General features: G+C 44.2%; 1 protein-coding gene, 3 long non-coding RNA genes and 1 pseudogene across 4 annotated transcripts; 4 read left to right on the forward strand and 1 right to left on the reverse strand.

Moving 5' to 3' along the window:
- Positions 1 to 298,908: 298,908 nt before the first annotated feature.
- Positions 298,909 to 866,489, forward strand: GRIN3A (glutamate ionotropic receptor NMDA type subunit 3A). Its single transcript, XM_085641297.1, has 9 exons — positions 298,909 to 300,912; positions 467,509 to 468,113; positions 525,934 to 526,981; positions 646,231 to 646,376; positions 709,366 to 709,481; positions 728,634 to 728,785; positions 772,532 to 772,696; positions 794,673 to 794,746; positions 865,836 to 866,489. Exons 1-9 carry the CDS (start codon positions 300,121 to 300,123, stop codon positions 866,170 to 866,172), a joined length of 3,435 nt encoding a protein of 1,144 aa, XP_085497423.1. The 5' UTR covers positions 298,909 to 300,120; the 3' UTR covers positions 866,173 to 866,489.
- Positions 446,334 to 446,828, reverse strand: LOC146862101 (uncharacterized). The gene is made up of 3 exons (XR_014978092.1): positions 446,769 to 446,828; positions 446,583 to 446,671; positions 446,334 to 446,492 (listed from the first exon to the last, which is right to left on the reverse strand). It is a non-coding gene; the product is annotated as an uncharacterized LOC146862101 (long non-coding RNA).
- On the forward strand, positions 447,608 to 448,102 carry LOC146862102 (uncharacterized). Its single transcript, XR_014978093.1, has 3 exons — positions 447,608 to 447,667; positions 447,765 to 447,853; positions 447,944 to 448,102. It is a non-coding gene; the product is annotated as an uncharacterized LOC146862102 (long non-coding RNA).
- Positions 766,645 to 766,703, forward strand: LOC146862103 (U6 spliceosomal RNA; annotated as a pseudogene).
- Positions 866,490 to 887,504: 21,015 nt separating the features above from the next.
- On the forward strand, positions 887,505 to 929,502 carry LOC146862104 (uncharacterized). Its single transcript, XR_014978380.1, has 3 exons — positions 887,505 to 887,622; positions 898,134 to 898,182; positions 929,410 to 929,502. It is a non-coding gene; the product is annotated as an uncharacterized LOC146862104 (long non-coding RNA).
- The last annotated feature ends 223,931 nt before the right edge of the window (positions 929,503 to 1,153,433 follow it).

The raw sequence follows: 1,153,433 nt of genomic DNA on the forward strand, positions 1-1,153,433 counted from the left end.
TTCTGGCCAGGAACACAGCAGAGTCCTGTCCACGTCCAATTTTCTTTTTTGAGCAGACACCTGGCTAAGTGAAGTGAGTAATCATCTCATGTTGTTAGTTGTTCTGGTTGACAATTGTACCACATAGGCTACTTGTCTTCCTTGTGTAAGGAGTTGGGGTCCCTCTATACTGTCTCTCATGTGATGGTGGCCCTATTATATGTGACATGACATAGAGTACAAAGTTTGTGCAGTGACTTCCCATTCAACACTTTCCATTCGTAAGTACTGGTCATACAGTGAAATGAGTGTGCAAACATCATTGATGTCATCAGCATTAGTGCCTACATGTTGGACACTGTACATTTGCCAGTTGATGATTCATCTGCAATAGTGATTCAAAACACTCCTTCACTGACTGATGACATGCATAAGGGAGTGAGATGAAGAACTGTAGAGCTCATATGTGAGCATATACACTCATCCATACAAGGCAATCTGAGTTTGCAATACCAAAGAGTACTGTGATGTGCCATCCCACTGGGACTCTAGTGATCCCACATCTTCATGCTATAGATATTAAGGGACACCCAAAAACCTTAAAAGGTGTATTGGCTTGTAGGTGTACAGTCTATGAATGGCGTTATCACCTGTACCAAGCAGGATTGGGGATGTTCATATGCGTATATGACGTCTTGTGCTGTGTGAATTTTGAGCATCTATCTCCCAAATGTTTGGATCTTAATGTCTTAAGGCACCTTTATATGCTACACGTGATAGATAGCTAAACTACGTCTGTACAGCTTTCATTAGACTTTTCAGGTTGTGGCCATTTGACATAATTTGGAGTCCAAAGTCTCATCAGTGTGCAATGAGCATTTGCATGTAAATTGAGGTCTGCCACAACACTAATTGATGTTACATTGGTGTTTAACATTACCTTCATGACATCATGATGTGTTATGAGGAATAGGTGGATCTGTTGAACTTTGGGCTTTTTGAGCATTGTGTAAATCTCTAAATTGTATCTATCCTATTTGGTTACATTGTTTTACAATGGTATACCACACGTGCCAAAGTATGCAAGGTGATCAACTATCTTAATATGCACATAAGGATGGAGTGTAGAAAACTCCTTCAATGCATTTGGGCCTGTCTGGGGTTATAGCATGACTAGAACCAACGATTTTCAGATCATGTAGCTTGCATGCATGCATTCATGCTACATTTGAAGCCTATAGAGTAAACCATGAGGCTGGTGTGATATGTGCACTTCATCACTGTTTTCTGTTAATTTGTGATGGTTAAGTGTTGAAACCCAGTTGGAATAAACTCATGTTACATGTCATTTCACATATATCCAGGGCAAGTGAAGGAGAAGGGACCAACGTCATTAGGGACACAGATGGTCACAGTGGTTCCGGACGTGAGATCTTAGACATGGAGAGACCCAGTGACCAAGAGGATGTGGGGAGTGCAACAGAGGACAGCAGCTCAAGTTCATTAGCATCAGAGTCATTCTCTTGTGGACACTCCTGAGTGCTGGGAGACCCCACAGGATCAGTACCACCTTCATCCTCATTTGCCACCCCCAGTTCCATCGCTAACCAGTCCCCGAGAAGTCTCCTTTGCTCCAGGCACGTCAGCCTCTGCCCCTGTCACCCCTGATGCCCTGAGTGGGAAGGCTATTGATCTCCTGAGGACTGCCTCTGTGGATCAGAATGCAGTCCTGAATGCCATCCAGGGACAAGGCAACCAGCTAACACAAATGGTGGCCTACCTGGAAGGCATTCACACTGCAATGTCTGGCCTACAGAAGTCTTTTCAGACTCTGGCCTCCTACCTCACGGCAGCTTTCCAGCCATCCCAACTTTCCACTCCATCTCCTTCCCCATCGAAATGCCCTATTCTCATTCCTGTCCCAAGTACACATACAACTAAGCAAGAACACACTTCATCAGACACAAGCACCACACACAAACACAAAACATACAAAAACACACACATGCAAGCAATCAGCAGGCACTAACTCCCTCACCACCCCCACCACCACAGCACACCCCCAGGCACCACATCAACAGGCGCAGACCCCTCCACACCCACATGTATACCCCAGACATGACACCAACAGGTACAGATCTCTCTACACCCACATGCAGACACCACACCAAAAGGCACCGACCTCTACGCACCCACAACCATACCCTCAGACACCACACCAACAGGCAGAGACCCCTCAACACCCATACCCCCAGCAGGCACAGACCCCTCAAAAACACCCAGGATGTCGACACCATACACAGTCAATAAACCCAAACACTCACAGTCACCCACACAAAAGACTCTGACACAACACACAGTTCAGATAGCACACACAGCTCACACTTTCACTCCCTCTACCTCCCAAATCCAAATCCATCCTCAACATTTGACCTGTTTTCCCTGTGAAGATGTGTTGTTTGCCCTTGTCCTTTGCCCTATAAAACCTGAGCCCACCCCTTCCAAAGTCCCAAAAACCTTTCCCAAAGCGCAGGCCAACCCTTTCACATCCCACTCCACCCCTGAGACACTGCATTCTCACTCAACGACACCCAGCCCAAAAACAAAAAAGGCAAGCAAAAACACTTCAAAAGCCCAAGCCTTCCCTTCCACAACCCACACCCCCCATGAAAAACTGGATCCCCACCCCTATGAACCAACCCAAAACCACCACAAAACAAGAAAGCCCCTCCCAAATTGAAACCCACCCCTCCCTAAACCACAGCCCCTTCTCCCAAGTACCATCTTCAAAGTGTCTGCTATGTCAAATGGTTGCCCCTTTGTGAAGAGGTTCCCTGGCAGTGTAAGTAAGGGCAGTTTTGTTGGCACAGCACACGGATCCACAATGGACTGGCTAGTGGCCTTTGTTTTACATCCTGTTGTGACATACAATCTTTTCATAGTTTTGAAGACATTTGTCTTGCCATTTATTTTCTATTTGGAGTTATTGTATAGTTAGTGATGTGGGACTAGAGTTGTGTTTGTTTCATCCGTGATTGTTCATCCAGTCAAAGTGGTTAGTATGATGTGACCATGGACCCAGTCATGGAGTTGCACAGGACAAGGGGAACTGTTGGATGGATGTCTATGTGGGATGAAATCCAAATGGGACAGATATATGTTAAGTATTTCATTTTCCTGTGTGTACCTTACACCTTCTTTATCTAGATATGTCACTAATGCTGTTAGTGCTATGTTTGCCTTCATGACTTGTACTTACACATTACCTGATCATGCATGGTATCAGGAGTCAATCTGGGAAGTTGAACGTTGGAATGCGTTCTTCTCTCTGAACCAGAGACACCAGTGCTCATCCGATAATCTCAAGGGAAAGGGGTTAAAGAACAAACAATAAACTAAAATAATTAGTTAAAACAAAAAGCTAAAAGAAAGATAGAAACAACTGGTGCGCATTTGTGCCAGTGGAGAAGCAAACTCTGGGTCACAGAACAATCTGGGACATCTGTCCTAAAGCTAGGAATGAGTATGGAGACCAGCTCCTGCAGCAGTAGTAAAAGACATCAATAAGAACACAAATAATGAGTGGCATATATCATGCATAAACATCTGCATTGGGTCATGATAAAAGAGGTCTTTTAGAATGATTAGAATAAATCAGAACTGCACTCACACCACATGGCACCAAAGATAAATACACACTCATACAATAATGCGCCAAAGATAAATACACAATATTGTGCCAACGAAGATTACACATAAGCACACCATATATTCTTAATTCAATGAGATAAGACATAATCTGTATCCTTCAGCTGAAGTATGTCCAAGGCTTGAGAGCGTTACCAAGACCTTCTTCAGCGAGAAAAAACAGAGACGTAACAGGATAACAATAAACACTGCAATAATAATATACACTTCTATCAAGAAGGACTATGCAAAAATTACATAACTGTTATGAGGAGGAAATGACCAAAATCCAGGCAAGTAGTGTAAAGTAAGCTGAGTGGGAACAAGAGGGAACTGTGACATAGGAAACGAAGTCTCTGACTGCAAAGAGTTTTGTGCGCAGTTACCCAAGATCTCCCCGATAACCAGAAATGAGCCGGGAGTCAAAACAAAGAAATTCCACTGAGCATGAGAGTTAAATGTAGCTCAAAAAGGATTTAGACTTATCTGCGAGTAGCAGCAGCAAGGATGGACTCGTCTGACCACCACCTGCAGAGAAGAGCCGTCACACCGCAGGATCTTCGACAGGAAACATGTCGAAGATGCATGATCGTAGTTTACATAAAAACAGTCCATTTTAAAATAAGCCGTGGCCTATATAAAAAAGAACTTCTTATAACATCCCAAATACTCTAAACGTTGCAGTACGACAATTGCAAAAAATCCACGTATTATCTCCTATTCTGTGTACAATGTATAACAGTCTTGCGGAGGAGCTTTAATCCAGATGCATCGTCTGCAGTATCCGGCAAACAGAATAGCTTACACCTCCCTTCTAGATTTCCTCAGATTAGCTGCTAATCTTAAAAAATTTACAGTACAGAACAAGGTAAAAGGTTCCGCGGAGAGTTTTAAGTATAAGAGTGCTACTCTAACTTGGGTGAATTTATTCACTCTTAGGATGGTTTTTAAAAAAAGAGCCCGCGGGTATTCATATAATGGACAAAAGAATACAAAATGGAGGGTATCCTGTGGAGATCCCAGATCGCAGCCACAGGGACCCTTTGAACCAATATCTTTCGTGAACCCTGCAGGAACAGCTAAAATGTGATGTAAAAGATCCAGTCTAAATCTGGTCATTAAAAATCTATTGTTTTTGTTATAGATCTGTGCCAAGTAGGGTTCTAAACCTACAACAGATTTTGTTAATATATGTGATCGCACTGACCCTTTCAATATTTCGCTATCTTCCCGGGCGCAGGCTAACTGCCTCGTATATTCTGCTTTTATCGTGACTTTTAGCTGCGGCGTTAGGGACGTCGGTTCCTTAAAGTATCTAGCAAAACCCAGCCACTCCAATTTATCCTTTACGTATTTAAGCCATGGTATCTTGTGACCTTTGTCCCTGTTGATACAGTTTATTATTATTTCTCTACTTAGACTAGCTTCAGGGTTGGTCCAGATTTTAATCCAACACAATAATGGCTTAAGGCTTAATCTGTCGGAGATATAGGGGAGCCCTAGCTCCTCATGGATAATGTGGGCCGGGGTGCTTTGAGGAACTTGCAAAATCCTCCTAAGAAACTTATTTTCCTCCAATTGTATAGTGGAAATGCTTCTAAATCCCCAGACCTCACTCCCATACATGATTTTGGAACAACAGATTGAATTGTATAAATTCAATATTTCCGTCAATGACCAACGACCTAATCTCGTGGCTCGGTTCATGATTGAGCCCATTATGCTCACATGCTGCTTGCATTTTTCTGCAATTAGTGTGTTAAAATTGAGGTGTTTATCGAAGATAATCCCTAAATAATTGAAAACCTCGACCTTCTCTAGTTTGTGTCCCCCAATTTTAAAAATAAAATTCCTAGTTGGTCTTTTTCCTGCTTCCATGATGTAAGATTTTGTTAGGTTAGGGGATAAATCTAGATTTGCCATAAACTCACAAAAGCCATTGATAAGAGACTGCAGTCCCCTCCCTGTACGCGAGAGGAGTACTGCGTCGTCCGCATATAATAAGACAGGTATACTTTTATTTGCCACTCTCGGGCAATCAACCCCCAATGTTCTTAGAGCTTTATCCAAACCATTTATGTACAGTGTGAATAAAAAAGGCGCCAAAATGCAGCCTTGTCTCACACCTCCTGTGCAAGAAAAGTGGTCGGTGAGATTCCCCTCGTTGCTGTACCTAACCTGGGCTGTTGTATTCATGTGCAATGTTTTTAAAATGAATATCAAACTTAAGTCTACCCCTAGCAACTCTAAGATCTCCCATAATTTTCCTCGGTTAACCCGGTCGAAGGCTGCTGTCAGGTCCATGAAGGCTAAAAAACTGTGCCTTCACCAGCCACAGTATACTTTGCGACCAGGTTATATAAGTTGAGGCATTGGTCTGATGTTGAGCGGCCCATTCTAAAACCGTACTGGGTGTCTGTAATGATTTCCTTTTCCTCCGCCCAGTCCATTAAACGATTTAGAATCACCTTCCCTAACACCTTTGCCGACACATCGATTAAAGAAATCGGGCGGTAACATTGAGGGTTGCTCTTGTTGCCCTTTTTAAATATGGGGACAATATAGGCAGTTGACCAGGACCTGGGCATTCCCTCTTCCACTACCGTATTAAAAATTCTCACGAGTATAGGGGCCCACAGCTCAACCTGTGATAAAAATAGATCTGGAGGAATCCCATCTGGCCCCGGGGCCTTATTTCTTGTCAGGGCGAGTATTCCATTTTTAACCTCGTCCACTGTAAACTCCACCCATGAGTTTGGAAGAGTACCCATATCTATGACTTGTTGGGCAGTTACACAGCCGTGGTTATACAACTTACTGAAGTGAGAGACCCATTCTTCTGGGAGGATATTACAAGCCATCTTCTCGTTATTCAGTGGCTGGAAAATTGGGTCATTTATCACCTTCCAGAATTTAGACATGTCTCTCAACTCCGCTGCCTCCTTTAAATTCTCCCAGGCCTCAGATTGGATAGTATGTTTCCTCTTCTTTATGGCCGATTTGTATTGGGCCCTACATTCCACTATCCTACTCCTGTCTTTCGGTACCTTTTTGAGTGCCCGTTTTAATTCTTTTTGGGCACTGGAGCATGCTTTGTCGAACCATTTTGGTGGAAGATTGGACGTAGGTGATAATTTGGCCCTAAGTAGCTTGTCGATATCCCTTGCCATATTTACAAAGACACTTATCAGTTTTTTACCTTTGACTTCCTGGTCTAAGCACATCCAGATCCCGCTATCGGGGGATGCAATAAGTTTTTTATAAAATGCTTCCCCATCTATATTTGACCAACGTATGCGCCTACCTTGGTCGATAGCTTCCAATTTGCCCCTCGTCATCCTAGCCCTTACCTGGGTGGAAGAGTCCTCATCCATCAATGACAACACCAAGGGGTTATGGTCACTAAAGATACTAATCTGTATACTAAAATCTACGATCCTGTATTTAAGACAATGTGAAACAAAAATAAAATCAATAATTGTATCCCTGCCCCTGCCTTTAAACGTTGGGTTAATGATATTAGAATTCCTGGGTTTGATTAAGTCCATCGTAGGGATTAAATCATATGTGCCCAGAATGTTTCCCAGTTTGCTACCTTCCAGTGTATGTTCTAGGTGCCAATCCTTAGTAGATGGGCAAGAATCCCATTTAGCCCCTTCCCATTTCAAATGTGGGCCTTGATGACAATTAAAATCGCCCGCCAAGATCAGGGTTGGGGGATTATTTCCCCTGGAATGCAGATCTACCAATCTATCCTCGAGCTCATTCAGCCTCTGCGTTGACTGGGCCGCATTATAAAAATTTATCAAAACAAATCTTAAGCCCTTCTTACAGTAACTGATACCCTGTAAATTATCCGAACTCCAGCCCAAGACCTCCCAGGTCCCTTGTAACGCAAGAGACACATACGTTATTAGTCCCCCTTTCGCTCTTCCCATACTAGATTTCCGAGCAGGTACGAAAAACATTTTATATGCCTCTAGATGTGCAGCACTACTATCCGTCTCCCACGTTTCTTGTAGACAAATAATATGAAATTTCTGGCTGAAATCCAACCATTCCTTGTTTTTTAGCTTGGTTGAGATTCCTGCAATATTCCATGATACCACCCTGATTTCCTCAGCCTCATGATTTATCGTGCTCCTGGCTAGGGTAGGCTGTTTTTGAACGGGGAATCCTGCAGGACAAGTCCCTCCAGGAACTAAGCTATTAACTAAGGGATTTGGTATAACTTTGTTTTGCTTGGTGGTAAGTACAGGAGTATTTCCCGTGATATCCGCGATCTCCTTTTGCGTTGAATTAACTAAAGGGGATGGGGGCTCTATGTGCACATCATGGGCCAGTCAATCAAGTTCGTCCATCACTGCTGCCTCACATAGTGGGGTGAACCGATTTGGGACGGACCCCGGGCTATTAGTTCTTATAATGGGCATTACCCTTCTTCTCCAAGTCGTTTGGCGTGACTCGGTTGAGTGGTCCCTATAAAAGAAATTAAGTGGAAGCATTTTTATTGTCGACCCTCTATCAAAAAACCCGTAACTGGAAGCAAGTAATTCTTTTACCATCTGCGGGTCTCTAAAGTTAACAATAACGCAGTCCCCTGGAAATTTTTTCTCTGAGGGTCCAACCCAAGCTACCCTCCTTGCCATGAGAATTTGGCTATTCCTCAGCTTGACTCCCTTCACGTTGTTATACAACCAATGATTAGTCTTATTGATCAGGGAACTTCTGTCACGATTTTGGGCTGGGACTCCCGCCAGGACTATTGTATAAGGGCAAGAGGCTGGAGGCAAGTCCAGTGTCTGCAAACCCGGTGTACTCTGCACCTGTGCGTCTGAGAGACTGTGAGCTATTACCAGCCCTTTATTTTTACCCTCCTGTTGTGAGCTAGGGGGTACGGTATTGGGGAGTATACCTTTGTCCTTGCTCACAATAGGGGCAACTCTCTGGTTGCTCCCTGCCAACCTACTATTATTTGTGCCGGCGCTGGCAGGACACGAAACGCTCCCCAACCCTTCCTGACTCGTAATTAATTGGGCCACTGGGTGTTCACCATTATGTGTTTCAAACAACCTGTTTACTTTCTCCTCAATTTTCTTAATGTGTTCTGCTAAGGGGGCCAAATGTTTAAGGAGAAGGACTTCTATGTTGGACTCTAATGCTTTCAATATCTCCTGTGACCATTCCTTCCTATTTGCCGGGGAGCAGGTTTCACATTGTGTACAAGTTGGCCGAGTTCTTACGTCCTCAGTAACTAACGGTTCTTTCCTGGGGGCTCCTTTTTTCAGTTTATTTTCATTTCTAGTTTTTTCCGTTCCTTTAGGTTTTGGGACCGCCAAACGCGTAATCAGGCCCTAAGTGTAGAATATTCTACAAATAGCCAATTTGCCTTTGAAATAAATAAAAAATCATAGCACAAGCCTATGTCCCTGTCACAGAGGTAGCTAAGCACTACAGTTCACAAATAGAAAGCCCTTTCTACCAACCAAATGAAGACAAAATAAGAGCCCTGATTGATGGTTTTGAAGACATTGAGTTGGCAGATTGCATAGCTCTGGACATAGACTCCAACCCAAATTCCAAATACCATGGTAGAATATCTATGGCGGCACCTTGGCACAGGAAGCCAAAACAACAATGCAGTGAAAGGATGGTCCAATGCCTTCCAATCCACACTAGCTATAAGGAAACAGATGTCCCTTTCAATATTTATTAAGTGGAGCAAATCAGCACAGCAATAATAACAACTGTGTCATGTATTTTTATAGAAAATGTAATATTTAATTCAAATTTATAAAAAGAAGAAGTGGGGCAGTGTCTATAATGTAATGGAAAAACTCAAACATAGACAAAGCAAAATAGCACGGCCAAAAGCATAAACAAATAGTTAGGCCAAACAACATACTGGAGGCACCATTGCACATATTTGGAATAGTAATTATACAACATTTTATTGTCAAGGTGCTTGAGTCGATGGCGTTTTGATCCCACAGAAAAATAATAGGATCATCATCAGGACTAAAAGAATGTATAGCCTGAGAGAATTGTACAATATAGATAGTTTTTACGGTAGATTTGGCCTGCTGTAAAGAGACATAATAGGGGGAGGGAGAGGAGAAAAAGGGGGAAGACAAAATTAAATGAATTATTGGATGAAAACGTTATAATTATATACAGATTTGGAAAGTGAGCCAAATGATGTGAAAACATTGGAGGGTGTCTAGGGTGAGGCTATTTAATTAGGAGAAATGTCCCAGGTGCTGTGATCAGTATATCGTTTAGGCTGTATCAGGGAGTAAGTGAGCCTGCCTGGTGAGTAACAGCTGTAGCTAAACTGACCTTGCAAGGAAACCTGGCGGAGTAAGGAGACCACAGGAGGTCAGGTATTGTCCTAAGAGGTAGAAGTGATGAGAAGAATCAAGCGTGTATCAGTCGTCCATTCGAAAATACCATTGGTACAGCTCAAAAATTGCAGGTGGACTACCGAGAGATGGGGTATCGAAGCTGCTTCCAAGGGGCGGCAGAGTCAAATTACTTTTGAAGGAATTTAAGCCAAGGTGCAAATGTGTTGGGAAGTAAAATGTGCATGCAATTATTTAACGAAAACCATAGGTATCAGCTAGTGTGGGGCCACAGGTTTGTTGGGCGTTGAGTACAGCATGCATTGTTAGGATTAAGCGGACCGCACTACGTCAAAATGGATGGGTCGGGCACGAAGCTCTGAAGTCACAGGCACCTGCAGGAGCGGATTACATTTATTAGAAGGTTGAGGAAAAATCAGGGGCTAAGAGTGGAACGTGCAGAATGCCCTGCACTTACCAAAATTGTGGTGTGTGGCAAGTTCCATACGAGACAGCTCGTCCGGGAGGGATTCATTCTGGATGATGGTTGGGTGCTCCTTCAGTTAAGAATCATTAGGTGGAGGTGAAGTCAGAGGCTGGGGCTAGTGCGAGTCGTTAGGGCGTGGGGATATATGGCGGCCATTTTGAGTATGAACTAAGGGTGTTGTGGAGGCCATATTGGTACAGCGACCTACACTCTATAAATTTATAGAAGCATTACAAAAAGAGCAAAGCTACCAACAACTATGAATTGAGCAAACATGTATGACCTGCTGTAATTTAAAGTCTGATTTGTTCGGTGTGTCCGGGCGAGAGTATGAATTTTTGGTTGATTAGGATAAAATATCCAATTGATGCAAGTATATCAAATGATAATGGTGAGAAGTTTGTGCTTTTATTTGTCTGTAAGAAAAGAACAGGGATGGCACAGCCAACACGTGTTTCGCCCTCTAATTGGCCATCAGGCCTAGGGCTTCCTCAGGGCTTGTACAAGGGCAGTATTACCGCAAGAGTTCATAACACCGAGTCAAGTGGGTCATATGTACAGTATATATAAGGGTGTGGTAGGTGGGAATATAGGAGGAAGGGTGAGTAAGTGAAGAATTAAGGGAAGAGACCAGGGAAAAGAAAGAGGAAAGAGAACAGAGTTAAAGTGCGAAGAATTGGCAAAGGTTGTTACCGGAAATTAGGGTGTGGTTGAAAGGAAAAGTATATGTGTGGGGCGATAGAGGATAGATATTAGGTGGAGGTCAAAAATAGTAATTGGGGCGGACGTGCAAAGAGTGGTTAAGTGGTATGGAAAGAAAGGGGGATGTGACAAGGGTATTCGAATCATTTAGAAAGTGAGGGAGAAAGGTAAATAGTTATAGGCGGGCAGGTTGGCATTTACAGAAAAACATGTCATACAATTATGATATTAACACGATTATTTAAGCCCAGTCAATTTCAGACATAATGACAAAAATGATTGAAGAAAGTAATATGGTATAAATTGTTGAAGAGCCACAAATCAGAGTAGCGCGCGTATGCAAGAGACATTCAGAACAGTTAGCGATTGACAATGTACATATTTGCGAAGGCATCATAATTGCAAAATTCGGGACAGCGTGTCTATCCAGAACAAAAACAAGACAGGTACCCGTTCGCAACATACATATTTACGACAACATCATGATAACGAAAATATGTTTTCAGTTTGAAAATTCAAGCGATCATTTAAGGAGGGAGAGCGAGGGAAGGGCATGTCATGCAGAAAGCAGGGTAGTCGGGAGAATCAAGAGTTTAGGTACAATTCGTGTAGTGTTCCAAAATAGTATAGTGATGACGCGGTCATGGAACGCAAGAAACAGATTATGTAGACATTGGTGAACAAGGTGCAGTTGATCACAAGGATCCAACGATACAATAAAGCATTAAATCGGAGGCAAGATGTCGAAATACAGTGGTAGAAAAAGAGCATATATTTACAGAATGAATGGGATTGCAGCGTCAAGGTGGTCCGGTCAGGTATGAAATGAAGGAAGAGAAAATTAGTTTAGTCACATTTTATACGGGTGGTTAAGCGAGAGACGCGGGTATGGGTGCGTGGCGTCAAAATCAATGAGGCGGTGATAATTGTGGGCCGCGGGACAGACGTGTCATCGATCAAGATTAAAGGTGATTTGATGAGTGCAGTAACATGCAATAGCCAATTATGAATATTATTGTGATTTCTAAAGAAAAAATGGAAAGAGTGGTCTAGAGCATACAACATCATTGTGAAGTGGAGCTAATTCAAAGTTTCGGAAGTGCTCATAGGCGCTCGATCATAGATAAGTCGTGGAGTGGGACGTGAATGCCAACCTTTGCGGATTTACGATATATTTTAAGTGTGTATCGGAATTCTAAGACATACAAGTGCACTCGGCGGATTCAGTAAGCAGAACCATGTGAGGTGCACAAGGAGATCGAAAATCCCTTACCGGGTTGTCAGGTAATGGGATATCTTAGTAAGCGGGAGGGTTTGTAAACCCGACGATTCTAGATGGGGAAAACGAAACAATGAAGAACAAAAATGAAAAGAAATTCGGGCCAAGTAGGCTGAGGTCAAATGGGACATGGAGGGGGTAGTGAAGTAACTCTTACCTCCGGTCTCGGCTAATGCCAGGTTTCGATGGGTTTCTGAGGTTGTGGCGTAATGTGATGCCGATAGAAGTGTGCACAGATAAAGTGTTCGTGTGTATGAACTTCCGGGTAAACCCGGAAGTGACGATGTGCTTACGACAGGTGCCATATTGGAACGGGGTGTTAGGAGAGGATGGGTTAACAGGGTGGTGAGTAGGACGAGAATAGGCGGTTGCCATCTTGGAATGGGGAAACAGAATTAGGAAAAGACAGACATATCAAATAAACATTTAGGGCTAAATAGCGCTGTCGGAGGAAACAACAATAATACATCAAGTATTTGATACATATGGGCTTTTGCAGGTATTCTGTATTGTTAGGACATGTATCAGTTCCCAATAAAGGTGAAAAGAAGTGGCAAATAGATGTTCAGTTGAGCATGGTAACGTATAGTTTGTGTATCGTAATGTTCAAATACAGTATATGTCGATAGAGGCATGCTGCGTATTCTCTGGTAGCGTAGAGAGAGCACTTGTGGTAGAGGATGTTTGGGAGAGGCACAGAGGTTGGTTGGTGAAGTCATGGGGCTAGGGGGTGCGGTTTGACCAATATGGGGGAACAAGGAGCAGCTAATCATCTCCTAACCATACATGCATTTCCGCATCCTTATTGAGTCCCAAAGTTGTGGTTTTGTAGTTCATGATAAGTTCACTCTCGCGTCTTCGTAGTTTCAGTTCACGATTTCCCCCTCTCTTAATTTGGTGTACAATTTGCAATCCAAAGAACTGAAAGTCCTTTTTGCGAGGGTGATTGTCTTCAAAATGTTCAGTGAGTGGATGGCCGGCAGAATTTAAAGTCAAACTATTCATAAATAACAAAGGAGTAGATTACTTAGAAATTATAGCAAAAATCACATATAAAATAAATAATAAACTTGCCAAAATTACCAAAAAAGTATCACAAAATCTAAAACAACATGGCAAATCATTTTCTTATAGACAATAAATATATTATTTTATTACATCAGTTAGGAAATTAAATAAAATTCTGATGTTAATGAAAGCTCAGATAATAAAATGATATATATATTAGTTAAACAAAATATTTAACTGTCACCAACCAAGAAATGTAAACACAAACTCAATTAATCAAATAAATGAATAACAATGCATAAACAACACAATTCAAAATAACAATCACATAATATTTACACAAATCATAAAATGTAAGATTTTTCTCCCAAAATAAATTAAATAGCTGTGGGTCTCTATGCACGTAGTAAAAAATAGTAATCCACCAAAAATAGGAAAAATATTTTCCAAAATGCCCCCAAAAATGCAAAAATAAATCAAATCCAATAGAGATCCCTCTATGCAATCTAAATATTCTAAGAACCATAAAAAAAAGAAAAAGGCATTTAAAAAAGAAACACTCCTGGACCCCCCAAAATAGCAAGTCTAAGTAAAAAGTATTGATTTGTTTATAAACGAAAGATTGGTTTCCATTTTAAAAAAAATGGAAACTCCCAATGCCCATAGCTCAAGTTTGTAGGCAAAAACCTTTAAAGTAAATAAGAAAACCTACCAGCAAAACACATTGCATTGCCAAAAATACATACATCACACTGTGGACCTTATTATGAGTAACATAACATAACATGGGTATTTATAAAGCGCACATTCACCCGGAAGCATCTTGGCACTGAATAACAGATGTTTATTGTTACCCAACAGTACTCATTTTATCAACCTCAGATGGATGAAAGGCTGAGTGGACCCGCCGGGATTTAAACCTGTGACCATAAGGTCGAACACAGGCCCATGCAGTGGACGCATTAGTCCACTGAGCCACCGACCGACCTGTTTAGACCACTGCCACACTGCGGACCCATCCACAGTATTACGTTTGGGGCGGTCGGACCACCACAGGACCACTGCATCCGCCGGGGATCCAGGATCCTGCAGCGGTCGCGCATCTGTCGTGCAGCGGTCAGGAGCAGGAATATGCTGGCGGTGCTGCTGGAGCACCACCAATCATATTCTGAGTTGCCCCCGCACCACCCTTTTCAGTGCACTGAGCCCACCATGAAAAGGACAGAGGAGAGGCAACTAAGGCCCCATGCTGCTCCTGTGCCTGGGGGTACATGCAGGGGGGCACATGTTAGGCACCCTGGAATTGCATCCTTGTTCCTGCACAGTTTGGCATGCATGCCACACTGTGCGGGAACGTGCTGTCATGGCAGCAGGCTGCATGTTAGGCTCTCCCATGAGCCTAACAGCCCACTGCCTTGAGATCGCCGCAGCCCCACTTGCCAGATAAGGATTAAGCTCTTAATCAGGCGTGCAGACGCACCACAGCTTTGGCGGTCCTCCAGCTAATGGCACAGTGGCAGTGCCACTAGAGGACCACCGAAGTTGGAATAAGACCCGAATCATCAAAATATACTTAACATAACACAATTTAACATAACATTACTAAAATAGTAAATGAAAACCCAAAACTACAAACCAGCGAAAAACACTTCTATTAATACATCTAAATATAATGAAACCCACAAGCAACACTATAACTAACTGTTCCGACGAATAGCAGCACCTTATCACAACCTGATTCTGGGAAAATAAACTAAAAATAACACAAATAGATTACAAAATAGAAGGTAGTGGTAAAAAAATGGCCGCTAAATGAAACTATAAAAAAGACTATCCACCCTTAGAAATGTCATCATGATATCATCATTTAACGTCAAGACTGTCTCTTACGCAGATGACACTGAGTTAATTCTAATACTAGACAAAGACTCCACCAATGCAGAGGAGAATTTCCAACTCTGCCTTGCTGCTGCCATTCACTGGATGCAATCCAACCATCTGAAATGCAACAGCCAAAAACGTGAGATCATGTTACCTGGAAGATCCAACACCTTCTCGCCAAATAGGTGGTGGTCAGATGACATTCCTCCCCCTCCAAACACAGTAAATGTAGTGAGGAATTTAGGAGATAAATTTGACACATCACAATCCTTCCATCAGCAAGCTCTCTCTGTAGCTGGCACATGCTTCCATTTAATGAAGTCTCTTAAAAGGTTTTTGGATCTGTTACCGTGTGCAGCTAGAAAGGCAGTTGCAGTAGCTCTGATCACGTCTAGACTAGACTACTGCAACGGCCTATATGCAGGCGACAATAAGTCGGTCTTAAAAAGACTACAGATGGTTCAACATGCAGCAGCTCGTCTGGTTTTAAAACTACCTCGAGGGTCCTCAGCCTCATCAGCCTTAAAATCATTACACTGGCTGCCTGTACATAAAAGAATCATCTTTAAGATCTTGATAATCACGTACAGAGCTTTCAGGTCATCAGGACCTAAGTACCTTAGAGACAGAATCAAACCATATGTGACGCAGCGCCTCTTAAGATTCTCATCAGCAAATTTCCTTGCACGACCCAGCTTCCTTCTGGTTTCCAGAGGGGGCAAATCAATGGCAGTTCTAAGGACCAAAGCCTAGAACTCTCTACCCAGCCATCTCTGTCTCTCTCAGACAGACCTCAGTTTCAAGATATCTCAAAAAACTTGGCTCTTTGGAGCCCCAGACAACTGAGGGGCCTATTAGGATGGCGGTCGGAAAATCTCCCTTACCACCATGGTAGCGGGAAAAGACCGCCCGCAATGACCGTGGCATTACCGCCGGTCCAATTACGATGCTCCGCAGTAGAAATTCGACTGCGGCGGTCGGATTCTGGCAATGAACACTGCGGCGGTTGCTGCTGCCAGCAGCACTGCCGTAGTGTGAAAAGGAACATGTCATGCATGTCACTGCACTGCGTGGCAGGCAATGCACAGTGCCTGCCACCTGGTACAGGGACATGTAGGTTATGGTACCCCCCTAGTGCACCCACACCCCCGCAACACATTGGTGGCCCTCAATGGGCCCCCAGAGACATTCTCTGCATGCCTTTCCATGGCGGTTCCACCGCCGCAGAAAGGCTGGCTACCACCGGCATCATAATCATGCCGGCAGAGCCTGGCCCTGCACCGGCATCATTGTAGCGGTCCAGTTCCGCCCGCTAGGCATGCGTGCGGAATGGTACCGGCGGAAAAGTGGCAGACTGAGATTCTCACCGCCGCGGTCGTCACCCCCATGCTAATGGAACCGGCGTTTTTCAGGGTCGCGGGCAGATGTCCGCCGCCAGTCCGGCGGTGGCCACCGCCGGCCCGGCGGCAGCCATCCGCCCGCCATCCTAATAGAACCCGTAGTGTTCTCACTCAGAGCTTCCTCTCTTGTCCCATATCTGCCGTTGCGCCATGATGGTCCCCGGAGTGATGGGTGCACTCTATAAATTAATTCATTCAAATGTATGGAAAATAATGTAAACATTTTGAATAAATTTATGAAACAAAACAACAAATTATTTAACATGTAAAGCATATCAAAAATGTTATGGAACTGATTAGAAATTGTAAAGAATAAAATACTAATAGTATAAAATATATGCAATTATTTAATGCATACTGAAAAAACATATGTTAAAATTAGTTTGAAAATATGTATATAAACAATTTAAGAAATGTTAAAAAAGTATTAAACAGTGGAAAATAAAAGTGGAAAATGTACAACATACAAAAATATTTAAATATAATTTACATTTGTATTTAATAATAAAAACCATTAAAAACATTTTATTTACTTAACTATATAAATATAGATTTTTAAGTTGATATATATATATATATATATATATATATATATATATCAAAAAACCCGTCCCGATAAAGACGAAGGCTGTCTGCTGGGCGGTCCGTGTGGGGGTAATCGGCAACCCCAATTATGCAACACCATACACTTCTCCTCCAGGAAGTATACACGGACACCAGGGATATTTGCAGTTATCAAATTGGTTTAATGGACTGCACAAACAACGCGTTTCAGCTTTCGCCTTGTTCACGTTACAATGACGTTTTTTTTGTATAAAGTTAAATACAATTCCTGTGCACAGAAATAAACAAAATAAACAACAGACTCTTAGCACCAGAGAATGTGTGGAGTGGCAAATTGGTAAACTTGGCGGCCATCTTAGCCTAGTGCAGAAGATCAAACAAAGGGTATCAGTTACCCAGTAGCATTTCCAAAATAACACTTCATGTTTAAAAAGTAATACTCAAATTTTGTAAATAAACATATCCACTACCGAATTACAACGTGATTGAAAATGCAATGTCATGTTATATAACATAAAGACGTATAATCAGCCCTAGTGGGCGTGCTTTCATAACTAATTTATAATGAAATGTAAACAATCACTAAATTAAATAATTTCGTAAAGGATATGCAAATAATCACGCCCCAGTGGGCATACTGAAAGAGTAAATTGATGCTTGAGATATACATCGAAGTTCTGCAGTACCACAGCATAATTCAATATCATTCTCTGAAAACGAAAAATAAAAGTTTTAGTACATTACAAAAGGAAAAAACACAGTACATACATGATCGCAATTCCATATTCTATTTGTGTAAGTGTACCGAAAGTTCTTCACTGGAATTCAATCCTCTAGGGAACATTGTATCGAAATCTACGATGTATCTAGATTCCAATTGTCTCAGATGGAGCAATTTATTGCCCCCACGTACAGTGTCAGTCACAGCATCAATCACCACCATTTTTAACAACGCTTCATTCTGTGCATGTTGTTCAAAAAAGTGTCGGGCAACAGGATATTGTTTGTTGTTATGGCGTAAAGCCCTTATGTGTTCTAACACTCTCTTTTTGGCGCGATGAATAGTGCTGCCAATATATGCCTTGTTGCAGGGACAGGTTAATGCATAAACACAATACATTGTGTTGCAAGTTACAGCTTTTTTGATAATGAACTTGCTATTCATGCTGGAAAATTGTACCTCCGTACAATCCACGCTGTTTTTGCAAGCCTTGCAATTTTTGCAACAACGGAATCCTGGTCTACCAGTAATCTTCGAAGATGTTAAACTCGATATTACATTAGGACTTAGCTCATCTCTAAGAGAATTGCTTCTCTTAAATGTAATTTGTGGATGGCTGGTCAGATGTTTTTTGAGATTATTGTCCGTTAAAAGGACATGCCAGTGTTTATCAAGAACACGGCGTACCTCATGCGCTCGTCCTGAGTATGTAGTAATGAAGCGAAGACTCTCTGTTTCTGATGTCCGTGGCCTAGGATGCAGCAAATCATTGCGTGCAACTTTATCCACTTTGTTACATGCTTCATTGATAGTGTTGGAATTGTAACCTCTCTCTTTGAAGCGTTGTATCATCATATTTTTCTCGCTCTCATAACCACTGTCAGTACTACAATTGCGCTTAGCACGCAGTAATTCCCCATATGGAATACTGTGTACCAGCTTGCGGGGGTGTGAGCTGGAAGCACTTAGAATGCTGTTACCAGCCGTCTTTTTACGGTACAGCTGTGTGTGCATGGATTGATCCCTAATCTCCACTGTGACGTCGAGAAATTCTACAGAAGTTCTACTGACGTGTTCGGTGAACACTAAGTTATAAGGATTGTCATTCAATGTGTTCACAAATGCTGTAGCATTGTACGGAGGTACAATTTTCCAGCATGAATAGCAAGTTCATTATCAAAAAAGCTGTAACTTGCAACACAATGTATTGTGTTTATGCATTAACCTGTCCCTGCAACAAGGCATATATTGGCAGCACTATTCATCGCGCCAAAAAGAGAGTGTTAGAACACATAAGGGCTTTACGCCATAACAACAAACAATATCCTGTTGCCCGACACTTTTTTGAACAACATGCACAGAATGAAGCGTTGTTAAAAATGGTGGTGATTGATGCTGTGACTGACACTGTACGTGGGGGCAATAAATTGCTCCATCTGAGACAATTGGAATCTAGATACATCGTAGATTTCGATACAATGTTCCCTAGAGGATTGAATTCCAGTGAAGAACTTTCGGTACACTTACACAAATAGAATATGGAATTGCGATCATGTATGTACTGTGTTTTTTCCTTTTGTAATGTACTAAAACTTTTATTTTTCGTTTTCAGAGAATGATATTGAATTATGCGGTGGTACTGCAGAACTTCGATGTATATCTCAAGCATCAATTTACTCTTTCAGTATGCCCACTGGGGCGTGATTATTTGCATATCCTTTACGAAATTATTTAATTTAGTGATTGTTTACATTTCATTATAAATTAGTTATGAAAGCACGCCCACTAGGGCTGATTATACGTCTTTATGTTATATAACATGACATTGCGTTTTCAATCACGTTGTAATTCGGTAGTGGATATGTTTATTTACAAAATTTGAGTATTACTTTTTAAACATGAAGTGTTATTTTGGAAATGCTACTGGGTAACTGATACCCTTTGTTTGATCTTCTGCACTAGGCTAAGATGGCCGCCAAGTTTACCAATTTGCCACTCCACACATTCTCTGGTGCTAAGAGTCTGTTGTTTATTTTGTTTATTTCTGTGCACAGGAATTGTATTTAACTTTATACAAAAAAAACGTCATTGTAACGTGAACAAGGCGAAAGCTGAAACGCGTTGTTTGTGCAGTCCATTAAACCAATTTGATAACTGCAAATATCCCTGGTGTCCGTGTATACTTCCTGGAGGAGAAGTGTATGGTGTTGCATATATATATATATATACATATATATAAAGAAATACCCTTTCAGGCATAGAGTGACGAATAAATTATGCAAAAAAGAAGCAGAGAACTCTGGGTAGTTCTCAAGTTTAGGTGGAAAGCAGCTCCTGTATGGAGCACTCTCAACACCAGTGACACTCTAGATCTGTTCACCTCAAATGTCTGTTTTTCTATCAAAATCTTTAAGCATAGGATTAGCACAGTGCCATCCACGCCGGGATAGAAAAGGACAAAGTCTTTTGCCATTTGTACAGCAAAGTCTTTAAGCATAGGACTAGCACAGTGCTGTCCTTGCCGAGCTGTAAAATGACAAAAGCCAATTACCACTCCAGGCACAGTATTACAGCTTTGAGTTGGTAAAATACCAATCAAGCCAACCTGAAATGAGTAAAAGCAACCCCTGACACAGTGTTTCGCTCTAATTAGAGCTCTTCAGAGAGGTATAGCTTTGTCCAGACACAAGGGAGCACCCAGTATAAGTCAAAGAAATACCCTTTCAGGCATAGAGTGACGAATAAATTATGCAAAAAAGAAGCAGAGAACTCTGGGTAGTTCTCAAGTTTAGGTGGAAAGCAGCTCCTGTATGGAGCACTCTCAACACCAGTGACACTCTAGATCTGTTCACCTCAAATGTCTGTTTTTCTATCAAAATCTTTAAGCATAGGATTAGCACAGTGCCATCCACGCCGGGATAGAAAAGGACAAAGTCTTTTGCCATTTGTACAGCAAAGTCTTTAAGCATAGGACTAGCACAGTGCTGTCCTTGCCGAGCTGTAAAATGACAAAAGCCAATTACCACTCCAGGCACAGTATTACAGCTTTGAGTTGGTAAAATACCAATCAAGCCAACCTGAAATGAGTAAAAGCAACCCCTGACACAGTGTTTCGCTCTAATTAGACCTCTTCAGAGAGGTATAGCTTTGTCCAGACACAAGGGAGCACCCAGTATAAGTCAAAGAAATACCCTTTCAGGCATAGAGTGACGAATAAATTATGCAAAAAAGAAGCAGAGAACTCTGGGTAGTTCTCAAGTTTAGGTGGAAAGCAGCTCCTGTATGGAGCACTCTCAACACCAGCGACACTCTAGATCTGCTCACCTCAAATGTCTGTTTTTCTATCAAAATCTTTAAGCATAGGATTAACACAGTGCCATCCACGCCGAGATAGAAAAGGACAAAGTCTTTTGCCATTTGTACAGCAAAGTCTTTAAGCATAGGACTAGCACAGTGCTGTCCTTGCCGAGCTGTAAAATGACAAAAGCCAATTACCACTCCAGGCACAGTATTACAGCTTTGAGTTGGTAAAATACCAATCAAGCCAACCTGAAATGAGTAAAAGCAACCCCTGACACAGTGTTTCGCTCTAATTAGAGCTCTTCAGAGAGGTATAGCTTTGTCCAGACACAAGGGAGCACCCAGTATAAGTCAAAGAAATACCCTTTCAGGCATAGAGTGACGAATAAATTATGCAAAAAAGAAGCAGAGAACTCTGGGTAGTTCTCAAGGTTAGGTGGAAAGCAGCTCCTGTATGGAGCACTCTCAACACCAGCGACACTCTAGATCTGCTCACCTCAAATGTCTGTTTTTCTATCAAAATCGTTAAGCATAGGATTAGCACAGTGCCATCCACGCCGAGATAGAAAAGGACAAAGTCTTTTGCCATTTGGACAGCAAAGTCTTTAAGCATAGGACTAGCACAGTGCTGTCCTTGCCGAGCTGTAAAATGACAAAAGCCAACTACCACTCCAGGCACAGTATTACAGCTTTGAGTTGGTAAAATACCAATCAAGCCAACCTGAAATGAGTAAAAGCAACCCCTGACACAGTGTTTCGCTCTAATTAGAGCTCTTCAGAGAGGTATAGCTTTGTCCAGACACAAGGGAGCACCCAGTATAAGTCAAAGAAATACCCTTTCAGGCATAGAGTGACGAATAAATATGCAATATATATATATATATATAAATTAAAAAATATACATTATGAGCTTTGAAAACAAAAATAAAATGAGAAAAAAGTGTTACATACCTTTATTCTATAAGAAATACGTAATTAATTATATTATTGCTTACAGAAATACAAATGACTATTTTTATTAGATTTCTAAACATACAAATGAAATAAGCTATTTCTTCTGCAGAAAAATAAAATTAAAACAAAGGATTTCAGACTAAAATTATCAAATTAAATAATCACACTCCAACATAATCCATTGTTATGAAAGTGTTGGACACTAAAAGGGAGTCATATACTATTGCCACTCCAACTTACATCAATTTGGGGAAGGTGCTATACACTACAAGGGTAAAATGTACTATTACCACTCCAATCTATTCCAATTTGAGGAAGGTGTGGGACACTAAAGGGGTGAAAATTGCCAGTACCACTCCAATCTGTACCAATATGGGGGACAGTGTTGGAAACTAAAGGTTTAGCGTATACTGTTCCCACTCCAATCTAAACCAATTTGAAGACAGTGTTCGACTTTAAAAGAAGATCATTTACTATTCCCACTCCAACCTATATTAATTTAGGTAAGATATTAGACACCAAGAGGGTAACATTTACCATTCCCACTGTAATCTATAGCTATTTGAAGAAGGTGCTGGACACTAAAGAGTTGAAAAATACTACTACTCCAATCTAAACCAATTTGGGGACAGTGCTGGACAATAAAGGGGTGACATTTACTATTCCCTCTCCAACCTAAACCAATTTGGGGAAGACGTTGGACACTAAAAATGTGTTATGTGATATTTACACTCCAATTTATACCAATTTAGTGAAGGTGTTGGACACTAAAAGGGTGGCATTTACTAGTCCCACTCCAATATAAACCACTTTATGGAAGGTGTTGGACAGCAAAGTAATGACATTTACTATTCCCACTCCAATCTTACCCAATTTGGGTAAGGTGTTGGACACTAAAATGCTGACATTTACTATTCCCTCTCAAATGTAACCTTATTGGGGGAAGGTGTTGAACACTAAGGGGTTACATTTGCTATTCCTTCTCCAATCTAACCATGCTGGGGGAAGGTGTTGGACACTAAAGGGGTTAAATTTACCATTCCCACTCCAATCTAACAATATTGGGGGAAGGTGTTGGACACCAAAGGGGTGCCATTTACTATTCCCACTCCAATCTAACCATACTAGGTAAAGGAATTGGACACTAAAGGGGTGACATTTACAATTCCCACTCCAATCTAAAACATTTTAAATAAAGGTACTACAAATTAACTGTGCAGTTTTCGATATTTTTATATTTAATTTTTTTTTTACATTTCAAAATATTTTGTTAATTTAATACCACTAATATGTATTTTATTATTTTGATTATTTTAAATTAAAATGTCTTGAAAATATTAAGGTAACAAAAAAAATTTAAATATAAATTTGCATATCATTTTAATATAATGAACAGAAAATGTACTTTAAAATATACACTTTTTAGAAATCGCCCTGCCCTTTCCCCTAATAATCACTACTGAAAAAAAGAATAAAACCATTATTGATATAGATTAATACAACAACAAAAAATCAACAATTTCATAACTAATAAATTATCTTACTAAAAACATAAATAAAAACATTTATAAAAATATAAAATCAAATACACTGCAATAAATTGTATACTAATTAACACTTATAAACCGTATTACATGCCACAATATTTTCTTGATTCATAATTGTCCCAACAATATTAAACCAACACTAAAAATTATATATTTACCTTCTATATTCCTTTGGACAATATTTTTGACATCTGGCTAATACTGACACAATATTTTTGTATTACAATATTTTTTTCTTTACTTTTCTCCAACTGCTCTAAACAGTGGTCATATCGCTGAAATCGCCAGTATAAACCAGTCCTACTAGCCTTAAAACCGTCCCACAACTGCTAAAATACCAGTCCCCACACTGATTTATCAGACCAACCTTATAGGCCAGTTCGACCCTACTGCTGGGGCTGCACACAACTCTCCCAGTGCAGTTGAATCCTAATCTGATGAAAAACTGGTAATGTCTCTTTTAAGTTTTTTACTGATATTCATTATTTATTTCCATGGACCTGTCTTTCTTTATTTCTTTCTTTTGTCCTTTTCCCTTTCCTCTCTTTTAATAGTATGTTGATGTTGTAACTGGCACTTTCTGTTTGGCTGAGGCGATGCCCTAGTCAGGCAGAACCTACCACTTCTGTCAGGGGCGGATGATTACACTCACTTTGCATTACTTGCGCTCACCTTTGGGTAGCTTGGCACTGAGCAGATCAGCTTATCACAGAGGCAATGTGTTAAGCATTGGCACAGCACTCACTTACGATAAATACACTGAGCGCCACAAAAGAGACTTCACACGTGATGTATGTAGATAGCGTTTGTACTCAATACACAAAATAATAAACACCACATGACCCTCATGTATATCAATGCATAAATCACACTTGGAAATATTACTAGCAGTACCATGCCCATCCTTGTTGAAATGACATCAGTAGTATGCACACTTGGGAAAGATCCTACTTTACCCGCCAGAGCCCTTATGCGGTGCAAAGAGTAGTCAAACTTATGCCTACCCTGGGAATCATTACAATTCAATACCACACAGTTATAGGGTGCACTCCGGATCACAACAATATAAACAAGCATTTGCAAAACAATAGGTCTCGGATTGGCGAGAGTTTGAGATACTGGCATTGTAAATGAAAATGCATTTTATTTATGTGTTTTGAAAACCTGCAAATTTTGCGTGAATACGCACATTGTACTTACTTATGGTCCTTGCTTACGAGAAGCAAGGCTGGCAGTAGCTGCACCTCTTTTACTGCCAGTCTAGCTTCTCGTAAGCAAGGACTATAAGTACAAAGTGTGTGTGTTTATGGACCGCTTGCAGATTTTCAAAACACATAAATAAAAGCCATCGTCATTTACAATGCCAGTAGCTCAAACACTCAGAAATGCGAGACCTATTGCATTGCAAATGCTTTTTTCCCTACACACTTGATCCTTAGCTGGCTTTCCTATATTTCATTTTTTTATTGAAGGAGGGAGGATACCTCTCCCTACCAAAATTAAGGCAGTATTGATCTAAGCTTTACATACTTACAACAGGTTTACAACAGCTTGGTTAAATGCTTTGTTAAACCAGATCAGTTTCTACATGACTGGGGAGTTTGCGGTGGGTCTGAGGGAAATTTTTTATTGTACCCTAGTATACACCAGATATTGTACATTTGGCTTAACATATTGCCATTGAACTCTTCAGTTTGAGGCTAGTATAGCGAGACTCGCGAACCACAACCCCTTTTCGATAACAAATTCAGCACACTGCAATGCATAAGCAAAGCTTTGAGGCTAGTGAACACTTTAGCCCTGATCTCTCGAATAACAAATCTTTAACAGGCACACTACCTATGGCGTCTAGCAACATGCAAGGTTACTGTATTTCTTATTAAAGGATATTGTGCAACTTTCAATCAGATTGTAAAGCGTCATATTGGGTCAATCCACGTAAACCCTGAATACAACGTTTTTGACAATGGTGTTGTTTCATGTGTATTGAATGGTTGGCCATTGGCCCAGATGTATTCAAGATTTTAATTGTGTAAAGAAAAATAGAAATGCCTGATTTAAAAGTGCACAGTAGTAAAGAGCTGCTTCGCCGAGGGGTGCTGCAAATAGTACTATGCCAGTGGAAGTCACAAGCAATTAAAATTGCTGGAAGCTGTGCCAAGACCAGATACTGAATTATACAGAACCCAAAGTGGTGCCAATCCCGGCCACTGGCTCTAAACAGTTGTGTAGCGCCTAGAGTACCCACAGGCTTAAAACAGTAAGCAACTCGGCTCCAAGAGCAGCCATTGCATTAATCAGCAGCCAATATAATGCAAAGACCAACCACCATTTTAAAATAGCACACAATTCGGTGCAAGTAGCAGCCCCTGGCTCAACACAGTATCCCCAATATAGGGACCTATTAGGATGGCGGCTGGAAAACCACCCCGACCACCATGGAAGCGGAAAACAACCGCCCGCCCGAGACCGTGGGAAAACCAGCGGCCAAATTAGGACATCCACCAAAAAACACCCACCGCGGCAGAACGGGGCCAAGAAAAACCACCCGTAGCAGGCAGAGATAGCCAAAATCCGTCCGCGGCGGTTGGAGTCGCAGCGGAAAAACAACAACCCGCCATAAGTATAGCGGAGACACCGCACGGGAAATTAGGATATCCCCTACGGTCCCGCGGTATGTACCGCCGTCTCCGACCGCTACGGTCACACAATGGGAGGAATGGGAGAGCCAGCGGAAGCGCTGAAGCACAGCCACCACTGCAGACGATCCGTAAAAAATATGTCGGACGAAGCAAGAAACCCACAAGAAGGCCAAAAAGTGCACACAGAAAACTAGCCATGCCCCCCAAATACACAAAACACACCCCAATGACACAACCACATGGCAAAAAGAAACATACAAATCCCAGGACAACACCCTGACAGCAATACCCCAATTGGACACACCCACATAGCTGAGTATAAAACCAGCCCCTTCACTGACCACAATGCTTTGCAATACTCCATGAGAGAAGGGACACACACCCCAGCTGACCGGAGAGGCAAAGGACAAAACATCACTAGCCACACCACACACAGCACCACCACCACTTCCACACCTGCACAACTAACCCCCTACACAACACACACCATACACATCACAACCACAACCACCACTCACACTCCTGCACCCACAACTACTTTGCACACCACACACCATGGCCACACAGAAAATGCCCAAATTCACAGAGAGTGAGTTGACAGTCATGGTAGATGAGATAGTCAGAGTGGAACCACAGCTTTTTGGTAGCCTGGTCCAACAGACACCATTAGCCACAAAGACACAAATGTGGGCAAGGATAGTCCAAAGGGTCAATGCAGTAGGGACCACCCCACGATCAAAAAAGGAGATCATGAAGCCGTGGCATGATCTGAAGAGGGTGGTCAAGGAGTGGAGGAGCAAGAACCATGAGCTGGCTCAGAGGACTGGCGGTGGCCCTCCCATTCCACAAAAACCATTCACACCATGGGAGGAGAAGTTGCTGCCATACTGCATCCAGAGTGTCTCACAGGAGTAGCCAGGGGAGTGGAGGCTGGTACAAACAAATAACTACCACCACTCTGCTATGTACTGTCTTGCACAACTACAAAGCTACACCACAGAGGACAAATTACATCCATCTGCACCACACACTCACAAAAACATGGCTCACTGATCCAACATTCACCCACTCCCATTCACCCCAAACGTAGCTAACAACATTACCATGGGGGCATGTGTACAGGCAGACAGCACTACAACTCCCACCAGGCCCCCTTGTCCCACAGCATCAGCAAGATGGAGCCCTCCGCCCACCCCGCCCAGAAGCATGTGTCAGCCATTACATTACCCTCATCAAACTTACAGGTAGGTAGCCATCTTCCCTGGGAGGGTGTTTGTGGGTGGGAGGCCTGCACTACTACTCCCACCATTCCCTCTGTCCCACACCTGAGCAGAATGGAGCACTCCCCCACCCAGAAGCAGTTGGAAGCCATTGCAGTACACCAAACAAACTTACAGGTAGGTAGCCATCTTCACAGTGAGGGTGTTTGTGGGTGGGAGGCCTGTACCACTACTCCCACCATGCACCCTGCCCCCCCTCAGCAGGATGGAGACCTCCCACCGCCCCAGCCAGAAGCAGTTGGAAGCCATTACATCACCCTCATCAAACTTACAGGTAGGTAGCCATCTTCACAGTGAGGGTGTCTGGGTGTGGGAGGCCTGTGCCACTACTCCCACCATGCACCTTGGCCCCCACCTCAGCAAGATGGAACTCTCCCCCCACCCCACACAGAAGCAGCTGGAAGCCATTACATCACCCTCATCAAACGATAGCCATCTTCACAGTGAGGGTGTCTGAGTGAGGGAGGCCTGTGCCACTACTCCCACCATGCACCTTGGCCCGCACCTCAGCAGGATGGAGCCTTCCCCCCTACCCACCCAGAAGCAGTTGGAAGCCATTACAACACCCTCATCAAACTAACAGGTAGGTAGCCATCTTCACAGTGAAGGTGTCTGGGTGTGTGAGGCCTGCACTACTACTCCCACCATTCCCTCTGACCCACACCAGAGCAGGATGGAGCACTCCCCCACCCAGAAGCAGTTGGAAGTCATTGCAGTACACCAAACAAATTTACAGGTAGGTAGCCATCTTCCCTGGGATGATGTTTGTGGGTGGGAGGCCTGCACTACTACTCCCACCATTCCCTCTGTCCCACACCTGAGCAGGATGGAGCGTGTGATGAGCTGTTGACGCAGGTCAACACCGTCCTCCTCTCCACTGTCCTCATCACTGGACACGGGTTGGTTTGCAGGCTGGGGCCTTGGGTCCTCACCATCATCCAGGAGCAGGGGAATCTCCTTGCGAATGGCTAGGTTGTGGAGCATGCAGCATGCCACTACAATCTGACACACCTTCCCAGGCGAGTATGCCAGTGCACCTCCGGTCTTGTCCAGGCAGCGGAAACGTGACTTGAGCAGACCAAAAGTACGCTCCACCACACAACGTGTCCTCCCATGTGCCTCATTGTAGCGGACGTCAGCTGGGGTCCTGGGATTCCTCAGTGGGCTCAGCAACCAGGGACGGTTGGGATATGCAGAGTCACCTAGGTATGACAAACACAAATAGACATTGCAATGTCGCTGAGGCTGAGGGCAGCAGCCCACACACCCAGCACGCAATACGACTAGGCATACTCACCCACAATCCATGCATGCTTGGGAAGCAGATTAGCCATCAGCTGGGGCACAATGCTGTTCCGCAGGATGTAGGAGTCATGGGCCGAGCGTGGGAATTTGGCACACACGTGGGAGATGATCATATCTGCCAGGCACACCACCTGCACATTTATGGAGTGGTAATGCTTGCGATTCCTAAAAATGTGCTCACTGGCTTGTGGTGGCACAAGCCCGACATGGGTGCAATCAATGGCACCAACAACATTGGGGATGTGTCCAAGGGGATAGAAGTCTCCCTTCACAGCTGGCAATTCAGCAACCCTGGGGAAATGGATGTATCTGTCCTTGTATATCATCATAGCGGAAAGTACATCACGCAGCACCATGCTGAACATCGGTTGTGACATCCCACCAGCGCTGGCCACTGTCTCTTGGAACGATCCTGTGGCAAAAAAATGCAGGGCTGCCATCACCTTATAAGTAGGGGTGAAAGCTGTTGGATATGTCCGGCGAGGCTGCAGGTAGGGCTCCAACAGATCACAAAAGGTTTTCAGGGTGGCTCTATCAAGACGACATTTCCGTATGATCGCAACATCCTCCATGTCCTCCAGCACCGTCAAGTGACAAATCAAATTTGGCCTCCTCCTATTTGAGATGATAGTGGACACATGTCAATGCAATACATCATGAGATGTGCACAGCATATCACGTTCTGGATAACACAACGACAACAATGACAACCATCAATATTGAGTTACAGACCAGCTTACATGTAGGGACTCCTTCAGCTACACAAAGGGCACACCTGTCAACTTACACAAGACAAGTACCTCAAACACCACCTTGGTCAATGTGAATGCACATAGGGAGATGGCCAAATTTCACATGGACACGCCTGGGAGTATAGCATCCAGCATATGTGCAACAAATCAAACCCACTGTCTCATACCTAGCTGCTGTACCTGTCACACCTTAATGCGTCATTACAACCTGGCACACATCCACCACACAATGACCACCGTCGGCACAGGAATGATGAATGTGTGCATGAGCAGACATGAGAGGCAATGCAAAATGGATCATCATTCATTAGGACGAGCATTGCTGTGATTGTCACTAAACCTCAACACATTGACATGTGTACACATTGTAGAGTCCAAAACACTGTCCTGCCCACCCAACCATCAAATCCATAAGTGACATGTGCGTGATTACAGGCCAATCTACGAAATCACACACACAAACATGGCATGTGTAGCCATCCGTGGAGTAAATGGAACATTGGCATTGTGTGCACAATGATGTGACATTGACCATGTGGGCACTGTGCACTGTTGATGTTTGCCAGATGGCCATTGCGAGTGTATGGCACCCATATCGTGGTAGCTACCGCCTGGCCCCGGTGGTGTGTCACCAGCACCCCCATTCCCACAAGTGCGGTAGTGTTAGGCATGGAGACATGGGGAAATGGCGGTTGGCATGCTCCGCCACCCATATCGCGGTAGCTACCGCCTGGCCCCGGCGGTGTGTCACTAGCACCCCCATTCACACAAGTGCTGTAGTGTTAGGCATGGAGACATGGGGAAATGGCGGTTAGCATGCTCGGCCACCCATATCACGGTAGCTACCGCCTGGCCCCGGCGGTGTGTCACCAGCACCCCCATTCACACAAGTGTGGTAGTGTTAGGCATGGAGACATGGGGAAATGGTGGTTGGCATGCTCTGCCACCCATTTCGCTGTGGCTACCGCCTGGCCCCGGTGGTGTGTCACCAGCACCCTCATTCACACAAGTGCGGTAGTGTTAGGCATGGAGACATGGGGAAATGGTAGTTGGCATGCTCGGCCACCCATATCGCGGTAGCTACCGCCTGGCCCCGGCGGTGTGTCCCCGACCATGGAGCTTGCCCAATGGGAACCTTGATAGCGATAGCATGATGCAATTTTGAAGATCGTGGTAGGCGTGCTCTGCCACCGCGTAGGAGGTCATTGGATGCATTTGAAAGATGCACCATCGCGCTAGCGCACACTGGGCCCCGGCGGTGTGTCCCCGCCATGGAGCTTGTCCTAGAGCCAATGGGAAGCTTGATAGCAGTGGCATGATGCAATTTTGAAAATCGCGGTAGGGGTGTTCCGCCACTGCAGGGGCGGTCATCGGATGCATTTGAAAGAGGCAGACCTGGACCACCAATTGCTGCAGCTTGGCACCTTTGAAACGACCCCAGGGGTCTATATATGTGTGGAATTGTGCCTCACATTTCCACTGCTCCCAGAGCCTGTTGCCAGAGACCCCTCACCTGCTGCTGCCTCCAGGGACTGCTGCCAGAGACCCCTCACCTGCTGCCACCTCCAGGTACTGCTGCCTGAGACCCCTCACCTGCTGCTGCCTCCAGGGACTGCTGCCTGAGACCCCTCACCTGCTGCTGCCTCCAGGAACTGCTGCCTGAGACCCCTCACCTGCGGCTGCCTCCAGGGACTGCTGCCTGAGACCCTTCACCACCCAATTCCACCGCTGTTGTCTCATGTCCACAGTGATGCCAAGGACAGAGAAGATCCGTGCCAGTCCCTTCACGAGCGAGGAGCTGGAGGTCCTGGTGGACGAGGTGCTCACACAGTACCCAAGGCTATATGGTGCCCCAAATGTCGTGGTAGGTCGTCAACAGTGGAGTGGTAGGGCAGGGGGCCGCACATGTAGTTGGACTGATGCAGTATGTGCCTGGGAGTGTGTGATAATGCCATGCACTGCCTGACATGCTGTCTCCAGGGGAGGGTGTGTGTACTCAATGCCACAGGTTTCCCTGCCTGCACATGTATGCATGAGTGACCTGTGTTGTGTTGTCAGCCATACAGTGACACAGAAGGTTGTTCATGCTGTAGTCAGGACAGTGATTGTTTGGCTGGATGGCTGTGTGTGCCCCTGTAGTCCATCTCAGTGTGAGCCCAGCTGGGCAGCACAGTCCCCGTCTACAAAGACAAGGACACATCACTTCACTTACAGAGTATGACATCAGTCTTTTCACATTGCACTCCAGCCATGGGCCATCCCAGCACTGTAGATTGCACACAACCGCCCTTGTGAGTGGCATTTTGTAGTTGTGAGATCATGTCCCTCAATTTGACATCCATGACACAGTTATCTATTCACAGGGCAGGGACATTGGGGCTGTGCAGTCCTGGACACAGTGGATCACCCCCCCCCCACAGGTTATGTGGTATATGTGTTGCTCAACCCAACAATCGACAGGAGATGTGGGCAGGCTACATAGGGGTTCCAGTGCTGGCATCCTGCATGTGTGTGATATGCAGGGACTGTGTTCCCCCTCACACCTGCATGCATTCACATCCGCTTTTCTCATGCAGATGTACCATGTGAGATGTACTCTAGTCTCTGATAGACATATCGTTGGATATGTGATAAGTTTGTATCTTGCTGCTATACTGATAGTTGTTGGTACATAACACTGTGTCCCTGATCATTTCCCCCTCTTGTGCTGCTATACTGATAGTTGTTGGTACATAACACTGTGTCCCTGATCATTTCCCCCTCTTGTCTCCCATGCCTGCAGCTCAAGGTACACCAGCGTAAGGCCGTGTGGAGGGCCATTGCCGTGAAGGTTCGAGCTCTGGTGGTCTCAAATCGACGGCGCACCCACTGCCACAAGAGGTGGGACGACATCAGCCGGCTGGCAAAGAACGTGGTGAAGATGACCTTGGGGCTGCTTTCTCGCACTGGGCGTTTGGCACGGCGCAGCATGACTCCACTAATGGGCCGCATCTTGGTGGTGACACGGCCTGAGCTGGATGCACGTTTGAAGGAGCATCAGCAGCAAGCCAGGGGTGAGCATTTGGGGAGGGTGACTTTGGCTGGGAGTGGCTGCATGTGTACAGAGCCTGTGCCAGTGCTGGCCTATGTGATGTTGGTAGTGTGATGCTGTGGCATGTAATTGGCTGCTGGGCTGGTTGCCGGTGGCATGCATTTGCCCTACCTGCACTGACAACGGTGATTTGGATGCTGTTCATTCACATTACATTCTGAGTTGTGATCTTCAGGTTTCTTCTGCACTGGGGTAGTCTTGGGAATCCCATGGGAGGGAACGACAGTGTGCCCAATCTGACTGTGCCTTCATCAATGCGTCCATTGCATGCACCCAGATTGGGGAGGCCTACACATCTGACAGCAATGTGCACCATTCTATTGTCTCCACAGTACAACATGGTGGGTCCATTGTGGACTGTCATGTTGTAGTCTGAGTCTGTGTTGTCCCCTCCTGTTCCATTCAGATCTGCCATTGGCAACAAATAGTGTGCCCCCATCATGTCCCTAGGTGTGCTCAGAGCTAGTTGTGTGTCTGGTTGAACAGAGCCACAAGCAGGGTGATGTGCTGTGTGGTCATCACATGGCTCACTCATGCCTATGTGTCCAGTTTCCACGCACTGCTTGAGTCTACATAGTGAGTTGGCACGATGTGATTGCGCAGGGTGGTGTGCAACATGTAGATTTGGTCATCTCTTGTAATGCATTGCTTGCATATGTTTCTTCTGTTGCTATCACTGACCTGACACTACATCTCTCTCTCTCATGCAGCATCTCCTTTGGTCACAGAGGGACAGGAGACGGACACCAGTGGGGGTGAAACAAGCACAACAGCTGCACAGGAGCCCAGTGACACAGATGTCACCAGCGCCTCAGAGGGGGACAAGAGTCTTCTGGAGGAATCCCAGCCGGAGACACAAAGCACCACATCATCAGATGCCAGCGGGGATGCATCCATGTTGGAGGGCAAAGGGAACAGGGACTCTGCATCCACTTCCACCACAGAGCGGCCAGTGGCCACCCTCCCAGCCACTTCCTCTGGTGCTGCCCGTGTTCACCTCAATAAGAGGGGAAGAGTGTCCTTCACCCCTGGCACCGCTGCCCCTGCCCCTGTCCCCCCTGCTGCCATCAGTGCTGAGTCTGTGGACCTTTTGTGGACAGCTCTCCTCAATGCCTTCATTGACCATGACAAAATATTGGCACAGGTGGTTGCTTTCATGGAGGGCATACATTCTGACGTGGGTGGGCTGCACCAGACAGTCCAGGCTTTCTCATCGACAGTGACGTCTGCCCTTCAACAGGCACATACTCACAGTCAGTGTTCCCGTGAAGGTGCGCGCCTGGGTGCGTGCGCACCTCAGTGCCCCCGAGCGCGCACTGTTGTGTGTGTGGCGCGCACACACATGCCGAGACCATTCGCGCCGCCGAAACAGCGCGAAAAACGGCAGTTTCTAACATGCTGAGGAAGAGGCGTTTTGCTAAACTCCTTTTGTTTTGAGTGCGGCGGTGGGGCTCATTGTGTACTTCTGTTTAAGAATTCGTGTTAATTGCAGAGCGTGGCGAGCTGCAATTAACATGAATGCTTTAAACAAAGCACACGATATGCCCTGCAGCCACACTCTGGACAACAAATGAAATGCAGCACCAAACACAGCGTGTGCTTTTTAGAATCACCAAAAAGCAAACGCTGTGTTTGTAGACTTGCTACATTTCTTCTCTTAATAGTGCTGGGCAGTGGGGTGTGATTCTGTGCCTTTTTGTTTAAGTTTTCATGTTAATTGCAGCTCATGGACGCTGCCATTAACATGAAAATGATAACAAAGGCGCACAATCACCCCACAGCTGCGCTCTATTAAGATAAGAAATGCAGGAAGCCTACAAACGCGGCATCTAACTGGCACAGTACAATCTGTTATGTGAACGCTCATCTGTGCGTGCAGTTCATGGCTCATACTGGGCCTAGCGCCAACGCCATATTTAATTGGGACAACGTCTACCTACAAAAGCTGTACCTGCTACCATATCATGGCTGCCAGCACTTTCATCTTTAGAGAAGTCAACAGCAAGATAGGACATTTATTGGAGTCATAGGGACAGTCTGTGAATGTAGCCCTTCATTTGATCTGATGGACCTCAAGTAACAGCTATATGGACTCGACTAATTTTCATTATGCATCACTGTGATATTGCCTTGCGAAGTGGGGAACTTCAGTTTTCACCTTTTTGTGAGTTTTTGTTACTAGGAAAACAACTTATTGATATGGTTGTTCATCTGTACTTATTTTAGAGACTTACTGACACCTGCCATTAATGCAACTTTAAGAAAATGCAGACCATGTATGAGCACAATAAAATTTTGTCAGTTATTCCTAGTTTAATACCCCATCCTGATTAGTTACTATTTTAAAACACAGTCATAGCAGCCGTGATAAATATTATACCATTATTGCATGACCTCCAAGACATACTTGCAGCGTGCATGCTCAAAAACATGGTAACAACTCATCTACTTAAAACATGCCAGAACATGCCAGAAACCGGTCCTAGGAAGCTTGTTTCCGGTCCAGGGAAGACATCGGCTAAAGAACGGTGATGGATTAAACCCAGATCAGTTGACTGGGGGTGAGTGCTTGCAATGTTCAACACTCCGTCCATCATTTCCTTTGGTTTTTGCCTACTTAAGACACAGCAGTGGCGCCAGTCCACATCACCCAAGTAGGGGGGAGCGGGGCCCTTTGTATGTCAACAGTAAAGTGTGTGTATGTCTCAATGTGTAGGGCACATTTGTAACATTGCATGGCTGAGTGTAACAGAAATCTGCATAAGAAGAGAGCACCTTGAGTGTGGCAGTGTACAATTTTTATGGAAGTTGTGTACTATTGTTGTGTCCCTTTCTACATCACTAGCTTTCTACAGCTAGTGATGTAAAATTGTAAAATGTGCAGGTGAGTATGAGTGGCAGTCACCAGTGCTTGTGGGTAGTTGGCTTATGCATGTCTTACTGTTACATGTTTGATTAGGTTGTTTCACAATATGTTGTGTGTATGTGCCCACAGACAATTTGTGGATGGCTATATGCCACTCCATTCCACTTTACTTCACTCTATTCTATGATACACTACTCTGACACTCAATGCCACTCTGCTCTGTGACACTGTGACACTCCAATTGATGCTACTCAACTACTCCACTCCACTCTATGACTATCTACTCCGCTCTACCCCACTTTACTCTACAACACTCTACTCCACTCTACCCAACACCCTCTATGCCACTCCACTCTGCTGTACACCACTCCACAACACACTATGCCACTCCACTCAACTCTGACACTGTACTCCACTTGACGCCACTCAACTCAACTCCACGCCCTTCCACTCTACGCCACTCTATTCACTCCACAACACTGTATGCTATACGATGACACTCCACTTCACCCTTCTCCACTCAACTCTAATGCACGCCACTCCAGAACACTCAACTCTACACCAGTTTGCGACACGCCACGCCACTGCCCCTTACCCCACTATCTTTGAGCAATGCTGATCAGACCCGCTCAGACTTGCTCCTGGGGTATGTTTTTCTTGTTGGCATTTTCGACTGGATTTTTGTTTGCCTGCAGTCCCACCATTTTGTGGTGAGGTATTTGGGGTCCATGTCCTGGGTCGTCCATTTTTGCGGTTGTTGAAAGCCTCCCAGAATGATTTCACCCCACTGCCCTAAATCGACTTCCTCTTGAGTCACCTTTCACCACTCTCTTCTTGTTGATCGCGGTTAGGCACCTTTTTCACCCCCTCCTTCGGACCCGTTCCACCTCTAATTGCGACCCGACGCAGTGAGGAATTCCGGCTCTGGATGTGGTTGATCACGAATAAGGCCAACGGAGGGACCAATGGGTGAGGCGGCCTTGCCTCAAGGGCAAGGCTGGCATGAGGGCTGGTGGAGCCCTGTGAAACAATGTTTGTTGGTGCCCTCTCAATGACTCCCTCCGCCACTGATTCCCTCACTACCACCCTTTAACAGTGCCCCTCAAGTCTCCATAGCCATACTCTCGCTCAGATGAATGTAACTTAATTGACAGTGCCGCTCATACCAGTGTAGGGTGGCAGAGAACTTTACATCACACTCCTTACATAGCGACAATTACTCATATGTGTGTAAATCTCTGTATAGGAAATGTAACATAAGACAAAGGACTACAAGGTGTAGGAGTGACAAGACATCCATACTAGTACGCAGTATAGTTTAATAGTGATTGGCTTGGAAAAACACACTGAAATTAGAATGTAATATCATGATTGGGGGTTCTCTTTAATAACCAGAATTGATTTCTATTCATATGAACCCTTTTTGCAACAATAGGGTAACCAGACTGGGGAAAACATGCAGCTCTTAGATGAAAGTTAATAGCTCACTGTTCTATTTTAGGATTTTGACTTATAAACTGCAAGTTCCAAAAGGATCTCACTGACAAAAGCAGTAACCCACTGACCCATTAACATTATGTGCACTTTGTGATCTGGACGGTACATGTTATTGCAGCAGGCAAATTAGCCCTCTGCGCTACCTTTCCATGAGTCAAAACTTCCACTTGACAAAACTCCATCTCTCTCTAGGAAGAACATTAATCACCAGAGTTATCATGACATTTTTATTGTTGCCTAAACTTGCTAGTGGCCAGGCCTGCTCAGCGCTGTTCATGAATATTCTATCTCTGACGCATAGCATTTTAAATTTAAAGGCGCAGTTGCATGCTCATATATGTTAGACAATTTTAGCGTGCTGGTGCTGCCTCATTGGCAGTGTACCTCAATTGCAGTATTGTCAGAGGAGCGCTAGAATACAGGACTAATGCATTTTAATGCTGTGATTTGGACACTAGCATTAAAATGCGTTAGTCGAAAGCCTGATGCGGCCCTACCCTTACCCAGCCCTGAAACTGCAAAAAGTAAAATTATAATAACAACGTTAGTATAATTTTATTTTTCCTGCTCAAAGAGAGCATTTGTTAAGGTTTTCATGTTAATCGCAGCGCCCATCATGAGCTGAAATTAACATGAAAACTTCAACAAATGCACACAATCAACCCACAGCCCAGCTCTATTAAGAAAAGAAATGCAGCAACATAGCTGCCAAGGTTTCAACTTGACATGTGGGACGGTTTCAAACCTGCCTTAACAACATTCACTTGGATCTGTTCATGAAAACATGCACTGTCTTTTCACTTTTGGAGTGATATTTGGCGCTGCAGCCACACGCGCAGTCTGGTTACTGGCGCACATAGCCTTGGTTGCAGCGCACATAAACCTTACACTGCCGCACACAGAGGAAAAATATTAGAGGGAACATTGCTCACAGTCCAGCTCCGGTCCCTTTGTTCACCCCCCTGGCAGTGGCCATGTCTGACGATAGTGACCATGGTCCACATACATCACAGTCATGATACAGCACACAGAGCACACAGCAGCAGCAACCCAAGTGGTCCCGGCCGCAGACACCATCCCCACAGAAGACCAAAGCCACCCCAGAGTGTAGGGAGAAAAGCCCGTCAGGCGACACCAGTGGACAAAAAGCAGAGCAGCAGGTCTCAGACACACATGCCTCAGAGGCATCACCATCCAAGGACTCTCCTGCCCCTAAAGCATTGTGCAAAGAGAAGCATACAGTGCCTGTGCCCACCAAGGAGGTGGTGCATACTAAGGTTACACCTAGGAAGGGCTCCAAGGCAGATTCACCCACCACCTCGACTCCCATTCCAAGCCCAGTGAAGCAGGGGCCGGAGTGCACTGTAGGTGTGACACCTAATAAGCATGGGAAGGGGGAGCAGAGGCGAAACCAGGCAAAGCGTTCCGCTGGGTCCAGCACATCACCAGAGGGGGTGACAGCGCCTGCACCTGATGCAGCTTTGGTGGTGAGTGTGCCTGTTGTGCCCACACCACTTCCCATTGATCCAAAGTCAGGCAAGCCATTTAGAATCCCCAAGAAGTGGAAAGGCAACCCTCCACAATCTCCAAGTCACACCGTGTCTCCCGTCTACATGAATCCACCTCCACGTGCCACTACACCACCTGATCCAAGGAGCCCTCCGGCTTGCCAAGCCACTAACAGCTCTACCTCAGCTGTTCCGCTCCCTCCCCGTTCAGGTGCCCCGACAGTCCCCAAGACACAGCCAGCTCCCAATCCACCTGACAGCCAAGTCTGAGTGTTAGTTACCGTCATACACCTTTCTCTCACAAAGGTGGGCCTGTACTGCACATTGTTACCCCCTGACTGTGTTGCTGACCATGGAAAGGTACAGTCACACACATTCCCTGTGCAGCTTCTCAGGGACTCAGTCTGCACTTTGTCCTGCCCACTGGCCTTGTCGTTCACTGCTGTGTGTCCCCTGCCTGTGCAGCTTCTCATGGACCCAGTCTGCACTTTGTCCTGCCCACTAGCCTTGTTCACTGCTGTGTGCCCCTTGCCTGTGCAGCTTCTCATGGACTCAGTCTGCACTTTGTCCTGCCCACTGGCCTTGTCGTTCACTGCTGTGTGACCCCTGCCTGCGCAGCTTCTTATGGACTAAGTCTGCACTTTGTCCTGCCCACTGGCCTTGTCGTTCACTGCTGTGTGCCCCCTGCCTGTGCAGCTTCTCATGGACCCAGTCTGCACTTTGTCCTGCCCACTAGCCTTGTTCACTGCTGTGTGCCCCTTGCCTGTGCAGCTTCTCATGGACTCAGTCTGCACTTTGTCCTGCCCACTGGCCTTGTCGTTCACTGCTGTGTGACCCCTGCCTGTGCAGCTTCTCATGAAATCAGTCAGCACCTTGGACTGGCCACTGGCCTTGTGTTTTGCCCCCTGCCTGTGCAGCTTGTCATGGACTCAGTCTGCACTTTGTCCTGCCCACTAGCCTCGTCGTTCACTGCTGTGTGCCCCCTGCCTGTGCAGCTTCTCATGGACTCAGTCAGCACCTTGGACTGGCCACTGGCCTTGTGTTTTGCCCCCTGCCTGTGCAGCTTCTCATGGACTCCGTCTGCACTTTGTCCTGCCCACTGGCCTTGTCGTTCACTGCTGTGTGCTCCCTGCCTGTTCAGCTTCTCATGGACTCAGTCTGCACTTTGTCCTGCCCACTGGCCTTGTCGTTTACTGCTGTGTGCTCCCTGCCTGTGCAGCTTCTCATGGACTCAGTCTGCACTTTGTCATGCCCACTGGCCATGTCGTTCACTGCTGTGTGCCCCCTGTATGTGCAGCTTCTCATGGACTCAGTCTGCACTTTGTCCTGCCCACTGGCCTTGTTGTTCACTGCTGTGTGACCCCTGCCTGTGCAGATTCTCATGGACTCAGTCAGCACCTTGGACAGGCCACTGGCCTTATGTTTTGCCCCCTGCCTGTGAAGCTTCTTATGGACTCAGTCTGCACTTTGTCCTGCCCACTGACCTTGTCGTTCACTGCTGTGTGCCCCCTACCTGTGCAGCTTCACATGGACTCAGTCTGCACTTTGTCCTGCCCATTGGCCTTGTCGTTCACTGCTGTGTGACCCCTTCCTGTGCAGCTTCTTATGGACTCAGTCAGCACCTTGGACTGGCCACTGGCCTTGTGTTTTGCCCCCTGCCTGTGCAGCTTCTCATGGACTCAGTCTGCACTTTGTCCTGCCCACTGGCCTTGTCGTTCACTGCTGTGTGCCCCCTGCCTGTGTTGCTTCTCATGGACTCAGTCTGCACTTTGTGCTGCCCACTGGCCTTGTCGTGCACTGCTGTGTGCCCCCGCCTGTGCAGCTTCTCATGGACTCAGTCTGCACTTTGTCCTGCCCACTGGCCTTGTCGTTCACTGCTGTGTGCCCCCTACCTGTGCAGCTTCTCATGGGCTCAGTCAGCACCTTGGACTGGCCACTGGCCTTGTGTTTTGCCCCCTGCCTGTGCAGCTTCTCATGGACTCAGTCTGCACTTTGTCCTGCCCACTGGCCTTGTCGTTCACTGCGGTGTGCCCCCTGCCTGTGCAGCTTCTCATGGAATAAGTCTGCACTTTGTCCTGCCTACTGGCCTTGTCGTTCACTGCTGTGTGCCCCATGCCTGTGCAGCTTCTCATGGACATGCTCTGCATTTTGTGCCTTGCTCTTCTCTTGTCATGGTGCCTATCTGTGCAATATGTGAATAAATACAGTTGCTCCTGTTGTCTATTTTGTCAGTGTCCTTACTGAATGAAGTTCTTTCGCTGTGTGTATATGGTTTACTGTGCCACATGCTCTGCGTGCCATTTCAACATGGTGAATGTTTGGGCTCACTTACTAATCAGTTTTCTGGGGTGACCGGGTCCTCAGTTCTTAATGAACCAGATACTTGTGGGGGCAATGGTGTAATTTTACAATGTGCAGCAGTTGTCATTTACTTGATTAGTTCATGTTGGCTATATTGTACACATGTCAGATTGGGGGGCACTGTCGGCACAGTGGGTTTCTGCACACAGTTTTGCAGGCAGGCTGTCCAGAGTCATCATGTATGTGTGTTCTTCCTTTATGTGTGCCCAGTGGTATATGTGTGTGGTCATCATGTGATGGCCAGTCATCCCAGTCCCATGGCTTACTATCCATGTGCGCTCTTGGATGGTCAGGTGGTGTGCAGTGTGAAGGGTGTGAGTTTGTGGGGAGTGTTGATGTGTGCATGCCCCTGCAATTTGAACTACACACAAGTGTCACCCTAGAGTTGTATGCCTGTTGTTTTGATTGTTCAGCCCTGTGGATGTGGTTGTATGCACATGTGTGAGTTGTATGTAGTGCACCGTACAGTGTGTTGGTGTGTCCTTGCAGTTCTGTCTGACTCCTACTTGTTGTTTTTGAAACTTGTGAGTATGCAGAGTGTGTGATTGGCGAATCAGTGTTGTGTTTTGTTACACATCCATGTGTCTGGTGGCTGTTTGTGGGGACTCTGCAGACCTGCTGTTCCACACTGCAATTGTGTTTGTGTTTTGTCATGCCTTGCTGTCAGATGGTGCCTTCTTGCCTCCAGTGTGGAATGTTGTGTGTGTTGTCATGCCATCCCTTATCTGTGCTTCAGATGCCTACCCATTGTGGGTCTGCACTCCCTCTCTTTGTGTATGGCACACTCCTGCCATGTCCCCTACTGGCATGCAGTACACTTCACTTTGGTGGCAGCCGTCCCCTTGATTTCCATGTGTGTGTGCCTCCCCATCACTTCATTTGTGCCACTGTGCTTTGTGGTGCAGTTCTTTGTCCAGGGTCAATATGTCACTCAGGGAATTTCCCCAATGGTTTGTATGTGATGTGCTGGTGCTGTTTGGCAGTCATGGTTGCTCCTATGCAGTCCAACTGTGTGTGCTGCGCAGTCCTCTGGTCAAGTTGTTTCCACCTCTGTGTCCCGGACTTGTGCATCTGTTGGTGTTGTGTTGGATGTATGTGTGTTGGCTGTGGTATTGCTTCACTTCCTGGGTGTGCTGTTATCTTTGTGCTGTGCTGTATGGTGTTGTGTGGGTTGCTGTTCTGTCACTGATGTCTGTGTGTGGCTGGTATGCCTGGTGTGCACACACTGCTTGTTGTGCATGCAGTGCTGTGTGTGTCTGTTGCCTTGTCATTGCCTCATGTGCATCCCCTGATGTCCTGCTGTGTTTGCTGTGTGATTTTTGTGCCTGTGCATCTGTTGTTTGTTTGATGTGGCTGTGTTTTTCTGTGATGGTGCACTTCTTGTGTGTGTTGTGGTATGTTGTCTGTGCATTGTTCCTGAGTGATGATGTTGTGCCCTCCTGTTGTGTCTGTGCTCCCATTGCCTTTCCCAAGTTTAGCTGCACAGAGCATGTCTGTTCTTGTTGTGGTTCTGTGTGTGTTTCTGTTGGGTAATGTGTTTGTGTGTTGGTTTTGTGCAGACATTTGTTGTGGCATCCCTGTGTGTGTCGATGTTTGCGGCTACCCCCAGAGTGTGTGATTGTTTGTGTGTGTGTTGACTGGCAAGTATTGCCAGCCTTCAGTGTGTTTGGCACTGGTGTTTTGTGCTGCTGGTGTGAGGAGGGTATATGTGTGGATTCCTACTGGTGTTTGCCAGTCATGGCGTGTGTCAATGGTCCCTGTGTGTAGTGCTGCTGGTGTACTCCTGTGAAGTGGTTGTATAGATGTGTAGCTGTTCACAGTTTGACTTCAGGGCCTTCCTTTCATCCTTGTACCTCTACATGGTTTGTCTTGCTGTCTCCCTGTGTTGTGGCACTGTGATGTCTGTGGTTTGTCCTCACTGCCTGTTCCAGCCATGTGTGCTTTAATGGTGTTATGTTATGTTATGTTATGTTAATTTATTTCTTCTATAGCGCTCGGCTACTCCCATGAGCATCCCGGCGCTTTGCTGAAGAACATTGGCAGACAAAACAGAACACAACAAACACAAAGAGGAGACAGAAAAAAAGGCTCAGGTTATCTAGAAGAAAAAAGGTTTATTTAGTAAAAAGCCACGTTTTAAGCTCCTTTCTAAAGGCAAGGAGACTGGGAGCCTGTCTAAGAGAAAATGGTAATTCATTCCACTCCTTCGGGACCAGGTAGCGGAAGGATAGACCACCCATCCATGCGCGTCTAATGACCGGGACTGTCATTTTAGATAGCAAAGATGATCTCAAGGCCCTGCCCGGTACATATCGGGAGAGACGTTTCCTTATGTACTTGGGGCCAGAGTCTTGTAGAGCCTTAAAGGCAAAAGTCAGGCACTTAAAAAGAATTCTTTTGGCGATCGGCAGCCAGTGTAACTCTTTCAATAGGGCCGTGGCGCCGGCTCTTCTCGGAAGCCCGTAGATAGCACGGGCTGCCGAGTTCTGGACCACTTGCAGACGGGTCAAAAGATATTTTGGTAGACCCAAAAAAAGGGTGTTTGCGTAGTCCAGTCGCGATCCGATCAAAGCCTGAACAATAATCTTCCTATGCTGAAAAGACACTAGAGGAAGAAACTTTCTCAGCATCCGTAAAATGCCAAAACATTTACCTGAAAGGCACGAAACATGTGGCCCAAAGGACAATTCACTGTCCACAATCACTCCCAGATTTTTTGCCTTGAGGGACACGCAGTCAGGTGGAAACAAATCTTGAGGCCACCAGGCTTTCCAGTCTGGCTCAGAGGTGCAACCAAAAAAGAGCAACTCCGACTTGTCTGGATTGCACTTTAACCCATTACACCTACACCACTCGAAAACCGCCCCCAGACAATCCTTGATCTGTATGCCATCGAAAGTCCCGCCCCTGTCACAGGTGAACAGGAGCTGGGTATCATCGGCGTAAGATATGATCTGGGCGCCGAAAGACTCCGCGACTGCCGCCAGAGGGGCCATAAAGATGTTAAATAGCATGGGGCTAAGGATGGAACCCTGCGGTACCCCTACCTCTAGTGGAGACATATCCGCGGAGAAAGGGGGCACCCAGATCGTTTGTCGGCGGCCGGCTAGAAAGGATTTGAGCCAACTCCACACCGTCCCCCGGATGCCGCACTCCCAGAGTCTTACAAGGAGGCGATCGTGAGGGACGGTGTCGAAGGCCGCCGATAGATCTAACATTACCAACATGGCCCTTCCTCCAGAGTCGAGTACTTCCCTGATGGCATCCGTGACCTCTAAGAGAGCCGACTCTGTGTTGAAATTTGCACGGAACCCAGATTGCGTGTCATGCAGCAAATTGTGCTCTTCGATGAAATTAGAAATCGTCCGATGTGCAAATTTCTCGGCCACTTTCGCCAGAGCAGGGAGAAGGGAGATAGGCCTATAGTTGGCATGGATGAGGGGGTCCAAGGTAGGCTTCTTGATCAATGGCAGGATCAGAGCATGTTTCCATGCTTGTGGGACTACTCCTGTTAGCAATGAAGAATTCAAGAGTGGGTTCAGCAGGGCATTTAAAGCAGGTGCCACCTTCCCCAGATGTTTAGCTGGGCATGGATCAAGTGGAGAGCCTGATTTCAAGCCTGACAAAAGCTCCAGAGAGGTGTCAAGGCATAGATGTGGAAAATGTGAAAGAGAGGGGCCTAGACCCTCCCTAAATGCAGGGGGGGATGAAGGACCCGCGGCCAACTGAGAACTAGAGTGGAGAAGAGAGGCTTGAATGGTTGTAATTTTGCTGGTAAAGAAAGTTGCAAGCTGTTTTATCCATACTTCAGAATGAGTATGAGATGGAGTACACAGAGCTGGGGACGTAAAATCCAGAACAACTTTAAAAATTTCCTTACAGCCATTTTCGGCCTCATCAATTCGACGCTCAAAATACGCTTTTTTTCATTCCAGATTGACTGGTGATAGGCTTTGGTTATTACTCGAAATTTCGCTTTCTCAGTCAAGTCATAGGTCCGTCGCCAAACTCTCTCCGCCCTTTTACAGCCCTGCCGCTGTGTGAGGGTGTTGTTCTCTGTTCCTTGTCTTGCATGTGCTGTACACATGCTTGTTGTGTGTCTCCTTGGCCTTCAATTTGTGTGCATCCCACTTTGGGTTTCCTATTTGTTGTGCTCCATTGCTGTTGTCATGTGGGGTGTGTATGTGTCTGTGTGTCAGTCTGTGGTATGTATGTGTGACTAAGCAGGTTGTGTGTTCATTAGGATGTTTATTCCTTGTATGTGTTCATTTGGTGCTTGTCCTCATTTTAGTTTCCCTGAGTGTGGTGTTGTGGTGGTGTCTGTGTTTCCCTGGCCCTGTACTACTGTGCTGTGTGTTGTGTGTTCCTGTGCAGCCACTCCTGCAGTGTCTATCTACATGATTGCTTGTTGTGTGGTGCAGGGTGTGTATTGACCTGGCTTGTTGTTGTGCATGGGGTGCACAGGAGGGGCACATGGCATGTGCCTTCATGGGGTGTGCTAGTGTGTGGTGGGAGGAGGGTGTGGCCCTGTGGTCTTTGTGCCCTGCCCATGCCTGGCACTGACCCTGCCTTCTGCATTGTGCACATGTATTTCCTTGGGTTCACCATTGCGGTGTTGTTACCGGGACATTGCTGCATGGTGGCAGTAGCTGTGTGTCCAGGATGCAGAGGGGTGACTTGATGGCAGGTGGGTGATGTGTGGGTGCCCTTGTGGATGTGTCCCTGTCCCCATCAGGGTGTCTGTTGTGGATTTGGACCCTGTGTCAGCCCATGTGTTGTGTGTTGTGTTATTGTGTACCTGCGGCGGCGTCCGTGGCGGTCCATGAGTTCCTTGTGATGTAGCAGGTACAGCACCGGAAATATGTGTAGAGTGGGGTCCATGGCGGTCGTGACCGGGTGGTGTGGACCAGGACTCTGGTTTTGCGATCCGCTGTCGTGCTTCCGCCGTCTCTGGTTGGGCGGTTTCTCCACTGTGGTGCATCTGCTTGTTTGGGTCATCCTAATTTGTGGAGCGGGGCAGACGTCATTCGCACGGCGGTGAGTCTCCATTGGCTCCCACCGCCACGGTGGTGGGCGCACTTTAATGGCGTTGCACGTCGCACCACCGCGCTCGGGAAATGGGCTATGTTTGGCCATACTAATATGGCAGGCGTGAGGACCGCTGCTCGCGGGTGGAAAAATGCATTTTTCCGCACCGCCAACATCCTAATGGACCCCTTAGCCTCAAGATTAACCACTAGTTTAAAACGCATCAAATACGTAGAGCCACTGTAGCTTCAATAGTTGAAAAGAGTACAATACTGCGCCAGGATCAATCGTATTTAACAGTGACCAAACGCAGCCGTGTATTGAAACACCGGTAGCAACTAGTGGCAGGAAAACACTAATGCAGCAAGTGTCTGAACACTGGGCGCAGTGCCAGGTATAATCCTATTAAAAATGCGCCAAAGAATGCAACTGCTAAAAAAAATTTTGGTATTGTAAATGACAATGCCTCTTATTAATGTTTTGGTTTTTGAAACATAAATTAAACCCATTGTCATTTACAATGCCAATAGCTTAAACTCGTGTAAATGCGAGACCTATTGTAAATGCTTGTCTTCTCTAGTATTACCACAAATATTGCTTGCAGCAAGCTCAAATGCATGCAGTCGCCCCGTTTTAATAATAAAACTATACACAGCTTGCTTTTAAAAGTTCAAACCCCTGATTTGCAAACGTGGGTCACATTCTTTGGCCAGCTGGGAAAGGGCCACTTTTATTTTAGAATCCAGCCCTTGTTTCTGTCCCTGTCCAACATTGCATACCATGACATTGGGCAATAGTCATGCTTGTTATTTAAAGCGCTTAAAAACGTTAAGCGCGCGCTATTCAACAAGAATTAATTATAAACAGAGAAAGAAACAGCGTTGCTAAACATCACTTACTGAAATGGCTTGGGCTGTCAGACTTAAACAATGAAAAGTGGGAGGTTTGAGTTCAGTTTTCGTCCAAATGCTTTGAAGCAGGCGAAGCTGTTCAAGTCCCAGCAGGGCTCTGTCCGAGTCAATCAGAGGTCGGAGCTAGGAGTTCTGCAGTCGGAAGCAATGTTGAATCTGTGGCGGAATTTGTTTCCTGTTACTCTTGGTTTCCGGTCTGTTTTCTCTGCTAACTGCTGGTTATGCTGTGTGATTTCTAGTGAGAAATCGATACAACCCAGGAGCCGTGAACGTGAAAAGAACAGGGAGGACGGACACCCCCACCCGTCTAGGTTTTTTCCAGGATTCCATTTAATCATGCCCTGGTTACTTTCAAGACATAAAAAATGTCAGCACCAACCAACCTCGCCAGAAGCCTCGCCGGAATATCCTTTAAGGGCAAAATGTACAACTGCGCTAGCTTGGCAGAACAAAAGCATTAAACTGTAAACAAGCTCGGCATGCAGTGCGGGAGAGCATTGTCCCAGCCGCTTCAAAAATGAAAGTGGGTGTGGCTCACTGAATGTAAGCAAAGCACGTCGTGGTGCCTAAGGTAGGGAATACTCAATAAATAAAAAAGAACACCTACCGTGTAACAACCAAGTAAAGGGGCCAGTAGCTATGGGAGGATACAAATGACGACATGGCCCTCCTAAGGAGGGACTAACAAGCCTCATAATGAATCAGAAGACAGCATTTACAAAGGACAAACACACAAGCCTATTAAAAATAAGGGCGGGGGAGTGAGCAAAGCTTCTCTCCGTAATGAACTTCCACAGCACTTCGCAGAGCAGCGCTTGCCCGCTGGCTCATGCTCGACCTAACAATATGTCCATACACAGAAATTCAACACTTTGAAGTAGCACCGTGTGCGGAGGCAACACAGATAAAACCAATGTCAAATGAAAAGTTCATCAGGCAAGATATCAACGTGTAAGACAACACTGCTTGCCATTGTCATGACTCACAGGGGGTCTGCAGACTATCAGTCCCGCATACACACACACACTCACTCAGCACCGATACGCTGTGTAACAGGTATCAGTTGTTTTCAACAACAGTGGTCCCCAGAAAGTGAAATGGAAACCAAAGGAATGAATATAGACTCAATTGTAGCTATATTTAGTGGACTTGTCCAGCTGGACAGAGGTCTGATATTTACTTGTAGGTTTAGGATATAGTCATATAAAACAATACATAAAATGGGACACAATCCTATGTCCTACTTAGCCAGTAGAGTACATAAACAAGGGAGAAAAGGAACAACAGGGGGCTCAGGCATAGCTTTTCCGGTTTGTTACACAAGGAGGATATACAGTGTTACAAGAACAAATCACTACAAAACACCTTTACAGCGGAATGAACGAAAGGTTTTTTGCGTATAAGGTGTATTAGGGTGTCGACAGCGTTTCGATCCGTTTGAAGAATGAGCGGATCATCATCAGGACTTAAATAACATGCCTGTTAGATAGAGCCTTAATAGCCTGGGGAAGCAAGGGGGGAAGGAAGATACATAAGCAAAAACAGTTAGGAGGATTACATATAACTAGGAAACTCAATAATGGCAGCGCAGTGATAAAAGCATGCATTTCAGACTCTGAAGGTTCTGGTTAGCCTGCATTAAGATACGAGAGCCACATGGGAAGAGTTTGTGAGTAGTATGGGACTTAAAAAAGGGTCTGGTGTGCTCAAGTGGTATATGGACCATGTATATAATACGGTGTGTAGACAAGGTGTGGTGGTTAACCTTGTAAGGTAAGGCCACGAAGGGGCATTCAGACAAACGGTTAGACAAGTCGTTGTGCCATGTTAATTAGTTAAGTGCACAGACAAGCGTATGCAGGAGTGTCAACCAAGGCGAGTGCAATCGCTGCAAAATAGGTTAAAATCATGAGACATGCTGAATAGTTAAGCGCACAGAAAAGTGTATGCAGGAATGTCACCCAAAGCGAGTGCAATTGCTGCGAAACAGGTTAAAATTATGACGAGTGAGGGTGGAGGATTGTAGAACATGCTTAGACTGTGGAGATTACTCAATTAGACATTGGAGGCAGCAAGCCTGAGTAGGACCTGGTCACATAATTAGTCAAGCATTTTAGTGCGATAGTATTTGCGGTGTCTAACCAAGGAGTGTGGAAAGGTAAAATAGTGCGCAGGTAGCATCTAGGCAGTAATTCAGAAACAGTTGAACAGTTGTAACGTTCTGACAGTTGCATACATAGGCTCAGTTACATACTAAATAAGGAAACTCAGAACGGTGAAAATTCGAGATGGCTGCAGTAGAATCACTTGGATTAAGGAGAATAGTAGTTGCATACATAGTCTCAAACACATTCTAAATAAAGAACTTCAGTATAGTATAAATTCGAGATGACAACATTAGTAGGATTATGGAGAATAGCCAGTGCATATAGAGTACAATATATAAGTATAAGTGATGGCGTGGTCAGAAGTGATCAGAATTGAGGGGGAGGCGCTAACGTGAGGAGAAAAGCATGCATTAGGGCTCGTAGAGTCATGTCTTACCGCAATTCCAGAATGGGGGAACTTGGGCGGGGAGACGAGGGCTGTTATATTGGCGGCTCCTAAAGGAAGGAACTGAGTTTTAATGCGGATCTACATGGTTGAGGGACCGAGTGAAGGGAAAGAAACTCACAAGATATGATGGATTCAAACTCGGATACGGGGGGAGTCGCCTTCGCGTACTCTGACGGCTCAGTCGCCTAAGGAAGGGAAGGCAAATTAGTGTGCAGACAGCAATTGGGAGGTATAAATGGTTGAAGCGGGGCCAGTGCTTATCAGTAAGTTGCAGGGAAGTTGCTGAATAGCAGGATTTTTCCGGGTGTGATTCCAGAGCGCGCATCACATGACCAACTTTTTGTAACCCTTTGGGAGCAGTGATTGGAGCAATTGGGTCAGGTGGGAGGGTACTAGAAACTGGTAAGGGACTACGGGACAAGACCTCAATGAGTGTTAATAGAAGAAGGACTAGTGAAAGAGACAAGGTGAAGACGCCATTTTGGAAGTGTTGGTTGTGCCCCGCTTCCCCCGTTTATACCTCCCCCGTCTGCCTTGTGCAGCACACATCAAAAAAGAAAAATGCCATTGTTTATTTATGTGTGGGAAAGTGTCCCTTCCTGCACATAACCAAACTTTTTAAAAAAATTCAATTTTGTCACTTTTATATGTGCTTCATGAAGCAGCACACATGCATGTAACAGGTAGGTATATCTAGGATTGTTAATGTGCAGGAAGGGACACCTTCCTACACAGAAACAATGCTCCCCTGCACACAGACACCCTTGCACCTTGGTGCAAGGGTGCCTGCATTGGCGCTAAGTTGCTAAACTTCACGCCATCGCAGGGGGAAATGCAAGGCTGCACCACATTCTTGTAAATATGGTGCAGCCTTGCATTTCAGAAGTGGAAGAGTGAGGCGTTAAGCCAGGAAGGCTAATGCCTCTCTCCTCCCCTTCCTTGTACATATCCACCGAAGTGTCTTAAGTTGGCTGCATCAAAAAGAACTAGGGATTATCCTTGATTCCAACTCCCCCACACCTGCGACGCTTAAGGAGGAGTACATCTAGAGATTGCAGATAGCCAGTGTACAAGAATTGATGGTCTGAGAAAATGAAGATTCTGTGTGTTTTCGTGAAGTTTTCCCTGAGGTATTCAGTGATAGAATGGGATGCTTGAAAGGATATATGCATCACATTAAACTAAAAAAGGTGCTAAGCTGATTGTTTCTAAGGGGCCTCTCATTTCCATTACCTTAGGGAAGCAATGGAGCCTGAAATCAAGAGGTTGTGTGGGAAGGGAGTGATTGATCCTGTTGAGAGTTCAGGGTGGGTTGCACCAATCATTGGTGCTCAAAAACACTCTGGTGAGATTTGCTTGTGTATGGACTTGAGGTCTTCCAACAGTTGTGTTATAAGTTAACACTTTCCTCTTCCCAACATAACTGAAATGGTATTTTTGTTACAGGGAGCTAAGTTTATCACCACCCTAGACTAGACTGCGGCATACCATCAAATCAGGCTATATTCATACTCAAAGGATTACACCATCTTCATAATGCCTTATGGCACATATTGTTTTGTGTGTATGCCTTTGGGATTTGTATCTGCTGCAGCAGTTTTCCAAGGTGTTATATAGCGATTATTTGGCAGGATGGTGGGAGTCAAGTGTTTTCAGGATGACATACTTATTTACGGAAACACGAAGGAGGTGCATGATAAAAGGGTCAAGTATGCACTAGAAGTGTGAGAGAAAATAGCCTCACGCTTATACTGACAAATGCTTTTTTAAGAAGGAAGAGATCGAGTATCTTGTCACAAGATAAATGCTGAGTGTCTTTTTCCTCAAGCAAATCTGATTGAAAATGTAATCATGTTACGCAGTCCAGAAAAGACAGAGGATCTCTTGACATTCTTAGGGATGGTAGAATTCCATGCCAAGTTCCTTCTTAATTTGTCTTCTAAAACCACCAATCTGAGGAAGCTACTCAAGAGAGGTGTTGAGTCTGAGTGGGGCGCAGAGTGTTAGAAGGAATTTTAAAACATCAAATAAAAATTAGCCCATACTGATGGTCTGAAGAGTTTTAATTCTTCTGAGACCTGTGTTATCATGACTGATGCCAGTATGAAAGGGCTTGGTGCTGTGCTGGTGCAAAGGGGTTATGAGGAACAAGTACTTAAACCAATTGCCTATATTTCCAGATCATTACAAGGTGCAGAAGAAAAGTACTTAACTAGTGAGATAGAAGTCTTAAGTGTCTATTGGTCAGTCAAGTACTTCAAGAGTTTTGTTTGGGGAAAAGAGTTCTCTGTCTAAACTGATCACAAACCTTTGGTTGAGGTTTTTAACAAGAACGGTCTGAACTTGATTTACATGTGAATTTGCAAGTGGGTGGTAGGTCTTCAAGGGTATAATTAGACGATACATTAGGTTCCGGGACCACAGAACAAGGTTGCTGATTGTCTTTCGACGCTCAGTACTGTGGTAGAAAAAGGAAACCAGGAGGATGAAGATAAGGTGAAAGTGGATAGTGGGACAGAAGGGGGTGTGTCTCAGGAAGAACAGATTGGAGCTATTACTGGTGATGCAGTTCTTCTGCATGTCAAGGTAGCTCTGAATAAAGGAGGGAGTAATGAGATGAAAAAAGATCACATTCTAGGAGGTTTCTGAAAAATCAAAGATGAGATGTCAAGTGACAATGCTGTCATTTTGAGAGGGTTAAGACATGTCATTCCTATGGACGTAAGAGAGAAAATTGTGAATTTAGGGCATGATGGAGATTAAGGTATGAGCAAATCAAAGGCAAGGATTTGTCTCGATTATTCCTGGCCAGAGATGGATATTATGATGGAGAGGATGATCAGGGGATGTCCAGACTGTCATAGCAGTGATAAGGTGTACAAAGCAAGGAATTCTCCCACTCCCGTGTGTTATAGAGAGCGCTCGTCAAAACCTTGGGATGTAGTGGCAATATACATAGTGGGACCACTGCATGTCAGAGGAGGGGCTAACTATTTACTGGTTTTGATTGATCAATTCTCTTGGTGGGCAGAAATAGGAATAGTTAGCAGCATTGAAAATCAGAAGGAGGTTCAGTTCATGACTGAAATTTTCTGTTGGAAAGGTTTACCCAATTGTGTTTTGATGGGTAATGAGCAGCAGTTTGTGTCTGCTGAGATGGCAGAATTTCTTTGTGAGGGTATGCAGACAAAATATCGATGTCTAAATATCGATACACCATTATATCGATGTTTAAATATCGATATGACAGAATATCGACCATCAAGAATATCGTCGACCAGAATATGGACATGCAGGTAAGAAATATTTTTTTAATTAATATCGATGTTAGTAATATCGTTAGCAAGAATATCGTTGTTGATAATATCTAAAAAATAAAAATGTGTTTTGTATGTTAGTATTTGTGTTAAAAGTATACCTTATTTTTGTAATGTATGTTGGAATTTTTTACAAGTAATTAATTTTATGTTAATTAATTTTTGCGTATTTTTATTTTAGTTCCGTAGCGGGTTGTGGGTTTATAGGGGAATAGGGTGGGAAGTAATTTAATTTAAATTACTTAATTAATAGTTTTATTAATTAAAATGTTTGTATTTAATAATTTATATTGTTAATTGTGTTAATTAATTTGTTACTAATGAATTACTAATTGGTTATTAATAATTGATTGGTAAATATGTTAATTGTGTACTTTTTTGTGGGGCGGGTTGTGGTTTTTTTAGGGGAGTACGGTGGGAAGTAATTTCATTGTAATTAATTAATTAATAATTTTATTAATCAATATGTATTTAATTAGTATTTTATATTGTCAATTGTGTGGAAAAAATATTAGTTATTAATTGGATATTAATTATTAATAAATAATTGGCAAATATGTTAATTGTGTAATGTTTTTATGAGATGGTTGTGGGTTGATAGGGGAGTAGGGTGGGAAGTGATTTAATTTTAATAAAAAATTTATTATTTTTTTATATACAATATTTATTTAAAGTTATTTTATAGTGTTAATTGTATGAACTAATTTATTTTTTATTGTTTTTAATTTGTGTGTTAATTGTTATTAGTTAATTAATTGGTAACAAATTATGTTAATTATGTAATATTTTACAATATTGGTGGTGACGTTTATAGGGGAATATAGTGGGAGGTAAATTATTTTTGAAAAATTAATTATTTGTTAATTAATGTTAATTATTTTGCAGGAGTGGGAATACTAAATTATTCCCCTCCACTATCCAACACTTTCCCTTCTGTTACACTTGGTGGAGTAGGAATAGTAAATTATTCCCACCCGCTATCCAACACTTTCCCTACTGTTGCACTCACTGGAGTGGGAATAGTAATTTTTACATACCTGCTATCTAACACTTTCCCTACTGCTGCACTCGCTGGAGTGGGAATAGTAATTTTTACATCCCCGCTATCCAACACTTTCCCTACTGTTGCACTTGCTTGAGTGGGAATAGTAATTTTTATCTACCCACTATCCAACACTTTCCCTACTGTTGCACTCGCTGGAGTTGGTATAGTAATTTTTACCCACCCGCTATCTAAACCTCTCCCTACTGTTATACTCGTTGGAGTGGGAATAGTAATTTTTACCCACCTGCTATCCAATACTTTTCCTGCTGTTGCACTCACTGGAGTGGGAATAGTACATTTAATCCCCTGCTATCCAACACTTTCCCTACTGTTACACTCGTTGGAGTGGGAATAGTAATTTTTGCCCACCCGCTATCCAACACTTTCCCTACTGTTGCAATCACTGGAGTGGGAATAGTAAACTATTCCCCTCCGCTATCCAACACTTTCCCTACTGTTGCACTTTCTGTAGTGGGAATAGTAATTGTATCCCCTACGCTATCAAACATTTCCCTACCCTTATAGTTAATGTAGTGTAAAAAATTTTTAAAATAATTATTAGTTGTAATATTTTAATTTATTATATATATTTTATTTTTATATTTCTATTACAGGTTTATGTATATATATATATATATATATCCCACATGCAAAAGGCTCTCAATTGGAAGCGCCACACGTTGCGTGTTCATCTCTTTATTGGCAGACTGCAGCAACACAAGCCGGTAAGTTTCAGCAGTTCCCCCGTTCTGTAATTACTTTTGCCATACGCGTTTCTGGACCAATGTCCCTTGTTCACTGCCTGGATTGAGGAGGGAAGTCAGGTGAGCAGCAGTGACGCTGTGCTGACAGTGTGTTTTTAAGTCCTGCCTGAGTGGGCGTATCCAATAGATGCATTCTGGTCTTACAAGTTTTAACATCCATAATGGAAGCCACCCAACGTCCCTCTCACCAAGTCATTTTCCCAGATGGGTTTAGCAAAAAACTCAGTCCCGCCTGTATTCTGTCCTCTGTACCTTCACTGAAACACGCAGCTCCTTTGGCACCACTTCCATCGTCGGTGCCGTGGACCCGCTTGGTTCGCGGGGGGGCGTTTCCGCGACTAGAGCCGGCCGCTAATATCCCACATGCAAAATGTTTTTATTAATTATATTTATTATTTATTTATTTTTATATTATTTTTAAGACATTTAAAAAAAACGATATTGTAAAAAAAGATATTTTAAACAACGATATTTTGGTTTCGATATTTTTGTACTTACCATTGTAGAGCGAAGCTGTCGATATTCTGTCCATCAATATTGAAGACTCGATATTCCTGTAGCTCAATATTCTGTCCGTCGATATTCTGTCAGTGACCCCTATGTGAGAAAGGGATCAAGCACAGGAAATGCGCACTGTACCATCCAGAGGGAAATGGTACTGTGGAGAAATTTAACATGTGAAGGAGTGCATTCAGTTAGGGATGAGTGCTGAAATGAATTGGAAAGAGGGGCTTAAAAGGTTTTTACAAGCTCACATATTTTCTCCACATACTACAACAGGAGAAGTTCCTTATGAGATGTTTAGGGAAAGGAAAGCAAATACCTTACTGTCTCTTGGATAACTATGGTGGAGTAAAGATGCTTGTGTATCATGGGCATCAATGAAAGGTGGAAGTGTGAAAGAAAGGAACAGCGTGGAGAAGTGCAAAGAGTACTATAATGTCCGTAAAATCGTCAAGATGATTAAACTATCAGCGGGTGAGAAGGTGCTGATAAAAAAAATCCTGTGATGTCAAAGGGTAGTTCCAAGTTTATTGGTCCACTTAAGATACTCAAACTCTACTGCAAAGCAATTAAAGTGAAAGATTGTAGAGTCTGGAATCTCAACAGGGTGGTGAGATCAATGAAGATGAAAATGTGTAATTTCTTTCTGTTCCTGATCATTGTTTGATTATTTTCATTTGTATTTTCATAAGGGTGGAAGGTGTGTGGTATTGCTAATGTTATTATAAGTTGTCTTCACTAATGCTTGTTTGTGCATGTACTGTTGTGCTTACTTACAAAAGAAAGAATGTTGAACTTACTGTGAATCTAAGGCTGCTGATCTAATATAACACCTTTGGTCAGTTGCCTCTGAAGCTGATGTTAGATGTACATGGATGCGTGCTCTTAATAAAGATTCTACTTGGATAATTTCCTGCCTTCTTTATTTGGCTTTCTTACAGTCATGCAGTCTCTTTATCCACTTAGGATCGCTCTCAGAAGCGTTCCTCCAGACCAGTCAGTCACTCTCACTGCCCAAGCCCAAGCTCAAGCCGAGCAATACTACCTTGCAACACAATATCATTGGGGCCTGGGTAAGGAGACAGCAGTTGGTCCACCGCACTGACGCCCCAAAGGGGAACACTTGATGAATGGGGAAGGAAGCTGAGGAGCCTCTTGGAAGAGGGAGGCACCCGGTGAGGTACTCGTCGATAAGAGTTGCACCCAGGTAATACAGGCACATTGTCTCCTGCGAGTTGATATGGGTCACACCAGACCATTCAGGTCACACAAAACAAAGATATCGGTCGCACGAGTCAATTTTGGTCACACACACAGGTGCAAGGTTAGCAGTGCCTCACGAGGGAGAATGAGGCACTACTACGGTTATGCCTCCACCTCCAAGGGTCGCAACCTGTAAATTGGACACAACAAGTAAAGAGCATGCAGTCCTGTCTCCCATGAAGTGATGGATTTCAGATCTTAGTCTTTCGTGGGGCCATGATCGGGCTCCAGGAGCCAAGCGTCACAATCTGTTCCTCCAATCTATCCAGCCAGGTCCTCAAATGGCAGAGGTCTGTCTATCCAGTTGCATGCCTTATGTTTTATACCTGTCGCTGGGGAATGCTCAGATGTGCTCTCTCCCAGCATCCAGTGTGGACTGGAGCCAAACAAAAAGGCACACAAAGACTTTTAGAGCAGAGAAAGGCCCTCTTTCTAGAAGAGGTATTTCTTAGCTAGTAATGACAAAACCACCTTTACCACTGGAAAGAGTTTATCACCGTGAATCCAATGATAGGAAACATTATGAGGCTGCTCCACTGCAATCAACTTTTGAAGCCTGAAGTAATTTCAACCATTTCCCCATGTTAGCCTATGGGAAGAGAAAACCTCAGAGGTAGTGAAAACACACTTGGGTATTCCTCACTACCTGGGCAAGGAACACACTTGTGTACCTGCCCGTCCTCATACCTACCACTTGCTTCACCCCTTAAGACGTACCCTCCGAGTGCTCTAGTGGTAGTGAAAGGTCCTATCAGGATAACTAGTGATTTAGGAAGGCCAGCCTGAGTAGAAGCTTAATTGCGCACCCACAGACCTGCAATGGCAGGATGGACACATGTTCAAGAACAACACTGGTGTTAGTGTGCAGACTGGTTTTCAATGGCAGGCTGGACACATACATGTTTTAAACATCATAGGTGCAAGTGTGCACACTGGCCTGCAAATGGAGGCTAGACACATGTTTACGCACATCATTGGTGTAAGTGCGCAGACTGGCCTGTAATGGCAGGCTGGAAACCTGTCTAAGTGCATCATTGGAGCAAGCGTGCACACTGGCCTGCAGTGGCAGGCTGACGACCTGTTTCAAAAACATCAGGTAAACACCACTTCCTAACAAGGGTAGGAAGGGTGCGCATCACCTTCACACTGCATTAACAGTGGGAAGTGATCGAGGCACTAAGGCTCAAGAAGAGAATCAGCAAAACCCGGGGTTGTCCCATGGGGAGAGCCAACCCCCTAGGTAGGGAAAACCTACATGGGGGTTCTTCGCTACCCAGACAGCGTACACACAGGAGTTTCTACCTTGCCTCTCACCTACTGCAAGCTTCACCACTCAGGACTTACCCTAGGGCAGATCTGGTGGTAGTGAAAGACCCTTTCAGGATTGGCTAATGAGTGAGAAAAGGCCAACCTGAGCATGATACATATTTGACAACCTATTCCGGTGGGTGGCACAATCAGTGCTGCATCTTACTACTAGCCAGTGCAGTATTCACCCTGGGTATGTGGCGTACCTTATTACAGGGCACTCACAGGTTCAACACCTAAACCAATTAAGTAGGCACCATTTCCTGGCATGTGTACGGAGGGTGCACGCATTTTCCTGCTGTAGTGCAGTGGGGAAGTGCCCAGAGTCCTAAGGTGATAAAAAGAGAGTCGGCAAAAACCAGGAGGACAAAAAGCAAAAAGTTTTGTGAAATCCCCCTAAGAAGGGCCATGCCCAACACCTGGATTCTTTATGGTTAGCTAGCAAATGTTCCATTCATGTTTATATTTGAATGTGTACAAGTGTAGCCACACTATGTAAGATTCCACGCTAGGACTATATTTTCTAGGCCTAGGCGGAATTATTCAATCCATCTGCAGAATCAGAGGAATTTGATAATTCAGCGTTACTCTTGTAATTTGGAATTAGTTATAAATTCCGCCGCTAAGCCGGAAGAATGAATCTGTCGTAACTTCAATTCTTTCTACAGAGGGCTGGAAGAGGGTGCAATCCCTCTATGTTTAAAAAACACTGCAGATTAATGTTTAATCTGCAGTGGTTTTTAAAAATATAGGGACTTCTCTGTCTTGTGGACCTGTTCAGAAACAACGACTGTACAGCATAAATCTTGGCGCTCTCACATACTCTGCAGCAATCTGAAGTGGTTATTGAAAATAGAGAGACTGCTCCCTCTTCCCATCCTGTTTAAAAAGCAATGCATTTTGCACTAGAGAAAAAGCACAGCAAAACGCCTCTCAGCCCCCTTACACACTCTGCAGTGATTACTGAAGAGCATGGAAGGGCAACGAGGAATATGTACATCAGAGTGATATCCACGGGTTTCTAAAGTTTAGAAACCACTGCATACCACTTGGCGGCGGCTCTCTTACATACTCTGCAGTAATCACTGCAGAGTATGTAAGGGAGCAGAGAAGCGTTTGGCTGTGCTATTTCCTTAGTAGAAAATGCATTCTCGCATCCATATTTGGGCTAAGAAAATAGCGCCAAATGCTCATCACAGAATTCTGCAGAATCTCACTAAATTCTAATGTGATTCCATTGTAATCTGTGGACTCACATTCTGCCAATTCTGCCCACCTCTAATATTTTCTTACTTCAATTGATCTCTGCCTCTATTTCAAAGCTGAATATCATTTGAAGATAAAGAAAAATGAAACTTTCATGGCCAAAATGACGTGAAGCTAGGAATTCCAGCACTAGTTCTAAACATCATTGTTTGCGGGAAAGATCCTCAGCCAGTCTCCATTTTGTCTTAAGTTAGTTCTGTGAATCGGGCCCACTGTACGCAGCAAGGTGGGTCAGACAGTATAAACTCTCGAGGTTGCTGTGATATTGTTTTAGGGGCATATTCTCGTCACTGTTGCAGGAACATTTTTCTGGCGGTGGCTGCTGCTATCAATGTTACGTCACCGAAGTCACATGGTTTGTGAAAAATAAAAGGCAGTGTAGTAAATAAGCCACGCCCGTTCAGCAGGACTATAGTTGGGCTATAGCACGTGTCCAGTGGTGCATTTTGAGGCACATTGTCCCACATATATGACTAAAGCATGAATGGTAAGGTACTGCCATGCACAGAGAGCACATTTTCCATTGAAATGCCCTCCTTAAATGGCAATTACATTTGCAAAACGTCACGCAGCTTTGCGACTAACCATAGTTGGCGCACAAACAATTAACAGTAAAGTGTCCTGATTTGGTTTGGTTCGATGAACATCTTTGCATCCATCATAAGCATTACAAAAATACTATACCTTATTTGCTGCTTACCTGCTACTGGTATTTATCAAATGTTTTAAAGTCCATTTGCAAGTATTTTAATGTTGTGTGTTAGAAAACAATTGAAACACTGCAGCCTTCTTTCACACTCTCTGTTCCCACGAGGATTGTCACTTGGTTGCAAAATTAACTCACTTTGCATTAAGAGAACGAGAAAGTAAACAACTGCCTCAGTGTTAAGAAAAAAACGAAGAAGCAATTTATACAGAAAATATTGGCATCTGGCCAGTGTCTGTGAATGCAAAGCAAACGCCACAAGATGGGAACAACATTGATATGCCTCTTCCTTGAACATTCTCCTTTTGAACTCCTGCAACCCTAGCTACAGTTTCCACATTGTCAATGTTTTTCCATTTTCTTCAGTTCAACATTTGCGATGGCCACTGCTGTTTAGCATAAAATTCAAATTCTGACTTTTTAGTTGCAAAAAAAGCCAGCACTGTCAGACAGACGCTGGCGCGAGACTCAGGTCATGAGCGTCATAAGGACCTTATTTTCTAAAATGAGCATCGTCTCCTTAGTCTGACTAAGGAATCATTTTTCGGCAGGTGTGCCTCCGAAATTCGGGAATACATAGTCAGCTCTAGCATGTGGCGCCAACTAGAGGCGAGTGACGAATACCAAACCCATCGTAAATATATATCCGAGATACATGAATGCATTTCTCAGAAGCAGCACGGGGCCACGAAAACTGCTGGGCCTGGGTCAAGTACCTCGACTGCCCTCGCCTTGAGACGGACCTCACGGCACAGCCCTGACCTTTCCAAAACAAAACGGATCGAAATAGTACACTTTTGAAGATGCATTATGTGCGATATATTAACATGCTTCAGATTGACATTATAAAGAAATACTACCTTCATAATACCCTGAACTGGATAGCTTTTGTAATCTAGTCATTGTAAAGTGGAACAATTGGCAGCCACATTTATTTCTATATTGTTGGTTTCATAGGAGCTGCACCCCTGGCCACTTCTGGGTGCAAAGGACACTGGCGGTGGGACGTATGGCTCCACCTCTGCTCTAGGTCCCTTAGATGATCCAGAGGTGTTCAAATTAACACTGGGCAGTGATAAGTGCTTTAAAACTTTACAGTTTGTTGGCAAAAATAATCAAATTTCAAACATAAGGCCCAAGGTATTCTGCTAAAATATTGTGATTAATTATATCAGCCAGCACTTGCAATCGCATAACAATAATGACTATGATTATGTGGTAAAGCTAAATAGAGTGGCATGAAGAATAACTAATCTGTTGGTAGTAGAGTCAGACTGGGACAGAAAATAGACCCAGGCATCAAAATGAAAGTGGCACCCATTAGCGAATCAGATAGGTAAAAAGTGGCTCACATTTGCCGGGAAAGTTTTTCAAAGACACGCTGTAAAAGTGTTATGCAAGATAGGAGAGCCTGAATGCATTTGTGCTTGTGACAGTCAATTTTTATGGTAATAACAGGGAAACCAACAGTTAAAACAGGCCCGCAAGACCACAAAATGGGCCCAAAATAGCCGAAAAACAGCCCACACACTGACTTGTCAGACAAGCCCTTCTGGCACAGCAGGATTGTCCTATCGGCCAGTCCAACCCTGATTGGTCATCGATATTCTGGATCTGATCTATGTGCAAGGCAATACTTTTGACCTTGATAATTTTGACAAACATCCAAACCCAGTTCTATTCCCATACCTCAAATCGATTTTAGACTGATTTATTTATTTATTTATTTAAGGTTTTTATAGAGCGCGTAGTCACCCTTGAGTATCCCAGCGCTGAAACCTCAGACTCCTAAGGAGGGGGCAAAGGGAGGCTGCTGACGAGTCAGGGGAAAAGAAGAGTTTTAAGGGATTTTCTGAACCGTAGGAGGTTTGGTTCAGCTCTGAGATTCGGGGGGAGTGCGTTCCACTTTCTAGCTGTATTGACAGAGAAGCGGCGGCCGCCTATGCGGGCCTTCTTCACCCTGGGGACAGTGATAAGGTTTCCCTGTTCAGACCGGAGCGCTCTCGTTGGTCTGTATGGAGTGATCCAATTATTCAGAATAGGGGGGCCGGCGTTGTGCAAAACCTTGTGGGTCAGGCAAAGGGCTTTAAAAACGACTCTCTCCCTCACGGGGAGCCAATGAAGTTTCCTCAGAGCTGGTTTAGCTGAGGCTCTCGCTGGGGTGTTCGTGAGTAGGCGCGCTGCGGCATTTTGCGCTTTTTGCAATATTTGGAAAGTGGCTTCCGGTGCTCCGAGGTAAATGGCATTGCTATAGTCCAGTCTGGATAGAACTAAGCCTTGAATCAGCAGAAGACGGGACTGGGATGGTAGTAGCGGGAGCACCTTTCTACAGGATCTAAGTAGGCCATAGCAGATGCCAGCTGTTTTCCTAGCCTGAGTCCTGAAGGTGAGATCTGTCTCCAGCCATACTCCCAGACTCTTGACCTCCGTCTTGGGAGTAGGGGGTTCACCCATACAGGCGGGCCAGAGATTTGAGGGAAGGCTCCCAGTTTTGTGACCTAAGAGCAAGATCTCTGTTTTTGACCCGTTTAGTTTGAGGTCTGAGTCATTCATCCATTGATGGACGTTGGAGAGACAGTCTCGAAGATTGGCGGTCTCTAGCTTGGGGTGGGAGAGTGTCACCACCAGCTGAGTGTCGTCAGCATAGCTGACGATAGTGATTCCGAATGGTGAGACCAGCTGCGTACGCATTCGCATGCAGAGACCACTAAACCCAAGAGTCACTATCCTTTATTAGGAATTAAGATTTACCAAATCCTATCCAGTGTTTGTGATAATGGCAGGGGCAGCTTCTCCGCTATGGCAGAGGAGCATCACCCCACTGCTTTCAAGCAGTGGCAAAGCAAAAACATAAAATGATAATAACTTTTAGTTATTATCATTTTATGTTTGGCTGTTTGGTTTGCCCACTCCCACAAGTGTGCAATGACTGTTTGGTCAGCCCTCTTGGGCCGCACAAACCAGTTATGCAGACTTTCCCACTTCTCCATGCAGATTGAATTACAGCCTGCATGGAGAACAGGGCCACCCCTACAGCCCAGGCTGAGCGCCGTGTCACGGTGCTCAGACCAATCACAACGTTTCAATTGCAGCGTTGTGATTAGAATAGTGGAGGAAGCCTGGCTGCCTGCTTCCTGTTCCTGAAATCGGAAGCAGGAGAGCAGGAGCAGCGACACGGGACCGGGCGCTTGCAAGGTAAGTGATTTTTTATTACATTTTTTCCCTCCCTCCCGCAATCATGATTTCCCGTGCGACCTCCATTCCCCCACCCACGACCCCTCCACCCCACAACCCGCGAGTCATGTCAGCCACTGCTGTGCATATGTGCTAATGTAATGTAATGTAATGAGGTGCTTATATAGCGCTCTATCACCCGACAGGAGAGTCCCCACCAGAAGTTAATAGGGGCAGCCGGGGTGTTACACAGGAAGGTAGGAAAAGAGAGATAATATCAGAAGGAAAAATTACTCCAGCCTAGGGGAAAAAAAACGTTTTCAACTTTTTCCTGAAATCCATAAGACTTTGGACCTGACGTAGATCCAAAGGGAGAGTGTTCCATAGCCGAGAAGCAACGGCAGAGAAGGATCTGCCACCTGTTCTGGACCGCCTGAACCTGACTACATTAATCAGAAATGCAGAAGCAGAGCGAAGGTTTCTAGTTGGAGAATACCAACTGAATTTTCTTTGCAGGTTCTTAGGGCCCATTCCATGAGCTGCCCTAAAGACAGTGCATAGAGCTTTGAATTGACTTCGGTCGTGGATCGGCAGCCAATGCAAATCTCGCAAGGCTAATGTGGTTGAGGTTCCTCGCTGCCTATTTAAGCGAGTTTTGCTGCAATGGCCTGTATTCTATACAGCTTCCCGATAAGGGTGTTAGGCACACCCAGATATAGAGAGTTGCAGTAATCAAGTCTGCTGAGAATTACGCATCTCACAACCTGCGTTCTAGCATAGTTAGGCAAAAAAGGGAGGATCTTTCTCAGCACTCGGATTAGCGAGAAGCAAGTGCCAACCGTTTTGTTAACCTGAGAATTCAGTTGGAGGTCCTGATCCACCATCACCCCCAGATTGCGTACTGTGCTAGTAGGGGTAATATGTGCGCCAGTAGGGGACAGCTGAAAGATGGGTAAAACAGGCTGATCAGATCTTCTGGAAGAACACAGGACCACTTCCGTTTTAGAGCTGTTAAATTGTATCCAGTTCTTCTTAAGCCACTACGTGGTACTAGTCATACACTCGTGAAATCTTTCCAAGGAAATGGAATCATTCCCTTCCAAGGAAAACACGAGCTGGGTATCATCCGTGTAATTCACCACCTCCACTCCAAAAGATCTAATAAGCGGAATGAGAGGCTGCAAATAGATGTTAAAGAGCACAGGACTAATCCCTGAGCCCTGCGGGACCCCCTGTCGTAAGGAAGACTTGTTAGCGGAAAACAGCTGAAGGCACACTGTCTGTGTCCTGTCTGTTAGATAAGAACAAAGCCAGTCAAGGGCGCGACCGGTCACACCCTGGTCGTTAAGTCTCTCCAACAGTATACCGTGGTTTACAGTGTCAAAAGCCACTGACATGTCCAACAACACCAAGATCACTGACTGGCCACTGTCCGCCCGCATCCTCATATCATCAAGCATGGTAACAAGTGCTGTTTCAGTACCGTGCTTGGGCCGAAAGCCAAACTGCATCTCATCAAGGAGCGAATACTCCTCAAGAAACTGGGATAGAGACTTACTGACGATGCTATATGCTATATGCTATATGAATAGCAGACATCTGCTTGGCTTTGGGTGGGACAGTTGTAAAGCTGTGAGTGAGGCAGGATATTACTACAAGCATAATGTTGTGGTCTGCTTCAAATAACTGTATTCCAACTCAATGTGCGTTAAGCTCCTTGTGCGAGCTGTCAGGTCCAGACCCCTCATCCTACTGTCCCTCCATGCACAACATAACAATCGTATGGAATGGACTAACATGAAAACAAAGACAAGAGGGAGTCTAGATAGTCCATAAAATGGAACCTAGAAGGAACGTGGGTATCTGCAAGAGCAGAGCGATGAGCGACACAGCATTTTCAGCTTTAGACACCTAAATGAATCTAGGTACAATATCACTAAGAAAAAAAATCCTAATGTCTCTTTATCATCATGAGAAATATATCTCAGGAACTCTAGGTTCTATTACAATTACATGTCTGAGTGCATGTATTTATACCAAGGTCAGGAGTGTCATAAAAACTGCTTTAAATGTAATTCCGAGTAACTTGGGGTGCTGTCAAGGGTAGAAGCATTATAAAGACTGCTATGATTAAGATCAGTGCTTTGAGTGATTTTGAGGTTTACCAAGCTCAGATGTCTGGGAGAAACGAGTCTTGTTGACATCAACCATAAAGCTCTTTCTGAGTCAGAGGATTACCAGGAAGAGATCTTAGAGTGACTCTGTGCATTGCTAATAATGGAGGGGCAGATTTACAAGCCCCGTACGCCACTTCTACGCCGCCGTTGTGTCACTTTTGTGACGCAGCGGCGGCGCAAAGCCAGTGCCATGCTGCAGGGTATTTACAACGTGACGCATCTTGGGAGATGCGTCACGTTGTAAAGCCCTGCGCCACATAAAACCTGCCTCAGGTTTCATGTGGGCGTTCCGGCGCAGGGTGGGGGCGTTCCGGCGCAGGAACGCCTCGGAAAAGTGGCTGAGTGAAATCTACAAGATTTCACTCAGTCACTTTTCCGACCCCGCTGCGTCAAAACCTTGCGCCTGCTTGTATCAGGCGTAAGGAGTGATGCAGCACAGCTAGTATAGGGCGCCCTCGAGCAGTGCTGGAGTAGCGTTGTGCTTGCGACACAACTCCAGCACTGCATCATCTTTATGACATCAGATGCGTGACGCAACTGTCTATTCTGGCGCCATGGTGCGCCGCATTGTAAATGCGGCGCATACATGGTGGCGCAAGAGGTGTCTGCCGTGATGCAAAATAACTGGCGCATCCCTGCTGATATGCAGGGATGCGCCAGTAATTTTGAATCTGCCCCAGAGTACTTTACAAGACTGTTTATAATCAAGAACGATGCTTTGAATAAATCGTGGTATTTTAAAGAATATAGCTTTGAGTTCTGGGTATTACCGTCCACATTTTGGAGTGATTCTTTGTATAATATAGCTTGTAGAAATGAGTGAACCTGTGTATTATCAAGAACTCATTCTGATGCAGTCTGAGTATAAATGTCCACAGGGCCCTGAGTGAGAGTAGGCATTATCTTGAGCTTAGCCCTGACTCTGAGTCTGGGTACTAGCAAGAACAGAAATCTGAAGAGTAAGGATATCTGAAGTTGATTATTTTTATTATCTGAAGCCCATCTCTGAATAACTCTGGTTATTTGAAGGTGATATCCTATGACTCTGTTTTATTGTGAGAATGGATCTGGGTGACTGTTATCCAGCGCAGTGAAATAAGTGGCTTGAACACAGAATCCACACTGAAAGTTTACTTCTCCGTACACCAACCCGAATTCAGTTTTGTTTCTGGTTATACACATAAACACCTGCCGTGATTGCGTTAACCAACTGAGTTTCCATAACATAAAAGAATGCAAAAGTATTAAAGCAAACTTTTTGTACTATAAGAGTTTCCTTTCAGCACAAAACATATGCTTGACATCACACATACACCCCCTGCACTGGTGAAAGGGTATGTGCATGGCATAGGGAGAGAGGAAAACAGAGTCACAGCTTAACAGCTATGTTGCTCCTGTGCTTTCTCTTTCATGCAATGCATGACTCTTGTTTGTTGTGCTGCATTGTATGAAACGTTATTAAATTTGTCCGTTTGTGTTTAACATAAAACAAGTGCATTCAAAATATATATTGTATTTAAACTCAGACTGTACCTAGTGCAAACCACTTCTTTATAAGTTTCCATTAGAAGGGTGCACTCCAGGACACAGCTTAAACACCCTTGAATTAAACCTTTTAAAAATATAAATCTTTGTCACCTTGCAGCCTCAATTGACTCCATCCATTAAAGCCAAATAATGGCTCCCACGCAGCCTTTTGGTTTGCTGATTAATCGATTGCACACATTTACATTTCTTTCAGGTAGCTTTCATCCTGGTGAGAAGGCATTTTACTTCCTTCTGTGTATGCCTCTCCTGGGGTTTCACAGACCAAGAGAATTCCTTCCCTTCCATTTCGACGAGATGCACCTAAAGGTAACAACAAGCATTTGCAATGCAATAGGACTCGCTTTTACGTGAGACCTATTGCATTGAAAACGGGAGCGCGGGCGGAGGGCAGGGAGCGAGAAGTCATGAACAACGAAAGTGGGGGGCGAGAATGCACAGACTGCGGGAGGGGGACCGTGGGGGAGAAGGCACAGGAAGGAAATAGTTACCGTGCAACACTCGAAGTAAAGGGGCCAGTAGCCTTGGCAGGATACAAATGATGACATGGTCGTAATGAGGAGGGACTAACAAGCCTAAAACCAATCGGAAGGCAGCATTTAGGGCCTAAGCCAATGAAAAAGATGGGCAGAGCGTCCACAAAGCTTCCACACTATACTGAATACTGCATGCCTCGCAAGGCTCAACCTAAAAAGTAGTGGGACTGTTCTTGTAAAATTAAAAAAGATTCGGAACATTGTTCCCAATAGATCCTACCCACTTTAACTACAGATGTCACACAAAATCCATTATATGTGGAGGAGGCTTTGTTTTTGCAAGCCTCTGGTAACCTCATGGTGTCAAGCTTTATTTAGACACTGCAGGCTTGCCAAGTTGGCACTGTTTTTAAAGCATTTAATTGGCGAGATTATTTGCATTGAGAAAATAAACTCTCAAAGTAGGAATTTGTTTCCTAAATACAAACCATAGATGGCCTATTGTGCAGGGAGCTTTCTTTCTGTGTATGGGGGCCATTCTACATGTTCTATGTCTGTATCCACCAAGCCTTGGGCAGGGAAAGTCAGTGATGGTAACCCTGCCCTTAATAGCTTGGGCCAACCATCATTGAGAATTTTCTGGTCCTTGGTATATGTTTCGCAAGGTCAGAGATTTACATCTGCAGTGCCAGCAAAGGCTCCACCAGTGTAAACATGACCCTTACACCAACTCTAAATAGAATAGGGTAAAAGTGAATTTTGTGTCATGGATGTGCCACATAGTTATGCTGGTTCTCCCAGTTTGCCAACCTCTAAATAAGACCCTCTGTTTCATCTCTGAACCTGTCAGCATTCTGTATGTAGTGCTAAAGAAAACCACAAAAACCGTCTGATAAAAAGCAAAGCAAAGCATCCTTCTTTGAAGAGTACGAGAGGCTAGTGGCAGGTTAGGCATCTCCGACTGAGGTCAGGTGAAGAAAAACAGGGCTGAAATCCCTCCATCTTTGAATGTAAAAAATATATCATTCTGTATTTAAGAAAACACAAACTTCTCTGTACGCACATATAAACTAGACTTTGAAAGCACCACATAATTGTTAACATGTCAAGCATTACAAAATGTCTCTTGCTGCTATTAAGAACTCTTTTATTTCAAATTCTGTTTCTCAAGCCTTAAACTCCTCAAGGGCTCTATTCCAGACAGTCTCCAATCTCACCAGTCTACCATGTTAAAAAATAACCAATCCCCTCCCAAGTAGTTTATGACAATTTGACCTCTTCTATTCTATGAGAAGATCAAGAGACCAAGGCCATTCATGACTGTGTTGCCCAGTTCCAGTTTCTTGCAGCATAATCACAAGCATTTGCCATTTTTGTCTCTCCTATAACAGCTCTCCCAATGATTAAGGAAGAGAAGAAGCTTTACTCCTTGTTTACCACCTTAAAGTTGGGCTCCCCAGATGATGTATGTCCAGTCTGCACTCTAAATTTGCTACCCCTGCTTTTACCTTGATTCCTAACTCCTGTTTCTATCTGTCACTAGAGCATGGAAGAAAGGTGTCGGTTAACTCTCCCTGTCAAGAAGTCATAGTTGGGCAGAAGCTAACTATAGGGTCAGCTTTCTTTTGCTAGCCGTCACTAAAATTAATGAGAAGTTCTTGCTCACCAGATTTATAGACATCCTTAAGAGCACCAGTTTCTAGATGCCAGCCAGATGTGTTTGAGACTTTGTTCAGTCACTGAGACCGCCCATGTGGCAGTATTGTAAAATGTCAGATAAGATTACAATGATGACATATCCAACCACCTCATCGTGCTGTGGCAGTTGTGTTGTCCAGTTACCTACAAATTAGGATCTCAAAGTAAAAACTTATTTTGATTCTGCCCCACATGAAGGCTTGAGATGATACTGCTGTCATCATTTCTAGATTGGACTTCTGCCAATGCTTGCTACAATGGCCTTCCTGAGCCAGCTATTAACAAGCTTCAATAGATGTAGTAAATGGCTGCATGATTTGTCATAAAGTCCCTGCTCTTTTGTTGCTTTCTCCATTTGCACTGCCCTCTGTCTTAGCCTGCACAAAATGGAGGATCATTCTACATTTAGGGAAGCTCTTAAAATTCATCTATGTTACTGGCGAGCTTTAAATCTTTCCTGATGCTGTTAGCCTGTTTGGCACCAATTTGCCTGTTGGGGCACATTGCACTTTTTAAGCAGTAACGCAACCCATATCTTGTGTGTATAGGTTTTCAATTTATTTAGTGGGTGCCCTCAAGCACTACACTCTAGGTTGGTGGCAATTTTAGAGAGAATAAAGCAGAAATGTTGGGGTTTGCTTTGTCCTTTCGTGATTGGGCATTGTCACCTGAGACTTATCTCAGGTGTCTGGTGCCTGACCTATGAGTAGACTGAGAGATAGCTCAGCTATGTGAAGCCTGAAAATACAATGTATGTCTAACCAAAGTCAGACATTTTCTGCCTAAAGCAAACAGCTCTATAATCTGTTTTTCAGAGTACATTGTAAATCTGGTTCAGAGGGGACCTGGCCAGACAGTTAGGCTGGACTGCTCCCATTTGAGCCAGATCAAGGCTGATTTGCATGGTGCTGGTTCCTGTCTACTTGGCGTGGTGGACAAAAAATGATTGATTGTAATATGGTCCTGAGTAATTACCAGTGGCTGAGATAAATACAAGCATTCCACTGATCAGTTTTATGCTTATCCTACTTAATAACAATTTCAGCATTTTATTCCTCCTTCCTGATAAGGAAACTGTTAAAAGCATTTTCAACAACGGCAAACGGTCCATCGATGGTAGTGAGGTTCTACTAAATTAGTTATGGACTTCACTTTGCTGGCAAAGAAATGGTCAAATAATCAACAGTTTATACCTCACATAAAAATATAAGGAAATGCTTAATTCAAATCAAATCAAAATCAAATCAAAATAGTCTTTATTTGCTATTTTTCAATCATAAAAGACACAAATACAATACATGCAATGTCATAAATTAGCATTAAAAATTAAAAGTTTGAATTCCTTATTAGAAAAATATCATTAAAAAAGAAATTTTCTGTTTAAAAACGTATGGATATATATAAAAGTTAATATCATTAAGTGATGGTAAACAAGTAATCACTAGGATTGTTATATCCTTAGAATTTAAGATTTAAAAAACACCAGTATAAAGAACAAGTTATTCATGGAGATACAATACACACAGGAGACACCACACTATATATGTATAACAACTAATTATTGAGGAGTGGTAGCTGCTGTAACCTCCAGGCTAATTCTTCTAAGGGCCCAAGTTTAACTCAGAAATTTAGCCATTGCTATAGCTACGTCTTCGCGTGTGTCTGTTTTCAGGATACGCAGCGCTGTTTGGCATGATCTTGTGCCAAGATTTAAACAGACCGTCTTGAGCCATTTGTGTCGAGGGCCCTTGTATGCAGGGCACACAAACAGTATGTGGGCTATGGACTCTTCCATCATTAAACACATAGGGCATTTGGTGTCTAAGGCATTCTGCCATTTTGAGGTAAAAGATTTTATAGGGAGGGTACCAACTCTAAATTGATGATATAGTTTCCAGTCCCAAGGTCTTGCGATAAAATCCCAATATGCTTCAGGCCTGAATTCATACTTATGTTCTAAAAAAATGCCTGTCAGGGAAGTACTGCTCACCAGTGACATGGACTTGAGATTGACCATGTCCCTATATAATGCTTTAAAATCATTTTTAGATGGGAACAAGTTGCCTACTGGGTCCTCCCACAAATGGCTAAGCCCCATATCAAATAATGTGCCCTTGATCTTTTGCAGCCACTTAATGTTTGATGACATGTCTGCTTCTCTAATATGCCTCACTGCATTTCCATATGGCAATAACTCCGGAGTTGTCCATAATCGTCTCCAGTAGGCATGGGGTCTAAACCCCCCAGCCTCCTCAAATGAGGTACAACCCAAATCTAATAGCAAAGGTTTAAGGGGAGTCAATTGAGGAAGACCGGTTAGGGATCTCAGGAACTTATTTTGAGCAATGACTAGGGGAGTTAGATTTTCAAAACCCCAAAGCTCTACACCATAGATTATCGATGCCCTAATTTTCCCTTTCTAAATCGCTAGAGCAGGCCCTACCGGTTTATTGTGGGAAAGTCGATGCTCTTTCAGTAGGGCACCTGCTAATTGGTTATGCCTGAGGACTAGTAAATCTATCTGGAGCTTCCAGTTCATCCTCCTACCCATTGTTACACCCAGATATGTGAAGGTGTCAGTTTGTTCCAAAGAAACCTTGTTCATAACTACTCTGCCTTTCACTATTTTGTGTTTATGCAACACCATGACCTTTGTCTTATCGATATTTACTACTAGCTCATGGTCGTTGCAAAAAACGGTAAATCTGTCGAGGGCACGTTGCCGACCTTATTGAGTTTTGGACAGAATTAAGGTATCATCTGCAAACATCGATAGTGGTACCTTCAAACCGGCAAGAGGAGGAGCATCAGTTGGATAGGCAGTATAGTATGTGATAACCTTGTTTATGAATAAGGAAAAGAGGGTAGGGGCCAAAACGCATCCCTGTTGTACCCCCTTATTTACTGGAAAGTGGTCCGTTAATTCGCCCTGTTGTCCCCACCGTACCTGGGCATAGTTGGACTCATGCAGTTTAATAATAATGAATAGGAGCTCGAGGGGCATCCCTGCTTCCTTTAATGTGTCCCATAGCTTGTGACGGGAGACCAGATCAAACGCTTAATTCCAAAACCAAGTTATGTTGCCAATTCTTAGATGAACATGTCATAGGACATAAAACATATGCTTGCAGTCCAAACTAGAATATTTGGTGGTGACTAGAACAGGCTGGTCATAATGTTTATGGAATATACCAAGCTCAAACGATTTGCTAGTTCTGAGTAGAAACATTTATTTGACTTAGTTATTGGGGTCATTAGAACATTGAATAACGTTTATTTAATCCCAGATTACCAGGGGAAGCAGGTTTAATTTTCCTACAGTCCTTTCTTTCTTGCTTTCTTCCTGTGCATTTGTTTGTTGTTAATTAGTTACAGCTACATAGCATTTTGATCAGAAATACTGTGCTTAACATCTGTGACGGTTAATAGGTCAAGGAAGATTAGGTTATTTGCATACAAAGAGAATTTAATAGATTGCTTCTGACAAAATATCGCAATATCTCGGTTAAATTGCCTTGGACAAAACGTAGCGCAAGAACCATATATTTAGTTAAGGATGGCGATAAAATCTAGATGACATATTGTATGTTGACATCCAGTGCGTGTGTAGTTAGTTACATAGAGGGAGGATTACCCCTATTGACCAAATGAACTTCACACAAGCCCACTCACATATGAGTAAATATCTCAGGGAGAGTTCAGAATTGAAAGAATCCATCTATTTCTAATTTTAGAAGTAAATGGGCACCTTGAAGCCATGCCTCTTTATCCGAAGAGCAAATGAATGTCTTGTGATTTCGGTTTTGATTTGAAAAGAACCATTACAAGTTATATAGGGGCATATTATCAAGCCAGGCGATACAATTATCGCCGCTTTAGCGGCAGAAAACTGACGCTAAAATGGCGATAATAGGCTTGATAATATGCTCTATGGAATTTCAATTGAAGCCCATGTTAGATGTGAAGGACATCTACCATGGGCTTCAATTGGAATTCCATAAAGCATATTATCAAGCCCATTATCGCCGCTTTAGCGGCAGTTTTCTGCCACTAAAGCGGCGATAATTTTATCGCCTGGCTTGATAATATGCCCCATAGTTCCTTGTTTCTCTGTGTTTAGACCTTCTTGGTTCATTCAGGTGCATATTTCCACCTTCACTCTGTGCTGTGGTCTCGTTGTTCGATGCTACATTAGAAATGTACGGGCCATATTATCAAGGAATGGCGATAACATTATCGCCGCTTTAGCAGCAGGAAACTGCCGCTAAAGCGGCGATAATGGACTTGATAATATGCCCTTGTGAATTCCCATAGAAGCCCATGTTGACACCAGAACATGGACTTCTATGGGAATTTTCAAGGGCATATTATCAAGCCCATTATTGCCTCAGTTTCCTGCCGCTAAAGCGGCGATAATGTTTTCGCCGTTGCTTGATAATATGGCCTGTAGATACCTGTATATGGCCTCTTTTAATCATGAAGTAAACAGCTGGACAGGAGGATGATCTGGAGAATAATGGAGCCCTCTCTCCCTATCCATCTCAGGACCACTGTTGTCTGCCGAGCTTCCGCAAACAACTCATAAACTATCTGTTTGCAAAATAACGACTGTATCTGACTCCTGCTTTTTTTCTTTCGCCAGGACACCCTTTACTTGGGTACTCATTTACTTTATAAAATTAATATTTTATTTATATATTAGTTCATTCATTCGCTGCAGTTCTTTGTAGGTAATCCATTGATAATCTCTGTGGACATATCTGAATATACTGCGCATGGCTGCCTGGTGGAGAAAAGGGCTCTGAGCCGGGGCAGGAGTAGGAGGAGGCCTGTAAAAGGATGGGAAGCAAGTCTTCCTGATATTGTGCGAATCAGAACGAGGGTGAAATGGAGGGGTGATAGACATGCAGGTCAGAGTTAGGGGAAGTGATGAAGATTTGGAAGCTGGCTTGCAGGGCCGGTGAACACATGACTCTTACTCTGACAGAGCAACAATGCCAAAGTCTGGGCCCTATGTAGACCCTGTTATTTTGTGGCAGCCTAGAGCTGCCGCATTGCCATAGTTTTCTGCTCCCACAAGACCAGGTAAGGCCTTAGAATACCAATTAGTAGTTGCACCAAATAACTGCAAAACACGTAAAAAATTGACCTTTTTCTGCAGCCAAAAAGTGCTCCCGAGGCAAAATAACGTATTGCCCTCGGCATTTAAAACCCTTGGACATTCTTGCGTATGGCACCACATTAGCACAACACTGTTATTTAGATTATAAACCAAACAACAGGGCCCTGATGCTTCCTTGTGACCGCCAGAGCGGTACATGGTAGGAGACAGCAGTGAACCTTTTCCGGGCAGGGCACTGATGCAAAGGGCCACTTGTGTGATGAGTGCCACCAACATCCTTTTTATTCCAGCCTATGCACACTGCAAGTAGGTCGCATGTACAATGTAGTGCTGTGTGGCAGTGGCAAGCCCTATCTCTGCTGCCCTAGGACTCAGCAGAGGAAGCATCGAGCTACCCTGTGATCTGGGTGGGAGGCTGGGCGAGACATCTCTCAGTTGATGGACTGTAGCTGAACGGAGGCCACTCACTCCAGCTTCAAACTGGTACCTAGGGGCCGAATTCAGGTGGTAGGACATGCTGTGGGAGACCGGAAGCGCACTCCATCAGATGAACACCCACCTATACCGGTGGGATAGCTTGAGTGGGTGGCTCTCTGGTGGGCACCTGGCCTGCTCCTAAGCGCAGGACCCATGCGTGGCACAGATCTGACTAGCATCTACTGGGATAGATCAGAACAGCTGTGGGCCCCTCCTGGGACATCCTTGTTATTTTTTAAAAAATGCAGAGCGACGGAAACATGAAGAGGACTTTCTTTACTCTATCAAGGGGCACCACCACCAGCACTGTGACACAGCTGCGATTCCTGCAGAGGAAGCTGGCTTTTAAAGAGTTTAAAGGGTTCTCTGCTGCCAGGTCACCAGACTGGAGTTCTGATATTGCAGAGAAATGTGCTGACTGGATCCACTAGAAAGCCATAGGAAACTAGAGAACCTAATGGCAGAGAGCATGGTCTGGGAACAGGACCGAATCAGGTGATGCAAAAACTTTATTGGCAGAGACCCTCAGCATTGAGGCGCAGGGCTTGCAGACCTTGGAGAGCAATGGGATGTTGTGGGAATTGAAAAGATGGACGGGATGAGTGAAAGGAGTACCATCACATTTCCTGGCACAGTTACTACTGACGGAACGCTCTAGAGAGCCGATGGCTTCGCTTGGACAGCGGGAAGGGATTGCACATCAGGTTGTTCACACTGCTCCTCTCTGCTCCAGGAAGAAGAGTGATGAATCTAGTGTGGGAGGCGTTGTCATGGCTGTGCTTTTATGAGAGATAAAAGTCTGAGAGCACAGATTGAAGCAAAATTGGGGTGCCTGGGTGGGTGCCACTTCCTATCCTTCGCAGATCTGAACTGGGACACATTAACCATCCAGAGGGAGATCAATGCTATTATGAAAAATAGGTGGAAAGGGGACTGGCTGCTTCAGCGAGGTAGCCAGCATGCCTGAAAGTGACTTGGAAAAAATTGTTGAACCTGCCCCGGCCTTTTCGAACAACTTGACTGACATCGGAGTGTGAGTGAGACCTCTTTTCAGTGTTATTTGGCCTTTGTTCTAGAGGCCTCTGGGGCTGGCTATCTTGAAGTAGTGGACGAGGGTTTCTTCTACAGTGAATGGGTGTAGGGAATGTTGTGTTATTTACTTAACCCCTTGTGTGCCCATGACGAGCTAGACTCGTCATGGAGCACAGTTGCGCTGTGCCCATGACGAGTCCAGCTCGTCATGAGGCATTCCCTGGGGAATCCCTCTGGTGCGGGCACCAGAGGGATTCCCTTTTACTGAAAATAGCCTCGGGAGCTGGGGAAGAGCTTCCCCAGCTCCCGAGCCCCCCCATGCTTTCAGTGTAATGACTATCGGCGCGCACGTCGCGCCGACGTCATTACACTGAAACTGAAACTGAAATGAGCCAAGAGGCTCATTTCAGTTTCACTTTGTACGTGCTCAGGGGGCTATCTCCGCCCCCTTAGCACGCAGAAAGACGGGAGAGGTATCGTTGGAAAGGGGAGAATCTCCCCTTCCAATGGTACCCCTCCCCAGTGGATCCCTGCTTGGGGATTGCCACAGGAGGGCGATCCCCAACCAGGGATCCACCCACTATACATCAGGGAGGGGGGAGCGGCCCCTTGGGCAAGAGCCTTGGCTCCCCCCAAATAATTTTGGCCTAATTTAGTCTTTTTGCCCCCCCTGGGGGGCAGATGGGGGCAGTAGCCCCCAATCTGCCCCCCCGGGGGGGGGGGCAAAAAGCCCACTAGACACCAGGGAATTAAAAAAAAAAAAAATAGGGGTGGGGGCTGCCCAAAACGGGCAGGCCCATGCCCCCACCCCACCCCCCAATTATCACAGTCTTTCTCCCCCCCTCGGGGGGCAGATGGGGCATTGGCTCCTAATCTGCCCCTTCGGGGGGGCAGAAAGCCCACTAAACACCGGGGATTTTTTTTGCGCAATTGTTTTTAGGGTGTGGGCTGCCCTTGCCTGTCGCGGGTACTTGGGCCTCCCACACGAGTGAGGCAATGTTTTTATCGGGAGACCCGTGGGAACGCTGGGTGGTAGAAAATTTGTTTCAGCCCAGTGATGCCACAACTTTCCCACACAAAAATGTGTGCAAAAGGTGATTTTTTTCAGCTAAATTTGAGGTTTGCAGGGCACTCTGGGTAAGGAAACGTTGGGGGATCCACGCAAGCCATACCTCCCTGGAATCCCCCGGGTGTCTAGTTTTCAGAAATGTTAGGGTTTGGTAGGTTCCCCTAGGTGACCGCCGAGCAACGGGCCAAAAACCCAGGTGACCCCCCCTTGCAAAACCAGGTCGTTTTGAGGTAGGCAATTTTCATGTCGCCTCAATACGTTTTGGGCCCTTGCCTCTCGCGGGTACTTGGGCCTCCCACACGAGTGAGGCACCGTTTTTATCAGGACACCCGGGGGAACGCTGGGTGGTAGGAAATTTGTGTCAGCCCGGTGATGCCACAACTTTCCCACTCAAAAATGTGTGAAAAAGGTGATTTTTTTCAGCTAAATTTGAGGTTTGCAGGGTATTCTGGGTAAGGAAACGTTGGGGGATCCATGCAAGCCATACCTCCCTGGAATCCCCCGGGTGTCTAGTTTTCAGAAATGTGTGGGTTTGGTAGGTTGCCCTAGGTGGCTGCCGAGCACCGGGCCAAAAACCCAGGTGACACCCTTGCAAAACCAGGTCGTTTTGAGGTAGGCAATTTTCATGTCGCCTCAATACGTTTTGGGCCCTTGCCTGTCGCGGGTACTGGGGCCTCCCACACGAGTGTGGCACCGTATTTATCGGGAGACCCGGGGGAACGCTGGGTGGTAGGAAATTTGTGTCAGCCCGGTGATGCCACAACTTTCCCACACAAAAATGTGTGAAAAAGGTGATTTTTTCAGCTAAATTTGAGGTTTGCAGGGCAATCTGGGTAAGGAAACATTGGGGGCTCCACGCTAGCCATACCTCCCTGGAATCCCCGAGGTGTCTAGTTTTCAGAAATGTCTGGGTTTGATAGGTTTCCCTAGGTGGTCGCCGAGCAACGGGCCAAAAACCCAGGGGACCCCCCTTGCAAAACCAGGTCGTTTTGAGGTAGGCAATTTTCATGTCGCCTCAACACGTTTTGGGCCCTTGCCTATCGCGGGTACTTGGGCCTCCCACACGAGTGAGGCACCGTTTTTATCAGGAAACCCGGGGAAACGCTGGGTGGTAGGAAATTTGTGTCAGCCCGGTGATGCCACAACTTTCCCACTCAAAAATGTGTGAAAAAGGTGATTTTTTCAGCTAAATTTGAAGTTTGCAGGGCATTCTGGGTAAGGAAACGTTGGGGGATCCATGCAAGCCATACCTCCCTGGAATCCCCCGGGTATCTAGTTTTCAGAAATGTGTGGGTTTGGTAGGTTCCCCTAGGTGGCCCCCGAGCAACGGGCCAAAAACCCAGGTGACCCCCCTTGCAAAACCAGGTCGTTTTGAGGTAGGCAATTTTCATGTCGCCTCAATACGTTTTGGGCCCTTGCCTATCGCGGGTACTTGGGCCTCCCACACGAGTGAGGCACCGTTTTTATCAGGAGACCCGGGGGAACGCTGGGTGGTAGGAAATTTGTGTCAGCCCGGTGATGCCACAACTTTCCCACTCAAAAATGTGTGAAAAAGGTGATTTTTTCAGCTAAATTTGAGGTTTGCAGGGCATTCTGGGTAAGGAAACGTTGGGGGATCCATGCAAGCCATACCTCCCTGGAATCCCCCGGGTGTCTAGTTTTCAGAAATGTGTGGGTTTGGTAGGTTCCCCTAGGTGGCTGCCGAGCACCGGGCCAAAAACCCAGGTGACACCCTTGCAAAACCAGGTCGTTTTGAGGTAGGCAATTTTCATGTCGCCTCAATACGTTTTGGGCCCTTACCTGTTGTGGGTACTGGGGCCTCCCACACGAGTGTGGCACCGTATTTATCGGGAGACCCGGGGGAACGCTGGGTGGTAGGAAATTTGTGTCAGCCCGGTGATGCCACAACTTTCCCACACAAAAATGTGTGAAAAAGGTGATTTTTTCAGCTAAATTTGAGGTTTGCAGGGCAATCTGGGTAAGGAAACATTGGGGGATCCACGCAAGCCATACCTCCCTGGAATCCCCCGGGTGTCTAATTTTCAGAAATGTATGGGTTTGGTAGGTTTCCCTAGGTGCCGGCAGAGCTAGGGTTAAATATCTACAGCTGGGCACTTTGCCAAAAAAGGTTCATTTTTCACTGCGAAATTGAGGTGTGTCCACGATGCGTTTTGCGCCGTTTCCTGTCGCGGGCACTAGGCCGACCCACACAAGTGAGGTACCATTTTTATCGGAAGACTTTGGGGAATACGGGGTGGGTGGAAATTTGTGAATCCACGCAGATTCCAGAACTTTCCACCACAGAAATGTGGGGAAAATGTGGTATTTTGGCAATTTTTTAGGTTTGCAAGGGATTCTGGGTAGCAGAACCTGTTGGGAGGCAGTCAAGTCACCCCATCCTGGATTCCCCTAGTTGTCTAGTTTTCAAAAATGTATAGGTTTGCTAGGTTTCCCTAGATGACGGCAGAGCTATGGTTACAAAAACTACAGCTAGGCACTTTGCCAAAAAAGGGTCATTTTTCACAGCGAAATTGAGGTGTGTCCACGTTGCGTTTTGCGCCATTTCCTGTCGCGGGCACTAGGCCGACCCACACAAGTGAGATACCATTTTCCTCGGAAGACTTTGGGGAACTAGGGGTGAGTGGAAATGTGTGGATCCACGCAGATTCCAGAACTTTCCACCAGAGAAATGTGGAGAAAATGTGTTTTTTTTGGGCAATTTTTTAGGTTTACAAGGGATTCTGGGTAACAGAACCTGGTGGGAGGCCGTCAAGTCACCCCCTCCTGGATTTCCCTGGGCGTCTAGTTTTCAAAAATGTATAGGTTTGCTAGGTTTCCCTAGGTGCCGGCAGAGCTATGGTTCAAAAACTACAGCTAGGCACTTTGCCAAAAAAAGGTCATTTTTCACAGCGAAATTGAGGTGTGTCCACGTTGCGTTTTGCACCGTTTCCTGTCGCAGGCACTAGACCGACCCACACAAGTGAGGTACCATTTTTCTCGGGAAACGTTGGGGAACGCGGGGTGGGTGGAAATTTGTGGATCCACGCAGATTCCAGAACTTTCCACCAGAGAAATGTGGGGAAAATGTGTCATTTTTGGCAATTTTTTAGGTTTGCAAGTGATTCTGGGTAACAGAACCTGATGGAAGGCAGTCAAGTCACCCCATCCTAGATTCCCCTGGGTGTCTAGTTTTCAAAAATGTATAGGTTTGCTAGGTTTCCCTAGGTGCCGGCAGAGCTATGGTTAAAAAACTACAGCTAGGCACTTTACCTAAAAAGGGTAATTTTTCGCAACAAAATTGAGGTGTGTTCACGTTACGTTTTGCGCCGTTTCCTGTCACGGGCACTAGGCTGACCCTCACAAGTGAGATACCATTTTTCTCGGAAGACTTTGGGGAACGCGGGGTGGGTGGAAATTTGTGGATCAACGCAGATTCCAGAACTTTCCACCAGAGAAATATGGGGAAAAGGTGGTTTTTTGGCAATATTTTAGATTTGCAAGGGATTCTGGGTAACAGAACCTGGTGGGAGGCAGTCAGGTCACCCCATCATGGATTCCCCTGGGTGTCTAGTTTTCAAAAATGTATAGGTTTGCTAGGTTTCTCTTGGTGCCGGCAGAGCTAGGGTTAAAAAACTACAGCTAGGCACTTTGCTAAAAAAGGGTAATTTTGCATTGTGAAAATGTGGTGTTTTCATGTTGGGTTTTGAGCCATTTCCTGGCGTGGGCACTATGCCTACCCCTACAAGTGAGGTACCATTTTTATCAGGAGACTTGGTTCAAAAACTACAGCTAGGCACTTTGCCAAAAAAGGGTCATTTTTCACAGTGAAATTGAGGTTTGTCCACGATGCGTTTTGCACCGTTTCCTGTCGCGGACACTAGACTGACCCACACAAGTGAGTTACCATTTTTCTCAGAAAACTTTGGGGAACGCGGGGTGGGTGGAAATTTGTGGATCCACACAGATTCCAGAACTTTCCACCAGGGAAATGTGGGGAAAATGTGTTTTTTTGGCAATTTTTTAGGTTTGCAAGGGATTCTGGGTAACAGACCCTGGTGGGAGGCAGTCAAGTTACCCCATCCTGGATTCCCCTGGGTGTCTATTTTTCAAAAATGTATAGGTTTGCTAGGTTTCCCTAGGTGCCGGCAGAGCTATGGTTAAAAAACTACAGCTAGGCACTTTGCCAAAAAAGGGTCATTTTTCGCTACGAAATTGAGGTGTGTCCACCTTACGTTTTGTGCCGTTTCCTGTCGTGGGCACTAGGCTGACCCACACAAGTGAGGTACCATTTTTCTTAGAAGACTTTGGGGAACGTGGGGTGGGTGGAAATTTGTGGATCCACGCAGATTCCAGAACTTTCCACCACAGAAATATGGGGTAAATTTGGGTTTTTTGGCAATTTTTTCGGTTTGCAAGGGATTCTGGGTAACAGACCCTGGTGGGAGGCAGTCAAGTCACCCCATCCTGGATTCCCCTGGGTGTCTATGTTTCATAAATGTATAGGTTTTCTAGGTTTCCCTAGGTGCCCGCAGAGCTATGGTTCAAAAACTACAGCTAGGCACTTTGCCAAAAAAGGGTCATTTTTCGCTACGAAATTGAGGTGTGTCCACCTTAGGTTTTGTGCCGTTTCCTGTCGTGGGCACTAGGCTGACCCACACAAGTGAGGTACCATTTTTCTTGGAAGACTTTGGGGAATGCGGGGTGGGTAGAAATTTGTGGATCCACGCAGATTCCAGAACTTTCCACCAGAGAAATGTGGGGAAAAGGTGTTTTTTTTGGCAATTTGTTAGGTTTGCAAGGGATTCTGGGTAACAGAACCTGGTGGGAGGCAGTCAAGTCACCCCATCCTGGATTCCCCTGGGTGTCTAGTTTTCAAAAATGTATAGGTTTGCTAGGTTTCCATAGGTGCCGGCAGAGCTAGGGTTAAAAACTACAGCTAGGCACTTTGCTAAAAAAGGGTAATTTTGCATTGTGAAAATGTGGTGTGTTCACATTGGGTTTTGAGCCATTTCCTGTCGTGGGCACTATGCCTACCCCTACAAGTGAGGTACCATTTTTATCGGGAGACTTAGGGTAATTCAGATTTGTAAAGGAACTGTTATTACCTATTAACTTTCAATACATTTCTGCCTTCCAAATGAAAGACATTGTGTAAAAAAGAAGTCATTCTAAAAAATGGCTGAGAATTCTCATGCTAGTATGAGTATCCCAATTTCGGAAATGTGCAAATATCTACTGTTTCTAAACTCTATATTTTGTTCCCATTTCAGAAATACATAGGTGTCTTTCATACCGATTTTTTTATGTACACATTTTTACAGAATAATTACTATATGCCCGGTACATAATAAAAAACCATTGCAAGTTGCTGCTCAGTTTTTGGCTCTGGGTTCGTCGGGTTCTTGGTGAACCTACAAGTCCTATATATCCCCACAACCAGTAATGTCCAGCGGATGTAACGGTATATTGCTTTCAAAGAGCTGTCAAAATTAGAAGAAGTTACAGGTGAAAACGTAGACACAAAAGGCGCTTTTTTTCAACAAATTTTCAATTTATCCTATATTTAACTGTTAGTTTCTATAAAGAAACCTTGATGGATCTACACAAATGACCCCTTGCAGAATTCGGAATTTTGTCTACTTCTCTAAAATGTATAGCTTTCCAGGATCCATTATTGCTTTTGTACCCATTTCTACCATTAACTGGAAGGAGGTTGAAAGCACAAAAAATAGCAAAAATAGGCTATGTCCCAGAAAAATGCCAAAACTGTTTAAACAATTTTGGGTTTCTGACAAAATTCTGGTATCCCCTAAAAGCTGGGAAAATTGTGATTTCAGCCCCACAAACCCTTTTTTGATAACATTTGCAGGGAAAAACCCAGATGCTTTCATTTGCAGCCCGTTTTTCCCATTTTCCCAAAAAAAACCTACATTTTGCTGTATTTTGGCTCATTTCTGTGACCCCTCCAGGGGAATCCACAAACCCCGAGTACCTTCAGAATCCCCATGATGTTGGAAGAAAAGGACGCAAATTTGGCGTGGATACCTTATGTGGTCAAAAAGTTACAGGGGCCTCAGCCCGCACTACCCCAAATAGCCAAAAAAGGGCGTGGCACAGGAGGGGGAAAAGGCCTGGCAGCGAAGGGGTTAAAACAACTGATTGCCTGTATCCTTTTTCCAGTGGCGGCGGTTAACATTAAAATATGGTGGGCAATGCCTAAAAAAACTCACCATAAATGTTGTGCGGAGCCAGGTCAGGTGTCTCCCTCCTTGGTGGTGGCTCCCGCAAACAGCAGGAAAGGGAAGGACTTCCTCTCTTGTGCAACGTGATTCCAACCAATCCTAGCGCTGCAACCAATCCCAGAGCTGCAGAGCAGCTCCAGGATTGGTTGGAGCAGGCCAACCCAGCACTCATGTTGTGACTGGGGGCCTGTGGCTACAATCCCTTGGTTGCTTCTAAGCCCTGGAATTGTGCAGGCTAAAGTGCGCATGTCAGATGGGAAACAGCGTTTTCAACACATGTGCTACAAAGCATGCGATTACAACGCGTTGTTACAACGCAAGCCATTACATTGCAAGTTGTTTCTACGACATGCTGTAGGGGGAGCGCTAAACTAAGGAAAGGTATAATTTACTATTCCAACACCTTCCCTACTGTTGCCCATGCTAGAGTTGGAATAATAAACTATACTACTCGTATGCCCAGCGCACCCCCTACAGCAGGTCGTAGAAACGACTTGTAATGTAATGGCTTGCGTTGCAACAATGCGGTTGTTGTTACAACCGCATTGTAATCGCATGCGTTGTAACGCATGCGATGTAACATTGCATATTCATGTCAGATTGGCTGGCTGTAGGCAGCCGGCCAATCTGACATGCGCACTGGCAGGGGCTGTAGTAATAGTGCAATTGCACGAATCAGCCCCGCACCCTTTCCTCACGCTTTAACAGCGCGAGCCTGTGACCAAAATAAAATAGAATTTAGCACCATTTTATTAATGTGTGTGGCTGCTGCACTCACAGCAGGCTGTCCGACGCTTCTCCGCCATAGCGGAGGACCCACCACTGGCTTTGTCCTTCTACCTAGAGCTTCAGTTAGGCTGTGGTATTATGCGCCATAGTTTACTTTTTTAACCCAGGCAGTGCTTTGTTTCCATTGAGTTTCAAGGATTTAATAATACGTTTACTTCAATTTTACTGTTATGGTACTGCATTTGAATGTACCTTGTAATTAATTTAAAAAACAGATGTAATCCTAAACTGCACAACAGCAGTTGTCAGGAAGGCCTGCCACTTGTTCCAGCTGTGGGCATGGAGCAGATTGTTCATAGATTTCAGAGACAGCTCTCCATACCTCTTTTTGTCCATTCACAAATATAAGGGAAAATCCAATCATGCAAAAAGACTGTTGTACTGCAATGTCAGCACAATGTAGGGACCAGGGACAGATGTACAAAGCATTTTTGTAGTCGCAAATGGCCCGATTCGCAGAATCAGGCTTTTAGCAATCACAAAAAGGCCTTTTCTGTTGTAGAAACGACAAGCTGCAATTCGATAACAAGTTACCGAGTCACTGTTCAGTTTTGAGACCCAGAACAGATTTGGTACTGGGACATGGTGTGTTTAAGCCATCCCTTGCAAATGCCGAATCGTATTGGGATGTTTTAATGTTTCACAATCTAATTCTGCTCACAAAACATTAACCTAAGCCATTTGGAAGTGAGAGGAGAGTCCCCAAGGTCTCTTCCCCTTTGTGAGCATTGACAAAAACATTTTAAGAGTAGGGAGCAGTCCTATGGAAACTACTTACTTTAAAAAAAATTAAACACACTTTTCATTTTTATTTTTCAAATGCATTCCATTTTCTTGTAAGGAAAACATGTTTTATTTAAAAGCAATCAAAGACATAGTGGTCTGCTGACCTCTACAGGCTAGTATCACTGTGATGGCTGTGATTCCTAGTGTGTCACAATTTGCCACTTACCTCACTAATTTAATTGAGGGTCTTTAAATTGCAACCCACTGGGAATCTGTAATTTTGAAAATGACGTATTAGTACATAGGTCAGTTCCCTCAAGAAAAAAATTCTAAATATTAAGGTAAATCCACTGAGAAACATGAGAGAACATCAACTTGAAGACTACCAAATTGTGAAAAATTGTATAACCAGGGAGTTTGATAAATGGGTGTTCTATTGTAATTTTGGAAATTAAAAGGACCTGATTGATATTTTAGGTAATTATTGCATCAGCAGAATCGGCCCGTAACATATTAAGTAGAGGAAGCCCAACAATTCCTGGGTCCAAAAATGTATTTTTCTGCTCTCTAGATCTGAAAATGTCTTCTACATTGTGACCCATGATAAAATTTGTAGCATCATCGATGAGAATCTTGAAATCATCATGAATTTCTTGGCCTAAAACACACTATCAGTGTGAACGCTCATTTCTTAGTAAGCTTATGTGGAAATTCAAAGATAAGCAAATATCATCAAATTGCAATGAAACAAACCAGAGCTTTGCAAAAGACTCATATCCACTTGAACTGTGTGAGATTCAATAGAAGTGATATTCTCTTCCCGTTCTCACTAGATATTCCTCATATTGAATGCCCCAGTTCTATTCTATGCTGATAATACAACATCAACTAAATGTGATGCAGTAAATGCTTGCATTAATCTTAGACCCTACTAATGATTTCAGATTGCATTTCAGTCACTTGTTTTAGCACTCTGCCTCCATTGAAAAGGACCATAGGAATTATTCAAGCATTCCATCCATCACTTCATATTCTCCTGAGTAAGTTTAAATATGTGAGATTGATTTGTCCATACATAAGTCCTGTAACTCTCTGGACCAGAGAACACAAGCAGGGCCATACTGGCCGTAGCAGGCACCGGGCGTTTCCTGGTGAGCTGGAGGCTGGTTTTGTACCTGTGGGTGCCGGTTTTGTCACTGGGGACCGGTTTTGCAGCAGTGCAGCAATATTGGCTTCCTGTAACAAAAGCAGAGCGGTGCTTTTTACTAGTACCCCTCCTTCTCCCTCCCCGCTCCCGGGTACGTTTGAGCAGCAATCTGCCAGGGCTGGTTGCTGTTTCCAGTCCGGCAGTGGACACAAGCTCCACCTCAGTGACGAGACACAACACAAAAGGGATGCTTCCAGTAACAGAGGGTATCTAGCGGTATCCCAGCAATTCCAACTGGACTGCCCCTTTTGAGGCAAAGCATATGGGTGGTCCCTTTCTGTGGTGGCTTGGTGAGCAGACAAAATGAATGAATTAGAAGACGGCTTTATGAGTGCAACATAACAGTTATTTACAGTGCAAACATAAAAATAAATGGAAGACCGGTTAGCCATGAGGTCCTGCAATTGGTTTCATTTTTGGACTATGGATAACTGGCATATTGCACATTTTTGCGGTAGGGGCTTGAAAAACAGATCCCAATTTCACGAGAACTTCTTAAAAATGAACCTGATTTTACAATTAAATCGACATATTGGACCTTTTTGGCATGTCAGCTCTATTGTGCTCACAAATAGCTTAAGATGTGCCAATGTCAAATTCCAGATGTAAGTTAGCAAAGGATTTTTTTCCTCCCACATCCTAAGCAAAAAATGCAACCTGGCATAAACACTGCAACGTGGCAGCAAAGGTTAGCCTCTGTTCGAAAAAGAAGGGGCAAAACCGTGTTTGCAATTAGTGAGACAGATATAACACTACTGTATGTCAGCCATACATGTGCTTTAGCAGGCTATGCACAGATGTTTGGAGGCTATTAATCAACTGCATTGTATAGTACATTTAGTACTACTACAACAGCACTACTAAAGTGCTACAAAATGCTATTCACAAAAGTATGGGCTGAGTAAAAAATGGCATTTTGTAGTACATAAAGTAATACTACAGTAGCACTACTTACTTTTTACATAATGAAATTCACAAACGCTCCGCTCCTCCGATCACAAGCTGGCTCAGAGGCGCAAAATGACACATAAAATTATGACATTGATTTCAATTCAATTCAATTCAAATTGATTTATTTTTCATTTACTGGCTTTGAGCCAGGCAGTGAGGCGACGCTCCTCCGCCAATGCGGAGGAGCCACCACTGTTTTCTATGGGGAAATCCTCACACATGTAACTTTACTACTTATTAGTAAACATAAGAGGGACCAGGGGGACTGGCTGGAGAACAAGGTATAAGGAGGTATAAGGAGGGATTTAGCGTTAGGGTGGCTAAGGAGGGCTTCAAGGAGAAACATGCGGCTCTCCACAAAAGAGCAATGCAATTTCTAATCACAAAGTGCACTTTTAAAGTTACTACAGCCAACAAAAGGACTCACTCCAAATTTTATGTGACGACCGCTGATACCCAATGTTCACGATTAAAAAAATATATTAAAAAAGCAAGTCAAATTGAGGTCATTCTTAAAAATGGGGTTTTGAGCTATTTCATCGTTAAAGAATGCTCCCTCTAATATCCCATTTTTCTGTTTACGACAGAGATTTAACCTGTTTCCTGAGAACTGCAAAAAAATTGCAGCTCCTGATATACGGGAAAATGATTTACTCACATCTCACAGAACACACGAGGGCTCGGATTTTATGAAACCGAACTTCATGAATCCCAATGAATTCAATAAAAGACCCGAGTCATGTATTACAAATGTAACATTGAGGCACTGACAGACCCTTACTTACAGCGCCACTAAACCTGCCATGATATATTTCTCTTGCAATTTCTCTCTGTCCAGATCTTTTGAAGATTATGGACAGTATTTTTTATTTTGCAAGGCAGCCAGAGCCCCATTGTTTCCCTTTCTTTATTCATTTATGTGTTTTTTTGGAAATGCTGTTTGTCAGGATTTGATGGTCCAGTGAACTGCTAATATGTTTCAGTAGCTTTCTACAAGAAACCCTACACAGTTCATTAGAGCTTTGTCCAGTCCCGCTCTGGGTGCACCATGAGTCATAGCTACGCTGCTTGTTAACATTAGGATCCTGGTCACCAAAGCAATAAAAGCTGTTAGTCTGGGGTCGCAGCTAATGCATCAGCACGCACGGAGAAAACCTGGACTGTTTTAGAGGAAATAGTAAGGGAAGTCGCAAGGTATAGAGAAATGTATAATTTCTAGAAGTGCAAAACGTACCAAACATTATTATCTGTGACTGTTGAAGAAAGGTGGACACTTGTACATTAAGGCCTTATAATTCAGTCGCCATAGCGATGAAAGGCTCACGTTATACAAAGCAATCTAGATATGGAAAATCTAGATTTTGAAAATTGACTAAGGCCTAAGAGGTGGGGGTATATTTAACTTACCAGGAACATACTAATAACTGGAGATGTTCCGTTTAGCGGGTGCGGTAAAAAAAAAAAGGAATAGTTTTCGTTTTTCTCTGGAAAATTAAAAATCACATATGTTTGCCACACAGAATTCTGCATGCATTGCAATTTTATCCCAGCAAATTTCTTGAAGTTTTCCATGGGAAAACTAGGGGCATGCTCATTGCCACATTACAATTACATTACAATCCCTGTGCAAACGCCTGTTCGACCAGTGCCTGCCTAGCACATCAGGAGTTTGGCAAGCAACATTTGTTCTTCTGTGGAAAGATAGAGCTAATTTTGCTGAATTTCGACAGTATTCATTTCTGAATATTTGGACCAGCCCTAATTGTAGCACTTAACTACCACAGAATGCAACTACAATTATGAATACTAACTTCTTGTTCACACCAAGAGGAGAAAGGTGGTTTGCATCACACAGTGTTTCATAGTTTGCTTTTTAAGGTCTTTCCCAGAAGACAGCACAAGACCTATTGTGAAGTTACCGCATGCTTAGAGCCCATCCATTGCTTAGCTTTGGTATGCTTTATTGTCACTAAAATGTAGTTGCTTTATATTTAATCAATAAATCCATCAATATAAATCTTTATTCAATTATACATCATAATCATAAAAGATAAAAACATAAGAGCCACATAAATACCTTAAAAACATTCAAATATACAGTCCATCGTATTGCAATCAAGTTGCACATTCTATAGACATTAACTACCATTTAAGAAAAAAAGGCAGGCCTATCATTCAAATCATAAATTAGGAGCACATAATTTTATTCCAGAGTAGAGCTCCTTGTAAATAGCCAGTGACCGCCAATATCACTACATGATCAGGTAATAGCTGTAAATGTAAAAAGGCAGGTTAATTGGAAATTAAATAAAACCCCTAGATTTTCTTTTTTTTAAAATTTTTTGTTTTTTTAAATTTTTATTAAGTTAATTTTCTCAACCAAAGTAAGCACAGTATCACTTAAATTAAACAGTTTACAATCTTCTCCTTAATTTCTGTTATATAGATTCCAACTTTAAAGTATGCCACACATAAAAGAAATTCTTTATCACCTTATTTAAACTAAAGGAAATCTTAAATAAACATTGAGAAAGAACAAAAAATAAAAGAAAGCCAGATTCTTCCCGTCCCCCCCCCCTATTCGTCCTTACTTTGCTTCTCCTTCCAGTTGCTTAATGGCTCCCAAATCCTTCTCCCCAAGCGTCTTCCTCTCCTCCCTTTCCGAGCATAGATATTTTGCTCCATATTGTATGCGTACAACGTATTTGCTAACCACGTTTGAAACTTTGGGGGGTTTTTGTCTAACCAAACCCTAGCTATTGTCAATCTATAGACAGCCATTATTACAAACAAGAATTCTGCGTGCTGCTCTTGCTCCCCTTCAGCAACTCCTAGCATGATCCAAGATGGTGCTAGAGAGATCACTATACCCAAGGACCTTGCTAGAAACCCCTCTATCTCTTTAATCAATGTCTGTAACTGGGGACATGTAGCGAAAATATGTATACTATCTGCCTCTAACGCATCGCAGCGAGGGCAGTTAATTCCCGAACTCCCACCCCATTTTGCTATCCTTGCAGGCGTAAAATAAAGAAAATATAATGTTTTATAGTGTTGAGACTGCAGAGGGGCTGCCCCTAATATTGTGCGTCCTAAGTTCAAAGATTCGAAAAACAAATTGCATTCAACTCCTATTTTATCTGCCCATTTCATACTAAATTTCTCTAAATCATCCTGGCTTTCTTTCAGCAGGGCTGCATAAAGCGACCTTATTGAGCAATCACCCATCAACTTAATTTTCTCCATTATTTCTATTTTGTTAAAGCCTGCAGGGCCTCCCGTTTTATTTTTAAAGAAGCTTCTAATCTGCAAATACTTGAAAAAACCCCTGTTGTCTATACCAAATGTAGTTCTCAAATCCGAAAATTGCTTAAAACCATCCCGGGAGAAGAAGTCTCCTACTTGCGTAACCCCCCTCACTGCCCACTCTGCCATTATCTGATCAGCAAATATTTCCGCTGGAAGTGATCTGTTATTAATTAAGGACACATATCTGTTATACCTCCCCATCTTAACTCTCTTTGAAAAAGCGTTCCATACCGTAACTGCTGCCTTAACAGTTTTAAATCTGGTTCTCTTGAAGTAACTGAAATCTATACATTTTAAAAAACAATTGTAGGCATTTGCCCCTAACACAACAGCATAAACCTCAGTAGACATATTATGCATTCTTACATTATCAGTATTCCCCCCTATTAATCCTTGTATATATTGTAAAACAGTTGCCATATAATACAATCGAAAATCAGGTGCCCCCCAACCCACTTTTTCCCTAGGCAGTGACATAAACCTATAGGCCCTCCGGGTCTTACCGTGTGCCCAGATAAACCTATTGCATATAGCCTCTAGGCCCTTAAACCAGCTGGCTTCAAACAGCAGGGGTATAGACCTAAAAAAGTATAAAAATTTAGGTAAAACCAACATCTTGATGATGTTTGTACAGCCTACCAGTGAGAGGTGTAGATTATTCATTTTTTCCAAATCCCTTTTGACTTGGGCTATTAAAGGTGTCATATTGTTTTTAACAATCTTATCTACGTCTGCTGTAATTTGCACCCCTAGATAGGTTGCTGCTCCCACCACCCTGTCATCATTGCATATTACCCACTGGTTTTTTACTATCTGGGTTTTACCGTTGTTCAAACTATATCCTGAGAACTGTCCAAATCGCGCAGCTTCTTCTTCAATTTCCCTGATAGCGTCTGAGGGTGTTGCAGTCAGGATGGCCACATCGTCAGCATATGCTAACGTCTTAAAACTACAACCATTTAAAACTAGCGGTGGAATCTGAACATCGCTTTCTAACTTGCGTATGTAGGGATCAAGATATAAAGCAAAGAGGAGAGGAGAAGAGGGGCATCCCTGCCTTGTTCCTCTCTGTATCTTAACTGCGGATGATTGTCCTCTATTGACCTTTATCTTGCCCGTCGGATTTATATATAAGGTCTGCAGGGCCTTGATAAATCCTGCCCCTATACCATACCATCTCAAGACTTCCCACAAGTACCTCCAGGAGACCCTATCGAATGCTTTCTCAGCATCCAGGAACAAAGCTGCCATAGGGTCTCCTAGAGTGCCTGCCGCATCAAATGCCGTAATTACTTGTCTGATATGTTGAGTTGTTCCTTTACCCGGGATAAACCCGTGCTGAGAAGGGATTACCAGTGATTCGACTACCCTAGATAACCTTTTCGCCAAAATTTTAGAAAACACCTTGACATCTGCGTTCATTAGAGTAATGGGGCGGTAGGACCCCGGGATGTCTGCAGGTTTACCCTTCTTCGGTATTACGATGATATCTGCACCGCCCCACGATTCTGGAACAAACTCGCCCTTTTGGGCTAACAACATAACATTAAACAACACTGCTACCAAAGACGATTGAAAAATTTTATAAAATTCTACCGGAATCTGATCCGGACCAGCTGCCTTCCCAGATGGTAAATCCCTCAGGGCCTCGACCAATTCATCCAACTGCAGTACCTCTTCTAGCCCCTTCCTGTCGTCCTCTGATACCACTGAGGATTCTATCTCACTTAAATATGTCCTTACAATCCTCCTCTCCCTCAGGACCATCCTTTGTGTAAAGCTCCATGTAGAATTGTTTAAAAACCTCTCTTATCTGTTCAGCTTCCTTGACCCTAATTCCCTGAGAATTCTTAATCTCCTTTATATCAGCTAACGCATCCCTTTGCCTGGCTCGCACAGCTAATATATGGCCAACTCTTTCACTGAGTTCCTATACCTTTTCCTTGTTCACTATATACCTCTCTACTGTTTTTTTCCCCATCTCGTCCATAACTTCGGCCTTAAGAACGACTATTTTCAGTAAGATCTGATCAATTGGCAAATGCGTATGTATGGCTATCATAAGTGCTTCCTCTGCTTCCATGAGTAACTTATTAATTTGTTCAGCTTTTGCCTTCAACATTCTTTGATCCTTAATTACATAGCTCAGGGTTTCTCCTCTTATTCCTGCTTTAAAAGCATCCCATACTATCCCTGGCGATGATGTACCCCTGTTTATCTCCCAATATTCCTTAATCCAATTATTCATTCTTTCCCTATACCGTTGATCCTGGAGCAGGGTTCTATCAAATGTCCATTGCCTTAACTCTTTGTTTCTCCTTTGCCCAATTCTTACAGTTAAGACTAGCGGGCTATGGTCTGAGACGATCCTTGGTTCCCTATCTATTCTAACTCCATCCATCAGTCCTCTTGTTATTAGAAAATAATCCAGCCTAACCATTATCTGGTGAGGAGCGGAAAAAAAGGTGCTCCCATCTAGATTTGGGTGGCATTTTAACCAAGGATCTTCCAGTAGGTTATGTGTTACCATATCCGCCAAGGCTATATAAGTCCTCTTTTTCCTCCCTGAATATTTTCTGGCGGGGTCTAAAAAACTGCTGTCTACATCGTGTATATTCAAATCTCCGCATAGTATAATAGGCTCCGGCCATTGTGCCAATTCTGTATCTAGAAATTGAAAAATATCCGGATCATCTCCTGTGGAGCCATAAACCGAGACAACCGTAATAATTTCTCCCCTAAAGCTTAGTTCTGCCATAACCCATCTGCCCCACTGATCCTCCTTCTTTCTCTTAACCAACGTATCCTGTCTTCTACCTAGAATCACCACACCTCTCGTTTTTGTGTTTTGATTAGATTTTGCTAATACAGTAAAGCCAAGCTGGTCCAGTAAATACGCCTTAGTGCCTTCGATATGCGTTTCCTGGAGGCACACTTTAAATCGAGATTTAACGATTTTAGCAAGGCAGCGGTTTTAAGCCTCTTATTTAAGTCATTCAAACCACAGATGTTTATTGAGGCTATCCTACAAGTCATTGTACTTCATGCTTTTTCCTACCCTCTATACATGCATGTACCAACAATGTTTCAATATTCATTATTTCCTTGCCTATAGTTTTTATTACTGAACTACTGCATAACCTGCATCGCCAAACTTCCTTATATGTACTGTGCTTGCAACCACCTCCTAAGTATGTGTCTATCCCCCCCCACCTCCACCCCCTTTCCCCCCCTCTGCCCCCCTCCCTTCTGAGTCCCACCCCCCCCAACAACAGGCAAATAGGTCAAGCCTGACCTATGCGTGGCACCTGTAGTCTGTAGTGTCGCTACTCTCTCCTATCCTGTCATCACACCTGTTAGATATATCTTGTGGCCCTTACGGGGTTTTTGGTGGGCTATTTGATGTCGTTTTTGATGGAACTCTTCCTTTATCTAACTCCACAATCTCTGCTAGATACTCTCCCGCTTTTATCTCAGACATAAACATCTTGGTATACCCCTTCCTAATGACTTTCAGCCTTGCTGGGAACAACAGATAGGCTTCTGCACCCTGCTTTTGAAAGGGTGCAATCATCTGCCTTAACTTCCACCTTCTTTCTACGGTGACGTGGCAGAAATCTGGCCTAGCAAAGAATGTGTTTTTCCGTCAGCTGTCTTTCTAGAATCTGGTCTAGCTTGATCAATTATTTCTTGCCTAGCTAAGAAATTCCCAAGGAAAACCAGCATTGCCCATGGGAGTGCGTTCTCTTGAACTCCCCGACTTTTTCTTACAAACAGAGGATATCTGTGAGCTCTTTGTACTTCTAGCTCCCAGTGCCACTTTGATTCTGGAAAGGCTTCTTTTAGTACTTTGACCACATATCCTCTCGGATCCTGTCCCTCCCGTCCTTCCTCAAGTCCCAAAAGTCTTACGTTATTCCGCCTTTGGCGGTTTTCAAAATCCTCTAATTTCCATTGCAGATCTTCCACTACTTTTCCTTGTTCCATTCTGAAAGTCTGCCAATCTGTTACCTCGTCTTCCACTCTGCTAGTTCTTTCTTCAACTTGTGTTACTCTCCCCTCGACCTCTTCGTACTTTCTGTTTATTCTCTTTAGTGAAGCTTGTAATTTTTTTCTGTCTCTTTTTGCTCTTCTACTTTCTGCTCTGGCCTCTAATTGCATCTGCTTTAGTGTTCCAAATAACATTTCAAGAGTTACATTTTGAGGTTTTAGCCTCCCAGCATTGTCTCCTTCTCCCTGATCATTTTCCTGATAAGTTTCTGATGTAGCAGAGTAGTCCCACGACAGCTTTTTATTCATATTACTTCTAGACCCACGACCCTTTCCTCTAATTCCAGCACTTTTTTTTTGAGTCACTAGGTCCCTGGAGCCCCCACTTATGTCTGAGCTCGAGGTGTTTTCTGTACAACTCTGCTCCTCCTCATTTTCGGGATCACTAACATCCGTTGTGTCAGAGCCCTCATTGACTGAAAAAAATTCGGGGGAACCACCCCTCATACCTCTGTCTTCTCTGCCACTTTTAACGCTGGCCCGATCGAGGTCTTGATGCTCTTCCAGGCTCTGAGTGCTCCCCCAACTCGGCTCAGAATGCTGCTCAGGGTGTTGCAGAGTTCTTTTATTCAACCATGCCTCCATATTTAGTAATGCGTCTAGCATTTGCACGTTGTTGTGCCTTTCCAGCTCTAGCGCACTACACACTGGATCGTCTTTCTGCTTCTCCCCCTCGTTCGGGCTCTGGGCTCCGACGTTCTGTATCGCTTGATGCGTGGTGTTTCCTTCCGTGTTCAGCGGTTGCCCAGCAACCGGGAGTGCCGAGCTTGCGTCCTCGCGGTCTATTGCTTCTTCGGCTCCCGCGTTCAGGGCAGCTGAGAGCCGCGGGGCTCCTGCTCCAATCTGTGATAACGTTGGGTGTCCGTTCGATGCGCCAGACTGCCGAAGGTCGTCCGCCTGCTTCTGAAACATCGTGGCCGTCTTCAATACGAAGGATTCAGGTAGTGTTGATTGCCGCATCTGCTCCTTTAAAGTCGCCGTTTGCAAGTGCTGTCTTTCCCTTCTGACGCCAGTGTCAGCTCCCTTGCAGCCTTACTTGCTGCTGAGCGGGTCTCTGGTTTCGCCTCACTTTTCTTTCCTTGCCTCTCAATTTTCCTCGACAGGGCTTCCTTAGCGGAGCGATTGAGACGCTCCGTTTGTTTTTTAGCAAAAGTGACTGGTTCTTTAGGGATCGCTCCAGAACGGTTTTCTTCTCTTGTTGCTGAGCCTTTCGGGGGGCCAGTTGCTTTGTCTTTCTCTCTATCACTGTCTTTGTTCTTGTCTCTATCCAGCTTACTTCTCTGCGACATCTTAAAAAGCACTTTATCTCTGCCAAATATACGTCTCCAGCAGCCAAGCAAGTTTTTCCTCACTCCAATTGAAGCTCTCCACAATAAGCCTGACCTTGATTCTCCTGCCGAGATGTTAACTTAGAGCCCACTGAGGAACCACATCCCAGTATTTCACAAGCCACTTGACATCCTAGGATAGGAGAGAGAGGCGGAAGCGACTTGCACCTACAGAGCTACGGCAGCCATCTTGCCCCCCCTAGTGTGACAAACTTTCATTCACAAATCCCAGGGCTGTCAGTCCAAGATGGCACCCCTAGATTTTCTTTTAACGCAAAAAATCATAACATGTTCAGAATAAGAGCAGGTGTATTAGGGTTTGGGGTGACCATTCGTCGCAAGGACAAATTAAAAGTGCATTGGGATCATACTGACCTGGGAGAAAACAGAACATTGTATGGTTAGAACCCAAATGAAATTTTGTAAGCTATGATCTGTCCCAAGGATGTCTAACAGCTATAAGGATGCCTGTAACAGTTTTCAGGAGCAGGCAGGATCTATTGGCGTGTTTCTCCAGCCCCCTGGCTTCCCTCTCACCCTTCAGTCTGTTTCAAAATCGTTACCAAAACAGGCTCTGATCTCCTTTTTTTTAAAAAGCTGTGGCATATTAAAAAGGTCCATAAAGTCTAGGGAGCAAGCAAAGGTTTTCATGTAATTTAACCACAGTATCTTGTGGCACAACATACTCCCCAGAGAATCCTCAATCACACTCTTTCAGTCTCTCTTCGGCCCATACTGAGATCCAGAGTAACAATAGGGCCAGTTTAACTTGATACTTCACATAATCCAGACCCAATTCTTCATGAATGAAAAAGGATGCACTATGTATACCCAGTCCCAATAATTTTCTACAAAATTGGTCCTCTTCCTGCTAAATCACCTTGCAGTTACAGTACCCCCAAATGGCAGCACCGTATGTCAGGACTGGAAGACATTTCATTCTATAGGTTTGCAGTAGTGACAAGAAAATTCTAAACAGAGCACTACAGGCTTGACAAAATCTAGAGCATTAGTTAGAGATACAGGTAAGCCAAATGTTCTTATGGTCAGAAGACACTCCCAAATATGGAAAAGTAGAAACCCTTGTAATTATTTTCTCCATAATGTCAATAGGTCTGGTTTATGCAACCTTCCTCCCACAAACCATATAGTGAGTCTTTGAGATGTTTGTGTCCAGAACCAAGTCATCCATAACATTGGAAAACTGATCGACCAATAGCTTTAGCCCATTTGCTGTTCTGGCCATCAATACTGCATCGTCAGCATGGATCAGAGTGGGCACACTGGCTGACTTTATCTTGGGCAGTCAACCCTGTTTGCAATCAGACAGGTGTTCAAGCTATTTATGTATAACAAAAACAAAATTGGCACCATTACACAGCCCTGCCTTACCCCCAGTGGTAGGCTAAATGATTGGGTGGACTCCCCTCTATGCCATATCTGACACAGGCATTTACATCAATGTGTAGGGCTCTAAAGTAGTTGACCAGGTAGGAAGGTAGTCCTAATACACCCAGGATGTCCCAGAGCTTTGACCTGTTTACCTGGTCCAAGGCGCTGCTGAGATCCATGAATGCAAGAAAAATTGACTCCCGTTTCGCCACTACGTATTTACCTTTCAGAAGGTTAAGGTTCATGCACTGTTCCAAAGTTCCATCCCTTCCCTAAATCCATATTGGACAGGACAAATGATGTCATTGGCTTGAGCCCATTCTTCTACACGCGTTAAAACAATACGACCTACCACCTTCACAACTGAGTTTAACAGGGAAATCGGTCTGGGTGGGATCTGGCCTATTCCCCTTTTTAAAGACTGGCACTATAGCAGCAGATTTCCAAGACAGGGGTATATGCTTTATATTCAATGACTTGCCATTGTCTTTTTGTGTTTGTCCTTCCCCTGCAGCCGAGTCTCTTTTTTTATTGGCTAACTTGTATTCATCCACTGCTCACTTTTAGGGAACTACTTTTTTTCTTTTTGGTTAAAAGCTCCATCAGAGTGTGTGGTGAAGGTGCCACCTGCTGACACAGTGATGCAGTTAGAAAAAAGCTTTAATCAGTACAGCCTGCCCGAGGTTGGTTCCCTCTTTCCAACCAAACATCAACTATCTAGAGTGAAATGTTCGCATGAGGAATACTGACAGAGCTTAGAGCAACACATAATTTTAAAAGATGCCTTCCACGGGAAACAACCTTTACAACGCAACTATTACATCGCACTACACTTACAACACAGGCATTACAACGGAACATCCATTACAACGCATGACACTACAACGCATACCATTACAACGCATACCATTACAACGCATGACACTACATCGCATGTCACTACAACGCAGGCATTACAACGCATACCATTACAATGCATACCAACTACACTATCCAACACTTACCCTACTGTTGCACCCCCTGGAGTTAGAATAGTAATTTTTACCCCTATACTATCCAATACTTACCTTAAATACAATGTAACAGTATGCGTTGTAATGGTATGCGTTGTAAAGGTAGTATGCAATGTAATGGAATGCGTTGTAAAGGTAGTTTTTTAAAATGCGTTGTAGTGTCATGCGATGTAATGGAATGCGTTGTAGTGGATGTTGCGATGTAAAAATTGCATTGTAAGTGCATGCGTTGTAAAAGTATGCGTTGTAACGTCATACATCCCCTTCCACACATAACAGAGTGCATTTGTTTTCCAGCTCTGTCAGTTGCGTGCTGCTCTGCCACCCACTCACTCTGTGTTGATTTCTCCCTCAAATGCTGCTAGCTCGCTCTCTTGTGCGCTTCTGCTCATTCTGCTCTGTGTTGCTCTCTCCCTTGTGTGCTTCTCCCATTGCCCCTCCGTTGGCTTGAACCTCGTGTGCTTGCCCTCCAGCCCTGTGTTGTTCTTGCCCTCATGTGCTGCGTTTTCCCTCTTCCCCCACCCTGATATATATTTGTTTTATTCCTTGTCACCTGCCCCACACCGCTTCTCCATTTCCCCCCCCGATTCACGCAGTTCTTTTCTAAAATAAATATTTATTTGAATGGGAAGGCCCCTCCGTCATAAAAAAAGTGCTTTCACGCTACTTCACTTTTTTTTTTCTTCAATTTACTGATCCATCTCTCATGAGCCTATAAATAAAAGGAGGCTAACTTCATTTATGGGGCATGCATGCCCTTGTGTGATGGCACATGCACACTCTTGGTTCACATCTGCGAGCATACATTATCATGCACCTGCGTACCTACAAAATGGCATGGCCACCAGTAGTGGCCATGTCATTGCACCTTCTTTTTCTTTTTTGTTGCGTTGCTGCACATTAGGTGATAAAGTCCATTACCTCCTGATTACTCGCTTCAGTTCATACATCATGAGGTGTGTTCAAATCGTCGTGGCAGGCACAACACTTTCACCCCTTTAAGTATGTGTAAAGATCCTCCAGACAGTCAAAGGTGAAAGTAAGGTTCTCTATTTAAGAAAAGGGTAACACCTCAGCCTGCTAGTTCCACCTTCAGAGCAGACAACAGAATAACTGCTTCACAAGATTAAAGATATACATTCCAAGCTGAAGCTTGGTAATTAGAGTTCCAGAACTCTGAAGTAAGAAAGGCAGAAATAGAATTACAATGGCTAACAAAGTAACATATAATACAGAATATCACACATCTTCCTCTCAATAACTAAACAAACAGTAGAAATACCATTATAAGTTAACCTAATATAGTACAAAATGATCCAGATAATGGCTAGATGACTATAAGTTAATGCTCAATATTATACGAAATCATCTAAATATTTTGGCTTGACACGTGTTCTCACATTTCTCTCGCGTACCGCATCTTTGTTTAATTGTGAACCATTTTTAAAAGTGACATCAGAAGGAACATTGGGAAGTTTTGCAATTCTATTCAAGTTCCATACTCTATGGTCTTCTATTCTAATGGCATTCTTGAACACTTTGATGACTCTCATGGGAAGCAAGAACTTAGAACCCTCAGAGACAGAAGTCTTACGAGGGCTGCAAATTTTAAGTAAATCCCCAACCTTCACAACAGTTTTCTTAACCGCTTTTCTTCTGTCAAAAATCCCTTTATTCATGCACATATTCTTAATCTCTTTCTCGATGCGTTCTTTGTCTTCATTTATGCACAAAGAAACAGGCGAACTTTTGGTTATCCAAGAAGGACAGAACAAGGTGGAATGTTTGCGGTTACGAAAAAGCTCAAAGGGTGTCTTACCAGTTGAAGAGTGAGGAGTTAGTCTGTAATTTTTAACTTTATTATGAATTTTTACTTCCCAAGAGATATGATTCGAAAGAGCTCTCTGAATAGTCTCTTTGAGAACTCTGTTGAACCTCTCAACGATACCGTTAGTTTCTGGATGATAAAGTGCTGACTTTTTGTGCACTATCCCATTATCATCTAAGAAGCCAATCATATCCTTGGATGTGAACTGGACACCGTTATCCAAAAGTAGAGTCGAAGGAAAACTCTCCCTTTCGAATATGTTCTCTAGAAACCGTATAACATCCTTGGTTTCTATTGAATTAGTAACTCTTATCTCAGGCCACCTGGAATAAACATCAAGGAGAACTATTACAAAATTATCTACACGTGTGTGTTTGATAGGCCCTAGGATGTCAATAACTACTTCCTCCCAGACATTTTTAGGAAGCGTTCCCAAAGACATAGGTTGTACACGTGGTTTTAACATCTTGTCACTTCTATTACATTCATTACAATCTTTAACAACCCTCTCCACAAAAGTGTCTATCCCAGGCCACCAATAGGTTTGCTTAAGAATCTCTTTTGTTTTGGAGAAACCAGGGTGGCTCCCGTGGGCAAAGTTTACCAGTTGCGACCTTAAAGAGGTTGGTGGAATGAGCCTTGTGCATCTCATTAAAATTCCATTCTAACATGCCAGTTCATCTTTAACACGAAAGAAACCACTAAGAGTTTCGTCTACCTTTGCATTCTTAACCCAATTTCCGGCAATGCCATTACATACAGATTGAAGAGACACATCATTTGAGAGCTCACTTTCCCACACTTCCTTCTTAATGATGCTCTCATTGACAAGACAGAAAGCAAAGTCCTCAAAATCATCACTTTCCTCTTCAAACTCATCATCCTTGGTATTTTCAGTGTTTACCAAGCGTGAACAACAATCCGTTAAATTGTTCTTTGCACCAGGGACATAGACAACAGTAATGTTGAGTGCTATAACCCATTTTCTAATTCGGAGGAGATGTTGTCAAGACCCTTTTTGTTGTGAAAATTTCCTTCAAAGGTTTGTGGTCTGTCTTTATAGTGAAATGGGTAACCCAAAGACATTTCTGTAATTTCCTTATTGCCCAGAATATACTCAGGGCCTCCTTCTCAACCACAGAATAGTTGTGTTCAGCTCCTTTTAGACCTCTGGATAAGAACAAAATGGTTTTCTCTATCCTTCTATGATTTTGTAACATAACTGCACCCAAACCAGCAGAGCTGGCATCTGTCATAATAACAATGTCGTGACTAGGCTCAAAACTGCTTAACTCCTTCAGTGCCCATGACGAGATGGTCTCGTCATGGAGCGCGGTTGCGCTGTGCCCATGACGAGACTATCTCGTCATGAACCCCGCCCGCTAATGAAAGGGCCGGCACAGGGCGGGGAAAGGGCGGGGCACTGAAGGGGTTAAACAAGAAGCTTTAGACAACAATTGTTTGACCAAAACAAATTCATTTTCACACTCATTGTTCCAAGTGAAAGCTGCTCCTTTCTTTGGAAGCAGTCTCATATTTTGTGTCTTGAGTGCAAAGCTAGGGATACATTTTGCGTAGTATTCGGTCATACCTAAGAACTTTATCACTTGTTCTTTATCGCTGGGACTGGCTAAGTGACGTATAGTGTCTACAAGCTCTTTCTTGGGCTCTATCCCTGACCCAGAGATTTAATGACCAAGATACTCTATTCAGTGAGATTGAATTTGCATTTTTTTGCTTTAAGGGTGAGACCATTAGACACTAGTATCTTTAAAACCTGTGTTACAACCATAAACAAGCATATCATCTTGGTAAATCTTTATGCCTTTGACCTTACTAAAAATGTGTTCCATCATCCTCTGAAATACAGCTGCGGCAGATATAAGCCCAAAAGGAATTCTAAGGAACTTGAAAGTCCCAAAGGGCATAATAAATGCTGTTAAATCTTGCAAATCTAAGTTTAACTTCACCTGATGATACGCTGAGGCTAGATCTAAAGAGGAAAATAATTTGGCTCCTTCTAAGAGGGACAGCATCTCAGAGATGTTAGGTAAGGGATAATGGTCAACAACAACACACCTATTGAGTTCCCTCAAGTCTATGCAAAGTCTTAACTCTCCATTGCTTTTAAGCGCCATGATGACTGGAGATAACCATTCCGAGGCTTCAACCTCTGATATAATACCTGTATTGAGTAGTTTTTCTAACTCAACCTTCATATTATCTTTTACTTTGACAGGAACACCTCTAACTTTACTGATGGCAGGCTCAGCATTTTTCTTCAAGATGATTTTGCGTGAGTAACCTTTTAGGCATCCAAAAGTCTCATTAAAAACTAATGGAAATTCTTTTTCAAATGAAGTACAAGAGGAAGTATGACGTTACAACGCACACTTTTACAACGCATGCACTTACAACGCATTTTTTACAACGCATAATCCATTACAACGCATGACATTACAACGCATGACACTACAACGCATTTTTAAAAAATACCTTTACAACGCATTTCCATTACAACGCATACTACCTTTACAACGCATACCATTACAACGCATAATATTAAATTACATTTAAGGTAAGTATTAGATAGTATAGGGGTAAAAGTTACTTTTCTAACTCCTGGGGGTGCAACAGTAGGGTAAGTGTTGGATAGTATAGGGGTAAAAATTACTATTCTAAATCCAGGGGGTGCAACAGTGGGGTAAGTGTTGGATAGTATAGGGGTAAAAATTACTATTCTAACTCCAGGGGGTGCAACAGTAGGGTAAGTGTTGGATAGTATAGGGGTAAAAATTACTATTCTAACTCCAGGGGGTGCAACAGTAGGGTAAGTGTTGGATAGTATAGGGGTAAAAATTACTATTCTAACTCCAGGGGGTGCAACAGTAGGGTAAGTGTTGGATAGTATAGGGGTAAAAATTACTATTCTAACTCCAGGGGGTGCAACAGTAGGGTAAGTGTTGGATAGTATAGGGGTAAAAATTACTATTCTAACTCCAGGGGGTGCAACAGTAGGGTAAGTGTTGGATAGTATAGGGGTAAAAATTACTATTCTGACTCCAGGGGGTGCAACAGTAGGGTAAGTGTTGGATAGTATAGGGGTAAAAATTACTATTCTAACTCCAGGGGGTGTAACAGTAGGGTAAGTGTTGGATAGTATAGGGGTAAAAAGTACTATTCTAACTCCAGGGGGTGCAACAGTAGGGTAAGTGTTGGATAGTATAGGGGTAAAAATTACTATTCTAACTCCAGGGGGTGCAACAGTAGGGTAAGTGTTGGATAGTATAGGGGTAAAAATTACTATTCTAACTCCAGGGGGTGCATCAGTAGGGTAAGTGTTGGATAGTATAGGGGTAAAAATTACTATTCTAACTCCAGGGGGTGCAACAGTAGGGTAAGTGTTGGATAGTGTAGTGTAATATTATGCGTTGTAATGGTATGCGTTGTAATGGTAGTATGCGTTGTAATGGAATGCGTTGTAAAGGTAGTTTTTAAAAATGCGTTGTAGTGTCATGCGTTGTAATGTCATGCGTTGTAATGGATTATGCGTTGTAAAAAATGCGTTGTAAAGGTAGTGCGTTGTAAAAGTTGCGTTGTAAAGGTTGTTCCCCAGTACAAGAATTACACAAATTGACCTGACCCAACGGAAGTTGTAAATCATTACTGGTAGAGGTTTTCAATAAGATTGAAAGTGTCTCATTAGGATCCAAGATAATTCTAAGATCTCTTTGATGAATCCAACTAACTAGAGAATCACCTCTTTCAGAAATATAAACCTTCCTAGTGGTTCTGCAATCTTTGAATGCAATGACACCATTGAAATAACCAGAGAGTTTAATAGTTTCTCCTCCATAACCTTTGGCTTTGATGTCTGGTTTGTTGAAAACTACAAAACCCTTTAAATATTTATCGAACATTTCCTTGGGAATAAGAGTAATTTTTGCCCTGGAGTCAAATAACATCCGTACGGGAGTCTCATTAATGTAAACAGTCTCAAAAGGACCACTTTTTTCACCATCAGCGGTTCTGAGTATAATCTCTTCCACATCACACTCTTCAGAGTAACCAATTTCATGTACCTGTTTTTTGTTTATACTAGAGCGACAACATTTAGTTAAACGACCCTTTTTTTTTACATTTCATGCACGTTGTCTTCCATCCAATGCACCCTTCAAAATTGGCTACATGACCATGTTCCCCACATCTATAACATGTAACTTGAAATTTTTCAGTGTAAAGGACCGGACCATGTCAACCCAAAATCCAACTGTCCTTTAGGATGCAGGCACCCTCTACTTCCTGCCTCTGGATGGCTGTCAGTGCTGATTTGTTTTGTAATTCCTTGGGCGTTTTCTCAGTTTTTTCTTTCCGCTAGCAGTTTGTCTCCTTATGTGTTCCTGCTTTTTGCTGGCTTTTTGGGAGACTTATGGCCTTGTTGGTAGCTTTGGAACTGTTTCTGATATTTGTCCTGTCCTTCCCTGCCTCTTTGCTCCCTTCTTGAGGCTGTGCTTCTCTCCTTGGAGGCAATCTGAGGCTGAATCAATGGATGTCAATTATTAGCCCCAGAATATGAATGGTGCATGTTTGTCTTGCCCTGGGTACTCACAGCTAAGCTTGTGGGTGGTGTATGCTTTGCAAGCATGTGCCCAATTTTCTTCTCTTGTTTTCTTGATGTTGTTAAGGATTTGGAGGTGTGGGCATGAGCTTCCTTCTGTGTACAGAACTGCACTTGGATCATGTGGGATGTGTGCTTTGTCTAGCCCATGGTCTCTTGTTGTAGATGTTGTGTGCTCCTACTACCATGCTGCATGCTTCTGAGATTGGAGTTCTTGGGAGCTGGGGTGACCTGCAAAACAGGAGCACCATAGACGTCCCACTTCTTTGCAGAAGGGAAGGTCTGTAGGATGAGAAAAGAGAATGACAATATTTGATAGTCAAGGTTAACATGGCCGGAGTGTAGAGAAATAAGCTAACAATGAACTAAGGGCTGTTCTAGTACCAAAGATCCGAGACAGCTAGCTGCAAGTACCTTGAATGATTGATTACCCAAACAATCCAAATGTTTAGCTATGCCCAAATCATCATGGCCACTATAAACACTTAGGGTTTGCCACTCGAACGACTAGTCTGCATTATTATAAATAACTCACTCCTTTCAAATCCAAATGGTAGGCCTCTTTAAGATCTCTTGTTTCCCATAGAAGTAGACATACATTTGTCATTCTTTCACTTAATCGTGAGATATGCAAATCATCTTTCTTCCAAAGAAAGACAGGTCTGTTGAAAAAGAAAATTAAAAATAAAATTGTCTCAGTCTAGTCTAGGCAAACTGAGAAGTTTCAGAAGAACCAAGTGATGCTAGCTTGCAAAGTACCAAAATGATAATTTAGTTCCACTTCCAGCATTCATTCTGAAACAAATGATCACTCATGCATGAAATACCAAGTTTACCTAGGTCAAGTCAGTTCCATCCATCACATGAATTATCATTTGACAATCATAGGTGCAATTGACCAATTCTAAGTGTGATGTTCATCTACCTATCTATACCTGTCTATTTTCCTTTAGAAGTAAAATTCATAAGCTCTGCAAAGCAATCCTTTGCATCTTCACTTACGGTTGAGCCTGTAAAAGTAGGCAGGCATGTTGTTTTTCTGGGAAATGGTCAGGAGGCATCCATTGCTGACTTAGAAACAGCAAAGTCTAATGTTGATTCTAAGGCTGAATTAATTTTCTTTCTTTGTTATCACTCCCCACTCTGTCATCAGGTCAAATGACTGCATTCTACTTGATTGTTTATCTGTGCAGCACATACTGGTCCATTTAAGTTTATATATATTTGCTGCATAGAAAATACCAACAAAAAAAAATATGTGTTTGGCTTTTTTATTTTACATAGCAGATATTCTGTTGTGTTATTGTTTCTTTTTTAATTTAAAAAGTAGAGTTCACTCTCAAATTCAGGGGGGTAGCATGTAGGATGATCACTTGCCACACTTGTGATGTGCCTCATACACAGCTGTGTCTTTTGGAGTCTAATAGTTTTTCGTTATGCATTATTTATTCATTTTAATCATCATCAATCATTCCATGTTTTGAAAAGAGAGACTGGTTCTTCTGACTGTGACAACTTCCCCATCTGCCTGAACATGGACTATGAAGATACAATGGCTGCAGGACATGTTAGATACTTTATTGCCAGCCTGCTGAGTTCTGGCCACTGTTCCATCTCCTCAATTGTCATTGTTGTTGACACTTGCTTTTTTTTGCGTTGCCCAAGTCCTGCCATGTCCATAAACCAACTCATTACCAAATGCTAGAAGTGAAACTGCTGGCACTGTAGGTTTAGTAGCAAGTAATGATGTTACTATTGGTGGGTTCTGCTTCTGTAGTTGAGACATGCTTCTCGATTCTAGTTCACCATTGTCAGTGGCAACAAATCCAGTGCTGAAACCTCTGGGTTGAAAGCATTTGTAGAGTTTGGTATTAATTTCTTCCTAGATTTGTGTGTTTTCTCAGAGGTGAGCTTTGCAATTATTGCAAGCACTGAGGGCCAGATGTAAGACCCTTCCAATTTGTAAGTCAAAAATTGCGTTGTTTTGTCACTTGCAATTTGCTACTCACAAAATGGAATTTACAACATTGCCTCAGACACTGTTTGCGATTCCCAAAGGGGTCGCAAATGACCTGCCTCATTAATATTTATGCAGCAGGTCGCAATTTGCGACCCCATTGGGAATGGCCAGCACTCACAGGGATGGTGGCCTGCTGGGGTCAGTCGACCACCATGACTGTGACTGCTTTTCAAATAAAGCAGTTTTTTTAAATGCAGCCCATTTTCCTTAAAGGAAAGCAGGATGCATTTAAAAAACCAAAATGAAACATTTCTGTTTCATTTTTTAAGAGTAGGCAGTGGTCTGTGGGACCACTGCCTGCTCGTAAAAAATATTTTTTCGATGACAGTCACAAAAGTGAAGGGGTCCACCCACAGAAGTAGCCTTGCCAACCTGTCTCAGGCCTGCCACTGGAGTGCCTGTTTGCAGTTTACTGCCGCTTCAACTTGGCATTTAAAATACTTGCCAAGCCTTAAACTCCCCTTTTAGTACATATAAGGTGCCCCTATGGAAGGCCTTAAATAACCCTAAGGGCAGGGTGCTATGTAAGTAAAAGGTAGAACATGTACCTTTATGTTTGGCATGTCCTGGTAGTGACAAACAGCCTATTTCATTGTTCACTACTGTGAGGCCTACCCCTCTCATAGACCAGCATTTGGAATTCCTTATTATACTTTTAAACTGTTATTCCTTATCAGAGAGGAGTAGCCTATTAATTTTTGATATGTTTTGAATGGTAATGATAAATCCTCCTTACTGGTGAAGTTGGATTTAACATAACTATTTTCGAAATGCCACTTTTAGAAAGTGGACATTTCTCTGTACTTAAAGCTCTTTGTGCCAGACAGTGTATCTCTAACACTTTGTGCATTTCCTATGGACAGCCATAAACACGGGAAGGGATGGGTGTGACAGAGGACTTATCTGCATTCTGACAGCCTTCCTAGGCAGGAAGGGGTAGAGGTGGCTCACACTTACATCTGAATAGGCTGTGTACTGTCTTCACATAAAGCACTGATTTATTCCCAGGGTTAGCCTGGCAGACAGGACTGGGTTGAAAGGGATCCTGATGCACTTCAGAGCGCTCCTTTAAAGTCACCTCCTAAACCAAACCACCTTTGGGTATAAGTACTTGGTATCTGACCCCCTAAAATCAGACAATTCTGGATCTTGAAATGAACTTTGGCTTAAAGGACTCAACTGGATTGCTTTTCTGGAAGGACTGCTTTTCTGCTTGTTGCCCCTCTGCCTGCTACTCCCTGACTCTGCTGAAAGAGAGCTGGACTCTGCCTTCTCTCGAAGTAATCTCCAAGGGTTTGCCTCCTGTGTTTGGAAGTCTCAGGGAAACAAAACGACCTCCTATAATTCTGCTGGTGCTGCTGGACTCTGCCTTCTGTGAGCCCTACCCTTGCCTGAGGTGCCCCTCCAGGTTCTGGGTCTCAGAAGGGGGTTCTACAACTGCTTTTCTGCAAAAATGCCACATTGTCATCACTATGCTGATCGGAACAGAAGGATCGCCCTTCAACTCTGACGCAGAGGCTGTTCGATGACAGCAGTTATACAGCCTGCATGGCCTGATGACAATGCCCTGCATGACTTGATGCATTTCCTTCAATTCAGCAAAGCCCGATGACCACACAGCGACCCGGGTGCATGGAAAAGATCGACGTATCAAGCCTTCAGCATCCAAGGTACTTTCTCAGCAGGTCCTGTGTGGGTCCTGTAGCTGGCCTGCCCTGCATCACGGTCGGTCTGAACTTTGGATTTCCACTGATCCCTAAGAAACCTTTAGGCTGCTAGTGACTTCTAAGCACTACTTTTGCATTTAATCTTTATAAATTCATACCTCAAATTCTACTGATTAGATTTTAGTCGTTTTCGTCTCATTTTACTTAGATAAATATTATCTATTTTTCTAAATCTGAGTGGAATCTTTTTGTGGTGCATTCATCATGTTACTGTGTGTGTGTGTGCGTGTGTGTGTGTGTGTGTGTGTTGTGTGTGTGTGTGTTGCACAAATACTTTACACATTACCTCTATAGATAATCCTGACTGCTCTGTGCCAAGTTACCAGAGGGTGAGCACACTTTATCTTTTAGTCTGTATCTAGCTTACCTGACTAGAGTGGTGGTTCCTGCCTGTCCTGGGTGCATACTCGGCCAACCAGAAATCCCATTTCTAACACAGACCACCTGTCTGTGTACTTTAGGTATAGTACTTGAGTTAGACAGCCATAGATGTCATCCGATATAGCAAACTCCGTTGATGAAACGATGCAGCTCCTGAAGGTGTAACATGTTAATGCAAAGTTCTGAAAATGGACATGTGCTCTTAAAAAGCATTAGGTATGAACATATCATTTCAATTATATCGATTGCACCAATGTTGGTCAACTTTGTAATGGTGCTGTTGCAATTATGTATCATAATTTGCAGCAGCAATCCTCTGCAAAATCCATATTTCCAAGGAATGATGAGTGCAAAAGCTACATTTTGCACTGATAGGTCAGTGTGAATGTGAATTTGTGAACACCTTTTACTGGAAATGTGCCTTGTGGTGAAATTTAAATGGATGGTTAACGTATTGTTCTTTTGAGCATGTACAAAATGGCTAATGTTTTGCAGTTGCTTGAAAGTTCATGTTTTAGATATATTTGGACATATGAAAGCATGCTCTCCTCTGAGATTTGAAATTTTCCAACGGAGATTTGGCAGAAAACAACCCACTGAATCGATGCATCTCCATTAGATTTTCACAGCCCCCTCAGAGAAAATAGTGCTGGCTCTAATTAAGAGTTTCACAGCAAGGAACAGATTCGCGAGAGCCAAGGGACGCGTCTCTGTAGAATCTGTGTGACAGGACCTAAGGTTGCGCTTGCAGTGTTGTCTGTGTTCTGTAGCAATATTCACACAGTTTTGTTAAACATAAAAACAACTGCTGCTTTACCACCAATTCATGGGAATTCGGCTCCTCCCCTTCCCAGTCCAGTCAACGATAGGTAGCAAACTGTTCTTTATGGCGTAGAATAGCCAAGTAAAATAGATTTACTGCATATATGTGCATAATTGGCAAATGTGTGATAGGTACATACATGCACACACACACACACCCACGATACACCAGACACACCCACAAACATATACGGCATCAAACACACAGCTAACAAAACACAGAAATAACTAGGTCCACGTCAGACAGGAATACACCATGACCCAGTGTGGTACTTTGAAATTTGGGACCGCGTGGGAGGCAGGGCCCTACCCCTGTCTATTCCGGTATTAGCGAACCGCGAATGGTCAATGCGGTATGTACAAGTGCTTTGTGTAACATTTTAGCTATAAATGCACTGTGTATATGATATTATACATTGACTACGTGGGTTCCATCTTAGAGCGGTGGCCATCTTATGGTTGCCCTCACATAGGCTACACATTACAACCAAGTACGGGCATTTAGAACACATGTACTTTCTGTTTGACTTCTCTGTGACCTGTGCAGCTTTGCTCCGCTGCCCCAGGTCAGTCCGGTCCCACGAGCTGCCCGTCCTGCGGCCACCTGTGATTAGCATCAGGGTTTGACACACCATAAAGCCTTTTCATCTTACACGAGCCTCCGGCTAATCTCTTTCACACCTGACTCTTCCTGCTTTATGGCTTGTTTTCCAAACAGGAGATGCCCGTGTTTATTGGGGCCTGTTCATATCTGATGTGGGATCTGAGCCTCGCTGGGTATATAATTGTGGGCTGGTTTAACTGGAATGGGTCATCATGACTCTGCCTTTTCGTTTGTAATGGATACATGCGAATTACCATACCATAAAACAAGGAATGTATGCCTGAAGCATGATATTTTGTATTTAAGGAGAAGCTCGTTTCTGTAATTTTAAGCAGTCTCCTGAGAACATACATTGTGTTGTACTTCTCGGATACCTGTAATTGGTCTGCAGCCAATAAATCGATCTTTGACTTCACCTAGAAGACTCTGTGTTTCTGTTGGTCTGAAACAGGAAGAACCCGAAGTCTTAGGGTGTGTTCCCCTGCACCGCTGGGCTTAAAATTCCCAGTACTTCAGTTGGCGCCCAACTCGGGGCGATTTCAGCGGTACCGGTCCAAGCCAGAGGTTCGTGAGGAGCTTCGTGTGGAAATTCTGGAGGAAGGCCGCCACTTCATCAACCCCTGCATGTCGACGTGGTCTGAAAGTCTATTCTGCGAGGTTCTCCGCGTCCCGACGGCTACGAAGGACTGCTGCCCTGATTAATCGCCCTGTTTTGGACCCTTGACGATTTTGGTAGAGCGAAACAAGCGAGAGAGTCTTCTGGTGACGCCATCGATCATCAATATTCAGTTAAGTATAAGTGGAGCGTCTCCCAGTTTGTTTGGTATCCTTCGGGATTTTTGGTATCCTTCGGGATCGCTTTGATTTGGAGCTTGCAAGTCCCAAAGCCAGAGGACTCGTGTATTCACGAGACTATCGTAATCGATAATCCTTTGAAGTTTGAAACTAGACTAGTGAGCGAAGATGCCTGGTTCTAGTGTATTTGGAAGATTGTTTTGTTTGGGTTGTGGAAGGGATTTCCAGTTAGAAGATTCATGTCCGGTTCCTCCAATTGGAACTCCAACCTAGGAGCTTTATGTAAAACATGGCGTGGGCCCCATTGCATATAATGAAGTATGGATCCGCTACACCAGAAAGGACGGTGTTTTAAAATGGCCCCAAAATGGTAGTTTTGATACAGATATCTTAGATAATTTGGAAGTTAAATTGTTTAAAAAGAAAGCCCGGCCGGCGATGTTTGATTCTTTCCGCCTATGGCGAAAGGAAGCGAAACAGAAGGAAATTAAGCTAGCAAAAAGGAATAAGAGAGAAAGAGGTATGTCAATGATGCAAGCAGCTGTGCAATTTAAAGATAATGAGGAGGAACAAATGAATGAGCAGTTACATAGACAGCGCAAACTAGGGATCGATAAATGTTACCCTGTTTTGTCACCCCTTGTGCAAGATGAAACAAAAGAGAAAGAGAAAGATTCCCTAATGTCCCATTTGCTAAGTTCGCCACCCCCGTATGCGCAAAATGCCACAGCGCCTCCACAGCTTGTAAATGTGCAGCCTTCAGTAAATATGCCGCAAGCCTTCCCACAGCCGCCAGCTCCTCCTCAGCTGGCTCCTATCCCTGCAGTGCAGCCCTCTCAAGGGCCGCCAGTTGTGTTACCTATTGCCTCTGCGCTTCCTGCGACTTTGCCTAGTATGTCAGCTGCCTCCCCTGGCACTCCTTCTTGCACTACCACGGTACCTGTATCTGAATCCATTTTTCTTCCCTCTGTCTATCCCCCCGTTTTCGCCTCAACTTCTCCTTCAGCACGACAATGACTAGCTAATGTAGTTACTAGTTTAATGTCGCCTCTCTTTGGGTCATCTAGTGTGACTCCTGGTTTACAACGTAAGCAATTGCGTAGTCAGCTGCCTGGCCCTGACGAGAGAGAGGTGTTAGATCATCTGGCGCGTAGGTGGATTGGTTTCCCTTCACTCTATAATGTGGAATCAGTTGTTAACGTTTTTGACCAATGGGATGCCCCAAAACAGAGGTATGTGTTTGACAAAATGTGCGAATGCCTCTGTGAGGAATTGGAGGATCATGGTTCAAGCACAATCCCGCAGGAATTGTGTCGCGTGCGATTTGATTTAAAAAAAGGTATAATTGTGGGTCCCGATGTAGATAAAGCAGTTGCGATTTTACTGTCCTTCAGGAATAGCGATTGTCAGCAATCATTGTTCGAACAGGAATTCCCTGTGGGGAAGAAGGTAAAAGCGCGCCAATATCCGATGCGTGAGGTTCCCCCAGTTTGGAGACCTGCTGAGCCAAATGCTGTTCCACCTGTCTTAGCACATTTTCAGCGTGTTTGGGTACATGTCCCATGGAAGCGTTCTGAGGTGTTAGCGCTTAAGCAGACATTGCCTGACCCCCGTAAAAACCCTACAGGATATTATAAGGAGTAATCACAAACTGCAGAATCGTGTGTTATGAATCTGGCCGACATAGATATGTTATTCGGGAATGTTGTTCCACAGCCTTTATGGGGATCCATCCGTAATACGGATCATGTTGCAGAACTAGGGGGCACATGGGCTAATATCGTTGCTGCAGACGCTAGACAAGTTGGTGGCGCGAAGCCTGACCCTTTGGTAGCAGAACTCCCTGGTAGAATTATTACATACATGAAAACTTTAATGCCCGCGATGCGTGTAAATTGGGATAAACTGTCAGCATGCAAGCAGAAGAAAGATGAGACAGTGTCCGATTTCTTTACAAGGTTTGAAGAAACGTTTATCGACCACAGTGGTCAAGACATGAGCACTGAAGGTGGCCAACGGTTATTTGTGGATAAATTTGTGCAGAATCTACTTCCCGAGTTGTGTAAGAAATTAAAAGATTCAGAGAGTTCTTGGGCTGTTTCCTCTTCAGCGCAAATACTGGCTACTGCACAGTATTATGAAAATAGAGATAAAGATGAGAAGGATAGAACAGATAAGAAAACGAAATAACTGAAAACGAAGGTCCTCTTGCAGCAGGCTTATCCGCCACGTGGAGGACAGAATAATTATAGGCAAACCCAAGGTATCTATCAGCAGCCCCAACAGTTTCAGAATAACCAGCAGATGAATGGGTATTATCAACCACGTATCCCTGTAGGTCCCAATCAATGTTCATATTGCAGAGAGGAAGGTCATTTCAAGTATAGTTGTCCTAAATTAATGCAGCGTGCTGGTAATGCGTATGGCGCAAGAGGTAGGGGTGGTCAGCAAGCTCCTAGAGGTAGAGGGCGTGGAAATGCTCCCCAGAACGCGCGTCCTCTTCCGCCTCAAAGTACGATAAATAGCTTTGATCAGCAAGCTAATGCAACTGGTAACACAGCTCAGTACTATAATAATGATTATTATGCAGAAGACGACAATGTGGAAGGTAATGATTACTAGGACAGCCATAGACAGAGAGAGGGAGTTGTTTCAGTACCAGTGGATCAGAGTGGACCGTATGTTAAGGTGACTACAGCAAATGTAACAGAGCCCTTTCTGCTGGATACTGGTGCTGCAAAGAGTTCAATCATGCATTCAAAACTCCCTGGCGCGCCTTTGTCTGGCGAAATGAATGTTTCAGTAGGTTTTTCTGGCGCCCCTGTTAGGAACCCGATTTCTAGTCCTATGCCACTTTCTGTTGGACCTTGTGAGCTAAAAGCACCCCTCATCCTAACGACAGGATGTGGTGAAAATCTGCTAGGATTAGATTTGCTAAAAAGATTGCATGCAACGCTATATTGTTCTCCCTCAGGAGTACAACTTACATTAGGTAAGAAAGTGATTTCCCCAATGTATTTGTCTAAGAATACAATGCCACCTGAATTGTCATCCCTTCCGGATGTCCTTTGGGCTACTGGTCCCAATGATGTGGGTCTCCTGGAAATACCGCCATACGTGGTAACTTTAAAAGCCAATGTTAGATTGCCACGCATTCCCCAGTACAAGATCTCCAATGAGGGTCAGAAAGCGTTGTTAGCAATTGTCAGCGATTTGGTTAAAAAGGATGTAATTGAAGAAACAATAGGCAACATTTGCAATAGTCCAGTTTTGCCTGTCTTAAAACGAACGGACCCTTCACAGCCACCTGTTTACAGATTTGTGATTGATCTTAGAGAGGTTAATAAGATTGTTGTGCCACAGTTTCCAGTTGTCCCTGACATAACTGCCTTGTTAACTATGATTCCAGTTTCCGCTGCATGGTTCTCAGTGATCGATTTAAAGAATGCCTTCTTTAGCATCCCCATTGCAGAGGAGAGCAGAGACATTTTTGGCTTCAGTTTAGGAGGTTGAAGCTTTCGCTTTAAACGCGCTCCACAGGGCTACTGTGAAAGTCCATCAATATACAGTCAAGCTTTAAAAGCGCAGCTTGATGCACTTGTTTTACCTAGTGGCTGTAGGAACCTGGGGTCACCAGGCCCTATAGGCGATAGCGTGGCGCGAGCCGGTCGGGCAACCAGAGGGCGATGTGTTAAGCAACCATACACCACACGCTTCTCATGGACTAGGAACACACACAATAAGGGACGCCACACCGTTAAATTATGCAAATACTTCAAGTTTATCCAAGTTTAGTTGGTCAGATGGAGTTCAGGAAATAACAAGGTAATACATGAATTATAATACCATCATGACATTACATTCGACACTCTGGGTGATATTTATGCAGTGCCTAACCTTGTTCTAGCGCTGTGCGCGCTTACGTGAAGTCTTTCCCTGAACGAGCCGTCTAACTAAGCATGATACTTGAACGGGGACACATTGGGCTCACTAACATGGCGCCTGTGGAACTGAGCGCTCCTCGTAATCGATGGCCCCTGATCCTGTGAAGTAAGCATATAAAACAAAGCGCTACGCGCAACCATTTGCAGGTAATTACAGTCGAGCAGAGCATATAACACAAGGCGCTACTCGCGATCACTGGCGTGTGAATACTTTCGAGCAGAACAGGTAACACAGTGCGCTACTCGCATCCCTTGTCACTCCGGCGGGGGAAGCAGGGTCGGTGGCGGGAAGCGCCACACGAGGGTAATGTTAGTCAGTTCTTTAGGCGGCTTCCAGCGGGGAGATTGACAGGACTTGCGGAGCGGGTCCCTATGCTCCGGTGCAGTTCACTTAGCACCGCTCTCAGTCTTACAGAAGGGGGGACACGGACAGGATCCCTCGGCGGGGTCTCTCCGTCGCGCAGGCAGGGGAGGGGATTCCCACGGAGGGGACGACCCGGGCCAAGTGCGGTGCGGTTTCCGGACCAGCAGGGGGCGCACCAGGGGGGATCTCGGCCTCCGGGCTTACCTCCGTCTCGGCGTCAGCAGGCGTCCGTCCTCACGACGTTGGGGGAACTCGGCCCCGACCTTGCGCTTCTCCTCCCACAGCTGAGACGGCAGCGACGGGGCCCCGGACTTCGCCTGGGCCTCGCGACACAGCAGGGGCACTCCTCCAGGCCTCCAGGCCGCGGCGGTGAGCGCGCTGGCTCCGTCGTCGCAGGGGGGGGCTCAAATTAAGGATGGGGTAAAGTGCTCAGCGGAGCACGCTGCCGGGGGTCCCAGACCAGGGCAGGAAGCGCGGGGGTCACAGCGCTAGTACCTGGTCGATCCCCGGTGTCTTGGCAATCGGCTTAGTATTTTGTTCACTAGGGTAGCTTAGACACGCAGTCTCAGCTCTGGCATTCAAGGCTTACAGCTCGCTCTTGTCATGCAGTCTCAGTTCTTAAAGTTAGGTTTCAGTTCTCAGTTGACAGATGAAGTCTTTTGGCGCAGATGTATCTGGCGCCCTTAAGGGGTTCTGTTACAGGGGTAGGGATGGAAAGGGCGACTATGTCCTTCCTAGTCAGGTTGGCAGAGAGTCTCTGGGTCCTCCTACTACTGGGCAAGATCAGTGGGATTCACAGGGCACCTCACTCACTTAAGAGGCAGTACCTAAATCCTGTCACTCTCAGAGGCATAAGTCCCTGGCTAGGCCCTACCGCCTACACTCCTGGTGGATTCTTCCAGCTCTGCTTCACCCCAATGGCCAACTCACTACAAAAGCTTCCCTCCCACTCTTAAGTAGCCCTAGGTCAGGTGACCTCTAGCCAAGGCGGCAAAAGTAAAACCCCACCTCCCTTCTAGAAGGTTCCAGCTTCTTCCAGGAGCTTCCCCACTCTAACTATGGGACAAAAAGGCGGGCTGGTATCGCAACATTGTTGTGGGTCCCAGCCAGCTCCTGGCAGCTAGGGTGCTACTATGAAAAACGACCACCCTGCAGTAGCAGGGGTCTGTGGCAGCCATCTTGGGCGAAGTAAGCACCTGCACCTTAACATTACAAAAACGAAAAAAATGAGGGAAAAAGGGCCAAGTCCAACATAACCCCCTTCCAGCCGAAAGCCAGGGTAGACCGATCAATGCCTTGATGGTCTTCCCTGCTTGGGGCGAGAAAAGGTGGACGCAGGCCCGCAACGGCAGGAGCACCCGCAGGTTCTCCTCCACTCTGGAACCCGATGGTTTCCTAACAAACCTTCCTGGACCAACGAAACCACCCCACTGGGGCTCCCTAGCTAGTTGTGGCCAGGACCGGCCCCTGGGCCGTCCAGATGTCTCTGGCCCGGGTGATCTCGCGGAGTGGGGGGCAGTAGCCCCAGGCCTGTAGTGCCTGTTGACCACTCCGGTCCTCCTCCTTGCAGTCCTAAACTGCCCCTGGTCCTTCCTCCTGGGGTTCACACCCTTAGGCTGACCAGCCATCAGGGGCGAGGCTCTCCTCCCCCTAACTCTCCTTCTGGGGTTCCTCACCCTACCCTGCGAGGCACCCTCAGACCACCACTTCCTCCTCAGTACAGGGCCTTGACCCTTCAACTGATTCCTCAACCTAGGGTCTAAACCCTTAGGCTGAGTCGGTGCCCGAGGCGAGACCTTCCTCCCTCTGCACCCCCTCCCAGAGTTCCGTACCCTCCCACCGGGAAAGGTACCCCTGGAAGTCAATCCTGGGGGGACACTGCTGATAGATGTCCCACCCGCCAGGTCAGGCAACCCCTGAGCCTGGCACCTCAGCACAGGATCTAAACCCTGAAACTGGGCCAACCCCAGAACCTCAGGCGCGCTGGTTACAGTCGCCCTGGGTCCTCCTGACACTAGGGGCTCCCCTGCACTGGATGGCACATCGGGACAGCCTAGGCTCCCAACCTGGGGCTCCCTTGCGGAACTCTCCAGGCCCTGTGACTTCGGTTGGGGCACCTCGGGACACCTCCCCGTCTCACGCCTTCCTACAGATAGGTCGTGAGGCCCTACAACCCTCTCTCCCTGGGACCTAGCTGGGCTATCTGCCACTTCTCCCACCTCGCTGGGTTGGGAGATCCCTGCACCACCCCCTTCAGGTTCACACCCCAATGCCTCCTCAGACACCCTGGGGATGTCATCCTGGTGTAAATAAACTTCTAGCTCCTGTGGAGCTTCCGGTATGCTGCCACCAGTGTCCTCACTGGACACACTCATCTGGAGGGCACGCAGCTCCAACTCCTTCATCCGAAGCTCGTGCGCCATCCTCCTCTCCTCCATTGCCCATTTCTTATTCTCTCTTTCTTGTTCCAATCTGGCCAGCTCCCATTTTAATTGCCTCTCTTCCCTCCTGTCCTCGTACTCTTGTGGAGACGCGCTCCTCCTGGACCCTGTCCTACTACTGGCCCCAGAACGTCTTCCTGGGGGCACATTCTCAGACATGTCTACATTCAAGATGTCTAGGACTTCCTGGGCGCTCTCCCCCTGAGGTGCATCTGGCGCCCCCTGTCCCTCATCCCCTCTCCCTTCTGGGTGGGCTTCTACCCATGCCCTAATGGCGGTACGGAGTTCCGGCGCTTTGGCCCTCCGCATCCCAGGCACCCCCAACTCCTGCGCGAACTCCCTCAGTTGCTTCACTGTGTACCCCTCGAGGTCAGCTAACCGGGATTCCATTCTGGCAGGTGGGGACCTAGACACTAAGGAGAAAATTCCTAGGGTTTAGGCAACAGTTAGTGGCTAACCAGGTTTCTTGCACTCTCTACCTGGACAGTGGAACTAATGCTCCAGCAACAATGGTTTCTGAGCTGTGGAACAAAAAATGTAGGATAGGCGTTTAATTGTGGCGCCCTTCGTCTCACGGAAGGGTGCTGTATGGTCACAGGTCCCAAGGATCCCACCGCTGCCACCAATGTAGGAACCTGGGGTCACCAGGCCCTATAGGCGATAGCGTGGCGCGAGCCGGTCGGGCAACCAGAGGGCGATGTGTTAAGCAACCATACACCACACGCTTCTCATGGACTAGGAACACACACAATAAGGGACGCCACACCGTTAAATTATGCAAATACTTCAAGTTTATCCAAGTTTAGTTGGTCAGATGGAGTTCAGGAAATAACAAGGTAATACATGAATTATAATACCATCATGACATTACATTCGACACTCTGGGTGATATTTATGCAGTGCCTAACCTTGTTCTAGCGCTGTGCGCGCTTACGTGAAGTCTTTCCCTGAACGAGCCGTCTAACTAAGCATGATACTTGAACGGGGACACATTGGGCTCACTAACATGGCGCCTGTGGAACTGAGCGCTCCTCGTAATCGATGGCCCCTGATCCTGTGAAGTAAGCATATAAAACAAAGCGCTACGCGCAACCATTTGCAGGTAATTACAGTCGAGCAGAGCATATAACACAAGGCGCTACTCGCGATCACTGGCGTGTGAATACTTTCGAGCAGAACAGGTAACACAGTGCGCTACTCGCATCCCTTGTCACTCCGGCGGGGGAAGCAGGGTCGGTGGCGGGAAGCGCCACACGAGGGTAATGTTAGTCAGTTCTTTAGGCGGCTTCCAGCGGGGAGATTGACAGGACTTGCGGAGCGGGTCCCTATGCTCCGGTGCAGTTCACTTAGCACCGCTCTCAGTCTTACAGAAGGGGGGACACGGACAGGATCCCTCGGCGGGGTCTCTCCGTCGCGCAGGCAGGGGAGGGGATTCCCACGGAGGGGACGACCCGGGCCAAGTGCGGTGCGGTTTCCGGACCAGCAGGGGGCGCACCAGGGGGGATCTCGGCCTCCGGGCTTACCTCCGTCTCGGCGTCAGCAGGCGTCCGTCCTCACGACGTTGGGGGAACTCGGCCCCGACCTTGCGCTTCTCCTCCCACAGCTGAGACGGCAGCGACGGGGCCCCGGACTTCGCCTGGGCCTCGCGACACAGCAGGGGCACTCCTCCAGGCCTCCAGGCCGCGGCGGTGAGCGCGCTGGCTCCGTCGTCGCAGGGGGGGGCTCAAATTAAGGATGGGGTAAAGTGCTCAGCGGAGCACGCTGCCGGGGGTCCCAGACCAGGGCAGGAAGCGCGGGGGTCACAGCGCTAGTACCTGGTCGATCCCCGGTGTCTTGGCAATCGGCTTAGTATTTTGTTCACTAGGGTAGCTTAGACACGCAGTCTCAGCTCTGGCATTCAAGGCTTACAGCTCGCTCTTGTCATGCAGTCTCAGTTCTTAAAGTTAGGTTTCAGTTCTCAGTTGACAGATGAAGTCTTTTGGCGCAGATGTATCTGGCGCCCTTAAGGGGTTCTGTTACAGGGGTAGGGATGGAAAGGGCGACTATGTCCTTCCTAGTCAGGTTGGCAGAGAGTCTCTGGGTCCTCCTACTACTGGGCAAGATCAGTGGGATTCACAGGGCACCTCACTCACTTAAGAGGCAGTACCTAAATCCTGTCACTCTCAGAGGCATAAGTCCCTGGCTAGGCCCTACCGCCTACACTCCTGGTGGATTCTTCCAGCTCTGCTTCACCCCAATGGCCAACTCACTACAAAAGCTTCCCTCCCACTCTTAAGTAGCCCTAGGTCAGGTGACCTCTAGCCAAGGCGGCAAAAGTAAAACCCCACCTCCCTTCTAGAAGGTTCCAGCTTCTTCCAGGAGCTTCCCCACTCTAACTATGGGACAAAAAGGCGGGCTGGTATCGCAACATTGTTGTGGGTCCCAGCCAGCTCCTGGCAGCTAGGGTGCTACTATGAAAAACGACCACCCTGCAGTAGCAGGGGTCTGTGGCAGCCATCTTGGGCGAAGTAAGCACCTGCACCTTAACATTACAAAAACGAAAAAAAATGAGGGAAAAAGGGCCAAGTCCAACAGTGGCGCTATCCTTATTCAGTATGTTGACGATTTACTAATCGCCGCGGATACTGAAGAGATTTGCAAAAAAACTACACTGTCATTGTTGCGTCATTTGTCTGCCTTTCATTACAAAGTGTCTCTCTCAAAAATGCAATATTGTCGACAAGAAGTGACCTACTTAGGTCATCTCTTATCGAAGGAGGGAAGGAAACTGACCCCAGAAAGAATTCAAGCCATTGCACAATTAAGTGTGCCAAGAACACAGAGAGAAGTGCGTGCTTTCTTGGGCATTACTTCATATTGTAGGCATTGGATACCGAATTTCTCTTTACTGGCAAAACCTTTGTTAGCATTAACATGTAAAGACACACCGAATCCTATTCCATGGTCTGAAGAGTGTCAGAAAAGTTTTTGGGAATTACGAAATGCATTATGTTCAGCTCCTGTGTTGGGTACCCCCGACTACAGTAAGCCTTTTACATTGTATGTTCACGAAAAGAACGGTTGCGCATTATCAGTGTTAACACAGCCTTTTGGCGACAGACCGCGTCCATGCGCATATTTTTTGTCAACCTTGGACCCGGTAGCGAGGGCATTGCCAAGTTGTTTGAGAGCTACAGCCGCCGCAGCTATGTCTATTCGACAGTCTGCTGGACTAGTGATGGATAATACATTGATTGTTATGGTTCCACATGCTGTGGACACATTGTTAAACAGGACCAAGACACAGCACTTAACTAGTGCGCGATTGTCGGGATATGAATTGACACTGTTGGCAAATCATATACACATAAAGAGATGCAACACGTTGAATCCGGCTACATTATTGCCGATTCCAGCAGGCCTAGATGAGATTGAGCAACATGATTGTCTGTTCAGAACAGAAGAAGAGACAAAAGGGAGAATAGATCTTAAAGATACTCCCCTGACTGAGTGTGATGGTACCTTATGGGTGGATGGTTCGTGCTTTAAGCTTCCGAATGGTGATACGACTGCTGCATATGCTATCACAACTTTGCCCACGATTGTTGAAACTGCACGAGTGCCACATAATTCGGCTCAAGCAGCAGAATTGATTGCCCTTACAAGAGCATGCATGTTGTCTGAAGGAATGAAAGTGAACATATATACTGACAGTCAATACGCCTTTGGCGTGGGGCATAATTTTGGGCGATTGTGGAAAGAACGTGGGTTCCTGACTTCGCATGGAGCTAAGATTCAGAATGGCAAATTAGTGAATGATCTCCTTGAGTCACTGACCCTACCATTGCAATTTGCGATTATGAAATGCAGTGCGCACAAGAAAGTCACTGATGATGTTGGTCGTGGTAATGCATTTGCTGATGAAATCGCGGAAGAAACAGCAAAAGATGTGAAGACTCGAATGTATGTTGCAGGCCCTGCAAGATGGGTTAATGATGTTGGAATGTGTGAAAACACGATAGAAAGTGTGAAGTCCCTTCAAGCTGAAGCCACAGGGAAAGAGTTGAGCAAGTGGAGAGAAAGTACGGGTAAATTGGATGAGAATGGTTGTTGGGTTGATTTGTCAGAACATCGGCGATGGTTGTTACCTGATGCATATGTGCTTCCAGTGGTTACTATGGCACATGGAATGGCACATATCAGTATGTTAATGTTAATGTTAATGTTATGGTGATTTGTATAGCGCACGGCTGCCCCAGCCAAGGGGCGTCCCGGCGCTGCGAAAAAAACCAAATGCAGAGAGAAAGGGACGCAAAGAAAGAAAAGCAATTATTGAAAAAGGTAAGTTTTGATAGCCTTTCTAAAGGTCAAAAGGTCCTGCATGCCACGGATAGATTATGTATGAAAGGAATCTGTAAGTTGTTGGCTCCAGTATGGCAGAATGCTGGAATTCCCAAGTGTGCAGAGAATGTGGTCAAAAATTGTATGGTATGTTTGAAGTACAACCCTGGTAGAGGAACCCCAACTCCAGCTGGTCATTTTGCGCCTCCATCATATCCATTTGAAGTTTTGCAGCTAGATTTTATCCACATGGAAAGGTGCAACAACTTGAAATATGTACTGGTTGTTGTTTGCGCTTTTTCAAAATGGATAGAAGCATATCCCCTAAAATACAACACTGCTCTATCCACAACCAAAGCCCTTGTGAAGGAATTTTTCCCTAAGTTTGGAATGCCAAGAATGGTGTGGAGTGATAATGGGAGTGAATTTGTGGGTCGAGTGATGAAGAATGTGTGTGAGGGGTTAGGGATCAAGCAAAAGTTTCACGCTGCAAATCACCCCCAATCAGCTGGATTAGTAGAGTGCTACAATGGCACTCTGAAGCTAAAGCTGGCCAAAATCCAGGCGAGCTCCGGTCTTAAATGGCCTGACGCTCTGCCTTTAGCGCTCCTATCCACCAGAATGACGAGTGGGACTTAGCCCATACGAGATTATTTTTGGCCGCCCGGCCAATGTATGGGGTGTGCCAAGACCGACGAAATTCAGCGAAATCGAACATCCAGTACTGCTTGATTATTTGTACGAATTGACGGCTAAATTGCGTGTTTTACACCAACAGGTGCATGATACTCTCCCCCAGGCCTCTGAAGCTACAGGACACCCTATCGACCCTGGCACGTGGGTGCTCATCAAGAACTTCCAGCGAAAGAGCAACGATGAGCCCCGTTGGATTGGCCCTCACCTCGTACTTCTGTCTACAAGATCAGCTGTTCGAGTGAAGGGGAAAAAGAATTGGATTCACGGCGCCCACATCAAGAGGATCCCTTTGCCTCTACCGTATGACCAGTGGGTCCAGGAGGGTATCGCTGACTCTGAAACAGACACTGTACCTCGTTTTGTGCCGTTCAGTGATGCACGCGTAAGAGGCACAACTTCAGCACAACAGAGTGACGATATTTTGCAAGAAGCTGTGCCACCGTCAATTCGATTGGACACCACAGAGCCTGAACTCTTGTTTCAAGATCAGACAGTACCTGGCCGTTTCCACTACAACCTGAGACCAAGGCCTATGGACAAATAAAGATTCCCTTACCTTTTTGTTTTTGATATTATAGCTCTCCCATCTGAAGGACTTTCTTGATTTTTGTTTTTCGAACCACCATCCGGGTTCAGCCGCAGGGTCGCGGGTGCCAAAACTTTGGGGTACAGGCCGAAGACGTTAGGTCAACGGTTCTGGTTGGTCTAGGGCGTTCCCTGGACTGACAGGCATACTCCTTAGCAGAAGATACTCACCCGCCGCGAGCGGCATGATTAGAGGATGGAGTTTTTCAAGATGGAGAGACCCGCTGAGGAAATGAACTTTAAAGCAAAAATATGTAAAATAATGAAGAGCAAACGTTTTGTATTTTTATGCCTGTTTATACTATGTAGTATGATAGTGTTTACTGTAGGATTTGTATTCTTCTCCTCTCAAGAGCCCTTTGCACCCACTGTACAGCCTTTAGCTCCTCCTACTGCCTCTTTGCACTCTTTTCACCCTCTGCCTGAACACGAACAAGCTAGACGATCAGAGTTTGTAAACAACTCGTTTATTTAGCTCCTGCATCAGCATCAACTAGTCATGAATACAACCAATTGCTGGGTGTGTGGTTTAATGCCACATACCATTAATAAGGGTATTCCTTATCTAGTGCTGCCGTTTAGTTACAATGGGTCGTCATGGGCATTCCAGACCATGTTTCTCTTTGCACTAGATGCGTACTCCCCGCGACAACCGCGTTCCATCAGACCTAGCACAAATAATAAAGCTTTAATGAAAGGAGTTGCCGATATGAGCAGAGATATCGACGCATACTCATCTATACCCAAGGAGGAATTGAGAGCTTATGTAGGGTGGAACGCGACGGGGTATAGTATTAGTCTGGGTGAAAGACAGCGGAAAATTTCATCCCCAATCTGGGTCGTACCCCACATAGGTCGGTTCTGTTTACAAGGTAATGGTCAGAATCCAAGAGCTCAACTGGAGAAAAGTGACTGTACTGAAACGTACACTTTCCCATCACAGTTTTCCCCTGCGTTTTTGGCTGCCAAGGGTACATATTTTGTCTGCAATGACCGAGCATATACATGGTTGCCCCCTGATTTCTCGGGCACATGTTATATTGCAAATCTGCTACCGCCAACATTTACTGCTGCCTCTGACTATCACAAGACCAGAGTTGTAAGAGGCGTGATTAGTAAGGAGGATACTGCCGGTCAGGAAGCGGGAGACTTCTTTTTGGGTTTCCTGCCGTTTTGGGGACCTATGGTCAATAGTAGGAACCTGAGACAACTGACTCGTGTGGTTGAATCCACTGTTAATGTTACGGCTGGTGCCCTTGGTAATTTGACAGCTGAGCTCCAAGCGGATCGCCTCATGACTTTGCAGAACCGCATGGTTCTAGACGTCATACTTGCAGACCGCGGTGGGGTATGTAAGGTTATCCAATCTAGTTGTTGCATTTTCATACCAGATAACGCTCCAACAGCTTATCAAGCCATCTCCAAACTGCATAGAATATCTGAATCCATACACGTGGATAAAGGAGATTGGTCACTGGTGGGGTGGTTCTGGGAACTGACATCTGCCTGGGGTTGGAAAGTTCTGATGGTCATTGGAATGATCTTAGCCATTCTTTTCCTGTTCTGTCTGTGCATACAGTGTGCTCCTGCGATATGTGGCCTCTGTGCTACATTATGTGTAAGGAAACCTGTATCGAGGGACGAGCTAAGTAATAGGATGATGCTACAGCAACATCTCCATGACTTCGTGAATATTGACCTAGACTCGGATTGATATGAGTATAGTTGTTGCCCATGTAAGGGCAAAAGGAGGGTCTGTGGTACTTTGAAATTTGGGACCGCGTGGGAGGCAGGGCCCTACCCCTGTCTATTCCGGTATTAGCGAACCGCGAATGGTCAATGCGGTATGTACAAGTGCTTTGTGTAACGTTTTAGCTATAAATGCACTGTGTATATGATATTATACATTGACTACGTGGGTTCCATCTTAGAGCGGTGGCCATCTTATGGTTGCCCTCACATAGGCTACACATTACAACCAAGTACGGGCCTTTAGAACACATGTACTTTCTGTTTGACTTCTCTGTGACCTGTGCAGCTTGGCTCCGCTGCCCCAGGTCAGTCCGGTCCCACGAGCTGCCCGTCCTGCGGCCACCTGTGATTAGCATCAGGGTTTGACACACCATAAAGCCTTTTCATCTTACACGAGCCTCCGGCTAATCTCTTTCACACCTGACCCTTCCTGCTTTATGGCTTGTTTTCCAAACAGGAGATGCCCGTGTTTATTGGGGCCTGTTGATATCTGATGTGGGATCTGAGCCTCGCTGGGTAAATAATTGTGGGCTGGTTTAACTGGAATGTGGGATGGTCATCATGACTCTGCCTTTTCGTTTGTAATGGATACATGCGAATTACCATACCATAAAACAAGGAATGTATGCCTGAAGCATGATATTTTGTATTTAAGGACAAGCTTGTTTCTGTAATTTTAAGCAGTCTCCTGAGAACATACATTGTGTTGTACTTCTCGGATACCTGTAATTGGCCTGCAGCCAATAAATCGATCTTTGACTTCACCTAGAAGACTCTGTGTTTCTGTTGGTCTGAAACAGGAATAACCCGAAGTCTTAGGGTGTGTTCCCCTGTACCGCTGGGCTTAAAATTCCAAGTACTTCACCAGATTTACAATGAGTTGACACAATGCAGGGCAACAAACAAAGATACTGCTCTGTTTTGCATGAACTGGAGAGAACAGAACTGCGCAATATCTACAAAGAAGTGGCACAGTTCTGCATTGTCACTGCGCTGGTGCACTTTCAACAGCCATGCACCAATGTAGGCATCCTTGTGTCAAGTGCAAGGGTGTCTGCATTGTCATCAGCATAGCTTTTGCGCAAGAAGGGGCGCCTTCCTGCACAAAAACTATGCATAAGGCATTTCCTTTTTGTATGTATGCTACAGAATGGAGCAGATAAGCAAAGATAGAAAAACAGGGAGGAATCAAAATATTTCTCCAGTTACGCCAGCTTCAGAAAGGCGCAGGATTTTGGCACAAATCCATACCTACAATTCTTTTTAGGCATAGATTTGCATCCAAAATCATGGATGGATCCATGAATGAGTCAAGAAAGAGGGGATGTAATGGTGTGGGCTTTTATAATGAGGTCCAGCATACATGCCCAGAAGACTATATTAGAACACTAAGTATGAAGTTCCTATCAGAAAACAAAAATTGACAAGTATTAACTGTATGGTTGAATCCAATCAAACATAGGAGAGCGATCTCCTTTTTTTGGAAAAAGACCCTCACACACCTGACAAGTAGGTGTCTTGCTTCATCATCGGGTCTGCTCCTACTCGGGCCGGTGCTGCAATGCCCGATCAGGCACCCGTGATGGGGCCTACTTCACGGAGATCTTTATTCCAGAGCCGACAGGTGAAGTGCGAGTAAGGGTCCTACTGTAGGTGAAAATGTAGTGTAAAGTGATGTTGAAATAGAGAAAAATAGTCCAATCTAAAATATTTTAATGAGTTCGGCTACTTCCCTAATTAAAATAAATGAATCGCGTTATGTTGTGCTTTGATACGCTTAAAAGAGGTCAACATGTTTCTTGCCTAGTTATCAAATTTGATGGCAATTCCTCAGGACCTTGTTTTGTACTACCTACACATTTTTTGGTGGTGGTCACCCAACACAACCAGTGAGAAGCGGCCACCTTTACAGCACCATAAAAAATGTGGGGGTACCTTGGTATCAACAAATATTAGCACGTATTAACCTGTAATGAATAAAAACAGTTAGAACAGTCAAAAGCAATATGGTGCAACATCATTTCACTGAAAGTCAATACTGCCGGTTCAATGGTTCGGGGTAGTGCATTAAACACATGCAATTGGGCCCATGGGCAGTGACATGCTTGATGCTTATAAACAGTATTCAATCAATTTGAGAACACTTGGGTGATGAAAAACAAGAAAATGGTGTGAAAATAAAATCTCAGGTCATCATAACACTAGAGAGAGATATATACAGTATGAGAGGTCTTGTATTACAAAAACCGGTTATAAAGTCATAAGAAAGTGTCTCACCCTCGTTGAGTCCGTGCCAGGCCATAATGGTACCGGTCGCCGTCGACACTGAAATCTAGTGTCCTGGTATATAGTAAAAGCATGTTAGTTGTTACAAAGAATGTTATACATAATCCGCAGAGATAGTGCTCCCTGGATTAAGTAGAACGAGTGCCTGATGTAGAAGCCTCTTGGTAATCAGTAGTGTTGGTAATATCACTATGCAGAAGGTCAGATAAGTATACGAGTAACGAAGGACCGGAGTCTCAAACGCTTATTGTTGCAAGAGTTAGTGCGCCGAACAAGACGGCGAGTATCGCGTCTCACTATATAGAGTGTCGTACTGTTGTGTTTATAAAGAATTGAAGTTACTCCACCCCCTGAGAGTGGGGCTGGAAGCATAGTAAGCAACAATGCCGGCCGAACGACCAAAGACCCTTTGTAAAGAGGTCTACTTTGCCCAAAAAGCAGTGACTTAGCAATGCAATTGAGACGAAACGTCAAGGTTACTCACGGTTATCAGGTTGAATCAGGAAGTTAACCCTACCCCAGCGGATCGACCGGTCCATGTAGTCTGGTGACCGGAAGGTTTCTGAGTAAGGTATAAATGGAGCCAGGACGCAGAGTACGTATCCCCTGTGCTTGCGGGTAGAACGGTTTCAACAACTGAAGCGCTGTACAATTGGTTGCGCCATCTTGGAGAGAAAGAAATGACCCAAGCCGAGTGGCGCAATAGAAAAAGGACCATTAATAGGATGGCAATCCTGAAGGAGCAGGCGTAGTGTTAAACAATAATTTATGTATAACAATTCCAATTGCAAAGGTACCTCCGCAATCACATGTAAGTTGAATAACGAGAAGCCCCACATAATTAATGGAGTCAGTGGCGTGAAAAAACGCTAGTGAAATAAAGAAAGTCAGGCACGATTAAAGAGGCCAGTGAAGTCCTTGTTATCCAGGTATTTGTTATAAAAGGAAATAAGAGCTAAAGGCATAAAGCTGGTAACCGAGTCGATGCTGGTAAATTAGCTATGGGTTAAGACAAAGCATAAAAAAATCCACCCGCTCGGAAGTCATCTCATCTTGATGAAGTAAAGTCAATGTGTATCCAGAGGAGAAAGAATGACTCTAAGAATCACTCAGTTAAGAGGTTAACATACTCCAAGGGATATCCTCATTAAGTCCTGATTTATCAGATGACAATCTCAAGACCCAACGTTCTTCCAGGCGGAACAAGGCATCCTTCGACATGCCAGGGTGTGCTTCAAGAATGCACCATTCAAAGGAGTCAGGAGGATGTTGTCTTTCTTTAAAGTGAGTAGTCATTTTAGTATTGGTCTTAGCACATCTAAAGGTGCTTCTGTGTTCCATCATATGTAACTTCACTTGTCTTGTCGTCATCCCTATGTAGATAAGGTTACAGGCACATCTCATCAAATAAACACAATTGGCTGTGTTGCAGTTGGTATGTTTGGTCAAATGCCACACAAAACTGTTCGTGAGATTTAGTTGTTTAGTGACCTTGGTTTGGGGACAGACAGAACAGGAACCACAAGGAAAGTGTCCCTGGACTGGTGGCAAGTTCCAAAGGGTGTTCTGTATCGTGTCACGACGTTGCTTAGGTCTAGTATGTATCAACATATCTTTTATATTGTTTGTTCTTTTGAAAGCGAATCTGGGTTTAGAGAGGTTCAAAGTACCGGTGTTGAGAATACCCCAGTTTTTGCGAATGACGCTCCTCAGATGATTAGAATCTGGGGTGTAAGTGGTGACACAAGTGATGGTGGAATCTGGTTCTCTCATCCTGTCCTCCAATAAACCCTCTCGGTTGTTGTTCCGCGCCCTTTTATAGGCATCATTGATCACCTGTTGGGATATTGACGTTGAAGCAGATCTTGTTTCAACGTGTTTGCTTCCTTTTTGTAGTCACCAAGGGTGCTGCAATTCCTTCTGATACGGAGAAACTGGCCTACAGGAAGATTATGTTTCAAAGCCCTGGGGTGATGACTGCTGAAAAGGAGCAGACTGTTTTTATCAGTTGGTTTTCGATAGAGGGTGGTGGAAATCATCCCTGCTTCCAACCTAATCAAAAGATCAAGGAAAGGAATCTCACTCTTAGAAATCGTGTTGGTGCATTACAAGTGTGGATTAAGGGTGTTAATCCAGGTGCAAAACTCATTGCATTCGGTCATCTCTCCCTTCCAGAGGATGAGAATGTCATCGATAAACCGTTTCCACAATAAGATGTTGGAAAGGTATGGACTGTCAACATGAAGAATCTTACGTGTCTCAAAAGCGGACATGTACAGACATGCCAGGCTGGGAGCGAAGGTGCTCCCCATTGAAGTACCCTGGGTCTGATGAAAGAGTTGGGTCCCAAACTGAAAATAAATCTCTGTGAGTGCAATGGTGGCACATTCCATAATGAATGAAACTGGGGTGGAGGAGTTCCACTCGGCATTGTTTAAGATGTCTTCAAGGACATCCAAAGTAGCTCTTTGGGGAATATTGATGTAGAGGGCCTCAACATCCAATGTCACCAGAAGGTTCACCTCATTAGGATGTTGGACCCCCTCAAGGAGACGTAACACATCAGTCGTGTCCCTCACAAAAGAAGGTGTCTCCTTGACAAAAGGTTGTATGAAATGGTCCACAAATTTTGAGAGAGGCTCCAGTACGGAACAAATACCTGACACGATGGGGCGTCCAGGTACAGGTGTCATCCCTTTGTGAATTTTGGGGAGACAATAGAAGTAGGGCACAACCGGTTCCTTGGTTGTTAAGAACTCGGCTTCTTTTTTCGAGATCCACCCTACCGATTCAGCAGAAAATGTCATCGCAGTGATGGCATTGTGTAATCTCTGTGTGGGGTTCTCTCTTATTGGAGTGTAGTATCTTCTGTCACTCAATTGTCTCTCACACTCGATGTTGTAATCTACTGTGTTCATAATTACAGTAGCCCCACCTTTGTCAGCTTGTTTGATCGTAATAACATCGTCGTTTGCCAGAGTTCTAATGGCAGTAGTCTCCGCAGTGGAGAGATTATGAAAGGGTGCTGAATTTGTATTGGAGTTGAAATCTTTCAGTACTGCTTGTTCAAAGGTGAGGACCTCATTGGGAACCATAGCGCTGGTTGGAGGGAAAGTTGATGGTTTATGAAGGCCTGAATCATTGGCAGTGTGTGCTGGTTGATCCTGAAAAAAGGCTTGAAGGCGGATCTTGCGAAAGAAGGTTTGTATCTCGCAGCGAGCCCTGAACGTGTCAGTTTTTGGAGTGGGAACAAAGCCTAATCCCTTCTGTAAGACCTGTTCCTCAATATGTGAAATGGTTCTGGAAGATAAATTGACAATCAATTTCTTTTCCCCTTGGTTTGGCTCCTGGTTTCCACCGATCCTGTTGGTTGGTCCTGCCACTACACTCTTTTTTGGCCTCTTCTGCGCCCTCTTCCTCTGCCCCAACCTCTGTCTAAAAAAGGAGGTGCAAGTCCGGTCTGGTAAAAGGGTGGTGGGCCTTGTGGATATAGTGGGTATTGCCAGAAGGGAGGTCCCGGGTAGGGCGGGGCATTGTAAGGAGGAAAACTGGGTGGTTGGTAGGTACGCATCTTCCTATTGTTCCAACTCCCAGTATTGGACTCATTACTGGGTGAAGAACCCCTCCGTGAAGTATTGGAACTATCATCAGAAGAGTATCCAGTTACTGAGCTCGTATAGTCTGCTTTGAGGTAGGGATAGACTTTCTCGGTTGAAAATTTCTGGATGTCTTTTTGCAATTTAGAAATTTTCTGTTTCATGAGATATTCCCTATTCTCTGCAATTTCCGCATTTATTTCCGATAGTTTGCTCTTGTAGGCTGCCGCCTGAATTGTAACTTTAATGGCACCCTCTGCTGCTTGGATTCTGATTAGTAGGGCGTCTGCAATCCTTTTGGCTGTATTTATGATTAAAATCAGCCAGTCCCTAGTATATTTCCAAGCAACTAGGGACCATTCTTTCTTGAAAGTAGCGTCTTCTAAGAAGAGACGGGGAAAGTTGCTAACAATGAGGCTATTGGGAGCTATATTGGCTCTCAAATATTCGGTCATCATAGCCCCGTGAAGGGTGACTTTAAGCCACTCATGCTTTATGTTAGATAAAGAGGACCAATCCTCTGATTGGGTGACCGAGGCAGAACTGCCATCAGATCCCAACAGGGACGGTGCTCGTAATATCTCTGCCGCACCTTCATCACCGAAGCTTAATCCAAAAAAAGGAGAACGCTCTCCTATGTTTGATTGGATTCAACCATACAGTTATTACTTGTCAATTTTTGTTTTCTGATAGGAACTTCATACTTAGTGTTCTAATATGGATGTACATGAATGCCGATGCTCCACCAATAGAACAATCCCTTTATACTAAGTAATGTTAGGCATTGCCATAGTGTGCCAAAATTGCAACAAAATATATTGATAATAAACATTATGAAAAATCATACTGTATACAAATAGCACAACTGCATTCTTCTGACATTGTTGTTTTTGGGAACTGGGGTGAACTGCAAAGGCAAGAGCACTATGGATGATCACGGTGTGGAGCATAAGCTACCAATTAACTATGGACCATTCTAGTAGCAAAGATCTTAGGCAGCTAGCTGCAAGTACCCTGAATGATTGATCACCCAAACAATCAATAAATTTAGCTGTGCACAAAATCATCATGGCCACCATAACCACTTAGGGTTTGCCATTCAAACAATTAGTCTGCATTATAATAAATAACTCACCCCATTCCCATTCAAATGGGTAGGTCTCTTTACGTTATCGTGTTTCTCATACAAATAGACATGCATTTGTCCTTCTTCTGCTTGTTCTTGAGATATGCAAATCGAATTTCTTCCAAAAAAAGCCTTGTTTAAATATACAAATTTTACAGTCTAGTCTAGATAAACTGAGAAGTTTCAGAAGAACCAAGAGATGCTGGCAAGCAAATTACCAAAATGCTTATTAAGTAATACTTTCAGAATTCATCTTGAAACAAATGATCACCCAAACATGAAATACCAAGTTTACCTAGGTAAAGTCCATCACACCCATCACATGAATTATCATTTGACATTCATAGATGCAAGTGACCAATTTCAAGTGCAATGTTTATCTACTTATATTTGTCTGTCTAATTTTTCTTTGGAAGTAGTATGCATAAGCTGTGCAATGCAATCCTTTGCATCTTCACTTATGGTTGAGCCTGTAAAAGTAGGCAGACATCTTATTTTTCAGGAAATGGTCTCAAGGCGTCCATTACTTTTTCTTTTTTGTCCTCATCTCACCAGTAAACACTTGTGGGTCTTATGAAGCCGCTTAAACAATCAATGGAGGAGGAGGCCCACGGCTTACCACACATGTTTCCGTTGGTTAACCAGTCCCTTGTTTTGTATGGGTAACTGGTGTAATCATTGGACAAATGTATTTAGTCGTAGATTATGACCCCAGTTCATAAAGGGATGCCAAAGGTTAGTAGACGCGTCACCGACCCCATCGTATTCCAGATGAGCCATGGCGAAGGAAACCGTAAGCCAGTCTTCTCTGTTGGGTGGTTGATGATCCTTCCATCTCTTACATATTTCCCTTCGTGCAAGCAGAACCAAGTATAACAATAAACCTCGTTGCTGTTGTGACGCCTTAATACAGAATAGGCCATCATCACCAAAGAAAATCAGTGACATGTTGACCTCAATGATAGAGTTAAACACATCTTTGAGAGTGTCTCCGATATCCTTCCAGAAGGTCTTAATTTCTGAGCACTCCAAAAATATATGTAGGTCGTTTGCTAGAGGAAGCTTGCACCTATAACTTTTCGGAGTTGGTGCTGGAGCAAATTTCGCGATTCTAGCTGGTGTGTAATAAAGTCTATTGATAACAAAAAAGTGGTTCTTTTTTAGAGCTGCAGGTTTGATAAATTTATACAGCAGCTTCAGTAATGGCTCAAACAGTGCTTCTATTGTTGACTCAAAGGGGGACTGCTCCCATATTTTAATCGATGAGGGTGTTTCCGGGTCTACGGCTTCAAGGGCTAAGTTGTACCAGACTGATACCTCTTTTTTTAATACCTGGGCAGAGTGGCACAACCTTTCTACCTCCCAGTTTCCTTTTACTCGCTCTTTCTCTGCCTCATACCACGAGGCAAGCTGTAGGTATTTAAACCTGGAGAGACCTGTGCCAATCCTGGCCCTCAAAACCTCCCATGGAAGGACCCCCTCAGTGTCCACCAGTTCCGACCAGATTGTGATTCCAGCCCTCTTTATAGGTAAGGCCAGCCCGTCCTTTAGACAATGAGGTGTCCCCGGGGAATCCCAAATGGGGGCATGGTGTGAATAATACCCTATCCCCCATGTAGTTCTTACTTTAAGCCAAAGAACTAGAGCTGCCCTTAAAACCTTCAAGCGTACTTTTTTGAAGTACTTTGTAGCACCAAACTTATGCAAAAATGCATCTACTCTTCCTCCCTCTTCTACCGTTCTTGTCATTTCATACAGCAGTTTCCCCCACGCCGAGTCTTCAGGGCTCATCAGTAGCGAACGGATAGCTTTAAACTGGAAGGCCACTGCATACCAGCTTATATCCGGGAGTGCCAAACCCCCCTTAGCGAGTCTACGCCTAAGTTTTTTCCAAGATAATCTGGTACCCTTATCTTCCCAGATAAAACTCCCTATCTTACTCTGAACTTTGTTTATTAAATTTTTGGGAAAGGAGCGAGGAATAGCAGAGAAGACATAGGAGAGCTTGGGGAGAATGATCATCTTCACCAGATTAACTTTCCCGTATATGGTCAAAGGGAGATTCCTCCATCTGGAGAAGAGACGATCGATTTCCTTAGTTACTCTGGACAGATTTACAGAGGGGACTCTGGCTAGATCTTTGACTATGTAAATACCCAAATATTTTAGTTCTAATGAGTCAACTCCTCCCCATTGTTCGACATTCCAGCCCATCACCTCCGTCTTAGATTTGTTTACCAGGTAACCTGACAATGCCCCAAATTCCTCCGTAATGGACTCTAAACGGGAAAGGGCGACACCAGGGTTATTCGTGAATACAGTCAGGTCATCAGCGTACAGTGCTAATTTGCAACTGTAGGATTGAGATTTGAAGGGATGAATGTCATTATCTAGCCTGATGGCTTGGGCTAGTGGTTCAATATAAAAATTGAACAAAAGTGGAGAGATCGGGCAACCCTGCCGTGTCCCTCTCTGAATGCTAAAACCAGGTGTGAGCATCCCGTTCAGTAGGATACGAGCAGATGAACCTTGATAGAAATTTCTCAGAGTTTGGATGAAAATAGGACCAAACCCTAATGTTGCCAATGCCTCTCATAAGTAGACCCAGCAAACTCTGTCGAATGCTTTGGCCGCATCCAAGGCTATTATAGCCAAAGGGTCAGATCTTGTAGTGGCCAGATCGATGTTACCTATCATTAACTGAGTTTGCTCTTGGATCTGCCTGCCTTTTACAAACCCCTTTTGGTCTGGATGGACCAGCTTGGGGACCAGCTTCGCCAATCTCCCTGCCAATACGCCCATAAAGATCTTATAATCGGCGTTAAGCAGGGAGATAGGACGATAAGAGTCAGCGCTTAATGGGTCTTTACCTGGTTTAAGAATCAATACTATTGTTGCCTCTTTCCAAGACTCTGGGACCCTACCGGCAGGACTATAGACCGCGTTAAAAAGGGAGCACAAGGCGGGGGTCAGTTCATCTGCCAGAAGTTTGTAGACTTCATTTGGGAGTGAGTCTGTACCGGCAGCTTTTTTGTTCTTGCTTTTATTAATTTGCCCACTTATCTCTTCCATCCTAATGGGGGTCTCTAGTTCCTTTCTACATTCCTCTGTTATGGAGGGAAGAGATTTAGTGCTTAACCATGCTTGAATTGAGCATGGGGAGGGCTCCAAATCCTCTTTATACAGATCTGAAAAGAGGGAAAGTAAGCAGGATTGGAGGTCTTCAAATCTGCTTGAAGTCTCCCCCGCGCTGTTTATTGTAAGTCTATTGATGTTATTTTTTACTCTATCTGTTCTAGCCTTCCAGGTGAGTAGAGCCCCTGCTTTTTCGCCATACTCAAAATTCTGCATGTTCCTTACGTGCCATTGTGCCCTGCACTTTGAATCTAACTTCCCTCTGTATTCCCGTCTTTCATCTTCCAGATCTTTTAAGACTTGGGGTAGTTGCTCCAAATCTCCCGGGGGAAGTCTGTTCCTATCCCTCTCCAACTGACTTATTTTTGCCTCAGCCGATTTTAGGGCACTAGCTTCAATTCTGTTTTTAAAACAGATGAGGCTATGAAGGTTACCTCTCAAGTTAGCCTTGTACGCGTCCCAAATAAAATCCCATGACGTTGATTCCCCATTTAACTCAAAGAAGTCAATAGAGGAAAGCTTAACAGCCTTAATAATCTCTTGATCGGACAGCATCGCTCTATTTAGTGTCCATCTTGACTGTAATGCCGTCCCCTTAGCTCTATAGACAATCTGAATTGGCGCATGATCAGAAAGGTGACTAGGTTTAACTAATATATCCTCGATGTCATTGAGGGATGGTGAATCTGCCAGGACGTAATCTATTCGGGAAGAATGACCGTATTTTTTGCTATAGAACGTAAATTCTTGTAAATCACCTTTCTTTGCCCTCCAGACGTCTGCCAAGTCTACGTCCTTTAATAAGTTAATAAAGGCTCGACGTGATTTTGGGGCACTGATGTAATAGCTCAGGTTGGATCTATCCCTAACAGGGTCAAGGAGAAGGTTAAAGTCACCACCGATAACAAAGGGAGGTGTTGCCAAAGTTAAAATCGACTGAAGTTTCCCGATGTAGGAGGGGTCGTCAGTGTTTGGTCCGTAGTATGACACACAGGTTAAATTAGTATCATCAACGGACAGATTGGCCACTAGCCACCTCCCGGATGTATCAGTCTGGCAATTTGATATGGAGCAGTGTAGGCCCTTTTTGACCAAAATTGCCACCCCTCTATTGTGGGCTGACTGCTGAGAGGTACAAAAACAATCTATCCAGGAAGCCCCTGAAAAAAGGAGGGAACTTTCCATTTGACTCAGATGGGTCTCCTGTAAGATGCAGACCTGGGCCGAAGAAAGCTCAAGATGTTTTAAAATCAACCTTTGCCTACGGGGACACCTTAACCCATTGACATTCCAGGAAGTGAAAATGAGCCTTCTTCCCGTATTACGATTACAGGCCATTACTTTGGATCAGACCTACAGACCAACCGTTCCCAAAACCAATATTTGATGTGAGATGAGATTCATTTTTTTTATTTTTTACCCACTGCTCCCCACCCGTGTTCACCCTCCCACCCTTTGCCCAACCCCCCCTGTGCCTCCCTCCACCTTGAGGAACCCTCCCTTCCAATAGGCAAGCCTATTCGACCCCCCCCTGGACTAAGAAGAAAGAAGTGTATCAAATAGCTTATATCTGCGTAGTAGGACTAACTTGAACCACATTAAGCCACATTGAGGATTTATTATTTTTAACCCTCATATTTTACTTCCACCTAAGTTACATACCGAAGACCTATTTCCCTATACTACTTTTGATCCTCTCTATTAAAGCGTCCGCTTCTTCTCCAGTTTTAATTTGGTGCATCTGGTTATTCCACATTACACAGAGAAGGACGGGAAACTTCAATTGAACCTTGGCTCCAATGCCTTTCAGCTCCTCCATTCTTTTCCCCAGCTGCCACTGCCTTGAAGCTGTCGCATGAGATATATCAAATCTTATTTGGAAGGAAAAAGGAGTAGATCCCCTGAAGTTAATGGAACCCACTTTAAGAGCGGAGGACAAAATCAATTCCTTTATTGAGTAGGTCAAAAAATTAATCAGTATTTTCCTCGGCTTTGACTTAGCTGGGTTCCTCCTAAAGGGATCTCTGTGTATTCTCTGAATGTCATGAACAAGATCAATCTCTGGTGCACCTATCAGGACAGTCTCTTTTAGAAGAGAAATGATAAACCCCTTTAAGTCAGCGCCCTCCAGGGCTTCTGGGACATTCAGGATTCTTAGATTGTTCCGGCGGGAATAATTTTCCAAGCATTCTAAGTCCTCCCTAAGGTCCTTATTCTGAGCTGTTACTTTAGCCAGCTCCTCAGCTGTTGAATTAATAGAGTCCTTTATTTTCGGGATCTCCAGCTCTATTGCGTCAGTTCGTAGTGAGACCTCATCCAATCTGTTGGAGAGGACCTCGCAAGAAGCTTGAATGGCTGCCTGATTGGTCTCGGAGGTATTCAATCTTTTGGATAGCTCTGCTTGGTTCATCTCGGACACCTTGAATCTATTCGACATTTCCTCTTTGATACCGAATAGAATGTCAGCAAGGGAGTGTGGATCTGTTCCTGTGGTAGCTAAGCATGAAGCTGACTCTGCATTTACTGATACAGGACCCAAGGCCGAAGCTGTACCCATCCTATCAAAGCCATCTGGTAGAGTCTTTCCAACTGACGGGGAAGAGACAGCAGAGCTAGGGTCCCCATCCTGAGAGGTCTCTTCCCCTCCTGTCTGGGCTCCTTGCAAGGGGGAGTATCTATTAGTGAGAGGTATGCCGGAGGCGTCCATTACTGACTTAGAAACAGCGAAGTCTATTGTTGACTCTAAGGGTTCGATTACGATGTTGGTTGGAAAGCATTTCGGCCAGTTGGTCTAGGAATGGTTTCCAACCAAATAGGATTCGGGGAGTCCAACCTACTGATTACGATGGTTCCGGATACCATTCAGTCAGACTCCCATTGACTTCAATGGGAGCCTGTGTTCCTACCGAATACACAGGCTCCCATTGAAGAAAGGGGTTGGTGGGAAAAATCGTGCACCCTGTGGCGGGCACCCCATTGGTGCCTGCCACACTGTGCATGGTCTGAAAGGGGGGTTCCCTTGGGTACACCCCGGGACCCATTCGGAATGCTCCTGGTGAAGGGGGACCTACTATGGGCCCCCAAAATCAGATTCCGACATGGATCGGAAAAACCAATTTGAGAAGGCTATCAGACTTCGACATCGTAATCGCTCGGTCGGAAGCGCGGTCCGTAGACCTGTACGAGTTGGCTCCGAATGACTCGGTTCCTCTGAATTCCTACCGGAATCGACTCAGAAAGTCTGAACCCTTTCCGAACATCGGTTGTTCGAAAGCTTTCCAAATCAGTCAGAAAATCAGGTTCTGATTCGAATTCGGCAGACCCAAATCCAACTTGGAGCCTTTCCGAACGACATCGTAATCGACCCCTTAGGCTGAATTAGTTTTCTTTCTTTGTTACCACTCACCGCTCATCATCAGGTCAAATAACAGCATTCTCTTTGATTATTTATTTGTGCAGAATGTACTCATACATTTAAGTTTATTTATATTTGCTGAATGGAAAATACAAAAGAAAAACGAATTTCTGATTAGGGTTTATGTTTTTTTTTATTTTACATAGCAGATATTCTGTTGTGTTTTTTTTTCTTTTATAATGTAAAAAGTAGATCTCATCCTTAAATTCAGGGGGAAGTGTGGATGATGATCACCCCCCACACTTTATGATGTACCTCATACACATCATTCACAAATATTTTACGTAGGGCAGCGCCACAAGTCTTTTTGCTGTGCTACCCTGCACCAAATCGAAAGGGCAGGAATACACCATATTTACGAGATATGGTGCATTTCTGTCCATTCAGTCAGCGCCGGCACAGGCACCTTTGCACCATGGTGCAAGGATGTCTGCGTTGTTGCATGATTGGGTGAGGAAAAAACAAGGGGAAATAAAGTTATTTCTCCTCATTCTGCCTCCCCTCGAGAGGTGCATAGTTTTGATGCATTCCCATACAGATCCTTGTAAATCTGAAATTGTGTCCAAACCCATGGTTGTTGCATGTGAAGTCCCAGAGCAACGCCTATGGAACACCTCCTTGATGTAGAGTTAGGCCAAGGCCTGCAGGGGTGACTTTGCATCGCCTCATAGATATGATTGAGAGGCCAGCACCACCCAAGCATCATAAAAAGTGGCGCTACGGCAACACAAGCCACTTGTAAATGAGGTCCTGAGTGTGCAGTGATGCTCATGTAGTCTGATGTTTTACAACTGGTCCACATGTCTGTTGTGAGGTGAATGTTCTGAACAGTGATCTCCGTCATTGCTTCATTGACCAAATGCAGCACTTGCTAGTGCAGTGATAGCACACAACATTGGAAAAATAGGTCGGCTTGGAACCTTCCATTTTGGACCGAGGGTCTCCCCAAATTCCTGAAGCCCCTCTCCTTCCACCAAAGAAAAAACACAGGAGGTCAATTGCTAACATTTTGGCCAGCTTCCCATTGTATAAATGAAGTAGCTCATGGGTTTGCTGGTACAGCGACTCCTTGCTGACCATAGATTTGATAGCCGGTTTTTGTGAATGTTGTCTAAGTGAAGATACTTCAAAGTGTGACATATGGACAGCAGATACGCTGCTTGGACACCTTGGGGTGACTGTATCTTTCTTTTCCTTGTGCCATTCCGATGTTGCTGTGGATGATTATTGCACACTATGAGTGACAGTCACATCGCTGCGTCGCATGATCACATCTTTTTCATCACCACCACTTCTTTCAGTTGGTTCAACATATTCTCCTTTCTATCTAGTAGCTGTGTTTCTGCGGTTCTCTTCCACATGATTGTGTGCTGACTTTTTAGATGGGTCTGTTAGCCCTCGCTACTAGAATATCCACCTGGCTTACCACGACATGCTGGTTTGCGGTAAAGTGAGCATTCTGCAATGTGCTTCTCCTGCAGCTTCAGTGTAAAGAAGTTCCAAACTGGAGATGAGAGCTTTCCTATTTAGCCAATGCTTGAAGAATTTGTTTAAATGTAGCTAGGCAGATGTGCATGACTTTCTCTAGGGAACGTGGTTCAGCTGGTGTTGGCAGTCCATGTTTTTGGGCTCTTGAAAACATGGAAGCAGGTTATGCTGATGGACTATTTGACCCAGAGCACATTGAATAGTGGTGACCTGTACTGCCTTCATGCTATTATACACAAAAACAATTCTTGGTTCTATTATCCACACAAACAATCACTAGTTCAGCACCTTCCTCACTTCAGAGGCTTTATTATTGGAACCTTTGTTTTTCCTTATGTATCATGGCGGGTTTCTGTCTTAGTACAGTCTGTGTCAAGATCATCAGAATGGGGGCTTGGATAAGATGGAGAGGCGCTCTTAGTTTTTCTTGCAAGAGATTGTTAAGATATTCCATCCAATGAAAGAGCAGTCTCAGCAACATTTTGTTTTTTATCAAGCTCAACATCATACTCTGTTCCTACCTCTGGCAGATCAGGTGTAGAGAGTGTGAATGCTGTTGAGTTTCCTGTGAAGAAGATTCAGTTTGCTGCTGGAACATATCAATTTCAGACTCCCTACTATAAGTCACGACTGCAGAAATTGCAGTGCTCAGAGACATTTACTTCAGTTTTGCTAGCTGTGCTATTATTGATCCAGGGGTGATATACCTTCCAGACTCTTCCTGCCCGGTGAAGGTGCTGGAGGCTTTCCGCTTTGCAGAAAAAAATGAGGGTATGATGCCACTGGTGATGCTCTTAATAGTATTCTTCTTCTCCTTACAAACCATTTTTTGGCAGGAACCTCCTTTTTTAGGGTCATCTTCTTTACTTCTTGTATGGGTCAGCAGCACAAGCAGAGGTCTCTCGACTCTGATTTCAGCTAATACTTCTCTTCATCTTAATCAGTATCCTCTCATGCCCCTGCAGACAATAAAAAATAATAAGGAAAAAATGGAGAGTTGCCAATTCTTGTCAATGCAATACATGTTATAATCACCATAATCATCTTCAAAACAATATTATAAAAATATATTAAATTAATATAAAAATACCTGTTGTCCCTTCAAGGACAATAGGCACCATATGGGAGGCCTGGTTGGAGGGGGCAAAAACTGAATAAAATAATAAATGGTGTTCCTCCCAAGTGGAATAAAATGATCAATCATCAAAACAACACATTGGCTCCACAGAATGATGGTCACTCAACATATGAACAGCAAAGAAGGAAGTATGGAGAAGAAAGTCAAAATGGTCACCACACACACACACTAGCTCCACAAAACGATGGTCACTTACAACATGGTAAGCAAAGAAAGAGACATGGAAAAAACAACTAAATGGCCACCTATGCCACACACAAGCACCCTCACAAGCACACACACCAGATACGCAAAATTGGAGTCGCTTCATGGCCAGCATGTGAGGAGACTGTCGTGTCTAGCCAGACATGTTCTCGTCTTCTGCCCTCAAGTGTAACACACCTTACACCCACCCACCACAGGCGTCACCAGTCAGGTGACCCTGTCAATAAAGGAGGCCGGGCGCACGTGCTCGAGGCCAGTTCTTCAGGGTAACAGTCGGTGTCTGCGTGGTCATTGTTCCACCATGAGGGTCTAGCGTCCGCCAACATGACACTGGCAACGAGGGTGGGATGATCCCGAGTGTGCAGCTGCTTTTTGAAGGTGGTGAAAGGGGAATGTGGGCTCCCGGTGCTGAGGGTTTTCCCCGGTAGCGAGCGAAGACATTAGTGGAAGACCTGCGGTGCGTGTGAAGAGCCCTTGGGTGAAGAGGAGGTGCTCGGGTTCCCACCCCGCACTTGAAGTGCCTGCACGGAATGCACCTCCTGTGAAGGGGTGCCGGACGCGCCCGATAACCCGCGGGGCGTGTGAAGAGCCCCGGGGGTGAAAGAGCCGAGCGGGTGCCCACCCGCATCAGTGAGAGAAGGTATGCCTGATGCAGGAGGATGGAGAGTGGAGTAGCTAACCAATCATCCACCCCCGCGAGGAATAGAGCGTGGCCGCGGCTGATCGGAGTGGCCAGCGCAAAGTGAGGTCAAACCCCGAAGCCAGCAGTGAGGCGACCCCCACCTGGCTCTAGAGAAAGTCGTGAAATCGCAAGGTTGCAAGAGGCAAGGCAGAGTGGAACCTGCAAGGTAAAGGCCCTGTAGCCCCTGCCGTGGCATTCGATCGGCAGGAGGAGGAGCCAGAGTAAAGAGGTCAGTGAAGCGAAGCCCGCAACGTGCCTGAAGCTAGTGAGGCTGAGTAGAGCATTGCCAAGTGAGTAAACGGCCCCCACAGAGAAGTGCCCCGGTCGTTTGTGCACAAGATCAAACGGAGAGCAAAAAAAAAAAGGAAAACACCTACCTGGACTGCGTGAGTGACAGGACGGGGGGCAAACGGGGACCGGCTGAAGGTATGAGGTAACCCGGTACCGGAGTCCCTGTGGAGAGAGTTCAAGCAGCGTCATCCCCAAGCACGAGGCCATGCAGCATTAGAGTTCAGCGGAGATTGTGAGATTGTGACACGAAAATGCAGCAACACTGCCACCCAATGGCCAATTGAATTACTGCGCCCGAAGTGAGAACACTGAAGGAGGGCCTGCAACACAAACTGAGGTTAGAGATGCCAAATACCGGCAGTGCACCTGGGATACCAAAAGCAGCAATTAGACACGGGTCTCAGTGAAAGTACCCCCAGTGCCCAAAAGCCAGCAGCACTGCCAATTCTATGAGAAACTCCACCAGAGAACAGAAGGGTATCGAGGCCCAAGGGGCCAATACCATAAATGAAGAGTGCTAGTAAGCATCGCCTTCAATTGCCTCTGGAAAGTAAGGGCAGGACCCATCATGAGTGACCCACCATTCCCGTGGCCCGGCGACAACTACATGAGCAGGACACTCTCCATAGCACCACGGAATCTGCTGAGACTGTGAAAGGAGAGTCAAAGCCACATGTAGAAGGTGGAAAGGTGAGCACAACACCAAGCAAGTGCGCAGTAGCAGAGGAACAGCTGCTACAGCTTCAGAAGCGGAAGACTGAACAGAATGCGCAGCAAGATGGGTCTGTTAGCCCTCGCTACTAGAATATCCACCTGGCTTACCACGACATGCTGGTTTGTGGTAAAGTGAGCATTCTGCAATGTGCTTCTCCTGCAGCTTCAGTGTAAAGAAGTTCCAAACTGGAGATGAGAGCTTTCTTATTCAGCCAATGCTTGAAGAATTTGTTTAAATGTAGCTAGGCAGATGTGCGTGACTTTCTCTAGGAAACGTGGTTCAGCTGGTGTTGGCAGCTCCAGGTTTTTGGGCTCTTGAAAACATGGAAGCAGGTGATGCTGACGGACTATCTGACCCAGAGCACATTGAATAGTGGTGATCTGTACTTCCTTCATGCTACTATACACAAAAACAATTCTTGGTTCTATTATCCACACAAACAATCACTAGTTCAGCACCTTCCTCACTTCAGAGGCTTTATTATTGAAACCTTCGTTGTTCCTTATGTATCATGGCGGGTTTCTGTCTTGGTACAGTCGGTGTCAATATCATCAGAATGGGGGCTTGCATTAGATGGAGAGGCGCTCTTAGTTTTTCTTGCAGGAGATTGTTAAGATATTCCATCCAATTAAAGAGCAGTCTCAGCAACATTTTGTTCTGTGTCAAGCTCAACTTCATACTCTGTTCCTACCGCTGGCAGATCAGGTGTAGAGAGTGTGACTGCTGTTGAGTTTCCTGTGAAGAAGATTCAGTTTACTGCTGGAACATATCAATTTCAGACTCCCTACTATAAGTCACGACTGCAGAAATTGCAGTGCTTAGAGACATTTACTTCAGTTTTGCTAGCTGTGCTATTATTGATCCAGGGGTGATATACCTTCCAGACTCTTCCTGCCCGGTGAAGGTGCTGGAGGCTTGCCGCTTTGCAGAAAAAAATGAGGGTATGATGCCACTGGTGATGCTCTCAACAGTTTTCTTCTTCTCCTTACAAACCATTTTTTGGCAGGAACCTCCTTTTTTAGGGTCATCTTCTTTACTTCTTGTATGGGTCAGCAGCACAAGCAGAGGTCTCTCGACTCTGATTTCAGCTAATACTTCTCTTCATCTTAATCAGTATCCTCTCATGCCCCTGCAGACAATAAAAAATAAGAGTTGCCAATTCTTGTAAATGCAATACATGTTATAATCACCATTATCATCTTCAAAACAATATTATAAAAATATATTAAATTAATATAAAAATACCTGTTGTCCCTTCAAGGACAATAGGCACCATATGGGAGGCCTGGTTGGAGGGGGCAAAAACTGAACAAAATAATAAATGGTGTTCCTCCCAAGTGGAATAAAATGATCAATCATCAAAACAACACATTGGCTCCACAGAATGATGGTCACTCAACATATGAACAGCAAAGAAGGAAGTATGGAGAAGAAAGTCAAAATGTTCACCACACACACACACTAGCTCCACAAAACGATGGTCACTTACAACATGTTAAGCAAAGAAAGAGACATGGAAAAAACAACTAAATGGCCACCTATGCCACACACAAGCACCCTCACAAGCACACACACCAGATACGCAAAATTGGAGTCGCTTCATGGCCAGCATGTGTGGAAACTGTCGTGTCTAGCCAGACATGTTCTCGTCTTCTGCCCTCAAGTGTAACACACCTTACACCTACCCACCACAGGCGTCACCAGTCAGGTGACCCTGTCAATAAAGGAGGCCGGGCGCACGTGCTCGAGGCCAGTTCTTCAGGGTAACTGTCGGTGTCTGCGTGGTCATTGTTCCACCATGAGGGTCTAGCATCCGCCAACATGACACTGGCAACGAGGGTGGGATGATCCCGCGTGTGCAGCTGCTTTTTGAAGGTGGTGAAAGGGGAATGTGGGCTCCCGGTGCTGAGGGTTTTCCCCTGTAGCGAGCGAAGACATTAGTGGAAGACCTGCGGGGTGTGTGAAGAGCCCTTGGGTGAAGAGGAGGTGCTCGGGTTCCCACCCCGCACTTGAAGTGCCTGCACGGAATGCACCTCCTGTGAAGGGGCGCCGGACGCGCCCGATAACCCGTGGGGCGTGTGAAGAGCCCCGGGGGTGAAAAAGCCGAGCGGGTGCCCACCCGCATCAGTGAGAGAAGGTATGCCTGATGCAGGAGGATGGAGAGTGGAGTAGCTAACCACTCATCCACCCCCGCGAGGAATAGAGCGTGGCCGCGGCTGATCGGAGTGGCCAGCGCAAAGTGAGGTCAAACCCCGAAGCCAGCAGTGAGGCGACCCCCACCTGGCTCTGGAGAAAGTCGTGAAATCGCAAGTTTGCAAGAGGCAAGGCAGAGTGGAACCTGCAAGGTGAAGGCCCTGCAGCCCCTGCCGTGGCATTCGATCGGCAGGAGGAGGAGCCAGAGTAAAGAGGTCAGTGAAGCGAAGCCCGCAACGTGTCTGAAGCTAGTGAGGCTGAGTACAGCATTGCCAAGTGAGTAAACGACCCCCACAGAGAAGTGCCCCGGTCGTTTGTGCACAAGATCAAACGGAGAGCAAAAAAAAAAAGGAAAACACCTACCTGGACTGCGTGAGTGACAGGACGGGGGGCACACGGGGACCGGCTGAAGGTATGAGTTAACCCGGTACCGGTGTCCCTGTGGAGAGAGTTCAAGCAGCGTCATCCCCAAGCACGAGGCCATGCAGCATTAGAGTTCAGCGGAGATTGTGAGATTGTGACACGAAAATGCAGCAACACTGCCACCCAATGGCCTATTGAATTACTGCGCCCGAAGTGAGAACACTGAAGGAGGGCCTGCAACACAAACTGAGGTTAGAGATGCCAAATACCGGCAGTGCACCTGGGATACCAAAAGCAGCAATTAGACACGGGTCTCAGTGAAAGTACCCCCAGTGCCCAAAAGCCAGCAGCACTGCCAATTCTATGAGACACTCCGCCAGAGAACAGAAGGGTATCGAGACCCAAGGGGCCAATACCATAAATGAAGAGTGCTAGCAAGCATCGCCTTCAATTGCCTCTGGAAAGTAAGGGCAGGACCCATCATGAGTGACCCACCATTCCCGTGGCCCGGCGACACCTACATGAGCAGGACACTCTCCATAGCACCACGGAATCTGCTGAGACTGTGAAAGGAGAGTCAGAGCCACATGTAGACGTGGAAAGGTGAGCACAACACCAAGCAAGTGCGCAGTAGCACAGAAACAGCTGCTACAGCTTCAGAAGCGGAAGACTGAACAGAATGCGCAGCAAGCGCATCCAGCGGAGAAAACGAAAGGCGCAGTCGGAAGCCCGCCAAACAGAAGTGACCAGGAAGAGGTCGATGAGGGAGCTGGACAGACCACCAGGATCACGGTTACCCCGAAGAGGGCAGAAGAGCCCCAAGTCCGAGGTGCGCGACAGACGCACACAGAAGCGAGACTACATGGGCAAGCGCCCAGGAATGCAAGACCTCCTCGAAGAGAAGGAGGCATGCAGAAGGCATCAAGGAGAACCACTGCGGTATCGCCGAACACGAGATGGTGCCAATGGAAATTCCCGAGAGGAAGGACAAGTCCTACTGACAGGACAGATCCAAGATGGGTCCACAGGAAAGATGAGACCATCCAATGAAAGTTCCCAAGGGGAAGTACATGTCCTATTGACAGGACAGTTCTGAGATGGGTCCACAGAAAAGATGAGACCGTCCAATGAAAGTTCCCAAGAGGAAGTACAAGTCCTACTGACAGGACAGTTCCAAGACGGGTCCACAGGAAAGATGAGACCATCCAATGAAAGTTCCCGAGTGGAAGTACAAGTCCTACAGACAGGACAAACCTGAGACAGGCTCACAAGAGGGGTGAGACTGTCTGGGCGCCCAGCGGGGTCCACGAGACAGGCGGCAGGACACCACCTCCAAGTGAAGAAAGTCAAAATGGTCACCACACACACACACTAGCTCCACAAAACGATGGTCACTTACAACATGGTAAGCAAAGAAAGAGACATGGAAAAAACAACTAAATGGCCACCTATGCCACACACAAGCACCCTCACAAGCACACACACCAGATACGCAAAATTGGAGTCGCTTCATGGCCAGCATGTGAGGAGACTGTCGTGTCTAGCCAGACATGTTCTCGTTTTCTGCCCTCAAGTGTAACACACCTTACACCCACCCACCACAGGCGTCACCAGTCAGGTGACCCTGTCAATAAAGGAGGCCGGGCGCACGTGCTCGAGGCCAGTTCTACAGGGTAACTATCGTTGTCTTTGTGGTCATTGTTCCACCATGAAGGTCTAGCACCGGCCAACATGAAAGAGGCATGGAGGACAAAGAGAACCTGGCAGTTCTACCCTGACTAAAGCCCCTTTGTCTACCGACAAAAACATGCAGGGTTGTAGGGAAGGGAATTTACAAATATGCATACAACATTATACAGTCCTATTTATGGGCCTTTGTATACCACCAGTAAAGCAGCAACAATTGTGTGCAAGAATATTCTGCAGCAGAGCAAAATGGAAACAGCGAAAAAAGATTTAAATAAACTTTAAGAATGCCCCAAACAACACAAGGTAACAAAAGGTAACAATTACCCCTGCAAACTATTTGTGCAAGAATGAAGAAAAACAAATAATCAACCATCTCACACAAACAGAAATGAAGGGCAAGCATATGGAGAATGGTGGGCAAGCACATGGAGAATAACAAAGGAAAATGTCTGGCTATATGGACCTAGACTTCTGAAGCTACCCCGACCTTAGCAACCAACAACCATATGAAAGCAAAAATAACATGCATTTGGCATTCAAAAGCCCCTAATGTAATAAAAAATATCTCTAGTACATACGCAGTGAGAATGTGAAAGATGTATTAAAAATACATCAATGGCCTACTGCAGACTAGGTCCCTAAAAGTAAAACACACCACAGTAAGAAGACAAATCTAGACAAAATTTGAAAAACACAAGGAAAATTAGGAAATATTCTTAACTTTAGGCTTCCACCATCCAAACAAAAATGTATTTTCCTTAATCTTGCACGGGCCAGCCTGCACTTTGCCTAACTTAAACTCCAGGCCATCAGCAACAAATAAACAACATGAACAAAACAAAAAATGATCAAAAATAGTGTGCCTGCAAACGCAATCATTTTGGAAAGGACTGCACTGAACTTATTTGCTTTTCTTTTTTAAGTGGATTCCATCTTCCAAGGGTGGATAACGCAGCAGAGATTGCAGTAGAAGAAAGAGTGATACTTTCACTCCAAAATCTAAATCCAAAGTGCCCAGGGATGACAATGCACAGGAATTAATTTTCAAGACAGGAGGAGGAAGTTGATATTCTTTGTACAATAGCCTGACTCTCTATGGCACTTCCTCTGTGTAAGCCCTCCCCCCCTCAAAAAGAAGATCCCTGAGAGGCTCAGAATTTAGACGAATAGTCCGCTCAGGTAAAAAAAGTTAACACAAAATGACTTTACCAGTTATTTTATTGGTGCCCATGTTAAAGGAATGCGGCTCACGTTTGGGTTGATTGTGTTTTTGCCACACACTGACTGCATTGTTCCCTTGCTCATGCCATAGTTTCTTCCTAAAATAGTTATCTTGTTTACTTAGGACAGAATAATGACGTTATCTTGAGATTATGGCAAATTACACTGGCGTTATTACAATTACACCTGGGGTTATACTGGCATAACAAAAAGTAAGCCTGGACAGTATTTTGATTGCTTTCTGTCTTTTCAGATCTTACATTTTCTTGAGTGTGGCCATTTTCCTTAAAACACGAAAAAAGTAACTGCAGTGCACAGACCACCAGCAAGGAACAACGGGATCAGGGATGGCCCTGGAGAAGAGTGAGAGGAAGACGGGGTGCAGTCAGCAGGAAAAGGAGATCAGCGTCACAGAGGTGACAGAACAGTACCATTAACTGGCACACAATTAGACCAACATGAATGCAGTCGGAGTGTCAAGGAGGGCAATGGAGGAGGCCACGAGGTGCTGGCATGATGTGAAAAGCCAAACCAAGCCAACAGGAAGGCAGCAACGTCGACAAGTAGGATATGTGTGCAGTCAATTGCCCCTGACACGCGCGGGAAGGCAGCTATGGCGTAGATGCCTTGCTTGGTCTCCAGCTGTTCATTTGCAGTGTGGGGGAGAGTATGGGTACTGGAGTACCAGGCTGATGGTGGTATCCGAGACAGTTGTCATGGACTTGGATTGTGCTGGCTGTGAGACTCATCCAACTCTGGCATTTATTGGTTGGAAGGTCCCAGGGCCAACATGTGCAGCACAGCCAGCAGGTTTGTCTGCGGAGGGATGTTGGTTGTCCGCTGTGTTGGTACCGTCAGCCTGTGGGCATTGGTGGTCAGGATGTGTAGGATGGTTGTCTTTTTGAGCCTGTGGTGGGCAATGAAATTCGCTGGTGTTGGGTCTGTGAGGTTGATGCGTTTTCAGGAGGTCGCTGTGTTTGTCTGTGCTGCCTCTGTGTTGGTCCGGGAGGGTCCCGGGGATGTCCTGGGGGTGGTGGCGGAGGGTGTTGTGGCCCTGGTGGGGCTCCGAGCTGCATTATCAGTGGCTCCATGGCATCTGTTGTTCTTCAGGTGTGGCTGTGGTCTGGACTCCCTTTCCTGGTGCCGGTTGTAGTCCGACTTTGCACCAGGTCAGAGCAGGTGTTAGTTTCCTGCTGCTAACGAACCGTATCGCCTTTTTTGTGATCTTATCGCAGATCAGGCTGGTCGTTTAGAATGTTGAGGTGTGGTATCGTCGCTGATTTTTGCTCGGGAATGCCTACGCTGCATCTCATTAGCGATAGTTGCCGGGGTCATCTGTGGCGATGTTTTTTGAGGATGCAATCGCCAGAAAACCGGTGATATAGGCTGTTTGCAGCAGCTTGTGAATGGGGCGCTAAATTTATCGTGACTTTGGCTGTGATAAAGTGCCGATAACTCAGCGATAGCTCCTCGAGAATATGCCCCAGTGTTTTTGGTTTGGCAGGGGTATGCATCCTGTCCAAGCAGATGCCGCCACTCTAGTCAGGATAAGCTAGATACACACTAAAACGGAACCGGTGCTCACCCTCTGGTAGCATGGTAAAGAGCAGTCAGGTTTATTTAAAGAGTCAATGTGTAAAGTATTTGTGCAACACACAGACCCACAGTAACACAATGAAAACACCACAAAAATACTCCACACAGAGTTAAACAAAACTAGATTATATTTTCTATGAGTAAAATATGACCAACACAACAAAAATCCAATGAAGAGAACCGGAGTTTTGAATTTTTAAAGATTAACGGGTACATGCATCAAAAATCAGAATTAGCGATTCCTAAATTGCGAATAATAAGGAATCGCAATCTAGAAATCGCTATCCGCAATGCATGAATCCAAATTTACCGATTCGGTAACAATCGCAAACGTGAATAGCGATTTCCCAAAAGAGACGCGCAAAATCCGAAAAACACCTTTTGCGATTTTGCATTTTGCGAAATCGCAATTAGCGAATTCGCAAATAGCGAGTTCGCAAAAAGCGTGTCGCATTGGAAGCATGATGATGATATCACAACCAGGAAGTCAACCAGCCCTTGCTTCATTCATTGCCCAGAGGAAGTGAGAGGAGCAGAGTGCTGGAGCTGAGCTGGTACATCACCCAAGTCTGTTTGCTGTAACTTTCTGTGCACCAGAATGGATCAGACAACATCAGGGGAGAGTGCCACGCCCCGAAAGAGAAAACTCAGGAGGAGATGTCCATGAGCCACGACAAGCTCCTTGGAAAACTTTCACTCAAAGTGTCATAGGCTGAAAAACGCAGGATATGGCTGTGTATAAAGAGCAAGGTAAATGCTGTGGCTGTCACACACCGCAGCATAGATGATCTCAAGAAGAGATGGTACGACCTGCGTAGCCATGCCAAGGAGCGAGTCGCAGAAAGGCAAAGGAGGCAAGGAGCACAGGAGGGGGCCCATCTACAGTACCCAACAACACAGCCCTAGAGGACCTGGTGGAGGCGACAATCCGGCCAGAGGCAGTGGTGGGAGTGACCCAACTGGACACATCTTGCGCAGCTAGTACCACACAAGGTAAGATGCATGCAACCGTACACTTCTAAGTACTGTTCAATTGTGCACATTCCCCCAGGCCAAACCCAGTGTACAGGTCAAACTCCATTCCATGTTTTCCCTCATACACCCAATGCATTATGGGAGTTGTAGGCATGCCAGTCAATTGGGCAGTCAAACACAACAATGGCAAGTAAAACATGCCAACACTGCATGGCAGTCAGTGATTTCAGTCAGTGATTTAATGTGAGCCAAGTATGCATAATGTAACACAATACTAAGATTAACACAAATTAACATTGCACTGTTTCACATCACAGATGCAGCTGAAGTAGACTCGGAAGACAGTGATTGCCTACACATCTCGCAGACTCCGGCTGAGACTGATGTGGAGACTCACCCACCAAACGCAGGGCCCAAGTCCCTTCACTGCAGCCCATGGAATCAGAGCTGGCTCCTGCACCGACTCCTGCGACCAGCCAGCCACGTGTGAACACACCACCTACACCCCAGGCACAGGTCCAACATGGACGGAGGCGCAGTTCAAGGGTCCGCATTGTTGGTCAGGAAGACCAGGCTCCAAATGTGTTTGGTGGCGTTGAGTCCCAGATGTTGCGGGTGCAGTGCCTGCAAGCAAGACACATGGGCTCAATCCAGCTGCACATATCAAAATTGTCAAGGAACTTCAGCCTCATGACAGACAGTGTGCGTGAACTAACAACAGCGTTTGTGGAGAGAAATAGGGAGACCAACTCAAGCATGCAGGAGCTCACCAGGGCGATGCTTGCGGGCCACAGCACAAAGAGGAGAAGGCATCACCAGAGCATGATACGCATGGCAGCCTGTACCAGGTCCAACAACAAGCTCTGCATCACCACTGCGCTGCTGGCACGTCGCTCCGTGGCAATGCAAATTGATATGGGCCATGGTTGTGGGGATGTGGCCAGGGCCCTAGGACAAGTGACCACTGCCGTGGAACAGATCCATGTTATAGAGAACAGTGGTCCCTATTCAGGAGGAACACAGTGTGATAGATAACCATACACTTAGAATAGAATGTATGTCTTTTGTCCAGCCGGACAAGAATTTATTTTCATAGTATTTTTCAAAAGTAGTATCAAATAAAACATTCAAATGACAAGTGGGCACAGCCGTGACCAACAGAACACAAGACAGAACAATGAACACAGAATTGGCCAAAAGGCAAGCCAAAATGGGTCTGTACAGTTGTTCTCAGTATAGACAGACACAAATTAATCATTTAACACCATTGCACAATGTGTTATAGCTTGAGTCTAGTGCATAGGGTGTTTGGGTGTCGACGACGTTTCGATGCCACATTAAATATAGGGCATCATCTTCAGGACAAACAAATAATGCACTGCTGTCTTGATAATATATCACACCTTTTTTACAATTCTTTACATACAAAAAAGGAGCAAGGGGAGAAAAAGGGGGATAAAAAATGGAAAGGAAGAATTTTAACCACATTTGACACAATACTAGGCATGTTTTCAGCATAACGTTTGTGACTTAAGTGCTTGGAGTTGCGTGAACAATGTGAATTGAATTTCATGCAGAGGTGGTGACATTTCTCTAATTTATGCTGAGTGAAGATTGAAATTCGTGTCGCAGTGACGACGTTAAAAAGGAGTTGGATGAATTGATGCTGATTTATGGTGCCTAGTACAGCTTCATCATGAAATGGTGAATTATTGCAGTGATTCAACGGAGAAGAGACAAGTGAGTGTGATAAAAACCAGTCTGCATATTAAAGGACGACGAACCGGCACAGTGCCTGATCATGAGCAAGGTGTTTCCAGTGATTCAGGAGGAACAAAAAACGGCGCGGTGCGAAGTTGAATGAAATATTTTTGGGTGAACCCAGAAAGCAGTGGGGACTTTACCTAAGGTGGCAGAGAGTCGTTCATTATAGGCGCAGGAGCGCTCAACATCTGGACTTTGGGGGTTGCTGACACCAGCGGGATCTAAATGAACAAAAGACAGAGGTGAAGGTGTCTAAGTTTAAGAAGGGGTGGAGTTGACACGGAAATTGAGTGTAAAACAGAATAATTTAATTACCAATTCTGTTTGCTTTATGGCAGAAAGTCCTGTTTGGTGCTGTGTGCCAGCTGTTGGAGAATGCACGATCGCATTACCTGGAAGCAGAGAGGGGTAAGAATGGGTTAGGCGTAAAACCGCCATGTTAAAGGGGTGGTGTCCAAGGGATCTAGCCGTGCTACTTACTTCAGTGAGCGTGGGCAGTATCGCCGCATCTGCTTCGGAGTTTCAATGGAGACTGCCGGTGTGCCGAGGCAGAGCTAGTTAAGGCATACTATCGGCAGAAAGTGAGGAAGGACTGGTTAAAGCACACTATCGGCCGAAAGCGAAGAAGGACTAAAATGATGGAAAGGAGGCGGACATTTTAAGGTGGTGTGGGAAGGCACACAATTGGCAGAAAGTGAAGAAGGACTAAAATGATGAAAAGGAGGCGGCCATTTTAAGGTGGTGTGGGTTGCCCAGGAAAGGTGCAGAGTAAGTGACTCATAGTGTGATTACACGAGCATGTGCATACAGAGTGGCAGTGTTTGTGACTTGAATACATGTTGAAAGAGACATCTTTTTAGAAAAACGGGGACATCTTTATAAAAGGGAGGTCCAGTCTTCAAGGCGATTGAGGCCACTGTGGATGCTATTGGTTCTCAGAATCCAGTGGAGCTCTTCCTTGTTGAGTATTTGAGAAATGTCTGCCCCTCTTGGGGGTGGTTTAATCACTGTGATAATTGTCCATTTGAGATCATTCTCAGTATGTCCATTGTCCGTAAAGTGCTCCACTAGGGGTGCATTAGCCGTTTTACACCGGATTCTGCTGCGATGCTGTCCGATCCTAAGCTTGATTTTCTGGCTTGTCTGGCCTACATAGATCATTTTGCAGGGACAGAAAATTGCATACACAACATTTGTTGAATTACAGTTAGAAAAATATTTTCTCTCATATTTGATTGCTCCGTGCTCAAAGGTTTTGCCTTCAACAGCGTAATCACAACATATGCAGCTACCACATTTCACATGACCTGTAAGAGTCGGTAACCCCCATGCATCGTTGATAGTTGTTTTTTGGGGGGGTTTTGGCAGGGCTGCCCGGACTAGATGATCTTTAATGTTTTTTGCCCATTTAAAGGCGAACAATGGACGTTCAAGGTTTAGTTGGCCGGCATTTAACACAGGCCAGTGCTTGACTATACTCTTTTTGATTTCATGTGATGCCGGTGAAAAAGTGGTGACACAAATTAAGCGTTCCTGCATTTTCTTAGGTTTAGGTTCTAGGAGGGTTTCCCTAGGGCAATACCAGGCGCGTTTGAGGGAATGGCGCACTAGTTTCCGTGGATAACCTCTGGCTCTAAGCTTATGGCTCAGTGTCTTGGCCTCACTGAAATAGTCTTCCTTAAAATAGCAATTCCGCCTTAAGCGCAGGAACTGGGAGAAAGGGAGTGAATCTTTGAGTGCACGAGGGTGATGGCTGCTGTAGTTCAATAAGGTGTTCCGCTCAGTGGGTTTGCGATGGAGACTCGTGGTCAAGCGGCCCTCTGTGTTTTTTATCACTAAGTCCAAGAAGGGAAGTGATTCTTTACTAGTACTGAGTGTATAGTTCAGGCCTCCGCTGTTATTATTTAGCCAATGATGGAATTGTGTAAGGCTCTCTAGGGAGTCACTCCACTGTAAAGAAATGTTGTCTATGTACCGTTTCCACAAGGTGATTCTTGTGTGGAAGGGGTTAGACGTGTCTAGGATACATGATGTCTCAAGGTGGTCCATATAGAGTATGGCCAGGTTAGGGGCGAAAATTGCTCCCATAGATGTGCCACGTACTTGGCCGTAGAACTGTTCTTCAAAGACAAAAAAGTTTTTGGTTAAGCAAATCTCGAGCAGCTGAAGAATAAACACTGTAGGAACATTGTGTGGGCGTGGACGTGTTTCTAGCACTTTTTCGATGACATGAAGGGACTCATACTGGGGAATATTAGTATATAGCGATTCCACATCCAGCGTACACATGGTGCTGGATGTGGGGTCAAATGCTAGCTCCTCAATGAGATTAATCATGTCCATACTGTCTTTTATGTAACAGATAGTACCCGGGACAAACTGTTTTATGAAGTAATCTATATAATGTCCAAGGGGTTCCAAAATGGAACCACAGCCCGAGACGATGGGACGGCTGGGTGGGGACTCAGCGTTCTTATGAATCTTAGGAAGACAATAGATCACTGGTATGCGTGGGGACTTTGTGTTGAGGAATTCGTGTTCCTTTTTTGATAGAAAGCCTGTTTCTAAGGCTTCTGAGGTGACTTGAGAGATTAATTTCTGGATCTCATTGGTAGGGTTGCGAGGTAATTTGCAATAGTGTTTAGTATGATTGAGTTGCCGCAAGATTTCTTTTTTGTAAGAGTCTATTTCTTGAATGACAATCCCTCCACCTTTGTCTGCCGGTTATATCACGAGGGACTGGTTATTTTTTAGAGTGGATAAGGCATTTTTTTCTTGAATGGTAATGTTGTAAGGTACAAAAGATCGTTTAGTTTCAAGGTCTGCAAGGTCTTTCAGAACAAGTTTTTCCCTTTAATATGCAGACTGGTTTTTATCACACTCACTTGTCTCTTCTCCGTTGAATCACTGCAATAATTCACCATTTCATGATGAAGCTGTACTAGGCACCATAAATCAGCATCAATTCATCCAACTCCTTTTTAACGTCGTCACTGCGACACGAATTTCAATCTTCACTCAGCATAAACTAGAGAAATGTCACCACCTCTGCATGAAATTCAATTCACATTGTTCACGCAACTCCAAGCACTTAAGTCACAAACGTTATGCTGAAAACATGCCTAGTATTGTGTCAAATGTGGTTAAAATTCTTCCTTTCCATTTTTTATCCCCCTTTTTCTCCCCTTGCTCCTTTTTTGTATGTAAAGAATTGTAAAAAAGGTGTGATATATTATCAAGACAGCAGTGCATTATTTGTTTGTCCTGAAGATGATGCCCTATATTTAATGTGGCATCGAAACGTCATCAACACCCAAACACCCTATGCACTAGACTCAAGCTATAACACATTGTGCAATGGTGTTAAATGATTAATTTGTGTCTGTCTATACTGAGAACAACTGTACAGACCCATTTTGGCTTGCCTTTTGGCCAATTCTGTGTTCATTGTTCTGTCTTGTGTTCTGTTGGTCACGGCTGTGCCCACTTGTCATTTGAATGTTTTATTTGATACTACTTTTGAAAAATACTATGAAAATAAATTCTTGTCCGGCTGGACAAAAGACATACATTCTATTCTAAGTGTATGGTAATCTATCACACTGTATTCCTCCTGAATAGGGACCACTGTTCTCTATAACATGAAATTGCCCAAGGTCCCTGTCTTAATTCCTTTGGGTTCCCTTGTTCTGTAAAATAGTGGAACAGATCCAGGCAGGTGCTGTTGGTGGCAGCAACTTAACGGGGGAGGAGGGGAGTGAGGAGGCATCCAGTCTTAGCAGCCTGTCGGTGCCAGTGACCACTGCCAGGAGGGGCAGTTCCCGCAGCACAACACCTTCTGTTGCACATCAGGGGGATGTAGCCGATGCAGTCGAAAGGCGTTTGGGGGTGCGTGGCAGGAAGCACTAGCCAGACATGTCCTCCTTTGTTTGCGCATGGTGACGTAACCATGGTCAAAACCATTATAGTTATTCATATTTAGGGCGTGGAAATGTTTATATTAAGGTGCTCTTCTATGCAATCACGGTTCTATTTTGCACAAATCTCTGAGTGGCTGCACATTACTACATAGGCTCATGTTAGTAAATACTTTTCTGTTCGACATTTAAGTGTCTTGTCTCATTATTACCTACCTCAGAAATAATGTTGTGTGATGTCTGCATGTCTCTTTTGCCCTTCTGCTGAGTTTGCCCCATGCGCTTGTCGGAGTTGTGCAGGTGATTGGATGTCCCCCTCAGACTCACTGTTGGACACCTCGATGTGTATACCTCTCCTGGTGTCAATATTGTGCAACATGGCACATGCAGCCACAATCCGGCAGCAGGTCTCATGACGGTACTGCAACGCTCCACCAGTTTTGTGTAGAATGCAAAAGCGGCTTTTCAGTAGTCCAAATGTGCGTTCAATCACATTCCGTATGCTGATGTGTGCTGCATTGTACCTCTACTCATGTGGTGTGGCTGGGTTGATGTATGGCGTCAATATGTAGTTCCGCATGGCGTATGCACTGTCACCTACAGGGTGGAAAGCAAAGGGTTAGCCACAGTTATACATTGACATTCGTTTGATTTATATAGAGAAAAAGTATATATGTGTACCAAGTAGATGTCCTTCGCCAAATTCACCCCTGAGCAGACGTGTGTAGATGCCACTGTGTCAGAATATATAGGAGTCATGGGTGCTTCCAGGGAATTACTCCACAATGTCTGTTATGATATGTTTTGCATTGCACAGTACTTGCACATTGATTGAGTGATAGGATTTCCTGTTCCTGAAGATGTATTCATTAACTGCTGAGGGACAAATAGGGACATGCGTAAAATATAAGCAGCCGATCACATGAGGGAACTGTGCTACCTGGTAGAAGTCCAGTTTTGTCTTGTTCAAATCCTGTTGGGTTGTGGGGAAGGTGATGTGGGTGTGGATCCTTGTCATCATGGCGTCAAGGAAGGATTTGAAGAAACGTGAAAGGGAGCTTTGTGATACCCCTCCAGCTACAGCTACTACCCCCTAGAAAATGTCTGAGGCAAGTAGGTGCAGGCAACATAGGACCTGTACATGTGCGGGTATAGCATGGGTCCAACGGGTCTGGCGCTGAATTAGGGGTTCCAATTCTGCTATTAGGTGCATGATCATTGCACCGTTCAGCCTGTACTTGTCGTAGATTTCATCTTCTGTTTTTCCCAGCAATGTGATGTGCACTCTGAAACTCCGCTCCTGTATTCTCCTTCTGCGCTGGGCTGCTGCATGGATCCTCATCCTCCTTGCCATCATGTAGAGCGCTGCCATTGTAAAAGGCTTCAGGGGCCTTCTGAGTCAGTTTAAATAGGTTTCAGAGTGGTTGCACCTGTCCGATTTCTTTTTTACTTTACCACCTGATTGTGATTCCCCTTATTCTGCACTTGTAAAATCGCGATTTTCCTGTGAATCACTAATTGTGAGTTTACATGCATTGAATTGCGACTCTTTATTAGCTAATCGCTATTTGCATTCACTGTTGAGGTACGCGCAAATAAGGATTCGCATTATTGGTTCTCACAAAAATTTGCGAGTCCTTATTTTTGCGAAACAGTTTGTTTTTCGGTAAATGGGTTCCTGCATTTGAAAGGGTTGAATTGCGTTCACAAACGGCCCTTTTTACGAAATGCAATTTTTGAGAGGCTTTTTTTGCTTGATGCATGTGCCTGTAAATCAAAATGTAGTGCTTAGAATTAAATAGTGCTTAGGAGTTACTTGAGGTTGTGCCGGACAAGAAAATCCAAAGGCTGACCACGATGGAGGACAAGCTGGCTACAGGACTCACTTAGGTCCTGCTGAAAAAGTACCTTGGATGGAGGAAGGGTCAATGTTAAAGGCTCAATGCGCCGGTTCCGATCCGGGCAGATAATGAAGGCTTTGTCAATGAACCCCTTTATGATGCAGGTGCTGTGTCATTGTTGAGCAGCACTGTCTGTCTTCATTGAGCTGTGCAGTTTGTTGAAACAATGTCATAGATCAGCTTGTGTGTTGGCATTAAAGGACAATCCGTCAGTTCTGATTAGCTCAAAGTCATCGCTGTATCAATTTTTATGGTTCTGCCCAGTAGAAGCTCAATTTCAAGGGCCCAGAACTGGATTGGCAGCAGTTAGCGTGACAGGACTCACAGATAGCAGACTGTTGCAGAGTTGTAGGTAGTCGTTGATGGTACTGAGACTTCAGAACAGGGGGCAAGCCAAGCCAGCAAGCCCTTGGAGTCACTCTGGGTTCAAGTGCAATGGGTTCAGTCCTTGTCCCAAGCAGGGCAGCACAGAAAAGCAGTTCTTCCAGAGCAACAGTCAAGCAGAGTGACAATACCTTGTAGCACAGCACTCTTCGGTAGTGTACTGCCTTGGTAGGGTCAGAGCGCCAGTACTGATGCCCAGTTGAAGTGGGGGTGACTTCAAAGCAAACCCTTCAAGTGCACAGATCCCCCTTTGTTTCAAACCCTGACCCCAGACTATCAGTAGGAAGTATTCAGCCCTTTGTATGGGAAACAGGATACTGCCTATATAGGTATAAGTGTTAGCTTCCCCCCTCGCTTCCTGCCCAGGGAGAACTATCAGAATGCAGATGAATGCAGACGAGTCTTCTGTCATACCCACCCTTCCTGTGTTTGTGGCTGTCTAGAGGGTATGCACCCACCCCAGACGTGTATTGGAGACAGACTGCAGGGCACACAGGGCAGTAAGGGTAGAGAAATGCCCTCTTTCAAAAAGTGGCATTTCTAAAACAGTAATGTTAACTCCAACTTCACCAATAAAGAGGGTTTATCATTACCATTCCACAGATATGAAACATAATGCGGCTAGTCCTTTCTAATCAAATTACAGCTAAAAAGTGTATTACGTAATTCCCAATGCTAGCCTCACAATAGAGAAAAAATGAATTTGGGTGTTTGCCACTACCAGGACATGCAGAACTTACCAGTACAGCTCCTACCTTTTTACACAGCACCCTGCCCTATAGGCTACCTAGGGCCTACCTTAGGGGTGCCTTATGTGCAATAAAAGCGGAGTTTAAGGACTTACAAGTAAACTAAATAGGTCACTTGTTTATACACCAATGTTACCATGTTTAGGGGAGAAACCACATGTTCTTTAGCACCAGTTAGCAGTGGTAAAGTGCTCAGAGTCCTAAAGCCAACAAAAAGAACATCAGAAAAAGAGGAGGAGGAAGGCAAAAGCTTTGGGGTGACCCTTCACAGAGGGCCATTTTCCAACAGCTAGGCTTTACGACTGTCTAAGGTGGAAACTAATCATATACAGTGGATGGGTTTTGTAAGGAAATGGGTTCTGCCCATCAAATCCGCCCAGAATGTTTGCTTTTTGACCACCTGGAATGTAACCTTTTAACTGTGGGTGAGCCTCATAACCTGTGACTCACCGATTTTAAACTCATGGTATATGGACTGTGCATGTTTACCACCAGTGTCCGGATTTTAGGATAAGGCAGCTGTGATGAGACAACGGTAAGAGGGACTTGACTGGTTACACATGAGCATGTGTGCACAGTTGTGTGCACACCTGTGAGGACTGTATGTGAGAGACTCCTGCCGTGCACAGCCCAGTAACTGGGCACAGGTAGCCTGGCGGCACAGAGGGCACTCTGCAGGATTGGATATTGCCCAGGGATAGGTCTCATAATGTTATTGTACACTCATAGTGAAAGTCAGTGTGGTTTACTGTCTTGTCTGCAGTGACACTCTATTATACACCTATGGGGAGGGGTGTTTCAAAGTGCAACTTTGCTTCCCTTTGCCCTACATCCACATGCAGCAAGGCCTAAAATAAGGCTGCGTCTTGGCGCCAAGCCTATTTAACTTGTTTCTCTCAGATATTAGTAAATACATGCAAGCAGCTGATTGCCTTCCACCAAACTTGGCCAATGAGACAATTTCCTTTTTACAGTACGCAGATGACATTGTGGTGTTGAGCCAAAGTCCCATTGGATTACAAAGAGCGATAAATAACCTAGCAACCTATTTGGACCAGGAAAACTTGGAACTGAACAAAGAGAAAACCAAAGTTGTTCGCCTAATGGACACTAAAAAAATTAAGTGGCTTCGTGAAGCTATGTCATAAATTCCGCTCCTCCGATCCAGGCACATTGCATAGTTTATGCTGGGAAGAAATTAAGCATCCGATGGACCAAGAAACACATAATTCATGGGGAAGTTATTTGAGAACATCACTGGCTGAGCTAGAAACACAAACAGAATGGGATAACACGTCAGACAGAGCAAGCATTAGTAAATCTGTCAACAACGCAGCAAAGAAGAAATCTTTTCTGGAAGATAAAAAATCAACTGGTCCGTGATCAATCCTTACAAATCTTTAAAGCCTCAAGCGTATTTAACAGCTCATTTTAGCATGCAGTTAAAAAAGAGCTTCTCAGACTATCAGATGGGCTTGCACGATTCAAAAGACCTACAGCCATCTTGGATAAACAACCAACAAATAGCACAATGTCGATTATGTGGTTTTTTAAAGGAAACTTTAACTCACCTCCCATGTGCATGCCCAGCAGTTACTGATCTGAGGAGACAGTATTTAAAATGCATTTTTAATGAATTGAATATTCGCATGTGCAGGCAAGCCATGATACGCTGGTTGAAAGGGTCCCCTATAATCTTGGCCTGCCGGGGAGTAAAATACCTGGCAGAAGTAAGGAAACTTTTACGGCATGTTTATTTCGAGGAAAATAAAAAAGTATGAACAATGCCGGCATGTGTCTAGTTGACTCATCTACGTAACAAACGGACTTAATACAAAATCCATTAAGAGACAATCTATTTAGCAGGACCTCAGAAGCTGGCTTTTAAAGCATATTTAAAATTTTACTGTATAATCTGGCACTTTTCCGGGTATTTGCTTTTTTAATCAAGGCCTGCTAATTCTCCTGCTTGTTGTCTTTAAAACACTGATTGTAAAGTGGAGAACAATATCACGGTATTTGCAATGAAAAAGATGTACTTAGAAAATGTTCATAACCCAAATATAACATTGTATACTGATGTCTAGCACCTGCACTTTACCCAATAACCAAGGGATACCATCAATATTGTCTGGATTTTATAAAAAAATAAAAACAATAAAAAAGGCCTTTAGGTGGTAACATTAGGGGATGCTTTTACTTGTGTATGTAAAGACATATATATATATATATATATATATATATATATATTTATATATATATATATATATATATATATATGTTTTATTCTCATTATTTTGAAATTTGTAAAGATTTTAATTAATCAAATACAATAAACTATGTTCAGTTCAGTTCAAATTCTGCAAGTCCCACAAATATATCTGTACAGCTTATGAGTCATCCAGGAATGTCATATTTCTCTGGCAGAACTCAGGATCAGAGCCCAGAACGTTTGTCACCCTAACTTAATTATATTTCTCTGCAGTGAAAGGAGCAAAGGCCTCCCCATACAAAGGGAGGAATTAACAGTGCTTACCTCAGGGCATAGGAAGGAAAGGGGTGGGTCAGAATGCTCTGCATCAATAAACCAGCTTTCACACTGTGCCAGGGATGGGCCTCCCCAAGTCCACCAAACAAAGGAGGACACCCAGACCTCTTGAGCTAACCCAGGAGCGGGGTCCATTTGAAGATTTGCTAGGAAAGGCTCTGGCAGCGATGTCAGGGAAAGGGTGGAGCTGAGTCCCCCACAGAAGATGTGGTAAGTAACTCTTAGGTGAGGCCATTTTGAAATGTCTCAGCAGGTTGTGCACTAAAGTTAGGACAATGGTGGAGAAGTGATGTGGCATCACAGGATAGGCCAGAGGCTCATCACTGCTAGAACGTCATGCCCCCATTAAAAAGGTCAAAACAAAAAAAAAAACATTAAATTACCCTGATTTTAATAGTTTCCAATATGTTTTTATGATATGAAATATATTGTGTGTGTTAACACTGTGTTGTAAAAATTGGGTTACAACTAAATAAGATCTTTTTAAGTGATATGGACTGTGTACCAAACATGAAGTGGAGTTACTTTTTAATGTAACAATTTTTACACAATAAGAAAAAAGGATATGTTTTAATTGAGATTAACAAATAAACGAAAATTAAAAAAGAAATCTGAAAATTGTAAACAACTATCAGGATTGAGGACTTATTTATGCCATTTTTGTTTCGTTTCTTCCTGAGCTTTGATAATTAGCAGCTTGATGCTTCAGTAAAGTTATAGCACAAAAGGGAACATATTTGTGTTTTAGTGATATGCTGGTACTGCCATTGGCAGCGCTGGAGGAGTATTGGTGGTGCAAGCTGCAGTGGCCTTCCGAAAAGGGCCCTGGCACTTCATTATTTACAAATTAGGCAAAGGTGGAGGGCTGAATGAGTTCCAATTATCTGAGAGAAGTGAGCGTTACACAGTGGCGCCCACTGGGTCTGTAGTTGGAGTTTAGACCACTTGCAGCACCCTGTTTGCCTTTGTTATTTGGCACAGCATCTCCTGTGACAGGAATTCCAAGGTACCAAGCAGAGGTTGTCCACTGTAACTATCTTGAGTACGTTTTTATATTTAACTTGATACTGAATTCTTGTGATATTTTCTGAGAGAAAATCCAAATTAATTTGCATACTGACTGGCAGTCAGCATATTCTTTTGAAGTCTAACTAAAAAGGCTGCAAGGAAAAATACAGTTAACAGCAAAACATTCACGAAGACTTTGAAATCAATTATACTACTTCAGAGTCTAAAAGCATGAAGAGGATTTATATCAGCACATCGTCAATTATCACGAGCATATGACTACTCTAATTCCTTCTATGAAAGTAATTAGCAATGTACTGCAATAATTTACATTCCATTTCAATGTAATTCTTTATTTCTTTTCTTGACGGCAATCATTAACTGTATCACACACATATTGTAATATGAACATTTTCAGTAGTTTTGTGTTAAAACATTTATTAAACCATCAGTTATACCGCAGTATGTTTACTCCTCAATATATTAGACGGGTCTTAATCAGTTTCCTTCTGAATACAAACATTTGCTAACAGAATAGCAGAGCGACTTTGAGCTGTGTAAAAAGAAGTGGGTTACATTTATGCTTGCCACCTCAGGGCGTACAGTTGAAATTTCTGTTACCTGAAATAATTCTCGTTTCATTGCCTTCAGGTAGGCCATGTCTGTTTCGCGTAATTATTTCACGCGCAGGCTATGCTTTTTTCGCGTCCTTTCCGGCCTCTGGATACTGTTTCAAGCACGAAATGTGACATTGGAAATCTGAAACTGATGCCTGCCGCGCTTGCGAGACATTTTCTGCCTACACCAGTTACTCGCTTGACCTTTGTATGCGAGGTATGTCCTCGTTTACATGTATTTTGCATAAAAATTGTAGTTTTCACAAACCAGCATATAATGTTACAAAAAGATTTCGCAATTCAATGATCCTTAGACCAGATCCCGCTAGTAGCAAAGCGTACGATACGACATACTGAACGTTCCCATATATGTACGTGCAGACGCTGCTTCTTTCTAAAATGTTTAATATGAGTTTACAATTCAGTCATGTTAAACTTGCTTTAAATTAGCTTCTAGCCAAACCTTAATTTTGAGGTGAAATCCCTTGATTACAGATTACTTGAGTTTGCAATTCAGTCATGTTAAACTTTCTTTAAATTAGCTTCTAGCCAAACCTTAATTTGGGGGTGAAACCCCATTATTACAGACTACACGAGTTTGCAATTCAGTCATGTTAAACTTGCTTTAAATTAGCTACTAGCCAAACCTTAATTTTGGGGTGAAATCCTTTGATTACAGATTACAGTGACTATTGTATGCAGATTGTCTGTCATGATATGATGCTGAGTTTCTACCCCTGAAACAGGGATTCAATTCCCTTGCCTTCAAATAAAGAAACCACATTCTCCTAAAAAGTATTTCCTTGATCGATACTAACCTACTCTTGATCTATAGTGTGTAAAATATTTCATGTCTCATTTCATCTTCCCAAATTTAGAAAGTTGCTCTAAACAGGGACGACCTAAGACACCCTTGTCGGTGAAACCAAGGGCTCTGAGGACGAAGAATTGGGCTTGCAGGAATGAACATTAAGTAAAATTAATCTGCCCTTTACAATTTTGCCCATATTCTTTGTCGCTTTCCAAATAAGGCTATGCTAAGCGCTGACACACCCTCCTTGTAATCAAAAACAGAAATGGCGGTTGCCAAGGAATTTCTTCAATACTATACATTTCACTGATCACCAGCTCAAGACATTTCATAGTGAAAGAATTTAATATTATTGAATCAAATGAACTGGAGGAAGCACTCCAGACTCGATCCACAAGACTGAATACATGTATGTAGAGTGGCCATTAGGGCCACCTTGCAGATGTCATCATAGCTACAATTGTGACATGCGGCCCCAGAGGATGCATGCCAAAAGTGGATCTCCTGTGTACTGACCGTAGTAGGACAGTCCCTTTTGCCCTGTAAGCTTTGCTGATATTCAGGAAAATCCAAATGATTCAAAGTGAAATGAAAGAATTAGTGGCGTTACCTATCAGGTTAAAAAGTGACAAAAGACTACTTGTATTGTGGAGATGAATGTGCATTCCAAAATATTGAGTAAGCTCTATGCACCTCTAGAGAAAGCAGTGACGTAACATTAGCCCCAACAGGCCCCACAGTGTGAGAAGCCCCGAGGTCCAGGAGGGCCCATCAACACAATACACTGACTAGGTCTGGGTCCTGGGACTAGTAGCTTGATTATGCGGAGTCATGCACCGCGCACTGGCCAGCACTGTGCGCCACACGTTCAAACAGTGTATGCTGAGCCCGCACGCCACTGCCTGGGCTGGGGCACAGGGTGGCAGGATGGGTCACAGTGTGTTGTGTGGTCATGCGCAGTGTAAACTGCACGTGCGGTGGGACCACACTTTATGAAGCTGCAACTTGGTGAGTACGAGTCGTATGCTTTGCCGTGGGGGCTGCTGTATTCAGGGACCTGGGGTTGCAACACGAGTAATTACATTATAGCGAGGAGGGCATTGATGCTTTATTGGAGGGGTCGCTACGAGGAAGTGGGGGTTGCCGTAGTGCTGCATTTTGGGGTTGCTGCTACATCAGAGGGGCTTCAGTACTATCTCAGCCTCAGGTTGGGACAACCTCGATCGGAGCCGGGCGGCGTCCTTCCGGCAGGGCAGAATCTCGTTCTCTAACCCCCCACTCACCCTGAGCACCCGAACAATGGGACAGTCCGTCACAATCACCTGAGGAATCTGCGTCCCTGACACTAAACATTTTTCAGACCCCTAATGCGTCTTCTCGAGGGGAGGAAAGAAGGCTCTGGTAGAGGACATGGCAGAGGATTTTCTTTCCAAACAGGCATCTTTTTTATCTGCAATTACAGGTTTGCCCTGTACTGCTTCATTTACGTTCTAGCATACCTGCCCAACACAAGCCAAGCTTGACTACCCAGGAAGCTTGGGCATTTCATGCTTGAGCAGCTTACTATTTTTTTGCAGTTTGTTATAGTGCCAACGCTATAGCGTGTTCTCGGAGTGTTTACATGAGCACCAGTTGCATTACAGATGGACACATTCATTTTTTGGCACCGAGATATTAGGTGATTTGTCCAGAATCACAAGATGTTGACCCTCCCTCCGAAACTCAAACCTGGATCCCCAGCTTTAAATTCAGCTGCGCTACAAGTTACGCCACATCCTCTGCCTTACTTAATGGGTTTTTTAAGGAGAATACATCTTTATGTGCAATAATCTCCAATAATCTTGGTAGAAAGGGCTTTCAGAAAAGTATTTCATGAGATCCAGCGTTTAGCTTGTAGTATTTCTTTCACACGCTTTCTCTCACCTCCTCGCCAGGCACCTTCTCGATTTGGCGTGTGCCTTACCGAAATCAGGCCTAAACCTGCCATCCACGTGCAGTATTAAGCTCAGCTCTCTGCTAGGCAGGCACATAAATCGATTACACTATTTAAAAAAAAAGTCTATTTCAACCCTGAGCCACAATAACTGTGGCTCATGAAGTTTCACAGGCACATGAGGCGAAAGCAAGAGGACTCTGACAGGCCGCGTTTATGGTTTCTCATGGATACCTTTCTCAGAAGAGAGCTGGGGTAACATCATTAGACTCTGCCTGTAAAATCTGATGTTTAATTACAATTTCAGAACAATTCCTGCAGTCCTTGTAGTTGGGAAAGTGACATGTTAAATCCATGAATTAAGGGGCATTCTTTGAGTCAGTTTTACTGGGAAAGGTGAGGGGCATCGCATATTTATGTGGAGAATAATATAGGCCAGATACAAATTTGACGAGAGGGGAGTGACAAGCAAAATAATAGTGAAACGAATGGTCATGCATTTCCTAATATCTTCTTTCACAGCTATATACATTGATTTAATCTCTGGAAATTTCACAATAATATACAAGCATTTGAATAAAGTAAAGTTTGTTGCTGTTGAGTTAGACATGTTAATACATGCTTTTCAAATATCTTGATGCTCCGGTAACAGAGTATTCAGTATTGGACACGGTGCTAACTAGATGTCTGAGTTTTCAGTATATCTCTGTCATCAGTCAATCTAAACGTGTGATTGTGGTGTAACGTAAGGTATGGCGGTGTGACTCGCAGCTTTCCTCACACATCCGCTCTTGATGGCCCGAGTCACACCACATGTTTTAATATTGTTTACATTTAAAGTTGTAATTGTTTGGCCCGTGCGGCAGCAAGCAGTTGGTGGTGATCCTAGCTGACCATGCCAGTTGTTGCTGGGATCAAGGTCATCCGGTCGCTGCCGTCATTGGTGACTGTGCCTGAAAGAAACAAAGTTCTTCTACTCACCTTTCTGAATCTGGAACTTCAATACATTTGGCGACAATCCCCAGTAACCCACTGATACCTCTTGGCACCTGCATTTCCTGTATTTTCTGATGATTTTACTTGCCTCACTGTCTCTCTGGCAAACTTCCTCCATCCAGGCGTTTCCCCTCATGCCTTCGTTATGGATTTACTGGACTAGCCCGCCCAAGCCGTCATCACTCACCAGCTTACCCACCGCCCCTCTGAGGTGAGGTTTTGAGTTGCCTAGCAAAGCGGCATACACTAGAGGTTCCAGTGACATCACATGCGGTGGCCATCTTGAATTGGGCCAATTTTGCTGAGTCAGCCTGCACTGAATACGTTTTGTGATCTAGCTCTAATTTATTTACATTTGTACTTGAAAATGCTACTTTGCTGCATTTGATTCTGACATTTTCAACTTTAGACTGCTGGATTTCTCTACCTTTCTTCATATTTTGGTATTTGTGGTGAGTGGTACATTCATTGTTTCTTCAAGGACCCTTTCATGGCTTATTGGTTCTATACTATTATAATTTTGATTTGCCCGTATTGATCTAAATTATCATGGCCAAACCACGGCAACTTCCACAGCCTCCACCCTTTTTGGCTCAACCAGGAAAACCTTTCCATAGAGTGGGCACATTGGTTCCATTTATTTGAAAATCACCTGATAGCCATTGATGGCAGCAGTTATCACCCTGAAAGAAAATGTGCACTATTGTGTGGCAATTTGGGTTTGACAGCACAGCAATGTTTTGTTAATTTGTCACCTATAGCAAGACCTCGTGGTCAATCTGCTGATGATACTTGGAACATATATTTAGAGGCTCTTGAAAGGTTACACAAACAATTTACTGAGGAATCCATTATCATTTTTGAAAGATACAACTTTGTCAAACGTAAGCAATAATCAGAACAAGGAGTTGAGGAATGTGTAGCAGCACTGAGAATTGTGGCAGCCACATGTGAATTTGGTCCCAACATGGATACATACATTCGTGACCAGTTCATTTTCCATTGTGCTTCAAAAGAAAATTCAAGAAAGGCTCCTCAGTTGTCGTAACCCCACCCTTGGTGAAGTTATAGATCTGGCCAAAAGCATTGAAAGGTGATTGATTTCTTTAAGAGTTGTAAACCCTACCGCATCAGTGAATTTAGTTTCAAGTAGTGATCCTCACTACAATGATGATACCTTGAGTGCAGCAGTTGGCAGAGGAAAGCCCTTTTCACCGAGAGGATATGCCAGGAAGAGTTCATCGTACTGCTATCGCTGTGCTTCTAAGAATCATATTAGTAACTTCACAGGTTGCCCAGCTCTGGGCAAACTTTGTGTGTCATTCCATTGTGGCCATTTTCACACAGTGTGCAAGAGTAACAAGCCACCTATACGCATAAGTAACATTGATGTTGACATTGACTCATGTGCAGAATCCATCAACAATGTTGTTTTAACTCTCGAGTGTAACGTTGTTTCAACCTCTGTCAAAGGTCCAACTTGTGATGCAGTCATTAACACTGCTTCTTTACAGGTTATGGCAGACTCAGGATCACCAATTACTCTTTTTTGGGACGACATGTTTTTATGACAATTGGGGTAAGCATAAACTCCTTTCTCCAACTGACATAAATCCCAAGGCCTTTGGTGAGAAACCATTTGACATGGTTGGCTTCTTCACAGGAAAGGTTCAGTGTTTTGGTAGGGAAACTCTCACCAAAATATATGCATCCATTAATGGTAAAAATATAATTGGATGGCAAGATTTGGCCAAAATGGGACTTCATCTGGTTACAGGTTCATCCAATCCAGTAGTTGCTGGTGACATACCTGACAAACTGATATGCAGCATTGAGGAACCCATTGAAGAAATTCTGAGCAAGTTTGTATGGTTAAAGGTTTTGTGCATCACATCAAATTGAAACCTGATGCCAAACCATTTGTTCAGAAGGTACGTCAGGTTCCACTATCTGTCAGGAAAGAACTGAAGTATATGTTAAAAATTCTTTGTGCACAAGGAATTATAGTGCCAGTAGAATCTTCTCAATGGGTGGCTCCGGTCGTGGTTGCACAAAACAAAACAGGAGATATTAGTCTTATTGCAGACTTGGGAACACTTAATGCCAATATTGTGGTAGATTGCCATCCTTTTCCCAGGATACAAGAAATGTTGGCTAACCTGGGTGGTGCAAAATGTTTTTTTCTATCATTGATCTGAGATTGGCCTACCATCAAGTGGCACTAGATGAAGCTTCCCAAGACCTGATGGCTTTTGTCACTCCCTTTGGAGCTTACAAATATTTAGGATTACCATGCAGGTAGGCAACAGCCACCATTGTCTTTTAAAAAATGATAGGTGTTTTATTTGCTGACATAAAAGGCTTTTCAAGTGTATCAAGACGACATGCTAATCTATGCTAGTTCACATGAGGAGCACAAAACAATTCTTGACAAAGTGCTGTTCATGTTATTGCATAGAGGCATGACTTTCAGAAAAGAAAAATGTAAATTTGCCACTGCAGAATTAGAATATTTAGGACTTAGCATAACTGAGTTTGGAATTAAACCTAAACTCTCTTTGGTGAGGGCTATTAAGGAGGCAAGTGCACCTACAGATCGCAATGTGCTTTGTTCCTTTTTAGGACTTGCTGAATACTATGCATGTTTTGTTTCAGAATATTCTGAAGCAGTAGAACCTCTCAGGTTGTTGTTAAGAAAAGGTCAGGAGTTTATCTGGTCTGAGGAGGTTTAAGTTGCTTTTGAGAAAGTAAAATAATTAATTGTAGAGGCTCCAGCATTATCTGCATTCAGGGAAGAATTCACTACAATCATCAGTGTTGATGTGAGTTTGAGAGGATTAGGTGCTGTACTGAGCCAAAAAGTTGGAGGGTAAAGAACAAACCATTGCTTTGGCATCCAGATCTCTCAGAACCTTTGAAAAGCAGTTCAGTGCCATTGAGTGCGTAGCGCTTGCCTCCATATGGGCTGTTCAAAAATTCAAGATGTATGTACGGGGCAGGAGTTTTGATTTACACACGGATCACAAGCCATTGGTTTCTATTTTTGCAGAAGGGGTTCACAACAATCTATCAGCTAGGTTGACTAGATTTGTTTCCACACCTTCATCATCAGTCATGTGTCAAGTATTAGTAATTGTAGAGCTGATTTCTTGTCTCAAATGCCTGTAGCAGATTTTGATGATGAGTATGGAGATGATGAAATTGAATATGTCGCTATTGTTGATGCCACCCATGCTTGGCACAATGATGATGTCTTGTTCACTTCAGATGAATGGATGAAAGCGTCTCAAGAAGGTGTGACTCTAAATAAAGTTGGAGAATATACAGTGAAAGGATGTTCTGCTATAAGATGGCTACAGGGTGACTTGAGAATATTTGCACAAGTTGCATGTGAACTCTCTGTGGTTAATGGATTGATCTTGAGAGTTGCTCTTCATGTTCCTCCCACTAAGATGCGTCATTCCATCATTGCCAGAGCACACCGAGGGCATGCACATTAAAGAACATTATTGGTGTTCTGCTTTAGATAACCAAGTGAAACTCACAGTGGATAAGTGCCTTGAGTGTTTGACAAGCATTATAAATTGAACAAAACCTTACTACATCCTGTTCCACTACCCAGCTCTCCTTGGGATAAAGTAGGGCTTGACTTTTCAGGTCCATATCTTTCTTTGCCACCAGACGTGAGATAAGCCATTTTATTAGTTGACTACTTTTCCAAATGGCTATATTTTTCTTTTGTTAGTTCCTCATCTACAGTTGCAGCAATTAACTTCTTAGAATAAGTCTTAGCCATTGAAGGGTCACCTAGGTCTCTGGTTATAGACAATGGTTCATATTGTGTGTCTCAGGAAACAAATGAATTTTTGGAGAAGCATGATGTTAAGCATTTGTGTGTTGCCCTCTATTCCCTGTGTTCCAATGGTTTGGTAGAGAGAGGGAATAAGGTGATCAAGTAAGGGGTGCAAATAGCCATAGCAACTAAATGTTAAAGGGAACCCCCTAACTTCAGTGTGTGGGTCTCCACCCTCAGGAATGCAGGCAGTATGCTGCCATTGTCTGCCTAGAATCTCAAGAATATATTACTATATTACTAAAATCAGGCATGAAAAACTGAAGGTGTTCACCTAAAACCTCTGATGGACACCTCTCCTTGTTCCTTCCAAATGGGTCTCTCATTCCTTTCCACCCTCTGCATGCCTCTTCTCTCTGAGCACAGCCTCCTCTAAGACGCATGCATATTTTTCTTAATCTCTCTCATTGCATTTCTGCTGCCTGCTCATGACTCATTTCAAAGATTGCGACTCTGTTTTTTAAAGTGGTGCACCTGCAACAAAACACTTCCTAATCTTCTCTAGATCATCGATAAACCCCACTAAGCATTTGCATGAACTCACATAGCACCCTTTTCCCCAGTAACGTTCAAAACTTACTCATACTTAAATCCACCATTTACACTCTGGAGTGAGTGCATGGAATGGTTTACTTGAGCACATAAGACTAATCCAGATAACCAACAACGCTGGACGATCCGCTAACCTTAGGTTCCAGAGATGTGCACGGCCCAGCACAAAGAGCTTCAACCCATCTCGAGGGGTAGTAAGCACTATAGAAAACCAATTACAATGAGAATATGATGGGCCAGCCAACAATGTACACATCAGGACAGCTATTCCAAGCCATTGGAGATTTCAATTCAAAATATATTTCATCTGTAAATCATCTGTTACCTCATGTCATTTCTTGTCATTTTGTCATTTTCCTCATTTTCATTATTGTTCTTCTGTTAGAAAACACAATCAAAATGATTTGAGAATCAAAATATACCAGATTTGTGGGCAGTGGGACAAAGTGGTAGGTGTTGGGCCGGGGGTCAGGGGGCCTCCATGTACTTTGCAGGGTGGCCCCCTCAAGTTTTGTTATGCCACTGAGAGACAGGATCAAACATCAGAAGAACTATATGTGGCTGTTTGACCTACACTAAGCCCCGTCTGCTCCTGTTACCAACGCAGATACGTGGCAGGGTTGAATTTAGAATTGCCCCTGGGCATCCACATTTGTCACCTATTATTCAAAATATGTAAATGATAATTGTTTCCAAACAATGGTTAGGTGAAGAAAATAACTGCACTGACTCCCCTGGCAACCTATACCTTTACCACCTATCTGGCCACATACATCAGCACAGACAATTCCCTATGGTTAGCTCAATCTGAATCCATTGTTAGTCCAGTATTCCATATGTTCTCCTGCCTCCAGGACAGGGGGTTGAGAAGTAATTCAAGAGACGAGGAGAGTAACTTACAGAACCGTATCTGTGATCTGAAAGATAGTTTCATAATCTTTTACATCGCTCTTTTACCAGGTTTAAGTCAGTTTTGCCAGAGGATGTAAGTAAATTTGTCCTTGACTTTCCTATCCCTGTTTCTAAAAGATGGTGCCTGTCTCTCCAATACAGGAATGCAGGATTCTTAGCACTCAAAGGGGTGAGATGACATCCCTCACACAGTGCCATCGCTCACAGTCCTATATGCCATATCTGCAGGTGTATAAATACGCCCAGCTCTACTATATTATACAGAAAAGCCCCCATATTGACTGTGGACCTAATCGCCCCCTCCACTCCCTAGTGCGTGCTCAATATTGAAAGCTTTAGATACTTTGGGTAAAACATTGTATGTGAATGAAGGTCCACCTTGTAATATCAAATGTAAGTTTGCTCCCACAATAAAATACCTAACTCCAGAATTCTATGGGACCACGATTGCAAGGTGTTGGACTTGGCCCTTTTTGCAGGGTCATCCCTGAACTTTTTGCCTTCCTCCTGTATTTTTTCTGACCTGTTGTTGGCTGTTTTATGACTCAGGGCACTTTACCACTGCTGATCAGTGCTAAAGTGCATATGCTCTCTATTGTAAATTGATGTATGGATTAGTGACTCCATGATTGGTTCATTTGATTTACTTGTCAGACCCTAGTACAGTGCACCATGTGTGCCCAGGGCCTGTAAATCAAATGCCTGGGCCGGCTTTAGGGCAGTGCGACCGGTGCGGCCACATTGGGCGGTGAGCTGTGGAGGGTGCGCCGACCGCGGGGGGGGCACAGTGTTTAGCAGTAGCTTATGGTTGGAGAGATGAGGGGCACTTTTGCCCAATGGCAGTGAGACAATCTGAGGAGGCGGTCATGGGGTGAGGGGCGCCAAAAATGACTGGCGCACCGGGCGCTACAGCGCTAAAGCCGTCCCTGTCAAATGCTGCTGGTGGGCTTGCAGCACTGGTTGTGCCACCCACAGAAGCAGGTTGTAAAATGTGAATCAGTCCTGCCATTTCAGAGCCTGTGTGCAGTCTAGTACTGCCATGTCGACTTGGTAAGTGCACCCACTTGCCAGTCCCTAAACTAGGGGTGTGCGGAATTTGCGTAGTCGCGCTACGCAAAGCCCCACCAAACGGTAAAAATATCCTCGAGCACGCAGAAATTCCGCGAACACGCGGAATCGCTTGTTCCCAATGCTTTTTTCCTGTTCGCGAAGGCTGTTTGCGTGCTGGGGGAAATATCTCGCAAACATGCACTTTGAGAATGCGAACAAGCAAAAGATTACGCGAAGCTACAGAACGCAGAATTTTGGGCAATTCCGCGTTCTCCGTGGACCGCGAAATTACCCAAATACCGTAAATTCCGTGAGCGGAACGGAATTTACTGCCCAGGCCTACCCTAAACCTTCCTTTTTCTTCACATCAGACAACCCCTAAGGTAGGCCCAAGGGCAGGGTGTATTGTAAGTATAAGGTAGGACATTCCCTGGTGTGTGTTGCATGTCCTAATAGTGAATTACAGCCATTTTTGTTTTTCACTATTGCAAGGCTACCAGTCCCCATAGGACAGAATGGGCAGTTCGATTATAACACCTTTAATCCTAACTGACCCAGGGAACATGGTAGAAATTCGAGTTTAGTATGGCTGAATTCATGATGATAAAATACATCTTTTAGTGAAGTTAGTTAGAACATTCTTTGTTTTAAAATACCACTTTTAGAAAGTAGGCATTTTCGTCCAGCCTGCCTCTGCTAGCTTGTGTATTGTGTGTCTGGTTTTGTGAGTGACAGGGGCTGGGGGATTCCAGGAGACAGGGTGAGTAATCACAGGGCTGAATAGATCCATCTGCATGTAGAGTAGTGGGAGGAGTCAGCACCTGGGTCTGAATAGGGCTGTGCCTGCCTTCCACAATGCTGGCTCCACCTCCTGTGGTGCATCTGATGTCCCTGGCCCACCCTGCCAAAGGAAAGAAGGAGTCCTGTAAACAAAGTGCTCCAGGACTGCACAGAACTGGTTTGGACTAGGTACAGGCCCCTCTGCCTTCAGAGGACAAAGGATTTAGTAGTATTAAATATGGGGACCCAGACCCCAAGACTTTAGATCACTTCTGGGAATCAAGATGACCCTTTGCCAAGGAGAAGAACCAAGGAAGCTGAAGGAGGAGACTGCCCCTGTGCTGTGCTGTTGGGGTTGGCCTGCAGTGGTTACTTTATCTGCCAAGGAAAGGAGAAAAGGAACTTTGTGTGCACTTTTGCAATCTTGAAAAGGAATCTCCAGGGGCTTGAACTGAGCTTGCCTCCTGCCTGAAGTCTCAGGGATAGAAGACTTCACCACCAGCTCCCCTGAATTCCTTTGCTGTGGAATTCTGCCTATTGAGAGGTGCCTACTGTTGTTTGGGTCCTCTGAAGAGACTGCGAGTCCCTGGGAGCTGGAAGCGCGATGCAACGAGGAGAAGCGTGTCACAGCTGCAGCAGTTGCTGTCACATCACGGAAGAAGCGTGTCGCTGCTGCAGCTGTTCGACGTCGCATCATCGACGAAGCGCGTCGCATGACCGGAGAAGTGTGTCGCCACTGCAGTGGTCACCGTCGCATCACCGGAGAAGCATGTCGCAGGGCCTGTCGTGGCTCAGAAGTTAGAGTTTGCCGCATGGCCGTCGGGCGTGCACGCATCACATCCAACGTTGTCGCAACGCTATACCATTTTCTCGCATCGTACCGGATCGTCGTATCGCATCGAGGTGCCATCTTTTCACATCACACCGGATCACAGTAAGAAACCAACGCATCACCTACTTTTCGGCAAAGAACCAAGACATCACCTCCCCTGCGCTGCAGTATGGAATGGACGCATCACCTCCCCCGAAGCAAGGAACCAACGCATCACCTTCCCTGCGACCCTTTTGTTTGTATTGCGTGACGCATCCAAGGTACTTTGAGAGTAAAGTTTCGCATTTACCATCTACATTGAACTGAACTATTTTCTACCATTTTAAAGCCTATTTTTGATTACAGTTTTGTGGATTTTTGTCGCTTGGTCTTGTGTTAAGTCTAGTAAAGATAACTTATTTTTCTAAACTGGTGTGGTGCCCCTTTGTAGTGTTTTCACTGTATTACTGTATGTGTTCACAAATGCTTTACACACTGCTTTTGAGATAAGCCTGTTTGCTTGTGCCAAGCTACCAAGGGGGTGAGCAGGGGTTATTTTAGAAGTGTACCCCCTTACCCTGACTAGAAGCAAGGGTCCCTATTTGGTCAAAGGTACCTACCTCTGCCAACTAGCGACCCCCAGTTCTAACACAAGGGAATATGATTCAGGCCCTCACGGGGATTTTCAGTAGTTCCTGAAGGACCATGGAAAGAATTGAGGATGTCACGAGTGAAAGAATCACCTGACAGAGATACTGAAAGGTCTTTAGCAAAAAAAGGTGCTAAAGGATAAAATAACACATATCTTCAAATCCCTGAATTGTGTTGCCGACCCTTAAAATATGAGACCACAAGGCTCCCCTTTTCTTGGGTTAACGATTTGCCACAGAAAAAATCCTTCCTAAAGACCTAGGGGCTTAAATGAATCTTCCCTTTCAACTAGACTGGTGAAATGTAAACAGGATTGGCCCATTTCCCACTGACATCTTTGTTAGGAAGTCCTTGTGCTGCAACAGCTGACCCATCCATTGATTAAACGGCTACACAGCACGCAACAAAAGCACTCTTCTGTCCTCTTGTTATATCAAAAAGGTGCTAAAAATCCGTTCACAGTAAATGAACTGCATAACTGGCATTTTTCATGGAGCACAGAAAAATATCAAACTTAAAAGGCAGTGTTTTTTTAGCCTCTTCAACAAAGCTATATCTACACGTTCAGATGTAGAAGCATCTTCTGATGTTTTTAACACTGGATCAAAGTGTAGACCAGAAGCGAGTCCAGAGGGACCATTTTTAAGAACCCACAAGCATATTCCCGAGCCCCTATTTCCACCACAATGTCGCTTTCAGTAACGTTGTGATGGCAATAGGGGCCTCGCCTTATTTACAAGGCAGCGTTAAGCCACTAAACGTGGTTTAACGCTGTCTTGTAAATAACACACCCTTTCACCCTGTATTTAGCGTGAAAGGGGCAGGCAATGGGTGTTGTGGTGGGAGTTTTGACGCTGCCTCCCATTTACAAGGGTGGCGTAAACAGGAGGCAGCGCCAAAATTAAGACCAGGGATAATCTGGTCTTAAACAGGCGAAACAAGGTGAAATTAGTTATTTCTCCTTGCTTTTTCTGTTTCCATGTGTACTGCCTTGTGCAGCACACATAGAAACAACAATTTGCCTATGACTGTTTATGTGCTGGAAGGTCCCCTTTCCTGCATATAAACAATCATTTAAAAAAAATGCTGTTTTGCAACTTCTATGTGTGCTGCATTAAGCAGCACACATCGAAGTCACAAAACGGCATTTAAAGATTGTTTATGTGCAGGAAGGGGCACCTTCCTGCACATAAACAATCTTCCCCTCAGCACAGGCACCCTTTCACTATGGTGCAAGGGTGACTGTGTTAGCGCTGCGCAGCTAAAGTTAGCGCCAGCACAGGGGGAAATGCAGGGCTGCACCATATTTTAGTAAATATGGCGCAGCCCTGAGTTTGTAAAGTGACGAAGCATGACGTTAGCCTTCTTGACTTAATGACACGCTTCCCCATATTATTGTAAATATGCCCGTAGTCAGAGCTTTAACCAATGGCTGGTGCTTGGGTAGTAATCATGAAAAACAGCAGGATATGATTGCATCCATTTCTTGAGGAGAATATCACGAACTGCGCTAGTGCACAGGCAATAGGCATCCCACTATGGAGCAGTATTGCAACATCTCTCAAAACCAGGGTCATCGTACACATCTAGATCCGAGAGAGCTAACTTTGTTGCACATGGCTCTGGCATTGCAAACTAATTCGAACCTTGCCTATTGTGCGACGCTTTCCGGAATAAACTGGCATAAGTTCTAAATGTAGCACAATGCAAAGTCTTCCTCATCCTTTTTGGTTTACCAGGAGACGGCCTCCAGTCCCAAATAAGGCTCGATTTTGGGCTAAAACAACAAGACCTGGTCCACGAGTCATGGCTTCTGAAATACTTGTTTTTGCTGCAAAGAGCAGATACCGAGACTCTCCAGGCCCTAATCCGGGATGCAATCCACAAGGATCCATCCAAGAATGCCTGGGTAACTGCTCTAAAAGCAGGCCCAGACTGGCAATGCCGGGCACCGGGCAATCCCCCGGTAGGCAGCCAGGGGTGGGGGCCGGTTTTCTGGCAGGGGGGCCGGTTTCATTGCTGGGGCCGATTTTTTGGTCTGACGCGAGTGCGATGCCGCCGACAGCGTTAGTAAGATAGAAATCACATTCACTACTCTCTCTCACAGTGTCTCTCCTCACTCCGCGTGGGTGCGGCGGCGGGACAGAAAAAGCACAATTTTATCTATAAAAAATTAGACTCATTCATCAGAGTTCACTGACATCATCATCACTTGCCTTCGCCTGCTGCAAATTTAATTTATTATTTATCACCTGCATTAGTAATAGGGGGTGGGTCGTCACTCGGGCGCGCGCACACAGCGCGCAGTCGCAGAAATCTCCGCCGGTGCCAGCCCGCGCGTGTGCACGGACTGCGGTCTCAGTTCACCCACCTTAGGGTGGGGCGGCCGTGTGGTGACATGCGCATTGGGGTTACAACAATAAAAAGTGCGCGTGACCCCGACCAAGGAGCATTCCAGACCAACAACAGCCAGCCACGAAGAAGACAGAGACTACTGAGGGAACGAGGCACGGGCACCCCATAATTTATTTCAAATTCAGAATTCTAGCCTCTGCCTGGCTGCTGCCTGTGACACCTGTCCCTCCCTCACTAGTACCGACTGTCCGCCGTCGACTCGTCGCCCGCCGCCCGCCGAGGTGAGTCAGTGACAGTGTCTTTAGCAAATTATTTATTATCACTGGAACTTCCTGGAAGAAACATGATAAATTCAACATGGCATTGGTTGGCCGGTTCTGCGCAGCGCACTAGCACCCTGGGGGCCCCTGAGTCTGGGTTGTGGATTTACTTAGACTAGAGTCAGCCAGACATTTAGATCACTGAGCAGGCAGGCCTCCTTGCTGTTCGTGAGCAGGGGCCAGGGGGCGGACAACACAGCGGCGATGCCATTGCCGACTGGTGCCTGAGCGAGGTGGTGGCTGGCTCAGGCTGCCAGGTCTGCCTGTGCCTGCGAGCAAGACTCCGGCTATGCTAGCAGCACCACCACCTACCAGGCCCGGTTCTAGAGGGTGGGCCAGGCCCACCCAAACATGAGCCTCCTTAGCCCTCGCAGTGAATCTGCCACCGATGTACAACAACAATAAAAACTGTTAACTTGTGAATTACAATCCTGCTGCAGAGCAACCATTTGTCGGTTTGTAGTTCGTAAATGCAGATAAACTGAATTTTATGGGAATAGCTCAGTGGGATACTACCTCTGTCACAGATATCCTTGTGTTACTTGCAGTTCAGAAGTTATTATCTTAACATAAGACAGTGACCAATGAACTGTCATCAAAAAACTGCATACAAACTTTGCTTTTTTGTGTTGTGATGTAGTTAGAACTTCTCCATTCTTTCATTATTCTAATGTTACTAAAAAGAGTTTGTTTGGGCAGTTATACACTTTTATCAGTAAAGCCAACCCTGACCACTGGAGTACTCTTTAAATCCTGACTTTGTGCTTCTCCCGACCAAACCCCCGTAAAATATACTGCCCACCAGAATGGATGAAGTGATTTCTACACCTTGTAATCCTCATTAGTTTATGTGACATTTCGCGTAAACTGATTTATTGTCTCTGTATAATGTGTGCTGTTATGTAAAGTACTGTGACACCTTACACTGATATGAGTAGGGCTATACAACAAATGGAATGGGTATGAGAGGGGCAATGGAGAGATGAGGGGCACTAGTGGAGGGTGGCAGTGAGGGAATACCAGAAAGAGGTCATGGGGTGGGGGGAGCTACGGAGAGATGAAGGGTGTGGGTGGCAGTGAGGGAGGGTGGCAGTGAGGGAGTCAGAGGAGGAGGTCACGGGGTGGGGGGGAACTACAGAGAGCTGAGGGGCACTAGTGGAGAGTGGCAGTGAGGGAAACCGAGGAGGAGGTCATGAGGTGGGGGAACTACAGGAGAGATGAGGGGTACTAATGGAGGGTGGCAGTGAGGGAAGCCAAGGAGGATGTCATGGGGCAGGGGGAACTACAGAGAGATGAGGGGCACTAGTGGAGGGTGGCAGTGAGGGAATCTGAGGAGGAGGTGGGTCACAGGCTGGAAGGGAACTACAGAGAGATGAGGGGCACTGGTGGGGGTGGCAGTGAGGGAATCCGAGGAGGAGGTCACGGGGTGGGGGGGGGACTACAGAGAGATGAGGGGCGCTAGTGAAGGGAGCAGTGAGGGAATCCGAGGAGGTGGTCACGGGGTGGAGGGGAAACTACAGACAGATGAGGGGCGCTGGTGGAGGGAGCAGTGAGGGAATCTGAGTAGGAGGTCATGGGGTGGGGGGGCTCCAGAGAAATGAGGGGCACTAGTGGAGGATGGCAGTGAGGGAATCTGAGGAGGAGGTCATGGGGTGGGGGGCTACAGAGAAATGAGGGGCACTAGTGGAGGGTGGCAGTGAGGGAATCCGATGAGGGGGTCATGGGGTGGGGGGGAACTACGGAGTGATGAGGGGTGCTGGTGAAGGTTGGCAGTGAGGGAATCTGAGGAGGAGGTCATGGGGTGTGGGAGCTACGGAGAGATGAGGGGCACTGGTGGAGGGTGGTAGTTAGGGAGTCTGAGGAGGAGACCATGAGGGGGAGTGGCTACGGAGAGATGAAGAGCACTGTTGGAGGGTGGTTGGTAAGTTATCTACAGAGAAAGAGGTCAAAAAGACTTTTGTACCAGCACTAAAGCCGGCCCTGTCAGGGCCTTTCTGTTTTTGTTTATTTAATTAACAGTCATGTGATTAGGACAACTGTAGAGCATACTTTAACATGCATGCTGATTACATTTACTGCTATGTTCAATGTTTCAAGTTTGAAGGTGATTTCACTTTTGTTTTTTACTGGGAATAATGAAAGTGGAACTGAATGGTGGCTGATATGGGGCTGGGTCCCAAGGTCAGCTGTGAGATAAGGTGTAATGTAGAGGGGTGGTAGAAAAGTGGATCATCAAGTCTGTAAGGGAGTGCGCTGCACAGTCAGGGGTCAGGTGGAGGTAGTAATGAAGAGGGTTTCTCCCTAAAGGCTCGCACAGAGGGAGCCCGAGTAGAGTCACTTGCTAGATACCCCCACCTTAGAAACCTCCTCTTGCCATCAAAGGGACATTACATGGAAGAAAAGCACTTTTTTAGAGTGATAACATTTAGAAAGAGAGTGTGTTTTACTGTACCTTGTAAGACTAAGGAGAGATAAGGGTGGTCAACTATGCTGATGACACGCAACTGATTGTTTCCCTGGAGGGGTATCATGCGGACTCCTTAACAATTTTTCACAAATGTATGACAGAAATGGTGTCTTGGCTGAAAAATAATGCTTTGCAATTTAATAGTGCTAAAACTGAGATTCTGCACTGTGCAGTGGGCAAAGTGCCGCAGGCTCTGCCTTCTAATTTTTGGTCTCTTCCCCTGGACACACCTCTGGTCCCTGTGAAGACAGTGCGTAACTTGGGGGTCAGCTTCAATGAGAAGCTGAGTCTGGAGTCACATGTTAATAAAGTGGCCTCGAACTGCCATATGATCATCAGAGGCCTACGCAAGGTTTTACCACTTCTTCCCTCTAAAGTCAGAGGCACAGTGGTCCGATGTACTATTCTTACTCGTCTGGACTACTGTAATGCCCTGTTGCTTGAGTCCCCTGGCTACTTGATTCTGCGACTCCAGCGTATCCAGGCAGCAGCTGCAAAGCTTGCCTTAATGAGACCGCGCAACGCATCAACCACTAAGGCATTAACAGAATTACATTGGCTCCCCGTGCAACAAAGAATCTTGTTTAAGTCTTTAAAGCTCTTCATGGGCTTGGACCTGGACCGCTGCAACGTCGATTTAGCTGGTATGACCCCACGCGCAGCCTGCGCTCCGTGGCAGCCAGGCTAGTTAGGATCCCACAGATAAAGAGATCTACTATGGGGGAGCGAGCTTTCAGCGTTGCAGCCGCCCGTCTGTGGAATAGTCTCCCTTTAGAGTTAAGACAGGTTCAGGACTTGCCACTGTTTCGTAAGCATATTAAGACCTGGCTCTTTCCAAGAGCATAATTTCATGGGCTTTTGTCCACTGATAGCTGTTGGTAAGTTTCTTCACTGTGTCGTCAGCGCCAGGATGCCCGTAGGGTTACAGTGCGCTCTATAAATGAAAATACATACATACATAAAAGGAGGGCCCAGAAGCAGGCCTGGCTAGATATATAAGCGATAAATCGGGCCAGCAGTGGCCCACTCGAATGTACCTTTGGCTCACCCAAACAAAAATTCCTGGAGCCGGGCCTGCAACCTACACCCCCCTTTTGCAGGCAACCCTTTGGTTCCTCCTTCCACCGGCGGAGTCCACTGCTGCCGGAGTGAGGTGGTGGTGGCTGCCTGCCTGTGCCTGCGAGAGTCTGGCTATGCTAGTGCAGCACTGTGGATATGTGTGACTGTGCTCCCTGTGGTGGCGCTGTTGTGCTGCTTGACTCTTGGGGGCTGTAACTGGGGCGAAGGTTGGGGTCAGCAAGTCTGCTTAAAATATATTTTTCAGCACAAGCCCCAACTTGGGGCTTCTGCTGAAAAATATATTTGAAGCAGACAACAGGGCTTTCTAGAGTTTATTTATTTATTTATTTTTTTAACACGACTGAGTCCTTTTGTTTTGTTTTCCACTGGCCACTGCCTGGTGTTGCCACTGGGCTCTGGCACTCGCGCCGCATAGGCTAACGTGGGGGGCCTTTTTTAGCTCATGTTCAGGACAAAGGCTTTGTCCTGAACATGAAAGATAAGTCTGTTTTTTGGGAAGGAGTCCGAGCCATGTGGATTACCGAGTTTAACAGAACATACTGCCAACACGTGGCAGTCAGCCTGGTCGGCGCTGCGTTCAATCCTTACATCAGGGTGGTTGTTGTAGTGTAGTCCGCATTGTTTCCTGAATTAGGTTAGAGGTTTCAATTCGGTGTCAAATTATTGTGTGGTGCACATGGATTTTTCTTGTATCTAGATGTCATTGTGATTGTGCAGTCAGTATTCACGCTAAATAACCGATGTTGCTGAGAGACAGCGCCTTTAACCGGCTGCTAACACGGTGCCTCATTTTGTATTCGCTGTAGGAAGTGTGCTTGGTATTTAAGGCACACAGCGACAAGATGATGAGCTGCGCACAATATTTACATGCCTTTAATTATCTCAGTAATTTCAGCATTGCATCGACAATATCGGCGAGTGACCTCAACATAGAAGAGGGCATTGCATTGAAACACAGACAAGTCAAAGGTGGCAGCTGCTTTTCTTTTAAGATGGTGTTTACTTTAGGGCCACACCCTTGCAGCAACATTCTCCTCTCGCTACCATTATGGGGATACATTAAATAAAAACAGTACTAGACAAATCATATCTCTCGGGAGAGCAGCATTTTATTAAAGCACTCCAAAGTGTGCCCCTCGTGCACGTTCTTATTAATAAAGTTTTCACTAACTAATGCGAACAGAATTTGAAGCTAGCCTACAAGAAGTGTCTTATGGGCTCCAGGATCATTCGCGATTCTGATATAGGATTGTAATTAAACATCTTAGGGTGCAGGTTATAGAGTAAAGGGCTTAGCGCTACTACCATCTTCTTCAATGTAACTTTTGACCTCTAATGGGCCTTTGTACCCTTGTATCAGTTCCATCTGTTGAAGGTCGCCCTCGGTGCATTCCCTATGCGCTGTCTGGCTCAGTTGCTTCATGAATCATAACCTATCTTTTGTTTAATTTTCCGGATTTCAGGCCGGATTTCACAAGAAAAGAGTTTGCGCTGGTAAAATGCGCACTTGCGTGTTCAGTGCTAGTGTCTCTTTTGAAAGTCGCCTCCTGCTGCTAGGGCCTGCTCTTTTGCTGTGTGAGGAAACCGAAACGGCCCCAATCAGTTCCGCTTGGCTAGCGAGTTAGCACTTGGCAGCCATGTGCCAAACAAAACTCTCCCTCCTGACCCTGGCGCACATAAACAGACACACACTCAGGGAGGCGGTGACGTGCTGGTGGGTGCAGTGAGGGAGGTTTGGGGGGGGGGGCAGGGCGTGACCATACCAGCAAGTTAAAGCCGAAATTGGTCGCTTCAGTGTTGAAGGGGAGGAAAGAAGTAATACCTTTCCAGGAAAGGTATTACTTCTTTGTCATGATGAAACCAATTGCTATTGGACACTTCTCCAAGTAGCCGGGATCGCGCACTTCTATACGGTGCAGCTTTTTATGCGGTTGTACATTCTGAAGCAGCGCATTGATTCAACAAGATAATCTGCGACCTCCTCCAAAACAGTGGCTTGTATTTCCGCGCTGTGTTCTTTATCTCGCAAGTACTGCTACCTCGCTGAGGCCGGCAATCAAATATGTAATCACACAAATATGCAAAATCTATCGCAATTTTACACTGACTCACTTCATGTGGCCTGCCACTACAAAATGATATAAATAGAACATCATGCTGCAGTAAGGAGGAGAGCCTGAGGACAGATCACATTCATCACTTAAGAGGCATTGATTGGCACAGGTACCGTACAGTAGCAGAAATCACGCAGTCTCGTAGAAATAACACCGGCCTTCCGCATTGTTGTTTCTACCTAACTTTTCAAAACATTCCCATTACAGTTTGCATTGCATTGCCTGCTCAACAATCTTGTTGCTATCTCTGAATAATTGCAATACTGATCTGTTGAGAATGGGACCAGATTTACCATACCACACTAAATGTCCACCACTGTGACCCCCCCCCATGACACAAGATCACTAAATTGTACTGATAAAGGAGATAATTGTATGTTATGGTTACAAGGCCAGTGTCATATGTTGAAATCCCCCAGTGACGCAATTAAAGCCAAGAAATGCTGGAGAGGAGGGAAAGGAAAGGGGGGAATAATGGAAATTTGGGGGGAGAAACTTGGAGGAGATAACGAGAAAGACGTCGTGTTCACTCATAAGCTTGATAAAGGATCCATTTTGCCCTTTAGGAGCAGGTCCATGTACACCATAGTACCCCCTAGTAGTGGTTGCTCACTACGCTTGCTCGATACACACCATGTGGGGGCTGGTCTCACTTTTACTTCTCTCTGATTTACTACTTGTGCCTAATTTTAGTGCGCTCTGAAAGAATGTCTATGGGTACATATGACTGGGTGGGTAACCTGGTGCACTTGAAGGTCATCATCTACTATTTACTGTGGTTTGAAAGTTGATACAATTGAATTTGTAATAAAAAATGTGCTGTAAAATTCACAATTTTGGTCGGTTGTTTTCCAAAATTTTCTTGGGGGGAGAACCCCTCCAAACCGCCCTAATAGCGGTCGGGCTCACTCGCTGCGCTCGCTCGCTACGCGCTGGACGGGGGCATGTCTGCCAAATTTTACGGGGGGTGGTCTGCCAAATTTTGCCAGGGCTGATTTCAGTTCCCAGTCCGGCCCTGTCTAAAAGACACACTTTCAAAGCTCAAAGCGGAATCACTATTGGTCCAGCCTCTAACAAAAAAGCAGTTTAAACATCTTCTCAATGAACATGTAAGAAGCATCTCATTCACTAGCAATAGAGAGTCATTCCAACGTAGGAGCCACGCTTGGATGTCCATCAACTCCTACAAGTATCTGGCGCCACTCGCATATTTGATATTTGATAGAGAATTACAGATGCTACTACAAGACCCGGCTACTGCAATTCCACTTTGGCAATTCATTGATATTCGATCAGGGCCAGACTGGGAACAGCAACCAGCCTTGGCAGATTGCTGCTCGATCAGCCCTGGGAGCGGGGGGTGGTTTGGGGGGCTGCTAGCAAGAAGCACCGCTCCCGCTTTTGTTACAGTGGGCTGATATTGCAGCACTGCTGCAAAACTGCCACAGTCATAAAACCGGCCCCCAAGGGCACAAAACCGGCCCTCACCCCCCTGGCCCACCAGGGAAATGCCAGGTGCATGCTACGCCACTCCGGCCCTGCATTTGATCATACACCTAAGTGGTTACCGTAACTTTTGACAAGGCTGTGCCATCTCTGCAACAACCAGGAAGAATCACTGGCCACATCTTATTCCCTTGCACCTTCCTGCTTAACATTCGCACTTCCGGCTCAGCAACATTTTTAATCAATTTTGAGTCCGAACTTGTCAAGATGCGCTAACATTTTGCCTGCACCGTAACACTCACGTCTCGACGGTGAGGTTCGTAAAGTTTATGGACATAGTAGATAAATGTCTGTTTTCGGTATCCTTACTCTCTTAAATGATATTGACGTGATAGATAAAGTGTATACTTGGGCATGACCTATGAAACATTCTTTCAAGACAAATCAAACTCTGCCATGGCATGCAGTGAGGTCACAGTGTCAACTGTGTTTCCCTAGCAATGTTTTTATATTTGAGGATGTATTACTCAATTTTGCACATACACACCTTTATTTTATAACAAGAGTACTTGAACTGCAATGTTTTAATTCGTTTTTTATGCATATTTTTTATTAACTGCAATAAAATTACTACTACTGCTCTGTCTTTGCAGTAATATCAGATCTTTATTCAGCCACGTAGGAGTAAGTCTTTAGCTATTTTACAAAAATCAACGGAGCTTTAACCTCGTAAAACAAAAAAAGAGAAAAAAGTAGCAAAAGAAGTAAAAGAAGTAAAAGAAATACTCTAAGGAACATTTTTTTGTTGTTAATCAGAGGACAAGTTAATTTCCTGTCTTCTGGGTCACGACTCATCGCATTCATGTAAGAATGAATGAATTCATGAGGAGGGACCCCGTGGTAATGAATCTTACCCAATGCACATTATAATTTAGAGAATATTTCTTACAATTATTCTTAGTCACCATTCCTTCAAGGCTGTATGGTGGCATTTAAGGCTAACCTCATTATTGCAGTCTACTTTGAGGGAATAACAAGGGGAGATTTAGGTCTGAGGAAAATATCTTCGCTAAACTAGACTTTCTCAAAGCGATGATAATTAATGTGACAAATTTAGATTTTCTAGGGAATCTCAATGTTTGAGGTTAAATAGGTTAAATAGTTAAAGATAAGGAGCCTATCATGCAATGAGTTTGTGCATATTTCACTCCATCTATTCAGATATTCAGTTCAAATTTGATACTGCATTGTACTTATGGTCAACACAGGTATCAGTATCCCATAGGGTATGTTCTCCTATGTATAACCTAATATCATGGACGGTGAATGTCCACTGCCATCCGATATAGTACTCACAAGCCATTAACTAATTTTAACAAAAAAGAATGTGAAAATGCACTTTTCTAGGAAATCATAGGTTAGTGGACAAATGAATCTAACTCTTTGGTAAGGGGCATAGCCAAGATGGCAACGGAGACGGTCATACGCTAGCCGAGCTACATGCTACAAACCAGGCCCATCCACCATCGGGCACCTATGTCCGTGTAGATGGACCCCTTGATGCACCCCTCAAAACTTCACCCACCCACGATAAAGTAAAGTGATGGGCCAGAAATCACTGTCGGACCGGTGGCCTGAACAAAGGCAGTGCGAAAGACACTGGGCCTACCTGTGCAAGTCGAGAAGCTGGGGGTGCCGACTGCAAGCATAACTGCCTGGGGCTCATGTGGGTGATGATCGGGACACACGGGGCCTGAAGGGCAGGAGAGACTGGCCTAGCAGCGGGCTGCGTGGTTCGGACTGACGCTGTACATCCGCAGCTGAAATCTCAGATGGAGGAATCGGCAGCGCAATACCGGGTGCGCCTACCTGGGGGCCCTTACACACAGGAATTAAGGTGTGTGCGGACCCTCAGGTACTAGAAGGATGACAGGAAACTTGGAAGGTAATGCTCGGATTGGAAGTCCATCTAACCAGTGCGAACTGGCCTGATGAACTGTAGATAGTCCCCAAGCAAGGTGAGACCTGGGCTGGGGATTCCCATTACACATCTGGAGGCAAGAACCACAAACTACACCCGCAGCAGCGTACAGTGGGGCCCCTGAACTGTAACAAGGGACCTGCGCTTGGGGGGCTGGGAAACAGCTGGCCCATTCTATTAGACACATAACAACCAACACTCTAGGAAAGTGGGGAGTGACTCAAGGGGCTACCAAAGTGAGGGCCGTGGTCTTGGATGAAGCGTGACTTCCAACTCCCGCCACCTTTTGGAGGTTTGACTGGCCTGTACAGGGTAACTCGCCAGCCTCACATTGACAGACACCCCCACTCCCCTGGCGCACACCTTCCACCATGAGCAACATGGTGAAACCTAAAACCGCTCCCAAAGAGCTGCCTGACTGCACTGCCCAAACCTCCTGCTGACATGGATGCACAAGTGGGTTCCACTCTGGAGGAGCACACTAACAAGTTTGACCTGGAACTACAAGCCACATGAGACGCTAAAATGGTGCTGGAGCTGAAGATGGATGCATTAGCCATAGACGCCGGTCTTCTACCTGCAGACCGGCGGCAACTAGTGGTCAGAATGGATGCTACTGAATCCACTCTTGCAACGCTTTGTCCGAGACCAAGAGCTTTGGAGATCATTAGCCTGCCCAAAAATGCCAATGGGCCCAGCCTGGAGCTCTTCCAGATGAAAGAGACTCTTGACACAGTCCTGGTGGGTAAAGCCCCACAATTCTTCTCCATTTAAAGGCCACATAGGGTGCTGGGGCCACAGCCTCCTCCGGGCTTTGAAATATACACTCCTATAACCCACTAAGTTGGTAGTGGTTGCTTACAACAAAATGCTCTTCCTCAAAACCTCGGCAGAAGCCTATCAGTGGCTCCATTCGAAAGGTGTGGAGATACACCATGAGGAATGCGAAGACCCTAAAAGGTAGACCAGATGTAAGAGCATGCACAGAAGACCCAGAGGTCCCCGAGGTGGACCCTTGAAGTAATAAGTGGCAACTGAATAAGCATGAGCAGTGACAAAGGCAGCGGCACTGAACCAGCAGTCATCAGGGACAGACACTGATGACACTGACACTGAGCAGAATGGCAGTTCGGCTCTGACTCCAGAGACTCAAGAGGACTGTCACCAAGGATGGGAGAGGTTTCTTCCCTCTGAGGACAACAACTGCTTGGGTGCACACAAGTTACAGGGACAGCCTCTTCCATTGTGATCGGGCTTGATGGGTGCACCTTGAGCCATGGTCTGCGCCCCACTTCCACTGATGGGAAAGCACAGGAGACTCTATGGACAAAGAACTGTATCGTTGCTTTTGAGGATGTACTGGCTGGTAGCTGTTTGCAATGAAGCCTGGCATAAGGGAGTTGGGAATAACAAGGTTTTAGCTGTGGTTTCATGTTACATATCCTTTCCTGTTTTTTCTTACTTTCCTTTTAACTCACAGATTATTTTATGTCAATTGATCAAGCATATTGCTGAGTATCTTCTGCTGCTCCATTGCTTGCCCACACCCACTGACATCTCCCAGAGGCAACCCACACCAGCGATAGGTTTTTTTACCAGCCCCCACAAAACTGACTCACGTCACCCCCACTGTCACATGACCACAAACCAGTTATTGATACCGTTGGTATGTAACAACATATAATGTCCTGGGCATGGCCAATTCCACCAAACACCACAAAATATACAGTTACCTGCGTAGCCACCATGCACATAGCCTGTATACAAGAGACACACATTAAGACAACAGAACTACCGAAACTGTGCAGGAAGCGGGGGGACAGGTAGTGGGCACCACTTATTCTACATACACTAGAGGGGAAATAATCTAGATAACACCCCCCACATGTTCCACACACATCGGGTGGACCCGGAGGGGAAATACGCAGTAGTAGAGGGCCTTCTAGATGTGAAGATGTTTTCCTTGGTGGTGGTCAACACCCCTAATAGCAACCAAACGGCCTTCTTGGAATCTGTCATCATCGTCTTACTCTGTAATCTGGGTGCTCCGTGCTTCTGCGATGGGGACTTTAACTGTGTATTGGACATAGACAAAGATAGATTATCCTACTGACATATATGAAACTTAATTAAAAATAAATTCACTTAAAAACTAAAATTGTATTTATATTTAAAAAAATTCTATAACTCGATTTTTATAAATAACATAAACGTTGGAAAACTTTAGAAAAAAAATGGCAATCCAAAACAAACAACAGTAGCAAAAGTATTGGACTTTAAGAGAGTCAGATTCAATATTCTAACTCTAACTTAATCAAAATTAGGGAAAGTGTTGGATTTACTATTCACACTCGAACATAAGATAAAGCAGGAAAGTGTGGGGGTTTTGGAGGGGTTAGATTTACTATTCTGACTTCAATGTAAGGAAAAGAAAGGAAAGTGCTGTAGTTTGGAGAAGTGATATTTAATATTCCCACCAAAATCTGAGCATCAACATGGAAAGTGTTGGACTTTGGAGGTGTTGCATTTATTATTCTCACTCTCACTCCAATCTAAGCAACAGTAGGGAAAATGTTAGACTTTGGAGGGATTTGATTTGCTATTTACAGCACAATTTAAATAACAGTAGGAAAAGTGTTGGCCTGTGGGATCAGACATATTTGTCTATGGCAACCAGAGGAATTGCCCCTATTGTCAATGGAGTTGGTTGAAACCTTTTGCCACATTACTGTAGGTAATAGGCAGATTTACAGTGGCTCTATGGAGGTATTCTTTCTCTGGTTCATAAAAATATGAAAGTTATGAAAGATTTTTCTGCCTGTTTCCCAAAAATTGCAACCACACTTTTTGTGTAAGTGGCCGTTTTGTAGCCCCAATGTCAATTTTTGGCCAGGTAAATTCATCATTCTCTTAATGTTTTGGGTCTAAGTTGACAAGTTGCTCCGAGCATAATGCCATTTTACTGCTGACCACAAAGCCTTTAGTTACTTCAAGTTCCTGAATCTTTGAAATCTTTTTATGTGCTCTAAGTCCATCCATCAAATGAATCAAGGGACAGGCCTGGTTTAATGCATAAACAATATATTCTTCCTCTATGAAGGATTTTCATGCAGGGTGAGGTAATGAAAATCTCAAGAAAATATCCGTAGGGGGTTGATCTTCCCTTGGCCTAGAATTGAAATGGAATGTATAATCTTGGAGATGTAAACCCAATTTGTCAAGAAGAGGTATGGGTGGTGCACTTATGTCAATGACAATTTTTGAAGCACAATGGGCTGTATTATACTTTGTGTTCTGATGAGCAAAGGGAGAGTGCGCCTGCTTTGTGCACCCTCAGTGCACAATGGTATTACAGAGGGGGCTGCAGACACTTGTATGCCCCCTTTTGTACTACAGATAGTGCTGGTGCACATGCTGCACCACTGCTATCATAAGAGGATTTTCTCTCATTTGCATGGGGGCATGACTTAATGCAAATGAGAGAATCAGTTTGCTTGTGCTCCCGCGGCATACTATGGACGCGGGAGCAGAGTCATACATGCCAACTGCACTGTGAAACATGGAGCAGCAGTTTTTGAACAGCTGCTCTGTATTTCACTTGAATGCGCTGCCCAAGGGCAGCACGCGTTCACAGCTGACCCAGAGACAGCACATTCTTTCTAATATGGCACACTGTCCCTGTTTGTACCCGGCACCACCATTGGATCAGTCCATCCACTTATATTTACATTTACTCTGCCATTCTTTCACCTATCCATCTACCCATCCTCTCAGATTTCCATTTAATCTGCTTTCGTTTCATCTTTGGTTCCATCCATCCATCCATCCTCTCCGATTTCTATCCTCTCACCCTCCCACCCATTTATTCATTGCCTCATATTTCTATTTACTCTGCAATAATTTTATACATCCATGGATCCATCCATCCTCTCTGATTTCTATTCACTTTGCCATCCACCCATTCTCTCATATTTCCATTTGCTATGCCATCCATCCATACTTTCAATTTCCATTTACTATGCCATCCATCTATCCAACCACTCATCCATCCATCCAACCTCTCAGGGTGTGCACGCATCACATCCAACGTTGTCGCATCGTGACACCATTTTGTCGCATCGCACCAGATCGTCGCATCACATCGAGGCGCCATCTTGTCGCATCACACCGGATCACAGTAAGAAACCGACGCATCACCTCCTCTCGGGTAGGGAACCGACGTATCACCTCCCCTGCACTGCAGTAAGGAACCGATGCATCACCTCCCCCGAAGCAAGGACCTGACACATCACCTTCCCTGCGACCATTTTGTTTGCATTGCGTAACGCATCCAAGGTACTTTCAGAGTAAAGTGTTGCATTTATCATCTACATTGAACTGAACTATTTTCTACTATTTTAAAGCCTATTTTTGATTACAGTATTGTGGATTTTTGGCGCTTGGTTTTGTGTTGAATCTAGTAAAGATTACTTATTTTTCTAAACTGGTGTGGTGTCCCTTTGTAGTGTTTTCACTGTATTACTGTATGTGTTCACAAATGCTTTACACACTGCCTCTGGGATAAGCTTGTGCCAAGCTACCGAGGGGGTGAGCAGGGGTTATTTTAGAAGTGCACCCCCTTACCCTGACTAGAAGCAAGGGTCCCTATTTGGTCAAAGGTACCTACCTCTGCCAAATAGCGATCCCCAGTTCTAACACAAGGGAATATGATTCATGCCCTCACGGGGATTTTCAGTAGGTCCTGAAGGACCATGGAAAGAATTGAGGATGTGACGAGTGAAAGAATCACCTGACAGAGATACTGAAAGGTCTTTAGCAAAAAAAGGTGCTAAAGGATAAAATAACACATATCTTCAAAGACCCTGAATTGTGTTGCCGACTCCTAAAATATGAGACCACAAGGCTCCCCTTTTCTTAGGTAAACGATTTGCCACAGAAAAAATCCATCCTAAAGACCTAGGGGCTAAAATGAATCTTCCCTTTCAACTAGACTGGTGAAATGTAAACAGGATTGGCCCATTTCCTACTGACATCTTTGTTAGGAAGTCATTGTGCTGCAACAGCTGACGCATCCATTGATTAAACGGCTTCACAGCACGCAACAAAAGCACTCTTCTGTCCTCTTGTTATTTCAAAAAGGTGCTAAAAATCCTTTAACAGTAAATGAACTGCATAACTATCATATTTCATGTAGCACAGAAAAATAAGAAACTTAAAAGGCAGTGTCTTTTTAGCCTCTTCAACAAAGCTATATATACACGTTCAGATGTAGAAGCATCTTCTGATGTTTTTAACACTGGATCAAAGTGTAGACCAGAAGCGAGTCCAGAGTGACCATTTTTAAGAACCCACAAGCATATTCCCAAGCCCCTATTTCCACCACAATGTCGCTTTCAGTAACGTTGTGATGGCAATAGGGGCCTCGCCTTATTTACAAGGCAGCGTTAAGCCACTAAACGTGGTTTAACGCTGTCTTGTAAATAACACACCCTTTCACCCTGTATTTAGCATGAAAGGGGCAGGCAATAGGTGTTGTGGTGGGAGTTTTGACGCTGCCTCCCATTTACAAGGGTGGCGTAAACAGGAGGCAGCGCCAAAATTAAGACCAGGAATAATCTGGTCTTAAACAGGTGAAACGAGGTGAAATGCATTATTTCTCCTTGCTTTTGCTGTTTCCATGTGTGCTGCCTTGTGCAGCACACATAGAAACAACAATTTGCCTATGATTGTTTATGTGCTGGAAGGTCCCCTTTCCTGCATATAAACAATCATTTAAAAAAAATGCTGTTTTGCAACTTCTATGTGTGCTGCATTAAGCAGCACACATCGAAGTCACAAAACAGCATTTAAAGATTGTTTATGTGCAGGAAGGGGGGACCTTCCTGCACATAAACAATCTTCCCCTCAGCACAGGCACCCTTTCACTATGGTGCAAGGGTGACTGTGTTAGCGCTGCGCAGCTAAAGTTAGCGCCAGCACAGGGGGAAATGCAGGGCTGCACCATATTTTATTAAATATGGCGCAGCCCTGAGTTTGTAAAGTGACGAAGCATGACGTTAGCCTTCTTGACTTAATGACACGCTTCCCCATATTATTGTAAATATGCCCGTAGTCAGAGCTTTAACCAATGGCTGGTGCTTGGGTAGTAATCATGAAAAACAGCAGGTTATGATTGCATCCACTTCTTGAGGAGAATATCACGAGCTGCCTAGTACACGCTAAATAGGCCTCCCACTATGGGGCAGTATTGCAACATCTCTCAAAACCAGGGTCATCGTACACATCTAGATCTCCTGGATCGAGATGATAGGGTGCAGCCCCTGTCCGAGAGAGCTAACTTTGTTGCACATGGCTCTGGCATTGCAAACTAATTCCATCCTTGCCTATTGTGCGACGCTTTCCGGAATAAACTGACATAAGTTCTAAATGTAGCACAATGCAAAGTCTTCCTCATCCTTTTTGGTTTACCAGGAGACGGCCTCCAGTCCCAAATAAGGCTCAATTTTGGGCTAAAACAACAAGACCTGGTCCACGAGTCATGGCTTCTGAAATACTTGTTTTTGCTGCAAAGAGCAGATACCGAGACTCTCCAGGCCCTAATCCGGAATGCAATCCACAAGGATCCATCCAAGAATGCCTGGGTAACTGCTCTAAAAGCAGGCCCGGACTGGCAATGCCGGGCACCGGGCAATCCCCCGGTAGGCTGCCAGGGGTGGGGGCCGGTTTTCTGGCAGAGGGGCCGGTTTCATTGCTGGGGCCGATTTTTTGGTCTGACGCGAGTGCGACGCCGCCGACAGCGTTAGTAAGATAGAAATCACATTCACTACTCTCTCTCACAGTGTCTCTCCTCACTCCGCGTGGGTGCGGCGGCGGGACAGAAAAAGCACAATTTTATCTATAAAAAATTAGATTCATTCATCAGAGTTCACTGACTTCATCATCACTCGCCTTCGCCTGCTGCAAATTTAATTTATTATTTATCACCTGCATTAGTAATAGGGAGTGGGTCGTCACTCGGGCGCGCGCACACAGCGCGCAGTCGCAGAAATCTCCGCCGGTGCCAGCCCGTGCGTGTGCGCGGACCGCGGTCTCAGTTCACCCACCATAGGGTGGGGCGGCCGTGTGGTGACATGCGCATTGGGGTTACACCAATAAAAAGTGCGCGTGACCCCGACCAAGGAGCATTCCAGACCAACAACAGCCAGCCACGAAGAAGACAGAGACTACTGAGGGAACGAGGCACGGGCACCCCATAATTTATTTCTAATTCAGAATTCTAGCCTCTGCCTGGCTGCTGCCTGTGACACCTGTCCCTCCCTCACTAGTACCGACTGTCCGCCGTCGACTCGTCGCCCGCCGCCCGCCGAGGTGAGTCAGTGACAGTGTCTTTAGCAAATTATTTATTATCACTGGAACTTCCTGGAAGAAACATGATAAATTCAACATGGCATTGGTTGGCAATGGCATTTGTTTGGCACTACTGTCTTACTGTGGGCCGGGCCGGACGGGAATCGGGATTAAACAAAGGGTATAGCGTATAGGCCTTTCCCCTGGCGGCCCGGCCCAGGGCCTTGGCCTATCGCTTATACCTTTTTATTGATGCCCGGCCCGGCCGGTTCTGCGCAGCGCACTAGCACCCTGGGGGCCCCTGAGTCTGGATTGTGGATTTACTTAGACTAGAGTCAGCCAGACATTTAGATCACTGAGCAGGCAGGCCTCCTTGCTGTTCGTGAGCAGGGGCCAGGGGGCGGACAACACAGCGGCGATGCCATTGCCGACTGGTGCCTGAGCGAAGTGGTGGCTGGCTCAGGCTGCCAGGTCTGCCTGTGCCTGCGAGCAAGACTCCGGCTATGCTGGCAGCACCACCACCTACCAGGCCCGGTTCTAGAGGGTGGGCCAGGCCCACCCAAACATGAGCCTCCTTAGCCCTCGCAGTGAATCTGCCACTGATGTACAACAACAATAAAAACTGTTAACTTGTGAATTACGATCCTGCTGCAGAGCAACCATTTGTCGGTTTGTAGTTCGTAAATGCAGATAAACTGAATTTTATGGGAATAGCTCAGTGGGTTACTACCTCTGTCACAGATATCCTTGTGTTACTTGCAGTTCAGAAGTTATTATCTTAACATAAGACAGTGACCAATAAACTGTCATCAAAAAACTGCATACAAACTTTGCTTTTTTGTGTTGTGATGTAGTTAGAACTTCTCCATTCTTTCATTATTCTAATGTTACTAAAAAGAGTTTGTTTGGGCAATTATACATTTTTATCAGTAAAGCCAACCCTGACCACTGGAGTACTCTTTAAATCCTGACTTTGTGCTTCTCCCGACCAAACCCCCGTAAAATATACTGCCCACCAGAATGGATGAAGTGATTTCTACACCTTGTAATCCTCATTAGTTTATGTGACATTTCGCGTAAACTGATTTATTGTCTCTGTATAATGTGTGCTGTTATGTAAAGTACTGTGACACCTTACACTGATATGAGTAGTGCTATACAACGAATGGAATGGGTATGAGAGGGGCAATGGAGAGATGAGGGGCACTAGTGGAGGGTGGCAGTGAGGGAATACCAGAAAGAGGTCATGGGGTGGGGGAGCTACGGAGAGATGAAGGGTGTGGGTGGCAGTGAGGGAGGGTGGCAGTGAGGGAGTCAGAGGAGGAGGTCACGGGTGGGGGGGAACTACAGAGAGCTGAGGGGCACTAGTGGAGAGTGGCAGTGAGGGAAACCGAGGAGGAGGTCATGAGGTGGGGGAACTACAGGAGAGATGAGGGGTACTAATGGAGGGTGACAGTGAGGGAAGCCAAGGAGGATGTCATGGGGCAGGGGGAACTACAGAGAGATGAGGGGCACTAGTGGAGGGTGGCAGTGAGGGAATCTGAGGAGGAGGTGGGTCACAGGCTGGAAGGGAACTACAGAGAGATGAGGGGCACTGGTGGGGGTGGCAGTGAGGGAATCCGAGGAGGAGGTCACGGGGCAGGGGGGGAACTACAGAGAGATGAGGGGCGCTAGTGAAGGGAGCAGTGAGGGAATCCGAGGAGGTGGTCACGGGGTGGAGGGGAAACTACAGACAGATGAGGGGCGCTGGTGGAGGGAGCAGTGAGGGAATCTGAGTAGGAGGTCATGGGGTGGGGGGGCTACAGAGAAATGAGGGGCACTAGTGGAGGATGGCAGTGAGGGAATCTGAGGAGGAGGTCATGGGGTGGGGGGGCTACAGAGAAATGAGGGGCACTAGTGGAGGGTGGCAGTGAGGGAATCCGATGAGGGGGTCATGGGGTGGGGGGGAACTACGGAGTGATGAGGGGTGCTGGTGAAGGTTGGCAGTGAGGGAATCTGAGGAGGAGGTCATGGGGTGTGGGAGCTACGGAGAGATGAGGGGCACTGGTGGAGGGTGGTTGTTAGGGAGTCTGAGGAGGAGACCATGAGGGGGAGTGGCTACGGAGAGATGAAGAGCACTGTTGGAGGGTGGTTGGTAAGTTATCTACAGAGAAAGAGGTCAAAAAGACTTTTGTACCAGCACTAAAGCCGGCCCTATCAGGGCCTTTCTGTTTTTGTTTATTTAATTAACAGTCATGTCATTAGGACAACTGTAGAGCATACTTTAACATGCATGCTGATTACATTTACTGCTATGTTCAATGTTTCAAGTTTGAAGGTGATTTTACTTTTGGTTTTTACTGGGAATAATGAAAGTGGAACTGAATGGTGGCTGATATGGGCTGGGTCCCAAGGTCAGCTGTGAGATAAGGTGTAATGTAGAGGGGTGGTAGAAAAGTGGATCATCAAGTCTGTAAGGGAGTGCTCTGCACAGTCAGGGGTCAGGCGGAGGTAGTAATGAAGAGGGTTTCTCCCTGAAAGCTCGCACAGAGGGAGCCCGAGTAGAGTCACTTGCTAGATACTCCCACCTTAGAAACCTCCTCTTCCCATCAAAGGGACATTACATGGAAGAAAAGCACTTTTTTAGAGTGATAACATTTAGAAAGAGAGTGTGTTTTACTGTACCTTGTAAGACTAAGGAGAGATAAGGGTGGTCAACTATGCTGATGACACGCAACTGATTGTTTCCCTGGAGGGGTATCATGCGGACTCCTTAACTATTTTTCACAAATGTATGACAGAAATGGTGTCTTGGCTGAAAAATAATGCTTTGCGATTTAATAGTGCTAAAACTGAGATTCTGCACTGTGCAGTGGGCAATGTGCCGCAGGCTCTGCCTTCTAATTTTTGGTCTCTTCCCCTGGACACACCTCTGGTCCCTGTGAAGTGCGTAACTTGGGGGTCAGCTTCAATGAGAAGCTGAGTCTGGAGTCACATGTTAATAAAGTGGCCTCGAACTGCCATATGATCATCAGAGGCCTACGCAAGGTTTTACCACTTCTTCCCTCTAAAGTCAGAGACACAGTGGTCCGATGTACTATTCTTACTCGTCTGGACTACTGTAATGCCCTGTTGCTTAAGTCCCCTGGCTACTTGATTCTGCGACTCCAGCGTATCCAGGCAGCAGCTGCAAAGCTTGCCTTAATGAGACCGCGCAACGCATCAACCACTAAGGTATTAACAGAATTACATTGGCTCCCCGTGCAACAAAGAATCTTGTTTAAGTCTTTGTGCACAGTCTTTAAAGCTCTTCATGGGCTTGGACCTGGACCGCTGCAACGTCGATTTAGCTGGTATGACCCCACGCGCAGCCTGCGCTCGGTGGCAGCCAGGCTAGTTAGGATCCCAAAGATAAAGAGATCTACTATGGGGGGACGAGCTTTCAGCGTTGCAGCCGCCCGTCTGTGGAATAGTCTCCCTTTAGAGTTAAGACAGGTTCAGGACTTGCCACTGTTTCGTAAGCATATTAAGACCTGGCTCTTTCCAAGAGCATAATTTCATGGGCTTTTGTCCACTGATAGCTGTTGGTAAGTTTCTTCACTGTGTCTTCAGCGCCAGGATGCCCGTAGGGTTACAGTGCGCTCTATAAATGAAAATACATACATACATAAAAGGAGGGCCCAGAAGCAGGCCTGGCTAGATATATAAGCGATAAATCGGGCCAGCAGTGGCCCACTCGAATGTACCTTTGGCTCACCCAAACAAAAATTCCTGGAGCCGGGCCTGCAACCTACACCCCCCTTTTGCAGGCAACCCTTTGGTTCCTCCTTCCACCGGCGGAGTCCACTGCTGCCGGAGTGAGGTGGTGGTGGCTGCCTGCCTGTGCCTGCGAGAGTCTGGCTATGCTAGTGCAGCACTGTGGATATGTGTGACTGTGCTCCCTGTGGTGGCGCTGTTGTGCTGCTTGACTCTTGGGGGCTGTAACTGGGGCGAAGGTTGGGGTCAGCAAGTCTGCTTAAAATATATTTTTCAGCACAAGCCCCAACTTGGGGCTTCTGCTGAAAAATATATTTGAAGCAGACAACAGGGCTTTCTAGAGTTTATTTATTTTTTTATTTTTTTAACACGACTGAGTCCTTTTGTTTTGTTTTCCACTGGCCACTGCCTGGTGTTGCCACTGGGCTCTGGCACTTGCGCCGCATAGGCTAACGTGGGGGGCCTTTTTTATCTCATGTTCAGGACAAAGGCTTTGTCCTGAACATGAAAGATAAGTCTGTTTTTTGGGAAGGAGTCCGAGCCATGTGGATTACCGAGTTTAACAGAACATACTGCCAACGCGTGGCAGTCAGCCTGGTCGGCGCTGCGTTCAATCCTTACATCAGGGTGGTTGTTGTAGTGTAGTCCGCATTGTTTCCTGAATTAGGTTAGAGGTTTCAATTCGGTGTCAAATTATTGTGTGGTGCACATGGATTTTTCTTGTATCTAGATGTCATTGTGATTGTGCAGTCAGTATTCCCGCTAAATAACCGATGTAGTGTGCTGAGAGACAGCGCCTTTAACCGGCTGCTAACACGGTGCCTCATTTTGTATTCGCTGTAGGAAGTGTGCTTGGTATTTAAGGCACACAGCGACAAGCTGATGAGCTGCGTACAATATTTACATGCCTTTAATTATCTCAGTAATTTCAGCATTGCATCGACAATATCGGCGAGTGACCTCAACATAGAAGAGGGCATTGCATTGAAACACAGACATAGGCAAGTCAAAGGTGGCAGCTGCTTTTCTTTTAAGATGGTGTTTACTTTAGGGCCACACCCTTGCAGCAACATTCTCCTCTCGCTACCATTATGGGGATACATTAAATAAAAACAGTACTAGACAAATCATATCTCTCGGGAGAGCAGCATTTTATTAAAGCACTCCAAAGTGTGCCCCTCATGCACGTTCTTATTAATAAAGTTTTCACTAACTAATGCAAACAGAATTTGAAGCTAACCTACAAGAAGTGTCTTATGGGCTCCAGGATCATTCGCGATTCTGATATAGGATTGTAATTAAACATCTTATGGTGCAGGTTATAGAGTAAAGGGCTTAGCGCTACTACCATCTTCTTCAATGTAACTTTTGACCTCTAATGGGCCTTTGTACCCTTGTATCAGTTCCATCTGGTGAAGTTCGCCGTCGGTGCGTTCCCTATGCGCTGTCTGGCTCAGTTGCTTCATGAATCATGACCTATCTTTTGTTTAATTTTCCGAATTTCAGGCCGGATTTCACAAGAAAAGAGTTTGCGCTGGTAAAATGCGCACTTGCGTGTTCAGTGCTAGTGTCTCTTTTGAAAGTCGCCTCCTGCTGCTAGGGCTTGCTCTTTTGCGTGTGAGGAAACCGAAACGGCCTCAATCCGTTCCGCTTGGCTAGCGAGTTAGCACTTGGCAGCCATGTGCCAAACAACACTCTCCCTCCTGACCCTGGCGCACATAAACAGACACACACTCAGGGAGGCGGTGACGTGCTGGTGGGTGTAGTGAGGGAGGTTTGGGGGGGGCAGGGCGTGACCATACCAGCAAGATAAAGCCGAAATTGGTCGCTTTAGTGTTGAAGGGGAGGAAAGAAGTAATACCTTTCCAGGAAAGGTATTACTTCTTTGTCATGATGAAAACCAATTGCTATTGGACACTTTTCCAAGTAGCCGGGATCGCGCACTTCTATACGGTGCAGCTTTTTATGCGGTTGTACATTCTGAAGCAGCGCATTGATTCAACAAGATAATCTGCGACCTCCCCCAAAACAGTGGCTTCTATTTCCGCGCTGTGTTCTTTATCTCGCAAGTACTGCTACCTCGCTGAGGCCGGCAATCAAATATGTAATCACACAAATATGCGAAATCTATCGCAATTTTACACTGACTCACTTCATGTGGCCTGCCACTACAAAATGATATAAATAGAACATCATGCTGCAGTAAGGAGGAGAGCCTGAGGACAGATCACATTCATCACTTAAGAGGCATTGATTGGCACAGGTACCGTACAGTAGCAGAAATCACGCAGTCTCGTAGAAATAACACCGGCCTTCCGCATTGTTGTTTCTACCTAACTTTTCAAAACATTCCCATTACAGTTTGCATTGCATTGCCTGCTCAACAATCTTGTTGCTATCTCTGAATAATTGTAATACTGATCTGTTGAGAATGGGACCAGATTTACCATACCACACTAAATGTCCACCACTGTGACCCCCCCCCCCATGACACAAGATCACTAAATTGTACTGATAAAGGAGATAATTGTATGTTATGGTTACAAGGCCAGTGTCATATGTTGAAATCCCCCAGTGACGCAATTAAAGCCAAGAAATGCTGGAGAGGAGGGAAAGGAAAGGGGGGAATAATGGAAATTTGGGGGGAGAAAATTGGAGCAGAGAACAAGAAAGACGTCCTGTTCACTCATAAGCTTGATAAAGGATCCATTTTGCCCTTTAGGAGCAGGTCCATGTACACCATAGTACCCCCTAGTAGTGGTTGCTCACTACGCTTGCTCGATACGCACCATGTGGGGGCTGGTCTCACTTTTACTTCTCTCTGATTTACTACTTGTGCCTAATTTTAGTGCGCTCTGAAAGAATGTCTATGGGTACATATGACTGGGTGGGTAACCTGGTGCACTTGAAGGTCATCATCTACAATTTACTGTGGTTTGAAATTTGATACAATGGAATATGTAATAAAAAATGTGCTGTAAAATTCACAATTTTGGTCGGTTGTTTTCCAAAATTTTCTTGGGGGGAGAACCCCCCCCAAACCGCCCTAATAGCGGTCGGGCTCGCTCGCGGCGCACGCTCGCTACGCGCTGGACGGGGGCTGGTCTGCCAATTTTTACGGGGGCTGGTCTGCCAAATTTTGCCAGGGCTGATTTCAGTTCCCAGTCCGGCCCTGTCTAAAAGACACACTTTCAAAGCTCAAAGCGGAATCACTATTGGTCCAGCCTCTAACAAAAAAAGCAGTTTAAACATCTTCTCAATAAACATGTAAGAAGCATCTCATTCACTAGCAATAGAGAGTCATTCCAACGTAGGAGGCACGCTTGGATGTCCATCAACTCCTACAAGTATCTGGCGCCACTCGCATATTTGATATTTGATAGAGAATTACAGATGCTACTACAAGACCCGGCTACTGCAATTCCACTTTGGCAATTCATTGATATACGATCAGGGCCAGACCGGGAACAGCAACTAGCCTTGGCAGATTGCTGCTCGATCAGCCCTGGGAGCGGGGGGTGGTTTGGGGGGCTGCTAGCAAGAAGCACCGCTCCCGCTTTTGTTACAGTGGGCTGATATTGCAGCACTGCTGCAAAACTGCCACAGTCACAAAACCGGCCCCCAAGGGCACAAAACCGGCCCTCACCCCCCTGGCCCACCAGGGAAATGCAAGGTGCATGCTACGCCACTCCGGCCCTGCATTTGATCATACACCTAAGTGGTTACCGAAACTTTTGACAAGGCTGTGCCATCTCTGCAACAACCAGGAAGAATCACTGGCCACATCTTATTCCCTTGCACCTTCCTGCTTAACATTCGCACTTCCGGCTCAGCAACATTTTTAATCAATTTTGAGTCAGAACTTGTCAAGATGCGCTAACATTTTGCCTGCACCGTAACACTCACGTCTCGACGGTGAGGTTCGTAAAGTTTATGGACATAGTAGATAAATGTCTGTTTTCGGTATCCTTACTCTCTTAAATGATATTGACGTGATAGATAAAGTGTATACTTGGGCATGACCTATGAAACATTCTTTCAAGACAAATCAAACTCTGTGATGGCATGCAGTGAGGTCACAGTGTCATCTGTGTTTCCCTAGCAATGTTTTTATATTTGAGGATGTATTACTCAATTTTGCACATACACACGTTTATTTTATAACAAGAGTACTTGAACTGCAATGTTTTAATTCGTTTTTTATGCATATTTTTTATTAACTGAAATAAAATTACTACTACTGCTCTGTCATTGCAGTAATATCAGATCTTTATTCAGCAACGTAGGAGTAAGTCTTTAGCTATTTTACAAAAATCAAGGGAGCTTTAACCTCGTAAAAACAAAAAAAGAGAAAGAAGTAAAAGAAGTAAAAGAAATACTCTAAGGAACATTTTTTTTTTGTTAATCAGAGGACAAGTTAATTTCCTGTCTTCTGGGTCACGACTCATCGCATTCATGTAAGAATGAATGAATTCATGAGGAGGGACCCCGTGGTAATGAATCTTACCTAATGCACATTATAATTTAGAGAATATTTCTTACAATTATTCGTAGTCACCATTCCTTTGAGGCTGTATGGTGGCATTTAAGGCTAACCTCATTATTGCAGTCCACTTTGAGGGAATAACAAGGGGAGCTTTAGGTCAGAGGAAAATATATTCGCTAAACTAGACTTTCTCAAAGCTTTGATCATTGATGTGACAAATTCAGATTTTCTAGGGAATCTCAATGTTTGAGGTTAAATAGGTTAAATAGTTAAAGATAAGGAGCCTATCATGCAATGAGTTTGTGCATATTTCACTCCACCTATTCAGATATTCAGTTCAAATTTGATACTGCATTGTACTTATGGTCAACACAGGTATCAGTATTCCATAGGGTATGTTCTCCTATGTATAACCTAATATCATGGACGGTGAATGTCCACTGCCATCCGATATAGTACTCACAAACCATTAACTAATTTTAACAAAAAAGAATGTGAAAATGCACTTTTCTTGGATATCATAGGTTAGTGGACAAATGAATTTAACTTTTTAGTAAGGGGCATGGCCAAGATGGCAACGGAGACGGTCATACGCTAGCCGAGCTACATGCTACAAACCAGGCCCATCCACCATCCGGCACCTATGTCCGTGTAGATGGACCCCTTGATGCACCCCTCAAACACTTCACCCACGACAAAGTAAAGTGAAGGGCCAGAAACCACTGTCGGACCGGTGGCCTGAACCAAGGCAGTGTGAAAGACACTGGGCCTACCTGTGTAAGTCAAGAAGCTGGGGTTGCTGACTGCAAGCATAACTGCCTGGGGCTCATGTGGGTGAGGATCGGGACACACGGGGCATGAAGTGCAGGAGAGAGAGGCCTTGCAGCAGGCTGCGTGGCCCGGACTGACGCTGTACAACCGCAGCTGAAATCTCAGATGGAGGAATCGGCAGCGCAATACCTGGCATGCCTACCTGGGGAGCCCTTACACACAGGAATTAAGGTATGTGTGGACCCTCAGGTACTAGAAGGATGACAGGAAACTTGGAAGGTAATCCTCGGATTAGAAGTCTGTCTAACCAGTGCGAACCGGCCTAATGAACTGTAGATAGTCCCCAAGCAAGATGAGACCTGGACTGGGGACTCCCATTACACATCTGGAGGGAAGAACCACAAACTACACCTGCTGCAGCGTGCAGTGGGGCCCCTGAACTGTAACAAGGGATTTGCGCTTGGAGGGACTGGGAAACGGCTGGCCCATTCTATTAGACACACAAAAGCCAACATTCTAGGAAAGTGGGGAGTGACTCAAGGGGCTACCACAGTGAGGGCCGTGGTCTTGGATGAAGCGTGACTTCCAACTCCCGTCACCTTTTGGAGGTTGGACTTGCCTGTACTAGGGAACTCGCCAGCCTCACATTGACGGACACCCCCACTCCCCTGGCGCACACCTTCCACCACGAGCAACATGGTGAAACCTAAAAGCGCTCCCAAAGAGTTGCCTGACTGCACTGCCCAAACCTCCTGCTGACATGGATGCACAAGTGGGTTCCACTCTGGAGGAGCACACTAACAAGTTTGACCTGGAACTACAAGCCACATGAGACTCTAAAATGGTGCTGGAGCTGAAGATAGATGCATTAGCCATAGACGCCAGTCTTCTACCTGCAGACCGGCGGCAACTAGTGGTCAGAATGGATGCTACTGAATCCACTCTTGCAACGCTTTGTCCGACAGACCAAGAGTTATGCAGATCATTAGCCTGCCTAAAAATGCCAATGGGCCCAGCCTGGAGCTCTTCCAGATGAAAGAGACTCTTGACACAGTCCTGGTGGGTAAAGCCCCACAATTCTTCTCCATTTAAAGGCCACATAGGGCGCTGGGGCCACAGCCTCCTCTGGGCTCTGAAATATACACTCCTATAACCCACTAAGTTGGTAGTGGTTGCTTACAACAAAATGCTCTTCCTCAAAACCTCGGCAGTGGCTCCACCCGAAAGGTGTGGAGATACACCATGAGGAATGCGAAGACCCTAAAAGGTAGACCAGATGTAAGAGCATGCACAGAAGACCCAGAGGTCCCCGAGGTGGACCCTTGAAGAAATAAGTGGCAACTGAATAAGCATGAGCAGGGACAAAGGCAGCGGCACTGAACCAGCAGTCATCAGGGACAGACACTGATGACACTGACACTAAGCAGAATGGCAGTTCGGCTCTGACCCCAGAGACTCAAGTGGACTGTCACCAAGGATGGGAGAGGCTTCTTCTCTCTGAGGACAGCAACTGCTTGGGTGCACACAAGTTACCGGGACAGCCTCTTCCATTGTGATCGGGCTTGATGGGTGCACCTTGAGCCATGGTCTGCGCCCCACTTCCACTGATGGGAAAGCACAGGAGACTCTATGGACAAAGAACTGTATCCTTGCTTTTGAGGACGTACTGGCTGGTAGCTGTTTGCAATGAAGCCTGGAATAAGGGAGTTGGGAATAACAAGGTTTTACCTGTGGTTTCATGTTACATATCCATTCCTGTTTTTTCTTACTTTCCTTTTAACTCACAGATTATTTTATGCCAATTGATCAAGCATATTGCTGAGTATCTTCTGCTGCTCCATTGCTTGCCCACACCCACTGACATCTCCCAGAGGCAACCCACACCAGCGATAGGTTTCTTTACCAGCCCCCACAAAACTGACTCACGTCACCCCCACTGTCACATGACCACAAACCAGTTATTGAGACTGTTGGTATATAACAACATATAATGTCCTGGGCATGGCCAATTCCACCAAACACCACAAAATATATAGTTACCTGCGTTTCCACCATGCACATAGCCTGTATACAAGAGACACACATTAAAACCACAGAACTACCGAAACTGTGCAGGAAGCGGGGGGACAGGTAGTGGGCACCACTTATATTCTACATAAACTAGAGGGGAATTAATCTAGATAACGCCCCCTACATGTTCCACACACATCGGGTGGACCCAGAGGGGAAATACGCAGTAGTAGAGGGCCTTCTAGATGGGAAGATGTTTTCCTTGGTGGTGGTCAACACCCCTAATAGCAACCAAAAGGCCTTCTTGGAATCTGTCATCATCGCCTTACTCTGCAATCTGGGTGCTCTGTGCTTCTGCGATGGGGACTTTAACTGTGTATAGGACATAGACAAAGATAGATTATCCTACTGACATATATGAAACTTAATTAAAAATAAATTAACTTAAAAACTAAAATTGTATTTATATTTTAAAAAATTCTATAACTCGATTTTTATAAATAACATAAACATTGGAAAACTTTAGAAAAAAAATGGCAATCCAAAACAAACAAAAGTAGCAAAAGTATTGGACTTTAAGAGAGTCAGATTCAATATTCTAACTCTAACTTAATCAAAAGTAGGGAAAGTGTTGGATTTACTATTCACACTCGAACATAAGATAAAGCAGGAAAGTGTGGGGGGTTTGGAGGGGTTAGATTTACTATTCTGACTTCAATGTAAGGAAAAGAAAGGAAAGTGTTGTACTTTGGAGAAGTGAAATTTAATATTCCCACCAAAATCTGAGCATCAGTATGGAAAGTGTTGGACTTTGGAGTTGTTGCATTTATTATTCTCACTCTCACTCCAATCTAAGCAACAGTAGGGAAAATGTTAGACTTTGGAGGGATTTGATTTACTATTTACAGCCTAATTTAAATAACAGTAGGAAAAGTGTTGGCCTGTGGGATCAGACATATTTGTCTATGGCAACCAGAGGAAATGCCCCTATTGTCAATGGAGTTGGTTGAAACCTTTTGCCACATTACCGTAGGTAATAGGCAGATTTGCAGTGGCTCTATGGAGGTATTCTTTCTCTGGTTCATAAAAATATGAAAGTTATGAAAGATTTTTCTGCCTGTTTCCCAAAAATTGCAACCACACTTTTTGTGTAAGTGGCCGTTTTGTAGCCCCAATGCCAATCTTTAGCCAGGTTAATTCATCATTCTCTTAATGTTTTGGGTCTAAGTTGACAAGTTGCTCCGAGCATAATGACATTTTACTGCTGACCACAAAGCCTTTAGTTACTTCAAGTTCCTGAATCTTTGAAATCTTTTTATGTGCTCTAAGTCCATCCATCAAATGAATCAAGGGACAGGCCTGGTTTAATGCATAAACAATATATTCTTCCTCTATGAAGGATTTTCATGCAGGGTGAGGTAATGAAAATCTCAAGAAAATATCCGTAGGGGGTTGATCTTCCCTTGGCCTAGAATTGAAATGGAATGTATAATCTTGTAGATGTAAACCCAATTTGTCAAGAAGAGGTATGTGTGGTGCACTTATGTCAATGACAATTTTTGAAGCACAATGGGCTGTATTATACTTTGTGTTCACTTCTGATGAGCAAAGGGAGAGTGCGCCTGCTTTGTGCACCCTCAGTGCACAATGGTATTACAGAGGGGGCTGCAGACACTTGTATGCCCCCTTTTGTACTACAGACAGTGCTGGTGCACATGTTGCACCACTGCTATCATAAGAGGATTTTCTCTCATTTGCATGGGGGCATGACTTAATGCAAATGAGAGAATCAGTTTGCTTGTGCTCCCGCGGCATACTATTGACCCAGGAGCAGAGACATACATGCCACCTGCACTGTGAAACATGGAGCAGCAGTTTTTGAACAGCTGCTCTGTATTTCACTTGAATGCGCTGCCCAAGGGCAGCACGCGTTCACAGCTGACCCAGAGACAGCACATTCTTTCTAATATGGCACACTGTCCCTGTTTGTACCCGGCACCACCATTGGATCAGTCCATCCACTTACATTTACTCTGCCATTCTTTCACCCATCCATCCACCCATCCTCTCAGATTTCCATTTATTCTGCTTTCGTTTCATCTTTGGTTCCATCCATCCATCCTCTCCGATTTCTATCCTCTCACCCTCCCACCCATTTATTCATTGTCTCATATTTCTATTTGCTCTGCAATAATTTTATACATCCATCTATTCACTTTGCCATCCATCCATTCTCTCAGATTTCCATTTGCTATGCCATCCATCTATACTTTCAATTTCCATTTACTATGCCATCCATCTATCCAACCACTCATCCATCCATCCAACCTCTCAGGGTGTGCACGTATCACATCCAACGTTGTCGCATCGAGACGCCATTTTGCCATCTTGTCGCATCACACCGGATCACAGTAAGAAACTGACGCATCACCTCCTCTCGGGTAAGGAACCGATGCATCACCTCCTCTGCGCTGCAGTAAGGAACCGATGCATCACCTCCCCCGAAGCAAGGAACTGACGCATCACCTTCCCTGCGACCCTTTTGTTTGTATTGCGTGACGCATCCAAGGTACTTTGAGAGTAAAGTGTCGCATTTACCATCTACATTGAGCTGAACTATTTTCTACCATTTTAAAGCCTATTTTTGATTACAGTATTATGGATTTTTGTCGCTTGGTTTTGTGTTAAGTCTAGTAAAGGTTACTTATTTTTCTAAACTGGTGTGGTGTCCCTTTGTAGTGTTTTCACTGTATTACTGTATGTGTTCACAAATGCTTTACACACTACCTCTAAGATAAGCCTATCTGCTCGTGCCAAGCTACCGAGGGGGTGAGCAGGGGTTATTTTAGAAGTGTACCCCCTTACCCTGACTAGAAGCAAGGGTCCCTATTTGGTCAAAGGTACCTACCTCTGCCAACTAGCGACCCCCAGTTCTAACACAAGGGAATATGATTCAGGCCCTCACGGGGATTTTCAGTAGTGCCTGAAGGACCATGGAAAGAATTGGGGATGTGACGAGTGAAAGAATCACCTGACAGAGATATTGAAAGGCCTTTAGCAAAAAAAGGTGCTAAAGGATAAAATAACACATATCTTCAAAGTCCCTGAATTGTGTTGCCGACCCCTAAAATATGAGACCACAAGGCTCCCCTTTTCTTAGGTAAACGATTTGCCACAGAAAAAATCCATCCTAAAGACCTAGGGGTTTAAATGAATCTTCCCTTTCAACTAGACTGGTGAAATGTAAACAGGATTGGCCCATTTCCTACTGACATCTTTGTTAGGAAGTCCTTGTGCTGCAACAGCTGACCCATCCATTGATTAAACGGCTTCACAGCACGCAACAAAAGCACTCTTATGTCCTCTTGTTATATCAAAAAGGTGCTAAAAATCCTTTAACAGTAAATGAACTGCATAACTAGCATATTTCATGGAGCACAGAAAAATATGAAACTTAAAAGGCCGTGTTTTTTTAGCCTCTTCAACAAAGCTATATCTACACGTTTAGATATAGAAGCAACTTCTGATGTTTTTAACACTGGATCAAAGTGTAGACCAGAAGCGAGTCCAGAGTGACCATTTTTAAGAACCCACAAGCATATTCACAAGCCCCTATTTCCACCACAATGTCGCTTTCAGTGACGTTGTGATGGCAATAGAGGCCTAGCCTTATTTACAAGGCAGCGTTAAGCCACTAAACGTGGTATAACGCTGTCTTGTAAATAACACACCCTTGCACCCTGTATTTAGCGTGAAAGGGGCAGGCAATGGGTGTTGTGGTGGGAGTTTTGACGCTGCCTCCCATTTACAAGGGTGGCGTAAACAGGAGGCAGCACCAAAATTAAGACCAGGGGACGCCTGGCTGACCTGTTGGTGCGTGTGGAGAACTGCTGCCCTGACTGCTGCTTTCCTTGCAGCGCCTCGCGGAACCCGCTTCGCGGGTCCCGCTTCGAGGGGTGTGCTGTCCTGGACCTTTGGACCCCTGGAGTTGTTTCCTTGCCAAAGCGGAGCCTGCAGTGGGTGTGAGTGCGCGTGGGCAGGGCTGCGAGCTGCGGGACCGGGGCTACATCTCCCAGGAGTCCCCGCCAGCCCTAATTACAATCATCTGGGCCGCTCTCCCTGCCTGCCCCGCCCCACCAACGAATTTAAAACCTTTGGGACTCCGTTATACTTTGGGACGCCTGGCTGACCTGTTGGTGCGTGTGGAGAACTGCTGCCCTGACTGCTGCTTTCCTTGCAGCGCCTCGCGGAACCCGCTTCTCGGGTCCCGCTTCGAGGGGTGTGCTGTCCTGGACCTTTGGACCCCTGGAGTTGTTTCCTTGCCAAAGCGGAACCTGCAGTGGGTGTGAGTGCGCGTGGGCAGGGCTGCGAGCTGCGGGACCGGGACTACATCTCCCAGGAGTCCCCGCCAGCCCTAATTACAATCATCTGGGCCGCTCTCCCTGCCTGCCCCGCCCCCACTAACGAGAGTCTCTATTTTTTCAATCTGTTATTCCCGCTGCGCGGGAGCGCACGCGGGAGCGCATGCGGGAGCGTCCCGGGAGAAGCCCGGGAGAAGGGCGGGACCGTCTGTGGCCGTCAAAGGCCGGAGTAGGCCGGGCTGGGCCTACTCTCTTGGATCGTCCATTCGACCCCTGGTCCTATTTTCTGTCACAGCCCCTTGCTGATTATAATCCATCACTCACATTATGCCGTCCCCGGCAAGGGAGAGTACCCCATTGAAGCCGGGAGGAGTTAAAAATAGGACCCTAGAGAATTATTTCTCCCGGGCGGTGGGGGAGGGGGACAAAGAGTGCAACCTGTCCCGGTTAAGGGCAGAACGGAGACGCTCAATAGATAACTTGAAAAACACCCCCCTTGGAGAACAACCCACTACGCCCAGGGAGGAGTTGTCCCTAATAGATGATGTCCCACTCCTGCTGAGGGATTGTATAAACACTCCACCAGTGGCAGCCATGAGTATAGTCCCAGCTACCAGTCCAAGCCCTACAAGGATGACCATTGATTTAGTCTCCCAACCCCCCCCCCAGCCTCTAAGGCTAGGAAAGCTAAACCCAAGCCAGTTACTACACAAGGAGCACCGGGGCCCCCTCCTAATAAACGTAGGAGGAAATCGAAGGGAGCCCAGGGAAGGAGTAAATCCAAGATCTCTCACTCGGACTTTGGGAAGTCTTCAAAACCCCCCGTATTAGCAGCGAAATTACCGGCTGAATCACACCCCAAACCTATTGCCCGGGAGGATCTAGCTCCCGCCCTGATAAAAGACATAGGAACTAGTACCGCTAATGTCCCCCTCTCTGTTGTCCCGCTTGGAAACCTGGAATTCTTGCTAAGGTCTCTATTACTACCGATTAGCGAGAGTATAAAAAAGATTGAGATCAGACTAACTATTCTGGAGGCCACACTAGGTAGTCTGAAAATCCCGGCTGGTCATCAGGGAAGGCATCTAGAATCTACCCCCGCCACAATAGCCCCTCAACAGCCTGTAAATAGTGCAGCAAACTTAGTCCCTCTACAAGCCGCAAATGCGGCGGCCCCGCAAAAACCCCTAAGGCCCAAGCCTGCATCAACTAAGCCCCTTAACTCTAACATGCCTACTCCTCCTTCAGGCCCTGTTCATCCGGCACAGCCGGTAGATAGTACCACACCGACTCCCCTAATGAAGCTTCCCTTGAGACCACGCAGACCTAACCTACCCCCAGAGACTAATGATCTCACTGTAGTCATGGCGGGTGTCCCCTGACTCGAAGAAGGTGAAACTGAGGATTTTTGTGCCCTGAAAAGTAGGGTAATTAAGTGGTTAAACATAAATAGACCCCTCCCGACACACCTTAATAACGAAATCATAATGGTAAGAAGGGTGCCATGGGTGGGGAGAACATACAAATCTATTATAGGGGACTGCATATTGGTGAGTTTTAGGGACACAGGAACGGTGTCCTACATATGCCAAGGGAAGAATAGATCCAGAGAATCCACTATCCAAACCCTTCGTGTATCTTTCTTTTTCCCCATTATTCCAGTCCCATTGCAGCCGCCCCAAATTCATGACAACTGGGAGAGGGTTGGCAGGAGGGGGAGACACTGGGCCTTCAACCCTAGGCCATTATTTGGCCGACCAGAACCACCCTTGCACACCTATAACCGGTTTACTTGCCTGATCGGTCTAGAGGGGGTGGATTGACAAACAGATAATGTCCCCCAGGGTCACATGGATAAGGGCGTTTTGGTAGAGGTGGTGGAGGAGCAAAACTCTCAGGCTCAGCAAACTCTACCGAGTGGTGTGGGGATTTCCATGTTTGCTGAACCTAACGCTACAGCCATAGTAGGTATAGGAGGGGGACATGGGCTGGCTACGCAAGGGTCATTACAGGAGATACCATCAAGGCCCCAGGGGGGTTCAAGACGGAGGGGAGAGGGAGTGAGATTCATCTCCTGGAATGTAGCAGGCATAGCGGGCAAATTTAATAACAAGGAATGGGTTGATTTTATTAGAAAATTTCAAGTTATATGTGTACAGGAGACATGGGCCTTGGTGAATAATTACCATCTACAGGGGTACAAGTGTTTTTTTGTCCCCGCCCGAAAATCCAGATCAGGGAGAGCAATGGGCGGTTTGTCCATCTACGTAGATTTAGACCTCCCAGGCTCCTGGTCCTCCCCAGATTGGAACTCACATGGGATTCAGGTAGTTCGGTTCCTCGGAAAGGGGTTAAGATTTTCTGTTCTTAACATCTATAACACTGAGATAGTAAACAACCATATCCCGCTACTAGCTGAACTAGACCATAGGCTGGGACAAGAAACAACATTCCAAAATAAGGGGCCGCCGCACGGGCTGCTTTTAGTGGGAGACTTTAATTGCCACCTCTGTCCGGCACTGGTCAAGGTAAACACAGACTGGTCACAATGTCCAATGGAGAAGGGTCCGCATTTTTCTCATACGCCTACTGGGTTGGCTCTTAGGTTGCTTCGGCTTAAGTACGACCTAGAGCATACCATTAATATGATAGACCCACAGTCGGATGGTTCACTCCCACCAACTTTCAAGGGCAGGGGTTGCTCATCTATTATAGATTATATTTTGGCCTCGAGATCCCTGATAAACAAAATAATCAGTGTAGGGATAGATTGGAGCAGTTTTAGTGACCACAATCCCCTTGTTTTGATGCTCTCGTATAGGGTGGGTGCTGGAACTAGAGTCCACCGCTCAATTGAGGAGAGGGTCACAGATCAAGGTAGGAGACTGAAATGGTCCAAAATAGATGGGGTAAAGTTTTATAAAACTTTGGGCGACAAGGGCCGACTAGCCATTAACGACTGTCTAGACCTAGAAGTCCAGGGACCAAGGGTACTGGAAGCATTTGACCAGATTGCTAACCTGGTTGATGGCCTACTTAGGACCAGTGCGCCCACATGTAATCTGGTAAATCCCCGGTGGTTTGATAAAGACTGCTCTAAGGCACTGAGGGAGTTGAAATGCTCCCTTAAGCTAAAACCAAGGGACCCTCAAAAAATCAAGGGGTGCAGAGAAAAATATAAGAAAGAGACCAAAAGGAGGAAACTTGCCCTGCAGGCAGAAGCTTGGGCAGACTTAAGAGAGGCAGGCGAAAGAAGGGATCTAGCGGGATTTTGGAGAATCATTAATAAACCGACCTTTCAAGAAAATGATTCCCCAGAGATAGGGGTTAACATCCTCCCGGAGCAGTGGGTCACACACTTTAGGGGTCTATATAACCATGAGCCCGGTATCCATGTAGAGTCACCCGTAACCACAAGTCAGGTTCCCTCAGTAGTATTCACTCTTGAGGAGATTACTGCAGGGATGGAGGGTCTGACTAAAAATAAAGCCCCGGGGCCGGATGGAATTCCCCCTGACCTGTTTCTTAGTAATATAGAACTATGGGCCCCGCTGATGACCAGGGTCATAAATACTGCGACCATTTGCGGCCTGCCACCATCCTGGTCTAAAGCGATCATCGTGCCAATCTTCAAAAAGGGCAATAGGGATGACCCCAAGTGCTACAGGCCCATTTCCCTGATTGACGTATCGGCTAAACTTTTGGGTAGGGCAATCCTCAACAGACTGTCCGAGTGGTCCGAAGAGAATAACATCTTCTCGCACACTCAATACGGGTTTAGGACAGGGAGGTCCACCAGTGACCAATGCCTGAACCTTTACATGCTGACTGCCAAATATACTCTGGCCAGTGATGAACCCATTTATATGGGATTCATGGATCTGGCAGCAGCATTCGATCACGTCAATAGAGGAAAGCTGTGGGATATGATGTTAAGCATGGGGATTGAGAGTGGTTTAATTACCATATTAAGGGAATTACACAGCGACACCACGGCCAAGGTTCGATTTAATAGGGAGGGAGGATTGTCTGACTCTTTTCCCTGTAAGAGTGGAGTCAGACAAGGTTGCATTCTTGCCCCTTTTTTGTTCTCCCTTTATATTAATAACCTGGAGCAGTTTCTCTTGGGGTTAAAGGCAGATTCCCCAAGGGTCGGGGCGCGGCATATTCCTGTTCTGCTTTACGCAGATGACGCGGTTCTGCTTGCACGCACACCTCGAAGCTTACAAATCCTGATAGACGGGTTTGTTAGGTTCATGAGTACACTGGATCTATCTGTCAACCTGGGCAAATCATATGTACTCCTGGCCGGCAAAAAACCTTCCTCTAAATTTACTTATACAATAGGCACCCATACTTTAGAGGAGGTCAAAACGTTCTCTTATCTTGGAGTAACCTTTGATGGTGCTTTGCAGTTTAACTCTTTAGTGGTGGAACGTTGTAGCAAAATGATTGCCTCTAATGGGGCTATAGCTGGATATGGCAGGAGGCTAGGTAGATGGAGCCCGGAACAGGTGATGAACTTGTATGGCTCCGTATCATGCTCCAAAGTAATCTATGGGGCAGAAGTATGGGGCTTTGTGAACACCACTAGAATTCAACAGGAAGAAAACAAATATCTGAAATCTATCCTGAGGGCACCACCAAGTACCGCTGGAATCATAGCTCATAGGGAGCTAGGGAGACCATACTTGGATGACCTGTTAAAACTTAGGCCAATTGTGGCCTGGCTAAAAATATGGGTTAATCCAGATGCGCATCTAAGCAGAGAAATTTTATTGGACTGCTTAGATAGGACCCATTGTATGCGCATCCCCTGGCTTAAATATGTAAGAAACACCCTTGAAGATTTAGGCTTTGGAAACCTCTTCACGAACCCCACATCAATTTCAGCCCAGCACAAGAAACAAGTAGGGGAAATTTTCCTAGAGCGGAAAACTCAATGTAGAGCTGAGGCTGAAGGTGTTAAAAAGACTGTGAGGGCTCATAATCTGGTAAAGAGTGTGGAGGGTATGGAGCCTTATCTGTATCTTGTGCATAATGCACAGGATAGATTTCTTATGTGCCGTTTTAGACTGAATTTACTTCCTTTTATGTTGGCCTCACCAGCAGGTTTCACCACGTCAATTGAGCAGAAGGGACCCTGCGGCTGCGACAACAGGTCTCCGCAGGATTCCCTTCATTTTGTTTTGCTCTGTCCCTATTTCTCTATGCCCAGGCGCAGATTTCTTGTAAATATTTTTAAAAAAGCCCAACAGGAACGTGCCAGGGACGCATTAGTCTTTTTGCAAAAAGCCTCTGATCCACTAACATTGTGCTGTATTATGAATTTTATTAAGGTTGCGGTCCGATTAAAGATGACTAGGGGAGAGGAATGAAAGACTTTGGATTTTCCTTTTTTATGATCCTGTATGTCGGTATCTCTATTTGCACTACCTTTGTATAAGGATCTTGATTAATGTTTAATGACTTTTTATCCATGTATATATATGTGCTTTTATGGTGTTTTTTAATCATCGAATAAAGATTTAAAAAAAAAAACAAAAAAAAAAAAAAGACCAGGAATAACCTTCTGAAATACATATTTTTGCTGCAAAGAGCAGATACCGAGACCCTCCAGGCCCTAATCCGGGATGCAATCCACAAAAGATCCATCCAAGAATGCCTGGGTAACTGCACTAAAAGACACACTTTCAAAGCTCAACGCGGAATCACTATTGGTCCAGCCTCTAACAAAAAAGTAGTTTAAACATCTTCTCAATAAACATGTAAGACGCATCTCATTCACTAGCAATAAAGAGTCATTCCAACGTAGGAGCCACGCTTGGATGTCCATCAACACCTACAAGTATCTGGCGTCACACGCATATTTGATAGAGAATTACAGATGCTACTACAAGACCCGGCTACTGCAATTTCATTCTGGCAATTCACTGACATTCGATCAGGGCCGGACTGGGAACAGCAACCAGCCCTGGCAGATTGCTGCTCGACCAGCCCTGGGAGCGGGGGGTGCTTTGGGGGACTGCTAGCAAGATGCACCGCTCCCACTTTTGTTACAGAGGGCTGATTTTGCAGCACTGCTGCAAAACCGGCCCCCAGTAACAAAACCGGCCCCCAAGGGCACAAAACCGGCCCTCACACCTTCGGCCCACCTGGGAAATGCCCGGTGCACGCTATGGCCAGTCCGGCCCTGCATTCGATCATCAGCCTAAGTGGTTACCGAAACGTTTGATAAGGCTGTGCCATCTCTGCAACAACCAGGAAGAATCACTGGCCACATATTCCCTTGCACCTTCCTGTTTAACATTCGCACTTCCGGTTCAGCAACATTTTTAATCAAATCAAATCAAAAATAGCTTTATTCGATTTTAGATCATAAAATCAAGAAAGCACAAGGTAAAACACATTTAGTCATATGTACAATTATTCAAGGTTAAACGATATTCAATGCACAGCTAAAAAATACAATCAATTATAAAAACAAAGATACATATTTAAAAACAGAGAGTTGGTGACGCGCCAAATATTTGCAAATTTTTTCCTTTTCACATGGTATTTCGAAATCTTAAAATGGTTTTTAAAAAAGAGGAGATGGCAGCTATGACTAGTTCATTTTCCAGCATCTGTAATTTTAGGAAGGCTATTCTACATTGTTTTAGCTTCCAGCTTCTTAGTATAGGCAATAAAAATATTTTCCTTGGGACAGCATAATATTTACAAAATAAAGTGCAGTGCATAGTCGTCAAGATGGAAGGGTCGTCACAGGGGCATATTGGATGACGTTTAGACCAGTCATTGGCCTCCGGAAAAGTAACCAACCTAAAAAAAGACCCACTGCGGAAACGGGCCAGAAGCATACGAGCAAAGCTGCTTTGTACCACTATTAGGTAGGGTTGTAGACCTATAGAGGTACACATCAGATGGTTTGCCATAACAGTTTTCTTCTTGCTCTCCATGGTCCAGCGTTCATTCTCTAGATATTTCATGCAGTGTGTCTTAAGGGATTTCCTGGAGACGGATTCCAGGCAACTGGGGTTGTAAAGGTATTCAGGGTGGCCAATCGCCTGTGTCATGTTCTTTATAAAACTAAACCATGGTAGTTTTGCCACCCCGTTCAGCTATAAACAGTCTGTTATCACATCCCTGTTGAAGCCCGTCTCCCTCAAGACCCATATTTTATGCCATAACAAGAGAGGAGTAATCTTTATAATGTCAGAAATATATGCTAGGCCAAGTTCCCTATGGCACAAATAGGTGGCTGTCGAACTAGGAACCGCCAATAGGTAACGCAGGAAAGAATTTTCACAACGTTGTAAATAGTCCACGTTTTCAATGCCCCATATACCTGCCCCATATGTGCCCGTTGAGATACATTTGGATTTATAAATGGTCAATAATTCTGGGACAGGTCTCCCACCTAGTTTTTTATCAAAATTAGTGACAGCTCCCATAGCTCTAATCATGGCCAGCTTTCTATTATTTGTAGCTGTTACCCAGGAGCCCCCCCTATCCACAGTTAGGCCTAAGTATGAAAATTTGTCTGTAGTTGAAAGTTTTTTGTCATCAATAAAAACGACGCATGACTTTTTCGTTTTTAGCCCACAGCTCATAGTAAAGGTCTTAGTAATATTAACATTTAAACCCCGCTCGGACATATAGGTTACAAAATAAAAAAATGACTTTTGCATGCCCAACTGTGTCCGTGACATGATAACTGCGTCATCTGCGTACAGTAGGATGGGAAAGGGAATGCCCTTGATAGATGGATAATCATGCTGGAATTCACTCAGGTACTGTCCCAAGTTGTTTATATAGAGGGAGAAGAGTAGGGGGGTAAGAATGCACCCTGTCTTACCCCTCTTTTTATGGGAAACCTGGCTGAGCATTCTCCCTGATTCCTAAACCGTACCCTTGCACCTGCCCCCCTATATAGTTCCCTTATGAACGACAACAGGGACGGGTCCAAGTCCAGATGTTTAAGGGTGTCCCACAGCATGGAATGTTTAACACAGTCAAACGCGGAGCTCAAATCCACGAAAGTAAGAAAAAGATTACCCTGCTTAGCTTTGGTGTATTTATCAATTATCAAGGACAAGTTTAGAACCTGTTCTATCGTCCCTAGGCCTGGTCTAAAGCCATATTGGAACACTGATAAAACACCTGTCTCTTGGACCCACGTCTCCAGCTTATTTAAAATGACCCTGCCTGCTATTTTCATAAAAGCACCCAATAGGGATATTGGGCGATAGCACTTCGGCTCATTCCTGTTCCCTTTCTTAAATATTGGTATCACTATGGCGTCTGCCCAAGTGGGAATTGGCCCGTGGCGGGTGCAACTGATTAGTACATTTGTTAAAAGTGGAGCCCACAAGCCTAAGTTAGATTTGTAGGCGTCCACCGGAATGCCATCCGGGCCTGGTGCTTTTCCAGGGGCACTATCGATTATAGCCTTAGTGACTTCCTCTAGTGTAATGTTAATATTTAAAGGAAATGGCCAACAATCCATAAAAACATCCATTCCATGTGTGGTTGTATCACGGGTTCTATCATCAGGGGGCTCTTCCCCGTAGAGACCCGAGAAGAAGTCTACCCACATATCGCCACTGATCGCCATATCTACAATGTTGGTCTCTCTGTTATCAAAGAAAGGGGCATTAACCGCTCTCCAGAAGCCAATATTATCTTTATTCATGCAGGCCTCATGTAAGGCTGCCCATAGCTCCTTTTTTCGAGATGCCCTACGCTTTTTTTGTGCTTGCTGGTATAGGGATCTTGCCTTCCTTATTTCGTCCCTGCACCTCGGTGTGTTATGCAAGGCCTTTTTTAATTGAGTGTGAGCCTTCGTGCATTGCTTATCGAACCAGCCCGGGGGAATTTCATTACCATGGCGTTTTTTCCTTGTTAGGAGCTTCCTGGCCTCATCTGCAATGTTCATAAAAGCATTAATTATGTCTTTGTCTTCCCTGTCCTGTGACAAGCATGTAATTATATCCTCTCTGCTGTTAATAATCAGGCCTTGGAGGAATGCCTCAGGATCCACTTTAGTCCAGTTTAACGTATAACCGTTTGTACTGGCGAGATATATGTCACTATTGTATGTAGAATTCCTGTCAATTTTTTTTGCCTGTCCATTTAGTACGAGATCCAGGCAGATAGGGTAATGATCACTCATGAGGAGATCAAGAGTCTTACAAGAAAGTACTTTACGGGAGTACCTGTTGGATGTTAAAACGAAATCAATGATTGAATTACATCCCCTTCCGTTGTATGTAGGTTGAAACGGGGTGGGGGTCAGACATGATTCGTTTGCATTGCCAAGATCAAATTGGAAAGCAATATCATTCAATAGGTCTCCCAGCGAAGTATGAGCAAAGTGTGAAAGGGCAGCTTTGCTGTCGTTACCCAGCCCACAGATGCCCTGTTCACTAAACTGACACAGAGAACAATTAAAATCGCCTAACCAGATGATATGCATATCTCCCTCTGAATTTTCTTCCAAATTTTTTACGGAAGTGCCTAGGTTCGATAGAACATTCAACTGTTGCACTTTAGGAATGTTGTTATATACATTTATTAAAACTACGTCCCTTGGCCCAGGTAGTTTTAGTGACAAGATTTGATAGTATATAGAGGTTTCTCTAACCTTCATGTGTGAGATGCCGGCTGAGTTAGATACGTAGGTGCATAGGCCACCTTTATTTCGCCCTTGATTACTAATGCACGCAGGTATACTTAAGGTTTGATAGCCAATAATATGCATCTCTTCTATCGCCCAAGTTTCTTGTAAGGAGACAATGGCATAATTATTAATATAAGTTAGCCACTGGGGATCTTTCACTTTAGTTCCTAGGCCAGCAATATTCCACGTTAATATTTTACAGGTATTTTCAGGATTTTGTCTACATGCTGCTCTTCCTTTTGTCCTTTGAGTGGATGAGATATTAAGATCAATTTTGCCCTTTAGATTTAAACTTTTTACAAGAGCATTACCACTATCCTCTTCCATAGTTATAATTTTAGTTGAGACGGGATCCGCTGTGTCCGTGCAGAAGGTTTTTAATACCGTGCTGGATAGGCGCCTCCCGCTCTCCACGGTCATGGCCATGTTCCCCTTGGCCTCTGCCCTCTCTGTCGTAACAAGGGGTCAATCCAGTTCTACAATCCCTGTTAGGGGTTCATAGCGATTGTAAAGTGGGATGCCCGCACCCCCCGAGTGTCCCTTGTACAAGTCCGATGTGCGTCTTCTATTGTCAGGGTCCATGTTTGCATGAAATAATATGGGTGTCAAGGGAAAGAACGCGCAACCTGCAAAAATACACAACCACAAACTGTGCGAACAACAATTTACACTACGGTGCATTCAACTGGAGGTTAAACACCCCATACCCTCAAAAAACAATCGAAGATTGAACCATGTAATTTCTTTTGTTGAAGCACACGTGAAATTACTGATAAACGTCTCTTATAATAACAACAAAACAGAAAACAATTTGTGTGGGCTTCTCTTCTTCTTTATTTCCGAGTTGGATCTTCAAATTCCTTAATTTGCAAACATTCCTCCACTCCCCAACGTGTTTCGTCGATAAGGGATTAACCCATACGACTTCCTCAGGGCTGGAAGTAATAAATAATAAAATTGGAGTACAAACACTTACTTATTATTTCTTAATAACCCACATTTCTTCCATGTGCAAAAGGAAATAACCATGCTGTGTGATATCACACCTCTCGTATCCCGTGTTTTACACGTTTTTGTACTTGTTAACAACATTACCACAAAATTATACACTAATTACACCCACATAGCCACCATCAGAAATGTGAGCATTGAACAATTCCAGTGATGGCACCATTCCCAAACGTGCGGCACATGCTATAATATAGAACCTGAATAAATAGTCTGTACCTTAATTCTTGTAACTCTCACCCATAAAACAACCATGTAAAACCGCATTACACACTGCGGAGCACATGAGGCAAAGGCTGGACTTGTCACCACATTTGACATCACAAAACGTACCTTCATATATTGTTTTGTTAACTTTAGTAGTAACTGCTAATCATGTCCAAAACGAGTTGTTGGCGCTAACCTGAAATATAATTCCAAAATCTAAGTAAACCCAGTCCTCTATTGTTCCCATCAGAGGTCACACAACATCATTTCTACCTATCTCTTAATCACTACTTCTCACCTGAATTCTTTGTCTTGTCTCTCAAATAAACCGCAGTCACAATCCAAACGTATTCCCAGTCCTTAACCATGAACATTAGTCTTTAAATCCTCCACAAATCCCAGCAGTACGGAGATCTAAAGGATTAAATAGCCAAATTAATCCCAGTCATAAAATTCTTCATAGTAAGAGCCAAATTGAGGCCGACACTAAGAATGCTCTCCCACTTACTTTTGAAACACCATGGCCCCCGAATACAGGAACACATCCGTGTTCGCTGTTCCCGCGTTTGTTTATGCAAGTCATAGAAACGAACAAGGTGACTTGCGTTGTGCAAAATTTACCAGCGCCATTTTGGATAGGTCATGCACTAAATTATTTGAATCAGACGAATGTCATATCGTATTAATGACAAAACAAATACACTAAGACCGTTTGGATCCTGCACCGCAATTATGGAAATTACTCTCCCGCACGCTATCATATGTATATGTCCCCGTCAAAGACATGCCACTGAATTCTCTCACCTCCCGTTCGTTCAAGATAAAAGACGAACGAAGTGACTTACACTCGACATACCAAGACGGGCGCCATTGCGGTTGAGTCTAATATTTACACATAGATTAAGCAAACTAAATTAGGGGATCATTATTTGTTAATTCTCTAAGAACCACCAAAGTAATGACAGCTACCATTTATAATTAAATAAAATTCCAAGTAAATAATATCTAAAACAAACAGAAGTACATGCAGTCCAACCACCTAAGGCGGCACGTTGATATCTTGTCGCCCAATAAATGAATAATAATCCATTAAACACAGATAATACTAATCGACATGAGTGCCATATATGTTTGGCATTCATCTAAAGTCATAGACTATAATTCTCTTACACACATTCATTATGAACCTTACACACCAATATTGCTGATCCACTCTCACTATACCATAACTACTACACAGTTCTTCAACCTTGGGTGCATCATATCTGCACCATTCAGACCTTCATAAAACATCGGATATGACCCGTTACAGTTGAAAAGATTGCAATGGAAGGTGTTACCGAAATCTCATATGACCATTCACAAATGATTCTACCTTACCCTCATTCACTGACATTTCACTCAGAACCACTAGCCTAATCACAGGCCTCGTCATCTATTCCCCTAGGAAGTACTGTAACTCTCGGTCATAATTAAGACCCTCTTCCACGGCCCTCAAGCGCATGATCCACCTCGCCTCATGCCTCCGCAGTGTGAGTTCTCTATTACCTCCCCGCACTTCCATCTTCACATGTTCTATGCCACAGAATTGAAATGATTTATGCACATCTTGCGCTGTACAGTTATGCATATGTTCTGCAATGGGATACCTCTGATCATTGTTCTTGACAGCTCTCCAGTGTTCACTAATCCTATCCTTAAGAGCCCTTATTGTGCTACCCACATATATTTTCTCACACTTGCACATAATCACATACACAACATACTTTGTGCTACAGTTAATATTGGACACAATGTCATAGATTCGTTCTCCATTAAACTGAAATTGCTTCGTTTTGTCCTTTGCGTGCTTACACATGCCACAATGGCCACATTTAAAGAAACCTTTACTAAACTGTGAAAGCCATTGTTCCTTCTCAACCTCTACTGGGTAGCTTGGACTCAGGATTGTGCCTAACGTTCTACCTCTCCGATAAGTAATCTGTGGTTTATCCGAAAGAAACTCTCGTAATGTCTTATCCGCTTTCAGGATATGCCAATGTTTATACATACTTTTGTACAGAATAGTACTAATGGGAGTATAATCTGTAATCATCCTGATGATGAGTGACTCTTTTCTGTTTTTTTTAGATTTTAAGGTGGATGCGCGCTTTATCTTAAATGCTCTTTGTTTTGCTACCTCCAGATCTTTTTTACCATAACCCCTTTGAGTGAACCTCCTTTCCATATCTTCTACACACTCCCTAAAATGACTATCCTCACTACAGTTACGTCGTGCCCGTAACATTTCTCCATAAGGGATTGCCCTAATCTGATGCCGGGGGTGTGCACTGCCAGCATGCAAAATAGCATTACAGGAAGTAGGTTTTCGATACATCTTACTAAAAATTTTGTCAGCTCATACATGAAGTGAATCTTATATTCATATCATTGCTGTTCAAATAATCAATGAAATCCCAAGGAGTGGCAATGGGTTCTAGATTTTCTCCGGCTTTTGCAAATCTATTTATGGGCTGGATGGAGGAGACAGTGATATGGGGCCCTGCTGGTAAACACTGGAATGATGATATTTTGTATTGGGGACGATACATTGACGATTGTATAATGATATGGACGGGAACGGAAGAAAAATTAAGAGGATTCATTGATTATTTGAACAGCAATGATATGAATATAAGATTCACTTCATGTATGAGCTCCACCAATGTGGTGTTTCTAGATGTTGAATTATTCATACATAATGACAAAATTTGTAGTAAGATGTATCGAAAACCTACTTCCTGTAATGCTATTTTGCATGCTGGCAGTGCACAAAGTATGTTGTGTATGCGATTATGTGCAAGTGTGAGAAAATATATGTGGGTAGCACAATAAGGGCTCTTAAGGATAGGATTAGTGAACACTGGAGAGCTTTCAAGAACAATGATCAGAGGTATCCCATTGCAGAACATATGCATAACTGTACAGCGCAAGATATGCATAAATCATTTCAATTCTGTGGCATAGAACATGTGAAGATGGAAGCGCGGGGAGGTAATAGAGAACTCACACTGTGGAGGCATGAGGCGAGGTGAATCATGCGCTTGAGGGCCGTGGAAGAGGGTCTTAATTATGACCGAGAGTTACAGTACTTCCTAGGTGAATAGATGACGAGGCCTGTGATTAGGCTAGTGGTTCTGAGTGAAATGTCAGTGAATGAGGGTAAGGTAGAATCATTTGTGAATGGTCATATGAGATTTCGGTAACACCTTCCATTGCAATCTTTTCAACTGTAACGGGTCATATCAGATGTTTTATGAAGGTCTGAATGGTGCAGATATGATGCACCCAAGGTTGAAGAACTGTGTAGTAGTTATGGTATAGTGAGAGTGGATCAGCAATATTGGTGTGTAAGGTTCATAATGAATGTGTGTAAGAGAATTACAGTCTATGACTTTAGATGAATGCCAAACATATAGGGCACTCATATCGATTAGTATTATCTGTGTTTAATGGATTATTATTCATTTATTGGGCGACAAGATATCAACGTGCCGCCTTAGGTGGTTGGACTGCATGTACTTCTGTTTGTTTTAGATACTATTTACTTGGACTTTTATTTAATTATAAATGGTAGCTGTCATTACTTTGGTGGTTCATAGAGAATTAACAAATAGTGATCACCTAATTTAGTTTGCTTAATCTATGTGTAAATATTAGACTCAATGTGGAAAGACCACGCACACCAATTGTTGATTGAATTTATACCAGTTAGGGCGTGCTGTAGAGGAAAGCGTCTCCTAAACCAGGACGCAAGAATGAATGAGAATTTGCACTAATCCAAATGAGTAGTGTCCCTCTAAGCACAGCCAAAGGGCAACGAAGTTGCAGGGTAAGTCGCAAAGTAGTGCAGAGTTTCAAAGAAAGTTCCAATATGCAATTTTATTAACAAATGTCTGATCAATGTTCAATTCCTCGTTACATTCACGGGATTGTAGATTAGACACAAAGGTTCAACACAGGACTTTTTTAACATGCGCTCAATGCATTTCGGGTCACGCACGACCCTTCATCAGGAGAAGTCCTAAAAGAATCCAAAAGGAGAGTTTTAACGACCTGCTCGAATGTATGGATAACAGTAAGTGAAAAAAAGTCCACCAGTTTAAAAAAAGATCCGAAATGGAGTGACGGTGAAAGTGAAGAAAACGTAGTTGGCGGTAGAGAGAACGGAGACCCACAGAGGAATCCCAAAAGTGATTTGTTAAAAGAAAAAACAACCAAGAAATCATTAGTTGATCCTATAATAAGAGTGTGTGTAAAGCGATGTTTAGAATCGATAAGAACTTCGGGTCAACCCGTTAAAAAAAATTACGTGATACGCTATAAGAAGCCCAATAACATGTGTTTGAAAACAAAGCATACCTGAAAGTTGAGTAATCAAAAGTTTCAAACGTCCGAAAGACGAACAGCATATACGCGTGTAGTCTAACACCAACAGCTGTAGTGGATAGTAAAGAGAAAAAAGGAACACGCTAATAACCGTTGCGTGAGAAGAGAAAGCGAAAAGGAGTTAAATGATAAATAATCCTAGCGGCAGCCATATTGAAATGGAGTCCTAACATAATGATGTTAATACAATGATAATATAATGGTAACAAGAGGAAGGTAAAGGGGCTAAGAGAAGTTTTGAAAACATTAAAAGTAAGACAGAAAAAGGTGAGAGGGCTGGAGGGGTTTTGAAACAATAAAAAGACGAAAAAATATACGAAGACAAAAACAAAAGTTTACTGATAGTGTAAACAAATTGGAAGAAAACAAGTAAATAAAGTTATTTAAATTGAGACAAAAAAACGCGAATGAAAAACAAATTGATGGTCAGGAGTGTGAAGAAAAATGAAAAGATCAAGCAGGTAAATGGAACATAGAGAGTTCATGGGAACTGAAAAAAAATGAAATGAAACTCAATACAGATAATACAAATAATATTGTGTTGACATAAATAGGAAAACAACAAGTATGTGATATTCCAAGGGACTAGGTTGTACAGAGAAATGATTATAAGAAACAACTGAGTTCGACGCGGTCATTGAGTCCATGTGGGACCAGGGCATTCATTTTATAGATCCAAACCGTTTCTCTCTGGAGAAGAAACTTGCGATTGTCTCTGTGATCTTTAATGGGTACCACCTCGCATACCAAAAATCTCAATTGGCTCATGTTGTGGCTCTTGGCAAGAAAGTGCATCGCTATTGTGGATTTGGTGTTCTTGTTGCGGATGTTGCTTTTGTGTTCCGTTAATCGTACCTTAATTTTTCTCTCAGTCTTGCCAATGTATATTAGGCCACACGGGCACTTGAGCATGTAAACAAGGTTTTTGGAGTCACATGTTGCCGTGACATGTAACTTGATGTTATAACCCTGTATAGGGTGCTGAGTTGAGTTGCCTTGGATAATGTTATTACAATGGCCACAGTTATGGCAGGGAATTGTACCCTTATGAGAACCAACTGAATCATTAGACGATTGAAATTGTAAAAGTTCCATCAAATTCTTGCCCCTTTCGTATGCAAAAATTGGTCTTTCCAAAAATGTGTCTTTGAAGTCAGGTTCAATTTGTAACATTGGCCAATGTTTCAAAATGTTTTTTTTGATGTTGAAGCTCATGGTGGAAAATTTAGTGACCATAACTGATCTTGTCGTGGATTTTTTGATGTTACTGACTTTTAGCAGTTGTGCTCTAGATTTGTATTTCACCCTTTCCAGAGAGGTTGATACGATTTCTTTGGGGTACCCACGATCAAAGAAGCGTTTTTCCACGTTCTGGTTTTCTTGTGACAGGAGTGTCGGTTCAGAAATAATTCTTTTCACCCTGAGAAACTGGGAATATGGTAGATGATTTTTTAGTGAAGGTTGGTGGAAGCTGGAAAAATGTAGCAAGTTATTTCTGTCAGTACTCTTTCTATAAAGAGTAGTCTCAATTCGGTCATCTTTGATGTATAGTAGTACATCCAAGTAGTTGATGGTATCATTACGGATATCGTAGGTAAATTTCAAACGATCATTTATCCCATTGAGCGTGTTGATGGCTTCTCTCAAAAGTTGCTCGGGACCTCTCCAAATCAAAAAAATATCGTCAATGTACCGTAGAAAAAGTGACATGTATGGTTTCCATTGTGAGTTATTTAGAATATGATCAAGTTCGAACTTGTGCATGAACAGTTGTGCATAGCAAGGAGCTGCACAATTGCCCATGGATGTACCGTTCAACTGCAGGTAAAATCTGTTATTGTAACAAAAATAGCTGTGGTAAAGTGTAAAATGAAGTAACTCAAGTAGAAATACTTTAAGATCTTCAGAAATAGAGGATTGCAAAAGAAAAAATTCAATGGCTTCCATACCAAGATTGTGAGGGATAGAAGTGTACAAAGAAGTTACATCTATGGTACAAAAAAGTGTATTCGTATCCCACTTGATGGCACTTTGTTGGATAATATTCAAAAAATGAGTAGTGTCTCGTACATAGGTTGACATTTGTTGCACAAAAGGTTGGAGATGTCGATCAAGGTATTTGCCTATGGGTTCATGCAATGAACCACATGTAGAGACGATCGGTCTCATTGGTGGATCAGTGAGACTCTTATGAATCTTGGGTAGCATTCTCAAAGATGGACGTGTCGGGAAATTCTGGGTAAAGAATCTACGTTCTTTCTCTCCAATGGTTCCACAATGGACTGCTTTGTCCACGATCTCATGTAAGGTGCGTTGTATGTCAGTTGTTGGGTCCTTGTCCAGTTCAGAATAAGTGGTGAAATCTCATACATGCTCATCCAGTTTAAGTTTATAGTGGGAGGAATCCATTATGACTAGAGCACCCCCTTTATCTGCATTGAGGAATGTAAGATCTGGATTATCTGCCAATTTTTGAAGAAGAGCTCTGTCTTTCACTGTCAGATTGCGATGAATCGTTTTGTGTGGTTTATACATCCTTGATAGATCACGTTTAACAAGGGTTTCGAAAGTATCAAGTACCTTGTGGCTAACAGGTGCCGTGTATGTACTCTTGGTTTTTAAACCGACCAAAGTGTCGGTGGATTGTGGCTGAGAATCAATCACGACGTTATCAAAGAAGTTCCTGAGTCTTAGTGAGCGCATGAAACGGTGAAAACTGACCTCAGTCTCAACTTGGTTGGAGCAATAAGTGGGGACAAAAGATGAGCCTTTTTGGAGCAATTGTGTCTGGAATTGATCTAAAGACATTGAAGAAATGTTAATCACCAAGTTGTCACGCTCATTTATCGTTGGCTCCTTGTGACTCTCTTGTCTAAGGGTAGTGTCGTTGGTCTTCCGTTTTTTGCCCCGCCTGGGTCTGCGTTGTCTGGTAGGCCTGTCCCTAAAAAAGGAACCGCAGTAGATGAAGATGTAGAAGCAGTTGCTAATGTCAGTTGTGGATTGTATACCTGTTGAGGATTTGTCTACACGACTACTCGGTTTGGGTCTATTCCTGATGTTGTCAGAATCACTGGAAGCTGGAGAAGTATCAGTATCAGAAGTTTTTCCAAAGGGTCTGCTCTGTCGTCTGCGAGCATAAACTTCCGCCCAATTATAGACCTCACCCAGTTTATAGTCTATAGTATCCCTTCGAAACTTACGAAGTTTTCTTTCATTGACCTCCTGTGTGTGCTTTTTAAGTTGTTCATTAATATCTTCTAGCGTTTGCGCAAGTTCCTCAGAAGTCATTTTGGTAGACAATTCTTGTTTAAGTTGACTGATTTCTCTGTTAAGCTCCTCGAGAATGTTGGAAAGTTCCTCAATGATTAGGAGGATGAGATCTAGTGAGCATTTATTCAAAATGCCATACCATCTTTCTATGAATTTTGGATCATTCTTACACAGTGATGGCTTTAGTGAGATTCTTAATCCCCTCGGGATGCGTTGTGCACGGTGATATTGTATGAGGGTGCTGGCATGAAGTCTTTGATTAATTTCACGTTTGGTTAAATATAAAAGTTGTTTGATATTGCTCTGTGCGGTACCAGTCCCGGAAGTGGTCGGTTCAGTCTCTCCAATTAGTGAATATATTCTTTGTGCTTCCTCTTCGCCGAAGGCGAACGTGTCAGCTCTTTTATCGGTTAAGTTTGTGATGTCTTGGTAAGCCATGGTAAGGTGGGTGCTGTGGTGGTGGTTTAGCGAGCTATAAATGAACAATGTGGAAAGACCACGCACACCAATTGTTGATTGAATTTATACCAGTTAGGGCGTGCTGTAGAGGAAAGCGTCTCCTAAACCAGGACGCAAGAATGAATGAGATTAATTCTCATTCATTCTTGCGTGTAGACAAATCCTCAACAGGTATACAATCCACAACTGAACTGACATTAGCAACTGCTTCTACATCTTCATCTACTGCGGTTCCTTTTTTAGGGACAGGCCTACCAGACAACGCAGACCCAGGCGGGGCAAAAAACGGAAGACCAACGACACTACCCTTAGACAAGAGAGTCACAAGGAGCCAACGATAAATGAGCGTGACAACTTGGTGATTAACATTTCTTCAATGTCTTTAGATCAATTCCAGACACAATTGCTCCAAAAAGGCTCATCTTTTGTCCCCACTTATTGCTCCAACCAAGTTGAGACTGAGGTCAGTTTTCACCGTTTCATGCGCTCACTAAGACTCAGGAACTTCTTTGATAACGTCGTGATTGATTCTCAGCCACAATCCACCGACACTTTGGTCGGTTTAAAAACCAAGAGTACATACACGGCACCTGTTAGCCACAAGGTACTTGATACTTTCGAAACCCTTGTTAAACGTGATCTATCAAGGATGTATAAACCACACAAAACGATTCATCGCAATCTGACAGTGAAAGACAGAGCTCTTCTTCAAAAATTGGCAGATAATCCAGATCTTACATTCCTTAATGCAGATAAAGGGGGTGCTCTAGTCATAATGGATTCCTCCCACTATAAACTTAAACTGGATGAGCATGTACGAGATTTCACCACTTATTCTGAACTGGACAAGGACCCAACAACTGACATACAACGCACCTTACATGAGATCGTGGACAAAGCAGTCCATTGTGGAACCATTGGAGAGAAAGAACGTAGATTCTTTACCCAGAATTTCCCGACACGTCCATCTTTGAGAATGCTACCCAAGATTCATAAGAGTCTCACTGATCCACCAATGAGACCGATCGTCTCTACATGTGGTTCATTGCATGAACCCATAGGCAAATACCTTGATCGACATCTCCAACCTTTTGTGCAACAAATGTCAACCTATGTACGAGACACTACTCATTTTTTGAATATTATCCAACAAAGTGACATCAAGTGGGATACGAATACACTTTTTTGTACCATAGATGTAACTTCTTTGTACACTTCTATCCCTCACAATCTTGGTATGGAAGCCATTGAATTTTTTCTTTTGCAATCCTCTATTTCTGAAGATCTTAAAGTATTTCTACTTGAGTTACTTCATTTTACACTTTACCACAGCTATTTTTGTTACAATAACAGATTTTACCTGCAGTTGAACGGTACATCCATGGGCAATTGTGCAGCTCCTTGCTATGCACAACTGTTCATGCACAAGTTCGAACTTGATCATATTCTAAATAACTCACAATGGAAACCATACATGTCACTTTTTCTACGGTACATTGACGATATTTTTTTGATTTGGAGAGGTCCCGAGCAACTTTTGAGAGAAGCCATCAACACGCTCAATGGGATAAATGATCGTTTGAAATTTACCTACGATATCCGTAATGATACCATCAACTACTTGGATGTACTACTATACATCAAAGATGACCGAATTGAGACTACTCTTTATAGAAAGAGTACTGACAGAAATAACTTGCTACATTTTTCCAGCTTCCACCAACCTTCACTAAAAAATCATCTACCATATTCTCAGTTTCTCAGGGTGAAAAGAATTATTTCTGAACCGACACTCCTGTCACAAGAAAACCAGAACGTGGAAAAACGCTTCTTTGATCGTGGGTACCCCAAAGAAATCGTATCAACCTCTCTGGAAAGGGTGAAATACAAATCTAGAGCACAACTGCTAAAAGTCAGTAACATCAAAAAATCCACGACAAGATCAGTTATGGTCACTAAATTTTCCACCATGAGCTTCAACATCAAAAAAACCATTTTGAAACATTGGCCAATGTTACAAATTGAACCTGACTTCAAAGACACATTTTTGGAAAGACCAATTTTTGCATACGAAAGGGGCAAGAATTTGATGGAACTTTTACAATTTCAATCGTCTAATGATTCAGTTGGTTCTCATAAGGGTACAATTCCCTGCCATAACTGTGGCCATTGTAATAACATTATCCAAGGCAACTCAACTCAGCACCCTACACAGGGTTATAACATCAAGTTACATGTCACGGCAACATGTGACTCCAAAAACCTTGTTTACATGCTCAAGTGCCCGTGTGGCCTAATATACATTGGCAAGACTGAGAGAAAAATTAAGGTACGATTAACGGAACACAAAAGCAACATCCGCAACAAGAACACCAAATCCACAATAGCGATGCACTTTCTTGCCAAGAGCCACAACATCAGCCAATTGAGATTTTTGGTATGCGAGGTGGTACCCATTAAAGATCACAGAGACAATCGCAAGTTTCTTCTCCAGAGAGAAACGGTTTGGATCTATAAAATGAATGCCCTGGTCCCACATGGACTCAATGACCGCGTCGAACTCAGTTGTTTCTTATAATCATTGCTCTGTACAACCTAGTCCCTTGGAATATCACATACTTGTTGTTTTCCTATTTATGTCAACACAATATTATTTGTATTATCTGTATTGAGTTTCATTTCATTTTTTTTCAGTTCCCATGAACTCTCTATGTTCCATTTACCTGCTTGATCTTTTCATTTTTCTTCACACTCCTGACCATCAATTTGTTTTTCATTCGCGTTTTTTTGTCTCAATTTAAATAACTTTATTTACTTGTTTTCTTCCAATTTGTTTACACTATCAGTAAACTTTTGTTTTTGTCTTCGTATATTTTTTCGTCTTTTTATTGTTTCAAAACCCCTCCAGCCCTCTCACCTTTTTCTGTCTTACTTTTAATGTTTTCAAAACTTCTCTTAGCCCCTTTACCTTCCTCTTGTTACCATTATATTATCATTGTATTAACATCATTATGTTAGGACTCCATTTCAATATGGCTGCCGCTAGGATTATTTATCATTTAACTCCTTTTCGCTTTCTCTTATCACGCAACGGTTATTAGCGTGTTCCTTTTTTCTCTTTACTATCCACTACAGCTGTTGGTGTTAGACTACACGCGTATATGCTGTTCGTCTTTCGGACGTTTGAAACTTTTGATTACTCAACTTTCAGGTATGCTTTGTTTTCAAACACATGTTATTGGGCTTCTTATAGCGTATCACGTAATTTTTTTCCTTTTCACAAGCGGTTCTCCATAACGGGTTGACCCGAAGTTCTTATCGATTCTAAACATCGCTTTACACACACTCTTATTATAGGATCAACTAATCATTTCTTGGTTGTTTTTTCTTTTAACCCCTTGGATGCTCATGACGGAGCGGTTCCGTCATGAGCATCAGTTGGGCTGTGCTCATGACGGAACCGCTCCGTCATGAGGACAGCCCCTGGGGGAAGCGCTGGCGCTCCCCCCCTGGGGCACCGATCGTGCCCCCACAGACGGGGATGGCAGCGGAAGAGTTTCCGCTGCCACCCCCGAGCCCCCCCACGCTTCCTGGTGACGTCAGCGCGCACAGCGCGCGCTGGCGTCATCAGGAAGTGCTCGGACGCCTGGAAGCCATTTGCTTCCAGGCGTCCATAGAGGAAGGTGAGTGGTGTTTGCTCCGGTGGGGTGGCGGGGGCCTTGTAGAGTGTATTGAGGCGTCGGGGGAGAGGAAAGAGTATTTCCTCTCCCCTGATGTCTCAATACAGGGCATTCCTGCTCCACGATCGCGCACAGCGTCGCGATCGTGGAGCAGGGATGCCCCACTAGACACCAGGGATGTGTTTTTTTTTATTTTGGAAGCGACCCCTTGGGTAAGGGTCGCTTCCTGGGGCCAATTATTATCTGTAGACTTTTCTGCCCCCTCTGGGGGCAGATCGGTGTTTTTTTTTCACCGTTTCTGCTCCCAGGGGGGGCAGAAAAGCCCACTAGACACCAGGGATATTAGTATTTATGTTGGAAGCGACCCCTTGGGTAAGGGTCGCTTCCTGGGGCCAATTATTATCTGTAGACTTTTCTGCCCCCTCTGGGGGCAGATCGGTGTTTTTTTTTCGCCGTTTCTGCTCCCAGGGGGGGCAGAAAAGCCCACTAGACACCAGGGATATTAGTATTTATGTTGGAAGCGACCCCTTGGGTAAGGGTCGCTTCCTTGGGGCCAATTTATATCTGAAGACTTTTCTGCCCCCTCTGGGGGCAGATCGGTGTTTTTTTTTCGCCGTTTCTGCTCCCAGGGGGGGGCAGAAAAGCCCACTAGACACCAGGGATATTAGTATTTATGTAGGAAGCGACCCCTTGGGTAAGGGTCGCTTCCTTGGGGCCATTTATTATTTGAAGACTTTTCTGCCCCCTCTGGGGGCAGATCGGTGGTTTTTTTTCGCCGTTTCTGCTCCCAGGGGGGGGCAGAAAAGCCCACTAGACACTAGGGATATCAGTATTTATGAAGGAAGCGACCCCTTGGGCAAGGGTCGCTTCCTAGGGCCCCTAAATATTTGGAAGACTTTTCTGCCCCCTCTGGGGGCAGATCGGTGTTATTTTTTTGCCATTTCTGCTCCTGGGGGGGGGGGGGCAGAAAAGCCCACTAGACACCAGGGATATAAATATTATTGTAGGAAGCGACCCCTTGGGCAAGGGTCGCTTCCTTGGGCCCCTAAATTTTTTGAAGACTTTTCTGCCCGGGGGATCGGTTTTATTTTTTCGCCGTTTCTGCTCCCACGGGGGGCAGAAAAGCCCACTAGACCCCAGGGAATTAGTTCAAATAAAAATAGAAGTGACCCCTCGCTTCCAGGGTGCAATTTGTTTTCTGCCCCACCTGGCACACAACCCGATTGACCATTTGGGTAGTGACATAGCATGTTAGAATGTTTATTGTTATATTTTTTGTGATTTCCAATTGTAATGTTTTTTTTTTGTTTACTTTTTTGTTCTAGGTGAAGGCTTTTCTTCTTTTCACGTTGCCGTTTTGTGGCTGGTGGTTCTGCTGTTTGTGTAGTTTGGTAAGAGACTTATTTTTGTACAATGTAAATGTGTTTGATTTCTCTGCCTGTTTTTTTTTTGCAAATGGTGTAATAATAGCAGTATGTTTGGTTTTTGAGTGTCAAAAACTTTTTGCATTGGTGCTCGATGTGTATTTTGTTGTCTTGTGAGTAATTTGTTTTTTTTTCTTCTTTCTAGTTTGATATCGTTGGTCTTTGCTGTGTCACTGCAGAGTTTATTTCTGGTGAGTGCAGCTGTCTCTTGTAATTGGATTGTATAGTTTTTGAGTACATTGATCTTTGTGATAAAGGTACACAATTCTTTACTTACTTGGTGTGCACATTGTTGGTTGTTGTTGACTTGTTTGTGCAGTCTTCCATCTTAGTAGGTATAATGGCTAGCCGCAGGATGACTGCTCAGCAGGTTGTTGGTTTGCTGTTTGAGTCTTCCTCTGATATTGGGTCAGAGACTGACTCTGCTTCTGAGGGAGAGGGGGCAGGGGACGATTCTGGCAGTGAGTTTTCTCTCCGTATGGGGTCATCGGATGATGAAGATACTCTTAGCGCGGATGAAGTGCCTGTGTTAGAGGAGGAGACTGATGTGCCGATAGTGCGGCAAGAGGCATCTGGGCTGCAGGCTGGGACTGCAAGGCTTCCCGTTGGTGTAGTGCGGCAAGAGACATCTGGGCTGCAGGCTGGGACTGCAAGGCTTCCCGTTGGTGTAGTGCGGCAAGAGGCATCTGGGCTGCAGGCTGGGGCTGCAAGGCTTTCCGTTGGTGTAGTGCGGCAAGAGACATCTGGGCTGCAGGCTGGGGCTGCAAGTCTTCCCGTTGAAAGTGATGACCTCTGGGTTGCCCCTGGCATGGTGCAGCCGGAATTTGCTGAGTTTACTGGTGTTCCAGGGTCTAGAGTGAATACCGAGAACTTTTTGCCTGTAAATTTTTTTCAGTTGTTTATGGACGATGTGTTTTTGGCAGAGATTGTTGAGCAGACTAATTTGTATGCCGAACAGTTTTTGAGGGACAACAGTGCCAGTCTTAAGCCACACTCTAGAGCTACCCGGTGGACTCCCACAAATGTTGAAGAGATGAAGAAGTTCTTGGGTTTAACTTTTTTGATGGGCTTGCTAAGGAAGCCATCATTGGCTTCATATTGGTCTAGCAGTCCCTTGATGGCAACGTCTATTTTTCCGGCAGTCATGAGTCGTGACAGGTATTTGCTTCTGCTTCGGATGATGCACTTTGTAGATAATGGTTTAGCGTTGCCACGAGATCACCCTGATTGTGACCGTCTTTTTAAGATTAGGCCTGTCCTTGATCACTTTGTTGATCGATTTTCTGAGATTTATGCCCCTGGTAGAGAAATTGCAGTGGATGAGTCTTTGGTGTTGTTCAAGGGCCGCTTGGTTTTTAGGCAATACATTCCTAGTAAGAGGGCACGCTATGGAATAAAGCTGTATATGCTGTGTGACAGTAGGACTGGATATGTCTCCAATTTCAGGGTGTACACCGGTAAGGAATCTAGGTTTAACCTCCCTGGTTGTCCGTCCACTTTTGGAGTGACTGAGAAAATTGTTTGGGAACTTGGAAGAGGATTTTTTAACAAAGGCCACCATTTATATGTAGATAACTTCTACACTGGTGTACGGTTGTTCAGGGAATTGGCCAAAGTGGACACTTTTGCTTGTGGCACAGTCCGCTGTAACCGTAAAGGTTTTCCGAAAGAACTTGTTTGTCAAAAGCTTGTGCGGGGACAGTGCAGTGCGTTGCGTTGCCAGGAGCTTCTTGCTGTGAAGTTTACAGACAGGAGAGATGTCTACATGCTGACTTCCATCCATGATGAAAGCACTGCACCTGTGACTGTTTGGGGTCAGGTCGCTGAAGCGCGCAAACCTGTATGTGTTTTAGACTATAATAGGTACATGGGTGGTGTTGACAGAGTAGATCAGAGGTTGGAACCTTACACTGCTCTTCGTAAGGCTTACATTTGGTACAAGAAGTTGGCTATCCATCTTTTCCACTTGGCAATGTTTAATGCTTTTGTTGTGTTCCAGGATTCTTGCCCTGAGTCAAAGATGACTTTTGTTAAGTTTCAGGAGTCTGTAATAGGCAGCCTTGTTGTAGTGGAACAGGCAAGTGTTCCTAGAGTTGGACTGGTGGAGGATGTTGCTAGATTGAAAGAACGCCACTTTCCAGATCACATTCCTCCCACACCCGCAAAAGATTTTCCCAGTAGGAGATGTAGAGTCTGTTGGCGAAGAGGTACGCGGAAGGAGAGTCGTATGTACTGCCCCGATTGTCCCTCTCATCCTGCACTGTGTCTCTCTGCTTGTTTTAGAGCGTACCACACGCGAAAAAATTTTTGGGAGGATTCTTGAGTGGTAAAGTGAACTGGCTGGTCTGTATTCTTTGGATAATTTGATTCTGTTTCAATGTTGGTGTTAGTGCAATGTATTTAGTTGCTGATTTTCTGTTAGAAGATTTTTATCTATTTGCAATTTGTTTGTGTTTTTATTTTTTTCTAAAAAAATCCAAAATGTGATGGCGGTGTGTGTAGGCTTGCGCTTGGCTGTTGGTGTGTGTGGACTGGCACTTGGTTGGTGGTGTGCGTGGAATGGTGCTTGGCTGACGGTGTGCGTGGACTGGCGGTGTGCATGGACTGGCGGTGTGCGTGGACTGGTGCGTGGCTGGTGGTGTGCGTGGAATGGTGCTTGGCTGGCGGTGTGCGTGGCTGGTGGTGTGCGTGGAATGGTGCTTGGCTGGCGGTGTGCGTGGAATGGTGCTTGGCTGGTGGTGTGCGTGGAATGGTGCTTGGCTGGCGCTGTGCGTGGACTGGTTCTTGGCTGGCAGTGTGTGTGGACTGGTGGTGTGTGCGGACTGGTGTTTGGCTGGTGGTGTCCGTGGACTGGAGCTTGGCTGGTGGTGTCCGTGGACTGGAGCTTGTCTGGTGGTGTGTGTGGACTGGTGCTTGGCTGGCGGTGTGCGTGGAATGGTGCTTGTCTGGTGGTGTCCGTGGACTGGAGCTTGGCTGGCGGTGTAGGTGGATTGGCGATTGGCTGCCGGTGTGCCTGGACTGGCGATTGGATGGCGGTGTGCCTGGACTGGCGCTTGGCTAGCGGTGTGCGTGGACTGGCGTTTGGCTAGCGGTGTGTGTCGACCGGTGCTTGGCTGGCTGTGTGTGAGTAGTGACTTTCTGCTGGTCACTACACACACTGCTAGCTGAGTGCCACTCCACGCAATCCTTCTGCCTGTGTAGTTGCTGTGTCTGGATTGTGGGCGTGTGAAAGTGATGGGCCCTTGAATGGCGCTGTGTGCCGGTGTGAGTTTTGTTATGTGATGGGCCCGCGGCTGGCGGTGTGAATGGTTTTGTATGTCTCACACGTATGAAAGGTGTATGAATGGCCTGTAAAGAGGTTGGTGCCTTGTCGTGGCTTTACAGCTCACGAGCTGTGAGTCAATGGTTCAGTTTCTTGCCCTTTCAATTATTACCAGTGCATTTCATTTTTTGTGAAATCACTTGGTAATACAATTTTATCTACTGAACCATCACTCACCCTCGTGCCAAATCCAACCAGTATGTGCGTGTGCTTGCGGGTTAGATGACTGTGCAGTAATATTTGTTTTTTTGAAGCAGGGTGTACCTTGTCCCTTTTTGGTGATTTTTGTACTGTGTTGCTTTTGTACCTGGTGGTGCGAATGGTCTTGTTTGTATCACGTATGAAAGGTGTGTGAATGGCCTGTAAAGCGGTTGGTGCCTTGACGTGGCTTTACAGCTCACGAGCTGCAAGTCATTGGTTTGGTTTTTTGTGAATTTAATTATTGACAGTGCATTTCATATTTGTGAAATCTCTTGTTAATAAAATTTAATACACTGAACCATGACTTGCCCTCGTGCCAAATCCAACCAGTATGTGTGTGTGTTTGAGGAATAGATGGTTGTGCAGGAATCTTTTTTTTTTGTTTCTCTGCCAAGGTACACTTTCCATGTAAGAATAACCCACCAACTGTAGATATTGTCGAAAACCTTTGGGAGTTCATGGTGATGTCTCTCTAGTGATTTGAAAAATATTTTTTATCCCCATTGTCCTGTAAACCTCAAATTGTCTGCCACATTTTCTTTGCAGTATTATTCCTAAATTCTCACGCTGTAGTAACAATAGGTAATCTGGTTATGCAAGGGGGGTTACTTTTGTTTTTTGCCCAGGGCTCGGCGGCCATCTAGGGAAACCTACCAAACCCAGGCATTTTTGAAAACTAGACACCCGGCGGCTTCCAGGGAGGTATGGCTTGCGTGGATCCCCCAACGTTTCCTTACCCAGAATCCCCTGCAAACCTCAATTTTTGCTCAAAAAATCACTTTTTTCACACATTTTGGGGTGGGAAAGTAGTGGCATCACCGGGCTCACACAAATTTACCACCACCCAGCGTTCCCCCAGGTCTCCCGGTAAAAATGGTGCCTCACTTGTGTGGGAGGCCCAAGTACCCGCGGCAGGCAAGGGCCCCAAAGGTAGTGAGGCCACCTCAAGATGGCCTATCGCCAAACCACCTGGTTTTGCAAGGGGGGTCACTTTGGTTTTTGGCCCGGTGCGCGGAGGCCATCTAGGGAAACCTACCAAACCCAGGCATTTTTGAAAACTAGACACCCGGCGGCTTCCAGGGAGGTATGGCTTGCGTGGATCCCCCAACGTTTCCTTACCCAGAATCCCCTGCAAACCTCAATTTTTGCTCAAAAAATCACTTTTTTCACACATTTTGGGGTGGGAAAGTAGTGGCATCACCGGGCTCACACAAATTTACCACCACCCAGCGTTCCCCCAGGTCTCCCGGTAAAAATGGTGCCTCACTTGTGTGGGAGGCCCAAGTACCCGCGGCAGGCAAGGGCCCCAAAGGTAGTGAGGCCACCTCAAGATGGCCTATCGCCAAACCACCTGGTTTTGCAAGGGGGGTCACTTTGGTTTTTGGCCCGGTGCGCGGCGGCCATCTAGGGAAACCTACCAAACCCAGGCATTTTTGAAAACTAGACACCCGGCGGCTTCCAGGGAGGTATGGCTTGCGTGGATCCCCCAACGTTTCCTTACCCAGAATCCCCTGCAAACCTCAATTTTTGCTCAAAAAATCACTTTTTTCACACATTTTGGGGTGGGAAAGTAGTGGCATCACCGGGCTCACACAAATTTACCACCACCCAGCGTTCCCCCAGGTCTCCCGGTAAAAATGGTGCCTCACTTGTGTGGGAGGCCCAAGTACCCGCGGCAGGCAAGGGCCCCAAACGTAGTGAGGCCACCTCAAGATGGCCTATCGCCAAACCACCTGGTTTTGCAAGGGGGGTCACTTTGGTTTTTGGCCCGGTGCGTGGCGGCCATCTAGGGAAACCTACCAAACCCAGGCATTTTTGAAAACTAGACACCCGGCGGCTTCCAGGGAGGTATGGCTTGCGTGGATCCCCCAACGTTTCCTTACCCAGAATCCCCTGCAAACCTCAATTTTTGCTCAAAAAATCACTTTTTTCACACATTTTGGGGTGGGAAAGTAGTGGCATCACCGGGCTCACACAAATTTACCACCACCCAGCGTTCCCCCAGGTCTCCCGGTAAAAATGGTGCCTCACTTGTGTGGGAGGCCCAAGTACCCGCGGCAGGCAAGGGCCCCAAAGGTAGTGAGGCCACCTCAAGATGGCCTATCGCCAAACCACCTGGTTTTGCAAGGGGGGTCACTTTGGTTTTTGGCCCGGTGCGCGGCGGCCATCTAGGGAAACCTACCAAACCCAGGCATTTTTGAAAACTAGACACCCGGCGGCTTCCAGGGAGGTATGGCTTGCGTGGATCCCCCAACGTTTCCTTACCCAGAATCCCCTGCAAACCTCAATTTTTGCTCAAAAAATCACTTTTTTCACACATTTTGGGGTGGGAAAGTAGTGGCATCACCGGGCTCACACAAATTTACCACCACCCAGCGTTCCCCCAGGTCTCCCGGTAAAAATGGTGCCTCACTTGTGTGGGAGGCCCAAGTACCCGCGGCAGGCAAGGGCCCCAAAGGTAGTGAGGCCACCTCAAGATGGCCTATCGCCAAACCAGCTGGTTTTGCAAGGGGGGTCACTTTGGTTTTTGGCCCGGTGCGCGGAGGCCATCTAGGGAAACCTACCAAACCCAGGCATTTTTGAAAACTAGACACCCGGCGGCTTCCAGGGAGGTATGGCTTGCGTGGATCCCCCAACGTTTCCTTACCCAGAATCCCCTGCAAACCTCAATTTTTGCTCAAAAAATCACTTTTTTCACACATTTTGGGGTGGGAAAGTAGTGGCATCACCGGGCTCACACAAATTTACCACCACCCAGCGTTCCCCCAGGTCTCCCGGTAAAAATGGTGCCTCACTTGTGTGGGAGGCCCAAGTACCCGCGGCAGGCAAGGGCCCCAAAGGTAGTGAGGCCACCTCAAGATGGCCTATCGCCAAACCACCTGGTTTTGCAAGGGGGGTCACTTTGGTTTTTGGCCCGGTGCGCGGCGGCCATCTAGGGAAACCTACCAAACCCAGGCATTTTTGAAAACTAGACACCCGGCGGCTTCCAGGGAGGTATGGCTTGCGTCGATCCCCCAACGTTTCCTTACCCAGAATCCCCTGCAAACCTCAATTTTTGCTCAAAAAATCACTTTTTTCACACATTTTGGGGTGGGAAAGTAGTGGCATCACCGGGCTCACACAAATTTACCACCACCCAGCGTTCCCCCAGGTCTCCCGGTAAAAATGGTGCCTCACTTGTGTGGGAGGCCCAAGTACCCGCGGCAGGCAAGGGCCCCAAACGTAGTGAGGCCACCTCAAGATGGCCTATCGCCAAACCACCTGGTTTTGCAAGGGGGGTCACTTTGGTTTTTGGCCCGGTGCGCGGCGGCCATCTAGGGAAACCTACCAAACCCAGGCATTTTTGAAAACTAGACACCCGGCGGCTTCCAGGGAGGTATGGCTTGCGTGGATCCCCCAACGTTTCCTTACCCAGAATCCCCTGCAAACCTCAATTTTTGCTCAAAAAATCACTTTTTTCACACATTTTGGGGTGGGAAAGTAGTGGCATCACCGGGCTCACACAAATTTACCACCACCCAGCGTTCCCCCAGGTCTCCCGGTAAAAATGGTGCCTCACTTGTGTGGGAGGCCCAAGTACCCGCGGCAGGCAAGGGCCCCAAAGGTAGTGAGGCCACCTCAAGATGGCCTATCGCCAAACCACCTGGTTTTGCAAGGGGGGTCACTTTGGTTTTTGGCCCGGTGCGCGGCGGCCATCTAGGGAAACCTACCAAACCCAGGCATTTTTGAAAACTAGACACCCGGCGGCTTCCAGGGAGGTATGGCTTGCGTGGATCCCCCAACGTTTCCTTACCCAGAATCCCCTGCAAACCTCAATTTTTGCTCAAAAAATCACTTTTTTCACACATTTTGGGGTGGGAAAGTAGTGGCATCACCGGGCTCACACAAATTTACCACCACCCAGCGTTCCCCCAGGTCTCCCGGTAAAAATGGTGCCTCACTTGTGTGGGAGGCCCAAGTACCCGCGGCAGGCAAGGGCCCCAAAGGTAGTGAGGCCACCTCAAGATGGCCTATCGCCAAACCACCTGGTTTTGCAAGGGGGGTCACTTTGGTTTTTGGCCCGGTGCGCGGCGGCCATCTAGGGAAACCTACCAAACCCAGGCATTTTTGAAAACTAGACACCCGGCGGCTTCCAGGGAGGTATGGCTTGCGTGGATCCCCCAACGTTTCCTTACCCAGAATCCCCTGCAAACCTCAATTTTTGCTCAAAAAATCACTTTTTTCACACATTTTGGGGTGGGAAAGTAGTGGCATCACCGGGCTCACACAAATTTACCACCACCCAGCGTTCCCCCAGGTCTCCCGGTAAAAATGGTGCCTCACTTGTGTGGGAGGTCTAAGTACCCGCGGCAGGCAAGGACAACAAACGTAGTGAGGCGACATTTGGGATAGGCAATGTTGATGTTGCCTCACTACGTTTGGGGCCCTTGCCTGCCGCGGGTACTTGGGCCTCCCACACAAGTGAGGCACCATTTTTACCGGGAGACCTGGGGGAACGCTGGGTGGTGGTAAATTTGTGTGAGCCCGGTGATGCCACTACTTTCCCACCCCAAAATGTGTGAAAAAAGTGATTTTTTGAGCAAAAATTGAGGTTTGCAGGGGATTCTGGGTAAGGAAACGTTGGGGGATCCACGCAAGCCATACCTCCCTGGAAGCCGCCGGGTGTCTAGTTTTCAAAAATGCCTGGGTTTGGTAGGTTTCCCTAGATGGCCGCCACGCACCGGGCCAAAAACCAAAGTGACCCCCCTTGCAAAACCAGGTGGTTTGGCGATAGGCCATCTTGAGGTGGCCTCACTACCTTTGGGGCCCTTGCCTGCCGCGGGTACTTGGGCCTCCCACACAAGTGAGGCACCATTTTTACCGGGAGACCTGGGGGAACGCTGGGTGGTGGTAAATTTGTGTGAGCCCGGTGATGCCACTACTTTCCCACCCCAAAATGTGTGAAAAAAGTGATTTTTTGAGCAAAAATTGAGGTTTGCAGGGGATTCTGGGTAAGGAAACGTTGGGGGATCCACGCAAGCCATACCTCCCTGGAAGCCGCCGGGTGTCTAGTTTTCAAAAATGCCTGGGTTTGGTAGGTTTCCCTAGATGGCCGCCGCGCACCGGGCCAAAAACCAAAGTGACCCCCCTTGCAAAACCAGGTGGTTTGGCGATAGGCCATCTTGAGGTGGCCTCACTACGTTTGGGGCCCTTGCCTGCCGCGGGTACTTGGGCCTCCCACACAAGTGAGGCACCATTTTTACCGGGAGACCTGGGGGAACGCTGGGTGGTGGTAAATTTGTGTGAGCCCGTTGATGCCACTACTTTCCCACCCCAAAATGTGTGAAAAAAGTGATTTTTTGAGCAAAAATTGAGGTTTGCAGGGGATTCTGGGTAAGGAAACGTTGGGGGATCCACGCAAGCCATACCTCCCTGGAAGCCGCCGGGTGTCTAGTTTTCAAAAATGCCTGGGTTTGGTAGGTTTCCCTAGATGGCCGCCGCGCACCGGGCCAAAAACCAAAGTGACCCCCCTTGCAAAACCAGGTGGTTTGGCGATAGGCCATCTTGAGGTCGCCTCACTACCTTTGGGGCCCTTGCCTGCCGCGGGTACTTGGGCCTCCCACACAAGTGAGGCACCATTTTTACCGGGAGACCTGGGGGAACGCTGGGTGGTGGTAAATTTGTGTGAGCCCGGTGATGCCACTACTTTCCCACCCCAAAATGTGTGAAAAAAGTGATTTTTTGGGCAAAAATTGAGGTTTGCAGGGGATTCTGGGTAAGGAAACGTTGGGGGATCCACGCAAGCCATACCTCCCTGGAAGCCGCCGGGTGTCTAGTTTTCAAAAATGCCTGGGTTTGGTAGGTTTCCCTAGATGGCCGCCGCGCACCGGGCCAAAAACCAAAGTGACCCCCCTTGCAAAACCAGGTGGTTTGGCGATAGGCCATCTTGAGGTCGCCTCACTACCTTTGGGGCACTGGCCTGCCGCGGGTACTTGGGCCTCCCACACAAGTGAGGCACCATTTTTACCGGGAGACCTGGGGGAACGCTGGGTGGTGGTAAATTTGTGTGAGCCCGGTGATGCCACTACTTTCCCACCCCAAAATGTGTGAAAAAAGTGATTTTTTGGGCAAAAATTGAGGTTTGCAGGGGATTCTGGGTAAGGAAACGTTGGGGGATCCACACAAGCCATACCTCCCTGGAAGCCGCCGGGTGTCTAGTTTTCAAAAATGCCTGGGTTTGGTAGGTTTCCCTAGATGGCCGCCGCGCACCGGGCCAAAAACCAAAGTGACCCCCCTTGCAAAACCAGGTGGTTTGGCGATAGGCCATCTTGAGGTGGCCTCACTACGTTTGGGGCCCTTGCCTGCCGCGGGTACTTGGGCCTCCCACACAAGTGAGGCACCATTTTTACCGGGAGACCTGGGGGAACGCTGGGTGGTGGTAAATTTGTGTGAGCCCGGTGATGCCACTACTTTCCCACCCCAAAATGTGTGAAAAAAGTGATTTTTTGAGCAAAAATTGAGGTTTGCAGGGGATTCTGGGTAAGGAAACGTTGGGGGATCCACGCAAGCCATACCTCCCTGGAAGCCGCCGGGTGTCTAGTTTTCAAAAATGCCTGGGTTTGGTAGGTTTCCCTAGATGGCCGCCGCGCACCGGGCCAAAAACCAAAGTGACCCCCCTTGCAAAACCAGGTGGTTTGGCGATAGGCCATCTTGAGGTGGCCTCACTACCTTTGGGGCCCTTGCCTGCCGCGGGTACTTGGGCCTCCCACACAAGTGAGGCACCATTTTTACCGGGAGACCTGGGGGAACGCTGGGTGGTGGTAAATTTGTGTGAGCCCGGTGATGCCACTACTTTCCCACCCCAAAATGTGTGAAAAAAGTGATTTTTTGAGCAAAAATTGAGGTTTGCAGGGGATTCTGGGTAAGGAAACGTTGGGGGATCCACGCAAGCCATACCTCCCTGGAAGCCGCCGGGTGTCTAGTTTTCAAAAATGCCTGGGTTTGGTAGGTTTCCCTAGATGGCGGCCGCGCACCGGGCCAAAAACCAAAGTGACCCCCCTTGCAAAACCAGGTGGTTTGGCGATAGGCCATCTTGAGGTGGCCTCACTACCTTTGGGGCCCTTGCCTGCCGCGGGTACTTGGGCCTCCCACACAAGTGAGGCACCATTTTTACCGGGAGACCTGGGGGAACGCTGGGTGGTGGTAAATTTGTGTGAGCCCGGTGATGCCACTACTTTCCCACCCCAAAATGTGTGAAAAAAGTGATTTTTTGAGCAAAAATTGAGGTTTGCAGGGGATTCTGGGTAAGGAAACGTTGGGGGATCCACGCAAGCCATACCTCCCTGGAAGCCGCCGGGTGTCTAGTTTTCAAAAATGCCTGGGTTTGGTAGGTTTCCCTAGATGGCCGCCGCGCACCGGGCCAAAAACCAAAGTGACCCCCCTTGCAAAACCAGGTGGTTTGGCGATAGGCCATCTTGAGGTGGCCTCACTACCTTTGGGGCCCTTGCCTGCCGCGGGTACTTGGGCCTCCCACACAAGTGAGGCACCATTTTTACCGGGAGACCTGGGGGAACGCTGGGTGGTGGTAAATTTGTGTGAGCCCGGTGATGCCACTACTTTCCCACCCCAAAATGTGTGAAAAAAATGATTTTTTGAGCAAAAATTGAGGTTTGCAGGGGATTCTGGGTAAGGAAACGTTGGGGGATCCACGCAAGCCATACCTCCCTGGAAGCCGCCGGGTGTCTAGTTTTCAGAAATGTATAGGTTTGCTAGGTTTCCCTAGGTGCCGGCAGGGCTAGGGTACAAAATCTACAGCTAGTCACTTTGCCAAAAAAAGGGTCATTTTTCACTCCAAAACCACGTTGCGTTTTGCGCCGTTTCCTGTCGCGGGCACTAGGCCAACCCGCACAAGTGAGGTACCATTTTTGTCGTAGGACTTTGGGGAACGCGGGGTGGGTGGAAATTTGTGGATCCACGCAGATTCCAGAACTTTCCATCACAGAAATGTGGGGAAAATGTGTTTTTTTTGTCAATTTTTTACGTTTGCAAGGGATTCTGGGTAACAGACCATGGTGGGAGGCAGTCAAGTCACCCCATCCTGGATTCCCCTGGGTGTCTAGTTTTCAGAAATGTATAGGTTTGCTAGGTTTCCCTAGGTGCCGGCAGGGCTAGGGTACAAAATGTACAGCTAGTCACTTTGCCAAAAAAAGGGTCATTTTTCACTCCAAAACCACGTTGCGTTTTGCGCCGTTTCCTGTCGCGGGCACTAGGCCAACCCGCACAAGTGAGGTACCATTTTTCTCGTAGGACTTTGGGGAACGCGGGGTGGGTGGAAATTTGTGGATCCACGCAGATTCCAGAACTTTCCATCACAGAAATGTGGGGAAAATGTGTTTTTTTTGTCAATTTTTTACGTTTGCAAGGGATTCTGGGTAACAGACCATGGTGGGAGGCAGTCAAGTCACCCCATCCTGGATTCCCCTGGGTGTCTAGTTTTCAGAAATGTATAGGTTTGCTAGGTTTCCCTAGGTGCCGGCAGGGCTAGGGTACAAAATGTACAGCTAGTCACTTTGCCAAAAAAAGGGTCATTTTTCACTCCAAAACCACGTTGCGTTTTGCGCCGTTTCCTGTCGCGGGCACTAGGCCAACCCGCACAAGTGAGGTACCATTTTTGTCGTAGGACTTTGGGGAACGCGGGGTGGGTGGAAATTTGTGGATCCACGCAGATTCCAGAACTTTCCATCACAGAAATGTGGGGAAAATGTGTTTTTTTTGTCAATTTTTTACGTTTGCAAGGGATTCTGGGTAACAGACCATGGTGGGAGGCAGTCAAGTCACCCCATCCTGGATTCCCCTGGGTGTCTAGTTTTCAGAAATGTATAGGTTTGCTAGGTTTCCCTAGGTGCCGGCAGGGCTAGGGTACAAAATGTACAGCTAGTCACTTTGCCAAAAAAAGGGTCATTTTTCACTCCAAAACCACGTTGCGTTTTGCGCCGTTTCCTGTCGCGGGCACTAGGCCGACCCGCACAAGTGAGGTACCATTTTTGTCGTAGGACTTTGGGGAACGCGGGGTGGGTGGAAATTTGTGGATCCACGCAGATTCCAGAACTTTCCATCACAGAAATGTGGGGAAAATGTGTTTTTTTTGTCAATTTTTTACGTTTGCAAGGGATTCTGGGTAACAGACCATGGTGGGAGGCAGTCAAGTCACCCCATCCTGGATTCCCCTGGGTGTCTAGTTTTCAGAAATGTATAGGTTTGCTAGGTTTCCCTAGGTGCCGGCAGGGCTAGGGTACAAAATCTACAGCTAGTCACTTTGCCAAAAAAAGGGTCATTTTTCACTCCAAAACCACGTTGCGTTTTGCGCCGTTTCCTGTCGCGGGCACTAGGCCGACCCGCACAAGTGAGGTACCATTTTTCTCGTAGGACTTCGGGGAACGCGCGGTGGGTGGAAATTTGTGGATCCACGCAGATTCCAGAACTTTCCATCACAGAAATGTGGGGAAAATGTGGTTTTTTTTTTCAATTTTACGTTTGCAAGGGATTCTGGGTAACAGACCATGGTGGGAGGCAGTCAAGTCACCCCATCCTGGATTCCCCTGGGTGTCTAGTTTTCAGAAATGTATAGGTTTGCTAGGTTTCCCTAGGTGCCGGCAGGGCTAGGGTACAAAATCTACAGCTAGTCACTTTGCCAAAAAAAGGGTCATTTTTCACTCCAAAACCACGTTGCGTTTTGCGCCGTTTCCTGTCGCGGGCACTAGGCCGACCCGCACAAGTGAGGTACCATTTTTCTCGTAGGACTTTGGGGAACGCGGGGTGGGTGGAAATTTGTGGATCCACGCAGATTCCAGAACTTTCCATCACAGAAATGTGGGGAAAATGTGTTTTTTTTGTCAATTTTTTACGTTTGCAAGGGATTCTGGGTAACAGACCATGGTGGGAGGCAGTCAAGTCACCCCATCCTGGATTCCCCTGGGTGTCTAGTTTTCAGAAATGTATAGGTTTGCTAGGTTTCCCTAGGTGCCGGCAGGGCTAGGGTACAAAATCTACAGCTAGTCACTTTGCCAAAAAAAGGGTCATTTTTCACTCCAAAACCACGTTGCGTTTTGCGCCGTTTCCTGTCGCGGCCACTAGGCCAACCCGCACAAGTGAGGTACCATTTTTCTCGTAGGACTTTGGGGAACGCGGGGTGGGTGGAAATTTGTGGATCCACGCAGATTCCAGAACTTTCCATCACAGAAATGTGGGGAAAATGTGTTTTTTTTGTCAATTTTTTACGTTTGCAAGGGATTCTGGGTAACAGACCATGGTGGGAGGTAGTCAAGTCACCCCATCCTGGATTCCCCTGGGTGTCTAGTTTTCAGAAATGTATAGGTTTGCTAGGTTTCCCTAGGTGCCGGCAGGGCTAGGGTACAAAATGTACAGCTAGTCACTTTGCCAAAAAAAGGGTCATTTTTCACTCCAAAACCACGTTGCGTTTTGCGCCGTTTCCTGTCGCGGGCACTAGGCCAACCCGCACAAGTGAGGTACTATTTTTCTCGTAGGACTTTGGGGAACGCGGGGTGGGTGGAAATTTGTGGATCCACGCAGATTCCAGAACTTTCCATCACAGAAATGTGGGGAAAATGTGTTTTTTTTGTCAATTTTTTACGTTTGCAAGGGATTCTGGGTAACAGACCATGGTGGGAGGCAGTCAAGTCACCCCATCCTGGATTCCCCTGGGTGTCTAGTTTTCAGAAATGTATAGGTTTGCTAGGTTTCCCTAGGTGCCGGCAGGGCTAGGGTACAAAATGTACAGCTAGTCACTTTGCCAAAAAAAGGGTCATTTTTCACTCCAAAACCACGTTGCGTTTTGCGCCGTTTCCTGTCGCGGGCACTAGGCCAACCCGCACAAGTGAGGTACCATTTTTCTCGTAGGACTTTGGGGAACGCGGGGTGGGTGGAAATTTGTGGATCCACGCAGATTCCAGAACTTTCCATCACAGAAATGTGGGGAAAATGTGTTTTTTTTGTCAATTTTTTACGTTTGCAAGGGATTCTGGGTAACAGACCATGGTGGGAGGCAGTCAAGTCACCCCATCCTGGATTCCCCTGGGTGTCTAGTTTTCAGAAATGTATAGGTTTGCTAGGTTTCCCTAGGTGCCGGCAGGGCTAGGGTACAAAATCTACAGCTAGTCACTTTGCCAAAAAAAGGGTCATTTTTCACTCCAAAACCACGTTGCGTTTTGCGCCGTTTCCTGTCGCGGGCACTAGGCCGACCCGCACAAGTGAGGTACCATTTTTCTCGTAGGACTTTGGGGAACACGGGGTGGGTGGAAATTTGTGGATCCACGCAGATTCCAGAACTTTCCATCACAGAAATGTGGGGAAAATGTGGTTTTTTTTTCAATTTTTTACGTTTGCAAGGGATTCTGGGTAACAGACCATGGTGGGAGGCAGTCAAGTCACCCCATCCTGGATTCCCCTGGGTGTCTAGTTTTCAAAAATGTATAGGTTTGCTAGGTTTCCCTAGGTGCCGGCAGGGCTAGGGTACAAAATCTACAGCTAGTCACTTTGCCAAAAAAAGGGTCATTTTTCACTCCAAAACCACGTTGCGTTTTGCGCCGTTTCCTGTCGCGGGCACTAGGCCGACCCGCACAAGTGAGGTACCATTTTTCTCGTAGGACTTTGGGGAACGCGGGGTGGGTGGAAATTTGTGGATCCACGCAAATTCCAGAACTTTCCATCACAGAAATGTGGGGAAAATGTGGTTTTTTTTTCAATTTTTTACGTTTGCAAGGGATTCTGGGTAACAGACCATGGTGGGAGGCAGTCAAGTCACCCCATCCTGGATTCCCCTGGGTGTCTAGTTTTCAGAAATGTATAGGTTTGCTAGGTTTCCCTAGGTGCCGGCAGGGCTAGGGTACAAAATCTACAGCTAGTCACTTTGCCAAAAAAAGGGTCATTTTTCACTCCAAAACCACGTTGCGTTTTGCGCCGTTTCCTGTCGCGGGCACTAGGCCGACCCGCACAAGTGAGGTACCATTTTTCTCGTAAGACTTTGGGGAACGCGGGGTGGGTGGAAATTTGTGGATCCACGCAGATTCCAGAACTTTCCATCACAGAAATGTGGGGAAAATGTGGTTTTTTTTTCAATTTTTTACGTTTGCAAGGGATTCTGGGTAACAGACCATGGTGGGAGGCAGTCAAGTCACCCCATCCTGGATTCCCCTGGGTGTCTAGTTTTCAGAAATGTATAGGTTTGCTAGGTTTCCCTAGGTGCCGGCAGGGCTAAGGTACAAAATCTACAGCTAGTCACTTTGCCAAAAAAAGGGTCATTTTTCACTCCAAAACCACGTTGCGTTTTGCGCCGTTTCCTGTCGCGGGCACTAGGCCGACCCGCACAAGTGAGGTACCATTTTTCTCGTAGGACTTTGGGGAACGCGGGGTGGGTGGAAATTTGTGGATCCACGCAGATTCCAGAACTTTCCATCACAGAAATGTGGGGAAAATGTGGTTTTTTTTTCAATTTTTTACGTTTGCAAGGGATTCTGGGTAACAGACCATGGTGGGAGGCAGTCAAGTCACCCCATCCTGGATTCCCCTGGGTGTCTAGTTTTCAAAAATGTATAGGTTTGCTAGGTTTCCCTAGGTGCCGGCAGGGCTAGGGTTCAAAAACTACAGCTAGACTCTTTGCAAAAAAAGTGTAAATTTTCAGTGTGAAAATGTGGTGTGTTCACCTTAGGTTTTGAGCCACTTCCTGTCGTGGGCACTATGCCTACCCACACAAGTGAGGTACCATTTTTCTCGGGAGACTTAGGGTAGTTCGAATTTGTAAAGCAACTGTTATTACCTGTTGATTTTTGATGCATTTCTCCCTTCCAAATGAAAGACATTGTGTAAAAAAAAAGTCATTTTGAAAAATGACCAATAATTGTCATGCAAATATGAGTATTCCCAATTTCGAAAATGTGCAAATATGCACTGTTTCTGAACTCTGTAATTTGTTCCCATTTCAGAAATACATAGGTGACTTTCATACCGATTTTTCCAAGTATACATTTTCCCACAATAATTGCTATATACCCGGACCAAAAAAAAAATACATTACAAAATGCTGCTCATTTTTCTACTCTGGGTTCGTTGGGCTCTTGATGAACCTACAAGTCCTATATGTCCACACAACCAGGAAGGTCTACCGGATGTAACGGTACATTGCTTTCAAAGAGATGTCATAATTCGAAGAAGTTACAGGTAAAAACGTTGACTCAAGAGGCTGCTTTTTTCAACAAATTTTTAATTTCTCCTATATTTGCCTGTAAATTTCTATAAAGAAACCTTGATGGATCTACGCAAATGACCCCTTGCTGAATTCAGAATTTTGTCTACTTTTCAAAAATGTATAGCTTTCCAGGATCCAGTATTGTTTTGTTACCCTTTTCTACCGTTAACTGGAAGGAGGTTGAAAGCACAAAAAATAGCAAAAATAGGGTATGTCCCAGAAAAATGCCAAAACTGTGTAAAAAATGTTGGTTTTCTAACAAAAGTCTGTCATTCCCTAAAAGCTGGAGAAATTGTGATTTCAGCCCCACAAACCCTTTTTTGATACCATTTGCAGAGAAAAACCCAGAAGCTTTCATTTGCAGCCCGTTTTTCACATTTTTCACAAAAAAAAAAAAAAATTGCTGTATTTTGACTAATTTCTGTGACCCCTCTAGGAGAATCCACAAACCCTGGGTACCTTTAGAATCCCCAAGATGTTGGAAGAAAAGGACGCAAATTTGGCGTGGATACCTAATGTGGTCAAAAAGTTACAGGGGCCTAAGCGCGCACTACCTCAAATAGCCCAAAAAGGGCTTAGCACAGGAGGGGAAAAGGCCTAGCAGCGAAGGGGTTAACAAATCACTTTTGGGATTCCTCTGTGGGTCTCCGTTCTCTCTACCGCCAACTACGTTTTCTTCACTTTCACCGTCACTCCATTTCGGATCTTTTTTTAAACTGGTGGACTTTTTTTCACTTACTGTTATCCATACATTCGAGCAGGTCGTTAAAACTCTCCTTTTGGATTCTTTTAGGACTTCTCCTGATGAAGGGTCGTGCGTGACCCGAAATGCATTGAGCGCATGTTAAAAAAGTCCTGTGTTGAACCTTTGTGTCTAATCTACAATCCCGTGAATGTAACGAGGAATTGAACATTGATCAGACATTTGTTAATAAAATTGCATATTGGAACTTTCTTTGAAACTCTGCACTACTTTGCGACTTACCCTGCAACTTCGTTGCCCTTTGGCTGTGCTTAGAGGGACACTACTCATTTGGATTAGTGCAAATTCTCATTAAATATTAGACTCAACCACAATGGCGCCCGTCTTGGTATGTCGAGTGTAAGTCACTTTGTTCGTCTTTTATCTTGAACGAACGGGAAGTGAGAGAATTCAGTGGCATGTCATTGACGGGGACATATACATATGATAGCGTGCGGGAGAGTAATTTCCATAATTGCGGTGCAGGATCCAAACGGTCTTAGTGTATTTGTTTTGTCATTAATACGATATGACATTCGTCTGATTCAAATAATTTAGTGCATGACCTATCCAAAATGGCGCTGGTAAATTTAGCACAACGCAAGTCACCTTGTTCGTTTCTATGACTTGCATAAACAAACGCGGGAACAGCGAACAAGGTTGTGTTCCTGTATTCGGGGGCCATGGTGTTTCAAAAGTAAGTGGGAGAGCATTCTTAGTGTCGGCCTCAATTTGACTCTTACTATTAAGAATTTTATGACTGGGATTAATTTGGCTATTTAATCCTTTAGATCTCCGTACTGCAGGGATTTGTGGAGGATTTAAAGACTAATGTTCATGGTTAAGGACTGGGAATACGTTTGGATTGTGACTGCGGTTTATTTGAGAGACAAGACAAAGAATTCAGGTGAGAAGTAGTGATTAATAGATAGGTAGAAATGATGTTGTGTGACCTCTGATGGGAACAATAGAGGACTGGGTTTACTTAGATTTTGGAATTATATTTCAGGTTAGCGCCAACAACTCGTTTTGGACATGATCAGCAGTTACTACTGAAGTTAACAAAACAGTATATGAAGGTACGTTTTGTGATGTCAAATGTGGTGACAAGTCCAGCCTTTGCCTCATGTGCTCCGCAGTGTGTAATGCGGTTTTACATGGTTGTTTTATGGGTGAGAGTTACAAGAATTAAGGTACAGACTATTTATTCAGGTTCTATATTATAGCATGTGCCGCACGTTTGGGAATGGTGCCATCACTGGAATTGTTCAATGCTCACATTTCTGATGGTGGCTATGTGGGTGTAATTAGTGTATAATTTTGTGGTAATGTTGTTAACAAGTACAAAAACGTGTAAAACACGGGATACGAGAGGTGTGATATCACACAGCATGGTTATTTCCTTTTGCACATGGAAGAAATGTGGGCTATTAAGAAATAATAAGTAAGTGTTTGTACTCCAATTTTATTATTTATTACTTCCAGCCCTGAGGAAGTCGTATGGGTTAATCCCTTATCGACGAAATGCGTTGGGGAGTGGAGGAATGTTTGCAAATTAAGGAATTTGAAGATCCAACTCGGAAATAAAGAAGAAGAGAAGCCCACACAAATTGTTTTCTGTTTTGTTGTTATTATAAGAGATGTTTATCAGTAATTTCACGTGTGCTTCAACAAAAGAAATTACATGTTTGCATGTTTTCTATTGTCAAGGGCCATATTTGGATGAATTCCAATTAAGCTATGTGTGCCTGCACGTGGAGGGTAAAAGGCTCCCAAGGGGTATACCATGATTGCACTATTAGTGGGAAAGGCATTTTCCAACCTATTTAAAATTGTAAACACAAGTCTCGGATCGCTAAATGTCAGAACAACACAATCGCCCTGAGACTTTTTTCTTTCTTTACCCACCCATGCAACCCGTCTTGCCATTTTAAAATGCCTAAATAGCACATCCGTGAGACCAGTGTGCCTTCCTAACCAATGGAGGGATTTATTACGGAGTTCTTGCCAGGATTCTGGTTCCAGTGACCTTAAAACTGGAACGTTGGCCAGTATCACCACATAAGGTGTGGCTTCAGGAGGTAATTCAAGACAAGTGTGAGTTTGAGGTTCCTGGGGTGTCCTCCAGTCTCTATGATAATCCTCCAAACTGTTTTTAAGTCTATTTTCCTCTCCCACTCTATTGGTTGATTCGGAGGATACATTTTGGGCACCCAAAACAACATTATATCCAGAGATGAGGGAACCAGAAGTGCCATCCCTGGGCGCTATGTTTGGGGTTACCATATTACTCTAACTTGTCGGGCCAATTGAGATCAAATTTTCCTCTGACTGTATTGCTTTCCCCTGGATATAGGTAGAATGCTTGGCTGTCAAAGACCCCTCCAAGTTTGCCACTCTCTCAGTTAGTGTCCCCAATGCATTCTCGATATATGTATGCAGTTCAACTATGCTTTTAGCAATTTTATCAAGTGCCAAGGATTGAGTCAATAGCTGGGCATTCATGGTAGAATTCTTTGCAGCCCCTCTGTTATTACCAATGTTTGACTTTTGCGGTAGTGATTTAATCTGGGGTGCCCTTTTCTTATCTTGTGAACTCTTTTTGAACCTCCCCGCCCCTTTCCCTTTCAAATTATGTATAGTGGTGGTCTCTGGACTGCCAGGATTTTTGGAGCATTTCAAGGGAGGTTGTGTATCCTCTACCGGCTCGCTCACGTCACTCTGGGTTGAAATATTCTGTATGGAGGCATTTGGATGTCCCGGGGGCAGATCGTTTTTACATTGTACTTGGAGGGTATCGGCGTTTAAGCATCCCTCCTCCCTCACTGCGCCCAACACACCCTTCGATAGTGTTTCCTCCACTGTATTAATCTGTTCCTCGATGGCCCCCATAGCCCCTGTAAGATACGACAATAAAGAAGTCTGACCCGATAACTTGGTCTCAACCTTAGCAGTAGTTGTTGAGTGCTTTAGCTTCCTTTTCGGCATAATTAGACGTTTAACGGTGGCAGGACAACAATGTCAATGTACGAGACTAAAACACTCACTTCCCGCAAGCTTACTTCTGCAAGTACAGGTCCAAGGCCGAGTACTAGTCACTGCGTCGTCCGCTTCGTCGCTCACGGCGAGAAGATTAGAGGGTAGGCCCAGTCCCTGTTGGTCCCTGACGGGCACAGACGGGCCCGCCCTTGGCCCGGGCTTTGCCCGGGCGAGGCCACGTGCGTCCCGCCCGCTTCCCACGCTGCGGGAGGCGCACGTTGTTTTTATGGGGCTCTGGCGCCCTCCAATGGCGCCTGGTGCGTGCTCGGCGCGCTGGCCCCTGGGATTCGTAGTTTGGTCATGATGCCGTTCCCCTCACGGCAGTGACCGCGTCGGTCGTGGAGGGCAGGCAGTGAGGCAGTGGACACAGGACACAGGAAGGATCCGGCCATTCCCCTCACAGCTTTAGTAGCGATGCAAATCAATTTTGAGTCCGAACATGTCAAGATTCGTTAACATCTTCCCTGCACCGTAATCCTCCAATCTCTACGGTGAGGTTCGTAAAGTTTATGGACATAGTAGGTAAATGGCTGTTTTCGGTATCCTTACTCTTTTAAATGATCTTGACGTGATAGATAAAGTGTATACTTGAGCATGACCTGTGAAACATTCTTTCAAGACAAATCAAACTCTGCAATGTCATGCAGTGAGGTCACAGTGTCAACTGTGTTTCCCTAGCAATGTTTTTATATTTGAGGATTTATTACTCAATTTTGCACATACGCACGTTTATTTTATAACAAGAGTACTTGAACTGCAATGTTAATTCGTTTTTTATGCATATTTTTTATTAACTGAAAAAAAGTTACTACTACTAATCTGTCATTGAATGAATATCAGATCATTATTCAGCTACGTAGGAGTAAATCCTTAGCTTTTTTACATAAATCATGGGAGCTTTAAACTAGTAAAAACAAAAAAAGAGAAAAAAGTAACAAAAGAAGTAAAAAGAATACTCTAAGGAACATTTTTTTTTTGTTAATTAGAGGACAAGTTAATTTCCTGTCTTCTGGGTCACGACTCATCGCATTCATGTAAGAATGAATGAATTCATGAGGAGGGACCCCGTGGTAATGAATCTTACCTAATGCACATAATAATTTGGGGCCCGATTCACAAAAGTAATCTGAGACAAAATCCTAACTTTACGACTTTCGGTATTCACAAAAGGCATTTAGGAGTAGTAAAGTTAGGATTTTGTCTTAAGGTTTGGTCTTAAGAAAAAAGAATGTGAAAATGCACTTTTCTAGGAAATCATAGCTTAGTGGACAAATTAATTTAACTCTTTGGTAAGGGGCGTGGCCAAGATGGCAAGGGAGACGATTATATGCTTGCCGAGCTACATGCTTTAAACCAGGCCAATCCACCATCCGGCACCTATGTCTGTGTAGATGGACCACCCTTCAAGCACTTCACCCACCCACGAAAAAGTAAAGTGATTGGTCAGAAACCATTGTCGGACGGGTGGCCTGAACCAAGGGGTACCGACTGCAAGCATAACTGCCTGGGGCTCATGTGGATGGTGATCAGGACACACAGGGCCTGAAGTGCAGGAGAGAGTGGTCGAGCAGCAGGCTGACCGGCCGGGACCAACACTGTACAACTGAAGGAAGTGACCCAATTAGGGCCACCCAGGTCACTTTCGACCTCCTCTTGCCTTCCAAGAAATGAAGAGTCTATGGCGCAGTAGAGAACATCAACAGACTAGTTTATTCACTAAGTACACTGCAGTGGAGTCCAATCAGACCATCCTCCTATGATAGCTGACGAGGGACTGACTCTAACAAGCATAAAGTTGATTTATGTATGTTGCAGAGCCCACAAAGATCGGCCTACTATGGAAAAACACTAGTAGCTGTTGTAATACAATGGGGGTACAGAATAGAATTTTAAATTCCGCAGCCTGGTACGAGCTATCTACTGCTCAAGGTCGTCTGGCTTATCCTCCCCACTGGACAGGTGGGAGAAGGCCTCTATGTAACAGAAAAGGCATGCGTTAATGAGCAAGTTTCAACATTGGAGAAACAAAACTTTCCAAGGACCATTTCTCGTAAATGATCAAGTAGCAGTTTTGATTATAATAGAAAATGGTGTCTTCGAGAACTAAAATGGTGGCACAGATGTCAACCTAACTTATATAACGGCTGCAACTACCAGTTGCATCTACATACAGTATGCATATATAATGTATTAGCTATATAAATGCTAACATAACATTGGGTAAAATACAAGTAATATGACAACATTGTGGTTCAATTCTAACACAACCGAAGCTGAAATCTCAGATGGAGGAATTTGCAGCACAATACCTGGTGCGCCTACTTGGGGGCCCTTACACACAGGAATTAAGGTGTGTGCGGACCCTCAGGTACTAGAAGGAGGACAGGAAACTTGGAAGGTAATGCTCGGATTAGAAGTCCGTCTAAACGGTGCAAACCAGCCCTATGAACTCTAGCTAGTCCCCAGGTGAGACCTGGGCTGGGGACTCCCATTATACATCTGGAGGGAAGAACCACAAACTACACCCGCCGCAGCATGCAGTGGGGCCCCTGAACTGTAACAAGGGACCCACGCCTGGAGGGGCTGGGAAACGGCTGACCCATTCTACTAGACACACAACAGGCAACACTCTAGGAAAGTGGGGAGTGACTCAAGGGGCTACCACAATGAGGGCCGTGGTCTTGGATGAAGCGTGACATCCACCTCCCGCCACCCTTTGGAGGTTGGACTGACCTGTACAGGGGAACTCACCAGCATCACGTTGACAGACACGCCCACTCTCCTGGCACACACCTTCCTCAAAAGATTCCCAGGATACAGTATATTACACATGCACCTCTAATTCCAGTGTTCGGTTCTAAAAGTATCCGTAGTTCTTTGGCATATTCCTCGATGAGAACACTGGAATTAGAGGTGCATGTGTAATACACTGTATCCTGGGAATCTTTTGAGACCCTACGGAAAAAGGAAACATTAACCTAAGTCCTGAAGAAGTTCCCCTTGAGGGAATGAAATGCGTTGGCTGCGCCTTTTATCAGATGAAATTCTTTAACAATTGAAATAAAGAAGACATTTATTTATAATCATCTGCCTTTTGGACTTTCTGACTCGTACACCCCTGTCTATTTTTATAACAGTAGGGAAAGTGTTGGTCTGTGGGATCAGACATATTTGTCTATGGCAACCAGAGGAATTGCCCCTATTGTCAATGGAGTTGGTTGAAACCTTTTGCCACATTCCTGCAGGTAAAGGGGAGATTTGCAGTGGCTCCATGGAGGTATTCTTTCTCTGGTTCATAAAAATATAAAAGTTATGAAAGATTTTTCTGCCTGTTTCCCAAAAATGGCAACCACGCTTTTGGCGTAAGTGGCCGTTTTGTGGCCACAATACCAATCTTGAGCCAGGTTAATTTAACATTCTCTTAATGTTTTGGATCTGAGTAGACAAGTTGCTCCGAGCATAATGCCATTTTACTGCTGACCACAAAGCCTTTAGTTACTTCAGGTTCCTGAGTCTGTGAAATCTTTTTATGTGCTACAAGTCCATCCATCAAATGAATCAAGGGACAGGCCTGCTTTAATGCCCAAACAATATATTCTTCCTCTATGAAGGATTTTCATGCAGGGTGAGGTAATAAAAATCTCAAGAAAATATCCGAAGGGGTTTGATCTTCCCTTGGCCTAGAATTGAAGTGGAATGTATAATCTTGTAGATGTAAACCCAATTTCCGAAGAAGAGGTATGTGTGGTCCACTTCTGTCAATAATAATTTTTAAAGTACAATTGGCCGTATTAAACATTGTATCCTGATGAGCAAAGGGAGTGTGCGCCTGCTTTGCGCACCCTCAGTGCACAATTGTATTACAGAGGGGGCTGCAGACACTTGTATGCCCCAATTCTGTACTACAGATAGTGCTGATGCACATGTTGCACCAGTGCTATCATAAGAGGATGTTCTCTCATTTGCATGGGGGCATGACTTAATGCAAATGAGAGAATCAGTTTGCTTGTGCTCCCGCGGCATACTATGGACGAGGGAGCAGAGACACACATGCCTTTAGCAGATGCACTGGAAGTGCGCACAAAAAGGTGGCACACTTTCAGAGCACCTCCTAAAGCAGCACTCTGGATTGGAGACAGACAGCCTCTGCCAACGAGTGAAGTCATTCACTGCACATGCCTGCAGGGGGGTCTCTCTCCCCTCTTGAAAATGCAGGTGGGTTGCCACCTGCACTGTGAAACATGGAGCAGTAGTTTTTTAACAGCTGCTCTGTATTTCCCTTGAATGCGCTGCCCAAGGGCAGCACGAGTTCACGACTGACCCGGAGACAGCACATTCTTTCTAATATGGCACACTGTCCTCGGCACCACCATTGGACCAATCTATCCCCTTATATTTACATTTACGCTGCCATTTTTTCACCCATCCATCCACCCATCCTCTCAGATATCCATTTATTCTGCTACTGTTTCATCTTTGGTTCTATCCATCCATCCTCTCCGATTTCTATCCCCTCGCCCTCCCAACCATTTATTAATTGTCTCATATTTCTATTTACTCTGCAGTAATTTCATACATCCATGGATCCATCCATCCTCTCCGATTTCCATTCACTTTGCCATCCATCTATTCTCTCAGATTTCCATTTGCTTTGCCATCCATCTAAACTTGCATTTTCCATTTACTATGCCATCCGTCCATCCAACCACCCATTAAACCTCTCAGATTTCCATTTAGTCTGCAATCCTTTCATCCTCTGATCTATCTATCCATCCTCTCTAATTTCCATTTAATCTGCATCCTCACCCATCCATCCATTCATGGTCACATATTTCTATTTACTCTGCCTTACTTTCAACCATCTATTTATACTCTCAGATTTCAATTTACTCTGTCATCCATCCACCCATCCATTTATCCATCCATCCACCCATCTTCTCATAATTCCATTTACTCTGCCATCCATCCAGCCATTCATCCATCATCCTTCCATGCTCTGAGTTTTCCATTTATTTAAAAATCGTTTCACCCACCCATCCATCCTCTTAAATTCCCCCTAACCCTCCATCCTTTCAAATACAATTTACTCTGCCATCCTTTCACCCATGGCCATCCATCCTTCCATCTATCCATGCTCTCAGATTTCCATGTACTTTGTCATCCATCCATACTCTCAGATTTCCGCTTACTATGTCATCCATCTATACACGTCCTCAAATATTTCTATTTACTCTGCCATCCTTTCAGCCATCCAGTCATCCTCTCAGATTTCCATTCATTTGCCATCCTTTCATCCACCCATCTACTCATTGTCTCACCCATTCATTCATTCACCCACTCATCCTTTCACCCACCAATCCATCCTTTCACCCAATAATCGTTTCATCCCTCCAGCCTTTCACCCACTCTTCTGTCAATACTTTCACCCACTCAAGCATCTGTTAGTTCATCCTTCTTTCCCTTTTTCTATAAGTCTATCCTTGTTAATTATGAGCCTTTACCTGTTGTTGTAGATGAAAGAGGCCAATAAAATGAAACACCTCCACTGAATCTGCTAAAGCAGGGGTTTCACAACGCCGCTAGCAGGGACGGTGGAAACCTGGGGATGCCAAAAACTACATGGGTTAAGCTGCCTCCCCTCCTTGCCCCATCAAAATCTTGGTGTCCTGCCGTACACCCTTCCACCCTCAGATGGTGATCTCTGAAAGCGGTGCAGTGTAAAACTGCCTCACCGCCATGCCCCATGTATTTGAATTTGTATTTGTATTGGTTATTTATAGAGTGTACTGTGACCAGAATGGTATCCTGGTGCTATCATTGCAAAAACTCAATGAAAGCAGAAATAGAGAAAAGGATACAGCAGCGGGAATCCAAAATGTCCTCCCAATGTTAATTAGGGAAGGGCCTTCCTGAACTTGAGCCAGTCAGTCTGGGATCTTACATGGGATGGCAACTTGTTCCATAATTGTGCCTCTTTACCAGTAAAGGCACGTCTCCTTGACGCACTTTGTTAAATCTCTGTTCCTGGACAAAATTGAATCTGGCTGAACGAACTGACCTTCCTGGGGTGTATTTCCTCAGCCTAGAGGGCAGTAGCTTTGGACCTTTATTTTGCAGAGCTTTAAAAACAATACAGAGTGATTTGAAAATAATCCTCTGTTCATTGGGTAGTCAATGGAGATCATTAAGAGCACCAGAGGCGGAGGCGATCCGAGGTCTATTTAATGTTCATTTGGCTGTAACTACCTGGACTCGTTCCAACCTACTGAGTACTAGGCACCTGGAAATTAGGGATCACGCTTGGGCAGGTAGTATTGGGTACAGTTCCTGAGACACCGAACAATGGCGAGGCAAACCCCAACTACTCTATTCATGTGCTTCTCAAGTGAAAGTTCTAGCATTACTCCCAGATTCAGAACCATCATTGAAACACCAAGAGGGTCTCTGTGGGCAGAGGCCAAAAATTGGAGGGTACGGATCCTGGGATTTTACTGGGAGGACAGCAGAGGAGTTCAGTTTTACCTCCATTTAGCTTGAGGGAATTTACACTCATCCAATTAGAAATGTCTAATATATGTAAATCTTGGTGTCCTGCCGTCCACCCTCCCACCCACAGATAGTAATCTATGGAAGTAGTGCAGCATAAAACGTGCCCTGAATTAATCTCCTTTTTTTCAAAATTTGCCTCAGTGCCCCCCAAATGTTTAGAATTACCTGCAGGGTGCCAATGCCATCATTTTGTCATGGGTGCCAATTTTTGGAAAGAATTACATACAATATGCCAGTTTCAGAACTTTTCCACTGATACTGCTCGTATATCGTGAGTAATACATATATCAAGAAATAATCTCAAGTATGTCAGAACCAGGTTTTTCTCATGGTTTGCCTCACCCAACCTCATCCCACCCTCAACATGACATGGTTTCCAAGCTTTACCTCCAGGATGTCATCACCAGGGTTTTGCCATAGGTGTTCCACATATGCCAAGAATTACTTCCAGGATGTTAGAACCTGTATTTTGTCATGCCGGAAATTACTTTGACTATGCCAGCAACTGCAAGTTACCTTGGATGACCCATAAGCCAAGAATTATATTGTGTATGCCTCGACCAGCGGCAGACTCACATGCATAAAACATGTTAACAAATGCATTCTCACACACACCTACTCAATCCCTACTACTCACTCCCTATCTCATTCAATGTCTCTCACTTACTCACTCTAGGTGCCTCACACTCTCTCACTTACTCCTTTTGACTCATACACTTTCCCTCTCACTCACTCACAAACAAGCACACCTACAAACACACACACACACTCACTGATTCTCACCCTCACTTACAGTCTTGTGCACACTCACTCTTTCACACTCACTGACAGCCTCACAAATGGTGGTGTACTGGGCATCTCTTGTACTGAGAATACAATGGGCATATTTGCCTACTTTCTTAGCCTCTGGGGCTCTTTGGTATTATTACAGAAGGGGCTACAGATACTTAAGTGGCATCTTCTAGAATATAGACAGTGACCGTGCAAACATAGCACTAGCGCTATCTGAAAGTGTTTGCCTCTCTGTCCACTGACAGTTACTGACTTCTTAAAGGGGGTGGTAACTGATTTGAAAGGGGAAATGAGTCCCAAAACGAATTGGGTTGGCAGTCTCAGCAGAAGTAGGCAGTGGCCCTGGGACACAGTGTCTGCTCCTTCTAATGTTATCCGAAATGGGAAACCTTGCCCCTGTGTCCGTGCTGCATTGTGGATGTGAGAAAAAAAACCAGCAGGTGAGGTGATAGTGCACCACTGTTGAAGCACACCCATGCAGGAATGTATGGGAGTACCATGGAAGCCCCACATATTACGCTGCAGGAGTTAGTGACTGCACCCATTTGTAGGGGATCTTTGTTCCCCTCTAAAGTGCAGGCTAGTTGATCACTGCACTGTGAAAGACGGAATGGCCACTCCGCCTTACACTAATGCACTGGCCTCAGGGCACCCGTGAGCTCAAATATGCCCTGGTGGCAGTGCATTATCTGGGATAGAGAATGCTGTTCTTGTTTGCACACAACACACCATGTTAAAGGCAGGGGGCGGTGCAAAAAGGGACAGTGCCAAATCTATAATACGCACCAGGTGAACAGGTGTCCTGTTTTAATCAATAGGATTCAAGAGGCCCTCTGGCTTCTGAGCCATAGTGCAACTGCAACTTCTGCAACACTCATTTCTACACCTTTGACTCACTCCCAGTCATTCTCACTGTCTCCCTCTCACTCATTCTAACAAACTATCACTTCGTTACTCACTAAGTCACATTAATTTATTGAAAATTACTTTCACACTCGCTCTCACTAATTCTCGCCCACTTTTGCTCTCATTGACACTCTCAAACACACTATAACCACGCACTATCACTCAATATCATTCACTCTGAATCACTCACAAACACTCTTACAAATACTCACTCACAAATGCACAGAGAAATAACCCTGGGTTTTTTGTACCTTCTTTCCTCTTATGGCAACTCAGAGTCTCTTGGCAGCAGCAGGGCATGAATCTGACCTGTACATTGGAACCAGGGAGGAATGGTTCACAATAAGGAGCCAGACAGAGCAGCAGGGCCATGATTAAGGGAAAGACTCACCTCAGGACCTTGCTCAGCTTCTTGAGAGCACTGGAAGCACAGCGCTATGAGAAGCTGGGTCAATGGGGCGGATTCTGCCCTTGTTGGCTCCTTATTAGCCTCATAGACACAGTAATGTGCACCTTGACTGCACCATTTTAGCAGTTGTACTGTGCTTGCTAAGGCATGCATAGTATGTCTGCTAAATAAAATGGATTGTGCCCATGTGATGAGATCGTAGTGGAATCATACCTCTGAGACATACACAATCCACACGTCCACCTTCAGAGTACCATGTGTTTTAAACCATACTCTGTAGACCAGTGGTACTCAAAGTATGGACCGGGGGCCGCTTGCGGCCCTCTTGAACATTACATGCAGTACCCCTGGTAAACAGCACTAATGAGCACTAATATTCAGATATTTTCTTTTTTTTTAAATGAGTAAGCATTTATTAACCTGCAAATAAATGTTTGACCATTTGTTTAACATTTGTTTAGACCTCTTTGCACAATCTCTGACCCACCCAGACCCCCTACCACCACCCTGCTGGGATCAGTGCGTCCCTCGATCACACCACAGACCATACTTTGCGGCCCTTGGGCAAATGTCTGCAAGTACCCATGCCGTAGAGGGATCATGCCTCAGCCCCCTGAGGTCTCTCCTCCTGTCATCAGGAGACTGGAGAGGCTGAGAAAGCTGAGGTACGCAGTGACAGTGTTCATGAAAACACAAATGAAGTATTTTTCATGAGCACTGTTAAATTTTATAATAATTAGTGTGGGGAAAGGTAGGCAGCAGTATGTGGCGCATCACATGAGGTAGGGCTGTGCCCTGAAGCTCCTGTTGAAGATCTCCTGCAGGAGGTGTATTGCGTGACTGCAGCTTCCTGCAGGGGGATGTCTAGGCATCCATGAGACCTACTTTCCCTTTCAGAAAGCTGCTCTCAGCGGATGCACTGACTTTTTTGAGGCACACAGTCAATGCCCCTCCTGGTGGCTTCTTTTCTTCTGTGCCTGCATCCATAATACTAGGTGAACTGAGTGGCAAAGTTATGCTCTCATTTTCATGTGGCCACAGTCCATGAAATTAACAAATGCCCCCTTAAGCTTACACTGAGGATGTACGTGTGCTGGTGCCATCTTTATTACAGAAGAGGTTGCAAAAAAAATCTTTGGCCCCTTCTGCAACACTACAGTGTCCCAAGAGTGCAAAAAATGGGCACACACACTCAATGGGGCCCGGGTCACTGTAGGTACAGTCCTAGTTTTTATTGATTAAACCACAGTTTGCAATAAAGCACCATGACCTGCCTTTCACCTTGGCTCCTGACTCTGGCAGCAGGCATTATCATGGCATCACAACTCAAATGAAATAAGTTATTGCAGTGGAACAGCTATGCCATTTTCTCATAATAGGCCACTACAGACATCACAACTTGACTGTAATAAGGCCATTAGAGACAGTTTTTCATACTGAGATTGCAGACTTCTATATATTTTATGAAAATAATACTGGGTCTCCTGCCACTCACATGAAGAGCCCTCTATGATCATCCTCCCTCTGCCTGCCCAAAGCTCTGCTCTGGGCTGTCCATCAGAACAGAGAGCCGGTGTGGTGCTGGCAGGCTCTCCAGGAGCATCATGTGTGCAGCCTAGAATTTCTTTATAAAATAGCAGCAATAGGAAATAGCTTTTTTTTCTCACTGTTGTTATGTCATAGCACTGAATAACTACATTTAGTATCTAATATTCAGGTTAGTACTCTCAGTGAAAGTAATAATAATAACGTTAATAATGATAATAGTAACTTAAAAGATCTTATCTGCAGAACCAATTGCATTAGCATACTTAAACTGAACCCTTGTTAAGTAGTTGCCACAGAGGATTACATTTGTATTGAAAATTGTGGACTTATAATTTGTACATAGAAAATACTGCACAGTGTGATATATACTTTTCAAAGAGGGCCAGTATGTTGTTGCTTTTGTTATCATAACAGCAAAGTAAAACAAATGACAGCACAAGCGTGATTACCTCCTCATCACCTCCTCATCCTAATCCACACATCATAGGTGTGTCAACATCCTAGCGGCAGGCACCTCACTTCCTCCCTAAAAATAAATTAGTCCTCCTCTTGTGGAAATTTAGCTTGCAAACTGAACATGATCTGCGCCATCTTGCCTCTCTCCAGAGCCACGCACAGCGAATGCACGGCCGCCATTTTAGGCACCCCACTCTCTCCCCGCTCACTCTCGATCGCCAGCGCTTTCCCCTGGCGCTGCGAGCATCCCCCGCGCGCCGGCCACCCCCGCTCTCTCATCCAGGCCATAAACCCTCTCCTTCTGCGCGACCCTGCTACGGAACCACATCCGACCGACATCCCATACATGGTCATGCCTCTCCTTTGATAACCCCCTTCCTCTGCGCCCCATTGTCCGAACTGGTCCCAGGCCATCACCTAGCCCTGCGGATGCAGTTTATTGCCCCTACTGTAGGGGAAACACCCCACATCAAAGGGATTACAGTAGATCAAAGCCCCTACCCCCTGAGACCCGGCCGGTTGCACACACCCCCGGGAATTGGCGGAATACCCTGCTGCGTGATAGCCATCTCTTACTGTAGATGGGGTGGGGACTTCTACTGTAGATATGTGTGGGAACGAGCTTGAAGTGGGGGTTCAAAGAAATGTCTTTCCGTACATCAAAGCCTCAATAAGAATGTACCATATGTAATAAAGCAATAAACCGGTGTATAAGAGACCAGGTCTCAGAGATGCAGTTAGAGCACCTCGTGACGATACCTTGCTGTCTGATCTGATGTGTTCTGCTCCGACGGAATAAAACTTTGTTTCCTGCCTTCCAGTCTCCGGCGCCTGCCTCTTTCATTGGTAAATTATCGAGTGGTATGAGAGGCGATTACCGCCGGGCAAATACTTGAAAGGTTATCGAATGAAACTGCCGCTACCATTTAACAATTGGCGTCCCAAACGTGGGGCCCATCAGCGACACGTGGATCCAGTGGGAGAGGTCCCGACGACAGAGTGAACGACTGCAACGATCGGGAGAGCTCCTGCCCAATAGACCCTCGTCTGGCAGCCGATCATCCGAACTTCACTGATTCCCAGCAGACCTCTCTCGAGTGATCTACGGTCCTGACTGGGAACCATCAGGAGTGCCGCGGCAAATACGGAGAATAGAGGACGATCGGGCGCTGGAGGCGGAAGACGAGAAACTGTCCACGCGGTCCGGGTAAGGTCGTGATACACGACAAATTGCGAAATAATTGATTGATTGTTTGAAGTTTTGGAAATACTAGTATTGCTCATTGATTGTTCTCTTTGAGATATTCGCTGTCTACAAACGGGGAGGAGTAGAAATACTCTCTCTCTCTCTCCCTTTGCAGATAGTGAAGGGTAGGTAACGCAGACTTTTGTCCCCGTTGAAACCCGTCGTGCCTATCTTTATCTCCCCACTGATTGATTGTCCAAACATTGATTGTTTTGAAGAATAGTGCTCTTTGAGATATTCTCTGTTTGCAAATAACGTAGAATAGAAATATTCTGTCTAGTCTTTGCAAATAGTGAAGGGTAGGTAACGCAGACTTTTGTCCCCGTTGAAACCCGTCGTGCCTATCTTTATCTCCCCATTGATTGATTGATTGATTGTCCGAACACTAGTTGTTCGATATTGGTTCTTTGGAGGTATTCTCTGCTTACAAATAACGAGGAATAGAGATATTCTGTCTAGTCTTTGCAAGCAGTGAAAAGATAGGTAGTGCTGACTTTTGTCCCCGTTGAAACCCATCATGCCTATCTTCTCCCCACTGATTGGTAGTTGGTTCTGCCCGGACCGCTTATTAGAGGTGAACCATCCGGCTCCACTGGAAGGCACCCCTAATAAGGACATGTTCACTAAATATGGACTAGTCGCCGTAGCTTATAGCAAGCTGTGGCATAAATATACCAAGAAGGACCCCGAGAGTCAGTGGCCACTGATGGGATCCTTTGACGACCATAAGATAGAAGCGCTAGAAATAGCTCTGCGTAGCAATAAGACAACGCCTACTATGCTTGACAGTATCGGCATGTGGCGCAAAGAAGCAACGCAACGGAAAAGGAGGGAAGAAGTAAAAGCAGAAAAGGAATTACGAAAGGCAGCTCATCTTGCCGCTAGAAGGTTAGAGGAAGAGATAAAGGAGAGAAGGGAAACTAAACTAAGGCAGGAGCCCGAAACATCAGGACAGTACGCTGTTAGGACCCCTTCTTTGCTCTACCCTGAGTTGTCCTCCAAGCAGCGAACGAATGACGAATTACTGTTAGGTCCCCCGATCATTTACATGCCCCCTCCATATGCACCCTCCCAGTCAGTAGTGCAACACCCACAACCCCCGAACACGATCGAAAGCAGTACAGGGGCCTCGGCCCTCACGGCCTCCGCGGCGGCTGAGCCTCTTGTACTGAACCCAATGTCGGCTACAACGCTAGATGACCATGAGATGGGAAAGAAAGAGTCCACCAGAATGAATCGATTAACAAAGGATGAACGAGCAGGAATTGATAAGATAGTAGGGACACTGGTGGAGCGAAAAGAAAGTGAAGAGTATATAACAGACGTGTATAACTCGTATGCCGACAGCCGCAGACGACACTTCGTCGTACGGCTCTGTTATCACGCCCTGAATGCATATGAGGATAGATACCACGATAAAGGTCCCGAAGGCTTAGCAGCCATAGGAAGGTAGACATCGGAGAGGAAAGAGAGGGCGACGTTACGAACCTCTTCACTCGTACACTCGAGGTCTACTGACACCTTAAAGAACATGGACAGACCACCAAAACAGAAACCCCCATAGCGACTAAGCCCCAGGAAGGAAGGGCTGATGCCATGATGCCCATTAAAGAAGCTGCCCCCTACTGGGTCCCCCCACGGGGTCTGGGAACACATGACGACATCAACCACCAAGATGCGAAGGGAAGGGTTGTATATAACTGGGTCTACCAGCCGTGGGACCGGCAAGATATTTTGACCTTTAGAAAGACTCTACCCGACTTGAGAAAGAACCCGACTGCCTTCTACACTGAATTGGGTACAGCCTTAGGCTCAACGATAATGACGTTAGCAGATATCGACTTGTTCTTTGGGCTATGTCTGCCGGCTGATGTGTGGAAACAAATCCGGAAAGTTGACCACGCTGAGCCGTTCGGATATACCTGGGTACAACTCGATACCATAGATAAACAGCGAGAACCAGGACAGAAACCCCTGAAAGCCATCTTAGAGCTCCCAGACAAGATTGTACAAAAGCTGAAGACTCTAATCCCAGAAAGAAAGGTAGACTGGTCGATAGTGACGGCTTGCCGCCAGAAACCCCAGGAGGATGTGTCTGAATACTTCTCCCGATTCGAGACTGTGTTTTCCGATTACAGTGGCCAAGACATGACCACCGCAACCGGACATCATCTCTTTGTCCAGAATTATGTGAAGGGTCTGTCACAAGAAGTTTCCCAGAAGCTGCAGACCAGCGAGAGTAGTTGGGCAGCCTCCAAACCCGCAGCAATTCTCCAGATGGCCCAATACTACGAAAACCAGAAGAACGAGAACGATAGGGCGTCAGAGAAGAAGAAAAAGGAACTAAAGGAGAGGGTAATGATAGCACAGTTGCAAGGGGTGACCATAGGAAGGGAACCCCCGAAAGAGAATTACCAACCAACCGCCCCTAGAAAGCTACCCCCTAGAGACCATACCCCTACACCCTACAACGGACGGAGAGACTTAGATGGGAATCAATGTGCGTTCTGTAGAGGGTGCGGACACTGGAAATCCCAGTGCCCGGTCCTTCTGGAAATGAACAAAAATAGGGACCCCAGAGACACAGCATATGACCCCAGAAATAGAGGACAGGGACGAGGGCACACGAACAACGCCATCAACGACAGGCCAGGCAGACCAAACACCTTTGATCGCCCCCGACAAAACCAGTGTCAGCAGTCCGACTACGAAAGCACTCATGACTTCGCATAGGACCGCCAGGGGCAAGGGAGGGATCCAGTCAAACTCCGTGTTGACCAGCAAGGTCCTTACGTCACCGCTAAGGTCTTGGGCACAAAATCTCCATTCCTGGTAGATACTGGGGCGACACGTAGTGCGTTATCTAAACGACTGATTCCTAGGGCACCCTTGTCTGGCTCACACGTAACTTCAATAGGCTTTGACGGAACGCCCTCCACTAACCCCTTATCAGCACCAATCTCCTTTGACTTAGAAGATAACACCACTGACACGACCTTTCTGCTCTCCTCCAACACCCCCGATGCTATTATGGGACTTGATTTGCTAAAACATTTTCGAGCTACCATCAGATGCTCCCCAGACGGAGTTCGAGTCATCCTACACGATAACCCAGATCTGTCCAGACCCTGTCACACACGGCGTATGCTCTCTATAACCGATGCTGACATGTCCCTACTCGACACATTACCTTCACATCTATGGGCTAAAACCGACTCAGATGTAGGGCGCATGGTGATCGACCCGGTACACATAACCGTCCGACCGGACGCAGTGCTCCCAAAGCTTCCACAGTATCGGATATCACCCGAAGGCGAGAAGGCATTGGTGGAAATCATCGAGTCCCTAGTCGAGGCAGGAGTGGTAGAAGAAGTAGTCAGTAATGTTTGCAACAGCCCTATCCTACCCATTGTAAAGAAGCAAGGCGAGGGGGATGAGAAAGCCTACCGTTTCATTGTTGACTTGCGAGAGGTTAACAAAGTAGTCATACCCCAGTACCCCGTGGTCTCAGACATCACCACCATCCTCACCCTGATTCCATCCACTGCCACCATCTTTACTGTTATTGATCTCAAGAACGCATTCTTTTCCATCCCCATCCACCCAGACAGCCGCTACCTGTTCGGCTTCACTTTAAAAGCCCGTTCGTACAGATTCTGCAGGGCACCCCAAGGCCACACTGAGAGTCCCAGTATTTACAGCCAAGCCCTCAAGAGGCAACTGGATGCAGTCCAACTACCCGATGGAGTGGTGTTGATACAGTACGTCGATGACATTCTTTTGGCGGCCGACACCACTCCACTTGCCGTCACAGCCACCATTCACCTCCTCCGCTTCCTTGCGGAGAACGGTCACAAGGTCTCCAGAAAGAAATTGCAATTCTGCCAGCCCCAAGTAACGTATCTAGGCCACCTACTATCCAAAGACGGGAGGAAACTTACCCCTGACCGAATTCAAACCATCCTAGAAACCCCTGTTCCCAAAACTCAGAAGCAAGTGCGGTCCCTAGTGGGCCTCACCTCCTTTTGTCGACAGTGGTTGCCAAATTTCAGTCTTATCGTAAAGCCTCTGCTTTCCCTGCTGGCTAAAGATGCCCCCTTCCCCCTCCCCTGGACACCCGAATGTCAATCCTCCTTCAAAGAATTACGAAACGCCCTCTGCTCGGCCCCAGTCCTAGGAACCCCAGACTACACTAAACCTTTCTCCCTCTACACCCACGAAAGGGAGGGATGTGCGTTGTCTGTCCTAACTCAGTCCATAGGCCCTAAGCAACGCCCTTGTGCCTACTTCTCTGCCACTCTTGACCCCGTAGCCAGAGCTTTGCCCGCCTGCCTTCGAGCAGTAGCCGCCGCTGCTGTCTCTATCCGGCAAAGTGAGGGGATCGTGCTCTCGAACCCCCTCACGGTATTGGTACCCCATGCTGTTGACACCCTCCTGAACCAAACCAAGACTCAACATCTGACTAGCGCACAACTGACTGGTTACGAACTGACTCTGCTTGCACCCCACATCACATTGAAACGATGCACCACTCTGAATCCAGCTACTCTACTACCTCTCCCTGACGCTGACCCCAATGCGTCCCCTATACATGACTGCGTGACCCTCACCGACGAACAAACCAAGAGTAGGGTTGACCTCCGGGATACTGCCTTCCCGGACCCTGACGGAGAACTGTGGGTGGATGGCTCATGCATCAAGCTCCCCGATGGCACCACCTCAGCTGCCTATGCAGTCACCACAGCCCGAACAGTTGTTGAGACAGCCCGCATCACACAGCGATCCGCACAGGCGGCGGAACTAATTGCTCTTACACGAGCCTGCATCCTGGCAGCAGGGACAACCGCAAACATTTACACAGACAGTCAGTACGCCTTCGGGGTAGTTCACCACTTTGGGCTCTTATGGAAAGAGAGGGGATTCTTGACTTCTCATGGCACACCCATCCTGCATGGAGATCTAGTCTCTGCCCTGACCGAAGCAGTCCTCCTCCCCACACGGTTAGCTGTGATCAAATGCCAGGCACACAAGAAGGTGACAGACATTATAGGACAGGGAAATGCATTGGCTGACATTACTGCCCGAACCACAGCCGAGAATAGGTCCACGACCCGTATGTACGTGACCAGGTCACAAACTGAGAAATGGAAGGATGCTAGGGAAACAATTAGGGATATCCAACTAGCCAGCACACCACACGAATTAACTGAATGGGCCCGGGTGGGATTGAAGGACGATGACGGTTGCTGGCGAACCAAAGACTTGAACAAATGGTTGCTACCAGATTCATACTTGATCCCCATGCTGACCATGGCACACTCCCCCGCACACATAGGGTCTGCCCCCATGATCGAACTCATCTCCAAAGTCTGGCACAACGACAAAATACCAGACTCAGCCAAACGTCTGGTCCAACAATGCCTAGTATGCCTCCAACACAACCCTGGGAAAGGAACTGCTGTACCCCGGGGAGGGTTTGGGGTCCCCAATCACCCCTTTGAGGTCCTACAAATGGACTATGTCCAGCTAGAAAGGTGCCAGGGTTTGAAGTATGTACTTGTCGTTGTGTGTGCCTTCAGCAAGTGGGTGGAAGCCTATCCAACCCACGACAACACCGCTATGACTACTGCAAAAGTACTACTGAAGGAATTCTTCCCCCGATATGGCCTTTGTCGAGTTTTGTGGAGCGACAACGGCCCCCACTTCGTAGCCGAAGTTATCCAACTCATCTTAAAAGGGTTGGGTGTAAAACAGAAGTTCCATGCGGTCTTCCATCCCCAATCTGCAGGCCTGGTTGAGCGACACAATGCCACATTGAAGCTTAAGATAGCAAAAATAGTCGCCACCACAGGGCTAAGATGGCCAGACGCTCTCCCACTAGCATTGCTATCAATGCGTTCCACCCCCACCAAACACCACTTAACCCCCTACGAGGTCGTCTTCGGGCGGCCCATGAACCTTTGGACTGCACCAAAACCGACATCCATCCACGACGTCCCGGACGTCCTCATGTCTGATTATCTGTACAATCTAACTAAAACGTTGTCTATCATCCATCAGCAGGTGCTGCACGCCATTCCCGATGTTTCCAGGGGCCCCGGACACGACATCCAACCCGGTGACTTCGTCTTAGTGCGTAACTTCCAGCGCACCAAGAGTCTGGAGCCCCGGTGGACGGGCCCCCTGCAAGTCCTGATCACCACCCGAACAGCTCTTCGAGTGGAGGGGAAACGCAATTGGCTGCATGCACACCACTGCAAGAAGGTATCACCGACCCTGACAACCACGGACAACATCACCGCCCAAGAGGAACTTCTGGACAAAGACCGACCATCCCTGAGCCGCTGCCCGGATACAGAGACACTTGAATTGATTGAATATCCCGATCCCACTGTGCCATCCAAAGAAGGGTATAACTTGCGACGAAAGGAGAGAACTTCGGCTAAGCAGACCACAGGCTAAGTGGAAATCACAGAGCGGTAGCCTAGTCACCTCAAAGGCCACCAGGAGAGAAACTAAACAAAGTCTGTGGTTCTGCCCGCTACCGAGTCTCTTGAAGGTGATGGAAGCGCCCGACATGAAGATGATGGAAGCAACCGGACGTCCGAAGATCCACTACAAAAACCCAAAGACTGACCGAATGCACAGCTTTAAGACTATAGCACTTTTCATTACCCTTCTCTTTTGCCTTCTCCTCGTGGTCACCTTCTGGATCATGGAGGAGAGCACACCCGCTCATAAGACATTGCTGACCACCGTTCAACCTACCACCACGAAAGAACACCATCTGATCTCACTTTCACCCCAACTCCGAGAAAGGCGTAAGGAGTTCTGGAATAACTCTTTTGTGCAGTTGCTCCACCAACACAATCTTGCCACCAACGCCACTAACTGCTGGATCTGTGGATTGCTACCACATGCCACTGGGCACTCAATCCCTTTCATCCCTTCACCTTTTTCTGTCCATGGTTCCTGCCTCGCCTGGCTGATCCTCCTGCAGGAGAGCTACAAGGACAATGCCACTTCCGGCAGAACCATGTCACACTTCTACCATGGGTTCTGGCTGAACAAAACTGGAAGAACTTCCGCCCTCTTCTGCCCTCTGAGATCGAACACTTCCTTTCACATGGACATCCCTGCCAAAGAACGAGTTGAAATGCAAGTGTTCAACAATCCAGCCAGACCCACCTTCTCTTACCTCCGAAAACGGACGGCCGCCACCCTAACAGTGGCCCTGTCCGTCATCAACATCACTGGATCTGTATGCCTCGAAGGCCTGGGGGCACAGCTGGTGGGCCACAGCTCCTGCCTCATCACCCGAACATTGGACTCAGTTGACCCACCCTCCTTTGTTGCCTCCCCGAATATGTACTTCGTCTGTGGTACTAAGGCCTACACCTGGCTCCCGAAAGGTTGGGGAGGCACCTGCTACATCGCCTTTGTCCTTCCCCCGACATATGTGGCTCCAGCAAACCATCACCGACAGAAACGTGCCAAAGACATTGTGCAAGCCGACTCCGCCGGAGCGCAGTTCATGGACGCAGTAAAAGGTCTTGTTCCGCTCTGGGGTCCAATGGCGAACAGCCGTGCCATCCGCCACTTAACCCAGGCAGTCGAAACAGCAATGAACATTACAGCTGGCGCCCTCGCCAACAACACCGCTGAGCTTCAGGCCGTCCGCCTGGTGGCTCTTCAGAACCGCCTTGTTCTAGATGTGGTTCTGGCTGATCGTGGAGGAGCATGCCGCATCATTGGGTCCAGCTGTTGTACCTACGTACCAGATAACTCACCCTCAGTCTACAAAGCAATTGAACACCTCCACAGACTGTCCACAGAGGTTCATCAAGAGCAAGAAGAATGGTCGCTGGGGAGTTGGTTTTGGGACACTATTAAAAGTTGGGGATGGAGGCTGTTTTCATTTATCCTAATACCGATTGTGATACTATGTGGATGTTGCTTGGGGATTCAGTGTCTGCCACCTTTATGTTCGCTTTTTATGAACTGCATCTGCCCTAAGACTTTGAACTTTGAAATAGAGCGGATGAAAGCCCTTTATGAGGTGGAAGTCCGTAGTATTATGGGGATAAATCCGAACTAGACAAGCTGGCGAGATATGTTAAAAGGGAGGACTGTGGAAATTTAGCTTGCAAACTGAACATTATCTGCGCCATCTTGCCTCTCCCCAGCGCCACGCACAGCGAATGCACGGCCGCCATTTTAGGCACCCCACTCTCTCCCCGCTCACTCTCGATCGCCAGCGCTTTCCCCTGGCGCTGCGAGCATCCACCGCGCGCCGGCCACCCCCGCTCTCTCATCCAGGCCATAAACCCTCTCCTTCTGCGCGACCCTGCTACAGAACCACATCCGACCGACATCCCATACATGGTCATGCCTCTCCTTTGATAACCCCCTTCCTCTGCGCCCCATTGTCCGAACTGGTCCCAGGCCATCACCTAGCCCTGCGGATGCAGTTTATTGCCCCTACTGTAGGGGAAACACCCCACATCAAAGGGATTACAGTAGATCAAAGCCCCTACCCCCTGAGACCCGGCCGGTTGCACACACCCCCGGGAATTGGCGGAATACCCTGCTGCGTGATAGCCATCTCTTACTGTAGATGGGGTGGGGACTTCTACTGTAGATATGTGTGGGAACGAGCTTGAAGTGGGGGTTCAAAGAAATGTCTTTCCGTACATCAAAGCCTCAATAAGAATGTACCATATGTAATAAAGCAATAAACCGGTGTATAAGAGACCAGGTCTCAGAGATGCAGTTAGAGCACCTCGTGACGATACCTTGCTGTCTGATCTGATGTGTTCTGCTCCGACGGAATAAAACTTTGTTTCCTGCCTTCCAGTCTCCGGCGCCTGCCTCTTTCATTGGTAAATTATCGAGTGGTATGAGAGGCGATTACCGCCGGGCAAATACTTGAAAGGTTATCGACTGAAACTGCCGCTACCATTTAACACTCTTCCAGGTGCACCAATAAAGGACCACTTGTAGCCAGAAACCTCTTGCTTTGTCTGTCCCCTTTTGAAGACAGTCACTCTCCAGTATTTGTTTTTGGAAGAGAGGTCTTGTTTACGTTGTGAGTCCTTTTTGGGGGTTTTCTGCTTTCTGTGGATTATTTTCATGACTTGTTGCTGACTTTTCGGGCCCCATCTGGGCAAGTGGCCCTTTTTAGGCTGGCATGCCAATCCACGCTTTCTTTCTGGGTTTGTATAGGACTGTGTGGTGCTGGATACTGTGTTTAACCTGCCCTTAACAAACTCACTGCCTGGATTTGTAGCTACTTTTCTTGATGTTGGTGTCATTCCTTCTTAGATGTGGATTCTCCCTTCTCTCCCCAAGATCATAAGTGGGTGTGGGCCTTCCTAAGTGTGTGTGTGTGTATGCCCCCTACTGTGCTTAAGACTGGATGTAATTAATTGATGTGAGGCCCAATGAGAACCGATTGCTGGAAGGCAGGTGAACTGTCTCTCCAATCGCCTTGTAGCCTATGCTGGGTATGGGCTTCTGAAGTGTTGTCTTGTTTTCCTAACTTGTCTCATGCTCGATTGTGGTGTATCCAGGTCCCCTTGCTGTTCTTGTCTGGGGATGTGTGTTGTTACTCAGGTGTTTACCATGTCCTTCACTGCTTTCTTGTTGGCTATGGGGTAGGTTTGGAATAATACTTATTAACCAGGTGCCAGGTTGTGTTTCATCTTCCCACTGTGCACCTGCTGAGCTTGGGCTTTGTGGGATACGTACCCTAGTTTATCTTTCTTTGAGACATCTCACCTACTACTCTCTCTTTTTCTTTTTCAGAGGATTTGTAATGGAGTTGGCTCATATGATTTTTTAACCCTGTCATGGATGGTCTTCCCTGCTCTGTGTGTATTGCTGGTTGGCCTAGGGCTTTGCTTCTCTGGTCAGTCCTGCTGCCCTGACATCTCCTTCCTTTTTGTTTGATGTTTTAGTTGTTGGTGGACTGACCCAGACTACCTTTCTCGTGTTTGATTGTGGTTCTTCATGTGCTGCATCTCTATCATTTCGAATCATTTGGTGTCCCAAAATATTTTTGACGGTCCTTCTCTCTGTGAAGTCACACCTTCCAATCTGTCTTTTCTGTCGTCCTATTTTCGACGCATAATGTTTGGCATGGTGCTGTTCCATGTGCACTATGTAGCTGCATGGTCTAGCCCAGGATCTGATCATTTGTATCCTAGTGTGGTACGGTGCCTTTCCTTTGGGGTTCAATTAGCTGCCTGCTTGGCTTTATGCTTGTGGAGTTGCTCTGTACCTTTGCTAGTGTTCGGCTTGGGGGTGCCTCCTCTCTTCATTGAATTGGGTGTTGGTTCTGTCTTTTTGTTTGGGCTTTATCCCACCCCCACCCTACTTGGGGTTTGAGGGACGTTAACCCTACTCCTTCCTCTCACTTTGTAGTTCATGTAATGGGATTTGCATTTTTACTCCAGGTACCTCTACATGCTTTGACTTAAGTTTCTTGTGCCTCTTAATCTTCTATGGTTTTGCTCCTCTTTCTCCTAGTTGGATTCGGAGCTCCTGGTTGTTGTCTATTTCCAACTTAGTATCGCTTCCTGCCTCTTTGCCTGCATTTTAAGTTGCTTTCTAACTACTTGGGAACTGGGGACACTCTGGCCAATCCAGTTTTACTTCTTCTGGCAGATCTTCTCAATATTTACTGGATTTTTCCAAATCCTACTTATTCGGCATGGTATCTGGTAATAGGCTGTCCCATACTGTTCTTCTTGGGACTTGATCGTATTCGTGGGTGGGAAGCTTTAGTCCTGGCGGGGGTCACCTCCTCACTACCTGAAGGGATGGCTGATCTTGTACTTCCCTTAGCATGGTTTTGCTGCAAGATGTTCCTTTACCTCACAGCCATGCCTGGGGTGGTGCAGCCTGTTGGACTTGGCCCTTTCTACAGGGTCATCACCAGACTTTTTTCTTTCACTCCTCCATTATATTTGTTGAATGTTTTTGTTCGCTTTAGGACTCTGTGCACTTCACCACTGCTAAAGTGCCTGTGCTCTCTCCCTAAAATATGGTAAAACTGGCTTATACCCAATTGGCATATTAAATTTACTAACAAGTCTCAGTAAATTGGTGCTACCTTCCAGGGCCTGTAAATTAAATGCTACTAATGGGCCTGCAGCACCGATTGTGCCACCTACTTAAGTAGCCCTTGAAATTCTGTCTCAGGCTTGCCATTGCAGCCTGTGTGTGCATTTTTAATTCTGCCATGTCGAAAAATGAACCTTTTGTTAGACTCAAACCTTCTGTTTTAAACATATAAGTTACCCCTTAGTGCAGGCCCTGGACAGCCAGAGTGCAGGGTGCAGTGTTTTTAAAAGGTAGGATATGTACTTTTAAGATTTACATGGCCTAGTAGTGAACAACTATACTAATGCAAGGCCTCCCTCTCCAATAGGATAACAATAGAGTTACCTTATTACATTTAGTGTAATTGCCAAACGGGAATAGGTAATCAGTTCATGGATGGTGTCTCTGGAATCCTAACTTATGGCTGAAGTCAGATTTTAAATTACAGTTCTGGAAATGCTACTTTTAGAAAGTGCCTGTAGCCTGTCCTTGGTTACATGACTGTGTGTAGCTGACAGTTGGAGTTTGTGTATTCCTCCTATACAGCCACACACAATGGGGAGCTTAGGTGTGCCTGGATGGGCCATCACTGGCAGAATGGAAGTGAGAAGTTGGGCACATCCCCCTTACACTTAAATAGGGTGTTTCCTGCCTCCACACAGAGGGCTGCTTACCCTCTGTAGTTGGTCTGGAACCAGGACAAGGAAGGAAGGCAGCCTGGGGACTTCAACAGGAAACCTCTAGAAGCTTCTCTACCACTTCAAAGGCACAACTGTCTATACATACGTGACCTCAGGCACCAACTCTTAAGTACACTTCTGGACCTGTGGGTACTCTACAAGGAAGAAGGAAAGCTGTGCTGATGAAGGACTACTGCTTTGCTGGACCAGCGCTCTGCTAGACTACTGATTTGCTGTGCTGACCTGCTGCCTAGGTAAGAAGGACAGGACACATATCTCTTAAACCCAAAGCCCCAGAGTGACTCAAAGGGCTAGTTGGCTGGGCCCCTACTTGAGCCTCAGGGACAGATGGCTCCAACAAGAGGGGAGAGGGAGAGGAGTTGGCCTATCGGCTAGGGCGCTCGACCTCGGACCTGAGGAACTGGGTTTGAGTGTTGGTAACGATGCTGAATATCCTGTGATTCTGGGCAAATCACTTAATCTCCCCGTGCCCAACAAAAAATGAATGTGTGTCTTCATGTAATGTAACTGGTGCTATGTAAAGCGCTCTGATACCTGATTGGATTCGGGTCAAGTTCGCGCTATATAAAACACTGCAAAAAAAAAACTTTGCACCTGGACTTTGCCATCTGTGAATCTACCCTGCCAAGTGGTGCCACCCCAGTCCTGGACCCTTGAAGTGGGCCTTGGGTGCTTTGCCAGTCTCTGTGAACCCAGAAGAACTGGCACATCCCCACTGCTGTGCAGTGCAACCCTAAGCAGAACCGATACATCTCCTGTGCTGCGTGGATTGGACCCATCGCAAAGACTTACATCACCGCGACAGCCTGCATCGCCTTTGGAATCGGTGCTGCAGGACCCATCCTTTGCACAGGCCCTCACATCTCTCATCAACAGCTGCCTCAACAATGATGATGGACTCCGCATTGTAGCCTTGCAGCTCCTCGGTACCAACACATCTCCCGACTGCGCAATGCATCCCCAAGTTCGGACTACTTATCGCAAGCCCGGTCCACGCTCCTTCATTATTAGAAATGGGGGTCTCTAGGTGGCAAGGGCTTGCACCTTTGTCCAAGTAGGGATCCTTCTTCCTAGTCAGGATAAGGGATTTACACTCCTAAAATAACCCCTGCTCACCTCCTTGGTAGCTTGGCACGAGCAGTCAGGCTTACCTTAGAGGCAATGTGTAAAGCAGTTGGACAAAACCAACAGTAATACAATTTAAGCACTATAAAAGGACACCACACCAGTTTAGAAAAATAGCCAATATTTTTATATACTTAAACCAAGACCAAATACGATACAAATCCACCATACAGTACTTCAAAAATAGTTACTTCTCAAGATGTCTTTAAATTGCGAAAATACGTTGAAAACACAGTTTGTGCGAGTCGGTAGCTCGGTCTGAGCCTACAGCGATGCTGAAAACAACAGAGTTTCGCCATTCCAGCTGACCGCGTCGGTACGGGCCAGCAACAGCGCGAACAGACTCGTTAACAGTGCCCAGAGTCCTAAAACCAACACAAATAGGTTAAGAAAAAATAGGAGGAAAAAGCAAAAAGTTTAGGGATAACCCTGCAAAAAGGGCCATTTCCAACAATCATGGTCTACCTGAACTTGTGACTTTGTCCCGGTCCTTCACGACAAGATATCTACTGTTGGTGCTTTGAACCTTTTGGCGCTATTTCCACAAAATCCTTAAAACTGAATATCTCCGGTTCTACTGATTGGACTTTTGTCATTTTGGTCTTGTTTTGTTCATTTGCAATTACTTTATTTTTCTAGCTCTTTGGTGGACTCCTTTTTTAATGTCACTGTGTTACTGCTGAGGTTTTGCACAAATACTTTACACATTGCCTCTGACATAAGCCTGACTGGTCTGTGCCAAGCTACCCTAGGGATGAGCACAGGTTAATTTAGTGTTTACTTGTGACTTCATTCTGAGAAGAATTGTGGTTGCTGCTTGAGAAGGATTCACTCCCCTTAACCAGTAGCCCAATTTCCTACACAGTCTTGTGTGACCCGAACAGTTTTAAATAGCACTGCCTGGGCTGCTGCTGGTGGATTCATGTCTGGTCTCACTCCTTTCTCTCTGCAAGAATGTGGATGGGTGTCTTTATTCTTGGGCTTAGGCTCCCCATGTGCATTATGCCCTTGACTACTAACCTTTGCAGTTTTATCTTTGGCCCTTTAGGAGCCCTTACCATTTCTTGTTTTTTGCTGATTTTCCTCCTTCTCTCATTGCTTATTGTCTCTGGGTGTATGAGATGATAGGAGCTGCCCTGTTCTGGCCTTTTTTGTCTTACTCTTACAACACCCTTGCACCTTGGTTGTTGGGGTCTTTGAAAGGGGTGTGCAGCTCTACTTTGCCCCTCGACCTGTGACATGTGCTCTTTTAGGGCCACGCCTGCTCCTGCAGTAGCCTGGAATTAATGTGTTGGTGCCTTCTTCGGTGGTTCTGTCCTTCCAAGTGTGCAGTGTTTGATTGTTCCTTGCAGGAAGGGATGGATTCCTGTGCTGTCCCCCTAAGCTCATTCTTATAGATCCTCCTTTATGTGACTCTAGTCAACCTTTTGGGACCATACAGAACTGGCTACCTGCTCAGCCTTTCATCTTAGGGCATAGAATGAACTAAAAGTGTGCATTCACCCAAAGGTGCCAAGGGGCTAGAAACACACAAAAATGTAACTTTCAAAACAAATAACAGACAACTAGAGTGCTGGAAGTAAATAAACAAGAGAAGAGCTACGTTTTCATTTTTTTCTAAGTGAATGGTGGTTTTCTAGTTCAGAAATATACCATGGAAGTGAGTTCCATAGTTTATCTGTGCCATGAAGAAGGAACATTGCTCCTCATCTGGCCCTCTGGAATCTGGGGACTGTCAGCCATCTACTTTGTGTGGAATGAAGCAATCTGATAGGGACATACCAATGAAACCTGTCCCTAAAGAAATGAGGATCCTGATTATATAGAGCTATTTGTGCAGTGTAAAGGGCCCTAAAGGCAATTTGTTTTAGCACTGGGAGCCAATGTAATTTATTAATCTACGCCGATACCATGCGGCAAGGTGAATATCTAGAATAAGACGAGCAGCAGTGTTTTGTACTGTTTGCAGTTTGGTTAAAGATCTTTGATTAATATTAAGGTAAAGTGCATTACAATAGTCCAGCCTAGAGGAGATTACTGCCACAATGACCGTTTTCCTTGCTGTCTTTGGGATGTAGGGTACAGATTATCATGAGAGACCAGATGATATTGAAACAGGACAAAACTTTCAAAAAATATTATCCCTAAGTTTTTTGCTGACTCAACTGGAATGGGAGGAAGGCCTATGGTACAGCCACCAGTTGGTAAACAAAATGAACGGTGGTGTCCAAAGATCAGGACCTTTATTTGTCAGCATTCAGTTTAATGAAATTATCCTTCATCCAATTGATGATGGCCAGCATACAGTCCTTAAAATTCTGGGTGATTTAGTGCGTATGGCTTGGAAATATATCTTTAAGTTGCTGCACCCTTTTTCGTTCAGTCTGTTGGCTGTGGATTCTAGTCATTCCTCCCACCTGACTTCTTGCTGGGATATAACCCTAACTTTTCCAAGGTCTGATTTGCCTACTATTGAGTGCCTTGTTGTTGGCTTTCACTCTCTCTCCCTCTGAGCTTGTCCCTTCTCCCTTTTTTGCTGTGAGAATGGTGCACAGGGAAGGGGCTACATCTGCTCCTGGCTGTAGCTGTATGGTTTCTTGCTTCAGGTTCGGTTTTCCAGCGCACTTTGCTTATATCCTGGGGGCCCTGTGCCTGCCTGCATTTAGTTTGTCTTCTGGGCTTATCTCCTTCAGTGTACTGATGGGTCCTGGCCTTTAAATAGGGTAAACTTTTGCTGGCGCCTTTCCCGGTTTCCTTGTTTTACACGGATATACCAGTCCCTTTGGACACTGATCTTCTATCTTGTGGGTGACTGTTTGCTCTTTTCTGTCTTCCCCTTGGGTTTACATCAAACACACAAAAGGTGATGGGAAATAACGCTCACAAACAGTCTAAACCACTGGAAATCCCTCTGGGTAATATTCCAAACCACCACTTTTAAGTCACAGTGACACTGTAGACAGAAGACCACCTCATACAGATCAGTACTGGCCCTGCTCTTCATGGGAGCTGCTCATCGTGAAATGCCAGGTGAGGTCGCTTCCAGAAGGGACCATAAGTAACCCCTGTCCCATTTTGGCCTTGTTTGGTCCCATCAGTATGGAATAGCTTGAATCCTGTGGATCCACGTCTGGCCATAACCTTGGACACTAATGGTGCTACATAAAACACACAAAAGGTGACAGGAGGAATGCTTGCAAACAGTCTATACCACTGGCAATCGCTCTGGGTTCGCCTTTAGTAACCTGCTTAGGCCAATGTCCTCTTCTGTCCTGTTTTGGCAATGATGTAGTACCTGTTTGTTGCCTTTCCCCTGTGATTTAAAGGGTGCTTGGTGTTGGGCTTGTTTTAGGAGCCTCGCTCTCCTGCCTTGGATCAGGGCTGTTCCTGCTTCCCACTAGGGGATGTGGTTTAGTCACATTCTGTTCCATGAACTCTCATTTTGTCTGTCGCTGGGGAGTGCCTTCTTTTTTGCAGAGTCTTCATGCCTGTGTTTTGGTCCCTTTAGACATTTTCCCTGCACTGCTGACTGAGTTACTGCTGCTGTCTATGGCCTCCTTGGCCCTCTTGTTGCCTCTTGTAGGTCACTATTGCAGGTGTTCCTTAATTATGTGCCCCTGCTCCTCGGGCGCATCAGTTGTGCCATCTGCCTTTTATGCTTCTAGGCATGTTGGTTTGCTTTGGCACAGGCATTTGAGGCTTTTGTATGCTTCTGATTGTGGTGCTGCTCCTTCATAGCTTGACTTTGTCCTCTCCAGCTGGCTACCTTTGTGGGTGATTGGTGTCAGTTCTGCCTGTTTTTGGCACATCCAGATGAACTAAGAATTGTGATGAGTAAGTGATGAGTTCGTAGTGCTTTTATTACTTACAGATAATCTTAACACCCTGATTTTGCCTCCTTGGTATCTTCCCAGCATCTCTGCTGTATGCCTGGCTCTGATGTTTGAGGGGGAAGGAGGTATTTTATAAGCACAACCGAAGGGGGAGGAGTTTACAATGTTTTCTATTTAGGTAGGGAATGTGGTGCCTGTCTCCAGGGTGTGTACACACCATATGGGGTAAGGATTCAGAAAAGGGAAAAGAATTAGAATAATGTGATTACCATTTGAGTAACTGAAGCATTGGTGACTATCAATGTGCCTTTACTTTATGGCAAGTTTAGGCATCTAAACAGAAAGCAGTGAACCCATAAATCAACAATTAACATGCTGTTGTGCCAGCAAAGTAAATACATCAAAGAACACAATCATCTCTAGCTAAGCATCATGCTGCATTTACACTTTACCAAAGAGGACTCCATGACACCTAAATCTAAAGGGAAGACAAATAGGGCAATGTAACGATCCTCAAAATGCCTTCGCGTTCACGAACAGCCCATCCATGCAGTGAACAGCCATTTAAAGCACATGAAAGCCAATGGCTGGAGAGAACTTACCCAGGCCAAAACCCACTCTCTATGCTTTTATCTGCTTCTTTTTTCTTCTTTTTGATCTATTTGCACGAGTTCTTGCAACAGACAGCTAAAGCTATTTATAGCGAGACCTAACAACAGTTCAAGCTGTCTGTAGCAAGACCTAAAAGAAGCTCTCTGATAATGAATAGTGTTTACTGCTTCAAGTGTTCATAGATATCTAGTTTGACAATATCACTGAAAAAATGAATAGGAAATTGAGAGCAGGAGAGAGACAGTGAAGTGGTTCTCTGACACAAACATCACTGGAAACACATTTAGTTAATAACAGCGTAGGAAAATATCCTTGCTTAAAAAGTCATTGACATAAAATAATATGCTTTTTTTTCTTGAATAGAAATCTGTGGTTTTATAATGTATATGTGTTGTTACAAGATGGGTTTATCATTTTTTTAATCACGTACTTTTCCTCTTGAGCCCTTCGCTTGAGCAGATTACACGGGTTGCATTTCAACTGGCTCTTTCAATTTACAAATATCTAACATTTCTCAAGTGAATATTCTAATAATGATGATCTTAAATACATGAGACAACGCTCTGGGATTCATAAGACAGACACAATTATTCTGTAATGCTTGTTATTAAGGAGGAACCAGAGTTTTCGCTTCCATTTATGGAGATTTCAGCACGCAGAGATAAAATAGATAAAATCCAAGATTTTGGGGAGACGTCTTCTGTCAAGGCTAGCAGTGCAACTAACATTAAGACCCCACTTACTAGTTTCTTGTTATTGCCTGACCCATGTGTAAACCCCTATTTAATCATGAGTCGGAATTACGATTTTGAAGGTATTTAAGGCATCTGATTATTTTTGGGATGTGTTAAATAACTCAAACTTCATTTAATTTCGACAGGTCAAACCTGCCAAAATGTAACTGGGAAATGGTATTTACCGTATCATGTGGATTTTGGTGGACTATACACCAAAATCTACTTGTTAATCCCCAATAACTCATTATAGGTGTTATTTTTTGAACCAGATAAATAAAGTACCCTGTGGGATTGTTGTTTATCAGGGGCGTTATGAAATGCCTAGTCTCACAATGAGGCCCATAGAGACATTCAGCTGAGAGAAGGGCTGTCAGAGTAATGGCACGCCATTTTGGCAAATGAAAGCTCATCAGGGCCGAAATGTTGTGCAGTGACAGTCTCCCACCAGGCTTGCTCACTAATATTTGCATAGTATCAGTGCTTTAAATGGGCCGGTACTCTCCGGTACGGAGTACCAGTACTTTTATATTTTGAGGAGGAGAGTACCGGCACTTCTCAAGAGAAATGCAATACTTTTAATTGGAGAGTACCGGCACTTCTCAGAAAAAAGCAGGTACTCTGCTACAGAGTACCTGCACTTTTATTTTTCCATTTCAAGCACTGCATAGTATCAGCCCGCAAGAAAGGACCCGATTTCCAAGAAGTATATACATACAAACTACTGGCACAATGTAAGATATGAAATGTGTTAGGTTGCCCCAAATTATCTTCTGGTTGCTGTGGACTGCGTTTTTGGGTGTTAGTGAGCCCATCACAAATACCACGCCAGCAGCTTGGCTCAGTCGTGAAGGTAATTGTCTAGTGCCTCAATGGAGATGAATATTTGGTCTTCAGCTTAAAGTATTAAGCGCAAAGTGTGGCTAGAGGTGGTGATATGTCAATATGAAAAACTACCTAACGATATTGAGTGGTCCCCACTTTCTGTCTCCTATTAAGTGATTTTACACATCATGCAAAACCACAAACATTTTGAGAATTGCCTAAAAAGGAGCTGGAAGGGAACTGCTGTGTTAAATCATAGCATTAGTGTATTTCTGGACAGTGTTTATTGAAAAGATCTCTGTATATTGCAAAGGACTGGTGACTGTGCAACTATAGGGCAACTAAACAAAAAGTGATTAATGCACTATTCAGCCTTTATTTGTGATTTTAATGTGTAACAGTGACAAACCTGGCAACTCGCACGATACCACTATGGACCTAATTACGAGTCTGGTGGTCCGAGGACTGCCAGACTCGTGGTGGCGCTGGTGGTCCATCCACCGCCACACCGACAGTCCAACTGCCCAATTACGAGTTGGGTGGTCGGACCGTAATTGGACCTCTGCCTCCGCCAGGGAACCGCCGTTCCCTGGCAGTGGTGCGGTGGTCAGGGCCATTGTAAGATGCAGGTGGTGCCGCTGTGATACCAACATGCATATTACAAGTTTCAGGGCCACCAGCATTTTCATCGAGGTCTTTCCTCCATGAAAAGGCTGGTGATGCCGAAACAAAGGGAGCCCCATAGGGCCCCCTGTACCCCCTCAGCCTGGGGATGTATGCAGGGGGTCACAAAATGAACACCCTGTGTGTGCATGCACCCCAGTTCCTGCACGGCATGGACTTTACAGTCCATGCCATGCAGGAACCTGTGTGGTGTTCCCAAGGTTTTTCAAGGCACTGCCACCTTTGAAAGTGGCACCACCATGGGAACCACCATGCCTCCCGCCCGTCAGACCACAAAACTACTTGTAATTTGGAGATCTGGCAGCAGAAACTCTTGGTGGAGCAGGGGCGTGGTGATGGCGGGCCGCCCCGCACAGCCAAAAGTCGTAATCTGTCCCTGTGTGTCACATGCTATTGGAACTCCATCACTCAGTCACTAAAACATGGTAAACACAGGGTGACCTAGAAACTCCTATCTGGAAGGGGTTTCCGGCCCATGTGTGCAGGCTCTGCACATACATGATCCATTACAGCTTCTGAAACAACCTCCCATATTCCATGGTCAAACAAGACTGCTTCAGAAGCATTTGTGTTTCAAGGGTGTTTGCAGTGGATACTTATTTATTGCTGGCACAAAGCCCCATCCGTCTTCCTGGCCTCACCCCCTCCATGGCTGTTTAGGCTATGATGGACTTCAGGACCTGCTCCCCTTCTCCAGACTCTGCTCCTTCCAGGACCCTTATTCTCTCTCACATTGTGATCATTTTTTATAGTTGACAGAACTGCAGAGACAAATGATGACCAACTGCATTAGCTTTCATCAAACAGGCCACCTCCGAATCTGCCTTTCTCCTCTACACTGTAGGTGCAGTATCCAGTGGGCTGTGCTCCACCTGCATGTCTCCTTGCCAGCACCCATTGACCTTGAGTCCATAGGTGAATGACCAATCACATTAGCGAACAAGCAGGGATCAGTCTCAACTACCAAGACCAGGACACTGCATATTATCCACCATCTGGACCTTCTTTTTTAGAGGACAGACAATGGCGACCACCAAGAGGAAGGAATACGAATTGGAACTGGAACAGAGGCCGGGGACGCGGCCACCTTCAACAAGGATGGGGTCGAGGCCAACCACAGGGTATGACCCCTGCCCAGAAGCAAGTGCATTTCCCCCAGGAACAGCACGGGGAAATTCAAACGAGACGCCGGGTCTATCGCTGGTGACCACCATCAAGGACCCTATCATGAATTTGTCCAATCATGTATTGACCAATGATGAACATAAGGTTCTCAGTAAAGGATTATTGTACGTCCCCACCACATATCCTAACAAATTTAATCTCCAAACTGAATTACACCGTTTCTTTCGTAAGATGAGGTTACGCTACTTTTTCCGTCAGTCCCCAATTCACTCTACGACATCCTATACTGGACTCCGGACTCCATCCTCTTTTACTCCAACCTCACAAATGGTTTCACATCGGCTGTTAACCTATGAGAGCACTGTGCTCAAGGAGGCCCTCAACATATGTTCCATTAAGAAATATGTAACACACAACGTTACCAGTGGTGAAAGGAAAGCCCTTGAGAACCTCAAAAACAATCGCTCAATAGTCATCAAACCTGCTGATAAGGGTGGTGCCATCGTGCTTCAGAATGTGGAGGACTATAAGGCCGAGATTTACTCCCAACTGAATGATGGAGTTTGTTACACCAGATTAAATCATAATCCCTCCAAGAAAATCAGTAGCATGATTTTGCGAACAACTCAGGTTGGCCTTGCTCAAGGTTTCCTCTCAAATTTGGAATTTGCCTACCTGAACCAGACTCATCCACGCATTCCAACGATTTACACCCTACCTAAAGTCCATAAGAATCAACAACGACCACCTGGGCGCCCTATAGTCTCCGGATGTGGGTCAATCCTTGAACCCTTGTGTAAATACGTGGATTTCTTCCTTAAACCTTTGGCTGAGCAAACCGGGTCATTTGTACGGGACATGATGCAGGTCATCAACTTAATTGATGGTATGTCTTTCAATCCTGATACCCAGATCCTTGTCACGCTGGATATTGTGTCACTATATACCAGCATCCCACAACAACATGCTCTAGACGTGATGTCAAAATATTTGGACACAAGAACACAACCTACATATGTCCCATCTGAGTTCATAATACAATTACTCACTATAGCGATGACACAAAATTTCTTTCTCTTCCAAAATGAGTACTTCATGCAGACTAAAGGCGTCGCGATGGGGGCCAGCTTTGCTCCGGACCTGGCGATCCTGTATATGGACGACTTTGAGCAGACCTTTGTGAACAACATCATAAATCCATTTAATAGGCAAGTTGCGTACTGGAAACGTTACATCGATGATGTCCTCATGATTTGGACAGGCAGTGATTCGGAACTCAACAATTTTTTCAAATGGCTTAATGAGAGAACAGGTGATATCCAGTTTACTATTCACAAAGACAAGTCCACCATTGACTTCTTGGATATCTCTATCAAAACTGCGGATGAGTGCTTATACACGACCCTTTACCGAAAGCCTACTGAGAGAAACACGCTACTCAGATATGGGAGTCACCATCCACGAGGCCTACGTGATAATCTGCCTTTTGGCCAGTTCCTCAGGATTAGGAGAAACTGTACACGGAAGGAGGACTTTTTTAATGAATCTGATGATCGGATTGCTAGACTAATTGAGCGTGGCTACCCCAGACGGTTGGTTAAGAGGGCCCGTAAGAGAGCATGGTTCAATCACAGGGATATGCTCCTAACTCCAAAGAACCGCGATGAGGACCTCAACAGGTTAATATGCGTTACCACCTTTAACACCAGGAGCAACGAAATCCGGCACATCATAAACAAACACTGGCATCTGGTATCATCGGAACTACATCTCCCGGAACCACCAATGCACTCCTTTAAGAAGGGCAGAAATGTTCGTGATCAAGTGGTAAAGTCCTTTCTGGACACACCTCCTAAGCCAACAATAGAATCAATGTGGCAACTTCCGGCACCAGTGGGCCATGTCAAATGTGGACAATGTAAAGCATGCAATCTCACCATTGAAACTAAAGTGTTTCAATACAGTAATTGCACGGTGCCCCTAAAATCATTGACAAACTGTAATACCAAGAATGTCATTTACGCGATTATCTGTCCCTGCAACAAAATATACGTAGGTCAGACTACTCAGAGGATCAAGTGCCGCATCCTACAACATTGTAGTAGAATAAGGTGCAACACCACGGGGGCCCCCATGGTTGAACATTTTTCAGCATCCAACCATCCCCCTGAATCGATGAAATGGCTAGTTCTTGAGGCCATCACTTTGGGCATCAGGGGAGGCGACCTGGGAGCAATTCTTAATACCCGTGAATGCAAATGCATGGACAGGTTGGACCTTGTCCGTAATGGCCTTAACGAACTTGACGCTACATATGCACAATTATCCCTGCTGAATAACAGCTAGCCTTTACATTTGGGGCATTCTCGTCCATGTATACCGTTTATGGATCTCTGTTACATGGCACATATCACATTACTGACACTTTTTCCATCTTTTTAGGCTCATAACTGCCTTTATTCCCCTTTTAAAATCCTAGCTAAACTCTACTTAGATGTTTACTATTAATCCGTTGAGGGCAGTCTAACACTGCATCAGAATGTAAGCTGCCTTTGCAGTCAGGTCATTACCCCTGTACATACTTCACCCTGGAAGTCAAACTGTTCTCTAATTTTTAATTTTTATGTTGCTGTATGAATTGGTTTTCACGGTTATGAATTGGTTTTCACGTTGACGTATATCGAACAAAGTGTTTTCTATCCATATCTTTGCATTTACGTACATTACTGTGAATATCATGCCTCAATGATGCAAGCAAGATATTTAGATTGTAAGCTGGTTGACAGCAGTCTTTATCGGCACAATTGAGTGCCCTTTGTGCGGTGTTGAACTCTGTCTGCCGCTCGTGTGAAAACACTTTCAGTTTTGCCTCCTCCGAGTGTTCAGCTGTGCTGACACACACACACCCCCTGCCCTTGTCCAATGAGCGCGTCACGCGCTAATCCTTGACGTACCTGCTTTCGTCAGCTACTTAAAGGGTCATGTGACACCTCCCAGGGTTAGCTGTCAGACGCTGTTGACGCTGCCCCGGAGGTATGTCAGACCGCGATGCATGCGCGCTTTTTCTTCTTTCTGGAGATTGTCTCTCTTCACGCTGCTCACCTGCCTTTGCCCCACTAAGAGACTGGGTGTTGCTCCTCCTCACCTCTCCATTTGCGAATCTCCCGTTGCGAGACACTTCGCCTTGTTGGGTTTTAGATGTAAAAGCCGCATTAAGAGCTTTGGCCAGCCACACATTAATTGACTGTAGTCTGGGCTTCTAGAGCAGCCAGGCGGGTTACACGTTAATTCCGTAACACGCTGTGAGATACATTGTCCTTGTTGGGTTTTAGATGTAAAAGCCGCCATCTGGGCTTTTGCCAGCCACATATCTATTGACTGAATTCCGGGCCCTTAGAGCCGTCAGGCGGGTCACATGTTAATTCTGTAACACGCTGGGTGTTCGCTTATTATAGATTGTTTAAGCTCCACAGACCCCGTTGCGCTGTTTATGTTCTAACGTTCCCGTACCCCCGTTGCCTCACGGTGACTATTTGCCGTTATTCTGTTTTTAAACTTTTTCTTTTATTCTTGTGGGTCCCATGATGTTTATACCAGAATGTTTTAGGTATACTACCAATCCTGGTTTTGAGGTCTGTAATTCGTGTTCTTGCCCCCCCAGCTCTGGTTACGTTTGAACCACTTCCCAATCTGATTCTTCAGATACCGATAGGAATATCCTCATCAATAGCACCGGTTTTTCAACATTGAATGGTGAGTAGTACACCATCTTGTTTTGATCATTAGGCCTTAATTGAGACCCCATCCAGATGTGCATTCTCCTCTTGTTCCGTCTTTTTGTTTTAGGAGCCGTCCAGGCCCAATCTACAACTAGTCCAGCATGAGTCATCCCTGCTGTTGTTGGTAAATAATATCTTAATTCTACCTATTGACATTTAATGACCCCATAGACACACCGTACTAACACTACTCATTATCCCTAGGTGTAAGTCCATCTTCTCTACCCCCCACTGGTCCTGAAGAAGACCCCGCTTCCAAGATTTCCTAATTGCTGGCTCGATTAGGGGTCGAAACGTCGACGACTTTCTTTCCCTCTGTTCAATACATGAGACTGACAGTGATTTTATAACTGCTTTTCTTGTTCATGTTATTGCATCTGTGTTATTGCCATTCGAGTGGCAGGTTAGGTCTTCAAATTGATTTTGGATGTTCTTAAACACACGACCTTCCCCTTCACATTGTCTGCACTTACCCCGATTTATGTTGCACCTTTCACCTTACTTACACCCGTATTAATTGAAAATGATGATTTTGACATGCGTTTGTCTATCGAATAGGTTGATATGTTGACCTTTTTCTATGTTCAAACAATTAAATGCAGTCATTTGTGTATCTCAATAAGGTGTTGTCATAATTCTATTTAAGTTTACATTATAAACTTGTGTTCTAATTGAGTCAAATTGTTCCACTGTGACTGTCTTCTCACATACCAATCACATTAGCTGTCATTCATTTCATGAAGCTTTATTCGGTATATTCAAAGAAACAATGACCATAAAAGCACACAAGTAAAAAGCAATACAAAGAGAAACACATACAAGATTAAAAAATCATGCTTTTCCTAAGCTGAATAGACTTACATAAAAACGTGGCAATAAAAAAACATTTGTCCGGGGAATTCAATTCATAAATCAATTTCATAGCATCCTCCACAATGACAATAGCATATTTTTTAAAAATTGGTTTTAAATAAACAATCCTCAAGCTCAGAAAAAGAGTGCAAATTAGCATAAAGTGCAGGGTACTCTGTTTAGAGTGACCATCACATGGGCACGGACCAACTGGCTGTTTCTTTAGTTGTGGAAAAGCCACCAACCCATGGGCCATCCCAAGTCTAAGTCTAGTCAGAACGAACCTATGAGCTGGTTTAGTCACCAGGCTCAGGTATAGTTGGAAGCCATCATTATACATATATTTATTGTACAAAATAACTGAAGAAAGGCGTCCACTTAAAACTGCATGTTTTTGGGCTCGATACGTCATAAAGGTGTTCTTCATATCTGTCTTAGAAAGATTACCAGCAGAACCTGGATCTGCCACTATATCGAGTCCAAAAATGGTAACAAAGCTATTCACAATATACTTGAGCCAAGGTATATTCAAAAAATAGTCCAGTTTAAGGCAGTCCTCAATGACAGACTGATTAAAAACTCTCTCTTCCTTAGTCCAGATTGCACGCCATACCATTAAAGGTTTTAACAAAATCAGGTCACTTAAGTGTACAACGCCAACTTCTCTATGGATTAAATCAGTGGAGGCTGAGGTGGGGGCACAAAGCAATGTTTTAACAAAACAGTTTTCTTCCCTTTGCAAGGAGTCAACATTAGTATGGCCCCACAACCCAGCCCCATATAATGCGATGGAAACACTTCTAGCATTATATATTTGGATCATGTCACTGATTCTTCTATCGCCGATCTTAGTGGCAAATTTAAAAATACCATAGGCACTTTTCTTCATTTTGGACCTAACATTCATTAAATCATGGGACCAACTACCGTCATGAGAAAAGATAACACCCAGATAACAAAATGTGTCTACATCCTGAACTTTCACACCATCGATAAAAAAGGCATGATTTTTTTTACCTCTAGTACCACAAACCATGGTGTGAGTTTTACTCTTATTGATGACTAGCCTTCGTTTACTAATAAAGTCTGAAAACTGGTCCATTAGTCGCTGCAAACCTATTGGGGTCCGGGACAGTAGCACAGCGTCGTCCGCATAAAGCAGAACTGGTACGCCTGAACCACCAATCTGGGGAGCATCTGCTTTAACAGTTTTCAGGACCGAGTCGACCGCATTAATAAATAAAGTAAACAGAAAAGGAGCTACGACACAGCCCTGTCTTATCCCACGTTTTACATCAAAATTTGGGGTACACTCCCCTCCAGCCCCGAAACGCACACATGTTTGCATTCTATCATACAATCTTGCTAAGAAAAAAATGATAGCCTCTGGTGCGCCAAGTTCCAACAGGACTGGCCATAAGATAGAATGGTCCACTAGATCAAATGCACTGCTTAGATCGGCAAAGCAAAGAAATAGTGTACCTGGCTTAGCCCTAGTATACTTTCCGATAATTAAATCCAAGTTCAGGCATTGATCTAGTGTTCCACGTCCCTTTCTAAACCCATATTGCGAGCTTGCCAGGATCTCATTTGCTTCCGCCCACTCTTCAAGCCTAAATAACAATACTCTACTCATAATTTTTACTGAGGAGTCAAGCAGACTGATCGGGCGGTAATTACTAGCTACCGCCTTGTCCCCTTTCTTATAGATGGGGACAATGATCGAATCTCCCCACGTAGGTGGAATCAGGGTTGTTACAGCAGCATTCAGTACGAGGGTAAGTATGGGTCCCCACATCAGTGGTACTATCTTATACACATCCATGGGTACTCCATCTGGACCCTGCGCCTTCCCCCCCTTACTGGACTTAATACTGTTCTCAACTTCTGACAGAGTAATGTCTAAAGGAACTATAGGCCAAATTCTTGGTGCAACATCGATAGGGCCTGTTCCTTGAAAAATGGCCGAAAAATGGGAGATCCAGGCCTCACTACCAACATTAGCTACAAGGTGTGGTACTTTATCATCCCTAAGAAAAGGAGAATTAACCGTGGACCAAAACAGGCAGTTATCTGAAGTTTCAGCCGCCTGCGATAGGTTATCCCACGCTTCTAGTTGTAATTCCTTCTTCCTCCTACTCAATGCCAATTTATATTCAGATCTTAGATAGGCAACCAAGGTTTTGTCCCTGGGCTTAACTCCTAGGGCCTGTTTCAATTGGGTTAAGATAGAGGTACATGTATGATCGAACCAACCCTTTCCCTGATAGGACTTAACAATCCTACTAGTGGTGAAGACACCCTCAATAGTTTTATTAATTACAATAAAGTTATTCATAATAACAGTAGATGTACTATCCATATTCACAATGCCTTCAATTTCAGCCATGGATTTGGATACGATCTTACCAATAACAACTGCCGATTTTTCCCCCTTCCATCTTAACCGTGTTCCATTGCACCTATGCGGCTCAATGTTACGCAAACTTCTGGTCACCTGTAATTTGTTACACTTCCATATCTCAGTTACCATTACAATACGATTATGATCACTAAGAGTAGGATCCTGTATTACTGATGTCTGAAAGTTGGACACAATAAAAGATGACACCATAACATGATCAATGAGGGAATTTAAACTCCTACCCGTATAAGTGGGAATAGGCTGTCCATCTGCATCCTTACCAGGTTGCAATAACTCTAAATCATATGTTACCATGAGATTGTTAATTGCGTCACCATATGCATTATGGGGGAAATGTGAAATATAATTATCACTATTATCTAAGACTCCACAAGCCCTAGAGAGTGACAAAGGACAAATGGTGAGATTAAAATCACCTAACCAGATGAAGTTAAAGTAACTTTTTGCTTCGGTAACAAGCTTCATGAGTGCCCTTTCTAGTTCTTCAACAACTAGATGTCGGGTATTGTTAAAAATGTTATTATAAAAATTTATCAAAACCACCTCATGACCATCCTTTTCTCTAACCCACTGAATTTGTGAGTGTGTTCCCACAGTTATATGTTTAACAACTGTGAGTGACAGATCCACAGACAACAGAAAAAGCAAACCACCCTTTGCTCTACCATGTCTAGATTCTATGGCTTCCAAGCTATAGCAGACAAAGCCATCAACACTAGGTTTACTAGTACACCACGTATCCTGCAAACAAAGGATATCGTATGTCCCAACCAGGTCTATCCAACTCTGATTGTTTTCCTTTGAGGCCCACCCTGCTATATTCCAACTCACCATGGTTATCCCCTTCTTAATGCAGCTATCAGAGATACAGATCTGATTAGCGACTGGACCTGCACCGGTATACCCGGTCCTGAGTTCTGTCAAGTTGGCTGCATCCCTCTCAACGTCAGGCACAACCATCGGCCAGATGCTGGCTGGATCATTCATAGCCCTGTTAGAAGCAGGCATTATATTAATGTTATCCCGTTGTGGGGTCAAATTAATCATGGCTTCATATACATTCGCGTTAGACCCACCAACCATTGGCTGTCAATCATTCAGATCCAGAGTGCTAAAGGCTTGAAATCTATTATATATTGGAACCTCAAAGGTTGGAGAAGGGATGGGGAATCACATTAGCTGTCACTCTTCCATGCTCAGCCATACCCCATTGGGCTTGAAGCAGCCTGCCATCTTTGATTTGTGGCCAGTGCCTCGACATTGGTTTGCCGAGACGTAATTGCAAAGGTCGTGACCTGGCACGCAAGAAAAAAAGCAGGCCGACTTATTTGCAAGTGTACCTACATTTGTGCCTTTTTGGGTAACAGTGGGTAGCACCACTTGATTAATATTTGTATTGTGACTGAAAGCATTAGCAAACATCTTCAGTGTTTTTAGGCTCCGAAAGGGTCCCTTTTCCTTTTGAAAATGGGTTACCACCCCAACGTGGGGTTTGGCAAAATGTCAATCCTTTGTAATTTAATTTCTGTTGCCAAGCATAGGTACCTATGATACTCATTCGGCATTTGGAAGCGTTGCCTACAACACGTCCCTTCAAGATACAGATATTTATTCAGAATCTCACTTTAGGAGTGGCAAATCCTTTTCTGACTCCTAAAATGGGATTAGTACATAGCAAAAATGTTAACAGTTGCAAACGCCGAATTTGAGTAATTGTGATTGCTAAAATGTTTCATACATCTGGCCCTACATCTTCCTATACGTTTTGCCTGCCAGGTGGACCCTAGAGATTACTATGTGAACCGGTGATTTTGGAAAGCTGCATCGTCTATTGGATTTCCCCAATGCCATTGTAGATTGAACCCTTAGATTCCTACTTATAGGGTAGTTGAGAACCCAAGTCTCCCATAGAATCTTAAAGATCCCACCGAACATATAGACCCTTAATTTCCCCTCCTTTGGGGTAATTTGCTCTCCTTTGGAATAAACCACAATCAGCAGAATGGGCATAGCACTCTGGAAGCTGTTCCATCCCAGCGACGTCTCATTCCAAATGAAAGCACCATATCTCATTCCACCATGACTGCAAGGTCTCTCTCGCCTCCTTGCAAGATCTTTCCTACCTCAACCCCTTGACTTCCTCTCTAGTGGCTCCCTATTCCTAACCCGTCATGTATCTCTACTATCACTTTTCCTCCTGCTTCAACCTTTCACTCCACAATCCAACTTGTAACTACTACAGGAGGAGATGTGTCCTAACTGCTCAAGCCACTGACTTTGAAACTTTAAACTTGGTTCAAGTCCTGGCTTCGGCTCAACATCCTGTGGTTCTGGGCAAATACACAACCTGCACCTTGCCTAAATGAAGAAAAAGAAAGTGTAGTGTTACAATGAAATGAAAGATACGTAGTCCAGAATGTAACTCGGGATCACAGCTTTATTCTTAAGATCATATCCATATTAAATCTCATGTTAGGCCCCACCAGGAGCAGCCTCCTTGGTGCTCAGCCCATCCTTTCCAACTGAATCGCTCTCCTACTCAAACACTCCAAACATTCTGATGACATCACCATTGGCTGAGCAGCAAGGCAGAGGACGTCAATAAGGAGGATGCATTAAACAAGTAACACATTACAACACATCTCCCCCCCTTATAATGATTATACAATATAGTATGCAAGATGAAATATACACAACAAGATGTCCAACAATTTCATTAAAATCACATGCTCAACCCCACCTAGAAAAGATAGGGAAAAGACAAGAAAAGCGTTCCATTTTATAAATCAGTGAGTACACACTCACGTAAACTCACACTAGGGTAGTAGACAACCCACAACCACAAAATAGTGGTAAACCAGAGAAACTTAACAAAAAGGAGTCTTCTCACATGCAGACCCACAACGCACAGTCCAAGCACCTCACACGAGGCAACAACCACTTAGAGGGTACCATCAAAACAAATAAGTCAAAGAAGCTACACTAGAATGAGTCTTCACATGTGCGCACCCGTAACGCACAATCCAAGCACCTCACACGAAACAACAACCACTTAGAGGGTACCATCAAAACAAATAAGTCAGAGAAGCTACACAAGAATGAGTCTTCTCATGTGCGCACCCGTAACGCACAATCCAAGCACCTCACACGAGACAACAACCACTTAGAGGGTACCATCAAAACAAATAAGTCAGAGAAGCTACACAAGAATGAGTCTTCTCATGTGCGCACCCGTAACGCACAGTCCAACTCCTCACACGAGGTAACAACCATTCAGAGGGTATCACCAAAACAGGCAAGACAGAGAAGCTTCATAAGAAGGAGTCTTCTCACGTGCGCACCCACAACGCATAAAATAAGTGTCAGGGCTCTCGCCTGGAGCGCTCATCGCCCCTGCCATCCTACCAATGAAAGTAACACACAACAACTAACCTTTACATTCCTATAAATGTGACAAATCGGACTATTCTAGTCCCCCCAAGCTATAAGAATGGCTTGGGTGGCAGGTAATAGTCATTTTTTATGTGTATTGAATTAATAATTGACTGTTGTTGTGTTCATCTCCAAATTAGCCAGACGGCGCCACCTTGTGGCAGACTGTCACAAGCGCGGTCGCAGTGTTGACAATTAAGTGGCAGTGCTTGTACCACGAACCACCGGCTCAAATTAAGCACTGACTTCAGCCATCCTCCTTACCTGTAACCTGATTCTCCACCAGCCATCATTTCATGTACCATCCTTCCACCCCACTCCCCCATAACGTTGCTCTTTCCCACTTACCAAACATTGTCTCTTCTAATCTTTGTTCCCCCGACTCCCACCTGCCCACTCACCCCCTCTTATAACCTACTCTCTTCATCCAGTGCCGACCCCCGTGGACTCCTCTGGAATATTGTCCCCTCCTTTAGAGCAGCACAGACTTCACCAGTCCTTCCCCGTTCACCACGAAGGATGCCATCCTAGTCAAAGAGATGACGGCTCCCTCCCGTCTGTCTCTGCCTCTCCTCCCGCCCCACCATCCCCAAACTCCTCCCAGTCTCCTCCTGCGTCCCTGGCCCCGTCTCTTCACCTCTTCCTGCCTCATAAGCCCTCTTCTATCAACATCTCATAACACCGCTATCTTCTTCCGTTCCTGGACGTGTGCGGCACTCTTCAGAAGAACCACAGCTGCAGCAGAAATGGAAATGCTGGAACTTCAGCAAAAGATGCTTGGATGGGATTTTTGCGGTGTAATTGCTAAACTGAATGAATGGATGAATGATGAAAGAATATTCTACGCGTAGCTATTCCTTCAGCTGGTCATTGGTCTAACTTTCAGACGATTAGATTGGACTTTGTGTCACGTCACAGCTGGACGGTATACTAGACATGGTACTGGGTAGTACACTTGATCTTAACCAAATGACCAAGGGGTACTAGCAGCTAATTTCGGAGCATACTTCTACCAGCTGAGAGAGGAGATGCCCGTTCCTCTGGGTGTCATCCCAGTGCCTTGGACTCGAGACACCCCCTGTCAACATACAGCGTGTGACAGTGTTTAACATGCAGGTGAAATGTGGCTGTGACACCCACTGTTTGCAACTTGCGTAATACCACAGGCTCCAGCACAACAGGAACGTCACAGGGGATTCGAATTTGACGTCTCGCAGCCCCGGGCTCCTCACACCTTCGGCAGAGGGCATCTCGGGACCTGTAGTCCCTCCCACCCTGGGCGGACACCCATCTCGCGGCATGCGCCGTGGCGCGCGCTGCTCCGGGCTCTGAGCCACCTGCGCTGCAGCCGGCGCTGGCAGCATCAGTGGGAGTTTAGCGCAGCCAAGCGACCGAGCGCAGCCAGCAGCAGCAGCAGAAAGAGCCAAGAAGCAGCAAGTTTGGCGCCCGAGCTCCACTGAAGTCACCACCAAGCAGCCCAGGGCGGGAAGATGAAGCCACACTGAAAGAGGGTGAGCCTAGGCAGCGTGGGGAGTACCTGCTGGACTCCGGGTGCCATCTGATGCCATCTACAACACCTGGCTGAAGGGGTGGTGCCCCTGGAAGAAGAGCACTGCCTCGTGGGCGCTGCGTCTGATCCATGGGATTATACTGCAAAGCAATCATGACACTTCCGGAGGAGAGGGGGAGACATACCTGTCCATGGTGCCCCTCAGCTGTGAGTCGGCTGGACGATTACAAATGGTGACTTCGACGACAAGAATGAATAGTTGCTCGTGAAGGTTTTTTTCTTTTCTTTTTCTTCTGGTATGGAGGTGAGCGGTGCTCAGAAGTTTCCATGAGGGGGTGGTTGTTGCAGTTTCTCTCTGCCCGTTGCTTGTGAGACCAGACCCGGGCTCAGAGGGGCCCCGGCTGCTGCCCCCCCCTCTTCGCACTCCTTGCCACGTCCCACACCTGCCAGTGATGTTGACTCTGAGCTGGTGGTGGTTGATGGTGAGCAGGCTCTGCCTGCTGGTCCCCTGCGCCCTGGTGCTCGCCAGGGTCCCTGGCTCGTCCTCCCACCCCCAGCCCTGCCAGATCCTGAAGCGCATCGGGCACACGGTGAGGATCGGGGCGGTGCAGCTCCAGCCCTGGAGGACAAGGGGGGTCCCGGTGCAGCAGCACACCTTACAAGGCTGGCTCCACAATGACGTCCCGCCCCACAGGACAGAGCCGGCGGAGACAGGGCAGGACAGGCAGCAAAAGGAGACCGAGCCTCCGGGAGAGGCTGCCACGGGGAAGGACCGCGGGGAAGAGGCGACCAGCGCCCTCTCTGGAGGGAAAAGGGAACTGCGCCGGCAGTGGATCGGGACCACGCTGGGAAAAAATTGGGGGTTTGGCCCCGGGATATTTGGGAACCAAGAGAGCGAGGATGAAATGCTCTTCCCCAGGGACTCACTTCTTTTTGCTGTGGATAATTTGAACCGTATGCCCGCGCTTTTGCCCTACAACTTGTCCCTGGAAGTGGTGATGGCCATCGAAGCGGGCTTGGGGGATCTGCCCGCCTTCCCCTTTTCTTCGACCAGCTCCTCCTGGAGCAGTGACCCGGTGTCGTTTCTGCAGAGCGTCTGTCACACGGTGGTGGTGCAGGGGGTCACCGCCATCCTGGCCTTCCCCCAGAGCCGGGGGGAGATGCTGGAACTGGAGTTTCTCTCCTCGACTCTACAGATCCCCGTGGTCAGCATCGTGAGGAACGAGTTCCCGCGTTTAAGTGAGGTAAGGAGCTCTGACCCCTGGGGAAACCCCCAGTGGGAATCCCGTGGCCGATAGGAAACTCCCTGCCCCCCTCAAAGCCACCGAGGAAACCCCATGTGTGTGTTCAGGAACACTGCGGTTACTTTTTACAGCAGTCAGGCGTGAGGCAAGCCACTTTCAGTGCTGAATTATTGTCTTCTGCTACTGGCATGTGACGTATCATTATGTTTACGTTCAATCTGAAAGGCGGTTCCTTTGGACAGAAACAATCAGCCAAATGTGAGGGTGTTAGCTCAGAGAACTCACCAACTGTGCAGATCTGGGATCTTTGTGTCATTTAGCGAATCCTGAAGAAGTGTCAAAGGAAATGATATACACTAATATTATCGGCAGACGTATTGAAAGACACTCTCATTTAAACTACAAAAACAGAAATTTGTGGCTAAAAGAAGCAATGGCTTTTTCAGTTGCACGCGGCTTCTACATAATGAATAACTTTTCTTCGAGCTGCACATGGCTGATCTGGGTCAGAAAATGGGCCCAGGCACCAAAACAAAAGTGATAACCATCAGGGAATCGGGTAGCTAAAAAAAGTGTCCCAACTTTGCAGACTTGTACTTGTACAAAGACGCTGTATAGGTGCTGGATTTGCAAGGTATGGGAGACTGCAAAGATGTGCATTTTACATTTTCATATCTGGGCAGTTGTAAACTTGCAAAGACATGCTGTAGATGTGTTTGCAAGGCATGGGAGACTGCGCATTTTGCGCTTGCTGCAGGCAAATCTGGTGGTAAAAACAGGGAAATCAACAATGAAAACCGGCCCTCCAGGTCATAAAACGACCCCTCAAACAGCCCAAAAAATCAGGCCCACATCGTGCCTTGCCACACTAGCCCTCCTGGCACTGCCAGATCGCCCTACAGGCCAGTCCAACCCTGCAGTTCCACCTCTCGGGGACAGCGCCGAGGCAGCTCTGCTCCAGTGCATGCAAGTGACTGATCGTTGTCCAGGGTGCTGAACGCATTCACCTCAGACAGCGCAGTGCAGCAGCAACACGGCGAGCACTTCCCAGCGCCCCTGCGCGCGACACTGTGAACCCAAAGAAGTGCGAATCCTTTGTGCCCCTTGGAGCAGCCAAGGCTCCCACTGTGGCTCTCGGTACACCGGAGATCCTCCGGTGTTTGTACGAGTTCACATGGGCTAGATTTCAGAACACAATGCTGTAGCTCGAGGGGTCCTAGACTTCTTAAGACATTTGTGTATATCCACGAGGTGACGTGACAGGGCACATTAACAATTTAATTCAAGACCCCCCACCAAGTTTTGCAGGAGGTTCCACCATTATGGGTTAAGCACAGTTAATTGCTAGATATCTTCCACATGGCCTTGTGCCTCGTACCTCTGGAGGGTTCTCGTTGGCTGGCTTCTGAAGAGGTCGACATGATCGCAGTTCCGTGCATGATCGAGATTGTCACTCGTGAACTTGACCTCACCTCACGTGGCAGTAGCGAGCGTGCAACACTGCCGGCCCACCAAGTCACAGGTGGCTCAATACTCGAGAACGCACCCTATAACAGCTTTCTTCCCGTTGGCCCTCTTTTACGTGCATTTAAGTGCAGCTATATTGCTTTATTCCTCACATTCAAATGTCCTCTCCAAGTTTATCTTTCGAAACCAATTGTTTTTGTCTTACGTGCACACAGCCTTCCACGCACTGCCCCCCGCCCAGGCGACACTTGAACACTCAGAAGCCCAAAGCACCTTTGAAAGGACGCTGGCTGAACTCTTCAAACTGTTGAATCGTGAACGCTTCTTTAGGCGCTATGCGTTGCTGCTCACTGCAGGCTGCACTGTACGCCTTGACTAAGAGTAGCTTGGAAGTTGGAGGCAAGGCTGAGCTGGGACTCGCTCTGCCCAGAGCTGAGCAGATCAGGATGCACAGGCTGCTCGAGTCTGGTTAATTAGTGTGGAATTTGCAATAAAACATATGCCTCAAACAGCTGGAGGGGTGAGGTGGGGGAGGCTGCAACTGCAGACAGCAGGTACCTTTCTCAGGGACACCTTAGTGCAGAGTGCTCGTAGACTTGTGATTTACACCTGGTAAAGACAGGTTACCTTTGCACGATCCTGTTTTTGAGAGGCAGCACAGGTGCCAGATAAAATAGACCCGACTCGGCGCCTCCACATTTGCTCACTCGAAGCTCATCGACAACCCCCACTTTGCATGAGTGTCGGCCTTTGGTATTGTACCTGTGCATTGCAAGCTCTCCCTTCGTTTTACAGACACTCGGGCTGTGATCTGGCGCGTGACTCTGTGCACCTGTGGTGAAACCGTAACTCTCTCGAGGTGTCACCATACAGCCTCGTGCACCGTGCGGCCGTCTGCGCTACACCTGATTCAAATACTTTTACCCAAACATGTCTATGCAGCCCCTGGAGAGGCACTGTATTTGCAGCAGGTTCAGTGGCACCGGCGCCCCGAGATGCGAAGAGCCGCCAGCACGCCGGATATGCCTGTTGTTTGCTCCAGCAGCAACAGGGTAGTACATTTCCATTCTTGCATCAGGGCACACAGCACCCTTGTAATTAAATGACACCGTGCATCCTTTTGCAGCTTGCACCCAGAGGTGCTGACTCATACACGGGGACAGGGAGACAAAAGAGGGCGGCACGCGACAGAGACCCACGGACCGCACTCAGCCAGGTGAAAAGGCGCGAGACTCTTGTCGCCTCTTTTCTTTGGGCAAATCAACAACTCGCTGGTAACAAAGCATGAAATACTGCATTGATGGGTTGAATGCGGCCGCCGGTGCACACCTGCCCTGCAGTTAGAGGCGGATTGAGCCAAGCTGGCAACTCAAAAACAGGCGGCGATGTATTTGTCTTTAACGCCCTTGTTTACCACAGAATGGGTAGTCGCACTCCTCGCCCTGTGCCCACATGTAGCCAGTTCAACCTTTGACCTTTACTGTTGATCAAAGACTTAGAGCAACATTACTCAATAACACATATGGAACTGGTTCAAATCCAGCTTCTCAGATCCTACTGAGGGCGCCTGCCCTTGCTCACATTGCCTTTAATTTTCAAAAAGCAACACTGCCCATCCCAGCCTCACCCACACCCTTATTTTAAGCGGCTCAGTTGAGCAGTCATTGCAGGTGTGGTAGACGTCTGCATATTTCACCCCACTGTTATTTTGCTTTTGTGCTTTGTTCTAGTCCTACAAAAGCCCATTTAGAAACGGGTCGAGATTTACACATTTTTCATACAGCGCAGCAACTAACTTTGATACATACAATGCATTGCGCAAGGGGACAAACACAGGGCCATTACCTACAAACAATGGCCTGCTGTTGCTGTCATCTCCCGAGCTGGCCCACAAACAGGCTAACTTGCACAGGGCATAGCCTACACCGTGGTGTAGGGATAAGTATGCGCTGCCTAGTAAAGATTTGTGCTGGAAGCGCACCCTTCCAGTACAGAACGATCCTATGCATTAGATGGGTGTTGTGTTTTTGAGTAATAAATGCACTTCTTCTTGTTCAAGGATGTCTTAGTTTTTGAGGAAAAGCTCAATCAGGGCATTTTAGTAGATTAGGCTTTAAATTAAAACCTATGGGTATTTCTATTGCTCTGCCCAGTAACACCCCCTTAACTCAACGCGATGCAAGGCAGTGAACATGTTTTTGCCCTGCAAAAGGGCACCTTTCCAGCGCAAAGCACCTTGAGCGCTTTTGTCCTGGATAGCAAACACCCTTGAAAGACTTTGTTTAGTTTTGCATCACTTTGCACGCACACGACATCTAAGCCTAGAGTTGTTTACATCAGTGTTCTATCTGCAAACCCTTCCTGCCTCCCTGAAGTCCATTGCCCTGGCATGGATGCTTGGATGCTGCAAGTACAAATCCTTCAGACGGCCTTTCACCGGTTTTGACAGAAACAAATGGGCTTGTGCAACAGTTAACAGCTACTTTAGACAAGCGCTGCACAGCAAACACGCCCCCTCTATCCATCACATGAGCTGCAGCTGCCACAGTGCATAAGTCACCGGCTGGAAGAGCATGCAACAGTCTTTACACACTGCACCGTCCTTTGGTGACCTTGCTGACTTGCTCTCAATTGCAAAAGTGAGAGCATGTGATGAAAGGCTGTAGGCAGGGCCACTGGAATTATGTGGCAGGGGAGGATCAAATGATGTGGCAAATTTGACTAACTTATGAGGGAAGAAAAGTCAAAATATGCAATGTATGCAGCACATTTTACGATAGTATTACTTCATTATTCTGTCATTTCTAAACAGGTTAAAAGTGTCTGGGAACATTTTTCATCTCAGTAGTACCGGAATCAGTGCTTGAAATGGAAAAATAGAAGTGCAGGTACTCTGTAACAGAGTACCTGCTTGTTTCTGAGAAGTGCTGGTACTCCAGTGGTGGCTCCTCGAAGAAGTGCTGCGGGCGGGGTGGGGGAGGGGCAGGTTGGGGATAGTAAACTCCGGAATACGGCCGAATGGAGTTGAGTAAATAAATAAAACGACTTGCATTGTGCGCTGCATCGCCAATTTGGCGTTGCAGCGCGCAATGTAATTTGTTTTATTTATTTATTTATTTACTCGAATCCGTTCGGTCGTATTCCGGAGTTTACTACCCCCCACCCTGCCCCTCCCCCGCCCCACCCCACCGCCCCACAGCACTCCCTCGAGGAGCCGCCACTATGATGCTCTCCAATTAAAAGTAATACGTTCGTCTTGAGAAGTGCCGGTACTCTCCCTATCAAAATAACAAAAGTGCTATTACTCTGTACTGGACAGTACCGGCCCATTTAAAGCACTGACCAGAATAACACCCAAATACAGGAATAAGCAACAGAAAGTGGACCAGCCAACCTTTGCAAAGAGCTGTCCACTGCGCTGCGACACATTATTGAGTGTTTAGTAACTTTTGATCCGTTTCAGCTCTAAACAATTGTTTTTGTTAAATCTGCAGATTATGTAGCAGATGATGTGTTATGTGGTAAAAATGACAAATTAATTATGCATAAAACCCTTAGGCCACAAAATCACATAGCTCCAGTGGCTCAGGGGATAGGCAAATAACTATCTCAGACTTCCACGTGTGTGAGTTATTGTCCTGCGCTCAGTGTGTTAACACGTTTTAATTGCCTTGCTCAGGAGGGAAAGCACTGTTAATTGTCTGCCTAAGAACTTAAGAGGTGAGTTGAAGGCACACCACATAAACACGGAGAATGACAATTAAGAGCTGTTAACACCCAATATACAGAGGCAACAAGGTTGCTAACAGTAATTTCCCTGTTATGACACAACAGGCAGCTAGATACCACGACTGCCCTTGTCTGCCTCATGTTTCTGCTACACCAGGGCTTCTTAATGCGGAGTGCGAGGACCCCTGGGGTCCACGAAGCCTACTCAGGGGGGTCCGCGACTGCTTAGCTTAGAAATTTAAATAATATTAACAGATTAATATAGTGTATATAAATAAAGAAGCACAATGTACAATTGAAAATGGAAAAACCATTGGTAAATGTAAAGGAATTTGAGATAGGAAGTTAAAAATTAAGTTAGTGTCCGCAGATTGATTAATTGGAGTAGAGCACATGCATCAAACCAAATCAGTATGGACAATGAGTATCCTCAATTGAATTTAGAAAAGCTTCAATCTTTCCATTCAAATGTTGATTTTTTTTTTATATTTGTCTGTGAATTAAACAAAATATTTCATCATTTGTGGATTTGTGTAATGAATGCTCATTTCTGTATTTTTTATGAATTGTTTTGTAGTTTGAAATATCGGTAAAGTTTGAGCCGGGTTCCTTGGCTTCCAGTAATTACTCAGTGGCGGTCCCAATATTCCAATAATGATTAAGTGGGTTACACAGAGGTCAAAAGGTTAACAAACCACTGTGCTACTCCCTTTCCCAAATTTAGAATGCAGGCAATAAACAGCAGTTACCCTCCACCTGGTAAAACTTCTGAATTAGTTGAGGCTATTGCCCCACTCTGTTCAAAGCATGATCACCTGTTAACACCCGTTACTGCCCCCATGCAAACCGGATTGTTTGAGACAACTGCAGCATTACAGGGAAATGTTATTGCCCTCTGCTCAGAGCAGTGCTTAATTTGAGACAGTAGTTTCTGGAACTTGACACCTGCACTTATTTCTCAACACCTGCACTAATGACAGTCCACCACATGGTGGCCCTGTCTATCTAATTTTAATATGGGCACTATAACAGTGTTTAATAATTCAATGTACATTAAAAATTATCAATACCTACAACCCGTGCCATTCTTACAGCTTTGGGTGGGCTGGAACACTATGAATTGTCACGCTTGTAAGAGTGTGATTGATAGAGTTTTGTTGGTACTCTCATTGGCCGGGGCTGGCAGCGGCCATGGGTGATGAATGCTGCAGTGACCTCCTGAGAAGGGCTCTGGCACTAATTTTTCTTTATTACAAATCAAGCACTGGCTCAGAGAGTTAATAAACAAGTTGCACTGTATGCTGATTTGTTAAGACAACTTTAGCATTCAACAAAGGGCGGTGACGTTAGCTAATCAGCACTTCCTTCAAATACAGTTATCTTACTGCTGAGGCATTCAGCAGAAGTCTCCAGGAGCACATTATTTGGTGCTCATAACCAGCCCTTCCTTCTCGGTTCTGCCTGGAAGGGAAACCCCACCTCATTACATTACATGCACTGCGACGCTCCCAGGATCGCCCGGGGCTGATCAGCGCGCGCTGATGGATGCCATGACGCTGCCACCAGCCCAGCCCGGGGGAGAAATACGAGGCTCCCTGTGCCGTGTATAGAGCAGACGCAATGCACCGCAGTGCACAGGAGGTGCCAAGAGAGGTTATTCCTCTCGTGAAATTACACTGCATAACTGAAATCAAATATTAAGGGGATTTGTATAACTCACATGCAGCCAGAAGGAAATGCAGTCGAACTGTACTGAGACTGAGAGGGAGATTTGGAGAGGACGATGCTCAAGAAGACAGCGTTCTTGCTCCGCGTTGTTATTTTGTAAAAGAAAAAAGTGCTGATTTCGTCTGACGAAGCCTAGTGAACGTCCACAGTACTTAGTTTAAAAAAACAAAAAACATTTTAATCCTCAAAAGTATTCTGAGTGAGGGGGCTTAGTGAGTGAACTGGGAATGCAGGCCTCACCTTACTCGTGTTTTGATCACCATATGTCCTGGCATCATCTGAAGTGCCTTCATATACCCGCCATTTGCCAGTACTTCTTGGCCAGTGAGAAGCATGCACACCATCAAGCAGGAGAGTAACAGTCCTTCTTTTATTTCCACTGTTGTCGTTTGTGGAAATAAAATAAGGGCTGCCAATACATTCAATGGTGATGGATCACTGCATTGGTTGTTCTTCTTCTATTCCTATGGCAGATTGTGAAGGGAAGGGAAGGACTCATCTGTAAATCAAGGCAGCTGCAGACCGGGGCAGTGCAGAAGGTGGCAGAGTGTCTGGTTTACTGGAACAAGTGATGGTGGTGCCCACCGAAAACCACGGGCACAAATTAAACACTTCACACGTGGATTATTGGTTTCTTTGAATGTGACAAAACTTCTCAGAAGGTCAAGACATGTTGCATGGGGCAAAAGCTGCACTGCTTAGAAGGCTGCTAACTTTTGAATACTTTACCACCACCTCTCAATAGGGTTGATTTATAGACAGGACTGAAGCACCACTTATACGCATCAGTGCTCAATTTCCAATGGGCCTTCCTCTGTATTTTCATGCCTTACGTTTATCTAGGACTGTAACTTCACTTCTTATCCGGGCTGACTTACCTTTGTAAGTGATTGTATTAGTATGTCCCAGTAGGACTGTTTTTCCTTTCAATGGTGCAGTACCCATATGTCTCATCATAGCTGCTTTACTTTCGGATAGGGCAGTACCAACACTTTTCACCAGACCACCTGTGCCTTTAATGGGACAGCAGAGCTACTTCTCACCAGGGTTGATAGAATTTCATGGGATAGCAGCAATAGTTCCCTCTGGGCTGCCCTACTTTGAAGGGACAGGGCTTGCGCTTTTGAGCAGTGATTCATTACATTGTAATAGAGAATATCAATAACAGGCCGCAGTTGTGCCTTGTTTTTCAGGCACAGAACTAGCACTATAACAGGAAGCAGATATGATAAAAGACTCGTATTCTCCCCATTATAGATTTTCGAATGATCAAATAGACACATATCACAAGTCTTTTAATGTTACATGCCAAAAATAAATACTAGAGAACATGCAATTTAACAAAGTCACATAGCATAATTTTGGCATCTGTTTGCCTTTACCATTGTTCCTATCAGTGCTTAATTTGAGCCGGTGGTTGCCTGTGGACTACTGGTACTCGTTTTTGGTGACTGGCCATTATTCCTCCTCATCAGACATTATCCGGGGGGAACAGAGGGAAAAACACATAAACAATAAAGAAGGAGAAAGGGAAAGACAGAAAACCCTTCACCAAGTGAGAAATGAGCAGCCTGCAAGAGTGAGACAAAGGGACAGGGAGTGTCTGGCAGTGGATTGAAAAGCCAGACCACGATAAGGAGCTAAAGGGGCAGAGAACAGGTCGTCCCCCACTCAGAAATCTGTATACAATAAAAGACCTGTTCACACGGTGAGCACACAGTTCATACATCTATTAAAGTTGTCATGTATTTTAGACAGTCTGTGGAGCAAGTGGTTACACCATCTATGCTACTTATAGGTATGACTCACCAATGAAGGAAAAGAAAAGGATTTCATACGAGGTAAGACAAAAAAGGCTATCTCTGTAGCTAAAAACTTGTGTCTCTAACACCCAGATGTGATGGAAAAAGTGTAGGAAAGGAGTGATGGTGCCTCACGGTAGCAACACCAGGGAGGATAAAGCAGGAAGGTACTCGCCTGCTACCTCAAGATCTCATCATCAGCTACCACCACTCCAAGAAAAGAAATGTGCAAAAGAAAATGAATGGGTTGCGACCCAAAAGGCAAAGTGCTAGGGTGTGTAAAGGAAAAGGTTGTGCAGTGATCCGTGCACCACGTTCAACCCCACAACTATATACAAATTTGAGCTAGATCACACTGGCTTACGATTTTTATTCTATGCTGTGTGTCTGCTCGTATTTAAAATGCCGACATGTTTCATTGCCTTAGGATAAACTCACAGCAACTTCTTCAGGGCGTGGGGTATTATCACTCCACCCTGCACCACCGCTTATATATTAAAAACAATTCTGTCAGAGACAAGAGATAGACAAACAACACATAGCAGAGTTAGTTGGCATCTGATTAAAAAAGAACATTATGCAGTATGTACTGAATCCCTAACTGCATATCCTCCAAACCATTTACCGGGATATTGCCCAACATGGGCATACCTTTACCCTCGAGCACTTGTGTGTATAACTGCGATCACTCCTTCAAGGCTCTTCCAGTCAACTCCTATCGTGAGTCTGTAATACACAATAAGAATCATGAGACCATAGGGGATATAATTCCCGGATGACTGCCACTACCCGTATCATGAAGTGTTATCGCTCCTATGTCCCATTTTTGGTGTGTGTCTACCCTTCTATTGTGTACCTTCTTGAGTATAACTGACATTCAGCGTGTGGTCGAGGGAATCCCTATATTACATGATGACCGTTACTCCTCAATTTCGTGCCCACCCAGATTGTTACCTTGTAGCCTAGACACTCACTAAAGCTATGGTAAGTCGCATGACAAGGGTTCCTATTCCTTTTACAGAAAAGCCCTTTTCTAAGCACACCCGCAAAGCAAGACCCACCGTAACTGCGTCCGTGTCCGGCATCAACTCGGCACCGCATCAGCCCGACTGTTGTATTTCGTGGATATAAGCGTAATCAGGCTCACCACGTGTTCGGACTCAAGTGGTCCCACCTTCCCTAAGGGATCAAAGTGTTTTACGTTATAGCCGTCGCCGCCATGCTTGAATGGTAAAATCCTCGGTGTGTTCTTCATTTTTTGCAAATTCCCACATTCAAAAAGGCATTGGCACTTGTTAAACACTACGAATATGCAAATGCCTCCACCCCGGTTTGCATTTAAACGATCAGCCAACATCCGCGACCGGTTAGTACACACTAGACCCAAAACAGATCTACGGGAGACCAACATCCCGCAGGGACACTACCCATGCGGGAGCTGCTCTGTGTGTGTGTTTACATCTGCCACAAAAAGTGTCACCCTTGCCAATAACAAAATTTGGTTTTTAAACAAATTCAGCAACTGCAATACATCAAACGTCATCTACAGATTGACGTGCCCCTGTGATCTTCACTACATTGGCCTCACCACCAGGAAGGTTAAAATAAGGATACAAGAACACCTTAGTACACTACGTGTAGGTAAACTGAGCACAAGATTGGTGCAACACTTCCAGTCTCATAAACACACCCCTAAAGATGTGCGTTGGGTAGTTTTAGAAAGGGTGATGGGGGACCAATTTAACATGTTAGCAAGACTGAGTACCAGGGAAGCACGCTGGATTTATCAGGAAGGTGTAGATCAAACCGGATTGAATGATTTCATTGAATGGAACAAGGTTAATACATAGCCTATTCATCCCAGATGCCTTCCATTGATACAGGCCCTCCTTATTATGCATAGCTTTGTGCTAATAAAGTTTTGGGGTATTCAATATGTTATCTTGGCCCGGAACAAGGGTGACCACACTATAGAGGCTTGTATATCTAGCCAGCAGGTAATTGGGGCAGTGTAGGTCTACATATAACGGATGCAGTACTCCACACTTTGTGTTGTTATCGTTCCAATGTGTTAAGAGGTCGAGAATTAGTGTATAAAATAAATATCAAACCTCCTAGTAGGGGCTTGTATGGGTGTGAAGTTAAATCGACCCAAATACGACACTTTAGATCGAGTAATAGCAACCACATATAGGATTATGTGTGACTACATATGTGGCTTATTTTTCGCAATTTTTTTTAATTAACATCGTAAATGATAATGTTCACCTGATTGATACAGACGGAATATATTTTGATATGTTTACTTTTGCCAATACCTCAATTCCCTTTTTGAATGTGGGAATTTGCAAAAAATGAAGAACACACCGAGGATTTTACCATTCAAGCATGGCGGCGACGGCTATAACGTAAAACACTTTGATCCCTTAGGGAAGGTGGGACCACTTGAGTCCGAACACGTGGTGAGCGTGATTACGCTTATATCCACGAAATACAACAGTCGGGCTGATGCGGTGCCGAGTTGATGCCGGACACGGACGCAGTTACGGTGGGTCTTGCTTTGCGGGTGTGCTTAGAAAAGGGCTTTTCTGTAAAAGGAATAGGAACCCTTGTCATGCGACTTACCATAGCTTTAGTGAGTGTCTAGGCTACAAGGTAACAATCTGGGTGGGCACGAAATTGAGGAGTAACGGTCATCATGTAATATAGGGATTCCCTCGACCACACGCTGAATGTCAGTTATACTCAAGAAGGTACACAATAGAAGGGTAGACACACACCAAAAATGGGACATAGGAGCGATAACACTTCATGATACGGGTAGTGGCAGTCATCCGGGAATTATATCCCCTATGGTCTCATGATTCTTATTGTGTATTACAGACTCACGATAGGAGTTGACTGGAAGAGCCTTGAAGGAGTGATCGCAGTTATACACACAAGTGCTCGAGGGTAAAGGTATGCCCATGTTGGGCAATATCCCGGTAAATGGTTTGGAGGATATGCAGTTAGGGATTCAGTACATACTGCATAATGTTCTTTTTTAATCAGATGCCAACTAACTCTGCTATGTGTTGTTTGTCTATCTCTTGTCTCTGACAGAATTGTTTTTAATATATAAGCGGTGGTGCAGGGTGGAGTGATAATACCCCACGCCCTGAAGAAGTTGCCGTGAGTTTATCCTAAGGCAATGAAACATGTCGGCATTTTAAATACGAGCAGACACACAGCATAGAATAAAAATCGTAAGCCAGTGTGATCTAGCTCAAATTTGTATATAGTTGTGGGGTTGAACGTGGTGCACGGATCACTGCACAACCTTTTCCTTTACACACCCTAGCACTTTGCCTTTTGGGTCGCAACCCATTCATTTTCTTTTGCACATTTCTTTTCTTGGAGTGGTGGCAGCTGATGATGAGATCTTGAGGTAGCAGGCGAGTACCTTCCTGCTTTATCCTCCCTGGTGTTGCTACCTTGAGGCACCATCACTCCTTTCCTACACTTTTTCCATCACATCTGGGTGTTAGAGAAACAAGTTTTTAGCTACAGAGATTGCCTTTTTTGTCTTACCTCGTCTGAAATCCTTTTCTTTTCCTTCATTGGTGAGTCATACCTATAAGTAGCATAGATGGTGTAACCACTTGCTCCACAGACTGTCTAAAATACATGACAACTTTAATAGATGTATGAACTGTGTGCTCACCGTGTGAACAGGTCCTTTATTGTATACAGTGGATTGAAAAGGCCTGAGGTGGATTTAGCACTTCGCAGCCCTGGTAGTTGGACCTCTGACATTTACTGAGTCGGCCATGGGCTTATGAGCAGCACTATGTGCACTGGCACTCATTTCTTTATAATTTATGCACTGGTTCCCATGAAATGTCAAAGTGCAGATGTAGCCTTCCACCTCTGGGGCTGTATTAAATAAGTGCTCCGAGTGCCTGCTTTGCGCACCCCGGGGCACTTTGGTATTACTGAAGGGGCTGCAGACGCTTGTGCAGCCCCTTCTGCAACACCAATAACCCCAGCGCACATAAAGCGCCAGCACTTTCTTCAGGGGGCTATCCCTCATTTGAGGAATCCCTTTTCCTCTGCACCCACGCTGCATTACAGACGAGGGCACAGAGGCAAAGAAGCTCTCAGGAGGTGCACTGAGGCGCGCCATCTAAAAGGTGACGTACTGTCAGTGAACCCCCCTGATGCCAGCCCTCTGGAGGGGGAAAGAGGGTCCCCTGGACCTCCCAGACATCCCCTTCTAGTCGGGTGCAGTTAGTGACTGCACCCGCCAGCAAAGGGATCTCTAATCCCCTTTAAAAGTGCAGGTGGGTTGCTGCTTGCACTGTAAAAACATGGAGCGGCTTTAAAGCAGTCGCTCTGTTTTTCACAGGAATGCGCTGCCCTGGGTCAGCGCAAGTTCACGACTGCCCGGGGGGCAGTGCATTCCATGTAATAGAGTGCACTTTCCTTGTTTGCACCTGGCACACCTGTTTTAAGGTGTGCCGGGCGCAAACATGTAAAATGTGCCCTATACATAATAGGGCCCCCGGTGTTGATGAGAAACTTCCTTTCTCATTCATTATGTAGATGAGCAAATAACATCTAGAGACTTCAGTGGAATAAGACTTGAGGTGAGATGAGATGGGATGAGTTGAGTTGAGTTTGGCTGAGCTTAATTGATTGAGTCAAATTTATTTGAGTTGAGTTGAACTGATTTGAGCTGAGCTGAGTTTGGTTTAATTGAACTGAGTTGAGTTTAACGGAGTTGAGTTTAATAGAGTTGAGCGGAGACGAATTGAGTTGCGGTGAACTGCATTAATTGAGTTTACTTTAGTGCATGTGTACAGCACACTATGCACCTCCAGAAGTGAACCCCTTAAACACTGCTCATCCTCAGTTTACCCGCTTGGCAATATCTACATATCAATATGTAGAGATGAAACCTTTACTGTAGAGGATTGGGTGTGGCTGGGAGGCAGGTGATTATTCTCTATATCAAAGGGTATTGGTTCTTGACATCCACACCATTCATTCTCTCGGAATCCCCTTGGACAGCAAAGCACAAATGAATCCAGGCGAAAGGTTGGTAACACTCTTTGCATGAATTTAATTTGTGCGAAGCATGGATTTGGGCAAGTTCTAGGATCTGGAGCAATGCATTGAAGATACCAAAGTAATGTATTTAAATCATGAGAGTTTTGCCACAGTGTGGGAGTAATTCGCCTGTGCTTTTTCTTGATAGCCGGGATGACACAAGTTCAAGACAAAGCAGCTATTCTTTTGCTTTGTGGACCATTGTTTGCATATAACTGGATAGGTCATTCCATTTTGAGTCTTGTTAAAGCTTGGGGTTACCATAAGGTCTGTGGCATTTTAAATCTTTCCATCAAAAATTGGACCAGGGGAAAATTGGAAAGGGTAGTCAATATCTGCCCCCTATTTGCATCAGAAAGACACAGAAGAGAAGCCGCACACAGTGCTTCTTACTGTTTATATTTGTTGGATTTAGCCGAATCTCTGATGGCTTCACAATGTTTTGGTAGGAAAACAAGTGATTTATTTATTTATTTTTAGCATTTCTTAAAGCGCAAACAAATGCCCGCAGGCGTCTCGGCGCTGTACTATTGTGAACTCTCCTATGCTTGGCTTCTGGCTCTTAGAGGTTAAACAGCCATGTTTTCAGCTTCTTTCTGAATGACAGGAGATTTGGGCTGGATCTGATGGATTGAGGAAGTGTGTTCCATAGTTTTGGGGCGGCAACCAGGAAACATCTGTCTCCCCAGTTGACTAGTCTAGTCCGGGGTACCACCAGATCGTTCAGCTTGGCTGAACGGAGTGGTCGAGGAGGAATATAAGGAATAAGGTGATCTCTCAGAATTGAGGGGCTTGTTGGTGTAGCGATTTATAAACAATACACAATGTTTTGAATTTGATTCTATTCCTGATAGGGAGCCAATGAAAGCTTCTCAAGGTATCAGTTATAGGTTTAAATTTGGGGATATCCGAGAGAAGTCTGGCCGCTGCGTTCTGTACTGTCTGCATTTTCTTGATGACCCTGATTTGGGCATTGGCAAACAGGCCATTGCAGTAATCTAATGCAGACAGGACTAGGGCACTAACTAATGTCTTGCCTACACTTTTGGGGAGAAATGGGAGGATCTTTTTTACCAGGCGTAATTTGTAAAACGCTGTGGAGGCCGTCTGGTTGGCATGATCAGTGCATAGAAGGCATATTGTCCCAAGACCATACACTCATTATGCATAAGGTAGCAGTAAGCATTTGGGAGTAATTGCAGTTCATGGAGGGATACTGTAATCAATGTTAGCTGGCCAGAGACACACCTAAAACAAAACTCCAGGCTTTTATGAAATAGGTTAGGTCATTACAGTGAATGTGCAAACATTAGAAGGTGTAAGGTTTTAACATTTATATGTGTCCAGCCTTGGTCTTTATGATACAGCGTGCAATTGTAATCTATTCAGGAAAGCAGGTATAGCTATATTTTTTCTGATTTTATTTGACAAGAGATGTGCAGGACTTTGGTGGCTGTGAGGAAAACTCATTATAATAAGATAGTTCTTATGACTTTGTGCAATACATCAGTAAGCGCAGCTAATACAGGAGAGACCCACTGTATGATTGAATGCTTCCTATAGAAGCGCCTTCCCAAATCATTTAACAAGAGGCAATTGGAACAGGGGCTTGTTAAAATAACATGCTTGATGGAAGCTACGTGAGGGAATATTAATTCTGTCTCCTAAATTTCAAAATAGGTCTCTTGGAAATCCAAGTGTCTAGTAGAGCCCATTGAAAGGAGTAAATGCACCAAGAGAGGAGTGTCCTAAACACATATTCTGTTGTTAATTAGTCCAAGTTATGGAGGAGCTGATTCACAGAACTAATCTGAGACAAAATCCTAAACTTGCTACTTTTGGTATTCACAGAAGGCATTTAGTAGCAGTAAAGTTAGTAGTCCTAACTTTACTACTACTAACTTGAGACAAAATCCTAAACTTACTACTTTTGGAATTCACAGAAGGCATTTAGTAGTAGTAAAGTTAGGACTACTAACTTCACTACTACTAACTTGAGACAAAGTACTAAACTTACTAGTTTTGGTATTCACAGAAGGCATTTAGTAGTAGTAAAGTTAGGACACCTAACTTTACTACTACTAAATGCCTTCTGTGAATACCAAAAGTAGTACGTTTAGGATTTTGTCTCAGATTAGTCCTGTGAATCGGCCCCGAAGAGATAATCTTCGAACATAAGTATTTTCACAAACACAGGAGTCCAGTTAAAAAATGTCTTCATTCTTCTTTGGGTTGTAAAATACATTAACATGACAGCCAACCTGTTTCATTCCAGAATTGCATGGAACTTCTTCAGGGAGATTCAGAGTTAAGCAGCACCTAAAGTCCTTATGTTATATACCTTGCTTTTCCTATAGGAATCACAGTACCAGAGTAATTTTTCTTTATAATGCAGAGTAGCCAAATATTGCCAATCACAAAAAGTCCCTCTGTGGTTAACAAGACACAAATCCAAATTTAGTGACCTTCTGGTGGACAAAGCACTTTCCATGCTACAAGGAGGCTTCAGACCTGTGTTAACAGCAGTTTTTGGTGATCTTTACCAAACAGAGGGTCAGTGCAAAAATGCAGTCTTTGTCCTGTTAGATCGATCCACCACCTTCGATATCGTCAGCCATCAGAGCTTGATCATGTTATCTTGGTGGACAGCCTTTACATATTGCATGTGTGAATAACGGGTGCTCAATTGAGGGGGTCGAAAACCTACTCATGCAACAGCCATCACCTATGTCAGGTTAACCACAAAAAGTAATTATGTTTACCTGAATTTTACCCTCTGGTCGCTTGAAAAAAAAAGCAGTTTGGCTTACCTTAAAGGCAATGTGTAAAGTATTTTTGCAGCACTTCAAAAACAGTATTAAAGTGAAAATACAAAACAAGGAAAACCCCATGCCAGTTTTGAAAAGTGGAGTAAAATTGAATAAAGTATTTGACATCAAAACAACAAAAAGTCAATGAGTCGGACCGGAGATATGCAATGTAAAAAATGTAAGGTTAGTTTAGCGCCTAAAAGTGCAAAGTGCCACTTGCAGTTATTTGGTCATAGGTGAGGGGTGGAAGTCACAATTTAAAAAAAAAAGTATCTTTATTAGTTTTCAACAGATTATACAGTCATTTTCTGGCAATAATGTCAACGACATTATCATCCAATTGAATTCAGATACAGCTTTGGTGGGATGCTAAACCATTTCAGTAGCTATTGACTTATGTGAATATTAGAATTGTATACCTTAAATCCAAAGTTAACTAACATCACCTGCAATATCAATGTCTTTTCGGAGCTATCCGTATTTGCCTAGCATGTATCTAAGACATTTGTGTCCAACCAGCTTTGATCAAGTATGACTATGAGTGTGAGTGTTTGGTTGTATATTGACAGGAGTTGGTGGGGGAAGCTCTGCATTTCATTTCGTGCAGTTGTGTTTGTAGTGTCCGTGACCTTAATCCAGGATTTGCATATGTAATCAATAGAGGTGCACAATGTATTCTTCGCTATTGTGACTGTTATGGTGAGTGCGCAGGGAAATTATGTGTTTACGTCACAGGTGGGTTTATTGCATTCAATTTTGATTCAATTTTGGCTGGATATTCTCACCATTGTACAGGGTTAGCCAGTGGGGGTATCTGTGGTGTGTTTGTTTGTTGAGTCTTGTGTTCTGTGACAAGTGACCTATGTAGGTCCAAGAGCCATGTTTGCGTATTTGGGATTTCCAGGCCATGGCTTTTTTGCGTTTTGCCAATCCCAGCACCAGGTCTAGATATTTGTTGAGGTTTTTGCATTGGGCATCGCCCTTTGTTATACCCAGCAAGAAGTGTGGAGCCTGGGCTACTGTTGGAATGTCTGCGAATCTGTCAATGACCCTGCTACCTCATTCCAAAAGGTCCTGAGTGAGGGTACGCCCAGACGATATGAAAGAATGTTGCGTCCGAGTCTAGGCATCTGGGGCAGATGTCAGCAGAGTTGGGGTGCATGTGTACCGGTCTTTGCGGTGTTGGATACGTATGGTGGAGGTAGTTGAACTGCATGTATTTCAACCTGGCGTTCATGAATATTATCTTAGGGTAGCCTATGCATTGTGCCCATAGTTTGTCAGTGATGCTGATCTCTAACACCGATTCTTAGTGTTAATGTAATGCTGACAACAGGCGTGTCGAGTTGGGCCTGAGGGAGTTGGAGATCATTGTGATCACCTTTTAGCCCTGTCTGTGTGTTAACAGAGTTTGTAATTCCTGAGAGGTAGTGGGTTCCGAGCACGTGTTATCCCATGTCTGTAGAAATTGCGGTAACAATGTTGCGTAAAGCAGGAATTTCCCTGGGGGTATCCCATAATCATCTACCAGGGTCCCAAAGTCACATAGTTTTGAATCTACCACTAGGTCTTCCCATATGTCCAGCCCCATTGCCCTCCACACTTCAAGCTCAGGATGTTTGTGGCAGGTGTATGACCCCGGAAGCACCTCGAGAGGCAAGTTGGGGGCATAAGGCGTAGGCTGGCCTCTGGGCAAAAAGTCACAAATTCAGGCTGACCACGCTGGAGTGTGGGCTGGATACAAGGGCCAGGTTAGTCCCACTGAAAAATTCACCTTCTAAAATCCAGGTGCAGAGTTCTGTTCATGGTGAGGAGACCACAAGGATCTGGGAGAGCAACAGAGGATAGTCACTGCTGTAGCGCAAAGAGGAGGCTGGGCATTGCAGATGGTAATTGCTATAGAGTGAGGATCCTTTTGGGCATCACTGACATTCGTTGCTGGAGCTTCGTGTTAGTGGTCACCATGGCCTGTCAAAGATGTTGCATGAAGTGCAGAAATCGCACTGCCAGTCATCGCTGGTGGTCATTGTAGCCCGAAGAGTCAGGTTCACTGGAGCTTTGTGTTGGTGGTCAGTGCTGGCAGCAAGTCTTGGCACGAACGGGTGCGAAGAGCCCAAAACGTCAGGATTTCTCCTTTTCATTTAGGAGGCGCTCAACTGATGCCACTTCAAGGATCTATGAACCGGGAGGCACCTCTTGAGGATCAAAAACGCACTCCAGCAGAGGCCAGCAGGGATCAGGCAGGTCAAGGCCAGCTGGACAGTTTAAGAAGACCTCATGGGCTTGTGTGTCCCTGCGGCTCAGACCAGGAGGCAAATCAGCTAACCCTTGGAGTCACTTCAATCTGGAATGAAGGGTGCAGGTCCAGTGTTCTTTCTCAGACAGCAGGGGAAATCTCAGGCAGCAGAGCAGTCCTTCTTCTGTCATATCCACATGTCCAGGAGCATACTAAAGCATAATGAAGGTCTCAGGGTCCCTTTTTTAGGTTTCACCTCCACAGTGCTTGCGCTGTGCTTGTGAAATCTCTTGTATTTAATATATCTTAAAAGGGGGCTCTTATCAGTTCCCATTGCTGAATTACTGTGTTCATTTGCTTTTGTGTGAAACTTTTTTTGTAACTTCCTCTGAATCCAGGCATTTATGATACTTCTACTTAAGCTGTTCACACTGTTTACGCCCAATTCCCTGTCAAGATAAGATCTTTTTTCATGGAAATGGCAGACAGCTTCCAACAGTATGCTGGAATACTTGATTTGTGTTACTTAGTTGTGTAAAGCAGATGCTTTAGCCTTAGAACACTGTTGCATTTCCTATTTATGCCTCAGTATTTTTTTCCTTTCCACTTTATGGGCATTTTCAGAGTGATCTTTTCAACTTAATCTATTTGGTCATTATGATCAAATTCTAAGTGTTGTAATAAACATTGCATGTTAAAAATAAAGTAAATATACAAGAGCTATGCTGTATTTTAAAGCTAAACAGGCAGTTAGCTTGCAGACAACAGGATCATGATTTGAATGGTGCAGCAGGTACAGTAGCACCGGGCCCAAACGTCATAAGAACTACTCTAAACACATAATACTGCTATATTTGACTGCTAAACAGGCAGTCACAGTTGCAGTTACCTTGCAGTTAAAAGGCACTTGATTTGAATGGTGCAGCAGGTGAAGTGGCACTGGGGCAAAAAGTTCTTCGGACCCTACTAAACCCAGGTTCTTGCTAAAATTTAAAACTAAACAGGCAGTCATATGTGCACTTACCTTACAGACAACAGGGACATGATTTCAATGGTAAAGCAAGTGCAGTGACACCAGGACCAAAAGCTCTAGGCACCCCAATAAACACCAAAAATTGCTATATTTTGCTACTAAACAGGCAGTCACACGTGCAGTTACCTTGCAGACAACAGGGTCATGATTTGAATGGTGTAGCAGGTACGGTGGCACAGACCCAAAAGTTGTCAAAACGGTTCTAAACACCTAATTTTGCTATATTTTACTGCTTTACAGGCAGTCATAAGTGCAGACAATCTAACAAGCACCAGGGCCATGATTTCAATAATGCAGAAGGTGCAGTGGCACAGACACCTAAAGCTCAAGGCACCCCACTAAACACCATTTAATGCTATATTTTGCAACTAAACAGACAGTCACAAGTGCAGTTATCTTTCAGGCACTAAGGTCATGATTTGAATGGTGCAGCAGGTGCAGTGACACCAGGTCAAAAAGTTGTCAGAATGTATCTAAAAACCTAAAATTGCTATATTTTACCACTAAACAGGCAGTCACAATTGCAGTTGCCTAGCAATTGAAAGGAGCTTGATTTAAATGGTCCAGCAGGTGGAGTGGCACCAGGGCCACAAGATGTCGTAACTCAGCTAAACACCAAATATTACTATTTTTTACTACTAAACAGGAAATAACAAGTGCAGTTATCTTCTCTGCAACAGGGTCATTATTTGAAAGGTGCAGCAGGTGCAGTGGCACTGGGTCAAAAAGTTGTCAGAACTCCACTAAACACCTAATATTGCTATATTTTACAACTAAACAGGCAGTCATAAGTGCAGTTATCTAACAAGCACTAGGGTCATGATTTCAATAGTGCAGCAGGTGCAGTGGCCCCGGGACCAAAAGCTCCAGGCACCCCACCAAACACCTAATATTACTATATTTTATTCCTAAACAGGCAGCCACAAGTGCAGTTTTCTTGCAGACAACAGGGTCATGATTTGAATGGTGCAGCAGATGCAGTAGCATCAGGCCCAAAAGCTGTCAGAACTCCTCTAAACACATAATATTGCTATATTCGACTACTAAAGAGTCAGTCACAATTGCAATTGCCTTGCAGTTAAAAAGGGACTTGATTTGAATGGTGTAGCAGGTGCAGTGGCTCTGGGGCTTAAAGCTCTAGGGACCCCCACTAATCCCAGATTATTGCAAAATTTTACTACTAAACAAGACAGTCAAAAATGCACTTATATCACAGGCAGTAGGTTGATGATTTCAATGGTGCTTCAGGTGCAGTGGCCCCGGGGTCAAAAGTTATCTGAACTCCTCTGAATACCGAATATTGCTATATTTAACTACTAAATAAGCAGTCACAAGTGCAGTTACCTTGCAGGCACTATGGTGATGATTTCAATTATGCAGCAGGTGCAGTGACACCGGGGCCCACAGCTCTTGGACCCCCTCTACAGACCAAATATTGCAATATTTTACTACTGAACAGGCAGTCACAAGTGCAGTTACTTTACAGGCAATGGGGTTCTGATTTGAATGGTGCAGCAGGTGCAGTGGCACCCGGCCAAAAGTTGTCATAACTCCTCTAAACACCAGATTGTGCTATATTTTACTACTAAATAGGCAGTCTCAAACCCAGTTATCTTGCAGGCACTAAAGACATGACTTGAAGGGTGCAGCAGGTACAGTGACACTGGGTCCAAAAGTTGTCAGAACTCCTCTGAACAAATAATATTGCTATTACATCAATTAATTCTATTATTTCCCTTTTTCATTTTTGTTTTTTAATTTTGCTAGCTTACCCGCACTATACCACAAGTAACAGCACAATATGTTGCCTTTTTTTACATAAACAAGTACTTTTACATACTTTCTGTAACTTATCTTGTACAACTACTCAGCAAGGGACAACTTACAACAAAAACCACCTTATTATTAATCACATGGACAAAACTTAATGCTTTTACCAATGCTTGTTATACCCGATTCCCACTTTGATGAGAAAGAAACTTCTGGAGTCTTCCCCCTACAGAGGTGTGTGGAATTTCCTACCTACCTGTCATTGTCCCAGTATGTTTGCAGGCACAATAGGCTAGTGTAAAGTCCTTAGTATGCGAGCTGAGCAGTGTTTTGAAATACAAGTGTGACAGGTGACAGCTGCGCCCCCCTCATCCAGTCAAAAGGGCTCATTCTGCCAATACTCAGACGCTCTATTGTGTGGCTCTCTGGGATGAATACACAAAGACCAACTGCCAGCTACACATAGTCATATGACCCAGTAACAGGCACCAAATAGTTCGGACAAGAAAATTCCAACTTTCTAAAAGTGGCATTTTTGAAATTGTGACTTAAAATTCGACTTTACAATGAAAGAGGGGTTTAAATTACAATTCCCCAGGCACTAAACATGACATTCCTACCTGCTCCCAAGCAAAAGTGGTCACATATTCAATGTAATATAATAAGGTAACCCAATGTTATCCTATTGGAGTGGTAGGTCTTGCAGTAGCAAATTTAAGAGTTTTTCATTTCCAGAACATGCACAATTTATAAGTGAATGATCAACTTTTTAAATAAATTGCACCATGTCCTATGGGCTGTTTAGGGTTTACCCTAGGGGTGGCTTATATGTATTAAAAAGGAATGTTTAGGCCTGAGAAAAGGTTTACTTTGCCAGGTCAAAATGTCAGTTTCAACTGCACACACAATCTGCCATGACAATTCTGAGACATGTTTAACAATGCTGCTTAAGTGGGTGGCACACTAAACACTACAGGTCCACTAGTAGCATTTAATCTACAGACCTTGGGTACATGCAGTACCACTTTAACAAGGACTTACAAGTAAATTAAGTGTGCCAATTGATTGTAAACAATTTGACCATGTTTAAAGGAGAGGGCACAAATACATTAGCACTGGTTAGCAGTTAACAGTTAACTATGCAGAGTTTTAAAGCCAACAACAGGTTCAGAAAATAGGACGGGTAAAGGCGAAAAGTTTGATGTGAGTGTCTGGTTCCCTCTGAGCAAGTTACTAGTTCTCTGCTCCTGTGTGTCATACTTGTTCTGCCTCACAACACCTGGGCGGTCTCTTTAGTATTTATAAAGAGGATCCCTCTTTATAAGTTTGATAGTCCCCTGCTGTGGTGTGGTGCACCTGCCTCCTCTAAACTCATCTAGGAAAGGACCCAATGGTATTCTCAAAAAAAGGCCATGACTCAAAATTTGAAAAACACATATGGATACAATTAAGTGAAGAGTTAAAAAATACACACACCTGCAAAAACATTGTTGCTCCATGACATGAGATGCATTGTCATACAAAACACCAACCAAACTCATTGCTGAACCAATGCTCTAAGGCTCAATCTTAAGCCCTCTATTGAGGCTTATCTCTTCTGAAGAGATCACTTGAGGAGTCATTATATCCTCCTAAATCTATGCTTAATGCTTAGTGCTATCTGAAGTAATATCCTTAATTCATAGGCCTTTGTTCACTAAAAATGGAAGCGATAGTGGAAGTGACAACACATACCCTTTAACCTTAATGACATTATAGGAGAACGTGATGTCAGATGACCCTTGAGCCAGATTTTGTCCAGGAAGTCATGTCACCTGACCTTAACCCTGATGACATCATAGCAATTGACATTGCTGCAGCTTCATTATAACTGCATGATTAATATAACAACATACGCAAATGTCTATTTTAGACATCATCTATATTATTCTGCTGACTCGATCGTTGAAAGTTCTGGGACATTCCACTTGCTCTGAATTGAAGTAAGCGAGTTAAGTGAGAAAGACAGGCCACTACTAGGGCAATTCTCCTCCCTGAGAAATTTTTAAAGAAAGTGGTCAAACAGTTCATTTTGCCAAAAGTTACCTCCATTATGCCTATAATCTGTGCTTTACCATGGGTACCCATTATATCAAGAATGACCTCTAGTGTGCCAGTATTTTGTCAAAGGTGTAAGTAATGCTAAGAAATGGCTTAAGAATGCCAGCACTGGTATTTTACAGACAAGAACAAGAATTACATTTAGTAGGCCGGGGCCAACAACAGACTTGCAAGCACAACACCAGATTGTCTGGCACATTTACTCATTCATTCATTCTCATTCATACTGTATAATATTCCCCTACACTGATTCATATTCATTATCACTCACTCACTCCCAGTTACTTATTTTCACTCATTATGGCACACTCCGACTTACTAGCAATTAATCTCATGTATACTAACTCAACACCAGTCACTATATTTCTCACATGCACATGTTTACACATACATTAACACTTGCTCACACATACACACACCTTCTCACATAAACACACTGTCACCAACAAGCACGCAAACAACATAGAGATTAAATATTTTTTTTATTCAGCTTAGCTTCCCCAAAGGTCCCATTCCAGCTAATTGTGCTACATTTTTTATTATACTGATGGTAAATAATGCAAAATTATTTACTACTGTGTTACGAAAAACAGACATGAAATAAAGAATGTGAATCACACCTGTGTTCTTGCCACTGCTTTTGCCACCTGTGAGGCCAGGTGTTGCAAATGCATTGCCAGGGGTCATAAGGGGCAAGACAGGGGTTGCAGCTGCGGACATACTTAAATTGCTCAGATACAGTAAACAAATCAATTATGCCATTAAAGTCATAGTCTAAAAAAAGAGAAAATGAGGAGGCTATCAATCTATTGTGTACCTCTGATCCTCCTTCAAAATTCCTACACTGTTAATTTTGCCCTGAACCTGGATTATCAACTTACCCAATTGCATATTCAGAATAGCATTGAGAAATCCTCTGGACTCATGGGCCGTGGGAAGCTGACCAGTGGCCCCACTACTTCATGTAATGGAGCATGGTCATCGAATGAGCTATAGAAGCATTACAAAGTATCTTTGTGCTAGTGATAGGTATGTAACGAATAAATGAATGAATAAACAAATGAATACATGAATGAATAGATATTTATAGAGTGCAACCTTTGCTTCAGAAGAAGTGTCCTTGCACTAGCGAGAGGTAGGTAAGAGCGGGGGTATTTACAGCTCACCGAACAGCACAGTTTTCAACTGTGCCTTAAACAGGCTAGCAGAAGGCATAGAACAAAATGAGAGAGGGAGGGCGTTTTCGAGACCCGGTACGAGAACCGAGAAGGATTTGCCCCTGCTCTGGCTCAGTGATACCTGAGAACTCACAGGAGGGTGAGATCAGAGGAACAGAGAGCCCTTGCAGGGGAGAAGTGATGAAGTATGTCTCGGTTGTATCTGGAGGGCTCTGTGGGTGATCATGAGAGCTTTGAACTTTATCCTGGAGTTGATTGGAAGCCAGTTTAGTTCTTTGAGCCCTAGTCTGATGGACTGACATTTGAGGTGTAGGAAAGTGCCTCGTTTTGCATGGTTAGCCCCCACTTTTAGCCTGATGTGATTTCGAACTGTCAGTGCACTGGGTCCCTGCTAAGCTGGTTCCCAATGCCAGATCTCTTTCCCAAACCATTGTACCACAATTGGCACAACATCAGCTACACCTGTAAGACCTTAGTAAGTGGTACCCCTGGAACTGAGGGCATGGGTACTGAAGAGGGTCCTCTGGGGCTGTAGCACTGGTTGTGCCACACCAGTGCCCTGTCACCAAGGCTATGCACTCTGCCATTGAAAGCTGCGTGTCTTGGTACAGAAAATTCCGACGAGTCAACATGGCACACAGCCCTGTGTGCCATGCCTGTCATGACCATTGCAGGGGAGGCACAGCGTGGTAGGCCTAGGCACACACTACTCTGTTTCTGTTGCGATGAGAAGGCACCAGGTGGGGGAACTACATTGCCCAGAATCCATGTGGCTCGATGCAGAGGAGGCAGCCGAAGTCAGCTGAGCAGGTAGGCGGTACTTAGCCTGCTCCGCTCAGCTGCTCGTTCATGTTTCATCCTGCAGCGGCTCGCCGCCAGTATCTCCGTGGAATCCAGGGTTTCGGGAAGCGCTCCGAGGATTTGTTTTGTACACTTCCTTCCTTCTCAGGCACTTTTCCAATCTCCGGTTCCTGAGTGACTTTGGCCTTATCTCTTGGAGGCATTGTGAAGAATCCTGCTCTTCTGGGGGGGTCGAAACTCTCGCAGACTTTTGCGCTACCCGAGTCTCCTTGCTACCTGCTTGCTTGGCTCCTGTGACATAACAGGAGCTTGCTACTTTGTTTTTCCTCACTCCCTGCACTGTGCCAGCATGGAGACTTGAGGGAGAGAGCTGGGTATTCAGTGACCTTCGTTTCCTGCAACTTTCACCCCGAGTTGGAATCCAGAATCTCAAACTGGCAGATAAGTTATCTGGGGTGCTTGTGCTGGGGAGACATTTGAATATCATTGCTTGTCTTGTTTTATACATTGTGGCTGGCCATCCTGGATAGTCCTTTTGGAGTTGCTTTTCTGTTGACTTTCTTCTGACTTCACCTACCTGCAGTTGCAAGTATCACGACCACCTGCAAAAGGCTTGATTTTGCGGATGCTGTGGCCGTTCTGGATGCTGGTGAATGTGAGTCGGTGTTCCCTTGATAATAATTCAGTGTGCATTACATAGGGGTCGGTGCAGCTGTATTTAAGCTCTCATTTCTCTCTCCTCTCTTGCATACAGGATGTGCCTCAACAGTACTGAGTGAAGATGCTCTGAGTGACGCTTATCCATCCAGCACTGTTTGCTTGTTTGTCCCATTCCCTTTTTCCTGGTGCACTCCTCACAGGGTGGTAGTGTTTATTATTTCTCCTTGTGTTGAGTGTGAGGGGAATTGGGGAAAAGAGCTGCTTCCATCATACCCGCTGAGAATTCACCTTGGATTAGTGCCTACACGGACACCGTGACCCAACAATGCCTCCCCAGGCACTACATAAGATATAGGTAAGTCACCCCTACTGCAGGCCTTTAGCCCTAAGGCAGGGAGTACTGTATTCTATGTGTGGGCATATCAGCATGAACAGATATGCCCCTACAATGTCCAGTCCATTCTGTGATGTTGTAAGTGAACATGGAATGTATAGAGAATGCATGGGCTGGATGCTTGTCAACACGAGTTTTCTAGCTACATGATGGCTTCACAGATTTCTATTTCTAAATATTCTATTTAAAATATTCTATTTAAAAATCACGCAGGAGACCATTTTAGAGTGTCCCCTGAAACCTAACCAAACACTAGTGTGTTCTCTGGCCCGTTGTCACCAGCATGCCACCACCAGACATGTTTATGACTTAATGGGGTAAAACCCAGTGCACTAAGAGGACAGAAACAATACCTGCTATGGGCGGGTATACTTCACACCTCCTCCAGGACAGCATGACCTACCAGGACGAGAAGCTTCGAAGACAATGCCGCCTTTAGAATTCAACCAGAGAACCCCCAAATAGTGTTGGAGGCCAAGACCACTTTCCTGCTCCACTTTTAGTGGGAAGAATGGCAGGAAAATTACTTAGATTCGGAGGAGGGTCCCCCCCTAAGCCTGCACAACCCCTTCGGTTATACAGGTGAGGTCCACTCCTCTCCTGAAATTCCACCATCGGGAGATGGTGAGAAAATCTCCAATCAGGGCTAGGGTACTGCCACTCCCACGAGAAGTGGTCAGTAGAGGGTGCAGACACCCTAAAGGTAGATACCTCATTGGCTATTGCCTATCTCCCCTTGTAACGCCTATAAATTCAGCATTTAGTTGGCTCCCTGAGACCTGAGCCTCAGATTCATCAGACCAACGAAGACTAGGACAAAAGAAGACCTTCTACATGAAAACAGAAGCCCTGCTGCAGAAAGAAAAGGCGCCAAACCCTGCCAGCTGCAAGAAGGGCTTGACAGTCGCAGCTGCTGTGTCACCCTGAAACCCAAAAGGACTCCAAGAACCCTGGAACACCTCCAGCCTTCGAGAAATCACAGAGAAGCTCCCTTGGAGTGAAGGTATCAGTCCCCTACACACCGCAGGAACCGATCTATACCCGGGGTACCAAACCCCTAACGGTAAAAACCAAGAAGAAAAATCCACACCAGACTTCCAAAGCACCATAAGCAAGGACCTGTCAAGAGACATCGAGACACCCAAGACCCATTTCCAGAGTGTCCCAGCTGTCCCGAGATTGCCTCTGCAAGTTGCCTGCTCCGTGACCAAATGGACCCTAAAGACGCACAATGCCTGGCTGAACTGTTCGCTCTGCACCTGGCCCCACTGGCCCAGCACTGACCAATCAGCTCAGCTTCCATAGTACCCAGGCCCTTGCGACCTCCTCCCTCCAAGGAGACCCACTGGACTTACATGTAAGTCCATCTGTGCAGTGTATTTTCAAGTGACCCCCTTCATCTTTGCGCGCCAGTTTCCAAAACAGTCAGCAGATCCGGGACACTCCCGAACGCCTCCTGTTGCAACTTTGGACATGCTCCCGACATCAACCTACAGCGAGAAGGAGAACTTCGTGAACTCTTTGCCTGATTTTGTATGCAATTTTCTAATGCTACCCTTTGATTCCGATGGTGTGTAATTGAGCACAAATGTGATATATTTTCCAAACTCTTTAAAAATTATAACTCGAAAAGTACTTACCTTGGGACCTGTGTTCTCGGTCTCTAAAAAAACATATAAATTGTCTTTATTTTTACAAATAGGTCTTGGATTTGTTCTTGAGTCTGTGTCACATTTATTGCCTCCGTGTGTGAGAACAAATGCTTGGCACTACCCTCTGATAAGCCTAAATGCTTGCCCACACTACCACAAAAAGAGCATTAGAATTATCTACTTTTACCTCTGCATACCTATTGCGGAGTCACCAGACTCTCTGCATAGTGTACTTCAGTTTAATGCGCTATATATAGAGCCAACTTCCTACATGGGGATCTTCAAAATAAGTCTTGCAACAATTCTGTAAAGGCTGCAGTCAGGGCAGTAGATTCTGAGGGGGCACCTAAATAAAGTATGTTGGCATAGTCCAGCCTGGAAATGATAGAAGCATGTACAGTCACCTTGTGATTATCCAGGGGCAGGTATTTTAACAGCTTTCCCAGGGATTTTAGCAGACTGAAGCAGTTGGCAGCCATGGCCTTAACATGGGGTTTGAAGGAGAGGGCGGTGTCCATCATGACGCCAAGTTCCTAATCACTGTGAAAGGTGTGGGGGCCGGTCCTAAGTCAGACAGCCAGAGGCACAAAGCATCAAAGTGGGGGAGGGTGGGGGGGGGGTAAGTAGGCCTAACACTAGAATTTCCATCTTGTTGAAATTAAGTTATAAGCAAGTTTTATGACTTATTTGGCCATGGATATGAGACAGCCCTGAAAATTACCAATTACAAAGTCATCAAGTTGATGAAAGGATAGCATAAGTTGCATTTTGTCCATGCAGGAGACGATGTTCATACCTCAACTTTGTGCAATAAGGGCTAGTGGGGCCAGATAGATGTTAAAAAGGGTTGGGCCTAATGATGACCCTTGGGGGACACCACAGCTTGTTGCTCTAACTGGGAGGTGAAGGGCTAAAGGAAAACTGCCTGTTGCCTATCTGCCAGGAAAGAGTGAAGCCTTTTAAGAGCACAGCCCGTGAAACCCACCTCCTCCAGCCTTTGTAAGAGGTTCAGGTGAGACACAGTATCGAAAGTGGCAGAGAGGTAAAGTAGGACGGCCACCGTTTTCTGCCCTGCGTCGAGTTTGCCTCTGATGTATTCGGTGACTCCAAGAAGGGCAAGTTCAGTACTGAAGCTGGTGATCTATTGATTCACCAGGGATTCTAGGGATTCTAGCGACTTGCCAAGATGAGGGCAGAAGGTGATGGGCCCATAGTTGCTCAGGGTACGCAGTTCAGTGTTTGCTTTCTTTAATAGCAGGATCACCAGTGCCTTTTTCCAGTGCCAGTTCAGAGGTACCATTCCACTTTCTAGGGACAGATTGAAAAGGGCATTGATTTGCAGATTAATGGCAAGGAGAGACTTGGCAAGCATTAACGGGGCATGGATCGAGGGGCAAGCCGGATTTAATTTGATAGATTATTAACTCTGAGTCCGCTAGTGATATTGGCTTGAATGAATCAAGCCGTGCCATCGACTTGTATGCCGGGGGTCCCAGTAATAGGAGGGGGGTGGACTGTTTGCCTAACTGAAAGTAGATGTTTTCCACTTTAGAGTGGATAAATAAGGGGAGGTCTTCTGCCAGGGACTGTGATGAGGGAACACTTTGTTGGCAGGACGGTCTTTGCGATTTTAAAAAACATTCTGGTGTGCAATCAGCAGCTGCAATTTGCAAGGAAAAGAAAGCAATTTTGTCTCGTTTTAAATTCCTCCACAACTGTTTAAGTTTAGTGCTATAAGCCCTCTTGTCCTCAATGTCATAGTTCCTATGACACATTTGTTCCAGTTTTTGTTCCTGAAGACAGGGTGTGAACCCGTTGGCAGTCTGTGAGGTTCGTTTATTGGAAAGAGTTTTGGGGGAGCTAAAATACCAAGTCCTTGTGCTAGGGAGTTGTTGAAGGAGTTGTCTGTGTCCTCCATACCTTCCGAGATGGTCACCTCAATCTGCATGAACATATGAGATAAGGTGGATTCAGCGATATTCCGCCAGGGTCTAAAGATGCTCTTCGGCTTAGTATGGCCCGATTGAGAAGAAGAAAACGATACATGGAAGGGCACAGGAAAGTGATCTGTCCAGATTAGTGGAAGGGAGGCACCAACTGTAAGGAAGGGGTATTTAGAGAATATCTGAACCAGCGTACTCTTAAGATTAAGGTGACACATAGCCTCTCTGAATCATTCTGCAGTACTGCAGTCAGGGTCGCCCATGCGAATATTGAAGTCCCCAAGGACTACAAAGCTAGAGTATTGTAGATAGAATGGGGTGAGTACCTTGATAAGCATGTGCAGGGCTGAGGCAGGGGGTTCAGGAGAGCGGTCGACTAAGGGTTCTGAAAAGGAGAAGTTTGAAGTGACCAGAATGGAAAAGACCAGACCCTCAATGATGTCTACACTATGGAGCTTTATCAAGAGGCAACTAAAGGTGGAACAGTATAGAATGGCGATCCCACCGCCCATTCTGGTAGCAGATCAATGTGAGTAACCGAGTAGCCTTCCATGATTGCCAGGGCGATGTCATGAGCTGCGTGGGTGTTAAACCAGGTTTCGGTTAGGAAGAGGATTTCCCAGTAATTGTCATTCAACAGGTCCCAAATGTGAGTTTTATGTTTTGGGTGGGATCTTACATTGATTAGATCGATATGAATATCAGTAAGGTAGAGGGAGGAGGACCTCTTTCCACCCCCGTCCTGAGAAGGTGCTCTGTGCCTAGGGTGGCCCTTAGGGGTCCACACGGAGTGGGCCAGTTAGACTTACAAATGGGGCAAAGAGCTATACAACTGGCCTGCTGGGCATTAAACAGCAAAGTGCCTCATTGTTTAGGCTTGAAGAGCCAGCACAAAATCCTTACCATAGTGTAGTCTCTGTGGTTGGGGGAAAAAGGTCAGTATGACTGGGTCTGGACGTGTATGGGCACAGACGGGCTTGCCTGTGACTCTACTCTAAATCTGTAACAATGCATAAATGTATTACTTAAGCACGTTGAATGCTGTAGGAGAACATTATCCAAGCTGCTGCAAAATTAGACAGAAATAAGGTGTCTAATTCACAAAAGTAGAAGAGGAGGCATATAACTACATTAATTAACTCCCATGTTAAGTTACAGCCTGGCTACAGATTACATTAAATGTTGTATTTTTAAGTATTGTGGATATTAAAAACTTCCCCATAAAATTATTGCATAGAATTTGGGGTTAAATAGCTTAGTGGATAATAAAATTATTGTTATTTCATGGTTAGAGAAGTCAGAAAAGAAAGGAGAAATGAAAGCTTTTCTCCTTTTAATGTCTGCTTTCCAGGAGAATTATTTTTCGGTGCAAAACCCTGTCTAATAATGTTAGTAGATAGGGTTTGTAGTCAAGAAGAAGGTGGTTGCATGGGAACGCCCATGTGCCACCCATGTAATGCCCCCTTGATGCTAAGTAACACAAAGCAGCGCTTTGCACTGCTTTGCTTTACTTTTCCTTCCCAACCAACACAAATACATGTTAGCTTTTCTTTTCTTTGGTTTTGCTTTAAAAAGTAACGCAAAAACATTATAATTCATGGCCTATGTGTTCATGGCCACGTCATCTGCTGCACAAAGTGAATTATTCTCACCAGATCTTTCTCTAGCTAGCACATTCCGGAAACAGAAAGAGGCAAACTTTGCTCACTGTGGTCCAGCGGTATCTAAAGATATAGTACTAACTCAGCGAAACATGGGATTAAATTAATTCACTTTACACCCTGTGACACATAAAACAGAGCTCCCTCCGCGCTGCAGAAGCAAAGCCCGTCATGACACCGCCTCTGTTTTGCACACGACTAAGGAGCTTTCTCCTTTCAAATGCTCACTTTATAGGTTATATGAATCATAAAACAGAGAGGAGGAGAAGAAGCAGCCAATTACCATTCAAAAATACTCGGGTGAGCTCCAATTAAAGATTTTGCAGCGACTGCAAGAGGAGCAAAGCCAAAAGAACCATTTATGACATCTTTTCTGGGGCCACTTTTCAACTGAATAAATTATTCAAGGAGCATCTCCTCACTTAACATTCACACAAAAGTAATTAGTGTTCCCCTTGCATTCTATTACACCTCTCAGATCTTGACAGTGAAAGCAATCTTTCTCAATGTTTGTAAAATTCGTTTAATTTTCTTCATTATCTTTAATAAGGGTGGCGATGCAGCAAAAAAACATGTCTAGTTCGTCAAACGGTTAATATTTCCACTTTCATCAGGCTCTGCAAAATTGCAGGCGCCTAATTTAAATGCACCACTTTGAGGACAGAAAACGGATCCGGGCAGCAATCCTTTTGGTTATTAAAAACAATTATCACTTATATTGGGAAAACGCATGTAATGAGCTAGGGTCTGCTTTCAACGCCATTTTACTAATTATGATGGTGCTCTGTCTATCGTCGGCGTCAAAAGCATTCAATATTTAGCTGTGCACTGTGCATTCAGAGAGGCCTCCGGAGATGTTTACTTAATGGCTGCCATTACTGATGCACTGTTTGAGAAATATGAGTTTTCCTCTGTCTTAACTGCAACGTTAACCTTCCTAAAATTTTGAGATGTATTTTGTGTGTTCTTACATTTGGATTTTGCCACCGAAATTGTGTATTTCTCAAAAGAGAAAATCGTAGCTTTGATCTACAAGACTTGTTACAAAAGCCCAGAAGTTTCGCTTTCACAAAATGGCCGCCGGTTTCAGAGACAAGCCCTGTGGTTTGTAGGATTCATTAGGGATAATTTGTACGTGCCGTCGCCTGATTCAAGGGGATCGTTGTTGAACTGCTTCATCATGTCGCCCATTCATGCTGTCAGTGGTCATTAGCAGCTGTTGGAGTGCCACCATAAATCACCGGCTGGGAACAACTTGACCTTTAGCCATGACTTTTGGAGCTATACTTTAATGCAACATTTTGCTCCGCCAGTAAAATGCAGAGCACGCGGTGTATAATTTCGATGCATCAACACTCTTCAGAGTGAGCCAGAATGAGGTGTATTCATTGAGGAGCTTTGTATGAATAGGTCACTCTGAGGCTAATCGGTGCGTGTACACAGAGGAAGGCGATTTATGCGTGAGGCTGCATATGGGGCTTGAAGTACATTGTACATTGTTGTAAGAGTACAGGGAGATCCTTCTTGACACGAGAAATTGTGCTAATTTAGAAAAAAAAATTTTTGGAGGGGGGTGAGACCTGCTTTCCTACCAAGTCAATACCATATGTAGGGCCAGAAGTATCAAAAAACCAATTTGCGATTCCCAAATAGCGATTTTAACCGAATCGCTATTTGAGAATCGCAAAACGCTATGTAGTAAAAAAAATCGCGGAAAGCTTGCGAATCAGTAATAATCGCAATCGCAATTATCGATTTCCAAATTGCGATTCTGTAATAGCGAATTTGCAATTTAAGAATTCGCACAGTAGCAAATCTGCTATTCCGATGCAGTTTGATGACATCACAAGCAGGAATTGTATCTGCCAATGCTGTTTCTGAGTGCCTGAGGCTGTGTAAGAGGCTGAGAGCAGGAGCACACAACTCAGGAGACCATCAGGAGTGCATAGACAGGCACAAAAACACGTCATGGCTACACAGAAGGAAAAGGAGCCTGCTGAACGCAAAAGAAAACAAAAGTTCAGCGAAAAAGAATTGGAGGTCCTGATTGAGGAAATGGTACGAGCCATGAACAACTTTTTGGTAAAAAATCCATACACATCCTTGAGTCAGAGAAGAGGAAGATGTGGCTGGACATACAAGCCAAAGTAAATGCCATAGGGGTCACACAGCGCTCCACTGGAGACCTACGCAAGCGCTGGTACCACTTGCAGTCAAGGGCAAAAGAGAACGTGGCAAGCAGGCTTGCAAATGTCAAGAAGACCGGTGAAGGACCATCATCACAGCCGGAGTCCACTCCCCTTGAGGACTTGGTGGAGTCCACCCTATAGTCTGAATCCATCAGTGGCATAGCAGACATCGACAGCTCAGCCACAACCAACACCAGACAAGGTAGGATGCATGTTAAATTACCTCGGCCCCATTACTCACTAAACACCCCACTCAGAAATGTCTCAATGATCAAGTAAAATTGCCACTCAAGTCCACAATTTTGTTACCCCCAGCAATTCATCATGGGAGATGCAGTGCAACACATAAGATAGTAAAGCATTGATACGGAGAAACATATCCGCAGTTGATAAACAACAGTAAATTACCAAGTTAATCACAGCATATAGGTATGCCAACTCGAGTACATTTCATTAAATAAACTTAGAAAGCAGGACATACAATAAATAGTTCTCTTGTATTCACAGATGAATCTGTGCCACATGGTGAAGACACACCAATAGATGAGCCAGCTGAACTTCAGGAATACACAGGGGAAGAAGAGTCAGACACCACAGCACCAACAACACCTGCACCAAGACCACGCAGGTACACTGTGGCTGCACTACAGGAGTTGGAGGTAGGAGTGGAAGACATCCAGGATGAGCCACAGTCAAGGCTCGAAGAGCAGGCACAGCGTCCGAGTGAGCAGTCTCCCGTGCTGCGCAGCAACACTAATCGCTTTAGATGCAGAGCAAGGGCACACGGTGCCGATGACAAAGGAGAGGAATCCTCTGTCTTTGCTGGGCTGGAGGGCACTATGGTGAAGGTGCAGCGGCTGCAATTAAAAAGCATGCGGTCAATGCAAAGGCAGCTGGTGTGCCTGAATCACAACATGACTGACATCAAGGACAACATTAGGGAGCTGAACAACACAATGGCAGAGGGTCATAATGCAGACAGTATAAAGGACATGACGGCAGCTATCAAAGAGCTCTGTACCACCATGCAGAGAGACCATGCCTCCAGATGCTGCGAAAAGTAACGCCTATTTAGCCGTTTGGATGGTTAAACAACGACAGTTAACCGTCTCTGCACTGCCACAGCTGTCCTGTCCAGATGCACTGTGTCCATGCAGGTTGAAATGGCCCACTGCAGCCATGATGTTGCCAGGGGATTGGTGCAGGTCACCACTGCTGTTGAACAGCTACAGACAGCCAACATAGCTGGCACAGGTATACTGGGTGCAGTTGACAGTGAGGAGGCCTCCAGCATTACTCCACCGGTGACTGAGCCCAGACAGAGGAGTGCAAGGCAAGGAACAGCATCCAATGCCTCATCAAGGGAGGACAGTGTGAACATTGCACATTGTAGTGCTGTGAGGGGCACAAGAAATAGTCTGTGATGTGGCTGAGGCATGCAAAGGGGTGAGGTAACCCATGGCATATGTGGAAAATTGCTGGATGTTGTGCATGGTCTGTATATATGCCATGTTAAACTACAAAAGACACACACGAGTAAGCATCTGCTGCTGCTCTGTGACGTGGACATGGTGCATCCTCTTCATCAGACTCAGAATCTGTGATGTTCAATGGTATGCCATTCGTTATTGCTAGGTTGTGCAGCATGGCACAAGTGGCCACAATTTTGCAACAGATCTATGGCCTTTACTGCAGTGCACCTCCACTTTTGCGTAGATAGTGGAACCTACTCTTCAGTAGGCCGAATGTCCGCTCTATGACATTGCGCGGAGAGTTGTGTGCAGCATTGTATTTCCTTTCACTCTGAGTCACCGACAGGATGAAACGTGTCTATATTCAACTGTGTCTGAATATGAAGGGATCGTGCGTACTGCCAGGGTATTTAGCCACTATTTCAATTATTATATGTGCGGCATTACTTATGACCTGGATGTTGAGTGAATGAAAGCATTTCCTGTTCCTATAAACATACTCAAGAAGGGGGTCAGATGGCTACATGTGTCCCATCAATGCACCCAATTACATGTGGAAATGGTGCTATCTGGAAGTAATCCAATTTGGTCTGCTGCAATGCCTGGTGTGTAGCGGGGAATCTGATGTAATGGTGTATCCTCTGTACCATTGCATCCCAGAAAGCATTCCGGAAGCGTGAAACACAACTTTGGGACACCCCTCCTGCTGCAGCTATCACCCCCTGGAAGCTCCATGATGCTAATAGGTGCAGTGAACATAGGACCTGCACATGTGTGGGAATGGCGTGGGTCCTGCGGGATTGAGGCTCCAGTATTGTATATAGGTCAGCTATCAGGTCTAGTATTGTTGCTGGGTCTAGTCTATATTTGTCATGGATTTCTTCCTCTGTCTGCTGAAACAGGGTTATGCGTTCTCTGTATACGTGTTCCTGTCTCTTCCTCCTTCTCTGTGCTGCTGCTTGAATCTGCATCCTCCTCGCTATGACATACAATGCTGCCATTGTGAAAGGATCTGAGGCCCTCTGGGCCTGTTTAAATAATTTGCACCTGGTTACCACTTGGCTTGAGTTGGTGGTAAATGGACAGTGCAAAATTTCGATTTTTTTGTTAATTCGCAAATTGCGAAAGTTTCAAACATTGGTTTGTGAATTCCAAAATGCGATTTCGCAATTTGCGAGACACAGAATGGCGATTTCGCAAATTGCAAGCTCCAAATTAGCGATTCCACATTTTAAGAGCATCAAATTGTGAAGTTGCTATTTGGAATTCGCAAATCTCTTGTTTCGCAAAATTGGCATTCGCATTTTGCGCGATTTCCAATTTTGCGAATGCGAAAGCTTTAATACATTGGATCAAGCCATTTTGCATTCACAAGCGTCCGAATTTTGCGATTCGCACCGTTTACGATTGCAAAATAGCTTGATACATCTGGCCACTAGCTTCTATATGCTCACCCCCCCTAACCTTTTCAACTGCAAGACACCTGATAGCAAAATGTGCAACCACCATAACGGAGGTCTACATGCGGAACACTTTTGGCCCTTGCACAGTGTCGAAGTTGTGCAAGTGGTTACAGGTAATGAACTCCATCACTCGTGTTAGGGGACACCAGCTTATTTTCCATCATCAGACTTTTACCCAGAGCGAAAGAGAGATAAAAAGGGCGGCGAAAGATGATTGAAAAGAGAATAATAGTAACAAAAAGAGAAAGCAGAGTTTAAAAAAACTGAAGGTGTGAGATAAACAGGGAGTTTAGGTTGTTATAGAAAGAACGGTGAGGTGAAATGAAGCCCTAGTATTCAATAACCGTGGTATTCGAGTGTAACGATGACAAGCGCTAAGCAAAACTTTGGCCACTTATTTTCACAAATTACAGTCCAGTTCCAATTCTCCATCTCTTGGGACACAGTGGTCTTAGTTGTTCAACATGTAAGATTCTGGACCAATCAGTGCATCAGCTGTTGGCGTCCCAGGTATCCCAGGTTTTGCTTTCCCAATATTTCCTGTGGAGCGGACTTTTTACGTTACAACACAAAAAGATAATGGATGGAATGCTGAACATTGTCAAACATTCACCCCAAGCCATTGTTATTTTGCTCGCCACACCATTGTAGTTTGGACCCAGGCATATACAAATTAGCCTTGACCCTGCCCCCCCCATAGGAAGAGTCGAGCCAGAACTGTCAGGCCAGGTCCTCTTCAAACAGGAAAACAAGCATCCTGGGACCAGTTTCGGGATATCACCCCTCAGCAGCCAGGCTAGCTTGAAACCGGTGGTGTAGCGAGCATGGGACCCACGTCTGTGCATACCATTCCCACTTAGGGCAAAATTGCAACACAACAAAATGATAGACAGAATGCTGAACATTATCAAACATTCGCCTCCAGTCGCATATCTGGGTTTAATCCATCGCTATTTTGCTTGACACGCCATTCCAGTTTGGACCCAGCCAGACTAGGGGTGAGTTTTGAAAAGTTTCAACACTCCATCATTTTATTTTGGGATTTTTTTATGTTAAACAGCAGCTCAAAATCTCCTGCTACCCATGTCAGCAGTATATAGGTAACCGAACCACTGCAGCTCCTTTTCCTCTGACTACAGCAAGGTCTCAAACTGACACTGTACAGGAAACCCTTCTGTGAGATTCATACTGGTTTGTGCACTGCAGTTTGCAACCAATCATCTGACAAGAAGATCCACCTGAATTTAGCTGATGGCTTCTGGAATATTCCTACTGGAGTAATTTCCTTCTGCAATTTTCACCTCTACATGCCCTGCCGTTGCTCCAAAGTTTGTCTGGTCTTCTTAGGAACCGACCTGTGTTGAGGGTCTACAAAGCTCTTGTGAGTGGGAACTCGTTCTTGGCAACAATAAGAGGCCTCAGATTGCTCCTTGCCCTCTGGGAGAAGATGAATTCATGGCACACTGCCTGGCTCCCTCCTCTGTACTTGTATTCAGGATAACAAAACAAACACATTGAAATCAGAAACTATATCTTCAAAGTATGTACAGTGGTGTAAATAAGGGTATCATGGGCCCAATGCAGGCTAGCAAAATGTCTGATCATTCGTCATTTGTATAGTAAATTACAGTGACAATGCAGGTCCAGTAGGCCCCTAATATCTCAGGGCCTCAGTCTCACAGCACATGATGCACTAATGATTGCCACATCCCACACAGAATCGGTAATCTCATTGCACCCGTATGCCTCTGCTGGACAAAAAAAAGGTACTTCTTCCATAATATTACAGAATTACTACCTGTCAGGAAGTAAGCAGGAATTTGGGCAAGTCTAATATGACATACTTCGGATATATTCCTGAGCGAACCCATCATGTGTTAGTCAATACTCCACACTGGGTGGGGCACACCAATTACCTAAAGAAGGGCAGAATTCATCTGTTGACCAAGGTAGACAATCAAAACAATTATGTATATGTCTTTAACTTCTGAGTTAACTAGTTATAATTTCCACAATATTGACTGAGTTACCAAGTCATAATTTCGTTAAAATTGGAATAAAATAATCTCTACCCCTACTGGTCCCGACCTAATACTCAAGTGACCTGGCCCCAATCTTTTAATACTGTTGCAGAGACTACATTATGTATCCTTATAACAGAATATGCAGGACAACTATGTCATAAAAGAGAGGGTACACAGGGGACCTGAATCACTAGGACCTTGTAGCAAGGCTGAGTGGTGTGCAGTACCTATCTCTGCACTGGGTCAGGAGTAGTTTATAATGTGAGTCCCTGATTTACACAGGGGCGTAGCTTGGTCAGTACGGTTGGGGGATGAGATGCAGATTTCCCAACAATCACACTGGGACATCTTATTAAAGCACATTATATGACAAGCAGGACATGGGGAGGCTTAAGGGGCAGTGGAAAGAAAGAGGAGTGCAGATTATTAGGTGCACTTAAAAATGTCGATTAGTTTGAAAAATATTGGGGCATATTCTCAAGGAGCTATCGCCGAGTTATCGGCACTTTATCTCAGCCAAAGTCGCAATAAATTTACTGCCCCATTCACAAGTTGGTGCTAACAGCCCATATCACCAGTTTCCTGGCGATAGCATCCTCAAAAAACATTGCCACGGATGACCCCGGCAACTATCGCAAATGAGATGCAGAGTAGGCGTTCCTGAGGAAAAAGCTGTGACAACACCACTCCACAACATTCTCAACAACCAGCCAGTTCGGCAATAAGATCCCAAAACAGGCGATAAGGCGCGTTACCAGCAGGAAACTAACACCTGCTCTGGCCTGGTGTAAAGTCGGCAGCAGCCAAGGGAGCACAGCTCATGGCCAAACATGAAGAACAAGAGATGCCCCCGAGCAACTGAACATGCAGCCCTGAGCCCCAATAGGGCAACAACACCCACCGCCACCCCCCAGGATCCCACCACCCCCCCTCCCTTTGTACAAAGAGAATGCACATCAGCTCCACGAAACAATGAACCAAACAAATCGCCTGAAGTCGCACAATCACAACACCTAACATACAGGTGTGGCCAGAAAAATAGAAATCATACATTCATATGATATAATCCAAATAAAACGTTTATTACAGAATAAACAAAAAACAACAATCTTGAAGAGGCACAGTGAGTCTCCTCTGGGCATTCTGTAAGTCACAGCCTGCAAGACAAAAATCTAGATAAGAAGGTGTGTCATGCGCCCATCAAAGGACAGAGAGAGAGAGAGCAAAAGAGAGAGAGAGAGAGTGGGGGAGAGGAGGAGAGAGAAAGATATGACACATCGGTGTGAAAATGAATGTTTGATGCACATTCAGTGGAATGTTGCAGCTTGAGCAGTACAGGGCCCTGAAAACCCCACTTTACATTATTAGCCCGTGGAGGGCCAGCAAGAGTCCTTCAGGGAATGACACGTACATCAGAAGAGGAAGAGTTCAGTCCGCAGTCTGATAGCTGTGTCATTGGTGACCACACAGAATATGGCAGTCCATGTCGAGGTCCAAGGTGAGTGTCACAGAGTGCATCGGGGGTACAGTGGAAGGTGATGCTGCAGAGGGCAGAACCAAGCAGAAACAGGCCATATGGCAGAGATGAATGCTACCGCTTCCTTCTGATCACGAGGGCAGATTCTTCCGCATCTTCGTCCTCTGCTGTTTCAGGTGTGTCACATGTGGGTGGTGGTGTTCTGTCTCCAGCACTGTGTGGCACTGACACATCAGGGGCCGGGGATGTGGATGGAGTGGTAGCAGCAGCATGCATCAGCGCCAGGCGGGTCTTTATGGCATTGAGTGACCCAGCTACCTCTCCCTCGTGTCCAGCCGTGGCAGCCGATCGTTCCGACCACATCCGCTCCATGTTCTCCATGAGCCTCCGCATGAGTTCCAACTCCTGGACGAGCTCGCTGGAGCCACTCTGACTAGTCAGTCGTTCTTGTCGCAGAGTCAGGACTCTGGCGATGTCAGCCATGGTTTGTTGGAGGGCATGGACTGGACTGTCAGTGTCTGTTAGGGACTGTGAGTGGTCCCTGATGAGACTTAGACACCCACGTATGGCATCTAGTTTGTCTGCCATGCTGTCGAACCCCACCTGCACCTGTTCAGCCAGCTTCTCCTGGCACCCCAACACACGGCGTTGGAAGGCCATGTGTTCGTCGTGGGGGTCCTGGGAGGCAGAAGTGATGGTGGGTGCTGCCTGCTATGTGCTCTGTGCAGGGGGTGGGTTCCCCTCGTAGCAGCTGGCCTGCCCTGCTCCTGGAAGTGGGCTGCAGAGGCTGTCCACGAGCTGTTGGAGGGCATCGGAGTCAAAGGTGTCATGGTCCTCTTCGTCATCAGAGAAGAGAGGTTGGGACTGCTGTGCAGGAGGAGTTGAATTTCCCTCTGCAATGTGAAGGGGAGATGCAGTTTAACATTGTGTTGACATGTATGTTGTCGCATTGTACATGTTTACATTCAGACTTCATGACAGTGTACATTGTGACTGTTTGAGGGGAGCTGCCTATATGATGCGGAACAGTGGATATTCCGACAACATCACGGATGTGTGTTTGTACTCGTACATTGTCAACTCACATTTCTCTGCTATGCCACATGTGATAGGCCAGTATCTGCACACAAGCGGCACCAGTTGTGTCCTCTGTTCTGTTGTGGACGTTTTGTGGACTGTGCCACATCATTGTCAATGTTGATGTGCTCTGCAAGTGATGTGTGTGTGCCGCATTTTGGGGGAGTCGCTCCTGCAGCTCTGATTTGGCTGCCCCTTATCCCTTACATGCGGAGTGACTCTGACTTCTGTGCTTATACAGCGCTGAGATGTTGTATACTTGGATACATTGGTCTCATGGTGGGAATTTGTGGCCTGGGGCATGGTTTGTATGCAGATGTGCTATGCTTACTTGTGCATGTGTGCCATTGTGCCCATGTCCCCCCATTCCCCCAGTCCCTGGTCGTTACTCACCCTGGTGCTGTTGTGTCCGGCCATGTTGAGCAGTGTCCAGTCCTCCAACTCCTGCCACCGTCTCCCCACTGATGACTGTGGACACCATTTCCTCCATCTCGTCCAGCTCCTCCTGTGGCGATGAGCTCCCACCTCCAGTCTGCATTGCAACCTTTCCGGTTGTTTGAGAGTTTCTGCTTGGTTTTGTGCTTGACATCATTCCAGCGCGTCTTGACCTCTTTCATTGTCCTCTTCAGCACTCCGACTGCATTCACCTTGTCCACGATGGTCTGCCATATTCCATTTTTAGTTGCCAGTGATATAGTGGAGGTGAAGAACAGTAGTTGACGGCGTTCTATCACCTCCGTTATCAGGATCCTGTTTTCCTGCGAACTGAACCTTTTCTTCCTACTCTTCTTGTCCTTGCCCTTCCCTGACCCCGAGGTCCCAGACTGGTCCTCCGGGGGGCTTGTGGGGTTCTGGTTGTCCTCTGCACTTGCTCCGGCTGCCTCCATTGTGCTTTGCTGTTGTCTTGCTTTTGTATGGGGGTTTTGTTGCAACTGTTATAGTGCATTTTCCCGCATGTCGCATGAGGATTGCAGGTCTGTGGCTGGTTTTCGCTGATTTTTGTATAGCGATTTGCATCATCGCTGCTTTTTTTGCGTTGGTGTTACGCATTTTTGTGGCATTGCGTTGATTTTAACGCGTTCATTTGACACGTTGTGGTGGGTCTATCGTATGGTGCCGCCGTGTTGTGAATACCACGTTAAAACAGTGTTATTTTCCTACGATAGACTGCGATGTGAAGAGTTGCGTTAAGCTACTTTTGCAGTAGTTATCACACATTCTTGAGAATATCCCCCATTGTGTTTTAATGCCTTCAAAAGATAGAAGAGAGAGAGAGTATGTGTGTTGTTGTCAGTGTAGGCACATACAAATCCCAGGTGAAATCTGACAGACACTACACCTTACCAGACTGTAAGGACTTGTACCCAACTATTTACTACAGAATAATTTTTTTATGGGGATGTAACCAGGGCCGTCTTAACAGCATTATAGGCCCCTTGGCAAAGCGGGCCCCCGGGCCCTGCCTACGCAACCATTCACAGGAATAAAAATGTTTAACAGAACATTCATGTTCAATTCTGGTCTGCATGGGGCCTCTATGCTCGTGGGGCTCCAGGCAACTGCCCCCTGTGCCCATGCGTTAAGATAGCACAGGGTGTAACACCCCAAAACCCCGCCCCCTCTGGATTTATAAAGGGGTTCATGTCACAGGGGACTAGATTAAGAGCAACAATGTCATCCTGCCTCTGCCTTCTGCTCCTTGATGCCCTACACAACGCGTAGATATATATTGGCTCTCCTCATCACTCTACTGGCATCGAAACGCCCGTCTCCCTCCATCAATATCGATGGTGGAATAGCAGGACAGAGGATAGGCCTGAAGGAGCCAGCTCGCTGAAATGGAATGCTCCTTTATAGAACTCCCAAGGGAGACATATATTTTCAAAACATATATTTTATTGATTTTACACCATTTCTTACACATCAGGCATTGATCTGTATGTACAATAACATGATACAATGGAAAACAACAAAAACATGTAAAACATAAACCGTTGACACACAGCGCTCGGTGCAATAAGGTGCGTTATCCTAAAGGTGGGTATGCACAGCCCCTGAGGGGCTTATTTACAAGCCCCTTGCACCGCCGGTACGTCACTTTCCTCCATTTTAACAGCGACACACTGGCGGCGCGAGGGGCTTGTAAATACGTCCCTCTGTGTGGCAATGACTTGCAACAAGTGGTCTTGCCTAGGACCCAAACACATAACATAAGAGAGTGAATACAGCTTCATAATGAAAGGGAGTGGGCAAGGTAAAGGGTCATAGAGTAATTCCCGGCTCCTAGAAGAAAGAAAGAGAAATATATACCACTATGCTCATAAAGAAGAGTTTAAGAATGCAGGTGGGTCTAATGAGACAGCTGTTTGGAGCTTTACAATTGCACTCCCACCTTTCATTAGCACCGATTCCACTTCATTGGTGCCCCGTTCAAAGGGTTAATGAGTGAAAAATAATTAGGAAGTGCCATAGACATCGGTATGTGTGACCTATGGCTAAAAACGGCCAGGGAGCCCTGTAAGTCATCTAAGTCCCTGCATCAGGCGGAAACCATCTGTGACCCGTTCTCAGGACATACAAGACACAGAATTGAACATTGGTTAGTGATGCCCTGACGTATGACACTGCTACTTAGGAAAGGTGTATTGGAGTCCTGATTAGTGAGAACAATTGATCTACATCTACAGGCCCTTTCTTAAAGTCAGTGGAGTCCCAGAGTCATGTTGACTGTGGCAAACCTTTGCCCAATCTGTTACTCTCAGAACTAGGAGTGGATGGAAGCAAAAAAGTTCAATCCATCTTCCAGAGTTTAATTGAGTTTTAATTATAAGGAATCTTCTTCATTGCCTTCTTTCCCATTACTTTCACCAGTGGCGGCTCCTCGAGGGAGTGCTATAGGGCGGCGGGGCGGGGTGGGGCAGGGTGGGGGGTAGTAAACTCTGGCATACGGCCAAATGGAGTTAAGTAAATAAATAAATAAAACAAATTACATTGTACGCGCTGCAATGCCAAATGGCGATGCAGCGCGCGCAATGTAATTTGTTTTATTTATTTATGTATTTACTTAACTCTGTTCGGCCGTATGCCGGAGTTTACTACCCCTCACCCTAACCCTCCCCCGTCCCGCCGCACCGCCCCGCAGAACTCCTTTGAGGAGCCACCACTGACTTTCACCCAATTAGATGTTTTTTTCTAAGAAGTTTTTGCGTTCCAAAACTGGTTAAATTGGTACAGCTCTTAATTACCAAATTTTAATATTTGGATCATCTAGCAAGCATGCACCCAATAACATGCACACATTATTTCTGAACAAACAATTAGTTGCAGGTATCATGTCATGCCATGCCATGTTGTGCTGTGATGGTTTTCATGACTAAAGCGCATACCACCTGTTACCTGGATTGCTCCTATAAGGTATAGGATGGCCACCTATAAATTACAGCGGGCATATTTCTTCTGAAAAAAACTGATTTTTTTTGCACCACAATCTCTATTTTGAAAACTAAATGTGATTCTTTTTTATACTGTGTGTGGAATTTGAATTGATGACTATTGATGGGGGGAAAACAGTGATCTTCTGGCGGCCATCTTAGCATGCCACCTGATTAGAATCGTTAGCGCACCAGTCATCCTTCTGCCTCTTTCCCTCACCCAGCCTGCTTCTTTATTCATGGCCATGGCACGGGAGGCTCCGTCGCCTCTAAGGTACCAGAGACATATAACTTCTTCTGCAAAAAACGTCTTTTCATACTGTGTGTAGAATTTGAATTGGGGAAATTGTGGAAAACTGGTGAGAAAGTGGTAGGACAGAACCGTGCAAACCTGTTTGATGACTGATGGGGGGGGGCACTGGTCTTCTGGTAGTCATCTAGCATGCCACCTAATTAGAGCGGTTAGCTCTCCAGTTATCCTTCTACCTCCCTTTCACGTCTGGCATGCCTACTTATTTGCAACAGTGGCGTGGCTGTGCCCGTCCGTGCCCGAACACGACCAAGGGTAAGGAATGCTGGTCCACATCCCCCAGGTAGGATAGAATACACTCCTTCTCAGCTCCTGGCCTTATGCTCTACTATCCCAGGAACCTGCCACTTCCCCGGAAATTCCGGTAATGCTACCTTAAAATGTCCTCATTGTGATTTTGGGACCCACAACACTTGTACAATACTCCAAGCCCACAACACAGGGCTGCTTTCACCGTCGAAAACATGCAATGCGAATTCCACTAATTTCACCTCTTATACTTTTTTCACCTTGGCTGTCACTGATTAGGGAAACACCAATTAGAACTCTTCAGCTTTCTAATAGATCATGGCCCAGATGCTGTTTCTAACAGAGACATGGCTAAACGATGCCTCAGCACTGGATAATTTAGCTGCACTGCCCTCGGGTTACTGAATCCTTAGGGCTGATTGCCTCAACAAGGAGGGGTGCGCTGATCTTTAAAGCACAATATGTCTGCAAAATAGACAATCTTACTATGGTAGGAAGTGAAGTTCTATTGTTCTCCCTGACTTTTTCGAACACTTTTACCATCTCTGGAGCCTTGATCTATCGACCCCCCCTGGCCTGGTCGGCAATTGGATCTCCGCCTTAATTGAGATTTTAACCCTACATGTGGTAAAGAAGGCCAGTTTTACAATCGAGATTTTAATATACATTTGGACAACAAGGCATGTCAGACGGCCTCCTCGCTCGTTGAGGATCTCTTGGCCCTGGATATCCAGCTTATCAATAATGGTCCGACCCATTTAGCCAGCCACTTCCTCGACCCCATTTTATCCAGTGAGAAGAACCTACAAGGTGACCAGGCTCTACCCTCAGCCTGGTCTGACCACTATGCGGTCCCCATTCACTCTTATGAAGCCAGGCATACTTAGGCCTGGGACAGCCCAGATATCCTCCAGGGGTAGGAACTGGTCAAAGCTCAACATGTCCATCTTTAATTCCACCTTAGAGTCCAACGGTCTGAAGCTACATAATTCTGCTTGGCAGGACGCAGCTATAATTGACAGATGGATGGATGTGCGCTTGACTCCCTTATTCCAATCATGACCAAAAACATCACAGAACCCTCCCAACATCCCCTGGTTTAATGATATACTACGCAATAGCAGAGAGTGTGGCGTAAATCCTACAATGCAGTCGACAAAGCTAAGTATAAGGTGACCCTATAAGAATACTGTTAGAACTGGGGGTCTCTAGTTGGCAGAGATAGGTACCTTTGACCAAATAGGGACCCTTGCTTCTAAGTCAGGGAAAGGGGATTAGACTACTGGATAACCCCTGCTCATCTCCTTGGTAGCTTGGCACGAGCAGACAGGCGTATCTCAAAGGCAGTGTGTCAAGCATTTGTGAACACATACAGTAATACAGTGAAAACACTACAGATGGACACCACATAGGTTTTTATAAAAATAAGTATTCTTTATATAGATTTAGCACAAGACCACAAATGACAAACATCCACAATACTGTACTCAAAATAGACTTAAAGAAGGTAGAAGTCACTTAATTCAAGTTGATTATAAATGCGACAAAGTTCTCGCAAAGTACCTGGATGCGTAACGCAAAACAAACAAAAGGTTCGCAGGGATGGAGATGCATCAGTTCCTTGCTTCGGGGGAGACAATGCGTCGTGCCTCAATGCTTGCACAGAGTAGGGGATGCGTCTTGGTCCTTACCGGAGAGGAGGTGATGCGTAGATTCTCGTACTGCCTTCCGGTTGCGATGTGACAAGATGGCGCCTCGATGCGATGCGACGATCCGGCGCGATGAGATAAGATGGCTCTTGATGCGATGACATTAAGACAATGCTTGCAAACCTGGTGGCCTCCATAACTTTGGAGCCGCAACAGGCCCTGCAACACTTTTCTCCGGTGATGGGACGGCAAACAGCTGCGACGAAGACACGCTTCTCTGGTGATGCGGTGGCGGCACGCTTCTCTGGCAATGAGACGGCAACAGCTGCGGTGGCGACACGCTTCTTCTCGTTGAGTCGCGCTTCCAGCTCCCAGCGAAAAGCAGGCTTCTGCAGACAGAATTCCCAGCAAGGAAATTTAGAGGGGAGCTGGTGGTGAAGGCTTTTGTCCCTGAGACTTCAGCAGGAGGCAAGCACAAGTTCAAGCCCTTGGAGTAATATTCTGCAAGATGATGAAAGTTCTTTAAAGGTTCCTTCTCCTCTCCTTGGCAATGAAGACACCGCTGCAGGCCAACCCAACAACACAGCACACTGGCAGGGGGGCAGTCCAACTCCTACAGCTTCCTTTGGTTCTTCTCCTTGGCAGAGGTTTGTCTTGTTGTTCCAGAAGTGATCTAAAGTCTTGGGGTCTGGGTCCCCATAATTATACTACTAAATCCTATGTGCTCTGGAGGCAGAGGGGCCTGTACCTAGCCCAAACCAGCTCTGTGCAGTCCTGGAGCACTTTGTTGACAAGAACATTATTTCCTTTGACAATGTGGGCCAGGGACATCAGACGCACCGCAGGAGGTGGAGCAGCATTGTGAAAGGCAGGCACAGCCCTATTTAGGCCCAGGTGCTATCTCCTCCTACCACTCTACATGCAGATAGGTCTATTCAGCCGTGTGCTGACTCACCCTTTCTCCTGGAATCCCCCAGCCCCTGTCACTCACAAAACCAGACACACAATACACAAGGTAGCAGAGGCAGGCAGGATGGTTAGGTAAGAAAATACCTACTTTCTTAAAGTGGTATTTTCAAACACAGAATGTCAAAACCAACTTCACTAAAAGATGTATTTTATCATTCTGAGTTCAGGCATACTAAACTCAAATTTCTACCATGTTCCCTGGGTCAGTTAGGATTATAAGGTGTTATAATTAATCTGCCCATTCTGGCCTATGGGGACTGGTAGCCTTGCAATAGTGAAAAACGAAAATGGCTGTAATTCACTATTAAGACATACCACACACACCAAGGCATGTCCTACCTTATACTTACAATGCACCCTGCCCATGGGCCTAACTTAGGGGTGTCTGATATGAAGAAAAGGGAAGGTTTAGGGACTGGCAATGGGTGCACTTTACCAAGTCAGCATGGCAGTACTAGACTGCACACAGGCTCTGCAATGGCAGACTTGAGACACACTTTAACAAGCTGCTTCTGTTGGTGGCACAACCACTGCTGCAAGCCCACCAGCAGCATTTGATTTACAAGCCCTGGGCACACATGGTGCACTATACTAGCGTCTGACCAGTAAATCAAATAACCCATTCATGGAGTCACTACTCAATACATCAATTTAGCATGGGGAGCACTTGCACTGTGGCACTGAATAGCAGTGGCACAGTGCCCAAAGATTTTAAACCAGCAAAACATTTCAAAAACAGAGGAGGCATTCAGTAAAAAATGGAAGGGAGACTCACGCCAATGGTACCAGGTCTAACAAATACCATAAAAGCTGCCACACTGCTAGAGCCAACTACTTCTCTGATAAAATTAACATGCCCAAAACTGTTCAAAGATGCTATTTCAAGTTGTCAAAACACGCTCTGATACTGAAAATACAGGCTGCGGTCTCCCTCCCAATCTCTCAATTACAGTAAGATGAGTTGGCTTCCTTCTTTTAAAAAAAAGTTGCAGACATTCCAACCACCTTCTCCCCTCCATTAGACCATAATTTGATAGATAGTGCTGGCACTACTACTTGCACAATAGAAGTTAGTTCATCACGGATCCCTCATGGTAGAACCTACTTGTTTAGTTCGTTATAGTATCTGGACTCCCCAACTCTCAAATCCCTACTCTCCTCCAATTACACCTTGTCCACAAACAGCGGAATATCTTATGTCAAGCAGTTGATTGGTCTAACACCCAAGGTCAACAAAGAATGTCAACCACTATATTCTGGCATTATTCCTTCTAAGTATAGTGAGGATCATAGACTCTGGACTCTATGCAGAAAACCGTGGAACAGAATCATTTATTTTGCAGAATTTTATAGCGCAAACTTGACCCGAAGGTATCAGGTATCAGAGCGCTTTACATAGCACCAGTTGCGTTACATGAGAACACGTTCCTTTGTGTTAGGCACAGGGAGATTAAGTGATTTGCCCAGAATCACAGGATGTTCAGCGTTATTGCCGAGACTCAAACCCAGTTCCCCAGATTTGAGGTCAACTGCCCTAGCCGTTAGGCCAACTCCTCTCCCCAATAATGACATCAGTAGTTGTTAGGTGATGGAAACTAACTTTCACTTCATTAGACACCTGCAACGATATCAATAGATGTGGCATCATAATAGTCCTATGACTCCACATATAGATATCCGAGGGCAATACTTACCCTAGTGTGGGTCCGGGACACCAAGATGCCACGAAGAAGCTGTAACTCCATTCGCAATGCTTTTTTAGTTGCCTTTACCTTAAAACTAGCGATCATTGGCAAAATGGCCGTCCAAAAGTTCTTCCGTTCAGAATGTTCAAAGGGCTGCAGTTTGGAAATCAACTGGTTGTCTTCTGCACATTTGGAAAATATAGAAACCGAATGAATCAAATAGCTGGTTCAATGGAACGCTGTAGTTGTTAACAAAAGATATTTGGCTCCATCTTGACAAATACTACACACTGGAGCAGATTTACTGAGACTTTTCACCAGCCCAGAGTCACGCAGAGTGACGCCAAGTGGGGTAAAATACTGGAAGTGCGTTTGCTTTCCAGTTCAAAACTTATTTTGCACTGGAAGGGTACCCTTTTCTCAATGCAAACAGAGTTTTGCGCAGCTTTGTTCCACTTTGCATCAAGGGAGACTACATGCGTGGTACTTTGGTCAATCAGTGCAAATACTCTGTTTTTGATGCAAAGCCCAATTAATTAGCATAGTCAGAAAATGCTCTGCAACAACAAATAGCACCTCTTTGAAGCACGAGCAAAGATGGACTTTGGGGAAATGTTTTCATTTCTCCAAACATTCCACACATTGCATGATTGCTGCACTCTACAGTAGAAATTCAATGTATGGCATGTATGAGCAATCGTCTATGCATAGGATTTTGTACTGGAAGGGTATCATCAGAACACCATCTGTGATAAGCGTCATGCACACAGCTTTGTGCAATGATGCAAAGGGTGTGCGTTATGCTAAGTAGCCTGTTTGTGAGCCAATGGAGGGGCATTGAGCAGAAACATGCCACTGTTAGTAAATAAGGCTCTGAGCAAATTTCCCACCCTTGTGCAATGCAGTGCAGCGACTTTGATTGCTGTGCTGCATTGTGCTGAAAGTTAGTTAATCTGCTACTCTGTGCCAAATGGGGGTACAGGATATTACAGCAATGTTACACAAACATGTGGGACTCTCTCAGGTAGTTACTGCCTGTGGTGGAGTCAGAAAGATTGAGGCAAAGCACTCTTAAAGGATACAAACTCCAGATTAGACCGCTTGTTGGCTGCAGGAGCGTCTTTACGGCATTATAGGTCCCCGGGGAAAGCAGTGCACTGGGCCCTGCCTACACAACCACTCACAGGAATAGAAATGTTTAACGGAATATTTGTGTTAAATTCTGGTCTGCACGGGGTCCCTATGCCTGTGGGGCCCCCGGGTATCAGACCAACATGCCCATGCGTTAAGACAGCACTGGTTGGCTGCCTTGCTGTTGCTATATATTTAGACAACAGTGGTCACTGTCCTAGGGGATCCATAGATGCTAGTGTGTAGATTCTCCAGCAGTAGCTTAGAATTCACATCTGGTCCAAGTCTGGTTCAGAATGTGGCACAAACAGAACTAAGATTGCAGTATGATAATCAGTGATCGGAATGGCGTTGCACGAGCTTCTACGCGTGGTTCCTGCCACGCGATGGTGGTTTAGATGTTTACGTGCAGTAGTCTGACCATCACTGGGACAATAATTTTATATATGAAGTCTGTAGACTGGCAGGGAGGATCCGATCAAATGTGCCACACCTTAATCATGGAATTTTCAACTTTCTGGGTAAATCCAAGAACTTGCAGACTGCCTTCCACCATGAAGGATTGGTTATGGTCTGGTCTAACCCCCCAGAGACTGATGCTAATTTCACCATTCCTTCCACGAATCAGTTTTGCAATCCTATTTCCTATAGACCAAAACCATGTTGAATTAGACCAATAAAAGGCAGGCTGGAGCGCCCTCATTGGCTAGCAATCTGTTAGGGCGCATTTGAGATACGCGTACAAAGAGTGCTTCATTTGCAGAAACTTTTTTGTTTGGCTAATTAGATGTAGTCAATTGCGAGGAGTTATATAACGAGTTCTTCTATTTAGTCGCTAAAAATATTCCAAGGAGGCGTGCTGTACGGAGGCGCTTTTAACAGATTAGCTTTTAAGGTTCATTCTAAAATATATTTAAAAACACTCCTTTGAATCTTTAATTCTGCAAGGCATGCTGACTATATTGATTAGGTTCACCGTTAAGTGCGGGGACCAATTCTAATGAAGCTGTAGGTATATCAAAGAAAACGGAATGAGTCAAAAGGAATGTGGGTCAGGAAAGGGTGCACTTTGTCAAATGATCCCGTGCAAGTGTGGGTGCAGGTTAGCGAAACCTTTGATCAAGAGCTGTGGTAAAGGAATGCTTTCTCCACATGCCTATTGTCAGTTAATAGGATCATTTTGTCCAGAAATGACAGCAATGTAGAATAAAAGCTGCCGCACTGACAAACACAGATGAAAGGGCACTCGGAGTTTCAGCACACTGTGTGTTTTAAGATACGTAAGATCTGTGGATTGCGTACATTTGGTCTCTACGGATGTGCTTTCATCTTTCTCATATAGAGGGAAATTTGCATAGAATGTCTTCATAAAAGCAGAATTGAACATTTAAAAAAAATTGATTAGCAACATTTACCATTTTTTCCTTGGGATTTCTAATGTGCATTTGAAACCATTGGTTTGAAATCATTCAGTAGGGGTAGCGGTTTATGTTTGCTTATGAGATGCAGTCGTAAACAAACTAGGTCTCTGTTAGGAAAAGAAATCCATCGTGAAATCACTGATAGTCTCGTGGACATCACAAATGCGTATAATGTGTTTTATTGTGGCCTTGCATTGGCCCTTAGTCTAGCTGCTGCTCTGAATGGGTTCTGCCTGAAGAGCCATACTCTTATTTAGCTGGATATAAATCAGTGTTTGCTTAACCCCTTCAGTGCCACGCCCTTTCCCCCTCCTGTGCCGGGCGTTGCATTAGTGGGTGGGGTTAATGACGAGATAGTCTCGTCATGGGCACAGCGCGACCGTGCTCCATGACGAGACTATCTCGTCATGGGCACAGAAGAGGTTAATGGGTAGTTCAAGGCCCAGAGGTTAGATAGGCCACAGAAAACATTCTAACCCTGAAGGTTTAGGCTTGCATGCGCATGCGCGGCTGTGACTGTCGGGCACTGGTGGCCAGATTCACCAACTTGTTGTGGTGTCTCTCTGATGATAGGACCTGCAGCATCCAGGCGAGTTGCTGTGAGTGACTATGAGATACCCTGACCTGTGGGATTGGTGCCCTTGAAAAGACCCGGCAATGACGGCACTTCCCCTCACCTGGAAGAGGTGTGGCGCAGCGGCCAGGTCGACTGCCTCCGGATTCTGGGGTTCACGGTTCGGTCCCCGGTGCCGGCAGCAGACCAGCCCAGCACCATGTGACTCTGGGCAATAGCTCGCTTAATCTTCCCGACGGCCCCCAGTGCCGGGATACCACTCTGGAGGTAGCTGTGCGCTTTACAAATACTGGACATATACATTACCTCTAGCCATGCATAACACATTCATTTAATTTTGCGTATCACTAACTAACCCGGTTGGACACCCACACTGCCTTTCCTTCAACACAGGAAGTAGTGGGTAAGCCTTAAAACATATATTTGAGGGATTCATTTCCCAAGAGAATGTCCGATGATATTGCTTCATCACAGGATGAGAGGTCACGACCCTCATATTCCTTCTCACTCTAATGGCATTGGGTCTATTCTCCAGTCAAGCTCCATGTGCACCATTTGCCCTATATATTATATAATTATGTAAATCTGTGTATGTTACACAGTATACTTTGTTATAATATATATATCCATGCCTACTTGTTTGTCTGTCACTACAGAGCAGCAGTGAATGTTTGAGGGATGCATGAGCCCATATTTAAAGGCGATCCAAGCATTTATAAATAGCCTATCTAATTGGCCATGTAATAAGACAGACAATAAGGAAAGCAAGGATTGCTTTATCATCCTGTGCATATGGACGTCATTCAATTATTATCAGCGATGAGCTATCTATCATACTAAATGTATGTTATTTGTGAAACACAGTGTGCTGTGAGGTGGTTCTCAGAAGTTAGTGATCATGTTCTCTTTTTATTAGTGCTCTGAGGCCACCTATTGACCAGGAAGCGCACTACAAAAACTATACGTTATCACAGATAAAACTTAAAAAATAGCGTTTTAAAGTATTGTTAGGTATTGTAAATCCTAGTGCATCCTTCTACAAGTTAAGGGTAGTCGCCTTCCCCTCAGCATTCCAGACTTATTGAGCCATTCAGTGATGTATTTATGAGGCAGGGGCCCAAGGCCCATGTAGACTTGCTGCCTGTGGCTCCTGACCTTGTCAGTTGATGGGCGTTCACAGATGACCCGAGCAAGGCTCTGTGAAGACATTGTGCAGCCTCCTAATAGGGCTTTCCCAGTTGGTGCAGCCGGGAAAACTCAATGGAAATAAGGAAAATCTCTGTTTCAGCAGCACTCTTATGAACACTCTCAAGCCTGGAGCATTCCCGAAGGGCCCTGTCTGCAGTCAAAGACATTAGACACAGTTACCAATTTACTGAAACTCACAGTGCAGTTTCTGGAATCAAAAGTGAACACCAGAAGCCTTGACGTGTCGTAGTAACAAACTGGCTGGAGGAAGTAGTTGCAACACCTGGGAATTGTCCTTAAATGTGGTTCATCTGTTGCAACTTGTTCAATTACAGCTGAGTAGGTGAATCAGTGGTTGGATGTCTTTGTACTTGGAAACATTGAACCATGTTAAATAAAATCGGCCTCCAGCTCCACATACGAGTGTTAAGCAGTGCTGAAACATCTTCTTAAACAACCTCCAAGCACTCAATAGTACACTAACAAATGTAATTTGAGTAATCAATGTCCAATATCTTTTATTCAGACATAAGTTCTTTTTCCTTTATAATTTACATCTGTACAAAAAATCTTGGTCGACAGCAACTTCAAGCCATGCCAACACGTGTTTCGTCCGTTTTGTTACAACTGAACTTCATCAGGGCTCTTAGCAATTGTTATTCTGTCCTATATTATATTATTAAAGCAAATCCAAATCCAAAATCTGTCTATTAGTCCATATTCGATCAAGGACTCTATAGTTATCAGTGTAATCCTACTTCACAACCGAAAGGCAGAGTGCTCCCGTCGGTTGATAATCTCCTGGCGTTGTGCCGACGTGGGATTACACTGATAACTATAGAGTCCTTGATCGAATACAGACTAATAGACGGATTTTGGATTTGCTTTAATAATAGCAGCAATTGAGAACGCTCTGTCACCCCATTTCTTTTTTTTTGTGCTGGGCACAGTGAGCAGATTTTGATGAGCTGGTCGCAGGTTTCTACCTGGAGAGTGCCAATAGAACATATCTTTGATTCTTGATGGCTGGGGAGATAAGGGCATTATGCACAATGCAGAGTGCTTTAAACATAATACACTTTCCGATGGGGGGCCAATGTAAGGCCTCCAAGCCCCTAGTAGCTGACGGACGCCTGGGAATGTACATAGTTATTCTGGCCAGCGCATTTTGTACCACTTGAATTTGTGCTTAGTTCTTGTGTTAGAATTTGGCATCTGTAATGAGAATATAAACACATTGGTAGCAGTTTATCAGTTTATCTATTATTATGATTATGATTATGAATAATAATAATATTATTTGAGCAGCTAGTCACCAGGGCCTTTTCACACTAGGAAGAGGAAACAAGCAAGCGGACAGCTAAAAACATCACAATGAAAAAGGCACAATTAATAAGACTAAACAGAATCAAATATAAAGGATCGCAGACATGAGAGCTACTCCAGGCTAATGCATAGCAAAAAGGAAAGGTGTCAGTGCATGCTAAAAACTGTGAAGTGTGAAATTGCCCCCATGCCCCAAGGAAAGACATTCCAGAGTGTAGGTCACCAAGTGTGAATGTTTCTATCACTACACCACACCCATTGGAATTGGGATACGGAAAGCAGGAAAGCAGTTCCAGGATGCTGCAGGAGCTGGGGATGAGGAGCTGGTAAGGGTCACTAACTGGTAATGGAAAGCAGACTTACGAAGGACTTTGAGGGTGATACAGAGTACTTTAAGGTGACTCCTTTCTTTTACTAGGAATGAGTTGAAGGTGACCCTGGCCAGGGAAACATGGTTGAATTTTCTGAAGCCATTATTAAATTTTACGCCCATATTCTGCAGCCTTTGCAGCGTAGAAATGGATCAATCGGGGAGGATCAGAAAGAGTGAGCTGCAGTATTGAAGGTGTGAGAAGACACGTGATCTGACCACCCGCCCAGATCTTTCACAGAGGATGAGAGAGGTAATTTAGAGTTTTGATCTGAGCAAACTAAGAATTGCTGAATCTGTGGTAGAAAGGACAAATTCTGATTGTAAAGGAATCCCAGTTTCTTGACCGTCTCCACCAGCCGGACTCTGTGGGGCCCAACTGCTGAGGGCAGAAGTCAGAGGACCAGGTCTCAGAGTCCCTACCAATCATTGGTTTCTTGCTCTGATCCCATTTAGTTTGTAGAAATTGCATGGCATCCAGCTCTGAATTCCAGCTAGGCAGTCTTGCAGTCATCCAAAGAGGTTGGAAGAGGACTGGTGAAGTTTAAGCAGTAGTTATGTGTTAGTCACATAAGCTAGTGCGGTGAGCCCAAAAGAGACTACTGAGCCACAAAGAAGCATGATGTACATTTTGAGCAGGTTTAGGACAGAACCAAACCTTTTGGGAACCCTGCATGGTGAGGAGATTGCTGGACGTAGGGAGCTCTATTTAAACAAAAGGAGGCCAACCAATCAACTGCTTGTTTGGCTATCTTAACAGCTTTGAGGCAGTGAAGAAATATTATGGTTGACTGTATCGAAAGCCGCAAAGATGTTCAGCATTTTTCCACCACATTGTCCTGGACCCTGCCAAATGTGCAGCTGATCGAAAGAGGCTACTAGCATAAATTCCATGCTATATCCCACACGAAATTCAGCCGAAATTCAGCTCGACCTGCGTCTAGAACAAGCTTCTCCAATAAGTAGCTCATGAGGTCAGCCTGCAAAATTAGAAGCTTTTGATTGGTTGATACATGTATCCCAAAATTGGAAAGTGTGTAATCGAGATGACAACGTGTGCAACTTCAAAATTTCAAAGCTGATGTTTGGAGAAAAATGGCTTACTTTGTAAAATATATCTGAAGCTGTTATTTGAGTTATACATCATGCTGGGGAGACTTATCACTCTTTTTTTTTTTTTACCTTGGTAGCAGGTGCATTACAGCTATGGCTCTGATGTATTACCCATTTAGAGGTATTTAAAATTAGCAAAGCCTTTTGATATTACTGGTGGCAACCTTGTCTGAGGCAGTAAGCTGATCACTGCTGGTAATTTTGCATATGGTGATCTTAATGTAAGCTTGCCTGATACGCTCACAATTTCAACATTAGGAACAGTAGCTCGGGATGATATTCATTAAACATAAGCAGCACTTATTACACCAACAGGATGGAGAGTGTTGGACCTGGCCCTTTTTGAAGGGTCATCCCTAAACTTTTTGCCTTCCTCCTGTATTTTTTCTGACCTGGTGTTGGCTGATTTATGACTCTGGGCACTTTACCACTGCTGATCAGTGCTAAGGTTATTCTTGCAACACACACACTTAAGTAGTTTAATATAGGGCAATATGTCAGTTAGTTTTGTGCTTTAGTATACACCTTGGTTATATTAAGATAGATTTAACTTCCCCATCACTGATCCTCTGAAGTGCAAAGATATTTTATAACACATAGCCAATGACTTTCTGTGCAGCACATTTAGAGTAAAGGAGCCCGAATAGCGATTCTTCAATTATTTAAGGGATAGACGTGTTTTGCTCAATGAGCTGTTTGTCACATTGCCCTGGCACTGCCAGAAGGCATTGTGATGTCACAACTCAAATGCAATAAATGCACTATTACAGCTAAGTAGTCTCGTCATTTTTTTTATTACAGGTAGCTAGTAATATTGCAACTTTAGAGCAAGAAGACAATTAGAGACCGGTTTGTATAAAGTATTGTACACTAACGCGCATAATCTTGCGTCACAAGGTGCCCGGCTGTGAACACGTACCTGTGCAGGTGATTTACCTGAAGCCTGAAAACATGTCTGACTGGCGGTGCTGAGCTTAGGTGTGGAAGCACGCAGCAGCCGACTGGTGAGCCGAGGAACAGGAGACATCACAGAGCAGCTCACACATCACTCCCCCGGCCTCCAGAGAGAGGCGCGTTCCCTTTGATTCTACAGCTGGTCACAGGCACTCTTTCTTCTTCGCGCGCGCCTCATCTCCTTCCTCGTCACGCGCCCTGCTCCCCTGCCCTCACATCTGTTAGACTGCGGTAGGCAGGGATGTCACAAAGAGAGGGACAGGCTCCAGTCACTCTCTGGCGCAGGACATCCATTACACGCTTTACTGTTTCTCTTTATTTTCAGTTGTACTTTTAGTGCTTACAGCTGGTTTATTAGCTGAAGATGATAGGCACTCAGCAGTTAGCAGGAATATTGGGTCGAGGAAGGAGTTATCAGCCGGTTAAGTGCGTATTAGCACTGAGAAGTGAACATCAGGCAATCAAAACCAAAATGGCTTCACATCTATCAATTGCCTGATTAACCTGCGGCTGCTCTGTGAAACAAATAGGCACAGTGTGTATTGTTTAATTTGTAAACATGGCGCCCCTTTCAGCGCATGCCATCTCTAACATGACATTCACAAAAACCCTCTTCAGTGACGACTGCACACTTGTATTCATATAACGCGCAACAACAGAGTGTACGCCTGCACCAAGGACCAAATAAAATAATTAATCCACACGTCCTTTTGTTATGCATCTTTAAGTGTTAAGAGCACCAACAAAAGAAACATTTACATTGACTGCGAGTGTGCCCTATTTATATGTGAATATTTTATTCATCCCTGATTTTGTTCTATGCATTTGACTTCAACTCGGACTTTAAAACTGGTGTAAAACGGTATGTACCAGAATGCAAAGAAATAAACAGGAGATGAAAAGCTAGTCACACATAGAATGGGAATATTGCTCGATAGATAAAACCGTGACTCCAAGTTTAACTGGTGTATACATTATGGCTTCAAAATGCTATAGAGATCTGAAATCCCTCTGTCAAGAAAGATTTTGCATGTAGGCCGGTACTTATTGTTCTGATTTTCTAATGGCGTAATTAAATAAACAAATACAAGAGGTGTGACAAGGAATACGCTGAGCAGGTACAGCTGTCAGTGTGTTCTATGCCACATGTGAAACCGTTTTATCCAACAGTTGGAATAAAGCCAGAACTTGCTGAAGGCACCACATGTCAGGGGCACACTGCCATCCACGAGGAAGCTGGCATTCTGACACCTCCAATGGAATAACATAAGATATACATGACAGAACAATCCTAATTACTTGTTGTGACAGAGTTTGTCTCAGTCACAACCAACAACCAGAGAAGGAAAAGAGCTACCAAATGGTGCAAAGCTTATGGGGCTCTTGTAGGCACTTCTAGGGCATTTGACAATAATAACACCCAGCAAGTTGTCATATAACAAACTGACGGATAAAAAGCACAAATTGTTTTCGACAAAAGCCCATGGCCAGAAGAAGATGCTACAAAATCTGGAGCTGTTTGGCAACACTAAAAGTCCAGTTTGGAATGTAGTGTGCAATCCTCTGAGTTGTCATATTGCCTTATCAGCACTACTAGCTTTAATTAGCTCCAGGATTTTCTTCTTCAGCTGTTATTTCACGTGCATAGTGTCATGTTATATGCACCATCAGAAAGAATGCTGAGTAAGAGAAAAATGAAGTTAAGTGTGGGAGACATTAGACAGGGGTGGAGGTCTAGCGAGACACTGCCTAGAGACGGGTTTGACAAGAAAATGTCACTCTGTTGCATTTTACTGTTCCCACGAGATGTTTTGTGCTCGAACCAGTCTGCCAAGGGTGAAAACCACACAAAATCATGAACATTGCAAGTTTCACCCACAAAAAAAGTATTTGCCAGGCCTACTTCTTCCACGTGTTTTCTATACCTGCTAAAAACTGTAAAATGAAATCATTGAATCCTTTGCCCCATCTGCTGACACAATTGCCAGTATCCAATTCATAGCACAATATTAACATGTTTGACTAATAACTAAACTTAGTATTCATCCTGCCAAAGCTTTCACTGTAAAAAAAATAAAACCTATATTTATTGGATTAGCCAATACTCATTAAAGAACAGGCTTTCATATGCACAGCATGTAATATGTGTATTCAATTTTAAATTATGCCTGTACTTTTTTCAAATAAGACAATGTTATGCAGCTTTAAATGCATAACTACTTGTCAGATTGTTTGCACCTCTCCAATCTCAAGTGTGTTGTTACCCCGATGCTGGACTTTTTATAGCGTTTAGAGATAAGGTCTCTTGTACTAAACTTAGACGAATCTACAACTCCAACAGTTCATTATATATATATTTTTTTATTTGCATGAAATGACCGTAATTCTAATTAATTCTTCCTTTTGTATATGGTTTAATCAAGATGTTTGTAAGAATGTTCTAAAATAGCACCCTCAAATTGAGCAATATCCTGATGTCTATCCTCCGGACAGCAGCTGACTTGTCCAGAGATTCGGATTCCCAAGCTCATCTTTACAATACAATATAATGCAATAACAGTTGTAAAGCACGTGGCTGCATCGGAAGAGGTGTCCCGGCGCTAGCGGCTTAGAAGAGGGACTTGGAATTAATCGAGCCAAGAACAGTTGGCCTTTACATTAAAAAGATAGGTTTTCAAACATTTGCGAAAAATGTATTCGGTTGATGCGAAGAGATGAAGGCAGAGAGTTCCAAAGTTTGGTGGTCAGGAAAGGGATGACCAACCACCTCTTTTTGCCTTGCGGACCTGGGAACATGCAAAGGTTTTTGTCCATCGGAGCGCAGTGATTTCTCCTCTTGGTAGGGATGCAGTCTCCTTTTTAAGTAAAGAGGGAATGTCTGCTCAACAGCTCTGAAAGGGAATGTTAGAGCTTTGATTTGATGTGGCTAAAGATGGGCAGCCAGTGTAGGCTTGCAAAGAGGCCATGACAGAACAGCCAGCCGGGATCTTCAGAATCAACCACGCTACAGCGTTCTGAATAATCTGCTGACGGTATAGCAGATACAGTGGTAGACCTCGGTATAGGCTATTTGCGGCTACCAAGGCATGAGTGACAGATTTATGATTTTCCTCAAGAATCAAATGGATCATCTTTCTAATAGATTTCAGTGAGAGAAAACAGTTGGCTGACACAGCTCTATCCTGATCTTCAAAGGGCATGTCTGAGTCAACTTTGACACCTAGCAGCAGGATGTTTGAGCTTAGGATAGACTTGACCTGTCAAGTCCATCAGTAGGCTAGGAGATCCCAACAAACAGTTGGGGAGTCTATAAACTAGTAGATTTGAGACTGTGAAAGAGGTGTTAAGGGTAAGTATGAATGAGAAACCCTAAATGGCACCCATATTTGCGGCTTTAGAAATATATTATCAATGTTAGGAATTCCTGTACACTACCCTCACCCCATTGCACTGTTTGTCCTCTCTGTTTATGTGTTGGATGTGATAACCAGCTGGGATGGCTAGGGTGATATATGGGGCAGAGGAATCAGTGAGCCAAGCTTCTGTCAGAAAGAGAATATCACAATTGTCACCTGTATATAATTTGCTGATGTAAAAAAATTTTATTGACTTTTTTACTACAATTAAATCGTCTTTTGAATAAGCTGACATTGAAGGAAGACTAACCGGCAGCGTGGCTGGCGCTGAACGTGATACAGGCACGGATGGGTGCATAAGAGCTTGTCTTTGGTGCACCTTCGGCGCGCCAGCGCCATGCCTGCGGCACGCATCCATGGCATTTCCTGGTATTTACCTAGTGTTAGAAATAGGATTTCTGGTTGGCTAAGGCTTGCGCCAAAGCCAGGCAGAGACCACCACTCTAGTCAGGGCAAGGGAGTTACACACCAAAGATAACCCCTGCTCACCCCCTTGGTAGCTTGGCATGAGCAGTCAGGCTTATCCTGGAGGCAATGTGTAAAGCGTTTGCGCAACACGCACACAGCAACAACATACCAGGCACACCACAAAAGGAACTCCGCACAAGGTTATATCAAAAATAGCCTTTGTATTCACATAACACATTAGAATAGTAATCACATAATATACATTGTGCCACCTGGCACTAGGTAATATCTACAAGGGATTATGTACACCTGACAGGGCCACTTGGACCACTGTCAGAACCATCACTCAGTGAACATAGTAACTGTAGGACATATCATGAACGTAGAACACAACCATTCAGTACTGGCAAACACTGTACTCAGCATTTATCCTACATCATAAACCCTATTATGCACAGTATCACATTTAGGCGCAAAATACATTCCGCGCCAACCTCATAAGCATAAACACATTATGAGATAACCTCAACAGCATAAACACATCATGCAATCATCTCATAAGTCTAAACGCATTAGACGATAACCTCACAAGCATAAATACATTATGCAGTAGCACATAAACAGAACTCTTAGATTAGGGAATAACCTCCTAAACATAAATCATAGAATGCAAATTACCTCATAAACATAAACCACATTAGAGGCATGAAACACGGTGCATAACTCTCAGGACATGAATCACATTTCCTAGCACCACATAAATCACCTTAGGGCCAGGCGCCCTACAAACTCACAGTCCCCCTGGCCAACTGGCCTTCTCAAAGGGTCTCAAATGCCCTATGTCCCAAATGTCAGGGTGGCTGCCAATGCACCAGTATCCATGTGCGCAATTGCGCTGGGGCACAGGAGTGTACCTCACTCCTTTCTCACTCACAAAAATGCCCCCAAAGAACTGTTGTCCTAAACTTAGCAGCTGATGCTACTTGCCGTGCAGCTGTGAAGTAAAGAAGGCCTGGCACCACTGTGCCCTCTCCTGTCCCACTCAGGGACTCTGATTCAAATATGCGCCAAGCGTTGCAGCTGCCCGCGCTGGTGCGGGGCAGCTGAGGACAATGTAACATGGCCCTGGCACGACTGTGCCCTCGGGCCCCACGGGGGCTCTCTAAATAACCTGCCCCCATCATTGCAGCTGCCCTCTGGCACGCGGGCAGCTGTGAAATGGCCAGACTGGGGCAAGCACGGGCCCCTCTGGGCCCTCAAGCAACAATATGCCCCCTCGATGCAAAGATGGCACTGGCACTATGCCTTGACTGGCACCAACAAACTGTTAACAACAATACATTTTGAAAGAGGGCCAGAGGGAAATATATTTACCGACCTCTAGGTTACTAATCCCTAGACCTTACATGTAATAACAACCAAAAGTAACCTGGGTCAAAAGATAGGAGCCTAATATTGCAATAAACAACACTTAAAAAGAGAGAGAAAGCACATGTGAATGATACCATCGGTGTTGAATCCCATCAGCCACTATAATTAGCGCATATCATCATGTAGGATTCAACCATACACACAGCTCTAGTGCTAGAGACATGTGTGGTGTATGGAGCCAGGGAAAGGCAAACAAGTTCACAGAATTCTCAAGCCCTGGTGTAGTATGATGTCGCTACCAAAAGAATGAAGGTGGCAAATGGTCTTAAAGCAGTGCAAAAACATACAAAGTGAGTGCAGATGTTAAAAACAACTACTGGGTCAGTCCCACAATTTATTCATGACTGACCGAGTGATGTGGTTAAGAAACAGTGCAAGAAGCAGTTTGAAAAAATAACCGCTATTGTCCCAAAGATGGTCTACATGTTTCAGCCATTATGATTGAATATCAATCTGGCTTTCGTCAGGACCAGATCTATAAGCTACTGCTGATTGGTGTAGTAATCCAAACAAAGAAAGAAAAGAAAGATACGCCCTACTTGAATGGTAGTATTGAAACACTCCCGAATATACGTGGAGTAAGTAACAAATCCTAAAACAAAAAAAGGGATTGTCAATAACAGAAAATTGATGGAAGACAACATTGGTCAACAACAACGTGGTTCACAGGCTTTTTCTCAATATTAATATGAAAGTACTATTTGCGTTGATGGGGCTCCCATTGTCAAGTTAACTATGTTATGACAGACATTTATAATAAGTCAGCTTAGATGCCGAAATTGTAATCACCAACAAGGACACTTAATTGGTAAAATGCTTACCCCTCAATGTAGGGGGTCACGCCTCACCCCACCTGGCATCCGCTCAGATGAAAGAGGCCCCGCTCTGTATTAGAACAAACGGATGTAGTGATGTACATACCGAGCAAAAGTTGCTGGTCAGATTCAATGAAATAAAATCTCTACGCTTTTATCTTAACGATAGGAACGTGGCTAAGAACAAACAAATGACTAATTGGTAAAAGGATGTTATAATCTTGGCTGTGGATGTCAGAAGCCAAATATCGGGGGCGCTCATATGATTATCCCGACCTATAGACGCGCCGCTTAATGTGCCTTGAGGTCAAACTCAGGAATGATTCCAGAAATCACTGTATTCTCACATAAGGGTAGGAGGCTATGGCGGTATTCAAGTACAGTTGATGGTGTCAAACTGAAAGTGTAAAGACAGAAACGACGCATCTAATAAGCGCTTACCTTTCCGTCGGTACCTCCGGCTGAAGTGAGCTGGACGGGGAGGCACCGGCGTTGGTATGTAGTGCACGTAAATAGACGCGCGTCTCGATGACGCGAACAACAGCGTCTGTAAAGGCTTCTGGTACATGAAGTATCGTATCAGTTGTTAGAAACCGTGAGCCTTAAAGGTCGCGTGTCGAATGAAGAATGATAACATTCGAATTCTTATACATACGAGAGAGTGCTGCGAAATGTGTCAGCTAAAATTCAACAACTAATGTAAGAGCCTCTGATTGTCAGAGATCACGTATCAATACGAATTGTTATCTTTTGAAAAGATGAAATTGAATATTCTACAGTGAATAAACACAGAAGTGTGTGTAATTTGTGGCTCTCTAGTAAATGGAAGAACCAAATGACAAAGTATGTAGATCTGTGAGGCCATGCATCATTAAACTGAGTTTAACCTTTAAACGAGGAGTAGATATTATCGTGTGGTGTCTCTTAAATGTACAGCAATGTACTCGAAACTGAAAAGGAGGATTAATCTGAAAAACGGTCCCATACATGATATTGGCAACCGAACACAGGATGGAAGAATGTCCCCCACAGGTTTTACAGGCTAGTCCAAGGTATATCGTCGTTTAGCCCTTGTATATCACTGTGGAGTAAATAAATCCATTTCTGTTCTTTTCTGAAAAGGAATCGGGCAATGTCACTGACATGTGGAGGAATAAACGGCTGCTCTAACACCGTCCATTGAAGTTCCTCTGCTTTGTGTTGGAAAGTGAGGAAGTGTTGAGTCAGTTTGGTCGCTTGTTTTTTACACCGGATGGTGCTCTTGTGTTCATTGATGCGAAGCTTTATTTTGCGAGTCGTCATTCCGACGTACCTCAATGAACAAGGGCAGGTGATAAGATATATAACTCGTTCAGAGTTACAGTTGGTATGTTTTGTTAAAACCCAAGGTCTCTGTGTCCCGATGTCAATCTCTTTGGTTGGAGTAGTCTGTGGACAGGCGGTACATGTGCCACAGGGAAAATGTCCTTGCACCTTCGGTAAGTCCCATAAAGTATTTGTTCTGACAGATGGGATGATTTTGGGTCGAGTGTGCACAAGAGTATCTCGTAGGTTGGTGCCTCTTTTGTAAGAGAAAAGGGGACTAGGAAGAGTGCCTTTGCCGATATTAAGAATCAACCAATGTCTGCGTATGCTTCTTTGGATCTTGTTCGTCTGGGTACAGAAAGTGTGTACGAACGTGAGCCTCGATAGAGGTGTCTTGATTACAGGAGGCTCCAGTAAGGCATCTCGATTGTTATTCAAAAATTAGGATTTTTCTCAATTTAGTAGTCCTAAATTTACACTTAGGACTACTAAATTAAGAAAAATCCTAATATTAAGACTTTTGGTATTCACAGAAGGCATTTAGGAGTCCTAAAGTTAGGAGTCCTAACTATACTACTACTAAACTGAGAAAAATCCTAATTTTTAGACTTTCGGTATTCACAGAAGGCATTTAGGAGTCCTAAAGTTAGGACTCCTAACTTCTGTGAATACCGAAATGAGTAAGTGCCTTCTGTGAATACCAAAATGAGTAAGTGCCTTCTGTGAATACCAAAATGGTAGTAAGTTTAGGATTTTGTCTTAAGTTAGTTCTGTGAATCGGGCCCCTAGTGAGGGATACAAGAGTGTTGGACAAGCCCAGATTAAAATATGTCAATCTCTTACCAAATTGGTCATGTAACTGGCCTGCAGTTATCGTAACCTTCATAGAAGATCTGTTTGAACTACCTGCTAAGTTTACAGTATTCACTATTTAACTTTTTCTCACAGGCCCATTACGTTTACAAATTTTTAATTGTGAAGCGCACTAACACCCTTGGGGTTTGCCTGCATGATAGAAAACTACTAAATAAATAATTGTTTTTCAAAGGGCCCTGAAGTCACAAGTATTAAGTCTATCTAGTATCCCTAAGCTAAAATGTTATCCATACAATATGGGGCTGCAGTGTCATTCAGATATTCCAGTAAAAAGTGTCAGCTGTAGCTCAGTGTATGGCCACCCTACTGATAACTAGATGACTTAAGTGTCAGCAGATCAGGGAAGGCTTTCATCAATCTTGCTTTAACTTTGGCTAACAGGGGCATCACCAAGGATTGGAGGGCATCAGAAGTTCCAAGTCTTACAAGTGAAAGGCAGTGCTGGATCGTTTCAGGGTGCTGGAGGCGCCTTTATATGAAGCCCATGGAAGTCGTCTGGAACATCAGAAGTTGTGGTAGTCGTGAATGGAATACCTTGGGGAAAAGAGTTGACTGTATTTACTATCCTATTTTCTGTATTCTTGATATTGGTTGATCGCCCCAATTCATGGTTCATGTGAATCACAAAAATGCTTGTATGTCATGATTATGTTAGGTCCACGTGTTAGAGGTTTTTGTTTTTTCCTTAGAAAAAATTACAATAAAATGGTTTATAAAAATCTGATTGAATATAAGGAGAAGGTTAATGACCATAAGTGCTGGTATTTTATGCATAATGTGATTCTTAGGAACAACAAGCATTGTTTTGGCTGCTTATGAAGCACACTGATGATGATATGAAACAGAGCCAAGAGAAAATTGCTCCATCAATATGGGCTTCCTATAATATGGCTCTGTCTCTAGCAACTGCAAGGAATTCCCTTTTTAAATAAGCTGTCTTATTCACTTGAAGGCAATGTGTTTTCATCTCTTAACACCATTACCAACCCAATTGTGTCTTGCAACTCTTCCAAGATCCTTTGTCATGATGGCCTGAACAGCAACTTCCTTAAAAGTTTTATCTGCTGGTGAGCCCTGTCTTGACAAAGTGGTTCAATGGCATCTTTCTCTCTGTACGAATTCCTGCAATTCAGAAAGGACTATTGTACTTCCAGTGTTTAAGAATGTAGTAGATGCTGATCCTAATAACTATCAACTGGTTTCAATTCTTAGCCCCCCACAAAGCTAAAATCTTACTGTCAGATTTGATGTTTTAAGTTAGGTCAAACCATATCATTCCTGATAACCACATAGGTTTTCACATTGACCATACTGTTTTACTCAAATCCATGGCCTCGGCAATCATAGGTGGTTAGGTGCTTCTACTAATATGCCTCCATTAAAATGTGCTTTTATTAACTTCACTAAGGCCTTTTATTATATCAAGAGACCATGATTTTGGTATAAGATGCTTGGAATGGCTGCCCCTAGGAATCTGGTCTATTTAGTACCACAGTTGCATATGGGTACATGCGCATCTATCAAGCCCCAGAGCAATTCCATGAAATGCCCAAAATCCAGTGTCAATCAGTTGTTGGTGAGGGGTGCATCCAGGCTCTATATCACAGGTTTCCAACCTTTTCTGTATTGAGAGCAGCCGCGGCCGCTGCAGGTAAGCCCCACCGCTCTTACCTGCAGAGGCCGCAGCTGATTGAGAGCCAATTCTGCTCATGCAAAAGCCCCTGAACTACTATCAAATCTCTTCCCGAACTACTATCAAATGTTATCACTGTACAATAGTGAGCAGATATGTTAACATTATGCTGTGAACATTCTAAGCAGGATCATCAATAGCCTACCAAGAGAAAGCTTATCAATATTAAATGCCTCCACCTTACGAATGAAGTAACAGCCAGAGCATCATACGCCCTCTGGCACATAGGACATAACCACAGGCGTAAGCCTCCCTGTTGGACTTGGCCCTTTTTGGCAGGTTCACACCTGAACTTTTTGCCTTAAGCTCTGGCACGGTGGTAGTGGTTTTAGGCCTCTGGGAACTTTAGCACTGTGGCCCAGTGTAAAGTGCGTGAGCGCTCTGAGTGCGTGTGGTGAGATTGGCCTGCCCTCCCATAGGAATGCATGGGTGATATGTGTGTCCATGGTAATTCCTGGTATGAGAGGAGTGCAGGGGCGAGTTTAATATGTATGAACTCGTGACAATAAATGCTGCGCAATGGTGTGCACAGATTTATGGTGACTGGTGGAGAAATGCCACTTTTAGAAGTTGGCAATTCTGTGTGCTGTGTGTCTGCCTGCCTGATGTGAATTGCATGTCTGGCTTGTGATTGACAGGAGCTGAATGGTGTGGTGGCTCCAGGAGACAGGGTGAGTCAGACCAGTGGTGAATAGAGAGATCTGCATCTAGATGGGAGGGACGAGTTGCACCTGGGACCTGAATAGGGCTGTGCCTTCCCTCCACAATGCTGGCTTTGCCCCCTGTGGTGTGTCTGATCACTGAACCCCCACCTGACAAAGGGGAGAGGAGCTGGGCAAAACAAATTGCTCCAACTACCCCCTAAACCAATTCTGACTGGTATCCCCAAGTCCTGTGCTGTGACACAAAGGGAAGGGTGATATAAATATAGGGGCTGTGACCCAATGAAAATGTTCAGTGTGCTGTACTTGGTGTGCTGGTCCTGCCGGGCGTGCTGCTGCTGGGGCCCAGGGGGGGCTGCCATGGAGGGCTTGCCTCCCTGGGCCCTGTATTGCCCTTAAATCTCTACAGGAACTTTCTGCTGTTCTTTTCACTACAGGACCTTTTGCTGTTCTAGCGCATTGCTAGCACTTTATTTTAATTTTCATTATTCCCCCAGCAAAGGAGCACAAGGGCTCCGCAGCGCTGAGCTGCAATCATTTCCACACTGGGATTCCCCCCTTACGGAGGCGGAGAGAAGCGGGTGCCTATCCCGCATTGCGCCACGAGCGGGAGCCTATCCCATTTGAAACATACTGAGAATGGCAGGTGCCCACCACACCTTATGCTGTCTATTGACGGGAGCCCACCCCACCTATGGATCTTTAATGGAGCGGGTGCCCATCCCACATTGCCGCCAGAAGAAATGATCACTGCAACGGCCCAGGCCGCGGCCGTCCAGGAAGTCAGGCATGCCTGCCTGGGATGTGGGCGGGGCCTACTGCCGAGCCAGAAGAGGCCGGCGTATTGTGATGACACGGGGCTCCCATGCAGGAGTGAGAGCCCCGCGGTGGCGGCCGAAGTACACCGGAGTCCCTGGTCCCAAGAGGGGGGCCCGGGTGAAGAGAAAGCATGGCCGAAACCGCGCCGGCAGCGCGGGGCTCCCAGGAGTGGAGGGAAGACCCGCGCCACGAGAGAAGGGCCGCCGCAGGAGAGAAGTGCTGCCGGTCCGAGTGAGGAGATCCAGAGCAACGCCAGAGCCCGGTGAGTAGGGGCTTGGCTCAAGTTGGGTTTCCGAGAGAGGCACAGAGTCATATCAGCCCCGTCTGGCAGTAGGCCACTCCAACGCTTGAGGGCCAGCTTCTGGAGTGCAGGAGAGAGCCCCAATGGGCCCACAGTTCTTTGGGGGCAAGTTCGGTTTTTTTGTGCATAAGAGAGCTCCCGTGGGCCCCAGAGTCTCGGGGGCAAATCGAGGTGCATTATCAGTGCCTGGGTGGTCCCTCAAGAGAGCGGGCCACCCCAACGATGGAGGCATATGTTTTAGGGCCACGTGGGGTCCAGAGGACACAGAGGTGCCGGGCCTATCCTTTATGCAAAGTGCCATGAACTAGGCACAAATGAGAGAGAGTCCCTGAGAGGGACCAGAGGCACAGTTTCACAGTTGCCCGGCAATTAGTGGGCAGCAGCTATGTTTAGGTTTGCGCAGTTGCACACTTTTGATTCAGCTGCTAGGCAGCAGCCCTGACATTATGGACACAGGGCATTTGAGCCCCCTTTTAGAAGGCCAGTTGGCGAAGGGGGCTGTGAGGGTAATAGGGCACCAGGCTCTAAAGTGGTTTATGTGGTGCTAGGAAATGTGATTCATGTAGTATGATTTACGCACCCTGTTTTATGCATAATGTGTTTATGTGTGAGGTTATTGTCTAAATGCGTTTAGTCTTAAGAGGTTATAGCATAATGTGTTTATGCTTATGAGATTATTGCATAATGTGTTTATGCTTGTGAGGTTATGGTCTAATGCGTTTAGACTTATGAGGTTATTGCGTAATGCGGTTATGCTTATGTGGTTGTGCAGAATGTATTTCACGCCTAATGTGATGCTGCTCGCATAATATGATTTATGTTGCAGGAGATGATGCTAAGCACAGTGTTTACCAGTAATTCCTGGTTGTGTTCTATATTTATTATTAGTTCTACATTTACTATTTGTGCTTCTGATGGTTCTGACAGTGGCCCAATTGTCCCTGGCGGGTGTATATAATCCCTTGTAAATATGACCTAGTGCCAGGTGGCACCATGTATATTATGTGTTTACTATTCTAATGTGTTATGAGAATACAAAGGCTATTTTTTATATAACCTTGTGTGGAGTTCCTTTTGTGGTGTGCCTGGGATGTTGTTGCTGTGTGTGTGCGCAAATGCTTTACACATGGCCTCCGGGATAAGCCTGACTGCTCGTGCCAAGCTATCAAGGGGGTGAGCAGGGGTTATCTTTGGCGTGCAACTCCCTTTACCCTGACTAGAGTGGCGGTCTCTGCCTTGCTTTGGCGCAAGCCTTAGCCAACTAGAGATCCCATTTCTAACACTCCCCAACTCAGCTCAAATTATGGCTCAACTATCAACTTTAAATTAGTTTTAGGATTGCAACCTTATGTCTTCTTTAGCATATCAGTTTCTGAAAATACTCATATTTGTATATTAAAAACTGCTTTCCATTTTGGACAAACAAATTCAATTGTTTAGAAGAAAAAACTTTTCTGTAAAAAATCATTTTTTGAATTCAAAATAACACTCTTTTTTTCATGTCCCACTGTTCACAAACATTTTGTGGCTGATAAAACAGGGCCTAAAACACATCCAATCTCCTTGTGACGTAGCTAGATTGTAAATAGAGATAGATGGTCATGTGGCAGACCTTGTAGGCTGACAGAGAGTATGTTTGCTTGTTATCATGAGGCCCTGCGATTAGTTTGGCTGGCTGTCATTCTAAGGGTCTTGAGATAAGAACTGCTGTCTTTTTTTTATTATTTTACATAGATTATCTGAATGAGGTACAGGCCTGGGCTTCACTTCTGATAGATGTTTTGAGGGTGCTGGTGAACTACCAGTAGCTCACAAGCTTCTTGTTGGAGACCAGTGTTCTATAGCCTTTAAGATCTTTCAACTCAACCTTTATGCCTCCTTGATAGCCGTACAGTCACATATTCCTTGGCTAGGTGTCCCGTGCACTAGAGCAGTCCAATATGCTGGCAACGTCTCATTACTTGATCACACTACAGCAGGGTTGCTTCATGGTCTGGATGGACTGGCCATTCATTCATCTAACAATGACTTCAAAGTCAGTCTTCGAAAATCCAAATCTTATCATTTGACAAGGCAAAATTCATATGTTATTGACATTTAGATACAGCATGTCTTGAAGCAGTACCAACTTTTCTATATTAGGGGATATTCTTTGAAAATAAACTTATTTGGGGCCCCCTTATCGAATTGAATCGAGTATGGCTCGTTTTGTTCTTGCTAAATTATTAATGTCTAAGGTGCAGAAGTTCTTTGAACATTAATACATTAAATCATCAGCTGAATCATATAGAATTGTGGTTATGGTGCGGGTTTGATATTGTTCGATCTATATCATCCATTTCTGTAAAGTCAAACATATTCCAAACATCATCGGATCAAAGGGATTCCCCTGGAAGGTATTGCAAACATCCATAGAGAAATCCAACATGGTGGCAACGGAAGATGTTATTTTCAGGTGCAATGCAATGCAAACTGACTCACCACAAACCACCCAACCCAAACTACAGTAAGATTGATTATGACCTTCTCCACTCAATCACCTAAAACCAGAAACAAGATTAGGAAACACTGGGTGGTCCTAAAAAAATACATCATCATAGGTTACTACTGAATTATACTCCCAAGAACACTTACAGAAAGTGCAAATCAATCAAAGAAATTTTGGCAAAAGGCATTTGTCCCCATAAATCCCACTAGGTGGCATGTGGGAAGAGAGGCTGGGGTTAATTTCCTGTAGACAATGCAGGGCTTGCATACACAGTGCACCAATATCTGAATACAATGTGCCCTTTTGCGGGAAAATATTGTCAACAAACATATATCATGTAGAAAACACTATACAGTAAATGTAACTGGGGAGAGGATGTAGCCTTACGGCTAGAGCTGTCGACCTCGACGCTGGGGAACCGGGTTCGTGTCTCGGCAACGACGCTAAACATCCTGTGATTCTGGGCAAATCACTTAATCTCCCCGTGCCTAACAAAAATTAATGTGTCCTCATGTAACAAAACTGGTGCTCATGTAAAGCGCTCTGATACCTGATGTCTTGGGTCTAGTTTGCGCTATATAAAACTCTAAAAAAAAAAAAAACTGCATGCCCTTGCAAGAAAAAGTACACTACAAGCACAATCTTAAGTATCAAAAAAAGAATCCTAGAACCTTGAAGAGCAATAACTAATCATGATAAAAAATAATACTGCAGTCAGACATTTTAAGCACTGTCATCATGCAGATTGGGCAAAGGTGCAATTTTCTGGCATTGAGAGAGTCTCCAGGCACCTTCAGCAAGAAGATAGGGAAGGAACTCTTCAAAAACTGGAATCCAGGTACATTGTGGACTTACGACCTCAGCGTTTAAATATTATACAGGATTTGCTGTACATTTTGCCTATTAACTCATGTACATTTGATTAATATTATTATCTCCACCCACTTACTCTTGGGGCCTTTCTTGCCCTGTGTCTTTTCCTTGCTTTCCACTTTTTTCTATTTTTCCTCTCTTATTTTCATCTCTATTCTACAGCATTTGCAATCATGAACATTTTGAGATGCCCATTCTGGCTTTATTAATTTTGATACCAAGGAACTGAATGATAAGATGTAGAATGTTCTAATGGTATTTCATTTGATACAACTGTTAACCATTGAGATAACACATATGTTATATCTATTGGGAAAAATAATAAAAACAATTACCCAGGATGTAACAGAAATAAAATATTTAGCCATGAATTACGTTGATTCGATGCTGTGGAACAATTTTCATGTGGTATGCCCATTTGGGTGATATCTTTATAAGGGAATCCGCTAACCCGTATCAATTGAAATTACAAAAAAAGGACTCATGAAGAAAGGATTTGGTGCTATATTCTTTTGCTTTCAATTTACTCCAATTACTTTGTTTACTAAAAGGATGAAATGTAAGATGGCGCATTCTGTAATCAAGATATGATGCTGGGTTGAAACGCGTCATATCCACTTGCTTATTTGAAATGAGCTGCAGAGCTGATGGGAGGCTGCCATGCACTGCAAAGGAGCAATTGTTCTTTGGAGATGTTGATGGTTTCCTGAACCAGCCAACACACCCCACCTCACCAAGACTTTTAAGTTAGGGATATTATAGTGATGTGTCATGGCAAACCGCAAGTGTCAATGTGACTCCCCACTTTATTTTAGGACTTATGCTTTGCTGATACCGTTTTTTGGCTTAGTATCCAAATAGAAAGCATAACTTCACTCAGAAGAAAAGAAAAAACCTGCTGAATGAGGTACTCTGTTGTCATCGCAAAGGAAACAAGCATTGGCAATGTCAATAGATCTATTGGCAATGTCAATAGATCTTGCCTTTAAAATGCTGAACTATGTATAGACTTTACCAAAGCTTCTTTGCATTTGCTGCAGGAAAAAACAGAAAGAATTCCAAATTGATGGTTGGCACATAGTGACGTAGGAATAGTGCAGAATTCGAGCTTGTGGTTTGCCGGTGGGGGACACCGGTACTCATTTTTGGGGGCCTGCATATGCATGTGCGCACTCGGTGGGCCATCCTGGAATGTTTTTTTTATCGAATAAAGGATTCCGAGATGGCAGTGAAGCATGCGCATTCGCGCACCTGTATGCACTGGCAACCATTGTGGCATTTTATTTGAAACTTGCATTTACCATTCCAAAACTGCTGATGGCCCTTCAGAATGGTATATATTTTAAAAAATGAAATACATTTTTACATAAAAGAAAACAATAAATTCAAAGGGGTAGGGAGTGACCAGGGAGAGACAGATGAGCAAATGCGTCTGAAGGAGGGAGGGGGGGGTGGAGAAAGAGAGAGACAGCGTTATGGGTGTCTTGACAGCAAGAATAGGGAACACTTCCGTAACCATCCGGCGGCAACCAAATCTACTGAAATTCAGGAACTTGTGTAGCCATAAAATAGGGAATTCACCTGGATCTTTTCCCTGTTCTACACCCTCTTTGTTATTTGATTCAGTGACATAGCAAGGTCAGGTGGTACCCAGTGTGGTTCTTGCCACCTCCCCCCCCCAACATTGAAATGTCCCCCCACATTGAAATTATTAAAAGAAGGAAACAAATATATATATATTTTTGTCACCCCCCTCAGTGATGACACCTGGGGTGGCCCAACCCAGCCCACCCCCCTTCCTACGCCACTGATTTGATCACTAACATATATCTACCTCAAGCACTGGAACACTACTTAAGAAGTAGCTGTCTGTACAATACAAATGTTACAAATCTAACCAGATAGACAAGGCAAGAACCAGAGAGGGGGAGAGAGAGAGAGAGAGAGAGGGGGGGGGGGGGAGCAGGCGTGTGCTCACATGGAATGCTAAAAGTCTAATGAAAAATAGTCACATGACATGACGTCAGCAGGGTAAGCCTATAACTCAACCAATCAAAATGATAGAAAGGAGAATTTGGATTTACAGTTATCCAAGTATGACAAAGGAAACCACCCAACGCACGCGCCATGTTTATTGGTCTTCTATTATATTGTCGAGAACAGGTCATGGACAACAAGCAGTTAGTTAATGCTGCCTGTTGGTGAGACGTTAAAATCAAGTGCAAATAAACCACAGCTCCATTGGCACTGACTGCAGACTGTGAACATTAGTAAAAAGTGGTATTTACAAGTCACGAGCAGAACTATCCGCATACCCTGGACATGCCTCGGCAGAATACACTGCTTACAAATCAAGGGTGCTCAGAATGGAAGTCAGACAGAGAAGCGCGGTGTGAATAATATCTATACCGTCAGGACGAAGCTATGTGTCAGCATTTCGCCGATTTCAGCCTGTGGAAGATGGAATCGCTGGTTCCATCCCATCTATTCATTCGGATGGAGACATTTGTAATTGGTGATTCCATTGCCACACCGGAAATTGCGCTGCTCATTAAGAACGCACTAAAGTGCCAATCAGTAGAACAAGTACGCACACATTAAGTGACTCACAAAAGTAAACAGAGCATTGCTGTGCAATTGATTTGTAAAGTCGACTGATTACAACACGGGCATTGTGGGACAGGTCGGCGTCTCGCAGCGAGAGCTATTTAAGGGGAGAGAGCTGTCAAGCTTAACAAAAGCCGTACCACAAATCAGCCAAGGTGACGGGAGGAAATTGCTGGCTCCCGACCGCACAATCGTGCAATTTGGAAATCTCTGCCCACACCGAGGAGCGGTATCAGACCACATCACTCTGAGTGCCTCAAAACGGTTTGCCTTCAGGCAAAATCGTGTTTGCAATGTTCTCTAAGACAGCAGCTCAATGAACTATTTAGATGTCTTCCTCTTTACAGCTTTGCTTGTTTTGCACTTGTTGTGAGAACATTTTACATGCATCACCATCTCATAACAGGCTGCGCAGGAAAGTATCAACTTGCTCTAGCGCTTTTAATGTGGCCAATGCATGTGGGGAAGATTAAGGGCGCCATCTAGAGGCAAATCTAGGAACTAACTGTCAAACATTCTCAAAATATGGCGTAATGTCGGGATAAACACTTGCAAGGATGACCTTCGTTAATATTTTAATACGTTATATAATGCGCATGGTATTCATTTAGTATTATTTTTCGGTTTCCCCAGGTTGATCATTGTCCTGGCATTAGGAAAGAACCGCCCTGGTGCTCGCATTATCATAATTCGCAATGTTGTTTGGGAAGTAGGAAATAATGTGTTATTTATTGACACAAGGCAACCTTTTTCGTGAATATACCCTGAAAGGAAATATTTTACACAGGCATTATCCCTCTGATGATGATAGACATGCGAAACTGATATCAAAGAGGACGAACTGATATATTGACTAGCTGCCTTGATGTCTCAATTAACCATCTGTAAACGTGAAGCTTCCATCTCTAAGCTGGCGCAAACGTATCAAAAAAGAAGTCAAATGAAACTCTGAGATGAGTTAGCTTCATTTTCCATAGTCTGGATTTGATATTTTGTTCTTGATACCTCGTAGATAAAGAATGGACGACATCCTTTGCCCCGCAGTTGCCAACCCTATCAGCAGTGCTTAATTTGTAAAATATGAAGTGCAGGTGCTCAAATATTTGTCGGAGGCCACACCCACTTTCACCTGGCTCCACCCACTTCCTCCACTGGCTCCACCCACTCTCTATTGGCTCTACCCACATCCTCAACTGGCATTGATTAAAGGCAGATGTAATACCCGATCTGAATTTCAGCAAGGGAGCCTTGCTCCAAGTAAGGTTTTGATAGGAGGTTCCCCTGCCCTGTGAAAATTTTGAAAAAGATTACATTAAAAGTGCATTTAAAGCACAATTTTGGAATAAATTAGCTAAAATGACTAGTGTATTGAAAAGGGACATGTGAAACATTCCAGTGCTCTATATGCCGATTTAGGGAAAGGACAATACTCACATGCATTATAATGCCTAGCCCTGGCAGAATGGTGGCATGACACAGTGGTGGCCAGTGTTTGGATATTGGCATCATTGTCAAATTGAGGTATCCACATGTTGTATAATGGTGGCCACCATTGACAAACTGAGGGCATCCTTGAACATATGGTGCCAACCTGATTACCGTTTTTAATATATTTTGGGCATCCATAGTATTAATGGTGTCTAGACCTGACATAAAGGTGGCATTCACGCAGTGGTACCCATTATTGGCCTATTGTGGCGCCTTGGCATTATGGTGGCCATCTCTGGCATAGCACTTTACATGCAGCTAAAGTCTTTGATAACAGTTTTAAGGTTACTGTAGATTAGGATTGAAATTTATGAATTGCAAGAAACAAAACAATCTATGTGACAAAAGCAGTTACCCCCTGAGCTACCCACATAAAAATACTGTTCTGTGATATGCAAAATAGACGTTCTTTGCAGCAGGCATGTTAACTCTCTCTGTGTGCTACTGCAGAGTCAAAAGTTGCACGAGGCAACTCTGATCTCTCTGCAGCAGCAACATTATAAATCATCACTTTATCTTTCACTTAACTACAGAGTCACTGAGTGTTGGGTAAATAATTCCTGCTGCTCAGCCTGGTCGCTGTACCTAGAGTCTGTGGGGTCACTCACTGCAGACCGGTGATCTGACTGATAGTATTGTGATGTGCTGGAGATAACAGAAGGCTGGCCCATCTGCAGCTTGTAGTGAGGGTGAGAGGTCATGGTGTGGCACGCTTTCAGAGCTGTGCCATGCGTTTAGACACATGGCGCCCACTCTCAGTCTCACCATGACTGGCATAGCCACCAAAGAATCCCCATGACCAGGAGAGAGGAGCACTGTTCAGGATGTCATGGAGGTCGTTGAATTATGAATTCGGTCGGTGGCAGAAGCAATTCTTGGTGGTGGTAGGATTTTGAAATTAAAACATCGTGCTGCTGCTCAGCCTGCATGGACCAGAAGCCTTTCAGTGGAAGTGCCTACACCAGACATGAAGCGGCTGCCGAAATTCCAGTATGGCTGCAGGCCATGAGTGTCTCTCCTGTGAGTGCAGCTCTGTTTCACCTGAGCTGACAGGAGCACACTTGCATCAGCTTGCGCCAGCCACAACAAAGAGCTGTAGAGGTGGTGAAAAAATTATGTCCGGGGGCTGGTGCTACGATTAACGTTACAGAGATAAAATCTGCTCAGCACGCCTTGGGCCCAGGCTGCACTCGGCAAACTTGAAACGCTTGGAAACGTGTGCCCATGCACCGGCGCAACGAGGTCTGAGGACTTAACAAAACTGAAAGCATGCTGCAAGTGAAGCATGTTTGCAGTGCACCATGGTACGTTGGTATATACATGTCTTTCACAGAGAAATAGTTAGCATTTGAAAGATAGGATATTTTCTGGTGTACAGGCTTGGATGATTAGATAGTTTGTCTAATATGCTGTGTGTAGTTTCACGGCTGGAAATGGTGGCAGCACAGTGACGAACGAGGCAGAACACAGAACATATTACCTACAGTATTTTGCTGCATCACATTCCATTAATCGGACTGTGCTAAGATGTCGTTTGATGTTACACTCTGTGGCACAACATGCCCCGGTGCTGTACACAGTCACACTTGCTCACTGCCCGCGTCTGGCAACCTCGCCTGCAGCTATGCCAGGGCTTCTGAACAACAGTACTGTAACACCCCACGGCACCCACTGACTACAGACAGCTGCCTGCTTGCGCGCGGCCTTTAGAGGAATTATTTAACACCACACACTACAGGGTGCACTGCAGCCATAAAGCACTTACTGGGGACTCACTTACTTCAACGTAGAACATACGAGGGCAGGCTCAGGCAAGACCGCGGTTCACGAGAATTCGTCCAGGCAGTGACAGAGTCCTGGCGGCTGCTGCAACTTGACTTCGTCTCCCTGACCCGCAGCTATTACTGAATTTTTGCAGCCGGGGTCAATCATGATTTTGAACTTACTGCACCTGTCCTGAGCAACGTGACGGCCGGTGCGAGCAGACAGCAGCGCTGTGCAGGATTCGAAATTGCCGCCAAACAAGAAGCACTATCAGCCTACTACAACAAAATCCAGCAGTGGAAGGTGAGCACTAGCAGGACATGACGTCAGTCCCCGTGGCGCCAGCCTGTATCACGCAATGGGCACTACCACGACGTGAAGTCAGGTCTGAGAGCGCACAGCGGGGAAATCAATCTCCCAAATTGAAACCTTGTAGCAGCCTGCCATCAGCAAACGCTACTAGCTCAGCCAGCAGACTCTAAGCCTGCGAGAGGAGCACGAGCAGGCCACATGAGTGCACTGCCAGCCACTCCAGTGTTTAAGGACAGTAGGCAGTGCTAACGGCTTGTGGAGATGAATTTATTATCAGGCTGACTGGCTCACTCTCTCAGCACTGAGTGCAGCACTGCACAGCAGCACTCTTCTTCAGAGAGGGACTCCGGAGAAAGTCTGTGTGAAGTGAACAACACTGCAGTAAGGCAATTATATTTCATTTACTCTTTGACGCATGACGTATAGACTGCAGTGCAGTCGTGCATTTGATGTAAGTTGTAGACCCGGCCCTGGTAAAAAGGTGCCGGTGCTAAGCACTGGAAAGCACCGGCACAAATTAAGCACTGCCTATCAGAACACCCTTTAATTCATTAACACAGCCTCCTACCAGCTCTAACTCGCTGCAAATGTCTGGAGGCCACCACACTGGGATCCAATAACATTCCTGGTTGTTGAACAATTCCAACAACAAATAGAAACTTACCTCAAGCGCAATACCACCAATTAGTCTTCTGGCACAGACTTGGTCTAGAGAGTATGCTAGTGAAGGGTTGCAATCGTGCCCTAGTAAATGACTCTTTGATAATGCTGCATGCCATTCTCTAGGACATCCTTGTGTGTTGTCAATCACAAGTCTAGTCAAGGTCTACAACTGCTTCTTGACTCTTACACCAAAGACACCCAACTGCACCTTAATGGCAGTTGACCCTAGAAGATCCTACTTCTGTTTCAAATGTCCCAGAGTAATGCTTCAGAAGGAGTAGCCTAAAGCTTAAAGGGTAGGGTACTCATCCTGGTGCAGCAAAACACACAAGATGATGGACGGAATGTTGCACATTGGCAAAACATTCACCCCCAGTCACAGATCTGGGTTTAATCCATTGTTATTTTGCTCACCACGCCACCCCAGTTCAGACATGGCCATGTGCAAATCAGTCTGACCCTGTGCCTCATGGGAACAGTCCAGCCGAACTGCCAAGCCATGTCTTCCCTGGACCGGAATCAAGCATCCTAGGACCGGTTTCGGGGTTTCACCCCTCTTCAGCCAGGATAGCTTGACTTCAGTGGCGTAGTGAGCACGGGACCCACATCTGGGCATACCCTTCCCACATAGGGCGAACAGCAAAACACACAAGATGATGGACAGAATGTTGCACATTGGCAAAACATTCACCCCCAGTCACAGATCTGGGTTTAATCCATCGTTATTTTGCTCACCACGCCACCCCAGTTCAGAATTTTGTTCCCTGGATCCTAGTGCTCCATCACATTATCTCTAGCCTCTTGCACTACTTGCTCACTTTTGTCATGAAGACACATAAGCAGGACAACAGAAAATAGATCCCTATCAGGACAATTACCACAGCATGAGCTCGTAGGTCAGCAGAGTTATTTAAGGAACCTCCTATAAACAAGCATTGGTAATGCACCGGTTTCGCCTATTTAATGAATAAAGGGCTATTTTCATCAATCATCATCCGGAAAAAAGTAAAATCTCCCTGACAGATAACACAGGACTGGAGAGGATGTTGTGTATTGGCCAGAGCTGCTGACTGGAGAGCTGGGAATCCCAGTTCGAGTCTCAGCAACATCCTGTGATTCCATGAAAATCACTTAATCTCTCTGGGTGATAAATTGTTATATAAATATGCTGCAAGAGTAAAAGGCAAAACTTTATGAAAATATAGCTCCACCAAAGTGGATGGTAACAGTTTTTCCGTGGTGGCAAACTGATAAGAGAAGCAGATGAGGAACAAGCATTGGTAAATGCAGGAAAATACGCTGCAGCCAATAGAAATGGAGGAAATGTAAGTGGCACGCACAGGAACCAATGAGAAGCCAGGAAAGAGAGTAGGAGGGATGTCAGTCCATTTTAAGTTTACATTAAAAACAATAGATTTCTCATGCACAGGGCAAGCTCTATGCAGGCGAAACCTAAAAAAGGCACTCAAGAAAACGCATCATGTACCTACCCTCTCCTCAATCTCCTTTCTCCCTTGGTTGCAGGCTTATTGAACACCATGCTGGACTCTATCAACACATTGTGCACAGGCATCGCTGAATAACACATCACCTCCTCTAGATCTTCTTTGTCCAACATAGAGTCTATGGGCCAACATCGACCAATCAGTGTAATTTATCTGATTCATGCAGAAACTGTTAAATAAGGGTGTGTGAAACTCACATAATTTGCTTTTGTGTATTACACAAAGGTTCAAGAAATGACAGGAAATTAAACGTAATCACACAAAATGCATATCTGGCAATTAGAGGTCTACTGTACTCTGAAATGCATCTTTGCGTACATTTTGGGTCCAAGACATAATTTTCCAGTAAAATAATAGCGCCATGAACACAAGTGCTGATCACAACAACTGAAAGAAATAGTAAATGCATCCCATGGGACTCACTTATGAGGCTAACATATAAATTGCACCGTTATGAGTTAAATCATTCATCTATATGCATCAATTTCAATTAATCTCATTGAATGAACAAATAACTATACAAAAGACCATATTTTATGAAATATGCTTGTTCTATTTGTACATTATACTTTTGTCAAACAGAATAGAATTATGTTGCAGAAGACACAGTGCTCATGGCGGTGCAAATATTTACAGTTCAACAGAAAATAACCAGTGCATCAAAGGCTGTTCATCCCATTCATACCTGAATAGGAATCCTACAATTCTGTCATAGATTTCCAAACTAAATGGATCAAAGTATAACCCAACATGTATCAAGAAAGTTGTGACACTGCATTAAGTTAACGGGTCTCACCAGGACTAATGCCATTTGTTTTAATGGTCTCTAGTCTGATATAGTCTCATTAGAATTTCAATCAAAAATGTTGTGATAAACTTCTGAATCAAGACTGTGTTCCGTGCCCCAGTCACAAAATGAAATTGTTTTCCTTTTGAGCTAGTCACAATCAAGTCCATTTTGTCTTAGCTATTTTATTGTGAGCTGCGCTGAATGACGCTGCAACGTGTTTACTGTCTTTAGTCAATCCCGTCATTCGTTTTTAGTTCTCGCAGACCTGTGTTGCAGCGCGCATGCGCTGCTCACTCTGCAAGGCTTTTTGTAATCAAGTAGATTTCAGAAGGGGACTTGAAACCCTGCCCATCATTCCTATTGGTTGGCGTCATCGTTTATGCTAAACTTTGGCTTCCCATTGAAAACAAGGCTTCTTTGTTACCGCCCTGTCTCTTTTTGGGCTCACCCATCCGGACTGGATTTTTCACTTGCGGCGTTACACAGTCTCCTTTATCAGTCGGACACACTATATTTTAGTCACAAGTGTGACAGCTTTTTTACGGACCCCAGGCGGCGCCGCGTCCTCCTGTCGCCATCTCCCTCAGGTGCCGCCGGGGCCGTCCAACGTGTCGACAGCTTGTTTATTATGTGTTGCAACTGGTTACTGCATGGCGCTGCTTCAGGTGGTAGGCAGCAAGTTTTCTTTCATCAACTCGGCGCCTGCCTCCTTTCATCTGTTGACATGGTGGCCAAGCTTTTGTTCCACGGCTCGTGCCAGTGTAGGGGCGGGTTCGGGCACTTCTCTGTGCATCTTTTCCCAGATTCCAGCTGCCTTGCAGCCTACCGCAGCTTCCCTGCCTCAGAGGAATGCATTTTGTTTTAGATCAGCTGCTTCTCACAATTCTGTCAATAAACACCTCTCACCGCCATAGAAGGCGAGGGACTCTGGCAGCTGTTTTCTCGTCTCAGAGGTGCACATACACACTTTAGTTTGATGCTATTACGTGAATTGGGGCAGGGACGGGGGCACAGTTATTATGTATTGGATCAGGTTTGCAAAGTATTTGCAATGCAATAGGTCTCGTGTTACGAAAGTCTGAACTATTGCCATTGTAAATGAAAATTGCTTTGCTTTTATGGTACTATGTTTTTAACTGTTATAGATTATAATGGGAGGGTGTGCAATGGGGTTTCTTCATATTTTAAATAGTGTGTTATTTAACCTCTTCTGTGCCCATGACGAGATAGTCTCGTCATGGAGCACGGTCGCGCTGTGCCCATGACGAGACTATCTCGTCATGAACCCCACCCACTAATTAAACGCCCGGCACAGGAGGGGGAAAGGGCGTGGCACAGAAGGGGTTAATGAATTGTTGTTTTAATGTACTATGGATTTTATGCAACTTTTATGGTTTTAATTCTTGTGAAACCAAATAAAGTTTATTTGATTGATTGAAATGACAATGCCTTTTATTTATGTGTTGTTTTTCAAAACACATAAATCGAAGGCATTGTCATTTACAATGCCAATAGCTTAAACCCTCGCAAATGTGAGACCCATTGCATTGCAAATGCTTGTTGAAGTAGTAAGGTCCTGTCTGTCTTTTTGAAGTAGTTAGGTCCTGGCCATAAAGCCAATGAAAAGTATCCAGCTTCTCAGTGGTATCAGTAAGCAAAAGCAGGAGAAAAGCCAGAACAAAAATGGTCCACTCTCTTATTACAGTTGTTCCCTTATTCCTGTGCTACAATGTTGTCACAAATGCAGTATAATTTCGTTTCCCAGTCCATCCCTGGTGGCATAACTTCAGGTACTTCACTTAACAAGCATAACAAAAAATTCCCGAAATTATACACATTAAACCGGCATAATTTAAATTTCATCTGGTTCTACTGTTACAAAGTTGAAACTGGGTGGGTGAGAGAATCCAAGCTCTAAACTACATGGATAATTGCCATTGTGCTAGCATTAGCAGGCGTGGGAAGGGGGATGCTGTTTGAAAATAGGACATGCCAGCTCCAAGATGATGGAGAGGAAGCAGTGGAGTGTTTTGCACCATGACTGGGAAATTCAAAGGAAGGGTAGCAATGTCTTTCCAATGACTTCCACTTCAGGAAGGCCCATTAGGATGAGGAGCAGCAATGGCAATCTCTCCAAGGAGCCTATTATAAATAAACATTCCATGAAAACCACCCTAATTCCTCTCAGAGTCTATTTTATTTACTGTAAGTGGTGCTTGCAGCGAAATGGGTTCTGCCCACTTAATCTGCCTGAATGTTTTGCAGGGTCAAGACTGATTTGCATATGGCTGGGTCCAAACTGGAATGGCATGGTGAGCAAAAAAACGATGGATTTAGGCCCAGATCTCTGTACTGGGGTGAATGTATGACATTGTTCTGCATTCTGTCCATCAATAGTTCTTTTTGCATTTGTCCCCCTGAGTGGGCGGGTATACTCAGACGTGAGTCCCGTGCTCTCCATGCCACTTGAATCAAGCTATCCTGGCTGAAGAGGGGTGAAACCCTGAAACCGGTCCTAGGATGCTTGTTTCCAGTCTAGGGAGGACCTGGCCTGGCAGTTCGGGCTGGACTGTTTCCATTGGGCACAGGGTCAAGACTGATTTGCATATGGCTGAGTCCAAACTGGAATGGCATGGTGAGGAAAAAAAACGATGGATTTAGGCCTAGATCTCTGTACTGGGGTGAATGTATGACATTGTTCTGCATTCTGTCTATCAATAGTTCTTTTTGCACCATTGCGTGCAGCCAGGTAACTGCGCACAGGTAGTCTGGTGCAGAGGGGACTCTGCAAGTATAGATGTTGACCCAGGGTAGGCCTTGTAATAACAGTGGGCACTCATAGGTAAAGTCAGTAGGGGTTACTGGTGTATCTGGAGCGGCACTGTATTTACACTTGGATAGGACATTTGCCTTACAATTTTTATTTTGCTTACCGTAGGCATACAAAGTCCAGTGAGTACATGTTTCAAACTGAGGTGAGACATTTATGTCAGATTTGAGCATGCAGATCCCAAGAACCCTATATGTACACATTATGGTCGGGGATCACTGACAAAATATTGATGACAAAAGTATCAATTACAAAAATATCGATGAAAAAATATAGAATGCAAAAACATCGAATTCCGATACTTAAACAGGTAAGTACAAAAATATTGAATCAAAAACATCAAAGTAAAAAATATAAATGTACAAAATATCGATTACAAAATATATTTAACATAAAATAAAATATGTTAAATATATTAAATATTAATATTATTTTGCACAAGATAAATTACATGTAATATACATTTTAACTCAATATAACAAATAAACTTAATTTAAAAAATATAAAAAAATAATCCCACTCTAGTGAGTGCAACAGTAGGGAAACTGCTGAATAAAGGAGGGGTAAAAATTACTATTCCCACTTCAATTAGTGCAACAGTAGGGAAAGTGCTGGATGGTGGAGGGGGTAAAAATAACTATTCCCACTCCAGTGAGCACAACAGTAAGGAGAGTGTTGGATAGCAGACAAACAAAAATTAATAATACCATTTAAACAATCAATTTTTTTTAAATAATCTTAAAAATAAATAAACAATATTTTAAAAATATCAGATCAAATATATTAAACATTAACATTAAATATAGTAATTACACATAACAAAAAGGTACAACTATCATTGAAAATAAATTCATAAATACATTTATAAACAATGTTTATTGAAAAGAAGCAAATATTAACAAACAAAAAAATATTTAAAACATAAATGTATTTATTTTATTTCCTAGCCTATAACACCACACCAATAAAAAACAACTGCAACATTTCTATTTAAATGTATTTCCATAATTAACATAATTAATAATGATTTTAAAAATTATTATTAATTAAAAAAACATTCAATGAATATGCATTCCTTGACACTATAATACGCACAACACACACCTAAAATGAATTACACAATTACCATAATGAATTACTAATTAATTAATTCTAATTAACAACTAATTATTAATTCATCAATTAAAAATAAATTACGTCCCACCATTTATACCTATAAACACCAGAACAAACACCTAAAATTAATTACTAATTAATTAATTCAAATTAATTAACAACTAATTATTAATTCATCAACTAAAAATAAATTGCTTCCCACCCTTCTCACCATTTCACCTATAAACACCACAACAGACACCTAAAATAATTACACAATTAACATAATGAATCAAATAAAATTGATTAACAACTAATTATAAATTCATCAATTAAAAAAAATTACTTCCCACCCTTCCCACCCTTTTCACCTATAATCACCACAACACACCCCTAAAATAATTACACAATTACCATAATTCATTGCCAATTAATTAATTAAAATTAATTAACTAATTATGAATTAATGAATTACAAATCTAATTACTTCTCACTCTTCCCACCAACTAATTATTAAATAATTAATAAAAAAATAATTTACACATTTAACACTATAACATCTCAATTCAACAAATATTAATAAAACAAAAATGATTCAATACATTTACTATAATCAAATTACTTCCCAATAAAATAAATATAATATCTACTAAAAATAATCAATACATTGTATATAATTAAATTATTTCCCACCCTATTCCCCTATAAACTCACAACCCGCTACGGAACTAAAAACGCGAAATTCACATTTTTTTAAAAATAACGACTACAATTTTAACACATATAATAAAAATACAAACACCTCTTATAACATTAATAAAAAAGTCGAATAATTAAAAATCGATATTTTTAACATCTATATTTTTGCTAACGATATTAAACACTTTGATATTTTTTACATCGATATTACTAAGCAAAAATCGATATTCTTGACCACGATCTTTTTTCTGTCGATATTCTTGACCCACGATATGTTTACCCCAATATTTGTGCAATTCGATAGTTCTTACTCAATATTTTTTCTCTGCACCATAGGCGGTCCAGAATTGTCATATTTCTCTGACTCAGCTCATCAAATTCCCAGCCTTTGTGCCACCCTTTTGAGTCAATTTAATTACTCTGCTTCCGAGCAGAGGGAACACAAAAAGAGCAATTATCAGTTATCCTCCCCACACAAAAGGAGCAATTATCAGTGCTTCACTCACCTCCTGATAAGGAAGGAGGGGGAAGAAAAACTGCATCTGCACTGTACCAGGGTTAGGCCAGCCCAGGCCCACTGAACAATGTGAGAAGGCTCAGACATCTGTAGCCAACACACAAGGGACTCCTCTCTGTGGTTTTGGTAGGAAATAAGCTAGGGGTGGAGCTGAGGCCCCCATGAGAGATGTGCGGAGACCACTTGAGGGTGCCATCTTAGATATACCTGGCATGCTGTGTAGGAGGGTTGGGACGGGTGGAGGGATGATGTGGCACCCTGGAATTGACCGGGGATGTCTGGCATCTACAGCTTTCCACCCCTACTTGAAACGTCTTGTAAAAGGGAGAGACTGAGATTTAAACACAGGTATTGAAAGGCAGTAACACCATGGGCAGCTGAGCTGGAAGGACAAGCCTCTGATTCCCTAGTGGACTAAGGACCCTGCCTGCAGCTAACACCAGGACTGGCGGGTCTCTCCAGGGCCAGTGAGGCTGAATCCCTTACACCTCTAAAGGCCAGATGGGGGAAGACCTGGATGTCTTTGACCCAGCAGGAGGAGAACAGCAATAGAAGCAAAGTAAAGGAGAAAAGTTGTGCAGGGATTCAACAAAACCAGCTACCTGTAAAGTGTGCAACTTTAGAGGCAGGAGGTCCACTGAAAAGGCTCCAGGTGGCTAGGGCTCACCACCAGGAGCAATATGAGCCATGATCAAAGAAACTGGCCTAACAAGGAACATAATATCCAAGGGAAAGGATTTAACCTTTGACCTTCAGCTTGAGCAATGGAGCATGTAGGGCACCGCCACAAATCCAGAAGAAACCCCTAGGTTGGGCCAGTGCCCGGGGGTCGCTACAAGCTGCATTCGTTACTAATGCTCTTGGAGGGGGCATGTGTGGGGACCCCTCCTCAGAGTTCTGCATGGCCTAGGGACCCCATCCACGAGAATGGCATAAGAAAAAATAGGGCCTGGAACCATATCCTCATGCCCTCTAAGGCAAAGGACAAGACCCCATCCCCAGGACCTGAAGAACAGCATTTGAGATTGTGGTCCAAGACCCCATCCTCGGGCCCTTGTAGCAAGGAAAGCAAGGGGGGATGCTGTAGTGCCCCTCAGTGGTGGTGGTCTTGCCCTTGATCCCTGTGCCTGTGTCAGGGTGGCAGAGTGAAAACTGCAAGATAAATACCCTGTTCACACAGAGAGTATGCAGTTGGCTGCTTCGGCACCAGCGAACTACAGTACTAACCAGGTGGCGATAGAACTGGGCAACGCAGGAGTGGGCTCCCCATGCTTCCCCAATGAAATATGTATTGCGTTGTCCTGGGTGCAACTGGGCAACACCCAACAAAAGAAATGGGGGAAAAGAAAAGAGGACATGGGCGTTAAGCCCCACACAGCAAGAAGTAGTGTGTCTGAAGCCGCTCACTAAGCATGCATGCTCCATGGAGGGAGGGTCTCAAAATGTCCTGCGGGCTGTATTTGCCCAAAGTCTTCTTCCTTGTTGTTGCCCCAGGAAGGCAGGGGCCTCACCAATGCTTATTGAGAAGTATGGGGGTTGCAGGAGTTGCAGCAGCTAACCCTACAAGTAAAATGAAAAGTGACCCTAAGTCTTCTGGGTCAATCTATGAATCCATCCCTCCACACCTCAGCTTTTTCAGCAAGGTTTTAAGCATTTCTAAGGCTACAACATATGCTCTTCAGCCGAGGAGTGTAGGGAACTCTAGTGGTTGGTACTTTGGCTATGGGTTTTGTGGCCTATAGTGGCTCAAAAAAGACACAGACACGTTTTGTTATTTGACAATGCTTTTTTTTAAAGTGTATTGTTGACAGTGATGCATTCTAAACATTCTAATGACTTATTGGTATTAATGACTGAATGTAAAAAATGGTTACTAATTTCACTGATAGATATGGTTTTTAACATGCGATTCTTGATCTTTTAATGTGGTTACCCCAACAAAACCTATACGTCTGCTTTATTTAAAGTGACACCCTCCTATGTTGCCTGGTATAGCTGGTGGGTTACTATGATTTGCATGAGTCATGACTCATTAGGGGTCAAATGTGATTTCAGAATGATACCAAAGGTATTTCCACCAACCTCATGTATACATTTGTAAATTACTGCATGCCATGTGTGTGTGTATAATGAAAGTACTTTTCAAAACAAAGAGCACAGACTGGACAATCATTTATTGATTGTTATTGTTGTGTGCCAGTGAATGGTGATTACTAGCCCACAGCACCTCCCCAGAATAGGCCTTGGGCTGCTCTACTTTGCTACCATAAGCTAGTTAAGGGCTACATGAGGGTGTTTGGTTCATAGTGAAGAAATAATTGTGGCACTATTACTTGCACAGGTCTCTAATCCTGCACAACTAATAACCAGGTTTTCTTACAGTGCTTACAATATTAAAACAGAGAGATAGAGATATGAGGAGGAGAAACAGGAAGGGAGGGAAAGAAGATAGAGAGAAAGAGGTGCTAGAAAAGAAGAGAAATAAGTGGCAGAGAAAAAACGCACATTAGAAAGGAAAAGAGGGGATGCTCAGAGGAAGAGGGGAAGAACAGAGAGGAAGAAGGGAAAGCTAAAAGGACAAATGTATACTGGAATCAGAGAAGAACAGTAAGAATAAAGAGAGGAAGAAAAGAAAATGTGGGAGAGGAAAAGAGTGGAGGAAGAGAGAGAGGTGAAGACGAAACTGAGAAAAGGATAGAGGCAGGGAGGATGAAAGAGGAAAAGAAAGGAAGGTGAGTTGAGAGAGAGGCAGTACAGTAGGAGAGAACGAAGAAAGAACCAAAGGGACAAAGAGGAGAAGAAAGTGGAAAGAGTTGATGTGAGAGTGAGGGAGGAGAGAGAGAGGAGGGCAAGAAGGTGAAAGGGAGAGAGAAGTTAGAAAGATCACAGAAACAGTGAGAAAAAGGTAAGAAAGGGGGAAAGGGAGAGAGACAGGATGGAGGGAAAGTGAATGTGAGAGCGAAGAAAGGACAATATGCAGGGCCGGACTGTCTACCGGGCGTTTTGGCATGCTGCCGAGCTGTGGGCTGATTTCGTTGATGGGGACCTGCGTGTACTGAACGAAATTCGTTTTGCTTTGTTTATTTCGAAGCACACGCAGGTCTCCATCAACTAAATTAGCCCCCACCGCAGTGACATCAGCCCCCAGCTCGGCAGCATGCGAAAACGCCCGGTAGGCAGTCTGGCCCTGACAATATGGGGCAAAGGAATAGAAAGAATCAGAGAGAGAAAGAGGAGGAGAGAGGAAAAGATGGGAGAGTGGCAGAAAAGAGAGAGAAAAAGAGCGAGAAAAAGGGATGGAGTGAGAAGAGAGGGAGACTAGGGAGAAAAAGAGACAAGGGTAGAGAGATATACACAAATATTCATGTAGCTACATACCTACATAAGAGTATATATTTTTTTTTTTACTGTTTGTAAGTACACCTTGTGTCGATGTTAAGCTACATTTGCTAGATTTCTGAATGGCTGTCGGTTCTCGCTAGGTTTGTGGCCAGAGTTTTACAACACACACAGGTTTCTTTACATTTACAAAAGATCTTGATATGATAAATATTTAAGTTGGACACTTTCCATAAGAACAGAATGCAAGAATGCTCCAGTGGGTATATTTAAGAACCCAGACCCCTCGACTAAAACAAGAAGCAGGGTGCCAAATATCAAAATTTTGCAGTCTTGATTCCACCTTCAGCATCTTTCATCCTTCCAAAGACCATGGGCCATATGTAGAAAGCAAAATTGCGATCGCAAACGCCGAAATTCGCCGAATTTCGGCGTTTGCGATCGCAATTTTGCTAAGTGGGATGTAGGAAGGCAAATCTGCATGCAAAATAAGGAATCGCAAAATTTGCGATTCCTTATTTTGCAAATGCATTTAAGGAATCCCAAATAGCGATTCCTTAAATGCAATGTAGAAAGCACCCAAGTTGTGCTATTTTGGCCTAAGGAATCGCAAATTACCACCAACTTCAGGTTGATGGTAATTTGCGATTTCTTTCAATAATGCAGTTTTTTGCATTATTCAAAGTGCCATGTGGCACACATACATGCCCTTAGGGCATGTATGTGCGCCACATGTGCACCCATGCTCATTACAGGGGTGCAAAAGGGTGTCATGTTGACACCCTTGCACCCTTGAAATTGCATTCTCAATTTGCGATTCTCTAATTGAGAATCGCAAATTGAGAATGTCTTCCTATTCATTCCTATGGGCCTTTTAGCCCATAGGAATGAATGGCAAGGTATTCCTTATTTGCGATTCTCAATTAGAGAATCGCAAATAAGGAATAGGTGGGATTCGCAAACAAAATTGCTAATCCTACCTACATAGCATTTTGCTATTCTCTAATTGCGATTCCCTAAAAATTGCAATTAGAGAATCGCAAAACACAGCCTACCTACATATGGCCCCATGTATTTTAATTTCACTCTTGCAGGCACTTTCCTATCCTTGTTAGAACTTCTTACTAAAGGCCTGGCACACTTAAAAACCACTGGTTGTTATCCTAGTTATGTTTCTTGGGAAGTCAATTAGGGTGCGTTTTGACACTCATGTAAGTTTGGGCCAGCAACTCCTCTCAATAATAAGTCTATATGCTCCAATGAATGTATGTAAGCCCTAATTACTATAATCCAATGGATACATTTAAAAACCACAAATCAATCAAGAGAAAATATTTGTACTAAATAATATATCTTGCATAGCACTTTAAAAAGAGAGTCTTTTAGATATTGTCTAAAGGTGATTTTATTTTTCAGAAGATAGTGTCTTAAAAATAACTTTGGTTGTAGTCCTGAATATCACAAACAGGCAATTGTCTGGCAATTGTCAAGAGCAATCCTTCCGATATTGAAATCTTTCTTATAAGTTATCTTGACACAACCTTCTTATATTCAAATGTTATTGTACATTTTGCAACCAACATGTGTTTCGCCCTTTTGAAGTGGCATGCAAGCCTAGGGCATTTTCAAGGCTATTTGCTGGTGACACAGCTATGAGTGAACTTTTGAACTCTTGTGATTCACTTCTGTTTCCTGTAGGAAACTGGATATTTTGGTGCCGATTCCGATCCTGGAGAAATTTTCCCCGTACGAATCGTCTCCGGATTTTTTTCCGTACGAATCGTACAAGTACCGTACAAACTGGCAAGTACGATTCGTATGGGAAAAAATACATACGAATCGCATTGGGAAAATTCCCCGACACGTCCTCGGGTCGGGAAAAGTGTCTGACACGTACCCGGACGATTTTCCGTACGAATCGTAAAACTGAAGTCCGAGCGCGCAAGTACGATCCGTCCAGTTCGTCCGATTGTACAACCGTATGGAAAAAACACTGTACGGAGCGAACTTCTATAGCAACCATGGAGACATGTGCCCGCATACGCGCCGTCTCCCCCCAGCCCCCTTATGTACGCGCCGTCCCCTACCCGTGTATGTACGCCCGTGTATGTACACCAGTGTATGTACGACACGTACCCCCACCCGTGAATGTACACCCGTGTATGTACACCCGTGAATGTACACCCCTGTATGTACGAGACTTACCCCCACCCGTGAATGTACACCCGTGTATGTACACCGTGTATGTACGAGACGTACCCCCACCCATGAATGTACACCCGTGTATGTACACCCGTGTATGTACACCCGTGTATGAACGAGACGTACCCCCACCCGTGAATGTACACCAGTGTATGTACACCCGTGAATGTACACACGTGTATGTACACCCATGTATGTACGAGACGTACCCCCACCCGTGGGGGTACGTCTCATACATACATGGGTGGGGGTACACGGGTGGGGGTACGACTCGTACATACACGGGTGGGGGTATGTCTCATACATACATGGGTGGGGGTACACTGGTGGGGGTACGACTCGTACATACACGGGTGGGGGTACGACTCGTACATACACGGGTGGGGGTACGTCTCGTACATACACGGGTGGGGGTACACGATTGGGGGTACGACTCGTACATACATGGGTGGGGGTACGACTCGTACATACACGGGTGGGGGTACGACTCGTACATACACGGGTGGGGGTACGTCTCGTACATACACGGGTGGGGGTACACAGGTGGGGGTACGACTCGTACATACACTACACGGGTGGGGGTATGTCTCGTACGTATGCGGGCACATGTCTCCATGGTTGGTATTGAAGTTCGCTCCGGACGGTCTTTTTTCCATACGGGTATACATTCGGACGGACGGGACAGATCGTACTTGTGCGCTCGGACTTCATTTTTCCGATTCGTACGGATAATCGTCCGGGGACGTGTCGGACACTTTTTCCTACCCGAGGACGAGTGGGGGAATTTTCCCAATGCGATTCGTATGGACTTTTTCCCATACGAATCGTACTTGCCAGTTTGTACGGTACTTGTACGATTCGTACGGAAAAAAATCCGGATACGATTTGTACGGGCAAAATTTTTCCAGGATCGGAATCGGCACCTTATTGTTGAACTAAACAAGTGAGTTTTTATTGGTTCCAGTCAAATCAAAGATCCAGCTTAAAGTGCTGCGCCTTTTTCACGATTGCTTAGCAGAATATGCTCAATATTGTTTACAAGATCACCCCGCACCTCGCCATACAACGCCTCCAACCAGCCAGCTGATGACAACTCACGTTATTATGATCCAAAGTAATCACATAAGGAAACAGGGTCTCTCACCAGACCTTAACATTTTGGAGCTTGAACCCGTCCATATTTGATACTACCTATAAAAAGTTTAGTAAATAGCAAACAGCTTTCCGGTTTCCCCATCAAAGAAATATGCCTATAAAATATCCTGAAACTTAGAATAAGAATGTTCATGGCATTTATTCCTTTTGTTGTTTGGGTGCGGAAAACACCTCAATAAATGCTTAATATTAACAATCCTAGACTGACTAAAAGGAAATACAATTACATCTTTATTTCTAAAGTACATATGTTGCAATCTACTATCATTGGTGCAATGTTTAGTTGACCAGAGGTTTTAAGGTACTGCATTTCATGAGAGAACAGCATCTCTTCTGTATTTCCCAGTTTTTTCCGGAAGGCGAGGACCAGTAGAGATGATGCAGAAGACTCGACTCTCTGAGGAGAGAGAAAGTGTTTTCTTTCAATTCTTGTCAAGGTATTGCTCTGATACCATTGGTCATATCAGTTTTATCTTCACCCTGTGTCTGTTTGGAGGCAGATGTTTGCTGTGGGCCTCAAGAATGTGTAATAAGAAATCCTACTGACATTTATTTTGACTAAAATGTTGACATTTCCAGTTAAACTAATCAAAACACACACAGCCTTCCGAAAGATGCCATGGATGCAAAGTTCTATCAAATAATTTAAACGTTATTCATCCCTGTGTAAAGTGAATTGTAGAGATAATCAGGTCAGAGGTCAAATGGAGAGCATCATAGCTCTGGGGATAAGTTGAAGCTGCAGGTGCTCTGCTTAATTTTTTATTGTACTATAGTTACTGTATCTGAAGACAGTTTATAATTCACTGATCTCTGTTTTACTCACTGACAAGACACATATTAAAAAAAAATAGGATTTAAAACATATTCCAGAGAGTCCAGAATACCTCATTTCTAACCCAGACGCTCAACACATTCTTTCCACAGCCATAGAGTGGCTTTTCTAATCCTGAAGCCAGACCACTGTTCCTCCATGTATACTATTTACTACAGGTTTTAGGACTAAAGATTGAAGAGCTATCCCACTGTTGTGGTAATTCCCTCTGTTCAGGACCCATTTTAATTTTCTTTGCAATATTCAAGCTTTTTATAGAAGTAAATGTCTGGGAAGTCAAATCTTCTCTTCAAAAATGTAATGCAGATTTAGTTTTTTAAAACACAAAAAAAGACATTTTCTAACTTTATTCAGTATATCTCTTCCAGAAATAATAGAATATTGTAAATTGATAAAGGAACACAGATAAGATATTCAAGTTTATGATGAAAATTTCCCCTATTATGAAATATTTAAGGAAAGCCACCGACCACAATCATTTGCTTACATGGAGAAGTGCTTCCCTCACAGTGAGCACCACCGTCTAGGCGGAGTCATTGTTATATCTACTGTTATTTCTTCCTTGTTTAGCCTTCCTTTGGGCTAGCACCTTGCGCGAGGACCTTTGGTGTTGAGAGTGGTGGTAGTGGGGAGGGAGCAGGGGAATGGGGTTAACTGCATTCTGAGAAGTGCCGCAATGAAACCATCTTGAATGGATTAGATCACCTGAACGCGACTTACAATATTGGTGATGAAAGAGAACCCAGAAAACAGAGGTTAGCCAGCGCTGAGAAAGCAAAAAAGCATGACCTGACAAAGACACAGGAAGTTCATTTCAACTAGGAAATGCAGGCTATATGACACTCTGAAAAGCAGTTTCCTTAAGCGCCCTGTTCCGCAAGATTGACGTACAGAAAAAGTAATGTGGAAGTGTCTTCAGGACTCACTGACTACCATTCTGGACTACTTAACGGCCAGATTGATTATATGCCATTTGTGACAAGAAGGTGGAACAAGAACTGCTGTTGCTTTTCTTAAGTTTCAAATTATAACGCGAGATCCTGCCATGCTCATCTGTTATACATGAGCTCGTGGGAAAGACATATCAGTATTGGATGGCCAGAAAATTACATTAACTGCACAAACAAGAGCCATGTGAGAGTAAACCTCATGTTTTAGCACTCTAGTGCGTATTTATTAATCATAAAGTCTCGGATTAAAAATTGAAAGGAGCTAAAAAATTGAAAGGAGGAAGGGAACATTCCTAGCCAATGCCTCTCTACAATGAAAAAAACTATCAAAGGCAAATTCATCAGTTATTACCTGTGTTTTGCATCCTCAATAAAAGATATCTACAAGTACAATCACAGGAAATGGTACCTGAATGCCCTAGCACCATTATGGTAACAAACCACCTCCTGCAACCAAAAGCCATTTTTCAATAAGGCTGACAGCTAATATTGATGCATCAAAGTCTAAATGTGCATCTAGCAAAACATGTGAAGATGTTGGACTTGCCTTTCTCAATTGCATGTGATTCTGAATTTTTTGTGGATAAGTATCCTGCATCGCCTGCTTTCATGGGACTTTACAGATAAATGCATTGATGAAGAGCACACAGTGGTTGGTTTCTGTGCTTTGATTACATTGTTGATCTTTTCCTCATTACAATGGTACATGATGGGTTTTTTTCTACACTACGTTTTGTTGTTTAGCCCTTATTTTCTTAAATACATGGCTTTGCTTGATACATGTTTGTTATTTGATTCCTTTGTCTCTGAGTAGTGAAGGTTGTAAACGTTCTTAAAACACGAATTACATCTTCACATTGTATTTAGAATTTACCTGTTGTTGTGTATCAATTCTGTATTGGAATTTTATTGATCTGTTTTATAGAATTATCCTTTGCTGATTTGGACCTAAATTATTCCATACCGCCACATCACTTAATTGCACTCCATCTGAGGCAAAATTATAATTTAGGAGCATGGAAACAACATGAACCTAAACATGAGTGGCTGTTGTTTGCGACAGCGTTTTTTTGCGTCAATCTTTAAAGCAAGGGCACATCCCGCTCTAAAATATTGTACCAAATGACAGATCTGCATTTTGCATAATTGCACATTTATTCAAATTATTTTCCTGAAACTTCATGTGATTACACAAGACCAAATTACACAAATTTCTCATACCCCTATTGGTAAAATATTCTAAGCTTTTACTGGCCTGCCTCCACTTCTAACGTGTTTGATGTTCACCATTAGATTTATCCAGATGAGCATTGCATTAGAATTTAGTAACTGTTTGGAAATCCCTTGTGCATTAGATTAAGTTGAATTGCACTAAGATGTAGCCATACATGTTTTAGGGTAAACAAAGGGGCATACTAGAGATGTGTCCCAGTGATGACTCCGTTTACCTCATTTTAATATATATATATAAAGCTCTGATGCCCAATGTTGTTGGTTCACAATGGTCAGAGTCGGGCTAGATTGATACCCATGCAAGACCCATTCAAAAAGATCTGAATGGGGGTAGCAATGATCCTACTATTCACCTTTAAGAAGGATTGCAAAATGACTGTGGGAAGAGAAATTTAGTTATTAGTGTTGAGAATCTGGTTGTACTAGTCTAAATTCTAGTCTAAAATCTCACTAGAGGGATCACTAGCTGCCAGACTATACAGCGCTGGTGTTTAGGGATCAAGATTAGGCATGTGTCAAGTTGAGAAGTTGGGCATCTTGCAACTTCACAAATTTTCCTTTTTAATTAGCAAAGTTTGGGATTCTGGTGAAACCTAGGTGTATTTCATGAAATAATTCAAGCAAATTTAGCACACTTTTACTCATTTCAAATAATTTCAAGTTTAGCTGGACGGATAAAAGACAATTGACAGTCCATATCATTCACTTTATGGACTTGTTTGCTTTATCAGATCTGTTCTTTGCAGGCTCCTCCAAGGTTTCAGTTACGCTGTGACTTTATTTTGACCACAGCGCTCAGAACATTATGGGCTCCTTTAATCCCTGTAGAAACTGGTGGTTTCCTCCTGGAGATTCACATTCTTCAAGCAACAAAATGTCTAGAGGGAAACCAGAGGAAATGAATAATTACCATTGGAAGTGGATTTCCTGATTTCACTGGTAATTCCTAATTTCTCAGGGAACACTAATGGTCCCAATCATAATTCGCTGTTAAGTCCCCCATTACTGCTATTCTCCTTAATGGGGCTATGGATGAGTTGTCAGGGGATATAAGAGGGCACTCATAATGAGCAGTGGTGGCTGGTGGCTTTTGAAAAAGGTGGGGCGTGAAAGTTGTGCTTGAGTTTTCTGTGGTGAGCGAGCATAGTGAGCAAGCCTGACCCCCAAAAGAGGGGTTCAGGGAATTTCCCACTGAGAAAAGTTTGAAAATAAGAGTGGGCAAATGGTGCATTTTCAAGCACATTTGAGTAAGCAAGTTGGTTAAAAAATCAATAAAGAGATTTCATATGATTATGACATAGGTAGCTGCTTATTCAGTATATCCACAGAACTTCATAACAGACTTTGTGATAACACTTCTGAATATGCTAGTGAAGTATCTTGCATCTGATGCTGTGATGCCAGCACTGACCAGTACCTGTGCCAGGAGCAAAACTTACTAAGTGTAATGATGCTGCTTGTTTTAATATTTATATGCAATTCTTTTTACTGGATTTGGTTTCGACCTCTTAATGTTTTAAGAGCTGTACCTGAAATAAGCTTAAATTGAAATCACATTCATACCAACAGTTCCCTTTCATACAATTCAACTCTTTGGTAGTTGACATTATTTTTAAATTTGCTTCAAAAATACAACATATTCTTTTTGGGAATCATTTTGGCGGTCAATCCCCCTTCAACCGATTTACTGAATCTTCAAGTAATAATGTCTCCATGATGGGCTCTATGAGGCTGAATACTAGGGCGGACCCCGATGAATCTGCAAACACCAGTGGCCTAACCGCTTGCATGTGCACAACCTTGTATGTGCGTCTTTCATGCATTCACAACTAGTATGCCATAGCGCTTCAGCTCCATATATTTCTAGCAGCGCTAGGAACCCTTGTGTAACATTCTGTGTTTTGCTTTTCTGGCACAATAACTATCACATGCTGCAATTCCTTCGTAGGTGATTTTTATGACCCAAGTACAACCATGTTTCCTGCATGGACCTTTGAGGTGATTAATTAATGCAGCGTGCGGGCTCAGCAGATGTAACCAAAATGTGATGTAGCCTGTCGCATGCAGTAACGGGGCCAGCAGTGGCTACTCCTCACAATATTTGGCAGTGTCATGGATTATATTTCTGCAGCAATGTCAATAAAACTTTATGCTGCTGCTGTAACTTTTGTACAATTGGGACCATGTATACTTTACACAGCAATCACTTCTTTGTTCATATTATCAGTTTAGAGTCTAGACAACTGCTACTGGCTCTGGCTACTTTCCACCACACTGGAAAAAAACCCTCAGTGGCCAGAAATGCTGACAAATCAAATTAGGTGGCAATTTACAGATTATCTTGCCTTGACATGACTGAAGCGGAAGGGCAGTTCATCTGGGGACCTCACTAATACTTTTTTTAACTTTAAAAGCGGGGCAAGAGTGGCAATAGGGTTTCGTCCAATGCAATTTCCACCGGCACCCTGTAGCGTCAGTGCAGTCCAATTGCTTATCTATACCGTGTACCTGCCATCAGTTCCATTGTTAGGAAAGTGCCTAGAAATAAGAAATGCTTCCTCACAAAGGCTGCTCCTCATGGAAAAATTTAACAAAAATAACCTTGAATTGCCACCACTCCATGAGAAATAATTAAGCAAACATGGCTTCTTATTCGAATGGAGATATGCCAGCTCCGGGGTGCTCCCACAGCTCCCATTTGATGAGGGGCCCAAGCACAGAACCCCGTGCAGGCAGGAGCTCCTCCACTTCCTCACAGCCTCTTTCATTAAATGAACGGAGTTCTTCAGACCGTGCCCTGGGCCAGATCAGTATACGCCCAAAATAAAGCCTATACATCGTGCTTAAATTTGCAACACCCTCCACAGTTATGTCACTGTCCTGGTTTGTGACCTGTAGGGCGAGAATCATTCACACTCGCTCGGCACATGTGTAGTTTGGCATTCCTACCAAACAAAACAAAAAAACAAATCCTTCCTAAAAGAGCATGTTGCTCTGCCATCAGGGGGGAAGGGGAGAAAAACCTACGAGCAGCTCTAGTCAAAAGCAACCATTAGCTTTTTGACTATAGCTGCTCATAGGTTTTTAACCCCCTCACTGTGATGGCAGGGCGACGCCCCTTTTGCCCTTTAACGCCAGCCGCCCCTGATAATGAGCCATTTGTCTTCCATTCAAATGGCTATCAGTGGCACATTTAATTCCTCCACCTTTAAAGATCTGACATTTACATAACTGAACCAATTAGTCTTTGTTATATCACTTTGTTTGCAGCTCCACTCTTTACAATGTTTGAAGATATAAACATATTTGTTCACAAACTCCAGATTTCAATTGGTATTTTAGTCACACATTGACAGAAGTATATTTTGTCAAATGTTTATCATTACTACTGATCCCAGGCACTGTGGCTCACCATTCCTAACACTGGTATAACAATAAATGTCAGAATCAAATTTAGATGCTAATTTAAGCCGCTCGGAAATTTTCAGAATAGGGTGAGACCCAGGACTGTTCATTTTGCCTCGAGCACCATATGGTAGAGGCTATTGATGTTTGGGAGACTGGCACATACAAATGTGTCTATGCACCGTGGATGTTTCTTTCCTATTTCTGAAAGACAGTTGATCCCACCTCTGATCAGAAAGCCGATAGCTACTGAAAATGAAGCCAGGGACCATGTTATATTTCTAAGAAAATGTGTCATGTACATTTAGCAGCCTCAAATCAAATCCCTTGAGTTTTAGGGGATACCATATTACTTACAAATAGGAAGGAAGCAAGCTTTGATAAATGCTAGAATTGAAGAACCAAAATCCTGCATGAAATGTGCCATGTGGGTGAAGGCCTTTCCCAAATACCAATAGCAAGTTGTGGTCAGAAATCTTATTTCAGCTTTTGTAGAAGAAGAATGTGTTAGCCTCTGCTTGTACTGGGTCAAATGTAAGATCTGTGAACTTTAAAAACAACTTCCAGTGGACTTGTGCCGGGCCGTTTGGCCATAGAGCAGAACTTCACCTGCCGAAATGATTCGAGCTCTGTACAATCCACAATACCAGAGCCGATAGCGGGGAGTTACCAAGTACAGTCCATGGCCTTATATCTTCACAAGCCACCAGAGGGTCCTTCATATCACTCAGAGCATCACCATCCTTTACAAAGCTCTTTATTAAAGCCTATAAGACTTTTCAGTTGATTTCTTGGAGACCTTGCCAGATGTAGACTTGAGATAACTTCATCTGGAAATGATAGAGCTCAATTTAAATTCTAAAATCCCTAGTTCGGCTTCACATTGTGGATTTGCTGTCCACAAGTATGTCTCTGAAAACAGCTCTATCACACTAGCAGAGGAAAATATGTTCCTATCAGAAGTATTCCATCATATAGACTGAAAACTTTCATTCAAAGTGACTGCAAAATATCACTTTGGGAGGATCCACTTTCAGGGACAAAGTTTGGGCACTGGCAATACATCCTTAAAGTCTGGGGAAATTCTAACTAGCCACATTAAAAGCCTCTGTGATAAGTTGATATTTTTTCTCCCACAAGAAGGGGCACGCTGCATACCCTTTAATGAACGACTGGCATTATTTCAGCAATAATGTGACGAACATTATGGTCACCCAGTTGTCCTGTCTCACAGTGACAATTACATATTTTTTTTCTTCATAATTTTTGATATTTCCATATTTTGTTATTGAATAACCCCAATGATTTATATTGATAATTGGTTAAGATAATTTTAGATAGATTTTGTGATGTTGAAATAAAAATGTGTTATGGTGATTAACATTGTTTGAACCTTATATAATTCCTTGTATTTTGAACATTCAGATGATTGAATCTTTGTACCTCCAGCTCTTGATTAAGATTAAGTATTGTTCAACACTTGCTGGACATGTTCCCAGGTTCACGCTGATCTCCATCATATGCTTTTCACATGTCCACATGTTTTTATATTTTGGAAACAGGTCTGGCACCAAATCAACACTATATTTCACACCACAATTCCACTCTCCCCTACAAACATTTTCCTAGGTAGTTTAACACCGGACCGGAAAACAAGTCAATCTCAGTTACCACTTATTGATTTGTTAATAGCTGTAGCTTTTCAGCAAATATCAAAAAACTGGAAAGATTCCTCTAAATTGTCCTATTTAGCTTGGTGGTATGCTGTATGTCACAATCATCGCCTTGATACAGCACTCGTTCAGCCTATCTCTCTTGCTACTAAACGTTCTCACCTTTGGGGCCCACTCACACAATTTCTAGACGATATCGTGAAGAAAACTCCTTTACCTGCTCCCTCACAACAAGAAGTGACCAAGCCTCCGTGACCTCCTATTGTTTATTTATAATTATGTTTAATTTATCATTTTCTATTATATATATCTATATATATATATTTTTTTTTTAATTTTAATTGTGTATTTTTGACATGTACTGTTATTTACGATTTCTGTGAACCTCTGCTTGTATTCATATCATCTTCTATATTATCCTTTTACTATTTTAATGGATATTATATATCGTTATTCTTTATTACACCTTCATGTATTTATGTATTAACAAATAACTGCATATATGAAGTATTGTTTTTATGATCATAATAATCTTTCCAATAACCCTTTTCTTGAACTTAAAAAGAATAAGTATTGTATAATTCTGTTCACATTCTAAATTTAGACACTTCAGGGCATATTTACAAGCCCCTATCGCCATAGAAACGTAACTTTAATGACGTTCCTCTGGCAATATGGGCTTCGCCTTATTTACAAGGCAGCGTTAAGCCACTTAATGTAGCTTCACTCTGCCTTGTAAATAAGGCACCCTTTCATGCCATATGTAGCATGAAAGGGGTGGGCAATGGGTGTTATGGTGGGCGTTCCACTGCAACACCCATTGATGTTGACACTGCCCCATACTTACAAGGGTGGCGTAAATATGGGCCAGCGCCAAAATAAGACCAGGGAAAACCTGGTCTCACCCTGGCGAAACAAGGAAAAATGCTTTATAAATCCTTGTTTTTGCTGCTTCTATGTGTTCTGCGTTGTGCAGCACACATAGAAACAGAAAAACGGCATTGATTGTTTATGTGCAGCAAGGTGTGTCTTCCTGCACATAAACAATCATTGCAAAAAATGACGGGTTACAACTTCTATGTGTGATACACAAAGCAGCACACATATAAGTTACAAAACGCCTTTTCAGATTGTTTATGTGCCAGAAGGGACACCTAAAAAATGATTTCCCTCAACGCAGGCAACCTTGCACTATAGTACAAGGGTGCCTGCGTTGGTGATAGGCTGCTAAATTTAGCACCATTTCAGGAAGAAACGCAGGGCTGCTCCACATTCTTGTAAATACGCTGCAGCCCTGCATTTCAGAAGTGGCAGAGCACGGAGTTAAGCCAACAAGGCTAACGCTGCTCTCTGTCACTTCTTTTGTAAATATGCCCTCTCATTTTATGAATATGAGACGATAACCTGTCTATTGAAAGAAATTGGCTATGGCCTTGATGTGAGCTATGACTCACTAGAAAGTAAACAAAGACTAAAGCTTGCAGTGCTAGTTCAACCCAGGATCCAATTTATGTGGCAAAACACACAGGAACAATGCTACAGGATATGCACATGACGCTTAGTGAAGCTTCACAGAAATTCCAATAACCTTTTTGAGAAACAACAGTAAAATTACCCAGTAGCTATTATCGATTAATAGCCCACAACCCAGCAAACAAAAACATTTTAAAACCAGTTCAAAAAACACTGCATAATATTACCATGAAGGATTATTACCTAGCAATAAAAAATTAAGTTTGAGAATGAGATGGAATATAAATTAGGATCAAGTCAGAAACCATATCTGCAATATTTTCGGGTTGCTTATGTGTGACATTTTTATGGTCTCAGTAAGAGAATGAGTGACATTCTAATGCCAAATGTGTGACACTTCGAGAGACACTTACTCTGGACTAAATCATTTTCTATTATTTATTCAAAACCTATAACACAATAATCAACATGCTCTAAAACAAACTGTTCGTGCTGCAAATGCGTGTTACCAATATCAGATGAATGAGTAATTAAAAAGGTTTTGTTGTGAATTAAAATAAAAAATGTTTCAGTTTTAAAATATTAGATTGTGACAAACATTACTATGGTGTTTAGAGGAGAAGTGGTCTTCAGAGTGCTTTAATTAGTTACGTTTTCAAATCACGCTGTCCTCTGAGGTTTGTCATTCTTTTAACCGCTTTTATTCTTTCTCTTCAAATATGTTTCTGGAATTCTCCATTTGTATATCTCATGTGACCTCCGTCACACACACACACACACACACACACACACACACACACACACACACACACAGGTCACTACATCCTCACCTGTAAACACATGTTTTTTACCTTTAGACTTGTCAGTATTTCACCAGCTGTGTACCTCCTTCACACACTTTCATGTAAAATGTTTATTATAATTAGCACTCGGGTGATACTTGCTCTGTGTGCTCTGCAGAGAGGCCAAGCTTTGGAGGAGCATGCACTCTGAATGCAATTATGACCTACTGACAGGGTTGGTGGGAAGACTGCACTGCCTGGAGCTCACAATCGTGAGTCATCACTAACCCCTACCTAAAACCTGAGATCATGCAGACACCTAGAGGTAGCTTGGGTCACAGAATCCAGGGTAGGTTACTCGGAAAACTACAAAAAGATAGCATCTAGGAGAAAGCAAACATTTTTATGGATTTCAAGATGAAGTGAAGTATATGGAGTGAATTACAGCACTGCATCTCTGACATGGATTACCTTAAAATGTTACAGTCCTTAAGAAATTGATCTGCAATCCTCGGATCTTCAGCTTCTTCCTGGTCAAACCGGCTGATTTTGCTGCTGAGTAGACTGGATTTGGTGCACAAAAAAAGCTCTCTGACAAACTGCTGGTAACTCTATGGGAGAGGGGTCTGAGGCCACTCAACCCCACTGCCTGGCTCGGGCTCCCATGAAGAAAATAATATAATTCAATGCACAGACTACCAGCATTCTGTGTCTGCGCCTTATGTGAGTGAAAAGCACCAGCGACACTGGACCAGCAGTGTCGGACTGGAGCAAAAAATAGGCCCGCGCACCAAAATAAAAGTGGCCCCCATGAGCCAAGCAGATAACTAAAAAAATGGGTCATTTTAAGGGAAATGAACAATAAAAGAAACGGCCCACAGCTGCTAAAAGCCAGCCCACACACTGACGGCGCGATGGAGATCCACGCCTCCACGCGCACCTGAGGACTCCCGGCTCCTGGCTCCTCCCTTCCCCCTCGAAGCTCTGCAGCTTCGGCGCGGTTGATGGCGGCTGACGGCGTGAGCGGCTGGCGTGTCTGAGACGGCGGGGGAGCAGCATACTGCTACTAGCTTGCCATGAAAGCTCGTTTTCATCGTTTTCATCGTTTTCATCGTTTCTGGGCAGGGAAGCAGCCTGGTTCATGGACTTCGAGACGTGCCGCTTTTGACATAGCGTTGTACTTCGCAGCATCGCAGCATCGCAGGGCAGCGTCTACAGTATTATTTCATCCCAGAGCCGGTGTCTGTACCTGCGCCCAGCATTGACGCTGCGCCCGAGGGTCTTGGATGCGGCTGCTACAGTGAGAGGTGGCTGAGCTGTAAGCGCCAGGTGAGCTTCAGCAAAAACGACATAAAATTTCTTTTTGAACTTTTTTGAACTTTTTGAACTCTCATATCTCAGAAACTAGCTTATGGTAGCAGCATCCGGTGACAACGACAACGATTAAGGCCTATATTTGCTCTATCTGCTTTGGGGATGGGGAAGCTGTTGAATACACGGAAGGCGAAGGCTTCTCGCATGCAGGCTAAAGAGGCGCGGAATGCCGCCAAATTATTAAATAAGGGGTGCCTCGGTGACGGTAAGGCAAAGGAGAGAAGTCACAGTGCAGAAAGTTCGGAAGAGCTCGAGGAATCTATCTGTGAGACTCTGTCTTCATCTCTATCTCCATCTTCAGTTTTGAAAGCTTCTCACTGCACAGAAATCGCAGGGTCTTCGTCCTTTAAAGACGGGGCATCCACGCAGGCAAGCCCAGTGGAGGGGGTTAAAGGCACTAAATCATTTCCTCTTTTTGAAAAGAAAAATGTCGTGTCTGCCCAAGTTTCTTCTGCTCTCTCTCCTCCAATTATTCACCCTCCTAATTCTTCGCCTAAATCTAATTTAGGGGCACCCCCTATGTTATCTATGCCTTCTACGCCTTCGTCGAGTGATAATCCCTCCGCACATCCCCCAACAACTATGGCGGATGCTTCGAACACTAAATTTGTCTCTAATGTCTCTAATGGGGACCATCTCAGTCCTTTGCTTGATTTGGATACTGAGACAGTGGGGGAGATGAAGATGACAGTCAAGGATATGTTAAATTTAATCCTCGACGAGGTTAGAGAGCTGAAGAGGTTCCAGAGATCTGAGCTAGCTTTAATCCATCAACGTCTGGATAAAATGGAAGATCTCTTTTCCGCATTCCCCGCTCGATTGCAAGAAGCCGAAACCCGCATTTCTAGTCTGGAGGATCAAATGATTAAGGTCAAACAGGACACAAATCAGCTCTCCCTCACCTCACGTGCTTTTGAATCCAAATTGGACGATTTAGAGAACTATAATCGTCGATCTAACCTACGCATAGTGGGGGTTCCGGAGGGTCTTGAAGGGTCCAGCACGCTGCAGTGGGTCACCTCTTTTTTGAAATCTAAAGTCATCCCTAATCATGAGGGCGACCTGACTATTACGCGAGCACATCGCGTTCCCGCTCAGCCTTTCCCAAATTCTTCCCTTCCTCGAACAATTTTGTTGAATTTTTCGGACATACGGATTAAGGAGACTATTCTTTCAACGGCAATTCAGCAAAGACAATTTTTCGTCAATGAAACCGTGAAGTGTCGTATTTTTTCAGACATGTCTGCGTCTGCTGCTCGTAGAAGAAAAGAGTTTGTCCAGATGCTACAATTATTTAAAGCTAAAGGAGCTCAAGCCACGATAGCACAGCAATCCAAACTCAAAGTTTTAGTGAAAGGCAAATTTTTTATGTTGTCAGATATTGCAGCAGCGCAGGAACTACTCCGGGACATTTCCAGCTCTTTATAAGGATAAATTTGGAAGAATTTGGGAAATCTATGGTCTTTAAGGACTTGGACTTGGATTTTGTTGGGTCTGGGGTTTTTTCTTTCTTTAAATATAGACTGATAGTTGTGACGGTCGTGGTTAGATGATGTTTTTTTTTTTTTGGTAGGGTGAGGGGAGGATCAGGTGCACAGGATGGAGTGCGGAGTCCAGGGGGTCCAGGGGGTGAGAGATGTCACCCGATTGGCAGGGGGTTGGAACCATTGGTCTGCGTGGGTTGGGGAATCTTGGCCAATGGTGGGGGTGGGGGGGGCGATTGGAGGGTGGGGTTTGGGGGGGTGGTGGGTGTGTTGTAGGGGTTAAAATAATGAAGTCTTTAGTGCTAGGTCTATTATTATGTTTTTTATTAACTACTCTCTGCCTGATAGGTGGTTCTTTGTTTACTAAAATGAGAGATTCCTCCAGAAAATATGTAATCTATCTAAATACTGAGTAGTGACTGTTTGAAAATTATTTCTTTCAATGTGAACGGCTTAAATAACAAAAAGAAACTACGGGCCATAGAGCTATGGATTAAGTCGGAAAATCCTTCGGTAATATTGCTGCAGGAGACTCATATCCCAAATGCAAAATTGGATCAATTCTTTATGTTTAAAAAATGGGCCTCATATCGTGGTTTCTCTTCATTTTCAGAGGCTCAGCGAGGGGTTGCCATATTTCTGAATAAGAATATTTATCCTGAGATCATACAAACAAATGAGGATGCATCAGGACGTTGGTGCTGGGCCTCTTGTAGAATAAAAAATAGATTGAGACCTATTACATTCGTCAGTTTATACGCTCCGGTAGACGATTGCTCCTCAGTTTATGAGGATCTATTTCAATCTTTACTGATGGTGGTAGGAGATATCATTATTGGAGGAGATTTCAATCTAATTATGAACTTACGGCTGGATAAGACCACGCAATCTAGGAAACAAGTCAAACCTAAATCATTGAAAGTTATTCTTAACTATAAAAAAACTTTGGACCTTTGTGATCCATGGCGCATTCAATACCCGTCAAAAAAAGAATACACATGTTGGTCAGGCAGGTTTAAGTCCTTTTCACGGATTGACTTTTTTCTAGCCTCTAGACAGCTTAATATGTTGAATCAAAGGCCTATTCATAATGGGTTCTCAGATCATGCAATGTTGGTTATTAATTTTGCTCTGGATCCAAACTCAAAGACTCCTAAGCGTTGGGTATTCAACAAAACATACTTGAATGATGAAATGTGGGTAACGTCTTTGAAAACAGAGATCAATGATTTTGTATTTCGCAATGTCAACTCGGCCCCGATTAATATTATATGGGATGCTATGAAAGCCTTTATTCGCGGTATAATTATAAGTAAAGATGCAGCAGTATTTAAAGCAATTAAAAGTAAAAAAGAGGCGCTGGAACAAAGAATACAAGCTTTAAACAAATTAAGACAGGCGAACTCATCCAATACGATCTCACATCAATTAGATGAAGCCAAAAGGGCATTAAGCGCACATTATTATGCTCAAAGCGAGGAGATTTTTCGCAGACATTCTCAAAAAATATATGAAGACAGTAATTTTACTGGGAAGTTTCTAGCTTGGCAGGTGAGAGAACAAGCAACGGCTAATTTGATCAGAGAATTAAGATGCCCAGCGACTCAAATAGATACAATAGACTCGATTGGGGTAGGGAAGATAATGCTCACTCACTATAATAAAATCTATAGTCAGCAACATAGTATTGATCAAACAAAACTATCGGATTTTTTAGAAAATTGTGCATTGCCCTGCCTTTCTCAAACCGATCAGGAAGCACTGTTATGCCCTTTCACAGTGGAAGAGGTAGAATTGGTGGTCAAAAACCTACCAAATGGGAAGGCTTCTGGCCCAGACGGATTTCCAGCGGAATTTTTTAAAATGTTTTTTTGCACTTTCTCAAATATTTTTTTGTTATTATTAAATTCGATGTTGGAAGGAGGCCCGATCCCGGACTCTTTTAGAGAAGGAACGGTGGTGAGTTTTCTGAAGAAGGGGAAGGATGCTAAAGACCCAAACTCGTACCGACCAATTACCTTACTAAACACAGATTATAAAATCGTTACTAAATTAATATCAATGCGCATGAATCAAATCTCAACAGAATTGATCCACCCGGATCAGAATGGTTTTATTCCAGGCAGGCAACTGTTTACAAACACACACTATTTAGTTGATGCCTTAGATTATTTTGAGACACGAGGGATCCCAGCATTGATTTTGTTATTAGATGCAGAAAAAGCGTTTGATTTGGTGGTTTGGGAGACACTTTTTATTATTTTAAGGCACTTTGGTATTCCCCATAAAATTGTAAATTTAATTCGAAATCTGTATACTATGGCCAAAGCAAATATTATTATAAATACGGTAATGGTCGGTACTGTTTTCGTTAAGAGAGGTACGAGACAGGGATGTCCCTTATCCCCAGTTTTGTTTGCGTTCTTTATTGAGCCCCTTGCGGCTGCAATAAGGAACTGTGTTAATATCTCTCCCCCCATTCCTTCAATAAGTAAGATCAAACTTTATGCGGATGATATTATGTTATTAATTAAACCTGAGCTTCATTCACAAGTTAAGATGCTTCAGATCTTCGAAGAATTCGAAACCTTAGGGGGTTACCGGATAAACAAAAAGAAAACAGAGATTTTGATTTGTGGGAACAGAGATCCAGAAATACATCCCGATCTAAAGTGTTGCATTAATACTAAACCCAAAAGATATCTCGGGGTCTATTTCTCACAGTCAGTTACGGACTTATATATGCTTAACTTCGATCCCCTTCTTTCTAAAATCCGCTTAATGTTTACACGCTGGAACTCCCTGCCACTATCAATCCTGGGTCGGGTTGCCCTGATAAAAATGTCCATTCTTCCATTATTTAATTTTTTGTTTTCTACTATTCCTTGTTTTTTATCAGGAACGTATTTTTCCAAGATTGAATCTATGTTCTCGGCATTCGTATGGGCAAAGAAGCCTCCTCGTATAGCAATCAATACTCTCTATGCTGATTTAGATCAAGGAGGACTGTCTCTGCCAAATATTAGAGATTATTATAATGCCTATTTTATACAGTATCTGTCGAGATTTAGGAATCAAACTCTAGGTCAAAATTTGTTTATTAATTGTTTTTTCGATCTAATTTGTTTCGAAAATGAGCTACCCCCTCCCCCGCAGATTTTTAAATCCCCCAAATTAGTTCGCTATAAGATTCTCTTATGGTTTCTTAAAAAACGTACTGTTATGTTTAATAGATATTCACTCCCACTAGTTAATGCAACAACTCCACTGCCCAGTATTTTTCCACTGATGGGTATTAAAGGTAGATCGGATATAGTGGACAATTGGGCCAGAGTAGGATTTAGTAAAGTAGCTGATTTTATAAAAAATGGAGGCTGGATAACTCCTAGAGAGATGGCAAGTCTTGTTCAGACAAATTTTTTGTTGGTTTTGTCATATAATACTATTTTTAAATTTTTAGGCCAATTTGATATTGAACAGCTTAATCAACCAACGCAATTGGTTAAAGATCTCTTGATAAATGAGTGTATAAAGAGACCAGGGGAATGGAAACGTTGTTTAGCATATAGTAGGGAAACGGATTTAAGTCAAAAAGTAATTAAAAAATGGAAGGAACAAGAAAACCATGTATTATCTATGAATACTTGGAAGACCATTAACCATTTTAATTTTAATATACTTCGGGGAGCTAATTGGCGAAGAATGTTATTTTTGGGGAAATGGTTATTATATCGTACTCCTGCTGCCATTTCCAAAATGTATCCAAACTATCCTTCAAACTGTTTCAGATGTACTCAGCACATTTCCGCCAACTGGTCTCACGTAATGGCTCACTGTACCAATATAAGGGAATTTTGGGACGATATTTTTCTGTTCTGCCAGATTAATTTCAAAATTATGCTCCCTTTTAATGAAAAACTGATACTATATGGTTTTGATTCAGATCTTAAAATATCCGCCCAATTGACTAAACTATTGTATATAGTAACGGTAGTTGCAAGATCTTTACTACTGCAAAACTGGCGGACAAAACAGATTCCAAGTAAATTAGAGTGGATACAGAAAATGAGGAGAGTAAGAAAGAGTGAACAAATTTATGCTCTGCGGGTGGGAGGTGGGAGAAAATTTGATAAAATTTGGGGTTCTTTTTTTGATTCGGACTGATGGTTATTTAGTGGATGATGTTTAACTTTATTATGTGAGAATCCTTTATGTTGAAGCTGCTTTTTATGGTATTTGATACTGTATATGTTTGACCAGTAATCTTCATTGTAACTAAAGTACTTCAATAAAAATAAAAATTTAAAAAAAAAAAAAAAAAAAAGAGAGACACTTACTCTGGACTAAATCATTTTCTATTATTTATTCAAAACCTATAACACAATAATCAACATGCTCTAAAACAAACTGTTCGTGCTGCAAATGCGTGTTACCAATCTCAGATGAATGAGTAATTAAAAAGGTTTTGTTGTGAATTAAAATAAAAAATGTTTCAGTTTTAAAATATTAGATTGTGACAAACATTACTATGGTGTTTAGAGGAGAAGTGGTCTTCAGAGTGCTTTAATTAGTCACGTTTTCAAATCACGCTGTCCTCTGAGGTTTGTCATTCTTTTAACCGCTTTTATTCTTTCTCTTCAAATATGTTTCTGGAATTCTCCATTTGTATATCTCATGTGACCTCCGTCACACACACACACACACACACACACACACACACACACACACACACACACACACACAGGTCACTACATCATCACCTGTAAACACATGTTTTTTACCTTTAGACTTGTCAGTATTTCACCAGCTGTGTACCTCCTTCACACACTTTCATGTAAAATGTTTATTATAATTAGCACTCGGGTGATACTTGCTCTGTGTGCTCTGCAGAGAGGCCAAGCTTTGGAGGAGCATGCACTCTGAATGCAATTATGACCTACTGACAGGGTTGGTGGGAAGACTGCACTGCCTGGAGCTCACAATCGTGAGTCATCACTAACCCCTACCTAAAACCTGAGATCATGCAGACACCTAGAGGTAGCTTGGGTCACAGAATCCAGGGTAGGTTACTCGGAAAACTACAAAAAGATAGCATCTAGGAGAAAGCAAACATTTTTATGGATTTCAAGATGAAGTGAAGTATATGGAGTGAATTACAGCACTGCATCTCTGACATGGATTACCTTAAAATGTTACAGTCCTTAAGAAATTGATCTGCAATCCTCGGATCTTCAGCTTCTTCCTGGTCAAACCGGCTGATTTTGCTGCTGAGTAGACTGGATTTGGTGCACAAAAAAAGCTCTCTGACAAACTGCTGGTAACTCTATGGGAGAGGGGTCTGAGGCCACTCAACCCCACTGCCTGGCTCGGGCTCCCATGAAGAAAATAATATAATTCAATGCACAGACTACCAGCATTCTGTGTCTGCGCCTTATGTGAGTGAAAAGCACCAGCGACACTGGACCAGCAGTGTCGGACTGGAGCAAAAAATAGGCCCGCGCACCAAAATAAAAGTGGCCCCCATGAGCCAAGCAGATAACTAAAAAAATGGGTCATTTTAAGGGAAATGAACAATAAAAAAAACGGCCCACAGCTGCTAAAAGCCAGCCCACACACTGATCTGTCAGACCAGTCCATCGGACAACTCCTGATTCCATTCCTGTAGACAGGATTGTCGTGGTGGGCAGACTTTGGCACCACAAGGGCCAAGAGCACAATGAGCTAGATTAGGGGGATGACGCTGAGGAGTAGGTCGACACTAGCCCTTCTCCTCTGTTAGTACGCTACAGTGCGCCAGACTTCGAGTACACAAACTGGGCTCAGGCTGAGATGTGGTATCTGTAGCAACCACTCACCTCTTCTCGACCTGCTCTCGGCAGCACATTCAGAAGAGCACTAGGGGCCATATTATCAAGGACTGCGGTAAAATTATCGCCGCTTTTGCGGCAGGAAACTGCCGCTAAAGCGGCAACAATGGACTTGATAATATGCCCTTGTGAATTCCCATAGAAGCCCATGTTCACACCGGAACATGGGCTTCTATGGGAATTCTCTGCGGCATATCATCAAGCCCATTATCGCCGCTTTAGCGGCAGTTTCCTGCCGCTAAATCCACGATAATTTTAACTCCGTCCTTGATAATATGGCCCTAGGTGAGCTGATAATGGAGCTATAGAGCATGGTACTCGGGAACTTTTCATTAATATGTCTGATAATGCATTTAATTGAAGTGAGGCAGGCACTAGCATTAAAATGTTTTGGTTTAATACACTATGCAGTGTACTTGGAAGGACTGAAAAACCTATGGACAACGATTAAATACAATATGCCGGTGCCAACATTTTCCTAATACTGCTACTCTTGCACTATGGAGGTCCCTTATGTCTAAGGTTATGTCTAATATGTCAAGGACCACAGTTTGTCATGGATGGCCCCATGACCTTGTCACAGTTGTATTCACATATGGCAAGAATGTCCTCCAATGTACCATCACAAGCAATTTGCCACACGTGCCAACTATGCCAAGAATTTCCTCCAGGAGCCCAGCGCTGGCCTTTTTTCATGGGTACTCCATACCAAAATGTACCTATAGAGTGCCAGCAGTTGGATTTTGCTGAGGGTATCCTATACGCAATTATTTCCTGCAGTATTCCAGCGCCAACATTTTTTCAAGGGTGCTTCTATAAGCCAAGAAGCATGCCAGGTCCAACAGCGGATCTGAAAGCATAACAACACACGCTCGCTTACATTAATTTATTCACACTCATTCTATCATTAGCACTGACTTGCACTCATTCCTTTTCACCTACTCTTGTGCACTCACTCTCACCCCGAATCACTCATTTGCACTCTCTCGCTCACTCTTAATCTGACTCCCTTATACTTACTCATTCATTTTGACACACATCCACCATCCCATATACAAACATACATGCTCACACATATACATACTCTCTCACCCAAACTCACTTTCATCCACATGCACGCACACAACATATATTAAAACCAATTTATTTTTCTTCTCTAAGATGCCATTAAAGGTCCAGATTTGATGCTCCACTTTTTATTACACTAAACATTAATATTGTTTTTATTCACTACTAATATAATAAAAATGAGCAGAAAACAAGGTAAGAGCCCCTGTGACACCCATGTGTTCTTGTCACTGATTTTGCCAGCTCTGAGGCCAGGGGTCACAAAGGCAGTGCCAAGGGTAGCAAGGGGAAAGCTGGGGTCCGCAACTGGTGACCCCTAAATGACATCCATGAAAAAACCTAGCAACTATTTTAGTGTAATGGTACTAAAGCATAAAAATCTGTCAGGAGCAACATACTTAGGTCCTGATTAAGACTTTGGCCAGCCCCGCCACTGCACCGCCAAAGCCAGGGTCAGGCCGCCTACTAGATTAGGAGTTTAATCCTGTCTGGCAGGCTTTTTTATATGTTCCCATGGCTGTACCTCTAAAAATGTGCACCACAATGGGACCGTGAGAAATAGTTCCTGCACGGCATGGACAGAAAAGTCAATGCCGTGCAGGAACTGATAAGCATGCACACCTGTGCCCCCCAGTGTGCATCCACAGGGCGTGAGGCACCAGGGGGTCCTGTATAGCTGCCTTTGTTTTCTCTTTGCCAGGGTTTTCATAGAGCATCCCTGGTAGAGAGCAAACTCCTAGCATGCTTGGCGGGACCGCGGCGGTCCCACCAAGCATATTAATGACTCTATACTGCAGCAACACTGCCAGGGAACAGCGATTCCCCGGCAGATGTGGCAGGGCAATGGCGGTCTAACTGCCCTTATGGAAATAGGGCGGTCAGGAGACCGCCACCGCCACGCCCCCACAAGTCTGGCGGTCCATGAACTCCACCATGGTGGAGGAGTGTCGCCCTGTTTAGGTGATTTAGGTGATTGAGCTTGAAGTTCCACGTAGACGAAGTGGCACTATATTGATATTTTTAACGTTCACTTCCATATAGCTTAAAATCCACTCTATCTTCAAAAAACACATAGGTTTATAGGTGTACAGGAACACCCCTATTTTTCTATTAAGTGCTCCCGCCTCTCCGTAGGTAGCAGCACGCCCCTGTCCGTAGAGGGCAGGAATGAACCCTATGATGAAGCATGCCACCAAGGGGAAACCCGGGTCGGTGAGGGTTATTTGAAAGAAAAGGTTTTTCTTTATTTTCAGTCCTAGCAAAATGTGTGCTTTTCCTTCTTTGAAAGAAGGGACTCTCTTTTTGTTTATTTGTCTTAGGATTTCACCAGACGGTCCTATTCCTAGTAGCCGCCCTTGTAGATTTCCAATGAAGTCACACAGGACATTTTGTCGAAGAACTCAGCTGCGTCCGCAGTGAGTTATCTCTAAAACTCAGGGATGTAATTAAGCCTTTACCACTCACTGACAGAATGAATGTATAGAAATTAAATTTGCGATATTTTCTTCTGATTGTGATAATCAATTATTTTTTATTTGAGCACTTCAGGCAGATGTACAAAAAAGTCACAATGTGGTTTCCTAATTGCAAATTTTTGCAATTCGCAATTAAAAAATCGCAAACAGCTATGTACAACAGTGTCTCAGACACTGTTTGTGATTCCCAATGTTTCTCAATATTCATGAGGCAGGTTGCAATTTGTGACCCATTGGGAATGGCTACAATCATGGAGCTGGTGGCCTACTGGGGTCAGCAAACCAACATGTCTGTGATTGGTTTTTAAATGAAGCAATATTTTTTGTTGTAACACAGCCCATTTTTCTGAAAGGAAAACAGGCTGCATTACAGAAATGAAAAGTTTTTTTTCTTCATTTTTTTAAGAGCAGTCAGTGGTCTGTGTCAAATCCTTAATATAAAATTGACAGGAAAAAAACAAATAGATGCTGGCTATTCACCATAAACAGATGCATGTTTTTGTAATATGTGCAGGTCTACAGGAATTTTACAGCAGGAGATGACCAACCTATGTGGCAGGTTTGACTAAGTTATGTGACAAGAAAAGGCTAATTATGCGGCTGTTGGAACGTGGATTATAAGTAGGTGTAGCTAGGTGACTACCACTAGTAATAAGGCAACAATCACAATATAAAGTCTAGTCAAGGTCTCTACATATTATTCCCTTGCTCAACCCTCGGTAACTGGCTACAAGCAGGCAGGCTTAACTTAGGAGACAGGTGTGTGAAGCATTGAAAAATCCAATACATTAAGTAAGTGAGACACAATACAATACCAGTACCAATTTATAACAATAGGAAATATATTTATGAATAAAATGACACCAAAATGACTAAAATCCAATATAAGGACCCGGAGATGTGAATTTAAAAAACAATAACACCTTTTAGTGCCTAAAAGCCAAAGCACCACTTTGGGACATCTGGTCACGCTTGAACGGGACAAACTCAAAGTTTCATGCAGACCGCAATGGAGCGTCGGTTGGATACAGTCAGCAATAGGGCCGGTCAAGTTTTAAACTTCTGAGTAGTCACTTTTATGGAGCTTTTTCTCTTGACATTGAGTGAGGCTCCTTGTCAGGCCATATTTGGGTTCGACAACTGTGGCTTGGTCCAGCGTGAGGCCTCGGTGAACTACTGGAAGTCTCATCGACGACAAAAAGCTTAGGAGCTTCAGTGAGAAGAACCTGGATTTTAAGCCAGGTCTCGGTTTGATGCCGTAGACTTGACTCTCGACGACTGGTTGGTCAACTTATTGAGCTTTGTGGTCAAAAGGCTCCAAATGATCACACACTTCTGGAGATACTTCCCAAAGGTCCTTTTGGGGTTTTAAAATGGCCACAGCACCAATCCAACTTTGCAGAATCTCTGAGTTGCTCGCTGGGATTTTGGGACTACAGTTGCCACAATGCACCTGGCCACATCATTTAAAGTCCAGTTGAAGGTGGTCAGCTGATCTCTTCTTGCTGTGGATTATGGGAGTGGAGTTCTTTTAAGCTGTTGCTTTTAGGGATTCCACTCCTAAAACTTTCAGAGCAAGGTAAAGTCCTTCTTTTGCTGTAGTTCCAGAGTGTGCACTAAATGCAGTCATTCAAAGTGCAATCCTGTTGGTGCAGGCCAAGGTTTCAGCAGAGCAGTGTTCTTCTTCTTGTTTCTTCAGACAGGGATCTGAGTTGCTGGGGCAGCTCTCACATATTTGTACAGGCTTCTGAGGTAGTAAGCAGGGGGCACCCCTGACCAATTGGGTGCAGGGTACCACCCTCAAGTAAGACAACTCCTTCCAAAGTGTGGCACATTCTCAGGGCCGGACTGGGAACCACAACCGGCCATGGCAAAGTGCTCGGCCGCCCCCCCCCCCGGGGGGTTTGGGGTGCCGCCGAGCTCTTTGCCAGGGACGGTTTTTGGCCGATTTTGTTACAGGGCCGATTTTGCAGCTATGCTGCAAAAACGGCCCTGTAACAAAAACAGCCCCCAGGGCCCAAAACCAGCCCCCACCCATGTGGGCCCCGGGGAGTGTACGGTGCCCGCTATGGCCAGTCTGGCCCTGCACATTCTTTCCCTAGAAAACAGTGTTCTTTGAAATCCAAAATGTAGAAAATCTCTCCTGGAGTTTAAGGTCTGGCTAACCCATCCTACTGGTGTGGCTAACTTTCCCTAACAGTCCCCTTCCAGCCCCTCTGCTAATTCAAATACTAGGACTCCAGTTTGGCTAGGAGTGTGGGAATTGGAGGGCGGGGGGGGTCTGTGTCCTGACCTTAGTGTGTCTCCCTCTTGGAAGACCAGTTTGGCTCCCAAGCTCTCTTCCTGCCTTTTGTTCTGCCATTGCAGATCTCCTCCCACTGGATTTCTCTGTGTTTCCTTTCAGGCCACATTATCAGAGCAGCTTGACTCAGCCTGTCAACGGCTGGTCAAACAGAAGAGGTCACTCCAGAGCTGGATATAGGCATATCGAAAAGCAAGTTCAATAACTTATTTTCTAGCATAGTTATCATGAATGGAACCTTTGCAAATTGTTGGATTTTTTCTAACTATTAATTAGGCACTTTGAAGTATCATTTTAGCTCACTCCTGTCAATAGTTAGGCTCTATTAAAGTTTAATAAATCTTTCTCATTTTAGCCCATGGAGCTAATGTACTACAATAAAAAAACGAAATTGGCAGTTTTTCCATCGCCAGCGCATATTTATAAGGTCCCTGTTTATACTTAGAAGGCACCTTACCCCTGGGGCACATAGGCGAGACCTTAGGGGTGACACATGTGACGATCAGCTAGTTTAAGACTTTGGAAGTACCTTTAATTCCAAGATCGAATTTGCATGTAATGTAATTCTATTTTAAAAGCAGCCTGCAAAGCATGGCTGCCTTTAAAATGGCAGCAGGTAACACAGCTGTGCACACTTAAGTGCATAAAATCTACTGGTCCTCTAAACCTACATACCGTACCATATACTAGGGGCTTTCAGGTAAATTGTCATAGCACTGTCTGAGCAGAAGTTTTACCTTATTCGTCCCAGTCTAACACCCTACCACATAAAAGAAAGTGAACTAGTGAACTTTTGACAATGGCCTTTCACTGTGCTGCAACACGTGTTACGGCGATTTTAGTAACATTTGATAGGTCTCAACTAAAAACAATGTTTGTGATTAAAATCTGCAAATTATGCCACAGATAATAAATTATGTGGAAAATGCAGCAAATCCATAAATATGCGATAAACTCCGCAGCCGCAAAATTGCATAATTTCAGTGACCCTGAACATGTGTTCAGCACTTCATCTGGAATCTGCTATGAACACATCAAGATGAAGCTATTCCTCGGTCCAGCTGTGTTGCTTGTCACCGCCTCCAAATATCACAATACTTTGCTTAAATAAACTCAATCGGTATGTCCCTGTTTATGTGGAACATGCAACACAGAATACAATTTCAGTCTCATATAAAACTAATAAAAACATATCGTGGGAAAATACATATTTCCCTTTTTATAAATGCTGTAACATACTTTATTCACAGTTTATCTTGCTTGAGAACGTCATTAGAAGAGAATTAAATCTGACCGCGCACATTTCCACTTCACGTCATGGAGATCTTTCTGAATTGATTTGACATCTTTGTGATGATCAGTGTGAAAGTAAAAGAGAGCGAGGCAAAGGTATAAGTAGACAGGCGTAGACGAGAGATAATGAGCACAGAAGTGTCAAGGGGCCTGATGGATTTGAAGGTGCATTTGTATCAACAGGAAAAGTGCAAAAACGTCTTTTATGCCTGTTAGCAATTTAAGACATCTCCTTGGTTCAGTCTTGCATGAAATGCTTAGGGTTTGTAGGCTTTAAGTGGTCTTGAAAGCCATGTAGCTTTTAACAAATGCATCCCATATGAAGCTGAGTTCCTGGTTTTGTGATGAAATATAGTAAGTGCAGAAATATATGGCAATCGTTATCCAGAGTAGGTGCCAGGAGTGCTTTCATCACAGGCTGTTATATCCTGCTAATGCTAATGCAATGCCATTCTACCACCAGTGGAATGTTAATGTGATGATGCTGTCAGAATGTTGGGAATCTGCAGTGAGTAATGACAGTTGACTGGGCTAAGCTGCCTGCTGGCTGCTCCTGGTGGGGTCTCCCTCTGATCCTGAACTGATTCTGATCTGGTCCTGTTCTAATCTTCCTGTGATCTTGTACCATCTTCTAATAAACCTCTTTAAATCATCTCAACTGAGTGGACTTGATCATTACAGAATTTTGGCGACGAGGATGGGATACGAACCCACGCGTGGCATTGAATCTTGGCGGAGTTCTTTCTACTGGATTGTCATCAAGAAGTTTTTGCAGGCCTTTCTATTCATCCCGGTGAAATGCACACCTATGTTTATGGTTTATTAACATGCATGTTTTTGTATTTAATGTGTTTACCAAATGGTTATGGTTTCAATCATTTAAGATGTGTGTGTGTTTTCTCTGACATGTCATATGCACGCTGGTATCATATTCCTTATGTTGGGTTCTCTTACCCTCGTGACTGCACTGCAGTGATGAGGGTGAGAGAACCCAACATAAGGAATATGATACCAGTGTGCATATGACATGTCAGAGAAAACACACAAAAATCTTAAATGATTGAAACCATAGCCATTTGGTAAACACATTAAATCCAAAAACATGCATGTTAATAAACCATAAACATAGGTGTGCATTTCACCGGGATGGCATTGCATTAGCATTAGCAGGATATAACACAGGCATATTAAGCTTGAGTGTTCTGAGACAAGGATAGTCTGACAGCCTTCCTAACAGGTGTTGCTCTGTCCCAGATAAGACATACAAGGCATTTAAAGAGCACATATGCTGAAAATATTTGTCCTCGAGTGGAGATTCTTCAATCCCTTGTCATGGACAGTATATTGGACAGAGTTGCCAAAGGCAGAAGGGCTATGATATTATTGGAGTATTCCACCTAGTAAGAACAGATGCTCTAAAATAAAAAGGGAGGGGACGATTCACAGAACTAACTTAAGACAAAATCCTAAACTTACTACTTTTGGTATTCACAGAAGGCATTTAGTAGTAGTAAAGTTAGGATTTTGTCTTAAGTTTGACTTAAGACAAACTTAAGACAGACTTAAGATAGACTTAAGACAGACTTAAGGCAGACTTAAGGCAAAATCCTAACTTAAGTCTGTCTTAAATCTGTCTTAAGTTTGTCTTAAGTCTGTCCTAAGTCTGTCTTAAGTCTGTCTTAAGTTTGTCTTGAGTCAAACTTAAGACAAAATCCTAACTGTTCTACTACTAAATGCCTTCTGTGAATATCAAAAGTAGTATGTTAAGGATTTTGTCTTAAATTAGTTCTGTGAATCGGGCCCGGAGACACTGAAAGTGAAACATTGTAATTAATGATGGAGTTGAAGGCCTGCTCCAGTGCTTAATTAGTTAAAAAATATGTGCCAGGGCTCTAATCAGGAAGCCACTGCAGTTTGCACCACACATTGACCCTGCCACTGCTGCCAATGATAGTAACAATATAGCTACTAACCAACTATCCCAGACCCCCAAATCCATAAGCAGCAGGTAATTGTAATTTTTTGTGTAAATTGAATTAATAATTAACTGTTGTTCTGCTCATCTACATTAGAAAGGCAGCGCCGCCTTGTAGCAGACTGTCACAATCGCTGGTGTTGACAAGTAAGTGCTGGTGCCGAGCATCTGTTCCCATAATTGCTTGCACTCTGCAACTCAACTGCCTTAAATCCAGCTCACAAAATTACAATGTTCTAATTATTTATAAGACATTGTAGCCTCCAATCCCGCTATAAAAGCCTAACTCAAATTTTCTTGTTAGTTAGTGTTTAGTTAGCATCAGTGGTGACAGCTGACATCTACTGGGAAAGGGTGCAAATGCTATGTTATGTTATATAAATTTCTAACGCGGAACGGTTACCCGGGGGTGTCCTGGCGCTGACTGCTACCCTCTGAGTTCAAGTTCTTATGGAGATTCTATACATTAAAAAGCCAAGTTTTTAGTTTCTTTCTGAATACCAGGAGATCAGAGGTATTCCTAAGATAGCAGGGGAGATCGTTCCAGGCCTTTGCTGTGCAAGTGAGGAAGCTCCTCCCACACCACATGGCTTTCTTGATGGGGGTTACTGTCACCAGTTTAGCTCCTAGTGAGCGCATGGTTCTTTTGGGGTGTACCATTGAAACCGCTGTTTCAGGTATTCTGGTCCCAGTCCATGTAGGGCCTTGAAAACGGTGCATAGAGATTTGAGGGCGCCCCCGTTTTCTGATTGGCTACAAATGCAATCTTTTGATTTCCTTGGAAACCGAGAAAAATGTGGGTGTGCCCGTAAAAAGTCTTGCTGCCGCGTTTTGCCAAATTTGCAGTTTATTTAAATTTCGTTCTTGAATATTCAAATAGAGGCTATTGCAATAATCCAGCTTTGATAGGATGAGGGATGTAACAACAGTACGTGGACTATCTTCCGGAAGGAATGGCTTTCCTTTTTTTAATCATTCTGAGAGAGTGGAAAGTGGCTGAGGCAGTAGCATTTATCTAATCACCAAAGTTCAGTCTGTCATCCACTATAACTCCTACGTTTTTCGCTCTCTTAGTGGGTGAGCGCACACATGTGCAAATTAAAAAAAAAATATGAAAACTCTTACCAGATTGTGACTAGATGCGTTCTCCTCGCTCCGGACTTCTTCTGCTGGGACTCTAGTGCGGGCCCCAGCAAACTCCCTTGATCAATCCTGGCCTGCTCACATGCTGTGAACCAGCATGAGAGCAGCGCCCTGTTTAGTGGGAGCCGCCCCTCTCAGCGATCCCCAGCTCATTGGAGACCTGCATTTTGTTGAGAGGTTTAAATTGCGCATGTCTGGCTGGCAGTCGCAAGACACCCGGCCAAAGAGACAGGCACACTCTAAACAGTGCACAGGCATACCTCTACCCACCACTCCTCCCTACTGTCACTCAGCAGGCCCCGCCCTGTCCTGACAGTTGGTTCAGGATGGGCTTTAATGAATTACCATTTTATTTTTCATCTTTGGGGCATTGAGAGGCACTTAAGTGGGGTGATGCTCCTCTGCTCCAATGGAGGAGCTGTCCCTGGTTAACATAATTAGTAATATGTAGTTAGTAAATTATATAGCTACTCAACTGTAAGGTTTATTATAGTTGTGTTTTGATGTCACAACGCCTGTTGTTAGACCCAATTAACATTGTGAATGGCAGAAGTACAACTGCTGTTTTACAAATTAAAATGAGAACAAGCTTTTAAGCTCTTCTTGAAATGAACAGTCATTTGTCAAAAGAAGACATGAGTTTGTAGTCAATGCTAAAAGATTCTTCGCATGCCCGTTTCTTGTTGACTCTGTTACCACTTTTTTCTTGCTTGAACATGTAAGTATGTTTTAAAGTCTCCTTACTGTTTGTAAAAATAATTGTCTTTTCACCAATGCAATCTAAAGATTTTTGAGGCCGTTGCATATTTTCAGACTCTCTGTTCAAAACAATTTTGAATCTGATTACTCATTCTGTGCTAATTGAATCTAGTACTATGCTCAAAATATTAAAGTATGCTAAGTTTTCACACAAAAACAGCTAATATATGCCTTGAGTTATGTCTCAAAATCCTTATGACTAAACTGGAGAGGGAAAATGGATGAGATAGTGAAATGGAGGTGATGAACAGGGAGAGGTCTCCTTCCCAGGGAGGGCCTATAAAGTTGGACGACCTGGGCAAGTGCCCACTTTGCCCATACATTAAAATATCTCTAACTTTCCCCCTTTTTTGCAGAATTTTCAATTTCTGTTTTTGCTATAGTCACCCACAACAGTATCCTGTTGTTCTCGTCTAGTTAGCCTGACTTGGACCACAAGCACTGGGCATTCTTGCAGTTTCAATCAATCAATCAGTAAATATTGGTATAGCACAGCACTGTCACCCCTATAGTCAAACGGGCACTGAGGATCACATGTCTCCGTTGAAAAGCCAGGTCTTGAGTCTATTTCTGAAGTCCACCAGGAAGGGTGCTGTTCGGAGGTGGAGGGGCAGGTTGTTCCATGTCTTGGCAGCAATGTAGGAGAAGGAGCGACCTCTGCTTCTGCTGCAACAGATGCGGGGGTAAAGGCGAGGGCGAGTCGAGTGAGGAGGAAGTGTGCGAAGAGTGTGGAAGCAGAAGGAGGCGACTGCGTTGACTTGTCATTTCATGGTCAGTTGGCTATCAAGGATGATCGTCAGGTTGCGTCTATGGTCTTTTGGTGTGGGGTTGGTCCAAGTTCAGCTGGTCACCAGCTTTGTTCCCAGGGGAAGATATTGTTCCTGGAAATTAGTACTTCAGTCTTGTCAGAGTTCAGTTTGAGGCAGTTGTCTTTCATCCAATTGGCTACATTGGTCATGGCACTGGAGAAATTGGTTTTGGCATGGGTGGGGTCCTCTGTGAGCAAGAGGATCAGTTGGGTGTCGTCAGTATAGGAGATTATGTTGAGGCAGTTGGATCTGACGACTTATGCGAGGGTGGTCATGTAGGTGTTGAATAATATGGGGCTCAGAGAAGATGCTTGTGGTACGCCGCAGATTATGTCTTTGGGAGCGGAGGTGAAGGGAGGCAACCGGATACTCTGTGTGTGTCCTGTAAGGAAGGAAGGAAGTGATCCATTTGAATGTGTTTTGACGTATGCCGATGTTGGAGGCTTCTGATGAGGGTGTTGTGGGAGACAGTGTTGAACACAGCGGAGAGGTCCAGAAGGATCAGGGCCACAGTTTCTCCATGGTTGAGGGTAGTTCTGATGTCGTCTGTGGCCGCAACCAGTGCAGTCTCAGTGCTGTGGTTGGCACGCAATCCAGATTGTGAGGTTTCCAGTAGGTGGTAATGTTCCAGGATATCAGTGAATTGATGGTTGATGGCTTTCTTGAGTACTTTGGCTGGAAATGGGAAAAGGGAGATCGTCGATAATTTTTTAGGTCGCTGGGGTCCACAGTGGGTTTCTTTAGGAGGGGTCTGACTTCTGCATGTTTCCAACTGTTAGAGAAGGTTGCTGTGTTGATTGATGTATTGAAGATGCTGGTCAGTTCTGTGCTGATGGGGTTTGCTCCAAAGTTGATGAGGTGGATGACTTTCACAGTCATAGTTTTGGTAGACTAGGGATAGGCTTTCTTTGCCATTTATTTCCCTCTACCTTCTTGCTGAACTTGAGGACATGGTTGAGTCTTTGAGACCATATGCTTCACTTCTGCACAGCCGTTGTGCCAAAAACAACCCTGTCTTGGCAAGACCTCACAGACCCCCTTAGGATACTGTCATTTTAAGACAACTCCCTTCTGTGCTGAAATTAACATATGCAAGGTTTAGTATTAATGGCATCGAGATTAATGCTGCTCAATCGCCTGGTTTAATCTGCATGGAACCTTCCCCTGTGGTTGAGTTTTCTTCCTGTCCTCCTCGAATTTGCAGTCCAATCCCTTACCTCATCATTGTGTGCTGCCTACGAATACTTACCTGCAACAGGAAAGACAGAAAATGGATGATCTTGCATATTAAAAAGAAATAACATCTAAACTTTTCACCTGAGGTCTTGAAGTTGTTACTCTAGAGACAGTACTGGTAACTCACTGTTGCATCTCACCTCACTTTACAATCCACTTTGCAACTCCTGTAGCCTTTTTGATTGCCTAACCTACGTGGTCAGGTACAGTACTTTGAAAGGAAACAGTATTATTGTTCTAAGTCATTTCACTAGCTAGGTAAAAGATCCTTATAACAAGCTCGCTAGAGTCAAAATCCTAAAGGGCACACACAAAACACTACCAGACTGATCGGGAGACCATGGGTGATTTTTGAGGCCTGATTTTGGATGGGGAATGATACCTGCCCACTCTGCTTTAGATACATTTGATTCTCTTTTTTTGGAGTATTTTGATGATGCTACACGAATTTGTAACAGATGTGGATGGAACATAGGATTAGATTTATAATTATTTTCAGGTTGAAGAGCCCTGATGAAGTCAGAGATGACAAAACAAGTGTTGGCTTGAGCGGAGGAATAATCTATTGAATAAGGAAGGAGTGAAAAAATAACTGGAACTCTGTTTACATCAAAGCCTCATTGCAAATGTGCTCGAGGGATTTGTCGGATTATTAGCAAATATACTTGATTCCAAAGAGTTTCTAAAGTACTCTTAGCTCTCTTTTTGGTAGCATAGCTGAGCTCAAGGCTTAACCTTGAAAGACGGGAGAGCCTGAAACCACACATATGACCAAGGGAAACCAGTACAGCAACTTAAGATCCGAAGAAAAGGAATTTTAAAGATGATGACAATGATTTAAGCTGGAAATTAAAATTGTTAACAATAAGCAATTATACACAGTTTATATAATACAATTAGGTGAAACTTTCCAATAGAGTTTTAGTGCTTGGTCCTAGAATAAAAGTTAATTAAAGCATGGCGTGCAGAATTACGCAATTAAACAGTCGCTGCATTTTCGGTGTATATATGGATTTTACAGACTTGCTACATAATACAGTGACTGCTGTACATAATGCGCCAACTGTTTGCACGTTTTACAAAACAAATGTACTCTGGGTCAGATGGATCAATTATATTAAAAAAGCTACATACAAAGCCATGAAAGGTATTTTATAAAGGTAACCGGACATCCTTCATCTGTTGATAGTTAGACATTTAAAGGTGTGACATCTTGCTCGGGATGTGGTAAAAGTCCCCAGTTGATGGACTGCAAGAAGGATATTTTGTCTACATCAGGACATAGAAACCTAACATTTTAAAACTGTAATTCAAACAGGGTGGAAGCAATGATGTTTTTCTTTGTCACGTTTTGTTTCACTGTTCTACAATGTTCTGAAGAGATGTTTATTTAGTGGAAACATAGGACTCCAGACGTTTTAGAGAGTGAATTCAGGGCCAAGTTGAAGTCGAGTTTTTAAACAAATTGAGAAGCGCAGAACAAAGGAGGCATGCATTTACTTACATGAAGAGGCACATTTACTAAGATGTCACTCAATGTAGAACAACAACCAAGGTTGCTGCACTACATTATGTGAAAAGGAGAGAGCAGGACAGGACCACAGCTACAAAGAATATGGAACAATGCTCTCTCCCCGTGCTGGTTAGGGGTGGGCGGAATTTGCGAAAGTGACTTTCGCAAATTATCGCGAAAATGTTAAAAATCTCTGCAAACACGCGGAAATATCGCGAAGATGCGGAAGTTTTTTTCCCGCCCGTTTGCGGTATTTTCTGCGTGGTCGCGGCTCGCCAACTTACCCATGCGGTTGCTCGCGGGCGCGGCCATCTTGTTTTCACTCTTCTCGCGGTGCATGATCGCGAGAAGAAAGACGTAATCGCGTGCCCAATGACATTACTGCGGGCGCGAACTGTCGCGAGACAGCGCAAATGGCTACCAACAATCCAACATCTCGTGGAGAACGCGACCGGATCAGGAAAACTTGTCGGCGAACGCGGGGATTCAGGTAAGGCGATCGCGCGTGCGCGAGAATGTATTATTTTACAGCACGAGCAAGAAACAAATTATCGCTAAGCTGCGGAATGCGGAAATTTTGACATTTTCGCACTCTCCGCGGAACGCGAAAATGTCAAATTATTGCAATTTCCGCGAGCGGAACGGAATTTTCGCCCCAGGCCTAGTGCTGCTAAACTTTAGGCTGCCTTGTGCCATGTGCACACCTTTGTACTACAGTGCAGGAGTATGTGTGTGATATCTAGCATGGGTTTTGTATAGTACATAATACTTTTCTTAGGCACAGTTTAAAAAGTATTCCCATTTGTATGTGTGCTGTAAAGTACACACATGCAAAGTTGAAAAACTTTAGTCCACCTTTATATCTACCTTGAGAAGGCATCATTTGTTGGTGCAAAGCCTTGTTTACCATTTTTAGTCAATAGAGAAACGTAGCGCAACGTGTTCTTTTGGGTTACTTTCCAGCACAAATCAATATTTTTGCTGGATAGTATATAGTGTATCAAAACTTTTTTGGGGTTTGTATCACTTGTTGTGACTTTCACTAGCACAAAGCCTTGATAAATCTGTCCCGAAGCATACACGTGTAGGTATGCCTTCTGGTGAATGCAACATTGTATATGTTTTACATTAACTATTTCGCATGAACACACATATCAGACGAAAGATGGAGGAGGAAGATTTAGCTGTCATGCACATTTTCCAAAATTCAGCATGGCCAGGATTTATTTATTTTAAATTAGGATCCACCTGAAACACTCTTTGCTATTTTACATGATATCTTGTGACAGTATCAGTAGAACATGCTGGAAATTATTTTATGTATACTAGGTTGAACTGGGTGGAGATGGGTGGCTTTGGAGATTAGGAAGAGCTCCTTAGACAAGAGGCTATAATCAGTTATGATGGAGTTTCACCTCAAAGGGGTTCCCTTGGTGCCACAAGGCACACTGGAGATTCAGAAACATCACCATACTCTGTTTAAAGTGTGGTGTAATTGTAAGAGCTTTTGAGGTATTGGATTAGGCTAATCCTCCAGTGGTATGGTAGTTCACCTTCTGAAAATCCATGCTTGACCCACTGGCACTACTGGACCCCAAATATGCAAGCAGAAACATATTACACAGTGCACACTATTTAGTGGCCAAGCAAGTGGTTTGATTTGATTTGATGTGATTTGAAGATTTATAAAGCACTGCAGTCACCCGAAGGCATCAAGGCGCTAGAGAACTACTGAATATATATGGCACCACCCATTCTGTAAGTGAACAAAGTCAAGCATATACAAAATAACACCAGCTACACAGACACTGGATTCACATTTAGACAGATGGAACACGAGAACAGCGTAGACTATGGTATTAAAATGTCTGTTTATCAACTCAACTGACCATAAACAAGACCTGTGTGCTGCAATGGGGTTATACTTGGTACAAACCTAGGCTCTCTTCTACACATCACCAGACTTCAATTGCTTATTGAATAGGTTGAAAGAACATTTTTCTTAATTGGTTTAGCCACTTCGACAAGTGCAAAGAACACATTCGTTATCTGGGGTAAAATTTGATGTGAGCTAACTGGTGGTTAAAATAAAATATGGGATTCCAAAAAAGAAAAAAAAAAGAAAAGACAGGATTGTGTCGATAATTGCTTTCATTTATAGTGTATCGAAACAGTAACGCAATAAGTTTATTTTCCCATTTTAACAATTTAGGATGGCATCAATAAAGGAGAAAATAGTGCATGGTCAGCTCTCTGCACTGAAAAATTAGAGTAGCTTTAATGCCGCATTATTTCTAATTTTCGTGCTTGTTTGGCAATAAATTCTTTCCCATGGTTTTCCTGCGAGAAAATGTAATTTACTGAGACTCTCATAAAGTTGGAAAGTAACAGCTCAAACAGCAGCGATGGACGCTGTAATCATCAATTGTTTTGTTCATCTGGTGTTTGCTGATAGGAACACTCCACAGGCGCAGGTCATTTTATTTGCTCTCTTCATCAAAGTAGCTGCAGGAGACGTAGGGGTTCTGGCAGGTGTGAAAGCTTCAAAACAAGATGGCCACGAACTACGACTGTGCCTTCAAACTCCACAATCCAGACTTAGCATGAATATGCTAGAAACACATTATTGAGAGGTAACTTTATTCTATGTCATGTAAAGCCTTTCTACCCAATAAAGTTATTGACAGGAAACCAATGTAAGTATAGGAAGTGGCATCTCTGTCTCTCACACGTCATTTACAGAGAGCTTGATTCACAAAGGTAAACTTACACTTTACAACACAGCAATTTAATAACAAGTTTACAGGTGTGGAGAATTTTCAGTTGGGCGGAGAACTCTGCACATAAAAGGATATGGCATGGCTATCGTTTTATGTGCGGAGTTCTCCACCCAATTGTGGAGTCTCCACAAACAAAAACCTACTATTAAAATGCAGTTTTGTGTAAGTTGGCCTGTGTAAAGCAGGCCCTAACTGTCCACTCCTATTTCAGACAGTCATCTGTGGCACTCTCTCCTAGGTTCAACCTCTCACCACTTTAAGCTGGTCAAAGCAACACTCCAACAAAGGACTCTTTTTCATCCTATAGACCCTTCAGATTTAAATATGGATCAAGAGCTCTATTTTCTATGGAATATTATGTATAGGGTGGTAGCATTTCAGATCCAAAATATCCTTATTTTCACAATGTGTTATGTTGTAGGGAGAGACATTAATCAATGTACAAGTAATCATTGTTACTTTAACATGATCAAAAGTACTAGTTTCGGTCTTCATCTAGCCTGTCACTGCCTTTTCTTCCTCCAGCTCTCTTCCATAATGTGTTTACTTCGGGAAACTGCTGGTGGCTTCCAGTTTCATATCTTTGTGGGGCACCAGAGTTTGAGGAAATAAAGAGTGCTTTGGGGTAGAGTTTCCTTTTGCAGTGTGGTAAGACTGAAGCAGTGCAAAAACCAAAGGAAATGATGGACGGAGTGTTGAACATTGCAAGCACTCACCCCCAGTCAACTGATCTGGGTTTAATCCATCACTGTTCTTTAGCCCACTCTGCCACCCCAGTTCAGACATGGCCATATGCAAATCAGTCTGACCCTGTGCCTCATGGGAACAGTCCAGCCCGAACTGCCAAGCCATGTCTTCCCTGGACCGGAAACAAGCTTCCTAGGACCGGTTTCTGGCATTTCAGCCGTCTTCAGCCAGGCTTGCTAGAATCCAGTGGCAAAGTGAGCAAGGGACTCACGTCTGAGCATACCCTGCCAACTTATGGCGAACAAAGCAAAAACCAAAGGAAATGATGGACGGAGTGTTGAACATTGCAAGCACTCACCCCCAGTCAACTGATCTGGGTTTAATCCATCACTGTTCTTTAGCCCACTCTGCCACCCCAGTTCAGACATGGCCTTTTGCAGTGTGGTAAGACTGAAGCAGTTACAGGAGTAAGCAGAAGAGCTGTCAGAAAAAATAGCTTTCTATCAGTGCAATGGCTGTCACATAAAAAGGGCTGTTTTACCTGTTTTCTTGTATCCACCATGGGGTAGACTTTACTTTTGCCACCCATAACTACCTGGATCTTTCTTTCCAGTAGTAATGTGTACTACCTTTGAGTAGGACAGCGATGTATGTTTAGTTGGAGCCTTTTCTGCCATTTATATTTGTATAACATTCCAAACTGGTAATGAATCAAAAATAATTTATAATCTACAAATATATTATTTTGAGTGGGGTCACTTAATCAGATAGCTCACCACTCTAGCACTTTGAAAACTGTTCACAGTGATGTGACTCATGACCCTGACAGAAAGCACATATGGCTTGGACAAGAAAAGGACAACTTTCTAAAAGTGGCATTTTCAGAATTGCTATTAAAATCCGACTTTACCATTAGAGAGGATTTTAGACTACAATTTATTTGTGTCTAAACATGACATTTCTACCTGCCCCCAATAACAAGTGAGAGCTTATTAAATGTAATAAGGCAACACATTGTAAGTCTATGAGAGAGGCAGGCCTTACAGTAGTGAAAAATGTTTAGGAGTTTTTAACTCCAAGGGCATGTAAAACTTAAACCCACCTGTCTGACTTGCCTTATGGGCCCTTTGGGCCTACCTTAGGTGTGACTTATATATGTATAAATAAGGAAAGTTTCAGGGTGACCCTGCAGAGAGGGCAGTAATCCATACTTTTAGTAGCAGTAATACCTCTCTAATTTGTCGTTTTCATAATTTTAGCACTGTCTGAACAAATGTTCCACATCATTAGTACCAGTTTAACACCTAAATGCACCAATAAGCAACAGAAAGGTGGGGGGCTACTACGCAGCAGCAGGACAGCAGCATTTTTAGTATATTTGGATTTAGTTAAAATCTGCACATTATGCAAACAATGCTGTATTATGTGGCAAGTGCTGCACTTCTATAACTATATGGACAACACAATGGATGCAGACTCACATAATTCCAATGAGACTGCTCATTGTTAAATAACATTTTATGAAATAATATGCAATTCATTGATTGTTCTCAAGAAAGATAATGCAGCACATCTAAAGTGAGTGACTCAGTATCTCACTCATTCAAACTTGCTAAAATAAGTACACCAGGCATCATGGGTTTTCAGCCCTGAAATGAGTCATAACGTGCTGGAGCAGGAATTGTCAGGTTCAGTTCTGCTTTTTTTCTCTGATTCTGGGGCCAATTCTGAGTGTGTATATTGTCCTCCTGTATTGAGCAGTTAGTTTATTTACTATTTGTTCCACACTGTGTGCATCTGGCTTAACCCCTTGAGTGCCCATGACGAGATGGTCTCGTCATGGGCCGCGGTTGCGCTGTGCCCATGACGAGACTATCTCGTCATGAACCCCGCCCGCTAATTCAACGCCCGGCACAGGGCGGGGAAAGGGAGGGGCACACAAGGGGTTAACTGACTAACACATAGCTTTCATTTTCAAACCTATTAGTCTTTTCAGTCTTAATTGAAGTTTTTGTTCCATATAGAATTATGTCTTGTATCCAAATTGCTTAGAAATCTCATATTTCTCAACCATGTTTCCCAATTTAATTTGTGAATTCCAATCACTCCTAGTTGAAGATTATCTCTGTTTGTTTAAAATGTAGCACTTGGATCGAACCTCCATACTTAAATATAACCACTACTATTAGAATTATGCAGCAGAGGAGGATCAAATTATGTGGCAGGGCTGATTTAGTTATGCAGCAAGTAAAGACAAATTATGCAGCATAATGCATCACATTGTGTGATAGAATTACTTCATTATTTTGTCAGTTTTGCACATGGTAACACTGGCTATGCAAAGACTGTACCCTATTAGTACCAGTTTAACACCCAAATACAGCAATAAACAATTGAAAGATGATCAGTCAAACTTTGTGAAGGTCTTTTCACTGTGAAGGGACCTGTGCCACGTTTCCAGTAACTTTTGATTTGTTTGAGCTAGAAACAATTTTTTTGTTAAATCTGCAGATTATGCAGCATATAATAGATTATGTGACAAATGCGTCAAATTCATTTTTATGCAGAAAATGCTACAACTGCAAAATCGTATAATTCCTGTCACTCTGGATATAACATGCACCATAACTTGAGTTATAATTTTTTTTTTTTCACAAAAGGAATATTGCAATGTAGAACATCAAAAGACTGCTAACTAGTGGGGGACATTCTGTATACAGCCTAGTTGAGATTTTGTTATAAAAATATATTGTGAATGATAGAAAAGATATTGTTTGGGTAAACATCTGTATCTTTAAAATGTCCCTATGCTACCTAATTGCTTTTGAATTTTATTTAACTAAAGTAGAGGCTGATACTGGGAAGTAGAGGTGGGGCAGAAAGGGGGGGGGGTTAAAAACCAGAAAAGGGGGGAAAAAATAAAGAAAAATGCACTTACCTTCCCGGTGGCTGGCTCTCCTCCGTCCTCTTTCTTAACATCCACAATGCACGCAGGAACATAAAGCACTCAGGCTCCCATAGCCAATCTCAACACTGTCTGACAGCAGTGTTGTGAGTGGTCTGAGCACCGTGGTGTTGTGAGTGGTCTGAGCACCGTGGTTCGGCGCTCATGCTGGCATGGTGGGGAACATGCAAAGTGCGCATGACTGTTTGCCGGCCTAAGACGGCCGGTCAAACAGTCATGCACACTTTAGAGTGCACTCTCCACTACTCCCCCTGCGCTGCGATTGGCACAGCCTCGCCCACACCTTTACAGCACATGACAAAAGTGAAAAATAAAATGATAATAACATTTTTATTTTTCTTGCGGCCGATGCTCCTTCGACTTAGCGGAGGAGCCCCCACTGTTTAACCATGGAATAATGTTCTATACCCAAAATGTATTGGGCGATCATAATCATGCGATTTTCAGAAATTGTAGTACACTAATTGGAAATAAACTGTTTAATGGATTTAGCACTTTAATTTTCTCAAAAAAATTATGATTACATTATAGTGTGGATAATAGAAGAAATTACTAAAAAAAACTAGGTAGATTAATTTGCAGAAATAGTGTGCTCGGCTTAGTATGAGATGGACACCCAAGCTAAATCCATGGGGAGAATAATATACGAAACCACCAGAAACAAATGTGCCCCTGTTACTTATGCCCTAATTCTGGACTCAAATACCTTACCATGTAGGAATTCCCTCATCAAGGGTGTATATCGACTAACTGACAACACCACTCATCCAGTTCTATAGACGTTAAAAAAAATATATATGAAAAATAATCTGGATGGCCTCACACAACCCCTGTGGGTCATGCTTCATCATTGGCCATTCCATGTTCACCAAAGTATCCTCATATGGCGAGCGAGCCCTCATTCAGCACTGCGAGTGACTCATTAGAAGGAAACCAAGGGAAAAGAGTGTCCAATAAAACTCCCTAGCGCCTACCATCCAAACTTTCTAGTCTTTAGTCTTTGGTGGAAGAGGGATGATTAAAAACAAAATGAGACAATAAAAGCCCTGTTATGGTGCTTGTGTCAACATATGGTCAGGTTGACATGTTTCAGTCCTTCACTGGCCTCAACGGGGTCCGGGGCTTTCTTCAGGACTGAATTGGACCCTATATTACCCTTCAATATTTCCCTATATATTACACAGGCTTCCTAATTTCACACATACAATACCAGATTGCTACTCTCTGGTCTGTTCAATCTGGATCCTTCCATTTTACAAAAATATTCCCAAGAAAAAACATAAAAACTTATAAAAAGATAAAAAATAATGAGTGTGCCAATTAAGAAAAACACATACAACATGTACACACACACACATATATAGTGACATAGATATGTAGTTTTGCCAGAGATTATGTATAGACATAATTTGCATGCGAGTCTAATTCAATTTGCCATTATAGTCGCATCATATCAGAGCGTGTGAATACAACACACAATGTCAACCCCATGCATGAGTAGGCCCAACATCCGAATCGTGTTTCACTCGTAAAGTGTGTATAGGCAATTAAAGCTTTTAGCTCAGTGAAACTCATGCATCAATCATACATCTAGAAAGGTCCTTACCCTAATTCTGGGAAATTTTAACTTCATTGAGGAGCCCCAGTCGCCCTCTTGAATTACTCTCTGCTAGGAAGCACGAACACCACTTTGTGGCTAGAATACTGGCTCCCACAGTGTTGTTGAACTAGCAGGAAAGGATACTGTGATCCATGGTATCAAAGGCCACAGAGACATCCAGAAGGTACAGAGCCCGATTCCTCCTTTTCCATAGATTGTACAAGATTCCTCCTTATATCTACCGAGGCAGTCTCAATAAAAGGTATTTGCAGTACAATGTATGCTTCTAAAGTCTTGCTGATTAATTAACATGATGTTTGAGATCGGATTGTAATTTATATGTGGGCATCCTATCTATTAATTTTATTGATGATGGGCAATCCAGCTTCGGGACTGTAAATGATTTGGACAGCTGAATTTAGATTGCTTTTTTTGTCGGAGCTTGATGACTGTCCGCTTAAGCTATTTGGGAAAGATTACTTTTTTGGAGGAGGAATTTATTCTAGCTCTTCATACCACTAGTAAGGCATTGACGCGTTTTTGCTGATAGGTCACACTTGACTCTTCAGGAGTGCTTGGAATGAAGACTGTGTTGGTCGTATGGGCTATATGGTAGTGTTCTGATGTTGTGCATGTGACTAGTTTTTTTTTTTATCTTGTTGTTGTCATTGCACCTTGGCATGCAGTGAAGCGAAAGCAGTCAAAGATAAGACTCTTAGGCATATGTATGCAAGTGTGAAGATTCAGGATGCCAGAATGTAGTGAGGCATATGTGGGGAATGTTTTGGTGTAATGCATGTATCACAGAGGCTGCTTATATGATGTGAACATGAATGTGCATAGGCTTATAAAGCTACCATGAAGGCCAGAAAGGTGGAACTTAGAAATGAGGCATGGTCTGACTTGTTAGCGGCTAGGAACATGGGGGATACCAGGCTATTTTTGACGTCATTATTCACCCTTTATTTAAAGATGGACCTTCCTCTAATATAGAATGTTTGATCCCAGCAGGATTTTGGATGGCACATTTTACGCAAGTATTCAAATTTCCTCATCTTGCTTGCACTCAGCCGGACTAACAGGATACTTTCTGTTAAAGATGTGGATGTGGCTCTTCAGTTCAGTCATTCCATCGCTGTTAAGGATGATGCTGTGGTCATCAAGCATAGTCAGTGCAGGAAGCCACTGAGGCCTGATGGAGTCCCCATAGACTTGTGCAGAGATGCTATTGACCATTGGGCCCTTTGCTCACAAATGTAGTCAGAATTGTGATAATTTGTCCACCACATGGAAAGAAGCCATCATGGTGAGAATATATAAAAAGGGCGATAGGATCAACCCTGCCTGTTACCGTCCAAAATCGCTAATGGATTCTACAATAAAGATCTTTGGGTGGGTTCTTTTAGCGAGATTGGAGGGTTTAGCCAGTTCTAACAATATCCTCTCTGAGGTCCAATATGGTTTCAGACAAGAGTCTAGTACTGTTGAACAGTGTCTAAATATCTCCCTGATTATCGGTAACTACTCCAAGGACATGAAGGGCTTGTTACATCAAGTTTTCATAGACTTGTCGTGTGCTTTCGACACTTAACCGGCACAAATTATGGGTTATCCTGTGAAACCTGGCGGTACAAGAACTCTTCATTAGCCTTCTCTGTTGCCTGTATTGGGACACCTCGGCTGAGATTCGCTTTGGCACTAGGGAGAGATGTTCACCATCTATTCAGTGTAATCAAAGAGTCCTCAAGGTTGTATTTTAGCCCCTTTTTATTTCTTATATACATTAATGGTCTGGAAGGCCACGTGCTACAGAAGAAATTGGATTTTTCAAGGGCTGGCACTCGATCTATGTCGACCCTCCTATATGTGGATGATGCCATCCTTAAAGCTAGGAGAGCAATTAGCCCACAGGGAGTGTTGAACACCTTTGCTAAATTTATGTCAACTTTAGATCTGAAGATTAGTCAGCAAACGTCCTTTGGGCGAAGAGAACTAAAACCAAGACATTTTGTTTTATAGAGGATACCCCTGTTGCTAAAATAGAGAGTTTTAGATACTTTGGGATGCCATTTGACCCACAATTGAACTATGAATCTGTTAGTGCTGAGGGTGCATCAAAAAAATAGCTTGCACCATTGTTATTATTGCTGAAAACCTGGCAATCCTCTGACCTAGGGCTCTCTGAAAGCATCCTTTTCGACTGCCTATCTCTGGACAACTCAGACTCTATTCCTTGGTTGGGGTATCTGAAAAGTACTTTTAGCAGGCTGGGAATAGCAACGTTTTTTAATAAACCTGACCAAATCCCCTGTTCTGCTATAGCCCAGACATAATCAGCTTTCTATGATCAGGCGCAGCTTATCAATAGGCACAAGACCCACCAACTTTCCTCTCTGGGTGAGCACCACGCTGTATTTTCTAGCCATGAACTAGACTTTTATCTTGCCTAAATAGAAAATTCCCATTTTATGTTTTATCTGACCACGGTAAGAATGGGGTCTTAGTACTTTCCTTTAGACTTTCCACAGCAAGGCAAATGCTTCAGAAGGCAAAGCAAATTGCATTTCATGCTTTTCTGTGCACTTTATGCATCTGTGAGAATTCGTTTTTTAGTTCCTTTCTTGTGAACACTATGTTCTAAATCCTATCTGGTTGGTGTTAGATTTTTACAGGACTTTCATTTGCCTTGCGTTTGCCACACTGTGATCAGCTGCATTAGAGGGTCCTTAAGTATCATGAAAAGATACTGTTGATGAGCCTCGACCGAACCTTTATACAACTGTATTTTAGCACTTGAGTTATTGTATTGTATTTAGTCTTTAACAAAGGTTGATATATTTTATATTGAGATTGTATCTTTTATGTAATTGCTCACTTTATTAAATGAATTCAATGTGTAAAATGTATATATGCTAACCTTTTATGGCTCTTTTGCAGTATAAAGTTTATGACTGACTGACTGACTGGCATAGGCAGGGTGTGCAGCAAATTATGGGGTGGGTGTGATCATGAGTCCTTTCCACTGTTCTACAGCTGCTTTCCTTATTTACCCTCGCCATTCTACATCAGTCTTCCCATTCATTTTGGCTTGCCTGTTCATCCTCATTCCTTGTATTTGTTCTGCTTTATCACATACTTTTACTTGCTCTTAATTAGCCCTACTTTTCCATCACCTGCATTTATCCTCTAATTGTTGGGGCGCTCAGTTTTCCCATTTTTCTTTATTATCATTGTCACTCCATTTCCTTTCCATTTCCCTCTTCTTTTCTGTCTACTTTGCTCTCTTTATCCTTCTGTCCCTATCTTCCCTCTCTGTTCCTCCCCCTATCTCTCTCCTCCTTATCTTCCCCATTCCTGTCTGACTCCTTCCCTCGATGTTACCAATCCCGTTGAACCCCAGCTGCATCAGATTGGTGATTTGTAGGTATGTAATAGAGCATGTCAACTTCTGAAACTCTGTCTGCCTTCTCTTTTAGAATGTCTATGTGAAAATTGCGTTGATTTTATTATTGTGAAAGTCTAGAAGACATTGCACATTCCTTTTTAGGTGTCATCTGAGACTCTGCTTTGTTTTTTTTACTGTTTTTTTTTTTGTCCTCATTTGCCTGCCCCACAAACACTATGAAATACGCCACTCCCCTTAGATGTCGTCTGAAAAACTAGATGCTGTTCCATGCCAAACCCAGACGACATACAAGTGTAGACCGGGGAGAGACGAACACCAAAGTAATGTTGTGGGAGGAAAGGGAAAAATATGCGAGAGCTCACAGCCCCTCGGTACTCCAACTTGGAATTGGAAAGCCTTACGAAGAGACCACCAAGACACCTGGAGTATGATGGCATAATCATCGGACCCAGGAAAAAAATTTTTTTTTTAAAAACCCCGGAAGCTCAACGGAGCCGATCATTTCCACTGGACCAACAAGTTCCAAAAGGAGAGGTTACGTTTCTGACACATTCTGGCCATGTCCACCTTTGAAGTGTCATATAAAGACTCCAGCCAACCTGCGTGTGATGGTGCCTTCTGGTCTACCCAGAATTTACAGATCTGGCGTCTGGCCAGCAGAATTGCATAAAACAGAAAACTCTTTGCTTGGCCTGTAATATCGTCGTCCACCCGAAATATGATTAGCGACAAAGTAATAGGAGTAGACTTCTTGAGGATAGAGTCCAAAGTGATCTTAACTTCCTCCCAAAAGGTGCTGATAAATGGGCATTCCATGAACATGTGCACATCGGAGGCTGCAGGAAGATTACACTTGTTGCATGATTTTCCGGGCTGATATTTAGATAGCTTTTGAGGGGATAGGTAAGCTCGATGAAGGGTATACAGGTGATTCCGCCTCAACCAAGCCGGCTTAACCAGTTTATACAGGAGAGTGAAAGATCTTATCCATAAGTCCTCACACTGCATCCCCATGAGCCCTCCCCACAGTGTATCGGGTAGAGTGAAATCCCCGTCCACCTCCTCCAAGATTGCCCAGTACCAGAAGGCTACCTCTTTCCCCTGTACTTGTCTCTCTACCAACTGTTCTTCGAGGAGGCAACTCCTCCCCAGGTGTATCTTTTTCCTGATCAGATCCCGGGACCAGCTGACCAACTGGATGTATTTAAATCTAGATAGTGTTGGGCCAACTTTCTCGTATAACTCCTCCCAACCCACCACTGCCCCCTCGACTGACAGCTGACCCCACCTTACTATCCCTGCCCGTCTAATAGGTGTAGCAAGACTGTCCTTCAGACACGGAGGAAGCCCCAGCGAGTCCCAGATTGGGGCAAACCGAGAGTAATAAGGCAACCCCACCCTATCTCTGATCGCTTTCCACACATTGGCCAGGGATAGTAGGATCTTTAACCTCACCTTTTTGAAGAATTTCCGGTCTCCAAATTTAAAAAGAAAACCGTCAGGTGGCAAATCAGCCCCGTTCAGCATGGCCTTAAACATTTTACCAATCGATGTACTTGATGGGGTCTTCAGCAACATCCTGGAGTACGATAACTGAAACGCCCAGGCATAGTATTGTAAGTCTGGGAGTGTGAGCCCCCCCTTCTCCCTCCTCCTTCTCAGTTTTTTCCAGGCTAGTCTGGTGGCTTTATAATTCCAAACAAAAGAGCTTATATCTTGTTGACACTTATGAATTTGTTTCTGACCGAAAGCTAGAGGGATGGTATTAAAGATAAACGTGTACTTGGGAAGGATGGACATTTTTACTAGACTGACTCTTCCCAGAATTGTCAATGAAAGAAAGGCCCAGGTTTTTAGTAATGCCCGACAATCTCGTGAAACCCGTTCCAAATTAGTGGACGCGATTTTATCTAAATCCTGGGTGATCCTAATTCCCAGGTAGCGCATGGATGAAGTAACGGCCATCTTTGGGTTTTGGATGTTCCAGGTCATTACCTTGGTCTTTCCTTCATTGATTTCACATCCCGAAATCTGCCCGAATTCCCTCGCTCTCGTAATAATAACGGGGAGGGCCTGCACAGGGTCCGATCTATATACTATTATGTCATCCGCATAGAGTCCTATCCGCTTAGCCCAGCCTCCAAACTCAAAAGAGGGAATGTTGTTATCATCTCTCAAAATTTGGCTAGAAGTTCTATATACATATTAAATAGGAGAGGGGAAAGCGGACAACCCTGTCTGGTACCCCTCGTGATTTTAAACTGTTCAGTGTGAACTCCGTTGACCAGAAGTCTGGCCCTTGGGTCGTTGTAGAGAAGCGAGATGGCACGACGGAAATTATCGCCTAAGTTAAATCTCCTCAGCACCGCGGCCAGGTAGGGCCAATTGACCCTGTCAAAAGCTTTAGTGGCATCCAGGGTGAAGGTGGCCAATGGGAGACAGAATGAGGTGGCTATATCTATTGCTCCGACCAGGTCATGGGTAAGATCCGCTAGCTGTCGCCCTCTTATAAATCCCTTCTGGTCCTGATGGATTATTGAACCAATCTCACTCCCCAACCTTCCCGCAAGAATGGCCGCAAAGATCTTAAAATCATTATTTAGGAGTGAGATTGGTCTGTAGGACCCGCAATCGGCCGGGTCCTTGCCAGGTTTGGGGATCAACACAATCGTAGCCTCATTCCATGAGTCTGGCGGGACCATACCATCTAAGAATATAGCATTAAAAAGGGCAGTCAAAGATGGAACTATGGCTGAACCCAAAGCACTATACACCTCCCCTGGAATGCCATCCGGGCCCGCGGCTTTCGCTCGCTTCAGTTGTTTGATGGTGTTACTAACTTCGTCCTCAGTTATAATGGTCTCCAAGCGATCGCGCTGGTCTGAAGAAAAGGTAGGGAGGTGGGCCCGGTCTAACCATACCTCCCTAGCCTCCCTGGCCAGTTGGTCATCGACAATATCCTCCTTATAGATGTTTTGAAAGAACTCATGAAAGGCGTTCCCTATTTCTATAGTAGTGGATCTGACCCTGGCTTCCCATGCCATTTTTATTTCCTTGATAAATTTCTTGGCCTGGTCTGGTTTTATTTTCCACGCCAAGATTTTACCAGCCGCCTCTCCGTATTCAAAATGTGAAAGCTTGGATGCCTCCCATCTCTTGGCCACCCTGTCCTGAAGTAGGTCTTCAAGCTTTACCTTCAGTGCTACACGCTTTACCTGGTCCTCCGCTGAGAGTGACCCAAAATTCAACTCAAACTGCCTTAGTTCCTGCTCTATATTGGAGACTGCTTTTCTATAAACTTTACACCTATGAGAAGCTCTGTTTGTTATACAGCCTCTTAGGAAAGCTTTCAGTGTTTCCCATACAGTGGCTATTGAAGCGGTGTTGATATTGATGTCCAAAAATATGCATACCTCAGCAACAAGAAAGCAGATTTCGTCCTCCTCAAGCAGAATCGTCCGGTCGAAGGACCAAGAACTTTGCCTTCTCTGTTGGTGGTGTGACAGGGTGAAAGCAATAGCAGAATGGTCAGAGAGGTGAGAGGGGATGTATGTTATATCCTTCAAGTCATCCTTCAACTTATAACTGAAGAAGGCGTAGTCAATTCTTGACTTGTGTTTATACTTGTGGTTATGAAATGAAACCCCTGGGATGTTACCCGCTCTCTGCCTCCATTCATCCACCAACCCCAGATTCGACAAAATAGATATAAGAGTTTGCCTGGATTTAGAGGGAGTTATTGCTCTTCAGTTAACAGATTTGTCCAATTTGGGATTTAGGACAATATTGAAATCTCCCACCCAGACAATGGGGTCCTGGCGTGAAATCAGGCAATTCTGGATTTTATTCAGAAATGATGGGTCATCTTGATTCGGGCCGTAGTAACCCACTAGGGTATAAACTACCCCTTCTAACTGCACTTTTGCCAGTAGCCATCTACCACTAAGATCATCTTTCTGTTCCATGATTTGGGCACAGATCTGCTTTTTAAATAATATAAGAATCCCACGTATATTAGCATTGTGGTCCGTGCATATGAATTTGTCCACCCACTTCAGGTTTTTCAACATATCCTTGACCTCGTGTTTTAATAGGTGGGTCTCCTGGATGACTATTACCTGCGCGGGAGAGTCTTTTAAATATTGTAGGATTCTATGTCTTCTGGCTCTCACCCGCAAGCCATTGACATTCCATGATAAAAACTGCAGCCCCATCATGGTAGATCAATCTTTCCTCCCATCATTCCATCCCCAAAACCAAACTCTCTAGAACCGTCCACCGACATCCCCCAACCTGGAACCCTATAAAGGCTAGTGCATTTAACATAGAGAACGCTGAGACAAACTTGTGAGGACTTTTTAACTTTTGCCCCCCCCCCCACCCCCCCCCCTGGAAAACCCTCCCTTATTAACTCTGGCAAGATGTGTTGCCAGTTTGCGTCAGAAAAAGACCATACCTGAGCCCCCGCAGCGCTAAATGGAAAGGGGAACCAGCGTTCCTCCACCTCAGAATCTATGATGCGAAGAACTTAGAAAATATGGTGATGACAAGATGAGATCCATGCAAAAAGAGAGGGGACCTCACCCCTTACTACCAAACTTAACTTGACGTGGTTATCACCCATTAAGAAATAAAAACACACCTTTTTTCTCCCTTCTTTTTCTTCCCTTTTTTTTTCCCTTTTCCCTTTTAAAGTGTTCCTTTGACTCTTTTTCACCATATCCCTCCTACTTACTGTGCTGTGTCCCTAACCCACCTACCTCATGAAAATTATGTAATCTAGTCTGACCTTGCTTCCCCCTAGATATGAAGGCACTATCAAACTGGGGCGATTTATAAGATTCTTCTGCTTGTTTTTCCCCTTTATGTTTTTTTTTTTTTTTTTTTCCCCTATCTCATCACCTCTGCTTTGTTATTTGTTACAAAATATTTTGTTAGTTTACAGTGGGCTTAGAGTCAAACCATTACTTACCATTGGTTAGCTTCATTGTCGCGCACATTCGCTTGCTCCAAATTTTTATAATGTTTGGGCTTCACTTTCTCTTCTTGGGGTTGTTCTTGCTCTGGAGCATGGACCTATTACTTATGTCCTCCATTGCTTTGTTTTCAGATGCTACTTCTTTCTCTTTCTTTATGCACTCTACAAGAGTGCATGTGTTTTTCTGCTGTCTCCATTGTGTTTGTCTCACCTTCTACTGCGCTTGTTGCCTGTGAGTTTCCTCCCAGCTCTCATGTGCTAATAACAACCCAGCATTGATTTTTTGCCTGGATACTTTTCCCCCCACCTCTGTGTTGCGGCCTCTCGCTCTCTCTCTGTTTGCTCCCCCCTTATGGTCCTTACCTTTGGCTTCCATGTTATTTCCCCTATCCATACCCCTACTTTGCTTCACACACCCCCTCCTGTCGCTTCCACCCTCCATATTACCTTCTGCTATGTTGTTCCCCTCTTGTTGCTTCCTTCTGCTCAGTGTTGTTTCCCCCCACCAGCACTATTTTCTTTTTTCGGCAAACAGAAGAAAAGCGCTTCAATCATTATTTAGGCACACAATGAATGGTGAAGACACCTACAAAATGGTGCCGTCAGCCGAATATGGTTTTATTGACCATGCTACACAGCATCGGGGATGCTGTACACTACAGAATGAGTAGAACCATCAGCAAACCCAGTAGGTCCCAAAGGGAGACCATTTGGATTGCCAATGTTTGTTCAATATGAAAAACAAAGCATCACAATTTAAAGTGCTTAATAATCGTCCCTTAGTTGATACCTATACCAAATTGTTGTGAATTCACGGTGTTGATATGCAATATACGTGAGTGGGCAAAAACCTGAATATAGCGCTCTATCAGTGAGGTCTATGTGTATTCGACTCTTCATGAAATTAAGCAGAATTGTGAAAGTTTCATTAGAGCAAGTAATATCACATTATCTCTCATTTTCAGTTTTGCAATAAAAACACTGTGCTGTGAATTATAAGGATATTTTAAATTATCTTTCGGTCAATTAAGGTAGAGCAATAGTCACAATGAGCGTCTAAATTACACACCAGTTAGTTTAATTGGCCAGTTACATTTTAATAATTCTCATTTTGAGATAATGTGCCACAATGTTTCAGAGCTGTAAAAGAGTTCGGCAAAATCCAATTAGTCAGTAATAATGCTGTTCACTTCCACATGTGAAGTTATGGGCTGTAAATGCATTATTTAATTTGGGTAAATAATGGAATTAAAAAAATCTGAAAATCACACTATTGGAAATTTACTTTTCTCCAAAAATGAATTGCCCATTGAATGCTTCTTTTTGCATTTTTATATCAGAAGTTGGCCTGCAAAAAATCTGAAAATCGTAGACACCAGAAGCATTCACAATTTCATAGCTATGAATTATGGCACAGTGGCCAGACTTCTGCTGTGGCTTCGCCACCCAGGACAAATGTACGTGATGTCACTGGGTGGAACTTCAAAAAAAAAACTGCACAAGGTTGTAAAACTAACGAATCCGACGAGCAATACTGGCCAGTAAACACGGTTTATAGTGAATTATAAAATGTTTTACAAGCACGAACAAGAATCACACAAAAAAGCAAATTGATTGCAATTATAATCTTTCCTGAAACTTATGATGCAGTGAATGCCTGTTTGGAAATTGCTGGCAGACAACACCTTCGCAAACTGTACCAACGTGATTGAATAATTTAAAGTTAATTCTTCTCCCAAACTCATGTGACTGATCATCCACAAAGTTATACTGAAGTGCGTTCATGATACCAGAAAGCTGTGTATATCTATTTATTAAACCATTAACGATAATGGGGCAACCCAGTAACCCTCAGAACCTGGGCGTGATAGTATATGCAAAAACAATGGTTCTGTCGGAATTTGAACGGACTAAATTAATAGGTACTGAATACACTTTTTAAATATCAAGGACGCACACATACCCAAAGAAACAGGACAGAATCCAAGTCACTTAATAGGATGATATTAATTGATGTATTGAGAGCACCAAAAATATTTACAGGGTAAACCAACCAAAAAACACATTCATAGTGAAACAATTGGTGAAACAGTGATACTTTGCACAAAACACATCACATGTAACAGATATGTACAATGGACAATACATAAAAATAATCAACAAACAAGGTCCTATTTACAATACATAAGCCACTTAAGGGTTCAGTTTCCTTGCTGTCTAAGTGGATTTGCATGTGACGCATAGGACATGTAACGTCGACGTTTCGACCCGAGGTAATTGTGCCAATTAATATGCATCAAAGTGGGTCTTCATCAGGACAAACGAGGTTGGGGACCTGTAAACGCAAAGAGTATGGTGTCAGGGCAGTGTGTGCGTTACATGTAAAGGAAATAACTAATTTCCCAATTCCGGTCACTTAGCTCACCTGGGGAACCGACTTAGTTATGAGGAAAATGATTCCTGTTGTCTTTAATGCAGATGGCCAACATCAAATGTGAAGATAATATTTAATTCCTGCAAGAGATTAGAGAGGAGGGACTATTGTAAAGACTGGACAGGCTGTGTGTGGAGATAATTAAAACATACCTGTTTGCACGCGAGAAGAACGTACCTCTGAGACGGGGATATTTGATTTAGAAGGGAGAGTGGTGCTGTCTCTACAATCGCCACGTACTGTGAACATAAAGGATAGAGGCGTATCTGAGAAATTGAACAAGGTAATCATCCAGAAACAAGATGCCTTGATATGCATCCTCTAAACATAGAAAGTAGTGTAACTGAGGTAGAGGACAATCAAAGGCCCGTAGCGCTTGAACAAAGTCGGGCCACATTCAGGGCATAATGTATATCCAATGCACAGAGATATAACGTACTGGTTGTTCCGGGCGCGAAAGCCCGACATGGCACAAACATGGTAGAGCTGCATGTTAGTAGCATAAAGTTCTAGTCGACCAAATACCCATATACGAGTAAAATCAACTTGGTTAAGGGTATTGCCATGTACACGGCAATACATTCAATATAGTGGATTAGTAGCCGTAACATGAAATACGTCCTGATATTAATGTCTCCTTCTTCGTATATGGGTACTTGGTCCAGTAGAAGGATATAACAATAATATATGGCAATACCCTTAACCAAGTTGATTTTACTCGTATATGGGTATTTGGTCGACTAGAACTTTATGCTACTAACATGCAGCTCTACCATGTTTGTGCCATGTCGGGCTTTCACGCCCGGAACAACCAGTACGTTATATCTCTGTGCATTGGATATACATTATGCCCTGAATGTGGCCCGACTTTGTTCAAGCGCTACGGGCCTTTGATTGTCCTCTACCTCAGTTACACTACTTTCTATGTTTAGAGGATGCATATCAAGGCATCTTGTTTCTGGATGATTACCTTGTTCAATTTCTCAGATACGCCTCTATCCTTTATGTTCACAGTACGTGGCGATTGTAGAGACAGCACCACTCTCCCTTCTAAATCAAATATCCCCGTCTCAGAGGTACGTTCTTCTCGCGTGCAAACAGGTATGTTTTAATTATCTCCACACACAGCCTGTCCAGTCTTTACAATAGTCCCTCCTCTCTAATCTCTTGCAGGAATTAAATATTATCTTCACATTTGATGTTGGCCATCTGCATTAAAGACAACAGGAATCATTTTCCTCATAACTAAGTCGGTTCCCCAGGTGAGCTAAGTGACCGGAATTGGGAAATTAGTTATTTCCTTTACATGTAACGCACACACTGCCCTGACACCATACTCTTTGCGTTTACAGGTCCCCAACCTCGTTTGTCCTGATGAAGACCCACTTTGATGCATATTAATTGGCACAATTACCTCGGGTCGAAACGTCGACGTTACATGTCCTATGCGTCACATGCAAATCCACTTAGACAGCAAGGAAACTGAACCCTTAAGTGGCTTATGTATTGTAAATAGGACCTTGTTTGTTGATTATTTTTATGTATTGTCCATTGTACATATCCGTTACATGTGATGTGTTTTGTGCAAAGTATCACTGTTTCACCAATTGTTTCACTATGAATGTGTTTTTTGGTTGGTTTACCCTGTAAATATTTTTGGTGCTCTCAATACATCAATTAATATCATCCTATTAAGTGACTTGGATTCTGTCCTGTTTCTTTGGGTATGTGTGCGTCCTTGATATTTAAAAAGTGTATTCAGTACCTATTAATTTAGTCCGTTCAAATTCCGACAGAACCATTATCTATTTATTAAATCAATTTTTATTCCACTAAGCGATTTCCAGATAGAAAATATTTTTTTATCAAAACTTGTGTTGAGGTACAGTTCTAAGATTGTTTTACCGTCACTGTGATCATAGAAGGTTGACAATTCTTCTATTTCTTTACATATTTATTATTCGGAAAATCAAAATTTACTCTATTGTGTCTTCTTGGCAAGATGAGCGTTCATTGCTCTGCCTGATACCTGGCAGTGGTGGTGGGATCCAGTATTTTCTAATGAAAAGTTAATTAACTAAAGAGTTCCATAAAAGAGACTATGATCCTCATTCCATAGGTGATGGCATCCCGGATTAAGTTGGTAAATCTGTAGTTACATATATCGCTGGAAAACCGCTGCTCCCTTTTTTGACATTTCAAATGCAAAAGGCAGGCAAAAGGGACAAGTGAAGACTGTGTTGGATATGGGGGAAAACATGCAGCAAAAAACAACTGCTATTTCCCTTTTACAAGAGCGCAACACGCAATGGGCCAGTATGTCTGCATCACAGACAGACCGACATAGGCATCATTAACACAATGTGGAAACTGTGATGAAAGAGGTCCTTAGCTCGCATTCCCAAAGAGAGGGCGGGATACAATTCTAGATCCTAAAGCATTTACTCCAGGACCTCTTAATCCCTATGATCACCCTTTGGTTTGGAGGAATTTGTATCAGACTTTTCCAACTAGAACACAAGGTGTAAGTATGGTTCAATAGAAATTGAGTGGATTTTTGACATAAACTTTGTCATCTTCAGTGAAAACCTTGAGTCCATGGAACTACCTGGGCAATAAGACTCAGAATTAGGGCCAGCTTTAGCACTGGTGGCGCCTGGTGCGACAATCATTTTTGGCTCCCCACAACCCATGACTGCCTCCTCGGATTCTCTTACTACTACTGGGAAAAAGTGGCCCTCATCTCTCCAATCAGAAGTTATAGCTGAACACAGCGCCGCCCCCACCCCGAGATCAGCACCCCCTCCACAGGTCAGCACCCAGTGCGGCTGCACCGGTGGCACTGCCCTAAAGCTGGCCCTACTAAGAATAACCATTTCCTCAGTACGTCTTAACTTCTTTGGAGCTTCTCCATTGTTAAAGCTTGAATTCCTGTTAACGCTGCACCCCTCGAGTCAGTGCCCCCCCCACATTGTTAAAACCAAGGGTGGGGAATTATCAAATCCGCATTGGGCACTAAGAACAAGGACCCAAGTCTCTTACTGGCCTTAGCTGCATGTCACCCTTTTCAGAGTTCTCTGGCGGTCTTATTGTGGCACATTGCTTTCACAGGAGGTTAATCACCTATATTTGTGTGAGCCTACACAAAAAGGTTTCTAATTATCAAGCCCTGATTTTATTAGCCTCCTCACCGTCTCTATTGAGGAGCCTAAGTAATAGGTGAAAGATTTTTCTTAAGAATAAGGATCTGAAAATGATCGAATTTGACTATTAGTCATACAAAGACTATCATCAGCCCGAGACTTTAGACCTCTATCAGAAGGATATTGACTTTAGTTTGACAGTGGAAGTTAACTCAGTAACCAACTACATAATCTAAAGACTCCGAATCCAGTACAGAATTGAGGCGCAATATATAGCATCAATAAAACGTACTGTACCTACTAGTTACCCCTACCAAATTCACCATTCAATTGAACAATGATCAAACAGGGTGCCAGAACCTCCGTACACCTTCTAAGGAAATTTGTAGCTGTTGGAGTGGTTTTACAGATATCATCAAGGGTGTTTTCACAAATTTCCAGCTGTTACATATAACACTTATCAGATATATTTTTGGAAAGAGAAAAGGGAAAGGAAACGTGGATAAAGATCTGGATATTGTCAATCTGCTGTAGGCACACTCAGAGAGTTATAGGAAGAATAGGATTTTTTATCTCATTTGTTGTCAGAGGTATAGTGTGAGAGAAGTGCAGACAGTATTGCAGAATATTGCGCCATAAAAGATGGCTTGTTTTCTTGTATGTACTTTAAGGGCATTTCGTAAACCCGTCCTGCACAATTGCACAGACGTTTGGGTATGAAGGGTTCCTTTTGTGGTTCTAGAGTGGAATCTGGTAGACCAGTTATTTGAGTGCCACCCCTGTCTATGTAGGGAAGTGTGAGTGCATTGTTTGTAAGGTAGAAGTTATTGATTGATAGGAGACAGTGCTGGTACCAAAAGGCATTGTGTTGTTTCAGAGCATGCCACCAAGTGTTTAGTGTTGACTGATACTTGCCTTTAGAGTGGAGCCCTACTGCAAATCTACTCCACTGCTGTTAGAATTATGCCTTTGACACTTAAACTATTTAAATACAGTTTTTTAAGAAAGTTACCTTCCATCCAAAGGAAGCCCTGAATGATAGTAGTCCTGTAGCTGTTTAGGTTAGAGTTAAGAAAATGCAAGCTATTTGCAAAGACAGATTATCTCATTTTCCAGTCAGCGAGTAAGAGCCCAACGGGGAATCTAACAGAACAAAGAGAAATCCACGATCCACCAACCCTGCAGGAGAAGCTGATGATCATTAATGAACCCTGCCCAAGGGGATCCGAAGACGCAGGAAAGACATCTTTGTGCGAAAGTAAGACACCTTTGCGAGAAAGTGAGACCCCACAGGTCAAACGCCTGATAGAATTTGTCTCAAGCAAAGTGGAAAAGGAAAAAGTGGGAAAAACCAACTTCAACAAAGATGCAGGAAAGAAAGCCTTGACAGAAAACAAAACCTTATTAATCAAAAGCCCAACAGTCCAAGCAGCAGATAGTACGGAAAAGTTAAAACCAAGAAAAACGACACGAAGGACCCCGCTGTTGTAAAAGTATTAAAAATACCGTCAGAAGTAGCCGACATTAACCTTAAAGCAGAAATAGTAAACCAGGCGAGTAATGATCCCCAACCACCCCGAACTTTGCAGAGGATGGAAACAGAGTTAAGAATCGAAACATCTCAGAACACGTTTTGGCAGAATGACTCAAAAACAATTCTATTTATTCCAGAGTTCAAATCAAAAGGTCGGGGAGATATTTTAAACAGAAGCAACATTCTCCAATTGCTAACCTCCATCAGTAACATAGCCGGCATTGTCACTCAAGACCTGGAATCCGGAGAATTTGAACGATTTAAACATCTGTCGGAACAAGAAATAACAAAAACTACTTGGACCACAGGGGAAATAGTGGAGGAAACTTTAAAGGAGGATCACCAATTAGAAGCATGGGGGATCCGTATAAAACTGTATCACAATGTTGGCTACCCTGAGCCATTATTTCAACATCACCAAGAACACAAAGAAAATTTGTCAAGAAGAATAAGGTCCGGTGGGCCGACAAAATCTGTGCTAAAAGGGGCCCAAAGCATTTCTGTAGAAGCCATGGTCAGTGACACCCCGAGTGTTTGGGACAAATGTGAGAAAGACGCATCAAAAGACTGATCCTGGGTAGCAAAATCTATTAACAATAGACCCTCAGGCCCATGACGGATCACAGAACAAGAAAAGAAGGTTCCACAGCTAAAACTTGGCTCCTGGAACATAAACGGCCTAGGATCTAAAGCCATGAATAAAGACTTATTCATGTACTTCCAGCAGTTTGACTTAATCCTACTTCAAGAAACCTGGTTGGAAGAGCAATTCCACCTACAAGGCTACAAGTCGTATCACCTTCCAGCCAGCAGAAGCTCGAAGTTTGGTCACCTGAAAGGAGGCCTTACCATGTATACCTCAATAAAAACCATAAATACAGCCTAAGAACTGACGATGAAAAACATCAAACAATGGAATTAACGTAATACAGATGGAGATAGCAGGCCCCAGAAAAACAAACAACAGCTAATACTGGTTAATACCTATCTACACCCAAGTGGGAAAAACATTGGTGCAAAATCTCTGGTGTCAGAACTGACGAGGCTCATCACTGAAGAGGCGATATCGAACTAGATTTTCACAGGAGACTTCAATATGTTCCTTTCAGGAAATGCTGATAATGACCAGCTGTCAGAAGATCAACTGCTCGAATGGGCGATCCCACCTCAGAAAGAAAGCAAGTGAGGGAAACAAACCAAGGTATCCAAAGAATTACTGATGAACTTAACAAGTCTGGGTTTGATAGCATTAAACGGTAGATTTCCTGGCGACCGCCCCCAAGCAGCAACTTACCATAACTCAGTGGCAAGCACAGTGATAGACTATACTTTCCTATCCCTATCACTCTTTAAATCAGTTAGTGATTTTAAGATTGGAATGTTAGATTGCAGTGACCATCTGCCACAAGAGCTTGTACTTATGGCTCAGGCAACAGCATTTACCTTCCCAATTGATGCTCAAAACTCAACAGTAACATCGAATTGCAAGAGAATTAAATCCAAAACGATTGATCCTGAAAAACTTTTGGCGGAGGCAAAAACTTGCTGGGAAGAAAACAAATTGCAGAACGGCAATGGCATTAATGCCTGTGAGAGTTTCTTGAAAAACATCAGCCTAGTTAACCAGCACAAGCAACAAGCGGAATTAAGGTCCGACAAGAATTATCCCTCGGGCGCATAAACAATCAAAGAATGCATCTTTCAACAACCCAAACTTGCAAATTAAGGCAAATAAAAAGGGACATTAACAGAGCAAGTCGCAGACTGCGTCAAAAGGGCCCCAACATCAGTACACAGTCAGAATTGAGGAAGCTAAAGTGCAGCAAGAACAAAATCATTTGGCAAGAGAAAGAGGAATCCACAGAGAAGACATGGGCCAAATTATTATATGATGCAAAATCTAACAACAGTGCCAGATTTTGGCATACAGTGAATAATATAGACTACCCAACGGCTTATGAAATCAACTCTTATATAACAGAGGAAGCCTGGGTTAAAGTACTTGTTGCATCATTTTAACAAAGAGGCCGACAAAATTATTCAAGATATCGTGGCCCCCCAGCCATGTGGGTCAGGGTCAAACATGTGCATTGATGTCATTTCCCAGGGTGTACCTTTTTGTGCGATCAATGTCCCTACATTCATCCATACTTTTATACTTGATTGAACATAGACATGACACATCTGTGTGATTTGGAATCTTTTATTCACATTCTGTGGAGTGTCGGAGATGGAGCAGTACATGGCCATGCCAACACCACATTACATGGTTGGCCAGAGGAGGGCCAACCAGAGTCCTTGGGGGAATGAAAAGTTAATCGGAAGAGAAAGAGTTCAGTCCACAGCCTGATTGCTGTGTCATTGGTGACCAGAGCAGATTTGGCAGTCCATGTCGTGGACCAGGTGAATGTCGCAGATTGTTACGGGGGGACAGTGGAAGGTGTGGTCCCAGGGCATGATTCAGAGGGCTGAACCAGGCAGGGATAGCCCATATGGCAGGGATGGATGCTACTACCTCCTTTCCCACACAGTCATTGCCATCCACATCTTACTCCTCTGATATGTCTTCTGTGTCCGGTGTGTCAGGTGTGTGTGGTGGTGTTATGGCTGCATCACTGTGTGCCACTGACACATCAGGGGGCAAAGGTGGTAGGTCTGCATCACTGTGTGCCAATGACACATCAGGTAGCAGAGATGTGTGTGTCGAAGTTCCTGCAGCAGTCATCTGGGACAGGCTCTGTGGCAGCAATGGCAAGATGAGGATCTGCAGCGCATGGAAGATCCCAGCTACATTTCTCTGGGGTTCAGCCATGGCAGCCATCCTTCCAGCCTGCATCCACTCCATGTTCCCATTGTCCCCCCAGCTGTGCCAACTCTGTGCTGTCATCACTGGAGCCTGTCTGACTAGACAGTTCTTGTATCCGAGTAATGACTCCAGCGAGGTCAGCCAAGAATTGTTGTACAGCATGGAACAGACAGTGGGTGTCCGTTAGGTACTGTAAGTGGTCCCTGATGGGACTTATACACCCACGTATGGCATCTAGTTTGGCTGCCATGAGGTCGAAACCCACCCGCACCTGTTCAGCCAGCTCCTTCCGGCAGTCTGACACACGGCGTTGGAATGCCATGTGTCTTTCCGTGAGGTGGTGTGAGCCAGCCATGGTGGTGGGTGCTTCCTGCTGGGTGGTCTGTGCAGGGGGTGAGGTCACCTCGATGCAGCTGGGCTGCCCTGCTCCTGGAGGTGGGGTGCAGAGGATGTCTACAGGCGGTTGGACGGTGCCGGAGCAGATGGCCAGGGGGTCCTCTTCATCATCACCGGAGAGATGTCTGGTCTGCTCTGCAGGAAGTGTTGATTGTTCCTCTGCAATGTAAAGGGAAGATGCAGGTTGACAATGTGTTCTATGTATGTTGACGCATTGTACATGTTTCCGGAAAGACAGCATGACAATGTACATTGTGACTGTTTTGGAGGAGCTGGCTATTTGATGGGAGACAGTGGACATTTCGACTACATGACGGATGTGAGGTTGTACTCTTACATTATCATATCACAGTTTCCTGCAACGCCACATGTGATTGGCCAGTTTCTACGCACAAGTAGCACCAGTTGTGTCCTCTGTCCTGTATTGCAAGTGATTCACTCTGTACCACATTGTCAGCATGTTGATGTGCTGTGATTGCTATGTGTGTGTGCTGCATTGTGGGATAGTCGCCCCTGCAGCTCTGATTCAGCGGACCCTTATCCCTTTGAGGCGGTGTGCCTTAGACTTGTGTGCTTTTACGGTGCTGAGATGTTGGCAGCTTGGGTCATCTGTGCTCTTGGACAGTTTTTGTACTGTTGTGCATTATTTGTCTGCAGATGTGTAGTTGACTTCAGGTTTTTTTTTGTGCATGTGGATGTGTCAGAGTGTGACCTGCTCCTTTGAGGATGTGATCCAAACTGGGCCAGCTCAGTGTTGTGTTGTGCACCATGTCATGTATTTTAACTGCAGCCATGCTGTCGGTCATGCAGTGTCACTTGCATTGTCAGTGTGGCTCACAGAGCCGTTGCTTTGCTGGATTCCGAGCGAACATTCACCACTAATTACTTTTTTATGATGATTGAATCACATTTAATATACAATTTCAAAAGATGGAAATGCTTCAAATGCAATATAAAGTCAAAGTATTTGTTAGTGGCAACACAGTTGCTTCAATAAATTGCAGTGCAATCAATATTTACAGTGCTCTTGGTGTGAGGGAAAAAAGAAAAAGTAGGGTAAGTAGTGGTGAGTCAGTGAGTGAGGGACAAGATAAAGGTATAGTGACATATATACATCATTAATGAACGAGGTACAACCTTTCCAGCCTAACATACGTCAATTGTTCCTGGATATACACACAGCTCAAATGTACATATTATTTATAAAAGTCAGTCTTTTGAGCTTGTATTGGGGTTGTATGTTGTCACTACTGAGCCGAACGGTTGTCATTTAGATCCTATGAGGATTGATTCCCCTGCGCGAGAGATTCTACTACCTCGCTAGCTACCCTTCAATGACAGAGCCACGTATAAGCTCTCAATAACCTTGATTGCACAGTGTCCGTGCCATTCAAACAAGTGCTCTTCTCAGTTTTGTCCTGATGAAGACCCCAACGTGAGGACAGAAATCACCCTCAACCTCAGGGGTCAAAACGTTGACAACATACAGCCCCAAAACGTGTACCGTGGTACAATGACCATCATTGTACCACGGCACATGGACCTTGCAGCCTTGCCGTCAACACGCATCTATCGTGGATTGCGTTTTTATCATCAACTTAGATAATTTCTGAGACAATTAAGCGGACATCCTGCAAAATGCTAGCCCGCTCCCCCCATTAGGCACGATCGAGTGGCTTCCTATTCGAAATCCACACCAGACCTTGACCTACATTTCGCTCCCTCATCGAGACCGTCAGTTTACTGTTCACACAGGGAACCCGGCTGGGTTTCCCTGTAAGTAAATTCTTCTTTAATTTTTCATAGTTGGCACTTCTTCTTCATCACGTATACTGTGCGGTTAACAGTCCAGATGTCCCCAGTACCATAGGTCCTGATGAGACCCCACATCCTAGAGAGGAAATGCCGTCGACACTTTTTTGAAAGCGAACCACTGTCACAGCACTTATTATTGTGTAAAGTTGCTATATATATTTGAGGAAATTATAAATATGGTCATTTTCAGTGAAAAACTATATGAAACCTTGTAAATACTGTCACGTTTTGTCACTAAACTGCTAGGTTCATGCTTCACTTGGGACACCCATTCACAACTGTGTTTTACTTCTTTTTTTGCTTAAAATTGTTGATCTATATTGTGTAAATATTACAAACATATGTGTATAAACTAAATCCTTAGTGTGTCTGGTCCCTCTTTCTATGACATCAATATAATCCTTTAAATCGCGATTGCGCACAAATATAATTACATATAGTTGTATACTATTCCACAGGAACCATTCTTTCCCTGTAATAAAAGAAAACTACATTGAGACACTCACATGGTTTCAATGTTAACGTCTGAATCTGAAGTGCATGGATGCCATGTTAAAGCCAGTCTCTGTATAATCATCTACAGTTAAAATGTATTCCATCTTGTGCCCCTCCTCATAGAAGAACTTGCTGTGTGCATGTTGGAAATGGCCGTTTTTGCAGGGTTATCCCCCAACTTTTTAGTTTCTTCCTCCTACTTTTTCCTGACCTGTGTTTGTTGACTGTAGGACTCTGGGCACTTTACCACTGCCTAATAGTGCTAAAGTCCATATGCTTTCTGGGTAAATTGTTATTGTGATTGGTTATCCTTGATTGGAATATTTGTTTTACCAGTAGGTCCCTAGTAAAGTGCACTGAGTGTGCCAGGGCTGGTAAATCAAATGCTACTAGTGGGCCTACAGCACTGATTGTGCAACCCACATGAGTAGCCCTGAAAAGATGTCTCAGGCCTGCCACCGTGGTGCCTGTGCGCAGTCTGTTAACTGCTATGTCGACTTGGCAAGTGCACCCACTTGCCAGACCCTACCCTTCCCTTCTCTTACACATTAGATGCCCCTATAGTAGGCCCAAGGCACCCCCTGGGCAGGGTGCAGTGTAAGAGAAAGGTAGGACATGTACTGGTGTGTGTAACATGTCCTGATAGTGAAATACTGCCAATTTCGTTTTTCCCTTTTGAAAGGACGGAATGGGGAATGCTTTGTAACATTTTACAAGCTTATCTTCCCATAGGGATACGATAGTAAAATGGAGTTTGGTATCCCTGAACTCAGGATTTAATAACACATCTTTTAGTAAAGATGGTTTTTAAATTGTGTGTTTGAAAATACCACTTTTAGAAAGTGACTATGTTCTTCTTCAACCATCCTGTGTGCCTCTGTATGTTTGTGGATTGACTGTCTGGCTTTGGAGTGACAGGGGCTGGGGAGGTGCAGTGGCTCCAAGAGTCTGGATGGGTCAGCACTAAGCTGAATAGGCCTGATCTGCATTTGGAGTGGTAAGAGGAGTAGCACCTGTACCTGAATAGGGCTGTGCCTGCCTTCAACAATGCTGGCTTTGCCCCCCTGTGGTGTGTCTGGAGCCAAGGCTCACACTGACAATGGATGTTGTTGTGCACTTGCAGATTGCCCCCCATAACTGGCTTGAACTGGGCTCAGAGCCTCTTGCACAAAGAGAACAAAGACATTTTGGGATATAAGTATCAGATCTAAAAACCCAGACTTTATATCATCCTTGGAATTCAAGAGAAACCTTTGCCAAGGAGAAGAGCTGGAGAGACTGAGGAGAAGTACTGCCCTTACCGTGTGTCTGGGGTTGGCCTGCAGTTGCTGTTTCTGCCAATGAAAGGAGAAGGACTTTGTTGTGTGCTGTGTTCCCTGCTTGAAGGAGATCTCCAAGGGCCTGAAGTGAGCTGGCCTCCTGTTCAGAAGTCTCAAGGACACAAAGACTTCATCCCCTGCTCCCCTGCACTCTGCTGTTGTGAGTTCTGACCTGCATTGAGGTGCCTGGGCCAGTTTTGGGCCTCTGGAGGTTGTTTCTGCTGTTGGGAGCTGGAAGAAACCTAAGAGAAGCAAGAAGACCTGTTTCCAATGCTGTCAGCAACGCTGCTGTGACGCCGAGACCTGCACCGAGGACGGGGAGCCGCTCGCGAAGTGAACGACGCATTGCCTGGCCTGCTCCGCAGCTCTAATGCCCTCTGACGCCAACAGTGATCGGCAGTGCCCGACGCCAGCGTTCACATCGACTCCGTCATCGCCAGCACCTACATCCGTTATCGCGGTGCCGATACCTACCGAGGGCGACTCTACGAACTTGCCAACGTCGCATCATCAACGGAGCCAACATCGGCCATTTTCGACGTTGTGCATCATCACCGACTTTGTTTCCAAGGTACTGTTTGTTTGGAGGTCTGTGTGACTCCACACCCGACGCCGCAATCCTCGTGGTCGGCGCCGAACTTTAGATTTCTTGCTATCACAACATTGTAATAGCCCCAGTTGGTGCTATTTGATTTCTACAAGCTTATTTTTGCAATATCCTTTTGAAAGTCATTTTTCTGGATATATGTATGTTGGATTTTTGTTGTTTTGGTCTTGTTTAGTTTAGATAAAGATATTTTATTTTTCTAAACTGGTGTGGTGTCCTTTTGTGGTGTTTTCACTGTGAGTGTTGGTACAAATACTTTACACATTACCTTTGGGATAAGCCTGTCTGCTCGTGCCAAGCTACCAAGGGGGTGAGCAGGGGTTATCTAGAGTGCGTTTCCACCTTACCCTGACTAGAAGCAAGGGTCCCTATTTGGACAAAGGTACCTACCTCTGCCAACTAGAGACCCCCATTTCTAACAGTGCGCTTATCAAGCAAAGTACATATATACATATATTTGACACAAAGTAGTGCACTACTGTAGCCATTGTCAACCCCCTAACTGTAGATCTACTTGTTGGAACATCTTTCAAATATTCTGACTCTATAGCATTATCCTTCTTTTATTTCTACAGGGCAATTTCTTTCAGGTCCATCTAATGTATCTGCAATAGATCCGAGTAAAGAGCAAGTCATGAGTAGTACAGTAGCTCAAATATATATTAAAACGTTATTGAAGTAGACTATGGGTCAGGATAATCTGCAGATGTATCTTTCATGATGTACAATTTCAGTGAAATTGTATTCTGTGTTATCTGGTTCTCTGGGACCATTTATAGTTGTCTTATTGATCCAGTGTTAGACATAGTTATGCCAATGTTAATAATGTGATATGTAATAAATAAAGTTAGCAATCTAAAACTCAGTGCTAAGTGAAAGGATTAGTTTATGAATATAATTCATGCTTACTTCTCTTTTCTTTATCAAGCTGTCATGTGTGGAAGGAACACCTTATTGAACAACAGAAACATATCATACTTTTCAGAAGAAATATAAATGTACAGATGGACAACTGCATAACAAAGTTGTTAGACACCGAGACTCCACAGCGACAAAGTACAAAGCAGAAGACTAAATTGTTTTGTTTAAGAACAGTAATCCTTTTTGTGTTTCTTTCCACCTTCACGATTTTTAATCACCCAGGATCTTTCAAGATATCTCTGATTTAGATTCAAAATATTCCCGATTTGCCTAGGAAAAGCTACGTGATCGTAATATAATGTTTTGCATTTAGCCACTAAATTTTAATGCATTCAAAGGATGTTAGCAGGCATTTTTATATGTTGCCAGGAGCAACACTATGATTCTTCACAGTACCATGCATAGTGAGTTTTATGACCCCATATCGTTGAAATACTGCTTTCACTGAGACCATAAACTGTTTCTGGCTTGTGTGATGAATCAGTTGTGTGTGGTTTTGTGTCATTTTTATTATCCCTCTGTAAATAGTGTTTGAATTTTGAAACCTTAAATGTTTCCTTAATAATAGTTCCAGTCATGTTGGCTTCTCTTTGAGCGATGTGGTTATAGTAAAGAAATAAGGGTATCCCTGCATTTGTGTGTTAAATGTCTTACCTAATGCCACCAGGGACACGCTAACTGCAGAGTTCATTCACACTAAAACATGTGGTGTCTAGGTTCCACCAGTTATCTTGGTTTAGCCTCATTAGTGTTGGTGGTAGCAAAGTATTGTCAGTAAAACTATGTTAACTTTGTGATGTCAAATAGCTGTCACATTCAGTCAGTCACAAAACTTAATTTTGCATTAATTAAAATGCATAAAAGTACAATCAGGCATCAGGGTAGTGTGAAATCCCCTGGCTGACAGCCCAGGCATTCCTAAAGCAAGCAGCATAATAGGGGTCCAAGCCAAGTTCAGTAGACCTCATCCCCACCAAACAATAACTAAATGAGTATCAAAAAATCAGGAAGCTTATAGTTCAGCATGGGAAGATGGAATTTCTCTGATATTTGTGTAGCCTTCTACTATTGACTCCCTGCCTTAGGAGGCCAATACACACCCAGTAAACCTAATGGAAGAGTGAGTCCTCTGAATGGCTACTGATTTCTTGGGAGGGCAATAGTAGAAGTCCACACAAATATAATAGAAATTCCTTCTTTCCATGCTGAATCCTATTCGTCCTGCTCTTTATTTAGTCATACACTTGTCCTTTGGTGGCGATGAGGTCTGCTGAACTTGGCTCAGATCTATAGTATGCTTATTTACAAACACCATTCCATTCACTTCCATTGAATTTCCTGGTAAAATGGAACGTGTCGGACACATTAACTTTGGGCATGTGAAATGTTTATATCCAGAACCCTATTAGTTGATAGATGTAAGGCGGTTTCCCTGTCTGGTCGTATGTGCTCTTGTGTCATGAGACTGGGAATTATGAAGCCTTTTTTCTTCATGCTCTCACACTCTTTAACATTTTGTTGTGCCCACTAAGGCTAGCGTCTGCCTAGAAAAGGGCTGTGGGCTCTAAAGAACACTCAACTAACCCTTTTCCTGAGCTAAGTGTCTCTTTCCGAGGTCTGGCACAGGCAGCTACAGCTGTCTCACCTCACATACCTCATGCAACCTATTCAAAGAATGGCATTAAAACTCAGCCTTCTCAGGCATTGGCTGGACTCAGTGTCATTCATTGCATTCTTCAGCCATTGGTCAATTTTAATCACATTTATTATGAATACTGTTCTGTTGTATTCATTCCTACAGCGGTGAGCTGAGTCAACAATTGTGGGACACGTTTTCTTTTTCTTTCTTCTGTGTTATGCAGGCATATTCTGACCTGGTAAGAAAAATATTTCAACATACCAGGCAGCAATTGTAAAATAAAGTAGAGATTTAATTGTGTCTAACATGCACTCATTGTTTTACTTATTTGTGTGTACTCTGCGATTAATGGTCTGGTGCACAGTTTATGTTTTATCTCTTTTTGAAATGTAGTTTTTCCAGAGTTTTTCTGAATGATCTTCAAGGGCACATTTGTTAAGCCCTGGGCATAGATCTCAATTAGCAAGCATTTGTATGGCATTTTATGTTTTACACAGTCAGCAGTAGTAGACAACAGGGAAGTTTAATCCGTTTTAATCAGTTGATATTTCATCTAGGGGCCATGACAACACCCTGTAAGCAGAAGAGTGTAATTCACTTACACTCAAGAGAATCAGCCCACAATTACAGAAATTGATTTACTGGACTTCCAGCCTCAATACAGTTTGACGATCTGCTTTATTATGCAGCATAAATCTGCTCTCCAAATGTAATTTCAACTAAAATTACTTTTTAATTTCAGGGATTGCCACCTTGGTATTCTGGCTTTGTAGCACTGTTCGCAGCACTTTCTAGTATTACTCAATATATAAATGCTTGTTACTGCTGGAATTCAAGCCTGTGATGTGCCAGTCACACTGATATTTCAGAATCGGGTGCTTTAATATAATGAGTTACTTTAGCAGCCTAGGAAGACCAAAAACTATGAGTAACAAAAATTAATAGAGTAGGTTTAGTTGAATAACATATAGCAGGTCTGGAAAAATGAGATTTTCTGCACTCACTTCGGCAGTGTGTATTGTGGCCGTTTATCTTATTCTAATCAAGACTGACTGTGTCACATGCCTGAACTAGTAGCATTTTCTTCATTTTTCCATCTGACCGACGAGTCATTATAGATATCTCTGATATAATTTATAATTTAGTATTCTTTAGTTCTATTGGTTCATATGTAATTTACAAAGTAAAAAACTTATAAGTGAGTAAGTCGGCGAGTGTGTCTTTGTATGCATTTTCAATATATCTATGTATACAAATTTATAATATATATAAATTATAATATATTATATTTATATATATATATCACCTACTGGCGGTCGCCAGTAGGTAGTTATAGTTAGGACATAGTTTTCATAGGAAAAGCGTTTTTTCTTTTGCCAATATCTTTGGTGCCGTTTGACGGATCTTCGTGAAATTTTCAAAACTAATGGCCCGCTCAGGTCAGCTCGCATCTTGAAAGTTTCGGGGTGATTCGTCAAGCGGGGGCTGAGAAAAAAGGGGGTCCCAAAACATGTTTTCCCCATGTTAATTTCCATAGGAGAAATTGGAACAGGCTACATCCCGAACTGCTGAACAGAATTACACCACATTTGGCAAAAAGGTAGCACTTGGTTCAGAAAGAGACCTTTTTTTTAAATGGTGTAAATCCATTCAGTAGTTCCTGAGAAATTAAAAAAAGAAAAATATCGATATCCGAGCACCCTCCCGTGCATGAGATTCACTCTGATTGGCTGCCACCACTCTAATCCAGAATGTGTTGGCAGGCATCTTGTGACTCGGTAACCGAGTCACAAGAAAAGAGTAAAAAAAAAGGTGAAAAACAAGAAAAGTGGGCAGGGTAGAAACACCCTGAACCACTAGGCCTGCTCACCTGCTTACCTCCAGTAAGTGCCTCAGAGCTGTGTTGCAGAGAGGTGTAAAAAGGGGCGTGGCCTCTGAACACCTCTCTGCAACGCAGCTCCCTGGCACATACTGGAGGTACCTGGTGGGCTAGTTGGCTCTTTGGGACCCTCAGTATTGAAGGGGAATTAATTCCCCAACTTACAACTCGCCAGGGGGCGCGTTTGCACAGTGGTGAAGAAAGGGGGCGGGGCCTGAGGTAACATGTGTGCAAACACGCCCTGTGGCTCGTTTTAAGTTGGGGAATTAATTCCTCTTCAATCCTGAGGGTCCCTGAGGTACAACTAGCCCACCAGGTACCTCCAGTATGCACCAGGGAGCTGCGTTGCAGAGAGGTGTTCAGAGGCCACGCCCCTTTTTACAACACTCTGCAGCGCAGCTCCGTGGCGCAGAGCCCGCGCTTTGTTTTTTTATTTTCACGGATACTCCGCGCATCCCGCGATTTAAAAAATATAGATATATATTTTGGGGGCCCTGAGCAGGCCTAGGGGGTCAGGGTGTTTCTACCCTGCCCCCTTTTCCTGTTTGCCACATTTGTTTTTCGGTTTTCTTCTGCCTCTGTTCTACCGAGGCACAAAATGGCTGCCAACTGTTCCTGGTTTGGAGTGTTGACAGCCAATTAACATGAAGCTCGTGATCGGGAGGGTGCGCACAGGGTGCGCGCAGTGTGCGCGCAGGGTGTGCGGATCCACCGTGCCTCTAGATATCACTGTCTTTATTTCTTAATTTCTCAGAAACTACTGAACAGATTTACACCATTTGAAAAAAGGGCGCTTTCTGAACCAAGGGCTACCTTTTTGCAAAATTTGGTGTAATTCGATTCAGCAGTTCAGGCTGTAGCAGTGTCTAAAATTTCCTATGGGAAATAACATGTGGAAAATGTGTTTTGGGACCCTCCTTTTTTCTTGGCCTCCGCTTGATGAATCACCCCCAAACTTTCAGGATAGGAGCTGACCGGAATGGGCCATTAGTTTGGAAAATTTTGCGAAGATTTGTCAACCGGTGCCAAAGTTATTGGGAATAGAATGTTACAATTTTTCTATGGCCAATAGGTCCTAACTATAACTAAATAAATATATATATATATATATATATATATATATATATATATATATATATATATATATATATATATATATATATATATTATCTACTGGCGGTCGGCAGTAGATAGTTATAGTTAGGACCGTGTTTCCATAGGAAATCTCAAAATTCTAGTTTGAATAACTTTGGCGCCGGTTGATGAATCTTCGAGAAATTTTCAAAACTAATGGGGCGCTCCGCTCAGCTCCTACCCTGAAAGTCTCGGGGGGATTCGTCAAGCGGGAGCCGAGAAAAAAGGGGGGTCCCAAAACGCATTTTCCCCATGCATTTTCCCATAGGACCTTTAGTCGAAGGTACAGCCCGAACGGCTGAACAGAATTACTTGAAATTTGGCAGAGAGGTAGTCCTCAGGTCAGGGATGTGCCTTTTGCATATATGGAGTCAATCTGTTCAGTAGTTCCTGAGAAAATTGCAGTTAAAAGCACATACATATCTATAGCCGCGCACCGTGCGCGCACCCTAACGTGCGCGAGCGTAATTTTGATTGGTTGTTACATGTCAGTCAATATTCGAATCGGTCGAAATCAGGAAGTGTCGGCCGCCATTTTGTTTGTTTTCAGTGCGAGAGTGGAAAAGGAAGGTGGCGAACGTGAAAAGGGGGCAGGGTAGAGAGAGGGCAGAAAAAAACATTTAATTTTTTTTTACAAAAATCGCGGAGGTGCGCGCACGGCGCGCGCACGGTGAAAAACCATTAAAAAAAAAAAATTTAATACGTAGTTTATTGAAACAAATATATCTAAAAAAAATTATAATACATACATAACTTAACATTTAAAGAACCGTACAAATTCAGTGAAAAAAAACAATGGGTTCCACACGTGTTAGTTAGGAATTAGCGTTGAAAAATCCTTGAAAATTCACTTAAAAAACCATAGGTTTCACACATGTTATAGTTAGGTGGATATTTCACTCGTAAAAAACCAATGAAATTCCCCCGTTATAGTTAGTTGAGATAACTATAACTCGCGCGACCGCCACTCTATCACAAGGATGATGTCATCAGTGATGTCATGAGTGATGCCACTGACCATGTCATGAGTGATGTAATATGTGACGTCATGAGCAGAGGATTGCGGGCGCTCGAGTTATAGTTATCTCAACTAACTATAACGGGGGAATTTCATTGTTTTTTTACGAGTGAAATATCCACCTAACTATAACATGTGTGAAACCTATGGTTTTTTAAGTGAATATATATATATATGATGCTTTGGTACGTATTTTAAGAATATTAGTGTGAAACAATATTTCTTTTTTGATATTTTTGTACTTACCATTATAAATATAGGAAAACAATATTTTTGTTATCAATATTTTTGACACAATGTTTCTGTATATCGATATTGTTGTGATGAATATTATGTCAGTGATCTGTGTTGTGTTGAGGTTGTTGTGTTGCATTATGTTTTGTCTTGCCCAGTTATGTTTTAACTGTGTAATACTGTACTTTGTACATGTTATAGTATTCACTTATGTAGTTTATTTTAGATAATACAGCAAATGATGCTACGTTTCCAGCCAACAGCAGTACATGCCTTAAACGTTCCTGTGACAAGGACCAATTTACCACCGTTTAATGTGGTATAATAGTGATGCCCCATCTCTTCAACTATTTAAGGCTTCCGTCAGCCCCAAAGTCTGAAGAGACAGTCTCTTGATTTAGAGCCCCCACTGCTCACTGTATGTGGTTATGGCCCTATATTTTCAAATCCTCCTCTCACTTAGATGCAAGATAAACAAAAGTTCTCATTAGAGGGAGGTTGGAGATGAATGTGGTGCCACTGGGACTCGAGTGAAAAACAAGAGGTGGGGCCAACTATGGTTCTCATTCAAGGATCTCCTCATTTATGAAGAAGGAATAATATTCCCTGGGGGAATGAGTTTAACTTTACCAGGCAGATCCAGCAGTTGGCAAACACCCAGTGATCTACGCACTGTACTGACTCATCATGAATGAACAGGCCATGTTTGCTATCTTTTATATAGAAATATATATATTGTCAAAACAGTGCAGGGCTCAAAAAAGCGTGAAGCCCAGGGAAGAAAGCGTGACTGCCTCAACCGTGATGACCCTCGAAGGGAAAGGTGTAGTGATGAGAGGAAACAGGGGAACAGTAACTGGTATCTGACCTTCTAGTGTTTCTGGTCATTTATTTAAGTAATCATGTTAGAGAAGTAATTCAGTGAGAAGCTTTTTTTTGTCAAGGGATTGTTTCAGAGTTAAAAAAAAAGCACCATTGTAATCAGTGGCGGTCTGTGCAGGTAAGCGCAGTGAGGCGGGGTGGGGGTGCAGGCAGGCGGGAGGGAGGGGGGAAGTCGACTGAGACGGAATAGGAAAAATTAAATAAATAAATGCTATATCGTCGCCTGTCTACTTCCCCCCACCGCCCCATGCTTACCTGCAAGGACCGCCACTGATTGTGATAGACATCATTCCATCATCTCTGACTAGGGAACTCGGAAGGACATGAGTTGTCTGTTTCTTTTTCATGGTTTGTTCTGAGGACACACAAAGGGGGTCAACTCAGCAATTGAGGACCCTAGAATAAGAGATGCAATTGAAATGTTACAGATGAAAAACAAGTGCCAAGAGGCTATGTTTGTGGTTAAAAGTGGCTTACAAATGCTTTATAAATAGGATAACCTGGTATAACATAACATGTCATACAGTAATAAAATAGCATAACATAACAACGTAACGTAACATCTCTCTGGTTAGGAAGATTTCCAGCTACCTTTTTTAAACAATGTCCACCAAGGTGCAATTCTAACCAACGTTTACCACTTACACTTTTAGAAATAAAATGACTTGCCTACCAAGTGGAACTTACGGTTTGGAATTAATTCCAGCGAATCTTATAGTATATTTGGCACTTATATTCAGGACATTCATTTGATTGGCATATTCCCAAATAAGGCATGGGACTGCAACCATTATAGGACAAAGGACAATTTAATTTAAAGGTGAGTGGTTGGCCATTATCAGGTACTGCGTACGAAAATTTGATTTGGTTGATATGGCAGCCCATGATCCTGATTGGAATTCCTTTCGCACACAGGCAACATCGTGATGTGAACAATGCCAGTTTTGAAATTTGAAAATCGACAAATGAAAATTGACTTGCCCATGAAGTTTGCCAAAGAGTTGGCGAGTTAAAAATTAATGACTGTCTGGTATGTGTGATTACAATGTACCTGTAAAATCCTTCCAATGGCTTTTGTTGTGTCTTTTTCATTAGAACCCGCTCCACCTACAACTTCCCATTGAAAGCTCACTGAGCTCCCATGCTGACGTCACATTTTCTATCCTGGAAATGAACAACTGGTGCAATTTCAGCCTGATGCTGTGCCAAGAAGAGTGGAACATCACTGACTTTCTCAGCCTCACCCAGAACCATTCCAATTTTCATCTGGGAGCGGTGATAAATATCACCGGCAACCTGACCACTAAGAATGAGCTACTGGACTACCTGCAGTTTCACCTGGAGAGCATCAAAGACACCTCCTCCACCATTGTCATGTACGGCTGCGACATGGAGAACACAAGGCGGATCTTTGAGACTGCCACAGAGTTTGGGGTCATGCTGCCCGAGTTTCATTGGATTCTGGGAGATTCACAGAACGTTGAGGAGCTGAGGACGGAAGGCTTGCCCTTAGGCCTCATCGCACATGGGAAAACCACGGAGACATTTTTTGAGCACTTTGTACAGGATGCAATGGAGTTGGTTGCCCGGGCGGTGGCAACTGCTACACATATCCAGCCAGAGCTGGCCCTCATTCCAGGAACAATGAATTGTATGGACAGGGATGAACGGAGCCTCACTTCGGGCCAGTATTTAGCAAGGTAGGAATCCATTGCATTATTTATTGCCATTGGAAACTGTGATTGTATTAGAAAATCAATATCCTATTTAAAATGCATGAAACAATGTAAACGAAAGATACATTGAAGCAGTGGTTAATTTGAGCCGTGGTTTCTGGTTCTCAGCACCAGCACTTAATCACCGGTGATTTTCATGAGCACAAGTTAAGGACACATTCATTTATGGTGAGCAGGGTGAGATTAACTGATTTGCCAAGAATCACATGCTTTTGAGCTGACGCCGAGACACAAACCTGGTTCCCCAGCACCGAAGTCTGCCGCTCTGACCATTATGCCACATCCTTTCCCCACTTTCATGGTTAATAGTTGGTTCTGTTTTAGGTGGTGCTAACAGGAAAAATAGGCTGGTGCAAGCTGCCTCCTGACGAGATCTCTGGCACTTGTTTTTTTTTTTACAAATTAACCACTGCATTAAATTGCAAGTTATGGAGTCTATATCCAGCTCCTTGAAGCAGTGGCAGTCTGTGAACTGTAAAAGTGGTGAGGCAAAAATGCCCATCTAGAGTTGAACCAAGCATGCCATACTTTCTCCTGGTGGCTTCCAAATATTATTTAAAAAACGAGGCCATCTTCATCTTTCCCTTCTTCTTTCGACTTGCCATCTGCTCCTTTCATATTTGTGACACGTATTAGCAATTGCTCTCTGACGCGGCCGGCCCACATTGGGTTGTAGGCGACTTGCTGTGTGATCTGCTTGCCATAATGTTCAGTTGTGCCTATTAATGCTGCCAATCGACTGTCTATCTACTCCACGCGGCCGGCCCACTACATAGGGTTGTAGGCGATACGCTGTGTTCACGAGCAGTCCCCTCCTGGTTTTTTTGTGCAAAATAAACAGTTTGAACCAAAAAAAAAACAAGGCCAAAAGTTGCATTTTGAATCACACTTGTCACATACATTAGCTAAAATTCCAGAGATTCTGATGGGGCACATCAATTTCTCTAATATTTTTTTAATGTGGAAGGTAAGCATTACCATCCTCGTTTGTTGAAAGCTCATCGCCTCAAAAAAAACTTTAGGAGAACAGTTGAAAAAATTGTTTTCTTTAGCACAATTTCCCTTGAAATTGGGTAAAGAGGTTGAGGAGAAAGTGTAACATTTGCATTTGCATTCTTATTTTTTTAAAATGTCTACAGGCCGTGCTTTAAATGCAGGAAAAAGTAGTACAGGTTTTCACCCAAAGAAATAACCTGCGGATGACTGGTATAAATCTTAGTAAAATTGTCCGCTGCAGAGATGCAATTGAAATCAATAAGGTACATGTTCTCAAGTTGTTAATGTGCCTACTGCAAATTGTGTTTTACTCTGAAAGCCACAGTTTACATTGCCTGCAGGCCAGCTCAGGGATTAAAAGCGATCACTACACAGATCTGCTTGTAACCTGTAGCTAGCACATCCCAGTCTCAATAATATAACTCACATCCTTAGCGTGATTCAACCCAACCTTCATAACATACATTTGAATCCTCTTAGGCCTTCCACCCTTTTAGGGTCGGCAAAGTGAATAAACTGAAATATAGTCACACTAATAATGTATTTTGAATTGGGAATTAGTGATAGTCCTAGCTGCCAAAAAGACAATTGTGATGACACCCACCCCATAGGAAGTGTGTTAGGAGGGGGTCATCTAAACATTGTTACTGTTCCATACCACCACATTTTTCATGGCGTTAAGAGAGAGTAAATACTGGTCATTCGGCCTCCCACTCTAAATCTGGCAGGAAGTCGAATAGCCAATCCTTTCACAGCCCTTGCTCCATCGGGGCATCAGAGAATTAGGTAAGCAACGGAGACAGAGTAGTCTCCCCATTGCTGACATTATTAAGGTACGCCTGTCTGTAAATAAGGTGGGCTATTTGGTGGATAGGGTACTTCTTTGCCTCTCCCTCAAATTCTAAATCAGCCCCTATGTGCTTCGAAGGTCCTTTGTGTTACAGTGTTTCATACTTACAACCTATAGAGGTGTCCCATTGGGAGTGGGCTGCTATTATTTGAAGGTCCAGGTGAGATAGGATGTTAGTGATAAGGTAAAGGGTGTTCTTCAATGAGTCAAAGTGGCTTTCGATTATTTCCTTTTTCTGGACACTGCTTCCTGTGGAGGCTGGTGTTATTGATTTGTCCTGAAATAATCTTCTATGAAGAATCCGATCATAATGTGACTTGACCAGGAAAGGAAATGATGGTTGGGTAGCCAGAGCTTGGGTTTTTAGGGGAACAGGCAGTTCAAGTATCATCCTTCAATGTGTGTTGTTTGAAAAACTTTTGTCCTTCTGAGTCAAGTTTCTTTAAAATTTGCATAATGCTTTCAGCATAGGCGGCAAAGGGATCATTGACTCAGATTAGGATTTCCTAAATTAAAGGTTGTTTTCAAATTGAGCTTTTGATTACAAGAGCTCCAGTGTGCAGTGTGATACTTTTCACACCCCATAAAATTCAACAACGAGATGCTTAAACTTTATCAGGTGCAGAACTTTATCAGGTTCTCCGATGACCCGATGGAGTAAGGGCTGTGGAAGGATTGGCCATTCAGCCACCTGCCCGATTTAGAGTGGACTTTCAAAGGGACAGTATTTACTCACTCAGAATGCCATGAAAAATGTGGTTTTAAGAGACAGTAAAAACGTTTAAATGACCCCCCCACACACCTCCCTTGGGACAGGTGTCATTTGTTTTTATATTCTCTAAAACAAAATCCCACTTTGGGATTTTGTTTTTGAACATATAAAAATGTAGATTCAGATTTTCAAATGAGCTTAGCACACTAAAATCTGCACGTCCAGTATTTTACCGCTTGGAAGCATCAAAAGGGTTGAGCTGCTGAAATGTACATGGGGAAAAACTGCAGGGTTGCGAGGTTACCCGCTATACCCATACTTTTGGTATCCCAGGTAACAGAAATTACCAGACATATAGTTATCCTAGGCACTCAGAATCAAGGAGGATGTGTTTTACATAGTTGGGAATATATCCTACAGAGGAAGAAAGCTAGTTGTTTGGGGGTGGAGTTTCTGCTTATGTAGTGAGGTCATGCTAGTGATGTATTTCATTAGCAGATTTGCAGGTCATGGAATCTCTTTCATCTCATCCTGGTCTCTTTTTTGTCAGTCTGTGAAACAGGGCCCAGATTTAATCAAATTTGACGCAGCTCAATGCAGCAAACAACTTGCTTCGCTGTGACAAATGGAAAGAGCAGGGCAATGCAGGCATCCTTGCGCCAAGGTGCAAAGATGCCTGCGTTACAGGCAGGATTCTCTTTGTGCAGGAAGGGACACTTTCCTGCACAAAACAAACAATCCTCAGAGGCATTTTCCTCTTTCTACATGTGATACAGAATGCATTAGACTAGAAAGAGGAAATAGCTAGGAGAAATAAAGAGAAGTTAAGACCTCGTTATCTGGTGGGATGGTGTACCATTTGAAGTATTCCCAGGTTAACTATTCTAAGTAAATCTGGGAATGCACCAAAATCTTTGGGTGGATTTGTGGGAACACCCATAATCTACCCCTGGAATGACTTACCAACGCAGAGTAATGCAAGGCAGTGATTTGTGTTACTCTAAATTTACCACAAGGTGGCTTTGCGTGGCACCGTAAATCTCACTGAAGCTCTTGCGCTGCCTTGTGCCACCTTGCATGATGCAGTGGCAAGGGCATAACAAATCTGGACCCAAATCTAAGTGAAAAGATGAGAACAGGTAGGTGGTTCTAGTAGCGCATTGTGGAGTTAGACCTTATACTGTTGGGCATACCCACAAATGAGTGGCAATGCAAGCCCCACAGTGGTAAGTACTGCTCCGACACATTCAAATTTAACAGTAGTGTAATTGAATATGCAGTATGGTATTGAAATAAATTCTGAATGTGGACACTCAATTATTGCCTTCAGCGGGCATCTGGTCCTGTCACCTGGAGAGCAGCTAAGTTAACAAGTATACAGTATCTACGCGCTCCAGTTGAGTGATTCCCCAACACTGCCCACCTACCGTACTAAACATATGTTGAGACTATTTGTGAATATGAGACTTTCCATATGGGTACTGTGTGCAGCTATGCTCCACAGATTTTCTAATGATGCCCCTGTTGTACATGGAATGTGTTTCTACGAAATGTGATTATAATGATTTTTCCAAGAATGCAAACAACCTTTACCTTATTCTTCTGTCTTCCTCTTTCTTTCCTCAAAAATTCCATTAGAAAGTGGCAGCATCCCTCAGACGATCATAGATACATCTAGATTGAAAGGAGCATTCCTTCTGTAACTCCCTAATTTAACTTGTTTTTAACTTTGCTGGAATTCTAGGAGCTCATTTAAGAGCATCTATCTGGCATACTAACAGAGGGGCCAAGCTTTTTATGTTAGCTAGGGCTGAGCTCCCACGCTATGGGGCATTTTAACAAGGGCTTATCTCCACCAGATCATCCCTTATTTTGATGTTCTGCTAGCGATAACCCCTTTCACCTTATTTACAAGGTGGCGTGAAGCCACTTAACGTGGCTTAATGCCACCTTGTAAATAATGCCCCTCTCACGCAGCACTAAGCATAAAAGGGGCGGGCAATTAGTGTTTGCAGTGGGCGTTCTGCTGTAACATTCATTGCTTTTTTACGCTGCCCCTATTTACAAGGCTGGCATAAATATGGGTCAGTGCCAAAAATAAGACCGGGGAAAAACTGGCGCAACTAAGAGAAATGACTAATTTCTCCTAATTTTTGCTGTTTCTATGTGTGGTGCAATCTGCATCAAACAAAGAAAGAGCAAATCGCCATTAGTTATTGTTCATGTGCAGGAAAAGACACCTTCCTGCACATAAACAATCATTCAATAATGATGACTTGCAACTTCTGTATGTGTTGTATTCTGCAGCACACATAGAAGTTACAAATCGCCATTAGTGATTGTTTATGTGCAGCAAGGGACACCTTCTTGCACATGAACAATCATTCTCTGCAACGCAGGTGGTGCGAGAGTGCCTGTGTTGGCGCTAAGCAGATAAGTGTAGTGCCAGCGCTAGTGGAAACTCAGGTGTGCACTGTATTATTGTACATATGGTGCAGCCCTGCGTTTTCAGAATGTCGAAGCTTGGCGTTATCAATTGTGGCGTAACACAGCCCTCCGCCATTCTGTTGTAAATATGCCCTTCTCAAAGAAACCTCAATTGGATAAACGTATAATTAACCCATCGGGCTGCAAAGGGGTTAAATAGAAGACAAACAGTGTAAAAGCAATGATCGAAAGTGCCTGTTGGAGATAAAACAACTAGCCATTGTCAACAAGTTACTTAACTGCTCAATAAGAAGGGCAGATAGCATTATTAATATATTTTTTTAATCAAAACTGTCTACTGTAGGGCAGCACCACACTAAAATGCTCAGTAGCGGGCCAAAGAATGCCAAGAGAAAAAATAAGAAAACAACGGCTCTGGCATAAAGTCGATCAACTTGGTAAGAGCATTCACTGGCTCTGTTGTACTTTTGCAGGTTTTCTGGTTACTATGCTCACACTGCAGTGAAGGAACTAAGAGCCAGATATACGACCCTTCCATTTGCAACTCGTAAATTGCGTCATTTTGCGACTCGCAAACTGGAATTTACAACTGTGTCTCAGACACTGTTTGCGATTCCTAATGCGGTCGCAAATTGCCTGCCTCATTAATATTCCTGGGGCAGGTTGCAATTTGTGACTCATTGGGAATGGCTAGCACTCCCAGGGATGGTGGCCTGCTGGGATCAGGAGACCACCATGTCTGTGGCTGCTTTTTGAATAAAGCATTTTTTTTTTAAATGCAGCCTGTTTTCCTCAAAGGTAAAAGGGATGCATTTAAAAAAGAAAAATGAAACATTTCTGTTTCATTTTTAAAGAGTAGGCAATGACCCTGAGACCACTGCCTGCTCTTTAAAATATTATTGCTACCAATCACAATGGGGAAGGGGTGCCAGGGGACCAGTTCCGGCTTGTGAGTGGCTCACCACCTTTTTGAAATGGGTGGTAAACTGCAGGTGTTTTGCGACCACAATTGCGGTCGGAAAACAATCGTACATTGAAGTATTACTCGCTATTAGGAGGGGATGCCCTTGGCATGTCCCTTCCCAATAGTGAGTCGCAAATCCTATTTTGCGAGTTGGTAATAGGTTACAGAGTCACAAAATAGGGTTTGTACATGGGGTCGCAAACGGGCCGATATCCCATTTGCAACCGCAAAAAAGGTCGTACATCTGGCCCAAGGTTTCAGTATGCCAAGTTTGGACCACTAATTTGCAGTTTATGTCAGATTATTACCAATTACTGTGAAACTTATCCCAGTGCCAGGACTGCACTGAAACTCCAATTGAGGTTTGTGCCTCTCCTGGCTCCAGTTACTAAGGCCAGGAATGCAGTGGAAGGCTCAAACCAGCAGGTTGCAAGCGCTTCTTTCTCCACTGCCACAGTATTGTCAGGTGAGACCTTTCAAGGTTTTGTTTTGAGAGCATGGGATTCACTCAGCAGGTTGCACACACTATAGCAGTCTGTAGACTCCATGGGACATTGATATCAATTTGCGATTTTGCATTTCCAGCTCTGGTGCAAGCCCTAGATATCAGGAACCCAGGAATTAATCAGAACAACCTTTCCACATTTTAATAGAAGGAGAAGTCTTCCGTACTACTTTGTTTCCCCAACGTGGGGGCCACCTTGGAATTTTAACGTGTCTAGGTAGCATCACGTTAGGGATATACTTCACCTAATCCCTAACTGTCCGTAATGTGATCCAAACCCCTCTATCACTACACTGTGATGTCAGCAAATGCTTCTGGGATGCGCACCATGAAAACAAACGCTCACAGCCTACTTTCTCCCTCAGTTAAGATGCTCTTGAAAGCAAGACATCTCCCTTAGTCAGTCATTGCTCCAATGAGACTTCAGTAGGCGAACAACAGGCAATAATCCTGTTGCCTCAACAGACAGAAATTGAAAAACAAACAAAAGTAAGTTGCTAAACAATATGTCAACCTACATCCCATGTTGTACCATATACCCACGGGCTCCTGATCCATAATCACACCTCAGTGATGGAAGTTATTTTGCAAGCAGGAATTCACATTCCTCTGAAAGAACATTTACATGTCTTAATTAAATTCTCCGTCCAGACACAAGTGTCAGTTGTGTTTATTCCTTTGGTATCAGAAAAGAGTAGAAAAAAACATTAAATATGCAAGTTACCTCTTCCTGTTCAGATATCTTAATTCGTTTTCCGCATTTGCTAATTTTATTAATAAATGTATGATATTTTCTAAATGAAGTTAACAGCTGCCACCTTTCAATAGTTGGTAATCTTGGGAACATTAGCTTAACACTAACACATATCGGACTGGCACATGGAAGACAAGTGGGAGGGAAGGAGAAAAGCTGTCTGTTATAATATTATTGGGCAGGCTCAGCCAGGCAGAGACTGCTATGACATAGTAATGTTCTAATGACATGGTTAACATTCCCCTTTTGAGCTGTTGGTATTTTCGGTGTAACTACGCAATCACAAGGAGATGATGGACAGAGAGCTGAAACTTTTCAGACACTCACCCCCAGTCCCAGATCTGGGTTGAATCCATCATCGCTCTTTAGCTCACTTCGCCACCTCAGTTCAGGCCCAGCTATATGCAAATCTGTCTTGACCCTGTTCTTCTTTCGAACAGTCCAGCCTGAACTGCCAAGCGGGTCCCCGCTGACCCGAAAACAAGAATCCTGGGACCGGTTTCGGGGTAACACCCCTCATCAGCCAGGCTAGCTTGAATCCAGTGGCAAAGTGAGCATGGGACCCACGTCAGGACATACACTGCCAACTTAGGGAAAACAAAGCAAACACAAGGAGATGATGGATGGAGTGCTAAAGCTTCTCAGACACTCACCCCCAGACTGCTGTGACATGGATGTATGTCGTTACAACGCACACTTTTACAACGCATGCACTTACAACGCATTTTTTACAACGCAACATCCACTACAACGCATTCCATTACATAGCATGACACTACAACGCATTTTAAAAAACTACCTTTACAACGCATTCCATTACATCGCATACTACCTTTACAACGCATACCATTACAACGCATAATTTTAAATTGCATTTAAGGTAAGTGTTGGATAGTATAGGGGTAAAAATTACTATTCTAACTCCAGGGGGTGCAACAGTAGGGTAAGTGTTGGATAGTATAGGGGTAAAAATTACTATTCTAACTCCAGGGGGTGCAACAGTAGGGTAAGTGTTGGATAGTGTAGTGTAATATTATGCGTTGTAATGGTATGCATTGTAAAGGTAGTATGCGATGTAATGGAATGCGTTGTAAAGGTAGTTTTTAAAAATGCGTTGTAGTGTCATGCTATGTAATGGAATGCGTTGTAGTGGATGTTGCGTTGTAAAAAATGCGTTGTAAGTGTAGTGCGTTGTAAAAGTTGCGTTGTAAAGGTTGTTCCCCCTGTGACATAGTAATGTTCTAATGACATAGTTAACATTCCGCGTTTGAGCGGTTGGTGTTTTCATTTTAACTACGCCTGGCTGTGACAGTTAGGTGGTTCCTGTCTCTTATCAATAAGGCTGGGAAACACACACAGGGCACGATGTAACACCAAAAGCATACTCACACTCTATGTACAACCCTCCCCTTCCGATGCATATTACAAATGATACAGGGGAAAACAAGTTACAGCCCTCAAACCAACAAGGTGTGTAACTCTACTCATTTCCTTGAGCAACATTGCTGACAAAGCATTAATCCCACATGTAACCCCTCAAATAACTAGGAGTTCTTTTTTGTCTCACTGTTGCTCTTGAAGCTTCATACCAACAGTTCCACAAAATGTAAAGCTTCCGAAAACAAGAGGTTATACTGTGATTAGATGGAATTTCTTGCAGACAGTCAGTAGCGCACTTCTGTTTGTCTAGGCTTTCTTCATTTTCAAGTTGTTTTATCAGTATTTGACCTACGGCACTGTGCCTAGCCTTCCACTAAGGCATTCTTCTAGATCACCTGTAACTTTATTGTTGATCATGTTTGAACGTGGCATTTTCGTTGCCATGGATTCTGAGCATCCCTTTACTGTATGTGAGGCGCAGTTGCAGGTGAAGACCATTAGACTGCTCTCCCACGCAAAGGGACAGGAAAGAAAGACTTCGAAACTGCTGCTGCTATGGAAAGAGAAGAGGTACTTCTATCGCACTGAAGTATACAGAAAATAATTTTTTGGGCAACTTTTTTTGTGTCATTAATGAATTATCATGCATCATGTAGAAGTTGCAACTGTGACATATATCAGTAATGCAAATGTACCTCCTTGCCCACACAGGGGATTACCTTATGCCTACTGAGGTACGCCCAGTTGTCCTCTACAATAGTTTAGATGTTGACAATGCATACACTGCACAGTAGATAGGTTATCACTTTAACACAAGAGTAGGGATCAACATTCTTGAAGTGGGCTATTTCAAAGGGTCCCTGTAACTAAGTACCAAGCAAGCCTTTATAGTTGCGCACCTTTATTTGTAGAGACGCGCACCTTTATTTGCATAGACGTTCTGCTGCCCCACGCCTGTATTTACCTTTAAGTTTGTTTTCATGTAAGTGCCTCCACACACATTTATCACTCTAAGATATGGACGAACTTGATCCGTTGCCAAAGTGTTTGGTGTGGTTTAAAATTGGGGTATGATATTTCATTTGTTTCTTGAAAATGGTTGCAAGTATGCACACCAAAGTCCCTATCTTTGTGCCACCAAAGCTAAAGGGACTGTCGGTGAGCTTCATCATTAACAAGCTTAATGAGGTTTTAACTCCATTGCTGTACTCATGCCTGCCTAAAGTACTTTCACTCACTAAGGTTTATTTCACTGCCTTAAAAACCTGGTACCAGGGGTGGATGCCACTTGTTTGCCCTTAGACAGACATGGCCACTAAAATGGTCCCTTCTGATGATGGGTCTCCACACACAGGTCTTAGTAAACTCCACTTTCCATTCCTCTTGGGGAATGCACCCTCTCCAGGGAGCTAACCCTAATGGTGTCACTAAAAACACGTTGCCAGTTCTTGCAGTTTAGCTGTAAACCCCTGCATCCTTTTGTCATGTTACTTCTGACAGATTAGATTAAGATATAGTCTTAGTAACCTATGGAGGCTTCTACCTCAAAACAGCCTCACATCACGCTATCACTGTGATTCAAACATATTACCCCCCACAGACTCTGGGAGATTGTGAATCATTCTACTGTTATCTGATCGTTGTTGGAATGGTGGCCCCCTGTGTGAATGATTGTCCTGCCCTCATCAGAACACTTTGAGCAACTAGAATGCATCTCACCTCTGGGTGAGAAAACCTTACTTCAAAACACTGGGCGTGTTCTAGGGTACCGTGTACTCTTCCTCAGTGAGCTAAGTCACTATTCTCTCATCCTTCGCCCATTTTAGTGGTGGCCAGTCACTAGTCTGGTACAGGGAAGCCCTTTGAAGTGGCTTTTGGCCGGTCCAGATGTTATGTTGAATGGGGTCCCTCTTCTCACCAGCGGTGATTCACTAAGTCAGGAAGGTGGTTTACATGAATCAGGCACGACTCCGGGAACCACCAAGACGAAGGGGACGCCAGTAGAGCTTTGAATGCAAGCACTATCCTGGACTGGTCTACACTTCACTGACTGATATCAGTGACTCCTGACAGGTCTAATTGTCCTTCATTCATCTTCTTGCAGTCCTTCTAGCCAACGCCTCTTTAGCTGCTCTCAGAGAACCTGGTTAAACCAGCCTGAATTGTCTATACATGATGTCACTGAGGTTGGTCTGTGACGTTCAATCACATTTTTGTACTCGCACTGCAAATGATCTCCCAGTGTTAAAAATTGGGGTCTCTAGTTGGCAAGGGCTTGCAGCTTTGTCCAAATAGGGACCCTTCTTCCTAGTCAGGGTAAGGGAGTTACACTCCTAAAATAACCCCTGTTCACCCCCTTGGTAGCTTGGCACTAGCAGTCAGGCTGATCTTAGAGACAGTGTGTAAAGCATTTGCACATAACCAACAGTATTACAGTGTAAACACTACAAAAGGACACAACACCAGTTTAGAAAAATATCCAATATTTGTATATACTTAAGACAAGACCAAAAATGATTTTAAAAAATCCACAATACAGTACTTAAAAATCTTCAGAAATCAAAATAACCTTGTAAAACAGTTCCTTGATGTCGATAGCTCCGTCCGGGGATATCACGGCATCGTGAGCAAACAAAGCCAAACAGTTCTGGCTGACTGCGCCATCGCGGGCCAGCTACGGTGTTGGGAAGACCCCCAAACAGTACCTTTCAGAAATGCAGGGCGTCAATGACCTCTCGTTGAGTTTCCGAACACACGGCGTTGGTAGGCGTTGGTTCCGGAGGTTGATGCAGGAGTCGTCGTGGCCCTCGAATTCACACGCGTTGCAGATCGAACTCCTCTTTGTTGAAGTCAGGGGCGCTGGCGTCGGCAGGCATCAGGTGCTGCGGTGCGAAGTGCAGCGGTGCGGCGTGCGGTGCTCTCAAGTCACGGTGCGAGCAGCGGCTCAGTGGCGGCGTCAGATGGCATCATCGATGAGACCAGGGTCGCGGTGTGAGATGAAATCGGCGCTTGTCATGGTGCTGGCAGGTCACAGTGCAAGCAGCCACGTTGTCATTGCTGAAGCGCTGACGAACTGGAGTCGATGGCACAGGCGTCGGTAGGCCAAGGCTGGGGTGCGGGATGAGGGCGGTGCATCGTGTAACTTTACGAGCGGTGCCCTTGAACCACGGTGCAAGCAGCGGCATCGATTCTGGCATGGAGTGACGTCGTTGGTGATACAAAGGCGTCGTCATGAAGCGAGGCTGTGTGGAGTGCGGTGCCCACAGGTTGCGGTGCGAGCAGCAGCTCGGTAACGGCTTCAGCAGGCGTCATCGGTGAGACCAGGGTCGTGGTGCGGCATTGCGTCTGTGCCCTCTGTCGTGCCTTCAGAACACAGAGTCAGCAGCGGCATCGTAGACAGCGTCAAGCTTGAAGTCTTTGCTGTTCCTGAGACTTCTTGAACAGAGGGCAAGCTCTACCTCAAGCCCTTGGAGAAACTCACAAATGTAGATTGCAGAAAGTTCAGTCCAGTCCTTTCACTGCCCAATACAGAAGCAGCCACTGCAGGCCAACACAGCAAAGTGGTAGTTCCTACTCACAGCTTCTCCAGCTCTTCTTCTTGGCAGTCTCCTTGATCCAAAAGAGTTCTGAAATCTTGGGGTCTGGGTCCCAATATTTATACTAGCAAATCCTTTGTCCTCTGAAGGCAAAGGGTCCTGTACCTAGTTCAAACCAGTTCTGGGTACATTCTACCAGTGTGCACCTTCTTCCTTTGTCAGTGTGGGCCAGGGTCCTCAGACGCACCACAGGAGGTGGAGCCAGCATTGTGGAAGGCAGGCACAGCCCTAGTCAGACCCTGGTGCTACTCCTCCCACCCATCTACATGCAGATAGCTGTATTCAGCCCTGTACTGACTCACCCTGTCTCCTGGAGTCTCCCACGCCCCTGTCACTCACAAACCAGACAGACAATACACAACCTAGCAGAGGCAGGCTGGATGGTTAGGCAAGAAAATACCTACTTTCTAAAAGTGGTATTTTCAAACACAGAATGTTAAAAGCAACTTCACTAAAAGGTGTATTTTATCATTCTGAGTTCAGGCATACTAAACTCGAATTTCTACCATGTTCCCTGGGTCAGTTAGGATTATAGGATGTTATAATCAAACTGCCCATTCTGGCCTATGGGGAACAGAGAGCCTTGCAATAGTGAAAAACGAAGTAGGTAGTAATTCACTTTCAGGACATGCCACACACACCAGGGCATGTCCTACCTTTCACATACAATGCACCCTGCCCACAGGGGTACCTTGGGCCTACCTTAGGGGTGACTAACATGTAGAAAAGGGAAGGTTTAGGGACTGGCAAGTGTGTGCAATTGCCAAATCGACATGGCAGCCCAAGACTGCACACAGGCTCTGTAATGGCAGGCCAGAGTTACACTTTACGGGATGGTTGCGAGGGTGGCACAAACCAGTGCTGCAGCCCACCAACAGCATTTGATTTATGGCCCCTGGCACGCGCAGTGCACTTTACTAGGTACTGACACATAAATCAAATAGGCCAATCATGGAAACACCAATCCATAACACATTTTACATGGAGAGCATATGCACTTTACCTCTGATCAGCAGTGGTTAAGTGCCCAGAGTCTTAAAACCAACAACAGCAGGTCAGGAAAAAATTGGAGGAAGAAGCAAAAAGTTTAGGGATAACACTGCAAAAAGGGCCATCTCCAACACCCAGTGATACGCAAAAGTAACATAATGCATTTATCCATGGAAGAAGATATTAACACTCAGGGGCATATTTACAATATAGTCGCGAAACTTGTCATTAAGCCAAGAAGGCTAACAACACGTTTCATCACTTTAGAAATGCAGGGCTGCACCCTATTTACTAGAATATGGTCAGCCCTGTGTTTCCCCCAGCACCAATGCAGGCACCCTTGCACCATAGTGCAAGGGTGCCTGTGTTGAGGAAAAGATTGTTTATGTGCAGGAAGGTCCCCCTTCCTGCACATAAACAATCATTAAATGTCATTTTGTAAATTCTATGTGTGCTGCTTAATGCAGCACACATAGAAGTTGCAAAACAGAAACAGAAGGGGGACCTTCCTGCACATAAACAATCATAGGCAATTTTCTGTTTCTATGTATGCTGTACAAGGCAGTTTCAGTTCAGTTTTAATTCACGTTTATTTCGACCGTAGATCCATAAACAAAACACACAATATTTAAAATTACATCTTAAAAAGTTCATTTCTATTAAAAATTAAAATATTAAAATACATCTTAAAAACTCATTTATACGTCTTATAACCTAAGTTGCACGTAATCTATTTGCTACAGCTCAATAAAGGTATTCAAAAATACTTTCACTTTTTGCATAAACTTCCCCACAGCAACAGCAATATCTAAATTAGTCATTTCGGTTAATAGTGCGGCAGCCTGTGTCCTAGTTTTTATCTCATATAGCTTAAATAATGGTTTTAAGAACATGCATCGTAATTCTAAAAGCCTGTGGCAATCTAATAATATATGTAACAGATCACAACATGTGTGCAAAGTGCAAGTACATCTTCCCATCTTGTCAATCATGGCGCTTTTTACCATATGGTTTGTATAACATGGGTTTACCCCAATTCTTACCCTAAGGACCTCCCTCCGTAATCCACAATCTGGTAGCCTATCAATATAAGGGAAACATTGATTATCTGCTGTACAAGGCATAACACACGGAAACAGCAAAAACGACAAAGAAATAAAGCATTTCTCCTCGTTTTGCCTGCTTAAGACCAGGTTTTCCCTGGTCTTAATTTTAGCGCTGCCTCCTATTTACGCTGCCCTCGAAAATTGGGGGCAGTGTCAAAATTACTAGATGTTGCACTGGAACACCCACAGCAACACCCCTTTCACACTAAACACAGCATAAAGGGTGCCTTATTTACAAGGCAGCGTTAAGCCACGTTAAGTGGCTTAAAGCTGCCTTGTAAATAAGGCGAGGCCCCTATCGCCATCACAGCGTCACTGAAAGTGACGTTTTGGAGGTGATAGGGGCTTGTAAATATGCCCCTCATTGGGTAAGACAAACATCCTACCTGAAGAAGGCAGGGCCTAAGGCTCCATTTTCCTCCTTCAGGCTTCCGTCATAGCTTTGGTCGAGCCAGAGGCCTCCATTTGCAAGGGGTAACCAGTAATCAGTGTGTGTCCCATATAAAGAGACTTCAAAAATCTCACTCAATGAAAGCAGAACACCAGGAAAAGTCTATTTCTTTATGATTGCATTCAGCTGTGATGCAAATAGAATATGTTATATCTCTCTAGGCATTTGTTTCATAACTTTTAGTTTTTAGCTGTTTGTTGCAGAAGTCAGTTGAAGAGTCCTTAGTGTTTACAAACGCATTCACAAGTACAATAAACATTTACATATATTATCTATTACATTAGCTCTCTCTTTTGTATGTTTTTCGTTCTGTTCTGCATTATGGGAACGAGCTAATGGTTCTCCCCAGTGATATGAGTTATTGTATTCCACGACTGCTTTTGAGTATAAGTGTTTGGCACAGGGTGGAGTTATACAGAATGAACGATGTACTCATTACGGCCTCTGTGGCCCAATGTCTGTGGGGACGGATAAAGATTCCGATAGAAGGCTCATGAGAAGTTCTCGGCCATGATAGTGCACTTCTGTTCCTCAGCAGCAACCATATTTCCTGAAAAAAAGTAAACTTTTTATTACTTCCATTTGCTCAAAGGATATTTATTTCACAAACAGTTAAACATAATAAACTCGTCTGGTGTTGTCTGATGGAAGAGCAGGCTGCTACTACAAATTTAACTGACAAGAATCATATTGCCAAATTTCCATTTTGATGTATTGATTTCAAGTTGACAAAACAAGGAATGTTACACAGGGCTGCCCCTTAAGATGAAGCCACTTACTTCAGTGCAGGGGGAGCCCCATGTCACTCTTCAATTCTCTCTGTAACAACTGCTTGTATTGGGGCTCTTTTAGGGATGTCTCCTTCCCTTCATGGCTTGGCCAATGGGAGGAGGGAGTACCTGGTGTCTCTCATGCGCTTGCGCCCTTCTCATAAGGGCAGGCTTCTCTCAGGAGACCCCTGAACCTCATCTACAGGCTGCTGCCCAGCTTCAGACAACCGCTCATAACTCCCAACAGACCACTCCACTACACTTGTAAATGGCACAATAAGTCGCATACATTGAAGCACTGGCTGGTGGGAATAAGGCTTTCAGCTGCAGGGGCTGCTTGCTCCTTGGTCTTGAGTGCCAGGCCAGGAAGTCTATCAAGTTATCACCCCTCATCTTGTGAAAGAATTCTGAGGGGTCTCTGACGGGACAGTCAAGATGTATGTAATGTTAGGCAAGAGTTCTGTTCTATTTCCTGTGCCAGATTTGTCATCTCATGATACTGCTGCCTTCCATGTTAGGATCCTGGATGTGATGGATTATCAATGTAGTTATCTTCTCAAAATAAGCTGGAGGCATAGGTTTGCCCAGGCGACATCTTGTTACTTAGGGATGATTCTGTCATGACTTTACCAGTACAGTAATCTTGAGACCACCAGTGCCTTGATAGATCGGGTGGTGTAGGTGACATCACACTAACACACCTGGAAAAGGGTGGGCGGTGTCGGAGAGAAACTAAACATAATTTGCCTAAAGCTTCCCATCCTGTGTTGGCATTAGCTGAACAGACCTTACAGTCAATAGAAGGATTGGAGAGAGGATATTACAAGCCGCTTGTGTTTTTTGATGCAACTGTGCAGCGGGAGGATCCGCAGCTGGTGTCGTCTTCGTCAAGCCTGAGCACCTATCATCTTGCCGTCGCACTGCTCAAAGATCCCTCTAAAAGGACACGTTGTCGTAAGTGTGCCAAGATGTACCTCATGCACCGCCCTCAAACCTTCTCACAGAGGGCCTTCTCAGCCAAAACACCTCTCCAGCCAATGACCCCAGCTTGTAGTTGCTCTTAGACGAGATCAGAGTAAAAAGATGATGTGGGCGGTAGTAGCACATCTTACTGGTCTCAGATAACACAATATGACATTGCACAGTAGAACATGCTCCCTGTAGATGTCCCTCACATGTTCGCTTTCCCTGTGCATGAAGAGAGGAACTAAATTTATGAGGGTAGAAGAATCATTCAGGTGACCTACAAAAATAGCTTATTCTAAAATGGTAGATAATACAATGATGGACTCATCAGATAAACCCACATGAACGATGACAACTGCTCCAGCCAGGGCGCCTAATTACATAAGTTGTGGCAAATGTGGGTCAACATGTGGGTCAACCAATGGGCCAGAGAAACTGCTCTGTTAGGCAAATGGCTGTGTTGATTGGATAATACTGTTGCCAATCAGAAAATCTCACTTGTAGGAGTCTTTCCTCAAATCTGACAGTGTACCAGTCGTAGTCATGCCAGATTTGCATGAGCCTTGCCTCTTTTCTCAGACTTTTCTCTGCTCACTCAGCATTAAGAAGCTTTCTGTAGAAGTGGATGCACGTTAGTGAAAGAGACCAGTCAGTGCTGGTCTAAATATGTTTTAAGACTCGTTCCAAGGTCTCCACCCACCTGCTAGAGAGGCCTTTAGTGCACCTTTCTGAGAGTAAGATTGCAGGCCCCCACCCTCTCATGGCAAATATATTTCCTCTAGCCAGCACAGTGGGCTGCCAAGTGAAAATGACAATGCAAACTGAAAATTGCTATTTGACCACACTCTCTGTCGGAGTGTGGACCTGGCCCTAACTGATAATAATGTGAATATACCGTCCATACAGGAAGATGGTTATTCTACACAATGAGACCTTGATCTTAGAGTGTCCATTCTAATGCATTTGGTAGTTGTAGTCTACATTCACTTAGCTGAACCAAATATTCTTATATACCAGCATACATTGTTTTGTGAAAGGAAAGTTCTGGACAAGAACGAAGTGTCCTAGGTAACATGACGTCATCCGATGACACTCTACAGGCAGAACGGCATGTTGATGAAATTAACACAATACAAGTTATCACAAGAAATACAGAGAAGACCTTAACGACCTTTACCTTAAGGGAAGCACAATATCAACATGCTGAATACAACAAGCAAATCAATCAATTTAAAAAATGTTTGTAGCATTACAATATAGGCATGTATTTGTTTTGTGCCACTGAGATTTAAAAAAATCACATTTTCACAACAAGCTCTTAGATTCTCAAACTACAGTAGTGTTGTGTGGCCCAAAAGGCATGTGGCAGTCGGGTCAATGTACTATAAGCCGCCATAAGTTTATCAAAGTGTGGTGGATCTAAAATACAGAGGCTGTACCTGTTCAGTTGATCAAGTGGCAGTGGAAACCAACATGTTGTCTCATTTACTGGCATCATGCCTGAATACAATGAAATAATTACAACCACAGAAGAGTTATGCGTGCATTATAAAAATGCCCACCAAGAATTTCCTGCATCACTATGAACAATACTAAATCCTACTTCATGGCTTATGTCTATTGCCTTGCACTCCATTACCCTCTAGCTAGGTTGACACTCTATAAATACATTTACATACATTCATACATATATACATACATGCTGGTCCAGGCGTCCCCTATGAATAACGTGCTTAATTAGGTCAAATAAACTGATATGAAAATTGTTTCTTGATCTTTAATAATTCAAAGTTTGGTTGCCCCAGGATTGCCTCCCTCCAGGGCATTTTGGAGACATTTTCCAGCTCCTGACATTTGCGCTATAATCTAACGCAATGTGGATATTACAAGCTTGTTTTTCTTCAATTTAACTAATTTGACTTAGGGTCTGATTATGAGTTTGGCAGTCCATAGAACCACCAAACCTGCAGTGAAGATGCGGTGGTGAACGAAGACTGCTGCACCAGCGATCAAACCGCCGTATTACGAGAACGGTGGTTGGACATACAGGGGACCTGCCGCAAGGGGCAGAGATTGCGAACTAAGTCGCACTTGCCACAGTCTGGGGAAGCCATATGCTTGGCAGTGCTGCTGCAGCACAGTTGAAGCATATTTTGAATTTACCCACTCCCAGCCTTTTCATGGCGGTGAGCCTGCCTTGAAAATGCTGGTGGTGGGAAAACAAAGGGGAATCTACAGGGCCCCCTGTTTCCCCTGTGCACGTGGATGCATGAAGGGGGACACAGGCGGTGCCCTCTTGTCTGCATGCACCCCCTTTCCTGCATGGAATGGACTGAACAGTCCATGCCGTGCAGAACAGCCTTAGGCGCTCCCATTGCGGTGCCTTTTCAATAGGCACCAAAATGGGACCATTGAGCTGCCCATCTGCGAGACAACGAGGAGGCTCATAATCTGGAAGTACACTTTGGCGGTATGGGAGTGGGGAACTGGCGTGGCAGCCCACTCCCAAAATGCTAAAGTCATAATCAGGCCCTAAGGCACTGGAAACCAATGATTTGTAAGTTGAAAAGTCAATGCTGTAGAGTGTCTGTAACGACCTTGAAGGAGTTGCCACCTTAGAAAGAAGTGGCATTCAGAATTTACTGATGTAATTTCTGGTGTGTGAAGAGGATATTGACTGGTGGCGCATAAAAACGTCCTCGGGCTCCCGCAGCACAGGAGCCCTCTTGAGACAGCAGCACTATTTAGCACTATATTACTGCACGCTGTCACTTTGCCTGCCTCACCGGGACTGCTGGGTCTACCGGGACTGCCGGGACAATCTGGACCACATTTCCCAGCACTACAAGCGCCAGGAGGCACCAAATCGGTTCTTCTGCACCTGGTCGCATAAAAACGTCCTTGGGCTCCCGCAGCTCCCATCTGCGCCCGTCCGTGGCTGGACGATGCTGGGCTGGGCCAGGTCTCTTGGTTGGCTGCTGCAATTTGCTGCCCGGGTGGATAACAACAATCCCAGGTAAGAGGATGGGGAAACGTAAAACAACCATGCCTACCAAGAAGGATCGCCTGTTAACTACAACCATCACTAGTTTTCTGACTACCGCTATGGGGGCTATCACTAGTGAGATTGAGTCTGTGGAGGAGAGACTGGGGGGCCACAAAACGAGCATTAAACAATAGTTCATTACCGGAACTGGAGCGCACATAGACAGTGACCAATTGAGGACCTCCGTATTAGATATGGGTGCCATGGCATTGAATATGTTGGAAGCCCCTTCAAACACAATTAATACCGGTGTTAACCAGCAAGGCGGTCTTTTAGACACTTCTCGCCCACCTCCACCCAAAAAGTTGAAGGCATGCGCTAAGACTAAGAAAGATGCATTACCACCGGCAACTCGCAAGAAAACAGTGGCACCTCCTGTAAGGAAGAGCGCAAGGGCTTTAGAATTGGATATTGATGCAGGATCAAAAGAAAATGAAGTCAAGGGGGACTCATTATTGCACACCCAATTTATTAGTTCGCTTGAAGTAGTAATGAAGTCACTCCTTGAACCATTTCTAGGTATTCTGAATGGCATCGATATGTCATTAAACATTTTGACGGGCTCAAGTTTATCTAGTTTATCCAGTTTAACTTCTGGGAGAAACACTGTACCTATCTCCAATTCTGACCCACCGCCTGCAGTACCTCCTTCCCTGGTGACGTCCCAAAGAGATCGCCTTGTCACTGACACTAACATTTTAACCTGTTCCTCATGGTTTCAGAAAAATAATGCCCTTAATTTAGCTAGCGGTCAGCCAATTAATTCTGGGCTAAAAGAGACTGGAGCGCTCAATCCTGTTGACAATTGTCATGGCGACGGTCATTTTACATCAAGGAAAAATCATGAAAGAATGTTTCATCTTCCACCTGAAGCCACTCCATTCGTCATAGTACTTAAGAATGTGCCATCTCTGCTTCCTAGCAAGGAGGAAGACCTGAATCACTTAAAGAACAAAACAGTTTATCGGCTTGTGAAAGCGGCAGACTGGCCCAAAAGTGACGATTTATTTCATCACATAAATAATGTTGAACTGGTGTCATGGGTGGGCACACAATTAAAAACGGGGCCAGGTAACTGTATTGTTGTAAATTTTTTAAAAAATAGGGGGCAGATTTATGAGCCCCTTGCGCCACTTTTGCGTCACTTTTCCCATGTTAAAAGTGACGCAAAAGTGGCGCAAGTGGCTCATAAATCTGCCCCTAGGTATTTTCCATTGTCTTATGGACAATGGGTTGCTTTTATAAAAAGTTATAGCATTGTGTGTTTACAGGAAACATGGATGAAAGAGCCTGCAAACATTAATGGCTATGTCTCTATACATACCCTAGCAATCGCAGACTTAGGCGGTCATTCCTAGGGTGGATTATTAACTCTGGTATCAACAACACCGTCTGGCAGGGTAGGTAAGACTCACTTCACTCACCTCATTTTCAAATTATTAATATTCTTTTGAGAAAAACTGTGACTTTGATCCTTGTTAACTTTTATCACAATAATGTTAATGTTAAGAACACTACTATTGCCGAAGACTTAGAAAACTCATTGTGCTGACATATAGAGGAGATTAACACAGACTTCATTGTTCTTTGGGGGGGGCGATTTTAATTGTAAATTATGCCCCTATCAAAACAATCTGCATGTCATTTATTAGATGGGGCTAGGGATGGTGGCTTCCATATTTATCACAACTTTTGTGGGAATGTTTTTAATTCATTACTTTCGAAATTTTCTCTTTTCCTTACACATGATCTTACCCAACAGGATGGTATGGAATTAGTCTCATATGTAGGTAGAGGCCAAGGGTCTCTAATTGATTTTATTGCCCTTTCTGATTTTTTTAAACCTCAATATGTGACCTTCACCGTACATAAGGTCTGCTTTAGCGATCACTATCCTCTATCTCTCCAACTAGAGATTCAAGCTGTTAACCCCGCTATGCCTAACAAATCACGCCCAATAACTTATGTCAAAAATAAGGGGCTACTGCGGAGGTGGTCCACTATAAATCCTGATTCTGTTCTACATAAGATCATGACAGTCAACAAGAATCAAGTTTTAGACTGAATGAAAGATAGCATAAACCCCCCATCTATGCTCACATCCTTCGCGGCAATAACTGAGACTATCAATGCTGCCTTAATTAGTGATAAAAAAATAAGACCTCTAAGGCAAAGTAGGTGGTTTGATAGTGACTGTTCAAATTCCCATAATAAATTACTTAAGTCACGACTTGAGTATAAATAGGCATTAGGGAGACGCAAATTAGACATAAGAAAAGGAGCCTGGGAACAACTCCACGTAGCTTGTCAGAGTAAAGACACCAGACTTTTCTAGAAAACTGTTAATTCGGATTTCTTTAACAGCTCCTACAACAGCAATATAAACGCTACAATCATGCCTGAAGTCTGGGTAGAACACTTTTCTGGCTTATACAGCTACAATGATGTAATTTAAATTTAAATCATGGGGCATCAGAATTGGCTCGACCAACACTTGATGAGGTAGAAAGGGCTTTAAGTCATACAGTGAAGAATAAGGCCTCGGGCCCCGACGGTATTCCAGCAGACTTGTTTTTAGCTAATCCCCCCCATGGCTCCCACTGTTGATGAACATTTTAAGTTGTTATGTGACCCAGAGACCTCCTGACTCGTGGAGATCTGTGACAATAGTCCCCATTTTTAAAAAAGGGGCAGGTCCGACCCAAAATGTTATCGGCCCATCTCCTTAATTGATTGTACTTGCAAATTGATGGGTATGGTTATACTAGAGCAGTTGGAGGCCTGGGTAACCGACAGTGGAAATTTTTCAGAAATACAATATGGCTTTAGGAGGGGATTGGGAACGGTAGAACAATGCCTTAATCTGCACCTGGTCATAAGCAAGTACACACTTGCTAAGTCTTGTTCCCTTTAACTCGGGTTCATGGACCTTACGTCCAATTTTGACTGGGTGCAAAGAGGGAGATTGTGGGAATGTCTTTTGAATATGGGCATTGAACCATCTATTGTCCACTTCCTTGCTACTATGCATCAAGACGTGACAGGGAGAGTGAGGTATGGAGCAGGTGGCAAACTCATGGCCCCAATAAAAATGAATCGTGAGGTTCGCCAGGGTTGCGTTCTTGCACCTTTTTTATTCCGCTTGTACATAAACAACGTAGAAAATGTTATTAAATATGGCAATGTGGACGCCCCTATTATAGGCTGTAGGATGTTGCTGGAATTACTCTATGCAGACGATTGTGTCTTAATGTCTAGAACAGGGGTGGAGTTGCAGAGGCTTTTTTTGCTAGGATTAATGATTTTAGGAATGAACTTGGTTTAAAGACTAATGCAGGGCAATCGTACATTATGGTGGTAGGTAAATCCCCCACCATTTTAAAATCCTATTTTATAAAAAATGAAAAGTTGTCTTATGGAACCACCTTTAACAATCAACTCTCCCTACACTCTCAAGTTTCTGCCGTTGTATCCTCAGCCTTCCTCTCCCTCAGGACAATTCGTAAAGTCTCACGTTTCTTTTCCCCTGACGCGCTTAAGCTAATACTTCTGGCCATGGTACTATCTCGCCTAGATTACGGCAATGCCCTTTTTCACGGCATGCCTGCATATCTCATGAGACGTCTTCAATTGGTCCAAAACCAAGCCGCTCGACTGGTCTTCAATTTACCAAAATCACACCACGTCACTCCCCTCCTGGTCTCCCTGCACTGGCTCCCTGTCCGGCATCGCACCTTATTTAAGCTTGCATGTACCATCTTCAAAGCCCGGACAGGCTCTGCCCCTGCTTTTATTAACACAGCCATTCATGACTATATTCCCTCGAGAGAACTTCGTTCTTCCTCTCATCACCTCCTTGTGGTCCCTCGTTTCAAGCGTAAGAAGTGGGGGGGCTCCAAATTTTCGACCGCGGCTCCAGCTTTTTGGAACTCCCTTCCTATCTACTTGAGAACCTGCTCCCAGTACCCTCTGTTCCGTAGGGGCCTCAAGACCTTTCTCTTCACCCAAGCCTTTTCCTCTTGAACGATCACCTTCCCATACTTTCCTGCCCCCTGGCCAGTAGTAGTCATCTAGCGCCAAGAAACCGCTTGGTGTATGAGCGCTCTACAAATCCCTTAAACTCAAACTCAAACTCCTATCTGGGAATTCTCTTCAATCAAAAAAGTACCTGGCATCTCTTAGTAGATTCAAGGATCAGCAGTTTTAATCAAAATCTGGAGGCAATTTTTAGATTTACGAAAAAGTTAGGTTCTAAACCAATCAATACAATTACTAACATCTACGAGGCATGTTCCAGTTCTGCTACTTTGTATGGTGCTGGAGTATGGGGTTATTCTAACGTAGGGGGCCTATAAAGAGCCGTGAACTCCTTAATGAGACGCTTTTTGACATGTCCCAAAAGTCTTGCTGCCACTATCTGTCACAGCAAATTAGGTTTGGTACCTCTGTCCCTTGGTATACATACAGCACCGATATTATTGTGGCATTCCATCTAGGCAAAGGAAGAACCAGCCCTAAATCGCGCCATTATTTTAGATTGTCTTAAACTAGATCATTTGAAAAAAATGCCTTGGATTAGTTATATAAAACAACGGCTGGAGACCATGGGGCTGGCGGACTATTTTTGCAGTCCAGGTAGTATTGCTAAGATACCGAAAGTGAAATTGAAAAGGGATTTTTTAACTTGTCTACATTCAAATAGAGGAACCTTAGAGATGGCAAAAAAAGAGTGTCTTAGAACACTCTCTGCTAGTTTGCACACCAGGCATTGAGCCCTATCTTTCCTTTTATTTCAGCCATGCCAAACTGTTTAATCTCATAAGATTCAGGTTTGGCATTTCACATTTTTTGGTCTCTTATCCTCGTTAGGTTTACTGCAATGCCAAACTGGATCTGTGTCCCTGTGACAGGCGTAATTTTATTATTCCCCTCTTAAAGTTTTTAAATATTAGGAAGTGCTGGGCAGCATTGCATCACCTCCAGCTTTTAAAAGATGAATTTACTTGTTTAATGATTTACAGATATATTTCTTCGGCTGTTCGATTACGGGACATTGTTGGAAAATGATTTTTTTATTTGTTTTTATCAAGGATCAATTTTGAGTTTGGGTTAGGGGATTGCTGATGAAACTATTTAGACCCCAACCTTAATTTATGATGTGATTCATGGAAACTATTAATTATGATTTTGACACTGAAATATTACTACTGTCTTTTGATGTATTCTTTTATAGCTGATAGTCAGCCGAATAAAGAATTGATTGATTTAATATTTAAATCATAGTTTTGTTTCCAAAACTTATCACATTGAATTCATTATTACAGGACAAAGAGAGAGTACCACATTAACTCTTATTAAATTGAAGGAACAATCAAAAGATCACTTCCCTTCTATTATACTATTATACACAAAAGGCCATCAGTTACCCGCAGCTCGATTTGTAGCAGATATTTTTGCTTTAGTCTTACTCTGAGGTCAGAACGTTTTTTTATTGCTTTCGGGTATTGTGTCTATTAAACATCTGTAATACAGGAAAAGTGTTCTTTAATAGGCTGTTTCTTCAGTTGAAAGGCCCATTTATTGCAAAAGTGACAACATAGACATGATTCCTTGCTTCTCTTCTCAAGCTGGCCTTCTCTCTGACCTCTCTCTGCCAATTAATTTACTTTAATTGTGCATATAATTAAAAGTGTATTCCTGGAGAAATTCGACTTAGCTCTTGATTCAGCTTGTAACAATAATCCAGAGAATCAGCCGCTGCCCATGCAGGTAAGAGTGGTGAGGCGGTGGGGCCGGCTGAGGGGGATTACGGTGGACGATGAAGAGGGAAAATTAATTATTTAATTTCCCCAGTCATGGTCTGTCAAAATCCCCCCTCACCCAGCCCCATCGCTCTTACCTGCCCGGGCCGCGGCTGCAGAGAATTTTGCATAATGTCTAAAAACATTTTTTTTACTTCAGATCTTTTTTATTGAGCGGTTTGCTCATGACAATATGGCATATCGTGCTGGGCATCATAACTAGGAAGCTTGTTTCCGGTCCAGGGAAGACATGGCATGGCAGTTCGGGCTGGACTGTTCCCATGAGGCACAGGGTCAGACTGATTTGCATATGGCCATGTCTGAACTGGGGTGGCAGAGTGGGCTAAAGAACGGTGATGGATTAAACCCAGATCAGTTGACTGGGGGTGAGTGCTTGCAATGTTCAACACTCCGTCCATCATTTCCTTTGGTTTTTGCTTTGTTCGCCATAAGTTGGCAGGGTATGCTCAGACGTGAGTCCCTTGCTCACTTTGCCACTGGATTCAAGCAAGCCTGGCTGAAGACGGCTGAAATGCCAGAAACCGGTCCTAGGAAGCTTGTTTCCGGTCCAGGGAAGACATGGTATGGCAGTTCGGGCTGGACTGTTCCCATGAGGCACAGGGTCAGACTGATTTGCATATGGCCATGTCTGAACTGGGGTGGCAGAGTGGGCTAAAGAACGGTGATGGATTAAACCCAGATCAGTTGACTGGGGGTGAGTGCTTGCAATGTTCAACACTCCGTCCATCATTTCCTTTGGTTTTTGCTTTGTTTGCCATAAGTTGGCAGGGTATGCTCAGACGTGAGTCCCTTGCTCACTTTGCCACTGGATTCAAGCATGCCTGGCTGAAGACAGCTGAAATGCCAGAAACCGGTCCTAGGAAGCTTGTTTCCGGTCCAGGGAAAACATGGCATGGCAGTTCGGGCTGGACTGTTCCCATGAGGCACAGGGTCAGACTGATTTGCATATGGCCATGTCTGAACTGGGGTGGCAGAGTGGGCTAAAGAACGGTGATGGATTAAACCCAGATCAGTTGACTGGGGGTGAGTGCTTGCAATGTTCAACACTCCGTCCATCATTTCCTTTGGTTTTTGCTTTGTTCGCCATAAGTTGGCAGGGTATGCTCAGACGTGAGTCCCTTGCTCACTTTGCCACTGGATTCAAGCAAGCCTGGCTGAAGACGGCTGAAATGCCAGAAACCGGTCCTAGGAAGCTTGTTTCCGGTCCAGGGAAGACATGGTATGGCAGTTCGGGCTGGACTGTTCCCATGAGGCACAGGGTCAGACTGATTTGCATATGGCCATGTCTGAACTGGGGTGGCAGAGTGGGCTAAAGAACGGTGATGGATTAAACCCAGATCAGTTGACTGGGGGTGAGTGCTTGCAATGTTCAACACTCCGTCCATCATTTCCTTTGGTTTTTGCTTTGTTTGCCATAAGTTGGCAGGGTATGCTCAGACGTGAGTCCCTTGCTCACTTTGCCACTGGATTCAAGCATGCCTGGCTGAAGACAGCTGAAATGCCAGAAACCGGTCCTAGGAAGCTTGTTTCCGGTCCAGGGAAAACATGGCATGGCAGTTCGGGCTGGACTGTTCCCATGAGGCACAGGGTCAGACTGATTTGCATATGGCCATGTCTGAACTGGGGTGGCAGAGTGGGCTAAAGAACGGTGATGGATTAAACCCAGATCAGTTGACTGGGGGTGAGTGCTTGCAATGTTCAACACTCCGTCCATCATTTCCTTTGGTTTTTGCTTTGTTCGCCATAAGTTGGCAGGGTATGCTCAGACGTGAGTCCCTTGCTCACTTTGCCACTGGATTCAAGCAAGCCTGGCTGAAGACGGCTGAAATGCCAGAAACCGGTCCTAGGAAGCTTGTTTCCGGTCCAGGGCAGACATGGCATGGCAGTTCGGGCTGGACTGTTCCCATGAGGCACAGGGTCAGACTGATTTGCATATGGCCATGTCTGAACTGGGGTGGCAGAGTGGGCTAAAGAACGGTGATGGATTAAACCCAGATCAGTTGACTGGGGGTGAGTGCTTGCAATGTTCAACTCCGTCCATCATTTCCTTTGGTTTTTGCATCATAACAATATAACAATTCAATAGCAGGACAACCTTTTCTAGCGCACATAATGCCTGCATAGAATATTTGATTGTAAAATGACTGTTTAAGAAAAATTAATTTGTACAATAAATCCGTGCCAGAGCTCTCCACGGGAGGCCACTGCATCTTGCACCACACATTGTCCCTGCTATACTGCCAATGATAGTAACAATACAACTATTACCATCACACTCTTACAAGTGTGACAGTTCAGTCTATGTGAGGCCCCCAAAGCCATAAGAATGGCTTGGGTGGCATGTAATGGTCATTTTGAATGTATATTGAATTAATAATTAACTGTTGTTGTGATATTCTCTAAATCACCCATACAGCGCCACCTTGTGGCAGACTGTCAAGCTCCGGTGTTGACAATAAAGTGCCGGTGCCAAGCACCGGAAACCATCGGCTCAAATTAAGCACTTGGTGCAGTACCTCCTGTTAGTGCATGTATCAGAATTATGAATTATGAAGATTTTATTGCACCCGGTTATTACCAAGTGTGATAAACTACACATTCCAGAGATAAACCTGTGCAATTCAAATCTGTTGATATTTTACAGGGGTAAAAATCCCCACTAAATACTGGCAGTGTGGATTTTGTTGCAGTCAGCCAGCACCAAAATCCTCATGCAGTGACATATTTTTCAGATTGCAGCTCAGAATAGGGGATAATTATCAAACTCAATAAATTCTAAATATAGGAGTGTCGGATTTTATTTGGTGCAATTGGACTCGTTGAATTTAAGCTGTTTTTTCCACAGAAATAACCCATCAGGTAAATAGCAACACCACAGACACATCATCTATCAGTTTCAGTATAGCTATGCAACTCTTCTCAGGGTGTGTTTTCCCCTGCGCAAGTTACACCATGTTTTATCTCTTGAAAAACGTGCAAGAAAAACCCTCAGAGGCAGATTTGCAAGAAACTAACGCAGCACGGTGAAGCAAGTAATTTTCCTGCGCAGCGCTGCGTTAGTTTCAAAACACAGGAATGCGACATATTTACAACAATATGTTGCATCTCTGTCCCCCTCTGCACTGGCGCACACACTGTAGTGTAGTTCCTATTTCCCTATAGATTTGGCATAGGACTGAGGTCAGTATGCCCCTATCGAGTATATTAAACTTAATTACTTTGTACCAGCTAACTCAGAGGCCACTAGAAACTCCTTGTAAACAAGACGTGAGTAGTTTCTGGCAACCGCATAAACATGACAACTTTGTTTCCCTTTAGAATCGGAACCCTCTCAGAATCGTGGAAACAACAGATAACAGTTTCACTCAGCTAATCGTGCATGATTTGTTTCTTCAGAGTTACACAGAAAGAATAGATGGGTGTTTCAATAAAAGGATTTTATTAAACAGTCTTCTTTCTCGTGTAAGAGATATGAGCTGTTACAATCGTCAGACAGTATGCAAGATATATTATGTGCAGCGTAAGCAGTAGAAATAAATAATACTGCACTAGCATTATCTTTTCGCTATGGCACATATATTCATATACACAAATAACATAAGCTAAAAATGCGAGTACTCATAAGATGCTTCTCTAACTAGTTCTACCCCAGTGTACCTAACCTAAGTGTAGTACAAGGTAAGAAGTAGGTGATGTATTCTATAGTATGGAATGCTATAGCCTGGTATGCCAAGTTTAGTATGCCAAGAGTCCCTCTAGGTTCTAGTCAGCTCCATACCTTGAGAATGAGAGAGGTGGGAATCTCTTTCTGGGTCTCGAACTCTAACACCCCGCGAAGGGAGTCAGAACACTGGAAGCTGGATTTTCTGCGAGCAGGGATGACAGAGTCTCTTGTCAGTGCGTCAGGCTGGGACACGGGCTCCTCTAAAGTCAAGGTCTCCTCCTACTTGCTTGGGCAAGGAAAGGTATATTTATACCTGGTAGGTGCCCTGGAATGTTAGCATTGACGTAAAGTCGGGCAGAGGAAGACGTCAGGAATGAACCCTTAAGGAATAGCGGTTCATGCATGATAAATGAGTTCTTGGAGAAATCAATAATCCTATGCTAGGGGAACTCCCAAGAGCTTAAGGGTCTGGTTTCTAAGAACTCGTTGTGACATTGAGGTGGACAGATGTAGGTGAACATGCCTGTATTTGGATAGCATGGATAATGCCTAAATAAGAACTGGGATCTTATGCCTATATAAGGGCAATGCGGCTTGTGCCTATATAAGGATATGTATCAGGAAAACCTATATACGGACACCTAAAGCGGAATACAACACCCACTCCACTTTCGAATGAACGATAATACTAAATGCTAAACAGTAAATGCTAAACATTAAACTAAGTACCACATGTCGTTAAAAACATTTGTAAAAGCATACTAAAAGAAGTTTAGAAAAACTGTTGCTAAACATGTAATGCAAAGTTACTGTACATTTTAAAGCAGTTTTTCATTCTAAGCATATATCGGAAATAAATGCAATAGGAATAAATAGAAGTATATACATATGATGAAATGGTTGACAAGTATTCAAAAACCAAAGCCATTTCATAACATGGTACTAAATGAAATTGAGGTAAATATGGTGACAATGTGTCCCTGGAAGTAGTAGTAGGAATAGAAACAGGATTCCTGCAACGAGTGCTAGAATTAATGGCAGACCACCAAACACCGAATGCACAAAGTTTGGAATGATTCCGAGGACCGCCTGAAAAGGTGTTAACAGTCCTGAACATATGGTCTTAAATACATGTACCATCCCGCTCGTATCAGACATGTTTAAGATGCGTCCCATAAGTTCTACGAAATGTATAGGGCAGTTTGTATGAATTAGAGCCTGTATCTCAGCCGAAGTCCTTGCAATTTATAGATCATAGGTTTCTTTGGCTGAGGTCAAAGGCATGGTTTGTTGCAAAAGCATGGCTTTCATTCTGCTTAAAGTATCAAAACGTATAAAAGAAACATTCAATGAAGGCCATAGAGGCGACTCCCTGACTGTGTCTATTTGGGGGAACAATACTTGCATACAACAAGTAACCCTGGAGCTAACCATTACCAGATATGGGATTCCTGGCAACATGCCACAGCAACCTTGATCAATCAACATGAGGTAACTCCTGTTAAAAAGTTGGACAAACTGTGGATTAATCACAGCAGCTGGTGTACCCTGCAGGTGGCAGGACAAGTTTGCCAAAGACCCATTACATGCCCCATGTAAAGAAATGTCCTGACATATGAGAGATCCGCTCAGTGCATTTTTACAGTGTGTACCGCTTAGCAACACTTCACGATCCCCACTCCAACATCTGTATTCGTAAGGTAAATCCCAGGATGTCTTAATGTATTCTTTACCCAACCTTTCATATTTGCCTGCTTGCGTTTGTTTGAGGGAATACTGAAAATGAAAAATAGTGACAGGCAGATTTATTTAGCCATGAATAAGCCATTCTGTAGCTGGTTTTTCTACTACCGTATATGGTAATTTTTTCAGTTTTTCAATGCTCAGCACTGTATACTTTGCTCCCCTTTGTGCCAGTTCGATCTGTTTATCCGTGAGATTGTATTCTGAAAACTGAGATGACGTGTTGATAAAACGCCAAGGCACATAGCCTACACGCAAGGATTGCAGCGTCCAGCCTAATAACATATTAGAACATAACTGAGATTGGCCTTGTTGTAACATGGCTAAATCTTGTTCCAGTATGTCAATAGCAGAGGATACAATGTTATCCAGGGAATATATTCTGGATGACAAAGTTGTTATCCCATTGCCGACCACAGTGAGAGATTTCTCTAAGTTAATATGATCAAGCTCACATAGTCTTTCTGCAGCCTCTGCCTGTGAAACCTTCCATATTTCATTATAAGTAGCATAAATGCTGGCATATATGAAATGTTTTTGACGCAGTTTTCTTGGTCCTAGCAAGAAATCCCTAAGGTCTGCGTCTTCTTTAAGTAAAGATAAGTGTTGTTTCACATCCTCGAGTGTAGATTATTGTAACCATTCGAGGCACAATTTTCCTACACTGTACTACCCCCGGGTGCTGTCGTTGAACATAAGTGGGTCTGGCCTATGGATAGTAAAGCCCTGTATTCTATTCAGGAAACTTTCTTGACAGATGTTTGTGTCTGTGGGCCAGAGCAACCATTTTTCCCAATCAGGATCTGATCTGTTGTTTTGTAGTATTGTGTCTACTGTGACCGCTCACTGTGTAGTGCTATTACTTGCAGGTGTTGGCACAAAAGGTGTGTTCATGTCTTTGATCTTTGCTAATCCAAGGCAAGACATTTGTTGCACAGTGTCATTCAAAACATTATTTGCTATGGGATGATACAGGCTCTAAACAAAGCTTCTATCCCCTGCACTTGCCAATCTTTAGAACCCCAGACAGATTTTGTGTCGATTGTGTCTTTCCAAAAGTCAAACCCTTGTCTCGACAGTTGGGCAATAAAGGCTGCAGAATAAATCTGTTTTGTATTAGTTAACATCATTTTCTGTCCTGTTCTGTTTACATTCCTATAGAAAAATGTTTCTGGATCAGATGTATTGTACCCTGAAAAATATGGAAACTTATTTGCAAACGTTTTTGAACTACCCTTTAGGGAAGTAGGACAATGTTCCCATTGGTTAAACTTAAGGACATTTCTAGATGTTGCAGATTTATGCAGGAAATGATGACCATAGTGGTTGTAACAATAAAGCTGTTTGCAGTCCGATGAACCCTCTAAGTTTTCATTGTTAGAGAACGCAGCAGACCTTTCTAGATCAAACATCATGTTATTAACAGTCTCAGAGGCCCAATCATCAGAATAGGCACTGGAGGTAATAAAGTCACTTAATGAAATTTTAAATAAATGTGTAATCTTCAAAAGTTCAGTCGGGCCGAATATGTTGAAGTCGGTTTTGTCCCAAACTATACCATCCTGTATAGGAACGGCTGTGATGTTCACTGCTGACAAGTCTCTTGCTTCACGATGGAAAGATTTGTGTGGCTTTAAAAGTAAGTTCACATTTTTACTTTCAGTGTCCAAACGAATGTAGCTGCCATTCATAAGCACGCTAAGAGTCATTACCAAAGCAAGCCAAAGCAGAAAGAAAAATATTCCAGAAATAATCCATAGTTCAATCCATGGTGAAACCAGATCTGTGTCCTTCAGAAAATGAAAAAAATCTTGTACTTGTTGTTTGAAAGTTTTTAGGGCTGGCGTCGTTTCAGGCTCACTTGGATCCTCAGAAAATGTATCAAAGTTAATGAAGTAGCCAGAAGCAGTTCGGTCAATTTTAGGAATTGCATCAGGATTTTTTGAAATCGCTGGAACCAGTTGATCACGTGTTACATTTGTATAGACAGGTGTATCTGGACGAACTGTTACTTGAGTTTCAATAGGGATGAGTTCCATAGCATTGTTGCTTAGTCCTTCATCTCTTTCTGCTGAATTCTCGATGGTTATGAGTCTTTCAGTCTGAACCTCTTGGATAGTAGCGAGAGGAGGGTGTCTGCTACAAGGTCGAAGTCCACGAGGCCTACAATTTAGTATCAGCCACATAGTGTGGTTTGATAAGGTAAATTGACACAAATCTTTTCCCCTTTTTTCCAGCAAGGGGCGGCAGAAGAACTGTTCTTGTTCCGTAGATGGCTAGGTCCAAATTCCTTCTTGTCTGCAATCTTCTCTCTGACTAGATCCCCAACTTTTGGGATCCAGACAGGCCTTGAGGTAATGTCGGTTTTTCCCCAGTGGTGGTTGGCTTCAGGAACACGTTGCTTTGTTTCGATCTTAGTTGATTTAGATCCTGTAAAACAGCCAAACGATCTTTGAAATCAAAGGGTTTATTTTCCACCACTGTGCCTTTACATTCGAGATCAGGAATCCACATTCTTGTCCCAAAAAGGACATCATATGGAGTGACCCCCCCTCCCCAGAGAACTTCTTGGCAAATTATTTAATGAGCGTTGGACCCCATAAAGATGTTTGACCCACCCATCACCCGAACCTAATACTCTAGCTGTTATAGACTGCTTTATGTCCCGGTTTTTCCTTTCCACAACAGAATTTCCCTCAGGATGAATCGGAGAGGAGTACCGCAATGCTATGCCCAAACTGGCCATGGCTTCTTTGTAAGCCCAAGAGCTAGACACAGGGCCCTGGTCAGAATGTAGAGTGACAATTGCGTATGTGCCGATAAAGACTCGCAAATCTTTTATAACAGTTCGAGCGTCAGCCGAGCGCTGAGGCCACATCCATAGGAACCTGGAGCACGAATCTACTGCTACCATTATATATTTATAGTTACCATCCCTTTGCAAGGGACCGCAGTGTTCCAGGTAAACATAAGCTAATGGTTTGTCTGAAATCAACAGGGGTGTCTGCACAGGGCATTTCACTGTGGAGACTTTCATCTGTTCGCATATTTCACATTCCAAAACATAGTTTTTGGTCAGTTTCCTAATGCCAGGCCACCAATATCTTTGTTTTAGTAAAGATACTGTTGCAGAAACACCTGCATGGGCAGAGGCTATCCCTTCATGTGCTGCTAGGATCAGTCCTAATCTACGTTCCATGTTCGGAATTACCCTATCCCCCACTCCAGGGATTCGAGCAAAAGAAACGTTGTTCGCATGAATTACATAAGAGTACTTGAGTGGAAATTTCTTTGGTAACGCTGCACCACTGCCTTTGCTTAAAGCATTGACAGCCAACAATATCTCACTGTCTATTCTCGTTTTTGAAAGAAAGATCGCAGCTACGGAAGCCGTCTGAACAGCCCCCTTTGCAGCTTCATCAGTCAATGAATTCCCTGCAACGTGAACGCCATCACTTTGATGACTCAGCGTGTGTATCACGTGAGCTTTTGGTAGTTTGTTTCTCAACTGAACTACTTGTTCCAAAAGCATTTTATGCTTTATTGTTCCACCTTTTGCATCTTTGAATCCATTTTGAAGCCAATTCTGTAAATATTCATTATATGACTGGACACAGTAAAAGGAATCACACACTATAAGTGTGGGGAATTCACGATCTGTATTTTCAAGTGCCAGTTTTTTATTCTTGTAGTTCAGCTCGTTGAGCTGTACAATCTCCTAGAGATTGAGTTTTAGTGACTATTGGTCGGAAGTTACCATCGCGCATGCGACCTTTAACGATTGCGCTGGCTGCACTGTAAGCTTGCATACACCCTGTAGCGGGTTGTGCTGGTCCATCAGTATAAATTATAAATTCGTACTGTATGAGAAGCAGAATTTCATGTTCATATTCCAGGAACGCTTGTGTTTTTAAATCAGGATCAAAAACGTATTTAACATCTGTTGCAGCCAGAGAATTAACCCATTGTATCCATCTAGGATGTAAAGCTTTTGCATTTGGAATGCTCGCTTTTGTAACCGCATTTAAGGCTGGTCCTGGAGTCACGACAATAATGCGTTTTCCCTGAGCTAGGGCTCTTTCTTTTGCTACAGCGGTTTGAACTGCTGTCAGTATCTTTTCTGTTGAAGTGAAGCTCATTTCTGCTTGTGTATACAAATGTGACTTGTATGCTATTGCTACTTTTTCACCCTCATTAAATGTTAAATAGGTGAATCCGCAATGACCCGAAATTACTCGGATCACTAAATTGCGCTTATTTACGCGTGTTTGTAAGTGATTTGTTGCTAACATGTTAGCTTGGAGTAAACGCAGGATATCTGTGTGTTCCTGTGTCCAATGTTTTATTGAAAAATCAGGTTTGATTAATTCGTAGAGAGGTTTCACTCTTTCTACGTAATTTAGAATGTAAGTTCTTCCAAAACTTAGGAAACCCAAGATGGATTGTAAATTTTTCAGCGTTTTCGGAGGTCGGAGCAGCGCACACTTTTCTAAAAAGTTAGCTGCCAGGCTCTTGCCTTCACTTGAAAGCTCATATCCTAAGAAAAGGACATTGAGATAGGCAATTCTGGATTTTTTAAAGTTGAATTTATAGCCCTCAGAGGCGAAGCCCAGTATAATGGTACTCACCCTGTTCAAGTGCCTATCTAGATCATCGTTTGTCAGATAGATGTCATTGACATATGACAACGCCTCATTATCATAAATTTGTAGTAACTCTGTTACCCTTGCTGAGAATAACCCCAGGATGTTTTTTTAACCCTTGTGGGAGACGACAAAATTGACGCTGAGTCCCCATTATTGAGAAAGCTGTTAAGTACGGGCTTTCAGGTGCAATGTTTTGACAAAAGAAACCATTTGAAATATCCAATGTGGTTTTATATTTTTTACGCACAATGTTATTCATTAATGCTGTACTATGTGCATTTTGCACTGCACATGTTTTGGAACAAGTGTTCAAGTGTCTGTAATCCAAAAATATACGATATGTATTGTCTAGTTTGGGTACAGGAAACAAAGGATTGTTCATTGAGGAGGTGCATGTTTCAATCACCCCTTGGTATTCAAGTTGATCTAAGATCTCCCTGGCCTGGTTTTTAGCTTCCTGCTTTATTGGGGACTGCCTTTGTGCAGTAGGTGTAGCTGTATTTTGTGGTGAGGTGAGTCCTCATCCCATCCTACATGATTTTTGTTTAATGCTGGGGCCTGGGCTACTGCCCATTTCCTGGCATAAGTATTTTTCAGATGAATTGGAATATGGTTGGAGAAGGCTGGCATAATGATGTTCTTGCCATGTGGCACTCCCTGACAAATTTTGGGGGCCAGTCCTGTTCTGCTAGGAGTATATCATAACCCCTTGACAGTTTCTCCCAAAAGAGTGCTTTCACTTTTCTTGTTATGTCTCCCTCCATACGGAGTGTTATTTCATATAACCTTTGTGGAGTACTAACCCTGGTGTCTACATTCTCTACTGTAATGTACTCATTCAAGTGCACTATCTCCAGAAGTTCCTTCAGGCTTTGGCGAGCTAAAGTTACTTCTGCTGCACTGTCCAACATTGTCTGAGCCCATTCTCCGTTCTTGAGCTGTGTTCTCAGTATTCTCGGCATGTCTGATCTTCAGACCTGCTACCTTCCTTTTTGTGAATTGAGGTTTTGATTTATTTTTCTGAACGTGTTGATCATCTTTGGACTTCACGCGTTCTTCTTTGTGATCTGACCATCCTCTTCTTTCTGATGTCTATGACGATATCTGAAAGGTTCGAGAGGAACATGTATCAGTATCTTGATACCTGTCAGGTCTTCTTAAATTATCCCTATTCCTGCGGTTATGACTCCTTTCAGAGGGCTCCTTATGAGGAGACCTACCTCGGGATTGAAAACGTGTCTCTTTTGAATTTTGTTAATTAGTTTCCCACTTCTTTTTAGAAGATGTAGGATTTTGATTAATAGAGTCCTTCTCAGGACCTTCAGATAGTTTTGGCTTCAAAGCTTTTCCACCCTGTGGAGATGTGTGGCTCAATGATTAGAGCGGCAGACCCTGATGCAGAGGTCTGGCCTGGGACCAGGGTTCAATTCCCCGCCTCGGCAGGTCTTGGGCTCAAAAATTCCATGGACCTGATAATCATGGAGTCCCACTCTGCAACTCTGGGCAATAGCTTGCTTGATTAATAGAGTCCTTCTCAGGACCTTCAGACAGTTTTGGCTTCAAAGCTTTTCCACCCTGTGGAGATGTGTGGCTCAATGATTAGAGCGGCAGACCCTGATGCAGAGGTCTGGCCTGGGACCAGGGTTCAATTCCCCGCCTCGGCAGGTCTTGGGCTCAAAAATTCCACGGACCTGATAATTCTCGCCTTGGTGCCTATTCCAATCATGGAGTCCCACTCTGCAACTCTGGGCAATAGCTTGCTTAATCTCCACAACAGCCCCCACAACGTTAATGATGCCTGGCCTCCACCTTGGGGGTGCCCAGGAGTGGATGCCTCACAGGGAAAGCCAGGATGAGTTCCACAGCGGTATTCGTACAAGCGCCTTGAGACCCTTGCGGGTGAGTAGTGCGCTATACAAGTATCAAATTTACATTTACATTTTTTTTACCCAAACTGTCTCTGCCTAATTCTGCATAAGATTTCTCTATTATTTTGGGTAGTTCATGTTGATGTTCTGTTACATCAAATTCCCTTAAGCATTGGCGGATCGCCACTGAGGCTGCCTCCCCTTTAATATTAGATAATATTATTTTTGAGACCTGGTCGAAGTTTTTCAGACATTTCATACCTACATTCAGAGCAGGCTCTGCTCCGTATTCGTTTTGAATTTGTTTCAGGACATCTGGTATTACTGCAATTGACGGAACACCATGTGTTTTAGTATAGATGACAGCAAAGACTGTGCCCCAAGTGGTGCAGTCTTCCAGTTGTGGTGTGATCCCCATTGGTAAACAGATTGTTAGGATTCTGTGTTTCTCATAAGGGCTAATATTTGGAAATACGGCTTCGATTTGAGTAATTTCTTGAGCTATCCAGAATGGAATTTGTTCACGTATTGTGGGCATTTTACCCATGACTGCGTGTAAAGTCTGTGAAGTAATTTTTAGTGTATACCCCTGTTGGGGGGTTTGATTTGGAATGGTAATTGGTGGTTGGACTGAGAAAGTCCACATAACATATTGGACTCATTGTCTGTAAATCTTTATTAACTCTTGTAGTTGAGTAAGTAATTCTTCGTCTGACATTTCTTCGATGTCAGGATGAGGTGTGTAGCCGGCTAGAATCGGCCATGTTGCTCCTGGTCTACCTAGTGGACCGAGCCTGGTAATGTTTTTGTGATGTTTTAGGGCGCCTTTAAACCAGAGATTATGCTCCTGGTATGTGAGTGGAATTTCAATATCCTCAAAAGGAATATATTCCTCAGGTGGTTCATCTTCTTTAAAGAAGTTAAATACTTTTGTTACTGGATTTTATTCTAGGAATACAATCCATGAATAGAATAGGATTTGTGTGCCTCTATCACGAAAACTGCACTACCACCTCTTGGTGTTAGGCCGTGTTTTATACGTTTTAGAGTGATGTCTCTCCATATGTTTGGAGGGATGTTTATAACTCCCTCATCTGTTTCATTTAAACCTGTAAAATTAAAAGCTGTTACGACTGGGTCAGCTGCAGCTACACCGTTCTCCGTGTTACAACCCCATTCAGGGACATTGTTTTTGAAAGATTTAGAACAAGTTTCAAGGAAACAAAGATAAGGTGTACAATATTTTGGAACACTGTATCCTTTAACGTTGAACAAACCAAGCAGCTAATATATAGGATTTCTGTCCTATTTAGCCTTGGTGGATACTTAACCCTACCCACTCCAGACGTCCTATGGAGTATATGAGTAAGGGTCTCTGAGAAAAGCACGACTGAGTAACTCAGTATCTAGCTTTAAATTAGTGCCTTACCAAACGTTGGGCGCCATGTAGTGTTGTTCCTATTTCCCTAATAGGCTCTGCCCAATGGAATAATATACCCTATAGATTTGACATAGGACTGAGGTCAGTATGCCCCTATCGAGTATATTAAACTTAATTACTTTGTACCAGCTAACTCAGAGGCCACTAGAAACTCCTTGTAAACATGAAGGGAGTAGTTTCTGGCAACCGCATTAACATGACAACTTTGTTTCCCTTTAGAATCGGAACCCTCTCAGAATCGTGGAAACAACATATAACAGCTTCACTCAGCTAATCGTGCATGCTTAGTTTCTTCAGAGTTAAACAGAAAGATTAGACGGGCGGTTTAATAAAAGGATTTTATTGAACAGTCTTGTTTCTCGTGTAAGAGATATGAGCTGTTACAATCGTTAGACAGTATGCGAGATATATTATGTACACTGTAAGCAGTAGAAAGAAATAATACTGCGCTAACATTATCTTTTAGCTATGACACACATATTCATATACAAAAATAACATAAGTTAAAAATGCGAGTACTCATAAGATGCTTCTCTAACTAGTTCTACCCATGGTACCGAATTTAAGTATAGTACGAAGTAAGAAGTAGGTGATGTATTCTATAGTATGGCATGCTATAGTCTGGTATACCAAGTTTGGTATGCCAAGAGTCCCTCTAGGTTCTAGTCAGCTCCATACCATGAGAATGAGAGAGGTGGGAATCTCTTTCCGGGTCTCGATCTCTAACACCCCGCGAAGGTAGTCAGAACACTGGAAGCTTGATTCTCTGCGAATAGGGATGACAGCATCTCTTGTCAGTGCGTCAGGCCGGGACACGGGCTCCTCTAAAGTCGAGTTCTCCTCCTACTTGCTTGGGCAAGGGAAGGTATATTTATACCTGGCAGGTGCCTTGGAATGTTAGCATTGACGTACAGTCGGGCAGAGGAAGACATCAGGAATGAACCCTTAAGGAATAGTGGTTCATGTATTATAAATGAGTTCTTGGAGAAATCAATAATCCTGTGCTAGGGGAACTCCCAAGAGCTTAAGGGTCTGGTTTCTAAGAACTCATTGTGACGTAGGGGAGTACGGATGTAGGTGACCATGCCTGTATTTGGATAGCATGGCTAATGCCTAAATAAGGACTGGGATCTTATGCCTATATAAGGGCAATGCGAATTGTGCCTCTATAAGGATATGTATCAGATAAACCTATTTACGGACACCTAAAGCGGAATACAACAACACTGCTGACAAGCGCCGGCGCAGGCACCCTTGCACCATGGTGCAAGGATGCCTATGCTGTGGGGAAATTGTTTTCATGCAGGAAGGGGCTCCTTCCAGCCAAAAATCATCAATTGAGGTAATTTCCTCTTCCAATGTGTACTGTGGAATGCAGCACGCATTGAAAGAGGAAAAAAACTGGGAGAAAAGAAAACGTTTCTCCTCGTTGCACCTCGCTACGCCACCCCTGGGGTGGCGTAGCGCTCTGACGCATTTCCATATTTCAATTGCACGTAAACCTGGAAAAATCAGTGGACATGGGTGTTGCGTGGCAACACCCACAGCAACACCCATGCCACGCCCCTAACACGCAAAGTGTTGCGTGAAAAGGGGCGATATTTGCAAGCATAGGTAAAGCCACACAGGGTGGCTTTACGTGTGCTTGTAAATATCAAGCAGCAGGTTGCGCTGCCGGTGCGTCACGCAACGTGACGCACCTGTGGCACAAGGGGCTTTGGAAATCTGCCCCTCAGTTAGGAAATAACTGCAAATTAAGGATCACAATTCAGTCAAAAACTCCTGTTTTGGAAATTCCCTCAAGGATTGTAGCAAGCCAAAATGTCTTACCCTAGATCTTGCTAACACCAATGAATTGGAATCTCTCTGAATACAGCTGCCGAATCTTAACTCACCTACTACAGTTTCAATTTGGTAATATAGCATTATAGCCCGCCGTAGTCGGCTATACCGGCTATTAGAACATTGGAATGTTGGGAGCTCCTGTCAGAACTGCTGAAATCAAGTGCGGTCCCCTCAGGAACAGATGACCTTACCCCAAATCCACCACGACCAAAACCAGTAGCAGGCAACAACCTCTGCCACTAGACCTTGCCCGAGGGGGAAAGGGGAAGTGGAAGACAAAACAAGAGAGACACGCCTTCAGGATACTGGCTCCTACTTCTGGAATTCTGTAGAAGTTCTGCAATATATAAGCACACAATTCTTCACTTGTTACTGCTAAACCTCTCTAAGACTCTCACCCTTACTCCTCCCCACTATAGTGTTCCTTACCCGTATCTCATATAAGGCTAGCTCCTCTCTGACTGTCTTGTCTGTAATGTATTTTATTATGCACCTCTGGTTAACTGAAAGAACCCTGCCAAATGCTGATTTAAGTCTTTCCATAAACTTGCAGGTTCTTGGCTCAAAAGTCTTTTAAGTTTTTTCCTCAGATAAAACTCTCACTGTTGCAAATAATATTTCTCCATTTATATCTACAAACTTAGAATAATCTGAAGTTGTCTTTGGTTCACTCAAAGTCTGATGGTCTTGGTTAAAGTTGCGAGTGGATGATCATTACACAATTAAACACTCTTACTTGAAAGTTGAAAGAACTTCTCGTGACAGAAGTTACATTTCACTGCATTACTCCTACTGATTCCAAACTCTGAATTGCCACCAGCTTCTATTCCTCCAGGATATTGTATTTCTGAACTGGTGAAGAAAGATTATGTTTTGTTAAACACTCATAATTAACCTTTAACTTCATATCACAAGCTACTTCCCATTAAGTGTCAGGAAACGGCTCGTATTCTGATTCTTCGAAGAGAAACTGAAGAGAAGGCACAGAGCGCGGAAAACTAGCTCCTGTCAGAATTTCTCCTCAGTTGAAGTGCGCTGTGCGGTAGTCACGCACGCGCGTTAACTGTCAACACTGCTTCAAAAAGGAACAACTAGACCGCGCACCGCTCTAGCAGTGGTAGCGAACCGGTCTTTCTTGGAAAATGGCGGAACGACGTAATTCATGCAACACAAAGCGGAGGGACGATCTCCAACACGGATTCAGCCTCTTCCAACGTGGGTACTTCAGATCAGGTAATCTAATGGAGGCTGAGCGTTGTTTCTCAAGTCCCCCATCCGATCCTTCTTGTGGATCTTGACAGTACTCCCCACCAAAGAGCATCCCCCCAACCTGGGTTTAGTGGGGTTAGCTTTGTGAAACTCTCGAATGAGTCTTGGAGCATGAATGTTGGTATGAGGTTCCCAGGATCGTTCTTCAGGGCCAAAGTTCTTCCAGTCAACCAGATAGTACAGTTTGCCTTTCCTATAAGTGAAGTCTAAAATCTTGTGTACTTCAAACTCTTCTGCAGACTGTACTAAAATGGGTTTAGGAGTTGGACGAATTCTTACATTTGGTGGACTTTTCTTTAGTAAGGAGACATGAAATGTAGGATGCACCTTCAAGTATGAAGGTAAATGAATTTTGACTGTAACTGGATTTAATATTTTTTCCACTATAAATGGCCCAATGAATCGAGGTTGAAATTTTCGATTCTCTTTTAATTTCAAATTTTTTGTGGACAGCCAAACCTTATCTCCAGGATTAAAATCCGGAGCTACTCTCCTTTTCTTGTCAGCTTGCTTTTTATAAGAAGCCTTTGCCTTAGTCAAGTTTCCCTTAATTCTGGCAAAAGAATCCTGCACCTCAGACACAAACTGTTCAACTGCTGGGACTGGACTTTCTTCTTTCTCTAATATGAGAGTTGGATGCCTGCCATAATTTAGATAAAAGGGAGTACTGCCAGTGGAAGAATGCTTGGCATTATTATAAGCGAATTCTGCTGCCCAAACTAACTCTGACCATTCAACCTTCTGATCCAATAGGTAAAGCCGAAGATACTGCTCAAGCTCTTGATTAACCCTCTCTGTCTGACCGTCTGTTTCTGGATGGAAACTAGTGGAATAGCGGGTGTCTATCCCTAATCTCTTAGTGAAGGCCCTCCAGAAATGAGAAACAAATTGTGTGCCTCGGTCAGAAATTAAAATTTTTGGCACTCCATGTAGCCTCACTATGTGCTGGGAAAAAAGCTGGGCCAATTGTGGAGCATTAGGAACCTTTTTCAACGGAACAAAATGCGCCATTTTAGAAAAAATATCCACTAACACCAAGATGGTATTAAACCCTTGACTTGGGGGAAGATCAACAATCAGATCCATCGACACGGTGTGCCAAGGGTGTGGTGGGATAGGTAGTGGCAACAACTGCCCTTGTGGAGGCCTTCGATCAGATTTCCCTCTTAGGCATCTGTCACAAGTGGTCACATATTGTCGTATCTGTGGTCTCATACCTGGCCACCAGAAATTCCTTTCCACCAACTCCAAGGTCTTGTGAATTCCTTTGTGTCCTGCGAGCAGATTGTCATGGCAAGATTTCAATGCCCTTTCTTGAAGCTCAGTTGTTGGGAGGAATAAACGATTATCTTGATAGGGAAGTCCATCTCTGATTTCTCTACCTTCTGCTCCTCTGATCCAGTCACTCATTTCATGGTTGGTCATAGCCTCTTGAATTTTGACTGCAAACTCAGAAGTATTGGTGACTAGAATGATCTTTTCTTCTGGGATAATATTTTGCAGTTCTCTAGAGGATTCCAGGGAATCAGAGTGGATTCTTGATAGCGCATCTGCCTTTGCGTTGCTCACCCCTGGCCGAAAGGTTATGACAAAATCAAAGTCAGCAAAAAACAAAGACCATCTCAACTGCCTGGCTGTCAGAGTGCGAGCTGATTTTAGAAATTGCAAGTTCCGATGATCTGTAAACACTGTAACCTTGTGTTTAGCCCCCAGCAGGTAGTGTCGCCACTCCAAAAATGCACATTTTACAGCCAGCAACTCTTTATCGGCAATAGAATAGTTGCACTCTGGAGGAGTCAGTTTTCTTGAGTAATAAGCCACAGGGTGAAGCTGGCCAGTCTGAGGATGACGCTGAGAGAGAATTCCCCCTATAGCCACATCTGAGGCGTCAGCTTCAACATAAAATGGATCTTCTGTCTTCGGATGCAACAAAATTGGGGCTTGAATGAATGATTTTTTCAAGAATTGAAAGGCTTCTTCATCTTCAGCTCCCCAAATGAACTTAACACCTTTTTTCAAAAGTCGAGTAATGGGTGCCACCTTCTGAGAGAAGTTCGGAATGAATCTTCTGTAAAAGTTCGAAAATCCCAAAAAACTTTGAACCTCTTTCACCGATCTTGGGGAAGGCCATTCCTGCACTGCCCTGACTTTTGTAAGATCCATGCTCACTCCTTCGGGAGACAGTACGAATCCCAAAAACTCCACACGCCTTACATGAAAGGCACATTTTTCCAATTTCACGTATAGGTGGTTTTCCAACAATCTGGTTAAAATGGCTCTGACATGCTGCGTGTGTTCATCCACATTGTCTGAAAAGATTAAAATGTCATCAATGTAGACAACAGCGAATCTATCCAGAAATTCTCCCAACACATCGTTCACAAAATGCTGAAAGGCAGCAGGAGCGTTGCATAGCCCGTAGGGCATTACTTGGTACTCAAATAGCCCATACCGAGTACGAAATGCTGTTTTCCATTCATCTCCGGGAGCCACTCTGATTAAATGATACTCTCCCCGCAAATCCAATTTGGTATATATCTTGGCATTTTTCACTTGATCCATCAAGACTGAAATCAGTGGAAGAGGATAGCGATTTTTAATGGTCACCTGATTCAGGGCTCTGTAATCTATGCACGCTCGAAGATCACCATCTTTCTTGGGGATAAAAAAGAGAGGAGAGGAGACTGGTGACTGAGAGGGGCGTATAAATCCACTGGCTAGATGTTGGTCCAAATAATTCTTCAAAAATCTATTCTCAGTTTCGGTGAGGGCATAGATGCGACTGCACGGCAGTACAGCTCCTGGCTCAATCTCAATTTTGCAATCATAAGGGCGATGGGGTGGCAACTTCTCCGCTTCTTTCTTATCAAACACTGTGGATAAATCCTTATATTCCAAAGGAATTTCCTTGTTTCCCACAGTACAAATCTGAGCTGGATGATGATGAACCAGATTTCTAACTGGAGAGTCTTCAAAAGGTCTAATTTGATTACCAAAACAATTTTCTTGACAAAAGGGGGAATCCATAACTATTGTTCTTTTGCTCCAGTCAATGCGCGGGTTATGTTCGGTTAGCCATGGTAAGCCAAGAATCAACTGAAATTGGGGTGCGTCAATTAAATTGAACATTAGAAGTTCTGAATGACCATTTAACCCCGTTAGCTGGACCAATTCGGTTTCATGAGTGATAGGCCCTGATGATAAATTGGTGCCATCCACTGCACGCACCACTTCCACTAATTGCTTTTCAACAAATTTTACTCCAATCTGCCGAGCATATTTTATGTCGCAGAAATTCCCGGTGGCCCCTGAGTCAATCATCACTGAAACCTTACTGATCTCTTTATCACAGAATTTCACTGTGAAGGAGGCCACCAAATGAGGGGCTGCAGACTGCAAAGTATTCACGATTTGTTGTGGTTCAGGAGCTGACTTAATAGTCGCTTCCACCCGTGCAACTCCGTCTACGGGTGAAGCCGGCGTTTTCCCTGCTGAGAAGTCTTGGGCCTTTTTGGACATTCCTTCACAAAGTGCCCAGACAAACCACAATACAGGCAAAGTTGAGCATTCCTTCGACGATCCTTCTCTTCTTTGGTCAAAGGCCCCCTCACCGAACCAATCTGCATAGGTTCTTCAGAAGACACTCCCTCAGCACTCTTGTGGCCTTCAGTCTTTACTCGATCCCAACGAGGAGGCAAAGGACGAAAATCTTTTTTCTTCTCATTTCGACACTCACTTAATCGATTGTCTAGTTGCAACACCAAATCAATCAACTCTGATATTTCGGTGGGTCTTTGAGGAATTTGTGCCAGGGCATCTTTTAACTCATCTTTAAAGCCTCTGTAAAAAATGGCAGCTCTTTTCTCCTCCGGCCAATTTGTTTCTACCACCAACTTGTTGAAGTTTGCTAAATATCCTACTAGGTCTCGACTCCCTTGCTTGAGCTCAAGTAGTTCATTATCCGTCGCTTGTGAGGCAGAACGGCGATCAAATATTCGTGCAAACTCTACTTTGAAGGCGTCAAAATTGCATAGTATTGGATCATTTCTGGTGACCAGAGACATAGACCAGGTGGCTGCATCGCCTGTCAGATACGACAAAATAAATGCCACCTTCGCCTGATCTTCCGCAAAGATTACAGGACGACACAAAAAGTGCAAGGAACACTGGGTCAAAAAAATTTGGGCCTTGTGGGGGTCCCCACTATATCTCTCTGGGGAAGCTAAAGGAATGATGGGTGAAATGGCATGAATAACTTGGGTAGATATGTCGGAGGGGGAAGGGTTAAATGAATGAGAGGGAACTCCTTTGATAGCTGAGCCTGCTGAAACCAACTCATCTAACCTTTGCCGAGTTTGAGTGGACTCCTGACTGGACCTTCTAACCTCCTCCCTCAAAGATTTGTTTTCTTCCAAGGCATTATTTAACTGTTCCTGAATACTATTTAAAATGTTTGTTAAGGCCTTTAAATCTAAACCTTCCGCCATACTGTCCAGGAGGGGACCTAATTTCCCCTAAAGAGGAAGGCACTTCAATCTGTCAGAACTGCTGAAATCAAGTGCGGTCCCCTCAGGAACAGATGACCTTACCCCAAATCCACCACGACCAAAACCAGTAGCAGGCAACAACCTCTGCCACTAGACCTTGCCCGAGGGGGAAAGGGGAAGTGGAAGACAAAACAAGAGAGACACGCCTTCAGGATACTGGCTCCTACTTCTGGAATTCTGTAGAAGTTCTGCAATATATAAGCACACAATTCTTCACTTGTTACTGCTAAACCTCTCTAAGACTCTCACCCTTACTCCTCCCCACTATAGTGTTGCTTACCCGTATCTCATATAAGGCTAGCTCCTCTCTGACTGTCTTGTCTGTAATGTATTTTATTATGCACCTCTGGTTAACTGAAAGAACCCTGCCAAATGCTGATTTAAGTCTTTCCATAAACTTGCAGGTTCTTGGCTCAAAAGTCTTTTAAGTTTTTTCCTCAGATAAAACTCTCACTGTTGCAAATAATATTTCTCCATTTATATCTACAAACTTAGAATAATCTGAAGTTGTCTTTGGTTCACTCAAAGTCTGATGGTCTTGGTTAAAGTTGCGAGTGGATGATCATTACACAATTAAACACTCTTACTTGAAAGTTGAAAGAACTTCTCTTGACAGAAGTTACATTTCACTGCATTACTCCTACTGATTCCAAACTCTGAATTGCCACCAGCTTCTATCCCTCCAGGATATTGTATTTCTGAACTGGTGAAGAAAGATTATGTTTTGTTAAACACTCATAATTAACCTTTAACTTCATATCACAAGCTACTTCCCATTAAGTGTCAGGAAACGGCTCGTATTCTGATTCTTCGAAGAGAAACTGAAGAGAAGGCACAGAGCGCGGAAAACTAGCTCCTGTCAGAATTTCTCCTCAGTTGAAGTGCGCTGTGCGGTAGTCACGCACGCGCGTTAACTGTCAACACTGCTTCAAAAAGGAACAACTAGACCGCGCACCGCTCTAGCAGTGGTAGCGAACCGGTCTTTCTTGGAAAATGGCGGAACGACGTAATTCATGCAACACAAAGCGGAGGGACGATCTCCAACACGGATTCAGCCTCTTCCAACGTGGGTACTTCAGATCAGGTAATCTAATGGAGGCTGAGCGTTGTTTCTCAAGTCCCCCCATCCGATCCTTCTTGTGGATCTTGACAGCTCCATTGTAGACAATGGAGTGCTCCCTGCTTCTACGGGCCGGTAAAGGCCCGCAGAGCAACATTCCAACGTTTTACAAAAGCCTCTCGAAGCTCGAGGGGATTTAAATCCCCTCGAGCTTCGAGAAGCCTTTGTTTCATTTATTAGAACATTCTGCCCTCTAGTGGCAGAATGTTCTAATAGCCTTATAGCCCTTCGTAGCTGGGCTATACCGCTATTAAAGTCCCGCTGCTTTTGTTAAAGTCCCTCGCCTTCGCCTCGGGCCTTTAACGCTGCAGCGGGCCTTTAATAGCCGGTATAGCCCGCTACGGCGGGCTATAAGGCTATATTAAAGCCCGCTCCAGCCTTTACCAAGGTAGCGGCACTTTAATAGCCGGTATAGCCCAGCTACGAAGGGCTATAAGGCTATTAGAACATTCTGCCACTAGATGGCACAATGTTCTAACAAATAAAACAAAGGCTTCAGGGAGCGCGAGGGGATTGAAATCTCCTCATGCACCCTGCAGCCTTTGTTCACAGCCACAGCTGTGAACAAAGAAACATTGGAGCAGCCATTATAAGCCCGGAGCTACTCCATTGTTTTCAATGGAGCTCCCAACATTCCAATGTTCTAATATAGCCTTATAGCTCGCCATAGCAGGCTATACCTGCTATTAAATGCCAGCTCCAGCGTTAAAGGGCTTGACCGAAGGCGAGGGCCTTTAACAAGGGAGCGGGACTTTAAGAGCCGGTATAGCCCAGTTACGAAGGGCTATAAGGCTATTAGAACATTCTGCCACTAGAGGGCAGAATGTTCTAATAAATAAACCAAAAGCCTCTCGGACCCGAGGGGATTTAAATCCCCTTGAGTTCTGAGAGGCCTTTGTGAAAACAACACTGGAATGTTGCTTTGCGGGACTTTACTGGCCCGGAGAAGCTCGGAGCAATCCATTGTATTTAATGTAGTGATCCACATTCCAGTATTCTAATAATACATATGCTTTGGTAAAACTAATTTTTTAGATTTCACATTCATGTTGTGTAAAGATGGAGGGCTGGTTACATAGGACGCGCCAGATAGTGCTAATGCTTTTTTTCTGTATGCAAATAGATTGCGTATTTAACCATATTTTGAGGTGTTAACAATTTGCTGTTGCTAATTAAAGCTGACATATTTTGAGAACCTCCTGCTGTACTAAAGGAGCGTTTACTAGCCAAGCTACCACTTTATTAATGAGCACTTTACAGAAAGCTGTCATTTGCCAAACAATGTGATATTGGTATGCCTAATTTAGGCCTTGATAACAAGTTAAAGGCTACATTTCGAAACCCTGTGCAAACAGAAGTTTGCACAGGGATAGGATTTTCCTGCTGGGTGATAATTATCACTCTCTCTCGGTGTTACTTTTATAGATTCTTGCATATCAATGTGCCAAAATTCATTTGCGGAACAGACTCATGCAAAAAGGCAAAAGGTAGAAATTGTTGAGTTAATAACTGATTCTGCATGTTATACCTCGCTTTTTGTCTTCTATTGCACTCTCGGAATAAGAGGAGTTTAGCACGCCTGGTAAATACCACACCCTCAGGTAATAGTATTTACCACACGTGATATACACCACAACCCATGCCACCCAACTTCCTATGAGGGCCAAGGAGTAAAATGTCATTACAGCTGTACAAGGCCAGCAATTCAAAAAATTCAGAGTGGTCTCTTTAAAAAAAAAAAATCTCCAATTTGTAAATGTAGTTACATTTCGTGAAGAAATTGCAAACTGTCTGTAGAACCCTGATTTGTCAACGTGGCTCGCATAGGGAGTACTGCGGGGAGGAGAAGGGGGGGGGGGAGGTGGACTCGGACATACGATAGTACGGAGGAGAGTAGGTAAATAAATAAATACAACTATTTACCTTGCGCCCGCTGCATCGCCAACTCGGCGATGCAGTGCGCGCAATGTAAATAGTTTTATTTATTTATTTACTTACTTTCCTCCAATCCATCGTATGTCCAAGTTCACTATCCCCCACCCTGCCCCTCCACTACCCTGCCCCTCCCCCAGCCCACCCCGCAGCACTCCCTATGCATGCCGCCAGAATGTTGAAAAACTTGTAGTTCAGCTAAAATGGCCTTTCTGTAAAGTAATACATGAACAAAATCTGCCAGAGCTAATTAGCAAAAGAACATTTTTCATACTTCATAGTATAGTGAAAAAGGCTAAAAATTATTTACAGAAAAGAAATTGTTCCACGTGGTATATCATTCCCGCTTTTCATAACAGATGCATGCTATGCGCACATCATAATATGACGGAGAAAAAAACCCTACACTTTCGACGCAACGCATTTACACATTGCACAACTGGTACTGTGAGGCAAAAAGAATGCGTATCATATTGCCCGCAGATGCTTCGTGGCACATACCTTTCCATTTAGTTGGTGTGTATAGTAATATAAAGGCTTTTATTCTCAAATGCCTTTGGAAGGAGAGATTAGATTCTCGTTTTGGGATTTCATTTAGACTTCCCTCAGGACGGTCTGTTTTCACCATGATGTCAGGTTTTGCTCGACTGGATCTAATAGTTCAGGGAAGTCCAGTGTAGTATTGTGTTATATTGTTTCAGGGCCGGACTGGCTGCAGTGGGCATAGGGCGTTTCCCCAGGAGGCTGGAAGTGTCGGGGCAGGTTTTGCAGCGGTTGGGTACGTTTTTGTTACTGGGGGACGGTTTTGCAGCGGTGCTGCTATATCAGCCCCCAGTAACATAAGCAGCAGGAAGGCTGGTCCGTAAAAATTGCCAGGGCTGCTTTGGGTTCTCAGTACAGCACTGTATTGTGTTGTCTGTGTAGCGCTTACTTCCTCTATGTGAGATTCTGAAGCACTTATTCTCCTGGGCAGCATCCTACACTGTGTCGATGTGTAGCTAGAAGAGTGTTGTGATTGCTTTGAGCTCTTGTGGGAAGTGTTTCCATGTAGTGTGTGATGATCACTGAGGATCTATTATCGTGTTATAGAACGCGGAGCTCTGCAGTGTAATGGATGAAGAATGGAGAGAGACAGATGTGTATTTCCATAGTTTGTGGTATGCTGGCAGCCATGAATAGCTCTGTGGCCCCCTTTATTGTGTTGGCAGTTTTCTTTTATGTTCTCAGTTCAATTTTGTATGCGGACAGCGGACTGTGGCAGGAGGTCATTTGCCCCTGGATCCTACGGACCCACGGAGGTAACAGGCGTACAGAGTGAGAGGAAACCAGAGATCTGCCCTGATAGGCTGTGTTGCAGTCCTCCTTTATGTGATCATCATTATGTGACATCAGATAACAAGACTGCAGATGCACTATGTTATAATCATCCTTTTTCTCATTGTAAAATGTTGGTGCTCAGGTTATGTGACTATTTGCGACCTGTAGGGTGGACCATGTTAGATTCCTCCGACGACCAAGAGAACCATGTGGCAGATCTCGTCAGTCTTCGCAGGCCTATCTCAGTAATGAGTGGTTAGTTAAGCAGGCTTCCATAGCCTGTAAGGGTGTCCTGCAGTTATTAGCTAGGCTCCACCAGTCATGTTATATGACAGACAGGTCTGATACTGAATTGATATATGATATCGTATGGTGACATGGATTATATCAGGCATATATAGAATAACTGTTGTCCATCTTGTGGTTAATGGTAGGAGATAGGGCAGGAATAATAATGTTTACTATGTCTGTGATGCGTCTGGGGACTGTGGCTAGAGTCTGCAATCGCATTAGGAATGATGTGAGTCTTCAGGTGCCGAATAGCAGTTGATTCTTCTAATGTTGATTTCTAGGGCATATCCTATGGTTCAGATGGTGTAATGTTCGTATCCCATTTGTGTGCTAAAATCATTCTGAAGCAATGATGTGCATATGTCCCCAGTCGGAGTAGGCTGTCTCTTCCTGGCATGGTGTGCTGGTTGAGATTACTTCATACTTCTGCAATGTATTTATACAGATAAGAGGATTTTATTTTTCTGGATTCTAACTCAGTAAGATCGATGTAATTATCTCATGAACAACCATGTTTTCACTTCTCTTCTGAACTTTACATGCTCCTGGCTGCTTCGAATTTGGATAGCAATCAGTTTCAGAGCTTGACAGTTTATATCAAAAAGCACATCCACCTATGGATTGCTTTTTGTAAGGTGGTGTGATGATGCATGGTACTTGCAGGCAGCGCAGTGTTCTATTTTGCTTACACCGAACTGTTGATATTAAATTTGTAGGCATATTGGTGCTTTTCCTTGGGAGGAACTGTGGACTTTGCAAAGTGTTTCAAACATTGATCATCTAGCTTTATGTAGTTAGTGGGGTGTTTGCAAGACTTGTCCTCTATGGGGTAATGGCAAAGGTATAGTCTTGCTTCAGTACTTTAGATTTGTTCCTTGTTGTGTATGGTGAAACACAGCACGTCAAGGTATAGGCTACTGACATATTTGACCTTGGAGATCACAAGTGTGAGAATAGCTTGTAGTTTCTGTTGGTATCCAAGGTATGGGAAGATGTGTCACAGTCTAGAAGCTGCCCCTTGTGACTTTCGTTGAATGTGGTATCAGGGATAGATGATAGGCATCAGGGATAGAGTAGTGCTGGATGGATGTCACATTTTCAGGATAACCAATAAATAATTATATGAGATCCTTTTAAACTGAATTATATGTGTCTGATGTGGATATCTTTGACACCTGGAACTGATCCTGGCCATCTGAACTTAGATTGAGCACTCTTGAAATACCTGAACCTGGCAGCTTTTTGCTAAGCTACCAGATGTTTAACCACAGGTTAATTTAGTGACTACTGTGGTTCATCCTGACAAGGACTGTGGCTGTTGCATGAGAAGAGCTCACACTCCCCTCAACTAACAACCCTATTTCTCACATGGGCCAAATACCAACTCCGTCTCTTGGAAAAACAAAAATACAAGGGGGGCTGGTGGTTCAAAAAAGTGGGGCAATGATTGAGCGAGTAACCAAGTAGGAACTGAAGGAAAGTCTTGGAGAGTTTTTCTTGTTGTGTAAAAATCTAGGAAAAAAACAGTTCATTCAAAAGTTTAAGTGTCAAGAAATGTATCATAGAAATTGAAAAAGGGCTCAAATGGTGCATTTCACAGCTTTTTCCTATACTACAATACTTAATATTTCATGCCACTGGTCTCTACATATCCCTCCTCAACTGAACTCCTCTCAAACCCACATTAACACCAGTGCCTAGACCTGGCCTTTGCCCTTTACAAGCTGACACTCTGTTGCTTTTGCCCTAGGCCACATTGGTCACCAATTATGCAACAAACTAAATTGTAATTTCCCATCCCTCCTTACATTACATGACTTGTTGCCAAGGACAAATAAGAAATCCTGCACTGGCTGCTGTCTGAAAAGGATGAAGTGCATTTGAAAGTTAGTTTAAATGCTGGCATATGCTTGCATTCACACAGCTATATGGCATGAAGTCCTGCTGTATCATTGGAAGCATGCTAACCCCCTACCTCTGCCACTACATACAGCATCTGCCCTTGAATCAATGTCAGCCTAATTTTAACGAAAAACATGAATAGCACAGTGAATTAACAACAGTTTTCTCATAATTTATAGTTGTCCTACAACACACACTGCAGTTTGTTATATTCTGTGTTTCCATTTAGGAAATGATTTATTAAATCAAATGGTGCAGCCTCAAATAATTTTATCATTGACTGCTATTTTTCCCCAAAGTGTAAAGAACGCTTGTAATAACTAAGCAAGGATGTTATCAAAGTCAGCATATGGCAAGGAAAGTTCCACTCACCAAGCCTCTGTGGAACTATAAAAAGCTTTTTAAATGAAGTGGTGAAGAGAGGCCTGGGCTGGTGAGCGCGCAAATAGTGACCCCTCCCTATCCCCCTGGCGCTGTCTGAGGTAGACTGAGGGAGGAGGACTGATGGGCTGCAAAACATCTGCTGTTCCAGCAGTCCTGCATTTCATCCCAAATGTCCGCCATGGGAAAACAAATCTTTGCATCTGACAGACTGAAAGAGAAGTAATCACACAAGTAAGAAAAGCAGCTTCTCTTAAACATACCGCTGTACGTGTTCTCCATTCCTTGAGGCCAGTTTTCAAGCGCCAGAACGAGCGGCCTGACTCCTTCCCCAACCTGCCCCCCCCCCAGCACCACCCACTCCCACACTGATACAAAAGGAGCCATTCCCCATTTCATGTATTTGTATGGAGAATTGCTAACTATACCCTGGGCCACAGCAATAGTGCCCCAGGGCATACTTATGCGGCACTACTGAAACAGGCCACGCCCACCCCTCCTGGCGTTACAGCACTGGCTCGGACCCCGAGGACGAGGAAATCCTCGACCAGCACATCAGCAGTAGCACCCACTCCATCCTCCCTCCCTCTAAATAAGCACAGTCTCAGCTGTTTCACTACAAGCAGCCTGCTGCCCTTAACATTGAACTGCTCGGTGTGCCTTCTCCTTCCTCCTCCTCCATGAATGGTAGGTCAATGCCCCCAACGCTCATTAACACCAGCCTCCCTTGTAAGAAGATCTATATTTCTAATGCTGGCCTTCAAATGGAGACATTACCTATAGTCATTCTTAGAATAGTACGTTTACTTACCTTGTGAATAGCACAAACATGGCTTCACTTTTGAAACTGTGGGTCCCATATCCAGGTCTTTGCTCTAGCTAAAGACAGGTCGAACAGATATGGTACCAGAATATCTACTCATTTATATCATACTACCATAACACCATACCAAAAATAGTACCGACCTAAATATTGACTAGGAAGGTGCTCACAAACATAGTTACGATGCACTAAAAATGTTGGATCAGAATGATTCCTGCCTTCTTATCCTCCTTGATCTCTCGTCAGACTTTAATACTGTCAAGCATGACAGCCTCCTAGACCTACTGGAATGTAGGATGGGACTTTCGGGTACCATTATTAACTGGTTTGCCTCTTTTCTCCAGAACTGAACTCAAAGAATCAAGGTCATCATCTCTTTAACTTATTCATGGAACCTCTAACTGAATTGTTGAAATTATCAAAGATCCACTATCACATGTACACAAATGACACAATACTATATTTAAAAGTCTCTTCCCCTGAATATTGTTGATCTCTAAACTCAACTCTACCAAAAACGATGGTGGCTGGTAACCACCTCAAACTGAACGCTCTCAAAACAGAGTTCCTCCTAATTGCCCCCCTAAGCATGCACCGGACATCGCAGCGCAGAATGGATGAAACATCTAACAGTGTTGAATTGCGTACCACACTTTATTGAGTCAACAAGATCTCTGGGAATAATGCTGAACAAGAATCTGAACATGCAGGAGCACATCAGCTAAGCCACCAAAGGAGCGAACTTCCACATGAACATCTTATTAAAAATAAAACCTTTCCTTCCCTCGATGACCTCAAGGCATCTGTTCAAGCTCTAGTGATTCCCAGGTTGGACTATGGGAATGCAACCTTATGCGGCCTACTCAGAGCTAAGCTGGGGTCCGCTAAGGGCCTCCCTTAGCTCTGCTGCTAGGCTCCTTACAGGATCAAAAAGAAACATTCACATCACACCTGACTTGAAATCTCTTAACTGGCTTCCATATGAGGCAAATATTCATTTGAAAATTGCTGCATGACCCATAAAGCCCTGCATTACAACACTCTGAGATACCTTGCACAAAACCTACAGCTGTCAGGTGGCATCAGAGTATCAAGAGGCACTAGTTCCCCGCTGCTGAAACCACCAACATTTTGCAAAAAGAAAACATGCAACTGAGCCTTTTCAGGCATGGCCCCGCGAATCTGGAACACACTTCCTTCTGAAATCGGAGCGAGCCCCTCTACTGCTTTATTAAAAACAGAAGTTAAAAAGGTTACTGATGGACACATTTATGCAGTAGAATGCAGGATCTATTCTCCGGGCAGGATTTACCCCTTAGCTTGCACCCATGCCTATTTCTCGCAGATTACACGCGTATTCTGTTTTACTGGTTTTTGTCAACCTGCGACCTGAGCTTTTCTCTCCAGAGACTCTCCCTTACCATGTTCCCCCTTAATGATGTTTCAGTATTTTTATACTTGTCATCTTGATAAATGTAAATTGTTCTGTTACCCACAAGGGTCATGTTCACACTATATAAAACTTAATAAATAAGAAAAAGAAAAATAATCAAATATATAGTCTACCATCTTCTGGTATCATGAAAGTAAAAATCGACACTCGCCATAGAATCGTTGAGCAGGTAACGGAGTTTGTTAGAGGTTGCGTAGAAGAATTGAATATGTGAATCTTATCTTCCGAAATATTCTGGACAAAATACTGCTCTTTGTACAAGCTAAGCAAAAATTTGAAGTGTGAGAAAAAACAGACTGCCAGTTAAAACCTAATTAAAAGTGAGGAGTTCACAGTACAAAGCAAACGAATCAGAAAATGAATATATTTTGTAATGCATGCAGCTGATAGAAATGAAATCTAGATAAGGCGAACAATCTGTTTGTCCAGACGCAGTAGAGTCAAAATATTCAGTGTCTTTAGCGAAATCATTAAAATGAAATAGCTGTTATTTGGATCAGCTTGTTTAAAAAAATCAGACCCATTTTACTAATAAATGAAATCACTATTGGTAGCAGCATATAAATAAAAAATGATGATTTTACCTTTTAATATTTATGAAAAACATATCTCCATCCAGCGTATGTCTTTGCAGAATTACATGCCACATTTGCCACATAAATACCACATCCCCACCACTGCTAAAAGTTCGACCTCACCAACAGTTATTAATAAGACAGCAGGCTGGAAACATTTTCACACTTTGCGGCATATTTATCATAGGGTTGTGTTGCTCTTGCACCACGCAGCGGATTGCAAAAGCGACACAACCCTTACGTTTGATATAAAAAGCCACGCAAAGCCCCCTTCCATGACCCTGAGTGGCTTGATATATTCAAAGTCACGCAACACAGCGCTAATCGCTGCACTGCGTTTCTCTGACCCAGGGAGGCGTTCGATGGGTGGAGCGTGGGTGTTCCCACGCATCCGCCCATGAAGTTTGAAACATTTCCACATTTGCCAATAATGATGGACCTGGGAATGTGTCAGAATGCTACACATTCCCAGGAGAGACGTAACAAGGAGAAATATCTTTATTTCTACTCGTTACTTCTTTTTTCTATGTGTGCTGAACTGTACAGCACACATATAGGAAAGTGTGCAGGAAGGTGTGCCTTCCTGCACAAAAACAATCCTGCTTACTGCACAGGCACCCTTGCACCATGGTACAAGATGCCTGCGTGGCCGCTAGGCAGCACATCGTGTGACAGTGCTAAGAAAAGTCAGGAATGTACCGTATTATGTCAAATAAGACACATTCTGGCCCTTTCCCTGTCACACAGCGCAGCAAGGTGACTTGCTGCACTGTGATGCGCTGCATGACTTTTTGGTAAATATTACCCACTGAGTGTAAACTTAGCTACAGCCTGATTACTTCTTATTAGCACTCCAATGCATACACTGCATGCAATCCCTGCAGCGCTTGTGTGAGATCAACATAAACACAGAAGTGGAAACCTGTCGGCAGATGTACAGCACACCTCCAGAATATTTATGAACATCTGCAGAACAATGCTGAGAGGACTGAGCTGCATTCATTTGCATTGCCATTGTTGGGCTGTTGGAGATCGTTCTATTGGCATGTGACTTTAAATGCCACAATAGCTTATTTGGCCACAATACAGACAAACACAAGAAAGTCACCTCTTTTGCACCATTCTGCCTCCCCTCACTTCTTTTTGAGGCATATCTTCCAACTAATGTTTTTACAGCCTTCCCTTGTGTATCTGCAACCTTTTAGACTCTTAATTAGTCGGTACTTTCCTGTCCACATTGATTTCTCTTCAGTGAGAGCCAAGTCCTGAGATTGGGCACAGATCCCACCCTGCAGTCGTATTTTTCCATGGCGCTTCCTTCGCTAATATATTGTAGTTCTGTCAATGCTTGTCATCTGGGGAAGGCATTAACAGCTAGACGCTACCAATTACTCCTAAAATCAATTCTGTTCTATTTATAAGGCTTTTACATAATTAGGTCCATTTTGTTAACAGTTTAAGATTGCTTTCTGTAGACACTGCATAAAAATAGAGGCCTGTGCTTGCTTTAAGATGAGATTGGAAAAAGTGCAGTTTTGTCATGATTTATGCTACTACTGTGCATTCAACTTCCACTCCGCCCCTCTAATTCTCGTATTTATTTGTTTGCAGATTCCTAGCAAATACGACATTTAGTGGCCTTAGTGGACACATCAAGGTGACAGAGTCTTCCATTATTAAGTCAGAAGACCATTACTTCATTTGGAACCTGCAGCACGATCCCATTGGAAATCCCATGTGGACGCGACTAGGAAGTTGGCATGAGGAAAAAATTATCATCGATTATGGGCTGTGGCCAGATCAAGCTCAGCGGCACAAAAACCACTTCCAGCAGCCACCACGGTTACACTTGCGCGTTGTGACTTTGATAGAGCCCCCGTTCGTCTTCACGCGGAATGTTGACGATGACGGACAGTGTCCAGCAGGCCAGCTCTGTCTAGATCCATTGACCAATGACTCCACAGTCCTCGATAGCCTGTTCGAAGGCCTCCAAAGTGGCAACAACTCTGTGCCCATCAAGTTCAAGAAGTGCTGTTATGGCTACTGCATCGACTTGTTAGAGAAACTGTCAGAGGATATGAATTTTGATTTTGACATGTACATTGTCGGGGATGGGAAGTATGGGGCGTGGAAGAACGGCCACTGGACAGGACTGGTGGGGGATCTGCTGAGTGGAAACGCTCACTTGGCGGTGACGTCATTCAGCATCAACACTGCCCGAAGCCAGGTGATCGATTTCACAAGTCCATTTTTTTCAACCAGCCTTGGCATCTTAGTAAGGACGAAAGATACTGCTGCCCCCATAGGAGCATTCATGTGGCCTCTTCACTGGACCATGTGGCTGGGCATATTTGTTTCACTTCACATCACTGCTATTTTTCTTACCTTGTACGAATGGAAGAGCCCGTTTGGGATGACACCAAAAGGTCGAAACCGGACCAAGGTTTTTTCCTTCTCCTCCGCACTCAACGTCTGTTACTCCATTTTGTTTGGTAGAACAGCAGCCATCAAGACCCCAAAATGCTGGACTGGGAGATTTCTCATGAATCTCTGGGCCATCTTTTGTTTATTTTGTTTGTCAACCTACACTGCAAACTTGGCTGCTGTCATGGTAGGAGAGAAAATATACGAAGAGCTTTCTGGAATTCACGACCCAAAGGTAAGTTTATTTTTAGAATATTATGTTACACCTGAAAACAAAATGTCAATGTGTAAGATTTATTAGAATGTTTTTTATTTTAAAGAAAATATGAAATCGCATGATGGTTATGATATTTTCCTTATTTGTAAAGCTTAAGCCTATCAAACACTATCTGTTTTTGTAATATCATTAAACTAAAGCGTTGGAAGCATTTGCCACTAGCAAGCACTGGAGTCCACCAGGCCACATGACTTGAAATGAAGGCATGCTAATAAATTGTGTTCCAAGACTCACTGGGTGGGATGCTTTTAATGACATTTTTTCCACTCTATGCAAGAAGGATAATTCAAGATTTGCTAATTTTATCTCTGAATTATCATGCTCATCTTCACCTAAGACCATACATGCATATCATACAACCACATGCCTTCAGTCAAATGAAACAAATTTAGAAGATATTGAAATTTGTACAGGTACATAGTGAACTGTGTAGTAAAATATACTCGAAACATCTTACATCCTCAATACTCTGTGATATTATAATATTGGGTAAATTCCAGCCGCGGTTCATGCAGGTAATAGTGGTGGGGCGGTGGGGCAGGGTAAGGGTGGATTTCGAGGGACGATGCAGAGGGAAAAATAATTATTTATTTAATTTCCCCTCTGCATCGTCCCTCGAAATCCCCCCTTACACCGCCCCACCGCTGTTACCTGCACGGACCGCGGCTGGTAAATTCATCTGCCCTTAAAATCCATCAAGGTTGAATTTGCAATCAGTTCATGAATTGAATCCTGCAGAGAGGTATTGCATAAAGGGCCCTTTCTAGAAATGAAATATCAAGTCCCTACTTGTGCCGAAAGCTGTTGAGAATTGGATCGAAATTGGCTGTTCTCTTAATTACTCAATTTGAATAATTTGAACAAATATGTTTGCATTTCCTTAAATGTAACTTCTCAATCTCTTCTTTATTGTTGCTTTTTTTTAATAATAATCATAACCATCCTAGAAATTTACTGTGTTCACACATTCTTTTCAATAACTTTTGAAGATCTGGTCTTCCACCGCTTTGCTCAATTTGAGACACAATGAATCCTAATTTATTTATGAGGTCTGAATATATCATAAAAGTCTGGCTACTGAACCACGTCTTCAGTCAAGGTTTGCACGGGATGTCACACAGTGATCCATAATCTTATCCTCCTAACAGAGTCAGTTTCCTTTTAAGGCATGACAGCCCTTATGAAAAAAATAACCAGGCAAAGCTCTGCTCTTAATACTTCATGTTTCATCAAGGGAACACCCTCACAGACAGGACTACTGTTGACCAACTTTAAAGTAATAGTGAGAGTAAATGAATAACCATCTGAGCAATGTGGAATTAATATTGTTGTTATTTGTTTTTAAAACCACCTTTTTTGGAGAGAATCATAATAAATCTGCTCCGTTGTTTAAGGATCTAGATTTTAAATAGTTTTATGCCATTTCCAGTTGATAAACTGATTAACCCAAACATCGAGTAGACAGTAAATTGAGGCTATCCCGTTTTTAATTTGTTTAAATACCAATATTTTATTCTTGCCTGAGATTAACCGTAACAACCTTTGCTCTGGATAAGGTGAGGTTTTTTAAAAGTTCCTTCTAATAACTAGATGGCTAGAGAGCACATCTAGTCAATGTTATAACGATACTAAAATCTGGTAAACAATTAAAGCATCAGCCACACTACATGAGGCTTGTGAGCTAGTCATGCAAGGTGTAGGGGAGAAACCCTGTTTGCAACAAAGTCTGGTTTCAGTAGGAACAAATAAGGTGCCAAGTTGATCTGTGTTGAGGATCATTATTAGTGTAGATTACCCTAGTCTGACTGCTTACTTCTGCTGACTGTATTTCCAACTAAAGCAATTCCAGTAGGTGCAGAAAATGATCTTTTGCAGACTCCCGTCACCTGCAACCTGTGCAAACAGCCAGCACTGAGTCGTTCCTATCCACCCGGAAATTGATGCTATGCTGGTCTCAAATCTTCCAATGAGGCATCTAATATCTACACCATTTAAAGCATCCTTTCCGGGACATAAGAACAATTATTAAATATCAGCTTGCTGTAAACATTGACTGTGCGGTGATCACAGAGAGGGCTTAGTTTAATGGACAGAAATATGGTGGATATACCCTCTGGACCATGGACGTAAAAAACATATCTGATTGAAATTAATTTATCAATCAGCTTAGTGTTGGCAAACGTTTACATTGGTAAAGCCTTACCGTAGCTCTCATCTGTGTTTATTATTACTGAAATATTAAGTATTTTTGTGTGGTGTACATATTCTCTCTCAGTTTTCTCTGAGTCAACAAAAGAAAGAGACATGGAACTCTTCATGTACTTACATTTGCCCTTCCCTCTATGCAGTAGCCTTGGTCACTCAGTGACATAAAATTATTGGGTTACTTTTGTCTGTGTCTCAGACAGAGTGACCCTTTATTTTGCTTAGTAAAAGATATTTCCAGTTTGATAATATGTGTCCATGTTTTCTCTTTTGTAGTGCACCAAACATGCTTGTTTCAGAGACGTTTGAAGGCATGGGCAAAGTGGGCTCTGGTCCAGGGCCCCAGCCTTTCAGGGGGTCCCCTGCCAGCTCTGTTCTGCAGAGAGTCTTTCCCTGATGACCTTGAATACTTCCAAATTGTTTTAAATACCACTTTCCTATAATTTATTTCTAATGTGGGAGTATATTATCGACATTTTGAAGAGAAATGTGTTTAGGTAAAAATACAGCATGCTTAAGTAAAAAAGCTTCTTTTAGATCAAAAGAGGACCTCACATATGAGAAATGGGAGGGTATCTCAGTGATTATTTGCAGTAATTTTAGTGAGCTGCTGCTGTGTTACAACATTGAAAACACACCTCTCTATCCCTGACTATTAGACCTAAAATCATTTAGAATTTGGAGGAGTGTGCCTGTACACTGTCAGTGACCTGGCCAAAGAGGGCAAGAAAGAGGTGAAACTGTTTCATAACTTCAAAGCTATTCTGAACAGGGGCCCCCAAAATACGTTTGGCCCAAAATCCTTAAACTGTCCCTCAATCAATCAATCAATCAGGCATTTGTTAAGCGCGACTACTCACCCGTAAGGGTCTCCAGGCGCTGGGGGGGGGGGATTAGCAGGCTCCAGTCCATCAAGGGGGGGTCTGTCGAAGAGCCAGGTTTTGAGGTTTCTTGCGAAGATGGAGAGCAATGTTGGTAATGTAAGTAATGTAAGGTGGAGCGGCAGGGCGTTCCAGGCTCGGGCCACGAGGAAGGAGAAGGAGCAGCCTCCCGTTCTTGTCTTTCTGGTGCGGGGGACCACAGCGTAGGAGAGCTGGGCAGATTGTAGGGTCCTCTGGGGTGCGTGGAATTTGAGTCGGCTGTTCAGGTATGCTGGTCCGGTGTCGTGGAGGGTCTTGCTGGCGTGGGTGACTCTAGCTTCGATTGGGAGCCAGTGGAGTGTGCGCATGTGCTGGGAGATGTGGAAGTGTCTTGGCAGGTTGAAGACCAGTCTTGCGGTGGCGTTCTGGATGTTCTGTAGCTTGCGGGTGTGGTTTTTGTTTTTTCCGGTGTAGAGTACGTTGCCGTTGTCGAGTCTGCTGGCTTGTTTGTAGAGTTTTGCTTGTAAGCCTTTGAAATGAATTTATTCAGATTTTTCGTGATGGTAGAGAGAAGGGTTTCATACTAAACATAAGAAGGCTGTGTTTTTCTACTAAAAACCTATGTGTTTAGTATTTGAAGATTGATGAGTTTTATTTCTGTCATAGGTCTTTCTAATGTATGTGTGGTAATGGATTATATTTACAGGGTCCATTTCTCTTAGTTTTTAATTAACACATATCTCAGAATCTGTCCATTGTCAAATATGTGACTTTAATTTCCAAGTAAAAAGGACGACAATTGTCACTACCATAGGCAGTGTTCTACTGAACAACACCTGGGAAAAGTCCCACAAACTAACTCAGGAATAGTCAATAATTATCCTCAAATTAGTAAATGTATCATAGGCAGGCATATCATCTTTTATTACTCCATTAATGGAATTTATATTATAAAAATTGCCCAATCTCACAACTTCCTCCCAAGTTTATTCACTTTCTTGAAAGGTAAAAAGAGAAACCGTGTGATCCACTATCCATGCAGTTTTAATTGATCTTCGTAAAACTCCTGATTAGCTACTCCTTAGTTCAGAAATGATCCATACTGAATATTAATCTTCTCAGAAGCTGTCTAGTGCCATTTGTTACCCTTTTTTATTCGTTTTTTTCATTAACTTGTCAAATTGTTGAACCCTCAGAAAGAGAATGATTTATGTGCATTGACTCTCATGACCGCCTCTATGTGTAGGCTACTTAGGCTGGTGCCTATGATGCCTAGCTGCGGCCGGTGCACGTAAGAGCGGTTGGGGGGGACATATGACGATGAGCGAGAATAAAATATAAGCGCAAGGTAATTGGTTTTCTTTTTTTAAAATGTTATTCACCCTCATTGTCGTATGTCGTCTCCCCAGACCCACCACTCTTACCTACACTGACTGCGGTCGGGAAATGTCACTGCTAAGAAGTGCCCGTTTTCAAGAAGAGTGAGGGTTAGGCCTCACAATGCAAACTGGGCTCCTACTGACATTTCTTTGTTTGTGTGGTACCCTATAAATTCTTGTACTTTTAGAGACCACATTTGTCCAAAGAACAGAGCACTAAAACTGTTTCATATGCAGGTTCAATGTTCTCAACCTCTGACTATCTGTCCCTGGCTGTTAATGTTTTTCTGCCGGGCATTTCTAAGGTGGGTTGGAGCCTTTGGAAGTCGTTTTTTAGGGTAGGGGCTGGCGCCTCTGCAACTTTCTGGAATATTCTCGGGAAATTAGAGCATGCATTGGTGGGGCTTAAGGGGAAACAGAGAGATAAAAGAGAGAGGAGGAAGGGAGTAGGGCTAGTATAAACATTGTTTCCAGGGCTGCTCTTGGTAAACAGTTCAGCACTACTGACTGTTCTGTGGGTCTTTTATTGTGATGCGTGTTATGGAGCTGGCCTTTTGTCCCCAACATGGTTGGCTTCGGCCTTCTACTGTCTTAGACTCAATTAGTATGCATTTCGTGCACTTTGAAAGCCAGTTCACTGACAGTCATATATATTTTACCAGCACATAAATGCACTCAAGCATACACAGTTCAAGTCACAAAGGTAAGTCTCTTATTTGAAGTCTGTAATCACATCTGGTCCACTCAAGTCAAATTCTTCAACATCGGTTTTTACTCCAAAGACAACTTTTCATACAGTGTTGTCCAACATACGCCTCAGGCGACTCATGTTTCATCCTCCTGGACATTTTCATGGCTATAAATATGGTGACAAGTCCAAACCAAGCTCACAGTCTCTCCAAGCTTGATGATTGCAAGATGCATACACAGTTCCGTACATCTCAGAGGTCACCCTAACCTATTTAGTTTTAGGAAACACCTTAAGACCTGACTGTTTTCTTTCCCCCAGTGATATGCTCTGTTATATGCTCTTGCCTTAGTGTTTATGTTTAGCAGATACCAGCGCTAGGACGCCCCTGGGCATTCGTGCACTATATAAAACTATTCAATATCAGTATAAATACCTGCACACATCACATCCACATCAGGTTCACATGTGGCCTCTAAATTCATTGCCCTCCCTTCCACTGTCTTGGATGTATACCGATCTCACATCTTCTGTACTCATTGAGGACACACATGTAGCATGCAGACTATATGCGTTCTAGACCAGTTCACATGGACTTCGCTTCTTTGCACTGCTGCTCCTTTTGTGGAGAATAGCATGGAATTAGCTTAATCTCACCATGGGTTCCTGCATGTGTTGCACTCAGTACTAGTTGCTGTGTGTTAGTGCTGCTTTGAAAAGTAGTGTAGTTTACACATGAACAGTTAACTCCTCTGTACATTTGCTCAGTTTTAAGAAGAGTCAAACATGTTAGCACCAACGTATTACTTGTTTATGGCGCTAATTACAATCATTTTGAGAGAACTCCTTAAATAATGAGAAGTTTTTGCTGGTACTGTTTGTATCACCACAATGAAACGTAGCACTTTCGAACTGTGATACAAAGTATTGGCAGGGCCGTGCTGGCCGTAGCAGGCATTGGGCATTTCCCCAGGAGGCTGGAAGGCTGGGGGCCGATTTTGCAGTGGAGGGGGCCGTTTTTGTTACTGCGGGCCGGTTTCTGCAGAGGTACTGCTGTATCGGCCCCCAGTAACAGAAGCAGCAGGGGTGCTTGTCCTTCAAAATTCCCTGGTCTGCTCTGGGTTCCTAGTCCAGCCCTTAGTATTGGAGTGGGCCTCTACTGCCTTTGTCTAGAGCTGCCCTGATCTAGATTAACCCCTTCAGTGCCCATGACGAGATAGTCTCGTCATGGAGCGCGGTTGCGCTGTGCCCATGACGAGACTATCTCGTCATGAACCCCGCCCGCTAATGAAACGCCCGGCACAGGGCGTGGAAAGGGCGGGGCACTGAAGAGGTTAAGTTACAATAAATAATTAAATAATTAAACCTAATGGCGTTCTGAAATACCCGAGAGGCATTGTTACATTATACTTCTCAGTATATAAATACAGCAGAAGAAGCTGAAGGTTATAGCGGATGTACAGACAGCAGTATGTTGGTCCCCTACATCTATATATATTTTTTTATATAGAGCATTTGAAAGTAAAGTGGTCTTTCTAAAACTCATGTGGCTGGGCTCGGCCCTCGGTCTTAGGTTGAGTGTGTTACACAATTTAGGGTCCTGAAGTCCCAAAACAAAATGGACATTAGTATCACCAGAAGGAAATGCCCGTAGACGGCCACATATCACTCCTTGTAGCTATAAAAGGCGCTTTCGTTACTGTACGACACAACCACAGTGTTAAACAATCACTTTGAGTCATTGAAATACAGATTAGTGAATCGATACTGGTGATTATTCAAAGATTGTCTTGATAAATGTCCCCGTAATTGGCAATGTTTTGCGGCATTTTTATAGCCATTAGTAAATGATAGCATGTTTTCATGCAAATAGAAATTTCTGAAACGGAAAAAAGTCTCTTTTTGAGAAGTCGCTGACATTTTTCAAGATAATAGTAAATTCAATGCGTTTGATTCTTAAATGCCTTCTTTATCATTTTTATCTGTTTTATAGATGCCATTTATCCTTCTGTTTCACTTAAAGTGTCTGTAGACGAGGCTGAACTAGCTGAAGAATGAAGCTGCATATTACTTGGTCAGACAAAATGGCTGACTGATTCAGGTTGAAATCACTGAATCAGCGAACATAAAGTGTACACAAGACAGTCTACTATTGCCAGGAGCTATTGCTCAATTTGAGCCGGTTCTTTCCGGTGCTCTGCACGGGCATCTTATTACCAGCACCAGGACTATGACAGTCTGCCACATGGTGGCGCTGTCATGCTAATTTAGGTACGAACACAACAAAAGCCGTTTATTTGTTCAATTTACATTAACAATGACTAATGCCTGCCTCCCAAGCCATTCTTCAGGCTTTGGGGGCCTGGAATAGTCTGACTTGTCACACTTGTAGGAGTGTGAAGGTTAGTAACTGTGTATTTACTGTAATTGGCAGCTGCCATGGGTTATGTGAGGTGCAAGCTGCAGTGGCCTCCCAACGAGAGCCCTGGCACATTTCATTTTACAAATTAAGCACTGCCAGGAGCTTAACACTGTACCAATTAGTCACCCTTGGGTGCTAAACCAGAAAGCGACCCAAATACATTTCCTTGCTACATAGGAACACATGAGCTGTTATTTTTAATTTGAAGCTGTGCAGCCAATTGTATCACATTTTGATTCCAAAAGCTTGTTCCTGACCTGTATCATATAAAGCAGCATGGATTATGATGTTGTACGGGCAGTGCTTAATTTGAGTTCTCGGCACCAGCACTTAATTGTCAACACCAACACTTGTGACAGCTGCTAGCTGGTAGAGTAATTCGGAGATGAGTAGGGCAACAGTTGTTTAATAAAACCTGCATTAATTTGATGCACACAGGCAGTGGGATAACATAGGCCCTGCAGCCCCACGGTGTATGGGGGAGACTGAGCTACAGGGGGGCCCATCAGCACATACCCTGGCCTGAGAGCTCCTGATTAAGTCTGGGGGCGGGGGGATGGCTCCATGTACATTGCAGGAAGGTCCCTTCAAGTTTTGCTATGCCACTGCACACAGGGTCAGACTGGGAACCAGATGCAGCCCAGGCACATTTTGTCATGCCAGCCTCCATACTGCATGTAGCAACCGAACGGCAGCGAGCCTGACCACTGAAAGTGGGTTTGGGTGTTCTCCCAGAATTCTTTTTAACAACTTGCAAAAATAGTGCGTTTTACAGCACCTTTTCATTATAGAACATTGTCCAATCATTGAATAGCTGGATGGCGATAGGAGATAAGGTTGTAAGACTTAATGAATAATTAGTTGAATGGTGAGAAGTGGAAGGAGGAATTAATTCAAAGAATGGATGACAATGAGTAAAGACTTTTATCAACATAGAGCAAGTCGTCTCAATGCACTTGAGGGAGCGTGTCCTCTGTTTTAATTTTAGTTTCTACAATCAAACATCCTTCTCAAACACTAATACTACCAGTCCTTATGAAACATGCATAGCCTGGAAGTTTTTAACATGGGTGTTGGACTTGGCCCTTCTGGCAGGTTCACCACCGAGACTTTTTGCTTTTTATTGGTGACTTGGTGTAATGGATTTTGGTTTCTGCGCACTTTACCGCTGTGTCCCAGGGTAAAGTGCGTGCGTGTTGTGAGGTTGGCCTGCCCTCCCATAGGAATGCATGGGGGAATGTATGTGTCCCGGTAGTTCCTGATGCGTGGGGTGTGCAGGCCCGTGTTTGGTATGTGCGGACTCGTGGGAGTGAATGCTGCGCGTTGATGTGTGCGGCGTGCATGTACCTGGTGTGGAAGTGCCACTTCTAGAAGTGGGCACTTCAGTGTGCAGTCTGAAATGTGTGGCTTGTCTGGCGATTGGCTGGTGAGGTCAGGTGACGGACTAGGGAATTCCCCAGAGTCAGGAGGAGTCACCCAGTGGTGAATGGGGAGTTAGCATGTTGATGGCTGGGGAGGAGTGTACCTGGGTCCTGAATAGGACAGGGCTTCCCCCACACAATGCTGGCGCCGGCCCCTGTGGTGCGTCTAATGACCCTAGCCCTGCCAGTGAATAGGGGGAGGGGCTGAGCAAAACAAAGTGCTCAGGAACCTGTTGGAACTGGTTCGCCCCTTCCCTGCACCTTAGACAAGCCTTATACTGTATAAAAAGGGGCTGTGTCCCCTTACATGGTGTTCTCTTCCAGGATCCACTTGAGGGGGGGCCTGCTGCTGCTGGGCGCCAGGAGAGACCGCCACTGGGGACTGCCTCCCTGCTGGAGGGCCCTGTGAGCTGGCTCTGGGCCCAGCCTTTGCCCCCTGCTCTCTGAAGGACCTTTTTGGGTGCTGGACCTTGCTTATAGCGCCTAGGAGCGCTTCCTGGACTTGGGAGCGCTGGGCGCGCTGTTTTCCTGGACTGGCTGTCTCTCAGAGCCTGGGAGCGCTTTTAGGATCCTTGGTAGCGCTGCGAGCGCTGGCTCACCTTGTAGCGCTGTGAAGCGCTTTGATTCAGCTTGCGGGTGCCCACCCCGCTTATTTGCTTATGATTGCGGCGGGTGCCTACCCCGCCGAGGATTGCATTCACGGAGGGAGCCCACCCCTCTAATCACCGAGATCACCGCTGCAGCCCGGTTCGTGACCGGAAGTCAGGCAAGCCTGGGGGCGTGCCGCGGGACGGAAGCCTCGTTTTGAAGTCAGGAAGCGGACGGGAGCCTACCCCGCGCTCCTGTGCAGCGAAGATCCAGGCGGGAGCCTACCCCGCGCTGGACGGAGGAAAGGAGTGCGAGAGGAGCTGGTGCGGAGGGGGCGCGAGGCACATTGTCGGTGCCTGCCCCTCCGCGTGACTAGAAGCCCCGGCGTGGAGAGCGGAGACGACGCGGGAGTCCCCGAGCAGCCCGGTGAGTGTTTAGCAGGGCTGGGGGACTCCGCGCATGTGCTGGGGGTGCGGGGGCAGTGATCGAGCCCCGGGAGGCTCCAAAAGTTGCCACAGCATGTCTCGAGCCCCGTGAGGCTCTAGGGGGGCATTGTGTGTAAAGAGTCCCCCGTGGGGGACTCCAACGAACGGAGGCATTGTGGTGACTCGAGTCCCTGAGAGGGACTCCAACGAAGAGCGCAGTGAACGCTCCGACCTCGGGCCTGTTGTTTCAGAGCCGTGAAGGCTCCCGGGGCATTGTTGTTTGAGCCCAGTGAGGCTCCAGCGTTGTGCAGAGCCACAAGGGCTCTAGAGGGCATATCTTTAATGAACAGAGCCCAGAGAGGGTTCCAGAGGCACGCAGAGTGCCTGAAGTTCGTTTTCCAGCTGCCCAGCACTTAGTGGGCAGCTGCCACGTTTAGGTGGGGGACCATTCTTGTTTTAGTCTGCGCAGCTGGCGCAGCCTGACTTTGCTGAACGCAGGGCGTCCTAGCCCCTTCCAGGCTAGTTGGCCCAGGGACTGCCACAGGTGGTGGCATAGGAGTTTTGCGCAATTGTGTTCCTACTTGCACCTCTGAATGTGTGTTGATGCATCATGTGCCATTGCTTTTACACCTCTGAATGTTTTATGCATCATGTGTGTTCCTTCCGTGCACCTCTGAATGTGTTTTGATGCGTCATGTGCCATTGCTCTACACCTCTGAATGTTTTAGGCATCATGTGTAACGTTCTATTACCCCTACAGGTATTGTGATACGTAGGTGGTTGTTGCTTTCTCCTAGTACAGGTGGTGCTAGTGAGGTTCTAGTTCCCTGCGTGACAGTCTCCTAAAGTAGTTAGGGTTACGTAGGTGGTACTTCCCCGATACCAGTAAGTACTGGTTGTGTGCTATACATATTATTTTTGTGCTACAGTGATTTTATATATTTTGTGTGCTAAATATCTAAAAAGTGCTAATTCCTGACAGTGGTCCAGGTGGCCCTGTCTTGTACATAATCCCTTGTATATTCTGCCCGTGCCTGTTGGCACATTGTAAAGTGTGTGTTTTTATCTAATGTGTTGTGTATAATACAAAGGTTATTTTTATAGAATACCTTGTGTGGAGTTTCCTTTGTGGTGGGTCTTGGGTGTTGTTGCTGGGTGCGCGCGCAAACGCTTTACACATCGCCTCAGAGATAAGCCTGACTGCTCGTGCCAAGCTACCAAGGGGGTGAGCAGGGGTTATCTTTGGCGTGTAACTTCCTTGCCCTGACTAGAGTGGTGGTTTCTGCCTGACTTTGGCGCAAGCCTTAGCCAACCAGAAATCGCCAGGTCTAACATTGGTGATCAGCGGTGGGATTTGGACTTGCGTTTGCGCTGTACCGCAGCAGCGACTGGCTACACCACAAAACTCTGCATTAGATAAATCACATTTTAGGGATTATTGTTTTTGAAGTTCCTTTTTTTCTTCTCCTGAAGGTATCATTGTGTAATTGTGTCCAGTACATTTGTCCCCCGCCCTGCGCCCAGAGTTTGGTACCTGTGTCACGTGGTGGTCAGGTTGAGGGATCAGGGGTGGTAGAAACTGCCTTACCAGTCCGAGGGGAGGGTTGTGTGTGGATGGTGTGTGGGGCACTAGACAGTGAGTGTGAGTTCTCCAGGATAGAGAGCTCACTGAAACCTTTTGTGAATTGTGTACTCCTGTGTAGCTCCGACCCCCAGGTTCCTTGTGTTGAACTCTTCTCAAGAACGTCCGCCAAAATGGAGCCTGCTTTTAACTTCTGTAGTCTGTTTAGGTACAGTAGGTTGGAGCTGGTAGGGTTCTGTGAGGAGAGGGACATAGAGGTGGGTGAGTCAGATACCCAGTCCAAACTGAGGGACAACCTGATCCTTTGGCAAAAGGAGGAGTGGGAGCGAGAGCGCAGCGAGGAAGATAGGGCCCGGGCCGCACGCCGAGAGGGTGGTGGGTCTGAGGGGAGCCCTGAGGAATCTGAAGAGGAGGAAGGTTACCTGACAGGGACGCCAGTAGAGAGTGAAGACCCCATAGATAGGGAGTCCCTTGCTGGGTCCAGTGTCAGGAGCAGCACCCCATCCCTTTCCCTGTCCCCAGAGGAGTGGGTAGATAGGAGGGAAGAGAGGGAGCATCAGCTGGCCATGGAGAAGCTCAGGTTAGAGCATGCCTGGGGGATGGCGCAGCTGACTATAGAGGAGAAAAAGCTGGAGACCGAGAGGGTCTTAGCGCAGGAGAGGATGGCGGAGACTGAGAGGGCCTTCGCCAGGGAGAAATCAGCGCTGGAGAGTAGATTATCCCCTGCGCGCAGTCTTAGTTTTCTGGGCTCCCCAGGGAGGGTTGAGTCCAGTGGTGGCAGCGAGATAGATTTCAGTATAGGAAGTCCCAGTTCCCCCAGTCTGGTACCTAGTTCCCGAGAGGAAGAATGTAGGTTGAAGTTCAGGGGCAGGAAGAAGCTGCCTCACCAGGCTTGGGATGAGTTTTTGGGTGAATGTGAAGAGGCACTAGACGATTGGGCAGGATTTTGCCCGGAACGCAGTTATTGCGACATGTATAATCTGGTTGTCAAAGAGCAGATGCTCAGGAGTTGTTGTCCCGAGCTGCGCCAACACCTGTTGGAGTATGGGTTTGCTAGTCCAGGGGACCTTGCAGAGGAAGCAGACCGTTGGGAAAGGGCCCAAGGTTCGCTAGAGTCATTAGGGTGTGACTCCAAAAGTAGTGGTTCAGGGATCTTCCAGCCCAGCGTGGTGGAAGAGGCTCCGTGTAGCCCAGCTAGGTCCCAGTATAGCGAGGAGGGTGTAGGGGCTTACGGCCTGGCTCAGTGGAGCGGGAGTAAGTGGGTGACTGAGGGTCCCCAGACGTACGAAACCCTGCCTCAGGACTTGAGTGGTTTCATGAGGGAACACCAAGTTGGGGACCTAGGCTGTCCTGTTAGCCCATTTGAGGAGGATCACCTAGTGAGTAGAGGACCGGGAGCGCCTGTAAACAGGGCTCCTGTGGTTCTAGTGTCTGGCAGTACCGCTCCAGTAGGGAGGGTACAGAAGTCCAGCGAGAGGAGTGGCAGGGGGCTGTGTTCCCCGGTGGAGGAGCCAGTGGGTCAGAGACCAGCCGGGAGGGCTGAGTCTCATAGAAGTGACCATGGCGACTACACGTCTGGCCTGGGGGATCTTCGCGCACTGTCAGGTGGACAGGGGACGGGAGATCTGCGCCAGGCAGACGGTCATGCAACATATGAGGCATATGTTCCTCTCGGGGGGATGGTGTGTAAATCCCCAGAAGTCCTGGAGTGCCAGGCAATTATTCCACCGAAGGTTTTAGACCGGAGGTTGGAAGGCCAGGTTCAGGAGCAGCCTGACCTGAAGGGTCTGACTACTGTAACCAGTGTCCTGACCGGTTCTTCTTCCAGAGGGACCGCCCCAGTTGGTAGGGAGCAGGACTCTGGAAGGGGGTGCAGAGGGTGGGAGAGCCCACCTCTGACCCCGGTGCAACCTGAGGGGTTAAACCCTAGGTTGGTAGACCAGTTCTCAGGGAGGGGTCCTGAGCTGGTTGGTGAGTTATGTTACGGGGTCGCCTCTCAGAGGAAGAGAGGGCGGAACCCTAGGAGAAGAGGTGGGGGGAGGAGAGCCTCACCCGTGACTTTTAGTCAGTCTGAGGGTACGGACCCTAGGCTGGAGGATCAGTGGCAGTTTAGAACTGCCCTGATGAGGGGTAGAGTGGAAAATGGTCACTATGTGCCAGGGGTTACTACCCCCCACTCTGTGGTTAGGCAAGGACCAGTGGCACCTAGGTGGTCTAGGGCCTGGTCCTGGCCACGGACAGCTGAGGAGTACCAGGGGGGTAGCCCAGTTGGTCCGCCGAGTTTTTTCAGAGGAAACCCTGTGAGTTCAGAGTGGCGTAAAACCGGAGAGTGTCCCTGCCGTTGCGGGCCTGCGTCCGTGTTTTATCGCCCCAAGCAGGGAAGACCATCACGGGGGTGATTGGTCTACCCTGCGTTTTGGCTGGAAGGGGGTCGTGTTGGACTTGGCCCTTCTGGCAGGTTCACCCTCGAGACTTTTTGCTTTTTATTGGTGACTTGGTGTAATGGATTTTGGTTTCTGCGCACTTTACCGCTGTGTCCCAGGGTAAAGTGCGTGCGTGTTGTGAGGTTGGCCTGCCCTCCCATAGGAATGCATGGGGGAATGTATGTGTCCCGGTAGTTCCTGATGCGTGGGGTGTGCAGGCCCGTGTTTGGTATGTGCGGACTCGTGGGAGTGAATGCTGCGCGTTGATGTGTGCGGCGTGCATGTACCTGGTGTGGAAGTGCCACTTCTAGAAGTGGGCACTTCAGTGTGCAGTCTGAAATGTGTGGCTTGTCTGGCGATTGGCTGGTGAGGTCAGGTGACGGACTAGGGAATTCCCCAGAGTCAGGAGGAGTCACCCAGTGGTGAATGGGGAGTTAGCATGTTGATGGCTGGGGAGGAGTGTACCTGGGTCCTGAATAGGACAGGGCTTCCCCCACACAATGCTGGCGCCGGCCCCTGTGGTGCGTCTAATGACCCTAGCCCTGCCAGTGAATAGGGAGAGGGGCTGAGCAAAACAAAGTGCTCAGGAACCTGTTGGAACTGGTTCGCCCCTTCCCTGCACCTTAGACAAGCCTTATACTGTATAAAAAGGGGCTGTGTCCCCTTACATGGTGTTCTCTTCCAGGATCCACTTGAGGGGGGGCCTGCTGCTGCTGGGCGCCAGGAGAGACCGCCACTGGGGACTGCCTCCCTGCTGGAGGGCCCTGTGAGCTGGCTCTGGGCCCAGCCTTTGCCCCCTGCTCTCTGAAGGACCTTTTTGGGTGCTGGACCTTGCTTATAGCGCCTAGGAGCGCTTCCTGGACTTGGGAGCGCTGGGCGCGCTGTTTTCCTGGACTGGCTGTCTCTCAGAGCCTGGGAGCGCTTTTAGGATCCTTGGTAGCGCTGCGAGCGCTGGCTCACCTTGTAGCGCTGTGAAGCGCTTTGATTCAGCTTGCGGGTGCCCACCCCGCTTATTTGCTTATGATTGCGGCGGGTGCCTACCCCGCCGAGGATTGCATTCACGGAGGGAGCCCACCCCTCTAATCACCGAGATCACCGCTGCAGCCCGGTTCGTGACCGGAAGTCAGGCAAGCCTGGGGGCGTGCCGCGGGACAGAAGCCTCGTTTTGAAGTCAGGAAGCGGACGGGAGCCTACCCCGCGCTCCTGTGCAGCGAAGATCCAGGCGGGAGCCTACCCCGCGCTGGACGGAGGAAAGGAGTGCGAGAGGAGCTGGTGCGGAGGGGGCGCGAGGCACATTGTCGGTGCCTGCCCCTCCGCGTGACTAGAAGCCCCGGCGTGGAGAGCGGAGACGACGCGGGAGTCCCCGAGCAGCCCGGTGAGTGTTTAGCAGGGCTGGGGGACTCCGCGCATGTGCTGGGGGTGCGGGGGCAGTGATCGAGCCCCGGGAGGCTCCAAAAGTTGCCACAGCATGTCTCGAGCCCCGTGAGGCTCTAGGGGGGCATTGTGTGTAAAGAGTCCCCCGTGGGGGATTCCAACGAACGGAGGCATTGTGGTGACTCGAGTCCCTGAGAGGGACTCCAACGAAGAGCGCAGTGAACGCTCCGACCTCGGGCCTGTTGTTTCAGAGCCGTGAAGGCTCCCGGGGCATTGTTGTTTGAGTCCAGTGAGGCTCCAACGTTGTGCAGAGCCACGAGGGCTCTAGAGGGCATATCTTTAATGAACAGAGCCCAGAGAGGGTTCCAGAGGCACGCAGAGTGCCTGAAGTTCGTTTTCCAGCTGCCCAGCACTTAGTGGGCAGCTGCCACGTTTAGGTGGGGGACCATTCTTGTTTTAGTCTGCGCAGCTGGCGCAGCCTGACTTTGCTGAACGCAGGGCGTCCTAGCCCCTTCCAGGCCAGTTGGCCCAGGGACTGCCACAGGTGGTGGCATAGGAGTTTTGCGCAATTGTGTTCCTACTTGCACCTCTGAATGTGTGTTGATGCATCATGTGCCATTGCTTTTACACCTCTGAATGTTTTATGCATCATGTGTGTTCCTTCCGTGCACCTCTGAATGTGTTTTGATGCGTCATGTGCCATTGCTCTACACCTCTGAATGTTTTAGGCATCATGTGTAACGTTCTATTACCCCTACAGGTATTGTGATACGTAGGTGGTTGTTGCTTTCTCCTAGTACAGGTGGTGCTAGTGAGGTTCTAGTTCCCTGCGTGACAGTCTCCTAAAGTAGTTAGGGTTACGTAGGTGGTACTTCCCCGATACCAGTAAGTACTGGTTGTGTGCTATACATATTATTTTTGTGCTACAGTGATTTTATATATTTTGTGTGCTAAATATCTAAAAAGTGCTAATTCCTGACAGTGGTCCAGGTGGCCCTGTCTTGTACATAATCCCTTGTAAATTCTGCCCGTGCCTGTTGGCACATTGTAAAGTGTGTGTTTTTATCTAATGTGTTGTGTATAATACAAAGGTTATTTTTATAGAATACCTTGTGTGGAGTTTCCTTTGTGGTGGGTCTTGGGTGTTGTTGCTGGGTGCGCGCGCAAACGCTTTACACATCGCCTCAGAGATAAGCCTGACTGCTCGTGCCAAGCTACCAAGGGGGTGAGCAGGGGTTATCTTTGGCGTGTAACTTCCTTGCCCTGACTAGAGTGGTGGTTTCTGCCTGACTTTGGCGCAAGCCTTAGCCAACCAGAAATCGCCAGGTCTAACAATGGGGCACTGATTAAGCGACTCAAATAATTAAACACAAAGCTTTAAGCTTTGATCCAAAACGGGAGACAGAATGAGATAATCATGCAGTGGCTGAATTGCACAATGTGAAACCAGGAAACTGTACATCAATCCTGGCTTCCACTTGACCACATTGTGTGATTCTAGGCAGTTACTTTTTTCATAATGCGTTCGTTTTGTTCAAAAGTTCATGAGAACACCTTGAAATACCTCAGGTCAAGATGTGCTCTACATAAAAGCAAAATATAATATTGTTACTCCCTCTATAGTAAAACCGTAGGTCATGGGAAGGTGGGCAAAAAACTTCTGACATTCCTCATGATTCACTAACAGCATTGTCATTATGGCAGTAGTAGGGGGGCATGAATGTTTCAAAGTTCATGATTAAAATCGGTCACTCCTAACAACTGCCACTTAATGTGATAATACAATTAAATATACTAAGCTGAAATGCACTGCAAAGTCTACATTATAAAGAAATACACTCTTTCAAATTTTAAAGAGACTTTGCCATATATATACTGGCCTCTCTGAGCTTAGCACCAGCCGACCCTGCCTCTCCCCTCCAAAGCTCTGAATGTCAGCGTTGCTCATGGGGACCCTGCAAGAAACAGGAATTTCCTAAATGCAAAAATAAATGGTTCTGGACGACGCTTTAAAACCATTAGTTTGACTGGTTTATTTTTAGTTCTCGCATGACCCAGCGCATGCGCTGGTCTGGCGAGACTTATTGAGAGGGCTCCAAAAAGTGCTACCTGGCCAGCCTAGAGTTACAGTGAAAGTGCGCGGGCGCGAGCGCCACTTTTACCGCGATTACTTTCACTTTAGCGGCCGCACGGCCGCTTGGCATAGCCAATAGGTCTCGCTTTTGGGACCTTATTAGTGTTTAGTTATGCAACTGTTGCATGGCTAAACACTTATAAGGTCCCAAAGGCGAGACCTATTGGCTATGCCAATGCTTTTTTTTTTTACTTTTAGGGAGCTCACATGCCCAAATCTAGTTGTTAATGTTGCCAATTTTCAATATTTGAATTTGGAGACTGCTGCCTTTTAACTAAATGACCGCTTTTATTTTCAGAATCGTGGGTTCTCATTATTTTAATTTTGGGGCAGGGTGTCTTTTAACTACACGCCCGCTTACTGCAGCTCTCTCACTCTTCCCTCCCCTCCCCCCGCACGAAGGCTCTTGTAATGTCACCATCTCACCGCCTCACTATTCAGGCACTGGATTTCAATGTGGCAGCTGTGAAGCATGAATCTGAATGCGGAACGGCCGCATATTGCTACGCAAGTAGATAAGCGATAAGGGTATAGACGTGTACAAAGAGTGCAAAGTCGGCCGCTCTGGCCGTTACGCCACGTTTCGAAGAAGGGGTAAAAAATGTGGCAACACTGCACAGCAGATGAGTTCAGATCCCTAATGGAGCTTTGAACTCTTTTGCCTCTGGCATCCCAAATCCTGCTGTTTTACCTTCCGGTTCACTTAACTCATGAGAGTCAATACTTACGTTCTGGCAGATGCACTGGGCTTGTGATTCTCTCACCTTCGGCTGCTTTTGGTTGAGTCATTTGGCGGCTTCCAAGGTGGAAACGTACAGGGCAGGCTGGCAGTAAACTGTCCTATCCAGTTGTTCCCGGGGTCAGTGCTGGCAGAGGTGCAGCAGATCATAGCCCAACACTCGCTCTGCTGTAGTAAACATCTTGCGTACTGTAGGGTACGCAAGACGCCCCCCCTCACAATGCCCGGGTGCTAGCTACTCTGCCCGGGGAACAGTAGCACTCAGTGGTCCACCAGGGACTGGCTTTGCCTCTCTTGTGTTGTGGCTTCCTCAGCGCCTGCAACAACTCTTGCAACCTCTCTGGCCTCAGTCCACGGGGATGCTATCAGGAGCTGAACCAGACAGACCCCTGATCCCTGTTCTACCTGGCATTAGCAAAGTGTGGGGCCAAACACGCACTGCAGTAGTGACAGCCATGACACTAAACACCACACGTGCACATGGGCGAGACTGGCTGTGAGGTGACCGTACCAAGGTCAGGCACAATTTCTTCTCTTTTACTAATACAACATAAAACTGTCAGCCTGATCTTGAAACGGGTCCTAATCTGGCCCAACCGCAGCCTCGTTGACTAGCTGTGGATTAGTTTTAAGTATGTGCCAGTCTTTTTACAGCAGAGAATTCCAGTAAAGCACTAGACCGTGAACAGTCCTGCTGTTGAATGACAGCAGGTTATAATCAGGGCCACTGGAATTATGCTACAGGAGAGGGTCAAATTATGCAGCAGAGGTTCAGCAGCATTCATTGTAGGGCGCCCATTTTTACTGTTCACAAGTGCCATCACAACAGACGCTTGTTTTTCACTGCTGCAAAGTGGCTTCAGCCTGGGCCGTCTCTCACCACAGTTGTGGCCATTGCCAGTGTGTCTTGTTTCAGAAGTCAAAGGGGAGCTTCATCGGTGTTGCTCCGTATTGTGCCAGCACAGCTAGAAAAGGCTGCCCTCCTTTCACAGAGTAGAATGTTTAATGGCTTCCCTCCCATAGAATCCTTTTCCCTCCTTCGCTTGTGTATGTTGTCTTTAATTCGTGGGTCAGGTGTAAAAGATAAATCAAGTAACTGTTTTTTCCCAAATGACCTGTCCCTGTTGGGAATGTAACAGTCTGACAAGTTTCTTTCTGGAGCGCACGAACGGCCAGCCCTCCCTCACCTAATCTGTGTTATTTATACTAATGTTTACACTGGGCCTAACAACCTCTGCAAACGGCCCATAATGCCTTTCACTGATGGTAATGCTTATTGGTAAGCAGGGCCCTAATGGCTGGCAAAGCGCCTTCTGTTTATTTCTGTAGCTCCGCTTTGAATTAGGGGGAGTGGGATTTACTGAGCATGCTTCGTGTTTGCAGATTAGTTACAGAACTGCAGTCCACGTGCTTGGTAAACAACAGTAAATAATGCTGATGAGACACGACAAGAGTTTCTAACTAAAACTCGTCTAAATGCCCTAAATACACGTTACAAAAGGTACACAGGCGCGTGCAAACTCTCTCTCTCTCTCTCTCACGCACGCACGCGCACACACACACTCTAACTAGCTCACATTGTGCATAGTTGCAAACACATTTGTAACCATTCCAAATGACAGCTACGTCATGAGTGACGAAATGTGTATGGATAAATTTTGGATATATTTTAGTGCTTGCCGTTTTTGGAAGAAACCTGAGTTTTTTTGCATTTAGCACTTGAACCCAAGATGGTGGGTGTTTCCTGTCTATGCGGACTGTTTGTCAAGAGTAGGTATGAAAGACGGAATATGTAATGTTATTTGTTTCACATCTGTATGCAGCACGTCGAGCAACTTGAGGTGTGCATGACCATCGCTCCTCGCCAATTGAGTGTTGAGTGTTGCGCGAGGGGGGTTCCATGTAGAATTGGACACAGTTGGTGTTAGTCTTCAGTTTATGCGTTTTATATATGATGGGTACAAGGTTGAGAGGGGAGATGGAAGCAGCCTTTGAGGGAGGCATTAGTGAATTATTAATTTTAAGAGGGGGGTGGAAATTGGCAGGCCAGACTCGTTAATTACCTCTGAGGAAAAGTTGTTTTGTAAGTTGTGTGTTTTACTATACATCCTTGACAGTATTCGGGTACTAACTTGCTCTATGTACATGATTCCCCCAGAATGATAGCTACTTTCTTTTTTCCCACGTATGAGTAGAGTCCCATCTAAAAGCTGGACATAAGAAAGGTTTAGTTCTCCACACAAGCCAGTGGCTGGTTTTTGCTACTCCACTCAGAGCTTGTGCCAATTCTAGGGCGGATACATATAGCTTTCATCTCACGATGTTTTGGTGGCCATGGTGCATTACTGTACGGTAACCCAACACAAATAGGTGTAGTGTATCCCTTTTCTAAAGGGCAGAGAAATGTAGGTCTCTTATGATTTCCTCCAATGAGAAGGGAAACAAGCATTGGCATAGCCAATAGGTGTCCCCTTTGGGACCGTATAAGTGTTTAGCCATGCAACAGTTGATGTTGTTGCACCAAGGATATTGTGCTGCATAACTAAATACTTATGAGGTTCCAAAAGCGAGACCTATTGGCTATGCCAATGCTTGTTAAAGAGTGGAAGCGCTGCAGACCTGAAACACGTCCTGCCTGTTCTCAGCAACACAACCATCTGCCACCAGCAGTAAAACCAGCCCCTACCTTCCCAGTCCACTGGGAAAAGGCCCGAGGCCTGGTACTGCCAGTCCAGGTCTGGGTGCATAAACTCCACTCTGCAACTAGAATGGGCTGCAAAACCAGACCAGACAATTATCGCACCTGACTTGGCTTTATTTTACTACACTAAAATTCTACTCATAAAGAAGTCCTATGTGTTGATATTTACGGTTAAATGCAGTGTGTAAATTGAATTAGATAACATTAAGGTGCCTATTCACAAACTGCATTACATTACATTACTAGTACTACCATTGTACTACTGAGATACTACAAAAAAATTATTCACAAATCCACAAAAGCCACCGGCAGAAATTGGGTCTAGTTGGCAGAGGTATGCACCCTGTCCAAGTAGGGACCACAATCCTAGTCAGGGTAAGCTAGATACACCCTCTGGTAGCTTGGCACAGAGCAGCCAGGCTGATCTAAAGAGGGAAAGTGTAAAGTATTTGTGTAACACAGATACACAGTTACAATATGAATAATCACACAAATACTCCACACAGGTTTAGAAACATAGAAAATCATTTTTTTAATAAAACAATACCAAAACAATAAACATCCAATAAGTAGAACTGGAGTTATGAATTTCTAAAGAATAAATCAAAAAGTAGGCCTTAGTGTCGGACTACTTGAGGTTGTGTTGGACCGGGGTAAATCCAAAGTTCAGGCTGACCGTGATGAAGGTCAGCTAAAGAGCCCACACATGGCCCACTGAAAAAGTACTTTAGAAGGAGCAAGTTTCGCCATGGAAGACTCGCTGCATCAGTCGATGCTGAGACTCGCAGTCAAGTTCCGTGTCGGACCCCTTACAATGCAGGCGCTGCGTTGTCATCAAACCTCACAGTTGGGTCCCGTGTCATCATTGAGTCACGCAGGGATGTCCTCGGATTGACACTGCGTCAAAGGGCACTGAAACAGTTCTGATCAGCGCAAAGGAGTCACTTTGTTGATTATGAAGCAAAACAGCTGCAGAACCCACTTTCAAGGCCCAGGACTGGATTGGCACCTAAGGCAGGGCAGGACTCACAGATGCCAGAGTCCAGCAACCGCAGCAGAGTTGTGGAAAGTCTCTTCCTTTTTATCTCCTCCCTCCTTTTTCTGGTGGGATCCCTGACCACCGTTTTGGGAATCCTCACCCCCCCAGACGACATGCCTTCTTGGACACTCTAGTGCTGACACAGATGTCCGCCTCCTCAGCAAGTTTCCTGGGGTCAGTTAACTTGCTATCAACTAGGTGTTGAAGTAGCGCTGGAAAATAATATCAAGGATGTACGCCTTTACAATCATATTGTACAGCCCTGAAATCATTAACCTTATTGCCCCTCACCCAGCCCTTCAGAGCCTTGCTGGCATAATCCAAGAAATCCACCCATCTTTGTGTTGAGATCCTGTGACTGCCCCTGAATCTAAGCCTATACTTCTCAGGAGTCAGTCCAAACTTACTGACTATGATGACCTTCATAGCAGTGTAGCATGTCTGGTCCTCTACCTCTAGTGTAAGGAGTGTCTCTCTCCCCACCGTGGGCATAATCCTTCATAACCTACCACCACAGAACTCCAATGGGACCTTGTGCACTCCTACAGCCACTTCATAAGCTGCAATCCATTTGTCTATGTCATCCCTCACCACATAACTGGGTGCCAAATACTTAGGTATACTGGGGGTGAATGTTTGATTTGTCCAGCATTCCGACCATCATTTGTTATTTTTGCTTTCGTTGCCCTAAGTACAAAGGGTATGCTTAGACGTGGGTACCGTGCTCGCTGTGCCACTGGACTCAAGATAGCCTGGCTAATGAGGGGTGATACCCCGAAATCGGTCCCAGGAATCTTGTTTCCAGTCTAGGGAGGACCTGGCCTGGCAGTCCGGGCTGGAGTGTTCCCATGGGGAGCAGGGTCAAGACTGATTTGCATATGGCTGGGTCCAAACTTGGGTGGCGTGGTGAGCAAAAAACGATGGATAAAACCCAGATCTTTGACTGGGAGCTGAATGTTTGATTTGTTCAGCGTTCCGTCCAATAATTTGTTCTTTTTGATTTGTCACCCTAAGTGGGAAGGGTATGCCCAGATGTGGGTTCTTTGCTCACTGTCCCCCAGGATTCAAGCTAGCCTGGCTGATGAGGGTTGATACCCTGAAGCCGGTCCTAGCAGGCTTGTTTCCAGTCCAGGAAGCACCAGGCCTGGCAGTTTGGGCTGGAGTGTTCCCATGGGAGCAGGGTCAAGACTGATTTGCATATGGCTGGTTCCAAAATGGGGTGGTGTGGGGAGCAAACAAACGATGGATTAAACCCAAATCTGTGACTGGGGATGAATGTTTGATTTATTCAGCCTTCCGTCCATCATTTGTTCTTTTTGCTTTTGCCACCCTAAGTGGGAATGATATGGGCAGACGTGGGTCTTGGGCTCACTGTGCCACTGGATCCAAGTTAGCTTTGCTGATGAGGGGTGAAACCCAGAAACCGCTCCCAGGAGGCTTGTTTCTAGTGCAAGGAGGACCTGGCCTGGCAGTTCGGGCTGGACTGTTCCCATGAGGAGTAGGGTCAAGATTGATTTGCATATGACTGGGTCTAAACTGGGGTGGTGTGGTTAGCAAAAAAATGATGGGTTAAACCCAGACCTGTGACTGGGAGTGAATCATTGATTTGTTCAACATTTCGTCCATCATTTGTTCTTTTGGCTTTTGTCGTCCTAAGTGGGAGGGGTGTGCCCAGATGCTAGTTCCGTGCTCACTGTGCCACTGGATTCTAGCTTTCCTGGCCGGGGGGAGGTGATTCCCTGAAACCAGTCCCAGGACGCGTGCTTCTGGTCCAGGGAGGATCTGGCCTGGCAGTTCAGGCTTGACTGTTCCCTTGGGGAGGAGAGTCAAGACTGATTTACATATGGCTGGGTCCAAACTGGCATGGCATGGTGAGCAAACAAAATATGAATTAAACCCAGATCTGTGACTGGGGGCAAATGCTTGATTTGTTCAGCATTCTGCCCATCATTTGTTCTTTTTGCTTTTCTCCCCCTAAGTGGGAAGGGTATGCCAAGACGTGGGTCCTGTGCTCACTGTGCATCTGGAATCAAGCTAGCCTGGCCAAGGAGAGGTGATTCCTTAAAACCAGTCCCAGGATGCTTGTTTTTGGTCCAGGGAAGCCCGGGCCTGGCAGTTCGGGCTGGACTGTTCCCATGGGGAGCAGGGTCAAGACTGAATTGCATATGGCTGGACCCAATTGGGGTGGCGTGGTGAAAACTTGGATTAAACCCAGATCTCTGACTGGTGGTGAATGTTTAATTTGTTCAGCATTCCATCCATCATTTGTTCTTTTCATTTCCCAAAAGTGGCATTTCTAAAACAGTAATGTTAAATCCAGCTTTACCAGTAAAGAGGATTTATCATTATCATTCAAAAATTATGAAACATTATGGAGCTACTCCTTTCTAATCAGGAATTACAGTTTAAAAGTGTTTTAATGCATTCCCAATGCTAGCCTATGAAAGGAGTAGGAGTCACAGTAGTGAAAAACTAATTTAGCTGTTTGTCACCACCAGGACATGTAAGATATAAAAGTACATGTCCTACCTTGTAGTTACACAGCACCCTTCCCTTAGGGCTACCTAGGGCCTACCTTAGGGCTGACTCATGTGTAATAAAAGGGGAGTTGAAGGTATGGCAAGTGGTTTTAAATGACAAGTCGAAGTGGCAGACTATTACACACACAGGCCTTGCAATGACAGGCCTGAGAGAGGTTTGAAAGGCTACTTCTGTGTGTGGCACAACCAGTGCTGCAGGCCCACAAGTAGCATATAGATTACAGGCCCTTGGTATATGGGATTGCACATTACAAGGGACTTATAAGTGAACTAACTATGCCAATTATGTATACACCAATGTCAGCTTGTTTAGGGGAGAAGCACATACACTTTAGCACTGGTCAGCAGTGCTAAGAGTCCTAAGGCCAACAAAAAGGTACAGCAGAAAGTGGAGATAAGCAGGCAGTAAGTTTGGGGGAAGACCACCCCACGGTTGGCAGGTCTAACAGTGTCCGCCTCTCTTATATTTTAAGTGTAGACATCTTCACCGCGACTTTGGAAATCTCCACAGACGTAGGTATACATTTTAGTAGTTAATGTTAGAGAGACAGAGATGAGTGGCTGGAAAATGGGAAATATTCAGTACTAAAAGGGAGGGGTTGACATAGGATTATTGAGGATGTTAGGGAAGGACAGGACAAGCACAAAAGAGTAAGCCCATTGCTATTTACAAACTGCCCTGTTATAGTTACTGCAACCAAAAAGAACCTAACACTCATGGCCAACCATTGGTAGAACATACTCCCATAGAAAATAATGAAGATCGGGACTTAAAATAAAAGCCTTTAGTAACTACTGTTTAAGTAAACGTGGGATTAACTTTGCCACAGCTCCCGCTTCTTTCTTCTCCGCAGCAACAAATCTCTTTCAGCTGGACCTTTGATGACAATACCTGGCCTTCGTAGAGCCCTCTTCGGCTATACAACCCGCAGCCATTTTTGCTTTAAAAAAACATTTAAGTCCGAAGGTACAAATCTTCACCGGGCTGAATGACGACGAGCATCTCATCGATGACAATGACCACCTCAATCTGAAAATCCAGCCTTTTCTGCTTCGAGCTTTCACTGCTAACTTCAAAGGTTTCACTAAGATTTTGTTCAGCAGCTGCCCGTCGTCGACATCTTGTCCTCGGATACAGCCTGGTGCCATGCCCCGCTAGGACTAAGGTAAGCCAAGACTGGTCCCAATCTACCCCTTTTTCTCTGACCCACGCTTCATCAAGGTTGGCCTTTTTGTTTGGCTTTGACCCACTCTCACTCAACCAGATACCCGCAGTTGGCATTTTTTTCTGGTTTTTGAGCTAGATTTCACTAAACACTTGAAAAATTCAGAACTCTAGCTCTACTAATTGAACTGTATTTGTTTTGATTTAATTTTATTTATTAAATTTACTTAGCTTTTCTAATTTGGTTTGTATTATTTCTTGTGTTGTGTTTTTACTTTATTACTGTTTGAGTGGTGCATAAGTACTTTACACATTGCCTCACAGTAAAGCCTACCTGTTTTTGTTCCAAGCATCTCTGAATGCGGCAGCTAGGCTCATAACTGGCTCCAAGAAAACCAACCACATTTCTCCGGACCTGAAATCTCTTAACTGGCTTCCGTTTGAGGCAAGGGTTCAATTAAAACTTGCATATAGGACCCAGAGAGCACTTCATTTCAACACTCCTCTGCACCTGGCAAATAAGCTTGAACTGTCAGGTGGCTCCTGTTCCTCAAGGAGCTCCAGTACCTTGCTGCTCAAGCCGAAGAAATAAAAAAAAAATGAAATCCTACAATCGTACATTCTCAGGTATTGCCCGAGAATCTGGAACTCCCTTCCTGTGGAAACTAGACGGATTCCTTCAACACTTGCCTTCAAAAGGGAAGTGAAAGCTTTACTGGTGAGCACAGTGCTGAGCTAGAAGCTTTTCTCTTTTTGTCTCTTATCCTGTTGAGCTGATTAATTTGCTACTTTCCAATTGTATGGCCCCAATGCCAGCCTCTATTATGGCATTTAGTACTTGATGTTATTTCTATATATCATTGCTTTTCTCCCACAATTATCTACCTATGTTTTAAGCAACTGGTATATAAAGCGCTCTGATACCCACCAGGGTCATGTTCACGCTATATAAAACCTTTAAGATAAGCAACCAGAGGGTTAGGAACGGGTTAATTTAGTGACATTTGTGGTTTACTCTGACAAAGATATGGTATACTATTTGAGTGGGACTTCCACCCCTCTCAACTAATAACCCAGTTTTGTACATTGATGATATGTGGCTGGTAGATATTATGGCATCCATCAATGTGCAGGTTGATATTATTTACCTCAATATTGTGACTTGAGACCTTGGAGTTTTTGTGGTATGTTGGAATGTTCACTTGCCACATATCTATTACTTTGCCATCTTCCTGGGCATGAACATGATGGCACAAAATAGCAGAGATAACTTCATCGGTTGTGGCCGTCCATCATAAAGATGCCTTGATTTTGATTTGGGGCTGATTTTGAAACCAGCTATGTGTGCTGAACATTATGGTTAGTCTCAAATCTTTGGTGACATCATAAACCCAAGCCAATAATCACAGTCCTATATATGTAATTTCTTTACATCATCTAAACAGGCTGCCTAGTGGTGTTAAAATCTATTCCTAGGTTCATGGCTTTGGGGGAGGGTATGTAGTTGTCTGAGGAAGGAGATGGCAATGCCATTTTGAAGAGAAGTGGAGTGCCAACCAACATTGTATGAATGCTGTACAGTCAGAAGGTGTCAGTAGTGCTGGAACCATTTTTAGAGCGGGGGTGCTGGCCAAAAATGGTACCTGACTAAAGGCATAGGGAAAGTGGCACATATGCTGTCAGTAGAAAAAAACATTTGATGGGCTCCGATATTGTTCATTCCACATCAAAATGTTCTAGTTTTATGGGAGTGCTGCAGCAGCTCCGGTACCTCTAGTTCCAGTGCAACTGAAGAACAAATTTCAATGCCATTGAGATATATATCATGATATAAGATACCACAAAGCCATTTTGTTACAGAAGCGAGTTGTGTAGAGAGCGAATAGGAGGTGTTCCCATGACCATAACCTGGGGTACACCAGCTAGAAAATGGGTAGATCTCACAACATGATAAAGATGAGCAATTATCTATAGAAAAGGGAAGAACACATTTCGTCTCTTTCCTGTGACACCTAGGGGCATATTTACAAGCCCCACTTTTAGTGACGTCCCTGTGGCGATAAACCCTTCACTTTACTTACAAGGTGGCTTTAAGCCACTTAACGGGGCTTAACGGCACCTTGTAAATAAGGGTCCCTTTCACGCTACACTTAGTATGAAAGGGGCGTGCCATTGGTATTGTGGTGGGCGTTCCGCTACATTGCCCATTGATTTTGACGCTGTCCCCTTTTTACAAGGGTGGCGTAAGTAAGCGGCAGCGCCTAAATTAGGACCAGGGAAAACCTGATCTTAAACATGACAAAATGAGGAGAAATGCTCAATTTTTCCTCGTTTTTGCTGTTTCTTTGTGTGCTGCATTCTGCAGCACACATAGAAACACCAAATCGCCATGAATGAAGGTGCCCCTTCCTGCACATAAACGATCATTCCCTCAAAGCTGGCAACCTTGCACTATGGTTTAAGATTAGAGGAGATGTGTCGAGGATGCTCAGAGGTGAGGAAGTACTGTTTCAGTGAATTTTAATTGGTGAAAAGCAGATTTAGTGGCCTTGAGGAGGAAACGTAGGGAGGGAGTCGATGGACATCAGACAATGAAGAGTTTTAGAGAAGACAAGGCGTAATCATACTCGCAGTAGATGGAGGGAAGCTATTAGTTGCCTGTGCAGGCGCAGAACAATTATACATTTAAAGCATTCCAGTTATATCAGTCAGATTTGTGACCACACTTTCAACAATCCAAGGGAAGAAGAGCTAAAACAATGTGGTACAGGAGGCGTGCATTAGCAGTACAGATTATATAGACAATTTCCACAGTACAGGTCAAACAGAAAGAATCAGTATGGACTAGACTAGAGTTACATGAAGGTTGTGGAGTATGAAGGACTAGGGGTTTATGAAGTAAGAACTTTACATTCCTGAAGCACATTAATTGCTATATTTGCAGAAAATGATGAAGTGGAAATTAGATAAAAGGACATTTAGTAAATAAGCTGATATCCAGACACTGAAACTGTTAAAGTATGGAATGTGTTTACAAACACCTACTAAGAAAGCAATTATTGACTAACACATAACCCAACCAACCTTGGGATTAAAGCATTGACTGTGCCAAATTAAAAAGGGTGCTCTGAATAATGCAGCAATTTAAAGCTAATTTTAAAAACAGTCTTAAAGTTTTAGGAATGCAGAAGGATAATCGTTGCCGCAAAACTTAAAGGTTAAGAGCACTTAGAAAGCACCTCTCTGACAAGGGCAATGAAAAGGCTAGAGTCAGAATTAGCGGTTTGAGAAGATGTCTGATTTAATTTAAAAAAAATTGGGTTCTCCTGAGAATTGGCACACAGAAAATGTCTGAAAACTCATACCCACACCTTTGGCACAATCACCATTAAAACACCAGAGACTCAATAACTGCGGTCACAAGCAGTGTACTCATGAGCGTTGAAGGTAAACGTAACTTTCGTGGAAGTTTACTATTTTTTGGGTATTCACAAACTACAAGTTTAATTTTACTACTAAAAATGTTATGAGTGCAGAGTCTCCACACATAACAAGAAAAGCCTGTCCTTTCTTTTTATGTGCCTCATTTATGAGTGAGATCAATTGCTAGCACAAGAGATTCTCTGCTCAAAAGTTACTCTGCAAAATACTCAGAGCTCTGATTGGCTCTCACGACCAGGGATTTGTAGAAACCAATGCTTCTTTGTTTTATGACAACCATTCTCAGACATCTCACCAAAGTGTCGTTGACTTGTAGGTTGAGAAATAGACAGGGTGTTTCATTAATGCAAATGCATCCTCATTTAATTCAATTCAAATTAATCTTTATTGTAATATAAAAATCCATAAAAGACACAAATACCATGCAAAAAAAATTAATCTTCACATACATTCTGATTCTCTGGCCGCAGTGTACCAATATAAAACAATTATTTTCAAACTAGCCAGACATCCTATCACGATTATATTCTAGTCACCAGTTACTGATTACATATATACAGTTAATCTCTCTCATACAACAAGTTTTCTTAGTGAGTAGGTGTATTCCTTCGTTTATTGCTCATATAATTAATTTAGCTACTGCACAGCAGTCTTCCACAGAATCCCCAGTCCTCCCTAAGTGAAGGGTTCCATGTGGCATAGAAGGTACATTCAGAAAGGCTTCAACATGCCTCCTAAATTCCAAATGGAACTTTTGTTTGACGTCTGAGGGATAGAATATCTAGTTCTTATACTGATATATCTGGTCTTCCTAAAATGCTCAGCAGTGGTTTACAGGATATCAACAGCACTATAAACACCTTTCTGTTAAAGTCTGTTGTCTCTTTTTTGGAAATCTTTCACATAGGTAACTTTTGCAGAGTTGGTAATCTACATCGGGTAGTTGATCATTTTTGGTAGAGAAAACAGTATAGCCAGACACATGAGTGATATTGAGAAATACATTTGCTAGAACCCGAGGCCACCCAACTGGTGTAGTAAATCTGCTGTCTGTTTGCTATATTTACCATTACCATCCTTACTTAAATCAAACTTTAACACAATACTGGGGTCATTTGGAACAATGCACTTACCTTCAAAATATGTATGTTTCAAGTGTGATTGTGCTGTTTTATACAGATATCATTGACCATAGATTTGTCTTTGTTTTACATATTTATTTTTAATGTTTGATTATTGCAACTTCAGTATTAAATTAAATTTCAGCCTCAAGTCCGCCCAATGGTAATAACGCCGTCATAATGAGGGGTTTGGGAATCGTGCCAACATGTCTGCCACCCCAGAGTTACTGGTGGTGGGGGGGGGTTACTCTGGGGGCACACAAGATCTAGGCCTTTATGAGTTTGTGTATGAGGGTTCACTAAAAAAAAGAGGAATTGCAACATTACCAGAGAAAGCATTTATTCCAGGTCTGATCCTCATTTTGATTCAGACTTTCATCCATCTTTCAGCAACTAAAATCTCCAGTTACAAGTAAACAGATTCATCCCACAGATCTCACATTTTCGGCATGGCCAGTGACTAATGTTACCCTACTGAAATAAATGGCCACCTGTAGTGAGGGCCTAAATGGTTGAGTTAAGGAAAGTTTTAGCTGTCCCAAAGTGAAACCTTCACATGTGTCTTGGGACATTACCACAGGACCTATAATAATATGCAAACGTTCTCCCTCCCTTTATTCTCCAAGATGATTTCTTATAGTGAAGCAGTCATTTATTTGCTTGACTCCTTTCTAAAAGTCTTTATTCAAAGAGTTATCAAAGCTAAAAACCGTACCACTGAAAAACCACGAGCACAGTACTTCTTGAAAGGCACCTTTCTCTAACAATGAAATTCAGTTTTAGTTACATGTACTATATGCTGCACACACTCCCACTGTTTACAATGAACTAGAAAAGTAATTAAAAGAACATCTATCCAAAATATCCTGTGCTACTGTTACAGGCAATGTTATCTATTGCAGTAGCTATGAATTTTGTTGTTTATATACATATAGATATATATTCTTCTTGTTGGCGTTTCCCCGTGCTCCCCTCTTGTCCCGTGCCTCTCCCCCCTCTGTTCTCCTAACATGTGGTTCGCTCTGTCTCTTAAGCCTGTTGAACATTGACAGTTGGTAACTGTTAGACCTGGCATCCTTGGTGTGATTTCCCCAGTCTTTGTGCCTCTATCTTCTGTATTTTTGACTGTAGGCTGGACTGTTTTTGCTGGTTTGTGGACTCTGGTCACTTTACCACTGCTGATCAGTGCTAAAGTGCAAGTGTGCTCTGTGTAAATTGTGATTATGTGTGGTTATCCATGATTGACATATTTGATTTACTGTCCCTAGTAAAATGCACAGTGTGTGCCAAGGGCCTGTAAATCAAATGCTACTAGTGGGCATGCGGCACTCATTGTCCAACTCACATGAGTAGCCCTGTAAACATGTCTCAGGCCCCCACTCGCCAGGCCCAAACCTTCCCTTTTTCTACATCTAAGGCACCCCTTGGGTAGGCCCAAGGTAGCCCATGGGCAGTGTGCAGTGTATGTGAAAGGTAGGACATGTACTGGTATGTTTTACCGGTTCGGATAGTGAAATACTGCCAATTTCGTTTTTCACTATTGCAAAGACTATCTCTCCCATAGGTTATCATTGGAGCTGCCTTGTAACATCTTACATTGTAACTTTTTAATTGGGAAGAGATTTAAAATTGGAGTTTTGGTTCACTGAGCCCAGAATTTAAAAATACATCATTTAGTGAAGTTGGTTTTTAAATTGTGTGTTTGAAAATGGCACTTTTAGGAAGTGGGCATGTTCTTGCTTTACCATCCTGTGTCTCTTCCTGCCTGTGGAATCAATGTCTGGTTTAGATTGACAGCTGGGTTGTTTGTGCATTCACTCTAGATAGTCACACAAAGGGAGCTGAGGTGTGCCCTGCCTTTTCTGATGGCCCATCATCAGGCTGATGGGCCTTCCTGAGCTAGAGTGGTGGGATGAGTTGTCACTGACACCTGAATAGGGTTGTGCCTGACATCTCACAATGCTGGCTCCAGCTCCATGTAGTGTGTCTGGTGCAAAGGCAGGATCTTGTGGACAACAGAGACTTTCCTTTGAAGTATGCATACTTCAAAGGCCAAAGGGGGGTGTAAGTATTGGACCTATAACCCCACATCTTAAGAACACTTCTTGACTGAGGACTCCGCTAAGAAGAAGAGCTGAAGAGCTGTCAGGAGGAGTACTGCCCCTTTGCTGTGTGTTGCTTTACTGGGTGGGCCTGCAGTTGCTGCATCTGTCTTAGGGCAATGAAGACCTGGACCTTGCTTCTGAATCTTGCGTTTCCAAGGTCCTCCAAGGGCTTGTGTGTACTTGCCTCCTGTTGGAAGTCTCAGGGGAATCAAGGACTCCACCTTCAGCATCCCTCAACTCCACTGCTGGGAGTTCTGACATGTAAAATGGTGCCAATTCCAGTTCTGGGCCCTTGGAGGGGGTTCCTGCTGCAAAAGACTTCAAAATCGACGCATCGCCCTTACAGCACCTGCTTTTCTGGCACATCACCGCCGTGCACGGGAGAAGTTTCCACGCACCGCCACCGAGCAGCCAAAGAAATCGATGCAGCGACTGTTCGCGGCCTGAAGAACCGCCACAGCCCAAGTCTACTGCACTGTGCCTCCATCATCCAAGACCAACACACTGACTCCGACGCAGGCCCAGCTGTGTGGCTGAAAGAATGGGCACATCACCGGTCCGCGGCTAATAGAATCAACTCAGCACCTGTTTGTTGCTGCTGTCTCGACCTGCAGCATGTCCAGATTTCCACGCATCCCACCTGTGCACAAAGTTTCCACCGCATCACCCATGGACCTGAACCATCTTCGGATTTCGACACATCGCTTCTCCTTACAGTCCGCAACAAATGCAACATTTCTTCTGTTTGCAGCAGAATTGACGCTTTGTGTCCGCAGGGATTCAAGAACCGACGCATCGCTGTGTTTGCGGATGCTTCGCTCCTCTGCAGCTTTTTTTCCTTGTGGATTATGATGCCTCAAAGTTACTTTGTGCAACAGATCACCACAACCATAAAGTATCATGGACAGAATTGCTTAAACCTTTCAAAAGTTATATTTTGTGTTAGGTATGTTGGATTTTTGTTGTTTTGGTCTTGTTTGGTTTAGAAAAAATTGGTTATTTTACCAAAATGGTGTGGTTTTCATTTGTACTGTTTTCACTGTGTTACTGTATGTGATATGTACAAATACTTTACACATTGCCTCTGAGATAAGCATGATTGCTTGTGTCAAGCTACCAAAGGGGTGAGCAGGGGTTATCTTGGGTGTGTAACTCCCTTACCCCGACTAGAAGGAAGGGCGCCTACTCGGACAGGGTGCATACCACTGCCAACTAGAGACCCGTAATAATTTGAACTGGAATTGTGAAGAGGCTGTGAAGAAGATTTGCTTGCTGTACCTTCCAAATATTGATACTGAAAAGGCCACTACTTCAGTCTGCCAGTGACTTTTGACTTTAGAAGACAGTTTATCAATAGGATGTACCAACAAACCCTTAAAGGCCTTTACGTAGCAATGCTCCTCCTATGGGTGACATGAGTGAGGGTGTGAGCCTGTTAAAATGGGTAGGGCTCCGGCACAGTTCCCACTAGATTAATGGGAGTCTATGTATAATTGAGGAGTGAACACTGCTTTGTTATACAAGAAGGCTAGGGCATAAAATGCCAGGGCGGCATCTGCACACACAGTCCAGCACTTCCACTGGCTCAGGTCGTGCGGGGAACCTGAGGCAAAGTAAATATATGGAATCGCATTCCGATTGCAAATGTGCAATTACATATTCCTAAGTCAATCCCACAGTGTGCCATCAGGGCATTATCTGGCTCACTGCTACCTCATTTTTCAGATGACATATTGCCATGTCATTTAATGGGATAATGTGCCTCGCCAGCAGATAACTTATGTATGGCTTTATCCAGTGACATATATATTGATTTCCCTAATCCAATTAACAAATTAATGTAATTTGGATCCTTAAGCCACATAAACGTACTAACAACATTACATCATGAATGTCAACTTCTGCAAAAAAAGTCTGCATGTAGAACGGTAGGATGACATAGCTGAAAACGATTTTGCTGAAGCATAAGGCTGCTCTGGTGTAATGATCTCGAGAAATATGGCATTGAATATGCATAAGTGCAAACACGTTCAAAATTACCACATTATCTAATAATACTGTCATATTTATCAATAAATATGAGAGTGGAAATGTATTTCAAGTATATCGTCTCCCTAAATTAATACAAATGTTCTGAACATAAACCACGAGAGCAGCCTACGCTTGACAACCTATAAAATTGTATTTATTGGTGAATTACTTTCAAAAAGGCACTCCTAGAAGATTTGCTTCCCATCCCATGCACACTTCTGGTCAGAACATAAATTGTTTACTTTGCAGTAACTGTGAACGCATAATGCTTTTTAGATGATATTTTACAAGTGCAAATTAATTATTTGGTGGAGAAACTAGCTGTCACAATATGGTTTTAGAGTTGTAAGAGTTCATTCACCACACATAGTTTAAGGTGAGATGTAATACAAGCTAATTGGATAATAAGATTTAATTAATTCAATATTTTATGACCTGAGAAAGAAACAAGGTAGTATTTTAACCTTCCATATGCATATGCCTAAGATTGGTGTTGATTTCACATTTTTGTTGGACACAGAGGCCCATATTTATCATAGTGTTGCGTCACCCTTGTGCCTCACACGAGGGCCCAAGGGCGATGCAACACTAAAGTCAGATTTATCAAGCCACATAAGGCCACCTTGCATGGCCCTGCCTGGCTTGATAAATGTGGAGTAACGCAAGGCAGCTCAAATCGCTGCCTTGTGTTACTCTGCCCCAGGGAGATGTTCCATGGGTGGAGCGTAGGTATTCCCATGCAGCCACACATTGATTGTGGCGCATTGCCAGATTTACCATTAGTGGTAGGGCTGGGAATGTGTTAAAGTGCACGCCTCCCCCAGGTAAGCTAATGTGGAGAAATATCTTTATTTCTCCTCGTTTGTTCCTATATCTATGTGTGCTGCATTCTGATGCACGCATAGAAAGAGGAAAATGCCTCTCGGAATTGATTTGTGCAGGAAACGGTCCCTTTCTGCATAAAAACAATCCTGCTTACAATGCAGGCATCTTTGCACCATGGTGCACGAGTGCCTGCGTTGGCGCTAGGAAGCCAAAAGTGAGCCAGCGCAAGGAAATTAGTGGAATGTGCCATATGATGTCCATTACGGTGCCTTCCTGCCCTTTCCCTTCCATGCAGCATAGTGCAGCAAAGTGGCTTGCTGCGTTGCGCTGCGTGAAAGCATGATGAATATGCCCCAGAATTTCCAGTTGCCCTAGAGTTAGGCTATGACTTTATAGTTTCCCTGGCCGATGCCATTGGGTCCTACCCCTATGCCTGCAAATTCTTTTCTGAGGAGACATCACAGGCACAGGGTTGGAGAGGGCAATTGCAATATTTTAATTCACTTGGAAGCAAAATTTCCATATGAATACATTCATTTCCCTACACAGCAAAACTATAGGACGTTTTGCACAGTATCCACATTGTTTACTACGCGTATGCCTTCTTGAATTATGTACGTACATTTGGAAGTGCAATAAGACTTGTAAATCCATTGAAAAAATATGTGTGAATACCCATATAATTATGCATGTGTGGGTGTTGACTGCATTTACAATGCCACACTCTGTTGAACTTTTTATTTATTCCATTGCACTTCACGAAACACCTAGCTTTAGCTAATCACACCCCCCAGGATATAGCGGCATGGATTAGCAAATTTAGCGGCACAAATATGGAAATTTAGCGGCACAAATATGGAAATTTAGCTGCATTTTTGCGGCACTTTCTTTTACTCATAATCATTCATTGTCAGCCTTAAATCAATGGAAACTGTTTTAGCAGAGTATTCAGCTTTGAAATAGGCAAACTGGGATATCAAATGTAGGAAGCAGCCCACAGGTGAAGGCTGTTATCCCTTGGAAATGCAATCCTCCATTTGCTTTAGTATAGGTTCTGAGAAGCCCATCAAAGATGGCCTGGTAGCATCCCATAGGAAATGGCATTCCAGAATCTACCTTAGTGAAATTAAATATTTGCCTAAGATCACACAATTTCAGCACGGACGCCACGATTTTATCCAGATTTTCTGGTTTCACTCTGAAGTGCGGTGAGAGGCCCCCGGGCAGTGAGAGTCAGTGCCCCCTTTGTGGTGGGGCCAGGGGCCCTGTTGTGTGGTAAGAGGACCTTTGGCAGTGACAGTCAGTGCCTCCTTTGGGGTGGGACCAGGGGCCCTGATATGCGGTGAGAGGCCCCCTGACGGCCCTTGCAGTGTGACCTTTGTGATGGAACCAGAAGATTTGCCCACCCCCCTCCTATTTAAAAAGGCTCCCTTGAGCTAACGAGCTGACGAGCTCTGGTTGATGCACCTGTGCCCAGCGAGTGGTACTGAGACCTGAGAACACTTTGGGCAGCATCTCCGGCACCCCCAAAAAAGTGTTGCTCTACTGAGGAATGACAATTCTCCTCAAACACGTGTCTAAAGATACACAGCACTGGCTGCACCAACAAGGTTGAAAAAAGAAAGCTTGACACCGAAGAAAGTGTTATCATGCACTACATTTATTATGATGCTTCGGGCTGAGTGCTGGAGTGTGAGGCTGTGTGCGCCCACCCCCCTCATATTTGAACCATAAGATGTGTTTGTTAGTTTAACTCTCGCTGCTGGCAGCGGAAGTTTCTGAAGGTCACGAGTTCACACAAGGCAAGGTAGACCCGCCTTTAATCCATCCATCCCAGGCCGAGAAATTAGCACTCGCTGTTATTTGCAGCGCTTAGAAACGGCAGGAGCACTACATACAAACAAGTCGATGTTACTATCACAATCATTCCGTCTTGCTGCTCTAGACTGCAGAGGACCTGGGATAACCCTACTTTATTTGATTCCGGCTTGCAGGGTTTGCTGATCTATTACGGTTTGTCTTTGAAGATTATTGCACCCCCACGGGCCCGCGCCCGTTTTGCTACCGCCGCCCTTCATGGCGCAACAAGGTAGTTTTTGTGGGCAGGATATGAGCTGCTTGTACAACTGTTGTAAAAGTTCTGAACATGTGAGAATGTCACTAGGGAGGGTTTGATGAAGAGGACTGAAAAAACCCACCAGATTAATTGCATCACCTTACTGGCACGAAGCAGGCACTCCAGACAGCGCGGTAGCCTGGGAAGTGTGGGATGCTGCGGGTCGAGCACCCCATCTCTCCCACATTCAGACTGCCATGTTACAGCCAGCTCGGAAAGCCAAGGTCAGGCAGCCCAGGCCAGGGCCTTTGTTGGACCCTTTAACTCTGTTCCCATGATGCCCCTCGGCGTCTCTTCTCGTCTTGTGGGTTGTGTCTGCTCTTGGGGGCTGAGTAAAGGGGCAGTTGTGAGAGCCTGTGACCTGCTGGGAGCAGCCAATGCGGCCCTAGTAGAATTTACAATACACTGGGAGCAGTGAACAACTGCGCATGCCCCAATTCCATATGAAAAAGCATCCTCAGGGCGGGCCTCTGATAAGAAATGCCCTGGTGTTTACCCTATGCTTACAACAGTAGTGTCAGGGCAGAAGGCATGTGTGCTCTCTGCACCTTTCTTCCCAGGGCATCAAGGACACTGTGAAACATGGCATTCAGAGGGAGTATCTCCAGAGGAAGAGACTGCCCTGGTATCTGCCCTATCCCTACAACAAGTAGTGTCAGGGTAGTGGGCATGTGTGTAGACTGCCCCCTTCTTCCTAGGGCATCAAGGACACAGTGAACCATGGCATTCTGAAGGTGTATCTTCAGATGACACTGGCCTGGTATCTGCAAATGCCTACAACAGTAGTGGCAGGGCAGAGGGCATGATCTCCTTCTAACATGTCAAACAGCACTCCAGCTGTGCACACGGCGCCCAGCAGAAGGCAGATCTCGCTTGAGCCATGCTGCTTTCAAACAGCGTCCTGTAGTGAACAAGTTCGGAAAATGGAAAGCATCTGAGAGACCCTATCCCCGGAAATGGTAAGTTTATTCAGTGCTTTAATTATTCTGTGGTTTTTTTTTTTAAATGTTGATGGTATATTTGTATTGTTCCATGCCTGCGTGGATTAGATTCAGGATACTATTTTTATATTTTTAAACAAATTTTCAATTTACAACAGTGACTCCATTTAAAATGGATGATCATACATGAAGAGAAAGGATGCACCAGTACAAAAGGGGTGTTGTATTTGTCATTGTCATGTAACAACCTTTTCCCTGCATCCCTTCAATTTTGTGGGCACTTTTGTAAAAATCGCGGAATTTTTACAAAAGTGCCGATTTCGCGGGCTCTTTTGTAAAAATCGCTGCATTTTTACAAAAGAGCCGATTTCGTCGCAAACCGCAAAATCCTGGAGGGTCTGGCTAATGGTGCAGGAGTGTTTCCCAGACTATTCAATAATAATACATTAACTATATAACTAATATTTTAGCCTTCTTCCCTCCATTTTGTTTTGTCTCTGGACAGCCAATAGTTTTAATTCTGGTAGGCTCATCCACCATGTATTCTGTTTAAAAAGATAGGCATTTGTATTTCCTAAAGTGCTATAGGCCAACTGTGTGGTATTGTAGCAGAATTTCAAGGACTAAATATTGTGTTATAAATATATCATAACAAACAAATTGATGGCCAACATATCAACAAGGTAAGTATATATAGGTAATGATAGGTTCAGTATACTTCACTAGATATATATACACCTGGATGTTATATCTTCAAGACATGCAGATGTGGAGTTAAGATTAGTGGGTTTATTAATACCTAGGTATACTTTTCTTGCTGATACATAGTCTGTCGAAATTTTTGCCATTATATTTTTGATAGCACAATACTCTTGCAGTCAATATATTCTGACATAAAAGCAAATGTGTACACATGAAGATGCATCCACAGTTGCAGAGTGTTTATAAAATGAGTAGAAGGAAAGAATATACTTGCCTCACCTGGTTCTAAAACATGACACACGTTTTTAGATTGCATGTTTTCAGGGCAGCCCCTGTTGCTGGGCATGTCGATATGCAACATTAAAAGTGCAATTTTGTTTTGTAAAGCACTTGCAAAATCAAGCCACGACTTACTAACATTCACGCAATGCAGCATGCGTAAACACCAAAAAATAGCAGCGCACCCGATTTATTAATAGTTGTATGTCGGTGATGTCAATGGCCCAGCGGCCAGGGTGCCTGACTCCGGACCACAGCGTTCATGGTTCGATCCCCAGCACTGGCAGCAGGTGAGCCCAGCACCATGTGACTCTGGGCAATAGCTCGCTTAATCTTCCTGTTGGCCCCCAGCGCTGGGACACCTCTCTGGAGGTAGCTGTGTGCTTTACAAATGCTGGCATTTCATTTCACTTGTGCAAAACACAGACTGGCATGATGCTAGGTATTATGCTAAGGTGCAAGGGTGAAGCAGCAATTCTGAAAGGTGAGATTTATGCTCGACATACACCCACCAGTACAGATTTCTATGTAATGACAAAAAGCGACAGAAAGTGTATAACTTTGCAGTAATAGTTTACACCAGGGAATATCATTCGGCATTCTGCTTGCCTCTTGTTTGTGCCTGGTTTCATTTGATAGGTTTTATATAAGTTAATGTGCTTAGTGCTCAAGTGATCCCAGAAAGATGGTGTTTTTAATTGTGCAAGTGTCTATACACAGAAGAAATGGGGGTAAAGAAGTATACAAATTCAGTAGTTATGGTACAAGAGTAATTCTTTGCTACCTATTGAACAAGCAGCTACTTTTTTCGGTCCAATTATCATAGTAGGTGATGATGTTTTGTCCATTATTTCCTAGAGTGTCAAGATCAGGACAATGGACTATTGCGAAAGTTAAAATTAACGCTGCCAGAAAGGTCCAGCATGTAGTTATGGGAAAAAGGGAGACCCGTATAGACTTGTCATGGCATACTATAGAGGTTGAAGGTGGGACCCTCATACTTGCAAAATCAAAAGAATTCTCAAATGCAATTACAGTAATAAGATACATTACAATAAGACCAGGAATCACGTAAAAAAGAATTTGCCATTTTAATTACATAATTAAAAATTCTTATCAGCTACAAAAAAAGCAATACCTTTCTGTGTATTTATTGCCCTTAAGATGTACATGGCAACATTAAAACAAACCCTAATATCCTAAAAATCAGCCAAAAGTTTCATAACAGCCTGATGTGTTCTCATATTTTGTTTGAAAAACAGTGGTTTTACATAATAACACCTAAAATTGGAGTAGAAATCATAGAAAAGCAAGAAATGGACTGTGCTTTGCTTGGACTGTCCATTCCATGGACAGGGGGTCAGATCTGGGGGCAAGATTTAATTGTGGGAAAATCAACCAAACGATGAACTATTCCAAGTCTAAGTCTTGTTAATACAAAACGGTGTGATGGGTTTGTAACCCACGTAAATAGCTTTGACAACCCTTCTCAGACTGGATTGACTGATCAAATATAAAGGTTGATTTTTCCCCTACCAAAACCATTCGGGATTCCATTTTATAATTCTTAAAAAAATGTCCTTGTTTGACTGGTTAGATAAGACGATCACCTGTGCAGGATTAGACTGGATTGACAGATGAAACAGTTTGCCATATATATTACTAGTATATCTAAGCCAAGGAATATGCATTGCCTTATCCAAGTACAGCCAATGCGTAATCTATGACTTTGTGACATTAGTCTCTTCCAAAGCACAAATAGACCTCCATAGCAACAGGGGACGTAGTGAAATCGTATCTGCCAGTTGCTGTAATCCTAACTCCCGGTGTATTATCTCAGTGGAGGCTGAGGCTGGTAAACTTAAAAAAGCGCTTTAAAAAATAGTTTTCTTTCCTCTGCTGTCCTTGCTGCAATAATCCCACAGCTCTGGCCTTATAAATAGCTAACATGTCTCTAATTGGTCGGTTACCCAACTGTGCCGGAAACCTAGAAATCCCATGTGCACTTCTGTTCATCATAGATCGAACATTACTATTTCATGTGACCATGTGTCCCACTACCATAAAAAGTTGATTCCAGGTAACAAAACTTGTCAACAGTAACTATCGGAGTAGTATTGATATAAAACGTTTTGCATTTCTTCAATTTAGGCCCACATTTCATGGTATATGTCTTAGATTTATTAACTACCAATTTCCTTGTGGAAATAAAATTCTCAAAGCTGTTGATTAATCATTGTAGGCCCCCCTGGGTCATAGAAAATAATATAGCTTTGTCTGTATAAAGTAACACTGGGATTGGACTCCAAGAGATTTGCGGGGCATCTGATTGTACCCCTTGTAATACCTTATCCACCCTATTGATAAGAAGTGAGAAAAGTAATGCAGCAAGGATGCAGCCCTGGCGTATACCTTGTTTCACATCAAAATTCGGTGTGCATTCCCCACCATGTCCAAATCCCAATTTACTTGATAAAATCTCATAAAGCCTAGAGAGAAAATATAATATAGGTTTGGGTGCACCAAAGGATAGAGTGATCAACAAAATCGAAAGCGCTACTAAGATCAGCAAAACATAAGTAAAATCTCCGTTCTTTGGCAGAGGTATATTTACCTATTAACAAGTCCAGGTTTGTACATTGTTCGATCATCCCCACCCCTTTTCTAAATCCAAACAGCACCAGGGAAAGTACAGCATTGTCATTTTCCCACTCTTCTAATCTCATTAGAAGGACTTTACTCATCACTTTTGCAGATGAGTCTAATAATGATTTAGACAGTAATATTTTGGTTCTGATTTATTACCTTTTTTATATATGGGTATGATAACTGACTTCTCCCATGAGGGAGGATCCCCTCTGTCACAGCAATATTAAAAATCCTAGTTAGGATTGGTTCCCACAAATCAGTAGCAACCTTATAAACATCAACTGAACCCAATCTGGGCCGGGGCTTTCCCACCTGCACTTCCCTTCAGTACCTTTTCAATCCTGATATTTAATGGTATGGGGGCCAGCCACTTTGTGTTTCTCTCTGTATACTCCCCGCTTCCTCATCAAATGGGTTAAAAAGTATTTGAAAAATTAGCTACCCAAGCTTCACAGGTAACGTGATAACACCTCTGGGTAAGAATGTCACTTTAAAAAATGAGAGTTAACTACTTCCCAGAAAAATGTATTATCCGCAGTGTCTTGTCGCTCCATTTCCCTGGCACAGAGGGCTTTTTTATAATTAAACCAAAGGGTCCTAATCAAACCATTCTCACTGGGTTGGCAATGCAGTGCCTGTTTCAATTGATTGGAAAGCGAGGTACATGTATGATCGAACCAACCTGTGCATTGTCCATGTCTCGGTTGATAAGGGTGAGTCAATATTACATTAATAACATATTTATGTTAATAAAATTAGTTAACAATTCAACAGGGCTAACATCATCATTAAGGCAATAATAAATCTCTCCGCCACACTTTGAAACAATTTCATGTAAAGTTTTAGTGGGGTCAACTCCATCCCACTTAATATGCACGCCATTGTGACTTATAGGGGAAATACTGACAATAGTACTCACGGGGGCTACAACCTCCCTGTTCCAGAAGAGATCTGTCAATATAATACAATATGATCGCTCAACGCTAGCTGGGCTATCCTCGATGTTATACACTGATTGCTAATATTTGTTGAAAACAACACATGATCAATAATGGATGTAGAATTCCTGCCTATAAAAATCTGTATCTGATCTCCATTGTTATTGCAGGCACACTGTATCAACTCTAAGTCATACTTTGTAATCATTATGTTCAGGGCTCCAACATAATCATTATGCAGAAAGGGTGTAGCCATCCCCATCATGATCAGTTACCCCACATACCTGGGTAGCAGCCAGAGGACAGGTGTGAATATTATAATCCCCATCCAAAATAAGTGCAGTGCTGTTATTAGTTGGAATTGATAGAGTAACAATTCCACTATCCAGCTCTGCGACTATTCTGCTACATTATTATAGTAATTGACCAAAACCAATTCCCTTCCTCCTTTAAAAGTCATCCACATTATTTGTGAGTGTGACCCAATGCTGACAACTCTCTTAACGTTTAAAGGAAGCTTATTTGATATAAGAATCATGAGACCCCCTTTGCACCCACCAGCAGGGGATGGTATCGCCTGTAGCCAATAGGAGGAAAATCCCTCGAAACAAATAGGGGTTGTACACCACGTTTCATGTAGGCAAATTACATCAAGTACATTGATAAAGTCAGACCAACCTAAGGAGCCCTGTTTACTCACTAGTCCAGCAATGCTCCATGTTGCAATTTTATAACCACTTTCCATTGCATAGCCAAAGTTGCTAGTAACAGGTGTATTGTACAAATCCTCACATTGGCCAATATTACCCACAATGGTGTTCTTAATGTGCGGCTGACCAATACTCTGGGTGTTAGCAGTTAGGGGCGGCAGCATCTATATAGGTCACATCAGGATCACCTTTCCTATTCCTCAGTCTTAAAACTTTAGTCCTTAAAATGTGACCTGGTTCTTGTCAATCATTTTCCTGTAAGAAACTCAAAACTTGTAATCTATTAGAGATAGGCAAAGCTAAGAGGGGTTGATTTTCTCTGTCTGGGGCCATCGGTAGACTTCAAGTCCCACCCTCTAAACACTGTATAGGACTTAAATGCCTTTAAAAGAAGCTCAGGGGCTGAAGTGACACATTCTGGTCCAGCTGGATAGGCGGGGGTGCCCTCACTAGGGTACCTCATCAGTTAGTGCTAAGGAGTCTAGGCTCTGATGTGGAGGAACAAAGTCAAAGTTTACCCAATGGGTGAACAAAAAAATATAGAATCAAAAATATTGTGTGACATGAATATTGTGTCAACTATATGGTCACTACACAAAAATTGATTAAGAAAATATAGTTGGGTTATAAAATTGTTATCTTATGTATATATTTTATACAAAAAATATAATTGTATATATAATAGCATTGACTTAGTTGCATTAAATAATTTGCTTATTAGAGTCTTATATTGTCATTTTGATATTAATTTTAAGTGTTAATATTAATAATGTAATTGTTTTAGTTTGTTTGTATTTTTTAATGTGCAATTTGTTTTACATTTAATTAGTAATTTAAGGGTGGGTTTAGGGGATTTGTTATTCATTTTTTATGTCAAGAAAGTATTTCATTGGTGATTAATTATGTAAATTAATTAGTTGTTACTTTAATGTATATTTTTTTGTAAAGTTAAATTAGTAGTTTATATTTTAGCTGCTGGTTGATGGGTTTGCAGGGGAATAGAATATGCAGTTATTTTAACTATTTGTTTTATTTCATTTTTTTATTTTACGTAAATGTAATTTAAATATTCAATTGATAATCAATTATGATACTTGTTTAATTGATTCTTTGCTGGAAAAATGTTTTGTTGTTTTGAATTTATTGATACTTGATTAATTAGTGTGTGTAATACATTGTAAGATGTATTTTATTTCTAGTCTATGTAATGTATTTGGGAGACTGTATTTTTTGGTTAGTAAGAAGAGAAGTAAATTGTTTTAAATGCATATGGTATATTTTTTTCTCCATTTTGAACATATTTTAATAACGTTATGTTAGTAGGTATTTAAATGTTTTGTTTTATTTTTTAAATGATCAGAATTTGAAATGGTATTTATATATAACCCTCCCTAAGTCCAACACTTTCCCTGGTTTAACATACTTTGGATTAAGAATAATAAATGAAACTACTCAAAAGTCCAACTCTTTATCTACTATTGCTTAGATTGGAGAGCAAATAGTAAATCTAGCCCTTCCAAATTCCAACACTATTCCTACTCAATTGTTGCTTAGATTGAGTGGGAAAAGTCAGCGTTACTCCTCCAAAGTTCAACACTTTACCTATTGCTGTTTGGATTGGAATGGGCTAGTAAATTAAACTCATCTAACCCTTTCCCTACTGTTCTGCAGATTGAAGTGGGAATAGTAAATTTAACCCATCCAAAAGTTGGAATAATTATTCACCTTGGAAGTCCAACACTTTTCCTAGCACTGTTTATTTTTGTTTAATATTGTGTATTTTTCTATAATGTTTATATTTTTCTTACTATGTCATTATTTTTGTAACTTATATTTTTTCAATATTAATGTACATTTTTTTATTAATCGTGATTCCTTTTCCTAAAAAATATGTTGGTGTCTATCTTATTTTGTTTATTATACTAACTAGGTGGGACAACTTCTGTTCCCTAGCCAGGCATTTATGTAAACCGAGCGAATGATATAACCGATACATTTTCTTAAGAATGGGAAAAAAGCATTTTTATTGTTAAATGTAAAAATTAATTGAAGTAAAAATGACCTACACATGCCTTTTCTAGTTTAGTTCAGGAAGGTGATTCAAATATTGTGAAACCTTAAACCAGGACCAAAATTGATTTAAAGAAAAAGCAGAATGCTATGGATAGAGATTAGGAAACTTTGCTCCACCATCTTGTCTGAAAATTTTAATATAGAAAAAGATTTTAGACTTTCAGTTATTCCATACAATTTACTTAACAAGGCGTCCAATTTTTTTAAGAAGGATTTGGGTATGGTATTAGGTTGCATTGCAAATCTGTATAAAAGTATTGGAATGATCAACAATTAAATGGTTTCTAAAAAACCCCACCAAAACAAAAATGATGGTGGGTATTGCTTCCCTATGGGACCAATTTGATCTAAAAATGACTTCAAGTTGCACTTTGTAGCTTCTATTATAGATAGCAAAAAATAATATCCAAATATTGAATTTTGTGCTACACCAAATTAGATGTCTTTTGAACATATCTTTAAAACAATATTTTTTTAGGACAATACTTAGATTTATTCAAATTAGGTTTGTATCTAGAAATCATGGAAAAATCAGTATTTGTTCAAGCAAACAGTGGTAGTGAGCTCAAAGCACTATTAATGTGCAAACGTACTTGTTTCTACTAGCTGAACATTTCATTTTCTCCTTATCCATCACAAAATCCCGAAATACTAGTATTGGCCAAAAAGGGCAGTTGAGAAAGAATATATAAGGGAGGAGAGATAGGACAACCATGTCTAATTCATCTTCTTACGGGCAAACTCTAAGCATGTGCGACATTTGCTCAATTTTCTTTGACGCGATTATGCAAAATTTCGAAAAAAATTCGTGAAATTGTGCATAATCACACAAAATCAACATCTGTTATTTTGCACTATATTTTTGTGCAAAATGAAACCTTGCATCAATTTTTGGAGCAAGGAAGCGTTTAACTAAAACAATACAAATAACAGCTGCTCGCGTTCTACTTTTATAGTAATTTTTAACAACGAATGGTACACATCGCAGTACAGTACACGAGGTGGCATAAGACGTAAGTTTGTAAATTTCATGCAACAAGTGTAGCATGAAATGTTCGAAATTACTTAAATTGCACTAGCATGATTTAATTTTTGCCCAGGTCTACAAAATGCAAGGAAAGAATATTATTAAATAAAATAGGAGCAAAATAAAACTTATATAATATAGAACACAATTCTAAAAACATAGGTCCTAAACCATGTCATTTTAAAGCATCAACCTTTTATTAGGTTCCAATGATAGAAGTAAAAGAAGATGGGAATCAATTCAACCCATATTGAGCGGTCAACATGTTTCTGCCCACATTACCCCAAGAATTCAGGTGTAGGGGCATTCTTCAGGCTGTGGTGGCCCTCTCTCCTCTATAAATGTATAGGAAGAGAGTAAATATTAAGTAAAGTAAATGTTTACAAGCAGAGGTCTGAAAGTGATTCTTGTAGATTCATCTGGCTGATGCCCCAACTCCACGTATGGATGGAAGCACGCCAGACCGGTACACAGGTACCAGAGAGACCCAGCTTCCTGACTCCTCCAATTGAGATGAGACAATAGAATCATTTTGATTTGGTCGCTAAACCCATAATGTGTTGGTTTGGATTTATGTCTGACTGGAGCACCACTTGGGTTTCGATGTATTCAAATGCAGGCTAGTTTGTGCAGTAGCACCTTTGCCAGAAATGAGGGTTCTGGCTCCTTTGGCAGTTCACATCGTCCCCATATCTTGATGCATTGTTCAGCTATTACTTACAACTGTGAAATAGCAATATACCTATGATTTAATATGCCTTGTGATATGTGAAATCCTTGATTTCTATATTGAAAACATTTTTGATCAGTACACGTGAAGTCAAGAAGGTAAAAGAGCACTGATATTTCAAGATATGCACCAATTTGTAATTTGTAATTTGCTAGATAAACCAATAATGAGAATACAACATTTGATGATCCAAAACATCGAAAAATGTTCTGCTAGAAATCCCATTTTATGAGAAGGCCCAAAAATGAGAAGAAAATAACAAAAACATCAGAGGTCAAGTATGAAATCCTGTCTCAAGAAGTTGATAAACAATTCTGAACACACACACAAAAACCTTCATCAACTTATAAAAAATAGATTTGGAAAACTATGGGCCTTCTGCGGATATACAGTTCCCCATTTTTTAGAGTGCCATTAACATGAATATTCTCTTAATAAGACCAACGGAACATCCGTCACTTTTTGGTGGATGTCCCTCATCTGACCAACACTAAATAAAGCCCTATGATTTTTGTGTGTTATAAAAAAGGTAAGCAATGGAAAAATAAGAAACTGAACAATGGTACAGTTGCTAATTTCTTCTACTGCCAGTCCAAAAAAACACAAAGAGATTACAAATGTGTGACAACAGCAAGTAAGGAAAGGGGGAGGTAGGGAAATAGAGGGCAAAGGAGAGTGGAAGAATGGAAAAACAGGTACATGGAATGGTGTCCCCTTTATGACAACAAAATGGAGGATGGGAAAAAAGAGACATAGATGCAAGAGGGAAGAAAAAGAAGAAAATTCGAATTAAGAAGATATTATATGGATGGAGGCTTTGGGGAGGACTTGTCCTGAAGGACAAAATGAAAAAAAGGAGTTGGCAAAATCAAGGAAGAGGATAAGAGGGAAAAAAAGAGAGAGAGAGAAAGAGAGAGAGAATGAATTGTGAGGGAGCCTTTCGGGGCTCTCCCCTCCAGGAAGTAAAGAAAATAGTGTGGGAGATAGTACTGCAGTAGGTTGTGAAAGAAGGTAGAAAAAAAGAGAACACATTTATATTAATGATTTTTTAAGAAATACAACCACGTAGAACACCATTTTGAGATAAAACACATTTTTATTAGTTTAGGGGAAAGGATTCTCAAAATAGGTATTGTAGAGGTTTGGTTTTCTTAGAGGACACAAACAGGGGCACCGAGGCTGCGAAACAACATCCAACCACAGATCAGAATAGCTACATCCTTCTCGTATCCAGATGCAGCTCTTCAAGAGATATCTCATCATTAATAGATAGCGTGATGTTTGAGTGGTGTTTGCACTGTGCCAGTTTAGAGCTAAGTTTATAACTCCTCTGTCTTACTTAGATGGACCTTTCTGTGGAACTGAGACTTAAAGCATCAAAGTAAAAATATATCAATGACAGTGAAGCATATGTTCATTCAGAGTAACGACAGAGAGGAGAATGTTTGCAAACCGTAATGGTTTATAAAGACATAAGTAAAGTTACAATCTCAATTAAGTTATTTAAAAGTAGAATAGTAAAAGCATACATTTTCTATTCCCTTGAAGGAAAACTCCCTAATGCTCATCTAAGGTTGTGGGCAAAGTTAGGGAATTTGTAAACAGCAGGATTCAGCAAGTATGGTATCTCAAACAGAACCAAATGAAGGTTCTGATCAAGACAAGGGGAAATTGGCTCGCATGAGAAGCAATCTTCAGAGCAAAATTAAAAGGAGCATGGGATCTCAAGAGAGGAGACAGAAATGTCTACCTCTGGAGGTAGACAGAAGCGAGTCTAACTGTCTAACACCAAAAACAAACAAATAAACAGAAGATTTTGCAAAAGATACAACTCCAACAGTTCTCACAAAGAGCCAATCAGGACTAGCGTTCAAGATATGCCTGGTGTCTGCCCACTTCTCATGCTTAATACAATGCAGAATTTTCCTATCTCCTCAGTCTTTATGGTTGTAACTCAAGGTACTATCCTCTCCTCTGTCTTCCTGCTCCCACTGGGGCTGGAAATCATAGTCCAACTCGTTAAACTGCAACACTAATGACCTTCGCACAGAAATCTAGCAAAACAATCCAATTAACAAAAGCACAGCAGCTATCGGTGGCTGAAACGAGGAAAAACATTGATGCACCACAGACAAGAATACAACTTTTGTTTAAAATGTAGTCAGCCATCTGAGGCCTATAACGACTTCTGCTAAATTAGTACGTCCACAAGCTAACTATAGTTGTGTGAAATCACTCTCATAATCCATCTAAATATATAATACTACATGTATAGATGTCATCAATGTTTATACATGTTAAATATTTACATGCTGTTCAAATGCAAACAGAACAGGTGGCACTCAACACCACAATGTTAACACCCTCACACAGTACCCTTACCGTATCTTCCACCTCTGTATAGTGATCCATTTCTTTTCAAAAAGCAACTTCACTTGAATGTTCATGATTGCTGTTCACTCTGGTCTCAAAAACTTGTAGTCCCCCATTTTCTGTCTAACTTAACAGCAGACCCCCCTCCGAAACCACTGATTGAAAGCAGAAACTCTAAAAGATATTCTTTTACTGGATACCAACTTATTTCAACACAGATACTGGTAATATAATATAAGCATGTGGTGAATCAAATGTGCTGCCTGAAGTAACGGCAGGCATGATAACAATATTTTGTGTAAAAGTAATAAGAAAAGTAACAATTCCCACAGTGGCTGGGTATAACTGCTGGCGCACAGTCACAGTTCTAAAGTTAAGTAATTCAATCTTATTTATATTGCCACAAGTTCAAATATTGGAAATTCACCTTTGAGCAAACAAGATTAGAGTGCTCTGCAGTTATATCCAGGGATGGGTTCCTTTAATGTGTTGTGCTCATCAAGCTTCCGGTTTCCAGGTTTCCAGCTTTTAGCTAACGTGTTTCGTTGAAATGGCATGTCTACCACGACTTCATCAGGGCTAACACTAAATGAAACTCACTATTTTACAAGTAATAACCTCCTCAATAAACTACAATCCAAATACAATAATACCCATCACCTCATAACATGATACTCACATATATAAAATAATAATAAAGTAAATACACCAAGGGGCTTACTTACAAGAAGTGATGCATCAGCATCAATGCAACATTAGCTGCGCCTGCCGTAAAGGCCCTAATCATGCCATGGATGTGCTGTATTTCCAATACAGTGCTCCATGGAACAATGATTCACTGATGTATCAGAAATTCTGATGCATTTTTTGGTGCTAAAGCGGCATCGTAAGACGGGCGCAACTCCAGCAATGTGTCAAAACACAGAGACAGGTCCCATGTGAAAAGCCCTGCATCAATCCATACGCCGGGTTTGAGAAGGCATAGGGATTTAAACGCAGTCAAGTCGTAGAGTGGCACATTGAACAGATGTAAATTTCACAGAGTCCGTTCTCGAGGCTTTTAATGTGGGAACGCCTACCCTGCATACATTATACCTGGTGCAGGTATAATGTGACGCAGGCCTCTACAAACTGACTCATTGGGCCCAATGCATCGGCTTGTAAATATGGAGCAGTGTGGAGCACTGATTGTGCCGTCGCTGTTTCAAAAAAATGGTGCTGCAGTGAAGCTAGCTCCTTGTAAAAATGCCCCTATGTGTGCAAACCCAACAATACATTTTATGGATGTATTGTTCAGTTTCTACAGTGCTCCAGGAGCTCAACGGGTGTTTGCGCCTGCTTTGCATGCCCCCGGGCAATTTGGTATTATAGAAGGGGCCACAGACGCTTCTGTGTCCCCTTCTGTAACACCGATAGTGCTGGTGCAAATGAAGCGGCAGTACTTCAGGGGGTGTACCCTCATTTGCATGGGGGCAAGGTAATCCCTTTGCATCTGCACCTGTGCTGTATTACAGATGCGGGTGCAAAGGGAAAGAAGCTCTCAGGAGGAGCACTGACAGTGCACCATTGAAAAGGAGGTGCACTGTCGTGCGCCCCCTAAGAGCAGCCCTCTGGAGGGGGGAAAGGGGGTCCTATGGACCCCACAGACAACACCTTGCAGGCAGGTGCAGTCACTGACTGCGCCCGCCTGCAAGGAGATCTATAATCCACCTTCAAAGTGCAGGCGGGTGCCGTCTGCACTGTAAAAACACGAAGCGGCTTTAAAGCAGCCACTATATTCTTCACATGAATGCGATGTCCCCAGGGCAGCGCAAGTTCGCGGCTGCCCTGGGGGTAGCACATTCATGGTAATACGGTGCATTTTCATTGTTTGTGCTGGGTGCACCTTTTAATAGGTGCGCCTGGTGCAAACAATGAAAATGCGCCTTTAGCGTAATACGCAAGTGGCGTAGCAAGGGGGGATGGAGGGGGGCTGTCCGCCTGGGTGGCCCGAATTTTGGGGGCACAGCCTCCCTCCGCTCTTAACTGCTGGCCCCTGGTGTATTCACTTGATTTTTATTATTTTATATATATGAGCATCATGTTACAAGGTAATGGTTAACAGGCAAGCATGCTGCCCGCGGCGGTGTATTCCGTTTCACTGTGTGTACCTGTCATCACTCCCTCGCAGCTACCGCAACTTCAGCCGGGTCCTTTCTTTACACAAGAAGCTCATCTTTACCTTTTCTTGTTCCTGGACAAAGAAGACGAGTCGAGAAAAAGAGAGCTGTCCACGGAAAACAGGGATCGAGGGAAAACCCCTGCCCGGTTCCCGTAACAGAGGACGTGATTGTGCACCGCTGCTGCCTCTCGGTTCACACACATCGCTGGGCTTTACTCACCTCTGAGTCACTGGCACGTTAGGCACAATCACAACACAAGCCGGGCTCAGTCCCTGTGCCCCGTGGGAAGCGGAGGTCCGCAGTTCAGTGGAGGAGGACGAGGAAACTCGCTGGTGTTTGGACTCCGCCACAGCCTTGTCCGAGACCACGGGAGAGCAGAGCACAGGCACCAGGAGGCAGTAGCCCGCTCCCCAACTGCACTTGGATGACGGATATATAGCGCCACACTGCCACAAAAATCGTCTCTGGGCATGTTGGATTCCTGCCGCGACGAACGCCGAGGGAGCACGACTAACCGCCCTTGTCTGGATTACAAATACGCATCTTATTTATAAACTTTTTTTTTTTTTCTTTTGTTTGCAAATGTGACTGTAAACAAAGGGCAGGATGAAAGGATATGATGTTTGCCCCCGGGTCCTGATATATTTTCTCCTCGGGAGTCCAGAAGCACTCGCCCGCCTGCCGCCACTTCGGATGTTTTGGTGGTTCGCGCCGAGACTGGAATAAGAGGAAGCTCTGTATGCTGCTTGCAGTTTGGAGTGCACACTACTCTACCTGTTGGGCGTCCCTGGTCGATCTTCTTGGCGCCTATCTCCCCTGCCACTGCTGCGGCATCTGTAACCTGCGCGGCCGCAGAGAGGACTACACCTCCCAGCGTCCTTCACGGCAGGAAGCCGCTCACGCCTCTTCCGCGCATTAAGCCGGAGGAGAGCCCCCGCGTCGCAGGATCGCGCGCTGGTGGCGCCGGGCTAAGCCCGGGCAAAGGGCGGGCCGTCAGAGGCCGAAAGTGGCTGGGCTGGGCCACCCCCCTAAGATCCATCCATTAAAGGTACTGTAATATTTGTAATTTGATATCCTGGTCGGGAGGATGGTGAAAAGGAAAATAAAAGGTGCCAATGTCAGTGGAGTGGGCGTAGCTACATTGGACTCATATCTGGTGAAAGTATCCAGTATACTCAACGACGAAATTGAAAGAACAGAAAGAAGACTCTCTTTGGACATTGGGTCATCCTCCACCGTGCTCGTTCATGAAGAACCTGAGAGAATAGAGAGTCTGATGGATCCCACAGTGCCTGATTTTCCAAGGGATTTAATAGAAAACGATACGAATATTCCCGTTCAGTCCCCTGGAACTTCTATAACAGACTTGATAGATGACACTTCTTGTAGCATTACTCCCGCCCAAAACAAAAGACGTTGTACTAGGACTGGAGGGGTGGGGCCACCAATTAAGGCTGTTCCTCCTAAGGGGTTAGGGCCACAAAAGTCTAGGCGAAAAATTGCCAAATCCAATACCCCTAGCCTTTCTTTGGAGGATCAAATGGATTGTCTTTGGACTGTATCTAAAGGGAAATTAGACCTTATCCTGGACCCGATTATAGCTAGGATATCTTCCCTAGAGGAAAAAATGATTGGTATAGAAAGGAGCTGTGGGGTGAATGGCCTATCTAATTCCCCCTTAACTCATTATGAATTACCGCCCCTGGAGCCATCGATCCAGCTTCCTACCTCAAGTACCTCACCTATACTTCATCCTCAACCCATGAGTCAGATTGTCACTCTAACTGAGGATGTTGACTCTAATTCAAAGGAAAAAACTTCAGGCACCAAGAGTGGTTTGAACACTAGGGCCCCACCAAAACCGGGCAAGGGGGTTACATTTCCTAATCCCACTACTAGCTCGGATGCTCGGTGTGCTCATCACCCACCCCCTTTGGATAGAGAAGCATTCCAGCTGATTCCTGAGGCCATGCCCCTAGTACTTGTCTTAGAGCAAATGTCCCTTGTCTAAATCAAGGTAAAGAAGAACTTGTAAGTAATTTAATTGATAAAGTCTTCTATTGGTTATCCAATAACATGCGGATCTCCGACTGGGGAAGACAACAACTAGCCAAGGATATTATAATGGCCAGAAGTGTACCTTGGCTGGGCACGAGTAAGAAGAGATTTGGGGGTGACTGTATAGTTGTAAACTTTTCTAATCCCCAAACATTGCCGATAATTCTAGCGAATCTATTCCCCCCTCAATCTAGGAGCTCGGCCATAATTCCATTAACTCTAGAATTTTTTTATGACCAATTATGGTGTAAGCAGCGTAGCTCTAGGCCTTCCCTAACGCCCATTCATATCCGCCCAATAGTGAAAGGGGGTCCACCATCTCTTCTTGCTGGAATCAACTTGAGGAATCGCTTTGGGGTATTGACTGACATGGAGGCTTGTGATTGACTGTCGAGTCCAGGTCATAATGTTTTTAACAGCTCACATAGGGAGACTCAATCGAACAATCATTTTCCACCTAATGAGGGTGACCATTCTGGTCCAACCTCACATACATGTACCTTGGTGGCATTAAAAAAGACCTTAGAGTCCGCCCATAACAACCATCTAAAAATAACCGGGATCTTGGATCCAAGGAGAATAGAAAGCTCTCTTGTAACTCATGGCACAATCCTAAACCCTCACACCTTGCTGAACTAGAGGTAGATCATTGTCTAGAGGGGCAGGATGTGATTTTGGGAGGCCCAAACAATTTTATTAAATCGAACATCCCCCAATCCGGAAAGGATGGATTATCCCTAATTTCATGGAATCTTGCTGGAATTGGTAACAAGATTCCATCCTCGGAATGGTGTTCATTTATCGACCAGTATGACATCATCCTTTTTCAGGAATCCTGGTCGATAGATGCGGTTTTTCGAGTAGGCTACATTAACTTTTTTTGTCCCTGCTGTTAAAAGCCTAAAAGGGCGATCTGCAGGAGGCCTGGTGATATGGATTCGCCAGGCCCTCAGTTGTAAGGCACAGAAGGTCAGAGCCATGATAAATGACATTCTGGCAGTTAGACTTGAATGGCCTGATGGCAACAAAATGGCCATTTTCAATGTCTATGCCAGAGGCCAACCAGGAGGGCGTGTTTCAGCGGTTGTTACAGCTCTTGATACTCAACTAGAGGATCTCCCTGTACAGTTTGTCCCAATAGTGGGGGGTGATTTCAACACTACCTATGAACCACTTGGTCAAGAAGATCAGGACATCTCTGCTGAAGAGGACAATAGATGGGGTATCCCTAAGATTGATCTCCCGGCCATCAAAAGATGGTCAGCTGCAGCAATTCAATTAAAATCAATGTGCCTCGAAAGAGGACTTCAAGCTGCTAATGGGAGAATCCCTTCTGATCAACATGGTGCATGCACCTTTGATAATGGGCGGAACAGCAGTCGAATTGATTACCTCCTTGTGGATATTAGATTATGGCATAGTTTGGTTTATATGGCCATTAAACCACGGTTAGAAAGTGACCACAACCCTCTTTATTCACTTTTTAATGTCCCAAAGGGGGATAAAGTAGAGCCAAAAGTTGGAGTAATCTCCACCTTGGATATTGTAGCTACTAATAATCTGCGCCATGTCAAATGGGATAAAATAGCAGTAAACCCAGTCCAGATGGCTGCACTTAAGATTGAAGTCACAAAGGCACTGGCGGAAATAAACACCCAAACTGACAGACAGGATTTTCCTTGTATAATGCTAGAGGTCCATAAAAATCTATTCTCTAGACTCAAGATTTTTTTCCAGAAGGTCTGTCCCAGGGGAAACAGAAATTCTAAAACAATTACAGCTAAATGGTACAATAAAGCCTGTAGGGATGCAAGGTCAATACTGAGCAAAGAAGTAAAGGCTAAGAACCCTACGAGAGTACGTGAGGCAAGGAGTTTTTATAGATCAGTCCAAAAGGCGGCTAAAAGACAGTGGGACGAGGATAGGTGGCAGGGTCTGAAATCGGCATGTGCTTTTAAAGATTCTCAACGATTTTGGAATATCATAAAATGGGACAGGGATGGACAAGGGGACCCCCCACAAAATAACGTACCCCAGCAATCATGGTTGGAATTTTTCAAACCACAATATGCTCGCAATCAGCTGTTACCAGTTAGTAATCCTCCACCTATTACTCTTTATCAATTTAATTTGTTTACAGCTGATGATGTAGACAGGGCATTAGACTGTGTTACCAGAGGCAGAGCCCCAGCTGACATCTTTCTGAGTTACAGGCCCACATGGTGCAAGTATTTTGCACTCTTAGCAAACTCAGTGGCTAGGGGTGCCCCCATTCCATCTTCATGGATGGGAGCTGAGATTATCCCAATTTTTAAAAAGGGGGACAAATCATTACCAAATAACTATAGGCCTATCAGCCTCATAGATTCAGCCCAAAAACTGGTTGTCGTCTGATCCAGAGTAAAATTCAAGCATGGATTGATGATCAAGATATTTTATCCCCCTTTCAGGCTGGATTTTGTCCATGCACTAGTTCGATCGACCAAGTTTTCTTCTTCATTTTGTTATATTGGAGAAATGTGCTGATTTCTAAGAGGACACTTTATGCAGTGTTTGTGGACTTAAAGACGGCCTTTGACCTGGTCCCACGTTGTAAACTTTGGTCTGTTCTTGCCAGCCAGGGGATGCCGTCAGATCTCTTGACTTTGCTTGTCCGCCTGCATGAGAACAACTATGCGAGAATCAGATGGGGGGCTCAGGGTGAGGTCACAGAGCCATTCCCCGTTGAGCGTGGTGTTCGCCAGGGGTGTGTCCTGGCCCCCACCTTGTTTTCCCTATATATAAACGGAATAGTGGAACACCTCAGTAGCTCCCCCACTGATGTTCCCATATTGGCAGGAGCTCGAGTGCCTGTTCTCATGTTCGCGGACGACACCTTAATTGTCTCGCGAACCCCGAGCGGCCTACAGAAAGCCGTTAACGCATTTGGGGAGTTCTGCTGTCAGCGAGGCCTTGAGATCAACATCCCAAAGACAAAGTTTATGTCATTGAATCAGGCCAAATCCTTCAAGGGTAAAATCTTGCTCAACGGTACTCCTCTTGAGCAGGTTGATTCCTTTGTTTATCTTGGACTTATGCTACAAACGAATGTGGGATGGAACCGACATTTGGACATGGCCTTGTTAAAATTTCACCAGCTTGCAGGTGCCCTATCCCTAAAACATAGGTCCTCTTTAACTAGGCCAATTACTCCTGCCCTTGAGGTGTATAATATGAAAGTTGTTAATACAGCTCTCTATGGTTCTGAACTTTGGGGCTTTACCAATCTGAATAGTTTGGCAAGAGCAGAGAATACTTTTTTCGTAAATTGGTATGTGTGCCCCAAAGTACTCCAACTGCTCCGCTCTTGATGGACTTGGGCAGAAAGAACATATCTGACCTAGCCAGATTGCGTCCATTGCTGTACTGGAGACGCATCTGGACGACTCCAGAATTAATGCATTATGCCCGGGGTCTGAAGGATGTGATCCAGGCTGATCAATTCCATAAAATCCAGTGGTTAAAGGAAATCAGGTCTCTTTTGCTAAAGCTAGACCTGAATATTTTATGGAGTAAGCCGGACGTATCAGCTTTCCCAACAAAGAAAGATATAAAAGGAAAATATTGGGAGATGGTCCAGACAGAATTTTATAGAATTAATTCGACATCGAATTTAACTGGTAGGTTTCTGGATCATAAAACACGCCCAAAATGTGAATCATACTGGGACATTATTGAGAGGCCGCAAGACCGGAAATCATACTTTCAATTTAGAGTAGGCACCCTTCCAGTTAAGGCATTCACAAGTAATTGGTCCCAAACCAAGGATGCCGGATGTCATAACTGCTGAGATATGCCCGAATCCGTAGCACATCTGCTTTTTGTATGTCCTCTCTATGCTGCCCCCCGCCGTAGGTGGCTAAGACCCATTTGTCTCAGATTGGCAACTCGAAAGTATAAGGAAGCATTAAGGATATTGAGTTGCGATTGTTCACCTTATATAGCGGTGGCAGTGGCAAAGTTTTTAGGTTGGTCCTGGATAATATGTAGTCTGTGGTAAATATTTAAATTACCTGTACTATTTTTTATGCGGTAAAGTCTAGTAAGAATAACTCAGTCAAAATAAGAGGCAGAATCCGTGGTATTAGAGGTTCTAAAAAGGACTTTATTCCTTACAAAGGAATTATAGTTCGAACCAGGCAATCTTATTCCATCACCACGAAGGTTCAGGAAGGGATAGGCAATACATTATTGGCAAGTAACAATATATATATAAAAAGCAGTGCATTAAGACAGATGCAGGAGGCGTAACAGCTGATAATACAGATAAGAATAAACATACGTAATGAAAATAGGCGTAAATACAGGCGTATACTAGAAACGTCATTTAAAATGATGTCACAAGTGGGTGGATCCATAAGAGAATCCTGCAGTGTCAGCAGAAATATTTGGCAGAGATGCGCGCGCAGCCGCATGACGTGTGATTGACGTACAACTAGAGGGTGAAGGGAACTTGACATTTGGCCCTACATGTGGAGACAGAAGTCTGAGGTGTCAGGACAACCTAGTCCTAAATCATATCTGATATCTTGTGTTTAAGGAACTATATTATCTGGAAGGAAAGGTCTTCTCGGACAGATCCTATTCTATACTGACTGTTAGTGCGTGTATAAGCGTCTATGTGTCTACATGCGATGCGAGGGGGCAGGAATCTTCCATAGTAACAGGGGCTATGGATTACTTGCAAAAAGACAGCGAGGCCGAGCCCTTTGCTCGGTAGCTGGAAGGATGTTTACCTAAACTACTAGACAGGAATGCATTGGATGAGGAGCGGAGCAGATAACTTGAAGGATGAATACAGTTTTTGGCAGGCAACAGGCCGTGTCAGGCACCGTTAGCCGCGCAGGGAGTAAGACAAAGTTCATGGACACGGATGCAGGTCCAAGCTGGAGCATTTCAGAGGCAGAAGCAGAAAAAGGCTTGATGGCAGAATTCAGGGCCTACTCGCCTGAACTACAAAACTAGAAAAGTGAACCACATAAAGTCGGTGGCCTTTCATACTTAGGAATGGAATATTCGACCCATTCATGGCGGATCTGAAAGAGGGCATGTTGACGTTGGACGCACATGTATTTGCGTCTTTATAGCTGGAACTGGAGGGAACATACATGTACTTATAGCATGTACATGGAGCCGTTGGGGTCTAAGATAGGGGACACAATTGACCATAAAAATTCATATTTCCACATTCCCTCCTTGTCCCCTACGGACCCTCATGAAATATCCATCTTCATCAATCCATCAATCTGTTCATATAGCATCATTTGTTCTTCTTTCTTCTTCCGGGATCTCGAATGAAAATTTGAAGGTGGGATACACGATGTGGCACATAGACCACAAATCGCTGGCCCACATTGTAGACACAAGCAGCAACTGAATAGTATGAGAAAGCCAATACCTAGGAAGGATAGGATCCTCCATCCCCAGGCTGACAACACGCTCCAGAACCAACCGGACCAAGTCCAGGTGCCTGGATTCTGGTGTATCTGGCTTACGATCTTATGAAGTCGAGTTATGGCTTTATATACTGACGGCGCGTTTTCTGGTATGAAAACACAGCAACTTGATCCGATGACCCTACAAGCTCCGCCCCTATCAGCCAGAATGACGTCAAGGACAAGACGATTTTGGAGAACAACAATCCGCATCGCAGACTGCTCCTCTGTTAAGTTGCCCAAGGCGGAAGTAGTTTCATTCACTACTGCTTCAAGGGTTCTAGTTAATCTACGTATCAGCTTACTATTAGTGACTGTACCTATGTAGGGAAAGAAACCTTTATTGAAATCTGTGTATTTCTCCCATGCTGTTTCAGTGTAGTCGACAATCGGGAGATCTCTCTGCTGTCTATTGTGTACTAAATGGGTGTTCCTATGATAATCAGGCGGGGCTAGGAAAACAGGTGGCAGAAGGAATGCAATGTAACAGGTACCATCCCAATCTAGGGGTAGGCGTATGTATGCGGTGTGACCACAGATGAAGTAGGAGTGACGAGAAGCTTTAAATGTAGACTCGCCTTTATCACTGAATTCTATTACAGTGGTACATTTACTATGGCCCATGTGTATTGAACCATTCTTTCTTACACATAATTCGCCTCTAACTGGAAATACTGACATAGTGGGCAAGACTGATGTGGCTTCGGATTCAACATTCAGGATCATGAGATTAAGTGTAAAGTTACCTAATCCATATACTTCATTTTCTAGATCAGTTCCTGTTCTTTTGGGAAGTCCCTCCTTGTTAGGGTAGCAGACTTTAAGTAAAACTAGGTTCAGGTTTCCCCATACCCAATTGTCTTGATAAACTACTGTATTTGAATCTAGGGAATTAATCAAACTAAACCATGCTCCACAGGAGCCATTGTGTGTGAATGGATACGGAAAGAGGGGCAGAACTCCCTTGTATTTCTGATAGGGAGGAAGTCGGCCACATATCCAACAATTTGTAGCATTGCTGATCTGATGAGAAAGATGTAACATACTAATGAAGGTGTTGTTGCGCAGCGCAAATCTATAGGACAACTCATGCGGGGGTAATTCGCTAAAAGAATGTTCGGCAGTAGCATTGAAAGCACGCTTGGAAATAGGGTAATACATGTGTAATAATATACTGGAAATAATAATCAGAAGACTTAGAAAAAACATAATTAACAATGTCACTATGCAGTGACTACGAAGTGATTTACAGTACGCATGTTTCTGTCTATTTCTCTCTCTATTTCGGTCTAGAGGGTACATGTCAGAGACAAATTCAACCGATTCACCTTGGAGAGGACTTAAACAATCAAATTGTCTGACTTGCTAGACCTTAGTTTCAGTTTATAGTTTTCACTCTTGGTTTTTTTCAACCAGGGGTAGTTTTGAATCAGTCTGTGAGGGAATGCAGGGCTGAGGGTTCACGTCGGACGGTAGTCCATAACATTTTTTGATGTGGCTCGAGTGCAACCACCCTTTACGTCCCTCAATCTTCACGGCTGTCCTTGTGGTCAATAAGACGAGCTTCGGCGACTGCCACCGAGGCTCCAGCTGGCTCCTCCTGTCAAAATTCCTCACAAACACGAGGTCCCCCGGAACCACGTCGTGGGGCTTCACCTCAGTGTTGTCGGGAAAAGCTGCAGCTACCTGTGAACGACAAGATTGTAGTGCAGACATCAAGGAAGCCAGGTAATCTGTCAGCATATTACAGTCAACATCAGTGATTTTACGAGGTATAGGCGTCCCCCACATATTTGGTGGTCTGCCGAAGATCACCTCATACGGGGATAGCCCTGTTCGAGAATGTGCTACCATTCTCATGTAAAAGAGCGCAACTGGTAAGGCTACTATCCAGTCGACACCTTTTTCTCTACATACTTTGGACAGTCTAATTTTCAGAGTTTGATTATGTCGTTCCACTAGACCTGCTGCCTCGGGATGTCGGACACAGTGGAATTTCCATTGGTAGCCTAACAGAAGTGAAACATGTTTCATTAGCTCGGATGAGAACGGCTGGCCATTATCTGAGTACACGATACGGGGCAAACCATACCGTGGGAAGAATTCTCGAACTAACTGTTTGGCAGTAGTCGGGGCAGTGTAATCTGAGACGGGATACGCCTCTGTCCACCGGGAAAGAGCGCATACAACTACGAGGACATATTTGAATCCTCGACAACGTTCCATCTGGATATAATCCATCTGGAGGACTTCAAAAGGGTGATCGGGGGGTTGAAATCCACCCTGGTCTACAGGTACGCCTTTTCCTGGATTGAACTGACAACAAATCATACAGGTACGTACTTTCTGTTTAGCTGCTGCTCGCAAGTGTTTATTGAACCAAATGTGTTGAATACTGTCTAGCATAGCTTTCTCTCCTAGGTGCGCTGGACTATGTATTGTGTTAATGATGACCTGAACCATTGAGTCGGGGAGAAACCATATAGATTTTCCCTTCGGCATCCATCCTTGATCCGTTTGGATCCCTCCTAATTCAGTCCATCTCTTTATTTCTTCTGGTGTAGCATGTGTCTGTATGTCAATTACATCAAGGGTGGGATCCTTAACTGTCATGCAGTGTGTTGGTGTCGAAACTATTGTCTTTGTCGTGTCAGTTGGATGAGTCTGATTCTGAGCAGTCTGTTTAGCTGTTCTGTCAGCTAGGTCGTTACCCTGAGAAATAATGTCTGTCACTTTCGTATGGGCTTTGCACTTCATGATAGATATTGAAGTAGGCAGATGTATTGCATCTAACAGAGCTTGAATAAGGGGACCGTGCTGGATGTGGGCACCGTGAGAAGTTAAATAACCTCTCTCTCGCCAAAGTACGCCGAAGTCATGGACGACTCCGAATGCATAACGTGAATCTGTGTATATGTTGACTTTCTTATTTTTGGCTTGAATACAGGCTTGTGTCAGAGCGATGAGCTCTGCTGCTTGAGCTGACAAGGTATCGATACAATTTGTTTCAATAATTTCAGTATCTGTTGTGACTGCATAAGCGGCCACTAACTCTCCTGTATTTGTTCTCATGCATGAACCATCTACATATAATGTCAGGTCTGGATCTGATAATGGAATATCTGTCAAGTCTTGTCTGGGTTTCGTCGTAATAGTAATAACTTCAATGCAATCATGTGCCAATGGGTCTGTTCCATTTAATGGCAAAAGTGTGGCAGGATTTAATGTACTACAACGTCTGATTTCTATGTGTGGCTGGAATAATGTTAATTCATAACCCGTCAGTCTTGCTATAGTCAAGTGTTGTGTTTGGGTCCGGTTCAGGAGAACCTCTACTGCGTGTGGTACTTGTACTGTCAATTGATGTCCTAACACTATGGCGTCGCTTTGTCTGATTGCTAAAGCTGTTGCTGCGACTGATTTCAGGCACGCAGGAAGAGCCTGAGCTACGGGATCTAATGTACTAGAAAAATAAGCACATGGCTTGTGTGATCCTGCTTGTTCCTGCGTGAGTACTGACAAAGCAGTACCTTCACGTTCTGTAACAAAAAGTGTAAAACGTTTGCTGTAACATGGCGTTGCTAAAACAGGTGCTTGGCATAAAGCTTTCTTTAAGTTTTCAAAAGCTTGTGTATGTTCCTGAGTCCAAGGGAGGACAGTCGGTGTCGCTGCCTCCTGTGTTGTCAACTGAATGAGTGGTTTAGCTAAAAATGCATATTGGGGGATCCACTGCCTACAGTACGAAGTGAGGCCTATGAAGGCCCGTACCTCCTTTTGTGTCTTGGGTGGTGGCATGTTTACAATTAACTGGATGCCATCAGGTGTGAGCTGTCTCCCCCATTTGGACAGCAAGTGCCCTAGGTACACAACTTGCTGGACACAGAATTGTAGTTTCGAAGGGGACACTTTGTGCCCCTTGTCGGCTAAGAAATGTAAAACCGTCAGTGATGCTTTTTCACATTCAGGTTCGCTTCGTGCGGTGATCAGCAGGTCATCGACGTATTGAAGCAGGGCAGTGTTAGCTGGCATGTGAATACTGTCAAGTTCTCTTTTCAGTGCTTGGCTATAGATGCTGGGGCTTTCTGTGAATCCTTGAGGTGCGCGTGTGAATTTAAAACTTCGTCCATTTAAACTGAATCCGAACAAATATTGGCTTTCCGGATCGATTGGGACGCTAAAGAAAGCGTTCTTAAGATCAATTACAGTAAAGAACGTTGCTTCTGAATCTATGGCCGTTAATAATGAAGAGATATCTGGGACCACGGGGTATTGTGGTACAATGCATTTATTTAATTCTCGCAGATCAATAACTAATCGATATACTGGTGGTGCTTTTGGATCAGTTCGTTTAAGAATCTGAATTATCGGGGAATTACATATATTGGAGTCGGTTTCTACAACCACTCCTTGTGCGATGAGCTCGTCAATGATTTGCAGTAAAGCCACAACAGCATCTGGCGGTAATTTGTATTGTCGCATTCGTGGTAGTACCACTCCTGTTTTGAGTGTGACTCGATATGGTGTAATGTGCATACAACCTACATCAGTGGGGCCTTGTGCCCATAAATGTGCAGGTAGATTCTGTAACCGGTGATCCATGTCTCTAGACACGTAGTGACCCTTAAAGTCACGCAAAAAGAGTCGCACTCCTTCCGGAGAACAACATATTACAGCTCCTAGAGCCTTCAATGTTTTTATACCTAACAAGTTTTCTGGACATGATTTCGTAAGCAATAGATCTGTAGTCCGTGTTAATGGACCGACTGTAAATGCAAGTGGTTGCGATACTTCGTTAATAGTAGGCTTTCCTGAAAAACCAAGGGAAATATTTTGTGAGCCTGAGAGGGGTGCCCCTGGGACTTCGCTGTGACTGATAGTGGTTCTGCTTGCCCCTGTATCGAGTAGAAACTTTCTGTCTTTCCCTAATACTTGACTCTGTACGTAAGGACCCTCTTGATCTACGGGAACCTCGATAAGGGGTAGGCCAACTTCCCTCTCTAGGCTATTTCATGTGTAGCGTTGATACTCTGGATAGTCATTTTGTGCATACTGGTACATTTGTTGTGTCGTGTTTTGTATTGCAGCAATAGGCTGTGGCTGTTGTTGTGGTTCGGTCTGTTGTGCAGCTGGCAAAGGCTGTATATTCTGAGGTAATTGTTGTTGGATCTGATCCTGTCTAGGCGGACGTGGTCTCTCTTTTGTTATACCCGTAGAGAAATTATGTTTCAAAACTGCGCAATCGTGTATATAATGACCTGGCTGTTTACAATAGTTGCATGTCCCTCTAACAGGACCTACTGAATCATTGGACTGTGTCATACCCTTTTTATGACCGTCAGCTGGAACTGACTGAGCAACAAGCATTTTCATTTTCGTGTCTTTCATACGTTTTTGTTCATGTTCTTGTTCTTCTCTAATTCTATTGTGATGATATTGTAACATTTGTAACATCTGTGACGGTGTGTTACCTTGCCAAGTACTCTCGAATTTTAATACTCTACTCTTAACTTGGGGCAGGGAATTTTCAACTAATTTTGTCACAAACAGATGTGGATACGACTCACTACTTGCTTTTATGCCACTATTAATACCAAAACATTTTTCAAATCGGGAATAGAAATCACTAGTGTCTTCATCTTGTTTTTGTTTACAGGCTGAGATTGCACCCCAATCTTCCTTTTTCGTAGTTAATAAGCGTGGTAGTACCTGCACTAATAATCCTGGTAATGCTGTAGTCCTTTCCCCAAGCCCTGAACCTGCAGCTCGGGCCTTTTCTTCGTTTTCTAATGCTGTCCAATCTATCTTTTGGTCTCCCACCTCCCATTCCTTTTCTTTGAGTTTCTCGTAAATACCGGCGGGTAATAGGACTTTTAATATTTTCATAATGTCAGGGTAAGTATACTCTCCCATGAGTAACATGTCTTTTATCTCACGGTGGAAACCTGCTGGGTCTTTGTCATGGCTAGGTACTACTTTCTTCATTTCTAATAATTCAATTTTAGTTATGGGCGCGTACACAAACACGCGTTTAAAATTATTGTCCTCACCTCTTATTGGGTGCACTTCGCGTAAGGGATTCTGTCTGTCTATGTGATACGTTTTTCTTTCCAACTTGGGGGGAACTGAAACATGTTCTGGGCATACGAAGACAATATACTGATGTCGATATTCTAGAATTTCTTTAATTAAATCAGTACCTGAACCTCTCCATTTATTCGTGAGTAATTCTATCAGTATATCAGGTAGGGGACCAGGATCGGAGTGTTGGCTTCTATATAATATAAGGAGGTGTTGTATCATGTATATACCAGCTAAACGCTGTTCGTCTGGGGTAAGATTCAAAAACGTGTGTGCCAACGCATCATCACTGTATTTTTCAGAACTGTCAGCCCATTGTACCGCTGACCTGGCTAATTCTTGTTCATCCATAGAATCGAGCATATGATACCCCCTTCGATCTCGGAGTAATTTATCAGCAGCCTGGAATAAGTGTTCAGGGGACTTAGTATTTAACATAGGGGCTTGAAAATGTCTGTTATATTCTGGACGTATCGGACGTGTCGGGTCATTAAAGTATCTGGTATTGTTACAAGGTCTTCCCCTACCTACATAGGCTATCGTTTCTAATTGTCCTATGGGCATTTCTGATTCTTCCTCCTCCTCTCCCTCTGATTCAGTTTTGTCTGCCTCCATTCTGGCTTTATGTGTTCGTTCTACTTCTTTGCGGATCTTTCGGCACATAGCTGCTATACATGTCTGTTTATCATGTTTTCCCTCGGATATATTCTGACCCCATCGGGTAAGTACTTGCATTTCATCCTGGTCTACCTCGGACCTATCTCTGTCTCTGATCAAGCAGTTTATGAAGAAACGTAACAGTTGTCTCTGTATATCCGCTTTCTGGTATTCCATGGCTTCGTCAATACTTTCAGGGCCTTGCCCTGTTTGGACGAAGCGATATATATTGTCTAAATGTTTAGTCATTCCTGGTAGCGTCGTTAAATATAGTGAAGCCCGTCGTATACGTAGTGATGATAGCAGCATTCTATCATTTTTACCGGGCACTGGATCATATCTACAATCTACAAGATGTTCCTTAAACATGTCGGACGTTGCTATTTGGGGTGTATGTTGGTTTGCTAAATCTCTAAGAGACGATTTACTTCGTGATGGTGGCGTGGCAAAAATTGCTGTCGCACTTTCTGAGGTGCTAGGCACAAAAGGATTTGTGGGGTGTAAGGTAGAGACTGTGGATGCAGGAAAAGCGGTGGAAACAGATGGACCTGTGGGATTGTGCGGAGGAGTTTGTTGTTGCGGATGTGGGGGCGGATGATCTCGGCGTTGAGCACCATCGACAGGTGGCGTGTGTGGTGGACCATTAACATATTCTGGAGCTACATCGTCTAAATAGGAGGAAAGGAAAATATCTTTTGCGGTCTTGGGATGTGCTTTAATCGGGAGTAATGGCGTTGGCAAATCTTTCGGTACTTCCGGGGTGGCCTTAGGTAAACCTTCGGCCAAAAGAGGATACATACCATTCATAAGAGTGTTTCGTTGTCTGTCTACTTGTTCTGTTTTTACTCGGATACCTTCCTCAACTAATACGTTTTCTCGGGCTCTATTTGAGTTCTCCCTACTTTTCTCTTCCAGTCTGAGCGCTTTCTCTGTGCGCCTATGCGATTCTTTACGCCATAACTCAATAGCATCTTTCTGTGACTGTCTGGCTTTCTTTTTCCATAATTCTTCTTCTACTCTCATGATGCAATCTGCATCCCATGTCCCAGCTGCGGGCCACCTCTGACTTTCTGCTAGATCCTTGGTGTAGTCCACCCATAAGTCAAGATATAATACGGCATCTAGGCCATGTTTATGATACATAAAATACCCTGGAGTGTCCCTAGGTGGAATGGGAACAGCTTCTTCGAGTACTCCTTTTCTAGTTTTGATCTGTCTTAATTTTGAAAAGAACGGCATCTTTAAACCTTGCTACTTGATTCTTACTTGAACCGGACTTGAATACAATGAATACAATAAACACAATAATAAACACTCATTCATACCACAATTTTTGAACACCGTAAAACATTTAACATTTAACATTTAACTTTTAACGAACAATGATAATTAGAAGAAAACTAGTTACTGACATAATACTAATACTAGATGATATTGAATTATATACATGAACATACTGGATATACTGCTAAACAGTACAGATACACTGCTAAAACAGTGCAGACCGGATCTGTGTACCCAAACCCGTCAGGACCGGCACAAATTAATGTGCACGTCTAACTGCCTCCCCAGCAACGGTACTCACCGGGTAGCACGGAACGGAAGGCCTCGGAACTGAACTGAACTGGACCGGACTGGACTCGACTCGACTCGGAACTTCGGAACCTGGTGGGCCTCTGTATACCTCGGATCTTGCTCTCTCAGCTAGGCTCTGGTCGGGATACTTCGCACTTCTCACCGCCTCGTCTGGGTGTTGATCGCAGCCTCAGTCACCCCCGCTTGGCCGGAGGGAGATACAGGAAATCCTGCGGGTACGCGTTTTTGTCTGTCCAGCTGTGGCAGGAGACCGGGCCTGCAACGCACCTCCGGCGCGTGAGATGAGAAAGTGTCCCTGTTCGGGCGCCAATTTATGTGGTAAATATTTAAATTACCTGTACTATTTTTTATGCGGTAAAGTCTAGTAAGAATAACTCAGTCAAAATAAGAGGCAGAATCCGTGGTATTAGAGGTTCTAAAAAGGACTTTATTCCTTACAAAGGAATTATAGTTCGAACCAGGCAATCTTATTCCATCACCACGAAGGTTCAGGAAGGGATAGGCAATACATTATTGGCAAGTAACAATATATATATAAAAAGCAGTGCATTAAGACAGATGCAGGAGGCGTAACAGCTGATAATACAGATAAGAATACACATACGTAATGAAAATAGGCGTAAATACAGGCGTATACTAGAAACGTCATTTAAAATGATGTCACAAGTGGGTGGATCCATAAGAGAATCCTGCAGTGTCAGCAGAAATATTTGGCAGAGATGCGCGCGCAGCCGCATGACGTGTGATTGACGTACAACTAGAGGGTGAAGGGAACTTGACATTTGGCCCTACATGTGGAGACAGAAGTCTGAGGTGTCAGGACAACCTAGTCCTAAATCATATCTGATATCTTGTGTTTAAGGAACTATATTATCTGGAAGGAAAGGTCTTCTCGGACAGATCCTATTCTATACTGACTGTTAGTGCGTGTATAAGCGTCTATGTGTCTACATGCGATGCGAGGGGGCAGGAATCTTCCATAGTAACAGGGGCTATGGATTACTTGCAAAAAGACAGCGAGGCCGAGCCCTTTGCTCGGTAGCTGGAAGGATGTTTACCTAAACTACTAGACAGGAATGCATTGGATGAGGAGCGGAGCAGATAACTTGAAGGCTGAATACAGTTTTTGGCAGGCAACAGGCCGTGTCAGGCACCGTTAGCCGCGCAGGGAGTAAGACAAAGTTCATGGACACGGATGCAGGTCCAAGCTAGAGCATTTCAGAGGCAGAAGCAGAAAAAGGCTTGATGGCAGAATTCAGGGCCTACTCGCCTGAACTACAAAACTAGAAAAGTGAATCACATAAAGTCGGTGGCCTTTCATACTTAGGAATGGAATATTCGACCCATTCATGGCGGATCTGAAAGAGGGCATGTTGACGTTGGACGCACATGTATTTGCGTCTTTATAGCTGGAACTGGAGGGAACATACATGTACTTATAGCATGTACATGGAGCCGTTGGGGTCTAAGATAGGGGACACAATTGACCATAAAAATTCATATTTCCACAAGTCGAACACTCACCAAACCTGCTGCTAGCTAGTATTTTCCATGAGCTAAGACACTTTTTATACCCAGTGACTCTTTTAGCTGATATTATTGTTTTAATTACATTTTCGACGGTAACTAATTGGATTTAATGATTTAATGGTTTTTTAAAGTCTGTATATAGTCTATGATATTTATTGTGTTGTATTTTATGTACTATTGTGCTTTTAAGACATACTGTCGAATAAAGCTTTTTGAAATTGAATTGGTTAACATTGTAATTGTGGTGATTATTACTTGTAAAGTAGTGAATTTCATTCATCTTTTCACCTCGTGAAGTTGTGGGCGAAACGCCATTTCCACGTAACACGAGCTGGCTAAGAGCTAGAAAGCTTGATCACAACACATTAAAGGATGGATTGTTGATATAACTGCGTGGACTCGTTAATCTTGTGTGCTCAAAGGCGAGGTTTCAATATTCAAACTTGTATGAAAGCAATAAGAAGGCTGATGTAGTTTTCATCTCAATCAATGAAAACCTAGTCCCTTCAGCACACCACTCATAAAAAGAACTGACATGAATATATCAAGGGACAATCAATACGAACAAAGCAACAAAAAGTCATAAAACAGTCCAAAATTATAATTTAAAAATCCGTCTTCAGAGACAAAAAGGAAAACAATCGGCTTTGAATTTTGATTAGCAGGTCTGTCAGGATGAAAGGACGGGAAGTTCTTTCACGTTGTTTACTCTGCGATATTTGATGGGGGTTTCATTAGCAACTATCAGGTTAAAGATGAATAATAATGTTATGATATATAAAAGAAGCTGTTGAGTACAGCGAACGAATAGAAGGGGGTTAAAACAGCTGTCTAGGCTAAAACACAATATCTGAACAAAATAAATGTACTGAATACAACTGTGTTCATGCGAACTTTTTCTGAAAAAAATACACCATAGAAGGATTTAAGTATCTTAAATATGATCGAAAATAAAGAAGCATACCCCACATATATAAATTCCACCAGGCACGACTGTTGGGCTCTTTATTGCTGCGTCTTAGGCCAGTGTAGTCAAAAAGATGAATATGTAATTTTCAAGTCATGAAAAGTGTGAAGTGAATATTTTTCAGTAGGCAACTTCGCTTTCTTGAGGCAAACTGCAGTTGTTTATGCACAGTACTTGCATTCAGTGGTGTAGCTTGGTCTGTAAGGTTGAGGGTGCGAGCTTCAGATTTTCCGTCAATCACACCGGCATATAATGTCAAAATACATAATAGGACAAGCAGGACACATGAGAGACGATAAAGGGGCAGTGGAAAGGGAAAACAATGCAGATTGATAGGGGTAGTGAGAGAAAACATAATATTTTGCAAAATAAACAACATTTTTAAAGACTCAAGGCAAAGAGGGCGAGGGTGTGTGTGCTTTTTTGTCTGCGTAAAAATTCCTTGTGAAATACCAAAGACACCCCACCATACCTGACGGAAAGCACCTGTACACAACTAGTTACCTGAAAGTACATTTATTAGGGGGGAGAGGGTGTAACGCCACATCTCACCTCCCTACCCCTTGATGCTACAGCCCTCCTTGCACTTTAAATCTTTGACAGTATGTAGTATCTTGGTATAGTGTTGTTCTTGCCATTCACTGCTCCACCAGTGGAACACTGTGGAGATGATGTAATGTGGAATGTTCATCCATGAAACCCACAGTTGGAGAAGGGCTGAGCGCCTTGTGGCTGCTCCTGGTGGGGCTGATTCACTACTGATTTACAACTAATCTACTGCTGAATACTACTGAATCTACATCTTGTAACCAACTTGAATAAATCTGCTTAAAACTACATTCTGGATGTGAACCAAAGGGCCACATTTAGAGTTTGGAGGATTGTGACATCTTCCTGAAATTGGCGCATATTCTGTTCCCTAGGTTGAAATCAAGGCGATCTTAATATAGAGGGTAGGACTTCCACAGAAGTCCTGCACCAAGTCAACTCTTAGTAAAGCCCAAAGTCCAGACTAAAGTTTTAAGAATGTAGCAAATTTGTGACATCACTTGTACTCTGCAGAGACTAACTGCCCTTTCATTTCAGCGAGCAACTCCAAAGTTAGGAGCCATTAGACTAAAAATAACATGGCATCATACAATAAGTTACGGTAGGGTGAAACATTCTTACAATCCTATTGGGTATGTATGAAGAATGGTGGCATTAAATGCCTCTAACTGTAATGCTTCTATCCTTGACCTGATAGAACAATAGAGATAAACTATGACATTGAATGTTGAAAATAAGTCATCAGTCATGAGAACTGAAAATAAGTCATCAGCCATGGTACTGAACTGTTTATCATTGTTTTCACCAAAATCCAGCAGACCATGCTTCTTGCACCAAGCTTTTGGTGCTAGCACTATTTTTGTATAGCAAGAGAGGAAGGATTGCCCACCTGTGATACCAAATTCCCTAATACTAGTGACGGCTGGCATCTAGGGAGGGGGAGGGGCGGGCGTGTGCGAAAATAATACAAAAAACACATACCTGAAGACGACGTTCTACACTCCTGGCCACTTCTTACAGGAACTGGATGCTGTAACTCCCTTGACCAATCCTGGCGCTGCTTTCATGCAGCATGAGAGCAGGGAGACTTGCACTTGCTATAACCCAGAGATGATTAAAGTGCACATGTGTGGCTGTCAGTCGCAAGATAACCAGTCAAGAAGACATGCACACTTTAAACAAGTACCTAGACTGCTCACTATCCTACCTGCAGCTTGCGCTCCCGTCCTGACGCTCTGTTCGGAATGGGGGATGAAAAATGAAATGGTTATGAGTTACCATTTTATATTTCATCTCTGTTTTTTTTTAGGGATTTAAGTGGAGTGACTCTCCTCTGTTCCAACGTAGGAGCCGCCCCTACCCAATACCCATTTTATAGCTGGCCAACGACAACTTTAGTTGATTAACAAACTACATGTGATGAGCAAAAAAACCAAATTGGTGAATGGCTCTGCTTTTCTCAACCCTGGGTTGCTTGATACCAGAACCCTTCAGTCATTCCTTGACAAAAGTGTAATTGGCATTTGAACCAGTGCGCAGTGGTAGTTACGCTATCAGCCTGCTGACATTTCATTGGTACATTAGGTGTACAACTCTGCTTTTGGCACAGTTTAATTAAAAAGCATTTACAGTGAAGCATCTTTACACTGCATTGAAAGCATTTTGTTACACTCATGGCATAACATGTGAACAGTGCCACCTCACAGACCTAAGACAACCTACTCTCCCAAGCAGTGGCAGCTAGCACAGGTAAGCGCAGTTGGGCGGGGCAGGCCGCGGCAGGGGGAAGTTGACAGACGACGGAATAGGTATTATTTATTTATTTAATTATACATCTTGCATTGTTTGCCGACTTCCCCCCCTCCCACCCTGCCCCATCACCACCCCGCCTCACCGCATTTACCTGTGCCGGCTGACGCTACTCTCTAGAGAGGTCAGCTTTACTTTGAGCATTATCCTAAAGCCTTTGTGAGAGGCATAGTGTAGCAGCAGGAAGGCTGTGTTTTTCTATCATAGAATTAACGAATGAATAGTTTATTGTTCATTTAAATAAAACTTACAATGTGACACAATTACATTACTATATAACACATGGTAAATGAATATCATTTTTTTAAACCATCTCAAAATACAGTTAACACCTTCATAATGTATTTAAAGCTTCATGGTAGGAACTGGTTTTAAAGGCACCAATCTACAGTTATTTCATTTCATAGAACTTATTGCACCTATTAGACTCATTACGCCTAAGATTTCCTATTTACGCTGATGCTGGTTAAACCACAATTCAATTTGTACAAAGTAGTCAATAAAGTGCAACATGCCATAATCTGTCATAGGAAGAACAATAACTGGCATAAACGTAGCAACCAGAGCTGCAACACCAGCAACCGCAGCTGCGGCAGCAAAAGCAGCTGCAACAGCTATATGTTCAGGAGCTAGTACAACAACCCACAGCACAGCAGCAACAACAACTGTCAGTATAGTACAAAGAAGTGATCCCAGCTGTAACCACTGCAGGGATCAGAGCAGGGACCTCAGCTGTCATTAAAGCAGAGACCAATGAAGTGTTAACAGCAAGAACCACAGCAGGACCACAGCATTGATAATAGCATCCACAATGGCAGGGAGACCCACAGTGACCAAAGTTTCCTAGAGCTCTGTATAGTTTAAGTATACATGTCCAATCCTTGTAACAAGCATTTCTGATGTCCCTGGAAATGCAGAAACCAGATACTTGTGCAAGCTTATGTAAATTCAAAGGACCCCCTTAGTCAAGGTTTTGACATTTGTGTAGAGGTAGAATGCCAAGTTTAGTCAGCACAAGTATCACTCTTAATGCATAATTATCCAAGCACGGTTATTGTTTTCATACAAAGTAATAAGGTTTTAATTATATATTAATGAAACAAGTGTAGTAAATTTAAGAACATATATGGCATATACTTTAAATGCAGATTTACCTGTAAGAACAGTTCTTTTACCTTCAGTCGTTGGCAAGTAGTGCTGTTAAATATGATTTTTACACAAGATTTGGTTTATTTATAGCCTGTTTTCACGAATATCACTGCTGCATGTGTATTTTGTGTTTTATAGTCTCATACAAATAATCTAGACTTCTGGGAAGTTTGTGCTGAGGGCAGTGTCTGAAAGTAGCACATGTGGACTGCAGCTAAAGGTGAATCACATGAGCCACAATGATGGCCACAGGCATGCAAGGGAGAGAGGTCTGTTCTGTGAAACTTGTAGTCATAGTTTTAGGTATGCCGGCTCTCTGGTTCAGCCTTGTGTCAGGTACAGGAGGCTCACAAGGGTGACAGGCCAACCCCCTGGGGGCCCGTCATACAGTCGCAAGTCTCACTGTGCACTGGGTGCCTCACACCATGTTACATGTATGCCTCACAGTGCAAAGTGCAGGCACTCATAGCGATAATGGGCTACCTGACGTGATGCCTTCAGCATGTTCATACGCTGACCTCATATTTGCACAGCTCTGTAAATATGGCTGCTCCAAACTTTCATTTGAGCTGGGCTGGTTAATGTTGTCTCAGGTCTAGGTCATACTAAGCAGCGATAAGCACTTCGTGGTTGCATGGGCACACCCGATCTCAGGATCTACAAGCAGAAAAGGCATTTCTAAACATGAGCCTCCTTCTCAGCAAGGCTCAGCAAGGACAGATCTTCTCTGCTCTACTAAGACTTTGGTCCTAACCTCTTAAAAGAGGTGTTCAGAATTTCAGCAAGTCAAAAGTGAAATAACTGGATACCTGAGAGAGACCCAATTATATACACTCCTGGGGACAGTTGGTATCTCCAAATGTCCAATCAAATTCAAAGTGTGCCCCAGTACTTTGGGGGTACCAGTCCTTGCATAGCACATTTCTCCTTTCAGGTAGCCACATCACCATGGCAACCATTTGAAGCAAAACTGTAATTTCACTGCTTGTGTAATGATCCTTCAACACAAAGCACACGGTATGGGGCATCCACACAGCCTTTTCTATGAGTTGTGTGTCATTCGACCAGGCCGAAATAGTTGTTTAAGTGTTGCTTTCTTCAAGTCACATGTTTACCTGCTGGAACTGGTTTCAGTTAAAACAAAAAATACAATTCCATGGAATGCATATTGGCTTTATAGTGAATCCCAAAAGAAGGAAGGACTTTTAAAGGAGCAGCACAGTATGTGGCAAAGGGGGGACATCTATCTCTGGCTAAGACAAGTATTAAGAAGCACCATGCTACTTTAGGAGCTTCACGTATAGAGTAGTATTCCAACATGCGTGTCCCACCTCACACGTACCAAAGTACTCTTATATACATGCAATACATGCTCAAGGGGAGTGAGTGGATATATCAGACTGACCTGGGAGAGACATTAGGCATTCTTCCCCAGTTATATTCAGGTAGAGAGGGACTCTGGTCCATTACTAGAATCAGCTGCTGCTTGGCAGATAGTAATGTCATAGACTGGGCATGGATATGGAATTGGTCCACTCTAAAATGCATTTAATTTTGGGCAGAACCCCAAACCCTAACAGAGTTGAGCACTCTTCTGGTAACAAAATAATGCTGTAGATATAAATAGCAATCTCCCCAGTAGGAATTAAATACTGTCTTTAGTAAAAAGCATTCCTTACATTTTTTTATTTGGTTGGGCATAGGCATTTGCCACTTTAAAAATGGGCATGGTTCTTGTTACAAAGATATCCCACAGATCAACAAAGCATTTGGCTTATCCTTTATTATCACACAGACAAACACAGTGCTAAATTCTCTAATTTACAAGAAAACAATCATAAATCTTTTGTTTACAGATAAATATCAGGTCCTAAATATTCGTATCTTTCCTGGCACTTTTTCGTGTACCAAGTTATGTCAACCCTACAAAGCAATAGACACTAAAAAAAGTGACAGCTGATCCAGAATAAGCGTTATAAATATTTTTATGCTTAACTCTCAATTCACTACTTACTGATTTGTCCATCTAACTGTACTGGGGCTACTACAGCTAGATGGATCACAGCATTACCCTTACCACAGAGGCAATAGTTCTCTGATGGATCATTCTCCACCAATAGGAAGGGTGGGAATTAGGATGTCCAAAACACAAGTTAGTCACCCAGTGAGGACCAATAATTGGTGACTAACTCATAAGTTTGAAATTTGGTTTAAATACACTACTCTAAGGACCATACTGTAAAATAAAGTATCGCAATGGGGAGACCCAATCTCCTAAAGAAATTACGTCAACACTAGAAGCTCAGCTATTGCAACACAGAATATAAGAAGCTGAACTTGATATTCTGAAAAGATTTTGCTTATTCACCCTATAACGCATTTAGATCAAAAGGGATATTTACTACAGCTTCAAATAAAGAACATCGGGACACAATAATAGACTCAGACAATTTAAATAGTTTCGTTATTGTATTAATGTTCCAAAATCGATACAGATAAGCAATTTCTTAAGCATCTCAGTCAAGAATAATAAAGCATGTAGTGCAGAACTACACATTTAGTCAGAGGTTCAGATTCAAAGAGGAAGGTTTAAAACAAATATTCTCCACCAATAGGAAGGGTGGGAATTAGGATGTCCAAAACACAAGTTAGTCACCCAGTGAGGACCAATAATTGGTGACTAACTCAAGTTTGAAATTTGGTTTAAATACACTACTCTAATGACCATACTGTAAAATAAAGTATCGCAATGGGGAGACCCAATCTCCTAAAGAAATTAAGTCAACACTAGAAGCTCAGCTATTGCAACACAGAATATAAGAAGCTGAACTTGATATTCTGAAAAGATTTTGCTTATTCACCCTATAACGCATTTAGATCAAAAGGGATATTTACTACAGCTTCAAATAAAGAACATCGGGACACAATAATAGACTCAGACAATTTAAATAGTTTCGTTATTGTATTAATGTTCCAAAATCGATACAGATAAGCAATTTCTTAAGCATCTCAGTCAAGAATAATAAAGCATGTAGTGCAGAACTACACATTTAGTCAGAGGTTCAGATTCAAAGAGGAAGGTTTAAAACAAATATTCTCCACCAATAGGAAGGGTGGGAATTAGGATGTCCAAAACACAAGTTAGTCACCCAGTGAGGACCAATAATTGGTGACTAACTCAAGTTTGAAATTTGGTTTAAATACACTACTCTAATGACCATACTGTAAAATAAAGTATCGCAATGGGGAGACCCAATCTCCTAAAGAAATTAAGTCAACACTAGAAGCTCAGCTATTGCAACACAGAATATAAGAAGCTGAACTTGATATTCTGAAAAGATTTTGCTGATTCACCCTATAACGCATTTAGATCAAAAGGGATATTTACTACAGCTTCAAAGAAAGAACATCGGGACACAATAATAGACTCAGACAATTTAAATAGTTTCGTTATTGTATTAATGTTCCAAAATCGATACAGATAAGCAATTTCTTAAGCATCTCAGTCAAGAATAATAAAGCATGTAGTGCAGAACTACACATTTAGTCAGAGGTTCAGATTCAAAGAGGAAGGTTTAAAACAAATATCAATTACGAGGTTACAGATTCCTACCACCATTAAAGGCAGAAGGATAGTTTGGTTCTCTTTAACAGCATCTAAAGATTTAAAGCAAACGAGTAAAAAAGGAATCGTATTAAAGCCCTCTAAGGGGGAGTCCATGAGCATGGGCAAAAAGGGGAAATAAAGCAAAAATCTATTAGTTTGGCTCAGAAGGATTCTAGGTCAAATTGCATAAAGACACCAGCATTAGCAAAAAAGCAGTACAAAAATGGGAAAATCAAAAGTGTAAATAGTTGTGACCCATAAAAAGAAAAAATGATAGTTTGTTGCCTCAAAGAGATAAAGTATGGCGTTGAGTTGCACTAGAGGGGAAATAGTATGGCGTTGCCCCTCCTGTGGGGTTTCTTCTTTTATAGTCCTTATGACACCTTAATGACATAGTATCACACCACCAGTCAGTCCATCGTATGATTAGTGTACATATGTTGTCAGCAAATACAATTTGGTTACTACTGCATTCTTTCCAATGCACTTCATGTGAACAACTTGGCTTTCCTGGCCTCAACTATAAGAAATATACACTGTAACAGACTATGGCATTGGGTTAAAGTTGATTTTCCCGCCAAGTCATCTCACAGAAAACTTCGAAAGAATATCCTTTGTATGTAGAGTGAAACATGCATAGAACAATTAAAGGAACATATACAGACATCGAAATGAATTATTGTGTTTGCTAAAGGAAAAATGCAGCTAAAAAAAACACGTTTAATGCCTAAAATGCATACACTAGCTTTGAATGAATTAAACTTAATTGGAATCAACCATAATGCATTGAATCATCATTCCATAATTGGATGAAAGTAGAAGTTGTTTCACCAATGTATTATTACACAAAGTTGATTAATGGTAGCTATGGGATACTACCACAATTTTCAACATCCATACTTTTAAATGATTCTTAAAAAAACATTTGACTAAAATCATTTCCTAATTTTTATGATCATTAGCGTCTCTACTATCACATCTGGAAGTTTCAATTTCCTAACTAATTTTATCACATAATTGCACCACAATCTTTTTATAATGCATTTGCAATGAAAGGCAAAAGAACTGTTAGGCCTCATCATTAGAGTCATTAGTTTTCTTCAGTACATGAATAGTAAAACATCATTTCATGAGTAATCTTGTTATGAAAATCTATTAATAAACGTTATAACCATTTACCAATGTATTTTCTCTCTTTCTAACTCTTTCAAGCACTCTTTTAGGGTGCTGTTATTTCACTTGTCTCTATTATTGTATAACTATGTTTATCTTGTGCAATGTCCACATTCAGGTTGTTGTGTCTAAATTGGTAAAAGAGTCAATATTAGCGCTATCACAGCTGGCATTGCAACAGGGGAAACATTAGTCGCCGATGCTGCACCTAAAGCTGCAACCGCTATTACAACTTCAGCTGCGATTACCACAGGTATCACTGTAGCTGCAATAGCTGTCATGACAGCAGCAACCATATCCAGCAGAACAACAGGGATTACAGTAGCAACTATAGATACCAATCATGCAGGGACTATATCACCGATGCCAGCTGTCACTACAGCATGGGGAACAACCTTTACAACGCAACTTTTACAACGCACTACCTTTACAACGCATTTTTTACAACGCATAATCCATTACAACGCATGACATTACAACGCATGACACTACAACGCATTTTTAAAAACTACCTTTACAACGCATTCCATTACAACGCATACTACCATTACAACGCATACCATTACAACGCATAATATTACACTACACTATCCAACACTTACCCTACTGTTGCACCCCCTGGAGTTAGAATAGTAATTTTTACCCCTATACTATCCAACACTTACCCTACTGTTGCACCCCCTGGAGTTAGAATAGTAATTTTTACCCCTATACTATCCAACACTTACCCTACTGTTGCACCCCCTGGAGTTAGAATAGTAATTTTTACCCCTATACTATCCAACACTTACCCTACTGTTGCACCCCCTGGAGTTAGAATAGTAATTTTTACCCCTATACTATCCAACACTTACCCTACTGTTGCACCCCCTGGAGTTAGAATAGTAATTTTTACCCCTATACTATCCAACACTTACCCTACTGATGCACCCCCTGGAGTTAGAATAGTAATTTTTACCCCTATACTATCCAACACTTACCCCACTGTTGCACCCCCTGGAGTTAGAATAGTAATTTTTACCCCTATACTATCCAACACTTACCCTACTGTTGCACCCCCTGGAGTTAGAATAGTAATTTTTACCCCTATACTATCCAACACTTACCCTACTGTTGCACCCCCTGGAGTTAGAAAAGTAACTTTTACCCCTATACTATCTAATACTTACCTTAAATGCAATTTAATATTATGCGTTGTAATGGTATGCGTTGTAAAGGTATTATGCGTTGTAATGGAAATGCGTTGTAAAGGTAGTTTTTAAAAATGCGTTGTAGTGTCATGCGTTGTAATGTCATGCGTTGTAATGGATTATGCGTTGTAAAAAATGCGTTGTAAGTGCATGCGTTGTAAAAGTGTGCGTTGTAACGTCATACATCCCTACAGCATAGATGACAGAAGTGATAACTGTTGCCAAAATATTAGGGAATGAAGAAGCATACACAATGGCACCCGTACCATTGATCACTGATGCCACCATGACAGGCACAAGAGAAGCAATAACAGCACCTACAACAGGGATGAGGGGCACATAACCATCAGCCAAGCCTTAAAGTCCAAAGCAAGCTGAGCAAAATGGAAAGAAGTTAGAATATCATCCACTTATAGATTTCGCCAGCTCCAAGCAAAGCCAGGAAGAGAACATACCTGGCACTGTAAGAACAACTGAATAGTACCAATTTCAAAGTTGCCTTCAAAGCAAGAGAGCACAAAGACGTCAGCCGGACTTTCACTTTCAATCTGGACACTTCAAAGTCATTGAATTTCTGAGACCAAAGAATCTGTGCAACTTTGGACCTTCAATATAGTATATGTGAGAATGCATGGTCTGGAACCAAACAGAGTTGTTATAAATTAATTGAGGAATAGCTTTTGCTCTGTATGCTTTACTTAAGAACACAAAGATTACTTCATGTGACACATATTACATCTTGTCAAAGTGTCTGCTACAATACTAATTTAATTTTATCTTATTCAATGAGATGTTCCAACTGTGTTTACTATCTTAAAGTATCCCCAAATATCGTGGGGACTGCTTCAAGGCATTCATTGTCCAGCTAACAAAAAGGACTTGAATTATCATTTATCAAGTGACATAATTTGGGTTATTCAAACATAAAGCTTGAGATTATTGCAAGTTGAATAGGCTGTCTGTACATTAAACCAAGGGGGTTTGTGCAAGTTAAGAAAAGGAAATATTAAGATCACCAATAAAAATCTTAGAAAGATACGGAACCAAGACACATCCCTGGCACTCACCTCAATGGCTGTTCATATTTGTTTGTTCATTTTCTTGCGTAGTAGCACAGCAGACGAGGAGCCAGAGTACAGTTCAGCTATAAGATAGACCAGACTTCTAACTCTGACCATCTTCAGTCTCACGTGCCACAGCAAGGAACTGTTGACTGAGTTGAAGGCATTAGTAAAATCAGCGAATGAGCCAAGAATAGGTAATGTATTGATGTGAAGGGCTTTGGTGGCCATCCCTGTGAAAACTATCAAACTTGGTAAAGACAGAAGCCCTTTCCGAAACCCCTTCCAGTCCCAGGGATAAGATCATTATTCTCAACCACATCTATCAGACCAGATGATAAGATCTTCACACATTATTTTATGGAAGGGCTAAGCAGTGAAAGGAGACAATAGTTGGGGTTGGGGTCTTCTTTTTAAATATAGAGTCCATAAAGGTTCCCTTCTAGATCTGAGATAGTCTACTTCTGGAAGTGCTGCCATTACATCAGTGGGCAGGAACAGGAGCTCCCACTGGATAGGCTTCATTAATAGGTCCCTCCATAAGCCATCTGTACACTCATCATCATGTTGGTGAGAGTGTCAGAGGATTTCAGCGCAAAATGCCCAGGTAAATACAATAGGTCATTATGTCAGTAACCCCCCTGAAGTTAGTAGATGAAAGTGGACCAAATTCCAAGATCAATTTTGTAAGAAAAATGCTTTCTGTCACCATCTTCCTGCATCACAAGAGGTGAAAACGGACTTTTGGTTTTGCCTGTGATGACTTTGTGCATAACAAACCAGTTTGTCTTGACAAATAACTAATACTTTATAAGATTTTAATCTTAAGGGTCAGATTCTATGCCCATATGACCTTCAGTTGCAGATCAGGGAATGCAAATTGTGAAGATCATCACAAACGTATGTATTTATTATCAATTTATGGAATTCAAACCTTCGAAGAGGCCATTACAGTTCTTCACATGAGAACCAGAATATGTTACTCATTTTTTTCTACACATAGAGATTAAGGGTAATTAATCAAGTTGGCTTGCCCTTGTGCCACGCAATGGGGTACAAATGCGATGCAAGTACTAAGTAAGATTTATCAAGCCACACAAGGCCATCCTACGTGGCCCTCCGTGGCTTGATAAATCATTGCATTGTGTTACTCTGCCCCAGGGAAGCGTTCCATGGGAGGAGCATAGGTGTTCCCATGCATCCACCCATGGATTTTGGCACATTCTCAGATTGACCTGGACTGGTAAACCTGGGAATGCATCAAAATGCTACACCTTCCTAAGTGAGATGTAACAAGCAGAAATATGTTTATTTCTGCTCATGCTTTTGCCCTTTTTCTATGTGTACCTGCATTCTGCAGCACACATAGAAAGAGGAAAATGCCTCAGAGAATTGTTTTTTTGCAGGAAGGTTTCCCTTCCTGTGCAAAAACAATCCTGCTTACAACATATGGTGCAAGGGTGCCTGTGTTGGTGCTTGGCAGCACATTGTGCGTCAGGGCAGGGAAAATACACGATTGCGCCATATAATGTTTAGTACAGTGCATTCCTGCCCTTTCCCTATAATTCAGCGCAGTGCAGCAAAGTGGCTTGCTGAGCTGCGCTGTGTGATTTATTGATAAATGTGCCTCTATCTGCTTTCACCCAGAACCATAGGATGTTGAACCAAGGCCAGGATTTGAATTGAGGCTAGTATTCATATCTGCTTGTTCAAATCAAAGCTAGCAGCTGTAGCCAGAAGGCCAAATGTCCTTCACTTCTTCAATCCACTAACAGTGTCTATGCCTGCAATAGACATCAATTTAGCGACAAGAGATTTCTAATAAAGCCAAAGAGTCCTGCAAGTGCAGCCAGGTCTCCAAGGACACATTCAATTGTTCAAGTGTTAGGTGCAGTATGGATGTTAAAAAGAACATTAAATCATTGGTGCTGTATGTCAGGGTTACTAAATAATAAATCGGTGAATAAATGGAAGAGGTACCTTAGTAGGACATTGTTGTAAATTGGGTTACTAGTTGAGGGGGATGAAACAAAACTAAATCTCTGTCAGGGTGAAATATGAGCAAACCCCAAATTAAGCTTTGCTTAATCCTCTGGTAGCTTGGCACAAAAGCAGTCAAGCTAACTTAAAGTGCAATGTTTAACGCATTTCTGCCGCACTTCAAACAGTAGTAAAGTGAAAACACAACACAAGAAAAATCCAACACCAATCTAAGAACATAGAACAAAATGTTAAAAATGATTTGAGACCAAAATGACATTATTCCAATCAGTAGAAACAGATATATGCAATTTCAAAGTTTTAAGTAAAAATAAGCACAAAGCGGCAACCATGGTTATCTGGTCACACCAGACTGGGACAAAGTTATAAGTTCAGGCCGACTGCGATGGGCACCGGTTTGCTACAGGGGTCAAGTTAGACTCAGTGAACAAAAGTACCTTAAATTCTGTTTGGTTGTGGAGCGTTGCAAAGTCCTGTGTTGAGGGTGAGTCGCTCAACAGAGCTGATGTGGCATCCTTGAAAGGAAATGTATCATGCAGCGGCGGCTCTAAGGAAGCTGTGGTGGCAATACAAGGTCCATGCATGGAGATGAGTCATGCAGCAGCGGTTCCAAAATCCCGCGGTGGCTATGCAATGTCCAGTGTGCAGTGGCATTGCACAGCAGCAGTCCGAGGAGCTGTGGGCTGGGATGCGAAGTCCTGCGTCAGGGTTTCATTACACATTGGTACCGATATGGAGTCTTGCAAGGCGATGCATCGTGCTGCGTCAGTTCTGCTGAGACCACTGGTGGGCTGGCAGAACACCTTCAGGCGTATTTGCAAGGGTCCAGGACTGAGGTGGCACCACTTGGGGAGGGGTGGCACCACTTGAGGGGACAGAACTCACAGCTGGTAGAGTCCAGGTTGTTGGAGTCTGTTCTTTCCCTTAGGTTCTGATCAGGAGGCCAGCCAACTGGTCTTTGGAGTCACCCTGTGGTCCTGGGTTCAAGATGTAGTTACAGACTTTCTCTTGGGCAGCAGGGTAGGAGGTAGCAGTGCAGAAGGGCAACAGAGTCCTTCTTGCAGAGCAGCACAGCAGTCCTTCTGAGTATTGCTCAGTCCAGAGGTGTACTGAAGGGTTGGTTCTGAAGGTCCAATAATTATACCTGGTTCCCACTTTAAAGTTGGAGACGGTTTTGGAGGTTTCCTCCCCCAGAGGTAATTTTAATTTCTTGCCCTACTGCCCTGGCCCGAGATTTTCATGAGATACAATAGACTAGTGTGGTAGGTGATAGTCCCCCACCCATCAAGTCAGAGATGACCCATCCTGCTACAATCTATCTTCCCTTTGTCTCACTGTTTGGGGGCAATTCACAAAGACCAACTGCCAGCTACATCTAGTCACAGGTTGTGACAAGTAAATGCCAACTTTCTAAAAGTAGATTCTTCAAAAGTGTGACTTAAAATCAGACTTTACCATTAAAGAGGGTTTGAATTACAATTCTCCAGACGCCAAACTGGATATTCCTACCTGTTCTGAATGGAAAGTTATCTCTTAATAAATGTAATACGTTAACCCAATGTTATACTATGATTGAGGAAGGCATTGCAGTAGTGAAAAATGAAGTCAAGAGTTTTTCACTACCAGTACATGCAAAACATAAAAGTACATGTCCAACTTTATATATACACAGCACCCTGCCCCATGGGCTGTTTAGTACCTACTGTGGGGGTGACTTATATGTCTTAAAAAGGAATGTTTAGGCCTGGCAAAAGGTTTATTTTTCCAGGTCAAAATGGCTGTTTTATAACTGCTCAAACTGGCTGCAGTGGCAGGCCTGAGACATGTTTAGAGGGCAGTGTAAATGAGTGACACAATCAGGCCCACTAGTATCATTTAATTTGCAGGCCCTGGGTACATTTCGTACCAGTCTACTTGGGACGTACGTGTAAATTAAATGTGCCAAGTGCAAGTGAACCAATTTTACCGTGTTTAAAGGAGAGAGCACAAGCACATTAGCACTGGTTAGCAGTGGTAAAGTGCACAGAGTACTAAGGCTAACAAAACAAGAACAGCAGAAATGGAGGAGGTAGGCAAAAGGTTTTGGGGAAGACCACCCTAAGTCTGTTAGGTCTAACAGAGACACTTCCAGCACAGAAAACATTGAAGGTTTGGCAATTAGTGAAAGAATGTGATGAAAATAATCATTGCTAGAGCCATTGGCTAGTAGTTCAAATCAAGTATATTGGGTGAAAAATTCAGTCAATATGAAAAGTAAAGTTAAAAGTGACTGAAAATTACCTCCAAAGTGAGCATAACAAGCTGGAACATTAGGCAATAATCGGCAATAACATACCTCTTCTATAGAATGACATAAATTATCCCATCTGTGGTCCAAAGGATCCATAGGCAACATAAATTTGGAGACACAGCAACTGTGATCTATGTGGGAGATTATAGTATTCACAGCAGTAAAGTTACAGATTTTGGCACTGAAATCCAGGATCTTAATTTAATTCTATACCAAAGATTCCTGATTAATTTCAGGAGGAGAATTCAAATTATTAGGAATCACGTTAATTCAACCTAGACATATGCAAACTTCAAAATTACCACGTTATTTCCTCCATTTCCTCCCCAAAAATGCTACCTGCACAGACTTGTGTCCTGCCTTTCCTTTGCAACAGAATGCCCATGGATGCAGGGGGTGGGGGGGTCACAGTTTGTGATATATAAATCTTCTTTTCATTTATTCATTCATTCAGTGGTTTCTTTACACTGACCCAGACCTTGAAAAGGAGTTTATAATTTAAATTTTTACTTTTCTCTACTTCTGAGTTCAGTGGGAGGAAGTTCAGAAATGCAGCATATTGCATGCTCATGTATCATTTATTGCAGTGGATTAATAAGGATTTTCATTTGTGACCACACTGATTAATTGTTAAAAAAGGATTTACGTATTGGCATGTAGCTAGGGGTTCGCTAGCCTCTAGTCCTACATGTGGTCGCACCTAGGCTTCCTTTTCAGTGTTTTTTGGTAAAATAAAATATTTGATGTTATTACCTGGCAGTCTTTCAACAGAGTCTAAAAATTTGCAAGCCCAGGACAAGTAGCAAGGGTAGTGGCTACAAATATTATAATTTTGTAAACTTCCAGATTTAACACTTTGACTACTTGGCAAACACGACAGGATTTTGCGGCATCAAAGTAGTATTTTTGCGGCACATAAATTGAGGTTTTGCAGCATAAAGTTGCATTTTTGCAGTGTTTTGTTTTACCAATATTTCTTGGTTTATCATAGTTTAAAGTCTCCAAAACCTCACTGTCTCCTGCCATTAACCGGCCCAGCTATCACCCTTTTCTGATTGTCCGTGGACTTGCCACCACCCTCACGCCATCACCTTCCTTTGCTATGACGGTTATGTCACCACACGTCTACTATGCCATGAACCTCTCCTCCCATTCTTCTGCCATCATTGTCCCTCTTCTCTGTCAGCAAACTCATGTTCCTCCGCCATCACTTCACTTCAGCCATTATCCTACTCTGTCCTCACCTTCTTCAGCCATCAAACGCACCCTCATCTCCCATCACACACCTCTGCCAATGCTATATGCTTCATCTGGGAGAGGATGTGGCCTAACAGCTAGAGCAGTTGACGTCTTACAGAGTGTACAATACATTTTGAATCAGTGGCAGCCAGTGCTTCATTTGGAAAAGAATATGCCAGAGAGCCTTTCAGAAGCATGCGGCCGGTGCTATTGAAGGTCAAGGTGCTGAATAAAAAGACTGTGTACTGCTGATTCTTATCACGCCTCTTTATTCCACCACCAGAAACTCCCCACCCCTTTACCACACTCAAGCAGGTTCTTTTTCATCCACGCATACTCCCTAGCCACAGCTTTTCCATCTTTCTTTTCAACCTTCTCTTCCCCTTGTTTGGTTTTCTTTTGCTTGCTCTGGGTTACAGTCAAATCAGGAGTTCTGGCCCCAACAAGCATTGACCACCCCCCCCCCCACACCCCTGAACCATTAATGACCTCGGGGAACCCATCACCCAGGGCCGGCTCACGAGCTGTGTCCCGGGGAGCCCACCTCCTGCAGTTTCCTTGCCCGCACGGGTGAAGGCAGGGAAATCTGTGTTTGCTCCCCCTTGGCGGGAGCATTTTTTAAACTCCTACCAAACAAGAGCAAACACAAAGTCTGCTACTGGTGGGTGGGAGCTTTGAAAATGCTCCCTGCCAGCGGGGAGCAGACGCTTGCTCTGTTTCCTATAGTGATGCGTGTAGGGAAACACATTGCTGCTGTCTGGAGGGAGCAACATAAATAGCTGCTCCCTGCCGGCAGGAGAAATGCTGGCTCGTGCTGCATGCGGGGAGCCTGCTGGGGCCACAGGGGCCTTGGGTCCCCCCCATGGTCACCAACAAATGTATGATGGGTGCCCCAGTGCACCAACCTTTAGTGATGCGGGCCATGGGGGATGGAGTTCCACAGGGCCACAAAAAGGCCTTTTAATTAGTAAATAAAAATTGCCATGTGGGAAATGGTCCCAAGGGCCTAACAAGGCTAGGAAAGGGAGGACATGTGGCCCCCCTTTCCTGTATTTTAGGTAGTGACCCTGAGGGATTCGGTGACCAGGGGCCAATGAGGGTCGAGGAGGGGGACCATGTGGCCCCCCTACCCTTTAAGAAACATATGGTCCTAGGGTTCCCAGGTCCTAATGAGGCTCGGGACAGTGGGCCAGGCGGCTCCTCCCCTCTAATTAAAAAAATGGCCCTGGGGGGTGGGATCCCCAGAGCCTGATGAGGCTCAGAGGGAGTGGCCCACCTCAACATTTTTGTAAGTTTTAGCCCCGGTCGTGGGCTTCTCTGGACCTATAATCGTTTGGGGGTGCCTTTTTAAATGAAAAGGCCTGGCAGATGTGGTCTCCAGGGTCTAATAAGGCTCGATGAGGGGGGTCACTTGGTACCCCTCCCCTTTAGAAAACATAAGGCCCTATGGCCAACCCCTGGCCGCGCATGGCCTATAGCCATGTGTGGCAAGGGGTTGGCTTTATGTATGGTAATAAAATATTACTTCACATTAAAATAACGTGATATAAAGTATATTATTATGTAATTTCAAAAATATAAGCCTATACTTACCTCGCATGCTAAAGGTATGTGTGGTAAAGGTGGCATGGTAAAGGTTGGGTTGTAAAGGCATGTGCGGTAATGGTATTAGTTGCAGGGACACACACCCTTTGCAGCGTATTTCAGAACGGTTGTAAGATACTGTTTAAGTTTATGACCACATGCTGACTGTGTTTTGTGTCACAACAACCTGGGGCCTCATAAAACGATAAACTGCCGTCACGTTTCCCCAGTGCAGTGCAATTAAGTGAGCCTCTTGCTATACACACAGAAGTCTGAAGTGTTGTATTAACCGACTGAGCTTTCTCGGCAGAACAAAGCATTTCCCACAGAAAAGTTTAAGCATATCCCAGTGACTCACCAAGATATGCTGGGTGAGGAGGAGGAAGGGAGTTCACGTCTATCTATCAAACCGAGCTGAAGCTTGTACATTGCTTGTGACATTAGAGACAAGGAGTTAAAACGAAAGTGCTCTTTGGTCGGCTGCACGAGACATACATGGGGGCTTGTTACATGTTGATAACCATTCATCAATTTTTTAAAACGTCACAAGAATGGAAATCTACTCAGAAACTTTCTTTTTTAGAGGGCAGTGTAAAAAATCGCAGTAATCATGATCCATAAATTAGTTAATGAAAAAATATTGATTTGCAAAATCACTAAAAGTTGGAGGATCTGACTTGGATGTGAGTGCACCCTAGTGCCACAGCATTTTATTTTTCTAAGCCACAGGTTAGCCAAGTTCAGAGAACATGTGCAGGAATGTAACCCATCCCTGTCCTAGAGTTATGTGTACACATATATTAATATCTCTAAGGGCATTTTCTTGCCAGTTTACAGGACCTTAGGGGTATATTTACAAGTCCCTATCACCATCACAACGTTTCTTTTTTGGACATTGTGGTGGCGATAGGGGCTTCACCTTAATTACAAGGCAGCGTTAAGCCACATAATGTAGCTTGACGCTGCCTTGTGAATAAGGCACCCTTTCATGCTACACTTAGCGTGAAAAGGGAGAGCAATGGGTAAACGCCCACCGCAAAACCCATTGATTTTGATGCTGCACCATATTTACAAGAGTGGCATAAATATGGGGCGGGAGACATTGTTTACAACTAATGCACTAGAACGCATTCCATTACAACGCGGTTTTGCAAGTCATTACAACGATTTGCTGTAGGGGGCAGAATGTGTTGGACTTAAAATCCAACATCTTCCCTACTGTTGCACAGACTGGAGTTGGAATAGTAAATTCTGCGATTCCAACATCAAGCGCCCACCTACAGCAAGTCACCGTAATGACTTGCGTTGTAAAGGTTTGTGACATAACAACGCGGTCATTACTGCATTGTAATGAAATGCGTTATAGAGCATATTCATATAGGGCAGCTCCAAAATGGAGACCAGGGAAAACCTTGTCCTAACATGACGAAAAGAGGAGAAATGTTTCATTTCTCCTCGTTTTTGCTGTTTCCATGTGTGCCTCGTTGTGTGGCACACATAGAAACAACAAAACACCATTGATTGTTTATGTACAGGAAGGTGTCCCTTCCTGCACATAAACAATCATTAAAAAAATTACGTTTTGCAACTTCTATGTGTGCTGCATTAGCAGCACACATAGAAGTTACAAAACTCCATTTGAAGATTGTTTATGTGCAGGAAGGGACACTGGTATAAGCCTACTGATGTTAACTTTCCAATGACCTAAAACCACATCCTGTGACTCCCCCTCTCCCCTTCCTGTTCACAGGCTACATGGTAAGTGAGGTGGAGTAAATGAGCTCTTCCCCCTCCCCACTCCTGTTGTTCTCTGTGTCACCATCTCTTAAGGAGGGCCGAAGGTAGGAATTCAACTGAGCTGAGAGCTCCTGCCTTAAATGGGCTGTGTACACCACCACGACATGCAATAGGCCTATAGTAGTGAGGTTAGATTTGGCACAGAAGATTGATGGAGCAGAGTTTTAGTTAGTCTTCCAGAAAGTCTCGGAATTTAAGGAAGAAGACTGTGTGCTTCAACTGTTAGTAAAATGTCAGCACCATGTTTTCAAAGCTCTACAGAAGGAGACCTGGTCCTGTATTTTCCAGGAAACTGGTAAAGAATTTCACAGTTTGAACTGAGAAAGAGGTACCAAAGACATACATTGTAGCAATGGCAGCTACAGACATATTGTTCTCTGAATATAATTCTGAGAATTGTAATTGAAGTCCATTCAGAGCATAGTGCGGAATGTAATTTTAGTGGCCAATGGAGAGTTTCTAAGGCGGATGAGATGAAGCCCATAGCAGGTGATGCAGAAGTAGTTACGTTCTAGGCCACTTGGAGTTTACACAATATGTTTTCTGATGCACCATGGTATGGAGCCCAAACTAGAGTTCAAGGGCTCCAAGTAGCTTACCGTTGGTGCTGAGCTCTTAGGCCCAAAACATTCATATGATGATTTGGCAGAAAGTTGTGACTACTGAGCAGATTTTTATTTCCAAAGTAAGGTTTGAATGCACGATTGCTCACAGTTTCCTTGCTTGTTTGCTTGCTTGTTTGAGTGGAGTAGGAGGCCCAACAAATTTTGGTTAAAGATGGCGCAAGTTGTCGCATGCCCTGATTTTAGTCTGGATGCCAGAAATTCTTACTTCGTTCTGGATCATCCAGTCATTATTTGTGAGGGTTCATTTGAGATCATCCTAAATGTTGCTGAATACTTCTAGCTTTTTAGAGGCATTTATTTAAAATTTTCAAAAACAAACTGAACCTAGGGTTGCAAGGATTCTGCACAAAAACAAAACTATGCGCAGGATTATGGGACCTTGGTGTATAGGGACAAAGTCTTCCTACCACCTTAGTATACACAAGCCCAGGGCCAACTAGCTATAGTATCTCACTTGCTCTCCTACTCACTTACAGAGAAACAAATGAATAGACACCCCAGAACACAGCACTGCCAGATCTCTCAGGAATCGGGGTAAGAAGACACACCCTTTCGCTCGCACTCTTGTACTTATCCACAATAAGATCTGACAGAGAGATGAAATAGTTTAAAATATTTATTTTAACTAACATGCCTTAACATGCAGTATACGTGCCACGACAAGCAGGAAAATGCATAGTATAAAAACAGTCAGCATAACAGCTAATCCATGAATCCTGAAGGGAAATGTCATCATGAAAAGACAATAGAGCCTAATCTCCTTCCCCTTGCTAAGAAGAAGTATTATTATATATTAGAAGATCACTGGGCTTTGTCAGCAGACCCCATACCTTAGCTTATAGATGGTAGATCTACATCATAGGTGCTGTCTCGCTCTTTTCCCTGGAAAGGTCCCTCTCTAAGGAGCATATTAACAAGCAGCAGCGATAATTATCGCTGGCCGCTCTTAGCGAGAACATTTTTATCGCTGGCTATCGCAGGAAATGATCGCCATGCTAGCGTTGTATTAACAACGCATAGCGCAATGGCGATAATTTCCCAGCGATAGCGATGTTTTCCATGGAACATCGCTGGTTTTCCAGCGATGTTCCATGGAAAACGGCGATAACCTTGCTGATACGACCCTGTGGTTGTATCAGCATAATCCACCCCCAATGGTAAGTATAGCTAAGTCTGCATTTTAGCAGACTTTAGTTTTTGGAGAAAACAGCTGTTTTCTCCAAAAACTAACGTCTGCTAAAATGCGTGGGCAGCCTTGTAAATATCGCGATGTGTACATCAGCGATATTTACAAGGTTGTACTGCCCAGTGACGCCCACTTTGCATCTCATTAGAGATGCAAAGGGAGGCGTTGGGTAAAAGGGTGCTAACATGCGCTAATGCATGTTATCACCCTCTTGTAAATAGGGCGATATTTTTATCTCCGCTTTTTTGGCTTTAAAAGCCAAAAAAGCAGAGATATGGCCCTTGTAAATATGCCCCTAAGTGTGTTTCACCTATTCATGTACCCCACTAAAAACCAAAGTACGTTGTCCAAACAACAGCTGCATCAGTATGTTTTGTATAAGGGCTAAGGTCTGGCCAAAACAAAATAACAAGGGGCATTGTTGTTCGACCTTGCACATAATGTTCAGTCAAAATCCTAGGAACATGCAGAGTGTGAACAAAGAGATGAGTTCTCATGTGAAAGTAGTTATTGGAATATTTAAAAAAATAAGGATGTGTAGTATGTGCGCAAAGGCAGCAGGCAAGCTGCAATGTGCTCATGCTAAGTTAGTGAAAAATGACAATGCCCCTGTGGGCCACGTGACAATAGCACCCACTCAGGCAAGCTTCTGTGCCTTTTGAGGATCTGACGTATATTCCGAGATGACTGCCAAGCAGATAGAAATCTCTGTAGTCTGCCAAGACAGCAAACAATATCCCTTTGTCCTTTGTATTTATACTACACTTCAAACAGTAACACAGTGAAAACACACCACAAAAGAAGCCCACAACAGAGTTAGTACAATAGAGTAATTTTTAATAAATAAAACAAGACCAAAAGGGCAAAAATCCAATTAGTAGAACCAGAGAAATTCAGTTATAAAGATTTTAGTAAATATAACGCCTACACGCATTAAGTGCCAACTGTGGATATGTGGTCACGCCGGACTGGTGCAAAGTCACAAGTTCAGGCTGACCGCAATGGAGCGCGGGCCGACCATAGGGACCTAGTTAGGCTTCCTGAACAAGTACTTCCAATCCTGGTTTGCGAAGTGTTACGAGGATCCGCGTCGAAGATGTTTCGCAGAGCCAAAGCAATGCAGCAGTATGAGATGTGGTGAGGCTGTTGGGCGAGGTCCTGTGTTGTCGTCAAGGATGCAAAACCAAAGGGGATGATAGACAGAGCGTTGAACGTTGCAAGCACTCACCCCCAGTCAACTGATTTGGGTTTAATCCATCATCATTCTTTAACTCACTCCGTCACCCCAGTTCAGACATGGCCATATGCAAATCAGTCTGACCCTGTGCCTCATGGGAACAGTCCAGCCTGAACTGACAAGCCATGTCTTCCCAGGACCGGAAACAAGCATCCTGGGACCGGTTTTGGGTTCATAACCCTCATCAGCCAGGCTATCTTGAATCCAGTGGCAAAGTGAGCAAGGGACCCACGTTCCCATGAGGCACAGGTTCAGACTAATTTGCATATGGCCATGCCTGAACTGGGGTGGTGGAGTGGCGGACTGAGCTAAAGAACGATGATGGATCAAACCCAGATCAGTTAACTGGGGGTGAGTGCGTGCAATGTTCAACACTCTGTCCATCATCCCCTTTGGTTTTGCTTTGTTCGCCCTAAGTTGGCAGGGTATGCCCAGACGTGGGTCCCTTGCTCACTTTGCCACTGGATTCAAGCGAGCCTGGCTGATAATGGCTGATTAGCCTGAAACCGGTCCCAGGATGCTTGTTTCCGGTCCAGGGAAGACATGGTTTGGTAGTTCGGGCTGGATTGTTCCCATGAGGCACAGGGTCAGACTGATTTGCATATGGCCATGTCTGAACTGGGCTGGTGGAGTGAGCTAAAGAATGGTTATGGATTAAACCCAGATCAGTTGACTGGGGGTGAGTGCTTGCAATGTTCAACACTCTGTCCATCATCCCCTTTGGTTTTGCTTTGTTCGCCCTAAGTTGGCAGGGTATGCCCAGACGTGGGTCCCTTGCTCACTTTGCCACTGGATTCAAGCTAGCCTGGTTGATGATGGCTGATTAGCCAGAAACCAGTCCCAGGATGCATGTTTCCGGTTCAGGGAACACATGGTTTGGCAGTTCGGACTGGACTGTTCCCATGAGGCACAGGGTCGGACTGATTTGCATATGGCCATGTCTGAACTGGGGTGGCAGAGTGAGCTAAAGAATGATGATGGATTGAACCCAGATCAGTTGACTAGGGTGAGTGCTTGTAATGTTCTACACTCCGTCCATCATCCCCTTTGGTTTTGCTTTGTTCACCCTAAGTTGGCAGGGTATGCCCAGACGTGGGTCCCTTGCTCACTTTGCCACTGGATTCAAACTAGTCTGGCTGATGACGGCTGATTAGCCAGAAACCGGTCTTAGGATGCTTGTTTCCGGTCCAGGGAAGACATGGTTTGGCAGTTCGGGCTGGACTGTTCCCATGAGGCACAAGGTCAGACTGATTTGCATATGGCCATGTCTGAACTGGGGTGGCGGAGTGAGCTAAATAATGATGATGGATTAAACCCAGATCAGTTGACTGGGGGTGAGTGCTTGCAATGTTCAACACTCCGCCCATCCTCCCCTTTGGTTTTGCTTTGTCATCAAGGATCCCATTGACATGCTTTGCAATGCGAAGTCCTGCATTGAATATGGGGTGTGCAGTCGGGCGATGCATCGGTTCTGAAGAGCTGCAAGAATGCAATGCGGAGTCCAGCATTGATGTTGAGGCTGCCGTCGACGAGGGATACAAGGGTCTGCACTGAGGATGCATCACACATTTAGGGCGATGAGGTGGTTCTGAAGCTCTGTGATGCAATGCAGGTTTTTGGGACAGGTCCACACCATGCAGGATCAGTCATGCGTCAGTCCTGTTCGAGTTTGCACGTTGCACAGCAGAGAAGATGTGTCAGTTCTGCTAGATCCACAAAGGCTGGCAGAGCATCTTAGGACCACTCCCAAGGGTCCAGGACTGGGCTGGCACCACTTGGCAGGGTAGACTCACAGATGGCAGAGTAGGAAGAGTCCAGAGGCAGGTGCAAGGTTGGTCGAGCCGTCTGTCACTGAGGCTCTAGTTAGGAAGCCAGCCAACTAGCGTTTGGAGTCACTCTGGTGTTCTGGGTTCAAGAGATGTAGGTACAGTCCTTTTCACCCAGGCAAAAGGGCAGCTGGGCAACAGGCGTCAGGTCAGCAAAGCAGCAGCACAACAAAGAAGAAGAGTAGCAGATTGTAGCCCAGCAGAGTGGCAATACTTCAGCAGCACAGCAGTCCTTCCTGGTCCAGAAGTGTACAGAAGTGGTGATGTCTGAGGTCCAGTATTTACACCCAGTTGTGCCTTTGAAATGGAGAGGAAGATTCTAGAGATTTCCCTTTGAAGTCCCCAGGCATCCTGCTCACCCTATCCTTGCTCCAGACTAACTACAGGGGGTATCCAACCCTTTGTGTGGAGGCAGGAACAGCCTATTCAGGTGCAAGTTGGGCTGAGCCCTTCTCCTTCCTTCCATCCTGCCAGCAATGCCCCATCAATGCACAAGTTGAGGTGCATAACATCCTGAGCGGCTGACTTTGGAGCCAGTGGGAACCAGGTTTGAATCTTGGCATCGGTGTTAACATCCTGTGATTCTGGGCAAATCACTTAATCTCCCTGTGCCTACAATTCAGCACCTTGAGACCCTTGTGGGTGATTTGCTGTGCTTTACAAATCCTGGATTTACCTAGACTTCCTATTGTGTGTAGCTGTTTAGGAGAAATACACTAAGCCTAACTGTCAGCTACACCCAGCCATGTGACCAGAGACAGGCTATAGGCACTAAATGGCTAAGGCAGGAAAATGTTTACTTTCTAAACATGGTATTTTCAAAACTGTAATTTACAGTCCGACTTCGCCAAAAGTTAGGATTTTAAATTCCAATTCCAGAGACACCAAACATTAACTGGTTTCCTGTTCCCATTTGGAAACTACACATATAAAAGGTAATATGGTAACTACAATGTTATCCTTTGGGAGAGGTAGGACATGTCCTACTTTTTAAGTGTGTTGTACCTTGCACTCTGGGATGTCCAGGGCCTGCCCTAGGGGTGGCTTACATGTATTAAAAAGGAAAGTGTGGGCCTGGTAAAAGGATTTACTTGGTCAGGTTAAAATGGCATTTTAAATCTGCACACACACGCTTAAATGGAAGGGCTGAGACATGTTTAAACGACTATTTAAGTGGGTGGCACAATCAGTGCTGCAGGCCCACTACTGGCATTTAATTTACAGGCCCTGGGTACATGTACTACCACTTTGCTAGAGACTTATAAGTAATTTTAATATGCTAATTAGGTATAATACAATGTTATCATGTTTAGGAGAGAGAGCACAAACACTTTAGCACTGGTTAGCAGTTGTAAAGCGCGCAGAGCCCTAAGGCCAGCAAAAACAAAATCAGCAAAAATGGAGGAGGAAGTCAAAAAGTTTGGGGGAAGACCACAGTAAGGCTGAGAGGCCTAACGGTTTTCTCTTAACTATATCAACTGTAAATAGCGCTATGTTTAAAGTAACTTGGCCATAAAATTTCCTTTTGTAATGGCTTTGTGATAGCTATAATGTTTAGCATCAGGCTCTGGGGAGATTCTGATTGAAAGGAATGAGGATAAATTCTGTCAGGGGAGCCACAGACATACGTCAAGGGCAAGATTTTCTCTGAAGAGAGCTTGTCAGCAAGAGCCTGCTGTGGGTCAAGACTCACATGCACAGTTTGACAAGACCAAGGAATCTGGAAGGGGAAAAAGGATAGTAAGCAATTGATATGGCTGCTAAAGTGAATGGTGAAGTGAGATACTGAAACGATTTGAGGGTATAGGAAAAGAAGACATCTTAATGTGGAAGTAAATGTCCAAGTCCATTTCTATTTCTATGCAGTGGTTTGCCAGCATATTTCATAGTTATAGAAAGAGGGCTATTTGCCAGGAGCAGTCTACTGCAGATTGTTAGCCCAAGATGGTCCTAAAGAGTTGTGTGGAGTGACATGATGCATGAGCAATATTATAGGAGTAAAGTTTGGTTCCTACTTCATATCATGTACATCAGGGTGGACTAAATCATACTTTAGGTTCTTATTGTGTCTAAATGCTAAGAGGGGGTTTTCAAACTCACCCCCACCACAACATTAAGAATCTGCCATTTGGCATGTATCTAATTTTTCCACACACTTGAAGTGGCACTACATCTGAGTCACAAACACCAAAATATCATCTTGGCTAGTGAAGTTGTAAGAGGGTGTATAAATATTTTGGTCTGGGATCTGGGGATCCCAGAAAATAATATCACGTTTTATTCATTTATATGTTTATAAGCTTTATGTTTCACATATTTTGAATTATGCAAAAGTGATTGTTGCTTGTTTTATTTTGTTATTGCTTTTGACACTTATCGGGTGGGATTAATAGTTTGTGTGGGTTAAGTTCAGGGTTATAGGTTGTCAAATATGTGCCTCTCCTATATTCACTGTGGGCACACCTGTGAGAATTTGAAAGTAGAATTGGCAACATTTTGCATCCACATTGTAGAATTATAGAATTTAAAGGTGAAAACTGAAATTTAATGCGAAAGAGAACAAGAATGAAGACATAGCAATATGCTACTTTATATAGTACATTGTTTGTTGTACAAATATTGATTTTAGAATAGTAATCTTTCATTTTAAAGTATGTCTTAGATATAGCTTATATACTTTTACGAGTTGATGAAAGTTCTTGGGTACTGAAGAAGGCTCCAAAGAATGCTATGGGTAGCTGAAACATAGTTTTGATGGATAGAAGTCTTACTATATTGTAGACACTGACATAGAGGATTGAACTATTTGCTTCATTCATGGCCATTAGAAAGTCAGACAGTTATGATACGACTGATTGCTTGTGAAACAAATGAAATATATCTAGAAAATCAAGCTGCATATCGGTATGTTGTGAATAATGGTTTTAAGATGTTTTAGGCAGAGATATGAAATAACACTGTGATATGACTCTTGACTCCCAAATAATTCTTTCTAAGAAAATGTTTTGTATGATATTACTGGGTGGACATTGTTTTGCTTTTATCTAGGAGATCTAGTATACGTTTATTGCTATGGAGTATCTCCTTTTTCAGATGCCTTTTCACCTAGAGATTTAACCTGATAAAGTCCCAGGTTAAACATCTCAACCGGCAGAGTTCCCTTGAGGTTTCTAGTCCTGATTCTTATTAAGCTTCACAATAAACATATAAAGAAGTCATTACTTCGGGGCTCATTCACTTTGGGAACCCCCAGATGTGTAAAGGGCTACATTAACAATCTATGGCACTCCTAAGATATTCAGATGCCTATTCATATTCTCCTAACAATTACCATCCTCATCCCAAACCTATACAGTTTTAGGATTGAGGTTTTCACATGTTTTGCATTTTTCAGTGATACCTATTCTTTCCACAGAGAGAATACCTTTCTTTGTAGAGAAACACTGTCCCCAAAACTTTCATAAAAACACTCTTAACCTTATGTTTTGAAACAGAAAGAGTGTATGTTCTTCCAGGGTGGGAATCACCATACGTTTGACTGTGTTCGCATGTGTTTTCACCCCAATACCACTCTTTGCTCAGAGTTGGGTGAACTGTCATGTTTGCCCCACTGGCTAGACTGGTTGAAACCTTAGACGAGCAGCGCCATGGACATCGGATAGTCGGTCTAAGTACTTCATATCATCCGCCCTATTTACAGGAGATGTTCTGATCTACTTTTCTATTTGTTCAGGAACAGCAGGAAAACCTGGCAGTCCCAAAAAGCCTGGGGGTCCTAAACAGAAAAGAATCAAATAAAACTCCTGCTTTGGCGGAGCAGCTGCATTAAACATGGTGACTGCTTAATACACTTACAGGACCATAAGAAGAGCTGCCGTGGTGGTAACTCCCCTCCTGGCACAGATCTTTAACCATGACATTCAGTCATCCACATGGGTGGCAGAGGTTATGACATCCGCCACCCTGGCACAACAGCGTGATGCCTCCCATACACTAAATAATCCCATAAATTATACTGAATGGTCCCCCAAAGTACCAAACATATCCTCATCAGTAAGTAGAACTCCATTCGTAAAAAAAATATTTCCTGACACAGTGAAATGGATTTTGGAATTCAATAGTGCGAAGTAGACTTTGTGAATGAGGCTCTTGGGGGTCTGCTCTGCCATCTCTGCAGGGACACTGTATTTAATCATTGGTCACCTTCATAAAAAATCTTGGGACAAGTTTGTGAAGGTTTTGTGTCACCCTTGTGCTGTGCAGAGGGGAGCAAGGGCCACACAAAACCTACATCGAAATTATCAAGCCATGCAAGGTCACCACGCATGGCCCTGCATAGCTCGCTAAATTTAGAGTAATGCAAGGAGGCACAAATCGCGGCTTGCGTTACCCTGCCCTGGGAAGGCATTCACTGGGTGTAGCATGAGTGTTCCCATGCATTCACCCATGGATTTTGGAGCATTCCCAGATTTACCAACACTGGTAAAGCTGGGAATGCCTCAACACGCCACGCCTCCCCAGGTGAGGCGTAACGAGGAGAAATATCTTTATTCCTCCTCGTTACTTCCTCTTTCTATGTGTGCTGCACTCTGTTTACCTTCCTGCACAGAACAATCTTGCTTATTATGCAGGTACGCTTGTGTCATGGTGCAGGGGTGCTTGCGTTTGCACTAGGCAGAACATTGTGCACCACCGCTGGGAAACTACAGAAATGCACCATATATTGTTAAGTATGACGCATTCTTTCCCTTTTTCCTATCGTGCAACGCAGCAAGGTGACTTGCTGCACTGCACTGTGTGATAATTTCATAAATATGCCCCCTAACGTGTTAATTTTCCAAAAGTTACCAAACTAATATTATTTCGTTTAAATAACGGTAGGTCCTTCCATTGGGATCACACATCTTGAAAAATAATTAATATTAATCACATAACAATCCTTTGTACCCAATTAGGCAAACGACTACAGTTTCATTTTTGCTCTTCTTTCAAGTTGACCCTTCCACTTTCCATAAATGAACAACATCAGGTGCTATGGGAAAATCCTAAAGTGTGTTGATTGCCAAGGGGCTCAGAAACCTTATGCTGTGAATGGCTATGCACTTGGAACAGAGAGGAGTTTTCTGAAATTAGTTGCCTGGGTGGAAGAGAGTGCCCTGAAATAAATTGCATTTGTCCCTGTCTGTGTCCCCTGTGAAAAGTGTTTAGCTCAAGGAGACGGTGCTTTAGGCAGATTGATGTAAGAATGATTCAGACTCTTAATTCAGCCTCTTAATTAATTCAAGAATAATTAAATAATTTGACTACATCTTTCTCTGGGGACAGTCTAACTAATTGTAAGGTTCTAGGCTTTTATTTATACCTACTTGGTGAAAATGTTAAGCATTAGCCTACAGGTCAGAATATGAATCCTGGAGGGAGAAGGGATAAAGTGTGGTACTTTGTTTAATAAATCTCCATCTCTTTAGATGTGTAACTTTGGCGTGGCGCGTGTTACCGCCAATTTCAGAGCATGTCTTCTTACCCTTACTGTGGTGACTGCTGTATTTGCCTAGCTAAGGGTGAATAGAAATATTTAAATAATGCTGATGGCTTTTCGCACTGATGTCGGCAATGGCTTCTTTACCGATTCTATCATCTAATAATTGCAACATTCTTCATGTACACGTCCCCTTAGCTGAGATGATGAAAAGTGTTTCTACCAATGTTCACGACCAAGCAGGCTTGTTTGCACAGTGTTTACTTTTTGATCACTGTTAATATGTACTGACCTATAAATAATCTTTGATTTGAAATGTATTTATATAAGATTTTATAACTAAGAAACTGGAGTGCAGTACAGTAAATAGAATATTAAATTAAACTGCTAATTAGCAAACATATTTCCATCTGGGCAAAGGAATGTCAGTTTAAACGTATCCTCCTAAATTGCCAAGTGGTATTTGCTGTTTGTCCGCAAATATCACAGCATGCCAGCACACAAGAGAAGAAAGTTACAGAGAAATTTCCCAACGAAACAGGAGGCTGAATTAGGCAAGTAGTGCCATGTTTGAGAATGTGCGCACCGCACGCCTTTGTGTGAGCAATAGAACAGAGAAAATCACACCAACATGCACAAACACCTAAGTCACATTCATGTATAGGAATGTAAAACCATCAAAATGCAGACCTTGCCATAAGTATGTTTACTTCCTCATTCAGACGACTATCAGAACCATCCCTTTGAGCAATTAACAACCATTTTAAGTCAGGCAGTTGTACACTACTAAAATGCTCCATTTCCATAGCCTCCTAGCCAGTCAATATCAATCTAGGGGATTAATAACTCACAATAAAAAATATTTTGTAACCAGTGTACGCTTAATCAAGGAGATAAAATCACTGATAGAAGGAAGTGACGAAAAAGCTTAAAATGTCCAAACAGCAACTCACGCAAAGGGTATTCCTACCCATAGCACCACAAATCCACTCATTTTAAAAATGAGATCAGCCTGCCAACCATTTCCCATACCTCTAAAAAATCTACTGCATTTATTTTTTTATTTATTTTTATTTTTGGAGTTTTCTACAGCGCAAACCAGACCCAAGGTAGGGTAACAGAGCGCTTTACATAGTGAGCAAGTTATGAGTAGCACATTTAGTAATAACATAGCATACAAAAACCGCATACAAAGTAACAACATAGCATAACAGAGTTCGGGAGATAAAAGCAGAGTAGAGAACTGTTATGAGCAAAAAGAGTCAATTCGAGATTGTGCACGTCTTAGCTTCGAAATATCAGTGGACGGAGAGTATAGACAAGTTTGAGGTTGTAAACTGGCGTTATGTTTGTGCGGATGTTTAGGGGGGAATTTGCTCATCAAGAAGGATTTTGCTTCCTTTTTGAAGAGGGGTGTTGAGGCGATTTTTCTGATGAATGGCAGAAGCGAGTTCCAAATTCTTGGCCCCGCTCCAGAAAATGCTCTGTTGTTGAACCGTGAGCGTTTCAGGAGTAGATTATCTGCGCTCCTAGAATGTCTGTTTCTTCCAGATAGTGTAAGTTTTTGGGCTACGTACTGGGGGGTGTTGTGGTGTAACGCCTTGTGAGTGATGCAAGCCATCTTTAGGTGAATACAAGCTTCATAGGGTAGCCAGTTGAGTGCCTTCAGGTGTGGCGATATGTGGTCAAATTCCCTAGATCCAGATATGAGTCTTGCTGCGACGTTAAGACAGGCTTTTAGAGGGGTGGTAGAGATTTTGGGAAGCCCTGAGAGGGTAGAACATCCCTACTCCAGACTCAATATGACTAAGGACTGAACTGCAGTTTTGAGGTCTGGGTTCTCGATGAATGGCTTCATTTTTCTGAGATAGCTGAGGTGAAGGCGGGCATTTTTTGCCATCAAGTTGATGTGAGCTTACATGTTAAGGTTCTTATCCAGTGTGATTCCAAGTGATATTGTGGAGTCCACCAACGTTGGCGTGCAGTTCAGAGCAGTGATCATTTTGGTCCATTCCTTTATTTCCTGGGAGTTATTGGGTGAAGAGATTAAAAGAAATTCAGTTTTTGTGAGTTTAGCTTGAGGAAGTTGGTCATTAACCATTGGACGTTTTTTTCGAGAGCTAGATTCATTGTCTTTATCTCTTCAATGGAGGTGATCTTAATGTAAAGTTGGGTATCGTCCGCGTACATGTGGTAGGAGATGTTCGCCTGCTGTAGTAAATCGGTAAGTGGTTCGACATATAAGTTGAATAGTGTGGGGGGATAGGGTAGAGCCTTGTGGTCCTCCTAGTAGGTTAGGTGAGGACAGAGAAAGAATATTGTCGGTCATGAACGATTGCATTCTGTTTTCCAGAAAGGATTTGAACCATAGAAGGACTGTGCCAGATAAGCCCATCCTGTTTTCTAGTCTGCTTGGAAGTTTGTCATGATTGACCGTATCGAACGCTGATGAGAGGTCGAGCAGGACTAGTAGGCAGGTTTCATGGCGGTCAAGAGCTAAGTGGGCGTTGTCTACTATATGTTGGATGGCTGTTTCTGTGCTATGGCCAGGTCTGAAACCCGATTGGTGGATGTTCAATAAATTGAAGTTTGTGATGTGTTGATTCAGTTGCTGCTGAACACATTTTTTCAAGACCTTTGCTAGCATGGGAATGTTGGTGATTGGTCGGACGTTGTTGGGGTCGGAGGTGTTAGCTGTCGGTTTTTTTAGGATAGGGGTGACTTGGCCAGTTTTTAGACAGTCCAGGATGTGACCTTGTGTTAGCGAGGCATTAATGATTTTAGTCCAGAGAGGGGAGATGATATGATAGATGTGGGGTAGGCAATTTGCTGGGACTGGGTTATTGAAGTGGTTGTTGAGTTTGGTAGTCGCTAGAATTTTGGTGATGTCATTGAGATCGCAAAGTTTGAAAGTGGACCAGTGAGAGTTATTTGTGGGCAGAGTTAGCTTATGTTGTATCAGGTTAGTGGCTTGAATGATCTTTGGGGTGGCTAAGTTGATTGCCGCCGTTCTAAGTTCTAGTTGGAGGGAATTTGATTTTGCTGTGAGGAAAATTCTTCACTACTTAGCTGTGAAGTCGATGTTAAGAGTGAGGATTTGTCCAATTTGTTCGATTGTTGTGTTTTTTTGGTCTATTTTTGGCATTCTCTAGTTCTGATTTGAAGAAGTCTTTTTTTGATTGTAGAATATTTTTATTGTATGATTTTCTGGCTTTCCGGAGTGGTTTAAGATGGAGGGGGGAGGGATGTTGCCTCCATTTCCGTTCCGTTGATCTGAGTTTGTGTCTCTCATCATTCAGGGTTCCGCTGAACCATGGGTTTTTATCCTTGTCCGGAATTCTTTTGAGTTTTGGCGGAGCGGCTTGGTCGAAAACTTTGGTCATCGTGGAGTTATAGTGAGCAGTGAGGGCATTGACGTCTGACATGTTATTGGGGGGTGTTGGACTTGGCCCTTTTTGCAGGGTCATCCCTGAACTTTTTGCCTTCATCCTATATTTTTCTGACCTGTTGTTGGCTGTTTTATGACTCTGGGCACTTTACCACTCCTGACCAGTGCTAACGTGCATATGCTCTCCCTGTGTTAAATTGATGTGTGAATTTGTGATTCCATGATTGGTTGGTTTGGTTTACCTGTCAGACCCTAGTACAGTGCACCAGGGCTTGTAAATCCAAATGCTGCTGGTGGGCTTGCAGCACTGGTTGTGCCACCCACAGAAACAGCCTGTAAAAGTGTGTCTAAGGTCTGCCATTGCAGAGCCTGCGTGCAGTCTGCTACTGCCATGTTGACTTGGCAAGTGCACCCACTTGTCAGTCCCTAAACCTTCCCTTTTCTTCATATCAGACACCCCTATGGTAGGCCCAAGGGCAGGGCGCATTGTAAGGATAAGGTAGGACAAGCCCTGGTGTGTGTGGCATGTTCTAATAGTGAATTACAGCCATTTTCATTTTTCACTTTTGCAAGGCTACCTGTTCTCCATAGGCCAGAATGGGAAGTTTGGTTATTACATATTATAATCCTAACTGACTCAGGGAACATGGTAGAAATTCGAATTTAGTATGCCTGAACTCAGAATGATAAAATACATCTTTTAGTGAAGTTGGTTTTAACATTCTGTGTTTGAAAATACCACTTTAAGAAAGTAGGTATTTTCTTGTCTAACCATTCAAACCTGCCTCTGCTATGCTGTGTATTCCTTGTCTGGAGTTTGAGTGACAGGGGCTGGGGAATTCCAGGGGGCTGGGAAATTCCCGGAGACAGGCTGAGTCAGCACAGGGCTGAATAGAGAGATCTCCATGTATATGGGCGGGAGGAGTTGCACCTGGGACCTGAATAGGGCTGTGCTTTCCCTCCACAATGCTGGCTTCACCTCCTGTGGTGCATCTGATGTCTCTGCCCTGTACTCTGAAAGGAAAGAAGGAGTCAGGTAAACAAAGTGGTCCAGGACTGACCAGAACCGGTTTGAACAAGGCAAAGGCCCCTCTGCCCTCAGAGGACAAAGTATTTTGGGGTATAAGTATTGGGACCCTGATCCCAAGAATTTAGATCACTTTGGGAAACAAGAAGAAACTCTGCTGAGGAGAGGAACCAAGAAGAAACTGAGGAGAGACTATCCCTGAAACTGTGTTGGCCTGCAGGGGTTGCCTACTGCCAAAGAGAGGAGAAAGGAACTCCAAGGGCTTGGAAAAGAGCTTGCCTACTGCTGAAGTCTCAGGAACAACAGACTTCACCAACAGCTCCCCAGAGTTCTTTGGAAGTGCCTGATGCTGTTGTTGGGCCTTCTGAGGGAGTGCGTGTCGCAAGCAGCTGGAAGCGCGACTCAAGAACGAGAAGCGTGCCGCCGTCGGAGCTGTTGTTCTCGCATCACGTAAAGTGTGTCACCGCTGCAGCTGTCGCATCGAGCTGAAGCGTCTCGCATCATCCAGGAAGTGTCTCGCAACGCCGAAGGAGTGTGTTACCATCGCAGCCATCGTAGCTGACGCATTGCACCGCATCAAGAGGAGAGTCTCGCATCGAGGAAGAAGCGTGTCGCCATCGCAGCCATCGTAGTTGTCGCATAGCACCGCATCAAGAAAAGCGCCTCGCATCCACGGAGAAGCATGCCGCCATCGGAGCAGCATCGCATCGAGCGAAAGCGTCTCGCAACGTCGGAGAAGAGTGTCGCTGCCAAGGCCGCTGTAGTCGCATCGCGTAAAGTGTGTCGCCGCTGAAGCTGACGCAATGAATCGAGTCTTCTCGCAACTTCAGAGAAGCGTGCCACATCTGGAAGATCTGCACATCTTTATTTCTTTGCACCAAAATCTTCAACACATCAACATCATTGCAACACTTTCGTTACCCTGCGTGTCGCATCTAAAAGGTACATTGACTTAAAGGGTCGCATTTAAGAACTAAAGAGAACTAAGCAAAATTCTACCATCTAAGATAACAGTATTGAGTATTTTTGTCGTTTAATGGTCTTGTGATAAATCTATATAAAGAATACTTATTTTTGGTATAAAACCTGTGTGGTGTCCATCTGTAGTGTTGTCACTTGATTACTGTATGTGTTCACAAATGCTTTACACACTGTCTCTGAGATAAGCCTGTCTGCTCGTGCCAAGCTACCAAGGGGGTGAGCAGGGGTTATTTTAGGAGTGTACCCCTTTACCCTGACTAGAGGCGAGTGTCCATATTTGTCACAAGTACCTACCTGTGCCAACTAGAGACCCCCAAGTCTAACAGGGGGGGTAAGAGCCTTCTCACATTGGGAGGCAAGGTTGTTCCAGTTGATGTTCTTTGTGTCTCTTTCCATTGTTTCGGCTTGATTTGCTGCGAGAAAGTTTTCTTGTTAGCGGATGGGATTTGGAAGGTGTTAATGTGATGGTCTGACCAGTCACATCGGGTAATCGAGATCGATTCAATTGAATTTTGTTTAAAATTGAGCCAGTCGAGAGTAGCACCCTTTCTGTGAGTAGGCTTTGAGATAGCTTGGATCAAGGAATGGTCTGCAAGGAAGCTTTTGAGGGCGTTAACCTGCTTGTCCAGTGGGTTCTCCCAGTGGAGATTGAAATCGCCAAGGAATATGTCATTGGAATGAGGGGAAGAGTTTGCAGTGATGATTTCCATAAGTTGTTCTGTGAAAATTGTGTTTTGACCTGGAGGATAGTAGGGTAGATTGAGGGAGTGGTTACTTGATGATTTAACACAAATCCTAAGGTATTCACAGGAGTTCAGGGGTTCCGAGTGAAATTTTGCGATGGTGATGTCAGACCGATGTATGCAGGCTACGCCTCCGCCTATTTTGTATGGTCTTTCTAATCTAATGATGTTGTAGTCTGGAGGGACAAGAAGGTCTAGGCATGGTGAGGATGATTCCTTGATCCAAGTTTCTGTGAGGATGATTATATCCATTTTCATGCTAAGGACGAGGTTGGCAATGTCAGAGGCGTGTTTAGGGGCTGAACGGCAGTTTAGTAGAAGGCAAGAGAACTGGTTTGAGGAATTCTTTAACGTAGGCTCCTGATTATCGTGGTTTGGGGTTATAGAGTGAAGATTATTCCGGTTTATTCCTCTATGGATTGGATGGGATGTTCTGCATGGGTTGATGGAGACTGGGAGGATAGCGTATTCCTCTTAGTCTATGATAGGGCAGGAAGGAGTTTCGTATAGCAGTAGCAGTGTTTGTATTTCCTGGTCCGTTATGTAGTTGGAGAGTTTGCGTGTGCGCAAGTGTCGATTGTTTAGAGGCAGGGGGATAGTTTTGGCATGTTGTTGTCTGTCTCTAGAGAGTTTTGAAGATGCTTAAGTTTGGTAAGAGGTTTTTCAGCAAGTTGTATAATGGTTCTGATTTCTAGGATAACGTTTTGTAGGTTCCTAGAGGTGAGGTATGACTGGGTTTTGAGTGAGTCTTGTTTAATCTGCTGATGTGGCGGGGGAGACAGGATATTGAGTGTTGAGGGAGTCGTATTGTTGTTGGTTCTCATGGTAGTTCTAGGTGAGGGTGTTAGTGCAATGCGTGCTAAGGAAGGAGAGTTGTTGATCCTTCTTTCATCGGTTCTGGGTGCGGGAAGGGGTAGATTTTCTTCAGGAGATGAAGGGGTGGTGGGGGTAGTAGTAAGGTCCCGAGAAGTGTTGCGTGAGGCGGATGAGGGTGTAATTGCAGTGCGTGTTAAGGAGGGAGGGTTGTTGCTACTTTCATCGGTTCTGGGTGAGGGTAGGGTCAATGTTCTTCAGGAGAGGAAGGGGTGGAGGGGGTAGTAGTAAGGTCCTGAGATGCACTGTGTGAGGTAGATGGGAGCGTCAGTGCAGTGCGTGAAAAGGAGGGAGGGTTGTTGTTGCTTCTTTCCTCGGATCTGTGTGAAGGAAGTGGTCGCTGAGAGGCTCTGAGTGAGGTAGATGAGGGTGTCAGTGCAATGCGTGCTAAGGACGGAGAGTTGGTGATGCTTCCTTCCTCAGGTCTGGGTGAAGGGAGGGTCACTGATCTTCTGGAAAGTAAGGGGTGGTGGGGGTAGTAAGGACCTGAGAGGCACTGCGTGAGGTGAAGGTGTGGGTTTTTAGGGTGATGAAGTATTTGTCGAATAGTTCTCGGACCTTGTTATCTGCTTGAATTAGAACAGTGCCATTTTTGTTGGACGTTATATTCAATGTGGCTCTGAGGTTCTGCGTGGGTGTCGTTGTAATCCTAGTTCTGTAGGGAATATTTTTATGGTCATGGATGGTTAGTAGCTTGTGAAAGGCCGATCGCCATTTGGCTATTTTTCTTGTGGAAAATATAAGGTTTTTGATTATAATGCCTTTTTGGCATTGAAGGAGGGATCCAGGAACAGGGTATCAGGGTTTTTTCTGAGGAGGTTGTGTTTGAAGGTTTTAGAGGCACTTTTTGATAGATTATGGGGGTATTGAATAGAGTAAGCGCTGTTTCCTTCAGATATCATGTTTGGTCCAGTCATGATGTGAGATTCCTTTGGACAGGGAGGGAGTGACAGTATAATAATAGTTTGAGAGCCGTTACCAGTTGGTTATTAGTGCATCTTAGTGGGTGTTAGCAATTGTCATTCAACTTGGGTAGTTCTTATCGCAGATTGAAAATATATATAGATTATAGCCGTTACAAGATCGCTACCGATTAGTTGAGAACCAATACAGGATGGCTTCTGTTTTGGTGTTGCTTATATAAGATTTAGCCGTAACAAGATGGCTGCCGTATTAGTTTGGAGCGATTACAAAATGGGTGCTGTTTTTGGTGCTGATTGTATCAGATTTAGCCGTTACAAGATGGCTGCCGTATTAGTTGGGAGCCATTACAAAATGGGAGCTGTTTTTGGTGCTGATTGTATGAGATTTAGCCATTACAAGATGGCTGCCATTTTAGTTGGGGGTCGGTACAAGATGGCCGCTGTTTTAATTGGGGGCTGTTACAAGATGGCTGCTGATTATGGTGGTAGCCGTTACAAGATGGCTACCAGAATTGGGGGAGTCCTCCATATGTAGTCAGTGGGTAACTGTGTAGTCCTTTTTTACTTGAGAGGTTATCAGGAATTCAGCCATTTTAAAAGCTGGAAATTAAAGAGGGGTAGTGGTTTGTAATAAAATAGTTTCCCTCTGCAATTAATGGCTTTTAAGAGAGTGGTTTTCCTTTGCATCACATTCCCTATGAGGGATTCTAAATCATCTAAATCAGCGACCTTGTTCCCTTAGTTAACATGTCTTGTGTGCATCTACTCACAATTAGCCCTGGGAGAATTCCTCATTTCGGCGGTCAAGTGCCGAGTTGGGAGGTGCAGGGGACTCTGGAGAGGTCGCAGTAGAGCCGGTAGTACTCTGGTACTCACATTTAGCCCCGGGATAATTCCTCACTTTCGGGGATCCAGACACCGAGTTGGGAGATGCGGTGGACTCTGCAGAGGTCGCAGGAGAGCCTGTAGTAGAAGAATCGAACCCCGTGAGTGAGCAACACTAGGCTTGCTGGGCCTGGCGGGGGGCCGCTGGTGAAGGGGGGTTGCTGGCCGAAGACAGACGATAATGACATGGAAGGTGTCATCGGGGGCCGCGAGGACTCCAGCGTGGGTGAAGGCTCTCTACGCAGATGATTATTACGGGGGGCTTCGGGCTTGATGCAAAGGTAGAGGCTATTGACACGGATGGTGTCATCAGGGGCCACAACGACTCCACCACGGGTGAGGGCTCCGAGCGCAAATGTTTACTGCGGGGGGCTTTGGGCTTGGTGCGAGGAGGCAGGAGGCCGTAGTCCAGGTTTTGGCAGCACAGTTCCCGACAAGATCTCCTGCGCGCAGGGGGGGTCCCCGTGAGGACTCAAACACGCTGACAAATGTCACCCAGCTCGGTCTCAAGTCTGAAGGCAGATGGCACACGGCGAGGGAAGTGCCGTCGGTGTCTGCTCCACTCCTTGGTCGCAAAGTCTGGATGTAGTCTCTACTTGCAGCCTCGGGGGACTCCGCAGATGTAGCCTGTTCTGCACTGCAGTCCGGGATGATCAGATCATCAGAGAGAGGCCGTCGCCGAGGGACGTCGTATCCCGAGTTCTTCGTGTTGTGAAGTCAGATGGCACCCGGCGAGGGAAGTGCCGTCGGTGTCTGCTCCACTCCTTGGCTGCGATGTTGGGGTGTAGCCTCAACTTGCAGCCTCGGAAGTAGCCTCTACTTGCAGCCTTGGATGTAGCCTCAACTTGCAGCCTCGGAAGTAGCCTCTACTTGCAGCCTTGGATGTAGCCTCCACTTGCAGCCTCGGGGGACTCGGCAGATGTAGCCGGTTCTGCACTGCAATCCGGTATCATCAGAGCGAGACCGACGCTGAGGACGCCGTATCCAGAGTTCTTCGTGCTGTCAAGGTACAGAATCGTTAAAATGACTCCTTTATCCCTTTAATTCTTAAAGTTTCTTGTTTCATTGCTTATTTCGTTCGTTGGGGACGATGGGCTGAGTTAACAGGGATTAAAGCCGATGGCTATCCCTTACCTCAGGAGCTCGTAGGAAGAGCCCCTTCTCCGTCGGCCATCTTGTATCCATAATACATAATGCATAATACTGAATAGGAAGTTTTAAAAAACCTACTATGTCTACCAAACTGTAACTATTTTAAAATTAAGGAGATGTTCAGCAACAGAAAAAATAGATAGCTATAAGTGAATAAAAATATATGCTTCCCCCTCACGTTAGTTGAACGAAATGGTTTCACTACATTAACAGCGCAAGTCTTATTTACTATAGCCTGCTCCGCAGTATAGGCATAAAATTCTTTAGCTCCCAAACAGCAACATGGTGTCCATTTTAGCCTTGATATTGAGTGTCAACACTCTAGCTGTGTCTGTTGTGAAGATACAGTAGCCAATGGCGAATCAACTGACAGACTGCTGGTGAAAGCACATGTCAATCGACATGCCAGACATTTTCTGATTTGGATGAGGAAGATATTTGAGAATTTATAAGATGTTTACTCTTTTTAGCATTCTAGAGCACTAAACATAATTTCCATGACAACATTAAATACCCCATTTTGTTCATTTGCTGCAGTCTCCTTTATAGGAAATGATTGTAATTTTCCAGGTCCTATATCAGAAGGAAGGCATTCAGAGAGTCTAATTTTTTTCTTAAATGCAGACGGTCAACATTCATGTTGTTCGGTACATCTCTGTGGTGAAGCTATATTAAAACACTGGGCTATCATGTAATAAGACTGCTTCATCTGTTGCAAGTGGGTTTTAATCAACATGCAGACTTTTTTTTTTCTCACATGGCTCAGGAACAAATGTTCAGAAAATGTGTCCTTGTTTTAAATTCTAGAGCACTGACCATAATTTAGAGGAGAAAATCATGAGAGAAAACTATTTTCTCCCAAACATGGTTCCGCAAATCACAACAGAGAGTTGGCATTTTTCACACAGTAAAATGACATTAAAACACCGCAATTTTTTAAAAGAGTATAGTACAGCTAACAAATGATTGATATTCTGACTAAACCTGCTATCACCCTTTCAAGGTGCTCATTTTAAGTGACCCTGAAAACCAGGGATTCACTACAATGCATTTCAACAGGATAAAAATGGCAGAGCCTTATCAAAGAAACTCCACCTGAATAGTTTCATAAGAAACACATCACCTATCAAACAATTTTCTGAACTTCACTCCAGATTTTTAGGGTATGATTTACAATAGTAATATTACCGAAGAGGAGGGTACTCTCCGGTAGTTAATGACTGGTGTGGAGCAGGGCTGCTGGTTTCCACTCTGGACTCCCTGACACTTTCCCTTTCGAAAACTACCTGGAAGTGTGCCTACCCCTGGATCATACTGCTTAAATAAAACTGAGAATTGACAGATGGAATGAATATAAGCATTTATTGCATGCTAAAAAAGGGTAACTTCAACAACAAAATATGACCAATAAAATGATAAGCAAGTCAAAGGAAAAGGAGACCCCATGCTTAAAAAATTAAAGCACCTTCAACATTGCAGTCCCACCACAAGCCACTGCTATGCAAACTCAGTGCACGCATTCATCTCACCTAGACCATTAACTCGGAGTCCAGGGTAGTCACCCTCAAAAGAACTCACCCATTACTGTCACTGAACAACATGCAAAAAAGAAGACACCTTGCAATTGGATCTGTATTATATGTGCAATCAACAATAGGAGGAGTATATCTTTCTCAGGAAAACCACAGGAGAAAGCACAAAGCGCATGTGTTATTGCAACTAAAACAATAAAAAACACTGCAGACCTTTTCTGGACACATATGTAAGCCAACATGTCGTAGACATATCACCTAACAAAGAACCAGTAGCGGCTGCCATATACCGAGGGTGGGGGAAAGAGGGGAGATGCAAAAAATATATATTAATAAAACACACTTACTAGAGATGCGACTCCACGTCCTCTCTCACTGATCGTCTCTCTTCCACGGGACCCAGCCAACTCCCCTAACCAATGCTGGTGCTGCTTTCACCAGCATGAGAGGAGCACCAGGATTGGTTGGAGCGGCCTCACTCGACTCGGTGCTCTCAAGAGCAGTGGAGGCTTTCGCTTTCTCTAAGCCAGCTATCTAAAACAGCTAGGTTAGGGAAGTTTAAAATGCACATGTCTTGCTGGCTGGCCGTCACAAGATGGAAGGTCAAAGAAGGCATGCGTATTTTAAAGCGCACAGCTCCCTGCTGCCACTCAGCAGCACTAATCCCGCCTGTCTTGTCACTCAGCTCAGGACGGAACTATGTGCACTAAGATATTATGCCACTGGTTCCCATCCAAGGAATCTCCTCACTTGGCATTTCACAACTATATCTCAGCAGGCAGTTTGGTAAGTAACCAGTGCACTAAAACCCTATATACTCCCCTTTGCACATCACAGTAAATCAACAGATCTCTACTGCGTGTACCCTGGCCTCAAAAAGCATGCCACCTACTCATTATTTCTTTGTTACCTATAGTAACAAGGGTACAGAAGTCTCAGTAACACTGATTACGAGTGCCCTGTAAAGGTTTGCAATATATATTGTATCCAGTAAAATCAGATATCCCTGGATGTGAAATTCTTCAGGTGAAATAAATAGCACTTACTACAAATGTTGCCCTACATAATGCAGAGTTTAGTGTTCCCACACCAAAATCCACAAGTCTTTGTATTTTCTGGGAACACTTTAGCTAATAAATATTGGTAAGTCTTTTCTGCCGAAATGCATCTTGGGAAAATGGTAGAGGGTGCAGGGGTTATTGCACTTGCTAATCCCCCGGTGCGGTAAACTCTGCATTACTTATAATTGTACTTCCCTGCATTCACAGAGTTTGTAGAGGTATCAGAATTCTCAGGAGCCCTATTAATCAGCCCATTTTCAGCATGTTTTTCGGTCTATAAAATACCTTGGTTGTGTGTTAGGTTTAGTGTAGAGCTCCTTTCAATGCCAAAAATCTTTCACCTGAACGGCTAAAGTAGCAGTAGCCATGTAAGCACCACATTCTATGTTCAGTTTATAGGTTGGCGCACATTCCCTACCCTTCTTTTTTCAGTGAGGCAGATTTATAGTCAGAAAAGGCTATGCCAAGAACTCTATCTCTGGATGAAGGAGTCAAGTTTTTTTCGTTCAAAAGGTATGAGTACAATGTTGTTGATTTTTCATAATTTTGTGAACCTGATTCAAGATACCTGGGTCTAGCACCCGTACAATGATTTCCTTTAGAGTTGCTTGGAACTGTCATAGAGGCTTTTCCTGAAAATGTCCTTTGAATTTCTCAAACAGGCTATCTGGTCATTCAAATTGAGGTGCATACATTTGACCAAAAAAGCACAATAAAAAATGCCTCTATGTATCAATTGGGGCTTTTTACCACCATGTTGGTGCACAGGAAGGAGAACATTTGGCTTTTTATACACTGGAAACGTTTTAACAAATTTGTTTTCAAAGGAATTTCCAGATAGAAGCGATCCATTATCCTTAGAAATGTTGCCTGTGGATAGGATGACTGATCTGGATTTGAAAGATGTATACTTTACTTGCTACATTTCCCACTTCACAGGAGGTTTCTTTAATTCCATCCATAACGACATATGTGGAAGTCCCTCTAACTCACTCTATGTTCAATTCCAAGGTTTCCTTTGGTGGCATGGATTAAATTCAAGGTTTTATCTATTGCCCATTCCGCCCTGTATGGTCGTGGTCCCAGCTATTTGCAGAGGAGGTTCTCTTTTTACCTACCATCTAGACTACTGCGCTCTGCATCCAAATTGCTGGTCCAGGTCCCTCGTTTCATCCGCCAAAGGTTGGGCGGCTGTTCATTTGTTCGGAAGGCGTCTCTTGCCTGGAATGCCTTCCATTTGGCTCTTCGGAGTATTCAAGATACTCGGATCTTTAAGAAAAAGTTGAAAACCTTCCTGTTCTAATTTTTAGAATCATGATCTATTTCAGGTTTCGCGCCGGGACACTCCTTGGAGTAGCTGCGCGCGCTACATATTCATATAACATAACATAACAAGGTATTTCACCTAGTTTGTAAGACCTATGGCAGAGGCCATTAGAGCCAGTCATTTTCATATGACTTTGAGTCTGAATCAAGTGCTGTGCATTGCATTGAAAGCACCGCTAGTGGTAGGTACCCCATGTTTTGCAGACAATTCATATTTTGTTGGATCTGGAGTTCCTAGTAAATTGACAAAAGTCCTTATTTCGCTCTTTACCAATGATAAAGTTTATTATATGCAACTTTCTCTTTTTTGATTTTTTGTGGGCAGAAAAAAAGGAGAAACAAGCGTACAGTGAAATGAAAATGTGGTTGTGGCCGCCAAGGCAACCTGGGAACACAGTTTAGTTACAGTCAAGAAGCAAAAAAATATCAGAGATACATCCAAATGTACCTAGCACATCAAGAACAATTATCTTAATCACTACAATTAGTTGATGTGAGAGGTTGTATTTTAAAAGAAGCTTAGATGACAAAGTCTCAATTTATACAAAGTATCTACTGTGTGTCTTAAGACCAGTATGTGAACACCCCGAAGCCCAAATATAAGTTAGAAAAGGGATCCAAATCTGGTCATGTTTGCTCATTTTATTCTGTATTGTGGCAGTCAGCTTATCAATTGCATATATGATCTGCAATTTAGACTATCACATAGATGTCGGTGAAGGAGCAGGCTATTGATAGCCTTGTTGTTAGTGGTATCTAAGTCAACAGCTTTCCAGCTATGTTAGTTAGCATGTTGTCTCCATTCTCACAAAGTGACCTACCAATTTAATAAGTGGATCAAGTTTAAACGTGATTCCGAATGTGATACAATTTCCTTCCAAACTCTCTCTACTTATGAACAGGCCCACCATATATGCTCACTTCATCACATCTGTCCACGACCTTTCTAGCAAGAATGTGAGCCCCCACATTTCTCCCGCCTTTGTCCGGCCCGTGGGGACGTATTACCTCAAAAGGATATTATTGGCATTCTGCTTGTGATGTTGACTAACAGACATTATAGTAACCCTGCTTGTGTTCTGGTCATTCTCATTCCTACTGTTCTCATTTGGTAAAATTTGGCCAGGAGGCGTAATTATGGAATTTTGGGAATTTTGAAACAGGCGTAATGCAAAATCAGCAAAATTCCATGAGATCATGCCGGTGTAACAGAAAGTTTGCCTAGGTCTTCTTGATATGCATTGAACACGCATAATGTCAGCTTCTGGTGTTCCCTTTAAAATTAAGATTTTCCTACATTCTGTGATGTTAATCAATTTTTTTAAGTCATGGAGGTGAATGCAATCCCACCAGAGAATAAATTGCATTACACACATTTTTTCTACTTCCAGGATTTCTATGGTGTGGAAATTGATCCCAAACCCATGCCTCCACATGAGTCAGACAAGCACTTTACAGAAAAATCACCACATATGAGAGTCTGAGGGTGACAGAGAAGAGGGATAAGGGAAGGGAGAAGCAAAGGAATGGCTCCGCAGAGTCCTCAGGATCTGACAGTTCTCACCACAGTAGGCTAAGGGAAAATAATACAGTGTGAGTAAACGCTCCAGTAGCAGACACAGATGAAAGGAGCAGATGGTTGCAGTGGTGTTCCAGGAACAGGTTTGTGGCAGTAATAAATGTAAAGGCAAAGGGAAGGCTGGGTGTGAATTGGTACAAAACTGAAGTAATCCAACAAAACATTGAGTTGCTTGCACTAGTTTAAATACTGTCTCTTTCCCCACCAATCCTGTAAGTAGGTTTTGAGGCTGCCAAGGGGAACCGGAAACTTCTCGGTTCATGAGGAGTTAGGTGTACCCTTTCTTAGTGATAAAATAGCAGCAAACCCCTTATTATGTTGGATGAACTCTTGGCTAAACAACGATATACCTCTTACTCACGATATATTAAGAGAAGCCTTAACTTGGGATGGTAGGCTTAAGGTCCCGTGGCTGAAGTACATAAAAGACTGCCTTACCGAATTGGGACGGCCGGACCTGTTCTCAATTCCAATTACTATAACTAAAGCAGATGTTACATATGTGAAAAAAACATTTATGGCAACTAGGTACCTTGCTCGGGAGGAGGGTGAGCTTTTGAAAGACAGTGTCAGGAAACACGTCCTACTTAAAACATGTCTACAAATGGAACCGTATTTATCATGGCCAATGTCTGGCTACGATCGTTTCCTGTTGACAAGGTTCCGTTTTGACCTGTTTCACCTCTTACTGGCGGTACCAAGAGGGGCCCATCGAGGTCAAGTGTTGCCTGCTTGCGGCTGCGACGGAAAGTCTCCGCAAGATTTGGCGCACTTTTTATTCATTTGTCCTTATTACTCAGTACCTCGGAGGCTATATTTAAAGCCTTGCTGAAAAAAACTAAAATTCACACAGATTAAACCAGCACTTTATTTCCTTCAACTCCTGAATTGTGACTGCACTCTATATGTATGCAGTTTTTTTAAATTAGCTATCATCTTCAGGAAAAGTATGGAGGGATAACTATGCTGCTATTATCGTTGTACTTTTTAATCTTTTTAACTTTGTATAATTATTTATATTCTTAACTTGTTTATCCTGCCTGTTCTCTTGTTTATAATGTTTACATAATCTGCCTGTCTCACAAATGAACTGGATAGCTTGTTTTTAAATTGTTTATGAAATTTGTTTACTGAATGTATGTTTATTAATTCTGCTTTTATGATTGTAAAGATTACAATCGAATAAAGTTATTACTACTACTACTACTGTAAGTACTCCTCCGCCATCTTGAATTGGGAAGTCACAATACTTTCTGATGCAACAGGTACCCTAATGCAATGGGAAGGGCCACAACATTGTCAGCACCTCTAGTCTCGCGAAATAGGTCTCCTCAGACTCCATGCACCTCTCTCATGTCTGTGAAGTCTGGTATGTCCAGAAAAAGGTGAGACCTCCTTAAAACTCTTACTCTGTACTGTCTTTGGATATTTGGCATTCATGGGCATTGTGTGACCGTTTTCTTTAATTTCGTTGCGCGGACCAATAGCAGCAAATTGTGTTAATGTTGAAAGCAGATTAAAACATGACCTGCAGGAATCTCATATCTCTGTCAGAAATGTCCAACCATTTTCTTTAAGTGGCTCCGGCTATACCAGCAATATAGATTTCTGCTATATTGAAACAATCCCAAAATGACCAGGTCATGACCACATGATGTTTACCGAATTCAATGCACATTTCAGCTCACACCTTCCTCCTGCTTTGGGCAGATAGAAAACGTATGCAGAAGAGAATGTGGTTTTACTGAGTCCCATTCTGCAACCATTGAGAACTGATAAATGTGTGTAGTGGTAATTCCATAGAACGGCTGTGAAATTACCACTCTGCTTATCTCAGAAGGAGGGCCGTTGTGATGGGAAAAATGAGACTATATCATGCTACATTCTGTATAAGAAAGCTTGAAAATGAGAAATGTCTATTGTTCAGTAGAATATCTGGGTTTAGTGTTTTTTTTAAGTTCTTTTTTTTTTTAAGTGCAAAACAAGACCATCAATACTTCCTGCAGAGCACACAGCGTCACCCAGTGCTTGGTTAAACATCAGTCATAAGAGAGCATTGACTTTTATGGGAACCTTGTATGTGATGTAATACAGTAGATATCAGGTGTTGCTTTTCAAAGTGCTTACAAGGTATACCTGGTATTCCTGGGGGGAGTCAGTATATGCATATAACTATAAGCTGCCACTATAACTCTGCAATGTGCCCCTGGTCTTTTTAAATTTGATCAGGCAACCCCTCCCTTTATATAGAAATTTCTCAGCTTTCATGCAGCAGTCCATGTTCATAGTCCATCGTTCCAAGTGATACAGCATTGAAGAGCCCCACAGTTGCGCAATCAAGACCTAAATTACAGAGAAGACGCTGGTAGCTGGTACCCTCTTGATAATCCCCCACACTCCTAAGACACAGAGTTTCCCTCCAGGCTCAGGTCTACAGCCTTGGCCAAAGTGTCTGAAACGTTCTGCTAGTACAGCCTCACAGCGGGAAAGTCCCATAGTGTATGTATAACGGTAACACTGCCTACACAACCCGAAGGCAGGCATCATGGTCTATTCTGCCAATCCTAGCCAGCGTCTCCCTAGTATCTTAGATTCTATGTTGTATGTTCAACTGTACCAGACAGAAGCCCGCCTTATTTCCCTCCTCTTTAGGCCCAGACAATGCCCCCGTCCATTCATCGTCTGTGATATCGCCCAAGTCCTCCTCCCGCAGCCCCATCAAAGCCTCCAGGGCTTCAGGCTTTTTATTCATGAGCTTCTTTTAAATCAGTGACGTTGCCTATACATCAGTGATGTTGCCCTTCTTGGGTTTAGTGTGCTTTTATAATTGCCTTGGTAGGTGTTACTTCGGTGCAAAAGAACACTGCGATGTTCTTCAAATCAAATCAATTCATTAATGCAAAATGTAAATGCAGTTTAAAGAAAATATGAGGGTCGTAGATGAATCATATGTATTTAGTAAGTCAAGGTTCATTTTGCAGCTGGTGTATCCATTTTAACCCCTTTTTTGTATGTTCTAATACTTTTCAATTTCAGCCTAAGTTATCTAAATAATGATAAATAAAAACAAAAGCACTTTGGTCATCAATTCATTTGTTTTTCGTTCAAAAAGATATATTATTTTGATTTCATATTACATTTAAACATCTTGAATTCAATCCGCATTAGCATTTAATTCGCAAAGTCCCTCAAACACAGGAAGAATTTGCCAGTTTCTATAGAGAATCAATTTCTCACAATTAAACTGAACAGGTTAAATGACTTTCCATGTTGATTGCCCAATCCAACCTGGAATAATTTGACAAATATATTTCTTACTGCTAAAATTAATGGTACTTCACACACAAGTTCACTCAGTTTGTGCTTTGTATTCAAAGGCAAATTAACAGTAACAGTTATAACCCACAGTGGGAAAATCAATATTGCATGGTTCATGTCTCCCTTCATGATATCTGGATTCATTAATGTTGTAAATGGGCTCATTCCCTTGCCATTGAGTATGCAAATTATAACGATTGTGTTAATTGGCACATAAATACATTACAAAACAATGGACTTCGCAAACAATTAATGAACAAGTCACAAGGCTGTATCGTTTCCAACAAGCATTTAAACTTCAGCTCACCTCTAAAGGTCTAGAATTCTCAGTCTGTTTTTTGTTTCTAGCTTCACCACCCCTCGCAAGGCTTCCGGTTCGGAACTGTCCGAGAAAGCAGTGCTGAAGATTATGTGAAGAAAAGCTTCCCTGAAATGCACGAGTACATGAGAAGATACAATACACCCGCCACATCGGACGGAGTTGAATTCCTAAAGTAAGAGTCATTTTGCTTTTATAACACCACATTGTCATCCAAATGTCCCTTTAGGAGTACATGTGTCAGCAGTGACATTCAGTTTGAGCATGTCCCAGTAACATTAAAGGAGGCACTGAGACAAACTTTACGCATTACTGTCCATATGAGGAGTTCCCCATCCCGGTTTTGGTTTGATTCTGAACTTTGAAAAGTATTCTTACGTAGGCTATAGTCGCCATACCCAGGGCAAAAGTCCTAAGAAAAGAAGTGGGGGGACAGACATAGCTTGGCAGTATGGAAGTGATATCACGGCGCGCGACATCACGGCGCCCGACATCACGGCGCACGACATCACACATGGCATCACAGGAATTTACATTATAGAAAGTGGCATCCCAAGCCACGACTTTACAGGAAGTGGCATCACAAGAAGTGACATCAGATCTAAAGCCCTCACATACATGTTTAGCAGGTCTATCATGTGTACGTTTGAGCGCATTGCGAGGACAATAGCACAGTAAGCTTTGGAAGATGATAAATGACTTCTACACCTTGCTATCCCCCAGTTTTATGTAACACATCCTGTACATTCATTTACGAACTTATATAATTATTTTACATGTGATATGCGCCTGTTGATGTAAAGCACTCTGACACCCTGCATTGGAATGAGTAGGGCTCTTAAAGTGGTACTTACATTATTTCAACCCCTTCTCAGGGCAAGTAAGCTCTGTATAAATGCTATTTGCTTTGTGTAAATACTGGGAAAGACCAACACATCTGGTATTGTTACAGTGCATGCATATCTCCTAAACAGAGACTGAACAAAGTGAAAAGCTGCCTCTCTTAAGTATGTGTGAAGTGCTAACAAGGTGTGAGTCTTTGTTTCCCCCCCACGCTTCATTTGCATCAGGTGTGAGACTCCTGACTGCTCCCAGCCAAGAGACTGAACAAAAGGAGGCCTGCTGACCACTCAAATTCGGCCTTTGTTTTGGGCCCAACAGGAGTCTTAATTAAGAAAGCCCCGCCCCCTCCTGCACGTTGTTGTTTGTAGCAGATGGAAAGCAGACAATGGGCAGGCCTGCTGAAAGTATCCCGATGTTTGGAAATAACACCGAGACGAGTACAGCACATTATTCAGTGGGGCCCACATTTTTGGCAGGGTGGGCAGCGTTCACCCTGTGAAAAAAAAGTGTGTATCTCCGACTCGTGCCCTGGCCATACCATACAATACAAAATAATGCATGTTGCCGAGTAGGAGGGGGCCAAAGGTTGTCTTCCTTTACGAGAGCTTGACCTGTGTATCAGAATATCAGCATGTGTTCAATCACCATCTTTGACCATGTTTTTTTCACTGCTCTCAAGGCAGGACCTTCAATAGTGTGTTAGACAGAAGGCAAATTGAGGAGCGGCAAGGGCCTAATGAAATCTGAAAAAATATCCCATTTTTGAGTGATTAAAAAATGTAATAAATTGTTCTAATAATAAATAATCATCGCTCAAGAAAGCCCAACAAGAACACATAAATCAAAGCAATACTTCTATTAGTGAATTCAGGGCTATCCACTTTGGATTTTGCACACAGTCTGGAGGCATTGGACTTGCCATCCCAGACAGCATCTGTGAGGAGGAGGGTAGGCCGGATGCCCAGGAACCTTATCAGACGTGCTGTAGCCCCGCGTCGCAAGATGCCCTTGGGATTTTGCACACCGTCTAGGGGCATTGGACCTGCCGTCCCAGAATGCAGCTTTAGGGAGGAGGAGGAGGAGGGGCCAGAAACCCAGTCGCCATATCAAGCATGTTGGTGCCCAACAGAGCAGGATATGTGCAGGACGTGCCTGGTCTGAGCCCAGGCCAAGGCAGGTCCATCTGAGCCCGTCTGAGCCTGACAGAGGCTGGGCTGGGCCACCCCTCTTGATTCTTCCACCTTTATTTTAAATAGCCTAAGATGGGAAAGAGGAAGTTTACAGCTTCATCTATGGATAGAGATAACCCTAATAGTACTGTGATTTTCCTTACGAGTGCAATGGGGGCCAAAATTAAAGAGATCAGCATTATGGGGAAAGGTTTGATCACTAGGCAACAAGTTGTTGCAGAAATGTCTTCTCCCTGGAGTCCTGTGGATATTCCAATAGAAGTGGTGCTCTTGCTTCCGCCGTGCCACCAAAAGGTTCATCTACCCTCTCCATTGGGAACGATTCCATGACTATTGATGAGGTTTTATCGCTTGACCGTAGAGTACAGTCCTTTGCCAAAAAATCCAATCAGCACCTCATTCCACACGACAAAAGGGCAAAATTAAATCAAGTCAGCAATCGGTATCTGGGGAAGATCATTCTCCAAGTCTAACAGGAGAACTGTTTAGAGCAACGGAATCAGATATTTTTAGAAGGCTGATCCAGGCGGCCGTGGCCGGTAGTATGCGATTATTGGAAAACCTGATGAAAGAAGGTTTTAATGCTATCATCAATAGATTGGACTCTTTAGAAGTGGCTGTCAATAACTGTACAGATACAATTAAGGAGATTCAATTAATTCAGGATAAAATGAGCAGTAGGATCCCGGCTGAAGTGGGGCACTGTAAAGACGGACAGCCTCGGGAACGAAATAATGAGCATAAAGCCTGGCAATTAAGTGGCTCATCCGCGCCGCAAGCCCACAGATGTATGCAACAAAGAGTTTCTGTCCATGCTGAAAAGAATACTGGCACTACCCATCTTTCTAACGTCCATGGAGATCATCAGAGGAACTTGATAGAACAGTACAAATTAACCATCTTCAGTTACCGCCTGCTGCAACCCCTAATGTCCTAGTTCTGAAGGACGTCCCTCGGTTCCGCAGTGATACTAAAGAGGGCGGGAAAGAGCTATGGAACAAGGTTAGACACTGGTTGGGAATCAGTCTGGGCAGGGATTCTGATCTGCTGGATGGCATCAACATGATACGACGTGTCCCATGAGAATTGGTAGCAGCCCAAAAACCTCAAAAGATGACTGTGTAGTGGTGAACTTTAGGTCTTTTTTACTTTGTAGAAAGAATGTTAAACAAAATGGCTTTCAGTTTTTCAATCTCTGTAGTTCTCCTGGGTTACGTCTACAAACCAACTGATTATATTAGGAAGGACAATGAGAGGGATGCAGATCTAACTGGTCAAAGTGAACGCCGTGTCCTCATTCAAGTACCTCAACCACTGCATACCTCGAGGTATTATACATTTACCCAATTGAGCTCCTTAAGTGACCAGAATTGACAAGTATCTAAACATATAACTTTCATTTCCCCTCGGAAAGCTGAGCTCTACATTATGAGTTCCCCTGGGTAAACTGAGATCATCAAGTATCAAATTTAGACTCCCTTACCACCCGAAAAAGTCAGCAACATGAGCAGTATTGGGGTATTAAGCTAGAGCGTTGCCAGTATTAGATCCAAGCTCAATAATTTTGACTGGCCGAGAGTCATTAATGATTATACCATTCTGTGTTAACAAGAGACCTAGGCTGAGGAGTCTTTTTACATTGATGGGTATACATCTTATTGCACAGACGCTATGCCATTTAACCAGGGGAGGGAAATGGGGAGTTTAGTGACTATGATATCAAACATTTTTCCATGTATTGTGAAAAATGCATTAACCAGCTGCTCGTCTTATCAATTTTTTCTACTTAAGTGTAAAGAGGGACAGAATTTTGTATTTATTAATTATTATAATAATTTATATGATTACACTAGTGCAAATAGCATCATGACTTTAGATAAGGATTTGCAACACTTTATGACCTCGGTTGAGGAGAATATATATATAGTGTGGCTAGATGATTTCAATGCACCTATTTGCAAGTATCCATCTTGGGAGATATTGATGGGGCAAACTTGACTCAATTTCTGCATAATGCTTATATTGAAGCTCTTAACAGTTTTATGATTACATTAAATTTTAGCCACATGTTTGACATCTGCCCTTTGCTGCACGCTATGCCCCCACTTTATCAGGGAGAGGCAATTCCAGTATAATTGACTATATCTTGGGTATTTGAAATTACGAATTGTTAATACATGATTTTCAAGTCCGCACTATGTTTGTGAGCAAGCAGAACCCACTGATACTGAAATTAAGATAACTGGGGTTCAAAAAACAAGTGACACTCAGGGTTTGGAGGTTGGCAAATGGAATTGGCTGTCGGTCAAATGGTGTCGTATAGATATTCAAAAATGTTTAGTGCCTTTTATTAGTGAAAATAAAGCACTGGAGGTCTCATGTCTGGATGATGCTCCGAACACTGTTATAACTATACACTACTACAAGCTTTTAGCGGATACAATTTTACTGGCCCTATAGAAAATAGGGTTGCTGAATGGGGGATCATAAAACCCAACTCAAGCAGCAACCACAATTCTTGTCAGTGTGAAACACAAGCAAACCCCAAATTAATCTGTGCTCATCCCTCTGTTAGTTTGGCACAAAACAGTCAGGCTTAACATAGAGTTAATGTGCAAAGTATGTATGCAGCACTTCAAACAGTAATAAAGTGAAAATACAACACAAGAAAAATCCCAAACCATTTTAGAAAAATTGTATTAATTATTTGAGATCAAAACAACAAAAATCCAAACAGTAGAACCGGAGTTATGCAATTTCAAAGATTTAAGGTAAGTATAGTGCCTAAAAGCATAAAGCAACACTAGAGGTTAGCAGGTTGTGCGAGACCAGATGAAAGTCACAAGCATGAGCTGGATATAGGGACCAGGTTAGTCCCTCTGAAATAGTTACCTTCAAAAGTACAGCTTATAGAGTTTAGTTTGCCCTGGAGGGGGCCGTGAGGATCAGGGAGAGCGTTGCAGATGGTCCTCGCTGCAGCGCGAAGATCCGGTTGGTCATCAGGGGAGGTCATTGCTGGAGATTCAGGTTGGCATTCAACTGGAGCAGTCGATGCTGTGACGCAAAGTGCGGATCTCACATTGACGAGCGCCGCTGGCGATCGCCATGGCATGAAAAGTCGGGTTTACCAGAGCTTCATATTAGCTGGTAGCACAGGTGGCAAGATCTTGGTGCAAATAGGCCTGCTTGCGGAGAGCCTAAAACTTCAGGATTTCTCCTTTCATTAAAGGGGGAGGTCCACTGATGCCACATCAAGGGTCCAGGACCATAGGGGGACACCTTGGCAGAGGCCATCAGGGCTCAGGAAAGTCCAGCTGCAGGTCCAGGCAGCAGGTCCGCTGGGCAAATGCGGGGAGGTCTCTGGAGCTTGTAATGTCCTTAGAGCTCAGAGCAGGAGGTCAATGGGCTCACCCTAGGAGTCACTTCAGCCTGAGATGAAGGGTGTAGTCCATGTCTTCTTTCTCAGCAATTAGACAGCAGGCTGCAAGCAGCAAGGCAGCAATCCCTCTGGCAGCAGAGCAGCGCAGCAGTCCTTCTGTAGTATTCACATGTCCAGAGGTGTACTGAAGAGTTGGGTCAGAGGGTCCATTATTTATACCTGGTGCTCAATTTAAAGCAGATGAAGGTACTGGAGGTTTCTACCCCAATGAGGATTTGGAATGTCCTGCCTACCAGAGCTGGCCCCAGCTTTTTGGGGGCAAAAAAGACTAGAGTCAAATCCTTTGTGATGGTGCTAAGGCAAAGTCTTAGTCATGTGCTGTGTAGTAGGTGACAGCTCCCCCTATCAGGTCAGAGATAGCCCATCCTGCCAATACCTATCCTCCCTTTGCCTCACTGTCTGGGATCATTACACAAAGACCATTGGCAAGCTACAGCTAGTCATGTGCCCCAGGGTACAAGCTGCAAGCACCATATGGTTAGGACAACAAAATGCCAACTTTTGGAATGTGGCAATTTCTGAATTTTGACTTCAAATCCGACTTTTCCGTTAAAGCGGATTTTCAATTACAAATCTTTAGACACCAAACTCAGTATTACACCTGCTCCCAATTAAAAGTTATCAAGTATTGGATGTAATAAGGTAACCCAATGTTATCCTAAGGGAGAGGTAAGCCTCACAGAAGTGACAAACACATTTCTGAGTTTTTAACTACCAGTACACTTAAAAGTACATGTCCAACTTTTAAAATACACTGCACCCTACCTCATGGGCTGTTTAGGGCCTACCAACCAGGTGAATTATATGTATCAACAAGGGAAGTTTAGGCCGGGCAAAAGGTTTATTTTGGCTGGTCAAAATAGCAGTTTAAAACTTCACACACTTGCTGCACTGGGAGGTACAATAAGTGCTGCAGGCCCACTAATAGAATTTATTTTACAGGCCATTGTAATATGTAGTACCACCTTAATAGGAACTTATACATGAATGAAATGTGCCAAATGGGAGTTATTCAATGTTAACATATTTTAGGGAGTGAGTACACATGCTATAGCACTGGTTAGCAGTAGTAAAGTGCACAAATTCCTAAAGCTAACAAAAGCAAGATCAGCAAGTGGAGGATGAAAGCTAAAAGTTTGGGGGAAGACCACCCTAAGGCTGACAGTTCTAACAGGCTCTTCTAAGACTGATATCAAACCGAAAAGATCATTTCAAGGTGTGTTTTGATAACGTTTGTTCCAAGGCGCATCGGACACTCAAAACTGCTCTTAAAAATTCTCCCAGGAAACTCAAATTAGTAAAATGAGCTCAATATCTCTACAAGGATGCTTTTATCAAGTGGAAAAAAGCCTTTAAAAATGAGGCATGGGAGGCAAAATTGCATGTAAGTAAACTAACGAATAGTTCAGCTTTCTGGAGGGTGATTAATTCCCTGTTTTGGGGACCATGAAGCCCCCATTATCGAGACTCTGGTTCTGCTATTGAATGGGTCAACCATTTCTCTTCAATCTATTCTGCCTTTTCCTCCATGGATTGTATTCACCTACAGAAAGAGGAATGGTGAAGGACATGGGAATTTGAGCCCATTAAATTCTCCCTTAAGGAAATTTTGCTATGCTATTTCTAGTAGAAGAAGAGGGAAAGAGTCGGGCCCAGATGGGGTGGCGTTCGATATGTCACTCGGTGAGATCGATTTATGGGCACCGCTATCGACAAATAATTTGAACGCTGTGTCCAGAAATGGCAGTTTGACTTCTTGTTGGCAACCAATCGTAATCCATATTTTTAAAAAGGGATATAAAGACCTATGTTTCTGTTAGATTCAACCCTAAAGATTGTTGGGAAATTATGATTGTCTCATTTAGAAGATTGGGCCGTTGAGCATAACGTTATCTGTGACTTGCAATATGGCCCTCGGAAAGGAATTGGTAATAGAGAACTTTGCTTAAATCTTTCCTTTTTAATTAAAAAATACTAAATGGCCAAAAAAGGATCTATCTACCTAGCTTTCATGGACCTCACATGAGCTTTTGATCGAATTTGGCATGCTAAGTTGTAGGTAATAATAAAGAAAATGGGGATTAATGAGTCATTGATCATACTTGCAAGACAGCTGTATGCAAATATCAAGGCAAGAGTCCTGTTTGGGACAAATGGGGAGGCACTGAAGGATTTGAGATTCAGAGATGTGTATTGAATGGCTGTGCATTGGCTCCTCTTTTCTTTAGATTGCATATCAACAATTTAGTGAAATTGCTTGCACCAAGGACCTTTGCCTGTTTTGCTTTATGCGAATGACACAGTTTTGATGCCAAGAACAGGAATTGGTCTGCAATGCCTCCTGTATAACTTTGTGACCTTCATGGATATTTTACATTTAGGTGTTAACTGTAGTAAAACCTATACTATGATTTTAGGTCCAGCTAGAATGAAAGTGTGTTCCCATTTCTTAAATGGTCGAAAAATAGCTACAACTGATAACTTTTCCTATCTAGGTTTACTTTAGTTCGATGGAATAATTGGTCGCATTTGAGGAACATCAGGAGGTCTTATTGTGAGAAATCGATTCTGGCCATGAAGGGTTTTGTTGCAAGGTTGGGGCATAAACCAGTTAAAGAGTTGCTGGTTATCTACCCAGGAAGATGTGTATCAGTTGCCTCATATGGGTCGGGCGGTTGGGGCCATGTAAATGTAAGTGCTCTACAGATGGTAGAGAATCAATGTCTTAAAAGTCTTCTAGCAGTTTCAGCAAACTGCTCCTCCAAGCTTTGCTATCAGGAGCTAGGTGTACCACTCTTAGAAGCTTGTTTAACATCATCAATTCTATTATTATGGAATTCTATATGGTGTAAACCCGCTGTTGCTCCACATAGAGACATAGTCAAGGATTGCCTAAGCTTCGGTGCAGCTGGAGATCTCCTGTAGTTAGCCTGAATTAGAAATGCTTGTAAGGAGTTGGGAGAATTTAGGGATTTTGACACTCCTGAAAGCCTGCAGGAAGTAAGGAGGAGGGCTTTCAAACCACTATTTGACCACAGAGCGATTGCTAGGAGGGGAGCAGGAGAAGCTAAGGTGACCCTCTCAAGATGCGTTTCCCTGGTCACTAACTCCAAGCACAGATTTGCTCTAACCAGATTTCATTTAAATACAGCCCATCTTTATTTTCCCCTGAAGTACAAGATGAAGGACACTTTGACATCCTTGTGATGCTCTAAGCAAAATAACTTTACATCTGTTATTTTTCTGCGCATTATACGTTACTCCAACAAAAAGATCGATTATTCCGGGGGTGAAGCAGGTGTCTCTTACCCATTGTATGCCTGCTCTACAGTGCTTGCAACACTTCCACACCCATTTTATTCGTATTTCTGTAGCAACATTTGATGGCAAGTCAGAAAGATCAGATGTTCTTTTTAAAATAATAATTAGGTTTAGGGACTATAACGAATGTTGAATGATTTTAATTATTTCCTTGCTGAATGTGTGGCTTTTAATGTTATTAGTCGCCAACGTTTGCAAAGTTCTTATAAATAACATGAACGATTAAGTTTCTTTTTAACATTAATATTGTACAATTGTTAGCGTGTATGCTTCTACTTTTACTAGTTGTAATGTATCTCAAGGTCAAGGTCATATAGTCTGTATTTGGATACAACCAAGGTGTAACCATAAAAGCATACATTGATATATACGTTAAGATCAGTAAAATCGTTAAAATCCATACAAAATTTAAAAAAGCAAAAAGAGGTATTGACGCATCCGAAAAAAACTGTTAAACCTCAAAACGGTAAAACTTTGCTTAGCATCAAACAAGTATTCAAATTCCAATTTCATTGACTTAAATAATAAAAGCGTGCATACAATTACTGCTAAAATACCATAAAAATGTGTACCAGAGGAAACTTCAGTCTAAAAGAACAAATGGTCAATAAAAGTGCAACAAATACTAGATGCCGTTATTTACTCCCCCACTAGTTTCCATAGACAGGTGCCATTAGATAAAATGTTATAAACCATCAGGCAAATAAACTCCCCCTGAAGCAGCTGTAAAGAACACAAAGCCGATGTACAACTTCTAATATTCAGATGCCTCAATAAGGGAATCAAAAGCTGTTTTCGAGGGAAAGTGTATAATTTACAACAAAAAAAGTGTAGAAGAAATTTGGCCGCTACTGAATCACAAGGGTCCAGGTGCGCATCATGGTATGCAGAACCGGGGGAAGAGACCTAGAAGTGAGCTATACGAAATCTAAATCTGGTGAAATAAAATCTTTGTGACTGGTTCCATGTACGTAGTATTAATGAGAGGTAAACATTCCGATACCCGCTTCTTTTTAGACTCCTGCTCTAGCCTGTGCTGGGTAAATCTAGCAAGAAGATCACGTTTAAGTTGCTTTTTGGGGATGGAAGCCATTAAGAGTGGATTAACATAGTAAATTTCCCTCCCCAACAGGGCCAAATGCTACTTTACATAAAATAGCCAAGGGAGGTTCTGTACATTATCTAAAGACGTGCAGTCCTTGATTAGGTCTTAAGCCAATTTTTTGTTTGACTCATATCAATCTCCATAATAATAATGGTGCTACTACAACACAATCTACTAATAGGACAAGTCCCAAATCTGCTAGACAGAGATATATAGGAAGACTATTAGGGACAGGCAACAGTCATCTTATAGATGTATTTTCTGACACCTGAAGGGCATCCCCATTACAATAACCCCATACCCCTGCTCCAAATAGAGCCATGGCACGTCACCATACATTGTATATGTTGCTCGTGGTAGCCCGGGGTTTGCTGTCTAGCTTCCTCGCAAATCTAAAAACTGCTTTGGTAGATGGTTCAAGTTTTTGGTTCCTAGTCTGAATCAGGTGAGTCCATGTACATTTATTATCAGAGGGGACACCCAGATATGGGAATGAGGACACATATGAGAATTTCTCACCATTACTATGATGGGGCATTGGTTATATGTCTTCCATATAACCATGACATGAGCTTTTGTAGAGTTTGTCTTGAAGCCCAAGCCATTCATAAAAAAATTAAACCTGTTTAGTAGTTTTTGTAAACTTATTCATGTTTTTGCAATTAAAACACAGTCCTCTGGGGGTACCCGGCAGGGCTGTCCCTGTTCTCCTCTGTTATTTGCTTTATACATTAATCCGTTCCTGAACCTGCTGGAATACAGCTTAAATACACATCCGTCGAGCCCCAGGCAGGAACGTGTTAATATATTAGCATAAGGGTAAAGAAAAGGGCCCCCTACTAAGAGGATATGGTTCCTTAACATAGGGAATTCACAATAATTGTACAGAATTAAGGTAACCAAACAACACGAAATTGATTATACGTACTGTCAAGTAGAACCCAAAACAACAGTGATTGTAACAAAAAAATACAAAATAAGTTTTATTATACATCAAATGTATATAAAAACATAACAATCTTACAGAAACTTGCGTATCCATCATACACACTTCCAATCATACTATCAATTTGTACAAAAACATATGAATTTATTAACAATAATACATGAATAATTCATATTGTACAAAAGGGGGACTAAATACAAATTGTGTGGCACAATTTTGATTGCCAAGATTCTTGTCAATCAAAATTGTGCTACACAATTTGTATTTATTTCCCCTTTTCTACAATATCAAGTATTCATGTATTATTGTTAACAAATTCATATGTTTTTGTACAAATTGATAGTATGATTGGAAGTGTGTATGATGGATACGCAAGTTTCTGTAAGAATGTTATAATGTTTTTATATAAATTTGATGTATAATAAAACTTATTTTGTATTTTTTTGTTACAATCACTGTTGTTTTGCGATAATATATTAGCATATGCAGACGATATAACGATACTGTCACCGGATCCAGCTTTGACTTTGGTAGAGACAGAACAAATAGTATCAATATATGGGAGGAGTTCAGGCTACAAGTTAAACTTGGCCAAGACACAGGTCATATGCACAGATCAAGCACTTTTTAATGATCCTAGAGTCACGAAGGAGGCAACGTATCTAGGGGTGAGTCTCAATGCAAGCCTAGGTACGATGGTTCTGTCCAATTAGGACCTCATGTTGCGTACGATCAAAAAGGAACTAGACAGAATGGAAGGCCTACACTTGTCAATGCTGGGAAGATGTAACATCCTAAAAATGAATATTTTGCCAAGGGTCCTATACTTTTTTAGGGCGGTCCCATTAGAACTTGCAGGGAAGCAGATTCAGAAATTACAATCTATATGTAGCAGTTTTCTGTGGGCCCAGGGCAAACCCCGCCGAGCTATGAAATGTATGACCCTTCCATGATCACGAGGGGGCTGGGCAGTTTCCAACTTCCAGTTTTATTACTGGCCATGTCTATTACAACGAATGGGAATTCTGCTAGTTGGGGAAGGCAAGGATAAGGCAGATGAAATTGCCCATATTTGTCAGATATTATTGGGCCCCAAAGCAGAGAGGAGTTTTTTTCAGATTCTTGAGCCCAGTTATTACCCAAAAACTCGCTTCAAGGTGGTCCAGGCTGCCCATAAGGCTTGGCTTCAGATTCGAAGATATCTGCAGATTGGTAGGGTCAATTTTTATACCCCCACTGATGCTTCAGCACTACTGCCCTCTATCTTTTCTGATGCTATTGTGGACAGATGCAGACGCAAGGGTATTCAGACTCTGGGAGACTTAGTAGACAGTAGTGGTGTCAGGGCATACTCTTCATTGATGTCTGAGTACAATCTTCCTAAAACCGACTTTTTTAAATACCTGAAGATTTGTGATTATTTATTAAAAAGAGGGGATACTCCACGCCTGGCACAGAAAAATAACTTGCTAGAAGTAGTGAGGGGTCGGAGAAGGATTGGTAACTTATATCAAACACCTACCACAATACAAAATGATGATCTTGAGGTACAGAAAGCTAAATGGAACATCGGGTTATTCCTTGGAGGAAATATCTTACAAGAACCTATCGCACTGGCTGATAAACTTTTAATCTCCTCCAGCCTTAAAACACAACAATACAAGACCATGTTCAATTTATATTATACTCTCGCAAAAATTGCACGTTAGGGTGGCCTAAATGAAGATAAATGTACTCGGTGTGGGATGGATCAGACAGATATAGTCCACATGTTCTCAACGTGTCCAGAATTGAAACAATTAATTAATATGATGCAGACCTTTTTGACGGAGGTTACAGGGGCACAGATTGTGATAACCCCTACAGTTATATTGTTGTTGGGAGTTTTGGAAGATGGTATGTTAGCACATGAAATGTATGCATTTAGGTATCTAATATATATCGCTGTGGCTAGATTATGCATAGCATCACTGTGGCGGTAGAAAGAACCCCCTACCTTTGAAATGTGGAGAGGAAGGCTATATGCTATATGTAAACTGGAAACTAGTCTGTATGCTATTAAAGGGCTACAGAAACAGAGACTGGGCATCAAGATTTGGGGGGCTCTTATAGAGCATCTAACACCAATAACAGCTTAAAGATGATCTCCGGGATGCTGGTATGTGATACTATTAACATAGTTACTCCCTCTGTGAAACAATCTGTATGTACTTATTTCCAATATAGATTGGAGGAAGCATCCGACTTCTATGTTTTAGTTACTTTGATTTGTATATGTTTGGATTGATCAAAGTGGCTTATGTTCTACTATCTTGTATTTTTTGTTAATTTATTTGTTCTTGCAATGGCTATTGGCTTAAATAAAGAAAAAAAAATAAAGAAAAAAAACACAGTCCTCAGCGTATAGGAGAGCGGGTAGCTTCCTGGGGCAACCTTTTGAACATCGACCTCTTCTGCACTGAGGAATCCCTCAAGATCGTTAATGTATAAGCAGAATAAGTAAGGGGCCAGTATGCATCCCTCCATTTCAATTGGGTCGCTGAGTTCGCCATTCTTCCCATACCTCACCCAGCCAATCACACTATTGTGAAGAAAGACAGTGGACCAGGGCAGAATCAAAACCAATGTTTAACATCTTGGCCCAGAGTTTCCCTCGGTCCATCCAGTCGAATGCGGAGGTTGAATCCATGAAACCACTCTTGACCATGGTGTGTTTTGAGATAACCAAGTGGAGATTGAGGCATTGCACCCTTGTACCGAATCCCTGTCTAAACCTGTACAGAATTTGAGAAAAGCAACCCTTCTCATTAACCCATACTTCCAGGCATTCGTGAAGGATTCTGCTCATAAGTTTGCTGTAGTAGCTATTAAGGAAATTCGGCGGTCAGGGATCAGATCTGTTGCCTTTTTTAACGATGGGTATTATGTGTGAGCCCAGCCAAGATTTGGGAAGACCCTCAATGTCCACACTTCTCAGGATGTTGGTCAGAAGCGGGATCTACAAGTCAGGTATGTCTAAAAAACGATCTATTGGTACACCATCAGGGCCGGAGGCCTAATTTCTCCTACGGGACGATCTCCAAACTAACCCCTGATGATGTGGGAAGGCCTTGTTCATAGTGACAATTAGCTCCATCGATACAACTGTCTAAATTAGTAAAATGCTCAACCCATTCTTGGTGGGGGAACGACGACATTCATCTGAATGTTCTGAACATCTTAAAGGAAGGGATCACTTACAGACTTCCAAAGGAGACAGGAGTCTTTCTTTAAGCTAGCTACGTATAGATTACCCACATCTGAGGTCAATCTTTCTTTGAGCAATAGCTAGTTTGTACTGATTTATGCACAATCTAATCCACCCCTGATCTCTAGGGGCTTGTTTTAAAGTGTGTATAAGGATCCTATGTGCCCTAGGGCAATATCTATCGAACCATCTATGAGGCCTATTTTCCCACTCCTTCCTACACTGAATCGTAAGGAGGTTAGAAATTGTCTAGGAGTTGTCTGGCAGATTTCCTCAAACACCTACAACATGATCTTAGGTTTCAGCTCATCATCTAAGCAAGTTAACAGTGGACTTACTTTTAATATTTCCTCAAGAATATAGAGAGAATTTATTGTGGCCCTTCTACGTAAGATCCCCTTATTTGTATTATATGTTGGTGGGGTGTTGAGAACGGCCTGAGGTTGAATAATCTGGCCAGTATCAAAGTACAAACATAAAGGGTAATAGTCGCTTATGCAATTTTGTGGAATCACAAAAAGACAATATTCTTTGGACTATAACTGAGACAGTGCTATAAAGTCGATAAGGCTACCTTTGCGTCTCCCAGGAAGGAAATATGCTCTGTAGTGGCATGGCTATTAAGGTCTATCATTAAGTACAGAGACAGCTTTCTCAATATCAAACTGAATATAGCCCCACAGAAGGTATGTTCAAAGTGAAAAAAAAACTCAGTAACCCACCCCAACTGGCCACAACCGCCAACTCTGTCACATGACACAGTTTACAATTAAAATCACCTCCCCATATTATAAGATAGTCTGAACCAAGGTTGTCAAGAAGGTGATTTATTGTTTGTTCAAAAGAAAGTGCAATACTGACTTGGTTCAAACCTAATAAGTATCATTTAAAATTGAGGTGACTCCAGATAAGTTTTAATAATCCTCTTTTGCAAAGATGTTGATATTAGAGTTAAGAGGCCACCTTTAAAATGGCCACCTTTAGAGTTTTCCGCCGGGATAATAATTGAGAAAAACCCACTAATCCAGACCATATCCCTGCACCAGGTTTTTTGCAAACAGACAATGTTAAAAATGATTAATTATGTTACACCAGTTGACGTTGTTCACCTTACTTAGAACTCCCACCACATTCCAGAATATGCATTTAAAATCAAACAGTATGTCCAGATACTCAGGTCCTGCCAGTCAATCACAATCGGCCAGAAAGGTGCACATCTATTAGAGTAACCCAGCTCACACAGGACATAGGGACCCCTTCTGGGACTGGCAGTACACCTTGCAAACTCCCACTGATTTGGCTGTGGGACACAACCCACAGAAGTGGGTCTATAAAAAATGCACACGAAGAGCCATGATGGAAGTGAATGGACCACTGACATAGGGGCACCTGACTGAGGTGAGAATTTTTTCAGCCACAAACGGTCTATTGAAGTTTAGAACTACACAGTCTCCATCAAAGGGTTTCACATCTTTGTCCAGCCATTTGATTCATCGAACCATGTTGATCCATCCACCTGCTCAAGGCACCAATGATGAATTTGAATCTATCCAGTGTAGTACCTTGTTCTTCAATTGAGTAAAGTTTTCCGGAGCACCAGGCTTAAGTGGAGGAACATTTTCCAACACAACAGCTTAGGGAGTGGCATCCGGTGGTAAGTTAAGAACAGTACTATTGGGCAGAGGGGGCAGTGACTCAAGACCGGAATTAATGTTGATGCGCCCATCAGGACACATCCCCTGTGATTGACTGTTTGGTTGGACGCCCCCCCCCCACCTGGCACCCCGTTCACCGCTGTGAATAAGAGAGAAGTTGAGCCAGCTCCAATAACAGAGTAAACAGAACAGACCTTCTCAATATGATGAATGTGTGAACTAGATGGTATAGGTTCAGTATTTTTCTTAACAGTTAGGAGATTTCCGCCCCTTACAGTTTGGCCAGGCTGCTGGCAGTCAAAGCTAAGAGCATTGGTAGAAGCAGAGGTATTGGGTAAAGATTGATTATGCTGATTAAGCTTCAGTTAGATACTGACTAAGCGTGAGCTAATTGGTTCCAGTTTAGCATCCAGGGCGGCAATTAGCTTTAAATACAGGGAATCCAGTGAACTTTCTAATGGGTCTTTATCCTTGGAGATTAAATCATACACCCCTGGTCTTTGGTTGTCACTAACCCTTGGGTGGTTAGATTTGTTGATAACCTCAGGAAGCTTCCTTTTCCTCACTACACCAGAAGCCTTGTGTGGCACAGCAGACTCCTTCCTCTTATTACCCACTCCAGCATCAGTGATAACATCCACCCGAACTTCAGGCTCCGAAGGTGAAATCGAAAATTAACAGCAGGTTAACGGGGGGCTAGGGGGAAGGAGAAGCAGGAGGGTAACCCATGTGAAACATATTTGATGTGGGTGAAAGAGCGGGCCGAGAGTCCAAAGCTGAGGAGATAAAAGGGACGGCTCCTTATGATCCAAAAGATGGTGAAGTGATAGAAGAGAGAGTTAGTCGACGCTTGGCCAGCGCAATCTCCTTATCAATTACCCCTACAGCACGTAAAAAGGCATCCTCAGTACTGGTTGAGGCGGACTTTGTCGTATCAAGAGGGATTCTACGTTTCCCATAGTCCATGCTAGTTTCTACAGTCAGTCTTAAGGAGAAAAATATTGGTAGGAAACATGAACGCTCTTTAGTTTCAAAAGATCAAATTGCTGATATACCCCAGTGATGCAAGTGTGCGCTTAGTGCAGTCACATTATCAATGTAGAATGCAATCAAAATGGGGACCCAAGACTGGGGGACCAGAAGGCTAATGTCACAGAAATCAAGAACACAGCAGGAAGTACTGCTATTAGATATAACGCGCAACCCACCTACCAGCAGGCTAATGTAAACTGAAGTATTCCCCGCCGTCTATACACAACCTCATATGAGAATACATAGACCCAAAAGAGGGGGCCCAGCCTTCTCCGGCCTCTGACGGTCACAGACAGGCCCACCCTTAGCCCATGCTTCGCCATGCTGTTGCCCTGCCTCCACGACATCCGGTGGTCAAAGGTTCCTGGGACACGTAGTCCCAACAGCAGCGTCCCCAGCAATGGTATGCCCTTCTGTGCTTTGTAGCGCAGTGTGGCTGTGGCTGTGCCTTCAAGGCAATCAGTGGTCAAAGGTTCCTGGGACACGTAGTCCGGATGACAGCAACAGCGTGTATCAATTTTTCCAATTTGTATTTATTAACAACAATGTATGATTTTATTGTCTGTTATGGTTCATGCTTCGAAGTGAATAAAGATGAATTGAATTGATTTTAATTTAATTGAATTCAGAAGTGTTTATCTATTACCCCTGCTCCTAGAATCCAATGATTTGCTACTCTGAAATAACTCAATATCTACTGAGGAAGACACATTTGCCAAAACTTAATTTTCAAACAGTTCCAGCTGTGAGACAGTGCTTTACAAAAACTGTTGATCAATAAAAACAAATATGTGATGCTTTAAATGCAACAAGAATATCAAGTTGAATGTACATTAGTCGATATAGTAGTTGAGCTGACTCTATCAAGCACTTCAATAACAAAACCAGTAACACAACAATATACATTTTATTCGTTTTTTAATGATTTAGTCTGCCATTGTGAATGTCTAATAGATGCCCCCCTGAGCCTTCGAGGATCTTCACCTAGCAAGACACACCACACTTAGAGCATGCAAGGTTGGTTTTCCCTTTAACTCTGACAGATACATAAACCTTACTAATACCAACTGGATACACAGGTTGCACTGGTACAGCATAGAGGATGTTTGTGATTTAGCTCAAATTCTTAATCACTGAATATCGAGGTGAAACCTAACAATGATAATGTAACAGAGCCGAATTTATCCCAAAAGAAAAGAGACCTTATGTTTAGGCAGAGCATACACAGCAAAGAGAAAAAGGACATATGTGCCTCTTTTATGAGGAATTGCCATTGGGCAGCAACACATGTCTTCTTGCTGCGCTGCCCTACACCAATGTAAAAGGGCAGGAAGGCTCCAAATGTATGAGATACGGTGCTTTCCTGTCCCTTCCCCCTGAGCTGGCTCACAATTTGCTGCCTAGCACCAATGTAGGTACCCTTGCACTATGGTGCAAGTGTTCCTCCGTTGCAGGCAGGATTATTTCTGAGGAGGAAGGCACACCTTCCTGTACAAAAATAATCCAGAGGGGCATTTTCCTCTTTCTACGGAAAGAGGAAAAAAACGAGGAAAAATAAAAATATTTCTCCTCGTTACACCTGCTCTGGGGCGGCATAAGGTTTTGGCACTGCTTCAGGTTTACGTGATTAAGTAAATCTGGGCAGCGTCAAAATCCATGGGTGTAGCATGGGAACACCCACTGCAACACCCATGTAATGCCTCCTTGACGCAGAGTAAGGCAAGGCAGTGAAATGCACTGCTTTGTCTTACTCCATGTCTATGAGGCCATGCAAAGCTACGCAGAGTGGCTTTATGTCACCTCATAGATATGACTAGGAGGCTTGCGCAGCCAGAGCATCAAAAAAAGTGACACTCCGGTTTCGCAAGCCTCACATAAATAAGCCCCTTGTTGGATTACAAATTTGAAATCAAAACCAAAAAGATTAAAGATCAAAGTTTGGCACTTTCTCCTAAAAATGTTTGCATTCTTGTTATTCCGAGTTGTATGTCAGAATACCTTGGACAATAATGTTGTTCCAAGGGAAGTAGGTTTATATTATCAATTCCAGCGGTGCTCTATTTTTGCAAACACATTTTAGGACATGATACTTTTGTCAGATGATATGTAATCTGCAGTATTCTAGTACCTTCCTATTTGTTATGCAGATTTTCTATGTACATTTGTCCGCCTTGTGGTACAGCACTACGAAAAACACGATGCCTGGTCAATGCTACTCAAAGATTTGTAAATAAATGAAATCACAGTGCTTCGTCCCAGTGACCAAGGCCATGCTTAAAGATGTAATACAGCAGGCAGGAAAGGCTGTAAAGATACACCTCACAAGTGAGAAATATCACATTGTATTGGAGGGATCACTGATAGGAGGATGAGTGACAAAGGAGTCGTCAGTCAGGGAAATTAGATTAGACTATCTTTGCCCATGACCCCTTGAAAAACCTAAATAGTTAATACACGCTCAAAAAACTTTGCTATTGTAATTACAGAAAAAAGTACTAGAAAAACCATTGAAACAATGAGAACCCAAGTTTTAGGTGGTATTCCGTCATTATTTGGCCTCGTTTGTCAGTATCGATCATAGTAGCTTGTGGATGAAATAAAGGAGGATGGATTTTGATCCAACACTCCTCGTTAGTCCCACAATCACACTCCATCACTCACCTCACGTCCCAGAAAGAAAGTGCCAGGATGACGCCATGAAGGACAGAAGGGGCCCGATTCACAAAAGTAATCTGAGACAAAATCCTAACTTTATGACTTTCGGTATTCACAAAGGGCATTTAGGAGTAGTAAAGTTAGGATTTTGTCTTAGCTAAACTTCTTAAATTTAACTTAAGTAAAACATAAGTTTAACTGAGACAAAATCCTAACTTTACTACTCCCATATGCCCTTTGTGAATACCGAAAGTCGGAAAGTTAGGATTTTGTCTCAATTAACGTTAAGTTTTGGTCTTAAGTTTAACTTAAGACCAAAACTTAAGTTTAACTGAGACAAAATCCTAACTGTACTACTCCTAAATGCCCTTTGTGAATACTGAAAGTCTTAAAGCTAGGATTTCGTCTCAGATTACTTTTGTGAGTCGGGCCCAAGGTTTTCAACATATATTGTTTGCATTAGCAGAAAACACAGTAGAAATTGTCTAAACTTAAATATACTAAAATCAAAGATGATGGCATTGGGACGAGGTAGAAACCATCCAACGTGATCAGGAAAGCAAAACAAAGGAGAAGTCAGGAAGCCTTATTATACCCGTGTGACGTTATATTCTGCTGACAATTAGGAAAACATAGAGGGTCTGCTGCTAAAAGATCAACAGGACTCAAATCTTAACATATCCAACCAATGGACGGGTCTTTCTTTAATTCTTTAATGAGAGCGTTTATATTGATGACCCTCCCCCCTATTTTATTATATGTTCTGGTGGCCTTGCATTCCACACAAAATAAGTGTATATATACTACAGAATGTAAACTGCTGCGGAAACTATTTGGAACAAACACACCACAGCGAGCCTTGGTTCGTGCGTAGCTGTTGAGAATGGGCCTGCCTCCCAGAGTCCTTTGCGCCAAGCTTGTCTTGGACACACATATGATTAGGTTTCTGGCTTAGTGATTGACCAAAAGTGGCCTTGCAGATAGAACCCTTTCACTCATTCGTAGCATTATTGCTCCATGATTGTGTAATAATACACAGAAGTAAATATCAAGCAGGGGGTAGAGAGTAGGTGTTTCAAGTGGCGGTTAGCCTGGAAGGTTTGTGAATACATCCAAATATGCGGCTTTTGAGTGTTTACACACTCCGCCATGATTCCTTTTAACTCTGGCTAGGAGTAAATTCACACTTTGTGGGAGTGTAGGTGATGGGATCACTCCACAGGGAAAAATATTTCCCATTTAGGGAAAGAGAATTGAAAAAATAATTGTGCCGAACCCAATGTCACATTTTACATTAGCAGACCAAGATGTATTATTCTATCTTCTTCTAAATGTATAGGTTGTGGACCTTGGTTAAAGATGCTGGGCCATTGCTGTGAGATGGTAATAAAGGTTTTTGAAACTTAAAAAAAAGAAAGAAAAAAAAAAGATGCTGGGCCTGCTTCACAAGCTATATTTTGAGTAGATAAAGTACTAGGACTCACACACTACAAAAGGCAAAACGAAGTATGTATTTATCCGAATTTGTTTGATTTTGCATTGACATATATATTGGTTGAGTTACAAAGGTCGAGAATGGATAACCATAACAAGATAGGCCAATAGAACTGAACATTACTTAATGTGAATACGAGACTGCACACTGTTACACAAGGTATGTGTAAGGGAACCAAATACCCTACAGGGACTTCATATTCAAATACTGGAACTGTATATGATGAGTTGCATGATTACAATGTGACAATGTGAGACCTTTTCTGCTTATGCTAATGTTATAGAAAATCAATAAAATACGTTTTAAAAAAAAAGACACACTACAAAATGCAATTTACTAGCCTACGGATGGAAACCTCGCCACTCCTATCTTCTCCGAGGAGACCTCCGCCACAGCGGAGACTTCCACAAATACTAGTATACTACTTTGTAGTAAATGTGGAATGGACTAGGTGGAGGAGAGGCAAAATGTGGATTAATGGCCCAAAAATGGGCGAGGCGAAGGCTGGCTAGTCTATTAGCATTTTAAGGTACCAGTACTATGTAAGAAAGCCAAGTAAACCATTTTTGGTCTTCTTTTAAAGCCTTGCAGCAGTCCATTTCCTGATGCATTGGGACCAAATTCCTAACCCAACATGTCAGGGAATCTGGTTATGTAAGTACTGGGCATGTGCCCCACTAATAGTACTAACAGCACAAACAGTGGTTGGTGACAATTCCAGTCAACTGCATGGACATGGGTTAACTGCTGTCACTGAGCTTTACCACCGTAGTGGTAACTGCAACAAGACCAACCTCAAAAGATGATGCACGGAAAACTTAAAATACAACCTAGTAACTGCATCAAAGTAATGCACATAAGTAACTGTATGCTAGGATGACGATCCCAGGAAGGAGCTCAAGATATATCCATGCCATTGTGTGTGGTATAGAGCATCCTATTATCAAATACAACTGCTGAGTCCTGAAAATCAACTTTTTAAATTTTCTTTAACAAAAGCCTTATATAAATACAGGGAATTGAATAAAAAATGTACCCTTTTGCAGTATTTGCTTTCATCATCTGTATATGTAAAGATCTTTCAGTTGCACAGCCTGTACTTTCTCAAAGAATAAAGCATTATATTGAAGAGGTACACTAATCATATTGCCATTGTTAATATGGTGCAAAGAACTGTAACATAATAGGTTGGATTTTAATTTCAGCATTTTCTTCCTTTTTTGTTGGAAAACATAATAAAATCACATAAGTATTAAACTCAAATTACAAAATGTGTCTTTTTCATTTCACTGGAACATGAGTAGAAATTACTAACACATTCTCTTTTTTCTTTTTACATGAGGGCACATTACATCTGAAATTCAAAGCTCCCTGATAATAGCTAAAACATAAATCACAGTAGGTCTACAGAGAGTGTCTCCTAGGTTGATTCACTCCTTTCGCAAAGAATGTAATTACTTTTAATGATTCAAGCCATCTTTTGAAGACTTCATGGTTTCAAAGTTCTCATCTGATGGGGAGCCAACCTAAAAGGGCCATTTGGAATAAACTGAAATACAGGAGTCTCCAAAGAGCAGCTGCTATGGTAGCACGGCCTCCCCCTGCTGCTAGCCAAATAGTGCTCGCCTGTAACAAATCAACACTTCTAAATTATAGGACTGAAAAACACTGTTGTTTTAAGTATCATGAATAATGCACTGCATTTTTTGCTGTTGTTGATTTTAACAATATATGCACAGTGATTCTGCCACGGGGAAAGACATTTTTAAGGATATCATTTTGTCCTCTCAAAAGTTCGGACCAACAATTAATAACACACACACTGACCGTAAAGATCAACAATAACAAAAAAATGACAAAGACTTAAATAAGTTACAACAAATGGTATACAATATATTAAACTTCATATATCATATGTGATTAAAGACATCAATGTTAATAAAAAACATGACTAATACACATCATGCAATACAGAACATTCCAGATACAAAAGATTTTAGTGACATAGAACTGCGACTCCAAGAAAACACAAAGGGGCATATTCTCAAGGATCTATTGCCGAGTTATTGGCACCTTATTGCAGACAAAAAGTTATCGCCCCATTCACAAGCTGGTGCAAACAGCTGATATCACCAGTTTTCCGGCGATAGCATCCTTAAAAAACATCGCCACGGATGACTCCGGCAACTATCGCTAATGAGATGCAGAGCAGGCGTTCCCGAGCAAAAAGCCACGACAACACCACATCTCAACATTCTCAACGACCAGCCAGATCTAGGATAAGAACACAAAACATGCTATAAGGCGCGTTAGCAGCAGGAAATTAACACCTGCTCTGACCTGGTGCAAAGACGGACGACAACCGGCACCAGACAAGGAAGCCCAGACCACAGCCACACCTGAAGACCAACAGATGCCATGGAGCCACTGATCATGCTGCACGGAGCCCCAACAGGGCCACAACACCTACCGCCACCACACCCATGACCGCCACCCACCCCCGTACCCCCCCATCCCCCCGGACCACCATAGAGGCAGCGCAGACCAAGACAGCAGACCTCCAGAAAACTCACCAACATCACAGACCCAACACCGGGGAATGTTATTGCCCACTACAGGCTCAAAAGTACTACCATCCTACGCATCCTGACCACCATTGCCCACAGGCTGATGGTACCAACACAGCGGACAGACCAACATCCCTCCGCAGACAAAGCTGCTGGCTGTGCTGCACATGTTGGCCTCTGGGACCTTCCAACCAACAACTGCCAGAGTCGGAGGAGTCTCACAGCCAGCCCTATCAAAGTTCATCACAACTGTCTTGGATGCCATCATCAGCTTGGTACCCCAACACCATACTCCTCCACACTGCACATGAACAGCTAGAGACCAAGCAAGGCGTCTACGCCATACCTGGCTTCCTGCATGTGTCAGGGGGCAATTGACTGCACACATGTCCTACATGTGCCCCCTGGTGACACTGCACTCAATTACCGCAACAGAAAGCACACGCATTCCATCAATGTGCAGGCAATAATGTACCACTGAGGAATCGCCACCAACGTCGTCGCCAACTACCCAGGCAGTGTGCATGATTCCTACTTCTACCGACAGTCCATCCTCAACCAGCGCTAACAGGATGGCACACATGGAAATGCACTGCTCGGTGGCATGTACCAAATAAACACACCACACTCCCCAACTCCACAATCATGCAAATCAAAACTTTGGGAATGCACACGTCACAGACTCACATTCAACATGCCAAACAACATGCCCACCCATCAGACACAACAGCATAACTTACTGCGGCAACCTGGTCTAGCTATGTACATGAGCCATCAACGGCATTGCACCTCAGCCACACAATGGCGGAATGTGTGGAGAGGTGGAAACCAGCCATGTGCGATGGAGGCAAGTGACCCATGAATGAGAAGGTACACAATGCCAAGTGTGGCGTGGATGTGATGGCCAGACTGCAGTATGCAAACAACACACATATCCATGTCGACATACACTGCTGGTGTAAGGAGTGTAGTGGCCAGTGGACGCAACCATGTCACCCCAGCCACTGGGGAAGCTCTCGGAAATGTAGCTTGTTATGTCCCCCCTGTAAGCGTGAGCGGATTGGGCTGGCCCGGCGTACGCCAGGCCAGCGTAGGGGTGTGAATAAAAAGCACGTAGCTCTGGGCGTGATTCTCTTCCGGAATGCCCAATGTCTCTGCCAGGATGGCGCCTCCCAGCCCGCCATGAGGCCGTCTTCGTCGCTGTGAGCGGTGTTGCCTGCGAACCTGTGCACCTGCTGCACCCTGGCCGCTGGTCCCCGACCCGACATGCCCACCCCTGCGCAGCCAGGCCTCACTGCTCACCTGCTGACACTGGCTTGTGTCAAGCAGGGCCCACCATGTGTCAGCGCAAGCCCCAAGCCCGAGGCCCGCGAGCTTAGCAGCCTCCTCAGACCATCACGGCTTCTGCTACACAGCCCGCAGTACTCCTTTGTCATTTACATACTCCACCGGCCTACTCAGCTGCCAGGTCGGTCACACATTTGGAACTGAGTCTTGATTACGCAATGGCAGAGTACACACTTTATGGCTAAGTTTATGTCACTATACTCCCTTCGATGTGGTGCCACCAACTCTGTGCATAGCATCCGCACAACACCTGTCTGTTGTCCCTTTCTGACTACTGCCTTCGGCCTACACTGCTGTCAAGTAGATCACACAGTTGGAACTGAGTCTTGATATGTGTATAGCAGAGTTCATATCATTGAATGCATGGAGAGGAGTAAGAGGAAGACGTGGTGCAGTCCGGAGGAAAAAAGGATCCTCGTTACGGAGGTGATCGAACACTGCCAACAACTGTTCTGGTGTCACTAACTCTGTGCATTGCAGGCCAACGACACATGGCTGTCGGCCCCTGCTGACCACTGCCTCAGGCCTACACTGCAGTCGAGTAGGTCACACATAGGGATTTATATATGGCAGCTTTTATATCATTGTACTGGCCTCAATGGCAGACTGCATACCCCTACAGCTACGGTGCCACTAAGTCTGTTCCCCGACAGCCATGGACACTTTCTGGTTGAACTTTGGTGGCGACTGAGTTTATGGACTGGGGGTTGTCTTCATCATCATGTCGGTGATACAGATTTTTTGGGCGAAAACGAGGCTGTAGCATTCCACTCGTCAATTTGCCGCTTCCGGATGACTTCTACCCTCTGCATCATGCCCTGGAGGACACCTTCCACTGTCACCCGTAACCCAACGCCACATTCACCTCGGACATCGATGAGGACCCGCTCAGCTTACGTGGCCATCTCACTGCACAGCAAGTCACTGTCCTGTGGCCGTGTGCCTGTGCCGGTCGCAGTGCATCCAGGACCACTAACTCTGTGCAGCTCAAGTCAGGGACCCTGTCCGGTGAGATAGTGGATGGCCTCTGAGACGATGGCCTTGGGATCCTCAATGCCATGTGTCTGTGGCCCTGCGCTGTCCGCTGCCTCCGGACTCAAATGCGGTCCACCAGGGCTCACACATCAAATCGAGTTCTGACTGGCCCGGACGTAGCATTACCGCAGGAGGCACACGCCACCACTGCCAGGACCACCTCCAAACGCCAACTGCCAGAGTCGAAACAGCCGTACTGGCAGACTAACGGAGTTGCTCACACCTGTCGTGAATGCCATCATCTGCCTGATACCCTGCTCACCACTCCAGGTGCCACTAACTCAGTGTACCACGACTAATGGACCATTTCTGAATGAGTTGTGTGCTGTGGTGAGCTCACGCAGCAATGTCACCGCAGGCAGTGTGGGAGACCAGGGATGATGAAGAGGAAGATGATGCATGTGTAACACACCCCACTGCAGCTGCATCGGGAATAATCCAAAGGGACACAATCCTCAACATTTTTTTCACATGAGCACGCTCATCTCTAGTGCCCCAACCTCAATGCACTGCAAGTCACGGACACTTCTTTTTCCATATTGGGTGACCTCTGTACTTGCTCCGGCTACCACCATGATGCTCTGCAGTTGTTTCTGTATGGCTGGTGTTTTCTGTTTCCATTTTAATGGTGTTCACTGTTCAAGTTGTTGCCAGCACCAACCACTCTGTGCGGGCTGGCTTACACTCACCCCACACCCATCCAGCACAGGCGTCACTGTACATGTGACCCTGCCAATAAAGGGGCCGGTGCACGTGCCCGTAGCCAGTTCCACAAACTATCTGCGTGTGTCCTTGTGGTCATTATGTATGCATGAGGGCCCCGGGGCCTCCAACATTACATTGTGCTGTGTACAGCGGATGCAACCATGTCACCGCTGGCAGCGGGTAAGACCTTGGACATGTAGCTCTGTCGTCAGCCACTCAATGCGTAAGAGGAGTGGACTGGGCCGTCGTACGGAGGTCCAGCGTCAGGGTGTGAATGATGTTTCCAGGGCTCTGGGCCTGGTTCATTGCAGGAAATGTGCACATGCATGTGTATCTGTCGTGGTGTGGGTCTCCTTTGTGAGGTGTAGGTGGTCCCTGATGGGACTTGAATACCCACTTATGTGATCTACTTCGGCTTCCATGAGCTCTGACCCCACCCGACCTGTTCAGCCACCTCCTTTTGGCATTCTCACTCCTGGCATTGGAATGCGATGTGTGCCTAGGTGAATTGTTGGGAGCCAGCCGGGGTGGCGGGTGCTTCCGGCTGTGTGGTCTCTGCAGGGGCTGGGGTCTCCTATGTGTGGCTTGGCTGCCCTGCTCCTGGGGGTGGGCTGCCTAAGATGTCCATGGGCTGTTGTAGGGCGTCGGTGTCGAAGCTGTGGTGGTCCTCTCCAGCATCACTGATGAGCGGTCTGGTCTGCTCTGCTGGAGGTGTTGTTTGTCCATCTGCAATGTGAAAGGTAGATGCATGTTGACATTGTGTTGACATGTATGAAGGTGCATTGTTCTAGTTTACATGCAGACTGTATGACTATGTCCATTGTGACTGTTTGGGAGGTGCTGTATATTTGTTGCAGGACAGTGGATATTTAGACTACATGACGGATGGGGGGTTGTACACATGCATTTCCATCTCATAGTTTCCTGCTATGTTAGATGTGATTGGCCTGTTTCTGCGCATGAGCAGACCCAGTTGTGTCCTCTGTTCTTCAGTTTCGGTGTTGCACTTTGTGCCACATTGTCGTCAGATGAGCTGTTATTGCTATGTGTGTGTGCTGCAGTGTGCCACGGGGATCAGGGACATGATCCAGGGTCATTGTGGGTGAGCAGTGTGCTACACATCTTTGTGCATGTGTGACATTGTACCCATCTCCCCCCAGGCCCTGCTCGTTACTCTCCATGTTGATTTTGTGTCAGGTCTTATCGAGCTGTGTCCGGACTCCCAACTCCTTGCACCATCTCCACCCTGATGACTGTGGCCTCCGTTTTCTCCGCTTCTCATGTGGCGCAGGACTCCCACCTCCTGTTGCCGTTGCTGCCTTCCTGTTGGCAGCGAGTTTGTGCTTGGTTTGGCTTTTCACATCATGTTAGCACCTCTTGTAATCCTCCATAGACCTCCTCGACACTCCGACTGCATTCACGTTTGTTATTTTGACGTTCAGTGGGTGGTAGTGTTCTGTCACCTCTGTGATGCTGATCTTGTTTTCTTGCGGACTGCCCCCCGTTTGCCTCTTCCTCTTCTCCTTGGCCTTCCCCGACCAGGAGGTTCCTTGCTGGTGGTCTGTGGGGCTTGTGGGGTTCACGTTGGCCTCTGCACTCGGTCCAGGTGTGTCAGACTCTAATTACGGCACTCAAAACTTACACAGGAACAGAGATGCTAGTTCCCAAATCCACCCCGACAGCAATCCAGAGCTTAGTTTGACAAGTCTCTAGAGTGGCTATCTAGGGGGAAGGGGGAAAGTGGATAAAATAACAAAAGAGAGAAGAGACTGTTCTGCGGCTTCCTTCAGGAGTCCGTCCAGCAGACTTCTTTTGCTTAAGAGATAACCTGTAGATAAGAGTTATTGTTATAATAAACTTTTAGCCTTTAACCTCTCTTATCTCTCAACCCCAATTGCCTTATTTCCTTACCATGCCAATTTCAGAACTCTGCTTCTCTTCTATTTCTTTTCTGTGTGTGCTTTTATTTCATTAACTATATTCTTCGTCTGCAATTAAAAAGGAAATAACTAGAACCCAAGGTTTATCTGCCTCATATAAATCTTTCTCTTTGAGCTTCTCACTTACTTTCCTATTTTTCTTTTTACACTCCTATGTCTTATCTTCCTTGGTATCTGCCTTAATTCACAGCTTCCTTTTCTTTTTGCACACCTGTAATATAGTTACATTTATCTGTTAAGAACTTCTGCTTTCTTTTTAACCTGACATTTTCTATTTTAATTTGGTGTACTACTTACTGTGTTTGAGGTCTTTTCCTATTGGTAATTATTTATCTGTGTGTTTAATGCTTTCTCCTCTTTTCGTGGTGGTTTTTCACTCTCAGTACTTAGCTATTGTTCGACGACTTATTTCTGTGGTAAGTATGTTTTTATCTTATTCTATTGTTTGTAGTTGCTCTCGAGTTCTAATCTATATTGCAATTCTCTCCTCGACTTTTTCAGGACTTGTCGTTACTATTCGTTACCTCTGTGAAGAATTACAGTAAAGCCACTTCCTTCACAGTAAGTTCTATGACTCTATTGCTTTCGGTAATTTACTTCAGTTCTCTGACGTGACAAATATTTACTTCAGTTCTCTGACGTGACAAATATACACTCGTTAACTTAGCTTCATTTTTCTTGTTCTTTCTTCAGATGCTCCTGTTGACGCTGCTTCCTCTCCCTGACGACTCGGTGCGAAATCTCCACAACTAAGATTTGCTGTTCTCCTCAAAAGTCACTTTACTTCTTGGAACTCAGATTTCGAACTTGTATCTATGACTTCCGAAAACTCTTCAGGGTAGATTCTGAAAAGCCTTCGAGCGAGAACTAAAACACTTTTAGTCAGCGCGCACTGGAATGTGCACCTGACTCTCTAGAATTCTTGGTGAAGTGCGCAGTTCCTAGGCAGCGCGAGCCTCACCTAGGATTCCAGCGCGTTCTCTGCCAAACACTAGAACGCTAACAGCTACTCAGTTCTGGTGGCCTTTTCTGGCGCCATTTCCGAGTCAGCTCCACCCATGAACCTTCCATTGCTCGGGGTGTACAAACTTTGAGTCTTCGATGCGCAATTAAACCTATCTGTAATCTTGGGTTCCTGACAGTACCCTCCAACAAGGTAGGTTCTCTCCTCTGGGGTCTAGTTGGTGATCGTAGGTGAAAGGCCTTGACTAGTCTTGGAGCATGGACATCTTCCTCTCGTTCCCAAGACCTTTCCTCGGGCCCATAACCCTTCCAGTCCACCAAATAGTATAACTTCCCTTTTTGTATTTTGGAGTCTAGAATTTCCTTGACTTCAAATTCAGTACCAGTCTCTAGCTGAAGAGGCCTTGGAGGCAAGTTTTTTCGCAGATCTTCTGGAGCCTTCTTCAACAGGGATATGTGGAAAACTGGATGTATCTTCAACTTTGGTGGCAATTGAACTCGGTAAGTCACCGGATTTATTTTCTCCTCTACCAGATATGGACCAATAAATCTCGGTTGAAACTTCCGATTACCTTTCAATCTCAAATTCTTAGTACTTAACCAAACCTTGTCTCCTATTTCCAATGAGGGGCCTACTCGTCTCTTTCTGTCTGCATAACTCTTATATTTTTCTTTAGCTAGTTCAAGATTTTCAATTGCCCTCTTATGTACCTGATCTAACTGTGTTACAATCTCCTCCACCGCTGGAACTGAGATCTCGGTTTGCCTGAGGGTCGAGTTGGGATGTCTTCCATAATTCATAAAGAAAGGGGAATACCCAGTGGAAACATTCTTTGCATTATTATGGGCAAACTCTGCTGCCCACAAATAATCCGACCAATTTCCTTCTTGTTTCAAAAGAAACAATCTCAGATACTGTTCAAGTTCCTGGTTCACCCTCTCAGTTTGACCGTCAGTCTCTGGGTGGTAACTGGTGGAATAACGGACTTCCGTACCCAACCCTTCCATGAAAGATTTCCAAAAGTGGGAAATGAACTGTGGACCCCTATCTGTGATCACGATTTTAGGGATTCCATGTATTTTCACTATTTGAGCACTAAAATGAGTCGCCAACTGCTTAGCTGTTGGCACTCCCTTTAAAGCTGTAAAATGAGCCATTTTAGAAAGGGAATCTACTACTACTAAGATGGTATTGTAGCCCTGACTAAGGGGTAAGTCAGTTATGAGGTCTAATGTAACAGTGTGCCAAGGATAAGGTGGAGTGGGTAAGGGCATAAGTAAACCTTTTGGGGCCTGCCTTTCGGATTTTCCCTGAGCACAGATCTCACAAGTCTTAACATATTGCTCAATACTCTTCGACATTTCAGGCCACCAGTAGTGTCGCTGGATCAGATCTCTGGTCTTTGCCTCTCCCTTATGTCCTGCCAACTTTGCATCGTGGCATTCCTTGATAATCTGTTGTTGCAACTCTTTAGTGGGAATGTACAGAGCTCCTTGGAAGTAGGGCAACTGATTACGAACCTCTCTTCCTTCCTCCTTCGCCCACTCTTTCAAGGTCTTTTCATCCATGGCGTCAGTGATACCCTGTTCAAGATCAACTGAAGTGATTGCTCCAATAATCTTCTCACTTGGGATAATGGATTGATTTCCTACAGGTGTCTTTTGATTTTCTGTGTCTATCCTAGACAAGGCATCTGCTTTTCCGTTCTGGGCCCCTGGTCGATAAGTAATGACGAAATCGTAATCAGCAAAGTACAGCGACCATCGCAATTGTCTTGGTGTTAAGGTTCTGGCTGTTTTTTAGAAATTTTAAATTTCTATGGTCTGTATATACTGTGACTTGATGCTGTGCCCCCATTAAATGGTGTCTCCAATCTTTGAATGCGTCTTTTATGGCCAATAGCTCCTTCTCTGTGATGGTATAGTTTATTTCTGCCGGAGTTAATTTTCTTGACCTATAGGCGACTGGATGCAGCTGCCCCGTTTGCTTGCTTCGTTGGGACAAAATTCCTCCCACCGCCTGATCAGAGGCATCGGTCTCCACATAAAATGGTTCAGTCGGATCTGCATGTTGTAGGATTGGGGCTAACGTAAAACTTCTCTTTAGGGATTGGAAGGCTTCTTCAGCTTCAGTTGTCCATTCAAATTTGACCCCTTTTTTCAATAGACGGGTGAGTGGCAAAATCTTATGCGAAAATTCTCCGATGAATCTCCGGTAAAAATTGGCAAAACCAATAAAGCTTTGTACTTCTTTGACGCTCTCGGGGGACTTCCAATTTATCACCGCTTCGATCTTCTTGCGGTCCATAAGAATGCCTGGTGGTGAAATTATGCAGCCCAAAAATTCAACCTGAGAGACACTGAAGGCACACTTCTCTAGCTTTACAAACAGTCTGTTTTCTCTCAGCTTCTGTAAGACCCTTCTAACCTGATTCTGATGTTCTTCCTTGTTCTCAGAGTAGATAAGGATGTCATTGATGTACACCAATGCACACTGGTCGATGAATTCCTTCAATACATCGTTAATGAAGTGTTGAAAGGCTGCGGGAGCGTTACACAGCCCATAGGGCATAACCTGATATTCAAATGGGCCGAACCTCGTTCTGAAAGCTGTCTTCCACTCATCGCCCTCCTTCATTCTCACCAGATGATACGCTCCCCTCAGGTCCAACTTCGTGTAAATTGTTGCTCCTTTCACTTGATCTAGCAAAACAGATATTAGTGGCAATGGATAACGGTTCTTTTTTGTAATCTTATTGATGGCTCTGTAGTCAATGCAAGTCCTCAGATCTCCTTCTTTCTTTGGCACAAAAAATAGGGGCGAGGAGACTGGGGACTGCGAGGGACGAATGAAGCCGTTTGCTAGATACTTGTCCAAATACTCTTTTAGGTGATGGTGTTCTTTTTCCGTAAGGGCATACACACGGCTGCAAGGTAGATTTGAACCGGGTTCGATCTCAATTTTACAATCATAAGGTCTGTGGGGTGGTAATTGTTCTGCCTCCACTTCATTGAATACGTCTTCAAAATCTCGATATTCCTCTGGTATGTCTTGCACATGAATTACACAAATTGATTCTCCCGTCTGACACAACGAATGTGCAGGATTCACCTCTTGCTCTTGCAGCTGGCCCCTGAAACAATTTCCCAAACAATAATCTGATTCCATCTTAATGGCTCTGGTACTCCAGTTGATTGTTGGATTATGTTCAGTAAGCCAGGGAAGCCCAAGGATCAACTGGAATTGAGGGGCATCGATTAAGTTAAACTGGATCTTCTCCTCATGTCCGTCATTCGAGATCAGATGAATTAATTCTGTGTGACTGACTATTGGACCAGAGGACAGGTTGGTTCCATCCACTGCCCTAACGGGCTCTGCTTTTAACTTTTTGATGGCTTCGATTCCCACCTTGCTCGCAAACTTTAGATCGCAAAAGTTTCCAGTGGCTCCTGAGTCGATCATCACTGAGACTTCCCTCAGCGTCACGTGTCGAAACCTGATTTCCATGGATAAGGTTAGATGTGGCGCTGCAGACTGTAGAGTATTGGCCACCCTATGTTCTTTTGGAGTCTGATCGAAAATCGCATCCACCTGTTCAACTCCTCCAACAGATGGTGCCTTTAGTTTTCCTTCGGCTTGAAACTTCCCTTGGGTTTCTTCGGACACGCACGTACAAAATGACCTCCCGATCCACAGTACATGCATAGGTTGTTGGTTCTTCTCTTTTCCTTCTCTTCTTTGGAAAGAGGACCCCGAATTGTACCAATCTGCATTGGTTCGATGCCCTGCTGACCTTCATTGCTTCGTCCTCCTTCCGACCTTACTCGATCAAATCGTGGAATTACTGACTTGAAATCTTTCCTTTTTTCACCTTTTCTTTCCCCATGACGGAAATCGATTTCCAGCACTAAATCCACCAACGCGGAGATTTCTGTGGGTCTATTGGGTATTCCGGCCAATGCATCCTTTAGCTCATCTCTTAAACCTCGATAAAAAACCGGGCTCTCTTACTCTCAGGCCAGTTGGTTTCCACCACTAGTTTATTAAATTGAGCCAAATAAGAGACCACATCGCGGTTGCCCTGTTTCAGGTCGAGTAGTTCGTTGTCTACGGCTTGGGATATCCGCCTTCTGTCAAATATTCGAAGGAACTCTTCTTTGAAGTTCTCATAATTCCGCAATATGGGATCGTCTTTTGAAATCAGAGGCAAAGACCAGGATGCTGCATCCCCACTTAAGTATGACAACACAAAGGCCACTCGAGACTGAGCATCTGGAAAAATGGAAGGGCGGCACATGAAATGTAATGAGCACTGCGTAATGAATATTTGAGCCTTCTGCGGATCCCCACTAAAACGCTCGGGTGCCGCTAATTGAATGACAGGTGAGAGGGAGTGAATCACCTGAGTTGTCATCCCATTAGTCCCTTCTGTCAATGAAGCTTGAGCGTCCGACCCTGAACCAAAAGGTTGTCTAAGTCTTTGCGCCAATTCTGCGGTTTCATTTCTAGAATTAACTACTTCTAATCTGAGGTTCTGGTTTTCCTCTCGGACTGCACTTAACTCTTTTTGTATGGTATCTAATATTGTTCCTAAACCTTGTACGTCTATTCCCTCAGCCATCTCTGTTCGGGTGTAAAATGCAACGTGGGCACTTCACTCTGTCAGACTCTAATTACGGCACTCAAAACTTACACAGGAACAGAGATGCTAGTTCCCAAATCCACCCCGACAGCAATCCAGAGCTTAGTTTGACAAGTCTCTAGAGTGGCTATCTAGGGGGAAGGGGGAAAGTGGATAAAATAACAAAAGAGAGAAGAGACTGTTCTGCGGCTTCCTTCAGGAGTCCGTCCAGCAGACTTCTTTTGCTGAAGAGATAACCTGTAGATAAGAGTTATTGTTATAATAAACTTTTAGCCTTTAACCTCTCTTATCTCTCAACCCCAATTGCCTTATTTCCTTACCATGCCAATTTCAGAACTCTGCTTCTCTTCTATTTCTTTTCTGTGTGTGCTTTTATTTCATTAACTATATTCTTCGTCTGCAATTAAAAAGGAAATAACTAGAACCCAAGGTTTATCTGCCTCATATAAATCTTTCTCTCTGAGCTTCTCACTTACTTTCCTATTTTTCTTTTTACACTCCTATGTCTTATCTTCCTTGGTATCTGCCTTAATTCACAGCTTCCTTTTCTTTTTGCACACCTGTAATATAGTTACATTTATCTGTTAAGAACTTCTGCTTTCTTTTTAACCTGACATTTTCTATTTTAATTTGGTGTACTACTTACTGTGTTTGAGGTATTTTCCTATTGGTAATTATTCATCTGTGTGTTTAATGCTTTCTCCTCTTTTCGTGGTGGTATTTCACTCTCAGTACTTAGCTATTGTTCGACGACTTATTTCTGTGGTAAGTATGTTTTTATCTTATTCTATTGTTTGTAGTTGCTCAAGAGTTCTAATCTATATTGCAATTCTCTCCTCAACTTTTTCAGGACTTGTCGTTACTATTCGTTACCTCTGTGAAGAATTACAGTAAAGCCACTTCCTTCACAGTAAGTTCTATGACTCTATTGCTTTCGGTAATTTACTTCAGTTCTCTGACGTGACAAATATTTACTTCAGTTCTCTGACGTGACAAATATACACTCGTTAACTTAGCTTCATTTTTCTTGTTCTTTCTTCAGATGCTCCTGTTGACGCTGCTTCCTCTCCCTGACGACTCGGTGCGAAATCCCCACAACTAAGATTTGCTGTTCTCCTCAAAAGTCACTTTACTTCTTGGAACTCAGATTTCGAACTTGTATCTATGACTTCCGAAAACTCTTCAGGGTAGATTCTGAAAAGCCTTCGAGCGAGAACTAAAACACTTTTAGTCAGCGCGCACTGGAATGTGCACCTGACTCTCTAGATTTCTTGGTGAAGTGCGCAGTTCCTAGGCAGCGCGAGCCTCACCTAGGATTCCAGCGCGTTCTTTGCCAAACACTAGAACGCTAACAGCTACTCAGTTCTGGTGGCCTTTTCTGGCGCCATTTCCGAGTCAGCTCCACCCATGAACCTTCCATTGCTCGGGGTGTACAAACTTTGAGTCTTCGATGCGCAATTAAACCTATCTGTAATCTTGGGTTCCTGACAAGGTGCATCCATGGTGCTACGCAGTTTCTTTTTTTCTCCTTTTTTTCTCTGCTTTTATAGTGCATTTTCCCACATGATGTGTGGGAATTGCAGGCCTGTCACTGGTTCTCGCTGATTTTTGTATTGCTATCGGCCTCATCGCAGCTTTTTTTGCGTTCGTGTTTTGCATTTTTGCAGCGTTGCGTTGACTTTTTCGCGGACATTTGACGCGTTATTGTGAGCCTATAGCATTGTATCGCTGGCTTGTGAATACCACGTTACCACGGTGTTAATTTCCCACAATAGACTGCGATGTGAAGAGTTGTGTTGAGCTAATTTTGCGATGAATATCACACGTTCTTGAGAATATTCCCCCAAAGTTACACATTAATAACACGTAATCAGAGAATACTAGCAGCGTCCAAAGTCTTAAAAGGCCCTAAATAGTATAATTTTTTCCAACTGTTTTAAGTCTGTCATTTTTTAGTTATTGTTGACATTTACGGTTAGTGTGTGTGTATCATTAATTGTTGGTCCGACCTTTTGAGAGGACAGAACGATTTCCTTAAAGAAATTTCTTTCTCCGTGGCAGAACCACTGTACATATATTGTTGATAGTCCCCAGGTTCTGCAGGATACTGGGATACCCCATTTATAATATCAAGTTGTTTATTTTAAGTCGCTCAGGACCCCTCCTTTAAAAAAATTCCCATTATTCACAGTTATCCATATATAAATCTGCCTCCCTCCCTTATAAAAAAAAAAGTACTAACTGGTGTCCTACAGCCTCCCCTAACACCCTTGGTGCTCTCACACCAGAAGCCACTCTGATGATGAGTGTGGTGATGAGAGGGACTCCTTCTGCTCCTCGGGGTAACTGGCCAGATTCTGGAAAGCAAGAAAGTAGTGTTACATTATAGGCAAACCATATTGCCACAAAAAATGTGCCTCCTCCCTTCCAAATTAAGGAAGGCTGACCCGGAGGAGACTAGAAGAGGTGTTTATGGATCTTAGCAGACACTGTGATGCGCCCAATGTAAAGGAGTCAAGAAGGAAAAACACATGAACAGCAACAAATACATCAGGATTAATAACAGAAAAGGAATGCATGAGGGAGTGTAAGATAGCAAATAAGGTGCTGGCAAAGTGAAAGGCCAAGTGATGAACTCCGCGGCAAGCAAGACGCTCAGCTCCATGCAATGTTGCAAGGAACTTACTGTAGGTTCTAAATGCAGCTTGATATTGTTTCTGCTAGCGATGTCCCGGAAGTATCCTTACTTTTTCTTCCGGTTGGCTATCTTGGGTTGAGAAGGCTTCTTTCATTCATTTCCTTTATTTCAGTTAACTAAAAAACCCATAAACGGTGACAGTATAAAATGCCAAGGGGCAGATTTACAAGCCCCTTGCATGTCTTTTGCACCACCGTTGCGTTACTTTTGTGACGCAGCTGTGGCGTAAATGTTGTGGCCCATTTACAACATGACGCATCTAGGGAGATGCGTCACATTGTAAAGCCCTGCGTCACATTATACCTGCGTCAGGTATAATGTATGCAGGGTGGGGGTTCCCACGCCGAAAGGACTCGTAAAAATGACGCAGTGAAATCTACAAGATTTCACTGTGCCACTTTTAGGACGCCACTGCGTTAAAACCTTACGCCTGCTTGAAGCAGGCGTAAGGAGTGACGCAGTACAGTAAGTATAGGCCTCAAAATACATTGCTGGAGTTGCGTCGTGCTTCCGACACAACTCCAGCAATGCATCACTTTTGGGCCAACAGATGCATCAGAATTCTGACGCATCTGTTAATCCTTGCGCCATGGAGCACTGTATTGTAAATACAGTGCATCCATGGTGGCGCAAGGACATTTAACTCTGACGCAAGGAAACTGACGCATCTATGCAAATGCGTCAGTTCCTTGTAAAACTGCCCCCAAATACATATGTGTACATATAAAAATACTGTAAATTAAGAAATGATAAAAAACAAATTATAGCCCTTTTGGCCAGAATATAAATAGTTAAAAAATGTAAAATGTCCATCAAGACCTTTCTCCCACATTAATTTTCTTGGTCCTCAAATACCATATGGCTGTGAGAAATTTAACAATTGAAAAGACAACTGGTTCACTCGTATTTGTAAGACATATTCTCAGTGCTGTAATGCTGTCATTAAGGCCCATCATTCTGCATAGTGATATAATCCAGCGTTTTCGTTGCTTTTTGTGTGCCACACAAAAAAGTGAAACATGTTCAGTGGACTCTATGGCCTCACATTCCATGAGACACATATTCGATACACCGAACCCCTTCTTCCAGTGACATGTGAAGGAAGCTATTGGTAATGTGCCCACTTAGCTTAATAAAAAAGTGCTCGTGTAAATGGGTTTGTAACCATATCTAAATATGGTTCAAACTCAAACCCACATTTGAAAAAGAGGAAGCCATCAGGCAGGCTGCCCAAAGTGGTCCTGGTAATTTTTTCTCCCAAAACATAGGGCTCAATAGGTCATTTTGAACTTTTCAATGGCATCACCCCATATATATCGTTGGGATTTGACCAAAAGTACCCTAAGCCCAGCTTGTATTTCATTCAGAATTATAAAGACCCCCATCTTGGAAAGGACTGCACACCAGCCTTTATGCCTAATGATACTTACTATTTGCATTCACTCCCCGGCCTACACAGTTGCCAACTCTGCTGAACTGTTTGCCTAATTGCTAAACTTTGTGCCCTCTTGCCTCTCACCATCAGCGCAGGACCTTGTTGTTATATAGATATAACCCAGCCAGCTTGAGCCCCCTTTGTCTCTGCACGGTGAGTCCGGGCATAGGGGTTGCATACATGCTTACATTTTAGAGCAGGCAAGTGGGAGATTTAAAAAAAATTGTCAAAAGAATGTATTTTTCCCACTGACTTATATTGAAGCAGAGGCAATCTGCCTGAAATCGGGTCTATTGGTATGTATGGTGACAGATGATTAGCACTTCATTTTTGGCAAACAGAAACAAAGTTCTAAACAATGTTTGAGTTTGTGCTATGTAAAAGTGCCAAAAATAAAATGTTGAAGCCTGTCACGAGCTCTAATATTCCCCTCCAAGAATTAAGCACAGAGCATTAATCTGTGATGTCGGAGGTAATTCTTGGAGGTGGAGATTAGAGCATGTGTGACAGGTATCAACATTTTATTTTTAGCAGTTTTACAAAACTCCAAATCGGGTTTCCTGATGCAGGAATCGGGAGGTGGGAGACTAGACTTGAAATCAGTAGTCTCCCACCTGAATCAGGAGGGTTGGCATGTATGAGGTTGGTGGTCACCAGGGTCGAACTGGGAACAGCAACCAGCCCTGGCAGGTTGGTGCTCGACCCGCCCTGGGAGCGGGGGGGGGGGGGGATAGCAAAAAGCACCATTCCCGCTTTTCTCACATGAGGCCGATATTGCAACACTGCTGCAAAACCGGCCCCCAGTATGAAAAGTGCCCCCCGCGAGCACAAAACCGGCTCCCACCCCTCTGGCCCACCGGGGAAATGCCCGATGCCTGCTATGGTCAGTCTGGTCCTGGTGTTCACAAAGTACCACCAACTTCCTCCACCTCTCGTGAGTCTGCATAGACCTGAGAGAGGCCAGAGAAGATGGGTGAGGCAGCAGACCATCATTCGCCATTCTTCCTCTTTGCTTCGGTGTCTCGAGACCCGAGCAGCGCGGTAGAACGCAAAAAGCGAGCATGTGCCCTGGTGATATAAAAGCAGTGGAAAATAACTTTATAGCTTATATAGCGTATTTGATGCCACACAGAACTCCTCACTGAAAAACATTCCTGTTATTCACAGTTACCTATTTATAATGATATGTTATTAATACACTGTGCTGTCACTTAACTTTTAAGTCATATACTGGATATGATTTACAATTTTTACACATTGCTTAATACTACACTTATGTATTTCCAAGAAAGCAGGGATTCACAAATAAGCACGTGCAGCCTGTACCACACACACGGCAACCGGAGGTTTGGATGCATAAATCAGAGTGACCCTTAATATTTCTCTATAAGCATATGCAGTGACAAATTGTAAGAACATCTAGGAGTAGTATTATTTAGAAACAATGATGAATTATGATTTAAAAAATCTGATCAAAATATGCTAACATGTATGAGACGGGGAGGTTGCACTCACCCACACAGCATAAATTGCACAGAGCTGCAATATACTAACTGACTACCCTAAGACTGAATTCCGCAACAGGATGGTGAAGCTGCACATACTTGGGGAGTTTAAGAACATGAAGGATGGCTAGGAAAGTTGTGTCAAGCACAATATCAGCAGAATATATGTGGCAGTTGGACTTCCTGCACTAAGGCCCGGGCCACCTCCTTGGCTCTCCTTTTTCTGCAATAAGTCTACTTTAGCATCCAACACCACGTGTTGTATGATGCGACCACCCCTACATAAAACAAATGCATGATTTCAGGGTAAACTACAGTTGTTGGAATGTAGCTCAGTTTATCTGATCTCGAATCCAACAGATCTATCTGTATCGGTGTTTTAGAGTTCCTGCCACGTTCAGCCCCTGCTGCCCTGCCCAATTTATATTTAATATATTTAATATTTCTTAATTTAATTTATATAGATTTAAAAAAAAAAAATTAGTGCAACGATTATAATGGCATCAATATCTTTTTAATTATTTTTGTATTTACCATTATAAGTATATGATGCTCATATTTTTGTCATCGATATTTTTGTCGCAATATTCCTGTATCACAATATTTTGGTGGTCAACAGTCTGTCAGTGACCCATTAGCGGTCAACTACATCTGTGTCAGAGGCGGGTACTCCTTGGGTTTGCAAAGGAAGTCCGCCCATTGCCCAAGGGCACCGTGATGGAGTCTAAAAAATGCAAATAGGTCTAGGATATTGACCTCCTCCAGTGAGTACAACTTTTCTAAGGAGATGAAAGTGCCTGCTGCAAACTAGTGTCCCAGCTTAGGGAGAGCTAATCACACTAGTATCATTTGTACTGATGTATCCATGGAGCGGCACAGTGCTGGGTTGTTTAGCAGTGGCATTTCAAGGCAGTACATAACTTCAAACGCTGCATGTCTTGCCAGAGTAGTAAACGCCAAGTGCATGCATCAAAACATTTCAATTTTATTATGTAGTTTGGGGAGCTTAGTAGCCAGCATTATGCTGCATGCTCCTGTTTCTAGCTGATCACTTTTAATAGGAAGATGAGCTGCCCCATGTATGAGTAGGTGTACCTAGGCTGTTAAGAAGTATCTCTCCGGGTCCGGTGCAACAAACCACCTTGTTTATATGAACGCGTCAGCCTGCCCCAACTGATCTGAGGTGATCCCCACCCAGACCAGTCTTATGAGTAGGCAATACACTTGCACATCAAAAGTGTTTTCCTGGGGGATACAGATGTTTATAAAAAGATATAGTAACTTTGGAAGTACCAGCATTTAAATCAATGCAACTCGACCCGCCATGGAGAGCAGGAGTGTGTTCCCTCGCTCTATCTGAGTTATCAACTTCACCAGGATGGCCCAAAATTAACTCTCAACTCCCTGTTCCTCCTCACCAGGATACCCAGCACCTGACAAAGTCTTCTTGCCATGCATGTGGGAACTCAAAGACAAATCTTTTAGTCTTGCTCGTAAATGGGAATATTTCTGATTTTGTCCAATTTATACATGCAGCTGCATTGCCCGTCTTAAATTGCTGCACACCGTCTTACTATGAGGTCCTTTTATAGAAAGAATGACACAGAAATTTGCATGTCCATTGTAATATGTGTTGTATTTATCGCTCATTCCAACATTTTTATCTGTATTTAACTGTTTTCTAGCTTTTATGACACGATTGTCGAAATAAAGCTTACACAATACGATTTACATAAGCTTTAGAAGCCACCAAAACTAACATCATCGCATATAATGGGATCTAGGATCTCAGTGGAGTCTCTAACGAACAGCAGTATTTCTTTGACATATAACAAGAACAAAAAAGTGTGCTATTACAAAAACACTGGTATGTCACAAAAATCCCTAAAAGTGAACTTTTTTCACTCAATGAAAAAGGGGATTATACCTTCCCACTATTGTGTGTGCTTTTGAGTTACTATGCTTTTACAGGTCACTAGGAGGAAGCATCATTTGTCGGATACACAAGCCCTCACTCACCTAAGTGGTATGCTTCATTCTCGGGCTGTGCTCCCCTCTGGGAAGGTTCTGCAATGCCCAGCAGACCCCAACAAGGGTGCTCTTTGCGTAAGTTCTTTTTATTACTCATGAAGCCATGTAATGCCCTGCACTAAGTTGGAGTGAGGGATGAAAAAGTGGTAAATTGGAAATATGAGTGATGTAAAATTGGCTATGGGTTCAGAATAAGAAAGACCTTTAATTAGAACAACTAAGAACTCATGCCAAGCACAAAAACAAGCATAGAAACCAAGAGAACAAGAATGAATCCTGGTTTCTTTAGGAGGTCTACATATTTTTTGCCTCCAACTGCTCACGAAGGAGTCAACGGCAATTCATCAGGGCCATAAATTTAACCTAATCTACTTGATCAAAATAATTTAGTGGATATCAATAGCGTCCTAATTTTAGTAAAGTAAAGCTTAGCACATTAGACTGATATATGCAAGGAGTCTTACTGTGAGGATCCTTCAATTGTGACTTGTAAAAAGAAAAACAAAAATAATAAACATGAACACATAGACACAATTGTTGTTTCACGTACACAACATTATGATCAATCTTGCATACGGTATGTCGTTGCAAGCCGAACATGCAGTGCGGTGAGCAAATCAAACCAGTGGAAAAGCAAATCCTGACATGGTTTGTGTCCATTGCTTGGGTAGGGTTTCACCCCCTCAACCAACAACCCAACTCCTCACATAGATGAATTATTTGAGTAATTTGAATGTACTTCCAAAATGCCTGCGTTTAACTTCGCCTGTCACAGCTAGTTGTAGCAGGCTTGTTTTCCCCACGGTGGTTATCAGGATAGCGGCGTCTTGTGAGGAGATGTAATCTGGTACCAGTTTCTTGTTGCCAAGTGCAGTTTACAGCAACACGGCTCATTAGATCCAATGTTCAGCTCTGAGAAATAATTAAACGTTGTGTTGCAAGGCATTAAGTTCTCAATGTCACATACAGAGGAGGTGATTGAGTTTGGAATATACTTGAATGCACTTTAATTGCACTATACAAAGAATAAATATACATTATTTCTAACTTCATAGCAGCTTTGAGTGGGGGTGTTTTATGAAATAATGAATAGCTGACAGACATTCCATAATTAAGGGCAGTTTTAATTGCTATGTATTTCTATGACTAAATGGAAGAGGTGTCCTTATATCAAGTACAAATCAGAGATACTATCATGAGCTACTGCTCGTTGACGGCATAGTTCAATTCACTGAACAACAATTTCTGAAATTTGAACAATGGCTAACACAACTGGCAGCCTTCAACTGTTGAACAGATAAGGAGCCAACCGTGGGATTGCACAGAGCCTGGTGCAGTTTGAAGCAGTTGCCAGCTGTGTGCCTGATTCTAGCATAGTTTCTTAGGCTGTGGCTGGACTGCCCCAAATAACAGTGTCCTGCTGGGTACTTCTCGAAGCGTGGAAAACCAAAGAATCAACACCAACAGCAGTCATTTGAAAACAACCCCAAACTTTCCGTTTGTTCCAGTTTTTCAACTTAATATGCATGCATCACAGTAGCGGCTTGCACAGGTAGGAGTGGAGAGGCAGCACGGGGTGGGGTGAGGGGTGGTGGAAGTCGTCAAACGATGGGATAAGCAATATTAAATAAATAAATAATACCACTTTGTACTTGCCGCATCACCGCGTCCACCGCGTCTTACCTGTGCGAGCCGCCACTGATGCTTCATCTTGAAATCATCACTATGTTGATTTAAGCCTACAGTACTGCATAGGATTTTCGCTTCGGATTTTATGAACAGGGCCTCTAAGTCGTTACTGCCAAACTGTGGAACGCCCTGTTTCAACCAGGGTAATTTCCAAAAATGATCTTTCCCAACATTAGAGCTGCTGTTAAGGGTTATAAAGACCACAGCCATTCTTGAGCGTGTGCATCTGTGTAAGAGAGACAGCAAAAAAGTCAAAGTGCATGTGAAAAAGAGAAAGAGACAGAGAATGATATAAGCAAAAGACGGCATAGTGTAAGGGAGGTTAGGGAGGTTAGATGTGTGAGAAAGGTAAGTAAGTGTGGTTTGCGATGTAAAGGAGGAATTGAAATAGGGAATGCAATGTTTGCATGTGTTTGTGAGAAGAGTATTTCAATAAGATGTGCACATGAGAGAGCGAAAGAGAATGAAAAAGAGGGAAAATGTAGGAAAGGAGAGAATGGATAGAAGTAGAAGCTGGATAGAGAGTGAGACAGAGAAAACAATAGCAAAATAGAAAACAAGGAATTTGGAGGTAGAAGGGTCAAACAGTTAATTTGTTTTTGAACTTTTTTATTTAACCTGGCTATACTGGGCACATGCTGCTCCCCATTCCATTTCACACCAATATAGGGAAGGTCTCTGTATTGGTATAGCTAGGACCCATCTTTTGACAAATGTGCATGTGAACAGCAGCATTTGGACCTAAGGGAAGTGACAGTAAGTTTTAGAAAAGGGATTCCTGGTTGGCTGAGATATGCACCCAGGCCAGGTAATACAACCACTCTAGACAGGGTACACTAAATACACAATAAGATAGTCTGTGCTCACTCTCTGGTAGCTTGGTACAGAGCAGTCAAGCTTATCTACAAAGGTAATGTGTAAAGTATTTGTGCAGCGCGCACACACAGTAAGTAACACAATGAATATACCACTAAAAGACTCCACGCAGGTTTGGTGAAATAAAAAATATTTCTCTGAGCAAAATGAGAACAAAACAACAAACATCCAATCAGTAGAAGTCAAGATATGAACTTTTAAAGATTAAAGGCAAAAATAGCACTAACAATTCACTAAATGTCAAACAGTTACTTGAGGTTGTGAGGGACTGAAGCAAATCCAAAGTACAGGCCGGCCGCAATGTTGGGCAGGCCGGCTACAGAACCCACGCAGGGCCCCTGAGAAAGTACCTTGGATTAAGCAAAGCGTCCACTCTGAGGGCTCAATGTGCTAACCTTTTCCATGTCGATGGAGCGAAGGCAATGCGTTGTCAGCAAGCCACGCAAGCTGTGGAACCGCTGTCGTCGGTCAGCCTCAGCGTCAAAGGGCGATGCAGTGGAATTTCTCACACAGTCAATGCAGTGCATTGGTTTTTGGTGAAAACAGCTGCAGAACCCTCTTCTGATGCCCAGAGCTTGGAGAAGGCACTTCAAGCAGGAATAGGACTCACTGAATGCAGAGTCCAGCAGCACCAGCAGAACTGTAGGAAGTTTTTTGTGTCCCTAAGACTTCAGAAAACAGGAGGCAAGCCAGCAAACCCTTTGAGATCACTTGGAAGGAAGGCAGAGTTCTTTCAGCAGAGTCATGGAGCAGTCGGCAGCAGGGCAGCAGCAAGAAAAGCAGTCCATCCAGAGTTCTTCCAGCAGAGTCAGGGAGAAGTTGGCAGCAGGGCAACAGGCAAAATAGCAGTCCTTCCAGAAATGCAGTCCATTTGTGTCGTTTAGGCAGCACAGCAGTCCTTCTGACAGAGGTTCCGTTCAAGATCCAGAAGTGTCTGATTTTAGGGGTCAAAGACCCAGTACCTATACCCAAGAGTGCCTTTGATGTAGGGGGTGACTTCCGAAGAATTCTGTGAAGTGCACAAGGATCCTTTTCAACCCAGTCCTGTCTGCCAAGCTAACCCTGGGGGTGGAAGGGGGGCAGTGCTTTGTGTGTGGACAGGACACTACCTATTGAAGTGTAAGTGTCAGCCCCTCCTATTCCTTCCCTGCCCAGGAAAATGAGTGCCCAGAATGCAGTTGAGCCTCACCTTCCTGTATTTGTGGCTGTCTAAAGGGAATGTACAAAGTGGAGCTGCCACCCAACTCAGACATGTATTGGTACAAAGAGCAGTAAGCTAAGAGAAATGTCCACTTTCTAAAAGTGGTCATTTCTAAAAAAGTAATGTTAAATCCAACTTCACCAGTAAGGAGGGTTTATCATTACCATTCCAAACACAAAAAGCTACTCCTTTCTTACAGCTTAAAAGTGTATTAAGGAATTCCCAATGCTGCCCTATGAGAGGGGCAGGCCTCACAGTAGTGCACAACTAGATAGGCTGCTACCCACTACCAGTACATGAAAAACATAAAGGTACATGTCCTACCTTTCACTTACATAGCCCCCTGGCCTTAGGGTTACTTAGTGCCTACTTTAGGGGTGACTTATATGTAATAAAAAGGGAGTTTAAGGCTTGGCAAGTAGTTTTGAATGCCGAGTCGAAATGGCAGTAAACTTCGCACACAGTCACTGCAGTGGCAGCCAGAGAGAGGTTTGAGAAGGCTACTTCAGTGGGTGGCACAATCAGTGCTGCAGCACACTAGTAGCATTTGAAGTACATGCTCCGGGCGTATGGTATAGCACTTTACAAGGGAGTTATCAGTAAAACAAATATGCCAATCAGGTATACACAAATTTCATCATATATAAGGGAGAAGTACATTCACTTTGGCACTAGTTAGCAGTGGTACTGTAGTCAGAGACCTAAGATAACAAAAGGAATCAGCAAAAATGGGAGGCAAAAAGGCAAAAAGTTGGGGGAAAGACCACTGTAAAGATAACAGGTTTAACAGTAAGATTGCAAAATATGACAACAGGAGTTACAGCAGTGAAAGCAGTCCTCTGCGTGACAGTAGTAGGACTTTCAGCATGCTGAAGCGGAATATCACCTAAGTGAGAATGTTGTCAAAACTTGTGTATTCACTGACTCATCTGCCTACAACCCATGTAACTTGTGCTTTAACATTGTATGTTCTGTGAGCGATGAAATCTTGACCTGGACTGCCTGCTGAATTTCTTCTGCGGTAGATGGAAGATTACACTTCTGCAGGAGCAGAAAGATTGCTTTACTACTGCCATGCTGGAAATGTTCATTGAGGGAGCAAAGCTTGCACTGCTCTTATATGAATTGTACTTGTCCTGTGATGGGGAAAGCATCCACTGCTGCAGCTCTGGCTGTACCTGTCCACTGACAGATGGAATCTTAAACAGTTTCTGCTCAAGATGGGATTGTTCTATGAAGAAGGATTGTTTCCACTGCTATTTCTCCAGCTTATGAAAACAAAGGATATATTGAAAATATGTGTATAACATGCCAAGTAATGCAGGAACTCTTCCACAATATTTGATTTGAGATACTATAGCCTTATAGCCCGACGTAGCGGGCTATACTGGCTATTAAAGGCCCGCTGCAGCGTTAAAGGCCCGAGCCGAAGGCGAGGGACTTTAACAAGGCAGCGGGACTTTAATAGCCGGTATAGCCCAGCTACGAAGGGCTATAAGGCTATTAGAACATTCTGCCACTAGAGGGCAGAATGTTCTAACAAATAAAGGAAAAGCTTCAGTGAGCGCGAGGGGATTGAAATCCCCTCAGGCTCCCTGAAGCCTTTCTTCATAGCCAGAGCTGTGAACAAAGAAGCATTGGAATGTTGGTGCTCCGGCTTATACCAGCCATTATAAGCCCGGAGCGCTCCATTATTTTCAATGGAGCTGCCAACATTCCAATGTTCTAATAGGATTTAGCCCATAGGAAGGAACCTCATCCTGTATGGGGAATATTTGAGCAGTGCTGACCACTGCCGAAACCTCTTGTTTTGAATCTTGTACTTTTTATTTCTTTAACTATTTTTTTGTTCCTTTTACTCTTAGACACACAGTTTTAATATAGGTCTGAGACAAAACATGATTGTCAGCATGAGGGACATAACCTCACCCAAACTAGGGAACCCATGACTAGAAAACTACCAGTGAACAGTAGTGCTCTTAGATGCTAGATTTGGCACCCCTTCATGAAGAATACTACGCTACATAGGGTAGGGTTCATCCTCCTATATGCATACATCAATCTATGGTAATTCAGTGGAAGGTATGGCTGTTTTGTACAGGATATTTGTATTTCTAGTATGTTTATGTGTCGTCACAGAGAGCACACAACAGTCCTTTAACTCTCCTCACTCCCCTGTTGCGTGTTAGCTACCAGTATTGTACCTGTTCTGTATGTGTGAGAGAACCATTTGATGTCCCTCTTGCTTCTGTGACCTGTCTATTACTTATTCTATGTGTTAGTGAAGGTTGAGCTACATCTGCCCATGCTGTTCCTTTGTTGTGCTGTGAACCTCTGTATCAAACTTTCCACTATATAAAAGACAAAGCAATTTGCATTGCCAATGCTTATTTGAATGCACAATGTGCATAAAAGCATGAACTTTCACAAAATATGTGATCAGAGTTTACTTTTGATTCTATGTGTGAAGAAAGTTTTTGTCTTTAAAAATTAACTGAATGACTTTGTAAAATATATAGCTGACAAGTGGGTTAATGTAATGCAGAACACCTGATGCCAATTCTGGTTCTGTAGCCAGCAGCACTTTTCAGGGTGGAGTTTTGAGCTATAACGGTGGTGTTGAAAGCAAAACTATAATCCCTGCAAATGCAGCATGCTGTTGGCTGAAAAGCCAGAATAGTGAATAATATCGAGATATGCAGTACCACCTGACTTGAGCAATAGTAATTGCTCTTTACTGTCATCTACAGTTTTGATTACATTTTAAAAGTACAATCATTCAACCCACACCAGTTCAGAGGCAAACCAGAAGAATATCAAGTAATGTGCCCCCATTGCCATTGTTATGATGTGTAGTGACATTTAGTCGAACTGAGCTGGAATTCCCATAAGTGTCTCGGGGCAGTTCCTCGATTGGGGCGGAGGAGCATTGCCCCACCTAATTGCCCCTGGGCCCCGAAATGAAAAATAAAATGTTCATTAATCATTGCCATTTTATTTTTCATCATGACATCCTCCAATCTTTTTTTATGGTTCAATTTTTTATTGAAATTTACAAAAGAATACATATAGTATAATAACTGTTTGCATTATCATACAATAAATATATAAGAAAATTGTTATATATAAGCATATAATAAAACTTTCTGAATAATTAATCATATTATATAATTTAATAAATACATAAACAGATCCATGCAAAAACAAATATTTGACTTTATATTGAGGCCATAAAAGATGGAATTACGGGAAGGGGGGGAGGAGAGAGAAAGGGAAGGCAAAGAAGGGAACACAAAAGAAAACGATAAATGAAAATGTACACAAATATAAGACATAATGCTATATAAAGCTATATAAATATGTTCCTGAGAAAAGAAGACACTCTAGAAAACCAATAAGAATAGAGAAAAGATGAATATAAGGGATAATAATTTCACTTGATGTATAAATATATATATTAAAAGATACAGAATTATATGTAAGTGTTCTGGTGAGTAGCTATTAAAAACAACAACAAATAGGTAGACACAATATGTATTAAGATTTATTAACCACCAATAATGAATGATGAATGAGAATGAAAAGGGATAAGAATTAAATTACTGTGTAGATGGGTCATTAATATTAGCATCGGTATTTAAAGCTAGAAAAGGTGACCATACTCGAAGAAAGAGATCAGATTGATCCTGTATGTTGTATATAATACGTTCGTAAGAAGCTGTTTGAATCATGGCCACCATCCATATTTCTTGTGATGGTGGTTGAGGTGACTTCCATTGCCGTAGTATACAAATTTTGGCTGTAGCTAAGGCTGTGTGTAAGAGTCGGGCTTGTGGTTTAGAGAGTGATTGTGATTGACGTGTATCATGCAGAAGAATGGTAGCATGCGAAAGTGGAGTTTGTAGAGGCATCGTGGAATGTAAGGTTTTACCTATATAATTCCAAAAGGGTTGGATCACTGGACATCCGCAAATGATATGAGAAATGTTACAAGACGTACTATCACATCTCCAGCAGTTTGAATGGGGAAGCAAGCCAGCTTTATGCAGTTTTGTTGGTGACCAGTGCCAATCATGTAAGATCTTGAATAAGCAAAATTTCAATCGTGCTTCACGTGCACCCTTGTTGAGATTGTTAAGAATGTCAGACCATTCATTATCAGTATAAGAGACTGATAATAAGGTTTGCCATTTAGTACGTAAAGTTTGCGATAAGGGTTGAGAAAAAAGATGCGAAGTGAGAGTTTGGTAAAAGCCAGATGTAGCTCCTTTCATCTTACCCCAAGTGTGGAGATATGTTACAATTGGTGAGTCAGGCAAGAGCCATGGTGGAGGTCCTAGACTCCGCCGTAAGGATTGTCGTAACTGGTTGTATTTTGAGACTTGTATATCAGGCAAATGGAATTCTTCCTGCAGTTGGGCAAATGATTTAATATCTCCGTTTGAAAAAAGTTGATCTAAGGTAGAAACACCTGCTGTTTCCCAAATAGGCCAAGATATTGATTGTCTATTAATACGAATTGCAGAATTATTCCATAATGGGGCTTTTCTATGAAGACGAGGATGTGAGCCCAGTAAGCGGTGTGCCCTTTGCCAAGCAGCACGCATAGCCGACAAAATAGGATTAGTGGTGGAGTCTCGGGGACGAAATTCCGAGCCGTATAAAACAGAAAGACCTGCGTTTGTTAATGAAAGGTGGCGTTCAAGATGTACCCACTGTGGTGTATCCGATGAATGTGAAAGCATATATGACATTTGAGAAAGCTGTAATGCCAAAGCATAATGCTCCACTGAGGGTAGACCTATTCCTCCATAGGAGCGATGAGCCTTTAGTTTTGAAGCTGAGACACGGGGTTTGGCAGAGTTCCATATAAAGGATTTTATCTTAGAATCAATTGAACGTAGCGTGGTTAAAGGGATTTGAATAGGAAGCATCCCGAGGACATAAAGAAAACGGGAAAGAGTAACCATTTTCACGGCTTGAACCCTTCCCCACATTGAGAGACCCAGTGCCTTCCATTTTTCAAAATCACGTTGCATTTGAGCGATGAGGGGATTGAGATTATCCGTAACCATACTCTCTAGGCCTTTGTTCACTAGTATGCCCAAATACTTGAGATGAGAAGATTTCCATTGAAAAGGAAAACCTTGAATGGCCGCTATTGTGGTCCCATTCGAGATGGGCAGTGCTTCGCTTTTGTTCCAATTAATTTTGTACCCAGAAATGGAGGAGAAGTCATCTATTATTTTTAACACAGATGGTAAAGAGATGGAGAGATCTGTGAGTGTAAGGAGAATATCATCTGCGTAGAGATACATTTTGGATTCTCCTGTCGGAAGAGAAATGCCCTTAATAAAGTACATTGTCTTAAGGAGGCAGCCAACGGTTCCATGGCTAGAAGAAAGAGTAACGGGGAGAGGGGGCAACCCTGACGAGTACCTCGATTGATAGAAAATGGATCTGAGATAAAGCCCCCACAATTTACCTGTGCCGAAGGATTTTTGTACAACAAGCGTATTTTGTTTATGAATTGATCTCCCAGGCCGAATTTTTGTAACACCCTAAAAAGATAATTCCATTCAATTCGATCAAACGCCTTTTCCGCGTCAAGCGACAAGGCCAAAGCGTCATCCGGAAGATTCTTGGCATACCATAGTGTGTGGGCAAGAGTGCGAAGATGGTTCCTAGAGGAACGCCCCGGAACAAATCCTACTTGGGTATGATGTATGAGAGATGGGATAACCTTACGCAAGCGAGAGGCCAGAATGCTAGCTAGAATTTTGATGTCACAATTCAATAACGATATGGGTCGATAGCTGCTACATAATAAAGGGTCTTTGCCAGGTTTAGGTAACACAGCAATAATAGCTTTATTAGATATAAGGCCCAAGGAGGCCTCACCCTCTGCCTCTTGGAACGCGAGTAAAAGAGAGTCAAGCACATGCACTCCTGCCCAACGATAAAACTCTGCAGGAAAGCCATCCTCTCCTGGGGCCTTATGAGATGGCAAGCCAGCAACTGCATGCGATATTTCTTCCCTGGTAATTTCACCTTCCAATAAGATTCTACCTTCATCTGACAAACAGGGTAAGTTTACATTTGTAAGAAAAGAATCCAATTTGTCAGTATCAAGTTGAGTTTCAGCAGTGTAAAGAGACTGATAATACTGGGCAAATTCGTTAACAATATCTTGGGGTTTAGTTAGAGTAACACCGTTCATTGACTTAATGGCCGGTATGGCCATAGCTGCTTGCTGCTGACGTAGCTGGGCTGCTAATAATCTTCCCGCTTTTTCCCCCTGCTCATAATGTCTCCCTTTCATTCTATGCAAGGCGTATTCTGCCTTAGAGGTAAAAAGGTTATTTAAAGCCATACGAGCTTTTTCCAGTGATTTACGATGTGGTATCGTTGGATTAAGTGTATATAATCGAGTGTAAGACACAATATCTTGCTCCAATTCTTTTTGCCTCTTAGCATTTTGTTTATTAAACTGCGCTGCATCTCTCATAAGCTGCCCGCGGATAGTAGCTTTTGCCGCCGCCCAAAGAGTTCTGTTGGAGTCAACGGACCCTTGATTGACTGACATAAAGTCTTGAAAATGGGATTGTAATAACATTTTGTTTTTGGGTATCCTATAACGTTGAATGTTTAGACGCCAGGGTTTGCGACCTGGCTTAGATAAACCAGTTTGTAAGGAAAGTAGAACTGGAGAATGATCAGAGATCGCTGCCTCCAGTATCTGAGAGTCCTGTGTTATTTGAACTACATTCTGGGAGATTAAAAAGTAGTCCAAGCGAGAGAGCGTGCCATGCGTAGGGGAAGTGAAGGTATAGTCCTTATCCATCGGGTGAGAAAGTCGCCAATGGTCTACCAAACCATTATCTGCCACCACATCGTTCATTAGAGCTCTATCTGCCGCATTTGTCTTATCTAGAGGGCCTGTCTTGTCAAGGACTGGATCACGTACTAGGTTCCAATCTCCACCGATGAGAAACTGGGAAGCACCTATTTCAGTTAAAAGGCGGTTTAGTTGAAGGAGAAATGATCGTTTTGCCCCCGTGGGAGCGTAAATTGAGCCAACACATATATGTGTTTCACCAATGCGAAGTTTGGCAAATACATATCGTCCATCTGGATCTATCCAGGATTTCAAGACTATCACTGGTAAGGATTTACGGATAAGAATCGCAACTCCACATTTGCGGGTAGGTGTCGCATCTGGATCTGTTCTCTTCTGTATGCTGCTGTGTATAACCTTTCCCACCCAGTCTCTTCTTAATTTTTCAGACTCTTTAGCGTCAAGGTGGGTTTCTTGAAGGAGAGCTATATCCACATGTTTGGACTGTAAATAAGAGAGTGTCTTTTTTCTTTTAATATAATGTGTCAATCCATGAACATTCCATGTTATTACTCGGAGATCGTGTGAAGTGGCCATGTCAGATAAGAATAGGAAAGATTAGCGATACGAATTTAATAAAAATGACAGAATGTGATATAGTAAATTAAGAAATTGATATAATGGTGCTGTATAAGTGAAAGGAGTGAAGTAAGATATGAAGAAAGGAAAAAACAAGAAAAAGGAGGGAAAGGAAAATAGAAGAGGGGAAATAAAGGAGAAGAAAAAGAAAAGAGGTAAGGGGATAAAAAGAGGGATAAAGAGAGAAGAAAAAAAAAAAAAAAGGAGAAAGGACCTTGGACCGTAACAAAGATCAGGTAAATAATAAATGAACCAAATGGGTAATGCTGTTTGATGAGGAGAGAATATATGTGTGGAGATAACTAGAAGTGTGTTCAACAGAAAGAATAGTATGTAGTATAAATGACAAAGGGAGAGGTAGGGAGGAAAGAGTGCCAAATATAAAAAATGGCACAAGGGACCTCAGGACTTTTAACCACGGGTCCAAACACTAATGGACTGCTGCCACGAGGAGGGGCCCCATCAGGAGAGTGAAACAGTGGTTGACAAATATAGATCCAAATATGTCCTTAAAACGTATATCATAACAGATATTCTTATTATGAATAAGAAATATAACAATATATTGTAATATTGTAACATTAAAAGCTATGGATGATCTCTTGAATTAAGGAGGATTACTATGCTTATAAATAAATAAATAATACATAGAGATAAAAAAGTAACACTACTAACAATTAAAATTAATTATTTGATTGAAAAGTATAATAATAACAATCTTAAAAAGCATTAATAAATTCAGAGAATATATACTATATGTATGGGAAAAGGTATACCAGTAAATTTGGATTTAAAAACAGTATTACTAACATTACGGAATCAATAAAAGAGAAGAACTAAACAATATAGACCTATCATTAATCATAAGGCTCACGTATCGAATGTGAAATGTAAAAGCAGGAAAATTATTATAATTCATTTAAAGACATATCAAAGTATTATTAAAGAACATAACTTCATAGTATAATTGTGAGACATATTATTGAACCATTAGAATATTGAATTGAAAATAAAAAATAAAATAAAGATGAAATAAGGGAAGAGGGTGTTGTAACCTTGTAGATAAATAGGTAATATGTGAGGAATTAAAAGATTGAGATAGTCAGCATGAAGAGTTGTAACAGTCACAATCCTAAAGTAAATTAATAAGTACCAAGAATGTCAATCAAATATGTGTAAAACAGTGAGAGGGATAGACCAAATGTTTAAAGGCAATATAATTAATATAATAAATGTGATGAAAAAAAAATGGAGAAAAAAGAAAGGAAGAGCAATAACAATAAAGAACAGTACAATAACTGTATTATTAAACAAACTGATGACGATATACCTTCTGTTCCCCATTTGTATCATGAGTTCTTTAAATTTGATCTAACACCTAAAAGAAAATGGGTGTGCAGACAAAGCTAAATCTGAACAAAAGTATATTTAAACATTAAATCATCCACATTCTGCGTCTTAAGTAGATTTTAATACTCATCTGTCCACAGGCGAGGTATCATCTTCGTTTCTCTTATGTTATGAGTTCATTAAGGATGATTAATCATCTAAAAGGATGCAAGTATGAGCATAGATTAATGGTGATCAAAATTGTAGAGAGGTACTGAATCACCCACATTCTGCATCCAAAGTAGATTTTAATGGCGATCGGGATTTATCTCTATGTTGTGCCTTAGTCAAGGTGGATACATTTTGAAGAGCAGCATTCTTGTCCTCATGACTACGAATAGTCCTTTCAAAATCCCTGCCTCTCTGTCGAGGACTGCTGACATTATGTCGTGGATTGCTTGATGCTTGAGGAAAAGAACTGTGATGTGATAGTTCTGGAGTGGTCTGCTGAGTTTCCATTTGTTGCGGTTTCCAATTGTCTAAAAATAGACGGAGATCCTCAGGGTTATAAAAGTCTTTGGATATTCCATCCTTAGAAATTCGGAAACGAGCAGGATCGAACAGACCATATTTAATGTCTAGTTGACGTAATTGAGGTCTAAATGAAAGGAAGGCCTTGCGTCTCTCGTTAGTTTCTCTGGAAAAATCAGCTGCAATACGGATTTCATACCCATTGTATGAGAACGGACCATGAGTACGTGCTGATAGTAATATTTGCCTTGTCTGCTCATGCCTTAAAAAACAAGCAATGAGGGGACGTGAGTTTGTTGCAGATTCCTTGCGTAATGGACCAATTCGATGTGCGCGCTGTATCTCCAATGGAGGGTCAAAAGCGATGTTCATAATTTTTGAAAGGATATTTTGTAGGAATGTTCTAGCATTTGAACCTTCAATCCTTTCTGGAAAACCGAAAAAGCGAACATTATCCCTCCTGCTTCGATCTTCCAAATCTATCGTCTTACTTCGTAGAAATAACAGCTCTTGATCTCTGTTTTGTATTGAGTCTAGGCGAGTTTCTACATTTATTAGTCTGTGATCAAGCTCCTCTGTCTTGGCGTGAAATCCTGCAATGTCTGCTCGTATTGTTTTAGTTTCTTCTGTTAATGAGGAAATATGGGAATCCATGCATTCAAGTCTATGACTGACTGCTGATATCTCTTTTAGAATGCGGTCCATAGTTTGCCCTTGCATTTTAATGTTAGTTTGTAGAGAATTGTCTGTTGTAGAGGAAGAGCTGTTGGCATCTGAATTTTGTGACTGCTTAACTACATCCGCAAAAAGAGGCTGTTTAGAGTGTTTATCTCCATACTTGGCAGTAGACATTTTGATTTCTGCTTTATAGAAAGATGGCAAAGCAATGTGTGGAGTCAGTATAGCAGTGTAGAAACACAAAGCAGAAAAGTTGTTATATGCGTCTTATTTCCTTGAATTATCAGACTCTCAATGTCCAGGATTTACTAGAGTATTTTCTTTATAACACACTGGAGAGAGTTCAAATTAAAGGTCCAAGCTGTGTCAAGATAATGTAGAGAAGAACTCCAATATCCCTCAGTCACATAAAATAAAGTAGACGATCAAGGATTGGTTCCTCTCCATCCGGTAAAAAAAGCTCCACTTTTAATTTGCTAATCTGCAAGATTTAGACTATACTGGGCCAACAAAACATGACACAATTGCCAGTGTCAGAATTATGTGGCGCACAGCCCAGGTATATTACAGAGAGATCGGGAAGTTAAATTGTAAAAAATTGAGCACTGCACGCAGGATACCTTCAAACTCTGAGCTTGGTGTTGCAGGTAGGCTCACAAGCTTGAAGTCTCTCAGAGTTTCTTAGAAGTGGTGCTTCACAGTTGTTATAAAAAAACTAAGCAGAATATCAGAGCTAGCAGCAAATAAAGCACTTATCTGCTACATGGCTGCCATGTTTTTAAATTCAAACCACACCGGGCCAAGAAAACATATCTCAAGTGCCAATGAGCAAATGTGTGTGACGCGCAGGCCCTAATGCGCCCAAAAACAAAATTCCCTCTGAAACAGCGCTTCGCAATAGCCAGAGTGAATTAGCAGGGTGCTGAAGTTAATATCAAACAAAGCACTCACCCACTGTAAAGCTGTTGTTTTTTGAAAATTTCGGTTTAATTTGTGTCCTCAAATCACTTCACAGCTGTCAGCTAATAAGCGTGTGTGGTGGACAGACCAAGGCGCATGAGGAAAAGCCAGGAAGCTCAGGTGTGACCAGTGGAACATTGCGATCGGGAAGCTGTGGAACTCCAGGCTCAAGTTTGTAGGCAGGCTGACAGGACTAGAGTCTTTCAGCACATAAGTTAAAAAAGCAAGGCTTATTATACAAAGTTGCGTCCTGCACATATATCCAGAGAATTATCTTAAAGACAGTTGGTGCATTTAAACAGTTTAACTGTGTGCTGAACAACACTACAGCTCAGTCTCATAGGGCAGACTTCCCAACACCACATAAACTTCCACAAATCCTTATTGTAAATTAGTGAAAGCTGGAGAGGACACTTTTCCAAAACAGCGCATAAACTTCTCCAATGTCAATTATATTTCAGCTGGGATTGTTCACTTTGATAAAAGACACCACCATCTCTCTCATCAAGGAACTCCTGTCGACATATCAGACCCTTCACAGCAAAAAAGGACAAGCTCTGGTGTACAATGTTTCAGCCTGTGCGGATATTATTCACATTTTCCTCATGAAAGGGTAGAGCCTTTGTTCAATTACAGATCCTTATTGTAATTTAGTTAAAGATGAAGAGGACACTTTTCCAAAACAGCGCATAAACTTCTCCAATGTCAATTATATTTCAGCTGGGATTGTTCATTTTGATAAAAGACACCACCATCTCTCTCATCAAGGAACTCCTGTCGACATATCAGACCCTTCACAGCAAAAAAGGACAAGCCCTGGTGTACAATGTTTCAGCCCGTGCACAGATTATACACATTTTCCTCATGAAAGGGTAAAGCCTTTGTTCAATTTAATTACGTAACTCAGCACCACAAAACAGCCACATGTAATTCCTCAGAAGAATGCAAACTTCACATGCATAACTACAGCTGGAGCCCCTCTCAGCTTCTTGAGGTAATTATTTTAGTGAGCGAGTATATGAACTCCCAGTGAACTTTACCTTCATTGAAGTCAGCTGGAGTCCTGTTTCTCTTTCAAAACTCTGTATTTCAAATCCAGTCAGCTTATTTCTTCCTCCAGAATTAGCAAAACTCTGTTTTCAAAATCCAGTCAGCTTTTTTCTCTTCCTTCAGAATTGCATTGCACATTCCACAGGTCATGAGCAGGGGCAGCTGGCTTCTGTCAGGGGCTGAAATGTTGGTGCCTTTCCACAGATCACGAGCAGGTGCAGCTGGCTTCTGTCAGAGGCTGAAATGTTGGTGCCTTTCCACAGATCACGAGCAGGTGCAGCTGGCTTCTGTCAGAGGCTGAAGTGTTCCCGCCAAAATAAAAGCATCCACATATCCTCTGAAAAGATTCATGTAGTTTCCTTTAAGTTTCACATCAGTGAGCACAGTTATTTAGGCAGTGTTGTCGGCAGAAATAAGCTTCAGTTTAGAAATAGTGTTGTCCGGGGTTCCTCTCAGCACGGAGCTCCGGTGTCAGTTCCTCAGGAACCGAGTCACTCATACTGAAGAAAACCGGCTCAGCTGCTCCTCGTTGACTTTATGACCTCCAGAATGCTGAAATAATGTCAAAGGTCTTGCATTTACTGGGTGCCAACTCCTTTTGAAGCCCCACTCGCAGCAGAGCTCACAGGTTAGGCGGCCATCTTCAGTCGTGGCCAGACCACGCCCCCACATCCTCCAATCTTGAACGAGCATCAGGACGGGGGTGGGCATGCTCCTGAATGACAGCAGCAGGGGCTGGGAGGAGGGTGGGTTGCATATGCACCTTTCAAATTGCACATGTTTTTTTGCGACGGCCAGCAAGACATGCGCACTTTGAAACCTCTAACCCAGCTATCTTAAGACAGCTGGGTTAGAGTAAGCACAGGCCTTCAGAGCGCTGTGGAGCACCGAGTGAGGCTTCTCCCTCGAATCAGGGTGCAGCTCTCATGCTGATGAGAGCAGCGCCCTGATTGGCTAAAGGAGTTTCCTGGTGGACGGGCTGCAGAGCCCCAAAGTCCGTAGCAGGAGGTCCTGTTGTCAGATAAGTGTGTTCTTATATTTTAAGTTTATATTTGTGCGTGCCCATTTATTTTGATATTTTTTTTATTTTGTTTGCGCGCGCGCATCCCCCTTCCTGTTCATGCCAGCCGCCACTGAATTGCCTGTCCCCAGTGATGACACTAGTACCCCACAGGAAGTGAGAAGAGCTCCAACTGAAAGGTGGATGACAAAACCTAGTTAACTACCGACTCTGGGCCAGATTACGATCTCGTTAGGAAGGACTCTTGACGGGTACCGAAACGCGCCAATCCGATTCAGCGCCTATGTTTCCAACCGAGTCGTCACCCACTCCGAATAACCGAGTACGATGCGAAGATCTCGTCCGCGTGGACCGAATCATTTTCAAACCCAATCCTGTCCGACCAACTCATTCGCAGACGAATCGTGGCGCACAATGGAGCCGTATACCGGGTGAGCCGATACGATGCAGGATTCAGTCAGCTGTATCGCCTTGGTCTCAACGAGACCAAATGGCTGTCGGAATTGGACTTTGGGGGGCCGTAGCAGGCCCCCTTTTTACCCAGAGCCCTTCGAATTGGTCACGGGGGGGTGCCCATGGGCCCCTCCGATCCATGCATTCACAGTGTGGCTGGCAACATGGGGTGCCTGCCACGAGGTGTACGCTTCTCCCCACCCACCCCTTTTTGCTATGGGAGCCTGTGTACGTATCGGTACATGGACTCCCATTGAGTTCATTGGGAGTCCGAGCGAACCGAGTCCGTCAGCATACGGCGGCATCGTACTCGTTCGGTCGGATTCGCACAGTGCGATTCACTTGGAAAGCCCTTCGGATCAGAGTCATATGGAGGGCTTTCCTAGCGAGATCGTAATTTGGCCCTCTGTGTCCTCGCCTTGTAAAATGTATAACACACACCTGTACTGCTTCAAGTAACTGTCTTCTACAGGTACATTTCTTTGGTACTCGCCATTGATCACAGTGGGAGTAATGTGGAATATGCATTTGGGTCGTGCTTGGCATGCTGGTATTTGGCTCAACAGGCCCTCGCATGCAGGTTTGACAAACATATGCAGCTAGGAAAGGCAAATTATGCAGCATAATCTGTAGCAGCATTATTTCTTTTGTTCTGACAAGTATTAAAGGTGTTTCTGCAAAGTTGCTCCAGGTTTGTGTCAGTTTTACACCTAAATACAGCTATCAGCAACTGAAAGGTTACTTGTTAAACTTTTCAAAGGATCTGCCACTGCTCAAAATTACACATAGGGCTTTTGCTTACTACAATTTGATCCTTTGAGCAAGAAACATTTATTTTTCCAATACATAATGTGTATCTATAATGGGCTTTGGTTGGGCCATATTCTCATGATTAGATTGCTTTTTTGTTTATCTTAGATCTTTTTCTTGATTCAGTGGTTCCCCTACTCTTCTGTTTGTCCCTCCCATAAGCATTTAAGTCTTACAGTATTCTGATTGGATGAGTTGTATTTTTCCACTGCTGACTTGAAACAAATTCTTTTTTCTTTCCTTTTCAGCACTCCGTGGGAGTGCAAGTCTTTCCTTGATTCCTCATACTATTCCAGTGCACAGCCCTTGGGTGCCCTTTATTCACTTCCCCTCTTCTTGAAACTTCCTATCCCACTCCCTGTTGTCATGGTCATACTGGCCTATAGGGCAATCAGGCCGTGCCAGACATGCTGGTCTGGCAGGTTGTTTTGTGGGCTGTTTTTTGGGCTGTTTGAAGGCCTGTTTTATGGCCTGATGTGCTGGTTTTTACTCTAGATTTCTCACATATTGAAAAAAACATTGCCTGCAGCAAACTCAAATCCATGCAGTCTTCCATACCTTGCAAAATACATATACAGCGAGTCAAGTTCAAAACCGCCCCAATTTGCAAACAAAGCCCACTTTTTTATATATCTAATTCACTAGTGGGGGCCACTTTTATTTTGATGCCCTGGCCTACTTTCTTCCCCAGTCGGACCCTGCTTGTTTTCAATGTATTGTTCATATTTGTTTTTTTACTAGAGCCCTTCAGCTGCCATGTGCTAGTGTGCCACACGCTTACTTTTTTCAATCTGCTGCATACTTTCTTTTTGTCTATTTTACCTTTAATTTGAATTTCTAAAATGGCTTTAGGAACACTAAAAAAAAGTAAACTTGGCTACCAGTACATCACACATGATTACTCCTCTGTGGCCATCTTGTAACAGAATGGGAATAGAATTTTTTCCAAGAATGCTAGCCAAACGTCTGCTCATGTAAGCATGCATCATGATGCCTGCATTCGCTTGGTATGTGATGCCCAGGAGGTAATTTTGGTATTAGTTTGTGAGATCATAGAAAAGCATTGGCAAAGCCAGTAGCTCTGCCTTTTACATCTGTGACCTTTTGGCTTTACCAAAACCTTTTTATTACAGTTAATGTCTTTTAGTCATTGTTACCTCCTTAATAATTCTTTTAAAAGCTTTCCATTTATTGTTAATAGGATTCAGGGTACCCCATTTGTTTAATAATCAATCGGAGATGTTGAGCATTGTAATAAAGCTAGCTGTTGCTTGTATTTGGAGGAATGCTGATAAATAAGTAAATAAGCCTGTATTATTGCTCCCTCTTCCTTCCTTTTCCTTATTATGTTCTTTGTCAGTATTGGAGGAGAGTGAGCAACAAAATGATATACTGCAGTTTGATCCATCTTGCCAATAACTGAGAATAATTTACACAGTAAGACACCCTAAGTGCAACAGGTAGGCCCAGAAACAAAGCTGCAACTCGTGAAGAATGTTAATAAGTAACAAGCATTGCCAAAGCTAATAGGGCCGGTATTGGCTGACAGCCTTTCTGCAATTTTTTCTTGTGTTTTGTAAAACGTTATTGTTTGGAATGCTGCTGGGCCTCATCTATGTAAAATATAACGTAGGCTGAAGGCAAAAATGTTTTTTGTTTTCAAAAAAGCACACACTACCATAGTACTCCCTGGTGCTGAAGGGAAATAATTCTGTTTGGATGTACTTCTTGTGAAAGGGCAACATGCTGTACCTCATAGTGAAGTCAGCTGAGGTGGGCGGACACATTGCCCCATGACAAATGGGAATGATGCAACCACAGACCAATGGATGAAGTCTGGTTGAAAAGCCCTATATACATAATTTTAGTAAAAACAAGAGGTCTGGGCTAACACAGACCTGGAAAATCCAATCGGTCTGGCAGTTGCTACTAGCCTCTTACCTTTGAGAAAGGCAGGATAGATAGAAAGAAGAAAGAAAGGAACAAAGGAAGAAAGAAGGAAAGAAAAGGAAAAAAGGAAAGAGAAAGAAATAAAGAAAAAGGCAAGAAATAAGTAAAGAAGGAAAGAAAGAATGAGAAAGAGAGAAGAAAAGAAACAAACAATGGATGAAGTAGGACATAGATAAGAAAGAGGGAAAGGAAGGAAGGAAAGAAAGAAAAACAGAAAGTAGTAAAAGAAAGAAGGTAAGACAGAAAGATCAAAGGCAAGAAAGAAATCAAGAATTAAGGAGAAAAAGGAAAGAAAGATGAAAAATAGGAAAGAAAGAAGGAAGGAATGAAAGAAAGAAGGCATAACTTAATACAGAACAGTTTCAAATAGACACAGTCTGTTATGCTGTGAAATAGTAGTAGGTATAAAAACATAAGTTGCTCCAAAAGCAATTTACAATACCATTGTCAGGAGAAAGGAAACGATAAGGCTGCAATAAGCATTGGTTACATCAAAAGCTTTCTGCTATTACATCAGGGTATAAACTCAAGGGCAACACTAAAGTAATCATAAAGTAAAAACAGAAACACTGGCACTGATGGGAACTAAGTTGTGTAGGGATGTCCTAATTGTGAAAGAGCAACATGCAGTCACTCAAAGTTTAGTTAACCAGTGGCTTAAGTAGGCTGCGCCATCGTCCTATGCTGTATGCTGCAGTAGGAGGAAGCAAAATGTAAATGACATAACAACAGACCAATGGATAAAGAGAGCTGGTGGATAGGTCCCTTTAAGTAAGTATATTATACATATAATTTTAGTAAAATCAAAAGGTCTTGGCTAATAACCAGACCTAAAAAGTCGATCTGGGTTGTTTGTGTTCTTTCTCAAAATTGATGCAGTCCATCAGTTTGGGTTTGACTGTTCCCATTGGAGCAGGATTCAAACTGATTTGCATAAGGCTGCCGCCTGCCCACATTGAGATGAAAACGATAATTCAACCATTCCACCAATTACTATTTTACTTTGCCCAGTAAGTTAAGAGAGTGGCATATAACTGTGAAAACTTGATGTACGTGAATGACCTGATAAAGTCTCCAGCACATTGTCTGACTTTTTACTACAAACGCAGAAGTTGTTCTTTGTAGCATCCTGTTTGATTGAAATGCTGACAGTGTGGCTTAAAGCCAGTTTGTAATGGGGGGCCCTTAGAGATTTGACTATTGATGACATTTTCCTTAAAATGTCCTTTATATTCTGTTTCCTTTATGCAGTTCAACAGCGTGCCTTAGCTTGAACTTTCTTACCAACATTCTGAGGGTGAAGCTAATTGGTCTCTCTGTTCTGTCTGGATCTTAAATGCAGGAATGATCCGGAAACCCTGGACGCCTTCATCATGGATAAGGCGCTGCTGGACTACGAGGTGTCGATAGATGCTGACTGCAAACTGCTGACAGTGGGGAAGCCATTCGCCATTGAAGGTATTGATGCATTTTTGACAAATCTCCTCTACTTGTGAAGTGTTCTTCTTGGCAACCTCGCGCGTCCTGGCCTCAGATGGAAAAGACGTGAAATGTTTGGGGTTTAATGAGATTTCTTTTCTACTGTTGAAGTGATCATTAAAAAGTTTGTCACTGATGCATTGGCACGAATACGTGCAGACCTCGGATGCTCCTCCGAAGAATTCTGAAGTCATTATTTTTGTTCAGACTTCTGCGAAATTGACTAATAGATAGAGAGGGGCACCGTGCATACTTTCGTTTTGTGTGAAGAGCTCAACTGCATCTCAAAGAATCCTCTTGGGGTCGTTTCTAAAGAACAGGTATTAGCAAATGCTGCCCTATGAAAATATGCAGCGAGCCAAACCTCCAGTTTTTATGAATATTATTACATTCTTTTATACTAGGAATAAAATTTGTGGCTTGAGGGTTTTCTTTTCCTTTTGTAGTTCATATGTGCCATGACTTTTGATGACAAACTCTTTACATTTATTAAACGGTTAAGCCACCTTTCAGGAGAAAGGCATCATTTCAGATTTTTCGAGCAGCATACTTTTTAACTATGGCTAGGAAAAGCAGTAACTCTTGCAGACCTCATACATATACATAAAGGTTCCTTCACTCTCGTTCGTGTGATGTTGTGCATGTTCAATGCACAGAGAGGTTTAGTTGAATGCGTATGGACTAAGAGCCGTGTGGAAGCCCTTTTACGGTCAGTATTCTATTTTATGGGATTTCTGTCAGCTTTACACATGCAAGTTTGACTACTGCTTCATGCACACCAAACAATGGGGCTGATTATGATGGCGGTGAACCTACCACTGAAAGGCTGTCGGTGGCAGGTTTACCGCCATTGTGAAGCCATTTTCTGCCCACCATATTATAATGGCGGGCGAGACCGTGGCGGTTGGAAACTCCGATCGCCACACATCCGACAGGCTCCTTGAGCCCGCCAGTGCTGCGGAGGCCCTCGTATTCCCTTAAATGGCAGTGGTGCCTACCAGGCACAGCTGTTGGGATTACGATGGTCAATCCCCGACAGTCTTTCCATGGCAATTCACCCACCATGGAAAGGCTGACGGGGATGGACTTTGGGGGCCCATAGAGGGCCCCCATTTCACCTGGGCATTTTGGTTTTGGGGTTGGGGGCACCTAGGGTGCCCCCCTACATTTCCCTGCAGCATGTGGCAGGCACAGCATCGTGCCTGCCACGTATGCAGGGAAATGTAAAGAGTGCATTTATAACATTGCAGTGGGTGCTGCAACCAGCAGCACCCACCGCAATATTAAGTATGGCACCACGGCGGCCGCATCGTAATACCACCTGTGGGACCGCCCACTCCCTGAGATGATGGCGGATGGATTGAAGCCCATCCACCATCGTAATCAGCCCCAAAATCCTCTCAGTCCTGCTGGTGGTGTCAGTAGCACGCTTGTCTTTTCTCTATGTCTATTGCTTTTCTCTGATTGGCCTGAGTCTGGGTCCGAATGATTTCAGGAATTTAAAAAAACAAAAACGTCTGTGTTGTTAAAGTGACAGGGAATCAAGGCTGCAGTAGGGCAAGTTATAGTAGTATAAAGGTTTCTTCTGCATATTTCAGCAAACGAGAAAGCTTACAGTAAAAATAACGATTCAGGAGTTTTTAGCACACCTGGAACCATATTAAAGTAAGTGCCCCGGGGGAAACAGGCTTTTGCTTTCGATTATTCTGCCCCTTCTATAAAATGGAATGCACCACCACACATTTTGCGCTGCAATCATCACGAGGGGGTGTTTATTTGCATGGGGTGCAAATAAGGAAATACAGGTGAGAGTCAGAGGCAAAGACACTGACAGCCGCGGCCCGTGGAGGGAGTTCCGTGGGGCAACGGGCCGCGGCTGGACACTGACAGCCCACCACACAGAGGAGGGGCAGAGGTAGAGCGCCCTTTGAGGGGAGCAAGAAGTGACCCCAAGGACGCCTCAAGCATCCCACTTCAGATGTATGCAGTCACTCACTGCCCTCACACGCAGGAAGTGCTTTACTCCTCTCTGAAAAGCAGGTGAGGTTGTTGCCTGCACAGTGAAAGGCAGACTTGCGACTTCAAACAGCTGATAAACCTTTCACTAATACCTTGTTCCGTCTGCAGATGCAAGTCTTCATCTGCAATAGGAAAAGTGCATTCAGGGCAATAGAGTGCATTGTGCCGTTCTGCACCCGGTGCATTGAGTTAAAGGGTCACTATGGTGGAGACTGGGCAGTGCGCCTTATTTGTAAAATGGGCCCTAAAGTTTCTGGTAGAACATGCTTCATTCTTGTTGTTAGCAGTTCAATTTTCAGAGCCATCTCTTCTCACCAATTGGTGTGGGTGATGTTATTGTTGAAAGAGGACACATAGGTATTGCTCCAGTGGAAAGGGGCAAATTTACATATCCTCACTGTGTCACAGATCCGTCACCACACTTACTCATTCACGCATACATTCATTGGTGGGGCCCATAACACCAACACTCATATGACTCACTCGAATCTGCACACAGGAGGAAGAAAAGAAGCACTGGATATGTGGGGGGTACCTTGTTACCTATAGAATGAAATATTTACAGTATTTACATATTATGCAGCTGCACCTACAGAATCCTAACTTTAACATCAAGGCACTCCACCACTTGGTCTATGGACCAATTAGTTGGACTGGTTGATGGTGATTGTCAAGACCAGCTTAACCTCACTACAACAATACATTGAATTGCATAATTAATTGACTCTAAATGAATCACGAACACCTGAAATCATTTAAAAGATTTTATGTAATCAATTTGCATAAAGAAATTTATCATTTATTCTCTCACTATTATTTTTCTCTGAGCATTGCCATTTATTCAGGACATAAATCAAGAAACTGTTTGATAAAAGTCATGAAGAGAAAATGTTGGTTTGCATTCATTTCACTATTCTCAAAATGGTTAAAAAGCAATCTTTGGTCATGTAACTAACTGACAGAGGGTTCCAAAAATGAAGGATCAGTGAACCATAGTTAAAAACATGCATTTAATTCTAAAGATTTCCTACACTAAAACCTTCCTACCCAGCACTAAAACCCCAACTTATTTAATTAACCCTTGGCCTCCTCGATGACTTCTCTCACCCAGGCTAGTGTCCCGCAACTATCTCAAACCTACAGGGGTCATCAGTGCGCAATCTGGCATGATTTCAAGCTCCCAGCATCTCTCCAAGCAGCTTTTCTCCTCCGCTTTCTCTGACACTAAACCCCAATTTTGGTCTGATATTTATACTATGTTTGCTGGCTCTCTACCCTCAACTCTTGCCGTTTCCCTTGCTCTGATTGCTCATGACAATGCAGTTCTCAGCTCCCAGGATGTCCATGAATAACAATGTAGTTCTCAGCTCCCAGGATGTCCGTGAATAACAATGTAGTTCTCATCGCCCAGGATGTTCGTGATTAACTTTTGTTTGACAAGCTGATAGATACAAATTCAACTGTCCCACAGTTCATTAGCAGGCATTCAAAGGTTCATTGGCAGGGATTCAACTGTTCTACGTGGTCATTCTTTGGCAGGCATTCGACTGTTCTTCTTTGGCAGGCATTCAGCTGTTCTAGTGCTATCATTCTGGCTCTCAGCCACTCACCGGCATTCACACCAAATGGCCTCGAACATAGTCAGCTGGAGTTGCAAAGTTCAGTGGAGTAGAAGGCATGTACGAGGTTCCTCCAGCCAGATGATGCAAGCATTCTCTACTGCTCAGAACCGGGAAAAACAAAGCCATCTTGAAACTGGCCACCAGCCAAACTACGATAAACACACACAAAGAAAATGTGAATACACAGAATATAAGTGTTTTCTGTCCCCCCACCCACCAGGGCTAATATTTATCCCCTAAAACTGTTACCTAGCGGAAAAGCATCACACTGCAAGCCATTAAAATGAAGCAAAAGCAGCATGTACACTACAACATAGACATGCACTATTACACTACTTAAATGTGCAAAATAGATTAAACATGTGTTTGACACCATTAATTAATATGTTAATCAAACCTGTTAATGCAGAGCATTTCCCACATGTAATGTGTGTGTTTGGTTAATACACAGCAAACAAAATTAATGTATTACTTTGTTATGGGGGTGATTGGTCTGAACGGGGTACATACAAAATCTTCTGTACTTCGCTCCATCAGTATCAAAACATATAAACAGCATTGTAATGGTACCTCTATGTGATGGGCATGGCACACAATTTCAATAATAGTAAACATGCCTTCTGATCTCGTATTGTTTGAAAGATTGGCAGGTGTTGAACAAGGGGTCCAAATTTAATTCCTAGAATATTTCTAAGTACTAGCGTGAATGTCCAAAATTGGAAAGCAGATGACTCTTTTTTAAGGCAGTGATAAAAGTCATGAATCATTAGTGCACCCATGTATTTGATTATTAGGAGTTCTATAGCTTTCACGAGACCTAGTGGATGATGGAGCACTTTACATAAGAGTTTAAAACATTCATTTATTTCAATAAAACTCAAAAAACGGACCATCCATGGTTATGAAATATGACAATGAAAATAAATGATATTGGCGATAATAAATTGATAACCATAAATACTGGAATAATATTATATTGTTATGAGGATTGTGATGTATTATATGGTGTGGTTGTGAGACCTCACAGTGTAATACACTCACTAAACTGTCTTGGTCCAATCAGGCTCATTTGTAGAACCTCTAGACCAACCCTGGGTAGCTGTGGCTGCGAGCTGCAAGGCTGAAACAATTAGTGTAAGGCATTTAGAAGCACCAAACAACGAAATAAGAAAGCTGCAAAACACAAAAGAAATTCAAAATCAATTTATGAAAATAGATTATATTTTTATGAATTTTAGACACCAATATGAGCAAAATCTACTAGCGAGTTTCGAAATATAGATTTTAAGTGAAACGTAAATCTCAGCTATTTAGTCTCAAGTACAAACAAGCATTGGTAGCAGTTAAGTTTGCAAACTTTTCAAAAGTTCTAAAGAGTTATGTTTAACCACTCTGGCCCAGAATGGGCAACCAATTCTAACAGGAAGAAAGTTGATAGGGGGGCAATAAGGAGTATTCAGGCAGGGCCCGAAAGCAATCTCCAGTCCTGTTCCACACTTTATGCAAAGACCTCCAAAGACTTCAATAGAGCAGTCCTGATGCTGAGGGTGCAGAATGCTAAAAGATGCTCTGGGTTCTGTGCGTTTAACAGGGGTCCTTCTGCAGTTATTCCTCGGTCCACAGTTGAGGTGGAGTGACTTTGGCCACAGGAGTCAAAGTCCTCTTTCAGCCAGTAGAAGCCCAGCTTTGACTGAGCTACCTGTCTCCAGCCACAGCAGGTCCAGCTGTTTCTATGGCACAGGCTTGTGTCCATCTTTGATGGCCAACCCATACTCTGACAATTCTCCCGGGTCCAGCACATATGGATGCAACTTTTGAGGTTCGAGGGGTGGTCTTTTGGCTGCACATTGGTGGTCAGTGGTGATTCTTCAGAAGTGGCTACTGACAAGCCAGGACTGTCTCCTTCAGCTTTAATGGCTCTGGTGCTGGAACAGGGAGTCAGCTGATTAACTCTTTGAGCTCACCTTTCCTGTCTGGAGCTTTGGAGCAACTTTCCCATGAGCCAGGCACCACAGGCACAGTCCTTTCTTCACTAGCCCAACGAGCAGCAGGTGATGTCCAGTGGTTAGTGCAGACTCTTTGACCAGGTCCAGGGGTCATCAGGGAAGTCTTTTTTGGTCCTCTCTCCAGCTCAGATGTGATATGAGGTTCAAGGTGCCAGTGGTATCATATTTATGTCCAGAACGTGGCCTGGGAAATGATGCCATCACTAGCCAATGGGCTACCCGGATCCCTCCCACCTTATGATGACTTCCAGCTATGTGGCAAATAGCTATCCTAGAGTGCCCTATTCTACCCTCTCTCAATATATCTGAACTCTTCTCTCAGTGTAGTGAGCTTGGTAGCTCAACCTAGTGGTGTGGCTACCCGCCCATGGCAAAACAGGTTTGGAAATTGGTTTCCCTTCCCTGTACCTGCGGCCAGCTCATCTACCAAATCTCCTGAAGAATTGCCTTTTGCCTATCAAAGGCTGCTTCTTCTTTTGATGCTCGCCTTTTGGGCCAACATTCTGTGTGGCTTACTGCAGGGGGGGGGAGATGACACCTCAATCTACTGCAGGCCTCTCCTGTCCTAAGGCTGAGGAGTCATTCATATTTCTAAAAGTTGCCTGTCCTTAACGGTGATATTAAATTGAATTTGGGCTTCAAGTCGTGTTTAATGCCATAATTAATTTGATACCTTCAAGTCTTCGTTGTAGAAGACCCATTCTGAAGTTAGCAGGGCAGCAATGTCAGCCTACAACCCCGTACTGGCCAATGGGGCCTCTAGTCTTTCCGCAGTAAAACTACAATTTGGGGGTTTTACTGTTATGACATATTAAAGTATATGTCCTACTTAAGAATATACAGCTCCCTGCCTTAGGACTCAATGGGCATCCTTCGGGGAGACTTATATATGATATTAGGGGAAGTGGGGGCTTTGCCGTTAGTTTAAATTGCAAAGTCGAACTAGCAGTTTTAAAACTGCTCTTCCAGTCAAAAGTAGCAGACTGGTAACCTTGTTGTATTGTGCTATGCCACACTCATGGTGGTGCAATTAGTGCTGCAGCCCCGGTTGGACACTTTAGCTTAAGGCCGTGGGTACAGCTAGTACCATATACTAAGGACTCATAAGTAAGTTAACTTATGCTAATTGAGGGTAGCCAGTTCAACATATATTTTGTATAGGGTCAGAACACTGGCCCTAAGGTTGGTTAGCGTGCCTCAGTGCACTCTCAAAGTTGAAAAACCAGTGGCATCTGTAGAAACGTTTTGGGTTGATCAGACAAAAAGAGGCATTTCCTAACAATTGTCATAAACACTAGCAGCAATAATATCATTATAATATATATTGGGAAGATTATGGCTAGTTATAATTACATAGGTCTGAAGCACATAGGGTAAAAATCACACAGTAACAAACCTAAGTAAAAAGGGAGAATTAGGGTTCAATAACACTGCAGGCAAAAATACTTTATTTACTTAAATATTACCGGTAGCGAACGTGGAAAAAGGGGGTTTACGTCAAGTTCTTGATAACTTCATGTGCCTTTCATAGGAGAGATTGAATCTGAAACTATAGGCTCTACAACTCACCCTAGAACATTTCATAAAATGGGGTTGTCCTTTTGGTCAGAGACACTAGGGAACTTCCTGAGAAGCATTTCTTCTGTCAAAGTTATTGCCTTCTTAAAGGCTGGTGTTTTCAGCGAAGGGTGTCAGAGCTCTGAAGGTGTTGGCCACATGACATGACCAATTTCTAGGGGATATAGTTTGGGGTCACAGTGTTGGTTGCCTTATATTTGATAAATGCTAACTTGAAGATACATCTTGTCACTATGGGAAGCCTCTGATGTGAGAAGTAATTCAACAACATATGATCAAACTTTACCCAGCCCATGGCCCTGTGCAAACCTGTGAACCTATTTATTTTAGAAAAACATTGGTTCTCACATGACTCACTTGTAGTATTTACCAACTTAGGGCCGGATTACGATGCCGGTCGTAATGCCACCAACCGACAGTCGGATTCTCCTAGACCGTGTCGGAACCCAACCTCCCGACTTGGGGCCCGATTACGATGTCGGTCAGAAAGCATCCAGACCGAAACGGTCTCGGAATGGTTTCTGACTGCATCAGATTCAGGGAGTCCGACTGACCAATTATGATGGTTCATGATACCATTCGGTCGGACTCCCATTGACTTTAATTGGAGCCTATGTTCCGACCTAATACACAGGCTCCTATTGAAGAAAGGGGTGGGTGGGGGAAATCGTGCACCCTGTGGTGAGCATCCCATGGTGCCTGCCACACTGTGCATGGTCTGAAAGGGGTGTCCCTTGGGTACTCTGCCGGGCCCCATTCGGAAGGGTCCAGGTGAAGGCAGGCCCCCTCAAAGCCGGATTCCTACAGCCGATCTGTGTCAGAACAACCGATTCGGAAAGGCTGTCCAAATCCGACATCGTAATCGCTCGGTCGGAAACGCGGTGCATAGACCAGGACGAATCTGCTCCGACATACTCAGTTCCTCCGAATGCCATTCGGAACAAACTCGGAAATGACTCGGAAAGTTTGAATGCTGTCGGACCATCGTAATCGGTCGGTCGGAAAGCTTTCTGAATCGGTCAGGAAGACGGGTTTCCTAATTGGATTCGGAAGACCCGAATCTGATTCGGAGGCTTTACAACTGACATCGTAATTGACCCTGTTTGTAGCAATATGAGCATGTTTATTAGGGCCTGTGGGATGTTCCAGTGTGCCAGTTTGCATCAGTGTTTGCCACTGTCTTCATGATCAAAAGCTGCCCTATAGTCTATAAAACAGAGGTGCAAGGACATAGGAGAGCCTTTAGCCGCATCAATCAGAAGTCATAGGGCCAAGATATTGGTTGTAGTGTCCGTCAGTTTGAAAAACCCTGTCTGGTTTAGCAGTATTATGGCCTTGTCGGAAGCACAAGTGGTTAGTTCATAAAGCAGTGTGCAAAGTGGCACACAGGAACATCCCACAGGCCCTATTGAACATGCTCAAATTGATATAAACGGACACGTGGATGCAGGTTGCTGGGCACTGGAACACACCTCTGTGGACAAATCCCACCAACAAAAGGTTTAAAGCAGGGGTGTGTGCTCACGCCCACTCTGTTCAACCTTTTTTTTAATGGACCTTACACCAAAGCTAAATACCTGCAACTCTCACACCCCAAAACTAGGTGGCATGAGTCTCTATCGTCTTCTATATGCTGATGACTTGGTGGTAGTGAGCCATGCTCAGTTGTGGCTGCAATGTTTGCTCAAAATCACACAGGAGTACTCAACTGAAAATGGTTTGCCATCAACTTAGAAAAAAAACTATGTCGATTAACAACGTTAAGAGAAGGCCTTCAACCTGGGACAGGAAGCGGATTGACTTAGCAGAATGTATAATTTGTTCCTCAGAAAGAAGCAATGAATAGGAAAGGAATCGCATATGGTATAACATTCAAAAAGGTAAAGAGAAAATTATTAGTTCAAACTATTTTGCCTCATTATCAATCAGTGCTACGAGGCAATAGTTTTTTGTTGAGGATTTGTCTCCACTCTTGTGGGGAGATTATAGAACCTCACCATGAAGCTGGTAATACTCTCTCAAGCTTGATTTGAGAAAAGACTGGTGGGAGTATCTCTGTCCAGTACCCAGCAACGTGTCTGAAAAGGGCAGGAGGAATGCCGTTTGGGCTCAGGCCCCCTTTTGTCTGCCCTTTGCTATTTAGCATCTATTACCTCGTTGTTGGTCATTCTTGGGGCATATAGTTGGGCTGGTGTTCGTTAAAGTGGAGCAGGTGGTTGGCAGCCTGCCAGCGAGTCAGTGCTATTAGGGTTTGTTTGCCGAAGTCCTGCCATGGCCTGGTTGGAGGCTCCTCTGGCCAGCTGCAGGTTGAAATGGTCGAAAAGAAAGTTTGCCCAGGTTTCCTCAGATAAGAGTGATGTAATTCCTCCTTGGGAAGGTCGCAGCAGCTTGTTGGCCTTCTCCCAGAATCGTTTGCTGTCATTTATCTTTACATTGGAGAGAAGCTTGGCCCTGAACTGAGCTTCCTGCGTCCTTAATATGGCCCAATTCCCTTAGCGAGGACTTCCGTTGTCTCAGGGCTAGCTGTAGAATGGAATCCCCTGGCCTGCAATGAAGAGCTTCTCGGGTTTTGTTTACGGCCCTTTTGAATGCCTTTAATTGTTTCAGTTGTGCCTGGGAGGTTCGTCCCTGATGCCCAGTATAATTTCTTTGAGACTATGTTCTTACTGGGGTAGCAAGACTGTCCGCAAGTCATTTAGTAAAGAACTCCCAGGTTGTTAGAGCACCACTGGATATTACCAGCAGTTGTTAAATTGAAGCATTAGCTGTTCCCAACAGCTCATTTATAGTGGAAGGGGAGTATTTCATTTATTTTATAATTAATGGTGAATACCGAGCCTGGTGCTTCAGCTGTGCTGCGAAATGCTGCAGGAGTTGCGTAAAACGACACCTCTTGTGTAAGATGGTCGCTGTCCGTCTTTCTTCTCCCCAAAATGGTATAGATGAAGCCTGTGAAACAATGAAAGGGTAACAAAGGTATAGTCTAGAATGGAACTAGTTCAGTTGGAGTGGAAAGTAGCTGCCGGCTGGTTTTCATAGGTGAACCGACCATTGAGGGCTCGGAAGCTTAAGTGTTCTAAGTCACCTAAGAGTTGTCTACCAGTTTTATTTAGTTTCTGGGTTCCATTTCTGCCCTGAGCTGGTAGATTCCAATATAGGGTTTGGGCTGAAATAGGTTCTTCAGGAGAAGGAGATCCTAGGAGATGTAAATTAAAGTCACCGGATACCACAAAGTTCGAGGTTTGCTCTTCCTCCATGAAACTTAGGATTTCCTCAACCAATGGTTTTGAAGCGTTTGACCTGTTTTTAGGGTGAATATAAATAGTGATGATCTCCACCTCAGTTTTAACGTTATAGTGGTGGATTATCTGTTGGTTGCATTAATTGCAGGTGACTTGGAGTGCAGTACTCTTGCTGAGCCTTTGCCTGTTGCAGACACATACATTGCCTGGCCTTCCATTAAATGTCTTGTCGTGTTGTTCATCAGATGCTGCTGTCATTAATAGTGATTTTCCTAGAGCCCTTTTGCGCACTGAGGGGCAGATTTTCCTAGAGCCCTAGAGGGGCAGATTTACAAGGCCCTTGCGCCACTTTTGCGTCACTTTTCCCATGTTAAAAGTGACGCAAAAGTGGTGCAAGGGAGATGTAATTCTGCCCCTGAGTGTGTAGGTCTGGGTGGCCCCCTCTCGTTTGATCCAAGTGTAACAGGGGGAGAGGGCGTCCTGGTTCGTAATAGAGACTCAACTTTATTCCCCCTCTTTTAAAAGTCGACCATTCCCTCAGCACTTTCTGGGCTGTCTCTGTTGTGCTCCAAGTGGCCTTAGTAACCCTATTCTCAAATAGATTTTCAGCATGGACACATTCTATTGAAATATTGTCCGTTGACATTAAGTTATCTAAATTTGGAATCAGGGCTAATGAGCGTAAAATGTTCCCCCTATTTAAAACGTTGCAGTTGACTTTGGATTATTTTTTTGGTGAAAAAGTTGTGATCGTTGTGTCTTGTTGGTTGTCCTGCATTGGCTGTGTATCACAGTTCATTCCCCTAGGGTATTGTTATACTTGTTGTGGGATCCTCTAATGAATTTTGCCTGATTATGCTTGAATCAAAGATGCCTGCAGTTGGGACAGTAGGTTGGGTAGTAGCTGTCCTGACAAGCTACCCTCTTCCTAGCGGGTTAGCCCTTGTGGTCGAGGAGAAATTCCCCATGAGTCACACTGCTGTGCAGTGCTCAGAAAAGACCTAGTCAAAGTCTTAGCTCCTTTCTTGATGCCCAGAGAGCCGCCTAGGTGTTCTGCTGCTGTACTTAGTGGGTAAATGTTCCCATCTGCCAGGCTCGATATCGCGTCCCTCATTCCTGTGAGCTTTGCTGTTTCTGCGATTCTACTACATGGTTGCGTCTTCTGAGTGTCAGCAGACACTCCGAGACAGCCGTTAGGGTTACTTGATCCAACTTTATTCACAGGCTGGGTTCCCACTTGTGGTGTGCCTTGTGTTTGGGGGGACAGTTCTGGGTGTTCCCTCTCCCCAGATATAGCCGGTATTCAAAATATGGGGTATTCGCCCGTGTGGTTAGTAGTGGCATTTTTCTTTGTTTTGGCCTTTCCTTTTTAGCTTTTAAGTTGGGCATTGACGTGCTGTCCTAGGGCCGTGGCAGATTTGGAGTCTGACTTTTTGGTAGATGCCTTCTGCTCGTTTACTGGGGAGTTCAGAGCCCCTATGGGTAAAGACTGTATGAATTCTGTAGAAGGGCCTGTGCTTGCCAGGGCGACAGTTCCCACTACTATAGTCAATGTCAGTTGCTGTTATTGGCTGGGAGTACTGAGGCGTGTTATATCCACAATTGTCAGTTTCACATGAACTCACCTCACCCCTCTGTGTAGTTTTGTCTTAGTGTAGTGGGGAGAGGGGCGCGCTGGTAAAATACTCTGTTTTTTAGGCTGAAGCCAGCTGAAGCCAGCTGTGTTCAGACTGAGGACAAACTAAAGCCAGACCTGGAGGCTGGGGCTGAGGATGATGCTGAGGCTGGCATAACCGGGGGCTGGCAGATAAGACTGGCACTCAGGACGGGGCATGTGGCACATGGTGGGATCGCATGAACTGCGGCCCGGGGGAGGGGCTCGCCCCACCACAAGCCAACCCGGACCTGGCTGGTTCGCTTCAGTACACTTGGGGCTCAACTAGCACAGTGAGGCCTAATTCCACTGAGCCCCTCCGTTGTACACACCACTCACCACCTTCCCTTGCTTTGCTTGTTGCTTTCTGCTCCCCGTACAGCCTCGGCCTCAGCTACACATACTTCTCTCCTTCGGAGTTTTAGGCGATTTGGAGAGTAACTTTTTTAATTCTGTGCATTTGCCCAAAAGGGAGAGAGCGGAAGCGTCTCTACCGCTAACAGCTCATGGCTCCCAGCACCGACGCAGCACGGTTGGTAAAACTCCTGCAGCTACAGCTAGGCTAAGGAGGGCTGGGTGCTCCCCATTCATGGCACCACCACCCTCAATGCCTTTGTTCCCTCTGCTTTATTCCGCTCAGCCGCTTGTTACTCGCTCAACTCGGTTCGAGCGCGGCAACTAATTAGAAAGTCCCTCCTTCTGGCGTGCGTTATGCGAAACAAGATATGGGGGCAATGAATTTCCATCAGACAAGGACACTACATGAGCTCCCCAGCTAAGCAGGGTTGTAGCACACACCCAAAATGTGCGAGAAGGAGTCCTATGATGAAGCATGTCACCAGACTGGTGGGTGAGTGCTACCATCCTTAAATTAAATCTTTTCTTTGTTTCAAGAAGACCACTTGCCCATTCAGAAACTCATGATTTGCCTAGTCCAGGGGGTACCTGTTGTCACTTTATGATCAGCAAAAGATAAGCATATGCATTATTAGGCTAAATTATACTCATTTACAGAATGAAAGTTTTCCTGAATATTAGACTTGCAACCTGGCCTCCTAGACGTACAGTGGACAAGTCTGAGGTAGTCATTTGGCCTAATTTACAGGAAGAACCCTAAAAATAGATAGTATTAGCTGCAAGATGTAGAAAAATAGTAGCCCAATTGCTTATATCTGAGCCCATAAACCAAGGATGTACCATGAGGTACCCATCTTTGTTCCTACTGATCAGAAATGGCACAATGGAGGAGGCATATGAAATTAAAACAGTGCTGTGGGGTGTCAAAAAAGAGCAAGATCACAGATGCTTTCATGATCACTATTAAAGAGAATTATTAGGTGACAATTACCAAGTTTCAGCTAAAAAAAGGTCAATAATTACTCTCAGTGGATTAAAGAAAGCAGCCAGCAGTCAATGTTGTGGAACCCAGTTTGCTTCCTGATAATTCTGGGAGGTGGACGTGACCATTGACATTTTCTTGAAGATCACAAGAACATGGGATAATTTGAAGGCCTACTGTGATATCTGATTCCTAGGATAGAAGGGTAACATGATTCTCCAAAGCAGCTCAGGCTGCAAGAATCTCACCAGCTTTACATAGACACAAATGTGTTTTTGATTCTTATGTACAGTATATCCATATTTTAATCAGGATCTTGTTCTTCATATTAACAATCATGATAAACAGAAACTCATGCTCAGGAACACAATGAGGCTGTCGATCACTCATTTCTTTTCTAGTGCACATATAGTGAATATTTTTTATGGAATGTTTTAGAGTAATCACCATCATTCAAAGTCTAAAATTTGAACAGATTGAACACATTTTGTCTTTGTTGCAAGAATACTTTATTTTTGCTTTCATATTCATCATGTAAAGAATCACACACTCGACTTATATATAATCAAACAAACAATGTACAATGATAATTGCTACAACTATTTAATCAGATAATATTATAAAAAAAATTGCAGATCAGATATTATCAAATACCCAAAAAGGCACTGGCAAAGCAAACAGGTTGCGGCCGTGAAACCATTGGACTTTGCCAAAGCTTTTTTTGTGTTAGCTAGCCTCCGTAAATGTGCGTATATCTGTGGTGGCCACCTAGAAACAGGTTTGTAAAACAAAATTAAATGCATTCAAAGATGGCTGTTACTGATGCACACGCATCCACAGTGGCCCTCTTTGAATTCATTTTGTTGCATTTTTAAAAACATACCCTTCAAAAATGGCTGTAGTAGATGAGGGTTCATCTTTGGCAGCCATCTTTAAAAATGTTTCATTTCATTTTAACAAAACCTGCTGAAAGATAGCAACCGATTATCCGTGCATATCTTCTGCTGCCATCTTTGGATGGATTTTTATTCAAAATAAATCAAAAGCAATTCAGAGATACCTACCGGACATGTTTGCACCTTCACTATGGACAGGTGGTCATCCATGCAATATTGGCAGGTGAAGAACTATTTTAAAATGCCCATCTGTCAATAGCACGGCGGGCAGGAAAAAGTAAACACATTACTTAAAAAAGAAAAGACATGGATCTTCTGGGGGCAAGAGCATGTTGGGTGAGTGCAGTGAAGTGGGAGAAATGGAGTGGGTGACAGAGAGGCTAATGGAAGAAAGAAGGGGAAAGGGATATAGGCCCTCCCAGGCCCTGTGGTCGGACCTCAGCCGTGAAACAATACATACACCAAACACTCAAAACATGTAGCACCAAATGCTCCAGAGCGGGACAAACACAAGAATAGGTGGGAACTGCTTTGTGTGGAATGCTATGATCCTCGTGCCAAGTCATCATTCAAATCTCATTCTTGCATCACTCCAGTGATACATTTCACCTTTTCCAGATGAACTACGTGTTAACTGAGCCATGTAATAATATCAAGTAATAATGTCATAGAACTCAAAAATCAAAATTATCAATAATCTAGAGATACCCATTTCGGAGTAGCTTCTTTCATATTAGAACATTGGAATGTTGGCAGCTCCATTGAAAACAGTGGAGTGCTCCGGGCTTATAATGGCTGGTATGAGCCCGGAGCTCCAACATTCCAATGTTTCTTTGTTCACAGCTCTGGCTGTGAACAAAGACTTCAGGGAGCCTGAGGGGATTTAAATCCCCTCGCACTCCCTGAAGCTTTTCTTTTATTTGTTAGAACATTCTGCCCTCTAGTGGCAGAATGTTCTAATAGCCTTATACCCCTTCGTAGCTGGGCTATACCGGCTATTAAAGTCCCGCTGCCTTGTTAAAGTCCCTCGCCTTCGGCTCGGGCCTTTAACGCTGCAGCGGGCCTTTAATAGCCGGTATAGCCCGGTACGGCGGGCTATAAGGCTACAGTATGGCTTTATCAATTGTAACAAATACCATCCAATGCCCACAAAAAGCACAGTACAACTGCATTACCCTAGTCCTAGTATTGATATTAAGGTCTATGTTTGGAAATGGGAATTTTGTCCAACACAACAGAGTCAGACACCCAACAGCAAAATCGCTGTAATACCGCCTTGGCCAACAATTTTGCCAATGGATGCAACATCATTGTTTGGCTATGTTTTAACACCTTTAGTTACACTAGCTTTAGTACAGCACGCTTACAGCTTTTTGGATTATGTTTTTTAAGCATGGTTTAATGTCAGCGTCTTTAATGTTATGTGTATTTGCAGCCACCGCCTGGGCAGGATTTCGGCAGATGACGCCGATGGAAAATTAATTATTTATTTAATTTTCCCTCATGGTTGTCTGTTAAATCCCCCCAACCCGGCCCCACCGTTCTTACCTGCACGGGCCGCAGCTGTGTATTTGTAAAGATAACTATCACCCGCAAGGATATCATAACAGACAATCAGCAATTTCATAGCAAAACAGCAGAATGCAGAGTGTTGTTTCTGGCAAACTTCTCCCTGCGTTGGTGCAGAGTCTCCTCCACTCCAGATGACCTACAAGTTACCAGGTCACGGGTTGCAGCATGTACCTTGCATTGAGGCTACTAGTGGGAGGCCTGGGCCATCCAAAGTCCAAGCTTCAGTCAAATGTCAAATACCCCTCCATCCCCAAGGCAGACAAGTTTTCTTCCCTGTCTTTCAGCAGAGGAGGGTGGGACCATCTGGTCAAGATTCATGCCTTGGGTGTCCAAGGTCACATTCCTTGAGCAGGAGTAGCTCTAGTTGTCAGGAGTTGTCAATACAACATTAGAGGAGTAGCTCAGGTACTTTTTACAGAGCAGGTATTAAAAGCTACAGGATATAGATATATACATGTATTCCAACCAGCAGAACTCCAGGGATGAAAACATGCAGGCTGTATCATTCATAAGATGGACACAGAAGCAACCAGAAGGAGGCGCACCATCTTGTACAAACAATGCTGTGTCCTCTGTAGGACACTATTCCCTCTTTCTCAACGCACGTTATTCCACAGAGCCCATGGGGGAGGCACACTCACACATACAAGTACAGACATGCACACACGCAGACACCCAAACGCAAGTACACACATACATCCACACAGTACACATACAATACGCATCCTTAGGTGGAAACAAGGAATGTACGTGGGATAGAATTGATTTTACTGGGAAGATACCATACACTGCTTACCTTTGAGGGATGCAGTTAAAAAGCCATGTGCTGCTTCTCTCTTTATTTACCTTTATCATTTATTTTATGTCATACCATATCTCACTTTTTAATTGTTGCCTGTTTCAGATCACTACCGAACATTCAGGTCTCTACGCTGCAGAACTGTATATCTCGGAATGGACCCTTGTGTTTTTAGACTCTTCCTTTATTTGATTGTTCTTCCTCCTTGTTTATTGTTTATGAAAAATGCTCAATAAAATACTCCTGGAATGAAAAAGCCATGTTCTCAGTAGCCATAGTCAGTCACTAAATGGCCTGGTCAGTCACTTTCAAAATGGCCTAATATGAGGGGGCGTTGTCAGCCCTGGCAGCAGTTGCAGTACACTGAGAGCCAAGTGAACAAAATATTGAAGCACCTCCCACTGTATGTCAATTGCTTAATCCACTTAATCCACTGGGAAGGAATTAGGCCGCACCACAGCTGTCCCTAACATGTTGGGGGTGCCACCTCTAATGAACCCCAGCTGAATTTCTGGCAGCACCTCACCCTCACACCTACCCCGTCGCTCAGGAATTAGCAGCCTAAAATTGGTAGGTGTTTGCTGGTAAATGGTATATGTCTTGGGTGTGCTATCTAAATAGTCATAAAAAGAAACTATAGAGTCATTTGAATAGAACCCCTGCTAGGCTGACTCACTGAACCTGATATTACCGGCACCCGGGAATATTGGAGCAGCACACTGATAGTATTGGCAGCGTACTGGAGTATTACCTCAACGTGCAAATATACTTTGGAAAGGCACTGGAATATGATGGTTAAACTCTGGAATATAATAGTAGGAATTCTGATGGTATTTTAGTTTCAAGATCTTGAATGTTGATGCGCTAATAGCAGGAAACACAACGTATTGCACATTGTGGGCCTCATTTATGAAAAGTGGTGCCTTGCTAGGCAAAAACAGTGATGCTTCACTTTTCATAGTGCCGTCTTAACGACACCATGGACATGACCTATATACAATGTGGCGCTCTATGGTGCAAGGACTTACAGATACATCAGGAATCCTGACATATTTGGTGGCGCAAAAATAACGCATTGCTGGAGTGTGTCGGATAACTGACGCAACTCAAGCAATGTGTCATTACACTTGGGCGAGAACCATGTGAAAAGCCCTGCTTCACTCCTTACGCCTGCTTCAAGCAGGCATGAGGATTTTGACGCAGTGAAGTCATTGAAGTGGCTCAGTGAAATCTCATAAATTTCAGCGCAACACTTCGACGAGGCTTTTTCACGGGGGAACATCCACCCTGTGTACATTATACCTGATGTAGGTATAATGTGACGTAGGCCTTTACAATGTGATGCATCTGCCTAGATATGTCACTTTGTAAATGAGGAGCAGTGTGGCACATTGTTTACACTGCAGCAGCACCACAAAAAAGTGGCGCAACGGGGGCAAGTCCTTCATAAATAAGGGCCTGCCTGTATCTCCAGTGTTGCACCAATGGAATTATTTTTGCTTTTGGGACAGCCCCACAAGAAAGCTTTCTCTCCTAGAGTTGTCATTGGGAGGTTGAGGACCAGCCCGTACCCTGGTGAAGGGGTAGGAATACCCACCTGTGGGACCTAAACACTGCCAGAAGAGACAGGGCCATTTACTCACTTGCAGTGGGCACTCTCTTATGTAAATTAGTTTTGACTCTTGGAAAATGATTTCCTCTTATAAGATTTGATGGAAATATATATTACTTTACAGAACTGGAAATTCTGAACGGAAATAGGAGGGAAATCTGCCCAAATTAATGAATGCACGGTTCAAATGATAGTTTTTAATAGAACGCACATTGGATGTTGATGGTGTGACAGTTAATGGAGTGCCTCTGACTGCTGCACATAGCTACAAGCATGGGGCTGCTGTGAGATCTCTCTCAAAACACAGAGACAATCTAAAAGACTGACCATGATAAAATGTGTAAGTGATGCATAATGAGAGTGAGAAGTAGTTGACCTTGGAGCGAGTCACATACACTAGTTTATTGTTATTTACATTCTCTATGCACCTGTCCTGTATTTTGAGCTCAGTCAGTGGGTCCCTGCATTTAACCAGTGTTATTTACTATCTCACTTGTCATTAATACAATGAAGCAAAAGTGCATTTATGAGCCCACTATTAACCCCACACCACACTTCTTACCTAAAAGGTTACCTGCACCCTAAGTAATGTTGCACTTTTGTGTCTGGTCCCAGGAGACGGCATTGATGTGCACTGATGGGTGACTTATGCGCACTGGGATTTATATTGTTTTCTTCAGCCTATTGCCATGGTGTTTAATGACATTTATCTCTGTTATGCAGTTCATAGAAAAGAGATTTTTTTTCTAATGAAACCACTGATAAATACTTCACCGTCTTCATTCCTTCTAGGATATGGCATTGGCCTCCCACCAAACTCTCCCCTTACCTCCAACATATCTGAGCTTGTGAGCCAGTATAAGTCAAGTGGGTTCATGGACACGCTGCACGACAAGTGGTACAAGGTTGTCCCTTGTGGAAAAAGAAGTTTTGCTGTCACTGAGGTAACTCCAGTTGTTTTTCTTTATTACTTCTTTTCCTGGAATCGTTTGCATGTAATTTATTTTTAGTCTCTCACACACACACAGTGGTACGAACCTGCATACTGCACGGTGTGCATCTGCATTATCATATATGGGCAATGCCTTGGTTTTCATAGATATATGTCTTTAAACAAGTCAGCCTAAAGCAGAATGCAATTGATTCGTTTCATACAGTGAGATGTAATCAAATTGAAGAGACATTGTAAGTATGAGCAGAGTTGGTTTCTTGTCCACAGTCATTGTAATTTGTATTATTTTGATGCAGAAGACCCAACTCATAAGTATGTGTGCATGGCTTATTCTTATAGTAGTCCTGTCTTATTCCTGGAATTCAGGACTACCACATAATACATAGCAAAAACTTTGTAAATCGGGCGCAGTGTTTTTCTCATGTAATTTTTGCTGTACTCTGGTAATGGCATATCATTTGATCTTTGCACTGTAGGAATACATGTGTGAATGTGTGAGATCATTTGGATAACTTTTGATGTCATCTGTCACATCACGAGCGAGGTCATGATCAGTGCATTTGGTGTGCAAGGCGGGCGTGCGAGTTATGGCATTTAGTTAATGCATTTTATTATTATAGTCCATTATAGTACAATGTCAATGGCAATAATAACCCACTTCCTGCAGTGGCAGACATGTTTGAAAGGCTACTCTTGTGGGTGGCACAATCAGTGCTGCGGCCCAGTAGTAGCCAGTGTCCTGGCTATGTGGTATATCTCTTTACAGGATACTCAGAGGCACCGTACCTAAACCAATCAGGCAAGTACCACTTCCTAGCATGTGTCGGAAGGGTGCACGTGCTTTCACACTGCATTACAGTGGGAAACTGCCCAGAGTCCTAAGACCATGAAAAGAGAATATGCAAAAACCATAAGGAAAAATAAAAGGTTTTAGGAAATCCCTTAAGAGGGGATATGTCCAACAGAGACATCTACATCTGCGTTATTTCACATACTCATTTTGAAAGAGTATAACTGGGTGAAGAGGCTTCTTGAAGGAGATGATACCTGGGACTTTGGTCAGCGCAGAGCCGGGTGCTGTTTTTTTGAGTGTCAGGTGTTTAAAATTCATACATATAACTCAGAATTTCTCCAAATTAATGCATACATTTTTAACAGAACAAGTCAGAAATGGTGTGTGGAGATTGCCTCTTTCTGCTTCTCACTTGTTCTGTCTAAAATTCATTCCTAAAACTGGGAGAAATGCTTGTTGTTTGAACTTTAGATACCTCGTTCAAAAAAGACAGGCGCTTGGAACTGTGCTTAGCGGGCGCAGCTCTTCATAAGGCCCCTGATGTTTATCATGATTTTTTAGCCGGTAGGTCGCTGCCTCATATGCACAGGGACATCTAACCAGACATGACTTAGAGGCCTCAGAAAAATACACAGAGGGAGAGTGAGACTAAGAGCCCCGATTTAAAGTTTGGTGGACGGGTTACTCTGTCACAATGGGATTCATATCCCGTCCACCTTAGAATATAATGGACTCTTAATAAGGTGGGCATGGCGTAATCCGTACACCAAACTCAAAATTTTTCTAATTAGTCCTTTGGACATAAAAGACCTAATTCCCGATACTTTCAATAAATTTAAATAAGTGACATAATAAGTAATAAATAATCAAAATATTAGTATTTCCTAAATGTAGTATTGCACATAGTTGTTTTCAAGCCTGATTTAGGGCCTATGATACAAATATGCTGACGTTCCACAATACAGAAATCCTCTTATCCTAATGTGGTTGTGCTATCATTCTATTTTTCCATGTAATTTTAACAACATTATAGAGCAAATGTTGCACAATCATTGGTAGTGACATAGAATGCTTTGCTGTTTGCATACTTTACGAAACATTTTGTGTAGTATTGCACTATGATTCTGTAGCCTCTGTTTGGAGCTGAATTGTGACCTTCTACTCTAATATGTCCTCTATGTGCTTAGTGCTCTATTGTGTTTGCAGTGCATCTTGTGAGCTTGTATTTTTCTGAACTGCAGGAATAACTATCTTGTATTTATTCTGAACTGCAGAATTTACTATCTTGTTCAGGGTCCGTAAGACAAAGCAAAAAAAAAAAAATCATGACATATGTTGTACTTTCAATAACTTCTTGTATACAGGAATAATTGGTTGGGTAGAGCTTGACTTAGGGGAGAGATGCACAATGATTTTGAAGGGAATTACCATCTTGAAACCTTCCCAGAAAGCAACACAGCTATGGTGCAGGCAATAGACTGGGCACTTTGAGCGAATTAAAGTGGTGGAGGTATGATGTGGCATCTCCAGGTTGGGTGGATGCCCCATTAATGAAAAAAATATTCCACCTCCGTTTTTAAAACAATTGCTCAGCTTTTAAGGGTGCAGAAGAGTTCTCCAAAGATGGAGGAAGGAGACCAGCCTAAAGTGACACACCCCTGCTTGGAGGGAGACGACTAGCTTGTAATCCTAATTTACATGGAGTCCCTCTAAGACTAGTTTCACTACCTCCCTGCCGCCCTCTCAAAGCCAAATGAGGGTGGGTTTGCTATGGTCCCTAAAAGAGGGAGTCTCCTGGGCTTCCGTGACTGGCCCTGTTGTTGGTGACTGAGAAGTGGGAACTTCATGGTCTTGCTAAATACAGAGCAACCCTGGAAGGGATGGAAGGCCTCAGTGTCTTGGGAATACAAGCAGGCTGGTCTGCCATGGTTAACCATGGGGTGCTGGTGCAAGGAAGATGTCAGGCCAAGAGACCACCAAAGTTGGGCAGGAAAGCATGTCCAGACCCTACAACCAAACTGTTGCCTAAAAAAGAATGAAGCAGAACTGCCAGTCAGTAGAAAGGCATCTAAAATTATTCACTACATTTTGGGGGGTTATCCCCAAAGATTATTCAGGTGGCTGGAGCACACCAGCGGCACACAGCGCAGCAAACACTGTCAAAATTGGCCCAATGACTGGTAAAGGCCTCTAATCGGGGTGGGGGTGCCCCTAAGGCATCTAGGGCAACTTCACTGCAGATAACCACGGTTAAAATACTGAGCTTAAATGTGAGGAGATTAAATGCCATGCTTAAATGTCTGACACTCATTAATATGTTCAGAGACCCTAAATGTGACATTTCCCTCATGTAAGAGGCACTTCTATTCAAGAGTGACTGGAGCCCCTTGAAATCCAAGTAGATTCCATAGCAGTTGCTCTCTTCAGGCCCAAACAGCAGAGGTGGCCACCCTTCTCTCTAACACTTGTAGGGAGACAGTCCTGGGTAAGCAAACCAAGGACCAAGATACACAGTGAGATCGCCACTCCCCAGGGCTGGGCTCTCCATACTGATAGGGAAATCAGTGTTAATACTAAAATTCACAAAGGCTTTCTAGCATGGCGGCTTAAGATGTTTATGCGGGGACTGATAGATCCTGATCAGTCTTGAGTCATCATGGAGAGAGGGTGTTGCAGCAGCACCAGGCAAATTCTTCACATTCTGGACAATATAGCCCTCACCAGGAAAATAGCCCTTCTGTTATCAATAGACACTGAGAAGACGTTCGGTCATGGTCACTGGCCCGTTTTGCAAAGAATCATAAATAGATTAAGATTAGACCCTACATTCAAAACTTGTGCTCCCAGCCTTTAGCTAGGGTGAAGGTCAACAGTGTTCTCCCAGATCCATTCAAGGTGTGCAAGGGCAAGAGGTAGGTCTGCCATCGTCCATCCTGTTGGTTGCACTCTACATGGAACTCTTGGCTGAAATAAATCGGGGCTAACCCTGAGATTGTGGGGATATCAACTGGCAGACACAAACTCAAGTTTGATCTATATGTCAATGATGTCCTTGTCACAATGTCAGACCCATTGCATTTCATTCCATCCTTACCGTCCGTGCTTAACCTTTTCAGCCAAGTATCAGAATTCAAAATCAACCCCTCGACACCACAGATATTGAATATATCTATCCTAAAAGACACACAGGATGTTTTGCAAAGATGTTTCCCACAGACATGAGTAAAACAACACATCCAATTTCTGGGGATTAAAATGTACCACTCTCTAGAGAAAAGAGACACTCAACCATCCCAGACTACTGGTCATGGCCTGTAGAAATCTCCAATCATGACACATGTCTAGAATGTCCGGGTTGGGCAGGATCACTGCAATCAAAATTACCCTTTTGCCGGATGGTCTGGAAATCCCAAATCTCACCAACTGCTATCTCGTTTGGGCCCAACTCTGATATATTGTGAAATGGAAGAAGTGAATCTGTGGACAGTGGACAAGCAAGAGAAAAATATACCAGAGGAGGTGTGGGAACTAGGAGACTGAAAGCATTTCACCTCATGGAGGGCTCAATGCCTAGTCCATTACACAGTGGAACTTTCAGACATGGGACAAAATGTACCAGGAGCGGTGAGAAAAGAACACATGATGAGGTATGCATGCAATAGGGCAACGAACAAGTGGCACATTTTATGATGACACTGGTTGGAAATGGAATTAGCCAGTGACAATTTATATCAATATAACCTAGGAATAATTTATATATAACATGTAGCCATGTTAAAATGCTGTTCCAAAGTCAATAAAGGAAGGCAAAATAAGTGTGTGCATGTGAATCTAACAGAACATAGCTTGTATCTCCGTTGACACAATAAGTTGAGTGTGGGGCGAGTTTGAGCTGGCTCATGTGAACTATGTGTATTGCCCTCACCTAAAGGCATTACTTTTCAGAGGAGTTGGCTGCAACAAATGGGGAAGGATTGGATTTCAATCTGGCAGGTGTGCCTTGCACTAAAACGAAGGGAATGGGCTAGCTACCTCTCATAATGATATCCTACCATGTACACGAGTTTCCAGGAGGCTGACAGGAGAATGCGTAACAGATGGGCTGGGATGTTCAAGATGGACTATGCACACACAACTTACAAGCATCGTTCACATATTTCCACAGCACGATAATAGACAAGGACACAAGGTATGAAGACGTAAAGGACCCTTTCCTGAGACAAGTCATATTCTTCTGAATATAAGCATGCTTGCACCACCGCCAGTCGCAGCATAGCCTAGTTTGAGTGGGTAGTAGCCATTCTTACTAAAACGTGGTGCACTTTGAGTGTCCCCCTAGCATCACAGCTGAACTCTGATGTAGACAAAAGCTCACAGTAAAAGGAAGAACTCAATTTGGCTTGCACGATTGTCAACACCACTGGCAAAACACACAATGATGTTGAGAAAGGTACAAGGATAGTGTGTCACCACTTCACAAAGCAATGCGGAGGAGTCCCTCCCAACAGGCAGTACACAAATACCAATAACTTAACATTATATGGCTGACATTAAGTGACCTACTTCCAATAGTAATCACTTTAGTTTATTTTCTGTGACAAATTACAGATGATACCCATTGGCAAGACCCCTCTAATTGTGAAATAATTAAACTGAAATGCTTGAACCAAAAAGGGCCAAGGCGCATAAGAGGTTTATTGTGTTTCCTCAGAGTTTGCCTATAACATGCTGGTACATTTATAATCCAGTTCTTAAGCTGTGACACAATAAGAACACATCAGATCCCGTGTTTAAATCCTTGACTCTCCAAGTCCCAGTCAGGAGGTTGTCTATATTTTGGAGCAATTTTAGCTTGGCATGTTGTACAAAACTCTATATTTTTTAGCCTTAAATGGTTGCTGAGACAGCTTAGGCCTGGCAGTCTACGAGGGAAGAAGATAATAACATCTGTTAAATCTCTCATGAAGGCTGAAGGTTGTGTCTCTCCCCTGGACATAAGTTTTAGCTTCTTTGAGCTTCTCTGTGCTTACTCCTGCAACCACCCTCTGTGCTAGAGAATCTGTTTCCAAGACAGTCAACAGATAGGCATAACTGGGTGCAAAGAAGGGTCAAAACATTGATACTAGAGCACAATTGCTGTTCGTGGTGCAACACAGATTCTTATACTTTTGCTCCCTGGAAAATTACCATGAGTATCACATACAGGTTTAAGTAACATAATGTTGTTTTTTTAATTTTATTCATTGAGAACAAAGTTTCAGTTAGGCAGTGCATTAATGGCCCTTGGGACATATGTGCATATATTTGTAAGCAAGTAACTGTCTTGTGGCATTTAAAAAATCAAATTTTAAAATGTTATGATGATTATTGAAAAACAGAATTCATGAATTAAACCTAACGTCTTTGATAATGGAATAAACTGCATTGATTCATTGACTATGAAAAATGAATATGATTTTAAAACGAGCTTAATTGTTTGCTAGTTTTGTTATACATTTTTATTAAACTTATATTGCTCTGAGTTTTGGCTAAGGCTAAATAAATGATCAGATTTGTATTATTCGCAGGATAATCAGACTAGACCAAGATCAGTAGCTCCCCACCAGATCTCCAAAAGACTCCCAGTCCTTCCCTATCGCACTTTAGAGTGATTGTCTTAATGCAGGGTCATTAATCTAGCGAATAGATCATGCAGTAATCTTCTCTGTGTGAAGTGCTTCCACTGATTGCATTAGAACACCATTAAAAGCAGCTTTACATTTTCCGTCAGAGATATAGAGATACTCTTTGTGAAGTTTAGTGTATTTTAATATTAACACGCAAACGCAATAGGTTTATTTACCGAATTGAGGGGCATATTATCAAGAAAACTGCCGCTAAAGCAGCGATAATGGGCTTGATAATATGCCCTTGAGAATTCCCATAGAAACCCATGTTCTGGTGTCAACATGGGCTTCTATTAGAATTCTTTGCGGCATATTATCAAGCCCATTATCACCGCTTTAGCGGCAGTTTTCTGACGCTAAAGCGGCGATAATTTTAACGCCGTGCTTGATAATATGCCCCTGAAATCGTACATGCATGTGTTGGCAGCTTATTCTGTTCCCTCCAGCCCAGTTCTGTCAACGTGTGTCCTTACATCCATTTCCCAAAGGTGTCAAAAGAGGAAACGAAAAATAATAAACATTATAGGTGGCAGCCTGCATTTGTATATATTCCATAATTTAATCGCCCCGTAAAGTGTTAAGAAATTCGCCTACTGATTTCACATTAATCAGCCGTCATATATAGGATCCCTGGTATCTGGTCTATAAGCTTTTAGAGCACATTCAGTACCTTAAGTAGCGTGAAGATAAGGCTTCCTGGAAAAATCAACACGGGAATATTTTTTTACTTAGCATGGAGTCAGAAGGGCTTTATGTGACACAAATCCTGCCAACACATCCTGCAATTACCAGGCTAACTATAAAGAAGCAAGTGTACTGAGGAAATACATCCAGTTGCTGGTAGGAGAGTACTGGGGGTTGATGTGATTGCCCTGGCATATGTCTCAGACCCTCTCAATGTGTACTCTGAATTTTCATGAGAAACTGGAATAAGATTGCATTTTTTGTGCTTTTTTTCTCCGAAATGTATCTGTTCATGTAACTTTTTATCAATATTTCAACTTTTATGTTTCCTATTCTTTCCTCTCTCAACTCATGGCTGGTTTCTGCTTTTTGCCCCATAAACTTAAGGCTCTGTCTGTTAATAATTATTTTATCTCGCTCATCATTTCAAGTGGTCTCTCCCTTCTTATTCTTTTCGATGTTGCTGCTGCTTTTGATACTGCTTATCACACTGTCCACCACTCCGTGTAATGTTTTTTGTATCTTGAGCAGCGTCTCCCCATTTGTTATCCTCTGATTTCCCTCACTTTCTTATTAGGACTCGCCTGAGCCAGCGCATGCGCTGGTCTGCGAGACATTTAGTTAGTGGGCTTTAAAAAGCCTACCACAGCTTTTTGTGTGGCACACTGCGTGCGGTTACCGGCACATGCACGAGCAGAGGCGCCATCTGGCTTTCCTCTCGCTCTCCCAAGCGCGCGCGCCTCACTCCGCCTCTCTGTCTTGCTCGCGCTTTGATGCCCCTCCCCCACCACAGAGCGCGTCTCGCGGCTGCGGGTCTTGTTGCTCCTTCTCTCGGGCTCATCTACCAATCCTTGGTGCTGCCCAAAGCTAGAGCGATAAAATGCTGTATTCAGTCCCACACCCCCCGGGCTACCCTTTGCCAACCAGTGTTTGTGCTTTGAGGCTGTCGAGCCCTCACCAGACCCGGGTGTGGTGCAGACAAACTTTATTTTTTAACCGAAGGAAATAGCCACCCAAGACGCATCAAGGTACCTGCTCGCCTGCCAGTTACTGCTCTTCACTATAATTACATGTCTTCAGGTTGTATTTACCATAGCCCCGTAGATTGTTTCTGTTTGAAGCCCGGCTCTTTATTGCCTCCATTTTGCTGGCTCGTCATTGTGAGGGCCGGGGATCAAAAGGGTGAGGTGATTGTCAGGTGTGTTCTTAGCTCAGACCAAGTCTCCGCCGGTGCTTCCTAGAGTAGATAGATCCCTGCAGACAAATTAGGCCGCTCCTGGTATTTTAATTATGTCTGTCGATGCTAATCCCGCCCTGTCTTGAGTTCATGCCCGGAAGCTGGTGCCTGGTAATGGCAAACTTGAATGGCCATTTCTCTGTCTGCAGACCCTACCTGGGTCCGATGCGGTCTTTATTGCATTGGACTTCTTTGCGCTTTTGGTGGGCCCCAGATCTCTTTGAATCCTGTCTCTGGTTCATTCAGTCAACTGTGCAACCAACCTTTACGTTAAAAGCATCCTATGTGTTGCATCTGACGCTTCCGTCGAGTACCCATGCTCTCGTTCCTCTCACACATTTTATGCGTTCCCTTTATATAGAACATATCACTGGTTTGCCAAGTGCCATGGGCCCTGATGCAAGTTTAGAAAATTAGTTGCTTTCCTTCTGATCGGGTAGTAAAAGACAGCTGTAATAGGGGTGCTGTGGGCCACTCACACTGGGTTCCAGTACATGTGCCTCACTTCGTAACCACAACTTCCATTGCAGCTATTTGTCCTACCTTTATTTCTGAATTCAGCTGGATATGCCGTTTGGCCAAGGTAAAGGCTCAGTGAGTACAGGACAATTTCCACCCTACATGTGTGAGTAAAGTATTCATAATGGATTGTAACCTCATAGTTACAAACAAGCTTTGAGGTTAGTGTCTTTTTTAATGTAAACCAACTGGGATTCGTGTCCCCAAATGGCAGAGCCAGTCCCTCACTCCTCCCCGCCCTCATATTTGAGAGGAAGTGTTGCACATGACGGAGGCCATCCTGCATTCACCTCCAAGGATAAAATCCTCTTTTGAGTTGCATTACTGGCAAGTAGCATTTGGGGGCTTTTGGCTAACATAAGTTATAATCTGTGCCACCTCCCTTCTTTATAACAGTTGGGTCTTGTGTTGCTCCCTTTGCTAGTTTAATTCATCAACACTACGTTTTGATGCAAAATGCACAAAGATCACATTCAGAGGATTAGCAGGCATGCAAACAGCACTCCGGCCATCATACTGTACTTTTGCATGCATGGACGAAAGGGGAAGCATGCACAGCCAGCTCTGCTCAGCGCCCCTCTAACTTTTCCTGACTGCCCCAGTCCCACCCCTCGTGCTCTTCTTTTTTTCTCTGCACCGTATGAAACACTCTTTTCATCTCTGGAGCTAATCGAGTGCGGAACACGAAAAAAAACATAAACTGGTAACTTTCCATTTGCACCATGCCTGCGGGTGTGCAAAATATGATCATAATTAGAGATTCTACAGTCCTCGTGATGCAGACAGCATCGGCCCCACCACAAGCGCATTAGCAACTTTGGGGCATATCAGCAACACCCGGTGATAATTATCGCTCAGCGCTCTTAGCGTGAGGATAATTATCGCAGGGTAACGTGGATTTTTATCGCTGAGATAGCGTGCTATTAGCAACGCTTATCTCCCCAGCGATAAAAATCCTCACGCTAACTGCCTAACGTGAGATTATCGCTGGAAACCCAGCGATACTCTCACGCAATGTGGCGTTAGCTTGCTGATAGGGACTCACAAACTTAGCCATGATATCCACCTTCCATAGGATATCATGGCTAAGTCAGTCCTGAAGCAGGCGTAAGGAAAGTAGCGATAACTGGGGTTATCGCTACTTTTCCTGATGCTATGCTTCATAGCGTGGGGCTTGATGATAGGAGAAATGTCGCTTAGCGACATTTCTCCTGTCATGTTAGGTCAGAAACGCCCACTTTGCATCCCATTAGAGATGCAAAGCTGGGTGTTAGGAATCCTGACGCTAAAGCAAGGTTTCACGCATTAGCGTGGCCTTGCTAATTAGGCAATAAAATTATCGCAGCTTTTCGGCCGAAAACGGCCGCAAAAGTGGCGATAATTTTTTATCGGCTGCTTGTAAATATGCCCCTTTATTTGCAGCAAAACGGTGTTCGAAATAACCAGGAGAGGGACTCAGCAAGCAATAATAAACATACATGCGACCACGCCCTGAAATCAAAGCCCTTTCTTCAAGTGACAATAATGCTGACATCACATTTAGGATGCGTTCTAAGTATTTGATCTAGCGCAGATCTGGCCTCAAGTGGCAGCCGCGCACTTTACGGATACAATTTTTATTGTAGCAGGAACATCTCAACATAGAACAGATTTTTTTTTTTTTACTGAGTTTTACATAGCACCAGTTGCGTTACATGAGGACACATTGATTTTTGTTAGGCAAGGGGAGTTTAAGTGATTTTCCCAGAATCAGAGGATGTTCACCGTCGGTTCGAGACAGCGCATGTGCACCATCTAGAGCCAAGACCTAAAAAGGAGTTAACAATGGCGCACATTGGCATAGCCAGTAGGTCTCGCCTTTGGGACCTTATAAGTGTGTGCATTTTGAGTGCATTTTAAGTGAATTATGCATATACCTTCTAACTTTTCCCAATGCCTGTATTTTACCCATTCTTGCGTGTAATTTCTGAATTTCAGTTTCTCATTGTTTTCTCTATTTCTATGAATGTTCATGGTTGCTCTTCCCTAGCGCTTTACTTTTGTTCATAGCAACTTCTTGTCAGACGGTTCCACATACAGTTGCAGGGACTACCTACAAATCTCAAAGATGAGAATAGCTTTTGTTCTTGCATAATGGAACAACACTTTCTAAACACCTCATATATATAAAGATATATATAAAGAAAATAGTTAACCAGAAATGAAAAACAGTCAAACCGAATAAAACCTCAAAATAACACAAAAAATACACTTCCACCACTGAGCATTCAAATGGAATTAGTTCATGCAATCACTAACATAGTCTAAATGTTGTGTTCATAAATAAGAGACCACAGAGAATCAAAGTCCTTCTGTTAAACATATTAATTCTTTAAAGACTATTTCCGGTGGATAACCAATCGCGAACACCAGAGAAAACTTAAAACAAGTGACAAATCCTGTAACTATGGAAGGAATGCAAGATTTTATTATGGTGGAATCAAATGCCTCAGTGTTCACAGTCTAATTGTATGGAACTGGGAAATCTATTTTGTCCAAGGTTAGGGTCTGTTTCATACCTTAAATGAGAGTATCTCTGGATGTAGGAGTTCTAGTGTGTGGATCTACTATGAGGTAAACAGATCCAGATAATGACTGGGGCAGTAGGGTTCACTCGGGTCTGTGATAATCTAGAGTGGGAGTCTAGCTTATAATCACAGTATCACAGTCGGTTTGCTGTTGGGCAGCATCCCGCTGCCAGTCAGTGCTAATGCATTCACAAATGTCAAAATCCATGCAGTTTGGAGTAGAGTTTCACTTCTTAGAGGGGCTTCTGGGAAGGGAATTTCTTGCCCTGGTCAAATAAAGAACCATGTGAACTGGTGCCTTTGGGACACCACGGGCCATATTTACAAGCCCCTACACCCATTGATTCTGACACTGCCCCCTATTTACACAAGGACAGCATAAATAGGAGGCAGCACCAAAATAAGACCAGGGAAAACCTGATCTTAAACAAAAGAAAATTAGGAGAAATGCTTTATTTTTCCTAGTTTTTGCTTTTTCCATGTGGGCTACGTTGTGCAGCACACATAGAAACAGCAAAAGCCCATTGATTGTTTATGTGCAGGAAGGTGACCCTTCCTGCACATAAACAATCTTTGGAAAAAAAGACATTTTGTAACTACTATGGGGCCAATTCCGATTTTGGTCGGAAAGCTCTCTGACCGAGCCGGAACCGGAGTGTTTTCCGACCGAGCTGGAGTCTTGCAGTCCGACCGAGTGAGTACGATGCGGCCGTATGCTGCCGGACTCGGTTCGGTCGGACTCCCATAGAAGTCAATGGGAGCCGGTCGTACGACGCAAACATGGGCTCCCATTGACTGAATGGGTACGTCTCGCACAAGGGCGCCCCTTACAGTGGGTACGCGTCAGTGCCATCCGCACCGTACATGCCTGTGTTGGGGAGACCCTTGGGTCTCCCCCTGTGTCTGAGTCGTAGGGCTGCGGGTGACAGGGTGTCCAACACGGACCTCCAAAGGCAACTTCCCGGGTGTTGTGCGAGCCAGACACTCCGGCTCGCACCAGCTGTCCGACGTGTGCATCGTACTGGCTCGGTCGTAAATCGCATCCATTGCACGCCACGGTTAGCTTACGGCCGAGACGTACGGAGCGGTTCGGACCCAGAAACGACTCGGGCGGTGAATTTCACGTAGCTCGCATCGTACTTGCTCGCTCGTACAGCTGTACGAGTTGGGCGGAAAACACGCGTACGGCTCATAGTTTTTCCGGCCGGATCGCGTTCAGTGCCCTTCCGACCCGGAACAGAATCGGCCCCGAAGTGTGCTGTATTAAGCTGCACACATAGAAGTCACAAAACGCCATTTAAAAATTGTTTATGTGCAGGAAGGGATACCTTCCTGCACATAAATAATTGTCCCCTCAATGCAGACACCCTTGCACTAAGGTGCAAGGGTGCCTGCGTTGGCACTAGGCTGCTAAATTTAGTGCCAGCACATGGGGAAATGCAGGGCTGCACCATATTCTTGTAAATATGGTGCAGCCCTGTGTTTCAGAAGTGGCGGAACATGGCGGTAAGCTAAGGTGGCTAACCCCACTCTCTGCCACTTTATTGTAATTATGCCCCTAGGTATATCCAATCTGCAAGAGCCTACTGAAGGCATGAACCTTGTGCACACCTCTTAGATAGAACCTTAAGGTAAAGAAGCAGAAAGAAGTGGAGAATTATGTTGTTGCTGTTGGTCTATGAGCAGCAGCTATGCTCTGTCATGCACTAACAATTTTATACTAAAAGATATTTGCAGTAGCCCAAATATAATGTTTACGACAGGTGGACCAAAGGTGATTGATTCAATCTTCTTTCCTTCGTATGGGACTCAAGATCAGCTCTAGCAAAAATGTGAAAATCAGCCTCACACTACAGGAGACTGTGACTAGAATGGGGCCGTGAGACATTGTCAGGTCATGGCAGTCAGTTCTCCTCTGAAGCAGCCCTGTACCTGCAGCCCACAGGGAAAATGGCAGAGAAGGAGAATGGGCATCCCATCCCTTTTCTATCCACACTTTCTCTGAAGTTCGCTAATAACCAATGTTCATAATATTCATGATCATCCACAATCATTCAAATAAAATACACATGAAGTGACCCATTTGCCAAGGTCACTGGATTTATTATGTTTATATGGAGGCCAATGGTTATCACTCCTGGGTAAAGCTACCATACCCAAAACAATCAAATGCTTCCACCAGCCAGGGCCTGGACAAAAGTGTCAATGGGAGTGACACCCTCCAGGCTACATGGTGTAAGATCCATTAACAGTCTCCCCAATCTTCGGGCACACCATTAGTATCCTTGAAGAGTGCAAGGTCTGCTGTTTAGGGGAATCCCTTGGGATTAGGTTTCCTCAAACTGCAACAAGATTGGAAACTGAAAATTCGAGGGAACCTCCAAACAAAGTAAATATGATGGGTTCCTAAACTGCCCATACAAGAATCCTTATTCCACTTCTCAGTTATGCCTTACTTTGGATCAAAGTTCAGTGTAAATTCAAGAAAATTGAGAATAAATAAAAAAAATTGAGCAAAAAATGTGGTTGATCATAAAGATGGAACCCTCACATTGAATTAAAGGACAGAGGCACAGCACCGCACAATTGTGTTCAACACCACCACTCATAAAATCTAGATCCAGTCTGCACATATGGGAAATCAGTGTTTTCAAGTGCCAGCTGTTCAAAGTTTAGTGTCTCCTGCTTGGCTTGCATCAGTGATATTTGATGAAGTTAAACAGGTAAATATTTCGATCTAGACATGTACACATATGTTGCTGCCCCTCATAAGGCATCAAGAATGCTGCACTTAGGGGGTGGCGAGGTGTGGGTACTTTCGCTATGCATTTCATGTCCAGTACATAGTGTAGACATTCCATAGCCAAGCACACATACATAGAAAATTACATGCAAAAAAGAGACCACAGCAGTTTTGTTTGGAGAAAACTATGTTGCAGGTTTACTTTGTACAGTAATGGGTTAATTTAAGGGCAATCCAAGGGCAGCCAGTAACGATGTGACCTAAGCTGACTGCCCACCTGATTAGCCACTGAGGACCAGAAATATACACATCAGTTGCTGAAGCTTTGGGGGGTTCACCTCACATCTGGACCCCACAGTCCAGAAACATAACTCACATGCAGAAGTGGAGCGTTGCCAGGCAAGCCCCCAGGTGCTCAGGCTCACAATTACCCTTGGGAATAAATGTATCATGAATTTACTAGTCAGAGAACCGTGAAAACACAAATCAGCAATTTTAAGTTTGCAGTTAAGTAGTAATGTTGCACACCATAATTTGACAGAGAAGAAGACATCTGACAAGAGAATGTGTGGTGTGTTGGCCAAAGCATGAGATGAAACTCAGTGTTGTGGGAAACATGTGAGTAAGCAAAGTGAACTCGCATCATATGTGCCACTTGTAGACAGAGCAGCCTTGTTAGTCTTCACACCCGATAAGAAAGCCAGTTGTGCCTCCAGAATGTACATCTTCACTATGATCCTGCCAGGTCATATATAAAAAATGTTTTATTGTACGATGACAGGTGTGGCAGGTGCATGACACACACACTTATCTTACACCACACGTTACTGTGTGTCGGCCTCAGGTGGCCTCACACAGCACAATGTAGAATAGCACAATATAAAAACAACATTTGTCTTGGCTCTTCCCAAAGAAATATAATGGCATAAAGTGAGTCACATCACATGTGCTTCCAGTATGTGTGCTCAGCACAGGCTGTGAGTTTTTCAAAACACCCTACAGAAGCCACAGTCCTCTGTATCATGGAACATACAACAATATTGCCCTACTGCAGTTTTTTGCACAAAAAGTGTGGGATTTAGGTCTGCATTCCCAACACAAAGAATAAAGAAGAATTAGCAGTGCAGCCTTCACACAGCACAAGGAACGCAATCAGGGTGATACAGTTGGAGTTCTTTGTATACACATTCCCATGGTGAGTGGAATTTGGAATGTGGAAGCCTGATAGTAGTTCCCTACAGGCAACACAAACATCCCATGGCTGTCATGTGTCCATCATTCTCCGCACGGATGGGGATGTATGATGGAAACCTGCATGCATTACCCATGCATGCCTTTACTCCAGTTACTACCCCGACTGTGACGTTACCATGCATTGATTTACCGCGCAAAACATTCCAACGACTTCCCTTTAGGTTGCGCTGTACTTTGGAATAGTATAAATTACTATTCCAACTCCAGTCAGTGTATCAGTAAGGAAGGCGTTGGACTTAAAATCCAACACCAGTCCAACAATGCCCCTCCTAAAGCAAGTCGTTTTAACGACGTGCTTGGTATAGGAACTCGTAGTAACATCACAGTTGGGGTAGTGACTGCGGAGTAAAGGCAGGTTGTGGCTCTGCCTGTGGGGTAAAGGATGTTTCCCCTTTGAGGGTACCCTCCCGGGGAGGGTACCATCCATGTGGACGATTGGGCATGACAACTATGGGATGTTTGTGTTACTGTGTGGACAAAGTCAGTATGTCACTGGCACAGATAAAGGTCCACATGTTTTAAAACAAAAACACAACAGATATCCCAAGAAGAGAGGTGTGGGGGGCACGATAGGAATGGAGGTGAGGAGCTAGTGGTGTCATCACAGGGCCAATATTCGGAAACAGGATAGATTCCTGGGAACAGTGAACAAGTTACAAGAAAAGTGAGAGGGCAAGAGTTACTGGGGGGCATAGATGAAACAAACACTATCGATTGAGCCTCCAGGGAGGTGTTTTAAATGTTAAAGAGTTCACTGATTCACAAATGAAAGAGGGGTGAAGTGGGCCATGGCGGGTATATTGTACCTCATGCACAGTCATTTTTGAAGGTGCACAGATCTCCCTTCTTATTTTTGAGTTTGAGGTCATTTCAGATTATCACATTTCCACTTATCAGTGGTGATGCGTTCCAGAGAGGTTTGTGTTTTGTTGATGAACATGTTCAGCGAGCCATAGGGAACTACAACGAAATGGAGAAAGGCAAACTACAAATTAAAATAGGTAACATAAATAACAGTACATTACCAAGCGACTTGCCGTTTTTATTGTGAAATTGGGAGGGAGTCAAAAAGGACTTCTTCTGCCCTGGGGAGATCTCGCACTGTTTATTCCTCACACCATTCAGTCGTCTAACAACTCTCTCAGAGAAGTGGTCGTGTATTAAGCGCACTCCAGGACACAGAACATCAACTTTCTAATCAGCTTTCCCATTAGTGCATGCAGAGCAGCGACCCATTAGCATCTCACCCAACATGTTGTCTTCTTTCGCTTTATTTGAGCGGGGGCAGTGGCCTATAACATTTGCTTGCGATAGCTGATCTCATGTGTATTGATTGCCGTCGAATGAATAATGAAAAATCGGTAGCACCTGACAAAGAATTTTAATGAAAAATTAATACATATATTCTTTTTTCTCTCTTTGCGGTCACTTTGAAGCAGCACTTCTTTTGAATTCTTTGATGTGCTGTGGGGGTTCGGCTGGTCAATTGAAATGCGAAATCCCTGCAGGAACGTGAAAGAGGACATCGTGTTTCTAGGCAGAGTGTAAATCCAACAGTGACAGTGAGAAAGACATATCTCGGATTCTGCTTCGGGAATACTAATGGAACCTGCTGTGCTGCTTCCCAAAATCAATAATGGATGGCAAGTGTCCTGGAGACGTGTAATCAAGACGGATAGATCTCCATGCAAAATATTTATGAGCCTCTTATTGGCTTTGATGAGTTCCCCTTCCAATATTTACAGTGCGCAAATCCCAGTGTTCACGCGGAGGGCTAATGTCCTCTCTCTATTTCCATTTTTACGCAATAACCTCTTCTCATCTAGACACGCAACCTCCTGTCTTCCGTCGCCGTTCATCATCGTCTTCGCCGCGCCCTCTTGCTTCTCCGGGGTACCCAAGCAGGAAGATCCACAGGCACAGCTTACATTATTGTGTGCTGTAAAATCTCTACAGGTGATAAGCATGGAAATATATTCCATTACTGCTGATACAAAAAAAACTACCAGAAAGATGCAACAACATATTTTTTCGCGGGTTCCTTAAATGCAGAAAGGCAGATTGCCCGCAAGTGCTGCATGCTGAGACTGGAAATGTAACGTGCCTTGTGAAAGAGCAGATGGGGGGCCATGCTGTGCGAGTGAGTGTCAAAGGCAGTGGGAACAGAAGGGGTGCAGCTGGTTGATTCCTGTAATGAAGCCTTGGATTCCCCCTGGCGGGTATTTACTTGTAAAACGTTGTCAAACACACAGTCAGGAGGCAGGATTTGCATACACCCTTCTGTCCGGGTTTGCAGAAATTCCAAAGCCGTAATTTCCAGACTCAATTTGACAATTAGCCCCTTGTTCATCTACTGTTTTCAAGCGCTACCATGTACTGTGTATGTATGGAGTGTGTGAGTGGATGAATAAGGAAGAGCTCAATGTTTTTCTTACGAGCCCACCATTGTTTCTGCTTTATGCCAGGTTTGTTGAATATCAAGAACTGCTACTTTGAAAGAGGTGTGGCACAGCGGCCAGAGCGGCTGACTCCGGAACAAGGTGCTCACGGTTCGATTCCAATGACAGCTCAGTTCAGCAACATGTGACTCTATGCAATAGCTCACTTAATCTCCCCAACGTCCCTCAGCGCCTTGGTTCACGCATTACAAATACCAGATTTGATTTATTTGATTGCATCTCATGATTCTTTCTTCCACCACCCTATATCGCCGGTGTTTTTATCTCTCTCTAGTAGCTTCCTTTTCATCGCTGCTTTCTTCGTATGTCACAGTTTTCCAATCTCTCTCTTACTATTGATTGTTTTTCATCCACTTTGCTACTCTAGACAGAAACCAGCCAAGTGCAAATCCGTTTTGGTCATGCTCCACTAAAATGTCCATCTTTTATTGGAGTAATCTACATTTTAATCCATGCTTTTCCTTTCACATATTTGTCAGTTTCAAATTTGGCTCGTAAGTGGTCTTTTTTTTAGTGTTACTTTTCCCTGGCATAAATTGGGCATTCAAAAGCGGAGTGCAGCACAGACGTAAGGCTTTAATTTTCGGAGTGCTTCTTGATCTCATCAGGGGTATCCAGCGCTACACACATTGTACAATAGGATACAGACTGAGCCTGGAACTTGAAATCAACTAACTGTAGATACATTAGCTGGAGTTCCTGCATTACCCATTACTATTGAATTTTGCATGCATTGGCGCAGAGATGGTGGAGCACCTGCAAAATGGGAAAACAAGGTTGTTAGAAACAACGTACATGGGGCGTGATTTAGAGTTTGGTGGATGGATTATGTACCGTGGCCATGGCAAAGTTATTTTCTCCCGCATGTCGAGGGTACACTGCCTAACAAATTTAGAGAAGTCCGCCGGCCCAGCAGACATCTCTTGCATTTCCACGAACCGACGTCATGGCGGTTCCTATAAATGCATTGATAGTCAACATGATGGCACCAAACTCTAAACATTTCTAATATTTTCAAAAACAAAAACCCAAAGCGGGATTTTGTTTTTGAAAATAAAAAAACAATGACCCCCTCACTATTGGAGTTTCATCCTATGATGTGGTGGTCATTTTACAGTTTTTACTGCCTCTTCTCTGGCGGTGATGAACAGTGAAAACTTGCCATTTGTCTGCCCATTGTAAATGGGGCTGGCAGAAAAATAGTAAAAGCTCCAACAAACTTTACTGTGATTGCCCTTTAAAGATGTATGTCGGCAGTGGAGTTGGTGGAGTAGTCTCCGCTGCTGACATACTGAAGGCCTGCCTGACTCTAAATGAGGCGGGCGGACCTTCAGTTTGGCAGAGTTTCTATGTTTAGTAACAGGCAGCAAGCTGGTCCTTTGCAACTAACTAGCCTTGTGTCTTCTTACATCTTTTTTTAAGGCTGATAAATATTAAAAGTTTTGGTAAGTGAATGGTCACACCGGCCGGGCTAACCCAAATTCGTACCTTGGAGGGTGGGGCTCACGGTACAGTTGTCATCACACATATTGTGAGGTGCAAGCGCACTGTGTGCCTGCGGTGGGGGCGCGCAGGTAACAGTGAAAGGGAAAGAGAGAGACAGGGTTCGGAACACAGGGCAGAGCAAATGTACATGGGAGGAGCAAATGAGAAGAAATAGGAGGAGCAGACACAATGAGGGGAGTGGTGAAGAATCGATACGTAAAGATCAAGCAACACAAGACATAGAAAAGAAACAAATAGTACAAAACTCCGACATGAGGCTTCATCATGCAACATCAATTTTATACTGGATCGGTTTTGTTCTGGATTTTTTCCACGTACAGTAACAGGTAACAAGCTGGTCCTTTGCAACTAACTTGCCTTGTGTCTCCTTTGATTTTTTTTTAAGGCCGACAAAGATTAACATTTTTGGTCAGCAAAATAAATTGAGTCGGAAACAGATTGGGTAAGTGAACAGTCACACCAGCCAGTCTAACCCAAATTTGTACCTCAGAAGGCGGAGCTCACGATACAGTTGTCTGTATGCCTGCAGCGGGGATGCACAGGTAACAGTGAAAGGGGACGAGAGAGACAGCATCAAACACCGGGCAGAGCAAATGTATATGGGAGGAGCAGATGAGAAGAAATAGGAGGTGCGGGCATGATATGGGGAGTGGCGAAGAGTCGATACATAAAAAGCAAGCAACACTGGGACATTCAAATAAATATTCCTCTCACTGTAAAAACAGAAAAAGAAAGGTAACGAGGCGCCATTGGAAAACAGCATCTGACATGTGACCAAGGTCTCTGAATGAACAGCAGAAGTGACCAGATAAGAACAATATTTACAGGCCCCTTTACAGCAACGGAGGTCGGAGCGAGTGAAAACACGAGCGCTCGTGTGAAGTGCTCTTTAACAAAGAAATAAAAAGTTCCTAAAATAGGAACAGTGGATGGATAGTAGTAATTGGACCATGCTCTTGGGGAGGGCTAAATACAGGAAGAGTCATAACACATGCATTCCATGGACAAATGGGGAGGACGAATATGAGAGAACGATGGAGCAAACAAATGGGAAGACTATGGCCAGGCTGAAGCCCACATATTGAATACAAAATGTCTCTTCTAAACAGCGCATGCGCTGTCTAGCCGATACCTAAAAATCTAGGACTAAATAATGATGTCACTGTTGTAACTTCGAAGAGACTCACACAAGACTTGCTTGAAGATTAAGTTTATTCAGCAGCAAAACTCAATGACACCTCAGGGTCAGGTACCACCCCCAACTGCCACTATAACATTCTAAATTACAGCAACAATAGAGCCCCATGACAGCATTCTTATACATGGTTAAGATTCCAGATAACCCCACATTACTATCTGTAAGAATACAACAGTCACACTTGGAACACCAAGTGAAAACAGCTCCTCTTCAAAATCTTATGACTCACACTGTGTACCATTATTATTAGAGGGCCACTTTCTCACTACTCACCTTCTTGCAACAGAGAGGTCTTTTTTGCAGCTCTAAGACCCTCCTGCCAGCTCTGTATCGCCATCTTGGACGCTGTGGTCTGGTGTACCCATCACCATAGCAACAACACAGTCATGCATCCCGGAAAGAACCCATCATGTCACGCTCCAAGGGATCTTTGTTTTCCTTCTTGCAACTGACCAACTGCATTCAAGTGTGTATTTTTGCTTAAAGAATCCTTTAAATGTTTTGTGTAGAAAAACTGTCAACATCAGTCGCAAGCAAATTCTCATCAGTAGGTTAGCAAGTCCTTGGTTACATGGGGGAAAATAATTGGATGACTCATCCTTTAAGTCTCAGCATTTTACCACCTTACTATGTAAACCATCTGGGTTTGTTTTACAAATCCTTACATATACTGTAGCTAAATATATCTGACCTTAGATCATTATATTGTATACATTATCTAAATTCTTGAACTGTAAGGATGTCATTTAAATTTGGCTGCCACTCTTCCATAGGCTATAAACTAGATTACCTTCACCAGTGCCTCTTTTGTTTTACCTAACTTATTTCCGTACATTTCCTACTAATCTCCAATGGGTTTTTTTAGGCAGTAGGTTTTAGTTGCAGTTCAAGTGGTTTGGGGTCTGTTGTTAGAAATGTGTGAATTGTATGTGCCATGTGAGAAAATGATGATTATAATCTTGCAAAAGTTATCAGAGGAATGGGGTTTGTTTGGAGAGATTTCACGTTGTAGCCAAAGGGTGTTCATTTTTTAAGAACAAGCAACACCAGGACATTAACATAAACATTACTCTCACTTTGAAGTCAGAAAAAGAAAAGTAATAAGGCACCCTTGGAAAACAGTGTCTGATATTTGATCTCGGTCTTTGAATGTACATCATATGTGACAAGACAAGAACAAGATTTACAGGTCTGTTTACAGCAACAGAGCTCAGAGTGAGTGAAAGCATAAGCGCTCGTGTGAAGTGCTCTTTAACAGAGTAAAAAGTAGATCCTAAAACAGTTCCTAAAATAGGAACATTGGCTCAATAATAGTCCATGCTCTAAGAGAGGGCTAAACGCAGGAAGAGGCATGACACAAGCATGCCATGGACAAAAGGGGTGAGAGAATATGAGTGCAATGATGGAGCCAGCATATAAGAAGCCTATGTGCGGGCTGAAGCCCACATGTTGAATACATGTCTCTTCGAGAGAGTGCATGCACTGTTTAGCCGAGACCTAAAGTGCACCCTTATTATACAGAAAGGGACAGGGTTTCAAAAGCCACACCAAAAATACAATATTCCACTCCAGACTAAAATAAATAAAAATAAGATCTCACTGAGGTATCTTGCCTTAATTCAGTAATAAGATGTGCTGTATATTATAAATAATACTTCTTTAGTCTTATAGAAAGATAATAACAGTTATTTTCCAAAAATATAATCACATGCTAAAACAATTACTGAATTGGCCTTTGGTCTGTGAGGAGGAGTCTGTTAGTGTTGCAGAAGCCCCATGTTGTAATGTACTAATTACCCAATGCACTCTCCCTACAGTGGTTCTCTGCCTTGCTGCTCTGCCAATGATGAGGTCATATAGAATGTTCAGTGTGTTTGTATTGAACGGAGAATCAGTTGGTGGGGAAGGGCTGAGCAGCGAGGAGGCTGCTCCTGGTAGGGCACTTTAATGGTTCAGACTAACATCCTGTAACCAAGAAGTGATCTTAAGAATAAATCTTCTACCTTTCCTTCAAGACTTGCCTGCGCATCTTTCTTCGTTTTAACACCCCACTACACGTAACACCAATGATGTTTGCAACTTCTTACATATGAAAAAGGGTGTACCTTAAGTATATGAGTAAGAGGGGAGACAGGACACTGTTGCTGAGATTGGAGCTTGATCACCATTTTCATTTGGAGGAATAGACCAGCCTAACTATGAACACATAATACGTGATCTCCTTTGTACTTCTTGCAGAATCAATTACATCCTCCATATGCTTCCTTTGTGGAAAGGAGGTAGTGTGAATTACACTGGTGATATATCAGAACTACAATGAAATTCTGACTGTACATTCACATTTTACATGTATTCTGTGCTTTCTGTTTGCACCCATCACACGGCCGAAGTAAGATCTATGCTGCCTATTTTCAGTGGCGGCTGGTAGAGGACGGTGGCAGTGAGGCGGGGAGGTAGATTCTTTTGTTTCAAGACATACCCGTGGTTCGCCAGTCGCCGCCTCTCCGTCCGTGCAGTATACTGCCTCCCAGAAGCCCCCGGGCTCCCCGACTCTCCTTGCCAATCACGATGCTGCCTTAATGCAGCGTTGTGATTGGTCTGAGAGCCGTGGTTCGGCGCTCAGGTGGGGACTGGGAGGCTGTGGATATTCTCCACCCAAGCTCTACAATACAGCCCGTGGAGAACATGCAAAGTGCACATGACTGTTTGGCGGCCGGCCAAACTGTCATGAACACTTATGGTGCAGCCACCACTTCTCCCCCTGCTGTCGTCACGCGAGCTCAGCCCCACCACGCCCTAACATGGAGCTTAAAGGCAGATTAAAAATAAAACGATAATAATGTTATGTTATTATCATTTTATTTGTACTTTGCTCAGATCTTAGAGCAGTGGGGCGACGCTCCTCCGCCTTAGTAGAGGATCTGCCCCTGCCTATTCTCCATTGTGTATCTGTGTTTGTTCCAAGGGGTGTGCAGAAAAACTGTGAAATTCGAGCCCATAGAGGACCCACTCAATGCTGTCAGACTTGCATGCATGAAAGAATGTGTCACACTGCCCCCTACTCACGTCACAACCATGCGTGCATGTACAATGGACCATCTTCGTGTAATAGAATCTATCCACTTGAGACAACAAACCTCACTGCATATCTGACCTTCCAGAAAGGGGAGGCCCGTCACCACCAGGTACGTCCCGCCCTCCATTTCCTTGCTCACTGTGCGGCTCTTGCCACTTCAATGAATGAGTTAGCCTCCAAATTTGATACACAAGTCAGATCCGCCGCTGTCAGGCAGCAGGATGGGGACTTGTTGAGAGGGTGGCCCAGAGCTTAGCAGGGTCTATGAAACATGAATTATTATATTCAAGTGGACACTTTAAAAACCAAAGAGTTCTAAGATGCTGTCGCCAGTTATAGCACTCGGTGGAGCAGTAGGCGCGGGTGATCTTAAAGCTGCAATTACAGGGTTCTGACTTGGAGGTAGAATCCTTTTCATGTGTAAGAAGTGAGACATTGAGGTAATGTAATTGTCTCCCTTGTACACACTCTTTTTGAACTCTGCCTGCTGCCAGAAGACGTTCTACATCATAGCAGTAATCTATCGTGAGATACGAAGTTGGAGACAGGAACAAGAGAAGAACATTACTGAAATGTGATTAGCAGCCAATCAGATTACAGAAGACGCCATTACAGATAGATAGAACCCGCTGACTGAAATCTTATAAAGAATGCAATGTTAATGAAGGCTGATGTTAAATGGAAACAAAAAACAATGAAAAAGGTCATTACAAGAAAAGAGGATGCTTCCTTCTGGGTAGCCCTATTGAGAAAGAAAGATGCTTTCAGAGGGATGCTTGGATTCGTCCATTACTGGAAAACAACTGATTATTTAAAGCTGCCCTTACAAGTGACCCAATCTTCTCACTCCGGGAAAACTTTGACCCCGCTTAATGCTGTACAACATACACCTAAGAAAAAGAGAAAATCCATTACAGGGTTATCTGATCACTGTTTCAAACAGGGTAATGGCTTTTAGGAAATAAAATTATGAATGAAATTGGCTCAGAAATCACTGCAGGCAGTAATTACCTTCACTCTGAAGAGTATTTTAGGATAGTGCAAATACCATGTTCGCCATGTCAGTAACTTCTCTTAAGAAAAAAAAATCAATTGACCCTTTGACCTCCATTGTAAACAGTGGCATTGAGATCAAAAGCAATTGTAGAGCTTAGCTTTTAAAAAGCCTTTCGGGAAATTACCTGCCACAAAATTAGTTCTTTGCTAAGCTAAGGTTCTGCCAGAGACCCCGTTCAGTAATTTTACTTTATCTGATTAGATTTACAAGTAAATTGCAAACAGAAACAGTTAAGTTCCTAAGCTGTGCAACAAAGATTGCTGTCGTGGCAAGTGGGTTAGAGTGCTTGTCTGAATGTAGTAGTGGTGCTAATAATTATTTGTTTCCCTTGATGCCCATCTGGCTCAGTAGCGGCTGGCAGGGAACGACAGTGGAGAGGTGGGGGTGTGGCAGGGGGTACAAAATAAAAAAAATAAAAAACGCTTACATCCTTGCCGTGTCTCTCCTCCGTCCTCCCTCGTTGTCTGTCTGCGGTCGGAACCAGGAAGCACACAGGCTCCCTCCCCAAAGCCAATCACAACAGCAATGCAGGTTTGTGATCGGTATGAGTGCCGTGGTTCCGCGCTCAGAAAGGGAATGGGACCCTGGGCATGTTCCTCACCAGGCTGTGTAATTAATGCAGCCTAGTGGGGAACATGCAAAGTGCGCATGACTGTTTGGCCAGCCCAAGACAGCCGGCCAAACAGTCATGCACACTTGGAGTGTGCAAACCACTCCTCCCCCTGTGACACCACCCCCGCCCCAACCTAACCCAGACCCAGAACCTACAAAAAATAAAATGATAATAACAGCGTTATTATGCTTGTATTTTTCCTGCTCTGAGAGCAGTGGGGCTCGCTCCTCCGCCTCAGTGCCCCCCGCCCCCATTTTTTCTTCCCACTTAAAGCTCTGAGTATAACATTCATGAACCGGAGATTGTCGATTACTCTATTGCTTTCCAAGTATAAATCGAAGGTAGAGATTTGAACTAAGCAATGTCTTCAGTTTCGATCAATTCCAGCAATGTAAGATGCAGATACCACCAGCAATACCGAGAAATAGCTATAACAATATAAAATGCCTCCACGTGACTAATGAAGTAACAGCAGCATGTGGCCCATTCATGAAAGAAATACTAACAGCTATAAATCTCCCTGTCACACCAGGAATTCTCATTCAAAGAGCAGCTTTAAATATGCTTTGAAACTTCAATCAATTCGTTTTCAAACATCAGCATATCACTTTCTCAAAGTACGCAGTTTTCTATCAAACATTCCTTTTTAATTTTGGGTAAAAACACTCCAAGAACAGCTAATCTTTTTCACACATGCTGACTGATGGAACGAGATTTGCAAAGTGACAAATCTCCAGGAGACTTTTCAAATTGAGTTGAGAAAGGTGGTCACATTGCAAGTCTCGCGGGCTGTCACAGTGTGGGCTTACGTCGCCCTCCATTTGGTTAGGCTGGCTGACACCATAACGGTCCAGAGCTGGGGCTGCTGCCTTATTCAATGTGGCTAGACCACTTCTGGGAGCTACTTCCATGATACTGGCCAGTTACCAGTAGCTCCAGAGCAACCAGCTGAAGGCCTCTGGTTTAGAATATTAACAGGCATTAAATTTGCAAATGGTTGTTCGGATCTCCTAATGCAACGAGAAAATGTTTGGTGCTGTGTGAAATTTCTATAAAATTACACATTACACCTATTTTTAACAAAACACACTTTGTGGTTTCTCAAGTGAAAATGGAATACTAGAGTAAACCTCGCTTTCAGTAGTCACTTGATATGGAGGGAAGGGGAGGGGAAAACGTCTTCCACCACATATTTGTTGAACAAGCTAGTCTTCAGCGAGACATTTTCTCCCCAAGCCAGTCCCTGGAGCAAAAAAGTGTGGCAAATTACGTGCTCACATACTTTTAGTAACTTTTAATAATTCATACTACGAGAACTGTTCGAAATACTGCAACTCATGTGACCGTATCGAAAAGTTTTAATAATATTTTGCCTCCACTCTATCAGGTACTTCTATCTTTTTAGCGTGGACGAGGCAGAGATATTTACACATGCATCTTTAAGATTAAATGCATAGCCATTAAAATGAATTTCCACTGCATAATCACTGGTGGACAGCACTCTGTTTATTTGAGTTAACTGAAACTATGCACTGAATAGCTAATGCTGTTTTACATCCCAGAAGATTATGACCTGGAGCATGTCAGTCCCATCCCTACTTGGATTTCATATTCATAAAAGATAACACCAGTGCATAAAGTGCCTTATTCCCCGGTCTTTGGCAATTCTCTTTTTACATCTCAGCGATTTCTGGCAGATAGCATTCTGTCCAGCTCTGAGGAAATAACAAAAAAATGTGATGTGAATGAGCCGGTCTATTGTGCAGAAATAACTGAAGGATGAACTGTTGCTTCAGCCCTGCAAATATGTTTCATCCCCATAACACATCTTAGGTGTGTACTGTGCACCAGAGCCTTCAGATTGAACATGCCAGCATTTTAGTCATTGGTCTAAATAAGACCATGTGAAAATCATTCTTTACTGCAACATGTTCACGTGCTCTTTCTTTTACCCAAAACGTTACAGGACATTCAAAGCTCTTGTAATAGAAACAGTAACTAGGGACCACATAGATGTAGAAAATACTTGAACATATAATTATGAGAACGACTATTAGAAGGCCTGTAGTCATGGTTAGGTCAGACTTTTCAATCAAAAGCCATCTTTTGTTTTCTTAATAACTTTATACCATTTGACAAATCTGCACAAAACTTTCCCAAAAAAGCTCTTCCAATTTGGGTTTAGCATGCCGAGTTTAATGCAGATTGGTTAAGAGAAGAAACAGGTGGTTAAAAAAAAGTGATATTTCCCATTTTAACTCTCATAGGAATCTGACTTCTGAGCTAGAAAAAAAAACAGTCCCTGAACGGAAAATCAGTGAAAATAGATCTTTGCTTAAGAAAGTGCCTTGACTCATTCAAATTAATCTATTGAGTTGTTTTCGAGAAATTAACGTTTTAAAAGGTTTCAGGGTGGGCTCGAAAGGGTTTAAAGCCTAAAGATATCAGGACCCCGTTCTGCAGATGATACATTAACATGGGTACACAGACTTGTGGAGGCAAATAAAAAAAAATCATCTTATTGGTTAAGGAAACATTTTTTCCCATCAATCAGCCAATCCAGAAATCTGATTGGCTGGTTGCAACTGAAAAATGATGTTGTGGCAGTGTGCAAAGTTTGGTCCCCGCAGTCGGAAAAACAAGGGAAGGAGCCATAAGGGACTGTACTAGGGTTTGGGCACACTAGTGTGGCCTGAGGTCTCCGGGCCTAGCCTTTGTGAGGCTTTGAAACCAGCCCCTGCAGTGTACAGCCGAAGGCCATGCACAATGCAGGTTGGACACAGGACTTGGCGAGAGACGCCTGGACAAAATGGTAGCCTTAGGGCCCTGATAGATCCGGTGTGAGCAGCCTCTGTGGACCAGGCATAGACTGATGAACTTCCCCGATTCTTTACCAATGTTTAAGGTGGTACTTGGCAGAGCACAAGGCATGGGACAGAAGAGACCATTAAAGGGCCATAATCAAACCTGCCTAGTGAAATGTGTATTCTCAAGACTGAGGAATTCTTGTGCCCAAAAAATGATAACACTATTTGAGATATTGATCCCAGGCTATATGGTATTTCAGAGGGTGTGTCTGACATGGGAAAACCCAAACGCTTGGGTATACTGGCGGAATAAAGGAGGGCAGGTTCCTTGCCCCTGTTGGAAGTTTTTTAAGATGCACATGGCCCTTGCTATATATAGAGCTGCCCAGTTTAGCTCTTCCTCACATGGGGCCTAAGCCCTGGAGACGGAGGGTCATCTAGGACCTGAAGACTGATTTGATTTGGCCCTGTGGAACTGCTTGCATCATTTTGAAAGTCAGTAACAGAATTCCAGTTGCATAATCCCTGGGGACACCCAAGCTACTTTCACGTCGATGTGAGGGGTTTCTGCTTTGACTACCGAGCAGACAGAGGCTGATGTGCTCAAAAATAGAATAACAACATGAACTACATCACCGCAACACACAAGGTGGGAAAAATAATGGAACCAGGATCCTTGCAAGTGGCACTGCACCTGGCCTGGAGCATCTCCCTCACTCTTCCAGTAATCAATCTGACATACGTATGGGGAGACCTCTAGCTGACATAGAGGCAACGCCGTAAGAATTGCCAATAAAATGTACAGGTTCTAAATGCCATTGGGTTCCACAAGAATATTTGGAAAATAAAACTGGCAAAGTGATGATCTCCTTAGAGATCGACAGAAGAAACGTTCTAAATAGGTGCTTTGCATTGGAAAGTTTCTTCTGCCGATCTCTAAGAAGATCACCACTTTGCCAGTTTTATGTTCCAAATATTCTTGTGGTACCCAATGGCATGTGAATCCTCACTGAAAAAATTTGACCAATCACTGATATATTGTGCAAGTAAGCCTTCAACCTCATTAAAAGAGTCTGTTGTTTGGAATATAGAATGGAGGACTCAGAGGACCGTTCTAGAAAGAACACTGTCTGTGAAGTGAGACTGCCTAAGAAGATGGAAGGGTCCAAAACAATCACCTTTTTGGAACAGTGGCTTGCCCAGTTGTTGGCGTCCAATGGCTTTTCAACATTTTATGTTCTTGAACAAGCTAACAAGTGCTGGCTAAGCCCTTCCACGATGGTTGTTATTGATATATTGGGTTCGTGATTTGATTCTTTTAGTACTGACATTACAAATGGTGCACTGGTGAAACGTATTTAGGCCATAAAACAGATCACAACACAACTGGTTTAGTAGCCATTATCAGTAAGAAACTGTCTAGGATTGTGTGCTTTTGCATTCTTTGAGATATGATTCAATCACAAAGGGGTGTCTATGTTAACTGCAACTGACAAACTGTTGGGAAGGACAGAACATGCATCTTAGAACGGGGCAGTTAACGAAGCAATACTAGGATAAAGCTGTCAAAAAAGCTCCCTAAAAAATATCATACACCCATCACTGTTCTCTGAGCATGCTTACATTTTTTATGAATTGGGGGTGGGAAACTCCTATGTGGTCTTACATAAAAGACTGGATAATACCATGTCAACTCATACTTCAAAATCTATCTTCAGTCAAAAACCGTAAGCAGCTGTGAGTCGTTTGCATCAAACATGACATCAATAGTGATGATCTTCGCAAGTGCATCCCCTTTCATTGTGAAATCAATTGTGAAAAGCCATCAAAATGTTATCACTGAAAACAGTGAATCAAATTTTCTTCTGAAATGGACACTATTCCAGGTTTACTCCATTTTATTTAATATTTTACTTAATATCTTAGGGAATATAGCAGTTTGTTGTTGATCTTATACTACCTTGAACCCATTTTAGTAGTCAGTGTCTATAAGCAGGGTAACTTGAAAAACAAAAATGTGCAGCTGGGGCTCTTTTTGCGTAAACAAAGATGTTCCACACATGCCACACATTTTACCCACTGTTGCATAATTTGCAGATTTCGACAAATCTTTCTAGCTCAAACAGATCAACAATTGCTATTATAATGTCCCTCACTCAGTGCATACATATTGACAGACATTTGTGCAGTGTTTAACTAATCACCAATGAATTGCTGGTTGTGCTGTTTGGGTTTTAGGCTGGTACGGCTGATTTGAAACCTTTGCCCAAACAGTATTCATGTCCCCAGTTGATAGACTCTAGATGGGCTTATGCCTACAACATAAAAACATCTTGACATAAAATGAAATTAAACCAGTGTTGGAAAAAAGTATGTGTTGTGTTACGTTTTTAATGCACATTCATATTACACTGCAGACACTTTTCTCAAAATAGCAGTTATTCCAAGAGGGAACTGGGATAGCGGACATTACAGTACTTCCTTTTTAAGGTCTGATAATGTCTGATTTCTTAAATTATAAAGTGCCTCCTCGTCAGATGCTTATATTACAAAGCTCGCAATTAAGTACCAGCCACTGTGCTACCACAATAAAATGGTGGATGGCATACAAAATGGCACCCCTATCTCATTCTGAAGTCTGACTGTCATTGTTTTTTTCTGAGTCAGTGGGAGACCTGAATGTTTCTAAAGATGGTGGTTCCTGCCATCCCGTACTTGCTTCTACCTATAGCATCCATATCGGTGCTTAACGCCACTCTACACTAATCTAGGCCACTCCACTCTAAAACATTTCCCTCCACGCCACTGTATGCCGTCCCACTCTACACCACTACACTCTATGACACTTAACTCCACACCACTCCACGCTACACCACTCTACTCTATGCCTGCGCAACTCCACTCTACTCCACCCCACACCAATCTATGCCACTCCACTCACTCTACTGTACACCACTCTATTCTTGTGCACCCCTCTCCGCACCACTTTACTCTGTCACGCCACTCTACGCCCCTCAACTCTACCCTATACCACTCCACTCTACTCAAAGACACTCTGCGCTACTCTGTCCTACTCTATGCCACTCCGCTCTAATCTACTCCACTCTCCCCTACTCCACTCTCCATCATGCCATTCTACTCCATGGCACTCTACGCCATGCCATTAACTTTTAGCCATGCTGGAGGCTGCTTTACCACATCGCTAAAAGACATTGGCTCAGACAATAGCTAAAGCAAGAGCAATTGGCTTTGCCAAGGCTTGTTTGTGACTGTCCCGTTTACCGTCGCAGCTAATAAAGCAGCACACTACAAACTCATGGGTATGGTCATTGTATTCTATGCAGTGGCACTTTTATTCTTCACCTTTTAACATGTTACTTTATCACGAGGTAATTTCTTAATTTGATCTGTTCTAAAATGCTGGGCTATGAAAGTACATGCAGAGCAGACAAGAACATCTGAAACAGACAGTCCTGAACTGATAGGAAAGCATAGAGTTGCAAGACTAGGCCACGATGCAATTTTGATTGGACACCAACCTTTTTATGTAAGTTATAGACCTGCATAGAGCTCAGGCTGTTGGGGTTCTGCTGACTCTGCAACCATTTTCTGCTGTAGCGTTTTAAACTGCTGTTACAATGTTACTCACTGATGAATAATGCATTTTAACTGCGGAAATATCATTTTCTCTACAGTACTTTGTCATTCGTAACTAAATTGAATAAACAAGTGGGTTTTGCACTGTAGTGAGAGATGTGTTTGACAATTTCTTTCAGTATTTTCCTTCACATCCATTACTCTTGCTTTGCCTTTCTACAGAAAATCCTATTTCCTGTAAGGCGAAGTCATGTGTAGTCTTTTTAACTGCATTTCTACAACCATAATGGCTTCTTGAACTTGCAATCTTGAAACCTGCTTTATTGCACTTTGAACTGATCAAACTCTTTCCATCTGCTGCGCAGTTTTCATGACTAAGTGCTGTGGAAGAGAGAGCCAAGCTAACAGAGGTTTGCTTGATTGTGTGCGCTGCTGGCAAAATAAAAATGTGATAGGCAATATATGGGTCTTTTTTGAGTAATTTGGCCCCAACATTAGGTGACGCTCAAAGGTGCCTTATGGAAGCATTGTTACTAATTCTACCTATGCCTGTACTCTGTGGCTATGCACATACTTAACGTTTTAACATGAATGAGAACATTGGAATGTGGAGCACTCCATTGAAGACAATGGAGTGCTAAGTGCTTCTACGGGCCGGTAAAGGCCCGCAGAGCAACATTCCAATGTTGTTTTCACAAAGGCATCTCGGAGCCCAAGGGGATTTAAACCCCCTCGGACTCCGAGGGGCCTTTGTTTTATTTGTTAGAACATTCTGCCCTCTAGTTGCAAAATGTTCTAAAAGCCTTATAGCCTTTCGTAGCTGGCTATACCGGCTATTAAAGTCCCGCTCCCTTGTTAAAGTGCCACGCCTTCGGCTCGGGCCTTTAACGCTAGAGCGAGCCTTTAATAGCCGGTATAGCCCGCTACGGCGGGCTATAAGGCTATATTAGAGCATTGGAATGTCGAGCGCTCCATTGAAGACATTGGAGTGCTCCAGGCTTCTAATGGCTGGTAGAAGCCCAGAGAGCAACATTCCAATGTATTTTTCATTTCACAGCTGTTGCTGTGAACAAAGGCCTCTAGGAGCCTGAGAGGATTTAAATCCCCTCATGGCTTGAAGAGGCCTTTGTAGGAGGTGGAATCTGACTGCATGGTTACCCCCACTTTTTTCCTGGTGTTTTGCTGGTTTTTGACTAGTCTGACTGGAATCCTGCTAATCAGGACCCCAGTTTATCTGCTTTCTCCCTAAATTGATTGCATGTACTTTAGGTACACTCCAGATTGAATTCTGGGGTACCCTTATAAGTCCTTAGTATATGGTATACTATGTTCCCAGGGCATAGGTACCCTAGAGGCCTCCCAGGGGCTGCAACATGTATTATGCCACCCCTGAGAGACCATTCAAAATGACACCACAGGCCTGCTACAGCAGCCTGTGTAAGGTGGTGCATGCACTCCCTACTTAGATATAGGTTCACTATATCTACCCTATATAACTGCACATCTGAACCCCTAGGGCTGGCCTTATCAATCCTGAAGGCAGGGTGCTGGGTTTTATGTGGGAGAGTGCACCTGCATGAGCAGAGCCCCTCTGCAGTCTTCGGAACCTATTTTCCGGGGTTGTTAGTGATGCAGTTCACCATATATACTTAAGTGCATTATAACCTCGCGGTAAATGCTAACTTTAAAACGGCTACATAGAAACATGTTGTGTTTAGTGTCAAACACCTTGGAATCATACCTCCCCGCCAGTACCTAACGGGGGAGGTATGATTCCACCATCCTAGAGGGACAAATGTGACATGCCGGGCTACCCGGCACCAGCTTTCTTGACCTGGACATCACAAAATAAATGCTACCAGCCACAGACACGAGTCTGCCCTCCTGCTGCTGAGCCAAGCTCGAGCAGGGTAAGGCTTGACAATAGGCTTTCTGTCACAGGGAGGTGTGACCACCTCCCAAACAGGCTTTAGTGTATTGGGGCTGGGTGGGTGCACTCTGCTACAGAAACCAAGTACTTCGACGATCTGCATGACGCTGGACGACTGAAGAATCTCCCTTGAAGTAAAGGAGTTACTCCCCTGCAAGGCAGGCACCTAAATGCATCTGACCAGTTTGCATCTCCCAAGCTCCTGAGGACTCCGAAGATTTCTGCAACACAGGAGGTGGGTTCCCATGGTCCCTGAGGTTGATCTGTGCTCTCAGCTATTCTGAGGCCCGTATCCCACGTGGGGACCGTGCAACCCAAACCCCTGTGCACCGCGTACATTTGCAGCAGAATATGCTTTTTGGCGAACCCTGAGGCTGTGCTTTAGGCTACTTGTAGTCCTGACCCCGAGCAGGAATTGCACCAAAGATTTTTGGCCTACACTCCAAGAGTGTTCCGCTCGGCTGGTATTTTGTGATTCAGCTCGAGGTCCCTTTGCGATCCCTGGTCCGTTGGCCTGTGGGTCCCTGTGATGGTAGCTTTGACTTTCCGTGGGCTTTTCTGGTTGCTCCAGACGTGACCTGACTCTCCATAGCTTGGAGAGTCCCCAGGACCTTGCTGGTCCTCACCGAAGCATCTTTCCTCTTCCCGCGTGGATTGCAGTTGCCAAGGCTTGTTGGTGTCCAATCGGGACACTGACCACCCAGCACACGACACCCTTTGTGGGACAGCTCACCTCCAGACTTTGGTTGTCGTCAACGTCTCCTGGTCCCCGTGGCTGCAGAGTCAAGCTTCACCTCTTCTTACCTGAAACTCCTGATATCGGTGGGCATTCGTCTACCGTGCCCCTGGTCACTGTGAAGTCACCCAGACTCTGTCCCCTCTGCTTTCAGGTTCTTCTCATCTCTGATCCTGGCTTGGATAACACCGGACACTTTTCATCTTCACGGCAGCAGCACTTTTCCGCATTACGCCATTGAAAACTACGAAGGTTTCCGACATCAATGCACCCGGCTCCTCTGGGATAGGTAACACGGGTATCTCTGTACTCTCAAGGGTGCTGGCCTTAGAACCTTCTATGTTTTACTGGGTTTGCTTAAAGTCCTCTCCGAAGTGTCCTTTATCTTTAAAATTCCAACTGTGTCTTTTCCATAGAGATGTATGGAGCTCGCGTCTGAGTTCTCACACTGCACCTGTCCTCCGTGGGTCCCCTGTGTCACTACCGTAGGTGGTTTCTTGGGGTCCCAGCGATTCTACGTGCTCTAGGCACTGTGTCTAGTCAAGTCGTTTTTGTTATACCACTTTCTTAGTATATGGTTCAGTCTGCCCCTGGAGTCCACTGTGTATTGTGCTATTTACTGTCGCTCTAGTGATTTAATAATGTGTGGTTTGTTCTCTAATCTCATAAAGAGGTTAGTAAAGAGTGTTTAGTAATAAATACATATATTTTATATATTCCTTGTCTGGTTCTCCTTTCATTTGGTCATTCAGGAGGTTATAACCTGGTAAACCAAGCTGCTTTACATTCCTTCGAGACTTAGCCTGAAGGCTGCTCTCCATAGCTACCACTAGGATAGCTTTCAATAAAGGTTGTCTTTAACCTAATCATCAATTAGGGTTGTTTGGGCCGGTACAAGGTGCCCACTTTAATTAGTGGTCAGCATATACCAGGCCAACTTCTCCCACCTTTAACAAGGGAGCGGGCCTTCAATGGCCGGTAGAACCCGCAACATTGGGCTCTAAGGCAATAGTGGCCGTTTGTATCAGTGAATTAACGCAAAACAAGACCTGGATAAGGTTGTAGGTCCAGACAAAATGTAATTTATGTCGGCATGATATCTCGGACTCCCCAGCATTTATGTTACGCTTGTATGTGAAATGCCTGAGCTTACGGCAATATGCCATTTCGCGTAATTGATATTTTTCTCAAGTGAAAATTTTACATATTGTTATGGCCTTTCTTGTAATTTCCGCAAAGGAAATTATGTGAAAATTGAGCAGGCCTCCTATGGAACATTTGTACACTGGTAATAGGATCACATTATAAGTGTAGGCTTGCATGCACATATTTCTATTTTTTTCTCCTATTTGGTTATGGTGACAGTTTGTGGGGTTGCTTAATCACTAGGAATCCCCCACACCGAATATTGGTGGCCTCATGAGCACCCCTTGTGCAAATGGAGACCCTCATATGTCTCCCCACAACCCTAGTCAAAATGGAGATCTTCTTCAGAGTCCCATGAGCCTACTACCACTTGGATGGTGACAGCTTTTTCTTAATTTTGTGGTGCCTACGAAAACCCAGACAAGATGCAGCCCATCAGGGGCCCTTCAGGTTAATATATTTTTTTTAATTGTTTAAAGTTGTGCAGAACAGGGTGAGGTGTTTACCACACTGATATATCCCCATTACCTGCGGTTGGGGTACAAACCACTTCTGGTAAAATCCCCTAATCTGAATTTTCAACTTGAAAACAAGGCATAACATGAAGAATCGGTATTTAGCACACCAAATTCCACATTTTGCATTTGTTTCAGGGCTTTTCTGGCTGCTAAAATTCTGCAGGTTTGACATGTCAAAATATATCAGGGGAAAACAGCAGAGTGTAATCATCACACAATCTACAATTCCAATTCCTGTGCAAACCTTTCTACCTATAATTACAAACTCTAGGAAGCATAGACTTACAGTAGGAAACATGTAAATGGTTAAGGAACTTTAGACAAGTACCCGCATTGCAAATACTAGGCCTGGGCGGTGAACTTCGCTCCATTCGCGGAGTTTACAGAGTTTTCTGCACTCCGTACTCCGCGGAGCTAGCGGAGTGCAGAAAACTCTGCTTTGCGATGTGCAGCAGAGTTTTTTCCCCGCTCGCGATCGCGAACGATAGGTTTGCGATCTCTAACGTAAGTTCGCGAGCGCGAGCTGCCGCTCCGGTAGAATTTCTACCCAAGCTGCAGGAATACTAGCACAAACTGCAGTTAGCACTACACTCCGCCACTCACAGAACTTCGCTGAGTTTGTTTGTAACTTCGTGGAGTTTCGCGAAGCAAAACTCTGCGAACTACGCCCAGGCCTAGCAAATACCAAAGAAACTGAGGGGGTTCAGTGGTCAATTCTGATCAAAACGACCACACTGGCCTACCAGTCCACAAGTGAGTCTAGAGTTTCCTAGGCAACATATTAGGTCTTAAAAACGTTTTATACCTTATCCTCCAATATGTTGCAGGCATTTTTGAGAATAACATGTAAAACTGCTTTTAGGCTCTGCTCCTGTGCTGAAAGCAGAGATGTTTTAAGGCATGGGCAAATTGGGATGTGACCCAGGGCTCCAGCCTTTCAGGGGGCCCCCTAATAGAGGCAGCTCTGTTCTGCACAGAGTCTTGCCCTAATGACCTGTACTAATTCCTAAACAGATTATTTTAAATACCATTGTTCCTGTTATGTTATAAGAGACTTACAAAGAGCTCGTTCACCAACGGCTTCTTGGCGCTAAGGGAGACATAATGCAGCACTAGAGGAAAGGGAGCTAGTTATCGTATGCCTGAGAGAACAGCCATGTCTTCAGCTGTTTCCTTAACAGATCATAAGAGGTGGCCATCCTCAACTCCATCGGGAGCGAATTCTAGAACTGAGGAGCTAAAACTCCAAATCGAGAACCTCTAAGTTTCTTGCGTTTGAAGGTGGGGGTGACTGGCAGATTCAAGTGAATAGATCGTAAGTTACGAGTTGGGACGTAACGTAGCATCTTAGATGAAATAAAGGTTGGGCTATTCCTATAAAGAGCTTTAAAGATCGTACATCCCATCTTAAAAAGTCCGCGCATAGCCACTGGTAGCCAAAGGAGGCCTTTCATCAGGGGCCGAATGGGATGCCATCTAGGCTGATGGAAAATCAACCTGGCAGCCTGATTCTGGACTTGTTGGAGGCATCTAAGTTGGTACGCCGGGATGCCTACATAAAGGGAGTTGGAGTAGTCAAGTGCTAATTTTTCTTAATTCTGCGTAGTTGAAAAAACCCAGCAGAGACCACCGAACTGATCTGAGCTTTCATTGATAGATCATTGCTGACCACTATACCCAAACTTTTGGCAGAACTAGCTGGGGGAGGGTTGCCTAGGGAAGATGGCCAAAAGTTGGAGTTCCATGGGTTAGCAAGCCCCTGCGCAAGGATGACACGCAAATTCGTGAAGCGTTCCATATTTTTTTCGGCTGATGCTCTCAAAACTATAGTCTTCGCTTTAATCATCTCCCGCCTTGACTATGGGAATGGCCTGTATGTTGGCATCCCAGCCTATGAAGCCCGCCGTCTTCAGGCCATCCAAAATCAGGCGGCTCGACTTATTCTTCACTTACCCAAATGCTCTCACATCACTCCTGCCCTTAGGTCTCTCCACTGGCTCCCAGTACATTTCAGATCTTCTTTTAAACTTGCTTGCCTGGCCTTCCTGGCCCACCATCGTTCTGCCCCACTGTTCATTAACTCCCTTATCACCTCTCATGCCCCCGCTCGCACTCTTCGTTCCTCATCATTGTCTCTGCTTCACATTCCCCGCTTTCGTAAAACTCGTACCGGGGGCACTCGCTTCTCGGTTCTGGCCCCTCGGCTTTGGAATAGCCTTCCTCTTGTATCCGCTCCATCCCCATCTACCGTCACTTCCGCAAGGCCCTTAAAACTTTTCTTTTTTCCCAGGCTTTTCCCGGCTAGTCCTTTTGGGTTTTCCCTGTGAGCGTGTTTGAGCCCCCAGCGCCAGGAAGCCGCTTTGGCCGCAGTGCGCTCTATTAAATTCCTCTTTTCATTTCATTTCATTTCATTTTCAAGTCCACCAGTGAGGATCAGTTCCGTTTTATCGGGGTTGAGCTTCAGTTAATTTTCATTCATCCACTCACTTATAAAAATCACAGTGTCTTGAAAATGAGACACAGAGGTTGGGTGGAGATTAATGTCGAAGACCAATTGAAGGTCATCCGCATAATTATATGTCACGACTTTCCTGTCCCGGAGAGAGGAAATTAAAGGGAGAAGATAAAGATGAAAAAGAAACGGGGAGAGGGAGGAGCCCTGAGGTACTCCACAAGAAAGTTCCATCTTCTTTGAGAAGAAGTTAGCGAGGCGTACCGATTGAAATCGGTTGCTAAGAAAAGAGGAGAGCCACTTTAGAGCCAGGCCCTGGATCCCGGTGTTGCTGACACGGTCCAGTAGGATGTTATGATCGACCGTGTCAAAAGCAGCTGACAAATCCAGGAGAACCAGGGCCTGGGTGAGCCCTCTATCAACGCCCCCTCTAAGGTCGTCCATGACTGTCAAGATGACTGATTCTGTGGAGTGAGAGACTCGAAAACTGGCCTGGTGGGGGTCCAGAATGTGATACTGTTCAACAAAGGTACTTAATTGAGTTCAGACATATGCCTCTAAAACCTTACCGAGGTAAGGTAATAATGAAATTGGACGGTAGTTGCCAAGAGCAGAAGGGTCAGCACCTGGCTTCTTCAAGATGGGGATAATTTCCACACTTTTAAAGAGGTCAGGAACTATGCCCACTTCAAGTGATTTATTAAGAAGAGAAAGAGGAGGGTCAGGACATTTAGAGAAGACCTCCTGGAGGACATGGGAGGGCAACAGTCCATTGGGGACCCAGAGCCAACTCTTTTAAGTAAGCCTAAAAATGTTTCTAAAGAAATATGGGGAAACAGAGTCAGCAAAGGCGGCAAACCACAGATATTAAAAGTATTTATTGGAGTAGCAGAGGTTGGAATGCTAGCCTTAATGGCAGTGATTTTCTCCATAAAGTATGAATTGAGAGAATCACAGAGAAGTTGTGAAGGGATTAACTTAGGTACAATTCTGTCAGGTTTGGAAAGCTTGCTGACTATTGAAAAGATTTCTTTAGGTTTACTAGCTGAATTTAAGACTTTATTGGAGAAATAATCAGTTTTGGTTTGAAGGATAGAGTTTTTATATTCTTTCAACAGGTTGGTATAGATATTTTTATCAGCTATAAGGTAGTGAAGTCTCCATCTGCGTTCCACTTGTCTCAGTGCCAACTTCTTAATTTTAAGGTCAGCAGAGAACCATCGCTGTGCATCATGAGGTCTAATAGTTTTTGTAAGCTTAAGAGGAGCGACGTGATCACATGCAGATTCAAGCCATAACTTAAGGTTTATAGCCTGAGTGTGGGTTGACTCTGAGGCAAGCAGAGCCGTAGCGGATAGAAGAGAGCAAAAATTATCAATATTGGCGTTTCTCCAATTTCTAGACTTACAGTTTTTGGTCATTTTGGTTTTAGAGGGGTGAACATCAGGGAGAGTAAAAGAAACAAAGTGGTGATCTGACCAAATACACGGATAAATCAAAAGGGTCGGGATTATCAAATTAGCTGTGGGTTCATGCACATGTTGAGTGTAATTCATTCCGGACAAAAGATCAGTCAGTTCAAAAGAGCTGACACTCTCCAATACATCTTCAGGCCAGTAATTAAAATCACCAATGAGAAGAAGTCTAGCGTGAACGATAGCCAAGTGAGAGATCATTTCGCCCAAAGCCTGGGGAAAGGTAGGCATGCAGCAAGGGGGTCTATAAAAAAGAGCGCAAGTAAAAGATGACTGGGGGGATTCCAGTTTAAAGACTAAGCTGTCAACAGAGGGCAAACCCTTAATCTCTAGTATCTTAAACTGATGGTCCTTAAGAATAAAAGCTGCCACCCCACCGCCCACTTTCCCTGGGGGGCGGTTAGTTTGCAGGATGTAATAATTATCTGGCAGAGCTGCCAGAATGTCAGGAGTAGACTCTTCAGTGAGCCAAGTTTCAGTGAGAAGGAGTAAATCAGGCTTTTCTGACTGTAAAAGTTGGAAGATCTCAAGTTGGTGCTTCACCATAGACCATGTGTTCAGGTAAATAACTGAGAGTCCCATTTTTCCTTGACTACTGTGGGTATTAAGGGCATGCAATGTAGTGGGTATGATGAGATTAGGATTGGATAAGACTTCAGGAAAGGTGGCTCTGTGTTTAAAGACACCCGACTCAACTGAACTAAGGCGGATATGGTCAGCAATATCATAGTTCCCATGCAGCTCTCTCAGCTCCGTGGCTGAATATCTTAGAAAAAGGGCAGAATTTCTGGCCCCTGGGCCCGTATGGCCACGGACAGACGCAGACGGGCTTGCTTTTGGTGCGCCGGCGGCGTGCCGGCGGCACGTCCGCTGCACGCGTCCACTGCACGGCCGTGTCCCCATCTAACTATATGCACATCAGGGCTGGCGGCAGGAAGTGAGGGGAGATGCAGGGGGAGGAGTTGCGTCCCCTCCGTTCAATCGGCACAGCAAGCCGTGACGGACCGGGGGACGGCGAACTCACAAGGATGCCCAGTAAGTAGTTAGCAGCAATATCACAAGAGTATAAAAACACAATTAAAACACAATTCCTATTTCAATTTGTTAAAAACAGAGTCGAGGTTAAAATAATTAGCAGGCTTAACCTCACGGCGCTCACTGCTCCTGTAATAATATATTTTTTGTGGGCGATATTGGAGAATATGTTACAGATATTTTGCAGAGAAATGTTGTGTTTATGCAACATCCATACAAAAAGCTTTCTTTTAGATCAAAACAGGACCCACATATAAGAAATGGGAGGGTGTCAGAGATTGATGCAGCAATATTAGTGAGCTACTGCTGTGTTAAAATATTGAAAGCACATATCACTATACCTGAACATTTGATATAAGCATATTTAGAATTTGGACGAGTGTGCATCTTAGTGATCTGGCCAAACAAAGACTGCATGAAAGACCTGAAATAAATCAGGAATTCAGAACTGTTCTCAATAGGGGGCCCGAAGATACGTTTGGCCCAGGGCCCCCAAAATCCTTAAGATGTCCCTGGCTGACAGCACTAAGGGCCCGATGTAGGTAAATATGAAATACCGATTCCTAAATACCGAATTTTACCGATTCGGCATTTAGGAATCGGTATTTCATCTGTAGCTGAAAATTCGGTAAAAAATACCGAATCGGTAATATTAGTTATTACCGAATCGGTAATACCGATTCGGTAATAAGGAATCACCTTCCCATTCATTCCTATGGGCCTGGAGGCCCATAGGAATGAATGGGAAGCCATTCACTATTACCGATTCGGTAAATACCGAATCGGTAATAGGGGGAGCATATTCAAGGGTGGCAGGGTGCCACATTGACACCCTGTTGCACCCCTGAATCGTGCATGTGTGCACATGTGGCACACATACATGCCCTAAGGGCATGTATGTCTGCCACATGGCACCTTGAAAAAGCAAATTATTGCTTTTTTAAAGGTATTCGGTATTTACCACCAACTTGTAGTTGGTGGTAAATAACGAATCCTGAATGCAAAAATGCACTCACTTGAGTGCCTCCTACATAGCTTTTAAGGATTCGGTATCTTACCGATTCCTTAAAATAAGGAATCGGTAAATTACTGAATCCTTAAAACCTGCCTCCTACATTAGAAAGGGCTAAATACCGGTCGGTAACGGGGAAATTACCGATTTTCGGCCGTTACCGACCGGTATTTAGCTACCTACATATGGCCCTAGGTCCTTGGTCACAAGTACAGGTCAAAATTTCGATCCTCATGCAAACTGAAGAAGAGTTCTGAGATAATTATCACACCCTTGCTACATTTAACAGCGGAAGGGCCAGAAAAAAAGACAAATGATGAGGAACCCGCTGAGCTAAACATCTTTCTGCATGTTTGCCTCATTTCCAAGTTGACAACTTGTAATAGGAGGTGTTTGCTAACTTCAGGGGAATACGGCTGTTATTGGCAACTGTTTTAACTGTGATACCATACTTTGGTTAACATCTGCGCACAGCTTTGTCAGAAGTGCCACACAAGTATGATCAGAACCAGTGCTAGGCATGGGCAGTGTGGTCAGCTGCCCAGGGCCACCAGCATTGGGCCCCGCCCCAGTGGTGTGTCCTTTTGTTTCCTTGCTGATCTAACTAAAAGAAAGGTGTCTCCTTGCAATTGTGCCCATGGGAGGGGGCCCCCCTCCCCCGGGCCTCTCAGGGGTGGTGTCCAGAGGCCTATGGGAGGGGAACACTTCCTCTTGTCCCAATTGCAAGGAGACCATTCAGAGACACTGCGAAGCCCCCACAGTTTAAACTTTCAGCCCTCAAGCAATTCTCACACCTTATGCCGGATACGAGCTGTTAAAGGTGCTTGTAGGAGACTGGGTGGAGAAGCTGAGGCCCAGGAGTCGTCTGCACAAAGCAGCTTCGTGAGCTGTGTCACATATGTCAATTAGAGGGGCCCTGCACATTACCTTTTGGCACGGAGCCCCGCAAATCCTAGAACCGGCCCAGAGTATCATAATATAATTAAATTGGTATTGACCTGTTGTACACCAGTTCTATTAATGTCGATGATGTTTTTGAGAAATATCCAAATGCAAATTGTTAGACGAGGGGAGTGTGAGAAGCCTGAAAGGTATCACAGTTAGTTTAACTTAGTACAGTGTGTTCACGTCACAAGTTTGAATTCTGACATGTTTGACTCACTATTTCATTTTTCTGAAGCTACTGAATTGAGGGCCATCAAGGTGTGTAATAGTACCACCTGTTGTGGCAAACGACCCTTCATCATACTGAAAAAGAACCAAGGGGCATATTATCAAGACAGGTGATAAAATTATCGCCGCTTTAGCGGCAGAAAACTGCCGGTGGTTATAGCCCTCAGTGGGACCAGGTTTTCCCACTGAGAGGAGAAAGCCCAAATGATGAAGCATGTCACCTTCTGGTGAGTGAGGGCATTCATCCTTAAAAGGGATTCCTTTCCTTATTAGGGCACTGTTACTCTAGACACAGATTGATTACAGCATTCTTCCTTTCCATGCTCATGTTTTAAGGTTGTTCAGACCCGAGAGGTTATTTGTGTGTTTTCAGGGTAATTGCCAGCCTGGGTGGGGAAGTGCCTTTTCCACCTCATGTTATGCATTCCTGTATATTTGTTTCCTTTTCAGAGATTTATGCTCGGATCTTTTCTCTTTCCACACAGACATTGCAAATGGGCATCAAACATTTCTCTGGACTCTTTGTTATGCTCTGCATTGGATTTGGAGCATCCATTCTCACAACAATCGGGGAGCATATAGTCTACAGGCTGGTCCTGCCAAGAATCAAAAAGAAATCCAAGCTAAAGTACTGGCTACACACAAGTCAGGTAGGTTCAGTGGTTGTTTATAGGCATAATTGGGAAATGCCCTCTTTAATAACAGATTTGCTGTGATGCTGTAAGGAGAACAGTGGCGGCTCCTCCGATGAGGCAGAGGAGCGTCGCCCCACTGTTCATAGAGCAGAGAAAAGGGAAAAAATAAAACGATAATAGCAAGGTTATTGTTTTATTTTTGGTTGCTGCGGGTGGGGTTGGGTTAGGGTGGGGCTGAGGGCTTAGGGTGGGAGGAGGAGAGGACCGTGCACACTAAGTGCGCATGACTGCTTGGCCGGACGTTTTCGGCCGGCCAAGCAGTCATTCGCACTTTGCATGTTCCCCACCAGGCTGTAATGGGCAGTCTGGTGGTGAATATGCACAGGCTCCCTGTCCCGATCAGAGCCCCAATCTACGGGGCTTAGACCAATCACAATTGGCACTGCAGCGCTGTGATTGGCTCAGGGGAGCCTATGTGCCAGGTGCTCCCTGCAGCTCCTTCCGGAGCAGAGATGCAGAGTAGAGACGTGGCCATCGGAAAATTTAAGTGTTTTTTTGTTTTTATATAGCCCCACCCCGCCACCCCACCCCTGTTCCCTACCAGCCACAACTGAAGGACTTCTAGGGTCTTCTGGCACTTATCCAGTTTTTTGGAGACCAATCTCTGCTTGGACATGTCTCAATTTGGCTTCAGACCTGCACACGGCACGGAGTCTGCCCTGGTGACCGCCTTAGACGATCTTCGTTCGCGGGCCGACACTGGTCGAGCAGCCTTTTTAGTGCTGCTCGACATGTCGGCCGCATTCGACACGGTCAACCACGACATCTTGGTCAGAAGACTTGAGGATGCAGGGGTGAAGGGCTTGGCCCGTGACTGGCTGGTTTCCTATCTGGGTGATAGGCAGCAGGTAGTGGCCCTGCCACCTTTCCAGTCGGAGATCAAAGCAGTTAAGCAGGGTGTTCCGCAAGGGTCTGCCATCAGCCCTATTTTGTTCAACCTCTACCTTTGCCCTCTAGTGAGTCTGATTAAATCATTCGGCATCTCGGTTATTAACTATGCCGATGATACACAGCTCATTTTCTCCATCGAGGGCAAAGATGCGGTGCCTTTGGAGACCTTCCATCAGTGTATGGCGTCAACTGCGGAATGGTTGAGGCAGAACTCTCTGCAGTTCAACGGCTCCAAAACAGAGGTATTACACTGCTCGTTGGATCGGGTCCCCCGGCCGCTGCCTCCTGACTTTTGGCCCGCCTCTTTTTCGGATGCTCCTTTGGCAGCAGCCTCTGCCAGGAATCTGGGTGTAGTGCTTGGGCCCAATCTTCAACTGGACCTTTTTGTAAATAAAACTGTAGCCACTTGTATGATGCTGCTCCGTATGCTGTGGAAGATCTTGCCGTTGCTGCCAACCTATGTTCGGCCAGAAGTAGTGCGTTGCACCATACTGAGTAGGTTGGATTACTGCAACGCACTGCTTCTGGGAGCCCCAGCCAATTTGGTGGCTAAATTGCAACGTGTGCAGAATATGGCGGCCAAGTTGGCCTTGTCCCGGCGCCGTTCCGACTCTTCTTCCAGGGCACTAGCCGATCTCCATTGGCTACCTGTCCCGCAACGAGTTATCTTTAAAGCACTTTGCTTAGTGTTCAGAGGATTACATGGACAAGGACCGGTTCCGTTGCAAGAACTGTTCCAGTGGTATGTACACACTCGCTCCCTTCGGTCGCTCTCAGCACATTTTGTGGTAATCCCTAAGGTAATGAGAGCTCGGATGGGTGGGCGAGCTTTTGGATTTGTGGCCGCTAAACAATGGAATACTCTCCCCTTGTCGCTAAGAAGCTCCGGAGACGTTTTCTCTTTTAAGAGGGAACTCAAAACATTTCTCTTCCCTAGGTCTGATTAAATCTCTTCAACTACTCTGTGTGGTGTTGGTATAATTGTATGAAGCGCCAGGATACCCTTCGGGTGACAGTCTGCGCTATACAAGTACGCCATACATACATACATAAAAGATTTCAAAAGGTATTGTGTTGCCCTTGCGTCACACATGGTGTTGCAAGGGCAATGTAATACCTAAGAGAGATTTACCATTGGTAAATCTGGAGCAATACAAGACACTGCAAGTCGCTGCCTTGTGCTACTCTGCCCTAGGAAGGGCAACTCCCACGCTCCACCCATGGATTTTGGCTCATTACCAGATTTACCAACACTGGTGAACCTGGGAATGCGTCAAAATGCTACTCCTCCCCAGGAGAGGCATAGCAAAGAGAAATATCTTAATTTCTCCTTGTTGTTTCCTCTTTCTAAGTGTGTTGCATTCTGCAGCACAGTTGTAACGAGGAAACAAGCTCGGAGGATTGTTTTTGTGAAGAAAGGTGTTCCTTCCTGCACAACAACAGTCCTGTCTGCAACTTAGGCACCCATGCACCTTGGCGCAAGGTGCCTTTGTTGGCGACAGGCAGCAGATTGTGCCCAAGAGCAGGAATGCGCCATATCTTGGAAATGTAGCACATTCCTGCCCTCTCCCTTACACGCAGCGCCGCAAGTTGTCTCGCTGCGCCGCATGAATGAGTGATAAACCTGTCCCTTAGTTCCTATGCTGTTATGTTGTATTGAGTGTTTGAGGAGAGATTGTTGCAAGGCAGGGTTTGATTGCAAAGTTAATAGAGCATATGTCATAGGATAGCCAATGAGAGAACTGTTGGGTGTTGTGTATTAGGGCCAGAAGGGTGTTATTGCCTTGTTACTGCCGATAGGTATTCTGTGTTGTGTAAAAGTATCAGACTGGTCAGTAGCACTTTTCTGAGTTAATAAACCTTATTAGGAGAAGGGTCCCACAGTCTATAAACAAGTCAGACGATGTGGTGGAGTCACATCTCAGTTCAGCGAAACTATCACCAGGAAAAGATAGGGTGCAGGGTTCCCAACTCCTGGAAACCGGGGGCGGGAACTCCAGGCCATACGGTAATTCTGCTCCTCCTGAATCAGGGCCTAAGTGTTGGTTTATTTTTTTATGTTTTAATGTAACCACATCAGCACCTAGAGTAAAATAAATCCTTATGCATCTAGGATGCTGTTGGCATGGTCTGATTTGCATGAAATTGTTTTTGGGGTGGTGCTCCCGCAAAAGAAATTAGAAACAATGTAGCTGCTCGCTGAATAATTGCATATCCCAGAAAGCTGTTTGTCAATCTGGCACGTGCAGATTGGATATCATTAATAATGCACGGCCCCTGCCACCCATCGGGCAAAGTTCAGCAGGAGTTATGCAAGATTGCTTGCCTCTTTCTCGAAGGCTGCCTCACGCTCTTAACCGTGTCACTGTAATTACAGCAACTCGGAGAACAAAATTGATTCCGGAAAGTACTGTAATTCTGCTAATTAAATAGAGTACTTAATTTCTATTCGACCTGCACCACCTGTCAAAACGATAAGTAACCCGCTCTCTCTAACTCCGGCATCCTTTGAGGTACCGGCTGCACGTTTTTATTTGTGTTGATAATGTACTTCCGTTTTGAAACTAGTGAATTAAACTTTCTTTAAGTAGAAATGACCTTTTACACGAACCCAGCTCAAAAGATGGCATATTGATAATTGCTAACATTTAGAAATAATAAATGGCAAAAGGCCAGGAAATGGATATTTGTAAGTATTTCATTTAGTGAAGAGGACGTAGGTACTTATTTACAATTGGGCGGACAGGATGCGCGTCAAAAACGTGAACTAAATCCTGATTGCCCTATTGCAAGAGCTAGGTTATAATCAGTGCTTAATTTGAGCCGGTGGTTGCAGGTGGGGCACATTGGCATGCTTTTTTGGGCATGTCTCGACCATAGGCTGAGTAGTCACAACTTATCATTCTGCTAATACAATCTGTACTTAAAGTACGATTGCCATCAAGCTATTTTTATGACAATCAAGCAATCAATCAGGTGTTTGTGAAGCGCGCTGCGGGGTGGGGGGGTCGCAGGTTCCAGTCCATCAGGAGGGGCTCTGTCGAAGAGCCAGGTTTTAAAGTTTCCTGCGAAGATGGGGAGCGATGTAGTCTGTCTGAGGTGGAGTGGAAGGTCGTTCCAGGCTCTGGTCGAGCAGAAGAAAAAGGAGCGGCCTCCCAATCTGATCTTTCTGGTGCGGGGGACGACGACGTAGGAGAGCTGGGCTGATCGTAGGGTCCTTTCTGGTGCGTGGAATTTGAGTCAGCTGTTCAGGTATGCTGGTCCGGTGTCGTGGAGGGCCTTGTAAGCGTGGGTTAGCATCTTGAAGGTGACTCTAGCTTCGATGGGGAGCCAGTGGAGTGTGCGCAGGTGCTAGGAGATGTGGCAGTGTCTTGGCAGGTTGAGGACCAGTCTTGCAGCGGCGTTTTGGATGTTCTGTAGCTTGCGGGCGAGGTTTTTACTTATTCCGGCATAGAGTGCATTGCCGTAGTCGAGCCTGCTGGTGACCAGGGCGTGAGTGACGGTCTTTCTGTGTTCGAGGGGGATCCATTTGAAGGTCTTACGTAGGAGGCGGAGGGTGTGGAAGCAGGAGGACGAGACCGAGTTGATCTGGCGGTCCATTTTGAGCTCTGAGTCCAGGATGATTCCCAGGTTGTGTGCGTGGTCTGTAGGAGTGGGCGGGCTTCCAAGGGCGGGGGGCCACCATATGTCGTTCAAGGCATCAGGGTTTGGGCCAATGATGAGTACTTCCATTTTGTTAGTGATTAGTTGTAGGCAGCTGTTTTTCATCCATTTGGCGACGGCTTCTATGCCTTCTCGAAAGTTGTGTCTGGCGGTGTTGGGTTCGTTGGATAGGGAGAGGATGAGTTGGGTGTTGTCTGCGTATGACAAAATGTTGAGTCCGTAGGTTCTGACGATGGGGCGAGCGGAGCCATGTAGACGTTGAAGAGCGTAGGGCTGAGGGAGGACCCATCGAGGACTCCGCAGGTGATAGGTGTAGGGGCCGAGAGGAAAGGGGGGAAGTCTGACACGCTGCGTTCTGCCGGAGATGAAGGAGCAGATCCAGTCAAGGGCCTTCTCTTGGATCCCTGCGTCATGGAGTCTGCGTATTAGGGTGCGGTGAGAGACTATGTCGAACGCCGCTGAGAGGTCGAGGAGGATGAGGGCTGCTGTTTCTCTTTGTACAGTAGGGTACGGATGTCGTCTGTTGCTGCGAGGAGGGCGGTTTCCGTACTGTGTTTTTTTCTGAAGTCGGATTGGGAGGAGTCGAGGATGTTGTTCTCTTCAATGAATGTGGCAAGTTGGCTGTTGATGGCTTTCTCAATGACTTTCGCTGGGAACGGGAGCAGGGAGATGGGTCTGTAGTTTTTGAGGTCGGTGGGGTCCGCCGAGGGTTTCTTCGGGAGGGGGTTGATCTCAGCGTGTTTCTAGTCGTCAGGGAACGAGGCAGTTGCCAGGGAGCGGTTGATGGTGTGGCAGAGTATGGGTGTGATGGTGTCGGCGGCTCTGTTGAAAATGTGGTGGGGCAGGGGTCCGTGGGGGCCCGGAGTAGATTGACTTCATCATCTTCAGTGTGTCTTCGGTGGTGAGGGCTGTCCAGTTGTCGATCACTGGCGTCAGGGTGTCAGAGGTGGTTGGTGAGGGTTCAGTGTGTTGGTTGTCTTCATCGAAGTTGTCGTAGATGCTCTTGATTTTGTGGTGGAAAAAGGTGCTGAGTTTGTCACAGAGATCTTGTGAGGGAGGGATGTCGGTGGACTCGCTGGTGGATTGGGCGAACTCCATGATGATGTTGAAGAGTTCTTTGCTTTTGTGTGCATGAGTGGAGATTCTGTCTTCAATCGCTTTTTTCCTCGTTTTCCTGATGAGTTTATGGCGGGCATTGGTGGCGGCTCTGAAGTTGTTGTGGGCTTCTGTGGATTTGGTGTTCCTCCAGGCCTTCTAGAGGCGGCGGCAAGTGCGTCTGGACTCTCAAAGTTCGGTGGTGAACCATCTAGCTTTCTTGCCGTGGTTGTTGTTGTTTTTCTTGAGGGGGCTATGGTGTTGGCGCTGCCAGAGATCCATCTGTGCAGGGTTTGGGCTGCGGTGTTGGGGTCGTTGTTTTCCACGATGGTTGGGGTGGAGTTGATGAGTGACCAGGTTAGCTGGTCATCTGTGATTCTGGTCCAGTTTCTTCGTGGGAGCAGGTGCTGGTGTCTGTGGATGGTGGGTTTTCTGAAGGTGAAATGGACGCATCGATGGTCAGTCCATGGGAGTTCGGTGGTGTGGCTGAATGTGATGGAGTTTCCTGTTGTGAAGTGGGGGTCAAGGGTGTGTCCTGCTGAGTGTGTGGGTTCGGTCACGATCTGGTGGCATCCAATGTTGTGGAGGTTGTCCAGGAGGGATGTGGTGCTGGGGTCCAGTTGGTTGTTGAGGTGGAAGTTGAGGTCTCCCAGTAGGGTGTAGTTGGTGGACGCAATGGCATGCAGGGATATGATGTCCGTGATGGAGTTGGCGAAATGTCCGCGGGGTCCAGGGGGTCGGTAGATTAGGGTTCCTCGGAGGGTGGAGGTAGGGCTGGCCAGTATCTTGAAGTGAAGGTGTTCCATCAGGTCTGTGGGCTCATCGGGGAGCGTGCTTAGGTGGAGGGTGGATTTGTGGATGATGGTGATTCCTCTTCCAGGGCGGGTGGGGCGGTCCTTCCTGGGGAATGGCAATGGCGACGTCCGGTCCCGAGGTGGTGTTGGTCCAGGTTTTGGTAAAGAATGCTACGTCCGGGGTGGTGCTGTCGAGGAGGTCCCAGATTTCGTTGGTGTGTTTGTGGAGGGATCGGACGTTGAGGAGGATGCATTGCAGGGTCTTCGGTTTGGTTGTGTTCTTGCGGGCGAGTTGCGCCGGGTCCGTGGTCTTGGCGGTGCTGCAGGTGTGCTGGCAGCGGTGACAGCTGAAGGTTCCGTGGGTGTTGGCTGGTAATGCCAGCTTGCAGTTGTTGTTGTGGCCTGGGTTGAGAGCGTGGAGTGCCGCTGGGTCGTAGCATTGGCGGTGCAGAGATCCAGGGATCCTGGCGCTGGTCGCAGTTGGGTCGCGGACGGGCGCAGGCCGGCTTGCCTTTGGCGCGGCCGCGCAGTGGCCACTATTAAGTAGGGGTCGGGGAGGGCTGGACAGCTGGGAGGCGGGAGCGGGGAGGGGAGCTGGATTGGGCCGGTCGCACTGGTCGTGCTGGGGGGGAGGGGCCGCGGGGGCAGCAGCGGCGGGGGAAAATGGGCTGAAAAAGGCAAAAGGAAAAAGGCAAAAAGAGAGAGAAAAGAGCAAATAAGGCAGCAAAAGTGCAAGAAAGAGTGGAGGAAAGACACAGAGGAAACAGAAGGAGAGTGAAAGGGGGAGATTGAGATTAGGGTAAAAAACGAGTGAAAAACGGAGAAAAGACGCAGAAGGAGAGTGAAGGGGGGAGCTTGAAATGAGGGGAAAACGACAGAAAATGGAGGAAAGACCCAGAAAGAGAGTGAAGGGGAGAGATAGAAGTGAGGGGAAAAAACACGTGACAAAGGAGAGAAAAAGCGGAGCGAGAGAATGGAGACAGAGGTCCACTGAACCACCAGGGATGAGGCACAGGTGAAACCTGCGGGTAGAGGAGGGCCTCGAACACTAACACTCGAGAGTGCAGGGGCTATGGGGAAGGCCTCACTTAATGGTGGAGCTGCGAGGGAGGGAGAGCAATTTCACTGACAATGAGTCAGTGGTCTTGCCCGCCTGTCCCCTCAGCGGCCACCATTAAGAAGAGGTCGGGGAGGGCTGGACAGCTGGGAGGTGGGAGCGGGGAGGGAAGCTGGATTAGGCTGGTCGCACTGGTCGTGCTGGGGGGGAGGGGCCGTGGGGGCAGCAGCGGCGGTGAAAAAAGGGCTGAAAAAGGCAAAAGGCACTTCCACTGACAATGAGTCAGTAAAAATTAATTGAAAACCGTGCACAATCGGTTGCAGGTTCCAATCCATGTGCCTCCCATTCTGGTCGCCGGTCTGTTTCCTTTCCAGGATAGTAGAGCACCCTCAAATGTGACATATTCTTCTAGGTCAGGATTCCAGTTTCTTTTTTGACAACGTGAAGAACCTTATTAACCTACGTTAGGTGTTGCAACCACTCACTGATCATCATTGGTAGAACTGGTCTCAATAGTGTTGCCTTAGGCTGTCTGTAGGTTGTGTGATGGGGGTGGGGCTTTGTTGCCACTGTCATTAGATATCCCTTGAGGAACTCTTTTGAGGTTATGGTCATCAAGCATTTCTTGCTGATGTGGGCTCATGGAGTCCTTTAGAGAACCTGTCAGTGTTAGGGCTCTAACTTTCTGCATTTATCCATTCTTATCAATAGCACTGTTGCATTTATACTCCTTGGGGAATGCATTTCTGTCTTTGGAGAACTCTGTGTGAAGGGTTCATGGTACCTGCTTGCACAGCGTGCGGGCGATAATGTTGTGATCACTGGAAATCTTTGGAGATCTCTTAAGGAAGGGTACATGATACATGCTTGTACTGCGTGCGGGCGATGATGTGGTGATCATTGGAGATCTTTGGAGATCTCTTATGAAAGGGTACATGATACATGCTTGTACTGTGTGCGAGCGATGATGTGGTGATCATTGGAGATCCCTTATGGAAGGCTTCATGATACATCCTTGCACAGCGTGCTGGCCATGATGTGGTGATCGTAGAGCGCCTGGTTTGGATATGGCTCAACGACTTGAGCTGCCCGCAGATGCTCCTTCACCATAGCTAGGGGTGCTTTGTGCTTACAGGTGGATGATTCTTAAGTTTGGTGACTCTACTGTTGCATGGGCAGTTGGGCTGACTGATGAAATGGCACTTGCTAGTGTACCAGGCAGTGTGTCCTCCTGTCCTTCTGCAGCTGTAGGGAGGTGTTTGCAAGGGTTTCACCTGGCAGGTGCAGTGCTGGTGTGAATATTGGCTGGTAGAGCATGGTCATAATCTGTAGGTGAAAACCATGCTAAAAATCCACCTGAAAAGGGGAAAGATCTAAAAATGCAAGGAATCAGACAACATTAATATTTTTCTAAATTCCACAGTAGTTGTGCTGTACTATTACATATTGCCAACATGTTTTGCCATTCACTGTTATTCTCTTGTAGGCAGGTGTGCATGCTATCATGACAGTAAGAGTGACCAGACTGCACACAGTAATATTTCACAAACACTGTGGCATGGATGTGGCTGTATCATCTTTTAAACTGCATTTGGATGTCCTTGTGCTGCCTATTGTAGGTATTTGTATGTGGCACATCAGATCATGCCAAATGTGGCGAGTTTGTCCTTTGATGCTTTTATTTAGTAAGAGGTGAGTGGGCACAGTGTTTTGGTAATGCATGCTGCTAGCATAAAAGGTTCTACATCGTCATCTGCAGCAGGTGTCCACGATATTTTTTGCTTTTGCCCCTAGAATTCCACCTGTTTATTTAAATTTGTGGCAACAGTATCAGTGGCTGCTACCTATCTCCCAAATGATCGAGTGGTGCTTTAGGGTCGCCCCTTGGGTGAGCCATTGAGGTGTATCCTGCCCATTGACCTATTTGGTAGTCACCCATATTACTCTTGGACCAAACCGTGGCTGGTGACATCAGAGTAAAAGATTTGGAGTATCTAAGGCATCAAGTGAAGCTGTCGACTATCTTTCCAAGGTAAACTGAAATCCTAAGTGTATATATATATATATATATATATATATATATATATATATATATATATATATATATATATATATATATATATATGTATATATATATTCACTGAAAAAACCATAGGTTTCACACATGTTATAGTTAGCGGAAATTTTACTGATAAAAAACCAATGAAATTCCCCCGTTATAGTTAGTGCAGGCAACTATAACTAACGCGACCGCAATCCTCTGCTGATGCTAATACTGTATTTAGACACTTATTTACCCATGTCTTCTTCCATACATTTTTAGCTATTTTTTTTTCATAAAGACACATATGTCATCAGCAGAAGATTGCGGTCGCGTGAGTTATAGTTGCCTGCACTAACTATAACGGGGGAATTTCATTGGTTTTTTATCAGTAAAATTTCCGCTAACTATAACATGTGTGAAACCTATGGTTTTTTCAGTGAATTTGCAAGGTTTTTTAAATGCTAATTCCTAACTATAACGTGTGTGAAACCTATGGTTTTTTCAGTGAATTTGTACGTTTTTTTAAATGCTAAGTTACTTTACGCCATTCGTGGCGTGCGCGCCCACTTAACGCAATTCGTTCCGTGCGCGCACGGTGCGCTTCGCGCACCGCGCGCCCACTTTACGCAGTTAGTGCCGTGCACGCACGGTGGGCACGCGGTGCGCTACGCGCACCGCGTGCCCACGTTACGCTAGATGGGCCATGTACGCACGATGCGCTTCGCGCACCGTGCGCACATGGAGGACATATGATGCACTTCGTTTTGAAAGGTAATATTTAAATTTTTCGTAATTTTTATAAGCCATGCACAAATGGTGCCCTTCGGGCACCATTTGCACACAGGGTGGAGAGAGTGTGGATAATTTTTTCTTTTATTATTTTTGTATAAAATATTGTGGTTTTTCACACCTCTAATAAGCCCTGCACATTTGGGGGCCAGCGGCCACCAAAAGCACAGGGGGTGGGGAGAGTGTGGATAGTGTTTTTTTTATTACATTTTTTACCGTACGCGTACGGTAAGCGTAATCGGCGAAATTAGCGAAAAAATAAAAATTCAATTTTTGGCCTTGGGGGGTCTATGGGGACTCCCTCAACATGGCTATGTGTGTGGGAGCTGCCTAAACAGCCCCTTTACATGTTTATTGGTTTTATTTAACAACCTAACTCTCAGTGCGAGAGATAAAATGGCGGCCGCCGCTTCCTGGTTTCGGCCGATTCGAATGTTTACTAAGATCTAAGAGCCAATCAGAATCGCGCTCGCGCACGCCACCGTACGCGTACGGTAAGCTTACGGTAAGCGTACCGTAAGCTGGCTCAGATATATATATTGATTTAAAGGCTATTTTCTCAAAATCTACTGAACAGATTTACACCAAACCTACAAAAGGCACTTCCTTGACCTGAGGACTACCTCTCTGCCAAATTTCTAGTAATTCTGTTCAGTCGTTCGGGCTGTAGCCCTGTCTAAAGGTCCTATGGAAAAATGCATGGGAAAAACGCGTTTTGGGACCCTCCTTTTATCTCAGCCCTCGCTTGACGAATCCCCCCGAGACTTTCAGGGTAGGAGCGGAGCGTAGCGCCCCACCTATTTTGAGAAATTCGCAAGGATTCGTCGACCGGCGCCAAAGTTATTCCAAATAGAATGTTGCGGTTTTCCTATGGAAAAGGGGTCCTAACTATAACTACCTACTGGCGACCGCCAGTAGGTAATATATATATATATATATATATGCATATATTTATATATATATACACACACACACACATAGGGTGGCTGTACTCACTTTAAATGTGATCAAGGCAGTTATTGCAGAAACGCGTTGCAGCGAGAATATGGATTAAAGACTTAATTACCCAGAAATTTCCCCTGTGTCGGTGTCCGGTTTCACTCTCAAGGAGTTGGATGTGGTGTATATATATATATATATATATGTATATATATATATATATATATATATTATCTACTGGCGGTCGCCAGTAGATAGTTATAGTTAGGACCCTCTTACCATAGGAAATCCGCAACATTCTATTTTGAATAACTTTGGCGCCGGTCGACGAATCCTCGCAAAATTTTCAAAATAGGTGGGGCGTTGAGCTCCGCTCCGACCCTGAAAGTCTCGGGGGGATTCGTCAAGCGGGGGCTGAGATAAAAGGGGGGTCCCAAAACACGTTTTTCCCATGCATTTTTCCATAGGACCTTTAGACAGAGCTACAGCCCGAACGGCTGAACAGAATTTAATGAAATTTGGCAGAGAGGTAGTCCTCAGGTCAAGGAAGTGCCTTTTGTAGGTTTGGTGTAAATCTGTTCAGTAGATTCTGAGAAAATAGCCTTTAAATCAATATATATATCTGAGCCAGCTTACGGTGCGCTTACGGTGCGCTTACCGTACGCGTACGGTGACGTGCGCGAGCGCGATTCTGATTGGCCGTTAGATCTTAGTAAACATTCGAATCGGTCAAAACCAGGAAGCGGCGGCCGCCATTTTCTCTCTCGCACTCTGACAGGGGGTTGAAAAACAAAGTGCAAAAACATGTAAAGGGGCTGTTTAGACAGCTCACAAGCACCTAGCCATGTCGAGGGAGTCCCCAACGATCCCCCAAGTGAAAAAAGGCAATTTTAATTTTTTCGAAAATTTCGCCGATTACGCTTACCGTACGCGTACGGTAATAAATATTTAAAAAAAATAAAAATATCCACATTCTCCCCACCCCGTGTGCAAATGGTGCCCGAAGGGCACCATTTGTGCATGTCTTATTACACGAAAACAAAACATATATTTTACCTGTCACAACGATGCTCATCATATGTCCTCCATGTGCGCACGGTGCGCGAAGCGCATCGTGCGTTCATGGCCCATCTAGCGTAACGTGGGCACGCGGTGCGCGAAGCGCACCGAGTGCTCACTGTGCGCGCACGGTGCGCGAACCGCATCGTGCGCGCACGGAACGAACTGCGTTAAGTGGGCGCGCACGCCACAAATGGCGTAAAGTAACTTAGCATTTAAAAAAACGTACAAATTCACTGAAAAAACCATAGGTTTCACACACGTTATAGTTAGGAATTAGCATTTAAAAACCTTGCAAATTCACTGAAAAAACCATAGGTTTCACACATGTTATAGTTAGCTGGACATTTTAATGATAAAAAACCAATGAAATTCCCCCGTTATAGTTACTGTAGGCAACTATAACTCACGCGACCGTAATCCTCTGCTGATGACATATGTGTCTTTATGAAAAAAAAATATTTGTAATATATGTATAGCTAAAATTTAATGGAAGAAGACATGGGCAAATAAGTGTCTAAATACAGTATTAGCATCAGCAGAGGATTACGGTCGCGTGAGTTATAGTTGCCTACAATAACTATAACGGGGGAATTTCATTGGTTTTTTATCAGTAAAATGTCCAGCTAACTATAACATGTGTGAAACCTATGGTTTTTTCAGTGAATTTGCAAGGTTTTTTAAATGCTAATTCCTAACTATAACGTGTGTGAAACCTATGGTTTTTTCAGTGAATATATTTATATATATATATATATATATATATATATATATATATATATATATATATATATATTATCTACTGGCGGTCGCCAGTAGATAGTTATAGTTAGGACCGTGTTTCCATAGGAAATCTGAAAATTCTATTTTGAATACTTTTTTCACCGGTTGACGAATCCTCGCGAATTTTTCAAAATAGGTGGGGCGCTTCACTCCGCTCCTACCCTGAAAGTCTCGGGGTGATTAGTCAAGCGGGGGCCGAGAAAAAAGGGGGTCCCAAAACACGTTTTCCCCATGCATTTTTCCATAGGACCTTTAGTCGAAGGTACAGCCCGAACGGCTGAACAGAATTACGTGAAATTTGGCAGAGAGGTAGCCATAAGGTCAAGGAAGTGCCTTTTGAAGGTCTCGTGTAAATCTGTTCAGTATTTCCTGAGAAAATAGCATTTAAAACCATATCAATATCTAAACGCGCGCACCGTGCGCGCACAGTGCGCGTACCCTGCCGTGCGCGAGCGCATTTCTGATTGGTTGTTAGATGTCAGTAAACATTCGAATCGGTCGAAATCAGGAAGTGGCGGCCGCCATTTTGTCTCTCGCAGCCTGAGGCAGTGAAAAACAAAAGTGGAGAACGTGAAAAGGGGGCAGGGTGGACAGTTCCTGACCCCCTAGCCTTTGTCAGGGGGTCACTGAAGGACCCCCAAGTGTGAAAAAAACATTTATTTTTTTGACGAAAAAGCGCGGGGTGCGCGCACGGAGCGCGCACGGTGCGCGCACGGCACGCACAACGCTTCGTGGGCGCTCGGTGCGCAAAGCGCACCGAGTGCCCAGAGCGCGCGCACGGTGCGCGAAGTGCACCGTGCGCGCACTGTGCGGGCACGGTGAAAAACCTGAAAAAAAAAATATATTAATAAATACATAACTTAGCATTTAAAAAAACGTACAAATTCACTTAAAAAACCATAGGTTTCACACATGTTATAGTTAGCTGGACATTTCCCTCGTAAAAAACCAATGAAATTCCCCCGTTATAGTTAGTGCAGGCAACTATAACTCACGCGACCGCAATCCTCTGCTGATGACGTCAGATATTACATCACTGATTACATATGTGTCTTTCTGAAAAATAAATATTTGTAATATATGTATAGCTAAAGATTAATGGAAGAAGACATGGGTAAATAGGTGTCTAAATACAGTGATGTAATATCTGACGTCATCAGCAGAGGATTGCGGTCGCGGTGAAAAACCTGAAAAAAAAAATATATTAGTAAATACATAACTTAGCATTTAAAAAACCATACAAATTCACTTAAAAAACCATAGGTTTCACACACGTTATAGCTAGGAATTAGCATTTAAAAAACCTTAGAATTCACTGAAAAAACCATAGGTTTCAGGGGCGTTATAGTTAGCTGGACTTTTCACTCGTACAAAACCATTGAAATTCCCCTGTTATAGTTAGTTCAGCTAACTATAACTCGCGCGACCGCAATCCACTGCTGACGACGTCACATATTACATGTGAAACCTATGGTTTTTTAAGTGAATATATATATATATATATATATATATATATATATATATAATTAAGTTATTGATTAAGCGCCGAGCTACCCCGAACGGGGTATCCCGGCGCTATAGCAGACAGAGAGCAGGGCGTGGGAATGTACAAAGGCTTGCGGAACTCTTGTTTAGACGGAATCAAGCGTAAATGGGAGGGTAACTTATTCCAACATTTAGTGGCGCCCACCTCAAAATATTTACCTCAAGAACCGAGGGGTGACGAGGAAGTGTTTATTGTTGGACCTTATGGCTCTGAATTGTTGATAGGGACGAAGTCTCCTCCTTAGGTAGGCCGGCCCTTTTCCTTTATCTGCCCGAAAAGCAAAGGTCAGAGCCTTAAATTCGATTCGCTTTGCAATAGGCAGCCAATGAAGTTGTCGGAGATAGGGAGAGATGTGGTGTCGAAGAGCGATACCGTAGACTAATCGGGCTGCAGCGTTTTGAACAATCTGAAGTGTACGGAGCAAGCCCAGTGAGAGACCCAGGTATAAGCCATTCGCATAATCTAGGTGAGAGGTTATCAACGCATGGACCACGGTTTTACGAGTTGCATTGGGCAGATAGTTAATGAATTTTCTGATAATTTTAATTTTACCAAAGCAGGCGGCCGAAACCGTCTGAACCTGCGTTGATAGGGACAGATGTTTGTCCCATCTAACACCCAAGTTCTTGACCGAGTCCTTGGGTGAAGGGGCGATGCCTAATTCATCAGGCCACCACAAATTCGAAGAAAGAGGAGAGGGTTGATTAAAAAATAAGATCAGCATAAGATGTTATTTTGATCCCAGTTTTGGAGATCAGCTCTGCCGGAGGGGTTAAGTAAACATTGAAAAGAAGCGGGTTCAGGGCCGAACCCTAGGGCACACCTCAATTAAGGGGTTTGACGGGAGAGATGAAAGGGTGGGTCCGGACCTGTTGTTTACGGTCAGATAAAAAAGACGATAACCAGTTCAGCACTGTTCCCTGGATGCCTATATCCTTTAGTCGATTCAAGGGGATGGAGTGGGAGACGGTGTCAAATGCTGCAGATAAATCTAACAGCACTAACACCGCCTTAGAGCCTCCATCGACCGCCCAACGTATTGAGTCAGCCATTTCAATCAGGACTGATTCCGTACTAAAACCGGAACGAAAAACAGATTGAGAGTCATGGAGGAGGTCGTTGGTCTCAATGAAACCGGCCAATTGCTGATGCACTAGTTTCTCTAAGACCTTCGCAGGAGCAGGTAGTAGTGAGATAGGTCTATAGTTACTAGTGATTTCCGGATCAGCGTTTGCTTTTTTTAATATGGGCAGGAGAAAGGCATGTTTCCAAACTACAGGGTACGTACCCTGTCTGAGTGAAGAGTTCCAATTGGAATTTAAATGGGGATTGAGGTATTCTGCTAGGGTGCTATATTGTCTGGCTGGCCTAGGATCGCTCAGAGATTCAGATTTGCACTTCTGCAATTCAAGCAATGAGGCTTCGACAGATATCGCTGCAAATTCCGAGAGCACAATACTTGGAGTCTGCTCCGGATAATAGTCATTAAGCGTCTGGGAGACATCGAGTGACTCAGGAAAAGTGGAGTAAATCAAGGCGATTTTTTCCTCGAAGAACTCAGAGAGTTTATTGCATAGAATCTGTGAGGGCAGATGGGTGTGGGTAAGTGCTAGTGGGTCGGTAAACGATTTCACAATTTAAAAAACGTCCCTGGAGGAGTTTTTTGCATTATTAATTTGGTCGGCCAGAACGTCTCTTTTATTTTCAATAAGAAGTTTGCGGTACACTTTAAGCGCCGCACGATAACCTATTTTACTTTCCACAGAATAGGTAAGTCTCCAGCTGCGTTCTAATTTTTTACATTCTGACTTTTTTAGTCTAAGCTTCTCCGAGTACCAAGGTGCGGAGGGGGGCGATCTAGGAGACTTTACTGCTTTCAGAGGGGCCAAGGAATCAAGCGCATCACCGATCCATTTGTTCAGATTTAAGATGCTGACCTCAAGATCATTAGAGAGCGAAGGCTTGAAGTCCTTCAGATGTTGCACTAGAGACTCAGAAGTAACTCTCCTCCAATTCCTTCTATATTCTTTAGGGATAGATGTGGCTCTGGCCGCACTTATCAAGTGAAATTGAAAAGGGATCAAAAAGTGAACTGACCAGGTCACTGGCAGCGGAGAATGGACTGTAATATCGGGGAGGTTGGAGCAAATCAGGTCCAGAGTATGGCCCGCCTTGTGAGTTGGATGGGATACATGTTGTATTAGGTTGCAACCGGCTAGTGTAGAAATAAAATTAGAGCTGTGCGGGCAAATAAGATCGTCCACATGTAAGTTCAGATCGCCTAACATTGTAAAATTGGAATATCGTGTGCTGGCTTGGGAGATATAGTCCCCAAGGGTGGAAATGTGTTTAAGACTGGAGTTAGGGGGTCTGTAGAGCAGCAGTCCTGAGCAGGAAGAGGACGCCGAGAGTTTGATACAAAAGGGCAAACCTTCGATGGAATCAAACTGCTCAAAATTAGATGTTGCAATCTCCCACCCCTCCTCCCTGTTTCCCACTTTGCCTATTAGCACATACTATGCCATAATCTTCAGGGATAGCTAGAGTCAGGGCGGGGTTGGTATCATCTCGGAGCCACGTCTCAGTCAAGAACAGAAGGTCCCAGTTGCTGTCTGCGATGGACTGAAAAGTGTCCAAGACGTGTCTGGGCATAGATCTGAAATTTATCAGGCTGACTTTTAGTTTCACTTCAGTGGGTAATAGAGTAAAGTTTGAGTTACAGATCTTATTACGTCTGGTAGGACTATTAGTGCTTGGGGTAAATCCACAGTGCGTGCTTGAGTATACTTCCTTAGGGTCCCCGAGTGTCGAGAAAGTCAAATTTACACAAGATGGGGGCCTGAGGGAGAGCAGTTCTGATCAACTATAAGTGTGACAGCGGGCGCTAAAAAAATGTGCAGCATCTCTGGCCCTGGCCGCAGATGGGCTTGCCTTAGGCGCACCTTCGGTGCCCCAGCAGCACACCCACTGTGCACGTCCGCTGCACGTCGGCTCCATGAGGTCTAAAAATAGGCTGGTGTGTAAGGAACACTAGAGCGCACCCTGCCAAGATGGCCGCTCGATGAAGCCTAACCAGGAAGTACAAAAAATACCCCCCTGCTGTCTATAGGTTGAAAATCTCCCTCCACACAAACAGCATGGGATTGCTGCGGTGGACCGGGGAGTCGAGGTGCCTCAAATGCGACTGGGCACGAGTGCAACACAAATTAAATTCAAAACAAGGTGAGGTTAAAAAACGGTTGAACAATTCTGTTTATCAGTATTAAAAACACATACATTTCATACAGAGCGCTATCGCAGCTCAGCATGCCAAGCAAACCTCAGCCTATCTGTCCGCTGCGCGTCGGCGCCATGAGGTCTAAAAATAGGCTGGTGTGTAAGGAACACTAGATCGCACCCTGCCAAGATGGCCGCTCGATGAAGCCTAATCAGGAAGTACAAAAAATACCCCCTGCTGTCTATAGGTTGAAAATCTCCCCCCACACAAACAGCATGGGATTGCTGCGGTGGTCCGGGGAGTCGAGGTGCCTGAAATGCGACTGGGCACGAGTGCAGCACAAATTAAATTCAAAACGAGGGTGAGGTTAAAAAACGGTTGAACAGTTCTGTTTATCAGTATTAAAAACACATACATTTCATACAGAGCGCTAGCGCAGCTCAGCAAGCCAAGCAAACCTCAGCCTATCTGTCTGCTGCGCGTCGGCGCCATGAGGTCTAAAAATAAGCTGTTGTGTAAGGAACACTAGAGCGTCACCCTGCCAAGATGGCCGCTCGAGGAAGCCTAACCAGGAAGTACAAAAAATACCCCCCTGCTGTCTATAGGTTGAAAATCTCCCTCCACACAAACAGCATGGGATTGCTGCGGTGGACCGGGGAGTCGAGGTGCCTGAAATGCAATTGGGCACGAGTGCAACACAAATTAAATTCAAAACAAGGTGAGGTTAAAAAACGGTTGAACAATTCTGTTTATCAGTATTAAAAACACATACATTTCATACAGAGCGCTAGTGCAGCTCAGCAAGCCAAGCAAACCTCAGCCTATCTGTCCGCTGCGCGTCGGCGCCATGAGGTCTAAAAATAGTCTGTTGTGTAAGGAACACTAGAGCATCACCCTGCCAAGATGGCTGCTCGAGGAAGCATAACCAGGAAGCACAAAAAATACCCCCCTGCTGTCTATAGGTTGAAAATCTCCCTCCACACAAACAGCATGGTATGGCTGCGGTGGACCGGGGAGTCGAGGTGCCTGAAATGCAACTGGGCACGAGTGCAGCACAAATTAAATTTAAAACGAGGTGAGGTTAAAAAACGGTTGAACAATTCTGTTTATCAGTATTAAAAACACATAAATTCCATACAGAGCGCTAGCGCAGCTAAGCAAGCCAAGCAAACCTCAGCCTATATATATATATATATATATATATATATATATATATATATATATTGACTCGGTGGTGTCTCAATGTTGAAGCTGGGTCTCTCCTCTACGGCGGTGCATCCTTTCCGACAGGGACAAGCCGGTTTAATATTCAACCAAAAAAAAAACAAAAGCGCTGCCTCACGACGGCCGAATTTGTAGTTTAAGGATGCACTCACTAGTGTATTGATCCCGTGATCAAGCCTCAGGAGAGGTGAAACGCGTTGGGTGAAGCAGCGTCTTTGCAAATAAAGCGCCTTTAAAACATCAATACACGAGTGAGTGCATCCTTAAACTACAAATTCGGCCGTCGTGAGGCAGTGCTTTTGGTTTTTTTTGGTTGAATATATATATATATATGAGAGAGAGAAGAGAGAAAGAGAGAAAGAGAGAGAGAGAGTGAGAGAGAAAGAGATTCAAATCCATATTGAAATCCAGCCATCACTGGTGTTCGGTAATGGGCGTGGACGTCTCCTGCGCCTTTGATAACTTCCATGTTCCCTTTTGTGTTGCCAATAGACTGGCAATTCAGAAAGCATCATCAGTGGAAAGAGGAAGCAGCCGTGGCAGATGAAGGGGGTGTTCCATGACGAAAAAACAAGAAGCGGTCAAGGAGGAAAGGGAAGAGCAGGCACAGGGGAGGAAGACACATGCAATCAAGAAGGGGGACAGGCCACAATAGCTAAAATTACCATTTAAAATCTATTGAAACATCAATTTAACAATACAGAAATGGTGACTCCAAGTACAGGATTGAGTTTTTGCCCAGTTACATACTATGAACACGTTGACACAAGAATTGACTTAATACATTTCGCAGGAAAATAAAACCGTTGAAAGTGTTTGTAGCAAAACATGAAAAATTGAGTGAAATCATATCAAAATCATAACAAAACCCATTCCGGCACCCATGTCCAACATACCAATTGAATAAATACCCACATTTGTCAATATCAAAAATCTTGGACGAGAACACCCATCTGGAGGAGAAAAAAAGGGAAATACCTCTGTTCTTGGCGTGAAAAGTAGCACATTTGTGTGCAGGACTACGCGGTAAAAGAAAAAAGCACGATAGTGCCCCACTCTTTCGCCAGGTAATAAGATAGACACCTATCATGAACTGGTTACAAGAGACTTCGAAAAATTAAAATAACACACACACATGGTAACTTATCAGTAGAAAAATCAGCCTTGAAATCATTTTCAGGACAACACCACCGGCACAGAGGATGTCATAGCCATGCCTAGGTACCCTTCTACACTCACCCTGGAGGGCTGCAACTACCAAAGATGCTGTGCTGCTGCTCAGTACCTGCTGCACTGACTCTATCCACCGATTCCCGATCCAAAGGGTGAATACTGCTGAGGTCACTGCAGTGAGACTGAACAATCAATCAATCACACAGCATTCGTAAAGCGCAACACTGTTAGTCCTAGGGGTATCTGGGCGCTGTGTCTCAGTCGAAGAGCCAGGTCTTGAGTCTCTTTCTGAAGTCTGTCAGCGAGGGGGCTGTACGGAGCTGGAGGGGAGGCTCGTTCTTGGTCTTGTCAGTGATGTAGGAGAAAGCACGGTGTACGAGGGCGAGTGAGGAGAAGTGCAGGTGGCTAGCGGGATGGTGGAAGTGCAGTCGATGGTTGAGGTAGGCAGGTCCTCGGTCGTGTAGGGCTTTGTAGGGGTGCAAACATGTGACTAAATGCGAGCAGGGAATCTGGTCCAAGGACTACAGACTATTTGCCTCGGTGAACACCTGGGATGAGAACTGCTGAGGTGAGTTGCATGTCCAACCAGTGGAGTAAATAGAAGTGATCTGCATCTCTGCCTGGTTAATGAAGATAATTCGCATCATCCTGGGGAACAAAGCAAGGAGGAGTGAGAGTAAGAGCGGGAAAAAGTGAGAGTGCCTTTGCATACAAGCCATCATTTTAAAACTGGAGAGTGGGAGAGATTTTGAAAAAGAATTAGAGGAATGCATTTTCTCCACTTACTTATATTGAAGCAGAGGCAATTTTAGGTGGGAGAAAGCTAAAATAAAGCCATTCTTGACTTGAAAAATCAGAACTCCTCCACCTGAATCTGGTCTATTGGCATGTGTGCATTTGTGGTCTGTAGATGCTGTTATTAACTAAGTATGGGGCATATCTACAAGGCGGCGATCGAAAATTCTCACCGCTTTTGCAGCCGTTTTTGGCCGAAAAGCACCGATAATTTTATCGCCTAATTAGCAAGATCACGCTAACGCGTGAAACCTTGCATTAGCGCACAAATTCTTAACGCCCAGCTTTGCATCTCTAATGAGATGCAAAGTGGACGTTCCTGACCTGACATGACAGGAGAAATGTTGCTAAGTGACAATTCTCCTATCATCAAGCCCCACGCTATGAAGCATAGCGGCAAGAAAAGTAGCGATAACCCCTGTTATCGCTACTTTCCTTACGCCTGCTTCAGGACTGACTTAGCCATGATATCCTATGGAAGGTGGATATCATGGCTAAGTATGTGAGGCCCCATCAACAAGCTAATGCCACATTTCGTGAGATAATCGCTGGGCTTCCAGCGATAATCTCACGTTAGGCGGCGATAATTATCCTAGCGCTAAGTGCGCTTAGCGATAATTATCGGCGGTTGTTGCTGATATGCCCCATTGTTGTAAACAAAAATACCATGGCCACTCATCAGAGCAGGAAGTAATGGCCTACTACCTTTAACTGACATAACCAGAATGTGGCAATATATTATTTGCATTACCAAAATGTTAACCATAACAGAATTTAATGTGGATTTCAACAACAAAAACGTATTTGTACTGTTTGTTAGGTTTCTCTTTCCCGTACAAAACGTGTGTTTTCTTTCTTGCAGAGGTTACATCGAGCCTTAAATACATCGTTTAACGAGGAAAACTTCCAGCAGAAACTGAAGCGACTAGAAAACAGGTAAATAATAAACAATAGGTAAAAGTGCTTCCGTTTATTTGTAGCCATTTAATTATATGCTACTTATTTTTTACAACTAGCACTGCTTCTCCAGTTCGAATATGAAATATATAAATGTCCTACTCCTACAGGAGGGGTGGGTGGAGGCCATGAGCATGGACCACAACATCCCACGCATGGAGCACAACATCCCAAGCATGGTGCACAACATCCCAAGCACGGTGCACAACATCCCACGCATGGAGCACAACATCCCAAGCATGGAGCACAACATCCCAAGCATGGTGCACAACATCCCAAGCACGGTGCACAGCATCCCAAGCATAGAGCACAACATCCCAAGCATGCAGTGGCGTAGGAAGGGGGGTGTGGTGGGTGCGGGCCGCCCCTGGTGTCATCACTGAGGGGGGGTGACAAAATGACAAAAGTATGTGTTTTAAACACATATTTTTGCCATTTTGTCAAGCCGGGGTTAACAAGTGTCATCACTGAGGGGGGTGACACAAAGGCAAAAATATGTCTTCTAAACACATATCTTTGCCATTTTGTCAAGCCGGGGGTAACAAGTCTCATCACTGAGGAGGGTGACACAAAGGCAAAAATATGTCTTTTAAACACATATTTTTGCCATTTTGTCAAGCCGGGGGTGACAAGAAATTTTCTGCACCGGATACCACCTGACCTTGCTACGCCACTGCAAGCATCGTGCACAACATCCCAAGCATGGAGTACAACATACCAAGCACGGTGCAGACTAAAGTTCTGTTGATTCCCATTTCCAGTCCCTGGTGGGAGATCACATCATTTTGAGGGAATAGGACCAGATGCAGCCGTGTAAAAGGTCGCGAAACGCCCCACTGGAGTTGGTCATCTTCTTCTTAAAAGAATATTAACTAGCCTTATCGTTTTTCTTCTGTCTTGGTTCCGTCCTGACTCACCGCAAGACCTGGTGGCAATATTTGGTTTGGCATCATTTATTGCATTAGGATCATGGGAGTTCCTGTCTTGCAAGCTAAAAAATCTTTTGTTAACAAAAAAGATATATCCTCCTTTAACCCAAGGGCACTGCTCAGTGCTGAAGTCTTAAAGACGGAATTCAGTGCTGTGTTAGATGAATTGAATGTATCACGCCTTAAATCAATTTAAAAGGTCTTTCCAGAAAATCTTCCAAAAAACGTACTGGATTAGAGTGGAAGGTGGTTGGCGGTTCAGTGCAAAGAAACTGATTGTGAAGGCACTGATTTCTTATACTTACTGGTAATCTTCTTACGCCAATTAGGTCCTTCTCATCTCAGTCATAACGTCATGAGGAGGGTGGTCCCGCCCTCAACATGTACCTACCGCGCTAGTCCTTTCTTTATGTCCATGAATGGACAAAAGCTCCACCCTCCCCCCCCCCTCCTCCTGGAAGATCACAAGAGAAAAAGCAAACCACAAGGGAGGGAAAGGTGGGTAGTTGACTGGGACGAGAAGGGCCTAATCGGGGTAATGAAGATTACCAGTAAGTTAAATAAATTATTACTCCCTCATAAGTTCCTCCTCGTGCCAGTCATGACATCATGAGGAAATCCCAAGCCAGAGACCAAAGGAGGTTTGCACTGACACAACTTTATTTATAATAGAAACACATTACTGCAAATTACTAGACACAGAATCGTCTTAATCCAAATGATAATGCTGTACAAAAGTATCAAAAGAGGACCGGCTAGTCGCCCTACAAATTTCTTCGATGGAAACACCACTTGCTTCTAGGATTCCATAGTGGTGTTGGAAAGCAGTGGAGCAGTGTTTTGTATCTGTGCAGGTCTAAAAGGACGAGGGCTTCCACTGTTGTTCAAAAATTCAGATACTGAAAGAAAGAGTTTACCTTGTTTTATTTTTTAGAGCTGGGAACATGCTTTCTTGAAGTTCCAGGTAATGTTTTCTTTGACGGTGAGGGTTGTGTTGAGGGTGAGTGCAAGTAATTCCATGATGCCTGGCAACTGAGGAGTGAAACCATATAGTTTCATGTTGTAGATCCAAGCTTGCTTGTGGCTGTTTGCCCCAGCTGGCAAACAAGAGGAACGCTGTCTTTGTTGGGTTGAAACTACGGTATGCACAAAATACAATGAAATACCATAAAAGGACTGTACAAAGTCCCTGCGCTCTGGTCTCCTTGCCTACACCGGCCTCGAGAAAGACTGTTTCCCATAAAAGCATGCTCTGCAAGGCAACAGACCATCCAACACACCACTCACTACCTAATTCATTTCTCCAGGCTGTTGCTAAGCGACAGATGCCAGACCCTTTCATAACCTGCTTTAAACAAGATCTGGGTTCCCAAAATAGCTAGAGGGTTTCGCGAATCTAACAAATTACATAGGTATAGAGTTTGACTTGATTCAGTTCACCTATGACTATTGGAGGTGAAAATAGTTGGCAGCATCTCCAGTGATGCAGTTGATGCTAATGTGAAGTTGTTTCTAATGTTGTGCACATGCATTCCTTTTATTCTTTCAAGGGTGGGGAAGATCTGTGGTGTTGGATTTGGGTAATTTGTTTCTCTTTGGAAATGTTGACACGCTGGAGTCTCTTGTTTTGTCAATTTTGGTGATGACGTGTTTTCTTGTTTTTTTCTGTGAGGTAATCAGATCTTGTTACTGTGAGTTTAGTAGTAGGCCCCATTATAAATTGGCCAGTCCTTGGAGGCGGGGATACCAATGCTAGAGACACGGGTTGCAGCAGGTAACTCCACCCCAATTACTAGCCATTATGAGTGTCTTGGCCCAGAATCTGACAGCAATGTGAACAGAAACATGTTGGGTTTTGCCAGGTGCATTACCGCGCCTGGTCAGGCTTGCTATTGGTGGGGCGGTGCCCACCAGGGATAGCACTGCTGTGGACTCCTAATGGACCCTCAGCTCAGGTTGAGGTCGTTCTGCTAACATTTTTGTAGAACTTCCAGATCGGATTTTTTTTTTAGTTTTGGAGATGCTGTTCTCCATACAGTATTCGAAATGTGTTTAACTTTTAGGCATCCTGCTGTTTGAAATAAAAATAAAAAGCTCGTACAAGAGACAAAATCTTCCCTGGTGTGCTGTGATATTTAAGGCAAGTTTGTATCAAAGTAGCCGCAATGGCCCCCGGCTGATCAAATCTTTTTGGTTGTATTATTTCTGTCTTAGAAGTGAAAGCTTCCTACGATATTCTTGCCCAAACTCCGCGGCACACAGATATCTCCCTCTCAAAGACCGACAAAAAGTACATTTGAAGCCGGCAGCACCTCACAGACTTCACAACACTGCTCTCCAGGACTAATTAGCGAGCAGACTGGCATCCTGTCACAGGAGCACACGAACAAGGCAACTGTTTGCATACACCAGATGCCGGTGTAATGACGCTCCTTACTCCACCCGTTCAACAAATTAATTGTATTTTTATCTGATGAGGTCTGCTCCAACATCTCGAAGGGTCGTGAATCGCTGTAAAATCCGTATATTACTTAGATTATTAAAATAAAAGGTAACTTTAGTTCAAAGAGCCTGTTTTCTCCTTGTCTGTTAACTTATACATAAAATAAGGACCCGTGTCTATATATAAAATAAGTAGCAGTGTTAATTAACTGAAGCCATGCTGTCTGATGGCATCTTAAAATGAAGCACAGTGTTTTATTGTGTTCATCTCCTCCCTCAAAGCTTTCACAGGACTTGGTTCTATCACTGCTTGCTGTGAAAATAAATATCACAACTCTATTAGCATTTTTAAGTTTCGCCTGCACAGCACCTGCACTGTGCTTGTGATTAGGTTTCACCTGCACAGTGCTTGCACTGGTCATGTTTAGGCCTGGGCGAAAATTTCGTTCCGTTCGCGGAAATTGCCATAATTTGACATTTTCGCGTTCAGCGGAGAGCGCGAAAATGTCAAAATTTCCGCATTCCGCAGCTTGGCGATAATTTGTTTCTTGCTCGCGCTGTAAAATAATACATTCTCGCGCGCGATCGCCTTACCTGAATCCCTGCGTTCGCCGACAAGTTTTCTTGATCCAGTCGCGTTCTCCATGAGATGCTGTATTGTTTTTAGCCATTTGCGCTGTCTCGCGACAGTTCGCGCCCGCAGTGATGTCATGCGTCGCGCGATCACGTCTTTCTTCTCGCGATCATGCACCGCGAGACAACTTAAAACAAGATGGCCACGCCCGCGAGCAACCACATGGGTAAGTTGGCGAGCCGCAACCATGCAGAAAATCTCGCGATCATGCGGGAAAAAAACCTCCGCATCTTCGCGATATTTCCGCGTGTTTGCGATAATTTTTAACATTTTCGCGATAATTTGCGAAAGTGGATTTCGCAAATTCCGCCCACCCCTAGTCATGTTAAGCTTCACCTGCACAGCACTTGTGGTGTGCTTGTGAAATCTATTGCATTCAATACATCATAAAAGGGACTTCTCTCCTTATTGGTCTGGGTATTTGCCACTTTACTTTTTCTCTGTTTTATTGCTTGCATTATTTTCTCCTGTCTGTATTTCACGAGGCCCAAGTACTCATTCCCATCCGCTTTGGAGGCTGGAACTTTTTTTTCTTTTTGTTAAGGATACACAGATTTTACTGTTTACATGTTGTTATTTTTCCCAGGCTGCATGCATTTAGAGCGGGCTTGTGTTTTGTTGTTTCTCTCGTCCTGTCAGCAACACATTTCGAACCAGCTTGTTACTCTCTTGGCTTCCGACATCTTGCAGCTAATTATGTCATTTTGTAGAGCATGCATTTATGCCTTTGAACTACTTATCTCGTTTTCTCTACCACGCAATCAGTTAAATATTGTTGTGGCAGCATCACAAATTTTAAGCGTGTTTGCTGACTGCAGATTTTAGTTTATCTAAAAATGTTGCCCTCTGATGCCTTTGGATTAATTAACTCGTTCTTTGAACCACACATTCTGTGAAATATTTTCATGGCAGCAGCACGCATTTTATGCCTGTTTGCTGCCTGCGTGTTTTTTGCTTTAACTTTAGATCCTTTCTTTGATTTATTACATTTGTGCCTCTGCTCCCTTTAAAATAATTATCTCGTTTTTAGAGTATTCATTTTTTGAAATATTGTCATGACAGGAGCAAGCATTTGATGTGTGTTTGCTGTCTGCATGTTCTTGTTTTTTCCAAATATTTTCCTCCAATGGCTATAAAGTACTTCTCGTTCTGTACCACGCATTCTGTGAAATATTTTTGGGGCAGTAGCACACATTTTAAAAGTGTTGGCTGCCTGCATATTATGTTTTTTCATATTTTTCACTCAGAGGCCTTTAGACTAATTATTTTGTTTTTTGTACCATGCATTCTGTCAAATATTGTTGCCAGCAGCACGCATTTTATGCATATTGGCTTAGTGCACTCACATGTGCCACCCGCTGCTCCCCACTGCATCACTCCCAAGGTGATGGACAATAGCCATTACTGTGGTTTAACCAAGGGCGTAGCCTTTTAATCACATAGACACAACTCATTGTGAAATGATAAGTGACAACCTTTGTCATAGTTAAGCAAACATTGTTATGAGAACACCGTTCATAAGATCAGCCAGATCATACATAATTGTTTTGAGAAGCAGGACATAGGGCAGATGAACAGCTCATAGATTGTGCAAGCCACACATCAGTATCTCGACCTTCCTTTACAAAGGAACATTTCAGAAAGGTTAATGTCAAGTGCCAGCAGGCCCCTTTACCTTATCCATCGCCCTGACCTTCAACCAAGGGCATCCCTTTATTAGTAACTTCCAGGGCACCGCATCGCGGTCCATCCCTGCCAGGGGATACCTACCACTAGGCAAAATCCCCCAAAATGTTCAATTTCTGGCATCCCGGGGTAGGTCAGAAAGGTCCAGGGCCACCATCAGGTCAGTACCCCCTCCTGCCTGCCCAGTGCCCACATTAATCAACCCCCTTACAAGGGGAAAGTCCTGTAAATCAGTCCACATTTGGGGTAGCCCCCATTTCTGCTGCAAGAAATTCCGCCACATTCTGCCTTCTTGCCAGGATGGGTGGGTGGTTGTGCGAATCCGGTATGATTGATCCCGGTTCTCAGTGAAGGGAAAAAGACGCCGATCCCTCGCCTTGCGGGCCTTATAAACTGCTGCCCCCTTGGGCGCCCCACGGTGACGTCATGGGCGCGACCCCTCTGTTGTGGCGACACCAAAGAAGGACAACTCGCCACCCTTGGCTGCTCCTGCCCATACCGCGACTAAGGGCGCCCCTCCGCTATGTGCCGGGTGCGCCTTCAGTCTGCATGTCTTTGCTTCGTCTTTGGCCTTTTCTTTAATGTATTACATTCTTACCTCACACACCTTCCAAAATGTGTGAGATATGGGTGTCACAGCAGCACAAACTTTATTTGTGTTTGTTGCAGGTGAAGTCCATATTTAAAAGGGCTTTTTGGGTTAATCTGCAGTGTAACAGGCCTTATTATTTCACAGTGTGTTCACCAATCATCCACTCACCCTTCACAAGGATAAGCTTGCAGGCCATTTCTCTGCCCCCATTCAAATTAATAATTATACAGTGTGTTTACAGTGAAAGGAGCCAGGTGACTCAGCAGCGACAGTCAGTGCGCAGGGAAGAGCCCCTAAAAAATCCCACGGTTACCAGCATAGATGTCTGTTTTCTAAATAGAGCAAGCTTCAAAGGATTTCATTGTCTTCTTTTATTTCAGACTTTTGGTTTTGTTAATTTGCTGTTGTGTTTATAATAAAACAAGTAAAAACACAATATATTGCCTTTCCTAAAAACACAAGTCCTAACACTTCAACACAGTTTTAATAACTTATATTGCGCAACTATTTACCAAACTACAGTGTACAACAAAAACCAACCTATTATTAATCCCATCGGCGAAACATAATGCACTTAGCAATGCTTGTTACACTTGGTACCACAGTGTCTCTATACCTCACCGCATTTCAGATAGGCGAGGCTGCCAACACACAATGTAATGGTACTCAATACATCGACCTTGGGAGGATTAAAAGGCTGATTCTGCCAGGAGACATATCTGTGACCCTCGAGCTGTGTACAGATTTCAGCAGTGAATGCTTAACTGATGGAGCTATCAAGGAATTAGTGGGTTGTCTGGTCAGCGTTAAACAGTGATCTATGTCTATAGAGACATTCTGTATGCATTAGTAGCCAGCATACATTTACAGCAGGGCTCTCCCACCTTTCAACAGCGAGAGCTGATTCTGAGTACGAGAACCAGTAAAAGGCTTAACTAAAGCTACATAAAAGCCAAGGAACTTAAATGCTTCCCCTAAAGCGCCCACCCCCAGTGCAGCGAGCACACAGCATAGTGGTACAAGAGATCTTTCAAGAAAGAGTTATCTTTGATCTCCCCTGGGATCAACTTAGTTTCTTGATTCCTACTTATGAATCAATTGTGAGAGACTAGTGTCTGCAGGTTTGTGGTTTGTTTCTCATATAATACTTGGCGTGACATTGTTCTCATTAAGGAAGTGAGGGCAACAAAGATTTTCATTGTCTGGCTAGCAGTCCTAGAGTCCACTGGTCGATGTCCAAAAACTTGTCTTTGAGGTAATGATTCAAAATTGTGAATAACATTCCCTGGTGGCATGAACGCTACAACAAGTATTGGCAACACTTGACCTAGTGTCACACACGCCCACACACACCCACCCCTCCGAAGCCACCCCTATACCTGTGAAACACAGAAGATGAATCCCAGATTGATGATTGAAGAGATTTCTTTAGGAAGTGAAGCATCCTTAAAGAAAGACAGGGCAGAAAGATGGACGTGAACTAATGAAAGAAAGGAAAGAAGAACAGGGAAAAAGAAACCAAGGAAAAGAGTATTTCAGACAGCACAGAAAGAAAAAAGAAAGAAGTAACAAAGGAACAACACAAAGACAAGAGAGGATAAAGGGAATGGGGTGGACAAAAGAGGGGGAGGACAAAAGGAAATGATGAGAGGAAAGAAATATAGAGAACAGGCAGGGGCAAGAAAGGAGAGGCAGGGGAGCGAGAAAGGATAAAAGGAGGGAAGGATAGAAGTAGGAGTGAAAAGGAAGTTAGGAGTAAAAGAAATGAAAGAATAGAAAGAAGAAACAAGATATGGATTGGAACGAATCATGTGAAACAAGGGAAGGAAAAAAGGAACAACGTTGAGATGGAGACAAAGGAAAGAAGGATTGCCGAAAAAGGAAAGAAGGAATGAAGGAGAGAAATAAACAAAAGAAGAAAAGACTGAAAGAAGGAGAGGAGGAAAACGGAAAAAGTAAGAAACTGAGTTAAAAAGCAAGAATGGAACAAAGGAGAGGAGAAACATAGAAGAAAAGAAACAAAAAAAGGAAAAACTAAACAAATAAGAAACAGTAAAAAGAGAAAGAAGGGAAGCCAGAAAGGAGGAGAAGAAAAAAGAAGAGCAAATGGCCAAGACTGCTGTGAGGAGAGAAAGGATAGAAGGAAGGAAAGAATGACTTTAAGCCAGAAACAAAAAAAAGAAAGAAGAAAATACATTTAAATGTGCATTTACACTTTCAAATACTTTACTTCAATGCATACTAATTAAATAAAACTGACGGAGACTCGTCCTCAGAATGCTATACAAGACAGTAATTTGTTGTTAGGCTTCTGACCAGGCACCAGCACAACATTGTTTATTTTACAAGAGGATAGGAGACATGCTGCTCATGAACTGTCAGGTTTCCTGGGTTACAGAACCCGGTACACATTTTTCAAAATGACAAACTGCCAGGCCATTAGATGTAGACTCCCAACCATGACTGACAGGCAGCGAGCTACTCTAATGTAGTCGGCAAGCAACTGGTACCTATGAACTGACCTGTTGGAGACTAAAGGGGATATTTATGAGAGCTTTGCGTCACGTTTGCAAAGTGGTACATGCGTGACGCAAGGCTCTGAGTCAGGTTTATGCAGCCACGCAAAGCCACATCACATGTACTAGTTTGCGTGGTGCAAACGTGACACAAGGTTCTCATAAATGTGCCCCTAAGGTGTTACCGGCGTATCTATGATGGCTCTAATGGCCAACAAACCACTGTTGCGTGCTGGTGGAAGAGTTTTGCAACAGGGCCTTTAATATCTTAACCGACCTGAAATGAGCCCATGTTTATTTAGCGTTGTTCAAAATTTTTATTATACCTGTGTATTTATCAGAATTGGAGAGTTTTGTGTTATACAAAAGACCATTTCCAGAAATATTGTGAGTGCAAAAACTTGCACACGTCTTAGCCATGGGGAACAGTTGGTAGCAGTAAATTTATCACAGGGGACGTTTTCTCCTCCAGCCAGTCGCCTTGCCTACTCCTAAAGTGGTTTCTGAGAGAGAAGTAATCTTTGTACAATGTTCACATGTAATACCCAAAGTGCATTCCAGAAAATGTACAATAGAATTTTCAAAAAATGTCACAAATTTTCCTAAAGAAAAATGATTCAATCAACACACCACTAGTTCATATTCATGTCACGCCTTGGTGTACCAAGGAACTTAGATACATATTCATTGAAATGATGGCGCAGGGCAGCTCAGCAGGTTACCTTGCTGTTCTGCTGTGTGCCACAGTGAAACAGCAGGACTCGTCATATTTATCCAATATGGTGCATTCCTGGCCTTTCCCCTGCGCTGGCACCAATTTGGCAGCCTAGCGCCAAGGCAGGCACCCTTGTACCATGGTAGCCAAGATTGATTTGGTGCAGGAAGGGGCACCTTCCTGCACACAAATAATCCATATATGCATTTTCCGCAGTATGCAGCGCACATTGAAAGAGGAAAAAAACGAGGAGAGAGAAAGATATTTCTCCTCGTTAAGCCTGCCCTGGGAAAGCTTAAGATTGTGACGCAGTCCCATGTTTACAAGTCCTTGTAAATCTGGGAGTGTGTGAAAACCCAGATGGCAGTTGCATAAGAATACCCACCACAACACCCATGGAAAGCCTCCCTTATGCAGCGTAAGGCGACGCAACGTTTGCGCTATGTTGCCTTACTCCGGATTTATGAAACCATACAAAGATACACAATGTGACTTTATGTTCCTTCATAAATCTGATTTAGAGGCATGTACCACTTTGCATGGTGCAAACGTGATGCAAGTCTCTCATAAATATGCCCCTTAAAGTGCTGGAACAAAAATGTAGTAGGGGGATAGAAGGAAAATTGTGGAAAATGTATCAAATGTCAGATCTGGGGAACTTTTATTGAGATGCCAGCAGTGCTCTAATCCGATGAAATATAAGCAGCATTTCAAGTACCTTTAAAGGGACTTGCTACCTCATGAGGCAGAAAGGAAATCACCCAGAAATTATCATGAACTGCCGTTACCAGAATGCAATGGAAAAAGTTTGCTGAGGTCCCAGCATTCTGCTTCCCTACCTCCTGTATGAGGTCCAATCGAGGCACTCTTGCAGCAAAAGTGCCTGCGTTGGGGCTAGGCAGCACACTGCACCAGCACTGGGAGAGAGCAGGAGTGTACCCTATCTTAGTAAGGATGTCTGTGTTACAGGCAGGCAATTGACTCATTCTATGTGTGATGCAAAATGCATCACACATAGGAAGAGGAAGTAATGCAGAGAAATAAACGTATTTCTCCTCGTAACACCTCAATGTGGTAGCAAACTCAGGTTTAAGGAGTTTGCATTAAATTCCCTTGATAGACTTACGGGAACGCCCATGCTTTACCCGTCCAACGGCCACCACATCAAAATGTTATGCAACCCAGCACAAGCATCTGCATTGCGTTACATTTCTCAACAAAATCACGCAAAGAGGAGCAAAAAAGCCCCTTTTGTGGCTTTGTTGGTCCCATTTAAGAACCTACATTGCCTTACACCAACTTGCGTTATACAAGGACGACGCAGTTGCTCAATAAATCTAGGCCTAAATCCAGAGCTATTTGATTAGCCAAAGCGTATTATTAGAAAGGCAATTGTTGATAAGCGTCTAGACATGGCTTTCTCTGCAGTGTGGTGTCCGTTTTTAATTTGTTAATTCATTCACTATTACTGCAATAACTCCAGGTATACCATTTAAGTCTATCTACAACTACTCTATATCCTAACTTTCACAAGTACAAAAACTTTAGCATAATGCCCAGAAATAATGCAACATCAGCTCGTACATGCCTGATTTTAGTGACTGAAGTTAGGAAATTGTGGCCTACCTTAACATCTTATGTGGTTTGTAGGCCCATGTGTATTTTCTGTAAGTGCAAAATCCACACAAAGGAGCAAATGAAATACCATTGTGAGTCCCACGGAACACCTTACAACGCCAAACCCAGCAACAGCAATAACGATGTCACTGTCAATAACACTTACTGGGAGTAGAGGGCAGCATTGACATCATAAATCAATTTTGTTTAGCCACTAAACTGTGACTGAAAAACAGTGTGGGGAATGACGTTCACATGTCCCATAGTTATAATTTATTCAGCAGAGATGAAGTGAAGGCAACTTTAATCCACTGATTCGTGCCTTGAAGTTTTTTTTTCAATATCACACTAAGCCCTGCATAGATTCCTCTGTCAAGGGAGGCGCGCACTGTGCTCGCAGTGTCTGGGAGCAGTCACCCTGTTGTGAGAGGGCCCAGGCAGCGAAATATGCATTGAGGGGCCAGAGCCATAACCGAGATGAGAGCCCAGCTACCCTGTACGGGCAGCTACTCTTCACCCGGCTGCCCTTGTCTCTTACTTCCTTCTTTTATTCTATTTGCTTCTTCCGCTTGTAACTCTCTCTTTCTTGCTCTGTCATTCATTCCCCTTCCTTTCTTTAATACTTCTTTCGCCTTCCTCAATCTTTGACTTCCTTTCTCTCTCTCTCTCTCTGTATCAAACCGGAACAGTATTTCTATGGAAATGCAACTTCTGATAAAAACTTCCAAATGCAGAGTCCTCGCCTTTTGAATATTCACCATGTGTCAGACTGAATTCGGAAATGTTTTACAGCAGTACCTCTGCGACCCGGTAGGTGGCACCATGCAACTCATCACTGATGCTGTTCTACTCTGGAAATTATATGTGAAGCCTATAAAGGTGCCACTCCCGTGTGCTGATGTCAGTTCCCTTTATCCATCCAATCGAATAGAAAACGTTTCTCCGCCTCCCTTTCACTTGTTCACACTCCCCACATCTACTGAAGCAAAATTGGAGGACGCTCCTTCTCCCACATCTCAGCAAAGATCTGGAACAGGCTCCCCATGCAACCCCGGACCATCACTTCACTTTTGCAATTCCGAAGGGCCCCCAAGACCTGGCTGCTCGAATAAGCCTCTGGGACATGCAAGCCCCTGGATATCCTGTTGGGTGGTTTGCCAAGTGTTTACAAATCCTGATTGATTGATCTGTGCCACCAGATGCTAATTCAGAGCTACCTATCATCTCTTTGTGAGACTATACCTCACAAAATGTTTTTTGTGTGCAAGGAAAATGTCACCTCTCAAAAGAGCAAGGAGTGTCGCAAACAAATGTCTATGATAGCACCTCATTATCAGGTTTGCCTGAGGTGTCTGGGGTCAAGCCACGACTTGTAAGTCCTGCTGTGACTGCACGTTGATGTGCCCGAACGCCATCCAAGACTGCAAGGCAGAACTCGATGTCACCAAGCACCAGAAATCCCGCAATGAGAGTGGTCCAAATCGAAGGCTTTGTTCCAGTCCCATTCCTAGTCCAAAAGTCAGAGGAGTTGTTGGACAGGCCACGTGAAGGGCTTGCTCCCTCCCCGCATGACAGGGCCCGAGCCCCGGCCCTCCAGGTGTTACCCACAGAAACAACCCGCACCCCGTCCCCAGACGGGACTCCTGCCCCCGGACCTCTCTGTATCATGGGGCCGAACCACTACCGGCTCCCTCGCCTGGCCCGGCCGCCATCTTGGACACTGCACCACGAGGCCGCGTGGCCTCAGCTCGACCCTAACCCTGGGCCTGGCCAGGCCCCGACATCCCGGCACCACCATCCACCCAGGAGGTGAACGGACCACTTGGCAGGTCGATGGGAGAAAGAAGTGTCGATGGCTCTCCCCCGCCAGGTGCCGATCGCCCCCCAGCTCCCCCGGGCGCTGGCTCCACCCCCCTGCTGGGTGTCTGGACTCCCTCATCCCGGACCTCCCGACCTCCAAGTGCGAGGGTCCGGACATCAAAGGGCGCCAGACCTATAACTGGGGCAGCTCCAGAGCAGGAAGGCAGTTGTATCCTGGAGTCGAGAGACACCGAGAAGAACTCATCCTTGACGGACTACCGGCGCTGCCGTAGCCCTGCCTTGTGAACTATCATCCTGCCTGCTGGCGCTGCCGCGGCCTTCTGCATCCTCCATCCTCGTCGGGACCTGCTGGCGCTGCCGCGGACCGTTGTAACTACCACCTTCATTGGGACCTGCTGGCGCTGCCGCGGACCGTTGTAACTACCACCTTCGTTGGGACCTGCTGGCGCTGCCGCGGACCATTGTAACCACCACCTTCATCGGGACCTGCTGGCGCTGCCGCGGACCGTGTAACGACCACCTTCACCGGGCACTGCTGGCGCTGCCGCGGCCCGTCCAGCTAGAACACCGAGCTCGAGGATTGTGAGCTATCCATCATATCATCGCATCTACCAGTTTGGTAACAAGACTGTCCCGCTACCCCCTTTCCCAACCAAGAGACTAGAATCGAGGGGACCCCTGAGTCCTGACCTCCTTGTACCCTTCTATCGTACCTAAAGATTGCTTATAAAGAACGTTAAACGTTATCCTTGTGTGGTGTACATCTGTGGGGGGGAAGTTACTCGTCTGTACGATCGCTGGAGACGGCTCTCCCCGGAGACCTCTCCCCTTGTCCTCGGCCGACCCTCCCGGTCCGTCTAACATTGGTGGCCAGCGGCGCGATCCGAATCAACTCGTAATCGTACAGAGAGTAGCTCACCCCACGACGAAACCACAATGTCAACCAAAGAGAGCGGATCCACCGAGAAATTCCAGATGGAGAAATTGGAAGAGTACAACCATCGTGAATTGAAACAATTCTGCATTGAACTAGGCATTGCTACCACCGGCCTGAGCACCAAAGACGATTTCAAGCACGCCATTGAGTCGTGGGCAGAAACCGGGGCCGCGACTACATGAGCTAGAAATGGCACGGCTCAAAATGGACGGTGAACTAAAATTAGCCGAACAAAAACTGAACCTAGAACATCTGCGGCTCCGAGAACAACGGGAAGAAAAACAGAGGCAGAGAGAGCTCGAAGAAAAGAGATTAGCGTACGAACACGAGCGCAAACTGGCAGAAATAGACCTACGGAAGCAGAACAAAGAACTTGAGGTGCCCGAGCGACCGCGCACCCCGGGAGCGACAGAAAAGAAAGTCCACATCCCCAAGGATGTCGTTCGAGAGTATGTCCGAGAGGACGACATACAACAGTGGTTCAAGGCCTACGAGATCGCCATGACCTCCCACCGGATCGATCGAAGTGACTGGGGAGCCGGTCTATGGGGGAGGTTCGTCAATGAAGGCCGCGATGCCCTGTTACAGCTCCCAGACCATCTGATGTCATCCTATGACCATATGAAGGCTGCCCTCCTCACCCGATATGGGCTCACACCCGAAATGTACCGCCAGAGGTTCCGAGACTGCACCCGGATCCCGGGTACAACTTGGGTGGAATATGTCAACTATTTCAGCCGAGCCTTCGAGGGTTGGATCAAGGGAAGCCACGTAACGACCTACGAGCAACTTTTTAATCTCATGGTGTGGGAGCACCTCTCTAACAACTGCTTCGTCGAGCTCAGGCAGCACCTCCTCGACAGTAAATTGACTGACACACGGCAACTCGCCGCCGAAGCTGACCGGTGGGAAAGCACCCGAGTGGGCCGGAGAGGGCCGCACGAACAGAACCGGAACAACCAAGCTCAGCACCGTCCCCGAGGAGGAGGAGGAGGCCAGGGACGAGGAAGAGACACCGTCCCGGCCGCTCCCGCTGCCAGCACCCCGCCCCCGGCCAGCCGGGGCAACCCCCCGATACGCCCGGGGTTCCGAGCCAATGTCACGTGTCACCGATGCCAGCGAGTCGGCCACTACGCCAATGACCCGAACTGTCCACAGAACCAAACTCCGAGACCCCGCCAGGTAGCGGCCGCCGCCCTGGGGGGAGAACAAATCTCCGAAGAACAGGAAGAATACGAGCAGGAACAACACGAGTGGGAACCGGCCGCCATGGTTCTAGCGTGCCTAGGGGGAAGAGACATGGTCCCGCGGGCTCCCCTACCCGCCAACACCAGAAAATATAGTCAGTGGGTGAACATTAATGGACGCCGGGCCGAAGCACTACGTGACACGGGGGCCAGTGTGACGGCCGTCCGCTGTCACCTGGTAAAACCAGAGCAGATCCTGCCGAACATTCTCTGCCCCGTCCGTTCAGCCGACAATTCGGAGAGTCTATGTCGGATGGCCTGCGTCCCCTTCGAATGGGGAGGAGTCTCCGGCATGTTGAAGGTGACGGTCCGAGATGATGCCCCCGTGGACTGTCTCCTGGGGAATGATCTTGAGAGTTCCCCGTGGGCCGCCGTAGAAAGAAGAGAGCACCTGGGGATGTTGGGCCTCCCGGACTGGGCGTGCGTAACCACCCGGTCCATGGCCGCCCGTGCCATCCCCCGACCAGAAGAACCCGAATGGCCAGCACCTCCTCCCCCGATCGCTCCAGTAGAGGACACCGACCATACCGACCCCCCAGAGCAAACCCCCGAAGGGCTCGCTCAGCCCCAGGACCTTCCCAACCTGGCTCAGTGGCGTCAAGAAGGGGGGCCCACCCAGGAACAGTTCCGTCAAGAACAGAAGACCTGTCCTTCCCTCGAGGGACTCCACCAGCAAGCCCTCGCCCAAAGCGGAGGGGACACCACCGGAGCCCATTGGATCTATTGGGACAACGACCTATTGTACAGTGAACAGAGAATCGCGGAGTTAGGGGCCAGTCGAGTGCTGGTGGTGCCCCTCCGTTTTAGAGACTTCCTGTTAAATTTGGCCCACGATGTCCCTCTGGCTGGACACCTGGGCCAGGACAAAACCTACAGTCGCCTGGTGACCCACTTTTTCTGGCCAAAGATGAGAAACGACATCCTCAACCACTGCCGGTCCTGCCCCACGTGCCAGGCCAGCGGGAAGAGCGGCCGCAAACTCAAAGCACCTCTGCAACCCTTCCCAGTTGTCACCACCCCGTTCGAGAGGGTGGGAATAGACATTGTGGGGCCCCTGGACCCCCGTACAGCACAAGGACATCGGTTCATCCTGGTACTGGTGGGCCACGCCACCCGCTACCCCGAGGCTGTGCCCCTGCGAACTGTAACAGCCCCGGTGGTCGGCCGGGCCTTAATGGGGATCTTCTCCCGGGTGGGCTTCCCCCGAGAAGTCGTCAGCGACAGAGGCACAAACTTTATTTCGAAGTATATGAAGTCCCTCTGGCAACAGTGCGGGGTCACCTACCGATTCACGACCCCCTATCACTCTCAGGGAAACGGACTAGTCGAGCGGTTCAACCGCACGCTCAAGGGAATGATTGGGGGATTGGAAGAGCCCCTCCGTCGCCAGTGGGATGTACTACTTCCGTGCCTCCTCTTCGCCTATCGAGAAGTTCCCCAGAAGTCCCTCGGCTTTAGCCCTTTCGAACTCTTGTACGGGCACCCTGTGCGAGGGCCCCTCAGCCTAGTCAAAGAAGGTTGGGAGATGGCCCCCCTAAAGACCCCTCCAGGCGTCTTCAAGTACCTCCTGACCCTACGCAATCAGACCAGGCGATTCAGAGAAATGGCGAAAGCGAACCTTGAGGCCAGTCAGGAGGACATGAAAAAATGGTACGATCAAAATGCCTCCTCCATCGAATTCGAACCTGGCCAACAAGTGTGGGTGATGTCCCCCACCGAACCATGTGCCTTGCAGGACAAGTGGACGGGGCCCTTCAAAGTGGTCGAACGCAAGAGCCCCGTCACCTATCTCATCGATATGGAATCTCCACGGAACCCCCTCCGGGTCCTCCACACCAACAGACTCAAACCCCACTTTGTGCGCTCGGAGCTCAGCCTCCTGATGGCTACAGACAGTGGAGCGGAAGAAGACTCCGAGCCTCTCCCTGATCTCCTGAAGACTCGTGAGAAAGATGGTTCCATGGACGGGGTCCGGCTCTCCGATGCCCTCACCCCGGCACAGCGCCAAGGCTGCCGGGACCTCCTGCTGCAGTTTGCTACCTTGTTTTCCCTCACCCCAGGGGTCACCCCCTGGTGCTTGCACGACGTGGACACTGGGGACAGTCCCCCTATCAGACACCGGGTGTACCGCGTACCAGATCGGGTACGGGCCTGCATCCAAGAGGAGGTATCAAAGATGCTCACGCTCGGGGTCATCGAGCCCTCGGACAGCCCCTGGGCCAGCCCGGTCGTGCTGGTCCCCAAAGCTGCTGCCCCCGGCACCACTCCGGAGCTCCGATTCTGCGTCGACTATCGGGGCTTGAATGCTGTCACCAGAACCGACGCTCATCCCATCCCCCGAGCGGATGAACTGATCGACCGCATGGGGCTGCCCGCTACCTCAGCATCTTCGACCTGACAGAGGGCTACTGGCAGATCGGTCTCACACCCCGGGCCCAAGAACGATCCGCTTTTTCTACCCCCGATGGCCACTACCACTTCAAAGTCATGCCCTTCGGCATGAAGAATGCCCCAGCTACCTTTCAGCGACTGGTGAACCAGGTCTTGGCGGGGCTCGAGGAGTTCAGCGCCGCCTACCTGGACGATATCGCTGTGTACAGCCGCCACTGGTCCGACCACCTCCACCACCTCCGAGAGGTCCTGCAGGCCCTCCAACGGGCCGACCTCACAATCAAGGCCAGCAAGTGCCAAATTGGTCAGGGGTCCGTGACCTATCTCGGACACCAGGTGGGAAGCGGTCGGGTGGCCCCTCTGCAACTCAAAATCGCTGCCATCCAGTCCTGGCAGCCTCCAGTCACGCAGACCGAGGTCCGAGCCTTCTTGGGGCTCACCGGCTACTACCGGCGGTTCGTGAGGGACTATGGCAGCATTGTGGGGCCCCTCACGGGACTCACATCCAAAAACCACCCGAAGAAGGTCAACTGGACCCCAGACTGTCAAGCGGCCTTCGAGAAGCTGAAAGCCGCCATGTGCACTGCCCCTGTGCTCCAAGCCCCCGACTACAGTCGGGAATTCATCGTACAAACAGATGCCTCCGACCATGGCATCGGGGCGGTCCTATCCCAGCTGAACTCCGAGGGACTTGACCAACCGGTGGCCTTCATCAGCAGACGCCTCCTGGCCCGAGAACAGCGCTGGAGCACCATCGAGAGGGAGGCCTTCGCAGTGGTGTGGGCCCTCAAAAAGCTCCGGCCCTATCTCTTCGGTACCCACTTCCGGGTGCAAACAGATCATCGACCCCTGCAGTGGCTAATGCAGATGCGGGGGGAAAACGCCAAACTATTGCGTTGGTCCATCTCCCTGCAGGGGATGGACTTCACTGTGGAACATCGACCGGGCCAAGACCACGCCAACGCAGATGGCCTGTCACGCTTTTTCCGCCTCGACGAGGAGAGTCCCCAAGAGGATGGGTGACTCTCCCCGCCTTCAGCTGGGGGGGACGCATGTTGGACAGGCCACGTGAAGGGCTTGCTCCCTCCCCGCATGACAGGGCCCGAGCCCCGGCCCTCCAGGTGTTACCCACAGAAACAACCCGCACCCCGTCCCCAGACGGGACTCCTGCCCCCGGACCTCTCTGTATCATGGGGCCGAACCACTACCGGCTCCCTCGCCCGGCCGCCATCTTGGACACTGCACCACGAGGCCGCGTGGCCTCAGCTCGACCCTAACCCTGGGCCTGGCCAGGCCCCGACATCCCGGCACCACCATCCACCCAGGAGGTGAACGGACCACTTGGCAGGTCGATGGGAGAAAGAAGTGTCGATGGCTCTCCCCCGCCAGGTGCCGATCGCCCCCCAGCTCCCCCGGGCGCTGGCTCCACCCCCCTGCTGGGTGTCTGGACTCCCTCATCCCGGACCTCCCGACCTCCAAGTGCGAGGGTCCGGACATCAAAGGGCGCCAGACCTATAACTGGGGCAGCTCCAGAGCAGGAAGGCAGTTGTATCCTGGAGTCGAGAGACACCGAGAAGAACTCATCCTTGACGGACTACCGGCGCTGCCGTAGCCCTGCCTTGTGAACTATCATCCTGCCTGCTGGTGCTGCCGCGGCCTTCTGCATCCTCCATCCTCGTCAGGACCTGCTGGCGCTGCCGCGGACCGTTGTAACTACCACCTTCATTGGGACCTGCTGGCGCTGCCGCGGACCGTTGTAACTACCACCTTCGTTGGGACCTGCTGGCGCTGCCGCGGACCGTTGTAACCACCACCTTCATCGGGACCTGCTGGCGCTGCCGCGGACCGTGTAACGACCACCTTCACCGGGACCTGCTGGCGCTGCCGGGGCCCGTCCAGCTAGAACACCGAGCTCGAGGATTGTGAGCTATCCATCATATCATCGCATCTACCAGTTTGGTAACAAGACTGTCCCGCTACCCCCTTTCCCAACCAAGAGACTAGAATCGAGGGGACCCCTGAGTCCTGACCTCCTTGTACCCTTCTATCGTACCTAAAGATTGCTTATAAAGAACGTTAAACGTTATCCTTGTGTGGTGTACATCTGTGGGGGGGAAGTTACTCGTCTGTACGATCGCTGGAGACGGCTCTCCCCGGAGACCTCTCCCCTTGTCCTCGGCCGACCCTCCCGGTCCGCCTAACAAGAGTCATTCCCGAGATTGGTCGTGGTCTCACTCTATGGCTTTGGGTCGCATAAAAAACATAAAAAATCATAGAGTGACTCAGCCCCTTCCCACCTCTCACATTCAACTGAGAATGAGCATGGGTGTTACCATTCCTATTGATCTCACTCCCTAAGTTAGTCACCCTCGAAGCTCATTCCACAATTTGTCCCTGCACAACCTGAATTTCTGGGGCTATCTGCGGCACAATGGCTGATCAAAGAGTTGAGGGAGACTGTCCTCTGACTCTTCAAATCCTCGACGACTCCCATGGCTCACCAAAGTTCCCCAAGGAGCCAAAGGCCCTCCACCTGGAATACCGCAAGTGGTTTCACTCTTTGCACCAGTTGGACCCTGCAAATCCACCAAACAGGCCTCCCCCCGGCACTATACCACCTTTGCCTCCCATGCTCCATGCTTCTGCAATCCAAAACGTTACCTACTCTTGAATTAACTGGAGTGGGAACAGTAAATTTTACCCCTTTGCAACCCTACATTTTCCCTAATGTAGCACTGACTGGAGTGGAGATTGTGAATTGTACCCCTCCAATCCAACACTTTTTCAATTGGTGCACTCAGTGGAGTGGGAATTTTAAATGTTACCCCCCCCCCTCCCAGTAATCCAACACTTTCCCTAATCTTGCACTGGCTGGAGTGGGAATAGTAAATTTTTCCCCTCTGCAATCCAACACTTTCCATTCTGTTGCACTGACTAGGACAGGATTAGTAAATTAAACCCCTCTACAATCCAACAGTATATTTTATTCCCAACCCAACAGTTTCCCTACTGTTGCACTATGCGGAGTGCAACTAGTACACTTTACCCCTCACTTTGCCTACTCTTGTATACATTATAGTGGGAAAAGTGTATGTGTTAGTTGTAAAATGTCATAGTTTACTTTATATGGTGTGCATTTATTCTCACGCTCTTTGGGAATCAGTGGCTCAAGTTCTTTCAGGTGCCTCAGGAGATCTCCGACCTGTCCTAATCCGAGCCATGCAGGAGGGTGGTGATAGGGCCAAGTTCACAATTTGTTGTGGCTTGGCCCCACCAATTCCATCGGGAGAGGCATTATCACCAGCGCTGCCATTTGCTACCACATCTGGTTGCAGACAATGTGTATTTCAGGCGATGTCAAATCATCCCTCATGGACATGACCTTTGATGGGACTCGCCTGTTTGGGAACAAAACTGATTAAACTCTGGAGTGGTACAAGGAAAACGGGGTCATAGCACGCTTCCTGGTCTTAGCTGCCTTGCCATGCCAGCTGCATGGTACCCCTAACCAACAGCCAATTCAGCCAGAGCAGGGTGCCCAGCAGTTTTGCAGCTGCAGCTGTGATGTCTACCACCCCGCGGTCAAGGTCAGCAAGCCACTCACCCCACTGTTTTCACCCTCCCCCACATGCCCTTCTAAAACCCTTTAGTGTGCCCTTAGGGTTGCACAGCAACCTTGGAGGTTGGCTCCAACAATGCTTGCCAGGTTGGTAGACAATAAAATCAGACAGGTGGGTCTTTCAAATAATCCAGAAGATGTACACCGTGCCCTTCATTGCCACTCTGTCTCTGGAGACTGGATGGTTGCATTGGTCCTGCAGGATTCCTGTTTCCAAATACCTGCCCCGCATGCCTATAATCACTACATGAGCTTTGTGGTGGGAAAGGGGCATTTTCGGATCGCTGTGCTCTCCTTTAGTCTCATTAGTGCACGTGGGTGTTTTTAAAAGTGATGACGAAGGTTGGGGTTCTGAGTCTTCCTCTACCTCGACAACTGGCTGTTAAACGCGTGCTCGCCCCAGGAATTAGTCAACTTCCTCCAGACTACGTTGAGCCTCCTTCAATCTTTGGGGTTCAGTATCAAAGCCACACCTGACTCTTTCTCAGATGCTCCACTTCATCAGCACCATTCTGGACATGGTTTTATTTCATACTTTTCCCCCCGAAAGGGAGTCCAGGACATTTAGGCTAAGAACCCGATCTTTCAGCCTCTGTCCTTGATCTCAGGGTGGTCAACTCTGATGATGCTAGGACTCATGGCTTCCTGCATCCTGCTGGTCAAGCATGCCAGGTGGCATTTGCAGGCTCTGCAGTTGAATCTGAAGTCTCACTGAGCCCAATCTCAAAGGGACCTCTCCAACCACGTCCAGATTTTTGAGGGGACTGCGAAAGATCTGCAGTAGTGGTTATTGGTCCACGATTAGATCAGCAGCAGGTCCCTAATCTTACCCCATCCAGAGCTGACATTGGGGACCAATGCAACACTTCTGGTTTGGGGCAGCCCCCTGAGAGAGGTGGAGCGTCGAGGTCTCTTGTATCTGGCGGAGGCCACTCTTCATATCAACCTCCTGGAACTCTGGGCCATCCGCTTGGCATTGAAAGCCTCCCATCCATCAAAGAGATGTTAGTGCAGGTGCTCATGGACAACACCACCACCATAAGGTATTGAAACAAACAGGGAAGTGTGGGGTCCTGGACTTTATATCACGGGGCACTATGTTTCTGGAAAGGCCTGAACCATCAAGGGATGCTCTTGGTGGTGAACTACCTAGCGGCCAAACTCAGCGGGCCGCACCTTGCTGATCATTAGTGACAGTTACACCTGGATGTGGTGCAAGGTCTCTTTTGTGAAAAAGGGAGATCCTTGGCTCGATCTATATGCCTCAGCCAAAAACGTGTGATGTCAGCAGTTCTGTGCGCTGGAGTTTGCAAGGTGTCTCTCTATCTAAGAGACTCGTTCCTCCTAGATTGGAACTCAGGACTTCATGTACCTTCCTACCCGTACCTCTTGTGCCCCAAATTCGGAAGAAGATCTGGACCAACCAGGTGCATGTCATCCTAGTGGCCTCATATTGGGCATATAGAGAATGGTTTCAAGAACTCCTGGGCTTGAGAATCTGTCCTCCAATCAGGCTTTCCCTCTGGGAGGACCGGCTATTGAAGCAACAAGGCAGTCCTTCACAATCCCAACCTCCATGCTTGGAGATTGAGAGGCGACAGCTGAACACCTTCGATCATCCTCTGGAGGTTGTTGATGTCATCCTGGCAGCCAGGTGTCTCTTGACAAAACTGTATATGCCTGACATTGCAACAGATTTGTGGTTTGGTGTGGTGCACGCCAGATTGTGTCCCCTGCAGGCCAATTTATCTGAAGTTTTGTTGTTTGACTTGTCTCTATCCCAGTAAGGCTTTACTTTAGGCACAATTAAAGGGTTCCTTTCAGCTCTTTTAGACTGTATACAGTTGCCGGATCACACTGACGGTCTGATTCACAAATGTAAACTTACACTTTCATGTAAGTTCACAATTGGTTGCTATTCACAAAGGGATTCACAAATAGTATCTTTACGAGTCTCCACACATGAAAAGACCTATCTTTTTATATGTGGAGACTCCACTCTAAAAAAAAATACAACTCATAAATCCCTTTGTGAATAGCAATTGTAAACTTACATGAAAGTGTAAGTTTGCATTTGGAATCAGGCTCTCATTGTTTAAAACCCCGGTTATGATGAACTTTTTGAAAGAACTGCAGCAGTTTCTTCCCTCTCCATCTCTCATGCTGCAGTGGGACCACAACGTGGTCCGTGGTCTTCACATATTTTATGTGCACTCCCTTAGAACCACTTCACAGCTGTCCTTTGCAACTTCTCACCCTTACTCGTTGCCATGACTTCAACGTGGCAAGTGAGTGAGCATCAGGCTGTTTGCCTTTTCTTCTGTAGTTCTCCTTTCCTCTTTGACTTTATTCTAGCTTTACTCCAATATCCAATTAGACCTTTATTATAATATGTGTGGTATAATACCAATTTTGTTCCCTATCTATAGAAACTAGATCTATTATGCACCCCCCCCCCCCCCAAATGCAGTAGGCATTGCGGGGCAAGCCACACTAACAAAAATCGACACCCATCTTGATCTTTCCCCCTGATCCATGAACCCTTGCTGTATACTGTACCACAGACCTCTTTTTTCTTCCATTCTTCCTTCCTGCATTACTCTCCTTTCCTCGTTCTCACTTTCTTCCTCCCTTCCTTGTCGGAAGACTTCCAGAAACAAGATTACCTGGTATATCCTGCTGCATGGAGTAGCAGGTACAGTCACACGGGCCCTGCTGTGCCAAAAAAGGAGCCATAAGTACCAGAGGCATAGCACAGCCCCCCCCCCCTCCAACCCTTTAAGAGGGGAAGCATTGTTTACAACGCATGTTGTACGACACGTGTCATTACAACACATTTTTTACAATGCAAAATTCATTACACCACATAATCCATTACAACACATTCCCCAAAGTAAAGCCCCAGCAGAGTTAGAATAGTAATTGCGTTGTAATGGATTATGTGTTGTAATGTCATGCATTGTAACAACATGCATTGAAATGGATTTCGCGTTTTAAACAAATTGTTGTAATGACACGCGTTGTAACGCGTGCATTATAATGTGTCCTATTCCTGTAAGAGCCCCTCCATTCAGTCTAAGGCAAGTTAATATATGAGAGCTATGGGAGAATCAAGGGTTGCTTATCACATAGGGAGGGGTGCATTCCCGCATTCTTCATTACGCCTCTGGTAAGTATTCAAGATTGGCATGGCACGGTGCCCTTCCCAAAATGTTTTATTGATCGATAAGGGTTTACATGTTACTCAGGACAGTTTAAGTGCCCCATATTACTTAATAATTTGCCTAAGATGCATTGTCCACTGTAAATCCCTATGCCATGTATCTGTAGGTGGTCCCTAGGTAAATGCATACCACTGTAGCCAGTATTTCTATAGCCTGGGATTTTAGTTTACTGCATAATCCCTTCTAGGTGTCATAGTCTTGGTTTAGGATGAAGAAGAGGAATGTGACATCAAATCAACCAGCCATTATGTTTTGTTATTTTATATTAGCTTTCTAATAGCCCCCATAAGAAAACTACCTAGTTTCCATCCTAGCTGAACAGATTGTATGCTGATTTTAATGTCACACCTAGTTCAATGAAAAGTACAATAGCATAGCTCTGTGAAGTAAATACTACAGACTTACTCAAACATACTTCAGACAGACTTACAATGGCTCCAAATATTGACCAGGACATATGCACTCTAGTTGAATAAAGAGTGAGTGTAGACAGTATCTTATTGCTATTATTATAGTAGTGTGCATTATTCATTGTAGCATGTCGCTAATTTGCAGATGTGCGACACAAAACCCCAGAGGAAGCCAAAGGTCTTGCTTATTTGAAAATGCAAGTCAAGACCTATTGGCTTTGCATTTGCTTGTTCGCTATGAGGCAGTGAGGCAGGTGTAGACCATGCAAAAGGCACATCATTTAGTGTTATTACAAATGAATCTTGTGTTGGCACATGCACAGAATGCAGATGACAGTTTGGGGTAAGAGCTAATTTTTCATGTTTTGTTGGATGAAGCAGGATTTGTCTCTGAAAATGCAGAGACTGCTTTTGACTCTCGTGGGGCATGTCCCTGCAGGCCTGGTGTGCTTAAGCCCGCTGTGTTGTGAATGAAGCAAGCCCCTGCTGCTTTCCTGCCTCCTCCATCACCGGGGCTGTGACTCCTGCCTGTGGTGTTCGCCAATAGTGGTGAAGTCGCAAGAATAAATGTGAGAGTTCTCTTCTCGACAGATAGCGCCCTGTGCTCCTTAATATTTCAGCAAGATTAGAATACTTAAGCTCTAAAAATGGGTTCATGTCCTAGTGTTTTGTTCGCACATGTACAGTGCTTGAAACTGTATAAAGCGTAAACAACAACTATATAAATGAACAATCATTCAGGTTTTTACTGAGAGCACATTAATGAACACCCAGTGCTTAATTTGAGCAGGTGTTTTCCGGTGCTTGGCACTGGCACTTAATTATTAACACCGGCACTTGTGACAATATGCCACAAGGTGGCAAGGTCGGGCTAATTTAGAGATGACCATAACAACCCTTAATTGGTTATTCAATATACATTAAAAATGACTATTATCTGCTGTCCAAGCCATTGTTATAGCTTTGGGGCCCTAGAATAGTACAAATTGTCACACTTGTAGGAGTGTGATGTTTAGTAGTTGTGTCATTACTATCATTGGCAGCATGGCAGGGGCAATGTGTGGTGCAAGCTGCAGTGGTCTCCTGACGAGAGCCCTGGCAATTATATTTTTTACAACTTAAGCACTGCGAACACCTGAGTGGTGCAGTTAGACATAAAGCATCAGGTGATGAGCACATCGTTACCACCAATGTTCCAATATTTTTGTCCATTTATTAATTCTGAGTTGCATGAAATAACAGATAAATGAAACATGTGGCACAAATAGATGAAAAGTATCGTTTGTGATTATCAATTATTAATCTATGTTGGCTTGCTCTCACTAGGTAAGAAACCTTTTCAAACTCAAAGGGTTTAATCGACTTTCAGTAGATATCCAGAAATATATGATGGTGTGTCATTGAATCTGTCTGACCCAGTGGTCCACCCTCTTAGCAAGCTCCCTCGGCTCAGCGAGTCTACTATCAATCAAGTGTTGGTGCAGATGTGCAAAACAAAGACTAAACATGTGCTCCTTTGCAATCAAATTGTACAGCCCCTGATAATCCTTTACTTGACTGCCCTTGGCCCAACCATCCAGTGCTTTGAAAAAGAAATCCACACAATCCTCCCAGATCTGTTGGGCCAGTGTCTGGCTGTCCCTAAACGTCTGCCTGTACTTCTTTGGGGGTAAGGCCATAGTTTCTTACAAGGGCTTCCTTCATGGTGGGGATACATCATCCTCTAATACAAGACGGTTGGACACCGGAGGGTCAGAGGGAACAAGTTTAGAGACCGCGCAGGATTGATTCCCCCATCTAAGTACTAATAACACAGAGAAATCCTGAGGTCTAATGGTAAAGAGAAAAGGTGGTATGTAGGGTGAGGAAGAGAGGCCTAATGTACGTAGTAGAAGGGAAAAATTCCGAAACCATGGTCATACAATCACCGTGGGTAACTAACCCCATCACATGGGATTTTCATCCCAAAGAAAATCTCAAAATCTCAAGGGGCAGCAGGGCCCTTTAGCGAGACGTGAGAGCTTTGTGCTGTAGGTATTATGCACCAAGAAAGGGAATGAATCCACAAATGAACATGAAGTGAGTGGGGGTTGCAGTGCTGGTGTAATAGTAGTGAACAAAGGAGTGTATTAAAACTAGTGACGGGACGGCCAGGAGACTTCTGTTGAACAATGCCGTACCGATGCTAGATTAAAAGGAGTGGAGGCAACACTAATCCGGTTTGATCAGTGAAGCAACATATGAGATAGTGGTCGACATGTTTCAGCCGTGACGCCTAACTAGGCTCGGCTTTCATCAGGACCTGGAAGCTACTGCAAGAAAGAAACAACGTGACAAAGGATATAGTGGGCACCCTCAACTTGCTTGTAGGGTGCACGTCTCCTCAAAGGTACACACAACACCCGTACAAACTGGGTGGAAAATGGACCTCCACCTGGCAACCGCTCAGGAAGGAACACCGCTCTGTCCGTCGGGGAACCGGGCTGGAATGAGCCTGCAGCCGGCTCTCACGTCTCGCTAAAGGGCCCTGCTGCCCCTTGAGATTTTGAGATTTTCTTTGGGATGAAAATCCCATGTGATGGGGTTAGTTACCCACGGTGATTGTATGACCATGGTTTCGGAGTTTTTCCCTTCCACTACGTACATTAGGCCTCTCTTCCTCACCCTACATACCACCTTTTCTCTTTACCATTAGACCTCAGGATTTCTCTGTGTTATTGATACATCATCCTCCCCTCTTCCTTTGGCCAGTAGGGTGCACCTCGCTTTGCTAGGGACATACTTCCACAGGCTAGCCCCCCAATCCTCAGAGATCCTGTGCACCTGTAAAGTAGTCTCATAAGCCTTAAACCACTTGTCACTGTCATCCCCCACAGCAAAGTCAGGCACCAAACCATTAGGAATATGGACCCTCTTGTCTCCAGAGGGCACTGTTGGTAAGCTGCCACCATTATTGATGGACTCCACCTGCTTAACTCTGATGTCCAGCTCTCTGAGTCTTAGCTCATGGACTAATCTCCCTCTCCTCAAAAGCCCTCTCAGCATTCTGTGGCTTTAACCACTGACTGGTGAGTTTCTTCCCTGCCCCTCAGCACCTTTTGGAGCTCCACCTTCCTCGTGGTGCTCTTTGCGGGAAGTCCTGTCTCTGTGCAAACCTCATGAACTATGTCACAGGGCAGGCATCCATGATAGCCAGCTTGAATTCCATCTTTGCAGGCACAGGAAGAATTTTGAAAAACAAAATGAAGCCTGTTAGAAATTGGGTTTCTGGATGGCTAGGGTATGCACCCACCATTCTGGTCAGGGTAAGGGAGTTACACACAGAAGATAACCCCTACTCACCCCCTTGGTAGCTTGGCAGAGCAGTCAGGCTTATCCCAGAAGTAATGTTTAAAGCGTTACACAACACACACACACCAGTAACACACTAGGCACACCACAAAAAGAGACTTCACACAAAATTATATAAAAATATCCTTTGTCTTGTACATAAAACACATTAGACCCTAATCACATAAATCACTGTGCAACTAGGCACTTATTATGACATCACATAGATCATATAAATCACTTTGCCAACCAGGCAATTGTCATAACATCACAAGGTAGTGCAATCAAGTGAATACTTATAGATTGACCAGGTCATCCAAATACATAATCTCTGTACATAATATACAGGGCCTAGAAGGAAACTTGTTATCCTGTCAGTACAAGGCCTAAAACAACACCTGTCATGACATCAGGTCATAGAACGCAGCAGGCCAAGGGAATAAAACACATGAGTTACCTAACATCCCCATAAATTCATAGGATGCAGCTTCCCTAAGCTCCTTTTATACTTTATATGGTAACTCCCATCCACGACATAGGGCATAGAAGCATCTGTGCCTCTATTACCGGGAATACTGTAATTTCTGGGGATTCCTTCAAATTCAGGAATTGGGGGCCTCCGTCGAGGTTCCACCCAGTCCCGACAATCCAGCTGCAATGCCCCAGGTATGCCTAAGAATGGGGCATACACGCACCACCATAGTCAGTGGGGAGACCTCGCAGGGGCCCCTCCTGCTTCGTAGGAGCCCAGGCAGCTACTCGCCCTCAGGCGGTGCAGCTGCAAAAACAAGTCCCTGTCTCCGTGTGGGGACAGAAATCCAAGGTTGGCCCTCAATGGCAAGAAACGCCTCCACATTTGGGACCGCCCAGGTCTGCCTCACACAACCCTCACCACTGCAGCTGCCCCACGGGGCTTCACCTCCTCAGACCGCACCTTTCTCCTGGAGAGAACTGAACCCGATGTTTCCTCCTGGCAGTGGCTCTCACGCGCTGTGGTAGGGCCGCGGTCTCTCCTTTTTGGGGCTGGTGTACGGAGGGGCTTGAAACATCGGAACACTGGCAAGTGTAATCTCGGAGGCCATGTTGCCGTGGCATAAGGAGCCCGCGCCTCGGGCCACAGAATTTCAAGCACTCACCAGGTGGTAGTCACAAATCCTTCCTCTAGCTGGTTTTCCAGAGGCAAAGAGGCAGAACCAGTGCTCGCCACGTGCTGGTTTCACAAGGGCAAGGTGCAGAAACCGCAGTCCCCACATACTGGGCTCCTTGGGGTCACTCAAGCAGGGAAACACGCAACAGGCCAGTGCACAGGGCAGGCAAAATGGTAGCCTCTCCTGCAGCCCAGCAGACAGCAGGCCACACAGCAGAATAGGCAGTCCCATCTGCAGTTTCTCCTGGCAGCCCAATAGTCCCCTGGCTAGGTGCAGCATGTAGAGCCAGCAGAGTCTGGTTACAAGTCCCACGCAGTGTTCAAAATCATGGGGTCACAGCTCCTGTACTTATACTCCTAAAGTCTTTGTTCTGGGGGCACTTCAAACAACTTTAGAAGTGCACAACACCCCCATTCAATCCCAAGCCCTGGCTCCAGACACACTGCAGGGTGGCGAAGACAGCATTGTGAAAGGTAGGCACAGCCCTATTCAGGTGCAAGTGACAACTCCTCCCACCACTCTAAATACAGTGCAGCAGTTCCTTCAGAGCAGCAGTCCAGCATAGAAGCAGTCCATTCAGCAGCACAACAGTCCTTCCTTCTTCCTGGCAGAGTATCTACAGGTCCAGAAGTGTACTAAAGAGTTGATGTCTGAGTTCCAGTATTTATACACAGTTGTGCCTTTAAAGTGAGGAGAAGTTTCTAGAGGCAAACCTTTGAAGTGCACAGGTGCCATCTCCTTTCTGGCCCTGGCTTCAGACTAATTACTGGGGGTATGCAGCCCCTTTGTGTGGAGACAGGACACAGCCTATTCAAATGTGAGTGCAACTGGGCCCAGCTCCTCCCTCCCATCCTGACATTGATGGCCTATTCAGTTACACACAGATACAGGCTGCAGGCATTCAATGGCTAAAGCGAGAAAATGCAGACTTTCTAAAAATGGCATTTTTGGAATTGCAATTCAAAATCTGACTTCACCATAAGTTAGGATTTTAAATTTAGATTTCAGAGACACCAAACAAAAACCGGTTACCTATTGCCATTTGAAAATTAAATTTATGAATGGTATTAAGTTAACTCCAATGTTATCCTATGGTAGAGGCAGGCCTTACAGCAGCGAAAAAACGAATTTAAGAGTTTTTCACTACCAGGACATGTAAAACCTAAAAGTATATGTCGTACATTTTAAATACACTATACCCTGCCCGTGGGGCTTTCCAGGGCATACCTTGAGTGTAGTGCTTTGTTGTCCGTAGCTGCTTAATCTGCTAAGACGTGCCAGGCATACATGCATGAGTGCACGTCCAAGAGTCAAATAAACATGGAAATATACCATTTTACGGCTCCATTTATTCTCTAGCACAAAATAAATATGGATAAATACCAATAAGATGGTCAAAAAATAAATATGGATAAATACAGATGGACATGTTAAAAAAAAACATTAAACCGGGAGCGCTACTTATATATATTAAAAGTAAAGGTTTGGGCCTGGCAAAAAGGTTTATTTTGCCCGGTCGACATGGCAGTTTGAAACTGCACCCACACAAGCTACAATGGCAGGCCTGAGACATGTTCAAAGTGCTACTTAAGTGGGTGGTACATTCAGTGCAGCAGGCCCACTGATAGCATTTACTTTATAGGCCCTGGGCACAGGTAGGGCCACTTTATTAGGGACTTACAAGTAAAATAAATATGCCATTTGGATACAAGCCAACTTAACATGTTTTGAGGAGACAGCACAAGCACTTAAGCACTGGTTAGCAGTGGTAAAATGTGCCAAGTACTAAGGGCAGCAAAAACGAAGTCAGTAAAAACAGGAGGTCTGAAGGCAAAAGGTTAGGGGAAAACCATGCCAAGGATGCCAAGTCTAACAGAGGCAACACTAACTGAGCCACCCAAATATGTCCAAACACTTCGCCTTATAAAAGCAAGACTTATCAACTTTGTCAGTGTTTATTTGGGTAGCCAGGAGTTACAATTCATGTCACAATATAGCTTCTTGCAGTGAGAGGCATAATGCACCATGGGGGGCCACTCTGCAAAATGGGATGAGGCACCCATGATTTTGGAGCATCTGACAGTTAAAAAGCCCATTGACCGCTCGGGGTCTTTCTGAAATGGGGTGTCAGCTTCCTTGCAAACCCTGTAATTTATGTGAATGTGACTACCTGATCTGGTATATGGTCAGTTGGTCTGTTTCGTTCATCAATATTGACATTGAGCCGAATCAGTTTTCAACACGAAGTCGTTTTAAACAATCCCGAGCACTTAAATGAGGTATAAAAAAAAGTGGTGTGATGCCAGATCTTCTGAACTAATCTGGAGTTAAAGAGACGAAAGATGTCACTCATATCAATTATTTTGTTTGCTCAAGACCACTGCAGGTGGGTCAGGAAGACACCCCTTCCTGTACTGGTAAACACAGCCTCATCTTTCCAATTTGCATTAGGTCTATGGACTTGCATTCCCTGGAATTTCTTTTCAGTGTAAGATCTCTGCTTGTGCGAAGCCCATGATTGACACCTGCGTTCCGTGCAGGGCCCCAATCACGTGGAATCCCACCCCCCAAGCCCACAGCTATGATGCCAGCACCACATAGCAACAGGGTCAAAATTCGTCAGTCGACCCTGTTTGCAGCGATGCACCACCCTAGGTGTCACCAGTTCCCGGCGGGGGCTGGGGGACTAAGACATTAAACAAACGCATTGATCACGTGCAGAGTCGTGCATTGATTGTTGAGAGCCAATGGCCGTGATGATACATCTGACTCTGGTTGTTTCTGACTAAAATAATAGAGGATTATTTTTCAGCCCTGCTGGCCTCACCGGATCCTGCAACTCAGTCATTTTATGTATGTCATTCCCAGAGCTTCAGTTGACCTTTTTATGGATTCAGCAGTGTTGCAATCTCAACTAAGACCGCGTGTATTGATGAAGACATCTTAAGTGGATTTTAAATGAAAACGAGACGGTGTCGAAACTTGAGCAGTGACAGGCAGCGCTAATGTCATTTTGTAACCCACTGATTTTCAGATTACATTATACCTATTCCCGAAGAGACTGTCTCTAACTTGCATTCTCAGGAGACGCACGCCTTATACCCTGTTCTCACAGTGCCACCCAGTGTTTCCATTTTGAACTGCACATTTTTCAGAGCACATGCTTGTAGCTCACAGGTTGAAGATGTTACTGAAGATTTGCATTTTAAGAGGAGTCTTATGTTTTCCCACATCCTTTTTCACGCTGCTTTTGGTATCCTTGCGTAAGTGAATATAACTGAACTCATCTCATGGGCTAATTGCTTGGTGAAGTACAAATGTAATTAAGTCTCGATATGTGATCCAAGATGGAGATGTGTTTAACCAAACAGCACAGGACATATATATATATATATATATATATATATATATATATATATATATATATATATATATATATATATTATTTTTTTTCAGTGAAAAAGGTTGAAGTGATGTAATAGTGAGTATGGTATTAAGATCTTCTTACCTTACATTAAAAAACACAAATTCAGTGAAAACTACAAAAGTTAAAGTGACATTACTGTGAAGGTATGCTGATAAGATTTTACATACCTCAAAACCCTAGAAATACACTGAAAAAAAACCAAGGTTAAAGTGACATTACAATTAGGTGCTGAAATCATATCACAACTAATGTTTAAAAATCAAAAAAACGACTGAAATTCACCAGTTAAATTTGACTGAGCTAGCTATAACTTGCATCTCCACCTTGCTCTTCTTATGACCTCACATATTTAGGTGAGGTGTTAAAATACATCATTCTTGCTATAATTGTAAACTAAAAAAAACACCTAAATTCACCAGTTATGATTAAATGAAGTAACTATAACTTGTGCACCCGCCATGCACTGCTTATGACCTCATCTATTACCTTGCATATTACATCATACATGAAATGTTCTCTGATATGATTGATAGCGTTTCTGAAGACTTCTGAAATGAAAATTTATGACATCACTGTGTATGTGCGTTATAGTTATTTCATTTAACTATTTAACTATAACTGATTCATTTCAGTGTATTTTTTAGTTTAAAATGTTATTACATTTTCACCTCACTATAACGTCACTTTAGTCACTTTATCCCCTTTGGGTTTTTGTGTGTGTGTATATATATATTTCCAAAGGAAAGGCAACTGGGTCACAGAAGCCACTCGAGCCCACTCGGTCAATTTGCAGGTTGTTTATTTTCTAAACAGCAGAAAAGGACTATATATATATATATATATATATGAGTATTAAAGCATGCGGGACCATTGGCCCATCTAGGGCGTGATGTGGTGACTGTATCTATTTAGATGAATTACTATTACAACCAGTTGTTTATGTGCAAACAATCGTTGGACTATGCCGATATCGGGTAATCTACCTGTGGCAATCTGCTGTAAATCGCCAATGTTATGATTTATAGGACATTTAAATATGGCGCTAGGATTAACATGAATGGATTGGTCCTTTGTCTATGTTGATAACAGGAAATGTGGTAACATGTAAACATAAAATATGGCCGTTTATGGCGCGCCCTCATACCATCGAGGAAGGCGACTGCCGAAACTCGTCTGGTGCGTTGAGGGTCAAAATAAATCTTTTGACTCTCCCCCGCGAATGCTGAGTCTTTTCTGAAGTGGAGAGGAGGCGTGCAGTGATAATATTGGCGGGAGCGCCCCCCGCCGTACAGCACCCGTTTGTGAGTGCGAGAGTTTGGTGTAAGTGGAGTGACTATATATATAAATATATATATATGTAGATATATATATATATATATATATATTCCAACACACAACTTCACCAGGCGGCCGAACGCTTCAGCGGGTGGTTCCGTCACGGTAGGTGACTCTGTCTTGTTCCACCACAACTTCCAAACACACGGAGCACTCTCGGGGATCTTTTAAAAATGGTTTATTCTTGCAAATGCATTTTGGTATTTCACCTTCTTCAGTGCTAAAACTATCTAACGATTCTGCTCAGCTTCCAACTCTTTTAAACTATCTTACACTCCATTGGCGCGGCTTCAACCAATCACAGGCGGCACATCCCACATTGGGCAAGGATAGCGGATAGGGGGGGACTCAATGTCCCATAATACACCAACATCATAAATAAATGTCCGTTATTAAAGTTCCAAAGTTCTAGGCTTTTTCATAATTTTGCCTAATCACGTGCAGTGATGATTATGAAGCCTAATTAATATGTAGGAAGCTGTGCATAATCCCTTCGCTTCCCGCTGTTTTCAAATGCACAGACGCTCGTGGGCACCTCAGACTGATTAGCTGCTTCCTCACAGGACTACGAGCATTGGCAGCGAGGGTTCAGGCACACCAAAACTATTCTTATATATATATATATATTTCTTTGTTTACTGAAATAAACAAAGGTTAAAGTTCCAGTTAGGTATTGCAGTGAGTTAAAAAATAACACTTAAAAACCAAAACAAACCCACTTAAATTCCCCAGTTACAGTTTAGTGAGCTAACTATAACTTACGCCTACGCCATGCGCTGCTTAAGACTTCACTTATTACATCGCTCACAAGTAGATTTCCAGGTCTTTTTTCAACATAAGCTAAGTTCTTATTACCATACCTAATTATAATGTCACATTAACATTTGCTTTTTTCAGTGAATTTCATTTTTTTTTTAAATGTTAGAAAAGATCATATTACCATACCTTCCTATAGCATCTAGGTAACCATTGTCTTTTTCAGTGAATTACTAGGGTTTATTGAACATATTCAGTCACCTCCACTGTGAACAGCCTTAGGCCATTCTCCACAGGGTTTGGTACAGGCCCAACTCCTGCTGATGGCCAACCTAATGCAGCCTGCAGTCCGTGGTTAGCTTGCTGCTACTTCCTCTGCTCCTCTCCTCCTGCTTTATCTTTGCTCTCTGTGTGTCCCTGCTCCCACCTCCTGGCCAGCTTGCTGCCTCTGCCCCTCTCCTTCCTGCCTTCTGTTCTCTGTCTGTATGCCCTTGCACCTCCTGCTTGCCCTTTATGGTCAGCTTGCTCTGTGTAGTTGCTCCTGCCCCCTTTTGCCTTCTCTCCATGGTCTATTGTGCTGCCTACGCAGGGCTGCTCTCTGTGGTCGGATTGCTGCAGCTGCCTCATTCTACTTGTTCTCCATTCACAATTTGAGAGTACCTGCCCCATCCCATCAGCCGTCTGTGGACAGCTTACTGCACCTGCCCCTGGTAGCATGCCATATATGGTCAGTCTGCTGTCCCTGCTCCTGTTCCCTCATTTCTGCCCTTCGTTCCCGGAGTGTGTGCCCCTGTCCCCTCCCGTCTGCCCTTTATTATCTGTTGTGATGTCCCTGCGCATGCAGGCCTCCTGTGGTCAGTTTGCTGCCCCTGCCTCCCCTCCTCTGTTGTCTAAGCCTATGATGTGCCTCCCCCTGCCTGCCATTTGTGGTCTTTTATGTTGCCACTGCCCCTTCTGCTTGCCCTCTGTGTTTAACTTGCCAATCCTAACCATCTCCTCCCTGCCCTCTGTTGTTGGAGTCCATGCCACTGCTGACCTCTCAAATGTGCTGCATGGTCCGAGGTGCTGGCACTACCCCTCCTGCCTGCCCTCCATGGTTAGCTTGTTGTTCCTGTCCTGCTCCCCTGGCCCTCATTTGTCAATATGCATTCCTCTGGCCACTTCCTCCTACCCTTCATGGTCAGTTGAGCTGCCGCTGACCCTCTGGTCTTACCTGCATGGACAGTTGCACTGCCCTTGTCTGTGCCACCTATCCCTGCTTTTTATGCCCCTATCCCCTTGATACTGCCCTCCATGGTTCACTATGTTGCCACTGCCCCTCCTGCCTGGCCTGCCTACTCTGTTGTGTGCCCCTTCTGCCCTCCCTATGTACTCCCCTTGCACCCCTGCCCTCTGTTGTCTGAGTCCAGCTCCTACCCCTCCCTCTTGCCCACCAGAGTCGTTTGTGCTTCCACTAGCACTCCCGCCTGCCATATGTGGTCTGTTGTCCTGCCACCACTCCTCCCACAAACCCTGGTAGTGAACTTGCTTCACCTGTCCCTGACCCCCTCCAACCTTCCCTCAGTTGTCAGTTTGTGTGCCCCTATACTTGCTCTCCTGCCCTCCATTGCTCACTAACCTGTCACTGTCCCTCCCACCTGCCCTGTGTGGTCAGCTTGCTGGCCTGCCCCCCTTCCCTCCATTGTCCCAGTCTGTGCCCCTACTCTATCTCTCCTGCTCTCTATGGTCCAACATGTTGTCGCTGCCCCTCCCTCCTGTTGTCCATGGCCCACTGTGCTGCCACTCCCCCTTCCCCAATTCTCCTTGCTCTGCCTGGTCCTTTGTGCTGCCATTGCCCCTTGCAGCCTGCCTTGTGTGGTCTGCTTGTTGCCCCTATCCCTTCCCTCCTGTCCTCAAGGGTCCATTGGCATGCCCCTGCCCACCTCATGCCCTCTGGGGTCTGTTGTGCTGCTACTGCCCTTCCTGTGTACTCTGCATGTGAGCTTGCTGCATTTGTCTTCCACTCCCCTGCTCTCTGTGGTCTTGTGCATGCCCTTGCCTCCTTCTCTCTATGGTCCGTTGTGCTACCACTGCCCCTCCCATGTGCCCTGAGTGGTCAGCTTGCAGCTCCTGACACCAAACCCTGAACACTGTTGCCAGTGTACATGCCCATCCCCTCCCTCCTGCCCTCCATGGTCCGTTGTGTTGCCACTGCCTTCCCTCCTGGCTGTGTTGTCTACTGTGCTGCCCTACTGCTGCAGCGTGCCTTACGTGGTCAACTTCCTACCTTTGCCACCTGCCTCCTGTCCTCCATTGTCCAAGTCAGTGACCCTACCCCATCTCTCCTATCCTGCATGATCGCCTGTGCTGCTACTGCCCCTCGCTCCTGCCCTCCATGGTTCATTAAGCTGCCATAGCCTCTCTTGTCTGTCCTTCATGGTTCCATAGCCCCTCTTGCTAACCATGGCCTTTTGCCCCTAACACCTGTCCTGCATGATCCATTGTGCTGCAATGCCCCTCCTGGTTGCCTGGCATGGGCAGCTTGTTCCTCCTTGTCCTTCGTTGTCCAAGTCCATGCCCATGTCCCCCTCCTTACCAACAATGTCCTAAAGAATACCTAGAGCATTACTATTCTGTATTCATGATAAATATGTGGCACACCAGAAGTCGTCTTGATGGAATGCAGTTTGTAAAACCTAAAGCATTTCATTAAAAAATGAACAAAATAAGGGGGTTGTTTTTCTTATAGCAATTATGGTCAGTGCTGTAAAATGATGAGTGATCAAATAGCGACAAAGGGCTTTTTAAACTAGTTGCTATTTTTATTTTCTTTATTCAAACGATAACTTGATTATTTGTTGCATGAGTTACTGAGTAGTTTGCACACTTCTCTCATTGGGTTGTATTTGGGCCACATTTGGGTGAACATTTTGGCAACATTTGGCCTCTTTTTTCCTTTGGCAGCCACTTTGGGATAATTTTTGTGATGTCCCTCATTTCTTTATTTACTGCAATATCTTCTGTAGGAAAGGCTTTCAGTTTTACAATTTTGATTCCTTCATGATGGCATTCAATGTGCATTGACTTTTTTACAAATTCAGAATGTTAGCACTCTAGTTGTTTTTGAGAGCACTCTGAAAAGCTGCAGTTGATCACCAGAGAGTTAACTGGCAGGCTGCTGAGGTTATTGAAAGTACATGTTTCAGTCTACATGTCAGAATGTTTTACTGAAATGGGTGAGGAAGACATTAGAAAACTCATGCAAAATGCGTCCCAGTTTCGCTTTCCACAGCACTAACCATAATTTCTATGGCAAAATGAAACCCCTCATTTTGTTCATTTATAAAGGTAATGCTTTTGGTATTATAGCTTTGATTCCATATAGATGGCTTCTGTAGTTAGAAAACTGATAGAGGCTGCTGTAGAACACAGGGGAATCAACTAACAGGTTTTAATCAGTATACCAAACTTTATTCTCACAAGGCTGATGATAATAGTGTGAATTTACAGAAAAAGTGCTCTCATTTTAGCTTCTGTGCTTCCTTCTGTAACCCTCAAAAACAAGCTATCACAACAGTGCATTTTAATGGGGACCATGACCCATAGTCCTGTATTGGTTACCACAAAATGTTGTCCATGTTGTGGCCAGCCAATCAAGGAGGGTTGATCTATGGTGTCAGAGTGTGCTCAACCAGCCCTGTTATATACATTTTTAATTCTTTTTCAGAACGCACAGGACATATCTTTGAGTTCTACGATGGTTGCCACAGTACATTATTCAGGTTCTGACCAACCAAACAGGATTGACTTGTCCCATTTAAAGTGGCCAATCAGAGCACATCAGGACACCAACTGTCAAGATATCACACATTTTTTCTAAAAGAAATGCTGAACGGATTTACACCAAATCACAAAAAGCATGCTTTCTTAGTACAGATCTCGGTCTACTTCTGTTCAGTCACTTTTTAAAAATGCTGTCTAAAATTCCCATGGGAGATTGCATGGCAATATACATGTTTTGGGATCTCCGCACCCCTCTTTTGTTGGGCCCACTTAACGAATCACCCCAAAACTATCCAGGAAGGAGCTGGAGTGGATGATCATTATTTTGGGAACGTTTCTTGAAAATCCATCAAACAGCACCAAAGTTATTGACAAAGCATAAAAATGCTCTTCCCATGGAAGTTCGGACCTAACTATAACTACACAGTGGTGACCGCCACTGTGCAAAAAAAAAAAATATATATATATATATATATATATATATATATATATATATATATATATATATATATATATATATATATATGTTATAGTTAGGACCGTGTTTCCATAGGAAATCTGCAACATTCTATTTGGAATAACTTTGGCGCCGGTTGACGAATCCTCGCGAAACTTTCAAAGTAGGTGGGGCGCTCCGCTTCACTCCTACCCTGAAAGTTTCGGGGGGATTCGTCAAGCGGGGGCTGAGAAAAAAGGGGGGTCCCAAAACGCATTTTCCCCATGCAATTTCCCGTAGGGACCTTTAGTCCAAGGTACAGCCCGAACGGCTGAACAGTATTACTTGAAATTTGGCAGAGAGGTAGTCCTCAGCTCAGGGATGTGCCTTTTGCATATATGGAGTCAATCTGTTCAGTAGTTCCTGAGAAAATTGCAGTTAAAAGCACATACATATCTATAGCCGCGCACCGTGCGCGCACCTTGCGCGCTCCCTAACGTGCGCGAGCGTAATTCTTATTGGTGGTTACATGTTAGTCAACGTTCGAATCGGTCGAAATCAGGAAGTGTCGGCCGCCATTTTGTTTGTTTTCAGTGCGAGAGTGAAAAGGGAAGGTGGCGAACATGAAAAGGGGGCAGGGTAGAGAGTCCCTGACCCCCTAGCCTTTGTCATGGGGTCCCTGAAGGACCCCGAAGGCAGAAAAAAACATTTTAATTTTTTTTTTTTTTAAATCGCGGGGGTGCGCGCACCGTGCGCGCACGGTGAAAACCCCCCCCCAAAAAAATATTTGTTATAAAAAATTTTAATACGTAGTTTATTGTAAAATAAATATATAAAAAAATAATAATATATACATAACTTAGCATTTAAAAAACCGTACAAATTCACTGAAAAAACCATAGGTTTCACACACGTTATAGTTAGGAATTATCATTTAAAAAACCTTGCAAATTCACTTAAAAAACCATAGGTTTCACACATGTTATAGTTAGGTGGATATTTCACTCGTAAAAAAACAATGAAATTCCCCCGTTATAGTTAGTTGAGATAACTATAACTCGCGCGACCGCCACTCTATCAAAAGGATGATGTCATCAGTGATGTCATGAGTGATGCCACTGACCATGTCATGAGTGATGTAATATGTGACGTCATGAGCAGAGGATTGCGGGCGCGCGAGTTATAGTTATCTCAACTAACTATAACGGGGGAATTTCATTGGTTTTTTACGAGTGAAATATCCACCTAACTATAACATGTGTGAAACCTATGGTTTTTTAAGTGAATATATATATAGATATAGATATAGATATAGATATATAGATATAGATAGATATATTACCTACTGGCGGTCGCCAGTAGGTAGTTATAGTTAGGACCTAGTTACTATAGGAAAATAGCAACATTCTATTCGCAATAACTATGGCGCCGATTAATGAATCTTCGTGACATTTTCAAAACTAATTCTTTGTTGAGATCAGCTCCTCAATCAATCAATTAATCAATCAATTTGTATAGCACGCTACTCACCCGGAGGGTCTCAAGGCGCTTGGTAGGGGGGGGGGGTCTGCTACTGCTCGAACAGCCAGGTCTTGAGTTGAAGGAGAGGTGGTCTTGGGTCAGGTGGAGGTGGATGGGGAGGGAGTTCCACGTCTTGGCTGCCAGGTGAGAGAAGGATCTTCCTCCCGTTGTGGCTCTTCGGATGCAGGGAACGGCGGCGAGGGCGTGGCTGGGCGATCGTAGCTGGCGGGTGGGAGTGTAGAAGGTCAGGCGGTCGTTGAGGTATCTGGGGCCTTGGTTGTGGAGAGCTTTGTGTGCGTGGGTGTGGAGTCGGAACGTGATTCTCTTGCTGATGGGGAGCCAGTGCAGGTCTCTTAGGTGTTCGGAGATGTGGCTGTGTCGGGGGATGTCCAGGATGAGTCGTGCTGAGGTGTTCTGAATGCGCTGGAGTCTTTTCTGAAGTTTGGCTGTGGTTCCGGCGTAGAGGGAGTTGCCGTAGTCCAGTCGGCTGGTGACGAGCGCCTGGGTGACCGTCTTCCTGGTTTCGGTGGGGATCCACCGGAAGATCTTCCGTAGCATGCGTAGGATGTTGAAGCATGACGAGGAGACGGCGTTGACTTGTCCGGTCATCGAGAGGGAGGAGTCCAGGATGAAGCCCAGGTTGCGTGCGTGGTCCGTTGGTTTGGGTGCGCTGCCCAGGGCAGGGGGCCACCAGGAGTCGTCCCAGGCGGCGGGTGATGATCCCAGGATGAGGACTTCCGTCTTATCTGAGTTCAGTTTCAGGCGGTTGTTCATCATCCACTCGGCTATGTCTTTCATCACTTCATGTAGGTTGGTTCTGGCGGTTGCGGGGTCGTTGGTGAGGGAGAGGATCAGCTGGGTGTCGTCGGCGTAGGAGATGATGTTGAGGTTGTGTTGGCGTGCGATGGCCGCGAGGGGGCTCATGTAGATGTTGAATAGAGTGGGGCTGAGCGATGATCCTTGTGGTACACCGCAGATGACTTTGGTGGCTTCTGATCTGAATGGGGGGAGGCGTACTCTCTGGGTTCTTCCGGCGAGGAAGGAGATGATCCACTCCAGTGCCTTCTCCTGGATTCCGATGTTGCTGAGGCGCTGCACTAGGGTGTGGTGGCAGACCGTGTCGAACACTGCGGAGAGGTCCAGGAGGATGAGTGCCGCTGTTTCCCCGTTGTCGAGCAGGGCTCGGATGTCGTCGTGGCTGCGATGAGGGCGGTCTCAGTGCTGTGGTTGGCTCTGAAACCGGACTGCGAGTGGTCGAGGGATCCATTCGTCTCGAGGAAGGCGGCCAGCTGTTTGTTGACGGTCTTTTCGATGACTTTGGCCGGAAAAGGAAGGAGCGAGATGGGGCGGTAGTTTTTGAGGTCGGTGGGGTCCGCTGATGGTTTCTTCAGTAGGGCACTGAGTTCGGCGTGCTTCCAGCTCTCTGGGAAGGTGGCGGTGTCGAAGGAGGCGTTGATGATGTCCCGGAGATGGGGTGCGATGATGGAGTCGGCCTTGTTGAAGACGTGGTGAGGGCAGGGGTCGGTTGGTGATCCGGAGTGGATGGAGTTCATCGTGCGGATGGTGTCTTCGGTGTTGATCGGGGTCCAGGCGCGGAGGGTGGTGGTGGGGGGCGTTGGTGCGGTCGTAGGGTGCGTCGGCTGTGTGCTGAAACTGTTGTGTATATCTGCGATCTTGCTGTGGAAGAACGAGGCGAGCGAGTTGCAGAGGTCTTGCGATGGGGTGATGTCGTTGTATTCGGCGCTAGGGTTTGAGAGCTCTTTGACGATGTTGATGAGTTCCCTGCTGTTGTGGGCGTTGTTGTCTAGTCGTTCCTTGAATGCGGTTTTCTTGGTGGTGTGGATCAGTTGGTGATGTTTTCGGGTGGCGTGTTTGAGGGTGGTCATGTTGTCTGTTGTCGGGTCTCTACGCCAGGCTTTCTCGAGGGCTCAGCAGTTCTTCTTAGAGCTCTTGAGTTCGTCGGTGAACCAGGATGCTTTCTTGTTGCCGGGTCTGACGGGGTGGGTCTTCAGTGGAGCGAGGTCGTCTGCGCAGTTGCTGATCCACCTTGTGAGGTTGTTGGCGGCTTGGTTGGGGTTCGCTGAGCTAGCCGGAGAGCTCCTATGTTGAAAGTTTGGGGGTGATTCGTCAAGGAGGGGCCGAGAAAAAAGGGGGGTCCCAAAACGTGTTTTTTCAATGTTAAATTCCATAGGAATCTTTATACATGGCCACAGGTCGAACGGGTGAACGGAATTACCCCAAATATGGCAGGGAGAAGGGTCTTGGTCTAGAAAGCACGCTTTTGTTTATTTGGTGTAAATCCGTTCAGTAGTTTTTGAGAAATATCGAATTATACAGATATCGATATTTGGGAATTCTGCCATCTGATTGGCTAAGGCATTACGAGCATGACCTTTCTGCTGATTGGCTGCGAGCGCTGTGAGCGTTTGCAATTAGGAAGTTTTGGCCGCCATTTTGTGATTCCGTTGAAGCGAGTAAGGGGGAAAAAGGGAAAAAAATGTGGGAAAGAGGAGGGTAGGAGCACTGTAACCTCTGTGGGGTGTTTAGGGTGTGCTATAGAGGGGGTGCGAAGAGAACTACTCATACCTACCGGTCTGAAAGTGCTGGGTACGGAAATTAAGTGAGGTATTGCGTAGTCTGATGCTGCTAAGGTGAGCTGCTGCAGGAGTCGGGGATGAAAGCGTGAGCCTAAACTGTGTGTCTTATGGTGTGAAGTCATATGCCCTGGCCGCTGCAGCATACCGGTCGATGTAGTGTCAGCATGTGTTCATACCTACAAGGACGAACTACTGACTCCTACTGGTTTGAAAGTCCTGGGGTACGGAAAATATGTGAGGTATTGTCTAGAGCCTCATGGTGCTAAGCTGAGGTGCTGCAGGAGTCGGAGATGAAAGCGTGAGTCCAAACTGTGTGTCATATGCTGTGAAGTCATGTGCTCTGGCCGCTGTGCCACATCTGTCAAGTAATGTCAGCATGTAGTTATACCTACTTGGAGGAGCTTTTGTTTTGAACATTGTAACTTGTGTATGGTGCTTAGGGGGTGTTATACAGGGAGTGCGAAGGTAAATTTGCGCGTATCAAATAAATACGGTATTTGTAAGGCGCAAACTACTCACCCCTATGGGTCTGAAGGCACTCGAGGCCGGCGTGGAAATTATGTGAGCTATTAAGTGAGCTATTGCCCAGAGTCACATAGTGCTGAGCCCGAGGTGTCCAAAGGTGTCCTTCATAAGCATTTCCAAACCTACCCCAGTCAATGTGCCTAGGTCATTTCCACCACAATGCACAATCATGAGGTCAGGGTGTCGAAGATGCAAACAGGTTTTAACCAAAGGTAGCAATTGGTGCAACTTCAATCTTCTCTGTGTAAACCATTTAATGCCCACATTTTGTAAACCTAGGTCTAAGTCAATACGTCTGTGTTCTGCATACCTCTTGCACCTGAAAATATAGCTATGTCCTACGACCCACACTAGCATTTTGAAGGTATGGTTGGAAGGTATGGAAAGATCTATAGCTCATGCAGTTCCTTGGTAGAATAAGAGATAGGTTTAAAGATGGAGAAGTACTTTTTTTTGCCATACAAAACCATACGTGATTGGGAGTTGAAAAGCCTTCTTTTTTAAAAGTAGGATGCACATTCGTTTTGTGGAAAAGCATCTTTGTGATTGGTTAAGAAAAAGCTGACGTAGAGTACATATCATAGGATAACATTTGCTCAACTGAACCACAGCTGCTACTTGCATTTGGAAGGCACTGTTCAAACTTAAAACAATCGTGAACTTTTAACCTGCACGTGCCGTTAAATGTTTGAGAAAATGTTGCAAAAAAATATTGTTAAGTTTTAAAAAATTGAGGAACTTTTAACCTGCACGTGTTGTAAAATGTTCTAGAAAGTGTGTTGATAGAATACGTTGCACTTCTGACTTCTATGTGTTGTTTAATATTTAAAAAACGGTTTATATGGAAAAATAAAAAGAAACCAATAGAGAGAAGTTTTGAAACCTAAAAGAATCAAGGAACTATTCTAATTTGTTCTTTACATGCGTTTATGTGTGGAGCAACACAATTATAGACACAACAACACCAGGAAGAGGAAGAAGCAGGGAGTGGGGGGACAGGGGGAGATGGGCAGAATGGCACACATGCACAATTAAGTACTGCACAAGTATAGACAAACAATGGCCAAAATGAAATACACCAACAAGGAGCACAAGTCACACAACCCGCCAACATCACACCACTGAACGAGCATAGAAGTGAAAACCACGCTGCATTCATACAGGATGTGTACACAGGCTAGTCGTTGGTGTTGGTGGTCTGCGACTGTGGTTATCATGGATGAGATGCCCAGCACGTGACACATGGGCGAGTTCACTGTGTGTTACATTGCCAAACAGCTGCTTCTCCCTCCCACAAGCCCCCACACTTTTCTACGGTGCGCTGTTGTATCTCGTGCACTCGTACGGCACACCAATGTAATACCTATTTGCACATGTCCTGCTACATTCAAACTACACCATCACAGTGCCGTTTGGAGGTGGTGCATGGCACTTTACAACATCGAGTGCTGCGGCCTTTGTGGCAGGCCACACCAGAACTCAGAGACACACTTACCGCACTTCCTGTACACGGACATGTCCGAGACACCCTGTTCCCCTTGCCGGATAGGCACACCCCTGCGCTGACCTGTGTACTCCGGACCAGCACATGCCGGTTGTGCATGCCGGAGGATGCGTGCGTAGCTACATGTCCAGGCTCACTGCCAACGCTGAGGTGACAGCACACTGTGATGTTGCAGGGCTCGTGCCTATCATGCTAAGACAATGACCACAGGGACACACTTGCTCAGATGCGGGTTTGGGGGGTGTTGGCGGTCCTGGAGTTGTTGCGATGAGTCTTGTGGCCCTCATGGGTATCCCTGCATCATGCTTATTGATTCTATGGCACCTGTGGGTGTTCTGGTGTGGCTCTTGGCTGTGTTCCGTTTCATGGTGCAGGTAGTCGTCCTGCTCAACACCAGCAGAAAGCAGGTGTAAAATACCTGGTGCTAATGTGGCTTATCGCCAGAATTTGTTTCGCATTGTAGTTGGTGTGAAAGTTGTGATGTGATTATTTTTTGTGTACAGACCAATATACGAACTGAGCAGTGTATCTCGTCAAGATCCAGCACTTGACGCACTATTCCCAATCAATATAAATACAATGAGAGTTCTTAATTGATTTTGTATGTACACTGTAAGTGCAGCTACTACCTCAGTGCAATTCAATACAGGATTTTAGTATTTAGAATAAATCGCAAAGGTGCACCTCATGCCTTTTTGTACGGGAACGGCTAGTCTGCATTTCATTATCAGCACTTTAATGGAAGTAAAGTTGAGATAAATCTAACACACTATTCAGAAGTTGGTGTAAACTGCATACATCACCATTATTCCCACGATAAGTGCCCCAAAATTTATCACCATGGTGGACTCCATCAAATAACAGTAATAAGAACAAGAAAGAGTCACACAGCAGTTAAGAGAACAACCAAAAACGTTATTTATTTTTTTTTAAGCCTAATTTTTTATAAATATATATGTAAACGATAAACAAAAAACTATTTGCAAAATTAATTTTTTTATTAACATATATATAAAAATGATAAACTAATAAAATGTAACAAAAATAATAGAAAACAAGAAGGCGGAACACTCCTGGAAAATAAAGCAAAGGAGAGAGGAGCAGAGAAACAGAGAAGGAAAAGAGAGGTAAAGAAAGAAAGGGAGTGAGAGAGGGAGAAGGAAGAGAGAGAGAGTTAGAGAGATAGAAGGAAAAGAAGGAAGAGAGAGAGAGAGAGACAGACACTGCCGCCTCTGCACATCCATGTGCAAATAATTACCTGGTGCCACCGGAGTGTGCAGCAGTGGGCACTCTACGTGCCCGTCAAAACTCCGCGCATCCCAGATATGTCGCTGAGTCCTGAGTCATGAATGGCGGAGACAACATCAGCTTCTCCGCGGATCTCACAGATGTCGCTGAGTCCTGAATGGCAGAGACCACATCATCTTCTCCACGCCCCGGCAGATCTCACACATGTCACTGAGTCCTGAGTCATCAATGGCGGAGACCACATCAGCTTTTGGTGCCGCTAAGCCTATGGAACTCAAGTGTGTGCACGTGGTGGTAGGCCCCTGATGGTCATATGAGGTTTGGGTGGTACTAACCCTGTGCATCTGAAGTCCACGTCAAGGGGGTGGTAGGCCCCTGATGGCTATACAGATCAGGTTGCGCAACTTTTCAAAGACTCTTTATGGTTGAGACACGTGGAGCGTCCGCCATCTAGTCAGCACCGGCAACAAAGGATGTGGCGTTGTCGATCTATTATATTTGCGTGGTCACATGGCCTGTGACGCATGTGCCGGATGGGTGTGGTGTGTGCGCAAACCTGCCCTGAGGGAGTGGCCGTGAGATTTTGAGAACTAGACCTCTGACCTGCACACCAACAGCAAGTATGCCTGTGACAGGTAGGTATGTGGGGCCAACATCGGAATGTAATCGCAGTTGCGTGGCGTGGCGTACGACGGAACAGGGCAGGGATAGCTACAATAATTCAGATGGCTTGTAGTACTGCATCTGTGAGTCGAGCGGACGGGCCGCAGCTTGCCCTCTGTGAGCCTGGGTGCGAACTGTTTATAACTCACACTACATAAGCATTGAAAAACCATTTTGTGATTCAGTCTGTCAGCTGGCATTTGTCCGAGGCATTTGTGAAAATATATCGGAGTTCTTTCTGTGATAGATACCCCTTTGATGTGGCCTCTCTCCACATCAGCAGGTAACGCACCCTCTTCCCACATTACCATCATACCCCCAACAACCTTCTTGGGCCTGGAAGTATCCCTGTGCGGTTGGACAAAGAAGAATCTTAGTCATGTATAGATTTACATATAAAAAAAATTATTTAAATAAAAGAACAACAAATAAGACTGAAGGGAGTCTGGTGCTGTGGTCGCTGCCACGAAGTTGGGGTCACTGCCTTTCAGGACTCAGGACACAGTTACACATGTGGGATCGGCTTGTGTTAAAGAGGGTTAGTGGGACTACGTGTCGCCGGACGTGCATATCGAAATATGCGTCACTGATCGAAGGGAGTGTGGTGCTGTGGTCAGTGCCACAGACTTGGGGTCACTGCCATTCAGGACTCAGGACACAGTAACACATGTGGGATTGGCTTGTGTTAAAGCGGGTTAGTGGCACCAGAAGTATTGAGACTGTATGAGCCTGTGATGATGCTTGGTGTGGACGGGCCGCACTGGGAGAAATGTGTCTTGGCTACTGGACTGCGTCATGTGGAATCAGGACTCTATCAGAATTGTGAGGCGTGCTGACCATAGTGTAGGCCAGAGGTAGCGGTGAGCAAGGGCCCACAGCCACATGTATACGTTGGTGGCCCTACCGTCCTGCATAGTGGAGGTTCAGTGGCACCACGTGTTGCCGGCCTTCCATATGCGAATACCCCTCACTAATTGAAAGGAGTGTGGTGCTGTGGTCACTGTTATGAAGTTCGGGTCACTGACGTTCAGGACTCAGGACACAGTTACACATGTGGGATTGGTTTGTGTTGAACAGGGTTAGTGGCACCACGTGCTGTTGTCCTTGCATATGGAAGTATGCCTCACTGATGAGAGGGATTCTGGTGCTGTGGTCACTGCCACGGACTTGGGGTGTCTGCCATTCAGGACTCAGGACACAGTTACACATGTGGGATCAGCTTGTGTTAAAGAGGGTTAGTGGATCTACGTGTCACTGGCCTTGCATATGGAAATATGCCTCACTGATCAGAGGGAGTCTGGTGCTGTGGTCGCTGCCTCGGACTTGGGGTGACTGCTATTCAGGACTCAGGACACAGTTACACATGTGGGATCAGGTTGTGTTAAAGAGGGTTAGTGGGACTACGTGTTGCCGGCCTTGCATATGGAAATATGTCTAACTGATCAAAGAGTATGCTGCTGTGGTCGCTGCCAAGGACTTGGGGTCACTGCCATTCAGGACTCAGGACACAGTTACACATGTGGGATTGGCTTGTGTTAAAGAGGGTTAGTGGGACTACGTGTTGCCGGCCTTGCATATCGAAATATGCCTCACTGATCGAAGGGAGTGTGGTGCTGTGGCCGCTGCCACGGACCTGGGGTGACTGCCATTCAGGACTCAGGACACAGTTACACATGTGGGATTGGCTTGTGTTGAACAGAGTTATTGGCACCACGTGTCGCCGCCATTGCATATGGAAATATGCCTAACTAATCAGAGGGAGTATGCTGCTGTGGTCTCTGCTATGGACTTGGGGTCACTGCCATTCAGGACTCAGGACACAGTTCCACAATATGGATTGTTCGGCTTGTGTTGAACAAAGTTATTGGCACCACGTGTCGCCGCAGTTGCATATGGAAATATGCCTCACTGATCAAAGGGAGTCTGGTGCTGTGGTTGTCTCACGGAGTTACGGTCACTACCATTCAGGACTTAGGACACAGTTCCACATGTGGGATCGGCTTGTGTTGAAGACGGTTAGTGGCACCATTTGTTGCCGGTCTTCCACAGTGTAGGCCAGAGGTAGCGGTGAGCAAGGGCCCACAGCCACGTGCATACGTTGGTGGCCCCACCGGCCTGCGTAGTGCAGGTTCAGTGGTACCACGTGTCGCCGGCTATCCATATGGAAATACCCCTCACTGATCGAAGGGAGTCTGGTGCTGTGGTCGCTGCAATTCAGGACTCAGGACACACTTACACATGTGGGATCGGATTTTGTTGAACAGGATTAGTTGGCACCACGTGTCGTCGGTCTTCCACAGTGTAGGCCGGAGGCAGCGGTCAGCAAAGGCCCACAAGCAGGTGATGTTGACGAGCTGCACAGACTGAGAGCATGTGGTCTTCTTAACCCATTATAGTGTCTTACACAATTTGCGTCGCTACTAATCTTGAATTGTGAACCGTGTAACCCCAGTGTAGGGCGGAGGCAGCGGTCAGGATGGGCGCACAGCTACGTGGCGATGATTTATGGTGAAGTGAGTTAGTAGCACCTGAAGCACACAGTGTGTGCGCACCGTGTGATGATGCGTGGTCTGTGCGGGCCGCACTGGAAGCAAAGTGTCTTGCGAACTGGACTGCAAATCTGCAATCGCCACTGCATCTCAATTGTGAGCGCTGCTGTCCACAGTGTAGATCGAAGGTAGGAGTCGGTACAGACATAAGTCTGCGGTGCTGTGCCTCTGGGTTCACAGGGGGCCTGTGTCGAGGAGGCCCGCGGTTATGGCGGCAGCCACGTGCCAGGGTGAGGAATGCCGCTGTGACTTCCCTCAAGTGAACCACGCCTAGGGCCTTGCCTATTTATTCATACTGCTACGCTGGAGTGGCGTACGTTGGAGCAGCCCACTCCACTTCCGCTTCCAGGGGGGGACAACACAGCTACATGACCGAGATCTTCCCTACTGCCTGAGGTAACATGGTTGCGTCCACTGTGCACTACACTACAGTATATATTTACGAGTTGTTCATCTGCTAAAAAACACCAGTGGAATATTGGACGCCCATAACCAACTTGTGATAGCCCTTTATGGGGCCAATGTTAAAGGGGTGGGAAACTGGTATAGGTTGCTACATAAACAGGGTCAAGCTCCTATGATAGAGAGCCACTTGGACAAAATAACTTGGGAGACAGGATGCAGGCTGGTTTTAAAGGAGTGGGAGGCCATCTGTTATCTAGGAAGTAAATGTTTACGTGCCGCAAACTTTAAAAGGATGGCCTTCCTATCGCGATGGCTGTCTTATTTTACTCCGGCTGCTTTAAAAAAAAGATTCCCGGGAGTAGAGAACAAGTGCTTTCGCTGTCAGACAGATGGGGAAGGTGGATGGCTCCATACTTTTTATGTATGTCCAGGGCTGAGGCTCTTTTGGGACGCAGTCTTTTTTGAGATTAGGCAAGCAATTGGAAAGAATGTCTTGTTCGAGGCTGAGGCAGCAATGTTTGGATTTTGCAGAGAAGGAACGATACTATCTGAGGCCGAAAAAGCCTTTGTTTTTATTTCTTGTATGGTAGCTCGCTCTCTAATTCTGCAAAATTGGAAATCTAGTGAAGCTCCCTCTCACTTGAAATGGTTCAATAAAATGAAAAGAACCCGTAAATTAGAAGAAGCTTACGCTAGATGAGTGGGGGCCACTAGGAAATTTGAAAAAAGTTAGAAGTTTTTAGTGAATTAGAAAAGCTTAAAGAGGGATCTTAGCACTCGGTTGGTAAATGGATGTAGCAGCGTTTACTATAAGGCATTAGCACTTTCTTCATGGCGCTTTAGAAGCACTAATACTTTGTTAGTCGTTGCACTTTATAGAATGATGCATTCTGTATTCTGTTTTATTAGCCAACGATGTTATCAGTCGTTATAGTCATAGTTTCTTCTTTTTGATAAAATGTTGTAGTTATGACGGCTTTTTGACGATAAGAAGGCACTAGCACTTTAGAGGTATTGCACTTAAGATGCACGAGAAACTTTTTTCAATACTGTTGCGCTTTAAGAGAAAATTGCACATTGTTAACTTGTGAATGAGTATATGATTAGCTGCTCCTTATTGTGTATTGAAAGGCTGTCGCTTCAGTTTCTGTATTAACTGGTTTTTTATTACGATTCTAAATATACTATATATTGTAAGAACCGAATGCTCTGCTCGGTAAAAAACATTTTTTTAAAATAAAAAAAAACAGTATATCTCCACATGGAGAGGTTTGTGCTTTGCATAGTGAGGTCTGTGCAGCACATCAGCGTTACACTTGGCATTGTGTGCTTTATTGTTGAAGGGTGACTTGTCTCCTTTATATATAGTTGATTGCCACATCTCCCAACATTCAGCTATTGTGTGGCTGAGGGGCATGGTGTTTTGGGAAGGTCCGTTGTCCTGTTTTGCGCTGCCTTGGTGGTAGGAGGGGGGGTGGTGCGGGGGGAGGTTCTGGTGGTGGTACCACTGGGTGTTGTGGTCTTGTTGCATGTCAGACCTGCATGATCAGTAGCTCTATCATGTGTTGGTCTTTAGATGTGGCTGTGAGTTTGGTCCAATTCACGGAGTAGATAGTCGACTTCCTTACACCAGTTAAAGGTTGATGTTAATTTGTTTCTGCTAACTCAGCTTATCGCCTGCTTATTCTATTGCATTGCAGATTTGGCTGGTCGTTGAAAATATGGGGAAGTGGTGTTTTCGTTTTTTGGTTTGCACGGGAACGGCTACTTTGCATTTCATTAGCGTTAGTTGTGGCTCTCGTTTGTGGCGATTTTGTTGGCGGAAGGTATCGATGGAAGAGTGGTGAGATTTGCAGTTTTCACCAAGTTGAGAATGGGTTGATAATTAAAAAATACAGAAAGAAAGATAGGTTTAATGAACATTATAATTAGAAATTAGCATTTAAAAAACCTTTGAAATTCACTGAAAAAACAATACGATTCAGGCACGTTATAGTTAGAAATTAACATTTAACAAACCTTAGAAATTCACAGAAAAAAACATAGGTTTCAGGCACGTTATAGTTAGAAATTAGCATTTAAAAAAACCTTAGAAATTCACAGAAAAAAACATAGGTTTCAGGCACGTTATAGTTAGAAATTAGCATTTAAAAAACCTTTGAAATTCACTGAAAAAACCATAGGTTTCAGGGATGTTATAGTTAGTTGGATATTTCACTCATAGAAAACCATAGAAATTTCCCTGTTATAGTTAGTTGAGCTAACTATAACTCGCGCCCCCACAATGCACTGCTGATGACATCACATATTACATCATTCATGACAGGATCCTATCAACTTATGATTGTAACCTTCTCAAGAAAGAAGAATATGGATTCTGAGGTGATAAATCAGTCCTTGGCTACTGGCGATGATTTTCGACAGCAAGCCTTCCTTAAACCAGCAAAGTGCTGTTGAAATAAATAAGAGGCCAACTTAAACACAGAAAACAGAATATTATGCATATTACTTTCAGCTAGTCTGTTTTTTGTAATCTATGTTCATAAATAACACAGAATCAATGTTATACATAGTAGTATAGCAACAAACATTAAGAAAGTAATCAATCCCTAATAATTGCACACTTTAGGCCTTTTTACAAGTGGGTCGATGAATTTCAACCCTTATTTAAAAACCTGTTAGTGCACAAGTTGGGAGTTATTTATCCCATCCGATAATCATCGAATGCATTTAATACCTTGACCTTCATCAAATTTTGACAGATCAAACCAGTCCAAAAATTAACAGGGTAAATGTGCACTGTATTTACAGTACCATGTACATTTTGGTGTGTTAAACTCCATAATCCGTATTTTATTCCACAAACATTGCTAATAGGCGTTGTTTATCACACCCAATAATTAAACTACCCAGGGGTATAATTATTTATAAGGTGAAATAATAGCACATTGTTTCTCGACCCACTCGTAACCAGGTCCTTAGTAACATCATCACGAAAAACGGAGAAAAAAGACATTGTGTAGATAGCTTCGTAATCCATGAGTTCTATTGTGAGTTTTGATATGGTGTCTGCATACAAACGTGCTCAACATATTTTTAAGTGTCAGACCCAAAATCAGTCATTAAGATTGTCACAAACGTATTGTCGCAAAAATACAATCTGTCATGGAATATTGTCCAAATATGATATTGATTGTACCTTGTGCTGTTCATAGAACAAATGGCCTGCTGCCATCTTGTGAATACTATATGCATTGCCTGAATATTATGAATCATAGATAACCAATCAAGTCCCTATGACCAGTTAGTATCAGATTAGGTCCACACCATCAGCCAACAGAGCTTCATATAGGATATAGATCTGGGTCATAGTTCTATAAATCAAATGAATTCCTATTTCATTCAAATAGCCTAAGTTCAAGTTTCTAAGTTAGCACACTGGAATTCAGTCATATATAAAGTAATGTATTACCCAACATAGAACCGATCATAAACGCTAATTGATGAAGGATTATCCTTCCATATTTAGGGGAGTACTTTGCAACAAGACTATAAAGCAACAATAAATGTATAATATTTTTAATCAATGTGGACAGGTAGCTTCTTATCCTTATTTAAGATCCTTGGATACTTAGTGCCAAAATCAATTGTTTATCTGAATTCATTCTTCTTCAAACAATACTGTTTATTTACTCCATGTTTGTGGGATGGTCAATGTCGAAGAATACAAACACATCATTATTACAAACATGCCTTTCTGAAAAATGTCTAGCCAGGGGATATGGAGGGCCCTTAAGCTTTATGGATCTGAGATGCTCCATCATACTTTTCCTTACAGAGAATATGATGCTTCCCACATTTGAAATACCACGAACACTCCAGGTCATACATATCTCACATTGGTACTCTTTCTGCAGACTCTGCAATTACCACACAAATAAATGACCCCACACAGATCCCAACCTGTTGGCTTTAGTAGTCTGTTTCATGATGCAGAGCATCAATATGCCTCTTAGAGATTTGAGTTCGCAATATGTTACAGAAATATGCATGGTGAACTATTTACAAGTTACAGTGTCCAATTTAAGGATTTTCCAATGTTTGGACAAAATTTTAACCTCAAGTAATTTACAACTGAAAATTGTAATGAATCTCACCTCAATATTAGGTTCCATATCACAGGAGTGAGACCATTCAATAGCACATCACTACTCCTGGTTTAGGCCTCTTTAACAGCTGGTGTGAGCACTTTATTAGGGTAACCCCTTTGCCTAACCTGAGACATGATGCCCTCTTTCTCTCTTACATATCTCTTTTTGTGCAGCAGTTTATTTTGGCCTTAATCAGCTGCCCACAGGGAATACTGCATTTTAGTTTAGTGGGATGCTGGTTTCAGGCATGAAGTACACTGTTCCATGTTGTCTCTTTCTGGAACAGTCTTGTCTCTAGACTCCCTTGTTTGACTTCCACATTTATGTCCAAGAAACAACTCTCTCCGTTCCTGATTTGCCATGAAAAGAATATGTTTAAATCACTCTACTGCAATTCGGCTATGAACTTGTTTGCCTCATCCTTGCCCCTATTCCAAATAATAAGCAGATCTGTGTATTGAATCCATTACAAAATATGGTTTGTAAGATTTTCATTCCCTACTAACAGATCAGTGGATCCGCAATTTAAAGATTTGCGTAGATGGGGCAAAGCTGGTGGCCATTGCAATCCCAGAGATCTGATTAAAATAATGCTCTTGAAATATAAAGGTGTTCTGGTGCAAGCAGAAATCTATCATTTTAATTAACAACATTGTATGGATATACATGGTTAGTGGTCTACTTCTGAAAGACACCTGAATGTAAGGAGATCCTTATCCTGTGGTATATGTGTATAATGAGGTGACAGCAAGAGTGATTAGCTAAGAAATTGGCTCCCAATTCATATCTGTAAATTGTCTGGATTATGATGAGAATTGCTTTCCGAAGACGAATAAACCTACCCGTCCATGCTTTTACTTGCCCCCAAAGGTCCAAAAGGAGCTCATCAAGCCACCAAGGAGGCCCATCGTAGCCTCTAATGGTGAATAATGACTGTAATCCATTTGAATCACTTAATTCTCCCATTTGGGTTGAATCTATCTTCAAATTGTCCTGCCAACACTGATGTTCTCAAAATAATTGCAGGCAAATAAATAATAATTATGAACTGCACTAACATGTTTTTGAGAACAGAGTGGCCTAGCAGCAAATATCAGCTGCTGGGCCCCTAAAACAAAAAGATACAAATTGCATTTGGTGGTGTAGGGGGAGTGGGTGTTGGAGCAAAGGAGGAGTTTAAGGTTGGGGTGCGGGTGCGGGGTACAAAATACAAAATAAAAATAAACAAAATCCTGAATGGGGAAAACAAAGAACAAGCTTGGGGTGGGAAAGCACCATGGAGTGCACAGGCTATTATTTGATGCGGGAAGCAGTCCACGATCGAGAGAAAACACATGCATTCATATGAAGTGCTTAAAGAAAAGGAAAAAGGTAGTGACCTGAATATGAGCAGATGAAGGATGCAAGTCATTAAATAAATATGATTGTAAATAACCTATTGTGCAGTGGAGGGTTCAAGTACGAGAACAGGAAGGCAATGCATTGAATAATATGCAAGTAAATGATAGTATCAAGGAAGCCAGCAAATGGTAAGCAATAGATTGTCTGCAATTTCACTGTAAGTGTTTTGATATGGTCCACCAGAGGTCTTTGGACAAAACAGCCAAAAGGGTTGAAAGTCTGGAGCCTGATAGGTTGAAATCCCAGATCTATTCCTGCACTTTTGGCAGAGTTCAGTGCTGTCCAGTGCTAGTGGCGCTATTATATGCTTTGGGACTTACTTACTCCATCGTCATCCTGTCCAGCACCTCAGCTCTGGGGAAGTGGTCATGCAGGTCTGATATTACTACTGCCTGTGCATGTCAGGGAAGCCTGTCACTGTCCGGGGACACCAGGTATAGATTATTCACTAGGTTGTTGTTAATCGTTGTAAACTGTCATCAGTATCCACTCACTCAACTGTAACGCACCTGTACAAGAGTCGTCAGCCAAATTTGTCAGCTCTGGAGGGCTTTTGCATTTCAGCTCATCAACCTATCTAACTCCTTGCTCATCTGTGTAGACAAAGGGAATTGGGACACTTCAAAGCTCTCCAAGTGGTGGAAACAGTCCATGATCAGAAAGCTGTTTGTACCCTTGGGCTCAGGATAGCTTCACTTACTTTGAAATTGCATATACATTAGTGGTGCATCATGATGGTCAAATTAATTCTGAAAACACCCCTTGAGTTCCCCTAACCATGTAACCAAGGGTCAATCTCTGCAGTCTTTTGAACTGTGGTGTTGGAATTGAATGGCTTCAGCTTTCAGATGCATACAGGTAAGTCATACCTAAAATAAGAAACACTTGAGGATAGGAATCATAAAATCCTGTGTCCATATAGATACATCCGGGCAATGGCTTGGCGATCTGTCTGTAAAGAACAAAGGTAGAAAGACAGCTTAAGAATATAGGGGCACATGCTTCAACATAAGGAATTGCGATTCCTAAATAGCGATTTTTAAGGAATCGCTATTTAGGAATCACAATTCCTTATGCATGTAGGAATCGCAAAATAAAATGCGATTCCTACACATTACTTAATAGCTCTTCGCAAATTGCGACTCGCCATTAGGTGATGCCACTCCTTTCATTCGTATGGGCCTATGACCATAGGAATGAATGTGAATGCATTCGCAATTTGTGATTACAAAATTGGTAATCGCAAATTGTGAATGCAATTGCCAGGGGGCCTAAGGCCCCCCTGATGCACCTCCCCAAAAGGTAAGTGTGCACATGTGGCGCACACACATGCCCTAAGGCAATGTGTGTGCACCACATGTCACTTTGAAAAAATCACTTTTGTGCATTTTTCAAATATTTTGCAAATCACCATCAACTTAAAGTTGATGGTAATTAGCGTTTCCTAAATGCAAAGTTGAATTTAGGAAAGGCTTTATGCATCTCAAATAGGGAATCACAATTTGCAATTCCCTACTTGCAATAAATTGCAATTACCTATTTTGCAAATGCAATGCCTTTGATGCATTGGAAAAGGCATTTTACTGGTCGCAAACGGGCCGAATCATTTGCCGACCGGTAAAATGCTTGATGCATGTGGCCCATAGTCAAGCAGGAAAAATGACTCAATAGTTATAAAAGACCGGGTATCAGGATGCATGCTATCATGCCCAGAGTCCTATTCTGTGTTACCCACTATGAACACTGACGCTGACCGCGGCACCCGCATGGGGACAATAGAGCGGTCGGCGCTCTAGTGTCGTCTGGGCACCAGAGTCCCCTCCCCGCCCCCCTTGGGGGCAGGGACTCCGGTGAGTCCCCCCTCTTCCTCCCTGGGCGTGACGCAATGGGCGTCACTTCCGGGGGGCATCGTGGCCTAAGGGGAGGCTATATAGCCCTCCCCCACCAAGAGGTCGACCTCTTTGCCATGCTCGCCGCATCGCTCGCCGCAGCAGTCCGTCGGGGTGCTGTTAAAGTCCAAACGGTGAGTGCCGCTCGTTTCCTCCCCCGCCCTTTCCCTGGGCAGTACCAGGTCGTACGTGGCCCGTTGGCATCGACTGCCATGGGTGGGGGGGCGCGAGCTCCGTGGCATTCCTGCCTGAATTTACACGATGTTCTTGGTGAGGGGGGCGGGCGATCTGTGCCGCGGGCCTGGGGGGGTTCAATTTTGACCTTTCGTGGCCAGGGGTCACGCTGCCCTAGGGTCCGGCCGCCCGGGCCTGCAACTGCGTGTGGGGAGAGCAGGGAGGCACGTGGGGGCTTAAGGAGATAAGCCGCTAGCCATTGATCCCATCGGGGGGCAGAAGCATGCTTAAGTATGAGGCTGGTGGGCTATGCGGGCATTGAGAAATTTGCCTAGGAGAGGATGTGGTCCGTAGGATAGACTGCCAACTCTGGTGCTGGAAACCTGGGTTTGAGCCTCAGGGTTGCGCCCTCATCTTGTGATTCTGGGCAAATCACTTAAGCTCCCCGCTCCTAAATGTGTAAATAACCGGTGCGCAGGTAATGCGCTCCGATACATTCAGGTCGAGTTTGCGCCATATAAGATCTGCAAAACTTAACAATCGTGGATATTACCTCAAGGCTAGCGCGGCACCATAGTAGGTTAGGGGGCGGATATATCCGGTGCGCGTCATATCCCCCTCCCCGGGTGAGAGAGATGCCGGCTTATTGCGGTTGCTGCTGGGAGCTCCCTTGAGTAGCCTCCTCCCAGAAACTTTCAGGCTCGCTCCCGCATCCTGTGATTACGGGCAAATCACTAACGCGCATTTAAGCTTCCCGTGCCTGAAAGTGTAAATAACCGGTGCTCATGTAAGGTGCCCCGATACCTTCGGGTCGAGTTCGCGCCAACAATCTGCAAAAACTTTGAATAATCGTGGATGTTACCTCAATGTTAGCACGGCACCATATAAGGCCAGGGGGCGTGCATATCCGGCGCACGTCATATCCCCCCCCCGGGGGAGAGAGATACTGGCTTATTGCGGTTGCATTTAGGTGCGCTTACTACCTTGAATACCGCAAATGCCGCCACCGAAGGCTACGTCGGCTGGCTGGGCCATGATTCCATGCATCCTTGTGCCCCTGAAACATGTGACCCCTCCCCCGCGGCCCTCCCGCACCAGGAACTGGCGTCGGGACAATCATCCGTGGCCCGCGGGGGAGGGTGGGCGTGAGGCAGGGTAGGTACCCGGTCGGCCAAGCGCACAAGCTTGCGATGCGTGAAAGGCCAAGGCGGGATTTACAACTGTAGCTGCCGAGCCAGGAACAAGGGTTAGGGTCCCGGCTCCGGCTCAACAGCGGTTCCTCCCAGTGGGCCCCTTTAGGTTTATACACATCCATTTGGGGGACGGAACTCAGTGGTAGAGTGAGTGCTTCGAATGCATGAGGTCCAGGGTCAATCTTCAGCATCTGCAGCTCTTTTCAATCACGCCAGCTTATCAAGGAAACAGGCCGGGCGAAGTTTTGGTTTCAAGGGGCTGCACAGGCGCCCCACAGTGCCCCAGGCACAACCCAGCAGGGCCTGTGCTGCCTAGTAGCGGGAAGGTGGCACAATAGATGAGTAATAGGGTAAATTTCCGGGGACTGAGCAGAGAGAATTCCTCACCTGCCCCCATGGCCAGGAAATTGAGTTTACCAGTGGGGGGGCCACATGTGGGGGATGCATGTCCAAGGAGGCGTGGCCCCCCTTCCGAGCAACCAGGACCACAAGGGACGGTCATGCGGTGACCCTGCAGCTGACGTGTTTCTCCCGCCATCTTGTCTTTCAGCAGCTGCGGGATTCCAGATCTAGATGAGCAGCACCCGGGTGTAAGTTGTTGCGGCCAAAACCCTCCCGCCCCTAGGGTATTAGGGTGTGCCACATAGGGCGTGGCAGGCTCGCCACCGACCATGGTTCAAGGGAGTGGACACTGGTTCACGCTAGTAGGTTATGTGCTGCACTGCCCTCCCTTGCCTCACATTTGGTTTGTCTCTCAGCAGGTCTGTGTGAGAAGAGCAGCGCGGTGGACACCGGATTGCAAAGGGATACACACACGCTGCAGTGCTGCTGAAACGCCTGTCCGACCAGCCCGACGTTCCGCCCGTGTTCCTCGGTTGTAAATTGGGAGGCACACGCATGAAATTCGATGGATAGTCAGGGATCCCCACCACTTTTTTTGATGAGGTCCCAAGTCGAGGAGACCCAGACTGGCATCTCTGAAGATGCACGGATCGCAGCTTTTCTCGAACTGGCCAAGACCAAGGGATTGGCTTGGGCCCCCGAACTTCTGAAAGCCAATAACCCCGAGGACTCCGGAATCGCCAGCAAGGTCCCGCCCACAGAACAGGAGCACAATGATGAGGCAGGCCCCTCTAGGTCCAAGAGGATACGTAGACCCACGGTCAAAGACTTTCTGGCGGAGCAGCTGCCAGTGAGGAGCCGCGCCGTGGCCCCCCCTCGGGCCACCACCCCCCTCCTGGTGTCCCCAGTCCTGGGACATGGACCATCGCCCACACCGGCCAGTTACCCGCCCCCGGCGGCCTATGCTACATCAGAAGATCTTGGTAAGCTCTCAGACACTTTGCGGAGCTTCATGTCTGAGGTCAGAGCGGGCTTAGCCCTGACAAGCATGCCCAGTGGGGCTGGGAATGCCGTTGCTCCCCTCCCCGTGGGGGCTCTGGCGCTACCGGCTTCATGCAAGTTTGGGGGGGTCGGGCAGCCCGCCTAGTGCATCACTTGCACAGGTTGGGGCACTGGCGTTGGCAATCCCCTTGCCCGTGGGAGGACAGCCTCCAGTTGTGGGGGTCCCTCCGCTGACGACCAACCCCACAGCCAACTCGGCCCTACCTCCGGCGGTGACCGCACTCACCACACCCATTGTGGCCTCACCGGCTGCACCACCAACAGTGTCAGCCCTCGCTGTAGTGCCAAAGCCCTTGGTCACTATGGCGCTGCTACTATCTGGTCGCTGCTCCTTGGGGTGGGAAGTGCCCTTGGCAGCCAAAGAAGGTTTCTTGAGGAGAGAGTTTATTGACATTTTCAGCCTACTCATGCATGGGGCCGAGGGGGTCGACACTAGGAAGATGGGGGCCAAGGATGACGACAAGAAAGTGCACTTTCAAACCTGGCCGGAAAAGAACATTGGCACGTGGGGACAAGCCTTCGCCATTTTGGCAGCGGTGATAATGGAAAGGTTCCCGGACCAAGGGCCAGGGCTATTCCAATATGCAAGCATTATCACTGAAGAGGTCGCGAATAGTGGCGGAATGGGCTGGTACCGCTATGACTATGACTTTAGGAAAAAGAGGGCCATCTGCCCGGAATTAGAGTGGGACCAACTAGAGGTGAGGCTTTGGGTAATGCACATGGGTAAGCGCGCAGTGGAAGGGACAGCTAAGCCCAGCACCTCCAACAGTGACAAGAGCAAAGACACAAAGCAGGAAGCTAAGGGCCAGACAAAGAAATCCTTTCAGGGTGGTCGTGGGGGGGGTGCCGGAGGCCGGGCAACCGATCACTGTTCAATGGGACCTGCAGGCTATTCAACGCCGGCTCCTGTTCTTGGGGGAAAGCATGCAGGTTCGCACACAACTGCAGTAAGTGTGGGGCCTCCCACCCTGTCTCCTCCTGTTCCAAGCGAGACAGCTCGGCTCAGCCCCCGGCACGACAGGACAAGTGATCGTTGCCCTACCCAAGTCCCCATCCCACCACCCCGCACCTTTTTCCCTCCCAACAGCAATGCAGGCGGCCCCGTGCTCCAAGGGGGGGGGCCGGCTCCTCCCATCCGGGTAAGGGTCCCTCCCCCATCAGTATCGCCAACCTCCTTCCCCGGATCCGTGGGTACCCCAACAACAAAGAGGGCTCGCTCCTCGCGGAGGGCTTTGAGGAAGGTTTTCGGATTCCGTACCTAGGCCCCCTAGTGAGCAGGGATGCGGAGAACCTCAAATCAGCTAGGGACCACCTTGAGATAGTGATGGCCAAAATAAAGAAGGAAGTGGCCCTGGGGAGGGTTGCGGGCCCCTTCAACATCCCACCTCTTCCGCACTTTGTAATCTCCCCCCTTGGGGTGGTGCCCAAGAAGGAGCCCGGGTCCTTTTGGCTGATCCAGCACCTGTCGCACCCGGAAAGGGGACTCAGTGAATTTTTGGTTGGAGGAGGGGAGGTGTTCGGTGTCCTACAGCTCCCTGGACCTGGCGGTGGACATGATCAGGAGGGCAGGGAAGGGAGCGTGGTTGGCAAAATCGGACATAGAGTCAGCGTTCCGACTACTGCCGGTCCACCCCGACAGCCAACACCTCCTGGGCTTCAAGTGTCTGCCCATGGGCTGCTCAGTGTCTTGCGCGTACTTCGAGGTGTTCAGCTCTTTCCTTCAATGGGTCCTAATGAGTAAGTTCGGGGTTGAGGGAGTGACCCACTACCTTGACGACTTCTTGTTTATTGGGGGTGCTGACACGCAGGAGTGCGCAAGAGCACTGCAGTGCTTTCAAGACTTGGCCAAACACCTGGGTGTGCCGTTAACACCTGGCAAGACTAAGGGTCCGGCGCAAGTACTGATATTTTTAGGCATCGAGTTGGACACGGTCAAGGGTGAGTCCAGACTCCCTGCGGACAAGGTACAGGCATTGCGTCAGGATATTCAAGCATTGCTGGGGAAAGACAAGGCTACCCTGGGTGACATCCAATGCCTCTTAGGAAAACTTAACTTTGCAGCCAGGGTCATCCCCGTTGGGAGGGTGTTTGCTCGGAGACTAGCTAGGGCCACATCTAAAGTTAGAAGGAAGCACAAATGGGTCAGACTAGAGACAGGTTTGAAGCAGGACCTCGCCATGTGGGGTGACTTCCTCTCCCAGTTCAATGGGACGGTGATATGGTGGAAACCCTGGGTGGTCAGTCAGGAGCTATGCCTATTCACAGACGCCTTGGGTAGGGAGGGCTTTGGGGCAATCCTGGGCGAGGACTGGTGCGCCCAGGAGTGGCCCAATGCCTGGCGCAGGCACAATATCACTAAGAACATCACTGCACTTGAGCTGTTCCCCATCGTGATTGCTTTATATCTTTGGCCAGAGACCCTGTCGGACAGAAAGGAGGTCCTAGTCTGGTCTGACAACATGGCGGTAGTCCAGGCTATCAATGGGCAGACAGCCAAGTACCATCTGGTCCTATGCCTGCTGAGGGAACTTGTTAGGGTGTGCCTGCGCGCCAATGTGGAATTCAGGGCAAGACACATTGAGGGTGTAAAGAATGTGGTGGCTGATGCTCTTTCTCGTATTCCGTGGCTCCGCTACAGGGAGGCCTGGCCGCGGGCAAGACCCCATTCCCGGTGCACCTTTGGAGGATCCTGCAGTGGGCCAACGACTGAGAACCATGGGGGAGAGATCATTGGCCCCAGGTACTAGGAAGTGATATAGCGCACACATGGCCACCTTCAGGACTGTGTCTCATTCATTGGGTATTTCAGCTGCACCAATCGAGGGTAGAGTCAGAGCATTTGTGATGTGGGCCAGGGAGCATGTGAAGAGGCACTCCTGGGTGGGTAGCCACCTGGTGGCGGTAAGCCACGACGCCAAGCTGTCAGGGGGGTAGACCCAACAAAATATTTTGCCATAAGGGCTGCTCTCAAGGGGTGGGCTAGGGATGAGCCCAGGGTTCCGGATAATAGGGCCCCCATTGATTTCAACATCCTCATGGGCATGCTGGGCGCGCTGGAGGGGGTTACCTACTCCAATTATGAGGCTATCCTCTTCGCGGCTGCTTTCTGTTTGGCCTTCTTTGGCGCCTTCCGGATTAGTTAGCTGGTGGCTAGGTCCAAGACCGACAGTTCAGGGGATGCCTTAGGTGTTTTAGATGTGTCCCTCACGGATTCCCTGTCGATCTGCCTCCGGAGATCAAAGACTGACCAGGCGGGGCAAGGTATTGACGTGGTCCTCAGGCCCCTCGGGGACCCTAGGTTTTGCCCGGTCCACTGGGTCAGGGAATATCTGGTGTGCCGCCCCCCTGCCCAGGGCTATCTACTGATGCATGTGGACCAGGCCCCCCTGACCAGATATCAGATGGAAAGAATCATCAGGGCTAGTTTGTCCAGGGCAGGGTTGGCTCAGCCTGAGAGGAGATACTCCAGCCATTCATTCAGGATTGGGGCTGCCACGGCTGCTTTCACGGCAGGCTTGGAGCCCGGGAGTGTGAAGAAGGTGGGGCGGTGGGAGTCAGACTGCTATAAACTATACGTTCGCCCGTAAGGTACCTTGCCAATTCTTGTGTGCAGTGGATTGTAGTGGTTATTATTTTAATGTGCGTGTATTGACAGAGTTATTAAATGATTGGAGTGTAAACCGTGTCTCTTGTTTTACTAGGACTACCGATTTGGGTGATTGGGCATTCATTTATCTCCAGGGTGGCTCAATGGGCGTTGCACCGGAACTGGATGAGGCACTTCCCACAGACACAGTTTGAGTGGATGGGTTTCCCTGGCATGAGATGGAGCTGGCTCTGAAACAAACTGGAGCAGAGACTGGTCGCGCAGGGGGCTCCCCCCAAAATCTTAGTGATTCACCTGGGCGGGAATGACCTCATTGCTCTGGGTAGAAGGCTTCTTCTGCAGGCCATGAAAAGGGACCTAGGCGAGATATGCAAGCGCGTAGGGCAGTGCGAAGTCCTCTGGTCTGAGATGATTCCACGCAGAACGTGGCGAGGGGCCAAATCAGTTGAGGCAGTGGGGCATTCCCGGAAGCATCTTAATGGGGCAATGCGCAAGTTCACTGACCAGAGGGGCCTAGGTTTCATAAGACATGAGATGATCAAAGAGAATGTGAAGGGTTACTTTGACAAAGATGGGGTTCGCTTATCGCCAGTAGGCATGGACCTTTTTCTTTTAGACCTGAGTGAGGTGCTAGAGATGAGAGGTTGCAGGTAGGCTACAGCTGTGGTGGGGGGCCCTGGCGGTGACGGGGGCCACCTCCAGAGTTGTGGCGGAGTTACAGGGTGATCTGGAAGCAGGCAGGTACAAAGGGTACCTCTGCGCGGCACCATAGGGGGTGCCAGAGCCAAATCCGCGGAGCCTCATGGGAGGGTCCTGGATGCCGTGTCGGCGCCCCGCTAGTCCTTCGGGCAGTTGTGGGCCTGAACAACCGGGGGGTTGCTATGCGACGCTTCGCCCTGGAAGGGGCGTGAGAAAGAAGTTACCAACGGTCACGTGATCCTGTAAGACAATCACTTGTAGGGCAGCAGAGGCAGGGTTCGCTCCAGTGCTGCCCGGCTCATCAGGCGGGCATGCAGCCCAGTTGGTTGCCTGCCCTTGGATTGCCCGTAAGATAACCCACCATTACATAACAGTGTATGTAATAAACCTGCGGCATTTGTACCCAATCTAACAAAGTGTGTTGTGTGCTTAATATTGGGAAATGTATATATGGTGGGAGGGGCGTACAGTGGATGCCAATGACGACACTATGCCGCTGACCGCGGCACCCGCAGGGGGCCAATAGAGCGGTCAGTGCTCTAGTGTCGTCTGGGCACCAGAGTCCGCTCCCCACCCCCCCTTGGATGCAGGGGCTCCGGTGAATCCCCCCTCTTCCTCCCTGGGCGTGACGCGATGGGCGTCACTTCCGGGGGGCATCGTGGCCTAAGGGGAGGCTATATAGCCCTCCCCCACCAAGAGGTTGACCTCTTTGCCACACTCGCCGCATCCCTCCCTTCCGCTTACCCGGCGTGGTGGTGGCAGGTGGGGGTGTTAGAGAGTATTGTAATGTTTTCCTTTTTCGTTGCAGGCGGAGTTACAGGGCGATCTGGAAGCAGGCAGGTACAAAGGGTACCTCTGCGCGGCACCATAGGGGGTGCCAGAGCCAAATCCGCGAAGCCTCATGGGAGGGTCCTGGATGCCGTGTCAGCGCCCCGCTAGTCCTTCGGGCGGTTGTGGGCTTGAACAACCGGGGGGTTGCTATGCGACGCTCCACCCTGGAAGGGGCGTGAGTAAGAAGTTACCAACGGTCACGTGATCCTGTAAGAGAATCACTGGTAGGGCAGCAGAGGCGGGGTTCGCTCTAGTGCTGTCTAGCTCAGCAGGCGGACAAGCGGCCCAGTTGGTTGCCTGCCCTTGGATCGCCCGTAAGATAACCCACCATTACATAACGGTGTATGTAATAAACCTGCTGCATTTGTACCCAATCTAACAAACTGTGTTGTGTGCTTATTATTGGGAAATGTATATATGGTGGGAGGGGCGTGCAGTGGATGCCAATGACGACACTATTCTCACTGGGAAAAGAAACAAGCACTGGCATAGCCAATAGGTCTCGCTTTTGGGACCTTATAAGTATTTAGTTATGCAGCACAATATCCGTGGTGCAACAACAACTGTTGCATGGCTAAAAACTTATAAGGTCCCAAAAGTGAGACCTATTGGCTATGCCAATGCTTGTTTTGTTTGTTTTCAGGCTGGTAAAATTGGGGGAATCAGGGTGCAGGAACGCCAGCCCGCTTGTGACCAGGCAAGGTCCCCCTGACTCGTAGTCAGGCCCCAAGTAGAACAGCTGCCACTGGTATACATACGAAGAATTGTTTTTTACACCCTTACATTAACAGAACGATTCTATGTATGGGTTCTTAGCCTCCATCCCAGACTGTGCCTCTTTTATAAGCAAAAGAGTAGTATATTGTACAATGCATATGTCTTGACGTCCTTCAAAGTTCATATATAACTACGTACAGAAGGTAAAGCTTATTTATATTTAGTCCTTGTTTTCTTTCATGACTTAAACGACAGATTTAAAAGTCTTTCCTTACTTGTTGGCACACAAATTGATTTTAGTTTTTAAATTTGTTTGCTTTCTTGAGAAGACCCACCCATTTTAAAGCTTGTGTTCATGCAGTTCACGCTATGCGCCTTTGAGCTTTGAGACAGATTTTACCATAAATGTGGCAAGCAGTTATCCAAGGTTAAATGTATGTACTGTACATTTGCAATGTCTAGGACCTGTGACAGCGCATTGCTCTCAGTGTAGAAAATTCCAGTTGTTTATAGAGTTTCCGATCCATGCTCAGTAGGCCTGAAATCTCCTATTCTAAGCTCAGACTTAATGTACGGAAATTTAGCCTACTATGTACAGTGTTCGGAAGGTACAGAGAAAGAGTCATCAATGATACATCGATGCATGGCCCAAACGTTGCCCCCTTTGCTAAATAATGTATGATTAAGTGGAATTAAATATAATGTATAGTCTCTTTCAACCTTGACTTTTAACTATTGCCACGTGAGATTCTCTGTACATACTAATGCACTGTATGAAGGGCACCAGGAATGCCTCCCTATTTCGAAGTTCTGTTGGTCCTGGGTGTAGTGTGATATCTAAAGACAGTTTCATGGGCTCAGGTCAGTAGAGTAGGAAATAGTCATTCATTGTCCCACAGGTGAAGAAAATGTGCAGAAAAGCCACAGATGATGCTGCAGGCCAAAAAAGAATCCAAGAGCCCCCGATTAACAAAGGGTTTTCTCTGTCTTGCCCATGAGTATATTTATTTATTTGCATGTCTTGATTTTTGCAAAACTTTATTCTTTGAGAATATGCCTGTACCTCATTGATCTAAAAAAAAAAAATGATAATAGTTTGCCACAGGCAAAATTGCACAAGCATTGGCCGCACAGCTGTAAAAGTAACGCAGCTCGGCCGTAAAAGCAAAAGTCATCGCGATTGCTCTGAAAGCGAAAGTGATCGCGATGACGCGCTAAAGCACGAGTTTTCAAAGTGCTGCTGAAGGCTAGCGGTTCGCGCGTGCACGATCGCGTGAACGCAAGCGCTAGGCCAGCCAGCAGCACTTCGAAAATTCACCTACAAAGGTGCCGATTACGATCCGGTAAAAACCGGGTACGAACCGTCGGTCGGAGAGTTTTCTCCGTCCGACTCGTACTCGGTCGGAAAACTTTACAAACATGGAATTACGATTCGCACGGAAACACCATTTCCGTACGAATCGTAAAAAACACCGACCGCCGAAAATATACGTACGAATGTGATCCGGGAATGCTGCTACGTGACGTCGGGACGCTTTCAGGCAGCGTTTCACGACCCAGGAAGTACGATTCGAACCGACAGCAGTCCGGACGGCGATATTTTCACGGCACCCAAAAAGTGCCGGAAAAGCGAAGTACGGCGCGAACCGACCAGAGTAGGTGGCCTTGTATGCGCCGTCCCCCCCCCGCCCCCGTACGTATGTGTCAAACCCCCCCGTGTATGTATACACCCGTGTACGTTCGAGTCGTACCCCCATGTATGTACACCCGTGTACGTGTCGTACCCCCGTGTATGTACACCCGTGTACGTGTTGTACCCCCCCGTGTATCTACACCCGTGTACGTGTCGTGCCCCCCGTGTATGTACACCCATGTACGCACCGTACATACACGGGTGGGGGTACGACTCGAACGTACACGGGTGTACATACACGGGGGGTACGACACGTACACAGGTGTACATACACGGGTGGGGGTACGACACGTACACGGGTGTATACATACACGGGGGGTTCGACACGTACGTACGGGGGCTGGGGGGGTACGGCGCATACGTACGGGGGCTGGGGGGGTCGGCGCGTACGTATGGGGGCTGGGGGGGGTACGGCGCGTATGCGGGCACATGACTCCATGGTTGCTATGGGAGTTCGGTGCGGACGGTGTTTTTTCCATACGGTTGTAACATCGGACGCACGGGATGGATCGTGATTCCGTGGTCGGACTTCACTTTTCACATTTGTACGGTAAATCGTCCGAGGACGTGTTGGACACATTTTCCGACCCGAGGACGTGTGGGGAATAATTCCCAATGCGGTTCGTATGGACTTTTTACCATGCGAATCGTGATTGGCAGTTTGTACGGCACTTGTACGATTCGTACGGTAAAAAGACCGGATACGAGTCGTACGGGGAATTTTTTTGCCGGATCGTAATTGGCACCAAAATGTCTCTCCGAGCCAGCGCATGCACTGGGCTCAGCGAGACCTAAAAAACGTAAGTGATAAATCTAATGTCAATGCCAAGCTTACTGCAGTAATGCCTTAGCAAAGAAACGCGGAAAGAATGAGCACTAGCAGGTGCTTATGTAGTGGGGTCAAAATACGGCAATTCGAACCAGAACCAGAAATCAGATTATTTGTGCAGGATTGGATGAATTGCAACAGCACATTCGTTATATCGGTTATTCAGCATCCCTGTTCCACATTTTATGTAGGCAATACTACCAGACCATTGAAAGTTTGCATACAAGAACATTACAGAAACAATAACAAATCAGAAATATGCCCACCGTTAACCAAACACCAGATCCATCCTCACAACAAGACATTTCAATTATTTGGCTTAGAACACAACAAAGCACACTCAAGAGCTGGCAACCAGGAATTACAAATGAGAAGATATGAAAGTGAGCTGATCATTAAATTGGAAACCACCCAGAAGGGACTCAATAAAGGTGCTGAGATGCATCACTGGTTACAAGATACTTGAACTTAGCTTCCTCTCTCCCTACAAGCCTACCACGGTTTTGAGTATACTGAGAGACTAAAACCCTGTCACATGTACTAGTACACCACCGCCAGGTTAGTAACAAACAAACCCATAGGCTGGATGCCCCACTTAGATCATAACGTTATATGTAGATACCTCGGAGATTCTCATTTCTACCCCTTCATCAAGCCATTTCATTAACATATGATACACAGCTTTCTCCCTTATTCTTTTCCCTAATATATCTATTAGAGCTGGGTATAATAATAACTACAATATTTAAATCAATAAACACCTATTGCACCTATGTGCCAATACAACTTAACAGCTTAGAAAGAATTACTTTGATTCTACTATATTATCGATTAGATAAGTAATTTTTGCAGAATACTATGCATTTCTTCTGGGCAATGGAGTGATCTCCCTTACTGTGAACAGTCTGCGTGGAATGCACCACTACTCTTGTCAACTCATTGACCACTTCAATGACAACAAACCGGGTACCGATTCACAAATACTCCATATGGTGGCACCATCAAGATCACTTCTATGTGTTTTCATCCTTTTTATACGTGTGTACAATGTGTTATGTTTTTCGGGTCCTATTAGGACAAATTATTTGCGCTTGGTGAGCCAGGATTGAGTATAAGGCAGTTAAGATGAATCTAGTTCTCATCTGCACTTGTGCTTATCCTCACTTTCTCTCTGTACCTCCCCTCCCAGCTCCCAGCATGCATCATGCACCCTGGCTAAGCAGGGTCCTCTCTCTCTTCCTCAGTGTCCCTCTGTATCTCCCATGCTGGTCTAAACTTTGACCATGCCCGTCCCCGCTGTTTTTCCTTTTCCACATTGGAGGGGATATTTACAAAGAAGTGGTGGAGTGAGGCGTTAGCCTTCATGGCTTAACGCCTCACTCCACCACTTCAGAAATGCAAGGCTGCACCATATTAACAAGGATATGGTGCAGCCTTGCGTTTCCTCCTGCGCTGGCGCTACACTTAGCAGTTTAGTGCCAACGGAGGCCCCCTTGCACCATAATTCAAGGGTGTCTGCGTGCAGAGGAAGATTGCTTATATGTAGGAAGGTGTCCCTTTCTGCACATAAACAATCTTTAAATGCCGTTATGTGACTTTTATGTGTGCTGCTTAATGCAGCACACATGGAAGTTACAAAATGTCCTTTTTTTAAGGATTGTTTATGTGCAGGAAGGGTCACCTCCCTACACATAGACAATCCAAGGCATTTTGCTTTTTCCCTGTGTGCTGCACAAGGAAGCACACATGGAAAAAGCAAAAACAAGGAGAAATAAAGTATTTCTCCTCGTTTCATCAAGTTAACACCAGGGTTTCCCTGGTCTTAATTTTGGCGCTGACTTCTGTTTATGCTGCCCTTGTAAATAGGGGGCAGAGTCAAAATCAATGGGTGTTGCGGTGGAACGCCCACTGCAACACCCTCTGCCCACCTCTTTCACGCTAAACATAGCATTAAAGGGGGCCTTATTTACAAGGCAGCGCTAAGCCACTTAAAGTGGCTTTGCGCTGCCTTGTAAATAAGACAAAGTCCCTATCGCCATGGAAACGTCACAAAAAGTGACGCTTTCATGTCGATAGGGGCTTGTACATATGTCCCTGAGTCTGCTCTGCAGTGATGTGAAATGGATCAATGCAGCTTGTGTGACGGTGTAATACCTGAGGCATCAGAACTATCAGGTATCTTAGTAAGACAAGGCTGTAGATTCTCGTTTGGACTGTACATTAACATGTGAGAATCTTAAGTATAAAGTGATTTTATTTTCAAGTTTTAACTTTAGCATGTCTTTAAATTACAAGTTTTTAATTTTGTATGTTTTGTGAAGTTAACTGGTTTATATATTTGTTCACTTAGCCTTCTCCAAGAAATGTTTACCAAACACAAAAATACCTGAAAGTCAATAATATAATATTGTAGCTCTATTTGAAATACAGTGTTGCACTATACAGATGAAACAAGCTAAGCAATCCCGCAATGTTCTTGTTTCTCTGCTAGATGCAACACCACCAACAGTACCCCGAGCGTGTGGAATATTGCCAATCAAATTAACAGCAACCGGAGAACATACATACCTTGTCAAGAGGGACAAAATAAACGAAGCATCAGAAGGCAAAAGGACCTACCTCCTCTTAAACTCAGACAAGAGATTTCAGCTACGCTGACCACAAATGGGAAGGCAGACTCCATCAATATTGCAAGAGAATCTGTGACGCAAGAACTTACAGAGCTAGAAAAACAGATCCAGGCGATTAAGCAGGAGCTGCAAGTCGCCATTAAGAGGAAAAATGAACTGGAAGAGTATCAGAGGACAAACAGGACGCCAGAGTCTTGAAGGAGCAGTACCACACTCAACGTGTATTTGTGACGCACTTTGTTGCCCCACAGAAGTGGGTGTACGCAGTACAATGCTGATGCAAGGCCTGAAGGCCGCTCCTCTCCAGGCTGGACAGCAGTGCCTCGTCACTCCTTCTTCTTACTGAGATAGTGTTTTTTTGTAACTATGAATTTGTCTTTCTTTAGTCTGTGAACTGTTAGCTGATTTGAAATGTTGACATAGACTCAAGTCGCTCCTGAAATCCTGAATTCTACTGTCATCGGCCCCCTTTGCACAACGCCTATTGAAGGCTTTCACTTCCGGTGTGCATTAAAGAAAGGTCATTTTGAATTTCCTGTGTGAGATGAGTAATTCGGAAACATTCCACTCTGTAACATATCTTTATTTTTGTTTTAGGTTTTGCTAATTCGTTATATGCCTCACCGCTTAATATGTTATTAATACATGCATAGTTTGCACTTAAAAAGAAAACCGGCCAGGTGGCAACTCTATTGGCCGGTGACTCTTTCTAAATCTGGGACTGCATACTTTTCGAATGTTTACATAATGCAGCTCTCAAATTTTTCATTCAGTGCCTTGCTGCGTGAGAGATATTAAATCTGGGCCTGGCTGTCCTTCCTGTTTAAGTAAGAGTTGGGAATACTTGTCATGGAACCAACCGTAAGGTACCGCAGACCCTGATGCAACAGCGCAACTAGTGGCCATTTAAGAATAAGCATGTGGTGTCCATTTCATCAACATACGTTATTTCAATCAGGAGCGGCTCCTCTGTGAGAGGGGAGGAGAGTCACCCGCTAAAAAAATGCCCCAGAGCAGCTAAAAAATAAAATGGTAATAACGTTTATTACCATTTTATTTTGATGCAACCCGTACGGAACCAAGTGTCAGGAGGTGACGGGGCAAGTGCTGCAGAGTGGCAGCAGGGAGATGTGAGCTTATGTTTAAAGTGCGCATGCCTCTTTTGCCAGCTGTCTTGCAATGACCAGCCAGACATGCTCATTTTAAACTTCTCTAGGTTAGATAAAACGCAGGCCTCCAGTGCCGCCTCCTCCAATCTTGATGCGTCTCTCATGCTGAGAGAGGTGCCAAGATTGGAAAGTGCCGTTTCCTGGACCGGGATTTCCGGGAGCGAAGACCTCGAGCGAGTGGAACATCGTGTGGCAAGTCTGCAAGGTAAGTGCTTTTTTTATTATCTTAATGCCACCCTAAATATATGCCAGCCGCCACTGATGCAGTGCATTTATTTTAAATGGTATGGAGCTAGAGAAGAACAAACAGAAAGAATGGGAAAGAAAATAATTATTGCTGCGAGGCTTTCATTTTGGACCTAATTCACAAAGTTGCAAAGTTTGAAGAGCATTGTTAATGCTTAAGGATTTCTGAAATGTAATACTGCTACCTATTAGCTTTCAGGGGTACGTAAGCAATGCTTACAATTTACAAAAGTTACACTTGAAAGGGTGCATATTTGCATACATTCCAGATGTATGTAAATACTTCATGATGTTCCTTAGATGGAATGTCAAAACTCTGTAGATGCTGGATCCTTACAGATTAGAAATTAGTGCTTTTTCCAAAAAACTGTTCCTGTTCTTTTCATTTGTTATATTAAATGTCTTCCTTCCTCCACACTCACAGTAAAAATGGTACCTTTGTCCCCAATTACTGTCTGAACTACCTGCACTTGGATCATTAGGTCATTTAGATGTGGAGGTAAGTGTCTGCAATGCTTTTATTTAAATGCACACCATGTAGCGATAGATTGGCAGACATATTTACAAGGAAGTGGCGGAGCGCAGCGTTAGCCACCTTGGCTTAACGCCACGCTTTGCCACTTCTGAAATGCAGGACTGCACTGTATTTACAAGAATACAGTACTGCCTTGTGTTTTCCCCTGCACTGGCGCTAATTTATCTGCCTAGCACCAATGCAGGCACCCTTGCACAATAGTGCAAAGGTGCCTGTGTGGAGAGGAATCATTTTTATGTACAGGCAGATGCCCCTTTCCTGCATATAAACAATCTGACATGGCATTTTGAAACTTCTATGTGTGCTGCTTATTGCAGCACACATGGAAGTTGCAAAACGACATTTTTTAAATATTTTTTTATATTGGTTTTATCCCCGTTTTATACAAAGACAATTTCGCTGTTACAAGTCATGGCACAGTCGTTAAAAAACATGACAGGAGAAATACAATGGAAAGCTTGGAATAACAAAAGATAATAGACAGTTACACTGCATAATTCTCAAATGAAGCCGAAAATTTGGATTGCAATATAAAAGAAAAAGTAATCACACAGAAACAGAAGCTCGTAGAATACGTACAATATGTTGTTATACATTTCCCAGGTTTACTGCAGCCAACTTCTAACAGGAGCCCACATTTGGCAACCCAATACCCTCTTTCTTCGTCCTCTCAAATTGTATATTGAAGATTCTAAGTTATAGATAGCTAACAACCTTGATCGCCAATTAATAAATGTAGGGGGATCAGGACTTATCCATTCGGAAGCGTTACATAAGCGAACAATAGCCATTGCAATAAACAAAAATCCAGTCGTAGATCTCGGCCTTGTATTTCCTTCCACATCAAATCCTAAGCCCAGAATTACAAGATCGGCTGTGATGGTTATCTGAATCCCTAAGATAATAGCCAGAAAATGTTCAACCTCTTGAAGAAAGATACCCTGTCTAGGGCAAGAAAAAAACATATGAACAGAATCTGCTGCCAGCTATTACATTCCCCCCCCTCAAACTCCCCCCTCCACTTGGCAATCTTTCCTGGAGTATAATAAAGATCAAAAACAGACATAAAACGTTGGCTTCTGAGGCTTCCAGTTATTAAAATCTGATTCGCCAAATCCATTGATTCCTCAATGTTTATTCCTATCTTCCTAAGCTTGCTTTCCCACTTTATATTCCAAGTGTAGATATCATCAGGGAGAACTTCCAGTAATTGTTGATACATTTTTTCTATCGGAGCTTTTTTCCGTATTATTTCGATCAGAGGTATCTTGTCAAACCTTAGATCTAATCCATGCATACCTCTCCATAAAAAGCTACGAACCTGTTAGTATGTGAAAAATTCTTGTTCAGATAGACCAAATTTGCCCTGTAGATTCATGAATGAAAGAAGTTGGCCTCCATCAAATATATCACCCAGAAAGAAAACTCCCTTACTCCCCCATCTAAATGTAGTATGATCCTGAAAGATTGATGGGAGGATACCAGAGGCCGAAACTGGAGTATATATATTTACATTTGGGATCTTCTTCTTACGCTAAATTTGTCTCCAAACTGAATAAGCAGGTTTAAGTACTTTAAATTGATTCTTTTATAGTTGCTAGGTTCTAATATCCTAACCAGACAGCTGTTTGCTTCATTCCCCAGCCCAATTTCATATATGGTTGGTTTGCTATCTATCGGAGTTTCAGCCTTAGCCCCAACTAAAGGGATCCCTATATGTTGTAGCATGGATGCCCAATAATATAACAGAAAATGAGGCATTGCCCATCCTCCCCGATGTCTTGGAAGAGTCATCCATTTAACCGCACTTCTTGGTCTGCGATACCCCCAAAGAAATCTGGAACAAATCCTCTCTACCTTTGCTAGGCAAGAAGTAGAAAACTCAAGAGGAACAGTCCTGAACAATTATAAAAATTTGGGAAGGTTCAACATTTTTATGACATTGCTTCGCCCATGAAGAGAAAGATGTAAGTGGTCTAACCTCTCCAGTTTTCTATTAACAGTATCCATCACTGGAATAATATTCAGTTCAGGAATTTGATTTACTAGCACTGTGATCTTAATTCCCAAATAAGTTGCTTTGGGGACACATGGCATGTCTACAGGGTGTATGGTGTGCGAATGAAGGATCTGGGTTTTAGCCACATTTAATTTGAGCCTGAAAAGATACCAAACTGTTCTGCCAAACTCCTCACTGCTGGGAACGCCAAAGGAACATCACTAGTAAGTACCACAATATCATCAGCGTATGCCAATGTTCTATATTCAATATTATGAACTCTGATTGGATTAATATTTATACTCAGATCTAATTTATTGAGAAATGGATCAATATATAATACTAAAAGCAGGAGTGAGCATGGGCACCTCTGCCTGGTACCTCTGCTAATACTGAACGATCTCGACTCCTGTCCAGAGATACGAATGACAGCTTCTGGGGATAAATAAAGAGCCTTAACTGCTTGGATAAATTCAATACAGAACCCCTTCTAATGCAGGACATACCACAGACACCGCCAGGAGCCCCTGTCGAATGCTTTCTCTGCTTTCAACAGGATCACCCCTAATGGAGACTTTGTTGCCTAAGCCCAATCTAAAACAGCAATAACACGTCTCACATGGTTAGTTGTATCCCTTCCCGGGATGAATCCATGCTGGTGGACTGATACCAGAGGAGTGATAACTTTTCCTAGCTGACAAGCCAAAATCTTAGAATAAATCTTACTATCACTATTGATAAGTGAGACAGGTCTATAAGAAGATGGGTTCAACTCAGGCTTATCTTTTTTTTTAAATATTACTATAGTGGTCTTTCGCCAGGAGTCAGGGATAGAGCCCCTTTGGGCAGACTGAAATAAAGTTATAATATCTTGTCAGAGTACCAGCCAAAATGTCCTAAAAAATTTCCGAGGGATGCCATCCGGGCCGACCGCCTTTCCAGTAGCTAGAGACATTATAGCCCCCTCCACTTCTTCCCATGTAATCGGTGCTGTCTTGAATCTCATTTTGATCACGGATGACCTTAGTTGTCTCAAGAGCTGCAAAAAAATCCTGCATCGAATCTTCTCCTCCTGTAGCCTCTCCCTCCATGTACAATTGGTTATATTACCTATTAAACACATTCAGGATTTCTGCTGGAGAGTCCTGTATCTGGCCTAAGTGATCTCTAATCCCGTGGATTCGATTAGCGACTTCACTCTGTTGTAGTCGCTTTGCTAAAACCCTTCCTGTATTTTCTCCTAATTCATATATTTCGTCCTTATAGTGCATGTATTTAGCAGCTAGCTCCTCCCCGAAGTGCTGATGAATTTTCACTTAAATAGTAGCTATAGTCTTTTGAGAGTCCTCTATGTTTAAACCCCTTGCTATTTTCCTCATAAGTTCAATTTCCGCTAATCTCAACTGTTCGATCCCGCCCCTAATTTCTCCCAATATTCTCTTCTGATGAGATATGGAAAAGCTAAGAGTCTCCCTGTGTACCCCAGCCTTAAAAGCATCGCAAACCATGGAGTCGGAGGCTGTATTTCCATTAATCTTAAAAAATTCCTCAATCCATCTTGCCATATGAACACAATATGACTGATTCAGCAGCAGTTTTCTTTCAAAAGTCCAAGACCTCTGTTTTTTAAAATTCGTACTCAGTGGCAATTCTATTAATATCGGGTTACGATCTGAAATAACCCTAGGAGAGACCTCAATTTTTGCTGTCTCAGCGATTTGGTTAGAAACAAAAAAATAATCCAAACTAACTAATTTATTATGTGGAGCTGAATAAAAAGTGACCCCTGAATCATCTCATTTATGCCTGTGCCAAACATCCACCAACCCATGTTCCCTAGTTAAGCCTCGAATAGCTTTAAAGACTTTTAATTTCCTTCCCTGATATGGGAGATTTCCTGTTAAATCAAAATCACTATCTAAATGGATATTAAAATCTCCACAGAGGATTAGAGGGTGTGGCCAAAGCGCTAATTTTACACTCAGATGGTTCATAACCGGATCATCTAGATTAGAGCCATAAATAGAGCAGATTGATAGAGGGGCATCGTTAACTATAATTTCTAAAATGACCCAGCGCCCTAAGGTGTCTTCCTTAACTTGTTTGCAAACTCCAGTTCTTCGTTTTGCCAGAATGGCCACCCCTTTAGTTGTTGTACCTTGTCGGGTGCAGGCTAACACCTCGAGACCCAAATCCCTCAGTCAGCCACGTTTATTCCAGGGTATATGAGTCTCTTGCAAGCATAACAGATCGACCTGCATAAACTGGAGAATTTTGGATGTCAAACCTCTCTTTTGCCTGTCATTAAGGCCACAAATATTTCATGAGCAAATACGGATTCTACCCGTCATCCCTGTATCTGAGATACTCCATCTCAAGTCTTGCCAGCCCAGCCCAAAAACCAAAACCAATGATATCCCAAAATGTGTTCTTTCTTACATAGAAGAAGATGCCATGACCGTAAATAACCAAAAACTAAAGTTCCACCCTCTTACCCCCTCTGTCCCCTGCCACCCCGTGTCCCCTCTCCCGCCCCCTCCCCACTTCCTCCCACATGAGGCATAAGCATCTAGGTCCTCTGTGATGGAAAGCTGATGGTCGGCCCCCCTCAGGCCTCCGACCCCCCCATAGAGCACAAAAGGTGCAACAGAAAAAGAAAAGATCGGATAAAAAAAGCAAAAAAAGGATCCAATTATAGCATTAAACCTAAACATCAGTGGCAATCAGACACCTTATATGAGTCAGCAGACACATTGGGTCCAATTCACAAAACTAACTTAAGAGAAAATCCTCAACTTACTACTTTTGGTATTCACAGAATGCACTTACTTCTTTGGTATTCACAGAATGGATTTACGAATACTAACTTTACCTCCACACTCGGGCCGGAGATTCCGGCCCGGAGGCGGAGATTCCGGCCCGGAGGTGGGACTTCCAGCCTGGAGGTGGGGATTCCAGCCCAGAGGTGGGGATTCCTGCCGGTGGCAGAGATTTAGCCATGGCCGAAATCTCCACCTCCGGGCTGGAAGTCCCACCTCCGGCCCGAGTGCGGACATAAAGTTAGTAGTCGTAAATCCATTCTGTGAATACCAAAAGTAGTAAGTGCATTCTGTGAATACCAAAAGTAGTAAGTTTAGGATTTTGTCTTAAGTTAATTCGGTGAATCGGGCCCATTGTGTCCAGTTGTGTCCAGTTGATTACAGAAATTCTGTAGCTGGAATTGTGTCTGACCCTTAAATATGACTTTTAGTTTAGCAGGATTTAGTAAGAAAATCTGTGCACCCTTTGTATGAAATAATGGAATCAATTGTCGAAGTTGCCACCTTATCTCGACTGTGCCTGACAAAAATCGGGTCACACAAAAAATTTGCATCCCTTTCCCGTTCTCTTCCTGTCCGGTGTAACCAGATCATATATTACTTCTCGAGCTAGGCAATTATTAAGACAGATCAAAATGGCTCTAGGTCTATCAATAGGTTGTTCTGTTTTTTTCCGTTGGTTAAAAGGAAACTGATGGGCCCTTTGCAGTTCCACTGTCCAATCCCATTGTGAAAGTTCGGAAAAATGCTTCCGAAAAGAGTTCCGACACAAACTGCTGAATATCAGTACCCTCCGCACCTTCAGGAACCCCTGGAATCCGCAGATTATTTCTTCTTGAACGATTTTCCAACTCGGTCAGCTTCCAGACTGTATCGTCTTACTGGGCCTTCAAGGATTCAGTGATGGACTTTTGCAGTGCTAGCTCATCCTCCAATGTTGAGATTCTAGCTTCAGCCTCTCCAAATCTGGCTGCGAACTCTGAGCATGTCTTTGCAACTCTGCGCACTGAGTTCTCGAACTGCACCTTGGGTCCGTGAGCCCTCTGCCCTGGTCTCTTCTCGATGGGCCATTATACTCTGGTAGATAGTAGAGAGAGTGATTTCCTCTTGAACCTCTGTAGTTAACCCAGAAGCTTCCGTGGAGATCCCTCCATGCACTACTTCATTGTCGCTCAGATTTGGAGAGAAGGAGTAGTCCCAGACCAGTGAGCTTGCTTGTGTTTGCGAACGTTTCCGGTGGTTAAGGAAGAATCATCTCCTGTCTCCCCCTTTTCCAGATGTAAGCTGCTCGAATCACTTTCATCCTCAGCCAAGTCTTTCCCAGGGCTTTCATCCCCCGAAGAGTTAGAGGGATCCGACATAGAATAAAACATATCCCCCGAATCCCCTTCCTTCGCCAGGACCATGTCTGACTGATCTGCATTTTGTAGGACCAGATCTTCACCTTCGCCCCTCTCATTGAAGCTGCTTAAAAATGTTTGACTGATAGCTTCTTTTTCCAGGCCAGTCTTTTGAAGAGTTGTTGTGTCCAAAGCAATCATTTTGTCCTTATCCATTTATCCATTATTAAAGTACAGGATAATGCGGTAATCAGCTCTCCCTCAGGATCTGTAATATCAGCACGGCCATTAGCCCCCTTCGAGCCTTCCTGAGCCCCCCATTTCTACCACTCTCCTCGCTCGCATTAACAAAAGAGACAGAATCAGTACCTTGTGAGAGCGTTTCCAGGGGTAGCGCAGGCACGCCTGTAGCAACATTGTTTCCATTAACCGGAGCGTCCAAGAAATATCCACCACGTTTTTCCCTCTGCCCGCTTGAGCCTGGAACCGTGTGACGGCCCGCCCTTTCCCCCTGAGGCTGGAGAGAGACCATCAGCTTGTCGACGTGCTCCTGCATCACCCGCTTTGCCGCTAGTAGCCTTCATGGGACTCCCAGCACCTGTGTCTGCGCCCACGGGAGGTCCCCGGGTCTTAGTGCCCTTAGCGGTATTCTTAGGCGGCATCGAGAGGGCCCTAGAAAACAAGCGGGTAAGAGCGGTTGTATACCACAGGCAGAGGTGGCCTGCACAATCATGCCGCTACACGACTGAATCGATTCAACTCTTCATCGCTTGAGGACCGCACAGGAGTGGGGGGGGAGTTGAGCCAGGAAACACCAACAACCAGCTCACTCGGCCGAGCGTGCGGCCGCCATCTTGCCCTCACTCTAAAGACTCGTTTCTACTAAAACGTATTTTTTTTTAATGATTGTTTATGTGCAGGAGGTTTATGAGGTGGGCGATGATCAGGGTCTATTTGAGGAGGTTGAAGATGAGTCTGGCAGCTGGGTTCTGTAGTATCTGGAGTCTCTTCAGGAGTTGGGTGGTGATTCCAGCATAGAGAGCATTGCCGTGGTCAATTCGGCTAGTGACTAGGGCTTAGGTGATGGTTTTCATGGTGTTGATGGGGAGCCAGCTAAAGATCTTTCAAATGTGAATGGTGTGGAAGCAAGCAGAGGCAATTGCGTTGATCTGACATTTCATGGTGAATTTGCTGTCCTGGATGATACCAAGGTCGTGGGCATGGTCTGTCAGTGTGAGTGTCAGTCCGAGTTCGGAAGGCCACCAGGTGTCATTCCATGGGGAGGTATTGTTTCCAAAGATTAGCATTTCAGTCTTGTCCTCGTTGAGCTTTAGGCAGTTGGTTTTCATCATTCGGCAAAGCTCATCATGCAGTTCTGGAAGTTGGTCCTGGTGGTGGAGGGCTCTTCTGAGACCGAGAGGATGAGCTGGGTGTTTGCTGTGTAGGAAATTATGTTGAGGCCATGGATTCTTATGATGTTGGCCAGGGGCGTCATGTAGGTGTTGAACAGGGTGAGGCTGAGGGATGAACCTTGTTAAATGCCACACATGATGATCTTGGGTTCCAACGTAAAGGATGGTAGGCAAATTCTTTGGGTTTGTTCTGTGAGGAAGGACGCGATCCATTTGAGAGCACCTCCCTGGATCCTGATGTGGCAAAGTCTCTTGATGAGGGTGTGATGGGATGCGGTGCCAAATGCTGTGGAGAGGTCGAGGAGAATCGGGGCCACGGTGTCTCCCCGGTCAAGGAAGATTCTGATGTCATGGTGGCATGATCAGGGTAGTGTTAGTGCTGTGATTGGTGCCGAAGCTGGTCTGGAAGGTGTTTAGCAGGCTGTTGTTGTCCAGGTGTTCGGCGAGTTGTCAGTTGATGGCCTTCCCGAGGACTTTGGCGGGAAAGGAGAGCAGAGTTGGGGTGGTAGTACTTGAGATCATTGGGGTCAGTGGAGGGTTTCATTAGGAGAGGTCTTACCTCTGTGTGTTTCCATTGATTGGGGAAGGTGGCCGTGGTTATGGATGTGTTCAGGTGAGTTCACCGCTGATTTTCTTGCTCCCAAAGTAGAGAAAATGGTGGGGGGTGGGGAACCATGGGCGCGCCAGCGTCGATGGAGTTCATGATGGCAGTGGTGCTCTGTGTAGTGAGATGTTTCCATGCAGTGAAGGGGTGATTGCGGGTGGAGTCAGTTGGCGTGAGGAGGCTGTGGAGGTCTGTAGGTTGGAGTTCGAAGTTACCGTAGATGGTGGATATCTTATTGTGGAAGTAGTCTGCCAGGGTGTTGCAGAGTTCCTGGGAAGGGGTGATCTGGTTCTCGGTGGCTGACAGACAGAAGATCCCTCTAAAGATGTTAAAGAGTTCCTTGCTGTGGTTGGAGCTGGCTTTGATGCGGTCTGCTAGGGCATTTTTCAACTGGTGTCATTTAGGTGTTGATGGTATTTGCTGAGGGCAGATTTGAAGGAGGTTCAGTCTGTGAGATATTTGCTGGTGTGCCATTATCTTTTTGGATGTTTGCAGTTGTGTTTCATGGTCCTGAGTTCTGATGTGTACCAGCTGGCTTGTTTGGTGGATTTATTGGACGTAGATGGCTTGATAGGGGCGACTCTGTTGGTGCATTTGGTGATCCAGGCAGAGAGGTTTTCAACGGCCTGTTTGAGGTTGGTTGCGGGGTCAGGATGGGGGTGTTGACTGTGTTCGTCAATTGTGTCTCTGTCAATTTGCTCCAGCAGTGGAGGGAAGGAGCTTGAGGTCTTGGTGGTGGTGTATGGTGCTCCTGCAATAGTAAAGTGGACAATGGCGTGGTTGGTCCAGGTGAGTTTGGTGGCATGACTGTACTTGACCTGTCACTGGCAGTGAAATTTGGGTCAAGCTTGTTTCCTGCGCTGCATGTGGCATCAGTGACCAGTTGTGTGAGGCCGATATTGCTCATGCTTTCCAGGATGTTGGCAGTGTTAGTGTCTTTGGGGTCGTCGAGGTGGAAGTTGAGCGCACCGAAGAAGATGTAGTGTTTGGAGCCGATGGTGAATGGGATAATGAATTCTGGAATGGCGTTGCTGAAGCCAGGGCGTGGACCTGGGGTTCTCTATGCAAGTGTGTCTCTGATGGTCGTTCTGCCATCGGTTTGAAGTTGGAAGTTGAGCTGCTCCATGATAGGTGTAGTGTTGTCTTCGGTGGTGATGCAACAGATGTTTTCTCTGTGTATGATGGTGATGCCCCCTCTGTGTTTGTTGGTGCAGTCCCAGTGTTTCATCCTGTCCCTGCTGGCATTGCAATAGCTATGTTAGTGTTGGCAGAGGGGTTGAGCCAGGTCTCAGTAATGAAGACATTATCGGGGGTGAGGGTGGTGATGGTGTGCCAGATCTCAGTGGCGTGTTTGCAGAGTGGAGTGGTTCAGTGGCATCATGGTTGGTGAGGAGAGTATGATGAAGGATTCCGTGAGGGCAGGAGGTGTTGAGTTGCAGGCGAAGAGGCTGTGATTGCAGGTGCAAAGTCCTACAGTTGATCGAGGGGATGCAAGGCAGCAGTTGTCATTGCGGCGTCTGGGTTCCAGGGCTCTGAGTTTTGCGGAGGAGTATCTATGGGTGCTGAAGGGCCAGGGTTCCTGGTGCTGTGCGCATTTCAGGCGCAGACGGGCTTGGCTTTGCTGCTCCTTAGGCCCACCGGTGGTGCAGCTGTGCTGCCGCCTCCATTAAGTAGGTTCTGGGCGGGACGCTGGGTGGCGGGAGAGTGAAAGGTGGCAAAAGGAAGGGCAAGAAGGAGCGAGCGGCTCCTAAATGGCACAATGCAATATGGAGTACAACAATGAGAGACCAAAAGACAAGTTGATCTAAGGCTAATTATATGGAAAAGATACGGGCAGTGCAGTCTCCAAATCAGCACAGGCAACACAGCAAGACAACAGGCAAGAGGAGTCACCATGCAGAGTCAGAAAGACCTGCTTTCGGGGAAGTGGATCTGGGATCTGCTTAATGGGGTTGTGCTGCGGCCTCTATTAAGTAGGTCCTGGGCGGGTATGGGGCACTGGGTGGCGGGCGAGTGAAAGGCAGGAAAAGGAGTAGGCAGGAAAGAGCAAGCGGCTCCTAAACAGCATGGTGAATAAATAAAATGCAACAATGGGAGAGCAAAAGGTAAGTTGAGCTCCGGCTAATTATAGGACAAAGATACCAGCAGTACAGTCTCTAAATCAGCATAGGCAAAGCAGAGGCAACACTGCAAGACAACAGGCAAGAGGAGTGACCATTGCAGAGTCAGAGAGACCTGCTGTAGGAGAAGCAGAACCTGGATCTTCTTAATGGGGGTGTGCTGTAACCTCCATTAAGTAGGTCCAGGGAGGGTGGGCTGGGCACTGGATGGCGGGAGGTGTGAGAGAGAAAGCAGGAAAAAGGAGGGGTGAGAAGGAGCGAGCAGCTACTAAATGGCGCAGTGCAAAACGAACTGCCACAATGGGAGAGAAAAAGGCAAGTTATATGAAAAAGATACTGGCAGTGTAGTCTCTAAATCAGCTCTGGCAAAACATAGGCAACACAGCAAAACAACAGGATTAACCATGGCAGAGCCAAGGAGGCCTGGTGCGCTGGGAGTTCATCTAGGATATTTGTGCTTTTGCGAATCACAACTAATACATACATGCAAAGCTTTGAACTTTTCCATGCATAAACCATATGTAAGCATGTTATTTATTTTGTAAATTGGGCTCTTTGGGTCATTTGCAAGATGCTAACAGTCCATATTTTATTTGATATTCAATCATCTACACAAGATCTGAATATAGCAGCAACACATTAAGTGATGCTTGTTTGAAAGCAACAGGGCAAATGTGATATATACACATAAAACAGGTTTTGTCAAAGCTAGTGAGTCTGGCTTTTACATTGTGCACAGAGACCTATACATAAAAGAGAAGGATACAACATACACAAAGTGATGCATGTTGGCATTCCTATGATGATAGGCTAGCCTGTGTTGTTATATGCTTTTGTTTTTGTTTGTGTATTTGCCTGATCAGTCAGTAATGCGTAGTGCCTGTTCAGATTTACACCATCACTGATCAATCCTCACTGCATGTCTAAATTTGCACTCCATTCTCCTTAGTGCATGTTCAGGTTTGCACCATCACTCATTACCAGTCAGGACATACACTGATTTGCACCATCTCCCAGTAATATTTAGTACACCCTGGCTTTTGCACCATGAAGTGAGAAGTTTGAGTTCCTGCTCAGACTTGTACCATTCTTCTGGAATTGTGACTGTATGCCCAGGTTTGGAGTCAGTAATGCTCAATGCTCACTCAAAATAAATTAGACGGCTAATGCACTGTTAGCGCCAATTCAATCATTATAGTCAGATGTAGGCTCCAGAGTGCAAGGTGAATTGCTGTTTCTCTCAATATTTCTCTCAATGAAGGCTAGACACTTCGCTGACTCCTGGACCAATGAAACTGCAGTATGCTGGTCTGATGGTGACTTAATAAATCATGAGTGCCAGTTGCAATCAATCAATGGCTGATACACGTGAGCATATCTGTATGTAAATGTAGCAAAAAGCATTAACTGATGGAGCTGAACTTTTGATCCCCCCCCCCCCCCGGACATATTATTTTAGCTCTGTGAGACAATTAGCTGTCTGTATCTAGACCAATAAAGAGTGGAATATAATTTTACCCACAGAAGAACTTATACTATAGTGTGTAGTATTTTTGTTCCTATTGTCTTACATGGGATTCTGTAATGTGTATATTCTGTAATTCTGTGTATTCACCTGTCTCTAGTTTCTTTATAATTGGCGACTTGTGACGCACCCAGTCGCTAATTATTAAGAAAAGATGTCAGACCTCGGCTATTATAGCCTTGGAGCTCGACCTAGCGGGCTCTACCGGCCATTAGAGGGTCGCTCCAGTGTTAAAGACCTGAGCCGAAGGCAAAGGCACTTAACAAGGAAGCTGGCCTTTAATGGCCGATAGAGGCCGCTAGGAGGGCTCTAAGGGTAGTAGAAAATTCTGCCCCTGGAAGGCAAAATGTTCTAATTACTAAAAACAAAGGCCTCTCGGAGCCCGAGGGGGTTTAAATCCCCTCGGCTCCATATGTCCTTAGATCACAGCAGCAGCTGTGAACAAAAACAACATTGGAATGTTGCTCTGCGGATTCCCAGAGCAGTCCATTGTATTAAATGGAGCTCCCAACATTCCAATGTTCTAATATAAGTTATTACAATGGAGTTCTAACATCACAATGCCTTCTGCCAGAGCCGGCAGCCGAGGTGAAAGGCAGGTCAGGCCATGTAGCATAATTCAAGCAGCTGTTTAAATCAAGTAAAATTGAATGTTGCTTTTCTTTCTTCTGTTGTAGTTTTTTAGCTTACAAGGACAAGCAGAGAGAATATGTTCATCTTTTGCACTCACTAGATAGTTTGGGAAAAGCTAGAACCATTCTGCATGTTTCTACACAGTCCGAGCTATTGATGGTAATGAAGAAAGTATTTCTTCCGTACCTAGAGCCGAGAGCAGAGGGCAGGAACAGCAGTGGCAGCGGTGAGCAGGCGTTGGCAGCACTGTTGGTTTGAGCCGCAGAGCCGCAGAACCGTGAGCCGCGGGTGCCCCGAGATGCTGACCTCCCGGGGGGGGGGGGGGGGGGGGGGGGGAGTTCCTCATCGCTGGATACCAGGCCGGATTCCAGGCCAAACCTAGTCTTCGTAAGCAGAGGTGGAGCGGCAGAGCGGGCGGGCCTGTGGACTAGTCCTGCCGGCGTTTCTGTGCCCCCCGCCACCCGCCTGGGAAGAGCCGGACAAAGCCTGGTGGGAGATTGACTGCGGACCGCGGACTTGACGGTCTTGACAGACCTTCTGGACCTGGTGGAGCGAGGTGGGCACGGCTCGTTGTGTAGCTTTGGTTTGTGGCGTGTGGTGGTTTTTTGTCTTGTTCTGCCCCACTTCGACCACCCTGCTTGCCTCGGCTCATTTGGAGCTGTGTTTAAAACTGTGAGTTGGACCAGTTCCAGACCAGCACCGACTCCGGTCACAGTGAGTGCATTGTCGAGTGGCAGCCCCTTGGAGCCTATTTGACCGCTTTCAGCGGTGGGGGGAGACGGGGGCCTTTTAACTAGCGACTTCACCAGTGTACCTGCGTACTAGCAAGCCAGCCTTTCCCCTTTGGAGTCTGTGGCAAGAAACAAAACTGAGGATTGGATTCTGACCTGGAGTGTGAAGCAGAGCAGCGGGAGCTGTGGGGAACGCAGAGGAGGATGTGGGATGGGTAACTGGTGCACCGGAGACAACGGAGGCTATAGAAGCACCGGGAGGGGAGGGGAGGCCGGCAGTCAGCAGCCAGCATCCCAAGGCTCTAGCATCCGGAGCAGTCCCAGCAGAGGCCGGTAAAAATGGCAAGAGGCAGCAAGTGGTAGGCGGTTAGTGTGGGCTGCATGCAGGCCAAAGAGGACAACCAGCCAAAAAGGAAATGAGATCTGGCAGGGTCAGAGGGTGCCTGCCTAGGACAAAAACGAGTAAACGCAAAAGAGGATCCTTGTCGCCAAAGGGCTGTATGGCTGAGCCCCACCCAAAAACTAGAGCAGGCGACATTTCTCCTGACATGGGCCCCGACATAAGGGATAACAAGCTGAAGGCAAGACCAACTCAGAACTGTCACAAAATGACACAGCCTAAGATTTATACAAAATGTCAGTTCCTAAAAAACCCAGGGGATGCCCTCTTCTCAAGCTCTATTTCAGCACAAGGTCTTAATACTCCGCTTTCACCTCTTAAACCATTGGATAATGGGAAGAGCAGGACCCACATCTAACACACAGTATACTTGCTTCAATATCGGATCCGCAAAGCAATGCCAAATCACTGCTACAAGGGCCCCAGTGTTTCGCTGAAGTAGGAATGGCAAAAGCAAATACACACATCGATCTAGAAATAACAATGAAGTTGGCGCAGCCTCTTGGACAACCTGGAAGAGAACACATAGAACAGCAGGACGAGGGAGACCGTAATGGGAAAATAAGGAACAATTGCACCACTGACAAGGACTTGTCTATAATAGAGCTAGGTGCATCACCTATTGCCATCAAAGAAGTAAGGACCAAATCAACCCTACCGCCAGATCCCCGTCTGTTATTGTCATCAACGCCACCCAGAACGGAAAATAGCTCTAGGACAATACCCGGAAAATTCAGAGGAGCTCTCCAATATTGAAGCTGGGGAATGGGAGGAATTATTGATAAATCCCTCACAGCAAACACCAGTGAGGCCCATGTTGGACCCTCAAAATCCCTCCACACCAAAGAACAAAGAGTTGAAAGGGATCGAGGGAAGGGAGGCCCTGTTACCGACATCCGACTTAGGAAATTCAACTAGCCTTCAGCAAAAAATTGAAATCAGAAAATGCCTGGGCTAGCCTACTGCAACTTCTGGTGGAAGCCCTCCAGTATCAATCAGATAAAATGGACACTCAGCTAACTCTATTAAACACACTGGCAGTGTTTGTGATGGCTATTGATGAAAAACTTGGAGCTCTAAATTCGCTTTTTCAGAGCTCACATGGAAAACTTCAAGAAAGGGAGCTAAACTGCGGGTGCAGCGCAATAGTTGACAAACTGGCCTCTCTCCCCTCTATACTGAGCAACTTGTGTACCCAAATCAAAGACTCAACACAGAACTCCATCGACCTTAAGCCATAGGGCACTTACTCCACTGAGGATAAAACTGGAACAAGCACATATGATGCGGGAAACTGGGTTCTTAGGCCACCCACTCTAAAGCCGTCAATAAGAGGCAGTGCCAAAAATGATGGACGTAACAAGACTCAGGCACCAGTATCTGAATCTGCTCAGAAGTCAGCGGTAGAGTCGGCTGTCCCAAGAGCAACGTCAAATGCCAAACAAAGGCGAGCCTAAAGGAGAAAGGGTCGAAACCAAAAACTTATCTCCAAAAAGGAGGACTTTGCCCACCTCTCTAGACTGACACTGCCCGAAACATCTGATCTTCCAAATCAACCATCTCCAGTGGAAATGGGCAAAATTCCTTCAATTATATTGGCTCCTGAAAAAGGGTTGGTCCCTGACTCCAACCAACAACCTACCATCACAGGTTCTTCATGGCAACTATCGCTAGGTGAAGAAGTAGGAACCTGCACCCACAAGAACAGGAGTTTATACCACTATACAGATCAAGAGGGGCCCACGACACATTAAACCGAGGGAACATTCTTCGTCCATTGTCACACATACCCTCGTTATCGGAGGTAACTTCTACAGATTTGGACTCAGTAGAGTTTGTCAGTCATGGTGACACCGAGGGGGGTGAGGTCACATGGACAACTTGGGAACTGGCATGTTCACACCAGAACATGGAATTCTATTGGAATTCTCAATGGGCATATTATCAAGCCCATTATCGCCGCTATAGCGGCAGTTTTCTGCCACTAAACCGGCGATAATTTTTAACGCCGTCCTTGATAATATGCCCCTAAATTGGAAAGTTCAACATTTGAAAACTGGGGCATAAACATAAAATCTATCAGCACACCGGCTAGTCCAGCAGCACGCGGATAGAATGTTAACAGACCGGACCAACATCTCAAAGTCGGTACTGAGAGGGGTAAGAGGGCGCTCGCCGGCCACCATGAGGCAGTCACAGAAAATGCGGATATATCGCCCAGTTTTCACATCAAGATGGCCCACGAGGACAGTTACTAATCAAGCAAGAAACAATTGACAGAATAGCCGGCAATATTCGCCAAGAGGAGAAATGAATTTACTTACTAAACAGCAAGATGGCAGACCAGGTCTTCAAAAACCATCAAAGGTCATTTCACATTATTCCTCTACAGGAGGCATGGTTGATAGATCCACCGCACTTACAGGAATATTTAAGTTTCTTTGCACCAGCTCTCAAAAAGGCAAGATATGGACACCTACAGGGAGGCCTGGCAATCTGTGTAAATAACACCTGTACAACCTCAGTTCATACAGTTGGTTTGATAACACCAGAATCCATCACCATAAAAATCTCTACCTCAAATGGGCCACCAGGGAACGGGCACAAGGATATAGTAGTAATAAATACGTATATACATCCGAACAGGAAATCCAACGATGCAAAACAATTGGCTAATTTTGTAGAGGTATGCATGAGTGAGGTCAGTACACCAGATATGATACTTACAGGGGACTTTAATCTACATCTACTTGCCTCATCGATAGCGGAGGAAGTAACTATACACAACCAGTTATGGAATATCCCGCCACAGGGCAACAATTCATCAGAATTACCCACAAAAACCAGCCAGTGCCTTATAGAGGAGTTTGAACACCTTATGCTCAGAGCTGCGAACGGCAGAAGTACAGGCAACACTCCCCCCTGCATTCATTCACCATTCATTAACCAAAAATTCAACGCTGGACTGTACCTTTGTGTCTCTAACCCTTTTCAGCAAAATTTTCTCATTCAGTATGGGCAACAAAGCTGATAGCGATCACCGGCCTCAGGAGCTCATACTTCATACAAATATTCCAAAACTCACAAAATGGAAGGGCCAGCCAGGCATAACCACCACAATCAATTACAGGAAAATAAAATGTGTGCAAGCGACGCAAGAGAACTTCCAGCAAGCTGAAACACTTTTATTCGAATCACGTGAAGGGGGCAATGAAATAGAGAAATGGATAAACTACACGAATGCCTTGGCAAAATCTTTTGCAGCCCCAATTAAATCAAGGTCTCAGCAGGGCTATAGAGGCGATTCCAACCTCACTACGATGCAAAAGAGTAAGATAAGATCCATAAAAAATACTATTAGTTATTTGTTGCGGCAGGTGCGGTGGTCTCCAACTTACATCTTAAAACTAGCCACAGTACTACAGCAATACAATAAAAAAGATTCACCCGCCCATCACATGAGGGTCTGTCTTCTAACTAATCTGAAGAGGATTGGGCTACCTACCTTAGAAATCACTTTCACCAAGAACCAGCATAGACACAATACAGTGGTCTACCACTTTTAAGCATCAACCCAATGAGGAAAATGCAACAGCACAGGAATGCAACAAAGGAGAACTACCGGGAGTTATACCCTCAAACGATTACCTTAAAACAATTAAAAGCTACATCAAGATCGGAAGACAAGAAGGAGCGCCGGAACCCAATGGAATACCACCTGTGCTTTACAAACAAGACATAGATTATTGGGCAAAAGCACTTAGCCCTCTATTCATGGAAATAAGGCAGACAGGCCTACTTCCTCCATCCTAGCGGAGTTTGATAATTTCGCCAATTTTTAAATCAGGAGATAAGTCTCTGCCTAGCAACAATCGTTTAGCTGCCCTATTGGACAATGAGGCAAAATATTTTGCGGGCACTCTGCTTGATGAACTGTAACTTTGGGGGGAAGACAACTCGATCATCCCCCTAAACCAAACTGGCTTCTCCAAATCTGTTGGGACTGTAACAAACTTAACAACTATGGCTCTGTTAATCGATAAGGCAGAGTCTACAAAAATGCCGTTATACCTGTGCTTTATCGATTACCGGGTGGCTTTTGATCACGTAAATCGCAACAGGCTTTGGTCAAAACTGGCCAGCTGGGGCATACTCCAGGCTTTGCTAAATCAGCTAATTAATCTGCATACTCAGACCTGGGTTCAAGTAAAGTTGGGCGAACGGGTCAACTTTATCAAGGAAGATACCAACAACGAAAGACCTCAAGCAAGGCTGCGTGCTGGCCCCGACCTTATTTAACCTGTTCCTTGCAGACCTTATCCCGTTACTAAATGCCAGCAATTCACATTCTCCAAAGATCAGGAGCCTAGTATTACCATGCTTACTTTATGCTGACGACTTAGTTTTGAGTAGCCAAACGAAGGTGGGTTTACAGCATGTTCTTAACATTACATTTGGGTACTCCGAGGCAAATAATCTGAATATTAACTTGGAGAAATCCAAAACCATGACAATTAAAAAGAACTCTAAAAAAATACCTGTCTGGTTTTGGGGCAAGACCCGCATAGACTCAGCAATAGAGTATAAATACTTGGGGGTGATCATCGACCAAGGTGGGCACTTCGTAGCCCAAAGGGACACAATCAAATGGAAGGAAACAGCCCTAGCAGCCTCAATCTTAACTCCAAACTGAACGACCCCTCACTTGCCCCATTGGTTGAAGTAATACGGGCACAACTCCTACCTACAATAACTTACGGGAGTGAGGCACAGAGAGGAAGGGACTCTAAGCTCCTGGATGGTGTGGTCGCAAAAGTGTATAGAATAATTTTTGGTCTACCAACAAGAGTCTCTCCAGCACAGATTAGGCTCGAGTTTGGTTTTCAAAAACAGACCCTTGCAAGAAAAGGCATGACAGTCATCTTTTGGGACAAAGTAAGAAAATCAAAAGCAGAAACCCTACATTGGCATTTGTGGTCAGAACTACAACAGAAAAAATCATCACCAGCGGCAAAATACTTAGGAGCTAGGCTGACCACTCTAGGTCTCATCGAGCTTTGGGAAATTTGTACAAGTCCTTGCCTCCTCAAAAGTATAACAAAGAAAACAGTAAAGAGTCAATCCTGGATTGGAGACATAGCTGTCAAACCTTCACTCACCTGAAGCCCAGTGGGTTCACCTTGAGAGACGTGAAGATTTTTCTCGGCTGCCCCCAAGAACTTACCTCCAGCAAACTGAATTGTAAAAACAGTTTACTAGACGCAAAGACTTAAGGGAAGGGGGAAGTGGGACAAAATAATAAAGAGAGAGAGAAACACTCCACTCTTCTATTCGGTTGTGAGTATTCGATCTTCTCTGGTGTTGTATCTCTGATTATTCAAAAAGAACACAAAAATCCAATTACCAATATTTCAGATCAAATAATACAAAAGAGCAGTTCTTTTATCTATTTATCGCCACCATAAACCATCATACCTCTTAATTCTGGTCTTATATCTACCAGAACATCTTATGGTCTATGTGCTGTTTTGTTATTTTGAAATCAAGCGCTGTATTCTGCAAAAGAATAAAACACACTATTACATTATTCTAAAGAACCATGAAATGTTGATTTGGACTATTGCATTACAAACTTACAAACCTAAATTGCCTCAATTGTAATATGCAAATGTATTTTTTCTTGAAATTAAAGTTCTCCTGTTTTCTCTTTCAGACCTCAAAAGAAAAGATGCTGCTTTCCTTTTTGTTTGCTTGATGCCAACATCGGTGAAAGAATCACGAAAAGATAAGTTCCAATCTTTAGCTGAATGTTTTTTAAAACAAAGTCTTTGTATTATGTCTTTCCTTTTTCGTTTTTAAAATAAAAGCCAAAAACTTACTTGTTTTCTTCCTATTGTTCTGTGCGCGATCGCTAACTCACTCTGTTTTCTTTTTCAGACCGTGGCTCCTTTAAAAGCTGAACTCGGAGCGAAGAAGCAGGACTTCTGCTCGCTGTGGGCGGGGAAGACGAACCGAAGAGGACAGGAAGACTGGGCCGAGCATCCAGAAGCCGGAAGATCGACTGGTGTGCTGGGTTGCTGGGAAGGAAGATCAGGAGGAAGACGATGAACTTCAGGTAAGCGGGGAAACAACGAGCACAAGCGAATGCTTGAGCTCGCGTAGGGTTTAAATAGCTTTAGCAAGAGGGTGGGGTTACTTGAACACACATAGGGGAAATACACGTGCCATCACCGTTTCCATCAAACGTGCTTCATGAACGTGTTCCAAGCAATGTGCCAACTGTCTTAATTGCAACGTGACTCATGGGAGCGTTCCAGCCATATGCAAACAAATGTCTTATCCCTGAACACGTGACGATGAATAGAAACGAAGGGCGAACAACGTTTGTGGGGACATGTGATATTCCATAAGAACATGATTACTAAATTACTTGAGCATAATAACAGAAAAGGTATTCTGACAGTAACCAACATCTTTTGGACAAAAGGTATTAATTTACACATGATTAGCAAAATAAACAATTTAAAACATATGTAACAAATATTATCTTTTTACATGAGGTTTGGCATTATCTGGTTACATGAGGTTTGGCATGATTCTGTAAACAGGCCCTAACAATAGCAGCCCTATTCAGAAGGTCGCACGGCTGGATGATCTTCAGCTCCTAGCCCTGGGGTTTGCCAAATCCACAAAAATTAAATTCTTAAAATACCGATTTGGCCTGCTACCATGCACAAAGCACTTTCTGCACTGGCTGAAAAAACAATCCGATTCCATCTGTCGCCTGTGTGGTGCAGCACAAGAAGACATGCTGCACCTCCTCTGTATGTGCAAAGAACTAATACAGGAAAGGAAACACCTTTTAAAACCACTTTTTATTCAGAGCGTTATCTGCAAACGGAGGATGGCTGTGCTGGCATTCTTTGCACCAGAGGACACGCAGCTGAACTTCTGCCTTGTAAAATTTATGAGACAAGTGGAGAAGAAAATGCCACAATATCGAGATGCTGATCTCCGGCTAGAACATCAATATTGCTAAAAAGTAAAAGCTATTTTCCGACTAGAACATCAATATAGCTAAAAAGTAAAAGTCGGGCGCTGCTAAATAAATGCTTATTTTACCAATGTATTGCAAAGATCAATCAGCCTGCACTGATTTTAACTGATTTTTTGTAAACTGTTTTATATTATTTACACAATTGTTGAAATGTTATGAGATATTTTGTAGCAATGGTTTTAAGTAACTATGCTAAATAAAATACTTAAACTTAAAACAGTCCGAGCTATATTGTAAACAGAGTTCTATTGAACTGTTTTAATATCTGTTTGCAACAAAAATTTAACAGGTTTTTCATGAGTTTAATTTTGCCCTAGAGGTTTTATTTTTAATCTTCATGTTTGCAAACATGCTCGCTATTTTATGTGAAAGAGCTAGGCATGTTTGTGGGAAAGGTGATTGTGTGGCCATGTATTATATGTGGTAAAGTACCCCTGGTGTACAAGATAACAACTTTATAAAGGAACTCAACCTTCAGCCTCATTCCTATATATGGTCATGGAACTAATCGGTGACTTGCAATATCCTTATAATGTCTGGCAGAGGGTACTTTATCCCTTATATTATCACTGACGGGTAACATCAACCCGCCAAATTCAAATTTCTTTCATATTTCTTTTTGTATTTCCTTTTTTAGGTCTCGCCTTGCTATCGCGTAAGCGATCGCAAAGCGAGACTATAGAAAACGGGTAAGAAAAGTGCTCCCAAAAAGCGGATTGCATGGCTAGCACTCGCACAATCACGCGCATCGTGCAGTCATGCACTTCGCTTTTTAGGAGCACTTCAAAGGGTCCGCTCCCCCGCCCCCAAGCGCGCGCGCGCCACGCTCCGCTGAGCTTGTCTTTTTTTTTTTTAACTTAAAGCGGGAGGCGCGCGTGCGGCCAATGCGTGTTTTTTGTTGTTGTTGTTAACACCAGCCTTCCCAGGCTCTTCCTCCTCCTCCCCCCCACTCCTAAGGTTCAGCTGCCTCCTTCTGGGCTCAACCTCAAGCTGCACAGGAAGATTAACCCTTTCAGGCGGCTACTTTTTCTGCACCAACTCGGACTGTGCTTTAGTAGAAGTTGAACCTTTTCAGGGCAGCGTTACACAGCAGGGTTAATGCGAGTGCCTTAGCAGATCTAGCGCCTGGTGCTTCTTTTAAACACGGAGTTACATGTTTCTAAAGTAACTGAAGTGTTTTTGTGTAAAGAATGGATGTAGAGATTATATACTGCGTGCTCCCGCCCCATGAGAAAGGAAACACGGGGGCTGGGTGACAGTAGGGTGAGGGGTGTCTTTCAGTTCTGGAGTGCACTATCGCACACAATTGGGTCCGAAGACTCGACTTGCGCAGGAGCACACCACAACAATAGCTTTGCATACAGCACGTCATGCGGCACGTTGTGGTTTCTAGGCGTTGTAAATGACAGTTGTATGTCTTCAAACCCTTCAGTATTCCGCTTCCCTTACAAAAAAGTAAGTTTCACGGAGATAATAATGACACCGAAGAAAGTGCATTATGCAGAGCACTAACAAAAATAAAATAATATATTTTATAACGCAAGGAAGTGAAACCCTGGGGGGGGGGGTGAGAGGATGTGGCTTAACGGACAAGGCGGCCGACCTTGAATCTGAGAAACCAGGTTCGAGTTTGGCAAAAGGCTCACAAATCCTGTGATTCTGGCCAAATCACGAAATCTCCCTATGCTTAGTAATGAATGTGTCCCTCTGTTATGAAACTGGTGCTCGTGTAAAGTGCTCTGATACCTTCGGTTCGAGTTCGCGCTATATAAATCTTCCGTAACCTTTCTCATACCCCGGGGGGGTGTGGTGTGTTTTTTTGTTGTTTTTAACACCAGCCCTCCCAGGCTCTTCCTCCTCCTCCCCCCACTCCGAAGGTTCAGCTGCCTCCTTCCGGGCTCAAACTCAAGCTGCGCAGGAAGATTAACCCTTTCAGGCAGCTACTTTTTCTGCACCAACTCGGACTGTGCTTTAGTAAAAGCTGCACCTTTTCAGGGCAGCGTTACACAGCAGGGTTAATGCGAGTGCCTTAGCAGATCTAGCGCCTGGGGCTTATTTTAAACACGGAGCTACATGTTTCTAAAGTGACTGAAGTGTTTTCATGTAAAGAATGGATGTAGAGATTATATACTGCGTGCTCCCGCCCCATGAGAAAGGAAACACGCGGGGCTGGGTGACAGTGGGGTGAGGGGTGTCTTTCAGCTCTGGAGTGCACTATCGCACACAATATTGGGTCCCGAGACTCGACTTGCCCAGGAGCACACCACAACAATAGCTTTGCATACAGCACATCATGCGGCACGTTGTGGTTTCTAGGCGTTGTAAATGACAGTTGTATATCTTCAAACCCTTCAGTCTTCTGCTTCCCTTACAAACAAGCATTGAAAATGCAATAGTTCTCGCCTTTGATTAAGTTAAAGCCATTTGCTTTGCTAATGGTATTGTATAGCAAAGCAAATGGCTTTAACTTAATGAAAGCCGAAACCTATTGTTTTGTTTTAAAATCCCTCTGATCTGGCTATCCCGGGTTTTATCTGAGCCACCACGACAGCTTGCAGTAGAAGAGGCTCCCTGCACTGCATTGAGGTGTTAACACGCAGCACACTCCAGACAAAGGCCTACAAGCAGATCTTATCAAGGCCCTTTCACATTCAGGGACGCAGGGCAATTGGTTCGGAATTTACAAGCTCTAAACAAATGTCTGCTTCCTTTCATCTTGGGAGGGCGGGGTGACGCAGGGGGCAGAGGGAAGCGACGAATAGTGAAGTATGTGACTTTTACAACTTCCTCTGGGCAGGCAGCCTTCCAGCGAATTTACCCGGGAGCACTGTCCATGCGGACGAGCAGAGAAGTGGACACAAACATTACTGTATTCTGCACTGTTGAACAGTTAGACAGTAACACGCGCCTGATCTGCATAAATGCTTACTGCTGTTCTGATCAAAGCCGAACCCGAGGCAGCGAATAAGGGATTACATGGCCGCACTGAGCTACAGTCTTATTTAAGTAGGGTTAACTTTACAGTACAAGCATTTGCAAAGCAATAGGTCTCGCATTTATAGGAGTTTGAGCTATTGGCATTGTAAATGACAATGCTTTTTATTTAAGTTTGGTTATTTAAAACATAAATAAAAGGCACTGTCATTTATAATGCCAATAGCTCAAACTCGTATAACTGCGAGACCTATTGCATTGCAAATGCTTGTTGTTTTTATTGTGGAATTAGGAGAACAGACATGTTGCTCTTCATATAAAGCATAGCATTAGAAATTGAGTTAGTGATATATAAAGATGTTGTTGATATGCTTTTTTTGAGTAGTGAAACACAGACATGAACATACCTATTACTATATCTGATAGAGACTTCTAGCTGCAAATTCCTTATCTTAGAATTATCTCCAGTCGTCAGACTGGACCCAGATTTTTTTTCCGTGATCAGTACCCCTGTGCGCCAATAGGTGGCGTTGCTCGTCTCCACATGCTGTTTTAGGCGTCATCCACACCAAAAAGTGATGTGCCCAGTGCCTATATAGATGCCACCCCAGCGCGCTAATGTCAGTTCTTTTCTTTCAGCGACAGTCAGCACAGATCCAGAGAAGAGCTACCCCCAGTCACTTTTGAACTTACCTTTTTCGACCTTTTATCAAAGCTACTTTAAGAGATTGTCTCCAGGTGTGGCAGGGCTGTCCACGAGGAAGGCTGGTTTTAAGCCCTGTGGCGCCTGTCACAAGCAAATGTCTGTGACTCATCCACACCTTGCCTCCCTCTGGTGTCGCGAGCACAACTACAACACCAAACCCTGCTTTTTTTCTTGTTTCATGCACCCCGAGGCCTTGAAACAGTGGTCCCTCAAGCTTCTTGCTGCTCGATGTACTACACCGAAACAGTCTTGATCACGGTCAAGAGGAAGGTCCCTGAGCCATCGATCTTTGTCTCAGTAGAAGTTATGTGGCCGTTCGGGTAATTCCCACAAAAAGAACAAGAAGTTCAAGAGGTCTTTGACTTCACCCCTCCCATCAAAGTCATCCAACGAGATGAGGGAACTGCAGCATCCAAGGCCTGGCTCTGTGGTTGAGCCTGCGCCTGGGCCACCTCCAAGCTTCCTCAAGTTTCCTGGAGCCAGAGCGGCCCGCCAAACTCATTGAGTTTTATGAGGCCTCGCACCTCATATTTGGGCGGCCTGTCCCTGATGGCATGCTCTTTAGCCCAGCCAGTTTGAGAAGATCCCCTACTGGTTTTCCGCCTGCAGGTTCTCCCCCTGGGCCCATCCGGGCCCGTTGGATCCATGGAAGGATCTGAACTGATGCCGGTCAAGCCACCTCTACCTTCCTGAGTGCCAGCCCCACTGCCAGCGTCCCTGGTAATGCCAGTGCCCATCGGAGGCGCTGCCTCCTTCTTACCCCCGACTCCGACACAGAGCCAGAGGAGTGACATCCAAATCAAGTGCTGACTGGAGCCATTCCATCCAGGCCTGACTCTATTCCTACAGACTAGGACTTGGAGAAGTTTGGGAGGAGCCACTGGACCCCTATGAGGCCAGCTGGTGTGAGGATCTGGTGGAAGCCAGTAGTCTGGACATTTTCCCACATACTGGCCTGGTCTCTCCTACTGTGGCTAGGAAGGAGGAAGCCTCATTTGCTATGGTGGTTGTAGAAAAGTAGGATCTTTCTGACATAAATACCCCCACTTTTTGCCTGGTGTCAGTGTGTTTTGACTGTAGTTCTCCGGAATCCTGCAAACAGGACCCCAGTGGCAGTGCTCTTTCCTCTAAATTCTCTGGTAAGTACATTGTGCAGCCCACAATTGGCATACTGGGGTACCATTATAGGTCCTGTATATATAGTACTGAAGTACCAAGGGCATTGGTTCACCAGGGGTCTCCTATGGGCTGCTGCATGTATTATGCCACCCAAGGGAACCCATACATACTGTGTCTGCAGCGCTGCCATTGAAATCTGCCTGAAATGGTGCTTGCACCTTTCACTTTGCTTATAAGGTTTCCCTTATATACTGGTCACTGCCCTTTTAACCTGTAAGTCACCCCTTAGGTAGGCCCTTCAGTCCAAGGGCAGGGTACATGGTTCAACGTGTGTGGGTACCCCTGCAAGAGCAGAGGTACTCCTACAAACTGCAAACTACATTCCTTGGGCTTTGTGCAACAGCCATTATAAGGTATGTAGTGGACACTGGCAAGTCGAGATGTACAACTACATAATAGCTGCCCCGAACCTGGTCATGTTTGGTATCATGCAACTACACCGAGCCCAGTGTTAGTTGCATGACACCATGCACTGGAGGCACCTTCCTTATAGGACCCCCCAAACCTATCTGTGTAGCCTTACAGGGTCTGCCTGCCATCCCATGCTGCTGCCGACCCTAGACAGTGTTCTTCCCCCTTGCTGATCTTCAATGGGGCAGAGGAAGCTTAACAAAGAATTTCCTGCAAAGGAGAGATATGACCACCTCTCCTTTAGCCTTAGGTAGGATGGGGGCGCTTCAGAGTGCCACCAGACTTCATTGATGGGAACATTTGGTGCCCTCCATGCATAAACTAGTTTTGCCAATTTCAGGAGCCCTTGGCTTCTTCTCTGGCGTGAAACCACACAAAGGGCAGGGAAGTGTTCACCCCCTGTCCAGCTACTCCCTAGGGAGGTGCCCAGAGCTCCACCAGTTGTCCAATTGTTTCTACCATATTAAATCTTGGCTCCTGGAAGCATCTGACTGGCTAGGACAGCTGAGTATCAATTCAATTTCAATTTATCTTTATTCGATTCACACAAGAGTACATAAGATTAACATTTCATAAAAACAGATGCAAACAGGTAAAATACATTAACATCAAAGGGGCAAATATTCAGTTCACCTTGTAGCCGGGAATTCATGAATCAACATATTGCCATTATCGATTTTCTTCTTATTTGGGTCGCCCTAAGGAACCTTACAAATACCACACACGTGTAAAGGTTTGGAAGCAGTTGTAGGTATAAAACAGCCGGCCTACATTGTTTAAAATTTAGTGATTTCAATAAAGGTACAATGAAAGAATTTCTCAAATCCATATAAAATGTACAGAAAAATGCAATGTGCATGGTTGATTGATTAGATACATTGTCACATGGGCAGCATTGTAAATCATTTGACCAGTCGTTGGGGTTTGGAAAACTTATCAGGCAATGGAAAATATTTAGTCTAAAATGTGTTCAAACGAATCGATGTTGAGCATTAAGAACATTAAATAGGTATGGTTGCATAGAAAAGGGGGTCAGGACCATTTGGTTATGTTTCACAGTTGGTTTGGCCAGTTCCACACATAAATGCAAGTCCTCCAGATGATTTAGGCAATCTGGGGGATAGTCTCAAGAACATGTGATAACCATTGCAAAAGTAACTGAACGCATCCTTCAACATCGCAGTCTATCGCTGGGAATTTACTCCTTGTTAACCAAGTATTCACAACACGGCGGTACCATGCAATAGTCACCAGATAATGCATCAAATGGCCGCATTAAAATCAACACCACGCCGCAAAAAGGCAAAACACGAACACAAAAAAAAGCTGCGATGAGGCCAATCACGATACAAAAAGCTGCAAAAAACAGCGGCAGGTAAATCCCACACATCTGGCGGGAAAATGCACAATAAAAGCTACAAAAACAACACACCAGAAACAATCCAAAGTGTGTAGCAACATGGATGCACATTGACCGAGCACAGAGGCCGACGCAAACCCCACAAGCCCCACAGACCACGAGCAAGGAACAACGGGCTAGGGGAACGCCAAGGAGAAGAGGGAGAGGAAGGCGGGGTGCAGTCCGCAGCAAAACCAGATCAGCGTCACGGACGTGACAGAACACAACCATCAAGTGACCCACAATTAGACCACCGGGAATGCAGTCGGAGTGTCGAGGAGGCCAATGGAGGAGCCCAAGACGCGCTAGAATGATGTGAAAATCTAAACCAGGCACAAAGCCGCTGCCAACAGGAAGGCAGCAACGGCGACAGAAGGTGGGAGCCCTGCGCCACAGGAGGAGCTGGAGGAAATGGAGGCCACAGTCAACAGTGTGGAGACGGTGCAAGGAGTCGGGAGTGCGGACACAGCTCGGGAGGACCTGACACAACAACAACAGGGTGAGTAACAACCAGGGACTGGGGGGACAGGGGGACAACGGCACACATGCACAATTAAGTATAGCACACTGCACACCCACAATGACCCAGGATCATGTCCCTCATCCCCATGGCACACTGCAGCACACACATATAGCAATAACAGCACATCCACATTGACGACAATGTGGTACAATGTGCAACCCCAACACTGCAGGAAAGAGGACACAACTGGCTCTGCACAAGCGCAGAGACAGGCCTACTACATCTGACAGAGCTGGAAACTGTGAAATGGAATTGTACGCGTACAACCTCACATCCATCATGTAATCCAAATGTACACTGTCCCGCATCTAAATCCTGCACCTCCAAAACAGTCACAATGTACATTGTCATACAGTCTGCATGTAAACAAGAACAATGTGCCAACATACATGTCAACACAATGTCAATATGCATCTCCCCTTTACATTGTAGAGGTACACACAACACCTCCAGCAGAGCACAGAAGACCACACATCAGTGATGCCGGAGAAGACCAAACACCTTCGACACCGACGCCCTACAACAGCCCATGGACATCCCACGCAACCACCACCAGGACCAGGGCAGCCAAGCTACTTAGAGGAGAACCCAGCCCCTGCAACAGACCACACAGCATGAAGCACCCGCAAGCACAGCGGGCTCTCAACACTTCACCGAGCTACACATGGCACCCCAATGCCAGGTGTCAAAACGCCAAAAGGAGGTGGCTGAACAGGTGTGGGTGTGGTCCGAACCCATGGAAGGCAAACTAGATCACATACGTGGGTGTCTATTACCCTTCAGGGACCACCTACACCCCACAAATGAGACCCACACTGCCATAGAGACTCATGCATATGCACATTCCCAGTACAGAACCACGCCCAGGGGCACGCACATATCAGACACACACCCACGTTGGCTCTGCGTACAACGCCCAGTCCACCCACTGAGTGGGTGACGACAAAGCTACATGTCCAAGCTCTAACCCGCTGCCTGCGGTGACATGTCTGCTTCCGCTGTACACAGCACAATGTAATGTCGTAGGGCCCAGGACCCTCATGCATACAACAAGACCACAGGGACACACGCAGATATCATGTTGAACTGGCTATGGGCACTTGCGCCCGGCCCCTTTATTGGCAGGGCCACATGTACAGTGACACCTGTGCTGGATGTTTGTGGGGTGAGTATAAGCCAGCCCGCACGTAGTTCTTGGTGCTGGCAACAACTTGAACAGTGGACACCAGTGCAATGGAAACAGAAAACACCTGCATAACAGAGTCAACTGCTGAGCAACATGGGTGGAGCTGGAGCAAGTACAGAGATCACCCAACATACAAACAGAAGTGTTCGTGAGTTGCAGCACACTGAGGTTGGGGCACTAGAGATGAGCACACTCATGTGAAGAAAATGTCCAGGATTGTGTCCCTTCAGGTTATTCCTGATTCAGATGCAGTGGGGTGTGTTAGACCTGCATCAACTTCCTCATCAACGTCCCAGGTCTTCCACACTGCCTGAGGTGACATTGCTGCGCAACCTCTCCACAGCACAAAAAATCAGTAACTGTCCATGAGTTGTGGTGCACTGAGTCAGTGGCACCTGAAGTGCTGAGCAGGGGATCAGGCAGATGATGCCCTCCACGACAGGTCTGAGCAACTCCGTTAGTCTGCCAGTATGTTTTGACTCTGGCAGATGGTGGTTGGAGTTGGCCCTGGCAATGGTGGCGTGTGACTCCTGCGGTGATGCGACATCCGAGCCGGTCAGGACTCAATTTAATGTGTGAGCCCTGGTGGTCCGCAGTTCAGGCCGGAGGCAGCGGACAGCTCAGGGCCACATGCACATGGCGTCAATGACCCCAAGACCACCGTCACAGAGGTCATCCAATATTCATTCAGACAGGCTCCCTGACTTGAGCTGTACAGAGTTAGTGGCCCCGGTGGCACAGCAGCCGGCACAGGCACACCGCCACGAGAGGGTGACTTGCGGTCCACTGAGGTAGGGCCATGCTGACTGAGCAGGTCCTCGACTATGTCGAAGGTGAATGTGGCTGTCAGAGCTGTATCTCCTACTTGCGTAAGACTGCACAGGAGCAGAATGATGCTAAGTACCAATGCCCCTCTCAGAACTCCCCGCTAGGTATTAGGATTCCATCGCCGGTAAGTTCCAAGGGGGGAAAGGGGTTGGGACAAAGAAGAGACAGCTCCAAAACTCTGCCAAATCTGCTTCGTCTTCTATCGTTCTTCTTCTTCTGGCTAAAACATTTATGTTAGTCATTAACTGTCTTTTCACTTAACTTACTGTATTTAAAGCTATAGATAACTTATCTTACCAGGATGGCGTTTGGGGCTTGCTACTCTTCTTACTTCTCTTGTGTGTAATTCTACACTAAGTGATGTCTTCACACTGTTCTCTTGTCCTTTCTTTTTCTATTACAGGTTTTCTCTCTGCTCCTGATTCTGCACTGTAGTGGGGGAAAAGATCAAGGTGAGTATATTCCTACTTTTATTGTGTGTATGTGGTTCTATACGTCTTTCTCCCTTCCACTCACAGGATGAGAACTGGTGTAGCCTTGTATGGAAGTCGCAGGATGATTGATTCTTTAGTCTGCTATATTCTGCAGAGCCTGGGTGTATTGCTTCTCCACTATTTCAACTGCCTCTTTATTTATTCTTCAGGCCAGAGGAATGAAGCTTTTAACCTTTTTATAGCTTCTAGTTATAATAATTAGGCTCTGAACAGGTTAATGCTCCTGCATACTCTAGCAGAAATTTATGTTGTACGCGTTTCAATTTACTAAAATACGCGTTTAGATAATCACTCTTTTATCTCGGCAATTGTATGAAGTGCGTTGCCGTTTGTTATGCCTCGCGTTTCCTTCAATAACTATTTTAGTTTGCGCAAGCCTGTCTCCCTCCAAATCGCGCATTAACTGGGAGGTTAACAAGTTATACGCTGCACGAAGTAAGTGCACGCGTTCGAATTAAATTATTACCGGTTTGATTTTTACTTCGAGGAAGCCGTCAACGAAAGCCTCCGTCTGACGCGTTCGAAGTCTTTCGAATTCAAGCCCGTTCTGTCAACTCGACATTGGGCTTTCTCTTCATGCCTGCATTCGAGGTTAACTGCGGGTTAATCTACAAACGCTACCTCAAGAATTTCTCCTGTCAAGTGCAGCGTTCGAAAAATGAAACGCTCGCATCTGACTCAACGAAGACTGGAAATGAAATGCTGCTAGCCCACTTGGTGGCTCTTGAAACTACAGATTCTATATTAACACTGGTACGATTTTAATATCGCTGACAACATTTAAATAGTCAAATTTAAATCAGAATTATTCCTCTCAGGATTGTTTATTTGACAGATAATTTTACAAGCTAACCTGATTCTTGAAATGTATGTTGACCGGCGAATCTAACCCCGAGATGCCGCTTTTACCCTGACTATCTTCCACGACGTCTTGAAAACAGGTGCTCTTCTCATAAATTCTTCAGTGAAGTGCACCGAGGAATGTTGAAGAACATTCCTCAGGCAGTTGATACTAAAAACACTAGACTGCTAAACAGCGGTATGCTGTTGCAGAATCGGAATGTTGGCAGCCATGTTGGAATTTCTGCAATGCCAGCAATTGCTCCAACTAAAAAGGTTACTTGCTCTCAAATGGGTTTGTAATGAGAAAATGGTAGCCTCTGTGGAGGTAGAGGGAGGAAACCTCCCGTGATTTCTGACAGTGGCAGAGGGTTGCGGGGGACTGTGGAAGGTGTCTTCCAGGGCATGATGCATAGGGCAGAAGCTACCCGGAAGCAGCAAATGGAGGAGTGGAAAGCGACAGCCTCGTTGCCACCATCTATTCGGTATCAGCTGCATGAGGATGGAAACTACCCCCTAGTCCATAGACTCAGACACCACCAATTTACAACCAGAGAGTGTCCATGAATGTCAGGGAACAGACTTAGTGGCATCGGGGCTGAGTGGGGATGCAGTCTGCGATGATGCCGGTACACTGATATGAACTCCGGCATTGCCAAATCAAGACTCTGTGACCTACTGGACCGCAGTGTAGGCTGGAGGCAGCGGTCAGCAGTGGGCCACAACCACGTGTCGCAGGCTCGTGATGCACAGAGTTAGTAACACCGGGGCAGTTGTCGGTAGTGTTCGATCACCTCCGTAACGATGATCCTTTTTTCCTCCCAAATGCAACGCGTCATCCTCTTACGCCTCTCCTTGCGTGCAATGATATGTACTCTGACTTTGAATAATCGATGTCCAGTTCCAATTCTGTGACCCACTCGAGCGCAGCGTAGGCCGAGAGCAGTAGTCCGCGTGGGCCCACAGAATCTTGCGGTTGTGATGTGCTACTAAGACCTGGTGGCACCACATTGAAGGGTGTATAGTGACATACACTCAGCCATAAATAATGTGCTCTGCCATGGTGTAATCAAGACTCAGTTCCAAATGTGTGACCTACTTGTCCGCTGTGCATGCTGGTGGATTACGTCAACAAGAAAGGAGTACTGGGGGCCTGTGTTGCAGAGGCCGTGATGGTATGAGGTGGCTGCCAAGGTCGCAGGCCTCGGGCTTGGAGATTGCACCGGCACGTGGTGGGCCCTCTTTGACACACGCCGGTGTCGGCAGGTGGGCATTGAGGCCTGGGTGCAGGGGTGGGCAGGACTGGTTCGGGGACCAGCGTCCCAGGTGCAGCTGGCGCACAGGATCGCTGGCAACACTGCTCACGGTGTCAGGCTCGTGGGGGGGTGAGAGGCACCGCCCTGTCAGAGACGTTGGGCATTCCGGAAGAGGACCATGCCCAGAGTTACGTGCCTTTTATTCATACCCCTACGCTGGCCTGGCATACGCTGGGCCAGCCAACTCCGCTCACGCTTATGGGGAGAACGTAACAAGGTACATTTCCGCAATCTTCCCCACTGGCTGGGGTGACATTGTTGCGCCCACTGTCCATTATACTCCAAACACCAGCGGTGTGTATCGGCATGGATATGTGTGTGGTCTGCATACTGCAGTCTGGCCAGCACATCCACGCCACACTTGGTATTGTGTACAGTCTCATTAATCGCTCACTTGCCTCCTTCACACATGCCTGGTCCCCACCTCTTCCGACATTCTGTTATTGTGTGGCCAAGGTACCATGCTGTTGATGGCTAATTTACATGGCTGGCCCAGGTTCCCACAGTGAGTTGTGCTATCGTGTCTGGTGGGTGTGCATGTTGTATGTGAGCTTGTGACGTGTGCATTTCCTGTGTTGTGTGTTGCATGATTGTGGAGTTGAGGTGTGTGGTGTGTGCATCTGGTATTGGCCAACGAGCAGTTCATTTCCGTAGGTGCCATCCTGGTGGCGCAGGTTGATGATGGGCTGTTGGAAGGTGTAGGAATAATGCACACTGCCTGGGTGGTTTGCGGCAGCATTGGTGGAGATTCCCCAGTGGTCCACTATTGCCTGCACATTGGTGGGATACGTGCGCTTTCTGTTGCGCTTATTGTGTGCAGTGTTGCCAGGGCCCACTAGTAGGACATGTGTGCAGTCAATTGCCCCCTGACACGTGCGGGAAGCCAGCTGTGGTGTATACGTCTTGCTTGATCTCCGGTTGTTCCTGTGCAGTGAGTGGGAAGTATAGACTGTGGGATACCAAGCTGATGATGTCATCCATGACCATTGTGAGGGGCTTGGATTGGCCTGGCAGTGTGACTCCTTCGTCTCAGGCGGATGTTGGTTGGAGGGTACCAGAAACCAACACGTACAGCACAGCCAGCAGCTTTGTCTGAGGTGAGATGTTGGTTTTTCCGCTGTGTTGGTACCGTCAGCCTGTGGGCAATGGTGGTCAGGATGCGGAGGAGGGTTGTCCCTTTGAGCATGTAGTGGGCAATTACATTCTCTGGTGTTGGTTCTGTGAGGTTTGTACATTTTTGGAGGGTCGCTATCTTTGTCTGCGCAGCCTCAGGGATGATGATACAACGTGATCATTTAGATCGTGGTACATTACATCGCTGCTTTTACAACGCAAGTCATTCTAATGACTTGCGCTGGAGGGCGATGGACTTAGGAATTGTGGGCCCGATTCACAGAACTAACTTAAGACAAAATCCTAAACTTACTACCATTTTGGTATTCACAGAAGGCACTTACTCATTTCGGTATTCACAGAAGTTAGGAGTCATAACTTTAGGACTCCTAAATGCCTTGTGTAAATACCGAAAGTCTTAAAATTATGATTTTTCTCAGTTTAGTAGTAGTATAGTTAGGACTCCTAACTTTAGGACCCCTAAATGCCCTCTGTGAATACCGAAAGTCTTAAAATTAGGATTTTTCACAATTTAGGAGTAGTAAAGTTAGGACTCCTAACTTTAGGACTCCTAAATGCCTTCTATGAATACCGAAAGCCTTAAAATTAGGATTTTTCTCAGTTTAGTAGTAGTAAAGTTAGGAGTCCTAACTTTAGGACTCCTAAACTGAGAAAAATCCTAATTTTAAGACTTTCAGTATTCACAGAAGGCATTTAGGAGTCCTAAAGTTAGGACTCCTAACTTCTGTGAATACCGAAGTGAGTAAGTGTCTTCTGTGAATACCAAAATGAGTAAGTGCCTTTGGTAGTAAGTTTAGGATTTTGTCTTAAGTTAGTTCTGTGAATCGGGCCCAGTGTGATTTACTATTCCAACTCCAGCCTACGTAACAGTCGGGAAGGTGTTGGAATAGTAAATCACAAAATTTCTTAGTTTAGAGCGCCATCCAGCGCAATTCGTTGTAACGACTTGCGTTATAAAAACAGTGATGTAAGTGTATAGCGGTGTTTTGACCGCGTTGTAAAAGTTGTTTTCCCTGCCTAAGTTTTGGTCCGGGGGGGAAGGGCGGTGGGTGTCCGGGGGAGGGGGGGGTCATGGGGCTGGTGGCGTGGGTGTTGTGGCCCTCTTGGGTTTCCGGCCCCATGTTCAGTGGCTCCATGGCATCTGTTGTTCTTCAGGTGTACTGTGGGCTGGGCTCCCTTTTGTGGTGCAGGCTGCCGTCCGACTTTACACCAGGTCAGAGCAGGTGTTAATTTCTTGCAGCTAACAATCCTTATCGCATGTTTCGTGGTCTTTTCGTTGATCCGGCTGGTCATTGAGAATGTTGAGGTGTGGTGTTTCGCGGCTTTTGGCATGGGAATGCCTACTCTGCATCTCATTAGCGATAGTTGCCGGGGTCATCTGTGGCGATGTGTTTAGCGGCTGCTAACACAGGTAAACTGGTGCTATGGGCTGTTAGCACCAGCTTGTGAATTGTGAATTGCACCTTTGGCTGTGATAAAGTGCCGTTAACTCGGCGATAGCTCCTTGAGAATATGCCCCTATGTTTTTAATCCTTTCCTTGAAGTATTTAACAAGGATTCTAGTCGCTCATAAAATTCCGGACGGCCCATAACTATCAGGAAATTCTTGATAAACTTTAACCAAGGACTCTTTAGGGCCATTTCAGAATCACAGCAATCCTTAGCTGTGGCACGATTCAAGTCCGTATGTTCCAAAGTCCATATTTTGTGCCATAGCAAAAGTGGTTGAATCCTCACCAGGTCTGTTAGGTAATTAGTCCCCAGTTCAGAGTGACATAAGTGATTTGAACAACTGGAAGGAAGCGTTAAAAGGTTTAAAAAAAAGGCATTTTCCACCGCCTGCAACGATTCAACGTTCACATGTCCCCAGATATCCGAGCCGTACATTGCAATTGTTCTACACTTTGCATAGTAAATAGATAACATTTCTTTTAGTTGGATGTTTCCCAGTTTTCTGGCAAAATTGCGAAGTGCCGACATAGATCTTAAAAATTTCAATCTTCTAGATTCAATTGCACTTTTCCATGTACCTTCACTATCAAATAAAATCCCCAAGTAAGAAAACGTTCGAGTTTGGGGTAGAATTTAATTCCCTAAGTGAATGTTGCAACACTTCGCTCCCCCCCGCCCACTTTCATAACAAATGTCTTACTCGTATTGATTTGAAGCCCAATATGGTGAAACTCTCAAGAAGACGTTGCAGAGCTAAAGGAGTGCGCGCCATAGGAACGGTGTCAACAACATAAAGTAAAACAGGGATTGGCCGTTGTTTTACTTGTTTGTTACAAGAGACAGGAGTCCCTGAAAAATTAGAGAGTTTTAATGCAATGAATATAGCCTCAATCAGTGCTATATTTATGCCAATATATCAAAGTGAAAGTGCAGTGCAAGAAGGACAGTGAAATCTAAAAAAGGTTGTGTTGAGAGTAAGATGTAATTCAATTCACTCCACACACCTAGATTAAAAAAAGTGTATCAAAGTTATAAGCAGTACCAACTAGTTGCTGCTAAATATGGGTCGACATGTTTCAGCCAACAGGGAATATTGCCCACGGCTTTCTTCAGGACCTTAGTTCTTCGAAATTATGCTACTGAGTCCCAGGAAGTACCGAGCAGGGTGGGTGGCCACTTTGTTTGGATGCCACAGTTTTTCACGTGTCTTGTTGCTTTATATTCATCAGCCCGAGTGAGCAATAGAGCTTCTAACTAGCGAGGCAGTCTCTATGATCAAGAGACATACCTCTGCCGAAGTTGGATACCAGATGATAGATACGATTAAAAGAGTAGCTCTGCTCTCACCATCTACCTCAGTGAATGAGGAAGGTTGATGGTAATCCACGCTCTGCTCTAAGGACGTCCGGGCCTGTTTGGCTTCATACACCTATTTCCTTCTTCTTTATCTTTTGTGCTGTCTGGTATTAGACCCCCAATTCTCTTGTGTGTGTGCATTTTCAAGAGAGGACAATATTCCCAGTATATCAGAGCTGCAAGCATTATTATAAAAATGTACTAAACACGCCATAAGCAGTCCAGAAAGATCGATGCTGATAATTTGATAAAAAGAATTAGTGGTCTTACGTTTTACAGAAGAGGAAGATTGTTTATTCGATACATAAGTACAGAGACTGCCCCTATTTCTACCGTGGCTGGATGGAATAGCTGGCAAGTTGTACGTTTTGAAGCCATTGAGATGACAAGGATCGATAACCCAGGTTTCTTGTAAACAGACAATAGAAAAATTACTTATAAAGTTTAGCCACTCTGGTAAATTGAGCTTGCTACGCAACCCTGCTACATTCCAGGAAATTGCTGTGATACTAGTATGGCCCGGGAGCGTGTTGTCACTCAATAGCTCTTTAACCTGCACAGATGGTGCCAAAGTTGTTAGATCTTCAGAGTTCAGATCCAACTGCGAGTTCATATCAGAGGACGGGGTGCCGGGTCTTAACTTTTGCGTTAGGGTGGCCTTTAGTGAATTATCATTTAGACAGTCTACCCCAGCAAGGTTAGAGAGAGTGTCAAAGCTATTAGGAGTAGGTATAGAGAATAGAGGAGTATTTGCATAGTTTACCCCCACTTTTTGGGGTAAGTGGTACAGTGTGCCCTGTGTTGGGGGGCAAGGTGGGGTCAATACATTCAGCTGACTGTAGCATTGTATAGGGGGTTTGTAGAAAAAAACAAGCGGGAGGACCATAATTTGCTCTCCATTTAAACTCAAAGACCTGAACATGCCCAGTATATCATTAACTAGTCCTGGTGATTTAAATGAGAGGACTATACAATCACCTGCAACACTTTGGGATCTCTACTGACCCAGCCCACCCGTCCGGCCATCTTAATGTCTGCAAAAATTGTGCCCCACAACCCCATTTTAGAATTTAGTCAGTTGAGAGATTTATTTCTTAGTGACTCACATGTTTCGTGCTGGGGGGCTCTGTTGGTGGAATGTTAGCCAAAATGTCCATTTAAGGAGTAACATCTGGTGGCAGATCTAGTCTGTCCCTGGAAAAAGAAGAATGTTTGGGAGTTCTGCCCCCGCATACGTGTTGGATTTGAGGATTATTGAAATCCTCTTATTAGGACCCCCCTCATATCTGTTGCCGGGAAAGCTTGTACCTGGGTCACTGGGTTGACATATCATGATGTGGCTTGGGAGGTTGCTGGGTCACTCCGTGGGACTCCTTCTCGGTTTGCTGAACTAGGGTAGTGCAAGGTATACCAGTAGTGTGAATAATAGTTTCTTCCCTTCCAGTCCCAGTACATGTATTTACCGAACCCAATCTTTCCACACAGGATAATACAGCACATTCTACTGCTTTTAAGCGATCGGTAAGGCTGCATATAGAGGTTTTAATAAGATCTAAAAGTTTGTGTACGCATGCCACTAATGAAGAACAAGACCGGGATTCTAATGGTGCAACAGGTGAACCCTTATTTAATTCTCTCGGTGATTTTGAACATTGTCCCATTTTCAAGGCAGTTACCTTCTTTGATGGCTCCGCTTTCCCATCACACAAAGTCATATTAGTCTTTGCCAAAGTAGGTTTAATGGTTTTGGAGCGCTTAGATGGAGGACTAGAGCTTAAGGTGACCAAAGTAGCCTTAGCAGAAGTTTGTCCTGACTCATCTTTATTAACGTCATCTTGGCTAGTGGATTGTAATTCCGGGCTTGGTTCCAAATCCAAAGGTGTCGGATTACATTTACTTAGTGATTACACCCCACTCTCAGTGCATATGGTTATTGTTTCCTCCACGCTTAGTATTTGCTTTTCGATGGCTCCCATTGCTCCAGTTAAAAAATTCATAATGGATTGCCATGATTTGGGAGGTGATTTGGCTAACGCAGAACTCGTTTTTTTCCTTTTCTCCATGACCAAATGATTTGTTAAAAGATATGCAGTTTCAAAAGCCTTAAGTAAACTCTCAGTCATAAACACGTCACCAAACAGGGGGACAAGCACAATTTGCAAATAACAGTACCTTTGTAGAAGAATCCTCAGATGCACAGGGGGTGGATGGACATCAGTCACAGCCAGATCTTGCAGCAAAGAGGGGTGGCCCTGCCTCCTGCTGCTGACGGGCGCAGACGGGTCCTCCCTTGGCCCGGGCTTCGCCCTGATGCGGCCGGGGCACTCCCGCACGCGTCCTGCGCTGCGGGATCCCTGGCCAGTATTAATGCACCTCCTGGCGTGCTAAGGGGACGGCATTGGCGGCGTCCGCGACACTTAGAATGCTGGGGGTGGTGGTTTTCGGCTCCCCCCGGTCACGGGCAACAGAGAAATGCAGGTAAGGGCTCCCACGCTGCGAGAGCCCTGGCCGGTATTAATGCGCCCACTGGCGCACGCAGGTGACAGCATTGGCGGCATCCGCGTCACTTAGAATGCTGGGGGTGGTGGTTTTCGTCTCCCCCCGGTCACTGGCAAAAGAGGAATGCAGGTAGGGACTCCCGCACTGCGAGAGCCCTGACCGGTATTAATGCGCACACTGGCGCGCAAAGGTGATTGAGTTGGCACGTCCGCGCCACTGAGAATGGTAGGGGTGGTGGTTTTCGGCACCCCCCGGTCAGGGGCAACAAAGGAATGCAGGTAGGGGCTCCTCTATCATCCCTGACCCCCTCTGATAGGTGGGTCACCAGAGAAGAGGTCCTTCCCCTTTCTAGGATTACTTAAGGGCTCCCCTGAGGGTGGGTCCTTAGATTCATTCCCACAACAACTTCAAGATCCAACGGCCTGTCATCTGAAGACTGTCAAAAGACTCTTCTGTTGGTGGACACTGGAACTCTGCTGTTCTTTAAGCCAGCCAGAAGGAATCTCCCTTGGAGTGAAGGAGTCACTTTCCTGCATCTGCAGGCACCTCTACATCGATGACCGGTTTGCTGATCCTTTTGTCCCACACACATCACCTGGCTCTGCAACACAGGTGGTGTTTTATTGGCTTTCTAGAGGACTGACCAGTATTCCCTGCAACTTGGGCGACTGTAATCCTTCTCCAGCCAACATCAACCACCTTCCTGTGCACCGCATCTGTTTGCTGTTATCAAGGCTTGTTGGCTTTCCTCACAAAAGATCTTCAAGCTCCAAGACGCCCCAGCCTCCAGCACTGCACAACTCCAAGAACGACATCCTGCCTGCATCCTCTGCATCGTGGAATTTCATCTCCAGTGTGCTGTAGAGGCTTCCCTGTGACTCCCAAGTCTGCTGCGAGGGTCCTCGAGGGGGCTCCATCAATTCCTGCTAGCTCTCCTGCATGCAGAGCACCAGACCTGACTTACCCTTACAGGTTAGTCCCACAGACCTTGCTGGTCTACCACACAGCATCTTCTCTTGTGAACCGTTGTTTGCATTTTGTTTGCGTATGCCAAGGTTTGTTGGTGGTCCTGCCAGCCACTGACCTTCCTGCGCTTTTTTGCCGGCATGGAAAAGCTTGTGGGCAGCTCCTGTTCTCCTGCATCATCGCCTGGGCCCCACAGCTGCTGCTACAACCTCACTGTGCTACAGCAAGAACCTCCAACCAGTGCTGGTATTGCGCTCCTGTACCTCCGGGTCACCTCCGAATGGTTTGGACTCTGTGCCCTCTGCTTTCAGGTCCTTCTCTTTTGAATTCCATGTCCTTGTTCAACTGGCCTGGTCCACGAGACGCTGTAACTGATAATCTTCCATGACCCTCAATTGACGTCTACGGGTGGTTCCGACACCCCTTCATCCCTGTGCACCTGGGCTCCCAGGTGTAGGTATCCTGGTTCCTGGGGTATTCACAGATGGGGTGGCTCTCCAACCTTCCTTGAACCAAGTGGTTCCTTCGGGGTCCAACGGGAAAGGTCCTAGAACTGTAGAATTCTAAATGCGACTTACCCTGTGTTATCCTATGAACGTTTGACCCGGTGTAACCACTCTGCACCCGAGCACCTTGGGGTTCCTGGCTACTTATCTTAGGTGGCTCTGTGTTACCCCTGGGGTCTTCCATCCTTGGGTACTAGTCCAGTTTTGGTACTTACCTCACATTCCACTATTGTAGTATATGGTGTTGCCCCCTGGTTGTTTTTCCATGATATTGACCTATTTCTGAAGTATTTCTTGTGTGAAATTGATATTTCCAGGTAGGTAATATATACCAGGTTAGTGTCTGGTGTGTGCTAATAAATACCAAGTATTATTTATACTCACCTGGTGTGGTTATTTCTTGTGTGAAAAGCTTACTGACTGACTATAGTGGTGTATGCACTTGCTTTACAACCCTCCTAAATAATGCCTTAGCTTCTCTCTACAGCTAGCCCTTGATAGCTCTAGTTTTGAAGGACCTGAACATTATCACTAAGGGTTGCCTGGACACAGTGCACAGTGCCTCACCATAGGTGGACACTGTATACTGAGCCAGCCTCCTACAGTAGTGAAGAAGGCAGCCGAGGTCCTGGCCCTTCAGCTGCCCTCTGTGGCTGTCAAGACAAACGTCTTGACTGAGGTGCTTCAGCCGGGAGTCACCCCTTCCAAACCACTATTCGCATTTATTGAAGCCCTCACAGATGGCCCAACCGGGGCCTGGTCCAAGCCCTGCAAAGGGACTCCTGTGAATAGGATCATTGCCCGCTGCCATCGCCCCACCCCAGGGGACGCCAACCTACTCACCCAACACTCCATCCCGGAGAGCTTGGTGGTCCAATCCTCCACATCCAAGCTAAATCCTGGCACATTCGATACCACTCCACCGGACAGGGAATTCAAGAGGCTGGATAACTTGGGAGTGAAGATGCTCTCTTTTACCAGAATGGCACAGCAGTCAGTGAACTCCACATATCTTTTGGACCGATACTCCCACTCGCTCTGGTACTCTGTTGCACCAGTGATGCCTATGGTTTCAGAAGAGGCCCGAGTCATACTCTCCTAAGCTATTGCTGATGGGAGGGATGCAGTTAAGTCTGCCATATGCTGTGGGCTGGATACGACCAACTTACTAGGTAGAACGGTTTCATTGTTGGTGGCCCTTAGGCATGACTCCTGGTTGAGAACCACTTGCTCTTCGGGAGATGTCCAGACCTCACTCATGTACATGCCCTTTGATTGCTCCCATCTCTTCGGAGACAAGGTGAACTCCGCGCTACAGTACTTCAAGGACAGCAGAGTCATGGCCAGGTCCTTAGGCCTTTTCATGACCCCTCGCCAACCCCAGTCTGCCTTTCACTCCTTTTATGGCCACAGAAGGGGCTTCCAGCCACGTCACAAGCCACCAAGTCACACACGTTTTGCAGCCCCTGAGTGGCTGAGGACGTGGTACCCACAGACCCTGTGGGCCAGACAGCCAGAGAGATGGGCCAGTCCACCCCACACCCCCTGGCAACCACAGCCCCCAAGCATCTCTAGTTTGCCCTCCGACCATCATGGGCATCCAGTGGGAGGCAGGATACGCGTTCACCTGCACCAATGGAGGTCAATAAAATCCAACTGCTCCGTTCTCTAGATGTCCGATGGGTCTACTCCCTCCCCTTCATGTCTACCTCTCCACTAATTGCACCCACTTGCGACAGAGGCTGACGGAGGACCACATCTCATTAGTTTTCCAGGAAGTGGTGTCTCTCTTGCTAAAGGTAGCCTTAGGGAGGGTGCTGGTTCAGACATAGGTCATGGTTGGTATTCCCACTACGTTCTGGTGCCCAAGAAGGATGGAGTCCTTCATCCTATCCTAGACCCACACCCTCACTATTTCTTCCTGTAAAAGGAGAAATTGAAAAGGCTCACACTCGCTCAAGTCCTGTCTGCATTGGACCCGGGAGACTGGATAGTAGTGTTGGACTTGTAGGATGCATAATTGCACATCCCGGTGCTGCCTGCCCAGCAACGTTACCTACGGTTCACGGTCATCCAAGGGCATTTTCAGTTCACCGTGATTCCCTTTGGCTTTACTAGTACCCCTTGGGAGTTCAACAAGGTGATGGCGGTAGTTGCAGCTCATCTGTGGAGTTTAGGGGTACCAGTCTTCCCTAATCTCAATAATTGGCTGTGGAAGGCAGGCTTGTCCAAGGCAGTCGTCCCCACCTCTAGACAATTGCGAACCTCCTGCACTCGCAGGAGTTCACCATCAACATGCCAAAGTTACACTTGACCTCTTCTCAGACACTCCCTTTCATTGGAGCTGTTATGGACACAGTGCAGTTTTGGGCTTATTACACCAAATTGCGAGTCCAAGATATCGATGCTTTGATACTGATGTTCCAGCTTCTCTCCTGGATTTCGGTGAACTAACTCTGAGGCTACTGGGCCTCATTGCAAACTGCTTCCTGCTTTGACACATGTCCGCTAGCATATGGAGGGTCTGCAGGGACTCTGTCTGACATGGTCCAGATCTCGGAGGGCCTGCTACAGATCTACAGTGGTGGTTAATGAACCACGATTGGGTCAGCGGCAGACCCCTTTCCTTTACCCAAGCAGATCTAACAGTAGTGGCAGATGCGTCACTCCTGGGCAGGGGCGGCCATCTGCGAGATGTGGAATCCGGACTTAACATGAACCTGTTGGAGCTCCAAGCGATCAGACAGGCATTGAAAGCCTTTCCACCCTTCATCAAGGGAAGGCTAGTAAAGGTGTTCGAGGCAAACCATTGCCTTGTAGTACTGCAACAAACAGGGCGGGGTGGGTTGCGGGATGGAATCATGGACCCATTGTCAAGAGGCCCCGCGTCTTTGGAAATAGCTGGAATGTCAGGACATTTCCCTGGTGGTTTAACACCTGGCGGGATCTCTGAGCACCAGAGCAGACAAACTCAGCCAAAGACACATGCGGATCACGAATGGCATCTCCATCCAGAGGTAATGCAAGGTCTCTTTCAGCAGTGGGTAGAACCTTGGTTAAATCTGTTCATCACCAACAAGAACCCGTAATGTCAGCAGTTCTGCGTGCTTGAGTTTCCAAGGTGGCTTTCACTTGGAAGCGCTTTTTTTCTCGGGTGGAGCTCAGGTCTCCTGGATGTTTTTCCACCTATACCACTCCTGCCCAGGGTTCTCAAGAAGATCTGGAACGACCGGGCCTCAAGTCACCCTTGTGGTTTCTGACTGGGCTTAGAGAATATAGTTTACTGAGCTGTTGAGCATGGCCATGAGTCCACCGACCAGGTTGCCCATTCAGGAGGAACTTCTGTCGCAGCAGCAGAAGAGAGTTCTCTACCTGAACCAGTCAATGCCCTGCATTCATGCGTGGAGATTGATCGGCAACAGTTAACAGCTTTTGACCTTACGCCCAAAGTCTGTAATGTCATCTTGGCAGCCAGGCACCACTCCACTGAGATGGTATATGCCTGCCTTTGTGGCAAGTTTGTGGCATGGTTTGCAAAAAAAGAGGTTGACCCCTTTTCTGCACCCCTTTCTCAGGTTCTTGTGTTTATTCTTTTACTTGCCCAGCAGGGCTCGGCTGAGGACACCTTAAAAGGCTTTCTTTATGCCATCTCTGCATTTCTGAGGTTGGAAGATCAATCATCCCTTTTCAAGTGCCCTATTGTACATAGGTTTCTGAAAGGTCTCCAACACTTGTTCTCACCTTCACTCTTCATCATGCCTCAGTGGGACCTAAATTTTGTTCTAATTTTTATCATGTGCGCTCCCTTGGAGCCATCACACAACTGGCCTATCAGGCTCCTTACTATCAAAAGGGCCTTTCTAATGGAAATAACATCTGCCCGGAGGGTCAGTGAGCTCCAGGCTTTGTCATCTAACCTCAAGATCTAACCAGTACTGTACCTCAACATCTTTCCAGACAAGCTGGTCCTTCGCACTAGAGCTTCCTTCCTTTTGAAGGTATTGACTCCCTTTCATGTAGACCAGCCCATCGCCCTGCCTCCCTTTTACACTCCACCTCATCCCTCTAAGAAATAGGAGCACTCCACCAGTTAGACTCAAAAAGACTGTTGTTGTTCTACCTTGACCACACAAAAGAGTTCTGGGTGGACAACCAACTATTCATGGGGAATGTTTGAGCCTAGAAAGCGAAGGCACTTCAGAAAAGGATCATCTCCCCTCTCAATGGATCATGCTCTGTATCTACATCTGCTAAGCAATGGCCAAGAAGGAACCCCATGGGGTTTACATGCTCATTCCACCACAGGCAAGGCTATGACCTCTGCGTTAGCACGCAGAGTCCTGGTCCTGGACATCTGCCAGGCAGCAACATTGCCATCCTTGCACACGTTTACCAATCTTTTTGCCAGCTCAGTCCTGCAGGACTTTTTAGTGTGATATTGTTTCGCAGACCCTCCTCCGGGGAGGAATTGCTTGGGTATCTGTTCTAAGGTAAGGAACCTGCAGCTAGAACTCTATCAGATGAACTAGTTACTTACCTGCTGTAACGCCTTGGCTGCTAAAAGCTCTATTTAGCCGCAGATTTCTTACCAACCCTCTTTTCCTCTCTGCTCAGTGAATAGACCCTAGTTTTCACACACCAGTGGTCAGTAAATTTCATGGCTCTGCTCTTCTGGTGGGAAAAAATGCAAAAAGAAACTGACATCAGCGCACTGGTGTGGCGCCTATATAGGCACCATGCATGTCACGTCCAGCACGGACGACGCCAATGATGCCATGCATAGCCGAACAACGCCACCTACCAGCAAGCAGGGGTACTGCTAAAAAAACAAAATTCGGATCCAGTCTGACGCCTGAGGCTAATTCTAAGGTAAGGAATCTGCAGTTAGATAGAGACTCTACCATATATGGTGTTACCAAAGGTAAGTAACTGGTTCATTAGTGACACATTCTTGTAGAATTTACATCATTTAGACACTGAAGTCAGAAGATATGTGAATAAAGTGCAGTATGATAGTTGGCTCTGAACCACTAAGGCAGCGCGTTGAAAAGAGAAGTCCAAGTCCTTACGCAAATCTGAACACTGAAGGTAACAAGGAACTGAAAGTTTGCCTATTATAGAGATCATGATTGGCTTCTGAACAGTTAGGAGAGTTATGCAGGGGCAGAGACATATATGGCTTCCAAACCAGCTTGAGCGCCTTGTACTGTTTCTTGTTTTTGGTAGATAACCAATTGTTATGTTATCAATCAATCAATCAATCAATCAACGGGGTCAGCGGCAGACCCCTTTCCTTTACCCAAGCAGATCTAACAGTAGTGGCAGATGCGTCACTCCTGGGCAGGGGCGGCCATCTGCGAGATGTGGAATCCAGACTTAACATGAACCTGTTGGAGCTCCAAGCGATCAGACAGGCATTGAAAGCCTTTCCACCCTTCATCAAGGGAAGGCTAGTAAAGGTGTTCGAGGCAAACCATTGCCTTGTAGTACTGCAACAAACAGGGCAGGATGGGTTGCGGGATGGAATCATGGACCCATTGTCAAGAGGCCCTGCGTCTTTGGAAATAGCTGGAATGTCAGGACATTTCCCTGGTGGTTTAACACCTGGCGGGATCTCTGAGCACCAGAGCAGACAAACTCAGCCAAAGACGCCTAGCGGATCACGAATGGCATCTCCATCCAGAGGTAATGCAAGGTCTCTTTCAGAGACCTTGTCTATTGTGCATAACACCCTAATCACCCAAGAGAGTATCCAGGTGCTTGCAGATAGGTATGCTGTGAGCCCCCAGAGAGAGGTTACTCGAAGAGCCAGGTCTTCAGCTTCTTGCAGAACTCTTCAATTGAACAAAGAGAATCTGATGTGTTGTGCCAGGTAATTCTGGGCTTTGGGGGCTGTGTGAGAAAAAGTGCGCCCGCCAGTTCTGTTCTTGTGTATTTGTGTACCTGTGCTAGTAAGAATCCTGTGGATCGGAGTTGTCTGGTGGTGTGGTAGAAGTGTATGCGAGGCCTGTGTTGTGTAATACTTGGTAAGTGTGTGTGAGTAGTTTGAATTCAGTGAACTTGGAAGCTCTTCAGGAGTTATTTGGTGCATCCAGCATAGAGTGTGTTGCTGTAATCGAGTTTGCTGGTTATCAGGACTTGTGTTACTGCTTTCCTAGAGTTTTCCTGTAGCCACCTGAAGATTTTTCATAGCTTTTGTCATGATTAGGATGCAGCTGGAGGTCACCGTGTTTATCTGGGCTGCCTTGTTGAGTTGGTCATTGGGTATTTTTCCTAGGTTCCTAGTGTGAGCGGTGGGAACAAGTGTGGGGTCAAGGTCTGCTTGCCACCAGGTGGTGCCCCATGTAGATGTCTTGTTACAGAAAGTTACCTCTTCAGTCTTTTGTCTGGCAGTTGGATCTCGTCCAGGTTGTCACAGCAGACATGCATCTGGCGAAGTTGTCTTCGGTTGCTGGGGGCATAATGTGTTGAACTGAGGTGGCATATACTCTGCCAGGTTGAATAGTGTTTGTGTGACAAAAGTGATGAGATTGTTCAATACATATATGGTCAAGGCCAAAAATAGCCTCTCACAATACTCCAGCCTGCTCATCACATATACATATATCATAGACCCAACCATTTGGACGAGGTGCATTGGCATATATCTGCAACATAGACACACAGGTGATAACGTCTAGCCATATATTTGAATAGATTTGTACTTCTAGGCTTCTGGACTTGGGTGAGTGTGTTAATGTGCTTGTAGTGAGTGAGAAGGAAAGCTGGGGGAAATGAGAGATGCTGGCACAGGAAAATAAAGGGTTTCCAATTTTGAAGAACTCAACATTAGTGAGCTGAGGACCATCCTCTGCCTTATTACTGTTATGCAAACAAAAGTTTGGGGTTTGGATTAGAGATGGAAAGAAAGGTACAGAGAAGAAAAATTAGTGTCATTGGCATACATATGTTGCTGCGATAGAAGGTGTTAAGGGATAACAGGAGGGGTCCCAGGAGCAAGCTTTATGGCAAAGCAACTGATAAGGAAAGGTGATGAGAGTGAAGAGCATCAGAAAACTGAGCAAGAGTGGATAAAGAGCCTAGAAAAGTCTACTTCCCTGTGATAAGTTGGCTTGGTATATGATGTCCACTAGTTAAAGTGGGTCCTTGCACCAGTCCAAACAACCCTTATGGTGATTTAAGAGGTCAAAGATAAACTTAGAAAGCTATAAAAGTGGTATTTGTGGAGAGCAGCCTTTAGGCTTAGTCTTGAAGGAATGTTAAGCAGATTGTTTTACCAGAATGCAACCTTAATGTATTGGTTAAACGAAAGGAGAACCACACAGTAGTTATACAAATATGTATTTATTGTTATAACACACCTTAAGTACCTCACAGTATCTGCTACACACAGATAAACACAAAGCACACACTACTGTAACACAGAAACAATCATTAAGTAGCACTAATACACAGTGGGCTCCCGGGGGAGACCAAACCATATACTAAAATAGTGGTGTAAGAACCATGCCTCAAGCCAAGACAGTGTCTAGAGGATGTAGAATTGCTGAGACCCCAAGGCACTACCCAATGTGAGTAAGTAGGGACCCCACGGAGAACGAGTGCAGTGGAAGAACCAACAGCGTGCTGCGTATAATTCAATGGGAGAGTCATGGTTGCAGTTTTAGTGTTTGTGGACCCTTCCCAGTGGATTACGAGGAAACCCTTTGGAACATAGAAGGTTGGAGAGCCACCCCACCCGTGGATACTAAAGTACCACAGTTACCTATCCCAGGGAAGCCGGGTGCATAGGGCTGAAGTGGCGTTGGAAACCGCTGTCGTTCTCAATGGGAGTCTTCAAAGAAATGCCACTGCTGGAAAGAAGAAAAGTCTATGGTGGAACCCACAGGTGGATTCTTATTGAAAAGAACCTGAAAGCAGAGGGGACAGAGTCTGGGTCACTCAGGACCAGGGGCTCGGTAGACGAATGCCCACCAATGTTGGGTGCTTCAGGTGTGAAGATGGAGACCTTGACTCTACAGGTACAGGGACCAGGAGACGTCGAGGATGACCAGGAGCCGGAAAGGAGCTGTCCCACGAAGGATGTCGGTTGCTGAGGGGTCGGTGTCTGGCGGGAGCACCAACAAGCCTTGGCAGCGGCAACCCACGAAGAAGGTCAAAGAGGGTTACGGTCTGGCCCAGCAAGGACCAGGGGACTCACCACAGCAAGGGGAGTCGGGGCAGGCCTGGAGCAACCAGGGGAGCCCAAGAAAAGCAGTGTTGTCCCTCCAATGGACCCACAGGTCAAAGGCACAGGAGTCGCAAGGGGACCTCTAGCTGTTTCAGAAAGTCACAGCTTGCAGGGCACAGAGTGTGAGGAGGCCAAAGTCCTTTGTACGAAATGTGCGCAGAGGTTGGGGCTATCGATAGCCCAATACCCTTAGTTGGGGAAAGCCAACAAGCATATGCACTTGCAAATGTACGCAGTGCACAGAGGTTCGGGTTATGTGGTCTCCACGATGGATACTGGCCTCAAACTTGGTGAGAGAGCAGCTCGACTGCAAGGAATGTAGGAACCCACCTCCTGTGTTGCTGGAGCCTTCAGAGTCCCTATGAGCTCAGGATCAGCAGACTGGTCAGTTGCATTACGGTGCCTGCAAATGCAGGGGAGTGACTCCTTGACCCCAAGGGAGATACTTCAGTTGTCATTGATGCTCCACAGGTCCTGCACAGAGACTGTATGGTGCACAGGCACAGATGATGCTTTGGACGGAGAGGGAGACGAAGTCGGGCCCAGTCGAAGTCCAGTGAAGTCCAGAGTGTCCAGACAGTCGAAGGTCAGTGGTTTCTTGATCCTAATGTTGTCCACGTCGAATCTGGGGTCCTACAGCCAGGTAAGCCCTTTTGTACCCACAGGAGAGGGTTGGACAGAGGGGAGGATACTCTCCTGTCCTTTGTCCGGTTTCATGCCAGAGCAGGAGCCAATGGCTCCCAGGACTGGTTTGAACTGGACTATGCACATGGACACCAAATGTGCCCCTCGTGCAGACTTTCAGGCACTTTGGAAGTGCCCCCACCCAGCTCCAAATACACTAAACCCTGTCTGGGAAGTGGTCACACCTCCCTGTAATAGAATGCCTATTGTGCTGCCTTCCTCTGCTCGAGCTTGGCTCAGCAGCAGGAGGGCAGAAATGTGCTTCTGGTCGACAGCAACCATTTTGTGCTATCCGGGTCGAGAAGGCTGGTACCCGGAAGACCAGGCTTGCTTCTGAAGGATGGAATCATACCTACCACACCGGTTACTGGTTTGGAGGTATGATTCCAAGGTGTTTGATACCAAACACGACATGGTTTACTGCAGCGGTTTTCGAGATAGCTTTTTACGCGAGCATATAATGCACCTCTACCTATATGTCGGGCTGCATCACCGACAACCCCGGAGGAATTGTCTCCAAAGGCTGCAGGAGTGCTCTGCTCGTTCAGGGGCACCCTCTCACATAAAACCCAGCACCCTGCCTTCAGGATTGTCAAGGCCTGCTATAGGGGTGACTTTTAGGTTTGAAGTGTAGGGACCTATAGATATAGTAAACCTATATCTAGAGTAAGTCGTGCATGCACCATCTTACACAGGCTGAAATGGCAGGCCTGTAGTTTCATTTTGCATGGCCTCTCATGGGTGGCATAATACATGCTTTAGCTCATGGGAAGCCTCTGGGGTACCTATGCCCAGGGTACATGTGTAACATTTACTAGGGACTGACAAGGGTACCCTAGTATCCAATCTGGAGTGTAACTAAGTACATGACATAAAATTTTAGGGAGAAAGTAGATAGACTGGGGTCCTGATTAGCAGGATCCCAGTCAGACTAGTCAAAAACAGTATAGCATCAAGCAAAAAGTGATGGTAACCATAAGAAGCAGATCCTACTTTCCTACACAACCCCCGGACGCTTTTAGATAGAACAAACCTTGACCAGTCGAGTCTTCATTTTCTAAGTGGAAATATCTGGAGAGTCCATCTGCATTGGTATGGTTACTCCCAGGTGTATGTTCAACTTTATAGTCCATCCCCTGTAGAGAAATGGACCACCTCAAAAGTTTGGGGTTTTCACCCTTCATCTGTTTTAGCCATAAGAGCAGCTTATGGTCTGTCTGAACAATAAAGTGAATGCCAAACAAGTATGGCCTCAGCTTCTTCAGAGCGTAAACCACAGCAAAGGCTTCCCTCTCAATGGCTGACCAACGTTTCTCTCTGGGGGTCAACCTTCTGCTAATAAAAGCTACTGGTTGATTCTGGCCCTCTGCATTAAGTTGTGCCAACACAGCCCCTACCCCTAACTCAGATGCATATGTATGGACCATGAATTGTTTGGAATAGTCAGTACTTTGCAAAATGGGAGCAGTGCACATGGCCTGCTTGAGATCATAAAATGCCTTCTGACAGCTAACTGTCCTCTGAACTTTCTTGGGCATTCTTTTTGATGTAAGGTCATTCAAAGGAGTCACTATAGACCCATGTCCTTTTACAAATCTTCTGTAGTACCCAGCCAGGCAGAAGAAAGCTCTGACCTGAGTCTGGGTAGTGGGGGCAACCCAGTCCATGATGGTCTGGATTTTGCTCTCCAATGGTTGAACCTGACTTCCACCCACAAGGTGGCCCAGGTACACAACCTTACTCTGCCCTATCTGGAACTTGGTGGCCTTGATAGTGAGACCTGCTTTCTGCAGAGCCTCCAAAACAATCTTTTGGTGGACCAGGTGATCCTCCGAGGTGGAACTAAGGACAGCTAGATAATCAAGATATGCAGCACCATAGGCTTCCAGGCCTGTAAGGGCTTTGTTCACCTACCTTTGGAATGTGGCAGGTGCATTCTTCAAACCAAAGGGCATTACAATATATTGATAATGCCCACTAAGGGTTGAAAATGCTGTTTTTGGTTTGGCATCCTCAGCTAATCTGATTTGCCAATATCCAGCAGTGAGGTAAATGTGTTCAAGAACTTGGCTGAGGCCAAAGTTTCAATGAGCTCATCTGCCCTAGGAATAGGGTAAGCATCAGTTCTAGTGACTGAATTGAGCCCCCTGTAGTCCACTCAAAATCTAATTTTACTCTTACCGCTCTGGGTATGAGGTTTGGGTACCAGGACCACTGGACTAGCCCAAGGGCTATCTGAGGGTTCAATTATTCCCAATTCCAGCATCTTTTAGACCTCAGTCCTGACACAATCTCTGACATTGTCAGGCTGCCTGTAAATCCTATTTTTAACAGGTAGACTCTCACCTGTGTCCACTTCATGGGTACACCAAGTGGTCTGACTAGGAGTCAAAGAAAATATGTGCCTGTATTGATTGAGAACCTTCCTGCAATCAATCTGCTTTTGCTCAGTGAAGCTGCCTGCCAAGGCTACACCATCAACTGAGCCATCATCAGGGTTCTGTGAGAGGAGATCAAGGAGTGGGTCACTCTCTTCCTCCTGTCCCTCATCAGTAGCCATGAGAAAGTCCATGTCTGACCTGTCCACATAGGGTTTGAGCCTGTTTACATGGAGCACCCTATAGGGACTCCTGGGAGATCCAAGGTCCACCAAGTAGGTGACCTCTCCCTTCTGCTCAAGAATAGAATGGGGTCCACTCCACTTGTCTTGGAGAGCTGCTGGGGCCACAGGCTCCAACACCCATACTTTCTATCCTGGCTGATAGACAGTCAGGACAGCCTTTTGGTCATGCCAAGCTTTTTCCAATTCTTGACTTGTCTCAAGGTTGTTGCTGGCCTTCTTCATGTACTCAGCCATCCTGGAGCAGAGACCAAGTACATAGTCCACTATGTCTTGCTTGGGGGGTAACTCCCATCCCTACTTCACTAAACACAAGGGACCCCTAACTGGATACCCATACAAAAGTTCAAGAGGTCTGTAGCCAGCCCCCTCTGGTGGGACCTCTCTGTAGGCAAAGAGAAGGCAGGGCAACAGGACATCCCATTTTCACCTAAGCTTTTCTGGGAGGCCCATGATCATGCCCTTTAGGGTTTTAGTGAACCATTCAACCAACCCATTGCATTGTGGGTGATAGGGTGTGGTGAATTTGTAATTCACTCTACACTCCTTCCACATTGGAGTGATATAACTAGACATGAAGTTTGTACCTCAGTAGGGTAAGACCTCCTTAGGGAAACCCACTCTGGAAACAATTCGAAGGAGGGCTCTGGCCACCACAGGAGCTATGGTGGGTCTAAGGGGTATAGCCTCTGGAAACCTAGTGGCATGGTCCACCACCACTAGAATATAAATGTGCCCAGATGCAGTTGAAGGGTTCATGGGACCAATTATGTCAATCCCAACCCTCTCAAAGGGAACCCCCACCACAGGTAGTGGTACAAGGGGGCCTTTGTGGTACCACCTGGCCTACCACTGGCTTGACTGGTGGTACAGGAGCAACAAACCTCCTTGGTGTCTTCTGACATATGAGGTCAGTGAAAGTGTGGGACAAGCCTGTCCCAAGTCTTTTTTTGGCCTAGGTGTCCTACTAAGGGAATGTCATGTGCCAAGGTGCGTAGGAAGCCCCTAAACATCAGAAGTATGACCAACCTCGTGGTGGCACCAGGCTTGGGGTTTCTACTCTCTGAGTAAAGGAGTCCCTCATCCCAAAAGATCCTGTGGGACCAGCAGCCTCAGCAGCAGCTTGCTGTCTGAGGGGTTCAAGAGAAGGGCAGGTTTTCTTCTCCTGGCTCAGATCTGCCCTGGAAGGGCCCCCTTTCCCCAAGAGCTAAACCTGATCAGGTTCCAGTTCATCTGAGACAGTTCCTTCACAGGGACTAGGATCATCTCCCTCAAGAGACTGATCCTCTCTCTGAGTGTGGGGGGAAGACACAGCTTTCTTTACCCCTCTTGCTCCTTCTTTTGGAAGGTACCTGGTCCATTCTTTCAGAATCCAGGGCCTGTACAGTAGACACCAGTTTGGCCTGTGACCTGGTCACAGCAAACACATCTGCAGAGATGCCCAGCATTGCTGCATGAGTGCTTAGTTCCACTTCAGCCCAAGCTGAAATTTCCAAATCATTGCCCAATAAGCATTCTACTGGAAGGTCTGAGCTAACCGCAACGTTCTTTGGGCCAGTTACCCCTCCCCAGCGGAAATTAACAACTGTCAAGGAATGATCAGTCCTGACCTTGTTATCATTGGGCACTTGGTATATCTCACCAAGAATGATCATTTCAGGGTCCACGAGATATTGTGTCACCATAGTGACACTTGCCTCTGTGTCCCTGAATGCCATGGCCTTACCATTAATCAAAGGCTGCTGTCTGTTTTTGCTCAGGTTACTGTGACTGACAAATAAGGTGGCAATATCCATGCCACCATCACAGACAAGTACAACCTGAGCTGGAGTTCTGGCTAAACCAGAACCCATCTCAGTGCCCAAGGTTAACCATACTATTCCCTTGTTCCCTGAAACTGTACTAGGGGGAGCAGTTGCCTTAGAGGCAGTGGTGCTTGGAGTTGAATCCTAGGCATTTGGACAATTGGCATCTTTTGTCCAATGGGTCTTTTCTTTACATGAGGAACACCAAGGTTTCTTTTTGCCTTTTCCTTTGTTGGATTGTGACTCCCCCCCCAGATGCAGGTTTTTGTGGCCCTGATAAAGACTTGTCATATTTACCCTTGTCCCCACCCTTATCTGAAATGTTAGTATCTTCCTTCTTTTGGTCACCACCATGGTTCTGGTTTCTCTGCTTCACTATGGTTCTGACCCTCCTATCTGCCTTCTTTCCTAATTCTTGGGGAGAAGTCAGATCTGAGTCAACCAGGTATTGACACAACAACTGATTTTGGCAATTATTAAGGATCTGCTCCATCATAATTAAATTGTACAATCCTTGAGATTATTCACTTTGCTGCCAAGCAACCAGCCTTCTAGAGCCTTAATGGCGCTATCGACAAAGTCTACCCAGTCCTGATTCTGTGCCTTCTGGGTGTCTCTGAACTTAATTCTATACTGTTCAGTGGTTAAGCCAAACCCATCAATGAGAGCACTCTTCAGGACTGAATAATTGTCAGCATCCTCTTCTATAACAGTGAGGAGCTTATTTCTACCTTTCTCAGCAAAGGAGAGCCACAAGTTGCCCACTGCTCCTGAGGGACCCTCTGAACTTTATAGGCCCTCTCTAAAGCAGCTATCCATTTATGGATGTCATCCCCAACATGGTAGGGAGGGACAATCTTGCTCAGGTTCCTATCGTCAAAAGAATGTTCTTTAACTCTAGGGACACTGTTGCTGCCACCATGAGACTCTAGTCCCAACTTTTTTTTAGCTCTCTGGACTGCTAGGGACTCTTTGTCAAGGGCCAATTGCTCTTGCCTGAGCCTAAGCCTAGCTTTACAAAGTTCAAGAAGGAAATTGCTACTTACCAGTATGCATCTGTTCTTGGCATGTAGAGCTGTAGATTTGTTTACTTGTGCATAGATCGCCATCTGGTTTTGGGTTCGGATGCTTGCACTTTGTTTTTGTCCTGGAAGAAGTCTTTGTAGTCATGAGGTAGGTGACTCCTCCTTAGGATGATAGTGCGCATGGGCATCGACTCCATCTTCAGATTGTTTTGCCATGGAAGGTTGTGATGGAGTTAGTAAGAAATAGCAAAGGATGTATATGTGATGCCCTCAGGTTCCAGAGTGGACTGAGGGCGGTGGCGAGTTGGATGAATGTAAACTGTCTCCAGCTCAACGCTAAAAAGACTGAGGTTATGGTCGTTGGGAAGGGGCGGGAACTGTGGGGAGACAGTTGGTGGCCACCGGAGCTTGGGCCGGTCCCAACCCCGGTTGCGGAGTTGAGAAATTTGGGAGTATGGCTGGAGCCTGCCCTCAGTTTCGTGGGGCACTCTAAGAAAACTGCGGCCTGCTGTTATGGGGTTCTTCGCGGCTTGAGATCCGTCCTGAAGTTTTTTGACCCTCCAACGAGGCAGCTGGTGGTTCAGGCGACTGTAATCTCACGCTTGGACTATGCCAGCTCCCTCCTGATAGGTGCTAATCAGGCGGAAATCAGCCGCCTCCAACACGTTCAGAACGCAGCAGCCAGAGCCATAGTTTGCTTGCCCAGGTCTTGCTCTGTCGCCAGGACTCTCCGTTCCTTGCATTGGCTGCCGGTGAAAACTAGAATTAATTTCAAAGTTTTATGCCTGGTTTTTAAGATCCTGAAGGGCTCAGCCCCCCGGATTCTTCAAAATCTCTTGTCGTTTTATGTACCAACTCGCTCTCTGAGATCAGTGGGCCAAGCACTCGTGGTGGTCCCGAGGTTTAAGCTTTGTCGTATGGGAGGTCGGTCCTTTCGGGTGAAAGCAGCAGTACTGTGGAATTCTCTCCCGTTGGAGATTCGCCTGATGGACGACCTTCTGGCATTTCGTAGAGCTTTAAAAACCGCATTATTTTAACTTTTCCTTCAGTGTTCCCCGTTTTTTCCCTCTGCTGTTTGTTAGGTGTGGCTATGATTACCTTGTCATGCGCCAGGACGCCCCTTAGCTGGGGCAGCTGTGCGCAATACAAATGCCCCTAACATAACATAACATAACATATATGTGTAATGTGTCGAAGTAAGATAGTACTGGAACAGATAGAGATATCCGGGGGGGCGGGTGGACGTATACGAATCTATAGCTCTACATGCCAAGAACAGATGCATACTGGTAAGTAGCATTTACCGTTCGAGGCATATGAGCTGTAGATTGTATACTTGTGCATAGACTATACAGCAGTTACCTCCTTAGCGGTGGCTATCTGTATCTGTTGCAGTGGTTTGAAAAAGTGTTCTTAATACAGCCTGGCCAACGTTAGCTTGGTGCTTTGCTTGCACGTCTACACAATGGTGCTTTGTGAACGTGTGTGGTGTAGACCAAGTTGCTGCTTTGCAGATGTCATCTAGGGGAATTTTCCCTAAGAATGCCATAGACGCCCCGAGTTTACGTGTGGATTGAGCTCTAGGGGGAACGGTTAATGTGCGTTTAGCTTTAGCATAGCATGTTTTGATGCATTTACAATCCACCTTGCAATCCCTGTTTTTGAGATAGGATTGCCTTTATGAGGTGGGGGAAAAGCTACAAAGGATTTTGTTCTTTCAATGTAGTAAAGTATTGCTCTTTTTAGGTCTAGCGTGTGAAGAGCTCATTCTGGTACTGAGTCTGGTAGAGGGAAACAAATGGGAGTTCTACAGACTGGTTAAGGTGGAAAGGAGACACTGCTTTAGGTAGAAATGTTGGGTTAGTGCTAAGAACAACGTGGTTATAATGAATTTGCAAAAATGGTTCTTGTATGGTTAATGCCTGGAGTTCACTGACTCTTCTGAGAGAGGTGATTGCCACCAGGAAAGCTACTTTCCAGGTGAGAAATTGTCATTCGCATTTATGCAGAGGTTCAAATGGGGGACCCATGAGTCTGGTAAGGACCACATTTAAGTTCCATATAGGTGAGGGTGGAACTCTAGGTGGGATTATTCTTTTGAGTCCTTCCACAAATGCTTTGATAGCTGGTACTCTAAACAAAGACAAATGTTGTCTGTTTTGGAGATAGGCTGCTATTGTAGCAAGATGTAGTTGAATGGATGTATATGCTAGTTTACAGTGTTGCAAGAGGTAACAGATGATGTTTTGAATAGAAGCATCTAGTGCGTTGATTTTGTTATTTGTACAGTAAATGACAAATCTTTTCCACTTAGCGGTATAGCAAGCTCCAGTGGTAGGACATCTAGCCTGTTTAATGATGTTCATGCAGTCTGGCGGGAGATTGAGGTAGCCAAACTCTAAGATTTCAGGAGCCAGATCGCAAGATTGAGTTGACTGGGATCTGGATGCCTTATCTCTCCATGGTTCTGAGTGAGAAATTTGGGTGAGAGACGTAGCTTTTGATGGGGAACTACTGATAGTTCCAAGAGGGTTGTGAACCATGGTTGTCAGGCCCATGTTGGTGCAACCAGGACCATTGTGAGGGAATGCTGTTTGAGCTTCCAAACCACTAGCGGAATGAGTGGGAGAGGCAGAAAATTGTAAGCAAATTTGTCTGACCAGTTCATCCATAGCGCATTGCCTTTGGACAACGGGTGTAGATACGTGGATGCGAAGCTTGGGCATTTTGCGTTTGGTGTGTGGCGAACAGGTCTATTCCTGGGTAGCCCCACATTTTAAAGAATGGAAGCAGAACTTGAGGATTAAGTTCCCATTCATGGATCTGCTGTTTTTGACGACTGAGCAGATCTGCAATCTAATTGTGTACTCCTGGGAGGTGTTCTGCAAGGAGGTATATGTTTTGTGGGATGGCCAATCTCCATATGCTTTGAGCTAGGTGTGAAAGCTGCAGAGAGGGTGTGTCCCCCTGTTTTTGTATGTAATACATTGCTGTCATGTTGTCTGTACGGATCAGGACAGCTTTGCCTAAGAGGTGGAGTTAAAATGATTTCAATGCTAGGAAGATCGCTAGCAATTCCAGATAATTTATGTGGAATTGTTTTTGTTGAGGGTTCCATAGGCCCTGATTAGTATGATTTTGAAGATAAGCTCCCCAGCCGGTGAGCGTTGCGTCTGTTGTGAGCACTATCTGTGGAACCGGGTCGAGGAACGGCCGCCCTTTGGAAAGGTTTTGAGTGTTCCACCACTGCAGAGAACGATGTGTGCGGCTGTCCACCAACACCAGATCTGTTAGTTGCCCTTGAGCCTGGTTCCACTGACATGCCAAACACTCCTGTAAGGGACGCATCTGGACTCTTGCGTAAGGGACTATGAAAATGCAAGAAGCCACCATCCCGATTACCTGCATGAATATTCGAGCTGGTAATGAGTGTTGAGGACAAAATTTTGATATGAGGGCTTGCATGTTGCTTATTCTGATTGGGTTAGGATATGCTAGAGCTTTTGAAGTGTTTATTGTTTATTGTAGCTCCTAGATATTGTTGTGTTGTGGACGGTTGGAGATGGGATTTGGAGAGGTTGACTGTGAATCCCAAATCGTGCAGCAACTGTATGTGTGTTGAACACAGCTGCTGTGTGACTTGGCTTTTAAGAGCGAGTCATCCAGGTAAGGGAAAACATGAATATGTTGTCTTCGTAAGTGAGCCGCCACTACTGCGAGGCACTTGGTGAAGACTCTGGGTGCTGTGGTTACTCCGAATGGGAGGAGTTTGAATTGGTAGTGTTGTCCGCTTATCACAAACCTGAGATATTTCCTGTGAGCGGGGTGAATGGGAATGTGAAAGTAAGTGTCCTTTAAATCCAGAGTGGATAGAAAGTCGCCTTGTTGGAGTAGTGGGAGTACCTGTTGGAGGCTGACCATATGGAAATAGTCTGACTGATTGTATAGATTTAATGGCCTGAGGTCTAGTATTGGTCTGAGACAGCCATCCTTTTTTGGTATTAGAAAGTTAGTGAATACACTCCTGTGCCTTGATGAGGCAAAGGGACTGGTTCTATTGCATGTTTCGGTAATAGGGAGAGAACCCCTTGTTTGAGAAGAGTGAGATTTTCTGAGGACATTGAGCGTTCTCTGGGAGGGAAGTTTGGTGGAGTACCAGTGAGTTCCAGGCAATAACCATACTGGATAATTTGTTTTACCCAGTTGTCTATTGTAATGGAATTCCAGACAGGTAGAAACTGTGATAGGCATCACCCGACAGGAGTGGAATGGTTGGGGGTAGCGGGGGGAAATCACTGCTTGGTTGCAGGGGAGGTGCATGTGGAATCATTTTTGCCTCTTTCCCTATTGTTGTTTCCTCTATATTCTCCTCGATAGTACCCCCGGGAGGAGGAGGGCTGATTTTGGTTTTTGTAATTTGAGAAGGTAGTCTCTGATTACATTGTTTTGGAGCGACGAAAGGAGCCTCTGTTAAAGGGTAGTAGTAGGGCTCCCATAGATTTGACAGTTTCTGTATCTTTCTTCATTTTTTCTAATGAAGAGTCTACATTTGGTCCAAAAAGATGTTGTTGGTCAAAGGGTTGGTTTAGTATAGCTGAATGTACCTCTTGTTTGAATTTGGAGATTTGAAGCCTAGCATGGCGGCGTGGCAGGATGCTGATGTTGATGCCACGGAATGCTGTGTCAGCGGCATAAAGTGCACATTTTATAGAGATGTTTGTAATGAATTTACCCTCTTGAATCAGGTCGTTAGCTTTACCCTTGTATTGATCTGGTAAATGCTGTATTAGCTTTTCTAGTTCATCATAATGCACTCTGTCATAGCGTGCTAGCAGGGCTTGCGCATTGGCAATTCGCCAACTATTAGCGGCTTGTGACGCAATTCGTTTGCCTGATGAGTCTATAAGCTTTGACTCCTAATCAGGAGCAGGTGTGTCGCCTGTGGCTTGTGAATTGTCTCGCTGGTGGGCTTTAGATACAACAAGGGAGTCCAGGAGGCATTGTATCTAATGCCCGCGAGTGAGGGGACTTGGCCTCTAATATAAACTGGGTCCGTAGGAGCAGCTTTATATTTTTTATCAACTCTTGGGGTAAGTATTCGTGCTCTAATTGGGTCCTTGAATACGTCATTAGTAGGCTTTAGCATGCCTTTTAACATTGGCAATGAATTAGTAGATTTTTGGGATGGAGCGAATGTTTCCATGAGGAAAACCTTCTCTAATGGGTCAGTGTGTAATTCCACTCCATGATTTAGAGCAGCCCTATTGATAAGCTGTGCGAATCCTAAATTATCATCAGGTGGTGATGGTCTGGAGGGATATAGGTACGGATCATTACTATTATCTGGGTCTTTATCATAGTCAACCCATGGATCTGGGTCTTGTGGTATGGTGTGATGTTCATTATCCCCATCCCATCCCATTCCCGTCCTTGTCCCCATCCCCATCAGTATCGTCATCTGTGTCATTATCACCTTGTGGGTCAGGGTAGAAAGGAGGCGGTGGTGAGTCATATGGATAAATTAGTAAGTTAGGATCAATAGGTGGAGGAGAGAGAGATATGTAAGGGGAGAGGAGTTAGTACCCATGTCCTTACTCTTTTTGGGAGGTATATGGTGTTCCTCTGAAATGTCCTGCTTTTGTTTCTTAGGAAGGGTTGCTACAAGATGTCCAGTTGTTGGATCAATATGCAATTTCTTTTGCTTGGGATCCATTGGTTCTTGTAAAGGAAGTTCTTTAGGTGGTAATTCCTTCTCTTTGGGTGTTTCAGAGGGTATTTTATGGGTAGTCTGTTTTTTCGGTTCTGAATCCTTTGGTGCATGTTGTTTATGCTCCAAAGGTTTGTGTAAAGGCTTGTCTTTTGTAACTTTCGGTTCCGAAGGTTTGTCTTTAGGTTTTGAATCCGAAGGCTTATCTTTGGGTTTCGGCTCCGAAGATTTGGGCTTAGTTATTGCCGGTTCCAAAATTTTTGGTTTATGAGATTTCGTGTCGGAGTCTTTCGGTGCCGAAGATGACTTCGGTGCCCGTATCGAAGCATTGGATCCATTCTTGGATATGGTTTTCGTGCTGGAGATGGAGTTTCGGTACCGTGGGGACGGCTCAACCCCAAGCTGGAGGCTTTGTCTTTTGGTTTCATAAGCGGGCAGGAGGGTGAGGCATCTGAACCATGTTTTTGGTGTTTCCCTAGGCCTGAGGGCGAAGGTAGTACTGGAGCCTTCATGTGTTTTTGGGTGACTTGGGGCTTCTTACTCACAGTTCGTTGACCTGGAGTGATGTGAGAGTGATGGAGCAAGGATTCGAGGAAAAGAAACTTGCTTGGATCAACCTCTGATTAACAGATACTAATGATAAGAAATAGTAGATAAAAGAGAACTAACATAAACACGACATTTACATACAGGGAAAAGAGCTTTATGCATGCTTAAATAACAAAGAATAATTGCTACGTAACAGAAATCCCGCTTGAAACCAAAAATTGTTGTGCGCATGTGCAAACCAGAACCGCGCAAATATTCATGTGACTAACCCATGTGAGAGAGAAACTCTCACGCATGCTCAAAGAGTTACTAACTGTAGGTCTCAAGGCACCGCGTGCCTGGCATATGCTTGCCAGAATTTAAAGAAAGCTGTCACTGCTAATGCTTTTGCTGAACAAAGAAAAAAATAACATGGGATAGAGTAGAAGTGGGTGGTGAACAGTGATAATAACATATTTGAGAAAATAACATCTGTTTATGATTCCTTTATTAATAGTGTGCGTTTGGACCTGATGTGCTAAGCTAAGGCAAAAGATGGAGATTGAAAAGTATCACAAGCTGAGTCTGCGCACTGAAGTTTTGAAGTGACCCGCTGACTGGACCATTGACAGGCTGCCAAGAGCCAAGGACAGATGACTGGGAATGCTCTTCAACTGTAGAAACTACATATCCATTTTTATCTAATCTGTTTCTTGAATGTGTGTGAAAGGAAATGGCAACGAAAAATGAACAAATTAAATAGGAAGGGTTTGTTAGACAAAAAGTTAATTAAGAAATCGAGAATGACAGCATGAGGTGATGATAAGTCCCCTGCTCCTGCCCAATCATAATCCATGATCCACTGGGACTTGCAACTTTTGAGGGTGGGACATGCAGAAATAAAGACTATAACTAGAGTGATGTAAGTTAAGTCTAGGGTGAACGTTGATGCTGAGTGAGGGGTGGGCGAGAGCTGCTGCCAGAAGGAAGAGAACAGACTGAGAAAAAGCTTGATTAGAGTGAAGATTTAGTGGAAGAATATCGAGGAGGGAGAGAGTGTAACATAGGGATGCGCTCCGCTGTGACGGGGTTCTAGAGAAGTGTAGTAAGTATCATCCTATCCTGTACCTGTCCTATAGTCTTTGTCTCCTGACCCTTAATCAGATGGATTTCACCTTCTCGTATGGCCAGGGGTTGGGTTTCCTGTTTCACCATTTGGTAAATATTATTCTGTCATAAAATTTGCATACCTTTTGCAAATGTATGATTTATAATGCCTTTTGTCTCTTGACCTATCACTTCTAATGCATTAAATTGTTAAATAAGTCAAAATTTTGAATGTAATTTGATAAATGAATTTTTCTATCCCATGAAAGTTGATGGAGTTTGCACTGTGAATCTGTACAAATGAGTGTTCATTTTGAATGAATGAAATAGTTTTTCTGGAAGCAGAGGATGGTTATTATCAATTAGTTTGGTGATTACTGATCAATGATTATTGATTATTGTTTGACTAATTGACTATATGTTAAACACAAAGAGTTAGTGTCCTGTTCTATGTTGTCTGGAAGCACAGGTACAAAGATACGTAGGAATCCTGGGAATGGAATTTAGAAGAGTGTGGTAAATGGAAATCACACTGCAGAATGTTACTCGTCTGTTGTCATAACTGAGAAGCTATGCAGGGCTGGCAGTATTATAGTAGGGACTATATCATATAACAGTAGAGTGTGAATGATAGCAGAGGGCCCGCCTGTGAAACCTTGGCCTTACCCAAAGGAGGAGTATCCCTAGAGCAGTAGCAGGCCCTCCCCAAGCTTAAGTGAAGGGTAGACAGTGGTTTTTACACATAGTAACAGGAAGGAATTTTTCTTTTTGTAGCGAGTGAAGAAACTATCTTTGGTTTAGCGGAGCAGAAAGAGTAAAGCTGTTTTACGTCATTCCTAACATGAATTTTTTTAACAAAACTAGAAAAGATACTGTTGTATTACCTTGTGAAGGGAGAGTCAGTAGGAGGAGCCATACTGACATCACAGAGAGCCGCGCTAATATTGGTCGAAGCAGTGGGCGTGAGAAAACTGCAGATTGTAAAGGGAGGGTCAGTAGAAGTAGTAATACAAATGTTACAAGAGCTGCGCTGGCATTGGTCAGACAAGTAGGTGTGTTGTAGGTGCGGATTGGTCAGTAGACAGGTAGTGTGCTGGTATTGGGTAAAGAAGGGAATACGTAGTGAGCTCTGATTGGATTGTTGGTGTGAGCTGCGTAGGAATTGGACGAGAGTTGGCTAATAGGTTTAGTGAGAATACGGAAGAATGTTTGGATTTTGTCAAGTGAATTTGATGAAGGAACAAGAAAATGAAGTTGATTAATTAGATTAAGAATTTCTTTAGAAAGGACAAGCGCATAGTAACTAGGGAGGGAATTCTTGTGCCACCTTCTAATACGTCTGCTACCTATATGATGACGGAAAGTGGATATCATACGTGTGTATGGTTGGAGAATTGGGTGGAGTATACAAAAGATGATGGTGTTTTAGCTTTCCCTGAACATGGTACATTTAATGTAAGAATTCTTCAGAATTTAAGAAATAGGATGAATTTGTTAGAACCGAATCCTAGGCTAACACAGTATGAGGCTTTGGAAGAATGGGAAGTTGAGGCATTTGAGCATGAGAAATAAAGAGGAGGCATGAGAATTAATAGAGGATTTTTACCAAGATACCCATTTGACAAGCGAAGAGATAAAATGAAAAGATGGAGAATGGCTGTGGTGACAGAAGGTTTGTATCCAGTATTGATGGCTGATGATCAAAAAAGGAGCAAATGTAAGGAGAAAATTAAACACCTAGGTATGGCAGGGATAGGGTGTGATGAATCTGATGATGAATTGTTGGAGGATATATTAGTAAAAAGACCTCCGCCTTATCAGGAAAGTGCTAGAGATACAACTCCAAGTGCTCCCATGATGGGAACTCCATTGGTTCCACAAGTTCTATATGATCCAACAGTCATTCGAGCATCACAAGAAGAGGAAAGGGACGCATTGAACAAAACTAAAGAAGAGATAATTCAGAAAATAAATCAGTTAGGCTTAAATGCAAAAGCAATGACAGTACCAGTAACTATTGGTCCTGTTATTCCATTGTATGGTGATAAACGAGGTACATCAAAATCGCAAAATGTGGTAGTCTCGCAGAATAGTGCTAGAAAGGAGATAGTCATGGTAGACGATCAAATTAGTGAGTGTGAGTCGAATGTTTCATTATTGGATCTCCCAAATATCGAGACAGTGACTGAAACCCCAAAGAGAATTTCACCCATAGATGCAAGAAGAAAGGTATCGACTGTCACTCCAGTGACAGGAGGTTCTGCTGGAATTTCTCCTGAAGATCTGGAGGAATGGGTGAAACGATTAGAAAAGAAGAAACCCCAACCAAAAACCTTAGATGTAAGCAAGTTAAGGATGGCTTTAGAAGAAATGATCATTGGTACAATAAGTCTTGACTAGGTTCATACGAAGATGAAGAGTTGTTGTTTCTGTGCAAAAGTGTAGCCTGGAGGACAAAGAGTTTACATGAGAAAATAGCGGAAATCGATTTAGAATATGGAATAGATATAGAAAAGTACGACAAAAACCCTATAGATCAGAATTTACTGAAAAAGACTTAGAAAGCCCCTTCACACAACAATGTGAATGCTCAGGTGTAGAGATACAGTGTGAACACCGGATTCCGTGGAGAAAGTGGTAAGAATACACAGACTGTTCAACAATATTGGATGCAGAGTGATGCGAGTGAATTGGGGATGTTACAATGACGGTGCCTGAGGGGAAAGGAGGAGTGCGTGCTTGGCGCATCTTTGGCGGTAGATCAGTCAGGTCCATTTGTTGATGGAAAAGACGAAGAAAACAACATCACTTTCTTAGTGGATACTGGCGCTACCTGTTCTACTGTAAGAACAGCAGAAATCACAAACCTACCCCTCACAGGAGAAACCATCCAAGTTGTAGGAGTCTCAAATAAGCAGATTAGGACCCCAATTACAAAACCAATAGAAGTGAATATTGGAATTTTCAGAGACATGCATCGATTTGTGGTATGTGACTCGAGTCCAGTAAACCTATTAGGTAGGGACTTGTTGTGCAAAATGAACTGCACCATCTTTTGTACGCCTGATGGTGTGGCTTTCCAAACACCCGATGAAGATGTATCTTTCAAAATGATGCTAGCTAAACAGGGAACAGAAGTGGATGAGATGTTTTCACTTCTTACTGAAAGTGATTTACCTGACGAATTAAGAAATACAGTGAGGTCAGATGTGTGGGATTTTACAGGAAAAGAAATTGGTCTAATGGCAAAAGTAGACCCCGTCAAAATTATGGTGAAGGAAGATGCAATATACCCAAATACACCACAATACAGAATGAGCCCTGAAGTAAAATCAGGAGTTGCCCCAGTAATTGACAAAATGATTGAACAGGGAATTTTAAAAGAAATATTGAGCTGTCCTTGTAATTCGCCGATCAAGGGACTTAAAAATGCCCAGTGGATAATATAGAATTGTGCAAGATTTGAGGAAAATCAACAATATAGTAGTACCCTGTTGTCCTGAAGTACCACATCCTGCAGTGATTCTTTATCAGATACCATGGGATGCCCATTGGTATACTGTGATTGATTTGTGCCAAGCATTCTTTTCGATCCCACTGCATCTAGATAGCCAATATCTTTTTGCTTTCCGGTTCGGAGACCGTGTTTTGGCATGGTGCTGAGATCCTCAAGGGTACACGGAAAGTCCGTCAATATTCAATCAGATTTTGAAAAAAAGTTTAGAACCCTTGGTTATGCCAGGAAACTCAGTCTTAGTTCAGTACATTGAAGACCTATTGGCGGCATCAAAGACAAAAGAAGCTTGTGTCACACACACAATAGCTTTACTGAACCATTTGGCAGAAGGAGGACACAAGGTGTCCCTAGAGAAATTACAGTTTTGTAAACAAGAAGTTCAATATCTTGGACATAAGATAGAGAGAGGAGTCAGAAAGGTGACACCGGAAAGAATAAAAGTGATTCGACAAATGAGCATGCCTAAAACTAAAAATGAATTGCGAATGTTTTTGGGAGTGGTTTGATACTGTCGTCAATGGATAGGTGGATTTCCACTGCTTGCAAAACCTTTAATAAGGTTGTCACGAAAAGACATGACGGATCCGATTGAATGGGATGATGAAAGTGAAGAAGCATTCATAAAACTGAAAAGTTTTTTGTGTCGAACACCAGCCTTAGGAATGCCAGACTATACATAAGAATTTGCTTTGTTGTGAAAGAGATGGGTGCGCACTTTCGGTGTTAACCCAGAGGCATGGATTGTCTCGACGTCCAGTAGCATACTTTTCTGCTACTCTAGATCCATTGGCTGCAGCATTACCTGGCTGCCTAAAAGAAGTAGCCGCTACTTGTGTGAGTCTGGAACAGAGTGAATCGATTGTGATGGGACATCCTGTAAAAGTGCATGTGCCACACTCAGTCGAGATCCTTTTAACAAGATCTCGTACTCAACATTTGACCCCTAATCGGCTGACTAAGTATGAAAGTGATCTTGGGTGCTGAAAATGTAAGTGTGACAAGATGCACCATGATGAATCCAGCAACATTGTTGCCCGATTCCTATTGTGAGGAAGTGAAAGAGGAAGTTGATCATGATTGCTTGGATGTGACAGAAATGTGTATAAAGCCAAGACTTGATCTCCTTGACGTTCAACTGGAAGAGTCAGATTTTGTACTGTTGGTTGATGGGTCTTGTTTGAGAAGGGAGAATGGAGAATTGATGTCTGGTTATGCTGTATGTACTGTATCAGGTATCATAGAAGCTTCCTGTTTAAGAGGCGTCAAGTCTGCACAAATAGCTGAATTGTTTGCATTAAAGAAGGCTTGTAAAATTGGGAAAAATTTGAGAGTAACCATATTTACGGACAGTCAATATGGTTTTGGAGTTGTGCATGACTCCGGCCAATTGTGGTTGCAGAGAGGATTTCTGACTTCTTCAGGATCTCCCATAAGAAAAGGTAAAGATGTTAAAGAACTGTTGGAAGCATTACAATTGCCACAGAAATGCAGTAGTCAATTGTGCTCTACATACGTCAGGAAATAATTATGTGACACTGGGAAATCGGTACGCAGACCAAGTGGCACAATTTTGTGCAAGAAATACAATGTCTTTGAACAGCGGGATGAAAAAGGAAGTTACCAATTGCCAACAAATGTTTTCTCTGCTTTTGAAACATGGGATGAAGTTAGGCAATTACAGAATGAGGCAGACATGAAAGAAAAAGAACACTGGATCAAAACAGGTTGCACAAGAAGGACTGACAATGAATTGTGGGTGTGTCCAGGTGGTAGACTAATTATGCCAGATAGATTGTTGTCGCAAATGGCTAGGGTATATCATGGATTTGCACAAGTAGAGAGGGATACCATGATTAGACATTTCAGACAGATCTGGTTTAATCCCAAGTTCAGGGTAGTTGCAGAAAGTCTCTGCCAAAGATGTTTGACCTGCCAACTGCAAAACCCAGGTAGGAAAACAGTAGTCAGTCGGGAAAAAATTGGAAAAGTGGAAGGACCATTCACAAGATTGCAACTAGACTTCATTGAGTTGCCACGGAGCAACGGTTTGAAGTATGTACTTGTCATTGTTTGTCTATTTTCTCGATGGGTAGAAGCCACAAGAAGGAACAACAGCCTCAGAGTTGCTAAACTACTGATAAGAGAGCTTATCCCTAGATTTGGATTTCCAGTCACTTTGGAATCAGATAGATGACCTCATTTTAATAATGAGATAATTAAACTAATTTGTGCAGCTTTCAAAATTGAGCAGAAATTACAGTGTACTTACCGGCCAGAAGCCTCTGGAGTGGTTGAGCAGCTCAATGGCACAATAAAATCCAGGTTAGGAAAAGTGTGTGCATCCACTTCACTGAAATGGCCTGATGCTTTGCCTATTGTATTGATGAGCCTTAGAAGCATTCCTGACCGAAGAACAGGATTAAGTCTGCATGAAATCCTTATGGGAAGAGCAATGAGACAAGCATTTATACCTGGAAACAAATTGATGAATATAACTGATAGTGTTGGACTATTGCAAAGGGCTAGCTGATCTGGTACATTCATTGTCTCACCAGGTCGGAAAAGATCCAAATACAGTACAGCCAAATCAAGCTCATGATTTGTGTCCTGGAGACTGGGTCATGATAAAGAAGCATACAAGGAAGTTCTGCTTGGAACCCAGATGGAATGGACCTCATCAAGTCATATAGGTCACAACAACAGCAGTGACGTGTGCTGGATTTCTGAATTGGATCCACGCTAGTCATACTCAAAGAGTCCCAAGTCCACCTGAACAACAAGAGAAGCAACTGGTAGAACAAAGAAAAGAATCACAAGCTGAGAGTTGTGAAATCAAAGAAATCAGAGAGACAGACTCTGAAGATCGCATTGATGAAGAACAACCGAGTACAAGTCAAGTAGAGTAGGCACCAGTTACTGGGACTGACGAGACTGCTGTAGAGAATGAGAAAGAGTTAGAGCTTGAAAGACCAGAACAAAGTGAACAGAGAATAGAAGAATCCTCTTTTGAAAAACCAGATTAAGCTCATTCAGAAGAAGAAAAAGAAGGCTCAGAGCAAAATCAAACAACAGAAGGAGAAGAAGCAGAAAATTCAGGACACGCCAAAGGAAAGAGAAAATAAAAGGACACTTGCAATAGGTGAAGACGGAGAAGGCAGTACAGACAAAAAAAGGTAGAAAGGGAGATCACTGGCCAAGCAGAGTGAAAAGACTGAGATACTTTCTAAAAAGAAAAACAGGGAAAGAACTAGAGCAAGTAGATGAGGTGTCAAGTCTGGTTGAGCAAGAACAATCAAGAAGAAGATCATTAAGATTGTCAAAAAGAGCAAGAGTACCAAATAGAAAATATAAGGCTCCAGAGTGTACCTACATTATATTGGAAGATTTTGAAAATCTTGATCTAAACGGTGAACCAGAAAATAACATTGTTGAAAGATCTGATGAGAGGGATTTGAGACCACCTTAAAGAAAAGACTTTTGTACAGAGGGTGGATCCATTGAGAAATTATCAAAAGAAGAAAAGATCAAGATAGAAGAAAAACTGACCAAAAGCTGAAAGCCTTTGAAGTGTGGTGTCACACAAAGTTTTTACTTTTTACAATTTATTTTTTATTTTTAGAAATTTACATTTTAAAATAAAATTTAGATACTAAAATGGCATAAGTAAAAGTGACTGACCATCCAAATTGTAACTTAAAACGATGATGTGCTAAATTTTGTCTATGTAGTATTACAATGCTAATATTGATGGGGCCGATTCACAGAACTAATCTGGGACAAAATCCTAAACTTACTACTTTTGGTATTCACAGAAGGCATTTAGTAGTAGTAAAGTTAGGATTTTGTCTTTTTTGACTCAAGACAGACTTAAAACAGACTTAAAACAGACTTAAGACAGAATTAAGACAAACTTAGGACAGACTTAAGACAAACTTAAGACAGACTTAAGACAGATTTAAGACAGAATTAAGACAGACTTAAGACAAAATCCTAACTTTACTACTACTAAATGCCTTCTGTGAATACCAAAAGTAGTAAGTTTAGGATTTTGCCTCAGATTACTTCTGTGAATCGGGCCCGATGTAGTTATGTTTAACACTTGTGATACCTGTCCTAATGGTAACTAATAATCAGAATAACACTAATACCAGTGAGAAAGTGAGTGTGGTTACTAAGAGACTACTACTACAGAATTAAAACAAGTGGATAAAAGCCTGTATTATGATGATAAATCAAATAGTCATTCGTCATTAAATGTATTCACTAAACTCCTCTATCATTATGTGGATACAATGGATGTGAGTGACTGTTATGTTTGCATGAAACTACCTACTTCAGTCTCAGAAGTTGTAACATATCATCATCTTCCATTAAACTTATGGTGTGTCTTGTAGTGTGGTGACTAGTTTATTTTATGTTACTGGTAGGTTGCAATATTATTATAGAAACATGGATTTCGTATTTTCAGAGATTCCTATTAGAAGAAATATGAATCCAGTACTTAGTGCTAAAAATGCAGAGTTCATGGGAGAATTTGTTCTGACAACAAATCCCATAGACATAACACAGGAGCATAGAAATAATTTAATATGCCTTTTGCGTGATGAAGAAAAAGATTTTTTTAATTTAGTAGAAGAAAGAAGGCAAGATTTCCAAAAGAAAGTGGTTGATCAAAAGTCCCATATACCTCCATGGGCTGTATTAGAAGGGGATTATAAGAAAGGCAAGACTCATGCTGCAATGTCCCTGGACTTGTCAAAATTGGGGAAATTCTGTCTACATAGATTAAAAACTGAATATAATAGTATTTTCATTGGTACCAGCGAATGTGAACATACTTTCCTAATAATGGGGGGATGGGGACTAAAAGGGGGAACTGATCCTGTATTCCAAGGAATTTATAATGTGTGCGGTAAAAATGCCTATTATAGGTTACCTGCATGATGGTATGGCAGTTGTTACATTGCCATTATATTTCCGAAGGTGTATCACATTACTGAGAACAATGAAATAAGTGACATAAGTAAAAGACTAACAAGAAATTGAAGAGCAAGTTTTCAGAAATAGTAGGTGATATATTTGGTGCATTGATACTGTCATTTGGAGTCACATTAAATTCACATAAGATTCGTTTACTGTCCACTGTAGTTGACTTTTTCTCAACAGATACTGCAGGAGGATTCTTAATGATTAATACTGAAATGGTTGCAATCAGATCTATGGTTCTGCAAAATAGACTTGACCTTGATATTCTTTTGGCAAAAGAGGGTGGAGTCTGTGGCATGTTGAAAGTTCAACACTGCAGTACATAAATATATTGAGGGATATATCAAGAATATTACAGAAAATTCATAAAGATTTGACCCAACTGGAGGTTGACGGTGTATGGGAAAAATTTGGTAAAAGTCTTTTTAAAATAAGTAACTGGTTTTCCACTTTTGGAAGTAGTTTTTTAGGAAAAATATTAATACCTGTGATTTCAATAGCATTAGTGATATTAATGATAGTAATGACTTATAAATGTTGCAAGGAAAAAATGAGAACTAGGTCAATGATTGAAATAAAGAATTGAAGGATGGGAAGAAAGAGTAAAAGGGAAGAAATAGAGTTAGAGGAAATGAAAGACAATTTATATGGTAAGATGAAAGAAATTAACATAAAAGAGAAAAATAAAGAATGTGTAGAAAACAACGTAGGTACTAAGATTAAATGATAAAGTTGGCAATTGGTAATGATGGGTATTTTATGATGGCCCTAAAAATGCCATCAGATGGGAGATTGATGGAGCAAGGATTCGAGGAAAAGATACTTGCTTGGATCAACCTCTCATTAAAAGATACTAATAATAAGAAATAGTAGATAAAAGAGAACTAACATACACATGACATTTACATACGGGGAAAAGAGCTTTATTCATGCTTAAATAACAAAGAATAATTGCTACGTAACAGAAATCCCGCTTGAAACTGAAAATTGTTGTGCGCAAGTGTGAACCAGAACCGCACAAAATATCTCTGTGACTAACCCATGTGAGAGGGAAACTCTCACGCATGCGCAAAGAGTTACTAACTGTAGGTCTCGAGGCACTGCGTGCCTGGCATATGCTTGCCTGAAAGAGAGCTGTCGCTGCTAATGCTTTTGCTTAACAAAGAAGAAAATAACATGAGATAGAGTAGATGTGGGTGGTGAACAGTGATAATAACATATTTGAGAAAATAACATCTGTTTATGATTCCTTTATTAATAGTGTGTGTTTGGACCTGATGTGCTAAGCTAAGGGAAAAGATGGCGATTGAAACGTATCACAAGCTGAGCCTGCGCACTGAAGTTTTGAAGTGACCCGCTGACCTTACCATTGACAGGCTGCCAAGAGCCAAGGGCAGATGCCTGGAAACGCTCTTCAACTGTAGAAACTACACATAAATGTGAATCTAATCTGTTTCTTGAATGTGTGTGAAAGGAAATGGCACCAAAAAATAAATAAATTAAATGGGAAGGCGGACCCCAAGGACCTCAAGAACTTCCAGCCCATCTCCCTGCTCCCGTTCCCGGCGACGGTCATTGAGAAGACCGTCAACAAACAACTGACCCGCTACCCTGAGGAGAACAGCATCCTGGACCCTTCCCAGTCCAGGTTCCGCAGCAACCACAGCACTGAAACTGCCCTCATCACCGCCACAGATGACATCAGGGCCCTGCTGGACAACGGAGAAACAACGGCCCTCATCCTCCTGGACCTGTCAGCCACCTTCGACACGGTCTGCCACCGCACACTACGAACACGCCTCCACGATGCCGGGATCCACGAGAAGGCTCTGGACTGGACCACCTCCTTCCTCTCTGGCAGAACACAGAGCGTCCGCCTTCCCCCCTTCCATTCCAAAGCCAGCGAGATCATCTGCGGCGTACCCCAGGGCTCAGCCCTACGCTGTTTAACATCTACATGGCACCGCTCGTCCACGTCGCCCGACTGCACGACCTCAACATCATCTCCTACGCCGATGACACCCAGCTGATCCTCTCCCTCACCAAGGACCACCACACCGCCAAAACCAACCTCCACGAAGGAATGAAGGCCGTCGCCGAATGGATGAGGAACAGCCGACTGAAGCTGAATTTGGACAAGACGGAGGTCCTCATCCTCGGATCCACCCCTTCGGCCTGGGACGAATCCTGGTGGCCGACCACACTGGGAACTGCTCCAACACCCACCGACCACGCATGCAACCTTGGGATCATCCTCGACTCCACCCTCTCCATGACCAAGCAGGACAACGCCGTCTCTTCCTCCTGTTTCAACACCCTCCGCATGCTCCGCTGGATCTACAAGTGGATCCCCACCGAAACGAGAAGAACGTTCACCCAGGCCCTTGTCAGCAGCAGGTTGGACTATGGAAACGCTCTCTACACAGGAGCCTCAGCCAAACTCCTGAGACGGCTTCAACGTATCCAGAACACCTTGGCACGCCTGATCCACGACATCCCTCGCTGCAGCCACATCATACCCCACCTGAGAGACCTGCACTGGCTCCCCTTCAACAAGAGGATGACCTTCAAGCTCCTCACCCACGCACACTAGGCACTCCACAACACCGGACCAGCGTACCTCAACAGACGACTCAGCTTCTACACCTCTACCCGCCAGCTCCGCTCCGCCGACCTCGCCCTCGCCACAGTCCCCTGCATCCGAAGAGCAACCTCCGGCAGCAGATCGTTCTCCCACCTCACCGCCAAGACCTGGAAAACCCTCCCCATCCACCTACAGCTGACCCAAGACCTGTTGACCTTCAGAAGACTCCTCAAGACCTGGCTTTGTGAGAAGTAGCAGCACCCCAGCGCCTTGAGACCCTCACGGGTAAGTAGCGCGCTTTATAAATGACATGATTGATTGATGATTGATTTGTTAGACAAAAGTTCATTAAGAAATTGAGAATGACCGCATGAGGTGATGATAACTCTCCTGCCCCTGCCCAATCATAATCCATGATCCACTGGGACTTGCAACTTTTGAGGGTGGGACATGCAGAAATAAAGACTATAACTAGAGTGATATAAGTTAAGTCCAGGGTGAACGTCGGTGCTGAGTGAGGTGTGGACAATAGCTGCTACTAGAAGGAAGAGAAGATTCAATCCTGAGAAACAGCTTGATTAGAGGGAAGATTTTGCGGAAGAATATCGAGGAGGGAGAGAGTGTAAGTGAGGGATGTGCTCCGGTGCGTCGGGGTTCTAGAGAAGTGTAGTAAGTATCATCCTATCCTGTACCTGTACTATAGTCTTTGTCTCCTGACCCTTAATCAGGTGACCTCCACCAGCCCTTTTGACCAGGGGTTGGGTTTCCCGTTTCACCATTTGGTAAATATTATTCTGTCTTAAAATTTGCATACCTTTTGCAAATGTATGATTCATTATGCCTTTTGTCTCTTCACCTATCACTCCTAATGCATTAAATTGTTGAATAAGTCAACATTTTGAATCTAATTTGATAAATGAATTTTTCTTTCCCATGAAAGTTGATGGAGCTTGCACTGTGAATCTGTACAAATGAGCGTTCATTTTGAACGAGTTATTAGATAAAATTAATTGAATCTTACCCGGAGTCTGTGATTGCTCTATTGGGAGTTATAAGATAGATTAATAAATTTGTTAATATCACCATCATCTACTCGACTAATGGTTCATGGACCAAAAGAAGAGTGTTGAGCTGTGAAGGTTAATTAGACATTGACTAGTTCAGATCAAGGTGAAAATAAAACTTGACCCCCAGCGAAACGGTCAGGAAACTTGAATGTGTATATGTGCCCATTTTGAGTAATTTGTCGATTGTTAAATGTTCATCTTGGCCTTCAGCTGGATCAAGAGTCTTCCTCCATGTCGGAGTCATCAATTCAGACATGGAGATTTCTACTTCTTGTTCGGCGCTGTGCTGATGAGAGTCACCCTGGGGCATATCAGCAACAACCGGCGATAATTATCGCTAAGCGCACTTAGCGCTAGGATAATTATCGCCGGCTAACGTGGATTTTTATCGCTGAGATAGCGTGCTATTAGCAACGCTTATCTCAAAAGCGATAAAAATCCTAGCGCTAACTGCCTAACGCGAGATTATCGCTGGAAACCCAGCGATAATCTCACAAAATGTGGTGTTAGCTTGTTGATAGGGCCTCACATACTTAGCCATGATATCCACCCTTCATAGGATATCATGGCTAAGTCAGTCCTGAAGCAGGCGTAAGTAAAGTAGTGATAACAGGGGTTATCGCTACTTTTCTTGCCGATATGCTTCATAGCGTGGGGCTTGATGATAGGACATTTCTCCTGTCATGTCAGGTTAGGAACGCCCACTTTGCATCTCATTAGAGATGCAAAGCTGGGCGTTAAGAATTTGTGCACTAATGCAAGGTTTCACGCGTTAGCGTGACCTTGCTAATTAGGCAATAAAATTATCACCGCTTTTCGGACGAAAACGGCTGCAAAAGCGGCAATAATTTTCTATCGACGCCTTGTAGATATGCCCCCCTGTTCTCCGCACATGTCCGGCACCGGGCTAGTGCCGCGTCTCATCTCGTGACTTCGAGCCTGACGGTCACTAATAATTTTCTTCGATTGGAATGATTGACTGACCTCGCAGCTACTTTCTTCGTGCTCCGGGGATAGCCACAGATTACAAACCTCATGCAGGTCTTTGTGTGGAAATTTAGCACCACACCCGGGGCATTTTTTTAAAGGAGTCTATTCCGATCGAAGTTGCTGGATTTCAATGATGCGCGTTGAAGGGGTAAACCCGTGATCGAAAGAATACCATCGAGGGGAATGATTGCGCATCGAAAAGGTTCGAAGACAATCCCGAACCGGAGCGCAGTAATACACATCCGAACCCGATGGCGGGAAAAAACAATCTGAAGATGGAGTCAATGCCCATGCGCACTGTCGTCCTAAGGAGGAGTCACCTACCTCGTGACTGCAAAGAATTCTTCCAGGACAAAAACAAAGTGCAAACATTCGAGCCCAACACCAGATGGTGATCTATGCACAAGTATATAATCTACAGCTCATATGCCTCGAACATTGGTATTCCCTATCAAAAGAGTGGTCCCTCTTGCTAGATATAGAGGTCCCTACAGACTGTCCTGAGCGATGTGACTCTGCAGAGGGAGATCTAGATCTCCTTGGTAAACTCTGCACTCTTCCAGGAGGGGTGAAGAGGGGGCCATCTTGGCCTTCTTCTTCAGCATCTCCCTGAAGATCTGAGATGTCCAGGTGGGAACCATCTTGTTCCTCCTGGCCAGGGTTTGAGTCTAGGTCATAGAAGGTGTCCCCTCCTCACCTGTCAACATTCCCTACCTCACCCACATTCTCCTGTTCATCTGACCCAGGGGCCTTCTTAAGGGCATCAAGCAGTAAGGCCTCTATGAGGTGTTGAGTGTTGGCATTTCTCCCTGTCTTCAGCTTTCTAGAGGCACACAGGGCTTTCAGTTCTTGGAATGAAAGCTCACTGTATCTAGAGGGCAGAGAGCCACTGGCATCTGCTTTAGAAGACATATTAAGTGTGTTGAGGTGTTCCACCTACCTAACCTAGTGGGAACTAAACTCTCTGAGGTTGGAGAAAGGTTGTGCTAAACCCTTGACTTACCCAATTCTAAGTTCAGTAGAACTTACTTATTCTAAGCTAATATTATATGTACCTAGTTCTTAGTGGTTTTCAGTTAATCAATTCAAAGATATATCTGGTAAAACAATGCTGGCTTGAATCCCAACCGCTGCACACCAATGTGAGAAGTTGGCCTGATATTAAAGTGGGCACCTTGCACCAATCGAAACAAACCTTAGAAAGCTATCCAAGTGGTAGCTGTGGAGAGCAGCCTTCAGGCTTAGTCTTGAAGGAATGTTAAGCAGCTTGTTTTACCAGAATGCAACCTTAATGTATTGGTTAAATGAAAGGAGAACCACACAGCAGTTATAAAAATATATATTTATTGTTATAACACACCTTAAATACCTCACAGTATCTGCTACATGCAGATAAACACAATGCACACAATACTGTAGCACAGAAACAATCGTAAGTAGCACAAATACACAGTGGGCTCCCGGGGGAAACCAAAGTAAGTAGGGACCCTACGGAGGACGAGTGCAGTTGGAGAACATGACCGTATGGTACGTACAATTCAATGGGAGAGGCGCGGTTGCAGTTTTAGTGTTTAAGTACCCTTCCCAGTGGATTACCAGGAAACCCTTTAGAACATAGAAGGTTGGAGAGTCACCCCACCCGTGGATACCAAAGTACCAGAGTTACCTATCCCAGGGAAGTCGGGTGCATAGGGCTGAAGTGGTGTCGGAAACTGCCATCGTTCACAATGGAAGTTTTTCAAAGAAATGCCACTGCTGGAAAGAAAAAAAGTCTCTGGTGGAACCCACAGGTGTATTCTTGTTGGAAGGAACCTGAAAGCAGAGGGGACAGAGTCTGGGTCACTCAGGAGTGACCAGGGGATCGGTAGACGAATGCCCACCGATGTTGAGTGCTTCAGGTGTGAAGATGGAGACCTTGACTCTACAGGTGCAGGGACCAGGAGACATTGAGGATGACCAGGAGACGGATAGGAGCTGTCTCACGAAGGATGTCGAGTGCTGAGGTGTCAGTGTCCAGCGGGAGTACCAACAAGCTTTGGCAGCGGCAAAAAGGACAAAAAGGGTTACGGTCTGGCCCAGCAAGGACAACGGAACTCACCACAGCAAGGGGAGTTGGGGCAGGCCTGGAGCAAACAGGGGAGCCCAAGAAAAGCAGTGTTGTCCCTCCAATTGAACTACAGGCCGAAGGCACAGGAGTCGCATGGGGACCTCTAGCAGTTTTACGAAGTCAAAGCTTGCAGGGCACAGAGCGCACGTCGGCCTAAGTCCTTTGTACAAAATGTGCGCAGAGGTTGAGGCTATTGGTAGCCCAATGCACTTAGTTGGAGAATGCCAACAAGCATATGCACTTGCAAATGTACTTGAAGCACAGGGATTCAGGTTATGAAGGTCCCCATAAAAGATACTGGCCTCAAATTTGGTGAGAGGACAGCTCAACCTCGAAGAATGTAGGAACATACCTCTTGTGTTGCTGGAGCCTTCGGAATTCATAGGAGCTCAGGATCAGCAAACCGGTCAGTTGCATCACCGTACCTGCAAATGCAGGGGAGTGACTCCTTCACCCCAACGTCAGTTGTCCTTGATGCTCCACAGGTCCAGCACAGGGCCTGTATGGTGCATGGGCACAGATGATGCTTTGGACGGAGAGGGAGTCAAAGTCGGGCCCAGTCGAAGTCCAGAATGTTAGATGGTCAAAGGTCAGGGGTTTCTTGATCAGAATCTTGTCCACATCGATTCTGGGGTCCTACAGCCAGGTAAGCCCTTTTTTACCCACAGGAGAGGGTTGGACAGATTCAGGTGACCCTCCCAGGGGAGGATCAGGACAGAGGGGAGGATACTCCCCTGTCCTTTGTCCAGTTTCACGCCAGAGCAGGAGCCAACGGCTCCCAGGACTGGTTGGAACTGGACTATTCACAGGGACACCAAATGTGCCCCTAGTGCAGACTTTCAGGCACTTTGGAAGTGCCCACACCCAGCTCCAATACACTAAACCCTGTCTGGGAAGTGGTCACACCTCCCTGTGACAGGATGCCTATTGTGCTGCCTTCCTCTGCTCGTGCTTGGCTCAGCAGCAGGAGGGCAGAAATGTGTCTCTGGTCTGCAGCAACCATTTTGGGCTGTCCGGGTTGAGAAGGCTGGTACCGGAAAGACCAATTTACCATTGTGGAGGTATGATTCCAAGGTGTTTGATATCAAACACGACATGGATTGTTGCAGACGTTTTCGAGATAGCATTTTACGCGAGCATATAATGCACCTCTACCTGTATGTCGGGCTGCGTAACCGACAACCCGGGAGAATGGTTTCCGAAGGCTGCAGGAGTGCTCTGCTCATGCAGGGGCACCCTCTCACATAAAACCCAGCACCCTGCCTTCAGGATTGTTAAGGCCTGCTATAAGGGTGACTTATAGGTTTTAAGTGTAGTGACCTATTGATATAGTAAACCTATATCTAACGTAAGTGGTGCATGCACCATCTTACACAGGTTGCAATGGCAGGTTTGTAGTTCTATTTTGCATTGCCTCTCATGGGTGGCATAATACATGCTTCAGCCCATGGGAGGCCTCTGGGGTATATGTCCTGTGTACATGTGTACCATATAATAGGGACTGACAAAGGTACCCCAATATCCAATCTGGAGTGTACCTAAGTACATGACATAACATTTTAGGAAGAAAGCAGATAGACTGGGGTCCTTAGTAGCAGGATCCCAGTCAGACTAGTCAAAATCAGTGTAACATCAAGCAAAATGTGGGGGTAACCATAAGAAGCAGATCCTACTTTCCTACATTCCCCATGCCTGAAAAACCTAAAGGGGTGCAATTCAAAAGCGTGGTGGAGCAGTCATCAATGTTAATCCATGAAAGAGGTCAAAAAGAACAAGCAAGGAGTGGTCAATGTAGTGAGCAGGGGTGAAAACACTTGAGATGAGTCAAAAGGAATTTAGACAGCCAGATTGCATTGAGCTAGCTGGATTGGAGGCGGACTGGTATTGAGTGAACTGAAGGAACATCAGATGTTCAAAACCTTAGAGAATAATATTAATTGGGATACTGAGTGGGATTCGGAGGGGTGAATGTATTGGGGGATTTCAAAAATAAACATAAATGAAATGTATTTACACACAAAATGACCTAATTAGGATGATTTGCATAGCCCTGGACACCTCAAAAACAATACATTGTTTTCAGAAAGTCAGCGTAAAGTAAATGAGATATGCTACCTTGCCTGACACAGTCAGCGTTTGGTTCAACGTAAGTATAAAAGAATTGCCCGAAAAAAGGAGTCAAAAGGGCGGACACTTATACAGGCAGTAAAAAGGTTAAGCATTATTACAGTACTGGGCTCTGCCGTGGTCCCAAGACTATACACTAAAGTGCTAGAGATGAGAACTTTAAAACTGTAAAAACAGCAGTTTACTGCAACAAAATATATGACTTTCTTACATGGTCTCAAATAGTTTCATTTATGGCCTGGATGAGCCATTAAACATTCTATTTTATCAGCTCATTCAAAGATGTATAAAGTTATAGCCCCATTAATCCCATTTTGATTTAAAAGCAGATGCAGAGTTTACTCATTTATAACAATGGCACTACATACTGAATTAAAAGACATAGCACAGAAAAAGCGAAAGTTCATTAAAAACAGCAGAGTGTTCTGAAATAAAATAAGAGTGGTGTGAAGAACACTGGGCCTGATGTACAAAATACTGAGTGCAAATAGCGGGCAGTAGTTTTACGAGCAGTGTGGAATTTTTTTAACCGACCTGTGTATCAATAAATCGGTTCTCAAAATTCCCATTTACAGTCAGATGTAGGGCCACATGTATGAAACTGTTTTGTATTTGCAAACAGTGTGAATCTTTAAATTTGACCGTTGTCAAATGAATAATATCCTTTCAAGATGTATGAATGGCTTTGTAGTCGCAATTTTAGGTAATCGCTAAAAATTTAGATTACCTAATGAAACCGTTTTGTATTTGCAAACAGTGCAAATCTTTAAATTCGACCATTGTCAAATACATAATATCCTTTCAAGATGTATGAATGGCTTTGTTGTCATAATTTTAGGTAATCGCAAAAAATTTAGATTACCTAAAATTGCAACTACATATAGGGAATTGCAATTTGCGATTCCCTCAGCATCTGTACAAAGCATTTCCTAAATGTAAACTGGGCATTTAGGAAATGCTATTACCATGAACTCAAAGTCAACGGTAACCATGTGCAATTTTTGAAAATGCACAAAAACTTCAGTATTCAAATTGCCATGTAGCTTTACATGGGCACATTTTATGGGGGTGCTTCAGGGGGGTCTCAGGCCCCCGGGCATCCTTGGGTTTGCATTACCTAATTTGCGATTACCAATTAGGTAATCGCAAATTAGGTAATGCAAAACCATTCACACCTATGGGCTTTTAGGAACAAATTGATTAGTATTACCTAATAGTGATTACCTAATTGCGATTGCAAATCTTTAGAAATCGCTATTAGGCAATCGCTATATTTTTTACATACCCTTTTACATTGCTTGAATTGCGATTACCCTAAATTCGCTTTTTAGGGAATGCAAAATGGATTTGTGATACATGTGACCCGTAATCCTGTCTACCTCATGAATATTAACGAGATAGGTTGCAAATTGGATGCCACAATGGGGATGGGGATGGTGCTGTTGGTCACCATCAAACATTTTGCTTCTCCCCTCATATTTTTCTGAATTTGTTTTTGTTGGCCTTAGGACCCTTTGCTAACCAGTCCTAGAGTGCTTGTGCTCACTCCCTAAAACATGGTCAAATTGGTTTACAACTAATTGGCATATTTAATTTACTACCATATATTCAAGGCTGTTCAATTAAATGCTACTAGTGGGCCTGAAGCACTTACTGTGCCACCCACTTAAGTAGCCCCGTAAAGCATGTCTCAGGTCTGCCTTTGCAGCCTGTGTGCAGTTTTAAACTGCCTATTCAACTTACTAAAATAAACCCATTGCCAAGCCCAACACTCCCTTTTTATTACCTATAAGCCATCCCTAAGGTAGGCCTTAGACAGCCCTTGTGGCAGGGTGCTGTGTACTTAAAATGTGGACACATGCATGTCCTGGTAGTGCATATCCTGGTAGTTAGGCCTACCTCTTCCATAGAATAATATTGGGTTATACATTAAAGTGATAACTTTTGTTTGGGAGCAGGTAGAAATGTTATTTTTGTTGTCTAGGGAATTGTAATTTAGAATTCTCTTTAATGGCAAAGTCAAATTTTAAAGTCACAATTCTGAAAAGGCCCCAGTTGATATTTTCTTGCCCTAACCATTTGGTGTATGCTGCCTCTTTCCTTGGGTCGCATAACTAAGTGTAGTCGACAGGTACCTTTGTGTATTCCTACCAGACAGCCACACAATAGAGAGGCTGGGTGTTGGCAGGATGGGCCATCCAATACATGATGGAGAGGCAGAGCTGTGCACAGCCACATTTGTACTTCAAAGACACTGCTGTAGCTCACTCACAAAACCTGTAACCTATTGTGACTGCAGACAGGCTGAAACCAGAGCAGGGAGGCAGGGAATTCCAGACAGTTCTGCTACAAGAAGGACTGCTGTGCTACCCTGCGGCATGAAGGACTATCCTGCTGCCTGACGAAAGAATACTGGTCCTGCTCCTTGAACTCAGAACCACCAGAGTGACTCGAAGGGCCACCTGACTGTCCTCTGTTCTGAGATACAGGGACATAACAAGCTCTAGAGACCTGCCCTGCATCTACCCAGCAGCCCAGACTCAACTGGACCTGCATGTGCCCTACTGCTGGCCTCTGCTGGAGTGAGTTCTGATCCCCAAGCAGTGCCACCAGGTCCTAAACCCTTGGCTGGCATCAGAGTGTACTCCTCCTGATCCAACTGTGGGTTTCCTCAGAACCGACGCAGTGCGACACAACTCAAATCAGGACATCGCATCACAACCCTAGCAGCTCCTCATCTGAACCATCGCAGCACAACACCACTCGGCGCAGGACCGCACATCACAGCCCTTGCAGCTCCTCTTCAGAACTGATGCTGCATAACACAACGCTCCACATCAAGAACATATAGTACAATTCTTAGTGGGACTAACCTGGTCTCTGTATCCAGCTCGCACTCCATTGTGGTCGGTCCGAACTTATGACCTTTTTCCGGACCAGTGTGGCCAGATAACCACAGATGGAACTTTGCTTTTCTTGGCACAACTTTTACCTAAGACTTTGACATTGTATATCTCAAGTTTAACTGACTGGATTTTTGTTGTTTTGGTGACAAATAATGTATTACAATTTACTCTATTTTTCAAACTTGCTCTGGGATTTTTCTTGTGCTGCATTTTCACTTTGTTACTGTTTGTGTGTTGCGTGCACATTGCATCTAAGTTGAGCCTGACTTGTTTTTGTGACAAGCTACCAGAGGATTAAGCACAGACTAATTTAGTGAGTTTTTGTGGTTTACTCTGACATGGATGCTGCTAGAGAAGGGCTCACACCCCCTTTAACCCACAACCTATTTCCTCACAGTTGCCTACTGGAGTCAGCAGAAAACCATGCCTCTGATCACATTTTTAAAAAGTTAACTTTTTTAATCCAACCTGTTTTTCTTAAATGAAACAGGGCTGTGTTTAAAAAAAAGTTTGCTTTAAAAAAAAGGTTTAAGCATTGGCAGTGGTCCCCTGGACGTCTGCCTCCTCACCAACAAACTTTTTCTCAATTCACGAAGGAGATTGGGACCCCATGTGAATATGAATACATTAGCTCCCAAGTGACTTAAACATTGTTTTGTAACCAGATTGCAGTCGCAAAATACTGGTACATCACATGTCTATTTGCAGTTTGGAAGAGATACCTACAACACAATCGCTATTCCGTGTCCATTCACCACCCCATTTTAAGTCGCTAAAATTTTGCCCACTCCTTAAATAGGATTAGAACATACTGAAAACCTATTTTGCAGTCACAAACACATCTATCTTGAGGATTGCAATGTTTGCAACTGCAAAATAGGTTTGTAAATCTGGCCCACTGTTCTGCTGTTGTACATGTTTTGTGACATCTTATGTTTCAAACCACAAAGTACCATTATTGCCAAAGATAAGGTTGCTGCTGTTCCCACAAACCCAGTTAGAATGCTGGTTTTCTAAATATAAACAACTCTCCTTGGAGCTGTGGACATGCAGTCAAGGTTTACCTAAAGGAGGTGGTTTGAAGTTGAGTACAAAACATTTCTAACAACTACAACAATTTTGGTCTTAAGGCAAAATCCTAACATAAGACAAAATCCTAATTTAAGACAAAATCCTAATTTAAGACAAAATCCTAATTTAAGACAAAATCCTAACTTAAGACAAAATCCTAACTTAAGACCAAATCCTAATTTAAGACAAAATCCTAACTTAAGATAAAATCCTAACTTAAGACAAAATACTAGCTTAAGACACAATCCTAACTTAAGACAAAATCCCAATTTAAGACAAAATCCTAACTTTACTACTACTAAATGCCTTCTGTGAGTACCAAAAGTAGTACGTTTAGGATTTTGTCTCAGATTAGTTCTGTGAATCGGACCCTGGTACAGCCACTCATACAACCAACCATTCGCTCACCCATACAGCCACTCATACTATCAGTCACTCACCTTTACAGCCAGTCAAATAGCCACACACTCACCCATATAGCTACTCACATACCCACTTATTTACCTACACAGTCACTCACAAACATACTCACTCACCCATACAGCCTCTCAACACAGCCACTCACTCACCCATACAAGCATTCACACACTCACTTACACACCCACACAACCACTTAAAAACCCTTACACACATCCATACAAGCACTCACACATCTGCTCATTCATCCATGCAGCCATTCACACAGACACATATTCTCCAAACAGCCACTCACGTGCCAATGCGCTTAACCAAACACCCACTCAAACAGCCACTCACTCACCCATACAGCCACTTACACACCCAGTCACTCACACACACAGCCATTCAGATACTCATTCACTCACCCTTAGTCACTACATACTCACTTACGCACCCATAGGACCACTCACACTGCCACTCAACCATACAACCACTGACACACCCACTCACTCGCCAATACAGTCATTCACACAGCATCTCACTCACACACACAGCTACTCACACACCCACTTATATACCCATACAGCCACCTACACATCCATACATACAATAATATAGTCACACAGCCACTCATAATATGCGTTAGAAGTAGTATTACTCAGTAGTAGTGCACCTAGTATACTAATTTAACCTTTGCAGTAGGTTAGTATATATGTTTAACACCCATAAGCGCTTAAAAACACACTTGATGATGTCATCAGTGATGTCATCAGTGAGGTTATTTGAGATGTCATCAGTGCTGTCAATGAGCATTTCATTTGTGATGTGATGTGTGAGGTCATAAGCAGTGTATTGCCGGGACACAAGTTTTAGTTAGCTCAGGTGACTATATAACTGCTGAATTTCACTGGTTTTGTATGAGTGAAATCTGAGCCTAAACATAACGTCCTTGTAAGCTTTGTTTTATTCTGTGAATTTCTAAGGTTTTTAAATTTTATTTCCTAACTATAATGTCCCAGTAACCTTTGGTTTTTTTAAGTGAATATATATATATATTAACTGAAATAACCACAGGTTTCAGGGACATTATAGTTAGTTGGACATTTCACTTGAACAAAACCAGAGAAATTCGGCCGTTATAGTTAGTTGAGCTAACTATAACTCACGCCCCCGCAATGCACTGCTGATGACGTCACATATTACATCATTCATGACATGGTCAGTGACATCAATGATTACATTTCAAATGACACCACTAATGACATCACATCACTGATGACATTATCCAGCGATTGTGTGTTTCTGTAAAGTTTAAATATGTTTTATACATATATATATATATATATACATATATATATATATATATATATATATATATATATATATATATATATATATATATATATATATATATATATATATATATGAGTAGCCTATTGGGAGGCAGCCAATCATTGATTAGTGTGACGGCGGGAGCCCAGAACTATTTCAGCCTATGAGGAAGGAGATGAGAACTCCGAAACGCGTCAGGCCAATTGAAATTCAGAGCGCTGGATATCCGTTTGTGGAGAATAAAGACTTGTCATGGTCAGCTGCTGTGTGAGTGCGCCCTCATTTTGCTAAGCAAACGTGGTTGATGTATTCGCGGCAGCTTGGGCCGTGGAGGGCAGCACCACCCAATGGATATGAATGGGGCCACGAGGTTTGAAATCTGCCGAGCCTCATCTGTGGAACAGCAGTCCTCAGAGATTTGAACGGACCGACGCTCAGAAACCCATTGGGGTTATAATATCACTGGGGTCAGAAGATTACGCCGATCGCACACTACAAATCCCATGATGCAACGAGGGATTAAGCTCATTTGAGTAGCCTTTTGGGAGGCAGCCAATCATTGATTAGTGTGACGGCGGGAGCCCAGAACTATTTCTGCCTATGAGGAAGGAGATGAGAACTCCGAAACGCGTCAGGCCAATTGAAATTCAGAGCGCTGGATATCCGTTTGTGGAGAATAAAGACTTGTCATGGTCAGCTGCTGTGTGAGTGCGCCCTCATTTTGCTAAGCAAACGTGGTTGATATATATATATATATAAACAAACACCGTCAGGTCCTTCTGGGATGAAAACCCTTGTCAGGTGGTGCGTTGTCCGGCGAACCCGCGGCCGGATAATCCAACAGAGTTCAAAGAACAAGAAAAACGCACACTCGGAGGTACTGCTCGTATTCTTTACTGAGCTATCGTTACGCGTTTCGACACAGCAGTGTCTTGGTCACACGATATCAACAAAGTTTTGAAACAAACATATAAGCACAAAAATAGAAGAAGTACTACCATTTCTGTAAATTGTAAATTTGCAATTGGTCGCCATATTGGAATGGGTTCAATGCTTGATTTCATCACGAAATGCATGTGTGTAGTTGAGTTAATAAACCATAAGATCTGTACAAAACATGATGTAAACAAAATGTAACAATGTATTTGTGCATACATGATTGCATATATCAAAGGTTTTAAGTCCCACGGTCTAAAAAACTCAGTACGGTATAATTGAATTTGCCAATCTTATATCGATAGCCACACTCATGCTGATCGACCATAGCTATTGTAGCTGTACATAGACACATGCAAATCGGACTAGTGCCGTAATACGTACGTGCACGTGGGTGTGTGCATGGTCAGAGATTACGGAGAAATCCAAGCTCTTTACCAACAAAGGGTACGAATATGGAATGGCTGATCGACTAGTGCTGCGTCCATGCTCTGCATACTAGTGATGCAAACGGGGGTGTCCTGTGAAACTTACCCAATCTCGGTGCTAGGTGATAAAAAGGACTAGTGCCTATTCATAAGCCATTTAGTAACAGGATACAGCCTATTAACCCGGTCGTAGTTGGAGACAGTAGTACTTCTATTCAAAAGCTATACGGTGCTATGAGTGAGAGAAACGGCAGTGCTGGCAGTCCCAACAGTCTATATGTGTAAAAATATTGTAATAGTATTGTGCAAACAGAAGATACAGAACAGTGGATAACGCAGTGCAATTCTTATCTTAATGGGCGTGTTGTGGCTTCCGTATGAAGAAAAGGGTAGGGAACCGGTGCAGTATCCATAAGACGTGAGTGGTCCCTTCCTTTCCTCCTGAAAGAATGAAAGAACAAAAACGAATAAATGCTAGCCCAAGGTTACATATATACATATTTACACATTTCACATTATATTTAAACAATCTATTCAGGTCGCCTTTTGGCAGCAGGAGCTACAGCAAGAAAACGACAAATAAGCACAAGAAAAGATAGGCACACAGACTCAATCATCATGTAGGTGCGTTGCTAGTTCCTCATCAAGATTATGCCCTCCCGGGAACTTGGTCTCTAATTCCATAATCCATTTGGATTCCCTTTTCCTGAGGGCTAGCTCTCTGTTTCCTCCTCTTCTTGAAATGTTAACCTGTTCTATGGCAAAATAATTGAGAAGAGACTGGTTGGATTGGTGTTTGTCTTGGAAATGTCGTGCAATAGGATAGTTGTGATCTAAGTTGGAGATGGCTCTAAGGTGTTCTAGTATTCGCTTTTTAACCATGCATGTGGTACTCCCGACATAACGGAGTTTGCACGGACATTCCAAAATGTACACAACAAAATTGGTGCTACATGTGAGGAACTGTGTGATGATTTTCTTCTGACCTGATAGTGCAGTTGCAAATTCTTTCATCATGTGACTGAATTTGCATGCCTTGCAATGGCCACATGGATAAAAACCTTTCAAATTGAATGGATTTTTATTAGGGCTTTCTGTGATGTCTCCTCTAACTAGGGTATCCTTCAAGTTTCTCCCTCTTTTATAGGTAATCAGGGGTCTGTCACTGATGTTATTACCAATTATAGAATCTACTTTCAAGATTCTCCAATTCTTGGTCAGGATTTTTTGAACATATTTAGATTCCTGATTAAATGTGGTTATAATCCTAACCGGTGTTTCCTCCTCGTCATCGGTGGCAGAATACTCAAGGGCTTGAGATCTACTGATATGTCTGATCTTGTCCTTGGCCTTCGTGAGTACCCATTCCGGATACCCGCGTTCACGGAATCTCCTTACCATGGTGTTTTGTTCTTGCTGGAAATCGTCTTCAGTGCTACAATTTCTCCTTGCTCTGAGTAACTCCCCAAATGGAATGCTCCATTTGAGTGGTTCAGGGTGGGCACTGTGGGCGTGAAGCAGGCTATTGCCGGAAGTTTCCTTCCGGTGCAAGCTTGATGTCATTTTGCCATTTTGGATGGTGATGAGAGTGTCCAGGAATTCGATTCTGTTATCACTTATACTGGAAGTAAGCTGTATGTTGTATTTGTTGTTGTTCAGCCTACCTATGAATTCCCTGGCTTCTTCTTCACTGCCCTTCCAAATGACGACCTGTTCGTCATTTGGAAGGGCAGTGAAGAAGAAGCCAGGGAATTCATAGGTAGGCTGAACAACAACAAATACAACATACAGCTTACTTCCAGTATAAGTGATAACAGAATCGAATTCCTGGACACTCTCATCACCATCCAAAATGGCAAAATGACATCAAGCTTGCACCGGAAGGAAACTTCCGGCAATAGCCTGCTTCACGCCCACAGTGCCCACCCTGAACCACTCAAATGGAGCATTCCATTTGGGGAGTTACTCAGAGCAAGGAGAAATTGTAGCACTGAAGACGATTTCCAGCAAGAACAAAACACCATGGTAAGGAGATTCCGTGAACGCGGGTATCCGGAATGGGTACTCACGAAGGCCAAGGACAAGATCAGACATATCAGTAGATCTCAAGCCCTTGAGTATTCTGCCACCGATGACGAGGAGGAAACACCGGTTAGGATTATAACCACATTTAATCAGGAATCTAAATATGTTCAAAAAATCCTGACCAAGAATTGGAGAATCTTGAAAGTAGATTCTATAATTGGTAATAACATCAGTGACAGACCCCTGATTACCTATAAAAGAGGGAGAAACTTGAAGGATACCCTAGTTAGAGGAGACATCACAGAAAGCCCTAATAAAAATCCATTCAATTTGAAAGGTTTTTATCCATGTGGCCATTGCAAGGCATGCAAATTCAGTCACATGATGAAAGAATTTGCAACTGCACTATCAGGTCAGAAGAAAATCATCACACAGTTCCTCACATGTAGCACCAATTTTGTTGTGTACATTTTGGAATGTCCGTGCAAACTCCGTTATGTCGGGAGTACCACATGCATGGTTAAAAAGCGAATACTAGAACACCTTAGAGCCATCTCCAACTTAGATCACAACTATCCTATTGCACGACATTTCCAAGACAAACACCAATCCAACCAGTCTCTTCTCAATTATTTTGCCATAGAACAGGTTAACATTTCAAGAAGAGGAGGAAACAGAGAGCTAGCCCTCAGGAAAAGGGAATCCAAATGGATTATGGAATTAGAGACCAAGTTCCCGGGAGGGCATAATCTTGATGAGGAACTAGCAACGCACCTACATGACGATTGAGTCTGTGTGCCTATCTTTTCTTGTGCTTATTTGTCGTTTTCTTGCTGTAGCTCCTGCTGCCAAAAGGCGACCTGAATAGATTGTTTAAATATAATGTGAAATGTGTAAATATGTATATATGTAACCTTGGGCTAGCATTTATTCGTTTTTGTTCTTTCATTCTTTCAGGAGGAAAGGAAGGGACCACTCACGTCTTATGGATACTGCACCGGTTCCCTACCCTTTTCTTCATACGGAAGCCACAACACGCCCATTAAGATAAGAATTGCACTGCGTTATCCACTGTTCTGTATCTTCTGTTTGCACAATACTATTACAATATTTTTACACATATAGACTGTTGGGACTGCCAGCACTGCCGTTTCTCTCACTCATAGCACCGTATAGCTTTTGAATAGAAGTACTACTGTCTCCAACTACGACCGGGTTAATAGGCTGTATCCTGTTACTAAATGGCTTATGAATAGGCACTAGTCCTTTTTATCACCTAGCACCGAGATTGGGTAAGTTTCACAGGACACCCCCGTTTGCATCACTAGTATGCAGAGCATGGACGCAGCACTAGTCGATCAGCCATTCCATATTCGTACCCTTTGTTGGTAAAGAGCTTGGATTTCTCCGTAATCTCTGACCATGCACACACCCACGTGCACGTACGTATTACGGCACTAGTCCGATTTGCATGTGTCTATGTACAGCTACAATAGCTATGGTCGATCAGCATGAGTGTGGCTATCGATATAAGATTGGCAAATTCAATTATACCGTACTGAGTTTTTTAGACCGTGGGACTTAAAACCTTTGATATATGCAATCATGTATGCACAAATACATTGTTACATTTTGTTTACATCATGTTTTGTACAGATCTTATGGTTTATTAACTCAACTACACACATGCATTTCGTGATGAAATCAAGCATTGAACCCATTCCAATATGGCGACCAATTGCAAATTTACAATTTACAGAAATGGTAGTACTTCTTCTATTTTTGTGCTTATATGTTTGTTTCAAAACTTTGTTGATATCGTGTGACCAAGACACTGCTGTGTCGAAACGCGTAACGATAGCTCAGTAAAGAATACGAGCAGTACCTCCGAGTGTGCGTTTTTCTTGTTCTTTGAACTCTCTCATATATATATATATATATATATATCCTTTCGAAGTGGCCCACTTTTCGGCTCGTGGGCGCTCTATTGACGGTGCGGCAGAGATACGGCAGAGCCAAGCCGTTGTCAATCATCCTTCTTCCCACACCGGGTTGCCCCTCGCACTCACGAGTCAGGAAGCAGTTATGCAGTGATGCAATTTAGTTTTTATTCCAAATTATTCTATTCAGCATGCCAGTTCAGTTAACTCTACGCGTTTCGGTCTCCACTGAGACCTTGTTCACGAGACTGATCACAGGAACTGCCATTTTTTTCAAATTATAAAGCACACCCAATACTCATTACATCATTTCCTGCAACCGCTGCTAAGCATCATGGTTATGGTAGTCTTTGTGTATTTTTCGTATTATTCTCATAATGCATCGTGCCCATATCTGACCATTTCCACAGTTTTTAACAAATTTCATATATATATATATGGTATTCAAACCTATCAAAGGATATATATATATATATATATATATATATATATATATATATATATATATATATATATATATGCCATGGTGTTTTGAAGTAAGAGTGGGTAGATAAGTGTCTGAATGGATGATTTAGTAGGTGCGTGACTGTCTGTATAAATGAGTGATTAAACATGTCTTACTGAATGCATGGGTTAGTGACTAAACTGTGTAAATGTTGGTATCAGTCTGTCAGTTGGTGTGTAAGCGGTTGCATGGGTTGATGAGTAGCTTAATGTGTGTCTATATGGGTTATTGATTGGTTGTCTGAGTATTTGTATGGGTGCCTGTGTGTCTGTGTGAGTGGGTGGGGGGGTGTGACTCTGTGCATAGATGTGTGAGTGGGTGATTCACTGGGTGTATGGATTCAAGAGTGCATCTGTGAAGGGCTGTATGGGTGGGTGATTGTGTGTATGGGTGTGTTGGTGAGTGAATGGATATCTAAGTGGTACATATGTGAGTAACTACATATGTGAAAGGCAGCATATGTGAATGTTAGAGTATATAAATAACTATATGTGAGAGTGAGTGATTGTGGGAGCGGCTGTATGGATGAGTGTGTGCTTGTATCAGTGATTGTATAAGAGAGTAAGTATGTGTTAGTATCTGTATGAATAAGTGATATAGTGTGTATATGACTGTATAGGTGAGTAAATGGGAGTGTAATTAATTCTTTGCATGACTGACTAGGTGTGTGAGTAACTCTATAGGTGTATGAGTGCATATGATAGTGCTTTATTGATGAGTGACTGCATGTATGAGTGACAGTATGGGTAAATGAGTAGATATGTGTAGACCTAGGAACCAGTGAGTGGGTATGTAGTAACTGGTATTGGTGTGTCTATGGTTTCGAAAATGGTAGTCTGTATTTTAGAGTGGGTGTATCAAAGGTTATATTAGGGTGTGAGGAGGTGCATCAGATTAGCACGTGGATGATGTCATCAGCGATGTCATCAATTACGTCATTGGAGATGTCATCAGTGATGTCACTGACCATGTCATGAATGAGGTAATATGTGACATCATCAGCAGTGCATTGCGGGGGCGCGAGTTATAGTTAGCTCAACTAACTATAATGGCCGAATTTCTCTGGTTTTGTATGAGTGAAATGTCCAACTAACTTTAACGTCCATGAAACCAGTGGTTTTTTCAGTGAATTACTAAGGTTTTTTAAATGCTAATTTCTAACTATAACGTCCCTGAAACCTATTTTTCAGTGAATTTCAAATGTTTTTTAAATGATAACTTCTAACTATAACGTCCCTGAAACCTATGTTTTTTTCAGAGAATTTCTAAGGTTTTTTTAAATGCTAATTTCTAACTATTCCTACAGAGGTAGGACATGTGCAAAAAGAGGAAGACACGCAGAAAGAAGCAAGAGAAATGCAGAAAGAGGCAACAGAAGTCCAGAAAGATGAAGAAAGGTGCAGAAAGAAGCAAGACATATGCAGAAAGAACCAACAGAGGTGCAGCAAGAGGCCTTATTGCAAAGTCATCCTGTGCCCCCAACTTTTTGCTGACTGGTACTGGTGGTAACTGACTCTGACTAACCAGGCCCGGAGCCAGTGCTATGCTGAAAAACACTTAGAATACAGTGAAAACACCTACATACACTAAGTGTAATGGGTTGGTGTACCCCTGTGATTTGCATGACCTTCCCCGTAAGGCCCTAGTACATAATAGGGCAGGGGGATTAAAACTACCTCTAAGTCAGAGGTGCAGAAAGAGGCAAGATATGTGCAGAAAGAAGCAACAGAGGTGCCGAAAGAGGCAAGAAAGGTGCAGAAACAGGCAAGAAAGGTGCAGAAAGAGGGAACAGGGGTACAGAAAGAGGCAAGAGGGATACAGAAATTTGCAACAGAGGTACAAAAAGAAGCAAGAGCAGTGCAAAAATAAGCAAGAGAAGTGCAGAAAGAAGCAAAAGAAGTGGAGAAATAGGGAAGCGGTGCAGAAAGAGGCAAGAGGGATACAGACATTTGCAAAAGAGGTGTAGAAACAAGCAAGAGAAGTGCAGAAAGAGGCACGAGAATTACTGAAAGAAGCAACAGAGGTGTAGAAAGAAGCAAGAGAAGTACAGAAAGAGATAAGTGAGGTACAGAAAGAAGCAAGAGCAGTGCAGAAAGAACCAACAGAGGTGCAAAAAGAGGCAAGAGGGGTGCAGAAAAAGGTAGGAGGGGTGCACAAAGAGGCAAGAGAGATACAGAAAGAGGCCGGAGGGGTGCTGAAAGAAGGAAGAGAAGTTCAGAAAGAGGAAAGAGAAGTGCATAAAGAGGTGGAGAAATAGGGAAGAGGGTACAGAAAGAGGTAAGAGGGATACAGAAATTAACAAAAGAGGTGCAGAAACAAGCAAGATAAGTGCAGAAAGAGGCAAGAGAATTGCTGAAACAGCAACAGAGGTGTAGAAAGAAGCAAGAGAAGTGCCGAAAGAGACAAGTGAGATGTAGAAAGAAGCAAGAGCATTGCAGAAAGAACCAACAGAGGTGCAAAAAGAGGCAGGAGGGGTGTAGAAAAAGATAGGAGGGGTGCACAAAGAGACAAGAGAGGTACATAAAGAGGCTGGAGGGGTGCTGAAAGAAGGAAGAAAAGTACAGAAAGAGGCAAGAGATTTGCTGAAAGAAGCAACAGGGGTGTAGAAAGAAGCAAGAGCAGCGCAGAAAGATCCAACAGAGATGCTGAAAGAGGCACAAAGGGTGCAGGAAGAGCAAGAGAAGTGCAGAAAGATGCAACAGAGGTACAGAAAGAGGCAAGAGATGTGCAGAAACAGGCAGGAAATGTGCAGAAACAGGGGACAGGGGTGCAGAAAAAGGCAAGAGAGGTGAAGAAAGAGAAAAGAGGGGTGCAGAAAGGGGCAAGAGATCTTCAGAAAAAAGCAACAGACTTGCTGAAAGACGCAAGTGATGTGCAGAAAGAGGCAAGAGATATGCAGAAAAAATCAACAGAGGTGCTGAAAGAGGCACGTGAGGTACAGAAAGAAGCAAGAGAGGTGTGGAAAGAAGCAACAGAGATGCAGGAAGAGGCAAGTGGGGTGTAGACAGAGGAGCGAGAAGTGCAGTAAGAAGCAAAAGAGGTGCTCAAAGATGTAAGAGGAATGCAGAAAGAGGCAAGAGTAGTGCAGAAAGAACCAAGAGAAGTGCAGAAATAAGCAACAGAGGTGCGGAAGGAGGCACAAGGGGTGCAGAGAGAATGAAAAGAAGTGCAGAAAGAAGCAACAGAGGTGCTGAAAGAGGAACGAAGGGTGCAGAAAGAGGCAAGAAAGGTGCAGAAAGAAGCAACAGAGGTACAGAAAGAGGCAAAAGTGGTGCAGAAAGAGGGAAGAGAGGTGTAGAAAGAAGCAAGAGCAGTGCAGAAAGAACCAACAGAGGTGTTTAAAGAGGTGTGAAGGGTGCAGAAAGAGCAAGAGAAGTGCAGAAAGACGCAAGAGAGGTACAGAAAGAGGCAAGAGAGGTGCAGAAACAGGCAAAAGGGATGCATAACGAACCTACAGAGCTACATAAAGAGGCAAGAGGGGTGCAGAAAGGGGCAAGAGAAGTGCAGAAAGAGGCAAGTTAAGGGCAGAAAGAAGACAGTGAGGTGCAGAAAAAAGCAAGAGCAGTGCAGAAAGATCCAACAGAGATGCTGAAAGAGGCACGAAGGGTGCAGAAAGAGCAAGAGAAGTGCAGAAAGAGGCAACAGAGGTACAGAAAGAGGCAAGAGATATGCAGAAACAGGCAGGAAATGTGCAGAAACTGGGGACAGGGGTGCAGAAAAAGGCAAGAGAGGTGAAGAAAGAGAAAAGAGGGGTGCAGAAAGGGGCAAGAGATCTTCAGAAAAAAAGCAACAGACTTGCTGAAAGACGCAAGTGATGTGCAGAAAGAGGCAAGAGATATGCATAAAAAATCAACAGAGGTGCTGAAAGAGGCACGTGAGGTACAGAAAGAAGCAAGAGAGGTGTGGAAAGAAGCAACAGAGATGCAGGAAGAGGCAAGTGGGGTGTAGAGAGAGGAGCGAGAAGTGCAGTAAGAAGCAAAAGAGGTGCTCAAAGATGTAAGAGGAATGCAGAAAGAGGCAAGAGTAGTGCAGAAAGAACCAAGAGAAGTGCAGAAATAAGCAACAGAGGTGCGGAAGGAGGCACAAGGGGTGCAGAGAGAATGAAAAGAAGTGCAGAAAGAAGCAACAGAGGTGCTGAAAGAGGAACGAAGGGTGCAGAAAGAGGCAAGAAAGGTGCAGAAAGAAGCAACAGAGGTACAGAAAGAGGCAAAAGTGGTGCAGAAAGAGGGAAGAGAGGTGTAGAAAGAAGCAAGAGCAGTGCAGAAAGAACCAACAGAGGTGTTTAAAGAGGTGTGAAGGGTGCAGAAAGAGCAAGAGAAGTGCAGAAAGACGCAAGAGAGGTACAGAAATAGGCAAGAGAGGTGCAGAAACAGGCAAAAGGGATGCATAAAGAACCTACAGAGCTACACAAAGAGGCAAGAGGGGTGCAGAAAGGGGCAAGAGAAGTGCAGAAAGAGGCAAGTTAAGTGCAGAAAGAAGACAGTGAGGTGCAGAAAGAGGAAGAAAGGTGCAGAAAGATGCAAGAGAAATACAGAAAGAGAGAGGTTTGTGCACCATTAGTACCAATTTAACACCCACATTTAGCAATAAGTAACACGTGACCATTCCAGCTTTGCAAAGAGCCTTCCACCACCCTGTAACACAAGAAGCTGCATTTTTGGGAACATTTGAGCCGTTTGAGTTAGAAACAAGGCATTTTTGTTCAAATCTGCAGATTAGGCAGCAGATGATGAAATATTTGGCAAATGCGGAAAATGTTCAATTATGTGCCAATTGGTGCAGCCGAACAGTCACATAATTCCAGTGCCCTGCTCATACCTCCGACTAGGTCCAGAAGTGCTCCTCAGTGTTTCCTTCTTTTTTTGTGTCTCATTGAGTTTGTACTTTAGCTTCTATGGAAGCGAGGAAGACTACATCTGAGTTTACCACTCCACAACACAGACTACAATACCACATAATTACTCTTCATACCACATATTCACACTCTACATAATTCCTATACACTAAATACCACATACTTTCTATCCACATAATTTCACTGCACAACATACCACATAATTCCACTACACACAACATACATCCACTCTACACCAAAAAACATTAGTAAAAACTTTTACATTTACAACGCCAATAGCTCTAACTCTTGCAAATGCAAAACCTATTACATTTCAAATGCTTCATTTACTAGTAGTCGCATTTGCAGAGTGGTGGAGAAAGGGGGCTCGGCCTCCGACCAACGCTCAGGAATTCCACTACTTAGAACTTACAGGAGGTACCAGGAGGGCTTCTTGGCTCCCAAAGTCCCTTAGGAGTAAACTGGACAGCATCCCCTCCCGTAGTCTGCCTGTAGCTGCGTTTGCAGAGTGGTGAAGAAAGGAGGTGTAGCCTCCGAAGACATATTAATAATCCTACTGTGTGGGACTTACTGGAGGTAACAAGAGGGGTAGTTGGCCCCCAAGGACATCCTTGGGGGCCAACTACCTCTCCTGTTACCTCCAGTAAGTACCACACAGCAGGATTGTTAAGTTCTCATCACAGGCTACGATCCCTTTGCCCACTACTCTGCAAACGCGCTCCCTGGCATGCTCTTGGATGGGGATTGAAGTCCCCTTCACTGCTGGGGTTCCTTTGGGGCCAACTAGGCTACCTCTTACCTCCAGTAAGCCCCACACAGTGGGATTGCTGAGAGGGGGACACAGGCCATGCCCCCTTTCCCCACCACTCTGCAAACTCTTGGTTGGGGGATGAAGTCCCCTCCTCATATGGGTCCCTGGGGGCCAACTAGCCCACCAGGTACCTCAAGTAAGCCCACACAGTGGAATAGCTGAGAGGTGGTCCGAGGCCACACCCCTTTTTACACCACTGCTGCTCGGGGACGAAGTCCACTTACATCCTGAGGTCCTCAGCACACAAGAAGACCTCATTGCCCCACCAGCAGTGCACCAAGAGGTGCACTATAGCAGGGCAGGAGCCGTGCTCCCGCCTTGCCATAGCAAACAGCAATGTCCCAGGGGTGGGCACCCTGGGACATTGCAGGAGCCGACCCTAGGGGTGGTGGTCCCCAGGGCCATTCAGGGCTCCCTACATTTTCAAAGCCTCTGGGAGGTGGTGGTCCCTGGGGCAGCGGGGGGCCGCAAAAACAACATGATAAACAAAGCCCTGGGGCTAATTAACAATTGCCCCCGGGTACTGACCCACCCGCGGGCTTGAAACAAACGAAGTGCGGGAGACCGCGCTTCTTTTTTTTAATAATTTCGGCCGGAATAATTATAAAAAAATTGCTTTTTTTGCCCTGGGGGTCCTTGTGTGACCTCCTGAGCAGGCCTAGGGGGTCAGGCTGTTTCTACCCTGCCCCCTTTTCTTGTTTTTTAACCTTTATTTTTCTGTTTTCATGTGACTCGGTTACTGAGTTTGGAGTGTTGGCAGCTCATGCTCGGGAGGAGTCGTGACTCCTCGGTGCTCATATATAGATATATTTTTCTTTTTTGAATTTCTCAGCAACTACTGAATGGATTTACACCATTTAGACAAAAGAGTGCTTTCTGGACCAAAAGCTACATTTTTGCCAAATTTGGTGTAATTCCGCTCAGCAGTTTGGGCTGTAGCCATGTCTAAAGTTCCTATGGAAATTAACATTGGGAAAACGCGTTTTAGGACCCCCCTTTTTCTCGGCCCCCGTTTGACGAATCATCCCGAAACTTTCAAGACAGGAGCTGACTGTAGCGGGTCATTAGTTTTGAAATATTTGTGAAGATTCGTCAAACGGCGCCAAAGATATGGAAAATAGGTTCTAACTATAACTACCTACTGGTGATCGCCAGTAGGTAATATATATATGCACGCAAATCGCCGCTTGCCACTGCCTCACTCGGGCAGAAAAAGACGAAGAGCGGACCCAGAAGATGGTGCCAATCAGAATATTTTTATTTGATTGCTTGCCCAGCCTGACCGCCATAACGCGTTTCGACCCCCACTCGGGTCTTGATCACATGACGCGTTGCCATGGGAATAAGCGGCATTTAAGGGTATCGTATCAGGAAATGACATCATCGCAATGACACATTGGGCATAGAAAGCAATGAGTTACTCTTCACAGACTGCAAAAGAAGTACTGTGCACATATTGAAAGTATCATTCAATCGATTTACATAAATATATAAATAAATACTTGTGTAAATATAAATATGAATATAAATATCAATAAATAAATATATTTATGCCAATTAAAAACGACACTGTCAAAATACTTAGCCAAATGCTAATATAGTTTGGAAGACAATGCCATACTTAATTATGCAGCTCTGGGATTTCTAAACAGAATTTCCTCAATATAATACATTCATTGTTATTCACAATTCAGCTCATAAGTATATCAGCTTGTGCCCAAGTGGGCTTATATAATCAATGCCCGTCATATAATGTCCTGGAATTGTACCCTAAAAATATCGCTACATAGTATAAGTGCAAAATAGTGCAAAGTTATATGAAAAAAACACAGTGGATAAGGAGACCTAGTGCAGGTACTCCTTTTCCCAATTAGTTTCCCGCAGAGAGTGTACCTAATAACCATTCTTTCTAAATATATGTATAAATGTTCCTTAATGTTACAACAAGATAAGTCAAATTTTTCTATTTGTTATTTCTTCTCCTTATTTTTCCTCTATTTTTTTAAAAACTTGTTAAGATTTTTATAAAAAAACAATTTTGATATATGTAACTGGATTATTTACAAAGCAGCTATATTCCTTGTCCAATTCCAATGTGAGCCCACATTGGCCTGCCCCGAATATTTACTAAAAGGGAGACTATAAACAAGTATGGAAATCCTCACTAGCATTTAATCCCGCCGGATTTTTTGTATCTAGCTCCAAGATATAACGTGTTTCCAATAGGCGCAATTTCGCCTCCCGATTGCCTCCACGTTTCATTGGTAACACCGTATCAATCACATAATAGTGAAGGAAATTCGGGTTACCATCATGCATCTGTTCAAAATGTCTAGCGACAGGATGAGCCTGATCTTTGCTTGAAATGGCCCTGATGTGCTGGAGTATCCTCTTGTGGGCAGGCAGCTTAGTGCTGCCAACATATTTAAGCCCACACGGACACTCCAGCACATACACAGCAAACTCAGTTTTGCATGTCAACCTCTTATTTATCAGAATTGGTTTGGATTTAAAGGGGCTAGAAAAGTGAGTCTTGCTGCAACCAAATTTACATGCTTTGCAGCTAGGGCATTTTTTGAAACCCTTAACTTGAGCCATCCAGGTGGTTGAAAGGGCTAACTCAGGACTGCCACTCACCAAACTGTCACTCATGGAAAATGATTTTCTGAAGGTTAGTGCTGGTTTCTTTGCTACTAAACCCCCAATCACCGGATCCCCCTGGACTAGGTTCCAGTTTTGATTGAAAATCTTCCTCAGTTCTTGATGTTGTCTACTAAAAGTTAGGATGACCCTGGATTGAATATTTGAAGCTGTGTCGTATAGTGTACATTGCTTAGTTTTAGGGAGCAAAGTATCTGTTCTAGAAAGAAGTCTGGTTTTCTTAATGGCATCATCAATCATGTTTGGTGGATAGCCCCTGGCCAAGAAACGAACTTTGCTGGCCTCCTGGGCAATCTCACATTCCAAATCAGAGCTGCATATTCACCTAATACGGAGCATCTCACCGTATGGTATGCTACATATCAGATGTTGAGGATGATGGCTAGATGCGTGGAGAATTGTGTTGCCTGCAGTGGATTTCCTATAAAGCCTTGTAGCCAATACATTGTTATCTCCGTACACCTCCACATCCAAAAAACAAACTGACCGTTCATTTATAGTGGATATAAAGTGTAAATTCAAGCAACTAATATTAAGCATATTCACAAATTAATGCGCGCCTTGCTCTGTGCCCTTCCAAATAAAAAACAGGTCATCAATGTATCTTAGATAGACAATGGCACGTTCCTCCATAGTTGCCTTAAGAATGCCCATCAGGACCTGCTCTTCCCACAGCCCCATGTGTAAACATGAGTAGCTAGGGGAGAAGCAGGCCCCCATTGCAACTCCCCTAACTTGATGATAAATTTGATTATTAAAGAGGAAAAAATGCTGTTCAAGACATGCAGATACCATTGAAATCAACATTTTGTTATGGGCCGCAAAATTCATTGGTCTCAAGTTCAGGTAGTGCTCAACTGCCTTTAAGCCATCACAATGTCTTATCGAAGTATAGAGTGATGTCACATCAAGTGTCATTAGTAACATGTCTGAACTTCAAACTACTTGTTCAATTTTACGTAAAAAATCAGATGTGTCTTGTACAAAGGAAGTCAATCCCCGAACCCACTCCTGAAGGAAGAAATCGATGTATTTAGAAGTATTTTCCATTATGCTGTTTATAGCTGAAATTATAGGTCTACCAGGTGGTGTTACAGTGCTCTTATGCACCTTTGGTATAAGGTAGAAAGTAGGGATAACTGGGTGTTCTTTCTTTAAAAATCGATATTCAGCCTCGGTTAGTAACCCCCCACTTTTCCAAGCAAGAAGTTTGAGGTAATGTTCGTGCCATGCAGCTTTGACGACACTAATGTTGCTCTTTCTGTAACATGCAATGTCCCCAAATTGTAATCCCGCTTCTTCCATATAAAGCTGGCGTGGCCATAGGACCACATTACCACCCTTGTCCGCCTGTCTTATGATGATGTTGGTATCAGATTCCAACTTTCTCATAAGTTTCTGATAGCTAAGATTTTGTTTATTTATCCCATGGCGGGCTTTGTTGGAAGAAATTTACAATTTTTTCAAATCTTGGGTCACAAGTTCATGGTAAACATCCAGATTATCGTGCAGCATAATAGGCTGGAAGACTGATTTCGGTTTAAAGGGTGTTTCAAAAGTACCTCTGTCTCTCAACTGCATTCGTTCATTAATTATTATTCCTCCCTCTTGTTCATTTTGCAAAGACCAGGCATCCTGAAACAAATCCAAATCGCCAGCTGTTAATAAGGAAGGTTCTTTTCTGCAGAGGACACCGTCTTCTTTTTAGGTTATAGTATATGGAATTTATGGAGCTTAAGCTTCCTCACAATCCGAAAGGTATCCATTCTTGTATCCGCGTAATTAAAATTACAAGGTGGGCAGTAGGACAATGCTAAACCCAAAACCTTTACCTCTGCCGATGTCAATTGTACACTGTTTAAATTAATTACTGCGTTAGAGTTTATGCTAGTGTCTAGTTCTTGTTCTGAAATCGGTTCCATCTTCCCCTTGTCGCTTTTTTGCCCATACTTTTGGTTTCTTTTGGAACATTTTCGTCTCTGGCTCCGCTTATAGTTGAGTCTTTGTTCTTTGCTCCAGGGGGTCCACGAGGTCTCAGCGTGTCTCGCCTGTCTTGGCACAGACAATCGACCTCCTGTGCTAGGGATAGCTTGGTAAACCCCAATTTTTGTACCCTGGTGGCATCTCCTTCTGGATCGCTTTCAGCAGCCGAACTTAACTCGGAGGCTGAAGTTGACATCACGGTTGCCTCGCTTGATTTTCTCTGCATTGGTCTGTTACCCCATGCCTTTACAGCATCATATCTGCGGGCATACGTAAATATTTGGCCATTCTGATAGTCAGCACGATCCCTTTCAAACTTGAAAGCCTTCCTTCTTTTAATAATTTCCTCGTCTTTACTTAGGCGGGCCAGCATGTCATCCCTGAATTTATTCGTTTGATCATTTTTCTCCATTTTATCAATTTCTATTTCTAAGAGATCTCTCTGCGCCTGCAATTTAGCATGGTCACTTTCTGCGTACTTGAGCAGTATAGTCATAAGTTTGCTGGTGGACTCAAGGTTGGATTCCGTCCATTCCGCAAGCATTGCCGGGTCGGGATTTTCGTAGCTGGGCGCCAGGGTAATCCGTAACCCTCTCGGCACTCTTCCGACCTCCAAGTAGCAGGATAATGATCTATGCTCCCACCACTTGGACTGTTCTGAGCGCATTAATTTCTCCAATCTCTTGTACACCTCCCTGATGTTTGGACTTCCTAGTGGGCTGGTAAGATTTTCAATCACCGCTGACTCCCCAGCCGGGGAGTCATGGAACATGGAGCTTGCTGCCTCCTCTCGATGCGCAAAGCGTCGGCGGACATGGGGGCTGTGGCTTAATTTTTTAATTTAAATTTGATTGATAACAGTCGTGGATTGTTGAAAGCAATGTCCCAATCACACGCCACTCACTCTCCCCACTGGAAATTCTGCTGGTTCCTACTTTACAGATTGCCAGGAACTCTCTCTGGTCGGCCGACGCGGGATGCCCAAGCTTCCGTGACAAAGGTAGGTCGATATCGCAGCTCCCAGGGGCTCCTGCAGCTTCCTCCACACGGGAGTATCCAAAACGGTTCCGGGTGACCAGAATCGGCTGCTTCCTGCTGCTGTGCCCAGAAAGGGGAGGGGTTCCGCTCGTACCGCTGAAGCCTTTCGGTAATTGAATGCACGCAAATCGCCACTTGCCACTGCCTCACTCGGGCAGAAAAAGACGAAGAGCGGACCCAGAAGATGGTGCCAATCAGAATATTTTTATTTGATTACTGGCCCAGCCTGACCGCCATAACGCGTTTCGACCCCCACTCGGGTCTTGATCACATGACGCGTTGCCATGGGAATAAGCGGCATTTAAGGGTATCGTATCAGGAAATTACATCATCGCAATGACACATTGGGCATAGAAAGCAATGAGTTACTCTTCACAGACTGCAAAAGAAGTACTGTGCACATATTGAAAGTATCATTCAATCGATTTACATAAATATATAAATAAATACTTGTGTAAATATAAATATGAATATAAATATCAATAAATAAATATATTTATGCCAATTAAAAATGACACAGTCAAAATACGTAGCCAAATGCTAATATAGTTTGAAGACAATGCCATACTTAATTATGCACCTCTGGGATTTCTAAACAGAATTTCCTCAATATAGTACATTCATTGTTATTCACAATTCAGCTCATAAGTATATCAGCTTGTATATATACACACACACACATATAAATATATATAGATGTAATCCACACATATATACTGATATAAACATGTATAGATATAGATATATTTAGATAGATATATATAAGCAAATCCTGACCAAAAGGAATCACATCAACATTCCAGAGGAATGTTTAATACCAATGTTTATTGTTAGCTACATCAGAAACAAATGCAAGAACATGACTGATGTGTTTTTGCTGTAGTCTTCAACTGTGCCAAAGAAACAATACCCCCACAAACCATCTTTTTTAGGTCTTGCTTAGACAGCACATGTGCTGTCTCTTCGAGACATGTTCTACCTACTCTCTGGGCTTTTATCACGCCCATTGCAGTTCATTGGTTCCTTCATGTGCCTTTCTAAATTCCTTTCTGTTCATTGGGGAAACATTACTATTTGTCGCGCCTTCGGTGTGTTTTTCACTTTCATGGTTACTGCCCCTGTTACATGTCTCCCTACTTTTTTGTTTATTTTTGGTTTGGTCAGGCACTCTGTTTTTCCTTTGCATTGGTCCAGCACCCTTTGTTCACCAGATACTGTACGCGTTCACAAAGGGAGTTTAACCATTGACGTAGTACCGATCGGCATTTGCAATTTTGTTTCTGTTTCATATTTTGTTCGGATTCATCATTGTTTTTTTTTTGTAAGGATCGTCCCAAAGCCAGCAGCCCTGTATTTGTTAAATTTAATTCAACTTTATTCGGTTTAGAAAAATAAGACCATGAAAGTTATCAACACAAGAAAATTACATAAAATTGACACATTTCATCACAATTAAAATACATTTCACAGCAATCCATAAAAATCTGTAACATAAAGTGCAAATTTCAAATACCAATAAAGATAGCCCGTGATTTAGAAACCTGCCAACAAGGTTAAACCGCCCCAGGCCTTTGACTTAGCTTAAAAACTAACTTAAACCCTGGCCCTTGTTAATGTTTAATCAAGACTGGCCCTAGACTTTACCGCAGATTTCAGGTAACCAAGAACGACAAAAATACATTCATCCTTCAACAGTTGTAAATACAGGAGAGCTGGCAAGCCTGTTTAAAATGCATCCTCTTTAAAATCGGCATAATAAAAAACTTCTGGGGGACCTCATAAAATTTACAAAATAATACAAAGTGTAGCAGATCCTGTGGAGACTCTCTGTTGCAGCCACAGGGTGCTAACTCCTGCCCTCTACTGCTCCCCCTAGGTATGGCCAGCAAGAGGTGGGAAAGAGCCAGGCGAAACCTGGTCAATAAAAAACATGCAGAAATAGTAAAGAAAAACAGGAGATAAGGCTCAGCTAATGAAGTTGTCTTTAACATTAGAAATTTACGTACACTAGGTTTACGCAGTTCCAGCTCTTACCTCTCCAGTTTCCTGAGACTGCCAAAGGACTCCCTTGTTATCCCCCACATCCTGTTTGGTTATTAGTTCAGGGTTAGTGTACAGTTCGCCTCGTCCTGTGTGTAACACCACATCCTCCCAAGCCAATAGCTTCTTTGATGCCTATATCCATGTGGAGCACATGAGGCATTTCAGCCACTTACATCCCCCCTTGTGCTCCCATACCTCAACCCTCCCGCCACATTACTTGTTACTTAATTACGGGCAAATGTGGGCATTTTACTGTTTGCGTAAGTAGCAGACAGGTGGTGAGCTTGTTTCTTTGTTTTTCTTTTTTACAATTTTTTATTATTTTCCCTAATTGAAGATAATGTTCCATTAATGCAGTAGAGAATTACAGATTGTAATACAATACATGTTCCATATCAGGACTAGTAGTCTGTCTTTGAGGCCATTAGGCAGTACAGGAGGTATTGGTTCAATCATTTCTTAACATAAGTCAACAAACTTGTCAAAGCTTGTGTTTTTTTAGGAGGTGAGCACCAAATCTAACTCTTTAGATAGAGGAATTTAGCATCTCTACAGACCAATCACCACTTCAGATGTACGCTTGTTGCACCAGGATAGGAATACTCCAAGCAAACTACAACAGCACCCGCCACTCCCAGACGGCTCCCGGGATATGTTCAGTTGTAGGATTGGTTGCCATGTAAGTAGTGGACAGGTGATCTCCCCTTAAGTAAAGCAAATAGGAGATGTAAGTTTCTCACTTTAGAAATGTAGCACTTTATTTTAAGCAAGGTGTCAGTGATATTGCACACTATTTTTTTATAAAGCACTACAATGCCAAGCTACAGGTCTTATGAGAGAAGATCACTATATTGGCGATAAGGTTTCATTAAACATTTTTAAAAACCCATGTCCTGTCCTGTCTGGCGGGGAAGAGTGGGATGGGGAGAGCGGTAGCTTGTTCACAGTTTCCCAGCAAGAGGGGATTTAGCTTCCCTCTTGAAGGCGGCTGGACAAGGGGCTGTCCGGATCTCCACTAGTAGTGAGTTCTGTATTTTGGAAGCATTGACCGAGAAGGAGCAGGGGAGGGTTTTTTTGTTTCTTTATTCTTCGAAGTTCCAGGAGAAGTGGGTAAGCACTGCTCAGGGTGCAGTTGCTGCCAATCAGTGTGAGTTTTTGTGCCAGGGCTTCTGTGGTGCTGAAGTGCATGGTTTGAATAATGGAGGCTACCTAGTGTCTATCATGAGCCACCAGAGAGAGAAAAGAACTGGGATGATTTGATCAAACCACCTGACTCTGGATACTATAGCATAGATACTAATCCTGCATGAACTTTGCAAAATGGCTGATGTAGTGGGTCAGAGGGGTGGGCACCAGGAGACAACCATTTAGGCCTGTGTGAGTTGTCAATGGCCTTATTCTAGTTAGTTTAGTTATATATATTAGTTGTTTTGTATCACAATTGAAAATGTCCTTCCCTTTCAAAGGAGCCTGCATGGTGAAATGGATGCCTGCGCCATAAAGGGTCTAAAAGACACATAATTTTTGATGTTACCCTTCACCACTTGTGTATCACAGCCTCAGCTGATTCTTGCTTTTTGCCCACCATAGCTTTTATTCTGGGTTTTGTGGTTTTCCTTTTCACATTCCAGGTGTGAGCCCTAGGTCCCGACTCCTGAGTGGCCTGGTGACTGCACAGAGCAGTGGTTCATTTTGGAGCTTCCTACCCTCTTATAATATGAATTTCTGCTTTGAAAACTGATGTCTGTCTGTATGGAGGTACACACAAGGAGTTTTGTATGCCCTTTTCATGGACTACAATAATTCCTTGAAATTAAATTGTCCTGGAGGATCAAGATGGCGGGTTGACGCTGCTAAGGAGAACAGGCACACAAAGAGGCTCCTGATCTCTCACACCTGGCATAGCAATCTAACGAGATACGGTCAGATAAAGTCGTAAAAATAGTGCAACCGAACAAAGGACAAAAGGATATACAAGGATTTATTGTGGGGGAAGCTAACCAAGACGCATGCAGGCAGCAGTGTTCCGCGGTATCGGACGGCTGGTGTACTTCTCCCGTATTGCTCGTTTGGCAGCCGTGCAGAGTTTGGCGATCCACTGGCAGGGACTAGCCTTTGGATTACTTGCCGGCTCAGGTTCTGCTTCCAGCAAAAGCATGGCTCCACCAAAGACAGCAGCCAGAGGCACGCGGGCGGGGCGGCTGCCAGTGAATTTGACAGGAGCAACAGGCGCTGAACAAGCAGGCGAGGCTGAAGAATTACCGGTGACACAGCAAGGGGATTTTATGAAGACTGCCTCAAAAGTCGGTAAGCCACTGCTGCGCCTTTTGCAATCAGGGAAGGCAGTGGAGTTGCTAACGGCGGGCGCTGCCTCCGAGCAAATCACTGGTAACAAAATTGCAGATCTCATTCTGGAGGCGATTTCAGTGAAACAAAGTTGCTCTGAGACTGTTTCTGGTAACATAAGTACCCCAAGGCTTATGCGAAAGTCTACTTCCGAACCGTCGAAAGGGATGGATAATGTAGAAAATACCTCAACACAGTTAGGCGAATCAATGACTGCGCATAAATTAACACCAGAGCTAATGGAATCTCTGAAAGCGAGGGATCCTATGGAGAGCGGTCTCCAAATTGAATCAAATGAACCTGGCAGTGTATTTAGCCTACATAGTAATGAATGCTCATTGTCGGACGATTTGCTGGGTTCGGAACAGAATCAAGGGGCTGGTGGCTGCTTTCTAGCTACAACTTCAGTTATAGTCCATGCCGTAGCTCCTCCTAGTTCAAACTCTGACATGGATACGGATAGTAACATGCAATTCACACCTCGGATTCTGTCAGTTGATAGTGAGCTACGTGATGTGGCTACTTTATTTGAGCCGCAGGATCTCCAACAAGCTTCTGTTAAACCTGTGGAAAAGAGGGTTTCTCCGGTATCTAATAAGTCTGCTAAAAAGAAAATTACAAAGCCTAAAATTACCAAAGGCGGCAAGAAAATTCATAATGGGCTGGATCAACAACGTACTGTTCTTCCACGAAATAAAGATACTTCCGCTGATAGGGCCCGATTCACAGAACTAACTTAAGACAAAATCCTAAACTTACTACCATTTTGGTATTCACAGAAGGCACTTACTCATTTTGGAATTCACAGAAGGCAATTACTCATCAATGAGTAAGTGCCTTCTGTGAATACAAAAATTAGTAAGTGCCTTCTGTGAATACCAAAATGAGTAAATGGTAGTAAGTTTAAGATTTTGTCTTAAGTTAGTTCTGTGAATCGGGCCCAATGTCCCTTACGCCGCTGGGTTCAAGCGAAGGGTGGAGTTAAGACAATAATATCTCGGCTATCAGGTACTAGCCCAATAGATGATGGTGCTGGCAATACGGAGATAATAGAAATAGAGGCAGATAATTTTGAGCTAGGACCTGTTACATTTTCTGGCCAATCACCCACCCTTAATCCGGCTGGTCTTCCACTGGTCTCTGGGGCTCCACAAACGCTCCAGCAGGGAGCCATGGAACAACAAACAAAGTCTCAGGATCACGCTGAGCCGTCACTTTCCTTGATTCTTCAGGCCCTAAAGGATCAGAGACTAGAAGCACAGGAGCATTATGCTAAGGCTCGAGCCGACAATCACAGCATACAGCAGTCATTGATGGAGGTTACACAGAAGGTCGGCTCTCTGGCGAGTGACGTAATGGAATTACAGCAGAGGGTAGCAAACACCGAGGAAGCTACTTTACAAACAACCTGTTCGCTTCAGATCCACGATGCCCATATTACAGCGATGTAGCTTAAGATAGAGGACTTGGAGGGCCGATTGCGGCGGCATAACCTCAGACTGTTTGGAATCCCAGAGGGGAAGGAGGGGTCAGATCCCAATGCATTTATAGTTCAACTCCTACAGAAAGCTTTCCCGGATCTGGGGGACTGGGACTGAGACAGTCAGGTATAAAGGGCTCATAGACTTCTACCCATACAGCATAAACAGGGGTCTCAGTACCCAAGGCCATTTTTGATCTTTTTTCAGAAATTTCCTGCTTCGGCAAGGTGTATATCTGAAGGCTCGTCCTAGTTCCCCGATGACGGTGGACTCTTTAAATTTTTTTGAACACTCAGATCTTTGTAAAGTGTCAATGGACAGACATTGGCAATTACGTCAACTGATAGAACTGCTGAAAGCTACTGGTGCTCAAGTATTCTTACAGGAACCTGCACGTTTAAAAGCTGTGCGAGGGGATCAAACGTATTTCTTTTTGACTGAAAAAGAGGCAAAAGAGCTATCTGTAGATGGCAAACAGAGGGGTCGGATAACGCCTAAGGTGTTCTTGTTTGTTTTTGATTATTTGTATCTTTTTGCTTATCTTGATTTGTTTTGGTGATTGTCAATCTCTATATGGTTTTGGAATAGTGGGTGTGGGCACAGCTGGGGCGCCACCATGCGAGTACTGTCTCCTAGAAGCTGCCAAATCAGCAGCAGCTCATTAAAGGGGATATATCCTCCTTCACGATATGGGGTGGGGGGTTATCAAGGGGGAGGGGTGGGGAGGGTGGACTTTGGAAGATCAAGAAAAGGTCAACACGAAAGCACACAAGAAACTCAGAGGCAAGCTTGTAAGTAGAGATAATGAAAAGGGAAAGATCACAGGAGTAAGGATGTATATAGAGTTGGGTAGTGATATGTTGGAAAGGAATAATTTGTGCAATGGATTGGATTAACTGTTTAGCATGGAATGTTTCAGGTCTTAACACCAAACTTAAGCAGCAACTAGTGTGTGAAGAGCTAAAAATGTACAACCTTCAGCTAGTCTTGCTAACAGAGACACATCTCTTATTTAAAGATCGGAGTCTTCTTAAGCATCTGGACTATGAATCTATAATATGCACGTCACAAGCTTCCTCAGCGAGGGGGTTTGCAATACTAAAGCATAAGTGCTTTTTATGTGTGACACACAAGACACTGACCAGGCTGGGAGATGGGCAATGGCACAGCTAGAAATTAGGGGGATGAAGTATGTTTTTTGCTCTCTTTATGCCCTAATGTTGATGAGTCTTCAGTTATCGATTCATTGAATATGGAAATACTGAACTGGGAGGGGGAGCGAGTGGTAATGGGAGACTTTAATTGTGTTATGGATTATAGTGTTGACACAACCAGATGGGGGACTACCCATAGAATGCAGAAGACACGGGCAGCAATTGTAGAATTGGGGTGTCTGCAGTTCATTAGGGATGTATGGAGATATTTGTATCCAACGACTCCGTGATATACGTATTTTTCTGCCCCACACTGACTCTATTCTAGAATTGATATGGCATGGGTGTCGGACCAAATTATGCTGACGTCAGATCTGGAAGTATGCCCACGTGGCACGTCTGATCATAACCCTATATTATTATCAGTCAGGACCATAGCTGGATGTAAGACACTTAGACCTTTTTCTTTTCCTAGATACCTACTTTCAGATATTGTGTACTTAGCTAACATTAGGAAACAGCTTGACGATTCTTTAAAGCAAATATTGGGTCAACCTCTCCGTTTATGATTTGGGATACTTGGAAAGCAGTCATTAGAGGCATAACCCAACAATATGTATGGCAACAGAATAAAGCACGTAAAACTGCAAGTAAGGAGGCTATTCAAGCCATGCGTAAAGTGGAAGAACAACATGCAGAGGCAGTCTTGTCGGTTACTAACAATCAAGAACTACTGCTCCTCTCCTTAACCCCTTCAGCGCTCATGACAGAACCACTCCGTCATGATCCACGGGTGGCGTGTGCTCATGACGGAGTGGTTCCGTCATGCTGCGGCCGTTGGCCGCCGCTCCTCCGACGCTTTGCTGATTCCCCGCCTGTGCGGGCGATTAGCGCAGTGGGCGGAGTCATGACGGAACCACTCCATCATGAGCACAGCTCAACCGTGGCTCATGACGGAGTGGCTCCGTCATGAGCACAGCGCCACCGCGCTGCCCCCAAACCCCCCCCAGCGCTGCGGCAGAATTCCTGCCGCAGCCAAGGGGTTAATAGATCTTAGATTAGCTACAAAGAAGACATTTAGGAAGAGATTTGCTGCTAGATTGAATAAATATCGTTTTACACAGTACGAATATGGCAAGCAAATAGGCAGCATTTTGGCCCATAAGGTCGCAGAGGATTGGGCTAAAACTTATATTAGAACTGTAAAGGGGGAAAATGGCATTTCTTTCTCACAACCTCAGGAGATTTTCCACTTATTATAAAGAGCTATATACCCCAATTATTGCGCCAAAAGAGGAAGACATACAACGGTATCTCCAGGGTTGATACTCACCAAATTTGAATGAAGAAACATCAGCCTTATTGGAAAAGGATATCCCAAAGAAAAGATAGACTTGGCAATATCCTCCCTACCATCGGGCAAGGCGGCTGAGGAAGATTCTATACCCACTGAATTTTGTGAACTTTTTAAAGATCTTCTGACTCTGCTGTTTATATTGGTCATACAGAGTATTGGCACAAGTGGTAAGATACCAGAGTGATAGAACATGACCCAGATAGTTTTTTTTTTAAAGACAAACCCCGGCCAATCTCACTTATCAATGCTGATGCCAACATTTTTGCAAAAATTCTCGCGAATCGCCTTGCCCCTGTTATGTCGGGGCTAGTATCTCCTCATCAACACGATTTCATCCAAGGCAGGCATACTACAGCCCACGTTAATATGGCGGTTGGTGCTTTCGATATGGCAGGGAAGATGTCAATCCCCCTTGGTATGGTACTTTTAGACGCCCAAAAGGCTTTTGATAGGGTGGGCTGGGACTTCCTGTGGACCATACTCACAATGTTTGGTGTTAAGGGACACTATAAACAGTGGATCCAAGCTTTATATAATAAATCCCAAGCTAAACTAGTGTACTCAGGCTTACAGTCATTAACTTTTCCGATCCTCTGTGGTCCAAGACAGGGCTGTCACCTCTCACCTTTGTTATTTGCTTTATATATTGAACCACTTATCTATGCTTTGTAGTCTAATTCTCAAATCAAGTCATTTGTGTCAGGTGTAACTCCGCTTAAAGTTATCGCCTATGCAGACGATATTGCGGTTTTCACAACGGAACCAGCTAGATTGATAAAGGTAATTGAGGATGAAGCAGTCAAGTTTGGCTCTATCTCAGGGTATAAACTAAACGTCAAAAAAACACAAAGTCTTCTCAATTTTAAGCCGGGAGAATCAATCTATGGGGTTTGCTCTGTAGCTATATATCTAGGGGTTAAACTCCCGGCACAGATAGATAGGATATTTTCTTTGAATTATGAATTTTTACTGAAAGATACAGCTAGATCTTTAAAGAATTGGCATAAATTGCCTATCGGTATTATTGGATGCTCTAATATTATTAAAATGGAGATATTACCAACATTTTTGTATCTATTCCGATCCATTCCTTTGCGGGTTCCCAACTCTTTTTTAAGAGATTAGAGGGTGTTCTAAGCAGCTTCATTTGGGGTTATAGAAAAGCTCAATGAGCAGTAGATCTGTTAAAGCTTCCATATATGCAGGGAGGGCTTGATTTTCCTGATTTTAAAATGTATTTTTGGTCTGCTTTTGCCGGTCGGGTTCGTAGTCTCCTAAACCCTACACAAACAATTTTTTTCACCAATTCATGCTGGGGGAGGATAGTAATATGTTTTCGTTTAGAATTAATGACCCAAATTATTTTAAAAGAGTCAAATTTAAGACCATACGAGATATTATATTTATATGGCGAGCCACATTATATCACTTTATCATGATAAACTTCCCCTATGGGGCAATCCGCTATTCCCAGAGGTGTTCCAAGATGTTGCTAGCAAACGCTGGGCTAGTTATGGGATTACTTGTCTTGGGGATCTTTTCAATTATAATGGTCTTGCATCCTTTAAGAACTTGCAGTTGCAGTTTAAGCTACCTGATCATATGTTTTTCAAATATCTCCAAGTTAGCAATTACTTTTCGAGACATTTAACTCTGAGAAAAATTACTAATTCTGAGATTTGGGATTGTTTGCATAAGGAGAAGACAAAATCTCTGATAAGCCGTATGTATAAATGCCTCATTAATTACAGACAAAGTGATTGTGAAAGATTGGCAGAACGCTGGAGTAAGACTCTGGGGATAGGGGTTACATCACTCGCCATAGAACAAGCACTAAATATTATCAATGACTCAGTTCATTCTATCAATTTGCAGCTACAGCAATTTCGAACTATATGCCAGCTGTATTACACACCAGAAAAGATAGCTAAATGGGCTTCGCCCGGTTCAGTCAGTACTTGGATGAAATGTCCTAGATGCAACCTGTATGCGGCTAGTATAATGCACATGTTCGTAACATGTCCAGAACTGGAGCTATTCTGGCAGCAGGTGGGTCAAGTATTCTCACAGAGATTGGGGATTGATTCACCTGTCTCAGTCACAGAAATTATGATTGGTTTTGAGAATACAAATCATAGACTTACTCGCCTATCTGTAATACTACGTGTAGCCACTAGGCTGGTAATTGCCCGGGTATGGATTGCTCCAAAACCTCCCTCTATAAGTGATTGGTGGATGTTGGTTCGGGAAACGTATGAAATGGAACTTGCGTTGGCAAGAATAAGGGGTACTCGCTCTATGATAAAATTAAATGCAATATGGGGGCTTCTATTTTAGAAACAGGTCTCTGCGATTGTAACTGGGTACGATTTTGATATTTGTTATGTTTTGGCAATCCTCAGCTACTTAATGATCTATGTCATTCTGTTTGCAACACTTGTTATTTTCTTTGTTATTTTTTTCTCTATGTAAATATGTGCTGAGTTTGTTGCCCTCTTGTTAACTAATAAAAAGCGTTTAAAAAAAAACACTATTAGATGTTCGTGATCGACATCACCCTATATGTAAAGCACATGCGGCTTGTTTGCCATGTGACTGCATGTAAAAAAGAAACGGGCAAGGAATTAGTGCATCAGCAGTTCAATGTGATGAATAAAAACATTCTCTTGCCTTAAAGAAGCTCTACAGTCAGAAGGAATGCCGTGCATTGGCTGCTTTCGTTGTAGCTTTAACCAAGAATAAAGAACAAATATTGAAACTGGAAAAAAAAGAAATTAAATTGTCCTGAATGGGCTGTCTTGGTGCAGTACATCTACAAAAGATGTTTCAATTGATTTAAGCTGTGTCCTCCAGTTTACTCACCAAGCGCAGTGTTTGCAGCAATTAGCAAAAAGCACAAAGATGCCCATTTCATGGGTTGCTTCATCACAGGCAACCTCACCCCACCCTGATAAGATGATACTACCCTGGTAGCATGCTACAAAAGTGTGGGTAAGGCTTCCCCATCCATTATATAATGCATAAATCAGGTTCTCAGGTTGTCGCTGGATCATTGAATAACCTTCTGCACCATCACATCTTGGTGCTTTTGAGTTATGGTTTTGGAGTATTTGCAATGGTTTGAATGATGCCCCTCTGAGCAGCTCACAATCACCTATCAATGTCCTCTGATGAGAGTCCACCTAGCTGGAACATAAGAAAATACTGGGGTTTCCTTAGAAATCTGATCCTGCACCACTGTCCATCGTTGTGCAGCTGCCGCTGAGGTGTAAGTGGATTTTTAGATATGGCCTAGGCAGCACATGCACTGTCTCTCAAGACATGCTGTATCTACTGTATGGGCTTTCAGCATGCCCATCTGCTCTCTTTCGTTCCTTCCTTTGCCTTTCGAAATTTCTTTGTTTTCATTGGTGAATAGTTTAAAGTTTTACCTCCTTTTGTTGTTTTGTCACTCCCGGAGGACTGGCCCTGTTGCATTGATCACTTCACAACCACCATATATGGTAGTTTTGGCACACTACTTTTACTTTTGCCATGGCTCGTTTGGCTTTCTAAACAGGACTGAAAATCCTGTCTTTACCTTGCTATTCACTGTTTTTGGTTTCACAAGCGCTTTTTCAGCTGGAATGTTGTTTTTCATGCTATAACTCTTTTGGTCTCATTAGCTTAAATGTCCAAACCTTGACGGTTATTTTAGATACGATTGAAGGGTAAACATGCTGTTATATTAAAATAGCTTTCACTCATCGGTGAAATAAAGCCAATGTCAAGGTGTTAGAAATGCCATCTATGGCGTATTTGTTCCCTGTTATTTTGCTTCTGGCCTCCTGTTTTTTTGACTGTGTGCTAGATTTTGTTTTTGCTTGCTTTACAACTCTGTGCACTTTACCACTGCTGATGAGTGCTAACTTGAAAGTGCTCCCTGTGTAAATTGTGATTATGATTGGCTATACATGATTGGCATATTTGATATACTCATAAGTCCCTCCTAAAGTGCACTGTGTTTGCCCAGAGCCTGTAAATCAAATACTACTAGTGGGCCTGCAGCTCTGATTGTGCCACCCACATGAGTAGCCTTGCCTTTCATTCCTTTGGCCTGCCATTGCAGCGTCTGCAAGTGCAATTTCAATTGCCATGTCGACCTGGCAAGTGTACCCACTTGCCAGGCCCAAAACCTTCCTTTTTACTACGTGTAAGGCACCCCTAAGGAAGGCCCAAGGTACCCCCATGGGCACGGTGCAGTATATGTGAAAGGTGGGACACATACTGGTGTGTTTTACATGTCCTGAGAACAAGCTCTCCCACGGGTTATAATTGGAGCTGCCTTGTGATATTTTACAAGTGTAACTTTCAATTGAAAATTGCTAGAGGTTTGGAGTTTGGGCTCACCGAGCTCTGAATTTAAAAACACATATTTTCGGAAAGGTGGTTTTTTAAATTGTGTGTTTGAAAATGCCACTTTTAAAAACTGGGCATTTTCTTTCTTTACCATCCTGTGCCTCTGCCTGACTGTGGAATCAACGTCTGGTTTAGACTGACAGCTGGGTTGTTTGTCCATGCACTCTAGACAGTCACATAAAGGGAGTTGAGGTGTGCCCTGCATATCCTGAATGCCACTCTGGGCCTTCCTGACCTAGAGTGGTGGGAGGAATTGTGACATACACCTGAATAAGGCTATGCCTGGCCTCTCAGAATGCTGTCTCCACCCCCGTAGAGTTTCTAGAGCCACGACAGGGCAAGGCAGGACCAGTGCACTACAAGGTCTGTCCTTTGAAGAATGCCTACTTCAAAGGCCAAAAGGGGTATAAGGTTTGGACCTAAAACCCCAGTCTTTTAGAACACTTAGGGATCAAAAGGAGACTCTGCCAAGAGAAAGAACTGGAAAGCTCTATGAACTGAACTATTTTGAACCTTTTAAAATGTATATCTTTACTTGTGTATGTGGAATTGTTGTTGTTTATGGTCTTGTTTAATTAGATAAAGATTGGTTATTTTTCAAAATTTGTGTGGTGTCTATTAGTAGTGTTTTCACTGTGTTACTTTGTGTATTTTGTACAAATGCTTTACACATTGCCTCTGGGATAAGCCTGACTGCTCGTGCTAAGCTAGCAAGGGGGTGAGCAGGGGTTATCTTAGCTGTGTAATCCCCTTACCCTGACTAGAAAGAAGGGTCCCTTCTTGGACAGGGTGCAAGTCACTGCCAACTTGAGAACCCCATTTCTAACACAAGGGATACTTCCTTGTGCTCTACAAATGCGGCATGTAATGTGAGATTACCTAACAATATATCCTGCAAGTACACAGTGCAACACCACCTCAGCATCAGCGCAACCTGACCTTAGTACCAGTCAGCGTCAATCAGCAACACTTCAGCAGCACCACGTGAGCATCACTCAGCAGCACAAAACCATCTCACCATCAGCACAGCACCATCTCCTCATCAGTGCACCACCACCAGTGCAACACCACCTCAGCATCAGAGCAACACCACATCAGCATCAGAGCAGCACCACATCAGCATCAGAGCAGCACCACCTCAGCATCACTCAGCACCACCTGAGCACCAGTGCAGCACTGCCACTTCAGTATGACTCAGCACTACCTCAGCATCACTCACCACAGCTGAGCACCAGCATACCACCACCTGAGCAACACCTCAGCATCACTCAGCACCACCTCAGCATCACTCAGCACCATCTCAACTCACTCAGAACCACATCAGCAACATCTAAGCACCATCACAGCACAACTTCAGCATCAGCACAGCACCATCATCTTCATCAGTGCAGCACCACCAGCGCAGAACCATCTCAGCACCAGCGCAGCACCACCTCAACATCATCAAAGCACCATCTCAGCATCAGCAACACCTCTGCATTAGTGTATAAGCACCAGCGCATCCCCACTTCCGCAGCAACTCAGGACCAACTCAGCATCTCTTCAGCATCAGCGCAGCACCACCTCAGCATCAGTGCAGCATCACCTCAGCACAGCATCAACTGAGCACTAGCTCAGCACCACCGGAGCACCAGCGCAGCACCGCAACCTCAGCATCACTCTGTACCATCACAGCATCACTCAGACCCCTTGCAGCATTAATCAGCACCACCTCAGCATCACTCAGCACCACCTCAGTATCAGCACAGCACCACCTGAGCATCACCACAGCACCACCTAAGCATCAACACAGCACAGCATCACCCCAACATCAGCACAACACCATCTCAGCATCAGCACAACACCATCTCAACATCAGCACAGCTCCACCACCAGCGCAGCTCCACCTCAGCAGCAGTGCAGCACCACCTCAGCAGCAACTCAGCACCAACAAAGCACCACTTCAGCATCAGCACAGCACCACCTCAGCATCAGTGCAGCATCAGCACAGCACCAATTCAGCATTATTCAGCATCAGCACAGCACTCCCTCAGCATCAGTGCATCATCACCTCAGCACAGCACCACCTCAACATCAACGCGGCACCACCTAACCAACAGCACTGCACCACCTCAACATCAGCACAGCACCAAATAAACGTCAGCACAGCACTATCTCAGTAACAGCACAGCACCACCTCCACATCAGTGCACCACCACCAGCGCAGCCCCACCTCAGCACCAGCGCAGCCTCACCTCAGCACCAGTGCAGCTCCACCTCTGCAGCAATTCAGCACCAATGCAACACCACTTCAGCATCAGCCCAACACCACCTCAGCATCAGTGCAGCATCACCTGAGCACAGCACTAACTCAGCATCACTCAGCACCACCTGAGCACCAGTGCAGCAACACCACCTCAGCATGGCTCAGCACCACAGCATCACTTAGCACAACCTCAGCATCACTTAGCACCACCTCAGCATTACCCCTGCACCTGCACACCACCACCTCGGCATCATTCAGCATCACCCGAGCATCACCTCTGTGCCAGCACACTTCCATTTCAGCACCACCTCACCATCACTCAGTACCACCTCATTCTGCCCTCAGAATCTGTCATCTGTTGAATCTCCCATAATGTCCGCCCGCTGCTTGTGTTGTAATACAGGTACAACCTGCACTCTATTTTTATAACAAAAAAGCATCAGAACAGGTGGGAAGACGTTGCCAGCTTTGCAAGGACAAAAAAACTAGAAGACATTTTTTATGTTAATTATTTTTTTCATAGGGTCGTTCAGGTGTACATAATGTCTTCTTGGTTATATATAAGGTAACAAAAATGCTTGTAACACTTTTTTATTATAACTTTTCAACATGCTGCACAGCAGCCACAATGCTTTATAACATAGCTTGAAAACACAGGCAATAGCTCTGTCTCAACACTTGTAAGGACGCAAAGGTGAAACCTACTGGCTATGGCAATGCTTGTTTAGAATTACTCTTATCACCCTTTACCACTACCCACCCCTAAACCCTATTTCCACATTTCACCACTGCCCACCCCAACCCTAAAATTACCCTTACAACCCTATAGTATTAATACTCACCTGTAAACTAACCCCGGGCGGATCTGGCATAGCGGGACTACGCGGTGGTCCATGGAGTTGGGAACAAACTCCGTGGAACTCCGCTCCGCCATCCGCTTCCACTCCCCTATTAAAAATTAATTATACATTAATAAACACAACAAAATAAACACTTACCTGCACTGTGGCGTCCCGCTGCCCTCCTCCTCTTCCTCACCATCTCTCTCCTACTTGAGTCGATCATCTTGGAATAACTGCGCATGCGTGTGCCCCACGCATGCGCATTTCTCACAAGTTGATCGACTCAAGTAGAATAAAGACGGCGAGGAAGAGGAGGGGGTAGCCCGGGGACGTAGCTGTACAGGTGTTTATTTTTTTGTTTTTATTAATGTATAATTAATTTTTAATAGGGGGGTGGAGGTGGGGGCTGGCCAACTTCGCTCCACTGCAGAGTCGGAGGTTTGCCCTATACTCCGTGTTCTCCACAGAATGCAGAGTAGGCAAATCTCTGCACACTCTGCGGGCGGAGCGGAGTTTTCTGCCCGCCCCTACTGTAAACCTGTAAACCCTAAAATTACCCTTGCACCTCTTTGACATTACCTTTACCACTCTTTGCCACTACCCACCATTAAACGCTAAAATTGCCCTTGCCACTCTTTCCCACTACCCACCACTAAACGCTAAGTATGTGTGTGTGTATGTATATATATATACTCACTGAAAAAACCATAGGTTTCAGGGGCGTTATAGTTAGGAATTGGCATTTAAAAAACCTTAGAAATTCACTGAAAAAACCATAGGTTTCAGGGGCGTTATAGTTAGCTGGACATTTCCCTCGTACAAAACCCTAGAAATTCCCCCTTTATAGTTAGTTCAGCTAACTATAAATCGCGCCCCCGCAATGCACTGCTGATGACGTCACATATTACATCACTCATGACATGAGTGATGTAATATGCGCTTTGGTTACAGTAGTAATTTTTAAGGAATATTATTGTATTTTAAAAGTTGACACTTCGAAACTTTTTACCATAGTATCACCAATGTTATCCTATGGCAGAAAATTCACTTAGCAGGTAAAAAGTGTTATCGTTACTCTTTCTTACTCAGTGGTGGATCCTGGATCCAGCACTGGCCAACCTCCTGTAAACAGTTGAAAGAATGTGTTTAAGTCATACAGGCGATTTTTTAGGAATATTTTTAGTTTGTGAAAATAGACAGAAACTTTTCTGGTGAAAACCACACAATGGATTCCTATGGAAGGAAATACAAGTTACTGGTAAGTATGCTTAGAATTACTTTTCAGGGTCAGTGCTGGGCTAAAAGATGCAGCCCTGGGTTCTCTCCTGATAACAGGTGAGTAAATCGGAATTCGTACTTCGGCTGATTTTAGAGCAATATTTGTACGTTTCAAAAATGGACCCAGAAAATGTTCTGGTGAAAACCACACAATGGAATCCTATGGAAGGAAATACAAGTTACTGGTAAGCACGCTTAGAATTACTTTTCAGGGTCAGTGCTGGGCTAAAAGATGCAGCCCTGGGTTCTCTCCTGATAACAGGTGAGTAAATCGGAATTCGTAGTTCGGCTGATTTTAGAGGAATATTTGTACGTTTCAAAAATGGACACCGAAAATTTTCTGGTGAAAACCACTCAATGGATTCCTATAGAAGGAAATACAAGTTACTGGTAAGTACGCTTAGAATTACTTTTCTGGGTCAGTGCTGGGCTAAAAGATGCAGCCCTGGGTTCTCTCCTGATAACAGGTGAGTAAATCGGAATTCGTAGTTCGGCTGATTTTAGAGAAATATTTTTAGTTTGTGAAAATAGACACTTAGAAACTTTTCTGCTGAAAACCACACATTGGATTCCTATGGATGGAAATACAAGTTACTGGTAAGTACGCTTAGAATTACTTTTCAGGGTCAGTGCTGGTCTAAAAGATGCAGCCCTGGGTTCTCTCCTGATAACAGGTGAGTAAATCAGAATTCGTAGTTCGGCTGATTTTAGAGGAATATTTGTACAATGGTAAGGGAAGGGGGCGGAGCCTGAGGTGATGTGTGCAAACACGCCCTGTGGCGCGTTTTAAGTTGGGAAATTAATTCCTCTTCAATCCTGCGGTCCCCTGGGTGCCAACTAGCCCACCAGGTACCTCCAGTATGCGCCAGGGAACTGCGTTGCAGAGAGGTGTTCAGAGGCCACGCCCCTTTTTACAGCACTCTGCAACGCAGCTCCGTGGTGCTTCCTTGAGGTACCTGGTGGGCTAGTTGGCCCCTAGGGGACCTCTGGATTGAAGAGAAATTAATTCCCCAACTTAAAACGTGCCACAGGGCGTGTTTGCACACATATCACTTCAGACCCCGCCCTCTACCTTCACCACTGTGCAAACGCACCCCCGGGCGTGTTTTAAGTTGGGGGATTAAGTCCCATTGAATGCTGAGGTCCCCTGGCGGCCAACTTGCCCACCAGGTACCTCCAGTATGCGCCAGGGAGCTGTGTTGCAGAGAGGTGTTCAGAGGCCACGCCCCTTTTTACAACACTCTGCAACGCAGCTCCGTGGCGCTTACTGGAGGTACCTGGTGGGCTAGTTTGCCCCTAGGGGACCTCTTGATTGAAGAGGAATGAATTCCCCAACTAAAAACGCGCCACAGGGCGTGTTTGCACAGTATCACCTCAGGCCCCGCCCCCTATCTTCACCACTGTGCAAACGCACCCCGTGGCACGTTTTAAGTTGGGGGATTAAGTCCCCTTGAATCCTGAGGTCCTCTAGCGTTGTTTTCTTTTTAATTATTTAATTTTTAATATAATTTGGGAGGGGGGCCGCGTTGCCCCCCTCCTGGGCAACTTCTGGCCCCGGGGACCCCACCTCCCGGGGCCTGCCCCTCGTTGGAGACCATGGGGGGGTCCCCAATCCCCCCATGGTCCCAGCCGGCTCATCGCCTCCTGTGGGAGCCGGCATTGCTTTTCCACATGGGGAGCAGCTAACATGCTGCTCCCCATGTGGAAAAGCAATCTGCTTTGCTTCATTGAAGTGAAAGCAGGTTTCCCTGCTCTCGCTTCAATGAAGCAAAGCAGTTTGCAATAGCAGGGTCCCGGGGGTGGGCACCCCGGGACACTGCAGAAGCCAGCCCTGGGGGGTGGCGGTCCCCAGGGCCAATACAAGGCTCCAGCCCCCCTCCAACATGTATATGTTGCCCCGGGGGTGGCGGTCCCCGGGGCTGGGGGGACCTGAGAGCCCCCCCACATCAAATCGTTTTAAGCCCCGGGGGTGGCGGTCCCCGGGACTGGGGGGGCTGTGAGCCCCCCCGCCTATGATAACGAAGCCCCGGGATTTGGCCCCCGGGGGCAAATTAGAATATTCAGCGAGGGAGACCGCGCTGAATTTTATTTTTTTTTCGGCCGAAATTCACGCTGGGTGCGCGAATCGCTATGATTTTAAAAAAAAAATCATCTTTTTTTGGCCCCGGGGTCCTTGTGGGACCCCATGAGCAGGCCTAGGGGGTCAGGGTGTTTCTACCCTGCCCCTTTGTCGCGTTTTGCGTGTTTGTTTTTTAGGTTTCTTGTGCCTCGGTTCTACAGGGTGGCGTGGTGAGCAAAATAACGATGGATTAAACCCAGATCTGTGACTGGGGGTGAATGTTGTGCCATTGTGCAACATTCCGTCCATCATCTTGTGTGTTTTGCTATTCACCCTATGTGGGAAGGGTATGCCCAGACGTGGGTCCTGTGCTCACTACGCCACTGGAGTCAAGCTATCCTGGCTGATGACAGCTGATAGCCAGAAACCGGTCCTAGGATGCTTGATTCCGGTCCAGGGAAGACATGGCTTGGCAGTTCGGGCTGGACTGTTCTCATGAGGCACAGGGTCAAGACTGATTTGCATATGGCCATGTCTGAACTGGGGTGGCGTGGTGAGCAAAATAACGATGGATTAAACCCAGATCTGTGACTGGGGGTGAATGTTGTGCCATTGTGCAACATTCCGTCCATCATCTTGTGTGTTTTACTATTCACCCTATGTGGGAAGGGTATGCCCAGACGTGGGTCCTGTGCTCACTACGCCACTGGAGTCAAGCTATCCTGGCTGATGACAGCTGATAGCCAGAAACCGGTCCTAGGATGCTTGATTCCGGTCCAGGGAAGACATGGCTTGGCAGTTCGGGCTGGACTGTTCTCATGAGGCACAGGGTCAAGACTGATTTGCATATGGCCATGTCTGAACTGGGGTGGCGTGGTGAGCAAAATAACGATGGATTAAACCCAGATCTGTGACTGGGGGTGAATGTTTTGCCATTGTGCAACATTCCGTCCATCATCTTGTGTGTTTTGCTGTTCACCCTATGTGGGAAGGGTATGCCCAGACGTGGGTCCCGTGCTCACTACGCCACTGGAGTCAAGCTATCCTGACTGATGACGGCTGATAGCCAGAAACCGGTCCTAGGATGCTTGATTCCAGTCCAGGGAAGACATGGCTTGGCAGTTCGGGCTGGACTGCTCCCATGAGGCACAGGGTCAAGACTGATTTGCATATGGCCATGTCTGAACTGGGGTGGCGTGGTGAGCAAAATAACGATGGATTAAACTCAGATCTGTGACTGGGGGTGAATGTTTTGCCATTGTGCAACATTCCGTCCATCATCTTGTGTGTTTTGCTGTTCACCCTATGTGGGAAGGGTATGCCCAGACGTGGGTCCCGTGCTCACTACGCCACTGGAGTCAAGCTATCCTGGCTGATGACGGCTGATAGCCAGAAACCGGTCCTAGGATGCTTGATTCCGGTCCAGGGAAGACATGGCTTGGCAGTTCGGGCTGGACTGTTCCCATGAGGCACAGGGTCAAGACTGATTTGCATATGGCCATGTCTGAACTGGGGTGGCGTGGTGAGCAAAATAATGATGGATTAAACCCAGATCTGTGACTGGGGGTGAATGTTTTTCCATTGTGCAACATTCCGTCCATCATCTTGTGTGTTTTTCGGTTCTACCGAGGCACAAGATGGCTGCCAACACTTCCTGATCTGGAGTGTTGGCAGCCAATTAGAATACAGCTCATGCACGGCGGGGTGCGTGCTGGGTGGGGGGAGGGTGCGCGGATCCTCCCCGGCCATAGATATCACTAACTTTTTACCCTAATTTTCTCAGGAACTACTAAACGGATTTACACCATTTAAGCAAAAGGCACGAGTCTGAACTGAGGACTACCTCTTTGCCAAATTTGGTGTAATTCCGTTCATCAGTTCGGGCTGTAGCTGCGACAACAGATCCTATGGGAAATTGCATGGGGAAAATGTGTTTTGGGATCCCCCTTTTTTCTCTGCCCCCCCATGACGAATCACCACGAAACTTTCAGGGTAGGAGCGGAGCGGAGCTGGGCAAAAGTTTGGAAAATTTTGCGAAGATTCGTCAATCGCCGCCAGACTTATTGGGAATAGAATGTTGCGGATTTCCTATGGAAAATAGGTCCTAACTATAACTATCTGCTGGCGACCGGCAGTAGATTATATATATATATATATATATATATATATATATATATATATATATATATATATATATATATATTGCAAAAGGATGACGACGCCGTGTGTGGTTTCCAAACGTTTATTCTTCTGCCGCTACCAAACGCGTTTCAACTGCCAAGCAGTCTTGCTCACTGGTACGAATCAAACAAACGCGGCCATATTTTTAAAGTGCAACACGTGCAAAACAATACTACATCTCCAAATGACATAAAAAACAGACTCGTAGTTTTTTTGTAAAAACGCTCGTATGTGGTGTTAACTTTAGGCATTGTTACTTAGTTTTTTAAACGTTTTCCTATTTTCTTTTCAATTCATACATTTGCAACATTGTTAATGTAGTTACTGATACTTTGGTTACTAATGTATAATATTTAACATTTTGTTAAAGCGTTTTTTTTAATCTAGTTCAAGTGAACTTTATCAATACTATTGTGGAAACAAATGTATACCATTCAACTAAAAAAAGCATGTGTTAGACTCTTTTCAAGTTGCCACAAAATAAATCACGTGTTGATCTTCTGAGTGTGCTTATTTAGTACTAACACATTACTCGCATACATGTACATTTTATTCGTGTCTTTGTACCACTTCATAATACATTTTTCACGCTATACATATACCAATCTTGCCCCTGTGGGCCGATATCATGATTGTAACCATCACGCCCAAGTGGGCTTAGACCGACCTATGATAGTTGCATAGCCTAAAACCATATCTAGCTAATATTTTGAGTCTGTTTAGTTTATATATTTCATTTCTAATTAAAAACGTATTACCATTTGACAGCACTTGACTATTAACATCTACAAATGAGTATGTAGGTCTTCCTCCATATTCAGGCCTTCAGGTTGTTTACAATTTAGTTCTATGATGTATCGAGACTCAAGTCTGCGTAATTTTTTGACTCTATTGCCTCTTCTTACATCTGCTTTCACTGAATCAATTACATAGTAGGTTAGTCCTTTTATATCTTGTTTATGGACTTGCTCAAAATGCCGGGCTACTGGGTATAACTTATCTCCATTTTTTATCGCCCTTAGATGTTGTAACACACGCTTGTGTACTTCCAGAATTGTGCTACCTACGTAGCGCAGGCCACAAGGGCACTGCAGTACGTAAATTGCATAGTCTGTCTTACATGTAAACCGGCCTTTGATCTTCCTCATCTCTTTTGTGAGCCCTACTCTGTATTGCGATGTGTTTGTGCCATGGTTACAATCATGATATCGGCCCACAGGGGCAAGATTGGTATATGTATAGCGTGAAAAATGTATTATGAAGTGGTACAAAGACACAAATAAAATGTACATGTATGCGAGTAATGTGTTAGTACTAAATAAGCACACTCAGAAGATCAACATGTGATTTATTTTGTGGCAACTTGAAAAGAGTCTAACACATGCTTTTTTTAGTTGAATGGTATACATTTGTTTCCACAATAGTATTGATAAAGTTCACTTGAACTAGATTCAAAAAAACGCTTTAACAAAATGTTAAATATTATACATTAGTAACCAAAGTATCAGTAACTACATTAACAATGTTGCAAATGTATGAATTGAAAAGAAAATAGGAAAACGTTTAAAAAACTAAGTAACAATGCCTAAAGTTAACACCACATACGAGCGTTTTTACAAAAAAACTACGAGTCTGTTTTTTATGTCATTTGGAGATGTAGTATTGTTTTGCACGTGTTGCACTTTAAAAATATGGCCGCGTTTGTTTGATTCGTACCAGTGAGCAAGACTGCTTGGCAGTTGAAACGCGTTTGGTAGCGGCAGAAGAATAAACGTTTGGAAACCACACACGGCGTCGTCATCCTTTTGCAATATTTAATTGACTCGCCCCGAGGAGTCACAAGCGACGACGCAACTCTTGTTCAGGAGGGGCAGGAAATACTTGAGGAGCAGGCGAGAATTCAATTGACTGCCACCCCCCAAAACGCCGACGAAGCTGAGAAGCTGAGGAACGAGGCACGGTCAGCGCCGAAGTACAGGAAAACGAATCGACGAGTCGGAGGACTTGGAGTGACGAGACCCTGGAAACGGGTAAGACTGACTACGCAATATCGGCAGGGGAAAGAGTGAAGCGAGTACACCACGAGTGATTCAACACAGAGGGGTACCGCGGTTGTGGTCTAAGCAAATGTGCTTGTAGATTGTTTGAAAATGTCTGCCGCTGAAGTCAAGGAGCGCGAAGAGGCAGCACTTGAAGTATTTAACGATGCAAATACGAATCAGAGTAATTTGGCTGGAACCAGCAACAGTGGAAGTAATGAATCCAATGTTACAATGCGCTTGAAAAGATTAGAAAAGCTCCAAAAATCAGAACTTTCCAAATGGTGGGAATCAAAGTCCCTGCAGCGATACCTTGAAGTTCAGAGAGTGCCCAGGGGGTTAAGAATAATGGTAGCACCAAGCTACGAGGAGCCCAACCCGGAGATGTTGAAGGAGTGGGCCGCTAACAACAACGATGCTTCCCGTAGAATGCTGGGAATCTTGATAAAATATGCGGATATAGACAGAAAGAAAATTTTGGCTGAAATAGATCAATTATTAGAAGAATTGAGCAAAGATGAAAATCAGGAAGCCATTAAACAATCTAAAATTGACATCAAAGAAAGGCTAAGAAAATTAGAAATGTCAATAAAGGAACGCAAAGCACAGAAGTTTTTGCGAGATAAACAGGACTACGATCGAGGCCAAATCTATACTTTCGCAAGAAAGTTCGACAGCATAAGGAAGCAAAAACTAGGGAAAGCAAGCATGATGGGCCCCGAGCCACAGTCTGAGCAGAGCAGCCTCCAAAGTTCTGAAGTCGACACAGACCTAGAAGAAGAAGCAAATGCCCAAAGATCTGTACCCACAATAATCGAGGAGTTTGATTTTTTACGCGAAGAGAGGAAGTACAATTTGCGTCTAAGGCCACCAACACAGGGTCAAACAATGCAAAGAGGAAGAGGCAGAGGTCGAAGAGGCGCAAGGGGGCAGCATGCAGGAGGCAGAGAGCCGAAAAAGCAACAAATGAAGTAATGGATGACAGCAAAGAAACAACGATCATCAATTTGACGGATATTATTCTCACCAAAGATGAACAAGAAATTCTGAAATTGGGACTATCTTTCTGCCCAGAAGCAGAGTTGAATTATGTACAAACACGCATTGACTTATTCAAATTCATCAGAATGCTAAAATTAAAGAAACATTTTTCATCAAACCCATCGCTAAAATACACACCAGTGGAACAATCACCAGAACAGACGAGCAGTCTAGCAGTAGGAGACATGAACCTGCTCATAGAAATGAGAACCTTGGTGGCAGAAAATGACAATGAATCTGTATGCAGTGCATCACAAATTGCTCAGGAAGAGAACATTGACATTTATCAGGATGCACCATCAGGGTTCAAAAAGAGCTCGAAATTCACCCCAATGACTCCAAGGGATGTAACTGATGTATATAGCGATTTGGTTTTGAATGAATTGAAAAATCTGGGTAAACATTCATATTATACTATGAATAAATTGAACAAGAAACAGAAAGCCTATCATGTATTGATTAAGAAACTGTCTTCATATGACAATTGCATTATACGCAATGCAGACAAAGGAGGCAATATTGTGCTGTGGGGGAAGAAACAATACCTCACAGAAGCATACAAACAATTGAACAACAAGAGTTGCTATGTCAAAGTTGAGGAGTCAGTTATGTTGTGCAGTAACGATCATTTTAATGACGAGCTAAAATCTTGGTATGATCAAACCCTCTTAAATCATGATGAGCTGATGTTTTTGAAAATAGATTACCCAGTTACTCCGGTACTTTATTTAATTCCGAAAGTACATAAAGATCTGAAAAACCCTCCTGGCCGCCCGATAATATCAGCTATGGGCAGTGCACTAGAAAATACATCCAAGTTTGTTGATTCATTTCTTAATCCGTTGGCCAGAACACTCCCTTCATATATACAAGACACTGGGGACTTCCTGAGAAGAATCTATGATCTTCCTTGGGAAGATGATTATTTCCTAGTAACCATAGATGTGTCAACATTATACACAAGCATTAGACACAAAGATGGCCTGAGAGCAGTGGGGCACTTTCTTAACACCAGATCTATCAAACATTGGGCCCATACCCAGATGTTAATCAGGATGGTCGAAAAGTGTCTGACCAGTAATTTCTTTCTTTTTGAAGGGCAATTGTACCACCAAACATGCGGTACCGCGATGGGCACCTGCTTCGCCCCCAGCTATGCTAATTTGCATATGGGCTGGTGGGAGGAGCAGGTGATCCGGGTACAATATCACAATGAATGGGAAAACCATATAATGCATTGGAGTAGATTCATTGATGATCTTTTTTTAGTATGGAGAGGCTCTGAAGAAGAAATTAAACTGTTTTTAGCTCAGATTCAAAACAACGAGCTCAATCTGAAATTTACAAGTGAAATAAGTAAAGAAAGTGTCAATTTCCTAGATTTAACAATCTATATTTCAAATGGGAAAATGGAAACAAAACTGTTCAGAAAACCGACCTCTAGCAATACTTTATTACATGCCCACAGCTTCCATCCTGTGAATCTAAAAAGATGCATTCCTTATGGGGAAAGTTTAAGAGTAAGGCGCAATTGCAGTGCACCTGATGAATGCACAAGGGAACTGAACACCCTAACTAGAAGATTCAAAAGTAGGGGTTATCCTGAGACCTGGATAGCCAATGGAATAAACAAATCATCAAAAAAGAAAAGAGAGGAGATTTTGTTTGATTTAAAGAACAAATCAGCTAAAAATGATGGGAACCAATGTAGGTTCATTACTAATTTTAGCAAACAACATGATGAAGTGAGAAAAATCCTGAATAAACACTGGCACATAATCAAAAATGACCCAGTGCTTGGAAAACAAGTTGCTAGAAAACCGCAGATTACTTTTCGTGAGGCAAAATCCTTCAAACAGGCACTAGTGAGTAATGTCATGAAAAAACAACCAGCAAAGACAACTTGGTTAAATAAAAAACAAGGTTTCACCAAGTGCGCCAAATGTAAGGCGTGTTTACATGGCACAAACACATCACAATACAGAGTAGGGCTCACAAAAGAGATGAGGAAGATCAAAGGCCGGTTTACATGTAAGACAGACTATGCAATTTACGTACTGCAGTGCCCTTGTGGCCTGCGCTACGTAGGTAGCACAATTCTGGAAGTACACAAGCGTGTGTTACAACATCTAAGGGCGATAAAAAATGGAGATAAGTTATACCCAGTAGCCCGGCATTTTGAGCAAGTCCATAAACAAGATATAAAAGGACTAACCTACTATGTAATTGATTCAGTGAAAGCAGATGTAAGAAGAGGCAATAGAGTAAAAAAATTACGCAGACTTGAGTCTCGATACATCATAGAACTAAATTGTAAACAACCTGAAGGCCTGAATATGGAGGAAGACCTACATACTCATTTGTAGATGTTAATAGTCAAGTGCTGTCAAATGGTAATACTTTTTTAATTAGAAATGAAATATATAAACTAAACAGACTCAAAATATTAGCTAGATATGGTTTTAGGCTATGCAACTATCATAGGTCGGTCTAAGCCCACTTGGGCGTGATGGTTACAATCATGATATCGGCCCACAGGGGCAAGATTGGTATATGTATAGCGTGAAAAATGTATTATGAAGTGGTACAAAGACACGAATAAAATGTACATGTATGCGAGTAATGTGTTAGTACTAAATAAGCACACTCAGAAGATCAACATGTGATTTATTTTGTGGCAACTTGAAAAGAGTCTAACACATGCTTTTTTTAGTTGAATGGTATACATTTGTTTCCACAATAGTATTGATAAAGTTCACTTGAACTAGATTAAAAAAAACGCTTTAACAAAATGTTAAATATTATACATTAGTAACCAAAGTAACAGTAACTACATTAACAATGTTGCAAATGTATGAATTGAAAAGAAAATAGGAAAACGTTTAAAAAACTAAGTAACGATGCCTAAAGTTAACACCACATATGAGCGTTTTTACAAAAAAACTACGAGTCTGTTTTTTATGTCATTTGGAGATGTAGTATTGTTTTGCACGTGTTGCACTTTAAAAATATGGCCGCGTTTGTTTGATTCGTACCAGTGAGCAAGACTGCTTGGCAGTTGAAACGCGTTTGGTAGCGGCAGAAGAATAAACGTTTGGAAACCACACACGGCGTCGTCATCCTTTTGCAATATTTAATTGACTCGCCCCGAGGAGTCACAAGCGACGACGCAACTCTTGTTCAGGAGGGGCAGGAAATACTCGAGGAGCAGGCGAGAATATATATATACATATATATATATATATATATATATATATATATTACCTACTGGCGGTCGCCAGTAGGTAGTTATAGTTAGGACCACGTTTCCATAGGAAAACCTCAACATTCTATTTTGAATAACTTTGGCGCCGGTCAACGAATCCTCGCGAATTTCTCAAAATAGGTGGGGCGCTACGCTCCGCTCCTACCCTGAAAGTCTCGGGGGGATCCGTCAAGCGGGGGCTGAGATAAAAGGGGGGTCCCAAAACGCGTTTTTCCCATGCATTTTTCCATAGGACCTTTAGAACGAGCTACAGCCCGAACGGCTGAACAGAATTACTCAAAATTTGGCAGAGAGGTAGTCCCTAGGTCAAGGAAGTGCCTTTTGTAGGTTTGGTGTAAATCTGTTCAGTAGATTCTGAGAAAATAGCCTTTAAATCAATATATATATCTGAGCCCGCTTACGGTACGCTTACCGTACGCTTACGGTAAGCGTACGGTGGCGTGCGCGAGCGCGATTCTGATTGGCTCTTAGATCTTAGTAAACATTCGAATCGGCCGAAACCAGGAAGCGGCGGCCGCCATTTTGTGTATTTCACTCAGAAAAAAAAGAGTGAAAACAAGGAAAGGGGGCAATGAGGAGAGTTACAGACCCCCTAACAATTGTAAGGGGGTCAAAGAAGGACAGAAAAGTACAAAAAAAACATTTATTGATTTTAAAAAAAATCATGGGGTACGCGTACGGTAAGCTTACGGTAAGCGTACGGTAAAAAAAATAAATAAATAAATAAATGAAAAGCAGATTTAAGAGTTTAGAAATTAGGGAGCTCTAAAAAGAGCTGTTGTGTTTATGGAGTCATTTTTTTAGTGGTACCTACAAGTAAGTACCGATGCAGAGTCTAAGGTTCAAGAGGAAGACTCTGTTCCCTTCATCATTGAAGTGCACACCATCTCCTCTATAAATGTCTTGCATGTCGTAACGCAAGTTGTTGTGGTAAATGGCACCCATACCATAGTCACGGAGGAAAGCAGAAACAGATTTGTTGACGTGCTTTCTTGCTTTGTCAATCTGAGGACAGAAATGATTGGACCAGTTCCATTTTTGCCTTTGGCATATGTTGGAAAACACAAAGGCAGTTTTAGGGAAAAGTGTAAACAGTTGTGCAAAGGTGTCCTTCATAAGCATTTCCAGACCTACCCCAGTCAAAGTGCCTAGGTCATTGCCACCACAGTGCACTATTATGAGGTCAGGGTGTTGGATTTGAATGAAGGATTTCACCAATGGCATCAATTGGTGCCACTTTAACCCTCTCTGACCAATCCATTTAATGTCTACATTTGGCAAAGCAAGGTCTCTCACCATATCTGTTTTCTCTGCAAACTTTTCACTCCAGAAGACATAGCTGTGCCCTACAATCCACACTGTGAACATCTTCAAAGGAGAACTGGATGCACTCAGGAGGTGTCTTTCAGTAGAATGGCAATATGAAAAGAAAGACAGTTTGGAAATGGAGGCATACATATTTTTTACAAAACAAAAAGAACTGATTGGCTGTTTCATACCATTCTAGAAAAAAAACTAGGCTGTATGTGAAAATTAAAAGAAGCATGTTTTGTATTGGTACAAAAAAATGTGTAACCAAAGAACAGTACTATGGATTTGCTGTTAGGTTTGAAAAGTCAAGCACTCTTGCTCTGTGGAATTGAAACATTGTGTGTCGAACTTCTGACCTAACTGCACACAGCAGTGTTCCATGAGCTGTTGCTATGGTAGCAGGCAGAAGTCAAGTTGGGGGAAGGGTACTAGGCAGAAGTCAAGTTGGGGGCAGGGTACTTTTGGAAAAGGGTTGGTTTTCAACCAATAGAAATGTGTCATTACATTTGAAAAAAAGGGGGAAGCACTGAGATTTGAAACTTACATGTATATGTGTGGAAAAATAGAGGGAAAGTTTGCCATTATCTGGTTCTGCTGAGAGGAGAGAGGTGTAGAGAACAGAGATCCTGGCTCTGATAATCTGCTGTTTGAGTGTCACATTTCTTTCACAACTAACTAATTTTAAAGGTGAGTTTACAGTTTGAGAGGGGATGTATGTGGTAACTTAAGAAATGAATAATAGAAATGGGAATTGTTTTTGTTGTAGTTACACATGGTGGTTTCATAATGTGTCAGTCTGTAAAAGTGATTTTCACTTGGCCCGAAAAAAAAAGAGCAGTAAGTGTGCTTTCAAATTGGCAAAGAAATTTCGTTTTGGCACTAATGTGAAAACATGACTCTGTGTGCATAGAAGAATTATAGGCAGAGATTTATTGCGTCTTGCTCTGGTGATTTCACAGTTGCAGTAGATGGAAAAGAGGAGCGAATTTTTGGGGGAAGAAGCAGAGGCTTAGCACACACCCATGTGCTTGCCATGTATAGTCATGCACAGTAATTAGAAGCGAGTGGGGTTTTCAGGTTTAAGTCTGTAATGCAAATACATTCAGCATCACTAAGGCTGGTTGCCCCTGCTGGAGTGTAGGCAGTCACAGAGAATACACACGGTGGTGGTCTGAAAAAAAAACAGCTTGGACATGTGCATTTAAATAAATTTAAAAAAAAGGTTTCAGAATGTGTCAGTCTGTAAAAGTGATTTCAAATTGTAAAAAGAGATTTTCACTTGGCCCGAAAAAAAAAGAGCAGTAAGTGTGCTTTCAAATTGGCAAAGAAATTTCGTTTTGGCACTAATGTGAAAACATGACTCTGTGTGCATAGAAGAATTATAGGCAGAGATTTATTGCGTCTTGCTCTGGTGATTTCACAGTTGCAGTAGATGGAAAGGGGGAGCGAATTTTTGGGGGAAGAAGCAGAGGCTTAGCACACACCCATGTGCTTGCCATGTATAGTCATGCACAGTAATTAGAAGCGAGTGGGGTTTTCAGGTTTAAGTCTGTAATGCAAATACATTCAGCATCACTAAGGCTGGTTGCCCCTGCTGGAGTGTAGGCAGTCACAGAGAATACACACGGTGGTGGTCTGAAAAAAAAACAGCTTGGACATGTGCATTTAAATAAATTTAAAAAAAAAGGATTCAGAATGTGTCAGTCTGTAAAAGTGATTTCAAATTGTAAAAAGAGATTTTCACTTGGCCCGAAAAAAAAAGAGCAGTAAGTGTGCTTTCAAATTGGCAAAGAAATTTCGTTTTGGCACTAATGTGAAAACATGACTCTGTGTGCATAGAAGAATTATAGGCAGAGATTTATTGCGTCTTGCTCTGGTGATTTCACAGTTGCAGTAGATGGAAAAGAGGAGCGAATTTTTGAGGGAAGAAGCACAGGCTTAGCACACACCCATGTGCTTGCCATGTATAGTCATGCACAGTAATTAGAAGCGAGTGGGGTTTTCAGGTTTAAGTCTGTAATGCAAATACATTCAGCATCACTAAGGCTGGTTGCCCCTGCTGGAGTGTAGGCAGTCACAGAGAATACACACGGTGGTGGTCTGAAAAAAAAACAGCTTGGACATGTGCATTTAAATAAATTTAAAAAAAAGGTTTCAGAATGTGTCAGTCTGTAAAAGTGATTTCAAATTGTAAAAAGAGATTTTCACTTGGCCCGAAAAAAAAAGAGCAGTAAGTGTGCTTTCAAATTGGCAAAGAAATTTCGTTTTGGCACTAATGTGAAAACATGACTCTGTGTGCATAGAAGAATTATAGGCAGAGATTTATTGCGTCTTGCTCTGGTGATTTCACAGTTGCAGTAGATGGAAAAGAGGAGCGAATTTTTGGGGGAAGAAGCAGAGGCTTAGCACACACCCATGTGCTTGCCATGTATAGTCATGCACAGTAATTAGAAGCGAGTGGGGTTTTCAGGTTTAAGTCTGTAATGCAAATACATTCAGCATCACTAAGGCTGGTTGCCCCTGCTGGAGTGTAGGCAGTCACAGAGAATACACACGGTGGTGGTCTGAAAAAAAAACAGCTTGGACATGTGCATTTAAATAAATTTAAAAAAAAGGTTTCAGAATGTGTCAGTCTGTAAAAGTGATTTCAAATTGTAAAAAGAGATTTTCACTTGGCCCGAAAAAAAAAGAGCAGTAAGTGTGCTTTCAAATTGGCAAAGAAATTTCGTTTTGGCACTAATGTGAAAACATGACTCTGTGTGCATAGAAGAATTATAGGCAGAGATTTATTGCGTCTTGCTCTGGTGATTTCACATTTGCAGTAGATGGAAAGGGGGAGCGAATTTTTGGGGGAAGAAGCAGAGGCTTAGCACACACCCATGTGCTTGCCATGTATAGTCATGCACAGTAATTAGAAGCGAGTGGGGTTTTCAGGTTTAAGTCTGTAATGCAAATACATTCAGCATCACTAAGGCTGGTTGCCCCTGCTGGAGTGTAGGCAGTCACAGAGAATACACACGGTGGTGGTCTGAAAAAAAAACAGCTTGGACATGTGCATTTAAATAAATTTAAAAAAAAGATTTCAGAATGTGTCAGTCTGTAAAAGTGATTTCAAATTGTAAAAAGAGATTTTCACTTGGCCCGAAAAAAAAAGAGCAGTAAGTGTGCTTTCAAATTGGCAAAGAAATTTCGTTTTGGCACTAATGTGAAAACATGACTCTGTGTGCATAGAAGAATTATAGGCAGAGATTTATTGCGTCTTGCTCTGGTGATTTCACATTTGCAGTAGATGGAAAGGGGGAGCGAATTTTTGGGGGAAGAAGCAGAGGCTTAGCACACACCCATGTGCTTGCCATGTATAGTCATGCACAGTAATTAGAAGCGAGTGGGGTTTTCAGGTTTAAGTCTGTAATGCAAATACATTCAGCATCACTAAGGCTGGTTGCCCCTGCTGGAGTGTAGGCAGTCACAGAGAATACACACGGTGGTGGTCTGAAAAAAAAACAGCTTGGACATGTGCATTTAAATAAATTTAAAAAAAAGGTTTCAGAATGTGTCAGTCTGTAAAAGTGATTTCAAATTGTAAAAAGAGATTTTCACTTGGCCCGAAAAAAAAAGAGCAGTAAGTGTGCTTTCAAATTGGCAAAGAAATTTCGTTTTGGCACTAATGTGAAAACATGACTCTGTGTGCATAGAAGAATTATAGGCAGAGATTTATTGCGTCTTGCTCTGGTGATTTCACAGTTGCAGTAGATGGAAAGGGGGAGCGAATTTTTGGGGGAAGAAGCAGAGGCTTAGCACACACCCATGTGCTTGCCATGTATAGTCATGCACAGTAATTAGAAGCGAGTGGGGTTTTCAGGTTTAAGTCTGTAATGCAAATACATTCAGCATCACTAAGGCTGGTTGCCCCTGCTGGAGTGTAGGCAGTCACAGAGAATACACACGGTGGTGGTCTGAAAAAAAAACAGCTTGGACATGTGCATTTAAATAAATTTAAAAAAAAGGTTTCAGAATGTGTCAGTCTGTAAAAGTGATTTCAAATTGTAAAAAGAGATTTTCACTTGGCCCGAAAAAAAAAGAGCAGTAAGTGTGCTTTCAAATTGGCAAAGAAATTTCGTTTTGGCACTAATGTGAAAACATGACTCTGTGTGCATAGAAGAATTATAGGCAGAGATTTATTGCGTCTTGCTCTGGTGATTTCACAGTTGCAGTAGATGGAAAAGAGGAGCGAATTTTTGAGGGAAGAAGCACAGGCTTAGCACACACCCATGTGCTTGCCATGTATAGTCATGCACAGTAATTAGAAGCGAGTGGGGTTTTCAGGTTTAAGTCTGTAATGCAAATACATTCAGCATCACTAAGGCTGGTTGCCCCTGCTGGAGTGTAGGCAGTCACAGAGAATACACACGGTGGTGGTCTGAAAAAAAACCAGCTTGGACATGTGCATTTAAATAAATTTAAAAAAAAGGTTTCAGAATGTGTCAGTCTGTAAAAGTGATTTCAAATTGTAAAAAGAGATTTTCACTTGGCCCGAAAAAAAAAGAGCAGTAAGTGTGCTTTCAAATTGTCAAAGAAATTTCGTTTTGGCACTAATGTGAAAACATGACTCTGTGTGCATAGAAGAATTATAGGCAGAGATTTATTGCGTCTTGCTCTGGTGATTTCACAGTTGCAGTAGATGGAAAAGAGGAGCGAATTTTTGGGGGAAGAAGCAGAGGCTTAGCACACACCCATGTGCTTGCCATGTATAGTCATGCACAGTAATTAGAAGCGAGTGGGGTTTTCAGGTTTAAGTCTGTAATGCAAATACATTCAGCATCACTAAGGCTGGTTGCCCCTGCTGGAGTGTAGGCAGTCACAGAGAATACACACGGTGGTGGTCTGAAAAAAAAACAGCTTGGACATGTGCATTTAAATAAATTTAAAAAAAAGGTTTCAGAATGTGTCAGTCTGTAAAAGTGATTTCAAATTGTAAAAAGAGATTTTCACTTGGCCCGAAAAAAAAAGAGCAGTAAGTGTGCTTTCAAATTGGCAAAGAAATTTCGTTTTGGCACTAATGTGAAAACATGACACTGTGTGCATAGAAGAATTATAGGCAGAGATTTATTGCGTCTTGCTCTGGTGATTTCACAGTTGCAGTAGATGGAAAAGAGGAGCGAATTTTTGGGGGAAGAAGCAGAGGCTTAGCACACACCCATGTGCTTGCCATGTATAGTCATGCATAGTAATTAGAAGCGAGTGGGGTTTTCAGGTTTAAGTCTGTAATGCAAATACATTCAGCATCACTAAGGCTGGTTGCCCCTGCTGGAGTGTAGGCAGTCACAGAGAATACACACGGTGGTGGTCTGAAAAAAAAACAGCTTGGACATGTGCATTTAAATAAATTTAAAAAAAAGGTTTCAGAATGTGTCAGTCTGTAAAAGTGATTTCAAATTGTAAAAAGAGATTTTCACTTGGCCCGAAAAAAAAAGAGCAGTAAGTGTGCTTTCAAATTGGCAAAGAAATTTCGTTTTGGCACTAATGTGAAAACATGACTCTGTGTGCATAGAAGAATTATAGGCAGAGATTTATTGCGTCTTGCTCTGGTGATTTCACAGTTGCAGTAGATGGAAAGGGGGAGCGATTTTTTGGGGGAAGAAGCAGAGGCTTAGCACACACCCATGTGCTTGCCATGTATAGTCATGCACAGTAATTAGAAGCGAGTGGGGTTTTCAGGTTTAAGTCTGTAATGCAAATACATTCAGCATCACTAAGGCTGGTTGCCCCTGCTGGAGTGTAGGCAGTCACAGAGAATACACATGGTGGTGGTCTGAAAAAACAGCTTGGTTTCATAATGTGACAGTTTGTAAAAGAGATTTTCACTTGCCCAAAAAAAAGAGCAGTTTGTGTGCATTCAAATTGGCAAAGAAATTTCGTTTTGTGACTATTGTGAAAAGAAATGTAGTAATATATTTAAATACAATAAAGGATTTTTTTTTTAGTTTTTTTCAGGTATTACTGAAGAACAGTGAACAGAATTTAAGATGCCTACAAAATCTCGAGTTCAAAAAACGCTAAAAAAAAAACTATATTTGAAGACAACTGGAGGACCAAAGTTAGTAGAAGATGCTGATGTTGGGAAAAAGAAAAAATCTTCTGGTAAGCAAAAAAAACAATTTCTAAACAAAATATTCAAAACAAAGAAAAATGTACAAAATGTCTGTTCTCGGAAAAATGTAATAAAAAATAGAGAACAGCAAAAAATTGAGAATTTAGTTAATGCAAATATACCTTCTGCAATTGAAAAGTTTAACATAAACAGAAAAACAGCATTTAAAGAGATACGTAGAAAAATGTTTCAGAGAAGAGTTATGTCCAATTTGATAAAGGATATAAAGAAATATAAGCAAAAGGCTAAATATTACAAGAGAAAAAAAGAAATTGAAGCCATTGCAGCAAAAGCATTAGAATTAAAAAGGAAACTATTCATATTAATTTTGAATAGGATGCGTACATTAGATAAAATGGTTAATGTACTGAAATCACAAAGCAAAAGCAAAAGAGTAGTGAACAGAACAAACTTTTGTAAAGTGTTTTTAGGAAAGTGGATGCATAGTTCAAGTAGTGAACCTTTTTTTAATGAAGAGAGCTATTTTCAAAGTAATAGTTTGCTGCATGCAGTTGACACCAGAGGTCGTTCATACGAAGTAAAAAATGGTTGCATAATGGAGAAGGAGATAATGGTTCCAAGAGATGAGGTACAAGTGATGGCAGATGAGGCAATGGGGAGACGTCCTAAAGCCCCAGTGTACACTTGGAATTGTAGTAGTATTTGCACTGTGCGTCAGGAATCTATTGACAGATTTCGAGAGTTTCTAAGAGAATATAGTAAAAAAAGTGTAAAACAAAAGATTAAGGTGCTTCAAAGTCTGGATCCATGCAGAGTGAGAGAGAATACTGGTTTGCAGGGTCATTCTCTTGCTTGTCTATCTAGAAAAGTGTGCAATAGTGTTTTCCATCATTTTAGGATGCTGGCTGTTCATCATACTGAAATGAGAAAGTTTGTGAGACGGTTGTATTTTGCCAAAAGTCCAGCAATAAAGTTAAATGAATTGAATAGGGCTCTGTTCCGAGGAACGGTATCAGATGTAGAGAAGGTTGTTGATGAAATTCAGTTTTGTTACTTTGGTCCTGAACAAAACAGTGCAGAGAAGGACACAGTAAATGAGGCAGAAGTGGAAGAGAATGTAGAACCTTGTGTAAGTAAGACATTTAATGATCACATAACAAAATTTGCAATAATCTCTAATGAAAGACCAAATGTTACTTGTATTTGTTGCCGCAGAACTCATTATAGAAAACAAACTAGGAATGTTGATCTCTACAGAAAGAGTGAAAATGAAGATAATTATAAGTGGATGGATTTTGCCACATATATATTTCTTGAAAATTGTTTTGAATTGGGTGAAGATCAGCGTATTTGTAAATACTGCTACAACAAGTTAGAGGAAAATAGAATGCCGACCAGAGCTGTACATAATAATTTAGAATTGGATGCTATTCCTGCTGAACTTTCTGAATTAAATACATATGAGTCTATACTCATTCAATGTGTTCATCCGTTCCAGACCATAGTACGTATGGAGCCCAAAACTGGTAAATTACCTCCTTCAGATTTACTGAGAGGTTTAAAAGGTAGAGTGGTGTATTTGCCCTTGGATTTGAAAAAAAATATGGAAACTATTGATGCGGATACTTTGGAAACTGAACCATTAATTATTCTGGTTAATGGTGTACCTACAAAGAATAAGAAGATTTGGCAGGAGCTGGTAGATGTGCGGAAAGTACAAAGAGCAAATTTGTATTTGAAAAAAAATAACAAATGGTATGAATCAATTTATATAGAAGAAGAAGAAGAAGAAGAAGAAGAAGATTTACAAGGAGACACAGAAACACCAACTGGACAAATTGAAAAAGTGGACAAGTCAAAGGAAGAAGAAATTTATGAACATTTTAGCATACATCCTCTCCATTCGAAAGAAGTTATGGGAGACAATATTGATCTCTTTCAGATGAAGAAAGCAAAAGGAAATCCCGTGAGTGTATGGGAGGAGAGCTTGGAAGCTCGATGTTTTCCCCAGCTGTTTCCTAAAGGAAAAGGAGGACGATACGATGAACGTCCAGAACAGATTCCAGCTTCAGAGTATCGAACTACAAGACTATATGCTGAAGATCCCAGATTTCGACAAAGTATTCCTTATTTGTTCCATCTTTTATTTGAAAGCGACTTGTCTGCACTGTCTTATGCAGTAAATCACATTTTAAAAAGTGGAGTACATTTACAAAATGTGTCTGCTAAGGATTTTATGGAGAAAGTGCAGCACCGAGATGATCATTTGGAAACACAACTGATCAATCTGATGGCTTGTCAGCGTGGGACAAATGAATATTGGTACCGACGCCATGGTGAACTAAAATGCATGTTACGCAATTTAGGAACACCAACATGGTTCCTTACCCTAAGCTGTGCCGAGTACGCTTGGGATGATTTACTGGATTTTCTTCGAGAGGCCAATTCAAACATTAAAAACATTGAATACAAGACAGCAGGAGAACTGTGCTCATTGGATCCGGTTAATGTTTGCAGATATTTCAATCATAGATTTGAGGCTATGATGTCCTTCATCTGCAATAAAAAAAATCCACCCCTTGGAGAAGTAGTGGATTTCTTTTGGAGAAAAGAGTACCAGGCAAGAGGTGCTCCTCATATTCATATGCTGCTGTGGATCAAGGATGCCCCAAAGTTTGGAACAGATACTGATGAAGCAGTGTTATCTTACATTGAAGAATATGCAACATGTGCTATACCTAAAAGCACAGAAGAGAACAAGTTAAAGGAGCAAGTTCTACGTTTCCAAAGTCATCGGTGTGGAAAATACTGTCGACGGAAATACAAGAGCAAAGAAAAATACTACACTAAATGTCGATTTGGATTTCCTAGACCTGTTCTTACAAATGGAAGAGTCAACAGTTTTATGTCAGCTGTGAGACATACTATCACAAGAAAATCACCTAAGAATACCTACAACCTTAAAAGAAAAGAAGAATCAAAAAATATAAATGACTACAACCCAGTCATTTTATCCATGTGGAACGCTAACATGGATATACAGTATGTTGCTGACAATTCCATTGCTGTTGCTCGATATGTAACGTCTTACATTACGAAATCAGAAAAAACAGAATTGAAGGAAATGTGGGAAGAGATTTCTCACGAGAAGACTGTCAGTAAGAAGCTGTACAGTTTCAGTTTGAAGATGTTATCGCATCGAGAAATTGGATCCTACGAATGTTCAGATAGGTTATCTTCTGCAATCTCTACTCGAAGTCAAGAAGAATAATTTGGGCAAGTTTAGGCCTTGCAGCAATGAGAAATCGGGTACTGAAATCTGTTGGAGAAATTGAATATTTGGCTGAGAATGACCCAGAAAGTACAGACATATTGAAAACAAACATGTTGGACACATATTATCCCAAGAGAAGTCATCATCTGGAGAACATGTGTCTCTATGAAGTGTTACAGAACTACATTTATTCACGGAAAGCTGCAGAAGACATCAACAGTGGAAAATATAAAGTTGTTGGTGAAGAAGGATGTTTGGTGAAGCAAACCAAAGGAAGTTTGATAAATCACCGGAAGCTGAGTTGCGACACTACCGACAAGAAAGAATTTTACTACTTGGCTCTTTTACAGTTGTTTAAACCATGGCGTACAGAGGATGAACTACTGGGAGAATTCCAGAGCTATGAAGATTCTTTTAATGCTTGCAAAGACAGCATACAATGCAGTACATTCTCAACTTATCTGCAAATGTTAAATGAAGAAATTGAACAGGAAACTACAATTGCAGCAGAAATAGCTAGAGACAGTTCTCAGGACAGCCAAAGTTCAGGAACACACAGTCAAGATCCCCTAGGACAACCAATCGTTGAAAATGAAGCATCAATAGCCATGAATGAAGTGGAAACGGCTATGAATCAAGCTCAAGAAGAATTTATAGACTTAGAAAATTTGGAAAGACAACTGAATCAAGAGCAGCAACAAATTTATGAAGAGATCAAAAACAAAATTGATCACGGATTTCTACATATCAAAAAAGAGTGCTCATGCACATCATTTCATCCAATCAGGATGTATGTAAGCGGACAAGCTGGCACTGGAAAAAGTTTCCTAATTAAAGTCATCAGAAGCTACCTAAAGCAAAAAACGGATTCTACTTTGTCTTGTGTGGTTACTGCTCCAACTGGGTTAGCAGCATATAACATAAAAGGAATCACCTTACATCGTTTGCTAATGTTACCAGTGGAGCATGAGAACAAAATACAATTCAACAAGCTAACTGGAGAAGCATCCTTGGAAGTTTCACGAGTATTGAAGAAGATGCAAGTTCTCATTATTGATGAGGTGAGCATGGTATCAAACTTAATGCTTGCCTTTGTGCATTTAAGAATGCAGCAAATTTTGAAGACAGACTATGACGTGTTATTTGGTGGAAAACACGTCATAGTTTTTGGGGATCTTTTGCAACTTACTCCAGTTAAAGGACAACCAGTGTTTAATACTGTGACACATGAAGACACAAAGAAGTCATTGGGAAGCATTGGAAATACAAATATTTGGTCCTTCTTTGAGTACAAGGAACTTACAACTAATATGAGGCAAGCAAACGATGAAGAATATGGAAGTATTCTGAAAGATATCAGGATTGGACTACTCACAGATGTTGGGAAAAAAGCATTACAGAGTCGGCTGCTACATAATTTATTTCCAAAGGAAGAAATAGTTGCAGAGAAAATATACAAGAATATTGCAGAAAACAAAAGTGTCATCTGCTTAATGCCAACTCTACGTGAATGCTCAATATTTAATGAGGAGCTTTTGAAATTGGAAAAGGAAGACATCAGGAAATTGGAAGCAGTGGACAAAATTGAGGATGGAAGAATTACAGTCACAGTAACAGGCAAACTGAAAAATAAATTGGACTCACTAGAGAAGAACATCTCCAAAACAGCAGGATTAGAAAAAAATCTTTATGTTTGCATGAACTGTAGAGTGTTTTTAAGGAGAAATTTGGATGTTGAGAAAGGCTTAGTGAATGGAGCGATGGGAAGAGATGTGGGTTTTATTAATTATCAGAAAAAAGAAGGAATTGAATGTTTACAGATAAAATTTGATCAGATAGAGGAAGTTAAAGACATTTGTCGTTGTTCAGTTCGTTTCATGCTTGTGAAAGACTTATATGTACGTAGGAAGCAGTTTCCGTTTTCACTAGCATATGCTGTAACTATCCACAAGTCTCAAGGATTGACTGTAGATTGTGCATTTGTGAACATTGGTTCAACTGTGTTCAAAGAAGGTATGGCATATGTAGCTTTGTCACGAGTCAAAACATTATCAGGTTTATTCATGATAGACTTTGATGACTCAAAAGTTAGTGCTGATACAAACTGTGTAAAGGAGTATAATAGATTAAGAAGAAGCTATGCTCCTCATTTAGGTCAGTATCCTGTGTTGGAGAAACGTGTAGTTTCTCGTAAAAGGAGAAATGAGAATATCTGTAATGAAGATGTAGAGAAGAGGAAAAAAAAGAGGAGTGATGTAATTGCAAGCAAAAAGAATAAGGAAAATGAAGAACAGGTTGTAGGATGTCATTTTGAAAATAGCTCTGGTGTCAACTGCTACGCTAATGTAGTGCTGAATGTTGCATTTTATCTGGAAAGTTTGCAAGAGCAGATAATAGTAAATCAGGGAAAAAGATTCTGTTCAGAGCTCAGTCTCCTTTTTCAAAAGCTGAGTAAAGATAAAACTCAAATAGAAAGTGCTACTGAAATTTGAAAACTTTTAGATGTATGTTCAGGACGAACACAGTTTTCTCAAAATGAACAGCAAGATGCACACGAATTTTTGATGTATTTTCTTCAGGTAGTGGAAGAAGAAGGAGTTCCCATTGACATTTTTTTTGGTCTCTCTTATAAATGGGAACATAGTTGTGATAATTGTTATAATATATGTGGCTCTATTGTTGATAATGAAAGGTTTATTTATTTGACATTGCCAGAGAGTAAAACAGTCACTTTTGCAAAATTAGTTAAAGATGCTAATCATAGCATGAAATGTGGTGAGTGTAATTCTGACATGTTTTCAACATTAATTTTAAGGGAATACGGACAGTATGTCATTTTAATGATGCAACGATGTAGAGCTGATGGATCAAAATTGGATACTTTAATAAAGAAGTTTACAGGACAGCAATTATCAATTTCAGGAAAAACTTTTGTAACTGTTGCAATAATTTTCCATGATGGACCTACTGTTACTTCTGGACATTACACAGTTTATCTAAAATGTGAAAAAGGCTGGACACTGTGTAATGATTCCCAATTGATTTTCAAACAACGTTTGCCTTTTGATTTAGCAAATTCCTATCTAATCTTCCTGAAACCTAAATTTTAGAGAGATTTGGCAAGATCTGGACAAAATAATTTTACCATTTTACTGGATTACCATTGCAATTTTGTAGAAAAAAGATTTTTAAAATTATCATTTGGCCTAAAGGAAAGATAACCAATTGTAATGTGGACTTTTTTAAATTTTAATGCAATTTTCAAAAACCAATAATTTAGAGATAATCGGTAACTTCTGCACATTTTAAATTATGGAATGCTATTGGACTGCCATTGGAAATTTTTTCAAAAATGATTTAAAAAATTACTATTTGGCCATGTGGAAAAGTAAGCAATTCTATTGTGGACTAAATAAATTATTCAAAAAATTTTCGTGAACCAAAATGTTACAGAGAATTGGTGAGATCTGGACAGATTAAACTTTAGAATTTTAATGGTTTTCCCTTGGAAATTTATTCCAGGAAAAAAAAAAAAATACTATTTGGCCTAAAGGAAATAAAATCAGATGTATTTTGGAGTTATTTGAGATATAATATTGTGATTATACTTCTGAAACAAACATATCAGACGGTATTTTAAAGAAAAAAGTATTGTTTTTAGATGATATTTTTTTAGAATAATATGCATTTCTGTAATGATAAGTTTAAGTGAGAAGACATTCTGGGCTTTTTTAATACAATCTTTGTGATTGTTAATTTTTTTTGCCCGCTGTAAAATGATGAATGCAATTGCTTTCACAATTAATAGTGAAATGCAATATATTCTGAAAACAGCAAAAATAAGGCAAAAATATTTTTTTGTAAAAAATGTAAATATGTGTATTGTATTATAAAATGGATAAAAAATATTAATACTTTTTTCTTTATTTTCAGATCGATATAGAAAATTTTCGGAAACTACAACCATTTTAAAAACTATTTTTTAAAAAAACAAATGAATAAATATTTTTTTGAGTGAGTATGGTAAGTTAAAAATAAAAATTGTAGTCTCTCAAGGACTTTGTAATGAGATAAATGATTTTTAGTGGTTTTTTTTAAAAAATAAAAAAAAGGTACGCTTACCGTACGCGTACGGTAAAAAAAAAAAAAAAAGTTTTTAAAAAAAAAGAAAAAAAAAGATGAAAGATAAGGTTGGCTCTTAAAAGAACCGTTGTGTTCATGCAGGGACAGAGGAAAGAAAGATTGGGAATATTAGACGGTACGACAAGTGTGCTGATCTATTTTACTGTTCACCAGGGAAACACTGGTCTCCCTATAAGTAATTAGATCGTGACAAGTGGCGCACCGTACTTCAACCCTCGCAAACCGAGGGTTAATTTCCAGAGGGCCAGCAAAAGGAGATTCTCCCCCCACAGATGAAGGGCTCACCTGACCTGCAGAAGAAGGAGTCTGCCCTGCAGATGATGGTCCAGGCTGAGCTGCTGTGGATGTACTGGCTCGTCTTTCTGAAGAGTTACCTCCAAAAAGATGACCATGTGTCCTTCTGTGTACTTCCTGGAGGTGTCTCTTCATGGTGTGATTCCCAAAGGAATACTTCCTGTTAGGATTACCTCTAGAAAGTACACGCTTACACAGCTTGCAAGTAACTAAGGGTGCATTCACCTTTTGCTGGCCTTCTGGAAAAGTAAAATACTCCCAAACGTAAGAAGGCTTTACTTTCCTCGCTCTCTGCCTCAAGACAGTGCTGCTGGTGCTAGCCTCACTCTCAGAAGAGCTCTGCTGTTCTGCCATCGTATCCCAAAGACAAACCAGCTCCTTCTCCCAAGGGATCACAAGCAGAAATGAGGGGAATGGGTGTGGTGTAGGAGAGTTCTAGAACTGAAAGTAGTTTCAACCAATCAAAAGTTGTGTTTCAAGATCACATGACCTACCGTACGCTTACGGTACGCTTACGGTACGCTTACGGCAAAAAGTACGCGTGCGCGTAAAAAAGACACGCGCTTGCGCGCATGCGCATAACAGTCACTCCCCGGCACTTCCGCGTAACGTACGCGTGTTGCGTAAGCGCGCACGCGTCCCACGCGCAGTACGCGCGGCTACGCAAAGTACGTAACTATACGCAAGCAGCGTAGATAGATTACGGGCGTTGCGTAAACCGTACGCTTACCGTGAGCTTACGGTACGCGTACTATAAAAAAAAAAAAAAAAAAAAAAAAAAAAACTGGAAATAAATTTTACGTTTATTTTAAAAAATATATATAAAAAAAATATTTAAGGATTTTAAAAATTTAAGCATAGTCTTTATAAAAGATAAGAAAATTAAATTAAAAATATGTTTGAAAAAAATGAAGAATAAAAAAAAAAATAGCATTTAAAAAACCTTGCAAATTCACTGAAAAAACCATGGGTTTCACACACGTTATATTTAGGAATTAGCATTTAAAAAACCTTTCAAATTCACTGAAAAAAACATGGGTTTCACACACGTTATAGTTAGGAATTAGCATTTAAAAAACCTTAGAAATTCACTGAAAAAACCATAGGTTTCACACACGTTATAGTTAGGAATTAGCATTTAAAAAACCTTAGAAATTCAGTGAAAAAACCATAGGTTTCACACATGTTATAGTTAGCTGGACATTTTACTCGTAAAAAACCAATGAAATTGCCCCGTTATAGTTAGTTCAGCTAACTATAACTCGCGCGCCCGCAATGCACTGCTGATGACGTCACATATTACATCACTCATGACATGGTCAGTGACATCACTCATGACATCACTGATGACATCTCAAATGACATCACTGATGACATCACTGATGACATCATCCTTGTGATAGAGTGGCAGACCTCCTCTCACCTTAATATAAGCTTTGATACACACATTCAAAAATAGAGACTAAAAATTTCAAAACAATGGACATACCAATACCAGTTACAACAACCTCTTCAGTAATTCTAAGATCCACATACACATCCACTCATTCACCAACAGTCCTATACAGTCACTCATACATGTACTCACTCATCATATGTACTCATACATCTATACATCCTGTTACACAATGCCACTCATCCATAGAGTTACTCACACACATAGTCACTCATGCTAATAAAGAATAAAACATACATTTACTTGCATATACAGTAATACACACACCACCATACTTACTTCTACGGAAACTTACACATACTTAGTCTTTTAAACAATCACTTATAGAAACACATACTTATTCATACAGGAACTCTTTCAATCTCTCCCTCTCACATATACTCACATATATACACCAATAGTCACATATACTAGTTAAAAACATATGTAGTTACTCCTGAAGACACTATTGAGACAGTCATTCACTTACTAACACACCCATACACACACTCATCCACCCATACAGTCCTGCACACATGCTGTCTTCAACACATACAAACAGTGAGTCACTCATTCATGCATCTATGCACTACGTAATACCCCCCACCGTACCATACAGACACTCAGACTGATACTCAAAAAAACAACTAATAACCTATATAGACACCCATGTAGCTACTCACCAACCCATGCAGCCACTTATACACAAAGTGAGAGATACACTTAATCAGTCAGTAACACAATCAATTTTTCAAAAACAAATCATCCATTTAGACACTTATATACCCATTTATTCTTCCATCGACCTTGAGATACACATATATAAAACATATTTAATTTTCAGAAAAACACACATTCACTGGATGATGTCATCAGTGATGTCATCAGTGATGTCATTTGAGATGTCATCAGTGATGTCATGAGTGATGTCACTGACCATGTCATGAGTGATGTAATATGTGACGTCATCAGCAGTGCATTGCGGGCGCGCGAGTTATAGTTAGCTGAACTAACTATAACGGGGCAATTTCATTGGTTTTTTACGAGTAAAATGTCCAGCTAACTATAACATGTGTGAAACCTATGGTTTTTTCACTGAATTTCTAAGGTTTTTTAAATGCTAATTCCTAACTATAACGTGTGTGAAACCTATGGTTTTTTCAGTGAATATATATATATTTCCAACCAAACGCCCTTGCGCTCAGGATATGCACTCGACAATGCTCCCACCACATTCATGGTCCTTGTTAGCCTCTTTGCAGCATGCTTGCCCTCGTCCCACGTCGACAATGATACTCAACGCGTTTCGAGGCAAGCGCCTCTTCATCATGAGTTTGAACAGAGGCAAAGAAGGTTCACCTGATGAATCACTTTTTTTATTGTTAAATGACTCCGCCCACAATGGGCCTGGCTTGCAGTAATCGCCAAAATGCATGCTGGTGCTTGCAGTTCAGGTGAGTATTAGTGTTCGTCCTATAGTAGGCTCCCAGCCCCTGTTTATATATGAAAACCATTGTGATGTCCCAGTGGGTGAGTTCGTAATAGAACAGCTGTCCCCGCCGCCCTTGTCATCATACAAAAAGTGCCTCCTCATTCCAGGCAACGCCTGTGTTTCGAGCGCTGTAGAGCCGCCATGTTCAGGCAGCGGGGCGCCTTTGTTGCCGGACTAGCCGCTCAACATCACATATATATATATATTAACTGTGATAGGGAGAAATCCCTTAAACTATTGGAGATTCACTGTATCCTAAATTTAGACAGCAAACAGCCTAATGGGCTTAACAGTTCAGAGGAGTTGCATGCTAGTCTATAAACTATGACATATTAACAGGAGAGAGATATATATATCCAAAACATCACATAGCTATATCTTCTACTTTGAGAATAAATTCTTTGAGCCGCCTACCAGTATACATTCAATATATTATGAATAAATAAGTGTTTTCCTTTCTCCCCCCCTAAATCTCTGTAACACAATAGTTTAACTACCTTTGGTTTTAATTAGGTACAATTTGCACATTACTTTTTTATATATATACAATTTTTGAGTATATATAATTTTTTATATAAAAAATCCTTTCCTCACTTTCCTGTTTCCCTCCCTTCCCTTTTCAATTTAGATGTTAGGGCATCAATACTGTTCAACACACAATCAATCAGGATTTAATAGGACACAAACTGCCATATATGGTTGATCAAATCCAGTACATTATAAGGCATAAGGCCCAGAATTTAATGAAATCCATAAACAATGAGGTACTGAGAGAACAAACAAAACAAAAAATCTTGTTTTCAGGGCATGATTCCATTATAGGTTTGAATAATATATTATTCATGATGATTTTATGGATATTGTAACACCTAATATTTATTACATATATTTATATATTTATAATAATATTTTTTATTACTATTTAATCTATTATGTCATATTTGGATGTGTATTTATTTATTTATTTATTTATTTATTTATATATTCGGAAATGAGCAGTTGTATTTATGGCTATATTTTGCACAGTGAAAACTCCACCTGTACTTCATCTAACATTGGGGCAGTTTATCAAGGTGTCGACTAGTAATATGTAATATGCAATTTGATTGTTGGAAATTTTCAACAAATGGCATATTTACTTGACATTTTAAATTCTCTTTGAGTAAGTTACCGGGGGATTTATCCCGACATTTTGAGTCACTAAGACTGAAATATTTCAATGTTGAACAGTTTGTGTAAATGCGATTTGTAACACAAAACTTTATGCACTAGGAATCATGTATTTAATTGTGGCCAATCACATTGAATAACACAAAATAGAAAAAAATGAAACCTTTTAAAAACCAAATGCCATTGGTAGATCTGCGTCATGTGATCAAGTCCCCCAGGAGGGATGAAACGCGTAATGGCTGCCGTTCTGTCTGTGAGATTCAACGAATAAACGGATATTGAACAAGAATCCTGTGGTCCGTGCTCTCTTTACTCGGCTTGTTTGGGTAATATACGATAAAGGAGAGTGCTCTCAAATATATATATATATATATATATTTCCAACCAAACGCCCTTGCGCTCAGGATTTGCACTCGACAATGCTCCCACCACATTCATGGTCCTTGTTAGCTTCTTTGCAGCATGCTTGCCCTTTGTCCCACGTCGACAATGATACTCAACGCGTTTCAAGGCAAGCGCCTCTTCATCATGAGTTTGAACAGAGGCAAAGAAGGTTCACCTGATGAATCACTCTTTTTTATTATTAAATGACTCCGCCCACAATGGGCCTGGCTTGCAGTAATCGCCAAAATGCATGCTGGTGCTTGCAATTCAGGTGAGTATTAGTGTTCGTCCTATAGTAGGCTCCCAGCCCCTGTTTATATATTAAAACCATTGTGATGTCCCAGTGGGTGAGTTCGTAATAGAACAGCTGTCCCCGCCGCCCTTGTCATCATACAAAAAGTGCCTCCTCATTCCAGGCAACGCCTGTGGTTCGAGCGCTGTAGAGCCGCCATGTTCAGACAGCGGGGCGCCTTTGTGGCCGGACTAGCCGCTCAACATCACATATATAGATATATTAACTGACAAAAACACAGGTTTCAGGGATGTTATAGTTAGTTGGACATTTCACTCATACAAAACCAGAGAAATTCAGCCATTATAGTTAGCTGAGCTAACTATAACTCGCACCCCTGCAATGCACTGCTGATGATGTCACATATTACATCACTCATGAAATGGTCAGTGACATCCCTGATGACATCTCAAATGACATCACTGATGACATCATCCAGTGACTGTTTCTGAAAAGTTTAAGAATGTTAACTATATATACGCCAAGGTGTATTGAACAATGAGTGGGTGTATGAGTGTCTGTATGAATGATGTAGTGGGTGCATTACTGACTGTATACGTGTGTGATTAAGCGTGTCTTAGTGAATGTATGGGTGAGTGACTAATCTGTGTGAATGTCTGTATCAGTCTGTTGGTTGGTGTGAAAGTGGCTGCATGGGTTGGTGAGTAGCTACATGAGTGTCAATATGGGTAAATGATTGGGAGTACCAGTATGGGTGCCTGAGTGTCTGTATGGGTGGGGGGGTGTGACTCCCTGCATGGATGTGTGAGTGGGTGATTCACTGGGTACAGGGGGTCATGAGTACATCTGCGAGGGGCTGAATTGGTGGGTTAGTGTGTGTATGGCTGTGTTGGTGAGTGACTGGATGTCTCAGTGGTACATGTGTGAGTAACTACATATGTGAAAGGCAGTATATGTGAGCGTTGGAGTATATAACTAACTATATGTGAGAGTGAGTGATTGAGAGTGGCTGTATGGATGAGTGCGTGCTTGTGTCGGTGATTGTATAAGAGTAAGTATTTGTTAATATATGTCTGAATAAGTGAGGTGGTGTGTTTATAACTGTATTGGTGAGTAAATGGCAATGTGATTGAGTTTTTGAGTGACTGACTAGGTGTGTGAGTTCTCTGTGGATGAGTGGCAGTATGTGAGTGTCTGTATGAGTGCATATATTAGAGGCTGTAGTGATGAGAGACTGTGTGCATGAGTGACTGTATCGGTGAGAGAGTGGATGTGTGTAGACCTATGAATCAGTGAGTGGGTATGTACTAACTGGTATTGGTGTGTCTAAGGTTTCGAGAATGTTAGTCCGTATTTTAGAGTGGGTGTATGAAAGGTTATATTAGAGTTAGAGGAGGTGCTTCAGATATTAAGTAGATAATGTCATCAGTGATGTCATTTGAGATGTCATCATTGATGTCACTGACCATGTCATGAGTGATGTAATATGTGACGTCATCAGCAGTGCATTGCGGGGGCGTGAGTTATAGTTAGCTCAACTAGCTATGATGGTCGAATTTCTCTGGTTTTGTATGAGTGAAACGTCCAACTAACTAAAACTTCCCTGAAACCTGTGGTTTTTTCAGTGAATTTTTTATGTTTTTTAAATGCTAATTTCTAACTATAACGTCCATGAAACCGTTGTTTTTTTCTGTGAATTTAAAAGGTTTTTAAATGGTAATTACTAACTATAACATCCCTGAAACCTATGTTTTTTTCTGTGAATTTCTAAGGTTTTTTAAATGCTAATTACTAACTATAACGTAGTAGTTGCGTTTGTAAAGTGGTGCAGAGAGGAGGCTGGGTCTCCGACCAGCACTCAGGAATTCCCCTGCGTAATACTTACAGGATGTACCAGGAAGGCTTCATGGCCCCTAAAGTCCTTCAGGAGTAAAGTGGACTTCATCCCCAACCCGTAGTGTGCCAGGAGGTGTATTTGCAGAGCAGTGGCAAAAGGGAGGCGTGGCCTTCGAAGTCCTCTAAGCAATACCACTGTGTGGGACTTACTGGAGGTAACAGGAGGGGTAGTTGGTCCCCAAGGACATCCTTGGGGGCAACTACCCCTCCTATTACCTCCAGTAAGTCAAACAAAGCATCATTGGTAAGTTCTCATAGCATGCCACGCCCCCTTTGCCCACCATTCTGCAAACGCGCTCCCGGATGCGTTCCTGGATGGGGATTAGAGTACCCTTTGATGCTGGGGCGTCCTTAGGGACACCTCCAGTAAGCCCCAGATAGTGGGATTGCTGAGAGGTGGACATTGGTCACACCCCCTTTCTGCTCCACTCTGCAAACGCACCTCCTGGCATGCTCTTAGTTGGTGGATGAAGTCCCTTGCCTCCTGAGGGTCCCTGGGGGCCAACTAGACCTCCTGTTAAGCCCCACACAGCTGGATTGCTGAGAGAGGTCCGAGGCCAACCCCCTTTTTACACCACTCTGGTGCGCCTCCTAGCTCCTGAGTCAAGCCACTCGACATTACAAGGTGGGGAGACCAGTTGAGTCTATCCCCAGTCTTAGGGAATGCCAAAGCTGTCCCTAAAGAGCACCCTACTTGTAGCTTATACTTTTCCCTGTGATCAGTGGCTGCCAGGGGCATGGTTGAACACTAGCCCACACTGCCACCCCAAGACTCACTAGTATCTAGGGCCTGCCAGTACCTGTCACTATCAGGTAACTCTGGAGTCTTGGCCTGCTTCTAGAAAACAAGTATGCAGTGTTGCCAAATATTCAAACCAAATTGCCATTAATATTGGATAAAAACCCTACAATTACTTACCCCCTCCATGATAAGGGCAGCTGATTCAGAGAAGACTGTAAGAGGTACACAAGGATCTTACCAGAGCCTGTGGTACTCCTTAGGTAAAAGAATGAAGAAAGAAAACAATCAAGAACAGCCAAAATTACTTCAGGATTAATGGTAGAGAAGGGAGTGCAGGAAATGTATCACTTTACGGATTTTGGTGCTCCATGTTGAATCTATGTCTCATTAAAGCATTCTACATGGCAATTTCAATTGAGTGCATAGAACCCATTTGGTCCTACAAAAATGGCAGACAGAGAAGTATTAAACTTTAGAGGTTTTACTTTCTGATTTTGTCAATTAAAATAGCCAGAATCAGTTTATCAAAAAATCAGAATGCAAAGGTCAGTTAGCGTACAATTTCAATCAAAGAACTGAGTAAAGTGCAGGTCAGCAAAACACAAAATATAAAATGGGGGAGCAATCCGGCATGGATTTGCCTCTAAGGGTCAATGAGGAAAGCCTCCCTACACATTTATTTATTTATTTATTTGATGAGTTTTACATAGCGCTGGCTAGACCTGGAGGTATCAGAGCACTTTACATAAGGAAGTGGTCACAACAGAATGGTGTTACATAGTTACATACATTTCTCGAGTAAAAACATAGCATGGAGAAAGACAATTATTACAAAAATACATCCGTTACTAGAGCATAAGAATAACATTGAAAACAAGTCCAAGGAGCAAGGCTGATAGAGGGGTAAAAGTAGAGGGTTAATAGTACATAAACAAGTCAGGAAAACCGGTAATGGAGAAGAGAACTTCTGTGGATACCAAAAGTCAGAAGACAAGTTGAACAAAACCGGAGAGGGTCCGGGGATCCACAAACAACCGGTGCCAGACTTCAATTACTGGGTCGGGTAGAGAGATTGGAAATGGACGGGGTGTCTCATCAAGCTGAAACACGAAGATCATTAAGTTGATTAAGAGGCGCAATGATCATTCCAGAGGCAGAGGGAGCTGGCCAGTGGTAATAAAGAGTCAGGGGCACAGTCAAAAACGCAAGATGGAGGAACCAAGAACACGGACCCCAAGAGATACATAAACAAAATGGCAGGGTTGCGGGAAGATAAAAATCCATAGTTTAGAACCTACCCCAAAGGCAGAGCTGAATGGGGAAAGCAGCAGCTTGGTACTGGAGGGAGGTAAGGTTGAGAATCATTGCTCCCTCCCAGGTAATCCATGGCAGCGAAAGCCAGTGCGGACGTCCAGGTAGCAGTCCCAGGAAGAGGAAAGGCAGCAGCTGGTCAGGAGGGCGAGTAACTCAGGAAGAAAGGAAGCAAGCTCCATGGTGCAGGGCAGCAGTGCTGCGTGGTTTTCATTTCTCCATTCGCGTTGATTTTTGTCCCAGCGAAGCTGGATGCCAGGCAACCACGTCTTCGATCCGGAAGGCAGACGACGGCCGGAGGAGAGGATACCCACTAATTCCACAACAGCCACCCCGGAGGAAATACATTTTCATCAGGGTATCATCGGGAAGAGGGAGGCACATAGAAGAGGCGGGGAGAAACTGTGCCCAATGTCCGGCTGAGTAGGTGACGGCCGCGGTGGTGAAACTAGAGCCAATCTCCCCTATAGCTTTCTGGCAGCTCCACCGGGCATCGGCGATGTTTGCTTGGGCTCCGTAGTCCAAAAAACAACGATCACATAATCCTCTGAAGATCTCGAGCCGATACGCGGGAGATAAAAGAAGATGAAGACCTAAGTCACACAGGACCCCAGGTGCATAAGAGGGTCCAGGGAGGAGGAAGAAATCGGGGGATTTAAGCCAAAAAGGCAATCCCTGGCCGGGAGCTCCCGGTCGGAGCTCCTCATCCGTCGGCCGTCTTGGCTTCACACATCTAAAAAGAGCACACTTTTATAGGGTTCTATAATGCTGCCATGGAAAGGCTGGCAGGGATGTGCTTTGTCGGCCCGTCGCGGGCCCCCATGGGGGTGCACTTGGGGGGTACCCATAGTACTCCCCTGCATTCCCATGCACAAGGTGTCAGGTACCACGTTGTGCATGGGAATGCACAACATGCCAATTTGGCATTGCGGCGGGGGCTGCTGTAAGCAGCACCCGCCACAATGTCAAATATGCGGAATGCGACCGCCAGAATGGCAGTCGCATCCTAATCAGCGGTGAGGGACCTCCACACGTCTGGCAGCTGGTCCCAGCACCGCGAGGATGATGCCTGCCATCCTAATGGGCCAGTAACTCTATAGTTATATAGGGGCCAATTCACAGAACTAATCTGAGACAAAATCCTACACTTACTACTTTTGGTATTCACAGGAGGCCTTTCGTAGTAGTAAAGTTAGGACACCCAGGAAATATTGTGCAAAGGGACAATTTGTGGAGGAAGCATATCTGTAAGTGAGACACTTTATGTTATGTGTTAACATAGGAATGTCAGGCATATTTGAGTAGTGCATGTTCACCCTGAGTACCTCTGTTGGTACTAATGACTTAGGACATATTGTAATTGTTTTGCAAGTTAATGATACTCATTTTGTCAACCTCTGAAGGATAAAAGGCTCAGTGGTTCAATTAGGATTTGAACCCATGGCCATGACATTATAAACAGATCCATGGAGTAGATATACATTATCCTGCTCAGCTATCCTAACCGGTTGTTGTGGCCTCTGTGTTATAACCTTCAGTTTCATCGATTTGTTTTATATAACAAATTTAAGTTGAGTGTTATGCAGTGCTTAATTTGAGCTCAGCACGGCACTTAATTGTCAACACCGGCACTTGTGACAGCTGTCACATGGTGGCGCTGTTTATGTATTTAGAAATAAGCAGCATAACAGTTGCTTATTACTTGAAAAGAACTAATACATGTTGTCCACCACATTCATATAGCTTTTGGGGCCTCAAACAGTCTGCATTGTCAGCAGTGTGATGATTAGTAGGTGTGTAGGTAGCGTCATTGGCAGAGCCAGCAGTGACAATGGGTGGTGCAATCTGCGGTGGTCTCCTGATTGGGGCCCTGGCACTTATTTTGTTTCACAAATTAAGCACTGGTTTTATACAATTGCTGTGGAAGATGTTGCTCTTTTTAGTGCTAAATATAGCTAATTTACATGCCTTGTGTTATGAACCTCTTCTTAGAAAAAGAAAAGAAACTTCTCTAAACATTTCTTCTCTAATGTCACATTTATTATTTACTTTCAAAGGCAAACTTGTTCTCCATTAGTTTCTGTGTTATCACTGTATTGTCTTTTTACAATCCGATGTGAGCTCAAGTGTCTGGTTTTGGTTGTACACAGGAGGTGCATGGCACCTGTGCTGTGTTTTTATCTTTCATCTCCCTTGCATATGGTATCATGCAAGGAGACTGACAGGGCTGAGGGTGGGGCGCAGGAGGCACACAAAGCAATGCAATATAAACAAAGCTTCATCAAGCTTTTAGGGACTAAAAAGAGCCATAGGAATACTTCACATGAGGCTGATCTCCTGCCAGACAGCCCAGCCCACGGAAGCTGATGGGAGGAGAGAGTGAGGGGGGAGGTAAAGCCTTTTTAGCCCAATGGCTGTTGCGCCCCTAGGGCCGTATTATGGAAGTGCCTTGGGAGCCCAATGGGCATTGGCACCTGCTTTGTGTGCCCCCGGGGTACTTTGCTATTACAGAAGGGGCCACAGATGCTTGTGTGACCCATTCAGTAATACCGAAAGCGCTGGTGAGCATAAAGCGCCCCAATGCAAATGAGGGAATCCCTTTGCCTCTCTGCCCACGTCGTATTACAGACGCGGGCCCAGAGGCAAAGAAGCTGTCATGAGGCAAACTGACAGTGTGCCACCTAAAAGGTGAATCACTGTCTGTGTGCTCCCTGATGGCAGTCCTCCGGAGGGGGGAAAGATGGTCCCATGGACCCCCCAGACATCCCCTTGCAGGCAGGTGCAGTCACTTGCTGCAGCCGCCTGCCAGGGGATCTCTAATCCCGTTCAAAGTGCAGACCGGGTCCCGCCTGCACTGTGAAACACGGAGGCGGCTTCAAAGCAGCCACTTCATTGTTTACATGAATGAGCTGTCCCCAGGGCATTGCAAGTATGCGGCGGCCCTAGTGGCAGTGCATTCATCCTAATACAGCGTAATATTTTGGTTTGCACCAAGCGCACCTTTTAACCCGGCTCAAACAAGGAAAATGTGCTGTACCTGTGATATGGCTCCTGGTGTCCACCCAGTTTAGCATTCTGGTCAAGGTAGATGGCTCGCCAGCGGGAATGCCTCTGTCACCACCATCCCTTTTACAAACGCCTGGTGCTTACTCTGCCAAACATGGTGGATGTTCAGCCATCTCATCTACAGTAGCAGATCAGCCAAGTTTGACAAAGTTAGCATGGTAAAATACTCCATGGAAACGGCAGCAAACTTTGACAAAAAAGCTGAATTTTGTCTTACGTTCTGGCAAACACCCAGGGGCAGATTTACAATAAACTAACGCAGTGCGGTGCAGCAAGACATTTTACTGTGCCGCGCTGTGTTAGTTTGGAAGCACAGGGATATGGCATATTTACAACAATATGTGCATCTCTTCCCCCTGCGCTGGCGCACAAACTGCTGCCATGCGCTGGGCAGGCACCCTTGCACCATGGTGCAGGGATGCCTGCGTCACGGGAATGATAGTTTATGTGCAGGAAAGGTTCCCCTCCTGCACATAAACAATCAGAAATGTTGTTTTCCAAATTCTATGGGGAATATTCTCAAGGAGCTATCGCAGAGTTAACGGCACTTTATCACAGCCAAAGTCGTGATAAAGTTATCACCTCATTCACAAGCTGGTGCCAACAGCCCATAGCACCAGTTTACCTAAGAATAGCAGCCGCTAAAAATATCGCCACAGATGTCCCCAGCAACTATCGCTAAAGAGATGCAGAGTAGGCGTTTCCGTGCCAAAAGCCGTGACAACAGCACTCCGCAACATTCTCAACGACCAGCCAGATCGACGATACAAACTCAAAACAGGGGATAAGGCGCATTAGCAGCAGGAAACTAACACCTGCTCTGACCTGGTGTAAAGTCGGATGGCAGCCTGCACCGCAAAAGGGCGGCCAGCCCACAGCCACACATGAAGGACAACAGATGCCATGGAGCCACTGAACATATGGGCCTGACACCCAAGAGGGCCACAACACCCATTGCCACCACCCCCTGGCACCCCCCTCCCAGGCCCAAGAAATGCCACATCAACTACACGGAATCATGTACCAAATAATCAGCCTGATGTCGCACAATCACATTTGGTGACATGTATGTGTCGTCACAAAAATGAGCATCACACATTCACCTACGATGTAACAAATGAAAATGCATTCAAAGAAAAACACAGAACAGAAATGAAGACACATGGCGGCTCCCCTTGGGACAATCCGTAGGTCACAGCCAGCGGAGACACAAATCATGATGAGAAGGTGTGTCTTGCGTACATCAAAGGACAGAGAGAGAACGAAGGAGAGGGAGTGAATGAAAGACAGACAGAGGGGGGAGAGAGAGAAAGATGGACAGAGAGGGGGAGAGAGAGAAAGACGGACAGAGAGGGGGAGAGAGACACAGACAACAGAAGAGATGGACAGGGAGAGAGAGTGCCGACAATGCGCATCCAGGCCACACTGCTCTCCTGCTGCCACCGGTGTGTCTCCAACCATGTGCCAGTATGTAGTGCAGTTCACCAGGTCACACATATGTAACAGATCCGTCTTTTGAAACAGAGTCCAAATACATGAATGGCAAAGTACATACAATTGCACAAGACTTCATCGCCTGACCTCTCATGCGCACCCAGGCAGATGCACCCCAGCCCCTCCCGTCGCACAGCGCTGCATGCCCACCCCTGCGCACCCAGGCAGATGCACCCCAGCCCCTCCCGCCACCCAGCGGTGCATGCCCGCACCCGCGCACCCAGGCAGATGCACCACAGCCCCGCCCGCCAGCCAGCAGTGCATGCCCGCCCCTGCGCACCCAGGCAGATGCACCCCAACCCCTCCCGCCACCCAGCGGTGCATGCCCGCCCCTGCACACACAGGCAGATGCACCCCAGCCCCTCCTGCCGCCCAGCGGTGCATGCCCACCCCTGCACACCCAGGCAGATTGACCCCTGCCCCTCCCGCCGCCCAGCACTGCATGCCCACCCCTGCGCACCCAGGCCTCACTGCTCACCTTCCACCCTTGGCATGTAGCAATGAGGGCCCACCACGTGCCGCTGCAAGCCATGTGTCTGGGGCCCACGGACATGGCACCCTCCACATCATGCAGCCCCGCTCCGCAGGTCACCAGGTCTCACATTTGATTCTGGGTCTTGATTTCACCATGGCAGAGGACATACCAGTGCACCCGGCATCCTCGCAGGCTGCACACCTGCTCTGCCCTTGAGGTGCCACTAACTCTGTGACCCGCGAGGAAACGCCACGTGGCGGTAGGCCCGCGCTGCCCGCTGGCTCTGGCCTACACTGCGGTCCAGCAGGGCACACAAATTCTGAGCAGTCCGGACCATCGGGACGGGGCATCATCGCAGGCTGCACACACGCTCAGCACTTAAGGTGCCCCTACCTCGGTGCACCCAAAGTCACCATCCCGTGGCGGTGTGCCTGTGCCGGCCGCAATGTATCCGATGGCACCAAGTCTGTGCCCCAAAGTCATGTACCCTGTATGATTGGGTATCGTGTTGCGGATGCCATCACATCACCTCCGTTCCTGGGGAATGTGATGTTACGGGGCCCGAGGCCCTCATGCCTACATTAACACCACATGGTTGCACCCAGATAGAGAGTGGAAATGGCGTTGAGCACGTGCGCACTGCTCTTTTTATTGCCAGGGTCAAATGTCCTGTGACGCGTGTGCTGGATGGGTGTGGTGTGGGTGTAAACCAGCCGTGAGATAGTGGCTGTGGCATGCTGACAACTAGACCTGTGATCAGCAGATTACTACAGGGCAAACCTGGGACATGTAGCGTTGCCGTCCCCCCCTGTGAGCGTAAGCGGAGTGGGCTGGCCTGGCGTATGCTAGTCCAGCGTAAGGGTTTGTAAATGACCCCGGGGCCCTGGGCATGGTTTCTTACTGGGCTGGAGTAGGAAGTAACTCATACGTGTGTCCCTGTTGATGGGCCAGCACCACCCGGACCGCATTCGGCAATGTGTCACCCTTCGACCCCTGTTCTAAGACATGAGCCACATGGACGTAGGAGGAGTCCAGTGAGCCTACATTCATCCATACTTCCAAACTTGAAAGACCACAGACATGACACATCTGTTGGAATATGAATGTTTAATACACATTCAGTGGAGTGTTGCATCTGGAGCAGTACAGGGCCATGCAAACCCCACATGACGATGTTGGCCCGTGGAGGGCCAGCCAGAGTCCTTCAGGGAATGACAAGTCCAAAGAAAGAGGAAGAGTTCAGTCTGCAGTCTGATTGCTGTGTCATTGGCGATCAAACAGCATATGGCAGTCCATGTTGAGGTCCAAAGTGAGTGTCGTAGAGTGCATCGGGGGACAGTGGAAGGTGATGAAGCAGAGTGCAGAACCAAGCTGAAGCCGGCCCTATGGCGGAGATGCATGCTACTGCGTCGTTCTTAACACGAGAGTAGAATCATCTGCATCTTCGCTCTCTGCTGTTTCATGTGCCTCACATGTGGGTGGTGGTGTTCTGTCTCCAGCACTGTGTGGCAGTGACACATCAGTGCCTGGAAGTTGAAGGTCTGCTGCACTCTGTGGTACTGACACTTCAGGGGACGGTGATGTGGATGGAGTGGTAGCAGCAGCATACATCAGCACCAGGCCTTGTGGCAGCAATGCCATGAGGATGGTCCTGAGGTCATTGAGGAACCCAGCTACCTCTTGCTGGTGTACAGCCGTGGCAGCCACACTTTCCGCATTTGCCCGCTCCATGGTCTCCATTAACCTCTGCATGTTTCCCAACTCCCGTGTGACATTGCTAGAGCCACTCTGACTGGACAGTTGTTCTATTCTCTGAGTCAGGGCTCCAGAGATGTCAGCCATTATCTGTTGGAGGGCATGGAGCAGACTGTGGGTGTCTGTAACGGACCGTACGGGATCCCTGATGGGACTTAGACACCCACGTATAGCATCTAGTTTGTCTACCATGCGGTCGAAGTCCACCCGCACCTGTTCTGCCAGATTCTCCTGGCACCCCAACACATGGCATTGGAAGGCCATGGGTTCATCGTGGGGTTCCTGGGAGGCAGCCATGGTGGGGGGTGCTGCCTGCTGTGTGGTCTGTGCAGGGGGCGGGGTCTCCTCGTACCAGCTGGGCTGCCCAGCTCCTGGAAGTGGGCTGCGTAGGCTCTCCACGAGCAGTTGAAGGGTGACAGAGTCGAAGCTGTGGTGGTCCTCTTCCTCATCAGAGAAGAGAGGGTCAGGCTGCTCTGCAGAAGGTGTTGATTCTCCCTCTGCAATGTGATGGGGAGATGCAGTTTAACAATGTGTCCACATGTATGTTGTCGCATTGTACATGTTTTCAGACAGACAGCATGACTGGGTACATTGTGGCTGTTTGGGAGGAGCTGCCTATTTGATGGGGGACAATGTACATTTCGACAACAGATGTGTGTGTGTTTGTACTTGTGCATTATCAACTCACATTTCCCTGCAATGCCAAATGTGATTGGCCAGTGTCTGCACCCAAGTGCCCCCAGTTGTGTCCTGTGTTCAGTTGTAGGTGTTTTGCAGATTGAGCCACATCGTTGTCAATGTTGATGTGCTCTGCATGTGATGTGTGTGTGCCGCATTTTGGGCGATTCACCCCTGCAGCTCTGATTTGGATGCCCCTTATCCATTTAATGCGGTGTGCCTTTGACTTCTGTGCATGTACAGTGCTGTCATGTTGCATACTCGGGTACATTGGTCTCTTGGTGGGAGTTGGTGGTCTGGGGCCTGGTTTTTCCACAGCTGTGCTATGCTTACTTGTGCATGTGTGCCATTGTGCCCATCTCCCCCGTTCCCCCAGTCCCTGTTTGTTACTCACCCTGTTGCTGTTGTGTCCGGTCCTGTTGTGCATTGTCCGGGCCCCCAACTCCTGCCACCGTCTCCCCACTGATGACTGTGGCCACCATTTCATCCATCTCGTCCGGCACCTCCTGTGGCGCTGTACTCCCACCTCCAGTCTGCATTGCTGCCTTCCGGTTGTTGGCGAGTTTCAGCTTGGTTTTGCGCTTCACATCATTCCAGCGCCACTTGACCCCTTCCATTGTCCTATTCAGCACTCCGACTGCATTCATCTTGTCCACGATGGACTGCCATAGTCCATTTTTTGTTGCCAATGACACAGTGGAGGTGACGAACAGTAGTTGATAGTGTCCTATCACCGCCGTTATCAGGATCCTGTTTTCCTGCGGACTGAATCTTTTCTTCCTACTCTTCTTCTCCTTGCCGTTTCCTGACCCTGAGGTCCCAGGCTGGTCCTCCGGGGGGCTTGTGGGGTTCTGGTTCTCCTCCGTACTTGCTCCGGCAACATCCATTGTGCTTTGCTGTTGTTTGGCATTTGTTTGTCATTTTTTTTCTACTTTTATGGTGATTGTTCCCGTCTGACGCGTGTGAATTGCAGGCCTGTAGCTAGTTTTCACTCATTTTTGTATCGTGATTGGCCTCATTGCAGCTTTTTTTGCGTTCGTGTTTCGCATTTTTGCGGTGTGGCGTTGATTTTAATGCGGCCATTTGAAGTGTTATCTGGTGACTTTCGCATGGTGTCACCGTGTTGTGAATACTTGGTTAACACAGCGATGGACTGCGATGTTGAAGGTTGCGTTAAGTTACTTTTGCAATGGTTATCACACGTTCTTGAGAATTTCCCCCTATGTGAGCTGCATCAGCACACATAGAACCTGTAAAACGTCATTTATTTAAAGGATTGTTTATGTGCAGGAAGAGACACCTTCCTGTACATAAACAATCATTAAAGGTTATTTCCTTGTTCTATGTGCAGCACACATAGAAAGAGGAAAAAAAGGAGGAGAAATTAATACATTTCTCCTCGTTGCGCCTTCCTGCGTCTCCCCTGGGGTGGCGTAGCATTCAGACGCATTTCCAGATTCATGATTTCTTGTAAATTTGCAAATGTGTCTGGTTCCATGGGTTTTGCGTAGGAACACCCACAGCAACACCCATGGAACGCCCCTTTCATGCAAAGTGCTACGTGTAAAGGGGCCATATTTGCAAGAACAGGAAAAGCCACGCAGGGTGGCTTTTCCTGTTCTTGTAAATATGGGGCAGAAAAATGCGCCGCAAGTGGATCACAAAAAGTGATGCACTGGAAGCGCAAGGGGCTTGTAAATCTGCCCCCAGGGCCTATTATGATGAGGCGCAGCTGCTCAGGGCAGTGCTGCACGTGTGTTTTTTTCATCCGAAGCATTTCAAATTTTACATGCAGGGCTTTAAATGGGATGAAAAAAGTGGGGGGTCTCTTAAAGGAGCATGGCTGAAGTTATTAAGGGCGTGGCATATAAATAGGTAAGCTAAAAATCTGTGCTTTGTCAATGGTTGTCAATTGCAAAAGATAAATAAGCAGCTACTATGGCTTCCATGTATATAATATTGAAAATGCTTCAGTTCTGAAATGGTGAGACTGTTAAATAATTGTACCGAGTATCTTTGAAGTTACATCAAAGGCAAGGAAGCGTGGCACTGATGCAGAGATAAGATTTTTTATTCCAAAGGGCAAAAATGGAGAGCCCGATAGGGACCCGTCTCAGCAGCTGCTTTTGAGAACTGCCCATGCTGAGCACCTGGCAGAACCCGGCCTACTTAAAGCCCTGTACACACGTATGTATAACTTAGAATTTCTCAACGTTAATGCTTAATCTTTAGACAGAACAAGTTAAAAACAGTAAGAGGCAATTTCTTCTTACCGCTCCCAACTTGTTCTGTCATGCATTAACTCAGAGAAATTCCGAGTTGTAGGTGTAAACTTTAGACGCTTAGTATCAAGCATTTTTTACGTTCGCAAACAGGCCAATTCGCAGTATCGGCCCGTTTGCGAACGGGAAAAAGCCTTTTGGAATGTATCATCCGAAAAGGCATTCGCAAAATAGGGAATCGCAAAAATTGAGATTCCCTATTTTGCGAATGCATTTAAGGAATCGTAATTTGCGATTCGTTAAATGAAATGCAGTAAGCCAAAAAAAATTGCGACCTACCTTTAAGGAATCTCAAACTAAGTTGGTGGTAATGTGCGAATTCCATGAAAAATTCACTTTTTTGCATTTGTCAAGGTGCCATGTGGCGTACATACATGCCCTAGCCACATGTGCACGCATGCATATTTCAGGGGTGCAACAGGGTGTCCATATGGCACCCTTGCATCCTTGAAATTGCATGCGCAATTTGCGAGTACCATAGGAATGAATGGGAAGCCATTCCTTATTTGCACCTCGCAATTTGCGAGTCGCAAATAAGGAATATGTAGGAATTACAATTATTATTGTGAGACCTACATACATTGCATTTTGCGATTCCATAATAGCGAAGTGGTAAAATTCGCTATTATGGAATCGCAAAATCCAATATTGATACATCTGGCCCTAAAGCGTAAAAAACAGGCGGTCAAATCTGATACGGGCCATGACTAATTTCTCAGAGTCAATGCATGAACAGCACAGAGATAGAGGCAGTCGTTGCTCGGTGCTTTCTACTTCTGCTGTTTGTGTCCTTTCATTAATTCGAACAGATTCTGAGTCATAGGCATGCATAATAAACACCACAAACGCTCCCAGCTCTGCTCTGAGGTTGTTCAACTGTGCATGACAGGGCCACTGTTCTCAACTCTGAAATAAACAGCTGGAAACTGAGCCTCACCCCAGGTCTTCAAAGCAGGGATTTACTAATGATGTTATCAGAAACTATTGTTATGAATTCCATGCTTGTGCCTCTGTTCTCTTAGGTAGATATTATTTCTTGGAAAGGATCCCAAAGTTGCTTCTGAGATAGAGATTTATGGCTTGCAATATGGAGCATGAGAGTGCCTGTCATGCAGAGCACCCGCTGATAAAATATCAAATAATACATTGCAATTTATTCTGTTGAAAACCTATTTCTGTGCCACAGGCCAGAGAGATGCGGTGATCTGGCCTCACCTAGGTCTGAAGCTCTCATCTCATTCCTTCATATCAAAGACTATCAGGCTTAAATATATCTCAAATCACAATCTGTTCTTCCCACTTCAGAAAAAGATTGCAGGCAGCAGTCATTCCATTCAGCTCCAGCATTACAGCATCATCTGCAGGCAAGCTCTAAGCATAGCACACTGACATTCATTAAAACAAGCATTAAAGCAAGCTGACAGGGCCAATAGGTCTGGCTTTAAAATAATGTTGTATGGTAATATGAAGCATTACAAGTAAATATTATGGAATGAATATGTATTTGTCTGGACTCAAAGAACTGTAGAATAATATTGGTGTAGGTTTAAGGGTCAGGTGGCAGTTGCACCAGTAGTGTAACTTGAGGGGACCCCCCTGCAAGATATGCTGATGGGGGCCCCACCACATCTCCCAACTGCAAGAAATCCAGTAAATATATATATTTTGGGGATGAATTATAGTCTAGATTTAGGATTGCCCAAAGTGTAACCAGCAACCAAAACTTCTGTTTACTATATTTGTATTTCGTTTTCAGGTACGCATAACAGAAAAGTAAATATTTAGCAGAAAAACGATAAAAGAAGTCCAATTTAAAACTCATTACAACTTTAACTGCAACATACCATTAAAATATACATTAATTCTTTACCTAACAAAGAACCTAAAAACAAAAACATTTTGGATTCCGAGTCCCTGTGTTTCAGAAAGTCATAGGGTTTGCAACCACAAAATGACTTTTTAATATGCACTAAACCCATTTTGCAATCCAGTAAAGTCTTTCAGACTCTCCTTTCAGCAATAATTCCCTTAAGATTGCCTGGCATTATCATCATCTGCCCAATAAAATCATGTGCTTGGTCCCATTCCTCTCAGGCCCATAGACAATACTTTGGTATCACGGAGTCCTTGTTATACAGAGAAAGATTTTAGTTTGTAAACTAAATTGCAATGCTGCTGAACATTCCTGTTATTCCAGTATGGAAACACAAACATCCATTATGGAAATAATGAAGGAAAAGGATTTCAAGCTGTATATGTGTGCAAGAAATTAACCATTAGACCCTACACAGTGACCTTGCATTTTTCCAATTCTGGTGTGAGTTGTTGATGCTTTGCATTCTGGTACTTGTAGTCCTGTCTATAATGGGAAAAGTAAAATAACAGGAACCAGGTTGCAAAAAAGGATACAGAGAGAAGTTGAGATCTCTGCTTTACAATACTACAACTTAAAATGTTTATTTAAATATTAAAGTCACTGTACCTTTTCATGTAACACAAAGGCAATCTGTGTTTTAGATTACTTTGGTTAAAAAAAATATTCAAGGCGCTCGCAAATATTTAAGTAAAGCTGGTCTTTTTCATTTTTCCATGTTTTTGGTACATGTCAATTATTTTTAAACTATATTGTTAGACCTGAACCTGTGAAAATGCCCGCACCCTTCCTACACATGTTAAAAAGTGGCACCTACCTGAGGTGCAAGAATGTGTCCAGCCTGCCAGTGCAGGCTGGTGTGTGCACTCTCACTGATGGTACTCTTAAAGATGTGTCCAGTCTGTCATTGCACGTTGGTAGGCACTTTGCACCAACGGTGCTCCTAAATACGTGTCCAGCCTGCCATTGCAGAATGATGCGCACAATTGCGCTTTTACTCAGACTGGCCTGTTTAAGTCACTAGCCATCCTGAGTGGACTTTTTACTTCCACGAGTACCCCGAGGGTAGATCTTAAGGGCTGGTACACATGTGTATGTCCCCTGCCCAGGTAGTGAGGAATACCCATGTGTGTTTACGCTGCCTATGAGGTTTGCTCTTCCCATAGGCTAACATGAGGAAATGGAGGGGAGCACTTCATGATGTTTCCTCTCAATGGATTTACAGAGACAACCCCTTGCCAGTGGTATAGGTGGCTTTGTCATAATTCGTGCAGAAATGACACTACTAGAAAGTGCAAAAACTACAAGAAATAGCCAGTACTGACTTGTTTTTTACACACACTTAGGGGCCGATTACGATGGTGGACGGACTGTAGTCCGTACGCCATCGTGGTGGTGACCGGGACCCGGACCGGGACCGGGACCGAACGCAATACATATGGCGGTTCCGTACCCCAAATTAGGATTCAACCACCACCATGGCGGACGCATCTTGGATTTTAACATTGCGGAGGGTGCTGCTGACAGCAGCACCCGCCGCAATGTTAAAAGAGCATGTTGTGCATTTCAGTGCACTACGTGGCAGGCACCACACGGTGCCTGCCACTAAGTGCACTGAAATGTAGGGGGGTACCATGAGTACCCCCCCCCAGTGCACATACACCTCCCCCCAACACACTGGGGGCCTGCAACAGGCCCCCGAAGAGAATCTCCGCCAGCCTTTCCATGACAGTTTCGCCGTCATGGAAAGCCTGGATCACAGCCTGCATCATAATATGGTGGGTGGTGCCTGCTAGGCACCGCCACCATTTTATGCATGCAGACCGCTCCGCCAGGCAATTGGTCCGATTGCCTGTGGCGGTTCCATGGCGGAGGGTCTTTCCGTCCACCACAGTCGCAGAGTGGATCCGCCTGCCATCCTAATCTGGCGGGCAGTCAATCCACGTTTGATGGCGGACGGATCGCCACCGCATGGCTGGCGGTGTCGGGCTATCTGCCATCATAATAACCCCCTTAGTTGCTTTCATGACCACTATAATCAATAGTAGAGATCACCATTTATTTTTCAATCAACTTTAAAAAGAAAACTTTAATAAAAATATCATCATACACAATATTGTGGAAACAATAATTCATTAATTATCTCTTGGTTAGGCAATCATAAATTCAGAACTGATTTAATTGTTTTTGTGTATTGTGTTTTGTATATTGTTTGTACAATATTGCTTGTGTCCAATGGTTTGGTGAAATAGTGATGTCGTTGGGGGGATAAAATGAAATGTAAAGATTTCGATACGTGCTTATTGTCTTTTTGTGTATAAGGATCTTTTCATATAAACTCAAAAATATTTGATTGAAAAATAAATGGTGATCACTACTATTGATTATAGCGGTCAAGAATGCAACGAGGTGTGTGCAAAAACAAGTCAGTAATGACAATGTTTTGTGGTTGAATTTTTAGTGGCTCAGCCTTGCAGACAGATAAGGACCCAACCCTTGGAGTAGGTGATATAATACTAGAACATGGGCATTTCTGTGCTCTAAACTCTTTGTGGGCCTTGGTGCTTGGCTCCAGTCAACACCAGAAGTTGGGGGAGCACACCTGGACATTTCTCAGAGAGAGCTATAAAAACACTGTGCATGCAACTGGAACGACAGACCTCTGCCATTTGCAGACCTGCTAGAGATAGTGGCAGAAGAGATTTTGACACAGGGCCTCTGGAGCTACATCATGGCCCCACTAAAGATAAAGATCTACATTCCACGGCCTCATGGTAGACAGGACTAAAATGTAGGGGAGACATCTGTGGTTCAAGAGGAGACCCTTTGATCCACCCTAAACTTCAAAGGTACACTCCAGTGTAACTACTGGTGCCATACTTCAGCACAAGGTGAGATACACTTGTGAGGACATAGGACCGTAGAACCTGGACTACGTGGGGCACATTGCCAGAGTGCCTTCCTGAAAAGTGGTTGGCCTTGGCCGACTACCTGCTGCTGTGTGGCACCCTGAAGTGTGCTCTCCAAGGGCTTGCCCCCTGTTCTTTAGGGGTCTCAGGGGCATTCAAGATCTCCTAAGAGGGACCCACACCATCTACCTGTGACACCTGTGCCCTCTCAAGTGCCACATCGTCTGCTGGATTCCAACTGGTAGTGCGGCATGGGCGTGGAACTAAGAACTGTGCCTGGAGACTAGATTGTCTCTCGTGGGGAGCTCAAAGTTTGGCCCACATCTAACGCATGTGGCCCCCTCATTGTGGGGACCTTGGCACGCATAAGCATCTTGTTGGTGGCGAGCAAATTCACCGGTTGTGGGACCCCTGGGACCCACATGACCCACTTTGTCAATCATGTCTCATCGCTCTCGTGTGACATGCCAACTGCATGCTCATTGCATGCAGTGTCCATTTCACAGGTTGCAACCCTTGGAGTTGGGGCTGTAACCATAGTATTATTTTTTTCTACCCCGTGAAGCATTGCTGAACCTGCACCTGTGTGTGTGGGTGGAACTGTCCGGTATAACCATTATCGACGTGCACCGAACGTTGTGCCTCATGAGGCAGAGAATTTGCAACTCTTCACTGTGTGTGTGACCGGAGCTGTCTGGTGTAGCCAAAATCGACATGCAACGGAAGTTGTGCCTCATTTGCAAGGCGGTACGGATTATGCAACTCTTTGTTGTGTGTGACCCGAGCGGTCTGGTGCGACCCGCATCATTGTGCACCCGACATTTTGCCCGGATAGCCTGATTAACATGTAGCTGATGCCGTGCCTCCTCCTGACAAGAGCCCCCCTACTTTATTCTCCATTCATCTACTGTTCTCTTATTTGGCCCTCAGCGCGGTGGACCATCTGCCCTCTTCCCATTCAGCCTTCCCCATGACATTGTGTTGCCAGGCAGTATTGCCCGACTCAGGCCTGGGTGGTGAGAGTGACTAACTGGGGTGGAGGAAGACTTCTGAGATTGATCGAAAGCAGGTCAAGTGACTGCGTGACCCTCCTGTGCTTCACAGAGCTGCACTGGTGCCGGAAGGCCCTTGGGGACTACTTTGGTGTGACCGTCTATTGCCCTGTGGGTGAACTTCTCGAGTGGTTGCCAAACCGCATTTGCTGACTGCCTCCTAACTGACAATCCTGCCTACCCCACCTGCTTCCTGGGACCCTGACTAAGAGCGACTTCAGTCGTGTGTGGCCTAGTGCCCGGGAGGGGGAGGACAGGGTGACTTCAATCTGTGGTGATTGTATAATTCCATGAGTTGGAGGGCGGAGGGAGGCTTAGGGCCACGGGGTCTGCAGTGTGTAACCAACTGACCTGCCGGGTATCAGTGCACCGCATTAGGGTGCTGAGTGAGTATGTGTGCGAGCCCTTCTTTCCAGACTTGTCTAATATCCGTTGCACCACATAGCGGTGCAGAGTGAGTGTGTGTGCAGGATTGAAAGTGGGGTACCACCCATGATTCACGACAGTGAATGGCGGTTTGCCTGATACGTTGATTTCTTGCCAAAATAGCATTATGTTTGACATTGGTTTTACCCACGCGACCTCGGCCCAGGGTGCTGCTAAAAAGTGTTATAAATAGTGTTATGTACATATTGTTGACATTGTTCACCCTTTAACTGTGTGGTATTAAATTATAAGAATTGCTATGGTGGGCATGGGGTGGACAACGTATTGCACCACATAAGGATGGGGGGGGTGTAGATTAAGATCTTTCCCAAGTGTGCATATTACTGATGTCATTTGAATACGGCTGGGCCTAGTACTGCTAGTAATAAATCCCAATGTGATTTATGACCAGAAATGCATGATGCTTATGTTGTGTTGATTTTTGTGTGTTGAATACAAACATTATTTACATACATTACTTGTGAAGTCTCTTTTGTGATGCTCAAGGTATTTATCGTAAGTGAGTGCTGTACCAATGCTTTACACATTGCCTCTGTTGAAAGCCTGACTGCTCAGTGCCAAGCTACCCAAGGGTGAGCGCAGGTTATACAATGTGTGTAATCACCTGGTCCGGATGGGAGTGGTAGGTTCCTCCTGGCTGGGGTACTGCATCAGTCAACCAGAAAGTTCAAGTTCCAGCATATATGTATTGTATGTTGCTTCTAAATTTAGCCAGACACCTTATTCAAAGCATGCCTGAGGAAAACAAGAACTCTGGGGTTCTATTGAGATCCTTTAACAGAAGCATTGGAAAATCACCTGCAATGACTAGCATTTAATGGCTTGGGTGGTATTTTTTCCCCTTATCAATACATGTCTTTAACAGTAAGTTTAAGAAGAAAACACTCTAAAATGTGTTTTCAGCTGCCCTAATGTCCCCTGTCTGATAACTTAAGTAATCAAAGACAGAAAGGCAATGTTAAAATGAATACAGATTATTTCATATACAGTTCTACTTAAGAATCATGTGCCGGCCTTTGCAGAATCTTAAAACATGAAGAGAGAGAGCTGGCATTTTTCTCTGGGAAAGGTGGCAACCCTACCTCTTCTCCAGTCATTTCTGTGCTGCCTTTTCCCCTCTAAGACGAACAGTGCTCTGCCGAGGATGTTCTCTTTCAGGAGGCCCCACCCACTCATATAGGTGGCTAACAAGCTTCGACTGAAGAAAAACAAATACGTTATTTTGGGTCTGCGTGGTGACAGCTCAGAGTATGCTGCACACTGCAGTTGCTTTAAAGAGACACACTGCACAGACATGCTGTGGGGGCCCCATCATGTAGAGAAGAGTGAGGGCTCCCATGCACCACGGGGGCTACAGGGGAGTCTTGTAAGCCTCTGAGTTGCACTGCCACACTAGACTTAAAAATCCAAATAGGTTAAGGACTGCCCTCCTCCCATCTATGCTGCTGCCAGAGAAAAACGACATAAATTACCTACTTATCTAAGACACTTCAACATCATTCCAATGACATATGTGTGCCCCTGAAAGTGTAAGCTTAGGCAGCTTAAAAAAAAAAAATTATCCCAGCTGTGTGAAGGGAAAGTGCTATTTTTGTGGAAGCATACAACTTCGGCCAAATCAAAATATATACTCCTGGCTTCCAGCATATAGGTGGTGCCAATGCTCCTCTCTAGTAATTCCAACATAATAATCTGGCAACAGCTGCTGTGTCAAGCCAGACCATAATAATGAGTCTTTACACATTACATGTTGCACTAAATTGTTGTACTGGATAGTTATTTTTAGGTTTTAGGTAATGGTGAACAATGACAAATATTTCACACACTACACAGCAATAAGGGAGAAGGGACACAAGGGGCAGGTCTGGTGTATTATTCTGTAGAACTGCTTTGTGTTTATTACTTGAGTGTACAGGCATCATGGCTCAAGGGAATAGCTTAGTCAATAATGTTAGTGGTGGGCGAATCTGAGATTTTCCAACATCCAAAGTTTTGCATACAACTAACAATGGTAGGGCAGTCTGGGGCAGCTGGACAGTGGTAAAGGACAGGATATGCGGCATTGGTTTTCTGTCATTTAAAAAAGTAAGGCCAGCCAGTGCAGGGTCTCAGTGAGCTATTTTGGACAATGTTATCTATTCTATTCCAGTTCATCCTCCCAGCAACATGGAAGAGAGAGGCCTAGGACATCGGGCTAACATAAGTCATTAACTAACATCAGCAGACCAGGCTTAGGGTTGGCTCTGAGAGCAGGCATTTTAGTAGGCTAGCATTTTAGCAGCACAACACACTTGGAAGAAGAAAGGAATCAAGGAGAGCAGGCTAGGATAAAGGTGTGTAACAGAAGAACATGCTGCAGAACACTGAGAAGCATGTAATGGCATAAGGAACCTAATACTCCAGGAAAGAAAAGTTTGAAATTACCCAGCCATTAAAGCCCTTATACACGGTGATGTTCTAAACAGCAAGGAACCTGTGATTCCTCTTTCTTTCTCCCTTTTAATAGAAAATATAGACATAGTAGCAGTAATTTAAAGATATGAAGATTATGTGTGTGGATGTGTTTGCTGAAGGACATTGTAATTAGTTTCATTCTGCTGAGGTGTACAATTGTCCATTGCTAGGCTCGGTTTTGAGCTACCTTTCCTATTTATGTGGCTTTGATGCGATTCTAAGTGTTTGTGGATGTGGTAAGTTTAACCTAACTTTTTCACAATGGATATGTAGATTGGCGAGGCTATAATCTCAGTACAACGTAAAAGGATCTAGCATTGAGGGAGCAAACATTTAGACAACTCTATGGCTTCGATTTGTATTGTGCATATGATGGTGACACAAATTATGTCTAATGTGTACTGTTGTTGTAGGCTGATGTGTAAGTGTGGCTTGAGCTTGATGTACCACTGATCTAGCAAATAGTAAAACATCTGGATGGCTTATCGTTCATTGATGGCCCCAGGAGTTGTCTCCACAACCATTTTAGGGATAAAAACAAGGAGGTGACTTGAATTGAGATAGCAACAGAAAGTATATATGGATCCAGGCTGAGTCAGGAAGAGGATGGGAGACACTGAGTTCAAGTAAACACCCCCCCCCCCAAATAAAACACTCCACGCAAAACAGATGACGAGGGACCTTCAGTAGATGCATTCAATGCTTCCTTACAATATTAATCTTTTGTCATCAATACAATATTTCCTCCCTTATCGGATGGTTTGCATACAATATTGTGATCTTTTTGAATTCCTCGAATAGCCTTCTTTTGTTCCAAAGTGAGATTTGCTTTTTTATATATAAACATGGTGAAGCTGCAGATGTATTATCAGTCGAAAAAGGCGCGAGCCGAAACGCGTCTTGTTTGTTTGGTGACTCAGTAAATAAAAAAAAGAGTCGTTTCACCTCTCACGTGAGTGCCGGCTCTCCATCTTTTACGTTTGGAGCTGGCTATTACAACGTGGACCCACCGCCACGGCTTTGATCGGCATCCGCTCCGGAGTGCTCAGTGCGTTTGTTGGTGGACCGGAGCTATATATATTTATAACTATGTCAAGTATTTTAGAATTCTCTAGACTATTATATATATTGATATGTATATAATGAACTAATAAATGACATGAAATGATATTTTTACTCTAAACGTTTTAATGTAAATAGAGGCAGAATTGCAATGTTAAAGAAAAAGAATACTGAGGGTTTTTTACAAACTGCTATTTAAGTACCATCTTGTGGTACTTACATAAGCTCGGAACAAACAGAAATGTCCAATATGTTCCTATGAGGAAGGCGGCAGGTCTGCAGGTCTGCAAAGAAGACAGGGAAACCTACTGGATGCTCACAGTCGTGGTTAGAACCCTCAGCAAGATGCAACCCAATTGAGCCAACAACTAGGTTTGCAACAGTGGGTATGATAAATTCTTCTGAAACATGAGAGGGACAGCTTCAGACCAAGCTTCCCTTCCACACATAATACATACAGCACACCATGAGCAGTGCTGGCGTCAATCACAGAACAGCACATCCTGGCATTCATAGAAAAAGCTTCACTCTGAATAGATACACCATGTGCATCATTTGACAGGCTTCCAACTGTACACCACAGCATTCCTCACACGATAACTATAACGGGCCATCAGCAGTGCAGGCCTCCATTTCTGATGAAACAGGTACAGTTTGGGCAGAAGTGCAAGCTTCCATTTTTCCCAGAACAGGTCCAGCATAGTAACTGCAGTGGACGCTGAATATGACACTTTACATCGCAGTTTTTACACCGTGATGCAATCGCTACGCGGTCGTTACAACAACCGCGTTATTACAATGTAGTGCCATTACAACGCAAGTCATTACAACGACTTGCGCTAGATGGTGCGCTGGACTTAGGTTTAGTATGATTTACTATTCCAACTCCAGTGTGTGCAACACTAGGGAAGGGGTTGGAATAGTAAATCATACTATTCCTTTGTCTAGAGCGCCATCTAGTGCAAGTCGTTGTAACGAATTGCTTAGTCATGGCACTGCGTTGTAACAACGCGGTCGTTGTAATGACCACGTCGTGATTGCATCGCGGTGTAAAAAACGCAATGTAAATGTTGTTTCCCAAGCTCAGGAAGTATTAGTGAAGCCTCCTCCCTCATATAACAGGTACAGCACAATCTGCAGCAAAACTGCAACCAGCCTTGCCTAGTTGATGCGTACATTTCAGTATAGTTGTGTGGAGTGGTAAGTGCATGGATGGTTAAGCCAGGTAACTGTCAGGTATGTACTGTTAAGTGTGAACATCTGTTATTTTAGTGCCAAGATGCCTCAAGGGGTAAACATACACATATATATAATTTCATGTTATGTTATGATATGTTATGTTATTAAAATTTATGGAGCGCGCAAATACCAAACGGTGTCTTGGCGTTAGCATTCCTGAGTGAGCTGAGACCTCTATTTATTAAATAACCAAGTTTTGATAGCCTTCCTGAAGGCTGTCAAAGACGGCATGGTCCTAATGGAGATGGGAAGACGGTTCAGGAGTTTTGTGGCCCCCACAGGGAAACTTCTGCCGCCCCAGTTGGATTTGCAAAACCTGGGCAGGAGCATCAGTTTTGCTCCTTCTGAGCGGAGGCATCTGTTTGGAGAATACCAATGCAATGTAATGTTATGTGTGGAGGGGTGATTGACTGTACTGATACATAAGTAAATGGATGGAGAAGTGGATGGGGGTGTGAGGTGTGGGCAACTGAGTGAATGAGAGGCTGGATGACTAATAAATGTATGCTTTGATGATTGCTGAATTTGTGTGGATATATGGACGAGTAGATGAATGCAGAGTGTGTGTATGGAGAAGGCCTGTGAAAGGAAAATGTCTGCGGATTGACAAGCATTTGTTCAAGGACAGGTGATGGTCAGTTTGTGTGTATGGATGGATTAAATGTCACTTTATGTATTTAGTATGTTCATGGATGGGTGTATGTATGATGTATCTTGTGCGTGAGGGCGCGAGTGTGCTCAGATGGATGCCTAAGTAGGTAGATGTGTGTAAATTAGCTTAAAGCAGCTGCATTTGGAGCTGCTCCCTTTGTGCACATTGCACTTGTGCCCTTGTGCTGAGCTGTGAAAAGGGACTAGTGACTTTGAAGGGCATGTACCTCTATCTGCTGGGCCACAAAGCGCAACAAATAGGTGTGACGGGGAAGCACTGTTACAGACCCTCATCTACAATCCTGATATGGCACAGCAACAAAGGGTTGTATTATGTGCACTTAGGAGTCCTACCCCAGTAACAGAAGATCCTATACCGACAAACATGATATCATTAATAGGACACCTGGGTCATTGCTGGCTGTAAGAGAGGCGCATAACAGAAAGAAGAGTAGTGCACCATCCCAGTATGAAGTATAACACATTGTGTAACACGTTGTTAACATGTATGTTGGCTGGGCATGGTGGCTTAGTGAACTTATGCGTCCACTAAGGAGGCCTGTGTTTGACGTCTTGGTTAAGGTTCAAATCCCTTCAGATCCATTCAGCCTTTCATCCTTCTAAGGTCGATAAAATGAGTGCCGTTGGGTAATAATAAACGTTTGTTATTCAACGCTAAGATACCCTTGCGTGAACATGCTCTTTGAAATGTACATGTTATGTTTCAGCTCTAGGGTCACAAATGCAAACCGGGCCTCCAGTATTTGTTTTAAGCATGTGCATTGATGTATCAGCGCATTCTGTTATTTACAGCAGGTCAGAATGACACAACTTGAATCCCTATAACAAGCAATTATTGGGACTCTAATGAACTGTGAGTAAAGTGTACCAGCTTGCGTTGCCATTCTCAGGGCAGATTTGAGCCCACCACAAACGCTGGCCTTGTGACCCGCTGTCACATTGCAGAGATGGGTGCGTGACAGTCTGGGTGGAGCTTAAGAGAAAGGGGTGGAGCAGGGCTGCTGGTTTCGACGACTCGACTTTAATCTGGTGAAAGCGAATAAAGCCGATTTTTTGCCAGGACCCATCAGTGCCAGATGAAATCACTGGCATGCATAGCCTATGTCAGATGCGTCTCATATACATAACTAGATTCAGAGAGCGGAAAACTGATGCTGCAGCAGTTGCTGATGCGCTGTGTTGCAGGTGGCCACGTGGCACACCCAGGACCTGAGAGGAGCACGAGGCTAAAATGCTGCGTATGGGTCAGAGCACTGCGGTCCTTATACCAGATGGCCAGTGCTTTAAGTGGTCAGAAAACGACGGTGATTTTCTAATTAAGCGTGGGCAAAGAAGAGCAAGGGTAGTGTCCTATGTAAGTGACCTATGTAATTAATGTTGTGGTTTAAAACAAGAAAACTAAATCATGAGCTGCATAAAACATGCACCTTGACCAGTATTTGATGCATCTCTGTGAGTTCTGTATTATTAATGCAGAAATTATAACACAACAATAGAAAGTATACATGGTTCCAGGCTAAATCAAGTCAAACCTATTGGCTTTTCCAAGGCTTGTTATGAGTATCAAATAGAGGATTTTGTTGTGAATATTTATAAATCTAAATCTTTCAGTTCTGATAATTTGAGGCTTAATTACACAGTGCTAAGATTTGTGGGGGGTGGTATTCAGAGTGTCTCAATCACTTCTGTTTCCCTTCTTGTCACTGTCCTCTGCAGTCTCTTATTGTTAGACACTTACTCCCCTTTGCTCCCCATATCTTTCTGAAATCCTCCATCTGCATAACTCACACATCATATTCCTCTACATACCAAATTACCACCGTCATCTTCTGCATGTACTTCTGTTCATCTCATCCACTTCACCATCCCACCATGCGCACAACTCGCCTATGAGCACTGCATTTGATTTTGCTTTGGCACTCTTAGGGGCATATTATCAAGGGCAACATCGCCGCTTTAATGGCCGTTTTCGGACGAAAAGCGGCGATTGAATTACCTCAGTATTAGCAAGGACAGGCTAATAGGCATCAGCGCGTGTTTCCTTGGGTCAGCCGCCGTTTCACTAACGCCTCGCATCGCATCTCTAATGAGATGCAAAGAAGGCGTTCCCTCAGAAAACAACAGTGAAAAAGTAGCTAACCGCACATCGTAGTATTTACAAGGCGGACTCTGACACCCATAGCGATATAAAAATCTGCGCTAACCGCGGTTATCGCCGTAAGCTAACGTCTGCTAAATTTCAGACTTATCTATATATATAAAGGGAGGTGGATTGTCAGGCTACGACCACCATGGCGAATCAACAATGAATTCCCTATCGCTGCAGTGTTATCGCTGGAACCCGCATTTCGCCGCTATCACTGCATTATTTATCGCCTTGGAGATAAGCATTGATAATAAAGCGATATCTCGGCGATGAAATGCAGCAAAAGCCGGCGATATTTAAAACAGTACTAAGCGCGCTTTGCGATAATTATCGGAGCTCCTTGTTAATATGCCCCTCAGTACTTTGATAGCTAAATTGCGCTTCACACACTTTTCCATAGAATCACAATTGGCATATATGCGACCATCACTCTGTGCACTCTGCAGAGAGGCAAAGCATTGCATGTGCATGAAATCACAACACCATAATGACCGAATGACGGGCACTGAGAGAAATTTACGCTACTTTCAGCCTCATCTTCAGAGCTCTCACTCATGGCTCGTTATGAACACCCTTCCACAATTTAAGGCCACCCAGACACTTGGAAGCAACTCGGTTCACATAAAAGAGTCATATGGTCCCATGACAAAACTACAAACACACAACATGAGGAAAAAACAAATACTCTAGGGGATGCAATATGAAATAAAAATAAAATACAAACAAGAATGTATAATATATTTCTGCAATTGTCGGTAGGAATTCAAGTATTGTTTTGACTGAACAGGAAATGGATTTAGGGCCCAATACCGACCCATTTCAAAGACAGTTTTTAATTACTGCAGCAGCTGGAACGTTGCCACACACATCCCACTTACAGCCTTTCAGGCGGCACACTGATGTGGAGTGAATTTAGGCAGGAGTCCAATAGGGTGTGTGCCCTGCCTGCCCATCACACACACACATCTTTTCTTTTTTGAATTACCTTTATTAGCATCGTGAGAATCACATAGACAGCATTTTTCATAGGAGTTCACAGTAAAGATATCCATCTATCCCCTCCTACCAACCCCACATATAAATGCAAATTAACAACATGTGATAACATCAGTAATTCTTATGATATCCAAGAAGGAGATAGAGAGGGAGGTCAGAACCATATTAATGACATGCAAATATTGCAATAACACTTCACAGAAAGTAAAGAACCCTACCATACTATCTAGGGAACTCTATGTCACCATTTACCAAATTAACCCCTTCCCCTCCTACCCTACTTCTGTGTCAGGGTATCGGGCCAACTACATGAATGACCCGTAGAAATGTGCCCTAGGTATCCCAGTGTATCCTCAATCTCTGCCTGTCATCTGCCATGAAATGATCACCTCTACGGGGGTATCAAGGTCTACCCCTGACCAGCTGTACCAGTCACCACCGGTCTGTGATTCCCGCAAGTCAGATAACATATAGGCCCATGCCCGGAGATCATCCTCAAGTTTTTCATCCTTCCAGATGTGTCTCATTCACACCGCTTCTGCAGTCACCCATTCACACATGTCTCTCAGCCATGCCTCAGCTAGCGGGGTGAGGGTTAAAGCCACGTGATAGCAATGATTCTCTTTAGAACAAATCTTCTAATTAGATTCTTGTGTTTTTTGGGGCGGGAAGTAGACTGAGCAATACCTGTTGGATCTCCATGGGAACCACCCAACCTGAGGCCTCCCTCGGCAAGCGACTATAGTTTTCCTATAAGTGATAAGGGATGAACAAGCCCCTGGCCAAAGCCAGGTCTTTATCTTTTTCCTAAATGAGGCCCTGTTTGGTTCTAGCCTGATTGACTCAGGGAGGGAGTTCCACAAAGTGGAAGCTTGATAGGTGAACCCTGTTCCTCCCCATCTAACTCTTTTAATTCTGGGAACACACTGACCTAAGCGCACGTCGGGGCTGGTACACGGCAAACAAAGTTTGAATGTCCATCGCTGACACACATGAGACACCAACCAGCGCCCCTGGGTCATATACAACATTACTTTCAGTATATTAGTACTGAGGGGATCCTCTGGGAAGGACGGACACACCTCCCTCGCAACACTTGACACCTTTTTGTAATGCAGAAATTGTCCCACTCCCAGGTTAAAGGAAGTCACTGCCTTCTCACTGATTATAAATCACTCATTAACAATGAGATCCCCCAACAGTAGGTACCCTCCCTCTTTCCAGCGCAGCACAGGCATGGATTCATCAATACACGAGAAATGTTGTATCCCCCAAAGTGGCATGTCCGGAGCATAAGGGTCATGATACGCCATCTGCCTAACCACAGTCTCTCAAGTGAATGCCACATGTTGTACAATATAGGGGGGCGATGTGGGAACCCCCAAACCGAGCACCAGGAGATCCGGCAGATGGTGACTATAGCAGGTGCCTGCCAGGAGTCATTTTTCCCAGTTATCGTCAGTATCCAACCAATGGAATGTGTGCTGCAGTTGGGAGGCCATATAATAAAGTTCTAGGCAGGAAACCTCCAGCCCCCCTCTACACCATGCCCTTTATAGTGTTTTGAGGCTCACCTTCTTGCATCTGGAGCCCAACAGGAGATTCACCAACAGGCCATCCAATGCCTGAAAATAACATCTGGGAACTATATATAACGAATGCTGTAGGGCATACAGACAACGCAGCAAAATGATCATTTTCACACTCGATATCCAGCCAATAAGGGACAGGGGTAATTCTTTCCAGAACCGTATGGAGCTGCGTACTCCCTCCACAACTCTCCCAACATTAAGATCTAAGCACGAGGCGGTCATTTTTGCCAAGTGGAACCCCAAGTATCCAACTTTTTTAGTCACCCACGGAAATCTCACTTGTGCTAGCTGCCTTTCCAGTATCCCTGCCAGTTTTCCCATGGGGATCAATTTAGACTTTCCTGGAATAATACGGAGACGAGAAACATTGTTGCAGGGTTTCTGCGGAGTCACAGAACTATGCTTGGGATCTTGGAACCTTTGTGGGCAGGGACTGAGTCATCCTACCACCGGAGTACCCATGATCCTGGGAACCGACTAGCTATAGTGTCCCACTTGCCCTACTACTCACTCACAGAGGAACAAGTGGTTAAAAACCCCAGAGCAAGACAGTGAGGACAAATCGCCCTCCCCTGATTATAGATTAGATGATCTCTGAGTGTTTAGAAGCAGACCACTTGCCTCAGTCTAAAGATGTTAGCTCTACATCACAGGTGCTGTCACGCTCCCTTCTCTGTAAAGATCCTTCTCCAACTGTGAGTCACCCACCCGTGAATACCTATATGACCAAAGTACATGTTCACAAACAACAGTTGCATCTGCGTCTTTTGTCTAGGTGCTAGGGCCTGACCAGGACAGAATAACAACGGGCATTGTTGTTTGACCATGTCTGTAGTGTTCAGACTAAATCCCAGGAAAGAGCAGAACTTAAAAACAACAGCAGGTTTCTGTGTGAAAGTTGCAGAGTGGCACAAAGCAAAATATGTTTGTATAGTAACATGCACAAAGCAGAATACAATCTGCCACGGGCTCAGGCCAACTTAGGGAAAATGACAATGGCCTCCTGGACCACATGACACCCTCCCTTTGGTCAGAACAGTAGCACGTAAAGGCTACAGAAATCACTTGTAAGCAGAGCCAAAGCATAATAGGTGTGCCTCCAAGACAGAAGGTGGCTTAATAAACTGATAGGAGAATGTTTATGTACACAAAATATGTCCAATTACAGCGTGTTGTCAGGGTGCAATATGTATGCCACCAAGTGGAATGCCATCAATTCCAGTAAAGCCTCAGAACATTTGAAATTGAATAGTGCAGCTATCCAATTGATCAATTGAAATTAACAGACGTGTTCCTCATATCCAGTGGTTGTCAAGACCATCCAAGGAGTGTCGGTATTGACTTCAATGAAACTGAGATCCAAGAGACGATGTGCACCTGCGTAGGAAGCCATGTCGGCCACTGGCCCCAACGATGGATTATACATAAACTGCCTACCAAAGGAACAGTCAACAGACCCATCAACGGTTCATAATCCAGGGCGGCATGTGACGGTGTAGTCAGGCAGATATCCAGAGCCCACAGGAAGGGGCACCAGATGCAGAAAAACACAGGTTGCACGCAGATGAAATAGGCAGAACGGAAGGTCAGACAGAAACCGACATCCAGAGCTTCAAGTAGCATTAATCCAAAATGTTGACGCATCCACTCATGGCAAAGCTGCAGCTGTTCTAGTCCATCCAGAACCACAGATCGAGCAGCTATTGTGGAACAGTAGGAACAGGACAACAACGCCACAAATCAAGAGGCGCAGCTGTGGGAACCCACCAAACACGCTAGTAAAAGTAGAATGTATAAAGGCAGGAATTACTCCAATAATTATCTGGAAAGAGGACACGAGGCCAGAGCCCACAAGTTTAAAAAAGTGTGCCATGCCGTCGTATCAGACGCACTAAATATTTGATGTATTAATTCCCCGAAATGAAGGGGAAGATTTGTGTTTAACAATGACTGTATTTCACTGGACATTCTTGCCACCTTCAATTCACAGGGCTCATGGTCTGACATAGGAGCGACTTCTTGTTGAAACAATAGAGCTTTGAGTCTGCTTAGCTTATTGAAATCTGTTTTCAAGGTTGGAATGGAAGGCCACAATGAACTATTTACACTGCCATGTGGAGGGGGAAACAAGTCGTTGCTGCAACAAGTAAATATCTGGGAAACAGTTACCACATTTGGGATCCCAGCCCGCAGACCGCAGCAGCCCTGATGATTAAGGATCAGATAACTGCCATTGGAAAGCAATGTGAGAGTGGGAATAATAGCAGGGAACAGGAGTTCCTTTTAGAAAACAAGCCAAATTAGGGGCCAAAACATCACAAGCACCATGCAATTTTACTTGTTGGCAAACAAGGGAATGGCCGGCAGTGGAATCACACTCTTTCCCCGTTAGAAAAACCTCTCTTTCAGCACATTGACAGCAATATGTAAATGGTAAAGACTATAACTCATGTAAGTAAATACTCCCAAGGGGCTCATATCTACCAATGGGAAAGTGTTTCATACATGCCGTGAACTGAAACCTAGAGATAGGCAATGAGATGACCCTGTGTATTAAGCATACTGCAGAATCAGTTTCTGCTTCCGTAAATGGCAGTTGTTCCAGTTTTTCTATATGTCACATAGTGTATGTAGCTTCGTTCATGGCCATCAATTGTTGTTTATGTGTTAAATTGAATGGTAAGAACAATGCACTAGCATTCAAATAATCCCAGGGAATTTTCCCACTTTTGAGTGTTTGTAGTGTCCACCCAAATTTTATAACGGATCTAAGTTGGTGCTGTCCATGATATAATGTAGACACTTAATTTTGTACTGTATCAATAAAAGAGATAGAATATTGTCTAAAGTATAAATACGAGATGACAAACTGTTAATACTTTTATCGACCATGGCAAGGACTTTGTCTAAATGGTCCTGGTCTATTTGTCATAGACATACAGCAGCTTATAGTGGTGACAATTTCCAAAATACATGATAAGTATCATAACCAAAACGCTTAGCACGAGGGGATTTTGGACCAAAAAGGAAATCAGCAAGATTTATGTCTCCAGACAAAAGAGAAAGATGTTGTTTTACAGAAGAAAGTGTGGAATGTTCTAACCATTGTTGACATAATTTTCCCACAAAATAAGTGGTGACAGTATTGGAATGGAGGGTCTGAGGGTAGAATAGATCAGGTCTACATAGTGAAAACCTTGAAGTAGTATTTCTAAAACGCAAATGACAAACATTTCGGTACAACGGTCACAAAGCCCATCCCGCTGGACTCACCGTAGAGGAATTAAATGTACCAGTTCTTATCATGGAATTAAGCTGATCTTCCATATAATTTGTATAAATGTGCTAATTTTTATAAAGGGCCAGTGATAGAATAGTGGGAGAATTCAATTCTTTAATTTTAGCGAATCCCAGACAAGTAGTTTGTTGGACGGTTTCATTGAGAAAAATTATTTGGGTTAGTATTAGACATGCACGGGATAAGGACTCAGCACCTTGCACTTGCCAAGGCTTAGTGCCCAATACTGGCCCAATACTGATTTTACATCGATGGTATCCTTCCAATAATCATACCCCTTTAAGTGCTACATTTTCAATGAAAGAGGAGGAATAGATTAATTTAGTTTAGGTCAACATATATTTTTTTGAACAAATGGGTGCTACTTTAAAGAAATAAGAAACCGGGTCTGAAAGGTTATAACAGGTAAAATACATGTATTTCCACTGATGCGTATTTGAACTACCCTGAGATGGAGTAGGGCAATGCTCCCATTGAGTATAATTACAAAGGGGGGGCTGTCCATTAGTTCTATGCAGAAAATTATGCCCATAGTGTCAGGTACAAAATAACTCGGCATAGTTGGCAGAATTCAAATACAAATCTTCAGTATCAAAGACAGCGTAATATTGTAAATCAGAAAACAAAGAATGCACATCATTGACATCCCAATCATCTGACTGTAAACCAGGTATAATTACATCACCCCTAAAAACTCGGAATACATATGGTATCTGTAAGGGTTCCGTAGGACCAGATACATTGAATGGTACTTTATCCCATACAATGCCACCAGAAATTGGGACAGCTGAAATGTTAACAAGGGACTGGTCTCTTTTCATTCAATGTAAGGAAGAATGAGGGGCCAACACGCCGTCAACCGATTCCACATTGGTGCCCTCGGGGAGGTAGTGGCCATTAATCAGAAGGAAGAACAAAATAGAAAATCCAATCCACCTGAACAGGAAGACCATGTAAAACACGATCCAGACATATGTCCAAGGTGGAACCCGATAGGTGCGTTTCAACCAAGAGATAACAACACAAATCCTTGGCGGTGTCAGGGAGAGGATTGTAGGCAAAGAAGAACTGTTGGATGGAAAATTACCCTGATCGATATAGTAGCCAGAAGCACTTAGCTGAAACAGTGGAGGCTGAGAGTCCAAATCTAGAAAAGAGGCGTGTAGGTCCACAGGGCTCTCAGATGGTGGATTAAAATAAACAATTTCTGTTGTAGAACTTGAGAAAGGTAAAATTGACAAGCGGTCCACTGAAGACTCGACTTCCCCATCCTGCAGCCAGAGAGATTCAGAAGGAATGAGGCACACAGGCTGAAAAGAAATATCCGATTGAGGAACACTTTGAGGCATTCTATTAAGAATTGGCCATATGGTGTAATTTGATATGTGAAATAGAAATGAAGCGATTATGTTTGCATTCAGGTAGTGGAGGTAAAATCACTGTTGGGTGCCCTTAAGACCAAGGACTGCGACATAAGAGTGGTACGTGGGTCCGAATTCCTTCTTCATCGTAATTTTCTCACTAATCAGATCACCAACTTTGGAGAGCCAGCCAGAAACAGGAATCAGAACTGCTGCATCCGCTGGTGAGGTTGAGGGCAAATGTGTTTTTGCCAGAGCATCATGACTGTAGATCCTGTAATACAGCATAGTGGTTATCTAAGTCGAAGGTTGCGGCAGCCGCCACAACGTCTAGATCCTCAAGGTCTGGTACAAACATTTTAATGCCAAAGAGCATTTGTACGGGGTCCTCACACCCAGAGATCTTTGAGGGAGATTATTTAGTGAACGTTGAACCCCATAGAGGTGAGTCAACCAGCCACAGCCACCACCAAATACCCTTGCTGTTAAAGACTGCTTTAACTCACCATTCATCCACTCCATAACAGAATTGCCCTCTGGCCTATATGGATAGGAGAAATGCACCTGCACTCCCCAAGACTTCTTCGCATCACGGTATGCCCTAGAGGCAAAAGCCAAACGCTAAATTAAAAGTGCCACAGGCATTAGTCCCGACAAAGACATGCAAATCTTTTATAACAGTACGAGCATCAACAGAGCGCTGTGGCCAAACCCAGAGGAACCTAGTGCAAGAATCCACTGCAACCAAAATATATTTGAAAGCACTGTCAGATGTCAAAGGACCGCAGTGATCCAGATAAATACACCCGAATGGATGATTAGAAATGAAAGACAGTAGAACTCTTAATGTGTTTACAAATATCACAACAAAGTACATATTTACAAGTCTGCTGGTATAAACCACACCACCAATAGTTCTGCTGTAAAATAGAAACTGTAGACGACACTCCTGCATGAGCAGAGGCCAAGCCTTCATGGGTGCCTACAATCAGAAATAGTCTGCTGTCATTGTTGGGAATCATGCAATCACCAACAGTAGGAATTGTCACAAATGACACATTTTCAAGAGTCATATGATAAGAATAACGCAAAGGGAAACCCTGTGGAAAAGGAGTACCCACCCTCAGATGCAGAGATAGCCGCTAAAATGTCATTGTCAATTTCAGTTATGGACCCCTTGTAATTGCTGCTACTTTAACTGTGGCCACTGCAGATTTGGCTTCTTCATCAGCCATCAGACTTTCAACAGAGTGCTCTCCTGCACGTTGATGTCCTAAGTATGGACAACATGTGTAAGTGGCAAACGATCTTTATGAGCAGCCACTTGGACCCAAAGCAGTTTATGCTTGATTGTGCTACCTTTAGAATCCCGAAAATCATTCTGTTTCCAGAAAAACAAATTGTCATTATAAGGCTGTACACAATCAAAAGAGTCACTCACTATTAGTGTGGACAAATCTGAATTAGCTAATTCAAGAGCCAAAAGTAGAGCTCGCAACTCGGCCAATTGTGCTGTGCAGTCACCGTGGAACTCTGCATCTGCAATGAAAGGCTCCATCCACTATTGCACCTATCACAATAGCGCAGGCCACATAATAGGCTTGTTTAAATTAAATGGCCGGTTGAGCCAAGCCATCAGTGTAAATTATACATTTGTACTGGTCAAGAGGAAAAACTGTTGAAGACAGAGGGTGAACATATTCACACTGAAGAAACTATTGAGTTTGCAATGATGGGTCAAAAACAAAATCAACATTAGCCGACATCAAAGATGTGCTCATTGAATCCAATGAGGATGTAGAGCTTTACAGGCATGTGCATCAAAGCTTTTTGCGATCGCAAACGGTGCGAATCGCAAAAAGCGTCCGTTTGCAATGCATCAAGGGTCAAGGCCCTCGCAATTTGAGAATTCGCAATTAATTGTGAGTTCTCAAATTGCAATTGCATTTAAGGAATCGCATTTTGCGATTCCTTAAATGCAATGCAAGAACCACTTTGAAGTTGCGATTTCACTACTAATGGGCGCAAATTACCATGAAGTTGAACTTCATGGTAATTTGCAAAAACTTTGAAAAATACACTAAAGTACCTTTTTCAAAGTTGTAGGTTACACACACACACACATGTCCTTGGAACGTGTGTGCACAACATTTGTGCACAGATCAATTTCAGGGGTGAAACAGGGAGTCCTTTTGACACCCTTGCACCCTTGAAATTGCATGAGCAATTTGCAAGTACCGATTGGTACTCGCAAATTGTGCTTGCAATTTCCCATTCATACCTATGGACCTGTAGGCCCATAGGAATGAATGGGAAGCCATTCCTTATTTGCTAATCGCAATTTGCGACTTGCAAAAAAGGAATGTGTAGGAATCGCTATTTTTACAGCGATTCCTACATGCATAGGCTTTTGCGAGTCCTTAATTGCGATTCCCTAAGAATCGCAATTAAGGACTCCCAAAATCCTACCTTGATGCATGTGCCTGTTAGAGTTAAGAACACTAGCTTCTGTGACCGCCTCTAAGGCAGGCACAGGAGAAACAACAAAAATGTGTTTACTTGTGCAAGAGGGAGTTCTTTTAGAATTGCCATCTGCACAGCAGTAAGAATTTTCTCAGTAGAAGAGAAACGCATCTTTGCAGGGGTATACAGATGTGATTTATAAGAGATGGGAACTGTGTCACCCTTATTAAAAGTAACATTAGGGAAAACGATTAAACCGGGCACAATCCAGGTAACCAAATTGGTTGTATTTAATCTAGTTTGTAAACATTGTGTTGCAAGCAAATTATTTTGTAATACATGCAACACTGCAGTGTGTTCCGGAAGCCAAGAGGAAGCAGAAAAGGAAGACGTATCAATGTATAAAGTGGCTTGATAGGCTGAGCATAGTCAGGAATGTATGTTCTGCGGAATTAAAAAAAAACAGCAGAGACTGTAATTTCCTAAGGTTAGACAGAGGATGCAATTGAGCACACTTCTCCAGAAATTGAGGTGCTAAACCTATACCCTTATTTGTAAGTTCATAATCAAGAAAAATACAGCTAGAAAGGTTATATGCAATTTCACAAAGTTGAATTTGTGCCCTAAGCTTGCAAATCAAGTTATAATGTGATCAACTCACACAAGATGAGGATTTAATTCATCATCCATCAGGTATACACTATCAACATATGAAAAAGCTTTGAGATCAATTTCATCTAAAAGGGACACAATACATGCTGCAAAAACCCCAGGGCTAATCTTATACCCCATAGGCAATCTCGCATAACGTTTCTGAGAGCCAAGAGCGCAGAATGCGGATAAGTCACAGCTCTCTGAAGTCAAATTGTGACAAAAAACACATTCAAAATGTCTAAAGTCGTTTTAAACTTTTTACGCAAGATATTTAGTAACCAGTGTTGTAGTATGCGTATTTTATAAGGTAAAGGTACGGGTATGACAATTCAAATGTCTGTAATCCAAAACAATGCAATATGAAGCATCAGGTTTCAAAATAAGAAAATGATTAATCGCAGAAATACAGGGTTCAATTACCCGCTGGTATTCCAATTGCGTACGAGTTTCTTTAACGGATGCTTTTGCATCACGTTTAATTGGATATTGAGTTTGAGGCTGGGGAGTTGAGCGAATAGGCACAACATGAAAAGGTAAATCCTTATCCCAACCCGCTTGGTTGCGGTATAAGGCAGTGGCTAAGGCAAGAGCCAACTCTGAAGCATAAGCATGCTTAGTCTCATTCGGGTTCTATTGAGAAAAAGAAGGAATAATCACCTCCTGACCTCGAGGCCAAGCAAGAACAAATGGGGGAGGCCAATCCACCTCCAATAGTAAAATGTCATAAGAAGATGTTAAGTTGTCCCAAAAAACAGCATTTATGGTGCGTTTATTGTCATCCTCTATTTGAAGGTCTACATGATAAAGTTATCTGGAAGAGCTAAGTGGGTATCTGCGGTTTCTACAGTTATAAATGTGTCAATTGCTTTAGAAACTGGCGAAGTGTCTGCCGCACTACGGTAACTTCTGCCGCGCTGTCGAGGAGAGTCACCACCCAACTTCTGTCCAGGAGAAGGGTTCTCACCATCTGGGGCATATTTCGCAGTCAAGGCGGCAACTTTTTTCTTCTGAAAAGGGGCTCGATACGGAGGTGGATTCTCCCGTTTGACTTTCAAGTCAAACTGGCACTGCGGGTCCCACTTAGATTGCATGGACTTGCCTTGCCTGCGATCCTGTCGTCCTCCTACGCCAAATTGTTGATTCAATGATTCTTGAAAGGAACGAGGAGAACGAGTATCAGGAACCTGAAACCTCTCTGGATTTTTCATTTTAGAGCGATCACGTAAATCATATCTACGTTCAGAAGCCTATTTATTTCTGTCACATGTCTTTTTAGAAAAGACCGGATGTCACTCCTTGTCAGGAGGTGGTTTACCTTGAGATTGGGTAGAAGGTCTGATACCCAAGTTATAGCAACCCAATAATATATCTACATAGGCAATAATAATCGGTAACTCACGTCCCTGATCAATGTCAGCCACTGCCAAAAGGCGCTGGCAAACCTGTAAGCAAACTGCTTCACCCTTAATATTAGAAAGAATCATATCAAATACCCACCTATTTCATCCACAAATCCAGGGCTGGACCAGTCCTGCATTCATTCTGTATTTGTTTCAAAACGCTCCGACGAACTCTTATGGAGGGGGTGCCAAAACATAGTGTATACACTGAGGCAAGCACCATCCCCAGGTGTTGCAATCTACCTGTGGAGGAATCAGACCACTAGGTAAACACATAATAAGGATCCTGTGTTTCTCCACAAGACCAGTGTGTGGGAAATCAAGCTGTTCAATCTTCTGAGCTATCCAAAAGGGAATGTCCTCATGAGCTTGAGGATGTTTACCCATGAACAAATTGATAAGGACAGGGCTAATCATAAGGGCCCCACCATGCACCTGTACTGGAGGCTATGCACCAGGTGGAGCCACCAAAAAGGCACGTGAAATAAATTGAATCGGGCGTCTATATAGAAGACGGACCTGGCCATACACTAAATAAACTTCAGCCAAATTAGCCTTAAGATAATTAGGATATGGAGGAAAACCAGCCAACACTGGCCATGTGGCCCTATCCGTGCTTAAGGGGCCAATGTGAACGAAAGAAAGAGTATGGGGAAGGGAGCCATTAAACCAAATCTGGTGCTCCCAGGCTGTAAGAGGAACTTCAAACACTGCATAAGGACAATATGCCGCTGGCACTGCAGCCGCTGTATAAGAATAAAAGGTATTGGCATTCATATCTATTGCGGGAATCATAAACTAAGAATAAAAAACTTTGAAGCAATATGCAGCATCCTCTTTAACCTCAAAAACAATAGGTGACCCCGCATTTGGAACTCCATGTTGCAACAAATATTTCATAACCATTGCAAGCAATGTGCCAGAATTACAACTGGTTGAGCCATAATGAAAAGTTTGTAAGAGAACTATTGGTAGCACAAAAATGGGTCAAACATCTTTTAAAAAATTCAAGCTTGAATAACCTACTGCAATAGGTGTACCCTATCAACCGAGGAGGCAAAGCCCTCCCACCACAGACGTCTCTGGAAACCGATGTGAGGGTATTGTGGACCAGCACAAGAGCTACCCAGGCATCCTGTGAATCAGTACCAGACCAAACGTTGGTGGCACCATGTTGCAGGGATTCTGCAGAGTCACAAAACTATGCTTGGGATCATGGAACCTTAGTGGGCAGGGACTGAGTCATCCTACCACCTGAGCACCCATGAGCCCGGGGACCGAATCGCTATAGTGTCCCACTTGCTCTCCTAATCACTCTCAGAGGTGATTAGACACCCCAGTACACAACACTCCCGACCCTCTCAGGAATCGGGGTTGCAGGACACACCCTTGTGCTTTCACTCTCATATCAGTCCACAATAAGATTAGACAGAGACACGAGAAAAGTTTTTAATGTTTATTTTAACTAACATGCTCTAGGATGCAGTAAATGTGCCACAACAAGTAGGAAAATGGCTAACACAAATAAGGTTAACAGCAAGTAGTCCGTAAATCATAAAAGGTGCTGTCATTATATAAGGCAGTGGGGACTAACCCCCTCCCCTGATTAAAGATTAGAAGCTCTCTTGGTGTTTAGCAGCAGACCACCTACCTCAGTCTATAGATGGAAGATCTACATCACAGGTGCTGTCACGCTCCCTTCTTTGGAAAGATCCTTCTCCAACTGTGTGTCACCCCCCTGTGTATACCTATATGACCAAAGTACATGTTCCCAAACAACAGCTTAATCTACTTGTTTTGTCTAAGTGCTAGGGCCTGACCAGAGCAGAATAATAAGGGGCATTGTTGCTTGACCTTGTCTGTAGTCTTAAGACTAAATCCCAGGAAAGAGCAGAACGTAAAAATAACAGCATGTTTCTGTGTGAAAGTTACAGTGTGGCACAAGGCAAAATATGTTCATATAGTAGCGTGTGCAAAGCAGAAGACAATCTGCCACGGGCTCAGGCCAACTTAGGAAAAATGACAATGGCCTCCTGGAACACGTGACGACATCTCCAAACCTCTGCAAAATCTTGAGGAGGTAGGCACTGAATCTGCAGGTTGTGGGAGATACACCAATGTATCATCAGCCTAAAGGGAGACCACATGGTTCGTCTCTCCAAGAGTTATTCCCCATAAACCCGTCCTATCACGCAGAGCAGCCGCAAGAGACTCCATGGCCACTGCAAATTAGAGTGGCAATAGTGGGAAGCCCTGGTGGGTGCCCTGACACAACTCAAATGGTTTAGATGCCAGTCCTCCAACCCTTATTCTAGCCGAAGGTGCAGCATAAAGCGGCTGGCCCCATTTGATGAAACCCGGACCCACTCTCACCCTGTGAAGTTCCTGCCAGACATAATACCAATCCACAGAATTGACGGCTTGTTCTATAGCTAGGAGTGCCATGGTATATTCATTCTCCATGAGGCTCGTATTATGCCACACACGTGCCAGGCACCGCAAGTTATGGGTGGTACTACGCTTCGGGATAAACCCTGCTTGGTCTGTATGTATAAGAAGGGGCATGGGTGCCAAGACAGTTGTATTCCAGTCTTCTAAAAATAATTCGGCAGAGTGTCCTTCGACTTTGTGGGGGAGTTCTACAAAGCTTAAATTGTTTCTGCGTGATCTCTCTTCAGAGTCCTCCGCCTGGTCATCCAAGCACACCACTTGCTTCTGGAGGTCAATGACAGTGTCCCAGACCATACGGACCCCTGCTTGTATGGTGCCTAAGTTCTGTTCTGTACTAGTTACCCTGCCCGATACTTTACATAGATCACATCGCAGTAAGTTGACCTCAATGACAACAGAGTCTATCTTATGGACGATCTAATCTTGTGTAGTTTGGATAGCAGCCAGCACATCAGGGAGGGGTTTGACTCCTCAGCTTTTGGCAGCCCCTAAGCCTGGTCCGCCAGTATCATCTCCTGTGCTACAAGGGCATGAGTTGTGCATAATTAGGAATTTTGTTAGCCTGGGCCACCCGGTTTCCTTTCTCCAACCTCTCCTACCACCGGGGTAACGGGTTATCACACCGGATGCGCCACAGGATAATGTAGGAGTGTACTCGTCCAAATCTTCACACCCGGGGTGTCGTAACCGACAGTCAGGGGCAAGCAACCACCAGTTAAATGCTGTCCCCAAAATCTCACGGATGTCACAGCAGGGACAGTCAACCCAGCTCACAGCCCACTGCTGCACGATCAATACAGCGCAGGCAACAGGGGCTTCAACTAATCATCAAACAAGCTGTTCCAATAAATACCAACCATCTCTCACTTCAGGCGCTTGTTCACCTCACCGCTTATCATAGAGTCTCCACATCCGTGATCCAGGCCTTCCCTCCTTGCCACAAGAATCCAGTAAGTAAAGGCCTCTCATTCCATAAGGCACCTAAGCAGCCCCCAACAGGTATCTTTAGACACTCCTGGTCCAGTGCCAATTACAGGTGTATGGCCCCCCCGGCTTCAGCCACCACCGTAGGCCTCAGTCAACATGGGTCAGGCAACCTGAAGTCGCAGCTCTCCGTTTGAGCTCACCGCTTCCAGCCCAGCTGGAATCACACGGGGGCAGCTGGTCAGCCTATCTTCATCGGGTCGTCTTTACCACGGGCCAATTGATCGTCTCCCTCTAATCTCCTGGTCTGTGCCAAGCCTCTGTCTCAGGACGCTGCTCTGCTCAGCTTCTCATCAGACGGCATACAAGTCGCTGGCCACTTCAAGAGCCATGGTCTCGCTGGCAAGGAACATCCGCTCCAGGCAGCAGGCCGCTGCCCCGATGCCATCCCGATTTAAGGCAGCATCACCGCGGGGCAACCACGGGTGGCCCCAACCGTGGTCCCACAGATCCTACACCATCTCATCACCAGGATGAGCTCTCAGCAGGATTCCCCTCACCCTTTAGGGCCAGACCCATCAGCAAGCACAGGGTTCCTAGTTCACCTCCACTGCCGTTGTAGGCCTCACCGTCTCGGGCTAGCCAACACAGAGTCATGGTCCCCCCCTCACCAGTCCACTGGGAATCAGAGGGAGGCAGCCGGAAGTTCGCTCCTCACTGGGTCATCCATGTCAGTGGGGCTCATTAATGCACCTGCCCTTCCGGCTCCTGGTCTCTCGGCCCGTCTTCGGCCTGTAGACTTTGCTTCGCCCCGCCTTACACTTAGCAAGAGAAATGGCGCCGGCCACCCCAAAACCGCCTAAAGCTAAAGTGAACCACTTGCTCTGGACAAATGGATTATGCCTTCTGTTGTGCCCTAGGGTGAATGTGGCTTCATCATAGGCCATAGATGGGGATTAGGTGACTGAATACTGCAGAATAATGCCTGGATTTTGTCCGTGTCAGCAGGAGCGCCGGTAGAGGCGTCTACTCAGTCATCTTGCCAGGCCATGCCCCCATCAGCAACAATGACTTGATGTCACTGGTGCTCAGGACTGCAGATCCAACTGTCATTGCCATGCAATGGCAAAACAAAGAAATTATTAGGAGGGTGTCCCAACCTATGCACCACCCACCTCCCGAAGTTACATCTCTGAGTGGTCTTTACATCTTTCCCACTCTACAAGGCAAAGCAAGGGATTCAGTGAGATTTACTAAGTCATGTAAAGCCACCTTGCATGGCTTGGTAAATCTAGAGTAACGCAAGGCAGCACAGGTCACTGCCTTGCGATATCCTGCCATAAGAAGGCATTCCATGGGTGGAGTGTGGGAGTTCCCATGCATCCACCCATGGATTTTGGTGTATTCTCATATTTACTGAGAAGAGTAAACATTTGCTCATGGATCTCTCAAGAGAGCTTCCTGACACACATCAGTGGAGCTGTTGCAGTGCTCTGGGCCAACCCTTCTTACCATTGGCTATACAATGGATGTTTGCTTCACAGCCTGAGAGGTGAGGAGAGTTAGCATTTAATTCAATCAATTTCAATGAACAGTGCAACCCATTTGGGTACACAATAAGGACCAAGAATCAGTGGCTATAGTTAATAAGATTTATTACAAGTTAGCAGTGGTTCAATGACAAAATATCCATGTCAAAAATATAGATGAAAAAATATAGAATGCAAAAATATTAACTCCCTATACTTAAACATGTAAGTACAAAAATATCGGGGGGAAAATATTGATGTTAAAAATATAGTTGTACAAGATAGCGATATATATATAAATATATATATATATATATTCACTTAAAAAACCATAGGTTTCACACAAGTTATAGTTAGCTGTACATTTCACTCGTAAAAAACCAATGAAATTCCACGTTATAGTTAGATCAGGTAACTATAACTTGCGCGCCCACAATAAACTGCTGATGACGTCACATATTACATCACTTATGACATGGTCAGTGACATCACTCATGACATCAATGATGACATCTGAAATGATACATTGTGCATTGCGGTCGCGCAAGTTATAGTTACCTGATCTAACTATAACGTGGAATTTCATTGGTTTTTTACGAGTGAAATGTACAGCTAACTATAACTTGTGTGAAACCTATGGTTTTTTAAGTGAATTTGCAAGGTTTTTTAAATGCTAATTCCTAACTATAACGTGTGTGAAACCTATGGATTTTTCAGTGAATTTGTACGGTTTTTTAAATGCTAAGTTATGTATTTTTTTTTTAATTTTTGCGCTCACGGTGCGCTTCGCACCCCGTGCGCGCGCTGTAGGCACTCGGTGCGCTTTGCGCACCGAGCGCCCACGTTGCGCATTTCGTACCGTGCACGCCTCGCCATTTTTTACAAAATATCAATTGTTTTTTACTCCCTTGGGGGTCCTTAGATTTATATATTAAATGTGATTGTTAATTCTTTTTTTTTTTTTTTTTTTTTTTTACCGTACGCGCACTCCGCGATTTTGTTTAAAAATGATTACATTTATTTTTCATACTTTTTGGTCCTTCGTGAACCCCCTGACGAACGCTAGGGGGTCTGCAACTCTCTTCGTTGCCCCCTTTTCATGTTATCAACCTTTGTTTTTCAGTGCGAGAGACAGAAAATGGCGGCCGATACTTTCTGATTTCGCCCGATTCGAATGTTTACAGTCATGTAACCACCAATCAGAATTGAGCTGGTGCACGGCACCGTACGCGTACGGTAAGCTTACCGTAAGCGCACGGAGCGCGCTTACAGATATATATATTGATTTAAATGCTATTTTCTCAGGACCTACTGAACAGATTTACACCAGACCTGCAAAAGGCACATCCCTGACCTGAGGACTACCTCTCTGCCCAATTTCAAGTAATTCTGTTCAGCCGTTCGGGCTGTAGCTCGGACTAAAGGTCTTACGGGAAAATGCATGGGGAAAACGCGTTTTGTTACCCCCCTTTTTTCTCAGCCCCCGCTTGACGAATCCCCCCGAGACTTTCAGGGTAGGAGCGGAGCGTAGCGCCCCATTAGTTTTGAAAAATTCGCGAGGATTCGTCAACCGGCGCCAAAGTTATTCCAAATAGAATGTTGCGGATTTCCTATGGAAACACGGTCCTAACTATAACTATCTACTGGCGACCGCCAGTAGATAATATATATATGTATATATATATTATCTACTGGCGGTCGCCAGTAGATAGTTATAGTTAGGACCGTGTTTCCATAGGAAATCTGAAAATTCTATTTTGAATAACTTTGGCGCCGGTTGACGAATTCTCGTGAAATTTTCAAAACTAATGGGGCGCTCCGCTCAGCTCCTACCCTGAAAGTCTCGGGGTGATTCGTCAAGCGGGGGCCGAGAAAAAAGGGGGGTCCCAAAACACATTTTCCCCATGCATTTTTCCGTAGGACCTTTAGTCGAAGGTACAGCCCGAACGGCTGAACAGAATTACTTGAAATTTGGCAGAGAAGTCGTCCTCAGGTCAGGGAAGTGCCTTTTGCAGGTCTGGTGTCAATCTGTTCAGTAGTTCCTGAGAAAATAGCATTTAAAAGCATATAAATATCTATAAGCGCGTACCGTGCGCGCACCGTAAGCGCACGGTGCGCGCACCCTAACGTGCGCGAGCAAAATTCTGATTGGTTGTTATATGTCTGTAAACATTTAAATCGGTCAAAATCAGGAAGTGTCGGCCGCCATTTTGTCTGTCACACTGAAAAGGAAAGGTGGAGAACGTGAAAAGGGGGCAGGGTAGGGAGTTCCTGACCCCCTTGCGTTTGTCAGGAGGTCACAGTGGGACCCCGAAGGGCTAAACAAAAGAATTTAATTTTTTTTAAAAATTCGCCGGGTGCGCGCACGGCAAAAAATAAAAAAATGAAAAGATTTAAAAAAGAAGATTAAGTGTTTAGATATTAGGTGGCTCTAAAAAGAGCCGTTGTGTTTATTGAGTGTTTTTTGGTACCTACAAGTAAGTACCGATGCAGAGTCTAAAGTTCAAGAGGAAGACTCTGTTCCCTTCATCATTGAAATGTACACCGTCTCCTCTATAAATTCCTTGCATGTTGTAACGCAAGTTGTTGTGGTATATAGAACCCATGCCATAGTCTCTGAGGAAAGCAGAAACAGACTTATTGACATACTTTCTTGCTTTGTCAATCTGCGGACAATGTTGGTTGGACCAGTTCCACTTTTGTCTTTGGCATATATTAGAATATACAAAGGCAGTTTGTGGAAAAAGTGACATCAATTGCACAAAGGTGTCCTTAATAAGCATTTCCAGATCTACCCCAGTTAAAGTGCCTAGGTCATTTCCACCACAGTGCACAATAATGAGGTTAGGCTGTGGGAGATGTAGAAAGGTTTTCACCAAAGGCATTAATTGGTGTGACTTTAAGCCTCTCTGACCAATCCATTTAATGTCTACATTTGGCAAAGCAAGATCTTTCACAATACCTCTTTTTTCTGCAAACTTTTCACTCCAGAAGACATAGCTGTGACCTAAAATCCACACTGTGAACATCTTCCAAGGAGATCTGGATGCACTCAGAAGGTGTCTTTGAGTAGAATGGCAATATGAAAAGAAAGATAGTTATAAAATGGAGGCTTACATACTTTTTTTAAAATAAAAAGAAATCATTGGCTGTTTCAGACCATTCAACAGTAAAAACTAGGCTGTATGTTTAAATTTTTAAAAGCATGTTTTGTATTGGTTCAGAAAAAATGTGTTCCCACTGAACATTAGTTTGGATTTGCTGTTAGGTTTGAAAAGTCATGCACTCTTGCTATTTGGATTTGAAACATTGTGTGCTGAACTTCTGACCTCTCTGCTCACACCAGTGTTCCATGACCTGTTGCTATGGTAGCAGGCAGAAGTCATGTTGAGGGAAGGGATCATTTGGAAAGGGTTGAAATTTGCAACCAATAGAAATGTGTGATTCCATTTGAAAAAATGTGGGAAACACTGTGATTTGAAGTTAACATGTATATGTGTGAAAAAAGAGAGGGGAACATTGCCATTTACTGGTTCTGCTGAGAGGTGTACAGTTCAGAGATTCTGGCTTTGATAATCTGCTGTGTGAGTGAATGTAAATGTATGTGTCTTGTAAAGCGCACTGCTGCCCTGAGGTGTCCTGGCGCTGTAGACCACTGGGGAACCCGTCCTGGCTATCCCTGTGAGATGGTCCCTCCAGGGTATCTCCAAGGTGAAACCAGGCATCCCCGGCGAATGTGGGGGGCCGTTGTGGAGATGAGGCAAGCTAATGCCCAGAGTTGCCGAGTGTGTTACTGGTTAGAGTAGGTACCGAGGCGAGAATTATCGAGTCCGTTTTGACCCTGGTCCACGACCCTGCCGCGTCGGGAATTGAACCCTGGTCCCTGGCCGATTCTCTGCTTACGGATCTGCCGCCTCTAACCAGTGAGCCACACCTCTCCACTGGCACATTTCTTTCTCAACTAACTACTTTTAAAAGGTGAGTTATGAATTTGAGAGGGGATGTATGTGGTGTATTTGGATATAAATAATAGAAATGTGATTCTTCTTTTAAAGTTGTGTTTTACATTTTATGTTAAGGAAGATATTTAACTGCCTTGAACATGTCAGATATTATGGAGTATGTCTTCACCATAAGTTAAAGTGTACTGGTATCACCCAGGAATACTGTTTTGTGCCTAGAATCACACCATGAGTCTGTCTGCACACAGGAATTCTTCTCAGACATTTCATTTGCGTTGCTCTTGCTCTGTTAGCCTTGCACTCACAGGAAAGGGGCAGCTTGTTTTCTTGAACTGTGATGGTTAGCATTCAGCAGAAATCACTTTCTCACAAATGAGAGGCAAATGCTAACACATTTGAAATTAGCATGGTACATTTTCCTTCCACTTTTAAAGTTGTGTTTTACATTTTATGTTAAGGAAGATATTTAACTGCCTTGAACATATCAGATATTATGGAGTATGTCTTAACCATAAGTTAAGGTGTACTGGTATCACCCAGGAATACTGTTTTGTGCCTAGAATCACACCATGAGTCTGTGTGCACACAGAAATTCTTCTCAGAAATTTAATTCATGTTGCTCTTGCTCTGTTAGACTTGCACTTGCAGGAAAGGGGCAGCTTGTTTTCTTGAACTGTGATGGTTAGCATTCAGCAGAAATCACTTTCTCACAAATGAGAGGCAAATGCTAACAAATTTGAAATTAGCATGGTACATTTTCGTTCCACTTTTAAAGTTGTGTTTTACATTTTATGTTAAGGAAGATATTTAACTGCCTTGAACATGTCAGATATTATGGAGTATGTCTTCACCATAAGTTAAGGTGTACTGGTATCACACAAGAATACTGTTGTGTGCCTAGAATCACACCATGAGTCTGTGTGCACACAGGAATTCTTCTCAGAGATTTAATTTGTGTTGCTCTTGCTCTGTTAGACTTGCACTCGCAGGAAAGGGGCAGCTTGTTTTCTTGAACTGTGATGGTTAGCATTCAGCAGAAATCACTATCTCACAAATGAGAGGCAAATGCTAACACATTTGAAATTAACATGGTACATTTTCCTTCCACTTTTAAAGTTGTGTTTTACATTTTATGTTAAGGAAGATATTTAACTGCCTTGAACATGTCAGATATTAAGGAGTATGTCTTCACCATAAGTTAAGGTGTACTGGTATCACCCAGGAATACTGTTTTGTGCCTAGAATCACACCATGAGTCTGTGTTCACACAGGAATTCTTCTCAGAGATTTAATTCGTGTTGCTCTTGCTCTGTTAGACTTGCACTCGCAGGAAAGGGGCAGCTTGTTTTCTTGAACTGTGATGGTTAGCATTCAGCAGAAATCACTTTCTCACAAATAAGAGGCAAATGCTAACACATTTGAAATTAGCATGGTACATTTTCCTTCCACTTTCAAAGTTGTGTTTTACATTTTATGTTAAGGAAGATATTTTACTGCCTTGAACATGTCAGATATTATGGAGTATGTCTTCACCATAAGTTAAGGTGTACTGGTATCACCCAGGAATACTGTTTTGTGCCTTGAATCACACCATGAGTCTGTGTGCACACAGGAATTCTTCTCTGAGATTTAATCCGTGTTGCTCTTGCTCTGTTAGATTTGCACTCGCAGGAAAGGGGCAGCTTGTTTTCTTGAACTGTGATGGTTAGCATTCAGCAGAAATCATTTTCTCACAAATGAGAGGCAAATGCTAACACATTTGAAATTAGCATGGTACATTTTCCTTCCACTTTCAAAGTTGTGTTTTACATTTTATGTTAAGGAAGATATTTTACTGCCTTGAACATGTCAGATATTATGGAGTATGTCTTCACCATAAGTTAAGGTGTACTGGTATCACCCAGGAATACTGTTTTGTGCCTTGAATCACACCATGAGTCTGTGTGCACACAGGAATTCTTCTCAGAGATTTAATCCGTGTTGCTCTTGCTCTGTTAGATTTGCACTCGCGGGAAAGGGGCAGCTTGTTTTCTTGAACTGTGATGGTTAGCATTCAGCAGAAATCACTTTCTCACAAATGAGAGGCAAATGCTAACACATTTGGAATTAGCATGGTACATTTTCCTTCCACTCCCACAATGGGTGATGTAGTTTTTACATGTTCAAAACTCCAATTAACCTTTACCACACATGTACTCTTACATACATCTCTGCAGTCTTCATGCAGTTGTGCAAGCATCCATGCAGATCTGTGGTGCACCTGACAATACATGGTCTCCAGAAGCACGCTCTTAGCACACAGACAGGTGCTTCTCCTGCACTCTCATGCTTACTATTCAGCTCTGTGTGGTATTTCAGATAGCAGTGTGTAATGCTAACACATTCAACGTCACCAAGGCTCATTTCCTTTGCTCTACTCTAATCACTCACCCTGTAACACATGCTGATGGTCTCAAGTAGCTGTTAGGACATGTGCTCTTTTATGCCTCTCTAAAATATAAGGAAAATGTGTCAGGCTGCCATAGTAATTATCACTTACTCTTCCACAGTAGTAAATGTGCTTTGAAATTGCCAAACCAAAATAGTTTTTTGCCTAGAATCACACCATGAGTCTGTGTGCACACAGGAATTGATGTTAGAGATTTAATACGTGTTGGTATTGTTCTGTCAGACTTACAGTTGTAGGAAAGGGACAGGTCATATGATAGGATTTTAAAAGCTCAAAAAAAAATCGTAATGTATGAAAATTACATAAAGGTATTTTTTTTTTAGTTTCTTTCAGGTATTGCTGAACAACAGTGAAATTAATTAAAGATGCCTATAAAGTCAAGAAAGAGAAAAGAACAGCAACAACATCTATATTTGAAGAAAACTGGACAAAAAAAATTAGTTGATTAACCAAATGTTGGAAAAAAGAAAAAGTCTTCTGGTAAGCAGACTAAGGAATTTTGTAAAAATATCTTCATACAAAGAAAAAATGTTAAAAATATATCCACTGCAAATAGTGTTTCAAGTACAAAACAACAACAGAGTCGACAGAAAATACTAAAAGCCAATGTAGAATCAGAAGTAAGAAAGAGTGACTTAACACGAAAAATATATTTTAAAAACATTCGCCGAAAAATGTTTCAGAGAAGAGTGATGTTAAATTTGCTAAAGGATGTGAAAAACTATAAGAGGAAAACCAAATTTTATAAAAAAAAAAGAAATAGATAGAAACAATTGTTGCAAAGGCTTTTGAAATAAAATGAAAACTATTGATTTTAATTTTGAACAGGATGCGTAGATTAGAAAAATTAGTCAAAGCAATGAAGTCACAAACCAAAAGGAAAAGAGTAGTGAAAAAAAATTACTTTTGTAAAGTGTTCTTAGGAGAATTGAAGCATAGTTCAAGTACTGAACCATTTTTTAATGAAGAGAGTTATCTTCAAAGTAATAGTTTGTTGCATGCAGTTGACACCAATGGTCGAGCTTATGAAGTTAAAGATGGTTGTGTAATGGAAAAGGAGAAAATGGTTCCAAGAAATGAGGAAGAAGTGTTAGCTGATGAGGTTATGGGGAGACGTCTTAAAGCCCCAGTGTACACTTGGAATTGTAGTAGTATTTGCACTGTGCGACAGGAATCTATTGATAAATTACGTGACTTTCTAAGAGAATATAGTAAAAAGAGTGTTAAACAGAAGATTAAGGTGCTTCAAAGACTAGACCCATGCAGAGTGAGAGAGAATACTGGTTTGCAAGGACATTCTCTTGCTTGTCTATCTAGGAAAGTTTGCCAAAGTGTTTTTCACCATTTTAGGATGCTGGCTGTTCATCATACTGAAATGAGAAAGTTTGTGAGAACATTGTATTTTGCTAAAAGTCCATCACTAAAGTTAAATGAGTTGAATAGTGCTCTGTTCCGTGGATCTGTATCAGATGTAGTGAAGGTTACTGATGATATTCAGTTTTGTTACTTTGGTCTAGAGCAAGAAAGTGCAGGAAATGACACAGTTATTGAGGAAAATGTGGAAGAGAATGTAGAACTCACTGTTAGTAAAAATTTTGAAGATGAAATGACAAAATTTACTATCATCTCTAATGAAAGACCAAATATTACTTGTATTTGTTGCCGGAGAAGCCATTATAAAATTCAAACAAGGAATGTTGATCTCTATAAAAAAAAGTGAAAATGAAGATAATTATAAGTGGAAGGATTTTGCAACATATATATTTCTGGAAAATAGTTTTGATTTGGGTGAAGATCAGCGTATTTGTAAATACTGTTATAACAAGTTAGAAGAAAATAGAATGCCAGCTAGAGCTGTACATAATAATTTAGAATTGGTTGATATTCCTGCAGAACCTTCTGATTTAAATACGTATGAGTCTATACTCATTCAATGTGTCCACCCGTTTCAGACCATAGTGTGTATGGAGCCCAAAATAGGTAAATTACCTCCTTCGGATTTACAAAGAGGTTTAAAAGGAAGAGTTGTCTATTTGCCATTGGATTTGGAAAAAAAATATGGAAACAATTGATGCAGATAGATTGGAAACTGAACCATTAGTTATTCTGGTTAATGGAGTACCAACAAAGAATAAGAAAATTTGGCAGGAGCTGGTAGATGTACGAAAAGTACAAAGAGCAAATTTATATTTGAAAAGAAATAATAAATGGTATGAAACAATTTATATGGATGAAGATGAAGAAGAAATACTAGAAGACAGAGGACTACCAACTGGGCAAATTGAAAAAGTGGATAAGTCAAAAGAAGAAGAAATTTATGAACATTTCAGTACACATCCTCTTCATTCTAAAGAAGTTATGGGAAACACTATTGATCTGTTTCAGATGAAAAAAGCACAAGGAACTCCCGTGAGTGTATGGGAGGAGAGCTTGGAAGCTCGTTGTTTTCCCCAGCTGTTTCCTACATTAAAAGGTGGACGATATGATGAACGTCCAGTACAGATTCCTGCTTCTGAGTATCGGACTACAAGATTATATGCAGAAGATCCAAGATTTCGTCAAAGTATTCCTTATTTGTTCCATCTTTTATTTGAAAGTGACTTGTCTGCACTATCTTATGCAGTAAATCACATTTTAAAAACTGGAGTACATCTACATAATGTGTCTGCAAAGGATTTTATGAAAAAAGTGCAACTGCGAGATGATCATTTGGAATCTCAATTGATTAATCTGATGGCTTGTCAGCGAGGAACTAATGAATATTGGTACCTACGCCATGGAGAATCAAAATGTATGTTACGGAATTTAGGAACTCCTACATGGTTCCTTACCCTAAGCTGTGCTGAGTACGCTTGGGATGATTTACTGGATTTTCTTCGAGAGGCAAATTCAAATATTGAAAACATCCAATACAAGACAGCAGGAGAATTGTGCTCATTGGATCCGGTTAATGTTTGCAGATATTTAAATCATAGTTTTGAGGCTATGATGTCCTTCATCTGCAATAAAAAAAATCCACCTCTTGGAGAAGTTGTGGATTTCTTTTGGAGAAAAGAGTACCAAGCAAGAGGTGCTCCTCATATTCATATGCTGTTGTGGATCAAGGATGCCCCAAAATTTGGAACAGATTCTGATGATGCAGTTTTATCTTTCATTGAAGAATATGCAACATGTGCTATACCTAAAAGCACAGAAGAAAAAAACTTAAAAGAGCAAGTTTTACGTTTCCAAAGTCATCAGTGTGGAAAATACTGTCGATGAAAGTACAAGAGTAAAGATAAATTCTACACAAAATGTCAATTTGGATTTCCACGACCAGTTCTTTCAAAAGGAAGAGTAAATAGTTTTATGTCAGCTGTGCGACATACTATTACAAGAAAATCGCCTAAGAATACCTACAACCTAAGAAGAAAAGAAGAGTCAAAATATATAAATTACTACAACCCAGTCATTTTATCCATGTGGAATGCTAACATGGATATACAGTATGTAGCTGACAATTCTATTGCTTTTGCTCGGTATGTCACATCTTACATCACTAAATCTGAGAAAACGGAATTGAAAGAAATGTGGGAAGAGATTTCTCACAAGAAGACTGTCAGTAAAAAGCTATACAGTTTCAGTTTAAGGATGTTATCGCATCGAGAAATTGGATCCTACGAATGCTCAGATAGGTTATCATCTGCAAGTCTGTACTCTAAATCCAGAAGAATAATTTGGGTAAGTTTAGGCCTTGCAGGAATGAGAAATCGGGTACTGAAATCTGTTCGAGAAATTGAATTTTTAGCAGAGTACGAACCTGAAAGTACAGACATTTTAAGAACAAACATGTTGGACACATATTACCCACAAAGAAGTCATCATCTTGAGAACATGTGTCTATATGAAGTGCTGCAGAACTACATTTACAAATGGAATACCACAGAAGACATCAACAATGGAAAATTTAAAGTCACTGGTGAGGAAGGATGTCTGGTAAAACAAACAAAAGGAAGTTTGATTAATCACCGGAAGCTGAGTTGCGACACTACTGACAAAAAGGAATTTTACTACTTGGCACTTTTACAGCTGTTTAAACCATGGCGTTCAGAGGACGAACTACTTGGAGATTTTCAGAGCTATGAAGATTCCTTTAATGCTTGCAAAGATAGCATAGAATGCAGTACTTTCACAACTTGTTCAAATGTTAAATGAAGAAATTGAACAAGAAGCAACAATTGCAATTGCAGCCGAAGTAGCTTGAGACATTTTTCAAGACAGTCAAAGTTCTGGGACGTTCAGTCAAGATCCTCTAGGACAACCAATCGTAGAAAATGAAGCTGCAATAGCCATGACTGAAGTTGAAACAGCTATGAATCAAGCACAGGAAGATTTAATAAACTTACCAAATATGGAAGAACAACTGAATGATGAACAACAACAAATTTATGAGGAAGTCAGACAAAAAATTGATCACGGATTACTACATGAAAATAAAGAGTGCTCATGCACATCTTTTAAACCAATCAGAATGTATGTGAGTGGACAAGCAGGAACTGGAAAAAGTTTCTTAATTAAAGTAATTAGAAGCTACCTACAGAACAAAACAGATTCAACTTTGTCTTGTGTTGTTACTGCTCCAACTGGGTTAGCAGCGTATAACATAAAAGGAGTTACCTTACATCGTTTGCTAATGTTACCAGTAGAGCATGAGAACAAAATACAATACCACAAGCTAACAGGAGAAGCATGTTTTGAAGTTTCAAGAGCATTGAAGAAAATGAAAGTACTCACTATTGATGAGGTAAGCATGGTATCAAACTTAATGCTTGCCTTTGTGCATTTAAGAATGCAGCAAATTCTAAAGACAGACTATGACGTCTTATTTGGAGGAAAACACGTCATAGTTTTTGGGGATCTTTTGCAGCTCACTCCAGTTAAAGGACAACCAGTATTCCATACACTTACACATGAAGACACGAAAAAGTCATTAGGAAGTATAGGTAATGTGAATATTTGGACATACTTTGAGTATAAAGAACTCATTACCAATATGAGGCAAGCCAATGATGAGGATTATGCAAGTGTTCTCAAAGATATCAGAATTGGACTACTCACAGAACATGGCAGAAAAGCTTTACAGAGTCGATTGCTATGTAATGTGTTTCCAACAGAACAAATAGTTCCAGAGAAAATATACAAGAAAATTGCTGAAAAAAACCTGTAATCTGCTTAATGCCAACACTACATGAATGCTCTATATTCAATCAAGAACTTTTGAAATTGGAAAATGAAGAGATTGTAAAACTTGAAGCTGTGGATAAAATACAGCATGAAGGAATTACTATTATATTGACAAGCAAATTGACAACTAAATTGGATTCTCTAGAGGAAAACATCTCGAAAACAGCTGGTTTGGAAAAGAATCTTTATGCATGTATGAACTGTCGAGTAATTTTAAGACGTAATTTGGATGTAGAAAAAGGTTTAGTGAACGGAGCTATGGGTAAAGTTGTGGGGTTTGTTAATTACCAGAAAAATGTTGGAATTGAATTTTAAAAAATAAAATTTGATCAGATTGAAGAGGTTAAAGACATTTGTAGTTGTTCAGTTTGTTTCTTGCTTGTGAAAGACTTATATGAATGTAGGAAGCAGTTTCCGTTTTATCTAGCATATGCTGTAACTATTCACAAATCTCAAGGATTAACTGTAGATAGTGCTTTTGTAAACATTGGATCTACTGTGTTTAAAGAAGGTATGGCATATGTTGCTTTGTCACGCATGAAAAAAATATCTGCTTTATTCATGATAGACTTTGATGACTCAAAAGTTAGTGCTGATGCAAACTGTGTAAAGGAGTAAAATAGATTAAGAAGAAGCTATGCTCCTCCTTTAGGTCAGTATCCTGTGTTTGAAAAACGTGTTGTTTGTCGGAAGAGGAGATTTGAGAATATCTGTAATGAGGATGTACAGAACAGAAAAAAAAAAGAGAGTAATGTGACTGCAAGCAAAAAGAAAAAGGACAGTGTTGAAGAGGTTGTTGTTTGTCATTTTGAAAATAGGTCTGGTGTCAACTGCTACGCAAATGTAGTGCTGAATGTTGTATTTTATCTTCAAATTTTGCAAGAGCAGATAATACTAAATCATGGAAAAAGATTCTGTTCTCTGCTGAGTCTCCTTTATGAGAAGCTGAATAATGATAAAACTAAAATAGAAACTGCTTCTGATGTTAGAAATCTTTTAGATGAATGTTCTGGACGTACACAGTTTACACAAGATGTCCAGCAAGATGCACAGGATTTTTTAATGTATATGCTTATGGTACTGGAAGATGAAGGGGTAGAAATAGAAAATATATTTGGTGTCTCATATAAATGGGAACATTGTTGTGAAAACTGTATGAACACATGCAGCAGTAATGTTGATTCTGAAAGGTTCATATATTTAACATTACCAGAGAGTAAATCAGTGACTTTTAGTAAATTAGTTAAAGATGCTAATCACAACATGGAATGTTCTCAATGTAAATCAGACATGTTATCAACGTTATTTTTAAATAAATATGGACAGTATGTAATTTTAATGATGCAACGTTGTAGAGCAGATGGAACTAAATTGGAAACTTTACTAAAGAAGTTTGTAGGAAATCAATTATCAATATCAGGTAAAACTTTTGTTGCTGTTGCAATTATTTTTCATGATGGACCTTCTATAACTTCTGGTCATTACACAGTTTATCTTAAATGTGAAAAAGGATGGACACTGTGTAATGATTCTCAAATGATTTTCAAGCAACGTTTGCCTTATGATTTACCAAATTGTTACTTAATTTTTCTAAAACCAAAATTTTAGATACAAATTGCAGCATCTGAAGAAACCATTATTTCAATTTTATAGGATTAACATTGGATATTTCACTTACAAAGGATTTTAAAATTACCATTTGGCCTCATGGAAAGGTAAAGGTAACAATTGTGGACTTGTTTGACAGATATTATTTTGGTGTACGTGCTTAAGCAGCAAGATTTACAGACGTTATTTATTGCAAATAGTTATTGTTCTTAGAAGGTATTTTTAATATATTTGTGACATTTCTATCAAGGTCTGTTTTAGTGAGAAGAGATTCAGGGCTTTTTTTAAACAATCTTTAAGATTGTTTGTTTTTTTGCCCGCTGTTAAATGATGAAAACAATTGATATCACTATTTTCATTGAAATTCAGTACATTCTGAAAACAGCAAAAAAAGGGCAAAAAATTGCTTTGTTAAATATGAAAAAAACATGTACTGCTTAAGAAAATATATTGTTGAATATTAATACTTTTTTTCAGATCTTGAAAGAAAATCTAGGAAATGTATTCCATTTTACTTGCAATTTAAAAAAACCATTTAGAAATGTGTTTCAATTTAAAACAAAGGTGGAGAACATGGAAAGGGAGCATGGTAGAGACTTCCTGACTGCCTAGTCTTTGTCAGAGAGTCCCTGAAGGATCATAAAGGGTGAAAAAAACGATAATATTTTTTTTTTTGTAAACCACGCGCGCACGGTGCGCGCACGGTAAAAAAAAAACGAAAAATAGATTTTAAAAACAAGTTTTTGTTTTTAGATTTAGGTGGCTCTAAAAAGAGCCCTTGTGTTAATGTAGGGACAGAGGAACAGAAAAACGAAAAAATGAAAAAAACTATGGCCGGGTGCATGAGTGCTGCTCTAACTTTCTCTCAATGAGATCAATACTGGTTTCACCAAGAGATATAAGAGCATGACAGTCAACGCACCGTGTATACAGCCTCCGAAAAGCAGGGCGTATATCCAGAGGTAAAGAAGTAGGTGAAGGCGCCACCGCAGAGGAAGTACTCGGCTGAGCTGCCAATGATGTGCTCGGCTGAGCTGCTGCGAATGTGCTCGGCTGAGCTGCTTGTGAGTTTTCACTAGCAGCTCAAGCAAAAGACACAGGATGTTGTCCTTCAACGTGCCTTAACATCGTGTGAATACTAAAAGAGTACTTCTTATTAGCATTTCCACGTGATAAGGTGATAAGGTCCACTTGCAAATAATGCCGGTGACTTTGGGAGCATTTACCTTCTTCTGCCCCTCTGGAAAAGTGAAAAACTGCCATATGAAAGAGTCTTTCTGCTTCCTCTGTCTCTGTGGCACAAGAGTCTCCTGATCACTACTAGAAGATGGCTGCTGCTCTGCCATTGTATCTCAAAAACAGATCAGCTCCTTCTCCCAGAAAATCAGAAGTAATAATGAGGGGAGTGGGTGTGGTATTGGAAGAATCTGGAACTGAAACTAATAGGAACCAATGAAAAGTGTTGTTTCCTAATCACATGACTTGCCTGGGTGTGGTGTTGGAAGAATCTGGAAGTGAAAGTACTATGAACCAATGAAAAGTGTTCTTTATTAATCACATGACTTGCCTGGGTGTGGTGTTGGAAGAATCTGGAAGTGAAAGTACTATGAACCAATGAAAAGTGTTCTTTCTTAATCACATGACTTACCGTGCGCGCACGGTGTGCGCACGGCGCATGCGCGGAGCATGCGCGCATGCGCAAACTTAGCGCATGTAGTACGCGCGCCTGCGCTAACGTACCACGCATGCGCGAACTTAGCGCACGTAGTACGCGCGCATGCGCAAACGTACCGCGCAAGCGCGAACTTAGCGCGCTTAGTACGCGCGCATGCGTAAACATAGCGCACGGAGCACGCACGACATACGCATGCGCACACGAACAACATACGCATGCGTACGTAGTGCGCGCACCGAGCGCGTACGGAACACGTGCGCATGCGCAAAGGTAGCGCGCGGAGTACACACGACGTACGTATGCGTACATGGAGAACGTACGCATACGCACACGAACAACGTACGCATGCGTACGTAGTGCACGCACCGAGCGCGTACGAAGGGCGCGCGCATGCGCGTACGTACTGCGCGGAGTACGCACGACGTACGCATGCGTACGTTGAGAATGTACATACGCGCACAGCACCGAGCGCGCACGGTAAAAACCCATAAAAAAAAAAAAAAGAATTAAAGTGTTTATAAGTTAATAGAAGATATTAACTATGCTGTTCAACTTTATCAGAACATTTTTTTTTAAAAAGCAGAGCCATTCCAAATTAAAGGATAGAGGTAATCTATAACTATATACATAGGTATCTTTTTATAAAAGAAATTTATAAAAAATATATTAAAAAATACATAAATTAGCATTAAGAAAACCTTTGAAATTCACTGAAAAAACCATAGGTTTCACAAACGTTATAGTTAGCTGGAAATTTCACTCGTACAAAACCATTGAAATTCCACCGTTATAGTTAGTTCAGCTAACTATAACTCGCGCACCCGCAATCCACTGCTGATGACGTCACATATTACATCCCTCATGACATGGTCAGTGACATCACTGATGACATCACTGATGACATCTCAAATGACATCACTAATGACGTCATCCATGTGAGTATGTGTTTCTGAACAGTTTTAATATGTTTAATATATAAAGGGAAAGGCCTGTTGAAAAATAAGTGGGTGTACAAGTGTGTGAATGGATGATTTTCTAGGTGCGTAACTGACTCTATAAGTGAGTCAATAAATGTATCTTACTGCAGACTAGTGACTAAACTGTGTGAATGTCTGTATGTGTCTGTGTGTTGGTGTATAAGTGGCTGCATGGCTTTGTGAATAGCTATATGATTGTCTATATGGGTAATTGATTGGTTGTCTGAGTATCTGTATAGCTGCCTGTGTGGGTAGGGTGTGTGTGACTCTGTGACTAGATGTGTGAGTGGGTGATTCATTGGGTGCATGGTTTTAAGAGTGCATCTGTGATGCACTGTATGGTTGGGTGAGTGTATGTATGGGTGTGTTAGTGATTGAATGTATATCTCAGTTGTACATGTGTCAGTAACTACATATGTGAAACGCAGTGTATATGTGTGTAAGAGTATATAACTATCTATATGTGAGAGTGTGTGATTTTGGGAGTGGCTGTATGTGCCATAGTGCAAGGATATCTGTGTCATGTGCTGTTTATTTTTTCTGCAGGAAGACACAGAATTTGTTAGTATTTTAATGATTAAGTGAACTTGAGTGTTTTTAACTGAATAGGTGAGTACATTTTACTGTGATTAATTATTTGCATGACTGACTAGATGTGTCAGTGCCTCAATGGATGTTTGGCGGTGTGTGAGTGTCTATATATGTGTATAAATGTACAGAGTGACTGTAAGTATGAGTGACCGTAGAGGTGAGTGTGTGGACATGTATGTAGACCTAAAAGTCAATGAGTGGGTGAGTAGTTATTGGTTTTGGAGTATCTATGGTTGTCAAAATGGCCTTCTGAAATTTTGAGTCGGTGTATCAAAGGTTATATTAGGGTGTGAGAAGATGCACTAATTTATCACATGGATGACGTCATCACTGATGTCATTTGAGATGTCATCAGTGATGTCATCAGTGATGTCATTTGAGATGTCATCAGTGATGTCATCAGTGATGTCACTGACCATGTCATGAGTGATGTAATATGTGACGTCATCAGCAGTGGATTGCGGGCGCGCGAGTTATAGTTAGCAGAACTAACTATAACGGTGGAATTTCAATGGTTTTGTACGAGTGAAATTTCCAGCTAACTATAACGTGTGTGAAACCTATGGTTTTTTCAGTGAATATATATATATATATATATATATATATATATATATCAGTCCGAGTCGCTCCTTTAGCATCCCCAATCCATTGAGGGGTGGCGCGAGACTGGTGGAGAAACCGGTAAATCAATATGTTTCGAGAACGGGATCCCACTCGTGCTCTCAAAAACTTCTGACACAGTAAACCAGGCCTTAGTTCATATCCAAGTGGGGGTTTATTCTTGTCATAAACCCACCGTGACGCGTTTCGCCACCGTAGTGGCTTGTTCACACAGTGATTTTCAATAAAGTATGCCAGTACATATACTTCCGTGTTAGTAGTTCATAAACATAGTAAAAGGACTCCACAGTTTGTACAGCGAGTTGCCGCATTTCGTGTGCCATCTTGTAACGTCTCATCAAATCGTAATATATTTTATCTTTTATCCTGCAATGTGAGCTGGTAAAGGGTTTTTAACTGATAATACTTCATAAATTTGACACCTGTATTTTCTATTTCCCACAGGAGGAAAGGAAGGGAATTGTCATCTATGGTGCCAACGAGATCCCTACCCTTTCTTCAGATCATCCTTCAGTCACAACATTGAGATAAGATTTTAACGTACACCTTTGACATTATTTTGAATATGTATTTGGGAACACCACGGGGTATTCTAAGGGATAGGGGGTGTTGATATAGATGCCGGTTTATTTGTAAATTTTACTTTCCGTTTAAAAACTGCAAGTAGACTGATATGTACCATATCCTCACGGAAGCTAATACCTCTCTGACCATGGGCTCATTTTCCCACTAATGAGGGTTTACCTCTATGACCCATTACATTTTTGCCTATAACATTGTCAAATACGGTTTAAGGGGTGAACGACAATCAGTGCAATAGCCATCTCGTACGAAGGACAGCGATATACCCACTAGCCAGGGTGTCACACAATAACTTTGTCTTTGTATGGATACATTTTCATATTGCTATACAATTTGATTGCCACTGTGAGACAGATTGCACACTCAGTCCAGCACCTACACGATGGTGCGCACTTTACTATGAAAAGTACTACCCACTAACCAGGGGAGTTCGAGCATAATTCCACAGGGATGCATAACGCCAATATGCTAGAATGCACAGGACAGCTCCTATACATAACAATGAATTAAGTTTGGATTAATGAATATGTACTTGTACACATTTACAATGTATAAGAATAGTAGTGCAATATTACGATTTGATGAGACGTTACAAGATGGCGCACGAAATGCGGCAACTCGCTGTACAAACTGTGGAGTCCTTTTACTATGTTTATGAACTACTAACACGGAAGTATATGTACTGGCATACTTTATTGAAAATCACTGTGTGAACAAGCCACTACGGTGGCGAAACGCGTCACGGTGGGTTTATGAAAAGAATAAACCCCCACTTGGATATGAACTAAGGCCTGGTTTACTGTGTCAGAAGTTTTTGAGAGCACGAGTGGGATCCCGTTCTCGAAACATATATATATATATATATATTGAAGATTACATTTATTAAATTATAAAATTAATTTCTTTTAAATAAAGTAGATTTAATATACATTATTAACAAATAAAATTAATAAAAAAATTAGACACATACATAATAATAAATATATATAAGTATATATATTTACTTTAAAACAATTGATAAACTATTCATTTTAAATTTTTTTATAATCTTAAAATTATATAAACATTACAAATATATATGTATGTATACCAATAACTTAAAATCTATTAAAAAACATTCTTTTATAAATTAAAACATTAAACTATTTAAAAATCTTTAAACTTAAATGTACCACTTCAGTGAGTGTAACAGTAGGGAAAGTGTTGGATAGCAGAAGGGTAAACATTAATATTCCCTCTCCAATGAATGCAACAGTGGGGAAAGTGTTGGATAGCGGAGGGGTAAAAATTACCATTCCCACTCCAGTGAGTGCAACAATAGGGAAAGTGTTGGATAGCGTAGGGGTAAAAATTACTATACCCACTCCAATAAGAGTAACAGTAGGGAAAGTGCTGGATAGTTGAGGGGTACAAATTACTATTCCCACTCCACTGAGTGCAACAGTAGAGAAACTGTTTGATTGCGGAGAGATAAAATGTACAATTCCCACTCTAATAATTGTAACAGAAGGGAAAGTGTTGGATAGCGTAGGGGTAAGAATTACTATTCCCGCTCTAATGAGTACAACAGTTGGGAAAGTGTTGGATAGCCGAGGGGTAAAAATTACCATTCCAACTCCAATGAGTGCAACAGTAGAAAAAGTGTTGGATAGTGGCGGAGTAAAACGGTCTATTCCCACTTCAATCAGTGCAACAGTGGGGAAAGTGTTGGTTTGCGGAGGAGTAGCAATTCATATTCTCACTCCAGTCAGTTCAAAATTAAAAACAAACACCATATTAACAATAACAAAAATATTTTAAAACAAAATAAATAAATAAATATGTTACAAATTAAAATACAAATATATTTAATATTACTAATTTTAAAAAACATATTATAATGTTAAATGCATATGACACATACCTACAAATATTATATAAAATAAAATAAAATATAATTTTCAAACAAATAAATATTTTTAATTAGAAAATATTTAGAAACAATAACAATAATTATTACATACATGTACTTGTTTTCATTTGCAACCTTATAACACCGCACAATTCAAAACCCACATCTAAATTTCAAAAAATGTACTTACATAATTAACATGATTAATTACCAATTAATGAAATATTATTAATTTAAAAACACATTAAAACTCATAAAAATGTATAGACATCCCCATTCTTTACCCATATAACCCCCACAAACCACAGCTTAAATTAAACTGCAAAAAAATTATTATTTTCAATGAGAAAACTAATAGTATTTAGCAACTAATTGAATACAAATATGAACAATTACTCGAAAAAAAAATATATTAATAATCAACTAATTATTATTAAAAAACATAAATTACTTTCCACCCTTTACCCCATAAACCCCACAACCCGCACCTAAAAAAAAAACGCAATTACCATACTTAAATAGTAATTAATCAATTAATATTGATTAACAACCAATTAATAATTAATCAATAACAAATGACTTCCCACAATTAACACTATAATATCTCAATTAAATAAATATTAATAAATAAAAAACAATCATTATTTATTATAATTTATTATAATGAAATTACTTCCTACCCTATTCCCCTATAAACCCACAACTCGCTGCGGAACTAAAAAACGCAAAATGTAATTAAAATAATATTGATAACTACTAAAAATTTAACACATATATTAAAAAACATAAACAATTCTTATTCAAAAAAATACATCACATACATTTAAAATATATACTACAATACATGACACTAATTAAAAAATCGATATTTTAAACAACTATATTTTTGCAAACGATATTATTGACTTTTCTAATTTTAAAAACAATATGTCTGACCTTAAAATCGATACTCTTGACTACGATATTGTTGCTGTTGTTATTTCTGACTCAAGATAATTAGGACTCGATATTTATGTAGGTCAACATTTCCAACTTGACATCATGTCTGCACACCATTAGCAGTCAGGTTAAGGTAAATACATCTTAGTACCATGCTTTAAAGCTATTAAATAAGAACTGGAAAACCTAACCTCCTAAAGAAGTTTTGGTGTACCAATAAGAGGCAAAGAAGGCGTTCAGTCACAGCAATACAAAATATCAAAAACTGAATTTGGTGCTCTGATTTTCTCTTCTATACACGATTGAAGTCTAAGATCATCTAAATTAAGGTCTAAACTAAGAGGAAAGTTTTAGAACCTAGCAGGATTGCACAAAATCAGAGAAATGCAGTAAAATGAGGAAATGCGGTCAAGTAGGGAAAATATGGGAAGGTGTCAGCATCACAAAAGCTAGGTCAAAAGTCTTCATTGTTCAGGTAAAATTAGTGTTAACATTAAGTCACTCTGCAAGAGTAAAAGGGGAAGTATAGAGGTCTAAACCTCTCCAAATACAAGGGAAAGTGGTGTAACATCAGATAGTGTGTACTCTAGTTTTTTGCACCAGAATCTCTCAGCTAACACCCTTCTGTTCACATCATCAGGGGATCCATTGTTGTTTCCTTTTTCATATTGTAAGTTGTAACATCAGCAATTTCTCCCAGGCCTGATATGGCAACGATAGTGTCCTTGATCACCTAAGGTCCTTTGCAAAATTAATAAATGGAGACTTTGAGTTAATGCTCTGCCTCTCCATGTGCCTTGTCAAGGTCTTCTTCTCAGACTCTCTGTATCCCTAATACAGTGTAGTATCTGTTCTCAAACCAACAAACCATGTGAATTATATATTCAAGGGAAAGACATGCAAGCAGAAATGGGAAACAGCATTTTATGCAAGAAGAAACAGAGGCCGAGTCATGACAACTTAAAGCATTTAATCAACAGTGCACATTTAATGTATGTGTGACATTCAAACACATATGAATAAAACTATTGGCACATTAGATTCGTATTTATGTTCATAAAGGTTGAGTATAAATCTTTAAATGTGACTAGGAACTATATTCAAACGCAAAGATGAAACATTTGTTCACAGGTTTCATAAATACATTGTCGTTTCTTTTTTTTTTTTTAAATATATCTTTATTCACATTTTTATCCCCCATAACAACCATGAGAGATCAGTGCAGGTACATAATATCATACAACAAAGAAATATCAAAAAAATTATGCTATGAGAGGCAGATAGCTAATCTTAAAAAAAAAAAAGAACAAAAAAAAAAAAGGCGTACAGGCATCAGCATGAAACAGAGGAACAGGGAGCAAAAAGGAAGAAAGCACAAGAAGCACTTCTATAAAGCATTAAGGAACACCTGATTCACATTTCTTATCAGCCATCATTATCTTCCCGAACAAGATAGGTTACATTATATTAATTCCTTCCATTTTCTTAGAGGTGCCCAAATATTTTTCCCCAATATTTTCGCTTTTTTCCCCTTCCTTTCGTAAATTGCACTCTCTATTGTGTATATGGAGAGTAAACGAGCTAACCATTGTTGACATGTAGGGGGAAGGGGATCTAACCAGGCAGAGGCAATATTTATCCTTAGAACCGCCATAGCAACAAAAATAAATTGATAAGCCAACTTATCCTGATTTGAGGAACTTAATCCTAACAAAATAGTTTCATAGGTTAATATTATTTTTACCCCAAGTATATGATCTAAGTATTCCATGATTAAATCCAACAATGCCTGCAACCGTGGACAAGAAGCGAACATGTGCACCAGATCTGCTTCCAGTCCGCCACACCGTGGGCATGAAGTCCCTGTAGAGCCGCCCCATTGTGCTATTTTGGCCGGGGTATAATATTAAGAAAAAACAGTTTTAAAATGTTGTGCCTGAAGCCCAGCCAAAAATAGAATTGACTGACCCATCTTTAAAGATTTCGCAACTGTTCCGGGGGCAGCCCCCACTTGCTCAGCCCACTTACCCTCATGTTTAATTACATCATCTTGCTTCAAATTAATCAATTCTACATAGATTAACTTAATCTTCCCCTTAGCACCCCTTTGCATAATATCAATTATGGAATTACAAGCGAACCCCGATGCCCCACCAATTTTCTTACAAAAAAAACTAAGGAGTTGTAGATACTTTAAAAAATTACAACTTTCCACCCCAAAGTCCTTCTGTATATTTTTGAATTGACGAAAGCCTTGCTTTCCTATTATATCCCCAGCCTGACAGATGCCCTTGCTAACCCATCCAGTCATAGTTTCATCCGTGAACACCTCGGGGAGCATTGGATTTTTAAACAAAACTGTGTAAAAATTAAGCCTCCCTAATCCAATCTTTTTCTTTAACCCCCCCCCCCAAATATTGAAGGCGGCCATCAAAGTCTTAAATTTTGTGCGTTTATAGTAACTGGGTTCGGTAAATTTAAAAAAAAACAATATCCAGTATTTTGACCCAATAATAGTCTATAAACATCCGGGAGATCGTTTACCCTTTCAATTTCCCCAGAGCCCGACCCTACCAATATCCTCATATATTGCAGAGCTGCTGCCCAATAATAACACTGAAAATCCGGCAACGAAAATCCTCCTTTCTCCCGTGATAAACACATAAACCGAAAAGCCCGCCTAGTTTTCCCATTTGCCCAAATAAACCTGTTAACTAAACCTTCTAAGATAGTAAACCAAGTTTTTGGGAATTCTAATGGAATTGACCTGAACAGATACAATACTTTTGGTAAAAACAACATCTTAACAAGATTACACCGTCCCACAAGAGAGAGATGGAGGTTATTTAATCTATCAAAATCCACCTTCGCTTTACTGATTACTGGCTCTATATTAACGGCAACCAGTTTCCCAAGATCTGAAGTGACACGTATCCCCAAATAAACTGCTGAATCGACTACACAAGTATCTTCAAAATTAATAAAACGATTCTTAATAACTTGAGTCTAAATTTTATTTAATGCATATCCTGTAAAAGTTTTAAGCAAGGTGAGAGAGGGGCTCAATGTTCACAAAAAGGAAATAGAGCACCAAATGACTGTAAAGTGAAAAATGTTTTCCTTTTTGGGTAAATATTTGTTAACTCATTTAGACCTTCTATTCAATCAAACTCCCGAAATCGGGTTTCCACAACTCGCTCCCTATGATGGAACACTTGAATACAAAAGGCGTCAATTTATATCAAAACAAACTGTTTATTTGCATCACAAATTTTTTTTTATCATCAGAATATAGTCAATATAAAATATGCATTTCATTTTTGTAAAAAACGACAAAACTTAAAAACAATTGTGTAATTGGTACTAAACAAAAAGGAGATTAAAAAACAATATATTTTGTCATAACACAGTTAATTCAGAACCCTCATGGGCAACATTGACTAAGGATTCACTTCCTTATTTGGCACAAGTTTGTATGCCCCTTCCGAATTTAACACATATATATTGCGTCGACGCGTTTCGGAGGCTATTCGCTGTTTGTGGCCTCCTTCTTCAGGACTATAAGTATTCGTATCTCCTTATCCAGGAATGGTTGCCTAATGCACAAATAAGAAACAATATTTTTCACTAATGGTATACATCATGTGTTTTTTTTAAAAACATATTACATAATGCCCTGCCTCATTGTGCAACTCTATCGGTACATTGCGGACATAATTATTTTGGAAAAACCAATACAACAATTAGGTCCTCAATATCCATCTGTCGTTTACCGAATATTTCAAGCATGCGCCACAATGGTAATACTTTTCAAACTGCCTAAGCTCTTTTTTTATAAAAAAACGTAATTTGTATTAAAAGTGTTTCCATCCATTCACTCAACAAGTTGTCTACACTCACACTTTAACTTAGCACCAGTAAGGAATAGCCTTACTTGTTATCTCTGGAAAATACCTAAGAGACTCACCTGTGCGGAAACGCACTAGTATTGCTTATTTGTTTTGCTGAACTCTTGAGGGAGTTTTTTTCAATTTCTCTCAATTCCCCAGGCTGTCGAAAAAATAATAAAAAAATAAAAAAATTTTTGTTTTTATCTGATAAAAAATCAGTTATTTAATTATCGGGGGGAGATCAAGCTCCCTGATGGGAAGTCTAATGACTAATTTCCCAATTATATTTCTTCCTTAGTTCATATTTTAGTAGGAGTCTGAAAAGTACCTTTTTGGGTTGTTCGTGGGGGTAGACACAAAAAATCCTATCTTACACTCTTCAAGCAACTCCGTGTTGTTCGGTTGGTTCCTACAGGAAAAGGAACTCAATTTAATTGGACTAAATTCTCTTGGGCAGTGCATTATCAATGTTAAAAAAGTTTACCATTTATTTTTCACATCAACCCTATATCTCTACAGTTTATTTACTTTAAGGCTCACCTTTAAGTTAAAAAGTTGTTGGCTTTCCGGGATTATTTTACTGCTCCGGGTAAGAATTGCTCGTAGCTGTATTCCCAAAGAGATAAGGTAAAATATATCTATAGTGTATTACTTATTTAGATTATTTATTACACCACTGATCTTAAATAGAATCTGGATTAAATCATAGAGCTGTTTAAATAGCGCTCCTACAGTGTATTCACATTGGCAAGTGCCTGATGGTGTAAAAATGATAACCAAACAAGCCGTTACAGCGATTAAATCAAGTTGTGCATGTTAGTTATATCACTAACCCGTTCGAAACACAGCCCTGAAGCATATTACCCTTTACGAGTCGAAGTGCTACCCGTGTTGTTTGTTTACGAACCAATCTGTCTTGCCCATTTTTATATACTTATATTAGTTAAGCTACCCGCAGACTATCAGTTCAACAATTTTATGCGCGTTAAGTTTAATTATCTCGTCGTATCGCTCGCCTATGGTTTTTAAACATACCTAAATTAGTCCAACGGCCAGCGTTCCCGGGCAGCTACTTCCGCGTCTGTACGATCGCGGGCAACATCAATGACGGACTGCCTGACTAGGTCTGCCTTTTATCGTGTGTCGGAGGTCGACGTCATTATAACAGGGCCCGAGCAGATGATCAGGTTTACTTTCTTTCAACACAAAGCTTTATGCATAACAACATCAGTAATGAGATGCCTAACTACGTTTACTTTTATTCATATATTGGCAGTGGGCATCCTTTTAACAAGACCTGAACAATAATCAGTTTTATTTTATTTTCTCAAAAACGTAGGTAGTGACCACCGTTTATTTACTATGTTACCGGACAAAACATTGTTGTATTTAAGCGCAATTCAACCTCTAGTTGCGAGAATGTTTTTATACCACAATGTTCGTTTTGCAAAATAGTTTTAATTGGGTAAATGTTGTCAACGAATATTTCTATCTGTAACCAACACCACATCCTTCATTTTGTTAGGTTGTGAAGTGGTGATGCATCATTTTGCCCTTTCTACTCACAGCTAGACGACTTCCAAGTATATGGATACTGCAAATAAGGTTCTATCAATTCATTGCGACAATACCAAGTTCTAAAGGCATAATCCATGTTTTTAGATGACATTCATAGAAGTCAATCGGCTGAAGTTGCTGTACAATATGCTTCTAATTCAAAGTGCCTCTACATCAACCACCATGTATTCCATCTTGGCAAGTACCTCGACCAGTTCATTACGTGACTATTCTCATCCAGTCTTCTTTAGTATTAAGACCTTTATTGACCGTGTCAAGAGTGGAAATATACCACTGTTCTCTGTTTTTGCGTTTGATTTCAATATTACCGCCTCGTTTTGAGCAGCTAATCTTTTCTATAATATACCATGAGAAGTCCGTATATTTATGTTTGTATTTTATAAAATGGTCAACCATAGGGGCATTGAGTTTACTTGTCTTTAATGCAGATCTATGTTCTAGCATACGCATTCTTAGTTCTCTACCTGTCTCTACCTGTCTCCTGTAAAAGTACCAAACTCACTAGAGATTGACTCAACCTTTTCCAAAGCTACTTGCGGATCCGTAGTAATAATAGCCACGTCATCAGCGTATGCAAGAACTTTAGTTTCTATCCCCTGACACACCACTGGTCAAATTCCGCTATTAGCCTCAAATAATCGTAGCAAGGGATCAATATAGATGACAAACAACAATGGAGAAGAGGGACAACCCTGCCTGGTCCCCCTCTGTATATAAAATGGGGATGTATAGTTGCCATTAATCTTCAACCGAGCTGTTGGGGCCATGTATAACACTTGAATAGATTTAATAAATCCTTCTCCCAACCCGAACCACCTCATGGCTTCCCAAAGAAAATCCCAGGAGACCCTATCAAATGCCTTTTCAGCATCTAGTAGCAACACAGACATAGGGTCCCCTGAGATCTCCGTTGCATCAAAAAGGGTAATCATTCGTCTTATATGTTGCGTGGTTCCCCGACCCATAATGAACGTTGACACGGATGGATAGTTTTTCCAATAATAGCATTTAATCTCATAGCCAGAATTTTTTAAAAGATTTTAACATCACTATTCATTAAGGTGATTGGGCGATAAGAGCCGGGATTCTTGGCTGGTTTATCCTTTTTCAAAAATACAATGACATCTGCCCCTGCCCAAGACTCGGGGGTAGAATCCCCCCTTTGTGCTGATAACATAACCTCCACCAGATCCTGTCCTAACAAATTAATAAATGTTTTATAAAATTCCAACGGAATCTGATCTGGACCAACAGCTTTGCCAGGCGGTAGATCTTGTAAAGCACCAATTATTTCTTCCTCGGAGAAGACCCTCTCGAGCTCCTCCCTATCTATAGGATCGACCTTCTGACTAGGAATATTATCTAAATATTCACGAATACCACCAGGTATAGCAGCAGGTCCACCAGAATATAATTGCTGATAGAATAACCTAAAAACTTCCCGAATACCTACTACATCAGTAATAACCTCACCATTGGTATCATAAATTTCAGAAATCGTCTCGGCTGAAGTTTTCTGCCTGGCTCTTACCGCCAACGTATGACCTATTCTCTCACTAAATTCATAGCAATGCTGTTTTTTAGCCAAAAAAATCTCTGCTGCTTTTTTAGCCATGTGATCACCTATCTCGGCCTTTTTAATAGCCAGCTGTGAAAGTATCCTATCTGTTCCTACACCGGTACTAATAGCTGTAGCTAAGATTCCCTCAAGGTTATTTAATTCCTCCCTTATCTCACTTTCTCTTAGTCTTTCCATTTTTTGTCGACGTAAGCTAAAGCTTAGAGTTTCCCCTCTGACCCCTGACTTAAAGGCATCCCAAACAACTCCAACCCGTGTACTCCCTCGATTAAACTCCCAAAATTCTTTAACCCAACCCTTCATGTTGACAATATATTCTGGATCATATAATAATCTCCTTTCAAAGGTCCAACCAACATTCTTTCCCCCCCCCCCCAGACTGATATTAATTGACAAAACTAAAGGATTGTGATCTGATATAATGCGTGGATACTTCTCGATGCCCAAATTAGTGAGAAGTTGATTGGATACGAAAAAATAATCCAGACGGGAGATGACTTTATGTGGAGCTGAAAAAAAGGTACCACCTAATTCAGTAGGTTTTAAATGAGCCCAAGCATCTGTCAAACCATTGTTGTAAACTAAATTATATAGGGCAGTACTAACTTTCTTCTTTTTTCCTAAATAATTATTTCCATGGCTATCCCATTGTACCCCTAGGCCATTAATATTAAAATCACCGCATAAGACAACTGGGACAGACCATAATGCCAATCTCCCGTCTAAATATTCTAATAGTTCCGGATCATCGCCGGTAGAGCCATACAATGAGCATAATGTAAATTTAAAGGTGTTAACCAAGCATTCAATTATCACCCACCAACCCCATTGATCAGCTGATTTACGAAGAACCCTTATATCACTTCTCCGAGTGAAAATTGCTACCCCACGAGTTTGAGCACCTTGTGTAGTATATGCAATCAATCTAAAACCGAGGTGCTCCATTAGATAAGCTCTATTACCCTCCATATGGGTCTCTTGAATGCATAATAAATCTATATGTAAGGACTTAAGCCAAATCGCTACCTTATTCCTCTTTTTGTGATCGTTCAGCCCACAAATATTAATTGTCAAAATCCGGATATTCATATCTTAAAATTAAAGTTTCCTCTCTTTACATTCGCACAGTAAACCCATTTGGCTGCAAATCCATCAGACCTTGCCTTGCCATTTATACTCATACTCATACTCGTTTTCCAAACCTTACCAAGTAACCTAACCAAAACATATTTAGCACCACTCTTCTGCCTCTTTATTCGTCTAACAATGTGAAACACCTTGACCTGCCCTGAACCCTCCCCACCCCCAGCAACCTGACCCCTGAACCACCCACCTCCCTCCCCCCTTACCTCCCTTACAGGCAATTAGGTCACCCGAGACCTACGTATGGCCGAGACATCTTCCATAAAGGCAGCGCCCGTCCCCCCTACCAGCAAAAAGAAAAAAAATCATATGTAAACCCCAATCCCAACACTGCATCAGCCCCAAGTAAATTCCAGCAGTGCAGAAGAAAAATCTCAGCATACAATCAACATTTAAGAAATCTCATCAAGCTTTCCCTTGATCACCCTTATTACTTTCAACCTTGCTAGACAGTGCCCTCAGCCCTCGTGTTTCCGTTATCTCAGTAAGAAACTCCTGGGCTTTAAACTCTGAAAAAAAGATTCTGGCCCGACCTCTGTAAATAACCTTAAGTCTTGCAGGGAACAACAAAAAAGCATCACAGCCTGACCCTTTAAATACAGATATCAGCTGGCGCATCCTCCACCTCCGCTCGACCGTAGTATGGCAAAAATCCGGCCGAGCAAAGAAGGTATGCCCCTCCACTGTTATCTTAGAATCAGGTTTAACACGGTCCAAGATTGTCTGTCTCAACAAAAAATTTCCAATAAAAATAAGAATCGCTCTGGGGTGATCTTTTTGATTATTAGGCTGATTTTTCCTAAACATTGGGAAACGGTGTGCTCTCTGCACTTCCATCTCCCAGTTCCAGTGAGTCAGATCCGGAAAAGCTGCCTTCAATAGCTTCACCACAAAACTCAGAATGTTCCCCCTTCCACATTTTCCTCCAAACCAAGAAATCGGATATTATTCTGGCGCTGCCGATTTTCAAAATCCTCCAGTTTCCATTCCACATCCTGTAAGCGCTTTTCCTGAGCACCTTTACCCACAAGTAATTTCTCCACTTCTTCCTCTACGGCAAGCGTCCGAGCTTCGACCTGAGTTATCCACTCAGACATATCAGAGCATAATTTATTTGTTTTGCGAATTGCCCCTTGTAGTTTGTTGGTCGCAAGTTGAGATCTCTTGCTCTCCTGCCGGGCCTCACTCTGCATTTGCTTTAGTGTTGCAGACAGCAGCTCCAGCGTTGGTGATGAGGGTGCACTACCTGGTTTATTAGGACCTTCTGTTCCACTGCCACCCCCAGGTCTGCTACCTGAGCAAGCTGTAAGGGTTGAGGCAGAGTAATCCCACTCAAGCCGTCTGCTGGTTGAATCTGAAGACTGAGCTTTACCCCTGCTCCGACGCTTAATAGTCTTGGACTTCAGCTTAGACTGAGTGATTTCCTGCTGTACCACCAGGGACTCCTCTCCAGAGATGCTCTCCTGTGTCGAATCAAGCTCACTCTCCGAAGATGAATCCGAATCAGAATCATCATTCAATGAAAAGAACCGATCACCATCCGGCGAGAGCAATAGCACACATCCCTGAGTAATAGCAGACTCCTGATTAACTATCTTACTGAGTGTGCCATTTAAATCACCCGATTTGAGAACAGGGGACCCCACATTACAGTGAAACTTTATAGATGTCACAGGATTATCCTGACCTGTTGTAGCATTGCCCGCGTCTTCCGTGCAGCAGTCGTCTATTGCACTCTTCTGACAGCTACTTTGAACCGCATTTAGCTCTTCTCTATCACTGCTGTCTTGGCTGTTTTTAGGAGTATCTGTATCATGGGACTTTAACAGAGGATTCTCTTCCACTATCACCCCCGCTGTAGGCAATCCAAGAGTACCATGAGCTGTTATATCCCCATGCTGCTGCTGCACAATACTAATGTCCAAATCCATACTATCAGCCCGTTGGTGCAGAGAAATACATGGACTACATTTCCCAGAATACACTGGTACAGCAACCGGTACAGCCAATTTATCAGTTAGTGAGGCTGAAACAAACTTTTGAGGAATAGCTTCCAGTTGCAGGGTTACATCAGAGAAACATACAGGCGTTTCCACACTACCCCCAGGAAGTGCCTTTGTCAAGATTGACACACCAAATGCCTCAATCACCGAAGGCTGTCTAAAAGCGCCCTCAATTGCTTTACCAGCCCGTAGTCTTGTCCCGCCTGCTGCTCCGATAGTCCCGACATCAGCCATCCTGCCCGCCTCACCTTTCCTTTTGGGACCGCCATGCCGTATCCGTCCCTGGCTCGAACCTGTGTTTGCTGCTGAGCCCTGCAGCTGCTCTTTCTGCTCTCCGGACCCAGCAGCCTTCCGCATCTTCGCTGTCTTTGGAGCCATCCTATACTGCACCCAATGTTGAAAATGTGAAGCAGTGTACCGCACCAGCCGAGAAAACAGTGAGGTGGAGAGGTGTCCAAATCTTCTGCATCGAGTAGGCTGATCGCGGAGGTAAGCAGGCAGAAACCCCGGCAATCCAATCTGGAGTTTTTCTTTCAAATTAACACCGGGGGAAAAACTGCTCGCAGAGAGGAATATGGAAAGCGAAAAAGCAAAAGCTTGTAGCATAGTTCTTGGGGTTATTTTAAACCATGATAAATCATTAAGGAGGGAGAGAGGTCAGCGCTGCCTTCAGTGGCGGTCAGTCAGCGGCCATCTTGCCTCAACATTGTCGTTTCTAGTGTATTCATGCCAATAGTGTGAAGAATGTTTATTCAATCACCTAAACAATAAACATTCATTTAATACAGTTAAGGCACACAGTATATATGAATTATCTAATTCTAAAGTGAATGCACTTTACTGGTGATGTCAAGTAGAACACTTTACATTAATATTGTTAAGGAACACAGAGAACAATGTGCTAAGAGCACATTTATGTTGCATATTTGTGACATGTAAGGGTGGAGCCAAAATTACATTGCTCCAGGGCTACGGGTAATATCATTTCAAATCAGAACACTGCTTGGAAATGCACAACATGGCATTTTACCATTGCAGCGGGTGCTGCAGCCAGCAGCACCCGCCGCAATGTTAAAATGTCATATGCGACCGTCGTGGTGGCGGTCGCATCATGATCAGGGGTGCGGGATCGCCACATGGCAGGCGGGCGGTCCCGTTCCCGCCACCCAAATAGGCTCCTAAGGCTCTCATTATGAGTCAGGTGGAGAAGAATTATTGTATGGAATTCCACTCCAATACATTCTAAATCGGACAATCCAACTTTACCAGGTATTAATTTTGCTCAGGAAAATTACATGAGGCTTTGGTGCTCTGTTTATTTCCCATGGGGGAGCATGCAATGCTCTGTCTGAAGTAAACATATTTCCCTTCCCTCTCCTGCTACCCACAACCCGCTTGGTAATTCCATGTGGTTTTGTGACCTGGCCCATACAGTAATTCCCATTTCATGGTGTTTAACTTGTATCTGCACAGTACTGGATTGGATTTGCCTCATGGTACTGGTAAAGAAATGGTGCCCACATTACAGTGCAACTCATACTTAGGACCAAAAGGTATATTTAGCACAGTTGAAGTACTCAAATGAATGTGTAGAATGTTCTTCCTGTAAAATGTCAAGATACATTTAATTTAAAATCTGGAATATAAAAATAGGTATATTTGTATTTGGCTTGGTCCATGTGTGTTGGGCACCATGTGCTTGGTCCTCAGTGCTTATTTAACATTGGTGCATTCTTGGAGCGGCAACCTTTAGCTGCTTCAAATAATCAACACATTTGATTAAAAGAAAAATGAAAGTGAAAGTCCAGGATTGCAAAATCAATGATTGGTGTAGATGGGTGCAGGAAATTTGTCTCTGACCTATTTAATCCCCTGCTTTTTGGACCACCTAGTTTATCGGCATCTGCAGTGAGTAAGCTTTGTTATGATGGATTGGGAGTAGTAGCTGCCAGTGTCTGCCTTTTAAGATAGTGTCCGCTGCTGTGCAGCTAAGGTAAGAGGCTCTGGCTGGCAGAACATGAAAACCAATGTGGACACGTGTGGGCTGAGCGTGTGAGACTACCATGTGGCTCAGCTCATTATCTGCGCACAGGCAGTCTGTTACAGAAGCAACAGTTCAGGAATTAGTGCTGATCTGGCCTCAACCTTATAAAGTGAGTGGACATTGATAGTGTGAGTAAGAGCATCTGCAGTGATTATTGAAATGTGTGTGTGCCTCACTGTATTATACACTATGGGAAAAATATGCACTAACCTACAGTGTCACCATTGTGTTGCATAGAGACTAGCATGGTGATCTGATAATAAGGTAGAAATTAACCCACAGTGCAGATCCAATGTCACTTTTGTCATATCTTCACTCCACCTGGCATATTTCTCTGATTCAGCTTCTAATTAGATTCCAGAACTCGCTGCGCCAAGATAATTACTCTGCTGGCTAGCAGGAGGATCACGCACCTCCCCACACAATAGAACCATGTGGGAAATTGGGATGTTGGTTGAGGGAGACATGAGACTTTCTCAAACAGCAGCCTCAATCCTTGTCAGGGTGAACCACAACAGTCATCAAATTAACCTGTGACTAACTCTCTGGTAGCTTTGCACAAAAGCAGTCAGGCTTAACTTAGAGGCAATGTGCAAATATTTATGCATCATACAAACTGCAATAAATAAAAACACAACACAAGCGAAATAGTACACCAATTTACACGAATAGACCACATTTTAATAAATACAATGAGACCAAAATGAAAAAAATCCAATCAGTAGAACTGGAGTTATGCAATTTGAAACATTTAGGTAAGTTTCATGCCTATAAATTCAACGCGCCGATTGCGGTTATCTGGTCGTGCTAGACCAGGGAAAACTCACAAGCTCAGGCCAACTGTAATGGGGTATGGGCTGTATACAGGGACCAGATAAGTTCTGCTGAAAAAGTTACCTTCTCAAAGTTGGCATCGAAGAGGTCAGTTCCCAAAGAGGAGGCAAGAGAAGTAGGGACAGTGTCGCAGATGATCAGCGCACTAGTGCAACGAGCATGCCGGGCATTGTGGACGCTTGCTGCGGGAGCATGAAGATACAGTCACGAGTCGCGAAAGGTCATTGTTGGAGCTTCGAGATGGTGATCAACACAAGCTGGCGATGCTGTAGCGCAAAGTGCAGATCTCGAGTTGATGGCCATCGCTGGTTATCGCTGTAGTGCGAAGAGTCATGTCCACTGGAGTTACACGTTGGCCGGCGGCAGCTGCGGCAAGATTTTGGGATAAACAGTTCTGTTCCTGATCATGAACAGCCCAAAACCTCCAGATCACTTTTTTTCAGAGGGGTGCACTCTGATGATGCAAATCTAGGGCATAGGACCTAAGGATGCACATCTTTGGGATCAGGGACTCACTCTAGCAGATTTCAGCAGGGATCAGGCAAGTCCATTTGTATGTCTAGGCAGGTCCAGTTGCAGCAAGTCAGCTGGGCAGTTGCAGGGAGGCCTCTAAAGCTTGTTGTGTCGCTGTAGCCAGAACAGAAGATCAGCCAGCTGACTGTTAGAGTCATTCTGTCTGGGATGAAGGGAGCAGGTCCAGTCTTCCTTCACAGAGAGCAGGGCAGTCCTCTGGCAGCAGGGCAGTCCTTCTTCGATTGTATCCACAGGTCCAGCAGTCTACTAAAGAATGGGTCTGAGGGTCCTATTTTTATATCTGGTGCCAGCTTTGAAGTGAAACAAACTTTTGGAGTTTCCCCCACACACATGCTTCTGGAATTTTCCTCCTCCCTACCCTGGTCTCTGAATGTTTGGGGTGAGAAAAGGCTAGTGTGAAGTCCTTTGCGTGTTTACTGAGGCATCTCCTTTTAAATGTAAGTGGGGCTGTGCACAGCTCTCCACTCCCATCATGTCAGGATGGCCCATCCTGCCAACATTTAGTCCTCTTTTTTTTTTTTTTTTTTTTTTTTTGAAACCTTTATTACAGAATGCAAAAGATATACAAAGATGGGCCTACAACCTTCAGGCCGGCCGCTAGCAAGCAGTGGGAGCATAAAACACAGTTATGAAACACAAGCGGCAAGTGATGAAGGTCCCAGAAGTTGAAGAAAGCGTTGGCGGCCAAACCGTCCGGACCCCCCAAATGGCGGTTCCATTTTTTATGAGAAACTACAAACAAATCCACAAGGCAGCAAAAGTCAAAGCAGCATTATGAGCTCCCCTGGGGAGGACCCTACCGATCCACAGGAATAGGGGGGGGGGACGGGCCGGGACAGAAACAAAGTGAACACGATACACAGAACCAAGGTGACAAGCAGACTAGGGAGACTGGGCCACTGCCAAGTCAGGCGTCAGCGGCGGGGTACAAATCCCGCCACGATAGGAGTTCCAGGGGCCCCACACTTTCACCCATTTCCCAGGCTTACCTCTCGCCACATACACTACCTTCTCCCGAAACATACACCAATCCATGTGGTCCTTCCACACCGAGACCGTTGGTGACCTCTGGGAGCCCCACAATTGTGCTATGTCACGCTTGGCCACCATATATCCCAGTGTCACCCACCACGTCTGCGGCACCGTGTAATCAGTCGGCTCCTACACATTTAGCAGACATCTCCTAGCCTCGTGACCGCTTGCAACACCGCATGTACACCACGCCAGAAGCGCGCCACCTCCGGGCATTCCCACAAAGTATGCAGAAGGTCCCCGACAAACCACACCCACGCTTACACATCCCATCCACGGCATATCCCATACGCATCAGACCCGGCCCCGTAACGGAGACCCTGTGGAGTATTTTGAGCTGGACGAAACGAAGGCGGGCCGGTATGGCCACCTCTTTCGGGGAGGCCACCGCAGATACCCAGTCCTCGTCATCCAGCTCCAATCCATCGGCAACCCATGCCTCACGAAGGCCAGTCAGCAGTCCCGAGCGATCGTTGATGAACTTTTTATAAATCAATGAGATAGTGCCATCCGGTACATGCCCATCTAGCACTCTATCTTCCAGAGGGGAGCACTCCGGGATGGTCGCCACATCCGGGAATACAGAACACAGCGCGTGACGAACCTGTACATACCGGAAGTACTCCCTGTCCTGCAACTGGAATTACGTCACATCAAACGTTTTGAATCCCCCCCTCGTCCAGAGATCGCCCACCCTGCTGATGCCTATCGTGTCCCACTTCTCAAAGCCTTTCGAGGTCCACAAGCAGCCCAATCGCTCAGATGCATACAGTGGCGTCGCCCGGGTCAACCGATCCTTCCACCCCATCGCCAAGTTTGCCGCGTGCCACACCCGTACCGCGACCCGCGTAGGACCCGTCAGACGTGCGTCGAGCGATCTAGAGTAGAGCGCACGATTATAGTCGCCACCCGGCAGCAACAATTTGTCCATTTCAAAAGCCGGGTTAAGGGCGGGCCCGTAAAGGCCGTGGTTTATCGCAGCCAGCTGGGAGGCCCAGTAGTACCGTTTGATGTCTGGGAGGGCAACCCCCCCGTCATACCACGGGAGCGTCAGCTTCGCGAGGGCGATACGTGGCCTCCCATCCCAAAACAGGTGGCGCTGCAGACCCTCCACCTCCCGAAAGTAGCGCGCCGGGACGACGTCCATCGTGTTTTGTAGAGCGTATAAGAAACGTGGCAACGACATCATCTTAAACAGTGCCGCACGGCCGAGCGGCGAGAGCGACAAGCGCCTCCAACGCGCCACATCCTCCTTCAGGCGCTGGAGGGGGGGAAGTAAGTTCTGTTTATATCGGGCCGCAGCGTCCAGGGTAATAAAGATACCCAGGTACTTAAATCCCTGTGGAGCAACCTGGATAGGACAACCCCGCGGAAGGATAGGAGCCTCCCCCGAGAGGACATACACACAGGATTTAGCCCAGTTGATGACTAAGCCGGAGTTGCGGCCAAATGAACACAATACATCCACTAACACAATCAGTGATTCACGCGGGGAAGCAAGGTACAAAAGAATATCGTCCGCGTAAAGGGAGACACGATCCTCATACTCGGGGGTCCATCGGAGACCACGAATCGAAGGGTGCCACCGCAGCCACTCCGCCAGGGGCTCCAAGGCAAGCGCAAAGAGGAGCGGCGACAGCGGGCAGCCCTGCCGCGTGCCCCTGCCCAATTCAAAAGGAGCCGATACTCTACCATTCACCACCACCTGCGCCAGCGGTCCGGAATACAACAATTTCACCCAGCCAATGAATCCCGGGCCAAACCCAAACTTAGCCAGCGTCGCCCAAATATATGGCCATTCAAGCGTGTCGAACGCCATTTAGTCCTCTTTTGTGTTATGTGTGGGAGGAATACACAAAGGCCAACTGCCAACTCTATTTAGTCATGTGACCCAGGCTACAGGCACCAAATGGATAGGACAAGAAAATGCCAACTTTCTAAAAGTATTATCTGGCTAACTTTCCGACTTTTGGTATTCGAATAGGTAAATTACGAGTCGTGTCTTCACGTCCGCAATCCGGCCATACTCTCTGCACCTGGCCCATAGTCTCCGGTTTGTGCTCCCCTCAGTGTGCACAGTACATGCAGTCCACGATTTGCACTCAACTCAGTGTGTTCACTGAGGGGAGCACAAATTGTGGACTGCATGTACAATGATGCAAAGGAGCAAACTTTTCTGGAATATGATGTAGTGTCCGGCCACCACCTTTCACCTGCCCAAACTGATTTTCATGACCTCCTCCATTTATCTATCACATGTTCCTAATGTTCCCTTTTGTAAAAAATTATATTCCGGACCATTGATTACACTTCATCCGGCCTGAGCCAGAGAGTACGGCCGAGCCGGAGAATACAGCCCCAGCCGTAGAGTACAGCCCAGGTGCAGAGAGTAAAGCCGGGGTGTGGCGATTCCGGCCCGACTGCGGACATAAAGATATGACTCGTAAATGGTCTCTGTGAATACCAAAAGTCAGAAAGTTAGACTTTTGTCTCAGATTGCCTTTGTGAATCAATATCCAATATCTGTACAGCAGATAAGAAACAACTGAGCAGGTCACAAATGAGCAGCATTCACAAAATGGCCACAAACTGTTCAAGAAATGTTAGGATTAACAAATTGTTCACTTTTTGTAGACAAAATCAGCACGTCTGTCTTTAATAGCAGCAAACTTCTCAATACCTTTAACATTAAAGTCTGGGATTCTTTTAACTAGGTCTCTCTCTATAGAGAGCACTGCTAAAGCATTCAGTCTTTCCTGATTCATGGTGTTCCTCAGGAATATCTTAAATCTGTTTAAAGGGGAAAAACATTGTTCCGACTCTGCTGTTGTCATAGGAGTGGTAATGACTATTTTTAGTAAAGCCACTGTCTCTGTAAGTGACTTTTCCATATTAAGTTTCTGAATTAAAGCCAGCAAATAAATGGCGCCAGTGGCCTTCCGGTATACACTCATTCCATACAGTAAAGTCAACACAGTTTTCAGGTCCTCTTTGTTGAGCATAGGATAAGCTTCCACAGCCTCATTCTGAGCTTGCTCAGGGAAGGATTCATCATATTTTGCAAAGTGTTCACTTTGCAATAATGCAGCACTCACCAAATGTTTTGTAAAAGAAGAACGTTCTTGTGCATGCACAATTATAATGTCACATATCTCCTTTGCAATTGGGACCAGACTGCTAATGTTTTTCCTGCGGTTTGAAAAAGTAGAATCCTTTGGCAGTTTGCTGTCTAAATTGTTAACCCCATCTCTCACTTTGCTCATGCTGGTGACAAATATTCTGGTATCTCTTTGCACAGAGATAGTATCTATGGCTCGTGATTGTTACTGGTTGTATAATATGTTGACATGAAGCATTATTTCATGAAATAAAAACAGAAAGAACTAAAACTCTCTGTCTTGTAGTGTTCTAGCAAAGCCACAGGCTTCATTCTGACTTTTGAATTCAAAGTCTTCATTGGCTTCTATGAAGTCAAAACATTTCTCAAGTTCCTCCCTATGTTGATATATTAGGTTGATTGCACGTATGTTAAAGTCCCAACAAGTTGAGGGTCCCCTTGGAAGCCTTTTGGCCACAATCTCCTGAGGTACTTCCGTTCTTTTGGGGGAACGTGAGAAGAATGCTGCTATGCCTCCTACATCCAAAAAGAAAATTCGAGCCTCGCAGATCTTTGATACTGCCTGTTGCATAATAAGATTAAATTGGTGGGCGTAACAGTGCACATAATGAGCATTAGGGTACACATCTCTAATTCTTTCTGTACTCCAGCAAGGCTGCCACTCATTACGGACGCACCATCATAGCTTTGTGCAATGGTTTTTTTTAGGCAGCTCTGGAAAAATCAAGTTCAGTTCACGAAGTATAGCAGAAGTAATGGTTTCTGCACTAGAGTCTCTTAAATGTGTGAAACCATACAACTTCTCCATAACTTTACTGTCATTGTCAAGGCACCAAAAGACTAATACGGACTGTGTTTTTGTGGCCACATCAGTGGTGTCATCTGCCTGAATAGCCACAAAGTCTGTGTTTTGCACCTATTGAACAATATGGCTTCTCATAATTTCCAGCATACACTCAAGGAGTTCATTTTTTATCATTTTAGAGGTGCCCTTAAAAACTGTAGCACTTGCTAAATGTGCTTCCATTTCAGTGTCTATGCTTGCTATTAAATCCACAAGGCCTCTGAATTTTCCAGGATTTGGGGAACTTTCAGATTCATCATGGCCTCCTAATGCCAGTTCGAAAGCACCACAGAAACGAATGCAATCAATTATTTTTTATAGTATTTGTCTATTCCTATCAACTGCTTCATTGTGTTTCTGTATTGTTTTGCGGTATGCGTCGTTTATGTGGTGCTCCATCGGTGCGTCTCCCAACATTCCGAGTCTTGTCAGATTTTCCATATGGATCCTTGTGTGTGCATGCTTCTTTATTTTGTCTGACAAATGCTTCAAGTCTGTTACTCCTTTTTTTGTCCAAGGAATGTCACCACCAAACAGCAAGCAGGGGAAGCAGTACAGTGCATTTTTTGACGCGCATCCTGTAAGCCAATCAACTTTTGTGTACCAGATGTTTGAGAATGTACGTTTGTAAGTCTTCCCTCTGGCCTGGGAAATTTGTTGCAGTTCTAGGTCGGGCCGATCAGGTCCTAATTGCTTTATATGTAGCTGTTCTACTGGATTCATGATGAGGCTGTCTTACCAATATTAAAGTAACTTGTCAATAATCAAATTACATTGTATAAGGTTTGGTGCAAAAGTATCAAATTTGAGAATAAATACATATCTTGTGCATTATCGCAATATATCTCTAACAGCTCCCCTTGGCACAACTTGACTGCTAAAAATACAGCCTTAATGCCTGTTGCCTCTGGGTGCCTTACTGGTTGCTGAAGGCACTGAAACTGACGCTGCTTGTGGGCCTTTAACAAGGCAAGGGATAGATAGTGCCTTTAACAACCGTTATAGCGCAAAGCACAGGGCTAAGGCTATTAGTGAATTCCATCCACTGAGGGTACAATGTTCAAAATGTCCACCCACCATGTAGAGTGCCACATACATAGCCCTAACACCAATGCAAAAAAATATAGCATCAGTTTCCTTACCTTTAACACTGGTGTTTGCTGGGTTGTAGGGGTGAAAGAGCAGCAAAGGAGGTTGGGGCCTCTTGTTCTTCACCCAAAAGTTGCCCAACAATTAGGTAAGGCTTGTCAGCCTTTACCAGGTGCTGAAAATAAAAATATAACAATTTAGTCAGCCAAACACAGACGGTCCTCTCACAGATAAGACAGCGCCTCTCAGCCTTCACATGCAGGAACCAGTCCGTTCGACAACCCATCCATCCACACCCACCTACTTAGTCATGAGGGCACACGCCCTTCAAAAATACAAACTGAACCCACAAAAAGTACAGTTTGAGGATTGGTTATCAGATTATAAATTGACAGAGGTGACTGGTGAGAAACAGAGTTTCCCGCCCAGTGGCCACCATTAGCAAAGTTGGAGGAGGAGCGGCACCGCACACAATTGACAGTGACATTCCTAAATTTTGATTCCTTCGGGTCTCTTGGGCAAGAAAACATACTGGATCTGCAATGATGATAAAATGAGGAGCAAGTTGTCACATTACACATCTAAATCTAGAGTGATCTTTATAGAGGGATCTTTATGACGCTTGAGAATTGATACAGTGAATTCACATATCCCTTTACCATCTCTCCAGGGCTTCACTAAAGTGGAAAAAACTATCTAGTACACAAGGATGGCCCTGCGCTCCACAGGCAGGCAGTTGTGCTGCTGCGGATGTCACGTGAGTGGATGAGTGACTCGCCGGCCCAGGGAGGACGTCGTGCCGCTGCCTGTGGAAAATGGGTTTCTTCCAACAAGCAAGGCAAAGGAGCCTCCTTAGGATGCCCCCTACGAGGTGCCACCAAACAAAGAGGAAAGGCACAAGAAACAAGAGAGGGGAGCACTCCTATGGTAAAATGCAATATTGCCTGAGGAGCCAAACATACTGCACCTTTCCTGATATTGATTAGAGCCAACATCAGAAAATCAACTGATAATTTAGCTTGGGGGGTGTAGCCTAGCCCTCCTTATTTTTCCATTTCTTTTAAGCCGCATCTTAAGGTCCATGCAGCAGCTTCAAATATACGCATAGATAACTGAGATATATGCCCTCCCCAAATGGATAAAATCCACCACGCCGAGATAGATAATGTGAAAAAGTGGAGAGTTTATGTCAGGCTGATGAATGAAGTATATCTGGTACTGTTCCAGTCCTCTTGGCCTTATAAAGGTGCCAGTCGGTCAGAATATTTACCAATTTCCCTTTGGGCAAAACTGGTGGACATCACTAACCCAGTCCAAGTAAGACAGAGGGATAAAGCACATGTTGCAGAGAAATTTGTGTAACCGGCCAGTCACATGTTCAAATATTACAAAGTGCTCCAGAATATATGTGTGTGTGTGTGTATATATATATATATATATATATATATATATATATTCACTGAAAAAAAAACATAGGTTTCAGGGCGTTATAGTTAGCTGGACTTTTCACTCGTACAAAACCATTGAAATTCCCCCGTTATAGTTAGTTCAGCTAACTATAACTCACGCACCCAAAATGCACTGCTGATGATGTCACATATTACATCACTCATGACATGGTCAGTGACATCACTCATGACATCACTGATGACATCTCCAATGACATCACTCATGACATCACTGATGACATCATCCAGTGAATGTGTGTTTTTCTGAAAATTAAATATGTTTTATATATGTATATCTCAAGGTCGATGGAAGAATAAATGGGTATATAAGTGTCTAAATGGATGATTAGTTTTTGAAAAATTGATTGTATAACTGGCTGATTAAGTGTATCTTAGTGAATACATGGCTTAGTGAGTAATGTTTAAATATGTAAATATCTGTATCAGTCTCTCACTTTGTGTATAAGTGGCTGAATGGGTTGGTGAGTAGCTACATGAGTGTCTATATAGGTTATTAGTTGGTTTTTTGAGAATCAGTATGAGTGTCTGAGTGTCTGTATGGTTCGGTGGGGGTACTACGTAGTGCATAGCTGCATGAATGAGTGACTCACTGTTTGTATGTGTTGAAGACAGCATGTGTGCAGGACTGTATGGGTAGATAAGTGTGTGTATGGGCATGTTAGTGAGTGAATGACTGTCTCAATAGTGTCTTTATAAGTAACTACATATGTTTTAAACTAGTATATGTGACTATTGGTGTATACAAGTGAGTATATGTGAGAGTGAGATATTGGAAGAGTTCCTGTATGAATAAGTATGTGTTTCTATAAGTGATTGTTTAAAAGACTAAGTATGTGTATGTGTCTGTAGAAGTAAGTGTGGTGGTGTATGTATAACTGTATATGCAAGTAAATGGATGTTTGATTCTTTATTAGCATGAGTGACTGTGTGTGAGTAACTCTATGGATGAGTGGTGTTGTGTAACAGAATGTATAGGTGTATGAGTACATATGATGAGTGAGTACATGTATGAGTGACTGTATAGGACTGTTGGTGAATGAGTGGATGTGTATTTGGATCTTAGAATTACTGAATAGGTTGTTGTAACCGGTATTGGTATGTCCATTGTTTTGAAAATGTTAGTTTCTATTTTTGAATGTGTGTATCAAAGGTTATATTAGGGTGAGAGGAGGTCTGCCACTCTATCACAAGGATGATGACATCAGTGATGTCATCAGTGATGTCATCAGTGATGTCATTTGAGATGTCATCAGTGATGTCATGAGTGATGTCACTGACCATGTCATGAGTGATGTAATATGTGACATCATCAGCAGTGCATTGCGGGCACGCAAGTTATAGTTAGCTGCACTAACTATAACAGGGGAATTTCAATGGTTTTATACGAGTGAAAAGTCCAGCTAACTATAACGCCCCTGAAACCTATGGTTTTTTTCAGTGAATTTCTAAGGTTTTTTATATGCTAATTCCTAACTATAACGTGCCTGAAACCTATGGTTTTTTCAGCGAATTTCAAAGGTTTTTTAAATGCTAATTTCTAACTATGCCTACAGAGATAGGACACGTGAAGAAAGCAGACAAAACGCACAGAAAGAAAAAAAATAAATGCAGAAAGAAGCAACAGAAGTCCTCAAAGATGAAGAAAAGGGCAGGAAGAAGGATAACGTGCAGAAAGAACAAACAGAAGAGCAGAAAGAAGCCTTGTTGCAAAATCATCCTGTACCCTCAACTTTTTAAGACGGATACTGGTGGTAACTGAGTCTGACTAACCAGTCCTAGAGCCAGTGCTATGTTAAAAGACACTTAGAATACAGTGAAAACACCCACATACACTAGGGAACACTATGCGTTGGGGTCCCCCTGTGATTAGCATGACCTCCTCTGAAAGCCCCTAGTATATAATAGGGCAGGGGGATTAAAACTACCTCTTAAAACGCACCACAGGGCGTGTTTGCACACGTCACCTCAGGCTCCGTCCCCTCCCTTCCCCACTGTGTAAACACACCCTGTGGCCGTTTTAAGTTGGGAGATTAAGTCCCCTTGAATCCTGAGGGTCACTAGGGTCCAACTAGCCCAATAGGTACCTCCAGTAAGCGCCACAGAGCTGCGCTGCAGAGAGATGTAAAAAGGGGCATGGCCTAGACCACCTCTCTGCAACGCAGGTCAGTGGCGCTTACTGGAAGCACCTGGTGGGCTAGTTGGCCGCCAGGGTCCCTCAGGATTGAAGGTGAATTATTTCCCCAACTTAAAACGTGCCACAGGGCGTGTTTGCACACGTCACCTCAGGTCCCGTCCCCTCCCTTCACCACTGTGTAAATGCGCCCTGTGGCCGTTCTAAGTTGAGAGATTAAGTCCCCTTGAATCCTAAGGGCCCCCTAATTTTTTTTTTATTTTTTTTTTTTAATTTGGAAGGGGGCCGCGTGGCCCACCTCCCGAGGCCTTAATCGGCCCCGCAGACCCCAACCCCCAGGGCATGGACTTTGTTTTTTTTCTAATTCTTTAGGAGGGGGCTGCATTGCCCCCCTCCTCAGGCCACTTATGGCCCCGGGGATCCCATCCCCCGGGGCCGGCATTTGTTTTGTATTATTTCTTTTTTTAATATATTTATAGAAACACCTAGGACATGCTGGACAAACCGTACGTACCTATCACCATGACGATTCGCGTGATATTCATTAAAAGGTGACTATGCATACAATGAATCCACGTGGAATGTATTTACACCGCTAGTGAAGCTCTGACTTGTCTGACACCCTACCGTGCCTAATCCCGGCTCCCCCGCCGGTGGGTACTCTCCAAGTAGACACCCTTGTTGTTTATTTACACAAACATGGGTAGCTATTGACGGCCACATTTAATACACACGCACACCAAGCCATTCAAAGGGGATTCGACAAAAATTCGACCAAAATTATGCAAGAAACCCCCTTCACTGTTAATAAAACACACATCCACCACCGGATGTGTAATACTTTTTATTTTACTCTCTGGAAAGGAGACGAACCTCACTTGAGAGTCACAGAGCACTCCTGGCTGAGCCCAATGCTGTGTTACACTCACCAGTGCCTGCCGAGTGCCACACACCTCTGTGTTGTATTCCACCAGCTAGTGCGTATGCTATGACACTCTCTAGCCCATGCGCACTGTAACTTCACCACGTGAATATGTCATGCCACACTTGCCTTTGCACGGGTTATATTGCCCCATCTAACGTGCCTTCCTCGATGCCTATGTTATAACGCACAGCGCTATGCCATACATATTACAATCTGGGATCCATATCTTTGTCACAGTGCATATGCAACGTTACACTCCCCAGCACATATTTTAAATTACAACTTTAGAGACTATTTAGGTTACACAACACTGCCCTGTGCATATTACACTCAAGGTGCATATCACATAGTACGCGCTAGTGCCTGTGCTATTTCACGCTCTCCAATGAATTTGTTATTGTGCGCAATGTATTGCACATTATATTTCACGCCCGGTTCATCTTATATCACACTTTTTGGTGCATAGTTTATACCATACACTATATCTAGTTTTCATTTTCAATCGTGCTCGCAGGACTAGATTCTATATAACACTGCGTTCACCTACCCTTTTCACGGGCATAACATTTTGCGATGGGGGGTGGAGGGTCAGGGGGTATTTCTGTCAAGTGAGCCCAGAGTCACAGTCACAAACGTCCTCTTCTTCCTGAATAAAAGTGAGATTATGCTGCATACTTGTTCACATTTTAAGTAGTTTGCACAGACACACATTTTAAAAACAATAAAGTTCCTAATACCCGCCTTCTCTGAACAGTTAGCTTGCTGCCCCATCCACCTCCTCCCTATCCTCTGTTGTCTGAATCCATGGACTAGCCTCCTCCCTCCTGCCATGCATGGTCTCATGTGCTGCCACTGCCTTCCATTTAGCATGATGTACCAGTCCACTCCTCCTGCCCTCCATTGCCCAATTCTATGCCCCATCATTGACCTCCTGCTTAGCCTCTGTGCTTAGCTTGCTGCCCCTATTCTCCTTCCCCCTGCCCTACAATGTCTTTGTGCATGCCCCTGCTCCATCCTTTTTGCCCACCATGTTCCATGGACCTGCCACTCCTATCTACTCTGAGTGTTCTGTTGAGCTGCCACTCCCCTCCCACCTGCCTAGCATTTTCAGATGACTGTGTCCCTGCCACCTCCACCCTGCCTGTCCACATTCCATGCCCCTATCCCCTTCCTCCTGTCCTCCATGGTCCATTTTACTGCCACACCCTTCTGCCCTCCCTGGTCTGTTGTGCTGCAACTGCTCCTCCTGCCTGCCCCATGTGGTCTGTTGTGAGGCCCCTTCCCTTAAACTCTCTTGTCTGTTCCCAGGTCCTGACCCTCCCTTCTATCCTCCATGGTCCTTTGTGCATGCCCCTGCACCTACCTTCTTGCCCATCTTAGCCATTGTGCTGCCACTAACCCTCCCGCTTGCCATGCATGGTCTTCTGTGCTGCCACGGCCCCTCCCATCTTCCCTATGTGGTCAGCTAGCTGCCCCTGACCCCCTCCCACCTTCCCTCCATGGTCTGTGTGTATGCCATCATAGACTCACTGTTGCTCTCCATGGTGTGTCTTGCTTCCAGTGCCCATCCTGCCTGACCTCCATGGTCATCTTGCTGCTCCTGCCCTGCCCCCTTGCCCCCAGCCCTCTTGTGCAGACCCCTATTCCCTCCCTCCTGGCTGTTCCATTGTAATGCCCCTGGTCCGTCCCTCGAGCCCTTTATGGTCTGTTATGCTGCAGCTTTCTCCCCTGTCTGTCCATTATGGTCAGCTAGCTACCATTGCCTCTTTCCACTTGTTCTCTGTTGTCCATGTGCATGGCCCTGTCCCCTCCCTATTGCTTTCTATGAATTGTTGTGCTGCACTCCCGTCCCGCATGCCCTGTGTGGTGTATTGTGCTGCTACAAACCCTGATGCCTGCCCTGTCGGGTCAGTTTGGTGCACCTCTCCATGTCCCTCCTGTCCTCTGTTATCCGAGTCCATGTCCCTACCCCAATTCCTCCTGCCTTCCATGATCCAATATACCATACTTGCGAATATTTTGAACTTGGTAAGAGGGAGATTTTGAAAAAATAACTGGGGTATTGATTTTCCCCTTTGAGTTACATTGAAAAAGAGGAGATTGTAGACAGGAGACAGATCAAATAAAGCCCATTTGAGCTTAAAAACATTGGACGTTTCCTGGCTGAATCAGGTCTGTTGGCATGTATGGTTGTACTACCACTGCCTCTGCCTTCTGCCCACAATGGTCTATTATATTGCCACAGCCTCTCTTGACAGTCCTGTATTGTTGGTTTGTTGCCCCTGCCCCCCTTTCCACTGCCCTCCATAGTCTGTTGTGCTGCCACTGCCCTTCCTGCCTGTACAGTGTGGTCAAATTGTTGCCTCTGCACCCTCCTACCTGCCATCAATTTTCAGAGTCCGTGCCCCTGGCCTCTGCCTCTCAACAGTATCCTAATGAACAACTAGATTGCTAACATTCTATATTTATTACAAAAGTGTGGAACGCCTGACGTCATCTTGATGTAATCAAAACTGTAATACCTAGAGCATTTCCTTTAGAAATTACATTTTTGAGAGGGTCTTATTTGCATCACAATTATGGTTAGTGCTCTAAAAAACCAAAATGAGGACATATTTTCTGAGTTTTCAAATAGCGACAAAGCACTTTTAAATTATTTGTTATCTTTATGTTTTTTTATCCAGTTGACCACTTGATTAAATGTTGCACTTAGGGGAGAGGATGTGGTGTTACTTCCAGAGCTGCAGACTTTGCAACTGGGGAACCAGGTTGGAATTTCTGCTTCAGCTCGACATTCTGTGATTCTGGTCAAATCACTTAATCTCCCAAAATGAATTTGTTCTTGTGTGATGTAACCAATGCTCATGTAAAGCACTCCAATACCTGACAAGTCTGCACTATATAAAACTGCAAAAACACAAAAAATAAAAAGTGTTTTGCACACTTCTGTCATTGGGCTACATGTGGGCTACATCTGGGTGATATTTGTGCTGCATTTTGGCTCTTTTGTCTCTGGTGGCCATCTTGGGAGATTTATTTGTTATGAAATTTCCTAATGTCTTCATTTACTGCAGCCTCCTCAGTAGGAAATGCTTTCAGTTTTTTACTTTGATTCCATCAAGAAGGTATTCAGATATGTCACACATTTGCCATAAATTCTGAATGTTAGCACTCTAGTTGCTCATTAGATCACTGTAGTAAAGCTACTGCTCACCAGGGAAGTCTGCTGCTGGTATTCAAAGTGCATGTTTCAGTCTGCATGTCAGAATTTTTGAATGAACTAGAAGAGGATTTGAGAAGTCACTCAAAATGTGCTCTAATATTTCTTTCTGCAGCACTAATGATACTTTCTATGGCAAAATTAACCCCCTTATTTTGTTCCTTTTTAAATTAAATGTTTTAAGAGTTACCACTTTATTCCAATCAAGATGGCTTCAGGTGTGCAATACGTTTGTCATAAGTAGGACTGTTAGCGCTCTAGTTGTTCTTTAGAACACTCTGGGAAGCTGCAGTAGAACACAAAGGAATCAACTGACAGTCTCTGCCCTTGTTGGATGTACATGTTATACCGAGAATGTCAGACTTCATTCTCACATGACTGAGAAAGATAATGTGAATTTACAGAAAATATGCTCTCAGTTTAGCTTACCTTCCAAACCTCTGTGGGAAAAGCATGAGAAAATAGTTTTCTCTCAAACATGATTCATGATATCCCAGCAGAAGGCTTTTTCACATTGTAAAATCACCTTAGAACACACCACAATTCCTAAAATGAGTATGGTACCATCAACAAATGATTTATAATGTAAGTAAAGTCTTAAAACCTTCTATTAACTGCAATGCTTTTTAATGAGGTGCGATCATGTATATTGGTCAAAAGATGGCTGCCAACACTTCTTGGATGAAGGGCTGACAGCCAATCAGATCTCACGATGAGATGTGTGGTTAGGCTCCGCCCAGATATATATGTGATTTTACTTTTGATTTGCTCAGGAACTACTGAACGGATGTACACCATTTAACCAAAAGGCACGACTCTGAACCAAGGGCTACCTTTTTGCCAAATTTGGTGTAATTCCGTTCAGCAGTTTGGGCTGTAGCTGCGATTAAAGGTTCCTATGGAAAATTGCATAGGGAAAACACGTTTTGGGACCCCCCGTTTTTTCTCGGGCCCCCGCTTGACGAATCACCCCGAGACTTTCAGGATAGGTGCGGACCGGAGCGCCCCACCAGTTTTGAAAAGTTTACGAAGATTCGTCAACCGGCGCCAAAGTTATTCAAATAGAATGTTGCGGATTTCCTATGGATAATAGATCCTAACTATAACTACCTACTGGCGACCGCCAGTAGGTAATATGTATATATTACCTACTGGCGGTCGCCAGTAGGTAGTTATAGTTAGGACCCCTTTTCCATAGGAAATCCGCAACATTCTATTTTGAATAACTTTGGCGCCGGTCGACGAATCCTCGCGAATTTCTCAAAATAGGTGGGGCGCTACGCTCCGCTCCTACCCTGAAAGTCTCGGGGGGATTCGTCAAGCGGGGGCTGAGATAAAAGGGGGGTCCCAAAACGCGTTTTTCCCATGCATTTTTCCATAGGACCTTTAGACAGGGCTACAGCCCGAACGGCTGAACAGAATTACTAGAAATTTGGCAGAGAGGTAGTCCTCAGGTCAAGGAAGTGCCTTTTGTAGGTTTGGTGTAAATCTGTTCAGTAGATTCTGAGAAAATAGCCTTTAAATCAATATATATATCTGAGCCAGCTTACGGTACGCTTACCGTAAGCTTACCGTACGCGTACGGTGGCGTGCGCGAGCGCGATTCTGATTGGCTGTTACATCTAAGTAAACATTCGAATCGGTCGAAACCAGGAAGCGGCGGCCGCCATTTTCTCTCTCGCACTCTGAGGGGGGGGCAGTAAATAAAGGCAAAAAACATATAAAGGGGCTGTTTAGACAGCGCCCATGCACATAGCCATGTTAGTTGAGTCCTCAAAGGCCAAAAACGGTAAATTTTGATTTGTTGAAAATTTCGCCGATTACGCTTACCGTACGCGTACGGTGCGCTTACGCCAAAAAATTTTAATAAAAAAAAAAAAACTCTCTGTGCATGGCATATTATTGTCATCACTTACAAATTAAATTTAACAGATTACCTATCACAAGGAAGCGCATAATATGTCCTACATGTGCGCACGGTGCGTAACGTGGGCACGCGGTGCGCGTAGCGCACTGCGTGCCCACCTTGCGTGTACGGCACTAACTGCGTAAAGTGGGCGCGCGGTGCACGAAGCGCACCGCGTGCTCACCGTGCACGCACGGTGCGCGAAGCGCACCGTGCGCGCACGGAACGAACTGCGTTAAGTGGGCGTGCACGCCACGAATGGCGTAAAGTAACTTAGCATTTAAAAAACCGTACAAATTCACTGAAAAAACCATAGGTTTCACACACGTTATAGTTAGGAATTAGCATTTAAAAAACCTTGCAAATTCACTGAAAAAACCATAGGTTTCAGACATGTTATAGTTAGCGGAAATTTTACTGATAAAAAACCAATGAAATTCCCCCGTTATAGTTAGTGCAGGCAACTATAACTCACGCGACCGCAATCTTCTGCTGATGACATATGTGTCTTTATGAAAAAAAAATAATTCTAACATATGTATAGCTAAAAATTTATGGAAGAAGACATGGGCAAATAAGTGTCTAAATACAGTATTAGCATCAGCAGAGGATTGCGGTCGCATGAGTTATTGTTGCCTGCACTAACTATAACGGGGGAATTTCATTGGTTTTTTATCAGTAAAATTTCCGCTAACTATAACATGTCTGAAACCTATGGTTTTTTCAGTGAATATATATATATATATATATATATATATATATATATATATATATATATATATATATATTATCTACTGGCGGTCGCCAGTAGATAGTTATAGTTAGGACCGTGTTTCCGTAGGAAATCTGAAAATTCTATTTTGAATAACTTTGGCGCTGGTTGACAAATCCTCGCGAATTTTTCAAAATAGGTGGGGCGCTCCGCTCCGCTCCTACCCTGAAAGTCTCGGGGTGATTAGTCAAGCGGGGGCCGAGAAAAAAGGGGGTCCCAAAACACGTTTTCCCCATGCATTTTTCCATAGGGACCTTTAGTCCAAGGTACAGCCCGAACGGCTGAACAGAATTATTTGAAATTTGGCAAAGAGAAAGTCCTCAGGTCAGGGATGTGCCTTTTGAATATCTGGAGTCAATCTGTTCAGTAGTTCCTGAGAAAATTTCAGTTAAAAGTACATATATATCTATAGGAGCGCACCGTGCGCGTACTTTAAGCATACCGTACGCGCACGCTGACGTGCACGAGCGTAGTTCTGATTGGTGGTTACATGACAGTAAACATTCCAGTCGGTCGAAATCAGGAAGTGTCGGCCGCCATTTTGTCTCTCGCAGTCTGAGGCACTGAAAAACAAAGGTGGAGAATGTGAAAAGGGGGCAGGGTGGACAGTTCCTGACCCCCTAGCCTTTGTCAGGGGGTCACTGAAGGACCCCCAAGGATGAAAAAAACATTTTGACCCTCCCTTCTATCCTCCATGGTCCTTTGTGCATGCCCCTGCACCTACCTTCTTGCCCATCTTAGCCATTGTGCTGCCACTAACCCTCCCGCTTGCCATGCATGGTCTTCTGTGCTGCCACGGCCCCTCCCATCTTCCCTATGTGGTCAGCTAGCTGCCCCTGACCCCCTCCCACCTTCCCTCCATGGTCTGTGTGTATGCCATCATAGACTCACTGTTGCTCTCCATGGTGTGTCTTGCTTCCAGTGCCCATCCTGCCTGACCTCCATGGTCATCTTGCTGCTCCTGCCCTGCCCCCTTGCCCCCAGCCCTCTTGTGCAGACCCCTATTCCCTCCCTCCTGGCTGTTCCATTGTAATGCACCTGGTCCGTCCCTCGAGCCCTTTATGGTCTGTTATGCTGCAGCTTTCTCCCCTGTCTGTCCATTATGGTCAGCTAGCTACCATTGCCTCTTTCCACTTGTTCTCTGTTGTCCATGTGCATGGCCCTGTCCCCTCCCTATTGCTTTCTATGAATTGTTGTGCTGCACTCCCGTCCCGCATGCCCTGTGTGGTGTATTGTGCTGCTACAAACCCTGATGCCTGCCCTGTCGGGTCAGTTTGGTGCACCTCTCCATGTCCCTCCTGTCCTCTGTTATCCGAGTCCATGTCCCTACCCCAATTCCTCCTGCCTTCCATGATCCAATGTACCATACTTGCGAATATTTTGAACTTGGTAAGAGGGAGATTTTGAAAAAATAACTGGGGTATTGATTTTCCCATTTGAGTTACATTGAAAAAGAGGAGATTGTAGACAGGAGACAGATCAAATAAAGCCCATTTGAGCTTAAAAACATTGGACGTTTCCTGGCTGAATCAGGTCTGTTGGCATGTATGGTTGTACTACCACTGCCTCTGCCTTCTGCCCACAATGGTCTATTATATTGCCACAGCCTCTCTTGACAGTCCTGTATTGTTGGTTTGTTGCCCCTGCCCCCCTTTCCACTGCCCTCCATAGTCTGTTGTGCTGCCACTGCCCTTCCTGCCTGCCCAGTGTGGTCAAATTGTTGCCTCTGCACCCTCCTACCTGCCATCAATTTTCAGAGTCCGTGCCCCTGGCCTCTGCCTCTCAACAGTATCCTAATGAACAACTAGATTGCTAACATTCTATATTTATTACAAAAGTGTGGAACGCCTGACGTCATCTTGATGTAATCAAAACTGTAATACCTAGAGCATTTCCTTTAGAAATTACATTTTTGAGAGGGTCTTATTTGCATCACAATTATGGTTAGTGCTCTAAAAACCAAAATGAGGACATATTTTCTGAGTTTTCAAATAGCGACAAAGCACTTTTAAATTATTTGTTATCTTTATGTTTTTTTATCCAGTTGACCACTTGATTAAATGTTGCACTTAGGGGAGAGGATGTGGTGTTACTTCCAGAGCTGCAGACTTTGCAACTGGGGAACCAGGTTGGAATTTCTGCTTCAGCTCGACATTCTGTGATTCTGGTCAAATCACTTAATCTCCCAAAATGAATTTGTTCTTGTGTGATGTAACCAATGCTCATGTAAAGCACTCCAATACCTGACAAGTCTGCACTATATAAAACTGCAAAAACACAAAAAATAAAAAGTGTTTTGCACACTTCTGTCATTGGGCTACATGTGGGCTACATCTGGGTGATATTTGTGCTGCATTTTGGCTCTTTTGTCTCTGGTGGCCATCTTGGGAGATTTATTTGTTATGAAATTTCCTAATGTCTTCATTTACTGCAGCCTCCTCAGTAGGAAATGCTTTCAGTTTTTTACTTTGATTCCATCAAGAAGGTATTCAGATATGTCACACATTTGCCATAAATTCTGAATGTTAGCACTCTAGTTGCTCATTAGATCACTGTAGTAAAGCTACTGCTCACCAGGGAAGTCTGCTGCTGGTATTCAAAGTGCATGTTTCAGTCTGCATGTCAGAATTTTTGAATGAACTAGAAGAGGATTTGAGAAGTCACTCAAAATGTGCTCTAATATTTCTTTCTGCAGCACTAATGATACTTTCTATGGCAAAATGAACCCTCTTATTTTGTTCCTTTTTAAATTAAATGTTTTAAGAGTTACCACTTTATTCCAATCAAGATGGCTTCAGGTGTGCAATACGTTTGTCATAAGTAGGACTGTTAGCGCTCTAGTTGTTCTTTAGAACACTCTGGGAAGCTGCAGTAGAACACAAAGGAATCAACTGACAGTCTCTGCCCTTGTTGGATGTACATGTTATACCGAGAATGTCAGACTTCATTCTCACATGACTGAGAAAGATAATGTGAATTTACAGAAAATATGCTCTCAGTTTAGCTTACCTTCCAAACCTCTGTGGGAAAAGCATGAGAAAATAGTTTTCTCTCAAACATGATTCATGATATCCCAGCAGAAGGCTTTTTCACATTGTAAAATCACCTTAGAACACACCACAATTCCTAAAATGAGTATGGTACCATCAACAAATGATTTATAATGTAAGTAAAGTCTTAAAACCTTCTATTAACTGCAATGCTTTTTAATGAGGTGCGATCATGTATATTGGTCAAAAGATGGCTGCCAACACTTCTTGGATGAAGGGCTGACAGCCAATCAGATCTCACGATGAGATGTGTGGTTAGGCTCCGCCCAGATATATATGTGATTTTACTTTTGATTTGCTCAGGAACTACTGAACGGATGTACACCATTTAACCAAAAGGCACGACTCTGAACCAAGGGCTACCTTTTTGCCAAATTTGGTGTAATTCCGTTCAGCAGTTTGGGCTGTAGCTGCGATTAAAGGTTCCTATGGAAAATTGCATAGGGAAAACACGTTTTGGGACCCCCCGTTTTTTCTCGGGCCCCCGCTTGACGAATCACCCCGAGACTTTCAGGATAGGTGCGGACCGGAGCGCCCCACCAGTTTTGAAAAGTTTACGAAGATTCGTCAACCGGCGCCAAAGTTATTCAAATAGAATGTTGCGGATTTCCTATGGATAATAGATCCTAACTATAACTACCTACTGGCAACCGCCAGTAGGTAATATGTATATATTACCTACTGGCGGTCGCCAGTAGGTAGTTATAGTTAAGACCCCTTTTCCATAGGAAATCCGCAACATTCTATTTTGAATAACTTTGGCGCCGGTTGACGAATCCTCGCGAATCTCTCAAAATAGGTGGGGCGCTACACTCCGCTCCTACCCTGAAAGTCTCGGGGGGATTCGTCAAGCGGGGGCTGAGATAAAAGGGGGGTCCCAAAACGCGTTTTTCCCATGCATTTTTCCATAGGACCTTTAGACAGGGCTACAGCCCGAACGGCTGAACAGAATTACTAGAAATTTGGCAGAGAGGTAGTCCTCAGGTCAAGGAAGTGCCTTTTGTAGGTTTGGTGTAAATCTGTTCAGTAGATTCTGAGAAAATAGCCTTTAAATCAATATATATATCTGAGCCAGCTTACGGTACGCTTACCGTAAGCTTACCGTACGCGTACGGTGGCGTGCGCGAGCGCGATTCTGATTGGCTGTTACATCTAAGTAAACATTCGAATCGGTCGAAACCAGGAAGCGGCGGCCGCCATTTTCTCTCTCGCACTCTGAGGGGGGGGCAGTAAATAAAGGCAAAAAACATATAAAGGGGCTGTTTAGACAGCGCCCATGCACATAGCCATGTTAGTTGAGTCCTCAAAGGCCAAAAACGGTAAATTTTGATTTGTTGAAAATTTCGCCGATTACGCTTACCGTACGCGTACGGTGCGCTTACGCCAAAAAATTTTAATAAAAAAAAAAAAACTCTCTGTGCATGGCATATTATTGTCATCACTTACAAATTAAATTTAACAGATTACCTATCACAAGGAAGCGCATAATATGTCCTACATGTGCGCACGGTGCGTAACGTGGGCACGCGGTGCGCGTAGCGCACTGCGTGCCCACCTTGCGTGTACGGCACTAACTGCGTAAAGTGGGCGCGCGGTGCGCGAAGCGCACCGCGTGCTCACCGTGCACGCACGGTGCGCGAAGCGCACCGTGCGCGCACGGAACGAACTGCGTTAAGTGGGCGTGCACGCCACGAATGGCGTAAAGTAACTTAGCATTTAAAAAACCGTACAAATTCACTGAAAAAACCATAGGTTTCACACACGTTATAGTTAGGAATTAGCATTTAAAAAACCTTGCAAATTCACTGAAAAAACCATAGGTTTCAGACATGTTATAGTTAGCGGAAATTTTACTGATAAAAAACCAATGAAATTCCCCCGTTATAGTTAGTGCAGGCAACTATAACTCACGCGACCGCAATCTTCTGCTGATGACATATGTGTCTTTATGAAAAAAAAATAATTCTAATATATGTATAGCTAAAAATTTATGGAAGAAGACATGGGCAAATAAGTGTCTAAATACAGTATTAGCATCAGCAGAGGATTGCGGTCGCGTGAGTTATAGTTGCCTGCACTAACTATAACGGGGGAATTTCATTGGTTTTTTATCAGTAAAATTTCCGCTAACTATAACATGTCTGAAACCTATGGTTTTTTCAGTGAATATATATATATATATATATATATATATATATATATATATATATATATATATTATCTACTGGCGGTCGCCAGTAGATAGTTATAGTTAGGACCGTGTTTCCGTAGGAAATCTGAAAATTCTATTTTGAATAACTTTGGCGCTGGTTGACAAATCCTCGCGAATTTTTCAAAATAGGTGGGGCGCTCCGCTCCGCTCCTACCCTGAAAGTCTCGGGGTGATTAGTCAAGCGGGGGCCGAGAAAAAAGGGGGTCCCAAAACACGTTTTCCCCATGCATTTTTCCATAGGGACCTTTAGTCCAAGGTACAGCCCGAACGGCTGAACAGAATTATTTGAAATTTGGCAAAGAGAAAGTCCTCAGGTCAGGGATGTGCCTTTTGAATATCTGGAGTCAATCTGTTCAGTAGTTCCTGAGAAAATTTCAGTTAAAAGTACATATATATCTATAGGAGCGCACCGTGCGCGTACTTTAAGCATACCGTACGCGCACGCTGACGTGCACGAGCGTAGTTCTGATTGGTGGTTACATGACAGTAAACATTCCAGTCGGTCGAAATCAGGAAGTGTCGGCCGCCATTTTGTCTCTCGCAGTCTGAGGCACTGAAAAACAAAGGTGGAGAATGTGAAAAGGGGGCAGGGTGGACAGTTCCTGACCCCCTAGCCTTTGTCAGGGGGTCACTGAAGGACCCCCAAGGATGAAAAAAACATTTTGGTTTTTTTTCGAAAAAGCGCGGGGTGCACGGCACGCACAACGCATCGTGGGTGCTCGGTGCGCGAAGCGCACCGAGCGCCCACAGCGCGCGCGCGGTGAAGAACCTGAAATAAAATAGATATTAATAAATACATAACTTAGCATTTAAAAAAACGTACAAATTCACTTAAAAAACCATAGGTTTCACACACGTTATAGTTAGGAATTAGCATTTAAAAAACCTTGCAAAGTCACTTAAAAAACCATAGGTTTGACACATGTTATAGTTAGCTGGACATTTCCCTCATAAAAAACCAATGAAATTCCCCCGTTATAGTTAGTGCAGGCAACTATAACTCACGCGACCGCAATCCTCTGCTGATGACGTCAGATATTACATCACTGTATTTAGACACCTATTTACCCATGTCTTCTTCCATTAATCTTTAGCTATACATATATTACAAATATTTATTTTTCAGAAAGACACATATTTAATCAGTGATGTAATTTCTGACGTCATCAGCAGAGGATTGCGGTCACGTGAGTTATAGTTGCCTGCACTAACTATAACGGGGGAATTTCATTGGTTTTTTATGAGGGAAATGTCCAGCTAACTATAACATGTGTGAAACCTATGGTTTTTAAAGTGAATATATATATATATATATATATATATATATATACATATATATATATATAGAGAGAGAGAGAGAGAGAGAGAAAGAGAGAGGGAGAGCTCCTTTGGTTAATACACCTGCTGCAGAGGGTTATGTGTAACACGCAGATCACCATTTCACATGAATGCGGTGATAAATTAACGCCACTTTTCTTTTTCCAATGGATGATAAATAATTGATAAAACCGTTAAAAAAAAAAAGCCGGTAGCACCTCGGTTTAAGGCGTTCATTATAAGATGTGTAAATCTATCAGAAGGGTCTTATCAATGACTATCTTTGGGTAAGTTTAACCCTTGGATTAATGTCCCTGACGTAGAGGTATGTTTATAACCTGCAGTTCACAGGTTTTAATCCAGTCAGGAATGGCAACTCTTAACTCCTTCTAAAGTATGGTTATGTTGGTTCATATTAACAACTCATTTTAAAAGTAACAAGACACAAACCACAGTGAGTTGTTTAATTTTAAATGCACAGAGGGTCTTTTTCACCTGTTTCCCCATGATGTATTTTGTTTATATGGATTCGATAGGTAATACCTCTTGCAGGTATTTGTGTACAAGCATCAGGTTACAGGTTTCAATGCAGGAAGGGACAACCCTGTCTTTCATACTGCCTTCAATTGGTTGAATAAGTACCATTAAGCTGCGCAATGTGGGAGGAGGGAGGGAGAGAGAGAGAGCGAGAGAGAGTGTATGTGTGTGTGTGTGTGTATGTATGCATGTAGGTAAAGAAAAAAGAGAGTGTGTGTGCACGTGTGTGTCTGTATGCATGTATGTAAAGAAAAAAGAGTCTGTGTGTGTGCGCACGTGCGCGTGTGTCTGTATGCCTGTTTGTAAAGAAAAAGATAGCGATAAACTTCACCTCTTGCTTCTCGCAAGGTGCAGGAACTTCGCACAATAGTGTCTGCTCAGACTCTAAGGCAGGCCCATGCGTTGTGACGGGAATGAATTATCGAAGAACCAAGCATTAGTAACATTTGAGAAACCATGGATCTCATTAAAATGCAGTTGGATCGTGGCAGAGCCTAAACAGAGTGAGACAGACAGCCTGAACACGTCCTTCCCTCTCCGACTGCTGCCTTATAAAAAGCGTGGCACACTGGCTGTTGGACTTGGCCCTTCTGGCAGGTTCACCCCGAAACTTTTTGCTTTTTATTGTGACCTGGTGTTAGTGATTTTTGGCTTCTGCGCACTTTACCACTGTGTCCCAGGGTAAAGTGCGTGCGTGTAGTGAGGTTGGCCTGCCCTCCCATAGGAATGCATGGGGGAATGTATGTGTCTCTGGTAGTTCCTGATGCGAGGGGAGTGCAGGTGCGAGTTTGGTATGTGCGGACTCGTGTGATGAAATGCTGCGCGATGATGTGTGCGGCGTCAATGTACCTAGTGTGGAAGTGCCACTTCTAGAAGTTGGCATTTCTGTGTGCAGTGTGAGATGAGTGCCTTGTCTGGCAATTGGCTGGCTGAGGTCATGTGATGGGCTAGGGAATCCCCAGAGTCAGGAGGAGTCACCCAGTGGTGAATGGGGAGATCAGCAGCCAGATGGGTGGGAGGAGTACACCTAGGACCTGAATAGGGCTGGGCTTTCCCCACACAATGCTGGCTCCGCCCCCTGTGGTGCGACTGATGACCCTGGCCTGTTCTGTGAATAGGGAGAGGGGCTGAGCAAAACAAAGTGCTCAGGAACCAGTTGTAACTGGTTCGCCCCTTCCCTGCACCTTGAGTCAAAGGAAACCTGTGTATAAGAAGGGGCTGTGACCCCTTACAAAATGTTCTCTGCTCATCCTAACTGGGGGGGCCTGTTGCTGCTGCTGGGCGCCAGGAGAGACCGCCACTGGGGACTGCCTCCCTGCCTGGAGGGCCCTGTGAGCTGGCCCCTGGGCCCAGCCCTTGCCCCCCTGCCTCCTAAGAGGACTTTGTCCAGAGCCTTGCCTTGTTGGAGGAGCGCTGTGTTTCCCAGGGCGGAAGCGCTGTATGTTTGGACTAAAGAGCGCCTTCATTTGTGGCCAGCAGCGCTGAGTTGCAATCATCTACGAGGGAACCTCGACGTAGGGATTCCCCCGCTTTGCCCTACTCATAGCGGGTGCCCACCCCGCATTGCGGTGCTCTTGCGAGTGCCTACCCCGCTGATTCCTTTATCGTATATGTAAATGAAGGCGGGAGCCCACCCCGCGCTTCGGTGAGGAGAGAAGAGGATCACCGCCGCAGCCCGGTCCAAAACAGGAAGCCAGGCAACCTGAGTGAGGACGTGGGCAGGACTTCAAGCAGGAAGCGACGGGAGCCTACCCCGCAGTCCTGTATGAGAAGGAGAAAACCGGAAGCCGACGGGACCCCACCCCGTGCTTCTATGGAAGAGAAGAGGACTGCTGAGACGGCGGGGGCCCGAGGCACACTGTCGGTGCCTGCCCCCACTGTGAGAAAGCCGTCCTGCCGCCTGAGCCTCCCCAGCGGAGGGGAAGCTCCACCGCCCCGGAGGAGAGGATCCGAAGAGACTCTCCCCCCTACAGAGAACAGCCCGTGAGTCAGAAGGGGCTGGGGGACTCCGTGTGGGTGTTGTGGGTGCCAGTCCCAGACCGGTCTATTTCCTGAGCGGCCCCCCACCTGATAGGGGGGGGCACTCCAACAAAGGGGGCATTTCTCTCGGTGATACGAGCGGCCCCGGAAGGCAGCGGGCCGCTCCAACATTATTACGGGGCATATTGGCTTCGAGCGCTAGTGCGCTCCAACGTACACAGCATTGTTTGCTTAGAGCGCTAGTGCGCTCCAACGACGGGGGCACATTGGATGAAGAAGCCTAGAGGGTTCCCACGTACGCCGCATATTTGTTTTAGAGCCCTGACAGGCTCCAACGACGGGGCCTGCTTTGTTTGTTTCACGAGCCCCGTGAGGCTCCAACGTAGGGGGACATTCTTTGCTTTGGTGAGAAGAGCGGCCCCGGAAGGCAGCGGGCCGCTCCAACGGTGTCCCACGCCGGGCATTGTTTGTTTTAGAGCGCTAGTGCGCTCCAACGAAGAGGGCATTACTGTTCAAGAGTCCGTGTTGCATAAGTCATTCCCCAGCTGCCCAGCACTTAGTGGGCAGCTGCAACGTTTAGGTGGTGGCCTTTACACTTTGGCATGCGCAGCCTGCGCAGTCTAGCCCTGACTCTGCTGGAAAAAGGGCGTTCGAGCCCCTGAGAGGCCAAGTTGGCCTGGGGACAGTTTTCCTGTGTTGTGCCCTCCCCTAGGGTGCATGGTTATTTTAACATGTATACTTTTGCGCAATGTGCCCTGCCTTTATGCTGTATTCACCTCTAGATGTATTTTTATACCTAGGAGGTTGTGTTACCTAGTATAGTGATACTACTGAGTTCATGGTTCCCTGCGCAATATTTTCCTACGGTAGTTAGGGTTGCGTAGGTGGTACTTACCTGTTACCAGTGGTTACTGGTTGTGCGCTACATTTATCATTTGTTCTACATTTCTACATTTACAATTTGGTGATTTGTGCTAATTCTGACAGTGGTCCATGTGGCCCTGTCTTGTGTAAATAGTCCCCTGTAACTTCTGCCCGTGCCAGTTGGCACAGTGTAAATTGTGTGAATATTATCTAATGTGTTTTGGTATAATACAAAGGCTATTTTTACATAATACCTTGTGTGGAGTTTCTTTTGTGGTGGGCCTTGGGTGTTGTTGCTGGGTGCGCGCGCAAACGCTTTACACATTGCCTCCGAGATAAGCCTGACTGCTCGTGCCAAGCTACCAAGGGGGTGAGCAGGGGTTATCTTTGGCGTGTAACTCCCCATCCCTGACTAGAGTGGGGGTTTCTGCCTGGCTTTGGCGCAAGCCCTAGCCAACCAGAAATCCCATTTCTAACACTGGCACCGGGGACTGCACTGCGCTGTCTATTCACAACAATTTAGAGTAGACACTCCAGGCCACACCTTAGGCGGCCTAGGCCGCGCGGCGCTGGTTAATGCCAGAACGCATTTAGAAAGTGTCTAAATTGTTGATAGACTGCGCACGTTGATAGGTGGAGGTTAGGGGATGTATTTCAACAGGAGATGGACAGTTCCAGGTGCCACTGCCTATAAACGCGTCACCGTCGACCAATGCAATTGTCAACTTATAACTTTATTTCAACTCAAGAACAAACTTACTATCAGATGATCTTCGCAATCGCAGCCAGTTCGTTTTGGTGACGTACTTTACATTTGTCGACGCCGTGACTGATGAGCGATTCTGCGATTGATTAAATAAATAAATCAAATGAATCAAGGCTGAGGTGACCCGAGCAAGAGCAGTAGGCTCTCTCTCAGCACTGACTGAACACGAGGAGTGTGTGGCAGTCTGCTGCGATGTCAGGGTCGTCATCATCAACGTAAAAATCAAATGGCCAATCACTCTCTGCATGGCGCTTCACATAAGCCACAGTGATTGGTCATACTTACACCATAGTGCCCCCCACGCGCGGCACCCAATGCCTCAGGACTGAGCCGGAGAGGCCTGGCAAACTCGTGCCTCTCAGCCAATCCAGTCTCTGCCCCAGCAGCGCCAAGATTGGCTTGAGCAGTGATACACCCCGCCCCGGGGGCTGCGGCATGAAGCAACCCTCGCTCTCCTAATGTGCAGCCTAGTGCGCATGTTCAGGCTGGTCAGAAAAATTACCAGCCCCAAACTCTTGCTTCTGCGCTAGACCACCCACCCTTGTTTGCAATGCATGCATGTTGTCAAACTTGAAGTTGTCAGTTAAACCCTGCTGACACACCCCCACCCCCTTCAGAGCGTCCTGACTGCCTCTGGCATTGCCCGGTGACCGACCGGCCGGTCCAGAATTCGAGTCAGTAAGTTAAAGTTGTATCTCTGATAAATGTGGCCATGTGGACTCAAAAATATTAGTGGGGCACTGCCCCATCGTTGGGGATAAGGAATTTTAAAGAAAAGGCTGAAAATAACATTTAAGAATGAATTAAAAGCCAAAAATGAGATAAATTATATTCTATGTGGGATGAGGCAATGACAAGATGCTGGGGGAGCAAAATCAATATAATTGCATTCAATTACAATTCATTAAGCAGGGGAGACATTACTTTACAGTATCTAACGTCTAACTCGTATAGCGAGTTGGCCGGGGGACATATATAATCCCACTAATGGAAGGTGTTCATTCCAGTAGTACTAGTAGCAGTAGTAATAATCTTTATTTACTTTTAGCAAAACCAAAAAGCACATAAAAATATAAGAGTATATACATTATCGACATTCATATGACTTAAAATCACAATTTAAAAGATGGAGTAACCTGCCCACATTAATAACTTTCCATAGTTAAAATATCCTGAAGCAGTCCATTAAAAGATCATAATTTAGATAATACATATTACTTCACATACTAAAACTATAAAGCAATAAACTGCAAAGCTTTAATGCTATCTAACAATCACAGAGAATTAACAATTAATCAATGATTGAAGAAAAACAATCTCAGATATGGGTAGAGATTGACCCTCACTATAACTCGTTTCAAGGTCCTAAACTACTCTTCCAGATGTAGGCAGTTATTCGGAGAACTACATTTTCTACTCGTCATGACGAGGCATGTTCTTTCATCTAAGTCACCATGGGTCATATTCACAAGGAACTATCACCAACTTAACGGCACTTTATCGCAGCCAAAGTTGCGATAAACTTATAGCCCCAATCACAAGCTAGTGTTGACAGCCCACAGCACCAGTTTACCAGTGATAGAAGCTGCAAAAAACATCGCCATGGATGACCCCCGCAAATATCGCTACTGAGATGCAGAGTAGGCGTATCTGTGCCAAAAGCCGCGACAACACCACTCCACAACATTCACAACAAACAACCAGAACTGCGATAAGAACACAAAACAGGCAACAAGGCGCGTTAGCAGCAGGAAAATAACACCTGCTCTGACCTGGTGCTAAGTCAGACCACAGCCTGCACCACAAAATGGAGCACAGCCCACAGCCACATCGGAAGGGCAGCAGATGCCTTGGAACCACTGGTCATGCGGCCCCGACACCCAAGAGGGCCACAAAACCCACCGCCACCACCCCAGGACCCCATACAGCAACTGGAGCACCCCCCCCCCGGACCGCCACCCAAGCAGCGCTGACAAAGACAGCGGACCCCCAGGAAACACACCAGCCTCACAGACCCAACACCTGACAATGTCATTGCCCACTACAGGCTTACAAGGACAACCATCACACGCATCATGACCAACAACGCCCAACAGGCTGACGTCACCAACACAGCGGACAACCAACATCCCACCCCATACAAAGCTGCTGGCTGTGCTGCACCTGTTGGCCCCTGGTACCCCCCAACCAACACCCGCCACAGTCAGAGGAGTCACACAGCCAGCCACATCCCAGTCCCTCACACCTGTCCCGGACATCACCATCAGCCTGGTACCCCAGTCCCCATACATCCAACATAATGCGCAGGATCCGCTGGAGACCAAGCAAGGACCATATGCCATAGCTGGATGCACGCACCTGTTGGGGGCAATCCACAGCACACATGTCCTACCTGTGCCCCCTGGTGACACAGCACACATTCACCGCAACAGAAAGCACACGTCTCACATCAATGTGCAGGCAACAACCGAACACCGTGGAACCTCCTCCGATGTCGCCTACAAATTCCCCGCCAGTGTGCATGATACCTTCATCCTCCGACAGTCCATCAGCACCCAGCCTTACCAGGATGGCACCAAGGGAAATGCACAGTCCCTTGGCAAGTACAAAATGAACACCCCACCCACCTCAACTCCACAACCATGCAACTCACAACACTGGCAATGCACACAACACAAAATCACAACCAACATGCAAAACAACATGCCCACCCACCAGACACGACAGAACAACTCACAACGGTAACCTGGGCAAGCCGTGAACATGAGCCATCAACGGCATGGCACCCCAGCCACACAATAGGGGGGAGGTGGCAACCAGGCATGTGTGGAGGAGGCAAGTGACCCATGAATGGCAAAGTACACAATGCCAAGAGTGGCGGAGATGTGTTGGACAGACTGCAGCATGCTGAACATACCCATATCCATGGCGACATACAACGCTGGTGTATGGAGTCTAGTGGACAGTGGATGCAACTATGTCACCCCAGCCAGTGGAGGAGTTTGTGGAAATGTTGCCTGTTACGTCCCCCCGTAAGCGTGAGCGGAGTGGGATGGCCCGGCCTACGCCAGGCCAGCGTAGGGGTGTGAATAAAAAGCACGTAGCCCTGGGTGTGGTCCTCCTCCGGCAAGCCCAACATCTCTACCAGGGCGGCGCCACTCACCACACCACGAGGCTGATGCCGTCCTCGTGAGTGGAGTTGCCTGCGATCCTGTGCGCCTGACGTATCCCCGCCTGCTGGACCCTGAAGCCATCAGGCCTGCCCCTGCGCAACCAGGCCACACTGATCACCTTCCGACACCGGCGTGTGTCAAGGAGGGCCCACCACATGCCTGCGCAAGCTCCAAGCCTGAGTGTCACGTCCTTGGCAGCCTCTCAGACCATCACGGCCTCCACGACACAGGCCCGCTTTAGACCTTTTTTCGTTGATGTACTCTACTGCCACCTCCGGCCTACACTACGATCAAGTAGGTCACACCTTTGGAACTGAGTCTTGATTACACAATGTCAGAGTACATATGTTCATTGCAGTGTTTACATCAGTGTACTCCCTTCGATGTGGTGCCACCAACTCTGTGCATAGTATCACAACCAAACGTGTCTGTGGGCCTTCGCGTACTATTGCCCTCGGCCTACGCTGTGCATGAGTAGGTCACAGAATTGGAACTGAACATCGATTACGCAGATTACATATCTTCGCACGCAAAGAGAGGCGTGAGAAGATGACACGTTGCAGCCCGGAGGGAATAGGATCATCGTTACGGAGGTGATCGAACACTACCGATATCTGCCCTGTTGCCACTAACTCTGTGCATCGTGAGCCAACAACCGGTGGCTGTGGGCCCTTGCTGACCACTGACCCCGGCCTACACTGCTGTCGAATAGGTCACACACACCTTCAAATTCAGCCTTGATTTGTTAATAGAAGACTTCATGTCATTGTACAGACCTCATCGCAGACTGCATCCCCTTTCAGCCCCAGTGCCAAGATGTCTATTCCCCGAGACCCATGGTCACTTTTTGATTGGACTTTGGGGGCGACTGAGTCCATGGACTTGGGGTTTTCGTCGCTATCATGGCGGTGATACTGACTTTGTGGCGAAAACGAGGCCGTGGCTTTCCACCCTCCCATTTGCTGCTTCCGGATAACATCAGACCTTTTGCCTCATACCCTGGAGGACACCTTCCACTGTCCTCTGCAACACTTTACAACATACACCTCAGACATTGATGAGGACCCGCTCAGGTCGCATGGCCCATTTGACTGCACCGCAAGTCAATGTCCCGTGGCAGCATGCCTATGCCAGCCGCTGTGCATCCAGGGCCACTAACTCTGTGCTGGACATGTTCAGGACCCCTTCTTCTGGGGTATTAGATGGCCTCAAAGGTGATGGCCTTAGTGTCATCAACGCCATGTGTCTGTGGCCTCTGGGCTGTCTGCTGCTTCCGGCCTCATCTGCGGTCCACCAGGGCTCAGGCATGAAATCGAGTCCTGACCAGCCCGGACGTCGCATCACTGCAGGAGGCACCTGCAACCTCCGCCAGGACAACCTTCAACCGCCATCTGCCAGAGGTGGTCCTGACAAACCTACGGAGTTGCAAAACCCCTGTTGTGGATGCCATCATCAGACTGCTACCCTGCTCAGCACTCTAGGTGCCACTGACTCAATGGCCCGCAAGTCATTGTCCGTTACTGATTGTGTTTTGTGCTGTGGAGAGGCTGCGCAGCAATGTCATCTCAAGCAGTGTGGGGGACATGGGATGTTGTTGAGGAAGCTGAAGCAGGTCTAAAACACCACACTGCATCTGGAATATCTCGAAGGGACACAATTCGAGACTTTTTCTTCACATGAGCGTGATCATCTCTAGTGCCCCAACCACAGTGCACTGCAACTCACGAACACTTCTGTTTGCATGTTTTGTGTCGTCTGGACTTTCTCCGTCTCCCTCCATGTTGCTCAGCAGTTGACTCTGTTATGCAGGTGTTTTCAGTTCCTGTTGCACTGGTGTCCACTGTTCAAGTGTTTGCCAGAACCAAGCACTCCGTGTGTGCTGGCTTACACTAACCCCACACACATCCAGCACAGGCGTCACTGTACATGTGGCCCTGCCAATAAAGGGTCCGGGTGCACTTGCCCGTAGCCAGTTCCACATGATATCTGCGTGTGTCCCTGTGGTCTTGTTGTATGCATGAGGGCCCTGGGCCCTACGACATTACATTGTGTCGTGTACAGCAGATGCAGACATGTCACCGCAGGCAGCGGGTTGGAGCTTGGACATGTAGTTTTGTCATCACCCACTCAATTCATAAGGGGAGTGGGCTAGGCCGTCATAGACAGAGCCGAAGTGGGTGTGTGACTGCTATTTGCGTGCCCCTGGGCCTGGTTCTGTACTGTGAATGTGCTTCTGCGTGTGTCTCTATGGTTGTGTGGGTCTCCTTTGTGGGATGTGGGTGGTCCCTAAGTTGTAATGGACACCAACGTATGTGATCTAGTTCGCCTTCCATGGGTTCCGACCCCAACCACGCCTGTTCGGCCACCTCCTTTTGGCATGCTGACACATGGCAACGGGGTGCCATGTGTGGGAGGGTGAAGTGTCGTGAGCCAAATCTGCTTGCCGATGCTTCCTGCTGTGTGGTCTGTTGTAGGCATTGTGTCCTTCTCTGAGCAGCTTGGCTGACCGGGCCCTGGAGGTGGATTGTGTGGGATGTCCATGGTCTGTTGTAGGGTGTTGTTGTCGAAGGTGTGGTGGTCCTCTCCAACATCACAGATGTGTTGTCTTGTGTGCTCTGGTGGAGGTGTTGTGTGTCCCTCTGTAATGTGAAGGGGAGATGCATGTTGACATTGTGTTGACATGTATGTTTGCGCATTGTTCTGGTCTTCATGCAGACTGTATGACAATGTACATTGTGACTGTTCGTGAGGTGCTGAATTCTGCTGCGGGACAGTGTACATTTGGACTACATGACGGATGTGAGGTCCTACGCGTACATTTCCATTTCACAGTTTCCTGCTCTGTTAGATGTAGTAGGCATGTTTCTGTGCATGTGTGGAGCCAGTTGTGTCCTCTGTTCTGCAGTATCAGCTATGCGCATTGTACCACATTGTCGTCAATGTGGGTGTGCTGTTCTTGCTATGTGTGTGTGCTGCAGTGTGCCAAGGGGATCAGTGACATGATCCTGGGTAATTGTGGGTGTTCAGTGTGCTATGCCTTGTTGTGCATGTGTGCCATTGTGCCCATCTCACCCCGTCCCCCCAGTCCCTGTTGGTTACTCTCCCTGTTGATGTTGTGTCAGGTCCTCTGGAGCTGTGTCCGTACTCCCTTCTTCTTGCACCGTCTCCACACTGATGACTGTGGCCTCTATTTTCTCCTGCTCCTCCTGTGGCGCAGGACTGCCACCTTCTTTCGCCATTGCTGCCTTCCTGTTGGCAGCGGGTTTGTGTCTGGTTTCGGTTGTCACGTAATGCCGGCGCCTCTTGGCCTCCTGGATTGGCCTCCTCGGCACTCTGACTGCATTCCAGGTGGTCTGCTTGTGGGTCAGTTGCTGGTAGTGTTCTGTCGCCTCCGTGACGCTGGTCTTATTTTCCTGCGTCTTCCTCTCCCTCTTCTCCTTAGCCTTCCCCGACCCCGTTGTTCCTTGGTGGTGGTCTGTGGAGGTTGAGGGGTTCGCGTTGGCCTCTGCGCTGGGTGAGGTTGCATCCATGTTGCTACGTGCTTTGGCTTGTTTCTGGTGTGTTGTTTCTGTGTTTTTTTATGGTGCATTTTCCCGCCAGACATGTGGTATTAGCAGGCGTGTGGCTGGTTTTCGCGACTTTTTGTACCGCAATTGCATTTTTTTTGTTCGCGTTTCACATTTTTAAGGCATGGCGCTGAATTTTGCGCGGCCATTTGACGTGTTATCTGGTGACTATCGCATGCTACCGCCGCGTTGTGAATAGTTGGTTGGCATGGCGTAATTTTCCCGCATTGGGCTGCGATGTTGAGAGTTGCGTTAGGCTACTCTTGCGGTAGTTATCACACGTTCTTGTGAATATACCCCTATGTGTATAACAAATATCTTGATAGGGCAAAAATCAACCAAGCAGTTGTATTGCTTCTAAGTATACTAATGGTAGGCCTCATTGTCTTGCCAAGATCTCCTATTTGCAGCATATCTGGGGCAGAGGAATAGAAAATGTTCTTCTGTTTCAGTGCTATCTTGGCAAAATGGACATAAGGGCGATATGTTTTGTCCATTCCATCTGCTGTGGAATGCATTAAAATGAAATGCCAGATCTAATTTGTAGATATAGGATTTGGCTTGCAGGGGTTCGATCGATTAATCAATTCCTCATATTATCTTCAAAATCCAGAAACCTGCCTGTTAATTCTTCCACTGTGGTCTGGTTCAACCATAGGCAACGGATATGGAGCCACTACGTCTTCTTGAGGGACACCAAAGTGTTTTTCCTAATACAGTGGGGATTAGCCCACAGTTCGCTCATACCTATATTAAAAAACCATGGTTTGACATACTTTAGCCAAGGAATACTCCCTTTGCTGTCAAGTGCCATTATTTCGAGAAACAATTCTCTCATAGGGAGTGATAAACTCAGAATCAACCTCATAAAAGTGTTTTCTGTTTTCTCAATGACCCCTAAATTCTGAAAACTTCAGATCTCGGCATCCTATAGTGCAGCACTTACCCCATTTGCCTGATAGATGTCAATAACAGGGACAACTGGCCTGTATGTGCTTGCTTTCAGTCTTTTAAGAAGGGCAGGAGGGTGAGCTGGGAATTGGAACTGTATGGAGTCAAAGCTATTGTGTTAGTGAATCTAACCCCTAAATAAACAAATTCCCTGACTTGTTCTAAAAAGGTGACACCAAGCTTCACCTTACCCTTAAACGTTATATGCAGATTGAATGCCATACATTTTGTCTTGTTTACATTAACTACTAGAGCAAGGCCATCACATGCAGCTGAAAAATTATTCAATAGATTTTGTAGCCCCAAAGCTTTTCTAGATGCAATGAATGTATCATCAGTGAACATTAGAGACGCAACTGGGCTGCCAGCAATCTTATGAGAGTTCCCGTTGCAATCGTGTAAGGTCTCAGCCCATTAATGTATATGGTGACCGAAGTTGGGGCCAAGACACACCCCTGTCTCACCTCTCTGTCCACCATAATGCATTCTGTGAGTTCACTATTTCGTCTCCATCTTATAAGGCATAATTCCCTTGGTGAAGTCTAATGATCGTTTGTAAAAGATATTTTGGAACACCTAACTGTGCTAAAACTACCCACATTTCCCCCCTGAGGATAAGATCGAAGGTGGCGCTAAGTGCACTAATATAACATATATGTTTTCTTATTTGATCATCACATACTTCCATAGAATTCTTAAAAACCTAAATAACTGTTCAATTGTGACTGTATTCTCTCTGAAACCAGCCTAAGGGGGCGAGAGGATCTCGTTTTCCTTGATCCAATCATGTAGTCAATAGATGCCTACAAATCAGTTTTTGTGATATGTCTATATGGCAAATGGGCCTATAGTTGACAGGATCATTTTTGTCTCCCATTTTAGACACTCAGACCACCTGTGCTCCTAGCCAGGAATTAGAAACCTGTGCACCATTTAAATAGCGTTAAAGCAAAGGTTAAGGATAACACTCCATACATCCATTTCAGAGAGGAAAAGGTCACCCGGGATTTTATCTAATCCAGGCGCCTTTTGTCTCTGAAGTGTGGAAGGGCCTAGCCTGGTTTCCTCCAAACTAAAGTCAATAGAATCTGTATCCCAGGATTCCCTGTTTGTACATGAATGTAGTGGATTATCTATCCTCATTGCCGTTTGCATCTCTCTGGCATAAAGTGAGCTAAAATGGTTTAACCATGACATAGGTTGGATGTAGCAATCTTCATCTATACCCAGGCTCCTACTTCCCTTAGCCACAATGGGCCAGAACTGCTTACTATCCTTGATTTTGGCTGATGTGGATAGATCTCTCCATTGACCTTCTTCCCATTCTCTTTTGGCTTTTTGAAACTTGTTATATAGGTAACTTTTGTGGGCCACCGCATATTTGTGTGCCCTGATTTTATGGCTCCCGTCAGTTCTTTCCTTGCTGCCTTACAGGACTCATTAAACCATTCAGTTCTATTATTATGATCTACAGAGCACTTCAATTTTTTATAGAAGAAGTATTTAATCTCTTCAAATAACTTGGTATAACTGTTTAAGATTAATTGTACCTCGCTTACTTGTTTGCTCATATCTAGCAGTGCTTGGGTTACTATACTATATCTGGGCAATAATGTCTTGATTTCCCTCAATCTTGGGCCATTTAATCCTTCTTCTGTTATTACTTGTAACAATTGGATAAGCCAACTCTCTCACTAGTTTACATTCAGGGGCAATAAACATATGGTCCAAGTCAAGTGCCAAAGCTTTTTGATCACTATTATGCTTTTCAATTATCTTCATGTCACTCAAGTATCGCTAGGATGATAAGTCCAATAATATATAATCAATTCTTGAGCAACAATTGGCCGTCTTAAACATGTGTTTTAAGTTATTGTCTGACTTGGAGCGCCCATTGCAGGCTCGTAGACTATGCTTAAGTGGGAATTAGGCAATCTAAAAAGACACTTTCGTGTTTCTGGGTGAGCTAGCATGGCCCAAGCCCAGGATTCCCCACTCCTCGTCCTCCTCCCCTGTAACAGTTGCCCACAGTTCTGAGGGTTCATATGTTGTGTTTAGGTCCCCTGCTAGCAGTATAAAGTTACGGCCCTCTGACCTTTCAAGGAAATCATCCAATAGTGTTACAGTCGGGAACTCCTGATGCTGTGTGCAGAATCTATTATACATGTTAACTACAAAGGCAGATTTTTTACCCCATGATGTTTTCATAGTTGACAACCAAAATGTTCCTAGAATTTACAGCCAATTCTTTTTAGGGTGCTTTGCAAATTGAAGCTAATCCAAATGATAAGGCCACTTACTGGTCGTCTCATAGGAGATGCTTCTATACTAAAGATTGTGAACCCCACCCTGTGGAGCGCAGTTGTGGCCCAGGTCTCTTGAAAGAGGCAAATATCAAAACCATCTATAAAATTCCCCATGTCCTCACTTAGTCTTAATGCCTGTCAGGTTCCAGGAGGCAAATTTTTGTTTCCCTCCATCCACTGGCGTGAAGGGACTGAGTAGTTTTTATGGGTTGGCCTCTCACTTTATTGCCTGGGGATTTCCTCCCACCCTCACAACCCTTAGTATTGTGGTAGACTAATTCTTCAGGGACACTGGGGCTCTCATCTACTCCCATGGACGGAGCACTGAAACTTTTCAGACACTTACTCCCAGTCACAGATCTGGATTGAATCCATCATCGTTCTTTAGCTCACTTCGCCACCCCAGTTCAGACACAGCTATATGCAAATCAGTCTTGACCCTGTGCCTCACGGAAACAGTCCAGCCCGAACTGCCAAGCCATGTCTTCCCTGGAGAGGAAACAAGCATCCTGGGATTGGTTTCGGGCTAACAGCCCTCATCAGCCAGACTAGCTTGAATCCAGTGGCAAAGTGAGCAAGGGAGCCAAGTCTGGGAATACCCTGCCAACTTAGGGAGAACAAAGCAAACACAAGGATATGATGGACGGAGCACTGAACCTTTTCAGACATTCACCCCCAGTCACAGATCTGGGTTGAATCTATCATCGTACTTTAGCTCACTTCACCAGCCCAGTTCAGACACAGCTATATGCAAATCTGTCTTGACCCTGTGCCTCATGGGAACACTCCAGCACTAACTGCCAAGCCATGTCTTCACTGGACCGGAAACAAGCATCTTGGGACCAGTTTCGGGATAACAGCCTTCATCAGCCAGGCTAGCTTGAATCCAGTGGCAAAGTGAGCAAGGGACCCACGTCTGGGTATACCCTGCCAACTTAGGGCGAACAAAGCAAACACAAGGAGATTGGTTGGGTCGATGCTTTGCAGAATGGGCAATATTTTCTGATGCATGACATGATTCTGTTAGTGTGGGGTGAGCACATGAGAGTTTGTTGCATACCTTTTCATCTGTTGTGGTAAGGAGGTCCTCCCTGTGATTGTACCAGACTCTTTTGAGCGCAGCTCTGACAATCCTCCTAGTGGCGACATATATTTATTAAAAAAGGTAGGTTTGGGACTGGAAAAAGATTTATTTTATCAGGTCGAAATGGTAGTTTAAGTTGCACACATGTGCTGAGATATGTTTCAAAGGCTGCTTAAATGGGTGGCACAATGAGTGCTGCAGGCTCTCGAGTAGCATTGAATTGACATGCCCTGGGTACATATAGCCATACCTTACTAGGGACTTACAAGTAAGTTAAATGTACCGATTGGGTGTAAGCCAATTTTACCATATTTAAAGAAGAGAGCTCAAGCGCTTTAACACTGGTTAGTAGTGGTAAAGTGTGCAGAGTCCCAAAAGCCAACAGAAAATTGTTCCAGAAAACAGGAGGGTCATGACAAAACATTTTGGGATGACTCTGCAGAGAGGGCCGAGTCCAACACTCCCACTTAAAAACCTCTGGAAGGAGAGAGAGTCAGAGAGAGAAAATAGATTTCCCAGAACCCTGAAAAAGACTGGACCGCTTTCTACAATGCTGGAGCGCCTTCGACTTAGACTGGATGGGACTGTGGATTCATCTCGCCAGGGCCAGAGGTGCTGGCCTCCTTACACCCTCTGAGGAACTGTAGAGGAATGCACTTGCTTGGGAACCCTGTCGGAGAACGATTGCCCTGGATTTCTGAGGATCAGGCCTGTGGAGGGATAACCCTTTTGGCGGGCTCCTCCCTGACGTCTGCTATCATGTGGTTGCCCTTCAAGTGGCCATGGACGCTATGGGACTGGTGGAGTGCAGACTTAGGGGGTATTCTGCCTTCAGGGATGTGGGGTTGCCCAGGTGAGCAAAAAGTTAAGGAGAACACCAGGAGCTGGACAACAGACCGGTCCTGTTTTCTTGGTGTTGCCCTCTGTCACGCAGGGGGCAAAATTGATGATACTGGGAGAGGCTTCTTATTATTTCAAGCACTCTTGGAATTGATGCTTTTTGTTGGGATGATCTGGATTGTGGGGACACTTGTTGGTAGGTAGGTTCTAAGGGAGTATTTGCAGCACGGTAAAAGTAAAGAAGACTCATACATGCATTTTAATGAAATGGTATTGCTTTATTAATAATGTTTTAACATTTTTCTTAACAAAGAAAATGGGAATCCTTAATAGACAATTGCAATTTAACAGTGATTTAGTACATGTTTGAGTGAAGGCCATTGAAATGTTTTAGGTTAATAGTGAGTCTTACATGCCCTTATGAATGTCATTGTAAAATGCTACCATCCACAGTAGTTTCACTGGTGTTGTTTTGGTTTACTGTGACATATTTCTGCTTTTATCAATGTAGTGACACTGCTACAAAGTCACTAGGCCTATATTTTTATAACTGCACCACATTATGTTGTGTCTAGTATAGGTGAGGGGTATTGTAGTAATAGGGTTGAGGGCTCACTAAAGGTGTGAACTGTTAGATGGGTTTCATCACAGATATTTCCACCTGACATCATGTGTATATTTGCAAATGTATGAATAGTATTCAGTAGTGTGTGCATAATAAAGTATTGTTTCTTTTTCTAAAAGGAAAGGATGTGCTGTAACGGCCAGACCTGCTGACTTTGGAACTGGGAAACTAGGTTTGAGTCTTGATGTCGGCTCAACATTCTGTGATTCTGGGCAAATCACTTTAACTCGCTGAGGCAAAAAAATGATAATAATAATGTGCCCTTGTGCAATGTAACTGGTGCTTATGTAAAGTGCTCTAATGCCTTCAAACTGGGTCCAAGCAATATCAAACTGCAAAAAAAATGCATGGACTGGACAATGATTTGTTGGGTGTTGTTCGTTTTGTGCCTGCAGACTGGGGTACTAACCTACACCACCACCCCTGAGTAAGCCTTTGACTGCTCTGCCTCACTACCCCAAGAGAGTCAAGAGCTACAACAGAGTACTTGGTTCCCAGTAGACAGAAGGTTGCAAAACTATTACTTGTGAAGAATCCACATACTTCGGCACTAATAACTCACTTTCTTACAATGAAGCAATCATGCAATCCTCAATGTGCCATACATTAGTAATAAGGAATTGAATGTACTGATTTGCTGTACTACATACCTATTAAATAGGAAACACAGCAGTGGAATAAGTAGCAATGCAGAGAAAATTGCATACCTACTTAAACATGATCATTCCAAGCAGGCCAATGATTGAATGGCCATGACGACCCAAGTTATCAAACACCCTCCGAAAGTAATTTGTCTAGAAAGATGCCAATTAGTTATTAATAATAAATAAAAATAACCCAGTATTTGTAAAGCACAAACTAATCACCCCTAAGGATCTCAAGGCGCTGGGGGGCGTGGCCGAGCCGAGGGGGGCATGGCCGAGACGAGCAGCAAGATGGCCACTTAGAGAAGTGGCTCTGCCGGCAGAGCGCATAATCCAACATTTATCCATGGTCTGGCCATTCATCCAAGGGCACACACCCAGGTATAGTGCGAAGAAACCCCCGTTATGAAATCTCCGGACCGCGCTGACATTCTAATCAGTGCAGAAATGACATGGCTGAGCTGCTGCCTGAAACAAGCTGGTAAATAGTGGTGAGCGATCCGGGCTCAGTGACCCTGCTGCGTGCTGTGGTGGGTCCCCTGGGGTCGAGGAGTCTTCCCCCTCCCTGGGCGGCGGAAATCCAGGAGTGCATGGGGGAGAGACGAGTGCCACCTCGGCGGACCGGGGAAGCCTGCTACCCAGCACAAGAACCACGAGGCCCACATGGATGCCGGGAGCTGAGCGGCGGCCTTCCTGAGGCAGCGGACTCGGTGAGCAGTAAGGCGGAATCGAGACTCGCACGGGCGCCAGCTACCGCTGACAAACACTCTGCTGGGCCTGGATCCAATCAGTGACTTAACCGGAGCTCCGAGAGTGGGAGAAGGAATGCAGGGGGTCGCCTCGGCGAGCCGGAGGGACCCGAGACCAGACGCAAGAGTGGCGAGGCCTACCTGGGAACCTGAGGCTGGGTGCCGGCCTTCCTGCAGCTGCGAGCCTCTGTGAGTAGCGGGGCTGGGTGGAAACACACGCGTGGGCAGAACACTGGCAAATCTCCCACTGGGCCGATACTAGACTGCCCTCAGACTGAAGACATGCTGTTGCGGCGCCGTGCGTAGACAGAGACGCAGCGCAATTTCCATCCTGCTGACCCCACCCGCTGGGCCTACTGGGGGAGCCACGACCCCCGGGTAAGAGCAATCTGCCTGTACACGCCGGGAGTGGCCTGACAAACCTGGGGTAAAGCTGCCGGCCAATCCTGCTGGTGCCTTTGGTGCAATCAGCACTCATTAACCTCGTCCACGAAAGCAGCGGCGCCCGCATTGCAGGAAACAGTGCCTTATGGACATTGTGCATCCAGTCACGCCCGAGCCCGGTTACAGCCCAGGAGCTACGGGCACAGCGCATCACAGCTGGGATACTCGCCGGGCGGCCGGAGGGGGACGCGAGCACTGCATCTGGTGGCTGGGAGAGAGTGGGGCTAGGGGTGTCGAGTCGGGTCGCCCGCAGCTTCATACCTACACGCTGGAGCCGACTGGTGTGCAGCGGGGCACCACTTCGCCAGTGTATTGCGACTCTGTGGGTCCGGACTTCCCTGAGGCTGCGGAGCGACTACCCCATTTGGGAACGTGCCGGAGGCTGTCCACTTGCTACCAGCGGAGAGATCAGCGATAGTTGGCTCCTGTGACGCACACCACCACGGCGCCCTCTCCTGTGTCCTCGGTCGGTGGCCTTGAGAGACTGGACTCATTGTCTAGACGCACTGTGGTGAAGTGACACCACTGGAGAACCACCATTGGGAAAGCTGACAACAAGCAGGCCAAGATCTCCTTCGAGAAACGCACCACACACCTACAGGACCCTGAATCAACACCGATAACCATGGTCCCCGAAACGCAATTAGACTCGGAACAAGACGACGACATCAGAGCGCTTATGCGTGAGGTGAGGGGTAGCCTGAGAGCAATAGACACCAAACTGGATGCTATGGCGTTGCGGATGGACCAGATGTCCCAGAGAGTGGAAAAGCATGACAACCGCCTTGACACGCTGGAAACGAGGATGTTGGACTCGGAGGACCGACAGGAGGCGACGCATGGCCACATGCTACGCATGGAGAAGGTGCTAGAGGTCATCAAGGCACGCAACGAAGACCTAGAAGCGAGGTCTAGAAGAAATAATGTACGCATCACGGGCATTCCAGAGTCCACGAACATTCAGAACATGGAACGCTTTGTGGAGGAAATGCTGAGAGACCTGTGTGCTGAGGAACTTTCTCCGATGTTTCTGGCAGAACGTGCCCACCTTACCCTGGGGCCCCAGCGTTCTCCGGGGGCCCGCCGAGGCCAATCTTGGCCCGCTTACTAAACTACAGGGACACCGTCTTGAGGGTGGCCAGAAAGAAAAGAGAAACCCACTACCAAGGGAATAGAATCGTGTTCTATCTGGACTTCACCCAGGCCGTCAAAACTGCATGTAGAGAATTCATTCCCACCAAGAAATTGCACCAGCAGGCTGGTACAAAGGACTCAATGCTGTATCCTGCAACGCTTAGCTTGCACATGGGGGGTAAACCCCTGATATTTACAGAAGCAAGCGTAGCCCTGAAATGCGCCAAGCAGAACGTGAAGAAACAACGCAGCCAGGACGGTGGGACATCGCCCTCCTCAAGCAACCAGCTGAGTGACAATGATTGATATCTGGGGAAGTATGGGCTCACAGTCTGGACCTGTTGAGGCACTTGGTATGAGAACTATGTTACTTTACGCCCCATTTTGTCGAGTGCCCCAATGGGACACATGGTCCGCACCTTTACTAAATCCTTGAGCCAATGTCACCCAAACATGCTCTGCCACCCTGTTCCCGAGTGACAGGGTAGTACGCAGGCGACCCCACGCCCCTCTGGGATGAATCCCCGTTGCCCCATGTTCAGAGGGCCTTTCCACACTGGGAGTTGTTTCATAAGGAATGCACAACCTGATTGGGGGTTGGTGTGGGTGTGGGAGGGAGGGGAATGCAGTTATTTGTTGTTGTTGGTTACAGTACAAAACAGTCCCCAGACTAATCTGTTATCTCAGAAGGACATCACACACTGTTTGCAACCGAGACCCGCACACACCGACGACTACGCATCGGACACAGTGGTATCTAGCAGACAGACAGGAAAGCTACGGAGGGGTGGTCTCACCCACACACACTACACAGCCAAGCAAAGCCTTTAAATGTCTAAACTCTCCTGTCTCACCTGGAACGTACGGGGTCTGAATGACCACCGCAAGGCTCGACTAGTGCAATCCTATTTGGCCAGACACAGAGTAGATATCTGTCTCCTACAGGAGACACACCTTCAGGAGGCGGCTAGCTCTCGGCTGACCACCACTAGATCGAGTGAGGTACACACCGCAAGCTACTCTAACTACTCCCATGGCTTGGCAATCCTAATACGTAGAGGAGTGCCCTGGCATACACAACAATCAAGACCCAGAGGGTCGGTACCTTATTCCAAAGGGGACACTATTTCACCGGCCACTGATTGTGGTCAACACATATGGCCTGAACGTGGATGACCCCACATTCTTCCACCAACTCTGGCACAAGATCCAGTCACTGGTAGACGTTGCAATACTTTGGGGCGGGGATTTTAACATAGTGCTAACACTGACCATGGACAGGGAGAGGGGTAGCCGGGGCCCATCATCCCCAGGCGGCAGCAGCTCTGAACAGTATAATGCTAGACCACTGTCTAGTTGACTCCTGGCGTGCTCTGCACCCCATGGCACATGAGGGGACTTGCATCACACACCACCACCAGGCATGGTCCAGGAATGACTTCTGCTTACTGACTAGGGATTTACAGGTTCGCATGGCTCCACCCCACAAGCGCATTTCTAAACTCAGCCTTCTGTGAAAGCATTAGAATGCATATTTAGGAGTATTTTGAGCACAACACTGGGTCAGTGTCCACGGAGTGTGCGCTGTGGGAGGCATTCAAGGTGGTAATACGGGGGCATTGTATAGCTGGCCAGTCCGGGTGCTTCGCAACATCCGGGGTAGTCTGAATAGACTTGAAAAGGAACTTCATGAGCTAGAAACACAATACTGTATGGCACCATCCCCCTCAATTCTGGCTAATATGGGCACTAAACTAACGGTATTTCAGGAGGAAGCAGAGTGGGAGACCAAATTCCTACACAAACATGCAACAGCGCGTAGGTACGGGGAGGGTGACAGACCGGGAACAATGCTCGCCAACCTACTGCGGACGCCCAGAGGGTCCCCATTTATTACTGAGCTGGTTGCCACTGATGTAGAAATAGCACACTCCTAACCAGATAGTCTGGCAACTATGGGAGACTTCTATGCACAACTCTACACTTCCACCTCAAGCCCCCTTGATGATATCCTGCACGACTACTTTGACTCCATCGAGTTCATATGGTTTAGCAGAGCCCACCGCGAGTACCTGGAGGCCCCCTTCACGGTGGAGGACATCAAACAGGTCATAGGTGGCCTTCCTGCAGACAAGGCCCCCAGTGCAGATGGCTCGACGGACAAATTATATTAAGAATATGCTGAACTACTGGCACCAAGACTCTTGGCCATTTATCAGGAGGCCATGGAATCGGGCGCCCTACACGCCTCAATCCACGAGGCCATTATCATAACTGTCCTAAAACCAGACAAGGACCCCTCGAACTGCGATTCGTACCACCCATTCTCCCTGATCAACCTGGATGCCAAAATCTTCGCAAAACTCCTGGCTGTCCGACTACAACCACTTCTTCCCCTGATTATACGCCCGACCAGTCCAGTTTTATACCGGGGAGGTCCACGTCCCACAGCCTCTAGACACTGTTTGTTCTAATGCATTACCTTGCACCGCATGTCCCGGCGATCACGGCGCTTCTAAATGCCACCAAGACGTTTGATTCTTTGGAGTGGGGGTTTCTGCTCCCGCTTCTCCAACGAATCGGCCTTAGCCCCATTTTTATTCAACAGATAAAACTGCTTTATAATATGCCCACGGCGCGCCTAAGGGTAAATGGCTTGATTTCCGAACCCATCGCCATCACGAGGGGTACGAGGCAAGGCTGCCCCTTGTCGCCACTACTTTTCGCCATAGCCACTAAACCGCTTGCAGCCCGAATCAGAGAATATCATACACACCGCAGCATTGGGTTCACCACCAAGAGACTCACCGTGTCAATCTAAGCTGACGAAATCACGCTCTACACATTAGACCCTAAAGAGAATCTGGCACCTATGACGAGGGAACTGGTAAGATATGGAGAACTCTCAGGGGTACGGATAAATTGGAACAAATCAGTTATCATTCCCCTGATGCCTGGCACCCATCCCTTTGAAAAGGAATACCGTATTGACTGTGCGACAGAGCCAATGCACAATTTGGGGATATGGATAAGCAATGATATAAACAAACTCCGGGCGGCAAACTACAGCAGAGTGGTAGACTGGGTCGCAGAGAGGGTACGCCGTTGGAAGACGCCCCCCTTATCTCTGATTGGACGGATAGCTGTGGCCAAAATGATTATCCTGCCCAAACTTTTGTACCTCTTTGTGAATGTCTCTATCCCTCTCACCTCGCACTTCTTTAAAACACTACGATCCCTCATGGTCGAACTGGTGTGGGCAGGGCGACAACCTAGAATATCCTGGGAGGTACTCACCTTACCCAAGATCTAGGGTGGACTTGCAGCTTCCGACTTTGTTCTCTATGCTTACAGTGCGCAGGTGCAGTTCCCACACTACTGGGCAAACCCAACATCCTTTCAGCCCCGTGGCCATTGAATTGGACAGAGCAGCACCAGTACTGCTTGCTACTGCCACGTATCAGCCATACAAGAGACCACGCAATGAGGTGGATACTGTAGAGGCGCTGCGATGGGCATGGGTGGGACTACGCAAATGGGCAAAACTAGAGGTGCTGTACACCCCCTCTATGCCACTGGCCAATAACCCAAAGATAACCCCACCAAGAGACCGCAGGGCACGGGAGCGGGCGGTGTTGCATCAGCTATGGGTGGGCAAGGACCTCTTTCCAGCAGACACCTTCATTACGTTACAGCAAATGTGCAACCCAGCAGCCCCTTTGGCTGCGGAAGTGTTGCTATACTATCAAATGCGCGCCTCTTGCATACGCAGGTTTGACACGTTTCCAAACCCCCCCCCCCCCACATTACCAGCACTCGAGAATGTTCTTGCGATCGATCATGGCCGCAAGTTAATCACTCGAATTTATAATATCACGCAGGGAGACTCCCCAATCATTACCCCGGGGGCCCGAGCGCCATGGGTGTCAGACATGGGGGCGGACATCACAGATGATCAGTGGAAGCTCATCTGCAGTCAGTTGGAAATGCTATCCCCTATCGCCTTAGACTAATCCACTTCAAATACATTCACCGCCCATACCAGACCCCAGTGCAGCTGCACCGAATGGGATTGCGGCCCGACGACCGCTGCTGGAGATGCGGAGCCACGCAGGCAACATTCTTACACATAGCATGGCAGTGCCGCCCTATAGCCACCTTCTGGCTGCACACACTACACCACATACACATTATAATTGGTCAAGAGCTGCCCTACACGCCGATAGTGCCGCTGCTGGGCACCATTAGTGATGTCCCACCAAAGAAGAGGAAATTAACGGCTATGCTGCTACTTATGGCCAAGCGCCAGGTGGCCCTCCAATGGAGGGGGTTTCCCCTCTGACAACGAAGAAATGGATCCTCAGTGTCACTCAATGTAAGACTCAGCTGGAGAGCTAGTGGGAATTAATGCCAACACGGACCCACCCCGTGACATCTGGGACCTGTTTGTTGACTGATTAATCACAGTGGATAACGATGACCCCTAATATGGCCACTAGGAAATAGTAGGATCACTGTTGTACCGTGTTGTGGGGTAATTGTCCTATCTACTGAACTGAACAAGCTCTAGTCGACACAGAAATGCAACTGTCTGTATAATAAAATGCATTGTAGATGGATTTGAATATGTGTGTGATGCGATCACGATGTTGGCACCTTAACACCACCGAATGAGTGGCTGAGGCAGCCGCCCTGGCCGCTGCACCACACCTCTCCACTTAGGCATAGGCATCAATGTTTCCTCTACTTCAAATTGGATGTTTGAAGGTGATGGTTTAAATATTAAGTGTCACCTGTATCTGTACATCCGTCCTTTCTTCTTTGTGTCCGATCACACAGTGTGCCTCTATCTCTGCCTTCTCTGCTGTTTAACTGTACCTCTATTGGCTGCAACTGTGGAGGTGATTTACTATCTTTTTGTGCTGAGTTTGCTCCAAAAAAATGACACAAACAAGCACACAATTTTTTTTTTTTACTTTACATCGCAAAACTTGTTTTGAGCTGGAAATTGACTAAAAGCAACACAAAGAAGCGCAAAGCTTTGCTTTGCATTACTTAACGTCAAGGTGGCGTTAGATGGCTGTTCCCTTGCAATCACCCACCCTTTTTGATGCAAAACCCAATCTATCAAAAATATGAGACAGGGTTTTGCGTCAAAAAATAACATCTTTTAAAACCAGGTGTTTAAAGGAGAAATGTTTTCATTTCTTCTTTCTTTTCCAACATTGCATGTGTGTTGCACTGCACAGCCCACAGCAAAGTAGGAAACGTTTGGAAGGCATAGTATTTTGCACTGGAAGGAAATCCTTCCAGTACAAAACCTATGCAAGACTCTCACACGCACTCTTGCACCACAGCGCAAAGGTGTATGCATGGCGCATGGCAGCAAGATTCTGCACCAGCGCTACCAAGAGGAGATGAGAGTGCCATAACTCTTTAAATATGATGCTCTCCTGCTCCCTCCCTGTCACGCAATGCACCATTTTTGGCTGCTGCTCTATGTTGTGTGACAGTTTAGTAAATCTGCCCCTGAATTTTCTTGTATGTTTGTTTTATGTATGTGTCAGGTTCTGTATATTGACTTGTTGTCATGGGCACCTGATTCTTACAGGCTTGCCCTAGCATCTTTGATATCTTCTTATTATTATATCTCCTACCCTTTCCTGTTACCTCCTTCTCGCTCCGGTACACTATTTTCATCTTCTACTTTCTCCTTGCTCAGTAATTGCCCATGGCTACCAGTTAACACTCAGATTGTTGGGATTATTATTGCATTCACAAAGCCTCGTCGTCATTCTCTCTTTCTTATTCAATCTTTCCACTGTTGTTAGAACCGGGGTCTCTAGTTGGCAGGGGTATGCACCCTAGTCCAAGTCGGGACCACCGCTTCCGACAGGGTAGCATGGCGCAGAGCAGGTAGGCTAAACGCAGGAGGCAATGTGTAAAGTAATTGTGCAACACACACCTATAGTAACACAGTGAACCACCCACAAAAAGGACAATACACCGATATTATATGAAAATAAAAGTATCTTTATCTAAAAATTATGCACATTATACCACAAGGTATACGAGTCCGGCGATAAAGCAGGGAAACTCCTCGACAAAAGGGAGCGAGACAGAAAGTGGATAGCGCAACTGAGAATGACCGCTAACTCCATGGAAACTGACCCGCGGGCCATAATACACAGGCTAGCGCAGCACTTCCAACAGGTGTACACATCGTTGTCAATGATGTCAATGGAAGAGGCAATGACCTATATCAAGGATATCGCAATGCCTAAGCTCGCGCCAGAAACGGCCCTCGCGCTATAGGCGGATCTGACGGCCGATGAGTTGCAGGTGGCGATTGGCTCCCTACAATCTGGGAAGGCATTGGGTCCTAACGGAATCCCTGTAGAACTTTATAAAAGGTTAGCGGGGACATTGGCTCCGCACCTGCTACATATGTACTGTGACAGTCTGGCGTCAGGAGAACTCCCACAGGATCAACGCGTAGCCACAATAGTGGCGATCCCAAAACCTGGGAAGCCCCCGGAAGACTGTACCTCCTACTGCCCCATTTCCTTAATCAATGCTGAAGCTAAAATATTAGCAAAGGTCCTTGCGATACGGCTTACCCCACATCTCACAACTCTGGTTCACCCGGACCAGTTGGGGTTCATGCCTAGTAGAAACACGGCACTAAATCTGAGGCGGCTACACGGAGTGATGGCCCGTATACCTTATCTTCAGGAGCCAGCAGTTATCCTGTCCCTGGACGCCCGTATGGCGTTCGATATGGTGGAATGGCCATTCCTATTTGCGGTCCTGACACACTTGGGGTTCGGCCCCAAATTCTGTGCATGGGTGCGCCTCCTCTACACAAAGCCGCTGGCCCACGTGACAGCTAATGGGCATATATCAAATGACTTCCCACTGTCCCGGGGCACGCGTCAGGGCTGCCCGCTGTCACCGCTATTGTTTGCGCTGGTGCTGGAACCTTTGGCGGCATGGATCAGGTGGGAGCCCATGATCCATGGCCTGCGCTGGGCAGCAGACTGGGAGGATCGCATATCGCTGTATGCGGATGACGTACTGCTTTATTTGTCGTCACCCAGACGTTCCATCCTGGCACTCCTTAATATATATGATCAGTTTGGTCGTGCGTCGGGCTACACTATCAATTGGTCCAAATCAGTCCTCTTTCTTCTCCGGGGTCCACCGCCGCTGCTTCCAAAGGACTGTCCACTGCGGATCTCGGTGGACGCGTTCCGTTATTTGGGCATTTACATTACGGCGGACCCGGACAAATTCTTTTCAAAAAATCTCAAGCCTCCCCTGGAACGTTTAAAAAGAGATGCCGCCCATTGGAGGACGCTCCCCCTAACACTATTGGGGAAGGCAGCGCTTTTTAAGATGATGGCGCTGCCTCGGTCTCTATATGCACTCGAAAATACACCATACCCCGTGCCAACCGCCTACTTTAAACACATTGCGGCTCAGGTCTCTGGGCTACTGTGGGGGAACAAGCCCGCGCGCATTGCACAGCACAAACTCACCAAAGGGTGGTACGATGGGGGCATCAAACTGCCGGACATACAATTGTATTACTGGGCGGCGCACTTGAAAGTCATCAATCAATGGGTTCATGCTCCACAGACGAATCCCGCTTATATGGCAGATAGACACGGGTTCGGGGAGGGAGGTATGATGTCCGCGCTCTATTATAAGAAATGCACGCCGGTACTATTCAGACCAACGGGGCAGACGGTCAGCATATGGCATGAAGCGCAGGCTAAAATGGGATGGACTGGAAAGATAACCCAGCTTACCCCTCTGTGGGTAACGCAGCGGCTAGGTGGCCTGAGACACTGCAAGGGCTTTGACAAGTGGGACGCAATCGGAATATCGACGGTGGGCGATATATGGCACAAAGGAGGAATCGCCACGTTTGAGCACCTCCTGGCGCATTATGACCTGGAGCCCTCTGAAACCTTCAGATACTTGCAGATCAGACATGCGCTGCATGCGGCCATACCACCCGGCACTGAGGTCCCTGAGGCCACCCCCCTAGAGGATAGGCTGTTGACAGAATGCATGTATAAGCGGGCCATCTCTTTTACATACCGAAAGTTAATGAACAATTTACCAGACCCCCACGTGGCACTCAGGGGAAAATGGTCCCAAGATGTCGGTGAATTTGACGACTCTGAATGGCAGGAGGCACTGGCTTCACCGCGGGAGGTGGGGATACCGTCACAACTTAAATTGGTGGAACTTAAAATCTTGCATAGAACTTACTACACCAGATATCTCCTTCACACAATAGGGTCGGCACCACACCCGTACTGCCTGAGGCACTGTGGGGAAGAAGGTACCTTTTTTCATACTCTGTGGGAATGTCCCAAAATAACGGACTATTGGGTGCAAGTGATGAGGACCATATCACAGACGGTGGAGGTGTCATTGGCTCCCGAACCCAGGAGATGTATACTAAATATATGGGAGCCGAATGATCTTACGCACCCAGCACAGGAATGGCAACAATGGGGATAATGGTGGCGAAGCGCAACATTGCGCAAAAATGGGGTGCGAGAGAGACACCGTCGCTTGCCGCCTGGTGTGGAGATCTTGATGTTGCCATGGTGGCCGAAAAAACAGTGTTTGTCAACCGTGGCTGCCCGAGGAAATGGAACAAGATATGGGGGCCCTGAAATAAATACAGGGGATACATTTGTGAACCACCAGACATAAGAGCAGAGGGGGACTCAGATACTGAAAACGAGGAGGAACTGGAATTGTAATGGGGGGAGGGTTGTCTTTTGTCGGGGCATCTGTGAAGCTCGAACGCCAAGTGGCCCAACATCCAACATGACAAATGTAATGTCTAGATATATATGGATAATGTACCTAACTTGTTTGTGCCTTAAATGCAAATATAATAAAAAGTTTAATTAAAAAAAAAAAAAAACAGTCCATTATACACACGTGAGGACTCTCAGTAGAAATATCTTTTGAGATTGGCTGTTGCAAGGGTAACCTGAAAAAGGCGGTATTCCTACAGGCGGAAAGCCCTAGGGTAAGACAGTCCTTCAGTTGCGGTAGGTTGCTGCATTGGTGCAGTATTAGGAGCACGAGTCACTTTGGAGGAACAGTATTTTACATTCAGGGCAAAACAGTGCTGAAAACTGTCTGGGTTCCCACTAGGGACAATACGGTAATGCTAAGATCTGAGAACCGGGGCCAGTTGCCGAGTAAATCCCACCAGTCCCCGGCCTGCAATCTTATATGCAGAGTCAATCAGCCCAGTTCACGGAAGGTATGCACCCACAGTCCCAGTCAGTTCTGCGTTACGATGATCAGCCCGCAAATAAAGTAAATGCCCCATCAGTCTTCAGCAAGCCTGCAACTGATTGGACACCGTCCCGAGCGGGCCCGCTAATGAAGGGAGGCAGTACAGTGGCAATTCAGCACAGTCCTTGGTGCCCCATTAGCAAAGTCAATTAAGCCAGTCCCTGATCTTCACGCCACCACCCACACGGTCCCCAGACCGCACCCCGCCCAAGGCAGCACTGCAGCCAGCAGCTTAGCGCACACACTAAGTGGCTACCTGAGGTTGGGGCGATTGTATGCGCTTTTTGATCGGGCCTGCGGTGGTGATAACACGCCGTGCCCTCACAGTTCCCACACAGTCACCAGTAGAGGCGATACCCCGGGCCGGTGGCGGGGATTTCTGAAGTGCTCTGAATAACGCACTCAACTGGGGGATTTAAACTACGCTCTCCACTCGGGCATGCGGCAGTGACTTCCGGGGTGACAACTAAATCAGACTTACACACCTGCGCTGCAGAGGCAGTTGTTAAAGAGCACAGGGCCAGCGATGCTGAGTGCAGGCACAGCATTGCTGGGGCAAGTCCTTAAAAACGTTGTTGTCCCCAAAAGGCAGTTCTTAGAAACGTTATGGAGACACTCTGGGGATGTTATTTTCAGTCTCCCTGGCAGGGCAAGATCAGCAGGCAGTAGGGCAGCACAGCGCGTTGGGGCAGCAGTTCCCAGGAGCAGTCAGCCTCAGCAGTGTGACAATCCTCCTGGCGCAGCAGTCGTCACTCCAGCAGAGATTCTTCCCAGTCCAGTAGTGTATGGGGCCAGGACCCTCCCTTTTATACCCTGGTGCCTAGTCACTAGAAGGGGGTAAAAGCTTTTGGAAGGGTCTTTGGGTTTCTAGGGGGTTCCCTGCCTTCCCTGACCTGGCTCCTGGCTGTCTACAGTGACAAAGGCAGGGTCGTTAAGTCTATTGTGGGGCAGTCAGGCCCAGCCTATTCATGTGTAAAGGTGTGAATCACCACATAACAGCATGCAGATGGGAGGGGGAAGTCTGCAGTGCACAAACTAAGTGCAGGCAGAAAAATGTCCACTTTCTAAAAGTGGGTTTTCTAAAGCAGTAGTGCCCAAACCCCATATATCACTAGAAAGGGTTCCCTGCTATGATTCCGACTATACCAAACATTACATACCTATTAGGTCCCGGTCAGAAGTTATCCCATAGGAGGGTCCCCAATGTTAGTCTATGGAGGGGTAGGCCACACTGCGGTAAGACTGAACGAACATAAAAGCAACATTCAAACTCACCATGCCAAGTCTCCGATTGCCATTCACTTTCAACTTTTTCAGCACAATATCAGCCAACTCAGATTTTTAATCCTTGAACAAGTACCCATTTTGAAAGGACGGAACAACACGCAATACATGTTACAGAGAGAAGTATACTGGATAGATAAACTGGATTCTGTCAGCCCCAAAGGACTCAATGAACGCTGTGACCTCAGCTGTTTTTTGTAGAGCCATCTCTAAACCTCCCATCATCCAAGATGTTGACATCCAATCCCCTCACAAACTGTGCTTTGAAGGACTTGATTTGTATAACGCATTGATACCTCTATTATGTGGTTATTTATATTCTCATACCTTTTGATTATTTGATTTCACTCATTGACCATGTCTTTGCAATTACTTTCATCACTAAAGCCTTTTGACTTTAACTTATTCACCAGTTCTTTTCACTTCTTTACTCACTACGGTTGCACCATATATTTACGGCACTCTCATAGACCTAGCTTCACTTAAGGGCATAAGAACTACGAGTCTTTCTTCGATGTAGTTCATTTTGAAAACGTCCCATAATTCTTAGTTACATTGGTCACTCACGGCTTACATAGACGCTCAGATCCACATTTTTCGCGAACGCCACTTTGCATTCACAAGAATCAACGGGTTAAGGATTACCGTCGACACAACTAATTTCTTAGTAAGTATTTTTTCAATGGTGCACGGCCCACCACTCTCAGCACTATGCTTTTATTGTTTCATGTCACGGCAGCTCTGTTGTTTTAACAGATGCCAATAATACTGTTTGTCGGATACGTGAGTACTCTCAACACCTTTTCAGTCTTGCTGCAACGCGATGAATAAACGTTCCGTTTCACTTACCCAGAGATATCCCGATTCACCTTCCTATATTACAGCACTTTTAACACGGCACGAACACTCGCTGGTTGTTACGCCCATCCGCATCATTTAGCCCACCTTGTTTACATCTTGTGTGCACCTTTCACCACGCTTAGCGTTTAACAATCATTTCACACAACGGGTTAACTCGTTTCTCTTGACACGTCCATATCACTTGGGATCTCACAGTTCGAACGTTTACCGACACTGGTCACGTGATTACTTTAAAGCATTCATTGTCACGTTTACGAAGTTCATTTCTTCACGATGTCACCATGGCTGCTTACACACGTTTCGTGTTCACCATTCTAGATTCGTCTTTTTTGTAACCAGTACTTTGAATACTATTTTGCACGCACCATGCTTCCTTTTTTGTAGCATATCAGTCCCTGATGAAGGGCTTAAATGCCCGAAATGCATTGGGCACTTTGAATGAATGTCTAATTCAAAGTTGATAAAAAATCTTACAAGGACAATTATTTCATAGAACAATCTACGAATTAAAACATGTATATCAACTACACCATGTTTTGAAGCATACATTTACCTATTGAACAAAGATTGAATTCTTTATTTAGTGCAAGAGGGAGACACTCTCTTATCCCAAGAAAGTGCAAATACAGCTGTGGCAGGTATGCCAGTGTCACCATGTTTTTAGGGGAGAGCACCTGCACCTTAGCACTGTTTAGCAGTGGTAAGGTGCCCAGAGTCCTAAGTTCAACAAAAATGTGAGGTCAAGTGGGAGGAAAAAAAGGGCAAAAATGTAGGGGGGAGACCACCCTAAGGCTGACAGGTCCAACAACTGTCCTCTCACATCAAGCTTTATGACAGCTTTAAAGCAGCATAAAGCTCTATGCATGACACGAACTCAACATATCAGGTTTCGCGGTCTGCAGGGAGGAGTGTCTGCATGGCAAGTAGTCTATGTGTCATGATACCTGTAGGTCTGTGTGCATGGTTCCTTGTTTGCCTGCTGGTTTCTGACTGTTGATATATGTTTAAGTGTTGTTCCATCTTTATATTTGCATGTATGTGTTACATAAGCCAAGATGTGATCAGCATGCATGCATGCATCACTATACAATAATCTAAACTATTCACTCTTATAGCTTACCTTGTTGATATTTAAATAGAAATTGCTGCTACAAACTGTATAAACACAGTACAGCACATACATTAAACACATTGCCCATAGCTAAAATCTGGATATGGGAAATGAAGGTAAAGAATACTGTAGCTGCCACACTCTATAAAACACTCTTAGGAACAGTTTAATGAATAATACTTTCCATAATGTCATTAAATGTAGCACCTTTAAACGCTCTAAATCTGCTTCTCGTGAGTCCTATCGTTATGTTTACATTTCACCGTTCCAAATCGCAATTAGAAAGAGCCATAAAAAAAGGCAATAACCACTTAACAGAGAAGAGGGCAGGTTAAGGGGGCTGACATGGGCAGATGGTGTCAGCAGTTGTACAATGCCTGCTCTCTTTATTTGATGATAGCAGATATCAGCTCCAGAGGTCATGAAAGCCCTATGACCTTAACAGTGTTTGTTGCCTGTACCAACATGGAGGACACTCTTTTTTATTCCTTTTGTTGTTAAGAGCTATTTTTCCCTTTCCAATGTGGTGGACATCATCTCGAGAGCTTTTGGGAGTCTCGCAAGAAATAATGAGACTTTTACTACAGCGGCCAGGCTTTGTCTTTGGTGAAGAATGTGTCCTGAGTTCTGTCAGTTCTTCCCAGTCACTTTGTACTGACTCTCCGCCTCCGTTGAACTTTAGAAGTTTATTTCAGAACCTCAAAACAAGAACACCATAACCATCTACCGCATCTCATCATTTACTTGTGATATATTTAGGCTTTCCTGTTTTTCAGTTTCTATTCGTAGTTAATTTTGGTGGGGTGTTGTTAGTGTGTACAAGACTTTGAAAAATGTGTAAAAATTAATATTTTTGCTGAAAAAAAGTAATTGGGCCAGAGTTTCTCTATGGCAAACAAAATCCTGCTTGTATTTCTATTGCTTTCTGAACTGCGATGGCATAACATATGTAAAACATGTCTATGAGACTAAGATACATTTTTACAAAGTCACAGCGCATCATTTTTCCCAGGGCGACTTGAGTGGAGTCTTGCAGTCACTGTTTGTCTGTTTATGGATGAAAGGCATTTAGCATCTGCCTTATTTCCCTTATAAATACCAACCCCACCAGCCCCCACTAGCCTCACAAAGTACACTGTACCTCTGAAGGCGAGTGCAGAACGCAATACTGACAGCGACCATGATGAGTTCTCATTGTGTACAGATTCATCTTTGGGAGATTATCTTCTTATTTTGCAATGGGTACTGCTTTCTCCCATTTTCTGCTTGTCTTAAAGAATTGAATGGATGGTTTCTATTTTATTGAGTCATTTAATATCACCAGGGGCCGTATCATGAACAGCTGTGCTTCCTGTTTTTATGTTATGTTATTTTAATTTATACAGCGCGCGGCTACTCGAAAGTGTCCCGGCGCTTGCTTCAGAAAGTGAAAAATGCACACAAATCAGAGACTAAAAAAGCAACTTTTTTAGTTTTTTCCTAAACAACAGTGGATCCTGGGTGCCCCGAAGAGCCAAGGGCAGCATGTTCCAGGCCAGACCAGCTTTCCGCACAAAGGAATTCCCACCAAGTCTTTGGCGATTGAACCTCGGGGTCTGTATCAGCAGCTGCGCAGACGAGCGCAGCTGTCTCTCTGGTATGAGGAAGGCAAACATCTTCTGCAAATAAATAGGGCAAAGGCCATAAAGGGGCCGATGCACGATAGACAGCATTTTGAATTTCAGACGAGATTCAACTGGGAGCCAGTGCAAAGAGTGTAGGTGGGTACGTACACTCTGCCTTGATGACAAACCCAAAAGGAGTCTGGCCGCCGAGTTTTGGACAACTTGCAGTTTCTTGGCAAGAAAACACGGGCTACCAACCAGGAGTGCGTTGGCATAGTCCA

This window comes from Triturus cristatus, chromosome 2_2, assembly GCF_964204655.1.
Source record: "Triturus cristatus chromosome 2_2, aTriCri1.1, whole genome shotgun sequence".
NCBI lineage: Eukaryota > Metazoa > Chordata > Amphibia > Caudata > Salamandridae > Triturus > Triturus cristatus.

Coding starts and splice junctions, on each gene's coding strand:
- GRIN3A (XM_085641297.1), top strand. CDS start 300,121: ATGTTGACTCTGAGCTGGTGGTGGTTGATGGTGAGCAGGCTCTGCCTG. Junction 300,913..467,508: donor AGTTCCCGCGTTTAAGTGAG/GTAAGGAGCTCT, acceptor CTTTTTCATTAG/AACCCGCTCCACCTACAACT. Junction 468,114..525,933: donor TCGGGCCAGTATTTAGCAAG/GTAGGAATCCAT, acceptor ATTTGTTTGCAG/ATTCCTAGCAAATACGACAT.